This window comes from Vidua chalybeata, chromosome 4, assembly GCF_026979565.1.
Source record: "Vidua chalybeata isolate OUT-0048 chromosome 4, bVidCha1 merged haplotype, whole genome shotgun sequence".
NCBI lineage: Eukaryota > Metazoa > Chordata > Aves > Passeriformes > Viduidae > Vidua > Vidua chalybeata.
The window spans coordinates 61209083-62362515 of NC_071533.1; the positions used below are offsets into that span (position 1 = coordinate 61209083).

At 38.6% G+C, this 1153433-nt stretch overlaps 11 protein-coding genes and 1 long non-coding RNA gene across 23 annotated transcripts; 7 read left to right on the top strand and 5 right to left on the bottom strand.

The window, feature by feature from the left end:
- The first annotated feature begins 17113 nt into the window (after positions 1 to 17113).
- On the top strand, positions 17114 to 21793 carry S100P (S100 calcium binding protein P). Its single transcript, XM_053941262.1, has 2 exons — positions 17114 to 17276; positions 21510 to 21793. Exons 1-2 carry the CDS (start codon positions 17139 to 17141, stop codon positions 21657 to 21659), a joined length of 288 nt encoding a protein of 95 aa, XP_053797237.1. The 5' UTR covers positions 17114 to 17138; the 3' UTR covers positions 21660 to 21793.
- Positions 21794 to 62551: 40758 nt separating this feature from the next.
- Positions 62552 to 126445, top strand: KIAA0232 (KIAA0232 ortholog). Of its 4 annotated transcripts, XM_053939967.1 has the most exons (10): positions 62552 to 62710; positions 79152 to 79655; positions 93773 to 93910; positions 107012 to 107078; positions 108437 to 108518; positions 109791 to 113088; positions 120763 to 120844; positions 122723 to 122820; positions 123801 to 123945; positions 124722 to 126445. In XM_053939967.1, exons 2-10 carry the CDS (start codon positions 79425 to 79427, stop codon positions 124817 to 124819), a joined length of 4239 nt encoding a protein of 1412 aa, XP_053795942.1. In that variant the 5' UTR covers positions 62552 to 62710; positions 79152 to 79424; the 3' UTR covers positions 124820 to 126445. The 4 variants fall into 4 exon arrangements, with proteins under 4 accessions (XP_053795942.1, XP_053795939.1, XP_053795940.1 ...); XM_053939964.1 differs by having other exon boundaries at positions 62553 to 62710; positions 123801 to 126445; XM_053939965.1 differs by lacking the exons at positions 62552 to 62710; positions 79152 to 79655 and adding an exon at positions 82587 to 82832 and having other exon boundaries at positions 123801 to 126445.
- Positions 126446 to 131975: 5530 nt separating this feature from the next.
- LOC128787482 (translation initiation factor IF-2-like) lies at positions 131976 to 133673 on the bottom strand. Its single transcript, XM_053941644.1, has 2 exons — positions 133000 to 133673; positions 131976 to 132875 (listed from the first exon to the last, which is right to left on the bottom strand). Exons 1-2 carry the CDS (start codon positions 133671 to 133673, stop codon positions 132794 to 132796), a joined length of 756 nt encoding a protein of 251 aa, XP_053797619.1. The 3' UTR covers positions 131976 to 132793.
- On the top strand, positions 133572 to 198653 carry TBC1D14 (TBC1 domain family member 14). 2 transcript variants are annotated; one of them, XM_053940931.1, is made up of 14 exons: positions 133572 to 133782; positions 139044 to 139779; positions 154952 to 155072; positions 169688 to 169806; positions 172415 to 172497; positions 174505 to 174622; positions 176140 to 176246; positions 177076 to 177156; positions 178572 to 178666; positions 179696 to 179767; positions 181070 to 181198; positions 184153 to 184262; positions 193868 to 194126; positions 195336 to 198653. In XM_053940931.1, the coding sequence occupies exons 1-14, from the start codon at positions 133740 to 133742 to the stop codon at positions 195399 to 195401; spliced, it is 2139 nt and encodes a 712-aa protein (XP_053796906.1). In that variant the 5' UTR covers positions 133572 to 133739; the 3' UTR covers positions 195402 to 198653. The 2 variants fall into 2 exon arrangements, with proteins under 2 accessions (XP_053796906.1, XP_053796907.1); XM_053940932.1 differs by lacking the exons at positions 133572 to 133782; positions 139044 to 139779; positions 154952 to 155072 and adding an exon at positions 165607 to 165684.
- Positions 198654 to 199654: 1001 nt separating this feature from the next.
- On the top strand, positions 199655 to 205868 carry TADA2B (transcriptional adaptor 2B). The gene is made up of 2 exons (XM_053940458.1): positions 199655 to 199938; positions 201235 to 205868. Exons 1-2 carry the CDS (start codon positions 199669 to 199671, stop codon positions 202225 to 202227), a joined length of 1263 nt encoding a protein of 420 aa, XP_053796433.1. The 5' UTR covers positions 199655 to 199668; the 3' UTR covers positions 202228 to 205868.
- A 1653-nt stretch (positions 205869 to 207521) lies between these two features.
- Positions 207522 to 213674, bottom strand: GRPEL1 (GrpE like 1, mitochondrial). Its single transcript, XM_053940459.1, has 4 exons — positions 213566 to 213674; positions 212553 to 212721; positions 211071 to 211152; positions 207522 to 208589 (listed from the first exon to the last, which is right to left on the bottom strand). The coding sequence occupies exons 1-4, from the start codon at positions 213634 to 213636 to the stop codon at positions 208243 to 208245; spliced, it is 669 nt and encodes a 222-aa protein (XP_053796434.1). The 5' UTR covers positions 213637 to 213674; the 3' UTR covers positions 207522 to 208242.
- Positions 213675 to 262819: 49145 nt separating this feature from the next.
- On the top strand, positions 262820 to 789175 carry SORCS2 (sortilin related VPS10 domain containing receptor 2). Its single transcript, XM_053940374.1, has 28 exons — positions 262820 to 262922; positions 436182 to 436249; positions 562926 to 563025; positions 686566 to 686730; positions 691530 to 691603; positions 700901 to 700965; positions 703349 to 703467; positions 706707 to 706796; positions 716682 to 716861; positions 722098 to 722244; positions 723593 to 723695; positions 732720 to 732796; positions 739657 to 739748; positions 741210 to 741317; positions 754470 to 754590; positions 755864 to 755997; positions 756569 to 756697; positions 758446 to 758617; positions 762307 to 762493; positions 766353 to 766486; positions 767612 to 767735; positions 769447 to 769559; positions 771172 to 771297; positions 775878 to 775977; positions 777199 to 777301; positions 785668 to 785813; positions 787937 to 788016; positions 788355 to 789175. The coding sequence occupies exons 1-28, from the start codon at positions 262893 to 262895 to the stop codon at positions 788376 to 788378; spliced, it is 3111 nt and encodes a 1036-aa protein (XP_053796349.1). The 5' UTR covers positions 262820 to 262892; the 3' UTR covers positions 788379 to 789175.
- Positions 789176 to 802970: 13795 nt separating this feature from the next.
- On the bottom strand, positions 802971 to 916885 carry AFAP1 (actin filament associated protein 1). Of its 2 annotated transcripts, XM_053941481.1 has the most exons (18): positions 916809 to 916885; positions 867191 to 867319; positions 862011 to 862108; positions 849040 to 849148; positions 843474 to 843685; positions 840283 to 840462; positions 830962 to 831054; positions 829381 to 829465; positions 826021 to 826170; positions 822526 to 822737; positions 820983 to 821128; positions 817454 to 817571; positions 815780 to 816037; positions 813864 to 813978; positions 812466 to 812630; positions 811713 to 811903; positions 810828 to 810989; positions 802971 to 806387 (listed from the first exon to the last, which is right to left on the bottom strand). In XM_053941481.1, the coding sequence occupies exons 2-18, from the start codon at positions 867315 to 867317 to the stop codon at positions 806361 to 806363; spliced, it is 2448 nt and encodes an 815-aa protein (XP_053797456.1). In that variant the 5' UTR covers positions 867318 to 867319; positions 916809 to 916885; the 3' UTR covers positions 802971 to 806360. The 2 variants fall into 2 exon arrangements, with proteins under 2 accessions (XP_053797456.1, XP_053797454.1); XM_053941479.1 differs by lacking the exon at positions 815780 to 816037.
- A 9744-nt stretch (positions 916886 to 926629) lies between these two features.
- ABLIM2 (actin binding LIM protein family member 2) lies at positions 926630 to 1054205 on the bottom strand. Of its 7 annotated transcripts, none has more exons than XM_053941025.1 (22): positions 1054143 to 1054205; positions 1017985 to 1018128; positions 1006172 to 1006355; positions 996219 to 996334; positions 992244 to 992370; positions 990161 to 990254; positions 975330 to 975417; positions 972674 to 972732; positions 970466 to 970543; positions 965689 to 965835; positions 963786 to 963818; positions 961046 to 961166; positions 959236 to 959334; positions 953757 to 953858; positions 952388 to 952441; positions 948892 to 948944; positions 948166 to 948289; positions 943916 to 943974; positions 941897 to 941951; positions 940494 to 940558; positions 940242 to 940322; positions 926630 to 928369 (listed from the first exon to the last, which is right to left on the bottom strand). In XM_053941025.1, exons 1-22 carry the CDS (start codon positions 1054156 to 1054158, stop codon positions 928256 to 928258), a joined length of 2013 nt encoding a protein of 670 aa, XP_053797000.1. In that variant the 5' UTR covers positions 1054159 to 1054205; the 3' UTR covers positions 926630 to 928255. The 7 variants fall into 7 exon arrangements, with proteins under 7 accessions (XP_053797000.1, XP_053796999.1, XP_053797003.1 ...); XM_053941024.1 differs by lacking the exon at positions 1054143 to 1054205 and adding an exon at positions 1025777 to 1025929; XM_053941028.1 differs by lacking the exons at positions 959236 to 959334; positions 1054143 to 1054205 and adding an exon at positions 1025777 to 1025929.
- A 17484-nt stretch (positions 1054206 to 1071689) lies between these two features.
- On the top strand, positions 1071690 to 1094907 carry SH3TC1 (SH3 domain and tetratricopeptide repeats 1). The gene is made up of 17 exons (XM_053941175.1): positions 1071690 to 1071897; positions 1074192 to 1074266; positions 1076435 to 1076562; positions 1079003 to 1079108; positions 1079307 to 1079450; positions 1080105 to 1080279; positions 1080595 to 1080668; positions 1081473 to 1081668; positions 1082758 to 1082885; positions 1085478 to 1085519; positions 1087079 to 1088764; positions 1089126 to 1089306; positions 1091182 to 1091332; positions 1092488 to 1092610; positions 1092901 to 1093051; positions 1093924 to 1094120; positions 1094334 to 1094907. Exons 1-17 carry the CDS (start codon positions 1071690 to 1071692, stop codon positions 1094562 to 1094564), a joined length of 3996 nt encoding a protein of 1331 aa, XP_053797150.1. The 3' UTR covers positions 1094565 to 1094907.
- Positions 1076890 to 1124681, bottom strand: LOC128787189 (uncharacterized). The gene is made up of 4 exons (XR_008430601.1): positions 1124594 to 1124681; positions 1123002 to 1123065; positions 1094274 to 1094387; positions 1076890 to 1076964 (listed from the first exon to the last, which is right to left on the bottom strand). It is a non-coding gene; the product is annotated as an uncharacterized LOC128787189 (long non-coding RNA).
- HTRA3 (HtrA serine peptidase 3) lies at positions 1124155 to 1149677 on the top strand. Its single transcript, XM_053941176.1, has 9 exons — positions 1124155 to 1125087; positions 1133134 to 1133233; positions 1134802 to 1135024; positions 1135671 to 1135865; positions 1138459 to 1138491; positions 1139161 to 1139275; positions 1145621 to 1145669; positions 1147364 to 1147459; positions 1148709 to 1149677. The coding sequence occupies exons 1-9, from the start codon at positions 1124664 to 1124666 to the stop codon at positions 1148872 to 1148874; spliced, it is 1401 nt and encodes a 466-aa protein (XP_053797151.1). The 5' UTR covers positions 1124155 to 1124663; the 3' UTR covers positions 1148875 to 1149677.
- The last annotated feature ends 3756 nt before the right edge of the window (positions 1149678 to 1153433 follow it).

Consider the following 1153433-nt stretch of genomic DNA (forward strand, 5'->3'; position numbering starts at 1 on the left):
TGGAAAACCAGTTCTTTTTTATGTCATACCAGAAGAGAGACTAATCTAGGTATAGCAGCAACCAGTTACAACACAGTTTAAATGTTAAAGAAGAAATTATTTCATTTCAAGTAGGATGGCTGAGTTCTGAAACAGCAGTTTCACAGAGTGTTGGGAAAAATTGGGTTGCATTTAGGTCATATCATCATGACCACATGAGGGGAAGAGGAAGTTAAGCTGCAAATTTGACATGCTTTCATTTGGTATTTTGCTGATCTTCAACCAAGGCAGCCTGATGCAAATGCTAATAATTCTGCATGATGTTCATAATTTCAATGAAACTTCTTTTAACAGTGTGTTTTGGCTGCTTAGGTAAGTGTTGAGTGGTTTTTTGTTTTTATTTTTTTTTTTTTTTGTAGTTGTTTTGTTTTTAGCTAGTTGCCTGTAATTCTTGAGCTGGATTTTAAAAAAAAAAACTTATGGTATATCCACCTCAAATACACATGTGAGACAAGGAGAATATTAACCGTTTTTTGTAATGCTGAAAGCAAGATTAAAAAGCATGAGAAATCAAAAAGCATTTTCACAAAGAAATTGTTTCAGAGAAAGCATAGAGGAATAAATTGAACTCTTCAACACCCAAAATGATGTTAGGTTAATGTATGCACCGTCTTTTTAGGACTTCTGACTTGAATATTTATTATGAAAAATGCTGAATGTAGAATTTTAAAATGTGAAGGAGGATTTATTCTAGATCACATAGGTACTGAAGTACAAAGCATTAAAGGATTCATGAATCTTATTCACTACCTATCACAGTGGATAATTCTGAAGGTATTCCATATGAGTTTAAAAATTAGCAAAATAATTTTTTTCAGTGGTATTTTTCAGAAAAGCAGTAAAGATGGAAATATAGCACAGTCAATAGCACAACTGTGTTTTAAACAACAAATCAAATGAACAGAAAACCTGAAATTGGTGATTATTTCTTTAACTTGAACAAGTTAGAAGCTGTTCTAGCTGTTCTGTTAGGTTGTCATTTACACACTGCATCAATTATTTCCCTTATTTTTTCTGCTGCTTATATTATGCCTATAGTGTCCATATTGTTTTCTACAAGTTTTTAAGTGTTGCAGTGCAAAGATGGAGGTGCCTGATTCCTTTACTTGTAATGAATGTGTGGCTTTTTCTATTGAAAAAAACAGAAAAATTTATTTGCATATTTTGATAAAACTGATCAGATGCCATTTTAGGATGAGATATGAAAAAAATTGTTTAATTAGTTATGTCTTGCTGTGAAATGTGCCTGAGTGATAAACAGGATAAAATTTAGAAGAAAATAATGCCATTTACTCTTATTATTAGTTTTTCCATTTAATGTTGTAAAGGATAGAAAAAAGGAATTGCAATTCTTCATATAGCATATGAAAATAATTGTCTCAGCAGTCATGGGAATAGATTTTATAGGATTAGCACTTTTGTAATGAGCATCAATGCCATTAGAATGTAAAAAGAGTTTTCTGATACCCACATAGTGGTTTCCCTTTAGAAGAAAATGTTTTTTACGTTTATTGCACAATGTCTCATGTATCACTCACTTTGCATGCTGGCACTGAGAGAAAAATGTTTTGAAAGCAGGAAGAAACAAAAAGTTTGATTTCTACTGATACTGTCCAAGTCAGCATTTCCTTAAAAGCCAGACAAGAGTCCCGATGAGAGTACAGGGTAACAGAACATTTAACCTCTTATTAAATGGAGGTGAATTTGATGTTGTAAACTGCTTGTCAGCAAGTACTTAATGGAAGAAGTTGAAACCAAATGAAAAAACCCACCTCTAAAATGCTGTACACTTGTGATTCATTAGAAGCAGTGCTGGACAAAAACTCCTACATGGGGACAAAAGTTGGAGTCTTTTTTTCTTTAACCTTGATGAGTTTTTCACTATTGAATAATGAATCATTCTGAATTACTCCTTTTGTTCCTTCTTTATCTGGCAGAGAGTGTTTAATATGCTTCACACTCAATCTCTTTTTATAAAGCTTTTTCTTGAAAATAAAAATATGTTTATCAGCAAGCATACAGAAAATATTCATTTATTGCACACAAACAATGATGGAGGACTTTAACACATCAGATTAAAAATTTACTTTAGCCAGAAAACAATTGCCACCATTCAAGGGAGAAGTGAGTAGTAAGCGTGAAAATTAATGTCATAATGATTTTACAGTATTAATTGTTATTTTAAATGCTTATTTTAATATTTAAACACTTCTTTAATGTTAAATTTATTTATTTTAAATGCAGATTTCATGACATTTCTTTGTTGCTTTACCTTTTAAATCTATGTGTATTTCTCCATAGCTACAGGTCCCAATAATTTAAGAGTCATCCAAACACCAACAAATACAAATCTATCAGTTGGAGACTACACTGAAATCACTTGTATTTGGGAAAAAGCTATTGAGAGGTGTAGAGCATACTGGTTTTTTGTTAATAAAGTGAACATCACTAAAAGTATATTGTCAAAACTTCTCTATTCATCCAACATCACCCGTGAAAACAAGGATGTGCTAGTCATCAAATCTGCCAATGTAAATGACACTGGATTTTACTACTGTGAGGTAATTATTGAAATACCTTTCTTTAAGAAACTACGTGGAAATGGGACAACAGTGACTGTTGAGGAGAAAGGTAGGCTAGCATATGTGTGCCATGTCACTTGTCATCAGATTCTTCAGTTTGAACTATGTTATCATTTCCTGCCCCTCCCACCTTCCTTCCTCAACACTTTGGATCTCTGGGTGAAAGAGACAAACACAAAGAGGGCCTGAACAACTTTTAATGGCAATTGACTTAAACTCTCTGCCTTAATATCGCCTCTGTAGTGTTTGTTTTCCTCCATAAGGATTTGCTAATAGGGATTATTACCTAAGGTTTACAAAAATGCTGTGCATGAGCTGTGTGTTTCACACATGACCCAAGCACAGTTCCTCCTCCTCAGAGGAGGATAGATGTGAGACACTGAGTGAATCTGCTGTGTGGTTACAGGGGGCTGCAGTGATCACATGGTTATTCTGCTCAGTAATCTGTAAGCTTTACTAACCATTTTATTTTTTATTACAAATTCTTAATGAAAAGTGAGAAATAAATCAATATGGACAATAGAACAGTATGGGCCCTATATGGATTTGTGACTGTAAAGTTGTTGTAGCTAATTGCTGTGTCTCCCTGTTTTACCAAAGTCATATGCTAACTTCTACAGGGGAGCAATTTAAGATCCCAATTCTGAGTTAAGCATTGAAAAGCATGAATACAATTAATATTCTCACACAATTACAATTTTCAGCAATAGGAGTGAGATCTGTTTAACCTTAAATTTTTAATATAATGTGAGACACCCAGAACACAATTTACTTCATTTCTGTTATACAACTAACTCAAGACATTATGCACCAGTTCTGGAAGATGCTGATCTCTCAAATGCAGAGAAGGACTAGGGGACTAGCTATGATTAGACCTTTAGCATTATCAAACATCACTCGCTGACTGGTCAAGTCACAGAAAGCCTTTCCAATCATGCAGTAGACTCCAGTTTTGTACAGTGTTTTATACTGTGGGTCAGCAGGTTTAAAGGGAAGCACAAAAATTATCAAAGATTTAGAAAATATCAATGCCAGAGAATCAATGAAATAGTGTTCAAAATGTGGGAAATGAATGTAGATTATTTTAACCCTTTAACAGTGTTTTTATGTCTTAAAATGAGTTAAGAAATCTGATCTCTTACTTGGTCAAGTACAAGCAGAAAAGACTTGTGCTAAATACTGGGGGAGTGGGAATGTCAATCTGCAGGAGCTGTAGGAGGTACTGACATTACTGTTCATCAGGAGGCATCCCTTAGGAACAGGAAAGTGACCTTGCACCTGACTCACTCTTGAAATAATTTTTAATTTTACCTGCCTTTTCTATTTTATCTTTTACCAGTACATCACTTTATTTAACATTTATAATTGCAGAAGCTCACTCAAGGGAAAGGAGATGTTTGGAAGCGTGGGCCATCCTTCCTTCCTTAGTGGCAGTGGGAAGCTTGTATCTTTGCTACAAAAAGAAACAGCTCTCCACCCTATCTGGTGAGTTACAATATTTCCATTAGCACATATAAGTTATGGGTTTGGTTTGAGATGGCTGGAGAGGTGCATTTAAAGGAATTTCAGTGTGTAACTTTGTTCACCTGGTCCTGGTCTGCTGAGGCATCTTGAGCTGACAGGAGGGATCAGAGGCACAGCTTGTAGTTCAGGTGAGTGTTCTTGCAGTGTCCTTCCTTTTAAGGAGAGTCATCACTTAAACTGAAGATATTGACCTGGCTAGGGTATTCAAGGATATCAGTTCTGACAATTTCTTGCTAATTTCTGCACTCTCCATTTCGGTGCTTACCAAGCTCTGGTAGAGTACAGGTGTGACTATGGGCATGGACAGCAAGCAAACACTGACTGGAGCTTGGGTTTTATAAGGTGCTGCACAGCTTCCTGTGCTGACAGGAAGGCAAGAGCAGGAGCAGAGGCTTGAGGTGGAAGAGCTTCACGAGAGAAATGAATCCACCAGGGAAGCAGCTGAGGAAAACTCATCATGTAATTCTGCTGAATGGGTAAGAGGTTTATAAAAAGACTCTTGCTACGAGAGGGTTTTTAAAATGAGGTACTGGGGAGTGGATGGAACAGAAAGCACACAACAACCTGCTGTTCCTAGGACAGCATCTTCCTACACATGAAAAAGGTTTAAAGCAAAAAAAAGTCCACATTCAGAAATAAGAAGAGTTATATTTATGTAGTAGGAAAGTATTGAAATCTCTTATTATAGGTAATAAGACTCTAAGATTGTCTGGAGAAGAAGGCAGCAAAAAGTGAAGAATATCAATATAGGGACTGAGTGAAAGAAAGAAACATAGGAGAAGTAAAAAGTGGCAAGAAAGTCCCTTTATGTGTAACTGTGTACCAAGCTCAAGGGGCTTGGACCAGCTTCAGCTCATAGGGTCATTAGAGCAGGCAACACTTGCTGAGAGCTGGTAGCAGATTTCTGGTAAGCTCCTTTTCCCATGCAAATTATTTATCTTTTAATTACATTGAAACATAAATTAGACAAGGGAAAGAAGCCCTAATTTAACCCTTGCATAGGCAGGCACAGTTTTCGTTGCAATCAGCTAGACAGGCTTGGGAAGATCACACAGAATAGATGAAAAATGTTCAAGCCTGTGGTCACAACTGCAGTTACTGGGCTTACAGATTCCCAGATTCTCCCATAGGAGAACCTGACTGCAGCCATGATTTTGTCACATTGGTACTGTGGTCATGGCAAGAGAAAATTTCAGCATGCAGGTAGTGAAACAGCAATATCTATCTTTTATTGAGCAATAGTCATTGCTCTAAGAAAAAGAAAATACCTGGGAAAATTCATTCTCTGTAAGTAGGTTGCCACTGAAGCTAAGAGACTTGCTTTAACTGGAGATAGTATAGTAGAAAATTACAAGAATACAAGTCATAATGTGGTCTGGTCATAGTAATAAATTATTCTAATTACTAGCTATGAAGGGATTACTCTTCTGCTTGTTAATATTTAATGAAGATGTAGGAAAACGAGGTTGAGAATGAGAAAACAAGCATCCTAGGGGGTGCTGAGTGAAAAGTTCATTAGTAGCCAGTTACTGCTCAGGATTTATGTGGATAAGACTACTCTAGAGGATGTGTGAATGCAATTACGATCTTTTGTAGCTGCTTTATAATTTAGTTCCTACCAGCCACGGTGATGTCATGACATAAGTTCAGCATTTTCCTTCCCGTAACAGACCTTTTTGCTATTTTAGTGAAAGTAGAAAGAGTGGTTTCATAGTGTCATCTTCTTAAATGTTCAGGCATAATTGGATGTTATAAATCATTCAAGAGATCTGGTAGGTTAGTAAAGCCAGTACATACAATGTGTAATGGACACCACATTTCAAACAAATTAAGCCAGTAGTGATAAGCAAATATTATGGTATCTCTGGAATTGCACTTACTTCCTTTCAATTGTATTGCAGAATGTAATCACCTTCATTTAATTTTTTTTTCTGATTGTGAGAAAGTCTCTACTTTCTTGGGAAAAACTAGTCTCATTCTGGTTTTTAACATAACTTACACTTCTCTTTTTAAGTTTGGAAATTTGGTGAATATTCTGAGTTCATTTGGGCATCATTTCTACAACAGTGAACATGAAGGTTCTATCTGCCTCTGCAAGACTATTTACAGTCTCATGCTTTTTTTACAATTCTTGGTGTTTAAAAGGCAATCCTGTAACACAGAAATTGAATCATGCCATGGATTTTATTCTCACCTATATTATATGTCACAGCAACACTGAGCAATTAGGTCAGGTGACAACACATAGGTGCAAGTACCCAAGGTAACTTAACCTGGGAGTGAACATCCTCATGGCAAAGCTGACTCCTGTAGCTGTGCTTTCAGTATGTAGCATTTGTCTCTGTCTCTGGAGAATCATCCCATGATTCTCCAGAGACAGGGATTCCCAGCTGAGATGCTCAGGGAATGTTTTCCAGACAGTTCTGCCAGCTGCAGGGGAATTTGGCTTTTGAGGGAATTCCCAGTGCAGTTGATGATTTTTTCATCAAATTCTGCAGGTTCCAGCCAAAATCTAAGCACTTTTGTAGCATTAATACAAGCTTCCAGCTCATGGTAGCATGCATAATGATCACTCTTGACTGCAATTCTTGCACAGAATTGTGATCCAGCTTGCTTGGCCATCCCTACCTGTTTGACATCTGTCTGGAAGGTACCTCTCTGTGCTGAATATGGTTCATCAGAACACAGACAGCAAACCCCCATAGCAGCGTGTAAGTGTGAAGACAGAAAGCTGCTTCATTACTTCCACCCATTTATTCATTTATGCCATCTCAGCTTGAGATTTTGATTTTATATGTCTGTGGGAATAGGTCTTTGTTTACATTTCAGGCAGATCTTTAATTCTCATATTTTGCTAAAGGACTTACTTATGTATGTTTAGGAATAGAATGACTTTTGCACTGTCCAGAAGAGCATCTGAATACCACAGCAGTGTGCTAGTTTACTGCATCAAAAGAGCATCCATCCAGAGGGAGGAGTATGATGAGGTTTTTTGGAAATATCAGAGTTAAAAGATTAAGGGGGTAAAAATGTTTTCCATTTCAGATTTTATAGAATCTGAGCTACACTGGAACTTGACATCTTTAGTATTCTAAAAAAGCACTTTGTGCCTGCTGCCTAATTAACTAAGAGAATTGAATCTGAACATAGGAAGGCTTTGCCTTTCAACATTACTACCAAGACATTCTTTTCCTCTGTAATTGTAACTTCATGGCTTGTGTTTCTTTGTGTTTCCTGGGGCTGTGCTGTGTCGTTGTTAAAAGTTCATTTTACATCTTCTTTATGGGTATAAATCTTGACTGGTGTTTTATTTGCTTTTTAAGGCTGTGTCTATGCTTTATGACTCACTTGAAATTTTTTGCAATGAATCAAGAGGAAAAGATGACAAATCCACTGCGACTATTGTATCTAATGGAGAAGATGAGCAAATCCCACAAACAAGGGCAGCTGAGAAGTCTAGAATGAGATAAGGATCTGCCATCTAGATCTGCCAAGGTAGATCTGCCATCTACCTTGACATTCAGAACTAAACAAAATATGGCTAAATAACTATGAAACTGAAAAATATGATCATTTGGTGCTGCAAGATGAGTTATGTGTTTCCTGCCAAAAGCTTGTCGGTGGACAATATACAAGAAAAACACTTGTTTCTAAGCAGTTTTTGAATATTTAGTCACTAACAAAACATTCTAAGGAGTCTCTGAATTTGAAGGATATGTAATTTAGAAGACTGTCTTCAGCTCTTCCTCTGGTGTCCAGAAATACTGAGTTTACCATACTTTGAAAAAAACTTCTAAACTCAGCAACATTCTCCAACACAAGCATTTCTTCAGGAAGCCCATGTATGAATAGGAGATGGTAGAGAAAACAATGCATGGAGACTGAGCTCTGAAATTGTCATCAGTTCTGACCACATTATAGAAAGAGAGGTATGCCAGAAAGGATTGTATTCCTGTGAAAAAGGGACTGTTCATGTTAATTCATTCACAAACTAGAGTCACAAAAGTCTTCCAGAGAAAGAGGTCTCCTACACACAATGGAATACTAGATTTAAATGAAAAAATATATATATATATATATATATAAATATATATAATGTATAATTATTGTCTAAGTGGTTGAGGAAAGCTGCTTGGAGGAGATAGGGGTGGTAATACTTGTTCCACTTTTGCCAGCTTTAAAACTTTTTTAAAAACCACTGAAAAAAAAACAAAGTTGAAAAAATGAAGGCGAACCTGGCTTCCAAGGTCAGAACACAGGGAGAAAAGTTTTAACAGCAAAGCTAATGGCAGTTGTCCAAGGGCTGCTGAATGCCAAGAGTGGTTATCTGACATGTGAATATGCTTATGTGCCAGGATTATGTCATCTTCTGTTAATGTTTTTTTCAGAGCTTAGCTGGAGGTTAGAACATCTTGCCATCAATGCAGGTAGAAACAACTTCACTTGAGATTTTTGTCCAGCTTGTACTTGGGCAGTGCAATAGACACAAACCAGCTTTCCCAGAGCCCTTAAAAACTGCTTGTGTAGTCTAAATGCATGACTGACTTCCTACTAAATATTGTTAATGAAATCTTTGTGGCCGTACAGCAGAGCTCATGGTATGGCTCAGTCTGTGCTGTAGTGACTGCAGTTCACAAAGCCACCTCTCAAATAACTGTAACTCAGCTGTGTGTCACTCTGTGATGTGGATCCTCTTTCCTGGGTTGTTCTGTAACCTGCCCTGAATTCCTTACTGCAGTAAATATGCTGCTATCTGAACTAGATTGTAATCAGTGCTCTGTGATTATGTCTTGTATGAGAGAGACTGTTAAAATACATCTCATGGTATTTGTGTGTAAATTGAATAAAGCAAAAGAATATTGTTTTTTTCTTCTTAAAGTTCAAATATTTGAAAATCCTGGTGGGATTTTCCCTGAAACTCACTATTACAGATCCATTTGCTTTACTGCATGGTGAAACTCTGTCATGTGCCATATTCCTTTAAGGATCAGAGATGGGGCTGCTCTGGATTCCCCCAAACCCTGTAACTTTGTTTGCTACACAAGAAAGTGATAATCTGCAAAATGCTGACCTTCAGCCCAAGTCCCTGTTCAAGGAAGCTCTCAGTTATGCACCAGAGCTGTTAGTGGGTTCAGTAAATTTTGGTTTCTCTATATACTGCTGCCACTTCTCTGTTTTATCACAATGAGTTCAGGAAAATGTTAAAGAAAACCACAGCTTAATAGTCTCCAAATCCTATTTTTATTACATTTTGATTAAATGTGGCTCCTAGCAGCAAAGAATGCTGCCTTCTTAACAGCTGCTCACATTTTGTATGTTAACATGGTTGTTTCCAACATCTGTAGAAGCCTACGCCCAATTTATCATGATCTATTTTTATCTGGCTGACAGTGCTGGCTATGAGCCAGTAGAGTATTTTTAGAGCTCCAGCTTTTGACACCTCTGCCTCAAATATATTAACTTCTCTGCTTCTTGGGAAGCCACTTGGGAAGCAATAAATCCTTATGTGTTTTACTTCTTCTTGGCTGTTTTGTTCGCTTTAAAACAAAAGAGCGCTCTGTAATTAACCGCAGGTCACGTTCTAGCATGCAGTATGATCTCAGATTTAACTGTCTGTTTAGCTGATGAGTGTATATAATGAAAGCATCTGTCTAATAATAGAAGAGAGTCCTGGGCCTTTGCTTTTAGCCATTTTATTGGTTATTCCCTTTTGAACAAGCTGCTGAAAAATGATGGTTCCATTCCATTTAATTTGATGTCCAAAGTCCTGTGTTGGGCACGGGCTGAAACATGCTGATTTAGGAGCAAGTCTGGCACAATTAATTCAAAAACCTTGTGTGTTTTCTATGCTTTTAATGTCTCACCAATGTACTTGGCTTAGTCAGAGTCCTACAAATGAGGCTCCCTCTCTGCTTCTGTCACACTCCTGACCCTGGTTTGGAGAGCTAGTACAGTCAACTTGAGCCTGAACTCTCTCTCTTCCCAATCCATTGCAAAACCATGCAAGGAGTCACATCTTATTTACTCTTCCTAGCACTTAGGTAGCTACTCTTAGTGACTGAGTATGATCTAGCTTGACCTGCACGTTTTCTTCCAAGCCCTGGACTGGGGTTCCTTCCTCTCATTGTATCCATGGAAGAGGACTATGGAGCAGGCATTCCCGGCCCTGTTACACCAAGGACCCTCAGCGGCAGGCAGGATGATGAGGTGTCCCAATTGCAGAACAGCTCTGTTTGTGTGTGGTGCTGTGACTGATGTTCCTGTGCCTGATAACGGGGCTGTCAGAACAGCAGCGATGCTGTGGGTTAACCCTGTCTGGCAGCTGAGCTCTGCACAGCCACTCCTCACTCCTGCCTCCCCTGGGTGGTTACAGCGAGGGCAGCTGTAAAGGGCTTTTTATTATCATTGTTTTTGCTAAGTGCTCTTCTGTCAGTTCTTTGTAAACAGGAAACTGCAAATACAACTGACAAACAAATACGCAGATCAAAAGAATGTGAAGCAATTTCTCTAACGAAGAGAAAGAGCAGGTGATCATCTGTCAATGTTTCTTGTTTTCTACATAATGTGAAATGCTGAGATGGGAGGAAGGATTTTTATGAACATTCAAATAAAACAGTTTTGGCTAAGTTGCTGTGATCTGGTGCTGCGTGCCAGTGAATTTTGTTGGCTGAGAGAACATGACAAAAATTAGTTCCTTGTCTTTTTCCCAGAGCAGAGTCTGTTGGCAGGGCTTGGCAATAACTTATACAGCCAAAGCTGCCCTTCCTAATGTTGCTTCAGGAAGTATCCAACTCCAAAGAGGTGGAGGAGTAAAAAAAGGGTAAGGCAGAGAGGCAACAAGTGCAGGGTCTGTGTTAGGTATTATTAATTGACTTTAGACAGCCAGAGATCAGATGTATAACTGAGCAACTTAAGGGTTTGACACCATAACAAGGAACTGGGCCTGTCATGTATATTGGCTTTGCAATGTTGTCTATTCTTTTATCTGCTGATGTCCTTGTCTTATCCTAAATTTGAATGCTCAGCACCATAAGCCAGGAATGCTATATCTGTAAGTTGCCAGGCCTAACACAATTGCAGTCCATGGTTAGGGTTTCTTCTACTACTGTGGAAATAAACAATTAAAGCAACTAATAAGTGTTGCTCCCTCCTTTACTTTTTAGCTTTTAAATCTGGAGAAAGGAAAAAAAGCCATAAGCTTATCTAACAAAGCACAAAATGGTCAGGTAGTAGGGTGAAAGACACTCCAAAATACCAATTTTTTTTCTTTTTTTAGATAAAAAGTTCTGCTTATTCAGTTTAGCAGCTGTACAATATTAAAAGTTGTCATTTCAAGTTTCTTTTTAAATATAGACTAAGCTTAATCTAAACTGCAGATCTAATCTCAAAGAAGGGCTGCTATCAAGCAAGAAAGGAAATGGAAAGAGTAGTTACCATTTAATTCAAACCGATTGCCCCTGAATAGAAAGAGTTGCAGCTGCTTTCTCACCTCACCTTCAGATGAGCAGTGTGGGCGTGGAGCTGTGTGAGTGCTGTGTCTGGGTGCTGTGCACGGGGACATCACACAGGTACAGGTTGTTCCCAAGACACCATAACCAGTGTCCTGGCACAGCAATGGCTACTCTAGTTAAGACACATACCAGGTAGGACATCTAGATAGGTATAAATACATTCAAAGGATAAATTCCGGCCAAAATAATGCAGCTCCTGTATTGGTATTTGTGACCACATTTCCTCAATACAGTCAAGCATCTCTTCTAGGTGAGATTCTATTCATGGTTGGATTCCCCTCTCTAAAGCAATGATTCTCCCACTTCTGTGCAGATAATTTTTTATTTTCCTATTTGTTGAAAGTCTCTTCTTTTTCTGGTAAGTGAAATCTGATATTAAATTATCTGTTACAAAAGCAGGCTCTAATTCCATTTCCCACCCCTGCTTCCAGTATTTCTGAGCCCAGTTTTCCTGCCATTAGCAGTGACAGAACTGCTAAAAAAGCCCCACTCCTTATCAGTTGCTCTACACTCTGTGATTGCTTTCAGGAAACTGAAAGCAGCTAGCTCTGTAAAATGTGTGTACCTGGGGAACTTCCACTCCAGCAATTTGCCTTGTAAATCTTCCTGGCGGCATCTGTGGATATCACCTCACTTTACACACAGCTGTGGGATAGTAGGTCAGTCCTACCCCATATCCTCAGTGTACACATACATTAATTTTTCAAAATGAAAAAAAAAAAAAAAAAGTTTTTCAAAAAGGGGAATGCATAGGTGTTTCATTGATGTGTTTCCTGCATTGACACTCAACAGTAAACAACTTTCTCTTAGGTATTCCTCTCAGAATTTTTTTTTGAACAATGAAAGGAAAAGTGTATTGCTTAATTCATAATTAAGCATGACCGCTAACAGAGCCAAAATATTCCTCCCTGCAAACAGAAGTCTTGAGAACTTTCTTGGAATTGGCTTATTCATTTTTGCATGTTGTACCTCTCTATAACAACTAGGAACTTCCTTTAAAAGGTTACTCAGTTGCTTTAATTTTTACAAAACAACCATCCTCCCTCATAGCTCTTTTTGAGCCTTTCTGATTTTTCTTCTCTTTTTCTTTTCCTTTTTCTTTTCCTCTTTGTTCTTCTTTTCCTTTCTCTTTTCTTCTTTTTCACCTATTTTTTCTGACCATGCCATAGACCAACTTTTTACTATGCTCACCACAGCTCAGCAGGATTGGCTGATAGCTGAGTGGGATTTCACGTAAGTATTAAAGTAGAGCAAATGGCACTTGAGCTGCTGATGAGAGACTGGCTGGGGAATCATGGATTTAGAAACTACAGCACCTGTGTGGACAACATTCGGTTACCTTAGGGCGTGACCTCTTTTTCTCTCTTTACAACTAAAAATAAAAAGTATTCTTGGAAGACTTAATATCAAGAACTTTAAAACTGAAGTATAAAAGAACCCTGCAAAGAATGGCATCCAGGAAATTATTCAGACAAGGAGTGAAAACTAGACAGAAGTATTTACCCTGCAAATATTAATTTATTGGCTGTAAATATATTCATTGATTTTACAGTCTAAGGTGACTATGTCTCGTGCACTAATAAATGTGTTTGATTAGAGTCAATATGCACTGCTGCAAATGTGTTTCCCATGGCACAGCTTTGCCAGATGACAGTGTTATTACTCCAGCTCTCAACCCAGGAAATCACACAGCCAGTTAACTGACCTCAATCTTATCCATTTCACCTGCCTTTAACCTTCACTGAAATGACATGTGAGCTTATTAATGGCATTTTTTTTAATGCAATGAGAAGTAAATGATAATAAAACAATGAAAACTGATCTGTCTATAATTAACAGAACCTATCCAGTGTGTCACTGAACAGCACACTGTTCTTGTATGAATTCATCTTCTGCCTGTGCTCCACCAGTGACTGTTTAGTCTGACCTTTTTTTACTTTTTCTGCTTAGCAATGCAGTAATTGTATCATCTGCTCACTAGACATAAATAAATTCACTGTGTATTGTGGATATGAAATGATCTTTAAAGACTGTTAACCAGACTTACAGAAAATTTTGAGACGCGGTGCAAAGAAAATGAAGTGTGTTTATGCTTGAAGTTCAATAGACTGTCCAGGACACTGGAAAATTCAGGGAGTTTGAAAATTTCAGCTCAATGTGGAATATGAAATGTTTGTTTATTGTTCAAATGTTACTGTCTTGCTAAGAGGAAAATAAATTTCTTTTCATATTGCTGCCAAGAAACCAGAAAAAGAACAAGTTCATAATTTCAAGTTGTTTTCTTCCTCCTGTGCTTCTTCCACCCAGATACGTAACACAGTTGTGGAAATTGTCAAAAATTCCTTCTCATGTACCTTTCTACACCTTTAGGAATAAGATAAGCTATAAGAGATGAAAAGCTCTAGTAGAAGTTTACCATTTCAACTATTCATCTGGCTGTGACACAAATGGGCCTTTACAGTAGAACTGAAAAAATTATTTCTTCAGACTTTTCCAAAACAGACACTGCTGCAAAGAGCATGGAATAAAATTTATTATCTAAGAGAATATCAGCACAGTCACACAAATCTCATGTAAGCCTGAATATCTAACCAAATGCCATAAAATTGGGGTACACCTGAATGGTTTTTGAAAATTATGCATGTGTGAGTCCACATTTGTATCACATATATAATTTAAAGTTTTGGTCCAAGTCAGGAGCAGTAAGACCTAATTCTCTATAAACACTGAATAAATGCTCATCGTGAACTGTTGCCTATACCATTCTTCGAAGAAAGAAACCTGAAAGAAGCAAATAATGAGTATTACTTATAATTATAATACAAAATTTAAACAAGCCCACAGAAATAGCTTCTCTCACAGGGGAGCTGGACAGATGGGCTGGCATCAAAATACTGCCAGGCCTCCTATGTGGGTCTTCTATTTGTATTCTGTTTTGGTTTTGCAAACAACTGTAATAGTCTGTGCTGTGTGCACAAAGCTGCTATTTTTAATGACAATCAAATCATAAGAAAATATTTAAACAGTACAGAAAGTGTGAATTGAAAACTCTGAGCAGCACTGATGTGTGTGTACATGCATGAATACAGATAAAATACACATCAAAAATAAACAAACCCATCCAAGCAGCACTACCATAGTGACCTTTCCGTTAGAAGGAATTCAAGCTCTGTGGTTTATTCTACATTTTAGCACTTTTGCAGCCACATCATCAAAAACTGTGAGTCACCTATGTTTGCAGAGGAAAATGTGTGAGAACACCTTTTCTGCCATGTTACGTGGGAGAGTTGTGGACATATTGACACATCCTGTTGACTGAAGCTGATCTCCCTCTCTGCCCTTTTGGGAACACTTTCTTCCTTCTGTATAGCTAACAAAGATGTTCATGATTCAAAATCATAAAAATGCATAAAATATACATTTTAATTTTAAATTCTTTTCCCTTTAGATGCAGGAATTTATTTTTCTTTACTGGCCATGTTTAATATTCATTTTGCAGACACATGTCAGAAAAGGGAAAAGAAAAGTTCCTGGCACTTGACACACCAGACAGTGCCACTGTGTGGGTGTGTGCAAAGACCAGATCATGTTCATAGCTGACAAGGGCCAGTTGTTTGCTCTATTCTTGTTTCTTCTGAAGAAGAATCCCCACAGGTTTCAACATGCACTTTGTAAAATGCGAGAAATGTAAATGTAAAAACTTCAAACTTCACTTAAAACCATTGTCCCTGTAATGCAAATCAGTTTCAACTATGTCATTAGGTTGAAGTCAGGAGCAAATCATTCTCATGAACTCTTTGAATAAAGTATACAGCCTGAGGTGCTGCTGTGATTTTTGGGAAATGCAAAATCACTTGTTGGAAAATGTAAGATGGAAAATCATACAGGTTTTGTTTCAGAACGGTTCTAGATTTCTACATACATGGGATGTGTAGTCTTGCTCTGAGATAGTGTTGATGTTAGAGGACAGATTTTGCCTGGGGAACAGGTTGCTATAGGCATTTGGGAGAAAGAAGTTTCATTTTTAAAGTTTTCCTTAAATAAAACCCAATTTTTACTAATTCATCTCTAGTATATTGTGAGTGGAAAGTTATCTGCAAGCATCTTCAAGGATGTCCAAAAACATCCAAACTCAGGTTTAATTTTGGGACTCCACAATCAGGGTCTCCTACAGAGAACCCTGGGTGCACCCTGGGATGCATCAGCATTATCCATGCACAATGCCCTAGTTTTGATTAGTTTCCTCAAATAATTTGCTCAGAGTGTGTCCATTCTGCATACTCTAGATGTCACTTACCTCAAATGAGCTCCTCCAGGTCTGGTTTAAGCACCTGGAGTTGGCAGAGACCAAGTTACCCTGTGCTTGGCCAGAAATCAGAACTTGTTCAAAACTCAGCATGGCTGTAGCTTCCACCAGCTGCGCTCTCACTGTCCAGGTGCCACCCAGCTCCCAGCACAGACCCTCAAACAGCTCTGCTCTGGGTAGGTGTGAGCCCAGCCAATTTGGTGTCTAATGATGGAGGACCTCAGTTTCCAAGCAAAACACGAAGTTCATCAAAGGCCATAGAGGAACACAGGACTTGAGAGTGACCTTTTGTTTTCAGTACAAGTAATTTTGTTGCAAAATTTGTACTGCATAAAGTAAATAGCAAGTAATTTTATTGCAGATGAAGATGGATTTTGATACTGGCTGTTTGCTCAAGTATTAGATTTACTCTGCCTGAGCAGATATCTCTGCCTGAGCAAGTTTTTTGTGGAGCAGCTCTGCAAGGCTCCCTTTTCTGGCCCTGGACAGATACAGGGCTCCTTTTGCTGGCTGTGGAGAGATGCTGGTTCAGAAGACTTGTTTGAGACATCTGCTATGGACTGAGCACAAGCCCAGGAGGACTGTGTTAGCTGTCTCAATGGCAGATCTCTGCTTTTCATCCAGAGAATCCCACCCCGAGTGTGTGCTAGTGATTTATGTGGTTTCTGTCAAGGTCCTCGGTGTGGCAGAGAGGGCAGTCCAAGCCTGCAGCCCTTCACAGTCCCTAACTGTGGTGGTGAGGGAGAGGTGAGATGCTCATCTTCCTCCTGAAGAGGAGGCTGATACTGCACCAAAACTGGTCTGCCAACTCTCTGCTCCCATAGGGATATCTGAAAGAACAAATCTTGAGCAAACAGCCAGTAACAAAATCTGATTTTCATTTGTTAGTCACGCTGTGTACCTTGAAGGAGAGGCTGGTTTCTACTGGTGAGCAACTGGTTGTACCAGTCATGCCAGGGCAATAAAAAAAAAACCCTTTAGTTTTGAAAAGGTGTTGGCATGGAGGTGTGTACTCCAGATACAGGTGTTTGCTAATGGATAACTGTCCCCTGGGTGTGCAGCCACTGATTGGAGGGGACAGATGCATAAAGAACCCCAGAAGCAGAGCAGGCTCCATCCTCCAAGAGAGCCCTGAGGCTGTGCCTGCTGAGGAGAAAGCCAGGCTCCAGAAGCAACATGTCTCAGCTGGAAACTGCAATGGGAATGACCATTGCTGTGTTTGACCAGTATGCAAGGACTGATGGCAACAGGCAAACCCTCAGCAAAACAGAGCTAAAGACTCTGCTGGAAAAGGAGCTCCCAAATTTCCTTGCGGTAAGAGAACAGCGCGGCACCGTTTCTGTGTAGCAGGTGCAAGAGCAGCCTGGAGAAACAGTTTTTAAGTACATTTTTGAAGAAATTATATCCAAAAATATGCAATGGCTTGTAGGAAAATATGAAATTTAAAAAAGATTTTGCACAAACTGTGTAAAACTGGTTTTAATAGGCAGGGCCATTCCCTATTTGCTAAATTCATCTCTTGAGTTATCAGGACAATGGCTTTGAAATAGATTTGGTTTCAACTTCAGAATTCACTTACTTCTGTTTGTCCCTGGATTTAACATCTCACTTCATGTCACAACTTCTGTGAAGGTAGTTGTGCTGTCAGCAATTGAGGATCTTGATTGCAGATGGGGAATGTCTCTAAATATTTATACATTTACCTTCTCTAGGTATTTATACGGCATACTCACTATGCTCATCAAAATGATGCATAAATGAGAACAACAGATTAACTCAAAGCAAACTGGCATTTGTCTTTAACAGCAAAAGAAAGACATGTTTTCTATTGTATAACATAGATTTGTATGTAATCATAAAATGCATTTCAGTAGGTATTCAAAGTGCTTAATATGTTCTAGTAAAAGCTTTAGCTGCCAGGGAGACGATTTCAATTTTTTTTTTTTAATTTGTTTCCCTTCACTAAAAATACAGAAAATACTTTTAAATACATTGCTCTTTCCACATTGGAATAATGTTTCCCTGTTTGTACTGTTTTGTTACTCTTCTAAACGGCAAAAGCCTAGAAACAAATGCTCCTTGTGTGGCTTTCAGTTTTTGTATCCAGCATAGTTCAGTTTTATAACAACTATTTCAGGGCACTGCAGCCAGAGCACTTGATACAATTCAGTATCTTTCCATGCAAGCTGTATGAATTCACCATATGAAATCCATGCCTGCTGGAGTTATGTCTCACAAATTAGAGATGCAATATTCAGAATGAGGACCTGGGTGGCTCAGTGGGGATATATTCCAATGTTTCTGAGAAATCTGTGTAAGACAGGTAAGCGCTCGTGACCCAACAGCATCACAGAAGGGTCCTGCTCTTGAGCATGGAGCTGTGTGGTACCCACAGCACTTCCATGTAAAGAGAAACTAACCCAACAACAAAACCACAATTCTATGATGGCATGGAAATCCCCCAGACACTTGGCATTTGGCCTAAATAAGGCTGGGGAGCCACTGCGGTAAGCAGCTACCAAATGAGATGACGCTCACAGGTCTGTCCTGACTGTGTTTGGTGGCCCGGCACCACTTCCAGTTCCCCACAGCTGCTCATACTGGCTCTAGCTATTTCCTGCACCTGGTGGAAAACGTGGAATTTTCCAGGAAGATAATTAGCTAATTGCCCTCTTATATTCTAGTCTTCATCTCCCTTTCCCGCTTTACCTCTTCTAGAAAAAACAAAAACAAAACAAAAACAACCCAAAACCCCCACATTTTAATGCCACTATTTTAAATAAATTTAAACCAATAATATTCCTTATTCCTGTCTTGCCAGAAGACAGGATAACTGCAAGGAAAAAACCTGAGAACATAAGTCTGACTTCAGAAAAAAGTTCTACCTGCATTTTCCTGCCATTATATCTGTATTTTTTATTTGCTAGAAAATCTAGGGAACAGTGTTTCCAATTACTCGTGTGTACTTTTAGCCTTAGAATTGGTTATAGCTGGCACAGATCACAACTTCCTGGAAAGGTCTTGAGTCAATCAGGCAGGCATAAATATCACAGGACTGAAGGACTGGACTCAGTTATAAAGAATTTCCAAAAAACAATTTCTATTTTTGTATCTCACAACTAGTTCATATAGTTCACTAAATAATTTTCACTTGTAAAATTAAAACACTGTAATTTACCAATTTAAAATTAATTAAACCTTCCAGATACAGTCATCTGTCAAATCTAAGGAAATGGTTCAATTTTTAGTGATTTTAAAACATCTGCATTTAAAGTGAAACATTAAATTGCAGGATGACAAATTTTGTTAATTAGAACATGATCAAAAAATGCCTTCAGATTTAAATTTAGGTAGTAATAGTTTTAAATTGGTGGAAGTTTATATAATTTCTTTCTAGTATTAGATGAGATTTTTTTTTTACCTTCTAGGAAAGCCACACGATTGTTTCCTAGCTTTAACAGGTCTGTACTGCCATCTCCTGTTTAATATTAAAATTGCAGCTTCAAAAAGCCCTGTAGATTATCTGCGCCAAAAAGCCCTCCTGTAAGCTTCTTTTCTTTTTTAATCTATTTTGGCAAAATGGAAAAAAAAAAACCAAACAAAACAAAACAAAAAAAAAACCCACCACAAAACCACAAACAAACAAACAAACACTTTTAAATTCGATTATGCAATTCTTAACATCAGCCTTGAAATGTAGTGGTTCACAGAGTCACAGAAGCACAGACTATGCTGAGTTGGAAGAGACTCACAAAGATCATTGAGTCTGGCCCTACACAGGACACCCCAAGAGCCACAGCAAGTGTGCCCAAGAGCATTGTCCAAACATTTCTTGAGCTCTGTCAGGCTGGTGCTGTGACCCCTTCCCTGGGAAGCTTTTCCAGTCCCCAGCCACCCTCTGGATGAAGAACCTTTCCCTGATCTCCAACCTAAACCTCCCCTGACACAACTTCAGGCCATTCCCTGGGATCCTGTCACTGTCACCACAGAGCAGAGATCAGTGTCTGCCCCTCCTCTTCCCCTCACGAGGAAGTTACAGACTGCAGTGAGGTCTCCCCTCAGTCTCCTTTTCCACTTGAAGAGACCAAGTGACCTCAGCCACCCCTCACAACTTCCCCTGAAGGCCCTTCACCATCTCCACTGCCCTCCTTTGGACTCTTTCTAATGTTTCCTATATTGTGGTGCCCCAAACTGTCCCCAGCACTTGAGGTGAGGCTGCCCCAGCCCAGAGCAGAGTGGGACAGTCCCCTCCCTGGCCTGCCTGGCCATGCTGTGCCTGATGCCCCTCAGGACAGGGCTGGCCCTCCTGGCTGCCAGGGCACTGCTGACTCTTGTTCAACTCGCCACTCTCCAGGACCCCCAGGCCCCTTTCTATGGTGCTGCTCTCCAGCACCTCATCCCCCACTATGTCCGTACATGCAGGATTGCCCCATCCCAGGTACAGAATTCAGAACTTTTCCTTGTTCCCTTCATATGGTTGGTGATTGCCCAGCCCTCTCATTTGTTGAGGTGTCTCCACAGGGTCTCTCTACCTTCAACAGAGTCAGCAGCTCCTCTCAGTTTTGTATAATCTGCACACTTGCTCTGAATCCCTTCCAGTCCCGTGTCCAAGTCATTTATGAAGATGTTGAAGAGCACAGGGACAAGGATGGAGCCCCAGTGGAGCCCCACTAGTGACAGGTCCCCAGTCTGATGTCCCCCTGTCATGCCCCACCCATGTACCAGTTGCTCAGCCATGCCATGATGTGCTTATCCAGGTGTGTGCTGGACATTTTGCCCAGAAGGATCCTGTGAGAGACAGTATTGAAAGCTTTACTGAAATCCAAAAAGAAGACATCAGCTGGCTTCCCTTGATCAACTAGGTGGGTTGCTTTATCATAAAAGGGAGTCAGGTTTGATAAGCAGGACTTCCCTCTCATGAAGCCATGCTGGCTGTGGCTGATGGTGTTCAGTCATTCCATTGGAATAGTGGCAACTTAGAAGAATAATGACAATTTAGAAAAAGATTTACTGTGTTAACTCAATCTCAGCATCCCACAGGCTTCAGGAGGCACCTTCCCAGCCACCAGCTTCTGTGAGCAGCTTCTGCTGGACCATAAGGCTGGTGGCAGCACTCAAAGCACTTTTGAGGCTGTTTGCATATTTTCTGGGGTGGAAATATCCAATGAAGCTTAAATTTTACATTTGCCCCAGGAAAGCATCTTTTTGCAAAACTGCAAACTGCCTGTGCTCCAACTGAGTCTTTCCAGGGGAATGGATGGGGAACTCATAGCAGTTAATTCATCTGGGGATTGTCCTCAGGGCTTTGTGCTGCACAGCTTTAATGGTGATAAATGCTGTTTTAAATGTAGCAAACATGCCTGTCTGTGACAGTGCATGACTGCAGCTCTCATGTGTAATAAATGCAGAAGCACATGCTTTTGGTACTCACTGCTGCTGTGCAGACAGTGGGAACACACAGCACCTTACCAAAGGACCTTGTTCAGAGAAGTTGCTGCATTGGGATTGTGCATCCTCTCACCTCAGCCTGCTCTTTTTCTTTTGCAGTCTGGGAAGGACAAGAATGCTATTGATAAAGTCTTCAAGAACCTGGATGAAAATGGAGATTCCCAAGTGGACTTCAAAGAATTTGTCATCTTTGTGGCAGCTCTGACTTGCTGCTGTCACAAATATTTTGAGCAGAATGCAGCCAAATAGTTGTCAAACTACTCACAAAAGCTGTCTTTGCCTGTGCTCCATATGCTCGTGATATGGATCCCTTCACTCCTTCCATGTACTGCTGTGAAGTTTGCAAGCACGCTGGACTGTAAAAATAAACCCTACTGAGCTTATTCCCCATCCTGAATGCTAATTTCTTCTCATCTGTGGAACAGCCTGGGTTTAATGACTCCCACTAACTCACACTGAGTAGTTTCTCCCTTTCTCTGGTTTTAAAATTCTTTCCTTAGCCAAAAGGTTCAATATTCATACCAGTGCAGAAGCTGTACAAGGGCTGCTGGAGCCATGAATCAGTTGGAGGCTGTTTTTATACACCAGCATCTCTTGGATGCATCCCAAACCCACACATGTGCCACCACAGCTGTACAGGACAGGCCTCACTGGCACTACCTTTGAGCCTATTTGGTACCCTCAGCCATGTGGTTTTTGCAGGGCTGCCTTGTAGGTTCTTCCTTGGTTAAAACAACAAAACAATCCCAAACACCTTTTCTGTTTTTTTTCTGCATGGAGAATTCTGTGCAGTTTTGTGTGCTAGTGAGCCATCTCACCCAGATCACATAGATTTATTTCCTATGACACCATAAGATTTTTGTACCAATATATTGATATTGCTCTAAAAGAAATTTAAATACCCTCCCAAATAGTGTGCCATAGTATTTTTGCCTGAAGCAAAAATAGCAGCAATTGTTGCTTCCTTACCTGAAAAATGTCTGTGTAGGGAAGTGGAAGAAATTGCTTTCAGAGGAGCAGGCAACAGATATCAGCTGAACTCTGCAACTGAAGCAAGACTGTATACAGAATCAAATCTATATTTTGAAGCACTTTGCCAGTGAGCATCCAAACACAAACTGCAAAAATATTAAATTTAGTTTCTTTTTCTACAGAACAGTACTGTTCAATGGTATGCTATGCCAGCAGGCAAGGGAAATACCCCGTCCTACTGTGTGTGCAAATGTGTTGTGTAGGTAGAGGTGTCACAAGTCCCTCTGGAGCCCCTGAAAGATCGTGCAGGAACAGGAGCTCAGTTTCACTGTGTTTCCTGAATCTGAAGTTACATCACAGGTTTGACCCATTCATAACCCTATACAAACATATCTTGTTTAGGTGTTTTCATCTTTTGGAGAGCTTGATGGGAAATTTTGATCTTATTAGTTTGTTTCAGCCTGTTTTAACCATTACAGGTTTTGTTTCATCTAGCTTGCCCTGGTGCTGGATGGCTGGAGATGAATTGCAACACATCTATTACACTTGCAGAAGTACTATTACCTGTGTTACTGACAAGAGTAATGTTTTTCTGCATTACCTGAGCAAAAAACTACTCATCACCAAAATGTGCAAAAGTCTTCCCAATCCAGAGATCCCAAATTAGCCTTTTCTTCAGAAACTGCTCCATATTATTGCCATTTTTTGAGATATCTTTACAGCTCTAATCCAGGATGGCTCTGCCCTGTGGCTGCTGTGCCCCTTGCAAGGGCCGATTCCACTATCACATCCCTCACCATTTTGTCAAGCTATAAATGAGCGAAATACTCTGCTTGTTGCAAAGCAAGCTAATTCTAAATACAGAGTAAAAAATTTCCTGTATTGCACATTTATCTAGTGAGTGGTATAAACCATCCTCAGACAATCAGATCTTGGTGATACATATTATACAAGTTGATTGGTATATCCTAATTTTTTTGAAATGTACTTTTGCTTTTACAAGTTTAGCATTAACACCTAATGTTCTGCATTGCTACAAAATATCCAGCCTCGCTGAATTTTTTTATTTTTACCACTATGTGGCACTAAATGCAGCCTTTTTATTGCTCATTGAGCCCAAAGGTGCATGTATCAATATAGAATTAAAAGAATCTGCATTAAGATTAGAAAAAAAAATCAGAAGTGTTCATAACATGTCAATAAAATGGCAATTTTATGACTGGACAAATGCCATATGTCCCATCAAGGGCATTTACTGATTGCAGTGAAAGCAGCACTGATGGCCAGGCAGAGGCTCCATCTCTTGAGCTTTTGGAAGGATTTAGCTGCACCAGCCCAATCTCACCCTTGTGGAAGTGTTTCCTCTTACTTGTAAATTGCAAACCTCCTGTGCAATTTATTGCAGCATTTTTCTCCATTGCATTGAAATTGCACTGTTCTCCACAGCATTTAAATTGCTTTTAAAACATAGCTTTTAAAGAGAATGTTGGTGAAAAGCTCTACCTGTCTTGTGAGCCAAGGAATTCACCATTTTATCAATCAGGTCTTTAAAACCACATTATTGACCAGTGAGAGCAGTGACATACCCCACATTTCACTCTTGTTTCCTAAACTTCCTGCCCCCAGTCCAATACCCACATCATTTCACTCACCCATTAATGCCATTTTGTCCATTTTCCTGAAAATCTGTAGGTTTTTTCAGTGCTGGAGGACTGCTTACAGCAGTCCTGGTCCCAGCAGCCCAAAGCTGCTTGGTAACTGCTCCACCTCCCCACAAGGGTTCTGACCGTGATGAGCTCAAGTACCTTTGTCTCCTTGAGGGAGTACCAGGGCTGCCCCTCACTGTTCTCATTGTTCCTGCAGCTCCAACCCTCAAAACTCTTACATTTGTCTTGACCTCTTGGTCCCACATGAGGGGACACCTGGAGAGCTCAAAGCCTGTGCCCAGAAGCACACAGATGCTGTGTGCTGCTTTGTTAACCCAAGGGAGCTGTGCCTGTTCAGAGCTGCATGAAGCGGGGGAAGAAAAGGGGTTCGGGGCTTTTTTTCTTTTTCCCTGCAGATTTTTCAAAAGCTGTAACTCTGTGATGAATATTCATTTCAATGTAGTACTGAAAACTCAACTTGATGACACCTCAGAGAGAAAATGATCCAGGAATAAAAGAAATTAACATATAGCTCCCACCTTACCATAGAACAAAAGTGACTTTTCAGAATATATTATTTAACCTAAAAGCATCTGAACAGAGTCACTTCAGTATCTTTCAATCCATTAATTTTCTTTCCCAGTATTATTGATTTTCACGATGAACCTACAGTTTACCCAGAATATCCTGTGTATTTCCTTCCCTCAGTAAACTTTTGTAACTCAAAGTTCAAGCTATGGAGATGGTAGACCTGGTTTTAAACCTACCATTTAATTTCAACTTTTAGGCCTCAACATCTTATGTACGATGAGATAATTTAAGAAACTGTATAGGCAGCTGTAGGGGAAAGGAAAAGAACATAAAAGGCATCTTGGAATATATAAACTAACAGCTGTGGCTCGTGCACATTTGACCTAGCTATCTGAAAGGAAAGAAATAGATGGGAAAATATATCACCAACAAATGACAATATGGGAAATCATCACTTGTGATGAGTTCCAAATTAAGCAAGTCTTAAAGGCAGAGGTGAGAAAGTCAGCTAAGCAGCAAATCAGCCAATAGATATTTTTGTAATACAGAAAAAAAAATATAAATTTATAGTAACATCAGATGAATTCTATGGATTAAAATACTGCAGTATCTGTAGTCGCCATTTTGAAATCTAGTGGGCTACTGTCAACACTCTTCAATTTTTTAAATGACATCTTGAAATCTGATATTTGGGTGTGTGCATACAGGGAAAGCAGGCATAATGTTACCTAACCCTTAAGTCACTCGTGGCTACTTATGCTGCAGTTTTGGCTGGGACTATTCCTCATTATTTTACCTTAAAGTTCAAGGAAAAATTTGAAGAAAAAAAAAAAAATCATCCAGTTAAGAACACTGTTTACCTCCCCAGTAACCCCAGTTTGGGACTGAAAATGGGAAGATTTCTTTCCCCAAATCCTCTGAGCATCCTACACTAGCAACGAGCACTTTCAACACTTGACCTGGAGTGTCAAGATCAAGCTTTTCACAAAATACATTTTAGCTGCTGGTTTCCTTACAGAAGGTGGGCAGGGGAGGAGGAGGAGATATTACCTGCCTTTTATGTAACAGCCTCACTATGAAACGCTCCTGTAAGAGCTGGGAAATTGTGTTCAAACCTTTCCTTGAGTGAAACCCACCCACGCCAGCTGCGTGCACCAAATAGCAGGAAGCCCAGGGCACCTGACAGTGACTCCCTCCATCGTGGCAGATGCTCGTGGGGCTGAGGAGGCCTGGAAAAGGCTGCATGCACATCTCTCTGGCCTGGTAGATGGAGCACATGGCCAGTCCTGCAGGTGTCTGTGTCCCAGGGACACGGTAAGAGCACATTCTGTATTTTCATCTTAATACAGTCATTTAATACAGACTTTTTAATACAAAACACAGACCTGGCATATTTGAAAAGATGTTTCTTGCCAGGTGAGTTCCCACACCACTGAACAGTAGAAGTATGGTCACTGCTCTGGTCCTCTCTCTTGGACAATGTTCTCTGCAACAGGCTGAAAAGGTGACAGCAGAGGATGAGAGGGAGTATCTCCTCCATCATTTTCTCCTTCTCCTTCTCCTCCTCCTCCTCCTCCTTACCCTCATCTTCTTCCCTGAGGGAGTGTCTCCTCCTCCTGCCCTGTGAAACAGCAGGTGATGCTCAGCCCACCACCAGCAGAGTGGAAGTCCTGCTGGCACATCTCCCCTGTCTTAACCACTCAGCAGTGCTCAGAGAAGCTTTTAAATAAAAATTAAAAGCTGACTCCTGCTCAGGTACCTGGAGGGAAGGATTGAGGTCTCTATTTTGCTAAAAAAGGTTCATGACTGCAGCCCAGGAGAGCTTGCCTGGCCTCCTCTGGGCCATGCCCTATTGCCTGTGTCATAAAGCTCCCCAGCAGAGCTCATGCTTTTGGGTCCCTTGCTGAGGTACTTCTCCCACATGCTGGGAGCAGAGCCTTGGGGCTTAACACAGGTTTCTGCAGTCTGCTCAGATCCACCCACCTAGAAATTAGTCATTCCAGCAGCTAATTGACTATGCTTTTGTACAGCTTTTACGGGCCATTTTCTTGCCCAGAAAAATTCCTTTCTTTTTCCTTCCTAGTCAATAATTTTTTCTTAATCCTGTATCAGCCTTTAAACCTCTGGGTCACAGAGGTTTCCTTTCATTGTCTGAAAGGAAAGAAAATTCCATTTTTTTAAGAATACAGCTCTGCTACTCTCCAGCCGGTGATCAATAGATGCCTACTGCAGGACTAGGCACCAGAATATTTTATAAATGAGTTTGAGTTTGTCTTTTAAACTTTTCTATTGTATCCAAATAAATGTACTTATTTTCTTTTCCTCACGATTTTATAACTTTCTATTTAGATGCAATTATGCAATTGCCAATAGTATTTTCTTTTGTTTCATGACAAGAAGAAGTAGGTCTCTGTAGTATTAGGTAACTATTGACTGTTGCCTTCAGAAAGAACAAAAGGTTCCTGGAAAGAAATGGATGAGAAAGCTGAGCAGAGATCTGCTCTGAGAGCCAGAATCTTCCTTTCCAGGAAGGAAAGGAAGTCTGTGAACACAGAGACTGAAGCAACCTGCAGGTGCCTGCTACAGTTTTAGCCATGCTACCCAAAAGGGTTTAAACCTGATGAAGGCTTGAAGACCCAGGATTGTGGGTTTGTTTTGCAAGCATTTTAATGTCCAAGTATCTATTTCCCTTAGCCTGCAAAATCCTTGTTGTAGTGATTATAACTCCTTCCTTTCTCCTCATTACCAAACCTTTCTCTGTAATTTAAGTCTGTGATGATTTGACCTAGCAGTTTCAGATGGAAATGTTCTGGAAGCCACCAATACATCACAAAAGTCAATTTTATGTTTCTGAATTAACTTCCCCACCTGTGCTGACCTCAGTCTCCCCAAACTCTCTGTGAGATTTCCTATCTGTCAGTGCCAAGTTAATATGTTTAAAATACTGAACAGTAAAATCTGCAGAACAGACAAAAGGTCAAAGAACCAGTGCCCTCTGTTGTTCTTTCTGCAGGTACTAAGAGGGCTGTCTGAAATGAATTTCTAATTTTCCATGAGAAAACCAACTTCTTCCTGCCTATCACTGACTGCCCAAATGAAATGAATGAGAGAAAGAGAAAACCCAGAGTTGCAGTTGTAGGGGAACTGGAAAGGATCTAAAGTAAATAGAAATCCCAAGTAAGGCAGGGATGATGCTAGGCTTGTCTTGGAGGGCTCTCTACATGGTGGTGAATATGTGTGCCTTGCCTAAGGCTCAGCCTGGGACTCAGCCTAGGACTCGGGTAGGAGAAAGGGAAAGCCCAGGCTGCAGTTTTAGGGTGCTGGAAAGCCAACTTGGGGCTGATGCTTGAATGTTTGATCTGAACATGTAGCTGGGTGCCCAGCCTTGTGCCACCTTACCTTCCAAATTCACAGGCATACTGAAAGACACACATTCCTTAGGCTGGTAGTGCCTCCAGCCATCATTTCAGGGATAGGTTCTTTTTAGTCTGGTTTTGGCAGGGATAAGTGCAACTCCTGCAAATCCAGGTACTGGATCTTTCAATGGGGAGATTCTGCTGGTTCTCCCTCGTGCTGAGGCAGCAGCAGATCCTCGCTGACAGCCTGCCCCTGCACACAGGCTGCAGGCACATCACCTCAGCTCTGTGAGCAGGAGAGGCAGGGAACACAGCAAAGGGCCACAGGCAGTGGATTGGGGTGAGGCAGACCTGCAGGACAGGACATTTCCCCTATATCCTTGTTTTTCCCTGCTTTTCATGCTTTCCTTCTTTTCCTTCCTATTTTCTTCCAGCTCTAATATGAAGGAGCCTTTCAGCAGAAAGCCACTCTGTGGTTTATTCTGTAAATTACAAACCAAAGCATTTCTGTCCTGCAAAGTCCCCCAAAGACAAGCAAATGAGCTGTCCTCTTCTTGACAGAGGCAGCTGCTATTTTGGCTCACAGTCCAGCCTGCACAACGTAGTCCTTTCTGGTGAGTCCCACCCTGCTGCATGGCAGCTCAGTCTTTCAGCCCTCAGAGAATGAGCACATTAAGAGCTGAATATAAGCAATGTGTGATTCCAATTTGCTCAGGCTATGCCAAATTACTTTATTAATGGGCTGGTTTGCAACAGGGTTCAGATACAACAAAGCTGTGGTTTAGGCTGGATTTTGCATCTCTCTCAGTTTTAAAGCAATAAAAGTGAAGCAATGTTAACCTTCTTTCTGAAGGACATTGTCTACAGAAGCATGAGCTAAAGATCTCTCCATGGGCAGCCTGTCCTCTGCAGAGTTCAGTGCTAATGACAGCAGAAGGACAAATAATTTTATTTTCCTGACACCTTTAATTAGGAAATGAAGGGTCTTCAAGAGACAGTTCAACAGTACTAAATAGCTGTTTAATCTTTATTTTGGGAAGTGCGGTGCCAAGCAAGTCCAGGGTCCATTTGGCTCTGTCTCCTCCTGCAATTATGCTTTTGGATTAAGTTTTCCTCCACAGGAATGTTTTAGGTAATCAGAAAAGCTGGGGAAAGGCTTTTTAGAGAGATCCAGGGAAGCTCTGGACCAGTTCTCTGAGGATTAGGAACAGAGCTGCTGACAGCAACATGCAGGTAGTGATAACCACGTGCTTCAGAAAAAGCTGAGTGAGGTTTCCAACCCTGGACAGAAAGGGGAGAAAGGAACCACCCCCACCACCCACCTTACGTACGAGGTCTGAGTCCAAGCAGGATGACAGTAAGAGGAAGTAGGTTTACATAGGTTTCTCCTATTACAAAGCATAATTTTGGTCACATTAATACTTTGCCTCTCAGAGATGAGAGCATCTCTGGGCTTTTGCATGAACTGGGCTTGGAAATGTTTCCTGTAGAATCAGCACAGGCAGCACCATCTCATATGGAGCAGTAGAAGACACAGAGCTGTAGAATCACAGACATTCTGCAAGGCTGCTGTCCTGAAAGATGATGTCCAGAGCCTGCTGTAAACTGGCCCCATGCCTGGACTGGGACTCAGCAGCTGTCCCACCTGTAATTCCAGGAGGTCATCTATAATAGAAAGAATTTTAATGGTGGTCACTAGATGCTGCACTCTGTAGATGCTGGTATGACCTCACCCCTTCTTCTAAATCTACCTGTTCTTGGAAAGAATAATCTTCAAATTAAAATAAACCAATTATTAGTATATTTTACCATCCTGTGGTATATACATTTTACTATTATTATATTTTGGTTTTAAAAAGTTTGTTTTTTAGATTTCAAATTTTTAAATTTTAAATAATTATTATCTGTTAAAGACTTGGGCTTCATATACTGTTGTAAAATAACTTAAAAATAAAATTTTTTGGAAAGTTTTTTTCTTTTTATCTCTGAAAATGTACATAGTACTGAAGCACATCTAGAAAAGAACATGAAAAGAAAAACAGAAGTACAGACCTGGTAAATGTGTCACAATTCATAGCCACATGATCTTTCCAAACGGCATCAAAAGTCAGCTGTACTTGGACCAGAAGTGGTGACCCTCCTCCTGCCAGGCTACAGGAATGCTGATATCTGGTCATCAAACTTTGGACTTTGGCATAAAGATGTGGGGATTAAGATTTTTGGCTGGAAAAGCCCTTAATGTGATTTGAAAAATAGTGCTGGGTCCCCAAATCCAGTGGATAGCAAAAAGTACTAAGTTTCACAGTTTGTCAACAATATGGGGTGATAGAAGACAATTCATGATAACACACAAAAGAGCCTTAAATGCTTTGCTATAGGACATGGTTTGTTCTCTGTTTGCATAGTGCCTTTGTTTCAAAGTACAAGTGAAGGATAACAGTAGTGAAACAGAAAGCAATACTTGACAATGAAAGCAAACAAGTCATCAGCTCTGGACCTCAAGCAAAAACAATAGATCGGGCTTACAGAGGAAAAGAAAAGCTAAAGACAGTGGGAGAAGCAGCATAAAATGAAGGAAATAGATTCCTATGACTGTATTTATAGCTGAAATTGTGAATGATAAAGAAATACATTTGTGCTGCATCTCCTTGAGGGAAGAAGCAGAGACCATGTCTACCTTTCTTTTAGACCCCTTCTAGTGTTCTGCTTTGTTTATGACAGTGCCTAAGTCTGCAATACCCCATTGGAATGCCTGCCACAAATTTTGGATTATCTAGAGTATGCCTACCTTGCACTGATTTATGTGGTCTTCTGAGAAGCACTGAAGTACTTAGCAAAATCATTTTAGCTTTGTTTTTGTCCCTCAAACAGCCAAATTGCCCATGCCCTTTGCCCTCCTCTTCCACAAAGAGATTCTGCCTCACCCTTGTCATTATCCACCCTCCACTATGAGAGTTGGAACTGCTGTACTCCCCTCCGTGCTCTCCACGTGCCATCGAGTGCTTATCTGCCTCTGCTGGGGTGGGACAGTCTCAGGTGGGCTGGGAATCACAGCAGCCCCCAGGAAGACAGCAGAATATGATGTGGGAAGACTAAAAAGTACTCTTATAGAGAGCATGGGGAAAGGATGGAGATGGCAGGAGGTGGGGAGGGGGATGTGGAGAAATCACCTCTCAGGGCATTAAACCAAGCCTGAAGTTACTCTTTCAGTGCAGGAAGGATACAAACCCTTCACTGTTGTCGAAATAAAACCAGATGTATTAATTTCCATTGGCCATGGGAAAAGAAATGCAATGAACCAGCAGCCAAAGGACTAACAGTGATGTCTGTGTTGTTCTGCAATCAGTTCTAGCCTTTTGCACTGGACAGGAGCAGACTCTGTCTTCCCAGTCCAGCCTGGGAAATCTTGAAAGCAAACATTTTGGGGCATATGGAGAAATTTGAGGCTTGGAGAAAAGTGAAGGTTCTGCAAAAGACAGGCAATGTTAGCAGACACCTCACACAAAGGCTTTGACCTTCTAAAAACTCAGGAATTAAAATTATAATTAACAGCTGTGCCAGCAGGTTTTGGCTCCACTTAACATGATCCCTCCAACCAAGGCTTGAGCCTTCATTTCCTTCCCAGACTGGCTTCTGCAAGATCAAGGACTATTTGCTCCAACAGGCTGGCCACTGACCTACATAGAGCAGCGAAGCTCAATGAAATAAAAGGAAAAGCCAGACTTCCTTTTTAAAAATAATCTAAGTTTAGAAACAATTTAGATGCTGGTATAGTGTTCTGCTGCTGATTTTCCAGCTAAAAAATCCCTGTTTAAGGAGTTACTAGCTCTGAGTGGCACAGACATAGATGGAGGCACAAAGCAACTGTATTTCTTAATATGTAACAGTTTCCAAATATAATATTTTATATTAATTTAAAGAGATCTGCTCTAATTTATGCACAATGCCCAGCTCAAAGGAAGTCCAAATTCCTGATCAAGGTCCCCAGGCAGTACGACAAGATAACTAAAAAGTGTTAATACCTCTCATTATGTCTCTAGTTGCTTACAAGTCTTTTAACAGTTTTCAGAGCTGGAATCTTCCAAACTTCTCAGTGTTGGTCTAACTCCATCATTGTTCCTTCCAGTGACTGAAGGATTCATTCAAAATAGATCCCAATATGAATATATAATTTGGGATGTGGACGTAAACTTATTCCTATTCTTATGGAGTAATATTTTGATGCTTAAATCACATTAAGTGACTCTTCTGTCATCCCTCATATAATTTATCCTGGTAGACCCTATGTTCATCTTGTTCTTGTTGAAAGTAGTTGATGCTTGATGACACAAGCACCTAGTCAATCGTAAAATTTCTTTATTTGTATCAGGAGATTTTAGAAGTGCAACTCATAACATATCTCAGCAAAAAAGCCCTGACATATTACTGGCCATCCATTTTGTGATCGAACACATACAGCAAGATTAGTTATCATCTGTAGCTCAGCTGTTATTTTTACTGGGTTTTCAAAGCCATGGGGAGGATTTTGTAAAGCTATTTAGCCTGAAGGAAGGGATTAAAGAGGTTTCTCCCCATTAAACATCTGTTGCAAATGTACTTTCTAATATTCAGAACAGAATGTTAAAATTAATCAGAAAGGGCAGGCGTCTCTTCCCTGGTCAGCAGCCGTGCTCTCTGCTCAGCCATCCCACTGCTTCTTTCCCAACCCAAACCAGAAGCTGCTCCCAGCACTATGGACCACAGGACTTCTCTGAATGTTGTGGCTCCCAGTGCCTTGATGGGATACTTCAACGTTTTCCTCAAGCTCTTCTCCCTTTTGTCAATTAATGAGCAAATAGGACTTGAAGTGACTGTTACAGCCAGAAAGTCCAACCATCCATGAGCTCCTTCCCTTCCTGCCCTAACTCCCAGACTCTACACTCATGTGGTTTTGGTTTTTGCACTTGCACACACGTTTTTTTCCAAGCAGGTACCTGCTGGAACAGTGTGTAATCATGCCTATTTTGAGCAATAGCTGATTATTTTCCCAAATGGAGCCCATCATCTAGGATCCCCCTGTGTGATCTGTGTGATTTTAAAACCAAAAGAAAAGACTAGAGAATTAAACAAACTTGGATACTAGCAATTCTGATAGATACTGATACTGCCCAAAAGCTGTTGTCTGTACCTTTCTCCTCACACAAGGCTCTCTCCAGCCCACTCATCTCAGCCCAGAATAAAGCCTGTACTCCAGGGGCAAGGATGTTTTTTTTTTTTTTCTAGTAGCAGATAGGATTAGATTCTGCTTTTATAAAAAGCAGTGGAGAGGGAAAGGAAATATCTGGTAATAAGCAGGCATATTCACTACAGAGCAATATATACTGAGCAAACTCTAGTGCTAAAAGAAGTTGGATAAAAACAAATTCTCAGTTATTCTCCTGGTTCATGCAGAGGAGATTTCCAGAGAAATTGAGGAGACCCAACTTAGTGCTTTCATTCATTATTAAGTTTAAGAAAACAGTCTGGGATTTTTTTTCAATAAAGTTGGGAAAGAATTACAAAGTCACGCTTATAAATGCTGGGCTTAGTAAACTGAAGCCTCAAGGTGGTGGGGGAATGGCTTACTGGTAGCATCACAGTAGTATCCTAGTCAGAGCCATAAGTGACACTGATCACCCTGCATTTCTGTCCTCAGTTCATCCAGACAAGCTATGGACCCCTTAAAACCACAATATCATTGCTGCTGCTGCTGCTGCTGGGGCCTCATCAAACGCAAGAACAGGAGTAGCATGGCTGTGGAGGCTGCAGAACGCTTAGCAGGACATAGCTGTCCTTGTCCCTCCATGCCCCCAGCTCAGAGGAAAGGCACTGAAGTGCCTCATTCCCTGGTGCACTGCTGCCAACAGATGTGAGTGCAGAAACAGTGCTGAAGCAATGGAGGGGCATCTACAATGCCTGTGCTAAGAAATAACAAAGCAAGGATACACTAAGGCAACAAATCCTAAACCTGGATGCTTGGGGACCTCCCAGGAGGGACCTGGACCTACACTCTGTAGTCATCTGGGAATGGAAGAGGTTTATTCTTGCAGAGCCAGGCTATGCTAACAGAAATTAGCTCAGACATTTTTAAAGTACTTGTTTCAGGCTGATGTGTGGAAGAGTCAGAGAGAGAATTTCCAGTGCTGAGCATGAGGACAAGGTCATAAATAAGAAGGCACACAGTAAAGCTCCAGCAAATGCCTGTACCTACTGCTACATTGCTAAGCAGGAACATTTCTGGCACACAACATGTGCCAGAAATCCTGGTGAATACATCCTGAAATCTGAGAGGATACAATATCTTAATGACCAGGATTTCTTTCCAAGACAATGAGGAAGGGCCGACAAGTCTTTTCCCATCACTTACAGGCACAGGCCATGCTGTGATAATTTGTGAGTCCAGCTTCAGTGCTTTTTCAAACCTTGTGGTTGACAATAAAAAAAAAAAAAAAAAAAGTGAAACATGTGAGTTCCTGCCTACTAAAAACTGGAGTAAATCCAGAGCAATGTCACAATAGGTCATAAACCAGCCTGTAAATAAGCGCTGAAAACCTGAGCTGTATTAAAACTGGTGATATGTGATTATAAAAAGCTCTCATTCCCCTCAGACTGTGTGCCCACAACCAGGTGACAAGCTGCCCCCTCCGTGGGGATGGCTGGGACACAACAGTTGACTTGGCAACTGCTGCTGTAATAAAATATTTTCCCTCTGGATCAGAAAGCAATAAAAACAGTGACAAAATGCACCGTGCATTTTTTTCTCATGTAATAAATCTGCTTTTATATTTAAAAACATGCTTTTTCTCCTGGGAGGCCACAACTATGTAATATTTCTCTCTTCAGAATACATTGTAGCAGCCCCATTTCAGTGTAAAGGGGTGATGCAGAAGTGCAAAAGAGGGGTTCTGTGCAGGTTGCTGCTGGTGGAAGCACAGGATACGTTCGAGGGACATCCATGGGCTTTGCTGAAGATTCTGCAAGGAGCAAGCCATTATACAGCTTGCAGGCTCAGCTGGCTAATGCAGGACAGAGGTCTGCCCAAACCTTCCTGACCTTGGGAAAAGGACTGTCAAAGTCTCCCACTCTAACATGGTTCTGAGAATAGCCCATGGCAGGTGAGAGCACTTGCTTGTGCTGTAAGACCCCTACAGAATATGTACAGAAGTTGTGACCTGCTCTTAAAGCCTTTTGACTCAAGATATTCAGATAATTGCTTCTGTTGAGGGGTGGGTGTATGAGAAAGGAGCTAAAGCAATTTCCAGGAACATTCTGCCTTAGGGGACCCCTGCCTGGCTTTGGGGGACATGGAGCTGTTCCCTGAAAGGGGTAACTAGAAATAACTGCAATCTTAATGGCATCTACAGCCAAGTCTCAAACAGAGATGAAAAACACCTTGCCTTGAATATATTCTTGGCTTTTCTATTTAATAGAGGTATCTATTAACTGATTATCGGCCAGGGTTATACAACCTTCCCAAGTACAGTAGAATCGGGATTTCTGGTGTGCATGGTAGCTGCCTCTTTTCCTACATTTTTTGCAAAATAAAGGCATGCAGTGAGGCATGCCTCTGAAACACATTTAATTAGATAGGCTGAATCTGCAATGTAGAATTTGGAAACTGTCCAGGTTCAGGATGGATAATTCAGTAATCTGGTTTGGGTGATAGTGGACTCTGCTGATTTGTGTGTGGATTAGCTAGTGCTCTTTTGGCTTACCCCTCCATCCCAGTGATGCATTTGACCAACCCTTCTCCCTTCTATGGGTTGTGGGGTTTTTCACATTGACATGCCTCTACCCTGAAACACAAACACAAACACACAAACACACAGAGGAGTAGAGGAGTGGAGGTGAACAGATGAATTTGCACAATATTATAATCTGGAACTCAAGGTGCCTGTAATCCTTGCTCAGCTAACTCTACCCAAATTCTGGACTGCTCACAGGTTGAAGTTAATTCACAATGATCCTAGTCACCATTATTTAACATTGTCTGAGAAGAGCTGGAAAGGCGTATGTCCTCTGCATTACCATTTTGGGGGCCAGAGGCAAACCCCCATGAGGCAGAAGGCAGTGGGGAAGGGGCAAAGCTCCCAGTGAGTACAGTGATGAGTCCTGCTGCTGGAGGAAAGAGGGAGACTGGGACCTGGGGGAAACGTCTTCAGTGGAGGACAGAAAGCTCAATTCTCAAAGCTGCACAGCAGATTAAAAAGAGGAGTCATTGCCTGGCATTTTCTCTCTCAACAGCAAACTGCTGGCCAGCTGCTGGGAAAGAAAACTCATCAAATTGCTTCCAGTGTCACCTGGAGATCTAAAATAATTCTTAGGTAGCTTGAAAATATTTGGACTTAACTGACTGTGGTAGTGCTGAAACCCCATGGAAAAATATGATGAGTAAGGGGACACAGGGCTGAAAATGCAGGAGACATGCTGTGTTTGCACAGCAGGCTGCTGGTCCCTGGGCAGCCTGTCATCACTCCCTGCTGCTCACAGAGCAGGTGCTCCATGTGTGCCTGCAGAATACAACATAATAACACATCTGTGCTCCAGAGGATGCTTCAGCTTCCCTGGCCTATGAGCAGGGATCAAGGTTGTCTGACAAATGAAGAGTTTTTAAATGACAGATCATATGAAGGTTGATTGCTGAGGGCTTTGTGTTCTTGACTGGGCTATTATGTGTGTAATAAGGTGCAGGCAGTGATTGAAACATTTCCTGCAGCTCTCTCCTCCCTCATGTGAGTTCCCTGGTACTCACTAACACATTTGCTTTCACAGTATAATCTGCCTTTCTGTAAGGAGTACTTATTTTCATCTGCCTCCCTGATGAAGTTTTGCAAGGCTGTGAAAGCAAACTATCTTTGAGACATCTAAGACTCAATTCCTTTAGGTTAAAATTTTTGGGGTTCCATTTTGAGAAAACAGTTGTGGTATAGCTCCATTGCAGGAGACCTTTTTAAAAGCCTGATTACTGATGTCTCTTTAAATTAATCACACTTTCCAAGACAGTTTATTTTATATGTCAGAGTTAAACAAAAGTGCACATATATCATGCAGATGCAAATAAATTACCTGTTCAACTCCAATAGCATCCAAACCTCATGAAATTCCTTTGCTGGTAGCTGGATGGATTAGCTGAGAACATTCTGAATAAGAATAGTTCTTAAAATTAGAGGTAAACCCATTGTTTTTGGTGACAGGGAAGCAAGGAAGCCTTTGCTTTACCACCTTTAATAAAAGAACAAGAAGCAACAGTGTTTTCTTTTTCCAAGACTCTCCAGTGAGTATTTTTCACAACCAATATATTTTCTTCCTTCAAGGTAAATATATTGCTCTTTTGCTGGTTGAAAAATGAAGCCAAAGAATCTATATTAATACCATCATTTTAAGCTGAAAAAAGCCACCTGTGCTCTAAGAAGCTAACAAGAATAAATGGCTGATCAGCATCAAGGTTTCCACTCTGATTTGACTCTTGTTGTGTGTCTGTGGTCCAGACAATTCTTGAACTACAGAAGCCAGAGTCAAAGTGCTGCACAAGAGCACTTCAGCTCTAAGCAGGTTTAGTTGTGGGCACATACCAAGTCCATTTCTTCTAACAAAAATCTCCCCATTTGTCTCCCTAGCACATACCAGGATCTTTTCTACAGAACAGGCACTACCAGTGCTGGTCCTGCACTCAATGTTCACATCTGTGCAAGACAAAGAAAAAAACTGAGGAAGTCTCAAGTCAAATTAAATGGCATAAATTCCAGGTACTGTAGGAATATGGTGAGACTGGAATAATCTATTAAATTTACATTTAACAAACCCAATTCTGGCTAATTTCAATCAAATCTGATACACAGCTCCAGAAGCCAATGAGAAATGAGAGATGAACAAGCAGACAGAAGGTTCCCTACAAAACCAGGGGAAAAAAATCACCCAGAGACTGTTTTGTCTTGTTATGCCTCAGCTTAGAAAACATGCACCACTCAAATGCAAATTTACAAAAGGGCAGGAAAAGCTTCTTTAGCAGGTAGGAAGTCATGCTGACATGCTGCCCTATGTGCATGTCTTATTGCATGCACAAATCTTTTCCAAAACACACCTTCCAGCTGTGTTCCTGTTTCTATGTGGGACAGATGCTTGGCCAAAGCAGTATCTTTTGCACAAAAGTCCTATTCTCACCCCACTTAACTTACCAAGGTTTAGAGTTCCAAAGTGTGTAGGGGTAAAGGCAGCCCAAGACTTGCTGTGGTAATTTTTCTCCTTTGGAAACAGCCAGCTGTACAGACAGAATGGTCTTGCAATGTGCTAGAGATGCTTTTTACCTCTTACACAGAGAGTGTGATTTATAAAACAAAAATATAGGATTTTTACATGTCATAAAAGGGGTATTAAGAACAAATGAAATATTATTGAACAGATTTGTATATTTCTTAAATCCTTCCCACAATCTCTTCTGCACCAACACCAATCTAAAAGTATAAGGCTTAAAATATATTTGTCTCAAAGTGCAAAGGAAAAACCTTTTATCACATCTCATGTAAACATGAAACTCAGGGCAGCATGTTGTCCTAGACATTCTCAGGCACAAGCCTCTCATTTACACTAAGATCCTGTTCTGTGTCTCAAGGTTGCACCTCTAGCTGTGACATATTCACTGGGTTGGAATAGTTTAGCATGACTTTAGAGAAATCACAGAGCTTCTAAGGAATATCAGCAAACCCCTATAATGGTAAAGGTTGTATGCCACAAACAGGGAACTGTGGAATTCAGCCTTCAGAGGATCATTCTGGCCACAGATGTAATCCAGATTTAAAGGACAATCTATAAGAGACCATCAGAGTGTAATTAAAACAGATATGTACTTCAAAGGAATGAAGAGCTTAGTTAATTTTTAAAAATGTAAATTCTAGCCTGATACCATGAAAAAAAAGATATTAAGGTGCTCAAAAGTTCTCAGTTGAGAATTACAAAGATGCCTTTGTCAGAGGAGGCCCAAACTAATGCCTTACTTGTAGTTGGATGGTTACTATGTGCTTCCACAACAGGATAAAATGCGGTTGAAAAGTTTCCAACACTGTTTCCTAATATATTAGGATGGGGTTTAGAATGAATTATTTATTTTTAAAAGCATCTAATGAAGAAGCAGAGCTGCTAGTCAAGGTGATGACCAGCCCCAGCTCTGTGACACTTTGTTTGGGGACTGTACCAAGATAATTTCAAAATTACAGCCTTTCCTCCCAGGTTGAAGTCCACTGTCCAGGTGGACTCTCAGATTAGCCCCATTCCTGAACAGATCTGCCTTTCCATTTTATCTCTCAGATTTCACTACCTTCTGCCTTTCTCCATCTGATCAAATGAATTATCAAAGTATATTTTTGCTGAGCAGAAAACCCCATCCCTGTGCAGCAGGGACAGATTTTCAAAAGAACCCAGTCCTGGTTTTGGTGAACAGAGAAGATGAAGCCTGATAGTCCATGCAGAGTTCACCAGATACTCCTGGAGATTCACCAACGGGTTTCATTTCTCTGAAAAGCCTCTAAGATTTTACTTTTTAAACTCTGGCTCTGTCACTGTCACCTCCCTGTCTCCACACCCTCCTCTGCGCCTTCCTGCTGCCTCCTTGCCCTGAGCTTCTTGCTGACATCTGCCACATTGCCTTGTCCCACACCTCTCCTGCTCCCGCCTGGATCTCCTGCAGACAGGGCTGGAGCCGAGCCAGGCAGCCTTGGTGGAGTTTATCAGCTCAGGATCTGCCAGCAGCAGGTCTCGATCCCTCTGGGGCTGGCGTGCCCTGGCACCAAGGTGTGCCTCTGTGGCTGAAGCAATGCAGGCACTGAGGAGCCTCAGCGTCCCCCAGCGGGGATCCGCAGCGCTGTCCCCTCCAGCCACGCCATGCTGCAGCAGGAGTCTCTGTGCAAATGACTACGTCTGTGCATGGCTGAGATCTGCCTGTCCCAAACAGCACCTTTGGTTCGCAGAGGGTACGAGGCTGCTGCTGCTCCCGGGCTAATGAGCACTCACCCTCAGCAGGGCCAATTAGTCTGGGGAGGATGGGGGTTAATTCAGTTGCAGCACTGGCTTGTTTCCTAGTTGTCACCTTGTTTGCCTCTAATTTGGGTACCTTGTTGTCACACTACATCCTCAGACCTGGCAGCATCCATACTGCTTCAGAAATGCCACTTAGTCCCCTAGTTCATTTGAGCTTCGTCATGCTCAGCAAAGCTATACATGAATACATTTTAAACATCAGGCACCAGCACACTTCTCAGGTGTTTCAGGAATCCAGCCCACACAGCCACTTAATGCCAACCTGGGAATGGCTAATTGCTGCTTCATGCAAAACCTGGACTGACACATTTTTTGCTGTATCTATCACAAAAGAAACCAAAATGCAGCATAGAATACCATAATCAAATTAAAATTCTAGTGATCACCAGCCTATTAGTTCACATGAGGAGGGGACAGCTAGAATGGACACCTAGAAGGCTGAAAATCCACAGGAAAATATTAAGTTTAGTGACAAGTCCTGAGAACTGATTACATTTATTTAAAGACTGAAATCCTGTTCTGTCTCCCTCAGTTGCTCATGAGGGAGGAAACTAACACTTAAAAGTTGTATATCAAGCCTTCAAGAAAATATTTTAAATGAGGTGACTGTCTTCAGTTTTACTTTCAAAATAAGTTCCCTTACACTGGGCTCAAAGTCACAAGGCTCAAGGCAGTGGTAGCAAAGAAAATTAGTAGGCCTTTACCATAAAGAAATAACTTAAACAAAGAAAGAGTTAAAATTTTAAAACACCATAAGAAAATTTCTCATTATACTTGCAATAAACTGAATTATTGTGCCATACCCATATTTTAATTTTACCTAGTCATCAAGGTTGAAATATCATGTTTTTGCCATACTTCTCCAAGTAGCAACTCTATTACTGAAGACATTATGAAAAAAATATGGAATTTTACTGATTAGTAGGAGCAGTGTAGCAGGACCAAAAACAAAAGATAAAAAGAAAGAAAGGTTTTATTCAGTATCTTTGAGGCATAGACAGAACCAAATTTCTGTAAAATTGTCTCTTTCATCTGTCAGAAAACGGAGCCTGTAATTACATTTTAGATCTTGGTAGAGACTTGGTATTTATATAATTGTTATCCAGTTCTTCTTTAGATGTATGTTAATGTGCCATTTTTTGCGTTTTCATAATTTTCATGTATAGATGATTCATTTTCAGCAGCAGTAAAGGAATCTTGAAAATGTTCATCTCTTTTTTCCACACATTTTTGCAAATCCGGTCATAGTTCTGCATGGATGGGAGTTTGTAGCCGAGTATTTTCAGGCTGCATATTTACAGAAACAGCTCTGCGCTGATGCGGAGAAACCACGGAGAGCTTCACAGTCAGTCCAGCAGCACTGCAAGGAGATATTGGGAACAGGCTGCTGTGCAGAAGAACCCCGTGAAACAGCGAATACAGATGTGGTGGCTGCGCAGGGCGCCGGCCGGGGGGGCCGGCAGCGTGGGAGGCGCGATTAGCGGGGCCCCCGGCAGGGATGGGGTTATCGCCGCCGGGGACTCCTGCCAGGTCACGGGGCAATATCTCCCTGAAGCGCGCAAGCTGCGGGAGTTTAGCCACAATAAAACAGGATAAAGCGTGTTTTCGTGAGCACGGAAAGGACGCAGCCCAGAGCTGCAAAAACAGCTGTGAAAACTGTCGGTGTTTCGTAGTCTGATTTTAACAGCTTCAGCACTTTAGATACTTAATTCCTCATAGAATATTTGAACAGGAATCACAGGGGCCATGAGTAGAAATTTAAGGTCTGATTGGGGTGAAAATATTTTCAAGGGAATACGGTGTTTGGGATTTTCTTTATGCAAAATTGGTACAAACAGAAGGAATCAAAGCGAGGAAAAGGAACTAAACTTTTTTATCAGACGCATTTTCCCACAGAATGATCAGTGAAGCACAGACACTTGTTTCAGTATGTGCAATATCCAGTTTAGGGAAGTGCATGAATATCACTGGGGGAGTTCCAGAATTAAATGTCAGGATCTCTCAAACCTGGATTCTGCACAGAGAAACCAAAAGGAAAACTTCAGGCGCTGCTGGCACTTCCAAGATTGCATCAATAACTGTGTTGCTTCACTCATCGCATGCTTGCTTCAGGGTGGTATTTTTGTCTACAGTTATAATGCTGCAGCACAGTGATAACTCACTGGGAAAGTGTGTGGGGCTTCACTGAGTAGTTTCCTCTGTGCTTGGGCTGATCTTTCAGCTTGAGCCCTACCAGGTGCCTTGGTAGGACTCTGGGTAGCTCTTTTCAGACTATGTCAATGCCTTTTTTTTGTTTGGTTGGATGAGGTTTCTTTTATTTGGTTGTTGTTGTTGTTGTTGTTGTTGTTGTTGTTGTTGTTGTTATAAAAGGGTTTCCACATTTAATCCCTAATTCCTGCTCAAATTTTAGAGGTTTGTCAACAGATAAAAAAGTTGCATGTGGGCACCTAAATGTTTAATCCAGCTCTGTGTCTATTGCTAGATGACTTGGGCATTACTCATATAGTCTTGTACAGCTCAGAAAGCTTGTGCTGCAGTCCTTGCAGGGCTAGGGCCATACTTCATGAGTTAAGAACAGCTCTCCATGCTCAGCCATGTTTGGCCTTGGCACGTTGCATTTGACAAGGCCAGCTGTACTCGTCAGGGTCTGGGCGTCTAATCAAGCAGAAAGAGCAAGCAGCTATCTCTGGCGGCCTCCCCCATTCCCCAGCAGAACACATTTTTCCAGAGCCACTGATACTCTTGCAGCAAGTATCTCAGACTTTACAGTTTTACAGATTTATGACTAGTGCCCTCAGGAGCTACTGCAGTGTTCCTACTTAATTTGATAGTAATAGTTACAGTAGCACAAATTGATAACACTTACAGAGGATCATTCTGTAAATTACTTGTATTTACAGAAAAAAAAATCCATTAATATTTCCTTTTTTTCCAACATTCCTTTCTGTCAATATGTGTGCTCCTGCATTTGAGCACATGAGGATATAAAAATATCCTCAAGATACTCATGCCCAAACATCACTGAAACATGCACAAATACATATATAAATTTACAAGAGAAATACAGTATGGGAATTAAAGAAAAGAAATACACTCGATATACTCTATCAGAGAAATGCACTAAAGAAATACCTGTTTTAAATTTCCCATTCAGCCCACACACAGTCCAACTACGTTGTGCAGTGGGAAGGTCCCCTCCGCTACTTTCAGTCGAAGTACACAAAGCTCAATTTAGCAATTAGATAAAAAGGTTCAGCTCGTTTCTAATTTCCACATGTTCAAGCACATGACTCAGTTAGCAGAAACATTTTGTGGATTAGCTTTTGCAAGCCCTGCTAGAGGGGCCTCATGTTCTGAGCCTTGCTGGAACTGCCCACGGACGAGCTAATGCTCAGGTGAAACCTGCACAGCCCCGTGCCGCTCACTGGAAACACTCTGCATGTGGGGGTAGGGTCTCTTCTATTAACTCCAAATGTTTTCAACATGTCTAAATTATTTGTTTGATAGAGTGAAGTAAAGAAAGGTGAGAAGAGTTGTCCCTTTGACCCATAGTGTAGTGCTCTGCAACAGCACGCAGTAGCCTCGGGTGGTTTTTATGCCCAGGATTAACAGGGATTGGGAACGATGCCGAAGCAGTGTGCTGAATCAAGGGTCAGAAATCGCTTTGCGGGGCAATTTTTCTGGTAAGATAAAAAACAACTATGATTTCCAAGTGCAAATAAACACCCGAATGCCCTATTTTCAGAATTTGTTTATTTAATCTCAATTTTTGTACAGTAAATGGTGCAGCTATGACTTTGATTGGATGATATGACAATGTCGTGTTTCAAGTCACAGGGGCTTGGCTGCAAGTGACAAAATTATCAGAAATTTTGGGACAAGTGATTGCAAATAAGTTTGTTAGACTTTGACAGCAAATGAGAGAGAAAAGAGGACATGTTTTCAATCAGAGTCATCATACTATGCCTTTTTTTCTTCCTTACTAGGGAAAGCAGTGAAGCATTTCTGCTTATGGTGGACTTGCTTCTGGTAGTTGTGGATACAATTACTTTAAAATATGCATTATTTTTAAAAATCTGTATCTTCCAACTATGTATTGAACTTCAACAACAACAATAGAAGAATCTCTTGGATCCATTCTCAGTCAGATGGATTTCTACCTCTGGCTTAATTTTTCTCCCTATGCTTATTTTGGCCATATGAAAAATTCAGTATTAGGGAAGGTGAAACATTTCTTTTGCTGCCAAGTCCTTCCCTCATAAAAGAATCATGGCTTTTTTTTCCCTCATCTTTGATCCTCCATGTCTTTGTTCCATTTCCTCTCCACAGTGTCCAAGCATTATAAAAGCCAAAATTCTCTTTTCCCTGGGTTTCTAATAATTATCTCTTACTTATTTATACAATTTTTCTTCTATTCCCCCTTAAAAAAATTGCCAATACTCTATAAAATGTATATTGAATAATAAAGAACTATTATTGCAGGCATAGCTGTAAGCACACTCATAAATTATTATTTAAGTTTGATTGTGAATGAAGATTTACACTTTTCTTCAGCTATATACATATATTGAGAATTTCAGTAGTATATGTTACAGACAGAAATGTCTCCAAGTTTTCTGGGACAAGAGAAAAAATCCTGTCTTAATTTTCACTATGCAGTCTCAAGAATACGACTGTGGAATAAAAGTGCTTTCTTCTTTACCCTTAACTGAAGGACAAATTCACATAGTTCATCACGCCGAGCTAATGTATTTATGGTCCAAAGAGTTCTCCTCACTCCCAGACTTCAGGCTTCCAGTGGAATCCAAGGTATGTAATGATGATATGAACATGATATACTTTGCTGTAACCTGTGCTTCAGGCAGCTGCTAATGCCATTCTAGCTTTCTGTAGTCTTCAGCCAAAGGAAAGCTGTCTGCAGCATATGCACGGTTCCAGTCCCCAGCACACGTCCTGTGAAGTCAATGGCATGCTGAAGTAGATGCCACAGAAGCAAACAGCCATTTGTTGAAATTCAAGTTTCAGATGTTAACATATATTTGGGATCATTTCCCTGCCTAAGAAAGAAATTCATTTTCTTCCTGCCAAATTATAATTGTGGCAGTGTCTGAAGTTGCGCACAAAGACCCAGAGACACATTCTACTAAACTTTATGGGAAAGATGGTCTGGCTCCAAAGAGATAAAAGTCAAAGGTAGCAAAAAGGGCAAAACACAGAAAGGAGAAACCAAGAACTTCAGTGGGAAGGAAAACAAAGAGAAACGCTGACCTCTTCACTCTGCTGAGCAGAAGAACAGAAAGATTTGAACTCAGGCTGTGGGCTCCTAGTCTAGTCTTCTATTGTATGCTGCTGCTTGTGACAGTCTTGGTCAGGAGGGATATGCCTTACTCTTTCAATATTCCCCCAAATAATCTCTTTTAAGTTGTTTTTGCTATGCAAAACCCTTATATACCCCTAGTACACTAAGTTTTCAGATGACACTAAATTGGGAAGAGCTGCTGACTCCCTTGAAGGCAGAGAGGCCCTGCACAGAGACCTTGAGAAATGAGAGGACTGAGAAATCACCAACCATATGAACGGAACAAGGAAAAGTTCTAGATTCTTCACCTGGGATGGGGCAACTCCGGATATACAGACAGCCTGGGGAATGAGATGCACCATGGAAAGGGACCTTGGGGTCCTGGTCAACAGAAAATTGAACGAGAGCCAACAGTGCCCCGGCAGCCAGAAGGAAATCCCTTCCTGCCCTTTCAGGCATAACATCGCCAGCTGGGCAAGGGAAAGAATTCTCCAGCTCTGCTCTGCACTGGGGTGGCCTCACCTCAAGTCCTGAGGGCAGTTTTGGGTGCCACAATAAAAGGAAGACATTAAACTCTTAGAGAATGTCCAAAGGAGAAGATGGTGAAGGGCCTTCAGGAGAAGCTGTGGGAGGAGTGGCTGAGGTCACTTGGTCTGGTCAGCCTGGAGGAGACTGAGGGGAGACCTCACTGAAGTTACAATTTCCTCGTGAGGGGAAGAGGAGGGGCAGACACTGATCTCTTCTCTGTGGTGACAGTGACAGGACCCCAGGGAATGGCCTGAAGTTGTATCAGGGGAGGTCAAGGTTGGATATTAGAAAAAGGTTCATCATTCAGAGGGTGGTTGAGCACTGGAACAGCTCCCCAGGGAAGTGGTCGCAACACCAAACCTGACAGAGCTCAAGAAGCTTCTGGACAACACTCTCAGGCACATGATGTAACTCTTGGAGATAGTGCTGTGAAGGGCCAGGAGTTGGACTGGATGATCCTTGTGTGGGACCCTTTCAATTCAGGATATTCTAGTGATTTACAATCCTAAATTTTCATCCCCAGCTTATGCAAGTCATGTGTTGCTTTATTAAACAGAGATCATTATATTTTTTTTTTTTGAGTGCAAATGCTTTCAGTGGCATTCAGCTCAACAATATCTTAATCCCTTAGTTTATGAACATGCTACACTTATATACATGATGTGGATCAAAAATGCGCACAGTGAGCTTCTCTGCAGCATCTGTTAGTGGTTCTGGTCCTGAGCTATCAAGGAAGGGAATCAATCAATCTTGTTGCTTGTCCTTGGACTCCTGCTCTCATTGATCTGGAAAAAAAAAACAAGAACATGATCAATTTTGAAGTTTAAAGCTAAGTAGTGTGGAAGGATTATTTGGTTTTATTTACATACAACATTTCTTCTATGACATCCTCATAGGATGTTTATTTTTGTGCAACAGTATGACATTGCTTACCTATATGTGCTCTTTTTCCCTTCTTAAAATATTTTTATACTGAACTGCTTTTGGTAAGCAGTTTTCATTTTTTGGATTATTAACATTAAATTATGTTTATCAGTACCTAAATGTACCTAAACAATGAAAATACCAGGTGAACTATTATCAAAGGCTTCATCACATATACTTACAGCTTCTCCCTATACTCTTATTTATGTGCATACATTAATGAAAATAATGGCAACATCTATTGATTCGACTGTGGATTAGATTTTCATTATTACAGTTCATAGAACAAAGACATCATTAAGTTCATGCAATGCACAACTGCTGTAGGATAACTTAACCTTCTTTGCAAAATCTTCTACAAATCCAGTTCCCTATGACGTGACTGGTTTTAATCACACTGATAAAATATAGAACTCTTCATAATTCAGGTGCTGAACACCAAGTGCATCTTCAGTGTGGGGGTCTCAACAACTTTTTGGAGTGGAGGGGCATCAGCCATGCTTGGAAAGAGGTGAAGCTGAGGTATGGGTGCAGCTATCACCCATGTACATCTGAATTTCTCAATCACAGAGCCAGCTATTGAGGCTGCATTTGCATGTGCACAGTGACAGGCAGGCTTTGTGGACAAGTGAAGATAAGAAGTAGGTGCAAAATTTGCAGCTGATCAATGTGGACAGCACAGACCCGCTATTTATCTTCTCAAAGCTCCTTGGAAAAGGCTCAAGGCACCTACAAGGGCATTTCCTCTTACAAGAGAGAAAGTGAGCTCCTCTGTGGCTAAACTCCCTAGTGACCTATGAATGATTAATTGTAGGGTGAAATAAGAAGAGCCAAAGTTGAGGAATTGATTTTTGGCTGAGAGGAGCACTCAAAAACAGTACAGATTTCGTACTAGCAGGCAAAACTGATTTCTTGTATCTAGTGTTGCACTGAGTTATGAAAAGGGTGTATACAGGAAAAGATGACAGCAAGACCACAGAGCAAAAACAGAGAGTAGGAGCTGGCTGCATATTAAGAGGAGATGGAAAAGCAGGCAAAAAAAAAAAAAAAAATTAATGTAAATTTTCTTTCCATAAAATCCACATATTCTACAATTTTTTTCAATTATCCTACAATTTCCATGAACGGTATCTGTTCATTCCAGTCATAAATCTAACCCACAGTTTCTAGATCCCATTATTTAATGAGATTTTATAACACTGTAATTTGATTACTTGCATGTCTGATTATTTGCACATTTCTAATGAAGTACTTGTCTGAGTGACATTTTGACCACTACATTCATCACTAAACACACTTTGGAGTAAATGTGACAGTGGGGGTTTGCTTGCCAAAGCTTTTTAAAAATCGAAATGCAATTTCAAACCAGGACCTAACCTGCATGTGTACCATCATAAGACTACTTCAGCATCCTTCAAACATGTTTGCAAAGAGCAAAATTAACCATTTGAGCATGCTAATCAAGGCATTGATTCTGCAAATACTTACTACCAGGCTTAATCCCTTTGGAAGCACGGGGACTATTCATGGTCAGAAAAGCTGTGCCTGTGAGTAAACATTTGACTCTTTCAGCGTCAAATTTTCAGCGCTGCAATCAAAGTGATTGCAGGCAGTATTTGTCTTCTGGAAGGACAGTCCACAAGTATGAAATGACATATACTATAATTGTGAAAATGACACAGGACTGCCCCTAATAATAGTGTGCAGGCAGCAATTGGCTCGGCGGTGAGAGAGAAGCGCTTAGTCATTGTGTGAGAGGCAGGCAGGAAATGTCGAGATGAACTGTCGTAATTAGACACATGTTATTAGTATTTATTAAAGCACAACTAGTTACACTGGTTGTGCATATTCTGTAGGCAGAGCTTGTGCAAACCCGAGTAATCTAGCCTTAGCTGTGCAATATAGACCTTGTTTACAACAGAGTTGTGCTGACCTAACTACATTAGTACAGTTAAAGCTGTACATCTCCAGTTCAGGAGCTGTGTAAGAATAGCTTATTTTTCCCGAGCAGAAGTAAAACCAGTGTCAGTGTAAAACACCTTCATACCAGTATAAGCATACATAATTTTAAACAGTATAATTAAATGGGGTGAAAAAATTCACGTAGCTGACATAACATAGTTAATTTGGTATATGATATATGAAGAGACAAGACTGTCTATTTCACAAATAAATGTCAATGGATGAATCTCACTCCTCTTGCATGTGAGAAGGAAGAGAAGTGAAAATAACCAGTGTTTATGATGGAATCTTTTTGTCTGAGCAACTTGTGACCTAACCAGCATTTGCAAAGTCAGTGAAATTCATTTGGCAACTGCCTGTAAAAGTACTTGAATCAGTCTAAATTGATTCTTTGGATAGGAATGAAGAGGGAATCACTATGGCTGGATGGAGTGAAGCTGTTGATTTAAGAAAACAGTAAAAGATCACAGAGGAATAAATGTTTCTGGTAGCATAAATTTTACTACAGTCTTCCAGTTTCTCATCTTGAAATGGAAGGGACTTTCATTTTTTTCTTCCATTTTCATTTTTCCAGTCAGATAAAGTAATGCCTTATACATGAATAAGAAAAGGCCTTTGCTATGGCAAAAGCTGGCTAATACTCCCTGAAGATTTCTCTTTCCCAGTGATCACTGATGAGCACCATGGCCCTGCTGGACAGATGGCAGAACCAGGCAGCCAGAAATGGGCTTCTGCTTGGGCCACTGACTCTTGCCTGCTGTAAAACCTTTGGTAAACCACCTTCTCTCTGTGTGTCTCAGTTTTCTCCTTCACAAAATGAGAGAAAGTCAATTTGCAAAGCAATTTGAGAAATAACAATGGCAAACAACTGCTCTATATTAGTTGTGTGGAATTCTTACTCACTTCTACGCCTTTTTTTGTGCAAGAGCCACCATTATAGACAGAAACTTCAGTTTTGCTTATTCAATAATTTACTAATTTTGGATCTAAGTCTGAATTCAGATTTCAAGTAAAGATCAAAGTTTCAAAATATTGAATGTGTTTTTTCAGTTTCATGTTAAATAAAATGCAAATGTTCATACAGAATATTTCAATAAAACACATTTTGTTCCTACTTATCATTATGAGTATCAAAATGGAGACAATAAATCTGTTTAGCAATGCAACCTTTTTTGAAGATTCCCCTCACTGTGTATTTATGAAGAATTGATCCAAACACTACCAGTAATTCCATTAGGTTGAATCACTGAGTAACCTTGTTTCTGACACTATAACCAGATATATCACATGAAAGTAGTGAACTGGATGCATCATGCACTGGGCGGCTGCTGAGGAAGATATACTGAAAGTTAGGAAAGAGAAAAAAGCACACAAATATGGGATCTAACAAACTAAGCAAGGATTTGGAGCCCATTGTTCCTTGCTGTATCTTACTAGTAAACTTACTACAATTACATTGACAACAACAAAAAAAGTTTTGATTTACATAATTACCTGCAATGTGGCACATCTTTTACATAAACTCTAGAATACGGAAATAAAACTTCACATGTCAAAATATTTTCAGGATGAGTCATGGAATCATATACTAGTTTGGGTTGGAAGGGACTCTTAAAGCTTGTCTAGTCCAACCCGCCTGCAATGAGCAGGGACATTTTACATTAGACCAGGTTGACCAGAGCCCAGTCCAGCCTGACCTTGGATGTTTCCAGGGATGGGGCATCCAGTGCCTCGCTGAGCAACCTGTTCCAGTGTTTCACCACCCTAATCATAAAAAAATTTCTCCCTTACAACTAGTCTGAACTGTACAGAATTTGTTCATTTCAAACCAACAGGTCCATGGCTTTCTTCTACTGAGGATCCCAAGCAAGATGCAGCACTCAAGGTAGAGTCTCACCGGAGTGGAGAGCACAGGAGCAAAATCAGCTCCCTCAACTTGCCACCCCCACTGCTCTGGATGCAGCCCAGGATACTTCCTAAGCTCCAAGCACACACTGCCAGCTCATGACCAAATTTTCATCTACCAGTACGCCCAAGTTCTTCTCCACAGGGCTTCTCTCAAGCCATTCATCCCCCAGCCTGTAATGACACCAGGGGTTGCCCCAAAGCAGATGCAGGACCTTGCACTTGACCATGTTGAACCTCATGAGATTGCCATGTGCCCACTTCTTGAGCTTGTCCAAGTCCCTCCTGCTTAATTGAAATGGTCTCTATTTTCTTTACTGTTGTCTCTGTTTTGTATATACTAGCTAAATTTATGCACATTGATCACACATCTTACATTTGAAATATTTCTGTTATGCTTTTTTGTTGATACAGCACAGAAAATAATCTAAGGCATACATTCTCTGTCAAATTATTGAATCTATTTCATAATGGACCACTCCTTGACTTTTTTTATTTTCTGTGTTTTTGGTAAGTGCAAGAAATTCCCTTTATATGCCATCAAATCTATGCATTATAATAATACGTTATTTTCTGCAATATAGAAACTTTGTTGGTATGAAAATGGTTCATTACACAATTCCGGGTAAATCTTTCCAATATTTAAAGGTATGATCCTAAACACTGACAACCCAGATCCCACTGTCTTTATCAATATGAATTTTTGTTGAGCTCTTTGCCAGGATGCACATCATGATATATGCTAATAGTTTTTGTTTTATTAATAGTCTTTTGGATATCATCCAACATCTTCTGGTCATTCCAAATCATATTTGCAAGAGATGGGTTTGAAGCAATTCTCCAAATTCGATGACTTCTCAGTTCAATTAAGTTCAGAGGCAGGCTCTGATGTACTTCTTTCTCTTACCAAGCTCAAATTCTGCCCAGATTTGTATGAAAAAGGATTTGTAAACATGCATATATGGATGACAAGAGCAGTCTAGGAGCTAAACAGGTTTTCTTCCTGTCCTTTAGTTGTAAACTGTCTATCTTTCTGGCTCTAACTCAGGAAACCACTTTATCCTGTGATTAAATCCCAGTGAAATCAAGACTTAAGCACACAGTTAAGGCTCAGCCTATACTTCAATGCTTAAAGGGGCAGATTAATAACATGCATTCCTGAAAGAATATTTATCATGGTAAGCTGTGATTGGAAAACACAGGCAATCCACCAAAAGAAATCTATGAGTTCATAAGACGCTTGAAAATATATTAAATAACACTGAGACCACTTGAATATTCAATTTTTGTGAGGTCTGACGTAGTAAGTTTGGTAGCTCCACCCTTTCCATACCCTGCGGGTGACTCCTTGAGTTATCTCAGTCCTCCACAACCCCCACTCCCTTATCATTCACCTTCAAGAATTCAATTTATCTCTTGAAACATGCATGGAAATGATATACACTTATACTGAGAAATTCAGGGATGTACCATTCACTGCTCCTTGCTGAAAAACCCATATAATTTATAGACATTAATATATTGTGGTATATGCATGTATATTTATGGATTTCTGCTTTCACTTTTATGCACCTCTGCAACAAACTTTGAAACACCAGTATTTTCTTCTTTCTAGGGAAATAAGGACTTTGTGTATATTTACCAAGTAAATGTAGATTCATGTCTGTGTAGCATCTTATCTGACATCTTTCTGAACTGCAAATTGGCTGCATCAATGTTATTCTGTGCTTTCTAGAAGTCCTTAACTAAGTTGTCAGCATGATGAAGGTGGAAGACTATTAGAACATTCTATATATGCTATACCCTTTCAAAATATGGCAGAGCTCTTATGGTCCTGCCACAGAGACCTTCCAGGTATAGGGATTTACAGGGTGCATTCTGATTTGATAGAACTAAATGTACACCACATTGTTTAATGCAACCTAAATATTTTAACTAATGCTTAATCTTCAGGAGCAGGTTTTCCAATGTCATATAAATGAAAATATTCTGTGGTGGCTTCTTGTGAAGTGCCTCATATTGTAGGTGTACAAATGTCTGTTTTGATCATCTTAAGACATGGAAAAGGACTGAAAGTAAAAGAAACAACCCTAATGCAAGATGAAAGGAGCATTCACAGTTGTATGTTATAAAAGCCTCCCAAAGAGATAAATTACTTTAAGAGATAAGGGATAACTTATTTTTTTTCACTGGCATTACATTAACTTCTTACCAAGACATTCGGCCACTGCAAAGAGCAACTGATACTGTCTGTAATTATCATACACTACCATGGGTGTAGTTCCAGCCAAAAAAGACTATTCCTGTCATACCATCATTGCCATCTTGTACAATCTTGGGCTGGAGATGAAAGGAAATTACTAACTCAAGAGGTGCATGAATCTCAGAAGAAGTTGCTGTTCCCACAGGAAAGAGTGATTTGCCATTGCTTTGCAAGGAGACACTTGGCATATTTGTCCAGCAGCTCAAGGGTTAAAAAAGTGAAGACTGCAGCATGAGCCTTCATAAATCTTTTCCCCTTCTAAGAAGGGGTTGGTGCTGCAGTGATATTATCACAAGACCCTGTCTGTGGAGAGTTCTGCCACCGTTCCAGTGAGTGCAGAAATGTTTTAGTACAACCTTTCTATTCAGCCCTGGGTAGTCTGAGAGCCTGGTAGGATGAGAGGAAAGACAGAGCTTTTACCAGCAGAGCAGCACCACACTGTCCACTGTGCCAGTGATGACATACTCCTGACAGGTGGTAAATCATGTCAACCTCTACAGCTGCCACAATGTTTCCATTGTGACTATATCTACACATCTATTTATGGTGATGTTTTATCTTGTGGGTTTTAAATATAATGTATTAAAACACGGTGCAGAGTAATCCAAAAGCAATTAAGCAAGTAACTGTAAAAGCCAAAATTAGGATACAGAGAACAATGTATTTCAAGTTAAGTGGGAACAAGATTACTTGCTAGCTGAAAATAATGGGCACCTTCAGTGCCTTATGTGTATGCAAATGATAGGTGTGCCAAAGGAATATAATCTCAGCTGACATTACAAAATCTACCACCGTGAACAAAAAGAGCAATGCACTGGAGAATCTAATCATTATGGAATTAGAAGAAAAATCCCTTTAAGTGCACATCACAAGAAAAGAAGAATGTTGATTTAACATACAACTGCATAAACTCAAAACCTGCCTGCCCCCAGTGAAACATGACTCAGGTGAACACCTGAAATGGGGTGGTAAGCAATTAAAATGTTCTCTGCATCTACAGTTAAAAAAAAAAATTACCAAGTCACGGGAGCTTGTTATCATCTGTACATCTGTATCATTAGTGTACATAATTCTGTACAAAGCAGAATAGTTAATAATGCAAACAATCACAAATTCGAGACCAATCAAAGAAAAAAAAATGTAAGCACTTTGGATGAGATCAGCAGCAGTGAAACCAGGCAGTTATTAAATTTCAGCTGAGCTATGGCTAGGATTTTCTTTGTAAAACAAATGAAGAGGTACTTTTAATGTACATTGGAAGTACTTTCTACCACTAGCTCACAGAACAGTTTTCAAAACAGTTTTTTCCCTTGTCACAAATAATGACAAGCAGCAACTGTCTAGAAAATCAGCTAACGAGTTTGCTGAAAAGAAACTGCAGCTGAATACCTCACTTTCACTGTATATACATTACCAGGCAGTTGGTGGTGAATCTATGAAACAAGGAACATGGACTATAGTATCTGGATATATATGGATAATTTCATTCACAAAAGGAAAACTGCACAAACACACAGAAAATGTATCAAATATCTTAAGGAGTTGAATCCAACCTACACAAATTTACTTCCTCATTTAAAATTGGGTGATTATAAGCAGGGAAACTGCCTTCTTTACTTTCCCAAATGTGCATGTCTTGAAGATGAGAGGGCAAAAAACATGTTTCAGTCATAAGAGCCTATTTCTGCTCATTGGTCTTCTTGTCAGTTTTGTAATAGTTCCAGTCTGCACAGTGTCTAAAATCCAAGAGAGTTATTCAGGTCACCTAATGTCCATGGAAGAGCTGAAAATTTACTAGAGTCTCCATACTGGACTTGTAAATTTTCTATATAGACCCCATCCCCTCAGATACTTAAAAGTATCCCAAACTGAACTCTTTAAGTTGTAACTGAGAAAGAAATGCCTAAGTTCATCCCCAGAGAGGCCATTTCCACACCTAACATCCATGAGTAGCTCTGAATTTAGCCCAAATTCCATTTAGTACTCCCAGCTGACATTAGCACTCTTATCCTGCATGTGGAGTGAGCTCTTCCAGAAGACTGCTCTAACCAGTAGCGTAGAGAATACCTTGGGATGAAGTTCACATCTCCCTCCTTTCAACTCTTAGTAACTCGCTCATGAGATAGAGACAGTATTCACAGTTTGCACTGCAGAACTGGGTAAACTGCATACAAATGGAAACAGAGTTTGAACCCCAAGACTATTAGACTTGTCATTTCAAAGGAGGATCTTCAGCAACAAGATAAAGGGAGTTTGGGTCTGGGTTTAGATTCTTCTTGGTTCTGTCTTTCCTTTCTATAACCTAGCTGCAACAAGAGGGATAGAGAGTAGCCTGTGTCCTTGGGCATGCTACCATTTGTTCATTCCTTGGGAAAATCAGAATTGGTGGGTTCAGCTCACTCACTGAAAAGACCTGGACCTAGAAAACACATTTCTGTCTTCCAGGATAAATGCCCAAATCAACAGGTACCTTTGCACAGCACTTCATAGTGCTTAACTGTTAGCACAGCTGGCCAACAACAGCAGCCTAGCATCATCAGGAGGTAGCACAAGCCAAGAACCATCCCTGACGGGAAACCTGGATGGAGCACACTGGCTTCAAGAAGTGGGAAGAAAGAACAGTCATGTGGATGTGAAGTGGGAGCCTCTCATGGCTCCTACTTACTTGTAAAAATGTCTTGGTGTCAAAAGTTTGTTCTGGCAAAGCCAAACCTGCTGACTCTTCAGATGATTTTCAAAAATGTTTTGCACTGATGAGCTCTAAGCAGAGCTCCATTTCAGCATGTGGGAGTGCTGGATCAGCTGGCAGACGTAGGCAGTCAGAGCAGAGAAGCTGGTGCCTCACACAGGTGCCCTGAATTCCTTTTTACAGGGCCTTATAGTTTTTCATTGACTATGGAAGAAATGTTGTCATAATATTGTTTGCCACAGCAATACTTCAATTCCAAATACAGAAATCACTTTTATGCACAACAGTGAAGCGTGGAATTTTCATCTGGTTTCTTAAGGATATGATTTCCTACCTGGAAAAGTTCAAAGTCAAATACTGCTCATTGTACAGAAGCACATGCATCTGTGAAAGTATGCTCCCAGGAAAAAAAAATCTATAAAATCAAACATTGCAATAAGCCAGAAAGTGAGGCCTTTGGCTATAAATTCTTATTCAATGCCATGAATATTGACATTTATATTTAGGAGGAAAATATTTATTCTGAGAAATAAACTATTCTCTTATTTAATATTACTGTGTTCATTTTACCCCTTTAACAAATAATGTTCAAACAATCCATCTTGTAGGATTATATTCCCATCTGTGATCTGTACTTGTGGCCCAATCCTGCCATCTAATATTCTCCTCTGCTATACCACCATGCATGGCTTGATTAGCTTGGTCTTTAGTGCCTCCTCCCTATGTAATGTGAACACAGTATGGCCTGCAGTCAGCCTCAGAGAAAAAAAAAATACTTTCTTAGGGGAAATGACCTCTACAAATGAATGCTCTACACCTGGAAAAGCTGGCTGGGTTTAGGCACTTAAATGTTCATTTATTTCATGACCTCTTCAACTGCCAAAATGTGTGGGGGTGTTTTAACACCAAGATAGCAATTTTTGTGCAGCCAGTTAAAGCTATGCCTGTTTTTTTGTTTCTTCACAGCTGATATTGAAATAGTATCAAACTCAAAGGGCAACCCTATTTTAACAAAAAAAATCCTAATGAAACCGGAAAACAAGCAGTTTTCATCTCAACAGCAATAACTCTATTTAGAGAAAACACCTTTTTAGCATAAACACATAAGCCAGGCTTGGAAAGTGAGGTAGTTTTCTTCCCATTAACAAGTTCCAATGAGTAGCTGTTCAAATGAGCACCTAATCTAATTCAGTTAGAATTACAAGCCAAAAAAATCAAGAAATATACTTTTGAGAGCATATCAGACTAGTTGGAAAATATTGAAATATTAGCTACTTCTTGACAGAAAAATACCCTCTCCTTCGCTCATGCTGCTCAAATGGATTCTATTTCAGGCTGACAGCCTTGTAGTCAATCACACCAGCTAGAAATCTCTTCCTAGAGAAGCTTTGGAAATGCAGATACTAGAGCTCCGCATGTACTGCCAATTTTTTTCCCCTTAATATCACAATAGTAGTATATTTGGTTGGGATTCAAGACACATTTTGAAATGCTGTTTTTTCAAACTTGACTTTTTCCCCTCATTGTAATGGCTACTGGTATTAATCAGCCACTCTTAATCCTTTGATATCTACAGAATGAGTTATTTCTAATGGCAGCACTTCCCAGCCTATCATTTCTATCAGAAAGCAGCAATGGCCATTTTGCCTTTTGCTCCCACACAGATAAAAAAGTTCACACAAATAAAAATATCAACATTTTTATTATTAAGAACAACAATATTAATCTTACAGTCTGTAAGTCATGTATACAGATTCCTTCACTTTCAAGTCTCAGCTTTCAAACCAAGTTTGAGGGGTTTTTTTTGTTTGTTTGGTTTTTTTTGGTTTTTGTTTTTGTTTTTAAGCATCTGAAAACATGCAACCTTTTTCCTTTGCAGTTTTTTACTATGGGATCAGATAAGAAAACTTTTTGATCAGTCAAAACATAATGTCAAATTGCCTGGACAACAAGCCATTTATTAAGGCTTTATTAAGGAATACTTTTTTATTACCAGGTTCTGCAACAGTATATTTTGTTAAGAAAATGCTAAGGAAAATAATAATACCTTCAGCGCAATTGCTTTAAGAACTCAGTAAAATCTCAAGTGTTTATTTCACCTTTCATTTTTTATATATCATTAATAAAGATGGTAGTACATTCATTCCAAATCTGTGGCCAGATTGTCAGCTATGAGAATGCATTCAACTCTGTTTTCAGTATTTTCACTGACTGAGAATACAGTCAATATCTGGGAAAAACATGGTGGAATTAGTGTAGAACAATATCATATCTCTGATGAGCAAGACAAGGATTGGATGCTGATGCTGCAGGCTACTCAAGGATGTTTAATTGTATTCATGAACTATTTGTAAGACAGTGAGCTGCCAAAACCTCAGACATTTCCAACATGGTAATTCTGGAGTGGCTGTAGTGTATAGGAAAAAACACATGTCATAATGTGTTTCATCTAGTTTAAAACGTAACATGTAATTAACTTAATAGCTTAACAATAGCTGATGTAGCAACAAACATAATGCAATTAAATTCATACCTCATTATGATATAAAATTCTTCTACATATGCATTACAAAAAAGATCAGATTTTGAGACACTGGTATATTTAAAGGTGACTAATTGTCCTTAAAATGCAATTGCATGTAATACTTGCTTTGTATTTCATCACTTGTGAAAATTGTAACACTGTACTTCCTGTAGTCCTTTCATTACACCCCAAGTGAAAGCTATTCCTTGGTGTATGGTTTCAAACGCTGTATCTAGGTACTTGGACCTTAGCATTCATTATGTAGTGTAACATTTTCATTTTTTTAATCTTTTTGTACTGCTTGGCAGTTTGTCCAAATGGCTACAGATAATTATCACGGTTCTTTATAATTTTCTCTAAGTACTTTTTACAACAGACTCAGGTGGTCTGTTTTAGGCACACAGCACCATGTTGAGAAAGAGTCCTGTTCACATATTACTTTGGGCTGTCCAAGGGTTTCTCAAGGTATTATTAGGGTTTCTCAATTGTTAGTGCTGCAGGATGAAAAAGGGTAAGAGTAACACTGAAGCCAAATAATTTTTTTTAAAAGTAAAGTTGTAAAGAAATACCAACACTGAGCCCAGACACTTGTTACAGAACAGCACTGCCTGACCTGCAGTTTCTGTGACAGTTTCCTACATGCAGTTTCTGCTCAAAGAAAACAAAAGTACATTTTGAGGTTATAGTGATCAAGTTGGACTGAACAGAAAATAAATTTACTTTGAATTATATAATTGATTTGTCAAGTGACTCAGATCTTCCAAGCTCATCACGCTAGTGTGCTCCTGTTAAAGATATTGAAACCTCTTTGAGAGGAGTCTGAAAGGAAAAGAGTTGAACTGTGGCCTCATGAAAGCCCCACTAAAATTCAGTGTCACATTCCAGTCACTGCAGTGGATGAGGTCCTTGATGGTGACAACACAGTGGTCCTCTGATTCTGTTGGTAAGTAGAGCTTGGTTTTTCAGTGCACAGGGATATTATTAGGAAATGGGGATCAGTAAAAAGGAATCTAAAACCTGATCTAGTGCTGAGGAATACCTTTTGAATGTGTCATTTGAACAGAGTTATTACTTCTGGGAGGTGTGAACGTCTTTGCTTAAAACCTGAAATGGATCCTGAAAAGAAGTAAAAAAGTTAGGCAAGACTTCATGGAATTAAGAATAGTTTCAAAGAGATAAATATAATTTTGAATCTGTGCATCAAGATTTCAAATAAAACTCGTCATGAGTCTATTGGATATTCCCTGTTTCAGGTTACATTAACGTCCATCCATTTTCTAGATTTTAAAAACATATTATGACTTTATGTATATATTTAGATCCTGCACATTTAAATGATCTTTTAAGTTCTTGGACTATGTATATTCCCTCACGAATGGTACTGTAGCTCTGTTTCTAAAATGCTGAATGGGCAGATTGTTTTTATCATGCATTTCATATGAACAGTTTATGAACTGTGAACAACAGAATTGTCTACTGATTGGTTATCGTGACTTTCAAAGCTAACTGATACATAATCCCCGCTCAGGGAAAATCAGGGGATTTTTATTGCACCTACAAGGAAATTTTAGGGAATATTATAAACTGACTGATTTTAAGGAAGTAAGAGGAGGCTGACAACAAAATGCTTACAAGCTGTGGCTATCTAATACTGAACTGCTGTGTAATTTCTCCTTCAGTAGGTTACTTAAGGGAAAAAATTATATATTATGAAATGGAGAATAATAAATAAATATATTATTTATTGGAGACCCTTTCAGCAGCGATCACAATGAAAAAGGGAAACTGTGCTACTTGCTGAGGCTGACAGCTAAAGGCACAAGTCCATCAGGCACTCAGTTGTGGTTTAGCATTCTTTTCAACACAGATCATTTAGCCTTCGTTTTCCAAACAAGTGCTGTCACCTACAGTGCACACCCACATAGTTGTTCTCAGGGTGAAGGTTGTCACACAGAGGCAATAAACAGGGTTCCCATAGAAAACTTCCATCTTTGATAGCACTTCAGAAAGCAAAAAGCACTGATTGCAGCTCACATGCTCTATCCCTACAGCTTTTTGGAGGAAAAGTTCATTAGCTGCTTTGCATGCCAAGGGACCAGCTGTCCTTCAGCACATGGAGCTACTCTGATTGACCAGGAGGACAAGTGGGAAATAAGCTCACAGCAGTGCCAGCACGGCATATGGTCATGTACCAGCTGTTTCTGAAATGCTTGCCAAATTGAGATCAGAACTGGGTTGGTTGTTAGGAAAATAAAACCCAGCAAAAACCAACAAACAAACAAAAAATTCTACTGTCGGGATTCCTGAGATCTGACCACAAAACCAGAACTGTCAATTTGAAATGTCACACAGCAACTACGTGAATATTCAGAATAATCTGTCATTGGCCTCCATGCTCTGACTTGCTCCATTAGAAGAACACTAATGTTCTGAACATCTGTTCCTTCTATAATCTTTCAGAGAAAAAAATGTTTAGAAAGGGTGAAATAGAATAAGTGGATTCGTATTGATGATATACATTACTAATACATTAAGGATATGTGCAGAGGACTGTATGGAGATTGATTTAAATTGGTGCCAATTGTTACTACAGACAGATCCCAGGTGCCTCATATTTTAGTGTATCTTATTCTACCTTGAAAAGGGGAATTCAAATACTGAACTCCTGAACAAAAGCAGATTTGATTGTGATTGGCGCGAGTTGCGTTACAGTGGTGGTGAAATGCTTCTGATAAACCCGGGGAATGACTCAGCAGAAAACAGTCAGCAGGATTTTTCTCCCAAAGCTTTTCAGTTTCAGCTTTTCATAACAAGAAAATAACTTGAACAGTAATTAAATAGTTCAGAGAATAATTCTATTCTTTTATCACACAGTTTAAAGGACTTCTTTCTCTTTAGATTTCTCCCAAAATGCTCCTGCAAGGTTTGGAGAAAGTAACTGATTAACTGCACGTTCATACGACATCAATTACTGCCTCAGCAACATTTAAGAGAATGCTGGTAGTTCATGTAGCTACACAATCTTGCATACTTAACTTTTGGCTAGCCTAAGTCAGATTTATGACTAAATTAGGCACTAAGGATGTTCAAAATTGGCAAACCCTAGCTAAAACAAAAAAAAGAATAATGTTGCTCTGTATCAGAAAATGAGTATACAGGCTGGGAGGCAGTGTTTGCATTCATGCTTCTTATGAGATGTATTTTTTATATAAAGACTTAACTTGTTGAAAGGCCTAAATGGGACCACATCCGGTACTGGGGGATCATGTTTTCAAAGGCAATCTTGGTTCCAGTGACTGAAGATGTTGTGCACAAAAGAAGCAGTGTGAGCCAACATGGATGACATACTGCATTTTGGAACTCTAGGAGCCACACGTTGAGCAGTGAACAAAAGGAAGAAAACCTCAGGATTACACAGACAGAAGACTTACTTTGACATCTTACATAATATTAACTTTCCTTAGGCCCGTATGTGTTCATGCATTTGAGAAATGTGGGGTGGTAGTGTACACCTGAAAAAAGCATCATTATTTTCCCAATTAAGAAGCTTAATGAGTACTTTGGTGTGTCTTGTCATATTTTCAGCCTTACAGTGGCCCATTTTCACCCATTTACTATGCTAAAAATGTTGCCCTTTCATTACTCCACAGTTGTGTAAACAGTTGTGATTAAACTGGCATTTAATCAATTGGAACAAAATCCCCGTGGCTCCCGAGGAGTTCACCTACTAAACCCGACTTTCCATGGCAAGAATCTTCTAACAGACGACTTCCCTTCCAGACGGGCTTTCATTGCGCAGTAAAATAAACTTTTATTTGCTAACCTTGCTCACGGAGTCGTTCAGGATTTCAAAAGGACCTCACATGACAAACACCGCTACGCTCCATCATTATCCCCCGCTCCCTCCCTCGCATTCCTGCGCCGGCCCTGCCGGGGTGTTCCCCACCCGGCGGCACAGCCCTCCCGAGGGGCGCGGGTGCTTCCGGCCGGGGGCTCTCCCGCCCCAGCGGCGGCCCCGGGGGCCGGCGCCGCTCCCGCCGCCCGCCCGGCGACCTCCGAGCGCCTCGCCCGCCGCTTCCCTCCTCAGGCGGCCGGCGGACAGCACGGCGCTCTCCTCAGGCGGCGGGAGGCTGAACAACCAGGGCAAAGGACACTTCCCCTCCTCCCCCCCCCCTTCCTGCGCCGCAGCCCCGACATGAAGGCGGCTCGCCGGCGCCCGGGCCCTAAGGACGACGACACACGTAGGGACAGGGATGGGTACGGGACGGACCGGACTGGTCCCGTAGTCTCCCGCCCACCGGCGAGAGGGTCGCTAGCCCCTCCCCACCCGCCCGGCGCAGCCCCACGGCTCTGGGATCAGGGATCCGGGCCGCCCTCTGGGCGGAGGGATACGGGGCGGAGCCGGCGGCGCGGTCCGCTGGGGCGCTGAGTCCCGTTGCCGGGTGACGGAGCGGCCGGGCCGGCCCCCTCCCTCCCTCCTTCCCTCCCCGTGGCGCTGGAACCGCCGCCGCCGCCGGTTTACGTAACGCCTCCCGGGGCAGGTCCCGGCTCCGTCCCGCCCGCCTCACTCGGGGACGGCAGCAGCGGGACGGAGTCCGCTGCCTCCTCCGGCTGCCAGAGGCCCCAGGGCCCCGCTCTGCGCCACCACGGCAGGTAAATTCCCGCCGCGGGCCCGGGGAGCAGAGGGAGGGGCAGGGCTGAAGGGAGGGAGGGAGAGTGGCAGCCGCCCTGTCCGTGGAACGGGAGGACGGAGCCGGGAGGCGGCGGCGGGCGCCTTTCCCCTCCCCCGCTTCCTTCCCACCGCTCCGTTGGAACAGGCGGGCTGGACCCCCGGGAGCGCCGGCCCGGTGGCTCGGGGCCCGACCGGGAAGGCCCGCGCATCCCTGCCCGCTCCGCTAACAGCCCGGGAAGAGGAGGAGTTGCGGGACCGGGCCTGGTCCCGCCGGGAGGACGGTTTCCCGGGACGGCGCGTTGCGCTCCTGGGCTGCGCCCGGCGCAACGCGGCGGGAGCGTGCCGGGGGGCGCGGGAGGAAGGGGCCGGGGAGGGGGTGACAGGAGCGCCGGGGGCCGGGTGGGGGGCGGCTGCCGGCCGGCGGCGGGCAGGGCTCGGGGGCGGGGCCGGGGGCCCGGCCGGGGTGCCCCGGTCAGAGCGCTGCCCGGGAGGGGAGCTGAGCCCTCCGTGGCTGCCGCCGACTCCACGCTCTTCCATCCCGGCGGGACCTGGCGCCAGGTGAGCGGCTTGTGCCGCGGCCGGGAGGGAGGCGCCAGCCTGGAGCGGGAGCAGCGGCTCGGTGCCCTCGGGCTGGGTCACGCTCGGGAGCAGAGGAGGAGAGGGCGGGAGGGAAAGGCGGCACCCAGAACCCACCCGCCGCGGGTGCCGGCCCGCGCCGGTGTCATCCGGCGCCAGCAGACGGCAAAGCGGAGGATGCGGCGGTTCGGGTCGGAGTAGGGAGATCCTCCTGATCCGGGCAGCGCCTCGCCTGCCCCGCCTGACCCCGAGGTTGAGGTGACGGGGTTGCACCACTGCCGGGCCCGGCTGGTGCTCACGCCGTGACCTTTTATCCTGTGCGGGCGTGGGGCCGATGGATACCGCCCCGGCTGAGCCGCGGCGTTACAGCGCTGCCCCGGGGGCCGATCTGGCGGGGCTCGCTCCCCTCTTGGGTTTTTTTTTTTTTTCCCTTTTTTTTTTTTTTTTCGTTTTTCCCCTTCCAGCGGCATTGTCCTTTAGGGCCTATTGAAGGCAAAAGGCGGATAGGAAGGCTAGGGCTGCTGCTGTTTGAGGAGGCGGAGCTGGGCTGATGGGAGACTGACGGGAGCCGCATCCTATGGGCTCTGGGAGCCGGGCGCCGCTGGGGCGGGACCGCCGGCCGCGGCCTCTCGCGGCGATGGGCGGGGTGGGGGACAAGGTTTGGCGAAGGTTACAGCTGAATGCAGAAGTGACACAAACTGACACTTCGCTCCAGCAAACTCATTCCCATCTTCTCCTCGTGTCGTCTCGATTAAAAGTATACACGTATAGAATCCTGTAATGAAACTTTGAGAAAATCGAAACTGCGGTCCTTTTTTTCCTGTCTTGTCTTTGTTTTAATTACTCATTGCAGTACCTGATACTGATCTGAAGGGTGAAAATGCTTGTCCTTCCTTTCAAATAAAACACATTCCTGTATTCTGGTGTTTTCTGTGTATAAGTGATTTGGGCGGTAATTTATAAGCTTGGGATCGGAGGCCTCTGTGGTGTGTGTAGTTGCTTTTCTTCATTCAAACCCTTTAAAATGTTTATGGTTTCTCTTGTACACCATATATTTCTTTTGTATTCCTGGAATGAAGTGGGAATTGCCGATTGACTTTGGTTTCTCAGCTGTCAAAAGTGAACTCGTGATGATTCAGTAGATAATTGTGTAAAACAAAGTACTTCACCGCAGTGCTTAAACCCTGGGTATTGCAAACTCCTCACAATCCATGGAAGTCTGTAATTGACATTTTTCTTTACGATTTAAGACAAAAATATGCCTTACAAACGTAAATGACATGGAACTTGATTGTTACTTGACGTGTAACTGTACAGATTTTATTTTGTACTAATCCTCCATCTGCTGTTTCTTGTTAGTATGGATATGCTAAAATGGTAGTGTACAATCATTCTCTTCTAGTCAATAAAGCATATCATAGGTATCAACATTTTCTCTTTTCATCATTGAGATATAAGAGGGGATGTAAGTGACTTGAAGAAAATGAGTAGTATGTTATATGTTCATAATGTTGTTTATTTTCAAAGACTTGACAATTATAGGGGAAATCCTGAGACAGGCCATTAAAAGCCTCAGCAGCGTATATCCCCACCATGTTCTGCTTGACAGATATTAACACATGTACAGTGACAGAACTTTATCCATCTGTTTGGAGCACCATTGGGATTAAGACCCTTTGAGTCCATAGATTCTGCAAATTTGGGTTCGGTATGTGACCCTCCAGCTTTTCTGCTCATGAGCAGTGGAATTGGAAGGAAAATAAGGGTCAAAGAGATCTATATAACCCAAGAAGAAAAAATGGAGGCCCTGAACTTCTCTTACCTTACTATGCCTGTTTCATGGGCATATTTCAGCATTCCCCACTGCTTTTGTTGTTGCTGTTTGTTATTCTTCCAAGTAAGAGAATTTCCATAGGGGTAAAATGATGTCAGCATTTTCCTTTGCTCATTTGCTGTGCATTCTAGCAGGAACAGGGTCAGAGGAAGATCTAGATACTGTTCAAAACTTCATTATTTGTTCATCTTGAGCATCTTGTTTCTAGGCATATAGGGGGAATAAAGCAACCAAGAGGTTGCACAGGCAAATTTTCTTGAAGGATTTTATTGGGCTTTAGGCATAGTGTTGTAGAGTCAGAATGGACACTTTATATGCTTAGCTGGAATCCTAGCAAAATCCTGTCTCCGTTTGCTGCTTCTTTGCAATAGCTAATAACTAAAAGTAACAATTTAGTACTATAATAGGATAGGCAACAATGTCTGGTAGAGCAGAATGTGGTGAAGGCAGTAAGACTTTGAATTCCTGTAGAGTTGGAGAGTTAGCAGGAAATATTCCCATTATCTGCATTGCTAATGGAGCTTGGAATACAAATGATCTTGTAGAAGCTATTTAATGTGTTCTGTTTATTGGGATAGTCTGTTTTTAGGATATTCTTCTGTCTCGTGGAACAGAGATTGGTATCCTTCATTTTTGTCCAAGAAAAGTGACAGGCTGGTTGGATAATTTGTAAATGGAATTGCTGAAATGAGTTGTGTTGTCCATCCCCATAGTCCTGCCCCAGGAATTTTTTCCAACTAATGTCAATTGCATGATACAAAAGAAAAATGTTCAAATGAGTATTGATGTGCTTAGTTACGTTTCAATACACAGACAAAAGGACAATTGTCTGATTGGAAGGAAAACTATGGGTTTTTTTGTTAGTTTGGAAATAATTTGCCAGATTTTTCTAGTCAGAAGTACCATATAACTGCGGCACTGTCAGAATGTTTTAGTAGAAAAATACCTAGATGGGCTAGTTATAATATTTTTACTAAAAAGCATCTTGCTCTACTTTCCTAAAGTTGATTGGGTACATTTTTAATGGATATTAAGAGACTGAATGTGTATTTTATTGGCCCATAGAGGTGGTTGGGGGCAAGGGTTCAGTAGCTTAAACATTCAGTACAAAGATTATTCTTTCACAGACATCTTACTAGCAGCTATTTCTGTACCTTTATTGGAAGCTGCTGAGTATCTAAAATTTTAAATTATCTACTTCCTTTATAATTTCATGTGCAGTACGTTTGGATCTACCTGCATAATACTATACATTGTTTGTTTTGTTTCTGCATCTAAATTTGTTCATAACTTTGATACCAAAGAGGACATATGGAATCTGTCTTTCCAAGAGATTTATTTCTGGGGCAGTAGTGTGGAAATTTAAATAATGAAGTATTTAAATTCATTTTTCACTCTTGTGATATTATATGTAATATTTTAATTTTATTAGTGTGGAAATATAAATTATGGTGTATTTAAATTCATTTTTTCAGTTCTGATATTACATGTAAGTTTAATTATATCCTGCTAAGTCTGTGCTCAGGCTTGATGTAGTGATTTTCATTTTTAATACAGTTTGGGGAATGTTTAAATTTCTGGGTTATGCTGTATTGAGGAAGAAATTTCAGATATGCAGTCCATGCTAATGTTACTTGTGGCTGTAACTTTCTAGGCCTTGCTCTAGAAAGGATTGCAAGTGAAAATTTGTACTCTGTGCAAAAAAAGTTTGTTAATAAATAAAAATAAATTGTAACAGGGATGAAATCTGAATAATTTTGTGGGGTTTTTACAGCTTTTAAAAATCTTTCTCTAGTTACTGTTCAATTTACCAAAGGAATAAGGTCTGCTGGATAGAGTGCTGGGCTAGGATTGAGAAAAGAGACCTGCAAGAAGTTTTCTATCAGCTGTACCACTGAGTGAATTCAAGTGAAATTTCATTTTCATGTGCTTGTGTTTAAGGTGCTGTATGGAAAGGAGTAGCTGTTATTCCTTTTGTAGGTTGTTAAATTGTGTGAGTTTGTTTTTATGGACTAGCTTGGTTGTAGAAGAATTCTGAAGGCAGACACGTCTTGCTGTCTTGCTGTCTTGCTGATGAGATTTTGCATATATATATACTGTGGAAGAAAGTACACAGAGAGAGAGATAGGGAGTAAGAGACTGTGGGTAGCTGAAGGCCAGAAAAAATAAAGCAACCTGACATAAGATGGCACAGCTTTAACATCAGAGCAGCGGAGCAGAGTTGCAAGATCCGTATCCTCTGCAGGGTTATTCCAGGTAGTGATAGCGTAGTCAGAACTTCGATTGAGATAATAATCATCAACAGTAAAATAAGAAAGCATGCTAAAACACACAGAGATTGATTCAATAAATTATTTTGTTAATTTAGCATGTGTCATATGTACTTTTTAAGAAAACAGTGTGTTTTATTAGCCTAAAGGAAAAGGTCTGCCTGAAGAATCACTAATGAAGAAATCAGTAATGCATATTGCTGCCACTGGATGAGTAATTAATTCTCACTAGATCCTTGTGACACTGTAATGTGTTATTATGAACTTGAACCAAAATTGAAGACTGTGGCTGAGTGGATGTGCAACTTTAAATATTGCATTGTATTTAGGATACTGGAATGTCCTGAAAGAAATGGGGCCAGCTTCCAGTTATTTGTTGGGTTCATATCTTTACTTTTAAAAGTACAGGAAAAACTTTTACTGTTTCATGATATTCGTTTCTGTTCTCTGAAGATTTTTAGCTAATTACTGCTACTAATTAGCTAAAGACTACTGTTCAGTGAATTCCTCTTCTGGTTCTGTTTTCTGGGGTAGAAGTTCAATCCACTGCATTTGACAGTGAAACTGAATTACCTTTAGTAATTTTTGTTTTATTGATGCTTTTATAGCAGTTTTGCTGGAAGTCATGTTGAATTGTGTGAGGTGACACAAAAGTTTTAAAATGCCTCTCTAAGTTCAGATATTAGTTTATCATATGCAGATGATTTTTTCTCCAGCCTCTCTGAACTGAATATCTTACTGACTTCAGAGAAACCTTAGAGTTCCAGTTTTTAGTAACTTTGTTCTTGAATTGTGAAAGAAATGCCTTGGTTAACAGTACAGTAACTTCCTTTATGAGAATTAATGTAATGCTGACCTGCTGTTTTTGTAAGAGGTTTTCTGGTTGCATTTTAGTAAAATGACCTTTTCAGCTGTCATTTGAAGTATCAGCTGTCATTGTTGTATCAAGCAACAAATGTATTATTTTAAGAGCAATATTAAATTGTCCTACTTATTCAGTTAGTAATTTTTTTTTAATAAGTAATGCTTTTAAACAACATACTTAATCATAAAAGTGGAGATATGGTAACAAATATCATCACTATTTTAATGGAAAAAGACAGCCTGGCAGTCTTACAACATAAACTGAACAATAAATGCCTATGCAAATTCATTCAAATGCTAAAATAGAAAGTATTTCATGTTGACTTGCTATTCTCTTCAAAATTGCAGAGTATCCTACTTTTTATTTCAATTTCATAAATAGATAGAAGCTAATTTACTAATATTCTGTAATAAAAATCAGAGGTGGTAGAGGGGCAGCGGAAAAGTATTTGAAACTATTTCCTTTGTAGGCCTACCATATTTTATGTGTAAAGTCAGTATCTTCTCTCCTGGTTAAGTTATAGAGCTTGCAAATGCAACTTGTCAGAACTCTTTTGTGTTTACTGAGCCTCCTGTGGCTAACACATCCTGTAAGTTCTTACACTCTTATTAATGAAAACATTGTCTATATATGACTTCCAACTGAATTTATAGAAACTTTTTTTTTATTTTTTGTTGAAAAGGCTATATAATTAGGTGAAGTTATATTTTTTTTAACTCTCTATGAGGCTATTTAAAGCTTTTCAGCAAGATAGTAATTAACTCCCTGAGCTGCAGACCAAGTATAGAAAACATCAATAGTAAGTATTCAGAAAATACCTTCATACAAATTAAAGAAATTAATAAACCAGAGTAAAATATACAGTGTGGTCTTTAATGAGTTAGCTGTTTATATACAGATGGATTATTAACCTTGCAAGTATAAATAACAGGACAAATATCGTAGCCTTTAAATGAACACTGGTGGTTGGATCTTTGGCATTCATAATTCATTTTCCTTTTCCTTGCCCAACTGAAAGATGCAGTGTGTGCCTGAGAGTAATTTGTGTATTAATTGAACTAAATCCTGTATGGTTGCACTACAAGAGTGGCCCCTGGATTCCAGCTGATATGAAGAGCACTGAATATTATTGGGGTAGTCCTGCTGGTGGCCTGGAGGATGATTTCACCTGGTGGCTGCCTGTGCCTTGGGGGAGTCTGCAGCACATGTTGGGGTACATGGGTGGATGCCTGTGTCTACTCACTGAGGTGTTCAGAACTGGGGCCACGTCTGTTTTAATGCACACATGTAACTTGGTGCATTAGCATCCCACTCAAAGCATTAGCATCCCACTTGGAAATGGAGTTCGAACACAGGCAAGTACATGTTGGTAGCAGATAGTTTGAACTGCTCTAAAAGTTATGTAAATAAAGGACATCAAGAGGGCAGGAAAGAAAATGATCAAATAGTCAAGAGCATGTATCTAGTCTTTCCATTACTTGACTCTATCCTGTGTTGTGTTTTTAAGTCCTTCATATATTCTAAGTGATACTAAGGCTAGTAAATACAGTGAGACTCAAGTAGGAGAAAGCTTACAGAGTTCACCTGCCAAAAATCCTGAAGATAAGTGTCTTGGTGAACTCAAAATATGTGCATCTATGTGATCACAGTTCTATTTGGTTTTGTTGTCTGTTAACTCCATTAATGTTTCCCTGAATCTGAGGAAGCGTTATTGAAGTATGATGATGGTAGTCAATGATGTGTAGTCTGTTGCTTGTGTACATAGTAAAAGGTACTGCTTTTGATGAATAGTGTCCATGTGAAGATTCTCATGGGACTGAACAGAAAAGACTGTAGCTTTCTCCTCCTTGAAGTTGCATCTAGAGAAGGATTTCTCCCCAGGATCTCTCAGGTCCAGTAGCAGCCCATCCAGGCAATGCCTGTGTAATAAATTGAGGTAAACAAGATGCGTGTCTCTGGCATTGCCCTGGTACACTGTTAAGATCTGCAAGTTTAAACTGAAAAACTTAAATCATACAACTATCTTCAGTGGTAAAAGAAATGTAGCAGAAAGGTCTGAAAGCTGTTGTTAGTGGTACTGTAATTACACTGATGGTTGGAGGGTAAAGTATGAGGTGAGGCAATGCCTCAGTGTTTGAGGTCTGCACATGCTGTCTTCTGCACTACTACACATTCTCATTCTCTTGGATTCTCCACACTTGGGTGATCCATTCTATTCTCACTTAGTTACAGAGCAACACCTGCCTCTCTCCCAGCAAATCTGAAGCAACTAGTAATTTCTTTGTCATCACCACTACCGTTTGAGACTGAGTCTGCTGGATATTACAAGTACAGGGTATGGTTGCATAGGTGCCTAGTGAATTTCTGTAAAAATATTGGAAGTAAATATCATACCTATTGAAGTACCTGAATTGGCTTCCACGCTTCACATTCCTAAGAATAATCGTTGTCTGAAAGACTTGGATTTGAATTAGCTAAAATGTAGCTTCTGCATTCTGCCTTCCTAATGTTTTCTTGTTATTCTTAAGTGGATCTAATAGCAAGTTGCTGCTGAAAGGGGCAACCCCACTTCCTCTCTTATGCTACATGTAGAAAATTTCGTGGTGAGAGAGTGAGTTGGTCACTGATTTGTATTTTTTGAAGACTGGGTTACCAGAAATGAAATCTTTGATTTGGAACAAAAAATTGATACAGTTCATCTCTGCAGCCACACAGTGAATGTGTTAAGTACAAGGACAAGAGAGTGAGAGCATGGAGGGGAGGATGAGAGAAGCAGTGGAATGCCTTGTCCTCTCTTGGTGGCAGTGTGCAGTGGTGGTGCAGTTCCTAGGTATATATAACAATTAGTTATACTAATGTCCTAGGTTGACTGTATGATGCTTTTATTCCCAATTGTCTGTTCTGTTTATGCTGAATAATAAGTTTTGCGCCTTTAAGACTTGTTCCAGGAGTGAAGGGAGGGAGAAGAAGTGCGGAGTTTGTTTTCAGAACCGGCTGGGGGGAGAGGCCAATTGAATCTGCCTTCTAGAGGAACCCCTTTGGGAATTCTCTCCCAAATTTGTCCTGAACCAGGACAACTAACTCACCTTCAAGTCATCCACAGAAGTTTCTCTATCAAAATGCTGCTGCTGTTGTTCTCTTGGAAGTTAGTTACTACTGCTATAAAAATTATCACTTCTGGTTTTTGCAAACTGGTACTTGTGCTAGCAGCAATAGTAATTCCTTTAAGTTTTTGTGTGATGTTGTTTTAACTAATTTTTGATGTGAAAAATATTTGTTAAGATTCTTTGTCATTAGATGCTGATTTGTATTTTTAAACTTCTAAAAAGTTATCATACATCTAAGTTATGCTGTATGTATACATTTTTTCCTTTTCAGCTAAGATTTAAAAAAAAAAGTAGTCACGTTAAAACAAAGTAAAAATTGGTTCAAACACCAGTGTAGACAGTAACAAACTAAATTGGAAAAAAAATTTCTCATGTCAGTTTATGTTTGTTTTTTATGGATAGAATGGAATTATTAGTACTGTATCGCTAGCTGAATAACCTTTTGGACAAATTCTTAAATAATGTAATTGTTGCCATTGTTAATGGCAGCTGGGCATTTGATAATAGTGAGGCAGCATTTCACTTCTCTAGATTCAGGCAATTTACAGATATCTTCCCATTTCTTAAATCTGATTAATGGAGGTATTTTTAACAGTTTTAAGTCCTTCTTAAATAGCAAAATTTTTGGAGATCTAATTCTTGGGGTTGAGGTGGTTGCAGGTTACAGATGTGCTGCACTTAAATTTATCTGGTGTAATTGCATAATCTGTGCTATCGGAGATTGTTTTATTTGTCATGTTTTATTTTGTCAGAAATGCTCTGAGCTCCATTCTGTTTATTGAAGTGGTATCTATGTGCTGCATAAGGGCATGCTTGCTTTTGGGTTTTTTTTTAATACAGCTTTAATATTGAATTGACCTCCTGAAGCAGTTTCTTGAGTGATGCTGTGAAATAAAAGGACTTCCATCTTGAAGATAAAATTTGCTTCCCAAATTATAAAGACTTCCACTGAACCATGATCTGCAAAACTTGCCAACTATTAGGATTATTAATGATTTTTTAAAAATTGTATTATATATACTGAAGGACTACTTGATAAGTCTCCACTCTGCAGAGATAATTTTTTACAAGCCTGCTGTATGTAATGAGAACCTTTCCAAAAGAGTCTTGTTTATGAAGGCACATTCAAACCTTTCAATTCTATGAAATGATGAAGTTTTGGGGTGTACACCGTGTCTGCAGGTTTTGTTGTTAGGTCATGCATTTCCTCTTTCTGTCTTGCCTTTCTTCCTTAACTTAAAAGTTTTACATTTTCCAGCTTACATACACATTTGTTTTGCAGAAGTGAAGAATACACAGATGACAAGAATTTGGGGTCTTTGATATGCAAGTGACCCCCTAGTGCAAGTGTTTCACCTGCTAGTTCTGCCATCCTTTAACAGCTGTTTCCCATAGCTCAGTTTTTGCTCCCTGACAGGATTGATGTTTTGACATCTTTAAACAAAGTTCCTGTGTGTTAATAATGTGCAGCCTGTGAGTGGATCAGCTTGTTGCACTCCTCCAGCAACTGTTTTTTTGAATTGTTGTTTTTGTATGATGGTAAACATAAATGTTTTATAAGAACAGCTGTACTAGTTCAGACAGAGGCTTTGATAAACCCTGCACTTGTCTGCAACATCATCTCTAAAGGAGCAGTTAGGGACAAAAACAGAACAGGGAGAATGATACCTCCCCTAAATTCTCCCTCAGCCACACACTATTTTCAGCTTAGGGGATTTCCTGACCCTGATATGGTTTGTCTAGTTGAAAACTCTCAAGGGATCTCTCCTACTCAATTTCTATTGAAGGCTTTCTAATTTTTTTTGAGTCTTCAGTATCTCTTGCAAGAAATTCTACAAGCTGTTGTGAGAAGTTTTGTATGTAGATCTTACTAACTCATTAGTACTTTCTAGTAACGAAAAATAGATACTGAACAGTCAGTCTCTATCCATGGAGAGACATGGATTAATAGCACACAACTCAATGATTTATGCCTGATAGCATCAGGTGGTTATTGCCCGTCTGCCTTATTTCAAGTTTGCCTATGCTATATTTTATTTTTTTATTGCCCAGTCCAGTTTCATAATGGCCTTCTGTATTTTTTCAGTTACTCTGAAGTCACTATTCCTGATCACTTGCTGTCCTTTGGTAGCTTTTAAATTGTGTCACTCATCTCATCTTCCAGGCCACTTAGGACTTTATCAGATAATGCAGGTCCCAGAGCAGAATCTTTCAGAACTGTGCTGGTGACTTCCCCTGGTGTCATCTTGATTATATTTGTTCTTTTTCTTTGCTAACCTGAGTAACTAGGGCTTACATGGTAGCTTTGAATCCTTTGAGTAATTCCATTAAGCTTTTATACAGGATTAGCAGCTTCAGATTTTCATTTGGATAAGTGTTATGAAAATAAGATTGCAGATTTGCAAGGGAAAAAATCTAGCAGTAACACCCACACACTGGTTTCTGTCTCCTGTGTGGGTTCTTTGACTTGAATTACCCTAGAACCATAAGCCCAGCCTTGTTAGACATCAGTTCCCTATAAAGCATAAACCCATAACAAATAAGACTGTATCACTCTTGCACCTCTTGGTAATGCTTCTTAAAAGAGATGGTTTTATGTATATTTAAAGTTGACTCACAGAGCTGCTTTTATGTTTCTGACCACTTTTAGTGCTTTGGTTCCAGCCAGGTGTTTAATCTCTGTTTCTCATGGCAGGACAATATTTCTGTAGTATTGGTCATGAATCAAGCTGCTGCTCTTGCTGTTTGTTGTGCAATAACATCAGACATCACCAGTGCATAAAAAGCTGTCCTTGCTCTGAAGACTACACAGCCAAATTTCTTAGATTATCAAGGAATGTGGTTAAAAAATAACAACTTCTCTTACTTCTGAATTCACATGTCTTTTAAATACCGTGTGAAATTAAGCACAGAAATTCCATTGTTTGCTAGACTTTAAATAGGCTTTGGTTTTGGGCTTTGACAGTGCCTTTCCCAGTGTGTAGTTGCTTGGTTTGTCTATTAAGGATTTGTTCAGCATTTTTGTGGAAAGAAACAAGAGAAATTATGGTAAAATTGCAGATTCTTCCACAATATTTAAGAACAATTTGAAATTCTGTTGCCATCATATAATGTGGTCATGATTTTGACTATCAGTTTTCTAAAGGGGACTGAAATTTACTGCACTGTGTATGTGATTTCAGTATGTTGTTGACCAAACTTGATAAAGTTTTTACTTTTAAAAATATCAATTTGAATTTTCATATTTTTTCCCTACCTGTAGTTGCCAGAGAGAGAACATATTGTTTGCTTTTAATGAAACAATGCTGGGAAAAAACATTATTTTGAAAAACATTGTCCTAGTTAAAAAATGTGGACTATCCACAAAAATGTATTCTGTCCACATTAAAAAAAAAAAAAAATATATATATATATAAGTCTATTTTTTTCCTCTGTTCATTGAATAAATGAACAGTGTGAAAATGGAGGAAAAAAGTTTTGTAAATGAGAGCTGTTAATTTAAACTGTGTAATGCACTGGTGTATTTCAAAGACTAATAGAGGAAACTTTGTATAAAACAGCAGTTTTGATTTAACTATTGTGTGAGAATGTGTTTGCTCTAATTGTTAACATGTAGCAGTAGGCAGCATGAAACACTGGAAACACAGATGTTTTCCCTTTTGAGAACTGGAGGAAAGAAAAGTAGTATCTATGGATTATCCAAGAGATTGGCTTCTCTGTAGAAATGTATCAAGATGTGTAAAGAGTAAATTTGAGTTTTTAGAGACTTGCTTGCAGGTTGTATAAGTAAACAGCATATTAGTTTTCAACCTCTTTCAATATGTAATCCAGTAATATTTTTTTTTTCTAATGATGGTATAGACCCCAATGTAGTGACTTTAAGCCTGCACACAATTTGCTTCCTTTTCAAGTTATCTTTTATGATCCCCAAGACATTGCCTGTGGACCTTTAGTTTACCTGATAGGACAATTGTAAGGGTATAGTTTTTACTTTCTTAGTCCAATATCTTCTACTGCTTTAAAAGTTGATATTTAAGAAAACTTGAAAGAGTGTTAAATCATTGTATTGTTTTGGGGTTTTGTAATTTACAAAAAAAATGTTTACTTGGGACTTTACTACATGGATACACAATTTTCAGAGGCCTCTTGATACTGATAAAGTAGAGATTAGGTTACCTTAGATTAATTCAATGGGTTTTGTGGTTTGGCTTTGGTTACTGTTTTCTAACAGTGTGAAAGAGAATATGGAGAAAAAAAGCTGTTAAAGATGTGGAATTGTCTTGCTTGGCATGAACTTTTAGTTAATGTTTCTATTGATAATCCAGACATTATCACTTTCTTGGTGTGCTTGTATCAAGCTTCATTGAAGAGTGATTTAACTATACTTTTCTTTTACTGCATTCTTTGGTAATCTCTAATTTTATGCTGTCGTCCTGTATCCCCTAGACACAACTACCACAAGGATTTGTGTTACTCATTATTGTAGTACCAAGACACTTAAAAAAATGTCCTGTGTATTTCTTATTACAGTACCCATATTCCAGTTATTTTACGGAAGACTAGATTACTTAGCCTTCAAAAAAGGTTATTTACCATGAAAGAGCAACTGTGTTGTAGGGAACAAACCTGGAGAGCTCCAGCATCACTTTCCATATCATTGATCCTCCTTTCTGGTGCTTGCTATAGGTTATTTAAAGTTGTTGCTTTGCCATAGCTGGATCTAAGGAGGCTAAGGCTTAATTACTTTCTTCTGTTGTCTATTGTAGATCAAAAGAGAGTATTTAGTGTCTATCACACTGAATAGAATTTTGAGAAATACATGTATTCTAAGACAGTCTGAGTTGAAAAATCTGAGAATCTGAGTGTTAATACAATGTGTTCTCACTCCTTTAGAAGATGCTTCATAAATTGGCTCTTATGCCTCTACTCGTTAAGCTGCTGACACGTTTTCTAGTGTGACCTTGTTAAGGTCATCGATTAGTATTGCGAAAACTGAAGGTTACTTTATAGGAAAAAATATACTAAGAAGTGGAGTAAGGAGAAATTATTTTGAAATAGTTTTAACACATTTTTTTACTTCGTAAATAAAAAGTAGTTTTTAGAAAGTATTGATACAGATGTTTAAATTTGTATTTGGTAATTCTTGTTATAAGGCATGTCCATCTGTCATATTTTATAGCTGGAAATGGAGAATCCTTTCTGACTTAGTTAAAATAACTAGGTTTCCACTAATTATTTAAGATGTAATGTGCTCCCTCTGTTCAGATTAGTCCTGGCCTTGTGAGGATGGAAAAATTATTTTTAGTGATACAGTGTGAAATAGATTTAAGAGGGATAATAACTTATTTGTCAGAAAGTGTTATCTCTAAAATCAAGCTTCACATCTATCAGCAGAAATGTTTGCTCTTTGAGTGGCTTGTATTAATTTGATATGGAAAATCTCTCTAGAAGTGGGATAGAAAAATACTCTATGAAATTTTGTTAACTCTAAAACATAATGGAAATGTTTAAGACCATCTGTGAAACAAAATACTTGAGAGCTGTAAAATGAGAACTCTTAAGTAATATTTAATAGATTTGTTTAGATTTCCAGGTCTTATATCATGTAACTGAATGTTAAAAGAGGTAGTGGAATATTATATTCAGTAAAGCTGGAGTGCAAAACAAATTGCAAAAATTTTGTTGTCTGATTTCATAATTCCTCTTGTAATCTGTCTCTCTTGCTGTCTTTTCCCTCTCCTCCACATCTAATAAAAGCAAGACGCACTTTAACTGGTCAGCTGCAGTCAATCAGATTTTGTTAGCTTAGGTCTCAAGAACTGAATTTCTCAAATGTCTCACTTAAATAAGTGTTAAGATAGAAAAGAGAGGCCCCATTATCATCTTGTTCAGGGAAAAGCTGAAGCATAAACTCAGTCCTTTCTCGGTTTAGCTAAGGAGCTAAACAATGTGTCAAAGTTTTGATTGAAGTGAGTCAGTAGCCAGAAGCTACAAGGACTGTGACATTGACTTGGGGAGAACATTCATCACCTGCTGTGCTGTGGACAGCCAACAGGACTGAACAGGTTTTTTGGAATGTTGTTCTTCAACAATTAAGATAATATGGACTTCTTAAGAGTTAGGACCATGGCTCTTGGATTTGTTAGTTAGTGGCTCTTGGATTTGGACTACCTTGGGTCACAATACTAGACTTTTCTTGTACTTTCTGTTCTCTAATTATGTGATGAAGCAGTAACCTCCAGTGGCTTGCAGTGTCTTTCTGCCTACTGTTATTTGTGCATACTTAAAAATTTTGACTAACTGAAACATGCTGCTGAGCAATATTGAATAATGTCATGTTATCCCCTTTCTCAAAATGAGCACTGCAGCCAGAGCAGTAAGGTCACTTTAGGAGAGGGAAGGGGTTTTGTGAACTCGGTAGCAACTGATCGTAATGGGTTTCTATTTGGTGATGTTGCAATTGACTTTGAAAAATCTGGAATATACATTTGTACCTGTGTGGTGGTGTAAAGAAAGCTCCTAAAAACTATCATCTTTTGTTGTGTTGATACGTATTGACTTTCAGTTTTGTTTGGCCACTGAACACATGCTGCCCACATGAAATGCTGCCCCCAGTATCTAGTTCAGATAGTTGCATTAGGTGGTGCCTGTTGTGTGTTGGTTATCTTGCACTGGGTTGAAACAAAACAGCAGATTTTGCTTAGTCACTTGAGTCTATTTTGTTTCCTTTCAGTGAAGGGATATTTCCTGCTTGGAGTTGAGCTTTGTTTTCTCATGCTAAGAAGCTGGAGAGGAGAAAGAAGGCCTACACAAATGCCAGATTGGCATGTGGTTGATAAGTAGACCAATCAAAAAATGCCTTTTTTGGGCTGACATTTTCTGCGTTCAAGAGCAGAATGCTGACGTGTGTAGTGCTTGCACCTTCTGCCCCTGGCTTATCAAGATTGATTTGTGATTGTGGGTGGGATAAGTCTTAGGATAGTTTGTCTATTTTAGGACATGGTTTAGAGTTTAAGCTCTCAGGTAGGATAGGTGCATGCATTGTGTAAAGAGGGTTGAATGTTAATTTTTGGCACGGATAAATTATACTCTGCTCAAATTTTTGAAGTTATTCCAGGGATTTACATTTTTATAAGGACAGATTTTGGATGATAAAATGTTTTACTGTCCTGGAACAAGGCGAATAATTGAAATGAAGGAAAAACAACCCAAAAACCACCACCACCAAAAAACCTGAACCTGAAGGTAGTAGTGCCTATTTAGTAGTAGGATTTATGAAACTCCCGATCAGATGAATTTCATTAATTCAGTGTTTTTTTTAAAAAAAACACTTCTATTCCAGAAATGGGTATCACTGCAAAACAGTAGGATTATATTGTCTTCTAGTGATGCAAAATATGCAGTCTTTATTCAAACTAACATAGATTTTTTTTTAATGAGTGGGGTTTTTTAGCTGATAGTGGAAGTAATAAAATCTCAGCTTTCCCATAAAGTTAGGTCAGACATACATTTCAATAAACAGATTAATTGTGAAGTCTTTGATGAAAGAGTCTCTCTTCCTACAGTAAAAAGTACCTTTTCTAGAAGTCACTTTTAAACTTGTAATAATTCCTGTCACTCTTCAAAATAACACTGAGTCGATGTACTATACGTTTGGAGTAAGCAGTGTGTAAATGACTGCTTTCTACTTTGGGTGTTTTTTTTCACTGTTTAATATTATTCATGTATGGATACATATTGTCACAACTTATCATTTTTTCCTCTTTATAGGTCCTGCTGGGGACTTGCATCTGGCCTCAATGTGAAATTAAGGTAGAAAAACACATCTACATATGTGTTTGCTATTAGGATTTAGTTTATTCACTGGTCATGCCTGAAGAGTGATGTTCGTCTCTAGTCGGCTAACAGCCAGGAAATATAAATGATTGTCCTAGAAGTCAAGCCTCTCTCCTATTTACTGGAGTGAAAATCACCTCCAGATATCGACGGAAAATCAACTACAGAAAATGCTTCACGTTATAAGGATGCCAACCACCTAGATTCATGCGCCCTATCTGTACAGTTGTTGTGGATGGTTTGCCATCTGAAAGCTCCTCAAGCTCTTATCCAGGCCCTGTATCTGTTTCTGAAATGTCTCTGCTACATGCTTTGGGTCCAGTGCAGACCTGGCTGGGACAAGAGCTAGAGAAGTGTGGCATTGATGCCATGATTTATACTCGGTATGTCCTCAGTCTTCTGCTGCATGATAGCTATGACTACGACCTGCAGGAACAGGTATTTACATATTTTAGATGTTGTCCAGTGAAAGTGAGTTTTTGTACCAGTTATGTTTTGTGTATTATACCTGGGTATGCTTCAGTTGGGGGGGTGGTTGTCTTTAAGTGTGTGGGTGGAAGGAGGGTATAAGCCACAGTGGAGTCAGATTTGATGGGTGAACTGAGATTAAAGTAGTTAGGTTGCTGTATGGGCAATTACATTAAACAGTGTTTTCACATGGCTACAATTGATATAAGAATTGTTAACTCTGGAATATCTCTGTCCTAAATGGAGACCATCACTACTTGTGATTAGAAGCTTAATTTCATATTGGAACATTAGTAAATGAATGTAATTCTTGTAAACTGTGTCAAATTGCCCAGCTTCACAGTAGTCTGTAGACCTCCCCATCAATTCCCATGGATTTCATGTTGTGCTATTTTCAGTAAAGAATAAACACCCTTCAAATATCTTTTAGTCTTCAGGTATTTGAAATACATTATTATACATACATTATTCATTTATTCTAAAATAATGTTAATGCTGAGTGCTGATAAAAAGCATGCAAGAGAGTTGTGACCCTAGAACATACTGTTCAGTCTCAATACCTTTTTTCTTTTTTTTTTTCTTTTTTTTTTATTTGTCTGCATAATGAACCTGTATAGAAATACTTTTAATAGTGGAGTTTTATGGATTCAGGACTCAGAGAAATTACAGTGTTTTCAGAAAAGGCTGTTGATGCTGTTAAACATAGACTTTGTCTAAGAAGGTGGCTATGGTGACAGTGGGAAGGAAGAAAAGCAAATACCTATTATTTGATACCTTAATTATTAGTCCTTTTTCATTACTTTTGTTTTGGTTATACTTCAAGCATTGTTGCCTAACTGCTTCAGAAATTCCATTGTCACCTAGTTTATCTTTTTAAAAATCCAGCAAGAGCAGAGCAGGTTATTGTGAGATAGATGTAAGTGTAACTGAAGAACAAAAAAATTCATGTCAGATGCTGTCAGTGTTTGAACTTTTAGCAACCATTACCGTGCATAAAAGCCTTCATGCTTCCCTTGTGCAAACCAGAAAACTTGTATCTGTAAAACTTGTTTTGTTTCTTTTTTTTTCAAAAGTGTATCTGGCAGCAGTAGGTGACATCAGCAACAACCCTATGATTAATAATAATAATAATTTAAAAAACCCAGTGTAAGCACTTTCTGGAATGTATCTTAACATGTAGGTCTTGGTCAGACATGAATAGCTGTATTTTAGAAGGGGGCAGAAAAAGATTCCAAAACCTGTTTGAAAGGAGCATGTGGGATGAGGACACTAAAAATGAAACCAATTGAAACCACGTGAGAACTTGAGGAGCTTTAGAGCTCCTCGATGGGGGAAATGAAGATGTGTTTCTTTTCAGGCCATTTCAGACCACAGTCATAAATTTGAAGTTGCTACTGTGATACTTCAAATTACTGAAGTACCAAAATTAGTTTTCTTTTCATCAGGCTTTTCAATAAGCAGGGTAACTATATTATGAAAATCTTATTCAGTTTATTTCTCATTTTGATACTTTAACTGAATCCTTTGTGGGTTTGATAACAGAGCTTTTAGGAATATGTCTGTTCTTTTTCCAAGTTGATTATCTGAACCTAATGAGCCAAAGGGAGAATACCACATGCTGACAGGGTAGCCAAAACCTGTGTTGCTGAGTGGGTGCTGTGGTACCAATGTACAGGATGTCTTCTGAACAACATTGGGCTTTGAAGCTGGAAGATTTTTTTCCACATCCTCCAATTTGATCCTGTTTATAACGTACTTTTACTGCATTTGTTTGCCCTACTTCAAATAACCCTTTTCTAAGTTTTGAGACTTAATATCAATTTAGTTTTGGGATTATATTCTGTAGTAATGATCAGCTGCACCTGTTTAGAAACATACTGCTCCCTAATTCCTTTTTCAGATAGCTTAGTCTGTAAAGCCTGCAAGTACAAGTTTCTAACATAGAAAATTGAGGAAATATTTAAATACATGTGTTATGTTATTTATTTATTACTGTTTTTTTTTTTTTGCTTGTTACTTACTGGTTCTTTGTATCACTTGACATTTTAAATTAGTTTTGGTTTGGTGAAGTTATTCAGAAACAAGAAAATCTTTACTCTAAACCATGTATTTACATATAAGCAATTTCAATCCAGTTTTGGTGATTTGTACAACATTAAGACAAAGGGGAAAAACATATACTAGTGTTGTTTACAAGGAGAAGTCAAGGAAGAGAACAGGAATTAAATACCTAATTGAGAAGTAATTTAGGCGTAAAATACTTAGAGTTACTGAGCTTCTTTATCCCAGATTAATTCCCATTGAAGATTTGGTCCTTGGCATCTCAGGAATTTTTTCTCCCATGTGATTCCTTTAATTCTTAAGAAAGATAAGAGAATTTCCACGGAAAGAGCTATTCTCAATAGTGGGCTTATTGCAATGATTCCTCTCCAACTTAGAGGACAGCTACAAAAAGGACTGAAGCAGTCTATTCACATGGAGAAAACAAGGGACAATAGGTACATGTTGCACTGGGAGCAGTTTCATCTGGATATGAGAATTCTTTTTCTGTTTTCTTGTAGTGAGAACAGTCATTCACTGGAACAACCTCCTCAGGGATGTGATAGAATCCCTGTTGCTGGAGGTTTTTGAGATGCAGTAGGGTGCTAGATGGTCTTGTTTAGTTTCCTTTTCCCTTGGAAGGGTAGACCACATGATTTTTTGAGGTCCCTTCCAGCCTGAGCTGTTATGTGATTCTGTGATTCTTTGCTTTTAGAACTCTGTTTTTGAGGATAGTGAGTAGCCATTCCTTTTTCCTCAAAATAGAGCAGTGGCTTCTGTTTAGAGCAGGTTACAAGGAATGTGTAGTCTCACAATGGGATTATGCATAGGAACAATTCATTGCAGTTTGCTTTTTTGGGGAGTGGGAGTGAAGAGGACTAATTTAGGAAGTCTTAATCATATGGACATTGTCATATTCATTAGAAATGTTATAGACTGAAGTTAAGATGGTCATTAAGGTCTTTCCACCTCAGAGTGTTGATGGTATCATTAGCACTGTTTTAGTTGCTTCAGGGAGCCTCCTTCAGTGCTTGCTTTATAGTGTTCTGGTGTCATCAAGTGTAGCAGGGAAATGGAACTCTGAAGTCTGGACTGAGGTTCTGTCAGGTAAGTACAAAAGATTTAGTATTGAAAATAAGTAATAAAACCCATTCCCAACCTTACTAGGCATACACAGCTATTTAAGATATCACTGTTGTCACGTTATAAGCCACTTCTGTTTACAGTTAAAGTAAGAATTGCAAAGGAATATGGGAATCTTGATGGACAATGAGAATCTTGATTGATTAGATCTTCAGGGTTATTTTTACAAACAAGCAGGATGTTCCCTTCTACTCTGTTAGTAATATTTAATATGTGGGTTTTGGTCTTGATTCTGATGCAGTCTTTTGTGGGTTTCTCCAGTTTTACTCTGGTGCAGGCTCATGTGGCTTTCTCCAATATTATCTTTTCTTGTACAGTGAGCTAGTTTGATGTCTGGATAGAAGATAAGACTAAGGATGTGTGTGTGGGGGGGGTTGTGTTGGTTTTCATTCCTCTTGATTTGTATGTGTGTGAGGGTGGCTTTGTGTTTTGTTTTGGTTTGTTACTGGTGTTACATCTATGCCTTGCCCAATTAGAATGGTCTTTGTTGGGTATTATTATATGGATTCAGGCTCAGTATCACAAAATGTTAGATTGGTAAGTCATGAATTTCCAGAGAGTTCATAGCAGATTTTTGCAAGTACAGAAAACATAGGTGGAAGTAAAACCATAATACACTGCAACCAAATTTTACTGGAATGTTTGCAATTTCTATTCTGGCTCATTGGCTTAAACTGAAATAGCTATTAAAATATTGGGAAAATTTATAAGCCAGTATGTTTTGCCCAGCTGTATTTTGAAGGAATAGAGCATTTCCAAGAAAGCAATCTTGTTTGTGGTAAATTGTACTGTGGCATGAGGGTCTTCAGGACTGCTATGGTTATACATGTGTTATTCATACCTATCAAGAATTACTATCAAAAATTCTCTAAATATACACACTTTAAATGCATGTTGGTTTGTTTTGAAATACTCAAGTACTGAAGGTAACTTAGTTATTGTTGGCACCTAGAGCACAATTCTTATCCAAGCCATACTTGCTACTTTTGGAAATGAGTCTAAGACCTCAAGATGTAAAAGTTCTTAAGAAGTACTTCGTTCCGACTGTGTACTCCTTTTTTTTTATTTCCCTCTCCCCTCAGGTTTTTTTGGCAGCAATGATACTGTGATGGGAGGGCTTAAATGGGCGGAAGTAGGAGACTCTTTGGGATTTTTTTTTCCCAGTATTGACTGATAGAGTAGAAAATACAAAGATAGTATGAATTGGGTTTGTATGTTTTCCTTGATTCCTGTGATATAGTTAATAGAAATAGTTTTGAGGATTTTGTGGCTAGTTGAGGTTTGTCCTATCAGAAGACAAGTAAGGATTTCAGTGGTAGACTTGCCCTTTTTTTCCTACAATCGGAGATGTTGCTTGTGTACCATCTTTCTAGAGAACAATTCTCAAATTGATTTACACATATATTAGATGTCTACAGGGCCTAAAGATTACTGAAGAAATCTCTTGACCATGCTATATAAGATATTCATTATTTAGATGTGTTAGGGAGTTTACTTGGTTCAGTTTGGTTTGGTTTTTTTTTGAGGCCTATCAATGGTCTCTTCAGAATGTTTGGAAATCACTGGTATTTTGTGCTGAGATAGATTACTTTTTAGTCACTTTTGGTCCATTAAGGAAAACCTCATAAAATTCGTGTGGATTTACAGACTGTTTGATGTAAGTAAAGTGCAGAATGTTTCTGTCAAGTATACATGTTCTTGCCATTTGCATTTTATTACTGAATTTACTTACTTTGGATAAATTAAGCAGAAAATCATGAAATTGCTGTTAAGTTTTTAACTTTTGGAGACCCACAGAATTGCTATTGGTGGAGATCTGAACATTGTGAGGCAGCCTTTTGACTTCATGCTGGACTAATTTTTGATCAGAATACCTTGCTCTTAGTTTCCTAGTGGCAAACCAGCTAGGTGCTTTTAAGATTTTATTGTTGTTTAAATGCTGATTAAAAACATATTTGTAGATGCATGTGTTCTCAAACCAGTTTATGATACAGTAAATATTGCATTAAGATAGTATAATCTGTGTGAAGCAGAAGGCATTGCCTTAAAATATACTTTGTGTGAAACATTATTTCATTGATCGTTCTTTATACAGCATTAAAATCAGTGTTCTATGTTATATCTTTCACATACTAATTGTAAGCCTAACTGATTTTGAATATAACAAATTTATGATTTAGAGCTATAGATTTGTTGCTGTAGACTGTTCTGCCTTTTGGAGCGATAGAGCCTTTATTAAAAAAAAAAAACCACAAAAAAAACACCAAAAAAAAAAAAAAAAAAAAAACAAAACCAAAAAAAACCCAACAAAACCTAACCCCAACAGCTAGACACTCTGAGATAAAGGCTTTGTTTGTAAGCCTTTGGTCATGCAGCAGGAAGATCAAAATGCATTTGTTATGCATGCTTTCCATATCAAGTTCTCCCATTGCTTTTGATCTACTTCTTTCAACTTGTTTTTGGAAGTTAACAGTTTTTTTCTGAACCTCAAAAATAAAAATCCTTTTTATTTTTTTCTTAAGATGATGTTTTCCTAACTCTCAGAATTAATTGGCTATTGCACTACAAACTATGTACTTTTGTGCCAGGTTGAGAATTTTGCTTTTGATTTTTCAATTTTTAACAAGGAGGCATTTTGCAGGTAGACTAATTATTTGTAGACTGATTTGGAATAGTTCCTTTCAGGTAATCTTTTATATGGAGGCATAAAAAGTCTTCAGAATGATAGTTACACTTCTGCTGACTGATCATAGTTTTTATTCTTGCTTTTTCATAATTTTCACTTATATATTTAAAGTCCAGAATGTAGTTTTCTTTTTTATATTAAGAAGAGAGCAGCAGAAGAGACACCTCAGCCCATATGTGATGTATTTCAGAGCTTTACCTTGTGGTTTTAAGTCCATAAATGATTTTGGCCTATCCCTCTGCCCTGGGATGGGGTCATCATTGCCAAATATAATCTATGTTTGGCTTGCGTGTGCTAATGACACAGGACACTTTGGTGACTGAATTTGGGATGCACTTCCTGGCTTCCCAGATCCAGTGGAATGTGCTGTTAGTTCTCCTGCCATCCCATATTAACCCAGTAGAGGGACCTGATGTCTGGATTTATATTCTAGTAATAGATACTAGTTTTTCCCCATGTATATTTTGGGTGGAAGAGGATGTGGGGTTTTATATGTGTCTTGTGTTTTTGTATGTCTCATCCATAGAGAGGAGGAGAAATGAAGATTTGGTCCTGTACACTCCACTAACCATGTGTTAAATGTTTAATGTCTGGCTGGTATGCCTATTTGACAAAAATAACAATGCTGCTTCTAGTATAATTACACCTATTCTTTTATCATCCCTAAAAAATACTTTTGGGTCACTCAAACACATTTTTTGATACTGCATTACAATATGCAGAGTGGGTTCAGCTGCTGTAGGGAAACACAGTGTGACTGCTGTACACAAGTGTCAGTAAATTTCAAAGTTCACCAGCAACATGTAGAAATAAGTGTCTTGAATGCAAAGCATTTTCTGTTTAGTTTGTATTTGTGTTGCTGCTTATTAAGCTGTATAACAGTCCTGTAGGAACAATTTTTTAAATTTTCTGACCGTAGTTTTTTAGTCAGTACCCCAACGAAGTATGTAGATTTCGAATTGTGGGAATCAGTGTATGAAGAAAAGAATAGGTAGGAGGGGGAACAAGACTTTTAGCTCTACTTTTTTATATGACTAATTTGAAATCCTTAGATTACTGAAATGTATGTTTACAGCAATGGGAATAACACCCTTCTTCTTCCCATACATAAATATGCAAACTGAAGAAAGGACCAATTAATAATATTTAGAAAATTGTACTATATCTTGAAATTAATATGCCCATGAAGCTTATTCATGCAAAAGTTAAAACCACTTTCTAAAAGCTCAGATAACTAAGTTTAAAGTGGATTCTTTTTCACTTAAGCAATGGAAGATGCCTGAAATGTCTTCACTGTAAAAGCATGTGGCTCAGGAAATGTATTTATTGAGTTTTAGTTGTCATTTGTCTTGTTAATTGTGCAGTAATGGATCTGTTCTGTATTTCTGTGTCCAGTGACTGTTATATACAGGACAGGTTTGGAGTATCATGGACTGTGAGTTTGCATTCTGTACTTCGTTTTAGGGGTGGAAATTGCGGTGGCAGGGATTGGAGCTCAGCAGCAGGCTCACAGGGGCTTTGTATTTGTGCAAACTGTACAGGTTCCAGGGCAGTCAGCTTCAGCTTGTGTGTTAGTGCAGAAGAAAAGCATTCATTCTCAAGGACTGTGCTTATCTGAGAAACTTTATTTCCACACTCTCTGCTGTGTTTGTATTGGTGTTGAGCTGCTCGTTCCTTTTTTATGAAGTTGTGACTGCTAATGTATTCTCACAAAGGCTTACATAATACAAAGCAGAGATGGAAGCTCAAGTGCCAGGTTGGTGAGTCCTCCTAACAGTCAGGATTTCTTTGCAGCCACCTCTGTGCTGATACAATTGTACTGTTTGGATTCCTGGGCATAATTGAGATACTTCCTTGATGTTCTTCGGGTATATGTCATTGCATGACAGTACACTTGCCACGTTTCTCCAAGCATAGATACGCACTGCCTATATTCTCTGAAAGCAGATGATCACAGTGGTCTGTGATGCTTTCCACACAACTTTATCTTTAAAGCGAAGAAAGCAACCATAAATGTTATGAAATAACTTCTCCAGTCATGACATGCCCCTTTCAGACACCTTGACTCTGTAGTGACAGTTTCTGTTGAGTTCCTGGCTTTCTTTTCTGCAGTGTAAGTCAGACGTGTAAGTAAAATGATGCCTTTGTAGCTCTAGCTATAGCCTTGCTAAATTTTCTTCTTTTCTGCTTTTACTTTAATGGGAAAAGTCTAAAGGCAGTCTGCTCAACAAGCTTAAGATTTTAACAGATGCAGCATTTGCATGTTCTCTCATTCTTTGGAGTGGGTGTGACAAATTTCTTCTTAGTTTTAGCCTAGAAGTAACTTCTAATTCGTGAACATCACATAGACTGCCCTTTCAAACTGGTAGGATTATAAGCAAAAGTTTATAATTGACAGAAACTCAAATTACAGGATTTTATATTTGGATTGATTAGTTTTGATAAGTAGAATTCTTCCCTGCCTGCCATCAGTCCTGAGGTCATAGCAGTGCATGTTGTGATCTGCTACATTATCAGCTGTTCTGTTACAGTCTGGCTGCAGGGTTATAATGTCCTGGTTGGGACATCTGGGAAAGAGGTGACTGTAGTGGCTAGGTGGTTCTGTGGTTTTTCATTGTAAGTCTAAGATTAATTCTTTCCATGATAATACCTGGATTTGGAGTTCTTATCTAACATTAAAGAACGTTTCCCAGTCCTCTCTATTCTGTGTTTAGCAGTGCTTTTTTGCCATGGAGAAAACTTATGCTGCTCTCTGAAATGTACTCTTCGTCTGCATTTCCTTGGGGCATATTAGCTGAGTTTGAGCCAATGTTCTTGTGTTTTCTTCTGAACTGTCTCACCTATGTATAATCTCTTTATCTTTGTCTCAGTCTGAGGCAGCCTGTAAGGAATGTCTAAGCTGATCCTAGCCCACCAGACTTTTCTTAGTATTTATAATAAATCTCATTGTGAAAGGTATCCATCACTGTGGCTTTAAGCAATCTATTGGATTTTTTCCTGAATCTCAGTTCAGTGGAAACATTTTTCAGGCAAGATGACTGAAGGTCTTTCTACATTGTTGAATGTAAAGGTTAAGTGCATTTCTGATCTGTTGCAATTTTTCCCCAAATCTCAATTGTGAAATCCTCTAAGAGGCAGTGGTATTCCATTTTTGATATAATTTGTCATGGAATCATTGAATGGTTTTGTTTGGAAGAGATCTTAAAGACCATCTAGTTCCTAGCCCCTGGCCATGGGCAGGGATTCCTTCCACAAGACTGGATTGCTCAGAGCCCCATCTAGCCTAGCCTTGAATACCTGCAGGAAGGGGCAGCCACAACTTCTCTGGGCAACCTTTTAAGTGTCTTATAACCCTCAGAGTAAGGAATTTTTTTTCTAATATCTAATATAAACCTGCCTGCCTTATTTTTAAAGACATCCCCCCTTATGCTGTCTCTCCATGCTCTTGTCAGAAGTCCCTCCTGAGCTCTCCTGTAGGCTTTTCACATACTGGAGGGTGCTTTAAATCCCCCTGGAGCCTTCTCTTCTCTAGGGTGAACAACCTAGAACTCTGTCAGCCTGTGATCATAGCAGAGTGTTCCAGCCCGCTTGTGGCCCTTCTGTGGACTCAGTTCAACATGTCCCTCTCATGTTGGGAACAGACCTGGGATGTAATACTATTGGTGGGGTCTCATGAGAATGAGAGGGTCAGAATCACCTTCCTTTGCCTGCTGGCCACACTGCTTTGGATGCAGCCCAGGACACAGTTGTCCTTCTGGGCTGTGACTACACATTGCCAGCTCATGTTCAACTTCTTGTCAACCAACAGCCCTTTTCTTTGGGGCTCCTCTTGATCCCTTCTCTGCCCAGCCTGTATTTGTGTTTGGAATTGCCTCAACTTGGATGGAGTACCTTGCTCTTGGCCTTGTTACCTTCATGAAGGTAACACAGGCCCACCTCTCAAGCCCGTCAAGATTCCTCTGGACGGCATCCCTTCCCGCCAGTGTGCCAGCCACACCGCACAGTTCGGTGTCATTGGCAAACTCGCTGAGGGAGCACTTGATCCCACTGTCCATGTCACTGACAAAGGTGTTAAACAGTACCAATACAGACCCAGAGAAACACTTGTCACTGGTCTTCACTTGAACATCAAGCCATTGGCCAAAACTCTTTGAGTGTGACCAATTCCTTATCCACTGAGTGGTACATGTGTCAAATCCATGTCTTTCCAGAGGCAAGGACAGTGTCACAAGCTTTGCACAGGTCCAGGTAGTTGACATGATTTACTCTTCCCTTACCCACCAAAGCTGTTATCCTGTCATAGAAGGCCATGAAATTTTTCAGGCATGATCTGTCCCCAGTAAAGCCATGGTGGCTGTCACCAGTCACCTCCTTATTTTCCATGTGCTTTAGTACACTTTCCAGGAGGATCTGTGCCACGATCTTGCCAGGCACAGAAATGACACTGAGTGGCCTGTAGTTCCCTAAGTCTTCCTTTTTTTTCCTTTTTAAAAACAGGTCATGTTTCCCTTTCTAATGCTGCCATTTATGTGGATCATGAATCTCATAATGTTTTTATTTCAGTTGTATTGCAAGGTGTCATGTTTGTTTTCTTATGGATAGTAGATATTTCTCTTTACAGCAAATGAAAGGAGAATCACTATCAAACTTGCTGGTTTTTTTTTCCTTCTCCAATTTCTTCATAGTTTAGACAGAAGTTGCTGCTTTTACGTAATTGAATACAATAAACCATTTCAAAATCTTCCTAAAATTTGTGCCTGTATCTTAATTTAAAGTTGAATTAAGCACTCAAAATACTGGCTTTCTCGAGGCACCATTAGTGTGAAGAGTACAGATACTTCATCAATGTTTCTTTAGCCATATTTATAGTTATTAAGTTATTCTTGTCAGGAAACTGCACTTCCAGTGTCTTCATGACTGAAGATCTCTAATGAAATTATCTAGTTACGTAGTAGGTAGGAGATAGTAGGACTCTGAAGAGTAGAGGTTTAAATAGTAGTTTAGATCTACAAACTTGGGGTTTTTTCAGTATCCAGAGGGCATTGGCTTTCTGTTGATACCTCTTTAATATTGGATGGTCATTTCTTGAAAATGTAGGTAATGGTAGTCTGGTTTGAATATTTGAACTCTGTAAGCAAAATTTTAGTTTTTCTTCTGAGTATATATACACTTTTTAAAATCTGTAAGTTCAGAGTGGCATTGCTTTTGTGAAAAGTTCAGTGACCAGTGTAGAGCTCTTGAATTAAAACAAGCATTATGTTATGATCTCTAGTTCTGGTAAGAAACATGGTAAATGAAGGCATCTAGTAGGTGAAGAGATCAGAAGTCCTTGGTTATTCTTTCCATGTGGAGGAAGTAGTCTTCATACAGAATGTTTTGCTGAGCTGTTTTCTTTCCTGTTTGTTGTGGACTTGATACTTTTCAGTCGAAGGAGTAAACCTACTGATGGGCTCCTGACTGCTGAAGACAGAGAAAAAAAGAGAGGGAAAAAAATTAAGAAACTTATTTAACTAATATAAACCATTGGGAACTTACTGGGTTGTCTTTTTTTTTTTTTTTTTGTTTGTTTGTTTGGGTTTTTTTTGTGTTTTTTTTGTTTGTTTTTTGTAAATTTAGTCATCATAAAAGAAGAGGATCACTCTCTTTGTGTCTCACCGTTCTACAAACTCACTCTCTAGCGTTTATTACATTTCCTTGTTTCTCAGGCATTTTACTGTAATATTGGGCTTTGTCACCTTTGTGTCTTTGATCCAGAATGGTTCTGATACACAAGAATTACGCCTAAGGATTTTTTTTTCTTCACTGTTCTGTAGGGTTTTATGGGTGTGGTGCTTGATCGGTCTGCAGAAGGTGTAAGATCCTCAATAACGTAGGCTATATCCAATACATATAAAGTGCTGATAAATACTGTCTTTTAGATGAGGATTTTAAACTGCAAAACTTTGTGTGGAATAGCTGTAATCCATGGTGTTTGCTAGTCTTGTGAAACCTGAGGCTATAAAACTCATGAGTTTGTCCAGGAAAAAAAATCCAAACCCAAGTTTTAAACTTGGCAGCCAGGTGTGACTGAAAACCATGTGTCCAAAAAATTTTTTTGTGTGTATTGTATAACGAGGTAGAAAGAAAATGAGAATTCTATCAGAGCTATGTCCTCAATCGCTGCATCCTTAAAGACAAGCCATGTTGTTCCCAGAGTGCACAAACTCACGCACTCTGGAACGAGGGATGACACCATGATACCACAGCTCTGGGCTGGGGGCCTGAGAGAGAATTCCATTTAGCTTCCCTTCCCCCTTTAAAAAAGAGATTTTTCAGTTTTTAAAAGTTGAAAACTGTCAAAGTTTGTAGACAAGTGACGGATATTTTTCAAATTACATGTGTGAAGGACTGAATGGAATGCTTTATAAATTTCTGTGAGCATGAAGGTTCTTGCTGCTCTGCTGACAGATAGTTGGTAAAGCTGTGATCTATCAGTACAAAGCAAACCTTTGTTAGCATAGAGAAAAACAGTAATACATAGCATTCTGGGAATGTTTTCCTACTGCAGATGTTGTCTTTGTGAACTTTCCACATAAAATCAGAATAAATGAAGTTAACCCAGTGCAAATTTGCTGGTATACCTGGATCTTCACCCACACAAATGGGCCTGTATTTACTTATTTGCAGCTGTGCCCATGTGAATGAGCTGGAGGAGTTTTGGGAGCTGGTGGGGAGTACTTGGTTCTCATCAGTTTGTTTTCTTTCCCATGAATATTGGGAAGAGTTAGAGCACTCTACAGCCTTGTTGTATAAAGAAATGTATAAACTGCAGTTTTGAAAAAGACTTAATTTTTTTTTTTAATGAATTGTAGATACGCACAGTCTTTTAAACATATTCTCTGATTTTTTTTTCTTATTCTTTTCTATTATTTCTTTTGTTAGTCCTTCTAATAACAGTACAGTAGCCTGCTCAAATTTTTGATTTGAAGTGAATCACAAGCACCTTGCACAAGTGCTAGGAAAATCAGAGTGACTGGTAGCTTTTTGTTCTTTCAGCACTAAATGCAGTTCTCCAGTTTTGGTGCTCAAATAAGACTTTAAGCAGTAAATCCAGCAAATTGCTCTGCTCCTTCACGTGAAGTCACAAATGGCAGCCCTTCGTTGGCTGCTTCTGAAGATGATTGGTCTTTCTTAGCCCATATTTTTTCCCATCTTGTTCTTTGATTGCACAGGGGCAATTATTTGCACTGACAACTTGTTTTTACTTTGTTTTAAATCCATGGGGAATTAGGAATTGTTTTAAATGAGGGTAGGCCATAGCCTGGTTTTCTTTGGAAGCAGTAACAGATACATTGAAAAGGTTGAAACAGGTCAGCTGAAAAGTATCAGATGTTTGTGGATCTCTCTGAAGAACATTATTTTAGACAAGCGTGCATTTTAAGATATTAAAGACTATTTTACTGATAGCCAAAATATTATTTCATGAGATGAATATGGGAAATCATATGTATGTATGTAAACAGACAGCAAAGAACAAGCAAGTCTGGTAATAAATTTTATAAATTCTGAAAAGCCATATAATAGGGATGTTACATATCTTCAGATGATTGCATATAATACAATAGCATTCTACTTTGATGTTATTGTTCTTCATCGTTCTTACATGTATTAGAAGCCAACCCCACCTACTCACCCTCACTTCTCAATTACTTGAATTTTCTTCTGAAACAGTTCAGGTTTATTTTATGATAGATCCTGCTATCTCTATCTGTAATCATGTTCATTTTAGCACTGAGTTGAAGGCTTCAGGATCTAACACTGCATTTCCTTCTTCTGGCTTGTTTAACTTTCTCTTAAGTTTGATCTTAACACAGAACTACTTGCTTTTCATTCTTATTATTTCAGAGGTCAGTGAAACTAACATACTGTAAATTACAGTAATACATTCAACCATAAGTTGGCCATAAAATTGCCTTTGTGGATATAGTTTGCAAAAATTGGAAAATATTACAGTGAAGTGTGAGTTGCCTCCATGTCCTGTGAAAGATGCATGTGCTTTTCTGAATAGTAAGTGCAAGTTCTATGTAATCAAACTAATCTTTAATTTGGTAAAAAGTAGTTTTTAGCAGATAGAAAGGGGTTGGTTTCATTTTGCACAGTATGTTATTTGTAGTCCTGCTCTGCTATAGTACCAAGATATTAATGTATTTAAATAATGTAATTTCTTATTTGATTTTAGGAGAATGACATCTTCCTGGGCTGGGAAAAGGGAGCTTACAAGAAATGGGGAAAGAGTAAGAAAAAGTGCTCTGATCTAACACTAGAGGAAATGAAAAAGCAGGCTGCTGTCCAGTGTCTTCGCTCTGCTTCTGATGAAGTAAGTTTGGACTATTTAATAGATTCTTAAGGCTTTATGTCTTTCTTTGTTCTAGGTATATTTTGCTTGTGATGCTTATATTTTAATTTGTGGCTTCTTAAAGTGCTAGTTTGCCAAGAGTTCTCCAAGTATTCTTCGGTTTTATTTAGTAAATTATGAAATTGGTGTATGTTTGAATGATTTCACAAGAGATTCCGTACTATGTAGTGTCATGCTTTCTTTTCTGTAAACCCTTTCCTATTCTTGTCAGGGGCACCAGTTTGAGTTGCAATTACCACAAAGCTTTGCATAAATGTAATTCTAAGAATTCTAAGTTGATTCTGTGTTGTGTGTGGATAGAAAGGACTGGAGTATGTGGGCAGAAGCCATCTTGCTCTGTGCATGCAACATGTGTAATCCAGAATTCCTAAATAAAAAGCCATGTACAGTAGCAAATGTTCACTTTCCAGGTTACATGATTGAGTGGAAGTGGAATTGAAGTGCACTGACTAGAGCAGGTGAGGAGAGGTGAAGGCAGCAGGTTGAAGGAAGATAGCAGAGGCAGCAGATGTCATGTAGTTGAGCAGAAAAGTGGACAAAGGGAGAGGCAGTTGAAGGCAATGTTTAAAAATAAATAATTATCTGTAGCACAAGTTAAAGGATGCTCTCCGGGGAGATTTTTCAGACAGCAAAAATGAGAAACTGTATTTTTAGTTTACAGAACTATAAATACTCTGACACTGTCATTACTGTAAGAAGAAACTACCTCACCCATGCAGTCTGGTTGTGTTACTGCTCTACACACCTTCCTAGTCATAGCTTGTGCCTGCACAAGCATTTGGGTAACCACCCAAATGGACAACTGGTTTGGGAAAATGAATCAGTTTCCTGATATTAACCTAGTTGGGGCAGAGGAAATGTTAACCCAGAAAGGTTTCCTGGTCAGATTTGTGGCACAGACACTTGTGCCAGCAAGGCTGTGGAAAAGTAATCAAGGAAGTGGGGAAGATTTGGTGATTATTCCCACCACCTTCAGCAGCATTACCATCATGTTCTGGCTCACTGTGAAGCTACTTGAGTATTTGTTCAGTTACCAAATTGCTAAATGACTTACTGGGAGATTTCTGACCTCTCATTTTCCCATTACTTATTATCCTAATAAAGTGATGGAAAGTACAATTTTATTGGTAATTTGCTCTGCTCTCATAGTTACAGAATATTGAGGTCAGCACGCCAACTAGCATAGAAGTTAATTTGAATATGAAGCAAATACAGAGAAATAATTGCAAGAAGTAATGTCTTTCTTGAGGATATGTTTTTCTTTGTATACTCATTTTATGAACAGTAAAATGTAGGTCTCATACAGGAATACTGATGATCGATTCTTAACTTCAGAAATTACATGGATGCATCTCCACATAGCTGAAAATCAAGAATCATCACTTAGAACTAAATTTATATATAGAGAAATTCAGTTGCAGAGCAAAAGGAAGGAGGTGAATTTATAAATAATCTTTAATAGAGAAGGGAAGAAAATATTCAACTACATTTTTGAAAGAATAAAACTACATGAGATCTGAAAGGTTGAAAAATAACTTCACCTTTGACCTCTGTCATGTTGTCAAATTTTTATTGTTCAACATTAACCTATAATCTGCAACCTGTAGACTTATTTCAGAGCTATTTTGACTCCTGTTGCCTACTCAGACAATTAAGCTTGCACATTTTTTGTCATTAATGAAATTGCAGGTCATAATTTTTATAAGGTATATTCAAACACAGAATTGCACCTTTAAACCTTTTAAAAAAAGTTTCTACTTAAAGCTGCTTTGTAGGTAGTTTAACACATGCATTGCATGAAAGAAATACAAGCTTTTTATTTCTTCCCCCAGAATTAAAGGGAAGCGTGATCCTGCTTAAATGCTAGTAATACTTTAAAGTAACTTGTAAGATATGTGTTTCAAAAATCAGAAATAAAAGATTTGTTGGGTTTTTCGTATTTAAGTTTGTGTGCTGATCTGATGGGAATAATGAATAGATTTTTGGCTGTGAAAGATAATGTTGAAATAATGTTTCTGCTGAGGCATTCAAGCTGCTCCATATAATTTCACGGTTTCATCTCTACAAAAAGATAAAAAAAACTCTGTGAATTGTAGATTGGTTGTGTGTAATGAGTATTTATAAAAGTTGTTGGGATACAAATAAATATTTTTTTCCAGTGCCACTTGAATTTTTAAAAATAGTTTTCTGAATAATCTGAGAAATGTTTACCTGTGTGGTTTTTTTTTTTTTTTTTTTTTTTTGGTTTTTTGGGTTTTTTTTTGTTGTTGTCAGATGAGGTAGATGTGTTCATTAGGATGTTCTCTTTTTGCAAGTGGCCTGATAAATAATCCACATGGGCAGTTATGGAGTTTGTTTATAGTTTTGCTTACCTTCTGTGATCTGTTTGAAAAAGTAGATGGATGCAGAAATGCCAGTTTGCTCACATGAATATGGAACACTTGCTCTTCCAGCCTAACCTCTTCTTTCAACCTTAGTATTGGAGTAAAACAAGCAAGTTTGAGCCCCTTTATTGGGAAAGGGGAAATTGGAAAAGAGTCTTAGTGGATTTCAACTTAAATATATTTAAATAAAATTGTATTTAAGTGAAGTGATTATAGTGTTTATCCTGTGTGTGTCTGTAGACAGAGTATATATACACACGTGTGTATAGGCACACACAAAAGAGCCAAAACAAGGTGACAATTCAATGTAGACCTCAGGATTTTGCAGCCTTATTGTTAGAGAAAAAAGTATGCAGAGGATGAAAAGGTAATGAGGATCAGTAGTAACTTTTGTAACTCTCATAGGAAATTACAGAGATATGGTTAAGGTAATTTTGATTTTTGCATTTAACTATTTAAACTAATAACATGTTAAGAAATGTCAGACAGTCTGCCTCCTCACCTACCAGTGACCAAAAGCCTTAAAAACTGGGTGATCACTTCAAAAAGGTGCTTGATGGAGAGAGGAAGTCATAAAATAGATTATATGAAAATTGGCTTGATAGCAGTGAGTACTTTTTTTGTCAGACTTTCATTTTGTGGTTGAAACAAGTATTTTGAAATCACCTCTTGTGGATTTTCATTTCCATTCTTAGGGTACTTCATTTATACATTTATACTTCATTTATATTTTACATTCATACTTAGGTGCTTCATTTGGTAGCTTAGTTTTGCTTGACTTCTGTTCTTCCTCTTGTGTTAAAAAGAGTAATGCCATAAACCACTAATCTGAGACAGAAATCCAAGGCTCTAGTTTTAATTTTCACAGTGCTGAAAACAAACATCTGACTTGAAGAAGCCTAAGTTTTGCGTTTATTTCTTAAACATTTCCTACATTGTAGAGAACGAAGAGTCAGAGAAGCTGCTCTGCCTCACTGTGTCTTTCCTGTTGTGGACTAAGTGTGTGTGTGGGGGGTGGCCTTATTCTGACAGGCACCATCTGCTATATGTAGGAATGCAAATTGTTAATATATGTACATTCTGAGGACAGCATTTTTTGTGTAACAAGCATTTTGGTGTCTCAAATTGTCTATATGTGTATGAATGAGTCTTTGGCTGCAGATGCTCTTGATGCAGTCAGGAGCAGAGGAAATGTAAGTACGTTGCAACTTGCCAAAAAATGAGACAGAATGATGGTAAGAAAGACTTAAGACAAGTACTTTAATGTAGCAATCAATTGCTATTCTTACTGTAGTTCTAAAGTTTATTTTTTCTGAAACACTTGAATAAATAGCAGTTTAAAGACATGCTGAAGAATTGCTCAAATTTTAAATAGTTTGTTAATATTGACCTTGAGTAGAGATTTTGTTTTAATTTTTATCCTGCTAAAGTATGGAAGAAATTTTAAAAGGTTGTTTTGCAGTTAACTGCTCAAGTGGGGATGTCCATTCTAATGAAACATTGGGTAAAAAATCCTAATGTTTAGGATTGGGGAATATTTATATAAAAGTCCTTTGATAAAAATAAGAAATGTTATCCTGAAGTTACTGCCTCAAATTTTAAGTTAAAACGTCTCATCTGTCAAGATTAAATAGCTTGGTGGTTAGCTTTGTTGTTGCTGTTTGTAGAAACATGAATCAGTTTGTTCAGGTGCAAGTGGAGGTTCTTTTTTTCTTTTTTTTTTTTAAACCTCCTAATTCCAAAAGTACAATATTTCGTATTTGAATAATGAAACTTGTCATTACTTGTCTTGTTATTGTAAAAAGACAGAAAGCAGTATCTTTGAGACTCAGAAATTTATTAAATAAATAAAGGTTTAGAAATTCACGTGTGTTACTTTTTACAAGATGGATACTGTGAGCAAGGTTGGAATTAGAGGTTCCTTATGGAGACTGATACATATAAGACTTTTCAATAGGTATATTTCCTAGTAATAATATTGAAATTACTTATGTGCCTGTCCATTGGTCACAAATCCAAGCTCAATTAGCTTGTACCTGACTACTTTTCTGCTAAAACTTGCATTGTCCAATAGAGCGAGCAGGTCTCCAGCTGTGTTACTGCAGTTCCTGTGGAGTGCACTTCAATCAAACACTTGCAGTGTGATGCGTGAAGCTGCACCCCAAGATGGTGCCAGAGTTTCAGTTAAACCAGTTGCTGTGTCCTTCTGCTGAAACGTGTGAGGACTTTTTAAGAATGAGCAAAGGAGACAACTTCCTGTGATCTTACTTTCTGCACAGATGAAACCAGTGCTCCAAGACTCTTTCCTTCTCCCGGTGTAGGGAGCCACTTTACCTAAGGTGGTCCACAGCACATCCTGAGGCATTCCTAGTGTCCAGTGCTGCTGATCTCCCAAGGCCTGCCATAATGGGGTTCAGGCAGTCTGGTCCTTTCTGAACTAACCAAGCTCTCAAAATCTGCTAACGTGAAACATTGTGCAACATGTTGGAGCAAGAGCTAGTCTTGGTTGATAGATTCTGAGATGAATTTTGAAAGATAACACCTCTAAAATATTTGACAAGAACACATAGTGCCTTCCATCCCACTGTTCTAAGAAATTACTGCTTGGGGATAACATAGAAACATAATTGGTGAAACTTTGTAACAGTAATTCCTTTTAAATTACTCAGGTACGGGCATGCTAACAGCATAGAGCATCGGCTTTGCTTACTTTGAGTCAGGAGGGGGGAATGTAACACTTCTGATACTTGTGTTATCATATGGGACCACATAGAGGAAAAAGTGTGGCTCTAGTGAACAGTTTTGTTAAAAATTTAAAATTATAATTTTATTCTCAAATGTGCCTTGCTTTCAGCACTTGTGATGTGTCTAAAATAAGATTTTGTTGAAATTCTCTTAGTATTTGTCATCTTTCTTATTCAAAGTGCAGAGCTGTCAAACTTTCATAGCATCATAGAATCCTAAAATAGTTTGGAAGGAACCTTGAAGATCATCTTGTTCCAACCTCTTGCCATGGGCAGGGACACCTCCCACTAGACCAGTTTCCTTGGAGCCCCATCCACTTGGCCTTCAACATTTGTAGGGGTGGGGCATCCATGTAGTTCCTACAGTTCTGCACATAAACCTTCTTTGTAGAAATAATCTGCTAATCCAGGCCAAATGAATAAATTGGTTATGATTGCACATCTGAGCATGTTTTTATTGATGGGTTACTTTGGCCAGCTATTGCTGCCTCCAGAGATTATGGTATCTATGTGACGTTTGGCCTGAGGCACTGTTGCATAATTTGCCTTACACTTTGCAATAGTGATAGGCAAGAACTGAGAAAAAAGGACTTCTGGTGTTTGTAGCAAGGGAACAAGCTTTTTTGCTTTTTTTTTTTTTTTTTTTTTGCTGTAGCAAAATCTTTCTTTTCCTTTTAAATAGAATGGCACCTTAACTAGATGATTTAAAATTAATTTTAATCACTGATTTATTCCTGCTGTTCCCTGCTTCTCTAATGTAAGCCAATATTAATTAGGTAATACACACAGACTACTACACTGGGGTACCAGGAAATCAGGTTGTAAACATCAGGTGATTTCTTCAGTGATTTAAATTGCACATTTTTGTATAACTAAAAGTGACATGAACAAGAGTGTTAATGTAAAGATATGGGACATCACAAGAATGAACCAAGTTGTGTAAAAGCCATCTTAACAAGTCAGAAAAGTGAAGTGCATGTTGAAAATTTGATTTTATTAAAGCAAAAAACTGAAGTTAAAATTCCGAAAGAGTCTTAATGGTTCTTGAAGCATATATGGTGACTAGCTCAGTAGTAAGCATTTCTGTGTGTCTGATTCTCCTGTTCATAGTCTTTTACTGGAAAATGCCAAAGCACTTCACAAAGTCAATGAATATTATCTTTCTTTTGAGTCGTACCCAGTTGGCCTTTCTGAAAGGGATATACCAGCAGTTTCCAGAACATGCAGTGTTATTTAGGAAAAAAATTTTAAAATAACTTCAGATACCATATAGGAAATGAAAGTCATTTGTCTCACCAAGGTAACCATCACAGAATAAATTAATTACAATAAATCAATTTCTTTGTCTTTATGATTATGGCATTAAACAGATATTCATAGTACCACGTATCTCATTTGTCGTGTTACTGAAGCCATTTTGCTGTCTGTGATATTAACATTAATTGAATTTGACAAAAGTTTTAATTATTCCAATTTTTGTATGTGTTTTCTCAATATAGAAAAGATACATATTGAACTGGAGAAGTTCCTTGTGGGAGCTTAGTCTACACAAAAGTGGCTTCATGGGCATTATTTCCAATAGTACAGATGACTGTCATGAAGGCTGAAAGTATGTGTTCAGGGTGATGGAAAATTATTTCACCTTGTATGTGCTTCCAATGAAAATGGGAACAAACTGGGGCATGGCAGATCGGTCCTCACAGCAGCTTCTCTGCTAAGCCTGGGACAGAAGTGAAGTTGGCATATGCCTTTTGGAGGGAGGAGCAGCACAGTCTTTCAGGCACAAAGGAGTGGCCAGGAAAATGCCAGAGTTGGTTACAGAGCTCTCCTGAATAATGCCCTGTGTTCCCTCACAGAGGAGTGTTACTATAATTTTCCTTAATGCAGAGCAATCATTTTCACCAAAATTTTGAGTTGGGGGTCCATTATGAATTTTTATCATACACACAAGCAAACTTGAACAAATTTGGCAGAGCACCTGCTGGGGAAAATTCTAGTGTCCTTTCTGCAATTCACTTGATGCAGAAAAGAGCCTTTGGATAATTGGTGGGAACACACTTCACAAGTTTCTCCCATTTCATTGATAATACAAATAAGAACATTTTAGCATGGGCAAGCCGAAGTACTGTGATTAAGTGAAATCTCAGCAGCACTGCTTACAAGGATAGCAAGTCTGTTGTGGCTTTGAAGTCAGCATGTTTGTTTATATGTGATGAATAATAATCCAGAAGATTCGTTTCTAGTGAGGAATTATCCTTTCTTGGGGGGATAACTTCTATTTCAGGGTAGCCTGCTATGGGAGGGATCTAAAAGAATTAAGTTTTAAATAACAGAAGTCAGATTAGCTGCTCTAGTAACCTACATTTAGGGATAGCATGTTCATTTGAAGTTAATTTGAGCTGGCAGATGATCTCTTTTATCTAGAATTAGTAAATAACATGTGCTATTTATTATCTCTCTCTTAGAAGGTGTTGTGTGAAGTGGTGAATCATAGCTCTGAAATCTGAGCCTGATCCTAGCTATGTACTAGATATGTAATTTACCTTTCCTAATGTTGTTTTAATACCAAAGACAGAATTAAGAGAGCTGCAAGGAAATATTTTTATTTCCTTGTTGGAGAGCTATTGCTCTCGTATTTCTTAAAATAGCTTGCATTTTTGTGATATTAAATCAGTTTGCTTGGAAATTGATATTCTGAGGTCACACATTGATTGAAGATTACTTTGGATCAAGTGCTCATGAACCCCCAAAAAAAGAAGTTAATAAATAGAATCTGTTTTTCTGACTGGACCAATATCTTTGTTGTAAATCATTATGTATTGAAGTGAGCAGATAAAGATGAAATTGTGTTCTTACTTCTAAAGGGTCAAAAAGGTTGTACAAGTACATACTCTTAAATGTTTCTTAGTGTCATCCACCTTCTTATGATGGAAAAAAGTTCCATAATGCAAGCTGGAACCTTATTTTTTTCCTTTGAACTCCACCTGAGTTGAACATCCCAAAGAAGCTACTGTTTTAATGGATCGATTTATTTATTCATTCACATAGTGCTGACCTTGGGCCAAGATTTTTTTTTTAGTCTTTTTTTCAGTCTGTCTTGAGTACCTCTTTTGAGAGTACTTGTAATCAGATGAATTGTACTGTGTCAGAATATTAAAAAATGAAAACCTAGACTTCTAACTTTCTCTCATCATCCTACAAAATATAGAAATAGATGTGTGGTTGCATTGAATCACATTTTGTGCCTTACTCAGTTCACGTGGCTTAACAGCTGATTCATATAGAAAAGCTGTCTAATCCTGCACTTGGTGACAGGAGACATGCCAAGAAAACAGTCCTGGTACAGTCAGAATGCCATCTTCTCTGGAGAGCCCTATGGCCTGTTAAATCAATGATTTGAAACTATGAATATATTGATTTACTTTAATTTCTAGATTGCTTGAACTTGTATTTTGTGAAAGGAGTGTCAGTGTTCTCTAGGTTATCCTCTTTCAGCAGGGGTTTGCACTGGATGATCTCCAGAGGTACTTTCCAACCTAAACAAATTTTGTATGTTTGGGAAAAGGAAATGAGGATTTGTTTTAAAAGTGTAAGCTAGAAAGCTCTCAAAAGCCTAAGAGCAAATGAGTGATTATTTTAAATATGTTGAAGTAGAAGGAATTGTAATGCTTTTGCTTTTTAAAAAGATTGAAGAGGGGCAAGAACCTTTCCCCATACCTTAGAGGCCTGAAGTCACAAGCCATATTTAGTAAATATTTGCACTGCACATATCAAAGTTTTTGGAGGAAGTTTTTAACTTGGTTAGACTTGAGACAAAAAAACGGAACCTGCCAAAAACCTAAAGCCAAACAGCATCTCCCTAAAACAACACTTCCTTTGAGTTGTACAATCTGATGGAATTTTTCAGTTTTTGTGTCTATATTCATGGTCCGTCAAATGTGGAAAATCTCCTTCTAAGTACTGGCTATCAGAATTTTGTTTTCCTTTGTTTTGTCCAGAAGGCTTGGCTATTGCGTATGTGCAGACTTGCAGGACAAAGTATATGTTTGCATGGCATTTTTTTGTTGGAAATATGAGACCTGTAACCAGATATCATTACTGGGTGATGGGAAAAGATGAAAGCTCAGTGAAAATGAAAAATTTTGTTGAACAATCCTCTTCTCAGTTCCATAGTATAGCTATGTGAAATAATAGTGGTGCTGTTTGTGATCAAATTCAGGAAAAACTTCTGATTTTCTGGATGGTGACTGTCCTGTGCTTGTTTGCAACATTCAGAAGAAACCTGCTAGCAGAGGTGAATATCAGTTAAGAATTCAAGTGATTTGTCAAGCATATGAGAGGAGCTAATGTTTCACAGCTTCTTACTCAAAACTGAACACATAGAAGCCAGTGCCCACTGCTAACATAGGCAACAGTTTTTAGTGATTTCAGTTTGGTGCACATAATACAGTGTCTCCATGGTTCACAATATAACTGAATATTTTAAATTTATAAAAATGTTTCTGAAGTAACTACACTTATAGATTTAATATCTTCTGGGGACATTTTCTGCAGCTATACAGATGTGTGAATGTACATACAAAAGCAATGGGGCTGCTTTAGGCTAATGAGTTACCTGTCATCTCTGACTGCTCTACTTCCAAAGCAGAGTGTGTTCAAAAGGTCTTTGATTTAATATTTGTCATATATATATATGTATGTGCTTGTATGTTTAGGAAAAAAAAATCCAACCTCAAAAAGAAGTCAAAAGTACTAAACATATTTACAAATATGTATAAAAATGTGAGTGAGCTTTGCTGTTCTGCTTTTTTTTTTTTTAATTGGTCTTATTCTTCATTATGCATTTTTTAATTGGTCTTATTCTTCATTATGCAGAACTGCATTAATTAGGCTCTGAATAGGGTCATGGTGGTCAGTAAGGAAGACAGTGGTTATTGGAGTCCTGTAACTCCAGCAGTCAGATTGACTGTTCTTGTTCATGCTGGGTGAGTTCAGAAGCTTAATTTATCTGTTAGCACCATCTCTCCAATGCCAGTAACATAACACCTATCCTTTATGTAATCCTTCCCTTGCTGCAACCAGCTGATAAGAAGCCAAAAAGAACAACTTTTGGTGAAACTGGATGTACGTTAAAGTAGGGGAAGGAAAGAGGAATATGTTAAAAACAGTGGAAGAGAATAAAATGTGTTTGGTGTGCAGGAAATATTGTTATTTAAAATTAAAAATATGAATTTAAAAAAATATGCACTGTCCTTTGTAATTCAAATAAGAGAAGTAGGTTGGTAGAAATCTGGGCCAGACAATTTTGAGATTTAAGCCTTTTGTGATGGAATTACAAAAGCAATGATAATTGGGCACCAAAACATCCATATTTCAAAATGTTTATAAGGTGCTCCAGTATTTGTACTGTACGGAGACTGTCTTTAAATTTGAACATAAGCAAAGTAATTCAAGCAGATCACCTAGTTTTGTTAGCTAACTGTGTCCTATTGAACCAAGCCAGTGTCTGGAGCGTGTTACTTTCAGGCCATGGGGCTGTTACAGCTACAACGCATTAAGGTAAACAATGAAAAAAGTAACTAAATCTTATATTCTGAGAACACCAGTGTCATATATGAAATAACTGCCATGGCATTTGTGGCATTAAGTCTGCAGCACGTTTCCATGTGCTGCAGTAAGAAGTTGAGCAGGGGGTCTCTGGAGTCCTGGTGTTCTGCACAGTGGGTCCCACCCCCCTTTTTCAAAGCGAGCGCTGTCTCCTTCAGCGCCGTGCAGGACGGCGGGCGCGCGTCAGCTGACTCAAGTATTAGTTTCATGGTCCAGGAGGAAATGAAGCGTTGATTCCAAAAGTTTTCACTTCTTCGGTGTAATGGTAAGCATATTGTTGCTGGTTTGGGGCATTTTTTTAGCATGATGTTATATTAAGGAAGTGAATCTGTATTCCTTGAAGTGTTTGTTGCAGGTGTCTGTTTGATTAGACAGTTTGGGGAGCTAAGGAAAACCAAGGCCAGCTCCTCCTCTGTTGACCTTTTTGAGGGAGGAGGGGGGAGTCAAGAGTGGTATAGGCATAAAGTGACAAATTATTACAACTACATAGCTTTGTCCATATTACTCTCCTGCTTGGTTCATGCTAAATGATTACATTTATACTGGTAAATTTACTGATACAGAAGATGCCTTCTGAAGTTTGATATTGCTAAGTCATCCTCAGTTAAGTATGCAGCGTAAAGGTTTATATTTAGCACTTCAGTGCAGCAGTACAATTAGGAATAGAACATTGCTTTCTTTCTCACTTGGCTGCAAATAATTAAAGTTTAGAGTTAGCATATAAATCATTGCTTCAGTGTATGATTTTTCAAGTGTGTTTTTCTGACTGTGAATTAAACAAGCTAGTCTGACTGAATAAATCAGTACTCTCTTTTTCATAATATTTGCTTGTGCTTTAGCAACATATATTCACATTTCTCAGCAATTTCTGGACTTTAAATCAGGAGACATGAGAAACTCTTAGATCTTGGAAAAATGAAATCTTTATACCACTAGAGTGACACAGCAAGTCAAACTCTTTTCTGTGTATTTCTGTAACTTGATATTTGATCAGAGTTGCCTTTGGAGAGAAAACATGTCCCATAATTATATGCACAATAAGACCATGTTAAATTCAGAAGATGAGATAATTTTCTTGGGGGTTTGTGTAAGTTTCTCCACGTATAAGTGGAACTAGACTTCCAACAGTGATGGAGTTGATATTGAGGAAACTGTGCATGGGATACAATAAGCTACGTGGTCCTCCCTTATTACCACTCCCAGCTGTAGGGTGATGTGCAGGGGACCTCTTGTATCTTCCTCACGAGTTCCAGATTGCTGTGTTTAGCTGTGATTCCAGCTCTGTTTGCTGTTATGGAAAATGTGAAGTGCAGTCTCCAAGCACAATTCCTGACTATTGAATAATGACAATACAAATATCCACACAGTACCCACCTCACCTAGTTTTCCTTCCAACAGGAATGGTCATTTCAGGCTTTAAGTTGGTGTTTAGTATTTCACTGACTGGAGTTCAAATTTTATTCCATTGGAATGACATGAGGTTTTCCTCTGTGGGTAATATATTGGACTGTTTTGTGTGTATTGTTTATTTTCAGTATTTCAATATTTATGTGGAGGAATATAGGAGGAAAATGGAGGCTTATAGGAATATGAAGAAGGTGTTTATTTTTCCCTCTCCTGTCCTATGTTGTTAATAACACAATGTTTATAAAGAAAAAAATACCTGGTCATTTTAAATTGGCAAGACTGTGGGATGGGTTTTGCATACAGATACTGTGGAAGCATTTCCTCTCCCTCTCTGCCACATATGTGGGTACACCTTCCTACTGTTCTCCTTTCCACCTTCATGCCTGATTTTCTGTATCCTTTTAACAGTCCTATTCCCACAGGTACAAATTGTGCAGCCAAAAGGATCAGGCCTAGCTTTTTGAAATGCATTCTTAGTGATCAGTGGGTCTATCCTGAGATTCTGGCTAAATCTGCAGCAATTGAGCTTCTATCCTGAGACTTCTGGCTAAATCTGCAGCAATACCATGCAGTAAATGTGACATGCTGTGTTTGCAAAGCCTTGGATATCCAATGATGCAGCAATGTGACCTGTAGTTTGAAACCTCTGTGTGAATATATCTTCCTTTTCCATGAAATCATTTTGACCTCTAACTAATGTATTTATAGGATTGGATTTATACTAGGAATAATTTTTGTTGATTTTTCATGTGTAGTTACTGTGCAAAAAGAACAGTATGTCTGCTGAGATATGTTTACTGTATTGGTATATTTCTATGACATTAAAACTATTTTTAGTAAGTTATGTTTTCTGTTTTTCTTTTCTTTTTTTTTTTTTCTTTTCTTTTATTTTTTTTTTTTTTTTTTTTTTTGTTGTGCAGAGCTCTGGGATTGAAATGTTAGTGGAGGAGCTTTGCTCCAAACTGAAAGACCTTCAGAGTAAGCAAGGTGAGGAAAAAAATGTTTACACTTCTGAGGCCAAGTATTGTATTTATCAACTCTGCAACATTCTGAGATGGGGGTGGGTGTGAGGGAGTAGGCTGCTTTTCAGCAGCTTTTAGTACAGGCCATGCAATTTTAAAATACATTTGAATAATTTCATTCAAATAATTTAAGCAATTTTGTATTAGTATGCTTTATTTACTAAGAAATAGCCAGTCACAAATGGAGCTTTCTTCATGAAAAGCTATAACTATTCATATCCAGCTGTGCCTGCTTTTTTAGTACATATTCCAAATTCAGCATCCCTCCTCCCTACCAAAAGTAATGAAAATAAAGTAGGCTTGATTCTATTCCTTTTGTGTATTGATGCTTGCAAAGAGCAGATTTGCCTCAAAATAATTATGTGGAAAGTATTTTTGTGAAAAGCATCCAAGTAACTACCACTACTTAAAATTTTTGGGCTATAGGGGAATGATAATGGGCACTTTATGATGTCAAGTATAGGGGGAAGGGAGCATAATGTAAAGTTGTGTTGTCTCCAGTGAAAGTTTGTCACTCATAAATGTTTGCTCAGGCACACAGCAGCAGCCTTGGACAATTAGAGTAAAATTAATATGCTTATTATGTAGTATAAGTAGCTGTAAATAAGAGAAATGTTTACCTGCTAAAAGCATGGGTTTAGCAGTTTCCATTTCCTGTTTTTGTTTTTAAACAGTAATCCTTAGTCAGTTCTTAGTATTTCATAATGCTGTGAAATTCTTCCTGAGCCAAGGTGATGTTGAGCATTTATTTTGAAAAAAATAAAATAAAAAAATAGTATTTCTCACTTTTTTTTTTTATTTTAAAGGTTTGACTGTAAAGAATTAGAAAATCTTCAGTTACCTCTCACACAGGAAATATGCCTTTACATTCACTCAAAGCTCAAAAATTACTACAAGGATATTTCCTTTCAGTGAAACACATGAGAAGTTAGATGTGGCCAATGATAAAAACATTTAGTTAAATAGTTGATTTTTAAGAAATATTTTTTTTCTATCTGTAGCAATGCAAGAATGAGATAAGGATTTGGATATGGAACAATTAAACATTCAGCAGGAATCTTCACAGTGGGGCATTGCTAGCCATGAGGTTGCATGGAGCTGCTGGCCAGTCATGTATGGTCAGATTTGCAGGACTGGACAACTGTGAAAAACTTGAATCTTGGGTAGTAATTCAAAATTTCTTAGTGTTATTTACAGTGTTGTATGGAAATTTTACTACTGTTACAGTTATACATCCTGGTGCTTTTTGTTAAATACTGTTATAAAGTACATTGGCTTTTTTGAATTTTTCTGTTAAGCATTTGGAATTTTCTTCCAAAACAGAGGAGAAGATTCACAAAAAGTTAGAAGGCTCTTTGACTCCTGAGACTGACTTATCTCCCACAGCAAAGGATCAAGTAGAAATGTATGCATTTTTTTTTTTATTATTATCTGAGATGCTTTCCCCTTTTTATTCCCATATTTTAACACAGTGAAGTTAACTTAGGAAGAAATCTGGAGTTTCGTGGATATTAAGAAATACATTTCTTTTCATGCCATCTTCTTTTGTTAATCTTGTATACTTAAATATAAGCACTTGTTTAGTGTAATTTCTGTCAAAGCCCAGACTGCTTTCATTTGACTATATACAGAACTCAAACCATACTTTATTTTAGTTTCCTGAAGACTGAGTCAACCAGACAAAAACCTTTAAAACAATTAATTGACATGTAGATTTACAAGCAGGGAATAATCTGCTTCCTGGATTCAGATCTCACTGGCTTCTATTGCAGAAACGGCAAACAAACTCTCCTATAACCTTTAAACTCTTGACAACCAAAGTGATCTCCTAGTTAGTAAGTACCTGAGTCCAGCGTTACTGAACTACCCAGGAGTTTTGTCATTGACCTCTCTTGGAGGTACAACTGCTTCTGTATCTTTTAATAATAGCAACAGCCTAGTAGAAATGTTACTAAATGGATGATCAATCTTCAGGGAACTGATTGTACCAAAGTGCATTTCATTTAACTGACTTCTAAAAATTTTGAATAAGTTTTCATTGAAATATATGTGATTCAGTAAAAATCTCTCTACTACCAAACACATACTACTATAAATGTTGCAGAAAACCATATTTTAATCTTGTACCTTTTGCATAAAGCTGTTAAGCATCTTAAACTACTCAAAACCTAACCTTTTTTTAATAGCTTTTTTTTAATAACTGCATGATCAAACTACATAGAACTTGACAGATAGTATCTCATTTCATAAACGAGAATTTTAAAAACTGAAATTCAGGACTGACCTGACTGAAATTCAGGACTTCCTCATGCATAATCTAAATCAAACATTTAAGAAGACTGTAGTTAATTACCACATTATCTAATAAACCTGGAGCCACTCTTGTAAGCATCTACAATTTCTCTCTACAGAGAGAATGTTTTGTAGTCTCTGAAAAGGAAATTGTTTTATTTGTATGCAGTATATTTCTAAACCTATATTAATATCAGCACTTTTAAAGTCATTTTAATTTTCCCTTTGATATCATTCAGATAGTGCAGTGAGTGCCATGTGCATATGTACTGCAAACTAGATTTTTAGCAGTTAGTCTGTTTTGCTGTGTTTTTGATAAAGCTTTCTAATCTTAATGCTTATCTAAAGTTCTACAATCCAAATGTCCCTTTTGTTTTGCTTTCAGGTACTATGAAGCATTTCCTCCTCTTTCTGAAAAGCCAGTTTGCCTGCAGGAAATTATGACTGTATGGAATAAATCCAAAGTATGCTCTTACTCTAGCTCCTCATCTTCATCCACTGTTCCACCAACTAGCACGGATACATCTTCTCCAAAGGACTGCAATAGTGAAAGTGAAGTAACTAAAGACAGAAGTAATAAAGTATCTGCCACTGTACAGGAAAGAACCCAGCAGAAGAAGAGTAAAAACGAGAAAGAAAACAAGTTTAGTAACAACACTGTTGAAGAGAAGCCTGTTTTGTATAAAAAGCAAGTCCGACATAAGTCTGAAGGAAAGATGCGTCCCCGCTCCTGGTCATCGGGATCCAGTGAGGCTGGCTCAAGTTCTAGTGGTAATCAAGGTGAATACAAGGCATCAATGAAATGTATTAAAGTAAGACACAAAACAAGAGAGGTTCGGAGTAAAAAAGGGCGGAATGGGCAGAGCAGGCTGTCAGTGAAATCTGGTGAAAAGGTTGATAGAAAAGTCCACAGCGGAAACAGCAGCAGCAGCAGCAGCGGGTCCATCAAACAACTGTGCAAAAGAGGTAAAAGGCCATTAAAAGAAATTGGAAGAAAAGAAGCTGGCGGTAGTGATGGAAAAGATTTGTATTTAGACAGTAGAAATGAAAAGGAATATAAAGAAGAGCCCTTGTGGTATACTGAGCCGATTACGGAGTACTTTGTTCCTCTTAGCAGAAAAAGCAAGCTGGAGACTACGTACCGCAACAGAGAAGATATATGTGGAGTAACATCAGAGGCTGTAGAAGAGTTGTCTGAATCAGTGCATGGTCTTTGTATTAGCAACAATAATACTCATAAAACATACCTCGCAGCAGGTACTTTCATCGATGGTCACTTTGTAGAAATGCCTGCAGTTCTAAATGAGGATATTGACCTCGCTGGGACCTCAATATGTTCTCAACCAGAGGACGACAAGTATTTAGATGATGTTCATCTGTCAGAACTAACGCACTTCTATGAAGTGGATATTGATCAATCCATGTTGGATCCTGGTGCCTCAGATACGATGCAAGGAGAGAGTCGGATTTTAAATATGATTCGACAGAAGAGTAAAGAAAAAACTGATTTTGAGGCAGAATGTTGCATAGTGTTAGATGGAATGGAGTTGCAAGGGGAAAGTGCAATATGGACTGATTCGACCAGCTCTGTTGGTGCTGAAGGGTGGTTCTTGCAAGATCTTAGTAATTTAGCTCAATTTTGGGAGTGCTGTTCATCTTCTAGTTCTGGTGATGCAGATGGGGAAAGTTTTGGAGGAGATTCTCCAATCAGATTCTCCCCCATCCTAGACAGCACAATGCTTAATTCACACATGCTTGCTGGCAATCAAGAGCTCTTTTCAGATATTAATGAAGGGTCTGGTATAAACTCTTGTTTTTCAGTGTTTGAAGTGCAATGCAGTAACTCTGTTTTACCATTTTCTTTTGAAACACTCAGCTTGGGAAATGAAAATGCAGATTCTAGTAGCACTGCTAATATTCTTGGGAAAACACAGTCTAGATTGCTAATATGGACCAAAAATAGTGCCTTTGATGAAAATGAACACTGTTCTAATCTTTCAACAAGAACCTGTAGTCCATGGTCACATTCGGAAGAAACACGTTCAGACAATGAGACTATAAATATTCCATATGAAGAATCCACGCAATTTAATGCAGAAGATATTAATTATGTAGTTCCTAGAGTGTCTTCGAATTATGTAGATGAAGAAATTCTAGATTTTCTGCCAGAAGAAACCTGCCAGCAACAAGCTAGAAGTTTAGGAGAAATGCCTACTTTGATTTTCAAAAAGAAATCTAAGCTAGAATCTGTCTGTGGTATTCAGCTAGAACAAAAAGCAGAAAGTAAAGACTATGAAACTACACAAGGGTGTAGGGAAAGCAGTCCACATGGAGATGGCTACAGCTCAGGGGTTATTAAAGATATTTGGACAAATATGACAGACAGAAATTCTGCAGCGATGGTAGAAATAGAAGGAATAGAAGATGAATTGTTTTCAACTGATGTAAATAACTATTGCTGCTGTTTGGATACAGAAGCAAAAGTTGAAACCCTCCAGGAACCCAATAAAGCAGTGCAAAGATCAGAGTATCACCTTTGGGAAGGTCAAAAGGAGAATGTAGAGAAAAGAGCCTTTGTCTCAAATGATTTATCAAAAGTAGATGGTGGTGACTATACCACACCATCAAAACCCTGGGATGTTAACCAGGATAAAGAAAACTCATTTATACTTGGTGGTGTGTATGGAGAGCTTAAAACATTTAACAGTGATGGAGAATGGGCAGTGGTGCCACCTGGTCACTCAAAGGGGAGCTTACTGCAATGTGCAGCTTCCGATGTGGTGACAATAGCTGGTACAGATGTTTTTATGACTCCAGGTAATAGCTTTGCCCCTGGCCACAGGCAATTATGGAGGCCATTTGTATCATTTGAACAGAACGAGCAATCAAAGAGCGGAGATAATGGATTAAATAAGGGTTTTTCTTTTATCTTCCATGAAGACTTACTGGGAGCTTGTGGTAACTTTCAAGTTGAAGAACCGGGGCTTGAATACTCATTCTCTTCCTTTGACCTGAACAATCCATTTTCACAAGTTCTTCATGTAGAGTGTTCGTTTGAGCCAGAAGGAATTGCATCTTTCAGCCCTAGTTTTAAACCTAAGTCCATTCTGTGCTCTGATTCAGACAGTGAGGTTTTACACCCCAGGATATGTGGTGTTGATCGAACGCAGTACAGGGCTATACGGATTTCTCCGAGGACTCACTTTCGCCCAATTTCTGCATCTGAACTTTCTCCAGGTGGTGGAAGCGAGTCAGAATTTGAGTCAGAAAAAGATGAGGGAGGTATTGCTGTCCCTCCCCAAGTAGATGTATTTGAGGATCCACAGGCAGATCTCAAACCTCTGGAAGAAGATGCAGAAAAAGAAGGGCATTATTACGGAAAATCAGAGCTTGAATCTGGAAAATTCCTTCCCAGATTGAAAAAGTCTGGAATGGAGAAGAGTGCACAGACATCATTGGATTCCCAAGAAGAGTCGGCCGGGATGTTGCCAGTAGGAAACCAAGATCCCTGTTTAGAATGCAGTATGAAAGAATCTCTAGAAGGGAGAGTGGTGGAGAGCTCTAAAGTAAACTGCAGAATAGTGGAGCCACGTGAGGAGACTGGCAGGTTTTGCAGTTGTAAAGCAGGGTGTCATTTCCCCACGTGTGAGGATAATCCTGTTTCTTCAGGAGAGCATGAAGAGGTATGTGGATATATAAAATTACAGAATTTGCAGCTGGCAGCTGATAACCAGCAGTTTGTCATGTGACAGTTCAGTTTAAATGTTTGTGATTGTATAGATCTCTAGAAAATACAGTTTTGTAGAGAAACTGGAGGTTCCATCTGAACATAAGAATAAACTTGTTTGTTGTAAGGGTGACCGAGTGCTGGTGCTGGTTGCCCAGGAAGGCTGTAGAGTCTCCATCCTTGGAGATTTCAAAAGACATGTGGACAAGGTCCTGGGCAGCCTGCTCTACTGGGCCCAGCTTGAGCAGGGGGAGTTGGATGTGATGACCTCCATAGAGTTCCTTTTGAACCTCAGTCGTTCTGTGATTCTGTGAAAAATTAGCCATCTTCAGGTATTTTGGTGTCATCTTGCATACCTTTAGAAATATATGCATGTGTACACTCATGTGACTTTAAAAATCTGTTTACCTTAGGTTTTTTTAGGTTATCTGATTTACATATAAAATGTTAAAATGTGCATAAATTTTGAGTAATGAAATATTACTGATTTTGATTCAAACATATTTTAAAATTCTGAAGGAAAAGATCTGAAGTCAGTCTTTTCAATATAGTTTCTTCCAAGTAGAAGAATTTGGAGTTGAACTACTGGATGTAAACTTCAGCAAAGAAAGACTTGTAAAAAGGCTTAATTGTCTGGAAATTAAAGCATCCTCTTTGCAGAATATAGCCAAAAAAAAATAAAACGTGGATGCAAAATACCTGGCACTACCACAGTACCGTAAGAAAGCCTCAGCATAACTATGGGTTAAGCTCAGAGGTTTCTTTCTCGTAATTGTAGCCATAAGTTAAGTAATAATCAAGATAAAAAATCCTTTCTAGCCAAAAATACCCAGAGTTTTTCTTGCTGTGAGCTCCCTCTGTTCTTGAGTAAAAACATTTAACTATCAAAATAAATTAGATGTATGACCAGCCCAGAGGTATTGTCTGGATAGGTATAAGTTACATCTTACATTTTCTTTTCCTTACATTGTACATTTTCTTTTCCTCTTCAGCCTCCTCTTGCACATAGTCAGCAGTTGTAGTATTTACGTTTGGAGGAAGTTTTTCCATTTTCGACTGGAGAGTTGCACCCAGCTTGCATTGTGCAATTGCATATTTCTCAATTTTAAGTTTGAAACACTAACTCATACATAGGCAAGCTAACCTTTCTCTTGCTAAAACTAAAGCTCACCTTTTTGTTTAACAAAATCGGATTTCTTATTTTCCTTCTTCCTTATTTGTTTCTTCTCTCATCCTCCTTTAAATTAATTGCTTCTTTTCCCACCATCAGTAAGAGAATCAAGTTTGTGACTTTTCCAGACCCTTTCTAGACATCTTGGTTCCTGCAGCTCTGTTAAGTTAACAGAGAAGAAGTGGCTTCAAAAATCTTTACTGGAGTCTGGGAAGTTTCTATATTTGTGCCAGGCCTTGCAGAAAGAGTCATCAAAAAACTTAATGAATTTAGACTGTAAGTCAGAACAGGTTCTGGAATTGCCTTTTACCAGGAGTAAGTGAAATCTAACTTCATCATGCAGTAGGGCATAATGAATTAACGAGTGATTATACAGTTATTTGTGACAGCAAGAGCCTGAAGTTCCTTCCAGCCCTTTCTACATCTTCTTTCTGAAGTGTGTGCTCTGTGAGGCTGCTTACTCTCATCTTCACTTCAACCACTTATCCATTCAAGAAATTAGTAAGTGGCTGGTATATACAGTGGTACCATAGTTCATGGTAGCTTTGAGGCTTGTAAAAGGTCTTTTGGTAGTGAACAGTGCTCAGAAAGCTCTGGTATTTCATTTTATTTGAGTTCCTTAGTGCAAAGAGGAAAACTTACTGCTTCCCTTGCTCAGGTCACATGATTTTGTAGGCATTTTCATAACTTCAAAGTGATAAACCACTGAGAAATACCAAGGGCCAATAACCCTCTCAGCAGTCTAGACTCCAGTTTGGTTTGCAATTAAGCTCTTCCTGGAGGGGCTTGAGGAGCTTGATTGCCCCCTAAGCTCAGACAGCCTGGGTTAACTTGTCCCCCTCTATCTACCATGTCTCAAGAAGGTGTGTGCACACTCCAGGCTTTTCTAAGCACCAGTAGTTGGAGTCTGAAGGTAATTGGCTTTTGGGCTCAAGAGCATTTATTTAAATTTCTTACTGTGCTAAAATGTCTCTAAAAGATGTGTATGAGCTTTTTTCTTTTGAAGAGTGATATTATTTATTTTTATGAGCATTAGGCAAAATCAATATAAAATACCTAGAATTAGGACAGTCTAGGAGAAACTTTTTACATGGACACCTCACACATACATGCATGGGGGAAAAGCAGGCACTATGGTCTGGACTGATTAGTATAGATCATTATTTGTAAATTATTTTTTTTTAATGAAACTGTCTGTGTTTCTATGCTTGACTTTGGACAGAAATTAAAGTCATTGTTTAACTCAGTCATCTAATGTAAAGTTTGAGTTGTGTTCTTAGGTACCTCCAATATTTTTGCATAAATAATGGATGTGAAAATACTAATATAACCACAGTGTAATAGTAACACATTCTGTTTTGCATCACTTAAACTTGAGTTATATATGTGCTGTGGAAACACACATCTCTGAATACCTCCTATTTATGAACAAGACTGTAGGAGAATCTGGTTCACTTTCCTCCCTCTTACCTTCTATATTAGACACTTCTTTTAGAATTACAGTGTATTTTGCAGCAGGGATTTCTGCTGAATTTTTTAAAACATGAACAATATTTATATATCTAGCCATAAGATTAAAAAAACCTAAAACTAAATCAACAACAAAATGAAACCAACAAAACAATTTTTTTTAAAAGTCCAAACCAAACAACCTCTACAAAAAACCACCAGCACACGCCACCCAAACAACTACATAAAACCCCACAAACACAGCTCCCTTGCCCCCCGCAAAGTATAGTCCTTTTTCTTCTGAGTAAATGCTCCTACTGTTTAGCTGTGGAGTCGTGGGTAAGTACACAATCTGCACCAGTTCATGGCCTGTGAATATACCAACACTGCATCTCCTGTCAGCAAATTTTATATGGGCTCCAATCCAGCAGGTGTGCGCAAAGAATGCTCATGCTGTTGGGTCCTTGAGATAAATAAAAGGATCTCTGGGGTTTTAAGGTGTGAACATGCCTGAGACACTGGTTTTGGGGATGAGGAAATTTTACTGAGAAAAACTGCGTTTGTGTATCTCATGACTGAATTGGCCTTGAGATTTTGGGGTTCTGTGCTGGACTGGAGTAATGCAGTAGAAGTGCATAACCTCTTTAGAAAGGGGTGTCAAGAGAGGAAGGGGAGTGCTTTATAAACATTGGTTGTGAGGTTAGCAGTGTAGAAGGTAAGCTGTCATAAATCCAGGTAGTGGTAAGAGAGAGACAAAATTTGGAGGTGTCTACTGTGTGCCTTAAAATTAAGGAAATCAAATGGAAAAAGAGCATGTAGAGTCATTCACATACAAAGCAAAGAACTGACTGTAAATAGTGAGTAATTTGGGGGCTACCTAAGACAGGACTGAGCCAGATAGTCCTTGGTAAGTGCAGATCATGGCAGGTGATGAAAACATCTACAAAGACTCTTAAGCTTTAACCTTCTGAGAACATTATTTTGCAAAGATATTGAAGGGCTTGTATGAAAGGATTATAGGAAGATAGAGTTCGCAATAACAGTTTAAAAATCCCAAGGTTTAAACAAAGCAAACAAAAAAGATTTGGTATACCTGGAAGTTCTAGAAGTAAATCAGTAACAGAAAGATGACAGAAAGATATTCGATAAACAGAACTAACAAGCTTGGAAGGCTATGAAAATGTAATATCCAAAGTATTGATTAGTGCATCTATTGTCATTGTTAATGGAAATACAGGTATTGCACTGTTTCAGTTAGCCACTGCAGTATTAACCTGCGTATCATGAAGAGCAGCAACTAATTTGAGAAAAGCCTACTAGCTAGAATACTTGTTTGAGAACACATGGAAGATAGAAAATATATAAAAAGCTAATCTTGTTTTTAAAGAGGAAAATAGAACTCAGGGTAAATGGAACTAATGACCCTCTTAAATTGGCTAAACTGTACTTTAAACTGTAAATGTCCCAAATGTGTGAATAACAGGAAGTTTCCACGTATTAGTTTAGGAGAAAGATTGCACTCTCAAAATAACAGTCAGTGGCTTACTGGAGGACAACAGAGATGTTTATTTTTTCTAGTATGTGGCATGTTTATGAAAATCCCTGATAATAACAAACTGGGAAGGTCTGCAGTTAAACTGGAAGACAGGATTAGAACCAAAAGTTGTTAAATCTGAACAGCATCTGAAACATAAAATGCAATCCTGCAGGGACAACTAAAATTTCCACAGAAAATAGTAACCCTCTTTGTACAAACACTATGGGAGGAGTGACAGGTGAGAAAGAGATGTGAAACAGAAAAGCATCTTTAAATACATCATAGTTGAGTATAAATCAGGAATACACTGCAAAAGACAGCAACATGGAGATCCATGAACAAGAATACCCTCCTGAAAAAAGTTGCTCTGCTGGAGTACCAGGCTCCTTGTATCAGGAAAGATGTCTTGAGGAGAAAACACAAAGGTCACTACTTACAAAAACAGAGTGAAGGAACTGGGGGTGTTTTTTCTTAAATAAGAGAGACTCTGAGCAGAGGCAGCAGTTTTGCAGAAGCCATGTTCATAGTTAGAGGAGATAAGGGAAAGCTCTGTTCTCTGTAGGCTCCGGTAAACACAGAGGAATTGGATGTGGTGCTTTTCCTTAAAGCACACTAAGGAAAATAGAAGAATAAAAATTGTAACCAGACAAGGAGCATACTGTAAGGTTCAATTATTTTTTAGGGAAGCAGTGGAAATTCTGCCTTGATGAGACTGAACGTAGGAATAGTGCATTGTAGTTGATTCCAACTTTGTCCAAGAGTAGAAGCTAGATTATCTCATAGAGTCCTTTCCACATATATTTTCAGTAAAATTCAACAATTAGGTTATTGTTATCTTAGGTTTTAAGATTATAAAGTCTAGACTCAGCTCCCTTTGTTTGTTTGTGACTGGCTTCTTGAGCCAAGTGTATCTTCACTGGGTGGCTGATGAAGTAAAATTAGGACCTGATCTTTTGGAATGGGAGTCAATGGGTTCATTGCTGCTTTGGCTTCTGAATTATTCATGTGGTGTATTCTTCCTGATAGTAAGGGCTTGCAGAGCAGGTTCAAAGAAATATTTGCTTACAGATTAATATGATTTTTTCTGTCAGTTGTAACACTTCTGATAATATTCATTCAGATCATACTGAGGCTTTAGTGCTTATTCTGTTCACATTCTTCAAGCCTCCTGTTGCCCTTGTCAGCCATGATCCTTGTCAGCAACCGTTCTGAAGCAGTACAACCAGTCAGTGATGGTGTTTCCAAATTAGTATCTAATAGTCTGGGAGAAGCCTCAGTTACCCTATGCCTAGCTTTAAAGCCAGAAAAGAAACCCATCAGTCTTCTCTCCGACCTGCAGCAAAACTGGGAGTGAAACAGCATTGTAGCTGCTTTTGCCTTGCTGTTTATGAGTTTAACTTAAGAATAAAGTAAAATAAATATGAATAGTTTCAGAGAGGAGAGACTTCCAGTCACAATATATAATATCAGAACCATTCTAAATAATTGCTATTTAGAGGGTTAGTTGGAAAACTTAATAAAACTTTTCATAAAACAATGGAAGTGTATAGGAGTATGTGTGAGAGAGGAGGAGAAGGAGACATAAATTGAAAATCCTCTTTTAAAAGGGAAGGATTGCCAACAAAGGAAGGTAGACTCATGGTGCTATTTGGGAGTTGGTATTTTGTATTTACTGATTGAGAATGTCTCTTTAATTCACAAAAAAAATCACAATGTGAGACTGTGCATTTCTAGGAAACACTTAAGCAACTGTAGGAAAAAACTTTTCTTCTGCAAATGTATAAGATGGACATTAAAAGTGTCCTGTATGCCCTCCCAAACAAAAATCCAGCAATGCGCTGGGAGCTCTCTGTGACCTGCTCCAGCTCTCCAGGGGTTGGGGCTGTATGGGAAGCACAGGGGGCTGAAGGAGCCAGTGCCAGTTCAGTCAGGGAGCCATCCCAGAGCAGGTGCTGAGCTCTGCTGGTGCCTCAGCCCGGGAAGCAAGGCTGCTGCAGCTCCTTGTGCCCTGCCAGACTCACGCTGGCTTTGCCAGTACCTGCTGGGGTTCATCCAGCTTATCCCGTGTGCAGGTGTGACAGCAGCAAGGGAGAGACTTTGAAGTTGTGAAGTTGTTGACTCCACATTGTGCCTGTGGAGTTTAGATGCCTCTATCTATAATCAGCACAAAGTGAAGCTTCCATGATTGAATGTATTAGTAAATGCATATATTACTTACTATGTCCTGCTTATACCCTTGAGCTGCTTCTTTTTTTTTTCTTTTCTTTTTTTTTTTTTTTTTTTTAATGTTAAAAAAGTCACCAACCAATAGTTTCAGTTCCTAAGAACTCCCTTTTCTGGAATTAAGGGTTTGAATTTTTGGAGGGTTGTTCCAAAAAAACTGTTCCTGGGTCTTATGACAGAAAACCAGCATGGATAAGTTCAAATAAGTTGAATCTAGGACATGTTTCTAAATACAGCACTCTTGAGTCACTCCTTTGGTTGGAGAGGGGCTTCTCTTTATTAAGGAATGAGTGTGTGTGTCAGTTTAAGTTCTATGGGTGTGTAGTTCTCCAGCGGGTTAAGGAGGAACAAAAGGATGCTTATTAATCTAACATGTTTAAACATTCTCAAGTTTACTGAGGAGAAAGCTGGCTAGAAAGTCAGTGTTGAAGCTCATTTGTTAATGTTTGTTGTAGGCAGTTACACTGTTGTTTGTTTTTTGAATCATTCTAATATCTATAGAGGATGTTACAGGATGGCATAATCTTTTGAAAGCTAATGAGGTTACCTCAGGTGCAGCAATGAAACTGGGGACATGTGTGTTGTGACAAGCTCTTTCTATTCTAGCCATGTCATAAGGAAAAGCCTCTGTAAAATTAAACTAGCATTCAAATATGAGGAAAGGGAGAGAATTTTGGCAGTCTTAGTGAATTGATTACTTCTAATCATTGATCATTACTTCTAAATCATTGATCATCCTCATAACCTCTTTTTCCTCATGTTGACATATAATTCTCTAATTCTGTGTTTTTCCATTGAGTAATGGTACTGCTAATTCATCCTCCCAAACTTTAAACATGAAGTTTTGCCACTTTTTGTTCACTGTCTTCTCTGTTTTGTGTTACACTGAACTGTTTGTCATGTTGGCTAACATTTCACTGTACTTCCATCTTTTGGATAGCTCTCTCTAGATTATAAAGTGTAGGGCTGGAATTAATTTTTTTTCTGTATTTGTATTATTCTGTATGGGCGAAGTCTGAGCCCCAGCATGGAGTTCATATTGGTTTATAAGAGTTCAGAAAATGGATGTTCTGCTGCAGTTTGACAGTCATTTCCCATTAATGTACAAATTGAGCAGTGTGACCTGTAAGACTTAGGAAAATTCATTGTAATACCAGAATTTCCTCCTCTACATGTAAGTATATTATTTATGGCAAAATGAAGTGTGATTATTGTCTAAACACTTTCCTATATTGAATACTAATCTGCAGAGAATGAGTGGCAGCCAGGAAAAGCAATGCTGGTGGGAAAAGGCGCTCTATTCTCCCCTTTTTCCTGCATCACAGTGTGAAGGTAAGCACCTCTGCCTGTTAGAACTAACTTGCTGTTGCACCCATGTTAGAATGAAATGTTCCTTGTTATGGATTGGAATTGCTGCAGACGAATTGGATTTACTGTCTGTATTTAAAAAAACCCACACCAGTAAGCTTCCAAAAAAATTCTCTAATCTGAGAGAGAACTGGGATGCTTCAGTTGCACTTGTAGTAGACTTCTAGCATGATTCTAAATTGGCTTTAAAATAAAGTGGTTTTAAAATAATCTTTACACAAATTCACATAATTCCAAAGCCTGCTGTTAAATAAACAGAAAATCTCTGATTGTGAACACTTTATTACATTTATTAATGTTTCATCCTGAAAAATACTTATTAGGTAGGTAAGTCTATAAGAATGTGAAAACATCATGATTACCTTTTATGGGTATGCATAAATAACGTGCCAGTTATTCAGTGAATGTGTGGAATCTCTCTGAAGCTGGGAAGGAGAGGGATTTGCCACTCGCCCACTCCTTTCACACTGACAGTCTGGAATTCTTCTGTCCTGCACAGAGAGCAAGTCCAGTCTTAGTAGGCAGGCTGCTCGTGACCAGAAGCAGGTGTGCTTCCAGCTCTCCCAGGAATCTGTAGCCTCTGACAACTGACTCAAGCCCAGGTTTTCAGTGGACCGGCAAGAATTCAGGCAGCTTTTTTTGCCTGCATACCTTTACCTTTTCTGTCTAGAAGGCAGGAAGCTAAACAAGACCATTCTATATCTTGCATTGACAGGATTGCTGGTGCTTTCTGTTGGTACAGGCTCAGGGTGAGAAAGTTTTGATTGGAGACCTGGTTCCTTAATAATTTGAAAGTAGATTAGCCAGTTATTATTTTTGAAGCGCACCTTTAAGTGCAACCAGCTAAACAGTGTTCTTGGTTCCAAAACAGCCTTACTTTGGTGTTTAGGACAGTTTGGGTGACTTTCTAGAACATCTTAACTTCTCCTTCACTCCCAGCTATAGAACTGCGCCCAGTGCAGGCGCAGAGGGGCGCTCAGAGCCTGCCCCATTGGCGAAAGCCGTCAGTCTTCCCAGAGCGGGGATTGGGGTCCCCCGCAAAGCCGCGGGGCCGTGCCCGGGAACGGGGCCGGTGCTGTTCCCTGGCGGCGAGCGCGCGTCACTGCGGCAGCGCTTCCCTGGCCGAGCCCAGGAGCTCTGGGGCAGAGCCAGGGACAACATGATGTCTGTCAGGGACAACAGAGCCAGCGTTTGCTCTGTGCGACTCAGTTTTTAAACAAGACTGGGACTTGATCCTCACAGCTGACGTTACTCATCCACAAACCTTTTTCTGTATCCAGTTGTCAGTATGGGTACTTTTTATATGTGGGTGTTGATGCATGTGATCCATATGTATCTATCTATATGATAGATGTTGATATTATATATATAAAAGTTTACTCTGGTAAGTAGAAATCATAGCCATTCACATCAGCTGGGGTTCTTGTGTTTCAGTAAGGAGCAGGCCACTGTTTCAGTCTATACTGTGTGGGTATAGAAATAGGAGCGATGTGGAACACAATGCAATATCAGAATTAAAAAATGTACTGAACCATTTATCATAAAAAAAGTAATTCTTGCTCTTTGGTATTTTAGGTGTTTTCATTAACTAAGTAGCTTCTTCTTTTACTATTAGTTATCCAGGTAGGATTTGATGAAGCTTCCATGAGGTATTATGCTGATTTCTTTATGGGTGTCAGACCATAAAAACCCCCACAGGCAAAGAGTTTACATGGCATAGAGTGTGAATTCCAAGAATACGTCTCTGGATGCTTTAATTTATGGTATATGTAAATAACAGTGTTCCTCAATTCTGTTTTTTCTTCCTCTGCATCTGAAACACCCCCACAAAAACAATATAAGAGTGCTATACAAATGCCAAGGGAGAGAATGGTGTAGGAGAACTTGCAGATGTAAAGGAAGTATCCAATGATGATGAACATCTTTTAGATTTTAATATGGTAAGTTTGTCAATGGTTTTGGGGAGGAAGATTTTTACTTATTTTATAAGGGTGGGCTACTGCATCTTTCCTTTCATCACAGTTCTCAGTCTACCCTCAAATGAAATTCCTGCAAAAACTTCAAAAGCTTCTCTTCTCTTGCTTTGTTTTTTAACCTCCTCTGCATCTTGAGCATCCTTCTGAAAGTTCCTCTGGCTGTTGTACTTTGGGGAGTACAACCATTTGTACAAACAGCTGTACTTCTAGTAGATAAGAAAGCCAGTTTCCTTTGGGAACGCTTGGCATTTGCTTGTCATGAGTGTTAAACATGAGTCTTCTTTTCCTTCAACTTCTAATTCCAGTAAGTGTAGAGTGAGCTGAAGTGCACTATGGGAGCAGAAAGGACTAGCAAATAAAGTCATAAGGATAATACATGCTGAATACTGTCCTCATTACAACCAAAAAAAAAACCTGTTTGGTTGTTTTTTTTTTATCTAAGGAAAAAATTTCATGTACACATGTATTTACTGATATACCTTTAAACTTCAGAGTGGTGATAGCACTTAGTTTAACATTGTGACATGCTTGCTGTGGCTTTACTCATTCAGATGAAAATATATTTAAAATACATTTGCTTGAAGTTTAGTCAGATCTGTGCTGTGTTTTCTTACTATTTAATACTTACTGTCAAGTTTTGGAGATAAAATTTTTCTAACATGAACTGTGATAAAGATACATCCTGAGTTCACTTTTGATTCTCTTGCTGTTTTGTGCAAATCCTAAAATTAAGGAATAGGAAAAATAATAAAAGCACCACCTCTTTTCCCTGCTATTCTGCAGTCCTTTTTACATAGTGGACTAAGTCAGGAAAGAGGAGGACTTGCCCTGTAATCGTGGCATCTCTCTTGGACAACTACAAAACCATATAACCCTCCCAGCCCAGAGAAAAGCAAGCATGTTCTTTATTGTTCCCCATCAACACTGTCAGTTTAAATCCTTAGGTTTCTTCTGTTTATGAAGCAAGATGTGCAGATGATATAAATGCTGAGGCAAAACCAAATGGCTTCAGGAAGAAGATCTACTCCAGTGATAGCTCCAGCTCTGAAGACACAGCTTCAGAAGGTGGAAGCGAATGGGCTGATCCATGTGAGGAGGAGCTTTTTTCTCGAACTCAACTGTAAAAACTGCAGAGTAGAGCAGATGATTGAAAAGTAACATAAGATGGAAAACTATCTTTCTTGAGGGTCTGTAGCTCTAAAACAACAACTTGAGTTTCCTCTTCAGTTAATGGATTCAGATGTGTATTTATCTTTCTCTTCTTGCTTATTTTATAGATGAGGACACAGCTGTCCTGTTGAAGATTTTTTTTCCCAAAAAAATACTGTTAAATTCTTGGCTATTTGAACTAGACTAGATTGTGTTGTCAAATCAAGAATGGATGTGCATGTGCTTGTCTTAGTAGTACCACTGCTTTTTTGCATCTTAATTGCAGTTATTTTCTTTCGTAACTGTAGCCCTACCACTATTACGATCTTCTTAGCATCGCAGTGTCTACAACTACTTCTGCTATTCAGAGACTTCAGCTTTCTGCACATTAGGCTTTGTTCTTTAAGAACTGGGAGATAAATACTTAACACTGTAATCTATCAGTGCCTTTCTGAATGCAGGAGAAAAGCATGAATGACTTGTCCAGTCTTCATTCAGTAAATCTCATAACTTTGAAGTAGGAACAACAGGGTTGTGCTTTAGAGACTTACAGAAACTGTGTTTTCTATCCTATGATTCCCCCCTCCCACAAACCAACACTGAGGATACCATGGTTTGTATTTTTGCTAACTGGAGAAGCCAAGGATTTTTTGTAGGTATGGAGGCAATGTGGAGTTTTTTTCCTTTTTTTCTTTTTTTTTTTTTGTCCTTTTTAGCAATTTGCCAATGTGGGGCAGAAGTTCAAAAAGTAACACCAAAAATAATAAACCACTGGGGTGATGTGTGGATTGTTGTGAATTTTGTTAATGAGTAATGAGAATGTTGTCTTGTTGCAGATGAAGGCATTCATGTAACCTGCAAAAGCATCCTGTAACTGAACTTGAGCCTGAATGACTGAAACTCTAAAATGCTCAGTGTTCAATGTTTTAAATGCAAAGGGTCAGTGCTTCACTTGAAAGAAATCCTGTGGCTGCTGCAGTTAGCTGCTGTTGTGGCTGTAATTTAGTAAATCTTGTAGTTCATTTTGTGTTTCTGAGAGAATGTGTGGGGCAAGTTATGTGTGTGGTGGGTGGGGGTAGGGAAGGTGATGACTTACAACATACATGTGTGATTGCAGTAGTGATTGTTGCTTTATGTGACTTGCTTTTAAATTTTCTTTTGTTAACTTAGAAAGTCAATACATTGTCAAGTTGCAATACATTGCATCTGTACAAGACTATCAACTCCTTCTGCTTTTAACACATTATGCAAAATGTATAAGCCAGGAGGAGCAATATTTGCAAAACTAAACATTCTGACTTTTTAACAACTCCTAGTTTAAAACATGACAACAACTAACTAGTCTACACAATCACAGCATGTCTATAACACCAGGAAGTGCAGAAAGTCCAATACTGACTTGAAAAGCTTCACCATTATTTTTGACAGGCAATAAACCTCACAAGAAACATAGCTGTTTGAAATGTGAGCTGAACTGCCTTTGAAATATGTTCTGCACTAGAAATGCTTTCTGAGTAACTGGGTTTTGTTGCCTTTATTCAATTGACAGTGTAAGAATTTAAATACGTGGTTGGGAAACCATGCCGGTCTTCGTGCAACAATTTTGGTGAGATCCTTACTAAAACTGGCTTGGTTGCCCTTATCCAAGGACTTTCTTTTGGTCCTCCTCTTAGACTATGTTTTAGGGTTTGTATTCATACAGCAAATCTTTTGACACTTTACAGTTTCTTTTCTTAATTTATTTGCAGACTTTGAATAGATTTTATATATTTTACTTTCTTCTGGAGCTTCCTTGAGAGGTTGTTTAGCACCTGCACTGAAACTAGTTAACTGTAACATGAAAGGAAAAATGAACTTTACACACAAATTCTTCAAATCACTACAGTGAAGAATGGAATAGAATTCATTTGAGAACAGGAAGTGACCAAGTGGACATATTTCAAACACAAACTTCAGCTCAGTTAATTCTGGCTAGAGCTTCTTTGTTGGTAAGAAAGGGCTCAAAAGTAACAAAGGTGTTGCTCGTAGTTACACTGTGTCATGTAATGATTCCAGCACCTTTGGGAAAATAAAATCCTATATTGAGCTTGGGCAATAACAAATTGTCTTTACTCGTTTTCATAGTTTAATGGCTAAAGCTCTAAGGCTTTCAGTGAGAGTTGAAGTGTGGTTTTTAGTTTTTCTAGATGGATAGAAACACACACGAACAACAATAACAACAAGAGCATTAAAGGTTGGCATACGCTGAACCGCGCTGTGGGATGAAGCGCATTGCATATCCATTGCATTGGAGTATCAGTTTTCCATTCCTGGGCTGAAATTTGTTTCTACTTTTTGCTTCAAGTGGTTGTATTGTTCTGATTTCACGTACACCAGAGTAACTGATTTTGTTTTCTTGTGGAGTTACTTAACACCGAATAAAAATATAAAAGGACAATTGGATGGTGTGTGTGTGTGTGTTCATTTTCTTCGGTTAATGTGTATAACTTAAATACAACATGCAGTTAAGCATTAACTATTCTGGAGAAATAGTATGACATACCTAATTTGGGAGTCCTTTTCATTGCTGTAATTTTTAAACTATTTTTAGGATATAGGAAAATTAAATACATTGCATATGTTCTTAAAAAAAAAAGAAGACAAAATAAGCTTTGTCCACACTTTATTTCTGTAGAAATTAATTCATAATGACAAATTCATGTTCAGAAAACATGAGACCTTTTAAAAAAAAGAATCAAACCCAAGCAAACCCAGACCCCCTCTCACATAATAAAGAACTTGTATGTAATACGGGATCTAGCCCAGCAGATTTCTATTTCCGCTTTCAGCTTGTGTTCAGCCATCAAGAAACCAGTATCTCACTAATTCCATGGCTGCATCTCCTTTCAGAGAAAGGAAAAAAAGCCCCAACAGCTCACATTCTACTTGGTGGAGCCTTGTGTATTTTGGTGCTGTAAGTCTGCAGCCAAAGTAACCTGGAATTCTGTGCAGAATGAATTCTACTGATTTAGAAGTTCAGTGAAAATGACACAGAAACACACTTGGAAATAATGGAAGAGTCCCTCTGTAAGATCCTTGAATACTTTTGTTCAAACTTGGTAGTTGAAACTTTTAAAGGCATGCATTATTTTCAATTATTTCTTAAATACAGCAGAAGTAGTAAAGTTTCATTGCATTTATAAAAGATACTTGATAAAGGAACTACATTTCATCAGCCAGGCTTTTCAATTCCTGTATCTGAATTAATATTAAACACACATATTGTAAAGAACTAGTTTCCAGTGTAAACAATGCTTCTGTCATGCAAAAACTGCCACTGTATAGTCCTAGAGCAAGTGCATCCATCAATGGTAGGACAGGCTGCCTGTAAATGCATGTCACACTGTGCCTTCATGGGAGTGTCTGATGTGAAAATACATGGGAAGGCAGTGAACCTTCTGGAAAGCCAGGATTCCTTCACAGTAACTCATTCTTTCCCTGCCAGGACCAGCATAGTTAAGTATTATCCCCAGTGAATTAGTCATTACCTTCCACATACAGCATCTCACATAATTTTATTACCTGTGAAACTAATAGCAAAAAGACTCCAGAGGTTTGGGACAAAGGAATCTTTACTGATATATTTTAGCTTCCTATGTGTCATGGTTTGACACTGGTGCAATGCCAGCGCCCCCATGAAAATGCACCTTCCCCAAATAAATGCTGTGAGATGTTATCAGGAACAGAGCAGAGCAGGCCCAAGCTTAATAACAAAGGGGAAAAAAAACTTTATTAAACTACTACTACTACAGAAAACACATAAACTAAATCCAGGATGAAGACCCCCCAAAACACCCCTCCTCCTCCCAATTCCTAAAACACCCACCATGAAACATCACCCGGGATTCCTGATCAAATTACCACCCTTCAGATAATCAATACGCAGTCTATCAAGGGAGAGAGAAGTCTCTCTTGCACCACAGACCCCACAGGAAACACAGTTGCCACCTCCTGTGTTTCCCTGTCACACATGGCAACTGCCCGGAGAAAATCTGCCAGTGTGACACTCTCCTTTCCATGTCACAGTGCTCTCACCACCGTGCATGGACAGACTGCTCATAGGGCTCCTTTAAGGATGCTTTGCCACGGACCCAAAGATATAACAGTTCAGCTTCTCATCCTGGGACTACAGTCCCCCCCATTTTCCCCTGGGGCCAAGGGTCCAAGAACAGAGATCATCTTCTTTCCCGAAGACAGAGGGCATCACCATTCCCTCCTCAGCTTTCTTCTGTTCTTGCCATTCCTGTGCTGTTAGAAGCTGAAGCAGGTCTCCTTGGGTCACCACTGCATCCCCCTAAAATGCAGTCTCTATTGCAGGAGATTTTGGTTCAGTCCATGGCTAACAAGAAAAGTCCAGCCAAAAGCTACTTCATCATCTCCTCCCACCTAAATATTTCTTCTTCTAACATGTCAGGTCCCGGACTGTCTCTCTTCCACTACAAATCAAGGAGGAGTAATATTTTACAAAGCCCTCATTTCCTGGAAAGGGTTAAAAGTTCAGACTCCCTGGACGGCCGATATCTCAGTCCAGCATCCCGTCTCCCATGCTGGGCACCATCCCCCCCCCTCACCTTTCTCCTTCTCCTCTGCCAGCAAATCTCTAGGCGCCGCCAGGCTCTCTGTTACTTTCCCTCTGTGGGGGGGGGAACAAAGGCATCTCCACTTCTCTCCACCCTTCCGTCCAGGAGCTGGCTGGGTTCCAGACCCTCAGCCCCTCGGCCTACCTGGACAAGGCCGCGTGGCTTCCCCTCCCCCACCCAGCCCATGGCTGGGCAGGGGAGAGTCTGCACTGCACTCTCTGACGACCGGAACCAAAGAGACAGTTCTCTTGGGAGTTCTTGCTTTTAACCCCCTGTGTTCTCAGAGGCGTGTCCATACTTTCAGTGGTCACTCCAGGTGCCAATATCCAAACCTGACCACTGATTGGTTTGACCCAACTTCCTGGAAAAAAATTCACTTCCATGTCAAACCACAACACTATGTAAGACTTCCATTCCATTGTTTAAGTTCCTCTCAAAATGTAGTATTACATGCAAATGCTTATAAATTTTATGGTCTACCTCTGCTCCAATGGGATGATAATGGGATGAACAGGAAAAAACAGCTGACAGAGCTGACAGTGGGCCAACATGCTGCTGAGAAAAAGCCACCATTTTCCTATAATTGTGTTCAGTACAAAAATATTGAATTCTTTGAAGCACTGCAGATCCAAGGAGACATAATAATGGGATCTGTTACCTGCCCAAATTGAATGTTACTTAGTTTCATTCATCCTTACTAGGTCTAGACAACAATTGATTTTTAGTCCAGTACTTCTTTTTTTCTTCGTAGTGAGTTCCAATAGATGTTGCCATGTTGACAACTGCTACAGAATAGATATGTTTTCTTTTGGAAATGTAATTTAAATAGTGCTTGCATAATAAATCTCTTCTAGAACTCCAGCTTTTCATTATGCAGCTGTGCATAACAACCATGTTTTCTTCTCTGGCATGATTTAGTGATGAGTGAAGATCTGTAACAGAGGTACCGTGGAGGCTTTGTTAGCGATTATTTATGGGCACTCAGGATTCTGCAATTCTCAGATATTACACAAGGAGTAATGTTTTTAGTTGTTACTGTTTTATTCCTTCACACTTTATTACTCATGTTGTCTTTCCTAAACAGCTTGTAGACAGCGATAGAAAAAATCCTGTCATGCATCATGTTTCAGTAATACCAGTTCAAACATGCTGGAAAGTCTCACACACTTTCCCCTGTCTTTCCTGCTCTTCATTTTCTTGCTATCTCATGGAGGGGAACCATCTCAGTCTATTCTTACCCAGTGGTAACAGAAGGGTTAACAGTGATGGTAGCTATAGACCAAGCTTCCTCATCCTTTAACAGGTCTAACTTCCTATAGGAAGAGGCAGCCTTTTGGGATAATCAAATAGCATGTTCTCCAGCTGTTCCTGATTCACCCCAACCCTATTAAAATGGCCTGGTGTACAGATAGTCCACCTCTAGTAGGAATGCCCATGCAGATGGTGGCCATGCTGAAAATGGACTGCTGTCAAATACAGACAGGCAAAAATAGTTTTGTGTGATAAAAAAATTCTGATGAATCTGAAGTAGAAGAGCATAATACTCATTTCTCAAAAGCATCACCATCTGCTTCCAAGGTATTGATTTTTTCACAGAATTATTACCCTTTTCGTTGCTACAAGTCAGTAGAAACCTGAATATATTCATTGTTCCCTTTTCTTGTGCCATATAACATGCATGGGTTATTTCACAGTGCCTACAGGTAATTCTGTAAAGCAAGAAGGAAAAGGAGCAATGTCTCCTGTCTTGCTAGCATTTGCTTTCCAGAGAGAGCTTCTCTGTCCCGTGGTATGATGGATAACAACTCAGAGTGTCCAGCACTGCCACACTTGGTATCCTTGCACTCAGGCTTGGGTGAGCTACAACTGCCTTAAATCACAGTGATGGCAAGTGGAGGCAGGAGCTGTTGGTCAGCTCACAGTGATGCACAACTGCTGTACATTCACAACATGCTAATCTTTTCTTTAAACTAAAGGAAAAAAAAAATTAAATTGCCTTCTAGCTTATGACAGAGAATTACTGACTTTCAGGAGCTGCACAGTGGATTCAAATGAAGCTCAGTTTGGCTGGCTCTGAAAGCTGCTTGCATCACACTTGGCTTGTGATGAATGAAAATTCAATCTAGATGTTCTCATCTAGCTGTTAAAAAAATAAATTCAAAGTTGTATCAATTATAAAATTGCTGAAGCTTCAAAACAGAACTGAAAGCCTAAGCAGAGAATGCTTTCTCACATCTAGAGGCATAAGAAGTATGACAGAAACTTCCTTGGCTCTAATGAAACAGAGGAAGGACTGGTATTTGGTGTACTTTTATCTTATGTAGTATATTTTGGAGAAATCAGAGACAGAACAGAGCAAAAACTCCTTGCAGAATAATTTTAAACTGGGATATCAAACTCTGCTGGCATGAATATAAGTCTGTATGACAGAGTTTCATGTTTAAAAAAAAAAAAATTCTCTAGCACCAGTCTATTATTAGACATGTAGAAGTTTTTGCCCACTAGGTGAACATCAATTGCCAGTTTGAGGCTGCTCTATGTAACATTTTCTTTCTACACAACAGCTGCAGGCAACACACTCTTAAACAAAGCATGATTTCATCCCAAGAATTTTTATAAAATCAAGTGTTCTGCAGGTTTACTCGACCTTGAATCAGAAGACCGATAATAACCATGCTGATTAAATGCCACAATTAACTTCTTATCACACTTCTGAGGATTTACTTACAACCCACGTGTTTAAACAGGAAGACTTGATTTCTGTGTGCCCTTCTTTGTGAACTTTAAATTTTGCACAGCTGCAGAAAAGAAAGGTGCTAAAGGTCCCCTTTGTGCTGAGTTATGCTTTTATATTTCCTGTACCTGGCAGTACCTGTTCTGTCTCCTTTTAGTAATTAGCACATGCCACACTTCATCACAGCTAGTGGTGTGACATTGTGTTTAGTCACAGTGTGAGCCCTTCAGCTTTTCCCCATACAGAGAAGTAATAATAGACAACATTTGTAGACAGAAATTTACTTTATCTGGGATGAAGGGGGCATGAAAGGACTGATACTAACTGCAAATGCAAAACACCTTTTGGTAATAGCTCATGACCACCAGAAATGCTACTTCCCCTTTCCTATGAGTTATACAGCCATTCATGTGCAATAGAGGGGTGGTTTTTTATATTGACTAGGCTGCAATTTTCTGTGACTTCCCATATGCTCTGCTACCACTAAAAGATTCTGCAGCAGGTTTTTCTGTTTCCTCAGCCTAAATTATATAAAGATGGGAGTATCATTATTTCCTGTACAGGCACTCTGCAGAATTAGAGTTTCTGACTGTTTCCATTCTTTTATTTACCCTGGGAACCAAACAACTGACCTAGGTACAATGATACATCATGATGACAATACTCTCTTCTGGTTGCTCCAACAGAAGAATTGATTCACACTCTCAAAAACAGAAGAAAAAAATTTAATACAGAAAAAGAAATTAGTGACAGTATATGCTCCAAAAATCTTTTGCAAATAAGCAAGTTTATAATGCCTCAAAATTGGTTTGCTTTTATTTACCTTTATTTATTTACATTTAATATGGAAGCTCTTTTACAGAGATAGTAGTCATTTCCAAAAGAAGATATGGAAAAATTAGTGCCAATCTTAAATCATTTTATGTTGATACTCATCTTAGAAATACAGGAGACCAAGGACTGATCCAGTCACAGAAACAAACTATCTGCAGAGATATAATTTTTGATTGATGGTAGATTTTCAGAGCAGTTTCATAATGATCGAATTCTTATATTTATAGTATGGAATCAGTGTCAACAGGGTCATGGTGGCAAGTACTTCTGTACAGCTTTACCTCAGCCTCTCACGATTCATTCAAGTGTAACTTGCCCATATAAAAGCTTGAATAATCATGGGTTTGCACTGCTTCACAGCAAACCGGCTACACCAACACAAGTTCAGATATTTCTGCGTCTGCTGCCCTCCCACTTCCAGCTTCAGTGCAGACATGAGACGTGTGAGGTGACGAGAGTGCTTAAATCCTGGGTTCAGATGGGGGACACCGTTCTAGAGACATGATCACCGACTCTAGGTGCAAAACATATGACCTTTGCAGAAAACAAAAGCAGTGCCGAGTTTCACAGATGATAAGAAAACACGACAGCTCTGCTCCGGTCAGGTGCTGACTGCTCGGAAATCAGCGTGGGGGTAGAGCAGGGTGTGCACAGCTCCACCATGCGAACGGTGAAAGGGTGCACTTCGAGACGGAAGGTGAAGGGAATGGAAAGATAAACATACAAAAATCGCAATTACCACCCCAAAGCCTCCACTTTTGGCATTACAGAGCGTAACGCCAGAGTTCCACAGAAGTAAGGACACACCTGCACATGATGCCCACACACGCTCCGTAGCCGACACCTGTAAACTCACTGAGTTTTGTTTTCCTCTTAAACGCCGGCGGCAACACGAGTGTAGCTCGCCCACCCACCTGCTTCCCCCGGGGGCGGCTAGGCCTGGCCCTGGCAGTAACGCGGGACGGGCTGCAGCGCCTGGCGGCTAAAAAGCAGCTCCCGCCGAGACCGGGCGCCTCGGAATGAGCGCCTTCAGCCACAGCCCCGCTCCCCTCCGTTCCGGGATCTCCTCGGAACCAGCACCCTCCGCCACAGCCACAGCCACAGCCCCATTCCCGGAGCGCCTCCGCTGCTGAGCCAAGCGAACACCGCCGCCCGCCGCCACAGGCGCTGAGGCGATTCAAAATGGCGCCCGGCGGCGGCCGCCCCTCGCCCCCCTCCGCGCAGGCGTTCCCTTCCCCGGCGGGCGGGGCTTCCCCCGGCGCGCCGGGCAGGGGGAGCGGAGGCGGGGCGGGAGGAGTCCGGGCTGCGGGGGTTGGAGCATCGCCGGGGGAGCCCGGCACCTGTCCCACAGCCAGGTGTGCGCCGCCGGCGCCATGGGAGGCCCCGCGCCACGCCGAGGGGGTGTCCGGCGAGGGGCGGCTGCTCCGCCTTAGCCGCGCTGAACCCGGCGCTGCTCCGCGGGGACCGGAGAGCAGCGACATGGACCGCCCGCCGCAGCCGCCGGCCGCCTCCTAGTCCCGCAGCGGCGGCTGTGGGGCGCGTCGGGCATGGCCCAGCGTGACGAGAGCGACGGAGGGCAGCGCTACCCCGGTGAGGTGTCCGGGCTCCTCGGGGCTGTTCCTGCTCGGGCGGCGGCGCAGCCCTGCCGGTGCTGGGGGTGTTGGTGGTACCTGTTGATGTGGCTGAGGGGCAGAGCCCGGGGCCGAGCGGGGCAGGCGGGAGGAGAGGAGCCTCAGCACCGAGGGGCCGCGCTTGCTGCGGTACTGACTTGCCCGGCCGTGGCCACGTTAAAAAGTTAAGAGGAGCAGGTGGGCTGAGCTCTCGGAGTGAAGACCGCAGAGAAGAGTGAGCGCTGCTTCCTCAAGGCTTTTTTTTTTTTTTTTTTTTTTTTTTTTTTTCCGGTTGTTTCAGTTTCTTTGGGTTGTTTTGTAAGCGAAGGCCGCTAGCTCGGAACCTCCGCAGAGCGAGTCGTGTTCGGCCCGTGAGAAGGAAGCAATTTTAATCTCGCTGCCTCTCTTCTAGTCGAAGTCTCCCAGGCAATTCCCAAAAACCAGAGAAAACTACATCTCACAGTAGCTGAAGGTCTCCTGACGTTGCTGCTAATTTAACGTGGTTCACAGAGTTCTCAGTAATAATGGTGTGGGGAGGGTAAAGCCCTGTAAAGCGCTTCTGGAGCAGAGGCTTTAGCAGAGCACTGTAACTTGTTTGTATTGCCTGCCTGACGGAGCAAAAACAGTCGGAAAGCCGTGAATGGCTTACTTATGATTACTCTCCGAGCACTGCACTCAGAAGCCAGATTTGCAAAGCTCACTTCTAAAAGATCACCAGCTGAGAGTTAGATAATAGTCATGTTAATTAAAACAAAAAAAAAAAATCCCCACTATTTTCATTTTTCCAGTAAAGTTTTGGCAGTACTTACATAGGTAGCCTTAATTGCTGTATCCCATGTTTAGTTAAAAGGAAGACTTTTGGTAGTTTCAGGAGTTCTTCACTTTTGGCAATGTTGAACTTTTGGCTGTTAGAACGTGCACATAAACAAATAGAACCAAGAAATCTTTAATAAACTGAGTTTGATGCTCTTGTGCACCAAGATCACCCAAAGCTGCCCTTGATAACAACAATGTGTTTCTTGGTACATGCAACAAAATTATTATTAAGTGCATGGCGAATATAAACTGTTAATTTACAAAAAAAAAAATCCTTTAAGAAGAAAAAGAAGTTGCAATTTTGTAGTTGAAGAAATTCCTTGTTCTTAAAAACTTGAGAAAAAATGCTGGCAGAAGTAAGTGTTGAAGAGATAATGTGTGATGTTGACTCTTTGAAATCTGAGCTGTGTATGCAATCATTCCTCTTTTCATTCCTGCGAGGCAAGAAAATATAGAGCCTTTTTTGCAAATTATTGTCTTACTCTTGTTGCTTGCCTAAACTGCATCATAACTCCCAGCAAACTTGGAATAACGGGCCTTGAGTTTGCATCTTTCTGGTTTTGTTTTACTGTAATGGTTTGGCATTGCTGTTGTCTTTAACTTTTATATCAAAGGGGGTTAAAAAGCCATTTTATTGTAGATCTTAGAAATTATAATCAAATATGACTTGTTCCCTCTGTATGGTTGAGTAATATGCAAAGCCAAAATCTGTTTTAAAGCCTCTGGTTATTGTCAGAACATGCCTTCTTGCATGCTGTGATCAGAATCTGGGGAATGTGAGGCCGTATAGATAGATCGAAACTCCACCTGTCAGAAAAAGAATTACCTAGGAGAGGGTCTGAAAGCAGAACTAATGTATGTTGATGTTTTCATGAAGTTCTGATACTTTCGGTTTAGAGCCTTTCTGAGTTTCTTTTTGTTTAGGAATCATCAGTGATTTTGTATTCCCAGGCTTTAATGTAAATTTCTTGCATCCACGGTGTTCTGTGAGAAAGAGTTGCTCAGGTTAGCTGCCCTTTGTGTGAATAGCTGTGTCCTGATGTTAGTTTTGAGTCTGGCTACAAAACTGTCTTTATCATGTGCTCCTTAGCACTTAAGTTGGAAGTGTTAATGAGTAAATAACATCTATCTGCTCTCTCATTGCCACTTGTGACCTTGGCTGTATTTTTTTAACTCCCTTTTCCTTGTTATTTTTGTGGGATGTTCCCTCTTATGAGATCATGTTCTCTATAAGACATAGGATGTCAGGACTTTACAAATATTGATTTTATTTCTATCGTAGTATATTTAAATAAACAATGGGAATTATGAATCTTGTGTGGACAAAATTGCATACTATTTCTCAGTAGTTCATGGTACTCAGATGATAATGTTTCAAAATCGTTATGTTAATAAATGCTTTATGGAAAGAAGTTAGCATTGGAGTACATGACAGAATATTTGACATCAATTGTCAGATTTTGCACTTACCAGTGAGGCAGCTAAAACAGAGTATACATATCACTCCATTTTTAAAAACAATCCTACAACAACTTAACTCCAGATAAATAAAGGAGTTCTTCTGTGTGTTCTTGACAGCTGACTGCATCTCAAGTTTTCATTTAAAGCCCTTGATGGGTACACTTCAAAGCCTCCCACAGTTTTGCTGAACTGTGTAAAACCTTTGTAGCTTGCTGTTGCATAATTTGCTCCAGCAAGCTGTAGTGTTGTATACTTCTGCATTTCTTGGTTGCCCATTTAAAGGGTCTCTTTCTGTTCAGTTTATTGCTTGAAAAAATACCAAGTACAGAAGCTATTTTCACTTTTTTTTTTTTTTTTAATTCTTTTGTTTACAGTATTTGGCCTCTTGAGCTGCTGTAGTTACTGCGTCTGCCAAGGTCACTTGAATGCTTACCATTTGTAAGCTTGGTTGAGAAGAGCAGTGCAATTAAGCTAAGGACTGGCTGCTGCTTGGGAAAATCATTGAGCAGAAGTAAAGGCAGTCATGGGAGGAATTCATTATGGGAACTGTTTACCCAAACATCATCAAAGCTGTTCCTGACAGATTACATTTGTGTTTTGTTTTCTGGACCGCACTTTCTAGATGCATTCCTAAGTTTGAATTCTTGTAAGTCAAAACCCTTGGTTAACCTGTTCTGAAGTGTGTATGTGTATATGCTCTAGAGTAACAAAAGGGGCTGGGGTGGGCTGTGGATTTGAAGAGCAACGTAAAGTATATGAAGGAATAAAGGTGAACACAGGGAGAAGAAAAGAGTCAGACTTATGTTACAAAAACAAGTGAATCCAAGTAAGAAGGTCTGAGAACAGGAGATTCCAGTATATACAGCAGCAATTATATCTAATGCTCCATGTTATGTCTTATTTGTACGCTTGAACTATCACTGTTGACTCCTTGAGTATAGTTTGTTGCCTCCATTCAAGAATTGCTGTTTAGGGTTGTTTGTTTTTTTGCTGGCCCTTGCAATTTTAATTTAGTGAATAGGGAATTTATAATGTACACAGTTGGTGTGCCAGCTATTTCAAAACATACTTTAATTGCAGGGGATGTAAACTTTTCAAACCATGGTAATATGAAAAAAAAGTTGCTATAGCAACTCTTTAAGAAAAGACTTCACACATCTTCACAAGCCTTTTAGTCAAAACAATACACTTGAAACCTTGCTTAGGCAGAGGATTAGGCAATTGATGCATTGATTGATTTGGATGGGTAGCATATAGTTGGCTGTTAAAAAGTTCTGAAGAAGTCTAAAAGATGAAATATCCAGGGTTGTTTCTCCTGGACTTTTGCCTGTGCTTAGGCATGGATTGAACTGGAGTTTCATATCTGCTAGCAAATATTGTTTAGGTAGTAAGTTAAAGATTTAGTGTAGCATACAAAGTAAGTTGGATTCCTGAACTTTCCACATGACTGAAAACTTATAGGAAAAGAATTCTGTTTGGGCCAGTGAGATTTGTTTGAAATTAGTTTTCTCTTACTCACTGCCTGTTGGTATCACAATGCCGAACTGTATTGATGTCCTCGTATCTGAGAATGGACTGTGTGTCAAACCCTGGTGTTTGGCAGGGCTCAGGTGACATTAACCAGAGGTTTAGAACTGGTGTGAGATAGCAGCTTTCACTGACGTTTGAAATTGAGAACTTTGGGTTTTCTTTGGGGGTATGTGTGTATTCCTTTTTTAAAAATAGAATGTGGGGAGGACCTTGTAGAGAACAGCTGGCACCTTTAATTAAGTGCTCTGCTTCAGAGAGAATAGGAGACCAGAGGCAGGAGACCAAGCTTCAGGAACTGAAGAAAAATCTGTCTAGAAATCAGTCTGTTTGCAAGATGGAATGAGTGTTCTTCACTCATTCACACTTATCCCAGAGTGTTTCAGAGAGAAGAAATTGAAGCAATATGTGCATATTTGTTCTGCCAACTGCTGCAGAGTAATTGCATTGCAAACTTCAGAAGGGCTGTAGACAATTTACTACTCATATGGAAAGAGAAGATCTGTGTGATATATAGTGTTAATTATATAGCTCATGTAGTGTTTAAAGGGTCAGTAGCAGTTCTGGAAGCCAGGGCAATATTCCGAATGGTGTTCCAGGTGTATGAAAGTTACCATCGAGTTGGGTGCATCCAACCTGTAGCTCCTATTTGACAGCCCTTGCTTTGCAGGTCATTCAGATTCAGACTGGAAGTGGGGCACTGACTGGATTAACTGACCCGCTGGCAGCCCCTGGGGAGACAGTATGGATGGAGGATCACAGCCCCTGAGAGTGATGAAGTGCATTGTGTGTATTGTCAAAACATTGTCTCTATGAATAGCTTTATAGCTGTTCAGATTTTGCATCTCCTCCTTAATGAAACAATGATACATAATGCATTCTCTTCTGTGACAAATTTATTACCAGTTTTATGGTTTCCAGAAGAATGCTGAAAAATTCTGTTGAAACGAACACTTTCGAATCTGCTCTCAGTGTATGGAAACAAGTTTTGTAGCCCTCTGACATCAGCAAATAGGAATTTTTGACTGTAGAAAAATAAATCTCATATATTTGCCTCAATCTTGACAGGGAACATTAAAATACTGCAGGTTTTATAGTATGCAATTTCACTCTCAGGAGATGTGTAAGAAGCAAACATGGGCATACAAACTGCTTATGAAAAGCTTTTCATACTTCACATTTTCTAGAAGCCTAATTTAAGTTGCAATTTTCCTGGTTGTTCATGCTGGGGGAAGGGATAGTAATCATGTGCAAGAGAAGACAAATAATTTTTAATTAAAAGTCTAAATTAGGACAGGACTGAGTGCATTAAAAAAACAAACCAAGAAACAAAACCAAGAAACAACTGTGAAAAAAACACAACGCTACAAAACAAACAGTCAAGAACAAACCACAACTTTCCTGCAAACTCCTAATCTTTTCTTTCTTTTTAACCAGTTACCAGCTGGGCCAAGACAACCGAAGCAAATTTATCCAGCTCTTTAAATGGTTTGACCTTCGTGGGAATTCTGGATGCAAGAGTGGGCAGCAGTATCCAGGGCCTTCAGAACTTGAACTCTGGGACCCCAAGAGATATCTCATTGCCTGAGTATGGACCTGGCCCGCTGTCCAGTGCTTTAGAAGATTGTCATAGCCTTAAATCAGTGGATTCTGGTATTCCAACTCTAGAAATAGGAAATCCAGAGCCTGTTCACTGCAGTGTGTTGAATGTGAAGAGAAAGCAATCAGAACCTGAACTTGTGCCTGACAGGGCTTTCCAGAGCGCGTGCACGCTGCCGCCGTATGTGCCTCCGCATTCGCTGACTGCTGAGCATGACCATGCCGTGCGAAAATCCTCAACTTTCCCGAGAACTGGGTATGACACTGTCAAGCTTTATAGTCCAACCTCAAAAACTCTAAATCGAAGTGATGATATCTCTGTTTGTAGTGTGTCTAGTCTTAGCACAGAGCTGTCAACAACTTTATCAGTTAGCAATGAGGACATTTTGGACTTTGTGGTCACAAGCAGTTCAAGTGCAATTGTGAATCTCGAGACTGACGAGGCACACTTTTCAGATGTTACCCTGAATTCCTCTAGAGACAGCAGTGACCAGAACCAGCAGCAGTATTGTCATGAGACAGATGCGGACAGTAAACGGAAAATACTGAGACCTTTTACAAACTTCTTTGCCAGGTAATGTTTCCAGAAAATGTATTTTAATGGATTATGTAAGATCTTAGGAGAAAGGTCTTGTTTGATATTGTACTTTGAAAGATAGAATAGCTTGGTGTTTTAATTTAGATTGGTATTAACATATTTTTTCAGTTATGAGTAAATAGGCAAATATTGCTGGGGTCTAAGGCTCTGCATCCTACTCTATATTATGTTTATGGTGTATGGAAACATCTTAAATCTTGGAAGATTCCTTCTATATTACAGTAAAAGGATTTCTGAACGAGGTCTTTTTTCTTTTGAACAGTAGCTTCTCCAGTGATATCTTTTGTGATTTTGGCCAAGGTCTTTTAATCTTGTGTCACATAAATAGATAAATATAGGTAGAATCCATACCTATATTAAAGAACTTTAACATCTGAAGATTCATAAGTAGTTTAGTAGTGATGGAATATTTTGTTGATCATTCTAAGAGTATGAAGCTTAAAATATAAATACTTTAAAAACACTTGGTGTGACTACTCTGATCTTTCCAAATCTCAGTTGCTGTTTTTTTAATATCCTTTTCCTTAATTTTTGTATGGAATGAAAACATCTGACATTGTGTCACCCACTTATTGAAATGATAGCATTGGCTTCCCAAAGCAGTTTCTAAATGTGGCCTTTATATGAATGATAAGGTTCTAAATGCAGATACCCCAGGGAAGTGGGGAATAAGGAAGAGGACTAATCTACTTTTGAGGGGTTGAGCTGTTTGCTAGTGGGTTCTTTTCTTTAAGTTATGTAAGGCCTTCATAATGTTTCTTACTTTTATCATCTGAAGTTTGATATATTTTAAATAAATTGTTCTAGAAAGAAATTTTAGACATCAAGCGGAGTTAGCTGTAAATAACCTGTTTTGCACATGGCTTCAGCTAGTATCTCTTTCCTCATGCAAATTTTTTTTTGCATGAGACAAGTAGGCTAACAAAATACATCAAGAACTGGCAAAAAACATTCTTTGAAAGGCTGCCTTATTTGTGAAGCTTAAGAAAATCAATTTGTTTAGACCTGCTAAGCTGACTGGAGCCTTTGTTGATTTTTATTCTTAGGTTAAAGTACTGTGCAGCAGAACTTCAGTTCTAGCTGAAGCCATGTGCAAATCAGTCATGTTTGAGGTGCTGATGCTTTTGTGGACCCTTGTCTGTGTGTTGCCATGGAACCAGACTTAATTCTGAAGCAGGAGGCTTTCAGCACTTCAAAGCATAAACTTCTGTTACCCATTCTGGTAGCACAACTCCTAACTCAAACAAATGCTGTCCTTCAGCCTGGAAGGGAGCACAGTGGAACAGGCACATTTAGACCCCTCTCAGAGTAGTATGTTTAACTGTTTCTCAACTTTTCTTATCCAACAAAGCAAGCCATGTGTCCAAATTTTGTTCTAGTGTAGTCTGTGGTGGTTTTACCAGTGTTGTAGAAACTGTAGTACTCACTAGACTGAGCTTTTGCACCTGAATCTTTGCAGGTACATTGAATGCCAGGAAACAAAAGGCTGTCATTACTGCCTTTTAAATGGGGATCAGATAATCTTGGTCACTGGGTGATGTCATTGTAAGAATATGAGGATTAAGTTCAAACTAGGTGATCGGCTTTGAAGTTCCAGGTGCTCAGTCTGTAACCTGACCTTGAATATCCTCCTCTTTGGCATCCACTTCCTGCTCTGTTTTGGAAACAAGAGCTGCCCACTTTTTGTCTGTACTTGCACACCACACCCCCATATTTTATGCATCTGTCTCATGTAATGAGACCTGGTGGTGAGTTTCACAGGTGTTGAACAAGCAGAGAGCCTCGGAGGTTGTTCTGTGCCACAGGGAGTACTATTTATATTTATACTGTCAGCATTGTAAAGGTTCAAAACATGCCATTGCTAGTTTTTGTTGGTGTTTTTAATCTGCCATCCGTAGGTTTGAAAACTCCCTGTTCCCTGGAGTTCCTGTGGGCTCCGTGGATTCCCAGGACTTATACCAGTACTGAAGTAAATGAACCTGGGTCTTCCAGTGCTTTGTTTGAAAGTAGCTGCTTTGTAGAGGCCTACCTACCCAGCTCACCCTGTGCTCTGTACCAGGGTTTGTGTGCAGTGTGAGATGAAGAGGAGGCATTTTGAGCAGTGTTGTTAAAGACCAGCTTGCTAAGAGGGAGCTTCCTAAAGCAGTTTGTTCCAAGTGCTGCAGTGGTGAGTATAAACAAAGTCCCAGAAAGGAGTCTGTTCTTAGCACTGAATTCTGTGCTGAAAGTTGCGATTCAGTCTTGCAGGTTGAGTGCATAAACTTCACTTTGGAAAACCAAGCATGAACCATGGCGGGAGAAAGCCAAATTGTCTTGGCTTTGGCCAGTGGCTGGCACACATGTGTACAACATGGAATAATGACACTTGAGTGCTTTGTACACAGCCTTGCAGCAGCCTGATGGTCATGGGGTAAGACTGCAGTGCAGATACTCAGCCTTAATCTGCATGTTTAGCACTTTGAGGGCTTCTCTGGGTAATAGGATATAGGTTTGAGCTATTGAGAGCAAAGATGAGTCAGCTTAATTTTTTGCACAGGTTGTTGATATTTGGTACAAGGGAGAAACCTTGCTTCTTGAAATGGCACCTCTGCTTGTATTGAGCCCCATCTGGCCTCTGAGGATGTGCTAATTTCTCTGATCTTATCAGAGTAAACTTGGCCTTGAGATGTCAGTTAAGATTTGTGGCTGCCTGTAGAGATAATACTGACAATAATTAGATGCCTCCAGTGCTTGGTCACATGTGCTTAAGCTACTTACATATCAGCTAGGGGTAGTTCTTTCTCAGTACCAAGAAAATGCTTAGAGAAGTAGTTGCTTTAGAATATGAAGTTATTTTTTGGCACTCTGTACATTCATTTTTCCTTTGGAAACTGTATGCATGTACATATGCACTGTGCACAAGGTTGCATATTCCATGTCAGTTCTGTGGTGTGTTATGAAGTTTTGGTTTGAAACTGCATTTACAAAATGAGTTGTAGAAGAGATCAAAGTAAAAGGGAATGCTGTTGGCTTATTTCCTTCAGTTCTAGCACCTTCAAGATCACTTGGGAATGGAGTGCTCCTGCCCTGCCTCCTTGAGCACTATGGTGAAGAAAGTTTCCTGGACTGCTTCTCTGGTTCAGTTTGTGTCTTCAGCAGTTTGAGTATCCATAATGTCTGGTTGTTTCCTCAGGATGCTGGATGCATCTTTGGGTGTGGCCAGGAAGATCAAACATGAGAAAGAGGCCGCTTTCTTGCTTACAGCTTTCCTCTTGGAAGAGCTTAAGGCACCACAGGTACAGTGCTCTCTTTAGGCTCCAGGTTGGCATATGAAAATGAATTACTGCTTCTGAAAGAAGCTGTAATGCTGACTGTTGGCAAAAAAACCTGACATGTTGGTTATTTTCAAGTGTCACTTGTATCAGCTTTAAAAGCCCAGAGGTCTTTCACGTAACCCTGAGTTGGAATTAATTTCCTTCATTTGAATATATGCAGGAACTTGGTTTGAAAACTAGCGTGAGTAAATAACTGGGTGGGAGACTAAAGAGTTGGTGACTTGTCTGCTCCTTTGCCTTATTGACCAGAGTAGTATGGGTTAATGAGTTTTACCTTTACTACTGTACTTCAGTACTGCTGAAACTTTTTAAATGTGTGGATCTTAAGCAGCTTTGCTGAATCAGGACTGTAGTGATCTTACTGCAGAAGTTGCTCTTTTCATTTATCATTTTCAACTGTCATTTTGGAGACTAAGAATGAGCACTTCTGTGCTTACATGGAGAGTGACCATAAAGGGGTTAGGACTATGTACAGTTAAATAATAAGCCAGGCAGTTTGTTTCATTTTAATGGAGTACAAGCAGCTTAAGTCTTTACTTAGTCCACTGCCATGGATATTGTCTGTTTTCCCAAGAATCCGGGTTGTCTTTCTTTTCAGGCTACTCCTAGAAGTTTTTGATCCAAGTGTTCTAAGTATTTGGATGTCAGGAAGCCTCTAAGGAGTATAGGGACTACGCATGAAATAAAGGGCTTTAAGAAGAACGTACATTTTCTATTTGCAAAGAATCTCTGCATTTCTGGAAGAAAGCTTCTGGAGCAAGATTGGCAACCTATACCATATGTAGAAGCATGTACCTCTGACCTTACTTGTAATCTGATAAGAAAAAAGTCTTAATTTTCAAAATAGTAGCTACTGCTTTCGGTAACTGTTTTAAGTCTGAAATCATGTGAATTTAATATGTTTATATCATATATGTACACCCATGTTTTGAGATTACTGATCACATATAATTTGGAGTTCTGAATTTAGGAATTATGTCCATCAGTGGCAAAAGTCAGTCATCTGTGTTAATGGATAGGACCCTTTCATAATGCTGTTTGTTGCTTTTAATGAGGACAGCTTATTGTACTTCTCTAATTTTGGTGTTTAAAAAAAAAGGTAGAATAACAAGGAGCATTGTAGTGTTAATTTCCCACTTTCATGTCTCCAAAAATGGGAATTCACTGACCACAGGAAGGGAGAAAAATAGTGACAATAATTGCAGTTGACTAATCTGTGATATCAGTTATGATGCTGTCTCCTCTTCTATGCAAGTTTCTGTTCAATGAGGCCTCTTAGAGTATTGGCTGTACAGGAGGAGACAGGCTGAGAACAGGACTGAAGCGTGTAGGAGGAGCAACAGAAAGAGCCGGATGCACTGTGGGGGCAGATAGAAGTTCACTGTTCTAACCACAAATGAGCAAAACCAAACTGAGCTGCAGGTGGAGTTGTCCAGAAGCTGATGGGAAGGACTCCAGAAACCCAGCCTCTGATGGAGGGAACCTGCACAGTCTGCTTCCCTGCCCTGCCGTGGGCTGGGCTTCCAAGCGCTGTAGTTGCCTGGCCCCACAGGATTCAATGCCCTGTTAGAGGGAAGAGAATAATTGAGTGGCAGTTTTGTCCTTCCCTGCTGCTTTATCTGGGTGCATTTCTAGCAAATTGTTGCCAATAGCAGGTGGCTAAAAGGGCCAGGAAGAGAGGGCAAACAAGCTCATGCTTTGGTGGTGTGGGAAGCAGCAGAAGCACTGAGGATCTGTTTAACATAGGATAATATTTCAGCAATATTTCAGCAGCCTGTGAGGCATTCAGGTGTGCTCATCTGAAAGGTGCTTCAGTCTTCACAGTGTGGTTTTGGATAATTCTTACTTGAAAGCCACTCTGTCTACTGGAACTGACAGACTAAAAGTACTCTCTCCACCTGTATATACTACCACGTCTCTGTGTGAAACAGAAGAAATCAGCAGAATTTTCTGAAATAAACATTCTTTCTCAAAACAGATCTTCCACAGGTGGAAAGTTGGAATTCTACACAGCTAACAGCCTTTGCTTTCAATAAAGGCTGAAAATTGTATGATACAGTTTACAGAATTCCTGTCTTGCTCAGAGAATGAAGCATTGAACTTTGTCATGTGGCCTTTTCTCCACTAGGTGTTGAACTGAAACTGTCTAAATTAATTGCAATCCTTATTTTCCCTTTTTGTGTGGGATAATGTAACTCCTTACAATTACAGTTCTTTTGGTTCTGCCTTAAACTTTTCACTAAATTTTGAGATGTGGCTCTTTAGAATAAAGGGAAGTTGCTTTAGTAGATTAACATCTTAGTTTTGCTGTTGAGTAACTGGAAACAGTTTTACACAAACAAGACTTTAAACAAAGAGGTTTGTTGAACTTATTTGTTCATTGTGGAAGCTAAATGAAAATCTGCTCAGTGATACTTTGAGTTTTGGAGGTTTTTTTAGTAACTGTACAAAACTGTGTAGTAAGTGAGATTTAATGTGGTCTAGTTTTTACTTAAAAGCAGGTAAAATGTATATGTTTCTTTTCTAGTGGCTGGTGGGAAGCACTACGGAAGTCTGATATGGCTGGTGAATGAAATTTGTAGCATAGATGGGTGTTGAATGTTGCTTGCAGCATTGAGCTGTAATGCTCCCCCCACCCTCCCTTCCCTTGTGGGGTCAGAAGTCCTGCCAGCAAACCTGCTGCACCGTGAGCTTCTCATTGCAAGGGATCACAGGTACTGCCAGGTGCCTGCTCCAGTTCTCACAGGGTCAGTCTCTTTTAGGCACATCCACCTGCTCCACTGTGGGGTCCTCCATGGGCTGCAGGTGGATCTCTGCTCCATCCTGGATCTCCATGGGCTGCTCTAGGGGCTGCAGGGGAACGTCTGCTCTGGCACTTGGAGCACCTCCTGCCCTTCCTTCTGTGCTGATCTTGGTGTCTGCAGGGCTGTTCCTCTCACACAGTCTCACTCCTCTTTTCTGGCTGCTGCTGTTGTGCAGCAAATTTTTTCCCCTCTGAACTGTTATGCCAGGGAAGCTACCACTATCTCCACTGGACTCAGCCTTGACCAATGGCAAGTTGTCCTGGAGCCACCTGGCATTGGTTCTCTTGGGCATGGGGGAAGCCTCTGACTGCTTTTCACAGCAGCCACTCCTGTAGCCCCCCACTACCAAAATCTTGCCATGCAAACCCAATACAGTGCTGCATACGCTTCTTTTGAATAGAAAGAGTGAGAACTACAAAAGTTTCTCACAGATGTGCATGCAACTTCAGGAGCTAATTCAGATTAATGAAATTAAGCTGTGTTTTCATTCTGATTCACTGTCTCTATGAAGGTTTAGTGAATGGGTGGGTTAGGGTGGGTCTTTGTATCTTTATTTAATTTGCAAGAGCTTTACTGATGTTTTCCTTTGTTAAAAGGAGCTGTGAGAAGTAGATGGCATGGAGAATTGAGCGTATCAGGACAATTGCTTCTGTGTGATGCTCTATCTCTCCATCTGATCAAAGTACTGTTTAATGTTCAGCTTTTTCTTTCCTGAAAAATGCTGTGAGAAAGGTGAAATTAGATGGAATAAATATAATTTTTGCTCCTTGATGTTTTGTTTTATACAGTATCCCTTCCTGTGTTACTTAATCTGTGGAAGAGTTGGAGTCAATATTAACTTTGGTTTTAAATACATTTATAGAGGCTCAAACAAGAAATGGTCTGTTAAAGTTTTCATCCTTATGCAGAATTTTATTAACATAATTGGTATATGGAAGCCATAAATTTTTTGAATCCATTCCTTATTTGTGTTAAGCCTCTCTTTTTAGTCACTAAATGCCTCCAAAGTTCTCCAGCCATATCATAAGAATAATAATTTAAGAAAAACCCTACAGTAAATATTAGGGTCATTTACACCTTGGAGCTGACAGAATAAACACAAGAACTTGGCAGTAGCTGAAGGCAGGACATAGCATATACTTGGTGCATGACTCCCCTTTGTGAGCAGGAGCCTTCTGTGAGTGGAATCTCAGAGCAGCTCTGCTCAGGAGGGATTTCTGGAGCGCTGTGTGTAAGCCCCTGCTCGGTGCGGGGCTGGCTTCAGCGCCAGAGCGTGTTCCTCGGACTCCGTGCAGTTGTTGTGAGTACATTCAAGCTTGGAGTTAACCTCCCTGGGCTGCACAATTCAGGATTTATATTCTGCTACTGTGATTTTTTTTTTTCCCCTGCCCTTTTATCCATTTGAAACATGCCTTGTAGCAGCTTGGGATTTTTTCCTCATTGCATCTTGGGGTTTTTTCTTCATTGGGGCTTTTTCTTCATTGCATCTCTGAGGATCTCATCCAGACTAAATGAAAACACCTTTGTCAGCATCCCTGCTTGTATGTTGTAGGCCTCAGCACCCAGCCATCATAGTGGTCATCTATTGGACTTCCTCCAGTTTTTGATCTCTTTGTTGTAGTCCAGAGGCCCGACACTAGATACAGATACAGGCAGAGCTTTTATTCACTTTTTCCTTTTGATCTTAATGTAGACAGGTCCATATTTAATATCTGTTGCTGCAAGGTCTTGGAGCTTACCTGGGTTCAGCTTTTTGCTTAGGATGACATTTCATGTATTCTGTTTTTTTTATTTATGTAGTAATAGTGCTTCAAATCAATGAAGAAATCTACTTTCAGATTTTAGGAATGGAATTTTCAATTACTCTGATAATATGAGGATAACTGGGAATTTGGCCAGCTAGAAAATGATCATTAATTATAGCTGATGTATGCTAATATATTAGTTTGAAGTTGGACCTGAGTGTTGATTTTGTGTGACAGTCCTTACTTGCTGAAACTCCAGTTTCTGAGAATTCTTCAGTATTTGCATGGTAGACCAGCACTGTGCATTATCCATGTGAAAAACAGTTCTTGGCTTGCTGCAACCAGTTCTAAAGCTGAACTTGCAGGGTTACTGCCTGATTTACCTTTGTATGTCTTGGATACTTCAGTGCAGTCAGCACTACTTTGTTCCCCTGTAAAATTAGGGGAACCTGTAAGAAGAAAGATAAATGCAGAATACTGTTTTGATAAATAGTTTATTAAACCCTGCTCTTTTCCCCAGAAATCTAGAGAAATTTCCAGGTTCCCCCATTGCAAGCTATCAGGTATCCTATGCTGCTAACTTATATTGTATTACTGTTTCTCTCAACTGTGGAAGTCTTTTTTTCTCAGACCTGCAGGTGTCTGTTACATGGTGAAGTGTTACTGTTTTTGATTCTTACTGAACATACTGGAATGTTAGTAGTTGGAAAACTTTGTTTATAAAATGTGGTAGGAATTTATAAAACATAGTTCTGTGATTAGTTACCTCTTTCATAGGTAAGTCAACTTGTAGGCTGTCTGGCTTTATTTCTATTGATTTGTTTAACCATAAACCAAGCATTATTCTTCCTTTAGTCTGACCTTTGGCAATCTTCCAGAGACAAAATCCTGTAAACCCTGCTTTTGTATGTAATTTTGGAATCTTATTCAAAGCATAACTTCTGACTTGTTTATGGAGGTTCTTGACTGGAGCCAAAGAACTTGAACTTTTTTGATGTTGTCCTATCTGTTGGTTGTTTTGATGTATAGGTTGACTGAGAAGTGATCTGAGTTTGAGAGGAGAGCATGTAAGAACTGCATCTAGTGAATTATTTCTAGAAACCAGTGTTACTGGGTCATGGGTGCCAATTGTTGCTTTTCCCTCTGGAGAATGTAGATTTAGGGTATTTCAGGAGACTTCGGTGGGTCTCCTCACAACTGTGCCTTCTCAAGTCCATCAGTTCTCCAGTCATCATGATTTATGTGTCAGTTTTGTTCCTCCACTAATCAGGTAACAAAAATTCCTTTGATAGACTAGAATGTTGCTGATTTTTCAGAATTTTTTTTCTCAGTCTCTGAAAATTAAGTGAGCAAAATAGGAACATCTAGAGGTGAGAATCTTCTGTTTATTGGTAAGTTGCAAAACTTATGATTAGTACTGAATAGAAAGGGTCACTGTAAGATGAGAAGAAAATAATGTTGTGGGGAATGTTTCCTAGATAGTGTTAATTGAATTAATACTACATCAGATAAGGAGGCTGGACATTTTTGCTGACAATGCAGCAAATACTTAATAAATTTATCTTAATGTGCTTTTTGCTTAATAGGTGCTGCACATTATTTAAAATGTCCTGTTTCAATGTAGTTTTCTGGATGCCTTGTGGAATAGTGTCTGTAGAGATATGTCTTACAGTGCCTATGTGCTCAGTGTGGGTTTACCTTGTTCTTATGATTAATACCTGCTTATTTATCTAAATATACATGGCCTTAGCCTAGGATAGGCTGAGGGCTTCAAGACCATGGTGATGTCTCTTCTCTCCTTGTGTAGTTTAGAGTTATCAGGGGAGTTTCAGGGTCTTCCTTCAGACCAGCTGAAATTGACTTGCCTCTATCTTTCTTGCTTCTTAAGAGCACATGACAGTCTGTTACTCATTTGAAAAATTGTCTTTCAAGATAAAATTTTTCTACAAAACTGAACCTTTTGAACTTTCCCCACTGTCCTTATTTTGCATCTGTTGTGCTCATGAGACCAGTAAGTCCTTCCAGTAGTTCATTTGCATGATATTCCACTTGTTTTGTCTTCTGAAAATAACCTTAATTGAAAGACAATTAAAATTTGGAGCATGCATCTTGAGAGCTGGAGATGATGTGTGTATTTTTAAAACATGTAACAAAAATTCACTTGTATTTGCAAATTAGCATTGGTTAAGTTGGTTATATTAGCAGATAAGAAACTGCATCAGTTTGCATGAGCTGGGTCAGTTTCTAGACAATTTTCTGTACACAGACAATTTTCTGTACACCAACCATCTTTTTAAGAGTAAGGAACCCATTTATTTGCTGAAGTAATCTCTGTGCCAGGTCAGTGTTAGTCTAGCACAGAGCAGCAAATACCATCTTGCTTTTCTATTGCTTGCAGTTGTGATTTGGTGTTGCATGCCAGTAGTTCAAGTACTGCAGAACTTCCTCTAAGAAGCCCTGGCAAAATAGTCACATCAGTAAAGTTGAAATTCAGATTTTCTGAATAACCAAAATGCTCTAATTGTTAAAACTCCTAAATCCTAAGCTCCTCTTTTGTTTCAGTAAACTGGTATATCATGGGCATTCTGATAAAAAGATACTGTGTGTTGCCTGAATCCAGAGAGGGGTGTGTGTGCTTGCCTTGCTCAGCTTCACCCTCTGACAGCTCATGTGAGCCCATCCTTTTTTCCTGTTGTTTCAGTGACATGTGCCAGAGAAACAGTTCCTTGACTCTGGTGGTACCAAACTTCAGAGATATCTGGATGGGCTCAATGTTGAGCCTGCCTGGCTTGAGAAGACTTTGAGACTTTCCAGGAAAGGAGCTTTGCAGCTGACTTCATGACTTGGAGTAATTTGGCAACAGAAGCCATGGCAGCACTGTCTCTGCTGCTTTGGTGGGTAGGTTTGAATACTGAACAGGAGGGACGTGGTGGAAGGGAATAACCTCTTAAGAGGTGACTTCACAGAAGTGACTAACCTTGCTTGGAGCAAAGCACAGCTGAAATGTGGAAAAAATGAATAGCTGAATGCTTTTGGAGCTGCTGCTCTCAACTCCTCACGGGGCAGTAATTGCTGGCAGTTGTGTTGCAGACCTCCTGTCTTTTTGGAAAGAAAATTGGACAGAACTAGATAAACTTTCTACTCCAGCGGTGATGCTGGATTTTTTTTTTAAAGCAAAAGCTTGAAAATGCTCCAACAGATGCAATATGGCTAGGTTTGACTTAATTACTTGTTATTAATGTGTTTTTAATGTCTTTAGAACCACATTTTTTAAATTTGATTGAGGCTTCAGCCTGATCATGATAGCATACAAAGCTACATAAAGAGTGGCAATATACATATGTGCAGTACATATATTAGCAGCTATTTTGTAAGTTTATTTTAGCAGTGCTTAGAGAACCAAAATGGAATTGTTTCTTAAGTTTTATTAAAAAATAAGGTTTGCCTGACGCTGCTAAACTTAACTTCCTCTTTTTCCCCACAGAAAAGGCAGCTGGGCAGATCAGTGTAGAGTGGTGATGCAATATCTGTATGTTCAAGCAAAAGATTGTTCCATCTCTGTCCTCTACCACATGATGTTCTTTGAATGTAAAAATTAACTCTGGAGTTAGAATTAAATTCTCTTCAGGTAGGTAATCCCTCTCCACAGCTCAATTAAAATAACAAGGTTAAACAGCTGTGTGGTGCAAAATACTGTTTGTAGGGGACTATGAAAAAGAAGTTTTCTAACTGAAATTTGATCTCAGTTTAACTTCTGTGCTTGGCTTTTCTAAAACAAGCAGCTACAAATACTTAGTGTAAAATAGTGGGCACATAGAACAGGAATGCAGATGTAATCCATGACACTTTAATGACTCCACGCTAATGAGACTGCAGACATCATGCATCATGTCAGATGTTCTTGTTTATATCCGTGTTGGGGATCATCATGATGTGTTCTGATAGTTTTGAAGAGAACAGTGAAACTGAACTAATGATGAGCATGCAATCTTTTCTTTCAAGTCATGTCAGCCCTTTTTTACATTCAGGATCTCAAATTTATTTTTGTTACCTTAAAACACTTGTAATGAAGCTTTGACATCTTTTACCGTAGAATTTCTGGGCTCATCTTCAGAGTAAAGATCTGTTTGTTTAGGCTTTTTTTTTTCCAAATAGAGAAGTTTTGCTTCTTGTTAACATGTATTTTCCATTAGTAAGCTCTTCTTAAGTTACCTTTAGTGTGGAATTTTTCTAAGTGAATTTGCTCAGAAGTGAAATGGCTTAGTGCTTTTCTTGAAAATTCGAGGGAACTGTGTAAAAATAGGAGAAAAGTAATTCATTTTGGTGCTGTAGCAGCAGAAAAATGAAAGGTTTTGCTATGAGTTTTCTGCTATGGCAGAAACTTCCTCCTAAGGCAGTTGCATATTTTAAGGGTTTACTTTCAGTTCAAGAATCTCAAGTAGTGGCTTTATCAGGATCTGTGGTGTTGTCCTGATTTATTGCAAAGCTCTGTAGAAATTGAACCTGAGAACATTCCACAGTTCTTTGGGTTGTTTTTTTTTTTTTTTTTTTTTTTGTTGTTGTGGTTTTTTTTTTTTTGTTTTGTTTTTTTTTTTTTTTGGAGGCAGAGGGAGGTTGGGGTTTTTTTTTTGTTGGTTTGGTTTTTTTTTTTTTTTTCCCTTAAGTTTTCTCAGAATAGGTGCAAATTAGGTGGCATCTCTTCTGCTGCTTCCATACCACCCTGTCACATATTACCTTTGATGTGTTTCAGTCTGGGGCAGATCAGGGTTTAATGCTGTATGTCCTCAGTCAAAAAAAGAACACATTGTAGTTTGCTCTTCTACATCTGGTTATGCTGACTTGTGGCTGCTGACAATGTTAAGCCTTTGTGGGATTTTGAGACTTTCTTGAGTTTGTAAAGAGTGTGGACACCTACCAAACAGTGGGATTTAGGCTCAGACAGAGGGTGGAGGAAAAGGACAGTACAGAATGAAATCTGTATATGGACCATGCCTGCTGCTTTCAGTTCAATATATATATATATTTTTTTTTCTAAATTAAAAGTGAACTGGAAATCCCTGACATAGTACAAAGGGAGGAAGAGATGCCTGGTGCCCTAGAATGTAGGAATAGAGAAGAGTGAGCTGAACAAGTGCTGTGCCATCTGCTAGATAAGGTGTAGAACAGATTATTTATTATGACACTGCCACTAAAGGGAAAGTAGATAGTTAGGATTGTGGAATTGAATTGAAAGGAAGTGTGTGACATTGGCTTTTCAGATTTGGTTCATTTTACACAGGCACTTGCAGCAGAGCTGTTACAATTTATCATTCCAATTCATCTTTACTTTGCTCTGATGGTAAAGACCTACTGCTGTTCTAAAAATCCTTCAGAGGAGACTGAAGGAGTTGTTGCTTGTATATACACTTGTGCTAGGAACCTCTAATGTGGATAGAGGCAGAGAGAAAATTGCCTTTAATTTTTGTGTTATTGCAGTGCTAATGAAGCGTGATGAAAGCCTTTTACTTGCAAAAGGATTTGAATGTGCACAGGGCTGTCACAGAGATGTGCCTCCTTACAGTGCTCTTCCAGTGGCCCTGATGCTAGAAGTTCTTGTTTTCTCTGAAGATGGTTTGGAGTCTGGATTTTGCTTGCTTCTGAAGTAGTAACAACGTGAAAAAAACCTTTTGCAAGAACAGACAGTCTGTTTTGCATTGTGTATCCTATTTACATGTAGTAGATTTTATTATTTTTGCCATGCTTTCCTTTTTATTCTTAGATACATTTTAGAACTTGCTTGATCCATCCTCTCGGGCTTTAGTTGCCTTACAATCTCTGCACAGCTGAAAGGCATTTGGAGAAGTACAGTTACTGCTTAGCTTTGGCATCAGGTGTAATTGACTTGCATGGTTTCTGTACATAAACACTTCGTCCTTATCTTTTAATATGATAATCTGTTCTTGGTTTGAATTTCAAGGTAACGGTACCCTTGTGATACTGAAGCATGTGATGATTTGTATAAATGTATGCATATTGAAGGATGGCAGTGCATACTATTAACCTTATAATATGTTTCAGCACACTTTGATGTTATAACCTTAATTGTTTTTCACATATGAAGCATATCTCTTGTATTCCAGCAGTGTTATCTCTGTTGGTATAGCTGTGGTATTTTTCATGGCATTTGATACAATGTGGCCCAGAAAAACAGCTTTTTAGTGCCTAGGGTTGTTCCTGTCGCAGACATGTATTCAGCTCTTCTAGAATGTGAAACTCAATATAGTTTCATTTCCCAAACAATCACACTTTTTATGTAAGAAATAATCAGTACTTGATGGACCAACACACAGGGCACTCTGTAAGGAAAAGCAGTAATGTCAGAATGGAAGCATCTGTGATGTGAAGGTGCTGGAGCTGCTTTACTGATTGCAGTAGGAAAAATGCTTTTGTCTCAGTGGTTTTTTTTCTTTTGAATGAGGGAGCAAAAAACGATAGTCAGTTTCCAGAAAAACCTGCCTTGAGGTGAGTAAATAACAGAACTAAGCTGGACATATTTGAATATGTGATAAACTGGACAGTAGGACAAAAGAAAACTTGTTATTTTAATAATGCAGGCATGCCATGGGAGTAGAATATCTGTGCTTTTGGAGGAGCTGAGTGCTATCAAAATCATGAAAATCATGTGTCCAGTTTTGGAAAAAGTAGTTGTTACGATGCAAGTCTGGCGAATTGCTTTATGATTAAAAACTAACAATGTCAATAAAACGAATCTATTTTTCAGTGGCTTTATGTCTAGGTTTATAATTGTTCCTACAGTGTTTAAGCTAAATATTAGACATTTCAGAGTGTTTTGATAGCTGCTTTTAAGCTTATCTAGAAAAATAATCTTTTGTGAAAGCCATCAAATACAGTGAAAGGGTACAATGTCTCCAAGGTTTTTTTTGGTAGTAATGTGTTGTAACAGGTGAGTAAAGAATGTTTGTGCAGCAAGAGTTTTAGTGTCTTAGTTGTTTTTTAAAAGAGTGAGGCTGAATGATCTCCAGGAATACTAAAGAAAGGTGTCCACTTTTAGAAGGTTAGAAAATGAACTTTTTTTTTATCTACTAAAAATTATAATTTAACAAAGTCCATTGCCTGGTATGGTGATAATACTGCATGATTTACCTTTTGAAGCTGGGAAACAGTGTTAGCACAACCACAAGAGGAGTTGGAATATATGATTAGTCTACGTACGGTTAGCAAATGTTCATCCTTCTTTTTATTATAATTAATCAACCCTTTTTCTTAATAAAACTTTTTTTTTTAGGAATTTGTTTACCAGAAAGCAGAGTGCAAGATTTGAAAAACAAAATGATGTGCGATGGAAGTTGTTTGGAAAAGTACCTCTTGGAGAAAACTTACAGAAAGACCCAAAGAAAATACAAAAGGTATTTATTTAATTCTGTGTTAGGATTTATGGTGAATGATGAAGCCAGTTATGTTTATGATCTATATATAGGACTGTGCAGCCTGTTTGTTTGAGTTGCACACAATTTCAGTACCAGAAAAGGCTCTTTGTTGAAATTTTACTTCCGTTACAGCAGTGCTGTTCAGAAGAATGTGTTCCACTTGGTCATTACACTGAGTACGTGAGGCATGAAGAGCCTTCCTTAGTGTGTCATAAGAGAATAAAAAACCTAAGTAAAACTCACTTTTTTTCAGCATTGTTGAAAACAACATTTCAGAGAACTAGTTCTACTACAGATGAACCCAAGCTCTTGGCTGGTGAATCAAATGATTTACCTTTCCAGTGGGGAAAATCTTGTGAAATCCAGCTGTGTGGTCATGAGTAGTAGTTCATGAGCTGCTCTTTCAGTGGCAGGAAAACAGCCTCTTTCAATCTGTCTGACTTGATCTGGGATTTTTGTATTACATGTAGCCTTGTTATGTTTGGAGCTTTTTCTGTATTTCAGTTGTCACTTCCTTGTTCAAATGACTGTGGGAATAGTAATGTTTGCATGGAAAGAGACCATGTAGTAAAACTTCAAAACCAGCTGCTGTGTGTGAAATGCATATGCTGATTTGAAGGACTGTGCTGCTTAATTCAGGGTAAAGTATTCTGGAAATCCACGTGTCATGTGCCTGTTCTTAGCTGTAGTTAGGCTGTTAAGATGAAATTGAGGCAGCTTTTTGAATTTGTCACTGTACTCGACCATTCAGACTTTATCTACAGCTTGTCTTCTTGACACAGTGGTTCTGAAGTGTTCACCAAAGATTTTTGATGGCAAAATTGAAGAGGCTTAATAAGTGCAGTACCCTGACATTTAGCAGTATATTTTATTGTAGCGCATGTTCTTTAATGAGTGGGTAAATAATTTATCAACATTTTATGGTTGTTGCTGTTACTGTGAATATTTTTCTTTTACATCCAAACTGTCTTACATTACAGCTTTCAATGGTTCTATTAAATTTGTTACAAAACAGTCAGTATTAAATTATTATGTGGTATGGCATCCAACCATTAGTGAGTTTCTGGCAAAATTGCAGCCTAGAACAACTGTCTCCTGTTGCCTCCTGGGTAACAGTAAATAATCCTTCCTAAATGATTTGGTGCTTTTTTGAAGTTATTTTTGACATGTAGACTGAGTCAGGAGTAGAGCTGTAAGTCACTGATTGAGTCTCAGCATCGTCTAAAAGCACAGCCTGGTTTAGGTGACCCCTCACCAAAACAATGGTCAGACAGGCTTTTTGAGCACATGAGCCTTTTCTCAAGCCCTGTAAAAACTCTTCTGACAGCACCCACTTGTTCAGCAAGTGTAGATACAACATAGCATCATACTATAATTTAACAATATAGGAATTAAAGTCACTCCAGCTAAGATGTTGCTTGTCCTGTTTTTAATGCTGAAAATATATGTGAATATTAGTCTTCTGAGAAAGAAACAATATTGGTATGTGCTCAGGCTGGGTTGCTTTACTGGGTCACTGAGAGCTTTTGTATAGTTTTTATCCAGTTAAACGTTTTAAAACTTAGAAGCTGTCAGGATGAGTAATCTTGGAGAAGACGGAAGTGCATTTGCAATGGAGGTTTGCATGATTAATTATTTATATCGGTTCTCTTCAGGAATTCTGCTTGAGCAGAACTGGTTATGCCAGTTGCTTTTGCAATTGGTGTTTGAAAATGCACTAAGTCAGTCAGATGTCAGAACTTCACCAAGAATAACCACTGAAGTTAAGTTCTCTCCCAGTAGACTGTAGAACTGAACTAGGCTTTGCATCCACTGCTTCTCTTAGAAACTCAGTTCAAGCTTGGCAAGCACGGAAGTATATGTAAACACCATTTATTTGCAACAACTTTTCTCCCCGTAGTTTTGTTAGTGAATGCTCTTCAAAAGAAATTCCTTTAAAATTCCAGAAGAGGTAGCCAGGATATTGTTTGGTTGCCTCTCATGTGATCTGTCTTCACAGAACTTGTTTGCATGTGTCCAGTCAAGATTTTGTGTATTAAAAGAATAAGGCATATAGAGGAAAGCCAGATTTTGGCTATAACCTAGAGACATTTTATTGCTTTCTTCCCCAGTGAAATTAAATTGCCTTTTTTATATAGTGTATTTATTTTAATTTTCTATAATAGCGAAATCAATTTTTAATCAGCAAGCTTTGTGTTTTTTTCCCTTCCAAGTGTGCTTTGACCCTATGAGGGTTGTGCAATTTAGCTGTCACTGTATGAATTCCAATAAGAGTTCAATGGAATATGTTTATTTTTTTAAGTTTCAATATTGGTAAAATTCAGCACATATAACATTTGAGGCCTTTCAATTACAATCTTTACTCAGAAATTCAGGTCTGAATGTTTTAAGATCTCATTTGCTGACATTCTATGTTGGAATATTTAAAAATTTTAATGGCAGTTCCTTAATAATTAAAAATAAGTGTGATTTTTAACCTGGGGATTGTAATTTTCCCAAATGTTTTTCTGTAATAATTAGAATATGTGGGGGGTCAACATTCCAGTCAATTAAAGTCAGTTGTACTGAAGAGGCTTGCTCTGCATCACATGATACAGTGAAAATGAGCTCTTGAAATAGGAAAATAAATTACTTGGCTCACAGGTGATACTTTGTTATGGGATGAACAGTAAAGCTTATAACATTACTGTAGGAAAAACTTCATAAGTTGAGTTAATTATAATTCAATTCAATTTTCACTTGATTGAAGCTCTAATCCTTGTTGATGAAGTAAAAAGATTTTATCAAAGTCTGTTTTCTAGCTTGGATCTATTACATGGAAAAGAGTTTCAAAGCAGCAGCACCCTGCAAGAAATACGGAAAGAATTTACTACAAGCCATGCTTTAAGCAGACAGTGATAAACTCTCCTGTTACAAGCAGTGTGTTTTCTCCAGGTTAAAAAAAGCCCAAAGCAGAGCAGAGTCCCCAGACTGCTGATGTGTGGAGGCCCTCGTGCAGCTCCATGTGCGGGTGGAAGCTGTGCAGCCAGGGGAGATGCTGCCTCCTGTTCCGCATCCACATCTGCAGCCTGTGCTGATGGCCAGCAGTGGCTAAAAATACAGAGCTTTTCTGAGCCTTTGCCTGAGCCTGCTTTGCTGCATTCCCATGGACCCTGCGGGGCCCTTGGAGGGGAAGTGGTTGGTTCAAGCGGGCAGCTGGCTGTGGCAGGAGCCAAAGCTTCAGCTCTGGTTGGAGCACAGTCTCCTGTTTGTACAGACTTTGTCTTTGGGTAGCCTGGGTAAGTCATGGTGACTGATGGCTATAGCTGCCAATAGGGTGAATGTTTGCACATGGACTTGACTGCCACTTTCAAGCTAGAAGCTGTGTAGTGCATTTTTTGTGTTCTACATGAGAAGTCCCAGGGTGTAAATAAGTCACTTCTCCACTACTGGGTTAATTTCTATTTGTCAGCCTTCAGAAAGGCAGGATTTAGATCTGTGTGGCAGAGTTCCTTTTTTTTTAACAAGAAGAAAGTGCAGTGTAAGAAGGTATAGTTAGAAGGTTAGTCTAACCTATGCCTATTATTGTTACATTCTCTGGAAGTAAAGGTGTAACTCACTTCCTCACTTAATAATTGTAACCCAAAACTTGCAAATTGCCTTAATGCACAGCTCTTTCATGTCTTTCCTTCTGATCCAGTTACAAAAATACTTTTATTTTGTTGTAATCATATGTAAAGGGCATCTAACTTTTGTGAAGGTAAATATAAATAAGTAAAAAAAAGAAACCTATTATGTCAATGATGATGTCCTAAAAAGTATTTTCTTTTTCCCCAACAAGAACTGTAATAAATAGATCATTCAGCAATTCTAGTAGGCTGTATTAATCTACGAAGACTGTGCCCTTGTCCTGTCTTGAAAATCACCTGCCTAAAACAAAAATACTATCATATTTAAACAGATAAAGCAAGAGTAATAGCTTCCATTCACAGTAAATTAAAGTGATTTAATACTATGTCAGGATGATTGTTCCTGAGTATTTTAAAAATAAAATCATTTAATATGACCCTATCAGGTATCATAATCTAGCAGAGTAGCTGACAAACAGCTTTTGATGCTGTTGGAACTTCTTCCCATATGTTAACAACATGAGAAAGTACAGAATATGTTACAAGCATCAGACTAATAGAAAACAGTAAGCTTTGAGTATTGGTTAAATAGCTATGACAAGCTGCAAGGTGTTTTCGAAAGGAAGTGACAGGTTTTTTTCCTCCTTTTCCACAATTAAAGCTTTTATTTTAGCTTTGTCACTCTCTAGAATGCCTAGTAAATTGTGGGGATTAAAAGCTGTGGAAGATGGGGGGATCCTAAAGAGGTGTAGCAGGCAGTATTGGAGGATAAGTATCTCCTTTCTTGAGTGAAGATATGAAGTAGAAGTATAAGCTTGCAGTTACAATGAGACCAGTTACAGTGCTGGTCTCTGCTGCAGGGTCTGTTTCAATGCTGGTGGTATGTTTTGGGGGAAGTGCAGTAACTTTGAAGTAGTTCTCTTTGTCTCAATAGGGACAGTTACTTTGTAGCCCAGGTTAATAATTAGCATTAATTGGAATATGAATGCTGATAGCACAAGATTATTTTTAAATGCAGGAAGCCACAAATTCATGGAAAAATGATCAACTTTCGAGTATCAGGTACACAACTCTTTCTAACCCCAAAATTTTAATTCTAGAGATTATAACTATTCATGACTGCTGATACATCAATGGAAGTTTGTTCTTATTTGTGTTAAGTAAGAATCCATCATGCAACTGGTATTTGTATGTCTTCCAGTGGTAATAGAAAGATACTTAAACACTTCTTTGTGTAGTCAGAAAACTTTTTTCCATGTAGTAACCTTCCACTGGCAGCACACAGGAGGCTCTCAGATTCCCCCCTCCCCTCATGGGTTTTTGAATGAAAATAGATGTCTGTAGAGAGCAAGCCTGGAAATAGCGCCACGTGCCTTTGGCTGTTGCATTGTACAAACACTTGGCAAAGCATTGCTGTGAAGCAGAGCTAGCAATAAATTTTTGAAAGCAGGTGTGTAGCCCCTAAATATTGTGTTGGAACTGCTTATTCTAACTGGAGACTGGAACATTTCCATTGCTGACACAATAAGAAGTGTTGAGAAAGCTTTGCTAGACTTCATTGTGCTAATTGTCTATTAAGCAGAAGCAAGCTCCTGAGAAACTTGACCCAAAGGTTTTCTTTGTCTATCTTCCAGTTTATACATACAGTTATACATCTTCCAGTTTATTTCATCTAAAATTAAAGAATGGGTGTAGATACAGGTTTTGAAAGGCTAACTCTTACTGTGCTCACTAGCTGCAACAAACAAAACTGATGTTCTTTAGCTCTGCAAAATCAATGGAGGTACTGTGTGTTACTGGAAACCCTGAAGATATGGTTGTAAGGATTTTGAAAAGCCAGACTGGTGCTTTTTCCTGAAGTGTCTTTCTGAAGGAAGACTAGCCAATTTTATGTTCTCATTCTCCTTCTTCCTCTGAGGATTCTTGATCCTATTTTTTATCTTGATTTTATTACAATTTTTTCATGCCTGTTAGTATTTTCACATAATTTTCTTGTGCTCTATTGAGAAGTGTCGCTTGACACTGAACAAAATTCAGTGGAAACAGCTTTATGAATATTAAAACTTGAAAATAGTCATCACTTTAAGCCACACTATGAAGGTATGTTGCCCTCCTTCAAATATTATATTTGTGTGTAGCTTTAAAAAACTACAATTTCTTCTTGTCAAGACTGAACTTTAAGTAGTGAAGATTATTGTATTCAAGAATATTTACATTTTGATACAGGTTTTTTTTTGTAAAATTAAACAAAGAATGCACAAGGTTCTGGCCAAGTGATGAGAAAAAATATGGTGCACACTTATTAGTAGGAGTACAAAAGAAACTTTTATAAGGCATATGAGAAATTGGCACCAGTAATGGCTTCAAAGGTAATTTCAGGGATCAGAGAAGCAAACATGGGTGGAAAAAACCACTCAGAGGTTTTAATGAAGTAGACCTCTTTCCTTATTTTTCTGTAATTTCCAAGGGTACACAAGCGTCAAACTTGAAAATGTCTGAGACCCTTAAAGATATCTGAGTCTTGATGAGGAAGCAGAAGGGAAATTAGCAGAGAGATTTGAAAATGGGGAGAAGTAGAATATGGTTAAAAGTATCAAGTGAAGTGCCTTTCCCTACACTAGTATGGTGTACATGCTGGACTCATGGAGCTAGAAACAAGTGTGCACATACTTACCTACAAAGACAACTGTTTGCAAACAAAACAGTGACTGTGTGCTGTGGAGGGTCTCTGAACAGCATAAAATACAAGTTGTGAATTGCAAAGTACGTGGCATTCCTGGGTGACTTTTGCACTGTGTTGAAGATTACAAGCATTGGTACTTGCAACTGATTTTAGAACTTGCAAGATGAAATGTGATATTCTTATGGCTCTTTTTCTCTATATCCTGGGGTTAACTTGGATTTTTGGCCATTTCAGAGTGGTGTTAGCATCAGGTTGATGTCGCTTGGAGACTCCTTTATTTTAGTGTCTCTTAGAATGAGGGAGACAGTTCTGACATGATCTTCAGCCACAATAAGAAGTGTGGAGACTAGATAGGAAAGGTAGGTTTTCTTCTGTAACATCAGCACTAATGTGAAATGTCAGAAGAAAAAGTTGCTGAGAGGTTATTTGGAGAAGGATATGATGCTGAGACTACACAGATAATTAAGGTGGAGAGATCAGTGAGTAGGCATACAGATGAAGTTATGTTTTCATATCCAGTGGAATTCCAGTTCCTGGAAGTAATGTTTATGCTGAATGCAGGTGTTTATAGTGTTTTAATCTGGCAGATGCTCACAAGAAACCAGCAGCAAAATAAAACAACCATTTAGCTTGTATTTTCTTGCTCAGACATTTCCCAGATGCTTGTCCTGTTGGAGGCCTTTCTTGCAGATGTTTCCATTTGATTAACACTGTAGTGTACCAGATAGTGTCAGTACCTAGGGAAATTGTGCACACGTTTGTATGTGCAGATTAAATTGTGTCCTTTGCAGTGTTCTAAGCAGGAGGGTGTTGTTTTTTTTGTTGCTACTGTGACTCATATTGGAGTCACTCGTAACATTACACTGCACAATCTGATTGAAGCTTTTGACAGTAAAAAGCTGTTCTTAAGCAACATGGTTCATGGTATGCTTTGTCTCTGAGTACTTCAAATATTTTCCTTCCTTTTTTTTTTTAATAAAGCATGTCACTCTATATAACCAAAACCCACTTAAATTATTTACATATAACGCAAATGAAATGTGAGCCCTGAGGGGTGAGAACCATCTGATACATAGCACGTTGAATGATTAGAGGCAACAGACTTCAGAACAGCAAGCTGGTATTCTTTCTTGGAAGAACTTACCTGGCCTTGTCTGTGCTTAGGTTTTAAATGTTCCTTAATCCAAATCTTGTTCAAAATATGATGTTATAGAAATATGTATATGGAAAAATTTTAAAATAGTCCAGTGGCTGGAGCACAGGACTGCAAAACAGAGGATGTTGCTTCTCACTCTATTGCTTTACTTGTAACTTTCTGTAAGATGTATGGATTATTTTATTCATTTAACTTTAGTGTGATTGTGTGGGATCACATCAGTTGCCAGCCCAGGTTGTGTATCCCCTATAATCTGAAAGGAAAAGTAGCTGCTTCCCAGAAGAAAAGAGGAAAATTTCAGAGCACTTGAAATTATGCCTACTAATAGTGTAAGGTTTTCCTGGCCATCTTATCTTTTACATTGCTTAGGCATTCCTAATTTGTAAAGTATGGAACAGAAGAATACTCTGGTACTAAAGATGAGAAAGATGTCCTGGTGGAAGATAAAACTTCATACATATGTTACTACCATCAAGTTCTGTCATATCATTGCTATCTTCTGCTCATATACTTTCTTTAATGTAGGAGGGTTAAACATATATGTATACACATACAGAGAGCTGTAAAGCAAGAAGGGCTGATGGTTTTTGAACCATTGATTATTTGTAGAGCATGGCAGATCACTAAAGTGTACAAATTGACCATGTAATTCTGATTTCTCAGGTTGTTAGATCAGTAACTAATAAATTAATTGCATTTCAGAATAGTTCTGTACTGGTTTTAAAGTTATATAAAAAGCTCCCTAAGAAATTGTTTGACAGTGTAATATCTGAACTCAGAAGTATGTATTCTTCATTAAGTTTTGAAGGATAGTCTCATAATCTGACCTTTACCTGAGGTTTCAATCTCCTTAAATTCTCTTTGATTATTGTATATATAAGGGTCCTTATTATTTTTACTTTATGGCCCGGTGCCATGTGAACAATCAGATCTGAGTTTCCCAGCCCAAAGATCACCACAAATTTCATGTTCTCGTAGTCCTGCTGCATATTCTTTCCTTTCCTTTCCTTTCCTTTCCTTTTCTTTCACGTTTACATTGCCCCACAGCAGGCATTGCAAAGTAACAAAAATAATGGAACAGAACAGAAGGTGTGGTTTTGGTGGTGTCATTTCCCCAGTCCAGCATATTGAAAGTCACATAGCTGTATAATGGTGGCACAGAAATGGTGTGAGGGGCCTGAAAGGGGTGGGGGGCAGTGAAGTGCTGGGTGTGCACCAGCTGAAATTTGTCTGGCAAACTATTTCATTTAGAAAAGGTAAAAGATTTCAGATAGCCATGCATTAGACAGTCATGAAACAGTGGAAGGGAACATTGAAGCACTGTTGAGGTAGTGGTAAGACTTAAAAACAGGAAAAAATAGTTTTCTTTTTACTTGTGCAATTCTAGTCCAGTTCTTATTTCATATGCTGGGTGAGGCCAGTGGAGAAAATAAAATGTAATTAAATCTTGTGCATAACCTGTTTAAGTAGTCTCAGGTACTGTTGTAAATGCAGCAATCTAAAAATAGTGACTGCTACCAAATGTAACATGTGGCCAGCTGTGTTTTGAGTTACAGAGTACTTCACTTTTTACCCTGTGTCGCCAGGCATCCCCCTCTCTCAAAGCACTGGCTTTGCAGAAGAGCTGCAATATAATTCCATTTGCAATGTGAAGGCACAGATATCTACTGCAGGAATACCACTGCCCACCCAAGGGTGCTCTTCCTCAGGAGCTGCTGTTTGCCTGTGTTAATAGCTATAACTTTACATGAATGGTTTTTTGATATGTGTGATAATTTTGTTTCAGATAGTTCATGAGAGAAAACATTAGCACTGGAACCAGTAGTGTTTTGCATGAGCTGTGTTGACTTGTGCTCTGACATGAGATGTTTGGATGGCAGGTGTCTGTAACTAATTGGCATTGGTGGGAATGGAGCCGAGAAACTGCTAAACAGTGAGCTGTTCTGTACTTGGCATCATATCGCTGTATCTGTGAAATAGATATGAAGTCACAGGTTGAAAACAATAGCTGATAAAACACCTAGCAATTCTGAGAAAATAATTTAACTTCTGCAAAGCCACTCTTTGAAAGCAGAATACTTAAGTGACTGCTTGTTTTCAGATCAGTCCTTGCTGATAATTTTGGGATTGAGGGTCAGACTTCGATAAAGATCATGAGCAATTCACCCTGTCAGCTGCAAACCACAGTCAGTGATACTTAAGAATATGAAATCCTTAGTACAGAGCTGAGAAAATGGCAACACTTGCAGGTCAATAGATAATATGTTAAAATGCAAGTCTACCAAAGATGAAGCCACAGCAACTTGGATGTCTCTACTGAGATAAATAACAGAGCATTTGGACAAAGAAAAATCAAGGTTGATATTCTATCTCGATTGCAGCAAAATATTTAGCAAGAGGTAATGTGTAAATTGTCTGAACTGTAGAAGAGATTTATATATCTATATCTTACAGCTCTGAGAGGTAGACAAAGCGTGAGCGGTACTGTGAAAAGATGTTTGTGCTGTAGGAAGTATTGCAGCACAACGCTGCTGCTGTTCCTTCCGCACTGATGTAGGGGTTGGTTAGTTTTAGCTGCTCTTGCACTTCGGACAGGTACCGAGGCTGTCTCAGCAAGGCACAGCAGCGGGACTCGGTACAAGCAAACGCAAACAAAAGCAAAAATCAGGGACGCCGGGAGGGGAAGCGGCAGTGTAGGAAACCAGTGGAGAGAGATGCCAGTGTTTGAGGAATGCAGCTGCGTCCTAAACCAGCACCCGTAATGCTGAGCTGACAAAGACTGCGGCTAATGCAGACGAGCTTGTGCGAGGCTTGGGCTGTCCATCATGGACCTGGATCTGCACCGGGCAGGGCAGGGCCGCCGGGGCGGCCCGGGAGGCGGAAAGCGTGTGCCAGGCGGTGCCGTGCGTGCCCAGGCAGCGCTGGGCGAGGCGGAGAGAAGCGATGGTGTGCGGCGGCTCCGCGGGTGATTAGCGCGGCTGGCGGGGCGGGGCGGCCGGGCCGGACCCACCCGCGGGAGGCGGCCCGGGCGGGGCGGGCGGCCCGCGAGGCCGTGCGGGCCGGGGCGGCGGGAGCCAGGCCCGCGGTGCGGGGCGGGCAATGGGGCTCCGGCGCCGCCGCCCGTGAGGGACCGCAGCGTTCATGGTGAGCGGAGCGAGGCAGCTGCGGGGCGCGGGGGTCGGGGCAGGCTGGATGGGCGGGTGCGGACTCGAACGCTTGTGGGTGAACCCGGCCTCGTCTGCTTCTCAGCCGCCTCACCGAGTCCGGGGGAGAACCAGCTAACCGGGAAGGGGATTCTCTTTGTGCGAGGCGGGGCTCCGCCGGGATGGAAGGCGGCAGCACAGCTCTGCCGGGTGTTCAGGGTGTCTGAGCATGGGGGCTGCAGGCTGTAATCCCGGCTGTGCCGGCCATCCCTCCTGCCCTGCCCTGCTGCCGCCCGTGGAGCCAGAGTCCCGCAGCCTGGCGTCCGCCGCTCCGGCACCCAGCATGAATATTTCATATTCGGCTCCGGCGGAAAGTGGCTGCCTTTAAACACGCAGGGCCAAAACAAGATGACCTTGATAGAGCAGCTTGTGTTATTGTACGTTCAGTTCTGCCGTGCTGCTGGTGCTTGGGGAAGCTTGGGGCGTGTGGGAAGTCCCACAGCGCTCTCCCGGGTAGAGCAGTTGGTCTTTCAGCGCTTGCCCCGTGTTCTAGAGGGTTATTTGCGTCTCTCGGAAGAGATCGTTGAGGATCCCTTTGTAGGTTGGCTTGTCTTTTTTGAAGAATCGCAGCGGATCACCACAGTCAGAGCTTCTTGCATCTTAACTGCAAAGCTGGCAGGTTCCACCCAGAAATAAACTTGGTTTCGGGAGGCGTGTTTCTGTGGGTTTTCTTTGTTTGGTTTGGTTTGGGATTGCTTTAATCTACAGCACGCTCTTAATAGAACATCTTCAAACCCTAATTCAGCTCTTGCGAACAGCTAAAGGTGAAACCTGGAAGAAAGCCTAAATGATCCCAGTGATAAGGCTGTATTTTAAATCATAAACAGTCAGCTCATCCTAAGTTGATCCTAAAATTAACTTGCAGCCGTATCAGGTTAGTAACCCGTAATTGCTGCATAGCACTTAAACTGATCCTGAATTATTTGTACCTGTGGGAGATTTGAGTCTGGTTTAAAATAAAAAGCTTAAAATGAGCTATTGTGTAGCTCGGCCTATTGCAATATGCCTGTATGTGCAAATGCTTGCTCAGTCAGCAGATACTCTTAATATGAGTTTGTGGAGGCTTCAGTGTTCTTCATTGCTGTATCATACATTGTGCTCTGAAATTGCATTCTCATTGGAGTAAAAGATAATTTTCATGAGCTTTTGTTTTCTGTGAATTTTGGTGTGTTTGGTTTTTGTGGGTTTTTTGAGGGGGGGAACTGGGATGGGCAGTTTTGTTTGGTTGATTTTTTTAAATTTTCCCTTAATAAAAACCAGTCTTGTAGATAATATCACAAGAGGACATTTTTATTCTTTTTTGGCTACCACTGAAAAGGATGAAATTGGTACAAAGGAATCATACTTGTAATCTGATCAAGTGTGCCACTCCCATTTTTGTGCTGGTCTGGCTTTTTTACTGTAGGGTAGTGCTGAGTAGAGCTCCAGTGAAAACTTGCTGAAATGCAGGGTGGGCTTTGGCTCTTCTGAGAGGTTTGCGTAGTTGCACTGATGTGCTGATACTGTAACTAGCCATCCATATTTAGAAATAGAACATTTTCTTAATCAAGAAATTCTTGTAAGGAGATGCGTAGTGCTGATCTGGAGAACTTTGTGCTTAGCTGAAAGGGATTTCCAAATCAATTTGGGTGTTCAGAATAAATTCCCATTGCAGCCCAGTGTGGACATTATTTTCTCACTTTCCAAAAGCACTTTTGCACTCCAGTTGGCTTTCAGTGAAAGAAGACCCTGAATATAATTTTCATAAGTCAAAATTAAGCAGCTTTTTTGGAATTTCTGTTTAATAAACATTGGGTGCATATGTTTTAATATCAAATTCTAAGATTCTTTAGGGAGTCAGAGAGGTTAATATTTGACTGTGTTAATTTGTGAAAAAGGACTCCAAAAATCAGTCTCTGATGTGAGAGAAAGAAAAGCCATTTACTTCATTCCTATCAGTACAGCAGATTTACTCTGCAGCTGGTGCAGCTGAAGCCCATTATGATGGTGCACTTACACACTGGTCACTCTCAGTTGTTTGCTGGTGCAAGTGATCAGTGTAAGCCTGTGCTTTCTGAATATGCTTTCTATCTCAATACCTTTTTTTATAGTATTATCTTGCTTATTTTGTTTCTGGAGGTCTTTTTAGTGAATGGCTTTGTCAGTATGAGCACTGTCCCTTTACTTGACAAAGCTAAGTACTAGTCCACAGTTTAAATGCATTTTCCTTAGTTCTTTTCCTTGTTTTCAAGGAAAACATTATGTCATGCATAGCAGTATTAGCTGGTATTAATGAGCCAGACATTCCAAATTCATGACCATGTTTTTCCCATTACAGCAATGTAGTCATCATAGGATTGATTGTTGAGGCAATGCCCAGTTAATAGACAAGGAAAAACAGGGATTTTCTGTGTCCTGAGGGCTGCACAGACCTCAGGACTCCCATGAGTCCCACGGAAGTAGTTTGTACTAGGATTGAACTGTACAACACAGAATAGAAGACCAGGGCTGTGTTGGTCCACATTCATTGCATCATGTCTTGTTTTCATTCATCCCCTTTTTAAGGTGTGATTGGAGACAGCCGTTCTGGAAGGGATGGATCCTGATTTAGTTGCTGAATGAACCTCATTGTGTTGGAAATGTCCTATTTATTGCCCAAGGAAGTTTTGATGAGAGGTTAGGTTGAGAGAAAGAAGCAGTACCATCTGAGGAACGCTTTTGCTAGCAGGAAAAGGTCTATGGCTGGAGCACTCTTCGTAGTGCTCATTGATAGTGTACATTTGTGTTTTTCTAAATTTTATTTTAATAGAAATGGTATAAAAAAAGCTGTGCATTAAAGTCTTTGAGTTTTGGAAGTGGCAAGAATTATTGTAAAGTTGAATGTAGAAGTAACTACATATAATGTGGATGTGATTTTTCCTTAGGACTGTTTGACCATGTAGTTTGTGTATCACTGATACTTTGCATATTGTGTAAAGGTTGTTTTATTCCATTGAGTCATGGTTTTAGTATGCATTCTTTTAAACTAGTGTTTGTAGGAAAAGTAAAAATAGAATGGTACCTGAATGCCAAGTCTTTTCCTTTAGGTCAGGGTGATGTAGTAATTAAGGGTAGAAGGACCTCTTGAGGGGCGAACTCTCCTCTCAGGACAGAGTCTGATTAAACCAGGTTCTCAGGACTCATCCACTGGAGCTTTGAATGCATTCAAGGTTGGGAGTTCTGTCACATCTCAGGCAACTTGTCCCAGTGCTCCTCCTCTCCCTACAAAGCCTTTTCCTCTGGAGGCTGAGCAAGCCTGGTTCTCTTGGCCTCTCTTCATATGGCACTTGCTCCACATCCTGACATCTCGATGCCTCTTTGCTAGTCTTGCTCCAGTGTGTCAGTGTCTGCTTACAGACACAGGTTAACATGTTATGCTCTATTGTGATTTAGGATTGTCCAAGGCATTGTACCAAGTGTGGACTTTCTGTCTAACACTTATTTTAACCTTTTCTTCTCTCCCCATTGTTGAGCTGTTGCATATGAAAACAGCTTGCATAGGACAAATCTTACAATTAGATTTTAAGACATGGAGTTTGTGGTAATTTTTAACTTCCGTTTCAAAACCATGTAAATAAAAAATTTTTTAATCTGTCCTATTTTTGTACCTCAGATAGTGTCTGCTGTTTGTAAACTCCTTCTTAGTAACACTTTGTAAAAGCAGGCTGTCAGCCAGAGGCACTTAAGATGTTTTACAAACAGAAAGAATGGAAAAAAAACCCATCAAGATTCACTCCTGAACATAAATTTTGTCAGTGTTTTCGGTGTTGAGGTAGCTCTAGTTGAAAAGCTTCAAAGGGACTGCAGTAGGGCTGAGATGTGAAAGCATTGTCTTGAAAAATTTTGTAGATTCCTTTTTAAATTCTGAAGTGTATCATTTCGGTGCTCTCCACTCTTGTACGTTTCCTTGTCTTTTTCTTCTCTAGGAATATGAAGAAAAAACTGGACGAGCTCAGAGACCACTGTCTCCTAAACAAAGTGTGAGGAAGAATCTTGATTTTGAACCACTCTCCACTACAGCACTTATTTTAGAGGACCGACCAGCGTAAGTTTTGGAAGTGCCACAGTGAAGGTCTCTTTAAAACCTAACAAGTATTTTCTAACTCAGTGTATTTGCTTACTCTAACTTCAACAGATAATTCAAAATCTAAAGTAGATATTTTTTTTCAGACTTATGAATATGAAATTGGGTGATTATGATAAAAATTATTCAAACAGAAGGAACTTTATTTTATAACAAAAGCAATGGCTTTTTGTGAAGCCACAAAGGATAGCAGAGCTTTCATTTTGAGTAATTCTACCTCCTAATCATGATTAAGGGATTTTTATTTTACATGAGATAACCTAAGCATAAAAACAAAGTTGGTATATGCTAAAGAAATTGAGAAGCAAGAATAGAGTGTCCTGTTTACACAGAGAAAGACCACACCTCCATAAATAATGAAATAGTATAGTGATTGCTCTGCAGTGAGTTCAGCATCACATTTTAAGGGTTGTCAAGCACTTGATGAGTTGTTTCATACCTTTTACTGCAAGGAGATTTTTGCATATGCAAACTGACTGCAAAGCAATTTACTGGCAGCTGCTTTACCGTGTTTTTCTCTTGAATTACACAATTTCAGTCATGCTTAGTCAGTTTCTGATTATGAATGAGCTGGCTTTATGGGCATGACATCTGCATTTTTAGTATAACTGTGCATTGGTGTGAAGAACTGGCATAACATAGATCTGTGTTTTTGTCAACAAACCTGTGTGAAAAATGCTCATATCAAAGTAGTCTAATTGTAGGGTTACTTAAGGAACTTTCTGACTTGGCTGATGGACCATGTGGCAAGACATTGGGAGATGTAGAAAAATGTAAAGAGGGATTATTTGTTATAGCAGGCTTTATTACATACAACTGGAAACAAAATGTACTAGCTTATCTATGTATTTAAAACCTGTCTGTTAAAAATCTCTTTTTTGTGGGATAATCTGAGTAGTACAGTGTTCAGACGGATGGAGTTAGTGTTACATTGCAGAAGAATGTTCACATTTTGCATTCTTTCCTACTGTTGATGGAGTGAGGAACTTGTAGCAGAAAGGTATTTTTAAAATTGAAGACAGTTGAAGCATCACTTCTTTCGTCTAATGGGAAAACTGCTCTGGACAGCAATGCTGTCATCTGACTCTTACTAAGGAATTTTTTTTTAATTGTTTACCTACACTTTGTATACTATTTTTTTATGATTACTTATTAGTCTTTGAGTAGTTTCCTTTTTAAGACTTCAGGCAGAAAAGTGGAGTGAGATTATTTTTTTTCAAAATACCTGTTGTTGATTTCACACTCATTTGTAGGACTTAGGTAAAACTTCACAGTAAAAAATCAATAAATATTCCATACTGCCTCTAGCTTCAACTGGAAAAAGCATTAGTTGAGTTTTAATAGATACTAAACACCATCTCACGTGTATGTTGGCAATGTTAAGACATAGAGCCAATAATTTGTGTGGTAGAATTTAAGTTAGCAATACTTGACTTCTTTCATCTGGTTTTCCTTTCCAAACTTCCCCTAACTTAAATAATTTATAAAGATTTGGATTTAAAGAAAAAGATGCAGATCAATTTACCGAAGTGAAGCTGGAAAAAGACTAGATTGGTCTCTCTGGTTAACAAACCAACATTTCACCAAAATAAAAATTTACTTTTGTTTTTCTACTAAGGATTTTGATTTGGGAAAATACTCATGGGCCTGTATCACATGCTTATGTGTACATTACAGGCACTGTGTTTACATGAATAGTAATGCATGCTAACTGTTAATGGTGTTGGGGGCTGTCAGCTGCCTGATGTGTGACACCTTACAGGAACATGAAAGTGAATTTTTGCATAGCTTTTCTATTAACCAAAGATATAAACCGTTCTAGGAATAAAATACAGTGTTCTACAATACAGAAGAACAAAATAGTTAGTCATTTCCTGTTTTGATGTTTTGCTGATCCTGAAGTTTTAAGAGATATGTATGGTTATGTTAATTACAAATATGATTAGCTGAAAGGTCATGTGTTCCAACATATGAACACATGCATTTGTATAGCAGAGCCTTAATCACAAATCAGAATGCTTTGTTATTATTAATAAATGGAGAATATTGAGGAGGACTTCAGTGCCACTTGTTGCTCTAGAAGAGAGGGAAAGGAGTTAAGTCTTTAAAATAGAAATGGGGCTTCAGAGAGCAGAGGGGAAAAGGCTGGGTTAGGGAGTCATTATGTGTGGGTAAAGAAAGTTGTGGATGTAACTCTTAAACAAGGTGAACAGTAAAAAGAGTACAGTCCTATATTTTACCAGTTCAAATCCAAAACGGCCAGCTTTGTATATACCAGTATATTCTCTTTATGAAGATCACTCTGTGGATTCAGTTGGTTTAATAATAAAAATGCTGAAATTACCAAATGTAAGGAAATTACTCAGCGTATTTTGTGTATAAACGTAGTCATAGCTGGTCGGTGTTCTTCCCTTCTGCTGACTCTGGCAAAAAAATGATTCTTTCCAAGGATCTGTTGTTCTGCTCTTTGACTGGATATTTTGACAGGAAGCAGAGTGTGCTTTGTGTTTAGAAGTGTCTAGAATTTTATTTAGACAGTCATGCCAACTGTAAATATTATTTTTTTTAGGAACCTTCCTGCAAAACCAGCAGAAGAAGCTCAGAAACATAGGCAACAGTACGAAGAAATGGTGGTTCAAGCAAAAAAAAGAGGTGATGGAATTTCTTGTCTTCAGAGGAGAAAAGTATAGGGGTGTTTCTAAACCTGGAATGCACTTGTGTGTCAGTCTGTTGCTCTGTAATGTGAGGGATCTCTGCTTCCTCTTGAAGAAGGATCACTCCCAAGAGAGAGGAGCAAAGGTCATTTTGTAGAAAAGCACAGCCCCAAGCTGAAAAGAAAATGGTCCTAGAATCCAGCAGGAAATAATTTTTCAATCCATAACTCTTAAATGAGTGACATCTATTTGTGGGCTTAAAAATGCAGTAATATATTGAAGTCAATTGTTGATCAAATTAGTGAAGACTGGACTTAAAACTGCAGGATATTTGTCAGTTTTATGCTGGAAGCAACCTGTTCAGACTGTAGTACATAATTTTCCACATAGGAAAATGTGTGCAGTTATGTTCATTTGATAATCACTTACTTAAAATTTACAGCTTTCTCAAGGATTTGCTCATAATTTCTTGATATTTTTCACAGAAGTGTCTTAGTAACACTGTACCATGGACAGGAGGTAGAGGTGATGGTTGTGGTTTCTTTTGGCTGATATTTTTGACCATCTGGGTTTTCTAATTAAAAATAAGCACTGCAATAATAATTCAGACTTGGGTTTTGCATCCAGTGGGAGCTACTGGAAATATTTTTTTCCAGCTGGCCAGACCCTTGAACCATATGAAACAGGGAAAAGGGTATATGAACACAGGACTTACTTGGATTCTGCAGTTGACACATTAATAGAAGTATCCTCTTGTGATTTTGAACATCATATACCCACCAGTGAGGTTCTAACTTCATGTGACTCCTGTTCAATATATCTGCTACTGTATGTGTAATCTAAAGGAATTTCTCTGTTCTTTCTTTGCATGTAGGGTGGGTGGCTTGGGGAAAATGGGATGACTGTTAGGTGATGGACCAGGTCCTTGTGCTGTCTTCACTGAAATGGAGTATGTCATTCTGTCCAGATAAATACCGAGACAAACCCATTTTCCCTAAAGCCACTCCAGATGAGCAGCTTTGCAGAGCGATACATTGTCAAGAGGTCAGGAGATCAAAGACTATAAACACCCTCTTGTTGGTTAGAGAAAAATTGAAAGCCTGCATTTCAGCAGGCTTGAAAAGAGCTTGTATCAAAGCTGAAAACATTATTAGGCAGTTGCTATGGTTCTGCTCAGGCACAGCTTCTGTGGGGCTTTAAAGTGGATCCATCAGGTAAAATGTGTCCATTCCAAAGACCTTGTTCATGGGTCTGCTGTTCTTCAGTGAGTTCTGCTTGTCAGGTGAGCACCTCCTCATACTGTAGGCGGCATGTGAATGCACACCCATGTCCTGCTGTAGAGACTGTCTGCATTTGTCTAACAAATTTTCCAGTAGTAAAAGCAGTAATTGATAATGCAGGAAGACATATTGAGTGATAACTTAGAACTGCAAAATACATCTAAACTGGACATGAAATATGTTTTCTTGTTAGTGAAGTAAAGGCTTCCATTTGGGATGTGTAACATTTAGATTCTCCATACGTGAAGTAGCATCAAAAATGTGGCACTTGTGATTTCTTGACAATATACCTAAATTGTAATAGAACAATGAAAACAAAATAAAAATTTGTATTCATTTGGCCTGTAGTTTTGAGTCTGCTATAAAAGGGGTGGGACTTTATTAGGAAATACTCTGACCTGTTCTACTAGGTGAGGCTGTTAGCTGTCTGAAGTGTTAATTCAAAGTTAATAGTGTGGTTAGATTTGAAGAGTCAAAGAAGTCATACATTATCCAATTCCCCTTGTCCCATCTGTGGAAAATGAAACTTACCGTTCCAGTTAGTTCTTTATTTGCATTTGCAGTCACTGCTCAGCTTGCTGTGTGCTTGGGAATTTTTCAGAATTCGAGCAGTCCACTGTACTTCAGGGTGAACACAATGTGCTTTATGTGGTTGCATAGCCATGACTAACTGAATATTTAGTTTCTGGTTTTCTTAACTTAGAAAGGAAATTCCTTTTTTGCAGAGCTTAAAGAAGCCCAGAAGAGAAAGAAACAACTGGAAGAACGCTGTAAACTGGAAGACAGCATTGGCAATGCTGTTTTAACTTGGAACAATGAAATCTTACCCAACTGGGAAACTATGTAAGACAGTATGTTATATTGAGTTTTAATTTAAAATTACAGGCTATATCCTGAAGAGAAGTTGCAAAGTTAGGAAGCCTAAATTTTAAATGGTCCTGGAAGCTTTTGTTAGAACATCATTCTTGAACAGCTACAAAAGAAATAAGCAACATCTTTATTTCTGCAAGGTGGTTGGAAGTGATGCAGTGCTGAGTCTTACTACTTGTCTTTAATGAAGGCTGAAGATACTCAGAAACTGTGAAGCACTGAGGAGTGATCTGTGGTAGAGGATGTAAAAGCATAAGGCATAGTACTTGAACATCATCCATTTATCAGAAATGGGCTTTCCTTGACTGAGCTGTTAATGTAATATCAGTGTAGATTGAGGTATGTAAATGGTTTATGAAGCCTCTTTTAATTCTAGAATGGTGTACATGCTGGAATAATCAAATGATGGAAAAGAGAAATAGGGGAAAAGTTATTTATATTAAGTGCTAGAAGATTTCCTTCAAAGTCATGGCACAGGCAGTTGATAAATTACCTTGGTGGTCTTTGCTAGTCATATAAAAAAAAAAAAACAGCCCCCAGCACTCCAAATACAACCACCACAACAACATAAATTATAAACCAACAGCACTCAGAAGTGCAATTTGCTTAACAATGGAATTCAGTTATCCTGAGACTATGTATTAAATAGATGGACAGAATTTGTTGGAAAATGTGTTTCTGGAGGACTGGAGTATAATAAGCTAAATCTAAACAAATTGTCTTCAGTATTTAAAGATACATCTGCCATGGTTGCTGTAAAAATTAGGTCACCTTTTCCTTTATTGGTTTATAAATGCAGAATTTCCCCAATGTATTCACTGTTTTACATTTTAGTTTTTGGAATCTGCTGAAAGATAAATGGATTATTGTGGTTTTACTGCTTTTCATTGGTGCTTAGGTGCTATTTTGTTCCTCCTCCTGGGCTCTCAGTTTGCTGAATATCAGCTGCATCTATTTCAAAGCCTGTTTTCTGTTAAAATGTCTTTCAAGCTCCCAGCTAAAAGTTAATCATTGTCACATCTTCATGCATTTTTTCCAGAGGCACAGAACTACAAAGATAGGTGGGAAGCTGCATGTCTTTGCACAGCAGGGTGATGACAGAGGATAGACTTCCATAACTTGTTCCTGTATTTAGTCTTTCATGGAGCTGTCCAGTCTTTAGCATAGGCAGTGGCATAGGTGTGGACTTCCTTTCCATTTGTTTACTTTTTCCCTATGATTTTTGCTAATCAAGTGTGGCTGCAGATTATTCATATTGGGATTGCTGTGCTTCTGTCAATATAAAGCCGTTACATTGGAAGGAAGAAAGATTTCCTTTGCAGTTCAAAGCAAAATAGTACTAAAGAATGGGTATGTGCAAATTGTATTTTACTTCTTGGGCCGTTGATGTTCATTTTGGTTTGAATCCCATCAGCAGCGATAGGATGATATATTTGCAATTCAGCTGGCAACAAAATATTTCTTAGAATAACCTGTTTTACTTTAAACAGGTGTTGTTCACGTAAAGTCCGAGAGCTGTGGTGGCAGGGCATTCCACCGAGCGTGAGAGGCAAAGTCTGGAGCTTGGCAATTGGAAACGAGTTAAACATCACCCATGGTGAGGCTGCTGTCTTGTCGACATTTCTTACAAAGTGAAATAGCAAGGGGACATTCTTGTATCTGTTGTGGTGTGGGTGTGAGGAAATGTTATCTAGTTACGCTTTTTTTGAGCTGCATTGATGTGTTTTGTTCAAAAATAGTGTCTTTTAATCTTGTAGCTGTTCTAGGACTGCTGCTGTAATTGTTTCTGAGTATTGCTGTCACTGTGTCTTGCTTTGATGTTGGATGGAGATGGTCAGAACTAGTGACACAACTTTTTTTTCTTTTTGAAACATAAAATTGTTGTTAATTTTGAAATGCATATGAATATGTGTATAGTGTGCTTCCTTTGATTTGAAGTAAGACAACAGGTTTATAAGAAATTAACAGACCGGCAAGATTTGTACTTTGATTTGTGAAAATAGAAATAATCTATTACTTCTGAGTACAGAAAAATTCAGCTCTGAAAGACTAACTTATGTAATTAATTCCAGCATGGAAATGTGGTAGACTGCCTGTGTACTCCTGCTGTATTGTGCTGCTTTTCTGTGCATTATTTAGTTACCTGACATAATTTGCTAGACCTTCCTAATTATCCATTCAGACTGTAGTTTTGAACATCAGTATTCTGCAAGAAAAAGCAAATATTTGAATGTAAAATGCAGTTTAGATTGCCTTTCCTTTTCACTTAATATGAAGTTAGAGGTGAGTGGAGCACGGCTTCCAAAACTTTAACTCAGAAGTTCTGCTACCGTTAATGCCTAGGGCAGCATTGCCCATGTGGTGGGTGGTTAGTGGACATAAACATGTTCAAATAGTGGACTTGGTTATGTGTTTTTCTTTTCCAGAACTGTATGATATTTGCCTGGCTCGTGCCAAAGAGAAGTGGCGATCACTTAGTACAGGAGGGCCTGAAGTAGAATGTGAAGGTATGCTTTTTGTAAATGATTTCAGCTGTGTTACAGAATAAGACATTTTATAGACTAGTTCCTTCAAATCAAATCACATATTTTAAACAACAACAACAAAAAAACAGCTATAAAGTTGTGTCCTGGTAAAAAGAAAATGTCTTTTTGTGAAAGCAAGGAATAGCTGCATTTTTCTCAATGAAATTCTGGTGTAGTACAAAACACAATTGTTCAAGCTTTTTTTTTAATAAACAATCTCTGGGTGCAGTTCTTACTTTGAAGCAAATATGTAGTAAAACTACAAATAGTAGTTTGGGGATTATCACTGGAATTGCAACACTAAAATACTTTTCTGCATCTATAATTTTGGGATTGCGACTCAGGTTAGAGCAGAAAATTGCATTTTAGTCCCTTATTGCAACTTTGAGCTGAAGTCATTGGTGTTTTTCAGAGAGCAGCAGGTGTTTTTTTTTTTTGCAGATGAAGTAGTTTGAGATTTACTAATTGAAAAAGTTGACTGGTTTTGAGAGATTAGGAAACTACATGCAAATGACTGAAATTGCCTTCAGTAAGTAATTATACTGAACAGAGGAAAAAGAAAAGGACAACATTACGTATTGGCATTTATAAGCAGAAAAATATTTTTGATTGGAAATTCCCACTTTGTTACCTTGAGGGTGTTTGTATCTTAAATAAGATAACACCTAGTATGTTTCCAGCTTCCTCTTGCGCTTTATTTTCTGGAGTGTAGATGCTTATGTGATTGATGCTCATTGTCTATTGACAGCTTATTCAGTAAACAGCAGTAGGTAATTCCCAACTAGACAGAACAGACAATAACAATAAGACATCTTGATTCCAGAATGAAGACTAATGCGATAGAAATATACTTGGTACAGGATCTGTTTCAGTTATGGAGAGTGTATTATAGTATCAGTTACAAGATCTACAAAGGCTAAATAAACATGAAGCTGAAAGGAGAGCTTTCACAGTAGAAGAGATAGGTGGCATCCATCACAGGCTGCCGCTTTAGGACTTCCCTCTTCCACCACAGCTTTTTCACAGAGGCAGCTACTTTGGCATCCACTGGGAAGCCTTGGTGGTGGTGAGGGGTCACAAGTTAACAGGCTTGTATCTGTCCAATGACTTGTCAGCAGATACAGGAAAAGTGCCTGACCTGCCTTGCCCTGTATTTTTCCCCACTTCACTTCAAAACCTATTGAGGGTCACTGGGCACTGTAGGGTTCTCTAGGTCAGGATGTACTTTCTGCTGAGCCTGTCTGCTGAACTGGGGAATTGTTCTGTCTGTAGCCTTATTCCCTAGAATTCACATCAAAATACATGAATTGTGCAAAACATAAACCTTGCTGGAAAAAAAAAAAGGGTGAACGTTCACTGCATGTTTGTAATAAATGTAGTAACTTTGGCTTTTGCAGATGCTGGGTTTTCTGCAGCTGACAGGGAAGCAAGCTTGGAGTTAATAAAACTGGATATCTCAAGAACATTTCCTAGTCTCTGTATATTCCAACAAGTAAGCAATGTTAACTTTTTGTCTTGGTGTGTTGGGGAAATCAAGTTTACATAATCTGGCCTGTCCCTTGGTTGGAACAGGCCGTTGAGTTCTGAAGGAGCATGCATCTTGAGAGGATGAAGTTCCTAGAGATTTTGGAAAACTAGAAATAATCTAGAGGAGAGTAACATCAAGGTACATAGAAAACCCCAAACTGTTTGGTAATCATTATGATTTATCTAATATAGTTCATGCTGGTTTCTATTTGATGAAGTGATGCAAGTGACTGTTCCAAAGTCAGTGAAATCGACACTGCTGGTTATAAATACACAGTGAGAGAGAACATCTGAAACAAATGGGACTTGTTGGCCTTTTTTTAGCTTGATACAAAACTGATTTGGCTTGTATGGTTTTAGTGTGCTTTAGTGACTCAGGTTAATCAGATTTTGTCCTTTTATGCACAGATTTCAGCAGCTCTATAAAAGGTTCAGATTGTGATAAATCAACATTTTTAGGCAAAAAACTTCTCAATTTGGAAATTCTCAATCATTTACAGTACTCAGTGTAAGATATGGCAGTTGTTAGTAGTCAGCAATGTGAAATTCTTTTTAGCTGTACATGTTTTTCTCAATATGCTCTTTCCGTGTTATGGCATATTATTATTTTGAGTGTTTTCTTCATGGTTGACTTTTGCCTCCAGTCTCAGACAATTACGTGGTTTGCATTATTGTTCTACTGCCTTGGCACTATTGCCAGACTGCTGCTGGCCTGTAAGGAATCTCTTAGGCTTGCATTCCTACTGTATAAGTATTTAATATCTAATCAATGTATTGGATGAACTGTATGTATTTATAATAAATGGGGTTTGAGAGTTGTTTCATTCTGTTAAAGCTAAAATTATTTGGAATGGTTCAGCTGTTCTAAGCTACATTGGGAAAGAGTATTACTGCTACTTTGTCAGCAGTAATAGAGACCATATGTAGCACTGAAGTTTTTTTAACATGCTTGTTGTATAATCAGATGTATTGTGCTGTTTTTGTTTAATTATAGGGTGGTCCTTACCATGACACGTTGCACAGTATTTTAGGAGCCTATACTTGTTACAGACCTGATGTAGGCTATGTAAGTGAAGAATTTATTTTTCAGGAGTGGGGAGGGAGATATTTCTTAAAAGGAGGAAGGATTTTATTAATTAGTCATTTTTAGACCTGTATTAAATGGTTTGGAGTGGGGGGGGGGAGGGTTGTGTGTGCTTTTTTCTATTCCAGTACATCCTTGAGAAATGTGTATAACACTTATTTTGCTGGATTTAAGCTTTTTACAGGTTAACTAATTGGAAAATCCATATTTGTACTGAAGAATACATAATTTGAAAATTGGAATCAAAGACAAGGTGTAGTTATGTCCTTATTGTTAGTACCAGTCTTACTGAGACTGCTGTTGAATTGAAATGATTGTCATTTCTGTGCCATAGCACTGTGAGTTTCTCGACCAGTCTCTAGAGCAACGCTCATTGAAGCTACATGAGCTCAATCATAGTATTTGAAGTAGTGATTATGAGAGGTCTGAGTGAATTTCATTTAGTCTCTGTATGCAGAGCAGGGTTATACAGAGAGGTTTCTTCTTTATTGTGGAGCAGTTTTAGACAAGGCAAGTGGAGAGAGGTGATGTTCCTATTTTGTAGATAGTACAAAATGCTTGGCAAGAGCTGCTGAACATGACTGCTGGGAAATGAGACAAAGGGCAGATCAGCTGCTGTGCCTCATATGGTACAGCAACACCCTGTTGTGTTGGGAAGGATCCTGTTCCTCAGGTTTGCAGGGATGACAATCACACCTTGCTCCACATGACTCGCAATGGCAGCACTGCACCCTCCGGGTGAGAGAGGTTTGCCTGGATTCCACAACAGACTTTGTAGAGAAAGGGAACAATATAATGAGCTTATGGTAAATGAAACAAGAGTATAATCTTAGAGTTTTGTTTATTAAATGAATCAGTGCAGTTGTTTTTAACTGCTGGTAATTTATTGAAAAACAAAAGTACAGGCTTTGTCTCTAGAGTTCAAGTTCAGCTTTCCTCAAATAAGGATCGAGATGACCCATCCCTGGGAGAAAAGAGATTACTTTGAAACACCTTATTGTTCAAAAAAATCTTTATTCTGTATATTTGAGAGTGTTGTCAACCTAGCCTATCCTAGGAGTTCAACTTGGAGTCTTTGAAAGAAGACAACAGGAGAATTGTTAGCTTCCATGCACTGAACATGTGATATCAAGGGGCATGTGGGTTAAAAAGTCCTGCTTTTCTGAGCATTTCTCAAGATGCAGCAGCTCAGTGAGTGCATCAAATACTAGTGAGCATGAGGACAAAATGAGGCAATATAATAATAGAGTTACTGGTAAAGGGTAACACTTCTTCTTTCTTCAGGTGCAGGGCATGTCGTTCATAGCAGCTGTATTGATCTTGAACTTGGATACTGCAGATGCCTTCATTGCTTTTTCTAACCTTTTAAATAAGCCCTGTCAGATGGCATTTTTCCGTGTGGACCATGGCCTTGTAAGTATGCAAAAAAACCTGTAATCAACATGCTGTGGATAACGTGTAGAAAAAGTTTTAAAAAATAAAAAATTATTATTTCAGTGGCTTGGGAAAGAAATCAGAATTTATTTTAAATCAACACACTTTACAAGCAAAAAAAAAAAAAACCAACACACATATGCAGAATCCGTCAAAAAATTCAAACCCAACCAAAGATCATCCTATCAACCTTTTTGAACAAGACGTGAATGAAATCATTGAGTAGCTATTTTATAATGCTCAGAGAATAGCTATGAGAATATTACTGTAGGTGGTTTTCAACAATGCTGCAGTTGAAAGCTGAAAGCACCTTGATAAAAGTGTCTTGAAAGTACTTTTTATCATAGGCTAATAGGTTGCTAAAAACAGACTGTTGCAGGGAGAAGCAGATTTTCCATATCTTCCTGTAGCAGCTGTGTTTGAGTCCCACAGGCTGCTTTCCAGAGAAAGAAACCTCTCACCCCTCAAGTTTTCACTGGGAGCTGATTGCCTCATTTTCTCTAGAGTCTCTGAAATTCCATGTCAGCAGGTACACCAGCAAAATAAGACACATCTCCTCAAATGTGGTTTTAATTTACTTTAAAGGTATTTTTGTGTAAAATATATGGCATTCTGTATTTCTTTCTCACCTCTTAGCACTGTGAAAATAGGATCTGCCTCTTAAGAGTTCAAATGTAAGAAAACAAGAGAATGGATGATGACAACAGTCACTGTTGTTGCTTAAAAAGTAGACACTAGAAATCTTATCAGTATTCCTGCTGGAAAAGTATTCCCTGTTCAGTCCCTGAATTTCATCAGTTGTAAATACCATAGGAAAATGTGCCACAGGGCAGACAGCATTGCTAGGAGCAGGATCAGCTATCTCCATTACAGTACTTGGAAAGGAGGACATGCTCATGTATTCAGTGTGTAAATACAGTTTGTGTGAAGATGGTTTTGGAATTGAATTGGATAGAATAAGATAAATATTTTTTTAGCTGAGCTAGTGGGTTTGCAGTTCTTTCAGATAGTGCTGTTCAGTTCTGTTAGCCTGGCCAAATAGGGACTATGGGATAACTGTGTGCTTACAGAGGGCAGAGATGGTGATACATGAAATATTAATGTCATGAAAGCAAACCCATGATTTAACAACACAAGGAAAATGTCATCTAGTATTTCAAAGGGACTAGTGACACTTGAGTGAGACAGTTTTTTGTTTCTGTGGGGAACATACTAATCTGCAGTCTACCCTCATCTTTTTGTGTCAGCTTAATAAGCAAATGCTGATTCGTTGTATAGTAAATTAATACAAAATAATACCAGTGTAAGTTAGTTGTGTGAATAGTAATTTATACAGGTTTATCTTGATTTCTTTTGTTGGTTAATTTTATTAAACAATATTTTTTTTTTATTACCACTAAGGAAAAGTCTTGTTGAATGTTGATTTGATCAAAATAACTACTTGTACTGCTGCCCACAGTACTATCAATAGATAGTAATAGACTGTAGCAGTTATGTGTAAGGTCCTGCCTCTGCTGTACTTTTGAAAGTAGGAACTTCAGTAGAATTATCATACATTGGTGCCAGCAGATTATTTTGTAAGTAGGACTGTCTGATGCATTACCTGCTTCCTTCTTTATACTCACAAGTCTCATAGATGCTTGGATTTCATGCATTTAAAAATCCACACTGGGGAGCTGTTTCAGGGGTACAGTTCTCTAATTTCTTTCTGGATTTCTGGTGTCATGTTTGACATAAAGCTGTTTCTTTGTAACTGACAGTTTTCAGATTTCAGTAACTTCAGTTATTTCTCTAGCATACACCATCTCTGATTGACTTAAAGCCTCATACTGACTGCCAGGTTCAGGTGTTTGTCTGTCACTGTTAATGAAAGTAGTCCACCATCTGTCACTTCATTCAGAGGAAATGGGAAATGCTTCTGTAAGGACATTAAAAAAACCTGGGAGATAAACTTTTCATTCTTTAAAAGGATTTCAAACAGAAGTCTCCAAAAGGATCCCTTTTCCCTTTACTGTTGTGATGTTTTGGGGAGAAGCATTCTGTTGCAAGTCATACTTTGAAGAAATCACAGCCTTTCTTTATTGCTTTTACTGGGATTTTTATTACTGAATCATTCAAGGACTTTGCTTAACTTTTCTCCATATAGTATTAGGGACAATGATTAAATAATATTTTGTATTTAACTCTTACTTGAATTGGAAGATATTTTTAACATGTTCTCTGTTATGAAATTTGACTAAATACTTGAATTCTAAAATAGCATAAAAGTCTTTGTGTTTAAAGCAATGAAGTTCAGGGGTTATGATGTCAGAGAGTTACAAACTGTTTCTTTTGCATAGATGTTTTTTCCCAGTCTTTGAATTTTTTTGTGTGAAACTTATATTTTCCATTTTGCAAAAGAAATGCCTATTTTCTAAATGTAGAATGTGTGGTATTATGTTGGTATTAGACTATTAGAATAGCTTTGGCATTAGATTGTGATTTATGACTTGAATATACTGGACTCTTCATTGTTGCTGTGGAGTATTAACATTATTTTAGTTTTGTATTTCATTATGTTCCATTGGGTCTTGGATTTTATTCAGTGTAATATTAAATTACTGCCACAGGCATAAAACACCATTCTGTTATAATTATTTTGAAAAATCAGCCAAAAACTTCCCTCCTGCTGGTATTTTTCTTTCCAAAGGAAGCTGGCCAAGACCCAAAGAAAATGTTTGTTACATTGTTTAGTATGAGAATCATATATAGAGTAGATCTTAAACTCTTAGTGCTTGCAGATGCTGCCTTTTATGTAAATGCTTAGCTCTTTATAGTATCATGTAATTCATTGATCCTATTTTTGAAGAGTGTTAATCCTACAACAGATAATACATTTAAGCTTACTAATAACACAGCTAACTGCTTGTTTTCTCCCTGTTATATTTTCTCAGATGTTGACTTACTTTGCTGCATTTGAAGTATTCTTTGAAGAAAATCTGCCAAAGTTATTTGCCCACTTCAAAAAAAATAACTTAACTCCAGACATCTATTTAATTGATTGGTAAGACATTGAAAGAGTAATTGCTAATTTGTGTGACATATAGCTTCATGTCAGTGTTTGTGACAGAAATGGGAATGTTCTTACCTGGTTTAATATTGTTCCAAGATAGAGGCTTTTTTTTTTTTTTTGTTCAGAACTTGTGTTGTCAATCCAAATCATTCCCACATACTTCTGTGATGTTTAACATTTGCCTAACCTGTATTGTATTGTGTTAAGTTGGAAGCTTATTCTGAAATAATGCTGACCTTCTGAGGGAATTTGTCTGTTGCATGTGCAGGTGTGTACCAGGGCTGTCTATTCAGAAAATATTTCCAGTCTTGCATTTGAAATGTGTACTTTATCCTGCACAGATCAGGAAAAGCATAATTAAAACATTTGTCCATACAACACAAAACTCAAAGCTACAGAAAAGCTATTCCACTTAGCAGATGGGAAATTAGAGTCTTTTTATTAGATGAAACTGTCTTTCCTTTAAGTTCTAGTATAATCAGAACATTTTCCTTAGAGAGGAGAAAAGACAAACATCTAATTTGCACTTCTGCCAAATTTTGGTGAGGTATTATGCACTCCAAATTGAGCATTTGCATTTGTACCTATCAGACCTTGGTTTGGGGCAGTTAAGTAGTCTCTTTTCAGCAAGACTTCATTGTCAATTTTGGGATGATATGAAAGATTTTTTGTGAAAAATTGGTTTGCCCTTACATTGTTGACAATTTCTTCTGTTCTCAGGTATCGGACAAATACCTTAAGTAAAAGAACAAATGCCCAGTGGTAACAGCGGGAGGTTTTTCTGACATTAATAAGCTGTTCTTTTGGAAAACATTTGTAGTGTTAATGCAATTTTACTGCAATGTCTTTGGCAGTACCCTGATCTTTAAGACCTAGTTGGTAGCATTCAACATGTTGCTAATCTCTTAGACAAAAAAGCTTTTAAAGTAAATCAGTCCAATACAAGGTCAAAGTTTGAATACGTTAATTTTAATAGGATCATAGAATTTCTGAGGTATTGGAAAAGTCCTCTGAGATCATCTAATCTAAACCCACTGCTCAAAGCACAGTCAATTAGAGCAGCTTGCTCAGGACCCTGTCCTGTCCAGTTGGGTTTTGAGTATCTTCAAGGAAGAACACTTCACGGTCTCTTCAGGCAACTCTGTTACAGTATTCAACCACCCTTGTAGTTAACAAGTTTTTTATTTTCTTGTGTTTAAAATGGAATTTCCTGTATTTCATTTTGTGGTTGTTGGCTCTTGTCCTTTCACTGGATACAACTAGGAAAAGTCTGTTTCTGTATTGTTTTCTTGTTTCTTCTTTTCATCCTCCAATCAAGTGTTTTTAGATATTTAGGTCCAAGCCATCTCTTCTCCCAGCTGAACAGTACCAGTCTGCTCAGTCTCTCCCTCTGTGTCACACGTCCAAGCCTTTCATCACATTCATACTGGACTTGTTGCAGTATATCCTTGTCTTTCTTGTACTGGGAAGCCCAGAGCTGGCTTGTTAGTGCTGAGTAGATGGATGAGCTGCCTTGGCATGCTGGAAGTGGTGTTTCTTCTGCAGCCCAGGAGTTTGTGAGCAATCTTTGCTGCAAAAGCACATTGCTGGTTTACATTCAGCTTGGTGTCCACCAGAGCCTCCCTGTCCTTTTCTGCAAAGCTGCTTCGCACCCAGTTGGCTTCCCAAATAAACTTGTGTCTGGGCTTACTTCTTACCTGTGTGCAGGACTTGGCATTTCCTTTGCTGAACTTTGTGGGACTCCTCTTGGCTCATTTCTCCAGTGTTTCAAAGGTCGCTGTGGAGTGGTATCAGCCACCAGCCTCCCAGTTTTATATCACCTGTAAACGTGCTGTGGGTACAGTCTAACCCATCATCTAGGCCCTTAATGAAGACATTTTAAAGCATTGGATTCATATCAAACGCTGGAGTACACTATCAATGGATTGGCTCAAAGCTATACTTCATGCCACTAAATGAGAGCATTCTGAGCTTGACAGTTCCAGCCAGTTTTCAGTCCACCTCACTGTTAATCCGTACATGATCAGTTCATCAGCAAGGCTTTTATAGGATACAGTGTTGCAAACCTTGCTAACATTAAGATACACAGTGTCTATTCCTCTCACCTCTTCCACCAAGCCAGTCATCCCATTGGTTAAGCTACCAAGTCTGGTTGGGCATGATTTTGCTTTCATAAATCCATCCTGACTTCTTGCAATCACCTTTTTGTCCATAATGTGTTGTGAAATAATTTCCAGGAGTTTTTCTTACATTGCTTTTTCAGGGATGCAGATGAAGCTGACCAGCCTGTAGTTCCCTAGATCCTGTCTCTTGAAGATAGGAGTGACATTTGTTTCCTTCAGATCCTCAGGAACTTCCCCTGATCACTGGGATGTTTCAAAGATAATTGAATGTGGCCTCACAAGAACACTAGACAGTTTCCCCACACACTTGTACATGCCAAATTTATTTAAATGGTCCTTAATATGATCCTCCTCCAGCTAGGGTAGGGTCTCCTTATAGTAGGCATTTCCACTGGTCTGGAGGACCTGAGATTCCTAAAGACAAGTCTCAGTAAAGACTGACATGAAGGTGGCAGTAAGTACCACAGCTGTCTGCATGTTCTTTGTCACCACGTCCCTTGCCCTGTTCAGCAGTGGGCTCATGTTTTCCTGAGCCTTTTTTTTTTCCTGCACATGCAGGAATGCCCTTCTTGTTGTCCTTAATGTCCATTGGTTGATTCAACTCCAAATTGACTTGCTGCCTTTGCTTGATTTGCATGGTTTGTATATGCCTGTTGCACAGAGGGTGGTGTAACATGGGCTTTGTGACTTGGCTGTTACACTGGGATTAAATTTTAATGCATCATGTGTAGGGGAATTGTTGGGGGTTGTAATGAATAGGCTCATTTCCCCCAATATTTAATGGGAGAAATGCCATGGGAAAGAATTTGTGACTGGAGGCTGAGAATATTAAACTGAAGTAGATCTGTGCACAGAGAATAGAAAAAGTACTAGGATAAGGTAGAATGGAAGAAAGAGAGCAGAGGCTGGTGTGTTCAGTGATAAGAGGAAAGATGTTGAAATTGTATGCCTCAGTGTTGTGAAAGCCTGTGTGGAGAAAGCAATTGAATAAAAGGCACATCAGAATAAGATGACTGTAAACATGTGGGAGAGTAACTGGATAGACAACACTGAAATCATCAGGTTATTGTATTTTTAATGGACAATAATGTCAATAGCAGTCCAGAAATTACATCAGCCTGTTACACGATGAGGATGGCCACTTTACCAGCAGAGACACAGAGTAGGCAGAGATATTTAATGCTGTCTTCACTTTAGTTTTTAACGACTATGATGTGCTTTGGGGTCCCAGAGCCCTGAGCTGGAAGACCATGGCTGTGAGGATGATAAACTTCCATTCGACCCTGAACTTGTGGGATTTGCTGCTCCAGCCTTATGGTCTATGGGACCTGATTGGATTCATCCAAGAGCTAGCAGATATCATCATGAGATCTCTCTCAATGATTTTTGAACAATCTTGGGAATCTGGAGAGGTTCCGTTTGTCTGCAAGCTGGCAGACATTGTCCTGATTTTCAAGAAGGGTGTCTCTGGAAACTAAAGGCCTGTCAGAATCACTACAGTGATTGGTAAAATTATGGAGCCATAAGATTATTCTGGAACGTATTGGAAGACACCTGGATAATAGCACAGCCAGCACAGGTTCATGAGGTGAAAGCCCTGCTTCACAAACTTAATTTCCTTTTATGGCAATGTTACCCACCTAGTTGGGTAGATGTGATATTTTTAGACTTCACTAAAGATTTTGATACCATCTCACAGTAGTAACCTGTTCAGATTCTGCAGCTGGGATGGAGCAATCCTGGATGTACTGGGGAATGAGATGCTGGAAAGCAGCACCATAGAAAGGGGCCTGGGGGTCCTGGTCAGTGGTGAGTTGAATGTGAATCAGCAGTGCCCTGGCAGCCAGGAGGGCCAGCCCTGTCCTGGGGTGCATCAGGCACAGCATGGCCAGGCAGGCAATGGAGGGGATTGTCCCACTCTGCTCTGCACTGGGGCAGCCTCACCTTGGGCCCTGAGGGCAATTTTGGGCACCACAATATAAAAAACATAGTTAACTATTAGAGAGTGTGAAAAGGAGAGCAGTAGAGATGGTGAATGGCCTTAAGAGGAAGCTATGTGAGGAGTGGCTGAGGTCACTTGGTCTATTCAGCCTGGAGGTGACTGAGGGGAGACCTCACTGCAGTTATAGATTCCCTGTGAGGAGAAGAGATGGGGTTACCTTCTCTGTGGTAACAGTGCATGAAGCTGTGAAAATCAAATTAAATATTAGGAAAAGATTCTTCTTCCCAGAGGGTGGCTGGGCACTGGCACAGGCTCCCCGGGAAAATGGTCAGAGCACCAAGCCTGGCAGAGTCCAAGAACCTTTCAGACAGTGCTCTCAGGCACATGATGTGATTCTTGAGGTGGCTCCTGTGCAGGACCAGGAATTGGACTCAATAATCTTTGTAGGTCCTTTCCAACTTAGGGTATTCTGTGATGCTATGGCTTACTAGTTGGATATGGTGCTGTCATAGATAAGGTGATTGCTAAAATTGAGCATCCTCATGGTACAGGCATGTTAATATCATGCTATTGTTTAACTTTGCATTGTAAAGAAGAAATCCTGAGAAACAGTACCAGAAATTAGAGATTTAGAGAAAAAGACTGTTTTGACAGAAGATTGAAGATTTACATTCCCTGCAGGAATTTTGCTTTGATAGAATACTCTATATTTATATTTCTTGAGTAAACATTTACATGGTTAATTATTTTCTCTTAGTATATATATAGGAAAAAAAAAACAAGCACAAAACCAAAACAAACCAAAAAGTGAGTGAGTGAAGAACTGATGACGTCTGTGTTGAAGTGTTATTGAAGTCTTGAGGCATATCAGATCCCCCTTTTGTTACCTCTATGGGTGTTGTTAAGAGCACTTGAAAGAGAAGTTGATGAGGAGTGACTCTGGATGGTGCTTCTCAAGGTCTTTGCATCAGTGAACTGACAATTAACATTTCTTGTTGACTACCTGCATCCATATTCAAGATGTTTATTTTAATTCCAAGGACAATTTACTGTGTTCCTTCCCATCCCTAGAGAGTTACAACACTGCTCTTGCACAGGAATGTAGGCTCTTGGAGATAGACCTGCCCAATACTATATTAAACTTTTTCACACTTGTCTTGAACTACACAGCTCATACCACTCTGTCCTTAATTTTGTTAGACAGTGAAGGTTGTATGTATGTAAAACTTACATATTTTACTTAAATATATGTGTAAAGGTATTTATATGTGTGTGTGCACATGCACACTTTCTACTTCAAAATACTTTGATCCTGTAGGAAGCAGATTTCTATTTTTTTTTTCTTTAAATTGCCACTATGAGTGTGGCTGCAGTGTATTTAATGTCAGGGAAGAATACGGTACATCATTGCTTTGAGTAGGCAGACCTTTTGCTTGTAGGTAAAAATCTCTGTGAAAGAGGCTTGCTGTAACATTACTCAGAACATTTGTTCTGAGCTCCAAAGGGATGCCTGCTGCTATTCCAGTGGCTGGTATGGTTACTGTGCAGGCATGTGTGCAGTAAATCTCTGCTGGTGCCAGCTCTGGGAGGCTCCAGTAGCCAGTGCTGCACAGACCAGTTGCTGGGAAACCTTCCTGCTCCTACCACAATTAGAATGGAGACAACTAGTCCGCTTTGTGCTTCTTCCTGTCATCTGTGCTGCAGGGAACAGCAGTAAAATTGGTGTGCTTAAATAATTTTTGAAGGGATATATTCCAAGAAAAATAAATGCTATAGGTGGGCCCAGCTGTGTAGGTTTTCTTGGAGCTGGTAGACAATTAGGGAGGAGAGCCCTCCTGCCAGTTTAGTTCCACTGCTGCCTTCTGTGATGAGAAAACTCCAAGGACCGAATAGTTTAACTAAAGGTACTGTGACATGATTACTGGGGGATACCTGCCACAAGTAAAGGCACCTCATTTAAAAAGGACCCATGTGCTTTAAGCCCAAACTCCAACTGATAAATCTTGTTGACAGAATTCAAAAACTATACAGGGTTTTACTTTTTTTGGTGAGTATAAAGGGGATCAAGTGTGAAAAAACCATAAAGAGCAATGTGCAGTCAGGTTCTCAAAGAACACAGGGGAAATGTGTCTGAATAGCCCAGTTTTGGCCTCTCACTCTGTCAGCTGATGTTCCGCAGGCTCTTGTGAGCAGAGTGGAATGTGGATTTGCCAAGGACACATGCTGTCTATTTATGGCCTGCTGCTGCTATACAAACACCTCTTTATCCCTACTCAGGAAAATTATTTTGGCAATAATTATAGCCAAGGGCTGTGTTTGTACTGATGGATTGATCAGTGCTTCTTCAGTATTACGTGGAGTGTGACTGTGCTCCATGAACACTGAATTTCTATTGACACCATGTGTTTGTTGGGATGAGGGTCCAAGCCACTTTGCATGGCCGTTTTTAGTAGGCACTTTCAGTAAGGTATGTATAAGTTTGTTTTCTGTTCCTTTGAGAAAAGCATAGTCCGTGCCCCCAAAAAAATCCTCTCTTGCAGTCAGCATTTTATTTCTTTTTTCCAAATAAGAAATTAAGTAAACACTTCTACTTTTTTTTAGACTGTAATGATTTTAAAATTTACAGACATGGGAAAGGAATGTGTAGTACAAGAATACATAAGATGTGATCTGAATCAATGTTGTGTGTGAGTTGCCAATCCAAAATCTGGCCTACCTGTATGCATTGCTCTTGCTGATATCTTACAAAGACTTTTTAATTAGAAAGAAAAGAGAAAAAAGGAGAGGGGGGGAAGAAAAAGGATAGAAGGATGGAGCTTATGATTATCATGGCAGCAGTGCTTTGCTTTCTTGATGACTTTATGGTCATGCGCTTTTGCTGTGAGTAGCAAACCAGCCAGGACTTCATGCATCTACCTCAAATACACTTTCTTCAACAGGACCAGGGAGGAGCACGAGCATCTGGTGCTTCTTCTCTTCCTCTTCCAAACAGAGAAAGGCCAGGAGCCTGCACCTGCATTGCTCTGACACTGGACATCTCTATGTGAGTTAGCTGTATTGTCTGCACCTGCGACTTAGAGCAGGTTGCAAGAGAGCTGCAGACAGAAATCACCCCCCAGTACAGTGACAGTCATGTGCAAGGAGTGTGCCAGTGCTGCTGAAAGATGCTGCTGGAACTGCCTCAGTCTGGCAGCTGCTTTATTATTCCAATAAATTCCAGCAGAGTTCCAGATCAGTAGCTCAGGTGTCTAATAAAAAATGTCTTTCAGTAGGAAATGTTTGAAGGGATGAAATGCTATACCTGTTCTAAGCAGTTGTTCCTACTGGCCTTTCACTGCTTATTCTAGGGGTTCAGTCTCTGTTAGGTCTTGATGCATCAATTCCATGCAAATATTAATGAAAGTTAATTGCCTTGTTAAGTTCCTACAAATGGCACTTCATTCCAAATTATGAAGAGCTTGATGGCAAATACCTCACTTGATGTGGCAGCTTTTTTGATGTGAGTAAATCCTTTCATACCAAAGAAGTGTTCTCATAAATAGTTCTTTCTTTCGACAGTTAATTTTCTGCATAGTTGGAGATTTAATAGAAATGGGTTATTCAGGTTAGGTTTGAATCATGAAGGAATAATTACTTTTGTGAATAACAACAGGTCTATAAAGTTGGCATTGTTACTTATCTTTAACCAGGACTTGTTTCTGGCTGGGTGTTTGCCTGCTACTTGGTGACCAGGAAAGGACTCAGCTGAACTGCTTCCTATTACACTATTCCTTTTAAATTAAAAACCTGTTGCTCTTTCCTCTGTGTGTGTGTAGAGACAAAAGTCTTAATGCTGCCATGCAAGTATTCTGTGTCAGCAGTATGGTTTTGTATGGTTTTATATGGTCTGTGACTGTTCAAAAAGATTGAAAGAGTGTACAAAGTAAATGAAATCTGCAGTGCAGGATTGGCCAGAAACCCAAAGAGCTTGTGTCACGCTCTTCTTACACCTGCATGTATGTGTGATGAGCAAGTGTGCAGGTTTTGCATCCAGACATATACTTTTTGTTTGTTTATTTTAGAATTCTAATTTAGCTTTTTGGAGAACAGGATTTTAAATGGTTCCACTTGTTATAAGAAGATTGCAATGAGATGTAAAAATAGGAAAACCAGTAAAATCCTAAGGACCTTAAACCTGCAATTCACTTGTCACCTGAATTTGTGCAAATGTTCGTTTCATCAGGATGTTAATCAAATGAATGTCTTTTCCCTTTTTTCTAAAGTGTGGTGATTCACACATAAGCCATATACTTGATGACACATCATTCAAATAAATTTTTATATAGTAAAAAGCAGATAATGCAGAAAACCTCTGATTGTTAGACTTTGCTGTGAAATACTTCATATTCTATTCATATATATGTGTGTGTGTTGTTCCATTTTATCTTTTTAATGTGAATCCAAATTTCCCAAATAAAAAATTGGAGGGGATAGAGGGTAGTTTTAAACACATGAAAACTTCTGTTCAATTCAGCATTCTTGAAAAGGAGTTTTTTGTTAAAAGCTGTGGAAAGATTTGATTGAAATTTGAGCCTTTGCTGACCTCTGCCGGGGAGAGAATTCTTTGCAGTTTTACAGAGATTTTTGTGCAGTGCATCTTCGGAAAAGTTATTTCTGAATTCTGAAGGAAAAAAACACTGTAACTCTTTCCCCTTATATACTGTAAAATGATTCCAGGAAATTATTCTCATCATGTGCTGTTAGGTCATTGTTGGCAGCAATACTCCTGCTCTGCTATGCAGCGAGATGTTGGATAAAGGAGAGAGGAAGGAGCAACTTTTTGTTTCTGACTGCAAGGCTGTCAGCATTTTGGTGAAGGAAGAAATGTGCTCATGCTAGTTAATGAGAAAAGAGTTTTAGCAACTGGGACGAGGCTGTTGCTTCTGGTATTACTCTTTCTCCTTGGAAATCACATCCGTACACTGAGCCACCATCTTATTGCCACTGTCTGCACATCTCTGGACATCCTGCCTTGCCTGTTTCTCTCAACTCAAGGGAGTTCAAGTTGATCCTTCCTCCAGAACTCATGCTAATATTACTTTGCCTGTCAATCATGCCTGGAACACAAGAGTTAATTTTACTCATCTCCTTTATCTGAACTACAAAATGCCCATTGAAGTTTGTCTTAAGGTTCAGCTTTTTGAGTTTTTGCAAGTAAAACTGCATCAATTCTTAGCTCTGAAGTGATGATTAAATAGGCCTTCGATTATAGCTGTGGTCATCAAATGCCCATTGTAAAACCATGTATATTGTTTCTTCTGGTATGATCCAAGAAAATCAAACTTAGAGACCAGGCCTTAATGGTTGCAAAATGTTATATTGTTTCATGGATTAGTGTGCTGCAACTAACAGAAGTACTTCTGAAATACAAAAATAAATATTTAATTACAAATACTTGAGAATCCTCAAACTTACTGATGATTGGTGTGTGTATTTCTGTGAGTATCCAAGACTTCTTGTCCAATAACTGAACATTTTGTTCTGTCTTTCAGGATATTCACATTGTACAGCAAATCTTTGCCACTAGACTTGGCTTGTCGTGTCTGGGATGTGTTCTGCCGTGATGGAGAAGAGTTCTTATTCCGTACAGCACTGGGAATACTAAAACTTTTTGAAGATATTTTGACCAAAATGGACTTCATTCATATAGCTCAGTTTTTAACAAAGCTACCAGAGGACTTGCCTTCGGAAGAATTCTTCACATCTATTGCTGCCATTCAGATGCAAAGTAGAAACAAAAAATGGGCTCAGGTAAAGAGGATGTCAATCTTTGGTAACTTACGATTTTACTTTACTCATGAAAATGGGGTTTGGCAACATCTGGAAGAATGTTGTAACAGAGCCAGTGCTTGATTTTATGGGTATGTAGGACTGGGTAGCTCACTCCATGCTGATAGCATACATTGAGATGAATAGATTCCCTCAGCTTAATCTCCTCTGGAAAGGGAGAGCTCAGTCAACATTCAAAATTGAAATACTGAGTGAAATTTATGAAGTAAAAAGTCACACAACTTTGAAAATTTATTAATTACAAAGGCTGCTAGCAACATTACAACTTAATACTTAAAAGCAGAAATCCACTCTCTGGGAGAAGTTGTCGGAACACGCTATCATACAGTCATTTTAATCTTCTTGAAGATCTCTACTCTGCCTAATTTTGGGCTCTACAGAAGTGATTGCATCTCTGACATCTTCATTGGGATTTAGCATGTGATTTCAGAAATTGTTTCATCACTGCAATTTCAATTAAAATCCAGTTTAAAGAAAAAGGATGTGTCATCTGAATGTGGAAATCATTAAGTGGCTGTAGCAGCCATTCATGTTGGAGAGTGGAAACACCCCCTTTTTTTTTTTTATTCTTTGCTCAAAGCAGCGATAAAGCCCACTTTGTGAGTCATTCCATAATAGAGCTCTGCCCATTTTATCCAACTGCTTTTTTGCAGAGAAAACGAAAGGTGGTGTTAAACACAGTGGTTGGGACAATTCAGCTGCAACTGGGTGTTTCTGGTTCTTTCCTGGGGTAGCAGTGCCTGTAGATGCCGGGGATTGCCAGTTTTCTCTTGAAGATGAGCATTCCTAACCTTCACAGCAGTCACCTTCTTTGAACATGTCATGTGTGCATGAGGATTGCATTCCAAATAAATTGCCATCCTGCTGCTGCTTCCCTCATGGGAAAGGAGAGAGAGGGGTCCTATTCTGCCAAATACCCCAAATAACAGGCTTCAAAAGTGTGTGTTGGGGGGAGATGGAGTTTAAACCTTTGTTAAATCTGTTTCTATCCACCATGTCACAAAGACTTAAGGGAGAGGTTTCTTGTCAGTGGAGAGGTTCTCTAAATTTAATCACATTCAGTAGTTAAAATAGTATTGCTCATACGTAATTGGAAACTCTTCAGAATGAATTGAGTCATTTTTTTAAAATCTAATACTTTTCTTCTCTCTTATTTCTTGAAATGTCTAGATACTGGCTGCTCTGCAGAAAGATAACCGGGAAATGGAAAAAGGAAGTCCTTCACTGAAACGTTAATGTTGGGTTTGCCTCCAGTGACTCCCAGGAAAAGAGCTAAAGTGGCAGAAGTATTGATTACTGTTTGACATGTATGAGCCTGCAAATCAAAGTGTTAGTTCAGTTACATTTAGTAGTAGAATAGCCTTAAGGAGGAGAGAAGAAAAACGAGGAGGAGGAAAAAAAAAGAAAGGAAATTAGGGGATAAACCCCTTATAAATTAAACCTAGGCTTAGCCTTAAACTTCTAGTAGTATGAGCATATGCTGTGCAGAGCATTACACATTCTGTATTCCTGATGAGGGCAGTGAAACAAAATAATATCAAGGGTTTGGGGTTTTCTAATTTTTTTTTTCTTAGATGTTTTAAAAGACTGGACATTCAGCAATGTTGGTTGCTTTGACAGCTATTCCGGTTCCATTCTTAGGCAGGATATCTTTCCAATACCTGTCATAGTAGCTGGATCTGGATTTTAGATAACTGGTGCTGGAATTCTAAATAATGTAAGGACCATTTTTTTAGAAATGCTTCTGATTCTATAGGCTGTGGGTCCCATTTACCAAAGAAATCGTGTAGACATAGAACTACATTCCTTTCTTTAATAAGAAAAAGTTAAGTAGGAAGTAAGCTTGGAAGAGAAGACAAACTAGCAGTGCAAAACTAATTATTCTTCAAGATACCTTGGAAATTTATTTTCCAAACTGGATGCATATGGAGGAAATTCCATTCATCAGACTAGATTCCAAACTCACCAAGAGGGTTCTGGTGTTAAGGTGGCATCATTTCCCAATTTGTACTCTCTTTCCTCTGTTTAAAGCCAAGGTCACATACTACCAAGTGCAGGTTACCACATGTCCCTCTCCTGGGTAACTGCTGTTTCACGATGTTCTTGCTCACCATCTACTTACTGTGTGCCATGTGTCCAGTCATGGACTTAGCAGATAAACTGAGAAATGGTTAAAAGCAATTTTGGTAGCTACTTTAAACCCAGCTTTACTCACTGGCAGAACTCAGGAAGAAGGGTGGTATGGGAGCAGTTAATGTTCGCCAGTGTTGCTGCTGAAAAGAAAAGACTCTGTGGAGTCTCCTGAAGCTGCTGCTGCCACAGTGGGAAAGTTATGTGGAGCAGATCCATAGAGTGACAAGTGAAAGAAGTTTATTGGGAAATGTGCCAGACACCATCAGGATAAGTACAAGCTGTCATTTCTGAGCATTTTATCCGACCTCTAATACAAGAGAGCAAGTTAAACACAGCAGCAGCAAACGGCTGTTACATAAACCCCTCATACATCTTAGATCCTCTCTTCATTCAGGTGACTGTTGAAGGGCAAATCATGAGTGCCTCTGATTTACAAGAATGTTTATTGCATAGTGTGTAGTGTAAAACTTGTTTTATACTAATGATGATCATTGAAAAGGGAAAGGTAACTGAAGCAATATTTGTGTTAACTGTGAATAGGCGTTACTAAATCCTCCAGCTGTATGGTCAGCAGTTTCCCAGTGCTCTTCAGCTGCTTTATGCTGATTAGTTTGGCATTGTCTGAATAAAAACAAGAAGAATAGTTGCACACTGCTCAACTCAACATACAGTATAAAGGACTGTGGGACATAATCAAAACACTGTCTTTTGGTACAGACATTATTTCTATGAGGGATAATTTGATTGTAATACTAAGAGTGAGAACAAGATTCCCTGGTAAGTGAGGACTCATAATCACTTTGAAAGATGTGTAATGCAAATGCAGCCTGCAAGTCCGATACCTCATTGACCTCTTCTCCTGTCCACTTTGTCTAGCTGGTGTAATGGATGTGGTTTTTTGTTGGTCATCTTAATTCCACTACAAGACATCACCTCAGTCATCACTTACTGAAAATAGACATTAAGATGTGATAGGAAACATGTTAATTCACTCAGAATTTGTAAAGAATTTGTTCTCCAGTAACTGGTACTTGTATGCTCAATTGCTTTGAAGTGCAATAGAAAGCAGGAAGGTCAGTAAGTGTTTTTTAATATAACTTTTTCTATTACTACAACAAATATGCCTTTCCATGAGGAATACGAGAGGCCTACCATCAGAAACATTTGCACTATGCTTTTAAACGGTTTATGGAACACAGAGATCACTTTTTCTCAATGTACATGTTTAGGTGGTACTGTAACTAGCTTTGTGATTTAAGTCTTCATTGCAACTACATTTGTATTTTCTTTTAAAGCAAGTGTACAAGTGTGGCTCATTTGTCTGATTAAAAAAGCATTTTTTAGCTACTAGGTATCTTGGCAGCCATAGACAGCCTGTTCTTTTTCTCTTCTCAATAAGATGTTGAATGTAACAGTGACAGTGGGCATAGTTGTGGGGAAAAGGCCTGCTGCAACACTTGTGCACTGTTTGTTACTTGCAAATGTAATTACTTTGTTTTGTGATTTGATCTGTTCTTGGAAGTTGTATATATTTTCTAAATGATTTCTCTGTGTATATAAGGTATGTTCTTTAATGAAGAAACAGCAATGCAATAAGGAGCTTTGCACAGTTTATTTTCAAACAAAATACATGTGAAAAAAAATCACCTGCCTAAACATGCAATTATTTCAACTTCTCAGTAACTTGATTTGAAGGTAATGCTTGAATTTTGATAAAAACAGAGCTGACTAGTAATGGCATAGAATTTCTTGCCACTGAACTTTTCAAGTTTCTTGCAGTATACCAAATCTCTTAATTAGCTAATACAGAAATCTTCTTCAAGAAATTCAGGGAATTGCATTAAAAAAATGACAATTTAATTGTTCAGGTTCTTGAAAGTATCTGTAACAAGATGCATGAGATTTTCTTTCATGGAGCAAATGTCCCCATCAAGCAAACTTTCTTTTCTTCATGAGTTTAAAGAAAAATGAAACTGCTGCAGTACATGGAAAGTGCCACTGTATGTGCAGCAGATCAGAGAAACCAGAAAACTCCAACCAGCTTTGGGATTCTTTACAATCTGCACTTTATAATAAAGCAGTTTTGCAACTTTGATCTGCAGTCAATCAGTAATATTATTTCATTTAGTAAACAATTTCATTTGGAAAAAAAAGGTACCTTGTAACAGCTTATTTTTGAATGTTTTAAAACAAGAATGATCTATAGAGAAGTGTTGGTACATCTCCTGCACATCATGTTTAAATTGGGTTATGTAATTACCATGTTTGTTTTGTTTAGATATGTGTATCAAACTGGAACTTTTTCAACTGTAAATATATGGTTTTGTTAAATAAAGTCATGTAAAGTTATCTTAATCAACTGTTGTCAATGTAATTTAGATACTGAAAATTCCAGTACTAGTCTTTTTCTTCTCAGATGGCTTTACCAGTTTTCTGTCTTTTATCTGAACTCCCCTCCAAGCAGGAGTCAGCCCAGCACAGTGACATTTCTGCATTTCCAGCTGCTGACTCAGCAGCTCTACAGTATTTTTCCTCGAAGTCCTGAAGTGGTATCTCAGTTCCAAGCACTCCACTTTTCTGCTGCAGTTTCAGGTTGTTTCTCCACAGGCTTTCAGTTTGTTTCTCTGGCTGGCGTTGTTTTGGTCAGGATATCGCTCTCCTCTGACACGTTTCCCACCCATCCGTTCACCCTTTCTGCCTTGGCTTTCAGCTTCCACTAACTCCAGTTTTCCCATGAAGTGGCTGAGAATATGGGGGCGGTACGTTACATACGTTCTTTTTGAGCTTCAGAATTTCATCACAGATGGTCGAGCTCTTTCTTCACGTGCTTACAGGCCATAGAGTGTTGAGCAGTTCTCTCCGAGTCACGGTGGTTCCAACAGTTTGGATTTCACGCCTCAGCCTGATGTTTTCTGCATGGGCCGAGAGGAGTAGATCTAAAAGAAGAATCGCTTTATTTCTTTAATCCTCACCTGTCCGGGGCAGAGGTGTTTCCATTCGGAATGTCCCGACAATGCCAGGGCTCCTCCCGCGGCGATGCGCGGCTCCGCCCGCGGGGCCCGGCCCGGCCCCGCTTCCCCCGTTGCCGGGCACCCGCGAGGCCCCGCCCCCTGCTCGTGCGCGGCCCCGCCCCCTGGCGGGCGGCCCCTGCGCGGCGGCTCCGCTCGGGGCGGCCCCTCCCATTGGCCGCGGGAAGGGCAGACGGGTCCGCCTCGACCAATCGGAGCCGTCCGCTCGCGCTGACAGCCCCCGCGCCGGCCAGCCCCGGCCCCATTGGCCCGTGCTCGCCGCGGCCCCGCCCCCCGAGCGCGCTGCCATTGGCGGCGCGGGCGCCGGGGGCGCGGCCGCGCGCGCGCGCGGGCGGGGTAAGATGGCGGAACTGGGGAAGAAGTACTGCGTGTACTGCCTGGCCGAGGTGAGCCCGCTGCGCTTCCGCTGCACCGAGTGCGCCGACATCGAGCTCTGCCCCGAGTGCTTCTCGGCGGGCGCCGAGATCGGCCCGCACCGCCGATGGCACGGCTACCAGCTGGTGGACGGCGGCCGCTTCACCCTCTGGGGCGCCGAGGCCGAGGGCGGCTGGAGCAGCCGCGAGGAGCAGCTGCTGCTGGACGCCATCGAGCAGTTCGGCTTCGGCAACTGGGTAAGGGGCGAGGGGCGAGGGACAAGGGGCGGGGGCGAGCCTCCTCCTCGGAGCAGCGGCCCTGACAGCAGCCCCTGTCAGGGGGCGCATCCTGCGCTGCGGAGCCCGGGCTGCCCCTGTCTCTCCGGGCGGGCTCCCCGCTGGTCCGAGGAGCGCACTCCGCAGCTCGGACCTGTCGCTACTTGAAGTTCTGCCTTTGCCTCCCGTCAGCACGTCCGTGTCACAGATCTTGCACCTGCCTCTTAGCCGTGCCCGGCCTTTGCCGTCAGTATGTCCCAGCTGCGGGCTGCCTGCTCGCCCTCAGTGTCACTGCACAGCCAGACTTGGGTTTAAAAAGCAGCAGTAAGAAAGCATCATCTCACGGTCACAGAACGGGTCAGGATGGAAAGGAGTCCAGTGGGTCATCCCGGAGCACATTGCACGGAACTGCATCCAGACGATTCTTGCCTATTTCCAGTGAGGGAGACTCCACAGTCTCTCTGGGCAGTCTGTCCCAGTGCTCGGTATCCTGCACAGTGAAGAAGTCCTTCCTCATGTACATGTGGGACTTCTTGTGAATCAGTTTCTGCTTGTTACCTCTTGTCCTATTTCTTGGCACCACAGAGCAGAGCTTCGTCCATTTGACAGCTCCATTGAGATCCTGATAGACATTGGTGATGTCCCCTCTCAGTTGTCCCTTCTTGAGGCTGAACAAGCGCAACTCCCTCAGCCTGTCCTAGTAAGAGAGACACTCCAGTCCCCCAGTCATCCTCATTGCCCTCTGCTGCACCATTTGATTAATTTTTGATTGATTTGATTTGTTGCTTATGTTTTGCTTCATTAAATATAAAGACTTTTTCAAACCTTAAAGTGTACAATCATTGCAGCTTGGTTAGTTCTTAAATAACTAGAAAGGAATAAAAATGGTTACTCTTACAGTAAAAACTGTTTATTTCCATGTTGCTCCTCAGTAATGTGATATAAACAAGCAAAAAGCCAAGCTGTACAGCGCTGTTGGTGTTGGGACTTGGAAAGCTTCCTGGTTATGGTAAGCTGGCTTTGTGGGAGCGCCATGGGTGCTCAGGAATCACCCTGTGGTGCTGTTTTTGTGGCTTACCTGCATCCATGCACTGTCAGCACTCATCCAGAGCTGAAATCACAGATCTGATAGAAATGTGGCCGGCATTGCTAGAGAAGTTTAGGTACTGGGAGTTGGCTTTTGAGGAGCAAGGAAAAACCCATGCTCTTTCCTGAGTGCTCATTATGCTGGAGATGTAATGGGAATTGTTTTATCACTCCTCCTTTTTTTCTGTTTAGGAGGACATGGCTGCTCACGTGGGAGCATCCCGAACACCTCAGGAGGTGATGGAGCACTACGTGAGCATGTATATCCACGGCAACCTGGGGAAAGCCTGCATCCCTGACACCATCCCGAACAGGGTGACGGACCACACGTGTCCCAGCGGCGGCCCGCTGTCCCCCAGCCTGACGACGCCGCTGCCGCCACTGGACATCTCGGTGGCCGAGCAGCAGCAGCTGGGCTACATGCCACTCCGTGACGACTACGAGATCGAGTACGACCAGGACGCCGAGACGCTCATCAGCGGCCTCTCGGTGAACTACGACGACGACGACGTGGAAATCGAGTTGAAAAGAGCTCACGTGGACATGTACGTGAGGAAACTCAAGGAGAGGCAGCGGCGGAAGAACATTGCGCGAGACTATAATTTGGTACCGGCCTTCCTGGGGAAGGATAAAAAAGACAAGGAGAAAGCTCCCAAACGAAAAATCACAAAAGAAGAAAAGGAGTTGAGGCTGAAACTGAGGCCTTTGTACCAGTTCATGTCTTGTAAGGAGTTTGAAGACTTCTTTGAGAACATGCACAAGGAGAGGATACTTCGAGCGAAGATTCGGGAGCTGCAGCGGTATCGGCGAAATGGGATCACCAAGATGGAGGAGTCGGCAGAGTACGAGGCGGCCCGGCACAAACGGGAAAAGAGGAAGGAGAACAAGAACATAGCTAGTTCCAAGAGAGGGAAGGAGGAGGGTAAAGAAGGTGAATTTGCTGCCATTGAAAACCTGCCTGGCTTTGAACTCTTATCAGACAGGGAAAAGGTGCTCTGCAGCTCTCTGAACTTGAGTCCTGCACGTTACGTGACTGTAAAAACTATCATCATTAAAGACCATCTCCAAAAAAGACAAGGAATTCCTTCAAAGAGTCGCCTTCCCAGTTACTTAGATAAGGTACTGAAGAAAAGGATTTTAAACTTTCTGACAGAAAGTGGTTGGATATCCAGGGATGCTTCATGAAATTCAGCTGATCTGAAAAAACACAGCAGAGGCCCATTACAGCCTCAAGGACTCCGTTATTTTTTCCTTCCCTCCCCAAAGATACAGAAACCATGTCGCTTAAAAAACACAAAAGAGCAAATACATAAACCTCCACAGTCATCATGATCCATGGTGGTTTAAATAGACTTTTGCTTTGGATCATGGAAAATTCTTAATTGTGAAACTTCTACATTGGATTTCACTGCTTTTGGTACATTCTTAGAACAGATTTTTTCATGTGAACTTACTAAAGTCCGGTAGTCCCAGAGTAGTTGCTTTAGTCCGTACTATTGGATAAATGAATATCAGTGTAATCCTTGCTTTTCTTTGCAGGTAGGAGATAGTTTCATTTGCTGGAAACTTTCTTCACCTTTTGTTTTGTTTTTTTTTTGGCATAATGCTGGCAGCAAAGTGAAGCTTACAAAAGTCCTGTGCTCAGGAGCAGGCGAGCAGGGACTTTTGTGACCACTGATAAGCTTTTGGAACATTCTCCTTAGTAACTACAGCCGAGGCATGGGGACACTGGTGTGAGAGTTCCTGTTGAGAATACAGCAGGGGTGAGCCATGGCAAGAAGTGGAAGGAAGGAAGGAAATGTGGTAGGTGAGATGCCTCCAGGGACTTGTGCTGTGGAGGGGGGTTCTTGAGCTCCCAGCTGATCTGGGCATTGTTTTGACCTGAGTTTCCTGAAACAGACCCCTCTGAAGAGCTGACATTTCCTGCTTGGTGCTGGAGTGTCAAGAATACCCAGCAGCTGTGGTGCTCTGCTCCAGAGGAGGGGTCAGCTACAGGGAGGTACCTGATTTGGGCCAGAAGTGGCATTTGGGAGAATAGGCAGTGAGGTGTTTGGCAGAAGCTGAGAGCCTCAGGCAGCAGAATCACTGTTTTTCCTTGGTGTGGAAGGCTGCTCCTCCTCCTTCGGCATCTTAACTGCTGAGCTCATAGAGGCTGAGGAGCTGCCTCCTGAATTTCGTTGGGAAGTTAGGGAAAGGGAGCGAGATTCTCAAATGGGGTGTGATCGCTGAGATTGGTCTTTAAAAACAAAAATAACAATTGATGCAGATTTGGTCAAAATGCACAAAGCGCTTGCTCCTAAATTTGGAGTGCTTAATCCAGCCACTGTAGGGTTCTAATTGCACGTACCTTGAAACATACCAGCCCAGGCACATTGAAACTGAGTTTACTGACAGGTAGAAGAGCAGTCAGTGCACCTTGGGAGGAATCTCCTCCAGTTCTGACAGCTGCTGCTTGGAGTGCTGCTGGAGCTGGGCACCAGCTGGGATGTAACACAGCGGGAAACACAAATGCCCAACCCACAGTACCGTTCTAGTAAGATCTATTGATGAAAGGAAAGATGTTGAAGGAGGATTAGAAAAATACTATTATGCCCATTTCATCCTTCAATTCCCTGCTGATCTTGAACCAAATGAATAAAAAATGGTTGCCACGTGGAAGATGGCAGAGTTACTTGTGCCTAAGCCTCTCTGCTGGTTGTGTCTGGAGCAGGAAGCTGTGACTGGAGGAAGGCTGGGCAGGTCTTCTAGAGTGCAAGTGTACCAAACTTGGAACCTGACTGTTTTCAATAGGAGTGCAAGATCTGGAAATGTTATCTTGCTTTGATGCTTTGGGCTGTAGTCAGTGAGGATACCACAAATCTTAAAACAGTATTAATTCTGCAGTTTGGCAGAGGTATTCTGATCAGAACTGGGTTTCATTTAATACGTCCAGCATTACGAAACTAGTGTTACCAGTGAGTTTAGAATAAACGGGATACAATTACAAAGCCAGCATTTCTAAGGAAAAAAACCAAATCTCTAGTGCCTTTTTCTTTTGAGCTTATATCCCTTCAAAAAAGGTAAGGGCTATGTCCTCTGGGATGTAATACTTTGTTTGGCTTATCTGTAAGTGGTTTGTTGTGGCATACTTGAGACAAAACTGTCTCTTCTTGGCAGCAGTGGAGCTAACTGCAATGTGCTGAGTAGCTTTCATAACCACTTCTACCCTATATGCATGTACAAGCAGCACACAAGTTCATAAGGTATAAACCCTTGGTTATTTTCTCTGTCCTACTCCTGTGGGAAGGAAGCTCAGTCTTTCTTTTCAGCATTCTAGTTATGCAATTTGGTTCTTCCTGTAACTTGTTACTTAACTGCCATAACATGCTGTTTTGAAGCTTCAATTCTGCATGTAGCTGGGAGTTTAAGAGAACTGTTTTGGTTTTTCTGGGTTTTTTTTCCCCTCAAATATGTGATTTTCATATTTCTACACTGTTTTGGCACATCTGAGTTAAACTGAAGCAATAGCATAAAGCCCATCTGAACAATAACTTAGGAAAAAATCTAGGCACCAATGAGTCATTTAAATGTCAAAGTGAATTCTGCATTCACACTTTGTAGCTTCTTAATTCCTCAACCCCTCCAAAATGTTTCTTTGGTGCTAGATGTAACTTATTGAACATCAAAATGAATGTAAAATAAAAGTATTTTTAATGTATGCAATATGGATATCAATATTTATTTTGTACTTGCAAGCTAACTCAAGGTGGTATATGTTTGCTTTAGCAAATATTAGTCCCTTGGAACGGGCTTCCCTAGAAGCAATGTCTCATTGTCAGCTATGCTTTTAATTTTCAAGGTGACTTGCACTAGAGGATGCTGCTGTTCCATATTTCACATGGAACCGATTTAGTCAAAGCATTCCTTTGTTATGAGCTGCTGGTTTTCTGTTTGATTGCTTATAAATTGAGATGCAGTTAATGTTAATTCAGCAATTTACTACAGCTATGCTGCTTCTCTTCTGTGGTGAAGGGGCTGAGATGGCAAAGAGCTCTTTCAACTTGTATTTTGTGTTGATCTGGAAGTGCTTCCTGTACTGTACAAATAATCCAGCCTTCATGTTGCTAATGACAAGATGTTTATATGCTGAATGCTCTTGCCTTTTCTAATTAAAGTTATTACTAATGATAGAATCTGTCTTAACAGCATTGATGTAAGCCTATGAAAAAGCACTCTCTAAGCTGTTGAAAATACTGATCTTGTGCTCTGGGTAGGGGCTGTGCTGTGTGTCCCATCCCAGTGCTCTGTTGGAAGGAGCCTCCATCTCACTCCATGCGCACTGCCCAGCACTGGGCTCGGATACTGCAGTGTTCTGGCTCCAGCCTCTCCTGCCCCCTGCCCATGGCAGGCCCAGCAGGCACTGAGAACAGTCTTTGTGGGTTTGCACTAGTCTGTGACCATGAACTGCCTTGGAAATCACCCAAACTAAGCACTCTGCCATTATTCTCTTGTGTGGCCGCCACATTCGATTCCTTTGCAACTGGAACAGGCTTCATAAACCTTCTGGTTTACTCTTCCCACAAAATGTTTTTGCCTGTGCCCCAGTCACTCCTAAGTGATGACACATTAAATACTGTGAAGCAAGATACTCCATGAGCATGTTCAGCTCATCACCTTCTTTCTTCCTTAAAGGGAACCTTGCATTCATTTGAAGTTTGCATTTGTATCTGTGCCAGACACACGAACGCCTGTGCTGAAATCACACAAAGCCTAACTGGTGTTGTGCACACAGCATTTTACTAGATTTTTGCATTGTGTATTGGTAAATAAACTTGTATTAAACTTTCTTTCCCTGACTGATTTAACAATAATGTAGCTTGGGCAGTGAGGAAAATGGCTTAAGTCTTTGCAGTAACAACTGGAGATACATTGTAGCTAAATGTGATGGGTGGAAATGTAGCATATGAGATAGCTAGTACAGGTGATAGCTTTGTTGGGTGCTTAAATTTCAGAACTACCTTCCTCTGTTCCTTCATTTCTTCAATGCTCCTTCCTGGGCTGTGGCAGAGTGCACTGGTGATTGGAGCTCTCCATAGACTGACCCACTCCCAGCCAAAGCCTTTCTAAGAGCAAGCCAGGGAAGGGGAACCACTTAAATAAGACTCAGTTACCAGCTTTAAAGATGACTCTTGTGCTGAACATTTAACAGAAGCTTGTGTTTAAGAACACCCCGAATGAACTGATGTAGCCCAAAAATGACAGTTTGTGTGAAGCATTGGGAAGCTCATTAACAAAATCTTCATCTGCTGGGGAACAATGTGTCCCTTTGTTTTAACTCTCTATTACAAAATCTTATATACTAAGGACATTATTATTACATTTCGTTTAGATCCAGAGGGATTGGGAGGGGACATAACACATGACAATTCTTTAAAGGTATATAAAATGGAACCTGGTCCCTTTTTTGACATCAGTTATGAGAACAGGTGCAATCAAAGTGCAACAGAACCATTTCTTCAATTCTACTTCACACAACTACAATGTGCTCTTAAACCCAGAGGGAGAAAAGATACTTCCAAATTCAACTTCAGTATATGGAATCCCCTTCCCCCCCCCTTTATTTTTAAACTTGATTTCTGCATTTTTTTCCCTGTACTAATTAGTTAAAAAAAATTAGCACTGTAGTTGTCTTCACACATCAAAAAATTACTCTCCTTCCTCTGCCCAGTTGAAGCATTCTTTCACAGAGTTGAGAAAGAATGAATCCTTAAATATGATTAACATGACTAACCCTCAGTTTCATGCACTTAGGCTGTTCCTGGTTAACTGTTTAATTCCCATGACAGAACCCAGCATTGGGAAAAATGTCTTAAGGAATGAGTAATCACTTCTCACCATGAGTAGGTCCAGCATTCAGTAAGCTCCTGGCAACTCTGTATCTGAACCACAAAAAATATAATCAATACCTGACTTTAAGGTAAGAAGCTCCTTAATCCACAATAATCAGAAACATGGTAAAAAATTCAGAAGTACTTACTTTTTACAGGACCTAATAACTTCCCTAAGTTTGAAGATTCTGTCCTGTGTGTTAATAGTGTGGGCTTTCAGAATACAAGAGGATAGATCCTTTGTCAGTTGTGTAATTTGCCAGGTTTCACCCACTCCTATCCAGGTGACCAGACAAATCATGTGCTGTATTTTATCTTGATTCTGCAGCATTGGGAGCAACAGGTGGAATTAGACATGGCAAGAGCTGCATGTAGAAAAGTTGTGGTGCAACCTAATATCCAAGCTGAGTACATGTAAGAAATAAAGAAAATGAAACTAAGTTCACATTTTTGTTTGAGCCACTTACATGCAGTTATTTATGTAAGTCTAAAAGAAATCATATACCAAACTCAGCAACTCACTTCTTTGGGTGTTCTGGCTCCCATCAGGATTGTAACTACAGTTTGCGTAACAAACCGATGGCAAAACTGGAAGTTACAAGACTATAAAAATTGTTTAAACCATTTTATATAACATTAAATTAAAAATCCAGAGGATAGGATAAATTCCATTGGTTCTTCAATGCCATACAAGTATTAGATGGTTTTCCTGATTCAACGTTAGCACAGGACAAAAAGGTTGAACAGTTACAAAAGATATCTAATCTCCACTGCCATTTATTTACAGTTCAGAATTCACACAGGTTTCAGTTTCAGTTGTTGAGAGATTATTTTTGAATAGACAAAACAGGCCATTTATCACATCAGTGTGTAAAAGCTGATGGATGCTTACAGAAGGTAGGTTATTTGTACTACTACATCACCCACTTCTGCAATGTGAGATTCTACAAAACCAAAGGAAGTGTTTGAACCACTATCTGCATTTTCAATCTACACACAGTGATAAACTTGAAACTGCAACATTCTTGTGAGCGTTTCATTCTTTTCAATTTAATTCACCTTCTCGGGAGCAATAGTTGGAAAAAACATCTAATCTAAAGCATTAAAGGGCTTAATGGCTCTTGCAGTTCACACTGAAGAAGAGCTTATGGAACAGTGATGTTGAAGGCCACTAAGCGGAGAATTTCATCAGTTACTTCATTTTCACTGGGAGACCTCAACCAACTCATTTAAACCTCTCAGGGGGCAGAGGAACGAGGGAAGCACAGTGTGAGAGAAAAACCATCCAGCTGTTTAATAGTTGTATGGCATTTAAAACTCTCAGCCTGAGCAGCTAAGCGTCTTTCACAACCCCCACCAGGGCAGGCCGCAGCGTGCGCCCGTGCAGCTTATAGCCGATCTTGGAAACCAGCGCGATGGTGCCGGGCTCCTGCCCCTCCACGGGAGCGTGGAACAGCGCTTCGTGTTCATAGGGATCAAACTTGGCTCCGACAGGGTTCAGTCTGAGCAGGCCATGCTTTTTAAACACCTTCTGAATCTGTATTTCTGTCATCACAAGACCTTCATATAAGCTCTTCAAGTGAGGATTTTCATCTTTAATTTCTTCTTTTGGTACGCTTTCTGTTGCTTTCTCCAAAATGTCTGCAACTTCTAGTAAGTCCTTACAGAAGCTCTGGATCCCTGAAAATGTATAGAGGAGAAGAGAATGGGATTAGTCCACTGAGGGAAACAAGTGTTAAAAACCCCCAACCTCAAACCCCAAAAGCTACAGCAATAAACTGCACTCTTCAACTTTTAAGAATGTATGTAATCTGTAATCATTTAGGGTAATCATTACTGTAATCATTTGGGGTAAAATATCCTTTTAATTTTAGATGATAATAAAGATTTATTACAGATACCTTGAAATCCACACCATCTCCTCTACTTCTATGGAAAAAAAAAGTGGTTTCAACTCAAAAGAGCTAAGTTAGGCTAATGACCTAACAGTTACAGAATTCTCACCAAAGTTACCAAAACCTTTAGATTTTGTAGCTTCAAGTAGTTTCCTCATGTCTCTCTCATCGCCTAACATTCAAAGCATTATGTTGCCCTAGTACTACCCTTTAATCTCATGTCATAAAAAAATTTGCAGAAGGCAAAACGTGTAATCAGACTGATGAAGATTTCAAGAGATGAACAAGGATTCTTCCTTGAATGAAAATAACTTGCACCTCTCCCTCCCACTACAAACCTCATTTTACAGAATCAGCAGCTGTGCCTTGCAAATACTGAGCAATTTCCAAATTAATCAGTCCTTGTCCTGAAGCTGTTCTCTGGCTCACACTAAGAGTATCTGGACAAATCTCACTTAAGGCATTAGCAATCAAGAAAAAATTAAAACAGTTCTATAAATTAACACATTTCTACATAGAGGTAAGCAAAGGACAAATAGCACTGGGTTTTGACGTTTTTTTTTTTTTTTAAGCTGGAGTCAGCCTTTCTGATTCTAGCTAACATTTTGGATGGGTTTTTTTTTCCTTACCAAGAAGTGATATGACCATTACCAGAGGCCACATCTTTGGTTTAAAAAGAAAAACTCCAGAACTGTAGAAGCACCTTACAAGATCTGTGGGGATCAGCTAGTTCTCAGGAAAGGGTCTCTCTAACAACTGCACAACTCTGTAGAGATTCAAGCTCTTTACAGAACAATAACTAACAACGCCCAAATAGTTCCAAAAATCTGGAAAAAAAAACCCATCATGGTTTTAAACTAAAAACTAGAGCTGTGGTTGGGGCTGAACTGTACCAAATATAGATAAAGCAGTTATCTGGACCAAACCAAATAACCAAACTCTTCAGAAGGTGGTTTGGTTCGTTTTTTTATTGCATACATTATATTTGCAAATATCTGTGACTGCAACTCAGAACTTATACAAGTCTCAGAAAGGAGTTTCTCTTTTTTCAACAGAACAAGCAGTCATGCACAAGCAATAAAACTTACAGATTATATGTAATCTAGCTTTCAAGGTGAATTAATTTCTATTGTAGCACCTCTGAGCTCAGACATGACTCCAAGTACTCTGCAGTAAGTAAAGTATTAGTGAAACAATGCTTACTGCAAATCAACCTCAGGATGAAGCACTCAAACATCCATGAAAAAGAATGCAAGAGTACTATGTACTTTTCTTACAGTACACATTAACTGAAGACCCTGTATTCAGAAATTAGAACTTGAGTACTGAGAATTACACTATACAGCTGTGTATGGTGGGCAGTGAAAAAGAACAACTCATTTTTCAAGGCAGAGTGGCAGTCAAACACCAGGATAAACCAGCACTCTGCTGCTGCAGCATTTGCACACAATTTCTGATTTACAGATTTGTGTTGGAAATGTTGAAAAGCTAAATCAGATGCTACTAGCCTGGCTCTTGAAGGAAGACATGCTTCTAGCACTTCTCACAAGCAGTGATTGTGCTTTCCTAGCACTGAAAAGAATCCAATCATTCAGAGGTATTACTTGTATTTGAAAGGTATCATCTTCAACAGAACAGTTATTCAACTCTAAAAGGCTAAAAAAACTCGAAAAATATCCCAAAATCAAAAAAGAACCAAATTCAAAACAAACACTAAGAACAAAGAACAACAACAAAACCCCCCAAAACTACAAAACCTCCAACCAAAAAACCGAAACAAAAAATCTCAACCAACTCCAAAAAAACCAACCTCACAAAAAAAGCACCCAAAAACCAAATAGCCCCCTCTCCCAATAAAAACCAAAACAAAACTAGCCAGAATTCCAAACCAGAACCATGCTCTTGGTTAGATCTGAGACCAAAATAAATGAAAAAGACCAAAAGACAAACTTCAGGCTGCAAGACTTACTGAAAAAATCTACGAATGCAGTACACATTGTAGGAAACCAGATACCAAATTTAGAGAAAATGTCAGCTGTTGACTTCAGCAGTTGAAGTATTGCCCTTGGCTGGGGAGATGATCACAATTCTGATGAAAGTTGAGGAACTGTTCAAACCTCTCTGCCTCAAATGCATTATTTAAGCAAGTAGTCAGAATCACTGGGAAGTACAACTTGTCAATACTGCAAGGCCAGTCAGCTTCACTTTTCCAGGTTTTGCATTTCCTGGGTCTTACTAAATAAACACCAGAGAAGCCTCCACTGACCGTATAACTTTGCCTCTTCTACCAGTTTCTGGCTTCTTTGCCTCACGTTTTCTGCATCTGCCAAGGCACGCTTGTACTTCTCCTAAAGAAGAAAAACCAGTAATAGAAGTTATTTCTCCTAGTCAGGCAGCTGACAATAATTCAGCATATTCAGTATAAAACAGCATTTTAAACAGTTTTATACCCTAAATCTACCATTTAGGGCAATCTGAAACAACATGCCAATTATCACACTATCCCTCCCACCAAGACAAAAGTTTGCTTCACTTCAGAAGGACAGAAATGAAGGAAAGGCAATCAGATGGTTTTCCAAACTCTTATTACTTGTCAACAGATTAGCTGTTTTTTTAGGAAAAAAAATTTCACTCTACAGATATATAAATTTCTATGAATCCAGTATTTCTGCTTTTTCTGCTGTGTACTCCCAGAAATCCTTCACCAGTCATGAGGTACACTGACACTACAGCAAATCAGAGTCAACCCAGCCCTGACTTTCGAACCATCTCTTCCCTCTCCATGTGTACCACAGAGTGCCTTCCAGTTTTCTCAGCCCTTACTAACTATGAAGTTTAACTCCTCTGTTGTTTAGGCCAAGTTTTGGTCTATTCCTAGAAATATGGCCATTTAACAGCAGATGTACTACAACGTGAAATACAATAAAATTAATAAAATAAAAATTCACGCTGAGTGCTTTACCAACTAACCCCGAATATGCTGGAGCTTTGTATGCCAGTGAAGAATCTCAAAACAGAATAAAAATAGTTAACAAGCTGCCTGAGGAGTTGCATTAAGCAACCAACAGCAAACAAAGACATTAAATGACATCTTAAACTTTTCCTGTAGAGCTTTGGGAAGGGCAACAGAAAGCAAACTCAATCCACATATGATCCACAGCTGCTGGTTCTATAGAAGCTTCAAGAGGTTCTACCTCTTGAAGTCTCAAATGTCAGAAAGACATTTGATATAAAGCACTCATTAATATCTTAGCTTAATGCCCATCTCCCAGGGCATCCTTCAGCTGCTGGAGTTGTGCACAGGAGAGAAAACAAGATATACAAGGCCACACAGAAGGGATGTGACGCTTCAGCCTTGAGTCTGAAGGGCTCTCCAACAGAAAAGGTTTGAAACTTCCTAACTATGGCCTAGGTACACTATTGTACAAAAGCTAAGCACCATTAACTCTGACCTTTGGAAAGTCAGCAGCTGTTTCCATGAAGTCTACTGTTAACACACACAAATGCACACACCAGAGACACAGTAACACCCTTCCATGGCTCCCAGAGATTATTTCTCCACTGAGCAAAACCTATGTGAAAATCAGTAACAAATTTTCTGGCATGAAGATGTCCGATCCCGTCCAGAAACTGGAAAGAAATTAAGATCTTAATTTTGGACCAGGGACGCATCCCAGTTCTTGTAGCACATGTATTCTAAAGTTTAAAGAAATTATCAAATTGTGGATTTTATACAGGAATCACTTACAGTAACTTCTTTTAGTTGTTCTTCCAGTTTGGCCTTTTCTTCAGCTAGCAGTTTTTCAGCAGAGCTGGGTTCCACCTTCTGCTCATTTTGGCTCTGACTCTGGTCCTCTTCCAAGTTCTGGCCAGTATTTTTCTGCTGTGTTGCTGCACAAAGCAGTCGTGGAGATGTTCTAAGGCAAAAAGATGGACATTATTATTCTGTTACTTATTCTCTTAAGATGTCAGCATTTTCTAGATATAAAAGACACTTTGACACATAACATCCACAAAATTCTCACATCAAACCACGAATTCATACAATTCTAAGCCTGTGAATACTGCGTGCAGAGCCCTCCGTCAGAAGCAGCAGATCTCCGACCATTTAAACTGCAGCAGTAAATAACTTGATGCAAGATATCAGCTTGTAAGTGTAGTGTAAACTACATTCAGTTTAAAGCCACAGAACTTTAAAGAGTGTTTCAGCCCTGTGCTCTAGCAAGAAACAAATTCCGTGATGCAATCGCCAGCAACAGCGTCCCTGAAAACACCCGCGCAGAACAGGGCTTGGCCGCTGGAGCGGCACCCCCGAGCCGCCTGTCCCCGCCGCCCAGCACAGCGAGCACCGCGGCAAGCGCGGGCCTGCCCGCACAAATATCGATCTTCAGCCCTTCCCGGCCTTCCAAGGCTCAGCGAGCTGAGCCACCCAAGGACGAGGCTGCGGGACCAGCGCCGCGCTCACACAAGGGCTCGTATCCCCGCCCGCCGCACGGACACTCCGGGCCTGGGGCCCTCCAGACTCCCCACAGTGCCGGGCCAAGCCGGGCCGCTCTCCCGGAGAAGGGCAAGGGAGAGCAGCGAAGAGCGGCGGGGGCTGGGGGGCGGCCCCGGCCCGTCCCGGCTGTCGGACGGGGCTCCCCTGGGCTTGGGACCCCAGCGCGGCGGAACCGAGTCTCGCTCTCCTCCCGGTCCGGCGGTGAGCGCGACCCCGGCCCGAATGTCGGGTGTCGGGCGAGCGGCGCGGCGCGGCCCCCTCACCTCAGCGCGACGCTCAGTAGCGGGAGGCGCGGGCGCAGCGCACCCCGCACGCACTGGGCCACGGCCGCCATGGCGCTTTCCTGCCCGCCGGCCGCCTCGGCCCGCCCCCCGGGCCCCGCCAATCAGCGAGCGGGCGGGCCGAGAGTGACGCGGCCGGGAGCCAATCAGCGGGGCGGCCGCCCCGCCCCGGCCGAACACGCGGCTATTCCGGGGCGCGGCGGAGCGCCCAGAGGGGCGCGCGCGCCTCGCCCCACCGTGACGCGCGGCGGGCGGGGCGCGGGCCGGGCGGCCATTTTGTCGGGGGCGGGGAGGGGGAGAGTCGCTGTGCTGTTGGTGCCGCTCGCGGGATCCGCATCGCTCCTGTCCCAGCTGTGACCGGAAAAGTTTGAAGATTTTAGCTCATTTTAAGTGCTGGATAACCCCGTTACCAATAACACGCTGTAGCACCCGTCAGCAATTTGCACATCTACACACAGAGGTTTCCATCCACACGCACTTGCTGTAACTGCTGCGTATACTCTTGCTGGACAATCTTTTAATTTAAAGAAATCTTGAGCTTTCATTAAATGGGATAATGTTGCTAATCCACTAATTCCAGATTTGGCCATCTGTTTGTGCAAGTGTCCTGTGTAACTGGAGGTTATGGGAACCCTGCACCGTGATGCTGGGATAGCTGAACTCGGGCAGTTCGTCAATTGCTTTGCCAATATCCTGGTAAAGGGGAGGGGGGGAAAAAATCAGGGTCACATATGTATTGCAGAGCTGTGAGGCTGAGTGCTAGATTGTGCACGGATGTCTGAACACCAGCTGTTAGCCTGGTTCCTGCCTGCATTTGTGCACTCTCCAAATGAAATCTGAAGGAAAAAGATGCAAATTCCATAATGCAAATTTAGTAGATGTTATATTCAAGTGAAAAATTAAACTGCATACTGAAAAAGAAGGCGTAGAAAACATTTTTGGCTTGCTGCATGAGACCATGGCTTGCATTTTTGGTTTGCTGCCATGGGACCTTGCTCAGTACAGTGGAACATGGCATTTGTTCAGCAGATGGGTTTGCCTGGGTCGGGCTGTGTCACAGCCTGTGCCGAAAGCAGGATAAGTGGTACAGGTCAGTGGCCTCACACCATGGCAGGTTGAGATCCCACTGTGTCAAAACTCATCCCCGTATGGACCACCAATTGTCAGCATCAGTGCTTGGCACCAATCAACCGTGGATGGGAACTGACTGTCACTGCTAGTTTATTGTCTTACTGTAAGACTTTCATACCTTCTCTCTGTGACTTCTCACAGCACTGATTCCTTTTCTCTTTCTTCCACATGGCTGGCTGACTTCTTTGTGTCCCTATCATGACCACCGGACCCTTGCTTCTCACAGCAGCACAGCCAGCTGTCCTCTCGACCAGCTAACCCACTCTTTCATAACACCCATCCTTATTGGACATAGCTGTGACCTATTAAAGGCAAGTCTGTTCCTACTCTTTGGTAATTAGTACAGCTGCAGCTCCTCAGGGGTAAGATTGCCTTCAGCACTATCTCTATTCTCCTACAATCCATCCTCCCACACCAGCCTTATTTTGCTGACGGCTGTTCTGTGATGTGACACTGGTACATTCCCATGACTTGTCTGTGCAGAACACAGCCAAGAGGGAGGCTGTGTGCTGTGTCCTGTCCACATGGAGTGGTATCTGCTTTCCAGAAAGTTGATGAGCCACAAATTTCAAGCTTTATCCTCAGAAATACTGAAAGAAATAATTGAGGAAATTTGTTAAGATAATGCTGAGAAAGAATCAGAAAGAACAAGGAGAAAACAAAGAACATAAAGGATGATATCCACAGAAAGCCATGAAGAAATGAGACAGAGAAGGTAATTGAATCTGTAGGTCTGATGTTTTTAAAATGTTTCCTGAAAAGATTATTCTTTACAAAACCTAGATAAGTAGTCTGTCTGTTTCATATTTCTTGTCGGTTGTTTTTCCCCCCTCTTTGGATGTAGATTCCTGTTTCAGATTGTCTCCATTTCTTTGCTGCCTGCCACCTTTGGAAGTTGTGCTTGATTAATGATTGATCACAAAATCACAGAATTGATAACAAAAGGTTGAGAAGAACCCACTGCCAACATATCTCAATAACTGAGGATATGTATTAGACTTTATACGTCTGGAACAATATCCTTGTATTAGAAACCATTTACCCCAATGACATCTCACTGGCCTTCTGCAAGTAATCTTTCAAGATAAGGGACAGTGAAAATGCATTTTGTTGCGAGTCATGCAAGTTGAACAGCTGCCATGAAAAACCTGCAGCTGGCTTAGATGCTGATGGGTCAAGACAAAACAACATCTGCAGCTTCAGAAAAAAACACACAAAGAGCTTGAACATACTGGAGCTTGCTTGCATCATGGCTGATGTTGGCTGTAAGTGCTGTCCCACTCAAGACTTTGTCATGTCTTGTTTTTACTCAGGCTATTGCAGGCTGTTCTGGGTTTATTGCAGGGTCAGCTCAGGAGCTGGGTGTTTTTAAACTCAGCTACTGAGTGTTCAGCCACTGTTGCTGGACCTGGTTGGCTGTCACAGTGTTCAGGAACAAGCACAGTTTTTTCGCATCCAGTCTTCTCCCTATAAAGTGATCTTTAATTCTTCACACCAGTACTGGGTTTGAATATGAATTGAGGATAAATAATTCTTATTCTGAATTCTAAACAGTCAACCATCATCCCTGCATAGGTCATTCACTTAAGATTTGGACTCAATGATTCTTTTGGGTCCCTTCCTACTCAGAACATTCTGTGATTCTATGAACTAGGCTGCTACTTTTCAGCTTGTGGTTTGAAAGTGATTCTAACCTCTAATTTCTCTGAGTTAGCGATAGAATGAAATCGTCAGGATAGCATGCACACTTCCTCTAGTGATTAACTTTGTGGTCTTGGGCAGTTACTTAATCTCATTTCTACAACTACAGTTAAGGGCAGTAATCTTTCAATACCTTACAAGAAAGTTGTGTAGTGAGCACTAGGGAATCTCTGTGATAATTTGAAAATTCAGAATATCAACTGAATAAGTCTCTAATTATTAATATTGCACTTGTGGTAAAAAAAACCCCATAATTCTTCAAGATGAACAATGCCACAAATATAAGATCTATGCTTGAAAACGTAAATGAAAAATAAAGGCATTTCTATTTCTCTAAAAAAAAAAACCCAAACCTTGTTCAGAGTCTTATTGCTAAGATGTAGTTTATTGATATTCAAGCAGCAAACAGAATGTCATTACATTTGTGTTTCAAATATGAACTTTATTATTCATGTTTTGAGGGTAAAGGAAAAGGCTATGGTATCTTCTCCAATCAAATGTTATATCCCAGCCAGAACCAAATATTAGCTGTGGTGGGAGCAAGCTTGGGGTGGGGAGTGGAACCACCAAAAATATCTCTGTAAATATTCTAGCAGTGACCTTTCAAGCCAGTAACCAGGAAATACCTAAATCAAATTTTAAAATATTAATGTAGCTGTAAGACTGTTACTGAACTATATAGCAGTGAAGACAAACATTAGTACCTCTGCCCTTTAGAAAAGATCACAGATCAAACCACACAGCCACAGTGTTCCATAGTCCACTCTGGGAAGATGCCTAGTGGCAAATTAAGGGACTGATCCTTGTGTATAAAATAATAGCAATTTTTCTTCTGTAAGGGTTATCAAGACTGAGGATCAGATACTCCATGGGTCCATTTCAGACAGAGGACGATAAAGATTAAATCAGTACTTGAATTCAGAAAATTTTAATCCTGAAATGCAGGTTGGGATGTGTGTGTGTGTAGGGAGACAAGCTTATTTGCTTTTAATTAGAGCAGTACAAAAATAGTTAATCTGTACATTCAGAATTTGTCATTTTTAATGTAAACATTTTAAGAAAACTCTCCCAAGAGTGAATGAATTCTGCCTGGTTTCTCCTTAGGCTGAAAATACAGAATAATACATCTTGCTCTGATTATAAAGGGTACTTTTGAGTTCCCATAGCCTTTTGCTAACTAGTTCGAAGGGTGTATTTTGTAACCGTCTTGTTGCCTGGAGAATGTTGTCGCTGTGTTGGAAAGCTAATAGCTATAGCCACAGGGCTCTGAAGCGCGCTAATTAGAGCAATTTAGAATAACAAAAGTTCTGTTCCTGGGAGGACACCGAAGTGTTCCTTCCCCAAAGCAGCATGCCACAATTTCAGAGGCAATTTATTGTAATATAATGCATAAGTCATCTGGTGTCCCAAGGATTTTTGAATCTGGCTATCTATTACAGTTCTCTTAGCCCTCATATTATTGCGGACACTCGTGTATGCCTCGTGTAGCATTCCTGGAGATATAAAAATGGAAAAACCTCTGTCAATCAGGCATTGTCTATCTTTATTTAGTTACCAGTCAGAACTAAGCTGTTCAAATGCACAGAAACAATTTACTGTCATGCTGATGTGGCTTTCCACCTTGAGACAAAATTATTGAGCATTGAGAGAAGAGTTGTCAAATCTGTTGTGATTCTCTGAGTGTGGTGTCATGGCATTTCTTAAGATTTTTTCATAAAAATCAATTGTTACCTCTCAGTGTACCAGAACAATTGGACAGAAGGGGACATCAGCTCTCTGGTCACATTCAGATTTGCTGAGAAGACAGCAGTTGTTGGTCTCTATTTCTGCACACAGGCTAAAAATGAAATAGTACTTTGAGATTCAGATCTACATTTTCCTCTCTTAATTTTTCTTTAAGGTTTGATGAATTAGTTGCTGTGGGCTTGTTTCTGCTGTCCTTGTGTACAAGTGATTTGTATTAGTCAGAGCGAGTGCTGTCTAGTGAAGGATTGCCAGGCCAGATGCTGGCAAATAGGCTGCCAGTAGCACCATAAAAGCCTGAGGTGGCTATTTACTGCTCAGGTGTGACTTTCTCCTTTTCTTATGACATATTTTTTGTGATGACTGACAGGATGTTGAACGGCAGGGTTAGTTGGGGCAGTGCGCAGAGCTCTGTTTCATCACAATGTTCTAGGGCTCAGTGTATCCCAGTGCACAGAATCCCAGTGCAGTCCCATAGGCTGTTCTCTGAGCTCCCAGATGGTTGACAGAGCGGCAATGCTCATTCTGCTGATGTTGTGCAATGGTTTTGAAAAGCTATGAATGAAAGAAGTATAAAGCAAAATTTTAAAAATATTATCTTCTGCTTTTATTCAACTCTAGAAAGCAGCAAGGACTTTTAATTAATGAGGGGGTGACTAACTAATCAGGGGGTGAACAGTCCTGTGGGACCACTGCTGTGCTCCATTTTATCCTAATCTGGCTAGATGAGTCTGACCAGAATGGGGACAAGGAGTTCAGCTAAAAATAGCTATAGTGGGAGGGAAAAAAGTTTTCCAAAATTTGCCATATAAATAAAATCTGCCTAACACATTTATTGGTACTTTGTGTGAAGATCACAGTCTCTGAAGCTGGACTTGAACCTGCCCCTAAAATGAATGCTTCACACTTCGTTTGCTTTCCACAAGCATCTCTGAAGGTGCAACTTCAACCATGTTATAGGAGCTCATATCACCATTAAAGGCCAATGACATTTAAGACAAGTGTATGTTTTTGTCAGATTTCCCTCGAAATCATTTGGGTTCTGTTACTATGGTATATCTCCAGGTTTTGGATATAAAATTAGAATGTAAATCTCATGCCAGGCAGATACAGGCAGAACTGAAAGAAAACACCTAATTACATCCACAGTGTTTGCACCTTGTTCGGAAAGCAGCAACATGGCTGCTTTAAGTTTTTTAACAATTATCACACTTCCGCTGCTGTTTTAAAGGTCACCTCAGATTCATGAATCACCTCGGGTTAATGTGTTATTAATCATCAGAAACTGGATGAAAATTACTGGTTCAGCATTGTGAATGCTTTTGTGATAGATGTTTATAAAATAAAATACCAAGAAGGGAATCTGTACTTTAATGATTGGTATTAAATAAGAATTCTGCTGTAGCTGAAACCATGTAGTCTTCCCTGCTGACTCCATTACCAGCTCCTGGTCTCTGCACTGTTCTCTGATCTGATCGGACAAGCTGTTTCTCATTGCTGCTACAGCACATCGCTGGTCCTTGGCTTTTGTCCTTACGTTTTTCTTTCTCCTTCCTCCTCTTTTAACTTCTGCTCTTCACTTTCCATCGCCACATCTGCTGTGTTTAGATCTTTAACACACTGCTTCCATCTCTGCTTACTCATTCCTGGGTTTTGCCGAAGCTGTCCTCCCTTTAGATCTCACTGTGATCAAGGACAACTTCAGCTTTTTGACACTGACCACTGCTTCAAGAGCACTGTGTTCATCCCTAGAGATGGTGTGACTAGCACCTCCTGCTCTGGTCCATAGTGTTGGTGTTGGGTGGTAATTATGCCTGTGCTGTGGGAAAGCATCGAGGTGGAGAATACCTGCCCCACCATGACTTCTCTTTTAGTTCATCATAATTACCAAACAAAACAAGCTCTTCCATTTCAAAGAAATAGCTTTTCTTACAACTAAGATGCCTGTATTTTTATTAGACTACCTTTCTTTGCTTGTTTAATTTGTATTTTGATACTTTAAAAAAATGTTTCTATTGTGTGGTTTTTTTTCATGTGTGTATACCTTTTTTATGATTCCCCAAATGTTTTGGCTGGCAAAATCTTAGTGAATAAAATCACTGTCATGTCACAGCTATAAAAATCCACTCCCTCCTTGGAATGGGACATGCAAGTTTGAAGATGCTGAGGAAAGTAAGAATCATATAATCGTATAATACTTCAAGTAAAATAGGAATACATAGGAAAAATATTTGTAATATAATCATGCAGTTGTGAAGTGTTGAAGCATTGGTCTTCCCCATTCTACATTAAGCACATGTACTGAATGGTGTATTTGTGCTATTTTTACAGTGTTGTTGGCTCTGTAGGACAGATCCACCCAGACTAACTTGGTATAAGTTGAAAGCTGACAGTAGTCAGGAAGTGCCAAAGAATTCTGTTCCAGCTAGAAAACCTGCTTAAGTGTCCCGGTACATTGTCATGCTAATTAACTCTGAGCTGCTTGTGCTTTTGGAAAGCTGGAGTACCCGAGGCAACTTCTATCTCATGCAGCTCTACACTGCTCTGCAGATAAATTAGTAACTGTCTACACATTGATCTGACAGTTCTTCTGTTATTTGGGACAGAAGGAGCTGTTTGGGACTGTTGGTTGTTTTTCAATAACTATTATTAATACTTTGGTACAAACCCAAGAGAATAAAGTATGGATAAACAAAAAGTTGAGGATTCAGAGATAACTCTGAGAGCTGTAAATAGATGCTGTACTTTTCTGCCAGAAGATAGCATGACAAACTCAGAGGATCTGTTCTCGTGGTCCTCTGCATTGCAAATAACTGTGTTTCAGAGCCAAGTTCTCCACAAACTCCAGCTAAACTATGTAGATCGTGTTAGCAGTTGGCCAGCACAGCTACAAGCATGTCAAGCAAGAACATAGCACAGAAAACATTTATGCATTACTGGCAATTTTGTTGTTACAGCTTATGATTTTTTAGGAATAATTTCCCAAGTGGGGGCTGTTCCAAGGCAGAAAGCAAATTTACCCAGCTTTTTACTTTTCAGATATTGCCTGCCTTTGTAAGGGCTCTGCAGATCATGAAGAGCATGCAAAATGCTGATAAAAGTAATGTGATGAGTTAAAGTCAGTCTCAGCTTCTCCAGCAGAGCCAATGCATGGCAGACAGGGTACATTTGTCTTCCTCTGGTGATGCAATGTGATGGGTTGACCCTGGCCAGCAACAAAGCACCCACCAGCCCCTCTCTTACACCCTCCCACAGCAGGGATGGGGGAGACAATTGGAAAGGCAAAAGCAAGAAAAACTTGTGGCTCAAGAAAAGGACAGTTTAGTAAATGAAGAAAAAAATGAAAAAGGCAATCGACACTGCTCACCCACAGGCTCATGCCCAGGCAGTGTCTGAGCCATGACTTCCTTGGAAAGATTCCCTCCCCAGCTTTATTGCTGAGCAAGGCATATGGCATGGAATAACTTTTTGGATAACATGGGTCAGCTGTCCCAGCCATGTCTCCTCCCAGCCTCCTGTCTGACCCCAGCCAGTTTGCTGGGGGATAGAGGGAGAACCAGAGGTGGCCTTGGCACTGTAAGCTCTGCTCAGCCTTAGCTAAAAATCAGTGTGCTATTAACACTGTTTTAACCATGAATCTAAGACACAGAATCTTACAAGTTGGTGTGAAGAAAATTTACTCCATCCCAGCCAGAGCCAGGACATAAAATGTAAGCCTGGCTTTGCAGTGAGATTAACACCCTGCTAACTCTAAATACGACCTGATTCTATTTGTGTCTTTTTTTTTTTTATTTTCTTTATTCCATGTTAATGCCATGTATCCAGGTGTCATAAAGAAATACCAGTATTTAAACTTCTAATACATTTTATGAAAGCTGTAAGCAAAGTTTTCAAATGGAATAGCTGAAATTGTGCACCTGATCTCTATTTATGCACATAAATATTTTGATCTTCAGACATGTTCTTCACTTGTAGTTCCGGAAAATTTGTGTTACGCTTAATTTTACAGTGGTTGTGTATTCATTAGTTGTTTTTGCTTTTCATGACATATTTTCATTGTATATTTAGGTGAAATTCTAGTTAAGTAAATCTATAACCTGGATAAATATAAACCTCTGGTTTAGAAAAATTCGTTCCTGTAGAACTGTCTCAGTTTTCTTCTAGAAGAGCCTGTGCTGCCCTGTGGTGAAATGTCACCTTGTTTAGGGACTTTCTGGAATTTAATTTAAAGGAATCCTCCATTTGACCTGTAAGCACTCCTACTTTACTTGAACTTGTGTTTTTATATGAAATTTGTTACATTTATTTCTAGAATGGACGAGTACTTGAAGCACAGAAGCTGAGATGACATATAATGTGAGATAGAGATGGTATTGGGCTGGAAACAGTAATACTTTCAAAACCAAGCACTGTTTTGACATACAAATGCTAAAAGGATGAGAGGATTGTCAGGCTTCATTTTGTTTGTCCAGTGAAACCACTGTGGAACTTCTGTATCTGTCATTTGGGCTGACTGAGTTTTGTCTTTTCTACCATGTCAGTTACAAAATAAGTGATGCAGGTGCTAAAGCTGTGCAGTCCTGTTGTAGACAACTCATACCCCACCTGGCCTCCAGCTGCTGTTCCAGAAATGCACAAGTCTTACTAAGTCCTGTTCTATTTCCAGCAGTCCCATACTGATATCTTTACATACCTGTTTTTAGGCACCTGAGTCACTTTTCAAGCATCAGTTCTAGTGGATAAGTCTACACAAATCCTATAAGCCAAGTTCTACAGGTACAATATCAGGCATATCATTGGAACTGCTGTACAGGCTCCTCTCTGCGTGTCAAAGAAGGGCCTCTCAAAGGTATCTAAGTCCCAGCAAGTTCCTTTCTGTCTTGCAGTCAGTGCGCAGTTTTGCTTAATTTGTGTTTGTCTGCCTGTGCATTCCCCTGTTTGTGTGTCTGCTTGTCTTTTGGCAAAATTTTTGATACCCTTTCCAGTCTGCCTTTCAGAATCATCCTGAGGCCTTTGTTTGGCTCAGTCTTCTGGTCTTCAGTCTATTTTTCCTGGCTCTGCTCTCATCTGCTTCGCAGCATTTCTTGTGACTCTGACTCTTGTCAGGGGTTTACTCAGCTATTTCAGGAGGTGTTTTGAGTCTTGACTCTTCCATTTTGTGCTCTGTCTTGTGAGTTGGCCAGAAATGTGAGGGTCACCATAACCTGGATTTAAGTCATCTGAGTGCATTCTCATGTCTCATATTGAATTCCTAAATAATTACCAGCATGTTCTTCTTGCTTTGAACCCTAAGACAACATCAGAACATAGACTTTAAAAACAAACCATTGGCCTAAGAAGGCTTTGTATGCTCCTTGAGATCCTCCTGTAGCTTTGGATAACTCATTCCTTCTAAGTGAATAAAAAGGGAGATAAAATATTTGGAGCTTGGACCACATTGAAAATAAACCCCATTGCATTTCACAATAAATGCTGCCCCAAGTGCCACAGAGAAGTGGAAGCCAGCATACAGCAGATTGGAAAGACCTTCTGTTATTTTTCTGAAGTTCTGAAATGAAAAGAACATGCCTGTGAATATATTTAAGCAATATATTCTTTTTATACTGCACTTTGTGTTCTGAAAATCAATAAAAACAAATTGTACGTAATGTATTCTGTGTTTTGCAAAGAGACCAAGCCTTTGCTCCTGATTTATTAACATTTGGAAGAAAGTCATAGTGACAGTGAGTTATTTTTCTCAGCCCCGGTCAGCTCCTGAGTGCCTGGCTTCGGGTGCCTTGGCTTCTCGTCGGGGCCGGAGCTTGTCGCAATTCCCGGGCGCTTCTGTTGCCGCGCTCCGGGGCGGGCTGGCCGCATTTTGCCGTCAGCGCGTGGGAGGAAACAAAGAGGCAGGGAAAACGTCCAAATCCGTCCGTGTGGCGGCTGGATGCTTTAATGGCCGCGGGAGCCACGATGGAGCAGCCACAGACTGCTCCCAACCTCGGTGGATGAAAGTGGCCCCGGGACCAGGGCAGGGAGCGGGATGATATAGGGGTGGGACAGGGAGGGTGAAGGCCCTCCCGCCCGATGAGTGCGGGTGCCACGGCAATGACGTGGACCACGGCGACCAATGGGAATGCGGCAGGGGCGGACACGGAGCTTTGGGGCAAGTGGGACCATGGGAATGGGGTGATGGGCACGGAATCCTTAGGAGTTGGCAGGGAGTGGTTACAAGAGTGGAGGGGGGAAGCTCCAATGGCAGGCAGCCTGGAGCTAACCAACCTTGGGGTGGGGGGAGAAAACACGGGGGATGCACGAGGGTACACAGAACCGGCAAACTAACAAAGATCAAAACCCCTAATCTGAACCCAAACCCAGGATGCAACAAGTCATTGCACGTAAAAATCTTATATTAAAAATAGCAATTCATGATGTTTTAGTATCTTTTCCCCATAGTTAAAGAAGACTAGGAAGTATAGGAGTATATTTTTTGTTGCTCTGAAAATATATCTATTTTTTGACAGTAACTGGCATCAAGAACAACAACAAAAATAATAAACCATACTGAATATTTGTCCCCTGATGTTTTATATCTACTCAGAAAAGATAGGGTATGGACAATTGTTCAGCTGCAGTAAAGTTCTCATTTTTATTGTGCAGAGCTAAATTTATCCTTGCTGTAATTTTTCTGAAATCAGCAGAGTTATTTCTGCTAGGCAGGAGAGTGACCTGCTCTGATTGTGTTGCTGTTCCAGGAGGGGCTGCACTCCAGCAGAGTTCCTTCTCTTTGGTTGAATACACATGTACAGGTAATTGTGCTTACCTGAACAACTGCTTGTGGGATTGCAGCCAGCACAGACAGGAGAGCACAGGGACTTGAATCTGTGCCTTTCAGATGCAGGAGATGAGCTCCTGTTATTCCAGGGGAAGGATGCTGCTCCTCATCACGTGCTTCATATGAAAAGCTTTACCACAGACATGATTAGGCAGAAGCCTGCTTCAGAAAAAAGTTTGGGTTAGTACTTATGAGATGTCCAGGCTTGATATTTTCTAGAGGGTTTCCTGAAATCAAGGTGGGGATAGTTTGGTTTTTAAAATAAGCTTCTCATGTTGTAGCAGAATATTTTGTGGTTATTAAAAAAAAAAAAAACAAAACAACAAAACCAAACCAACAGGTGGGACAATAAATAGGCCAAAATAGGAGTTCTTCCAAAGCTTCTATTTTAATAAGAATGTATGAAAGGAATAGAGGAATATAAAGTTTAGGCAGAAGTAGGGTCAGACTGTGATTTTTACATCCAATTTCTATTTTGATATTACTCATTTTCTCCCTGTTAGAACTGTACAGACCCAAATTGGGGAAGTTCCCCAAAAACTGAAGATTCATAATTGAATCCCAAGATTTCATGTTCCAGTCTGCCTTGCATTGATTTGAAAATCTGGATTTTTAATAGGGCTGATTAATTTTTTTCATCTTCTTTGGAAGTATCATGTTTCCAGAAATGGATATGGTTCATTTCTGTGCTTATTTTTATTTATTTTTAATGGGTTCTCTCACTCTCATCAGCAGCATATGTATGATACAGGTTGCCATGGTAAACAATGAATTTTTTATTAACATTGTAAATATTAATTTAAAACACGAGCAGCTGGTAACTGAGATGTTAACACTGCTCTAGACATTTTCCTGCTGCTGAGGTGACAGAAATTATATATGGAGTTAAAAATGTGAAAAGCAACGTGTCTTGGGAAGGAGGTTCTTTAGTGATAGTACAGCAGCCTAAGGGCACAGAAATGTAGGATGTTTGGACTGTGAAGCAAAGACAATAGAAGATCAGACATAAGCTGCTGAATGTTATTACTAGAGATGATATAGAACCAAGGCTGAAGTTGTAAATTCCTTCCTTACATTTCTAGACCTCTTGCTGTCAGTTCTTTGCATTAGAGTGTGACCAAGTGGCTGAGCTGAATCCAGGATTAAAAAAAGAGAATAGAGTGTAAAGTGATGTGATCAGCTTCAATGCAGGGATGGGCACAGGGCTGGCCCCCTGCTGCTTCATTTATGACATTACATCTAACTTGCTGCTCTAATCAAGTCATTTTAGGCACATTTTTGAGCACTCCTAGTTACCCACATTTCACTGAGCTCAATGGGAGTTACCTCCTAGGACATTCTTGAAAATTCATTTTTCTAGACATAGAATATCTCTTAAACTCATGTCCTTCATCCATTGTGAAATGAATCCAATGCTGCTTTCTTTCTTGGAAGATAAGGAAATGGAAGTATTTTTGGATAAGAATTAGTTTTTTCCAGTGGCTTTTTTTGCATAACCTGTGGCTCCTGATGAGTTTCTGTTCATCCTTTAAGTCCTTGGCGACAGAGTGTTAATTTTTCACTGTACATTTGCTTTTGGAGCAGAAAGTTACAAGGTGGTTGTTGTATTGCCTTGGGACTGTGACTCGTATTTGATGCTGTCACTGAAGAGTGATTTTAGAAGAAGCTACATGATAACAGGTACTATCTTTCAGCTGATATGTTAAATTGAGGTCGCTTCTGTCAATGGCCCTCTTAAAAATCACCTCTGTGTCTTGTCAGACATTCCATTTCCCAGTGAAATTAATTCTAAAAATCAAGGACTGTGTCTGAGATATTACAAAGCTCATAATAGTGGCTCTGTTTGCCCCATCATCTTTGGCACTACTGGTATTTCACTTGCTATTTTTGTCAGGACTTATATTAGAAAACTCAATTTTACTCTGTTCTGTATCACAAAGCAGCATATGTCACCCTAACTCCACTGAGCAGAGTAGATTACTACATGAAATCTTATATCATCCTGTGATATATGTGTACACACAAGATTACTCAGAAAATAACTTGTCACTTCATGGTTGCTGCAAAGAACACTCCATACTGAAGGTCACATGTATATATACACAGATTTAACAGCTCTATTCACCCTTTGTAGAACAGTGATGCTAGCAGAATGACAAGAGACCAGTAAAGCTTCATACTTCCAAGGAAAACTTTCTGATCCCCTCTGTTTAAAGGGCTGAAGTTCATTATACTGGAAGGAAATAAAACTTATTCACTCTTTATTGTTTTGTGAAAGTAAAAGCACTTTCAACTCCATTTCACCTTGGACTCTATTATAAAATGTGTGGCAAATGTTGCTGTACAGAATACCTTATTTATTTCAGTATTATATTTGACTTTCAGAGTGTTAATTAATAGATTTGAATCATGTTGGGGATTTTTTTTTTTTAAGTACTGATAAACAGTTTGGGTAGTTCAGTGTCTCTTTTACCTGAGATGTTATAAAGCATAGCTCCTTTCAGATTCCTTGTGGACTGAAATCTTATAACCCATCCACAAGAACAGGACTTTGGAGAGCTGGTTGTGATGCATCTCCCTCCTCCATACTTTGTTCACTATCCTGTGTACTTCTCTCCTTGACTCACTGCAGTAGTGATTTCAAAGGCAGGAGCGCGTTCCTTCTGCTGGTCTCAGGAAAAGCCATGTAGATTTTGCCATATTGTAACCTATTGAATTGTAACATTTACTATTAGAGTCCTGTGCCTTTGAAGTGGCTTCCAGAAGTCTTTCTCTTGATGTTCTCTTGGTGTTCTGACTTCCTGTGTGTCTAGAACTAAAGTTTGTTTTGCCTATATGACACTGGTTGTCTTAAAACATTTCACAAAATCACTAAGTTTCTTTTACTTCTGTGGAATGTATTGGATAAGAAGCAAAAACATTTGAGATTGTTATTTTGTCCACAAAAATTATGTTCTGAGTGATTTATTTGACTTCTAATAGACCCACACTCAGTTTTTCACAAAGTTCTGATCTGGCTTTGTGTTAATTGATTTTGTTCATGGTTCCAGAAATATCTTACAACAGAAGAATGTTATGTGCGACCCAGTAGTGTTGTGTTCTTTGTAGTCCATAGAAGACACCTGAAAAAGTAAGCTCTAAAATCATTAGTTATAGATATAGGCAAAGGTGGAGGTCACTCACTGTCAAATTTCTCTCCTTGTCCTATTTCTTAAAGAAAGAAATTATAAAGCAGCATAGCATTTATGAAGTCTAGTGACAATGCTTATTTTTATATATAAATTAAACAGTACTTGTTCCATTTTGGAAATGCAATGGAAAAATTTCAGTGAGCAAAGTTTCCAATTTGTTTAATAAAAATGGAGGTCTCTTTCTGGATTATGTAACAACAACAACAACAACAACAACAAACCCAGAAACATCATTGTGTTCACTGTCAGTATCTCTGTGTGGAATTACTTCTTGATTGTTAAATGGCAGCAGAGTCTCTCAGAACTTTTACAACAAGCAAACTGGAACATGAATTAATATTCTACCTCTTTCATATAAATTTTAGCAATTATATAAAATAAATAGATAGACACCTTTTGATATTTGTTCAAGTCCTGAATGTTGAATTAAAATGCAGAACTTCCTTGTTATGTCAAATGCTGTCATGAAGAGTTCACTTGAAAGCAATTCAGCCATTACAGAGGAGCGTATGGCTTAGTCAGCTTATTTTTCTTTCACTTAACTTGAGTTCTAATGTGAAATTGCCTTAAAAGCTTTGTTTCTTTTTTAAATGTTTTGTGGGCTTTCTTTCTCCATAGAAATTTTAGCTGTCATATTTAACTTAGGAATCTTTCCTTAATGAAATTTGTATTTATAAAAATTGGCAACCTTGTAGGCAAAATGCTGTGTTTATTCTCATGTCAGATATAGCATAGACAAGAATGTAGTGCTGTGGCTAACTGGGAATGGTAATTTGGGTCAAGCTGCAGTTTTGGGCACCACAATATAAAAAAGTATTAGGTAGTGAGCAAAAGAGGTGGTGAAGTGAGATGGTGAAGTGCCTTGAGGGGAAGCCGTGGAGTGGCTTGAGGAGTGGCTGGGGGCACTTGGTCTGTTCAGCCTGGAGGAAAGGAGATTGAGGGGAGACCTCACTGCAGCCTGCAACTTCCTCATTAGGAGAAACAGAGGGGCAGGTACCAATCTCTTCACTTTTGTGACCAGTGACAGGACTCGAGGAAATGGCATGATGCTGAGGTGGGGGAGGTTTAGGTTGGATATCAGGAAAAGGTTCTTCACCCAGAGAGTGGTTGGGCACTGGAACAGCTCTCCAGGGAAGGGATCACAGCACCAGCCTGACAGAGCTCAGGAAGCATTTGGACAATGCTCTCAGGCACATGGTGTGACTCCTGGGGATGTCCTGTGTAGGGCCAGGAGTTGGACCCAATTATCCCTGTCGACCCCTTCCAAGTCAGCATATTCTATGATTCTATTAATTAAAGTAATCCCTACAGCCCTTGGTAATGGCAGCACAGTGTCCAGTGCTCTGCATTGTGCACGTGCTCTCAAAGCATCTCCTGGAAAAGTCAGCTGAGACATCCAGCTTTGCATTGAAGGAAAGGAAGAACATTTGCTTGTTTCTTCTACTTGCAAAGGTTTGGGGGCAGGGCCTGTGGCAAGGGATAGGAACAACCTTCTGTAAATAATAAACTGAGATATTCTTCCTGCAACCATGCATGTGAACCATTACCTGAACTTCTATTTCACTTGTTCAGTGATACTTCAGGTCTTACTTTGAAGTAGAAGATCATCTTCCAGCATTACAGATGTGCTCATTTTGTTCTGCAACTTGGCAGCATGGCTTGTGATGCAAGTTGCCTACACTAGTGTAATGGGAATGAAAAGCACTTTTGCTGTGAGTTAATAACACTGAACTCTTCTGCCTTATTTTAAATAGCTGAAAATTATGCAGAGCTATGATCTATAGGGCTTTGAGATCTTTCCACAGTACCGGAAGGGATTTGTGCTAACTATATGATAACTAAGAAGTAAAAATTGTAATGGTATATTGTATGTACGCAGCCTGATTTTCTATAGCAGACATAATTTTGTTTGTTTTTAAGGCAGAATTTGCAAGTAATTATCATTCTACTTACTGAAATGTTAGCTTCTGCATAAGAACTGATCTACCTGCTTTTTAAAAAAATTTAGTATTAAGTTTTTTACTAAAACCTGCAATTTTGGTTTGAACTAAAAGGGCACAGTTGAACTCCTGTTTGAATATGTGTGAGCCTGTGTAAATGCTGATGAAGTGTGGGTAGACCTGGTGTCCAGAAGGTGGCTAAAGGGACAGACACATTCTTCAGCTGGAGGCTGGCATGGCTCATGCAGAGCATTAGGTTGCTGAGTGTGCAGTGTGGTGAAAAATCAGGCACTGTAGCCCCAGCCAAGACAGGCATGGTTTAAGGTAAGCTTTGTCCTTGTCCTGGGGAAATGAGGACTCACATATTCTCACTTCTTGGCTCTAATGCAAAGGGAGTAATTTCAGCCAAGCAATGGCAATATGCAGCTTTAGGGCAGTGACACTGCCTAAGGCAATGTTAGGGCAGTAACTACTCCAGACAGCTGCTAAAAATCTCGTTCTTATTTGTTAGTTTTGTACCATAAAAATATGCATGTTAACTCTCAGAAACTCAAAGAAGTAGATGTAAATTACACAGGTGTTAACCAGACTAGATGTAGCACAAGAATGCCATAATATTCATGCATAATACTTCAAAATAGCATTCATTAATCCCATTCAAGTCACAAAGAGATTTGTGGGTAAGAAAAGGTACTACATTACAAAGATTAAGCCCCACTGTCTAAATCAACTGGGGCATTGAAAAGAATAAATGTCATGGAAAGTCAATAATATTTGGCTCCTGGGTGACCCATGTTATTTTAAATGTCATGCTCTGTACTAAATTGTGACTCATTTTGTACATGTTACTGGTTTGATTTTTTTTTAATTGACTAGATTAGACTAATGTGAATTAGCCTGTGAAAGGAACAGTCACTTCCTCGCCATCCATTTCTGATTTTTTGATTCTTCAATATTGATACCCCTGCAAAGGGTCTAAAAAGTAGTTCATAAACTAAAGGTGACTGAAATGCCTAGTAAAGATCTGTAGCAAAGAAATCAAAGGTGTCAAATGCTGTGTGAATTCTCAGACAGAAGTGTTATGTAGAGAGGCAGACACACTCACAGCTCTTAAGTGTAGTTTGGGTCTGAAAGAGGGTTTCTCATGTACTTCAAATTTTCCAGAAAATATTTCACTGAAGTTGTGCTTATGCTAAAATAAACATCTTTAATTTATTGAGGTGAAAATGATAGTATTTTCTAGCTATTTTGGTCTCTAAACTGTGCTTATATGTCCTCCACGTAATACAGATGATTTTGGTTGTCAAATAATTGTTAACTTTGAATTCCAGGTTGTTTTCTAGAGAAAAGTTGTTTTTTTCTGGCTCTCTCATAGCAACTTCAGATTGAATATATGCTGATCTCTAGTATTCCTTCATATTAGTCCTGTACTCAGTGGCTTATCAAGTGGCAATCAATGGCTTAGTCTAACACATACTGAAAGCAGTAGGAGGTGTTCTGTTGGATATAGGAGCTGGACTTCTGGAAGAAAAAAAGTCATCCTCTGAGATGAGAATCCAGTTTCCTTTCTGCAATTTTAAATATATTTCCTGACTTTTTTTATGAACATGAGTGAGATTTTAGAGAAGCATCTTTAAGTCTGCAAGAGAAGTTGAATAAACAGAAATATTTGTCTTGTTTCTGTTCTAGCCAGATAAATGCTTGATTATAGTGTCCTCCTATATGACACCATAGAAAAGATCTGGCAGTTAATAGCTGTGTTTTGATAATTGTGTGCTTTGGCTTCAAATAGCATTCCATGTGGAAAATCTGCACAGCAGGTGTCTGCTCAGGATATTCAGAATTCTTCCTTCCTCTGCTGCCGCATCAGACACAGGAAACGTCGTAAGGATTTTGTAGTTTTATGTTCCACTGGGCTGTTTTCCATTCTAATTGCATTTATTTTGCATCCAATCAATTGTTCCACAGGTTTATTAAATTAATGAGGTTCTATAAAAATGCAGGCAGGGGCACTATGTCAACCACAGGCTTGGTAGCATCTCTCAGCAACCTCTTGAAGAGGTTATGGAGAAAGTTATATTGAAAGCTACTTCCCAGCTATTTGAAGAGCAAGAAGATAATTGAGAATAGCCCTGATTTACCAGGATAAATGATTCCTGACCAATTCATTGCTTTCTAGAATGAAATGAGTGCTCTATTGTAAAGGAATAGCTATGAATGTTGTTTACCTTGACAAGGCTTCTGACATGATCTCCCACACTATCTTTGTAGCTAAGTTGGTGAGACATGAATTGGGTAGTTTTGAAAAATTGGACCGTTTGCTCAAAGAGACTCCTGTATGGTTTGGACTAAAACTGGCAGGTAGCTACAGGTGATCTTCCTCAGCAATCAGTATTGAGTCTGATACTGTTCAACATCTTCATAGGTTTATAGAATTATAGATAAATTTAGTTTGGGAAGGACTTGTAAGATCGTTGTATCCCACCGTTAAACTAGCACTGCCGAGTCCACCACTAAATCATGTTCCTAAGCACCTAAGCACTTCTGCATGTCTTTAAATACCTCTAGGGATGGTGACTTAACCCCTTCCCCAGGGCAGCCTGTTCCAATACATCAGCCTGAAGGGGCAACATGCACCCTCAGCAAGTTAATGAATAATGCAAAATTGTGTGTGGAAGGAGAGCAGTTGGTATGCTAGACTGGGGCAGAGCTTTCATACAGAGTGACCTCAACAAATGGTAGGAATGGTCTGGTAGAGTCCTCATAATGCTCACAATACAAAGACAGTGTTCTGCCAAGACAGATTAGTGCAGGCTGGGGGCCAGCTGTCTAGAAAATGATGCTGCAGAGAGACCTGGGGCGTCCTAGTGGGCAGCGAGGTGATCATGAGTCAGCAGGAACGTGCTCAGAGCAATGAAAGCCAGTTGCACACTGGGCAGCCTTGTCAAGTCTGTAGCCAGTAGGTCAAGTGGTTATTCCCCTCTGCTCATTACTTATAATACCCCATGAAGAGAACTATGTTCAATTTAGACCTGCTGTGCAAGAGAAAGAGGAATAAGCTGGAGCAGTCCAGCAGGGAGTAAGATGGTTAGAGAACTGCAGCATAGGAAAATTGGGACACTGCAAGGAAAAGATGAGATCAGTGTGGTTGCTTATGCTGGACAAATTAAGGCTAAGGGAGGATCTAACTGCAGTCTTCCAGTACCTCTAGGAGAGATAGAGAGAGAATGGAATTAGGAATGCGCAGAAGAAGAGCCAGATGTAATGCATCCAAGTTTCTGCATAGGAATTCAAAGGCATTAGTCAAATGTCTTAGCTATGATGTAGTTTTATATTACAGGGAGGGGAGGGTATTTAAGTACTGGAATAGATTATCTGGAGAGGTTGTGGAGTCCCCATCCTTGCAGATACTGTAATTTGTTAAGTCCTTGGGCAACCCAGTTTCACTTTGGAATTCACCATGTTTTGAGGAAGAGGTTGGTTTTAAGTGGTCTTTTTCCAACTGACTATTCCATAATTATCCCATTCTATAGCAAATCTTTACTTCTGGACATGACATCCTTCTGAAATGTAGGAGAGGTGTAAAATGGAGATGGGAAAGAAGTGTGAGGTTTGGAAGTTATTCTGTGCACTTTCACAGAAGGTGTTTTAGATCTTAGTCTAGTCCTTGAGTCGTCTCTCCTCCTGATTTCCATGGATGTATCTATCCTTAGAAGTGTCACAGAGCTCAGGTAGTGCCTGAATAACAGCGTGGTCTCATATGGAAGTCTGAGCTGGCTTTGGACTTGACCATACTGCTGCCTTGATAATGCATAAAAGTCACTGGTTTGTTTTCCTCTGTCATTCTTTCCCTATTTAGACTGCAAACCTTTTGGCTCAGGAAGTGAATTTTAACTAGCTGTTTAGCATATAGCACGCCAGGGCCTCATATTGGGTAAGCCTCTAAGTAAAACAGCATCCAAAAGTGAACAATACTGTAAAAATGCAAAATGTTATAGCTGGAATTTCTGTCTGACTACATTGATTGTTTAACACTGAGAGAAAATGAAAGTCCTCAGTGTTGTACTGCTCCCAGAGAGAGACTTAAATTAACTTGTATTATAAATGGAAGTGCTAGCAATGGTGACTGGAAACTGGGGTTAAATTAGAGTAATGTGGAGTAGTGAGGCTGGAGAGCCTTGTTACAGTTAATGGGGCAAGACAGGGGAGAAGAATCTGTATTTGCTCATAAGACTCTGCTTGTGTCTTGGCTCCCTTCCCTTCCCTCCTCCCAAAATAAAAATAAAACCACAGGGCTTTATTTGAGAGTGAAATCCTTATGTTACTTGGTGGAACACTTTCTGTGCCTTCTGTAGTGTTAATTCCTGGAGGGTACTGTGAACCCTTGACTTCCAATTAATGTTGATGTAAAGTGTTCACAGGATTTATGAGCCATAATTAAGAAAAATAACTGATGTGGACTGCTGCTATAGTCTGTTGATATTCTTTTGTAGCCAACTTTGCTGCCACTAGAATTGTTTCTGGCAAAGTACTGCAGCTTCCTTTGCTTCCTTTTCTACAACAAGGAAAAGGCTGATCATGTTTCCCTGCAGCTTCTTTCCAAGGCAGCTGGAGCAGCTGTTGAAACGAGGAGTTCAGAAACCAGTGAACAGTTCTAGTTGGGTTGCCACCCACGGGGCTATAGCAGAGCAACCAGAATGCCCACTCCATGGGCAGGGGCAGGTGAACTCACTTGTGGAAGAGCACTTGTACTACTTTCTGCTGGTCTGTGCAGCTGTGGGTACCATCAGGACATGATGTGTGGGTACCATCAGGACATGATGTGGTGCTTTCAGCAGTGTTAAACGCCTGAAGAGCCTCTCTTGGGTCCTGCACACACTGTCTGCCACAGCAATTTCTGACCGTTGGGTAAGGGAAGTGTAACCTTGTTTGCTGATTTCTTTACCTTTCCCAAACTGAAAGCCTACATCTGAGACAGCTCAGGATGGGCTGAAACTTTAAAAAATATTAGTTCTCAGCAATTATTTTTCAGAATTCACCCTCTCATTAAAACAACAACAAGGATTCCTAGCTACTGAGACTGTAAAGCTATGATTTAAATTACTCTGGAGATGATATTTCTAAAAAAGTACTACTTTCAGGTTTATATTAACTTATCCTTTGCTCAGTTTTGCTCTGATATAACTCCTATGAACATATAACAAGTATGTTGAAACTTAGAAAACTTTAAATTTTATTTTATTACTGCCCCTGCTTGTCTCATTATTCCTTGTGAAGTTCCAGGATGTGATCTATAAGTGATTTGTTATTATATGCAACTAATATGGTAATTTTGGTCTTGCAGAAAATCACGGGACTTGGTGACAGGAGATATGGGGTTTTTTCAGCTTCATTATCTTTGTGGCCTCCAGCAAATCACTGGATTTTGGTGTCTCACTGTACCTATCTGCCGAAGTGGGCCCTGTCAAGTGCAACACAGACTCAGTATTTATGGTGAACTTTCACTGGACCGTTGTGTGAAAGTTAATTATATGATTTTGTAAGTCTTGACCCAAAATTTAGAGCTCACCCAGGTAGCACATGTCTGGTGCAAGCATTGCTGTTCTCAGCTGTGTTGTTTGGAAACTGGGTTAAAGTGTGTGCAAGGGAGGAGAGCCAGCAATGATGCCTGAAGTGTGTGAAGAGACAGTGCACAATGCAGCTTGTGCCTTTATGTGCAGCCACACTGCTGTCCATAGTTACACTGGTTGTATCATGGTCAGTATCAGAGTGGAGCTTCAGAAGAGGAACTTACATCCTTCTGAAATTAATAGGCTGGAATTTGAATATCTTGACTAAATATGTAGGTGAGGAAAGGTCTCTTCCAATAGCAAATTTTCTGATAGAAAATTCTTGATCTGTGATAATCCTGGCAAAAACTGATTTACGGTGTAATCCTGCACACAAAATAGATTAATAGACGGCCAGCAGTAACCTGATGTCTATATCAAAGATAACAGTCCTATTAGATTAAGGCTTTTTTTGGATGGTTCATTTTGTTGTAGGTTATGATAACTGTTGTGACACCTGACAAATAGCTAAGAGAGACCATTCTAAAGCATAATCTATCATCTTTAATTTTTTGTCGAAACACATTTGTGATAATAGACTTGATTGTTTTGTTTGCTGAAAAGGGAGTATCTATGCACATAATTCTGTAAAATTCAGTTTGAGTTCTATTACTTCTATATTTTTGTGTGATTAAGAGAGGGAGATAAAGCGATAAAAGAGACAGAAAAAACAGTGGAACTCAACTGATCTCAAACTGTGTGCTGGAGTCACGGGTCTGTTTAACTGCAGTATGAAGAATTCTGGTTCCTGAATACATTTTATTCAGTCTGATTATTTTTAAATAAGTCTTTAAAATTTCTGTATTTTTAAGGATTTAGTACTTTTCTTTAAATTATGTAGGGCTAATGGATTGACTTGTAGCATAGTTGAGTTAATTTTTTTCCTTAGGCTTATGATTCTCATACCTAGAAGCCTGTCCTTCCAGCTGATGGAAATTTGCATTGATAAAAATTTGATTTGAGAATGGATACTAGCCTTAGTGTCCTTGAGATACTCACACTCTACTCTACTCTACCTAACTCCTGTTTTTTGCAAGTGGTTTAATTAATTTCAGTGGAATGTGTCACAAGAATCAAGAATTTTTATGGGTTTGGGGACTTCTAAATTGATTCCAAATTAGACATCTAGACATTAGTACTGTTCTAAGCTTTGACATTGAAAGGCGTAGCTCTGTGCTGCTAACTAGCTGCTTGTTCCACTCCATTGTTTGTGATTCCTCTGTCTCCTTTTAATTGTTTGATTAACTGGGAGGTGTTATCGATGTCTGTCAAGGGCTTTGAAATCCACATATAAATGGTGGTGTAAAAGTGAAAAGCCATTCTTTGTAAATGCCATGAAAAACAGGCATTGCTTTGGATGTGGCCCTTGGAGTTAGCCTCAGTCACTCCCTTATCATTACTTGGCTTTATGCAAAAATAAATAAAACAATGGGGTATGACCGTGCTCATTAAAAACATATTTTAGTATTAGGCATCCTATAAAGAACATACTGTAATATCAATTTTTGGCTTCAGTAGTTTGGGAAAAGGGAGCATCAAGGTGCATGAAAACCAATATGCACCAATGGTATAGTCATTGATTTTCACAGGACTATGGGAGTCAAAAATGGAAATTGATATTGCAGTGATGACCTGGGTAATTGACCATTTAAGTGATTCAGGAGTAGTCCTGTAGGTAAGGCAAGAGATGCCCTTCTTTGGTGCCTGTTCCCTATTAATGAGTTTCGTACTTAGTCTTTCATGCTTGTTTCATTCAGAGTAGAACTCTAAGTACCTTATCTTGACTTGAGAGTACTTGGCATCTTACAGGATCAGGAACTGTGCTTGCTGAAGCTTGCTGCATTTAATTCAACTGTATCATTTTATTCACTGTTACTCACTCCATCTGTCCCAAAGGGAACATAGAGAAAGGAAAAGAGAAAGGAAATAGTGCCAGTAAACTATAATAGCAGAAAGAAGGAACTAATTTTAAACTGCTTTGAAACATTTTCTCTGTAAGCAATGTTGTCCTCCCAAGTGGCAAAGTGCTTAATATAGAGGAGAGCTGCAATAAACTTTGGTTTTCTTCCAACAGCATAACATAGTGTATTGATAACACCTACTTATAAGCACTGTCTAAAATGTTTTTTTTAGCCTAGGGAAATTGTCAAGTGGCTAGGATGCAAAAAACTGCAGAAATCCATGTTGTGGTCATAAGTTATAGTCAGATTCATACAGAGGGTCAATAAAAGACTTCATAGATAGTTGAGTGAAAGGAAAATCAGCAATTACAATCCAGTAAATTGTTTATGATCATTGCCTTTAACTAGAGATTAAATCTTCTAATGATATTGTCAGCCTTAGTATGTAAATCTTATATATAGAAATCTACACCATCTTTATAATGTTATACTCATTTAACCTTTAAAAAATATTTGTAAGTGGAACCTTACTGTAAGTGCAATCCGTATTTTGTGTCATTGGTTTCCACCCTGCAGCATGCTGCTTGTTGTGCAGATCAATATTGTTTTATTGCTTCTCATCTACCTAAATGTAAGAAAAGAAGATTTTTTTTTTAATATTAGTATCCCCTTGTTCCTGTGGAACTGTGGAAATGTATTTAATTACACACACAAATATTATGAATGGCTTCCAAGAGATCAGCTCAGGAAATGTCAGAATGAATGTTACTTGTTCCAAAACAGGAACACGCAGCCTTGATGTGAAGAGCTCCCATCTCACAGGGGATGAAATTAGGAGTTAAGCCTCTGTGTGGTGCTGTACATGAAGCACTGTTCCTTCCCTTCTTCCTATGCCTTAACATCCATGTGGTAGGGCCAGCCTGATGGTCTGGGTGGAAGGAAGATCCAGGCTCCAGTGTGTCTTTGGTGGATTCGCTGTCAGCCCGGATTGAAGCAGAAGAGTATTTTTGAAGCAGATCTCCCAGTTGTCAACATTCACTGTGCATTTCTTTCCATCATAGAGCAGTTGCAGTTTGAATGACCTAAATTGCTTTCAGAGGAAACTATACAGAAGATTTGCTGTGGGTATGTACCAAATATGCCCCAATCCCTAATAATGATGACTAAAACCATGAACTGTCCTCAGCACTTTGAAGGTCTCTAATATGAATGGAATGCACACCATGAAAAATCTCCTGGACATTTGGCCTTTTGTGCAGCAGCCAGCAAGCACCTCCCGTATGCCACATGTATTGAACTGATCTTGGCTCAGTTGGTCAGAGCGTGGTGCTAAGAACACCGAGGCTGTGGGATCAGTCCCTGTGTGGGTTGTTCACTTAAGAGATGGACTCAATGATCCTTGTGGGTCCCTTCGAACTCAGACAAGTCTGTGATAAAGTCCCATGTGGAAAGTACGCCTTGATGTTTGACTGCTGTTGACCGCCTTGACATTTGCTCCTTTTTTTTTTTTCCTGGGACTACTCCTTCTTCAATATTGCTTTCTTTTCCCTTTATAAGTGCTTTCTTGTGTTGCAGTCTGTCTTTGCTGAACCTTGCTCTTTTACACCATATCTCACTTTTTTTCCCAGCTTATTATTTTGGTCTGGTCATGTCTTGCTGCTTCAGACTCCCAGAAGGTCCAACAAGGTACATGCTGAGGCCCCAGGAATATGGTCATGTTTATTACCTTATTCTGCGTGAAAATGTGTTTCTTCCTCTTTCTTGACCTGTGTGATAATGAAAAATGAATTCTAATAAGTTATTTATCAAGCTGGCTTGATAAAGTAGAATAAAAACCAAGTAATTTTAAATTATTTTAAAAATTTAAGCTAAAACTCTTTTATTTTGAAAATACATCTTTAAAAAACCCTATGTTTAAAACATGAGTATATAATAAGTTATGTTATTAGTAAAAAATACTTCTAGTTGCTTTTCAGTTATTTTTATTCCATAGAGGTTTATTATATTGTCAGTATTTTCAGTAGTCAAACCACTGCAGTCACTGACTAAGTATTTTAAACCATTGGTTGCTGAGGCTAGAATATAGGTGGTTTTAGGTTTTTTGGTTGGCGGTGTTTTTTTTTTTTTTTTTGTTTGTTTGGTTTTTTTTGGTTTTTTTTTTTTTTTTTTTTTTTTTTTTTTTTGTTTTTGTTTTTGTTTTTGTTTTTTTTTTTGTGGATACACAAAATTCTGTCTTATTTAGGACTTTTCAGGTAGTTCTGTTCAATATTATTTAATGCCAAGCTGAGAGCTTGACCTGTGGTGAAAGAGCAGAAAAAGTTGTTTTTCTCTCAAACTGTTGATAGGATGATCAGATCTACTAATTAAACATTTGGTGACAACAGGAATAAAAAAAAATCAGATTAGTTTGCTAATTTTAGATTAGGAAAGCCTTCCTTATCAATTAGGAAGTTTATTAGAGGAAATATTAGTTGACATTTTTCTTCAGGTATACAGCAGACTGTACATTTTTACTTTTCATTAAATAGCTTCAAATGCTGTGTTATGCATTTGGGATGAATCAGAATTTATAATCCTAATTCATTTTGACAGAAGTTACAAAGAGGCAGATGTTTAACAAACAAGACAGGTGCTATTCACAGGAGTCTGACTCTAAGACCCCGAGGAGTCCAAACAACTGTGTATTACTCAAATAAGTTCTTTATTTTTGTCAGTAAAGAGAAAATAACAATGCATGCCAACAATGAAAATTAACTAAGTAAAGAATACCGTTGCAAAACAAAAGCAATTATTATTAAAGGTTTTCTACATGGTAATTCAAATTATCATTAAAATCTGTGGCAATCAGCATAGCTGCAAATTGTCATTAGTTCAAAGGCAACACCATAGCTTTCTTTACTTTTCAGACTGTCTCACTATTCAAAGATAGAATATTCAAAGAAATTTCTGTGACAAGATGGGAAATAGGAGAAAGATTCAGTGGCAGGAGCCTGACGATTATATTTTCAGTAATTCCTTAGTGGCACAAGGCTTACTCAGCAGTTAAAGCTGAATTGAAATGTTCTTCCCTGTATTGGAATGCTAAGTTACTCTGCAGGAAATCCCATCCACTGCAGCATTGTGTTCAGTTGCATGGTGGTTAACCAGTCTGTGACTATGGATGGTCTCTTGCTTTTTTTGCTATTTCTTTCTTCTTACTCCTGGTAACACCTTCTCTCTATTTTTAACTATAAGTACATAAAATAAACTGACCACCATAAGGAAATTGAGCCAACAAAAGCATCTCACCTTTGGGTATGAACAATAAAGAAACAACAACAAAAGCCCTCAGAAGATCATTAATTTGGACTGAAAATGCTGAGCTGTGTTTTTAATTGTAACAGTTTTAAATTCTGTGCTATTACTTCACGTTGTTTCACAATGGATTTAAATGGTTTGTGATGAATAAAATATTGATTGGTGGTTTTGGATGATAGATGCTTCTAAATCTGAACAAACATAACTAGTATGAAATTCAAATTCTGATCAAACAAAAAATTAATATGAATTTATTATTTCCTTGCTTTTAATAAGCACAAATGTCTTGCCAGTGGCTCAGGCGCTTTCAAGCATCACTGCATCACTTTTTTTGGGCTCAGACATGAAGGTGTAGAGCTCTTTCTATGGATGTGCTTTGCATGCAGAATCAAGCTGATGGATAGTCAAGCATAACTGATGTCTTACTTGAATGGAGATTGTGGTCCCAATGTAAAAATCCTGAAACACTTTGCTTTTCAGGTACAGTATGTATTTAGTAATTTAGGGCCAGAAGGGTCCAGCCTCATCAGTGAATCCTGTCCTGGTCTTGCCGGCAGTTTGAACATAGCATCCCCTTAACAGACTGATGCAGCTCTTGATCTCTTACTGACTGACAATGGGTAAAAAAAGATAAAATTGCTGATACTTGTTTCATCTTCTGCCAGGTTGCTGAAAATAACCAATGCCCTAGTCTAAATGAGCTATCACTTTAGTGAACAATGAAGTATATGATCACAAGAATTGCCATGTATGTCAAAATATCATGTTTCTAGTCTGGTATCCCAGGTCTGACAATGGCCTGTTCCACAGTGAGATTTGAGAAACCCTTTTCTAAAATCACACAGTGACCTTCCTCTGGGAGAGGCATTTTTGTAAGGGCTGTCAGTGAGAAATTCACCCAAACATGAAGTTAATTTTTTTTTTCCACTCCTGCTATAAAAATTATGTGTTCATCCTGTTTATATAAATATTTAAGATATACTTTTAATGCCTGATGGTGATGAATTTCAGAGGTTAACTGACAATTTTTGTATTTAAAATACTTCTGCCTTTTACCTTTACTGCTTCCCTGAGTGAAGGTACACCAAAGCTTGGCTGACTGTGGCTATACCATTGATTATATATGTCCATCATATGATTCTTCTTGTTGACATCTTGCTGAAGCACTTATTTTCAAAGATAATAGAGGAAAGTAAGATTCTCAGAATTAACTGCTCTATTTCAGCTGAAGACATACTAATGACTAGAATAGGATGGCATATTAAAATACATTTTTTATATCAATCCATTACACAAAATAAGTCGGAGAATCTCATGAAATCATGTCTTCCCTCCTTCTCCCACAATCCTACACATTGTTTGCCTTTTTATTTGCAGTTGTGTGTTGATCAGGATCTTTTGTATTTAATCTGTTTACAGTAGTGCTCCTCTTTCCTGAAAGCTTCTAATTAATTAAGAATTTATCTGTGCCTAATTAATGCAGACAGGATTAATGTATAGTGAACTGTGTCTGGATTAACACCCTCATGTGTTGGATTGCTGAGTGGACTGGAGAAAGCATGCAATGCCTTTTAGTTCTAAGGCATTTTGATATGGTAATGAACAAAAAATGTCACCAATGGGAACAGAAGTTGTGGTGGTATCTTCTTGGCAAGTTTTTCATAATTGATGTGTTTTTAGGAAATCTTCACCAGGAGGCCAAGGCTGGCATGAAGCAGAGCCTGTGCAGGTGTCTGTGAGTGGTGGGCCAGGAGTGAGAAAGCTGACACCAATGCTTGCTCTGCATTATTGATTCTAAGAAGGCCCTGGGGAAGGGCAGAGAAGTATTTTGGTTTTTTTTCAGCCAGGGACTTAAAGATATTTCTGTCCTTCCCAAAGAGATGTCCTGACTGTGTTTTCATAGAAATCATAGAATTCTAGAATGGTTTGTGTTGGAAGGAATGGTAAAGATCATCTCTTTCTGTCCCTCCTGCCATGGGTGGGGACTCCTTCCACTAGACCAGGTTGCTCAGAGTCCCGTCCACCCTGGCTGCCTTGAACACTTTCAAGGGTGGGGCATTCTCTGAGGCAGGGCATCCTGTGCCAGCGTCTCATCACCCTCACAGTAGGACTTCTTTCCTCATACCTAATCTAAACTTTGTTTCTTGCTGCCTAAAAAGAAACTTTTTGTGCTATCACTTCATGCCCTTGTCAAAAGTGCCTCTCCAGCTCCCCAAGCTCCCCTTGGGTACTGGGAGGTGCTGTAAGGTCTCCTCAGAATCTTATCTTTTCCAGGCTGAACAACGCCAACTTACTTAGCCTGTCTTCACAGCAGAGCTGCTCCAGCCCCCTGAACATCTGCATTGCCCTTCTCTGGACAGGCTCCAATAGGCTGATGCTCCTTGGGTCAATGAGTCAGACAAATATGTTATGTCATTCCCTTAACAGCCTGAGCAAACTGAGCGAAAGATGGGCTGGTGACTGCAGCCATGGCCAAAGGATCCAGCAGGGATAATACATCCTGATTAAGAAGCAACAGTGCTTGAGAATTGTAGCTTCATTAGCTGCAATTAGCATGAATAAGCAACATGCTGAGATATGTTCAAGAGTGCAGGACAAGACAAATCTGAAGAAAATGACATCCCTTTTCCTCAAAACACTTAAAATGGACAAAAAAAGTATGTTTCTGCAGGAGCAATGCAGTGTATAGTCCATTACCTGGTTGAGTCCTGATGTGCATATAGATATGAAAATCTCATTTCATGGCAAGAATGTACACAGTGTGTTCGAAGAATGAAAAGATACAATACACTGGGTACACAAATTTACAATATATGAGCAGTTACATATAATTTTAGATTGATACAGGGAGTAGATATATAGTAGATTGATATATGTAGTATATGCACATATATATTAGATACAGGAATAAAATAAAAAATATTTTTGCCTAGTAGTATACATCTGTTGTCTTATTAATTGCACACACCTAAACAGCTGGATGATGTGATGGAAAAAAAAGAATTTATTTTTTCCAGAACTTTCAAGTGCATAGCAATTAAAAAATCTGAGGGTTTATGATATACTTTCTGTGGTTATAAAAGCATCTTCACCTAATGCATGAGTCAACCTGTCATGATAGGTCTTACCACAGATCATCCGTTGTTTCTTGCAAATTCAGCATTCATCCCCAGTGCCCCCTCCTTGTGGCAGTCGGTCCATGCAAGGCTCCTCCGAGATACACGGCACTGGAACAACATGGCTCTGTCCTGTACTGAGTTGTTCAGGACTCTGGCCCTGATCACCACTATCAATAATTCTGTCTTACTTGGAGGAGCTGGAGAGGACCAGGGCTTTTCTCTGTTAAATGCTGCATGAGGCTGATAGCAAAGTGTCTGGCTTCTACAGTCTAAGGCTGAAGTGAAGAAACATAAAAACATCCAAAAGAAATGACCATTCCATGTGTAAAGTATACGTATGCATGTATCCAGGCACGCATTTTTGCTAGAGTAATTAAAAAACCCAACCATTTAGCTTAATATCATGTTAGCTGACTTCATCTAGGCATCATGGCAGAGGTGGATAATGATAAAAATCTCTGTATCAGGTAAATAAATTCTAAAGTGCTAAATCACTAATACTGAAAGAGACCTGCTGAGGTAAAGAGACCTGCTGAGGTTAGGAGTGTCATTCCCTTGTCCCAGTCTTCTCTGGGTTTGAGTCCAAAGAGGGACCTGGCTACATTGATAGTCCTCATAAAAGACAAACTGGGATTTGTTCTTTCAGTGCTCATAACTTCAGGTACAGAAGGTTCACCTTCTGTACTCTTTTCATAATTAATTATTTGCATATTAGTTATGCAAAGCACAGGTGCCCAAACTGGTAAGTTTTCATGACACTGAAAGACTGATTTACTGAATAAGCAAAATCCAGCTCTCTTTGTGCTTTTCTCCTTACATTGTTCCTGTAGCTGATGCATTATCAGCCAGCTAGTACAGTTTTGTTTGTCTTGTTTTTTGCCAGTTTGTCTTCAGATTAGCTCAGAGCACAGCAAATGCTGTAGCTACAGCTTCTAGTGAGATATTTTAAAATTCTAATGCAGTCTTGCTGCTGCTCAATATGTCTGCAAACTGTCAGATTGTTCATAGCCTTCACATCACTCAGTTGTCTTCTGCGTAAGGACATGTTGCAGCACTTGAGCAGCTTTCATGCTTTCAGACTACTCATTTCTGCTGATATACATTCTGCATGGAACTCAGAATTCACCAGCATTTTTAAAAGAATAAAATAAAAATATTGGGGGAAATTTATTTTTATATCTATTTTTCTTATTACATCATCTTTTGTGATTCTAAATTACAGAATCTACTATTCCTTATATCAAGGAATGGGGATTTTAAGAAGTGTTCACCTGCAGTTTATAGTGAAACTTGTTTTATTTTAAATGCATTTTCAAGTGGGTTTTTTTAGTTGGTTGGGTTTTGATGGTTTATTTATTTTTGGTTTTGTGGGTTTTTTTTGTTTGTTTGCTTGGTTGGTTGGTTGGTTTTTGTGGAACATGAGTTATTTATTACTTTTGTCTTCTCCTTATCATGGAGTGTGAATATCTCTAGATCTTATGGAGCTGTATTTCCAGAGTGTACCTCCAACAAAGCTGCTTTTGGTTTCAGTAGGGGCCATTGCAACAATAATTGTCCCTCTGATTTTAAAACTGCTGAAAAAAATAAAGCTTTTATTCAGAGGTTTGGAAGTGAGAATTCAAGAGAATGCTACAAATTGACCTAAGAAGAATGCCAGTACCAGATGCAGCCATATTGTGAAAGAAGGGATGCTGCTGGATACATCTGACCAGTGTTATGTGCTCCTCCTGGTCCACTGCTTTCCTGGCACTCATAGTACCTTTATGAAGTGTAGGGACAGAGAATGGAGTGAAGCACCATGCCCTGACTTTCCTCCACAACCACTCTCACAACAGCCAGAAGCTCCTTCCTTTAGGGTCAGATTCTGACATATTAGAAATAATCCTTCCACCCCTGCTCCTTTCTTTTTTATTTCTTGCAGCTATATCTACTCTATTTTTCTAGACAATGGTGTGTTCTTGCAGATGGAAGTTCCACTTGTGATTTTAGTTTATTTTGTCCTTTGAGCAGCATCAGTAAGTTTTTTTGAGTCATTTAGTGGCAATAAATAATAACAGCCTATTTGCTAGGGAAAGACACAGCCAGGTCTGGTTTCACCAATAGTTAAATCACCAGAATTTGAAAGGGAGTAGAAGTATAATATTGCTGCATGTTTTCTGAGAACAGGTTGGCTGGTGGGGGAGGTGTAACCTGTTGGTGCTGGAATAGCTTTGATTCAAATGTCTTCAGGCATCAGTGTCAATCTATCTTGAGTTTTCTTAATGCTAGTAGTTGTTGAAGTGCATATTTTAAATCAGGGGAGCTCACTAAAACATGGTTTATTTTGATTGTAGTTTATAATTGAAAGGCTTTGTCTGGGAAAAACTGGATTTTCTGATACTTTTTCTGCAATTGTTTAAACTAGACAACCTTTTGAATATACAAGAAATAATTTTTGAAATTGTAAAAGTTCTCAATGTCCTTAAAAACTACTGAAAAAACATTTCTAGTTTATTTATTTGTAAATGAGAGTTTCTACTGCAAGAAGCTGAAGGGAGATATCTCAGCCTCCCTAAGAATCCTGTGCTTATCACCTCCCACATATTTTAAGAGCACACTTTTAGATATAACACTCAGATCCTTATGTTAGATCCATTTTTCAAATTCACAGAAATCACATACATCATGATGCTTTCAGAATGTAAATATTTAATATAGACTTTTTGCAGGAGATGGAACCATATCGATCCCATGTTCCTAATCTTTACAACTTTGTCATTTGTCTGACTGAAAATTTGAAAGCTATCCTTTCTGGGGCTTGGTGTCCTCTTTCCATTTGTGCTGAACAGCCTGATAAAACCCCAAACCATTAGGACTTTAATTGTGTAACTCAGTTTCTCAGCTTTATTGGAACTGTGTTTTGGTTCATTATTGAAATAGACTGAACTTCATAAATAAACTGTAAGTTTAACTGAGAGTCCAAGTGTGAATGAAAAATTCTGAGCTTCATACTCAGAAGGTGTAATTCAAACAACAAAGCAGATCTTTTTCAGAAGGAGTAGTCATTAAATAGAGTAAAGTCAAAGCTTCCAACACTTCTTCTATGTTGAGATTGTAAGTTAGGATAATAAAAGTTTTACTAAAGAGAATTAATTAAATGAAGCTATATGCAGACCATAAGTAACAGAACATTCACTATAACTGTGATGAGAGGGCATTTGATTGTAGTAGAATCTGCTCTCTTTTTATGAAATTAATAATATATGTTTTTTATGGCTTAGAGGTAGAATTTTAATAAGTAGCAACTACACCTTACTTCTATTCAGATTGATATTAATTATATGATAGAGACCATAATTTCTGGTATTATCTATTGGTGACAAGACTTTGCCCAATCAAACTGGAATAGACTTTGCACCTTATTATAATGCAAAGGAGCAGGTAGGTGCCATGTAATGTTTTAGGAGAATAGGAAATATAGAGGAGATTGGTGTGAGCAAAAACTCTAAAATTGAAGTTGTCATCCTGCATGAGGCTAAAACTGAATGTTTAGAAACCTAATAGTTTACAGCTCCTTTTTCCTGGTGAACATTTCTAGAATTTTACCATCACTGTGCATTAGGAAGAGTTCAATAAATTTTAACCAAAATTGCTGCTGAAAATGTCTAGTAACTAATAATAATCTATCCAGCAGATGCAGATTTCTTTCTGCAGTTCTGTTTTTGCCATTATATCTTTAATCCTATTTGTCCACAACACATGCTGCAGCCTACCCTCACAATTTCTGAGGCATTAAATAATTTAATTTTCCTAAATTCCTCTGTGAGTAGATGACTATTTCTTCCAATTCAGTAATCTTCCACCACTTCCTTCACTGAAATAACACAATCCTTAAGGGGGAGACTTCAAGCTTGGTGCTTTTGCACCAAGTTTCTTGGGTCCCCAGATGTTCACATGGCTGACTTGGTTAATATCTTGTAAAAAGGCAATTAAAGGTCAGGAAATTAATAGCATCTGGACAAGATTCTGGTAGTTGTCTGGCTAGTTTGATAATGCCATCATGTCAGTCATTGAATTTCACATGCCTTTGTTGTTATTTAGTTATTATTGATTCATATCTGCGTGTACAAAGGGATAGAAGGTGTGCTTGCTGCTGTGCTCTCCTTTTATAGTTTAGCTACTTTGCATTTAAAAAGTTAAAGTGATGATACAAACAAAGCAGAGAGATATAAATAGAACACTTTCTCTCAATACCTAGTAGCAGATGTTTGGAGAAAAATAAAGGAAACAGGCAAATACTGAATAATCTTTCCCTGGTGCCATCCAGCCTTTCTGTAAGTTGCAACTCATGGACTTTCAGACCTGGCTGGATGTTCCATCTGTACCACGATGCTCAAATGCCTTAATGTGCCATTACCTCTCTCTTTATACTTCTGGCTTCTACAACATCTCATACGGAGTTTAATTATGCGAAGAAGTGTTTCTTTTAAAATGTTTTAGCTCTTCTGCATGCCAAATTCATGAGCTATTTTCTCCCTACCAATTATTTCATAGAACTGTATTGTACTCCTCTTTAGTCATCCTTCAGCTCAGCTCAAGAGTCTGACTAGCCTCTTCACATACATACTAGTGTTGCTCATACTTTCAGTCATCCTTGCATGTTCTCTTCTTCAGTTTCTGTTACACGCTTTGTGAAATGGCAAGATCAGCACTGCACACAGAATTTCATAGAATCATAGAATAGTTTGGGGTGGAAAGGACTTTATACACCACCCCCTGCCATGAGCAGGGATGCCTTTCAGGTTGATCGGAGCCCCATCCAACCCAGCTTTGAACACTTCCAAGGATGGGGAATCCACAACTTCTCTGGGTAAAGTATAAACATAACAGTTATAGCTGTGTTTGCATCTATTCCCAATTTTTTTTTTTTTTGAAAAATGTGACCATACTAGGGGAAAATAATGTTTGAATGCCTTGTCATGACATTTACAAGGTCTTTACAGGGCATTTACCTTACAGCTGTTGAGTTCATCCAGGAAGGTGAGAATTTACCCCTTTAATCTCATCTAATGCACCCTTTCCTACTTTTAAGGATTTTCAGAGTGCCCAAATAATGACGTTATGACAGGTTCTGTAGCAGATACTTCTTTGACCTGTATGTACTTCCTTTAGCCCTTTCACTTCTGAGTTCCACAGCTGCCTCTGGCTGCTTCTTTGGTGTAACTGTTGCTCCCTGGGCTGTGTATACAAAAGTCCTCCCAAGATTACACATGCCAGTACCTGCCATGTATATGCCATATTCTGATCTATGCAGTATATATATATGTGTGTATATATATGTATATATATATATATATATAATCGAGATGATATTTTCTTGTGCCTTAGACACATCTTCAAGTCAAGATGTCAAAACCCCCAGTTCTCTGCAGCTACAGTAATAAGCATACTAAATAAATTGCTAAATACACAGTAAGGTTAATAACAAGCACTTCCTATCATAATATTGTATTCATGGTTTTATGCACAGGAAGTCTCTTGTACTCATGACATGATAAAAAGTTATTATTGATAGTTGAAACATCTGCTTAAAAAAGCTACAAAATATTCCATGACTAACAAACTTCTACCTAAGATATATTTTTCTCCTTGTAATTTTAGACCTGTATGTACAACATGTAAGGAATTTTGAGAATAATAAATGAAAGTTGCTGTAGAAATAATACAAGAGTGGTTAAGAATGACTTTTAAATGGTTCGGTGAAGTAGATACTGGAAAAGCAATCTAAATTCTATCAGACAAGGTAATGGAGGGTAAAGAAGCTGGCAAGCAGAGTGACTGGAAAACTAAATGATAATATAAGCCTAAAGCATATAAGAGCTTTGAAAATCTGTATGCAAATGGGCCAGGAGACCAAGGAATACAAGAAGGACTGTACTTTGAAAGGAGTTAAAGGAATATCTGGTTGAAAAGAGGTAGAGGAAAAGCTGAGCCAAAGGTATTGCTCAGTACTTGTGCTCTTTTGAGGGCTAAATTCCCATTTGTGGTGTTCTGGTTTAAAATAAAGCCTATGCACATGTAAAATATAGCTGGTAATGGCCATCTGGTGAACTCTTGGCTCCAAACCAGGGTCAGCGGTACCTCAGCCATTCTCCAGAAAGCCTTGTTCTACTGGTGCTTAAAAAAGTGCACAGGGATCTGCAGTCACCAGAGATATTCTCTTCCAAGTGTTGGCAATTCACCTTTTGGAATGTTTCCTGATTTGGATTTCCTGATTTGGATTTCACCTTATGGAACGTTTCCTGATTTGGATTTCCTGATTTGGATTTCATCTTATGGAATGTTTCCTTAACATTTCTTTCTGTGTTTCAGACCCTTTACTTCTACCACCTCCTCAGCTATGAGAATGAGATCTTGCTGCCTTATTAGCTTGAATCTCAAACTTCAGTTCTCTGCTGCCCAAATCATCCCTAATGTCTGTATGATATGCTTGGGCTCTAGTCTGGAGTGATCTGATCACCTCTGGAGATAGGGAACATAGTGTGTCATCAACAAAATAGGAGAGATGCTGCATTTCTTTCTAGTGTATTTTACACAGAAATACTTGTATATTGGCCTGATAGCTACATGTAATTACTTTTTTGGCTGGATATCTAGCACCCAATTTCAAATGTATGAATGCACCATATTAAGCCTGGAAGAAATGCCTGGTTTTAAAAGGAGAATGCTTCTTAGAGAAATCCATGGGAATACAACCTGGGGAAACATTCATGGCTGGTAAATTCTAATTTGAATATGTTTCATCTAAAGTGTTGTGACAATAGAGTGATTACTGATTTTTTTGAGAAATGCATAATAAAAATAGCAGAGAGACAAATTCAGTTCTCATATGAGACAATTGCTGAGAAAGGTGTTCCCAGTGTTCTTCTAGAACTAGACAAGTATTCACAGGTTTCGTTAGTAATAAAAAGTTCTCTGAAAAGAAAGCTCAGCACCACAGTCCAGCCACATGACAAGGTATCCTGAGTGAGTGAATCAGTGTATCACATGCCTACCACAGAAGGATCCTGTGGGAGTTTCAGAGATTTGCTGTGTGTTGATGGCCTTGCTGCTGTTGAATATGGTAAAATAACAGATGCTGTGTTGAAATTTTGTGTGGGGAGAGGACTATTTTTAAGTGTCTTATCCAACATGGTTCCTCGAGGTTTTGGAAAGAAGGATGTTCAGACAACATGCCAGATGAATGCCCTTTCTATATTGGTCAGTCCTACAGCTGCACTCAGTGTATAACCAAGCCTAAGTTCAACACATATGCCGTTTGGAACAATTAACTCTGTTGACTTCAAAGTGGGTAAGAATTTGCTTTATTTTTAGCCAGTTGGATAGTGCCACTATTGGATATTATTTAGTTTTGATTAGCTTCATCAATACACAGAGCTAGTACATGTTAAACACTAAAATTAATCATACAGCAGTGCCAATTACCAATTCTCAGCATTCTGATGAGAAGAGCAGCCAGAAGTGCAGGTGTGCAGATGAGGAATGCTGTGGCATTAAGACCCAAACCTTTCTGCCCCTTACACCTGCACATGTTTGGAAAATAAATAGAGCCAACGAAAGCTCTTCTAAAATATTATTGTCCAGGGATTCCCTACCCAAACCCTTGTGACACACGTATATTAAAAAAGAAGCAGATGCTATTCTGAGAAGTGTAAGGCACGATATTGCACAGAAGGTGATGTGATCTACTTATGCTCATCAGAACAGCAGGAGGTATTTGATTACCTGCAGAGTCTGGCCCTGACTCAGTAGACTGGTGTATTATTATCTAAAAAGCCTCCTCTTGCTCCCTATTAAACCAACGACAGTGTTCTCATCTTGTTGTCATTAATGGGTCAACTCTTGGCAATATTTCATAAGATTGTATTCACATTCACGATCTTTCAACTCAAATCTTTGCAAGTATCTTCTTTCTTGTTTATTGTTTTAAGGGAGACAAACTTTCCACCTGTCTTCTGTCTTTTTGTTGTTGTTATCTTATTGTAGGTTCATTTATTTTAACACTCAAAATTGGAGGGTCAAACTAACTACAGAAGTAAGTGGTGCATTTATTGATTCAGCAATAAATACCTCATTCACAATCTGCATGGCTAAATCTGGTTTTTGTAAGAAAACCTACTCTGAACACTGCTGCTCTACTTTTTTGAAGATGTTGATTCAGAATGTTTTAGAAATTGGCTCAAATAAATTTGTGGAAACAATAAATCCCATGGGATAATATTCTCTGAAAGTTGCACAGACCCTCATGAAAGTTCTTCTGCTGAAAAGCAAGGTCCTCTTGTAATACAGGATGCACAGGTGCCTAATATGTATCTTCTGCTAATATGTATCTTCTGGAAGTCTGGAAATCTGGAAGACTGTTTTTTTGGTTTTTTTTTTTTTTTTTTTTTTTTTTTAATTGCAGAATCAGTAATGTATACAATATATTCTCCATAAATTCATAACCTAACAGTGACAAGCACAAATGCTGCTGTGGTGACTGATTAAACTAATGAAGTCCAGGAGCCATATGCAATACTCCACAGTTGGACAAAGAACTAGACTGGTTTTGGAGATGGAAGGATACTTGAGTATGCACCTGATTCACAGTAATACTCATATCCCTAGGGATAACTATTAAGACAGCTGAGGTGGAAAACCTAGAAAATTAAGGTGCTTTGAAAATGAAGTGGTAGAAATAAATTGGAGATGAGAAAAATTCTGTAGCAAGATATCTACAACTGAATCTCTTCACTAATATTTTCTGCTGACAACAGAAACCCCATGAGAAAGCTTTTTTTAAAATTTTTTTCTTCCCAAATCAGAATATTTGTATCCTTTCATTCAGTTCTATGCAGACTGAAATTGCAAGAGCTGGAACTACTGCTGGAAAATTGCAGGAACAATGATTTATTCCTGTATCAAAAACTGAACAAGGGAAAACATATAAACACAGCACTATAGGCACAAAGGGTGATTATTTTTGCCACACAAAGCAGTTTTAAAATTCATGGGGAAAAGTAATTTTTGACAGTATGGTGTAGGTGGTTTCAGTCTTATAAAAATAGCTATGGATGGTTTATTTGCTTTTCAGATTGCTATTTTTGCTTTACCATTCAGGTATTTTTAATGGCTTTTCTTGAATAAGACTTACAGTAGTTAAGTTTATGGATGGATGAATTTATATGATTACAGCAGACTAAAACTGCAGAATCTTCACAATAGCAGAAACAAATCTGTGGGCTTGCTGTATTTTTCTTGAGCAAGTTATCTTTGAAGAAAAGATATGATAATTCTGTTTGATTGAGTTTTTTTTTTTTTAACACTGTATTTATTTTAAGTATTTTGGTGGATAAATGTGCTACTTCTCTGGCTAGATTCTGAATCGTATATGAAATTCGAGTGAGGTTATTAGCAGTAGTGTTGTCACTAAAATATATATGAAAGTCATTCTCTGTTTCTTTGTCAATTTTTACAGTTTGGGTGATGCAAATTCAGATTTCAAACACTATTTCATGAGCCTTAGGCAGATTTGTTTTGTTAGGTGTTTCAAATGGAATTTTCCCTAGATTTTGTGTTCTGTCTTCTATAGCTCAGGGATACAGAATTATCAACTAAAGATGGAAAAAAAGAATTCTAGCTTAAGTTCCTTTTTCATAAAAATTACTCCCCAAGGCCAGGCTGGATGGTGCTTTGAGCAACCTGATCTAGTGGAAGGTTCCCTGCCCATGGCATCAAGTCAAAACTAGATGATCCTTAAGATCCGTTCCAACCCAAACTATTCTACGATTCAAAAGCAGAAGCAATTATCTCAAGTACAGTAACGTGATAACCACCAAACACTTCTGCAAGTTTAGTCAGGCAGGAGAAAATGGTGACAGCATCATGCTAGACCCTTCTGACACAGCACTGTGAAAGAAAAACTAAAATGTTGAAAAATCATGATAATGTCTTAAATAATATAAAATTTAAATGAAGTTCTTGACCCCTCTTTGTTTGTTTCCCAGTATCCTGAGTGCAGAGGATTAATTTATTCAGTGTTTTCAGTCTTTCTTTGAAGACATGAGGACTGTCACACTTGCTAAAGCCAGCACTGAGACTTTTATGTAATCTCCTGATCTTACAGCTGGAGCTCTATGAAAAATATTGTGACTATAAGCTGTCGTATAAGCTTTATCTATTAGAATCGCAGAAAGGTTTGAGTTGGAAGGGACCTTAAAGATCATCCAGTTCCACCCCCTGTCACGGGCAGGGAACTTTCCACCTGGTTACTCAGAGCCCCATTTAGGCTGGTCTTGAACACTTCCAGGGATGGAGAGTCCACAACGCCCTTGTGCTAGTGAATTGTTTCCTATGGACACACATTTGCTCTTCCCTACCTCTCACACGGTGCTTACTGCCAGGTTCAGAGTGAACGATGTACCAGGCATATGGAGCAAACACTGATGTTTGTCAGACTTCCCTGCTCTTGATAATTCCAAAGCAAACTGAAACAGCCACTAATGCCAAATTTCTAAAAGGAAATTAATTTTCTAATGCATATGGGCTCATAGATCCCATTGATCTTCCTAGAAATTAGGAACCAAGAGCATCGAAAATGTCTACCTGAATTTTTAGACATTTAGACATTTTTAAGATTCTAGGTGAAAGGGAACTTCACAGTAGGCTACAAATGTTTGGGACTGGAGAGAAAATATCACATAGAAAACAAAAAAGATAGGGAAATACTTTACCTTTTCATCCTTTGTGTTTATATGAGGTACCAATGATAGGATTTATAGATGGCTGTTCAAAACAGTATGATATTTATGTACCAGTTTGTTTTTTCTCAAGGTAGTTGGGTCATCCTGTGTTCATAGGACAATGACAAAAGGTACCTTTTCTTTGGGAAAAGTAGTATAGTGTCTTGATATAAGTAACCTGGCTTGGTGCATAAAATAAGATTTTTAAGATGTTAAAAATATGGCAGGTTTTTGTTTAACTGGCTGACATGCAGAGCAAGAGTGACTTAAAGGAAATGAATTCTTAAATGGAGAAATGGAATCGATAAGGGATGCCTTGGAAAGTGTGAAGTGCTTTGTATTTCTCCAGCTCGTGATTCCAAAGCCCTCCAGCCTTTTACTTACATAAAACATCTGCCTCCAGCTGTTTAGCTTTTCAAAAACAATAGTTTGTAGGAGATGAATTGGCACCAGTTGTCTATTATGTTTCTATTACTTTAATTTTCACTATTACTCATTGGGCCTTTTTTTTGGAAAATGATCTTCTCCAAAATGTGTGGCAGTCAGGTTCCTTGGCATCTGATAGTACACATTTTTCACAGTGCTATGTTATTTCAGTAACTTCCTTTTTTGGGGAAAGAGTTATCTCTATCTATTTACCGAGATCATGCAAATTTTTATAGCAAGCAAATAAGGGAAAAAAAAACAAACTACATGAAAAATAATAAGCCAGCTCAGAAAAAAAAATACTACCTAGACAAAATTCATGTACAGTTCTGTTAATTATTTAAAGAAGACACTGCTGACGGTTGTTACTTTTAGTAAATCCATTTCACAGCTTAAAAATAGTGTGGTTTTCTATGATGTTTTAGCTGAATATGTCTTCTGCAGTAAACCCTCTCATTTTTCTTGGTTTGGCTTTGAACCAGCCAGTGCTGTATCTGCAGACCTCAGCCATGAGACAAAATTTAGCACACTCCCTGGAAAACTCAGAGCAAAAGCCTTCCCCATCCCTTGGAACAGGCACACCAGACCACACAGTTAGGTCCCAGTCCCACACCCACTTAAGCTTGCATGCTTGCAATAGAAAGGATTTGCTCTATGGTCAAAACATATTAACCATAAATTGGAACCTACTCACATCTGCATTCCTTGCTAAACTCTTTCCATGAAGAGTTCAAGAGGACCGAGGTAGCTGTAAACATGTCATACTGACTTCCCACTAAACATCTACCAGATGGGAACATCTCCCCCTAGAAAAATGGTGCCTTTATGTAGAGCCCAGATCTTACATTTGGAGCTCTGGATACTTTGCAAAAGACTGAGACTGATTTAGAATGGTTTGGTTTTAGGTGAGCTTAATATTTATTTTTCTCACACCATTTTCTCAGAAATGCAACTGTATTAGAAAACTGTTTAATAAAATGACACTGGTAAAAGTACTGTTAAGATTAGATCAGATTTTAAGTGGTTGGTAGGACATTAACATTATATTTGAAATAAAAGGAACTTAATAGACAAATATGAAGTTGAATCTAAACCTGAGGATTACATCCTTCACATGACATTGTGATTATCTAAATACCCAAATATTTCTCATCTTTCCATGTTTTGCCAAATAAACTCCATTAAATTTTAGGGCAAAAAACATGAAAAAAAGCTACTCTGGGAAAAACAAGTTCCCACAATCTAGCTGGCCACATAAACAAAAATAATTTTGTTCTCTTGTGAGCTCTTAAGGTGTGGACAATGAGTCCAACTCTCATGTTTTCAGAACATTGCTCATTAATTGCTGATGAGAAATTATGGAGGTTGAAGACAGATAATCTTACAATTTCTTACAAATTAATTAATTAAAAGACAATCTTACAAAGCCACCACAACATTATACTGCACCTTTTATTTTCTGTTTCAGACTAAGCCACTGTTTCAGACTTTGAGGCATAACAAACGTGTTATTTTTTCTTTTGATTGATGGAAGATAAAACCTAAGGAGATCAAGACAGCTTGTATTAATTGTCAGCCTGTTTTCTCAGTGACAGGGATTGTACAACCTGTTTTCTCTTTTATTTTATGAGCTAGAACTAAACAAAATTATACTGTATATTTACCTACTCACTAGGAAAAGTGCTGAACTACTCAATTACTTTCATGGAAGTTTACAGGCTACTGGCCGAGGGGTGGTTGTGTCAGTTTTTTCTGTGTACATGCTGTTTGCTAACTTGATACTGGTAAAATTGGAAGCTATTTAGTTTTTCCTTAAATCACTTACAGCTCTTCCAAATTTTTTCTCAGAAGTGCATGTCAGCTAGTATACCTGTAGAGAGCTCTCTGTAATAATCAGAGATAATACACTATACTGAACTCCACTCTTTTATATTGTTCAAATTTGAACAGGATAATTGAACATGTACTTTGTAGCTTAGTCAGTTCTTCATAGAACAAAGACAGTTACTTTTTTTTTTACTTCAGAACTTCCCATAGAAGTAGAGTTTTGTTTTTTTTTTTCTTTATGACAAGGAATGCTACTTATTAATTAGGCTTTCTTCTGTGGGCATCTGGACTGGCTGCTGACAGCAATGTCTCAATGAATTAATGAGATTAAAACAACCTGACACCTGCTTCGTTTTTTATTCTGGCAAATGGAGTAACTATTGAGAAAAGTGTTAAGACACCTAGATTTGTTGACTATAGAAAGATTTGGGTTTTTTTGGTAGTTACAGTATAGAAATAAAAATTATTTTGGAACCTCAGAGGCATAGCTAAATAAAAGCTTTGTTATTTGGCATAAGGGTATGGCATTATGTATAATATTTTCATTTAACAAAGAAAAAAGCATTTGGGTTTTGTTAATTGAGTAATGAGGAAGTAAAGCTTTGCTGTTTATTAAGTTATCTAATGATATGGTCAGAGTGAATCACAAGGTGTTTTGGAGCTGGGCATTTTGATAAACGTGTGAGATTAAGTTGCTTTCATGCATGAGCATTTTGTCAAAAAACCTGCAGGTCCCTGTGCTTTTAGTGATGTGGTCAACACAAACACAATGTAACTGGAAGTTGGTTTATAGCTAATGAATAGAATAAGGTATCCCAAATGCACCTTGATACATTAATTTGAATCAACCTTTAAAAGAGGTGAACAATATATAAGGAATGTGCTTAAATGGGTAATTCTTCTGTGATTTTCCAGTCATCCTTCTGTGATTTTTCTGCAGTCATCTTGATTTATCAACCTAAGGCAGCTATGAGGGTGAAACATGTAACAAATTGTTATCAGTATTTTTATTTGCAAGCAAAAGGAGTATTAGCATTGCATCTTGGTTTCTGCCTGAGCAGAATTTGAAGCTTTCTGTAATATTTCCAGTATTTGATTCAAAATTGATATGGTAAAAATAATGTGGGTTAACTGAAGCCTTTTAATCTAATGTGATAGTAAAAATGTAAGTAAATGTTATTGGTATAGCAGTAATAATTCTGCCATTAACAGGAAGAAACTTGCCTTGGATTTCTGAGCCTTTTCTATTTCTATTCTGGGACTAGACAAGCTTAGAGGCTTGTGATACTCAGTAATTTATCTTTTTGTCTGCCCCTGCGTATTTGCTGAGACAGAGTTTATAAGAGACATAAAAGATTGCAGATATTTAGGGAAGACTCTTTGTTTTAGGAATCCTTAAACTAAATCTAAACCAGTGAGAGCTCCTCCCTTATCAGAGTTGGTCTCTTATGTTGCCTAGCTTGCTTGAGCTTTCTAGACAAAATTATGTTTGCTAGTCTGTTAATTAGCTTCCTTCCTTTATTAGCAACTTTGATGCTAACAAACCCACGAATATCAGTAGCACTTCTGTTCTCTTGTGTTTGCATTTCAGCTAGAATGGTCACAACAGAATAAGAAGTAGTTAAATATTCTGGTCATGCTTTGGACTAGAAGTATGTTGTTTTGATTGTCCTTTGCATAACCAAACATTGTGGATAGAAGCTGGATCAACTTTTGTTTCTCTTTTTGTACCTAAGACAATTGGGCTCTGACCTGTGATGCAGTCACCTGACTTTCAACAAAATAAAGACATCATTTTATCTTTTAGGCAACTTAGCTACAGGACTTTGAATGCATTAATGAGAGTTATATAATGAAGCTTCTTTTCCAGTTTTGCAAACCTTGGCATTCTCATCCAGTCTGCTCATATTTTGAAACTCTACTGTCATTAAGTGTGCACCACAATGAAATAATGCCATATAGGTACTGTTTCTACAGCATCCCTTGTCTAGAGATACATTTTATTATTGTGAATTAATGATACATTAAATATGCATTATTTATTAGATTGCAGTATTCAGTATTAATCTGGTTGATATAAACCCAGTTTCAACAGCCATTGAAGAAGCTAGGAAAAAGCCTGTCACTAAGTGGCAGAGACAAGAGATGGTGCAAAGATTTTCATAGTGTTGCCCACACATCTGTCTTGGTTATGATAATCTCTAAAGAAAGGAAAATGGAGAAGTTACTTTTGGTTCCATCAAATCCTTGACCTCTGAAAAGCCTGATACTAAGGGATTCAATTAGTGACAAGTACAGGCACTTGAGTGTACTGTACTCCAGCCTTGCACCTTATGGTCAACTGCAAGGTCTGCTTGAGTCTTTCCCCACTGTCAGTTGAGTGATTCATCCCCATGTATTCAAGTCTCACAATTCATACATAAGAATTACATCAATTTCTCTCAGCTTTAGCATTCTTTAGGTGAAATATTTAATTACCTTGCCTAAGAATAAAAGGCTTGATTAGTCCTTGTCAGTGAGTGATTAATTGGTCTGTGGATCCGTCCATCCACCTTGGTCAGAGTCTTCTGAGCACTTAAGACAATTTCAATTAAATTGGCAAACTGGGGGTGATCACAAAAATAAATGGCAAGTTTTGTGATTGGGCAGACAAGGAGAACTTTATTAGTGGGTTTGCTAGGTTCCTGTGAAAATCATGGAAAAGATATTCTGACAGTGGGGAAAGACTCAAGCAGACCTTGCAGTTGACCATAAGGTGCAAGGCTGGAGGAAACCACGCTTCATTAATTCTGCAAAAACTGCTTGGTTTTCTTTTCCTTTTTAAGTCTCATTATGGGAAGTGTCAGTAACAGACAGATACAGAGAGCTTGACTTTTAGGAATGTGGATGTTACCATCTCTTTGCTGCTGCTCTTGGGAGCCCAACTTGTCAAACACAGTGGTGAATGCAAAATGGATCAGCATGACAAAGTCCAGCTGCATTTATTCAGGTGAAGTATTAGGTTTTGCATGCTAGTTTTAACATGTAGGGTCTTGGGCCCTTCCATCTCTTCTGAATTCTTTTAGGTTATTCTACAAACTGTGGGTAATATCCACAGTTACACAGGAGATAGACCATGATATAACAATCAAAATTATTGTATTCCTAATAATGGGGAAATGACCCCTTCATGTCAGTTGATACAGTTGTGGATGGTCAATGTTTTCTTAATAATTCTGCATTGCATTTTTTCTCTTGTTCCTCTTTGTGCAGAGGTGCAAAAGATGGAAGGTGACTCATTCAGTATGGAACTGTTATTCCAACAGGAACCACTTCCTGCTTGTGTGTGTCTTCTGTGAACTGTTGTATCACTGCCCAATTTCTGTCCCTGAAGAACATGCCCAAACAGCAGTGATTCAAATAACTGTTGGACCACAGCTGTCGTTGAGACCAGTTTACAAGAGTCAAGAGGGTTTTGTCTGGAAAATTAACTTTCTGCTCACTTAAATCCAGGTGGTTTTTACTTTACAAGGGTAGTGTTTCAGAGGGATAAGATACTGTGAGAAAACGAAATGGATGCAAATTCAGTCTTGTCTCACGCTCCTGTTTCATCTTTCTTAGCTCCCTATAGCTTCTCCTAGACATTCTGAGCTTTTGATATTGTCTCCAGAATCAAGACTTGAGGCCAAAAATTAACTTTCTCTTTATACAAGATGTACTTCAGAAATGAATTTAATACATGGCCCCTTAAAGAGTCCCAGAGGCACCTACTGGTGACCTGGGTCATGTGGTGCTGCCTACCTGAGTTTCTGTCACTGCCTGGGCTCCTGTTGACAGGGTGTTTGGAACAGAATCTCCATAAATGGCATCTGGAGACTCCTAGATAAGGGGCAATATCTTCTTTTGATTCAGACACTGTGCTGCAGGAACAAGGGGGAAGGCTGCACAGAGGTTGTTTTGAGATTGTAGGGCTGTGCTTGGAATTCTGAAAGAGGATTTTATTGGGAGCTGCAGAAGAAGCACATGTGATTCTTTAAGAATGCTATTTTAATTTTTATTCTGCATTTATTTTGAGATGAAGAGTCATCCTGAATTTGAAACTGCCTTCTGCTTCGAGCTATTACAGGTATAACAGGGCAGGTTACCATAGGTCTCGTAGCACTGAAGGTGCGCAGCTAATACATAGTCATATAGCTTGCTGAAAGTAATTTTTACATGGATTTGGTATAACCAGGTCACTTTAGGTCACTGTGGTAGTCATCACAGGCCTGTAAATGATACAGTTAAACCACTGGATACTATTTTTTCTATTAATCTTCCTAGAAAAGCCTTTGTAATCCTAATTTTCTAGGCCATTAGGGTAAAGGCAGATTACAGCTAAAGCTGGTTTATTAACTTTACTCACCTTGGGTTTAACCAGCCCAGATCTCCTTTGTTAGATGCCTACACCTGGAGTCATTACTTTCATCAATAATCTTACAAACTTGTTTTCTTACATTTAGAACTGAGTATCCTTATGTTACCATGAAGTTAGATTGAGTTTCAGAGTTGGCCCTGGACTGAGCAGCAGGCTGAACTAGGACTTTTCCAGAAGTCCTTGCCAATCTCAGTTATTGTGGGTTTCTAACTTGTGCTCTCTTCACAGCATGTGAGGCAGCTTCACAAGTCCCAGTTTATTCACAGTTACACAGCACACTGCAGTGAAGCAGGAAGAGCACCCAAACTGAGGTGGCTGAATCTTCTTCCACCACTTCACCTGTCACTTGAGTGACACCACCCTGCACAGGTCCAGTCATCGTCCCTCCTGGCTGTGCCCACTCCAGGAGAGCATTTCTTGGGGCTGCCATGGATCAATCCCAGATTACAAGGCACATGTCCCGACAGTGGGCAACAGCGGACTAGCAGTTGGCTCTCGACAATGCAAGTGACGAGCCAGGTGCCTCCTAGGACCTGAGGGGCAGAAGAATGGACAGGATCCTTTTCCCCATGGAAGCGCTTATCTTAATGACAGGAATCATATTTTGGCACTGGCTTCATTTGCTCCTCAGCTCTCAGCTTCTGACCACAGACCCCTTCTGACCGTTTCACTGCAGCCTCCTGGGACGGACGGCCAAACCAAGGCCATCCATCCTTCGCGTCCAAAGAGGCAGCGGTGGGTGCTCGCCCTCCGCGCCCTTCGGGCAGCAGCGCACCCGCGCCGAGCGTCTGCGTGAATCTTGCTCGGGCGCTCTCGGAAAGCCTCTCCCTGGAGCTTTGCGTGCAAGTTCACAAGCGGCGGGGCTCTGCTGCCACTGAGAGACCCGTCCCCGCCGCGGCTCCCGCGGGGCGCGAGTGCCCGTGTCCGCGCGTGCCGGCGCCCGCCCGGCGTTTCGGCGCGGACCAGCAGATGGCGGCGCCGCCCCGGCTGGGCGCGCAGCCCCGCGCACGGCGCTGCCGCTGAGCCCCGCTCCGGTTACAGCCCTCCCCCGCCCCCGCCCTCCGCCGCGGTGTCTCCCTCCCTCCCCGCCACCTCCCCGCCTGTCACTACCACGCCGGAGAGCCACCATGGCGCACGGCGGGCCACGCGTGTCCGCCGCTGCCGCTCCGCGCGGGGCTGCCCGGCTGCCGCCGCCGCCGCTGCTGCTGCTGCTGCTTCTGCTGCCGCCGCTGCTGGGCGCCGCCGCCGCGCCGCGCTGCGCGGAGCCCTGCGGCCGCCCGCGCCCTGTAGCCCTGACCCGCGGGGCGCGCAGCCCTCCGGAGCCGCGGCGCGGCGGCGGGGCGGCGGCGGGGAGCAGCCGCTCCAGGAGAGCATCCTTGGCGGCCGGCCGGGAGCAGGTCTCCCTCATCAGCACCTCCTTCGTGCTGAAAGGGGACGCGTCTCACAACCAGGCGATGGTGCACTGGACGGGCGAGAACAGCAGCGTGAGTACGAGGGGCAGTGCGGGCGGGGTTTGGGGTTCCTGCCCTTGCCGTTGCTTTGATCTTCCAACTTGCGGGGAGCAACCTGCGCTCCGCCGGCCTCGGTGCGGCCGGAGCGCTCTGCTCCCTCCTGCCGCTGGCCGGCCCGGGGCGGGGGAGTCCCCGCGGGCAGCGCTCGGGGTGCTGCGGACCGCGAGGTGCCGCCGGGAGGCGAAGCGCCGCCGTGGTCGGGCCGACCCCGCGTACCCCTCGCCACTTCCCAGAAGTTTGGAAAGTTTGGAAAGATGCGAACGCGCATCTTTCAGAGGCGCCGGGTGCGCGGTGTGCGCCGCGCTGCGAGGAGGAGGAGGAGGAGGAGGAGGAGGGCGGCTTAGCTCCGGACCGGCGAGGCGGTGTCCGTGTGCGGTCGGCGTGCCCCCGGGTCTGTGCCAGGGTATCCCGGTAAAGGAGAGGCACGGACGAGCTGCGGTGCGGGGATTATCTCCTCCAGCCCCGCATGAAGTCCCAGATTAAATTGTCGAGGCTTAATCGATTCACCGCGATTCAGTCATCCCCATGTAATCTCCCCCGCGCAGCGCTCTGCCTCCTCAAGCGCCGGGGAAAGAAAAGCCCGATACAAACCGAAAATGAAATAAAACCTAGCTCTGGGCTTGAGGTGATGTGAGCAGCAGGAGTGAGAGAGCGTGACGGCCCCGCCGGGCGCCGCAGGTGCGTAGGGACATCCTGCAAAGGTCCGGAATAGCAGCAGCTCTCCGAGGGGGCTTTTACAGCCACATCGGTGCATAAAAAGCCTTGCGCTGGGACCAGTGATACTGCATTAGAGCATCAGTGTTCACAACTTTTCACAGTTAAAGCAGTGTGTCTTGCCTTTATTGTTTGTCTGTTTTAGACAGCAGCTCTCACGGTGGGTGCCACTAGTATTTTTTAAACTAATTTTCACTTTCAGCAAGTCTTCACTTTATGTATTAATCCATTAATGGTTGTGTATTCGCACGGGTGGTTTCAGGGATTTGCTGCTTCTAATTTATTCTTCACTGAAATATTATATCATAACAGTGGGCGTCACGGGTAAATATTGCATAGCACCTTGCACTGTCTGTGCAACTTCATAGTCAGGAAAATATTGTTATGAAAGCTTAAGATGAACTTTCTCCTGGAGGATTTTAGTGTTTCTGGAAAACTCCTGAGCGTTTTAACTACATTCAGCTAAGCTCTGACTCTGCTTGAACTTTGTGAATTTAGTATAAAGTTTACTTGAAGTTGGCTCAGTTCAGAGTGTGTGTGTTATACTTCCCATAAGCATGTGAATTATCATCCTTTCTTTAGGACCTGAAGTCCTGGGTTTTTGCCTGTTTTGCTAGGGAGTCAGCCAGGATGTGGAGCTGCTAAGGCTCCACTGATGAGGATGCAGTGATTCCCTGGAGCATGCTGAGCGCTTATGTTAATGCTCTTGTATAATCGGGTGTCAGAGTTGGAGTCAGCATCACAAAGCTTGACACTTTCAAAGGCAGTTTTTGATTTGCTCAGGAAGGAAGTGTAAGATGATGGTCATTTTCTGTGGAAAGAAAGTGTTGCAAATCAGCAGCATCAGCTATTCTGATTCTGTCCTTCCTCCATTTCTCTGCTATTAGACGGCTGCCGTTTTTTGTGGACAGTGCTTGCAGGCTGTTAGGACAGCTTCCTTGAAGAATTCAGTATTAAAAAGTTGGCATAAGTTCATTTTTTTGACATAGAAGGCAAGTAACAGCTTTGATGCAAAGCATTCTGCACTCTGAAATGAATATAGTAGAACCTTGCTAATCCACAGTTATGACTAGCGGTCTCGCCTCGCCTCTCTGCAAAGATTTAATAACAGATGCTGCAGTGAGGGCTTGTATTGCTAAAATGTTATTATTTTTTCACAGTATGCTACAGCTCCCTTACTAGAATACTACCACATAGTCTCTTCAAAAGCAAAGATAAATGGCAACTGTCAGAAGAAATGAAAGTGGTTACAGTCTTTGCTGCAACTTAGCTCTTTTTTTTGTTTTCTTAGTTGCTATCTTCTAATTCAGTATTGCAGAAGGACACACTCATCATGAATGCCTGCAGACGTTCTGTACATTATTTGTACATTCAATAAAAAATACTTTTGCAAAGTTCCTTACAAAGTACGATGCTTACTCTGCCTGCCATCAGCTGATTACTGTCAAGTGAGCCAGTATTTGAACAAGTGACCTGTTAATGAAAGACTTTGCTGCTTTAACCCAAATGAAAGCAGCCAGTCTTTGCAGTGGATGTTTTACAGTATGACTTTCAGCATTTTTTTCAGCTTCTTTTCTTGTTAGTTGGGTTTGTTTTATTGCATGCTTCTAGAAGAAGAGCTGATTTTAACAAAGGCTTCAAAAAAAAAATGATTTATAAAGACAATGCATAGAATATTTCTTTTCTTTCTTTATTTTTTTTAAGGAGTGGAAGAAATACATTAAGCTCAAAGGAAACAGGATGGGCTCCAGAGGTTTGGAGAGAATTTTGCTGTATGTTATATTCAAACAATTGAAAATAAGCACCTGATCTCAAACATATTTAAAGTAGTCTTGAATGTCTATTTCATTAAGTAGATATGTTTGTATTTATTTATATTACTCTGGGTTGTTGTTTGGAGGTAGGAATGCTATGATCCAGTGCTTCTCAAATCTGCCACTTTTTTTTGTGTTCTTAAATCTGTGGCAAGTCTTTCCTTGTCTTGGAAGCACAGGCTTGAGTCTTGAAGCTCTGTTCTGTCTCAGGTGCATTGCAGCCAAGGGGAGGGCTGTCATTCCTGCAGTGGGGTTTTGGATCAGGCCCTGGAACCTCAGGAGGCGCTCAGCAATCTGAAATTGTCACCACACACATTTGGCACCTCATTGGAGGCACTCAGCACTTTGTAAACCAAGGAGCTAAACTAGTTTCTTTACCCTTTACAGCTGTGTGGCTGAAAATTTGACAGTGATGAGCTCCAGATGACCACATATCCTCTTAAACACCTCACCTAGTAAAATAAATGAAGAAGAAATATGCAATAGGATTATTCCTTTGAGCTCCATGATGAAGAGATAAATAACTATAAAAGCAGAGGTAGAGAAATGGTGGCTTTGATGGCAAAGCAGAGGATGTGGTTGCATGGATTGTAAAGTGGGCTTGAATCACTGGGAGGATCAGGATACAATTCCTTGCTTTGTCAAGAGAGAGCTGTATTGGGAGATAGGCAAATTGCTTCTGGCTTTGTGTCCTCGTTACTTTATTTTGTAGTCTAACAATTATTTACAAATCCTATGAACAAGAAGCAAGTCCCCAACCTTTCTTTACAATGGGATGTATAGTCAAAACCATCACTGGTGATGTAGGTCTTGCAAAGCCAGTACTTGTCACAGCAAGAATGTATCTGGTTAGTGAATTCCTGCAATTAGTATTTCAGCTCTCTGTCCCCTCTGCCCACAGAAAGCTGTTGTGTGGTCTTCCTTTCAAACAAAGGCTCATGCAAGTGGAACTAATTTTCCTGCCAGTCTTAAAATATCATAAACTGAAGACATGGCAGGTGGGTGGTGCGACACACCATTTACTGTGGGAAGGGCAAGTAATTGCCATCCGTGTAACTGATAAATAACACTGAGAATTGGAATATATGCAGGTAGCATGCTAAAAGAATAGCCCTTAGTGTGTGAAGCTAAATATACATATGCCCAGATTTACTAAAAATATGCAAGCCTTTCTGATTTGGGGAAAAAATAGTCAATTCATGACAGCTTTTAAAAATCCTACTTTTCCTTTGGAGAGACCTTAGTCATCCCAGGAGCTTTTTTCTTGGTGCTAGATAAGCAACTTTGTTTGCAAAACTATATTCTTTTTGACCCTCCTGAAGAATTCCCGTTATGCATTCATACTAGCCAATTACAAAAAAAAAAAAAAAAATCAAAGCCAAAGCAGAAATAGGGGGAGAATGAGACTCGTATTCACAATTGATTTTGATTCAGGGGCTGCTCTTCATGCTGTGTGCAGACTGCTAAAGTAGTGTGAGCAGGACTTTGGCCAGCTACTTCTAAGTCTGCAGTTTCATGGTGCCAGTATTTCATTTTTTTGCTTGTTGTCAAAATATTAAGTCCATGCAGGTGCTTATTTCTCCAGTAACTTGATGTTATGATCCCCCATAAACATGTTTGTTATGGAAAATAAATATAAATATGCACATAAATTTTTTTTGAGTCCTAAAAAACAGTGACTTACCAAAAAGAAAAATCTATTGCACATCTGCAGATATTGCTACACACAAAAAAATTAGCGGGTACAGACTTATTTCTATTTGATTTACAGATACTTTGTTTAATTTAGAAACTTACTCTTTTTGATACAGTTTCACCATTATGATTTGTAGAGGCTAGTGGTCACTACATGTATCTTCTGGCAGATATTTTATTTAATTAGTTTTCTGTTTTGTTCAGTTGCAATCTGTTGTGAGAAAAACTATAAAAAGTATTGACTTCAACATTACTGTAGCAGTACCTGTAATGGTAAATGTAGTTATCTATGCAAACATGGGCTAAAGTCCATTTCTAGTAAGGTTTGGGTGGTGTTTCTGCAGAGTAGTCAGACTACATTTTATGAAACTAAAGGGAGCATGAGGTCAAAAATCCTGACAGCTCAGACCTTTGATAAATGGCAGATATATTGCAAAGTGAAAAGTAGATTTCCCATAGGGAAGGTTTTTCTTAAAATTCCTTGAGATGATAGTGTGATTATAAAAACAAACAGAAACCAAACCCAATAATCATATTTGAATGGAACAGCAGAATCCCACATGGAAAGCAGAATGATTTTAATCTGATTGAAGTAACTCAGGAGTTTAAAATTTCTTTTGCCTTTTTCTTTTTTATTGGTATAAAGTTTCTGGCTTACTTCATCTATTTGCTTCTACCAGCCTCTGTTTTCCCTCTCTACCCGCCTTACATCTGGCTGTAAGTCATATTGCTGCCTGCTGAGCTCTATCCACATTTCAGCAAATTCCAGTTGCTAAAGGAAAATGAGATAGCACCTCTTCTCATCCCCAAAGTAGACACTTAAAATTGATACAGACTTTAATTAGTAAATGTGTATTTCAAACATGCTTCCAAGTCTTCCTCCATACCTGCAGCCATACCTGGTTTTACCTGGTTTGCTGGCATTACCTGGCTTGCTTAGGAACAAGCTATTACAGCAATACTACTGTGCTGGTGTTGGGACAAGCTTAGTTTAAATCTAAGAAGGAAATTTGGCAATATACACGCTAGAGAGACACCAGATTGAAATCCTGCCTCTGATACTGCTGATGTATTACATGTGCATGATAAACAAAGCAACCATAAGGGATGTGTTTAGGCTGGGGACAGCAGTGCATGTATCACAGTGGGAACATAATGCATTCTTCCCAAATTGATGGTCTTAGAAATCTACTGATATAGATCTTTGGAGAAAGAATTGAGGACAGCCCTTTTGACTTTATTAAAATTCAATAGAGTAGAAGATCCTTTTTTAAAGAATGGAAGGGGGAAATGATGAGCTTTTCATAAAAACAGTAATTGTTCTGCTAAAATGGGAAGCTCTGAAGGTATGGACCACCTTATGCATTTAAAACATGAAACTCCCTAGATTACAGAAGCTTTTATGCCAAGTCCTTTGCCTGTCCAAATATAATATTTTATGATTGTGTCAGTTAAGACCAAAGGTTGTTCACATAAAAGAGAATCCGCAGTACAATCACGTGGAATCCTTCTATGTTCTGTAAATTCAACTTTATTTATGCAAAAGCAGAAAGTATAGGTTGAAACTATTCTGCAGTATATGAATTCTTGCTGTAGCTCAGAATGAAACCTGATAACCTGCAACATCTTCAGAATTTTTATTCTCAAAATTTCACATTCCATACCAAACCCCAACCCCCTGTCCCAGTAATAATAATTTAAAACTCTAACAAATCACCAATGACAAAACCACTTTTAAAGAAATAATGTATGGGATCCTTTGCTGTGCTTTACTTCTTTAGTAAGGAGAAAATTCTCCACTGCAAGGGTGGTGAGACACTGGAAAAAGTTGCCTGGAGAAGCTGTGGGTGCCCCATCCCTGAAGCTGTCCAAGGCCTGGCTGGATGGGGCTTTGAGATACCTGGTCTAGTGGAAGATTTCCTGCCTATGGCAGGGGGGTTGGGACTAGATGAACTTTATGGTCTCTTCCAAACCAAACCATTCTGTGACTCTATTATTCAGTGATTAAGTCTAAGCTTGGACTTCTGCAGAAGGAAGGAGATGGGGATGGTCTCTGAATTGATCCCTGACAATCTTAACAGACATGCTTGAGAAATCTGGGTATATCTGCTGGGCTTGCTGACTTTAGTGTGATAAGTAGAGAAGTGCTAGGCTTGTGAATCCTACTGGGTGTCATCAGCCCTGGGTGAGGCTGTTGTGGAAAGAGGAGAGATGCTGAGGTGCTGCTGCCTTGCAGGACTGAGAGCCCTTGGCAGAGCTGGTGATGCTCTGTGCAGCCCCATCGCCACGTCTGCGAGCTCTAAGCAAGAATTGAGGTGCAGTTGATGCCTGGGAGAAATGTAAGGCTTGGCAGAGACAAAGCATGAGTTTCCAAGAGCTGTTGGATTAAATTGAAGCTGAATAGTAGTACCAAAGAACTTTTACCTCACCAGTATCTTCTGAAGTACCACTTGCCTTATATAAGTGATGTTGCAGTTTCCTACCTGCAAGGTGAGAATAATAGTAGTTCTCTATCTCTTAGGATGGCTTTTGCCTAAAAATTAGCTTTGCACTTTGATATTAAAGTAATGGATATCACTATAACACCTAAAAGAGGCAGGACTATAGAAAATCACATCTGTGATTTCTTTGCTCCTTTGACAGTACAGCCCAGGAATTAGCGAAGAAAAGACTCTCACAAGTCATGCAAACTTGTCTGCTTGTTCTGATGTTTGTTTTGATCAGGGCTCCTTTTAATGTGTAGTCCAGTTTAACTTAAATGCCTAGACTCTGGCACTTCAAGATCATTGAACAGTCTTATGTGACTAAAAACAGCATCAGTGAAACTTAACCTGCATTTAATATTATTTTTCTGCCTTTGTTCAGCAGTTTAATCAAAGAACTATGTTTCTTTCTCAGTGTTTGTATGTTTTCTGCTCTTGTAGACTAATAATTATTTCTCTGAATAACATTTTTTTGACCTTTTAAGTTTTCTTTTTTAGCTCACTTTTGCTAGCTCTTATTGCACCATATGGATAGGACAGTACCTAAACATAATAGTACCTATTGTGTATCTTACAGGCACATTTTTAGAAAGGTACTTGCCCACAGAGATTATTGTTAACTTCTGGCATCCTTCTAATCATCATTATGTTTATCTGTTTTCCTAAAAAGAAAATCACAGAACAGTAAATAATTTTTTTAAGGGAAGTCATAAAAACACTTAAATAATTTGTTCATTAGCAAAAACAGCTGTTTTTTGTGGTTTCTGTGCAATAACATTATTAAGAGTTTGTTCTAGTCGATGAAGTAGATGTATTTAATGTTTTTTACCCCCATTCACTTAATGAACTTTGTTTCTTTGTCACTGGAGGCACGGTAAAGCTGCATGAGTGTTGTAGCATTGTATTTGGGAGCACCAACCTCTGTGATGTGTCCTTACCCCTGTGCAGCAGTAGGCCCATGTTTACTGGCCAGTGTCTTAAGTTTTAGCAGATGGCAAGCAACACTCTGTGAAAAGACTTTTTAAAATCACAGTAACTGTCTCTGGTCTGGCCCCTGGACTGAAAGTGCCCAGGGAAAGAGCAATCTTCCCCCTGCATGTGTGTGAGCAAAATGTGTACTGGGGTTCTGCTCTCAGTTGGCAGCTTTTAGGTGCTGTGTAATACCAATAAATAACAATTATGATGATAGAGAATTGAGCTGTTCCAGCTGTAAATTTTATCAGTGCATAGCTTGGCCTCCCTAACTGAGCTATGATGGAGAAATGTTGCTTTTCTCAGGTGGTGAGGAAGAGCCTGTTTATGATTAATGCATTCCCATGCTTCTCTCCACCAACAATTGTCACTGCAAGACAGATGCCCAAGGGAATGGAGTTGGAGGGTGAGAGGAGTATGTTGGAATCACTCTTTGAGCTTTCAGCACCGTTTCACAGTGGTAAATGTGACTGATTCTGAAGAAATAGTTGTTTCTTCATTGAAAACACAGTTGTATCAGTGGTAGTAGGCTGCCATAAAATCCTCAAGGGGTACAATAAGGTATTTTTCCTGTGTTTGCTAGCAGAAAGATACCTTGTAACTTGGTCTTTTCAGAGGATAGGAACTGTTTGTGAAGTCTAACACATCTAAATCTGCAGCAGCACTCATTAAATCTTGCCATTTATGGAGAGCAGAACACACTTCTCTCAGCTCTTGTTTTATGCTCCCAGCAATTGTTTTGGGTGTTCAGCCTAAGGAGGCACCAGTGTTAACATAGGTAGAGATAAGAGTATAACCCTGGGGGAACTTGTGAGCCCCTTTAGTATGGGCAGCTCTATTTTATGCATGGTTTTTGAAGGTCTCCATGGATGAGATACAAAACCAGAAATAAACCAAACAAAAGCAGCATGTGCCAGGAACAGGTGGATTAGTGGATTTCTTTCTTGGTGCAGAGATCTTTACTTCAATTACAACCACCAGTGGTAATCAATAGGATCCAAATGGATGCCATGCACATATGCAGTGCTCTAACAATCAGCCTGGTACAGAGCTCATGAGGTGAATTCTGGGGAGATTTGTGGCAGCAAATGCCTGGAGATTCCCATGGACCTGGCTGGTGATGCTAGAGCACATTGCACTGCTGGAGCAGTTGGATGTCACAGAAAGACTGATGCTCTTGTGCCCACCTCACCTCAACTTGCAGTGATTTTCCCAGTGGAAAAGGAAGTCAAAATCAGATTATTAGGATCAGCTATGCATTTGTGTGTTTGTACTTACAGGCTCTAATTTTGATGATTCTTAACTAAAGAAACCCCAGTATCCTATTCCATGGCAGGTTGGAGTCAGTAAACTTCTGTCTGTCAGTTCCCAGCTGGTTTTGGGAGGGATCCCTCTGTGCTCTTTCTGAGCACTTTGTGGGGCCCTGTTGAGAGTAGTGAGGGTTCACATTAGATGTGGCTGCTATGCATTGCTCTGCACACGCTAAGTGAACTTCATTTCCTTCTGGCCTCTCTCATTTTAATCTTGTAATCTGGACTAGTTTAATTGCTGTGCACAGGGCTTTGGAATCTTCAGTATTGTAGTATTTCATGAGGTTAGAGCATAGAAAAAGCTTTCTTCTCTCAAGCACAGATGCCTCTTCATAGGCAGTAGGACTTCATCAAAGTTCCAGCTTTTGATGTAAAAGGCCATTTCTTATTTTGCTAATTTGTTTGGCTTTTAATCAGTGATTCCCTGTGTTTCCCTACCTCTTACCCAACCACAAAATGGCTAGTATGTGGAAAGGTCTCAGCTGCGTTGAGATCAGTCTTGAAATGTGTTCTTTGCCCTGAGTGAGAAGTACAAGATGAACAGAAACTATGCAAAACATTTATGCCAAGAGCTGTGTCCTGAGCACCAGTGACAGATTACAGAGGACTGACAGTGAACTCTCTGGTTGTCCTTGACTGTACTGGTGCTTGGGGTAGAAAACTGGGGAGCTGTCACTATTAGTAGTTCTGAGCTTTTCTTTCTCCCTGGGTGAGGGAGGCCAGTACTGGTGGAGTCAGCTGAGATTTAATCCTCTTCTTTTTGTAGTTTCCCAGCCTGATAGGAAAAACAAATATGAAAGAATCCAAAGTTTCTTCTTTCCTCTCTTGTATGTGACATCCACCAAGGTGCTGCTGAGCTCATGCAAGAGGATGTGTGGATATAGAGCAAAAGTGTCCATATTTTTTGAGCAAGCAGCCCACTATCAATGTACTAAATTTCTCTCGGGTCACAGATGCTATTCTTTAACACTGTCTAAAGCCACTGTAAAGAAGAGAAGCAAAAAAAATGTGTTGCAGATCAGCTGAACAGAATTTTTGTAGCTCTGTGAAACCCACTTTCTGATTCACTGATTAAGTTGTTGGTTCCTGTCAGCTTCTGAACAAAGTGAAGTGAGATGCAGAAGGAACACATTCCCTGTATATTGGCTGAATGCGGCATCTTTGCTTAAAAATGGTAGGATGTAGCTCAGTGAACACGTTTTCAGTTCATAATGAAATACATATGTTCATCTTCCTGCAGCATCTTTCAAGGGCTACTGGGCAGAGCACTGAGGACTACTAACAAGATCTTCTTTTCCTTCCTTCCTTTCTTCCTCCTCTTCCAATTGCTTTAAACCAGATGTTCTTTTTATAAAGTGGGCTTCATTTAGAAGGCTTTGAACCTTTTAATAATCTCACTGCTCCTCGAAAACCCTGAGAGAGAATTTAAAAAATTTATTACATAAGCACCTTGTGCCCTCTGTTCCATTTCTTGATTTAAAAACCCTTGGGAGGGAGATGACTGATATCAGATGACCATATATAATCCGTGTGAGAACTGGGTTGTTAGCTGGTAAATTATCAATATAAAATATTTTTTGTGGTTTAGTTAACTGCAGAAAGGCACTTAAACTGACATGAACTGCTGCAACATAAGAATTGAATGAAAGACAAGTTTCTTCATCAGTGGGTGGACTTGGTTTAGTTTGATCAGTCTGCAAGCACACAGGAATGTTCAGGACGCTTTTGTGTGTGTTCCTGAGGCAAGAGATGCTTTATGAACACTGCAGCTGCATGAAAAGAAGTGCCTCCACTTCCTGTTTGAATCAATGTCCATCTATTGTGAGGAATTACATCTTGGCTCTAATGTTCCTAACTGTGAGGAGACTGTTCCTGAAGATGGGAATGTAAAGCTACAGAAGGATGTAATTTTTATCTTGTTTGCAAAAACTGCCAGCAAGTCTGGTTATTGCATTGCTGTACTTTGTGAAGTACATCAAGGCTTCCTTGAGGGAGCAGAACTCAGCCCAGTGTGATATTTCACAGGGGTTGGTAGCTCAGAAGTTGAACTCATTGAGATGAGAGCACTGAAATTCACATTTAGGCATAGACTCTGTGCCAGGGAATAATATAAAGAGTTCATAGTCTTTGATCCACAGTCTGTTGTATGTGGATGGTTTGCACAAAATAGGCAAGCTTTTTATTCTTTGTAGCCACTAAATAGACTTGTATTTATTAAGTGGACCTGATTGTCACAGTCTCTATCAGTCAGTCAGAAACTTTGCTCCCCTTTAGTCAAGTTCTTCAGCTATCCTTTGTTTCTGTTACTTCCTCATCTGCTTTTTTTTTTTTTTTTTGTATGTCTCATTCTTCCTTCCTCCTTCCTTTGTCTCTGTGTGTTTCCTTTGTTATTCTCCCTTCATTTCCTTGTCAGTATTGAATCACCTTTCTCACCCCTGAGGGTTTGAATAGCATCACCTTCCCCATTCCATCTGAAAAATGAGATCTTGAAAGACATGGTTAGTTATGACACTGACACATCATCAGTTTGGGAGTTGCCATTCCCGTGAAAATAGATGTGCACATTTGGTCACATGTTGTGTGTAGAATTGGACAGATTGCATGGCATTGCTTAAGGAAATCTTGTGTTCATGGCAGGACCTGTAGCTCTAGAGCACAGCAGTAGTAGATGTTTAAAAAACAATTGTCCCTGAAATACATCATCTTAGTTGAAACTGGCCCAGGAGTGGTATATTTCACCTAATGCCCCAAATTGAAAGCTGTGAAGAGATCCCTTAAATCTTACCCAGGGTTAGTTTTGGACTGGGGACATACTATGAAATACACTGCAAGCTTCCAGGTGAGTTTAAATAATCATAATTAGAAATGAAATATTCAAAATTCCATTTCCAGTTCTGTGATCTGCACATGCCATCTAATAAGAATTTGAAATGACTTGGTTGATCATCCAAGTGTAATTGAAAAATAATCATAATCTATTCAGTGTTAGATTTAATATATAAAAGAGGTACTGTGAGCAAAACACAGCTTCTGAAATGTCTATTACTGTGGATTTTATTGTCTGGGTTAAGTTCAAATATTAGTGCATGCCATTCTCATACTTGGGTGATGTCATTCTGAAGTGGGACTTTGCCAAGTATGCCTCATTATTATTTTTTGCAGCTAATAGGCAATGATTTTTTTTTCCTTTAAATGAAATTAAATATTTACAAGCTGTTACTTATGGCAGGAATTTAAATGTATGAAGATTCTTTTGAAAACAAACACAATCTGAGGAAAGCAGAGACAGCAAATGAGTTTGAAGCTGTCACAGGAGGCAACTTTGAATCTCATATATCCAAGCTGTTGCTTTATCAGAGCCCTGAAAACATGGGAGTCAAAAGCAGAAACATGTAAGGTCTTGGTTTCTGGCATAGCTTATTTCTCTGATGCAAGTGCACTTGCTGTGTAGTCACTGAGGTTCATGGACTGAAAGAAGATGAACAGATTTAGAGTGCTTTTATCTAACATGAAATTGATACTGTCTTATGGGAATGACTTCTAAGAAGAACATGAGAATGTCTGTACTAGGCTAGACCTGTGGATATTTAGGGAAGAGTATCAGACTCAGATGAAAATTTTGTGATCCTTCACCAGACAGATTTTCTGGCCAACAGCAATTTGTGGCTCAGGGGTAACTGTAAAAGCTTCTCAGGTACAAGAAGCACCTTGTTTGTAAACATGAAATGAGGGGGAAGATGAATGACTAGTACTTGCTAGTAGTGTATTTCTATTATCCTTTCCATAAAGCTAAATGAGTTGAAATTTTGGGATATATTCTCTGAGTAATTTAGATTTTGTGGATTTGTCTCTACATTTTAGAATTTTAAAACCATTTTTTCATTCTTATTGATTTAAATAGTATTTAAATTCAGAAAAAAATTAATGAAGTAACAAATAGCTCTATCAACACAATTTACAAATTACAGGTTTTCTTCTATTGTAAGTTTCTTTTCTTGGGTACTTAAATAATGTTATTTATCTTGAGTGAATGTTGTTTCTGGAAAGAAAGATGCATGGCAAAAGCAGTTTTAGATGTCTTTTTGTTTCTTTGGAATTTATTAAAGCATCTTTTTAGATGTGTAGATGATGGTGCTGTCATGCTGTCATATGCAAAAAGTACAAAGTATTCCAAATGTTTTCCTTGGTTATTTGAAGTTGAATAAATGTTCATTAAATGGACATCCTCATCTAAGCCAGGATTAATTTTAAATTCAAGCCATTATTCCTTTGGTACATAACCAATACTGTGTATGTTCTTATCAACAAGTGAATCTCATTTTTAATTTATGGAAGTTTACCTGAGAGTATTCAAGTGTCTCACCCTTTTCATGTATGAAAATATGCCTTTGATGTCTCAGCATTTGACTTTAAAACAGCTGATATTCTGGTGTGCTGTATAATAAAGTTGTTTTGATACATACAAGAAATTCTGCTTGTTTGTTCCAAGTTTGCGTGGCATAGTTAAGCTAGATTTTTGTTCAGTAAAAATGGATGATTCTTTTGAAATTGAAATCAATCCTCTTCTCTTAAGTTGCTTAAAAGGTTTATTAAACAGGCATGATCAAGTTTCTTAGATTTTAAGAAGTGCTGAAGGTGGATTTTGAAAATCTTTCTCATTATTATTTACAAATAGTTCATAATTTTAAAATAGAGATTTCTAGTGCTCTCTTTCAATTTTAAATATTGTTTTGAAGGACATCAGTAAAAACATTCAGTTTTTACCTTGGGAACCCAGGCTGTGTTTGTATTTCTCAGCTAGAATGAAGCAGCACCATTTCATTTACTTAAATTTCATCCATTATGGAAGGATCCTTGGCTTTAATTTATCTCACAGGTAATGGAATGTTAACAGTAATGGAAAGAAAGAAGTGCAAGAGCCTACAAAATGGAGAAAAGTAAACAGAAACAAGTAATAACCCAAGAATTATATTTTATTGTTGAATTCCACACTGTTCTTTCTTACTGATCTTCCTCACTTTATTTTCTCTAAGATTCTACATTATTGCATTTATTTAGAAGAAACAAGCCTCTTAGCATGAGCTGAGGGTTGCTGTTTTTTGCCTTTCTTTGTTTTCTTACTCTCTCTTACTCCCCTACCTTCCTTCCTATGGACTGGTTAATTTAATCTTTCTAGCTGCTGTGTGTTCAGCATCACTAGGGTCAGCATGTTACATATGGAAGACACATCAGCTGAAGGAAACTAATATCCCAATCAACTTACTACCAGTGCAGATAGAGGGAAACCAGCTGGCATGAGTGAATTGATTTCTGCATCAATCTCCTTGCTCAGGCAATCAATTCAGCAGAGAGAAACGAGACCTGAGTCCTCATCACTTCCCTGCAGCAAAGGCTCCCTGTGGTGGAGTTTCATTGTCCTGAGCTCTCTGCTGCACTCTCTGAGCTGTGAGAGCAGGGGTTCTCCATATGGTGTCACTGAGCCCAAAGGCTGTGCAAGGCCACAGCAGCTTCAGTGTGTTTGGGGTCAGGCCCTTGGGCTAATGCTGCAGCCATACTAGTCACCCTGTTAGTTAACAGCTATTGAAGCCCCCAAAGCATTAGGTGGCTCTCATCTCTCTTTGCTAAAGCATGAGGCTCATCCTGACAACAAAAGCAGCACCAATTCTGTTTGTAATTTTTCGTAGTTTCTGAATCACACGCTAATAATTCTGAGGAATGACATGCAAGTAGGCCTCACTATTATATCTATATAGGAAAAAAAAAAGGGTTTCTTCCTTCTTTTTTTTTTTTTTTTTTTTTTTTTTTTTTTTTTTTTTTTGTTGTTGAAGGAACAGTGGTGCAGCAAACCAAACCTGTTCAGTACTAAAAAATTTCAGGGCATTATACTGTGCAACTTAGGTAATTGTTTAAATAGTCAAGTTAAAGAGAAAATAATTAGAAGGCTAATTTGGATTCATCCTTCCCTGTTCCCACTTAAAGATGTTGACTATAGAGCTCTGTTACTGCTTCATTTAGCTTGACTATTGCAATGAACTAACTCCTTGCATCTCAGGCTGTCCTTGTTCAGAGGTGAGGCAGGGGGTTTGTGTTGCAGGATCAGAGCATGTGGCACTTGTGGCATTCCTGGTACCATAGAATTAAGAGCAAATAGGCTGACATTGGCTTACACAAGGGAACAGACTTGCTCTGCTTTGGTCCCAAGGTGTCATTGATGCTATTTGCAGTACATGGTCAAATATTTGTCCATGGTATCAGAGAGGTTAACAAAAGGTTGTTGTAGGGCCATGTTTGTCACAAATAGTGACAAAAGGATAGTATGTCAGCATGTCGTGGTGCAAATGTCATCGTTTTGTGATGTGACAAATTGTCCCCACGAACAGACTCTTAAAGAATTCCTAACAGATGCTGGAAAAATGAGTAAATTTAGATTGATTTTATTTGTATCATATTCAGGAACAATCAGACGTTTAGAAAGCAAAGCTTGCAGCAATTTGTATCACTTTTCATTTTTGAAGGGTCTTTGCTAATGTCACAAACTTTAGTCATTATACACATGATGCTTCCTTAGCAGGCAAATTTGTTGATGCATCATGCTTCAAAGCAGTTCCAGAGATGACAATTTTTCAGTAATAAATGTGTTTAATTGGACTGTTCGCCATTTGTAGCAGACTGGATTTTCCTATTTTTACCACAAAATAGTAGGAGAATTTGGACAGTTTCCAGTCTGTCAAAATTTAAGTGCAATAGGAAGTAAGATAATTTTGTTTGTATTTGTTCTGTCCTTCATTCAAACCTTGTTAGAGGCAACTGTGAAGCATACTAAGCAGTGCTGCTTATACTTCATCTTCAAGGCAAATTCAGCTGGGACAGCTGTGCTGTGTTAACACAACTAAACCAAACCACACTTATATTTGATATTGCAATGTATTCCTGGGCCCCTCCTGTGTATACCTGACACTGTATACCATACAGTGAGAAACTGGAGGAGAGGATGTTCAGTAGTTTCCAGAAGACATTTTAAATAAAATTAAGACATGTAACTTGCACTGAAATCAGGGCCTTTGAGAATGCTGATTGGGTTTCTTGAATATGAAGGAGATATTCTGGTGAGAATGGAAGGCTGCAGCTTTTTCTGTGGAAATAGTAGATTTCCTGTTCTGTAGAAATAGTCTAGGTGGAAAGTTTGTTTGTCCAAACAAAAAATAATTGAATCATATGTTTGCTCTTTAGGAGAGGTGTTTCTGGATTTAGTTATGAAATATTTTTAGTAGTTTTAGACAGGCCTAATCATTCTTCAGGGTGGTGGCAGCATGCAAGGCTGATTCTGTCAAACGTGGGTCAGAAAAGCAGCACGTAACAGCACTAGCAGGCTGTATCCTGGCCCCTCTTCCTGAAGAGTTTGTGCTCATTCTAAACTGGACTTCGGATCTTGTATGAAACGACCTTCCCTGCATCCTGGTTCCAGTCAGGACAGGTTTTGTTTTGCAGTATCCAGGAGGGGGCATGGCTAGGACACAGAAGTTATTCTATACCACCTCTCATCATTGCTGGGGTAGGGGGAAAGGGAATCCCTTCTGGGGAGAAGGGATTCCTTCTGGTCAAGAAACATGGTGGAGGGATCCATCTGATATTGTCTATTATTGAGAGTTTTTCTGTGTGAATAATTTATTTTCTTATACCTTTTGTTATTAATATTCTTGCTGTTATTGTTCATTTTCTAATTTTTTTTCTCATTGCTTTTTCCAGCAAATTGTTCTTACCTCAATGCGTGCCTCCAGTTGGAGGGGGGAGGGCAGTGGCACATGGTTTTAGAGGAATACTAAAGTGGAGAATACCATTCCTAAACCACAACAGCCTTATTTGGCAATAAAAAGGGCTGTCATGGTTTCACCTCAGCTGGCAATTAACCCCCACGCAGCCCTCACTCACTCACCCACCAGTGGGACTGGGGGAGAATTGGAAGGTAAAAGCTAGAAAACTGGTGGGTTGAAGATGAAGACAGTTTGATAGGGAAAGCAAGAGCCACACACACAAAGAAAGAAAACTAAAAAATTAATACCCTGCTTCCCATGTACATGCAGGCGTTCAGCCACCTCCAGGACAGCAGGACCTACCATGGTAACACTGACTTGTGAAGACAAATGCCACCACTCCAAATATCTCACCCCTTCCTCCTTCACCTCACTTTACATACTGAGCGTGATGTCATGGTCTGGAATATCCCATTTGTCAGTTTGGGTCACCTGTCCTGAAAGTGTCTCCTTCCAGCCTCCCATTCACCTCCAACTTCCCTGCTAGAGTGGAGGGTGAAAAAGCAGAAAAGGGTTTGGCTCTGTGTAAGCCCTGCTCAGCAATAACAAAAACATCTCTCTATTATCAACCTTGTGTTCAGCACAAGTCCAAAACACAGCCCCATACCAGCCACTGTGAAGAAAATTACCCCAGCCAAAACTAGCACACACTAGATATGGAAGATCTGTTGAAATTTGTGCTTTCCAAGACATTATGTTCTCAACTTTCTTTTCACACAGAAACATGTTTTATGTTAAACACTTACCCTGCCTATATAGTTTGTAGATTTAAAATTTGAGCTGCTCTTCTTTGAAAACACAGATTGATGTAAGTAAAACATAATATATTCTCTAAGTGAGGATAGGATGGGCAATTCTTGGACAGCTCCTCCCCAGGAGCTGGGGAAGCCTGTCCACTCCTGTTGGCTTTAACTGTGACACTACTGTCAAGAGAACTGTGCTCCTGTGAACTTTCCTTGCTGTACTTGGCCAATACTGAGCTAATTCTCTGTGATTACACCCGGCTGTAACTTCCTGTTGAGGAAGAGAAATTGAATAAAGAAAAACATAGTGTTTGATGGATATGAGCAGTGTCGAACAAGCTTTAAAGAGCTTTCTAATCAAGATATTTGGACATTGGGCTCTTTTTTCAAACTATTTGGTCCAGAGCTGATGCACAGCCAATCTTTCTCCTCAGTAAGGTCCTAAAGTAGGAAATCTTTGCTCAGATTGCCAACAGTGCAAGCCTCTGTTTCTGTATTTTCTGTCTCAAAAACAGACTTGAGGGGAGTTGTGATTTCTCTACAGAGGACTGCCTGGTTGCTCCTTGATGTATTCCTGCAGAAATGGCAAACAAGGTGGGCCCAGTTGTTTTTGAATCTCTTGGGCTTCAGGAGAACTGCTTTTGGTTTGCAGGGCTGCCAGAGGCTTTTTGTTCAACCTTGAGCAGGTAACTTGAATCTTGCCATATCTAAATGTCCAATATGGAAGTCTTGTTCCACCTTTTGGTTATAAGGGCAACATCAAAGATCATTAAGTTGTTGGATACTTTGGAAATTTATCATGTTACCATAGGTAAACAGAAGGGAAAGAATGACAAATTTCCACAGGGAAGTTATTTTTCTGATGTTAGTCTGATATAAGGGAATCTCATTTTACAGTCCCTTATCCAGAGCTTTTATGTGGCTTTACATCCTCCACGGTATTGCTTTTTAAATGCTGTACTGTACAAACAGTAGAGCATTGTGAATGGTTTTTCATTTTCATATATTTTTAATGTCTTATACTTGCATTAGTGAAAAATCCTTCTTATTAAGCCACTTTTAATTTTGATATATATTATTTTCTCTCATAATAACATCTATTTAAAAAAAAATCTTGGGAAATTTTAACTTCTTTAAGGAATGTTTGGTATTTTTAAAATTATTTTTCTCAGCTATATTTTTTTAAATTTTAGTTTGGTAAGAGTTATAAATTAATTGGAATCATTGCATACATAATAATTTGAAATGTGTCTGGTATTAGTTATGTAAAAACAGTCTGGATGTTCTCTGATCTGGATCTACAGAGTCATAAAATATATATGGCACCGTATTAAGTTTTATAATGCTCTTACTTCACTGTTGTACCTGTTGGGTAGAAAATCACTGAAGCGAATGAAGAGTATTGCTCTTTGGGAAGCAGAAATATGGAAGTGCTTTTACATGGCCCCTTCTAGAGATGAGTTTCACTGCAGGGTTCAGCAAAGAAATAATTAGTATTTAAACTGTTTGTGAAAGAATATGACTTCTTCTGCTGAAGAAGAATTACAAATCAGAGGAGTGCTGCAGAAGTTTTATTTGAGCTAAAATAATTGCCACATGAGGTCTTCAAGTTATAATGAGGGATATCTGTGGTCTAGAAAAGTGAGCTTTATAACTCAGTATAGTAGGACCTTGTTTTGATTCCTGAATCTTTCACATGACTATCATTGCAATCTGGGGCAATGCTTTTTGTTCCTGTTCCATTTCCTAGAGCTGTATTAACAACGTAATCTGTGTGTCTTTAATATTAACTGGGCCTTCATATTCAGTTACTTTCAGGGTCAACTGCTAAGCTACTTAGACAACAAATTTAACCTACGTGCTTTGTAATCACTGTAACTCTATTCTGGAAGGCCTGAGGGGGTCTACATGTGTTGTATAACATTGACCATTGTACTTTAGCAATGAGGTTAAATATTTAGATAATGCTAGCCAACCTTCTGCCTATAACTATAGGCTTCATAAACCTCAATATTTGTCTTGATAGCTTTCTATTTTTGAAAGGAATTTTAATTTATGTTCTGTGGTAGATATATTTATTTAATGAGGATTGCATTAGCATTGCTAATAGCCATAATATGTTTAGTTTCAAAAGATACTTGCTTTGAAATTTACTGCAAAACAGTGTAAGTGCAACTATTTGCTTGGGAGTGTCTAGGAGAAAGTCATGTTGATATTTTAATTTTAGAATATGTCATTTCATTACTGAAGAGCCAGTTTTTTGTTCTCAGGAGAGTAGTATAGGGTATGAAACAGCCCTGTGAGCATGGTGGTGCAAAGACATCAGAGGAAAAGTACATTTGTGGCGGGTGTATAATCCCAGTGCAGTTTTGTAATGATGAGAGCTTGTACATCTTGGATGTAAGCAGTTCCTGAGTGTCAAACATGGCATGCAAGCCCCATTTATGAGAGTGGCTGAGGTTCATCTGTCTGTTGGTGGGTTTAAAGGCTTTCCAGTATGTTGAGTTTACATTCTCCCAGGTTCTAGCCCTCTTAAACCCTCCAAACCCAAGGTTGTTTTTTTTAGTGTACTCATGCTGGGTGCAGCTCTGCAGCCACTGTGCTGACCCAACTGAGACAGATCTGACACAGGCAAGGGGCAGAGAAAACGGGGCCAAAGCACTAAGGAAACATGAACGTTGGGGAAGTGGCTTCACTGCTGAACCAGTGTGGTGTGAAATATTCCTTGATGTACAGTTTGCTACCTGTTCGTCCGGGCAGCAGTGCTGCCTTAAGCTGCTACAGAGTATTTCCAGATTTATACAAACACTCCCAGCTGGTTTCACTGTAGTTGTTTGTGGAGAACTGAATTGGAGAGAATTTATTGTGATAACAAGAACCTGGACTGCTGAGTTAGACTATTTTCTTTAATGTCTGATTTAAATCTTCTCTGCTTCAGTTTACTTCTTTCCTTATCCACTCCATATGGAGAAAAGTTTATTTCCTGTCTGTTTTCATCAAGCTTTAATATCTCTAAAAGCCTTTATTAGACTTCTCCTGTGTATTGTGTTCTTTAGATTTAATACCCTCAACTTTTCCATCCTTTCCTTGTTGCTAACTTGGTGCTGCATTTCTGGACTGCTCATCATTTTTATGGTGCTCTTCCAGGCTCTTTCCAATTAATCAGCATTAGTCCTGTGATTCTCTGGCAGGAACACACTCTTCCAACTGTGGTCTTCTAGGTAGCTTTGCTCATTTTATTGTAAACTCCATGAATTTAATTATTTTTCTTGCTGACTAAAATAATGTATAAGTAAATGAATCTTTTAGAAAAATAAAAATTTTTGTATTTCTGTGGCTTCTACTTCTCATGGCAAACCCTGCTTTGAATTAGTGCATCTACTTCAAGTCTCGCATTGTGTCATTGGGTTTTGCATGCTGTTGCCTGGATGTTCTTCCTTTCTGGCATATGAGCACACAGCATATGTCCTGACATATCTCCTTTCACCTCTACCTCACTTCACTTTTACTGCTGGGCAGTCTCCTGGTCTCCTGTAATCTGTTTTTTTTTCTTTATTTCTTCTATTTAGTCTTCTGGCACTGCTGGAATTTTCTTTCCATCTCCCTCTGTATCCTTAATTTTTCAACTTACATGAGCTTCATAATACATTTCTGCATTATAGACGTTTATTGGTAAATTTTCTATAAGCAATGTACAGAAGTAAAAACAAGTTCTGTTAAAATTAGAAACTCTGTGTGCATGTAGATATACTTATTTATGTCTCACTTGAATTACTTTGTAGGTTAACCTCTGCTTTATTTTCTCCACAGAAAATCATTGAAATGTTTACAAATAACGACCTCTGTTGCTTTGGTTGAATGTTTTCTTTTCTCTGTCTCTTTTCCCATGTGGCCAATGTGAAATCTGTGCTTCTGAAACAGTACGTTGTATGTCCCTTAGATTTTGGTTTTGGAGTAGGGTGTAGAGATGCCACGGTAAAGTAGGTAATAATATTCAGCAGATGTTAATGCATTAAACATAGGAGTTCAGAGGCAGGATTCTCACTTTTATTATTATTACTGCACAGCTTTTAAGTGTCCCTGCATCTTGCTAGGCAGATATCTGAAATTTATTGAGTGAAGTAAATTCCTTCTGGGTTTACAAGAAAAAGTGACAACTGTGATTTGATAACACTGATGATTGCAAAATTCCGGTTCTGCTGATGAATTCAAAACATCATCTAAGAGCAATATGAAATTAAGTGTTACCAAGACCAGACATGGAATTAAAGTAAAACCAAACAGTGGCTAAACCCTCAGAACTGCAGAATTTCTTGCAGACACATTCAGAGAACAGAAGAAAAAAACCGCAGAGCATTAAGCTTTAATCTATAAGACTTAAACTGATTTTTCAGATAAATAGAAGTGCATAGCTTGCTGAACAGAACAAAGAAGAAACATTGCTGGGGCTTCTACCAAGCCGTTGCTACTGACAGGGCAAAGAAATTGTTGAGGAAAGTCTATTGAAGAATAACCAGTGAAACATGGGCCACCAGTGAGCAAAGTGTGTCTGCTCTTCACACAGGAGTGCTGTGGGAACTTCACACAACATTAGGTGAAGTTTCTGGTGCAGTTCATGTGTTGCAAAATGCCTCACTGTCCTGCATGTTCTACTTTGGAAGCTGAGTAGGTTTCACAGACTGCTACTGGCATTGGTTTAGGTACGACACGACTGAAAACTACAGGGCTTGACATGAATTGTGAGGAAACTGAAATGCTGAAGGCACGGAACTGTCTGTTTCACAGATATTTTTTCCGAGGTCAGTGAAGCTTTATCAGCAGTTGTATATGCTGCCCTGGGGAACCTGTGTTGTAAAGAAGCACTTTGAGTTGTAATATGAGAATTACCTCTGGTAGGGTCCAAGACTTCGTTAGCTAAAGACAGTACAAAGGCAGAGTGCTAAGGGAAGGCTTAGCATCCCAGAAGTAAGATGTCTCGGATCTTCAAAAGACATCAGAAAAGATTTGGCATTAGGTAGTTTCACTGAATAGTAAAGATTGCTCTGGATTTGACATTTTCACTGCTTGGACTGTTTTTTAATGCAGTCAGGAAGTTTTTGGAGCTCATGGTATTCTTGTTGTAGGAAGAAACAAAGGTGAAATTTATAAATACCTAACAGGAGCTCTGAAAATAATTTGGGACCTGGAAACAAAGAGCAAAGGAGATTGGGCCAGTGGGAGTTGCTATTGCAATTTAAAGTCTGCTGCCTCTCTTGGGAGTCAGGAAGTTTAGCTCTGAGAAAGAGTGTGGGCTCATGTTGAATGGTGGCTATATTTAGAGATGTGGGAGTTTTGTGATGGGGAGCAGTGATACTGTTGTCTTCAGGCTCAGTTTCCCACTTTGGCTCTACTACAGCCAGGTTGGATTTTTGAACCCTGAAATCAGTCTTTTTTCTTGATTTGGATAATCTACATTTTATTTTGATTTTGATGCTTTTAATCTCTCCAGATAAAACTTCAGGGGAAAAGCAGTTTCTTATTATGCATTTCTGTGGCACAAAGTGCAGAAGAATCCCAAATTTGAACACAGTTTTGAAGTTCTATAATGTGGAAAGTGGAGTTCCCCAAAAGCAGAGTCGATGCTCATTATTTTGCCTGCAGAACTGTAGCAGATCTTTAGAAAAAGTTTCCAGAGAGAGCATTGGCTCCACTTGTCTAATAATATATGCTTCAGTAGTTTGTGATCCCACATATGTTCTGCTTCAGGCTACATAATTAGTGTTGCCAGTGGTTATCTCTTTCTGTGTAATAACTCATATCTGTCCTGGACTGCAGGATGAAAAGCTTCTGTTGCATCTAAGGGTTTCTGTGCATCCTCATGCCACTGTATATACAGTACTTAATCAGTAATAGTCTCTCTGGATTTTCTTGTTCTTCCTTTTCTGTGCCAGTGAGCATCTTTCAGGGTTTGAGAGAAAGAGAATGAGTGGGTGATACATTTCACTGGGGAATGAGGACTGTTAAGAGCAGGTCATGCTATATCATGCTATGGTATTTTGTTAACTTGGGCAGACATGACTTCCTTTCACCAGGGACCATATTTTAAACTTCCAGAGAAAAAATGGTGAGAAAAAAATGCCTGTGACTTTGCTTCCTGAGTGAGAGACATGTCTTACAGGGCCGTGCAGCATGTAGAACTTAACAGGAATATTTAGCCATTGGTCTGTATCAGGACACACGAGCTCAGCCTTTAGAGTTTCTGGTAGTGATGGCAGCTTGCAGAGAGCTTTTGTGAAAATGGAGCTCTGTGTGTCTGGACAGCACCAGTGGCTTAGAGTGGACATAAGTTTGACTCTATGCTCCCAGTTTTCTTGGGAGAAATGTCACAGCATCCAGTTATGACAAAGGAATAGAGAAAAGAAGTGAGAAGTTTCTAATTTCAAATACTGCTTCAGATAGTCTGTACTCTGTACTGAATCTAAGTCAATAAGGAATAAGTGATGAGGAATAGGCAGAAGTTATGAGTGAGATGTACAGTGTAACTGAGTCCCAAAATGTTTACAAGATCACACTTTGATTTTTAAACAATTGCTTAAACAGGTAGTTTATTGATAGAAGGACATTTCTTGCGTTTGAAAATGATTTATGGTTTATACAGTAATTGAAGTGGCAGTCACTTCATCACACTTAAGTTTATTGATTCCATTAGTACATTGACCTTCTTTCTGCTGAATCACCAGCTTGAATGTCTGTGTTGTGTGGGATAAATGAAAAGGAAAATATGTCATTTTTCCTAACTATGCAGGACGCAGTTTTCTGCAATAAATAAGGGAATGAATACAAGGAAACTAGTGGAAAATTAAACATTGCAGGAGAAAGAGTGTTTTGAATCTCTCTAATATTTGATAGATTTTTCGAAGCAACTTTGTGTCTATCACAAGATGTGTTTTTTGCAGGTCAGTCATGGGTGCAGAGTTAGCTTGCTCTCTTACAGTGGCCAGTGTCTGTATTCTGGCAGCTTGAATACACAGAATTCCAGAAGAAAATGAAAACTATCATATGAATGGGAGAACAAGGCCAGCTGGAAAATTATTTCTGTGTGATTCCACTTTGTATATTCTACATTTTAAATAACAGTTTCCATACTTTTATTTTTCCCCAGAAAGATTGCTCATAGTTGGGTGACACTCAAAGCTGCAAAAATAAAATTGGAGAGCATTGGCACATGTGAGCTGGAAGACAGAAATCACAGAAAGATAGAAATTGCAGAAAGACAGAAATCCCTCTTTGCTTATATTCTGCTGGGGCAGCAACTCCCTCCTCCTCTGGCCTCTTTAAGAGTGAGCTGCCTTCTGCACTCTTGCTCAATCTTATCTCTCCTTTGGGAAGATAGTGGTTTTCTTCACCAAACTGCCTGTAAGAGTAGGAATTGCTACCTTGCCAGAAGCAAAGGATTCTTGGTCTGTCCTCCCTGAGTTCCTGGCCTTGTTCAGCTTGTGGCATTTCCCTGGGACAGAAAGCTGCTGCTCTGCCATGTCACAGACTGCTCATCCAGCCTGAGCATAGCACTAAGGAGGGAACATTTTGGCTTGTGCTGTGTGTCCCTTAGATTTGATAGGTTTTCTCTTTCTCCCCTTAATCACTGATGAAAGTCAGCCAGACTGAAAGGACATGTTTTGCTCTTTGTAGCTGGGAAACAGAACAAAACAAGGTAAAGATTTGGCCCTTGGGATAACTGAAATGAGAATAACCCATCATTCTGTGTCTGTTGGAAGGATAGGTAATATTTTTACCATTGATAGTATATGCTGGACTAATAGATTTAAAGCTTCAAAAGCTCCTGTAGGATATTATGGCCATTTAATAATGCAATTCTGAAAAAGAAAAGACTTTGATTACAACCAAGGCTCCATAAACCACTGTCAAGCTAACATTCAATGTCTCTTAGTGGTACTTAGTTAGTGGTAGAAGAGGTATTTAGCAAAGTCATCTTAGGAGCTCAGTATTTTTAAAGTATGGTTTGTGCCTGGGTTACCACAAAGTGGGTTTTGACATGATTCCAGGAGCACCTTTTCATTGGATTTGGCCTGGGCATGCTGTGCTTTCACTGGAATAAGCCTGGAAAAGCTAAAGGGGGGAAAAAGAAATTGGGGGCTGTCATGCTCTTTCCAATTTTTTTTTCCAAGCAGATTTGTTTTCATCCTATTGTATCCTATTGCAAGAGGGAAACTTTTGGATGCAGAGTCTGATTCAAAGGGATCACATATTCTTGCCTTTATTAAATTGTGATGTGAGTTGAGCCATATGGCACAGAAGTGGAACAGGGAGACTCTGAAGGGTTTTCTCTGGGGATCCAACTCTGTTTCTGTGACTACAGTAGATTTATTGCCATTTTATGGTGCAGGCATGCTCAGGTGCTGTGCTGAGAAATGCAGTACAGGAATCTGAACTGGTCTGAATTAATTTTTTCTGTATGACAACAAAGTCTCTGGCCATGTTTTGAGGTTGGTTATATTAGTGTTGTTGCTCAGAAGTTTACAAGCTTTCTAACAGCCAAGTGGAAAGGGCATTTCTCATTATTGTACTGATGCATGAGACATTAAATTCTGGATGTTGTTCACAAATGAGTGTACAGATTTTTGGCAAAACCTAAGAGTCAGATTCAGTCATGCAGATTAAGGTCATATTACAGTATCTCCAAGGGGGTTATATACACCCAGGCTGAACCACTGTGTCTTTCATGTGAAATAAGGAGCTGGTTTTTGCTAAATGATACAAATGATATAATTTTTTATCAGACCCTTCTTTCTTTTTTTTTTTTTTAATCCATTTGAGTAAAGAAGAAAACAGGATCTAATTTAATTTCTTTTCCTGCTCCCTGTAAAAATCTGTTTTCATCACAAATTAGAATTTCTGAAAATTTTATCAAGCAGATACTTTCCGTCTGACAAGGCTGAAACTACAAAGTTGCCAGAAAACCAAAAATCTAGCGACATGTTAATTAGAGAAGATGGTCTGGCTTTTGCCATCTAACTCCATTTTTCTATCTTGGCATCATTTCACAAAGTTCAATAACTATTTTGTAGCCAGCTGATTGTCTTTTCTTTAATATTTTATAGCATGAATGAAAAAAAGCATTTATTTGCAGAAGTATCAAGAAATAGTTGTCTGTGCTACCTATGAAAATACAGTACATTTTTCAGATTTTACGTGGCCTACACTTAAATGAGAAAAGGTGGAATAGTAACCAAAAGAGAGGCTAAGCACATATAAACTGCAAGAAAAGCCTTTCACAAGCTCATTGTTTTCATTTTATTAGAATGATGATCAGGAACCAATATGAATACCTTGAATACAGAAAGGTTGTGCTTCCCACCTTCTGATTTAAGGAGATGAATAAGAATGAAGTTCAAGCAAATATGCCTGTAATTTACTGTGTTGTGTGCATTCAGCATACTTGCTCTTTGACAAGTATCCAACTCTGTTCAGTGCCAGCTACTTCCTCACCAAGTAATAGATGGAAGGAGCTGCTCAGCATATTCTGGTTGAGTTTTGCTGCTGGGTAAAGAGGTTTAAGGGGGCCAGATGCAGAATAAGCAAGATGAAGATGCTATAGGAGCATGGATGCTGCTTCAGCTGCTTGTTGTAGGCTTTATTTATACTCTTTTTTTCTTGAAGGATCATTGGTTCAAGTGCATAATAGGCGATTAAAGCAGAGGATTTATTGTCTACAGTTTTGTGTACATTTGTGTCAAAAGAAGTGATCCACTATCTCCCTGGCTAAGGATTGCAGGACTTTTTAGAAGAGGTGATTTTGAATAGATCTATCTTGTCTTTGTTTCTAGCCTGAGTATTAGTTACCTTTTTGACATTTAGTTTTCACTGTAGTGGCCTGTCACCTTGTGAAATTTATAAACACCTGCTTTCAAAAACCCAAACAACAAATTAGGAAGTAAATATGAATTTAAACTGAAGCTTCTTAAGTCCTGGTATCACAGGGACTGACCACATTAATTGATCCACAGTGTGGATGTATTAGGACTGCATGTTCTTCAAGGAAAATTAAACCAAATATTTGGGATATTTACCATCCTGTGGAAATACTGCAAGATAGTGTGAGTTTAGACTGTGCTATAAAGTGTATCCATTTTTCCTGGAAATATTTATATGTATTTTTTTGAGAATTTTGGTTAGAAGCTTGACTTTAATGGAATCCTTTAAGTCACAGTAATAGAGATTGCTTTGTGTTTGATGATGGATGTCATAGCTCGGATCAACAGGAGCCAGATCAAAGTGACTGGTCCCTGGAATCTTGATCTTCTGCTTTGACTCTGTAAAGTGAGAATAGCAATGGTTCCTTAAATACATTTAGTTACCCTGAAAATTAATTTATTAACCACCAGCTGCTGGTGGTGGTAGTGTTGTTATTGAGTATAATTATATGCAGGCTATATCCATGAATACACAGTAATATTTTTGAGGTTTTCTAAAGCTTGGTACATTGTAGTACACTGAGAGGAGGTCAAAAGTGGAATCAGAAGTTCTTGTTTTTCTTGAAGACTACTCAGTTCATGTGAGTCTTCTTTGGAATCTGAGATTCTGTTCTTTCCAATCATGGTCCAAGTTAAAATAAAAGCAAAATAATGTTTTGCATTGTCTTCCAATAGGCATTGGACATGCTTTGGATATGTGCATGTGCCTCGATTATGTTATAAAATCATGTGATTACAATAGCTCTGGTTTGTGTTAGAGAGCTGTGTCCTGCAGTGTGCTGGGCACTCCTGGCAGTTCTCACTGCCCTCGCCTTGGAGTGTTCAGTGTGCCCCTTAGGACTGTGTAACCAAGCAGAAACACACTGCATCCACAGTATTCATGTTTTCACTCTGCTGTTTTTCTTTCTCTCTTAACTGTTTTTTTTGTCAGGCTTTGGGCTCTGAATATTCTCAGTCCCATGGATTGTTAAAGTTTTCCACTACCTGTCTGCTTTGTATTCCCTAATGGGAACCCTTCTATGTAAGAGAAGAAACCTTCAATCTGTGAAGATCTGGTGAGCCAAGAAGACTTTTTTTAGCCAAATTAATTTTTAATGGTGTATTGATTCGGTGTCTAGCAACTCACGTCAGAGTGTGTGAAAGCCACCCTTCATCCCATCACTAATGCATTTCCTTTGAGCAGTCACTCTGTGCATCTTTTTGGTTTTCATTTTTAAGTTCAGGATCTTGAAATGCTGTGGTGCTGCTTCGTTACCTTCTCTTGAGTAAGAGTGGGCAATCAGGGCATCTGACGAGCGCTGGTGGTTCAGTGAAGCTCCACACCCCTGGTGTGCTGCGCCGGGCACGGGGCTGCTGCTCTCCCTGCTCACCCACACCAAAGTGGGCAACGCGCCACACCTAACTGAACTTTCACATTTAGTGTGGCATAACATAAAGCCTGTCGTGGAGCAGGAGCTGGTGCTCCTGGGTTTGGCAGATTGGTGAGAAGCTGGGAGTGCAGACTTTGGGATGCTGGTGCTGGTTGTCCTGCTGATTTGTTACTGCTCCTCCTTACCAGAGTGTCTAAGCATCCCAGCCAGGGAGCTGAACATCTTTGTTTTGTGTGTTCAATACACATAGCACAAAATGGGCTTTGGAGAACATTTTACAAATTTGTATTAATAAAATTAAATCTCTAAAATTCATGCTCCAAGTATTTAGATTAACTTGGCTGTTGGTTTGTTTCCAGAAGGGATATTCTGCTTTTTTCTCTCTTACAAAGACCAAGGGCCTAGCTCTTCCAGTAACAAAAATAAGATAGCAAAACCAAGTGTTGTAGAAGTTATCAATTATAATGATATATTTACAGCTATTTAATTATTTCAAATATTTAAGATTTTTGGATACCCATTTTAAGCTTGTTTTTTTTTTTTAAGAATCATTTGAAAGGACTGAGAGCACAATACTATTTCAAAATCAGATCAAGTTAAGGTTGTTTAAAGTGGAGATGAGTGTGAGTCAGTTCACCAGTCATTTTTGAAAATCTACATCTATCTAATATTGAAGAGCCTTATTTAAGGTTCCTCTTTGGAAATAATGATGCCTTTTTTTTCCTAGCTTCATTTAATTGCTCTGTGCAGAGGACTAAAGAGATGCACTTCATCATATTGTCAGAGTAAATACTTTTGAAAGATTCCGAATGCTTCACAAATTACAACTCTCTAGTATTGCTTTACATATTGTTGTGGCCCCTGGTGGACACATACTTTGCCTATCTCTATCTCCCTGAAATGAGCACGATGGTATTATTTGGTATTAATATTTTTTTTTCTGTGAAGAATGGAAACCAGTTGATGGAGATAGAGAATTTTCATGAGCTCCCCCTTTGCAGGTTTTGAAGCTTAAGAGTTCCCTGTGCCACACTGCTAGCCCCTTAAGATGAAATTTTAAGCTATTTCCATCTCTTGTTTTGATGCCTACTTTGTAAAATATTCCTATTAACATCACATTTGTGTCCTGCATTATATCGGGTGCTGCTGTGTAGCTGAGAGATGCAGGCATTTCAACCCAGAGTGAGTTTGTGGCTTGTATTCATATTCAAATTTTGGTATCATTGATCTATGAAATTATTCATCAGATTCCTGTGTGAATGCTTTTAATGGTTTAATATGTTCAGCTGATAACAAACTGCATGCTCAAACCTAATGTTGCTCTTTTTAGACTTGATTAGACTCTATCCTTGATTGTGATTTAATGGCTGTTCACAAGCTTGTTCGCTCTTGCTGTTGCATATTAAGTACCAAAGTATCCAGCCAGGTCTGCCAAAGTCTTTCAAGAGACCATGGTTTCTCAAGGAGATGAAAAGCCCTAAGTAGGCTAACGTTTTGATTCAGGATTTGGATTGTTCTTGATCACCAAAGATTTTGTCCATAAATCTCTCTGGAAATGTTTGAAGTGTTCAAAACCTGTCTCAGTGCTTAATTTTACTCTCTTAAAATGCTATCTAAACAATCAAACAAAATCCTTTTAAAAGCAATTAGTGCAAGCAATTGCAGTCAAAACAATTCCGAATACAAGTTTTATTCACCTCCTTTTCCCAAATGGCTGAGCTATTGTGCCAGAAAAAGCAGTGTATGATTAGAAGTCAACTCCTTCTGATACGCTTTGTGCATCATCTCTAACATCTCATAGTTGTGTATCATGGGTACTTCCCTGGCCCAGGTTACCAGAATCTTTACTTTTTAGCAACTCAGGTGTTTAATGTACTGACCTGGTGCCACTCTGACACTATACAAGCAGCATATCCTATTAATATACATAGAATTAACCTAATGCTGGACCTGGGAAAAATACATGTCTTTTTAGATCAGCCAGGTGTGGTACAATAAGGCATGTGAAATTGCACTAAATACTTATTTTAATTGCAGTTTAAATGCCTGGAACTCTTCTGGCTCCATCTATGCACAGTTTGCTCACAGCTGGCTGCACACCTGTGCCTGGAAAAGATACCAAGCCACCAGCCTTTCATTAGTCAGAGGTATATACTTAGAAATTAAATGCAAAGTTTTGTACATGAAGGAATGATTTTGCAGTAATAAGTAATGTGGTAATACCAGTTGTAAGGGAAAGGCCATAGGAAAGATGCAATTTCAACCCCTGGTGAGGTGTTGTTGAATTTTGAGATTAATCTTACAAGAAGGCAAGTTCTTGTATCCTTCTTTAAAATGCTTCCAAAGAGTAAAACCTTCAACATGCCTCTTTCCATCCCAGTGGCTCTTTTCTGCTTGTATTCAATCCCATGTCTTCATCACTGCCTACTGAAAGTCCTTCATTTTTCTATGGGGAAATAATCACCAGCTGAAGTGGATCAAGAATTACTTTTACATGGATCATACTCAGCAACAAGTTTAATTACAGTTGAAGTGGCAGATATTCCCCTTGTGACACATCCTCCCTTTATTGGCACCAGAAGAAACATTTAACAGTGGAGGAACTTCTAACTTCCAGGAGAATATTGTGCATTTCTGCTGCTCAGACCAAGTAGCTCTTACATTATCCCAGCTGTCCAATTCAGCTTCCTTTAAAGAGAGAAGCAATATATATCTTGTGTTTTAATGTGTACCCAGCACAAGGATAGGATATGGAATTTCAAAATCAGCAAAATATTCTTCATACTTTAATTACATGATAGCATTTTATTAATGCAGCAACTCTGAATTTTGTTACAATGTAATGTAGACATTTTAATTTCTTATTAATCAAATCCCAGATATGTCAGGAACATGGTTTTGTTCCTACTTAATAATCCACTAAACGCAAATATTTGATCTCTTTAAACAAGCTAAATATTTTTCATTTGAGCTTGATGAAGCTGATTAAGAAATATCTGCAATAAATTGTTTTAGTTCCAGTGTAAACTATTGGTTTAATAAAATAAATTATCACCTCATGGGAGTGTAAAAAGAAACAGTGGAACATACTAAGGGCAAGGTTTTCAGAAGACACTTTGTAGTGGCTTAACTCTGCTCTGTGAATTTTATCCTTCACTTCAAACAGAGAAAGGTGAGGGAAGTACCCAGTGTCCATCTTGCACAGAGTATGCATAAACATTTTTCTTCTGTGTTCTTTCTAAAATGTTTGTTCAGCATTGCTATGAAATCCTAGTTGTCTTGCTAAAATTAAAAGTCTTCTGCCAAAGGCAAGGACAGGTTAAACTAAGCAAGCTGAAAAACATCTGTTAAATTTACTGGCAGTACTTTATTGTCTGTGTCTTGTTAGCTTTCTGTTGGATTTGGCTCAGTTCCTTGAGAAACAATCCCATCTCTTGAAGAAATAAACCTCATGTTACCACCTTAAAATAATATGAAAAGTACTTGTTTCTTCTTGCTAAATTCTTCCCATCTTCTCTTTTTAATGTGTTGTTTGACCTTTTTAATGTTGGACCCTTTCAGTACTGAACCCGATACCTGTAGTATTTTACACTGCTATGCCCTAAAAACTCAAGCATATCAAAGAGCTTGCCAGAAGCCATTCAAGCAAAACACTACCAGATTATGAAATATTTTTAATTAACATGCACATACTTATGAGAAATAGGCAATATTGAAGACTGTTCAGCCAAACTAAGCATTGTGCTGTTGTTTTTATCCACAGATTTTCCATCCTTTCCCTGAATCTCTGTTGAATGATAGCATTAAACTGCAGGTCCTTCAGAGGATGATGAATTTGGGTAGTTTGCCATGGGGCTGGGCCCCACCCTACCTTCTGGAGCCTGGGAAATATTAGACCGTGCTAGGGAAACAATGTGGATCCAATTTGAAGACCAAGAAGCGAGGATGTTCTGTGGCATATCAGAAATGCACAGCTTTTAACTCACTTTCTCAGGCCTGCTCTTGCCAATGTCCTTGAGAGCACGGCGATCCAACATGACACAAAACACGCACTACCTCAGCTAAACACACTGGAGTGGGGGTGGGCAGAGCTCTGCTCTTAACTTTGAATTTTCCATGGTTTGGCAATAGATGGAGTGTATGGGTGCTGATTCACACATGAATGTTGTGCATTCTGAAAGGGAAGGCATCAGGGCTTCCCTGATGCTCCAGGTGGCTTTGGCCTCCTGGAGAGCAGGACAGGCTTGTCAGGCAGCAGCACTTTACAAGCTTATGAACCAGCAGCTGTTCACAGCCACCCCCTTTGCAGAGCACCCAGATTGAAGGTTTATTAGTTGTTATTAATTGTCCTTCTGGATGGTGAAGAATGAACTAAATGGTAACTGCAGTTTCTTTTCGGTGCTGACGTTGGATGCATCTTGTAATATCAGCTGCACATTGTAGAAGTGTGGGGTGAGTAAAGTGTCCACTAAAAGTTCATTGCTGGAGAAGCTGGATGCAATTGCATTTGGAAAGTGGATATATTAATTTCAGAACCCAGCTTATTAAGCTTCCATAGAGAAGGAAAAAGAGCTTTCTGTGCATGATTCTGTTCACACACATTGTGAACATCTCTCTTCATCTCTGGCTGTTCTTTTAGTTCTGTGCTAGCTCACAGGTAACTGTATTTGCACACTGAGGAGGCTTTGGTTAGGCAGAGGCCTAAGTGAGGTCCTCTGGTTCCATGCCCAGTCCTTAAGCCCGACTGTCTTTGCAGCCTTAAATAAATCAGTTAGGCCAGTATTTTTTGAACAACAATCAGTTAGGCCAACATTTTTTGAATGTTGATATCTGAAGTTCAACATCCAAATTTGTAGTTAAGCATGTAAGTAGGACTGCTCTGATTTTTATAGACGCTGACTCCCACGGTGTCTTTATGTGTTACATTGTGTGGGGGTTTGCAGCATTGCTGAAAAATTAAATGAGGATTTAGGAGTATAACATAAGTCAGCCAAGTTTGAGAATGTCAGCCTTGACGTACACACTGGAATTTTTTTGCTCCTCTGTTCATCTAACCCAAAGAGTCTTACCTTGCTGAAGAGGAGTGCAGAAGGACTAACGGACAGTGTGTTTTGATCAATGAGTAACTGATATTTTCTAGTTTATAAATAAAGACAGTAATTATTACAATATAAGGAGGGAGATTTCTTCAAACCCGTTGCCCAAACATAATGCAGTTGTTGTGTGCAAATGTAGCAATCTAATACATTTCTGAATATCAAGACTGTGCTGTTAAACACAGTTTGGTTTGATCCACCTTCTACCTCTACCAAAGCAGATGAACTGCAGTTTCTTAATGAGTAGTTATACAGCTTCTTAGAGACATGTGCAATGTCATACTGATGAGATAAAGGCTCCTTTGTGGTACTCTGGATTCCTAAGCATGCTGGCTTGATGGGCTGGAGCAGAATGTTGGAGCATTTGAAAAAACCCATAATTTCCACTGTTTTGGTAAAGTTTTGGGGCCACATTCCACTCTAATTTTCCTGACATATCTCTGGCAGAGAGAACAGAAGAGTTTACAGCTACACTAGGATCTAACTTTCTTTTCATCACATGGGGACCAAAGTGTAGAACTCTCCTTTTAAGTTCCTCTGGTCAGGGTTTACAGAGGCAAGGCCACGTTAATTTTGCTATGTTGCTATATATTAATATAAAGGGAGTGAGTTCTGTGGCACACTTCAAAGGACTAGATTTGATGGTAGCATGTAAAGTTGTAGCTTTCAGCTTGTTACAATTGTGCTCCAGAATGTGCATGTTAAAATAGAAGTTCCCAGTGAATATAGTATTGTTTGTAGGCAGAAGTGTCTTCAAGTCTAATATCGCTCTCCCTTCCGTTTCGTGAGGGCTGTCACAACTCTGCCCCTTTTGGGGACAGACCAAAGTCTGATGCCAGTTTGTGTGGAACGTGTATCAAAGCCTACTTTTGTCCTGCTGAATTCAATGGGAATTTTGTCTTTAAATGTAGTGGCAGCCTGACTGGTTTTCTTCTGTTATAATTTATTCTTTAGGGAGTTTATGTCCAAAAGTACTGACTGCCTCTTGCTTCCAGTGACTTAAACATGAGCTGACTGCTCGCTGCTCTTGGAAGGTGTGGCTCTTCACTGCAGAAGATTCCAGTTTAAACAGACAGACCTAATCGCTCAGAAACAATTTTTCCCTGGACTCCTGAGGAGACTGTAATAAATCAGGCTTGGTTTGGTTTGCTTTGATGCGGAGGTGTGACAGCTCTTTTCCTGTAGCTGGGTTAACCCTGAAAGTTTTGTCTATTTTGACTATCATGGTACAATTTTTCTTTTAATGGGTGGAGAACAAACACAGAGACAGTATCATTCTGATTGCCAGAAAAACATTCTTCAAGTAAGTGATTTTATCACATACTTGATGAATCTTTCAAAATCCAGCCATTGAGCAGAATCAGCACAGACAATTGTGTTTTTCGTAGTTTTAAATAATATATCAAAAAGGACCTTGACTCTTAAGAAATGCACTGCCTATGTTGTTTTTTCATTCTGAAGCGATGAAGCTGCTTTGCTCCAATTTGGATTCAAGTGTCTTGTGCAGCACAGGGCTGTGTGCAGTACACAACTGCTGGAATTGTTTCTTTTTTTAACTTAAGTGATTGGCAGCCACTTGGATGAGTCACAATTATGAGCCTAATTTTAGCTGGTATGTATGTATTGGGAGAATCTACCAGAGACAGTTGCATCTTGAAGGGTTGAGAGAGGTGAAGTCAATTTAGTTTTGGGGTTTCTTAGAAATCAGCTTTTGTGTCTGACTTCTGTTTCTTCTCTTTTGGTTTTGTACAGTCATATTATATGACCTTTCTGGTGGAATACACCTAATTCCTTCACCTTCAAAGAATCTATCAGAAGGAGACAATTTAGAGTGACAACATCAATACTTCGATTGATACTTGTTTGGTATGTGCTTGACTTGTGTTTGTGTTTTGAACATAATGAAGTACAGGCTTCAAGCTGCCTGTAGTGTCCCATTTATTAATTTGTCCGTATGCAGGCTCTGCTGGTTTCCTCCAGCTGACCTGGGAAACAGCATCCAGGCATGTGTATTAGCATGGAGTTTGAGAAGAGTTTAGTATATGCAGTCAGCACCCTTCAGTCATGCAGGCTGCATTATCTGGCTGCCAGCACTTGCACACTGGTTAACAGCTGCTGCTGTTAGTTTAAGGCAGTTCTGTTGAATTCTGCATTTTGATCTTTTGGTCCATCTGTATCAAAGTAATGCAACTTCTGGTAGGAGCTGGTTCCTATTGTGGCAGCCTGTCAGGAAAGCAATGTACACAGTGGTCCCTACCTTTAAATGCTGTGTATGTGAGAAAGAAAAGGTGTGTGCTTTTAATGGCACCTTGCTGTTTCCTAATGCATTATTCCTGTTTACTGTGAGGCAAAGGTGTCAGACTGGATTGTGCAATGACATGGAAGCCAAGTTGTCATTTATTGCCAGTGTAAGCTCTGAAAGCATTAGTAGAACCCTGGTCCCTCCTCTGCTTTGTGTTTTGCTCAGCCTCTGTGTATGCCTAGGTAGTAAACTGCCATATGTTGTTTATAGAGAATGCAGAGGCAGTGTATTGTTTTCCACTTAATCAGGGTGTTCCTAATCGGGAAATGCCCAGAGAACTAATAAAGCCAAATGCACTCAATAACTACTGTTTAAGAGACACAGTAATTCTGCTTAGCAGGAACATCCTCAGGTGATTTACAGGTACCTGGCCATGTCCCATTTTTAACCTGAATGTGGCCTCATTTCTCCTAGGAGAGCTTTTAATGTTTGTCTGAGTTATGATGCAGAGAGTGTCTGTACAAACAACTTGTCTCACTGTCTGATCAGTATTGAAACTCCAGGTTTCAATACACCAGGTAAGCAGTGTCCTCACAGCTGGAGCTGTGGCTGGGCAGCAAGCTGGGCTCTTGCTCTGGGCAAAGACACTACTTTCATTGCCCCAGGGAGTCTCAGGCTGGTTGTGATGTGATGGTCCTGCTTAAGCTTTGCTTATGCTGAGCATAAACATGTCCTGGCCCTGGACACGTGTTCCTGATTTGTGCTGCTTCTTGTGTAGTCGTGGCAAACTATTTGTTCAGCTGTGCAGCAGCTAAATCTGCAGCACAGCTAAATCTGCATACTGATCTGGCTGAAAAATAACTTATAGAAAAGGGGGAGGAAAGAAGAGAGGTGTCTCATCCAAACGGTTTTCTAGCCTGGTTCACAATGTGGCTACACAAACAGCTGTACAAGCACAAAGAAGGGAGTGGTGGGAATAAGTGGGTGAGGTCAGGGAGAAAGAAGGCTATTTAAACCAGTTCTGCTGCCAAAACATTACTTGCCAAATTACTTTTCATCTTCTCTGTTTTCTTGAACATTTCCTCACATCTGTTCTGTCATAGTAAACTCTTATGGACGTTACCCCTTCTGCATAATAACAGCTATACTGGTTCAGACAAAGACTTCATCTAACCCAATATCCTGTCTCCAACAGTGGCCACAGTAAGTAGACCCAGGGGATAAGAAGGGGACAAACCTGTCTGATGTTTCCATGAATGTTCTTTCAGCCTCAGACAATATTTAGCTCAGGGGATTTCTTGAACCTGATATGGTTCATTTACACAGTAACTATCAATGGATCTCTTATGTACCTGCCCAATTCATGTTGAACACCATGTAAAATCATGGTTTTCATGACGTCTTTTGGAAGGGAGTCCCACAGATTTCCTACTTGGAAGTGTGATCATGAAGTTCCGACAGCAGGACAGACCTATCATTTTTATTAATATGTCTAATAAATAATGTTGATTCACCTATACAACAGATAAAAATATTTGAGAAAAGACTTCCCTGAAAAATTGGAAGAATCATGGGGTTGGTAACATCTGCTTACTCCTGCTCAGTGATGGTGAAATGTTTTGGTTATCTCAGTCCAGTATGGGAAAGAAAGATGCGAAAAGATGCTTTCCATAAGCTAGTGAAGGGTAATTAAGTTCTCAGTGTAATTAAGTTCTTCCAAGATGACTGGAAAGGACTATCAGGATGTGCATTACTGCTCTCTTCTGCTCTGAGATGAATGAGTTGAGTTTATGTCTAAAAACAAACCAGTCAGTGGAAAAACTTGCAGCCAGCACCAATTCTGTGGGCAAATGAATCTTTTTAACATTTTGATGTTTGTCTAATTCCATATAGATTAATAATAGGTTATAAACTGGATAACTCTGAATGAAATCCTTCTCTGTGCATATCTGTGCTTTGTGACCAAGTCAGTGAATTGCAGTGCTGCTTGAGAAGGGTGGAACTGCTGAGAGAAGGTTGTGGTGACAAACTTGGGCAAATTTTAAATATTTGTTTGGGGATGTGCTTTCTGGAGATTGTAATTCTTCCTAGAACGTGCATACCCATTTACCAAGATGAGAGGGAAAATTATCCATCTTTCTTCCCCTGATGTTCATCATGTTTCTCACAGTGACCAGGCCAGGGATGCAGTCCTGGTTGCTGCAGTACTGCCTGAGCCACCTGAGTTGCTTTGTCAATTATGAACACAGGGACAGAGAATAAAATTACCTGGTATCTATTTGCACAGTAAGATCTTTTTATGAATGGAATGTACATTCTTTTCTCCTGCCCCCTTGGGATGTGATTCTCCCTCTGTAAGGTGTTCACCGTTTATGTAAATGATTGTGATTGCCAAACTAATCCAACCAAGGACAAAAGCTATCACAGGCACTCATCTAGCATCCAGCCCCCACATTAGCTTCTACTTCATTAAAATATATATGACCCAATTCAAGAGTAATTTGGACGAAACCATTAGGCTTCTGTCCTCGTCACTGCTAGAAGTCCGAGGTTCATTTTCACACATGAGTGAGCAGTTGCAGCTTTAAGATGCATGAAGGTTATTGCTGTGTATGTGATGCACATGAAAGGGAGAGGAAAAGCAGCAGACAGTGGACGTACTCTTTATTTCTGTGACTGCATAATTTTATAAGGTCTTATTAGTGCTCCACCTGTGGAATGCTAGACAGGATATAAAAATTTATGGCCGAGTTAAACATAGGAAAGGAAAACAGAGCCTCTGAGAAGGGAGAGTGACAAGATGATCATATTGCATTGCAACTGTTGCATACCTAATACAAAAATTGGTTGTGATCTCAATGGAGTCTCTGGTGGAAGATGTATGGTTGGATCTCCAGAGGTGTTTGGACCAGGTACAGAGAATCTCTACACTCTGCCGAGTTGTTTGGTTTGGATTTTTGGTTGGGATTTTTTTTTTTTTTTTCATATTAGGTAGGTGTTTTAAATGCCTTCACTTAAAAGAAACCCTTAGCAGAGAGAGGTTGTGAAAATACTTTGAAAGTCCACAGATTCAGTATCTCATGATATTTTTTAATCCAGCAAATCCAAGTAATTTATCCCCATAATATCGTAGTCTTGGGAAGGATGCCATGCCTAGGTTGCGTCACTAATATCTGCTGGCATGTGTGGCTGGCAGGGGTTGCTTTTCTGGAGCCACTATCTGGGGTATCAAATTGCTCTCCAGACTGATGGATGAGTCACCAGAATCTCTGTTTTGTTTGTGGGTTTTATCAGAGCTCATCAGGTAGCCGTCAGTATGATTGACTAACTCTGCGCCAAGTGTCAGGCAAAAGGAGCTGAAGTGAAGTAACACAAGTGACAGCTGAAGAATAAGCAACAATCTGTCTTTTCAAATGAGTTGTTCTGTTGGCAATTTGACAAATTGTACGGTGTAACTGAAAGTTCTAGTTAATGTGTTGCATTACTTTATTTCAAAATATTCTGTTATGAATTGCTTACATTTAAATTCTGGCAGATAGAATGCTTAATGAAATCAGTACAAAAACAGTAAAATTGACATAAAAATACTGAGACAGTGCAAGACTTCTGAGATTTATTCCTAAATATACTTGCAAAGTCCTGCTTCAGCATTTTTAAAAATAATTTGGCAATTTTGTCTTTTACCAAATAAAATGTTATGGGATAGTTCTCGAATATAAATGGACAAGAGGGAGAAAGGGTGAGATTAGAAACAATTTGTTTCCCTGTAGAAAACCTCCTGCAAACTTTTGCTCAGCAGATTTATTTGGGTGCCACACAACTGTTTGATCTAATTTATTTGCCTTGCATGGGTAATTCACGTTTTTCCCATTCTAAAAAAAAATCTGACTTCCTTTTTTTAATTTAGTTTCATCAAAATTACTCGGATTCCATGATATTAGGATGAAATTTTAATGGGACTTGTAAATAAGGAGTATCGTCATGGAATCCCATTTTGTTGTACAAATATGCCAGGAATGTTAAAAGAATTTTCTCCCAAACCTTTGTTTTTCCTGTATGGTAGAGCTTTGGGAAAGCTCACAGCTCTTGTGATGGTCAGTGAACACCCATAGATTTTTTTGAAATTACTCTCATTGTTTAAGAAAGTGTGAATCATGGTGGATTGAGCACTGGCTGCATTATGACCATGTTTCAAGGTCTTATAATTTATTTCTCACAGGCTGTCATGTGTGTTGATTTTACATGGCCAGCTTGTAAAAAGCTTTACTGGAAAAATTTAAGTGTGACTTTAAACAATTCCAGATTTACTGGTATAAGTCTCTATGGGAATATCTGTATTCTACAGTGATCTTTTTTTTTAATTTCTTTTTTTCTCCTAGACTGACAAACCAAATTTGTGACTAAATTGAAATAATCCCCTCTGATTCCAGAGGAAGCATCCCCACATGAAGAGCTGCTTGCAAGCAATCAAGTGGTCATATATTAAAAACTTGCTGTGAAAGGATTTTATATGTCTTTGTTTTATTTTGTATTGCAAAGGACTGGGAGTGTACATTGTCAGCTACCATGCTCGACTGAGAGTGCTGAGTCAATCACTTGATCATTGAAAATGTTCATTAAATTGCTGATACACTGTTTTGGGTTAAGATTGTGTGGAGGTTTGTATCAGTTTGCAGTACCTAGGTGCTTTAGGTTTCCTGTCATGCTGGTTAGTCTGATACAGTGTGAAAACACACTGCTTCTGTTGGCAGGTTGCAGCTTAAGCACTGTTTGTATGGCAGCAGATTTCTGGTTTGTCTTCCTCACTGCTACCTGCTCGTGCTGTGGTGAAGAGTTACCCAGGAGTCTCCACAAGAACGAGAGCAGACAGCAGGAATAGGTTTTCATAACTAACACTTCTTATATGAGACCTTGCAAACAGCAGAGGTACTTTTTTGCACATGGCATTGCCCAAGTTTTAATCTCATCCCTCCTGATAACTGTGTGGTTGCAGGGAAGAAGCAGAGTGCAGTTATCATCATTATGTGGGGGCTTGGGGCTAATGCAGAAGACAAGGGAAAGTTACTTCCTAATTCCCCTGCTGAAAGCAAGGCAGCATCTTCTCAGTGGGGCTGGTGCTCTCCCTGCTGATGCAGAGGCTCTCTCTGATGCTTTGGTATGGTTTAAGCACTACTGGTATCAAAATGTGTGACTCTTTTCTAGCATAGCTGAGATGACAAGTTTCTTCCTCAAAAAGTGTGATACTGGAGTTCAGATAGGGGCTAGGTGGTCATGGCCTAGCATGGATGAGAAGGAGCAGAGACCTTTTAAACAGAAAATTACCAGCAAGTTATTGCAGAGAATATAAACACTACTTGCCCTGAAGATATTTATCTCTTCTCTAATAGCTGAATTTGCAATGACATTTTAATGCCTGTGGAAACTAGAGCCCCAAGAACCTTTTCTTTCAGATACCAGCTTTGTATCTCAGCCTTTCAAAGGCAGAAGCTGGTGCAGTGTGTGATGGAAGCAGCCAGGCTGAGCTAACTTTGGCAGCCCCTGCTGCAGCTGCAGCCAGGACGGGCAGTGTCTGCATGACTGGTGGCCCTCATTGCATCCTCTCTCTTGGGACTACCTGCTCTGCAGCTGGGGAGGCAATTTCAGAGAGGAAGAAGAAAAGGGAGAGCTCTAAAACTTCCCTCTCCCCTAGTCAGCCTGTTTCTGTGCAGGGCTCTTCTCTGATAAGAGGATGGGTTTTTTCGGAGGATGTGTACCTGCCAGCATCACCCCAGAAACTGTAAGACATGACAATGCTTTTGAGATCCATCATGGAGAGCTGTAGGTTGAATCTCTTGGCAAGAGTTTAAAAGGGAAAAAGACAATTGTACTAACCTTGCTTCTCAACCCACTTTAAAAGAACTTGGACGTTGGCATTTTCTCTTCCATTTTCAAAAGGATGAACACTAACCCAGAGGTGATGATGGTAATGATTGATGGGTTTACCTTTGTTATGGAGTGAGTGTTGTATTATCCTTTTGTTCCATGACTTATGATTAAAGGTAAAACTGCTGACAGTTCTGAGAATGCAGGGGAGGTTTGGCTAACATACATATCAAAATTTTAAAAAATTAGCCTGAAATAGAATCACATTCTTTATTAGTGAGAATATTTCTTTCAGCCTAATTTTTCCAAAGCTGATAATAAAATTATGTTATCTAAATTCAAACAACTATATTTAAAACATTTTATTACTTTGTTGGCTGCCTTTTTTATTATATATCCCCAGACTTTTGGAACACAGAGGTCATCTTCTTAAAGAATCCCACCATTGCCTTAGTTTGAAAATTAGCTTCTTGAAATATCAGCTGTACATATCTTGCATTTAATAAATTAATATATTAAAGAAGCTAAAAATTGATAATTCAATTACTGTGAAACAAACATCCTAGTATGTTAGATGAAGCATCAATAAAAATCTATTTCGTCAGCATTTCTTAGCAGTTCTCCTTGGGAACAAAGGAGAGCACACACATGCAAACCCCTCTCTCTAAATGTTTTCAGATATGACATGACTGAAACACAAATGTCCTGTGCAGTACATCTGGGTATAATAATGGAATTTGTTGTGTGTGAAATGCAATTTGCATTTCACTCCTGGACGAAGGTTAAATATGTTTGTTTGTATTATGTATGTCTGAGTGAGAGATATTAATCCCACTAGTAAGAAACACATTGTAAAATCTACATGCAGAGAAAAAAAATATGTATTTAAACATTAAAACTATGCTGAGTACTGGCAACAGTCCAGAATCAAAACTCTCATGGTTTGTAGGTGTCTGCCTGTTTCCTTCTTCTTAAAGATTCTTAAATCTTTGCTTGAGAGCAGATAGTTCATAGAGAGTGCTGCCAAACACTTCTCATATAGAAGCCACACAAAGCAAAACAAGTCTTACTATGTACTGCATGAGAATGAAAATATATTTATTTTGAGGTCTGGACAATAGGATATAATGAGCTTGTTACCTTTAGCTTTCTGTTGCTCCATTTGGATTTTAAGCATGCAAGCACCAGGCCATTGCTTGCCATTGTAAATGTCTACAAAATAATGATTGTGCAGGGCAGTAGTGAAAATGTTGCACTTTTGTTGGCATATTTGTTTAATAATCTGCAATTTGGATTCTCCAGGCCAGGTTTTGTGTTCTTCTAGGTAAGTCTCAGACCTCTGATCTTTGGCAAATGTTGACTGTGGTTTGTGTAGTGGGCTGAGATTAAGGTCATGACAGTGCTCTTTTCCTAGTGGTTTCAGTAGAGTTCCTTCCCATTTACATCTGAATAACTAAGATCAGAGTCAGGTAATTGGTGTTTGGAGCCTAATTTTTATTTCTTTCTGTACTAAATTCCATCTAATGATATTCATCTGCTTGATGAATTTTGAGGAAATCAAATTAAATATTGCTTTGTGGTATTGAAATTTTTTCTATATTTCATAAGTTTTATTTTGAAAATAAAATCATGCACGTTAATTTTAATGCATTTTGCAAAACTCTGCTTGTGATCTATGGTTTGTGTTACTGGTATATATTCTCTTCTAGCCCAAGATCTCCCAGAGAGTCCTGGGAGATGTTATAAAAGTAGAAGAATCTCTATTCCTCATTCTGTGAATCTGTAAAAACTATTACCACCACCACAAATCTACGCAGATGAAGGAAGGAAGGCAAGTTAAACTTAAGGCAGATTTATGTCCCACTTCAGCCAAATATTTCAGCATTCATTTGACTGCAGACATGGCTTTAGTCCATTTTTAGTCAACAAGTCACTTCAGCACGTGACTAAGTCCCACTGCCTTAGCATGAGAGGTGAGCGTGGGTGTGTTCCTTGCTGGCTTGGAATCTGTTCCAGGGTAACTGCAGGAGGCTGATGGTGTCATGTGTGTGACATTTGTGCCATGGTGGTTATGTGTGAGGCCAGACTAAGTGTGAATCATCAACATCACCACAGCAACACAGTTCTTAATACTCAAAACCTTTCTCTCTTGTGAGACACAATCTCTTGCTACACGACCTTGGGAGAACACTAAGGAGATTTTTATTGGAACAAGCTGAGCAGGAGGCTTGCATGTGTTGAAGTTCAACAAGCAACCCTGCTTTGCTTTGCACAGGACATCTCAGTAACATCAAGTCCTGTAGTTGCCTTCTGGACACTGCCAAGCACTTCAGCACTCTCAAGCACTTGTGTAAAGCTGGGATCATCCCCATGCTGAGAGAGAGGAGCATCCCCGTGCAAGGAGAGGAGCACTGGAGACCCTGCTGCTCCCTGTATTGCTTCTGCCTGCAATCCAGAAAGGATCAGACTTGGTTAAACTCACAAACAGTTGTGTATCAGCAGAAAGTACATCTAACTGCACCACGTAGGGCCATCCATGAAATTGAATTATTTAATATACCAGATTGTCAATGGTGAGATGCAGTGCCTGAATTAATTACAATGATGTAAACATGCCAAGGGGAGGACCCATCCTTCTTCCATTTAGAGAATTTGCTCACTGAAGCAGACATCTGAAGTGGTTTTTTTTTTTTTTTTTTTTTTTTAATAGAAGCATAAATTGATTATTTTGAGAGAATGCAAATGTTCAGAATGAACCATGTTTTACCTGTTTTGGGATTTGAATGATTGTTCCAGAAACTGAAGCTAGTATCTCTTCTAGTCTCCAGCAGGATGTGGAGTTTCATAGAATGAATCTGGTGTTGTCCTGCTCTCACAAGCATGGGTACAAATGTTTCTGTGAGGACTCAAAAGATACTTTTTCAACCTTTGCATCTTTTTTTCAACTTGATGCATTAAAATGATTTAAAACCCATGATGAGTCAAATGTTTTATAAGGCTTTTTGGCTTCAGTATGCTTTTCTTGATATGGATTAAAGCACTTGAAGCTGAATTTAGAGCAAGAGTCAGAAGAGTGGCTATGATGAGGTGACCATCATGGGAGTTCTTTTTGCCCCCATAGTATTTATTTTGATAATAAAGCTCCTGATGGTGGCAGAGAAGAGATTCATGTCTGCTTGTGAGCAGAAAGGCATTGCAGGCATAGCAATGTTGGGTACCCATTTGAAGAGCTGGCCAATATTTCATTTGCTGTGATAATTTGAGATTTTTTTCACTTCCTGAAAAACAGCAGGAAGCAGAGAATATTAAAAACTATACTGAAGAGACAGAATTATAGAACTATAGAAAGTCTTGGGTTGGAAGGGATTTTAAAGACCATCTCTTGTTACAACTCTCCTCCTACAGACAGGTACACTTTCCAATAGACCAGGTTGCCCAAAGCACCATCCAGCCTGGCCTTAAACACTTCCAGGGATCACATATCCACATCTTCTTTAGGCAGCCTGTGCCAGAGCCTCACCACCCTCACAGTAAAGAATTCCTTTTTCAATTTAAAGTAACTCTCCCTTGTCCTGTCCCTCCATGCCCTTGTCCAAAGTCCCTCTGCAGCTCTTCTGCAGGCCCCCTTTAAGGACCACAGTAACTGTTCCCCAGTTGCTGGCTCCTGCATCTGTATGCTTTATACTGTCCTCCACTTCAAGAAGTATATTTGGAGGTAGTAGCAACACTCCTAAATTAAAAGACTCAACAAAGTCACCAGAAGAATTTATTGTTGAATGTGGAAGAGAGAACACAAATGTCTGGCCAGCTCATGTCTTTTTTTTTAATGGCAGTCCTTGTCTTGGAGGTTGTCTTGTGGGTCTGCCTATGCTCGTTTCCCAAAATTTATATCCATCTCTAATCAGAAGTTAATGTGGTAGAATATTTCCAGTCCTGCTTCTGTGCTCTGTCTCTGAATTAAATTACTTGAGACAATTTGAGGTGAATAGGGGAAGTGCTATCCAGAGGTTGAGACCTTCTCTCCTTCTTTCAGGAATTAAGAACTATTTTGTGGGTATTCCCATCAAAAATAAGAAGCTTCCTTCCCAGATGAATATAGTTCAGTTTAATAATTGATGTTTGCACCAGTATCTGTTAAACTAAGATTTTGTGCCAAAAGAATGCCAGCTAGGGTTGAAAAGCCTTTTCAAATGCTCTACCTACCTCTTCCAAATGTGCATTGTTTTTAATATGCTAGTGTCTGTGGAGTTCACCAATTAAAGGTGTCAGCTGACTTTGGCATGGCAGTACTTGTATAGTGTGTTAAGCACATATCAGCTCTGAGCTGTAATTCTGGAAACTCTTAGGATTTGCTTACTGACTATATTTATAGTTGAAATTTTGAATTTGTAAGTGCTACACTGGATGTGTTACACTGTGTGGTTGCTCACTATGATGAAATATTTGTAAAATTTGCTACCTCTCATACTTAGTTTTTATCATTTAAAGAAAAAGAGAACACTTATTCCTGAGAACACTTTGTTCTGTGTTAATGTTCTGTGTTAATTTTTTCTACCCTTAAAAAGGGTAGAAAAAACTGTATGGTATAAATCTGTTAATACACAAATGCACAGGAGACATAGAAAACATGTAAGAGGATATTTTCCCCAGGTAATTTGTACTCCATAGCTTGTTGCACTGCAAAGCAGTTGATGTGTTAAGTGTACAGCTCAAGAGAAACACTTCCAGTGTAATTTTCGATCATTTGAACTAGTCACAACCCTCATGACTTCTCAGTCTTGAAGAAATACGTTACTTTTTCTTGCCTTGAATTTACCATTACATTTTAGTTCAGCAATATTTAAATACTACATAAACTTGCAGAGCTTTCATTTCTCTTTTGATGTACAGATTATAGTAATTTTTGGAGACAGAGTAGTCCTTTCCAATCACAATATAAAAGTTGCTGATTAGTTCACATTATTTCCTGAAATGTTTACATTTCTAGCTATATTCCTGGAGAAGAGGCAAATGTAACATTATGGTTTTCTTTTCCATCCTCATGATTAATTTTTTTCTCATGATCTGGATACAACCTAAGATTTATCAGTTTCAATTTATCAGGTCATAATGGCCTTCTCTCCAGATGTAATATATTGAGCTCAACAGACAGCAGCCTTTTAACATTTCTGTCTTTTAAATTGCTATTTATGTGGAGAAGACAAGTCAGTGGAATCAGCTGGAATCACATTTTCCCAAGTCTTCGGAATGGAAGACACGGGGGGAAAATAAACTTCTGAATGCCTTCTGGGTCTAACTGGCAGAGGTGGGTTATTCTCTGCCTACACTAATATATCATAAGTTATTATTTGTGATCCACAAACTAATAAATTGTACAGTGTGCTAGCAGGGAGTATAAAATATGACCTTGAGAATTTGAAATCCTTTTATATTGAGGGCTAGATAAGACATGGATTCTTTATTTACCATGAAGATTCAGAAATAGTGTCATAATAGTTTCATATTTAGTGGCAGCTATTGATTTACTAGGATTTGGAAAAAGGAGTTTTTTTGCTCATGCATGAAGTCACAGCAAACAAAATTTTTCAAATCCCAGACATATCTAAAAGTACATCCCTAAATCAGCATAAACTGTTAGTCTTTGGATTTCTTGTATTGCTTTGTCTTTCCTGGAGAGGAATCAGAGGAGATGGGGATTAGCTCCCCCCTGTACATGGAAAAGCACTCAGATATGTCACTGCTGCAACAGCCTGGCCCATGAAAACCTCCCGACTCCAAATCTGGGATGTGTAGCCTATCTCATTGATGAGAATTCATCACTCCCTCTTAAATAACCAAGTGACCTGATCAGTATCACTGTTAAGCACTCATACCTTCTAATAACTTTAAATTAAAGTTTCATGGTGTTCATCATTTGGAAACAAGTTACTTTGATAATTTTTTTCCAGCTTTAAGATGAAGTTTTCAGTATTTCAGCCTTTATTTTAATGATTTAATCATAGGCTTGAATGCGTTTTCTGGAATAGTCTTTTAGATGCATCATCTCTTTGGCTGCTCTTATCTTCCCTCCTTCCTTCTCCTGTCCTCTCATCTGCGATCCCCTGAGCAGTTCCAGCTGCTGTTCTTGCACTGCTCTGGGTCAGCTGTCATGATTCTGCTGCGTGAACTCATAACCATCATTCCTTCCCACCATGACATTGTCCGTTCTCTCATCCACAGCTGCCTCCAAGAGCAGGGACGATTTGAGCAGCCATGTGTGGGTGCAGTTCAAGTGTCTGTCAGTGTTTGCCAGAGTTGTGGCAGCTCCAGGCTTTTGTGGCTCTGCCTCTGTTCAGAGGTTGAGGAGTTGCAGTAATGCTCATTTTGCAGCTTCACAACGCAGCAATGTCTTTGCTGGATGCTTCTGTTCATGACCACGTTGATTGCTTGCATGACCACAGCACTTTGGATACTCTGGAGATTTCTGCTTGCAAGGACACCTTTCCATAGACAACCTCACCCATTCAAGTCTTTTAAGGCAGAGAGCACAGGCTTTTTACGTGTAAATTTGTTAATGAGGAATTTATATTTTACAAGTAATAGTGCAGTGATTCATTGAAGCAGATTTTATTTGGTTTTTGTATGTACTAATGTTATTTAATGTCTTCTTGTCTTTTTATACATTCATATGTAAGGTGACTAAGTTGAAAAAATGAATTTATATAAAGTATTAATTGTTTGAACAAGTAATTTAGAGGACTAACTCATTCCCAAAAAAGGAATATTTCAAATACATTAAAGAAATTCTGTGCAAACTTTGTAATATCTTTCAGTTGAATATCTTTCAGTGAGTGTTGATGTTTTCTCTAGCTTTGCTTAACTCTTTGAAAGGATCTTTGTGATATACCTGAACTCTATAGACCTCACTGGGAATTTAATCCACTCATAAAATACATTTGTATTTATTAGGTAGCCTGGTGTATTCTTAGAAAGAAAGCTTCAAGATGTCTGAGAAGGATTTGGTATGTATTGAATGAATACATGATTTGTATACTGCAGAAGGGGAAAAACTGATTTACCTTCTGATCTCTTGCCTATAAAAAAGCTTATGTTAACAAACTTGGGGTATTGTTGCTAGCACATACTGGAGGAAAGCCAAGCTACTCCTATTTGGCTTCAAGTATAGTAAGTAATTTTTGATTATTTCAATTAAAATATTCAGTTAATGTAATTCCAAAATGCCTTGATAACACAGAGGCCTGTGCTGCACACCTGCAATGTCAACTTCACATAATAGCTGCTATCTGGGAGGAACATAATAGCAAGTAGTAGAATAAAAAAAATATAAACTTGCTGGTTTCACCTCTTGGTTACACCAGGAGTTTTGCAGCATTCTTATTCTCTAATATATGTTTCTTGTATTCTGCCAACACCCTCAAATAAAATTGATTCTTCATTTTTGAAGAATTAATGATCAATTTCTACTTAAATAGCTCTTCGGGACATCTATTTCCTGGTTCCATATTGGAACCATTGGCTGAACTTAATGCAAGGCTGTAGCTGTTCCCCACAGCATTTCAGGACCATGGTTTGTGGCATTTGGGATGTGGTACCATCCAAATGCAAAGGCATATGGCTAAAAATGAAGCAATATTTGTGATACTAGTTTCAGAGCATAAGCATGAGTTCTCTTTTTTTCTTTCTTGTTCGGAAACATTGAGGTCTCTCAGCGGTGCCTGTTGATTCAGAATAACCCTATTCTTCAACGGACAGAATTCTGTAATTACCATAATGCCCCTGCTGGGATTGCTGACAGGGCTGGTGTATCTGTAAGGGCTGTGGCTGGAATTGCAGCTGCTTCTGTCTTGGGCGAAGAAGAAAGGAATTGTATTTCTAGTGGAGAGAGTGCAAAGCTGTTCTTTAAAGGGGCAATTTTTTAGTGAGTCATAGATATTAATGTAGGTACTAGTTTCTGATAGGGTACTACCTAATCAGACAGCCAGGTTGCTGCTTTCTAAGCTTAAGATACTTACAGTGTTGGACTGTAAATATAAAGCTGTAATCAATAGGCTGATCAGATTTCTGCAAGCGAAGAGAGTAATAGAGTATGCAATAATCACTTTGTGTATATGTACCTTGTTGAAATGATTAGAAATGATGGCATCAGCCTTTTTATTACAGCTGTTGGATTAGTTAGGGCTTTGGTTTGCAGTATTATCTCGGAGATAGCAAGGAGATAAAGCAGCTGTTAGGGAAGCTTTGCTTGTTTCCATTTACAAGGAGCTTGCACCTGTACTTGTTTGTTTTCCAGTGTGTGGGAAAAAATGCTGAGAGCATAAAGCCACTAAGTGGCCAGAAATGATACCAGTCCATTACAATTTTCATGGTTCATATTTTTTACTGTGCTATGCGTAATTAATCCAAGCCACCCATGGAAACACACATAAACCATGTGCCTCCCCTATAATAGAGTATGGAAATACTGTTCCCTTATTCTCTTGTGAGTGATGTATTCATCCTGATTGTGTAGCCTTCTTCCATGTTTAACAGTCCTTCCTTAAATGTGATCCCAGCTCAGCAGGACCCTCTCTAGAAGTACAGCTTTGTGTGTGGGAGAAGCTGCTGAGTCAGGCCGGGATTTCTGTTTTAACTTCCCAGGTGCATGGATTTCTACTGCTTATTGATCAAAGACAGTAGAAATAAATATACCCATGCCAGGATTAAGACATACAGATATCATGCAACCCTTCCTTTCTTTGGTCATATATAATTTGAAAGGTAGGTTTTAAAGTTTGTTTGGTTTTGGGATGGGTGGGTTTTTTTCAAAATTACTGCTTAAATCCTCCCTGGGCTTTGAAGTACATGGTTTGATTTTCAAAGCACTGAAAACTGAATCACCTGACATCAGACACTAAGTACGTTCAAAGATCTATAGATGAAGATTTAGAAATCCAATTTAGTTTCCACTGAGGTATGAATCTTAATATGTTTATTAAGCTTTATTTAAAAAAAAAAAAGACTGTCAGTATTCATTCCCATCAAGATTGTTATTTCTCTGCATTCACAACGATATGAATCAAACATGCTTTTTTCTCCTTGTGGGGATGATTTTTATCAATGGTTCACCTAAAGAAAGGTTTTCCCAAAATGTAGTTTATATTTGGAGTTAAATATCAGTCTTTGGCAAATTTCTTTTGACAAGGACTTTAATATTTGGCATCCAGCCATTGAAAATATGTGGTCCTTGCTGCTTCACTAAAAGCTGCATTGTTTCTCAAGAGCAGAGCTATCTTGCATGACCATGGAAAATGAAGGGATTGTAGAGGCAAGCCTATGCAATTGGTTAAAGGTTAAAGGATTGGTTAAAGGATTTGCAAATTTAAGACAAGGCTTTAAAATATTTTTGAAATTAAAAAAAGCATTCATGTACTGCAGAGATGTGTTTGTATAGGTTCCTGTTTGCCATGTGTGTCATCATAGTCATCTACCTTGTCCTAAACACAGAGAGATAGAACTGTATCAGATACACACAGAAACAATAGGCCACTGTTAAATCTGCTTCAGTAAAAACATCTTGCTGTTGATGTTATTAATTAAAACTTGGAGGCTTCCTTTAACATTACAACACTGAGGAAGAAAGATGATCTTAAAAATAGCTTGGACCAAACCTTTCATAGTTCAGCATCAAGATCCTGAGCTGTATTAGGGTTAACAGGGCAGATATACGGTCTGAAAAAATGCTGTGTTCCTTGTTGATGGCTGCTTTCTCCATTGCTTGCAACTTTTAAGTAATCCACAACTGCTCCATGTAAAAATCAATACAGTAATCCAGTCGGAGGTCCCAAGGTGTAACAGCAGTGGCAATTATGCTTTGACAATAGACTCCTTGTGTGTGTGGTATGGCTTCATTACAGTGAATAACTTTAAATATACTGCCAGGTTTCTGGTGCTGCTCTGATCGGGGCTGAGCTGAAGAGGAGATCTTAAATCAAGACAGCTGCTCTATCTAAGCAGTCCAAGCAAAGGGGTATTAATGGTGGCATGGTATTGAAAATCCATTTGCTTGGTGTGGCACCTATTGCTTGGTGCAGCAGAGATGTCACAAAAAATTGTTTTCAGATGAGCAGGGGCATTATGATTTGTTTAAGGCACCCAGGACAGATGATTAAAGAAAATTACCCACACTGCATTTCGGGGGAACAGGAAGATTTCAGATTACTTTGTGTTGCCTTTGTTGCTTTTTAAAAATTGTAGACATTTGCAAAGATTACTTTAAATGTGTACATAGCTATAGAGAAACTTATAGTTTATGCAAACAAGGAGTCTAACTTGCACATATACCTGAGATACAGAAGATATTTACAGAAGATATTTAAAGCCATTAAGGAAATGAAAACATAATGATAGAAATAAGCCCATATGGATATGAAGTTATTATATTTGGTCTTCTTCCATTTACAGTCTTTGGGGTTGTAGTGTTTTGCTGTCTTTACTATAGAGATGTAGCCACTGACTCAGGTGGTCAGAGTTGGAAGTTACTTAAATCAGAATTCAGTGTTGCCTGTTGAGACTTGCAGTTGTAGGGGACTGTACTTTCATCGATCAGATCAAGATGGATGGCTGCAAAATTGGATCTCCAGCCTTGCTGAGCCACACTGGAGTATGAAGGATGCAGGCAGAGGAATTATGCTCTGGCTTGGCTGTACAGCTCCAGCTGTAGCCCCAGGCTGCTGCTGCCGTTCCAGCAGTGTCTCATTTGGCCAAAGCCTAACCGCCCCACCCTTGAGGATTTGAAGATAAAGGAATGTGTGTTCTAGTATTAAGAAAAAAAAAGTGTTTCTAGTTATCAGTACAGTGTGTGTAGCAGGCTTCTTCTGCTCTAACTTCAGGTTCACATGGGAAATATAAAGGTCAATCTCTTGCAAAGTAACTGACAAGACAAAGTTAAGTTGCTCAAACAGATATCCCTCTGTTTCTCTGAAGTGCAATCTGTCAATCAGTTCTCGGCCTCTTTCTCTGCTGTCATGAGATGATGGAAAATTAATTGTGTGTCTGAACATCAAACTTCTAAGTGCATCTATGTGCTCTTCTGCAAAAATGTGTTTCAAATGGCTTGGCAATTATAATTCCAGTGAACACTGTCCTTCACCCTTCACCCGTTATCATTTTGAGTCTTTAGACAATCATGAAGGAGAATTTAACCTGGTTTTAAAAATAATTTTAACTTTTTAGAAATTGGTGATTATTAACAGAGAAGGATGAGTCCTAAGTGGTCTTATCTGCAGAAAATGCAACCATCTCCCTAAGAACTGAAATCTCTTTGTTACCCAGATTTCTCTAGCAAGCTGTCCTATCAATGGGGAGGAATTTTCTATGGAATTGATTGCCTTGACAGTGTAGCAGCAGTCCTTAAAATAAGTCAAAATACAGTATTTCTCACCATTTTTGAAAGGGCAGCAGGCTCCTGTGTGTTTGTGTGCATAGCTGCAGTAAATGGGGGTCTTGGCTGCTCTGCATGTGCTGTAGATTGACCTACAGAGCCACATGAAAGGGTATAGCTGTAGTTTCATGGGAAAGTGAGCCTTAAAAATCCCATTCTTTATTGCTTAAACTGATTAGAAAGACCATCACCTTTTGCAGGGCATTTGTAAATCCTAGTTCTGTTAAGATAAATATCTAGGTCAGAAGCTAGAGGTGCCGTCCCCTGTTTTTTCAAAGGTATGGTATGTTTGAAAATTCTTTAATGAAGCTGTATTGCTATAAGGAATACAGTGAGTTTCTAAAGCCCTCATTGAATTTAACCTGTAAAACTCGACTTCCAGCAGGTTAGCTGAGGATTGTCAGCTGATGCTTTCATCTTGGCTTAGCCTGACATGAAAATTTTGAGAAAAAGCAAAGAAAAAATGCAGTGTTCTCTTTATCCTATTCACATGCTTTTGGAGCTCTTCTCATTTAGTTCACTTCCTTCATTATGTTGCAAAATTGAGCTTACCTGTCTGTCAGTGAGCAGTGCAGGGCACTTGGCCATGTGTCCCCATTGTGCTGCTAATGGGGGTAGCAGTGAGCACTGTGCTGACCAGGCTGTGGCTGCTGGGGCACTGCTGGCACTGGGGACACCCAGCAGAGCAGGAGCTGCCAGCACTCCATGGGGCTGAGCCTGGCTGCAGCGGCTTTGCCTGGGTTGTGCAGAAACAGGACACCCAATGTGTCCTGGGCAAAGAACCTGTTGTTCTGAAATGAGCATCTTTGTCCTCCAGGACTTTTTGGGACTGTATGTACTTTGCTGGTGATGGTCTCTTTATTTTTTTTTTTTTTTAATTTTTTTTTTTTTTTTTTTTTTTTTTGTTATGAAGTGATACTTGTTACTTTGGAAGTCAGTTTAGAGAATCAGCTGACTGTGACCTCTTCAGAAGATGCATCCTGCTATTCTGCTGATATCAAAACACATGAATTCTTGTTTAGATGTTTTTTTCTCTGACTTCAAGAAAAGAAGGTTTTTAAGAGCATCTATTTACTTAAATATTCAGACAGAGGCCTTATGAAATTTTAAAAACAAACCTGTTCTTAGCCTGCAGTTACTGTAGATGCTTAAATGCCTTTAAAAATTGCCCCTGGCTTCTATACTCTAGATATTGCTTGAGTAAAATGAAAATATAACCAGGATTAATTCACTAATAGAAAGTGTGTGGCAGGTGGACAGAGTGCTGAGGACAAAAACTAACTTCAAAGAATCCAAGATATCCAAGAAATGTGAAATTCTTACAATGTCTTTATAAGACCAAAATAAAATAACAGGTCTGACATGGTGGAGGTAGTTGGAAGAGGAGGTTTTTTCACATACACTCTTAAGAAACAATGCCCCCTTAATGGCAGAACTCTGGGGTCCTTCTTTTCAGAAGCAGACTGACAGCGATTGTAGGTTAAATGAAATGAATTAGCGAACGAGTAATTCTGCTTGCATGTAACTTCGTTAAGATAATATCCTGTCCATCTTAGACCTGTCATATTAGACACATTTAATCTTTGTGACGCATGGAGTGTTATACTGTGTTTGACATCGTCGAAAGGAAGAAGGACGAGAGCCTGTAATTGGAATGCTGCCATTGGATAATAATGACGAGCACGTCTCATCTTCAAAGGGCTTTCAGTCTCCCTAGCTAATCCCCATATCCGCTGAGAGAGGAAGGTAAGTTTGAGCCCTGTTTTACAGATGGGGAAGTTAAGATGGAAGGAGTCGCTGTACTAGAACTGGAAGTGCCTAGGTGCTAGTCATCGTGTGTAAAATCAAAATTCATTTTATTTGTGAATTCAAATGAAGTAAATGTTGTTTAGATTTGGATTATATGGCTGACATTGATCATCCTGACATTTGACCCTTCAAATATAGTCTCATGCTATACCGATGTAACAAGTGTTCTCTAGTAATCATATTACTGTTGAGTTCAATAATTACAAGTAAAATGTGCAGAGTTTCTGAATGTTTGCACTTGAAAGTGAAGCTCTGATTCTGAAAGCCTTCTGGATATAAAATCTGTTTTGTAACTCTGGAACTTCAGACTCTGAAAATTGTGAGAGTATCACCCGTTGCACTGGCAAAGCTCTCACTAGAGTGGGGAGTTTCCTGAGCAATTTTAGTTGTTGGATTGACATGTTAAGGTAATTTGAGTTTATTGGTTATTCAAATGGTAAAACGAACCCAGTTGCTGAAGTGGAATCTTCTTCTCCCCAAAATGATTGCTTTTGGTATTAAACTACTAGCGGTTTAAAAAGCAACATTTTCTTTTTAAGTCTTTAACTTACTTAGAGTTACTTACAGTTCCTTTAACTGGAAAATGTTTTAAATTAATTTTGCCTACTACATTTCATGCTTTGTATTAGATTTTTTTTATAAAAAAAAGAGGTGGGTCAGTTATCACACATATTATTTGCCTGTGGCATATTCTGTTGTCCAAACAGCTAGTGAGTATGAAATAAACATTAGAGATATTTACAGAAAGTCTTTCATGAAAAAATAAATACTAGACTATTTTCTCCTCATTTTTAATTCAGTAAAACTTCCCTAATTTTATTGTACAGATGAGCCATAAACATACTATTGTCCCTTACTGGAACCCAGTGGATTAACTTATTGTAACTGATGAACAGACATGGAACTATTCTGACTGATGACACTAGTAATTACTATCTACCTGGAGAATGCTTCATATATACAAAAAACCACAAGCAAAATCTGCAACATTTAAACACCTCATTAATAAAACCCGAAACACTGCCTTTTGGTCTTTCTGATCATCTTCCCTCTTCTTGCCATCCCTTTTTTTTCTTTACCTTATTTATGCAGAAATTCCTACATACACTTGTTAGTTCCCAAATAAAAGAAAACATTTTAGTCTTTGCCTGAGTTCTATTGGCTGAAATGACAGCACTGTTAAAAATCAATGTGTAGAAACCTGGATCATTACTGAGGTTTCCCCTTGAACACTTCATAGACACAGAAAACTCAGGAAAACAGCCTGAATACACTGCATCGTGATTGATTTCAAGTACATCTGATGGAGTATAATTATCTATTTACCCATTCATTTCTCTTCATTCGCCTCTCTACATGCTTCTTCTTTTGGGATCAGATAATCAGTAGCAATAATGAAAAACAGTAAAAATAAAATAAAACCCAAAAATGAAAAAAAACCAACCAAACAAACAAAACAAAACAAAAAAAAACCCCAAACACCCCTGCCTCCCCCCACCCCCCTCCAAATCCCCATAGAAACAATTGCCCATAAAGTTTGGCTGCAAAACTAAATAGCAGTAGCTTTATATTTAATTCATTAATTCCCCATTCCACTATAATATCATCAGAATCTTTGGGAAAGCCCTGATTCCACTTTAGGTTAACTTAAGAAAAATGCACACTTGGGTTTATATTAATGGTTATGCTGTTAGTGGCATTGAGAGTAAATTTTCAAGCATGTTAACATCACCATCAACACCTTCTCCCTCTTAGTTTCTTTTGTAATGTGGCAAGAAAATCAGTACTTTGAGAGGTCAGGATCCTAACATTTCTGGGTGCTTGTTTGTTTGTTAGTTTGTTTTGTTTTACTGTGGTTTTTTTCCTTAATTTTTTCATTTATGAACAATTTTTGGCACTCAAAATGGAATCTCCAGTTCCAGTTCAGAATGTATGACTCTTAACTGGCCTATTTGAACAGAGCATTAATTGTGGAATATGCTCTGATACCTACTCAATATAAAATCAGATTATTGAATTTATATGAATAAACTTCCTTCAATAGGAGCCAAAATTAAAAGAAATTGATATATTTCTCATTTTCTTAACCTTGTAAATTTACATAATAACAAATTCTACTGGAAACTCTTTATATGAGAAGAAATTGTTCTTTTACCTACCATGGGCCATAAATCTGTTTAAAAAATCACACCCTGCTTAAAATATTATTCTAGAAATTATTTATGGATTGGTATTCTTGCTTTCAGGCACAAGCAAATATCTTAAGGCAAAGTTTTGGTTTTCTAAAAAAGATATAATAATACTGTCATCTTACTTATGTATAGGAATAACAAACCTGAAAATTGCTGTTACTGCACTGAAAGGAGCTGTTGTCATGAATGCAGTTTTGGGTCCTCATGTACTCCTTGCTGTAACTGCTCTCATAGCCTTGATGAAATTGTCTGAGCACTGGGATTTCTTGACGTTCTTTGCTCTAATGTTGGATGTTACTTTTGAGTTCTGTTTAGTTCTAAATTGCTCTCTCAAATAATGCCTTTGTTGGTACATTCTGGGGTTCTATAGTTGCAACTTGTCAATATTTTAGGTATTAAGTTTACCAGTGAAAAACTGTGCTTTTTTTTTTTTTCCTGCCAGACCCAAAACCTCAATTTTGAAATGTGGGAATTAAGTTATGTTCCTTCTTTTTCTGTGTGTATGCTTAAATCTATTTCCAGTAAGAGATAAGCTGCTTGTGGCAGAAGGTTCATTGACTGTTATCAGAAAAGAAAAATCTACTTTTTTTTAGATTATGCCTTCAGTGATCTCACTCACTGAAGGTGATGGAACTGTGCAGTGAGAACAAGGTTATGAGGAATGAAAGTAGTAATATTTTGTTTTGTTCAAGTGTCTTGCAAGGAGCTGTGGAAAAGAAGGTGTCATTCTAACTTGAAGCTTTTCAGAACAAAACAATACTTTCAAGTATCTGAAGAGTCATGTCTGCTGTCATTTTTATGGGGAGATCATTATACACTTTCTAGCTATTCAAATGGTTTCTCCTTTTGCACTAAATTTTGGATGTACCTAAATCCTTCCCTTCTTTCCTCTTTACTTTTCACCTAGTTAGTCATGAGCTACATTGATGTTTCCTCCTCTTTTCTGCAGCTCATAGGTTTTGCTCCCTTTGCAATTTTATTGTAGGTGAGCTCCTCCAGCACTGAGGATGTTTTGTCACCCTCTGTGAGAGCTCTCCAGTTTAAAACTTCTTTCAAATAATACAACACATACAAGTGCTGGTTGGGCAACCAGAACTATTTCCATAGAGCCTGTTGAGAAGTGGTTTAAATGTTTTCAGCTGTGTTAATATGTTGATACAGGTAAATTTGACCAGTAAAATATTGGCAAATATTTTCTAGTTCTGTATTACACAAACCTTCCTACATTCTCTTCCTCTTTTGTCTGTGACTTTAGAGAAGGCTATTTGCTTTTGCCATCTTGGATGGATTCTTATATCTGTTTACAAAAAGCATAAGATGACTTTATGATATAGAAGGCCCTATCCACATTGAAACATTTCAGAGATAGTAAAGTTTTAGAGAAAACAGCAATGAAATATTTTCTGAAGAGAATTATAATTGCATTAATTAATTACTTAATTGCATCAATTTTAGAATACAAGCTGACATTGTGTGTCTTTTCATTGTCTCAAAATGTGTTTTCATTAATTAAGCAAGATAGCATAAGGCATAATTCCCCTCCAGTTTAAAATAAAGGAAAACATTTGAGTCTACTCAAAAAATGATTGTGTGTTTGATATCTACCTTCTTCTTGTATTCCCTTGCTTCTTGTATTTCAGGGAAGTTCAGATGTATTGGTATAGTCCATGAAAAATGTTCAGCGAGGCAAATCTGTGGAATTTGACTCTGAGTTGAAGATAAAATTCTTCAGACCATTTTGTTCCTATATTTAATGAGATTCCAGCCTATTTTTTATTTTATTTTATTTTATTCATTATTACTAAAGTATAGATTATTAAATTGCCTTGCCTTAGCTTCTTAAAAACAAAACAAGAGAAAAACCCCAAACAAAAAAACCAGCAACAAAACAAAACAAAACAAAACAACAACAACAAAAAAAACCCGAAACAAACAAAAAACCTGTATGTCAGAAATAAACATGGCGTTGGAGAAGAGACTTTGAGGTGTGGTTAACAAAGTGGAATTTTTGGGCCATGATAAACCCCTTTAGTTACATATCCATAATCAAACAGCCAGTTGAATTCTTGGGGGAAAGATTCTTATAACAAATATAACAGCTGATGTTGCATTGTATGACTAATTCACAGGTTTGTTCCAATTGCATATTAAAACACAGGAACACACACTTCTGATTTCATCTGTTTCCAAGCACAAAATTACACACTGTTCCTCATTAATAACATTATTTTTAAAATAGTACAAGGATGAGGACAAAGCCTGGACTATCTCTAATAATGGTATCCTGGAACATTAGAGATTTGACAAACTTCTGATCTTGATGTGAAAACAGTGAGCAAATGAAAAATGTCTGTGTACCAAGAAGACAGTGAAGTCTTCCTGAAGACAGTGAAGTACTCTCCTGTACTTTTTTTTTGGTGGATTTTAATTTATACCACTGTGGTTTAACTCTTGTCCAACATAATACATTGGTTTCTAATTGCTCTTCAAACCAATATAGTTCTCCAGGTTGTTTTTAGAGGTGATGATTTAAGATATTAACATAGATTATGAATCACAATACTTGTTTGTTACTGGACATACAGAAGCTGTGCTGTTCATAGAAAGGGAATTCTACCTTGTGCCTATGAAACTTGAGAGATTGAGACTTATTCCTTTATCTTCCACAGATTTCCTGTGCTATTATGGGCAAATTTTTAGTCTCATAAAAGGACTTGGGTCCTAGCATTTACTTCTTTTGCTGCTTATTTTCCCTCTCACCTTTTTTTTTTTTTTTTTTTTGAGTTGTAAATACCTAAATAGTCCCTTATATGGGCAGTAGAAGTGTTAGAAAGTATCTCTGTTCCGATCTTTTTAATAGTCTGGTCAGTAGGAGACCTTCTACCTACGCAAGAGGTGCATGTTTCACTGTAAGACCCTTACCTACTGGATAAGTGTTTCCTCCTTTGTATTAATAAGTAGAATTGTGAATAACCAAGAGCTGTGAATGGTAGTAAAAACCTGGGAATAATGAGTGCAAGTACATGCATAACTGAATTCAGAATTAACTCCTTTGCCTGGAAGCTTTGCATTTTCCTTGTTGCTTTAGTTATTAAAATTTCCCAAATAAAACTTGTTTTGTGCAACTTCTAGTGAAGAGAGGAAGAGGAATTGGTTTGAACAAAAGTCTGTGCCGTTGGGATGAAGTGCTTTCCTCAGAGTCATTGAGAAAATGGTTTTGGGAAATCTACCTTTTGATAGAACCAAAAAACCCATAGAGGGGCCATAACAACGTTAATATCAGAAGCAAACAGAAGTACATTTTTCGAAAGTGATACAGGAGGACTGAAGAGCAAGACACTGGAGCAGCCTGTCAGAAGAATCATTCTCTTGCTGCCATTATGATTGTATGTACTAGACAAAGAGGTGAAATACTAAAACTGAGTCACCTCTAAGGAAGACAAAGAAGTGCAAATCTCTCTGGCAGGGACATCATAGCTGATATTTCTAAATTGATGCTTTCAGCTCTGAATACTGCAGAGCTGTCAGGACAGTTGGCTAGGCTGAGACTAGCAAGACAGATCTTTGTAGGGGAAATATATGTGGTTCTTATAGTTGGGAAACTGCTACTAAGAAAAATGCCTTCAAAAAAGAAGCATCCCTGCTACAAAGCCACTATGCTTGTCACCAGTTTTAGATTGCTCAAAACTCCTGGATTTTCCTTCCTTTTTCAGTGCTTTGTTTTTTCCCTCTCTCTACCAAGGTTGTTTACATTTCATTGCTGTGTCTGGCTTGTAGGCTGTTTAGTCTCTATAAAGGACCTGTAGCAGAAGAAGGTCTAATAATGTGAGATGGTCAGTTCTTGTTAGTGCAGCTGCCAGTGGTGTTAAGGGAATTCTGCATGGGTGGCTGTAGGTGTGAATTGAAAAAAATGGGGTGGTATTGAAGAAATTGAAGGTGTTGTGAATATGAATGGAAAAATTGGATTGTTGAACATTTCTTGTCCTGCAGCAAAAACCAATTATTGATGAAAGTTTTACTCTGCAAAAATTTTGTTTTGAGCTTTGTACACACGAGTGTTTCCATTTGGTGTGCAGATTTGAATGATGTGGAGAATGCAGTCTCTTTTAGAAAGTATCCACTGATGATAATGGCACTAACCTGGAATTTGTTTCTATTTCCTGCCAGTTTGGCAGCACTGGCTAGAAAAGCACTGAGCATCCTTTGCTATTCTCACAACGAAGAAGGCTGATCTTTTGCACTGTGCTTTGGGTTCCTCTGACTCTGCTGAATAGATTATTGGTTGCTTTTTCAGGAAGAAGTTACAATAATTGTATTGATTGTCTTTCATTTGACTCTTGACTGAGAGGAATAAAAAGCTTCACGATTATTGATTTAGTTTGCACTCAAGTATGTTACTTTTGTTTTCACTTCCCACAGGACCTAATCCCAAGGCCATTTATGCAGTTGTGTAAGGCCTTAATGCAGCAGAGGTAATGCAGCCTGAATCAGCAGACATCCTGTGTGCCTATCTCCTTGCTCAGGCATTTATAAGTGTGTCATCTCAAAATATACCTAAAATTGATTAAGAGAAGTTGAAACAAATGGATTTGTTTATTCTTTTTATCAACTAGTCTTTTCTCTTATGCACCCAAATGACTTCTAGGTAGATCTTTGTTGTATCTACCCCTGTAAGTAATCAGTACTAGAGGGGCAGGAACTCAGGGCTAGAAATTTTCAAGTGCCAAGCCCACCCAGATCTTATTGCTCCTAAAATGCTGTATCTATCATAGAAATGGTCAATGCACTGTGCTTTGGAACACACTGTAGCAGGACTTGGGCAATGTTATCACAGTCAGCACTTAAATTTTAGTGTTTAAATATTATTTTCTTCTCCTTACACCCAATTCTGCATCCTCAAACAAAGCAGCGCTTAGACAATACTGATCGCAATAATTCTGTAGGAAAGGCCGTTGAACCCCGTGTGAGCTAGAATGGAGATGCCCAGCTCAGAGGCTGGAATTAAGAAATTTTTTTTTCAGTCTCAGTGCTTCAGTGTTTGTCCAAAACTGTCTCATGTAAATGTGATGAATTTTATGCTTAATACTGATTTCTCCAATTCTTTTATTCAGAAAAATAATTAAATAAACCTATAAATACAAGCAAATTTTGCTTGGGCGGAAATATTTAGGCACGAAACACAGTAAAGCAAACAAGTAGTCCAAGATAAGCACAGAAATATGCTATTGAATACAAGTAAAACTTACCTCATGGATTAGGTTCTGTTGAACTTAAAGGCTTTGTGATTAAAGGACATCATGTAGAATCAACACAACTTCTTTATCTGGCAGCTTATGCACTGTGCCTATATATGTTTTGCCAGCATGTGCATTACTAAAATCACACAATCCTGTAATGATGCAAGTTTTTAGACTTCTTGGACACCTTTCTTCCATCACTTTCAAACATTATCAGAGGAGTAACATTGGTGCTATATCCCTCTGCCACTTCATTTTCTTGATGTTGCAAGTAAGGTTTTCCTAAACACTAGGAAATCCTTTGGGGCAAAAGGTATGTGTGTTTAAAATTGTTTTATTATATTAATTCAGATTCCACTCCAATCTGAAATACTGCCTTATATACATCAAAATTTTAGGAAGGCGATTAAATTTAAGCCCAAATCAGATATGGTCAGATGAACAAAGTCCTTTCTCCCAGGATGGTTGGTACCTAATAAGAGTCAGGTTCTCTAGTCTTAGTTTTCACTTAGTGGATGGCCTTGGAAAATCTTTTCTGTTTTGTCCTCATTTAAAAATAAGGAGGTAGAGATGCATTGCACAATGCTTTGTCATCTTTTGATGAAAAACGCCATTTCATTTCCAACTTTTTGTTGTTTTTGTTACCATCCAAGTGTAGTTGTTAGTATTGTGTTTCCTTGAGAGCATTAAGCCCTCTCCAGCCTGTACTTTTTTGCTCCAAAAAAATTGTGTGTCTCTACCTTACGTCCGTGAACCTCCTGGTATTTTGGAAGGATTGGAGGATAGCATGTTCTCTGTTTTACAGATATAACCATGAGGAATCTGTAAGGAACAAGATTCTTCTTGGATAATATACATCTTGCTCAGTGGTCCAGGTTCCTCTCTCCCAGCAGCTTTAATCTCTGGACAACTTTGTTACCCTTTGTAAGAGAGAGAGGCAGAGGAAAAAGCCCATCTGCTGCTTGTGGTTGCTAGGGAGTCACATGCTGCCCTCAGGTTAGATTGAGCCACTTTCTCTTACATTTGTACTGGTTTGGGCCACTGCTCTGTTCTGAGCTGAAGTTAATTTAGCTCTTGGTTTTTAACTCCCCTGCCCTGCCAGTATGGCAGCTGGACAATTCAGGGTGGGCTGCATGAATTTAAATATATAAAATCTTAATACACACATGCAGAAAGGGAGAGCAAATGTAGATTTTGTAAAGTGTTGCTCTGCTTTGCTTGTTGTCTGAGGTATGCAGCATGGATGAGGAAGAAAACTGCTTGTACTGAAGAATTCTCTCACCCGAGACACTGGCAGAATACTGAGGTTTATAGAAATCTGTTCATTATGGCTCTGTAGGGAATTTCCAAGTGTATTAGCATTTTTAGGTCCTCTTATCAGCACTTCAAAGATAAAGTGGCGTGAGATGAACGCTTCTCCCTTTGTGTGCCGGGTTTTACATACACTGCGCACCGAAAATAGGTAGGAAAATCTAAAAGGGATTTAAAAGCAGATGTTAAAAAATGCAGTGAATGATTTTTTGGATGGTTTTTAATTATGGTTTGTCAGATGGCTTCTCATAGGAGCATAACCACAAGGCACATATTCACTGATGATTTATTTAAAGAAAAAAGAAAAGAAGGAAAGACAGGCTGGAAAGTGTTTTTGTGAGGTACTGCTGTTGGAGGCTCTGTGTGTCTCCATAATGTTTATCTCCCTGCTCACTGTCGTCATGGAAGCTCAGAACCAACTGGAAGATCCTGCTCTGCATGGGACTGGATTACTGACCCTAACACATGGAAAATTGAATGTATTAAGAAGCAGCCGCATTTTCAACCCTAAGGACTTCACAAGGAATTTGAAACAAAAGGCCAGAGACCTCTGAGGAGATTTTCATCCCAGGGGGGAGTCTCATTTTAAAAAAACAAATTAGCATCACCATAGAGAAGCAGCTTCCAATGACCAAAAATTAGAATACAAAATGAAAGATTTTTTCATTCTCCTGGGTGTTGCTTTCTATCTTTTTTTTGCCAGCTGAAGGAGCTCTCTTGTCTTAAACGTAACTGAGGTGAGCTAAGCTCTGACCTCAATGCAGTCAGTTGCACTCATATTGGAAGTGGGAAAACTAGTGACATCAGAATGTCTTGCCAATCCATGGGTGAAAGATAAAAGAGACTCATTCTTTTATAGAGGGTTAACAATGGCCCCCTCTTTATTTATATGTATATAAACTCACTAAGGTCCATGAAAGAAGAGATCTACAGGAATTAATCTAGCAGGAACTGATAGGTGGGTATTTCCCCTCCTTTTCCTCCTTGTGGCAAATATCACAGAAGCCTAATAGAAGACAGAATTCCAAAAAGATCTGTGAAAGAGAGCTCCTGAGCTGTAAAAGCTTGGCTTGCATGTACTAGCAAGTGGAAAATGTGGATATCCTTCAGAACAGGGATAGCCAGGAGCTTTGGGAGAAGGGCTTAAAGGTTTGCCTTTGGAAGTGCAAAGGATGGAATTGCCAGATGTAAGGCATAGGCGACGACCATGTGTCTCCTTAACTGCAGTTTGCTGCTCTGCTGCACAGATTTGTGTTGCAACAACTGCCTGTTGAGGTGCATGGAGAGGTTAATGGCAGATTTGTGTCTGTGTGTGTGAGATGTAGGGCACAGCACAAACCTGAGAGGCTTGTTTTGCCATTTTGCCCCCTGGGGCGGTGGCAGGATGGCTTCTGCCAAGGAATTCTGAGGGGACTGTGTGCTGAATTAATGCAAAATGTGTTTCACCTACCTTTTCCTGTGACAGATGCTGTCCCCTGAGTTGATGGTATATGTTTTGAACCCCTCTAAGGAGCTGTTTTAGCCTTGTTGTAAATGGTAGCAGAATTTATAAGCTAACAAGCTTATACTGATGAGTATTTTCACCTTCGGCCTGGCTATCCAAATATAATAATACTCTGCAGATTTTTCCCTGAAGGCTGCCTGTGTAGCCTGTCACTTTAGAGGATGTGCATTAAGCCTGAAACAACACAAAGAATAAGCAGATTTTAATGATAGCTGTTGTCATATGAGATTTTGCAAGTGAAGCATGAATTTTTGGTGCAACCAAACCAAGACCAAACCCAGCAGTAGTCACTGTTTTTCGATTCTTTGCTGTAGAAAAATACTGAAAATATCTACAGCTCTTGTTTTTTATATGCAAAACATTTTATAATTATTAAACAACTAGTTCTCACAAAGTATACACTCAAAGTGAAATTTGTCAGAAGGCCTCCTCAACTCTCAGATTGTTTCTTAGTTTCTGTCATCCCAGAGTTATTCATGCAGTGCTCTGTGTTGACTTGGTTTTGATGGGATAGTACTGAGTATAGTAATGAAATAGGTAACTACATAGTTTACTTTAAAATATCATATGCTACAGCATCCTTATACTTGTGTATAAGTCTATATGTGGGCATGTGTCTCTGTACAATTAACAATACTGACACAGCACTTTCACCAACAAATCTGTGGGTTTAGACACTCTGTAGGACATCCTAGAAATTTTTTATTGTAAAGCAGCAGAATATCCTTTTTTGGCTCTGTACACTGAACACTTAAAGGTCACAGTTGTCAGGAACAACAGCTTTATTTTTGCAACACAAGTGAAGTGTTTTGTACTGGTTTAGGCATTTTACTTTGAGTGAGTTGTGGTGTTTGTAATGTGACTTTGCACTGTTCAAATTCAGTGAGTGTTGGGTGACACATTACACCCAATGGGGGCTCAGGCAGAGCAGCATCAAGCACTCTGGTGTGATTTTGATAAAGAAAGATGCTGAATCATTGTCTGCTCTGAAGAAATCTCCTCCAGCAATACAGTTAAGATAAAAGGAGAGTAGCTTCTCAACTGTGATATTTAGTATTTATTAGTATGAGCATGTAGTAATGGTAGGAAGTGGGATAACCAAAACTTTGCACAGGGTAACATTGGCCAGAGTTAAGGTGAATCATGATAGGGGAGAAAACAGAACAGAGGTCTTTTCTCCAGTGTCAAAGGTATATGGGAACATGGCAGGGGGGAGGGGGTGAGAAGGGACACACCCCCCCCCCCCAAAAAAAAAAACCCCAAACCAAACCAAACAGAAAAAAAACCAAAACAACAAAACCAAACAAACAAACAAACAAAAACCCAAAAAACAAACAAACAAAAAAACCCAAAACCTGAAAAAGGCAACAAAACCCAAGCCACCAAAGCCACACTATGATTAACATGGTGAAAAAGTAGAGATGCTGGCATGCCTGTGTGTGAATGAGGAGAAGCCAGTGGTGACAAATGGACACAGGACAGCCCCCCAGACATTTGCAGCTGATTAGAAGCACGACAGACGAGCAGCTGTCATGCCAATGAAATATTACAGAATGGAAATGAACTTACAGCTGGTTGGGGCGACACCCCTGGTACTTCACTTTTATCACTACAGCTCCAGGCTCCTACTCTTTACCCAGTCAATGAGTCTCTCTATCTCCCTGCATGCATCCCATTTAATTAGGTTCACTTTAAATCAAAATGGGGCTCAATTCCAGCAAATATGTGTCTTTTAAGGTGGTGAGGTGTGGAGTAGACTCTAACTGTTCTCCTCAAGCACAGCTGAGATTGGGTGGGTTATCACTGGTGCAAGAGTGATGCTGATCAGCTAGTAGCTGTGAAAGTTTGGAGACCACTGGCTTTCAAAAAATTCTGGTATCATTCTGCTTTCTGCTCTTCATTTATCTCATCCTTCTTTTCCATGCTCTTTTTCCTCTAGCACTGCACAGAAAGCTTGTTAATATTTTGTTCAGCTACCAGCTAACAGAATGAGGTTGCAAATAAGGGAAATACTTCTGAAGTAGCTGTATCCTTAAAAATATATGCCTGTATACTTCAAATGCTGAGCTTTGGTTTAACATGTGTAAAATATATTTGCAGATCATTTAGTTCAAGCCATGGTGTGAAAGGTAAGTCTAATTGACTGCTGGGAAATAAGAAGTGTAGCCTCTCATTTTCTGCTTTCAGTCCTAAGCTATTCATGGAATCTGCAACTTTTTTTTTTTTTTTAATTTTTCAGTCTCTATTATTTTTCATTATTCTCTAGATTTAGCAGCTTCTAAATCCAAAGGAATACTCTGGATTTAAAATATTGCCTCCAGGAACAGAAAATCTGTTTTCCTGTAGGATGGATGTTTTGCTCTTGAGTCTATTAATTATGGCCTTTTCTTTCAACAGGAATAATTGTGTTATTAATAGTCTTTTCATGAACAGAAGAAAGGCCTCTTTAGAAGGAGAATGCTTTTGCTTCACAAAAGGTTTCTGATAGCCTTAAGGTGGATTTATCTGGTAGAGCCTTGCCTAACCTTCATATTAAACAGACAGAAACAGTTTAGGGAATTTGGGGATGTGAAGCAAATTAGAAAATAAATTAAAAGCATTATAGCTCAATAGTATAAATTAATGCAGCTGCTGTAAGCTTCATCCTGAGAGAGTTGTCAATATCTGCAAAGCTCCTGCTATGGGGAAGAAAATTAATGTGTATTTTAACATTTGTGTTTTGCCCCACAAGAAGCAATTTGAAAGAGTCCCCTGTAGCTTTGATGGCTTTCCTTATCTTAACTCTTTCCACACCAGTGCCTTGGGTATCCCAGGGGACTGCAGAGGGAAGGGACTGATAGCCCATCCCAGGCAAAGCATGTTGTGAGTAAAAGCTGTGCAAAACAGCTGCTGATGACAACACTGATGCCCAGGCTTCCCTCTGCAGATGCCTCTCTGGGCTCCCGGCTGTGCAGGTTGTGGCAGGCTTGGTCCAGCAATTTCTCCATCTTGCAAATCAATATTTGTTAAGTCTGATGATTCTGCAGAGTGAAAATCTCTTCTGTTCTGCTAAGGTTTTATTAGTGTTGGTGGGAGAAGAGCACTAACCTCCTTCCTCCTCCTGCATCCCAGCCCTCTGCAGTGCCATTCCCTCTGCAGCAACTCTTTGTGTCTGCTCTTCCCAACAGAGATTTTACTGTGGTGTTTTTCCTCCCCAGCTCCTGGGGACACCTGGGTGGAGGCTCTACCAAGAGATCAGAGAGGGCAGTGGTGTGCCTCTTTTTACTTATGGAACAGAATGAGGAGTGCTGGTCATCCTAAGCCTGCATGAGACAAACTTCCCAAAGCAGAAAAGAGCAATATAGCAGGAATTCTGTCTTCAGCATGGACGGGGTCATTCTGAGTGCTTACAGGAGAATTGAGGAGAATAGAAAATACACACTCAATTGCTGATTATAAAGAAGACTCGTATGGTGTTTATTTTGTCTGGTACTAAAATGAACAGAAACTGTGTAATGGTTTTGGTTGTCCAAACCAGGACAAATAGAAATTGGTTGTATTTATATGCTTGTTGTACTGGGCACTCTTAGTCAGATCTGCTCATAGTGCTCCAAGAACTGTGCAAACATATAGTGGTAAATGAGAAATTATGTTTCAGGGAGCTTGTGATCTCGATCAAAATAAGACGTTTCAAAACTCATGAAGGGATGGAAAGTTGTGATGACAACCATGATGTGGCCCATGGTTGGCTAGGCAAAAATCAGTCCCTATGGGTAAGCAGAAGGAGACAGTGTCTGGTCACAGTTAACTGTTAACCTTTAAGAGAAGTAGATTTGACACAAGAACCTTTTGAGCTGGTCCTGAGACAGCATTTCTAGGGCTGGATGTGTCAGAGTTGTAGGTGACAGGACAAAAGGCTATTTGAGGTTGCTGTTACTGGTGTGTTCAAGCATACTGGAGAGAGACAAGCAGTGGAAACGTAGGCTGTGCAAAGGCTTACTGCAAAGGCCAAGGAAGGTATCCTTGAATGAAAGCCAGTGGAGGGAATTCAGTGGTAAGAATGGTGTGTCAGAGCTTTATGATGATCCTCATAGGGATGAGCTCAGTGCTATGAAAATGTTGAGTTTGCATGCTCCTCCTCTGTGATGAGAAGGAGAAGGCAATCTGTGGCAGAATATGTCAACAGCAGATCTGGAGAAAATTTGATAGACTTATCTAATTTGCCGATATCTATGAGATATCCTATAGAGACCACATTCCATGGTTGCAGATAACATAGAAGATGTTTTGCTGAATTTTAGCTTGCAGGGTCTTTTTAGGGGTTTTTGTGTCCCTTAATTTTTAACAAAAAAGAATGACTTCTGTCTTTAATACATGCTGCTAATCTTTAAGTTCTAATCCTAGCACTGTAAAATAGATTATAGCATGCTTCTGGCAGAACATGACTTGCTTCCGGAGCAAACAAGGAAACTCATAATCTTGAAAATCCAACCTTTGCTTAATTTCTTCCTACTTCTCTCTGTGTTTCTCCTGTATTTTTCTCTTTATTTAAACCATGAGAAAGTGTGAATATTGGCTTTGTCATTCTACCTTCTTTAAAGTACTCAGTGAACTTTAGATGACTTGTCATTTTCTGTGTAAGGAGAAGGATGTGCAAGGAAGGCAAGGAACTGCACATATATGGAGAAAGAGGAAATAGAGTATTTTGAACAATGTTGCACTGAAAAATTCATGTTGAATGAAAGCTCACCTAGGCATAACTTTGTATCTTGTATGTAGCCTAAACTTCTTGCAGCCTCTGCCCAAAACTAGAGAAATGCTGTCTGAGCAATTTGTGTGAGCTCCAAACAGTAAGAATGGAGTAAGGAAGCCTCACACGTGACACCAGATGCTAATATCTTTATTCTGCTGCACCTGAAACCCTGACATTTCCCCTGTAATGCTTCTAAAAATGCAGGTCAATTAATAGGAGTAGAGTTCTCATTTTTGATCCTGTATTTAATTCCCTGAAGCTATTATTGCCTTGAGGGAGTGGGGGAAAAGTGGAGAAGATAATTATACTTGACCTTGTGCTATGGACTTGTGCAAACTCTTGGATTAGCTGTGAACACTGTCAAAGCTTGGTTAGGAAGCATTGGGGGATACAACACTTTGTAAAGCATGTTGCTGAATATGCAAGTGACCAAAATTGAAATGGAGGGGACAAGAGAGAAGCAGAAAACAAATAATGAGGCCAACTCTGAAAGTGAAGTGCTGTCAGGAGTTAATGCCTTTTTCTTTCTTGTTGTCAAGAATATCAGTGGTAATCAGACAAAATGGTACTTATTGTAGAGAAACAATTAAGTTGGGCCATCACAACCCAAGTGATTAAAAAAAATAGGAATTATACTACAGGAATGTGTTAGAACAGAACCTGTGATGGCTAAGCAGCAGCTGTGCATCAAGTAGATGGAGCAGAGAACTGATTCTTATCACCTTTGCTTTTCTTTACCATGTAATACTGCACTTTCTCTCACATTATCTTACTATTAGCATTACCAGCTTCCATTTTGGTAAGGATTGCAATGTCTTGAATAAGCCTTTTTTTGGGAGCCATCTGGCCTCAGATGTCAAAGAACAGCTGTAGCTAGAGCTGCCTTCTACTGCAGCTAAAGTTCACATCTCTCTGTAAGATAAAACAGAGCAGTGCCCACATTGATGCTGACATAGCAACACTGAGCCTTGGGGAGTTCTGTTTCTCCTTTTGGTTTTCTTTGCCTTCAGCCTCTTCCTCCACTAGGGATTCCCAGTCAAAGCCTGTTCACCTTGCTTGTGTGAAAATAGTTTTTGTTATCAGTACAATTATTCACTTGCATTTTTTGACCATACAGTCTGTGCCCTAAATGTAGACATTGTTTATCAAATAGATTTAGAGATTTTGCTATTATTTAAATTTTGCTAAATACTTTTTTTTTGGTTTGTCTATGTCTTTGTGGCACTGGGAATTCAAATTCAAAAGCAGTTCAGCAAATTGGAACACACCAGAAAATACTTCAAAGAGTGAAACTATAGGGCTGGATTCTGTTCTCATTTCTTGTGGTGTGAATCTGGTGCAATGTGGACATCTTACAGATTTATGTAGCTGTCACAAACTGTACCCAACCTAGGAAATGAAAGTAAGTATTGTTTTCAAGACTGGACTGTGTGCAGGAGGGAGAATTTGAGAACTTGACATGATTTATGAAAATGTAGTAATTTTCTGAATTCCTAGGACTTAGCAGTAGCATTACAGCTCAGCTGGAGCTTAATGTGAAGTTGGAAAATTTCAAAGGCAGCATTGACGGCCAGACAGCTTCCAAGAGTGGGCACATGGTTGTTGCATTCCCTGTGCATGGCTCCACAGAAAGGAGAGCAGTGCCATGACCCTTTCCTTTCTTTCCTGCCCCTGGGGCTTGGCACAGTGAGTGATGCTGATCTGACCCAACTCACCACAAAGGGATGCAGAGTAGAACATAAAAAGATATGTTGTATCCATACCCTCTTCTGGCTTTTAAGAATCAAATGGAATCTGGAAATTACCTGGCTTGCTACTCATCCCCTTCTACTTCCATTTCAGTAAGTAAAAGTACCTGTGACTGCTGTGTACTGTGGAGCAAGCAGAATTGTATTTGTGTTATTGCTTTAATAATGGGCTGTGCTGTCAAAACAGAGCAAATGGGGAATGAGCAATGAGAGAGGAAAGTAATCCCCTGTTTATACCAAATCATTTTCCATAGTCCTCTCTGAAAGGAACAAAGAGAGAATAAAGTCAAAGGAAGAGGGTGCTGCAAAAACATGTTTTGATTGCTTTATGAAGTATCTGTTAACATTTGTCTTTAAAATTTGCTAAGCTTCATTGATTAACACTGCATTTAACATGGGCATTTTCCTCCAGTGCAGCTAGATTACCCTACCCCAACCTCTTTCCTTTGTTTGTTCTTTTATTTTTTGAGTGAATTTTTGATAATGAACTGCAAAACAAAATGTTTTAAGTGCTCTCTTTAATTTTCTGTATTCTTTGGCCATTGAAGTAATTGCTTGTAGAAGACAAATATGTTCATGTTATGAAAACCACTCCCTATAAGTATAATGTACATCCAAACTCATGTCGTTATCCTGATCAGATTTATTTTTTTAGATAAAGTGCCCTTGCATATAGTCTCACATTTAACAAAGTGCCTTGACCAATAAATATTCCAGTGAACATTAAATGAAATAGGTATTGGGCTGGGTGAGTTTTAATATTTTCTACTTCCTCCATGGAGTCCCTGAAAGTTAATCCAAACCTTGCTTCCCTTGGGCTGCCAAGTAATGAGGAGCAGAAAAAATGGGGAAAAAAAGAAGAAAAAAAATTTCCAGCAAACTGCAGGGTAAAAGGCTACTACAGGATGAATGAAATACTGAAAGGTGAGGTTAAAAACACTGCCCAGCCACACTGTAGGTTTATACCAGGATTACCTAATGAAAGCACAATGAGAGGAGCATGTATGATGTATGGAAGTGTGATGTAAATGTAAATTATATGATTATCATCCTACATCTAAGGACATAACAGTGCTTTAGATTAAAATGTATAGACAAGATATATTTTAAGTACTGCGTAGGTGAATTATCTGAATTGCAGGGGGCTTGGGTGATGTGCTGTAGCTACTGGGCCAGTTGCAGAGCTGAGATTAACTTTGAGAAACCTCAGAGCATGGGACTCTGGTGTCCAGTGGATCCGAGAGCAGAGATGGGATTGGAGCTTCCCCACACAAAATGTCCATCAGGATAAAACTGTAGATTACACACAATGTTCTGGTCAATAAAGGCTGAAAATAATCTTCAACTGTTGAGGATTTTTTCATTCTTTTCTCTTTCAGTTCTTCTGGCATCTCACTGAGGACTTTCTCTTGCTGTGAGATTTCTCCGTGTGGCTGTGGCCCTGTGGTTAGACAGCAGTCAGTATTCAAGATGTTTTCATGAGCTAACTTGATGCTGAGAAGCCAGGTTTCATACTTGTTCACTTCTTTCAAAAAGAAACAGGTTGTGATTCTGAATTACCTTCTGTAGGCTTTAATCTTCTGGAGACTTTGTCATCCATGGATTTATTTAAAATTGACTTATTTTCCCAGGCCATAATTTGCTTTGTGAATGTCTGTCCAGGAATCCTGCACGAAGACGAGGGAAGGATAGGTACTGCCTTAGCTATTTTATGTTCTTTTGCTGGTATCTAACCAATGACTTTCTGGATTTGGGCTTTCTGGGAACTGAGTCTCATTTTTCTTTGCACAGAGATCTCCAGTGAGATGTAAGTGATTTGGCTGGCTGCTGTAGCTTGCTATCTGCTCTCCTTGTTTTTCAATGGTGTTTTAGTAGTTCTAAATCAGAAAAATGATTGAAGTTTTTGTTCAGTTGCTAGTCTTGAAGAAAGCTTATTTTTTATTCATCTTAAAGTTCACTTTACTGTCTTTTTTCCCCTTCTTTTAAATCAGGATGTGTATTACTTGATAATTTGATCAACTCTTCAGCAACAAAGGCCAGCCAGTGCCTCATTGCATGTTGTGCCCTCTGGTTTGAATAGTAACAGCACATTTTCATGCTGAGTTTAGATGAATTGCCTCCTGCCTGTGTGTGCTGGGTAATGTCCTTTCATATTCTTGGCATTGGTAATGAATAGGATTTTGAACACCACTTGTAGATGTTAAGGCTTATTGTAGGAAAAATGCTCACAAAACCCCTAAGCTTCTAATAAGTGCTGAAAAGCCAAAGAGGGTATCAGAATTATGGTACTAATTCAGTTGCTATTGATCTCTATTGCTTACTTGATCTCTAATTGCCTGTACATGCACTTAAACTCATTTGCTCCTAGGTGACTTCACTTTACAGTTTTCAGGGCTTTTTTCCTGTTCTTTTGCCCATATATAAGAGAACTTTGTCAATCTGTTTGCTAATAGGTCCGCATTCATTTTTAAAATCCCAAATATCTTCCTGAACATTAGTAGTATTCTGGCATCTTAATTAAAAAGAAGTTTGACCTGTTTAAAAAAAAAAAAAAATAGCTCTGTTACTGTTACGTGGTTTGCAATAGGGTAAAAAACCCCCATCAAGAACCATAACCAAAAACCTGATAAACCCCCCAAACCCGAGCCTCTACTAAAATGTCTTTTGTCTGAAGATGGTCAGAGTATTTGCCATTGTATAATTTATTGCTTGCAAAACCAGGAACTGTCAAAACTGTCCACTTCTTATTTAACAGAGCATATTTCTGAATAGTAACACAAATTATAAGCAACTAACAAATAACAATTCCCATTTTTTGAGGAATTACTGTGATTTGAATATCCTATATGATTTTACAGCAGAGTAATACTATTGAAAAGCTGGATTAAACATAGTAAAGAAGGATTCTGTATGTTGAGGTTGTTTTTTTTTTTTTTTTGTGGGTTTTTTGTTGTTTTTTTTTTTTTTTTCCAAGAGAGGTGTTTATTTCGGCTGTGGATTTAATCCTTCCTTCAAAGAGAACTGGAGGACAAAGTGAGTGCCAGAGCAGCACTGTGGGTTCCTACTGTACTTTTGTTCCTTGAAATGCAGTGTTAAACAAGCTTCTGTTAATGTGGTGGTGCAGGTGAAAATGCTGGAACTTCATTAATGGTCCTGCTGACAAAGTGTGAGCCAGAATAAAATCCAGTTCCTCCTCTGTTCACTGAGTTAGGTTTGCAGGACGAGCAGGGGCAGAAAGCAGCATGCCCTGCTCGTGTTATTCCACTGAACAGATTTCACTGAGACTCTACAGGGGCAGTAGAGTAAAAGAAAAATAGCAATAAAAATGTGAAATCTTTATGCAGTCACATTTCTGAGTAAAACCAAACAGCTGAGACCTTCGGAGTGAGATTTCGCAGACAAATTACAATGGGTCATCTGTGCTGTAGCCAAAATATACTGAGGAAAATCACTGGAGAATGACACATTAACAAGGAAAAGGTAAGGAAATGAACACATCGTTTTACCTTGCAGTCTGTGTAATTCAGCAAAGTGTCAGAGAAGGGGCTCAGGCTCTGACACAGGCATCTGTGCCTGATTTTGTACCTCCTTAACTGTATCATACATAAAATGAATGGTCTTGTGGTCAACAACCTCTCAAGGTCTTAGGAGTAAATCTGATTGAATACTAATGATTCTTCCAATTTCCTAGTTAGAATGAATTTAAAAAAATGTAAACCAAATGAAATGTTTTAAACCAGTTTAAAGCCATTGATTTTTTTCTTCCTGCCAATTGTTCCCCAACTCTCATGTGAGAGTAAATTCAGTGCTATGTATGTACTCTTGCAATGGGTAGTTTTAAGAGACAGGCAGTGACAAAGATAGTTCTGTCCAATTAAAGAAGTAGCCAGCTCACTGATGAATTACAGTAGATACTAAAGGAAAACTTGATTTTGCTCTGCTTTTCATAATCTCTCTGGTAGAGCTATTTTCTAAACAATATTTTGCATAAAGCAATTTAACTCATGTTAAATAATGTCTCAACATGTTTTTTAAGGGACATGAAGAAATAAAACCTTTTTCAACAATTCATTCAATTCACTGTTCCTAAGCATCACAATACAGAGGAAAATGAAAAATAGAAAATCACAGTCAGGTGAAGATGGTAACAACAGAAATTCTTTAAAAACCAGTACTTCTGATCTCTTGGTAATGCAATCAGTATATTCTCTAAAAGATTTAAGGCAGTAAGAGTTTCTTTAAATAGTACAGTAGCTTTGAAATTCCCTTTTATTCCTGGGTAGAGCAACATTAAATCAAGAGGCAGCATCATCAAACTTGCTTTGACTGATGAAAGAAAAGGGGTGTTGTTTTTTTTTTTTTCCTCCATGAGAACTTGCTAGCTGAAAGTCATTTGTGACAAAACTCAGATTTTGTATCTATGTTACCTTCCTAGGGAGATCTTTGCAGTTCTAACCAGCGCTTTGCCTTTCTCCCTACAAATCACCAAAATCTTTACTGTTTTTCACTCTGTCATGTATACTGGAGACTTTGCTTATTTCCCAGGGCACACTTCAGATGGTGCATAAAACTGAGGTTATGAACACTGGTGGTAATTAAAGATCTGTGGTATGTATGTTCTAGGTTGTTAACTTGGGTATCTGGGCTAAATTCCAGCTTGGGTAATTATGTGCAGTCTCACTGACTTCTGTCATCAGCTGCCACTGGGTAAGGTATTGCATTCAAGTCCTGTCCTACATGAGTGTGTAATATTATTGTGTGTTGGTGTATGAGATCCTCAACATGAGCTAGCCATGTGCACTCACAGCCCAGAAAGTCAAATGTGTCCTGGGCTGCATCAAAGCAGTGTGGGCAGCAGGGCCAGGGAGGGGATTCTGCCCCTCTGCTCTGCTCTGCTGAGACCCCACCCTGGATGCAGGGCTGCATCCAGCTCTGGGGCCTCCAGCACAGGAAGGACATGGACCTGCTGGAGCAAGTCCAGAGGAGGCCACAAGAAGGCTGGAGCATCTCTGCTATGAAGATAGTCTGGGAGTGTTGGGGTTGTTCAGCCTAGAGAAGAGAAGGCTCCAGGAAGACCTTCCAGTACCTGAAGGGGGCTACAAGAGGTATAGAAGGACTTTTGACATGGACATGTAGTGACAGGACAAGGAGAAATGGCTTTTAACTGAAAGAGGGTGGGTTTAGCTTAGATATTAAGAGGGAATTCTTTACAGTGAAGGTAGTGAGACACTGGAGCAGGTGCTCAGAGAAATTGTTGATGACACATTCCTGACAGCATTCAGGGCCAGGCTGGATGGGGCTTTGAGCGACTGGCTGTGCACTGGAAGTTGTCCCTGCTTGTGAAAGGGGAGTTGGAACTAGATGGTCTTGAAGGTCCCTTCCAGGCCAAACTATTCTATGATTTGGTGATTCTATTGGTTGCTCAGTCTCCTTGGCATGTGTTCTAGGAACAAATTTACCCTTTGAAAAATGACTAATGACTTTATATGTCTGTCTTGTTGCCTCATAAAAACATCCTCATCACTTACTGAAAGCCAAGTCCTTTCAGTATTCCTTGTGAAATTAAGCATGTGAAATCACCAGTTATTTTGGGAAAAATAAGCTTTCATCAGAAATCCAACAATTTCTGAGCAGGTTTTGTTCATGTCTTCCCCCCCGCCCCCAAATATTCCCTCCTCTCCCCCCAGTAAAATTGAATTTATGAGAATACATGTATCTTAGTGTCGGAGAAGAGTCAAGGAGAACTGCAGTTCATGCTGTCTTTATGGAAAAGAAGTCATTTAGAAGAGAATTCTTTTTCCTATTGTCTTAATGTATTTGTATATTCATAGATATTGACATTGTGTTCCATTGTCTTATCTGAATGTTAGTTGAAAGCTTTTGAATATCTCAATCATTAATGCTGTAATAGATTCTAGTTCAAGGAAAATAATGCCACTTTTTTTTCCACCAGATGCTTTGTGAGAACTATATTTTGTCTTGTTCATGCTCTGCTGGCAATTACTGCTAAGCAGCAAATTCCTGAAGATATTGGAGGCATAGTTCTAACAACATGTTATGCTGCTTAGAACACAGGGCTAAATATAGCTCTGGTCATTTTTATTTTTAAATTTGAGTTTTATCATAAGAATATACTTCAGTAACGTATCCCAAGGGACCACTGTGATGAAGTTAATATAGGAGAGATTTTATGTTATAACATCACCTGCAGCAAACTCTGCTGTCACCAAAAACATTCTGCCATTATGGAAATAACCTCCTCAGGCATTTTTTTTTTTTTTTTTTTTTTTTTTTAAATTTTTTGAATAACAGGAATGGAACTCCAGAATGAAAATTAAAAAAAAAAAATCAGAGACTAGATATTAGTGGGATTTTATATATATAAACACATAACATATATATATATAAAATGCCTCAGAGAATAGGACACCCACAGACAGCCTCACCATCTGTAAGTCTCATACTGAGACTGTTGACTGCTTATACAGACTTTCCTTTCTGGTGTTGGAGACAATCACTGCAGTTAGTGTCACGGATTCTGAGATGTCAAAAAAGCAGATTTTTTCCTTTTTTTTCTGCTGCATTTTTTCCTGTTAAAGAGGAGATAAAAAAGGGAGAGGATACAATATGTTATCGGATGTGATTAGAAACTCTCTTTCCTATTGAGGTGGGACTAGCAGCAGTTCAGGAAAATTCTTGATCCTTTACTTATGTTCTATAAAGAACATAAAAATAACATTAGATATTAGTATAAGCTTTTTCACCATGAAAGCCATTGGTAGTTAAACACTACAACAGTTGTCCAGACATGTTGTGGGATCATCACTGTTTTGCTTGGTACAACACACAACTCTGCTCTGACTTGGAAGTGGACCCTGCTTTCATCAGGGCATTGGATCTTATGACCTCCAGTAATCCTTTCCCTTATATTTTATGATTCTAAATATGCATCTGGATATTTGGATGTGAATTTAGTACTTGTTTTTCCACTAGCTTCACTAAATTATAACTAAAAGATCTGTCCATGTGCCATTACAGCAGGTGGAGATGTTAATTTTAACTTCAGTTGGAATTAGCACATGTTCCAAGTCTCGGTAGTCCTGTTCTATTGCCCATTAAATCAGACCTTATGACTCTTACTCATTCCTCTAATTTCTCTAATCCATTTATATATGTGACATCTATAATAGTGCGTGGGAGGCAGTTCCACACTATTACTGTATGAAAGAAACATTATTTTGTAGCCTAAAAGTTTAGCTACGCTTTTATTTGCATTCTTTCCCATTGGCTTCCCTCTGAGGCTTGATACGAGTTTGTCAGACCAAGCAGAAACAGTAAGAAAAACATCTTGAATAAAAAAGTTAGTACATAACACTGGATTGGGAGCTGTCAACCGTGACAGAAGATGAAAGTGTTGAAATTTAAATAAGCATCCTGGGCAGTGTATTTCTACCTCATCCTCAACACTAATGTGCTGTGGCTGTGATGGTAAGACATTCTGAATGCAGAAGTTACAGTCTCTGTTTAAAGCAGGACTGGTGTGCAATGGATTATTTCTCAAAACTCACTGACTAGCAGAGAGGGCTTGGCTGAGCATCCTTCCACCCAGCTGAGGAGCAGCCTGCTAGTCTTGTTGCTTCTGAGAGGAGCCAGATTTGAACTTGTAACCTAGAGGTGAAAAGCTCTGTATCCCATTAGCTTTTCTCTGAGGGATGTTCAGTCTTTCAATTTTTGAGTGTTTAAGGTTTGCTGGATTTTCTTTGATGGCTGTGTTTGGCAGCAGTGAACCGTTGATAAGAAATGAGATCTGACCTGTTCCCCTGAGGTTTCCTCCCTCACCCTCTCCACTTGTAGCTCAACAGTTTGGATAGTGAAGAAATCAGTCATTTGCCAGCAGTGCATGGTAGTTGAGCAGAAAACTGTCCTCACATCTCTCTAAGGGTCTTTAGCTCCAAAACATGCAAGACACTGCTTGAAATATGCATGACTGCAGCAAGACAAAAATGGTAATGGCTTTGTAATTAAGTCAAGCTGGGTGTTGGAGCCTTCTCAAACTTGTCTGTAAGGCAATTTGCTGGTGGGAATGGGATTCATCATGTGTGTACCTACTTCCCAGACTGCTCTTTAAAGCACCTTGTCAGTGGCAGGACCTCTCTGGGAGATGGGAGAATGTGGCATCTCTGTGTCTATGCAACAGACAGTTGAAACAAATAAAAATGTTGACTGTAATAAGAAAATATAGACTTTCCAGTGAGCCTAATTTTTTATTCCTGGAGGGTTTATAGTATAGGGAACTACTTCAGGCATTTCTGTCTTGAATGATGTGTAAAAATGAGTGGTCCTACTTGAAAGAACATAAGATAAAAAATGAACAGTGATATTGATACCTTTTTAACAAACCAGATGGGTTAAATTTTTCTCAGTACAGCCATATTCAGCAGCCTGTTATAAAGAAACCAAGGAAGATGTCTCATGCTATGTATGGAGAATCTATTTGAGCAGATAACCTGGAATGTGGGAATCTGCCACTACAGCTGATATGCCACCAGTGAAGCTGGGTGACATTCCTTGTGGAGTCTGACAGAAGGCCTCCGTGCAATGCAGCTCTGCCAGCTGTCTCTCTTCCATGGAGTGTAGCACAGTCCATTTAGATTCAATTTTGTTTTTATTCTTTGATGAGTGTTTAATAACCATTTCCAAATCTCTGCACAGTTGGGAAGTGACGTTGTCAACAACAGGTGCAGTCAGCTGAAACTATGTGGTAATGCTTGTTGTAACAGCCCTGGGAAGATGTAAAGCAGAAAAGTTTTATTTCCATCAGAGCAGAGTTACCTCAATGGAATTGAGTTATCCCAGCATAAAATAATTACCCTCTTCCTTTGTCTCACTTTCCATCATGTGAAGAATGGGTTGGGATTTTTGGTTAGGGATAAAAATTCATATATTCTCATCCCAGCTTTGAGATCAGCTTGCTGGATGACATTTGAAAAATCACATGGACAATATTTTGAGGTTTTTTTTTCTACAACCAGGTACTTATATAAGCCACCTAGTTTCTTAATGTGAACCTACAACTCTGCTTTTCCTTCTGGACACCCAACATTCCCAGCACTTGCTATTTCTGTACTTAACTGTATATTCTTACAGGCATTCGTGACTGAATGTTTCAGCTTTATGTTTGCTGTAGGAACTCTCTGGGTTTCCAGGAAAATTAGTGGATCTTAGTGGAACATAGAAGCATGAAGTATCTTCTGAAATCTTTTATTTCTTATTTTTTTTTTCTGGTTAATTTTGAGACAATAATTCATATGTCATTGCATTGTTTTGAGGCTTTTAATCAATTAGAGTTGGGTTCTGCAAGATCCTGAACACCATTGGCTCTGATGGATATTAATAGCTGATTATGAAGAGCACTTGGTGCAAGAAGGAACCTTAATATTTGCAATTGCTCTGAGATCTTTGCTTTGAGATGCTTTTCAAGTGCTCAGGCTTATTAAGCTCTATCCTTATGGTAGGAACAATGGTAGGAACACACTCGTCTGTCAGTGAGGATGACCTGTTTGTGGAAATATTCTTTTATTCACTATATGTTTTACTGTTTTTTCTCTGAACTTTTCCACTGACTGTTCCATATAAATGTTTTGGTGAACCCTGTGAGCATTCAAAAGCCTTCCTTCTTGCAACACTCCACTCTCCTTTGCTGTTTTCTTTTTCTGATACTCCACCTTTTTGCTTTGCTTCTTCAGTGCAGCAAAACAGCAGACACAGAAATCTCTGTCCTTCAGAGCAAAAGGATTACAGGGGTTAGATGTTGCAAAAGGATACATGGAATAAATAATTCCCATTAGAAAATCAGTTTGTTGACTAAGGGAAAGTAGCTGGGGAGGAAAGGAAGGGAAGAATAAGGTTTACTTGAAATTATTGTTCCCTATTAAGCCTTTGTTAGTGTGAACAGCTGATGTCTGTGGGAACTCTCTAAACTCCTTGTCTTAACCATGAATCCCCTCTTCCTTGCATTAACTCCCTGTTTGCCAATAGATGGGTTGCCTCAGTAGATGGCAGTCTCTTTCCTCAGTCAGGGCAGAGGCCATGAGCTGGAGCTGCAGGGCGCTCCTGTGGATCCCCTCTTTGGGAGAGGACACAAAGGCCACGCCCCAGTGACTGGGCTCAGTCAGGATTGTGCACAGACTCCATGGAAATATGTGTGTTCCACCCCAGTGGCCTATAGCTCTCATTAATTACATCTCATCTTTCCAAGTGAACAGCTGCTCTTTTTTATTGTACCATAAAGTTTGGAAGCAACAGGGACATGAGATCCAAGCTCTGTCTCACTAACAGTAGCTTTGCATGGCTATTGAGCTTTGGAGCTGCTGTTCATTCACACAGTGGAAATGGACGGTGTGTCAATCCCAACATCTTGTCTTTAGCAATGTGTTTGTCCAAAATTATGAGAAAAAGCCCAAGGAGGTAAGTAATATGGGTAAAACCCTAAGGACAAATGACATATGAAGAGGTGTACTGCTCCCAAGCAAAGCTTCTCACACAGAGACAGATTTCCTCGTGGAAGAGAAGCTATTTTTTATTTCAGTCACATTATGATAGTTGCAGCAAAAACTGCACTGTTTTGAGTATAACACAAAAAATAATTTACTTTGTAATTGTTAGTTATAATTAAATGTTAATATTTTATTAAAATATTTTAGGAAGAAATGAAATCTGCTATGCATTCCTTGTTAAAATATTAAAAACTTTCAGTCCTAACTTAATGAATGATTTTTAAAAAGTCATCCATGATGCTTAAAAAGAATACAAAATGTAACTTGAAGTTGAGGTCTTTTGGATTCTGAGAGAGATTCAGCATGATTTTACTTAAATCCCAGAGAAATTGGTGTGATTTTAAACAGTGCTTTTGGTTTTCTTTATGTTAGCTCTACAAGGCAAATCAGCTTCCAGTCCCAGACACCATCAAATAATGGCAGAAACCCAATCCTGGAGTTTCCAGTTGAGAGTCAAATAGGATAGATTTGAAGATTAAAAATTCTGGTGGTTGTTTGGTGTTTGGTGTTTTTTTTTTTTTTAACTTTACTCTCATCAGCAAATACAGTATCCAGAGCACCAAAGTGTCTGTGAGACAGCAAAACCATTACTAATTGGGCAGCTGCCTGTTACATCAGCTGGAGTCTGTTAGACCTCTCCAGCTTTCAGTCCCATGCCCTGTGCACTGCAGCAGTCAGGCTTGGAGGGCACAAATATATAAATGATCCTTGTCTCTCTTCCATTAGAACAGAAGGACATACAGGCCTGAGTGGATTAGTTACAGAGTTCACTCCAAAATGTCCTAGCTTGTTATAATTTTTGCCCTTTGAGCTTGAAAAATAATTTAAAAACTTTAGCTACTAAATAATATTTCTAATTTTGGAGCCTCTGAATACATTTTAGTTAAGTATTTTGCACCCTGCATTTTGACATACTGTATGCTGTCATAGTGTTACTACAACACCTGCTTCGAATTCTTCTCTCTCCTACCTGTCAGTGCATCATTTCATGCTCCACTAAGTGGTGCGAATAGCAAACCCATCTGTTCATTACTCATGTAGCCATTGTGTGATATATGAATGAAACATCTCATGTCTGAAAGACTCATTGTCAACTGAGTCCAGCTGGTTTGGCTGTATTCTGCTCCAAATCTAGAGTCCAGTTGCTTCCTGCAGTTGTGCTTGGTCTCAGCTCAGTACTATGCATGCAAATGTCTAATCTGTTACTCAAAAGCCTCTGTTTATTCACCTTCTTCCCCTTGAAGTGTACTTTGGGGTTGAGATCCTTGCTAGGACATTAACTGTGGCATGAGGTCATTCTTTGATTTTATCCTTGTAGGCACAGATAAGTGAATAATGTATGTGTGTATGCTTACAAATGAGGGAAAGAGATGAACTTGTTAGGTACTACAGGAAGTTAATGAATGTTTTAAAGAGCCTGTTTTTCCTCCCACATTGTCTTTACTGAAAAAAATTCTATTTGCATCAAAAGTTTTCTCGACCAGCTCTAGAGTTCCATTTCCATCAAAGCTGTTTGTACCGTTCAGTGGTTTGGCAGAAGGAATTGTTCCTTGGGAAGCCATCATTGTCAGTACTACAGATCAGATGGCAATGGCTTCTAAAATAGCAGGTTAATGTCCCTGTCTGACAGGATTAAATGCCTAACAGTGATTCTTGCTTTTACAGCTATCAGGGTAAGTGATGCCATATGCAGTGATAAAGATGTGACATTGTTCAGCTTGTCTTTTGGAGAATGATTAAATGACACGCTTAAATTCTTTGTGGCCTCACAGTCTACAGTGCAACAGAACAGCTAAAATGTATGTGAGGAACAATGGCTAAATTACCTACATAACACTTTTTTTTTACTTACAAGTTGCAGGCAGAAGGAACAGCACGAACTACTTTCATTTGTGACTTCATTTGTGACTTAACAAAGTGAAAATTGTAAAATCTGTTTCTGGTGCAAAGTTCCCCACACTCCTCATAAAGGCACTTCTGTCTTAGGGGTGGAAAGATTTGGATGACAATGCATTCAGTAAAACCTGAGCCTGCATCATCCCTCTAGACCTTAGGGTAAGATTCTGCTTTTAAATTTAAATATCTGAATAGAGTGTGAAGGAAGCAGGAGGCAAAAATTCTTTGACCAAGTCAGTAAAGATCTCATTGTAGCAGTCTAAAGTTATCCATCCTGTGAAGTAACACAGTCTAGGGCTGTTCAGCATTGTGTGCTGGTTGCTGACATCAGATTTAAAAGCAGTGTTTGGAGTGGTACTTTGGTCTGCTTCCATAGGTTTTTGTTTCTAGCATAGAATTAATCATTCATAATAAGATACTGCAGAAGATAGTCTCGGGAGAGAGAGATCTCAAATGCCAAAATGGTCATCAAAACCCCAGTCAGGATTAGCTGTGCCAGTATATTTGGAGAAAGCCTTGGAAGGGTAGACCACTGCTGGCAGGTGCTTGGGAGCCTCACCCACCGCTGACATGCTGATAGTCTCATTGATGTGGATTCTGTTACAGGTGTTTGAGGAACTTTTCTTCATGCTTAAGTTTCTCTACAGTATGGAGGTAGGAAGAAAGTATTTTAACTTTGGTGTCTTTTGGCTGTTAGTCTGTAGTTCCTTAGTGTTCTTCTTTTGAGAATCATGTATTATTTCACATATAGAAATGACATCATTAACCAAAAATATTAGGAATTTGAGAATTCTTTGATTCAATTTTAATGTAAGATGATGTGTTTCTTCTAAAATGAGAAGTAACTGTCTGGCATAAACCTTCTTTATCAAGAGCAAAACCTGTGATTCTTCAGTCTCTCTGTTGTTTGGCTTTAAGAGATCGCCCTAATGGTAAATTAACTCTTATATAATCAGGCAGCTAACAATTTACAGTAGGATAAAATATGACCTGCAGGATTGCATTATGTACTGTTTCCAGGCTTGTAGGACATGAGCAGGTTTGGGTCAGCCCTAATGCTAAAAAATGACTCAAAGTTCAGAAAGCTGGAAAGCTGATGGTGTTTGCTTTGCTTAATGAAGCAAACTGTAAGTCAAACATTTAATCACAGCACTCTGGTAACAGGGCCCCTGTTTTAATACAGCTCTTTTATTGGCCTCTTTGTACTTCAGAAATAATAAAGGCAGTCCTGACGGATAAGGCGTTTTCAGTGCAAGTCTCATGTGGAACTTTTATTTCCAGACACAGGCCTTGTATAACAATATGAATCACTGATGTGAGAGCTGTTCTGATCTATGGTGTTTTTTCCAGTAGGGAAATAACCTGCTGAGTTTATTAATGTTTGTCTAATTTACATCATTAGAGTAATTTTTTAAATAGCTCTGACTGTTTGCTTTATTGCCGGCACGTGTGTAGGGAGGAAGGATGCCAGAGTGTGAGGCTGCCCATTTCTGAGCAGGGTGGGAAGCCAAGCCTCACATCCTCCTGGGTGCTCCCTGAGCAGGGAAAATCTTTGAGGCCTCAAGCTCTGCAGGCCTGCACACCCCTGCAGGTCTTCATGTTTCAGTGTGGTTTTCCTGGTTCAACAGACCTTTGTGGCATTGGGACAAGAACAGGAGCAGGGGAGGCAGGAGAGTGGGGCTTGTGTGCTCAGCAGGGGGACAACACAACACCCATCTGAGTTACAAGATTTTAAAGGGGAGTTGGCGACATTCCTCTTAGAGGTGCTGCACATATCAGCTGGCAAAGGGGGATTTTTGCAGCTCTTTGTGTGCTGGTCATTGGCAGTGCCTGCAGACCTCAGCAGGATTGTTCTTGTACTGCTGTGGTGGAGAGGGGGCTCAGCAGTGGCCCTGGGGAATGCTGTGGTGTATCTGAAAGGCTTGCCCAGCTCCCACCCTCTCCTCTCAGAGGTGGATTGCAGGAGACAGTACCCTGTTACTGTCTGTTACTAACACTGTTAGCAGTAATACAGGTGAGACTCTTTTGCTGAAAAGACTTGATTTGCAGCTCAGACTGAAATTCTGGGTTGGTTTTTTTTTTTTTTTTTTTTGTTTTGTTTTGTTTTGTTTTGGTTTTTTTTTTCTCCTTGTTTGTTCTCAAAGAGAAGTAAAGGAAGGAAAAGGAAATAGTACAGTTGGAATCTAGCAGACTGAGTTGTCATCCTGGTTATTCTTAGTGGAAATCTGGAATCTCTCTTTGGTTTGCTAATTACTCTGGATTTACTACAATGGGACAAGAATTTGATGAAGCTGCTGTAATTTTTGTGAACTGTTTGTAATTGGTATCTGTCTCTCTATCTTCATACATAGGCAATATGTGGACAATTGTCTGTACTTCACTAAAATTGCACTTCATGGTTGAGTGGCAGAACTAATTCAATTCATCATTTCTGTGACTAAATCCTTTTTACCTGAGTGGGAAAACTTCAATGAATTCTCCAGTCTGAGCTGTAATGCCTGTTGAGTTTGCCCCCAAGAAGCACTGACGTGCTCTGCCCCATAGTGCATCTAGCCAGGCAGGTAAAGCAAAGGCTGAGAGTTGGAAAAACCCTGATCATTTCTGTTTCTGAGTTCATATTAAGTTTCTGAGTTAAATTTAACTCTCTCACTTGTACAGTGTTACACAGATTGCTTGAAGAATTGCGTTTGAATGACTGACTCTCTTTGTGTAAATACATTGCAGAATTTAAAGTTTTGAAGTTATTTAGATTTTGGATAAAAAGGAACTCTGAAGGAGCTGTTTAATCAGGTACACTGGATACACTTAGTTCTGTATTTGTAGGCTGTAAGGAAGAAGTAACAGGCAACATATTCTCTTCTTTTTCCTGGGTAGGAAAGTTTTTTCTTCACTTTGTGTGGACAGCTGCTGAGCTGCAGGTAAAAAATGTTATAGTTTATGGGACTGCCAGCTGGAGCCAATTAAAATCTAATGGACCAGAGCTGGCACTAAGATATCTTATTCTGCCCTAGCAATGTAGACGTTAGTTCTGCTGCTTTACACGTGATTTAAAAGTATTGTTAAGGAACAAATTTGCTTACCATTTTGCCAACCAAATCATGTTTGAATTTAAAATCTGACACAGAAATATTATCATTTGGGTCCTTTAATGAGGTCATGGTTCTACTGAACATGAAGAGTTGTGATGGAGGGACTGTCCTTGCCTGATGTCCTCTCCTAAATATATGAGATGGAAGCAGAGAGCTGAAAGACTTGCTTTGGTCACACCAAGGGTCTGCTACATACCTAGGAAAAAATGTGGGTCTTAAAATAATCTTAGTTCTGACTGCCTCAAGCAAAAGAAACCTAGGGAAAGATGAGGAGATTGAGTTACAGTATTGGAGAGTGAAAATCATCATTATTGAAAGTAACACGGGCAAAGGGAGACACGGATCAGGTGTGCCAGAGGGACAGAATAGAGAGAGTAAGAGCTCAGCAAAAAGAATGGAGTTTTTGAAAAAGAATTCAGTTCATTTGAACTGGAAGGAGCTGTTGTTTGTTCTTGAGAGTATGATTCAGTCTAGGTTCTTTGTGCAAACCTAAACGCTTAAAAGGCGTTTTTTTTTTGCCTCTTCAAAATGAAATATGTTCAGAGATTGAACTGAAACTTTTTCACTTATTTTTGAAGGTGGGGAGAATTTTTTTTCAAAACATACAAAATTCACTAGTGTGTGAAAAATGGCTCATGTACGCAATCTTTCTATGTCAGAAACCTTTTAATTTCTTTACTTAGTGGTAATTTACATTAACTTAATTTCATGGTTTCAGTGAGAACATTTCATCCAAGGTTTGTGTGATAAGCAGGAACTCAATTGCATGGGATTGTTTCTCCATGTTCTAAAATATTGCTCAGGGTACAAAAGATACCCTGACAACAGGAACACTGGCAATCCTGTAGATGCATGAAAAAGGAAAGAGATTATTCTTGAGGCCTAATCCTGGAGCATATTGTGCCATGGTTTCTACAAATGAGCAGGCTGTGCATTTGAAAGAATGAGAAATGTGCATAGTGAGCATTTATATTATCCAATTTCTCTGTTTTGCTATTCATGGGACAGGTCTAAGCTGCTTTTAAGCATTTTGTCACTGATTCAAAGATTCATGTATTCAAAGATTGGTCAACCGTGGCCACTTTTAATCCTGAACTAACCATTTTTAACCCAGAAATGGGTTATTCCATGCCTGTGTTCTTCTGTGCTGCAGGTGGACAAGCTGCTCTAGAGGACAGAGAAAAGAGGATTTGGAGGAAAATAAAAGAGCATGAGAAAAAAATTGAGTTTAGAGATAATTGTGTGGAACAGATTACAAAATGACTGAAAAACTTATCTTTAGATGAAGTGCTTCAAAATGTCCAAGGAGAGTCACAAAACCTAGACTGCATAGAGTGTAATGGTATCTACAAGCAGTGCTGTTTGTCTTGCTTTAACTTGTCACAGTGCTTCACTGCTTCCTGAGTGACCAGTCTGCTTATGGATGAAATACTTTCTGCTCCTGTTGGGATACAGGCTGTTACTTGATGTCTTGGTGGAATGCCAACCATGGATGGGTTTGTGTTGAGGAGCATTTATTGTTAGATCGCTGTGAGGTGAAGATGTGGAGCTCAGAGAAAACTGTCCTCAGAGGAATGAGGTTGGGGCCTAATTCAGTCTTAATATTATTTTTTTCCATAATTTTCCTTTTTTTTTTTTTTTTGGGAATCATTTTTATGTATTTTTGAGACAATAAGTTAATTAAAATACAAATAATTTCTTAGAGCTTTACACAGTTAAAACTAGGTAGGTTTTCCTCCTTATGATACGTAGAGTTCCCCTCAATACTGAAACCAAGGATTCCAGGAGAAGTGGAGATCATACAGCTACAGTTTGGTTCTCAGGCACAGGATTGAGACACTGTCATGAAACCATTGAAAATACTCCATAGATGGTATTGCTGTGCCTCTATCAAAGCCAGAGCACTTCCTTCTCTGAACTTGTCAATGTGTCACTTAAAATAGACATTAGTATTTGAAGAGACACAAAACTTCATAACATTAATAACAGCTTCATAATGTTAAAGAGAAATATATAACCTAATTGGGGAATGAATGTAGACTTCTTTGGCTGCTCTTCAGACAGGAGATTTATTAGAAAGACTGTAGTGTTCTAATTCCTAACCTCTTTTCCCTCAGTTTACAGTAAGGTTCTCCATTTGCCTCTCTGTCTTGAAATTGAATCTTTTTAGGTACCATTTTTTTTAGTGAACATTGTGGAGGAAAAGGAAGAAGAAACAAATCCAAAGCAGAATATGGATGATTCATAGTAAGAACTCCTGAGGCTGTAAAAAACCCTGGTAGGGATTCTGACGTGTTGGCATATCTCCTTCACATCAATAAATTTGTCACTGGTGAAGCTGTTTATTCCTTTGCAGTTGTATGATTTATGCTGGACCTTTTGTACTGCTTATGTGGACCTATAGCTCATCCTCAAACAGTAGAAGATGAACTCTGACTAATAGATCCCAGTGACTGTCCTACAATTTATGCAGGATCAGTGTTTTAAAAGGGTAGTGTGGATGATTTAAGTAGGATTTGAGTATATAGCCATGGTTTGTCCTTTGCTGTCAGCAAAGCCATCTTAAGTTCATTTCTTTAAAGAAGCTCCAGGCCAAATGTCAGGAAAAATTAAATCAAGCAGTGATGTAGTCCCATAGGGAAAATGTATTTCAATTGTGAGGTATTCATGGGTATAATATGTCATCCTGTAGTCTGTGACTGTTGGGTGCACTTAGAGGCAATGTGGCTTGGTAATTGCTACTTGTTAAGAAATTTGGGTATGATAAAAAATGACCTGCCAGGGAGAGAGACAGTTTTGTTAATTTTATTTATGAGACTTTCATCAAAATTGGAATGATGTGTGTATGTAGCAGAAAATCCTCTTTGTAACAGCATCTTTTTTTAAAGAACATAGTTTTTGTCTTCCAGCAGGGAGATACCATAATCTTTTAGAGTTTAGGTTTTTGCAGTCTGAGAAACAATTTGGACACAAGCTCCTTATTTTGCTCAACCAACATTCTGATACACAATTTGCCCTTCCTGAGGGCAAATGTAAGCAAATTTTCCATCCTCCCAACAGATGTGGGACAAAGCTAGGCTTGTTGGATCAGTCTGAATCCAAACCTGGAAAGAATTAATTCTATATTCTGTAGTTTTGTTTTTGTAGAAATTTTCTTCTTTTCCTTGTAGTTTTGGTTTTGTAGGAAGTTTCTTCTTTTTCCTGGCATATTCTAAATAAACCAAGTTAGAACCTACAGTTCAGATTATTTTTTATGTAGATACCTGACCCAGGAGCAAGATTGAGGAGATCATAGTTGGAGGCCTGGTGAGCTGAGATGGAGCCACAAGCTGCCTGTCCATGAGACACTTCCCTGCCCATGTAGCTATATTAGCTTTTTCCAGATTTTCTGGGGGCATAGGGGCTTGCAGTGGTTTTCTAGATCATCTTTAATTGCAGATAGGTAGCTCTGTGGTATCAGAAACCATAAGCACTCGTGTAGCACTGAAGCATCTATGTCGTTCTTAGCCCTGTTATTTGATTACTGTGAAGCATTGCATGTGAAGCACACATATAATTTAGAATCTTTTCAGAGGCAAATGAATGTTTAAATCAGAAGAAGCTGATGCACATTTGATAGCAGCATCCTTCCAGAATGGAAAGTTTTCTTACCTTTTAGATCCTTACATAACAATAGACCTGATCTCTCAGCTGGACAAAATCATTGTATTGCTTTGGGCTTTAGCCACTCTCTGACATTAATGATCTAGCCCAGTATTGCTCCTATATCTCATGAAAAGGGTGATGAAGCCATATTTCACAGATTTATTTTAATGATGTGAGAAATGGAAGAGGCTAGATTCTGCTTCAGCTTGTGTCACCCTAAGTCCAGAAGAGGTGGATTAAAGACCCAAAGTAATTTTAATCAGAGCACTTGTGTTATTCCACATTAACACTTTCCTAGCCAGCAGCCTAAAACCAGTGACAGAAAATGAATGAATCACAAGAATTTCTGAATACTTTCATTGTGCTCTAACACAATGCATGAGATGTTCTGGGTAAGGAAACAGGTTGCACAAAGTTTTGAATAGGAAAAAACCTCATTTACTTAACCCTTTAGAGTCTGCTGCAGGCAGGAAAATTAAGGATTGGCTGTCATCAGACAGTTTCATCTGGCCCTTGCATGTCTGGCAAGCCAGTCCTTTTGGGGAACATTTTATTATTCATGGCCTATTCGAAAAATAGGTCTTTTCACCTCAGATTCAGCTTTATCTTTTTTTTTTTTTTTTTAATTTTGGTGTGGATTTGTTGAATTAAAAAACCCATTTAAAGGAAGACAAAGTTTTTGTTGCATTCTTTAATATTCATGTGTCTTAAAAGAATAATGAATTACTTGAGTTCTCTTAGAACTAAAGTACTTCAGGATACAGTTAACCAATGCCTCTTCACTGGAAAGGAACTTGGTTCACAGATCAAAGTGCATCTTTTCCATAATAGTGAGCAGAAGATTTTAATCAAGCAGCCCATATGACCATAAGGAGATGATGTCTTTCCCTGAGGAGTCAAGGCTGATTGTGAATTCATTGAATCTTTCCAGAATGCATTTCATTACTGTGGCTTTCCTTTGTTGTATTGCTGGAATTTGTTGTATTGCTTGGATTTAGGACTTTTTCTCAGGTTGTTTCAGTGTCCAGCCTCAGTGATGCTGTGCTACCCACAGACACCTGTTTTAACTGTTTTGATTTGTAATAAAGATATTACATAAACCATTGATTACAGGATGGAAACACATTTGTTGATTAATTTCTTATATAAATACTTTTTAAACATTGGTACTGTCTGTTTAGACCAATACCGAATGTTCACAGCTCTTGGGTTGAGTAAGCATTCATTACCATCCTTTCTTCCCCAGAGTCTCCTTTGTTCTGTTTCATAGCAGTTTTCCTGCCTTTGATATTGCTGCTTGCAGTATTTTTCTCCTTTGTTTTGTCTCCTTTCCAGTTATTTACCTCTTCCTTCACTGGAACCAATATTACTAATTTTTTTCTAGATAAATGATTTTCTCAACCTTTTTCCTAGTTCCCTTTTTTAATTTTTTTTAATATGTTTTTTCTTGTTTTGTTTATGGATATGTTCTAGCCTCCATCTTAATTATATTTTATACAGGTAATTAAAATATATTTCCCCCTTCTACCTTCATTATATTGGACATGAGATTGTGCTCATAGTAGCTGTTACGTCTTGTACAGTTGATCAGCAACACCTGCAGGTATTTCCTTCCTTTTTAGAGACTCATTCATTGCCTACTGACCCTGGCTGAGGCTCCTGGGAGATAGAAGCTCCCACTGAAACTATGAGAAAAGGTTTGTTAAGAGGCAAAGAAAGAGTATTCTCTAATTGGTAAATGAAGCAATCTTTGCTGGAGAAGGTGGAAGACAGTACAGTTGTTAGCAATTGTGATTCCTAACTGTTCTCCTTTGAGAAAGCAATTCATGTAGATGTTAGCAAATGTTCTAGTGAGGAGAGCACAGCCCAGAGCCTGCCTGTGCTGCAGATGGCAGTGGGACTGAACCAGCTCCTCTCCCATCAGGGAGACTGAGCTCTCCAGGCCTGCAGCTTTCTACTTCTTTGCATTTAACCTTTGAAAAGTGTGGTTAAGTTTTTCAGACTCATTTATGTAGTTTGGTGCATAATGATAGATGTGCTTTTTTACAGAAGCCATTTGTAGCACAATGGTTATGTTACACTGTTATTTCTAAAGACTTCAGGGATTCTTTTCGGGCCATATGACTCACAACTTTGAAGTCACTGAGCAAAGGGTCAAGCCCTTCCTCACTCAATAGATGCTTTCAGCTCCAAGTGCTACTAGTACATTCAGGGCTAAAACTCTTGTTATTGAAACAGCTGTAGCTTCAAAATGTCGTGAAGCTGCACTAACGCTTCATTTCCTGCAGTGAATCATTTTACTTATGAAAGTATAAAAGCCAGGGACATTTAGGAATAAAAAAAAAAAGACATAAATAGAAAGAAATAAACCTTCTGTACTCTGAAACGGATCTTCCCCCCCCCCCGGCCTTGGATAAGTTTGTCCTATCACAGCAGTAAAATGCAATGATATGGAATAATTATATGCTCCTAAGCCTTTCCAATTGATCTACTGTTGTGAAAATATATTCAGAAAATTCACCTAAGTGACTTTGGACAGCAAAATGCAAGGACATTATGAATAAAAGAAACACTAATTTGGCTGATACAATGGAGTATTGTGACCACAGGAACATCATTGTCAGCCTCTGTTCTAGATTAGAGTAGGTTTGTTGTCAGAAAAATCTGTGTGGTTCAGAAGGTGACCTCAGTAATTGCTTGTGGGCTTCCATATTTATTCCCTCTCTCTACTTTCTGTTCTTAAAATTTCATTTTGATTGGAAAACCAAGCTTATTTATTCCTGTTACTGATAACAGGAAAGTGATTTAATTAATTAATTAATTAATTAAAGCATTTATTTATGCTTTTGGCAATTTTTCTGGGTGAGGAAACAGGAAAAAACAGAAAAAAGCCTAGATTTCTTCTCCTGATTGGCTTTCTGGTGCTGCTCATTTTTAAAGTACAATTTAGTTTTAAAAATACTCAGATTTAAGGGAGGAGATGAAAAGAAGAACATGCCATTGTTAGTGATTTGCATCTATCAGTAACTGCATTTTGAAGCAGCACTGTATTAGCACTGTGAACAATGAAAGCAGAAAAATGCAATGTCATAGATAAGAAGTATATTCATTACTATTCCCCTGTTTTCCTGGAAGTATTCATCTTCTGCATTTGTCAGCCATACTTTAAAATATGAGGTAAAAATTGTTTAAATGTTTGTCAAATGGGGATGTAGGAGTTAGGAAATGCTGTAATGAGAAGTTATTTCAATACATGAGATAATAGATATGCTCTGTAATATACACAGTTTGATATTATTAAGACATTACTGCAGAATTAACAGATTTGAAAGGACACTATGTAACAGCCAATGAATATGATATATTGCAAATAAGGTCATCTTGTTATACAGCTAGAGGTAATAAATTTATAGTGCTCATTACTGTTTTTCTGTATACATTTATCCTTCAGTGGCATTTGAATGTTTTTCTTTGTGTCTTAAAATAGCAGAACTTACAGTCAAACATCAGAAGCAATGAAAATAGAAGGAAAATTAAGAAAAGAAAGGAGGCAAAGTGCATTTCAGAGGCTAAGTAGTAGAGGAGAATATGCCTTCAAAAATATATGTTTATATATTTTAATTTCAAGAGTATAATTTTAATGAGACTGTAACTTGCCCAGATACAGAGCTGTTTTAACAAAGAGAAAAGCAACCCTTTCATGCTTTGAGTTTTTCTACTATTAAAAGTTTGAAAATTTCAAGAGAAAGTTTTACATTTTGTGGGTTTATAATTAAGTATTTGAATTTTAAATGCCATTTTCATCTGTCTCCTACTTTTTGATTTGACTACAAGAAATGAAAGGATCTGGGAAAAGAATGAAAAAAACCATCTACAGAAAAAAGAAAAAAAGGAGACTGTAAGTTTTGTCAAAGCAAGTAACAAAATCTCCCAATCTCTCTTCCAAAATGTTGGGATTTTTTCCCCCTGTTTTTAATATGGAGAAGTCAATTTTTGTCTACAAACACCTACTTTGAAAAAGTAAAACCTGACTAGTTTTATTTGTTAAATTATTATGGTAGAAGTGAGCATTTAGAAGGTTTTTGAATGGTGTGACAACTATAATTACCCACAGAGGGAATAATTTTTGAGAGTAGAGAGATCTTCAATCCTGTTGTCAAAGACACGGCAAGAACATTTGGCTGGAAACCAAAGCATGACAAATTCAACCAGAAGGTAAAAGCACAGGTTTTTAATTTTTTTTGTGTGTGTGTGTCTGTGTGTGTTATCTATATGGACTTCTGCAGAGCTAATATTTGGAGTAGCTGAAGAAGTGGTGAGATGGGAGAAGAATTTTGCTTACTTTTTCTTGGCTCTGTATCACTTTGAATGCAGTGACAAGAAGCAGGGTAGTGTTACAGATTTGTACACTAGGGTACCCATTCACTAAATAACGCAGGTCATGGTTGTCCAGAGGATGAAGCAAAGTAATTTTAGGTGCAGTGTAAAGCAGGGAGATTGAGACAACAATATTTGACCAAGACAGGGGCCTGTTTTATGCTGTGGTCAGCTGCAGTTGGCTACAGCTCCTGGTTTGCCCAAACTTGTGCCTGGGTGATGGAGCAGGCAGGGCAACATTCTGTCTGCTGGGTTCCAAGGCTCTCCAAGGACAGGGCCAGAGCTTTTGGGTAGAGCTGAGGCTGTGACTCTGTGCCTGCTCAAGACTTGCTCTTGGGAGGAGACAGGAGACTGTTGAGTGAATTTTTTGTAATCCCAGTGGATGAGCAGAAAATAGTATCAGGTTAACTTGCATGCTCCAAAAGAATTCATGAGTTGAATTGTGATAGATCAGAGGGTTTGTGCAGGATTAGTCAGCATTAGTACGGGGTCATTAGGAGTTAAATTGTTTTCCTAGAGTCTCAGAAAGGAGTGGAATTGGAGCCAGAACTTGAAGCCAGGATTTGAAGCCAGGTCCTGTGGATGGATGATGAAGCTCGGCTCTTTTTTCATGGGGTACAGAGCAGCTGGGCAGAAACATTTGTAATATATGAATCCAGAATATCTCCACAATTAAATTGTAGCATCAATCCTTCAGCAGTTGCATTTGTGACCTCTGTGGACTAAGGAAGTAAGACTTCAATAGATTTTATATTTTCTAAATTGATATTGTAATCATGTTTTCACTATTTAAAATTTTTCCCCTGAAATACCAACATTTGATATACTTCCTCCATCTGTCTCAGTCCAGATTTGAATGGTTTGTGAGGTAAATTTAATCTCTCTGTTGCATCATTAGATTCAACAGATTTCCATCCTGAGCTGTGTTGCGAAGGTCTTTGTAACTCATCCGTGTACTAGTGAAATTTGGACTTAAATTACTAAGATGTGAGTGGTTTTCCCCCCTGTTGCTTATGAGTAATTAAAATAAATTGGTATGGAATGTATCTTTAAATTTGAGGAAGACCTAATGTTTAGACAGAGAATTGCTTAGGAGGTTGGTTTTTTTGCTGCTTACACTTAGGTAACACCTGCCTCATTAGTGCAGATTGCAATTATTGTTAATTAGTCCATGCAAAACAAACCAAGAAGATTGCTTAATTCTTTTCTAAATCTCACCTTTTTAAACTGGTGTTATTCCAGCTTCTGTTATAGAATTACTGTAGATTTACACCTAATGAGTACCATGACATCCTGAATAATGCTCTCCAGGTCAAATGTGTTTCTTGTTTGGTAAAACCTGAACTCTCTGATCTTCAGTTGCACTGAGTAGTATCTGAGGTCTAACAAAGGTATTAGCTCATTCATTCCCTGGTGTACTCGGGGCACCTCTGTTTTACTCCAGGCATTTACTGCTGTAAGCACTCTATGCCCAGAGAGTGCAGATTTACACAGCTGTGTGCCCTCTTAGATGCAATTCATTTAAGCTATTTGCTGCACTGACACATAGAGAGGTAAAGTGTTGACGCAGGGCTTGTGGCAGCACGATGTCTGTACTCTGGCTGGCACCTTACTCAAGATAGCCTCACTTGGAATAACTTCCAACTCTTGCTAAGATCGACCTTATTTGTCCATCTCATTAGTCTTTTGAAATCTAGGTATGCACAGTGTGTACCTTAAGGACATTAAATCAGCTCTTGAAGTCACAGCTTAGCCTTGTGTGTTCCATGTGTTCCTCGGCATTATTAGCCCCATGCTCTAACCAACAGAGCTAGTTCACCAGGAATGAGTAGAACAGAGGTAAAGGATATGGAGACAAACAAACAAGTATGGTAGTTTAAAATGTTTTGAAATAAATTGCTCCCTGAATTAGGTATAGCTGGGAGAGATCTGTGGTGTGCTGAGATGGGCAGAACCTGGACACATTGCAGACTGCACAGTATCTTGTACTGTGCCTGACATCCCAGAGGCAATGAAAGACCATTAGAAATTCAAATCAGAAATTAAAAGCATAAGTAAAACTCTTTATATGCTTCCATTTATAATATAGAAAGAAGACACCTAAAGGGAAATCTATTGCTTTTTATCAGAAGGATTTTAAATGAGAGTAGCAGTAATAAGGAATAAACCCCAAATATTTGTTGCATTGAAACAGGGACCAGCCTGTAGCATTTGTGCCATTCTGCTGCAGCCAGTGTCTGTCTCACCACTCTGGAGGGTCCTGCAGGATCAGGAGGTCGATTGTCAGCAGTCACTTTCTGAAACTGCATTTCTTCAGTTGCTTTGTGCTGCTTACAAAATAAATCTCCCACATTCAATGTTGGGTGAAATGTTGACTCATCTGAAATCATCGGAGCCAGCATTTGAAGCCAGGTCTTTCCAGTGCTTATGCTTTCTTCTGCTCTGGGAAGGATTAGGAATACTTCCAAGCCTCTGTACAAGGGCTGAAAATGAACCCTTCTTTTCCACTCCAGTTCCATGGGATGGTTATTCAGGAATAGTCCTGATATTGTCAGAAATAATTGCTGTATATGCTTTTGATCTTATGCAAGCATAAATAATATTTTTTTTGTTTTTTCACTTGTCAGTCAGTTGTATGCACGTACTGTAATCCAATACTCAGAGAGGTAGGAAGTCTCTAAAGTGCTTTTGGCTTTTCAAAAATTTTAATCTTTGCAAATAAAGTAACTTTTGGCAGATGTGTAGTATGAAGGGCATGAGTAGAAAATAACAATCATTATGTATCTACTGTCATTGTTTCTGTGTTTGTTCAGAGCTTGGCAGTAATGTTCTGGTTTGCATTTTGTTTGTGGTACAGGCAAGAGCTGCAAAAACACACTTGTTTGTTTCAAGTTCCAGAGGAGAGGTAGGAAAGGATACGTGTTGAAAAATGAGATAAAAGAGGTGTATAGTCTGGGAGCACAAACCCAGTCCCCTTCTTGCTTAAACTGGTCCAGCCATTGCCTTGTGTGACTCGTAAGCACATGCACATCTATTGGATCCATGACATTGCACTTGTGTACAAAACTGGAAAAGGAAAAGGGTTGCTTTTGGTGGTGGTCTTCCAGATTTGCTGAAGTATTGATAAGTTTGCTTGCCAGAGTCCTTTTATTGAGCTTACTGAATTAATGTGCAGAATGCAATGGGATACATAGTTGCATTGTGCTTGAACTGGTGTTTGTTATGAGGGAATAAAAACTAGGGGCTGTATTAAAACAACCAAACCTCTGAAGAGCTATTCAGTATCTTCAATTAAAATCAGTGGTTTTGTAGTGCACGCCTGCCTTATGCTGCATATTTTTTCACTCAAATGAGTGGCATACTTGCACAATATTTAACAGGTAGAGCTGTGTGAAAGAAGATGCTTCCTTAAAGCATAAAGCAGAGAAGCAGAAAACTGTATTGGTGGTGATGTATCAGTTCAGCTGCGTTCTCTCCCTACAGGCTGAGAAAGTTATTACGTGACCTCCTGGTGAGAGAAGTTATCATTAAAATAGTTAAATTCAATATGGCTCAAATCAAGATAGAGATTTTATGCAGTAGTCACTGAGGGTCTTTGCTTTGCTAAACACTGCTATAAGTGTTTATTACTAAATAGCTTTATATTTTAGATGACAACAAATCCAACAGTTTGGGCCAAAAAAAAAAAAATAGAAATACAAAACCTATGGATATGTTGTATTAAAAGTGACCAATACCTTATATTTCAGTAACTCAACTACAGCTTGTATGTGTATCAAGAGACTGGTGCCAAAAACCCCAAAGCTGCATAAGCTTATCTTGGTTTCTTACTTGAATTGTTTTCCTTGTTTATCTTGAAAGCTGACATATTTTTTCATTGATATCTCTGTATTACCAAAATATTTTAGATAAAAAGTTCTAACTCAATTTGTGGAACTTGACTATATTTCATGGTTTTCTTGGTTTTGCCACTTTATGTGAATCTTAAACTGCAGATAGGCCAAAAATGAATTAAAGGGTATTAGCTGTCCCTTAATATTAACCCTGCATATGGATATTACTGGGGAGTCCAGTGACAGCTGTGGCTCTAGGGACTTCTGGTGGAATAGAAAATTGAAAGCAAGAGATTCTGTAATTTGGTTTAGCCTGAGGCAATAAGCACTAGTATTTCTGAGGTCTGCTGGAATACTGCAGGAAATTGGAACTGGGCTCAGTGCAGCATTGAAGGTGACGAGTGTCATTATCCAAATCTTTCTTGCACTCTTAGGAGAGGTTTGAAAGAACCCAGAGACTCAGTAAAGGACATGACAATGGGGCAGTGATGGGAAGATGCTGCTTTCTTTCTATGCACTTTTATTTTGTCATTTGTTGGTATCACTATTTTGATATAATGGATCAACTCTTTTAGCTTTATTCAGCTTTTTCCAGGCATCTTATTTCCAAATGTGTGCTTTCTGTCTGTGACAAATGCCACAAGTTAGCAGCCTAAAGAAATAGGTAGCAAGAAGTGGAGGAGTTAGGTAAAGAAAATACAAGAATTTTACTTCAATGCAGAAAGAAAAAACCAATAATTTCTTGATAATTGCATTTTTGTAACTGATTTGACATAGGTCATTGGTGACTGGAGCCTACCAAAGCAATGTGGTCACTTCACATAGATGATCAATATATAAATGCAAGACATAAGAGAGTAATTATTTTCTTGACTATTTGGCTGTTTCTTGACAAGTGCAGTATGTAGTGGTCTGCGAGTGCCCTTCTTGCCATTTTTTCAGTGTGTGTGTATGGGTGAGTGATACTGAGAGGTGAAAACAAACTGTTTAATTCCCCCCCTCCTTACACACTTGGCATTCACATTGGAGGTTTCTGGGAATTTGGTTAAAAAGGTTGGGAGTTTTACATGGGGAATATGCAGACAGAAGATGTGTGTGTGGCAGATGTTTCTTCTTCTGCCAGTGAGTTTGGCTCCTGAGCTTTTATATATATCAGAAATATAAACTCCGATCTGACTTGGCAAAGAGCCCCTAGCTCTTGAGCAGCTGACTTAAATCTTCAGGACAGAAGACTTCTTGGTTTCCTATCAGCTACAGCTTTGAAATGTAAATCAGTTTGTATTGATTTTTTGCATTTGTGTGAATGTGTTCATACCTGCATACTTCCTTCAACCTCCCCACCCTCCCCCAAGTACTTTAGAATTCTCTTTTCTTAAAAGAGAAAGAAAGGAGAAGAATACTCTTTTCCCTCTGTTTTGTCCAAGGCCATACTGCCACTTCAATACATACAGGATGCTCTGTATAAATAAAATAATAAAAATCTATGTAGAGGTAACACCTTAAACTGGCAGTCAGCCCTTTGCCAGCTGTGTGGGGAGATGCACAGACCATTTGAAGGCACTCTAGTTTGAAGAAAGAGCCAGTTTCAGGGGAAGGATAATGTTTGAGAAATAAAACTCAACTTTCAAGGACTGGGGCACAGGTTGGATACCATTTGGATTTTTTGTCATCTTATCCTTTCTAAAATTTTCCAGTTTTAGGTCAAAACCATGCTTCTTGCAGAAATCCAGCAACTTCAAAGTCATTCTACTGACAAAAGTTTCACAGCTTTGGCTGAAGTTACTGATATGATGAAAACTGCTGTGGGCTTTGAGACCTCATGAGGTGTTCTAGTCAAAATCTCTTGTTCATTAAAAATTGAAGTTAAGAGCTAAAAGCAAACCATAGGGAAGAATATATAATGTTTTTTAAAGACTACAGTTTTAAAATTAATGTATTTCATTATGTTTCCTCAATGTTAAAAAATGTCACGCAGCATTCAGAACAACCCATTTTACTATTTCTGTAATTAGATTTTTTTTATACTGGTGGCATCTACCTGTTCCACTGTCAGTTAGTACCTTGTCTGTTACAGAAATGAACCAAGAAACTATTGTGATTGAAAGGATTCACAGTCCAAACATACAGGTATTAGCAGTAGACAAAGGAAACATTAATATCTTCTTGTGTAAATGGGGTATATGCATGGGGAAATTCAGTAATTTGGGCTTACATAATCTGCATCTGCTCAAGACCTGGATCCCTAGGAAGAGAGCTCACATTTTTCAAAATCTCTGAAGATATGAATCTGTTTTGTATGACTGAGTGTGCCATTGAACAGGCCAGAATTATTTAAGAATCACATAGAAGGTGGCCTCCCCAGTGGAAGTCTCCCCACAATGTAATTTAACTGTTGGTTTTCTAAGCCCCATTTCACTGAAAGAGAACTGATAGAGAAGTGAAGCAGGTTTTCTATGGCATTCCCAAAGCCAGGTATCCCAAAGAGGGGTTATAGGGTTAATGCAAGATTTTCCTTGCTTTCACAGTAGTTCACCTGCTCAACTTTCACCACTGAGCTATGAGCAGAATCACAGTCTTCATTACTGAATGCCACTGAATAGTTAAAAGAAAGTGACAAGTGCTAATATATGGTTATGTGTGATCAAGGCAACTATAAAATTCCACCACTATACTGTATTAAAAAAAAAAAAATTAAAAATGAAGTTGTATCTGTTAGTACTGAGTTTGTCCAGGTTCAGGCTTTAATGAATTTGAAGTTTGAGTCCTATCTAGCCTTTTAGTTCTATGTAGAGCTAAACCATATAATATTGTAATATAATAAATACAACATTACCTTGTGGGTTTTTTTTGTATTTATTCTTATCTGCTTGAAAAAATCAATCCTTTTTTTACTGTTAGCTCTGTTAATTGATCTCAGATTTTTATACAGTAGCTTCTGCTTCCTAATATTTCACTGAGTTGGTTTTGAGGCAAATTTTACCTTTTTGAGAGCAGTTTTCCTTTTTAGTTAATAATCTTTGACTATATAGCAGGAATTGTCTGAAGGCTGCTTTTTGCACTAAATGTTTAGTTCATTTAATTTCTTATTATAAAAGCATTTTCTGTAACAGGATTGGCCTTTATTTCAACAGTACAAAAATGTTCTGTATCATTATCAAAGTAACCACCTGGAGTGCTGTAAGTAATGCACATACATGGAACAAAACTGTGCTTTGTTACAGATTTTCAAATGCAAAGTAGTTGCATGTCAATTTAAAATAACTTTTAATTCAGTAGAGTTTCTCAAGATTTATACATGTGTAATTGAGAACAAAATGCAGCTTCATGTATACATCTAATAATGGAGCAGCATTGCAGGAGAAGTAAATCTAAACTTTATTGCTGTCTAATAAATTATCTGGTAAGCACTATAATTAAACTACAAACCAGTTCATTAGTTGCAGGCGACATCACTAAATTGGGTCTAATAGAAGCTACGTAGGTTGCAGAATGTGAGTGTCTGATTGTGAATATTATTGCTGTGACAGCAACAGTTAATTCAAATAATGATGGAACTTTAATGAATGAGGTTGTGTGACAGAATTACCAAGAGCAGATTTGCTGAATAATTGGTTCTTTCTTGGTACAGTAAGTCATTGATTTCTAGTCTCTTTCTTTTCCTCCTTCCTCTTACAGTTGTTATCATCAGTCTGGTCATATGTGCACAATGTCCTGAGACCTCAGCTACAGCTGCAGCAACAGTCTGGCACCTATCAGAACAGAGCAGGCCTGGCAGAAGAAATGCCAGGCCAAATCCAGCACCAAGCCTGCAGGCGTGTGGTGCCAGGGGAGCAGGTTGTGAAACAAAGGGAAGGAAAGCTCTCAGTGGTGAGGAACAAACCCCCTGCTCTGCTGCAGCCAGAGCTGGGACAACAGTGGGGGTTCTCCTGCAGAGCTCTTCTACCTGTTCCTCATTGTTTTAAGAAATGAAGTTGCAGCCTAATGTGCTTTCCAAGTGTTAAGTGATGTGTCTGCACTGCAGATCTGATGTATTTGTTTTCTTCTTTCACTTTTCCTTGATTTGATCTGTTGCTATTTTGCTTACAGATCAAACACATTGTCCTTTTCTCTTACAGTGTGGGTACTCATCCATTTTTATATACATGAGCCATGGCAGAATGTGTGCTTGCAGAGGAGCTCAAGAATGTATACATCTATACATAGCACATGCTGCAGTGTTTGCAAAGCTATAAGGTCACAGTTTCCCAGCAAATGCTTTCTGGGTGTGTAGCATCATCTAGTATGTAATCCTGTTTAATACATTTTTTTAATAGCAGCAGACTGTGGCTCGTACTGCCAGATTTAAATTGAAAGTAGGTACTGTAATAGCCATATTAAGGAGAAAGGAAAAATATGAACTAAACCACTGGAGGCAGTTGGTTAAGATGTGTCTTGATAGGCAGGTGTCCAAAGATCAGATGTAGCTCTAGACTCTGTATTAGAATAAGTCAATCTTCTTGTACATTTCATCTTTTCTTAACATTTCTCAGAAAGTTTAGATTTGGAGCTATATTTAGTCCCTCAAGGGCCCTGCTTTGATTTTGTTTTCGCGTGCTGCAAGCTTTGATTGGACCTGCGTGCTAACTTGCCATCACTTGAAGGAAGTGTTACACAGACCCATCAGCACTCATCTCGCCGTGCCCTGACTCCCTGACGTGTTCTGCAGCAGGCGGAGGAATGACAGCTCCCTGCTGCTGCTGCCACTGCAGCCTGTGCACTCCTCTCACACATAGATTCTGGCTTTTAATGCCACATAACTGCATTTAAGTGTTCAGAAATGTGGGACATCTACTTTGCAAACTCTGACAGTGCCGAAACAAGGCTCCTAAATAATTTGTGAAAATAACATTTTCCATAGGTCTCCACACATTGGAGTGACAGGTACAGGCTGTGCAGGGACAAAGAAAGCTGTTCCTTTTCTATGTGCTCTGTGTCATACCCTCACCAATATTATATGTTCTGCAATCACAGATGATTCCACATAGATTCTAGAATTCCTCTTATTTAGGGATAACCTTTTGGGTTCTAATTTCATGGAATAATGAAATATTGACCCAACAAGGGATGTAACTGTCCACAGAGCTGGAGGAGAGATAGAAATTATTTAGGTAATGTGCACATTTTGGTTTCTCTTTTACTAGCACGCAAAATTTTTATTGGATTCTGGAGAGTTGAGAAAGTCAGGCTTTTTAATCTGCTGTCTGTAGGATTCTTGCAGATGCTTTGCAAATACTTTTGTACTCCAGGAACTCTGGACTGATCTTCTGCCAAAATCCAGGAAGTGTTCTGCTTTTTCTGATAAAGCAGGCAGTCTTGTTTTGGTATCCTGTCCACCAGGATCTAGAGTAGCATAATGAAATACGTGCTGCTGTATTATAATCTTTAGTGATTTAAATAATTTTCAGATGGTAAATGCAGTTGCAGTTCATCATTATGGCCCCTAAAGATATAGGATTAGGTATAACAGAGTAAAAGCTCAAAACTTTGTTTAAATATTCTAAAATCTGAAGACTTTCTATATCTGTAACTTTATGCCTTGATTCTGCAAAGAATTGGGCATATATTATTTATATTGTATGCAGACTTCTGTCATTTTTCCTTTCCATCTGAGCAAGGTTTTTAAATGACAATGATTTTTGTTTTGTAATAATTTGTAATATACCAAAGACAATCTGACATTTACCCATTGGCAGCATTTGGCTGCTACTAGAGAGCTTCAGCTTTGACTCTGGCCATTTGTGTTGATAAAGCATCACCTGCTGTTTAAATAGGTGCTCAATAGAAAACATTTTTCATCTACTTCCTTATGGACCTTTTCTTACCAGTGCTCACTGCAGCATCCTGTTGAGGAGTGCTGCCAGGAATCACTACCACTGTATTTTGGTAGTCTGCATACAAGCATTAGACAGTTCTTCATACCAAATTCTCTTAATGTTTCTAGTTTTGCAGCTAATAAAAGAAATGAGCAGGTGTTCCCATTTCTTTTGAAGGTCATGGATTTGCGTACATTTTCTCTAAATTTAGTCTTTTCTTTCTGGAAAAATAATAGATGTGAATTCACTAAAGAGAAGATACCTGAAGGAAGTTGTGGCCAGGTGGGTATTGGTCCCTTCTCCCAGGCAGCAAGTGAGAGGACAGGAAGAAATGACCTCAAATTGCACAAGGGAAGTTTAGATTAAATACTAGAAAAACCTTTTTTACAAAAGCGTTGTCAAGTATTGGGACAGGGAGTTCAAAGAAGTGTTGAAATCACTGTCCCTGGAGGGATTTTAAAAATGTGCACAATTGGTGATTTGGGACATAGTTTAGTGGTGTTTCAGCACCTGGATTAATTGTTGGACTTGATAATATTAAAGGTCTTTTCCAACCTAAATGATTCAGTGATTCTATGAAATCATGGAATTACATGTTAAATACAAACTTTACAGCAATTCATTAATAGGCAATTCCTGAAGGATTTTTAAATTTAATTAAACATTTTCTTGCTATATTAGCTTTCATCTCCTATATCAATATAATGAAGGTTTACCTATAAGTTGTATATAAAATAATATCATATAAAGAATAATGTACATAGTTGCTGTTAGACTCTGCTAATTATTATCATTGGTAATTCCTAAAGATCCAAAAAGCTATGTGAAACAGGCATTTTAGGGCTCTACTTATCCAAAGTACTCTAAATATAGTCTAAAATTTACTTTATTTAAGAATGAGGAAAAAGACACAGATGTGTTTAAATAGATTCATAGTCTTTCATGCACAACTGTTCATTTCTTAAAAAACAGTTACATCAGTTTAATTTGCATTTGAATGTTTACTTATGGAAATTAAACCTATCTGAGTCAGATATATTTTTTAAGGGCAACTGCATGGTGTTCAATGATGCAGTTTAAAATTACATTGTATATGGTACAGACACAACTGAGTGTGGAATGACTAATTGGAAGTTAAATTGATTTAAAACACCCGTAGGGATGCTTCAACACAGAATGGTTGGTAAGTGGTAACTTCTTAAGTGATTGTAACTCCACGACTCTCAGCAACTGCTGGTATCTTCAGGAGAAACTTAGGGCTTAGACTTGTAATCAGTTTATTAAAGCTTAATAAATGACCTTGCATCAGCTGATGTACAACAGTGAAAGCCCAACAGCATAATCTACCTTAAATCTCAGTGTAAGAGGTTTGAGCTCCATGGGATTACCTGGCTGTGGGCTGAGAGAGTGCATAAGGGTATCAGAGTTGTGGTAACATGAATTTGAGATGATAATGATGAAGTGTGCTGGGATAAGTGTTTGTGGTTTTCTTGGTACATTAAAATACTTCAGTGGATTACAGCCACCAGTATGTAAATGAAGCATCTTTAGTAAGATTCTTCCAGTGGTACTGCTCAAGGCCTGTAAATTAATTACATAGGTATTTATTAGAATTTTCTTTGCAAATTCCAGTAAGCTTGTGTTTAGATGTTTAAATTATAGCTTACTGTTTTCCAAAAATCTTGAGCTTTAAAATCATTGCAAGTTGCTAAAGGTTCAGCACTTTTTAAAAAACAAGGCATGTGTTTAGGCTTTTAATAAAATAGGTGGGCTTGGTTTGATCACCCTCAGGATATGATCCATAGTCTATTATATTAATAAGAAGCCTTCAGTTTATCTTAACTCAATCTGTAATCTATTCTGATTACTGCATATTTAAAAATAATTTATTTTAAAGACTGTCTCATTCTGCAATGGATGGATTTCTGGAGAGGTATTCATATACAGTGATCACGTCTGTGTAGCTGTACAAAACAAACCAGTGACTTGACTTAGAAAGAATAGTTCAGGGACTGAAGTCTGTACAATACAGGTCAGCAGGTGAAAATGCAGACTCTGTGTAATTGGTAGTGGTTTTGTTATTCACAGGTGTAATGTTTCCTCTGAATTGTTCTAAAAGATAAAAGATGTTGAAAGCCAATATTTTGTCTTGGATTCCTCTCTGCGAGGTGAAACAATGCTCCAAGCTCGCCTGCTTCCCAGCAGTGTCAAAAAGGAGCCTGGAGTATGTTCCTTCACCAGTGCTTGATTTAAAAAAGGAAAAAAAATCAGGATGTCAGGACTGTGGGCATTGTCCCCTTGACTCGAATCCAGTCATTTCAGTAAATACAACCCAAGTTGACTTGAATCCAGTCATTTCAGTAAATACAACCCAAGCTGCTGAAGAATACTGGTATTTCCGCTTTTGGATGGGTGGTAAGAAGTAGGCATCAAGACCCGAGTATAGTTCTATTGCACAAGCATTCATCTTGCCTTACAAAGATGTGGCAATGATGCTGCACCAGCTGCAGGAACCAAACCCAACCCTCTTCTGTTGAACATCCTTCAGGTGAGTTCAGAGGGTCGTGGTTGGGCATGCTGGCACCTGCTTTTTTGATAGCCCAAGGATGGCAGGCTGTCTCTCTACTATCTCTGTCTGTCTGGATCTCTGGTGTCCTGACTGTCTGAGTGATTGGGGAAGCAAGTAAGTAGAAATCTAAAGCACTCTCTTGAGGCTTCATTAATTTAGGACAACACTCAGGTTTTCTGTTTCTTTGATTAAACTTCTTTCCAAGTTTAAGTACTATGTATTTTAAAATTAAGATATATAAAATCAAGATGAAGTAGTAAGCTGGAATGATATTTTTTAGAAAATTAACCAAGTTAAAATCTTACTGTCATCTAGTACAATATTTTTTATTAATGCATTTACATTGTCAATTTGGATATGATCAATTAATGAGATTGCATTTGATCAAATTTCAATTCATTGTTACTGTAATCACATTCATGTATGTTGTAATAACACCTGTGTACTGAGCTAGTTCAAAAGGAACTCTGCCATAGAATGCATTGATGAACACAGTTGGGAAGAGTCTTGGAATGAGTCAGAATTGTGTATTTAATACTGAAAGATTTCTGTGGTACTGTAGTGATCTGTAAGCACTGAGCATGAAAGAGTAGGTCATTAATGAAAACCATGCTGTCTTATAAACAACAGTTAGATAACAGCCCCAGACTGGATAAAGGATAGGTTTTCATTTCATTCTTTGTTTCTTTCCAGATTTCACTTTCTTCCATTAATGAGCAGAAATATTAGACTGAGAAAACTTCATTGTTTTCTTCACCTTTTCCAGAGCTGAATATTATCTTAGGAAAAGAAATCCACATAAACAAGATAACACATTTCTTATTCTGAGGTTAACAAATAAGGAAGAGATATTAAAGAGAATATTAAAGAACTAGTAGTTTCTTATCGATCCCTTACTCAGTTTTTGTTCTCTTTCAGTTATACAAATAATTGTTACTTGAGGAGCCTCCATACATATTTCATTTCTAGCTCATGTCTTCTCTGGCCTCAATTTAGAAGACAAAATTGTGCTTGCCTTTTCTTTCTGTTGTGACCAGGTTTTCTCCTCTTTCAAGGGATATGCTTTATATTGGCATTACAATCTGTAGGAGAAAGGGTCCAAGAAAGCACAGGTTTAAGAGTATGTGCTGCAAATGTCATTATGTGACTCTGTTTCTTGATAGACACTCTCTTTGTCATCCTTCCAAAAGGCTGATGGGCTTATTTGGATATTATTTGAAACTAAATTGAGGCAGGAGAAAAACCCCATGTAAGTGTTTGTACTGGAAGTGTAAAGGAGCCCTTTCAGGACCTCACCTATGAATAACAGTGTCAGCAATGGAAAGAGAAATAGGACTGCTCCTGATGTGTTTCCTTTCACCATTTATTGTCCTAGATTTTCAGCAGCAAACTAGAGGCTGGAAGCTGTTCAGTGGCAGCTGAACAGGAGATCAGGAGCTGTGGCTCTCCTGATGAGTCTTTCCCAATGTTATCCAGGTATGAAAAAGCCTTTGAACCCTTTCATAGATGTGACTGAGTGTGACCTTTTCTGGTAATTCTTTTCTGTGTTTTCTTACTCAGAAAGAGGGGCAAATGCCTCTTTTCTAGAAGCCAAGATCTGAAAGTGGGTAGTTTTAGTAGCTGTCTTTCGTCATTCTGCTTGGAGGAAGAGGTCAGGCCACTTCACAGTGATGAAGACTGATGTATCACGGACAGGGTCAGAAGCAGAATTTGCTTTATTCTCCTAGAATTACATTAACTCTTAAAGAACTGGATTTTGCTCCAACTTATGTTCTGTAGGCAGTATCTTCACTGATTTTTGTGGAAGAGTTTACAGATAAAACATCTACTGTCAAGCTGAACAGATAATTTTAATCACTGCTTATATAAATCTGGTTCTTCCCACCTATCAACACTTTGTGAACAACTGTCTTGCATTTTTCTTCTTCAGAGCTTTAGTTTTCTCTTCAGTCTGCTTTGGTCACTGAGTTGCATAAAATGTCCTTCTTGTAGCCAAGGTAGGAATTATCATAAAATTCCACTGCAAAAAGTCTCCTACATTGCATAATGTGTCCATTTATATTGGCAAATTCAGTTGTGTGAAATACTGGCATGGAGTCTGTTCTAAATCTGTCACTGATGGGAGCTTTGTGAACAGGCTCTTACTGATTCCTTAGTAGAGAGAAATTGGCAAGGTCAGGATCACATAGTGACCATGGTAGACCAAATGCTTGGCTGAACCTGGATTTTGCTAGGAATCGTCAAGTTTCAGAAGATTACTGTCATATGATAGCTAAGCAGTGACCTATCTTACTGCTTCATTTTTTCAAGTCCCTTTGAAGCCAGTGCCTTGAAGAGATGTGTCCTGCAATGCCCATATGCAAGACCAGGTTGAAATATTGCTGCTCCAAATACGGAAAGGCTGATGTTGTTACAGCTTTCTCTACCAGTGCCATGGCTATTAAGTCATTGTTCGTCTTTAATGTTATTAATGTGTCATGTTTAATAAAAGTAACTACTTCTGCTTGTGATATAATATCTTGACCCAGATCTGACAATCTTGGAATCATCTATCACATAGGAGTTTCCCTGTTCCTTCTCTTGACAGGTTATGCACTTTTGTTTTAGACAGAGTTCATCTCTCCTCTGATGCAAATGCACAGCCATTTTCCAGGCAGTATATCTTGTGAAAAAGATTTATTAATTCCAGAAGTCCCTTTCCTTAGTGACTCTCTTAACCAATTTGTACTAGCACCATCTTTCTTATCCATTTCCTTGTGGAAAGGTTCATAAACTAGCAGTGTAGTTAAACGTGAATTGACAATGAATGCATAGAAAGGTGAGTCCATGCAGGTCCAGAAGGTCACAGTGTTCTTGTTGCAAAGATTTTGTTGTTGTTGAAATCCAGTAAATGAAACTTTCAAATGGAATGTGGCTCCTACTTAGAACAGTTTAATCTTTTGTTTCCTCTAATAGGATAATGAAAGAGTATCGAAAGCTTGCTTGTTATGATCATACTCAGTTCATAATGAACCACAGTGCAGCAAATTTTGGGGGTCCATCTGAGGTGGGAATTTTCATGACTTTTGAGTATGTTTTTATTGGAGATCCTCTCCCAGGGATTCAGAAATTGTTCTTAATCTCTATATATGTAGGATTACATTTTCAAAACTGTCAATATAGTCTACTCCCATTGCTTGCAGTCAAGGGCAGTTTTACTTCTGACTTCAGTGATAGAATTATTTGCCCACTCTACATGCTTTAACAGTCAAATTCCTTTGTTTTAAATTTAGATGTACTTATCCCTTACAATTTTACTTTGCTTAATAAAATTCCTTCTGGACTTGGTTCTTGACCATATCCCATGACCAGTATAACCTTGCTAATAAGGAATTATAAACTTGTAGGTGCTTTCATCTGACCCAACTTTCCATGGCAGTGCCTTTATACTCTCACTGTTATTATTTGATAACCATTTTGTCTTCCTTGAGCAAAGACTCTTTGAAACATTTCAAGCCTTATAGGAAATTCAGTGGCAAGGGATTTGAAAAAGGTTTCTTCTTGAACATCCCATTATCCAAAGAATATATGAAGGGAATAGTTATGGTACCATGAAGCTTCATATAAGAGTAATTGATTGGAAGGTAGTATTTTAATGTAGACATTAGTGCTCTATAAGAGACTTTACTGAGAATCACCTTGCATTGAATACACCAGTAGGTGAGATCATCGTTTAGGTGGTCACAGAAATGACAGGGAATATCTGTCAGTTTCCTTGTTATTCTCTCCTTCATCCTCTGCCATTCTTTTCCTCTTGGTCTTCCCATTCAAGTTCACCATGCAGAACAGCTGCCCTGGGCCAGCTCCTGCTGAGACAGGCTGATGGGAGAGCAGAGATTTTTGTTGCTTTTCTGTGCTAAGTTGTGAGTGGGTGTTGCACATAATAAACCCAGACAAAGAAGAAAAAAAAAAGAAGAAAAAAAAAAGTAAAAAGTACTAAAACTGAAACAGAGCCTGAGTGCTTTTGGGGAGGGTGAGATGGTGTTCTGGGAAAATGCAATTGCTGTGTATTCCATCTGTGCCGGCATCTGAGAGGAACGGTTATTAGAGCAGGACCCAGAGCATCACACCTGCAGTCCAGTCTCTGTGGGATCAGTAATTACATGTTAATTAACAAGTCCGGAATGAGTGAGAGTTTGCATGTCAGCAGATAATCTGTATAGTGACTAATAAACTGCAGAATGTTTTCAATTAGCAGGCTTGAAAAGGAAATCCCAGTGAGTGTTTTGCTTGGTTGGGAAAGGACGGAATGAATGCACTCTGTTGTTAGTTACCCTCCAAATAGGAAAGTGGCAGATTTAAAAACTACATCGTAAAGATTAAGATCTGAGAACAGAAATGCTTAAATTACTTGCTACTACTGTGCATTGATGAAATCATACAGAGTAAACTTCAGTGAAATGAAATTTTTCACTTGATTAAATAAGAGCAAACATGGAAAAAGTCCATTCTTGCATAGATTCTTTCAAGCTTTAAGGTATAAAATGTATTTTTATTGCAAGTTTTTTAATGGACTGAAGTAGGGACAACTCCAGAACTTGTTCGCCAGAGAAACAAATGTTGCATTCTTTCTTTGGCCTGAATTCTGGGAATCATTGACTATATTCTACCTCTCTTAGGCTTTTCAAAGTGATCTCCAGGTGTTAGATTCCCTCCATTATATGTTTACATAGTAATGTAAGGAGAACTTATTTCTTGGTGACCTGGCTTGTCTGTTTTCACTTGACTTTATTTCTGTTCTGTCCATGTTTGCACTCAGAGGCAACATTTGAAAAGGTAATTTCCCAAAGTGTTGGAACAATTTTATAATTTTTAATTTTTTTCCCCCTAGGATGACATTATAAGAGCAGGCAATTTGGGGCCCTGCTTTTTAATTAGTTACAAGTAAGGAGAGGTTATATAAGGGAAGAATGATGAAAAATTTGTTTGGGATTTACAGTTTATAGAGTGAACTATAAAACTTTTTCATTAAGCACTTCAAGATATATAGTACATAATTTTGAACAACTTTCTAGCACTGCAGATGGATCAGAGCCATTCAAATCAACCTGAAGTTATTGTTTAAAAGTTAATTCTTGATAAGTGAGTCAGAACATGTATATTGTCATGGCCATGATGTATTTAGAATTACTGTTATGGAGATGTACTCAAAATATGAATGCTTTTTGGCCTTGTGAATATCCAGAGCTACCCGTCTCTGGCTCTCTGTTATGCAGGTGCTTTTAATTTGTCCCAAGAGGATGCTTTTGGGAAAGGAAAGCTGATACAGATCCGCTTTGTACACTCCTCAACTGCATGGCTCATCTTCAGCTCCTCCCAAAGAGGAGCTGTGTGGAGCCCGGGCTGGGCTGAGCTACAGAAGCAGGATTACAAACTCCACTCCTGTGCTATTGCCACATCATATTTCTATTATAATGAACATTTTGCAGTAAGAGATTTTTTTTTTTTTTTAATCTTGGAACAAATGCAGCTTGGATATGAATAACATCAGCAGTTGGAGATTTTCTTCTTAATAATCATCAGTCTTCAGGCTGGCACTGAACTGTTGGCCTGTCTAAAGTACAGAGTGTAGAATCCCCCTTTACATCCTGTGTGGTACATCTTACCCCATTTAACCACTGAACTAGTTGTGTTCAAGGCATGAGTTGCCCTTTCTGGACCTTCTGTCAACATCAATTTCCTTCCCTCAGGCCCATCCCTCAGATTGTTGCTTCCACTCAAAGGGAAGCAAGGCAAAGGCACATGGAAAGGTGCTCGATCTTTTCCACATGGTGAGATGTAGCAGAGTTGGGTCAGTCACTTGAAAAGTCTGGATGCCATAAGAAGTTTTCCCCAATTTCTCCTTGATGTTTTCCTGCAGATCCCTTCCTGGCTGCTACACTGAACCGATATTGGATACAAGAGATCTCAATACAATCTAAGGCATCATTTCCTTCATTACCTTTTAATTAATTTGTATGGTTCTCTGCAGCACCTGTTAGGAAATCAAACTGGATTTGGCCAAACCCCTTCTAAGGCAGCCAGGCAGGTTTTCTGCCATTTCAGACAAACTATGATCCCTGACTTCAAGACTTTTCAGTTCTTACAGGGGCTTATCAGTGCTCACCTCCATCAAGTGCATGGTGGTAGGTTATTTGTAATTAAATTAATCTAGTTCACGATCTTCCCCTTCTCCCTTCCTCTTTCTCCCTCCTTCCCTTCCTGTACTTCTAAAGGATACCTGACCTTGCATCCCACTCACATCAGCTTGCAGATTTTTAAATTTTGTTGTCATGTTAAATCCAGGGTTGGCTGGAGCACAAGACATGGGTTATGTTTTTCACTCTGAAGACAGCTTGCATCTAGAATTATGTCCTCACAGGTAATTGAAGTTGCAGCAGTTGTGCCAGCCACCTCTTTTCACACTGTCAAGGAAAAGAGGTACTGTGGAAGATTACTAGCACTTCAAATCAGCAGTTGGTGTTTCTAACACATGCAGACCTTCACGTGTATTAATGTGACATTTGTATTTACAAACACTGAGGTTGAAATTAGAGGTTCCTTTGGATATAAGCTGTTATTGTGGTCATCTCGTGTTGATCCCTTGGGTTTTCCACCAGTCTAACAGCTGTCTATAACTTACTGCCCAGAATGTTTGTAAAGGGATAGCAAGTTATATTTTTCCTCCCTTACTTGACTTGTTCCAGATTGAATTAATCCAATTTAATTATTGTTAAAGTAATTTCTCTCCTAATTTTGGGTACATGTAGAAATAATGTATTTACTTGGGACTCCTCTTAGAGGTTTGCACATTGACAGTTATACTACACAAAATGCTTAAATAAAAATATCAGGGAAACAATAACAACAGGACTTTTCAATTGCTATGAAATAAAACCACATGGAAGCAGAGTGTAAAGGACTTGACTTAGGTTTTCACATGTTCAGTCAACCTCATGGAAGTCATTTAACCCTATGTACCTGTTTGTCTCTTGTTTGCCATCACCCATGTGATTTACAGTATCTAGAAATTCCTCTCACAAGGTTCTCTAAAATGCTCTGAGACACCTGGATGCCAAAGAACTATAAATATTAGCAACTAGTCATCTGTTCATATTGCTGTCTGAACTGGGGTCACCACCATAGCTTTAAAAACAGGCTTTCAAACCATGCAGTCTCAAATTAGAAGTAGTTTTAAAAAGCTGACGCTTGTCCCAAGGTCTATAAAATCAGCTAATCCCAAAGAAAAACTGATGTCCTTAATTCATCTTGCTTTAATTTCTGCAATGTTAATGTCTCTTGTCCAGGCTGTCAGCATGGCTCCGTGGTGAATCCGTCTGCATCCTGTTTGCAGGGGCTGCTTGAAATGCCATGGGATTCCTGAGCTGAGGTGCCTGGCCAAAATCCCATCCTGCTGTCTGCTGTGTGAGAGTGCATTACCCCACCAGGCAGGGGGCCATGCTGAACCTGCTGGGTTTTTAACTAGGCATCATGAGTCAGACACTTTACTGCTAAAAGTGCAGGGTTTGGGCTATTTAATTATTTGTTAGCTGTAAGAATCTGAGGACTCACGAACCGTCTCTTTTGAGGAATGCAGTGATTTCATCAGATAAATGTTTAAAGCAGGGCTAAGATAGCAGACAACCACAGCAGAAAATATTTTTTCCTTTGAGATAACCTCTTAAATATATACATATTTAAAACCATTTTATCTTTTCTGTCTGATTCTAAGCACCCCTCCTGTTAGCAGCAGACAGAATTAAAAAGAGAAAATCCTCAGTGGATGCCTTTCTTTTTTTTTTTGTGAAATGTGTCAGATGATAAGCAAAATGTAACTGGGTATTTATTCTACTTTTCATGTGCCCTGCAAACTGTGGAAGGCAGCAAGAGATAGAGCAGCAACAGCCTGATAAGCCTGGCTTTTCCCTTTTTGCTGGCTTGCTATTTACTTTACTTCCTATGAGGGAACACTGGGCTAGAGACCAAATGTCTTTACTCATCTGGGAGATTTTAAAGCTTCTGGGAGTAGACTGGTGCAAAAAGCAACTCCTTGATTACAAGATTTGTAGGTAAATGTTACCCTTGCAATAATCATCATTACCCCTCCATCTCCTCCACAGCATATTCTGTTCTAGCAGTCCTTAACAAACAATAATAGCAAAAATAAGCCGCATTTTTTTTACACTGGTTATTTTCTCTCTCCCTACTGAAAAGGACACATAATGGAATGAATCTGGCTTCCCATCTGTTGCTAGGTGCAATTCAAAGTGGCAGTTTTGACCTATAAAGATTTGGCTGTTTTGCGTCATGCGTACCCTAGAGACAGCCTCTCCCCTTTAATTTCTCTGTGTCTCAATTTTCCATCTGTGAAAAATCAGGATAACACTACTTTTATACTTCACAGGGATTTTACAAGGACACATTTATTAACAGGCACAAAGCATAGGCTTTGTATTAGACATCATGCAAATATCTATGTCTAAAAACTTGCTGCTACCCTCAGTCCCACAGAACCCAAGCTGATTTACCTTCATTATGTGACAGAAGGTGATATGTTGTCCTAGGCTGCATTATGGATGTCCATCTCTGAACCTTGCCATTTTAAAACACATTCATAATAAGATACTTGCAAGTCACCCAGCTGAGTTTGGTCTTTCCCATTAAATAGTTTGGGATGTCCCAGGGGTAGGAAATTAACCTATCATTAGCCTATCATTAAGTGTGTTTACATGTTGCACTTGTGGGTCCCAAATAAAGACAGGGTCAGTGGGAACCACAAACTATTGGATTGGAGGAGGTATCTGTGAGATACTTACCTATTCGGGAATGTTTCCTCAGAGCATGCATCTCCAGAGCTGTGGTTGCCTGTTGTATTAGAAGGGAAGTAGTTCTTCAGTCAGCTCCATAAATCAGTAGTTCTCAGGTGCATTTTTGCAGTCACATGCAGGTCAGATTTGAGCAGTTCAACATGCCTGTTTGAGAGAAGACATCTCCAGGGCATGTTGGTTGATCAAAGTGATATTTTAGACTTGTACTAAATTATGGACTTAGTACTTCAAGAGTTCAGGGGATGGGTAGGGGTGTTTTGAGGAGCAGTGGCTTTACAGCAGCAATCCTTCAGTGCAGACTCAAGGTATTTCATATCTCTCCTATTTCTGATGAGATTGTCGGAATGACAAAGTTCAAGCTCAGCAGTGATAGAAGTTCTATGACTGAACAGCAGACAGGGCAGCAGCTTTCCTTGTGGATGATTACAAGACATGGTCCATCAGCTAGATGGACTGACTTGCTCATTTATGTGGGCTCTGTGCCTATCAGCTCTTTATAACCCTTAGTAAAATCTTTGGAGTCTTATTTCCAGGCTGTGCTAAGCATGGCTGGCACATATGATGTTAGCCCCCAGTGGGGATATTGGTAGCTATTCCCAGTCTCACAGTGACAGAAAAGATGCAGGCTGTGCCAAAGTAGCACAGGGAAACTGTTAAAGGGTCTATTAAAGATCATTGCAGTGTTTTAAGTTTTTCACTGTATTACATCCAAATACTCTATTTTTTTCATAATATTATCTTTGTAACAGTAATGAAAATTGACCTCGTTTAATAAGAAACTCTTCTATTAAAACTCCATTGCATTATGTGTGCATGCATACATAGGCTTTGCAGAAGATGCAGTCTTCTGCAGAGAGCTCTACCAGCTTATAAACAAGAAAATTGGAGCTGCCACTTTACCTTTCTAACTCCCCTTAATTCTATTCTTTGTGGTTATAATAAATGTAGAATTTTATCCTTTTTAGGTTTAGCTGCCTTTTAAGAATCTGGTTGAGGGAATTTAGAATAAATAAATAAAAGAAAACTGTAGCAAAGCTTTCTTCAACCTGCGTTTAGAAACACGTTACCATAAGTGCAAATAAGTGGTTAATTAAAATTTAGCTTAACATGTATTCACTTTAGTTCACTAAACAAAACAGCAGCCCCTTCATGTGAACATCAGTGATGTGGAAGCCGCAGTTTTGAGGTTTGGCAGTGACACAGCTTTTGAGAAATGGAAAATAGTATCAGGGCAAGATAGAGACAGGGCCTCATCCTGCAAGCCTTTACTGATTTGATAGCTCGTCTTATTTCCTTAGGGCATATTTGCCTGTAGCACTGCATTCCAGTGGAAAGGCTCTTAATTTTGCTCAAAGAATGGGGTCAGGAGGAGGTGACATCTCCCTGCGTATGAGGGAGCAGGCAGGTCGAGCTGTGCTGAGCCTCCTCCCGCTCCTCGTGCTGAGTCGAGGAGCAGCGCCTCGGCAGGACCATGTGAGCTATCTCACAGCACCTCGTTAGCATGGGATGATGGCTTTATTGGAGGAGCAAGTCATAAAAAAGTTTCCTTTGGTTAAAAATGAGCAGTTTTATTTTAGTGTGATGACAGCCTTATACTGAGGATTGAATTTTTGCATTGCAGCTAGTTTTGTGTGTGTGCAGGCAAGGGAAGGGAGCTGTGGACATACATAGTTAAAATAGGGAGTGAAATCCAAAAAAGAAAAACTTGCAGTGATTTTTGTATTTTTATTTCTTAAACTTCTGAGGTTTTCATGATCCTGTCAGCTGAATGAATTTCTCTTTGAGTAGCAAACTGCTTATGTGGAAGTCCTGGCTCTGAATCTCACTTAAAAGAGATAATTTGCAGCTATGGGTGAGATAACTACCAAGGATGAAGGTTTCAGATGTAGTTTTTTTACTGCTAGTTGTAAAGCAAACATTTAATTGAGGTATTGTGCAGTTCTGTATCTTGTCATCATGGAAACACAGTCTACAGAAAGATTCAGTGTTACCTGTTCCAGGGAAAAAAGCTACTGTAGGAAAATGTGTCAAAAAACCTCCCACATAATGTAATACCAGTGTTCAAAAATCCACGCTCATCTTTCATGTGAACATCTCAAAGTGCTTTTCAGATGGAGAAACTGGAACCCAAATTAATGACACAGTACTTCAGACTCCTTATTACAATATATTTATTTCATTTTTCTTTCCCGTGTTATTACCTGGGAAGGCCAAGCCTGGTTTTTGTTAAGGGTTCACACCAGAGGTGTGTCCTCACCCTGCCCTGCTCTGGAGGTCTCCAGGTGCTACTGCAATGTATACAAAGCATGTATACATTATATACATGGCAGCAGTCATGGGCTGGGACAGGGGCACAGCCAACAGAACCCAGGCTCCAGGGCAAGGTTACCTGGACCCTAGAAGAGATTGCCTCCCTGGTGTTGGTTTTTATCACTGATATGAAGTCCGAGGGAAATGCCACAGAGAAGGAGCCAAATACTTGCTGAAAACAGGGTCAGCACGATTGTTACATTTAGGACAGTAAATGTAGACACGCACAGCTCACCCCAAAATACACGTGAATATCTGCTGTCTGTCACGAGCTAATATGACTGTCACTGCATAACCTCAGACATGCACCATGAAGATGATGGAAATTCTTCCATACGAAGAGGACAGGCCTGTCCACCTGCCAGGGCGGCGCGGGCCGCTGGAGCTGGGAGGGACCCGACCCGTCTCCGAGCAGCGGCTCGCTGTTCGCGGGCTGGCCGCCAGCAGAGGGCGCCGGCAGCTGCCGCTCCCGTCCGGCGCCTTCCCCGAGCCCGAGGGAACCGCGCGATCCCAAAGGAGCCCGCGCGATCCCAAAGAAACCCGCGCGATCCCAAAGAAACCCGCGCGATCCCAAAGAAACCCGCACGATCCCAAAGGAGGCCGCGCGATGCCAAGGAACCCGCGCCGATCCCAAAGGAACCTGCCCCGATCGTGGGACTCGACGCCCCTAATGTGTTGCTTTCGCTGCCGCGGTGCTTCACCCACCGACCGCTTAGGGCTGCTGGGGCTGCCCGCAGGCAGATTTAGTTCTTCAGCACGCACTGTAGACCTCGTGCTTCAGGTCAGGTCTGCATCTAACTCCAGTGGCAAGCAGAGCGATAGTGCTTGTGATAGAGGATTTTCTGCTGAAATAGCAAGTAATATATGCAGACAATGAGTTGGGATATGCAGGCATCTGTAATTTGGGTATCCATATGTAATATCCGTATTTATAGAGTAGGTGGGGAAAGGGAGAAAGTGTTACAGATCTTGTATAGTTCAACCACCTCGATTGGAGATGAACCTAACTGGAAATACTCTTTCTGCCCTCACTGATTAAGGTTTTAGGTGCAGTTATTCTCTGTGATGCCCCTAGTTGCCCGGCTGGTGTGATGTACAACATACAGATAACAGTATCTGTTAACAGATACTACATACAGATATATTATATATAACATACAAATATAACTACCTGCAAGGGAGGAACTTGATCTAATGATCTAATTTAGGAGGTGTTTAATGTTGTGGGCAGATGAGTAAATAAATGGATCGATTGTATGGTCTGAAATTCTCATGTGAGATGCTGTGACCCTGGGGATCTGGCCCATTCTTTATCATATATATTTATCTCTCTCCTATATATTTAATATATTTTTTCATGTGATGACTCCATTTACCTCCCATTTTTTGTAAAATAACTAACACAGTAGTACCCAGGTTATTATCATGTCATATCATACCAGAGGCCCTGGGTATTATCATGTCATGAATAACAGTAATGTCATTTCCACCTTTAAAGCCTCTCCTGACCTCATCGTGTTCTTTTATAAATATCGATCTTTTAAATGGTGTTCATTGTTACTCTTCATAAAAACTGAAAGAGGACCATCAGCTTGCCACAGAGAATACTGAATCCTAGAGCAAATAGATCAGTTATGACCATTTTGGGGTGTTTTGGTGCCTTTACTTCAGGGTAAAGTGCTATATATTCTTAGTACTGCTGACCTGATTTTAATCCTATCTAATGTCTTGCAGCCACTGAATGGAATATATTGAGTAGAATAATGAATTCAGTCTTACAGAATGATGCTATAAGAGCAGTTTAAAAAAGGTCAAAGATGGAATTTATTTTCTCTGTGTTGTTGGAACTCCTGTGTTTGAGTGTTTAGAAACTTGATATGCCTTTCTAGCAAGTGAATAAATCAGAGAGAAGCTAGACCCTTATATTGGCAGTTCTTGAGTAACTTCTCCTTGGAGGTAAATCAGTGAGAGGTAAAAGGTGTTGAATGTCTCCAGCTATTTGTGGATATAGGACAGATCAGAGCAGGATAGAATAAAATCCATCCATGAATTAAGCCACCACAAATGATTTTCAGTCAACACACAGTTTCTGCACGTACTATAATAATAAGGAACAGGGGTGGCTGTATCAGAGGTCATAAGGAAAAGCTGAAGTGTGTTAAATGTTCACATCTGTCAATCCTGTTCTTTTTAGGAGGGATAGAAAATAGCTGAAGAAATCATGATGCCTGTCCCAAATTATTCTATGCATGCTATGGAAGTCTCTAGGGATGGTATTTGATTCTGAACACACTATCTTTTCCCATCAGTTATCAAATTGGCATTGCATGTTGTTATCAACCTATTACCCAGGTTTTTGTGAAATACAGAATCTTTTCAACGAGATGAAGCTCCAAGCGCAAATCTCCATGGCTCACAACAAACACTTCTTGAACAAAGCAAAATTCATACTCTGATTTTCTTCTGATGATGTTCTGAGCCCTGTACATTTAATATACATAGAAGCAGTTGTAATCAAAATGTGATTAACAGAGAGCCTAAAGACATTAAAATATTTCATGGAACCTACTCATGAAAATGAGGATTTTGTAGATGGCTCCCTGGAACTGTATGATACACTTACATGTGAGCACTTAGATGTGATTCCTGTAACTTGACACGTGGAGCTTGGGCACGTGAAGGTGTTCTTACAGGAGAAGGGAAAAGGCTTCCTAGAGGATATAGTGCAATTTCTTAAAAGGATTATTGGTGATTATAATTATTTTTTGAGAAATGTTTTTGACTCTACAAAAGTACTTAATAATTTGTGGATTTAAAGAAAATGCTGATGACTGAAGATAAGTATTTTTATTATCTTGGTGACTGGAAAGACTATATGCTTAATACTATCGGTCAGATTTCCATTGACTATGGTGGTATAGGACAAGAAAAGATTTCTCTGTTTAAGGAGGAAACCACTTTGGCTTTTTCTCTAGTGCTTATGATGTTTAACTTACTAGACATCCATTTTATTTTGGTTTGTACTGTTTTTTGATCAAACTTAATAGACCTTTAGGTTTATCTGCTCTTCTCTTGAAGTGAAAGAAGAAGTTGATTTAAAAGATTGTATTTTTAATGGAATCTTACAAAAAGTATCAAAAAAGAAGTATCAGAAATACTTAACTTACACAAATTTTAGAAAATATTTGTTCTTTATTTTTTAGATATTATGTCTTCATTCTAAAATTATGGCACTCGTCCCTTTTGAATATAGACATAGACAGCATAGACACAGGGAAACACAGACGAGGAAGACAAAAAAGATTCCATGTATTCATTAAGTTTTTACACTGAAACATATGATTATTCTGGTATTCAGTTTTCTACAGATGGTTTAGAGCATATATTAATGTACAGCGGAGGCACATGTATGTAAACCCTCAACATTTGGAAACAAAATAAACTTTCTTATAATTTGTACTGAATTTTTTAAAAAGGACCAAATTCTCTTCCTTGCTGTGCAGTAGAAGGGGCTGTTTGCAACAGGACAACAGCATTTCTAGCAGAACTTTGCCAGATGTGTAGTAATGTCTTTGTTTCAATTTGAGAAGGCTTTAAAAATGGCTTTTATAATTCAGGATATTTTGATATTCAGTAAACAATGTAAAAGATTCTGGATTAGAATGAATGCCTTTAATAAATTCAAAAATTTCAAATTAAATAGGATTTTTTTTTTTCCTGCCTAGCTCCAAGTTGCCCATCAAGGCATATTTTTGGTTAGCTCCATGTAAAGTCACAGGGGTCAGCAGAGTTAATATATGCAAATGTTTTTGCCCAATGTCATTTTTGGTAACTTAATTTATGCTTAATTGCTCCACATAATTACAAAGAGTACTTTAATGGTAGTTTATGAGAAATAATCTCAATTAACCATTGCTAACACCATGGCTCCACAAATGAAACATTGCATCACAGTCTGCTAGTTCTGGTACCAATTTCTGTGTTAAATAAATGAAAGGTGACATGTGTGGTTCAGCCTGCAAAAAAGAGTAACTTCTCCCATACCACATGAAGATTTCTTGCTCCTTGTATAATTTCCCTGCAGTGTAAGGGGATTCTGTATAAGCTGTCTCTACAATCTGAGTACCTGTTCATTTAAGCTTGGTGTCTGTGGGCTATGGATGGGTTAAAATAATGACACAGTGCTGAGCACTGGTGTTATAATTGTACTGGAGAGTCTGCTGCTTACAGGTTGCATTTGTCCAGTGCCTGTTTTGCAGGGGTCTGTGTGTTTTAACTTGGGAAACAGCATCTTTTATAAAAGATTACACTGGCTTAAATTGATCCTGCAACTCAGAACACTAAGGAGAATGATACAACTAGCAGCTCTGGAGTAATTCATATCTATTTGTAAGTTATCTAGAAATACGTCTGTCTATTAGTACATAAACTTGTAGTAGATATTTATTCTCTTTTCTTCAGCTAGTCACAATATTTTCCTTTATTTCTCTGCATTGCATGAAGATTTCTAAGGTTTCTTTCAAGCTATTTCCTTAAATATTTGATTTCATTAGTGTTATGTAAATATTAGGAATCTGGGGCAAGATTCTGGTCTGCTTTCATTTGCTAAGGTGTGGAGGAACTGCTCAGCTGAACTATTTCAGACTTGTGTGGCAAGGGAGGTCATGGTCTGGTCCCTACCAGAAAATGTGAATTGCAGTCTCCTACTTGATTCATGTGCATTGTTCTCATTATCCTTAATGGATGTTGTGGACATATATTAGGAGAATAGGCCCTATTAGGAGCTGTCTAAGGAGTGAAATGAAAATGATAATCACTTTATCTTGGATGAGGTATTGTATTTATTCTATGGGATTTTAAAGGCTATTTTAATGTTTAAATTATCTAGGGCATTATAGAATGGTTTAGATAGGTTTTGGTTAATTGACAGTGGTGGGTATGTTTTAGAAAATTATTATACACTCTGGGACTTCAATTTTGATGTGAATTATATTATTTTTGGAGATGTAAATTGCAGTCTCTCCCAGGAGACAGAAATAATGTGCTGCTTATTTGATTTTTAGCAATAATTAAAATGATGTGTTAAATTAGGCGCAGGTATTGTCATGAAACAGGACAAATCTACTTCTGTGGGGGAGTTCAGAATCCTTGACAAAGCCATGATTTTTTTGGTAGTAAAATAAACTGTGTACCTTTTGGTTTATATCCTAGAAATCATCCTTCTACATGTATATCATCATGTAAGAAGGCCAAGTAGTCTGGCAGAGAGACAGGGCAACAGAGCTGTTCTCTGAGATGGAGGGTGGATGCACTCCAAATGGGAATTAAACTAATTGAGGTGGACTGGAGCTATTGCCTTGCCTGACACTTAGCTGACACAGAAGACTGTAATTTTGAATGCTGTTGATCCTTTAATTTTAATCCCTTGCCATTCAGATCAGACAAGGCTGTGCCTGAAGCAGTAAGTACTTTCGTAAGGGCTTCGAGGGAGGATTCACTGCCAGCTGCACAGGGCAAGAGATCTGCAGGTTACATCCCCCTTCTCAGACCACCAGGCTTTGTGGTAGGGCTGTAGGAGGGAACAAGGTTAAAAGAAAAATCATTTTGTTTCCTTGTTGTTTGGACTTCATGGCTCCCTACCCCTAGCCCCAATTTAGTTAAGGTTATTTTTCTCCCCCCAAGAGTAGAGAAATAAGTAACATTTGTTACAGCTGATGGGAAGCAAATTGAGTGCAGTGGAGTGGGTGATCTTTATTGAGAACTAGGTGGCAATGTCACATATCACCCTGTGTGCAGAACCTGCAAGCATCCTTGCAAGATCCTCTTTCCTTCCTAACCAGAGCAGGGGGTGTCACACTAGATGGATGGAGTGAATGTGTGAGGACCTGGAGAGTTCTTTTATGCTGTAATTGAGAAGAATCTTAGATAAACTGGTAATCTCCAGGGGACAGCAAAGAAAGTTTTATCAGCCAGTTGACAGCTTTGTTAAGAGAAAGAAAAAGACTTAAGTGTGAGTATTATCAGTGCAGAGTAACTTCTTTCTAAATAGGGCTATGTGTGTCTGTGTACATCCTGAAATGCTCTAAGCACAAGGTGTTCTTCTGAAGCACAGGTGTGGGATTTGGAATAGCATTCACATAATTTCCTAAATTCCAGCAAAGCCAAACCTACAATATCAGGGATCTATGGAATTAAGACTTAAATTAGTTTCTGTTGTACAGCATTGTCTGTAGTTGCTCTATTTATAGTGAAATGCTTTGCAATTTAACCATGCCACTTCTTAATGAGGTCATCCAGTGCTTTGAGACCCCTTATTATTCAGATACTGGAAGGAGCACCAAGAATGATTCTGAATTTTTTTCCATTCTTGTCCTGCACCTTAGCACAGAAGGCCTTTATTTCACTTTAGTTACAAATCATTTATGTATTTTTAAAACATGTAAATTACAATGTGTACTCACAAGTTAGGATGTTAAAATTCAGCTGTGCTGGGAACCTACAGTCTCTGGGGTCTCACACGCTATTTCTCAGTGTTTGTGAAGTATAAATTAGCAATGTGGTATTCAAATTTTGTGGAATTAAGGGCCATCAACTTAGGCATCTCTCTAAGCAAGCTTTGAATGCAACTATCAACCAAACACAAGGAGAATGCAAAACTTGCAGTGTTGCATCAAAAGAATTGTGTGACTCCTGTAGTCTCTACTGCTAGGAAGTACTTGATTTTTCCAAAGACAGGGATAGAATGTGGCCAGTAATAATGTAACTGCCAAATAAATATAAATTTCAGCATTACTGAACCTTATCATATGCAGACTAAAAAAAAGTAAGTAGTATTATGTCCAAAACATTATTTATAACATTTGTGTATTGATTGGATATTCTCTCAACCATTCTTTTTATTGACTTTATGTTCATAGCTGTTCATCATAGTACTTATTCATTTTCTTGTTCCTTTTCTTTTTCATACTTAAAGGCAAAAGTGTCATTTAATCTCAATAACAATAGGACTTGATGATTTTCACATTCAAAAAAATAAAAAAGCTGGAGAGGTTCCACAATTCTTCCACATTCTCAATTCGTATTTTTCTCTGTCACTTTTCCCAGCTTCCTGTGCTTTCATCTTGATGACCACTTCCTTGGCAAATCAAATAAGTCTTCTTGCTGTCAGAGAAACTCCTTATTTCTTCTATCCTTTGGAACAATTTTTTCACACCTCTCCAGCTCATCAATTCACATTATTGACAGTCCTCTGTGCTTCACAATTTGTCTAAGAGTGTATCTTTCTCTCGTTTCTCTGTACCTTCATTTCTGTCATTCTGCTCTGTCTTGGTATTGCAGTCATTAAGTGTATATTGTCAAGGTTAAAAAAAAAATCCAAAAAGAAAAAAAGGGTAAATTTTGTTTGAAATACTCAAAGTAAGATGAAATTTTATAATATTTTCTCTGTTCTGTCAATTCCCGAGGCTGCTCCCTGCAAAAATGTTCTGTAAATGTTCCCTATCAGTTCCCAGCTCTGTCATGGAAAGTTGCATCTTGATATTGGTTTATCTGTGTTGTTTATGGCTGTGTAGAAAAAGAGGGCAAGCAGAATTATTTTCCTACTGTTTCTGTTAGACCAAATGAGAATCATTCCTTCTCAAAACCTCAGGCAAATATTATGCAGCCATTTGCTGTGTAGCACATCTAAAGAAAAGCCGTCAAACGAAAATATCTTGACCATGAAATATTGATACCATTTTTCTAGAGCTGAAACTGTAAGACAGAATCATTTAGTTTGGAAAAGACCTCTGAGATCATAGAGTCCAACCTTTGACTGATCTCCACCTTGTCAGCTGTGTGCCTTGTCGAGTTGTTTCTTGGCCACCCCCAGGGACAGTGACTCTACCACCTCCCTGAACAGTCCATTCCAATGTTTAGCAACCCCTTCCATGAAGAATTTTCTCCTGATGTCCAGTCTGAACATCTCCTGGCATAGCTTGAGGCTATAACCTCTTGTCCTGTCAATAGCTGCCTGGGAGAAGAGACCAGTTCTCACCTGGCTACAGTCTCCTTTCAGGTAGTTGTAAAGAGCAATAAGGTCTCCTCTGAGCCTCTTTTTCTTCAGACTAAACACCCCCTGCTCCCATAGCCACTGCTTGTAGAACTTGTGCTCCAGACTCTTCACCAGCTCTGATGCCCTTCTCTGGACTTAGTCCAGTCTCAGTGTCTTTCTTGCAGTGAGAGGCCCAGTACTGGACACACCACTTGAGGTGTGGCCTCACCACTGCTGAGTACAAGGGTAGAATGTCTTCCCTCATCCTGCTGGACACAGTTCTGGATCTAAGCCAGAAGGCCATTGGCCTTCTTGGCTACCTGGGCGCACTCTGGCTCATGTTCAGTCACTGTCAACCAGAACCCCCAGGTCCTTTTCCATGAGACTGCTTTCCAGCCACTCTGCCCCAGCCTGTAGCACTGCCTGGGGTTGTTGTGACCCAAGGGCAGGACCCAGCACTTGGCCTTGTTGAACATCCTGCCACTGACCTCAGCCCATCAATCCAGCCTGTCCAGATCCCTCTGCAGAGCCTTCCTACCCTCCAGCAGATCAACACTCCTGCCCAAGTGGTGTAGTCCACAAATTTGCTGAGGGTACACTCAAATCCCCTCATCTAGTTCATCAGAACAGGACTTGGCCCAACACCGATCCCTGGGGAACATGATCTGTAGCATGCTCACTGAATGTTTTGCCAAAACAGGAAATTTAGAGCTGAAGGGAAATTTGAGCTGGAATAAATCCTGTTGATGTTTTTACCATAGTGAGAAGTGTTTTGTACAGTGTAAATGGCCAAAGTGGCCAAAGAGACCAGGGTCTGCCCCAACCACACCTAAGCTTGCTGTGTCTGTTAGCACCCTCATCTGTCCTAACTGCTCTGTAAATAAGGGCATTACTTATCTGTCACCCCAAATGGCTTTGTGTTAAGGAGCTGTGCTGTCCTGTGGGCAGGCTGCATTTCAGACAGTCTTGGCACAGAGGAACTGTCTGGTCTTGGGGAGTGATGTTTTCCTCTGCTTTTGAGTGTATCATATGTTTTTCACAACTGAATTTCTCAGTCTGAATGTGATGCCATGGCACGTGGATCAATAGTGTTCCTCTGTGGCAAGGTGTACTGAATGCCAAATGCCTTTGGCTGTCTGTTATTCTAAGACAAGTTAACAGAGCCAAGAAGCCTGCACCACCACTTTCATTAGGGGTAATTATCCCAGAGCAGCTGGGATAGGAGCAGAAGCCTGAATGGTAATTAGCTGCCATTGCTAGGAGATGCATTTGCAGGTTTCTGTACCATTTTACTCTCTGTCTAAAGAACAGACAGGGAATTGTGATAAATCTTCAGCCCTTGCAGTTGGAGAAGAGCTGCCTGCCTACAGATCAGCTTAAATTAGGATGTTCTTTGCATGCCCATCCATGTGGCCTTGCTGCAGTGAGAAATCATCCTGCACTTGGATGGTTTGGGTGTTTGCAGCAGCATGAACATTTTCCTATATGTTTTCTCAACAGATGTGCTGCTTTATTGTTTTTTTTTTTTTATGTTGTAGTAAAGTGACAACTATGGCAAATCTGTTTCAGTTTTGTCATAAAGGCAGAGATATGTATGCATGTCACCTGTAAAGAGAATCAACAGACTGGTAGAACCAAACACAAACCTCAGTCCAATATAAGATTGATGTGTCTCTATCCATCAGTATTTTCAAAATGTACATTTTCAGTTTAAATAGGAGAATAACTTTTTAAAACATTTTCTTCCCCACAACCATATTTAGTATTATATTTTGGTATCAGTAAATAGCATTGGAAGAGCTTGACAAGTAGTATGTCCTTCCTGCGATATCTGTTCATGATATGGAAGAATTTTTAGAGAGATGGGAAAGAATTTGTAAAGCTTTTTTCATGCAGAACAAACCTGCTCGACACTTGATGACCTCTGCTTTGTTCTTTGATAACAATAGTCATCCCTATCTACCAATATTCATCGTCAAAACTTTTTACAAGTATTAGTTAATGAACTTTTGGAGCACTAGTTAACAAATAAAAAGAGGAGGTGCATGATGGAAAACTGAAGTAAAAATGTTAGGCAATACATGCTTGTCCTGTATTTCTGTGTAGGCAACACTTCTTGTTAGACTGGAAGGAAAGAAAGTAATGGAAGGATTGTTTCTGTGCTTCACTAAGGACTCCTGAAGAATTGTGTCAGTGAAAACAAGGACATTTAGCATGACACTGCTAGATGTTGGGTATGGTAGGATTTGTCCTAAATGTACACTTGTGTTTTCTGGTTGCCAAATTAAATTTTCCAAGACTGGCATTTTTAGTGTACTATGTAATTATTGATTTCTGTTAACTTTGCATCTGAGAATAAAGAATAACAATCTTTGTTTAGTACAGATTTTTCCATATACCCTTAGAAATACCTTTTATCCTGCAACTTCAAATGTTTGAGTTAAGGTTTTTCTGCTTTCTGTGGGAAAACTAAGGCCAGGTTCATTTCCTCCTCCAGTTATAGCAGAATTTCAATATACAATATTTATGACAATATTGAGAATCAGTGATGAATTGCATTGGTGGGCGTGGAGACTGAAGTGTTTGAGGGGATAGACACCGGTTTGATATTTGCTGTATGCCTTAAGGTGTGTTTTTCAACTTTCTGAAAGCCTTTGTGGAAGATTGCTGATCTCTGGAGGGGAGGCTGCACTTGTCTATCTGTTAATCAGTAGCAGCAGTATTCATTGCCAGGGACATTTTTCCTTTGATATTTTTGCTCTGCAAACCACAAAGTCCAGCAGTTCATGTTCTGCTGTAAATGTGCTTTTTTATTGCTGGTATTACTTTGGTTGCTGCCTTTTTGTATAGAAAACAATGTGGTATGAAGGCTTGGTTATAGTGAAGCCTAAAAGAGGAGAGCTCAGAGGATGCAGTAGTGACTTCACTTTAAAACAATTATCCATTTATGAATAACAAAATCTCATCACATACCCTCCCTTGCAGCAAATCTTCTCCCTGCCTTCTTGCCTTTTTTTGGCTGGTCTTCGTGTCCAGAAGCTTATTGCTTGTAGATTCTGTGAAGTTACAACTTAATAATTGAAATTTCCCTATTGTCAGCTACATGTAGGCCCCCTGGTGCCTTGTTAAGTGCTCTGTTACCAGGATTGTTCTTAATTATGTTACGGAAGATGTTGTTCAAGTCACAAGTCATTTACTCAAGGTTTGGACCCAGCAGGTTAAACATTTTCAAATTAATTTCAGTTGCTAAACAGAAACAACTTAGATCTCCTGAATGTTGATAACTTGCACTTTCTACTGAATTCTGTGGGAGATATTTTCTGTACTTTAAAATCAGACTAATTCCTGGTTATATGACAGGATAGGCTGGGAGAAGGGACATTAATTATGTGCTACTGAAAACAGTCACCTATAAAGTTCTAGGAACGACTTCTGATCATAGATGACTCAACACAAAGATTTGTTGTTCTCTATCTTACCAGTTTTACATGAAGTAAAACAGTAAAGATGTCTAAAAATTTTGATCATTCCTTTATGCATGCAGATATGCACTATAGCAAATGCTCTAAGCATTATAGATACTAAAGGTATTTGTAGGTGAATTTTTTTAGATAATTTTATCTAAAAACATATCTGTTTCTTCACTTATGTAATTTTTTTTTTCCTTTCATTAGAAATCATAGAATCTTTCTAATTTCTTTGATGTCATTATTATCATCAACTTTGCCCTTTTTAATTAATGAATGACAGCCTAGACTAGAAACCCAGACTCAGAAAAATTGGTACAGGATTGTGTGTAACATGTAGGGCAGGGCTTCACTGCTAATAGATATGGGGCTTTGCAACAGCAGACTTATATCTGGCCAAAACTAGATGCTGACAAATAATAGGGGAAAGTGTTCCCCTGCCTCCCACACTCAGTTGTAAATAAATCAATAAATAATGCTAGCAAACAAGTAACCCAAAAGCCTCTGAACAGATATAGATCTTTAGCCAAGCTTAAATAATTTCATGAAGTTTTAGTAGAGAAGAGCATCACCATGTCCTGCTGACCACGAAGCGAATGTAAGGTTGGGAGTTTGTCATGAACGTGGCCTCAGATTATGATGGAAACATGCAACGATTATGATTATATCTGAATTTCCTTAATTATAATTTCAACCCATTTTGTTAGCAGAAGCACTGCTTGTGTTAAATGTTGTCATGGGTTTATGTACCAAACTTCAGCCTGGGCATACTATTATTTTTGTCCATGGGTTTGGGGATTCCTTTTACTGTATCTTGAAGTATATGCAGTTTTGCTTTTTATTCACTCTTGTGAATATTCACTCTTGTGAATAAAAAGAGTTTTGTTTTTATTCACTCTTGCTGTTGATAACCTGTCCAACTTTGGGAGAACAAACCTGTTTACCTTTGGGAAAACATGTTAGCTGTTTTAATCTGAGCTAGTAGTGGTGAATATCAATACTTTTTAGTGCTATACTTCAGTTTCCATCTGTGACTCTGTTAGTAGGGAACTTCTGACTTCCAGCAAAGTGATCTTAATCATAGAAAGCATTGAGCTCGCAGAAAAACTGTCAGCCATGGAATTTAATTTTATAAATAGCTGTAATGCTATACTTGTTAAGATTACTTTGTGAAAATACCACTTCAACACACATCCACATCCACCCACAGTAAAAAATATTATGTTTTTTTTTTCTTTTTAGCTAGGTAAAGCCAAAAAATTACTGTCAAATACTATTCAGGTTGTTCTGTCTGGGTTTATGTAGTAAAATCTGAAGGTGAATTTATAATAAAAATTTCAATTTTCATCAGTGAATCTCGCATAAAATATTGTAGAGGTAGGGCAGGGATGGGAGACATCAGATCCTGTGAAGTGTACAAGAAATAGAGCCCCTGACTGACCTCTCCTGCAAACAAGTGGGAGAGTTGAGAGGCATCTGACAGGAAAGCTGTATGTGGATGGAGTGCTTAGTCACCGGGAGGTGGGTGGCTTTAAAAATGGGTTTGTGAGACTGGTTGTGTGTATTGAGATCATACAGATGGTATGGGTATTTGACAGCTGGGTGTTGGTGTAAACTCAGGGGCTCCTATTGGAAGAATACATGAATAATGGGGATTTGGGCTACTTTGGACAGAAAAGCAAGTGCTTAGAAAAAAGGGTACTGGGTGCTTGAGGAGTGTAAGGTCCAGCTGGATTTGGAAGAACACAAGACTGCTAAGTCAGCAGCAGGCCCTTGAGCTGATGGTCATGCTGCCACAGCCCTGTGGACTCTGCTAATAAGTACAAGGCAGCTGGAGGGGAGGTCTCTGACTGCCCTTTCTCCAGAGGTGGCTGTGGCTTGAAGCTCTGGCTGTGCACTCGCTGCGTTCAGCCGGACTGGAGCTATGGGTCAGAAGCGGCCTCAGGTGTGGTGAGGACTTCTCTTCTGGGAGTGGGCAGTGCACCAGATTTCCCCAAGGGAGTGGGCCAGAAGGCCCACTTCAGTACCTATAGGCACTTGGATAAATACCTCAGTAGAGCTGACAGGAAAGGCAAAAGCTGCAGTGTAGTGGTTAAAACAGTTATCAAAGTGGAAACTGATTGCTTGATCCTTGTAATAGGGACTTCAGCCTATTAATTTTTAACATATGGGACACTCTTATTTCCCTTTCCTCCGAGAACACAGAGATCATATGTTTCAGTCAGGTTCTTCTGCCCTGCCTTCTTCCCAGGTCAATACAGATAAGAATTTCTTTCTTCCCAGCCACTGCTGAAATCTCTTTTTTTTCTTCTATCTGAAGTAATGCTTGCTTCTGAGCAGCCTGCCATAATGGAGTAATTCCTGTGTGCCAGATGCCTTCATCAGTTGTTTTCCCCCAAAGAATCTCCACTCTTCCCTTTTGCTGGGGATATTGAGGTTGTGACTCTGCCTTTCCTAAGTGACCTACATCAAAAGGGACAGATTTGACAAGAGTTATGGTAGCTTTCTCTGCAGTATATTTGTCCATCTTGCCTGCTGATCTACACATGGTTTCCTCTTTTGCCAGTCTTTTTTTAATCACTTCAATGGGACAATGTCTCCTATAATATTCATACATTGATATCAAAGGGTTTATTGGAATTCAAGAAGCAGCAGTTGCTGCTATGTATCAGCAGTAATTAACATTCTTTAACTCCTCATCCATAACAATACAACATCAAAGACCTTGAAGATAAAGGAGCAGTAGCATCTAATGGTGCAGAGACTCTTTTCATCAGTTCATATATCTGCATTTTAAAGTAAGTATTTGAAAGCAAAACTAGAAGTTCTATTATTTTTATTACCTAACAGGAATCCAAATACTTTAGCCCATCACATGTGCAAAAGGTGTGTATATCTGCCCATTTGTACGAGGAAGAGCAAGAAGATCATGGGTAGATTGCAAAAAGCTTCTTGAAGACTTCTATGAGTTGAGGCTCTGGGTTTATTCTGCCAGTTCTTCATATCTGATCCCCCACCGCTGTGAATGAAACATGCTGGGGAGTTACCAGATGTTTCTCCCTGCATCTCTGTGTCGTGGTTCATCTCCTTCCTTTCAGAGAAACCTGAGATAGTTTTTGTTGTATCAACTCCTGCATGTTTTTAATCTAACAATCTAATTACCTTCCACAGAGCAACAACACACACCTGGTAGCCATTACCTGAATAACTGGAGATATGAGATCTGCACTGTATCTATATGGTGCTCTCCCCCAAAAAACCCTCTACTGTATTATGGAAACTCCCCTGGACCAGGGTGACCTTCCTGAGAACACAGTCCTGCAAAACCTGCAAACAGAAGCAAAATTGTTAGCTAGATCAGTAGGCTGAACTGCTATTGAACTATTCCAGGCTCAGCAGCATTCCTTTCCTTTGGTAGATGTATTGATGAGCCAACACTAATTCCTCAGGCTGTTTATACTTTATGTTGTCAGAAGACCATCTCATGCTTTTTCACTCTCCTCTGGAGGCTGAGAGAATACTAAACTGCACTTTTCTTTCCAAGTTAGTATTACTGAAAGACATGTATTCAGCTAGTTTCAGCTGCTCTCCTTGTGTTTCAATCTCCCCAGCTGTCCTTACTGATCACTTGCACTAGTTTCCCTTGCTCAGCCTTTATCTTTGTCTGCCTGGCATCAAAAATTGGTGGAAACAGCAGTCTCAGCTGGAGCTTTTTAGCTTAAAAATGTGCTTCTGGGTTTACTGCAACAATATCCTTGGGCTACATGGAACTTCTGTGAACCACCAAAGGAAGCATTTAGTCATTTAGTAAGCAAGGTAAAATGTCTGAGAACGAAAGATAACTGCTTTGGAGGGACATTGGATGGGACTACCTTCAACACCACCCAAAAGTAAGTTTGCTCTGTCAATACGCTGTGAAGTCTTATGATGTGGTCATCAAGGGTGAGCTTTATTTTTAGTACAGCAGTATTGGAAATATTGTTTCCAAAGTATGTGTGTATATACAGTGAGTAGAGACTTCTCATTCCATTGCAAGTAAATTTTTCCTTATTGCAAAGGCTGGTGATGAATTATGACTATTCTTTAATTTTTGGATAAGTAAAGGAAAAAAGTCTCAATTCATAGTTCAGGAGTTTTATCTCATGCATAGAATTGCTTCAGGGCCTTGTATCAGACCACACTGTGGTTCTGCAGCATCTCCATGTGTCTTTGTACCAGATACCAGCAGGCATCAGGGCAGCATCTTTTGCAAGCTGCTGGTTACTCTTCTGCATCAGCCACTTCTCAGTTCCCTGGCACTACTTGACTCTGCACTTCAATCTCTGCTGTTTGTTACTTCATATTGTTGTTATATGTCAGCCGGTTGGGGACTTGCCTTGTAAATGATCTTTCTCATCTGATCCTCGTGATACCAGTAACTAACTTGCATATGGACCTTTTCAATTTTTTTATCCACTTCCCTAGCAGTTGTTCCTTGAATTGTTACATCTGGTGTGAAGTAGTTGCCCTGAGGCTAAGAATTAGAGCTGATATCTTTAGGAAAAACCCAGATTTGGAATCTAGTTTATAGGTTTGCACACAACATGGTCTGCAGGTTTGTGCAGTGTGTTTGCATTGCTCACCAGTGCATTAGGAAGCTCCCTTAGGAATTGCTTGCAAACTGACTTTCCACAGACGATGTCTTATGCTTTATATCTGGGCACAGAACTCTGGCTGGGATGCCCTTGCCAGGCCTGGCACAGCTGCTTCACTTCACTTGAGCTGTCTCTTAAGACAACTGGCACGAGGAAAACTGCATGAACGTATTTGCAATGCATACAAATAGGCATTCTGAATTACTCCTCCTGTCTGCCTTCTGGCCTGCAATCCCTTTCAATGTTTCAGAAAACCAGTCTTAAATGCCTTCTCCCCTCCCTGGAAGAGCTGTAAGCTTGTACAGCTATCTCTAAGACTCACTGAGGAACCACAAGCAACAAGTTTTGGTATTGCTATTGAAAATTCTGATCGATGAAATGCAACTTTTTCTTTAGCATTTTCATATGAGCAGAAACAACAACTCCAAAATCTGAGTACAGAGATGACTGCTTTGATCAATATGATCAGTAAGTTTAGTCTTGTGAAAATGCTTTTACCATCTGAATCTGATTTTGAAAATCAGAATTTTTGAATGCAAAAATCTACATTTTCAGACATAGTTAAGATGCAACTATTTGTCATCTACTGTAGCAGATAGCCACTGTCTTGTTATCCAGCTTTAATGCTAAGATGTAGATCTGGAAGGTTTTTTTGGCTGGGCAGGTAGGTAGGTATGGTTTTACCTGGCAAATGCAGCTGGCCTGCTGTTCTAGTTCACCCAGAAGTGATGCTGCAGATGATACTGGTTATCACAGCCACTATGGCAGGGAAAAGGTAAAGAATTTCAGAATGTAAAATAAATAAGAGGGAAGAAGGATTTTTTTTTTTTATAAAATATTGCTGTTTACTTAAAAATATGATCTGTCTGTATTGGAGAGGTGAGAAGGCAAAGGGCCAAATCATCCTGGTGCTCATGGTAGTACAATTCTGTGGCAGAATAAAAGTATTTCCTTGTTATGTGAAGAGGTCACAGCCCAGATGCATCCTTATTATACTATGTATAACCATATAGAATTGGAAATGCTGCACTTTAGGTTCCAGAATGAGCAAAATAAATAAGCCAGGAAAGGCAAGGACAGAAATATGTGTGTTGGTGGTAAGTGCATCATTAGCAGTAATCCCAATTGCCCAGGGCACTTCTCATGTCAGGCAGATGAGATGCATAAAGCAGTTTTGTAACAAGAGACACATCACCTTTTACACTCCTAAAAACAAACTAGCCATGGATGGAGTGTTACAGGGTAAAATTGCACCATATGCTTGTGGGTTGTACTGGATCCCAGTGCAGAAAACAAGAAAATCAGAAGGATTTCTGTGCCTCAGCAAAGGCAAAGTAGGTGTTTGGAAAGAAGGCTGATGGAGGTAACAAAATCACTGCAATATTCTGTCAGGTGCCATCATAATGTGGCTTGGTGCCAAGCCTGAATGAGTTTCCTGGCCCCACATAACTGTGCTTCAGGACCCAGCTTGTCTGCACAGCCTGCCAGCATCTCACTGCAGCAATGGGCAGGGGCTGGCAGACAGAGTCTTTCCCCAAACCAATTTAGGCTTGAAAAGCTTCATCCTGCCTACAGTAGTTCAGCTTTGGAGGGCAGAAGGTCCCATTGGTTCAGGATGTGTTGCCAGTGCACCTGGCCTTGCACTTAGTATAGCTTCCTGTTTGTGAGGAAAGCATCCTGCAAACCTGATATATTCAGAGAAAATAAACACCCAAATATGAGCATGGTTTCAGCAGTGCACATCTTGATGCAATCCCTCTTCTCCTAAGTTCACTCTGTGGGGTTAGCACTGGGGGAAATGTGAGCAGTAGGAATTAGCAGAGACCCAAACCACACCAATTGCATAGAAACTCTCTCTTGATGTAGTTTGCCAACATCTTCCCAAGGGGACCTGGCTCATATGTTGAGAAAAACACATTGTTGTCCATACCCAGTGATTTACAGTCTCTTGAAATGTTCTCTTTAAACAGATCTTTCATGCAAGAAGAGGCTGGTAACTTGAAGTTGTCACAAGCTATGTGAGCACGGGACAGGGGTCCAAAGAGCCTGTTTGTTTACAGATACAAAGGAGCTGTTCAGGATTTTTTCTTTTGTTGGTTGTTCTGTTGGTTTTTTTTAACTCATCATATGCTGTAGGTCCTAAATATATTTTTTTTCCTTAGAACAATAGACTTAAAACACATTTCTTAGTATTGCACGGCCTGGAGTTCTTAGATACTTTTACAGAGTAATTAGGTAGTTAAAGCACTTTTAAAGCATGTGTAGAATTGAAAATATTTTTGTTTTTTCTTTTTACTTGTAAGGCTTTATATATATGTGTGTGTGTATATATGTATATACACACAGGAAGAATCATTTAAAATTTCTGATTGCATTTTATTGACGTGGAACTGTAATATTTGCAAGAACTTAGGTGAAAGGGGAAGCTTTGAAAGGTTTTTTTGGAAGTCTAAAGAGAACTGCTATTCTTTTTCCCTGGTTGGCCTAACAGTGTTTCCTGCACATACAATGAGACCTCCTCCTTCTGTTGGTTTTATTTTAGACACTCAGTGCACTCAGCCTCTACACAGGGGATGGAGATCTTGACTCCTTTGAATGAGAAGTATTGAAATCATACAAACAGCTTGTGCACATTGATCGCTCCTATCATCCCAACTGGCCCAGGAGAGACAGCTTTTCCTGCTGGCCTTCAGTGCTTCCCATTTCAGCTGTGAAGTAAGATGCTCTGATGGGAATATCTTTAATGCAAGTTCCTCTCAAGTTCTTATCAACAGGAATCAAGGTTATTGGCATCCACTGCCTTTGAGATAGAAAACAAATCTCATGATCTGGAACTCAAAGAAAATGTTTCTTGGTTTTTGCTTGAGAGCACTAATCCCTCTTTTTAATTGGGAGGCAAAACTTTAACAGGAGGATTTTATTAGGCTTCATGTTCCATGAAGTAAAAGAGCAATTTGTACAGCAGCAGCTTTGTATTCCACTGGTAGTGAAAGAAACATTTGAAATGGGCATAAAGGTTGCATAGAGATCCAGTTCAAGTGTGTTAAACATCTTTTATGAAAATGATTCTGACATACTGTGTTGTTGGTTTTGTGGGGTTATTTTAGGGGTGTTTTTTTGTGTGTTTGTGGTTTTGTTTTTGTTATTGTTGTTTTTTGTTTGGTATTGGTCTATTTTGAATGTATATTTTCTGGGAAAAAAGAAATATACCTGATATAAGTGTAAGGGCTGTTTATTCCCTCTTGCTGGCTTCACGTTTTTACTTAAAGCCATAGAGCTTTCATATTCTGAGTGTATCTGGAGAAATTGCTATGCAGATTTTTTTCTTATACAGAGAACCCACACGTCTTGAGGATTTTCATGGGCAAAGAAGTTCAGTTGCTGAAAATGAAAGACAGTCATTACAAGGACAAACTAGAGTAACTTTGTCATCTTACTACCAAGGAGAACACTCTATTTTGGTTTGGGTTAGTCTCAATCTGCAGGCTGGAAGGCTTGACATGAACTTCTCAGAGCCCATGCTGTCAATAAGTATCCTGCTAAGGCTGACCTTGTTTTTCCCCAGTTTCCCTTCTTAATGCAGTTGTAGTGGGTTCTTAACTTTAGAGCTTGCAATCTTTCTGCCAAGCTTGTTGCACAGGTGGTGAACTTTCAGCTGTGAAATTCTGACTGAGGGGTACTGCAGAGACACAAAACCCTGAGCTAATTTCCCCTCATTTTTCTTCTTCCCCTGAAAAAAAAGGGATGAAAGTCTTATCTCATATTTCTAATGACTTGTCCAGATTCTGCATCTCCCACTACACCTTGCAATACAGAGTAAGCAGCTGGGACTGATTTTACTGTAGTAGGATGTATCTGTGTTTCCAGGGGAAAGGAGAATCTTTAATTTACTTAAATTCCTTAGCAGCTCTATTCAAGAAATTCAAGACCCAGAATATCTCCTGTAGATCTGATAGCTGAACCATGTGTCAGAGAAACACAATTAAATGTAATAAAATGTAGATTTGAATTACAGTTTGGCCTGAATGTAACCCTGAAGTATGTGCCTTATAGTAATATTTACAATAGATATAAATCATTGCAATTAGTAATAAAACTAATGAGACAGAAGCAAAATAGTAACCTTATTAAAATTCTCATTTCAGTAATGGAATGTGACTCAGACATTTGAAATGAAAATGGATGCATGCTGATTAAATTTGAAAAATATTCTTTGAGCCTGTTTCTTAAAAAAATCCTATTGCTTGATTGGTCACTAAGGTTTGCACTTACCTATAGTAAAAATGCAGAGTTCTGTTAAAGTAAATGGAACTCATCCCTGGAAATGTTAAAGGTCAGCTTGGATGGGGCTCTGAGCAACCTGGTGCAGTGGAAGAGGAGTTGGAATGAGATGTTCTTTAAGGTCCCTTCCAGCCCAAACCAGTCTGTGATTCTGTGATCAGGAGAAAGAATAGCTGGAAGGTCTAATCTTGTAGCAGGCTCCTGCTGGACCAACTCTGATTATCATTTATCTCTGGGGTTAGGTGTCTTGCAAGTTAGACATCATTTGCTTAACCTAAAATACTTAGGGATTAGGCATATTTATGGGAACCATAAACACGTGATCATGCTATCAGATTTATTCAGACATCAGGTGTGGTAAATATGTAGTGATCAAAATACTGGGTTTTCCATTACTTATCCTATTTTTATAATCAAAACAGCACTTTAAAATTGAAGCACTTAATTTCTTACTGCTCTTACGAATTTTCTGATAACTCAGACAGTAAAAGAGCAAATCCTTCTCACTACATCTTAGCCAAGAAATGCATATTTTAAAATTGATTCTGAGTACTTTCTGCAGCTTTCTGTGTTCTCCTGCCAGGAATCTGGGGTTCTGATAATGATTATTATCAAGTTGCAATCATGTTAGTCATAGTTATAATAAAAGATACTTGGTGCTCTAAGAAAATACCATAAGCAAGAGAGTAGAAAATTATTGAGTGCTATCTTAGGTTTTGCAAGCTTAACACTGTGACGTGTCTCATGGCTGCAATTTTTGTAGAAACACCTTTTCTCACAGATTATTTCCCAGCTTTTGATCTTAGACTCTCTTTATCTTCTTTTTTTCCTCTTCATTTCAGACTTTCTTAATTGCTACAAAACCTAGCTCACAAAAGTCTCATCTGAATGCATCATGCAAAATCTTCTTGCAGTAGCTGAAATGTCCACCCTGGTTGTGGGGTTTTTATTGTTTGTTTGTTTTTAAAGCCTTACTATATTAATTAAAGGCTTCCTTCTGTTAATATTGTAAGGGTTGCATACAAAGAAATTAATCAGCTTCTGTCTGTCAGTTGTAAACCTGTCTTTTCTCTTATTAAAAATGTTTTCTGTAGCAGGAAATGCTGCTGTTGCCTGATCCTGTCAGCTTTCTGCATTTGGTAAGCATGGAGAAGTACAGTTGGCAAAATTCTAGGTTTTTTGGACCAGTTCCTTTTGCTCTTTTCTATGAAGAATCTCCATTATTCCTTGATTTTGGTAAGATTCTCTCTCTAGCTCCCCATTCTGGTGTTTATAGTCTTAGAGATTTTTTTAATTCAGTTTTGCACTTTCTTTGGCTGGTCAGAATTCTCAGAAGGCCTGGTGAATGCTGCTTTTTCATGTCACATCTGGACTCAATATTTGATTTTGAGATTAGTCTTCTAGAAGGGTGCTTTGTTTTGTTCAGACCATTAACATGCTGGAGTAATTGCCTATGGAATGAGGAAGAAGCCTGTCATCAGTCTTTGGGTGCTGCTGTCTCATTTTGCCAATTGGATCCATAGATGTTTCTTATTCTCCATGTGGATATCCAGGTGGTGGTTTCCCTGGGCTGGTGAATGCAGTGAACAAGAGCTGCTGTGCCTTTGGTGCCTTTTTCATAGCCAGTATGGAAAGGTTGCCTTGGTATTTCAGCAGAAGTTGCTGTGTCTGAAAAAGGGCATTTTTTGACTAAGCAAAGACTGAGTGATTCTAAGTTATTGCTGCATATGTGAAATGAATTTCTTTTCCATGCCACCTCAGTTCATGGCTTAGGCACTCTGGCTCTAGGGTCCTCTAGTATTGGTAAATCTGCTGTATATACACTTTATATGGGCTTATCTAGACTTGCAAGTTCTTTGGGGTGGGGATCTTTTGGGCTTGGTGTTTGTGCAGCATCTAGCATTGTGGGTTTAATAAGAGACATATTGTACAATATCATCATGAAAGCTAATGGTCTGGTAAAGGTTAGGGGACAGCTTAAACCAAGCTTGTACCAAACTTTAGTAGGTTCACTGTCTTCTCCGGAAATCTTTGCCTTTAAATAATTCCACTTAAATCAAGAGCAGAATATACAGAACAACTACAGAGGAGACACAGGTCTCCAGTGTTTGCCAGACTAACCATGCTGTCTTGCCTGGCATTCCTATTTATTTTCACATGCTTTCATCCTTTCTCACAATTTGAAAATCAGTTATTTCCCCCTTTTTAAAAAATATCTTTTTTGTTTTTTTTGTCACAACACTTCTGAACTCCCAGCATGTTGTTAAAATCTTGTCATTGTTTTCTTGCATAGGACTTTCATCACTAACTGGGAATCTGACTGACAGGATTGTATCTTGTTTCTCTTGCTGGGAGTTTGGAAGAGAAATTTCTGACACATTGCATTGCATTGTATTTACAGGGGTATACCTGTACATACCTCTGTCACATGAGAAGGGGCGTTTTCCTTGAACCTTAGTGTGGGGAGATTTCTTCAGTCCTTGGTGTTTGGTTTGTCAGTGCCCCTGGAAAGCCGAGTCCCTCGTGCCTGACCATTCTGTTGTGTCCTGTTATAGAGCCCTTTCTATAAGGGCTGAGCATGCTGCTGGAGCAGAGGGGGGTTTGACTGATTTAGGGGCACTCCACCAGCATAAGGGAGACCCCTCAGTGGGTCCTCCACTTTATTTGACTGTTCCCACTGCTGGCAACTACTGATGCCCATGAAGGACTCACACCAACAGGTTATGGAATAACACTGAATAAATATAGAATATAGGTTAAGTTTCAGGGATTGCTGGTGATAGTATCTGAATGCAAAAACATATTCAAAGTGGTACACAGACAAACTAATCCCCATTAAGAGTATTCGGCATCCACAGAGTAGGGTTCTTAACCAGTAGATGTCCCTATGAGGGAGAAGAGATTCAGCCCATCGACTGATCCCAGCAGTTATGATGGAGTCTTCCGTGATTTTTCCCGACTCTCAACTTACTTTTCTACTATTTCTTTGTTTAGGTGGTGCTTGAGTGACTCTAGTCATACATATCTTTGTTACTGATCTGTGTGAAGTTGTCTCACCTTGCTCCTAAAGTCAATAGTTGATAAATTCAGAGTGCATACTCGGTGAGAGGTGGCTTGTACCTTGGCATGGGTAACTTTGGGATGGACATGCGTGTTAGTATTACAATTAGGTTTTAATGAACCAAGTTGATCTGAGGAGAGCAATTTCAGCCCTGACTTGCTGGCTCAGCAGCAAGACATCTTCCCCCATCGCCCCTGGCTGACAGGCGCTGTGTGATTATCAGCTACCATCGAGTTCCCCTCCCTGCAAGGATTTCAAAAGAGCCTGGCAGTGGTGCTTCTGCTCTGCTCCACCTTCCATTCATCCCCTTAGCAGGGGCTATGATTGCAGGTTCTGTGTATGAGGGAGCATCATGGCAGAGGTTTTGAGCTGCCAAATGCATTCCATCCAGGGAGCAGCAGCTGCATTTTATCCTATAATTTCCGTAGTGTTGTAACTTTTGTTAGGATGTGAATACAACTTCTCAGTTTCTTCTAATTTTACCCCAAGCCATCTTTCCACACTCTCCCACTGGAGTTCCATATAAATTTGGTCTTATTACTGCAAGCTTTTGTTTCTTGATAGCTCCTGCAAGTCATTCCCTCATGGGAAATATTTTGGCACTTTAAATTTTATTTACATCTGGATATTGTGCCTGCAGACTTACCAAAGTAAGATGCTGACTGATTAGAAGTAGTCTTTTTGTATTCTTGTTAAAGACTTCACCATCTGTGAACTGTAATCAGACTTCTTGCTAATTAGATGTAACAAAACTACATAATGCCAAGTTTGAGGAAAATTTTATTAGAAATACAATGTACCATATGACTGATTTGTTTCTTTAAGTGCTTAACTGTAAATAAAATGTTCCTCTAATGTCCCAAACATCCAGTTTCCCACCCCTGTAGGCTTTAAAAATTCCTTTCAGCCATTCATGATACTATGTTGGTTGCTATAGTGATACCAATTTCCTGTCTTAAATTATTGTACTTCAGAGGTACATGAAGCCTTTTAATCTTCTTTACCCATTTCCCCTATTTCAGTCTTTGATTTTACAGATGCTCTTATTCAAGGACTGGAATTCCTATAATGTTGGCCTATTTTTTTCCACTGTGTGATGGAAAGCAGAATAAATATATGCCTTTCCCTCATAGGACTAATGAAGATTCCTGCTGCCTTATTGGTACCCTCACTGAACATTGCTCTATATCAAAACCTTACAAAATTTGTATTTATTTTTGTTATGGACCACTAAGCTAGAGAAGCACAGGCTCTTCACCTTGACCAAATCAAGAACAGCTGCAGCCAACCAGGTGAAATTTAAACACTTAGGAAAAATAGTGTGCCAGCCATGATGCTGCTGAAAAGCAGTATGAGAAGTCCAGTTGGGCCAGGCTTCCATAAGGTGACTTAATGGGGACTGAACCCTGACTGAGACAGTTTGCTGTTCCTGTGATACATGTAATAGAAAGAAATCCTAAACCAGTCTGATCAATATTCCCTTTATCTACCTATGACAAAGTTTGTGTGTTGGTTGAATTTTACGTAAGGTTTGGGGTCTTTTTGGGAGGTTGTCACTGTGCTGCACTATATTGCTTCCCCTCCTCAGTGTGCATCCCCCTGAGGGCTGCTCTGATCAGAGATGGGTGTCCATTTGCCCAATTTGGCCAATAGTCTTTTGATGCAACATTCTTGTTGATTATAATGCCTCAGTCCCTCTGAATTTTGTTCTTGCCACGGTATGCCATGGCCACTGTAACCTTGCTCATAAGCACATGCAGAATTTGGTATGTTTTGTGAGATGCGCGGCCCCAAGTAGCCTCAGTTCAAAGGTCTGTATTGCTAAATGCCTTTCTGGTCAGGAATCACTCGTACAGATGAATAATGCTGTTCCTGATATAGATCACATCCTGAAAAATCTGTGGGGTGGGGTAGACTGCTGGAGTTTCTAAGCAGCAGGAAAAATAAATCATTACTGAATAGATTCCAGATGAGATTATTTGATATCCAAATGGACAAAAACTGTGTGGGGAAGGTGTGCATAGAAAACATTCAGGAAAGTCAGGAAGAGATCCATGTGGCAGGGAAGCAAGTGATATATTTATATTTTAGGAGGTAATACATGCTAAAACTGAAGGAGAAACAGGAAATGAAGAAGATGGATGTGTGTGGATCCTAGGATGAATTATGATCTCACAGAATTAAGCAGGTTGGCAATGATGATTGTATAACTGAGACGGAATGTATGATATGCTCTTTATGAATGTCTTTCTCATTTGTATATATACTATTCTACCCCTTTTTCTTTCTAATTTAGGCTCTTTTCTGATTTTTGTCCCTCGAGTGGCTCTCTAGTGTGGTGGATTTAAGCTGTTTGTTCAGCAACATTCCTACTCTTCTGAATTCTGTCCCATGTGCATTTAAGATAATCTTGGTTTGCATTTCCACTTGCCTGCTTGTTTAGCTTTTTCTCCCAGGCCATTAATTCAGTTCTATTTTCTTTTAGGGAAAAAAATTTCTTTCTGTGGTAAAAGTAATTAAGTCTCCTATGCTAAAATCCTCTTCTCCAGGATACTCCAGATTTATTCTATTATGATTCCCTTGAAATCCATATATAATGTTTTGGATTGGTGATAGAAAAAAGTTGGCTTCTCCTGCTTCTTTTTCTTATGATGGAAGTTTCTGTGGCTGACCTGGTTGGCGGCAGGTGGCTCCCAAAGCAGTACCTGCTCCACACCATTAACAGCTATTTGCTGTGGCTCCAGAAGCTTAGCCTGTGGTGTTGTCTTCTTTTTATTTGTGCTGCAGATCTCGGTTAGCAGCTGCTCACGTCGCTATCTTTTTCAGTTGCCTGTGTGTGGGCATAAAATCCATACAAGCATCACTGTCCTGTGGTTGTAATAGCAGAAAATAGATGTATTTTAATCTCTCAAAAGATCTTTAGATCTTTTCAAAGAGAAGTGAACTGTGATTTTGCAGGGTGAAAAGGGTCTTGTGCTTTTTAACTTCTATAGGATGACACAAGGGACAACTGCATTGCTTTTTTCTTTTTCTGCTCTTTTTATTGATGCTGGGAATTCAAGGCTTGTTTGGCTCAGGGGAATCCACGGGATTTATCTTTTCCCTCTCTTTTGTACTTATTTGACTTTTTGCCAATGATTGGCTTAAAAGTATTTCTATTAGCTTTTTTAACATAAATTGAATGATGGTGCTGTTTCTCCACCTCATCCACAAGTGTGTGCTGTAACCACCTCTCCGAAACTGGAAGAATATTGTACAACAAAGTAGAAAGAGCAGGTCAACTAGGGTCTGAAAAAAAAATTTGTCAGCTTTTAATTTTTTCTTGCTTTTTAAGTTTGATATGGATTAAAAATTATGTAGAATAGAGTATTTCCCTAGTTGCAGGAAAGATATAAAGTCAGGTTCAAAGTGAAGCTAGGGGATCTAAGTACGGTTCAGGAACATCAGGGACTGGGATGGGGAACAGGCACAGCTGTGACACCTCAGGCCAGGACTCTGTGGCAGAGCTGAAATAAAGATTACAGGCTCTGCACTGGGAAGTGCATGGGTTGGGCTCCAAGGTGGGACTGACCACAGCAAATAAAGCCTGTTGGTGCTTCTCAGGACTCTGACAAATATAACTTGCTGAAAGCATTTACTGGGAGAATCTTATGGCCAAAGTCACTGTGACAAACTAGAAGTGCCTAGTAGAGCTGAAAGGTGGATGATGCTGATTGAGAATGAGCATGAGACTCTTATGCAGAGTGAATGCTGGCTTTCAAGTGGAACAATTATAAGGAAACACGCAGAGGAGATAATATCATTGCAACAGCAGGCTGGATGAAGCCCCCAGGAACCTGTCCATGCTCTTTTGTAACAAGACTTCTTATACAGTAGAGGAACTACAATTCTTAGAAGAGATGAAAAAGATGATAATTGTAACTGATTTACTCTGAAAATAATCAACAGACTTAGATGACACTTGCTACAAAAGCCTATCCTTCAAAAATTATTTTTGTGCTTTTGATCTGTGAAAGGATCTGCAGGGGATACTCAAGTCATGTTCATACAAAAATATCTGGTTCCAGACAAAACATCAAGTACTTAAAAAATAATTCAGACTGTGGTAGTATCATTTCCATAAAAGATATGGATGTGAAAAGAGATGACAGTGGAGAACCAAGGTCAAAAATCAGATTCTTAATATTATCTGACTAATATTTGGTTTCCCAAGGTATTTGTCTTTTAAGCAGAAGACTCTTGTGGTAGTGGTATTTTCTACACAATGCACTTGGCCTTCTGCCAATAGATGAGTGCTCCAGATGGATACTAATGGAAGAAATATTAATACACTGTAGCATGTCAATTATCTTGAAAAGGTCTCTAGCAACCATTTATCACTTAAATTTCACATCTTATAGCTTGGTACCAAATTGTGTTACATATTAGAATAGTTCTGCCAAATTTGATCCATCATTAACTTTCATTTGTTGATAATTTGAACATGAATTTTTATTTAAGTTATGCATCTTTGTCAACTTGATGGAAACATCCAGAGTTAGCATGCTGTCATAGATATGTGGTGAGTGATGATGAGTGATGCTGTTTTTCCAGCATCAGAGAATGGACTGAGATTTGACTGTATTCTGAAATGACTTTAAGGGTATAACCCCCGGCAAAAATCATGAGGCCAGGGACTTTTTGTTGTATTTGAGAGGAACAAGGTAGAGAGGGAAGGAAAGAGAAAAGGAGAAAAATAGTTTTATGACTTGAATTGTATTCCCAGTTGCTGAATCATGCCCTGAAACTTACGGATTTGGGTTTTTTTTTTAACCTTATTAGAATGGTGGCTTTAATTGCTAGGGTTACCAGGCTACCAAGAAAGACAGAATAGTTATAAAGCAGAGAGGTAAGAGCAGAGTGAACATTATTTATCTAGGTGGGTTTCCTGGATTGGGTGATGTATCTCAGGCGCAAGAAAGCCAATGCACCCATTGCAGAGGATGTGATGCAGTTACAAGTTTAAGCAATAAGGAATATTAACATGAGTGGTCTCTGACTTAAGATGAAGGCAAAAACCCAGAAAGTCAACACAGAAGCTTCTCTCCCCATTACACTGGGGGAAATCCTTTGGCTGAAGGAGAATGTTGGACCTGTGCAGTAAGAGATAGCTACCCCTACCTTCTAGTGTGAGACACACATGGTAGGCTGTGGACATTTGTATCTTTTTGTGTAATATTTCTGTGCAATATAGAGCACTGCAAAGCTCATGAACTTATTTTGCCTACACCAGGCATGCTTCATCTGCTTGCCTTTTGAAAAGCAAACACTGAACAGGTTAGATGTTTTATTAAAGCTCTTAAAATTCTTGGTGGCATGCAGAATTCTGGCCAAGAGAAATCTTAGAGAATGTTACATAGTAGTTTTTAATCACTGCTTAGTATTCTTCTCTAATGTGCTCAGATACTGTTTTCAGGAGTGTGGCCTCTGTAGAATAGACAGAATGGAAATCAAAGAAAAAGTGCCTAAGCAGCCAATAAATAATTTAACAAGCTTTTAATTTATATCAGATGATATAAATTAAAATCAGCAAGCAAGAGATGACAGAGGGTTAAACAGAGACTGTAGGTGTATGCAGCACCTTGGAAATAGAAGCAAAGCCTTGGCATTGGGAATACAAATGTTTTTTGGTTTTTTTTTTTCCTGGAATTGCTATGTCTGATAAATATTGTTGCCTGTGTCTAAATGGATAATGCCTGTGTCTAAATGTCTTCATGCAAAGCTCAGGATTGCTGCATATGTTGTATTTGTGTTTGATCTAATTTTCTCTTCTGAGAAACTGTAGCACTTTAAAGGCCTCAGGTGGCCTTTCTCATCACTTGGTGTAGTGATTAGATCCTTGCATTGTAAGTCAAGAGATCACGCTTGTAGTCATTTCTCTATTATCCAGGGTATTGGGAGGTTGGTGTAGGCTTTGGATAATATGTGTCATCCAGAATAAGCTTGGAGTGCAGTTTAAAGACCCTTGAACCACTGTTCTAGGCCCCCAGGATTTTGGAAAGGCTAATTAGCTCAAGCTGTGAACATGAAATACCTCTGCTCTGCTTCTACTAGACAAAACCTAGGCGAGAAGCTGCAAAAATGAGTTGTTGCTGCACCTGAGCTAATAAACCTTAGTTTAGTGTGCTCTTTGTGGAGCTGCATCCATAACCCAGGACAGTTAATTGGCAGCTGAAATAGTCTGACCGTGGCTGGGCACAGGTGACAGAGTTGCTGGGATTTTGCACCTCTGTCATATTGACCCAACTTTACAGTGAGCAGCAGCTGGTTGTCACTGTGTGAATTGTTCTGACCCCTCTGCAGCAGCCCTTGTGGGTGGGGTTGGGTTTTGCTTGAGTGTGTAAAATTCTGGTGTCTGTCAAAAACCATTGTGCAGGGTAGAGAGTGGACAAGTTACATTTCTCAGACTGGATGAAAACCTGACTGGTTTTGTGGGGGGTTATGGTGATGTCTCTTTAGGGAATTGTGGTACTCCATGGTGGAGTTCTTTTCTGCTTCCCTTAGCTTCTAAAGCTGAAGGCCGTGTTGTTAGGGCAGGCTGGGTTCAGAGGGAGCACTGCTGAGACATAGGGTCAGTTATGGGGCTGTCACAAATGCACAAATGTCAGGTCCCCTACATTACTTCATATTAACATCCCCAGAACACTTAATACATCTGGTTTTAGCTTTTTGTTGCTTTAAAAGCATCATGATTACTTAGTGGTACATGAAGAAAATCACTCAAGTTTGCTTGTTTTGCAGCAAGTTGAATAGTGCTCTGACAATGAGAACCCTTCTTTATCTAACAGTAGGTCAAAGATATCTGATACATTCTTTCTTAGTATAAGAAAAGTTTTCAAATTTTCTTAATAGTTTGTTATTTTCTTGTTGGTGTTTACATTATTCTAGAGTTTATCTTAGAATTTTTAAATGTATTTTGTATATATTTGGTACATCTTTCTGGGTCTCTTGATATTTATAGTTTATTACTTCTTGGTTTTAGTATCTCATCTACTTAATCACTTCATCTCATTTACATAATAGCATTTAGATTCGTGCTTCTTGTTTAGGTTTGTTGGGAAAAAAAAAACACGTGGGCCATCAGAAGAATAATAGCACGCCAATCCTGGTAAAAACGTTTCTCCCCCCTCACTGAAAAAATGAAAAAGAAGAAAAATAAGCATTGACTGTATATTAGCGGTCTCTGCAATAGTGTATATTGTATAAAGAAGGGAGATGCTCCTTTAGTTCATGTATGTCTCTGAAACAGGGAAGATTTGAGTCTGGCAGTCACAAGAACAATCTTGAGGATTTTTTCCTAGTCATGATGCATATATTTCATTTAAAGTAAGTAGGAAAGATTTTGGTGAAACTTATTTCCTTGCTAGCAAAAAACTGTGTAGTTCTAATGTGAAACACTTCATAGTAGGAGTAAATCTTTATATTAACAAGCTACTTAGCTGATCAGTGCATTAAGTAATGTGACTTGGTCACCCTCCTTTGTGCTGTACCATGGAAAGGAGGTGGATGCAGAAACTTCGTGTTGGGGGACAAGTCATGGGCAGTCACCTTAGCAGCGAGATGTAGGGGAATTGTTGTGGAATTAATTTTACTCAAAATAAAAAGGAATAACTTGAATTTCAGTTGTTATAAGCTTTCTGCTTGTTGCTAATGTTAATAGATTTTGCAATGAACTTGGTCCTCAAGGAAAGCAAGAGTGACAACAATCACAGTTGCACCAAACTTTTGCTTCTTATATCCCCTATGGAGGTTCTGCTTTCTCCCATTACACATATACACGGTTCATATAAGTTTGTTATTGATTCAGTGTTGCTTTCCCTGCCTAGGAGGCTTTTAGAAAAAAGAAATTTAAATGTTAGGTATCTTTGTTATCAGCATATAATGCCATTAAGTTGGATTCAGGAATGAGATCCCAGACTGACAGTGTCTCAGGGCTTTCCACTGAATGGCAAATAACCTGGATGGCTTCTGAAATACGCCTGCATTTTGCAGCACTATGTGACCCAGACTGGTCTGGTCAGAATTACAGCTGTACAGCTCTGCTCAGCCAAGGATGGCTGGGGAGAAATTCATCCACATCTGGGGCTGTGCAGTGTGGATCAGTTGCTGTGAGGCTGTTTCTTTGTCCCCGTGTCCACTTTAGGTAAGAGAAATCTGACTGCTGGAGTTGCAGAGCAGTGAATGAGCTCTGACAGCCTTCAGATCCTTGTGATTGAGGTTGTCTTGGTGCACAGTTGTGGGGGAAGGTTTTCCTGCAGGCTCTGGGCACGGCTGTGTGTGCCCTCTTCCCTCTGGTCCTGGGCTGTGCGATCTCAGGCAGGAAGATGCTGGTTCTCCTGCTGTTCTTCTCTCCTCCCCAGGAGACTGTTGCTACTCCCAGGCTGGTATGAATCAGAAATAAGAGTCCAGCTCCATGATTGTTAACCCCAGACCAGGTGCTCCTTTATCATCCAGCAGACCAAGTGTGATCTGGAGCACTGCTGTCAAATTAGCCAGGCAGCGCAGCGTGAAATCCGTGCTGGCTCAGTGCCTGGTGCTGGAAGACAGATGTTACCTGATCCATAGGGGTGATTGGAGTGGTGCAGGCGGATAATACCTGAGCCAACATAAAGCTTGACAATAGCAAATTAACTTTTCAGCATTTGCTTGTCAGATTTGAACTGTCAGGCTGAGTTAATACTGAAGCAGCGCTTTGGTGTTTTTTTTAGGAGCCTGAGGGGTAGCTCTGCAGTAGAGTCAAACAACAGCCTAACTCCCATTCAACAGCTATTTATGTAAAGCTACTGGTGAAATGTTGAAAGAAAAGGAGTGGTTGTGTTTCCTCAACTGCTTTGGAAACCTTACTGCGAGAGAGGTTTGATCGCAGTGAGTGCCGCAGCTCTTCCTAAGCAGCGATCAGATTCTGTTCATCTTGGTTTTAGATGGAAAAGAAGCAGTCTGAGCCTGGCTACCCATGTGCTGCCTGTGTGCAGTGGCACTAAATTAAACCAGCTGCAGATGAAACACAATTGGGCATAGTGCTGAATACTTCTTATTTCTTAGCTCTAAGTTTTTAAGGACATTTTACTATTCTTTTGGATTCTTCCTATTTCCTTTTCCTTTCCACAGCAGGAGAAGGGGATTACAGTAAAACGAGTATCTCCTTCACATTATTAGCAACGTGATTTGCTGTTTTAATGGTGATGTTTGTAGTCTAGCAGAGTGTTAGATATAAAGGTTTCTATTTGTTTCTGTGAAAGAAAGGAATGCTTTGAAATAAGTCTTTCCACCAAAAGAAAAAATATCAGAAGTGCATAATATATGGATTTATGAGGAAAACCTGATTGTAAATTCATGCAACTTATTTGTACAATTTTAAGAGCTGATTAATAGTTTACAGCTAGTTAATACTCTCACTTTGAAATCCTGATGAGCTGTCATGAAGCATTGTTTCAACAGATGATAATGTTGCAGTCTGAAGAAGAAGTTGCTGAAAAATCTTCTCTGTTAGATTGATGTTCTTAGCAAGATCTTACTGGTGCAGATAATTGATGTAAATTTGAAGACTTATTATTTGCAAAATTAGTTCATTTTCCAGAATAAAACTACACCAACTATGAGAGAATTGTCTTAAGAAAATAAATGGGTCTTAAAAGATTAATAGAAGAAGGCTTCCTTTTAATGGTGCTATTTACTATTGCAAAGTTATCCTAAGGGGAGAATTCTTGCTTTAACATATCTGGCATTGTCCTGTTGGAAACAGGCTATTGTTCATTTTTTTCTAATGTGACCTACAGTGCTTTGTAGTTACCAGATGTTACAACAGTAAAATAAATAATATTATTTAAGTTTAATTTAAAATATAATCTATAGGTATCCTGAATGTTGTTTTAAAGGTTTTATTTTGACGTCATCAGCATCTTCTGTTTAAAGTGAAATGATTTGATTCAGAAAAAGAAATTCATATTTAACAAGGTATAGGGTTTTTTATATGTTCATGTATGATCTAAGGGGCCTTATTCTGATGCATTACAATGGATTGTATAAGTGATCACATTCAATGACAGGAGATATTTATATAACACTGGCTGAATCTGTAGAGAATGAAAACAATAAGAATTGGACCAGACAATTTTGATTTTGTAGGAAGAATTTTATTCTAACTGCAAGTCTTATCTTTCACACTGACACATTCTTGAAAGCAGAATTTCATTGGTCATGAGCAGACAGTCATCCTTGTGGCATGAGAGTTAGATGCTGAAATGAAGTGTTTGGTTTTGCTCTTGTTTTTTTAATTTTTTTAAAATACAAGCCCATGACATCACTGATACTTACAGAAACAATATCACAGCTTATCCAATTATATGTTAGTACTATAAATAGATTTGAAATACTGGGGGCTTCCAAGGTGCTACAGGTACATAGGAGATCATCATAGAAATTCTTGTGTTGTACAAAACAAATCTTACTCTAGCATCAATAGAATGGCACTGTTCTTTATTACAATAAAATTCAGTTGCATTCAAAGAATTGACTCTTACAGGAGGAATATCAGAATTTTAAAACAAACTAATAAAACCTCCACTTTTTGCATTACATTTTTTCTTTAATTCTAAATTGCAGCTGATCAGTGACATTCTCTATCCCATGGTATGAATGGAATAAAAGTTGGGTTGGAACAAATTGCTGCTTTCTACGTCAGCAGCACAGTTGTCCTTTAGAAAATGAGTGTTAGGAAGTTGAGGCCTTATTTGATGAATACTTGGTATGTGCCTGGGTGCATTGCTGAATCATGGTTTCTGTGCTGGAATTACAGGCTTGGCTCCTCCTAATTGAGTCCCCTTTGGGCTGTCTCAGAGTACTGGCTGGCAGGGATTTAGATCCTGGGAATTCTGCACACTTAGAGCCTTTTTAGTTGAGGGAACGTCTTGTGCAGTAGCGACCTATGTGAACTTGTCCCTTCTGTGGGACAACTGATGTATTAAACTCCTCTTGTTAAATAGAAGTCTGTGTTTCCATGCTTCCTAAGGTCATGATTTCTGTCCCTTTTGAGCACCCTGCACAGGGTGGTGGGGAAGGGTCATTTTAAGTTTATGATGAGTATTTGAGAAAGTCACCATTCAGGCTTGGAAAATGTTGCTCACACAACTGAACAAGTCCACAGTTGTTGCAGTGAGCTGTGGCCACTTGTTGCAGCTGCACTGCTCTTATTTTTTTTCCTTAAGCTATGGGTCTTTTTGCTCTGAAAGGTTCTGAGTTCTTTTCTGTGAGTTTGTATGCAGTTTAACAATAAAAAGTACTTGTGCAGCGGCTTTTAAAATTTTTTTATTTATTAGCAGCACTGATTAAGACAGCAGTTGACAGTTTGGCCATTAGCCTCCATTGTGATTTTCACAATACACCATTATTTTCTTCTTCATAGTGGGCTACTAGCCTGGAACCCTTCCAGTTCTGCTGCAGTAACAGGATGGGCTTAACAGAAATCTCTGGGCTCAAAAAAAAAAAGAAGTGACTCATCTCCCCTTGCTCATCTGCTCATGTACGTCTTATTAAAAAGAAGTTTGTGTGACCATTTTGTTACGAATGTCAGGTAGAGATTCAGTCTTCTCTTTGCAGTCTGTTAAATTTTTCACTGAAACAAATGTGTTCAAAGGAGTTAATGTTATCTTAGAGGCAAGTGAGTGCTCAGGGCAGATCCTGCTCAGCCACAGCAGCCCCGCTGCCCGTTCCGGCTGCTGCACCTCATTGCAGGAGGAGATGTGAAAGAAATGCTTTGCAGCTACAGCCCTGGTCGCTCTGGGAAACCAGGCACCCTAGCTAAAAATAGGCTCCTCTAAGTTAGCAGCTTTGCTTGTGAATGCACAGCCAAGAGAAGCTGATTTGTGTAATAAGTGATTTCCATGGACTGGGAACCAGGGCTAGTTGGGAAGAGACAGGCAGGAGAAAGAGTTGACAAAATGTAGTAGTTTTAATCCTAGCTTTGGCTATTTATGGAGTGCTTGATATTTCATCCTTTAATTTTGCTAACCACTGTGCATTTCCCTAAGATCTCAGTCAACGTCAGAGTTTGATCCCACTGAATGCTTTACTTACACGACAAAAAGCGTTTGTCTTGGAGACTGCAAAGTTTTAGCAAATCAAGGACTGTATGAGGAAAACAAAGAATTATTGTATCTATTCTCTGGTCATGGGGAGTTAAGTGAAGGAGACTTCCTTGAGGCTGAAAATTCACCATCAGAGGAGCTTGTTCTGAATTGTCTGTGTTCAGGATGTGTGTCTCCAGAGTAGTTTCCCTCTTCTCCTTGTTCCTGTTTGGCTTGGCTTCACCCCTCCCTGTGCAAAGCTCTCTGTAACCCCTCTCCCTTTCGGTTGTGCAGCTGAACCGAGCTTGCCCCGCTGCCGGGGGTGATTCCTCTGCTGCGGGGTGAAGCTGTACGCATCAGTGTTTCATTTGGTAGTGTAAATGTCTCGTTTTATCAGCTGGGGAAGATTTTCAGCTAGCTAGTGTGTGGTACAAGGAGGGAAAAAAAAAGGGGGGGTGGGAAATGCAATAGATAAAGTCTTAAGTGGTCACAATTTAAACCTTAAATTGCCAATTGCATGACTGGCTAGGAAAAGGAAATGTGAGCCGAAAAAGAAGGCAGTAAACATTATGATTAAATGGATCTTACTCAGAGTAAATTATAGCATTCCCAAATGAAAGTCTTCTCCTTTACAGAGAAATCATTAAATGTTAAACTCACACTATTATATGTGTTTCATTGGGTAGACTTGCATGTGCAGAAATATCCATTTTAATTAGTTTGAAAAGAAGTCTCATGTACAGAGCACTGCCTGGTAGGTATTTTTATACTCTCTCTCCGTGAACTCATTTTATATGATGATGATTTCTTCTAATTTTTAATTAACATGTCTAAGTTAGAGTTGGAGAAAATGATCAGTGTTTCATTAACTGCCTCACACTTGGAGATCTATGCAAACCTAATTGATGTGGTTGCTACAGGGTACTTTGTCAAATGAGCCATCCTGCCACTACTTTTCTCCCCTTGCTTTTCAGTTCTATGAATTTGAGTGAAAGGCATACTGCAACAGCATATAGTTTTACCTCCAAAATGACAACGTATGATGTGGTGTTATATTTCAGTGCAGTGTTTCACCAAGAATATTTTGAAACATTTTATAGACTGTGTATTGGAAGATCTTTTGTGAATCACTGGTATACAGTGCCCCCCCTTTGCAATGAGTGTATATAACAGTGTTTTGGAAAAGCAGTGAGAGTTTTTCTTGTTCCTTCTCTGGGGAAAATTATTAGCTCAACTCTGAGCATCACAATTTAAAATATACTTGCTCATATATAACAAATACACCTGAATTCATAATGTTTAATATCACAAAATATTAAAGCTTGTTGTTGTTATTTATTTAGCCATACATACAAATGAGTTATAGCATCTCACTGGAAAAAACGTTGAGATGTGTGGAAGCTGCATGGTCTAATGGTGAAGGAGGTGTCCTTGGCTCTGGTCCCAGCTCTGCCACCAACCTGTCCAATCACTGGCACCAAATCAGAGTGTCTCAGAAGTAGTAAGGTTGGAAGGGACCCCAGTGGGATCTGATCCAACCTCAATTGAGTACAGCTATTGGCATACTAGAGAAAATATTTTTTTGTGGAGGAGGAGACTGTTATTAATCATACTAGTTAGTGAGTATATTCCTAATATTAGCATTATTCAATTGGTTTAGGTTATTGTAGCTGTAGTGTTACTGTTGCCATAATATGATAATGAAAAAGGATAGGAAAACAACAAAGGAAAAGAAGAGCTGAAACCCAGTGATGTACTCTGACCATGAATTATGCCTAGAAACTGAGTTAAAGTCTAAGTAGCAATCCTATGTCTGAACTTGCTTTATCTAAGAAAACCAATACTTTTTAACTGTGTGCTTATCATAATGACAACAGCTAACTGCAACAGCAGGGAGAAAGTTGGTAAGTTATAAATTATTCAAATATTTTTTTATGAAGTCATTATTAAAAGGATAGAAAAATTGTTTTCCTTACAAAGTGAGGAAAGTGGTTATGATATTAAAATATACTTGGCTTCCTATAAAGTTTTGGACTTAGAAATTTGATCAACAGAACTCTTAAAATATTATACTCACATAATATATTAAGGGTCATGAGATTAATTTAAGCCATCCATGTGGCATGGAATTGCAGGGTAATTGAGGCTGGGAGGAGGATCTGGAGGTCATCTGGCCCACCTCCCTGCTCAAGGTAGGGCTCATATCAAAAGTAAGATGAAGCTGTTAAGAGTCTGTCTGCTTCAGGCATAATTTGAGAACACCAAGGTTAGAGAGATGTGTCAGCCTCCCTGGGTGACCTAGTACCAAACTACTCTCAGGGTGCAATTATTTTTCTTTTTATATCCCCCTGGAATTTACCCTCCAGCTTGTGGTTTTATTACTCTTGTTCTCAGACCCTGGGAAGGGTCTGTCTCTCTCTTCTCTTTAGATAGTGGAAGGTGCTGCACTGGACAAATGGAGCCACCTTACTTTTCCTTTTCTGACACGTGCTTCAGCTCTTTAATCATGGTCCTCTACTGGAGTCTCTCCAGGCTGTGAGTCTGTTGCAGCAGGATCCCAAAGATGGACACAGTATTCTGGTTTGTGTATGTTGCACCCTGTGTTGTAGGGAGTTCCTGAATAAGTACCAATGAGAGGATCCCCACCCCTCCTGGATGCGAGGGGACATAGTTTATACGCCAGATTTGTCATGAGAAGCTGAATGCAACTGAGGATGAGTTATTCAGGTCTTTGCCTTTGCACATTGCATTCCATTTCTGAGGGGAAAAACCAACCAAAAAAGGGAAGAAACCCAGTTTGAAAGAAGAGAGTGCTTGGTTATAGTGGTGATATTAAGTACAAATTCTAAAGCTTCATTTTCCTGGAGAGGTGACAAAGAAGTGAGTTGCAGAGAGATGAGTGAGAGTGTCTTTTGGCACATTGCTCATTGAAACACTGGAGCCACTTTAGTGCTAAGCATGATGTAATGCAGTGAACAGTTTCCGTTTTTAACTGCTTCCAGTTCTGCAATTAGGAATGTAACGCATTGCGTTATGAGAATAAAATTTATTTTTCCTGGTAGGCTTTTTAGTGTTGGGTAAATATGACAGTTGAAACACATGGTGTTTCCTTAAAAGCTGTGAATTCAAATGATGGCTTAGTGTTGAAAAAAGGATATTGGGTGTTTACGATCCAAGGCAGGTCTGTCAGCTACAGAAGTCAGAGCATGTTTTCCACAAGCTGGAATAGTCCATCTGGGGCAAGTGCCAGGAAAAAGGAAAAATCTCCCTTGGGGAAGCAGTGGGGACATAATTCACAATTTTGTGAAAACTCATTAACTTAGTTTCTAAGCGTTAGTTCTGAATCCAGTGCCAGTCAGTCTTTCCAGGTTTTCAATCACCAATATGGATAGTTACGTGAATTTGCTGATAAGTTTGTAGATAGAACAAAAATTGCTAAAATATTGAAGGTTGTTGCAAACATAATCTGAAATGGTTGATTAGATAAAAATTCAAAAATTCACTTTTATGGAGACAGATGGAGAGCTGTACATGCAAAGATATAAGGCTTTCAGGATGGAAGGCTGCTTTGGGAATTAGCAGCCCTGAAGTCAAATGTAAGGTTTTTGGGGGTAGCTTCCTCAATGAGTACATCAACTGAATTGATGGGAAAGAGAGCTCAAGAGGTTTGTTCTTGATGTTGACATTCTCCTATATATGTATTTGTGAACTGAACCTGGAAGATGTTTTTGCTTTCATTTTTTTTTTCTCCTTGTCTCCAGCTGCAGACTTTTTCTTGACAAACTTGCTTGCTCTTCTGCAGAAAATCAGTTGAATTCTGCTGGCAATTAGCCCAGGGAAGCAGAGACTAGTTAGAATAATTATTGCTGGAGGTGTAGGTGTAGGTCTACAAAGTCTAAGGCTAAGCAAGAGGAGACAGATTAAAAAGAGCTCTTTGGAGTCTGAGATGAATAATGTCTGGGCTTAGAAAGTTCTTGAATTCTTGGGGAGAACCTAGTGGGGTGGTTGAAAAAAAATGCTGATTATTTTTATATGTATATGCATTCATTTAGTCCCTCCTCTGCATGGCCTGATTTTATTAGGCATACTTGCCAAGTGGGCTTTCACTTCTAGGGAAAGAAGAACAAAATGTTTTAAGTTAGTTTTCCAATAGCAGCACTATGTTGGCTTGTCCCAGATTTGCTGTTCCTGGAAACCTGTGGTGAGGTTCCTGTAAAGCTGTTTGTGGGCTGGCCATAAAGGGTACCTCAAGAACAAGTAAGAAAATCAACTGGTGGCTTTGCCTTTGGTAGCTGCTGCTGCTCAGATCTGGTATCGTCACCTCAGAAATGTCCTCAATTCTGGAGAATATATTCTGAAGATAAGGGGTGAGGAGTAGGGGTAGGGAGATGATCCAAAAAAATCATCCAGATGCTGAAAAATAACCTTTATGAGGTGAATTATAGGGAGGCCAGTCATTAATCTTATCAAAGAGAAAAGGTCAAAAAGCAATGTGATTACTGTGTGTAAGAACTTATTTATGGAAAATATATTTGTCAGCAGAGGTCTTTTAATCTTCTATAAAAGCACATGACAAGATCCTGTAGATAAATATCAAAGGTAGATATATTTTCTCAAGAAATAAGTCATCATTACTTGCTTGGTTGCATAAATAAATGTGGAACTCATTGCTAGAGGAAGAGGTAGGAACAGTATATTTTTTGAAGTGTAGATTGCTGCATTTTGTGTGATGTGCTTTAAGTATGTTTCTGAGTTATATGGATTTGAGTCTGGAAGTGTAGGAGGAGAGGCAAATGGACAGAGAGGACCAGGTGATCCTTTCTAGTTTTGGATTTAGCATCTGAGATGCCTTCAGTTTGCTTCTTTCACTGGAGAGTTATTTGTGTTTATAATGACTGCAAATCTAAAGCAACATGATAATTACCTGACACCACAGAATATCAATCTACAGGAGGTCCAAAAAGATCCCTTTTTCTCCTGAACATGTTCTTGGCTCCAGTTGCAGTCACACCTGCCCACGTGCACCCCTCAACAAACTTATGTTCCTTCAGGGAGCTGAGGACAGCCAAAGCCTGGGGTGAGGCAGTGCCTGAGATAATGCACACAAAGATCTGGATCTCTGGCTTATCACCTCTTTATAAAGGGAGCCTTTTTAGGAAATGTAATTCTGGTTTGTGCTTTTTGATGGCCATTTCCACTGTTCAGAATTGTTCCTGCCTCATTGCTTTGAGAGACCATCTTCTCCTAGTACCTGAATCATGGCAATCTTGACTATGGGAATTTTGTCCCTGTCTTCCCATCCCAATGTAAGAGCAAAATATCAAATTAATCAGTTAGAATAAATCAGAATGTTTTTGACACATAAACCTTCAGGAACAATCACTGTATCTTACATAAAATACAAACAGTATTAGGGTAAGTTTAACTACAGGTACACCTTAGGAGCTAAAACCAACCGTTTATAGACTATAAAAGCTAAACTACAGCATGCCTTACAGGATCTCTGAGATGCCTAAGTATAGAAATCATTCACTTTGCAGTAAAAAGTTCAGGAAAGTTTTTAGTTCAGGAAAGCATTACCTTCCTTGCCACCCTAGTAACACTTACTTTGTAGCCTTTATCCTCTTGGATTCATGATGAATTAGCCAGAAAACATTTGTCTTTGTGATCATTATCTGCCATTACCTGCTATGAGGACTGTTACATTTCACTGTATCGAACACTATTGGAATTTAGGTTGTAGTTACAGAAATATCTATTTCTACAGATTTTCAGCTCAGTTCTAAGCAGGAAACATTTAGCCCCAGGCAGTTATTTAATTTTTTATTTCTTTTTCCTTTGCTGTTGAAGATAAAATTTTCGTAATCTTTGAAACTAAAATAAACAAACTGTCATGGAAGCTTGCCAATTCCTACCTTCCCCCTCCTTTTTGCTTTTGTCCATCCTCATACCTCTCTTCTAGCTGCAGTGGGATGGACCCTTTTCTCTGGTCAATCAGTGTGAAATAACCATGAGAGTCACTGTAGAGCTGAAAGTTAATTAATAATTAAAGACAGATCCAGAGAAATGTATCTAAAATACATTGATTTGTTGGGGGGAGGAGTAGGTAAGTTGCTTTTTTCTTTTTAAGTAAAAGAAAGAGTTAGCAACTAGTCTTTGTTTGGACACAAATCCATTTTGCAAAATTCAGATTACACTTATTATCTGTCCATAATGCTGTTTCTGGGCCTGGGGAGTTGGACTGAAGTTTGTAGATCTCTGTCTGTCTTTGTATTAGCCAGTCATGCATAGCCACAGACTGTTAGTGTTCTTTGCTCTGAGAAAATAAAAAAATAAATATAAAAAGAAGGGAAGTAGGGACAACCCTAGGTACCAGGATGCTAAAACTAAAACAAAAACTTGCCTGAGTGGTGATCAGAGGCCCTGCATGTTTCTCTAAGCTATTTTTCTTAAGGCACTGAGGTGTAAAAATTTCTTAGAGACTGACAGATCTCCAAATAGTTTAACTCACTAAGAAAACAGGCACTAATATAGTTAAGATAGAAACCAAGAAACTGAACTGATGTGTTTGAGTATCTGTTTCCCCCTTCCTGGCTGATGTATTTCTCTGATAGCACATTTACTGCCTGTTTATTTTATTCATGGAGGACTTGCATTATTTCCAGATATTGGATAGTTTCTACTTCTTCACTGTAGTCCCCTGACCTTTATGTCCATAAAATGGATCTCTTCTTTCTTTTGGTAAAATTTTTTTGGGATCATCATCTATTGGTAATTTAGTTAATAAGCACAACTCGTTAAGAGGTGTACATATGATGAGTCCTTCCTGAGAAATGCACTTCAGGCTGTTTGTGTTGTGATTTGGGGAAGGGATAGATAAGCTGTAAAAAAAAAAAAAAAAAAAAAAAAAAAAAAAAAAAAAAGCAAACAGGTAAATTGCTGTCAGTCTGTGTCACAAAGAGTAAAGAATTCTCTCACCTTCTCTGGACCAGGGAATATGGAGGGGACTTGATTTCTTTCCCTGCTGATATGGAATCAATGCCCCTGAAATTGCTTAGATGTCTGTGGGAAGTGCTCTGAGCTAGGCAGTTTATGAACATAGGTAGAAAATCCCTGGACTGAGCTAAAATCTCCCAGCACTTAACTTTAACATTTGTAATTTCTCTCTTCACATAGTAGTAATAAGGATGCTGTATTAATTAACTAATGTGATGTGTTAGCCTTGCTCATTTTAAGTCTCAGAAAGAAAGCCTGAGCCACTTTGCTCTGTATTTTTCCTACATCATGCACAAACATTTTTGTTGGGTTACCATTCCTACAACTGATTATTAAAAGTCAAATTTTAGCTTAAATAAACTTTAATTTCCTTATTTTTAACATTGTGTTTCCTGAAGAAATGTCACAGGTCTTCTATTTGGAAAAAGACAATTCATTGAAGAAATGCCAGGGAAGTCCCCCTCCTCCCCTAAAACTTGGTCAGTTTTGACATGCTTCTGTCTTCAGGAGGTGGCTGAGTGGTCTTGAACAGATGTTTTATTAATTTTACTGCCTACAAAATAATCTTCTGCAGCTATTTCTTGGGCTGCGTTGAAAGCTTCTTTTTTCCTTCTATTTGCTTTTGAAAAATACAGGCCTACAGCCTTATCTAAGGTGATGATGGGATTGGGAGAGGTTGAAAAATAATTTCTGCTGATGAAAAGCTATTTCTTCTTCCAAAGTGGGGAATTGAAAGGAATTGAATGTTGTTTTAGACATGAGTGATGCAGTTTTCCTGTGGCCTCTAATCTTATAAAATTATTGCAAAATACAATATTAAAAAAAAAAAACCCAACAAATGTATGTAGTTGATCAGGGATTGACATAATAGGTCTGAGGTAATTTCCAGTAGTTACTTCTGCTTACTTTCTCTTGTACATTGTCAGTGAACTTTACTTCAAGAAATATCTATTTAGAGATAGCTTCAGCAGTGTAAATTCACCCTGTATGGTGAAAAAGCTGGCTTTGTTAAGTTTAGCTCTAGTTATTCTCTTGCAGTAGTCTCATGTCCGTTATAACTTGATATTTAAAGTCAGAAATTTGTACAATTGTGTGCATTTTGTAGAAAGCACAATGTGGATGTTTTTCCTGTGCACAGAATGTGTGAGACTTCCAAATACAGGTTTCATCAAAACTGGATCCTTCTCTTCATGTAAGAAATTTCAAGATCTGATTTATTTTTCCTGTGTTTAGAATGGGCTTAATCCAGGTTCTAATTGGTTCAGACCTTGGATCAGACTCTGAGTAAATGCGTGGGTATGGAAGGGGGAGGAGGGAGCAACAAAAACATCCATTTGATAGACAACACTGAGCTGAAAAGCTGCTATTGGTCTTGGACTGGAACTTCTGAGCTCTGGTTATTACTGTCTTTCTGTCATGGCATCAGTTAAACCCCTAACTTGAGAAAAACAATTTGCAAGAATTTAAAGGTTCAGATTCTTTTCTTTGCTTTGGGATAAGTTAATTTCTATAAGAAAAAGACTGTTGACTGGTAAACAGAGAAGACTATTATTTAAATTTCAGAAATAAAATATAAACAGAGACAGGCATTTGTAATTCAAATATAGAACAAACTCATTAGGAAAAATGATTGGAAAATAAATAGCAGTTCCAGAGAGATGCTCAGTATAATGGAGGACAACAGTAAATGTCATGTACACTGTACAGAAGTTTTAACTGTCTGATAGTGTAAAGTTCTGTTATAAAGAACCTTGGGATTAAGTATATCATGGTCATACCCACCATTTTGAAGAAATGAAATATGGGGTTTTTTTTTTGTAGTTAAAAAATTTAGTTTGCTGCACCTTCTGAGATTATATATATAATTTTACAAATTTCTTCAACTCTTTCCTTAGTTTTTCTAGGAGGTAAGGGAAAAAAGAATTTTTCCCATATTGAAGATGCTGCCTCTTTGGCACAGTTTCTGTTACATATCAGAAGCACATAAGTACTGCAGACCTCCTGGCTCCACATGTGAGTGTGTTGCTGTGTGTTGTGGGTAGCAGTGATAAGGGAAAGGGTCTTGGGACCCTGAAAGCTTTTGGGAGATGTGGGACTTGGGTCTGGGAACATCAGGGATCAGAAAAGATCCTTGGGGTTAGGCATATGGAATTTAGATGTGTCTGTTGATCCTGCTTCTCAGCTTGTTCTTACTTTATATGATGTTTTCTGCTCCGCCTGGACTTCTGCTTCAGCTTATTTAGACAGGGATTCACCCACTCTTTCTGAGAGGGTCAAGCTGGAAGTGTGGGTCCTCAGTGTGATAAATTACTAGGAAACAAAGTACTTCCAAAGAACTGTTCACATCTAGATGGGCAAAATTAATCTCTAGAGGTATCACTTTTCCTATCCTGAAGTTGGGATAAACCTGGGTGATACCTCTGTCTCCATTTTTCAAATGTAAAATAAACATTATGTTAAGGAGGCGTAAGAAGACTGAAATTACCACATTTCTACAGAAAAGAGCCATGAGAGGGTGGAAGTGTAGAGATAACTGTTCAGAAGAGCTCTAGGCATGAATTAATATATTTTCCTTCCACTTCTTGTGCTGCTTAACTATTGGACCTATCCTTAAATCCATGAAGACAGTGCTCATAGCATGAAGAAAGAAGTACTTAGCATATTTCTAAAACAATCTGTGATCACGGGGAGAGACCAACCATGAAAAACATCAGTCTTTAAGGGGGAGAATTTCGCATTAAGAGTTTGTTACTGAAACTGCTTTGCAGCTCTAGCTGCAGCCAATTAAATGCTGACATGCAAAAACTGTCTCTGAAGAATCTGTTGAATACCGAAGTCTTTACTGGAGTAAAATAAAGAAATATAGATCTCATTTATTAGGGCTTACAATCTTTCCCTGCTTGTATCTACTTGATCTGAGGGTCATTTAAAATGTATTAGAGGTTTAAGAGTGGAATGCAAGGCAAATTTGAAGCCTGGCTCTAAGATGACTGATTATGTTATTATACTTCATAGTGGTTAAACTAAAGCACAGTGTCTGTATGACAAGAGGGATCCAACACGATGTGGCGAAAGAGCTGTTCCTTTTCACAGATAATGTTATATAATTCCACTTAGCTTTTTTATGGCTCTTAAAGTAATGGACACCTAGGGCAGAGGCTGGGTGAGGAAACACAAAAAGCTGGCAAAAACTCAGTGCTCACAGATTGGAAATCTTCTGGTTTGGCTTCAGACTGAATGTGGAGAACTTTCCAGCACTCCCTCAGTTGCTTCCAATGTTTTCTTTGACGTATTTGGCCCCTGACCAATTTTCCCAACTGCTCCCAAGCCCTCTCTAATAGTCTCCTAACCCACTTGGATGTTCCCTCAGCTCCTTTACGCCCTTTCCATTGGCACGGATATGAAGTTCTGCTGCTTCAGGAATAATGCTGAAGATAAATGTCCTTTCATCCTTCTTCTCAAAGGGATTCATTCCCAGTATTTTACAGTAGCTGAATTCTGTTAATGTCATTTGAGGTGTTCCAAATTTATTGTGAATGGGGCCACGGGGAGTAGGCAGGCTTGGCATTTGAGTGGGAATTATTCCCTCTCACATTACACTAGGGGCAGTGTGTTGGTACTTCTGAAATTAATTATTTTAGCAAGATAAGTAAGATGAAACAGTTAAAATGAAAGGCAGTCCTAGAGAGACCAACTTCCACCCAGGAAAAGTGGGTGGTGTTGGGCCTTGTCTATCCCTGTGTGAAACCGCAGAGAGTATGGTCCTTGTTTGGAGAGGCACCCAGGCACTCCTCACTGGGAAGGTGATCAAGCTGGGGGACTAGAGAACTTTGGTTAAACAGTGCCTGGAGTATCAGCCCCAGATCTCTTTTGGGTTATTCTTGTTTTACTAGGCAATCTGATTTTTTTTTTTTTTTCTTTCCCATTTAATCGTCTTCACTCTCTCTCTTTTTTTTTTTTTTTTTTTTTTTTTTTTTTTTTGTCATTTTCCAGGCCTGATTTTGACTTTAGAATAAGCAGAGTTAAAGTATCCCTGACCATGTAAATGCTGATTAGCACAACATACATGCTCCACATCACAAAAGGTGTGAAACAAGTTTTGCATCTGCCTCTGGTTTGTCTCTGGTCTTCTGACTGAAATATTAATCAGCATCACTCTGTCACTGTAATAGAATTGCCTTGGTCTTTAGCATGTTTGTCCTGGCAGAACTCCTTTCAGGTAGGAGTGTGCCCATGTTCCACTCTGTAGACCATGTTCCCATGTTTATCTTTCTCATTCATACAGAACAAACTCAGGCACCTACAATATTCAGTTAATATAAATTTCAGGCCTTACTCATGATGAAGAAGGATATTAAACAGTGGGGTTCTTTGACTGATCTTCATGAAGCATCAAATCCTTGCTTCCATGTACAGTCTATAAAGCCTTTTTATGATAGACAATTAGGTCTCATTTGAACACCATTAGCCATTTCAGAGATAATTGAATGTTATTTTTAAGTCATTGTAGGTTGATAAAACCTCTGGTAAATATGATGTTATTTGGTACAATGATACTTAATCCTGTGGTTCTGGTGAAGACAGAGCAGCTGTGAGGGAGGGTTACCAATGTGAACACGTCTGCCAACAGCCCTGCGTCAAAGGAATGCTCTGCCCAGCTTGTGGTATCCTCCTCTATAGCTATTTCCATATGTCTTGCATAATAATTTCATTTTTTAAATAAAAAAATAGTTATTTTTATATGTAAATGTTTTTATTTTTTGAAAAGAAGCTCTGGCCTCGAGAAAGCATTTAGTGATGCAGATTAGAAGCTCACTTTCAGTTTTTATATTTTACTATTGCAACACTACATGAGAGACCAGGAATATTTCACAAACTGCACTTAAAATCTGATTTTTCTTTTCTGGTAGTGAATAGCTATATAATAGGGATGATCTAAGTAAACAGCTTATTTATAATATTGAATTCCTGAAATATTTGGAAGAGACTAAAGATGTTTTACATATGCCATCTTTCGATGTTAGCTCTGCTTCCTCTTGAATTTTCATGGGAATATTGACATAATAAGTTTGGTTCTGCAGGAAGGATTGCTAATTCAATTTAGAATACATTAGTAGGGAAGATAAGTAAAGCTAGTCCATGTTTAAAAAAGAATCACAATTAGGAGACTAGAGAGACAGGAAAAGAAAATTCTTGCTTCATGCTTTAGAAATTTATTCTCTTGGCATGTTTGCAAATGTGGTTTTAAGAATTTATCAAATGCTATGTTAAATATTTAAACCTAAAAATTCCTCTGCTTGTGTAGTAAAAGGCAATGAAAGAAAAGTGGGGATTTTTGTGTCAGAGGTGACATTGTTTGGGGCTGTTTGAAAAAGAACAGGAAGTTCAATTAAACAACTAGTTAAAATGTTAGACAGTTTCCAAAGCTGCAGATTTGATTCTAATAATTCAGACTGAGTTCCCTTCTGTTTGCTTGAGCAGGCTCTGCATCTGCAGTATGCCCAGAAATCTTGGACCTGCATCTAATGGTTCTAGAAAAGAGCAGTCCACACTGGCTGACCAGTTCCACAGAAGCTTTGATTTTTGGGACTGACCATTAACAGTTACATAACAAGAGTGTCTGTTCTTGGGTCAGGCAGTAGCACATAGAAACTGCGCTTGTCCAGGAGCCAGCTGCTAACAACTGCAGTAGCAGCCCAGCTGCCCATGTTACAAATTACTGAAGATAGGAAAATATATTTGGGAAGCATCTTTATTTATATGCCTTCCCTATTCTTGTATTTTTCTACTTTTTTTTTTTTTTTTTTTTTTTTTTTTTTTTTTTTTTTTATTACTGTTCTAGATGCATCTGTGCCATGGACTTGTGGTATAAACTCATATGGCTACTTCAGCCATATGGCTATCTACTTCTCTGTCAAATATGATTGAAATCAGTCACTGGATTTAGAATTAAAATGTAGGGATGAGGAGCCAAACCCATATATATATAGTGTCATACATATGGAGTGGCATCATGTAAACATAATTTTTTAAATTTTCTTAGGAGCTTGCATTGAAAATCTGGCATGAGCTGGTGGTGGTTGATGGTGGTGGTGTTGAAGACTTCTTGTGTTCTGTACTTGACCTGTAGGCTCCTGAAGGCAGTAGGTTGTCTTTTTGCTCTGTGTTTGTACAGAGCTAACAGAGTATAATCCTGTTCTGTGCTAGATAGTGGACTAAATGTAATTGATATCTTAAAGTTACTTTTCTGTATGAATGTTTTCAGGGTCAATGTGTGAAGTACTATGTTTAAAATGGTTTTGAATCTGGAAGCAATCACAACCACTGCTTTTAAGACTATGCATTTATTCAGCTCTTGTGGATGGAAATATCTCTTAGAGAACAGGAATTGAGTCATTATTGTGTCTTACTTTGAATTATGAATTAATTTACTGTACAGAATTATTGCTAATGTTTAGTACAAGTGCACTGGTATAGTCAGTGACTTCATACACACTAAGTCCTCTCATCTCCCAGGACAATTTAGTTGGAAGAAATAGAAATCTAATTCTTTAAGTATTTCATATTAAATCATATATTGCTTTTGTGAACTTTATTACCAGAGAGGAGTAGAAGCTTATACAGTGAATTCTTAATAGCTTAAGTAATGGTTTAAATGTTTGCTTTTTTACCTTTTATCATAGTGCTGCAGCAGAGTCAACCTAAATGCCCTTTTTCTGTTTAATTTTCCTAGCATAATCAAATTATGATGTACTTATTAATAGTAGTATGATAGTTTGTCCATATAATAGCCTTGTAGTAATGTACCTTCATATTAATAATTTCCTGAATTTTATTTTTCTCCTAAGATTCTTTGTTTTTAATAAGAAATGTGAAAATTAACATTGCTTTTAGCATGATGATTGAAGAGCCTGCTGCTGCAAAAGTGGAAATGGCTTGAGGGATTGGCGCAGTAGGTGGTTTCCTATAATTTGTTAGAGAGCTTTTTGATTATTAGGTGTCAAAAAAGCTTTGTAATTACAGGGGGTGGTAGTGAAAAATGAATAGGATGTGCCTAGAACCTCTTGATCTCCCCAAAATAATTGTGGTGTACAGTGGAATAGTTAAATACCTGAAAAGGTGAGTGAGGTTCTGTTCTTGAGTAAAACAGCAGCTTATGTTCCAGTCCTACAGACTATTAAGTGACTCTCATAAACATTTATTTGGATTTCAATGGGTTCATTCACATGAATTAAATTAAGCAGATGCTAAAAAGTTTGCAGAAACTTGAATCTGTCTGAGGAGTTTATTTTCCTGGTAGCTCTGGCTGCCCAGAAGTACTTACAGTATGCTCTCACTTTCTAAAAACTTGAGAAAAGACAAAAACTTGCAATCATACTTGTAACTGTGCATTTGAAAGTATGAGATTTTTTGCTATGAAACTTCTGAATAGATTAAAATAACCCCAAAACCTAAAATCACAAATTTCAGGGGTCAAATAAAACTTTATCTGTAGGAATCTGCATGTAGATAGAAAAAGAGAGATCTTTGTCAAGAATGGTCCATGAAAAAAAGCATCATGGAGGGAGCATGGGGAAAAATAAAATAGTTTTCCAAAAGTCAATGTTTATCAAAAAGAAAAGGACCTTAGCAAGTCCTCCACAGAAAGATAAAATATAAACACCAGGAAAGGTGATTGATTTAGAATTCATTCCTTTTTCCCTTCTCAGCCCTCTTAGCTGATGTGGTGATGAAAAGAGAGGATTAAAATGGGCTTCTTAAAGCCAAAATTTTATTAGGAAATGATTAAAAGCACATTGTGTCCTGTAAAGTGAAGTGGTGCTCTTTTCAGCCCAGCCTTGCTACAAAGCATTTTCAGAGGAGAGCAACAGGAAAGGAGAGGGGATAAACATAGATCATTCTAACTTTCATTATTCATGGGTAATAATATCTGTGGAATTTTCCATTTGTTTTCCTGGTCTGTCATTCACTGAAAATCCAGTGCACCCCTGAAGACAGGTCTATATCCAGAAAGGATTTTGGATCGAAACTGCTTCAACTCCTTTGTTTGGAGAACAGTTTTGAGCTGTGACTACTGTAGCAGTGAGAATTCACACAGGCAGGAATGAAGTTATGGAAGCAGGAGAATGACATGGGAAAATCAAAATTCCATCTGTGCACCCCACTGTCCCTCTACCCCTCCAAAAAGGAGGGGGAAGATGAAGTAGAGAAATTTCTGAAGGCCCAAGACAAGGAAATTTATTGGAGCCTAGTTATTTCTTCCATGGAAAACTAACTTATAATGCACATTGCATTTGATTCTTAGAATCCTAAGGGATTCTATGTGCCATACCGTGGCACATAGAGAGAAATACTGGCTTTATGGAGAGGACTTTACCAAAGACTTTGTTAAAGAAGCAGGTAATAGAGTACCGATTTTGTGATAAAAGCTGAAAGTTTTCACTTTCTTTTTTTCCCTTTCAGTATTTTTGTCCAGAAGCACCATCACGTATTCATAGGTCCCTAGTACACAACAGTAATCACTGTTGTCACCTCCACTGTCATACTCTGGGAGGGAACTCAAAGAATTGTGGGTGAATTTAAGTTTAAATGGTTTAAAATGGTTTCACAAGTCTCTGGAACTCTGGATAGAGTAGAGATTTCTATAATCCTATAAATCCAACATAAAGTAAAAAATCTGATAAATCTAATTCTCCTTCATTGCCTAAATTTATTTTAGCTGTAAAATAATACCAGAAAGTAGTTAAATTTATTGCGGCTGTCCATGACTGATGGTAGTATGAGCTGGTTAAGAATCATATCCTTGATCATTGCTCAGTTGCTGCTGTGCCTCTCCCCAGCCACAGGCCACCCAAGCACTTTCGCTAGGAGAACCATGTGTATGAACCACTGGCTTCAATCCAGCCTGTAAAATGCTTGTAATTATGGAGTCTCATTAAAATGAAATCAGTGAAACAGGCTTCTGCTCTTAGAAATGATGGGTAGAATCCAGAGATCCTGAAGACCTTTATGCGTTCATTGTGAAACAATTCCTCCTGTTCTTTGGATCTATCTATTAATTTAGAAAAACTGCCATTATGGTCAGCCTGGATCTTGTTTTCAGGATCACCTGAAAAGATGCCCACAGTCTAAAGGACTGTGCTGTAAAATCTGTTAAATAGCTGGTCTCCATTATTCAGATACTGGGATGAAATCCACTGGCATAGTTGATGTGATGGTCAGCCCCTCAGCAGCTTCATTCTTCTTAAGTTGTGGCAGAAATCTGCCAATCTGTTTGAGAGTTCAAAGATGGCTTCTTATGACTTTGTTTTTCCTACTCAGTCATTCTCTCTACTTCCAAAGGGCAAAATAAGGTATTTAAAATTTTCCATGTATTTACCAGTCAGATTGGAAAGTGCTGACATCTATTTTTCAGAGCTCTGACTCAGTTTAAAGCACCAATCCTGCAGCATCAAGGTGTTTCACTGCTAATGGCTGCTCCCCACTGCAGTTTGCAGTTACCTGAAAGCCATTCAATTGAAGTGTGTAGAACTAAAAACCAGTGGCTTTCTGGTTCAGTGTGTGCATGCCCAGATGAACTGCAGCTAGCCAGCAGTACGGGGAGCCTGGCAGTCTTTAACATTCCTGACAGGAGCTGAGTTACAGAAATGGCTTTTCTGAAAGGTTCTTTGTTGGTGCATCCATACAGGTTATGCTCAAAGCAGGCAGACTGAGGGTGATCCAACAGGATTTTCTGTGTGTGATTTTCATCTGTTTAATTCAGGAATGGAACATTTGTCTTAGCATGTGGCAGGATGTCTCCAACACACGTTGCTGAAAAATTATCTGAATTTTAAAATTTATAATTCTAGGATGTACAGGGATGAAGAAAGTCAGTTCACCAAGTTCAGGATTCAGCCTCCATTTCTGCATAAATGGAAGGAAAGAAAGTATAATCTCTTGTATTTTTTAGGGATTTTCTTTTTTATTTGCATGTACCAAATATGCATTCTTGTATCTCTTAAGAAAATAAATTCCAGATCAGTTTTTGTGACTTAAGAGGGATTATACTTGTTTGGAAAGGCACAGTCTGAAATTTTTTCCTTAATAATTTGAGCCAATAGATGCTCCCAATAGTGAAGTTTCTTTCTTTTTCTTCTTAACTGCAAACACCAGAAAAAGCTGTAGTTAAGACACTGATGATACAATAAATAGCTGACCTGGTAGAATGTGCTTGGCCTGTAGCCAAGGATCTCATCCACAGATACACTCTCCTTTGGGAAATGGTTCTTTCTCTTTACTTTCTAAGTCTTGTAGTAACCCATTTTTTTTCTTTTTTTAAGCCAAACCTTTATTTTTTTAAATAATCAAATTCTAAAAAAGTGATCTGGTAGATTGTGACTCTTTTGAGAATAGGCGTGAATAACACTACTTGTGAATTATGGATTGTTTCCACTTTTGCTTATTTCAATATACATCCAGGAATATGCATTGTGAGTTTATTAGATTTGGCTAACCCTGAGTGAGACTGGTATTATACTTCATTTCTGTAAAACACTGAATTATTTCCAGGTAATAACATCCTCAGTCTATAATTCTGTTCTCTCACAATCTCCAGCATACACGGAGTGCAGCATAAATGTATCATTGGCATATTAATTATCTGAATAATCAAACTGAACACCTACAGTTGCTGTTTGCTGTAGATTTCATTTGGTGGAAAGAGCAGAGCAGTGCCAGTTAAATAACAGCTTGCTCCAAACTGTTGGAGACTGGTGTTGACCCCACATTAAAGAAAGCCTCCAGCTGTGCAGGGGACCAGCCTGTTCTGCCTCTCTGGGGCTGCTATGGGCATGTGGCCCTAAGAGCCATTAATATGGGCTGGCAGCAAGTGAAAGAAACCTGTAAAAATCCAAAGATAAACCATAGTATTGAGCTTGTTACACTGCTGACAGACTAGTGCTTTATATATTTGACCAGTGCATTTGTCACATGTTGAGCAGATGGAAAATATTTTTTGCTATTTTCATAGGATGAAGATGTTTTGTGGATAAAATTTGCTTGTGTATTTTATTGGCTGTTGCTGATGTAGATGAGTAATTTATTGAGCACAGAGATGATTCATGAAAGGGAAAAAGTGATTCTTCAAGAAATGAAAAGTGATAGCTATGAAAGTTGCATTCCTGATCTTGTAAGGAAGGGCAAAGCTCTTTTTTTCCTGATTTTTAAAATCTGGATAATCAAAGGTAATCACCATTGTTTAACACTTTGGATTAAAAAAATAATTGTGTCTCTAGAGTTGCCTCCTAAATTTAAACTAGCAACCAGGTTGGTTTTTCCTAATCAGAAAGTCATAAAGATTGCTTGAGGAATGTCATGTGATGGTGGTATTTATGTGACAATTCCAACTCTACTGCTTATGTGAAATGGGCAATCTTTCACAGTCACCAGGTTTGCAGAAAACTTCAAGTGCTGAAATCATTCTTCCCAGAAAGAGAAATGAAAAAGCCAACCTAAAAAGCAACACTCTTAAGAGTTAAAAATGAGATTAAATGATGTTCAGATTTTCAGAAGCCTCACTTTTGTTTTTCCCAAAATCATGCTGCCTATGTCCGTTTCTGTTTCTTACATCAGTTTACAAATTTAAATCTATTTGTTCTCATTTTCTTTTAGGTGATCCTGATCCTTACCAAGTATTATCATACTGATATGGGGAAAGTTCTGGAGAGCTCTTTGTGGAGGTAAGTCCTCTGCTTTTTCCATAACCTTCCCTCCTGCTGTTCTTGGAATAGATCCATCCCTTCCTTTTCCAGACTGCTGCTGGGTTGTGTTGGTAGCTGACTGATGCTATTGTAGTAAGATTATTCAGATTGTCATCAGCTCCTACTCCTTCTCTTCCTTGAATGCATTTCCTGTTGTTGAATTAGAGTTTGTAATGAGTTTTAACAGTAGCAACAATGATGGAGAATGTAAGGTAACGTCTTGATGCTACTTTGCAAGTTGCCATGTTTTTCCTTTTTGTAGAAATTCTGTATCAAACTTACTTAAAAAGTTTGAAATGCTTACTGTGGTGGGATGTGTCCTTTGGGAATTCTTGCTGCTAGAGTAGTGTACTGGGGTTAGTAAATAATCCTGCTTTGGAAGTAGTTAGGATTGTCTGGATGAAATATACCTGCAGTGGAGGTTATATTGTGTTTTATGACAACTGGGAATAAACTAGTAATCCAAATAAATTTCTAAACTGATTCTCATTCCCATAATATTTGTTGGTTAAGATACCAATATGCTTGTTTCCTGTGTGTGCACAAATTGCATGTTCAGATGTACATCACCACAAAGGCAGGGATAAGATAAGTGTATGTTATACTAGTCACACTGGTTATCTTCTCAGGTCTTAGTTGTTTTTTGCTAGGGAGGCTTTTTGTGCTCCAGTGTTTTTTTTTTTTTTTTTGGTTTTTTTTTTTTTGTTGTTTTTTTTTTTTTTTTTTTTTTTTTTTTTTTTTGTTTTGTTTTTTTTTTTTTTTTTTTGTTTTGTTTTGTTTTGGTGTGTGTATAAATTTCTTGGGTGTGTGTAAATTTTCCACAACAAATTTTTGCTAGACACATCATGTAAGTATTTCACTGTTATCAATAAATGTGATACTGCACACCAGTATTTGCTCTGCTAGTTTTGCTGGTTATTTCTAGCAGTAGAAATAAATGACAGGTGAGTTAAATTCAAATGTAGCTCATAAGCTCAGGTCTAGAAACAAATAGTTTATCTGTTACCGTGTGGCTTAGGTACTTACAAACTCCATGCTGTCCCAAGAGCTTGTATGGGGACTTGGCCTTCAGCTGTGAGTATAAGGACATTTACAGAGACAATCCAAGAAAAGGACTGGGGAAGGAAATAGGGAGTGGGAAAAGTCTGTTTCTAGGACATGCTGCAAAACAGCCTTGTTACTTATTTTGAAAGAGGTGGCATTGTTTTAACCGTGTGGTGTTTTTCAGTGACAGTGCTTCTGCAATAACTTGCTGTCATACCAGTGTCTGAATAGTGCTCAGTCTGGCCAGGGCCAGTGATCTATGCAGAATAAGGGTATTTCTAAAAAGTTCTAGTTCTAAGAAGGAGGTATTCAGGAAAGAGAGTAAGATCAAATGGAGACTGCTTAGCATTAGCTCAGGATTGGCCTTTTTAGGGCTATGACAGGTCATTTGTAACTATGCTTTAAACTTACAAGACGCAAAATTTATTGCACATTTGTTTCTGTTTTAATTTTTGTCTAACATCTTGTACAAATAAGACAAGCAAATGACAGTTTGGATACTCCCAACTGCGTAAGCACAAACTGCTTTCCTGTTATTTGTCAGTGGCCCATACAACATATGCAATATATTTCAAGTTTTCCAATTCATACTTCAGAGTATCTATCATAGTCTTTTAAGCATTTTCAGTTGGATTCTTCAAAATAAACTCTTTGGTCTTTTAAAATAAACATAAACTAGCCTCAGATAATGTTTCTTTCTTTGGAGAACATAAACACTTAAAACAAGGTCATCCAGACCTTGCTGACAGCTGGTGTAAAGAACTGGTGTGAACTGCATTCAAATAAAATTGATACTAGTGCACATCCTATGGAAATTGTGCCTTTTTACTTGCCAGTAACAGATGTACCAGATGCTTTGGTACTGGCACAGGTGATGGTCCTGGCCCAAGGGCTGGGCACAGATGTCCTCAGGGCTCTCAGTGGTGTCAGGTTTTGGGGATGTGCTGGGTGCCCATGGCACCACTTTAGTGCAGCAGGAATGGGGCCTTGGGGGACTCTCCTTGGGACTAGACATCATGGTGCCTTGGGCTGTCCACTTTGTCAAGAGAGCCCTTGGGAGCTCCCTCCTTGATGTGATGATGCCCAGAACCTGCTGAGCCAGGGATGAGGATGGAGGCTGGGGTTTGACCAGACAGGCTAGATGAGTTCTGAGTCCCCTAATCTAGTGGAAGGTTCCCTGCCCATGGCAGTGGGGTTGGAACTAGATGGTCTTTCAGGCCCCTTGCAACCCAGACGAAACCATTCTGTGTTTCTGTGGTTTCTAAAACCAGGATGGAAAAGCTGAAAGGAAGTGAGTATTAAGATGAGCACTTGGGCCAGGGGTTACTATCTAGGTGATCCATACCTGGATATGTTCTGGGCTCACCTCCTTCCTCCACCTCTGCTTGCTGTGACGTAGAAGAGACACACGCTGTTGTCAAACTGGAAAAGTTACAAAGTGCTTGGATCTGGAAAAGTGCCAATCAGACCAACCATTGCAAAAGTATCAAATAGTGCCCCTCTCTGCTGAGATGTAGCTCACTGTTTGTACTAAATAACTGACTGAAGCTGAAGTCTCTTTACAGTCAAGAGACTTCTGTGTTTCTCCCTGTGTAAAATGGTTGGAGCTTCACCAGTTTTCACCCACGTTTGCTGATGGAACTGGGGTGTTGAATTCGCATTGGCAGCCTGACCAGTATGCACAGTGTATTTATTTTTCAACTTTTTTGTTTAATTCTCTTTTGCATTCTTTTTATTTGTATCAAACAAATATGCTGTAAAACAGGTGTGAAAAATGGTACAGGGTTTTTTTGTTAGCAGAGAAATGCCATTAATCTGTTTCTGTGCCCTAGTGGTAATAGACCCTCTCCAGTTATTTCCTGAATTGGCCCAATGTTTTTGTTCCTATCTTGCCTGGCTAGATAATACCAGAAATCATATTGTCTAAGTCACTATGTGACTTAGTCACTAAGTGAAAATAAACTACTTCTATAAATGAATCAATTCTGACTAGGGTAATTTTTTAATGTTAATAATATCCCAGTTTCTCTTTCTGGACAGTAAATATTAACCTACCTTGGTAGGTTGTTTATCAGTTATTTTGTTCCTTAAAACTGCGTCTTTCATCTTCTAAAACATATATCCCCTTCATCTCTTTCCTTTTCTCCCATCAAAAGAATTTCACTCAAAATAATTTTTTCCCCTTTTTTAGTGGAACAAAGAATGAGAAAAGATGGTCTACTGATACTTGTTTGTTCTTAGTGACCTTGGAGCTGCAGTCAGACTTTTAAGAGTGATGCAAATGGTGGTGAAAAACACCAGTCAGAGGTACATGCCTAGGTGGGGGAACTCTGTGAAGATGATGTGTGGGTGGATGTTGGTGTTGCGTTTTTGCACCTCTGCAGAGCACTGTCACTTTATCTAGGTAACTTATGCCTGCCCACATAAGTCAGGTTACAGACTTGGGAGTCTAAATTTGAATTACCTTAGAATTTTTCACTGTTGAATAAATAAGGAAAATAGTGCTGTGTAATGATGTTCTTAACAGAGTTTTTACTTGTAACAGCCATGTCTGGTTGCACTGAAAAGGTGAAGACAAAATCCTGATGGAAGTATGCAGTTAAAAAATACCAGACTGTGCTTCTTTAGTCAGCTATTTCTGATGCTTTCCTAATTTGCTTATGAAGTAATTGTCAATATGTAAATTGTATAATTATTTTACTCAAATTTAGGTAAGGAAATAAATAGATATAACATTGGTTGCCTCTTGAATATAAACTAAAATAACTTTTTGAGAAGGAACAGAGGATTGTTTTGAGATCTACTTTTAGAGTTTCCAAACTGTGGTACATATTGGGAATATAGGTTGGTTGTTATGTTAGAGCTCATTAGCCTAATGAAAAAACTGAGAATTCAAATACTAAAATTATTGCAACAAGTTGTGCATACATAGAAGATACTTTACATACTAGAGCTGTTCATGTCAGAGTTCACACACATATTTATCCAGCATATTTACAGTGTGAAGGAGCTGAAACCAACTGACCATTTTTGTTGAGTGTGTTTTCATATGCTTTATGGACCCATTTGTACACAAATATATAGATGCACATATTTTACAGCCTCAGGTAACTGCTTGCATCTGTTGAATGCCTGCAACTTCAGATATAATTATTAAATTTTACAATCAAATAGTTTAACTTTGAATTAGTAACCAGTATGAAATTAATGATAATACTTATTTGAGTTAATTATTCCTAATAATACTGGAAATATAGATGATGATTATTATTATTCAATTTTATACATGGAACAACTGAGTTGGTAATATTGCTGAAGGTTATGCAGTGGTGACTCAGCACTATATGGCCATGGAATTACCTTCCAACCCTGTGCTTAGACTGGCTCAGAGTCCTGTTACTGGTAGGCATGCAGCCTTCCCTTTCTTAGCTTGATCTAAGCAATGAATAATAGATGCTGCTGATGATTGCTAATAACATTTTGATTACATATTATCAAGCTGTAATGATAGAGTAATGCTAAAGTGGCTTGCTATGTAATTGCCATTGTTCCCAATGGCATCACCACGTTGTTACAGCTTCACCATAGCAAAACAAATGGCATTACTCGATGTTAACTGCACTGTTGGATCCTCTTAGCTTTGCCTGCTGAGTGCTAGGTAGCCCTAGATGAATGCTAGGTAGCCCTGTTTTCAGAGATGTTGGCTTGTTTTGCCCCATGTTATCGGTAAAGAAATACTAAATGAAGAAACAGAATTCCACACCTCCTTAAATATTTTTGGATATCCCAGCTGAGCTTTCTGGGATTCCTTACTCCAAAAGCAGCCTGAGGGGGAAGAAATGTCAAAGTGCTGTGGGAGGGTCAAAGTCTAGATCAGCGGCTGGGTAGGTAGAGGTGAGAACAGGCAGGAGAGCCTCACTGACAGCATCGTGCTCGGCAAATCCCAAGGAGTCAGGAATATCCTGGCTGTGGTGGCACAGCTCCTTCAGTCTGCACCCACAACAAACCACCTATTCAAGGACAAGGCTCACTTGTGCAAGCCTGCTGGCCATCAGGAGTGATTGGGGCACAGTGACTGCAGGGGGCTTTGGGCATTTACAGAGTGCAGGCCTACACCAAAGCAAAAATCCAGACTACAAAGAGCCAGAGATTCTTTTAAGGTGGATAGAGTGAACAGCATACGGCTCAGGAAAGTAAAATTTCCAGATGGCTCACAGAATCTGTGAAAATGAATATAGGCATTTGTTTCCAAAATCTTTGGACTTGTAGGTGAAACTCATTTCAGCTGTTTCCTGAAATTAATTTAAAAAGGAAAACAAAAACCCCCGATGTACAGTTCAGTGCCCCAGTGAAATTTTTGGTATGAAGTACTGCTTAATAAATAAGCAACTGTATTCTGCAACAACTTTCACTTCCAGATAGCCTTACATTGTGGCTCTGCTTTGAAAAGTGAATTTGTAGAAATGGCCCTAAGGGATGGAGTTATTGAGTCTGTGATTTTCATATCAAATTTTCTCCTTCCAAGTCAAAAAAGAAAAAAAAAAATAGCTTTCTAATTATTAGCCCAGTGAACTCAGCTTGGGATCTAAAGTCTAGCTGTGCTTTCTCTACCTAATGCATCATCATGAGTAATGCAAGTTATGCAATCAAAGTAGAGTGTCCTCAATTATACCTGTGTAGCTCTCTTGTGCTTATATTATATCCTTATTTACACCTGTTCCACTGAGCAAAGGTTTTGGGCAGTAGTGTTGAAAAGACAGTCTTACAATTAGAATTTTCTTTCTCTTACTGAACAACAGATTTTCTATGCTCTCTTTGATCATATTTCTATATTCATGTAAAAGTATTACAAAGATTTTCATTGTCTTTATTCCAACTTGCATTGTCTTGCTAATACTCAACAGTGTGCCAGTATGAGTTGAATTGTGCAGGAAAGTTGGTATTTTAAATTTATTTTGGAGATTTAAAATGTGCTGTAAAACCATAGTTAAAAAGTGGATGTAGTAGGTTTTAGCATATCAGCAATGTTTTATTATGGGTGTCAGGAGGAAAAATATGTAGAAGGTGAAGGAAATTAAATAAGCATATCTTGACAAACCTTGGAATGTGCAAAGTATCGAAGAGGCAATTATTGATGTTTTCAATGGGGAGTGGAATTGATTCAGGAGCACAGAGGGTGCTGCTGTTGCCGTGCATGCTCCAAGGGACACGGACCCACCATCGACTTTCTGAACCCGAGCCCAGCGCAATGGGCTGGCAGTAACCTTGGTGTTGCATTCATCCTGCCACATGTTTTGGCTGTAGCTTTTGGCCATTCAACAGAGGAGTGAAATTTGACTTTGGGTATTTGGGACTGTTCTCCAAGCTGTGACCTGTAGACTCCTTTGAAGGAGATGTCTTTTAAAAGGCTTTCCAGTGCATGGGATTTAGCTGAAACAGGTACTTTTTGGTCTGTGTTTCCATAATAGAATTTAAAGATTATTTTAATGTCTTAGTATGAATGAAGGTCCAAACTGAAAAAAATATTAAGTAAAAGCTACCAAATAAGTCTATCCAAATTTCTTTACAGAATATCTGTTGGTCACCAATGAGAGTGCTTGTCACAACTACTTTTCCATGTCTTCAACAACTTGGAATAATGATGATGATTTTGAATGTTAACATGTTTCTGCACTAGCTTGTGATCACATAGAGAATGTATGACATGCAAATTAAGATCCAGTTAGCTGTGATTTATGTAGTTAGGAAAGGGCTCTTGCAGTACACTTGTGCTTATTGAAGCTGATTGCAGCATGGCTGCTGAACATGTTAAATATATCTTGGAGCATGAGAATTTTGCTGCTTTACAGGTTGATTTTTTTCCCCCCTTAATCCTCCTTCTGGAAAATGAATTAAGTTATTGCAAGATGTAACTCATAATGAGTGAGTCAATTTATTGAGAAAGAATAACCATTTATTTTAAATGGCTTAAGAATCCTTTTCTCTTGTTTGAGTAACTTGAGCCTAAGTAATAGAATTTCTAATTCCTTTAACTAGTGCAGCAGACTTTGTGGGAATTATACCACAGGTTCTTGTTTTAAGTAGACTCTGTTTGGCCAGGACTGATGGTAACAGAATTGATCTTTCCTTCCCAAGACCCATGCAGGGTGGTAGCAGTAGGATGCTTAGAAAAGTTGCTTTGCTGGTGTTTCCTCAGTTTTGTCATGGTATCTTATTGAATAAGCCTCCCTACAAGAAATTATCCTCTTTCTTGCCAGCCTCAGCAGACAGGTTTAAGGTGAGAAACGGGAAATGCTGTCTTTCTATGCATTAGTCATCCATGGGGCTTGTGATTTTCTTTTGCCCTCCCTCCCTACATAAAAGAGGGAAGTTTTGCCCATGATCCACACTTCTATGTGAACAAATTGAGAACAGCAATCTTGGAGCTTTTATTGTGGCATGATTCCTTTGTACTAAGTTCATATGAAAACAGTGAGCTGTCAAGTTTTTTGGTAATAGGAGGTGCTTTGCTGCATTGTCACCCATTAACTCCCACTGTCAGCAGGCTGGCACAGCAGGGAGGTGCAGGGCCCTTAACCTGGGGCAGATGGAATGACACCATCTCTCCTCTCTCTCCCTCTCTCTCTCTCTCTCTCTCTCTCTCTCTATATATGTATATATATATATATGTATGTATGTATCAATGTTTCTTTTGCCACTCTGCAAAATGAAATAAATGAGAAACCACAATCAAAGCAGCTAGCTTCATTGCTCATTGCATTTTCATGATGATGAATGAGGTATAAAACCTGGGATAGGATATTTTTTAAAATCTGAAAAGGTTGAAGTCATGGTGTCAGGGAACTTGTGAAAAGGTACATGTGACATTCCACTCAGCAGCTAGTGATGCTGCTGGCTCCACCTTCATTCCACCAGCCTGCTCTGTGACCTTTTTTGAGAACCTGTTATTACTCTGCTTTCCTCACTTGGTCTTTTGTTTCTTGGGAATATAGGTAATTTGGAGAACTGATTGTGGGATTCCCACCAGTGCTGGGGTTGTAATACTGCATTAATACAAATAATAGGAAAGAGCTGTATTGTTTATGGATGTTTAATGTTTGTGTCCTTAAAGTTTTCGGCTTGAGCCTGAGAAGGACAGGGCTCCATCAGAGAGCACTGACACATGATGAGACTCACCTGAAAACACCCATATTTTCCCTATGAGACAGCTGATGGCACAGTGCCTTTTTATAGCTGATCTTTGAAAATACTATTTTGCATCTCTTTTACCCTGTTGCATCTCTTAGAATTGAGCAGCTTGTGCACTGATGTGGCGTGTGGAATGTGAGCAGCTTCACTTGCTTCTGCAGTACATGCAGTCTGCTCCAGAGCATCCACTGTGAACTGATTGCAAATTAATTTGGTTATTGGGACTGAATGAATGAACAGCTGCACGGTTAATTATGCAGAATGGTATAGAAAAATGTAGTGTTAATGTTTTATACCCTCATTATCTCTGCAGTGTGGAATATATTTTTCAGTGTGAAAATAACAAAGGTAATATTTCCCACATAACTTATTTATTAAGATCCGCGTATTGTTAGGCAGCTTTAATTTGGTAAGAATTGGGACAATTAAAAACTCAATACAAGCCAGTTTCTAAAATGTAAATATAATCTTACATGCTGAAGAATTTGAGGGTGTAGGTAGCTGATAAAAATGAAATACATTTTACAGTAAGATTTAAATGTTTTGATTTTTTTGTGTTGGTTTTTTTTTTTTTTTTGTTTTTTTTTTTTGTTTTTTTTTTTTGTTTTTTGAAATACAGAATGTTAGTTGATGGCTTTTCCTCCCTCTCCCTGCAGCCTCTCATTGAAAAGATGACTGATAATATGTCAATTAGTCAATTGAATCTCTGTTCCAGCTATTTTTTAAAAAATTATTTTGGGGAGATTTATGTGTAAGTTGGGTTTGTCTCCTCCTGCTTCTGCTCCTCCTATTTCTCCCTTGGTGTATTTTCCTTCTATTGCTTATAGAACACGGATTAGCAAGTTACTATGTTTCAACAAATACCTATTCTTGAGCTAACCTTCAAAAAGGATATTTCACTTCCTCACTGATTTTTTTCTCCTAGTGGCCTTTTTTGGCTAGCTGTTACCCTTCCTCTTTCATAGAACTGGTTTGTCTCTTCTGGGCCTGATTGCTTCAGGCCAGACTGGAGAAGCTGCTTTTTAGGTGAGGTGTTAAGTTTTGGTATTTTGGCCTAACACATTAGCTCCAAACATGTTTTTTAGAAAGCTATTCCAGAGTTGATATCCTTCTGATGGCAGGGCTTTCTTCTCAGTTGCTTTGACAGCCTGTAGATATTTCAATGGCTTGTGAATACATTTTATCCCAACTTTCTATCATAGGATCTGTAATTGTCATTTTGGATAGGAGTGGGGCAATACTTACCACGCATTTGTTGAAAAGCATCTGTGTGAGTAAAAAAATTTTTTTTTTTAAATCTGGTATGTACTTTCTTTACCAAGTGAATATAATTTTTTTTGAAGCGTGTGCATACAGATCAAATTACTCCCCTTGATAGAAAGGCATCACAGTATCAGTGAACTACAACCACCTCTGGGCAAAAGTTAGGGAAACAAATAAAGAGACGTGGTAAAGCATACTTTCTTAATATCAAAAAACTTAACAATTGGGTTCAAAAGCATCTATGTCATTCAGCCTTTTGATAGTCTGGCTTCCAAGCTTTCCATTCTGGCAGGAAGGGTATCTATGGTTCTGCTTTCTGTATGATTTAGAATAGTTTTCTGTAATGCTATCTTTCCTTAGGACTGTTGGCTGTTCTGAAGATTTCAATGTAAAATTATTGTAAATTTTACTCTCCTCCAAGAATTTGGAAACTTATCATTGTTTTATCTTAATTCTTACCATATGCTGTCCAGTCCCTAATTTTATAACATCTCCTTGGGATAGAATGTAAAAATCAAGTTATGCTGTTCTGAAGTACACTGACTACAGTTTGAGATTTCTCTCCCTTCACCCTACCCCTATGCAGTTTCTATGCTAAATACTGATCTCTCAGGTTTCATTAATTTTTAATTTTCTTCAGTCTAACAGGTAGAATTAGAAAAATAATAGTATTTTACTTTTTTCCCCAATTAAAAATATTTGGAAGCAAAATATACATGTGATGGAGTTTTGTATATATGATGATTTTGGGTGCATAGTACTTAAGCTCTTGGTGCTATTTTGGTGCAGTTTTCAGTACAATTCAGATTTCTCAGTGCTAGTGGGAAGGATGCACCAGTAAAAGATGAAACCTCTGCACTGTGAAAGTGCAGCACATTTTGGCACAGTGTGGATGCCTAGAGTGAAAACTCCCATGCCTCAGCTTTCCATGTGGCCTCAGATGAATATATTAATCTGTTGGTATTCCAGAGTGGAAAGCATCCAAGAATCATCTTTAAATAAAACTGAAGAAGGAAGTAAAGTAAATTGTGTAAAGACCAGAAAAGTATGTTACAAATATGTTTCATAAAACACCATGACCTATCTCATAGCATTACCTTAACAGGTCCAGTTAGAGATCTCTTAATGTGCCCAGCTATGTGAAAAGCAGGGTTGGAGTTCCGAGGGCTTCAAAGTGGTAGTAAGACTTAGCTTCTCAAAAGGCTTGTAAACATTTTTAAGGTACATCAATAAATAAATATGAGTGAATATTTAAATATAAAATTATATTTGATTTCTATGCCAACTGGAAGTCTTGGTACATCCAAGTGCTTGAGTTCTTCTGCTTTATTTTATTTTATTTTTTTAAATTCATGTTTGGCATAAATACACAGTGCTGTTATTATAATAAAAATAATGATTTATTTTTTCTTTAGCATATTTTTTAGGGCTGGCAGTAAGACATAAGTTTTCTGATACCCTGTTAGTCACTTATATCACTGCTTTACTGGCAAGTTTCTACTATGTTCCATCCATGCAGGGAATGATTTTAGTTGCAACGGAGCACAATGGACATCAAGTACAATCCCTGCTTAAAGCAGGAGTTGCTGCAGAAGTTAATCAGGTCACTCATGGCCTCATCCTGCCTAGTTCTGAAAAATGTCCAGGTCAGAAATATCACAGCTTTACGCTGTCGTTGTGAGGGGTTATGTCAGCTGGCATTTCTTATCTTGCAGCTTGTGCTTGCCATCTATTGCCTTTTCACTGACTACTCTGACCCTGTCTTATTTAAAACTTCTCTTTAGATGCTGAGTGAAATGAGATCCTCCATTAGCCTCATTTCCTAGAATGACCTAACCCAGCTCCCTCAGCCATTCCTTGTACATTGTGTGCTCCAGTTCCCAGCATCTTAATGAGCCTCCATTGGACTGGCTTCACATTGCTGAAGTGAATCAATCTCTTTATTCCATGAAGTGACACAGATTTTTAATTTTTTTTTTTCATTCCATTTGCAGAACTGGGATTATCTGTTTTCTGGAAGTTCCTTTCTGCTGCTCTCACAATATAAAATGGACTGTTCTATGGTGAATTGCTTAGAATATTACCTTATTTATCTGAATGTAAAAATCAGAAGTGTGAAATGCTGAAATCATTAGCAGGGGAAATTCAATTCTTTAGAAATTGCTTAGACACCCAAGTCACTTCATTACCTGCACAGAAAGATAACATTGGTCTTGTTTGCACTGAACCGCTCAGTGTAAGAACAGTGGGGATGCCAGCATTAACTTTTTGTCCTCACTTTTGTTATGCACTATGAATTCTTGATAGGTTTTGATTTAGTTGCTGGTACATTATTTATGACATCTCTTGGCTGCAGCTGCTGTAATCCACAAACCAAAGCCAAGCCTATTATTTCTAGTAATAGAATTGTATTTTGTTGTAGAGCAACTCCCAGGTAATTAGGCAGGATGTGCTGTAATTGGTTGTAACATAGGCTTTTCTAAATAAAGCATTAGTCAGACTGAATGGCAGATTAAAGTAGTTTTTTTTCTTTTGAAGATTTGTCTACCACAGGTAAACATTAATGTGACCACAAACATTAAGTTTTGCCCAGGAAGGAAGGAGAATTTTTGTTTTAATGATCCTTCACTTGAAAGAGTGTTCTTTCCATTGAGAATATTGAAAAGTGCAAAGCAGAATTTTTTGAGGGCTTTTGGGATGTAGGTAAATCTAAAGTCTTATTCAAAGAGTGGACTAAATACAGCAGTTTTTATTGCAATTGGATTTTGGTTTTGGACAATTTTGAATCATCTTAACTTGACCTATACTTTTGTATATGTATATTGTTAATTGGCAGTACTTCACGGGTCACTGTAGACACCTGAAATCTCTGGAGTAAATCTGATGATTGCTTTAAAAGGTGATTATAAGCTGAGAAGTAATTGTAAGAGGTGCAGTTTGGTGGATTTCTTGTCTCCTGGCATCTTCCCATCAAAGCTGGATTATTTTGTAGACTATGTGATGAATTCAAGTTAACTGGAAATAAATCAAAGAAATGGAATGAAATTCAGCATGAACTTTGAAAGTCCAAATCTACAGTAGCCACCTCAGAACCTTTGAGAAGCTGATGGATTTGCTTCAATTTATGTAGTAAAATAGTGAAACAGTCTTTGTCATGAGAACATTCAGAACCGGGGATGGGAAACAAAAGGGAGTCAGGTTGCACTTGTTCTGTTGAAAGTTGTTCCCTTGAACATGTAGTTTTGCCATAGTGTTTTGTTAGGAAAAAAAATGAAAGAACAAAGGGTCAAAACTTTTATGTGTTATGATTCTGTCTTTTTTGAATCTATATGTTCCATTTGGCTGGCTAATAGGGAATGGTTTTTATGAAAAGGCTCTGGTCTGTTCTCTTGTGGGTAGTGCAGCAAAGAGAACACTGTGTTACACATTACAAAGAAAATGTTGGGATGACACTGAGGCAGAGCCTAGACCACACAGGGTTTGTTCCAGTTTTCCTTTTGGAGCTCTGCATTGTGTTATAAATTCACTGTTTAATTTTCCTTTGCACTCTGTCTGTAAAATTCCCATGAGAAGTAGCAGCTGTTGGTGCTGCTGTGCTCACAGTGAGCAGGATTTCCCCTTCAGCAAGTCACAGGTTGATTACTGGAAAACAGCCACTCCAGAAGAAGTGAACTGTGTGGTCTTACCCTTGGGGCCAAGCTAACCTGTGAGGCCCTCCATCTTCTCTCCTGGAAAACAAACTGTTTTAGGGTACAAATGCTTGGGCGGCATGAGAATAAAGTGGCTGATTGGCATAAAGCACTCCAGCACCTTTGGAAGCTCTAGGGCTCTATTGATTTGTTTGGGTTACAAGTCAGGTCCTAAAATTGTACCAACTGTGATTCTTTAGACTGAACATCTGTGCAGTGCTTTTCTTATGTTATTTTTTCTGGAAGTAGTTCCCATTCCTTTTTCCTGCTGCTTGGTGGCCTCTGAGGAGGCATTTGTTGGATCACTGGAGTATGTGTTCCACAGATGAAGTCCTGCAGCAGAAAAAGGGTTAAACACAAGCTCAACAACAGGAATTTTCTCATCTTGACAGTTTACTCAGCAATTTTGGTTTTTTGCATCATAAAGAATTTTCAAATACACAGAAACTGGGTGATTTTCCTCAGGGTGGGAAAAAGGCAATATTGAATATGTATAGGTTAGTTTAATCTGAGTAAAAACTGTACACTTGAAAGGTCTTGTGCTTCCTCTATGCATCTGACATTAGTTGCATCAGTTTGGACATCAAAATGGAGAGAAATGGTGTGTTAGAACTAAGTCTACTGATCCCCTTATTCTCATTTTCCTGATCTATTCATTGCTCTATCACAAGCAAGGATCTTTGTTGAGCCTCACACCTTATTACTCATTTTGTCACTTGGTGGAATGGGCAGAAGGAGGCGCACTGGAGGCCAAGTGGCTTGAGTAGATTCTTGGCTCCTGGTGTTTCTTTCTGCATTTGATAGCAAATGGCAAGAGTCCCAGTGTTGAACTGAGTCCCTCTCCCCCACTAAGTTAACCAGGCTTAACTCAGTCATACCTGGACAGCTGAATGGCAGCAGGGCAGCTGGCTGCAGAAAGGCAATGGTTTCTTTCACAGTTTGCTCAAAACACCTCGGCTTAGCTCCATATTGAACACAAGCAAATGGATCAGTCCCACATCTGCTGAAAGATGTGAATGTTTAAATGTAAGTGTAAGAAAACTGATTGCCTCCAGTTGTGTGGGGCCACTGCTCAGAATTTGGTCAGTGGTAGGATACACATGAGGTGTGGCTTCTGGTCGTCTCATTTATTTTCAAATCAGCATGTGACTCACCAAGAGTATTCTAAGACTTACCAAAGCTGTTAGCATGTGTATTAAGTTGGTCACTGTCTTTGCTCAAGTGCTAAATAAATGACAAGTACATCAGGGCATGTAGCAAAAGGGGGCCAGAATCATGGGAGCATTTGGAAGCTGGAGACAATGGCCTGCTGTGAGGGATGCACAGTCTTCAGATGTTCAGCTTATCAAAGGGAAGTAAAGGGCTGTTTAAATCTACAGTTCAATTTACAGGAGTGCTTGCTGTTTGCTCTGCTCAACCCTGGGTTACCCTCGCTGTAGCCAGCAGGCTTCAGGGAAGTGATGGATGAATGACCTCTATTCGTTTCCTTTTTCTGATATTCCCTATCTTACCTGGTTTGACAAAAATACCTTTCTGACTTCTTGCTTCTTAGCCAGATTTCTCTGTAAATTAGTTTTTGGTGAGCTTCTTTAAAAAAGAAAGGGAGGTAGTAATTGCTCAGTTGAATAAGTATGCTCATTCTCCAGTTGTTTTTCTACAGGTCGGGTAAAGGGTCAAAGAGTAGTAAGGCAAGTAAGAAAATAAGTACATGGAAGACTTTATCACAGGTCTTTACAAAAAGCTTTATAACATTCTGACTTGTCAATAATGCTTTTTAAAAAACATTAACTTAGTTTATAAATTTAATCCAATTTATAAATTAGTAGTACATAGCACCAACTGTGCATTGGAAGAGTTAGTAATCTCCAGCTGATTGCTCACAGCCAAATTCTTAAAGTGGTCAGAAGCCCCAAGAGAGTCAATGGTGATTTATGTTCCAGCAGGGAGCTGCTGCAAAAGGATCAGGAAACTGATACAAATACAACAGTGAAATATGCTCTTGTCTTGGGATGTGGATGATTGAGACTGGAGCTTTGGCCATCAGCACAATGTTCAGTTTTCTCTTCTTAAATGTTTAGTGTCATAAATATTAAGTTTTGAAACACTGAAATGTTGTTAGTCAATTATTTTAAAGACTGTGTGAAGTCAGAAGGCATCCTTACCTTTGTGCAATGGGGAGGGAGGGAAGAAGGCATCCAGACTCATGCCTGGGCGTTCACTGAGAGCCTGATTAACTCAAGTGTCTTAGCAAAGTGTGGTGTGTACAGACCAGGGCTGTGTGCCTTTGGGTATCTATGCACTCTCAGGCTTTTGCATTTCCTTCTGAGAGCAGTGGCAAGGATATTATTCCTGTTTTCTTTGCTTCTCATCTGTGTATTCTGTCACTTTGAATGGGAATGTTTTCCCCGGTGAGCATTAATTAAAAGGAAGCAAGGTAGCTCAGATTGAAAGGTTATCAGCAAAAACTGCATGAATGAAAACATTAAATGAGTGAACCTTTTGTGTGTCTTCTGTGTCAGTTCTGCTTAGAGGAACAATTCTGAAAAAGAGACAAAATACCCAATACCTTAGATTGGTAGCATTTAACAATTAGAAATACTCAAATTACCCATGTCCTCATTAGGAAAAGGGGTCAGTACTCAGAGGGAGAATGGATGACTTGCTAATTTATAGTGTTACTGAATCATGTAAATGAGGGTTTTATGTAGCTTTAAATGGAGATGTTATGCAATGGTGTTGGCTTGGATGTGGGGCATTTTTCTCACTGAAGATTGTATGTTTTTGGTAGATTTTAATGGTCAATTTACATAGCATCCATTTACTGGATAAGCAGTCTTGTATAATTTGAAAAGTTATTCAAGTTTTGTTCTGAATTGCTCTATTAAATTTAGATGGATTGAATATTATTATAATTTAAAATAAATGGGTAGGAAGGGGAAAAATAAATCAAGATGAAATCTCAGTTGGAGAGTATGGTTTTGCAAACCTCTCCTACAAATACCTTGTACATGCAGAGGAAGGTACTTTGGAGTTATTGTTTTAGGAACTTTATATATTCCCTTCCTTGCCATTAATTTTTTCCTCCTGTTTTTTTCTATCAGATGAGGAGTGAGGGAAAGTGACATTAAACTCATTGAGTATGGTAAGAATCAGGGTGATGTAGTGCAAAGTAATATTAAAGTTGTTCTCAGCTACAAATTCATAATTTTCTGCCCTGTATTTTTTGGTTTGGGATAAGAAGGTTCTTACGAATCAGTTCTAAGTAGTCAGTTCTTCCCTCTTCCTTTAGAAGGAAGATTAGGAGTAAAAATAGATTCTTTAAATGACATAACCTCCATTTATATCCTGGGGAAGTTATATGAAAAAGAGAATCTCTCCCTGGAAAGCTTTGCAATGTGAGAATTGAATTTAACAGGCTAAGCTTTCTGTGATAATAATTGCACAGCTAAGGATGATGCAAATTTAATGGCTCTAATCAGATGAGGTGAAAGAAAGCAAATATTAGGTTTATGCTTTAATTTGTGATTTGCTCTACTGTTGATTCTTCCATGCAAGAAAAAGCTGAGTTGTGTGTGCTGTTCTTTTTCCTTTCCTTTTTTTTCTTTAACCTTTGGAAAATATTAGTCACATTGAGTAGTCTTCATGAACATAAATTGATTCCATCTTATAATGATACATTCCACATATTTTAAATAAAAATAGTGAAAATTATTCAGAAATTGGGAATGACCATAGGTCAGAACAGAGCACTGAGCTGGCTCATTTTTCCAGTTGCTCATAGCAAATTGAACTGCCAGAAAAGGACAGAAGTCTGTATTGGAGTTTCACAGACCCGTATAATAATTGATAGTAGAAGGAATGTCTCAAGATGATCTAGTCCAAGGTCCTTCTAACAGCACTGTCAACCCAGGACTGTGCTCAGCTGGTTTTTGAACAGCTTCAAGGATGAATATTCTAAACCTGTCTGGGCCAGCAACCTGTGCCAGTGTTTGACCCTCTTCACATTCAAAGGTCTTCTTTACATGGAATTTCCTGTGTCCCATCATTAGATACCACAGAAAAAAGTCTCTCGGCTTCCTTAAACCTGCCCATCATGTATTTATGCATGTGAATCAGGGGCCCCTAAGTATTTTCTTCATCAGGATGAGCACTCCCAGCTCTCTGTCTCTCAGTCAGGGATGAAGGAGAGGTAGAAGTGCTTGTAGCTCCCTGGTTCCTGCTTTTAACCTCTCTTTAGAAGATAGGGGGGACATTCATTCTTCCATGAATACACTCCTTGGCATTTTGAAAAATGTTTGGGCACATTTCTCACATTTTTTCCCCCACAGGGAAAAGGTCTTGAGGAAACACCTGCTCCATTTTATCTTGTAAGCTTTAGATTTTGTGGACACTACAGTTTCTGATCCTTGAAGAGAAGTCATTTCACTTCTTTGCTTGCCCTTGTTTCTCTAGTTGTATTTCTTATGCTTCTAGTTGTATTTCTTATGCTTCCCTTGTGTCCTTGTTTAAGTACAGCAGTGTTGAACATCTTAAAGGTAAAGGTAGAGTGAAGGGTCTAATACAGTGCTGTAGTGGTGGTTTCTCAACCTTTAGAAAAAACCTGTTACTGTTCTAAATATTTCTGAGGTTGTGTTTTTTGAATCACTGCTGAATAGCAGGTTGGTGTGTTCATGGTACCCTGGATCATATAACCCAAGAACATTTAGGGTTTGTTCAAAAGCCTTCATTTTGAATGTAATGCCAGAACTTCCCTTTTGATTTATGTACTGTGAATGTATTTTGCCATTTTAATGACCAGTCACTCAGCATCATGAGGTTAATCTACAAACTTTCATATTCATTGTCTTAATTGATATTTACTTTTCTTTGTTTTACTTTGGTTTTGAATGACACACATCATTCAAAATTCATTTTGTCACCATCTGCCTCATTTCTGTAATCATGATAGGTTAAATAGGACTGATGAAGAACCTTGTGGGAATCCTTTGAGGGCTTTTCTCAATAGCAAAAAATTAATCAAACCTGATGTTTCCTGATTTTAAAATAATTATTCCTCCCAATGAAGACCTGTCCTCCTATCCTCTATCATTGCAGTTTCTTGAGCACATTTTGTGGGGGATCTTCCTGAAAGACTTAGAGAAGACAATTTTGTTGAGTTTTAATTTTATACATTCTTTGATTCTGTCAAAAAAATGAGGACATTAATGGGTCATGCATTCCCTTCCCAAAGTAATGTGGACTCTCACTCAGTACCTTTTATTTCTCTATGTGTCAAATTACAGAGATGGAATAATTTTTACTATTTTGCAGACTTCAGTGCCCTCAAGTGCCTCTCTGAATTACTCTTGGAGACCTTTAAGAAATTGGAACCCATATTTGCAATGTTCATTTTCATAATACAAACATTATTTTAAATGAGAAGACACTCTGCAATTAATGGCTTAGTGATTTCATCCTTGAGTTCCTTTAGAACATTTGGATGAATACCATCTGGTCTGGGCAGATGAGTAGCATTGATTTCTGTAAAATTTCTTTCACTGACACTTTAATATAAGACATTCCTTAATACAATGACAGTGAAGAAGAGCTCTGACATGGGAACCTTTCAAAGCAGCTTTGGGATGAAGAGATGCAAACCATTAGTTTGCTTTCTGTCCTGTGGCTTTGTCTCTGAATGCTCTTTTCTCACCTCGCTTGTGTATTGGTTCCACAGATTTCTGTGGTGGACTTCACATTTTTTGGGAGGTTGACAGAAGATTTGTTGTTACAGTGTAAACTTTTGCAAGTTGTATTTCAAAGGTTTTTATTTTGGCCTATTGCATTATAAGGTTATCCTTCTGAGGATGTTTTTCCCCATTATCTTCAGCAGGTCAAATACAGCTCATTAAAACTGTGTGTCTTTCTTTGAGTCATGTTTTTTTTCAATCCTGCCTTTTGTTATCTTTGGTCCACTTTAGGTGGTATGCACTTGCACTGAAATTCAGTCTTATGCCTTTGGAAAGATGTTTCCAAAATTTTATCTTTTACGCTCATTTTTTTAGCTCTTTGGATTTTTTTCTCTTTTTTTTTTTATTTTTTTTTTTTTAACTAAGCTTCCTCCTTTTTGTGCAAGAACCCTCCCCTTGGGGATATTTTGGCTTCCTTACGCATGCACGGATGTTGAATCTATGTCCGTGCTGCTCATGGTTGCAGTGACTCACTGACAGCCCTGCTGAGACCCAGTGAAGAGTTGCTTCCCCTCAGAGTTTCCTGGATAGCTGCTCACGAAGCTGCTCTGAAAATTTGCTCTTGGCACTGTGCCCTGATGTAACATTTAAACAATCTACGTGGGGTCGTTGAAATCTCCCATTAGTTCTGTGTTTCCTGATCTGGCACTCGTTGAGTTTGTGGAGCAAATCTCCCAGCCCCCATGCGGGCCAGCCCAGTGGTGATATGCTAAATGCTGCATGCTGTGCTCCCAGCCCTCTGTGGGGTGAACTTCCAGTCCATGGGCATTCCGTGTTACTTCCTACACTTAACTCATTTATTAGATTTAGCTTTCTGGTGGATAGTACCCTTGCTAGTTATTTTGGTTGTTTTTTTTTTTTTTTTTTTCTGTATTCCCCCTTTGTTTCTTTAATATCTAACCTTTATATATAGAAGGACATTGCATTATTTATCCTTTGGTATGCTTTTCTACTTTTTCCATGCTTGTTTAAATGGGAGATTTTTTTTTTAATCTGACTGTTTACAATGATGTCCAGTTTCAGTTTTAACAATCTCTCTCCTATTCTTTGTTTAGCTGTACAGTGTTTGCTTTCCTTCTTCAAAAGTTGCATGTCCCAAAATGTGAGTTCTTCTGTGCATTTGAACTTTCTTTTTCTATATGTCTCTTCTTAATTTGCTTTCTCATCATGTGGCTATCAATGTTATTGACTTCAAATGTAAGTAAGAAAGTGAATGGAATTAATTTTAAGCATTATTATTTCCGTTAAAAAAAAATAGAAAGCAAGTGATGCTAAATACCATCACATATATACAATGTCTTTACTATCAATATATTTTTTGGGATTTCTTTTATTTTCTTCTTTTCCTATGACTGTGAGTTTACACACTGGAGATGCCAAAAATTAGGAAGAGCTGTTTCTTTTTAGGGAAGAGGGTCATTAACTCAAAAGAATTTTTGTCGTTCCCCCTCGCTCCAGTGGCTTCCCTGGGAAAATTCTCACTAAAGAGTGAGGAAGCCTTTGTAAAATCCGTGGCCATGTGTTTTTTGTACATTTGTCATCTGGCCTTTTTTTTTTTTTTTTTTTTTTTTTTTTGGTTATGTATATTTGTTATAAAACTAAGTTGAAACTAACCAGCATGCAGAGGCTTTGACTTTTCTGGTGAATCAAAACAGAGATAATATACATGAGTGAAACAGGCTTTGCATGTCTGCAGCAGCTTCCCACACTGCATCCACCAGGCAGCCAACACTTTCTGTGGCTTTACAATTAAACCTCAGTGCTTGGTCAACATTTGCATCATTTAAAATAAAACTGCTGTTTAATGCTTCTTGGACATTAACTCCAGAACATCATTATTTGTTAATTTTAGTGGCTAGAAACAGTTTAGTCATCTGGATTGTAGTTTCTTTCACTACTGCTTGTGCCTTTAGTAGATCCTGCCTGTCAGTGATTTGAGCAGTGATGTTTGGGAGTCCCTTCTTCACTGTCTGTGCCTCTTGCTTATGCCTTCCCCTTTACAGGGAGACATCTGTCATCTGTGAAGAGATCTCTCTTCATCCTCTGCCTCCAATTTTTTCAGGGTGTTTTAAAATATAACCAGAAATGTTAGTAACAGGAGATAGGCATTTCTAAGAAAAATGATCAAAAATTGTATTTATTAAGAAGGTCAATTGTGGATCACATTTCCTAGGAATTTCATTAGGTTTCCAAGCCCTGCCAAATATGATTTAATATATTTTTAAGATAAGAGCTTTTGATTGTTTTTGCAGTAGTAAAACTCTGCCTATGACCTTCCTGTGCAACACAGGGTCCTTTCCTTGCTAAGGAGCCTGTTACAAGAATAAGTCTTTATATCAGAGCTGCCAAGAAAAGAAAAGGAGGAAGCCTTGTCCTCTTGTCCCTGCATTTCTTTTATCTGGTCTATTCTGTGTCTGAGAAAAAGGAGAGGATAGTAGGAGGGGAAAACTTGTAAAAAAGTAAGAGGTGTAAGAGAAACTCCTAGGAGAGTATTTCATACTTTTTTGTTGCAGAAAAAACTAATGTGCAAATAAATGCTGCATAAAACTATTAATGCTTGTATTAAAATTATTAATGATTAAACTATTAATCATTACTTTGTCAGCCTGTGTATGTCAACTTGACTATTTAGGGGTATATCACTGCGGTGGAGCCTTAATCCTGGCAGTTCAAACCTGGAGCCATGTGCTAAGTATAGCAGGGAGAAGGAAGTGGGCATTGAGTGACTCATAGTGCTCGAATGATGAAAACTTAAGTCAGTGCTGTTTCTTTGATAAGGTGCTAAATAAAATCATTACCTTTTGTTATTAGCAAAACAGTCTTTATAAAAAGAGAGGACTTGAGCCTGTTATCCTGGACGCATTTCAACTGCTACATGCACGTTTTTGGACTTTGTAGAGGTGATGCTCTCAGGTAATGGGGATGTGATTCTCTGTATTTGTGTGTTTCTGTAGACACACATGCAGCCCCTTGAGAAGAAATCCACTGTCTTCTGTAGCAGAGCAAGTACTGGAGAGCTCTAAACTCTAACAAGAAAAAGACATGAATAAAAGCAATGGCTGGGAACTGAAGCAAGACAAATTCAAATTAGAATTCAGGCACACATTTTTAATTAGAAGGATAATTGTATACTGAAACAAACCAGAGTAAGTGATAAATTCTGCTAAGGCTGGGTGGCTGTTGGAAAGACGTGCATTGGTCAGATGAGTTGCTGTCCTCTCACGCAGCTGTAAATGTTCAGAGCAAAATGTTCTGGCCAGTTTTATTCAGCAGGTCAGGTTAGAAGCTCTAATGCTTGTTCCAGATTAAAACCAAGTGAATCTAAATACTTACAATATTGCTGTGAGGCATATGTATTTAAAACTGGAAAACAGCAAACTTAGTAAAATATAGAGGGAAAAGTAAGAAAGGTACATGTTAAATTCCTAGTTTAAATTTCTAATTTCTAGCTCTGTATTTTGATTTTTCCCCCCTTCTCATGGGCATGTACTTTATATGTATTGCCAAAAAATTGAATGTAGGAAAACTTTACAAGTTAGGATCTAAGTGGATTTCATAATGAACTTTTCTAATTGGTTTAACTGGGGGATACTGAGATGCTTTCATTTTCCAATGAAGAGGAAAGAGCAGCAATTTCAAATAGAATTTCTTTTGCTTCCTGTTTTTGGCATATTTGACCCTTTTGACATGTAGACATAGGAATAATTTTCTTAGTGCTTTTTCTCTTGTGCTATGGGGACTGTATTCTTCTATTTATTATTAATTTGTAGTTTCTATGACAATTAGAAGTGTGGAGTGAAAAATTGGACTTTCTGTCAAACTCTGTATATTTGGGGGGTATGAAGGGAAGTAGGGATTGAACAGGCATTTAAAACTGTTTTTCAGCTCCTTCTTGTACCAGTCACTATTGTACCCTGGCAGCCAGGGAATACTGGCATTCCCTGGAGAGGGAGAAGAAATCCTGCCTTGATGTTACTTGGATACGATCAACTTTCAGCAGCTGCAGGATCTCAGCCACCCAAAGCTGCTGCTGTCACCCATCTTAGTTTCAAAGATTTGCTTTTGAGTGCATTTCCTTAAAGCTATAGAAAGACATGATATAGCTCTTAGAATAGTATGCAATAATATATCTTTGCAATAATATGCAAGATTTTATACATGTGGTATTCTAGGAGATCTCTTGGAGAGCAACTGTTTATTTCTTTTATAATTTTCTTTTTTTCTTCTTTTCCTGTGGTTTGCAAATTAAACAGGAAATAAAAATACTCATTCATTGGTTTTCCCAAATTTTAAATAGGTTTAGATATTCCCATGAAGTCATCAGTCACCTAGTTACTACACATAAATGTGTTCCTAAATGTAACAGGTTTCAGATTTCTGGCTGAATTCCTCTTTGCCTGTGTCAGAAAAGCCCCACAAACTACAGACAGCTGAAGCAAAACAGAAGTAATCATTCCCTGGAAGTGCCTTTACTGTGTTTGGCAACCTTTACACAGTTACTTAAATGCTTTTTAGGTTTGTCTGTGTATTTTTGTAAAGACTGTACACAATATTAAGGAGGTTATAAATTTTAAATTGCCCTTTTTTGCTACTTTTCTTACAGTCATGAGTAATTTGGAGTTGAGGAACTTATTAGTAAGGGCTTGAATCCATTTGTTCTGCCAAGCAGAAACTATCTAAAATATTTAGCAGTGCTACTAGAAACAAAGAGGAAAACAAGGAAAATACAGATACTTAAGTTTTAATGAGCAGAATTGTAAGTAATTCCATTTCCCTCTTTTCCTTGTAGGTTTTATTTTTTAAATTCATCAAGTGACTGTGAGCCCCAGATATTCCCATTAACTTAAATGCCTAAATTAAGTAGGTAGTTGCCTGAGGACATATGTGTTGCTAATGGAGATGAGTATAGGTCGCCAGAGGATGATTGAGAAGATGGGGGTGGTGACCTGACCATGGCAGTTGCCTTTGTCCACTGATTTCTGTAAGGTGAATGTTAAGTGGGATGAATCTGGATCATGAGAGTCCCATCAGGAAAGGTGGTCAATAGGTACCAGCTCTCTCCACTTCTCTTATTTTGGATCTAAGATACATTTAGGGGAAAAGAGGGAACAAAAATACAACACAAACAATTCTGGGTAGGTGGGACTGGTGAAGTTCAGCTTGGTGCTTTGTTGAGCAAGAGCCAGTAATGAAGGTGGGAGGAATGCAGTAGGAGAATGACTGAGTCACAGAGTGAGGAAAACAGGAGCAGATGAAATGGATCTTTCCCAAACACCGTTCAGATGATGCTTGTGTCTGGTTCACTCCCATCACTCCGTCCATTCAGACAATTCTTGAGTAGGGAAAGATTGCTGCTTGTATATTGTGTACTCAGAGGTCTTCCTAGGTAGGTCATGATAACCATAGTTTTAGTAGTTTTGATGGAATAGGGATGTTGCTGCCATCACTTCCTGCCTTGTTCAGTGAGTTGCTAGACTTTTCCTTCTGAGAAGAAGTATCCAAAAGAAATGGACACTACAGTCCTCCTCAACTAATTCCTGGCTGGCTTGGTTAAGAGTTGGGCAGGGAGAATCTCTTTTCTTATGTAAAGAAGCAGCTTAATGTGGCACCTTCATTTGTTCATTGAACAGATTGGCAGCAGGGGTATCTGAACTGATTTCAGAAAAAAAGAATTAACACATTGGAAAATATAAGTAGGAAGGTAGCATAACATACACTTTAACCCTTATTGAAAAGTGGGATTTAATCAGCAAGAGATGAAAAATTACAGCCCTCCCTTGCATGATTTAAATAATCTTTTGTATTTCCATGGCAGGGATAAAATTACATTGATTCATTGCATAAGATATTACTGTGGAATATAACTTCACTGACACAGGCATATCAGGATATTTATACTACTGAAAATATGATTAAATACACATCTTTACTTGGAGAAAGCATCATGATTTGTTCTAAAATGCAACCTTGTGTAAATCAATTAATTATATAAACTATCTTTACAAACTTTGTTTAGTTTCTGACAATGTGATAATTTCCTTGTTATCCTTAGAGTGTAAAATGACTTAATTGCTAATTAAAATGTTAATTCCACCTGAAGAAATCAATTACCTAAGTAGTTCTAGCAAATATGCTCTGTTCTGTACAGAGCAGAGCGAAGCTTTCATTTTTAAACTGTTGGTCATTTAAGTACTCTGCACTGCAGTTGCTGCACTTCATCATTTGGATTGTGCTTGGAGGAGGAACTTGGGAAATGCATTTTCCTTTTGTGACTTTACTTCATAAAATACTCTGAGGCATGCTGAGAACATTCAGGACAAAGAGATTTCTTCTGTGTCCCAAAAAATTTCAAGGCTTTCCTGAAGCAAACTAGAAACCTTAGGAAGGGTAGAGGTGAGCTCTGTCAGCTGGCAAGTTTTCTTGGCAGGGTGATGAAAATAGTGTCTTAATGAAGTCCTGATCTGTAACTTTGAGATTTGATCATTAAAAGGTGCATATTTACATATTTTTAATTTGTGTGTGTATATTGCATGTATGTTCCTGAAGTTTAACTTTTGGACCTTCAGTTTAATATTATATTCTTGTTGTTTCCCGGCTGTTGTTTTCATCTATAGGGAAAGCAAAAAAAAAAAAAAAGAAAAAATCCTCAAACAAAAAAATCCCCAACCAACCAAAACCTCCTTCTATCTTTTCTTATTTCCTGGGAACATGATTACCTTAATATACCTTGATATTGACCTATCCATTTATCTAAATGCACTTTTTGGATATGTGTGTGTGCATGTGACTACATGGAGAGGCCAAGAGAGGCATGAATTCTGAGCTGAACATTTCAATGGGAAGAAAACCAAAGTGATATAAGAGTAATTACAGTCAACATCTTCTCATGTGTGTGTTTAGAGTCATAGTTTTGCATCTGGTTATCATACTGACTTTTTGATGGGAAAAACAGTGTGACTTAATCCTTTCTGAATTAATTGATTTGAAAGCACTGAGAGTCCTGTGGGTTTCAAATGCAAACAACGTATATTAACCACACAGCTGAGGACAGAGTGTAATTTTTTTTTTCTCCTAGAGAACTAAATTAAAAAATAAGTCAAAACAAAACAGTGTGTGTTTCAGCATTTTGCAAAACACTTGAGGTAGAAGCCAAGCTTGCTAACTAAGTAATAATCAAATTTAAAAATTCTTGTAGGTAAAAATTCAAAATAAACCTTGTGCTTTGCTTTATATACCTCCTCTTCTAGAGTGGCAGACAATACACCTAGCATCATGTCATTGCAGCATGCAACATTAATAGTTTGGTATTACTAGAAAACGTTTCCTTATTGCATGAAACTTTTGTAAAGTGTTTAGATTTGAAATCACAGATGCTTAGTTTTCAATGTATTGCCTATGAGAAGATCTTCCAAAAGCAGCAGGATATGGGAAGGAATTGATATAAACCCGACCAGCTATTTATTTCTTAAGAGCTGCTTATCACTAGAGTTCACTTCTCCAATCTTTGGTAGTTTGTAAAGTGTGGCTGTCACGAATATTAGAAGGAATTGCACTTTTCATGAAATCTCCTATATATGGCTGTCTGACATGCATCCTGTTACTCCACTTGACCTTCTTTCCTTTGAGAAGAGACAGTTTTTCCCTCCATGACAATTATTTTCTCTCAGCAAACACACCTTCAATTAAGGGAATATTTCTATCTTAAAAAAAAAAAAAAAAAGCCAAACCAGCCCAATTAGAGTTTGAATAATCATTAGCAGCTGTGCAACATTTCCATTTTGTCCTGCTAGAATATGCAGTACATACTCTGGCACTGCAGGCAGGAGAGTATAATACATAAATGAACTTTCAAGAGCAATAACAGTCAAACATTTCAAAAAGAAGTTGATTGTATATTCCCTGATAATGTACCATGACTAAGGACATCAAAACCTGTTATTTGTTGTTGCCTGGACTGGTGGAAAATATTTTAGGAATGGTAAAGTCTGTGAATGTTAGGTCAATGGGCCCATTATTGGGATTTTGTGCTAACTCCCACTTCAGAGATACTGACTGATATTCCTTCTTCAGCCTTGCCTACAGGAAGCTTAATTAAAAAACAAGAGCTTGTTGTATTGCTTCATGATTTCAAATCCAAAAAGCGGAAAATATACTCAGAGGGATCTGAAAGGATATGCTGGTATGTCTGCCACAGAAATGTCTGGGTTTGATGTCTTTCCTGAAAAGTAAAATTCATTCTTGCAATACCCCTCAGGCTTTTGAACTCTTAAGCCATTCTTCAAGATGAGATTATTTGAACAGTGACCCATATCTCTAGGCCCTTCTTACAGGGGTGATAGCATTAGAGATTTTTTTTCCTTTGTCTTGGATTTGTTTCAAGTTAATATATAGAGCTTTTTGTGGTCAAAAAGAGGTTCACTGTATTTCATGTACAGTATACCAAGTGCTTTTTGTAAGCCCTTCTGAATGGGAAGATCTAGCCCAAATCAGGATTGCAGCAGGAATTGCCCACTTGCATGGAATCTGATATCTCCTTTGCTGAGCAGGCCAGAGGTAGGATTCCCACCTTTGGAAATGATGATTAGAATGAAGCCTGAGCTCTGAGAATGAGAAGTTACCAGAGGATAACTGTGTTACCTGGCTAAGTTGCAGAGCTGGTATATATATATAGGAGTGAAATTTCTGAATTTCTTTCTCTGTTCAATACCAGAACTGCATGAACAATTTCAAATTTCTCTTCTTATTGCTGCCTTTCTTTGGAAAGAATTGCGTCCCTGAAGAAGCATGTTTGTAACTGTCAGTTTTACATTTTTTAGTCTGCAAATCTTGGGGAACTGAACCTCCTACCAGATGAGAGAGAGAGACTTCTCTGTCCATGTGCCAAGGAGCACCGTGGAGGCAGCAGGGGCGAGGATGAAGCTGAGCTAAAGGTGTCTCCCTGACCCAGTGTAGGTGCTTTAAGGGGAGATGACATGGCACAGAAGTTTTATGTCAGATGAATCTGAATTCCCTTTGTAGGCAGTAGAAACAGATTTGTTTGTTTGTGGTCTAGTCTCTGAGGCTTAATTACCCAGAGTTTAAAGCTCACAGGAAGGGTAAGTGAGCAGTAGAAGCAGGATCATAGAATCACAGGTGTGTTGGCTGGAAATGACTATTGGAGATTGTGGTGCAGCCTCCTGTGATCTTTGCATTGGGCAATTTCATCAGCAGCTGTGCAAACTGAGGTGAGGGATTATTGCTGATGCACCTCTGGGGCTGGATATTTACTTTATACATATGCATATGTTTTAACAATTACTTCTTTTGGTACTGTTTCTTCTTCTTGTAATAAAGGTAACCCTTATAAAGTGCGTATGAGAGGGATCGAACCACTGAGGAATACTCATGCAAGTAAGAACCATTGGATGTTTGCATCCTTCCACCTTATTTGCTTACAACAGTGCCCTAAACAAGAATTTCACAACTTGGCTCAAAACATTTGACTTTGAACACAACTGGATTTTGGAAGAGTTTTTTTTTTTTATTTTGGACAATGGCAAAATTTCATCAACAGGTTAGGTGAAGACAGGCTGGTTTTAGTTTGGCCATAAAAGTGCATATATGAAGTGATGAGGGAAATAAAATAGAAGTGCAAATCAGACTTGCATTTTCATGGAGCACTCCAGAATTTATGAATTTCATACACACATATACCTTACTATTATTTTGAAGATAGATTATAGCTGGGAACTCCATCTTACTGTGTTTCAGAAATATGTTATGGTATCTAAAGGATAAATATTTATGAAACAACTTGTGCTTTTGAAATAGGAATCATAGTGTTGGGAAGTAAGGGCCACCTTTCATCTTCAGAATGGGTTCAGTGAAGGTGATGGTAGGACCCATTTCTCAGCTCCATGCTGTGGAAGGTCCATCTTTAGCAGAGGGACGGTGCAGCCTCTGTGGCTGTTGCCTGTTGAATCACTACCACCTAAGTGTGTGATTGACAATTAGTGCTAATTGCATCCATAGCTTTTGTGAGTCTAACTTTTTCAAACCTTTCATATTGCTTTCCTGGATCTTGCTGGAGTATTTAATGTTGCCCGCAGTCTGTAAGAAGACACATGTTGCACTGGTGCCAAATTAGATGCTTTAATATCTCTACCTTGTTGAAAAGTGATGGGTGTGACTTAGGAATACCTGGGTGAAAATAAACACAGACAGCATCTAGGAATAATTGGTTTTCTCATTTTTAGTTGCAGGCTTTTGCTCACAGGTGAGATCCACAGGTATTTATAAGCTCATCTGCTCTTCCAGCATTTGCCCACCAACTAAAATAACCAATCTTATAAGCCAATTGAGTCCATGCCTTTGAAGATGTGTCTGCCTCCATCAGCTCTGATGAGTGTTAGTTTAATTTCTGTTTTCTAAGGATTCATTTAGGCATGGTGTAAGAGGGGGGTGTTTGTGTTTTTGTACTTACCTCAATTAGGGACTAGGGCTGAGAAGTTAAAGGACAGAAAACTGAGATCCCAGGGTGCTGTTAGTCTTTGGATTCTTATAGTTCAAGATTTTTCCTGAGTATTGGAGGGATCCTCTCATTGACAGGAGCACACAGCTGAGTGCTCTGGCATATTGCCACTTACTAACTTTCATGTGAGTCTAATCTGCAGAGTAATACTGGTTTCTCAAGTAAATGTTTTAAAGCTGCAGAATGCTCTCATACTGAAAGAAACCCCAGGGAATCATCCGTTTCCTCTTTCCTGCTACAAGACAGGAGATTATTTCTGCCTCTTTCTTTCCATAGTTTTTTTCCCAAGAGTATCTCTTGTCCCAGGCCATGCAGTAACCTAGGTATCTGGCACTGCCAGTCAGAAGTGACCCAGGAACTCAGGATACAAGTTGTAAGCAGAATGAAATATTTCCTACCCTTGGCAATACAGTACTGGATAGAAAGAAAAATGCTTTACTTTAGGAAGTTGAAGTTTTATGCTCCATAGATTAACTTGCTGTGTATTCAGAACTTGATGTATTCCGGCTTTATGTCCTTTATAGAATGACGTGTAAAATTCTTATTCCATAAAAAGATGTTACGTAAGAAGTTAATAGCCTGTTTAGTTCATCATTGAGAAAAGGTATAATAAAAATATAAATACCCATTGCTGTTTATGTATGTACAATTTAAAAATTAATTAAGGAACTATAAAGCTGATGAAATTTTTTGTTTGAGCGTTTTTTTTAATAGAAGTTCCTGTAGTGCTTGTTCTTTCTGAGTAGTGATCTATCCAAGATGAAGAATTAACCTGGGATCCAAACGTAATTTGTGAGCATCCTTTCTTATTCCTAAAAGTCAGTGACATGATACCATGGCCTTAAAAATGTGGTGTTTAAGAACTGATGTATATTCAGAACATGATCTTGAACCCAGAGAAATAGTCCACTATTTTCAATTATGGTGTTTTGCCTTGGTTAAGTCTTCTGTTTCTTAGACTTGAATACTGCTTTTGTGTTGGGGCAAAAGAAAGTTAAAAGAAATTTATTACTGAAATAAGGGAAGAAAATTAAATTCTGCTGGCTGCCACTAAAGAGTTATGGACAAAGAACACACAGACAATAATTACTTTTAAAGCCTTCTTGGAAAATATAAAATCTCTTGCTATTGTTAAACTGCCTTTAAAACTAAAGAAGTCATGTGCAGGGCCTGAACAACTTATTTGTGTGTGTCCATGTGTGATTCTTTGAAGCCTTTTCATTTCAAGTCCACGTTTGCAATATTCTCCCCTTTCATTCCATTAAAGAACTTCTAATGCGTGTTTTGACACACAGAAAACAGAATTCCACTATCTGGTTTGGTTTTTTTTCACTTGATTATTATGTTTTCTTATGAAATTGCATGGATCTCTTGGTTAGCTAAATATATATGTTGCTGATAAATTTACAGTGGCAGCATGTGAATTAATACAAGCAGTTCTCCCTTTGCAGAGGCTTTTCTGGTCTCTTGCAGTCTATTTGTACTTTCCTTGGTAATTCCCAGAGACGGGATTTGAGGAAGGAAATGGAGCAAATCTAGATTCAGACTTTGCTTTTGGATCTCTTCTCTCTAGAGGATGAGAACAAATCAGTGAATTTAATCAGGCACTCAAATGTGATGAAAATTTGGATATTAATCATCAGTGGGAACCTGTGTTCCATGCTCATTAAATAGCAAATTTTGGTGAGTGCTTCCAATTCCCTTTTGAGTTACCAGAATTGCATGTATACACCAAGCAATGTCAGGTCATAATGCAAATTTTCTTGGAAGCAGAGCACTGCATATTGTATTAGTTATCAATGAAATCTCAGATTCCACTTTTACTCATGTAACTTTAACATCATAAATATGTAAAATTACTTCATCATAGGCAATACAGCATTCTCATAACTTTTGTTAATGGAAGTCTGGACTATTTAGAAAGACCAGTTGTTAGAGTCAACATGAGAATTAGATTGAGAATCACATTTCAAGAGTGGGGAATAATAATTCAAGTGGCATTAGAAATAAGTGAAGTCTTCTGACTTACTAGTGAAGTACATATTTTCTTAATTATATTTGCATACAAGAATAGAACATATAGAACTAAATACTTGGGGTCATAGAGGTCTTTAGGCAATGCCAATCCTGTACATCCAGAATTCAGAAACAGTCTTGAGTTACTAAACTTTGAATTATTTTTGCTTATCTTCTGGTGTTTTTTGTCTTTAGGGCTGGTATTCTTAAGGGGTCTTTTTCTACTTTAGCAACAAACAGAAATTTTCTTTTGCATTGCTTTAAATAAAGAAAAAAATGAGAGCTGGGATCTTTTTTGGTGATTATCTGTCTGAAAAGAAAGGCCACTTAAAGGAAAAAAAAATATCTGAAATCTCAGGATGATACTCAGATTTGTCATAAGATTTCACAGTATGCAAAAAAGGATAATTCCCATGGCTAGACATGCATCTTGCCTGTTCCTACAACAGGGTTCCCTTTCTCTCTAATGCCCCACAGCTGGGGCCATCAAGGTGTGTTGAGTTCTGGGATAGGTGTTTCCGATGCCAATGGTCCCTTTTGCAGCAGGGCTGTAGGAGGACACCTGCACTGCAGCTACAGCTCATGCTTCAGCTTGCTTTACCTGCTGCCATCCTCCTTCCTGGCCCCAAACAGGCCTTGCACCATGTGGGGGCTGTCACACAGATGGAGACACCACTTGCAAGTTTTAAGCCACGAGGGCTCCCATGGACCGTGGCACCGAGCGCTTCGTTGGGAATGCAGTGTCCAGGTGAGGGCTCTTCCACCTCGTGGGGTGTCAGAGCTTTTCATACTCAGCATGGGCTTGTGGAACTCCCTGTCACCACAGGCCCCCAGCCGGGGAATAATTAGCATTGACTCCATGATTGCAGAAGGCTGATCAATTGCTCTATTATATCATCCTATACTATATTATTTTATACTTATTAAGAAACTCAGTAACCCTTACAGCCAGTCCAATACAGCTTTGACCTAATTGGTCAATCTATCCAAACACCATCCAGTGTCCAATTAAGAAATCACCCTTTGGTAAACAAATCTCCATGACACATTCCACATGTGCACAACAGCAGGTGCAGCAAGTGGAGATAAGAATTGTTTCTCATTCTTTCCTCTGATCTTCTCACAGCCTTCCCTGGGAAAGTCTGTGCCTGCTCTCTGTGGCCAGAGAGCTGCTGCCACAGCTCGCCTCGAGTTATTTTTGGCTCACCCTATAGAAAGCTGATTGAAAAATGATTCAAGCTCCCTGTGTAGCATCAGAAGGAAATAAACCAAACAACAAAAGAAGAACATGAGGGATTTTAGGGCAATCAATATAGAGCACTTAGGAGCAAAGCAAATCCTACAGTAAGTTTAAATTGTCTTTTCTCAAACCACTTTAAATATGGAAAAGCAATATCTATACTAACCCAAAGAATGTAACTGAAGCTGTGCAACATGTGAAATTATTGAGTGCTGAGGTAGGGCTGAATTTTTAGAATACAAATATGAATTCACAAATACATATGTTTTAAAACATGCAAAAAATCCCTAGATTGAGAAGAAGCAGTTGAATTCATGCTGTTGGATTCCCTGAGAACTGTAAGGATCACATGGATAGGGTTTTGCTCAAGCAGATTTGGGCAGAATCTTGTTTTCCTTCATTCACCTGGCAAGTCTGATGTTCTAGGCTGAGTACAGAGCACTTCCCTGTGACAGCTGGTGAGTTGCATGCAGATACTACCTTGCAGTCCCAAATGCAGAACCCAGAAAAATTATAAACCCCAGTATTTTTAGCTGTATTCCCATTTATAGTTTAAGTCCATGTTTATAAAGGTGAATTGTTCCAAATGTTAAAAAAAAGGTCAAGTTAAAACAGCATACGCTAGTTTTAATACATATTCTTTACTGGCTAGTATTACTTCAAAACATATTTTATATACGTATATTATATGTAAGTTCTTTTTCTATTCCTAGAGCAAAAATTAAATTTAAAATTAATTATTTCTTTAAAGATTAAATACCCTATTTGTACTTAACTGTGTATTAGAACATTATGTATTAATACAATGTATGTTTTTAATTAAAAATTATGCCTCAGAAAATATTTTGACTTCTCAGTGTTTGTTACTGATCTTATGCAGTAGTACTTGAATATTCTTACTTCGCAATGCTGAATGGGAAGAGGTGGAATAGAATAGCATTCATTCACTAGCAGCACTTTCTAGTAGTTTGCATCTTTTGGCTCTTTCACTGCTTTAAAAAGCAGTGTTTGTTGTAGAAATATTAGCTATATTTTTATGTTTGTCATGGGTGACAAGCAGCTCTCCTTCTGAGACTGGTCCTAGCTCGCAAAACTGTCTAAACATTCTTATACTAATAAATTTAATATTGGATTTTATACAGTCTGCTTAACAAAATCCAAATGGGAGTAGGCTATTCAAGATATCCTTCTAAATCCTGTTCTCTTGAGCAGTTTCCTACTGATCTATGTAATTATTAAATGCAATTACTTGCTCAGTTTGCATTCTTTGCTAAATGCCATCTTTCTGTTTACTTGGTTTGTAGGCAGGGGAGGGCTTGGGGAGACTGTGGCCTTATTTATTCAAACCTTATAATAACCCATTTTAGTTTACTTGTGTACATCAGCAAATGTATGCTCCACACATTAAAGGAAAATATGAAACCTCTTATTCTAGTGGAGTTGTTTTAGTTGAGTTTAGATTTAAAAACTGAGATCATCTGCCCTGTAAACCCATTTGTCTGTAATTTACTCACTACAAAAGGCTGTTATTTTCTTGTCCTTCCTGTCCTGACTGACTGGCTTGAATTTCAAGAGTAAATGAATTTGTAAGCAATGGTTTATTCCATTCTGGCTTTAAGGCTTAATGAGACTGTAATGCATCCAGGCTGAGGTTTCTGTTTGATCTCGTAATAGTAGGAAATGGACAAGTAGATTGCACTAATCATTAGAGATTGCACATGCATTTGTTCCTCCCTGCCCTGACAGAATGGCCATTGAAGGCGTGGGTTGGAGTTGGGCACATGGTAAAACCAGAAGGGCTCTATTGTCTCTCTTATGTAATGTCCCTGGCAAAGAATACACAGCTGGTGATGGAGAAGGCTGGGCATCTTTTGTGTCTCCTTCTGTAGGAGCTGAAGATGGAAAGGTCAGTGCTGTTTGGAAGAGCAGGATGATTTTATTGGGAACTTCCTCCTCCTGTGACCTGCTCTGCATGTGTGACTGCTGAACCTAATCCCAGTCAGGGACACCTGCAGTTATGCCCCATGGGAATTAATAGTCCAGAGCATTGTGATAGAACTGGTGGCAAACTTGCATTGCAAAAGAGCTCACATTTAGTGTAGTGACTCTGGTGCTCTCTGAATTCATTCCTGAGACTCAGTCCTTTTGTTCTCTCAGGTGTTGGAGTGAATTACTGTCCTGTAAGAAAAGTCTGAAATTAACTTCCTTTAGGAAAATTGCAAAAAATTAAATTAAACTTTAAAGAAACCACAGAATGCCTTTTGAATATTTAACACAAACCTCGACCTTTTTTTTTTTTTCTTCCTCTCACTTGGCCTGCCTTGGGACAGAATCAGAAATGAGGGCCAGAAATGCAGAATGGGAGAGCAGCCCTGAGGTAGAAGTTGGGCTTTTGGATGATGGCCCATCTTTGGAGGAAGCCAAACTGAAAAATTGCAGAGGTGCTAAAGGCTCTGAGCCCACTAAGCTTGAAAAACTGTTGACCTGAAAAGGTAATACAAAATGTGTTGTAAAACTTCTGGATGATGGAATAACATATGCAGTGAAATGAGAAACAATGTTGGCCTTTTCAGAAACATCTGGATATTCTGAGGTGTTTTTGTTGTTTTTTTCCCTTCATGTTAAATAAGACTTAAAGAATCTGCAATGTATGGGAGCTGCAAATTTTCACAATGTGTTGCTGCTAAGTATAAGGATACATGATTTGTGCAACGAGTTCTGTTTATTTATTTATTTAGCAAAGTATTGGTGTGAATTGGCTGCTTGCTTTGCTTTTCCTTCTACCTCAGTTAGTGAAGGCTGTCAGCTCATGACAGGAGAGATATTAAAGCCATTGCAGACAATGGCACAATGATCTGGAGACGGACACAGAACCTGCTTTAGACAGAGGTCCTAAACAGAGGCTCTTCCCAGGAGCCTGAAGTTTCCAGCCTAATTTGCCTGCCCAGTTTGCTTTCCACAGCCCCTGTCAGCAACACTTAACTGGAGTGCTGATAAGTACTATAAAATGTCAGGGATGTTGTCTAGACCCAAATCCAGATGGTGTTGCATTAGATTTGATCTTGGGAATATACATTCTCTTAGAAACAGTTCTGATATTAAAAATAATCTTTCTTGCAGCAGAAATTGGTTGGCAGCTTTGTAGACTCTTTACAGTAACAACACAGATGACTTTATTTGCTTTTTGAAGGTTTTGCTGCCTGAGTCGATGCTCCTTCTCTGCCGTTCCCCACCTGATTTTTTTTTCCTAAAACAGTACTAGATCAAAACCCAGTGAGTTTTACAAGAAACCTTATGTTTTCTGGGGACAAAACAGATAAGGAAGTCTGATGTCTTTTTCTGTCATACAAACATTTATTGACTGAAAGAAACTGTGTGTGAGGTGTATTCAAACCCTTGGAGAGAGAAGAATGGCCGTGGCAGCTGGGCTGTGTTTTCTAACAGTGATAAAGATAAAAACATTCTGGTGCATTTTTGAACCTGAGAAAATTATTTACTTGAGGAAAAGAAAGACATATTCCGGTGTAAATGGAGGAAGCCATATGCACACTACACCTAAATTCTAGAGCAGTGATTTCAGGAAGTTGAGGAGCTGGAAGTGTTAGTGTTTTCCTTGCTACACAGTGTTCCCCAGGGACACGTGGAGCAGGGCCTCACAGCCCAGGGAGGCTGTAGGAGGCTCTTGGGGATCTTTATGCCTTGTGATGTCTTTTTTAAAGGGCACTCAAGCTTAGGTGATCTGCTTTTCAGGAGTAAGTACTTAGCAATAGGCTACCTCCTTTCTTTGAAACTTTTTGGTGTTTGAAATGCTGGGCTTAATTCATCGTTCAGACTGTGTTATGCACACCTTGGTGGCATGGTGAAAATATAAGAAGATGACAGATGGGTGATATGATTCTATGGACAGATGAGGGTCTATGACTAAGACTTATGGTCATCCAGTCATACTGGAGACCATCAATAACAGAGGCTGTATAATTTTTAGTGCAAATCCAATGAAGATCATCTCCCTGTAATTCAGAGCATTCACATCCTGTTGAGTTAGCAGATGGTTCTGGAAGCCACTGAATAACAGCATTAGCTACATGTTGTATATGTGACTCTTGCTCATAATGGTTGTTTATTTGTCTTAGAAACAAGGCACAAATTTTCTTTGTTGTTTCTTTTGAAAGATTACTTTGCACATGATGACTAAGATTTTTTTTCCTGGAGTTTTCATTGAAGCTTTTTTTGGTGTATCACAGGACTGTGTCTAGCCCTGAATTGTGCAGACTAATCAAGTAAGAACAAAATGCAGTCTTTGTGCCATGCATTCTGGAACACAGAATAGATGGACAATCTAGTTGAGGCATAAATCCTGGTTTTAGCTCTGCTATAAGGTTTATGCGTGGTACTCTCAGAGATTTTTCTAGGAGTTTTTTCTAGGCATCTACAGAGCATCTCGGTGACAGGTTTTGTGCATTTAGGAAACATGAGGCTTCAGGGTCAATTGTGGCTCTGGGAATGTGACTCCCTGGGCTGGGTAGTCAGCTTGTTTCACTGACAGACACATATACTGTGTTTCTCAAATGCCATGCAAAATGTACACTGCAATCCTATCTTTCTGGAGGTTTATTCTCTGTTTCCAATTGTCATAATCTCAGTGCAATTACAGTCTCAACCAGGGCTACTTGTTACCTATTTTCACATTGTATCTTGACATGCTGACAATCACTATGAAAACTGTGGAAGATACAAGCTTTACTTCATAGGGTTTCAGGCCCAAAGGAACCACTAGAGAATTTAGTTCTTATTTTCTTCAGAGAAAATAATAGATTTTTTTTAAACTCAAATACCCCTTTATTCAGATTAAAGCTTTTTTGTCTTCTGGAGACTATTCCAGAGAGCAGGAGAGATGACAAAACCTCCCAGTACGTGATACTCTTGGAATGACAGGGAATTTATTAGGTATGATGACATGTGTTCATCAGAAAAGAAAGTTCATAGCACCATTTTCCTAGTTTTAAGTTTTGATTGTGTTTAATCTCTAATAAAGTAGAATAAGCTAAATCGAGTCCTTTCTCTTCTGCCTTTGGAGTAAGTCTAGTTAGCTGCATGAAAGGGAAAAGATGTTGCTTCTGACCTCAGTGGGTGATTTTGGAAATCCTAGAATATGGTATTTCAGTAAAATCGTCTTCTTAATGGAGAAGAGAATTAAATCTGACTCTTTGCAGAGAAAGGAAACTGTGATTGAAGGCAAGAACCTGTGAATGGAGAGAAATGAGCAGGCAAAGGGTGTGGAATCTTTCTGCCTCTGGAAGTCAAAGCATGATCTTTCCTGTTCAGTCCAAAGCGTGCTTACTGCAGAGAATTTTTGCAGGGAAAAAAAAAGGGAAGAGAAATATATTCTAGAAGGATGGCATAATTTTCTTTTAAAGACTTCAAGCAATGCAGAATCCCCTGGTAAAATATTTCAATTTGATTTTCCTGGCTTTGAAAGTAATCAAAAGCTTCTTTCAAGGTTTAACTTGCTAATGAGATCCAGTGACTGGAAGTTAGTTATGCCATTGTCTGCATGATTAACTATTTCCATCCTCTTATCAGTTAGCTTTTACGTGTGAAAATACCTATGTGGTGATGAAGTCAGCTTATAACCTTCTCTTTGATGATCCGAGTATATTGCACTTCGTAAGTCTCAGATCATAAATCATGTTTTCTAGACTGGAGTAATTTTTGTGGTCCTCCTTTTAATGTTTTCCAGTATTTCCACATGTTTCTTAAAATGTGGATTTTATGCTGGTATTCTGTCAGAGGGCTCACAAATAATATAAAATGGGGATGATTTCTGTTTGTCTAAGGTTTATATAGTTATTTTTCCCCTCATGAATATGATAGATGCTTTTTACCAAGAAAGTATTTCAAGAGGTTTTCCTGAAGTTCTCATTCTTTTTTTTTTTTTCTTCTTACTTCCACTGAAACTGTTCTCCAAATTCCCAAAGTAGGTGGTTCTCATGGCAGTGACCAACTGATAACCTTCAGCCATACAACTCTGGAAGTGTCTATTTCTTTTCTGTAATTCTGTAGGGAGCATAGGCTCTTAATTTTAAAACTTTGACAAATATCTAAACTAAATACCTTAAGTAGGCAAGTCAAGTACAATTCTGGACTTCCCATTCAGCACAAAAGAATTCCTTTCTGAATTCCCCTTGTGTTGTCTTGCATTTGGTTGTATTAAAATAAAAATTTTGTTAGGTTCTCCATGTAGGCAGGCAGTCAGTTTATTTCTCAGGTACCCCATTTTCTTTCCTAACCCTGAGAAGCTTTCTCACCTACTGCTGTGAACACAGGACATTTTATATTTTTTATAAAAATAACATCAGATGAAGAATGAATTCCTTGTCATTCCACTAGAGGAGGAGTTGTTGGTATCAAGAACATTTTGGGACCTGTGAGTATTCTGCAATTGAATACAACTGAAGTACACTCTGTTAATTCCACATCATCATTTTTTAATTGAGTTGTTATATTGTACTCAGTCAAATGCCATGGAGAAATCAAGTGCACTATAGCATACAATTTCCTTTGTCAAGCAGACCTGTTATCTCTTCACGAAAAGACAATAGGTTTGTTTTACAAGACCAGCCTTCCATTAAACTAACTGATTGACATTAATTAGATTTTTAGCCTCTAATTCTTTGTTGATGAAATTTGAAATTAATCACTCCTTTTACTGAATGCTAAATAACTATTCTAGAGGTCTGTGGCCCATCTCTTTTATCTTTGTTTAAATATTAGGTCTCCTTTGGCAGTTCTTTTTCTTTGGATTGTCCCCATTTTTTAAAGGTTTGTTTAAAAATAATATTAGCAATTCAGAGAAGCTCCTCAGCATGCCCTTTTAGCACTCAGGGGTATGTGTTATCCAGGCTTCTGATTTGAACATTGTTTAATTTTAGCAGATATTGCTTAACATCCTTCTTTATCACATATGGCAGACTTCCTATTCCATCCACAACTTTGCATGAGGTGAATGCATCCTCCTGCTTCATTCTGAATGCAGAACAGGAAAAAAATAGAGCATTTCTGTGTACTTTATGTACTTTACATCATCTTTTGCAGTTTTGCCATTCACTTCTTGCAGATCTGCTGTATCTTTCTTGCCACTATTATTTTTATGCTCTTTCCCTTACCTTTCTTCAGCCTTATACATCCACATGCTCACTTTTATTCTCGTATGTATATGTTCTAGTTTCTTTTCTGTTTTCATTGCTAATTCCATGTCTCATTTTAAGCATGATTCTTTCATGGCCTGTTTTTTGTCCAAGTAATGATGACTTCTTGAGAATGTAGAAGTTTTTACTTGTACAGACACCCTTGAATTTTGTTAAAAATCATAACTTAATATTTTTGTTTGTTTGTTTTCAGTTTTAATGCCAACTATTGCTTTAAATTTTGGAGAAATTATTCTGTGGGGTTTTCAAATTTCCTGTAAAATATATGCTTGAGTTTTTAAATAGAATTTTGTTTTATTAAGATGATTTGCTTAAGGTAAGCACAGTGAAGTCATCATCATGAATATTGTAGTCTGATGTTGAACATATTTTTTTAAAGTGTTTCTCATTCAGATATTTGAAACAGATTGTGGGTGAAGGTTTTGAGGTTCTTATGTGTTGGTTTTGTGAATGTGTGAAGTCAAATATTTGTCTTTGCTAGGACTTCCTTTACTTTTCTCTGCTGAGAAAAGTAGCCCACGGAAAGCTGTGCTGCTGTGCCAGCACAAAGACTTAGTGCCATTGACAAATTCCAGCAGCCAGTATCTGCAAATGTGACATACTTTTAACAATACTCAGTGGTATTTGCACAGCAGTACAGTGAGAACGTTTCATTCAGGCCCTGTGGTATGTGAGCTGCTATGCCACGTGCTACCTCTCTGCTTGCTGTCCCTTCTGTGTCACGACTGCAGCAGTATTATTACAACTCCCTACTCCCCCAGTGCTTGAGGAGATGTGGTTTTGGGTTTTATTAAACTGTATTGACTCCCTGTGGCATCTTCCATGTGCTGTTCTGGCACCCACTCCTGCCCTCAAAAGTGTTTGGTGTTTTGGCAGCAAAGAGCTTTGTAACCCCACAGATTTCGAGTTACAGTTAGGAAATTCTGCAGAGGGAAAGCAACCACCCAGGAGCGGTTGATGCCTGGTGTGAACCCGAGACAGATGGTGTGGCCATCCTGGAACAGGTTCTGTTCATGACAGGGCTCTGGTGGCTCTTCTTTCCATCTCCTCCATTGTTCACTGAGCTCAGGTAGGCTCAGGGTGCTGACATGGTGACAAAGGGTTATGGGCAGGAGGTTTTGTGAGGCTTGTGAGGAAATCTCAAGACAAAGGACATCGGCTGAGATTTTTTTTGTAGGAAGCAGAGAGGAGCATAAGAACAGAGGCTGATAGTTGAAAGTAGAGGGCACAGGGTAGCTCACATGCACATGAAAGCTCATCTTGCAACTGCTCCTGTAATTTCTCAGCAGGGTTTTTTCCAGTATCTGAGTACACATCTTTAATATCTATTTCAATTAGAAGTGTCTCACATATCTGTATGTTGCTGTTAGTCCCAAGAGAGGGACTGGGGATAAAATCTGGAATTTGAAATGCAGAGACTTAAGACACTGCAGACTTGATGTCCTCAGCATAATGTTATCCTTCAGAATTGGACGTGTTTAGCACAGTATTTTCTATACACCTAATGTACGTCTTCAGATTTTGACTCTGAGTCTTGTGCTTTATTCCCTTGCTCATTAGTACTCTGCAGATCTCAGAGCATCCACAGCTGCTTTGACTGCTGTGGTAAAGATAACTTTATTATGAATACAATTAAAAATGTTCTTTATGGTTTATTTGACCCTTTTTAATCACTTTAATTACTTTGCTGGCTGCTTTGTTTTGCAGCTGCCACTGAATGTGTGAAGACTAAATAACCTTGTACTTCAATCATATCTTCAATGTTTGTTTCTCTAATAGAAAAGTGATTGATCAACTAATTGATAAAACCCAGCTAGGAATTCCCTAAAGTGCTTGTTGGCACCAAAGAGGTGAGCAGAAATGGAAAACCTATTTATTCTAATTAACTCAGTAAAAAACAAGTATAGAAAACAATGCCTGCCTCAGTGCTGTGGAAACTTACAGATACAGGCAAAACAGCTTTATATAGTGTTTCTCATTTTATTAAGAGTAAGTTTCTGATTTGCCAGAGAGGGTCATTTTTGCTATACAAGTAAGGCAGAAGAAAAGAGTTAAAACTAGATTCCTGGAAGCTTGAATGTAAAATGTACTTACCAGTTGTCTTTGTTCTTGCAGCCCCAAGCACAGAATATCTCCTGTGCTATTTCATTTCTTGCCTCAATGCATATATTTGAAGTAAGCCTGAGACTCAAAGTCACTGGTAAAATTCGGCATCTGAGACATGGGAGTAAAATGGAAAGGAGCTACGAGACATCAGCTACATGATTCTAAATCTGATTTTTATTTCCTTCCTTGTCTGTTAGAGCTCAGGAGAAGCTTTTGCCCCTGCCTCACGTGTTCCCTGTGAAAATGACAAAAGGGTTGTGTTGGTCTGTAAGTGCTTTGGTGTTGGAGTGCTTGTGCATGGATGGATAATTGAGTCGCTTTCTACAACTCTTTGTGCAACTCTTAATATGTTGCATTTTATTCCTTGGGTTAAATCTAGTCCTGTGGCTAAGCTTTTCTAAAGAAAAACCCAAACAAAGCATCACCACTATCACCAAGGAACATAAAGCCCCCTAAATCTAACAACAGCAGCAAAGAAACCCAAAACAAATCAAGCTCCTCTTTCTTCAGTGATTTCTTTTAGTTGTTAGAAGTGTAAACCAGCAACTCTTTGCTTCTCTGTTTTTTTAAAGTCTCGCTGCAAGAATAGTCATTAAGGGGTGTAAATATTTATTTCACTGAGATGCCAAAATTAAAAAAAAATCAAATTATACTTGCATGGATACCAGCTCTTTGAAGTTTAGTTAATTGTTTCATTGCCTAGATTAGGATGTGGAATAATTAACTAAATAATATGCTTGATTTTCAAACTTAGACAGCTTTCTCATGTACCTAAACCTCACAGTATTTCCTCTCTACCTGTCACATTTTATGCTTTCTCTATGGCCTTTCCTGACAGGATTTATTATGTCCTTCTCCATTTTCAGTGCAAAACTTTATCCATGTTGCTATTTAAATCTTCAAAGCCATTTAAGTTAATCAAATATATTTAAAAATAAAATATGTAAATAAATGCAGACCAAATAATTTTAGTTCACTGTAAAATTTTATTTTTCATTATGCTACAGGACTTTCCCATAAATTGCAGTAAATCCCTGACTCTTATCTTTGAATTGAGGCCTTTTTCCCACAGCAGGTGGTGCTTGAAGGTGGTGCAGGAAGGTGATTCTCCATGTACAGGGCTGGGGTGGGCAGCAGTGGCCACTCACAAACTTGAGGTGCCATTCAATTCTACCCAAAACAAGATTATTTTTATCTCCCTTTGGCATCTTTAGCAGAGTTACTTTATAGATGTACTTTATATAACTGAGGGGAGTGTAGATATTTTTTTCCTAAAAATCTCTGATTTCTCCTCTCCTTTATGAATAGTAGAGGGCTACTGCTGTTACTGCCAGTGCTGGACTGAGTGGCAAAGAAGATTATTCAATATACCTGCTGCCCATTTGAAAATGCTTTAATGGCTCTCTGGCCTGCTTTGCAAATGCCTGGCTTTTGGAAAAACAGGAGAGTTGTACTGCTTTGACTAATCCTTATTTAAGAAAAGAGGAAAATCCTAATGAAATTAAAAAAAAAATATTTTTCCTGAACTTTTGACTTTTCTACAAGAAGCATTTCTATATTTAATAGCTATATTACAAGTATGAAACAGGATTAGGTTTAATACAGACAGACTGTGATCTCTTCAAAGAGTTTGCCTCATTATGCTTCTGTGTACCATGAGTTATATATTGTCAAGTGAGTCTATTGTGTTATGGAAGTTACAAGTTCAGTTCAGGATGCCTTAGCTCAAATTGCTGCAAACTGAGTAGTTCTGATTCAAGGTCTGATAAGCTCCTCAAGTCTGAATGTTCTAGCTCAAGATATTTATATCCCCTGCCTGTATGAAGGTCTGGGTAGTTTGTTTGTTCTGCAAAAAGAACAGCTTGAGAGTGATTTTCTTCTTTTCTACTTACTCTGTAATATGCTAGTGGTTTTGGCGCTTTTTTAAATTATAATTATTTCTCTATGTTTTTCTTACTTTGTGCACTCACAACACTGCTAAATAATCAAGTCACACATTCATGACTTCAGTAGGGGTGGAAAAAAACATACACAAACATCAAGAAGCTGAAACTAATTGAATATCCAACTCTAATTTGACCCAAGTTGTCTCTGCAGTCAGATAATGTGTCACTTTGTAGCATTGACTGCTTAGCATATAATTAAATCTGTAGTAATTCTAAATTAATAGCTGTAAAAAGTTAAGATTGTCAGATACAGCATGCATTTGTCACAGGCCTTGAGAGAGAACAATGTAAATACTACTCAGTTTGTGAAATGTTTATATTCTTTAAAGTTACATACTGCAGACTTAGGGCCTTTAAAATAGCATTGATTTCTTACAACTGAAAACCTATCTGATATGAATATTTAATGTAGGAAATTATATTTGATGTTTGGAATACGTTATGAATAACTGATTATTTTAAGAAGAAAATTTCAAGTGACGCTGATGCTCAGGTTAACCTTGGAAAGTTGGTGTGATGTGTGGAGAGTCAGGAGAAAGCCAGTCCTCTGGGGGTTGTGAGATAGGAGCTCCTGCCCTGAGTGCAGAGTGTTTGCAGCTCACAGACCACCTTTAACTCCTGGTGCAGAAAACATTGTCCAAATACAGCCCCTTGTAATGCAGCAGTAATGGTGAAAGAGGAAAATGCTCTTCTGCATGAAAACTTTGCCTCAAGGAAACCCTCGTCAAATGTATGTCTCCTACAACTCAGCATTTTCTGCCTTATTTGGGCATTTTGTGTACCATCACTTACATGTGTTCATGTAATTAAGTTTACTGAATAAAGCTGACACATTTTCTTTCTTATTAACTTTCTGACTCTGCTTTCCCTTCTTCATCCCTATTCCATTAATAAAAAGAAATTCATGTTCTTGGGATTCAGACCCTAAAGATGAAGTCAGTGTTATATCCTTGCACATTATCATTATGTATGCCCATATATAGATATAGATTTTTATTATGACTAAATCTTTCTGAGGTTCTAGCGTTGTCACTGAGAGCTTTTGCTTAAAAAGGAAGTAAAGGTAAAGGTGAAAATAAAAAGACAAAAGTTAGGCTTTGTCCTTTGATGTCTTACAAATAGGAAGAATGTATCTGAAAAATGACTACCTTCTGAGGCCTCCCTCTGATACAACTAATCTTTTAAAATTGGTGCTGATACTCACTTTTGTTCAAATCTGAGAATAAAACCTGTTTTTACAATGACCTGTGATCTGCTTCTGTTTTTCTCTGCTCTTTTCTCTGCCTCCTCCCCTTCACAGAAAGGGAAAAAAAGGTCAACATGCTATAAACAGCTAGTTTTGAAAAAAATGTAGCTATGTAAAAATGAGTTCACTGTGAACAAACTTCCTCAAGTTCCTCTATTTCTCCATTAATGCCATGCCAGCAACTTAATTGCAAGTCCTTGTGTCGATGAGGGTCATGCATTATTTTTTCTAAGGTTTATGGGTTGGAAACATATCAGTGATCTAGTGAATGCACACATATTATCTGTGACAAAATATGAATTGGACACAGATTAAGTGGAAGTTTGTGTATCTGAATTCTAGGCAGAATTCTGAAGCACACACAGTGGTGGCTGCTATTTATAGCCAAGTGGTGGCTGCTATTTATTTTGATTTCTTTGAGCTTTGGCTACATGATTTTACAGCATTTCAGATGACAAAGTTAGTTGGTGTTTAATGTAGTTGATGAAAGGATCAGCAAGGATCATGGCAGACAGATCATGGACTAAACAATACAAGGCAACATGGCAACCATACAAGGACTAAAAATACCCTCCACTGTAGTCCACAACCTGCATGAATGTGCTGGTGAATAATTCCCTTTTACTGGATTAAGTCTAAACAATCTTCTATAAGTAAGCCAAGCATTTAATGGAAAACTTTGCATCTTAATGTGCAGACAAGGCAGAAAAGATGTTTTGTATTTAACAGAATTTAATACCACCTATTTCCCAAAAATTCTCCTCATTTAACTCTTAGGATGTCATCCCTGTTTCTATTAGAGCAGGGAGTCCTGAAGGAGGTCCGTGAGTAGTGTGAGCACGGTGGCCTTGCAAAGCAAATGTGTTGAAGCTTGTGGAGCTATTTTCATTTTCCCCCACTTACAGTTATGAATGCAGTGGCTACTTGAGCAACACAGACAGGCTGCAATTCCTTAATGGATCAGTCTAGGAGACAATACTGAGAGAACTCATGGTCTATGAAACTATGAAAGTCATGGTCATCTTCCCCTGGGAGGGGAATATGAAATGCTGTAGTGCAGTATGCACATTGAGGTAGGCTCCCACTCGTAGCCTTCCACAAGAAAATAAACAAACAAAAACTTCAAACAAAAACAAACAAACAGAAACAAAATTTGAATGTTTTGCATAGCTCAGAAGTAGCTGCCTTTGGTAGCAGCTGTTGAAGTAAGCAGAGCATGAGGGAGATGGGAAGGTGGTAGCGATGAATTCCAGGAGGAAGTTGCCTACAAGTGGAGCTGGGCATGTTGAGAGCACAGGATCATCTGGGTTGGGAATAGATGCTTTTACATTCCATAGCTTTGCATAAATGGTTTTGTTTCAGGAGGACCCATACATGCTGTCAGCTCTGCAGGGAGGCAGAATTCAGATCGAAAATTCAGCCAGATGTTAAGTTGAACAAAGGCAGATTATGACCTTGTTTTTAGATGGTGTTTTAGCTTGTTATTTAGTGTGTTATTTAGGTGAGGTTCCAGATGATTGGAAGCTGGCCAATGTGATGCCCATTCACAAAAAGGGTGGGAAAGACGATCCTGGTTAGGCCAGTTAGCCTGACCTCAGTACCCAGTAAGGTTATGGAACTGTTTATATAAAGTGTCATCACACAGCACTTACAGGATGGCCAGGGTATCAGCCAGCATGGGTTTAGGAGGGGTAGGTTGTGTTTGACCAACCTGGTCTCCTTTTATGATCAAGTGACCTGCCTGGTTGATGCAGGAAAGGCTGTGGATGTTGTTTATTTGGACTTCAGCAAGGCCTTTGACACTGTCTCCCACAGCATACTCCTGGAAAAGCTGGCAGCCATGGCTTGGACAGGAGCACTCTTTGCTCATCTAAGAACTGGCTGGATGGCCGGGCCCAGAGAGTGGTGGTGAGCCGTGCTGCATCCAGCTGGCAGCCAGGCACCAGTGGTGTCCCTCAGGGTTCTCTGGGGCCAGTTCTGTTCAATGTCTTTATTGATGACATGGATGAGAATATTGAGTCTTTCATTAGTAAATGTGCAGACAACACTAAACTGAGAGCATGTGTTGATCTGTTGGAAGGCAGGAGGGCTCTGCAGAGAGACCTGGAACAGTTGGATGGGCAGAGTCCAATAAGATTAATTTAATAAGTCCAGGTGCCGAGTCCTGCATTTTAGCCACAATAACCCTGTGCAATGTTATAAGCTGGGAATGGTGTGGCTGGACAGTGCCCAGGTGAAAAGGGACCTGGGGGTACTGGTGACAGCCGGCTGAATGTGAGCCAGCAGTGTGCCCTGGTGGCCAAGAACTGTACTGTACCAGGAATAGTGTGGCCAGCAGGTGCAGGGAGGTCATCCTTCCCCTGTACTTGGTACTGGTGAGGCCACACCTTGAGTGCTGTGTCCAGTTCTGGGCCCCTCAGTTTGGGAAGGATGTTGAGACACTTGAGCGCATCCAGAGGAGGCAACGAGGCTGGTGAGGTCCTTGGAATACAAGCCCTATGAGGAATGACTGAGCAAGCTGGGGGTGTTTAGCCTGGAGAAAAGGAGACTCAGAGGTGACCTTATCACTCTCTACAACTTCCTGAAGGGTAGTTGTAGGCAGGTGTCCAGGCAGCAGCTGACAGAACAAGAGGATATAGTCTTAAGCTGTGCCAAGGGAAATACAGGTTGGATATAAGGAAAAGGTTTTTTACAGAAAGTGTGATAAAGTACTGGAATTGTCTACCCAGGGAGGTGGTGGAGTCACTGTCCCCGGATGTGTTTAAAAAAAGACTGGATGTGGCACTTGGTGCCATGGTTTAGTTGAGGTGTTGGGGCACGGGTTGGACTTGATGATCTTGAAGGTCTCTTTTAAACTCGTCATTCTGTGAATTCTGTGTTTGTACAAACACATAACACTTAGTATCATAGCATCTCCATTTCCCAACAGTTAAGACTTCTTATATGCCACAGTCCTGATGCAGGTAGTGATAACCATGGAACAAATACTTTCCGTGCTGCAGAAATTGCTCTTATATCTCAAGGTAACCTTTTCCCAGGAAAAAGAAATTTCAAAATCATGAGATGTGTCTTTCTCTGAGTCATTTGCCATACAGCTAGTGCTACTCTTGTGGAAGGTAATATTAACTGCAGATATGGTCACAGCCCTGTCAATTTTGATCTGAAAAGGCATCTTAAATTATTCTCACCACTTTTTCTGGATCATAGTCTTGTTCCTTATAACATAATTTTTGTCCTTGTGACACTGTTCACAACTGGTCATAATACCTAAATGGTATTATTCAGCAGAAATTGAGGTGGGTGCAGTTTTATGCCAGCAGTGTGCAAGAGAATTACAGTCATTGAATTGTGCCCATTTTCATAGGAAGTTTATTTTTACCAAACTAAGGCACAACAATTTTAAGTGATTGAAGAAACCTAAATCCTTGTCAAAACAGGAAAATGTTCAGCACATGGGTTTTTGAAGCCTGATGTCTTCTTACTAGCAAGGAGTGACATAGGATGCTTAGGACAGAGTATGAAAACACACACAGATTGGAGATTTAGAGACATGTCCTGTCTCTGTCAGCATTCAAAGTTTCAGATTCATGGAACCACAGCTTGCATCAGGATTGCTGTAGCTATTCATGAGTTCTTTGCTGATGAATTACTGAGGAAGATGACCTGCAAAGAACCAGTAAGGCTGAAGTCTGTTCTATCATGGATTACTCACTGGCATAGGAATCTGCTGTCCCTGCTGTCCCTGCTATGAGCATTTCTTTCAGAAAACTCTCCACCTTTTTTTATAACCTACTTTGTTGTCATCCTCTTCTCTGCATGCAAATTTTGCAGTACTGCCTTAGTGAAAACTCATCTTTCAAACCATGTTTTTCAAGAGGATTTATCTTTACTTTAAAGACAAAGGCTTGGGTCATACAGTTGTATCCCAAGTACTTCATTCCCAACTCTGCCAATTATTTGCTTTGATTTAAGACAAGACTTTATCCATTTTGAGGAAGCAGAGGTAATATTTTTCTCTAGAGAGGAGTTTAAAGTTTTTTAATATTTTAAGATTCTGTGCTAATAGGTCCACACTATATCATAATATTTTATTCATGAGCTGGACAAGTGAATGCAGCTTATAATATAGTAAGAGCATGAAGTATTGATTGGGCGACAGCTTAAATTTACCTAGTGGTGAAAATTTGGTGCAGAACTGGATATCTCTGGCATTTCAGAAATATATATCTGAAATATATTGATCTTTTCCCTCAAGCAACACTTCATAGTAGTTTGTGTTTGTTTGTTTGTTTTAGTAGAAGTAAGGACAAGTTCTTTACATCCTAGTGGTACATGCAAAGAACTTGACTCCTATGGAATGGTGTTTAAATATTCTCTGAATTTTCCTATGAGATGTCAACCTCTTTTTTTTTTTCAGGCTTTTCTCACCATTCTTAAAATGTAAAAAGCCCTTTGATTCCACCAGCCTTCACTGTCCACATTTGGCTGCTAACCCAACCTGGCATGCCAAAGTCAGTTTGCTGATTTCAGCTCTTCCAGAAATTGGTGAAAGAGCTAAGCTATATTTTTGCCTCAGAACATGTAAGGGAAATAGTGATTTATTGCACTTATTTCCAAGTTGAAGTGCAGTACAGCAGGCTTGTTTTCATCTTGTTTTCTTCTGGTCTAAAGCACACACTAAAATACGTGTGTACTTGCAACGCAGAGAGAAAACTATTCCCGTTAAGTGATGTGACTGGCTACTTGCATGTGGGTGATGCTGAGCAAATGCTTCTAAAGTTAACTGCTGAAATGTAACAAGGGAAGCCACTGTCATGCCATAAGGTTCCTGTAGGAATTCATTCTCCCTGATCTGAAATGTGGAAAGAATATCATTGCTCTATAACTGCTGCTGCTTCTATCTCACAGAGTTTCTCTTTTTTGATGAAAGCAGTTTTTTTAAAGATTGTGGAAATATGGAAAGAGAAAGGAAGGTCACTTGCTTGTCTGGATGTTTTTAAAGGGATATTTATCCTCTGTTGTGGTGTAAACTACCTGAAAAACAGCTGTGCTATAAGTGAATGGACTGGTGTGGTAAATTAGTCAAGAAGTATGTTGTTCTCTATGCATTATTCTAAATGATGTGTTCTATCCAATCCTATTCTGACCTCTGACCTGTTCTATATATATATATATTTTTTTTTAATGATACTAAATTCCTTAAATTATAAAAGTGAGTTTAAATGCAGCAAACAATGTGGTCAGGAACAGTGCAAACCCGCTGCTGGGCCAGTTTCTCTGTACCAGCTCAGGGCTGAACTACTATGAACCGAACATCTTCTGTTCTCAAGTTCTCCATGAACAAAATTGAGAAATGTTTTAATTGTTGACCCTCAGAGTGAAAAAGCTCATCCATTAACTTATAATGTCTTCTACTACACTGTGTTTATTGATTCACAGGGCCAGAAGTGTGGATAATAATGAACTGATGTGCTTTAACAGCAAATTATCATAATAACCATGATTGTTTGATGACACCCCTTCCCCTTTTCATTCTATTCTGCAGCACTGTCACATCTTCTATACTATCAATCATCTGTCCTCCTTTATGGTGTCTAATGCCAAATTTTAATTCCTCATTAGACAATCAAAGAATTTTGTGTGCACCAGGACAAACCAGGTTTTCATAGCAGTGTATTTGCAGTTCTTCTCTGGGTCAAAACAAAATACCTCCTGGATGCCTCATTTTAGAAGTTGTTTTGTATCTTCAATACTGTTTGTCTAAGGAATGAACAGCTGGTGTGGACTGACTTGTGCGTGTGTTAAACTGCCTCCCTTTTATTTACATCTTTGCTCCTGATTTTGGTCTTGGCAAGTTCAGAGCTCTGCAGGAAAAACTTCATAAATGCTCTACAAATCTTCAGTAAATTAGGCTGTAAGGAACATCAAAGTAGCGTTCAATCTCTTTATCTAGAAAAGGCATGGCTTGCTGCAGAATTTAATGGTGATTGTTGAATTGGATAACGGGTTTTATGCTGGTTACTGTAATCTCTGGTGATGTAGATGGATAAGCTATTATACAAGATGCAGCTTATAGAGATAGTAGGTAGCTCAAATTTGGGTGGGGAAGTGCTGAAGATATTTGAGGGGAAGAAGGGAAAGAAGCTATTGATCAGTGAATACTTATGTTTGATGAATTTAATCTTTCTCATAATGTACAGGGTATTAAATGGATCTGGCAGGTTTTACTTTGCAACTAAAATATTTAAAGAGGAGGATGCCTAATTCACTTAAGTATGAGGGGTCTAAACTCCCACTAACAGGATGTACAAATGCATGTGAACTAAAACCTTGAACACAAACACATTGTGACAGGGAGTGACTGCAGCTGCTGTAGGTGACTAAGCCACAGTACTACATAGTGCTACTATAATTGTTTTTTTTTTTTTTTTTAATATAGTTTCTATTGGTTTTGCCTCTTTACAACTGCTGATCAAACCACGTTTTAAGGGTAGTTTTTTTTCCTGGTGTGTGGACAAGGAAAATGCTTCTTTGGATTTGAAGCCAAGGCATTGGAGTGTCTTCCTTATCAATAATATGAAAAAACACAAATTATTCTCTTCATTCCCTGACCTCTACAAGAAAAGGCAAAAAGCATCCATAGATGTGATAGGTTAGAGCAGACCTGTAAATTAATTGAAAAGGTGATTTACTCACACTTTCAAAGAAAACATGAGTTTCTGTATGTATAGTTTTTAGGCAAAGTTTGATGTGTAAGTTTGAAAACTGAACATCAGTGTCATGGTAGGCTAATGAAGAATTTAATTCAGACAGTAAAGTATGAGTTTGAATTATCAAATTTCTGGCTGATTTTCCCAGCATTATACAATGGGTTTCTCTGCAGTGAAGAGAATGAATTTAGCATGTCTTGTTCAAGTATGACCATTCGTTATTTCTGGTGCTTGTGGTTGAGGTCAGGCTCTGGAACCTGTAGATGGCCATTGTGTGCCCATGGAGATGGATAATAAAGCTATACAGAGGTGCAATATGTTCCGTCTCCTGCTGGGCTCTAGTGCAATCTCACCAGCACAATATGGATTATGTTTCTAGTGCTGTGTGTAGCGTGATTATGAATCGATTTACCATGCGCCTGTGTCACTTCTTGGTTTTAATGTATCACTCCAGATACAGAGATGGTCTGATATGGCTTCTGGATCAATTTTTTTGCAGTTATTTTATTGGCTTTTGAATTATGCAGTGTACTGGGGGTGATCTTCATTTTCCATGCATTACTGTAAAAGAAGATAATATTTTAGGACAGCTTCACTACCTGTTAAATTCCTTGATTGAAGATGTAAAGTAGTTTTGCAGACAGCAGAGAAGGAAGTTCTATTAATAGAAGTATTCTGACTCCTTCTTTTAAAGACTTATTCGACATAAGGCTGTACTTGTCTGTGCTTGGTCTCTGCCCAAAAGAGTGAGGCTTCTGTTGATGTGAGGGGGATTTTTATCTACTTTTTAAACGCAAGCCAAAATGCTTTAGTCATTCTACAGAAACGTGAGAAAACATAACAATTCAATTGTCCCTGCTGTTATCATGCAGAATTAGAAAAAAATTGAAAAGGCTATATAAAAAAAAGGTGAAATCTAGAATTTGGGGTTGAAAAATCCTTCCCTTGGAAGAATAATGGCATATAAATTATGTTCAGCAGTGGGAAAATGTTCACTTTTATGTTGACTCATACAGCTGGTTTTAACCTCACCTCAGTGTTCCTGATGAAATCTAGCACGTACACATGCTTGAATATCATTCTCTGTCTGATGTCTTGTGATGTACTTATTCCTGGTCATATTTTTTTAATGCATATAGAGGGTGTTTTTCTTAGACCAGGGGAAGAAAAATTAAAATGAAAACTTTGGCTTGGCTGTTTACCTGAGTACAGGGCAATCACCTACTGTGTGTCTAGTTTTCTATGTCTTCTGTTCAGGATTGTGCTCAGACGCACTTAGAAATGTTCTTCATGTTCCTGTGGCAGCAGGGTTTCATCGGTATAAGCCTGATCCTTGAAGAGCAGGGTAGAAGGTGGGCTCTGAAACATCTCTGCTCCTGCAGAGTCTAAAGAAAGGACTGTCCAGGGAGATCTGAATAACCTCTTTAGGACTGGAAGACATTAAGTCTGAAGATTGCCTCTAGTATGACAGACTTCTGGAGCTTTTCAAAATGTCCAAAATGTAGCAGGATTTTACAGTTAGTTCACTAAGGGCAACTACCTTCTGATTGCCTCAGTAATTTGGCTAATGGACAAAATTGAGACTGAAAAATATCCAAAAGAAGATCAAAATCAAAACATGCTTTGCATTGGCCCAGTATGTGTTTTCCTTACACAAAGCTTTGATTTTGGTGGAGGTCTTGGATGCCGTTTGCTTTGATTCTGCAGTTTGAGTTCAGTTTGCGAACAGTCAATTATTGATTAAATGCTTGAGAGAATTTAGACTTAAAGCAACTTAGGAAGCCAAGGGGTCATAAATGATAGTTGCCTAGTTTCTTCAAGCTATTCACAAAACTTTTTAAAAGATGTAATTGAATCTTCATTATATTATCCTTGTTCTCAATAATTTTTATTTATAGTACTAACATGCAATTGTTACACTGTAACATTATGCTCTGGGTAGTATTTATGAAATATTTTTAATTAGAGGAACTTGGAGCATTTTAGGAAGTATTAATAATCCCTATAACTGCCCTCCTAAAGGCATTATTCATAGCCCCATTTTTCATATAAAAGAAGATAAAGAAATTGAGTCATTTGCCCAAGGTTACAGACAAGCCAGTGGCAGAGTGAAAGTCCATCCTGCGAGTCCTGATCATCAAGAACTGAAATCAATCAAATGCAGGCAAATGTTTTTCACTGCATGGGAATTCCTTTATATGCACTAGGGGAATAGGTGGGCAATAGATGGATATTTTTTATGAGTGAGTGCTTATGGAATTATGTACTCATTTTCTTTGACACTTTCTCATAACTTTTTCTTGAATTTCTTTTTGGAAGAGTAAAAGTCATATTTGCAACAGTGCTGAGTAAGAATGCTTGTCTTCTGTATGGTATTACAAAAAACAGGACTACATGCAGTGCTTTTGCGAGCATTTGAATTGTAGATTAGTTTTTAAATGTTCAGTTGCAATGGTATCAAGCAGTACCAAACAGGGTTGACACAAGTGATATGGAAATATAGAACAATGAAATTTTTGCATCTGTGAGGAGATTAAAATCATTAGACTGTGTAGAATAAAGCATATTTGAATAGATATCAGCCACATGAGAATGGACACTTTTGAGTCAAGCTTATTCCTTGAATATAAAAATTCTTTATTTACATAACCAAAATGATGCTACTATAGCATTTTTTCTGTGAGAAATTATTTGGGTTTAGAGCTATTAAAATATGCAAGTTTTAATTACTGTTACAATTTTAGTAATTAACATTCTGTTGTAAATCAAGTGTATAGCTTAGTTTGATGTCTTTATATCAGTTTCTTAAATAACAGCTTATAAATTAAGCTTCATATCAGAAGAAAAGAAATTCTATATTAGAAAGGAAATAGCTATAATGAAGAGATTATGTGTCTGAAGTTTCCTTTTTCATTTAGTACAGGCCATCTTATTCTCAATTTTTACTCAAATAAAAGGACAATTACAATCATTCCCATGGTCTGTGCTATATTAAAATAATACTGATGGCTTTTTGCATTTTGGAAGATAATTCCACTGATTGTAGGATCTTCTGCCTTCACTATTGAAGGAAGGGAGTCTGATGCTGTATTATTTTCTAGCATACATTGATCACAAGTTCATGGCATATGTTTTATAGTGGTATAGCAGGAAACAAGGACTATCTTATAGCCCCTGTTGAGAAAATAGCCTACAGTGCTCTTCAGGTCCTCAGACCTGTGCTAGCACTAATCTTTCTTCAGCTACTAGTGATTTTGGAAAAATTCTATTACTTAGCACCACTGTGAGGCTTTGTAAAAGAAAAAATACTGAATTAAAAAAAATAAGTGTAATAATAAAAATATACTTAGTGATGACTTTGGTCTTTTTATGTAGGGTTGGGCACCTTACTGAAATGAATCTATTAAACATACCCTAAGTGGTTCTGAGTTGATGAGAAATGAGTTGGTATTACAATTTTCAAAGTCAGTAATCAGTCTGCAGTGCTGCATGAAATTTTATAGATTGAGTGTATTCTGAGTAAAACTGTCAGATCTACTTCAGGAGAAGTAATTAATGCTAGTTGCAAGGCATGCTGCTGTCATGACAAAATCCAAACATTCAATTGAACACACCTGTCCTCCTGACCACTGATCTTTGTGTATCACTTGGAGACCATTGTACAATAGTGGCCCAGATCTGAATGGCTGCTGTTCTTTAATGGGAAAAAGAACAAAACATTAAAAAAAAAAAAAATCACTTTTAGGGGTATACCTGGGAAGAAAAATAAGCTTTCTAAGAGCAATAAATAAAGACTGTGGATAAGCAGAAGAGAATGTGAAAGGCCGAAGTTTCCAGCCATGCCATTATACTGTCAGGTGACCAAATGACTTTGTCTTGCTGATATAAGAGAATCTGTATGTTGATCTTCAAGCAGCACATGGCTACTAGGGACCAATGATGCAGTTAGTCCAGTGTATCACATCTGAGTACCAAACGCTTAAAGGAAAGTGCAGAACGGGTTGAGAGGTTTCTGTGATATCTGAACTGGTTGAGACACTGAAGAATTGGGTTCAGTAAGATTTTCAAAATGTGATGGAAGACTTGCCAGTAGCTCTAGAAAATCCTATTTCTCTAAATATCATTCCATGAGCTAAATATCATTCTTCTCTACTTGGTTTCTTTATGATGCGGCAGGGAAATATATGCATCAGTTGCTCAAAAAAATTGTTTTGCTTGATCAGGTTTGATTTGATACATTATTTGTTTCAATACCTTTGTCATGGTACTGCATTAAATAAAAAATGTGTTACAACAGCCCTCTGTAGCACGTGCTTTTGTTATACAGCATGCTTATCATGTTTCCTCAAATTTTATCTTTGTAAAATAATCTTTCAGCCTTTTAAGTCACTCTTTTTGAGGTTATACTGGTATCATTCTATATATTTCCATCCCCAAACCCCTTTTAGCTCTTTAATTAATGGATTTAGCTCTTTGGATTAAGCATAAAGTAGACTTATTCAGCTAGAAATGGATTTAGACTTGTACTTTTATGTTTTGCTGAACCTTGGCCTAAAAGAATACATTGGTTAATTCAGAAGTCTTTCTTAATTAGGATGCAGACACTGATGAATGAATATTAATTCCTTATTAGCTATTTTTTGATTACATTAATAAAATTACTGAGCATTTAATGAAGGACTGTTTTTAATATTTTTACTCTTATGCACTGCTATATAAGTGTGGGAAGATTTTTTCAGGTCCTAAGTTTTACTTTGCTCCTTAATGGATCTATACCACATTTCGGAAACACATTTGTGTTGACTGTAGAACCCAAATAATACAGTGTTAAATTTTGGCATATAAAGAGTTCATGAGAATAAATTCTCCATTTATCAAAGGCTAGAAGATGAACCTTGACTGACCTTTAACTTTAATGTCATAATCATGACTGTATAGCATAGAACACCATATAGGATTTCAGGTGAAATCACTGAATTTATTTTAAAACAGTTATAGGACATTGGAACAAATCTGTTCCCTTTGATTCCAGCAAGCCACATGCTGTACAGCTTTGTTAATCTTCCAATATATGTAAGGCACACCACAGTTTAAATCTTTGTGAGGGATAGGTACACATACACAAACAATAAAATGATTGTATGAATTAGGTGAAAAAATTTTATAACATGGATTTGTTAGGATTAACTTCTTTCAAGGCCTGAGCTGTGGGAGTGCAGTGGGAAATGTAATATGGTTTGGCTGATGAGTCTACTTCTCTCCCCCACCCCCTGCCCTTTTTATTCTGTTTCCAGCCCGAAACCTGAAGCTTTCCCAAATCCACGTTCAATCCTCAGGGATAAGGCGCTGGAAGTCAGTTGCCTTCCAGTGAAATGTGCCTGGTCTGGACACTGACATCTGTGGCTGTGACCTTCCTGTGAACCCTCCAGCAAGTCTACTGCTGTTTTTCTGCATTTCATTCAATACACAGGGCAAAGATTCACTAATTGCATTTACTGGGCTATGCTACCTTTAAAACATTGCTTTTACAATGTCCTTTCCCCTGAATCACTAGTGATTTTTGGCTTTTCTGCAGTATCTGGAGAGGATCAAACTGATAGCTGCAAACAGAATATGAGTTTTTGAAATCTAGATATTTGGAATATTGCTTAGCTTTAACGGTGAGAATAAGTATATAATTGAGAAATATTAAAGATAATTGGAGTGCTAATGATGTCACACCTGAAAAATGATTATTCTATCATTGGAACATTTAATTTCCAAAAATTAAATTATGCATATTTTCCAGATTTGTAATAAAATAATTAGCGCCTGCACTTTATCATTATTGACTGATTTACTGGAATTTCTTTGTGTGAGAGGGGCTTTGTCATTGAGTGAGGAGTCATAATATAGTCAAGTTTTACACATTTTATTGTCTCAACTTCAGCTCCAAGAATTACATGTATACTTGGGAAATGAATTCACAGTACCACAGAGGCTGGCAAGTTTCCAAATTTTAATTGCTTACCAGTGAGGTTCAGGGCAGACTGTTCTTCCTAGGATGGGAAAATGAAAAAGAAACAAACCTCAGTTGTGCTAAAGAAAATGGAAATTATCTTCCTGAGATGAATACTCACTGATATGTGAAAAAAAGAACTGCATCGAAGTTGCATATTGAGCTCTGTGGCTGAATTAACAAAATTGAAAAACTAAGGAAAGCTGGAGCTGTCATGGTATTTAGCCAAGTCCTGCTTTTTTTGTAACTAACATCTTTTAGGTAGACTGAGGTAGCTGATAGGAAAAAGGTAGTTTAGATCAAAATGCATTGGAAATATTCACAGGAAGGATGGGCTGAAATGCTCGGTTGTAGCAAACCAAAGTACCCTGAGCACGTCTGCTATGAAAAAGTACTGCATGAGGAGCTCAAGTGATAAGATCCTGTTAATGAAAGCCAGCAAATCTGGATTCTGATCTCTGGCTCCACAAGAGGCTCCACTGAAGATGCGGTTTCTGCTGTGCTCTGTGTGGAACAGGGAATAATTTTTCACCTTTTGCATAAAGTTCTTTCTTTTTCAAAGAAGCATTTTCCATTGTATAGCTTCATGCCATTGCTTTCATATCTCCATCTTGTAAGTGTGCAAGCATCATGATGCCAAAAAACTTGTGAGAATAACGGAGAGAGGGAGTGATGAACGGTAAATATCTGAAGTGAAATAGTAACTGTAAGTGTAACAAAATCTTTGCAATTTATAGCTGTCTAGATATTGTCTATAGACATAATCTATTTAATACAGCTTCAAAAGGTACTTAGAGAAGGAGAATGATGTCTTTCACTTGCTGACACTAGTGCAGCAGCTATATAAGACTAAAAGGGGAAAAAGAAGGAAAGAGGACACTGTTGCATAGGCTTAAGCCTGAGCTCTGGTAGGCAGATTGATTCTGATGTGAAGTGAGTTTTGTGTTTGCTACAAAATGGGTAGAGAACTAGTGGAACTTTACTAGGAAGAATCTTTATTGCACTGTGCATGAATAAATGAAAAATAACATGCTTGAATTTGGATATGAGCAGCTTGGGATACTGTGGAGGAGGTGATATGTGGTAACCAGCAGCTGTGGGCAAGCTTGGTGGCTAGATTGGTGTGACTGTACAGGTGTGTGTCTTTGTTCCAGTATTGATGCTTGGGGCGTGGACATCCTGGCATCTGATTGTCTTCTAATGGGACTTTGAGTCTCCACTTCATTGCTTCTCCTGAGCTTTCCTTTCATAACTATTAATTAGCTTATACTAAAATTTGAGCAACCCTTGTATTTTTCATTGTTCTTTCCATTGCCAGCCTGGTAAAAGACAGGAATGTCAGTTCAGTTTAGCTGCAGGAAATACATTTCCATGCAGTACAATATAGACTGTAAAATATATTCACCGAGCAAGAGGAAGCTGCTTACATGACTTAAGATGTCTTTATCTGTCAACAATTGCATGCTCTAATAGATCTTGTTTAATCTCAAGATACTAATAATATGCATGCTAGGAAGAGTTCTAGTTATATTTGTCAGATCCAAAACTTTTTAAGCCTTGCTATTCATTCACTAATGTTCACACTCACCAATGCTCATGCTCATTAAATGTAGCACTCATTAAAAATATATAATCCATATTCATAATTTTAATTATCCATCACTAAATCAGATTAATAGATCACCATGCAATTTTACATTCTTTTTACAACTTAATGGAAATGATCCATTATTCAAATATTGAGCATTGCCCATCTGCACTCTTCATATTTTTTTCCCTCCAGTTGAGTCACCCATTAATGAGTGATAAAATGCAACAGGTTGACGAATGAGTTTGGATATCTTCAAGTTGTTGCCAAGACCCCTTGTAGGGTTTGATCAGCCTTCTGACTCATTACTCTCTGCTTCTGGCTTCTTGTGCATCCTCAGGTTGGGTACTCCTGTTTTGCCAATGTCTCTGAAAGATGGCATCTCTGATTGGGCTAATGGATTCCCTTATTATGTTTGATGACTTTTCATATTTCTCATTTTAATCCATTTTTTAAAAATGGACTCATGTCTTGGTAGCTTCTTTCTTATGACAGGAGGTCTGATTTAATCACAACACTTATATAAAAGGGATTTTTTTGGGGTAAATATTTTGGCATTTGTATTACCAGTACTGCTATCTAAATACATTCATCATAGTCCATTTAAAAATTCTGTGTATCTGGGGTAGGCAGGATATTTTGTGCCTTTCTATTCCAGTCTGTGATTTCTAAGTACTAAGGAGGCAAAAGATAATGACATCACACTTAACTCTGATATTAATCATGACAATAACTAACTACAAGCACATCCCTCTTGGATTTGTTTCATGTGGATTTAGCACAAGCAAAGCCTTCGCTTTAAGGGATGTCTCCCTCAGGATTTCCCTACCTGTCTCTGTTATTAATTCTAATTGATTTTGTCTTGAGCAACACTTCCAGAGGAGGTGATTGCTGAAAACCAGTATGTAGCACTTGGTCCTGAGACTACAGCCTCTGTCTCTCAGATCTGTCACCGTGAAGTTTGTGAATAGGGTCTAAATCTTCTGAAAGTGTGAGCAGCTTCTCAGCCGCTGTCAGTGCTAAGTGATGCACTTGCAGGAGAAACTCTTGGCCATATGTTCTGCTATTCAAAGCCAGCAGTCAACTAGCAGACACACAGTGTGCCTCAGTTTCTGGACAGTTCATGTCACTCCTGTCACACAGAGATGAGTGATACTAACCAGGCTTAAGAGTTGCATGAGAGTTGCTAAGGGTGAAAAAGGAGTGGAGGAGAGGTAAAGCTGGTTTTGGTCATTGTAGAAAAATCCTACTTTCCAGCACCTGAGAAAGATTGTACAGCTCATGATGAGTTTTCTTTCTTTAATGTTTTTTATTTGTGTATATGATTCCTTTGGACAGGGACTGACAGGTAGAACACATGATATATTCTTTTTAAAAATACAGTTTAGTAAATCCAGCACATTACCTGACGCTGTTGAGCAGGACGGGAACAGAGAACTCCAGATCAGAAGGCTAAGAAAATGAACTCTCTCTTTATTTCAAATGTACCGCTCTATATGTAGAGAACATCGAGAAGACTAATTTCATTGGTCTTAGAGTGAAAACGTCACACCATTGGTGTGCAGTGAATGACACACAGTAGCAGAACATATCTATAAACAATGTGAATAACATGATAGATTAGAGAATTATTTACATTCTTTCCCAACTGTTTCCCAGGTTCTTGCCTGGTTAGAAAACCTTGCTCTTTCTCTCTGACTGAGCTGAGAATACCCACAATTACCCTTTGTCTTCCTTTACCCCCAGTTTTGCCTCAGAGCTGCTTGTTGAGGCAGCAGTTGGTAGGAATGCTGGGCAGGTGATGCACTGGGGGAGCAGTAGGAAACACCTTTTTTTTCTGGCCTTCCCTGCCTCAGCCAGTGCCCAGGAGTGCTCCCAGAAGCAGTGTGGTGCCCTCTTGAACCTGTTCCCCACTGGGCTGGCAGCCTTGAAGGGCTGTGCACTGAGGCAGGTCTTTTCTGAAGCTGCTCTTTTCCTCCCAGTTTTCCTTTTTCTTTCTTACCTTGTTTTCCATGTCTGCTCTCTGCTTTTTCTCCCACGCTGCCTCCTGAGGTCTGCTGTTAAGGGGAGTGGGTGCAAGCTGGGCTTGCTCTCTGTGAAGTGTTTTCAGAGAGGAAACTTGTAAGAGGCTGAAAGGTGAGAATTTTTTTTCTTTTTCCCCAGTAAACACTTGGAAAAAAAACCCCAGCTTTGGCAATGAAATAAACCTTCAGAAGTGATACTAGAAGTAAAAGTGAAATTTTTTCACAGTGTAGGAAACATATTGTGTAATGTGTGTTTTAATTACAGGAAAACAATCAAAGAAACCTGTGAAAGCTGCAGGTTTTGTGATTTGATGATAGCAGCTTTGTGAATTGCTGAGAGAGAAGTGTTGCCATGCTGTGAAATCATCAGGTTCCCCCATGCTTGCCCTCTATCTGTAAGGCAAAACAAACTTCACTTTATGTGTTTATCTTGCTGCTGTTGTAAGCTTCTTCACCAATCAAGCCTGCATCTAGGTTCCTGATCACTCAAGAGATAGGTATTTTAAAAATAAAGAAAACAATGGTAGAACCTCTATCAATACTTTAAACATTAAGCAAATATGTTCCATACACATCCTTTGCTAATCATGCATTTCGCAGCAGATTGTTTTTGCATAGAGATCCACTGATGCAGGTTTTTTCACATGTTGTAGAACAACATTCAATTTCACCTGTGTGTTTCCAGATCAGGAAGTGACCAGATAACCTATACAGATAGGGTGTGAACTTCGTCCCACAGCTAAAACACAATGAACCAAGTTGTACTGACCTTTCTAAGTATTTGAATAGGCTTTTAGCTTATGAACATTTTCTTCTAATGTTCATTGATTTGCTAAGATGAGTATTTGCATTTCCTGTTCTCATCTCTCTGCCTGCTCTGTCTTTGTATTTGCTTCCCAAATATACTTTTTCTGTATGTCCTTGTGTCTTTTTCTGTCTTTTTTTCCCTGTACTTTCTAACTTGAATTCATTTGATATTTTTTCAGCATCAGATAGCTTCACCTGCATCCTTACCATGACTCTATAAAGCATTTCAGAGCAGCTCTCCACTGAGATCCCCTAATGTCAGAAATTAAACAAAGCAACAGAAAAAAGAGCCCAGCTTAATGCATCTTTCTACATTTCAGTATTTAGCCAATATGTTTTGTTGGGGCTGTGTGCTTTGTTCATAGAGTAGAGAAACTTCCTTGGAGAGCATAAAGGCTGAAAAGAACCACTAGAGAAAGCAGTTGGTTAAAGGGGTTGCTATCACATGCAAGCACAGCATGTTGGACAAAAGAAAAAAAAAAAAACCTACCAGAAAAGAAAGTTTTGGGAAGTTTTTTTGGTGGTTATTATTTTTTTTTTTTAGTATAGTGTAAATGACAGTAGGGGGTCTTCAGGAGGGATGTGAGCAATGAGAAATCTGAAGATGAATCATTTGCTTAACAGAGCTTCTCATGTGTAAAAGGGCATTGGAAGGAGGGGTAGGAAGTCATGCTGTCGATGGAGGAAAGAGGCAGGGGAGCAACTTTATGAGAGATCAGGGCAGTTTCATGGACTTTGTGCTTCCAGTTCAATGGAGCTTCAAACTGGAACAAAGCATCTTGGATGACAATCTGGCCTTTTCAAAAGATGAGGGGGTTGTATCCTCCTTAAATATTTAAAGAACACAGGGAGCACTTTGAAAATACTAATGTATCAAACCAGGCAATTAAAAGAGAGAAGATTCTGCTGAGACCTTGTTTCTGAAGATGTACTGATGAGGTAAAAAAGCAGTCCAAATGCTTAGTACACAGAAGACAGCGGGCAGTAATTGCTTAAGTAAATGTGTGCTGTAAAAAAGAAAGTGTGCAGTTCAAAAAAGGCCAGTGTTCCCAATTTGCTGTTGAGAACCTGAGTACAATTGTGCATGTTTGCTGTAGAAATCCATGCACTTGTATGGGAGTGTGTCATACCCCTCTGCACTGCTGGAATTAGGAGCCTTCTGGCATCATCCATCACTGGAAAATTTCAAGACTAGGTTGGATGGGGCTTTGAGCAGCATGGTGAAGTGGAAGATGTCCCTTCCCAGGGCAGGGGGTTTGGAGCTGGATGTTTTTTAAGGACCCTTCTAACAAATACCATTCTATGAATCTATGTTCCTTCTACTTGGATAAAGTTCTTTCATTCAGCCTCTGTCCATCCTGTAATTGAGAGCTGATGGGATATCCCAAGTTACAGATGGTTTTGTAGACATTTAAAAAATAATGGATTTTTCGTGGCTGAAAATCTCTCCAGAGGAGTTAAGTGTAAGATTTATCAATTAGCATGAATCCCACCACCCCCAATCTCTGCTGCCCCAAGGAATTTAATCCTGAATTAGGGGAATCCTTGATATTGCTAGTAGTACCTGTAATGTGCTTTAGAGAAACATAAATGGGAAAGGCATAGGTCGTTCCATAGTGGATATTCACAATTGAAGGAATCCTAGGAAAATAATTGGCTTCAGAAGACTTTTGATTTGTGATTAATTATTCACAACACAATTTCTCTAGCCTGTCTTGATCGTACACTTTAATCTCTTCAATTTGTCTGGCTTTCATTGGTTTTATTTGTAAGTTCATTAAAATTAATCTTTCTGAAAAAGAAGTCTGACTTTGAATATAATGTTGCTTGTGCAGTGAACGTGGGCATTTTGCTTTGTTACGTGCATATGTATTTTATGAAACTGCATATGAAAGGGTGGTCATGTGGGTTAGATCAATGTGCAATCAGTTGTATCTGAGCATAATATGTAGCACAGCCTCTATTTTAGAGGACAGAGCATTGGCATGTACATGTGCCAAACAGCAGCACTGCCTTCACAGTGCTGATGTTTTTTGAAAAAGGTAAAAAACACCACTACAAACACCTTAGAATTATTTTTAAATGGACAACAAGTGCAAGGCTTGAGGTATTGTGTTTGTGTGCTTGTTTCTTAGTCCTCATTATGTCCAACATGTATCTTAAAGATGGAGTTGCACAGGCAATTTAATGACCAGAAACTCCTCTGGTACAGAAAAGGGCCGCTCCTTTCCCTCTCCTCCCCCAGGAAGAGGCCGCCCATCCCCGTGTCAGGGGCTGATGTTGGTGTGGCTGCAGGGAGAGAGGGCAGGGCGAGGGCTGGCTGACAGCCTTGGGCACAGGAGGAGGTGACAGCCAGGTGTTTTTGCAGCACTTTCGGCTCTGACTCACTCCTCTTGCCCGGGGTTTTGCTATGAATGGGGAAGCCATGGCCTGTGGCAGGGGAGCAGGGCTAGGGACAGCCTGTGCATCTACTGAAGGCATCAGCGAGCAGTTACAGAGAGGTGACAGCAGGGCGGTTTGTCAAAGGTGACTGAAAGGGTCACAAAGAACAACAGCATGTTTGGGACATTAATGCTAAGCAAGTTAGGTGCTCATTAAGATTGGTGTGTCATTTGCTACAGTGGTATTTTAATGTATTGGTTGACAGAAAAAAGAGGTGAAATAATGCTTTAGCAAATTTGATAATCTCATTCCTACATCATCTCTGGTGTATTTGGCTGTAAAGTGGCACAGGATCCCGTCTGATTTGGGTCTCTGTTTTATAACTGTTTGTTTGAGTTTGATGTGCTTTCTTTTGATCTCTTTAGAAGTATTTCTGTACCCCTCAGCAGATACCTTCTTGATCAGGTAATAGCGTTTCATATGAGATTTTTTTAAAATTATAATGATGCTCTGCTAGTTCCTATTCCAGAAGGAGTAAGTATCACTTTGCTTTAGTCTTTATGAAATTATTACTTGGATTTTGTCCTCTGTATAGGTTTTAAACAGGCTTCACAGCTCAGCTGAATACAGTTGAATTTGCTTAGCCCTCTTTTGTGAAAAAATAATAAGCCTGAATTAATATTTCTTAATTAGCTGTGCCTAGTCTTTGCTGGTAAAAGTCACTTTGAAATTAATCCAACCAAGGTTGCTATAGTGCTAGAGATACTCATTAGGTATTTCTGCCCATAAGACTGCTCCCCTGGGTTTTACAGCTGCTATTTGGAATGATTGGTAGCGGATGGGAGGAGTTTGGGGAGTAAATCCTCAAAATAGCAGATTTCCAGTTTTGCAATTGGCCAGTTTGGACCAGAAGCCAGTGAAAATAGAGTTTAAGTGCCATTTAAATCTGAGCTGAGATTTGAGACCTTTTCCCAAAAGAGCTGTTCATCAATTTTTTGCTGATAATTATCACTTGGAACTTTACATGTAGAATGTAGCACATACTTTCCTTCTCTTCCTGAAGTTAACGTCAAAAGTTTGTAGCACTTAGAGGCCAATGAGGAAACCTAAGCCTTATACCCACTAGAAGTAGCCCAATACCTAACTCAATGTTAATTCTTGGTAATTGAAAATAGCACCACAATCATATGGGACCACAGATTAATCCTAACATCTATTTATTTGTAAATTTTGATTTGATACTGACTGTATCTGGAACGCTGGCAGATTATTCCTAATATTTTGCTCTAGCAAGAGTAGAATTATGACTTTTTCAGAGGTTTCGCTTAACTCTTAACTTTTTAGCTTCCAAAAGCTTAGCTGATCTTAAGGTTCAGAAAAGAGACATGCAACTATCAGGTAGTGAATTAGTTTGTTACAAAATATAGTTATCAGTTCAGCCATTAACATATTTCAAATGTAGTGTTCAGTGAATATTTAAGTTCAGTCATACTTGCTTTGCCAACTGCCTTAATGGACAAACTTTTAAGCTGGTATATTCAGAATTTCACAAATTTGAGGGGTTTTAATTTTTTGGGGTCTTGTGTGGATATATGTCAGACTAGAGATTGCTTTAGAAGACCATAGTAGCCTCTGTCTGGACTGTTAAATCTGCTTTGTGTGTGACTGTGCTTGCAGCATTTCCTTCTAATGGCATATTTGAAAAAAGATAGATACTGGAAATTGACTATCCATACATTAATTTTGCTGACATTTCAGCCTTTAGGTAGTGGGTGGTAGAAGAATGGTGGCTGTTGCTTTTTCTGGTCGATGGCTTTGTCTCCACAAACACAATTCATATGAGAGGCATATGAATTGCCTCTCACCATGTGTCCCAACCAATCCAGCCAATATCATCTCCTTCCAAATGGGCTGAAATTGGGCAGTCAAATGGAAACTCCTATTCAGAGTTTGCAATGAAAAAAACTAATGAAATGCTCCATTAATCATTTACTTTGCCCGTCATTCTCACTGCAATGAAGACTGAGAAGCAACATTAGCCCACCTGAAAGGCTTAAGCATTTAAGATTGATCTTGAATAGGATAAGACCATCAGTGATATGATACAGGATTACTAAAGGCTTAAATAAATAACTCATGTCTTATTGTTGTGTTAACATAACAATCAGTCATGCATAGTACTTCTAGGTATTGTATTTAAATTTCGCTATTGAAATTCTCACTGCTGGGAGTTTTGTGTGCTTGCTGAGAAACTTGGTAAGGCTGCTTATTTTGGCTATTCAGAACTTTATTTCACTACTTGTAATGCTGTGAATGTTAATAGTGAGGCAGGAATTATTTTTTAATACCTGTGAAATAAAAATACTGCTGCTTTGTGCAGTTTCCTCAGTCAGTGTTAGCAGCAGTCTTCTCTTTATGCCAGATGATCCCAGATGGAAATCCCCCTTAGACGCATGGAGATCAATTGTCTCAACATCTTTACATGGGGTCTGGTGTTATGTGTGAGAAATATCCATGTGTTGAGCCATATCCATGCTTGAAGTGCAAATTCTGAAATTACAGGCATGATATATGGAAACTGTAGAGGAATTTAGAGTACAGTGTAATTTTTTTTTTCTCTCTTTTGTTATACTTTTACAACCCTTAAAACTAGGAGGGAGCACCTATGGAAACAAGCATTGGTATTCAAAGGACTTTGCATTATAAGTGTCTCCATTAAGTAAATAAATGTAGGAGTCATAGCAAAGCAGTTTGTTGTTTAGCTGTATAAAACACCAGTGATTTGTGCTCCTTGAATTTTAAAACAGCGCAAAAAAGTTAGAGCAAAATTTAGGAAATAGCTATGCAGCTCTTGTTCACTGTTACAAAAAGTTGAGTGATGCATACAAATAGCACTAATTAATTTTTCAGTAGGGAACCAACACTTTGTGCATACTGATTTTTCCAACGATAGCATGAAATTGGTTACACTATTGCTATAGTGGGAACAAGCGGCACTGCTGCAGGGGATTATGTGTGTAGAAAGGTGTTGTGCAATCAGCACTGCTTGGATCCACGGTCTCATTGACTGAAAGCATTACAAGTGGGAGAATGTATCATTCTGGTTTTACCAGTTACTTACTTTGAAAATGTATGAAATTGAAATGCAATTTTCTGATTTTTTACTTTAGGTAAATTAGGCTATGATCAGTTCTGTAACAAATGGAAGGATTACCGTGGTGCTTGAGTCAGGGTTGATGGCAAGCTCTAGGCAACACTAGTCTTTAAATGAGTTGAACTTGTTCCTTGTCAAGCAATATTTGTCAGTAGAGCAGGTTTAATGTGAGACTTTTAATAACAATAAGACTGTGGATTTGTAGAATATTGTTTAAAGATCTGTGGACTCTCTTTTGTTTTATTAATGAACAAGGCCAAATTTTTTTTTTCTTTTACCAGGTTGCAATATTCGAGATAATAAGCCTTTAAAAATATGAAAAGCTGCAGATGTTAATACTATTCTTTTGCATTCACCTTGTTCACATGCAGTGAAAAGAAACATTTGTGAAATTTCTGTACAGGAGGAAGCTCAATGGAGAGAGTAGGCATAGGGAGAGTAAATTTTCTGGAAAGTTTTTACAACAGAAAAATATGTTAGAATAATAAATGAGTCATGATAACTAAAACTTCAAGCCATTGAGGCAGTGCCTCTGCATATCCATATGGTCTTAGCCCATTTTCAGCTTTGGATGAAGAAGCATAGAAGGTGGAAATGCCCTGTTAGTGCAGGGCTTCTCATGGTCACAGGCACTTTGCACTTCCCTTTGATGTGGCTCAACATACCTTTTCTAGGGCAAAAGTACAGTCTACAGAATTATCAGATGAGGTTCTTGCCTTGCACCAAAGAAAATATTTCAGTAGCTCTTGTATTGAAAAAGCAGAACTAATTTAGAGTGGGTATGTTTGTGGCTTTATGAATTGACCTTATCATGCTCAAATCTTTGCAAAATGTCTAAATTGCAGTCCATGGCTTGGCTGCAGTCTCTGGGATGACTAGTCCAGACCTCAAATAACTAGAAAGTTGTTTTTTTCCCCTGCCTATGTCAGAGCCCTTTACTCTTCAAACTGTACCTCATGTTTCATAGAAAGGGGTGACTTGCTGTTGGTATATACCACAGCAGACATTTGGCTCAAAGACTTGAGGATATTGAACAGTACAACCAGAGAATGCAACAACAGCACTGTAAAATTTTGGGTACAAGATAATTTTTATAAATTTCACTGAACATTAGAAATTTAGAGCACGAAACAATAACAATGTTAACATTTTTAGCAGTCTCTAGAAAAACAGTGATTTCTAGCTTTTCTCTATGACTTCTTTAGAAAGTTCCCTTAACCAGCTGATACAGAATAGTTTGGAATATTTTGAAAATTTCTTTTGTAATTGTCTCTGGCAATAGCAATTCATCCTGCCAGGCAAAAGGCTTGAACATTGTCACCAAGTTGATATATTTGGAACATTTGTAGGTACAGTGCTTCTGTGAAGCTCTGGAAGCCTCAGGGTATTTCATTTCACAGCTCCAGTACTCTAATGCATATCTGGGGGCTGTTTTAATAGCGAAAGACCTTTCTCCAGCTGGAAAATTTGAGCCAATCTGAGGATTATCTAAGTGTTTCTAATAATTTTTCAGCCCTACTTACTTTGTAACAAAGCACCCAACTAACAGGCTTACTAGATAATATTACATTTCTTGTTCTGCTCTAGCAAATGTTGAGTGTGTTACATGATTAAATGACTCATTCACTCTTAACTCAGAGTGCAAACTGCTCTGTGCTGGTGGGGCACTTTCTCCTGATGTAAATAAAGGCTGGGGGAAGAGCAAGATTCAAGTCTCCTTGAAGGGACAACAAAACATTATTGCTGCTTTTTGATTGGACTATTTTAATATTAGAATGATACAAACAATGTAGCACAATTTTTATCTGAAAGAGGAAAGGGAAAGCACTCCAGAAAACCCAAACAAAAATAAATTGTTAGATGATAAGGATGGGCTAAGGTAACACTGTTGAAAGTGATATTTTATGGTAATGCTAGACCCTTAATAGAGGCATTGAACTTAGAGTAATCTCAAGAATTCATATCTGTTTTATAAATACAATTTTATTTTCTCCCAAAGCTTTTGGTGAAAATAATTATTAGAGTCAGGTAGAGGGATGTACCATTTGTGAAAGAGAGGCAGGTTTTGTCATTTCTCACTGTACCAGGCATGAAAGTATGCAGAGCAAAAGATTTATTACAGAAGAAGTGAATGTGGCCCGGTGGTTGCCCAGCTTCCCACCCCTCCCTGATAGAGCCGCATTGGTATTTTTATGCCCCAGTACATTTCCTGATATTATGTTTTACACCTCCCCCACCCATGAAATCCTGCTGCTACCTGACAGGGTGTTCTATATGCTGCACAGACGAGTCTTTGTATAGAATGAATCCCTCTAATGCCTTTTGTGGCCAGCTTTTCCCCTCCTTTCACAACATGTCTCCTTTTATTGAGGATGGCACTGATTCAGACTGTCTGATCTCTTCCTTTCAGACTTTTGTCTCTTAGATTCTTCTCCCTAGTGTCTTGTGGCAGATGATTACTAAGGTTATTCTTCCTTCTTTTTTTTTTTTTTTTCATTTTCTTTTTTTTTTAATTGTAACTTAGGCTTTGTAGCTTGAATTTCTCTGTGAAGTAGAGTAGAATATCTGAAATACCTGTTTCACAATGTCTCTGTATTTCTAAGCCATTAACAATTTTGTTACTGCTTCTGTTTCTCTTAACTTTAAATTTATATTATTAATAATTTTTAAAATATTTTTGGCTTTCTTCTGATATTGTCCATTTTTAGATTCAAGCTATTACTTCTTTTAGGTGTCTCTTCCCCACTGTAAATAATCCCTTGCCAGAGGAATTATTCTTGGAAGGTGTGCTCTCACCTTTCCTGCCGGCTATAAACAAAGCATTTTCACTCCCTCGCCTCTGGGCTTTATCTTTACAACCTGTTCATTGTTTTACTTGCCTACTTCAGGTTTTCTCTAATTTATTAATGTCCTTTTTTTTAATAAGTGCCCAAACTGGCATGCAGTACTTTAAAGCACTGGTACTAAATAATTTATTTTCTATGAATAATTCAGTCCATAATCTGTAATGAATGATCCTGCCTCCACAGAAGCATCCATTGTTCATAAGCATGTGCCAAATTGTTTGTGCAAACAAATGTCAGGTGATGTGATCCTGGGTAGTTCAGATGTTTGATTTTGGTGGTATAAGACTATTAACATAAGGTCTTGTCTTATCACAGTCTTCCTTAATTAAACAGGGGCAAAGCGCTTATGTCTTAGGAGGACTTAAACCTGCTCTGAATGTTGGTAGTGTTACAGGTTCAGCTCATCAGCTCATTTTTATCAATGAAGTCTATGCTCTTAGTCCATCACAAATGTGAGATGAGATTTTTGTCTCCCTTTTGGATAGGTTTATTCCAAGGCCCTGAGTACAGCTGTTACTGCTCACAAGTTTTCAGCACATATATCTGTATTCTTGCTTGTGTGTCTAAACTTAGTTTACCTTCAGTGTGTTCCTACGCAGCTTCAGCTAAATTGAAATAAATACATGGCTTAAGCTGAAATGAGATCAAATACACCTTGTAGAAGTTCAATGCAATTATGCAATCCAGTCCTGTCCACATGCCTGGATTCCAAGGGTGAAATTTGTCAGTATAGGAAAATATAATTATAAAGTGCCATTCAGTTCAAAGAAACCAAGTTAGGCTGCTAAAACAGGCAAACACAGGTTAATACCAGAATCCTTCATGTCTTCCAATACTCATAATAGTAATCATGTTCAAAGAACTAAACCAGAAGCAACATGTAACAACATAAGCAGAGTCTTTTGCAGATTGTCAAGAGTAAAATTTGGAGTGGTTTCATTCATGATTATATCATTTTTTAAATCCAAGATTTAAAAAATTATGTATCTGAGACCTCATAATTTGTCAATGAAGGATAACAGTGCATTACGCTTGCAGTTATTAATCTGCTTGCCACAGTCTGTAGGACTGGAGACATGAAATTTTGACAGGGCATTGAATCTTGTTACAAGAATATTCTAGGAAAGTATCACTTAAAATTATTTAATGAGCAATTTGTTATTTTGACTTCATATTCAATAGCATAATTGCCTACACTGGAAGGCTTTGTGTCAAGACCATCATCCTCTTCTCTGCTTTGCTGTCTGCCTCAGGTTGGGGGGTACAGATAATGCAGTGACACAGATGCACAGTCATACTGACATTCCATGTTAGTTTAGTTCTATGTTCTCTGGTATTTTTTGAATTCAGGTGCTCTTATAGATTTAAATATTAAAATATGCATTTAAAACAGTCTCACAGCATGTAAGATATCTGACTTTAGAGATAAAGTATCTCTAATACTATATTCTGAGGAAAAAAGGCTGCAGACTTTGATCCTGAATGTTATATTTCAACTAGGCAAACCACTTGCAATTCCTCTATCTGCAAATTGAGGCGTCACTCTGGTCTTGGTTGCTACCTCTGATTTTAGGATTTCTCAACTAAGGAGCCATCTTATCATGGATTTCAAAAGTATTAGAAAAATTCTATCCCATCCCTCATGAACTGTTATAGGAAAGAGTATTTCTTTGACTGATGGGCTGATTTTGACTTCTAATAAAAAAATGGATTGCAGCCATAAGTATGAACTCTATTTCCAATTCCCATAAGTGCTCTTCATTGTATATTAAGGACATGAGATCTGAAAGAAGATTTAGGAAGGAGGGCTATAATTCAGAATTAATAGAGTATCTGGAGTTATATCAAAGTATTTGATTGGCTAGTGTACAACATTACTTCTTAAGAGTTCATTTAAAACACATTGCTTCAAAATAACCATATGTCCATCACATTAAATTTCTTTTGTGACAGCAATAAAGTGAGTACAAATAATTTCTGTGGAATCGATTGTCAGCAAAGGTTAAACATCCCAAGAAGTACCTTGTGTCTCAATTATTGTGCCTGAAAAGGTGTGGATAGCTTAAAACTTTTAAAAAGTGTTGACAAGTACACAAAAGTCTGCTCTCATCCATAAAGATGAAAAACCATATCAAGAAGAAGTGGGATGGAACATAAAGAGCTATTCACATTTGGAACAAGGAATAACAGAGCTGTTCTACAAATAGTTCCTGGGAAACTTTAGGTCGGTGTAATGAAGAGCAAGCACATCAACACTGAATTTTAGCACAATTTGGCAATTAGAGAAAAGCACAGAAAGTTGCACAAGAAAAAAGGTAAAGCTTTAAAGGATTCAGAGATGTCAGAAGTAAAACAGAAAGCAACATAAAAAATCCCAAAAGAACACTTCAAAGATTTGCTTTAGCATGTATGTGGTGGCATGCAACTCCCAGCACACTAGAGCTTTTTTTTTTTTTTTTTTTTAAATTCTTTGTGTTTGGTGATGATAAAAATACTTACTGGTAATGCATCAATTTCTGAGGAGGATTATTTGGCAAACTGGTAAAAGTAGGTGACAGTGAACTGTCTAATGTACTTGTGGCAAAGTTATTTTCTATTTTTTGTCATTGGGCCCCATTCTGTAGTCCCTGTGGAGTGTAACTGATTCAGTGCCATTTGGAGAATCTTTCAAGGGCAGTTGAATATGGACTTTCAAATGTGAAATGGCATTAATACAAAATTTTTCCTCTGATTAAAGAGAGTATTTACCTAATACCCCATGATTATCTTTTAAAGGCCTATGGACATAAGGATTATTTTCAGAACAAAGTCTTTGAAATTTTGTACTAATTATGTTAATAATTAATTGACAATAACAAATAGTAGCATATTCTATAGAAAAACACATATACCCTTTTTTTCCCCTGAAAAAGAATATATTCTAAAAGCTAAGCAAATTGAATCCTCCAGATTAGTTGGATGTTAAGAGCCCAGCTCAGTAAAGCATTCAGAAGAGCTTAGGCATGATCTCCTTAGTTTTCAGTGGTTTTAAATTCAAAATCAAGCAGACAATAAAACCCATTCAATCCTCCTGGAATTGTGTACCGTGAAGGCACCGATGGGCTTTGGTGGCCATGACCAAGCTCTGTGGGGATCATCGTAGCCTGAGCCACACCATGGGTGCAGCTGTCTCCAGCTCTGCTACCACCCCAGGTATGCCTGTCTGGCCATGTGCTCCACGGTCTGACATGAGCCTGATGTGGCTGGAGCTCAGACCTGGCTCATCACCAGGATATTGCCTTACCCTCTGGACTCACAGTTGGACCAGGCCACCATCTCCAGCCTGCCCAGCTCACTTTACTGCAATGAAACACTGGTCAGTGAGGTTCTTGCCCTGGTGACCTTGGCCTTTGGAGACCAGTCACCCCTCGTTGCACCTTGACAAATTAAGGATAATTCAGTCTATTTTACAACAGGAAAAATTACCTCTGCATGAATTCAAACACCACAGCCCAGTGTTTCAGTAGTTGCTTTAGGTTCATTCTGTTATAAATCTTGATGAGGGAGGAAAGGAGACAAAATACACAAATGTTATACTCTGTTGCCTGCTTCCTAGAAACAATTTAAAGGTAATGTCCTGCATGAAAAGCCACTTTTCCTTGTACTGCTGGGAAAAGTGATGTGTGTCCTGTTGATTTTTGGAACACAAAAGTGAGACCAAGGAGAGATCAAACCCATCCAGGGAGAGAGAATCAGGGCTGAAGTCTTTCAGAAGATCATAGTCACAGACTTATTTTCCAATACTGAAACTATAGTAAGTACAAAATTGTATCTGTTATGTATACATACTGCCAGGGAGAGTTGAAATTTTCTCTTTACAGGGTATTTTGCCTCTAAAAATTACCTGGGTGGGTGAAGGGAGAGTAGTGGATAATGTGTACCTTGACTTCAGCAAGGCTTTTGACACTGTCTGTTATGAAGTCCTTATAGGCAAACTCAGGAAGTGTGGGCTGGGTGACTGGACAGTGGGATGGTTTGAAAACTGGCAGGGTGGCAGATCCCAAAGGGTTGTGATCAGTGGCACAGAGCTGAGGTGTCCCCCAGGGCTCTCTACTGGGCCTAGTATTTTTAATTTGTTTGTCAGTGCTGAAGGAGAAGATGTTTCCTCAGCAAGTTTGCTGATGGCACGAGGCTGGGAGGAGTGGCCAGTACCCCAGAGGGCTGTGCAGCCCTTTGGAGGGACCTTGACAGGCTTCAAAGATGGGCAGAGAGGAACCTTCTGAAATTCAACAAGGGCAAATGCAGGGTCCTGCACCTGGGGAGGAACAACCCCAGGCATAGGCTGGAGGCTGACCTGCTGGAAGGCATCTCTGCCAAGAAGGACCTCAGGTTCATGGTGGATAAGTTTTTCATGAGCCAGAAGTGCCCTTGTGGCCAAGAAGGCCAATGGAATCCTTGGTTTTACTCTTTATTCTTCTATTCCTGATAAAAAAACATGGGAAATTGGGCACACAAGATGTGGTAGAGCTTTTCAGGGAGATGTGGCAACTCTTCCTGGCTGGATGTAGCTGCTGAACAACCTCATGGTAGCAGCATAACTTAATCAGTGTCTTCTCTCAGCTGTCTCATTGGTTCTCGATGTATGCTGCTACAGCCCTACTAATAACAATCACTGTTATTTTTCTAATAGAATTGTTTTGCAGTTTGACTGGTTTTCCTTTTTCAGTCATGAGCTGGGCACACAAACACCTTCTCAAACACAGTACTGCCTGCCATGCAAGGGCAGGAATAAGTTGCTGGGACCGAGGAAAATTAGTTGCTGCTGTAGTCAGTACTGCTAGTGTGTAATTGTAGCCTAGCTTCCATAGGTTCAGCCCCTGTCACTTGTGCTTATAGAAATCTGAATCGTTGTGTACAGCTCAGGAATAATTCCTGTTGTAGACTTCCAGAGCATATGATCTGAGTACCTGGCATTTTTAAACTAAAATTCCTGACCTCTTTTTGGTTTATTTATTTTTAAGTGACCCCTTGAATTGACAGTGACTTACTTCCTCTACCATGTAAAGACTGAGATGCATCTGTAATTACTGGCTCACACAAATGTTTTGGAGGATCCGAGCTGTTGTAAACAATTGCATTAGATGAGCACTTTCCCAGCATGTGCAACCATGTGTAGTCACTTATCACAGCCTGTTCTCATTTCTTCACCTTGGAAGAATGGAGTTCTTGGAGATTACTGCAGCCTAACAATTCTCAATCTTCTTTTAGCTCCTTTGTCCCTGCTCCACAGGGGCCATGATCCATAGTGTAAGATTACATTCGCATTCATGAACTGAATGTATGAAATGTGTAACCCAAAGTGAAATTGAAAAGAGGAATATGAATTTTGGGAAAGGGGAAAAAAGCCTTTCACAGTCATTTAATCTCTTTTGAACTTCATCATTTTAAGAGACTACCTAGAAGAATGTTTCTTTTATTAACCTGAAAACCATATTACTTGAACCTTATATTAAAAGTCATCCTCTTGCTTTCACTGGGGCTATTTGAGAGAGTAACATGAGTCAGTACAATGTTGTTTAAATATTGCTGTATGTAATACTTTAAATTGTATTTCCAAGGTGTTTTACTTTTCATCTGACTTGGGCTGTTTTCTTTTGCATCTCACTTGGGCTGCCTTATGAACTTTTTTTTTTCTTTTTAATTAGATGTAAGCATTTAATGTGGTTTTCTGAAGCAGCTATGGAAGCTTGTCATGTGTCTGTGACTGACCCATAGGCAGGCTTGAGACCACAATCTGAAAGCCTATGAGAGTGTGTAAATGACTTTCCATGTTTTGCTCAGAAACTCAAGATGGGATTGCTTACAGTAAATATCTGAGTATTATTGTTCTGTGGTTTGCTTTATGATCTAAGAAAGTTAAGAAGATATCTGCCCAAAGAAAAAATGCATTTATAGTCTTAAATGAGTTCAGAGTTTGTTTGTTAATATAGAGTTTTTCCATCGCTTGCTCGCTGTCCAGTGTGGGCAGAAGCTCTATCAGCCAGTAACAATTAGCTCTTGACTTTGCTAATTCAGCATATTTCTATTTTGAGCTGGATAATGCTTTGGTTCTCCTTTCTGCAATTTCTTTTAATTGTAAAAATGGGATGGAACAAACTTATTCTAGAGATGTCTGGGCTTTAAGGAACCCAGCCAGTTCTTCTTTATCGCATGCTCTTACATTACACTTTATGCCAATGAAATACATCTGTCAAGGCTTATCTTTCATTCTCTTTTAAATATACAGTTACACTTTGTAACGTAGCCCAGAGAGTTTCTCATGAGTCTGGTCAGAGTGTGATGGCTCCCTGTTGAGTCATGCAGGAGATGGTAATGGAAATCTTCAAACTTTTGTCTTGAGCTTGGGCCAGGGCCTTCAGCCATAGCAGCCACGGACTGAGGCAGTGCATACTGCCCAGTGAGTTAAACAAGCGCTTTAGAACTAAATAAGACTCTTTCCAAGACTTAATAAAGTCTGGACTTGATCCTAAATAAACATTAAAAAAATTTAAAGGGACATAGTCCCAAGATATACTTTATATTTATGAGCCACAGATTTCCATATAGGCCAGAAATAGATTTTGATTAAGAAATGGCAGCAGTTCAGCTGGTGGTGCTAAGAAATACATTGGTGGCATGTAAGCAAATAAATATGATTAATATGTGCTTTAGTTGCTACATAGTGTCCTTCAAGGCTTTACATCAGTTATTGACAGAAATGTTTCATGCCTCCAGTATATTTTATACTTCAGCTGGAAATGTATTTATTTGTGAATTAGTAATTAGGTATGCCAAAGTTGTCACATATATTTTGTCATTTTGGGGGGACATAATGTATATGTGAAGGAAAACTCTTGTTATGTTGTAGTAGGGAGGTAGATGAGTTCTTTAACTCTTATTGCTATAAAAATATTTTATGGGGCTTACAGCAGAAAGCCAGTCTCCAGTGCTATTATGGAGTGATAGTTGCTCTGTAAGAAATTTATGATGCTGTCACAGGATGAAATAGATGTGGGCACACAGTTGTGTTGTTGATATTTGATTCTATGTTTTTTCAAAGACTCACAGTTGAATTGCAGGCTTTGTTGAATTTCTTTGCAGATTGTATGAGAGTAAGTTGATTCCACATTGTACAAAAAAATCCAAAAAACACCTTTGGAGGAGAAAAGAGAGTGACTGAATATCAAGCATAGAGAGGTTTATAGCAAACAGTAAAAGGAAGACAAGCAAGAAACGAAAAAATTAAGATAGGGAGCTTGTGATAGTCACTCCATCAAACACTAGACCAGACTTGTTCTCCTCCAGCATGCCTGCTCGGTCTATGCTGTTTCAGGCTGCTGAATCCTGTACTCTGTCGAACTCCTGAGGTCTTTGGTTCGTCTGTTCTTTTTTTTTTTTTTTTTTTTTTTGTTGCCATTCACAGCAAAGAAATCTTCTCCAGAGGACCACTGTGATAAATGGATAAAAACAGGGATATCCATCTTAGTTATAATTATGACCTTGCAACTTTTAAGGAGTATTGGAGGGATTTTGTGCCCTAAAATTCCCCAGGTACTGCTTTTTCGTAGTAAGAGTGTTAGAAATGAAACTGGCAATAAACTATTCATAAGACAAGGTCAGAGAATTATCTAATGCTACTGAAGTGTGGAAAAAAGTATTCTCTAATGTAGATGATGTTAGCATTTTACTAGTTTATATTTGTAAACATGGCATTGGAAGCCCAATATCCTCTGTGGATTATCATTTAACCTAAATATAAGGGGAAAAACAGTCTTCCCTCATATTTCTGTTTCTATATTAGTCATGGTTAATAATGTCAGCCAACATTGGAAGGCTGACTAGGGCTGTGCAACATTGACAGAGACTGCATCCCTTTATAGTGCCTGGGCGTGCAGAAAATTTTGCTTTAGAATTGTGTGATACTGTATCTACAGCAGGAAGCATTTGTACAGGGAAGTTACATCCTTCTTGCTGTGCAGGGGCAGCTAAAGGCCAGCCTTTGGTCCAGCTGCATCACCAGTACACTCCAGTGTCTCCAGTGCCTTCAGGGGTGCCTCTGAGTGCTGTTTCTGGGAGCTCCTGTTCCAGCGCACGCTCCAGCGTGTATTTATCCCTGTGCAGCCTGGCAGTCCCCTGTGACCCTGGCACACGTGCAGCAGACATTCCTGTGGTACTTCTTAACTGACCACCAAGTTTATTTGCCAAAAATGTAGATGAATTTCAACAATAGAAGGGGTTCAGGCTGTCCATATAGGAAATGGGGGAGGATGATGTAAGACTGAGAACAGGAATAGCCAGAGCACCTTAAGTGGGCCCAGAGTCTTTAATGAAATAGAAACAACAATAACAAAGAAAGAACTGGTCCAGACCTTGGAGTATAGAGGAAATACACAAAGGTTCAAGCTAGCCTATTGCTTCTCATTCCTCCTTTTTTTTTCCTTTTTCTAAATTTTCAATATGACATCTCCTGTGGATATCCACATCCACCATTTCTCTGCCTTTGTAGCATCTCCCCAGGTATATTGTCTTCAATAGTTTTTCTCTGTATTCTTCAGCGGAGCTTTCCTTGCTGCCTCTATTATTTGAACTACTTCTGGTCAAATATATTTGTCCAGATAAGGGAATTACTTCATGCCTCAAACCCTAAACAAGTAATAATAAAGGAGTACTGGAGAGGGAAATCAATCTTTTCCCTTACTCATCATATCTGCTAACTCATCTCCAAGTCGTCTTTTCTTTGTAGGCATAGCCCTATATTGGAGTAACTTCCAGCAAGAAAAAAAAAAAAGGAAACCAGGAAAAATCCCCTAAATTAAAAAATTCAAGCAGAACAACACACAAAGCCTTCTGGTTACTGATAAAAGTGTCTCCAAATATATGGCATGAGTCTGCCTAAACAATAAAAATATAGGTAGTAGCACAAGAGTGAGAAAGCGAATTGTGGCATCACTGTATCTTGCACTGAAGCAACCAGGGGTCACATCACCTACCTTCCCTGCAATCGTTCTGATAGTAGTAGGGCTGGCTTGGCTAATCTGTCAGCAATCTTTAAGTGTGCAAGGATACAAGGACAGACAAGAGAAACTTGCTAAGAAAACACATCTCTTAATTGAGCTGGGACTGAATATAAAGGAGTTTTAATGAAAAAGCCTCTTATTATCTCTGCATCAGGTACAAAAGTGACCTGGAGCACTTTGTATTAGAAATATTTTCCACTGTTAGCATAAGCAAAGCAAACAACAGCACAGAAGTCGGGCTGCAAATGTGCACTGGCAGTATATGCAAATGCTCTAAAAAGAGGTTTCCATTTATTTATATACACATTCCCACTGTGGTAGGAATTGAAACTAATAACATCTCAATTGTTTAGTTGTTTTCTGGATAAATGAAAAACATTAAATGTAGGAACTTTATCATATATATATTAGTGTTTTAGATGGGGTAATTTTGAATTAGTTTTAGGTCTTGTATTCTAGAAGGTGCTTTGCCACTGAAGATGCTTGCTCTGTTCTCTGAAGAATTGCCATGCTAAATGAGGCTCTGCTTATTGAGATGTTATAATTTCTGTACTAGAATATGGGGTGTTCCTTTTCTAGGTACTTGAAAGCTTTTTCTCTAAGGAAGTGTGTCCATTACTCAGGTTAGCTGTCCCATTTCCAGCAATGTTTTCTTAATCTGAGAACAAGTCTTGAATTTTCAGGACAGAAAAAAAGAAGGATTGATGCAGCTCAAGCAAGACAAGAAGGAATTAAAGCTTGGCTGCTTTGAAAGATGGATGCCTCCCAGCAGGAGCTCAGAGAAGAATTGCCTGTAAGAATAGAAACTGGGGACAGGTTGCTGGGAAACGGATTAATGAGCTGGAAGATAAATTTGGAGGAGAAATTAAACAGCAGATAGACCCTGCTTTTGGTGTCACAAAGACTGATGTCCAGTTCCATGTAAGAGAAGAAGCTGGGAGTAAAACTGCCATGTTAAACCCTCATGCTGTGGTTTCCAGACTAAAATGTTTCTGTGATCCCCTCTGTTGGTGAGGTAAGTTGGGGTCTGTTGCCCTGCACCTGTGAACTCTTGCCTGCTCACACAGCTTTCAAGAGCTGCTGTATTGCAGTACCTCTGATGGAATTACATGGAAGAAAGGCCAAAGTGGGCCCTAAAATGAGAAGAGTTGCCAAGGGCACTCTGTTAAATCACATTTATGTGCATGGACCTTACTTCTCTTGAGCAGAGGAGAAACCGTAATGTTTTCTGACATGTTTTTGAGGAGGGAAAAATGCTTTCTTACTCGATTTAATAGTTTGTCTCTAAAAATGAACAGAAGACCTAAGTGATTGCCTTTGAAAACAGATTATTAAGGTGCTTGATGTGCATTCATTGGTACAGAATCAATTTATCATCATTTTACAGTCTGCACATTTGCATCTAAGGCTGAGTCAGCCTTAGATCACTAGGGACACCTTTTACTGTCACAAAAGTCCTTTGTATTTGGTAGAATAATGGTGCTTGTATGTCATTATGAGCGAGCCAGTGATGGAGCTTGTAAGCGAGAACGAACATTTTGGATATGCATGGGAGACCTGCTGCAGATTCTCAGAGAAAAGAAGAACATATCCCGTTCAGAGAGACAACAGTGAAAAGAGCAGATTATGGAAATGGGTCACGCACTGCAAAAAAATGTAGTGCCTGAGGGAGTATCCAAGAAGCGTCTAAGAGCTGGAAATGTAATGACACGGTTATGGATGAAGCAGCTCTGTTCATCCATTGGAGCAGAAAGCAAATACATCACTTTTCCAGAGCAAGTGAAGACAGGTGCAACAAGAACTGAAGGCGATTACAAGTTACAGACTGTGTAAGGCTCTCTCTCCTGTGCTAAGACGTTAGTGTTGAGTCCATTTCCCAAAATATAAATGGAATGGAGTTTTGGGGTAAAATCTTAAAGGTCTGGATTCGCTTTCAGTTAAGCTGACACAAATTTAGCTTCATCCTGTTTAGCTTGGTAGAGTAACCTGGAGTTTTTAATGAGGCAACTGAAGCAAAGTCTGGCCCCAGTGGATTTTACACATTTGAATGCAGGAGAGAGCAGTGGTGTGAAATGATGCTCTTGTTAGAGCCTGAGAACAAGAATGTTAACAGGAAGGAGGTTGTTCTTCTAAGTTTATAAAATTGCATTAGATTGCGTTTTCTAAAACTTTGGCCTTTAAAGCAAGCTAAGACTAGCAGAGGACTGAATTTTATAGGCAACCCATCTGAAAATAAGCTGAGATGACTGCACAGAATAATCTTACTGGGTTTTGACATAAATTAGATAACGTTGATGTCACTGTTTCAGTGCCTACAGGAGGCTAGAGATGGAAATATTATTCAAAGTCTGGGCAACAGCTAAGTTGCCATGTATTAGGCCATATGGATCTAGTAGCCAAAGAAAAACAAAACAAAGAGCGAAGCAACACCTGAAGTATAGAACTTTTAGAGAACATGAAATATTTCACTGCTCTCTTTGCACGTCTAGGTGAAAGAAGGAGGGATAATATGGGAAGTTAAGTTTATTTATTGATCCTAATAATAAAAGGTAACTTTAAGTTTTTGTGATGCTTTGCCACTTGTCAAAATCTGTAGATGAGCCCTGCTTGTTCTCCTTATCCTGATGGCTAATTTACTACCACAACAGCAGCCAAAGGTGGGTGGTGCAAAAAAAGATTGGCTTTGAAAATACAAAGGCAAAACCACTTTTGGTATTTCAGCTCTCCCAGTCTCCTTCTGGAGATAGCATCAACTTTTACAGGGTGCTTTCGGATTTCTACATTCTCATAATGTCTGCTAAGTTATGACAGTCATATGCCTGGTGAAGCATCTGGTTAATCTTTAATTCTGTAGTGAATAAATTCTCCTGCCTTTAGCACTGATGTGAAATAATGGATCTGACCTTTAATTTCAGACCCTGGTCTTGTGGGATAAAGTGAAACATAAAGCTTTTTTTCACAGCTCCAGGAGTATCCCAGTTTAATATTGGAAGATGTATAGTAGGATCTCATGTCTCCTTATCACTTGCCAGTTTTAGGGATTTTAGTAGAAGCATTTAGAACAATAACAAGAGATGCCCTTTGCAGAAACTTTTGTATATAATCCTGATGAAACTTTTCAACAGAGACTCCTTGTCTTAAGGCCCGTTGTTAGGGAGGTACCTGTCTGAAGTCTTGTAACTGCACTACTCTTTCCTCACTATCTCATATGTAAAAGTCCAAAGAACCCCTCCTGCTCTTCAACTGTTTCTGTTTCTGGTTTGTTTGTTTGTTTGTTTTTAAATTAATAAAATGATTAATAAAATATTCACCTTGGATCAGATGAAGAAGAGAAGTTAAAATTAATGTAAATTTACAGACGGTTCAGAGTCCTAAGTTGTCAGATCTCTTATTATGAGGATTGCATTCCCCTTGTGCCCTACCAGGAGGCATGGTATTAGGAATAACTTTACTTGAAGAATATGAGAGAAGTGCTCAAAGGAAGTACCACTGTACTAGGATAGTAAGAGGAAATGCTATCAAAGGATAAGAAACATGGCCTATAAACTTGCTTTTGAACCTATAATTATCTTAACAAGCTTCAAGAATGTGAGGCGTTAAGAAACTTTTTCAAAAACTTCAAACTGCAGAGAATTTAAGTATAAACTTCTTGTGTCTCCACTGTACTGTTAGGCAAGAAAGCTTTGAGTCCTACTAATCTGTATAGGTAGAATTGTTAAAATTTTTCTCTTCACACTGATTCACATTTTCACATTCCCAGTTTCATGTTTTTACTGTTGAGTAGCTTATTACCTCTTAAAAATGCAGTCATTTTCAGTAATGCTGATACTGGTAATGTAAATCTCAAGTGTAACCTAATGTACTGATAAAATATCTTCATCTCTACATCTCTGTCATTAAGAAGTCACATTGCAATTATGTCTATACCTTCTAGTGTTTGTGGAGGTTTCTTTTGTTTTCTGAAATCACTATTAGGGATCAAATTAAAAAAGAGCTGTCAGTGCTCAACCCTGATGGCTGTGTCCTCTGCATTCCAAACACAGTGATTATATGGGAAAAGACCACTTTCTTTCACTTGTGTTTTTAGAGATATCTTCCCTTATTTCATGTCACAAAATATACCCCTCAATTAATTTTACTTGGGTTGTTTTTAGTTTGCTAGATGTAAAAAAAATATAACTACCTTATATATATATTTTCCTATTCTATTGGAGTTTGCTGTAGAAGTTGATCTTAACTGCAGAAGTGTCATTGCTTTGAAGGATGCCAAAATGTCATGTTTGTGAAAGCATATGCGAGCCAACAGAGAAAGTTGTCTCAAAATATTTTGTTTCCTTTTCTTATGTTTTAAATGGCTGTTAAATAGATTTTTCAATTTCAACTTTAAGAAATGGTGAGAGAAGTGGAAGTTTGTGAAGAAAATAAAACCGTAGAGGATCTTTCCCTGAAAACCTGTTTCAGTATGTGTAATCCATGAACAGGGAGAGAGGTGTATGGTCCTCCTTCATAATCCCCCAAATGTCCATTATGAATGGAAGTTTAAAGACCACAGTTATAATAATTTAGTAAGAAACATTGATATTTCTCACTAATTTGAATGCAATTTCAAAAGAATTTCTATCAGTTGGTATATTGGTAAGGCTTTGATAATTGATTAATTTGTTTTCAATTACACTTATTCTCGGTTATGGATGTTCCCATTTGTTTGACTGCTGAAACCATGGGAGATGTAATTTTTAAAATGCCTTGAAGTCTATAATATATCTGTCCTTTTTAGAAGCCTAAATGAGATTTCTCATTAGTTTCAATAGGAATCAGGTTGACGCAAAAATTAGTTTGCTTTAAGGCTAATTTCTACTTTCTTTTAAGTAGCACATATCATGAGCTGTACATTTTTTTCATACTTGTCTCTCATTAAAAACCTCACATTGTTTGGAGAGAGCAGCTCTAATCATTGTGTGGTTGGAAGACAGGAATTCTGCTTTTCAGCTCTTAGTAAGAAAAATTTCTGTCTGAAGAGCCTCATTTGTCACCCATGATGACATTTCAACTTTGTCACATTCAACAGTTTCAGTTAATATTGTTCGTTCTATTGAATTGGTATTTCTTTTTGAGAAAGGAAGGATAACTATGGGATGCATTAAAAGATGAGCTAGAAAGCAAAGAACTAAGAAAACAGCTGTAGAGTGTTAGGGGAGGACATTTGGGGGTAGACATTGGGGTAGACATTTAAAATTTTGGGTCCTTTTAAAAATATATAAACAGGTTACTGATTTCTGACTTTATAGTTTCTGAATAGAAAAATGATTGTTCTCTACAGGAATCTGCTTGCCTTAATCTAATTTGCACATGGGTTTAGAGTCACAACACTCAAGTTTCAAATGAAAATATAAATTGAACTAAAATCATATCTGTCTTTTAAACAATGAAAATATAAATCGCATTCACTCTGCCTTGGAGAGAAGGGAAAAGTCCATGAAATGTGGGTGGTCAAAAGTCTGTGCAACAGACAAGAGCTCTAATTTATACAGGGGTCATGATTTTAAGGAATAAATGTTTATAATCTCAGATGAGAAAAGGTTTTAGAAAATAATTTCACAGTCTTGTGATTGTCACTCAGAGAAAAATTACTTTCTTATGGACATATCTTTAGTTATAATTCAGTTAAATATGTGTATGTACACTTGTAATAATTTAATAAACTCCTTCTGTTGTGTCTCACTATGATGAAGAAAGGCTTTAATCCATCATTGAACTCTCTGCTTTCCCACCTCCATTGGTTCTTCCAGCTGTCTGCTATAGATGCCATAAAATGATAAAAGGATTAAGGTTTTAAGCCATCTGTTGATGTAAGTCTTGCTAGAATTAGAAGTCCTAATTACACATCTCAGTGTAGCACACATTTTCAAGGCTCTCTTTATTCCATTATCAATGTCCCCCTTGTAGGATCTTTCAAGACATAGTTTTACTATTTTCTCCATTTACAGAGATCAAGTAAGAATTCAGTATCTTGGTTATTTGGCAGCCAAATACATAGTATTTTCACTGATGTGTCTCTACAAATAGTGGAATATTTCTCCTATCCTTTTAGTTTTAATTGTGAAGCATATTCATTTATTTCATATTTTAGATTCATTAACAGCATTTTAGGTAATCTGCCTTTTTACTAAAACATCTAAGGTTCGGAAATTCTAACTGCACCCCTTTGAGGATCTCAGCATGATTCACTGCAAGGTCTGGAGAGCTTGTGCAATACAGTGTGATGGAAATGAAATGAGAGTTAAGCTTCTTACACTGCACTTTGTACAGTTGCTTTAATATGCCAAATGTTCTCAGTATAACTGAATCAGGCAGCTCACAAGTGGCTGAGAATTGTAATTGTAAAATTATCCAGTCCTTCAACACGGATCTTCATTGCAACAGCTTCTGAGAGAAAAAGTGCCTGTGGCTGGACTCTGGAGAGTTTGTGAACGTGCACCATGTTCCTGCAGCTCACTGTCAACACTCAGGCACAGCTCCCACCTGACTTTCAGAATGGTAAAATATCTCATGGGTTGTGATGGTGTAGAAAGACATTGCAGGCACAAGATGTTTCTAAACATGAAATGCTGCAAGTTATTCAAGGCCATATTTTATTATATTTTTTTTTAAATCCAGCTAATTAATTTAAATAAGTAGGAATAAGTTGGCAATATTGGCCACAACCTCCTTTTTGGCAGTGGGCTATTGCCCTGAGATACCCAGTCATATTAGAAATGGGATTGACCTGCATGAAATTCAACTGCAGCTGTAATTTCTAAAGTTAAGAACAATGTTGTGGGTAAAACCCAGATACAGACAAGTTTCTGGAGGACCTTTACGAAAGAAATGGCTGATAGGTTTTCTTGCTTTACTACAGCCAGTGCACCATGTAATGCCAGTTGCTATATTCTGTACCTTGGCTCCATCTGACTTTTTCCTAAAACTGACAAAATCCTAACCTGAAGCACCTGAAGTCAATCTACAGTGCATTTTAATCCCTTCTTTTAAAATTCAAGTGAAACCATTATCCTGTTAGAAACATGAAATTCTTCCCACCTCTATTAAAGAACTTCAGCCAAGTTTTTGGTTTTGGAGGGCTGACTTTTTCTTACCTGTTGTTCTCATCTGTTCAGTATCTTTTTCTACCCTTAGGATTTTAATCAGAAGCCTCTATTTTCATTTTCAGCTTTAGAATATCATTCATTCCAAATAAATGAAAGTGCTGTAATTAGGAAAACAGGGTTTGGGGCTGGGATTTACATGCAGCCCCAGGTGACTGTCAAAAACAATCCATAGGTTTTGAAATCTCTTTCTTTTGGGAAGGGGAAGAAAGTTTAAAGCACCCCTGCTCAAGTCTTCAAGAGTAAGTCACTTCAGGAGTTTCTCTAGACTTAAAAAGGAGGGCATAGACCTGCATAGGGTCTGTTAATAGTATGAGTTTAATATAACACTAGAATATCAGAAAACATGTTATAGAAAGCCATACTGGAAATATGAATGACTTTTTAATTTGTGCATTTGTTTCTAGCTCAGCTGATTCTGTGCCCTATGATGTTTGTTTCTTGAGCTCCCTTTTATAGCTGGAGAATTTGTGTGCATTCATTAGCAGTAAACTGGGATAGGGCTTAGTGCCTTTTTTCTTGGCCTCAAGTTTACTTTTCTTTTGGATAACTCTACTTTTTAAGGATTTGCACATGATCTGATCTATTTCAGTAAATTGCAAGATCACTAGCAAGGGAATTGGCTACATCCTCTGTCTCCTAATAAATCTGGAGTTTAACAAACCCTAAGCAGCCTTTCTCTTCAAAATATGTATTCTTTTTTCTTTGTTCAGGATGTCCTGGTTTTGCCCAAGAAAGAGCACAACACCTGCTGCTTTGGTCAGGGCAAGGGTCCTGCCAGCCCAGTTTCCTTTCTTCACGAAAGATCAGGAGAAATAGTAAAGATGTGACATTGAAAAGAATCTTTAGAATAGATTAATTTGTTGAATTGATTCTGGCCACTGATCCCACCAATATAATTCTCCCTTAGCAAGGAGTAGTCTCATATAAGAAATGGAATTTTCCATGGTTTTAGCATTCTTACACAGTCAATAGCTGGTTTATGTTCAAGCATAATGGGTACTTACTAATTTTCTTGCTAGACTTATAAACATTTCTGTATGAAATAGAAAATTTTGATTAAAATGCAAATATAGCACCTACACACTCCTCTGTTCACAGTTTTTAATTTATTGGGCCTGTGTACAATAAATCTTAATCTACTCTGTGTGCTACATACAGAAAATATTCTCCAGCTGTTGAAAACAAGTGTAAATAATGTCAGAGAAAGCAGAAGCTGACATGGATTAAGTGACCTTTCTAATAAAAGGAGCAATAACTGTAAATTAAAGTTTCAATTACCCAACATACCTATGGATCAATATTTACAGATGTGTCTTATGTTGAGGCAATAAATAGTGAGGGAAAGGACCTGTATACAAAAAGAATTTATTTTTAAGTATCTTCCTTCAGCCTCTGGGAATTTTTTTTACCTGTAACTTCTTGTATAAAATTGTCTTTCTGTCCCCTAAACTAGAACTTCTTTTCCTTATTTTCATTTCTGTGGATGTGCACTTGGCCTCTCCATTTTTTATCCCTCCTGCTGCCCTCCCCACTGCTCACTTTCTTTTTTCCTGGATCTCTTTGCTGGCAAAACTAATGTCATCCATTTATATGCTGCTCTCTGATGCTGTTTACATTTCTGATTTTCTCACCTTCTATTTCCTTAGCATGATTTTCATATTCAATCATTTATTTTTGGGGTTTTTTTCCCTCCAGTCTGAACTTTGATCTCTTATTTACACCTGGAAGATTTTCCCCATTCAATGGGGAAATTAAGCTCTCCTCTACCCTTTTCTGAGAATTCATCTCCTATGTGTGATTGATACTGATGGGTCATGCAAATGATTTTAGGTCTTCTTAAATGATTTACAGTTTAAGATAAAGTTGTCTTCAGCTCTGTGATGTCTTATGTGCCTGTCTTTTGTGTGATTACAGCTGCCTTGGGGCAGGATTCCTGCCTTCTTTCTTTTTGCATGCAGCTCTGAGCATGTTCCTGTCACTAAACGAGTCATGTTATTATTGACTAATAGATAGGATTTAACAATTCTCTGTTTTCTTCATTTGAACCTTTGTGGGACGTGATTCCCCTTTTTAACCATTTAAAACCTACCTTACAACTACTTTTATTCTCAATCCAATGGAAACAGGGTATTTTCTCAGCAGAAGCATCTTAGTAAAATGTGCTGTTGGTACAACTCCTAAATCTTGATTTAGATTTAAATCTAAAACAGACATTTTGAATGATATATAAATGAAATGCAGGGACTGATGTGTTGTGTTTGCTTCAGAGGTTGACTGACATGTAATCTAAAATTTCTTCACAGTTGTGTAATTACTACTGTTGACTTTAATGGGAAATTCAAGTCTCCTCTATCAATTTGATTAATGGGGTAATACAACTTGTGACATTAAAAAAAGTTAAATGTTGATAAAGATAGGAGTTTCCTAGGAAGTTGAAAATATATTCCAGTTGTTGCTGAAGAGTTACAAAGTCTGGTCACTTGAAAATGTTAGCATGATTTTTAATGATAGAACTTTCAATAATACTTGTCATCAGAATATTCATGCTGTTCTTCATTCCATAAAACTTTATGCTGAAATCTTAATCTCTGCAGGGATGAAAAACTTTGTTACATAAACTAATTGGTTTTGAAGAAAGGAAAAGCGCATAAACTGACATATGAATAAGCAGAAATGCCAGTCTTTGAAATCAACAAAGTAGAAAAATTCTCAAACAATTATGTCTGCAACAAAAACATGCAAAAAAAGTGTGTTGGCTTTTTTAACATTTAATTTTCTTTTTGTGTAATATTTCAATGTGTAACATTTTGATTATTTTTGGCAAGTGTGGTAACACAAAAGACTGTCCATTTATAATCAAGCACACCATTTTCTGTACAGGTAAAGTAAGAGAATGCAATTACAGAGGGAGAGAGTAGTGGCCATATGTAATTAATTAATTTAATATTCTTTTGGTTGTGTAGTAGAGTAGAAATATAATCTGGGAAAAATTGTTCTGTTAGCTGTGAAAACAATGTTGATTCCCACATGCCAAGTCAATGCCTGTTTAGTTAATATTTCTTGGTATATGTTGACATGAAGTACTTCTCTCTGGAGACAGAGTCCTCTCTGCCAGAGTGTGTAGGTGTGTGCAAGTACTATGTATGTGTCTGTGCAACTTTGATTTTGTATTCTCATTGGGTCAAGAGGAGTTTGGTTTTGGAAAAAGAAAAATTTTACCCCATTTACAGCTGAAAAGCTGGAGAAGAGAGAAATAAAGCAATTTGGAACTGCACAACTATGCTCTAGTGACAGAACTAGGACTTGCTGAACCCAGAACTTTCCTCCATAGCAGGAATGTTATTGCTGTCATTCTTCCAGCCCTCACTACAGGGTTATTAGATTCATATCACAAAATACTTCTGCTTTTAAGAAACACCATTGTCCTCAGTTCTGCTATCTTGCCTCCCATCTCTTCAAGGACTTGATTAATCTAAGCCTGTCTTTAAGATTGGTATTCCCTACAGATTTAGTGTTTTTAATCACCCTTGGTTTAAGGAAGATTGGCTTGTTATTTCAGTAATCATGTAAATTCTTAATGGAAAATGAGGAGCCTCAGATGGCATAGATTACATGTTTTATCATCTGTTTGCTTCAAATAAATTGACAGTTTCAGACACTTAAATACTTACAGCCCTACTCTCTGTTAAGACTGGGAGCAGGCCTGAAGGGACTGATGACTATTTTTGAATACTAAGATATTGCACAGAATGAATGAAAACAGCAAGTGTAGTAAGTCCTATACTGTTATTAAAATGCTGATGCACCAGAGACATACAAAGTGGCTAAAAAAGGGTTTTTGAGAGAAAAGGAGGATAGGAACAACTGTGAATGAAGCTTTAAAAGAAGAAAAAGCATGACCTGAAAAGAGAGTAGATTTAACATACTTCTTGCAGAATGAAAATTTCATCCTTCCCCTTCTCCCCATTGATATTTTGCTCACATGTTTTTAGAAATAAGCAGTGACAAGTTATCACTTTACACTAATTAACATTTTCTCTACAGAAGACTTTAAAGTTTCTGCATTCTTGAAGAAATCTAAATTGCATGGTAAAATATTAAAATGGTGTTTTTAAAATTCTGTCATCATCTTCTGCTTTTGACAAATGAGAACCCATTTGCTTCTGTATTTTCACTCATTGGCTGTCAGTTCCCAGGCCTGATAAACTTAGAGGGCTTTCATGTGATATTTTGAATATGGACTAGACATACCAGGCCCTAAATCCAAAATATTTTCCAAGGTTGAAGCAAAGATGCATTCATTTAATTAATATTTTTTCTGCCTGTAAAATCACAATTCAATGTCCCATGAGGTGGATTCCAATCTTCTTGGTCCTGTATAAGAATTTCTCTGAGACTACTAGGTCTAGAATCTGTCCCCAGACAAAATCCATTCTTCAGAGAATCTGTCAGTGAACTGACTGATCTCATGTGTATGTTCATTTCCACATGCTCTATGTACTTATGCCCTGGAATACAAAAGTTTTCTTCATTATATAGATAAAATCAGGAACAGAGATATGTGGAAATATATTGCTTTTCTTGGTGTATATTATTCTAGTATAACGAATCTTTATTTTTGAGTTCACTGTACTAGCAGCTAGTGATAAAAAAGCAAAAAATAAAGTTGAGCACAAGTATGTTTTAATGTAGCAGTGAACGAGGTTTTACTACTGTATCTTTGTATCTAAATGATTTCTTCTTCCTATTTCTGTTCTTGATGTTCTGCTTTTTAATGTCCAGATGAACCAGTTTTATGGTTGAGAGGTTATTTTCTAAAGTAAATGGTGAATGCAGCTTTACACAAGAATTTCAACGCAACAGATGCATTCACTTATAGAATAACATCAAAGACTCTAATAATGAAAATATATTAGTTTGACATTAAAGGAATTTTGAATTTCTTACTAACTTAGATAAATGCAACAAAATATATTTTTGACATCTCATTAGTTAAGTTGATTCAAATGGAGTCGTACATTGTTAAACATGATAAAACATAACATTAAGACCATTGACTGGAAAATACCATACAGGACAAACTGAAATTGATTTGATTTGTGGTTTTTTTCTGCACCTTTATTTAACATATGGTCCCCAAGAACCAGGGAATTTGAGTGATGATTTTAAAGAGATGGTCTGTTAACAAGGATGGTAGTACCAAATCTTTGTCTGACAGACAAGAAATAATAAGATAAGCAGATAGAGCACTTTTAGCTGGAAAAAAAAGCCAGTGGGAATGACTAGCCTGTCCCAGAACCCCATTTATTCACATACTGTGTTTCTGAACTTATGAATTTGGCAAACATTTATTTTACTTTCACTATTACTGTGTTCTTGAAACAGTTTTACATCTATGCAGATGGTTTCAACTTGCACCTTTCCAGTCAGTCCTCTGTTTACCCAGTAGTTTCATCTGAAGGATCAGAGAAGAATTAGGTCTTGATGTCTCCTTGCAAAAGATGTGCAGGGTTTATTCTGAGACTGGTACATTCAAATATTTCATGCCAATTTCTGTTTGTAAATATAGAGGGCTACAGTTTGAACTATTCTATGTGAATATATGAACACATTGACAATATATGGCTATTAATATTTTACATTTTAGCATATTGCCAAAGGTAAATGAGAGTAGGTCCAGCTCCAGACAACACTGCTTGTACTTCTAAAAATATTCTGTTGATCATGATCAGATATTCCTAGGTTCTTTTTTGTTTTAAATCACAAGACACCCAGTATCTGTTCCTTAATAATTGCTGGTAATGTCCCCTGAATATATTTTCCCTTTTTCATAAAAATTAGTTAGGGAAGAGGTTGGTACATTCTCTCTTTCCTAGGTTGCCCATACCACCGGGCATGATTGCTTGAATATACAGTTTCCTGAGGAGCTGGCAGATTGGTATGTGGTGGATGTTATCTCCTGGGAGCTGGCTTTCTTCAGGGACAGCTCAGGGCAATCAAAGTTTAGGACTTCAGGACCACATTGCACAAATACATCTATACTTTTTATTTTTAGAGAGGGGGATCACTGCAGGACATTATGGATGGACATGATGCCTGACTTCAAACTCCCAGAGTGTCTGATTATTTGGGGCTTCCCCTTTTGGGGAGTGTCCCAGTCCCCTTCTTTGCCTTAGATGATAATTGACTTATCGAAAGGATCCACTATCATGATAGAATAGGGACTCTTTCAGAAGTGATAAAAACAATTACTGATAGTGGCTTTGAATTTTTTTTTTCCATTAAAACCTCGAGAGATGTGGAATGTGGCTAAGGAGGAGATTTGTGTGTGTATATACATTTTTCTTTCATTAAAAATATGTGGGGGACAAATTGCACAAGATGGTGTTGAAATGTTGTTTGGTAGGATTCAGTCTTTTCAGTCCAGGCAAGACTGAATGCTGCTCCAAGTGCATTGTTGACTCTTCCCAAGATGATATAATGTTCAACTAGTCTTACTCATTATGTGTAAAATCAGAAAATGTGCAGAATTACTGAAATGTCCATTGCTGAAGCAGAGTGTAATTCAGGGGCATGAGTAAAATGCAGATCAGTCCAAACTATGTAGAAGTACTAAATTTATTTTTATTCTTGTACAGTTAACCTCAGTATAGTTAACAATGTGTTCAGGAGCATGGATGCAATTCCCTATTACACAATTCAATGATTGTACAGCTGATGTTATCCTTTTATATATATATATATATATATATATATATATATATATATATATATATGTGTTTCTAGAAATAATAAAAATGAAAAAAAATTAAAATGGCTCAGTCAAAAAATTGGCCAAAAAAAAAAGAAATCAAGCAAAGTAGAGACACATAAGGCTGCAGATACAGGATGGACACCACCATAGCAGTGATAAGTTTATGGCAAGAGAGATAATGAGCAGGAAGAAATGAGGCAGCTAAATGGTAAGGTGGGGAAAAGTAGATGTGGAAAGACTGATGCAAAAAAAGTATGCCATTTGGCAAGAGAGGAATTACATGATGGTCTATGAAATTAGAGAGTAAAGAAAGATAAGATGAAGTGAAATTGGATTTAATGAGGTAGAAGAAAGGTGATTAGGGACAGAAAAAAAATAGAATTTAGTGATGAGAAAATCCTATTAAATTATCCAATAAATCTTCTTTCCACTCAAGCATTTCCCTTTCTCCTCCTTCTCTCCAGGATAATTTGCAGGATGGTTGTATCAATATCTAACCATAGAGTAAATGCCCTTTTCACCATCTCTCCATAGAACCAGGAAAATTATATAAGTGTGCTCCTGGCATGTAGTCATAGTCCCCAGGCTTGTAGTCTACATAGTGCATTAGCTCTTTTCCAAGACCATGGTTAAGAAACTGGTATCACTTTTCCAAGGGCTCTTTTGTTTAGGGTGTGTTTTGATGAGCATTATATCCATTCATTATATGGGATACTTTGTATGCTATAACCCTCTTTCCCTTTTTTTAATAATCTCCAGTGCATTAGTTAAATCTCTGGAATTTGTGCCATTTGCTTCTTTTTAATATTGTTTAGTTCTCTATTACAGCTTATTTAAATCCAAGTATAGCAGATAGGAGCAGCAATACACGGAGCTCATGTGTCATGGTTTAACCCAGGCAGCAGCCACGTACTGCTGATTTCTCACACCTTCCACTTTCCACTCCTATGGAAGGATGGGGAGGAGAATCAGAGAAAAAAACAAACAAGTAAAACAAAGAATAGCTTTATAATTGAAATAAAATCTAATTATAATGATAATTATAACAAAAAGGTGGGCAACAAAAAGAGAGAGAGAAATAAATCCCATGAAGAACAAGTACTGCACACTGCAGTTGCTCACCATCTGCTGCCAACCACCCAGTGAGTCCCTCAGCAGTGACTGGCACCTCCCAGCCAACTCCCTGGTCATTTTCTGAGCATGGAGCTCTATGTGTGGAATATCCCTTTGGGCCTTACAGGTTGGGTGTCTGGCTGTGCTCCTTGCTGGCACCCTTCTGCTGCAGCTCCTCACTGGCACACATGAGCCACTGAAGAGTCCTTGACGTAGGGTGAGCACTACTGAGCAGCAGCCAAAACATCAGAGTGTTAGCAACATTATTCTCATCCTAAATCAAAACACAGCGCTGTGCCATCTTCCAAGGAGAAAATTAACACTACCCCAGCCAAAACCAGGGCAGTACAGCAGATAGCTTTCCATTAATTTAACTCGCTTATATTCAAAAGGCAAAGTTCACAGATTTGGGGCAGCTTCCTATTTTTGTTGGTGTTATTGTTTGAGGTTTGGTGGGTTTTTTTACCCTTTCTTTTAATGGATAAAGAGGAAAATTCAACACTCCATGCCTCCTAAGACAATCCATCAAAACAGCAATTGCCACTACTGCATTCTTAATGTGGCACCTTTCTGCCTTGATGTCATGTCACTGGGACCTTGTTTGGCAAGAATTTGCCTATAAGTTAAAATTTGATCTGTTAGGACAGTAGGATGGAAATGACAGCACAACTACTCATTTTCCACAAAAAGTGGTTTAACAAAACAACCCCTGACAATTCAGTTTGCTGTTCTGAAAAAGGGCTCTTTTCAAGTCAGTGAGCTAGTAGAGATGGAGAACTGTTATGAAAATGCAGAATAGCTAAACTGCAAAATAATTAAAAGTACATTAATTTGCATATAGAAAGCTTTCCCGTGCAGTTACAATAGATCTGATGTACCAACTAAGCTTCGGTCTTTAAAGGGTGTGTTTTACAGAGTGGAAGGCAGCTCAGTTCAGGAGGACTTTTGGAGATCTGATGTTTTACTGATGACTAGTCATCTGTTATTAAGCTTTTTCCTTTCTTTGAAGACAATTTTGCAGAAAAAAGAAATCCAGGAACTAAAGTTAATGCAGCTGTCATAAAAAAAAACCCCAAAATTAGTTTAGTCAAATCATAAAACTATGGGAAGTGTATTATTATGCTTTTCCTACAGACTGGGAATGCAGAGTGGAAATAAGTCTTCCACCTCTATGTCCTTCATGGGAAAACATTCTGAGTGCTGCATTTTCACAAGTCTATTTGTTCAGCTTGAAGTACATTTCAAAACTGTTCAGGTCAATTAGATAAGCCTGATGGTTGCTCAGCAAAGTTCTTAATTTTTAGTGCTGTGAAGTTGCAAGGAAGTTCTCTTAAGTGGTAGTCCCCTTGACATGGAAGGTGCTGAAATCCAACCTGAGCAAGCCACTTTCCTCTCTGTAGTCTCTGGCTGATCACCCTGTCTCCAAGAATTTGTGTTAAGTACCCATTGTTAGCTGAAGCTGCAACTGGCAGTATTTTAGTGATACAGAATTGTTACCCTCTTTTAAGAGGAAAAGCAATATCCATACAAAGCCTGTGCATCAGGATTTTAGAAATCTGTGCGAACATGAAAGAGCATTCCTAATCACTATGAAAAATAAAAAAATGCTGAAGTAATCACGGAATTTAGCAAGTGAAATAAGTGTATACTTTTAGCTCTGTGCTGTATCTATTTCTTAAATACTTGTTATTAACAGTAAGGACTCAGCATATTAATCCTAAAACCACTCTTTCCCGGGTGGATGATGCCCACAGCTGTTTTTCCAGCTGTATGAGTACAGTCTGTGTTTTAATGATGGACCAAACACCCATTCTTTTACTGGTGATTCTTGCATCAGGCCCTGAGCAGGTTCCTGCTGTGTGCACCAGAGTCAAATTGTTTGTGAAGTGAAATTTGAAAGGAAGACAGCAGGAAAGAATTTCATAAGGAATATAAAATAAAACAAGATAGCTGTTGAAAGCTACAGGAAGCTTGAACTGGCAAGAAGAGAGGAAGTATTCTAAATTTATAATGAAAATTAATTATGCATTCATTGCATTTGAAGAGGTCAGACATGATGAATTTAAATAGTACATGAGAATGAAGGCCATCTTTTATATTAAAGGCAGTACAACAGGGTGATGTGAGGAGAGGCAAAGAAATAAAGGAAGCCAATGGGGAAAATTGCAAGACTGAGGCAGTAAGGAACAAGAACATTTAATCAAACGGATCTGCTTTGTGACTAAATTGATTCATGATTTTCAGACAATTCAAAATAATGATAATTTATTAGCCATAAAATTATACTGAAAAAATGCTGAAAGCTGTTGGGAAAGTTAATAAAATAAGAAATTTCAAAGTGGGTTCTCTCTAGCTTGCAACAACCTTTAAGACTTATACAGAGTGGAGTAATTTTTTCTTAAAATTTTATTCCTTTCTTACATATAGTTGCTATATATGCTTCTTGTTATTATGGGGGGAATGCTAAATTTTTTTTCTGGTTTTTTTTTTGCTATCTCCTATCACATCTATCATGTTTCCACTACCTCATTTCATTTGTGAATATAGTATCCAAGCAAAGGGATTCAACAGAAGCCTGAGTAAATGCTGTATGGGCTGACTGGCTGTAGGGCTAAAGCAGAGGATGTTGCTCCACTTTCTGGGTTACTGGAGCAGAGAGTTATTCTTAGCAGGGATTGACTGTACTGAATAATATGGGCAGAAATTCAGCAGAACCTTTCTGGTTAACACTGTTTAATACATGTATTCTGGGATGTATGAAGATAGCACATTGCTCAGCCACCTTTCTGTTAGATAATCAGATACTTTGGAGCTGGGGACCCTATAATTTTCATTGCACAATATTTATATTGATAGTTAAACACTGCTGTCAGACCCAATGGTTTAGTTTGAACAAGGTATTGCTATGGAGCTTGACCATACATAAATGATTTGTATTTTGGAGTGTGACTGGGAAGTCAGAAACTTGCTCTGTTTTTCCTAGCAAAGGCATAGTCATGGAAATTACAGGTGAAATGAGTCCTTTAAGAGTTTAATTTCTATGGCCCTGAGCTAAGCATCATTAATGGCAAATGAAATCTGACAGGCTTTGTGGCTAAGAAGGGTGAAAAAAAGTTGGAACAGAAAATAGTAAATTGCCATCAGAGTCTTTTACATAACAACACAGTAGAGAAGTAAAGAGTTTTTCCCAGAGGGTGGTTTTGTGTACCTTGTCCATGGGCTGCAAGATTACCAGAGCAGGAAAGTGTGCTGGATAATTCCCTTATGGCAGTTGCTATGATTCACTGTTTTTAATAGTATCCCCAGCTTTACTTGTGGGAATACTCCAGGCAAGTTCCTAACACATCACATGGAACCTAATAGCTTTATTGTGTTTATTTTTTATCACAGGCATATTCTTCATTTACTTATGGTTTGCACTGAAAATGGCACCATAATTCCTTTAGCCACAGTTAGATAACCACAGTTAGGTTTCAATCAATACTTATTCTTCTGAAGAATATTATACTGACATTGTGGAGTAAATCTCTCTCTGTCCTGACAAATACAATTACCATTGAAACAGCAGCCTAAAGTCCCCCTAATTAATGTAATTGGTTATTTCCAATTAAATATTTAACACATGTGCTGTCCTCATAATTTAGAATCCTAGAAGTTCAGTGTGATAATCTATTAATGACTAGTTATTACACTGTGTTTGGTGAAAATCCTAACAATGTTGGTGGTGGGCTTTTAGTGAATAGGATTTTTGACACCCTTTAAGGTGTGTTGTGTTTTCATGTTGTATTTCCTTTTCCCTTGTGTTTTCCTTATTCTTCACCCTAGAAGAATGTAGTTCTATGATAGTTTTATGACATTTCTTCTTACCCTCATCAAAGTGCCTGGGGTTACTGTGCATTTGCCCCATGAACAAACTTCGGGGCACTGAGTAACAATATTGGAGCTAATTCTCTCTCTTCTCCATGAAACTCATAAGTGTTAGATAGTTCTAGGAAAAGCTTGTAGATGTCTATGAGAAAGACACACTACCAAGAATATGGTGAGCTATCAGCACACCAGATCAAGCAGAAGTTTGTTTCTTAAAGGAGCAATAGATAAAATGTCCTGTTTTCAAATTACCATTTTAATGATCTCCAAGGGCTTAATTCAATATCAGCCATGACATAAATTTTGCTTTAAATTTCAAATTAAAATTTTAGGCTTTTAAAACTTATTTGGAATATTAAAGCGTTTTAACATAATTTTAACATAATTTCTCTCATTTCACTACCTCTGTCCTGAACCAGAAGTAGATTTTTTTTTTCTTTTAAAAAAGGCACAGCAGGGAAAAATCCTTCCCTGCTAAGATCCAGTCAAATTTTCCTCATCAGTTAGGTTGACAGCAGGTTTAGTATATTTATTAATTATGATTGCAATTTGTTAGAACAAACAAGATTCCAACCCTCTAGGAGGCCTACCTGGATTATAAATGAATAAAAACCCTTAAGAAATTATTCAAGGCAAGAGCTAAGCAAAGAAAAAGAAGGGATTCTACTCTGACACAATTCCAATTAAGTGGGGAGTACCTTCTTTTGAAAAATTATTCCAGATAAGTTAGCAATATGTTAATGATCTACAAGTATATATATATATATATATATATATGTGTGCATGTATGTATATGTTTGCTTGCTAGAGGCTCATCAAAACAAAATGTGTCATGAACCTGTATATGAATCTCCTTGTGAAAAATCTATCTTCAGGACTGGCAGCTGTTCTCTCCCCTTTCTTGTGAGTCTGATTGTATTTCCAGCTTTGGGGCACCTTGTTTTTATCTACTACTATCTACTACTCAGCAGATAAAATTCTGCAACAACAGTGATTACTGTGTATTGTGGGTTGGCACATGCTCCTCTTCTTTTTCAAGAGAATGGATGCTTGCCAGGTCCTTAAAGGGATCTCTGGAGGTCATCAATCTAGTCAAACTCCCTACTCAAGAAATGCAACCATCTTTTTCAAAATTACCATCCAACAAAATTAAACAAAAAAGAAGGTTACTTTTCAGACATCATTTTCCATGTGGCATTTGTTACCTAGCAGACTTCTTCTTGAGCAGAACCCAAATACTAATCCTGGGGCATAGTTTTTATAAATTACTACAAGAATTGCTCTTTGTGTGCCAACAGATACAAGTGATTTAGATGATTGTCAGCTGTCATGGTCATGTATTTAGAAAATCTAAACCATTTTGTGTTAGAAGCAGGCAGTGTAGCAATTTAGTTGGGTAGCACTAAGATTATTGATTTTGGATTTTGAGAGGCTTGTTAAATATATTGTGAAGGCCAGTATTCATTCATTTATTTTTTTATGAATGGTCATCAACAGTGAAACCTAGAAAGTTGAGTGTACAGTGGTGACATGAATAAACCTCATATTAATGTCTTCAAAAGAAGCAAATAGCTGTTTATAACAAGCAAAGTCATATTTCCTGTGCTGATCTGGCTAATGTCTCCCTATTTACCAACACTTATGATTTTCATGATTTCCAGTTTTCTATACCTCATCCTGTGAACAGGGCTGTAGCCACTCTATTCCTTGATACAAAATCAGTATGAGCAGTTGTGTCTTGTCTCACTGTCTTGGGATCAGTATTTCTGAATTTTCTTCTATGGCAGGGATTTGCATCCAATAGTTTACATGCCTCTATCCATTGTTGCACATTTGTATATGATAAGCAGAAAATAATATAGTGCAATCAAATAATCTGCTCATCACTGGTGCTAGAACTTCAGAAATGAAAATGTTTTTCATAACTAATCTGGATGATGCTTTTTCAAAGTGTAAGAGCTCTTGTGCTGTGAACTGGACTCACCTCTTTGTTACGCTGATGATAAAAAGGGTCCTTTGGTTGCATTTCTGGGTGAGTTCCATTGAAAATCAGGGATCTAGGCCAGCTAAACACATTGTAAAACAGAGTTGAATTTGAGTCATTAACATGTTTTTCTTCAGATGTAAGATTTGGTTTCACCAATGTGCTGCTATAGTGAGTTGCTTTTGTAACTACATTTGTCTTTTGAAGTTGCAAATATGACAAAGATGTGTTGTCAAGGTAGGTCAGATCCCGAGAAGTGTATGAAATAGTCAGGAGAAGGATATTGTGGGTTCTGAGTGTCTGTGACCCAGAAAGTAGCACAAAAGTGCATTTACTCTGTGTGCTGATGACATACTTTGTTTTTTCAAGAACTCAGTTACTCGTTTTCCCACTCTATTATGTTTATTGGACAAGTGCCACATAGTTCATGATCAGCAGAAAACTGAGGTCACACCATTAACATTTTTTGGCATTAACATCTAGACATTTTTTTCCTTTTAGGAGAACACAACTTTGAAATAAATAAATTTAAAAACCTGAAAGCTAATTGTACCTTGTAGATCAACGAGTTGATTTTCCAAAAAATGGTGCTGCCTGACAATACCTGTTGGCAACTATCCAGTCATTCTGAAAATCAAAGCATTTGATTAGATATGTCAATGTAAATACCACTGTCTGACTTAAGTGTTCTGTGTTATTTGGCTGGATCTTTCTCCACAATTTTTAAGTGGCCTGTAGTGTCTTTTCCTTGACAAAGAAGTTAACAGCCAAAGAAAACAGAATTGAAAGAGGCTCAGATTGTGGACATTTAATATCTGAGCTGTTCATTTTTGTACATCTGGGAAGTTGCTGCTTTGATCCAAAGGTCTGTGGGATCAGTTGTAAGGCTGATACTTATGTCACTGTTTTAAAGTCTTAAATACTTTGTGCAGCCACTCCTGATTTTTCAGTAAGGTGTATTTTCTTTCTGAATATTTCTATCAGATTTCCTGAAGGACCAGATGGTACAGGAGGCACTTCATGATTGGCTTTCAGATTGAGCCTAGATTTAATAATTTGGGATTTCAGTTCTGGTTTAGCTGTGACCATGTATAACCATACACCCCCAACTTCTCCCTCTTTGCCCTCTTCTTGCTTTCCCAGTGACTTGTACTGACTTGAAGTGGGAAGGAGATTGCTCCACAGTTGGGTGAATGGTTTTATTTTGGGTGTGCAGGCCAGGTGTGACCCTTTCCAGCTATAAATAATTGTTCCCCTCTGTCACTGACCCCACACATGGGCTGTGCTTCAGGATGTGCTGCAGTCTGTACCAGGAGCTGCTCTTTTTCATTACCTTTTCTCTCATTATGCCTCAAAGCAGAAAAGCATCATTTCAGCTGCTGTCTGCCCCTGCCTTCAGACAGTACAGCTCAAGGAAGGTTTCACAGGATTCATCTGTGCACAGCTGTGTTTAATGAATATCTCCTGAGGATTTTTGAACAACACTCTATTTAAAATTACCAAAATTCAGTCTTTACAAATGCTTTTGTGAACATTTCATAGCCATGCCCAAACTGTTCTCCATGTTTTGTGCAGACAAGGAGAAATTATTTCAAAGGAAGCATCGTATGCCATTCTGGATGACATCCTGCTGCTTCCCAACCATTTTTTTTGTTTGCCTTTTTTTTTCCTCTCTGCTCCATCATATATTAATTCCGTCTCTTCCTCCTTCAGAGACAGATGGTGAGCTGGTGGTACTAATGAGCTCCCTGCTGCCCAGGGAAGGCGGATTGAAATGCTTTGTGTTCTGAGAACTAGCAGGCTGAGCACCCTCACTGAGGATGTCACACATGTGATGAAAGGTTTGATGCACAAATACTGTAGCAGACTTTTTTTCATAGGCACCTATGAACCGTGTTTCCCCAAGAGAACAACTTCCCAAAACAGCCTTCCTAATAGTCCAATCCTTACTGTGTTTATTGGAGTATTCCTCTGACTGGTACAATAATCTCTGTCTTTTATGGAGATGGAGAGAGCATTAGGTTGTGGACACATGGCAATTGAATGCCCCACTTCTCTGGCATGAGCACACTGAGAAATAAAAACAAAGAGCACCTGCTGTTCCTCGGAATGAGTCTTTGAACATTTAAAAAACTTTCTTGGCAGAAAGCCATTCCCTTCTAGGCTGACTTTAAAAGGAATGCAATTAATTATAGGAGCCACGGACCTCTAAGGTAACAAAATGTAATTATCCAGGGATTCATGATGGATTCTGTTATGTCTTGTTTAAAATGTAACAGAATTGTCAAAAGTGACTTCTACTGAGGATGCAATTAAAGACAGATCCAGTTGGCTGGGAAGTCTAATGGCTGCAGTCATGTGACCAATTCAAGGCTGCCTGCAAATTTTGGAATAATAGCTATGTGGATTTAGCATGATCATGATGAGTATTTAAAAACCTAATGAATTAAGATTCTGAGAACTTTTTTAAAAAATTCATTAAATGTGCTCTCTCCAGCAGAGACCACAAAGATGGATCCCTTTCCCCATATTCAGCAGAAAAAGTTCAGTGAGACAGGATTTCTAATTGAATGTATGTGAAACAGTCAGGTTTGTGTTTAAAACCAAATAAATGCTAATATCAGAGCACCGGTCTTTTTATATGAGATGTCTCCTTAAGAGAGACCATTTTGCAACTAAAATGGAGAACATTAAAAAAATCAAGGCTTTCTTTTAAATTACTACATAGAGATAGATCACAAATGTTTAGGGGATGGATAGTAAATCTAGCTCTAACCTGAGCAACTATTATAGCTGATAAAGAGGTGTGTGACTCTTATTAAAGCAGGTGCTTTGATATCTGTTGATTCAGGATAGTACCCAGTCCACATTTAAGTTAATTACTGTATACTAGCAAGTAACAGATGTGCTACAGATGGCTAGGGTGATTAAAATAAAAAAGCTCATAAATTAAGATTTTACAGGTTTGGAAGCTAACAATAAATACATGAGTTAAAAAGGACTATATTAAAACTCAAATATTTTAGTAATTGAACTAAAACTATATTCATTTTTTTCTTATCAGTCAGTTGCTGTGAATAGGATTAAAACAGAATATTGAGTTACACACTCATTCCAGTTTGACTTTACTTCTACTCTGCCAACAGTCACTCTGGGATAAAGTGTGTACTCTCCTCCTGGTTCTGTGCTTTCACAGCTTTTCAGTAAGAGCATAAAATGGGGGTCAGTCTGAAAGTGGCTGAAGGGTGGGGTTTTTTTTGGTTGTTTTTTTTTTTTTTTTTTTTTTTTTAGTTTTTTTTTTAGTTTTTTTTAGTTTTTTTTCTTTTGGGGATATACATTTACATTTATGGAAATAAAGCTTTTTACAGACCTGTACTGGTTTCACCAAGAATCCTTTTCCAATATTTCTAGTTTGTGGCTGGAAATTCTATGGTGAAGGGAGAGGGGGCCACACGTAAACAAACACCTGTCTCAGAAAAAGCAATGTGGTCCTGTAGGCAGTGCAGGGTCAACTTCTTAGTTGAACCAATGGTTCCTACAGGACTAGTGGATATATTAATGAAGGTCTTTTTGTTTGTTGGTCTTTTACCTTTATTTTCATCCTAAGTCAAACCATAGCAGTATGGAGACGCAAAAATTTTATATGACAAGAAAATTGTTTCCTGCCCAGCTCTGAAGGGAGTCATTGTAAGGTGAGAAAGATAATGGAATGTTAGTAGAGGAAATTATACAATATCAGTAATATAAGTGTGTATGGATAGACTTACCCAAATTCCAATTTAATAATAAAAATGTATAACAACACATACATATTTAAGTGTGTGTGTAGGTACATATATATGGTATTTTATTTGCCAAAAGGTGTTGATCTGAGCATTGTTCTGTCATGTGAGAAGATTAGCACAAGATGCACTGCAGATACATTTCCTTCTGTCATGTATTAAATTTGTTTCATATTAATGCTTTCTATTAGTTTGGATTTTTGGATATGGTAGAATATTATCAAGTATAATGCAATACTGTTCAGACATGTTTTTGGTTTGCTTTGTCACAGACGCACACTCAAGGAATTAGACAGGAGGAAATAATGTTTCCTTTACCTGGATTTGAATTATGAAGCACGTTCGTAGAAATCACTTCTAAATTTCTGTCATGTCATATGAAAAAGTCCTTTCCATTTAATTGTGAGACAAATACCCCACCTCTCACTCAAATGTACAGGAGATGTAAGCTGAAGAAGTATTTAGAATTGATTAAACTTTTTCATTTCAGCATATGCTGCTGGCACTGGGGAAACTTGGGAAATTCTCTCCCAGTAAAGATAAATTGAGAGGAAATGCCTTTTCAGTGCTGAATAAGCCACCTCTGCTTTAACTATGGAGAAGCTTGGTTATTTTGCATCCAATGAAACCTAAACATGTTGGTATTGGAGGCTGTTTCCTTTTGTTAAACAGCTGTCATACTACATACAGCTGTCATTGTTAAATTTGCTCTGCCAAAATCCCCTGCAACTCATTGTTTCCCAAGCTGCGTGGATCCAGCTCTTCAGATCTGTCTTTATATTAGGTTATTCTGTTTTGTTTTAGGATAAACTATACCTATTCTCTTTTATTTTTTCAAAATGTCTTGCTATTTCTTCTTTTACTCATCCTACAGGCATTGATATAGACAAATTATTGTGGGTAGTTCTTTTGAATATAGTCAGCACAAGAAAAGTGATGTGTTTGGAATGTGAGCAGTGGAAGTCTAGCACAACTACATACTCTACTGCATCCAGACCATGTTCAAAACTGGCTTCTGAATGTCCAACACAATAATCCTTTTGTCCAGGGACACAAGGCTGTCATGCACACGGATCTGGATTTCTCTGCAGGCCCAAATCTGAAATCTCTTGATTTGGCACTATAAGGGATGATACTTGTTGCAAATGTCAACTCTATAATCCACTATCAGATTTCTCCACCAAACATAGTTCTAGTCCCAAGGCCTATTCAAGTTAGTGTCTAAAGACAATATTTTATTCCCTGCTGCTGTAGTTTTAATTTTTTTTTTCTGTGGGTAGCATGCAAATAACTACAGTAAATTATCTCCTTTGCCGTTGTATACCACATCTCACTTGTAAGTACCAGAATTATGATGTGAATTGTTAATATTCCAATGCTGAGCACTGACGTTGATGGTAATCTGGCATGTAGGATGATGGTATTATCAGTGTGAGTTCAGTAAATGGCATGTGAATTTTATTGCTTAAATTGGTTGCTTTTCATAAATTAATTTTAGAGTATCCAGTTCTTTATTTTTGTCCAAAGATTTTGATAGTCACATGAAAAGCAAACCTGTATCTAGGGGTGAATAATAGAATAAAGCTGCTACAGATAAGTGGAGAGCTGGTCTAAAGATTTCTTCATGGTCAGCTTCACTGGAAAAACAGAAAAGTGAGATGAAGGAGATTCTCTAGACATCTTTGTGTTTGGGGTCAATAACTTTTATTACTGATCTGGTTGATGGACTAGGCAGTGTATAGATTTAATTTGTCTATCTTGGAATCTGAAAGGTTTCTAAGTGTTGTTGGAAGACAAAACTGGAATTCAATATGTTGGCAAACTGAGGAAATGATGGGAAAAACAGAGGAGATTAATTAATAGGTCTAAGGGCAAACTTTTGCACTTCAGCAGGAATTCATAGCTTCAGAGCTACCAATTAAATGGAAATTTTACAGAAATAAAACTCAAGTTTTAAAATTAACCACAAAACTGCACTTCAGTGCTGTCATTGTGATGCAGAAAAGTCAAACCTCTGGAACCACTGGAAAAGTCAAACCACTGGAATATGTATATCTTAATTTATGTGTAAAAGACACAGATTAGTCCTTCTGTCCAATTTGGCTTTGTAGGGAATCAGATGGGAGTGAGCCTAAAGAGCATCAGGGGTGAAGGATGGTCTAACAATTGAGCTGTGACAAAGACCAGAAGAATGTGGGGGTTTTATTTTAAAGAACAGCAGTCAGCAGGCAATGTGTTAATCAAATATAATAAAAAATAGCAGCAAAGAGGATGCAGACTCTAAATGCATAATGCTAGATGGTGAATAGCAGGCTTACATGTCAGCAAAGAAAACACAAGTTAGAAAATAGGGAAAACTTTATGGTGATATACTATTTGGATTATGTGCCTGAAAAAGTTTTAAAATCTTCATTACTGGAGGTTAATAATGTACAAATAAACATTTGTTAGGGATAAAGTTTAATTTTCCTGTGTTGGCAGTGATGGAAATTAAGTACGCATCTTTTGAAGAAACTTGCAGCTCTAATGTCTGAATTTCTCTTTTGGTTTGTTTGTTTACTTTGATTCTAATGGAAAATTGATATTATCAGAAAAGAAATTTTGGGCTTTAGGACTGCTTACCGCTTTGCATATTAAAGTCTGAAAATTTTCATCTACAGGTAGTATTGTTTAAATTTACATTATAAGAGTTTCTTAAGTTAGGTATGTTGATCAATAATTATTTAATGTATCTGTGGTAGGGTAAAATTAGATGTTCTTATCCATTCGGTACGTGGTAAATTGTGTCTTCCTTCTGAAAAGCTTCTTTTCTGACCATGCCTAAAATAGACACTTTTATCTGCTCTGATGTCTTGGTGGTAAATGAAACATATTGTTAGTATTTTGGTTTTTTTAAAAAGTGTCAGTTATTCTGATAACTCTTGTGACCTTCTGAAAGTGGTAATTTTGAAAGCACATTAAGAAAGTCAATAGAGTCCACTGGCACATTGCTCTGTGTGGAGTTAGGGTTTCTTACCAACTTCCATAGCATTGGTGCAGTAAAGCAAAATTTGCCTCCATGCCTTCGGTCTCATTGTTGCTCTATGCTGTTCTATGTGACATGATACTGCTGTGTAAAGTGGCATAAACACAGATTGAAAAGTAGTGAGACACCTTTATCACAGAGAGGAATAACCTAAAGTAGGAGCTCATGGGAGTTTGAGAGAGGCAAAGGATTCAGTTTCTTGTATCCCTGTAATTGTCTTTGCCAAGGTGGAGGTGGGCATGGCAGAGCAGGCAGGGTGCCCTGAGGTGAGTGAGGTGGATGGGACACCTGAAAGAATCCTCTCTAGAGGTGAGTGGTTCACCAGTAATCCAACGGTTGGCAGCTGTTCTGCCTGCCCCCAGGATGTTTCATTTTTCATAGAGAAAACATGTTTTTAGTCCTGAGAGGTGCTTCTGTCAATGTGGATTACAGGTGTGCTGGTAATGTGTGTTTAGATCTACTGTTCAGTAATGCAAGGATTGAGGACTGAAACACTTTTGCTGAGTTGAAAGTTATTTTTACAGTACTTGTATACAAAAAAATAATATTGTATACAAAAATTTAATATTCTTAGGCACTGTGACAAGAAATTGGAATTTGATTGCTAATTATGACTTATGCTCAAATCAAGAAGGCTCATCAAGAAAAATCAAGATTTTTCATGCTTTGCATATGTTCACATTTCTGCCCTAATGCATTTTAAGTTCTCTTTGTTATCTGAAATATCTTTCAGATCTAGAAGAAGGAACAATTTCTACCAGGCTTGTTCCGAGTTGCAGCATTACCTTGTGGGTTTATGCTGTCAAGTACAGAAAATAGTTAACCCTGTTAGTTCCCCTGGATTCTCATGAAAAGTTCATAGAATCAAAGAATGGCTTGGTTTAGGAGGGACTTTAAAAATAATCTAGTTCCAACCCTGTGCCATGGGCCAAGTTGTAAATGAATTTGCCATTGTAAAGAGATGTCAGCTCCATAATAAAGGCAGAACGCTGGAATCAGATCCCTCTATTGCTGGATTCAACATCCATTTTTAAAAGAGGAAAATCCATTGATGTCTTTGCTATTAGGAGTAGCCCACTGTTCCAGGAGGATGTGAGCAGTGTCCATGGCAATACCTGCAGGGCCTTAGCTGGAGGTTGGTTTATGTGGTACAGTCTTTTCCACCTGCATACATTTTCAGACAAATATGAACACTCTCTAAATATAGGTGAAGAAGAGAAGCTAAAAAATGTTTGTGCTACTGACTGATGGCATTTTTACTTTCCCATACTGAAATCAAATCTTTATGAAAACTGAAGTATTCCCAAACATATTAACCAAGTAATTCCAAGGTTAGTATTGAAAGAGGTATGTTTTCTAGTGGCAAAACACTGCCAAAAATGAAGAAGTGCAGACCAGCTAAAGAAGCACTTGTTCTGTGAATAGGTTTGTTGGGATAGCTGTGGTGATTGTTCTGCATCTCCATGCAGCAGAGATCATATTTGTTTTATGGTTCTGTTCAGTCAAATTACCTCTTATACTTCTGTTCAGTCACTATGAGTTCCAAAGAGAGGAGCAGTGTGTCTGGGGGGTGCTTAGGAAAGAGAGCATTATTGAAGGCATATGCAGTACACAAAGAATAATTGAGATACTTGTTCAAGAGTACAAAGTTCTGTTACGAGTGGTTCATGAAGTGAACAAAAAAAACCTCTTGAACTTCTTCCCCTGCACACTTCTGTTGAGATGGTCTCAAGTTGGGGACGAGAAACAGTACTTTTTAATTATGGAAATAACTTTTGCTTTGGATGGGAACATGTTCTCAGTTGAAATTATTTTTAACCACTTGGATAAGCAGATTTCGAGATGAAATCATGTATTTCTAAATGCTTTTCTGTAGTGAAGGGCAGTAGGAAATTAACATTTAAATTATGAAGGACTCTTTAAAGAATGAAGTGTTAAGTTAGAAAGTATTGTTGTTCTGTACCAGCAGGGATAGTGGCAGAGAAATGGAAGGATAATGCTGGAATATTTACTTGTCTCTGGATGATCAAGTGGTTTTCCTCGTGAGCACAAGGTGACCAGAAGCTCCTGTAAAAAACCTCCACAACTGAGAAGAGCAGCTCTCATTAGCTGTTCTTCCAAGCTCTGGGGTGTGTTTGGGAGTCTCATTGTGGCAAATAAACAGAATCAGCCCTGATAGGAATTGTTACCATGTTCTTCATGGCATGTAGACCCAATTCCATTTTTCGTATCACTCTTTTTCTAAACTGACTGTTGTTCTCTAGGAGCAGACTAGTATAGGTCCTCTGCTTCTGTCTGCACGTGTTTATTCTGAGGTTAGGAGCTGGCGTTGTTTTGTTCTGTGGATGCAATTTGATGGACAGTACTCCTACAGTGAGGATCAACTGACAAGCCAATACCATCATGGAATCAGTGAAGGTGCAACCCAGAAAGGATGATTGTGGCAGTTAATTTTCCCTCAGAAGTCTTCTCTGTATTTGAGTGTGTTTGAGATTGTAGTTGAGTTTGGTTTCAAACGGGAAGCATATGGCAGCAGGCTAGGGAGCCAAGTCTTGTTCTGGGACATAGGACATCAAAGAAGCCACATGCCTAATTGCATCTCTTGTTCTGCTTGAGTCAAGCAACAGAATATTGTTTTCTGTGAGTATTAGCTCATATTTGAGAATTGGTTTATTTCAGTCCTGTCTAGACATGTCTTTTGTTCATCTTCTACAAATAGACTTCAGCAAACGGCAAAAGGATTTTCCAAATCAATAGATTTTAACTATGCATTACAGAACTCTTGAGGATGGCAGTCAGAATTTATAATCACAGATTCTAAAGGCAGAACTCTGGTTTTCCAAGTCTCAAGTTGATCAGGCAAAACTAAATTTACCTGACCTCTGCCAGGGCATAAGGAAACATTTCATTTTATCCCAAACAAGATACAGGTCAAGAATTACTTTACAAATATTCTGAAGCAACTGTTGTTGATACCTTGCAAAAAGTAATTTGTCTGGATAACATAATAACAGTGTTCTGTGATATACTAGTGTACTATGATGAATTTAGTGTTCATATACATAGAAATCACAGCTTGATTCCAAGTGATTTACTTAGGTATGTGCCTTTTTAAAGGGGGTCTTAAAGGATGAACTGTTTTCTGGCTCCTAATATCTCTTCCCTTCTTGTATACATCTTTCCAGAATAGTTACCCTTTTCAGGAAATGCAAATTGTCTCACCAGTCTCAGTTTCACCTTTTTTCAGTTATGATGGAAACTAGGGTGGTGAGAGTGGCAAGTGAGGTCTGCAAGCCCATGGGCCAGTGCTTTGCAGCTGAGCTGTGGAACTGCATTGCAGGTGTGTTGTTTTCAAGTGGCAGTGTGTAGTGATATTTGAAATATTCTGACAGAGAGCCCCTTATTTAACATTTTTGGAACCAGTTGCCTGCAGAAATTATACCTGATATTTAAGGAATTTGTCTTCTCTTTTCTGAGACAGGAACAGTAAATTGACACCAAGTGTTCTTAGGCTAAAAGAGAAGATAATAGAAAATTCCAAGGCAAATGCAAATAGGGCTTCTCGACTTTGTCCAAGGATGCCTGATATTGCTATCAGTGCTCTTAGTGATGCTGTTCTGGCAATTTAGATTAAATCTGTGCCTAGCATGTCCAGTTTTCAAAGTAAGGACTAATGCACTTCTCTCTCCTTTCTGTGCTACACACTGAGTCTTGTGTAATCACTACCAAGAGATAAGAATGAAATGGGAAGAAAAAGTAGCAAAAAACAATGCTATTGTCTTGAAGAAGGCAAAGAAAAAGATAGGTAGAAAGATTGTATGTGCAATTAGTGCTCTGATAATAATTGGAAATGCAGTTACTAAAGGTCAGCCATCTCCAAAGGCAAATTTTGCTTTCCTGCTCATAGACTTTGAAGTGGTGGGGGAGAAGCTTGAGGGAAGTAACAAGTAGGGGTAGGGTGGGCAGCAGAGGATAACAAATCATGTTTCCCTCCTCAAAATATTAGGTCCTCTAATGATGAAGTCACATACATCTCTAGTAATTGTATGCCTTGCAGTGTTGCTTATTCACTACAAGGCATGGAAGATGCCTCTCTCTTCCTATTTCATTATTCTCTGCCTTTGTGTATCTGCTGCTCGAGGGATTGAGGAACAGCAGAACTAATTCCCTCCCACATTCTTCTCTGCCTTTTGACACATTTACTAAAAAAGATAAGGTATATTTTTTTTTCCTCAAATCTGTACCTAAAGATTTGAAGAGACAACTGCAAAGCATAAAACTAAAGCCTGGAAAATCTACCATATGCATAACCCAATCTGTATTTTCTTTAAGACATTTCATTGAACATATAACATAAATGTTCTCATTTTCTTTACTTTTATACTTGACAGTATGTGTGTAAAGATGTGAGAGTCTGAATGTGGTGTTACTTATTGTTGTTATTTAGTAAAGCCACTGAGCTGAAATGAAAAGTAATCCAAACCTCATAATAATAAGTAGGCATGACTCATGGATTACTTCTAAAGTATTTGTTCCATTTATCCAACTCTACTGTGTGGTTTGAAAGTAATTACATTTTGAATACCAGCATGAATAACTTAAAGGTTTGGGATCACTTGAAGTTTCTTATCAATCATCAGCTAATACCCCTTACTTATAATTTGCATTTTTAACAGAATAAGTGACTCAAAGCTACTTCTTATTTTACTTCTTTTTATAATTATTTACCACTTTCTTTGATTGTATGGTAATACCCTTCACATTTATATCCTTTAGTGTCTTAGAGGCTACAAGTATAAGTTTGTTAGATTTAAATGCTTTATTGAGACAAATCCAAAATTTCTCTGACTTTTTGTAATATTTGAGGGAATATGAAGCATCTGAAGCTCAGTTGTTTTGGATGCATATTTATTTATCTATGTAAAATATGCAAAATATTAGGAGAATCTGAGACAGATCCATAAATGATAACAAAGGAAACAATTATCAACTTTAAGTGCTAATCAAAATGCTATCCACACATAGCTGCTGATAGCCCATATGTGGCCAATGCAAACAGGGACGTGATGTGACTGTTCCTTGTTATGCTAGATTAGTCAGTTCCTGAAGACACAGTACTGGTATGGAGGACAGTTTCTGTGGGATTTGATGGGTCATCTGATTATCATATTTTGTGTTATTCTTACTAATCTCATGCAGTAGAAGAGATGAATTTCCAAGCAGGCAAATAAAGAGAGTACAACTATATTCACACCCAGAATATTCTGACTTGGAAAGGGGCCAAAAGGATCATCAAGTTCAGCTTTGAAGTGAATCGCCCATACAGGGGTCGAAGCCACAACTTTGGCATCATTAGCACTCTGCTCTAAATTGGAACAAAAGATCACTTTTCCTTCTGAGACAGTTATGCAGCAATGCAAATATTTAGGAACCACAAAAAAAAAATATTGCCGTATGTAATTCTTTAATGTAATAATGCTAATGAAGAAAGGAAAGCGTTACCACTTTAAAATATTTCCATCCTTCATCACACTTCTTTTTGTGACTCTGAAGAGTGGGAATGCTGGCTCCATGTTAGTGACAGAGGGGAAAATTCAGTTCTCTGCATTGTACATCATGATGAAAGAGCAAACCAGGTTTGAGCCTGCTTCTCAAACTTGCCCAGAGCTTGCTCAGTAAGAGGTAAGAAAAAGCATTTTAGATTCTGTAACTGTTTCTGGGAAGTATTTTGCATTTGTCTTAATCTCATATAATATGGCCTATCTTGGTCTCAAAAAATAATGTTCTCAGTCCAAAAAAACAAAACGAAACCAATAAAAAAACCACAGAATAGTTTAAGAATGGTTTTACTTGTCTTTAACTATAAAGTGGAAGAATGAAATTTGTCTCTCTTTCTTAAAGTACATTACAGATAACCCTACTGTCCAAACTCATTTATTATTATTATAAAATCTTTTCAAACTTAAGATGTGCTGACATCCTGTCTTTAATGCTTTTGTAAATTCTGAAGTAAACAGATTTCAAAGACACTTGAGTGTTAGTGTGAAGACAAGGTCAAAGAGTTGAATGACACATCCTCCTTGTACAATAAGACTACCTATCAATCAGTTTTACTAGCAAATTCTTAATAAAGAAAAGAGATCAGAACGTGACAAAAGTGTATCTTGGAAAATATATGTGCATGATATCCATTTTGGTATCCTTGGCATAGTAGCTAATGATGAACAACCATTACGACCTGGAAATATGATTGTCTCCTGTAGGAGAACCTATCCCGCAGTTTATTACTTCTGAAAATTAGAAATAGAAAAAAATCTATTATGTTAAAGTGTCTGAACTTTTTAAGTAACTAAAATTAAATGTGTACTGAACACATTTAAGTAATTAAAAGAAGCAAGATGGCTAAATTTAATTTAAGAATTATCATGTTTTAGTGTTGATAATTCTTGGATGGTAATTTACAGACATTAAAAAATTATTTCAATTATTGCATTCACTGGTGATTCATTTGGCAAATACACGCTCAGAAGTTAGGTAATTTTTGTCTTTCAATATGCTGAAAGATTTTGGCATTTTTTTAGCATGCCCTGTGGTGTCACTATCTTTCATTTCCCTAAATTTTCTGTAGCACTTTTTCTACAGGGTTAGATGTTAGAGATGGGTTAATAAATGGTAATATTAAATACAGCCAGTCTCCCACTTAAATAGTAGGACACAGTCTAAAGTTAGACAGATGGCTCTGGAAGAAAGAAATTCCCTTTACATACTAAGTAATATATAGAAATAAAAATTGTGACTTGAATATCGCATTGTTATTATCAAGAATATTAAAAATAAAAAAATATATAAAATGCCTGTATGATAAAGCACTTCAGGTGATTCAGCAATCAAGGAATTATATGTGTGTTTAAGATATATATATATATATATATATATATATATATATATATGATGATAATGAGAGTTTGTCTCAGTAAAAAGAAAACAATTCATACCTGGAGATCCAGTCTGATCCAGTCTGCATACAAGATACATTTACATATAAATTTACACATATTTATATTACATTTAAATTTATACATATTTATATATGTAAATGTGTCATGTGTGGTGAATTTGGCAGTGCTGGGTTAATGGTTCATTGGTTGATATTCTTAGAGGTCCTTTCCAAATTAAATGATTTGATGATTTTATGAGAAGAAGATGGCACTCTGTGGTTTTCCATGGGATATTCCACAAATGTAGGGCTGTAGGCATTGAGTGACTCCTTCTGACCACCTTGCTGTTGTTTTCCTCAGTGAAATCTGGAATCTGGATTTCTTTGAAAAAACTGCCCTGGAGTGGAAATGATTTGGAAATAAGAACAGCAAATGTATCTTGGTCTCTTCCCAAACGCTGGCATGTTGGGTTTTAATTTACTGGTGTAAGATCAAGCTGGTTTCCAAGTCATGTGTAAGAGGTATTTAATAAAACATGTCTGGTGGGACTAGTGGCTAGAATTTGGAATCTATGCATTTATTTGTAGAGTAGTTGTGTCATGCTGAACTTTCCCTGTGAACTGGAGGCATCACCGCATATACCAAAAGGTTTGCCAAAGCTTTCATAGGGTAAATTACCCAAAGCAGGGGTTTAGAGTGGAACCAACAACAGCAGAAAAGGATAAAAAAAGCTTTCCTTGGGCAAGTCTATTTTTTTTTTCCTCTTTATTTTAGCTTGACTGCTTTGGGCAGTTGAATAAGACTGAGCTATATGACTGCAAAATGACATTTAGATAAAATGCTTTTGTGCCACTTCAAATGTAGAGTTTGGGATACAACTGTAATTTCAGACTTCACATCCAAAGATTATGCAGGCTCTGTGTTGTAAGCACTTTTCTTATCAGTAAACATGAAGGTTTCTTTTGTTGGCTTAATCCACAGTGCTGCCAGTTAGGAACTTCTTTGGAACAAGCACATTCCAAGCAGAATTCAGTTCTGCTGAACTTAAAAAAAAAAAACAAAGCTTTTGGTTTACATTTGTGAAGTTGTGGATTCCCTAGCAAATATGCAGTGAAGTTCCTTCTATGACTTGGTGATGCTTTAACTGTGTTGGTTGTCTATGGATAATTACTTTTGATGCACAGTATCTTCAAGAAAGTCAAATTATGTAATTTAACTTTCAGTAACTGCAGAATCACAAGTAGAGTGATGTTGGAAGGGAGCTCTTTGACATCATTGAATCCAACCCCCTTGATCAAAGCACAGTGATCTACAGTGATCTTGTCCAGCTGACTTTTGAGTATCTCCAAGGATAGAGATAACACAAGTTCCCTGGGCAGCCTGTTCCACTGTTCAGCCACTCTATGGTAAAAAAAAAAAAAAAAAATTCTTATGTTTAAATGGCGTTTAATGTATTTCAGTTTGTGTCCGTTGCCTCTTGGCTTGTCACTGAGCACTGCCAAGAAGAGTCTGGCTTCATCTTTACACACTCACATCCATTATTTATATACATTGATAAGGTCTCCCCTGAGCCTTCTCCAGGCTGAGCAGCCCCAGTTCTCTCAGCCTTGCCCTTTGTGATAGGTGCTTCAGTCTCTGATCATCTTGTGGCTCTTTGCTGGGTGTACTCCATATGTCTGTGCCTCTCATTCTGAGGGGCCACATTACTGCAGCTGTATCTCAGCAGTGCTGAGTGGGAAGGATTCACCTCCCTCGGCCTGCTGGAAATGCTCTTCCTGATTCACCTCGAGACACTGTTGGCTGCCTTTGCTGCAATGGCACTTTCTTGGCTTAGGTTTGATTTGATGCCCACCAGGACCTCCAGGGCATTTTCTGCCAAGCTGCCTTCCAGCCTGTCGGCCTCCAGTACATATTGGTGCATGGGGCTGTTTCTTCCCAGGTGTAGTACTTTGTACCTCACTTTGCTGAGCTTTATGAGATTCCCATTTGCCTCTATCTCCACAAGATGTATTGCTGATATATCAGCCACTCCTCACAGTTTTGTATTATCTGTAAACTTGCTGCTATCATCATGGATCTCTTTCTCATCTTCTTGGATACTGTGAAATTTGCCGGCCTCCATCTGAAGCTGCTCTCTTGGTGAACTTCAGCCACCACAAGGCTTGTGCAAGGAAGGAGCCCATGCCCTGCTGTCCCAGCCTCAGTGAGAAAGCCCAGACACCTCAACAGCCTCAGAGCTGCATCTGCTACTGGCAGCTCCATTTGAGCTTGAGTAGTAGGTGATAGGGAAAGCAGGAGAACAGGTAATACCCTTCATTCCTACAAAAGTACTCCTTTTTAGACACTGGGTCACTTTTTTCTCTTCCTAGTTTCCTTTAATGTCAGACAAGAATGTGATTGAAGTTTTCAGCTCCTTCAGCGCTTTGAGTTATTTTGAATGCTGAGAACTAATCTTATTCTGTGCGGGTTGTTTCAACTTGCATTTGAAATTACATGTCAGTAATTTACAGTGGACCAGGCTTCTGTTGGGGCAGTTAGTCATCACCAAGTGAATGGATGTATTAGCATGTCACCCTGATATGTATCAACCTCCTCTCCCATAAAGCACAGTGGCAGCTGTAAGTACACTCTTAGTGCAGCTTTCTTTTAAGGAAATAGATCCAGCAAGGCATGTATTCAGAAGATGTCTTCTACCAAGGCTCATTGCCTTACTGTTTTATTTTTGGAATGTTCATTCACATGATGTGGAAGCACCATAGATCCATGTGGAGGTGTTAATGACCATAAAATTGGCTGTTTCCTGTACTTGTTGCTATGAAGCGTGATCTTAGTTTGGAAACTCCTGTGTAAATGTGTGTATTTGTCTTAGGATTCTGTTTCCTAGCAAACCATGACACAGTGCAAAATGTGCTGCATTTGCTGTGGCTGGCCCTCTTAACCTGTCAGCATAATTTATGAGAACACTTCCCGACACCTTCTGCTGCTAATGGTCTCTCAGAGTCCTGCAGAAAAGGCTAGTTCTGCCTCCTAATTTTAAGGGCCATGATGGTGGCACTGTTTGTCTCTTTTCTGGATCTATTTTGGATTTATGTCTGGCCAAGGGTTTGAAAGAGCTGCTATTAAAGCAGAAACATCTGCTGGGGCTTTATGTGCTGCTGGCTTGCCAAGTTCAACAGCAGGCCAAACTACAGCTGATGGGCTCAGCCCTCCACAGGTGTCACTGCAGTTACAGGAGAATGTAAGGGAAATTGTAAGGGAAATTGGGCTGCTGAAAGCTCTAAACAAAATAAATAAATAAATAAACAAATCCCCTTCAGCAACTGTAGAAGGCTGTTAGGAGATTATGATTGGGGTCATTAGCAAATAACAGAAACAAACCTTTGTTGTGAGTATCTGAATTCCCTGGTGTCCCTGGTTGCTGCAGCATCCTGACATGTGCCTCCTCCCATTCCTACCTGCAGGCTTCCCATCGTGTTCTGCATTGTGTTCTGCATGATGTCAGCTCAGACATTCAGTGATTTTAAACCTGTTAGGAAAACCTGATTTTGTTTAACCATCTGAATGTTCTCATGATTCAGACACATCATGGCAATCTTGTTTGTGGGCAGACATGGGTGAGACGGATGATTGTTTTGACATGGACTGTTTTTAAAGAAGAGGGACTCAAAACATTTCTTTAAAAATTGTTGTAAAGGTTTTGTCCTGATGCAATTTTAATAGCTTGAAATTATCACTCCTTTGACACTGGGAACATGGGAACTGACATCTTGGATGAACTTGAGCTGCATCTGAGCACTGTCCAGCCTCCATCCCGGATGTGTATTTGCAGTTTCAGAGAAGCATTCCAGAAAACTCACAACAGGCAACTGTGGGTCTCTGATACATTTCCAGGATCTATTTTTCTGTATTTACTTGTTTAGGATTTCTACTTGTTTTAAAAATGTCCATTTACTCCCTTAGTTTTGCCAAGCATTTGGCTTCAGGTGCAGAATACCACAGTCAAATTACTGACAAAACATTGACTTCATTTACCTTTTTATAAAGTGCTACACCTGGCCATATAGTTCATTTTCTCTCTCACCTCCCCCACAGCAATCATAAAATGGAGGTCAGCACATCAGCAGCAAAAGCTAAAACTGTTACAATTGGAGTTAAAGAAGAGTTCTGCTTACTGAAGAGTGAGTAGAACACTGTTATAGTTGGCAGAGCCCATTGCTAGAGGAATAGATAATTGCATGTGAATGTACATATGCAATTTATTAAATTATTATCAGTTCTTTTTTAATTCCGTAAATGCTCCTATTCCAACCAGTTCTATCCAGTGATTACAAGAAAATTTGCTGTTCTGGTCAGAAAGCACAAGGCCAAATTCTCTCATATATCCCAACATGTTCCTTGCCTTCCAAGAAGCTGCCTGACTGAGAATAAAGTTGTTTCAGAAATGTTTCAGCTGCGTTTAGTGGTTTAAATTAAAAGCCTGGGCTATGGGAAATGCCTAGCATTTTTCCATGGTGGAAAATTTTAATGTTCCTTGCAAACCTCAAGAAATTATTCTTGAACCATCTCCTTTCCCCAAAGAACACAAATATGTGAGATAAGAAATAATTCCTTTGTAATTACTCATTTCCTTTCACAACACTCGTAAAAGAGAAATCATACTGGAAGTGATATATGTATGTTTCCACTTCTGGCAATATAGTTAGTAAGCATAATTTTGGAAATCTGCATTTTAGCAACAAAGACTTCTTTTTCCTAAACTAAAAAATAAAAACAAACAAAAAATAACCCACCAAAACTAAACCCAACCTTTTTTTAACCAGAGATGGTTGTCTAAATAGGTGAAAGGAAGCTAGTTTTATGTAGGAAGTATTAATTTGTTTTGTAGGTAATAATTGAATAGTTAATGGAATAGTTAAGTCTCTAAATAGCAAACCTCCCAAATGCTCCATAATACAATCCATTCCTTGCTAATTCAGCACTGGACTTGCAGCTGCTGAAACTGAACCTACACAGGGCTGTTTCTTATGAGAAATGCCTGCATACTCACTGTTAGTTACACAATACGTTAAATCTAGTGAAGAAAGTGTGGTAAGAAATTGATATTTCCATATTTCCCACAATTTCATTTTTGTTTTTCACTCCGTCATGTAAGTCACTGGAGCTGTTTGTGGGAAGGAACTGTAAACAGCATTACTGAAATGATCCAAAAGCAAGACTTCAAAAGAGTTAATTTGCCTGTGAATTTCAATAAGTTTGTTTTTAAAAGGAACAAATTACTGGGATTGAATGATTGTGGGGGAATTTTTAATTTGCCCCCAAGCACCTCAAGGTACCCCTGTGCCCCTTGAGGACAGCATGATCCAGCGCATGCCCCAGCTCTTCCATGGCTGCAAAGCTAAGGAAGAAATAACCCAGACCTTTTAGTTTTTGCAAAAGTAAGACATAATCCTGTCTTGCTGGCGGTGTCTTGTCTGCTTTGTCACTGTGACACTGCTTGTTTTATGGTTGAGTGGATTCATCACAAGTATCTGTGTACTGCAAGCATGGATATAGGCTGTGCCTTCCAAGACATACTGTCAGCAAGTGCTGTGTGCTGGTGATGGAATTAATGCACCAAGGCAGTAGTTTCAGAATAGGTGTCTAACCTAAAGTAACACTTTCTGAGAGGACAGGAGATGGCTGCAGCTAATAGAAGCTAATGTGATGTTTTGTCAGCCTGGAGAATATAAAAGCTAATTGTTGCAGCTGTGCAGCAAAGTAATGAGGAGCTTGAAAATGTAACTGATAAGCAGAGTGATTATAGGCTAATGAGCAGGATGTTTGTGGTATATTGAAGGACTAATGAAGGGCTGCAAAAGATAACTGCAATGGTATACAGTGAGATATGCAGAGCAGGAATGTTTAAATACAGCACAGAAAGATATGTAGTAGATAGTAAAGACACAATGCTGCTAACTACTGGAGTTTGAGCATGTGAGTGTGGGCATTGTGCAGATGAAGAAATTAACCAAAACCGGTACCTGACAAATGCATGACAGAAGATACAGTACATAAATACATATTGTATAATTCACATATCTCCATCAAGTAACACCCCCATCTGTCCAAAGAGCTCTGTTTACCACCGTCCATGTTCTCTCATAAGAAAATGTGAGTGGTTGCTGTACTTGTACGAAGCATTGGGTCCAGACAGCTCTGAGACAGGATAGTTCCTGGAAAACGTGGACTCAAAACACTTTTTTCAAAGGTAATTGCAACATCAGGGTAGAAGATTGTAGCCTGGCATGCCTATCCTGAAGAGAGATCTGACTTTCTAAAGTCACCTGCCATGGTAATCCTGGCTTTTATTGTTGGCTACAGAGGACTGGTTTTCCTTCCATTGTGGCTGGTTGAACTGGATATGTTTAATGCTTTGAATAAAAGCCCAGTTCTAGAATATGTGATGTTTATGATCCTCCGTGAGTCTTCACTTGATGCAAATACAGTCTTTTGGGTTCTCTCTCTCTTTTTTTTTTTTTTTTCCCTGTGGAATTTTTTAGGTCAGCAATTTACAATCAAATATATATGGACATTAATACCTGTAATTATTGGAAGGAGTCTCTATAGCTGTATAAATACAAGCTTGCGCCATGTCCTGTACACAGCAGAGCATTACAGAACAGGTAATTTCAACTACAAAGGCAGTTGGTATTACCAACAGCTCTAAAAAAAATCTATGTTATCAGATATGTGATTAATATATGATATAAATAATTGATAAGTGAAAACAGGACATATTAATCTCTAGTGGTTTTGGAAAAAGAAGGTAAACCCTCTGTTGCCTAAATATGAAGTTACTAAAATATTTACATATTACCTCTAGCCTACACCATTAATTCTTTAGTGTAAAACTGAATTAAGGACGAAGCATTTCTATATTTTTAGTTTTGAGACAAAAAATGTGTAATTTCCAAAAGGCTCAATTTTCTAGAAAGTAGAGAGAAAGGTATTTCCAAAACGTACTCCAGCAAAGCTGATGGCTGATTAATAATCTGTTAATTGGATTGCTGGGTGTTAATTGGATTGCTAGGAGTCCTACTCTTCTACAGTCTTTGAAGAAACTTTCATCTGCATGAATTCCTCAATATGTGAGTTGGGTGTTGGAATTCAATGTTACAATGTGTTTGTTCTCTATAGAAAGGCTTTGGGGGTTTTGAGGTTTTTGGTTTTGTTTAAAAGGATTTTATGAGGCTAACCAAAGCCTCTGCAGTTTCCACACTGGACGTGTAAAAACCTTTGAAGGCTTCTGTGCTGTTTAAGTGAAGATGATGAGTTAGTTTTCCACTTCTTTAATGATATTCCTCCGGTTTCTTCCTTTTCATTGGGATTGTCCTGATATTTCTTGCTGGAACCTCTGATGTATCTGTTTTACATACTCTATCAGCCAGATCTTCATTACTCTGCTGTATTATCTATTTTCCTTACAGTCATTTGAGGTATAGTCGACAGTGTCTCTATTATTCAGGTGAGAGACCAGAGCACAAAGGAAATCCTACTGTTAGATGTAAGTCTGTCACAGAGCAAGAACCTAAAATAATTTCTCCTGCATTTTGAAAGTTCATGCTGTAAATCTTGGACTATTCTGCTGACTGAAAGGAGGGGAAGGTGGGAAGATGACATTTGCAATAGAGTCTGGACAAAATTAAGTGGGAAGCAGTCGAGTGGGTTTTATGTACGGATCCACTCTTGATTCTTTAATGTGCATCTCAACTGAATTTTTTTCAGCAATTTCCCAATTATCTAAACCTGCAGATCTTCTGTATTCTTTTCTTTCAAAGACTTTTCTTTTAGTTTCACCACTTAAGTAGTCCAAGAGTAATTTGAAATCTCTTCATTGTTGTCTTCCAGGATTTTAAGTTAATGGAGCTTGTACAATATGACTCATTTGACTAGAACAGATCTTGAGTTAGTCTTCAAGAATAAAAAGTAGAGGAAATCTGATGAACATGTGTGTTAAATGTTCCAACCATTTTCTTTCCAGTGTGTCTCTTCAATTAATTAAAAAAAAAAAAAAAAAAAAAGGAAGCATTTTTTTGCTGTTGATGTGTTCTTTGAGTATTACATTTGATTTGGTAATGCAATTTTCATGTCTAAGAATCTTCATTAATATCTTACTTTATTAATTTTTAATTTTTCTTATATATTTTTAAATACCTACTTGTAAATATAACCTGGAAAACCACTAACAATGAGCAATGTTGAATCATAGGTGTGAGTCACCAGGGGAGAGCTTTATAATGATAGTGAAGTTCTGAAAGGCAAGCGTTTGATTCATGTCTCTTTTGGTATCTGCTAAATTTCTTCTTCTTTCTCAAAATTTCTGTTGGAAGATATCCAGATCCAATGTTTAGGTACAGTTCCAAATTATGTTAGACATAGATTTATTTTACCTCAAATCTAAAAAAGTTACATTTTTGAGGATGAGACCTAAATTTGCACAGAGCTTAGGGGCTTTGGGAGTTTTATTTCATTAGGGTACATTTCTTTACCACTTGGGCGCTTTCCCAACTATTTTTTTTGAGCTCACAATATTAAGCTAAAAAGACCTAATTATGTCTATGCTGTAATATCATTGAATGATTTTGAGGCCTCTTATCTGAACATGCTGTTCTTACAGTGAGAACTGAGTTTTTCCACAAAAGAAAAAAAAAAAATATTAGCACATATTAAAGCAGAAACATGTACATGACTTCAAAAAAAACCACTAACTGTCAGGTTCAGGTTGTGTGATGTCTGCATCAGTATGTGAGTAATCATGTTGTCCCACCATCCAATGGTGCTGTCACCTGAGTACTGGAAGATGTGTATCCTGTGAATCTTCCACTGAATTTTGCTTTCAAATGAAGAAACATTCTTGTAATCTGTAGCCTGTAGTGCACAGTAGATACATAGCAACAGGAAGCAGCCTGAGTATAGCTTGCTGTTTCCCCTGCTATGTGTTACATAAAGCCAAAATTCTAATTAACTGCGTCCAGATCACTTAGAACTGCAGATCAGACCCTTCTACAGACAAAGGCAGTCTGTACACTTCTTGCTCCGGTTTGTGGAGATCTGCTGTTTTGCTGCCACTTCAAATAAACTGTGGTATAGAAGGAAGTTTTACTCTTCTCATAAAGTACATGTGTCTCCTCTTTCCATTATAACTTGAAATATCTTTTCATGATTTAAGGGAGGAAAGAGAATATGTTTATCCTGATAAAAGCAGATTACTCATGTGGGGTTTTTCCATCTCCTAAACACTCCATGAGCTGGGTTCCTAATAGAAAAAAAAGAGATCTCACAAAGACTGGAAAACCGTAAAGGGCTCCTTCTCTCCTTAATTTTGTACAAATATGAATATATATTTAAATATATATTGAAATATATATTGAAATAGGCATGCACTGGGATCGTAGAATTCATCCTCTCCAACTGTGTGTAACTCAATAGTGCAATTAAAGGATACTCTGTTCTAGCTGCATGCTACAAAATGTTAGTTCTTTATATGTGCAGAGTCAGGAACTTCGAAGTTATATCTTAAATGAAAAAGTCGAGGTGACCTGTTCTCTCTGGATTATAGCAGATTTGGAAAAGCAATTATTTTGCATAGTGCCTCCCTTGAATGGTGTCCTTGAACTATGTCCTCTTGTGCATGCATGTCTCAAAGAATAGCTGACATTCCCGGGCTCTCTCAAGTCTGGGCTATAGCAAAAAAGATTTGGAAGTCAGAATACATTCTGATTCCATAGATCCACAGATCTTCTTCCAATCATGGTCTTCCTGCTTAGGCATGGTGTACGTTTTGGGAGATACAGTTGCCTATTTTCTCAGACTGGAACTGGATTTTTTTTTTCCCTTGAGATTGCTAATTTTTTTTACCTGAAAAAAAAATTGATGGTATAGTTTTATTACATTTGTCTGAAAATACCATAGTTATCTTAGTTTTCTCATCTTGTTAAAACCTCATTCGTTGTTTGCATTGCTCTCTATAAGTCATGAGAATTAGAAGGGAAAGTTTTGGACTGGAACTTTTTATATCTTGGAACTTATCTTTTTTGGGCTTCCTGCCTGTACTCTTTTCACACATTGACAGAGTTGCCATGGTGTGTCCCTCGCATGATGCCACTCTCCAGTGGTCCCATTGTATTAATCCTGGAACTGCCTCTTCAAAGTAAATTGAATCATCTTTAAGGTTCAGAGAATTATTTCAGGATGTTATTACTGGGCTAGCCACTGACCTGATATTCTTCCCTTAAAGAGAATAGACTAGGTTATGTTTCCATTATACATACTTGTTCTGCATGGTTTCAGTACATCTGTCTGAAGTTGATATTTTAAGTCTTTGCGTTAATTTATTTCTGTCAAATAGCACTGGCAAATTAGCTTTAGCACTGTCCATACTATTCCCCTTAGAATTTTAATTAGTTCTGTGCTGAACACCCAGTTGTACACTGCAGTTGTGTGTGTTTGATATCTACATATTTATTTGTCAAAATTGAATTGCTATGATTCAGTTAATTCTCTAATGCATTGCTGTATATCTGCCGAGAAAGCAACATTGTGGGGGAAAAAATCCCAGATCAAATCTATTCAGATAATGCTATAAAATGGTTAAACTCTCAGCTTTAGGCTGGAGGATGGCCTGAGTGTCATAGTCTTATGACCAGTTGAGTTTTTTTAACTGGTGGAGAAGGAAGGAAAACAAGGTAAACATTAACCTTTCTAGGTATTCATTAGGACCTGTTCCAGGCTTATCACTGTCTGCCCACTGTGCTTGGTGATGCCAAAGCAATAGAAAGCTGCTCCATGACAGCACCTGAAAGTTCCTGTATCTTGTGGAAGGCTGGATTGGTGAAAACACAGAAGGCACCTCTGGCTTCATACAACAATACCCGCCAACTTCAGTGACATTCTGAGTGGCACTGGGACATAGGTGGGATGCTCATGGTGGCCTTCTGTGGGCACTAGCCCTTCAGGGAATAACCTACCTCACATGGCTTGGAGGATACCTCAGGCAGTGGCCTCGTTCTCAACGTGTACACACTCAGCCAGGGATTTGGTTCTTCACTGTTCTCTCTCGTACTCAGTTATGCTCCCACAAACTTCAGCAGTGACTGCCCTGGGTGAGGAGCATGGGGCAGCAGAGCCTGCTGGGGAACAATGAACATGGTAGAAAGGGGCTGTAGGGCAGAAATCACTGCACAGGCAGTGCAGTGTCACACTGGGAGGGACAGTCTTGTCTTGGTTCTCTTGCCCATGAGAGCTTTTGAGTGCTCCCGATTGTTTGAATGATGAAGACTTAGGGCAGGGTACCTTCAGCCCTATTTGTTATTCCAGGGAGAGAAAAGGGTGTATAGAGTAGGAGTCCTCACACCAACTCTCTGTCCTAGGGAGTGCTCCTTGGTGAAGAAGGGACAAGTGCCTTAGATATGTCAGAGTCCCTTTCCAAATGCAAAATGAATAACTGTAAATATGGAGAGGGCATATGGTACAACTTGTTCCTAAACAGAACAAGCAAGGTTTCATCCAAAGTGATTTAAATTTGGGTGTGACTTGCTTTAAATTTCTCTAACTTTTCTTTATATTAACATTTTACTTGTCTGTTCTTTTTATAATTGAATTTGGCAATAAAACTGCAGAGCATGGATGCCATTTTTCACTGATAGCTTTTCAGAAATATGGAACAAATTCTGCACAGTGCCCACATTTGAAATACTCATGGAGACATCTGTGTGACATACTGATGGCCAAATACTGACTTTCCTTTTCTTAATTCAAAATTCAGTGATCTTCTGAAAAAGAGCTGGAGGAGTGGATGGGATACCTTTATCCAGTACTAATTCTGCTTGAGGTCTAATGTGAGTCTTCCAGATCTCGGGCCAAATTCTTCTCTTATGCAACAGCAAGCTCTGAAGTCAACTCTTCTTTTTCTGCATAGCTGAGGAGGTGCAGTTAGTACTTGCCAATGAGCCTGTGCTCTTCATAGCTCTTTTTTTCCACCTTGTGAGTAATGATGGAAAGGTGTATATGTCAGGCTTCTGTCACTACACAGATAAAAATAAACTAGCACTGCAGAGAAATTCAAAGTACAGACAGAACTAGCCAGTTTTTTTCAAACCTAGAACCTAGTTTCCTTCATAATAGTGGATTTATTTTAGTGGCTAATGAGCATTGAAAAGAACAAAAAGATGGCAGAGGAGCACTGAAAATGGACAGCTGTTGCACAGAGAGGGATTTCCTTTGCAGAGTTTCAATGCTGAAGCCTTTAGAAGAGATCTCTTACAGATGTTTGATTTCTTTCAGGTCTTCAGATTTTGGGACATTATACACAAAGTTGAATCTACAGCCTGGGATTGCCACTGTTATTGACAATTTCTACATTTGTTCCACCAACAAAAAGAAGGTATGTGGCAAAAAAAACGTTTTTTGTGGCAAAAAACCATATAGTGCAGGTGAGATTCTGCGACTATGTGAAGAGTGTTTTACAGGTTTTCACAATATAGGAAACTGATTTTCACAATCAAGGTGAAGATCACCTTTAGTGCATTTCTGACATACAGAAGTGGGATATTTATTGTTCCTGAATAGTACAGACAGAAAAAAAATTACCTTGATGGACATGGAAACCTTATGAGATCATTGACTTATATGACTCCTGGAAATCAAGCTTTCATAGTGTTTTCCATGCAAATGAAAAAGGAACATCTGTAGGTTTTCACATATTCCAATGGATTCTAGGACTAACATTCAAACTCTTGATCCTTAATGCACAAAGTATAGTGATTGGGCAGGCTGTCATTGATAATGATGTTTATCCTGTGTAAAACCTTAATTAAATAATTTTTAAAAACCCCTCTCCTTGAAGCTTTGTTAAGAAATGTTCCTGCATCATTACTAAAAAACAAAACACTTTTCCTGGAACCTGGAAAGGTTAAGTGGACTTTATAAATGAGATCAAAATCGACCCACTGAGTGTATTTACAATGGATGTTATATTAGAAGCAAAAGGAACAATGATTATGGGAAAAAATCACAGTAACAGCCCTTCTATGTCTTCAAAGTGCCTGTGATTTAAATGGCAAGAATTTGAAGTACAATGTGAAACATAAGCACAGTGGGTTTTTAATGAAATAAGAATTTTCTCTTGATAAGGGCCTTTTAAATCCAGTTTAATACAGAAACACTGATTTCAGGTAGAGGCCTCTGATTGGAAGAACAATGTTTGTTGTGTTTGTCTGTCTGTTTTGCTTAATCAAAAATCAGTAGAACTCAGTAAAGCTGCCTCGATGATTAAGTACATATTATATTTCCCTTGAAATTGTCACTGGAATTTTGTGCCCAAGCTGTGCTATGTCTGAGATTGGTAATATATTTTTAATCTGCTACAAAGCTAGAAAGTATAATTTAGTTTCTTGAGGTGGAACCACCAACAAACTCAAAGTTTCTTCAGATTGTGTATCTCAAATATACAATCTACTGCTGGTTTCAAGTCCAAAAGAATAAAACCATAAATCTTTACCATCTCAGTTTCTGGAATAAAAGCTTGAAGAATGAGATGGATGTGAGGCCCATGGAGGATCTTTCCCAGCTCAATCAGCTACAATATCAAAGCTGCCCAAGCACAAGAGTTCAGTGACAATATGGTTGTGCCAGTTGAATGAAAAAATAAACAGCAGTAAGATCACTGCTTTATTTCAAGCCTGAAAGACACACCAGTGTTCACAAGAACCCTCATGTTAATCCTGTCTAAGAAAAATCTATTTTAAACTGAATTTCACAAGTTGAAATTCTTAGAGATACAAACCCCACTTAGTAAACTAATATGATATTGAAAGCCACCTGATACAGGAAGTCCCTTTGAGTCAATATAAATATGCTCTTTTTATGTGGACATTTACTTCTATGAAGGTGTTGTTTATTAGTATACAGACAACAAAAACAGCAGAGCAGAAAGGATTTCTAGAGCCTTTAAATGATGCCGGAGGGAGATATATTAATAAATGGAAATATACATACATGCATATGTGGTACAGAAATTATGAAAGCAGTGGGGTTGCATGTTTTAGCCAACAACTTCAGACTGTTCTTGGAGGTTTTGCAGTCACCTGTGGAAGGTAAGAGGGAAGTCTTCATGTTGTAAGAGCTTCATCTAAATGGGAAATTTTAGGTGCTGGGCCTTTGATTAAGGCATTGAGAGCAAGACTAAGTTGATCTCACACAAGTTATTTGGGATGATGGAGGGTCATATCTCCTGGTCTGTCTACTTCAGCACAGTTGCACTGGGGTGGAATAGAATATTTAGAACTCTGACTCCCTTTTCTGAGCTGAGAGAAGTCTCAGGGTTTTACTTGTTCTTGATGTTACTTCAGATCATTATGGTGTGGGTTTTCTTCAACCAGTTCACATCTTTTAAAATGTGCTGAAAATGGAAACTGGAGTGCTAACTGCATGTACTGGAACTGAGCATGCACTTTAAATTTAAAGCACAGGTAGTCCCATGCTACCACTTATCATTTAGTGACTATGAAAATACATGAAAGCAAAGATAAAATACATTTATAGGAATTTTTAATACTTCAAATAGTAAAAAGTGTTCTATGATTTCTTTTCATTTATCCATTGTTGTCCTCATCTGTGGAAGAACAGATACTGCACATTTATAGCTCATCATTCCCACCTCAGTGTCATCAGAGCATTAAGCACACCTGATTTAAGGAAAAAAAAAAAAATCAAAGATGAAATATGGGTATCTCCAGGCAATCCATACTGTTAAAATCATAGTTCTTTGTGAGAATTCTATGAGAATAAGGTTGAATTATCTTGTGGAGGTATCTGTAACTGACTTTGTGACTGTTGTGGGTTTGAACAGAATCAAACTGTGGCTTCCTACAAAGATATACAAAGAGATGGGTCATGGTTTAACCCTAGCTGGCACCACACTGCTGTTGGCTCATTTCATCCACCAGTTCCCTCAGGGCCTGTGGATTCCTCTCATCAAGTCCCATGGACCTGTGCACCTTCAGGTTCCTTACATGGTCTCAAACCTCTTCTCCTACCTCCATGGCAATTTCTTCATTCTCCCAGTCCCAGCCTTTGCCTTCTTTGATTTGGTGGTGTGACTAGAACTATCATGGGCCAAGAAACAAACACAAAATGGGAGATTGTTTATTTGTTTTGAAATGCAATTAAATGAAATATCTGCTAGAAGGCTCCAGTCTAGTTCTTGGGCTGACATAATTTTTACAGTTCATAGCTTCCAGTACACCAGCTCCTGGAGTGGCTTAGACTTTCACTCAGCTTGCATCCATTCTGTGAGCTGCAATCATACCAGACAGACTAATGGACTTCTAGGTGAGCTTTATACAGTAAATGTGAAATTTTTCTGGAAATTTTATGTGAATTACTCTAATTTTAATTTTCTTAAGATGTATTGAAAATAATGCAGTTGATGATGAAGTGCAATAGCAAAAAGTACAACATATGGAAAAAGGATTGTATAAAAACCCCCACAAGGTTATAAGGTAAAATATAGGAATGCTGGGGACTGAATAAGCTGGAGGAAGTATGGAAATCATCTATAAACCCCACTACATTAATTCAAAAAGCGGCACATTCCATTTTGCTTTGGAAATGTGCCATAGCCTTCTATGTACTATGTACAGTACTTGTGGTGAGTACTGTTCATAGGCCTAACTTAAGAATCAGGAAGGAGTTGTATCAAGGTCATGTCTACACAGTCTTTTGGCAGTTGAGGTAAATTCATTCACTGTGTCTTTTTATGGCTGAAGGCAGCAGAACGCACATGCAGAAATTGTGTTGCTGCAGTTACCAGAGAACTCGAACTATGAAACCCAGTTTTGACAAGAAATGATGGCAAATCTCTGAGGGTAGAGTGTTAGAGGGCTTTGTTTGTTTCTCTGAATGGACCTTTCTGAAGAAATCATGGGATGGAGGTGTGAACTGTAGCTGTATTTTTTGTGAGGCAGAGTTGAATTGCAGTCAGCAGCTGCACAAGTAGAAAACATCTTGGCTTACCTGCAAATGACCAAGTAGGATCAAAGATCATCACCCTAAATGCTATGAAACAGCAGAGAAATAGCCAGGGTCACACTCTAATTAAGAGTTCATGCTTCCTTAGGATGCATTAATATTTGGTTTACATTCTGTCTGGTTTTAGTGTAGTATAAACCAGCAGCTAAAGACACTGATACAGTTTTGGAAAGCTGTAGACTAGTGAAGGGAAGTTCTGCTGTGTAAGCTCTCTGATGCTAACCTCTCCATTTGAAGCACTATTTCATCGATCTCTGTTATAAAATAGTCTTGAAGGGTTGTGCAGTGATAAGGGATGTTCCTGCACTTTAAACAACAGAATTTATGTAATTATCTCCTTTTCAGTAATTAGCACATGCTGAATGGTGCAGGAAATCCATCATGTGCAGGAAATAATTTGCTTTGTGTTCTCTGTTTTCCAAACCAACATTTTAATTGTGACTTGGAAGTGTGATGTGTGTGGTTTATAGAGTATGGGATTAAGGCTTCCACAGTGTCAGTCTGGAATCTGGTGAACAAAGTAAATTCTTTCTACGGAAGAAAAAAAGTTAGCAGAATTTAGTTTCACTAAGCTAAATTATCAAGAAAATATTTAACATTTTTGGGGGCATATATGCTGTTGGATGTAGAAATTACATATTTGATTTTATGTAGTGTTGCTGGGGAGGAGTTGAATGAACACACTGATTTTTTTCCCTCACATTCAGTGCATATTTTAATTTTAATTCATGCTAATGCAATTGGTGCATCCATCCTTCCATTTATATGCTTTTGGAAAACATGCAGCTAAGCAGTTTATATTCAGGCTTTTGATAGTAAGAGAAAATAAGTATTGATTGTGCATACACTAACTTATTAGTTAAATGAGTTGAACACTTATATTTCCCAGCTGTCACAATAACCAATAGATGCATGTTTTTCCAAACTGAAAGACAAGGTGACAAACATGTATTCTTGCTTGCCAAACAAGGCAGAACACTTAAGATAGTAATAAGGATATAGGCTTTCTTATACACTATTTTAACTCTTGATAATTTAAATAGTATGAGTTACACTTTGCAGAAGAGTATTTGCTAGACCTATAAAAGGACTTCCCAAGATGCAATTGTCTTGAGCAATGTTTGTAAGCATTTACAGGTAAATGGAGTCATACATAATTTTGACATTGGTCTTTCAGAGTAGAACAATTGGTTGTGGAATTTGTCAAAATGCAGTAAGACTGCATTCACTTGTAAGGAACAATTCTGCTCAAGTATCAGTTTCCTTAGAGGCCATGCCAGAACATCTGCAAATATAGAGAGCAGAATTATCTTACATTTTTACTAGTAGTCAGGTAAGGGATATTTCTTTCAATAAGATGAGTAGTTACTTCAGGAACATTTCCCTGTGAAATTACAGAATTGAGTCTGTATGTGGAGATCTCTACCATGATGTGTTCTTGCCTTATAAGCAGTGTCACCATTCCGTTTTATTCCAGTGATGCACCATCAGAGCACTAATGTGACCTGACTGCATCATTTTGCTTAAGGCTTAAGTCCATGACTGTTCAGTTTGTCTTCAGGTATTCCAGATGCTACCAGAAATATGCCCAATAATTGATTCTTTTTTTTTTTCTCCCCACCCATACTTTGCTAGTTGTTAGATTGCTGTGAGAGGCAGTCCTGGGCAGAAATCCCAGATTTTATTCACACATGACCGATGAGCAGTTGCTTCGTTGACAACCAGGAAGCTACTAAATACAACTGGAACTCAATAGGTTAAAACAGTCAGAGCTTTCATTGAGCTGTTAGCTGAAGTCACAGTCCACAGCAGAGGTTCATCCACCACTACCAAGCCCATGATATATATTGGGAGGATTTGATGGATGCTGTTTGATGGGGTGTGACTATGTATATGTGGAAAAAATAGGATAAAGCTTTGAGAAACAGAGTGGAACTGTTGAAAATTAAAACTGTGGATGAAACAATGGCTTGGGATCTGGCTATTAAAGAAGTATTTGAGTTATTTACTGGCTAAATGGAGGGTAGGAGCTGTAGCTTTCCAGCTGGACTGATTTCTGCTACGGTTGAGAAACCAGGGCTTTTTCACAATTTGTATGTAAACAGGGCTGCATAAAAAATTGTATAACTCCTATGTCATTGTCATATTCTAACTCCTTGTAACCTTTTCAATAAGTGGAAGGTAGGAGCAGTATTATTCCTCTATTTGAGAATACCCTTTCTCCTAACCAGGAGATTATGAGTTTTTCTACAGTGTGACAGAGAAAGGTTTAGTTTAGTTTTATTTCCATCAAAACTCTTTCTTTGCATTTCTCCATCCTGTTCTTGTATGTGCAGAGCTAGAAGGAATCCCCAGCTCTTGTTGATCATGGTTAGATCTTGTTGATTATCACACGTTTTTCTTTGAATCCCTTTTTGAATGCATGTCTACTAAACTACTAAAACATTAAACCATGCAAGCTGAAGGTGCCTCTGAAACTTTTATGTCAATTCTACTCTCTTGGAGCCAATAAATATTCTACAGTCCAGTACCTGAAGTACACTGTCATTAAAAGCTGCAATTGATATTAACAACAAGAAAGAAAACAACCCTCAAAAACCAGCCAAGCCAACAAACCTGACTAACAGTACAAGTAAACAGTAGAATGCCATGACCAGCATGTAGGTTTCCCACAGCATGTAAGTATATAGGATAATCAAGGTAGAAGGTGTGTGAGTTAAATAGCTGCATGCTTGAACAGACATTCTGTGTTATTATTCTATCTTAGAATTCATTTGATGCTTAGAGATCTCAATTTAAGTTTTTGAGACTGACCTTCCACTGTGATTTTGTAGCCTAATGTGCAACTTTTGCAATCTTTTGTGCTCAGGCATACAATTATTCTGAGGAAAAATAGGCCTGTCTTTATGGTATGCTCATTATAGATGCTTTTGTTCTGTTTTTATGAATATCCTGTCTAAAACTCATTAGTCATAAAAGCACACCAACAACTACCAAAAAGACGTAATGTTAAATTAAGTTTACTGTAGTGAAGCCAAAAATAAAATGACTAGTTGGTGGGAGTACAACATAAAAAAGATTTATGTGAAAATGGAAAAGACCTCCAAGCAACTGTTAAGAGACCATTGTGCATATGATTCTGCACTTGAGAGACATCTATTTCCCTCCCAGTAATTCTGGAAAGAGAAGAATTCCAAGCATCGTATTTTCAGCAAGGTTTTATTTGCTATTATGATGAGCAGGGGTCATTGCTTGGAGAAATAGGAGCAGTCAATCAAGAGCATGCAGCAGAAAGCAGGTCTGAAGCTGTCCCCAGCACCTGGGGGAGGGTGTGCTGCTGAGGGGGTGGCTGGTCAGAGGGAATAGGAATGCACAATATTCCATGTGGGAGGGGTTTAAGGTCTGTGATTTTGATTTGCTATGTCTAAAAATAAGGGTAATTTTACAAAATTTAGACCAGGTTGTTATTTCAAGCTCATTATTTTAAAATATAAATTCTTAGGCCCAATTCTAAATTTGAGCCATATACCTGATATACCTGATTTTTCTCTGGCCAGAGAAAAATATAGAGGGGGTGGGAGCTGTGGATTTGCAGTGCAGGACACCAGGCAAGTTGTGTATTTCCCTTGTACAGCCTGGCCCTGTGCTCCTTGACCTGGAAGTACTTTTGAAATCCTTCTCTGCTTGAGATAACAACTAAGGGAAAAAACAAACTCAAATAATCTACCACAGCTATCTGCAGCAGATCTCTAGACCTGAGTGAGACCTGAATGAGGCTTTTCTCCATCATGGCAGAGAATTTAATGTGTCCTAGCAAAAGCTACAAAAGTCTTCTAATCAATATTTTTTCTAAGGCTATATATTCCCAGGCAAATATCATCCTGGAAGATTTTCTGATGCAATATGGAACTTGCAGAATTAAATATAACAAGGAGGCAAATCATCATATATGGGATAGTGTCCAAAGGAGAAGGTGTCCATGTGAAGAGTGAATAGAGAGTTACTCAATCTGTATGAATTCTGTCACAGGTAAAACAAGAAAGGGAGATGTGCTGCATTAGTGGTGCTGAATCTTAGCAAGGGGAAACAGGAGAAAAGAGGAAATGGTAAAGGACTGGTAACAAGCCTCTTACTGAACTCAATAAGTATTTAGCTGGTGCCCAAATCTGCTTGGATGAAAGGGGTACAGGTAAGTCTATAGAACAGAGTCAGGTTTCTGTTGAACTGGCATAGGCAAGATGAGGGTTTTTTTGTGACTGATTTAGATTATTTATATAAATTTCAATAATCCTGTATGTTGAGATTACTTTTGTCTAATTATTTACTGAACATCACAACATGCCAAGAGGCTGTATCATGTTCCCCATGTTGTGGAAGGGAGGAAATTTGGAACTCTTTCATCTTAACTCAGAGTCTAATGGCAGGAACCAGGAGGTCCATGCTTAGGAGATGGTGTGAAAACTGCTAAACTGGATTTGACAAGAGATGAGTACCATTCAGGAGGTCTGGACAAGGACAGTGACCAGTAGGTATATTCCTCAGACAGCCCCAATAAAATAATGGTGTAGAGTGTTTGAAACATATTCATCATGCTTGCTGATGGATCATCTGCATCTCCTAGAGCCCTGTGTGTTTCCTTCTCATTTCCCCAGTGATGGAACGGTGGATGAGTCCCAGTGTCCACGCCTCACACTATGCTAGCATTGTCCAGTCTACAGATGTGTCAAATCCTGCTTCTCTTCACCACTGCTGTTCAACTTCCCTTGTGCAGACCACACAGGCTTCTCTGGCTCTCTCAGTAGCAGAGATGCAGCAGGACTTTTATCCCCAGAGCTGGCATGGAAGCACAGTGGAAATGAGCAGGGTTTAAATGATCATGACCATTTTGCAGGGCTGGCAGTATGCTCAGCCCCCTGAGAATCCCTGGGGCTGCTGCCCCCCTGATCTGCCAGGAATAAAACTGGTGTTAAACCAGTCAACTTTTGCAATCTGCCTGTCATGCCACAAGCAGGACTTTTAAACTATTGCAGAAATGAAGTATTCCAGTGACTTTGTTTATTCCACTCTCTTCGTGGATTTACTAGAAGGGATGAATGTAGCTGTTAGCTTACCTGTTTCTAATTCTGAAATGAGCCCTGACTCCAAGTAGCCCCAGCACCCTGCAACAGCAGCAAATGTCTACTGAAAAAGCAGGACCTGTGTGGCAAATATGTTCTAATACAGCCTGCACAAATTTGTTTGAGCACAGTCAGCAAAGATTCTTGCAAAAATAAAACAGATTTTTAATTTTTTTTTTCACCCTATGTGTTTCTGTCAGAGAAAGATTCTTCCTCCTGGGAACAGGAATCTCATATTCAACTGAACCATCTCTGAAGCTACTTGATGTGGTCTCTCTGGGGCTTGTAATAGAGACAGAATTTTTCCATTTGTGGGAGTAATGCACTAGGTTTCTGCCATCCCTTCATAGCAGAAGATTGCTATGAAATGAATAGTGGATTCTCTTAATATTGCCTGTTTAGTTTTGAGGAGGGATCTTCTGCAACCTTGTTTAAGTTTGTGACTATCAGGTATTTCTCTCTTCACTGTTCTTTTGGTGGGGTTTTTTTTTGTAACCTTTCATCACCTCTTTCTGCTTTTCCATTTCTTAATCTCTTTCCAAAACTCTTTCTACTTTTCTTTCTTCCATTTTTGAGCATTACTTCTTCCTACAGCTCACACATAGATCGTGGACCAAATTAAAGCTTTTTCTTTCATGGCTACAATTACGAAAGAAAAATATTATTTAGAAGAATGTAGCTAATGGTCTATGTTTCTATTCAAAAATCACAGTATTCTTGGGATAATAATAATAATAAATCTGTTGACGCATCCTTAAGTATCATTCATAAAACAAATCTCTTCAGCAGTGGTGGTAGGATGATTCAGTCAGGGAGCTTTTAGCCAGGAAACCTGACATCAGTTTCTATGACCTTGAGCAAACCTGAGCCTCCTTGAAGCCTGACTTCCTATTGCCTCATACCTTGCAGTTGCACTTGCCTAGTGCAAAACTACTGTGACATGACATGATTTGACAGCCTACCTTGAGATCAGATTGCAAGGTAAGGTTTTGCACAGAGTACAGAATTAGTCTGGCTTAGTTTCCTTGTGTATAAACTTAAGACCATAATACTGAAGTCTCTAGATCACCTATATGATCCCTAAATAAGTGCTAAGTATTTTTATGAACCCATTTCAAGACAAATGCACATTTATCAGGTATTTTTTGTGTCACACCCCTGCAGTATTCAACAGCATTTTAAGATTTGCAGTATGCTGAAAATAATTGTTATAAATATGTTCCTGTATTTTTAAAGATTGTTTGGCTGATTTATCAGTCATGGCTGGTTCAGTACATAGGTAATAATTTGAATATGATGGGAATACTTTTATTCTCACTGAAATGGGAAAAGTCAGCTTTTTGCCCCAGTAAGAACAGGATTAATTTTTCCTGCAATTGCTGGATCTACAATTTACAGATGTATTATTTTATTCTCAGTCCTCTAAACAAAATTAGCAGTCTGGGTCTTGGATTGGCTTTCAGATTTGACTAAGATGCTCTCATTCTTTTTTAGAAGGCACAAATCTGTGCAGGGAGGGTGTGGGATAGAAGTGTGTCAGGTAGCACTGGGGGATTGCAGGTGTTTATCTTGTAAAACTCAGTGCCAAAAATGGATGACTGCAAGTTACATAAAAGCTGTGCTTTCAGTGTAACTATGACTACAGGAATCAGCCTGGGAACCATGGGAATAATCAAACATCTCATATCAATTTAAGATAGTAAATGCACTAGAGTAGTTTTATAGTGCTAATATATATGTCCTGTTTTTTTCATTCAGCCATACCTATGAACTAATTTTTTTACAGATTACATCACTCCATGTTTAAATGCTTTTACAGTTTGTTTGGGATGCAGTGCTGGCAGGCATAAATGAGTGGGGCTAATTTGGCTAAAGGTTTCAGTCTGTCCATGAGAATAATAGTGTCTCACACTTTGTTCTTTCTGTGGGCTCCAGCAAAGGCAATGGTTCTCTTACCTGTTGCTGCTGAGGATTTCCGAAATGCTTCTATGCTCTGCAAAGTCCTGTAGCACAGGAGCAGGAAGTCTGGATGTGGATCTGGATCTATATTATTATTTTTACATATTTGCTATGTAAGTCTCAGGGACACAGGATTTGTGCTGGGCTTTGGGATTGCAAAGCAAACGCTCCTCAGAAACTCTTGCATGCTGTATATTATTGCAAATTTCACTTGACTTAGGCTAACATAGTCTATAAAAGTGTCTATTCTGGACTAAAATTCCATTCAGGAGGTACTAATGTATTGCTTGGTATATTGCAAGACCATATTAAAACCACTTGTGTGCTGTGCTCTGCCATAAGATCTCAGAATTTTATGTGAGTGTGGATGACTTGGCGTCACTTGTTAATAACTTTGTGAATTCTGGAGAGGTTATAAGATTTCCCTTTTACAGATGTGGAAACAGAAAGATGTAAATTACTTGCATGGGAAAGAAATTAGAGAAATTTAATAATATGCCACACATCTAAGCCAGTCTCTCAGCTTGAAGACTAGTCTTGAAAACTAGTCTTTTCTGTCACAGTGAAATCTTAGACTAAGTAAATAATATAAATTATTATCAGTTTACAGAGGAATTTGGGCTTGTGGAAGGTCTATCAATACCATAAATATCAGCAGTCAACTATATGAAAGTGTATTTTCATGACAGAAAAAAAACCCAAAAAGGTTGTTATTTCCAGAATCAAAGACTAAAATTCAGGAAGTATTTTCAATGGTAAGATCATAATTAGCTTTAAGAGGGATCAAGTAGAGTTTTACACTTTGTGGTTTTTTTTTTTTTTTTTTTTTTTTTTTTTTTTTTTTGGTTTGTTTTTTTTAGTTGGTTTTTTTTAAGATTAAATAGGTTAATACACATAATTTGATAAAATATCCATCTATCTGTTGTCTAAGATAAAATATCTCTAAGATGAAAGATGTGACTTCTGAGCCAAATTTCATAACTTTGTAGAAAGCTATTCTGTGAAGATAATGAAAGTTTTAAAGCTTTTCTAAAGTGTTTTAGGCAATTTGAACATCTTAAAAAAGTTATACTCAGAAATGAAGAAGAGAATTGAATTCACACATAGGATCTTAATTCTAGATACTTGGTTGGAAAGCATTGCCCCTGTGCTTCTGCACAGTTCACAGAATTCAATTTTTATTAACACGTATCTTCTATAAACCATTTACCATGTCAAGTACCATTACCACATGGCTGTATTAGGATAAGATCAGAAATTTTTACCAAGACTCTGAAAAGTTCTGAAAAAAAATATGTATCTTGACTTCCAAATTAAAATAAAATATTTGGGAAAGTGTTGATGGAGCTAAGATAAGGAAAACCAATGAAATAAAGTGGAATATTTTGTTTAGGTTGTCACCCTTTTAAATGTAGTGCTTTAAAATTATGTCAAGTTTTGTTTATAAAAATAATAAATTCTCCTAATTAAAATTAGCATTTGGCTTGGGAAGCTAGTCAGACTTAAAACGTGCATTGTAAACATCGCCTTTACTACTTCAGCATTTTCTGGCCAAAATTTTTTTTTCTGAAAGTGCCCTGACATTTTAATAGCCTTATAAGTGCCAGAACCTTACACATTTTCACTCTGATAGCTGGTAAATTTTTTGCTTACATAATATTTATAATTCTGAGTTTACTTCCAAGCTATAAGGGATACTGCTTTGCTTATGTATTTTTCCTTTTTTTGATTCATTAGTAAGGGCATTATCCTCTTCCCCCCATTTTTTAACTAAGATCTTAAGAGGCAAATTCATTAGGCTGATGCTCGCAGTCTACAGGTGACACTGCTCTGGTTTTCTATCTTGTGTTCAGTGGTCCATGATTTAGGTAATTGCCAGTTATTTATCTCTTTTTTAACATTGTGATAGCATGCTGTGTTTTGTTTGTGGTAGTTTTTTACCATCTCTCTTGTCTGCTCTCCGACTAAAGAAACTATTGCAGCTTGTCAGTGTTTGAGGTTGGACACTTTGCTGTTCCTTAACACTGCTCTGTCACCTGCCACAGCATTTAAGCCATGTTCAGAATATCACCCAGGAAAAAAGAGACAAAGTCCAAGGCTCTTAGCATTCATGATAGCAAATAAGTTTATTTAAAAATCAGCAAATGATGCAGTGACAGAATGCCAGAGTCCCCCTTCCTGCCTTCCCACAGCTTCAGCTAACAAAATTACCCCAGAGAACATTACAGCTGTAAACTGGCACTGACATCTATTCTGGCTTTTACCAGAAATCTCCAAAAAAGGTCGGTTCTCAAGGCTGTAGGCGTTTTTGGTAGATCTTAGGAAAATTAAGAATAATGTAAGAACACACAGTAAATTTTCAGTTTACTTTTAAATCCAGTAAATATATGGTGATTGCTGCACGCTAAGATTCTTGAAGTTTCCAGCTTATTTTCTTTTCTTAAGGAATGGTAAACAACAGGAGGAAACCTTCAATTTAGGCTTGCCTAGCTCTGTGGTAGTATGTTATATGTTAATCAGACGTACTCCAGTTTGATGACCTTTCATCTAGGGTTGTTGTTTAGCAGTGCACAGTGCTGCAATCTGGCCTTTCATGTGTTTTGAGTATTGATTTTTCAGATAGCAAGAACTGGAATAGTAACCTGGGGAAGTCTGGCATCACTCTGACCTGGTTTGCTTTTATTCCTTGTGACTCTAGTCAGCTTCTGGGAGTGGTGGGCTGATGGAAATGGCACATCTCTCTCCACTTTGCTTTTGTGATAGCTCCAAAAAAAGTGTTTCCCTAGTGTCTCTTCCTGAATCTTTCCATTCCAGCTTATTTTCATTCCAATTCTCTTTTTTTCCTCCCACTCTTCCAGTTGCAGATTAGAGGGGGCTTTTCCTGGCATGCTCACACCAGGAGCAACAGCAGCAGCATTCAGCTCACCCTGTATGGCTGGGCAACCTTGCATGGACACTGCTAAATACTGCAGCACTGAAAGTTGAGGGAGCTGTACCTCAGATGAAAAATTGCACATCAGATACAGTTTTAGTCAAGAGTCATCTCAAACTGGTGCTCTGCTTTCAGAGTGTTTTATCTCTTTCCTTGGACAAAGAAATGTCCTGGCATTATTTTGTTCAAACCTCTATGTAAACTCCTTCCCTTTCTAAAGCTCCAGGGTATGAATCCCCAGTTCACACTGGGATACCATAAAGTCACAGAATTATTTATATTGGAAAAGACCTTTAAGAAAGACCAACCGTAAGCCTAACGCTGCCAGTGCCACCACTATCTCATGTCCCTAAGTGCCAGGGACATGAAGGGGTCATGAGGGCAGGACCTGGCACTTTTGCCTTGTTAAATCTCATAGAGTTCCCTTGGCTCATTAGTCCAGACTGTCCAGATTACTCTGCAGAACCTTCCAGCCCTCCGGCAGATCAACATTCCAGCCCAGCTTGGTGTTATCTGGGAACTTACTGAAAGTGCACTCTTTTGCCAAGACTAGTTGGATCAGATGATTCTGGAGGTCCTGGCCAACCTGGTATTCTATGATTCTGTGACCCCCCATCCAGATCACTGATGAAAATGTTAATGATCTGGATGATGGGAATGAGTGCACCATGGTGATGGGTGGCTTCCAAATTAAATAAGTGTGCTGATGGTTGCTGTGAGACTAGGTCTGTGTGAAGAACCCATTATTTAGATGAAATGCTCTTCATGCCTAGGGAATGAGAGTACAAGCAGTAGTGCCACAAGGGGTTGAGCTGGTGACTGCTGTCAGCACTCAAAGTTTCTAAAACAATGTCATCAGACCTCTTTGTAATCTTGGATATACTTTCTCAATCTAAAAATCACTTCCTAAATGGAGTTCTCTTATGGGAATGAGGTTACTTACTGACCATTTCAGAATACAGTCTATTGTCAATGTTTGTTCATCACATGTAATGGTGGGTATGCAATATTTATAGTCTTTCCATAAGGATTGCTGTTGGGAATAGCAGAGTCACAACTGATTACCTCAGCTGCTGCTTACAAAAGCCAGCTGAATTATCATACCTTGGTTGCAATTATCAAGCCGTGTGTTAGAAGTATATTACCCAGTAAACACAATGCAGTTGATGCCTTTTTGCAGAGACCTCACTCATTTCAAAAGTCTCAGGAGACAAAATAATTTATTTCCGCGGCTGATTCGCTGAACAAAAGAGAAGCTGTTTATTATCTGAAGTAACAGGACAGCATATGTTTCACTGCAGTGCGGCTGGCAGCCTAGAGCCTTGAAAAATATGTTCTTGTCTTCAGGGGAGCGTAGACATCAACTCTGTGCATCTCAAGAGGTGTTAAAGCAACACCTGATGAGTCAACTTGCAATCAAATGAACCTTGATAGGGAAGAACAGGCAGCGTAGTCAAGGTTTTGGCAACTGCCATTTTATCTTTGCCTTTTATAATCAGAGAAAATCTACTGTGATTTCTTATGAATTTTCTTGAGCTTTTCAATAAAGAAAGATGTTCTGAGCTATTCTCTCTGTCACCCTAATTTCAACTATCTTAAAATTTTAACCTCAGAGGTGAAAACAAAAAGCTAAAGTACAGTTTGTATTTTAGCTTCTATTCCCTTACCTATTAAAAATTATTGAATCCGTCATCTAAGACTTCCTGAGTTAGTCACCTGTGGAAACTGTCTTTATTCTGGAAGAATAAAATGCAAATTTTCATTTTTATCATTTTTGAAAACACTTTGACTGCCAAACAATTATCCTGAAATGTCAGTTCTGCAGATTGATGTAGTCCTCAATTTGTTGTGCTTGTGTTCAGATATGCCATTCCATCTGTCTTCATGATTATAACATAGGCGGCCATTTGGGCACTTTAAAGTTTGTATTTTCTGGTAGAAGAACATCAGTGATGCCCACATTTTTAGCACACTCACACTAGTCAACAAGGAAAATATGGTAATCATTAAAGGCTTTTTGCACCCAACAGCTTGCAAAGCCTTTGAAAAATAGTCTTTGTACAAGATAAAGGTGAAAGGTGTGTGAAAAGGTTTTCAAAGTCTGTATGTTTCTAGAAGGTCAGGCAAAGAGGAGAGACTTCATTTGCTGCTGATGAAAACAGCCCCAACAAAAGAGGTAGCAGTCAAGTTTGTGGAGGAGTTACATGCTTTGGTTGGATCTGTAATTCCATTATGCTGAGTAAAAGGAGTTTCACAGAAGAGCCTGAAGCACTGATTCTTCTCTGAAAGAACAGGGAAAGAGAAACCATATTCTGCCCAGATTTGTCTATCTCAAGTTGGAAGCACAGGGTGGTTCCACAACATCTAACTATGGATGATGCACTCAAAGAGCCTCAGGTGGGACCGTGACACATAAATAAACAGAGAAATCCATCACCATATCAAAGGCGCAAACTGTTCTGATCTTTTGGAGTAATTAACAGCTTCATCACTTCACCTTGTCCAGCCAGTATGGCTGTAAAACAACCAATCCTTACCACAGTGTCATGCAGTACTCTTGCACATCCACGTAGGAGCAATTGCAGTAAAAAGGTAGATAACTTGGAGACCCGATCTTTACATCTTGCTTGTTCTCAGTCAAAACTGTTGTGCTTAGTTTCCTACCCTATCCTTTGGATTAAGTTAGAATTACTGGTTCTATTTGCTGAGCAGGCTGTAAGCAAATGGGGAGACATGCCTTGGGTGTAAGGGCTCTCATTTCTGTTTATTTTTTACCTCTGAATTCCTCTTTCCTCACAGAAATCATGTTTATAATGGAAATTAGAAAGGATGTAAGTAAATCTTTTCATCTTCTCTCTGCTTGCCATGTTAAGGAATTATCACCAAAAGTAGAAACACTGACCTTCTCCTTATGCAGAAATAATAGGGAAAATTAATTCAACCAGTAAAGATTATTTCAGTGTATGTAGGACAAAACTACTTTGTTATGCTATACCTATTACATCCTAGGGGAATTGTCACATTAGGATGGCTAATAATTGCCTTGCTGAGTGATCTTCTATTTTGTTGGGAAACCTCATGCTGTTGCATATTTATTAAAAGGTAGCAGAGAGATTCATTCACATGACATTGAATTATTTTGCCATCTTTATATTCATGTTCTCAGAAGCATGACTGGTTCATTGGTGGTATTGATTAGTAGACAAAACAGCATAAACAAATCTTTTCAAAATTTTTACTTCCTTATTTTTTTAATTTCTCCATGGCTGTGAGCAACATGGAAGAGCATCACAGGCAGTGTGTTGCTCCCAGTGGTGCTACAGGATCTAACCTAAGTTTGATAAAATGTAAATTAGCTGAATTTACTCTTGAGGATGTACATGAAGGAGCATTTATCAAAATATTGTACAAAACTTCTGCTATGTTTCTTGTGCCACCTCATTTGTCATCAACCTTCTTGGAGCATCAACCTTTAGTCTGGCATTAGAACTTGAGTGTTGAAAATAGTTTCTTAATTGTTCTATGCATTATGACTTTCTTTATTAGCAGATTATATGCTTATGACACAGGTTATAGTTGGAGGTACCTGGTATACAATATAAATATAGTAAGAAGTGTCACTAAAGCTCATCCTTGATTAAGATTTTATTTTACTCTCCTCTTAACTAGGATTGACTGGATCACAGGCCATTTCATTTAAGAGGCTGTATGTGAGAGCTTTGTTGATTTTTAATTTTCCTCCATTGATTTTCAGCATCCAGAGAGCACTTGTTCTCTAATGGCCCTCTGTGTTGGTGTTTGCTTGCAAATTGAAGTAAAAGATAGATGGCTTTCAGGGTAATACCTCTCCAAGGGCTTCCACTTGAGGGCTGGTGGCTGTTAGCAGAGCTGCATTATGTTTAGAAAAGTTCTGTGCTCAAACAAAAGTATTCTTGAGCCTCTTAAGTGTGGTAAAATTGTTTTAAGTCTGGTGTGACAACAGCCTCTAGATGATCTATAAATCTTTGCAAGGAATAACCCATTTGTCCACATTTTCTAAGTAAAATTCTCTGCACTTTTTTTTTTTTAATAGTAACTTAAATATGTTCCTGGCTCATGTTTTTCCCACAGCAAACAATTGATTTTTCAGTAAAAGAGAGGAGTAAGAGTTGCTGGTATTTGCTTGGTTTTTAACAAATATTTGTGCTAAAATGAAGTGCTAAGTTGAAAGTTTTGGCCTGCCTATTGAGCAATGATATTTTTGAAATTGCTATAAATTGACTTTTCAGTATCTTTGCTTGCTTAGGAATGTTAACCTCATCAATAGCATAAGTTGCTTTGTATTTGTATATTTCAAGCCTTCTTGTACACTTACTGTGATGCATCATTGCATTGAGTAGTAAAGTTCTGACTAATAACCACTGCTAATGAAAGGGTCTGACTTAACACCACTTACCCACTGCCTCCTCAGACCTTCTTTCTTATTTAGAAAATCCTTAGTCTAGGCTTGTGTTAGAAAGCCATGGAAAAAGAAGTGTGAGGCTCTAGGAGCTCCAGGGAGATGATCCAATGGCAGCATTTCTTCCCATCATCTTCACTAGAAATGACTGCTATTTATTGCCTCAGAAAGTCCTGTTTTGGTGTCAGGTAGCTTAGTACATACATCTTGTACACAGAGGCTGCAGTATGTGTTGTCATGCAAATTTAAAAATTGGGCTAATAAATTTTTTTAAGAAAGTTGTTAAACATATACTGCTTATATAGAATCCATGCATGACTTTTTAATTAGTGTTTCAGCTCTTCATGTGTCCTCTAAAATCAGTAAGGATTTTGCTTAAGGGACCTGTAATGCATATTTGTTACTCTGTGTTTTTTGTGCTACTTGTCAAGCTTAATTCAAGCAGCTGCAGCAACAATCTAAAGTAAGATTCATATTCAAATGTCTTGATCAGGACTGAAACAGCCTAACAAACTACTCCATTAGCAAATGGGTCTGAGAAATTAAAGACTCAGTCTGAAACAGAGAAGCTACAAATCCTGGGCTCTTTTCCCTGTTCTGCTGCTGTGTTATTTTGTATCTCTAAGACGAACATTAGAAGAGCCTCAGCAGTCCCCGTGCCCTGTAGAGCGCTGGTCACAGTTTCATCTAAACCCTGGATTTCAGGTTGGTTTCTGTGTTCTGCTGCAGCTGGAGTTTAATCTGGTCATGTTTGGCATTAAGCAAGTGGATGATGCTATTGACTTCAGTGCAGTGCTTAAGGTTAAGCATTTGGCACAATTGTATTTGGGAACTGGGGAATAAGATGGAATGTGCAAAAATTAGTCTTTAGCAGAGGAGTGGGACAGGAACCTCTCCATGTTTTAATTTATAAATTAGAAGAGTAGCTTTTTTTTCCCAAGCAAATCAAGTCTGTTTTACAGCAAAATGCAATTTATCTGAAGTCTCCTCTTAGCTCTTTTTTTTTTAAGTTATAAATTGCTGATGGCTGTGTGTGTTACAGGGCACACAGAAATCTTTTGCTGGAGGCTTTGTTTCAAGCTTGTGGGGTTTTTCCTTCTCAGTAGTCAGACACATTACATCAGACATGCTTTTGTTTTTTTCTTCAATGCAGCTTTCAGGGTGACCTCTACTGAGATAAAAGGACTAAAGCCACTGTGGTTTTTCCTGAAGGAACACCTTCCACAGAAATGGGCAGTTCATTGCCTTGACAGCAATTTCACACTTCCAAAAAAAAAAAACCAAACCAGACCAAGAGCAGACCTGGCAGAGCCACTGCCTTTCTATTCCCTTTATTGCTTGTGAATCAGAGCAATGTTAAGTCTTGAAATACAGTAGTATATGTAATGACCATAGTAATGATTGAGAAAAAGCACTGTCCTCTTCTTTCTTGAGGAATTAAAGGACTATTATATTGCTGCTGGGTTCCTGGTCGGCTGTTCATTGGAGGCTCTTCTGGAAGAGCTTGAAATTTGGGCTATATCTTCACTGCATGGTTCAGTGCTGTTTAAACTCAGGCAAATGTAGTGTGAAAGGGTTTGAAATTCTGCCAATAGTAAGAGTTGGATTTAAGCTACTGTTATGGAAAGCACCACTAAAACGGGGAAGACGTCCAGGTTTAGACCACGCAGAGGTGACACAGCAGCTGGTTTGTATTGCAGGGATACATATGTGCTGGGGATTTGTCCCAGAGCCTTGCTTCCCAATGAGTGAGTTTAAATATGATCTCAGGCCAGCATAGAGCTCTAGAGACATATCTTCTCCCTCTCCCTCCCCCCTAAAAAGAGAGTGCAGCAGGCTGGTCTTCAAGGAGCTCTTCTTACAAAGTTATAACCCCAAAGGATTGAAGGGGAAAGAAAGCCCAGGGATTTAAGTGAAATGAGTCCTGATGTTTTTTCTGTTTGTCTTTCAAATAGAATCTGATGCAGCAGCCTTCCTGCAGGAGAGGCTTGTCACCCAGGACACTGTAGAGGAGGCTGGCTGCTCTGCTCATGCTCTAGGAGCTCCTGCTCTGTAGGGATGTAGCAGTTTTTGGTGAGAGTGTAGGGTTTGGTGTGTTTACCTTTGTGGAGCTGTGAATGGCTAATTTGAAAGTCAGGGAGTAGAGAAATGAAACCTCCATCTCTTGTGGAAGTGGCAAATAATCTCTCTTGTGAAGGTGACTCGGTTTACTCTCATTGCAATAGAAAGTAGGAGATTTTGTAAGTGGTATTAGACCATATCACAATCCATAAATCAATCCATGTTCTTTGAAATGGAGTGTGGGATGTGAGGTGTGTGCATGTGTGTGTTAATCAGCAATGGACGCCCTAGAGCATTTAATGGGAAACAGCTAAGAGTGATATCAGAGTCCTGGAACAAGACTCAAATGAATAAAACTGTGAATGTTGTTCATGATACTTGTTTTTAATCAGATGCCTAGCAAGGGAGTTGAAGGAGGGCACTGGAGTGGTTTGAAGCTGAAAATCAAGCATTTTTATGGAAATAGACTCATTAAAACTGTCTGTTATAGAAGGGCAACTGTTTTCCTGTGAACACGTTATTTGTTCAATAATTGAAATATGTTCCTAAAAAGGAGCTATTCTTTTCAGTTTTCTTTTTTTCTTTCCTTTTCTTTTTTTTTTTTTTTTTTTTTTTTTTTTGGTTATGTGATTAATGAATGCCATTTATAAGTAGAGTAGATACCTTGCCCCAGAATACCTTGAACATATCCACCTGCTTTTTACTGATCTGGTAATGTAACCAACCCAACCTGCAAAATTAAGGTTTATTTCATTACCTATAGATAAATTACTAATTTGGATCAGTAAGTAGTGATGTGGTTCTACATCACAGCATGCATTGTCTGATGTTGATTAAGTAAACTCAAGTAGCTTGAAGTTATTTCTATTATTTAAAATACTTTATATGATTTAGTACCTTTTTTTACAATATATTTTAAAAATATTTTTAAAGCAGTTCTTTCACTTTGAACCTTTTCTTATACCTGAAAAAAATAGACCTTTTTAGTGCATTTGCATACGGGTTTGGGGAAGCTACTTGATTACTTATCATAGTTATACTGTCATTTTTTAACCTTCCTATTAATTTAAAATTCTAGAGTGCTGTTTAGTTTTTATTTTCACCACACAGAATGATATCCCTGGCTTAAAGAAGTCTATGCAATTAATTCCAGCTTCAGTATTTGATGTCAGAGGGTGCAAGGCAAGGCAGCTGCTCCCTGTGGGATGGGGAGCTCAGAGCCAAGGGGAATCCTGTGGCCAGTGAGGCAGAGATTGCCAAGCACATGATGGTGATGAGGCTGCAGCCAGGGAGGGGGGGCCCAGCCTTGTCTGTGGCTTCCCCACGGGGTATCTGTGAGCCTCTTCTTCCTTTTCACCCCAAAATTTTTCACAAGTATTTTCAACCCAAGTTAGCTGTTGTACTAACCTCATAATTCAGCCCCCAGGCTGGTCAGCTTGAGCAGGGGTCTGGCATGGAGAACTCCTGAGGTCTGCTCAGTTTTTGGGGTGACTGAATGCCCCACACATTCAGAATTCAGTTTCATGGGTCTTCTAGTCAGAGTATGATTTAATTAATGTCTATTTATTTTTAAGTTGTTTAAATTAAATTCAAAACTACATATGACTCTTTCTCATATGAGTGGTGTGAGTCAGCCCATTTATATATATAATCTGATTTTATATTGCAGAGTGAAAGACACCACAAGAAATGAAAATGCTGTACAACCTGCAGTATAAATCCTTTAAATAGATCCTCTGAGTCTTGAAGTCACCAGTTTCACACAGCTCACTGTACAAAAATGTGTTGGTTCAATTCTCCAGTTGGCCAGAATACCCATTTTAAAAATTTATTTATAATTTCCTTGATATCCTTTCACTTTTGTAGGTATCTGAACTAGATCTTTCAAGGTTGTAGCATTTTCTCCCCTCTCCTTCTCTGACGGGACAAAAAGAGTTCTCCTGTCATGCCCCTGGAGCCCAAGTGAGACAAGAATCAGCATCCTGTTAGGCTGAGAGCATCCCGATTTCTCCAGGGATGGAAAGCCATGCTGTTGTAAGCAAGATGACCCAAGTTCACTTGGTTTGGTTGCATTATGTATATTGATATTGGTTCTTTTGTCACTTGGCTGACTTTTTACATAACAACCTTCCTGTTCAGCTGGAGACCAGCTGAACCTGAGAGGCACTGGTGATCTATTGTGTGGGAGTTAAGGGTGTCTGAAGTTGTGTTTTGCAATTCAGTAAATGCTGTGGCAGATGCCTTTAGTTATGGTTTCCCTTTAGGCAAAAGGTTTGCCAGCTCCTTTTGTAGCAAGTTCACTGGTAAAAGAGAAATACACAATGTGCACATGGAGTATTCCCCCCTCTACAGAGCCACCCACTATCCTGCAGATTTTTTTTCTTTTTCTATACATTGCATTATTTGCTGTTTATTGATGGGGCCTTTTTCCACCTTTTCAATCTAGTTTTGTTTACAATGTGTATATGTAGGTAAACTGCTTTATACCTTTCACTTCAAGTGAAGTTAGACAAATTTGTGTAACTCATGGCAAAATTGCATGTGAGGTGCTGGAATGCAATTTTTCATGGAAAAAGATACAGAGAAAGCTAGACACCATTGAGGTGGGTCACACTTTGTGTGTGACAGCATCAGGGATTGCTTGCAGAGTGCTGCTTGCCAGCCAATTAACTGGCAGTGTTCTCCATGTGTAGTTTCCTAGGCATTCCTCACTGCCAGTGCGTGACCTGCTGGGGGTTTGGCTGAGCACACAGGGTATCGATGGTAGAATTTTAAAGGGCTTTTTTCTTTGTGAAGTCTTTTTAAAACACAGTCTGTGAGAATCTGCACCATGCCTACAGACAAAGAATGTTCTGTACATACTTTCAGCTCTCCCCATAAACTGTAGAGCACCTATTGGTGGCCTTTGTGTTGGCATTTTCATCAGGTTTCTGAAGAGGCAACATTGCTGGCTCGATCAATACAACTCAGTTAGATTTGCTGATTATACAATTCTCTTTTTCTGAGACAAACAGCTGTAACTGCTCAGCTTTCTTTATTTTCTAACAGCTATATCCAACCACACCTGTCAGTTTGCATGTGTCACAGGAAAGGATTCAGAACTCTTTTGTCTCCCTCACTGTTGTGAGCTGGTAGACTTTCTCTGACAGAAAGGGAGAAACTTGGTTTTTAGGATCTGAGCCTGTCACTGCAGACTTCAGAGCAGTGACCATAATGTGAAGCAAATGTTTTGAGATTTTCAGAGGGCACATTCTTAAAGCTGAGTGTGCTACTTTAAAAAAGAGAAGAACTGTCTCAACATACAAACCTACAAATCAATAACAAATAAAATTATTATAGTGTGTCTAACTGACCTAATATCACTGATTTTAGTTTTATTTCTGAATACAAACATAATTTTTGTTGTTTCCAAGACTCTGCTTGGAACTGTGAGTTCTGTGTTATTACCTCTATAAATGTGTACCTACTCTTTTCTTGTGCATTGACAGACATGTCAGTCTCAAGTTTTGGGAATTTAAAGTCTCCAGTGCACATTAAAACTCTAGGCTTAATGTGAGTGTTGGGCCTCTTGAGCAAACTGTATGCCAGTCAAGCAAAAGCAGTAGTTAATCAAGCCTATCTGGATATCTGCAAACCTCTATGCTCCATGTTAATGGGCAAGTCTCTCAAAATGCCTTTTTCTCCCTGGCTCTGGTAAAGCAGTTATTTTTCTCTTTGAAAATGCAGATCTCCTATTACTTGGAAAATATGTGCTAAATAATACAAAATAGTTAGATGAGACCTACCACTCCTATAGTCACATTTTCCCCAGGATTGTTCTTGCTTTTTAGTAATCTATTTACAGCTGTAAGAATGCTGCAATTACTGGATTCAGGTGTACTTGCTGAAGGACTTTCTAAGTAGCTCTGTTAGAGATATGTTATTCTTCAATTTGGCTTCCTGCTAAAGAATTACAGCCATTCCCTTCTTGTCTCTTTTCTTTTGGTACACAGATTCTGTGCTGACATAAATAAAGTTTCATTGATAACAACACCTGATTTTGAGCCCTTTTTCCTCTATACCCTCTCCCATACTTTGAGTGATATTGCCAGAAGAAATTACTATCATCAGCTTGCATAATTTGTTTTGGTAAATGTAATGGCTTGACCATCCCTCTTGCTGGGGGTGCAAGCCTGATGTCAATGGAAAATCCATGCCAAAAGAAGGGAAGGACTCAGTGAAGCTGAACAGATGGAATTGACTTCTCTTACGTCTTATTTTTTCCTAAAGGATTTTGATACTCAGGGGCTTGGGTGTCTGTTGTCCTGAAACCCATTTACTGACTTAAAAATGTGAGAAGCTACAAGCACACTACTGTGACAATGCAAAATGGAGGCAGCAGGGAAAACTGGGCTGCTTTTACACTGCAAGCAGAAAGGATTTGAGGAACCTAATACAAGGGTTAACAAATGCTCTTGAGGGTAGGAGCAGCCTGAGTTCCCTAATGAGTATTTTATTCTATTTCAGGCAACTATTTCACCAAAATTATCATCTTTGTTTTCTTTGAAACCAGACTGACCTGCAGCTGAACTGTGCTGAGAAGTTTTAACAGAGTTATACCAGCTGCTAATAGTTAGGAAAACCGTGTGCTAGACTCACAGCTGGTATAAACTGATGCAATTACAGTGTGTTCAGGGGACCTTTGCTTGTCACATCAAGCTGAGGGTCTGCTGTTCGGGGTTTTTCTGAGGCTGATGGGCAGCATGTGACTGCTGTTTTCCCTACATGCTGTGCTGTTTTGCTTATTGTGAAATGGGGACAATATCTAGGTTTAATGTTAGAGATTCCTTGCTCAGACTTTGAAGAGGCCTTTTACCACCTCTGATGCTTCCTGGCTCTCAAGAGGGCACCATGCCAAGGTTTTCCTAGCTGGGATCAGCCATCACTGTTATGGAACCTCCCTAATGTAGGCAAAAATATGTGTGAGACTTTATTTCACAGCATAGTGCAAAAGTACTTAAAGGAGTTCCAGTTTTCAGGGAGAAACTATTGTTGAAGGTATTCCCATGTGAGCAGTATCTGCATTGCAGTCTTAGCCACTGGTTTGCAAAGAGGTGGAAGTAAGGGGGTGAAATTGGTGGGCTCATCTTTTCCTGGTTGTCTGTTCCTTAGGAAAACTGTAACTAAGGACAACTATAACTAAAGCTTTGTCCTTTATTCATCTCCACTAGAGGTTGCTTGGTTTTTAAATATCAGATAAAAGTTTTAATTAATAGCTTAATCTCTTAATCTCTTTCAGTAGTTCTCTTGTTGTGCTCTTAAATTACAAAATTCCTAGGAGATGGGTGCTATTTAAGTCCAGAGGAACCCAAAAGAATGCTAAACTGGTTTTGTCCAGAGCTGCATAATCTGGTAATTGTTTACAGTAATGCAATGTCTGTGATAAGATGAGGTTTTTCCCTTGTAATTTTGACACCATGACATAAAAGCTCTATAATACAGGTGCTGTTTAGTAGCTCTTGCTTACTCCTATGTCTTCAAAACAAGTAAAGGTAAATATATATATGGTGAAGACATATTAAACATCTTTACTTTTTTTGATGTTTAAACAGAGACTTTTTTCCATATGACTACTGCTTGCCGTTTTCCAAAGCAAGGGATTGTCTCCAAGTGAATGTGCTGGAATGAGATACCAAATCCACTGTGTCTTTGCTCCCTAGGTAGCCTCATACAGCTAGAGGGAAGGGCAGCCAAATGTTAAATTATATGACTCAGGCCATTGATACTAATTTCAGAGACAGCATTAAAACAGTGAAAACAATTAGCACCCTTCCTTGGGCTTAGAGCTTTCAATGGGGCAAAATAACCACCCCACAAAAACCCCCCATTGTTCTCCCCCATTGTAATGCTTCTATTTTTTTTTTCTACCTCCTTTAAATTCATAATGGCCTAAGTTAATTCTCTCTCCCTCTATAAAGTATTTCTAATGACCAAAGGGAGCTATTCCTTATGTGTAAGATGCGTGGATATGAATTTCTAGCCTGCTTTAATATGGTTTAACAGGTGGAAGAGGGAGCAGAATTTCTTTCAGGTGGGCAGGTACTCCTCGGTGTAGCAGCAGCAGGTGAACTGCTGGCCCCTAGTGGTAAACGGGAAGTAATTGGAGAGTCTGAGCTCAAAGTCTGAGTCCCTTGCTCAAAGACGATGTTTTCTGATGTTATGTCATGTAAGTTACACCAAGATTTGATGTATAACTGAGACCATGGCTGTTATTTAGTTTCAGTTACATGAATTATTTAGTATGATTCAGATAATCTTGAAATTAAATACTTTTCATTTTAACTAAATGAAAGAAAGCTCAAACTGTGTGAGCACTGGAAGAATAAATTTGTGTATGAAGGGCCAAGGGTAGAGTCATTTTAAGGGAACAAGCAGTCTGTTTTATAATTTCTGTAAGGAGGAAAAGCTTCTGTCAGGCTGGTTGTGACAGACAGATCTCATTATAAAACGTAATCATCTGAAGGTACTTATTTTATTTCTTTTCCAAGTGAATCCATAAAGAGATACAGCTCCCCTTGGGATATATGGGCAGTTAATGAGGAAAATAATATAAAGACCAGTTTGGTGGCCTACAGGTAAGTGCTGTGTCTCTGCCCACCTGGGACAGCAGAAGCCACAGAGGAGACAAGATGCAACATTCTCCTTTTTAATACATCACTGCACTGTGCTCCAGTCCAGCAAGTGTTGCAGTGACGCTCATGTGATGAAATTTAGCAGTTGTCACATGGAAATCACAGCCAAAATATGCTGAATCTATCCAGAAGTCTCCAGGAGAAATGTTCATTATGGCAATACCTTAGAGGGTTCAAAGAAGGGAGGAAAATGCAAACCTTTCAGGACAGTTGAGAGGAGAAAAGCCTCCTTTATTAAACCAAGAAACAATTACTGTGGGAAGTGAGACATTTAGTCTTACTAATTTGTGTGTTGCCAGATGCTTTTACATTGCTTTATTTTCTTTGATTAATGTGTCTGAATTAAAACTTACCCATTGCTCCACTTGTATACTAGACATAGTTGCTCTCAGCTTAGTGCAGTCTTTTTTTAAAAGGCCAAAAATAATGGCCCTGAGTCCTAATCACAGAAACTGGTGTAATTCAGAGGTTGAAGCAAAAGATCTGCGCCAAGATAAAACGAGAATGGAATTTGATTTCCTTGCTCTGAATGGGGACAGACTTTGGCATTGAGGTTCAGCTACTGTTTTCTGGTTAGCCCAAACTGCCATTTCTGCACAGATATTCCCTTCTGTAAGACCTCCTTCATCCTCACCTCTTTTTCCTCTGAAGTGACAGAAAGGATCTGCTTACGCTTATGTGCCCCTCAATAACAGTATTTCCCAAACGCTCCCTGGCAGGACATTTTGCAGTGACTAATAGTTTCTCTTTGTGTATCTACTTGCTCCCTTCCCCCTGCCCTGTCCCCCCTTCCCTCCCCAGGACCAAGGCTGTAGAGCCCAGCTTCTTCCTGCCTGACTGCAGGCTGGCTGGTGGTATTGGGGTTGTTAGGACCTGAATGAAGAAAGTGGCAAAAGGAAATTTAAAAAACCATAAATTGCAAGAAGCAGAGCAGCCAGATATTGTTTACTCAGTATAGCCTCCATGAAGTTTTTAGTAGTGTAGAGATTTTCTTGTTTAAGATTTGTTTTTGAAAGTGTCAATATTTCAGCAGTTCCGGAGTCTTTTGGAGCTTTTCCCTGGGTGTCCCCACCTTGGAAGAATGTATTGCTTTACTGTAACTGCTGGAAATCAGGCTTTGTGTTTGGTTCTTAGTACTGTTCCCCTCATTCACAGGGAGCACTGGCTTGGAAGAAAAGACTGATGCCCCTTCTGGCATTCATAATAGGATTTCCTTCCATTTACAGGGCCTTAACATTACTTACTCAGCTGTGCAGGGGTTGATGTCAGTGAAGAGCTGCCTGAGTCATTTTTGAGTTATTTAACATGTTGAAAATAAGCCTGAAGCTGTCAGACAAGTAACATCTACATAGGCTTTTTCTAGCTGCAGCCATTCTCAATTTCTCTGCTATATTAGAGCTAAGCTAATAATAGTACTTTGGGTGATACTTTGATGGGAAGCTTTGTTAATGCACTTGTGAGGACTAAAGAGACCAGTTAAGTCAGTGCTAGAAGTGTGAGAGAGGCAATGAAGCTAAACTGGAGTTTGAAGGAATAGATGGAGCAGCTAGTTGTTTTGCTAAAGCAGACAAAATATGTGTGCAGGCCTTTGCAGCACATTAACTAGAGAATAGGTACAATAGCTACAATGTCATAGTTAAAGCTTTTCTTTAAGCAGAAATTGTTAAAAGTGAGGCTAATTTTATAAATATGAGTACAGGTGTTCAGTTCCTTGTTCTATGTTAGTAGTCATTCCCACACTGAATTTTTTTTCTGCACTAGCCTGTAATTTAGCCCAGGTTAATTAGGAAGAAGGTGAGTGGTAAATCTCTGTTGAGCTGTCAGCAGATGACGTACAGAAGGCACCCATGTCTGTAGTACCATGCAGCAAAGTGAGGCCATCTGCAAGATCATTTGGTGACTTGAAGGTCAAGAGAAGAGTGGTGGCAATGAGAGCTGCATCTGAGGAGAGCAGGGGATGCTGGTGAGCATGCTGTTGTGGCAGAGTTTTGTAGCAAACGTGTCTGGTGGGCCAGACCCCTCTTTGGTAGCATTGATGGAGTCAGTGGAACTTGTTGACTTGCTGCCTTTGAGATTTTTGTCTCAAGTGACACTTCTATGGGCTTAGAGGTGTGGATTAGCTGACATCCACCACTGTCTAACCTGAGTAAGACATCCTGGTTAGGAAAGTAAGATTAAAATATCTAATAATAAACGCAATAGTTACTGCAAGACGGTGACCCTGTAGAAATCATAGATTTTTTTCCATTTAAATTAAGTTCAGAAAAACATATGTTTTCTTAAAATTAATGGTTTTATAATTGTATCAATAAGGTGGTAATAAATACAGTATAATATATGTTTACTTTGGTGGCTGTGTGTTTCTTTCTGTGTGGGGGGAGTTGTATGGTGAGACCTAAGCATATCCTGCCAGAGTTATTTTGCTTACTTCCTTGGTTTGTCTTACCCTTTTCTCTCTCCCTGTGGAATAACTGTAATGTATTAGATAAATTCTGTTCATTCTATAAAATTGTATAGATAAACTTGAAAACTGTTCTAAAAAGAATACTAGATTCTCGGATTGGGTTGTATTTCCTTTGTTCATATTGAATAAGGATCTAGAGGAAGAATTATATGGTATTGTTTGGTGTAAGTAATAGTGGCAGAAGACAGCTTTATCTATTTGAGTACAATTTCCTTATCTAAGTCTGTGAAAGCATCAAGGGCAGCACAAAGGAACAGGACAGGGTAAGAGTAGGAAACATGCTGAAAAAGATGATGAAACATGAAAATACATTAGTATAAAGACACTAAGCTTGGGACAGCCTTTTTTGCTTTCTCCATAGATGCTCACCTTTAAGGGGCGAGCCAGCATGTGAAGTCCTGTGGCAGTAAAATCACTGCACATGTACTTGTTGCTGATTGCCACTGTCAGCTTGTCTTTGTTACTTCCCAGCAGAGAATTTTGGTACAATTTTCAAACATTATATAGAGAAACTGCCAGCCAGCCAGGTATAGCAGGCTTGTCTGGGGCTGTCCAGGGATGCAGGGCGTTGCAGAACACAGCCTGTGGGAGGCTTTCTTCTGTCTTCTCCTGCTTAGCTCAGTGTGGCAGCTTTGTGATGGGAGCCACAGCATGTTTGACTTTCAGCTGCATGTGTTCTTTTGATTGCAGAAAGCTGGTCAGTGTAGGGTCACAAAAATTCCTGTAAATTACCTCCATGGAGAGTTGTGGAGGCATGCATGTTACACTGTGGGAGATATTGTCTGTAATCTATATATAATATACAAAGGGAGCAGAGCCAGATCTTTCCATCTAGGAGTGGCAATTTTCTGTCCAGATTGAACCCTGTTTTGGATGTGAGGAAGATGATGGGGTCAATGTTTCATGTATCCCCCCTTTTTCCAAGTATGCAATTTTCTAACAGCATACATCAGCAGATGTGCTCCTTTCTTGTATTCCCTTTGTTATTTCTTGGCATTTCTTTTTCCCCTTCTCTTCCTACATGAACCAAGTGATAAACCTTGAAAGCAAACATGCAAGAATAAACAGATTCTCCACTTCCTGTATCCCTTACAGACAGTGCAGACTTTGAAATGTTTTTTGTTTTGGGTGAAAATGTCAAAATGATCAGAGGCTGGGAAGCAACTGCTTTGCATTAAGGGAGAATGTTGACACCATTTTCACTTGCATCAAGCCCCTTAATGAGCAACTGTTAAGGAAGAGAGGACAATACAATACAAGTAATTGTATTTCTCCTTGGGATTACCCTGTCAGCTACAGTTCTTTTCAGAAAAGCAGAATAGTATTTTTATGCTAATTAGAAATGTAGTATATACTGAGGACTGAGACCCTGTTTTTACTCCTGGAATATGAAGCTTCCAATCATCCTGCAAAACTGAATAACCATTTCTGCCTCTGTGTGTTGAGAGCACACTTGCAGATGTGATGTGGGGCCGTTAATGAGTCAATGGTCGATCATTGTCCTACCTTGTCTTGGCTTCTGAGTCATTTATAGATAAAGTGTGAATATCTTTGGATGGTGTAATTTGATTGGATGCCTCTTCTTGAGATTTCTAAAACTCACCTCGTCTCTTGCCTGGAACAGATATGCTTGCAGGGACAATGGAACAGGGACATTTTTAGCAGTTAAAGCATTGAGAAATGGAAACTAAGGGAACTAGTCCTGCTTTGTGGGATTTGAGCATGAAAAGGCTATTAATACCAATGGTGCTAATGCTTTTAAATTCTGCTAGTATTCAAATGTAAAAAAATATGCAAGTTCATGTAAAATATGCATCTTTTTTTAGCCAGGATTTTCTGAAAACTGACATATCGCTGTTCTAGATTTTACTGAAAATGCTTTTGCTTTTATGAAGAAATAGAGCAATCACAAGCTTTATTAAATGGATGCCATCGCTCACTGGTTTCTGCACTGTGTAGCTGTGATGCTTTGTGCTTTCTCTGGTGATTCCAAAAATCACTGTTCCAGGTAGAAAGGATGTTCATGTTTTTTGTTTTTTTTTTTTTTTTTTTTTTTATACAAAGACCTTTATAAGATAGTTCTGGGAAAGAATCAGTTTAACACTGGGCCAAAGTCAAAAGAGAATGCCAAAGTTCAAATTCAGGTTCCTAAAGACTGCAAAATTTGGCAAGGGAACAAGCGTAAATATATCTTTCTTTCCCTGACACAAAAAAAAAAAAAGGGTCTTAAGTATTTAGAAGCAATATTTGTTGTTGTTATGATGGGGGGGGTTTATCATTGTTAGTACAGAAGTAGATTTTTGTGTTCAACCAGGGCTGATATTTTAAGCAACACAAATAAAATGTCAAGGAGCTGAATTAAAAACTCAAACATTACTTTCTCTGTATTCTCTCACTACTCTTCATCTCCTTCCTAAGTGATACTTCCTACTTATACAGTGATTTTAAAGAACTATCAACTTGTCAAAATGTAAAAAAAATATTTGCTTATACACATCTGAAATGTTTACTTTTTTTTGTTAAAGATTTTGAATTTATTTTGCTTTGTGATTATATTATTGCTGAGGGCCTAATTCTAACAGCTGTCATTTTAACTGGGTTTATATTTTCATTGGAGCCTTGCCTTTAAAAATTAGATTTAAACCTCATATTAGATTTAAACCTCATATCATTTATAAGGACTAGCTTGTTTGCTCCTGAATGCTTTGATTTTATGTTCTCATCTCTAGAAGGTCACAAGTTCTGGCTGTCCCTCGACTTTCAAACAAAATGAGATCCTTTAGATGCATTTTGTGTTGCAGCCTAACAAATAATATTTTGTTAGGTACTTAATGAAAAAGATTGCTGGTGGATGCTCTTGTACTACTTTTAGTTGTTATCTGTGCTCATTGATCCATGAAAGCAGTTTAATTACATGAAAAATGAATCTCGATGGATGGAGAAAGAAATAATTTTTTTAAATCTGTGCAGCATAGTTCACTGAAATTACTGAGTTTACTGCACTTCCTCAGACTACCTTTAAGAAAGGTTGAAATGGAGATACAATGTACTGTGTGTCTGCATCCTTCAGCACCGTGTTTAACCTGTCTCTCACAGCTCTTAACATGAAGGCCTGGAACAATAAGCTGATTTATAGAGGAGAGCTTTGTAGACTTAAGGTGATCGGTCTTAATGTGATATCTCATGTTTATATTGGGTTGATTTGCTGTGGATTTATTTTAGCCACACTTAGAATGGCAAGAATTAACTATGAAAGGGTAGAAAGCAGGCTTAACTCTTACCCAGATAACATATCAAAAAGAATTTTTGACTGAGGTTAGCTCTGTCTCTTGGCTGTCTAAGTGGCAACATTTTGGTTGGGTGGAAAATACAGACTTCATTCTGTTTTGCTGCAAGGAAGTACATTGTGGAGAATTTTTTTTAATACAACATATTGTTCAGCCATCACGAGCTGTGTTTTCCATATTGTGGGATTCGAGACATTCATACGTCCGTGAGGCAGAAGAGTAATTGGTCTTTAGGTCAGTGTCTGTTAACGTTCTCTGAAAATAACACAGAAATTGTATGAACTGGTTGTTGCTAATCTCTGTTCCCAGTCTAAAAATTGTTTAAGATTTTTTTGCTGCATTTTATGGCAGTCTACTGAATTTCTGGGTGAAAATACAGTAATTTAGAACAATTCAAATTTCTTTAACTCTGTTTTGTAAGTGAATTTCCCAAAAGGCTTGATAAAGCCTTTAATTACAGTGTAGCCATGGAATAAATATCCATAGGACAATGCAGATACCATTTAAAGTTCAGCTACATCACCTTTATGGCAATCATGCTTAATGTCAACTAATGAGCGTGGAGCTCATGAGAGAGTAGATATTGGCAGGATAACACACACGTTGCTGCAACTACAAAAGGTCATTGGATTTTTAAGCTTTCTGTTAACAAACAGCTACTTAAATGGGCAGGAACCAGGACCAATATTTCAGCCATAGTCACAGTAAAATCACTTAAATACATAAGTACAAGCAGTGAAAATCTGAGAGCTTCCACCTCCATGGCAGTAGGAAGAAAGCAGACCTGACCTTGGTGGCTCTTACCTACCTTCCCTGCATTGAGTGCAAGGCAAGCACTACTTCAAGTGGTTCATGTTTGTCCCCAGCCCATGCACTCATCAACTTCAGACATTAAATCACAGGTTCAACTATCCCTTCATTTCAAACAAACCCCCAAACCTTTCTCTTAAGTAGCGATCAAACCATTTTAGAGACTTTTTTTGTTGCCTGCTTCTCTCTTAATGCTATGGTGCTCACTTTTGAAACTGAGACTGGCTGAAGTGATTTCCCTGAAATAGACAAAGGCTAGGATGTGGAAAAAGAAATCATAATTTGAGTCTTCTGGCACTGGTTTGATGTTTTGTCGTATTTTATATGAGTGGTGTGTGGCCAGTCCTTCCAGCTTGCTCCTGTATTTGATTTTATAGTCACAGTAATGAGTATTGCTCATCTTGGTTCCTGCTAGACCATTTATTGTATTAAAATCTGTGTGGTGTGTTATCCTCGAGTTGAACTCCAGGGTTGGTATATAACAATCCAGTGTTTATGGCTCATTTAATATTGCAGGTTTTAAACAGTTTTTCATAATCCTTTGTCCTATATTCAGAATTGCTGCAAGGACTGAGTGTCCTAACTGAGCAAGTGTATTGCACAAAGAAGTAGCTTGCAAAATATTAAAGAAAAGATGTATGTGGAAAAAGGAAAAATTGTTTGTCAAACTATACCTCTGGTTCCTCATGATTTAGGAAAAGGAGAAAGTCTTCAACTGTATATAATTTATTTTTTAAAGAATGGCATTTTCTCCCTCATAATTCTTCAGTCCTGTGACTTGTAAAAAAAACATAAAAGTACTGCTGCTGTAATTCTGTAGTCTTGTACAGTGTTGGCCAGGTCCAGAAATGATACAAATGTTGGTAGTAATTAGTAGTAATCTAGTAGGGAGAAGGGTCTCACTTCCTTTCACTGTAGCAATCTAAGAACATAGGCATTTTTATTAATTTGACAACTAAAACGTACTAATGTTTTAGTTGTCAAATTAATAAAAAGCCAACAACATCTCACCATGAGAAGTCATAAAGTTGGAGTGAGAGATGAAACATACATTGATTGACTATAACAAGATTTGTTTAAAGACTGGGGAAATGTACACTGAGAGGCAGATTTTTAGAAATAGCCAGTGAAGATTTAGAATTTGGCCTTTCATTGTCATTATTGACTTTCTCATTGTGTGTGTGTTTGCTGTTAAAATCTTAAGCATCTAATCCTGTGTTAAGTTTGCATGTCTAAATCAATACTAGAAAAGGAAACTTTTGTTTTAAAGAGTTTTTTTCTATCTCTGACCCAATAAATGAAAACTATTAATGAGGAAATCCTAATTTCTATCTGCATTTCTACCATGCATTATAAAATGACTTGAAACTATAGATAGATGTTATTGGTTGCTCAGTTTTTCATGTCTTCTGGTATGAATTGCTGTTATTATTACTCTTAATATGTTAGATGGGTGACTGGGGTCTGTTGCTGTTGATACCTCTCTTTGCTCCAAGAGGATTGTTGAGCACCTCCCAAAGCAATAAAATGTGACTTCTGAACCTGTGGAACTGTGATGCAGACTGTAAATTGGTGTAATGTGAGTGCAGCAGTACAGAAAAAATAGGTGAGCTAGAGGGGGCCTTTCTGCAAGATCATAGGATGCCTGGAGATGAACATAGTGAGCTGGGGATATCTTTTCTAACTTTGAGTTTGTTAATAGCTGATCTCCTTAAAATCCAGGTCTTTTGTCTTTGGAAAAGCTGTGTTCTTTCTCAATTGTGTGTGCACTGTTAACCTTCAGGAAGAAATTAAATTCAGAATAATATACACCCATGACAGATTTGAACTCCATCTCTGCTGAAGTGTCTTTTCACTCCTACTAGTAGTAACTTGGTTGGGGTTATTTTGAAAAATATAATAGAACATACACAACTAGGTGTGTGAGACCATTTTAAATACACTTTAATGTCCGTGGTCATTTCCTATTGGTTACTTGGGCATAAAAGTAATTTCCTATTGGTTACTTGGGCATCTGTGTTGCCTCAGATGGGCTCTACTGAAGGTGTCTTTTTCAAGACAACATCTGTATTAATATTAGGCAGGTTTTCCTCCAGACATGGGAAATAGGGGACAGTAACTGTTTTGTGTGTAATGTTACTCAAATAGAGATGCTAAAAATGAATAGGCAGGGAGTCTCCTGATAAATGTAGCTCTGTATCTGTAGATCAAAACCACTTGGAGGTCATTTTGAGCTAGGTAACAATCTGTGGTGGGCATTGTTTTAGTAGGGTATAATGAGAAAGGTGGTAGTTCTGACAGGAAACTAGGATCAATAACGTATGATTGAAGTAACTAAATTCCTTTAAAATTAGCCCTGAATGAAAGTCTCAGTGTGATTAATAGAGAAAGGAAGTACATATAAAGTTATATTTTAATATTATTAATGCATAGGATGTACTGAAAATTATTGATGTATTTGTAGAACTTGAGCATCTTCCTCAGTTGCATGCCAATGCACGATTTCTGAAATATATAATTAGTGAACTATTTCAGTGTCAGATTTGGAAGCAGGTGTGAATATCATCTCCCTTCTGAAACAAGTTAATTGTAATTTGTTCAATTTAACACAGGTATTTTCTGCTGAAGGGGGAACATCAGTGTCAAACATACCTGCTTGATGAGGTTTAGATTCCATGGCTCTTTTAGTAAAGGTGGATTTTTTTTGCATTCATTGAGAATGTGACCTGCTGAAATCTGTAATTGTTAGGCATGTTCTTTAGCTGTCAGCTGTCACACTGTTGTAGAAGTTTCATTGGCCCTATATGTGACTTAGAAGCCTTCTGGGGTGAGCAGAACTGCTGTGTTAAAGTATAACTAATAAATATATAAATAGCTAAAGACACATTATCCAGGGAAATTCAGACCTGCAGAATGTGCAGATCTACATGGAAAAACTTTGTGAGGAGTAGCGGTGATAGAAAATTGGGTATCAAGACAAGCAACGTTGGCTTTTGACTCTTAAAAGTGTCACAGATGTCAGGGAGGCAAATTAACAATTCTTTGAGAAAACATTTGTGTGTGTTACCAGGCTTTTGACAGATGGGTTTCTGCAGTAAGGCCTGCAAGCTCTAGTTTCCACTGCTGCTGTTGACTTATGAATTCAGGGGAGTTAGCATTGGATCAATAGGGATTTCTGAAGCCTTCAAGGCTTGTACAGGGAGGTGAGTGAGTGAGTGGTATCCTTGGATATTCACGAGGTTACTTGGTAATAAGTCAGGCAAAATTATGAGTTTCTGCAACAGTGATATGAAAGAATGAACTTTTTAACTTGAAAGAGACTATTTTTTCTCTCTTCAAGAAATGTGCACATGACTGATATTCATGTTGGTTAAGTTTGGTAATTGGATCAGCAGTTTCCATGGTGGAACCTGACCACTGGACATGCTAATTATAAAAGCATAGCACTGTTATTCCTCCTGAGAGCCTCAAACAAAATCCCTTTGTTGCATTTTTCCTTGAGGTGGCTGAGCCGAACAGTGATGCCCCTCTGGATCTGTGGGAGCAGCATCTCATGGATCTGCCCTGTATCTACCCTGTGACACAAATTTTGAACCACCTGGGCTCCTGGAGTGGTGAAGGAGTAAAGGCCTTAAAAAGACACAAATTTCTACTGAGTGATTACAAAATAAATCAGAAGGGATCTAAATCTAAATATTTGATAAAAACTAGGGAGTCAGACCAGGGCAGGGTTGTTGTGTACACTGATATTTTAATGTCTTAAGCTTCTTTTCTCAGATGTCTTCAAATATCTTTGAAAAAAAAAAAAAAAAAGGGCTGAATTAAACTCAGATCTGCTACACAAAGTCATATTTAACACAGAGGAAAAGTAGGTCTTAAAGGGAATTAAGAGTGTTTATCTGGATGGTTGTAGAAATTTTTGTCATTTTGGGTAAGAGCCAACATGCAGAAATGAAGAATTAGGAAGCAAGGAAAAGGCCTAGTGTAAATAGGCTTCACCCAGAGGGTGGCTGGGCACTGGAACTGGCTCCTCAGAGCAGTGGCCACAGCACCAAGGCTGACAGAGTTCAAGAAGTGTTTGGACAATACTTTTGGTCACACTGAGTGACTCTTGAGGATGATGCTGTGCAGGGCCAGGAGCTGGACTCAGTGATCCTTGTGGGTCTCTTCCAACTCAGGATAGTCTATTATTCTATAAGAAAAAAAAAACCCTAGGATTTATTGGTGCCAGAGATTTCAGTAAAAGGCATGTGTCATTTCAGGAGGCATGGAGAGGATTCCATGGCGGGGTGTTTGGTGGGCATTTCCTCTATAATTTAAAGTAATAGAGCAAATACAAGCCACCTGATAGGAGTTTCAATGTGAAGAAAAAAAATTTAAAAACCTTTCTGCTAAGGCAGCAAGAGCAAATGGGGGGCACAGCAAAGTGGTCAGTGTACCACCCTAGCTGTCTGTGGCAGGAACCCCTATATCCCTTTTCTAGATCACTTGTAAGTGGCCAGAACCTCTCACTTCTCAAATAAGTAACCCAACATTACCCTTTGAAAAATCTTCCTCAAAGTCTCAGTAGCACAAGATGGAAAGGCAGATCTATTGGACAGCAGTGATTTTGTGCATTAATGCATGACTGTGTTGGATTTGGGAATCCCCAACGTCAAATTTTAATTGAACCCTAATTGCATCTGGGCCACTATATAAATCTGCTCCAAAATACAAATGCATTAATTCTAATCTTAATAAAAGCAGCAGCTGCAGATGGCATTAAGATCTTCAGGAAAAAAGCTTAAAGAATCACTATAGGTGAATTTTCATATTTTAAAATTATTGATTTTTTAAGTTTCAAAGGTTTGTAATTCTTCTTATTGCACTGGATCATTCAACAGAATGTTTAATGCCAGGGAAGTAATGCTTCTGACAGGCTAAAGGAGAGAGGAGAAACCTAGAATTCCTTCAGACTAAGAAGAAAGACAATTCATTGCTGATAGTACTTTAGGAAATGTTAGGGAGAGCCTGTCAGGTGCATGGGTGAGAGCATCTTCTGGGCATACTGATAGACAAGGCTAATAAAGCCAGGGCTCAAGAACATGAAAGAAGGAGTGTTTGGCAGGAAGCCATAAGCAAAAAATTCATCTCTGTATTTAAAGATGAGTAGAACTGCAATTGAAAGGAGGTGGAAAAAAAGCAAGGCTCGATGTGTAAAGAGCAGAACCAGAGTATTGATGCTATTTGCACAAGAAACCAAGGGTGGTGAGCTGGGTTCTGTCCCAGTCACTAAATCTCATGTGAACATGGACAAGACAAAACCATGAACTTAAAAACTGGTTTATTTTCACTGCCACAACATCAAGTCTTCTTATTTCAGCTTTCATCTGTCATATCCTAACATACATACAGCATTGAAATTGAGCATTTCTCTTTCACTGCATCTTTTCCTTGTTTAGGTAAGAACAGTTTGCTCTTGCTGAACAGATTGAGCTTGGAGGCCTTACATGGTAAAGCTGGCTTTTCAGCTCTTAAGAGCATTTCTATGGCTTATTTTTTCCTTACAGATTTGTGGCATTATAAAATTTTACATTTGAGAAAACTTATTTGCTAACTGTACTCTGCCCTACCTACCTAATATTCTGTATTGATTTTTTTCTGTATGATCATTGATGGTGACAAATTTCTGGGAGATAAAGAACCCCAAATACTACTTCACTTATATAAGCTCTAATTGGAGCAGCTGGCTACTTCTTGAGTTGCTCACAAAATATGTAATTGTAATTGTGGATGAGGTTGGCTAGTCAAAGGCTGTTTTGCTGCCTTCCTGCTGGAGATCATAGCATTCTTCACTTAGCCTGTGGGAGCAAAGCTAGGCAATGATAGCTTTAGTAAGTCCCACCCTACAATTACAACCAAAAATAATTTTCTAGCAAGTGGTTGTTACTGCTTACTTTTATTTTAAAGCTGAGCCACCTGCTGGGAGTTTGATTCTCTAGGACTCTAAAGATGATTTGAAGGCGGGGGAATTAAACCTAAAAATTATTTAGAGGAGCTCTTCAATGCCTCAACAAAGGCCCAGTCACAGGCCTGTCATTTCTGGGCCTTCAGCACTAAGAAATGTGTTAGATGCTTTGGAAAGGGAGTATTTGCATCTAAATATGTGCCTGTGTGCTCTGTACATGTTCATACAAACTCAGAAATTTTGTCAATTTTTGCCCTCCTTGGGTTGGTTTAGAAGTGTGTATTGAAGAATCTGGATTACTCTCTCTTCATCTTGCCTTATTTTTAAAGATGTAGTACCCAAAGGACTGCAGTTAAGACTATGGTTAGCTAAATTGTTAAAAGTCTTTCAGTTACAGCTGATAAAACAGTGAGACTGTTGGTATTAGCAAATGAATTGCTTTCAGCAGAACTGCAGAAAAGCTGGATTTTCAGAAGGAATCTGAGGTGCTGCTTTGTAAATAGAGCAGCAAATATGGGACTGTGACATGCTCAGCACTTACACCAGATCAATCCCGATCAACTCCTCTAAAGTTACCAAATCCATGCAAACTTCATGGGGTGAGCAGCCTATAAACTGTGGTGTCCCCTGGCTTGCTCTACTCCTGGGTGGCTTACCAAGGTTCAGCACTCAGGCTGTTGACTTGTGCCCCCCAGCAGTGCATCTCCTCTTGCTGCACCCTGGCTGCAGCATTGCAGGAGGCTGATGGAAATGGCACTTGGGAATGAGGTACCCGAGTTCCTGTGTGTAAAAAAAACAACTGATTTTTTTCCTCCTAGAAGACTGAATTTGTTGGCTGCTTTCACTTTTCAGAGTCGATCTGAAAGTGTGCAGAAAAGGGTTTTTTTTTCTGTATTTGATGTAAACAATTTGGGAATACAGTATTTTAGCTTTCCAGAGTGGGTGTTGTTGGTCCTGCAGTGCAAATAGATGGGGATGTCTGCAGTGCTCTGCTACTGCTCTGCTGGAAAAGTAAATTGAAAACCAGAAGCATTGCTGATCCTTTCTAAGTTCTTCCACAATGACTTAGTATTCCCTTATTTGTTCTGAAGTGTGATTTTTGCATTTATTTTACTTTGAGCCTCCAGTGACACCCATCAACCCTGATTATACAAAGGGTTTGCAGTCAGACACTACTCAAGAAGAAGGAAGGATAGAAACATTACTGCTTGCTTCATAAAGAAACATATTAATCTCACTCTGCCAGGCCTTTGTGAACCTTTGCAATGGATAAATGATACTACAGTTCTTCAAGCATGTAGGAAAGGCAAAACTGGTTGCTTGTGTTGTCAGCTATCACTGGAAACAAAGTCTGTGTTTTTACAATTGCTGACAGTTTGAAGAAGTAGCAAATAAAAATATGCATTCTTAGTCAAATTGTGCTGCCTAACCAGAATATGCTGTTAGCCTGATATCCTATTTTTGGGTGAAATGCAATATATTTGATTGAATAATTCTATTGTGAGTTTAGTATTTAATCTTTCTGTCTGTATTTTCAAGGCTATAAATAAATTCATGAGATCATTTTAACATTATCTTCCAATAAATATCTATGGTAATTCCTGGATAAGAGATAAGAATTAATTTGTTATTTTGATCAAGCTGTACTTGCATATATTCATTGTTATATTTTAGTCACCTTATTAAAAACTTATAGTTATACTCTTAAGACTATAATTTGAAGAAATGTCCTTTCTGGTAGTCAGTGTTAACTAGTGCTTGGAAAGGTAGATTTTAAAAAGGATTCTATTATTGTTTTCTTGAGGTCATAAATAGAATCATAAATGAAACACAATAATGCAAACTGTAATTCATATTTCTGTGTAATTATAGAAAACACAAGTGGCTATTGTTCCTCTGTAATTTTCTGGCTGTATTTCCTGCAAATGCCAGCTCCACCATTTTTTCTATATATTTTCATTTTGTTAGCTAAAGGAAAATGTCATTTCCCAGTAGACAGAATCAGAATCCTCTGTAAATAAAGTAAAATCAGAAATGTAAAATGTCAGCAACTGTTTTCATTTAAAGAAGGCCATTTTCTTTGTGTGCTTGCATGCAGTGAATAGGGAAAATAAGTTGCTTTTTTTTTTACACCAGTATTGCCAATAAAGATGAGATTTCAAGCAGCATTTTTAATTTGTTCTTCTCCAGGGGCTAACAATGAATTATTAACAGTTTTTAAGAGTGATGCTGCCAGTTCACAGTGTGTCTGTAAACCAAGGTTGAGTCCTTTCCTCCTTAAAGGAGCATTACTTTGTTCTGTGAATTCAGTGCAATTTCAGCTGGGGTCACATGGCCTTCAAGAAATACTTGTAGTGGGCTGAGATGGTATCATCCCTGAATTGCTTGACCTTTACATTGGAAGTTTTGGCAGAAGACAACTGAGGTAGCAGAATAAATAATCCAAGTGCTTTTCAGCATCTTTTGTGCAAAACAACAATCTTTGTTTAATCAAGTCTGTGCTGAGGAAGAGGGGTCCTTATACAATCAATTCCTTGGTCAACAGCAGGAGGGGTAGATTTCAGCCAAAGAATTAGCCAACAGCTTATATAAGGGAAAGGCTTACACCTTGTAGAAACATGAAGCCATTGGAGCTGCCAGCTTTCAGTTTTTTCTTGGTTTATTTTAATCACGGAGAAAAAAGTTTTTGGGGGTGAGATTAGTACATTGGGCTTCAGCTTAATTCCAAAACGTGCATAGCTAGCTTTGATTTACCTTCCTAACCTCAATCTTAGTCTTTCCTTGTGGAGGGGGCATGGCCTTTGGAGGGTGCATTTCCTTCCATCTAGGATGTGAATAGCTCAGTGTGAGTCTTCACTCACTGAAGAAGGACCACAAACCATGCCATGCACACAGGTTAAGTATTACCCCTGGATGTCTGCAGCTGGGAGGGATGAATTTGGTGCTAACACCTTAAACACGCAATCATGTATTGTGTCTGACAGTCATGTAAGTTATCTTTAACACTGTGTATTAAGCTTTAGTGCATTAATTTGTGTTTATTATGATCTAAGACTGTATACACTGATGGTTGCCATGGGCCAGGTAATATTTGTTAGCTGAATAAACTATAATAACTGAATTTGGAATCTAATCTCTGGCTGAATGTATGCATGGACTATTGTTATTAAACTTCTTTATTAGAGTATTTGTGTGCTAAGAAACCAACATTAATAGATGGGAATCTAAGGTAGATAGATGTGATCTGCTTAGTTTAATATCCTGTCTCACAGAGAAATTTGTTTAGGATAACAATATCTCATAACAAGGAGTGAAGAGGAAGGAGTTAATATTTCCTTTTTTTAAAGTATATACCACTAGTCATTTTTGTGAAATGACTCTTCTGTCATGAGAGAGAGAGCTGAAGTTCCCTCTCAATATAACTCATTATTTTTGATACATTAATTATGAATCTTCTTGTTTATTTCCCTTCTGGGATAAACACTATCAATGTTTTCAAATCCAACTTCAAAGGAAGAAGCTCTGTTTACAATGAATTCCTAAAAATATGATTAATCTTAAAAGCATGTTCCAAATACAAAGTCTTTGTTATCATAGTAATATTATATTTATTAAAGCAGCATAGAAAAGGATGGAGTAAGAAAATAATGCCGTCTCTGTCCATTGGCCTGACACTATTACCTTTACACTGAAGATAGCTAGAGTTAGTATGAGAAAATCTGTCTTGTTCTGCTTTGGAGGATAAAGACTGTACAACATATTTCTTATAAAATCTGCAAATTGTGTATTTGAGGTTTTGAATGAAAGAGCTGCCCAATTCCACAGCAGTGACTTAGAAATGAGTAACAAAGGGAAGAATAAACCAGGCAGTGCAGTTACTGGAGGAACAAAGATAATCTACATATTTATGTGAAAAAATCAGAACAGCTACTACTGTTACAATTATAGCACTCCTTTTTATCTGTCTTAATGTTTTTCTTAATTAATACAGATGAAGTCATACTCATTGATGTTGTCTAGACATTTTTTATATGTAAGCATATTAATTAATTTAAAAATTGTTTCTTATCACCCCAGCATACTCTGAGATGGCCTGAATACCCCTAGTATCCTTTGTCTGAGGTAGTATTTTGTTTACTGAAGACCTGTAAGGTAGACATGGGTTCAGGCATTGGAATGAACTGCCCAAGGAGATGGTGCTGTTTAGGAAACTTCCCTACCCAACCATCCAGGAGCCACTCTGGCAGTCACACCCACACCACCTGAGCTGGGACCGAGGCCACCCCACAGCTACAGCCCCCACACTCACCCAGCCAGACCAGGATTCCCACAGCACAGTTTCAGATGTCTCAATTGTTAAAATAATTTAGTCTTGGTGCAATAACAAAATAATATCTCCAGCTGGTGCCTCCAAGGAGGGACCTCGAACAATGACCTCTCAGTCTAAGCACAAAATGTCTGTGAGTCCTTGGCTCCTGCCCTAAGTGTCCAGTCCCCTGGCTCGTGCCACAGGTCCCTGAGCCCTTTGTTTTGCAAAGGGTGGCATTTCATGGCCTTTTGCCTGCGGCTCAACCTGCAGCTCACGCTGCAGCTGCTCACCGAGCTACCTGCACTGAATGAGTTCCTCAGCAGTGGAATCACCATCCCTGGAGCTGCTCAAGAAGGACTGCCTGTGACAAGGTGCTGATCAGTCAAAGGTTGTACTCAATGGTTCTGTGATATTATCAATTGGAGGACTGGAGTTAGAACCCAAGTTTTCTGTGTAATGATCAGTGAGAGTTGTGTGACCTTGATTGTAAATGAAGGGACGTGAGTATGTGTGTGTATATACATATATTAAATAAGAACACAGAAGTGTTTCCTCTGTAAAAACCTCAGACTTTTTCGCATCTCAAAGCTCTAACATTTCAATTAGACGTTGCTTATGCCAATGACAGCCTTTCAGATGAGTTTTTTTTATTTCCTTGAGCACTGGCTCTCAATTTATTATTGCAGATGACAAAGAATATTCAGGGGCATTAAAATGCATGTCAGGATGTTCTTTGAACCAAGAGATTTGTTTAGTTTGCTGTTGCACAGGCACAATGATATTATGAAAGGACCAACACATTACAGTAATTTTAAATTAGGTTTTACAGCTTCATATATTTCTTGCATAGTGATAGATGACTTGTTTTACAATAAAAAATAAAAAAATAAAAAATGGAATTAGTTGAGAGGTATAAAGTTAAATATAAACTTACTGATTCCTTGCAGAATTGTAGTCTACCAGTTATTACATGCTGGAAAATTATTAGATGTAAGTACATCTAAAAACTTGGTTTTTTTTAATTTTGGGAGATAGATCTGAGCTATCTGAGTACTTGATGAAGCATATTTTATATAAAAATTGAAAAAGCAGGTTTGATGGGATCAGGTTTTTTCCATGTATCAGCATTCATTAAAAAAAAAGCCTTCTGATTGTCAGTTTCTGCGTAATGAAGTCTTAGTCAAAATGTGGTAGCTATTATGAAAAGACAGGTCAGAAAGAGGCAACTCATGCCTAGCCCAGGGGCAAGTCGAAAGTTGTTAGTACCTCTGTCTATATGTTGCTTAACTGTTGTTTTTCCAGGAGTCAGAAGATGCTGTGAGGGGGATGTTAATAGCTGATGTTTCTGCTGCCCTACCATAACTGCATGCAGCAGAGACTGCACATACCTTGTCTGAGGAGTCTTTATGTAGTAAGGGGAGCAAAGGAATCAATTTTTACAGTGTCTTTGAGTATAAACTCCCACCTTAATGAGCAATGGGTTGCTTTTGCTGCTGTAGAATGACAATAGAGGTTGCTTGAAACTTTCATTAGGTCAGGGAAATTCTGGTTAAATGGGTGCAAATTAGACCCTGTTCAAACTTATGTTCTGTAAATGCAATTCAACTTTTAATATGTGTTTTGTAGACTTTTAATCATGGTTATATTTATTAATATTGTCTTACTGCAAGAAAATAATTCTTGAAGGATTACTAGAAGGCTTTCTTGTCTGTCAGGGAAAATAAAAACATATTCAAAAAAAGCTTGATGTGAAAGTACAAAAATAAGTGTCTTCATTTTATATATAAGGGCTGAATAAGTGCCAATTTTGCATGTTCCCTAATTAATTTCAATTTAACAAATATTCATTTACTAAATCATGCACTTCCTTCCTTATTGATATTGTGAATAGGTGTGTGAAATATGTATTTTATTGACTACACACAATTGTACAAATAATTTAATCCATGGTCATTATGTGGTTGTCCATTATTTGGGAAAGAAACCATGGCAGTCTGCATCCACATTGGTTCACATGCCCAGAATTTGGGATGACAGAGGTAATGTCTGGCTGCCATTTGAATTGAAGGATCGGTGTTCCATTTTGCCATTTGAATATGAGCAGTAATTGCTATTAAGATCCCAAGGACAACAAAACAGCTTTTCAAGGGTTCTAGCTTCTGTTAGTGTTGGAGAAATAATTTCAGCTCCAAAGCTTTCCCTTGATTGTCTGAGATTTTGTAACAGTTCTCTCAACTGCTCATTTACTTGGTGTTTTTAAAGATACTAAAGCTGTATGGAAATGCTTATTAAATTAAGTAACACTGACAGTAGGAGAATTCAGTTTTATGTTTTTTAATAAAGAATGTATTTGACATACTTCAGTATGATAGTAGTTAAGATATCTAGGGATGTAATTCTCAATTTTTGTTTTCTCTTCTCCTAAGACTTCTTCACTCTTAACCAGCAGCTACAAGAATTGAAACTTTGGTAATACTTTTTGTAATTTTCATACAGAGAGAAAACAGGGTTTTTTTTTTGTTTGTTTGTTTAAGAAAGAGAAGAAAGGCAACAGTGATTAGTTCAGCTTAGAGCAGTTTTCTCCACAGCTAGGCAATTTCAAAGTGTCTGAATCAATTTCTTTTAGTAAAGGCCAGGTGAAGAGAGACCAGATCAGCAGTGCAATCTGAGTATGAAAAGCCTAAGTCTGGTTTAAGCAGACAGTACTTGTTAACCCCACAACAGGTTGCTGTCTTCTGTTACTCTACTCACATATCTCCTGTGTATATGAAGTATTGATTCCTTCATCAAAATTCTCTGTAAGAAGAGTAAATACCTTTAAATCTTTGTAATATTTGGCTACTTTTACATCCCCTTTCTGGTTTTTTTTTTTACATTTCCATTTTGATTGCATTAGCTTGTACTTGGGATGATGCACTTGAAGGCCTTCTTTTTGCTGAACTTGGTCAACAAGACATTTGAGATTGTGGTATATGTTTGTTGTATTTGAGTGCATTTTGCTGACCATATTTTGCTATTTATTCTACTCTAGAAGTAAATGCAGGTATGGTTCCCTGAAATCACTATTTGGCAGCAAGGGCTAGTGACAAGACCAACCTCCCAATCTGACCATCTCCTTGTTGATGGCCGATGCAGACGTGCAAGTTAGAAAAGAGCTGTGTCTGTTGTGGGAAGTGTTTGACTGAAGGGTGGCTTTTAGAGCTGGGACATCAAATGGGCAGTGTGCTGCCTGCTGCTTTCACATATCCAATGGTGTTATTTCGCAGACTGTAAATGTGACCATTGACTGTACATCATGATTATGTCATGTAAGTGCAGCTGGAAGAACATTTTTCTGCCATTAAACCAAACAGCTCAACTCTTTCAGACAGCAGCACACACATAACAGTTTCAGATCGTTCATCCGTCTAGTTTTTGATATACTGTGAAAGGAAATGCCAGAATTTATGCACATGGCCACACTGCTGACAGATTCCTCAGGATACTTTGAAGAAATCTGACAGCTCCAATTTAAGTTTACTAATGTGATAAAGTGCTTTTTAAAGGGTATAAACATTTTATGTGGGAAGCTGCAGTCTTGCCAGTGAAAGTGTTTGGCTTTACAAAAGCATAAAGAAAACAAATGCCCCTCCATAAAATAACATGGCTTTACGGTAATATTGTTAGATAAATTTATATAGTTAAATCTGCAGAAGGAAGTAAAGGATTCCATAGGCGATTGGATTTCCGGAGCAAAATCTTGAAAGATCATAAATGTTTTAACAGAAATAAGGGTAAATTGTGAGATGAAAAACCCAAACCAAAATAACTTCTGTTTTGTTTTGTTTTGTGGTTTTTTTTTTGTTTGTTTTTTTTTTTGTTTTGTTTTTGTTTCTTTTTTTTTAATTTGATCCTCTAAATTAGACTTTATGGAAACACCTTTACAAAAGTCAAATCCAGTTGTTTCATCTTTTTAAATAATACTCCTTGGTTGATATGAAAGTTTGGACCAATTTCCTTAATGCTTTTAACCTAGCACGGATGAAATAGATTTTCAACTTGAGCTTGTGAAAAACTTAATTGCTCTTCAGGATAATTACTTGTTTTCTGCTATACTGTACTGCATAATGTTCTTTTTGCAGTAAAATCTGTTTGCAGTGAGAACACTTAAATATCAATTACTCTGACTTTATACCCATCAAAGGAAGGTAAGCACCTTGTTGTTCCCCACTTCAGAGTTGCACAGTGAAGATAATCAATTGGTTTGATTGTGTCAGGTGTAAATTTGAAACAATAAAGATAGTGGAATAAATTTCTACTGTGTGCATTGAGTCAAGGGTTCCTCCTACCATCACTCTTGTTCACAGGGAACATCTGAAGTGACAGTAGAGGAGATATTGAAATGTATTGCCAGAGGCTGATGGTAATTATCCAGGAGGGAAAAGGAATTTAGGGATTAAATAGCTCTGCTTTGTAACAGTTGCTGAAATATGTTCCACCAGAGCACTAGAAAGTATGCAATATACCTCAAAATTGGATGGGAAGGAGGGGGAAGATGTGTGATCTGTGGATCTACTCAGTAAGCCCAAGATTCATAACTAATCATTAGAAACAATTTTAAACAATAAAAATAATAAATAACATGTATACTGAGGGGTTTCTGAATATTGGAAATATGTCAGAGATGCTTTTGAGGAACCAACTAATATTTGAAAGAGAAAGATTTGTTTGATAGTCTATCTGGGTTTTCTGGTAGTCCTACTTTCCTTCTTCTGCAGCTGCTTTGTGTGTTTCACTGTTGGCATGAGTTTGTGGATGTCAAACATTTGCAATGGTTTAAAAATGGATTAAGAAATGAATGGAAGAAAACCACGCTTATGCTCTTAAACAGAAAGCTGCCACTCTTGTTTTGAAAAGTACTGAACTGTGAGTTGGTGGAAGATCACAATGTAGAAAAACTGTAGGGCAAAAAGTGTGGAGCAGAGATTTGCTTTTCTGTAGTAGTTTTTCTCAGAATCTATTCCTCTCCTGGAGGAAGGGCATTGATGTGAAACCTCTGTCATCACTAGTGTAGTTAATCATATGAAGAGCATAAAATTGCAAAAGCCCTGTAAAGCATCTGCATCTTCCTCTGGCCACTACTTCCTGTGACTATATTATTTTTAAAAAATATTAAATGCTAAATTCAGCCAGTATATTTTAAAGTTTAATATTGTTCTCTAAATAGATTATTATTGAGTATTTGCTCTTCTATAACTGAATAGTCTTAATTAAAAACTGCTTCAGTAGCATGATGTGTATCACACAGTAAATTATCCTGTTCGGAAGGAGATATACCAGAATATATCTGGATGCTCCTAGAATGATTCAATGTACTCTTTCTTAACCTTCAAATGGAATTCCCTTATAGCTTTTTCATGTGATGTTTGCTGTATATTGTCTTTGTTAAGTGATGGATTCAATGGATGAACATGATACTGGGTGCTAAACTTTCTCATCGCTTTCTAAATCATCTCATTTCTTTCAGCAGATAGCTATGGATACACTTTTCTCTGTGACTGTGACACTCCTCTCTCCCAGTTACTCATTCCTTTGTTGCCTCATTTTTGCTTAAGCCTAGCTCAAAATTTAGCATCTGAGTACAATTTTGATGGAATCAAAGTGCACGAGAATAATCCTGAGAATGTCACTTAGTGAGCTGCAAACCCTGGAAGTCCAGCTCTTTTCACTAGTGGAGTTCAAGTGCCCAGTGTTTTACTGCCATGAGAGCCCAGAGGTGGCTCAGGCTCAGCTGAGCTGAATGTCCTGGCTCGTGCCTGGTGCCAGAGGCTGTGTGGATCATGCAGCTGCACTCACTGCTCAACCTCCCAAGCAAATACTGTAGCAGGTGTATTTAGCACGTGTCTAACGTGTACTGACAGTGCTGCAAAGCTGCAAAGCTGTGGCTGCTATAGCTGTTACAAATGGGGGTTTTTCCTGAATACCTGTGGGTAAGTGATAAGAACATCTGTCTAGGCAATGTAATACTGGGATCACAGGACTGCTTTAACTAGAAGGAATCCAAACCAGAGCTTCTGATTTTCAGAGAAATCTCCATTCCCCTAGGAGGGTTTCTACTTTCTACTCAGTGACCAGTAGATATAAAAGTACTTCTGAACCAAATTCAGGATTTTGCCTTCCCAAATGATTCATGGAAGAGGGGATGTAGAGACAAGTCCTATCACTGGCCCTTCTTGCCTCTCTAAATCTCTTCTTGCTGACCCAATGAGCAAGTATTAGTGTATGTCCTTGTCCAGTATGGCTTTAAGCTGATAGGTGTCATGCTCTGTAACCTAGAGTGTAGCTGATCATATGGTGCAGTAAATAACAATTCCCACACTCCTTCCTCCAGCTTAAAAAACCCCTAATACTACCTGTGTCACTTATGTGACACAGGTATTCCATACAAAGTGGAATACTTAATTTGAGAGGAAGCTGACAATTCCAGTCTTCTTTCAGTATCAAGCTTTTGCTTTTGCTCAGTGTACAATCTCTAGGAAGAGATGGTATTTTTCACTATTTTATGTCATTTATATTAGGTGCACTCTTGAACCTCTGCCCTTTACAGTGTACCAACAGGAGTTGAATTCCACTCTATATTCTACTCTCAGTCTTTACATTCAGAATAGGGAGTAGATTAAAAGAAGAAATAATAATAACAATAATTACAAAGTACCAAAAATTTAACACAGACCCAAGGGAAACCAAATATATGCAAGTTTACGTTTTTTTACCCCTGCAATCAATATGTCTGTGCTGGGATGATGGGTAAGAGTGTCTTTTCATCATGCTTCTGCTTACAGGCATGGCTCAGGGAGCCCTGTCAGGGCAGTTGGTTAGACAAACCTTTATGCATCTAAAAAAGTGGGATTGTTTATTCTATTTTGGCAAGTAGGTGTCTTGACTTCCTTGTGGATGTGACCAGAGGAGTGTATTGATACTTATGCTGAAATTCAATACAGGTTTTCATCCCCTTCTGCATTTCTAGCCTTTTCTCTTTTGCATTCCCAAGCCTATTCTATAAGGAAACTAAATTCAGCTGTGGAAGTTTTAGAAGTAATTACATTGAAAATGCCATGTAGTGGGAAGAAGATTTGAAAACATGGTTCAATATTTTGTTTTAAATGGATTTATAATTACATATGGGAGTTCTTTGCTTCCCCAGTCCTGAATGGGACAGGAGGAGAAGAATGACAGCATGCGTGGGAGTATTGATTTTAAATAACTAGACTATTAAATGATAGCAAAAAATGTATCACTCAGTAGATACCTCTAAGGATGAAATCACTTTCATCTGTCACTGTGGAATGGAAATAAGTTTTAGACTTCAGCTTTTGATATAGATTTTATGGACTTTTTTGCCTGTATAATTGGATTAGAATTGCTGCACTTGTAACCTTTTTAGTGACTACTCATTCAAGTATTGACACATGTATGTGTTTTATCAGTATCACTCTTGTGGCTCAAAGGCTTGGTCTACAAACAAGTATCTGTCTCTCAAGATATGTCTCTTAAATACTGCAAACTTCTAGAAAACATATAATTTATAATAATATTGATTTTCATTTTTTTTCCCTAACTTGAATGTAGCAACATCTCTGACAGTGACAGGCTGACAGTGCTGGCTGTAGCAAAACCCCTTAGTTTGAGTTCAGATGGAACCATAGTTCAGAGTCTCCCTGGATGATACTGTAATCATGTTAATCTCTCTGCAAAGTGTTTTATGACTGTTAGTAGAGTTGAGAGGCATTAAGTTTCCTGTAATAGCTGTACCCAGTGAAAAATGCAGAAATTTGCTTAATAAAGCTACTTTGAAATTTATGTTGAATTAATATCATTAATACACAAGAGGCTGAAAAATGTGGTTATGATATTGTAAGGTATTGACTTTTTAAATTTAAATTTACCTTTAATGAGAAAGCGGGAAAATGCATTGGGGAAGTGATTTTATTAAGGACAGTTTCTAATCCTTTTTTTTTCTTGAAATATTTGAAAAGAAAGAAAACTTGTCTTAGAGCCTTTTTGTTCATCAACTTCTAAATCTCTCTGTTTAGAGATTCAGTAATTCATGATTTGGAATAGCATCACATAGATACAAAGCCCATTGGAACTGGAGAGCAGACACATATTTCATCTGGAAACATGATAAGAGATAGTCTGAATTTTCATGTGGATACAGTATGTATTTGAGTTGGTAAACAAGCAGTTTCCAACAGCAAATGCAAACCTTTTACCCCAAATGGTTAACTGTTATGAGAGTAATGTTGATCCAAAGGTGGCCTTCATCATCTCAGAGTAATTTCTTTAATCTATATGCACAACATGTTATAATCTGAATTTTTTTTTTTTTGGTGATGTGCAGAAAACCATATAGTTCTTTATTACAAGCATCAGGACTTAGATTATGTACAATGCCAACAATATGAAAGTATTAACTTAAAGAAGAATTTTTATTCTGATTTTTTTATTCTAATTTTATTAGAATTTTATTCTAATTTTATTTTAATTTTAAACAAAACCTGCTTTCCAGCCATAGGGTTTTTTTATGTTTTGCTGAAAATACCTGAGCTCAGCTGGGGAAACCATATCCATATGAACAGTCTTGTTAACATCAGTGTTTGGGGCTAATTGAACAGTGGCACAGACTTGTTCTCAGGGGGCTCTTTAGGGGTGGGAAGCACTCTTTGATTTTCCCCTCTTCACTCCAGCCTCTGCTGTTTCCAGTGGCTTTTAATGGTTGGTTTGGTTTGGGGTGGGGGGTGGGGTGGATGGTTTTCAGCCTTCCTTTAAGCTCTAAATGTTCCTTTTTTGTATAAATGGAACTTTACACACATGGATAATCTTTTTTTAATTCAGTGGGGACTAGCTGTGATTTTAAACTGCAGATCACCCTCATTCTCTGGGGCAGGGATTACTTCTCATGAAGTGCACAGCATATTGTCAGCACTCAAAACAAGTAAACTACAGATAAAATGTGAAGGTTAGATTGATGAGTGTGCAGAAAAGTACAGAACTTTTTTTCTTAATGAAAGACACCACTGCTTTCTCTGTTATGCTTGAATACTCAAAACAGGCTAAGTAAACCTGTCTTAAACTTTCCAAAGTATTTTCTTTTGGAAGGAAGACCAGGCAGGATAAAGATCTTACCAGATGTATGCTTTCTGGAGGTATATATGATTGAAAAGACCCAGTTAAAAGTAAAAGAGATGCTATTCCATCTTGACCTTTAACATCCATCCCCAGATGATGCTCTGTGAACAGTTCTAGTGGATTTCACTTTAAAAATCTTGGTTTCTCCTAGCACCTGGCATGCCGAGGCTCTCTGCAGTCCACATTCTCCTTCTGGCTGATACAGTTTTGATAAAACACGCTTTGGATAATACGCTGGCAGAAATTCTGGCAGCGGTGCTCGCGATCTGTATTTGCAGTGGGAGTCAGGTTGTGCTTTTCTATGGAGAGCAGGTCATTCGCCTGGGAAATGCGGATGAAGTGTGGCTGCATTTGTCCTTTTTGTCTGTTTATCAGCATTTCTAAGGTGTGTGTCTCTCTCACAGGAATGAATCCATGCTGCGCACAAACCAGAAATGACCTCTCACTGAATCAAAGGCAGGCTACCTCCAGAATAATCACAGTCTTTATACCCTAAAAATGCTTTTTTGAAACAAGTCAGGTGGGCAATAAACAGATGTTTTCTAGATCCTGATTGTTGTTGCTCAGGTGGAGCTTTAGTGCAGTGAACTTTCAGCTGCTGCTTTGGGACCCTGTGGATACAAACTTGCTTGGATTTCTTACAGCATGTGGTGATGGTGGGAACAAGCACCACTGACCTCTTTTTTCCTCTCCTTCCTGGTAGCATTCCTAGATTATATACAACTGCAAATTTGGCAGTATTGGCTGAAGAAACTCAGGTTAATCATTTAGGACATTCATGGGTTTTTTTTTAATCTTTCTCTTAAATTTGTTTTCAGGTTACAGATGGCTACAGCAAGAGTCAGATTGGGAGTTCAGCAGCAGATGATGCCTGCTGCAATGGGGGCTGAGGACATTAAAAGGGGATAAAGAGGAAAATAAGCTGCAAGTCCCTTTTGAAAGATTTTGAAGCCATAATCCGTCTGTACTGTAGGTTTTTGTGGTGTTTGGAAACCCATGTCAAGGCAGCTTTTTGGGCTTCAGATACTGGTGATGGCATAAGGCTAAATTAAAAAAAGTGTGAAGTTGTAGTAACTCTAGTAGCAGAAAAAGTTGAAGCCACAGGGGTGAACAACAGCTAACATATCAAAGTGTAAAGTATGTTTTATCTCAGTTCTCAGTCCTTTTGTAAGATATTAATGGTTTATTTGAAATGTAAATGAGAAAGGATAAATTTTTATTGCAAAACCATATTCCACATCAAACTTTGATGTCTCATTATACAGAAAGCACTTCTAATTTTTTTCATAGTTTTTAAAATCATCTCAACATATTCTTAAAGGGCCTGCATTTAAGATAAAAGATTTGGTAAGCAAACAGCAGTTGCTGTCTTAAGTGCACATTCCTATTCTCCAAAGCACCAAGCAGGGGAATCATTAAGTCTCCTTTGTTTAAATGGAGTTGAAGAAGAGGGCGGAAGGTGAGTAAAGACATTGTGGTAATTTTCTCAGAGACTATTTTATACAGCCCTTTTGTACCACCTGACTGGGAATCAATAGTACTTTATTGGAAAACAAGCAAGCAAAATGAAAACCCAGGACAGCTCTTGAGCACAGCTGCTGTCATTGCCATTAGGAAACAAAATCTTCCTCTAGCTTTCAACATTTGCACAAAATTACAATGATGCTGTTGGAATTTTACTTTAAATTTGACTTCTTTTCAGGACCTTTCTAAGATGTTGGTTTGGGTTTTTGTGGGGTTTTTGATTTTTTTTTTTTACAGAAAGCAATGCATGCTATTTTTGTGGAATATAAATCCCATATTCTTGTATGTGCTGTACCAATAGAGTCACTTCTACTGCAAAAGATTGAATTTTCTTTTTTTTTTAAGTCAGCTCCATGTTCTCGCTTTCTTTTCTCTTTTCTTCCTCAGCTGCCATTCCCATCTTCACTTCTCTACAATGACATAAATAGGAATGAAATTTCAAAGTGGGGAAGGGAGTTCTTAACTGACATTGTCTCAGAGAAATTCTCAATCAATTTGGTTTGCACATTGAGTGTCTTACTTGTGTGCCCTTCTGAAATCTGACCATGGAACCAACTCAACAAAGTAGCAGAGAATCCAACTCTGTAATTCAAGCTGGAAATTGTCAGATGAAATGGAAGCTTGTTCCCAAAGAAAAGAAAGAAAAAATGGTTTGACAATTCTTCAGAAAAATCTGACAAAGCTGTGAGAATTATGAATGGAACAACATTGATTTCGAAATATTGTCATCAAGATAAACATTGTTTATCTTCTGTGTCTTTGATTTTGTAATGATCACTTCAAACTGGCTTCAGGCCTGGGAGGAAAATCTCCTAAAATTATTATTGTTATTTTTTTTCTTTCTTAGGTTTTTTTGTTACATTTTTTTCCCTTTTTTTTTTTTAATGTATTCAAAAACATGTATAGATGGAATTGTAAAAATTAAAGATGGTTAATTGGGTAGGATTCCTCCTAAAGTGTAGATGTCAATATCTCAGTTAATTGTAACTGATGGAAGAAATTGCATTTTTAGGATGTAGTTCAAATCATAGAATGTATGTCTGAATTTGTAGCTTAAAGTGCCTATTTCTCTTCATTACATAGAGAAGCTTGGGTAACTATTTCAGGTCTAGATATTCATGCACATGTTTAAATTTAGAAATTAATTTTATGCTCTAACTTGACAACATCCTGTCAAAAATAGATCTTGGCATCAGTGTAGACAGCTACATTCAGGCTTCTATGTGCAACAGCTGCCAAGGAATAAAAAAATGTTCAGAAGTTGTGACAATGAGGGAGGGGGAAATGCTGAGAACACTATGATGATGATTTTGTTAAAAACTTAAGAAAAATCAGTGCTTTGCCCTCACCTGAGATTCTGTGTTTAGTTCCAGTTGCTGCATCAGAAAGACACCGGAGAGAGACAGAGAGGGGTTTAGAGGGAAGATTAGGTGTTTATGGAGAAAATATGAAGAGCCTGAAATGCCTTAGACTATTTAAGGAGAGATGAATAAGAGAGAAACAGTAAAATTAGCCAAAGTAGTGATTACAGTAAAGAAAAGCAGGATGTGAATTTGTATTTTATTTTTAAAGCTTGAATAGAAGAACAAGGACACACTGATTGAAACTGGAAGGGGGAAATAAAAAAACCGATGGAAGAAAAGATTTATTCACACATTGCATAATTAACCCATGCAGTCATTTCCTTAAGATGGTAGTGAGGCTACTGTTTTACCAGCCTTGGAAAAAAAACCTGGAAATATATATATGGGAACAAGTGAAGCATCTGCATCTATGATAATGTGCAACATCCCCCCTCAAAAACGAGAGTAGCTTTGAGTGTTTTCAAAGTAATTTCAGAACTCCTGGACCAGCATGGCTTTAGGATGATTTCAGATTTCACCACTTTTGAGCCAAGTAAATTGTTTTGGGGAACCTTTTTTCAAAAGTTAATTTGTTCATGCAAAATAGATGTACTGTTTGAAACCATGAGATTGAATCTTGCCTAGTTATCATCTGCTCTCATTTATTCAACTTTATGCAAAATCCATCGTGGCCCTCTGTCAGAATGAAGGCATGTTTTTGTTTGTGATATATTAAGAGCAAAATAGCAGTGATATTTCAAAAAGGGTGGGCTAAATCAGTTTCAGTGTATTGTCTGACTGGTAGATGAGCTCAAAGGAATCTCAAAGCAATTCAAGCAGGTTGCAGCCTTTAAATGCTAATTGGGTTTGTCTGCAATGTTATTGATAGAGCCTCTAAGGAAGAGAATGAGAATTCATTATTCTTATACGAATAACCAAAGGAAGAGGAAGTGAATGAAAGGGAGATGTAATTTTTCTTCCTGAATTCCAGATCTATCAAACCAATTTCCCTCACTTCAATCTTCTATCTAGTGGCCAGTGTAATGTTTTAGATTTAGTTCTGTTTATAGGTCATTAAATATCTGTTGCAAATATCAGTGAGGTTTTTTTTTACTTAAGCAGCTAGAAAATATGCAAGCTCCTGTTATTGCTCCAGCTGTGGGATGAAATGTGGCAATGCAGTCTGCTTCTGTGTCAGCTTTGGTCTGTTACACAGGGTTTAGAATAGGTATTAGGGGGAAAAATCACGGAAAGGGTTATAAAGCATTGAAACACTGCCCAGGGGAAGTGTTGGAGTGGCCATCCTGAAAGTGCTAATGAAGCATGTGGATATGCCACTTGATAATCTGTTTAATGGTGAATAGTGGTGGTGCTACCTTGATGCCTGGGCTGAACAGTCTTTTCCAACCTCAACAATTCTATAATTCTATGATTGTATGAAGTCCGATATCTCTGAGTTAAAACCTAAGTTTTCTGAAAGCCCAAGGATCATTTTAACTAGGACATGCAATTGAGGGGTTCCTTGAACCCTTTCAAGTTCCTTTGTGCTTACTTTTTTTTGACCAAGGAGATCTGGAATTGCTGTCCTTGCCTCATTGCCCCCTCCTCTTGGTGGCATTGCATTCTGCTGTGTGATTCCATGATTCTCACTTAAACTGGGATGGGGTTTGGGCTGTAGAGGATTGGTGTGAAGAGAGAACAGGGCCCTTTCTGCATTCATTTGTGGTTCATAGGGATAAAGAATGCGGAGACTATTGCCAGATGGGTGTGAAAAATATGTATGAGGTAGAGCTCTGATTAGAGGTGGTGGTGGGAAGCAGCAAGAAAAGAACTGCCTGGAACTAAACCATGGGGTTTTTTTGCTTCCTAATCAGGAATGACATTCTGGCCTATCTCAGAACAGTTTACTGTGGTCCAACCCTTACCATTGTTGCCAACCGAAAATTTCCAAGAAGCTGTTTCTGCTGTGAGTGTCAAATTGGGTTAGAATGGGACTTAGTATGAGCAAGAGGGAGTTTAAAGCTAGGAGCCATGGGCCAATTCATTAGTGCATACCAGCTGCTCTGTTTTGATGTGAAGGGTATAAAAACATCATCAAATCAGGAGATTAAACTGTTTATGGCTGCTTTCCCTTACTTTCAAAGAGACTGCCATACTGGTGAATCCCTGTAATTTTGAGACTGGTTTGAAAAAAGGCCATTCATCTTTTAGATTTATTTTGTTAAACCCTGGGAAAATGGATGTCCTTGAGAGGACTATTATTTTTCACAGACTTGCAGCAAAATCTGGAGAGCACCTGTAAAGTCTGTGTTGGGTACTGTATATGTGCACCATGGGTAACTGTGGCCCCAAGCATCTTAGGAACCATTTGTTGAAAATAATTTTGTCTCCACTCCCTCTAATTAATGATCTTTCTATTCACTTATATGTTTTTTTAATAAAACAGATTTTAAACAGAGATTTTGTAAAGATACTCACTAATGAAGTGTGTTCATTTTTTTTAGCATTCTTTTTTTTACTGTGGCATTGGAATAAGCAATATAATTATGCTGTCCTAAACCAACTCAAAGAGGATTTTCTTGTAGTCGGGCAAAATTTAGTGACCTTCTCCAGGGCACTGTGGACCAGAGCCCATATGTATTTCTTGGCACACTCTTAATCTTAAATTTAAAACAGAAGAAGTAGAACAAAAGTTATAGTAGTACAGATTTTTTTTGCTTGAAATTATTCTGGTTTCCTCCTTGTCACAGCCCCTCCCAACTGCTTTTCTGGTGTTTCTCCAGGAATTCTGTGCATATTTCTTTCTTGTATGTTTTCATACTGTTGATAAAAGGTATAATGGTGCCTTCCATTGAAAATCCATCCAGCACAATAGCTCTTTATCTCTGTGCATTGCAAACCTGTCATTTGGGGCCTTGAGTTAAATTCCTTAAATTCTTTTGTGAGGTGGATGCACAGCAAATAAAGCCTGGATTTGCAAGGGTCCTGAAGAGGTCTTGTTTCTTAGGACTTCCATGGGTTGTAATGCTGGTTATCTTCCCTGAAAATCAATCCTTGTCTTTCCAGGCCATAATGCATATGTGTCAAACTTATTGGGAATTTCTGCTTGAAGTTTTTTAACCTTCTTGCCACCAGATGCATATTTTCTAAGGTAATAATAATAATAGTAATAATAATAATATTCTCTTATCCATATCCATTTAATGTATTTTTGTTTATTTTGCTCCACTGTTAAGTACTAAACCTATGTCATTATTAAGTAAAGAATGATAATTTAACAAAATGCAAAAAAAAATTAAGTGTTTCTGCATTCACATCCCAAGTGATGGATATTTAAATATAATTGCTATGTAAGATGTGATATTTATTTTGTAGCTGATGGAAAAAGAGTGGATACATGTTTCAACTGAACTTGGTTTTGCAAGCATTGAGCACAAACAGCCAGGTTCATTGCAGCTGTTCATGTTACAGTTTCTGAGGAGAAAGTGTGCTTAGATGAAGGAGGAGAGAAAGAGTGTTATAGGGTAGGGTTACAAGTCTGTATGAAACCAAGCTCTCTAACTAATGAGGCTACTTGACCAGGTTTTTCCTGTACTAAAATGTAGACGCATATTAATCATATTAATAGTGGATCAATTCTGTCTAACAGGCAATCATCTATAATCAGTGTGTGAGTGTGTCTGTATGTATATAAATCTATAAAATATTTGAAACTTGCCTCTGTAGCAGAAGAAATGTTCCAGAATGAAGATGGAGGAGACATATATTTAGAAATGAAAGTTGGGTTGAAGTGAAATAAAAAACCGACCCCGTGTAATAACCTGTGCTTTGCCGTGGGTGTGCTGAGAAGGAAAATGTGCTGTGGCAAATGTTAAGAATTAGGAGATGCTGAGTAGCCTGCTTCTCTTTAGTTGTTAGTGCTCCTCTTTGTATCACAGTGACTGGCAGGCCCTGGGGCAGGGCTGCTGGTCTGTACAGCCAGCAGAGCATTTGCCTCTCTTTTTTCAAATGCTTGTAACTAATTGCTGCTGAACTGAACCCTGGCACAGAGTTTTTCAGAGGGTTTTTGGGCCACTTAGTATTGAAGCTTTTGGATACTATCTGCCTGCTTCAGGGATATGTTTTAGTGTTCCTTTGGTCCAGTTTACCAGCCCCTGGACTTACAGAGCACACAAAATAAATTTATTTATTTTCTTTTTTTGATGCTATTTTAAAATATAAATGATATTAATGAAAATTCAATGAGAAAACAGAATATTACTGTATCTTCTTAGTGGCCAGTGTGCCAAGAGGTGCAAACAGAATGCAAGACACCTTTAATGTGAACTTAAGGTAAAATGAAACATATTTCTGTTGCCACCAGTAGAGTACCAGTGATTGTAGCTCTAAATTTGTATTAATTTCCTTAAAAAAAAAATCAATAATATTTTTAATATTAAAAATATTATCATTATATTTACTATAAGAAATAACATCAATAATATTTTTTTAAATAATTAATCCTGGGAGTGAAAGTATTATAAAAAACCTTTGCTTTCTTTAATAGTTAAGTCTCAAGAATCAGCAGAAATAATTATAGATATGTTCATGGTGGCATTAATGAAAATTTCAATATCATTGTTTACTCTCTTTGAAATAGAAGACCAAAGCTTTCCTTTACCACCTTTGGCTTTATATCCAAGGCAGATAATTTTTTTTTTGTTGCTTTCCAAAGGGAGACATCACAAACTGGAAACATTAGGAGAGAGGTTCATTAAATGACAATATGATGGTGTTTCAAGGCATTCAGAATTAGCTGTGCACACATAAAGTGACTGTGCTCTCTGTTATGAACCATATACTGCAATTAATTGTGTGGCCTTTGAGAATATTTTCAGCCATCTGGATGTCTACAAAATGGCTATATCTTCAGGTTAAAAAAATGGTTATATCTTCAGGTTAAAAAAAAAGGTAAACTTGATATTAATATCAATTAGAGCTTTAACATCTGTCTCTAGAACTAATAGTCCACAAACATTGGAAATCTCTGTATCAGATATTAAAGGCTGGAACATTTCTGGATTGTTGTTGGCAGTATAAATATTATGCATCCTGTTCTAAAATAAATGTCTAAAATGACTGCTAAAAGTTGCCCTTTCAAGGTGTCTGCCTCTGTGCCACGATATTAGAGAGAAATGAGGTTTTTTGTCTTTCCAGATTGCTGGGGTAAAATCAGATTTGTTCCAATCTAACTACCAAATTGCAGTTTATTAAAAAAAAATAAAAAGAAAATAAATAAAAGGTAGTGTGAAGTGGCAATGGATATCTCATAGCAGGTATAAGTCAAGCAGAAATCTTTTAAATCACCCTGACTTTGGCATTACTGCTGCACAGGGAAGGGGCAGAGGAACAGCTGTTTGGAAGTAGACAAACAGTTACAACTGGAATGCTGCATTTTTAGGTATGTTTGCTTTCTTTCACTTGCTCCATTTAGGTCTGGACTCCAGTGAGCCATGCAGTAGGGACTGTCTTGGCTCTTGAAGTTGAACCAGTTTTTAGACTGATTTTTTACAGCTCCTCAAGCGTAGATGCTGATGATTCTGTGCTGCAGGGGTAATTACCATTTTCTCACCTTAAGAGAACTTTCTCTAAATAAATTAGAACACTTCTATATCCTCAGTGATCTACCATATCCCCTGTGTATTTGAATTGTTTATTAACCAGATGCTACCAAGATTAGAAAGGAAAAGGTAATCTACCATACAACATGACCCAATACTGGCTTAAAAATGATCTAAATTCTTTCCAAACCATGGCAAACAACATAGTCTTGTCCCTTGGGCTTTGCATGGAAAATTTCACACAGAGCTTATAAATGTCATCTCTGTGTCCCTATGCAGTTTGTACACATGCTGGCTTGTATAATGAGGTGTCTTGTCAATCTTGGACAAAGTTGAGATAATGTTGTAGGGACAAACTGCAGCAATTTCCTCCCCCCCTCCTCTTTTTTTTTTTTCCCCTTTCCTTATCATAATATTAATGGGGAATCAAATAAATAGTTCAATAGAAATTCTGGAATAAGATCTGGCTCCCTTCTGCATAGATCTCTTATGTGTTTAAGATTTCATGAAGCTTTAAGGTCACGTGAATAAAACTGCAGACTCTGATTAAGGTTTATAAAGAAGTTAAGGGGCCAAAGGAAGCAGCCAGCCTTCTTGTAGAATTTGCATAAATGTTTAAACAACTTGGTGATTAAAACCAAAGTTTAGCTAAATGATTGTGGGCACTGCTGGGGCTCATTTTAAGCACATATTTGTATTTGAGTGCTTTCTGTATCTTCATAAATCTGACTACAAGAGCTAAAACCGGCAATAAATGTATAATTTTGGGGATTTTTATTTTAAATTGTTTTCATTTACAGTCCACAGGTGCATGCAAACCACTGGAAATGCTTAGGAAAGAATGACTGCTAGGTCAGGAACCAAGACTCACACATTCACTTGTATTAGAATTTTAAATTCCTATGGTACCATATGAAGTATTTCAACTTTACAGAAGCTACAGGAAAAGACCCAGTCCCCATCTGAGTAGTGTGCAACATATAAAAAAATACAAATGAAATATAACTACTATAGGTTTTGTGTGATGACTGTACTAAAAATAACACAGTAGTAACATAATACAGACCTGAGCCACCCTCTTGGCTTTTTTGTGCCATTTAAAAAAATGTATGTACCCTTTGTGCCTATGTTGTTGTTAAACCTAGCTACAAGCACTGAACTTAATTTTTATTCTCATTGCCCAGTGTTACTCCTAATGTTTCAGATATTTCCTTTGATCTTTACCCCTCTTTCTTACAAAGCACATAAAATGTTGCTGTGTTCGGGATCAAACCAACAAGATGGAGAGGGCTCAAATTCGGTGAAAAGCATTCACCTGTTCTCAACAAAGATAGAAAATCTGATGATATTTATTATTTTTGAAACTGCTTTATGTATATATCAGAAAGGCTGAACTAATCTGTGATTTTATGAATACTAAGTATTATAAAGCAATGCTTTTCTTCCTGGTGAAGTTCTTGTCAACATGCTTTTGTGATGTTATAAGCTTGTGTTTTTTCTGTGGAAAACCTAACAGATGGGTTTATTTTCAATTTTTTTTATTCACAAAGATGTTCAATTATTTATATGCTACTTTGCTTCCCTTCATAAAGCTGCTCAGTGAACAGATTATGAAGGCTTTTGAGTCTGTGGAACAGAATTCTGTACAGTTTTTCTTTTATCTCAAGCCTCTCTCCTCTCATCCGTCCCTACTACTGCTGCTTCTCCTGTTTGGTGCTCATACCTTTCTGACTATTTTCTGTCCCCTGCTATTTCTCCTCTTTTCTGTTTACAAAATTTCTTCTAATCTTCCACAGCCTATTCATAGTTTTCCCATTTTATTTTGATTCAGGAATTTACAAAAAAATGGCAAATTTTCACCCATGAAAATGGAGAGGTAGAAGTAAATTCTTGTTCTCCATTTAACATAATTCCAGATATTCATTCCCTCTTGACCCCTGTACTGAGTAGTTGAATGTTCAGTTGTATTCTCTCTTTAGAACTGGTGTTTCTCTGCTGCTGGTAGTTTTAAGGAAAGTTTCTTTATGCTGTTGGCAGAAAAGTGCATCATGAAATACTTCAATTCGTATGTTTTTGTATAATTTATTTTCTTTCTGCAGTATGACAAACTAAACTCTCAAGAATTTCCATTGAAGAAATTAAATGTTAGAAGGCTCTGCTGGTTAATTAATGAAGTAAAAGCATTGATTTTACTGGGGATAGTGCCATGCCAATTAACAAACAAATTACTTTGTTATATAGATAATCTGAGGATAGTGAAAAGATCTGAAATAAAAACACAAGTTGGTAATTTCTTTCTCAAATCAGGGTGTATACCAGTACTCACTAATCAGCACATGAAATTTTACTCCTACTGTAGCACATTGATGCAGACACTGTGTTAAAACATTTATAAATGTGACTTAATTTTTGTAAAATATGAACATCAAGAATGTTCTATTTGTGGCTATGTAGAATCTATGTGATATTGATATTTAGAATCAGTTTGATTCTAAAATGTATACATTCACTAGTGAGAATTCCCTTTTAAATGTGTTAAACAAAAAAGAGGCCCTCTACTATATTTGAGAGTGTGAGAGATAATTTCAATAAGGTGCCATTGATATTCTATTGGCTTTTATTAGTGATCCATAGAAAAGGTTTGCAGCAACATCACTTATTAGCATATGGGTTTGCTTTGGTTTTCCTTGTATTGAGAAAACCAGTAGTTCACAGTTTGATCAAAAACCCACAAATTATTGTCCAGTTTTCACTGTTCTCATAAGAGTAAATTAATCAAGACTAATCTTGTCAGACCAGTGTTACTGGTTAGAATATTTTCTGAGTGTGATGGTTTGTTGGGTTTTTTCCCCAAAGACATTTGCAAAAGATTGGCTAGTTGGAATTGGGAACAGATTTCTCAGCAGTCATAGATTGGTAAAAGTTGAGCTAAAGGTAGGAAAAAGGAATCTACAATAATGGTTTGACAATGTAATATATTGAACAGAATTGAATCATGTGAGAGGAGAGTCATGACATAACAGTGCCTACAAAATGCAGGTCCAGGATAGAAAGGTTCCTTAGAGGAAAGCTGAATGTGAACCAGGATAAACCAATGCCATTTTCTAATCCAGAAGCTCTAAAATTGTTGACTTGAAATTTTATTTAATAAGATAGATATTTTATTAAATAAGCTTGTTACTTAAGTGAGAGTTTAGTTAGGCTAAGCATGTATACAGTTGAGATTTATAACAAATCAATGAGATCAATTTGAAATTGATTCAAGTTAAACCAGTTAACTTGAATTTCAGATGGGTCAACTACTGGAACAAGGGATTAGGACAGGGTTTTTACACAAAGAGAATTTCCAGACAGTTGGCAGTTAGGAAAATCAAACTTCATATTGGTGGTTAAATCAAAGGTACAAACTTTGTTCTCTTTTTCTTTCTTCATGCTAGTGACTTGCCCAGGGTCATTGTGTGAGTAAATGTCTGAGCTGGAAATAAAACTGAAGAATTATTACTCCCAGTCACAGGCACTAACCACAAGACAATCTTTCTCCTCATTTCCCTTTTAATGGACTACACTTGCACTGAGCATTCCACACCAGTCAACAGGGGAAAATTATTGGCTATAGTTAGACAAGCGTACTAAAGAGTACCTTGGAGTTTATGGATGAAAACAACTATAAAAATGCTTGGTTTTATTATTATTATTTATTGTTTGCAAACATGGAGATTCAATAAAAGTTTACAGATAAAGGAGGCCCAGTGCAGGACTTAAGTTTCCCATTATTTCTCTTTTGTTCTGAAAGCAATATGCATTAAATATTTAGTTGAAAGAGGTTGTTGCCAAGATTTTTTTTACAATTATTTTTGAAAACATATTAAAATATGGAAGAAATCATTATGAAAAATGATCTTAAATTATCCTGTTTCTATTCTTAGCTTCTCCTCTTCACCTAGTAATTGTTACATGGTTCTCTGCTAAGAATATAAAACAGGACCTATTAGTGAAATTAAGAGCACCTGTAGTCCTGAATAATCTGTTAAGGGGTTTTCTTTGCCAGATCATTTTCTTATGTCTGAATGTCAGCTCAGTTCTCCACACTGAGGTTAGTTCCCCATTTTTTTAGCTTATTTGCCTTCCTGTTGTTGCAAATCAGTAGGAATGAGTTGTCCAAATGAGCTGTATTATCAAGTACCACTCAACATGGGCAACTCATAAAAAGTAATGGCCATGTTTTTCTTTTGGGCATTCCATTAATTTAAATATGAATCATATTTGACAGCAAACATTTACACTGTGAGCTGAAATTATTGGGAATGGAGATGAAAAGCTAAGGTTACTAGATGATGATCTTCAGGGTCTTACTGCACAAGCTCAGGAAGGATGTCAGAGCATGGCCAGCACACTGGGCACACACACAGTGGGTGAGACAGAAGAGAAGAACTGTCTGCTTGAAGACATGGTCACAAAAGAAATGGATCTGCATACCTGGAGGAACCTGGCACAGGTTGTAGGGCTGCAGCAAAAGCAGCTGAACATGAGGCAGCAAAGCAGTGCTTGGTTTACATATCAGCTGCCAGTCCTGTAAAGGAGCTGCAGGGATGTGCCATGTGAAGAGAAAAGAGGAGAAGAGAGAAGAGAGAATAACCTTCAGGAGCTGTGTGGTAACGGGGCTTGAGGGCAGTTCGTCATCATGCTCAGGAACTGCAAACAAGTTCCATGAGGAGGGGACCTACCCCCATGCATTCAGGGTGCTGGAAGAGCACAGAATTTATTAGAGAAGTGTCAGAGAACATCTATTAAGTTGCAAAATAAGGTGGCAGTAGTAAAAAATACTTATTGATACTTCCAAGGGCCACATGTCCCTGCAGAAGCCCGTGTGTATCTTTTAATTCAGAATGTCACTACCTTTGTGGAAGCATCTATGAGTGAGCCCAGAGTGGTGAAAAGGGCAATTAGTGCTGATAATAGATAAGATGCTGGTGCTGCTAAGAAGAGGTAAATAAATTAGCATGAGCAAGCAGTCCAGCAGTACCACTGCAAAAATGAGACAGGTACTCTTGAATCCTCCACTATGCTATTCCTGCAAAATGGGGCCAAAATTGCAGTTTTGTGAAGGGCTGTACATGTGTTTTTCTTGCTTGGAACTATGTGGAACTTCTTGTCATCCATCATGTCCACCCTCTGTTTTTTCAAGTTAAAGGATTGTCTTATCTTTCTGTTTGTTTATTTGTTTATTACAAAAGGATTAAGAGTATAATTGACCTCAGCTGGACAAGAAACAGGACTTTTAAAGCCTTCTACTCTTAGGTCATTAGTGTGACTCATATACTTAAATTTTGCTTATTCTTAAGTGCTAAATCCCAGTAGAATGAGGAAAAAAGCAAGCCTCAGAACCTAACACAGGCTTCAGACAACAAGTAGCAGAATCCAATAGCAAATTTCAGGCTTCACTTGTCTTGACTACAAATTAATTCTGCATTCTAACGGTGCTCTCTGGTTCATTAACATTCCAGTTTCTTTTGTGTTTTCTGAGCGTTGCATTTAACTCTAACACATCCCTGTTTCTTTCTGCATAACCTCATTCCACCACAACATTCCAGTAGCAGGCACCAGGCTTAGAAAATGCAGCTTTTTTTCTCCCTTCTATTGCCTATCTTCTAATATATTTCTCACCAAAGGAGCAAGGGAATTTTGCCATCAGCTTCCATAAGGTAGTATTTCACCAATCTTGCATTAAAAACAAGGATAAAGAGTATAAGTACCTCAGTAAAAAATAGCTTTTTTTCCCCCCTCCACTCCACTTTTTAAAATTTAATTTTATTTATTTGCAAGCCATTTGATTATTTCTCTTAAAAGTCATTAATGTTGTTATGGTACTCTCTAGTCTCAGTAAAGAAACCTAACCTATTAAATAGACACAAGGGGTGGGGGCAATCCTTCAGGATAGCAGAAAAACCAAGCTTGTTTTGCAAGATTCACCCTTTCCACCCCTTAGAAAGGCTTAATTCATAATAAGTAATCTGAAAATAACATGAAGAATATTTTTAATGTGAAAATGAGCACAGTAAAATTTATTGAATGTGAAACCATCGTGCACACTTTAAATATAAAGTACAAATTATGTAAAATGTTAGGCTTTGGTTTTGCAAGCTGATCAGCTGGAGTTATAGAAATCTCCTAATCTCCAGGTGCATGAGGTTTTAAGCATCCCTCTAAAGCATTAGATCACAGCTGGAAACAGATGAGGATGATCTGTGGCACTTTGTGTAGCAATTTCAAGAAAAAAGATAATTTAACATTTGCAGCTATGAGATGAGTACATTTATTTAATAGTTTTCTGGTTTTTCCATGGTGTTCCACAAATGAAATGCTTGTCTGATTGCAATACAAAGTGCGATCCAGGTTTTGTGTGTGGAGAGGGTTTTTTGGTTATCCTTTAATAAAAGGCAAGGGCTGCAGTGTAATTCTTCCACTCTGTTCTCCTGCATGCACCTCAGTCACAAATGTGTAATAGGAATGTGGTGTCTCCTCTGCAAACTGCTCCATGGCCAAATGTCGGGGGACTCAGGCCTGACTTCAGAGCCCTGCTCTGGGCATTTTCTGTTTTCATTGGGTGGCTGTAAAATGTACAATGCATAAACTAAGCAGGGTGAATAACCCAGTTTCTCCCACTTCCCACTGAATACTCTGAGTATGTGGCCACAGAACAGCTCACTCTGCCTGCAAATACTCTGCTCTAATATGCAGCCATGAAACACATCTTCACCAGACTCTCCTGTAGGCTGTGGACAGGCACTCTGACTTGTACTCCTCCCAGTAAATTCTAGATGCTTAATTGAAATGCCCTGAGGTGTTCAGGATCTCACCTCAATAATGAATGGAAAGAGAGAAGCAGTTGTTCACTGTTGTAATAAGTCAGCCAAGACTCCATTTTCTTCATGCAAAAAAGCTGAATCTTTACTGCATAGGTCACATTTTATAGGATTATCACTGTGTCAGATCTTATTGGCTGACAATATATTCACGCTTAGTTCATTGGTCAGTACATGGTATTTTGCATATCTATCAAACTCCATATTTTTAGTTAGTTTACAGACTTTTTGTTCTGATTCTTATGACACAGATCCCTTTTTATTACAGATGCCCTTGTTTTTCACCTACAAATAGTTTGTTGTGTTAATGAACTTTCACTCCCAAGATTGCTTTGCCTGGGAACTTGCAAGTTATTGCTATCTTAGCTGAAATAGCAGGGCCTAATCCATATTTTATAAGACCTTGTTGGAGTCCAGGAATCCCTCTGGCTGCCCTGGCTCTCTCAAGACCCTGGCAGGGGTCTTGGAGACCCTGGCATGAAGTCAGAAACACCTGTGGCTTCGATTTTAGCCTGTGGAAAACTGCCAACTCTGGATGAGGAATTAGAAGTCACAAGGGTTTTAGCATTGTGGTATTTGAACTAACACAGGGTGGAAAAGTAGAATTTTGGGATTTTAAAATAAGGGGTTCAGGGGACAAGATGGAGGGATTTGGGCATGTCCTGACCTTCTTCTTGTTCTTCTTGTCCTCCATGTCTTGCTGTGATAGTGACACTTTTCTATTGGTTTAAGGTAGGGACACACTGTCCAACATAAATGTTAGGTATTGGTATTGGTAATAAATTGAAAACATACTATATGTAACTTTTGATATAAAAGGTAAACACTGCCCAGCAGGGCAGAGGAGAATGCCATGGCTGCCTTGCTGAGAAGATCTCGGCAGGTCAGAGAGAAAATATTGTAGATAAGAAATAATAAACAACCTTGAAAAAGCAACTGGAAGCATTCCAAGACCTCTTCTTTGGCGACGTTCGGGCTAAGGAAGCAAAGACTCTTTTCGAATCTCTCTTGGGGTCACCCTGACCTGCAGGAACCCCAAGAGAGAAGAAATCCACAAAACCTTTCTTTTATAGCATCTTTTACCTGTCTGCAACAGTTCATCAAACATATTTGCAGATAATTTGCCCATCTAACACCCATCTATTCTCTCTCAACCTGGAGAGATATGAAGCGAATTCTCTCCAAATTTAGGAAAGCACCTGGAATTAGATGGAAGAAGACTTGCCTCTCTGAGGTACCTGACAGGTAGTGTTTTCTTCTACCCAAGGAAAAATTCTGACCCCAACTCTTCCATTCCTGGCTATATGTGTTAACCTAAAGGGCACAGTGTAAGTGGTTCTTGTCACCCACAATTGGACATGGCTTTTAGTACAAGTCCTGTCTCTGGCACCTGGACCTCAAGTGGAGGGAGCCACAGAGCCCTTACTCAGATGCCTTAACTTCAGAATATGGCAGGAATTTATAGACAACCCTCTTCTCATGCTGTAGGTTTCTCCTTGTTAACTTTGGAGCTTCCTAGGTAGTTCTTTGGTTCATCTTTTGATGCTGGTATTTTAAATTATTTCTTTTTAGATGAGGATACAGAGATTTTGGTTGTCAGAAAAACAAGTGTATGTTACAGCCTCTGTCTCTGAATTGCCTTATGTCACAGCCTTTGCTGGATTAGGCAGGGTCCTGACACATCCCAGACCCCTTCAGGTCTTTGGCTCTGTTAAAGCTGTGCTCTCTCCTACTCTGTAGGATAATGGGTAAAACTCTTTTCACTCCTCCTTCCTGTTTTGGGTGAAGGCAGTGTGAGCAGGGCTGATTGCACCCACAGGAGATTACTAAGCACTTCTGGCAGCTTGGTATTAATATACCCATCACAGCATCAAATCCTCGTGCTGTGAAAAGGAAATGCATCTTCTTAAAGCACTTAGCCTAGAAAACACAATTTAGTTGAGAATAGGGATATTTCTGCTAAAAATATAATCTCCTTTGCCTGGTTTTACGCTGAAGACAGTCACCTATCAGCTTTTATTTGCAGTTGTAAGTCTGTAGTAAACTGTGAGTAAACAGAAAGGTTGTACTTGCATGGTCTTTTTTCCTCACAGTGTAGACACTGAAGACTAAGGGAAATGCCAGGTGTGAAAAAGCAGATATGCCATTTAATAGTGTTAAAATTTTCAGGGTCAGTCTAATTGAGCAGGTTCTCCAGAATTATTTTCTTCACCTGAAGATGTGATGGGATTGTAATAGGAAAAGAAATTGCAGCAGGATTTTGGTCAATATAGTATAAGGTGCCTTGCAGTAAATTGCAGTAGAGTATGTTTAACATTTTCTGTCAAGCAGGCAGTCAGGGCTTGCTGAGCAAGGAAGGAATTTCCTAAGGTAGGAAATTCAAAACTGTCTGTTCCTTCTTGTGATGTCCCTAGTTTTGTTTCTTAAACATGTAAGGAATGGGTATTTTGGGTGTTTTCCTTTGTTTTTAAGTAATGTGGAAGAAGTGACATGCCTCATTTTATAGTAACAAAATTCTGCTGACATCAGTTTAGCACATCCCATTAGGAGATCTTTTAAATAAAGCAAGGTGAGCACTGTCTCTCTCTTAAGTGGTTACAGCTGATGCAAAGCATCACCTGAGCTACTTCTTACCTCTGTTCAAAGCCATGGTGTGATAACAGCTGTTGGGTCTGCTGTAGGCAGAAAATACACGTGCTCTCCCTGGTCTTTGTACTAGGATTTCAAACACTGAGTTTTGTAAAAATTGCAATAATATGAAACTCAGTAAAATCAATCCATTAATGAATTCAAAAATGATTGCCTACTGCGTGCTGAAACTTGTGTCACTGAACATTGGGTAGGTTTTTGAGTGTTATGTTTTTATTATGCTTAAATAAGTGAAATATTTGAATAAGTTAATTTTCACCCAACTCTTGGTGGGTGAATGTCACAACTGTATTTCTAAGAAGAAAATATTCAGGTATTAGGAAGCCTAGGTATTTTAGGCTGCATAAAATTTGAATCAACTAAGCATTTAAAAATGTTTTTTATTTTAAATTAATATCTGATATATCCATTCTACTCAGGACTTCAGCTATTCAGTGAGGGTTTTTACATGCTTTACTTCAATTACTGGAAAAATACTGGAAGAAGTCACTCAAGGTACCTGTAAGCACCTAGAAAAATAAAGGAGATAAAGGATGGTAAACATACATTTGCCAAGAACAAAATATGTCAAACCAATTTAATGTTCATCTTGCGTAGAATAACAGGCCTTGTGGGTAAAGGACAGGCAGTAGGTGTCATATTTTGACTTCAACAGAAGAAATTATTGTAGTTGGATAAAAAACTGTTGAAAAAGCTATAATAGGGGAATGTTATTAATATTTCACTGTCAAAAAAAAGCCTTTGTGTCAAGAATGTGCTTATTAAATCTGTAGATGACACCAATCTGAGGAGTACAGTAAGCACTTGGAAAATAGTGAAGCAGAAGATCAGGAAAAAAGCTTATAATGTGATTAAACAGGGAGAGGTACCTGGAAAATGTAATGATGTTGCAATGAGTGGGAATGCCTCAGTTTAAAAGAAATTGTGGCTGAGTACAAAGCATGGCATTTGCTATTTTTCTTGATGATTGCAATTGAAAATTTTCTGCATCCATTTTATCCCCTGAGGTGTGATATTTCCATCTAATGTGTTGGGTGAAAGAGTCTATGCAAATGAAAAGGGATGTAATATTTGTTTCAGAAGACTGCAGATTTTTATATGAAACTTTAGAGCCATTTAATATCACAGCTGCCTAAAACTTGTATTTCAGCATTGCAACTGCTCTACCCAACCAGAATCTTTTTCTGGTACTGACTAATATTTTATCATTTAAGTGGGAATACTTGAATTTATTTGATCGTTTGGAAATATCAGAATAAAAATTCAGTGATGAGGCAATTTTTACCTCTGTGTAACAATGAGAAAAGAAATGTTCTTGGTAATATTAGTTTAGCATTGTATTTGAATATTGTTGTTAAAAGGCTGTTGGTTACTTTGTTTTTATACCCTATATTGCTTCTGACAAAAGTGTTTTAACATCTATATATATGTCCTAATACACTACCTTGACATACATCCCTATATGCATGTTAATTTTACTTGAGAGCCTTACATTTTACAAAATCTTTTCCTTAAACACTCTTTTAGAAAGCTACTATTAGTTTAAGAAAATAATTTATTTACATTCACAAAAGAAATACAGGACTGGAACTTAAATCCCTGTTCCCTTAATACTATAGTGTTAACTTCACTAGAGAAATTGTATTTGGGGTAGGAGCACTGTGGGGTTAAGCAAAGGCTTGCCAAACAATTTATTTGTATCATATCAAAATTATTGGTCCTAAGTGATCAAGTGTCAGAAAAATAAATGCTTTCAAAATTTGTTTAACTTTAAAATAGCTGTGGAGAAGATTTTTAAGAGTTTAGTTATCATGTTAGCATTTCCATTGTGGTGTTTCTAGACAATACATTTTTAAGATTAATCCCATTAATAAGTTTTAACATCTAGTTCTTCTTTCATCTTCACTGAAATCATTATATTTTCTCTAATAAGATGAACATTTAATGTGCTCTTGGCATGAATTAATTTTTAATAAACCATTAATATGTCAGATCTGTATGGATTTCTTTCCCCTGAAAATCAAACCTCTTCTAGCAAGGAGTTTTTAATAGATTCTGACATTTGAATTTATTGTAGTGTTTTCAACATTATTCATAATAAGAAGAAAGGAGAATTTCTGGTTAGTCAGACTGTAGATGATACATTTTTTTCCCATTTGATGCACTTCTTGGACAGTGTGGAAATTCTGTTGCTAGAGAAGCTGGGATATTATACCATGTGTTCTAATTTCCTAGCAGAAATCAGAAAAATTGGACATTTCACCTACTTATCTACCTGTCAAAATGTTTGTGCCCTACTCAATTCACTCTTTAACTGCTTGATGAGTCTTGGTGATAGCTTTTGCATTGATGCTTCAAAGATCTGAGTTGCAGAACTGACATGGTCCGAGTATGGAAACAGAAATTCCAATTAGAACTTGAAAAGCTACCTTGGTAAACTACAGCCTTAGGCTTCTCTGTGCTTTCCAAGACTTACAAAGGAGGCAAATATATTGGCAGTTGATCAATGTTTTGTTGCACTGATCATACAGCTGCAAAGAGTTGGGCAAGCTTTTGGACTGTTGTCTTCCAAGCAGAACTGGGTAAACTTGAAAGAAAATGGTTTGCCAATATTTAGTTATATTGATACCAGTTATACCATTTGGGAGAAGATAGTCTGGTACTTGTGGATGGAATGGAAAAGGCTCAGATGTTCTGTCCAAGGAGAAGGAGGTCAAGACTATAGGAATGTAAAGTATCCTTTTGAAAGAAAGGTACTTCTATGCTAAATTCAGGAAATCTGTCACTGAGGTCTTTTTGCTCACAAGTACTCGACACTTGTACCTGAGGCATTTAGTTGTTCTTCAGTGGGTTACTGCCCCTGCCTGAAGTCAGAGACTTTCTCCATTCAATGGAAGTTGGAGTTGTGGCTCTGTAACCTCTTGCACATAGTCTGTTGTTTCTCCTTTCTGAGAGGAGAACATGAAGTCCTTGAGTGGAAGGCTTCTCTTGGATCTTTTTGTGCAGATGAAGTTCTGTTTCGATATGAAGTTGCTGGAAGTCTTGCCAGTGTTTGCTTAAAACTTACAGAAAAATCAGTTTGCTTTGAATTTTAGGCTCTGATGAGTTTTAGTATGTTAGGAGACAAGTGGGTATAAAACCTAAGGGAAGAGCTGCCATTGGTTCTGCTTGTACACAATTAATTTGAATGGCATTTGTGGGGCACTAAGGTTTCTCTGGGACAGCATCGAGGCACCAGCTTGACTCCAGCTGTGCTCCCAGTTCCCATGAGTTGGCTGGGGCCACTGCCAGCCTTACACCTGGAGCACTGAGTGTGCCCCACAGAATCAGGCTATCCATAAACAAGGATTTATGTGCTTTTCTATTCCGAAGATCTCTTATTTCCCTGCAAATAACTGTGTGTTATTAATGAAAGGGGGGTGAACCTGACATAACTTCAGCATTTTAAACAAACTTCAGCATTTTAGGGGAACTGAAGTGTAGCCATCTCTCTTTTCTGTAAAACAGATGTGGTCATTTCTTCTTCCATTAAATTATGGAGACAATGTTTTTCTTAGTTTTAGGCCTTTTTCTGTGATCAGAGGTGTTGCTCTGTGCCTGAGTTTCAGAACAGGACATGTTCTGAATATGCTATTGTTCATTTTGGTTGTATTTTGGAGGTGTTCTCAGCCTAATCCATTGATTTAAGAGGAAACTTTATTTTTGTTGAATTGGAGTTAAAGTTTTTAGAATAAACTTCCACGAGGAATGGATGAAATAGCCTAAAGAACATATAATTGTCCTGGACTTATAAATTGTGTAGCTATTTATTCATGTTGTGGTTACTTCCAGAAAACTTGTCAGCTTTTTGCTTCAAGGGTTTATAGTTTAAATAAGCTGGGAAACATGCAATGTTAGCAAGATAAGCTCTTGCTAACACTAAAAACCAATTGATCAGCTGGAATGACAAAGGAGGCCATGCAGGGCTAAACCAAAGTCTGGAGAGGTTTCTTACTGCTTTATTTATATTCATTTCCTTTGCTGCTAAATCCCACATGTATAAGAGGAACACCCACAGGCATTCCCATGTTATATGGATCTATAATAATAATGATCATGTCTTTTGCAAGCATCTTTTCTAAGCTTTGTACCTTATAATAAAGTAGTTTCTATTATTTTATAGCTTAGCTACAGTACATTTCTATGTTTATGTTGCCTATTTTCCTTGCTCTACCTGTACTATTTCTGTTGATCCTAAAGTAAGGAATAATGAATAGCTTCCATATATTTTTGTTTTGATAAGTGTAATCTTCTAGTTTTGGTTGTAGTGTTTTTTGTTTGGTTGGTTTTTTTTTTGTTTGGTTGGTTAGTTGTTTATTTGTTTGTTTTTTCTTTTAACATTTAAAGCAATCCAGCATACAGGATGATTATGATGATCAGAAATTTGTGATATGCTAAATGTAGTGGGTTTTTTGTCCCTGTTGGGAAGCAAATTAAAAGTATGATCGAAAGATACCAATAAAAGATATTTTTGTTGGGGAGAGGGATTATGTCCTTTTTTTTGACATTTAACTACTTCTCAGGCTATGCTTTCTGAATGTGATCACTGCTTTGTATGTATGGGTGCATTGAAATAGGTATTTTTATGTATTATGAAATAAATATAGTGTTTTTCTAACAGTGAATATAAGGAGTGAGTAAGCATTCTTGCAGTGATATTTTCAGGCACTCAGACTATGTCAGTACTTCTAAGTGCATGGCCTCAATCAGTGTTTTTCTAGTGAGGTGAATTCAGTTTTTCTGATGTAAATAAATTCAATACACTGGGATGAAACAGAAAATACTGTTCTAGAGGGATTTGCTAAATATTAGAATTGACTTTTAGAATATCTGTGCATAATGATTGATGATTTAAATATTGTCAATTATAGCAATTAGGACAGACCACATAATGTGTGGAAATCTTATTAGATACACTCTAGGAAGATGGCAGTAGTCTTTCAGCCGTAGTTTGGAGGGGACTTCTGAAGATATTAATGTCCTGTGTTAGTGGAATATTTGCTTAGGAGGTGAAAGAGACTGGTTCAGTGCTATCATCAGCATGATGGACTCCGACTCTCCTGTCCTGCTGAAACTGTGCCCTTGTGCCCTGTAAAGCACCAGAAGTGAGAAAGGAAGGATACAGAGGGCTGATGTGGATCCTTATGGCTCAGCTTCTGTACTAAGCAAAGACTGTTTGCTATAAAATACAGGAGTGCTGTTTTAAGAAGGGCCGCAAGGCTTCATAATCCCTGTTCCTCCCTGCTGTGCCCTCCCAAGAGGTAATTTCACATCTACAGCTGCTTTGATAGGAGACATGGGTTTGAATCCTTCCAGGCAGAGGAAAACATTGGACTTCAGACTACTATTCTGCCACTGCTGCATTTTGTGCAGGTCTTTATGCTGGTGGTAAATGTTATTCACACTTTGAGAACCCCTACCAAACTGAGGATTCGTAGGCATATAGGCAAGAAATACTCCAGTTTGTTTTCAAACTGGTTGGCCTTCAGTGGCATGATAGTTTTTAAGCAAAACCTAGTTGAAAAGGGCAAACATAATGCCATCTGTAAAAGAAGGGAAGGAGGAAGAATCTTGGCATTACAAGGTAGCCAATTTAACTAATTTTTTAGAAAAACATTGGAAGAAATAAATAATTTTATTGTAAGAAACTGGAAGATTATAATTATGCATAATAACTGTAATCAAGAAACCAAGGTTAATCAAGAAAATAAAAAAGTAAATTCGCTTCTCTATTCTGACAGCTTAACAGTTTTGATAGATAGGAGAGAAGCTGTAGGTGTCTATATACTAATGCATTAGAAAATCTGTCAGAACAGACAGATATATCAAATGGGACTTTTTAGGAGCCCAGTTGATATTCTATATTTTCATTAAATACTTTGAATGAAGGACAGAGACTGCTTATTCAGTCTTCAGGTCATGACAAAAACATTATAAAACATACAAGGGTGTTTAGAAGACAAAGTCTGAATCCTGTGAATATAAAATCATTTTAGCCATTCAGTTACTGAAACACTATGGGAAAAGTAAAATAAGCTTAGCTGTGTAGAAAGGACAGATTTAAGCTTCTATATTTAGAGCAGAATAATTAACTGTGCAAGCAGAGGGTGGGTAATGATTCCTTAGGAATCAGCCATACAAGAAAAATTGTGTGCTAATAGTCAATTTTAACTTGAACTTAGGTAAACAATCTCTTGTCAGTGGTGTCAAACACCATCTGGAGTGTGTGACAGGAACACAGGAATATTGTGTTAAACATCAGAAGGAATTCTTTAGTCCTTGATTCTCCTAAGGTCAAAAGGATATGGACCAATTTAGGAGAGCTCAGCAAAAATCCAAGAGCCCTTAGAAATCTGTTAAGAAAAACAAAACCCTAATAAAAGGTTGAAGGAATTGGATTATATATATAGATATATTTGATACAGAGAAGGTAGGACTACGATGTTATGATACAGATTTCAAATATATAAAAGGCTGTTGCAAAGAGGTAGAGAATGTTTTCCTGGTCTTTTACAGGGACATCAGTGGGAAAAAGGCTTGAATTGCAGCAGGGAAGATTTAGGTTATACATCAGAAAAAACTTCTAACAATAAGGAGGGTGAAGCCTTGAAACAGGCAGCCTAGAGGTAAAGTGAGGCTTCCACTGTTTGAGGTTTCAAGAACAAGTGTCTGTACTTGGTGTTGGGGAAATGCAGAGTGCAGAGGGAGCAGGGAGAGCTCTTTGACCTCAGGTAATAAATGCATACGATGCATTTAGTAACATCTATTATCTTTATGTTGGATTCTTGGAAACAACACGTTTGTATTTGAACAGTTGTTGTATATTACTGGTATATGAAAATATGAGGATGTAATATGCATTGAACTTGGAAGAGGAGCAAACTTAGTCCCTGGGTCTCTCATTCTTATGAGCAAAAGCATTTCTACATTGTAGCCTATCAAAGGTGAAATAGAGAACAAATTTTCTTACAGATTATTATCCTCCTAAAATGCTGCTTCAGTACTCAGCAGCTCAGACAAGAACACTTCCACTGGAGAGTTGTAGGTCAGTCCTAACCCTGTCCTAATGGCCCTGCTGGGCTCCTTCTTCTGGGACAGGGCTTGTTACTGACTTTGATTTTGCAGAACCTGACAGCAAAGGTCCTGCAAATTTCAGCCTTAGTGTTGTCTTGTTTCTATGTCACATAATTTCTTCAGTGGCATTTTTCTTGAACTTCCTTTTAATTTTTTTTTGTTCCCCCCCCCCCCCCCCACCCCGCTAATGTAACCCTGGTTGGGATGGCATCAGATGCTGGTCTTAAACATCTGGTCCAAAGCCATCTCTGCTTTGTCTTGCTTTTGTTGGGAAAACAGATCTTTTCTGATTTTGTTTTTAAACAGCAAAGGACTTTACTTCAGGTCAGACTGTTTATCTGAAAGGCACTTCACAGATAAAAAGAAGAATTGCTGTATTTATCTTGCAGTAACAGCAACATTCAGCAAATAATGCTGCCATCTCCCTTGGCTCTGGTGCCTGGGACACAAACAAGCCCTCCATAGAAAGCAGCCCATTTTGCTGTAGACTCTCAATGTAAGCACTGTCTATTAAAGAACATCTACATGGCCAAATTCTTCTGGTTTTCCTCCCTTAGGAGGAAAAAAGACCCAGCTGTTTTTCAGTGAAAAAGGTTCTCAGTCTCAACAGATGGAAAAGCTGCCATCTCTCGTCTCCTGAAGTGGAAAAAGGACATTCATCATCTCTTGGAACTGGGTGCAAAAATCAATAGCTCCTATGTTGTTAAAGCCATTCAAGGCTGTAGTTTCAGCATATTTGTAAAACAGCTTAAAGCAATGAATAAAAAAAGAAGAAGGCATCTCAGTAGGAAAACCTCACTAATTTCAGTATTAGCCAGAATATTTGCTATTAGCCTACTTAAATATTAGTATAAAACCAAACTTTTGGGTTTTTTTCTTCTAATCCAAAACAGAATTTTAAAACCCAGAAAGAACTTCTCACATTTCTTATCTTCTAAATACGTACTTACTTCAAAATTCAATTTGTCACCAGCTTAGCTAGTGCTGTGTGTATCATAAGCTATGAAGGAATTGCTGGTACAACCCAGGATGTTCAGAAGTGACTCAAAGGCAAGAAAGAGCTGAATGGGTGCTGCTTCACTGACTTCCTGATTTTGATTGGATCTGTAGCATGTAGTTGAACCTCTCCTGCAGTATCCTCCAGTGGTGACATTTCAAGGTACTGGAATTAGTCTAGGATAAATACACTGAGACTTTGGCAAATACAAACTTTTGTTGCTCAAAAAGCAAGGTGAGAGCTCTTGGTCACACTCAGCAAAAAGGTATTTCCTGATGTTCAGAGGAAACCTCCTGTGTCTCACTGTGTACTCACTGCCTCTGGTTATGTCACTGGGCACCACTGTAAGTATCTTCCATCATCTTTGCACTCCACTGATAAACTCTCCTAAGCCTTCTCTCCTCCAGGCTAATTTGTCCCATTTATAGAATCACTCTAACACAGTATCACACTAAGTTTTACTATGTTCATGAAAACTCATTAATGTTTCTGTTTATATGTCAGTCAGATTATTTACAGACCTGAAAGAAGTTGCACTTCTAAAAATCCATTGGAAGCAGGTGTTTTGGCATCTTAGTAAAGTCAGGGTTGAGTACTATGTGTTTAAATAAATATAAAATTATTTAATACATGACTGTATTTCTGGTTGTAAAAAACTTCTGAGCAGTTCAGCTTGACTTTGATCTCCATATGGAGTGAAGGACCAGTAAATAGCTATGAACAATCTCTGAAGGAGAATGTCATTACTATGATACTTTGCAATCATATTTATAATGCAAATTTCACTAAATTTGTGTACTACAGGATAAGCAGGGATGATCTTTCTTTGTTCTGACAAATTTATGCTATGCTACAGGGAAATCCCTTTATCTTATCACAGACTTTCCTCTGTGGTAACAAGGTATTATCAGTCTCATTACAGCGACATCAGATTTCAGTGTAGAACAAGTGCAGTTGCTGTAGCAGATCTCATTCAGTGCATTGTTTCAAGGCAAAGCTTTGAGATATCCTCCTTGTAATGAGAAACCTGGAATCCTTAGATCTCATAATGGCTTAGGTTTAGTGGAAGTTGTGTTAAAATTCAATTGTGTTAATAAAAATGGTCAGTTAATGCACCACCACAAGTTAGTTAAAGAATTCACTCTTGCAGCTATAACATCTCTAGAATTGCACCTTTTTCTTGTGACTTTAAAGATTAAAGGTGATTTGTTAGAAGTCAATTTCACAGAAAGCTTTGAAGAAAATCATGGTCCAGTATTCAAAGAAGACACAATTCTTTCTTTGATGAAGTCCACCACTGTGAGATTTGACACTCAAATCCTCACTATATTTTGTACATACATGATGGTTTTCTGATAGTATGTGCTGCTTTTTCATCTGGCTCTATGTGTATTTACATGTTGGTATTTTAGAGGACATATCTATCCATTCTTGTTGTCAGTGTTCTCAGGATAAATAAGAGAAAGTCTTCTAGAAGTTTTATTGTATAAATTAAATTCTAGGGAAAATATTATTTTGGTGGCTTTTTACTTAAGAAAAATGTATTTTTTAACTGGCAGTAGTATTTAGAAATATACATCCATAGTCTTATCAGAATTTTATAAAATTTTTCTCAATGTAGATTTTCCTCTCTTCTTTAATACTTTTTAATAAACATGCAAAATTCAGTTCTGAATACTTGATGTGTTGTGATTAAATACAAAAATTCACTGAATGTAGCTTAGTTAGATTCTTCATAAGATCATTAAGAATCTTTTTCTGCAAAGTGGACAAAATCTGATAATCCTTATCATGACTTTGCCTTACATGAGCAATGTTACTGGTGGGAATCAATCTCTTCAATTGAAGAATTTTTTACTTTATCTTGTTCCTTTTAAAAATGAAGAAGTAAGTTTTAAAAGGCAGTTCTCTGAGACCAGTGTGTTAAATGATCCTTTTGTGGCATGTACTTAAAAATGCCAGAGTGCTTATGGCTTATATTAATATTTTCTTCTTTCAGACATATTGACAGGTATTTTATTTCCTCTCCTCTCTTAACAACTCTTTTCTACTGGCAGAAGGTCCAGCTTCAATTAGAAGGAGTGTGTTGGAGAGAAGTCAAAGGAGTTACAATTCCATATGGGCATGAGAATAGCACAGCTTCTATGATATTATATTTGTAAAAGATTTACAGGAATTTGAATGCTATGTGATTTGATTTCTTGGAGCCTGGATCCATGATGATAGGTTAATATCCTGATATTAACCCTTATATCTTTAGCTGAATTCAAGACATATCATATTGAACATCAACCATTTTTACAGATGGATTAGAAGAATGGAAAAATGTATCACTATACAGGAGGGATATTTTTATACTTGGCTGTTGATAGATTTTCTTCTGGGCATTTGATAAGAGAAGAAGGGTGAGAGAAGGTGAGAGAATACAGATGGGAACAGCAGGAAGAGTCAGAACCTGAGTGTAGCCAAATCATTTATCAGGAAAATAAGAACTGAATGGGAAACTGGGCAGTGGGTGTGTGACAGCTGCAGCTCTGAGGCTGTGGGAGCTGCAGAGAGGAGGAAAGGTGCTAGATATGTGCCATGTGTGTGCTTGGAAAGGCCAATGCCAGTTAAGAAGACGATTGAGGATGAAGTGCTTCAACCTCCTGTCAGGTTAATACTCTCCACTGTATTTTCAAGTGGATTCCGTGAGTTGTTATTGGGATTTCTAAGCATGTGCCTCATTCACAGATGCAGTTATCCATCCTGGTGATGGCTTCTCAACAAATAGCAGTGCTCTAAAACCTTATTTAATGCCAGCAGTTAAGGGTTGTACCCAATATGTCCTTCTCAAACCAAATCAATTAATTTTTCTTTGCTTCACATCCAGGAGAGATTTTCATATCTTTGTTTCATTTGACTAAGACAATCAGATAAGAGAGGTACCTAGACTGAATGCCAGCATTTTTTCTTTAACTGTAGAGATAGTCCTCTCAAATGAGTAAAAATTACCAGTAATCTCCAGTAGTATTTAATGGATTTGTCATTTAGATGACAGCTTTCAATTACCTGTGGTTAACCTTGCAGCTTATGAGTTCATGAAGGGCTGGATCCTTCTGCAGCATAGTAAAGAAATCCAAATTGTGACAAATTAGGTGACTCTTTTACTGAAAGCTGCATGTTTGGAGGAGTTTTGCATATATATATTTCAAAGAATTTTAAGTAGTACATTTGTTTTTCAAAAGAAATACTAAGATATCATGTGACTGCAGCGTGACTACAATTTATGTATATGGTAAGAGGAGGTATTTTTCCAGAAATGCTCAGCCAGGCAATTTAAACTTCATATTGCATGCAAATTTTAATGGGCTGTGACATTCACCTCTTGAGGTACCTCTTGAGGTTTGAAACTATTGATTTATTCTATAATGAGAAAAATACTGTAGACAAATACTAGCTGAACTTGTGAATACTAAGTGGTATCATGTAGTCCTAACTGTGCTGATTCCAGGCTAGGAGTTGTGATGATCCTTTCCATTAAAAATCTGTGAATCAGTGATTCCCCAAGTAATAAATAAAGCTCTGGGAAAAATAAGTTAATATTGATGTCTCAAATTCTTATTATAATTAAATTGGCAAAGTTAGACCAAAAAATGACATTGCTAGCAGAATGAAAACCTCCTCCAGTAGATGTGGAAAAATAGAGAACTTGAAAATCATAAACTTTTCTTGATATCATGGCAGTTACATCTGGCTACATTGTCCTATGTTTTGAATCTGAAACTGAATAAGCAGTTGGAACATAATCTTTGTTACAGTCATTTGAAGCCGTCTGTGTCACCACTACTGGACATTTTCCCAAGCTTTGTGTCCAGTTCTTTAGAACTGACTGAATTGATTGTGTTTTCAGTTTCAGTTTTCTAGTTCTAATGATGGATTCTCTCTTACTCTTCATATGGTTTTTTCTCAGATTTTACTAACTCTGGCTTAAATAGGTGGCTGAAAATTTGTCTGAATTACCACTTTTAGAAAGTATCTTCTTCTGGATCTTTTCTGAGCGAACAATAATGTTAAGACTTGATCGTGTAATAGCATGGCTGTCACTCTCACCCCTAGATGCTGGACCTGATCTCTTCCTCTGGGCTTAACTTTCCTTTTTCTTTCATTATTCTACAATAGGCCTGTCAATCCATCAAGTTTTGGTCATTTTCTGCTATTCATTTGTGTTTCTTCATATTGATCACCCAAAGCAGGGATATTTCTCCTGCATACTATTGTAATACTGCTGTGATTTATTAGTCACCTGCTAATATGTGAACGGTTTTGAACACCAGTCTTTACTGTCAACCCAATCTAATGCTTTTCACACCACTGGGAGGATTTTTTTTCATTTATAAAGATTAAGAAAAGTGATATTAAGTGAATGGTAAGAGCAGAATATCCCTGAAGATAACAGACATAAAGGAAATTTCATAAGAAAATGCTTGTATCTAAGAGAAAAAGCTATCCAATGAATGAAATTAAGTGACATCCACTCAATAAAGACATCAAGAGAAGGGGAGGAGGATTCCCTACCATTTTCATGCTGTGTATTTAAGAAAAAAAAAAAAAAAAAGCCTTATGAAATGTGACAGAATTGTCTCTACTTTTTTTTGGAGGAAGACAGCTAACAGCTTTTGACCACTAGAATTCACCAAGTTATCAAGTCATACTCAAATCACTTTGCGGTAGAGGCAGTTACTTATGGTTAGTGAAGAGTAAGAGACCTAGAATCATATACTTATAGAATCATTAGGGTTGGAAAAGATCTCTAAAATCATCTATAAAACCTACATTTATCTAGCTATAGACCTACCACTAAACCATGTCCCTAAGCACCACATCTACATGTTCAAGCACTTTCAGGGATAGTGATTCCCCCACTTCCCTGGGCAACCTGTTCCAATGCTTGATAACCCTTTCAGTGAAGAAGCTTTTCCTAATATCTGATCTAAACCTTCCCTGGTGTATTTTGAGGCCATGTCCTCTTGTTCTGTCCCTTGTTACCTGGGGGGAAGAGACTGATGATCACTGCCCTGGTCCTGCTTGCCACCCTAGTCCTGATCCAGGCCAGGTGCCATTGGCCTTCTCGACCACCGGGGCACATCTGGCTCATGTTCAGCCACTCTCAATCAGAACCCCCAGGTCCTTTTCTTCTGGGTCCTTTCCAGCCGCTCTGCCCCAATCTGTGGTGCTGCCTGGGGTTCTTGTGACCCAGGGGTAGGAGCCAACACTTGGCCCTGTTGAACTTCCTAAAACTGGCCTTGGCCCATCAGTCCAGATCCCTCAAACTTGAAGCAGTTTGGAGTAAGCTGTAATTGCTGTTGTGCTGCTTTGTAAGGGAAGTGCATAAATTAATAAATCTTAGGCCTGAAGGTCCACTGAACTTCTTTGCAGAATACAAATCACAGACTGACATCAGTGTGATGAGCTGAAGAGAGCTTGTCTGGAGTCTGTAGGCAAAACAGACTTTTTCAAGATGCTTTGAGTATTATTAAAATATTGTATTATTAAATCAGAAAAGTCTTACAAAAATGTTCTGATTCATGAGGCATATAATATCGAAAATGTAGAAGTACTTTGGATAGTACATATAAGGGTTATAAGACATCTGCTGTAGCATGAAACAATAATAATAACAGCTATTCTTCAGTAAGAGACATTTCCTGCTCATTGCAGGCATTTTGTTTAGGTTTTAAAATAACTTATTTTAATGTTTCAATATAATTTTATTATAGAGATTTCAGTAACTCAGCATATCTATAATTTTAATGGAAAAAAAAAAAAAAAGTCAGTGATAACCAAACAAGAAAGTACTTATTAAAGTGATTTCCTGGTACTGCTAGGCTGTTATGGCTGGAAATTGTCTATTCTGGGACAAAATCAAGTACTAAGGTATACATCTGTACCAAAACATTTTGTGTTTTGTTTGTTTGTTGAATTCATACCAAATCCGCGCTTCTCCTTCTCAGTGCCTGACAACTTCTCATTTTTTTCTTTTTCCTCTCATCATTGCAGTGCACAGATTGACACTCCTTTAGAGAAAAAGGTTGCAACCTGTTACTTAATGCAAAAGCTTTCTTTCCAACTGCTTGTCATTCTTGACAAGGCTGAGGAGTCTATTTCTACCTAATTGTGGTTGGTTTTAGAAACAGTCTCCATCATTTTCACACAACAGTAGAACCCCAAATACCTTCATGTTGTGGATTATCTTTGTAAATAAAGACAAGCAGGTGAATTGTGAAGGCGTGTTGCTGTGTATTTGTCAGTGAGATATTCAAAATACAACTCAGAAACAGTCCCTTTGCAACTCTATTGTGCTTCAAGGGGAAATATTTCTATGGGAGACACTGTCAATATGTTTGCTGAAGTATATAATTCCTGATTCCTAAATTCTTCTTTTCAGCTGGGCTCAGGGTTTTATTCATCGTGACTCACTTGGGAGGTTTAAATAATCATGGGGTCATCTCCCTTTCGTCCCCACCTGTCCTGTCTGCCCCTTTCCTCTGACTAATCAGTAACTCAGATGTTTTTATTTCCTTGAATTTTGTCATCATGGTGACTTCTCTGGAGACAGTGCTGAGTTCAGATAATCCATTTCAATTGTGAGCTCCAGACAAGTGCAGAGGAAGACAGCAGGGAGTGATAGAAAATGGCATTTGGAGGAATAGAAAATAAGTAGTAAAGTTTTAAAACCCAAATGATGAAGAAGTAGGGAACACACAGGAAAAGAAATAGCAGCAAAAATATTTCCAGAAGTAGGACACCTTTTCATGTCCTGGACTGACAAACAGTGGGTCCTAAATATGATGGCCTAAATTCTTGCTGCACCTTTTAAAGAGACACTGAACACAAAAAGGCACTGCAGTGTTAGGTGGGTAAATTCTTAATTAGAGTGATTTATTTTTGATAAGCAAACATCTATTGCTACCACATTAGTGATGTTTCACTGGTAAGTTCATGAATTCTGTACAATCAAAGCTGCAAACTAGGATATTTTCTTGTACTCAGCTTATTAGTACACCATAGTTTGCACTAATTGAAATTTTCACAGTGAATTCTAAGTTCAGAATGTAAGTATAAAGAAATATAGTGATTTAGCCAGTTGGTACTTCTGATTTCTCAGGATTGCACTTGTATCTTCTAGCAGTGTACAGTATACATAACTTATAAAATCAAAATTTCAGGAATGTGCTCAGCCCTGTAGAAGGATGGTGTTACAAGGTGAGCTCAGATGACATGTCACCTCCAATTTTCCTCAAGATCTGAGATAGTTTTACACTGTTGTGGGTGGGTTTTTTAAGTTTTATTTGTTTATTTTTGTTGGTATTTGTTATCTTTGTTTGGGTGTGGGTTTAGTTTTGTTGTCTTTTTTTTTTCCCCAGATTAATTGGATGAATCACAAAGAAAAGTTGTCTAAGGTCACCCAGAAAAGTTCATAGTTCAGTGTCTAATTTTCCCTAGTCTTTTTAGTGTCTGCTTTAAGTATCTGACTGCATGCTGCAAGAACATATAGAAATCCCATAAGAAAAAACTGCTGCAATTTGGAAAGTTACAGTGAACAAATGGTAACTTTTAACATTAAGCAGAGGTGCAGGGGCTTTCCAACAGTTTTATTTCGGGAGGATGTAACTGGTAATAGGGAAAAGATTGCTTAGTACACAAAGTGATAAAAGCAGTTGTAAGACATAGCTAAGTGCCTTTCAAGCAGTTACATAGTGGAGGATCTCTGAAATACAGACTCTGCCTCCTCTCTTGGATTACCACTACAGCAGTGCCTTGAAGAAAGCAAAAATTTATTATGTTCTGATTTTAAACTGAAGAAGTTACTTAGTGGTAGAGTACATTAACAGTGCTTAATACATAAACACAGTGGATATAGACAAATACTTCCAGCCATGAAAAACTCAGCAATGACAGGCTTTGTACTCAAACCTTCAGAAGCATGAAAATAATTAAGAGTAAAGGTCATATTTTGGTAATCAAGGTGATGGGACCCATCGTAGTTTTGGGTGTTTCATGCATTTGTAAACATGGAAATAGCATATATTTCCTTCCACTTTCACTTTTGTCACAGAGACCCAACTCCTTGTTGTAGCTGGTTTCTTCTGTACTGGGGTAAAAATTTATATGTGTGTTTGAGAGCCTGATCCACCACTGTTGAGGTCAATATCAAATAGCCTGCTCAAAGAAAGTGTTGTCATTACAGTTCTTCCTATTGAGTGCTGTAAATTCTGGACCAGCCCAGTGAAAATGGGAGGTCCTTAGCAGAAGAAAAGCAAAAAGAGTAGAAAAGCAGTCTTCATTTTAACTTAAGCAGGTTTTGAATGCCCTAAAAGGGCAGTGAGGTATCCTCACCCTCGTTACCTCAAAGCCTTTTGAGGGAATGAAGCTTTTTGAGGGAATGAGCCTTTTGTATCACCCAGCAGGTCTGAAGGTGACCTGGGAGAGGATTTGCAACACTGCTGAATATCATCAGTTGTTCTTTGAATATCCAGCTCCAGGAATGGAGCCCAAAATCCCACCTTCCAGCACGTGCTCTTTATAAAACAGATAAGGACTGTCAGGTGTGCAAGATGTGAAGTGTGCTGGACTGTCTGACCAGCTCAAAGCAGGAGCCAGTTGCCTGGGGCTGCAGGACATAGTGCAAAGGTGTAGCAGCAGCTACAGACTGTCAGTGGTGTCATGAGGAAGTAAGGGGAGAGAGTGAGATCCCTGGAGGAACATGGTTTGGAGGAAGAGAAAGAAAGAGATCTTCAACCATCTGCAGCTTAAATAGCTGTGATCCCTGGTCCCTCAGAGCCAGTTCTTCCAAATCAGGCAGATCCCAGTACCTCCATCCTGCTGTTAGCCTTTCACACACAAGCCCCTCCAGCCACCGCTGCCCTTGAAATGTTGATAACCTGCTCCTGCCCCTTTTGCAGTTCCCAACTATTGGTGGTGCCACTACAAAACTGGATAGTGCTTAATCCTGTTGAAGCCTGGAAATGCCTTTGAGCCATTTGTCAGGAAAATGTGAACAAAGACAGCAGGCAAAAATGTGTCTGTGGCCAGACTGGAGTGTTCCTGGGATAGGCATTTGTCTGTCAGGAGAGAGCACAGCTCAGAAATCATGCTGCAGCTTCTGACTGACTCTGCTTTATACTTTTTATATTGCTATTCTTCTACAATAATAAATAAGTATTTTTCAGGTGAAGATATAGTAACAGGTCTTGCACTTCCTAGGCAGAGTGCTCAGCCATCACATGCTATTAGGAAAATGTGAGCAATGCTGCTGTCTTCTTCTCTTAGTTTTCTGCTTTTTTGAACTTCTTGCTGTCCATGCTTGTGGGCAGTGGCTAAGTACATCTCCCAGATTAGTAGACACAAATTTTAGACCCATAGATGCCTGACTTTGTGAGTCTTAGCTGGAGCTGGCAGGCATTTACAGAAAGAGCTGAGCAAAGTCAGCAAGTGTACAACAGCAAACTCAAAACATCCCAGGGTTTGGTGTTTTTTTTTTTTTTTTTTTTTCAAAAGAAAGCAGAAGTTCTCAGGTACCATTAGATATGGAAGGTGTTACAGTGGAAATGTTTGGATTCAGCTCTAATGTTTGGATTCTGCTTAAATTTTGTCTGATTTGAGTTTTGGATGCCTGAGTACTATTTTACCTCCCTAAATATGGACAGATGAAATATTTCTATGGAAACCTGAGGAGCACATCACTACTTTTACGTTGCAATAGAATGTTTTATGTTAGAAATTCCTTCTCATATCTACAAATGGATTGGGTTTTTTACTTTTAATTTCATTAATACTGTATTAGGATCCAAAGGAGTTAATGATCTAAAGATGTAATGGACACTGAATTTTGAAAATTAGTGAATACACAAATTCAATTTTTAAAGAAAGAAAACATAATGGAACTCAAAATGTATTCTAGTTCTTTATTTGACAAATGAAGATTATTATTGAATTAAAGGCTTCCCAGACTACTAATAAATATTATTTGATAAATTTAAATAATGCTGGAGATTCGTACGTAATGTACAATTACAAATACAATAAATTGTAAATCTCATTATGTTGGTCTTTAGAAATCCTTTCTGAGAAGAAAGCAGATGATGATTATAATGCAAATTGTGGTGTGCAAACTAAATATTATCTAGTAAAGGTGCTATTCTGTTTAGATTTTATGATTCTTGTTTTCTCAGATAGGTAAGTCTACTGAATTAATTTTAAAAATAAATAGTCTTATTGAGTTTCTGTGCCTGTTGTAGATTAGGTCAAAGAGCTAATTCTTTTGTTGGTTTCTTTGTTTTTAATTTGTTGTTTAGTATGATGTCATTTATATGTGGAAATGCAGGAGAGTGCTTTCCTGCACTCTTTCCTCTTGCTTTGAAATTTTTATTTCCTGCAGTGATTGCTTACTCTGGAGAAGTGGGAGGAAAGGTGATTTGAACTGGTATGAACCAGTGGCTTTCTGGCTTCCCTGGCACCTCCTGTGGCCTTAATTTCATTAGATCAGTCATGACTGTCCTCTTGAGCTGACGTCCCATCTCTTGCCAAGATGCTGATGCTCACAACCGCTCTGACACCCCTGAGTGACAGCACAGTTTCAGAAGTGTGACTTTTCCTTGGCATATGCAGCACAGGATGGAACTGTCTCCATGCCCAGGGTGGATTCCCAGAGCAACAGCAATGTGCTTGTGGGAAGGTTAATTACAGCCACGTTGGTGAATGAAGAGTTCCAGGAGCTGTGTGGTAACTAATGCCATCTACCTGTGCCTGTCAATGAGGAGATGCTTGGTTTGGGAGAGAATATAATTCCCTGTGGTTTTGAATTATGCAGCTCATGAAGCAACACTTTCTGCAACACTCAGGGCAGAGGAAATTTTATCAGTGTTATTTCAATTAAATTCGGACTGGGGCCATAGTACAGGATGCTGCCCCACTGCCCCACTACAGGTCTGGGAACAGTGGTGCCTTTGAAGCACCTCAGGGGATACTTTCCTTGGCCAGTATGGGAATCTGACAGCAAAAATTTCTCAATTCTCACTCAATATTTATTATGAAGGTTTCCTCTGATTTCATTAGTGCAGTAATATAATGTCAAAATTTATAACTAGTCTCAAAAATAGATAAACAGGGAGGTAACAGCCCAAGGTTTATGAACAGCCAATGTGTTATCCCTTCCTCCCTGACTGACCTCATCACAAGGAGACTGTAAGGAACTGGGACACAGAGTGAAAAGTTTCAGACCAAATCTTTACAGACTTACTAGAATCCATGTTATTGGTATCTGACAACAGATACGAGAAAGTGTAATCTTCGTTTTAGCCCTGCAAAGGTATCAATGCATGATGAATATATTGAGAGAAAACTCTGAAACCCCTTGGAAGGAAATCTACAGCTGTCATCTTCAAGCTGTAACTAAACTGTTCAAGGACAAAAGGGATTGAACTGTCAGATGAAGTTTAATAAATGCATCTTTCAGTTAGTTACCTTTTCCATTTTTTTACTTGTTGAGTCTCAGATGATGTCTCAAGTTGAAATGGACCCATAAGGATTGTCAAGTCCAACTCCCTGCTCCTTGCAGGATTACCTGTATCCAAAGTGTTTGTTACACTGCTCACCATAGTGAATTTCTACAATTCTTTTGTAGAAGCACAAGAAGTGGGTTTTTATTTTTTATTTTTTTGGCTTTATAGTGTAAAGTGTAGGTAAAATCCTTAGCCATGTAAGAAATAAAACAGAAGGGTTTTTGAGGCAGGAGGCAGCTTGGGAATCTATTCAGATAAGGCACTGGGATACTGTCCCACCATTTAGTCTCAGCATGGATGATACCAGAGAGGAGTGTATATTGCAGGGTTTGTACACATTGCTGCCCACCTTTTATCAGGCTATGACTTTATTTACAAAAAAATGTGGAAAGAAAAACAAATAGAGTTGAGACAACAAAATGTGTACTGAGCTTAGGAATGCTTTTATCCATTCTCTTTTTTTTTCTTTACCTACTTTGATTTTATGCCTTTCAGAATAGCATCCATCTGTCTGTAGGAAGTGCATTACTGTTTCTTTCTGACACTGTGCAAGTGATAAATACTAACAATATTTCCCTTGACCTGCAATGAGAGTCAGGAACATTTAGAGAAATATACTCAACGAAGCAGAAAAGGCCTCATATGATGATTGGAATTTTAGCCTTTGGAAGACTGTAATCACATTTTGCAAATGCATTTGCAAATTTCTCTGTGAAATAATTGAGAAGATGCAGAATGTTAAATTGGATGTACAAAAATGTTTGATTTTTCTTTTTTGGTTTCTGTGGTTTGGTTTGTTTTTTACAAGGAAATCTGTTTTATAAAGATCATCTTTAAAATATATCTAATATTAAATGAGATGTCATGGTGGTTATTTCTTAGTCCAAGCTTAGATCATTCCAGTGATGGATGCAGAATAATTAGATATCCTATTTCTTGTGTGATGGAGCCTTGTGAGATGGGATAGCTGCTCATCAGCAGGGATAGCCTGTAAAATGTTTGAAGGACATCACAGAGGTCACTTTCTAAAAAATCTGTCAACATTCTGTCAATATTTTTGTGTATCCACTTAGTTTATACTGCAGCATTTGAGCTTGCTTAGTCTAAATTAAAAAAAAAAAGAAAGAAAAAAGTAATATAATTAATAAGAGGTAGATATAAGGGTTTTTTTCCTAATTTTATTTTATTTTCCTAATACCATGTAGAAGACCACAGAAATATCCATGAGTTGGGTGGGCAGTCACTATTATCAGTAAGTGTTACTGCAATAATCTACATTAGTGTCATTACAGATAAGCATCTTGTCAGGCTGCTCTCATTCCTTGTGAATGGAGTCAGTCTGACCTTTGAGGGGACAAGGGGGTGAACAGTAATAAATGCAGCATCTTCATGTGAATAAAACTTTTGAATGAAATAATACCCTTCCACAGCTTCAGTCTGGTATCTGGAGAACAAATGTAAACTCTGTGTTGAAACAACCTGGGCAGGGCACGCCATGGGTTACTGCTTTGTGTGGATAATGGAGATGCAGTGTTGAAGTAATGCTTTTGGACAGCTAAACCAGTATGTAAAAAAAATGTGTATGCTCTCTCTAACAGTATTTTTATTTCCAAAAGCCTTGAAAGTTTCCTTGGGGGGACAGGAAGTGTCCAGTGGGGAAAAAAGCACTATAGCTGTCTGCTGTTATGATAATAGGGAGTGACTTCAAAGGCAGGGACCCTTGTCAGTAGGTTTTGACCCAAAGCTCCACTTGCCCTTAGTAAGGTTTTGTCTCCAGACTTATATGTAAAGGCTAGAAAAGCACATATGTTTATGCAAAAGACATGAACACTGGCTGCTAAGTAAGTGTCTGGCCTGCTGCCATGGTTGGGAAATCTACTACAATAGCGTATGTTGGCGAGAAAACATGTTTATGTAAATGACCAATTTGTCGACAAGGAATGCTGAGTGGGATTTGTCTCTCTGAGTATGCCTGAGGTTAGAAGACTGGAAGATTAGGCTCGTCAATAGTAATTACCCTGTCTTCTTCCAGCCCTTACAGGGAGAGAATGATACCCCGAGCTCTTTGCTGCTCAGTACCTGCTGCCATGTGATAATTGCTTTGGCTCAATCAAACCTTAATTAAAACGTTATTGATAATTTGTCTGGAAAAGCAACACTTGCTCAAATTTCTTAATGGGAGGTCAAATCATGTCATACTTTACCTTAATCAGCTAAAACTTTAACAGAAATGAATTAAAATTTACTGTGGTCTTTTTGCTTTCCTGTGGAGGTGTTGGTCAGTGACAAAGGGTACAGGATGATAAACAAGGATATTAGGGATGGCACGGAAAAAAGATATGTATGTATACAGATAGCACTTTACAAATAGGATAACATAACAATTGCTTAGCAACTGTAGTTGGGATGAGCCAGCTCAGTGATTTTTGTTCTTCTACATAGCTTTCATGAATTACTCTTAGTTTTTGATTCTGAAGTGTAACAATAAAAAACTTTCATGTATTGCTCCAGTAGGAAAGAAACCCATAGATCCATATAGTAAAACTCAAAACTGCTCAACTTACCCAAGTTTGCACAAAATACATATTTCAAGGGATTTTAAAGAAAAATCACTGAGGTTGACTTCATTCAGGTTGCTTCATGAACAAAGGTTTTCTAAATCATAGCATATTTCTAATGTATTGTCCTATGTTTGGACCTTACAATTTGTAGAGTTGATTAAATAATGTGTTTCAGGTTCATTTGATTTGCTGAAAATTGTAAATAAATTTTGTGTTGGCAAAGTAGGTAAATTTCATATAATTTCAAATTTCGTTGCCACGTTAGACCCTAACAACCATTTGCATGTTTTTAAATCAGTAGTAGATGCATGTAGATGTTAAAGATGCAATCCTGCTGCTTTCCTCCCTGGCAGCTCTGACTCTCTTGTCAGAGAACATCACCATTTGGGTCAGGTCTGTACCTGAAGGCAACATACCTTGGCAAAAAAATCAGTGTGCAATGGTGCCAGTGTAAAAGAAGGCTTTTGTAGTAGCTGTTATTATTGTATATACTTTTTTGATTTCTGGTTGAAAAGACCCTTTGGAGAAAACATGTCATTGACAGCAGCTCTGACTCTCTTGTCAGAGAACATCACCATTTGGGTCAGGTCTGTACCTGAAGGCAACATACCTTGGCAAAAAAATCAGTGTGCAATGGTGCCAGTGTAAAAGAAGGCTTTTGTAGTAGCTGTTATTATTGTATATACTTTTTTGATTTCTGGTTGAAAAGACCCTTTGGAGAAAACATGTCATTGACAATGCCCAGTTTATCTTTTGTGTAATCTTTCAACAAATGTGTCATCAAATGTCTTTGCTGGATATATTTTGGTAAACTATGACTAGTTTTTGCCCAGCTTGTACAGGTCTTTGAATAAGCATCCTGCAAGTTTATAAGACGTTGTCTGCACCTGCATTTTCTGTGGGTTTTCACATTACATGGTAGTTAATTTGTAGATTTATGTATTGTGGTATTTTTCTTCTGAGGCTAAAAAGAAACTTATTTTTTTAAATAGCCAAGAAAGAGCTCATAAGTTCCATTATGAGCTTGATGGAACTGGAGGGTTTGGATCTGTAAAAAGTGGTGAAGTAGTATCTGACTAGCAAAGATACTAATGCTGCAAGTAAATGTTATAAGCACATTAAGGACTGATTCATCTAACCACTGTTGTCCACAGGTACATCCTTATGTGTGGGTTTTTTTGGGTTGTTTTTTTTTTTTTTTTTTTTTTTTTTTTTTGTTTGTTTTTTTTGGTTTTGGTGTTTTTTGTTTTTGTTTTGGAAAAAAAAAGGGCAACTAGCACGTTAACTTCAAATGAAGTTTATTCAGAGCATATAAGCACTTTCAAAAGCTTAACGATTGTGCCCAGGGAAAGCATTGGCTAGGTTCTGGTCTGAGACATCATTATCAATCATTCATTCTGTATTGATTTTAGAAGTTTTTCCAGCTGTTATTTTGGAAGGCACATTTTTTTAATTTGTAGAGTGATTTTCATCTTAAGCCTCTATCCTCACATCAAAGTCTTAACATTCTGCTTGGTTTCATGATTGAGGCAAATCTCTCTGGGAAATTTATCCCAGTATATATCTATCAGATGGGGTGGGGATTTTCTTTGCTCTCATAAGTAGATTATGTAAAAGGCCTAAATTGAGTCTCATTAGTGATGGGTATTGGAAGACCAGTTTCCTCATTCCCTTTGCACCACTAATTAGCAAAAAATGTTACTGCAAGCTCCAATATGCTTTTGTGATCTATTTTTTGTAGCTGACATAACTGAAATACACTTTACACTTAAATGTTGCTCCCCATTATATCAGTGTGTTGTATAAATCATTTGCAGACCATAAATCATTTATCATTCCCCTCTATTTTTGTGATTACAAAGGTATTATCACCATCACCATCATCTTTACAGAAAAGTGCAATAGACAGGAAAGTGAAGACGCTTCTTCATTGTGATTCCCTGGCAGAGTGAGCCCCAGAAAATGACAGCTCCTGGAGCAGGATGGGTGGTCACTGGGGTGCAGTTTGTACTGCTGAATCGTGCTGCCTTGCTGGGAAGAGAGGGAAAAAAAAGGTTTAATAGGAATTGCTCAGTGGCCAGAGGCAACTGCTTTAGGAAATGGGACAGTATTTATTGCTAGATGCATATAGCTGTTGTATTTTCTTGCCAAGGCAGTGAAAACATAAACATTCAGCCAGATTTCTCTTTATTTGCATGCAGTTAAGGGGACTATGCAATCTGTTGGGGGCTAAATCTTTGTGAACAGTGGCCATTTTTAGTTGCAAGAGTACTGCCTTCTCCAGCATATTTCTGTAATTTCTCATTGCACTAGGCCTACTTTCCTGCTTTGAATCCACCTAGTAGGTGACCAGTTTCCAGACATATTTTTTGGAAGTGGTTCCGTTTCAGCTATAGTGATACCAATGTTTTAAGTAAGAAATCTGTTTGCACGTTAACCATATTTGCTACCCCAGTGAAATCCTGCTTCAGCATTTCTTCCAGTATTCACTTTGGTATTGTAACTGATATTTGAAGAAATAGAGAAGTGAACACTAATAATATGTCAAAGTCAGGCAGTAGCAGTTGATATAAAAATTAAACATTTGTTTTTATCCCTTCCGGTAATTTTCATTTTGGATATAGTGCATTTTGCTTTTTAATAAGTAACTTTTATAGTCTCACTAATATAAAACAATTACTCTTCTTTGAAAGCAGCACTATTCCATCTTCTCCTTAACTCTTCTGAGGCCTGTAGCCTTAGTAGCTCATGTTCATTTCATCTCTTGTCTGTTGTCTTGTCTGTTTTCAGACTTAACACCAACTAACCAGTTTGCAAAACTTTTTTCTCATTAGTTATATGATCTAAACTATTTAACATTTGAAATGTGAAGCACATGTAGTGTGCCTTGGGCTCATCTGGTGTAATTTGTATTTCTTTGTGATCTTCTTTTTCCAGCTAAAACCAGATGAGGAGAAAACCTCAATGTTGTGTGTGTCATTGAACAGGAAAGTGAAAATGGAATCCAGAACTGATGTCCTCTTTTAGCTTAAGCACAAATCAAGCCCAGGCTAAGATAAAAATGACCAATCCCAAAGGGTTGGGGGTTTTGCCATTAACATAGTATCCTATTTTGTATCAACTACATTAGTTATAAGAAAAAAATATATTATGTAAAAAATATATTATGTGAAGTTTAGCATAAATGCTTTCCATTTAGCCTGTTACTTTGAGATTCTGTATTATTAGTCTGATGCTTTTGTGTCCCATCATAATTTGACCAATGTGACATAAAAGTATTAGCAAATTTCTTGAAGCTGTAAAATGGGTTTTTCTGTAAAAGATAAGCCTCTCAAGTGTGTGCCGTATTAATAGACAAGATCTGAAGGAGAATGTAAAGCTATGCATGGTGTTTTGGATTCTAGTAGATGGAAAGTCCTAAGCACTTTGTACAGTGAAACTTTGCCGTCAAAGAAGTTATCCAGCTGAAATTCTTTGCAATGCCCATATACCACGTAGCTGTAGTTGTCAAATAATACAGCAACCATCTAGTTTACTTCTTGACAAGCTTGGATGCATGAGAAAAGTCAAAATAAATGAAATCAAGTGGAACCTCCTACCCTGGGAGGTTCTATAATTCTGTATTTTGAAGTCAAAACTGTTGCCGAAAATTGCAATCCTGTGTTTGTGCCAGGACAGCATCTCACGCTGTGAGTCAAGGTCATTTGAGCTGCCAAAGTTCTGTTATAGTCAAATTAATAATTTTCTTCATGGCAGTATAAAATCTTAAACCAGGATTTGCAGGGGGACATCAATCTATTTATTTAAGTACTAATCATATTTCCCCCAGCTTCTCAGGGTTGGAAGTTGCCTTTATTGATATTTGTGATACAGTGTTTGGCTTGCAGATGATGTATATAAGCTTTTCAAGTCCTCTTATACTTTATAGTCAGCTTTTGTGTGTTCCTTCTAAAGGCACATTCTTTCCAGTGAGTCAGAAATACAGATCTTCCAATAGAAAGATTTTTACAGCAGTGTTCTCCTGCCTAAGCCCCTTATCTGTTCTACAACTGTCTACTGAAGAAATTTCAAAATTTTCCAAAACAGTCATCACTGAACAATAAATGAAAATTTGTTGAAATAAAAGAGAGTAGTCAGAAGAATGTGCAGAAACAGACAAGCTTTTCTTTTGCTCTTCTTGCAAAGGTGTTTTATGTTCCTCCAAATATTTGTTTCTTTTTCAAACCTGGCCTCTAGTTGAAAGTTTGTTTTACATAATTGATTTTTTAGCAGAGGAACCCTAAATAACATGGCTTATGTTTACTGGAGGACTCTGACAGTAAGTTCTGCTAGAACATTTTAAAGCATTTCAGCTATCAGGTTACTGGAAGAGTTTTCAAGAGAACCTTTTTTTCTTTGAACCTGGACTCAGGGTCTCTCAGTCCTATTGTTATGGTTCTGGAATTCTGAAAAAAGCTTTGGGGAAGTACACAAGGACAATACTACTTAGTTTAATGCACATATTAATTGAAGTTTTCCTTTTTCTATGTACTAATATTTAAAGGAAAGAGTCACAGTGGTCCATTTCAGGATGGCTTGGGTCCTTCGTGATTTTTGAAGTTTGTGGCAGTTGTTTGGTCATTTTGGAGAAAAATGTTGAATTTTCAAACTGAACCTGAAGAGTTTAACTATATTTGGAATGGAGTGATATGCCTTAGCAAGCAGAATCAAGGTTATATCTTTGTGGCCTTTAAGAAAAGGTTATAGTTTAACCGGGCTTTTAATTTAAGGGTATTCTTTTTCTATTAAGGATTTCTGCCATTGGTTATTTGCAAAAAACCCCAAATGCAAACTCAAAATCTCAACACCAAATATCTCAGCAATATAAGAAGCCTTCTGAAAGTTTGATCATAGAATTATAGAATGGTTTTAGTTAGAAGGGACCTTTCAGATCATCTAATTTCAACCCCTCTACCATAGGCAGGGACACCTTCCAGTAGACCAGGTGGCTCAAAGACCCATTCAAACTGCCTCAAACACTTCGAGTTATGTTATTCCTTTCATAAGTAATTAACTTACCATAGCTATAAAGAAAAAAGCCTTTATATTAGGACTTAATTAATTTAAATATTAGGTTCATTATGAGTTATAAAAATTCCATTAAGTAATCACAGTAGAAATCGCACTGAGACCCACTTTTTGATTTTTCTATTGATCATAATTAATCATAGCTAGAATAATTTTTAAGGTGACTAAATGACTTACAAGAATATGTATCAATGGAAAAGGTATGCTTAGATACCTTAGAAAAATATATCCTGTGCTTACTGTACTCTGTAATCTTAAACTTCAGAAATGCATAGGCTAAAACATGCTGCAATCCCACCAAGCACCCTGGTCCATTCAGTAATGATGTAGATAAAATCTTCATTTCTCAGAGCATAAGCATTGCTTTAAAAATATTAAAAATGGTTAAATGAAACCACAAGGAGCCTTGAACATTTTGTCCTCTCTGTGAGATTTGCTGTAACACTCTGGCTGTTGTAAGCAGAACCAGAAGTAACAGGAATGTTTTAAACAGCCAGAGGAGTTGGAACATCCGTAAATAATCGAGAGGATGAAACTGACCTTGACTGAAGTTTGGGTCGTTATGTAGTCTTGAGTTAAACAGAATCTTATGTTTTGCTTTACTTATATGGAGCCTGACTCAAAGCTGTATCTTCCCATATCCTCCAGTGGGATCTGAATAGGTTTCAGATGAATCTCCCATGGCTGTTATGAAGGTTAATAAGTTAATGTTCGTGCAGTGCATAGAAAATGTGAGGTAATCCCTACCCGGTGAAGATGTTGAATTTAGACACAGCTGTAATCCCAAGGACAGAAGTGAGGGTGAAAGGTTGAGGCAAGTTACATATCTACAGGATGATGACCATGTCATATGAAGCACACATATATACTGCTGTGTCTAGTGGTAAGTGAGAAGCAATAGACTCCTTAATCTTTCTTATCCAATAAATCTCTCTTGTCTGAAATAAGCCTTCGAAAAAATTTAATGAGCAGCAGCTTCTAAGTGGACAACTGTTTCATGCTCCTTGTACCACATGAGTATGGTCTTCTGTTTTTTAATAAGAATGAACTGCATCTTTGGAAAAGAAATAACTCTCATTGAAAAAATATGTAGGTAAGATATTGTTGGATTATGCTAAATATTAGGGATTCAAGGTGAATAGTTCCATTTTGGGGCTTTTTTAACCTGCATCTAGGCTAATGATGCTAGTATGTAGATTTTGTCTTACCTAAGCTATTCTAGACTTGCAAAAATTTTATTATTTGTCAAAAGACTAGCTGTATGAGTAAGGTCACATCATGGAATGAGATACTTTTGGGTAAGTTCTTTGAAAAGGCAGTTTACTTCCTAAGTCAAATAAATGTAACCCCTTTGCATTTGGGTTCCCAGTCATAATATGCCACCTTTGAATCTGAAGGATTCCCTTTAGGGGAGGAAGCCAAGAAGGAAAGATAATGAAGATGGGAGAGGGCTGGGCTTAGAGAATATTCAGAGGAAAATTGTGCTTTCACATGGTGATTTTGTGTTTAGAAAAGTGAAACCTGTTAGTATTCTTGGCCAATAGAACAGTCCCTATGGGTATGTTAAAAGAGGAAAAGAGTATCTCATTAATTTTCACTTAGTGAGTACCTTTAAAGATGTTTGGCTTCTTGCTTTCTCTTACCCTTCTGTAGAGAATACCTTAAGAATCTGTAGCATCAGAAAAAAATCATAGTTTAAACAAAATATTAATATGCTTTTGCCTGGAAGCAGACATACTGTTACATTTTGCACTAAGCCATTAAGTCCTTCATTTTGTTGTGTTTTTTTTTTTTTTTTAAGAGAATGTTGTTTCCAAAAGGTTGTTGCCTTGTTTTATAACTTGACATTTCCTTGCCTCAGTTTTTCAGTGAAGTTACAATTGAGATCAAGGAGGGTAGTAAACTTTAGAAATAAAAATCAGGAACAGCTGCAAGGTATGCTTTACAGCCAAAGAGGATCACTCATCATCTCTGCTTCTAAAAGCCATGGGGTAGCTTCTGTCCTATACATGTCTTTGAAGAAAAATGTAAAGATAGCCAAAGACGCTGAGAAGCAGTCTTTTAATCCTGCCTCTTCCACCAGCTATTGAACAGAAGAGCTTAGGGAATGCATTGAAGTGCTGTAATAAATAAACATATTTGGCAGTGGATAAAGTTGACTGGACACATCTCCCTCCAGAGATGAATAATACAGCCCTGTGTGGCAGCCAAGGGGGCCAGTTAAGAATGATCTGAGCTGTTGGGAGCCCCTGGAAGATATTAACAATTGCATTTAATGCTTATGTAGCACTTTCCCAATATTTAACTGGATTACTGGAGGCTTGGAACTTAAAGGCTTCTGGTGACTTAAAACACAAGAATAGCTGAAATCCATTGAAATAAAAATGCCCACAAAGTAGCACAATGTTCTCTGCCTAAGCCTCCAGCTCTGTACCAAGAACATGATAAAGAACAAATATAACCAGAGGGCAGAAGGTTCCTCCTCCCTTTGGACACATCTTAGGGCAAGAGCACTCAAACAGGAGCAAAAGAAGAAACAGGTCTTCTCAGAGTTCAGCTTGACCAAATGTGAAGCTTGTTACATACAGAGTGTCCAACAGGTCATATACTAAGCAAAAAAAAACAAAAAACAAACAAACAAAAAAAAACAAACCAACAAAAAAAAAAAAAAAAACTCTAGAGATGACATATTGATAACAATGACAGATAAAGAACTTTTTTAACATGATAGTAAATTAAATTCAAGTTCTTTTTATTGAAAATGTAATCTGACCCTAACATGTTTATAAAAAGGGCCAATAGGGAAGACATGAAGTAAGGCTGAAATAAAGCCAGTCGATGTGAAAGGAGAAATATGTCATAGTCTGTAAAGCTGGGAAGAGCAGACAAGAATTTACTTTTCTCTGAAGTGGAAGTGAAGAAGCTGGTAAAGGATTTTGGTGGTACAAAGAATCATCTCCCTGGGTTCCCTGAACACTGATGAAGCTAAGAATTGTAAAATAGAAAATACTGAGCAACAGATCCTAAATAAACATCCTGCTAATATGAGGTACAGACCAGATAGCAGGGGTTTGAAGCAAATCAAATCAGACATCTTTCATAACGCATTAATAGCAAAACATTATTGCCAGCAGATCCCATGGCAATAGAAAACAAAATGTACAGATAGCAAAACTATGGGATTGGTCTGCATGTGTTGTCAGAGTTGATCCAAGTATTTGTAATTGTCATTAAAGTTCCCTAGTACTTCCTAATGTGGGACTTTTAAGTTGCTTATAGTTCTGGCTGGATTTAGGTAAAATTAAGACTGAATTTTTATTTTCCATATCTGCTACTTGTTTTTTTTTTTAACATTAGGTAGTAAATGGTCTTTGAAGGTTAGATATCAATCTTTTGCCAGACAATGAAGAAGGTATGTGGGACTATATGCAAGAAAGAAAGGAGCACATGCTTAAAGACTAATTTGTGATGAATACCTGAGATGCTGAGCCAAGAAACTTCCGAGTAAGTTTTGACAATTACAGCTCCAGCATTTCTGGTCCATATCTCTGAGACAGGAGTACTGGAATATTAGGAGCTGAATAAACACATCTGTGAAAACATCTGTGAAAACTGTGAACAAACAACATGTTGGAGCCCAGTTTCAGTGACTTTACTGCAAGAGGTCTCTCGCTGTGAGTGAATGTAGAGAAGGGATTCTCTAGCACTAGACCAGACAGAAGATCTGGCAATAAGAAAAATTAATTTTTCATTATTTCTTTCTGATTTTGAGTTCCAGCAAGTTCTGCTAAAGATAGCAGAAAATTATAGAAATGCAGAGGGAATAAATACTGAGGTAGCACATCATGATTTGGTTTCTTTTGGTAATGCAAAAAAGACATAATTTGATGCTAAGAGCACACTGCAAATACAGCCACAGACAAACCATGTGAGCAGGTATATGCATGGCTGACCAAACAAATAGAATTGTGCTTGGTCAACCTGATTAAATGGTGACACATTCTGTGTTGCTTTCCAGCAAGGCATGATGTGTGGTTTCATCATACATGTGTAATGTGTTACATGGGTTGGTAGTCAACATAGAAGTGCTTTTGGTAGAAAAAATCAAGAGGTTCTGTTGTAAATACTAAGGAAAATATATTGTATCTGTATTTCTTCTTGATATTTCTTCTTTGATATTTTCTATCAGATGAAATATATTATGTTTTATAAACATCAAATCCAATCAAATGTGCACTGAAATTTTATCTTAATTGTAGCCTTTTCTATTCTATGGAATTGATTTCTTAGCTTTTCTTCCAAACATGAAGCCAGAAGGTTATACTTTGTTTCCAGCAACAATCTTGAGAGGCTTTATTCATATGTTTGGAACATGTATGTATAAAAGTGTATAGATCTCTGTAAGCACAAAACTCTAACCTATGTCCATAGTAATGATGAAAATTCAGTTGTTGCTTCAGTAAGCATGTACATGAGATGCAGTCCCATGCAGTCTGCATCTACTTGCATGTGTAATTATGCAACTTCTTAAAAATTAAGTCATTCATTATGGTTACTCTGTCACTGACAAAATGGTCATTCATCTTAATGTTTCAAGAGCCTGCTTGACAGTATGTCCATTAGTATAATAGAGTTAGCAAGTTTATGATTACAAAAACTCTTCAATCCCCAGGTAGTTGGGAGAGCTGATAAATTGTAGATAATGCAGGCAACACTGGAAGCACGAGCACCTGAGTCTTTCTGGGCTGAATTCAACTGCTGGAAGCTTCTCTGTCCTTTGGACAACTGTCATTTGCTTAGTTTTTGGGTTTGGAGGTTTTTTAACATGAAAAAAGTGCAGAAAAGTAACATTTCCATGCCATAGTCCTTAATCAAGCTGAGAAAAAGGGTAGAATACTCTTGGGCTTTCTTTATAACTAGAGGAATTTTATTAAAAGGTTTAAACACCAACATTTTTGAAGAGTCTTTTTTTTACTGAAAAAACTTTCCTATGCTATAAATTAGCAATCTCCAAGGCTTGTATTTACTTAATTTTCTAAGCAATGTAATATGGCTCAAACATCACACAGAGATATTTTCACACTGCTGAGAGAACCTTGTAATTTTTGGGATTTCAATCATACTATATTTTCAAGATGCAAATATTCTTATTTTTTTTAATATATACGGTACTGAATTCAATATTGAAGTTCCTCATATTGAAAGTATTCATAATAGTGTTATGATTGAGTCCTTACAGTCAGGTATCTTAGTTACTTCTCTGTATTGCTGCTGTGTATCAGGATAATAGACTGTAGATTTATTTTTTCAGTGATTTTTCAGTCTGTTTATGAATATGCTGAAGCATTTTGCATGCTATGCAGTCCAATTGCTTTCTTCTGAATTAGTTATTATACAAATCCAATATGAAGTTCACTATCTGCAAGATTTTTGAATTGATGCTATTTCTCAGCTTGTTTCGTGTCAGATATGTTTTTGAGTGTGGTCTTCAAATACAACTATTTTACAACATAATTAGAAATCAAAAAGAGAAACAAAAAGTGTACAAATGCCCAGTGACTTGGTGGAGGGTGTGCCAAATTTTTTTTTGTGACTTTTTCTAGTAAAAGTTTGTATTCAATGGTAGAATCTCACAGCAGATCTCACTGGGAAGATGTTGGTGTCTTAATTTTCATCATCCACACAAGTTCTTCATACTGTACCATGAATCTGGGGGGTTATCATGCCCACTGCCAATTCCTTTTTCCCTTGCTACTGTAAAATGGTGTTAAAATTAAGGATGATCTCAGTGGATTGCAGATTGATCTCAAGCCCTATGTGGACCTTGTCAAATGATGCATTTCTCTTTGGAATTTTGGTATAAAAAATTTGGTTTAAAAGTTGTAAATCTGTTTCAGAAACGGGCTTCAGGCAAACGTCATGCTTCTCTTCCATCCTCTTAATACCTGCTGAGATGGAACCTTATTTTTATTTCTTCAGTGGGCCTTTTTCTTGATTAAAATTATGAAGTAGCAATGAATTCTTTCAGAATATATCTGCACAACGTTTGGTAGTAATCATGTAATCTGTCTGATTCCACAGGCTGATTACAAAAGCAGGTGTTCTGACTGATTACATGAAACAGCTTCCCTTTGCAAATAACTGTCATTAAGGAGCAAATTGTGCTCCATGCTAGTTTAATTCCAAAGTCATTCCATTAAAATTAATGGAACATTTTTGGATTTCAACCAAGATAAGTTGTTTAGTGAACAGTTCAGATGGAAAACTGACAGCCATATATATTTGTGATCTCACTGTATTTTTTTTGTCCTCCAGCTGTTGTCCTAAAGCCAGAGAGAAATGTTTTGGTTGCACAGAGTGCATTTTCTGAGACACAGACTAAAGAAAGGAGCTATATAAAGTGTCATTTTTGTTTGTTTATTTTAAAGAGCAGGTATTTCAAGTCTGGAATAAACAAAGTGTTTCACTTTGTTGATGTAATTGATGGCACTGAAAAATTGCTTGAAAATAGGCTTCAGGGAAAAAATACAGCCCATGAGTCCTTCATGAGCCCAATTTACTTGCCACTACTGCCTCTGCAATTCCTAATGTGGTTAACGCTCGTCCTTCACAGCTGATGACCTTTCTTCAGCTGGAATATGATTCCATTAATATAGAGATAAATGAAGGCTACTTGGATATTAACGGTGTCCCAAAATCTTCTGATAAAACCTGAAGTATTCATACACAGCCCCACCATGGTGGATTTGTTTGATAGGATGTTGAGTGTTGAGTGTGGATGGTGTTAGTATGACTCTCACCAGTGCCTCTTGATCTTTAGACTGTTCTGCTTTTTGACATGAACTACATTTTACAGCAAAAGGGGACATGTGCAGTGAACCCTATACAGGAAATAAAGTTGCCCCATTTTGAAGGTTTAGATCATAGTGTTTTTTATATGAGCAGTATAGGCAGCATAATATTGAAGGCGTAATTAAATCTGGGGAAAATCCAGCAACCCAGCAAAATTATGCCAGTGTAAAAATGATGCTAGAAATTTACATTACTATCACATGCAGTTTCAGCAGTGTTGCTCCCATGAGAGACTGTTGTAGTGGCCTTTTCTAGACTTAAAAGGTATGAAACTGTGAGGCTTTTATAGTTAGGAAAAATACAGCAATTGCTCTGCCTTTTTATGGTAAATGAATGCTTAAAATTGTTTCGTGTCAATAGTTTAATGCATAACTGATTCAGCTGTTTACGTGTGTGTTGCAGGCTGCCTTTTAGATCAAGTCCTCCAACAAATGAAAGCCTCATAATAGCTGTATTTGAGCACTATCAGGTGCTCAGAGTTAATATTAAGACACGCAGCAAAACTTTCCATAATTTTTTATAGGGTTTTATTGTCTATTTTTATGTCACAGAGAGGTAAAAGGTTTTTCAGTTACCTGGCCTTCTGAAGCATGCCCTGCATTTGAACAGGAGCACAGCTTAATGCTATCACATTGCAACCCCAGTTCACTGCACTGAGACCAACACTGTCATGCTTTGAGCACAGCTGAGTGTGTTCTGTTGTCTAATCTGTAAGTTCACAACCTGCTGTACAAGTGATGGCTTATCACAATTGATTAAGAGGTAGAAGCTGGGGAGGCAGGATAGGAATCTCAAATGTTAGAGCTTTTGAACTCCCCTGAAACCCCTGGTGGCAAATATCTGATAGCAAAGCCTTGGACAGGTCCCTAAAGGGCAGTGGTGCATATCTGTGTCAGCTGTGTATGTAGTGATACCTGCCTCAATTAAACTTATCTCTGAAGTTTCATAGGTACACACCACCTTCGTAAAGCTCACTAAGCTAAACTATGCCATGCACAGAGCTCAGTAAAAAGCTGACTGTCTTGCACCATGCTGTGTTGGAAAGTTACTGATGGTGGATCTGTAAAGGTGGGGGTGTGAAGGGAAGAGAAAAACACTTTAATAAATCTGCTTGACTCTAATGAATGTTGATTGACTGTGTAACTTTTAGGTAGGTTTGAGTTGGAGTAAATGTCAAATATAATTCAGTTCACCCAGCAGTGTGGAAAGAGCTGTTACTTTCCTTGGAGAAAACCTGACAGCCCAACTTTCTTAAAGGGCTTTTATGTCTTGCTCATTCATTTTCTCTTTTTAATGAAGCCTTTCACAGTTGACACTTCCCTAACAAAAGGTAACACAGGTTGTTCTATTAAACAGAATACTCTTCCATCAGCAACATCACAGCTGTAACCTGAGATCAGAAACTGTTACTTCTTTTTTATCTGATAGAAAGGATGAGTTGTTACTCATAAGATTAGTGTGGTGTTCTGAAGTAATAGCCCTATGCTATAGGTGCTTGGTATTAATGACACACTGAGAGCAGGCATTTAGCTGCCGTAAAATATATTCATATATGAAACCAAGACATGTGTATTCTTGTACTAAGTATCAAGTTTATGTATTAAGTTCTTGAGTGAAACAGAAAATGCACTGCATTAATAAAATTCAACAGACTTCACTGTTATAGAATCCTTTTGGGAACAGATTTGGGGGGTGGTAGGCAAGGACAGAAGGGATCAAAATTGCTTAGTGCCTAAGATCAAGACCAGATTTTTAAGGGCTTAGAGTAACAAGTTTTGACATAGTTGGAAAAATTACGGTGTCACAAAAGAAATTGCTTTATTCTCAGTATTTTTCCAAAGCCATGTCTTTGTTTACATGCTGTAGTAAGAGGGTTTTTTTTTTTTTTTTTTTTAAGCAGATCTTTATTTTTCTCCATCAGTTCACAAAATGGAGAGTAATGGTAATAGTTTTCCTTTGTCCTTCAGTCTGTTTGCTTTTTTACAGTAGAAATGATAGAATCTCTTTGCTTCTCTGTGTTCACATTTCTGAGCTGCTGTGGTTTGTAAAGAGTTACAGAAGTACTCAGAAGTCCTTCAGATAAAACTGTTGTATTTTAGCCTTCTGAGACAGGATCACAGAATCACAGGATGGGTCAGGTTGGAAGGGACCACACATGGTCACCTGGTCCAACCTCCCTGCTCAAGCAGGGTCATCCTAGAGCACATGGAATAGCTTTGTATCCAGACAGTTCTTAAATATCTCCAGTGAGGGAGACTCCACATGCTCTCCGGACAACCTGTTCCAGTGTTTGGTCACCCACACAGTAAAGAAGTTCTTCCTGTTATTCAGGTGGAATTTCTTGTGCATCAGTTTCTCCCCAGTGCCTCTTGTCCTAGTGGCTGGCACCACTGAGCAGAGTCTGGCTCCATCCTCTTGACACCTTCCCTTCAAATACTTATATACAGGATCACACTGCTTTTAGTTGTGGGTATTTCTGAGCAGACAGGTGATACATTTGACACTCGAAGCTAGAAGGAGCAGGAGTGTTAGGTTTGTTTCTAAGCAAGCTAAGTGGGATTGAAAAAAGACGAGTATCCCTGCAGGGGAAATTAAGACTGGTGCAAGAGTAGGGAGAGAAAGGAAGAGCAGCAGCAGAAAGTTGTAGGAATTGGAGATTGCTTTTGACAAGGAAGTCTTTTTGATTCAGAAGCAATGTCATGTCAATGATTCAGTCATGTTGGATCAAGGCACCTGAAGTGCTGCTCCTTGCTGAATGTTGGGATATGTGTTAATTCAGCACTGTAATGAGAATAAAGAAATTAATGTGTCTGGATAGCAAGGAGCTGGGTTGAATGATTAACAGCCACTACTGAAATGTAAAATGGTTTGTCCCTGTAAGATGTGGCAAGTTCTGCTATAGATGTAATTAAATAAGCAAGACTGAGAGTAAAGAGATGATGAACAAGAAAAATGTACCTGTATTATTCTCATGTAAGACTGACTGTATCTATAATTATTACTGAAAGCAAGGCAAATAGAGGTCCAGTTTGGTGAAAATGGAGTTGTTTATGTATATAGTATAAATTGGGGGAAAAAATGTGTCTGTAACTGACATGGTCTTTTTTATGCATCTCTTGAGGTGATAAAAAATAATTTTGGTAGCCCAGTAAGATACATTTTCACATTTTCCAATCATTCCTTAATTGCAGTTGTTTGTGACTGAGGAATAACTAGTGATGTGGTGTGAGTAATGCTGGTATTCCCAGTGATTATTCAGAAGGCAGCATGACTTTTAAGATTTCCTGCAGTTTTTGTCTGCATGAATTGTACAAATGCCACATTTTAATGGCTTTTTAATATTTTTCAAGCAGCCAAATACTGTTCTTCAAAGGTCCTTAAGATTACTCTTGTAAATACATGTGCTCTGTAAATAGAAAGAAAATAATTAAATCTTAGGATTATTTGACATATTTCTCTGCAGTGGTACATATTCACTCTTGTATAGGAACACACTAGAACTGCTTTGATGTGAGACTCATACTTGATTTCCACTCATTTTATCCATTTGTCTTTTTACAAGATTAAAATTTCAGGTGGAAATCTATGTTACATACTTCTTGCTTTCCAAACTGCAATTCAGAATTTAAAGGATATTAGGAAGAAAAATATTCTGATAATTCAGCAGTAGTTGTAAAGTCTGTATTTATTTATTTATTTATTTATTTATTTCCAGTGAGGTTCCATGAGTATTGTAGTTCTGATTTCCTTTTAGTCCTTAGCTCAATGAGGAAGGCTGATCTTGCAGAATACAAACCTTTCTTGGGTTTTGGTCTAAGGGAATGCTAACAACAGTCAGGAGCCTCCAAGTCTTCTCTGCCATCTGCAACAGGCACTCATGGTCTTGTATTCTGCAGAATACAGAACTGTGTTTATTTTAATAAAACCCCAATCAAGACTGTGCACAAATGTTTCCTTGAAAAATATTTTTAAGAATCTTTCTGTGATCAGACTGTGTCTGGTCTGTATTCCATTAATTCCAATAAACTGACACAGAACTCAGCATCCAGAAGCACTGGTAACTATCAGTGCTGATGGAGTGACCTTTTTCCCGAGTCAAAGAAAAGTTTATACCAACCTATAGTCAGCATGATTTGACATAACTTTTGATTCCTTTTTCTTGAGTAGTTCAAGTACAGTCCATTCATATGTTTTATATAATGGTGAGTGTTGTGATTCAGATATTTCTTCAGTGGTGAGAGTCTGAAGAGTAGTAATTACTAGAACTAAAAATAGGTATATTGGCTAACTTTCAGGTCAGAACTACTTTCAGGTAGGGTAGGGAAAATGGAGTGCTAGTGCAAATGTTAACTTCTCACACTGAATTGAGTAGTTCTTGATAATATGAAATTCACAGAGCGCTGGTGTGCTATGGAGGATAAAGCAGCTCAAAGGCCTGAATTCTTATACCTCTGAAAAACAAAATGCTCATCACAAATTGTTTTAGTTCAACAGATGGTTGTGGCAGACCTGATTCAGCAGCCTTGCCTTACATAAGGAATGATTATTTAGTTATTTCTCTAAAACACCTCCTATATTGAAGCAAAGAAGGACTGTATAGACCTCCAACTCTGTTTTTTTGAAAGGTCAAAATACATCTGGACTTCATTGTTTTAGCCACAATTTTTACAGTGGCAAATGTGATTAAAAGAGGTATTTCAGCAACAGCATTTATTTCTCAGGGTGAAGATTTGCATCTGTTAGACTGAGCTTCAGCAGATTTAATGGTCTCCATATTTGGCTCTGTCATTTCTACAGGGAGCTACGAAGTTGAATGAGTAGAAGATTCACTTACTTTATGGAAAATCTGCGTTTGACATTCCGTTGAACAGTAAAAATATTTATTTTTCTTCACAAAACAATAGTTTTTTTCTTGTTCAGTGGTTACTATTTTGATCTACACTATGCCCATTGCAACGAAAGTTTTACATCAAATGGTCAAAATGCCAGCAGAGAAAATGAGAAGAAACCCACAGAGGATGAAACCTGTGTAGTTATTTTTTTAAGAAATATAAGTAGGGATATTCTGGAGTATTTACAGCAAAGGACAGTTCAATATTAAGGCATATTTTTTATTCCATCACATTAATCCTGCAATGCACATAAGCATTTACCTACATTATTCTGATGGGTATTATAAAGCACAGAGAGGTGAGGTAAACACTCCCTCAAGTCTTACACTGAATTGCTGAGAGAATATCAAATATAGCCTGGGCTCTCTAATGCTTTATTTTGCTGCCTGTCCATCACATCACATCTTTGTTGGGCTCCAAGAATCGTAAAGCAATTTATCGTAATATTCTGGTCTATGACCAGGACAGGCCTTTTTACTGCTCCTTTTCTGGAATGTAGCCTTCAGCAGAGAGATTGCAGAGACTCACCTCAACATACAGTAGAGTTGGCATAGATTTAGGGTCTTGTGTTGAGAGGGAAGGCTTTGTGAGCATATAATTTTATTACAAATCTGTTGAGGAAAAGCTGTGTGGTTTTTGCTGCTGTGATGTGTGTTTGCAGAGTGCAGTGTGCTTTGGGAAACAGTTATTGTACCTTGTCAGCTTCCATTATGTTACACCATCCACAACAAATTGTTTTTTCACTATAACAACATTGCAAAAAGTAGCCTAAAACTTTTGAAGGTTTTTCCCCTTATATTTAGCATAGTGAGTATGGATTAACAAAGGTCACAGTTGACCTGATTAAAAATAGTAGAGGATTTGGGAATAGATTAAAAAAATCTGAAGTCATTCCTAAATTCTGAAGACAAGTGTAGACAGAATATTCACATAAAGCCAAACCATTTTTCATGGAAGTTGTAGTATCACAGGATCACCCATTGCTATCAAGCTACATAATGGGAACTACAGACAATCAATGCTTCCCTGGGAGGCCCAGATATGCTAAAGATACAGGGCAGTGAAAAATCACTTTCACTGCATCTTTTGATGGAGATGCATATTTAAATTACCTGTAAACTACACTGCTCCTCTTCCTCTTCCTCTTCCTCTTCCTCTTCTTCCTTCTCCTCCTCCTCCTCCTCCTTCTCCCTCTCCTTCAGTAATAGTTTGCCAACTTGCATTTTTACTTAGACATGAATAATGGAGAGAAATCAAAATATGTACCTGGGGGTTGGAGGAACAAAATATATAAATTCCCAGCCTGAGCATGGTAAATCTTAGACACTAATGACCATACAAACTGGAAATGCATGTTGTAACATGATCTGTATCTCAAGAATGTTTCCAAAGCTCTGCAGACATGTAAAGACTGTTCATTTTACTGGTAGAAACCAGAGATAACCAAGCTTTGGTTAATAAGTTATAGTGTGAACATGGGGGTAGGCTGCAGAATTTAGCTTTTGCCTGTTTCTGAAAAATGCCTCAATATAAGACAGACTTTTTTTTTTTTTTTTTTTCCCAGTGGAAAATTGCTTTATTCTAGAACAAGTTTTAGTTGGAGACCAAATCTGCACTATGTTGAATCTTATGGTCCCAGTTCCCTTTCTGCAGTAGATGTAGGTTTCATGCTCTGTAAGAATCTATGGTCTAATTCAGATGAATTCACAAATTGAATTCTCAAAACTGAAAGACTTGTATGCACTCACTGTAAATTTGAATGTGGATAAGAAAGAACTAAACAATTGTTTTGTACTAGAAAAATATTGACATCGTGCTGTAGCTGCCCACCTGGTTGGATTTCTGTAGAATCCTGTGCCCTGCTCAGCAGAGGGACCTGACAGTCCCTCAATGTCACTGAGACAGAGATCGGAATCAGATGAACACAACTTACCTGAGGTTTGACAGGTTGGGTGTTTTGTTGTTGAGAGTTTGCAAGAATTTAGCATTCCACAGAAATTATATAGGCCACTCCAAAAACATAACTTCAACTTCTTGTTTCATTCTATTTCAACTGGCTGTTGGCAATCTGACATTTCTCTGTCACAGCATGTTTTCCAGGGGAGCAGTTCAGCTTCTCAATTGCTTGCAGTGATTATTGTCTGTTAGCGTGGTGCCACTTCAGGTTCTTGGGGCATGAACCTGTGTTGTTCTCTTTTGCTCTCTTTCTCCTTGTCTGCAGCTGCTCTAACAGCCCAGATCACAGCGAGCCTTTCATTAATACCCACAGCCATGGTTGTTTGTAAAGTCACATTCATAGCTCAGGGATACTGAAAACTCTTCCTAGTGATAAACCTTGGAAAAGATGCTCAGAATATGAGGCTAAGCAGACCCAGGCTTGTCTGTAGGCATAGATTTAAATTCTCTAAAAATTGTGGAAAGCATAAACGATGCCGCAGTTGGGAATTTCTGATGCTGAGTAGTTTGCAAATCACACCACTTGTGTATCAGCAGTAGTACAGTGAATTAAATTAGTGGAGTTGCTTTCTGAATATGACAGAGGAAATGAGGACAGTGTGTAGCTCATTTGAATTAATTTGCCATAAATAATTATTGTTTCTTTAAAAATCACCAAGTTCTCATTTGGGGTTAAAAAAAAATTGCCTCAAAAACACTCAGCTGCTCTTAGCACTGGGTGTGACCAGTCTGGTTTTTGCAGCTGTATTTATTTACTCTTATCATTATTGCACCTACAGGCAAAGGTATGATTGAGCTCGGCACTGTCCAGATGGGAAGCAGGGAGAGAGTCTTGCCCTGGGCAACTTGTAATCAGGCTGTCAGAAAAACGGATGTGCTGGAGTCCTTTGGAAACCTAGCTGGGACTACAGGCATGCTGAGCACATTTTAGATGGTGGGGTCTTCTTGCTGCTTTGTTTATGAATTCTAGCATTGATGTTATTTCTGCATGCCAAATCACCACCTGGATTTATACAGTTAAAACTCACAGAAATTTTTGTTACTCTTCCTGAAACATTTTTATTAGGATCCTTTGTACAAACATACAACATATTGCTTAGTTATCATAGGCAAATTATTTCACAGACCACGAAGGTCTGTTCGGAGGCAATTTGGGAAAACTAGCCATCCACCTGGGCAATCTTGCTTCTTGAATGAGGCTTATCTTTTCTCTTGGTTTTTGGGGGAGTTTGGTTGCTGGGATATTTTTTTTTTTCTCATTTTGGTGGGGGGGGCAGGTTGAGGGGGTTTTTGTGTGGGTCTTTTTTTGTAAATGTGTCATCTTTGATACCTTTTGAGTTCTATCAACCCTTTTATTTTCAGTAACAATAAAGTTATAGTCTGTTTCTCTACAAACTTTTTTTGTCCACTTATTAATTCTCTCAAAGAAATGCCTAGGAACAAGCTGATGAAGTGAGATAGGTTTGAGTGTGAGACACTGTCAGAAAAGAGAATAAATAAGTTTTTTTCCCCCTTTTTTTCTCCTGCCTGACACTGAACTGTTTAACTTGCAATAAATTATCAAGAACTGTTAGTAAATTAGTATGCCGCTGGGGACAGGCTGTTGATTATTTTGTGATTTCTATTTACTTTTCTGGAATGGACTGCAGTCTCAGATGAGTGCTTCTTTCAGGAAACTCACTTGAAGAAATTACAAAAGGCCATTTTTTCTGGATATAGATTATACTGGGAGTTTTTAATTAACTTTTAATTATGTGGAAGAGGCTCTTTATATATCCTAGTGTTTCATTTTTTATGTCTCATCCTTTATGGCTTGCTCAAACTGGCCTCCACCCAGATGTGTTGTATTATAGTGATTTGATGGTACTTATAAGTCTTTAGGAGCGTTATCTCAAATGCAATCAACAAAAAGTCTGTAAGTATCCTTATATTTTTTTTCAATGTCTAGCTGTGGTCCCAGGCTGCAGTAGCTTAAAGCATAAGAGGTGAAGAACAAGGTGTATTGGACAGTTATACTGGCAATATTTTATAAAAATAAGAAAGTATAGTGTCATTTGCAGGGCTAATGCCAACAGGAAAAATACCCAACAACCACAACAAAAAAGTCCCAAACAAAACAATAAAAATCTGCATTCCAAAACACACAAGAAAAGCCATGATTTTTTTTTTTTTTTTTTAATGGCATTAGGCAGATTAAGTTCTAGCTGGGCTTTGGCCCTTCCAGTTTCTCCCTGCATAGCCTCATGACAACCTGTGGTAGCTACTACAACAACCTTCTTCCAAATGTCATAAATGCTTCTCCAAGAACAGCAAACTTACAATTTTGTGATCACAGCACTCTCTGATCCTAAACAGGAGGTCCAGCAGGTCATGTGCCCTAGTTGTGTCCCTCATCAGCTGTGTTGTGAAGTTACTTCCACACTCTGTAGGAACCCATCTCTTAACGCCACTCGAAGGACACAAATTTTTATTCCCATCTTGTTGGTATTGATGGGAAATGTAGAGAAACTGTGATAAATGTAAAGTCTCGTAAGACATTCATGTTACAGCCTCAAGAACCACTGCAAAAATCTTGTAAGGGCAAAATCAGTGATAAGGCTGATGTTTTGTTTGGATTCTGCTTTAGATGGCATCAGTCCCAGGATCTGCAAAATGGTCAGTTTGCAGAGTTCTATCTGACTAGGATCAGAATTGAAACTCCAAGACTAATTTTGGTCTCATGTTTTTAGAGCTCTGGATAGCTGCTTGTCTTAGAAAGGAAAATAACAATATTGCTTGGATTTTCTTTTTCCATATCAGTTATAATTTGTAGCTGAATCACTAGCAATGTTCCTGGCAGGAGAAAAAGCTCCTGAAATCTTCCTTGCTGTTTTCTGTCTCTACACACACTGCTAGGAGCCAAGCTCCTCAACTTTCCATTTCCAGTAAAATATTATGTTAAAACCAAACAAAATAACAAGCAAACAAATGCCTGGTTTAATTACAAGCTTTTAAGGAGGATTAAATGTTAGTAAAAGGAGAAAAGGGTAATAGTAGAAATGTTTGTTCACTCATTTATTAATGTCTGTATTCACTTTTAAACTACTCATTAAAATGTAGTGGAAAAGAGTCAAAATAACATTCTCAGGAACAAAGATAGAAACAATAACACTTGCTTGCCCCTAAATTTTTCCAATGTAGCAAATGAGCAAGAGCATGTTGTTTCTGTTTCTGAGCTGGCTGGGGTGTTGTGCAGCCTTTCCTCTCTCGTATGTGTGAGAATATGTACCTAAGGTTTAGTAATAAGAGCATTCAACCGGGATGAGGCCAGGACTTGGTCCTGCAATCACACATATGAGTGCTTTAACAACTAATGAACAAAGCCAGTATCTCTGCCCCAACAAATATTTTCTAACTATGTCCATGAGGTGGAGCATCCCCAGAGGGAGCTATTCTCTCCCCCTAAGTCATTCATGGGCCCTAGGAATCATGCTCATAAATCTGATGTAAGTTTTCAGCAATACATTTCAGTTATGGAAAAAAATTATGCTTTTCAATGAAAAAAATATTTTAAACATCCTCTTCCAAAAGCACCAGTCAACACCACTCCCAGGTACACCCAGAGAAAACTAGGACAACAGATACAGATATGTGTATTTACTGAAATCCTACCTCAATATCAAATGGGTATTTTACAATTGCAAAAAATCTAAGCCCCAGTGGAGAAAGGTTTATTATCTGCAGTGCTGCTACAATCAGGCACAGCAGTACTGTATGCTTCTGAATATAAAAGCTCTATTCTTCAGTGAAGTCCTTTTTCTATTAATGAGATTCACCCTAATGGGACCAAAAATTACTTTAAAAGACATTTTCTTTCTGCTTTTCAAAGTTTTTTTTCCAGTCCATTTGGACTGGATATCAAAGATAAGGGGAAATATTTCAATAGCAAGAGCTTTTATAATTAAGCTTTGTAGCCTACATAATGGAGATATGGCCAAATTCAAGTGAAAAATAATTACTGTTTTTCCAGCACTTGCCTCTGCTGCTCTCCATTTTTTTCTGTCTCCCATTTTCTCCTTCAAACCCACATAATCTGTTGTGACTTAAGTATGAAAGACTTGCTCAGAGCAGCTCTTTCCCCCAGGTTTGTGTTTTCCCTCATGGTCTAGGGGAGAAGACCATGTTCAGTCTTTAACTATACCCAGACCTCCTTTCAGGCAAGTGCCTACACTTTTCAAAAGGAACCAGGGCTTCCTGAGGGATAAGGACTTTAACAGCTCATTTCCTAGTGCCAGCTACCCCTTTTGATATGGAAATGGGCAAAAGCAAAATACATGTGAGACCTGTGAGACACGCAGGCATTTTGTAGATGATGCTAAGACAGGCAGGTGTTTATTTTTTCCAGTCTTTAGGAGCTTCTCCCAGTCACTGAGCCTTTCAAAGCTTCAGTGATTTGTCAGCAGCTTCAGCAGCTTTGGAGGTGGCCCATCTGGTTGCTTGACCTTGTTTGTGTTTGCAAATGTGTGTATTCACACACACACACAGAGAGAGACATTTCTTATCTACAAGTTTGGAAAATGTTACTTATTCTTTATAACTTGTGGCAGTCATTAAATACCTTGATCTCCATAAGAAGTGCTCTATAAAACTGGGAGAGAAATTAATAGATGTGCTTGAAGTTGATGCCTCAACTGGTGTTAGGGATGTCTTGGGTGCATTATGGGAAGACCTTTGCCTGTGAAAACACCTGATGAGTATTTGGGATTGGAGGGGGAAAATTGTGCAAAGTGAGATTCCCCAGAGCAATGTTTTGAAAGGTCATTTTTGTAGTCTTTCCAGAACATTCTTATACAGCCTTATAACAGAGCTGAGATTTGTAGTAAAGGACCAAGAGGCATACCTTAAGTATTTTTAAGACAGAAAAGTGTTTATCTATTACAGAAGATGGTGAGGTCCTGATCAATCCTATATGAGTGATAACTTTAGCCACCACAACTGCCTTTTTTCCTTCATGTTTTCTCCCTGTCACTAATTACCATTCATGTAATTTCTCTCTGAGCTTAGTGCAGATTTTGCTGTTGACAAATTAATGGCTGGTGGCTAGGAACTGTTTGAACTGTTTCTTCATTAATTTAGATCAAATCACATATGCATTCATTTGTTGTGCATCCATTATCCTGTTTGGAAAGCATTGTTTTATATTTTTGCTCTGTGATGTGTTCAGGCAGAAAATATTTACAGTTTAGTTGGAGGTCTACAAAATATCTTCTTTAATTAGATTAATCTGTGAATGTCTAAGCTAAAAAGATCTCTGTGTGCCTGTTTTTTCCAGTAAATACTAATGTTTGTGTAAATATCGGTGGGAAGGAGTGAAACTTGCCCATTTCTGCTTTTAATACAACTCCCCTTTTTTTTTTTCTTCCTCTGAGACACAGAAAATGTTCTTATTTCATGGGCAATACAAAACCAGGTTAGGGAACATTCCCCTGCTGTGACAAGAATTGTCACTATGCCTTCCCCAATGCTATTCCCCTCTCAAACTGCTGATTTAGAGCATCCTGGAAAAGACCATCTGATTTAGTTCTTGGTACACTGGAGTGCATCAATTTAAACCCAGACTTTTGAATATGTGAGCAAACCAATATCGTGAGCACCCCTCCAAGCATCTCAACATTAAGTTTTGCCCACTTTGGGTGTAGGAATCTACAAGGGGCACATCAAATGATCACTTTTGCTGAAGAATTAGCAATAGCCAGGCTAACACTGGACTTTGCAAGAAGGTCAAAGGACTCTTCTGTTTTTACTGTGACCTTTGGCATATTCATGCCTTTCTCAGTATATTGCAGAAATTCCTAATTTGCTTATTGTGTGCCAGTTTTTTTGAATTCTCAGGCTGGTAGCATGAGACACTGCTCTGAAATGTTTTTGAAGAGAGCATTTCTCCTGAAAATTTGCACTGGCATGGTAGTCAAGTGACAATGATGTTTTGGTTCTAGCAGGTTATAGATGCATGAGGTTTGCTCCTGTGGAGGAATTGGGATCAGCTTGTGTATCCCTACCCTTCTCTAAGTAAAGAGACTGATAAACTGAGTTGTAATTGGTATCCCCTAGAGACTTGGCATCATCAGCCCCTTTGAGGTGTTTAGTTCAAAAGATCTGGCTGATTTAGATAGATACAGGTTGCCAACAGGGCAGAATTGTCAGTCTGTTCATCAACACCAGTCAGAACATCCATAGCTGTTTCTCTGCATGCATTCATTATTATGACATAAACTTGATTTCACTATGGTGAATGCCCTAAAGGAAACCCAACTCTTTCGAAGCTATTTTCTTTTATGATCTGATTATATTATTTCAGGCTTGCCTAGGTGCAATGTAAGCCAATTGTGCTCTGTCCAGTTACTTTCAACACATTTTTCTGTTATGGTTCTAACTCTGATGTTCACTCCCTCTTCAATATGTCTTATATATTACCAACTGCTCCAGTTGCTAACCAGCTTATTTTAAGATCCTGACCTCTAAATATTCATTCCACATCCTAAAGTGCCTAATATGTTGCTGATACTAGACAAAAAATATTGCACCTTCTGTTGTGATATTCCAAATGATGAATGAGCTGACCACAACCCAGGGGAGAAGAAACTGTGATACATGCTTTCCATTAGCTCCACCAGGATTGCTTCAGATGGCCTTTGATTGTGTCCAGAGATTGTGTGATTAGTGTAGCAAATAATTCTTAGGAATCATCCTTAATATTCCCATTTTCCCTTCCCTTATGGTGGTTCTCCTAGAGATTAGTTGCTGTTTTGAAATGCTTCTGTGTGACAGCTTACTTCAAGAGAAAGTAAAAATTCTAGAGGAAGCTGTGAATGCTTAGCATAAAAAGTAAAATATTGTTCTGGGATGTATGTAAATTCCTTTCTGTATGTATTCCACCCAATTCAGTTGGACACAGAAGCAGACTTATTAGATCCACTTATAACTTAACATTTGTGAGGAGTGATTTTGTAATGCAACTTCCAGGGAAAATCTACAAGATTGAAGTGCTATCTGGGAGACATTTTATTTTACTCTCTGCTTGGAATGACCTTGGGTTGATTTTTTAGGTATTGTTTTTCACCACTCTGAAAGTAAAGGGACTATATTTCACTCTCACTTAGCCACTCTTGAGTTATCAAATCTCTCATACCATCCAAAATAAAAATCATAACCCTTTGCAGTCCACTTTGTGTGTTTTATGAATGCTGCCTGAGAAGCAACATCTCATTTACAAGTGGGATCGGGAGCTTTAGTAATCTCTCTCTCAGCCAAGTGTATCTAATAACACATGAATAATATAAATTATAAACCCAAGAAAAATAGATGAGTTAATTAATCTTAGAAATGTTGAGGGTGCTGTGAAGCTCTGTGAATACTGCCCTGAGATTGGCAGTACTAGCACAAAGACCATTTCCCATCAGAGGTTTCTGTGTTGGTGTCACCTTCATCTAAGCATTAGCAGTGCATGCTCTTCATGGCTTTAAGGTGAAGGGGGGCAGATTTAGATTGGATATTAGGAAAAAGTTCTTTACTGTGAGGGTGATGAGATGCTGGAAAGATTGTTGTTCAGAGTAGTTATTAATGACCCCTCCCTGGAAGTGTTCTTTGAAATGATTTGACCTCACTGTGAATGGCTTATAAGTTCACATCATTAAGGGTTTTTGTCCCTGGAGTGGGTGCAGCATTCTTTAGGGTTGTATTGATGCCCCAGAGATGAATTCTCAATGTCCAGTGGGAGTTCAGCTTACTGAGGGTGGCTGAGGAAGCACAGGTTCTTCATGGCCATGCTTGGCTTCTCAGTGCATGTCTGCTGTGTGCTTAAATGAAGAGTCTACATTGTTTTCATTTCTTACTCTGACCAAAGGAGGTTTCTTTCTTCAGGGTCAGTAAGGCATGCTGAGGAGTGTCTTGATTTCTGACTTTATGGAGGATTATAGAATTAAAAAATAGTGTCTCATCTCTCTTACCACTTGCTGCAGAAGTCTCCTATAGCAAGTCAGATGCTGTGAGTGTAAAAATTTATTAATCATGGGCATTTTTACTTTTTTTTTTCCTTTATAATACTAGGGAAATAAAAAGGAAAATAACAGCTACAATTAAAATTAAGATCAGTTGCTGGAGTTGAAAGAGACAGCACAATTGTAATATGTTAGAAAATTGCCTTGTTTTAGAGAAAGTGCTGATTAAGATGGAATTTGTCTTGAGTTTAAATTTTGATTGGACCTAAACTGAGGGGAGGGGGGTTATATTTCAGACACAGTGCAAATGATGCATGTTAATATCCTCTGTTTATTGCCACTTGAAATTGCAGCATAGCTTTGAATGGCTGCCAAATCTACAGTTAAGACTCCTGAGTAATCACTATGATTATTCCAAATCTTCATGGTAACAGTGAAAGAAAAAGTCTGATATGCAAAGAACTGTAGCCTAAGCCATCAGAATCTTTTCATTCTTTGGGGCTCAGATTGTGATTCCACTCATAGTAGGAATGGTTAGACATGCATATTGGCCAATCAGTCTTGAAAGAGAGATTAAACAAATGGATTTAATTATGTTATTTTCAGATTTATTTGGTTTTTCTGTTAACTCCTGCCTCGTTGACTTTTCCTGTAATGAGGAAAAGCATGGCTTTTATTTAGTTTTGGAATGGTTTAATTCCTATATTGGCATGGTGTGGTGTTTTTCTTTTTTATTGGATTTTTTTCCTTTTCCCTTTGTTTGTCTATAACAGATATTATTTTTCCTCTTTTTCTTTACAAACCATAGGGCTGTTTATCTCCTTGAAATATTTTTTTTTACTTCTGTGTAGCTACTGGCAGTCGTAGACTTAAATAAGACCTGACTGTATACACGTGTTATTGTGGTTTATTTAGCTGGATGGAGATTAAGTACTGATGTCTGAGATAAACAACATAATATAAAGTTACAATTAAAAAAAATATTAGAAGAATCTCACAGGAGTGAGAAATTATATGCAAAATGTTTATAAGGAGCTCAAATTTATCTGTGCTTAAAATCTGTTCTGGTTTTTAAATACAGACTTATTCAGGGAAGAAGTTTATTTTGAGTTAAAGCCATCACTGCTGGTTGGCTCTCCAGATAGTATGTCCCAGTTGCATCCCTTCATCAGTTGCTTTCAGGAGGGTTTTGCTACTTGTTCCGCTTTCAAAGTAAATAAAACTTGTTATGGAAAGCATCTAATGTGGATACGATATTTACTCTGGAGCATTTTTCCTAAATAACTGGTGTTAGCCAGCAGGCAAGTCTGAGCACCCGGTGTGTTAGCTGTGGGAGGAAATCTGTATGTCTGACACATAATGATCGGTTTAAACTATTAAAATATAAATTACAACACTGAGTGAAATTTAAAAGTATTTATTTAAATGAATTATGATGTGTGTGTGAATAAAAGAATAGTTAGCAGACCTGCCATATATACTTGTAAGTACAATCTTTAGGCTATTTTTTAAAATTGTTTTAACTCCATAAGATACATAATATTTTTGAAGGACAGCATTAGCAAATATCACCGTGTGTTTGCATTACATTATAAAAAGTATTTTTCTTATGATTTCAATTCTGTTGAGTCCACATTATGAAACTTAGCAATGCCTATATTTAAGACTCATTAACAGTGAAAACCACTCCCTATTTTATAAATCTCATTCCTTTATTATTTTGAAGCCATAATTTTGATATTTTTTGAAGTGTAAGATTTATAGTGTCAGAAAAAAAAAAAAAAGGAAGATAGTATTGCTGTAGTCCAGAGATTACTGTTCTGTACAAGTGCAGTTCACGCCTTTTCTGGGGATCAGGTCCTTCTCTCTATGTTCTGGTCATAAACACTAGGAATGAGCCCTATATACCTCTCTCAGCAGGAAAATAGTTTGAATTTATTTATTTCCAAGAGAAAATAGATATTTTAAGCCTAAGTCACAGACTGGCAAGAAAGTACAAATGTCTGTGCTTGGCATAAACACTTCTTCACTCCCCCTTGAGATGCAGGCACAGGACAGCACATGGCAGCCACATTCAATTTCAGGTTCATGCCATTCCTGCTGCAGAAAACCTAATAAATGAGTGTGTTACAAGAGTCTTTGAATGCTGTATCTAGGCCACCAGCAGCTACTGGAGGAGTGTAGATAGCAATGAATTAAACAGACACTGTTTGAAGAGACAAAAAGCCCAAGAGACAGAAAGCCAGTGGATACCATAGAAATAAGAGAAGGCATTTGTGAAGGTGTCATTTACAGAGGCTTTCCAATAAAAATGTAATTTTCTTTCTTTTGGGTAAATTATATCATTAGAAAATGCAAGATTATAACAATGTAATGGGTTATTATTTTGCTCTTCTTATTGACCTAGTCACGCAGCTAATGGAATACCTTTGCCTTAATATTTGTTTTAGTGTGGGATTTCAGCACTGGACCATGAACCCTAAAGTATTTGCAGTTGTCTCTCTTGTTCAACAATGTACTTCAATATGTTCCCCATTTGAGGTATATGAAAGCCCTCAAAATTAGTGCCACTGTATATGTGCTTCAAGGAAAAGTGCACATGCTTAAGTTACTTGTCAAATTGAAGCATCTATAAATGTTGAATTTATAGTTTTCCCCCCAAGACCAGTTGCAGTAAAAGCTCAGCCCAGCTGTCGTATCTGTATAATTCATTTGAAGTTTCAAAATTTTAACTTCAGCTCTGCTCTAAAAAAATGACTATATAAAAATTGTACTGTTTTTGTTAAACTCTTTCCTTTTTTGTATTCACATTCTTGTAATTCTGTTTGAATAACTCATTGTCATTTATCTCTGTAAGCAATTTACAGTCAGTGTATCAGAGTGATCAGTATTCTGTGGTGTTTTCTGCACCATTTGCTGAATATTCTAAATACATTTTGAATTAAGGATTTTTTTAAATTGTTTTTGAAGAGTGAGCTAGAGAGAGCCCAGCTGGACTTTGAAAATCCAGTTTGATTGCAAGCTATCAGTTGATAAAGGCAGATTTTTGAATGCCAACTGGACCCTTTTGATCTGGAAAAACAATCAAAATGGATTGATTAAAACATTGGCAGTTTTAGAACCATGATGTTATAGCAGAAGGTGAAGTTGAAATGAGTGAAATTCTAACTAAATTATGTGGGGAGAATTTCTTTGTTGCTTAAAGCTTAACATAAAGGTCACACAAGGAAACAGCTCAAGATATTATCTTGAGTCAAGGAATTGTTTGGACCTGAGAAGGAAATGCAAATAATTTGTTGGCATATTCTTCTGCATCAAAGTGAATTGCCTTTTTATTCAAAATATGTCAGGAAGGGGAGAATGGTGAAACAATGGAGAGATATTATAAAGAAGTTTCTCCTCTGTCATTCTTCTGCTATGGCAATGATTATTTTTACATTTAGTAGCCTCACTAGATAAAGAGATTATTAGAGATTATCAGTATTAGAACCTTGTACAAGCACCAAAACCCAAGGCAGTCATTCTGAGTAGAGATGAGAAGCATAATCAGTTTGGTGTGGATTGCAAGAGAAGTTATAGAATTTAGCATTCATAGAATTGGTCAGGGAAGATTAATAAAATCTTGCAATCCTTATCTCTTAAGTGATTTGAGTTTCTTGTCTGCAGAATTTTGATACATAAGGTAAGGTGTGTACAGAATATGACATTTACACAAAAAAAAAAAAAAAAAGGTTCTGTTTTCTGTTAAAGAGAAATCAGGCTGCTGAAGGTATGTTGTTGTTTTTGTCTTTTAGATAATTCTTGTAAGTTCTTCCCATAATGACCGTGACCAAAGCCTTTTCATAAGCACAGATGAAGGAGCCACTTTCCAGAAACAACCCATTGCTTTCTTTGTGGAAACTCTCCTTTTTCACCCAAAAGAAGAAGATAAAGTACTTGCTTATACCAAGGAAGGCAAGGTAAGGCTTGAAGACACTGCATTTCTTTGAAATTTAGGAATTACTCTATTAAGATTATATAAAGCAATTCTGACATGCTGATTAGTGTTGGGTTTTATGAAATAACAGTTGTCCAGAAGGGAATCATATAGTGGTTTTCAGATTTATTTAAATATTTATCTTATTGATGTCCAAATCTTTGTGGTTATGGTAGTTTCAATACCGGCATTTTCAGCTGATATGGATATTGAGAATATTTATCCTTCTGCGTAATACAGTTAAATAATAATGAAACATGGTCCTCACTAGAAAGTGACCATAAAAAATTTATAGTACAGTAGGAAGTTAATGAAGTTGAAATATTGCCTCCAAAGTCTGTTCACAGGACATAAAAGAAACTCATACAAAACAAACTGCACACTCATATAGCAGAATAGAATTTGTGGAGTCAGTGACTCTGTAGAAATGTACAATAATTATCTCTCTTATAGTGGCTTTATACCACTTTCAGATTCAGGAGCTGTTCACGTTTGTAAATTTTTACCCTCTTTCAGATTTCTTGTGGTTAAACTGTGAAGTCAAATTTCTGGGTGGGTTGGGCTTAGCACTGATGAGTGTGCCCACCATCTCTAAGTGTGTAGCTCATCTCTTTTTCACAGTGCCAAAACTGCAGCTGCAAATTCACTGTCGTTCTGGTCCTGGTAGCAGCTTGACTCACCTCTACCATTACTCCTGTTTTAAACTTAAATTGGTAAACTTCAGTCCATTTTACCCTGATCATACCTCACAGAAAGTGTATGTTTAGGTGGTCAGATTAGTCAGAGAAGTTGCACATACTGCAGCCAAATACTGCACTGATTCCAGTGATGCTATATCAAGTCACCCTTTTGGATATATTTTTGCATATGTAAGTTAACAGCTGATCCCAAACCAATTCATTTTTACAGGCATTTGCAAATAAGGCTAGAACTAGAATAAAAAACATAGCAAACCAAACTAAGTCATAAATTACACTAAATATTTTACTTAGCTTTGGTTTGAAATCGTAACCCAATTACAAATAATTTGAATGCATGTTATGTAAATAAAATGCATCAGGGAAGCCTGAAGTAATGAAAAGCCTTTGTTATGAAAATATCTTCGTTTGGTTTGACTTTTGTTCCTGACAGTAGATATAATTACTGTATTTTTTATAGTTAGAGTGGCAGAATCATGAAGTGTAAGAGTCCAAAATGTATTAACAATTTGTCCAGCCCACAGCAAGTGGGTAGAAGTATTTGTCAGAAGAAAGCAGGAGGTAGAAAAACAAAGTGAAGCATCTGGTTTGTGTTTTGATGAATGAAGCATGTTAGGAAGATTTTCAGGCATTTTATACTTGGATAATCTCCCAAAAGGAGTGATGCCATGCCTAAAAATTTGCCATGCCTAAAAATTTGCCATGCCTAAAATGTGACTGGACAAAAAAAAAAAAAAAAACCAAACCAAAAAACTATAAAAAAAATATTCAGTAAGGAATAGCTCCGCAGGAGTAGCTGGAAGGGTTAGGTAATCTGATGGACTTTTCTCAGGCTTTCAGTGACACTAAAAAGAGTCAACCATAAAGACTTCCTTGACAAGTCCTACATCTTTACCTTAGATGTGTAGGAATGAAGGATGCCTTTGACTATAACTGGGTCAGTAACCTGCTTATGTTTTGTATGAAATCTGATATATTTGGTCTAGAAGGGAGAGGAAGATAAAGTGATGTTTGCAGAGAAGGAGTTGAAAATCAAAATTGCAACTTGACACAAGAAAAGGTCACTGTACTAAAATCAATGATCTTGAGAGATAGTGTTGATCTCAAATTGCCCTGAAGAGTCAGTACACTCTAGGTTTTTGAGTTAAGTAACTTTACCTTCCCTAAAAAAGAAGTAGTATCAGAATGTAATACAATCTAAAACTCTAAAATGGAGAAACCATTAGCTTCTGTTACTCAAATAATTTCTTAGGAAGGCACTTTGTAAGAGACTGCAAGGAATGCAAGGAATCAGGTCCTTCATAAATAGCAGTCAGCAAGGCTTCTTTGTCTACTGGAGCATCTTGGCCTTTTTCACAACTTTTGATTTGATTTAGGGCTTATTTCATATTGCAAAATATGCGTTGTTCTTTCATTCAGAACCCTAGATTCTGTTTAAATAAATCTCTAGCCTCTAGCTGGCACTATAAATGAATGCAAATCCAGTCAATGTGGTTGGATTAATCCATTTACTGCCTCAAATCTATACACTCTTTTTCTGGCTACCCCTCTGTTATAATGAATAACAATCATCTATTTGCTGAGCCTACATAAATGCTTCTAGATTAAAAAAAAATTGTCAAGGATGTAATAGATTTTAATTGCAATAGATTTAAATTATTTTAGATAATAATTTTAATTCATTTGGAAGCAGAAAGGATGAAATAATGGCCAAACAGAAAAATATTTTCAATATTTTTAAAAAAGCTTTTCCACACATTTATTGCACAAGTGAAAATAAGCAAAATTATAAGATCTATTAGATCTGTTTGCTTAAGCCAGAGATTTTAGCTGTCTACTAAAATAACTGTTTTCACATCCTATCTAATCTCATTTAAAAGTTTTATCATATGTGCCCGTTGAAAAACATAATGCATATGGATCACTTGGGTTTTTTATTGCAGAAAGTTCAATGTGTATGTAAGTTAGTTACATGTTATTTTTTATCTAGTTCATATACTGTGTCAGTTAAAATTTCATTTGAGTTTGAATATGCCTTATTAGTCCTAGTTCACTCTCCCTAACAGTAAGATTGCAGGGGCTTTTTTCCTCTGCAGAAAGCCAAACTGTTCACTCATAAGCTCCCAGACTTTGATCTTAAATGTGTATGTGAGCAGGTAGTTTGGGTTTGGTGGAGAGGGGGTGGATTTCGTTTGGCCTTTGGCTTCTCCTGTATATGTGTCTCTGTTCAAAGGGTGAGAATCTTTCATTTTCTTCTGAAATTCATTGATGACAAAAATATATCCCTTTGTTCACGTGCCAGTGTTGTCCCTTATCCTAAACAGTGCTCTTCCCTTTTGCCGGGAATTTCTGAATTCTTGGCTTTCTTTGCAGTTTAGACAACAGGGTTAGGATAATGCATTAAATGATCATCTCTCCCAGATTTAAGCAGTCTACTGAGGGAGGTTTCTCAGTGAGCAGGGACTTTTTAGAAAAATGACAAACCTGGTGGTTTTCTTTTCTGCAATGTCTGTGGTGACAGGTGTTTGAAGGAGTAAGCAGCTTAGGTTCTTCACCCTGCATGGTCCAGCCCATTCACAGCCACATCCATCCCCCCAGAGGAGGTTGCTCAGAGCAGGATGTTATAAAATACACTGGTTGCACCAAATCCTAAACCACATAAAATTAATAGCAGAAATTTAGCAGGTAAATCAAGAGCCTGGCTCTGCAGCTGAATCATTTAGCTCTGAGGATGAAAAATTTTTGATCCCAAACCATTTCTGTCTGTGCATTGACTGAGTCAATAGGCAATCTGAGTCCCTATTGTAGTTTCCTACCCTGAAGCCTATCTACTTTAATCAGGTGTTTCCTTCAATGCAAGGAAACCCAGTTATTGTGAAGTGCAGAGTAACTGGGAAATTCTCTCCTATCTCTAATTCAAACTTCAGTAAATTTACCCATAGAGTTTATGCTACATTACCTCAACCTTTATCTTTACATATTAATATTGCTGTTTTTCTGTAGTAGAACAGAATATATAACTGGGGTTTCTTTATCTTTTGTCATTGAACCTGTCATTTTAAAACATAAACATTCCTGACTACTTCTTATAAGATACTTTCCCCACAACACTCAGTCACTGAATTGGTGACTTCTACATCAGAGAAGAACAGTTTTACTTGCCTTTTTATCCCCCTTATTAGATATCAAGAGAAAACCCATCTTATGTAAATTGGATCAAATAAGAAATGCGTGCAGACAGCAGGGGGCTTTAAATCTGTCTTTTTAGAAGTCTGATAGAAACTTCCTATTTTAACTGGAGGAAACACATTTTGAAGGTAAATGCTAAAGGAAGGAGATTTGTTAAGAGCTATTTTAGATCCCACTTTATTCTGAGGGAGAACATCTTTCATCTGCACTTTTGATATCCATCCATATCATTAGCATTTGTTTTTTTACCAGTGGGGAACTGTTCATAGAGAAGGTGGAGCTGGAATCCTTCTCCTCCAGGGCATCTTTTGCTTCTGTGCTGAAGGACCACTTCTGGTGGGTTACAAATTAGTGTCTGCAGATCAAGCCCATAAGTGCATCTCTCATCAAATCTCTCAAGCATTTCTGTAATATATAATATATTGGTCCTATTTTAGCAGAGTTTTAAATCTATTGGCTTCCTGGCTTAAGTATTTTTCATGGCATTAAAGCTTGAAGCATAAAGGAAACATTTGTGTGCTTCTTTGTCAATGAAAGGGAATAAGGAGAAGTGCCCTATTACCATCCCTCTTGTGTAACCATGCTGAGGTAAAAAAGAATCTGACCCCAAATGAATTGTGCTTTCACAGTAAACAAAGAGTCATTGTTGCAGCATTTTCTTTATTATAGATGATATTTTAAAATAATTTCTCTATGAAAGGCTGTTACTCTGGAAAACAAGGTACTGAGCTTCTGGTAATGTGTTATTGGGTTTGTTTGTTGGTTTTGCTTTTGTTTTATTTTAATTTGTGCACAATCTGTCTTTCTAATAGTGATATAGGGCCTGTCTTTGAAGATGTACAGTATTATCAGTTTCCTATAATTTAATTTTTCACCTTTTATTCTCTTTTTCTAGATTTATGTATCTATTGACTTGGGGAAAAAATGGAACCTTTTGCAGGAACGAGTTTCTAAAGATCATTTTTTTTGGTAAGAAGTCTGTTATTTTTGAAATAATAAAATGAGCAATAAAAGTATTTCATTCTAATCCAAGGAGATGTTTACAGAGTTAGGAATGGGGACTGTGTGAGCCTTGGCATCCTTTGCAGATGATGGCAATGTTTCTGTATCCTCTATTGCAAAGTCATACTCATGCCAGGGATCTTACTGAGTATCAGCACATGGAAGGGCTGTAGGTCTGGATCTACGGAGGCCAAGATTTAAAGAAAGCTGCAATGTTGAATGAAATTGCTCACCATTTTACTGGTGAAATTGATCTTTAGAAAGGAGAGGAATGTTTTTGCAGAGAAAGATCTATAAAATTTTTTTAAGAGAGGCTGGATCATACCTACATGCACTGCTAAAAAACTGGTGGAAAATATGACTTTATTGAGAACATATATATCTAATTATTTCATTTTCAGCTCAAGTATTGTGTAGGTATCTCACATTGTATATGTATCTCACTAAGTATTTAAGAAGTGATTTTAACAGGTTTTCAAACATTTTTCAAAATGTTTGAAAATCAGGTTATTGTCCTTATTTTAACAAATAAAATTATTTTGAAAATTGTATAGCTTATTTAAAACCAAAATTAAACTTTTGATAGTGTTTTAATTAATTTTATTTTTTTAATTGGTCAGTTTCACACTCCCACCTTTCACATTTAAATTCTGTGTGTATTTTTTATTATAGGTTTAAGTCATACTACACTAAACTCTTGTGCTCCCTAAATGGCTTTTAATTCCTAAGTGGACTCTTATCCTTGTCAGTTGTGCAAAGTATAATTTTCTATATGTCTATGGAAACATATCTGGCTTTCAGTGGTAATTTTGTGGTTTGCTGGGGGTGGTGCCAGTATTGCAATAAGTGCCTGCTATTAGTTTCGTCTGTGACCCTCCCAGTTTTTCATGTAGTTGTTTCGCTCTTGTGTTGAAATAAATACTCATCCTGGCCATACTTGGGGTAAAGCAAAGCAACAAAACAAAACCTGCATAAACTGATCTCACAGAGGTGTTATGGTGCCCACAGATACTTTGGCCACTGCCCAAAGCATAATTTGGTGAGTCCAAGGGTGTGCTGCATGTGTGCTGCTGCTGCTGAAGCTGGGCAGGGGGAAGGTTGTGACTGGGGCAGAGACACAGGGACAGTTCAAACCCTGTCTGAAAGAGCTGGGAGCACAAGATCTAACCTGCTGCTGCCCTGTTGGTCTCATTAGCCCTGGGCACAACACACAAGCTTTTTCACCCTTCCAAGTGCCTCATTTTCAATCTGCAACCTACTTACTGCCCATAATTTTATAAAAGTAGCCTATGGTCAGCTTGTAGAACATTCATCTGATTTATTTCAGTTAGCCTCAACTTTATCTGCTGAAACAGTTGAGTTGAGCAGACACTTTCTGCTTACTTGCTCCTGCAAAGTATAGCTTTGAACAGCAATGAACAGCTTATTTCTGCACAGCAGATGGAGTTTCATAGGCCATACACTTTTCAGGTCTTTTAAGTACCCTGTGGAAAGGTATGATTGTTTTTAAGTAGCACTGTGTGTCAGAAATGCCATATCTGCCTTATATCCAATTCTTCCCTAGTGAGATTATATGGGATGTAAATAATGAGGGCATGTGGTTATGTCTTTAATAAAAATATTTTAAAATGTATGAAGTCTGGAAACCATCCAAGTCACTAACAGGTAAGAAAAAAGAGTGGCAGCCTCTCTCTCACAGATTTTTTTTTTTTTTTTTATTGGAGTTTTTGCTCATCTGACACTTAGCACACTTAAATTATGAAAAATACAGAGAGCCACTGAAATGTGTGTCAGTTTTGCTCCAACCCAAATAACTTGTCACTGTTTTGTGTACATAAGGATTAAAGCCTACAACGGCATGTTTAATATATAAGAATCCTTATGTTTCCTTATACCATAGGAATAGGATAGGAATAACTCCAATGTAGTACTTCAAAGTCATGGCTGTTCATAAATGTCATACTCCTCACAAATAAGAATTATAAATCTGAAGAGTCTGTACATTTATAACTGGTAGAAATATTTTCTAGGGGGTTGTTTTCCTCTTTTCTATATATAGACCAGAGTGATTTCTCTCAAAAACTGTATCAGCCAGCAACAGCAAGGGTTTGGAAGCAGATGTTCAGTGCATCACTACCAAATTATCCTTCTCATAAACTTACATGGAATAAAGATCTATATTTTACTTCTATCTCATATGGAAATTTGCAATATATAAAGAGTGAGCTGTGAGTGGAGAGTTGGACACGATGGCTTTCCAGTGGGAGTTTGTCTGTCATGTGAGACTTTCCAGTATTTTATGGCCTTTGTCACCCAAATTATCTGAGTGCTCAATAGAAACAAGTGTTTGTGTTGTTTTCAACAGATGTAAGAGTTGGGCTTTGTAATAGTTTGACTGTAAGGACAAGTCTAGTGTTGTTTTCCTGTCAACATACATCTGATGTGTTAAAAATATTGTGCCAAACTAATTGTACATCTCATGATAAATGAGGGCATGTCTCTTGCTGATCGTGGCTGGTTGTGCCAAGAACATTTCACTGGGCAGATTTTTAGCAGATGTTTCCTCTTTGATTTCAATTTGATCTTTGCCACTGAGGTTAATAATATAGCCTAAGATTTTTGTTTCAGTCTGGTAACTACAAATATTATCAGTCATAATATTTTCCTGTGCTTTGTAGAAACCATTTTTTTGTGCCTCCAGAAGCAGCCATATCGTCATGCATTTCCTGAATAAGCTTTTCTTTTTGTTTTCAAAATGAAATTAAAATCTAAGTACAATTAATTTGATGGAACATGTTATGTATTTATATTAAGGGAAGGTCACTAGACACTGAGTATTCTAAATATTTATGTTCAGATACGTATTATAGATTTATAAGCAACATATTAATATAATCTTCAAGGGTTTATTTGCTTTCCATGTGTTCTTGATCCTTCCTTAAATATCTTTCTAGATTTTATGTGTGGAATTTGATCTTTCATGGTAGTGGAACTAATGAAAATAATATTGGCATCAGTGGAAATTGTATACAACCATCTCTAGTTTAGGAGCACAGAATATTTTCTTTCTTCTGTGATACAGTGTGATCTTTTCTTACACCATCCTAGCTGATTTTCCTATTTGTTTCATTTATTCTTTTGAAAAAGAAAGCTGGCTAAGCCTTCATAATGCTTGTCTTCTCCTAGCATTTTAGTAGGCAAAGGAGGCTTACCAGAGAGCTGGTTGATGCCCCAGGCCTCTCAGTGTTTAAGAGGCATTTGGGCAAGGCCATCAACCACTTGCTTTAAATTTTGGTCAGTAATAAATAGGTCAGGCAGTGGGACTGGAGGGTTGTTGGTGCATTTCAAATGATAGTTTATTCTACCCTATTATAAAACCAAAAGAGCTATAAAGGAGAAGTATGAAAGTCAGATTTGAAACTAGCAACAAAATAAAATACTAAGTCACACTGTAATTTTAAAAAAATTGTATCAACATACAAAAAATGAATATCTTTTTTCTGTATAAATACTAATTAGCTATTTTTTTTAAATTTTGAGCAACTTCTTTTTTTCTGTAAAATTAAGAAACTTCATTTGCTTTGACCAGTTTTACTTCTGCCTACAAACTGCATTTGCCCCAGTGTGATGATTTCAGTTTAAGAGATGTTATAGCACCCATCCTTTATAAGTGCTTTTTTCAGTTCTTAGTGCACTTGTAGCATGGAATGCAAAGATATGAGCTATCCCAGCCAAACATCAAACACTCACCCATTACATGGTATAGAGCTGCTTTTGTGTATGAAGCTCATTTTAAAAAGTGCTGTATTACATGGTAATCCTTGAGAAGAAGAAAGAGTAGTGGAGTTTGGGATTCCTCTAGGTCTGCTGCTATTCTTCTCAGTCCCCAAGGCTTATGCAGCATTGAGAAATCCTTTTGATTTCTCAAAATAGGTCTTAGTAATACATTAGCAAATAATAGATTGTGAATCAGCTGTCTACACCAGCACAAATATTCCCTGGGACAGTAAGAAATGAATTGGTAATTACCAGAGAATTAGGCTCAACACATTTCTTTTATGACTATCTAGAGCCTTAGGAATTCTTTATCCTTGACTCACTCAGATATTTCTATCCTATGCTATGGGCATCAGTTGCTCTTATTTTTAGCTACAGGTCTTCCATTTTCTTGAGAGGTAAGAACATAAAAATAAAAAATGATGAGTTTATTTTGATGAAGCAGTTGTTCTCAGGGGACAAAGTTCTGTTCTCATAATGAAATTCCACACAGATACTCAGTACAGCTGTACTTGGTACAGCTGTACCAATTTATGTCAAATGTAGTGGGTGCCTGGCTGTTCAAGTGTCAGGTGAAAGAGAGGATTTCAGCCATGTTATGTCCTGAAGGAGAGAAATGCAGAGAGGACTTCACTGAGCCTTTGTCAATGAATTTTTTACTCTTTGACTTAATCACTTGAAAAAGATTTTGTTTCTGTGTGATAAAGTGTGTGACTGGTTTATGTGGCAAGGTTTGGTAGCAGGAGCGTTCAGGGCTTCTGTAGGATGAGATCAGGAGCTGCCCTCATGTCAGACAGAGCCAGTTCCAGCCAGCTTCAGGGAAAACCCTCTACTGGCCAGACTGAGCCTGTGGGTGATGCTGGTGGTGCCTCTGTGATAAGAGATTAAAGGGTAAAAAGTGCACAACAGGTGTGAGAGAAAGGGGTGAGAATATGTGAGAGGAAGAGCCCTGCAGACACCAAGGTCAGTGCAGAAGGAGGGGGAGGAGGTGCTCCAAGTGCCAGGGCAGAGACACCCCTGCAGCCTGTGGTGAAGGCCAGGGTGAGGCATTATTTTATCCTGTTATTCATTAGCAATAAATTAAATTACTCTTCCCCAAGTCAAGTCTGTTTCACATGTGACAGTAATTTGTGAGTGAGCTCCCTGTCGTTACCTCCACTCTTGACCTTCTCATTATATATTCTCCCCCTGTCCTGCTAAGATGGGGCAGTGAGAGTAGCTTGTGAGCACCTTGTGGCCAGCCAAGGTGAACCCAAGGCAGGGAAAAACCACAGTAGCTCTTCTGTTTGGACAAAACAGCAGGAAAAACTTTTTTGTTAAAAAGCATTTAAGCATAGGAAATAAAGAATAACAGCACATGTTGGCTGTGTAAGGCACTGACTGAATCATTAAAGGTGTGTCTTTTGAAGTGGATGGGAAGGCAACAAGGCCTGAAACACAAATCAGTTATAAGCAGATCTTTTTTAGGTTGTATGAATCAAATCATAGTTTTGTCTTCCTGAGTAGCCAGCTTGCCAAGAGTCAATGCCATTTTAAACTACTTAGTGAAAACATTTGTATACTTTTAACCTGCTTTCTAAGCATGGCAGTGCCCTTAAGCCAGTTGATAGAAATCAGTCAGTATCAATGGGGAAGATGTTGCTTTTTGGATAAACTTTATTCCTGGTAATAATAATGAATATTGCATAACTGTGAAATTTCAGGTGAGTATTGATGTTTTCCTAATGCTGCACTGAATTAGAGGAAGACAATGTTGGGGCATTTAGGGAAAAAGAGAGGTAGCTGTATTAAAGAAAAGATTTTATTAAAATAATACCAAAGGTCTCCCATAAAACTTCTAACAGAAAATTCTAAATTCTTAGAATTTCAGTACGGTTACTTAAAACTACAGAATGCCTAATGGTTGTACCGTGAAATATACATTTATACACCTACTAAGACAAACACAAAGGGCTTTTCAGTCACCTCCTTTGCACCATTTTCATGCTGATATTATGCTGTTAAGGTCAGTGAAATTACTTGGTAAAGCACTAATGCAAAAAATTATGAAGAACTAGGTCATACAACAGCTAATCTTTCAGGAGAACTTCTATAAAGTGTAAAAACTCATATGCATAAGAAAATCCCTCATAAAAATTTCTAAAATTACATTCTGCAGAACTGTTTTTCCCAAGAGGCTCAACATGGTGTCAGACAAGCACAAGGGAGTTTGTGTTCACAGGAAAAGGAAGAAGCATATTGAGGCTGCTTTTATTTACACCACCCTGCAGTCAAGTTGGACTTTTTTAAATCTGAAGTGTTGTAACCACCCTGTTGTGTGATCTGAAGTGTTGGTGTGCTGCACTTTCTTTATCCAGCATGGTACACTTGGTCAAGAAATATTTCTTTTCCTAGAGGAAGGCATGCCTGATCTGAAAGTTAGTCTGAAATTCATTGGAAAACTCAGCAGTTGAATGTAAACATTAAAAAGTCAACCAGAAAGCCCTGAATTTGCCTAAGTAAAACTACTAAACAAACAAGTACTCCCAGATTGCTGAGGTGAGAACATTTTAATTGCAAAGTACTCTGAGAAGAGTGGGGGAATTTTAATCAAACCAAAAAACAACCACTACTGAAATCGAGAAAAGGAGATAGCTCCTAAGAAAGTGCTTGTTCCATCTGGAGGAAAAAAAAAAAAAAAAAAATTTATTCTGAAATGCCAACCAAAAAGGAAGAAGCTGTCAGATTATCAGGGTCCATTGTATCTGTGCTTTATAAGACAGAAGAGGTCCTATTCTAAAGCCAGCTGGGGAACAGTAAACTGTCCTTGTGAGTGGATGTGTGGACACAAAGCTCATACTGATACAGTGCACTTATGTTGTGGTAGTAGTAAGTTTGTAAATGAAAATGCAAAAAAACCCCAACTTTGTCTTACATTTCTCCCTCAATATGAAAAAGTATGCAACTGAGCTTTCCTTTTCAGAGGACCACATAAGGTTTGTGTTCCTGTATGCACCTCATTTGCTATTATTTTCAGAAGCTGGGCAGAGGGCCCTGGTCTGTGTTTAGCTTTCAGAGTATCACACGGCTTTTCCTCTGGTTCATGATTTAAGCACGAGTGAAATAACAGCATTATCTTTTAAGTACTGTTGGCAGAGGAGTCCACTGAAATGAGATTAGTTTATTCTTCAGGGATATAGCTTCAAATTCTCTATATTAGTTATACTCTCTTCTGGAGATTTTCTTAGCAGCTGTAAGAGATTTGGTCTTTTTTCAGTAAAAGAAGAAAGGACGATTCCTAAGTGTTTGTAAAGCTGGGTAAAGGGACTTTGGAGTTCAGAAAATCTGCTCCCTAGCTGACATTCAAAAGTAGACTTTGAGGGTGTAACATCTTCATTGAGTAAATAGTGTCTGCTGCTAGAGTTCATCAGTACAATTAGAGTAATGAAAAACACGAATAATATTTTTGAAATATTCTGCGTAATTTATAATTAACTAAATAATTATAATTAATAAAAGTGTATAGGAGAAAAGTAGTCTGGGTAGGAAAGTTTCATTCTGCAGTGTTCATTAAAACAGATCAGTTACATCTTCTTTCACTGAAAAATTACAATGGAAACAAGATTTGAGTCTACATGTGTCAGTTGCCACTGTTAGGAGGGGCATGATAGACGTGAGATCATTGTAATTCTGAGCTGTTGAAATAAAGATGAGAAGGTAAAGATATTAACAAATACCTCAAACTGTGCTTATGAAATCATGTGTGATAAATTATAGATACAAGAAGTCATTTCAGAAGTACCCAAAAACTTTCTTTGCATTATTGATGTTTATTAGCATGTCAGGCTCAGACTCAGAAAATTCAACCCAAAAGTTTTTTTGGTTCAGCTGCCTGAGGTCCAACACTAAAAGTAAAATATTCAGCAAACATTTTCTTCCCTCAAATTGCTGACTACAGAGTTATAACAGGCTTGATTTTGTATTGTAGCTATCTAGAAACATAGATAACAGCACACACAGCACAAAAGTTCATAGATCCCTTCCCAAGCTCATTTTATTTTCATCAGAACTCAGTGGATCTAAAATCTTCTCTAACCTAACGTATTGCCTCCAAAATGCTAAAATAGTTTGTGTTTGAGAGATCAAATTCTTAATAAATACAAGATTTTTTCCATGCTTTGCTAAAAAAAAAAAAATCCCACTATAAGTTTCTCTGACATCTTATGGCTTGGAGGGGGCTCATCTTTCCCCTTCTCTTTCCTCCTTTGGACTGATCATTTATCTTATTAGGGAAAATCAGCATATGTGATTATTTCTGGTTGTTATGCAGCAGTGGAAGTCATCCAGTTTCTTCCCCCTGGCCTGTTGTTCCTGAGGAGCCATCAATTACTGAGTCTGAGTTTTAACCACTCCTCATAAATCACTGCTACTAAAATCATTAAATAATGATGCAATTTCAGTCCGAAGTATAGCTTTATTGCATTTGCTTGTTAATAATTTTATCACAATGATAATTTTCTCTTAAGTATCTTAGTGCTCCTTTTTAATATCTGCATCCAGCTGCACTTTATCACTCAATGTCTCTCCTTTGCATGTCTTCAGCTTGCATCTTCTGACTCGCTGACTCTTGCCCTGCCAGTGAAGGGCCTTGAGAAAAGTGATGTCTGTGGGAGTGGGGTCGGATTCTGTTTCACGTTGTGACAGCACAACTGCCAGCTCAAAGCTTTCTCTGCAGAATCTGCCTGACTAATGCCAATAGAAGGGCCAGAAAAAAGCACAGTTGGGGCTGCCATTCCCAGGCTGGGATGGAAGCCCTGAGGGCAGAAAACTCATCTTTTGGCTGAGCATATTTGACATGAGAGATATTGGGAGAACATCATCCTGTGTTCCCATTACACCTTTACAAAGTTAAACTGTACCTTGATCAACCCTGACTGAATTTCCTTCTCAGGATATTTTTCTCAAAATTATTCTTCACTTCCTTTGCCAAAGCAGAATGTGCTCTTCTCTTGAGTATACTAACCGAAGATATCAATTTGTTATGGAAACCATGTGTCAAGTTTAAGATACTTCTAATAAGAAAGGAATCTAACTCTTTTTTTAGCATTAAATCTGCTTTGTAGTCTCAAATGTTAAACATAATTGTAAAAAGATGCTATAGCTCTTGCCAGCACATGTGAGTGTCTGCATATCTGTGTGTGTGTATATCAAGTTATGATTATGAAGGTTTTTTCCTGATTTCATGCATATTTCTATTCATTTTTTAATTGATTCTACTTGTATGCATTTTTTAGTAGAAGAGATTTTAAAGAAATTTAAGGAAAGCATAATGTAAAGTAGAAAAAAAACTATTTATAGATGTTAGTAATAGGACATTATAAATGGGGTTTATTTTATTCCCAGCTAGAATTCTAAAGCTGGTTAGTATGAAATTATCTCTTTTCTTCCATCCACATGATTACTATCCTGTAGCTGGCTCTACATAACTTGATTATATTATGTTCTCAGGGCTGTTGCTGGAGTTGACGGGGACCTTGATTTAGTTCATATGGAAATCCAGGACCCCAGTGGAGGTATGCAAATGAAAATGTTATCAATTGATACACTAGTATATAGTTGTTTATCTTTGGTTTAGAGGTACTTTTCGGGCTGTTTTTAAAACTAGTCAGAAGAGAAAATGTGCAAGTCAGATTCTTTCTCTGTTTATTTGTAGTCAGCAAAACTGTCCTGTTATATAAAAATATAGTGTAATTTAAAATCTACTTGTTTTTCACTTTAAGAGGAATTGATGTCAAGATGCTAAGCTCTGTTGATAATGTCCATTAATAGTGCAATTTATCCTGACATTTAAACATTGAACAGTTTTTCCTGATTTGCAAATAAAACTTGCAATGCAGCGTTAATGCCGGGTAAGTGTCTGTTAATGTGAATCATTGCTCGTGTCAGGTCTAGTGCAACAGCCACCATCTCTCAGAATTTCCTCATGTTATAGTATCCAGTATACTTTGAAACTTCAAAAGAAAAATAAATGGAAAAGCAGATTAGTAGTCAGAATGTGCTTAAAGAGTCACCATGATTCCAAAAGCTTGTATCGTTTCTTGTTACCTATCATACTCTTGAAAGATAATTTAATTCCTTGAATCAGATCATCTAAGTTCCTGTGCAGTTTAAAACTGAGTCATAAAGAATGCACAGTTTTACTTGCTCTGTTCCCATAGCTTTTCTTAATTATAGCCCTATTAAAAAATCAAAGTTACCATATTATAAGCTGAATGAAAAAAAGTCTAAATCTTTTAGCGGTAAGATTTATGAGACATGGTGACAGCTCCATCAGCTGTTTTCTTTAGAGACAATGTAAGATGATCCTTCAGAGCCTGAATGCAAAGGGGTTTTTGGTTGGTGGTGGATTTTGGGTGTTTGGGTTTTTTTGCATTTGGTCGGTTTTGGTTTAGGGTGGCTTTTTTGGAGGGGAGTGTGGCTGGTTGGTTTGATTGGTTGGTTGCTTATTGAGTTTTTTTTTGGTTGCTTGCTTGCTTCCTTTTTTGTTTGTTTGTTTCAGTTTTGGGGTTTTGTTTTGGTTTTTTGGTTTGTCATTTTGTTTTGTTTTGTTTTTGTGGGTTTTTTTATTTTATTTGTATTATTTAAGAAATAGCAGAGAAAGAAAAACTCTCATGAAATATCTCCTGGCTAGATTCTCAACAAACTGACTTTATGCAATTAGGATCAATACAAGCATAGCCATTGATTTTAGTGGAAATAGCATCTTTGCACTACCCATATGACAAAGAACTGTAATTTTTTGTTGTGAACTATGAACACCTGCAAGACTTTAGATAGTCCATTGCTGCACCAAATATCCTCATGGTGATGATTTGGACATAAGCAAGAGAAGCTGGATTGACTCTAACTGCCTCTTAAACAGATCCAGATTCTATAACAAATAATTGCATCCAGGATACTGGTTTGTCCTTCTCTAATAAAAAGTCATTAAATGTGAGATGCATTTCCCCTCACACTGCAAAAGTAGTGAAGGACATGAGGATACATTATCTGCTCTCTCACACTGTACCTGGAGTGTGGGTAGCATTAGTGATCTGGGCACAAGATTGTGTAAATAACATTTTCCTCACTGTGCTTGGGCAAGTCATTCAACTACTTTGTGCTCAGAAGCTTGTGACAAAGAATGAGCTGTACAAGAGCTTAGGGAAGGTCTTTAAGTCACAGCTGGTATAAGATAGTGATTGTTGGCTCTGCTCTCTCTGATAAGAGCAGATTGTATCAAAGATGCAGTGGTGCTGTTCTAAGAACCCAGGAAGAGAAAATAGTCCTTGCTGACTAGAGAGGAAGAGAAAGGCCATAGCCTCCTCTGATTATAAATCAGTCTAAGCTTTTTCAGCAAGGTATTAACTCTGAATATAGAAATCCTGCCCCAACAGACCAGTTCCAATAGTGTGCTAATAGTGTGTCTGAACATTCTTACAGAGCTTTGAAAACAGGCTTTAAAATTCTGCACACTGTCTATTAAATGGAGCCTGATTCTTTTCTCATTCATCCCAGTTTTATACTGGGGTTGATCTATTGATTTCAGTTATGTTGTGTCAGGCTGCCATTACTCCAAGTGAATAATTCGGCTCTGTGCATAGGTTAAGTGAGAAAAGAGGCTCCTTCTATTATCCCCACCCATGAATGGCTCATTCATCTAACCCCTAATCTCTCTGGACCAGCAAAATTTGGATAATAACAGGCTGCCTCAGGGAACGATCTGAACTGTAAGCAGTTAATATATTCTCAGTACGCTGGAGATTGAAAAAGTCTTATATGAGAGTTTAATATAATAATTCTACAACTAACTTACCTGGCAAAGGCAGCCTTTTTCCTACAAGAATAGCATTTAATACTGCTTGCTTCTTTTTCCCTTGATAGCCCTGTCATATGTTTCTGTCTCTCTTCCCTCAGGTTATCGCTACATCACTTGCCAGATTCAAAATTGTTCTGATAAGACAATGACAGTCCCATTTGCTGGCAGCACTGATCGGGATTCCCTGACTGTGCAGGACGACTACATATTTCTTCAGGTACTGCCATTTTTGGGAGAGACAGCTCATTTTCAAATTCAAAAATAAAATTCTAAACAATGCAGCAACATTGTAGAGAGCAGGGAGGAATTAATGGATGGATACATGAATGATTTATGATGTTTTACATGGAAAAAAACATTCCTTTATCAGTCCAAACAAAAAAGAAATTAAAAAAAATCTTTAGTTTGTGCAACCAGTTGCCCTTTAACTATATTAAAATTTTCAAATGGACTGTGTTACTTTTTATAAATACTCTTGTGTATTAGGTGAAATGCAAACTGTATGTTCCTGTGATTACAAACTCTTCTAGGTCCTTTCCAGGACAAAACACAAAAATGTTCCCTGGGAAGAACATCCAAGGACAACCACTGACAGAGTAGTTGCACATCTTCACATAGATTCTCCTCTGAAGAGGAAATGTTCTTGCCAGGAAAGAACTGCTAACATGGGTGTGCTTAGGAAGCAAAATGGCCATAGCTGGGGAGCTTGGAACAAATTAGCATGGAATCATAGGATGATTTAGTTTGGAAAAGACCCTTAAAATCGAGTCCAGCCACAAACCTAACACTGCCAAGTCCATCACTAAACCATGTCCCCAGGCGCCACGTCTACAACTCATGGTGGTCCAAACTACATTGGGGTTATTTCATTCCCAAATTACAAGACCTGCCTGCAGAAATATGGGCTGGAACTTTGTCAGCCATGTGGCACCAGTACAGCTCAGGCACACTTGTAAGTATTATTTTAAGTGCTTGGCACTGGTTTGAATCTATCAGAACTGCAAACTTCTCAAGGAGCAGTTATGTCCTCTTTGTTTTATTAGACTTTACTAGGGAAGTTGCTTGTGTTTTCCTTACTGCTTGGCTATAATTTTTCTCTTACTTTGATGAGATTTGCTTGCTGCAAGACTTATCTATTTATTGAGTTTTGCAGGAAAACAATTTTGTGGCAATGAATACACCTCCCCATCAGTGCCTCAGTGTGCATCAGATTGTCTCCTTTCCAGCTTTCCCCTCCTGAGCCTGTTCCTTCTGCAACAACCTGTAAATTAGTAGGGTCACAAAGGATCTGTTCTCCTCTTGTTTGGCATAGTGGTTTCAAGGACCCACATGGCTTAGAAGAATTAACACTAAAAAAAAGAAAGTCAAACAAAAACCCAAAAAAAAAAAAAAAAAAAAAAAAAACAAACAAAAAAAAACAAAAAAAAAAACAAAAAAAACCAAAAAAAAAAAACCAAGAAACCACACACCAACCAAAAGAAAAAAAATACCACAACAAAACAAAACACAAAAAAACCTCCAAAACTAAAACCCAAACAATGGCATTGGGAAAGAACTTTTGGACTAAAGTAGGCATTTTTCAGATAAGATCTAGCACTCATGGCACACATTTTGCTCAAAGCAATTATCATCTGTGGCTTCCCCCAAGAACAGTCTAAAAATCCATTTCATAGTATGTAGATGCTGAGAACTGCTTCTCACCATGCAAACTTCTACACTGCTGTGCTCAGCAAAACTCTGGCTGCTTCCTTGTCAAGCATTTTGCTTTGCTGGGTGCCGTGTACAACTGTATCCTGAGCTGTTATTCCCTTTCATGACAGACATGAGCAGAAATAAAATGGAATTGCAAGGGGGAAATGTACAGAGAAGTAATAGACAGTTGCTGCTCAATGATGTTTTTGGTATTTTGGTCTCTCTAGATCTGAGACATGTCAGTGCCAGTAGATGAGATGTTCACGTGTTCACATAAAGGGGAAACATCTCTAGTGTTTTTCCTTTGGACTTTTCTGCAGTAAACCACAGTATGTAATGTATATCCTATTGCTAAATTGGTTTGCAGTTAGCCATATCTGTATTACTGGAGGATAGAGGGTGACTCTGGGATCCTGTAGTCACATCTGAAGCACAGCACCCCAGAGATGTGAGGCAGGACAGCATTTACCTGTTCCAGTGTAACCTTTCCAGTGCAAGCACACAGCAGCTGCACATCTGAAAGACAGCATATTTTTGAAACCATGTGGAAATTCTTTTATCACTACAATAAAGTGCAGTTATATAAGTTATAATCAGACCAGGGACTCCTCATGATATCACCGCAATGCCTGTCAGAAGGAGGATGGGACAGAATCCTCTGTGCAAAAAGACAGGAGAGTTTGGCACTGTCTCCCTACCCCTGAGAGAGTTGCAGGTCTGCACTGGCCCAAATCTATTTTGGAGATTTTTACCATCTTAGAGGAAGATCTCAGCCACATTTCTTTAGTATGTATATACCACAAATATCAGAAACTTTCTAATACTCATTTTTTTGCACTGACAGTCAGACAGTTTCAGAGGTGATTTCAGTGGGAGGATTAAAGTTTCAACGCTGTACTTAAGCACAGACCAGCCTTTAATACCAGTAAGGCTTGGCATGACTAGATGCTTCAAGTCCAGTTTTCCTCTGCCTTGCATCATCTCCATTTAAATGAATGACGTTAAAACATGCATTTAAAAAAAGCCTGTGAACAGATGGGTTGGACTGCCATTTAGCACTAGTTAAGCAAATGATGAGATTTTTGGTTTGATACATCATCATTTAAAAAATCACATTCCTAAAGGCATCACATTTTTTACACCACAAAAAAAACCCAAAAAAAAACCAAAAAAAAAAAAAACAAAACAAAACAAAAAAAAAAAAAAAAACAAAAACAAAAACAAAACATACTTTGTTACCTTTAAAATATTCAGGTATCTAGACCTGCTGTCCTATATCAACTTTATTTTTACCAAGCCAAATCAAGTGTTCATGTTTCAGGATAGTCCGTCTTTCAAATCAGGTTCCATTTTAAACACAAAAATTTAGGAGAAAAATAGTGAGATTGGGGTAGGATTTTAAATGGATTTCCCAAGTAAAAGAAAGAAGACAAGTATCAATGTGAAAAAAAGGTGAAATATTACCAAAGGCTAACTTTTACTTATTGATATCATCTGGTGTTGCTCAAAGGTTTAGTTGGAATTATGCCAATTTATATACCAGCACTTTGGTGATACGTTTATGGTTAGAAAGTCCAGGAGAGGTTGCGAGTTGGCTATTTTCACTGATGTTTATTTAGAATATTCCTTTTGGTACTTTGGAACATTGCGTTAAAAGTAATGACTACATATTTCAGTTACAGCTTAAATGCAAAACAGTCTTCAATCTCAAATTCTCTAGATTTAACATAATCTGTCAGAGAGTTCTGTTTCTCCTTTGTATAGACAACATCAGCAAATCGGACCAAGTATTTCGTGTCGTACCGTCGGAATGGCTTTGTACAGATGAAGTTGCCAAAATATGCATTGCCAAAAGTAAGTATGCATGCTTTTCTTTCTCTTTTTGCATTTGTCATCTTCTCTTTCTACCTAGTTTTGTTCTGCTCCTTTTCAAACCTCATTATTCTGAGTTCACAATTTCTCCTTGTAAGGAATTGTGAATCCTTCTTTTTATTTTGAATACTGCTTTTATTTGTGTTCCATTAATGTAGTACTCATAAACCATAGAGAGGAATAACATACAACAGCTTATTTGTCATAAGTTACTGCAACAGTTTTTGAGCTTTGCTTCCATGAGGCAGTGTTATACATCCAATGGCAATGGAAAGATATAGAGCAAGTGTTCTTTCAAGAATCAATTACATTTTAATTCCACATGGTGTTGTCTGGTATAGACATGAATTCTAATATAAGAGAATTTTGCTACTTGATGTTTCTCTATTTAATTAAAGAATCCCGTATGGACTTTGACTGCTCAATGGAATTGCAAGACTTGGTGAGAGGTTCCTTCAGTCTACCGTATCTTCCTAGTGATAGGGTTTTTATATTTCCATAGTAAATCAGCAATTAAACACAGAAATTTAAATTATGGTCTAGCTGCTGCAGTTGAATTTTTTGTGCTTCACACAGTGTATTTCCTAACTTTACAGTTAGAAGGCTTCTGCAGTCCTGAAGAAAAATAACTTGAAGTTTAAAAGACCCAGTGGGATAAAACCCTCAGTAACTAGCTCTGACCTTAGAGTTCACCCTGCTCCCAGCAGGAAGCTGATCTGGAGGTCTCATGAGGTTCCTGCTCTTTCATTTGATTCTCTGTGATTCTACCACTTAGCAGAGAACTTGTTTTCCTTGCATGCCTTGAATTGTATTAGTTTAATCAATTGCTCATCTAAGGAAGGACATTAGAGTACAATTTATTTCCTTTTGCTGTTATTGCTATAAAGCAAACATTCTAATATCAGATTTTTTTTCATCTTAGATTTTTTTTTATGCCAGTATAAATGGTGGTCTGAAGTAATTTTAAATGTACAACATATTACCAGAATCTCAGATCAAATCCTCAGGTATTAGTTGAATAAGAATCTGAAACTTGGATATGCTCTTAGTAGTAATACAGAAATATCTCTCTCTATCTATGTATCTTGTCAAGACATGTATATTCAAAGGCAGGTATGTAGACCAACACCAACACAAAGTTATTTCTGTGTTTTTAGGCCTTGAAGGCAGCCTTTATGCTTTCTTGGGGGAAATTGTAGTCAGGAAAACAGCAGGAGAATATCCAGGTCTTGAAGGTTAAAGTATGCCAAACATGGACACCTCGAGGGACTGCCGTGCACTGAACCCTGCACTGGGACACAAATAAGAAATTAAGGAGCAAGGAAGGGAAGCAGAGTGTAAACAAGGAGCTTCTGACACATTCATAATGTGTCAGTCACAATTCCCTGGCATTTCTGTCATATGGAGTCTGGATTGTTTGAAATAGTGCTGCATGCTCAATTCTTTGCCTTGGAAAATATGGCTTTTGTTTATTTTTCTTTTTCTTTTTTTTTTTTTTTTTCTTGCTAAGGGGATTACCCCAGGCCTGACTGAATAAATAAATTAGAAGTTAATGGTTTCATTTTGGATAGAGTCTATAACTACCTAGAAACAGGTTGACTGTGTCATTTTGAAAGGGATGTTTTTGTGCTCTTTCTAGTTCAGGAAATATACAACAAGAGGAATAAAGTAAATATTATCTCTTTAGCATTTGACAATGCTTCCAGATACCAAAGACATTTCTTTGGTATCTGCACAAAACAGAGCTGAAAATTTCAGGAAGAGGGCCTGGAAGCCAGACATATATTTAGAATAATGGCGAATATGAAACATTTTAACCTTTTCTGAGAAAGACTTTTTTTTTTTTTTTTAATTTATTTAGTACCTTCACATTACAAAAGAAATTTTACACACTGAAGTAAATAAGAACACAGCTCTGAAATTTTTCACAGTGCTATATTTCAGTGAGAATCATCCAAGTACAGTAGAATTGGATCCTGGAACTTTGCAAAGACACAGAATATCAGCAAAGACACTTGCACATTAAATGTACATTTAGAACATGTGACTTTGGAGTTGCTTATTTTATGGTGGTAGGAGTAAAACAGAATAGATGAATTTACAAAGGATGTTTTTTAAGATGGATTAAATCAAATAGTTTTTGAAAGATGAGTTTCAGAGAGATTTAAATATTAGATTTTGCCTTACCAGGAGATGAAGCATGACTATAACAGGCTATATTTCATTTTTCTTGAAAGCATGAAATGAGGTGCCAAAAAAATCTCTTTCCAAGTGGTCTCTGTACAGAATTTTTGAGCAGTGATTGTATACAGGGAAGAAAAACTGTAACCAAGTCAGAAGATGCTGTAGACTGGTCAAGGATGTACCTGTACCTCCCTTGTACCTGTCAGGAGAGCTGTGCCAAAATGCAACCTATAGCCTTAGGGAACTGGGCTGGGTTCTTCAGATATTATTCTTTTGCTGCATAGATTCCTTTCATGATGATTTTGCATATAGAGATAGAACAAGCAGTTTCAGACTGAATAGTTAGAAAATGTTTTTGATGTCTCATTTTCCTTTCAGTATGAAAAGATTGGAAATCTGCAAAGAAGTTCTTCTCTTTTTTTTTATGTTGTTTGCATTTGTATTTGTGTTTATGTTTGTACTTGTCCAAATCCATTCCCAAAGAGGAACCTAAAAAAAATAGTGTGTCTTTGGACATACCTACAGTCCTCCTTACTTGTGAATAAAAGGCTGCTAAAAGCAGCTTCCAGCCAAGCTTTTCCTCAGTTAAGTTTCTGGGCTTCAGCTCCACAGTGCCACTGAGATCACCTTTTTGTAACACATCATAGCTCTGTGTGTGTACAGACAGCAGAGCCATTGGGGGCCATCAGGATTCAGATAATTTTTTAACTTTTTTTCTGTGCTGTTGAGAGATCTTTTTCTTTTTTTAACACTGTGTTTGATACTGACATTGCATGGAATCCCACAGCTGTCTCCTGCATTTGACAAGTGTTGGCTGCTGCCAGGAAGGGTGATAGCAAAGACTAGTGAGACCATATTAAAAGTTGCTTGTATGCTTCCCCAAACAGAAGAAGAATTTTCAAACTGTTGTTTTCAAACTGTTACTTTAAAATTCAACTGGTTTTTGTACTGTATTCCATTTTACCAAGATTGCTTGTTCTGTGCTGCTAAAACTAGATCAGCAGTTAGGAACTCATAGGAAGTGAATACCAAAATCAAGCCAAGAGCAGCAGGAGTGCATTTGTGTGTCAGCTTGGCTGGTTCAGCATCCAGGAGTGTCCCAGGGGATCCAGCAATCCCCCTTAGGCTGCTTTCAGCTTGGAGCAGAGGTTCAGCTGCCACTGCTGGGAGAGCAAGTCTGCCCAGGGGCAGAGGCTAAAGCCCCATCCAGACTGTCAGCACACTTGTATTGTACAAGTTCCTGCAGCTCTGATTGCCCTTGCCTAGAGAAGTGCAATTTGAAGAGGGGGAGTGGAGCAGTACATTGGGTCTTGTCCTTGTTCAGGTATTTCAGTCTTGCTCTGATGTGGGTAACAATAAAACTGGGAACTAGTTCATTCTGAGAGTTTAAGCAAAAAAAAATGTTAACAAAATTTTTGACCAAGCCAAGGAAACTGCTACAAATTGTGGCAATTTTACTATTGCAATTTGGAATAATTTAATTATTCGGAGTCCTCTTCCCATCTCTCTTAAATAAATTCCATTGATAATGATCTCCCTTTAAGAACTGATGCAAGACATTGATTGATTCTGCATTCGTTCATGCCTCCTACAAAATCTTAATGATGCAAGAGCTCTATTGTTTGTTGTATCCTGCTGCAATTCAGAAAGTTTAGTTCTGAAAAGATATGGTGTGGAAAAATCTTCTTTCATATTTTTCAATCTCTGTATCTATTTTCAATCTTGTGAAATAGGCAATAATGTTAATTTTTTTTAGGTAACCAAGTTAAATGGAAGTATAGGGGAAGAGTGAACAAAAACAAAAGAAGAAAAAATCCAATTGCCTTAGAAATAGTTTGAAGTCTGTACTTTATTCATGGTAATATGAATCTCCTATAGGTTCCTTTTATCAGATCCATGTATTCTTTTTGTTTCGTTATCACCTAATCACCTCAAAGCATGCCCACCTCTTCCTTGCCTCAGTCTGAATACACATCACTGTTTTAACCATAGAGTTACTTCTGAAATTGTCTGTATCATTCAATAATAGATATAAGACAATCCTTAAATGGGCATATCCATTAACAGCAGAAATTATGGAAGATTCCCGCAACCCTTTTGTGTGATGTTCTCTAAGGATTTGGCTGCCTGATGGTTGGATTCCAAACTACTGAGTCTATGACAGCTCATTTAGCAAGGCTCTTAGTCTCACAGAAATTCTTGTTCCACTTGGGAAGACCTTTTACCACCTCTGCCACTCACTACCCTGCGAGGCTTTGGCTGAGGTTGTTCCCCTGTACCAGGCAGAAGAGCAATTTTCAGCTGCAGCTCCATTCTTCTGAAAGTCCACTGGAATGGCTGTTGAGCAAAGAAAAAAAGGGAACAAAGTAGAAATGCAGGTGGCAGTGGCATTTGATGCAGGGGAAATATTCCTTTTTCCAGGCAGTGTTACCACAGCAGCCAGTGAACCTGAGCTATAGCAGCTGTCTGACTTGCTGGGTGTACAAATCCATCTGAGGAGGATTCAAGGAACTGTTCTTTCCTTCACTGTGCAAGTTATTGATTTCTTTACATGAACTTCTTTTCCTCAGCCAGGCAAGGAAGATTAGGAGGATTATCTTTGGGATATGTGCCATCCAGTTACCTTGATTGTGCTCGAGAGATTACAGGAGTATAAATGTGGTACATCTTGAGGTCAAGACTGAAACTACCGAGCTTTGAGTCCTTACATCTGTTCCACTACTGATGTATTTACTCCTCACTATTCTCTGTTTAATACATTGCTTATTTCATGTTAACATTTTGCTCAACCACAGCATCAGAAGATTGCAAAGGGGCACAATTCTGACATCTGACCAAAAATTATAAGATGTAAAACCCAAGAATTTTGAATGATACTTTCTATGTTATCAGCACATTGTAGACAAAGGAGCACTGTCGGGCTGTACATCTTTGTCATCTTTTATAGCCTTCTGTCTTCAGGCTGTAATTGTACTTATTTGTGTCATAGAGTTTCTTATCACAGGTAGTAATATGGTAAACCATACTGAGCATTTTTTGAATACAAAATTCTGTAAAGTATTTGCAGACTTATAGGCTGGTCAGTTACTGAATGTAGATGGTATGTGTCTGTATACAATGAAAACAACTCATTTCTCTCTCCTTCTTCCTTTAAACATCTTTCCTTCTTTCCTGCTATCCACAACTCCCCCATATCCCAACTCTGTTTAATAGCTTTGTGCTTTTTTGGACCAACTTTTGATTGGGTGTTCATTCAGCTTATATGATAACAGACTTGACTACATTAAAAGCAGGTAATTAATTATGAAAAGACTGTTGGTATCTCTGTGTTAGAAGTAAAGAAATAATTTTTAAGCAGTGTTTCCAAGGAGAAATATTTTATTGTGTCTGTATAATTGCTGGAAGTGTTCTTGGATGCCTGTGCTCCAGGTCATGGCTGAACATGCACAGTTGTTTCAATGCCTTGTGTACACCCTCAGACTCATTTATTTAACAGACTGTGTCTGTTCCATGTGATATGGAGTTTCTTTGAAGTGGTGCTCATCTTTTGGCATAAGTTGGCCTTCTGTAAATGCCTAATTATTTTGAGTATTACTTTGAAACTCTCTTTGTGTTATTTGTTTGTTAATTATGTTCTCTGCTATTGATGTAGTACAAACATAGCAGCTTACAAGTCCCTGAGAGAGCAGGAGTGACATGACCTGTCACTGGATGCCTAACTTAATCATGCCAATTTTTAATATGAAGTCTTTGATCAGGATTCCTTTAGCATTTTTTGTAGAAAAGTAATTCTGATTCAACAGATCTCCAGCTGTCCTTAATTCTAATTCCATGGGCTGGTTAACTGCTTTGGACCTATGAGTAGGTTCACAGATTTTCAGTGATAAATATACAGATTTCTGTGCTTAGTGTGGTCTAACATATCCCAGTGAAGAGGGAAGGATGAAGGAAAAATTGTAATAAAGGAATTTCAAAATACAGTACAAAAGAAGCACCTTAGTAAACAAAACAGAGAAATCTCATGGGGGCTTAGAGGTTTTTTAAAAAAAAAAAAAAAGTTTTGGACAATGCAGCTCATAGAACTTTAGAAATGTGCAAAAGCTTACAACCTAAGAAGAGGAGATAAGGGGAGTATTTGGGAATCACAGTCTATGGCTGATACCAACTGACATTGGTGAGCTTTGCAAAAACAAAGAGAGAAAGAGGAAAGTGAAAATGGCAAGAGCATGGATACTTGGGTCAGTAAGAGATAGAGCAGGCATGGCAGACTTGAGAGGGCAAAAGTAAAGTAGCAGAGATAAGAGAAGGGATGCCCATGGAGAAATGAGCATTCCACAGAGGAAACAGCATGGTTGCTATGGCAAACTGTGGAAAAGGTTCTGCCTTGGGACATCTGGAAAGGCATGGACTCTCATTTCGGCATGGAAGTGAAAGAAAAGCACAAGATCTTAATACGGAATGTATATGAAAATGCAGCCTGGAGATACAAAAAATCCGAATAGAGACAATAAGAAATGTTCCAAACCCTGAAGATCTCTAGCATCAGTAAAGAAGGTCTTTATAAATTAATTTGAATAAATTGTGTGTGAATAGCATAATTACAGAAAAAAATTAGATGATCAGTGGCACTTTGAGTAGCTTGCAGAATGTAGAGAGAGAAAGCAGGAGCTCCAGCAAAAGGCAATTGCCTTAGTCCAAGCGTGAAATCATAAAAGAATAAATGCTTTCCTTATAGAATCTGCTGAGGTTACAGCCTAAGGTTGTATCTGTGTCCATGAATTAGATAAAGCAGTAAAAATGTGCATTCCCTCCATCAAGATTTTTTTTCCTCAGACATCCTTTCTAGTTAACTCTTAGGGGACAGAGAGTAGGTACTGCCTAGCAATATTTGCTGATGTCCCCTCTCCATGTGCTTCTCACCTCTTGAGCAGTGGGGGGTAGCTGGGATGAAGGAATGGAACCCATCCCCTGTATTTGCCAATCAATTTCTTCTTTTTAAATTCACGTCTCAGAATAGGAATAGTACGAGTGACATGACAATTTACCTTTGTTTTAACTAGATTTTCAGCAGTTTCTGTCATCCACGATTTTGAAAGATAAGTTGAAGAACTGGGCATGAAATTTGCAGTTTTCCTCACATTGTCAATTACATTTCCCAGAGGATTGTATCAGAAAGCACTGGGCAGGAAATGCTGCACAGGATTGTTGCAAGGTAGTATAACTGAAGGACTGCTTTGTTTCTTGAAGGAAAAGAAATCACTGTGAAAGGAAAATAGCTGTAAGGCTGAACTGGAAATCTGAATGCATAAATTCTGAAAGGAAGGAACAAAGTTCAAGGCAGTGCAAGGGTAATTTCACTTGCTAAGACCAGGATCTGTTAAGCTCTTGCCTCAGCAAAGTTACCAACCAGCAGCCTGAGAGGACAAACATCTTTATTAGTAACAGCCACTGCCAGTGGCTGTGAACTCTGTGATGAGTGAACTCTGATTTGCTGAGTAAACTTTTGCATCCAACCTCTCTTTCCCTCACGTGACCCCCACAGTCTGCCCAAAATTAATCTCCCTGTCCTTGTGCCCTGCACATTTTGGCTCTTTGCATGCTGCTTCTGATGGCTCAGCTGCTCCTACCCCTCCCTGGGATGGGAGACCCAGAGCTGAGCCCGTTCCTCCAGCTCTTACCTCTGCCACCAAGGGCCACCCGAGCAACCACTGCCACCTCACCAGGGAAAGCATGGAGTGGGACAGCACTGGGGCAGGGCAAGTGCCTTGCCTACATTCCCTGGAGGTTTGCATTTGTCTGTGGCACTGTATAAATGTTTTATTGTAATAATGTTTTATCGTTAATTTTGCAGAAAGCTCCTGGCTTTGTGGAATATTAAGGGTTTTCTAGAGGTTTTCATATTAACATATTGTTTCTTTATTCCTTTTGACTCTGCTTTGCTTCCATCCTTGTTATCAGATAGTCATGGGAACTTTCCACGTAGTATAATGTGGGCTACCAAACCTCGTGTTGCCCTGGTTTAAGGAAGGAGATGAAACATTCTATACATTAAAGAGACTTTTAAAAGAACCTGTTGTGATCAGTTGCTGTGTTTTGCTGGCATTTCTGCCAGACTCTCTGCTTTGGAGTAATTTTTCAGTACCAAGAAAAAAACAAAGAACAAAAAAAACAAAAAAACAAAACAAAACAAAACAAAACAAAACAAAAAAAAAAAAAACCAACAAAAAACAAAACTATTCCTGGGATGCTAAACAAAAAATCTACTTTACTACAAAGTTCAAGTGGGAGTCTTTGGAAACAGCATTAAGCTTTGATTCTTAGATTCTTCATTCACTTAGATTCTTTTGTGTTGAGATGTGTCACATATGCAAAAATACTTTAAATGTAACTAAATTATTAGTATTTAATAACCCTCCTCAGTTCATATTAAAAATCTTCCCTTTGCCTTATTTTACTTCTATACATGTATTTTTTTAGTCCAAGTGACTCAGTCACTGTGCATATTGCCTACAGTACGACTACCATGCTTTGCTGGGTTCTCAGTGTTGCTCTGTTGCTCACACTTTCTTCAGTCTTAACTGGATTCTTATGAATTTGGTTTGCCTCCTTGATTTCTACAAAGTTGTTTTCTTGATTTCTTCTTTTTTTTTTTTTTTTTTTAAGCTAATTCATCCTAATTTCATATTCTATTGACATTCCGGTAGCTTTCTTTAATATTCACTCCATTGCCTTATTACTTTTCCAGTAATAAGGTGACCAGAACTGAATACAGTATCCCAGTAAAGTACCAAGGTCATGAAGAGTTTACAAGCTTTCAGTCTCTGTGAATTGATGTCATTTCTTACATAGCCCCAACCTCTGCCTTTGTGCTGCCAGATCATGTTGCCGACTCGTGTCCCTTTATTCTCTGTCCTAAGTTTAGTTCAGTATTGTTACTTCCTGATTTATTTCTTCTGTTTGATATTAGTGTTAAATTATTTTCTCCAGCTGTGCATTTTTTTTGTCTGAGACATTTGGAGTGAAGAATCTGGGAAAACGGAAAGCAAGCTGTAGCAATATCCATGCCTGAAATTCTTGGAAAATGAATGCAGAATGTTGACTCTCCTGTTATTACTGTTGAATATTTAAGTAGTTGTGTAGACATAGATAGACAAATTCATGTAATCTACTATAATGCACAAGATCTGTGTGCATGATAAATACTATATCCTATGTGAACTGCTGTACATTGTATCTGATCCTCTTTGTGCTATGCTATTTTTTTACCTAATTTTCATTTCTCTGTTACTTGAAGATTATTTTTTTAGATTAGCTTTGCTAATGTTGTTTCCATTGACTCTTATCCAGATCTTACAAAGTCAGTCACCTGTTTCTTTTTTTTTCCTTTCCCTATTTTTCCTTTCAAAAAATCATTTCCTGCTGAAGTCAAAGCAGATTACAGATATTGCACATTCATGATATTTTTCTTCACTAAGGTGGTTTGCACTGCAGTGAGAAGGCAGTGAGGAACCACCTTGGAGCAGTGGGATAGTCATGCTGATTAGTATTATTTTGGGAAGTTATTATTTTTAAACATTCAGATGTTTCCCCTCCCCCCAGTATTAAACTCTCCTGACCAATTTACTGTTTGTAAAATATAAATTATGTAAAAAATTAGTCATTATGTACCTTATTTTCCTACAGGACTTACAGATAATCAGTACAGATGAAAACCAGGTGTTTGTGGCTGTACAGGAGTGGTACCAGACAGATACATACAACCTGTACCAGTCTGACCCACAAGGTGTTTACTACTCCCTCTTGCTGGAGAATGTCCGGAGCACAAAGCAGCCAGAAGAGAATGTCCTGATAGATATTCTGGAGGTAGATCTTTATATTTTTCATTATTTGTAGTCTGTGAGGAGGATTTTTTTTTATTATTATTATGAGTATAATTAAGTATTGTATTTTCACAGTTATATTTAAATAGAAAGTCTAGGATTTCTGTCTTATTTGTAGCACATTGCTACTACTTACATGTTTCTCTCTTGCCCTACTAATGTGTTGTGTACTCTAACTAGATTCTTGGGATGGGGTTCTATGGATGTGCAAATCCAAAACTTGCTAAGTTTTTTTTTTTTAGATATTGAAAAGTGAATCTGGCAGCACAATTTACTATTGAAGTAAGAAGCTATGCAGCTGTCTATGTACAGCTTTTTTCTTCTAGGTGACTCAGTGTCATGTTTCCTGACTTAAGAGCAGGACATCTTTTAGCCAGTAGGGTTTTAAGTAGTAATCCTGCAAGCCTTGTGCTAGGTTGTGTCAGCTCTGAAAGGCTAAGAGCCAACAAAACTAAATATTGGACAGCAAATCCACTTGCTTTCAGTACGTGTCTTGTGCCAACAGCATTTTCTATGAAACAAACTCGGCTGTAAAAAAATCTATCTTGTATTTTAACATCAGTGCACTTGGCAAAATAAAAGACTATAGTGTTCTGGAAGAGTATCACAGGCTGTTATCAATTCCATTCCTGTTTAGGGAATGGAATTTCAGTGCAGTGAATTTCAATGTAATAAGATGTACATTTGCTATGGTTCTGTTCTTTCTGGCCATTATCAGAACATTAAACTGGCTTTGGTCTGACTCAGTTTGTCCCATTACACGTAATTTGCCTGGTGTTAATTTAAAAAAAACACCAAAACTTTAAAGGTGCACCAGACTTCTTTGGCAAAGGTTTGTAGTAATTCTGGATACCAGGCACACACTGACAGAACTGTTAAATGGCTGTAATTAGACTCTTCCTGGTGGGGGAAAATGATAGTGTTTTCTTCCTCCTTATCTCCTCCATCTTTCTTTAGCTTTTTCTTTCTAAATGGCTGTGGTAAAACAAAAAGGTCTCTCATTACCAGTGATTATTTTCTAGACTCTACCTTTTTAGAAGTGAGGCTTCCTAATGAGTGAAGCTACACATTGTGTGCAGCCACGTTCCCACAGGGTGATTTATTGACAGCATTAGTTTGCAGCATTTTACTCTTGGGCACCCCTGTGACCAAGCAAAGCTAAAAGGCATCAGGTGCTTTTACTAAAAGGCAGTCAGGTGCTTTCTAATCTCTACTCCTTGCATCACCTGTAGCATGTAATTTCAGATAAGTTGTACAGAGATGCTACCCCTGGCTATCCTTTTGTCTACAAGAATTATTAACTTAATTCAGTTACACTGATTGTTTCATAATTTCCCAATGTTACTGAGGGCATATTAGATAATGCGATTGTAGTTCATTGTGTGCTGGATCAATTTGTAGGGTTACATTAAAAAGGAAATGTACACATGATAAGGACAGTACACATGATAAGGGCAATACACAAGGAGCCATACAGTTCAATTTTTTTAAGCTATTTTTGAAATTGAGTTGCTTTATAGGAGAGCACTGATGGCTTCTAGATAGCTTGCATGATAAATAATTAGTGCTCATCTTGTTTACTAGAATGGGATCAAGTGCTCATAATGTGTGGGTTGTTTACTCAGTATAAAATTGCTAATAAATAAAAAACATATTGTAGCCCTTGAGGATGGGATTTTTTTTTTTTTTTTTTTTGGTCTAATCTGGGTGAGATTTTTTGGGCATTTTAATGCAAGTATCCCATCTCAGGAAGGGGAACCTTCAGTGCAGCACAGAGACAGTCCTCAGTGGTGGAAAATTTCTCTTTCTGCCAGTGTATAATTTTCCTTAAAATTTGTACTGTTCATCTTTGTTATCTTCTTTTGACTCCACTTAATCTTTTACTTGTACATCTGCTGTAAAAATTTTAATAGGTATCTGTCTGTCTGTATATATGTTCTTTTATATGCTTTATCTTTTTTTTTCCACATTTCTTTTCATTTGAACATGTAAAAGGGAACAATTTACAAATACTTGTTTAAAGAAGAGATGAAAAAAAAAAAATTAAGTACTAAATGACTGTCCAAAAGGAGCATGCCCTTGAATTATGTGACAAGGAGCGTATCCTTGAAATTGTATCAAGTGCTGCCAGTGTGAAGGAGTCACAAATTTGACACAGGCATATTTGCAGAATGGGCATGCTAATGTAATACCTCTACATTGGTTCCTGCTGTGACTCCTTATGTAGATAAGAGCTACATGAGTTGCAGTATACTTTCTTCATGCCTTTTTTCCCCAAACAACAAATTGTATATATTTAAATGTTAGTCACAAACATATATTATATAGCAGTAATTTCTACATTTCAGTACCTGCTGCTAATAAACACTGTGGGACCATCTGAACTGTTCTTCTTGCTACTAACTAAACAGAATATTGTTGGGATGGAGTATCAGAAGTGTAACAGGGAACAATTAATAAGTAAGAGCAGAAAGTCTCAGAAAATTTTATAAGGGACAAAGTGCTTTTCTAAGAGTACTGGGGAACAACTATTCCCTGAACTGTTTAAGAAAATAGGTACTCTGTGAACTAAGCTCGAAGTTCAAAAAAAATCAGCAGAAAGGTGCTTTGAATTTCCTCATGTTTAGCTGTCTTGAGTGTCTCCTGCACTGTTCATCAGAGTAACTGAGCACTGCACAATGTTGAAATGTCTTCTTTTCCATAGAAACTTATTATTAATGTGAATCTTTTCGTTTCTTGATAGAAAGATACTTATCTTGCAATTTTAGATTAGGGAACTAAGTCAAGGAGTAGAATGTACAGAAGAATTTGGTGCCTTGGCATCACAGTCTAATTCTGGAGATAGATTAGACACATTTCATTTCCAGTATTTACAGAGTCAGGTGTGTATTTGTATAGGCCACAGGACAGATGAAATGGAAAATTCTACACAGGGATGGGATGTTTTAAAGATGCCATTTTTTTACACACCAAAATTTTATGTTAGTTATAGGGTTTTAGTCTAATGTATCACTCCAAACATGATGTTTCTGAACTTGCTCTGAAGATAGATGCCTGAAACCTATTTATTATTTCAAGCAGGGTTTATACCTTTCATTCAAAGTGCAACTGCTGTGAAGTTCTGGTTGGCTTTTATCTTTTAAAGCAGCAGTGAGAGAAGTTAACTGAGTCACTGGAAGAAATGTTTTCATAACCTTTCAGTGTTTGATAGATTCAAACGCTTGTGTCCCATATTCTAGAGAGGAGAAGTTACCCTGGAGCTTGGTTAGATTAGAAATGAGAGTGGGCATGGAGAAAAAATTTAGCCTGACTCCCATTTGATGATTATATGGAATTATTAAATATTCATTAAATGAGGGAGTGGGGAGGGGAAAGAGGAGAAACAAAAATAATCATGATGCAGCACTGGTTTTGCCATCCATAAATGAAGAGGGAAACCTCAGTTGCAGTCCCTGATCTAATTATTGTTTAAATATTTATTTATGTTCACTGGAAGGAAGACATGCACAGAAATTTTTCCCCAAGTCTGCCCTCCCACGTAAATATTTGAACTGCCAGACTTTTCATGGTTGAGCTGTGTCTCAAAGGTAGACTATGTAAAAAATCCCAAGCAAGATTAAAATGCTTTGAAAGTAAAGAAAGCAGGTTCATCTTCGCTTACTTTCCTTTTCTCACCTGCACTGCAAATAGTTGACTTTTATGGTATGTTTGACTTGGAGGTGGTTCTGAACTTTCAGCATCCTGGATAAGTAACCCAATCACATATGCACAGGATTTAAGAAAGAAGGATCTCATGAGAGAGTAGAGTATTTAAATGTTTATACAGATTTTTTTATATATATATAAACTTATATATATTTCCAAGTTCTAGGCTGTTTATAAGTTTGGATCAGTTCCTTCCTGTATTTATAAACAGTGAGTATCAAATCTGTAGCCTGGTGGTAGGAATGCCTTCTTTTCACCTTCAATGCAGACTTCTGCTAAATGAATGTTACTTGGAGTCAATAACTGGCAGTTGGAAAAAGAGAGGAACAGTAAATATTTCAAATGAAAAATAAAAGTCCAGAAGTACATCATGTTTTCAGGAGGCAAATATTCCTGATCATTCATCAGTCTTGTGCATTTATTTGTAATGAATGATTCAGTTTTGTTAAGAGTCAGCCAAGGAGATGAGCAAGCTGTACTGTGCTGGGAATGTGTATCAGTTATATATGTTGTCCAGAATTTTTCGAAAATTCAGGAAGTCTCATAAATAATGGAAAGGGAACTAGGAGCACTCTTAAGGAAACCTTCAGTTTTAATAGAAGATCTTATCTCATGCCCATGGGTGGAATATACATTAATATGTTAATAACATAAATGTTAGGGCTAGAACTAAACATATTAAGGTATAATTACTGTCAGGTTGCTTCTAAAATTATACCCATTAACTTTAACTCTTTGAGTTGTAGTAATTTTCTAATACAGGTTGTTTTGAAATAAAATAACAGCCCAAGAGAAGAGGGTAATTTTTTTGTTATTATTTTTTCTCGAGAGGTTAAACAGGTGAAGGGTGGCTAACTGGAGTGTGGAAGCATTTCAGATGCTTGAGAGGGTGGTTCAGCCCTCAATGTGTCTTCCTCAGATGATCTGCCTATATTTATTTCCTGCAAAGGACAAGAGTGCTTCCCAAATCAGTGTTATTTGAAAAGATATGATACTGTGTTGTGTTATTGTAACCTATTTCTGTGATATTTATATGATATGGGCACAGAAATTCAGGTTTAAAATTAGATGGTTGTTAAAAATTGCTTACATCATTTGTAGAGTGGCATTTTAAAGATGTCCATATTTAAAGAAAATGGAGAGGAGAAATTTTATTGGTGAGGCCATGCTATCATAATTTTTATATTTTGCTCTATAAAATATTGTGGTTTGTTATATTAAACATGTAGTTTGATTAGCCTTCTGACATAGAGAGAACTGCAAATCCCTTTTAAATACATTTAGAAATAAAAATCAGTTTGTAATTGTCCTTGCCTTCCCCCTTTCTGCCTTTCCTCTTATATTTTTGCCTTCCTCATATTTTTTTTAGGTATCATCCACTTTCCTTTCAGTTACCAGGAGAAACTACCTGAGATACACAGTTCAGAGCCACAAAAGAGCAGCTAATCAGCGATAATCCTTGTTGAAAAAAATGTGTATGTGCTGGATATTAACTTTTCTTCTCTATGCTTCAGGTCAGAGGTGTAAAAGGAGTCTTTTTGGCCAACCAGAAAATTGATGGGAAAGTCACGACTCTGATAACCTACAACAAAGGCCGTGACTGGGATTTTCTAAACCCTCCAGACATTGATATGAACGGCAAACCCACCAATTGCAAACCTGTAAGTAGCTCTTTTTGGAGTATCCTCCCTCTAAAATGTGCAAGAATTATCTGCATGGTAGCATGTGCAGTCGTTCCAACAGCCCAAGAGCTTTGTGCTGAGTTTACCAGCCAAACTAGCAGGCAAATGGGCTTGCACTGCATGAGCCGTGGTTCCACAGGCTCTTAGTCCAGTCATCGTGTAGAGTGAGTAGTCAGGGATTTCTGGTGCACTGCATTTCATATTTGAGATCACTTTGACGCAAAGACACATTTCTTCTTCTTCTTCACATGTCAACCACACAACCCAGGTCAGAATAATCATGGCAGTCATTTCTGTTTGGATATATGGGGCACACCATAAGTCAAACAGAGATTACCAATAATTTTTCTCTTTCCATCTCTTCATATTTTTCTTTCATAAAAAAACAAGGTAACTCTTGGTTCCCTGTTAAAGGGAACTTCTGAAAGTTGCTTGAAAATAAATACCATGGTAACTTGCATAAAATATTCCTTTATTTTTGTAAGATGATATTATTTCTCTTTGTTTAGGTGGCCCAAGTGCCCATAGTATATTGTTATTTGTAAGGCTGACTGAAAACCTTGTATTTTTCTCACTGTCTCTCTGCTCCTGAGGTCTCAAAGCTCTGCATTGGTGAGCAAAATGAGTAGTCCTGCCACTACCAGAGCTTTACTCCCTCTCCCCATGGCACAAGTGGAGGGCTGGAGCAGCTGGTTCCCTTCTGAAGAGTTCAAGGCTGTGCTGTGAGGCTCCAGCCTGCAGGGTGTGGTGCAGATCGATGGGAGATGAGTGGGACAATGGCAGTGGCAGCAGCTCCCAGGCAGTGCTGGCAGCTGGCCCCTGGTAAAGCCCCTGGGCACATTGCTGTGAACAATATGACCTTTGAGTGCACTGCACAAAGGCCAAGAAGCAATAAGTTGCTTCTTGATGTGTCCTAAAGTCATTATGCTATTTTTCATACCACCTTTTTACTAAAAGAGACAAACAGTTGTTTTTAATAATAATTTTACCATTTACCTGGGACCAACAAACATTGTTGCTGTTAGTTAACATTTTTAAGCAATTATTTTGTCAGAAGGGGGTTTATATAATAATGCTGATTTCCTTGAGTTTGGAAATCTTTTTGTTAAGAGAGTGGCACACTGTGCAGATATCACCAGAGATTCTTGATATAAAGTGAAGACTGATACTTCAGACTGGAATTTAGCTCCATGGGAAGCAGCCATTCTTTTTCTTTATGAAGACATACATTGCTGAAGCTGCTCCCTGTCTGGGCTTTCATTTATTGTAGGAGCATAACTGGTAGCAGTGATTTTTAAAACCTGGTCTCTGCTTCTTCCCCCACAAGCCTGATTGTTACCTTCACCTCCATCTGCGGTGGGCAGACAATCCCTATGTGTCAGGCACAGTGCACACCAAGGACACTGCACCAGGGCTCATCATGGGGGCAGGTAAGTGCATGGCATTGCTTTTTAAGACCTGAAATGTGGCAGGGGGTCTTTGTAGGTCTAGTCTTTGGATTTGTAAGAATACCATGCTGCAAACATTGCCAAAATAAGGATTTCCTGCAGAATAATCCTTTATGATCAAACAATTCAATACATAAGTTAATGAAAAGCCCAGAGTTGTGTCTTCTCAGACAGATCTCTATCAGTCACCTGGGTACATCATGCTCTGCTCTGCTGTGCACTACCTCCTTCCCCATTAATGTACTGTGGAGGTGTGATGGTGGCTGAAGGACATGTCCTGCATTTTTTTCTCTGGAAGAATGTAGGCCCTCCAGCATCATGATTAACCTAGAAAAACTGATGGAAACAGTGGTCAGTCCTTTGTTCTTTAGGCCTGGATACAGATAATTTGTCTTGTAATTTTTATGAATTCCTTTCTGCCTAAAGAGAGAGGAATTGAAAGAGGCAAATGTGTCACTGTGTTGGGAACAATGCTGGTTGTGGCTTCTCCATTATAACTTACATAGAGTTATGTCAGTATTAAGTGGAATTTAATAAAGGAAATTCCATTGCAGTGTTGAGCACTCATCAAGAAAAATATTCACATAACTCAGTTTTGCTTTGTATCTTTATTATCCATCTATTCATTTTATTCAATCTTCTGTTTCTTTGTTTCAAAATTGTCTAAATGTTAAAGATACTAAGAACTTTTTAAAATTACATTATTTTATTCTTATGTTATGAATAATGTTTAGGTGAAATGCACACATGTAGGCTTCTCTTTTCATAAAAGTACATCTGTTTTCAATGAATTATGGCTTATACTGTATCTTACACTAGTCTCTGACAAACAGTTTACTATGTTGAAGGTTTCCTGAGAATGTCAAGGTGAGAAGATTTGGTACTTAAAGAGAATGACAGCTGCCAGTACTAGTAATTTTCAATATAACGGAAGACTTCAAGTTTTTCTGTAATATAAAGAGAGTTCAAAGTATTTTACTGGAGACAAATCTATATGTGAAATGCTGCTATGTTTTTATTGGTACAAATGAGACTAAGAATTTGTGCAATGCCCTTGTAGATAGATTCCTAATATGTGTTCAGGTCAAACTTTATGAATTCAAATATTTAAAAAAATATCTTCCATTTCAAATGTCTTCATTTTTCATGAAAGCACTCAAAATGTAGGTACTTAATTTTAGCCTCACCATGTCATGCTTAAATGTCCTCCAGTAGCAAATTAATCAGTGAGATTTAATTATTCCATTATTCCTATTTCATTTTTCTTTCTCTTTGCACTGTAATCTGATGTCTTGAATAGATATTTGTTGAGCTATTGGGTTGTTTTCTTTTGTTTGGGGTTTGTAGATGTTTTTTAAGTGCACTGTTCTCTGAGACCACATTAGGGAGGGCAGGTTATATATATTTTGCCCTTAATTCCCTTCTAGAATGGGGTGACATTTATCACTGTGACATTGTCTTACTCTGCCAGGTAGAGAACTTGTCAACAGCTTTCCTCAATGTGATCAGGAGGGAGTAGTTTTGATAACATCCTGATATCATGAAGAACTGAAATAATATGTCAAATTTGACTTGCTTGTGGAGCAACCAGTAATGTAATGGGAATGGTAGAAGGCACCCTTGCTCAGTTGCAAGCCACCTTGCTGTTAGCTACCTAAAAATTTGAGTGCAAGAGAGTGCAGTGTGTCCTTTTTCTGGTAGAAGAAAAGCTTCTGTAGCTGAAAACAGAGCAAAGGGATCTATTTGGAAGCCTTAAAAATACTATACAGCAACTGCATCCCCTTGCCAAAAGATGACCTGAATCAACTCTGATTTTGACTTGCATTTACATTATTTGGATGCCCAGGTCATCTGGATTCAGTGCATGTGTTCAGTCTTATCTGGAAAACCTGATACCCTTGTAAACTTACACTTCTTATCAGAAATACTTTACATAGAGTGAGCTTGAATTTCCTTTGGCCTGATCCTTGAACTGATAATCCTGTACAAATCAACATAAGTATTAGGTTCTTAATAGATGTAGGAATCAGATTATTTGGGCCACATCACACACTATTGGAATTTTACTGTTAGATTTAGGGAGAGACATCTGGAAATGGCTGAAGAGGATAAGATCCGTGAATGTCAGTTGATCCCAGCATGTCTAAGAATCATCAGTGCCTTGTGTTGTAAAAAGCAAAATTATTGGTGTGAAATAGGTAAATAATTGCCAACAGAGAGAGAGAATTATTAATACTCTGGCAAAATACTGTACAATGACATTACTAATATGACTGTGTACAATTCTGATAATCAATTTTCAGGACCAGTGAGCAGGTGCTGAGAAGGCCTCTTTGGCAGTTGATAGAAATAGAGAATATTTACAAGAAAACCCCCATTAGCTGAAAAACTAAAGGACAAAAAATAATATGATTTTTTTTTCCTTGAAGTGTAACCATGGGGTAGAAATGAGTGATGCAAACAGGTGGATAAGAACTGGATATATGGTTCCTAAGCATAAGAATATTATCGATCAAAAAGCAGAAAAAAAAATCCTTTTAAAAAGTAGATTTTGGTTTCTTTCTAGGAAGCTTATACAACATAGCTGCTTTTGGTAATGGAAAAACTATTCTGTGACTTAAGTACAGTTTTGATATGGAAAATGCTGGAAAGATCAGAGACTACTGAATATTGTTTTAATTAAAAAAAATAGGAATAATTAATTGGTGAACTGCATTAACACCTAGACAATTGGTAAAATTTAACATCTTTAATAAAATGTTAAAATTGCATCCTTTTAATCTCATGTTTACAAATAAAAATACCACTCTGTTAAACTTGCATAAATAGTTCTCAGGAATTCATATTTTTAGCTTATGTCTGTATATAAATTGTTCAGACAGAATATTAAATTTTGTAGTTGCATATGAAAGTGGTATTTTAAATAACTGCTTTGCTCTCTTTAAGAAATGCAATAGGATTTTGCATTTACATTTGATTTTTGTACATTTTAATCTTGGCAACAACTTCTATTCCTCACAGCATCAGCTATGAAATGTGTGTCAATTGATGTGTAAATTTTTACTATAAACTTGCTAAAGGACTTTTCTATGAAAAATGTTTAGAGAAGTGTAGCATTTTCAGGTGCTAGTTTACAATAATTGCCTGCTTAGCTTCCAATCCAGATGGCAAATCAAGCAAGCAGTAAATTCTGCACATTCACACAAATTGAGGGAGTGCTGGAAAAGTTTGTTTACTTTTTGTCATATCAGGGCCAAATATAATTGCATACATTGTGATGAATTTCTATCATTTTTCACAGAAGTAGCACACTAGGATGCTTCTATCAAAAAAAGAATAAGGGAACAGGGAGGTGATTGAGCATTTCCAAGTACATTTTGGAGTGAACATCCTAAAATTTCTTTAAATTTTTGTTACATTCCTCAATTCTGATTCCCCACTCCCTCATCTGAACACATCTTCAACTTGCCAGGCAAAACTGTGTGTCTGGGAGATTTAAATACAAATTGGTTGGATGTTTGTTCTGTACTGTGACTACAAGATTGCAAACCATGAAATTTTAACTTATTGTGCATGGCCCAAAGGTATGTTACAACTGTATTAATTACCAGTAATCCAGGCAAGGCACATCTCTCTTTTTGGAGTAGGTGTCTGCCTGTATGCTACATTTAAGTGATTGGAAAAGATTTTCCATATTAGAAGGATTATCTATGCGTTGCATATGGGGATTATTCCTTCTTACTGTAAATGTGTCCAAAGTCACATATATAACTATGGTAAACACAGCAATAACTAGCACTTAAAACATGTAAATTTTTAAGTGGATGGTAAATTTTAAATTAAGTAATCTTCCATATTTTTTGTGACCCAGTAAGAACATGCTAAAATGCCCAAATCTGTATTGAGAGCTGTGTTTCTCACAGCTACACCACCTTTCCAGAGAACTTTGCTGGCCACCAGACATCACTGAAAATCATTGCTTTCTTTCACCTCCCTTTGCTACTAGCTGCTAAACTGTCATGTGCAGAGTTACAGAAAGCTTGGAAAAAAGCTGTGTTAAACAGTAGTTAGTGCCTCTGCATTCTGGTTTTTGGTACTGCCGCCCCTGCAAGGATGGAACACACAATTTTATGCAGTTACTTTAAATCAGCTTTACTCTGGACAAGTGAAAAAGTAAAAGAAGGTTTCATGTATCTCAAAACACAGTTTGAAAAGGTTTCTAAGAATGCAAGTAGCAGAAATGAAAAATGACCGTTCTTAATCAAAAACTGAAAAAGGCAGGCCAAAATGTTTCCTTCTGCTTCCTGAATAGAAGCAGTGTCAGAACATAACAGCAGAGCAAACCGAACTCAAGCAGAGTCCATCTATCATAGTATCCTGGCTGTGTTGGTGGCAAACCCTTTGGGAGAGCGTTTAAGGACAATTCAGGTGTGTATCATCCCCCAGGCATTGGAGAAGAAACACAAATGGGTCATTTAGTTACAAAAAAAAAAAATTACAAAATATTGTAAGACAAATTTGAGAAATTTCTGCATTACAAACAAATCTTGCTGAGTCTAGATGGCAAACACTCTGTGTCATGTGTCAGAGGAGTTTTCAGGGCACTCAGATCAGAAGTCATGTTAGAATGGTACCATTTGTAGCTGTGACTAATTTAGCCTTGGCATGGTTAAAGTCCAGCCAGCAACTAAGCATCACACAGCTCCTTGCTCACTTCCCCTCCAGAAGGATGGGGGGAGGGAATTGGGAGGGTAAAAGTGAGGAAACTCATGGATAGAGAGAAGAGCAGCTTAAATAACTGAAATAAATAATAATAATAAATTGAAATGAAAAGATAAAGGAGAAAGAGAAATTAAATCCAAAAAAGAGAAGTGATGTAAATGAAAACAGTTGCTTATCTCCAACCACCTGGTGCCCAGCCTGTCCCTCTGCAATGCCCCTGCGCCAACCTCTCCCCCAGTTTATTGCTGAACATGCTGACACATGGCCTGGAATATCCCCAGGTCGGCTGGGGTCAGCTGTCCTAGCTGTGCCCACTTCCAATTCCTTGTGCACCCCCTGCCTCCTCACTGGTGGAGTGGTCTGAGGAGCAGAAAAGGCCTTGACTCTGTAAGCATTGCCCAGCAGTACTGAAAACATCTTTGTATTGTCATCAACACCCTTCCCAGTACAGGTCCAAAACACAGCCCCATACCAGGTGCTGTGAAGAAAATAAACTCTGCCACAGCCCAAAACAGCACATGCCTGCAGCTGATTACCCATTCCAGTTGCAGTTACTTTTTCAGTATGAACCTGACTTGCCTTCAGTGTATTAGATTACATTTACTTGTTCCCCCAGATGGATTTTGAGATCTAACACAGACCCACTAACAAGATAGAAAAGTTTCTGTGCTGGAGTGGCACACCTGAGGAGTTGCTGCAGATATTTACAGCTGTAATAGGAAGCACAGATTTTGGTGTGTCCCACCAGGCAAAGTAGCATGCTAATATTTGGGGGGTGTGATACAGTCCAAACACTTCAAAACACGGTGGGAATGGTACTTAAACATTGCTGACTTCCAGTTTTGGGCTGGGCATAATTGTTTCTTTCTCACCTTCTCGTGTCACTTGGTCACAAGGTCAGTTGTGCTCACATGTTATTGGGTGCCACACTTACCACAAATACGTTTTATAATTCTCCTCAGATATGTCATGGAAAGGGTCAGAATTTCTCAGTTCTACTTTGAGTGCTGCTGTGGCTTTGCAGTTGTTTGTTTGCAGTGTTATTAATGTCAGGATTGTTTTGCATTTCATGTGATGTGAATTGCAGCTGTTGTAAAGGGGTTTATGGGGTGCCATTGCATGCACTGTGTTAAGTTTGCTGGCTTATCCAGTAACACAACACTCTGCAAGGTAGCTAGAGCCTAAAATTATGCACTTTATTTTAAATCTCAAAAAGAACAAAATGCTCCAAATCTTTGAAGTTATGTTTTATTAGCATATTGAAAAATAAAGTTAAAACTATGTACGTTTTTAACTAGAGAAAGCTCATAACTTCTGTGTCACACATGTTAAATAGAAGGGTTTGCTAATAAAAGTGGGGGGAGTTCACTTGGATCTTTGAAGGTCTTGGTTTTATTCCAGTTCTACTTTTTCAGGCTAACAGCTTTCAGAGTGCCTTTTCTATGGATTATGAAACTTATGCATCGCTGTCTGTTCCTGTGGAAGTTTCCTTCTCTCTGTCACATGTCAGATTTGGCTGCATGGGTGCTTCCCACTGCACTTTGCAGGAGCCTGCCTGTCTCCCCTGGTGCTGCAGCTTTCCTTCTTTTGGCCTTGCCTGCTTTTTCTTTCTGAATCCACTGGTGCTTTTTTCAGCAGGCTGTGGAACTCACAGAGCAAACTCCAGCTGCACTTAGTTTTATCCTTCCTTACAGAAAAGTGTGGTTTTGGTTTTTTCCCTGCTTGAAGACTTCATTTTACAAAGTTTGCAAAATTATGTAATGTAATTGTGTGTCCCAAAAAGTCTAGAAGTAGTGAAAATTACAGCCTTCATTAATGACACAATTAGACATTGTGTCAACAGTCAGCAGGTCCTGCATGCAGCACTTCTGGGCTTCAACCCTTGGCCCATGGATGGACTGTTTTCAAAGGTCAGACATCACTGAAGTCCTTTTTTTCCAAAAGCAGTGTCCCAGATTCTGTTCCTGTTGGCATCAGTTGTGGTTTAGGCAGAATGAAAAGGAATTATAACTGAGCCCACCAACTCCTTTTGCTCTTTTCCCAAGGAAAGACAGTAAAGGTAAAATCAGAACTAGAAGTCATGTCTGTCTTTTAACAGGGCTGCAAGTACAATGCTGTTGCTAATGTCATTACTAAATCAGCTGGATTGAAAAGGCTTTGTAATGAAGCACAAGTAGATGCTGTTTAGTTTACAGGCTATTTTCCATTAGCAAGGCAATTTACCACTGAATTCTTTAAAGTGCAGATCCCTAGCAATGCTCAAAATAAAGACCTACTCATGCAAGTAGAATTCAGTAAGTAGTGAAAAGAGGTAGAATAAGCAGCATTTATTCAAGAGCAAAACTAACACTGCATTTATTAAAGTTATCTGTGTAAAGAAGAGTGTAGACTGACAGTAGTATGTTAGATTCTAGCAAGCAAATAAATATTTCTGTTTTCAGCTGTCCTATAGAAAACATTCTGTGATTAACTTCAGGAGCACAAGAATATATCCATTTGCAGGTGATAGAGCAGTGAAAAGTATAACAGAGGAAAGCAAGAAGAGCAAAATAAATGTATTTTGTATATGCAATTTATCAAATCTTCCTTCCCTTCCTTCAGCTCTGAGAAGGTGATTTCTCATTCATATCTCCTTCTAGCGATCAGATTAATCTTAAAGCTGTATTTGGGGAGAAAATATAACTGAATTAATGTGTGAAGCTTTCATTTTGGAACTATTTCATTTGGTTATATTCATGGGAGGTCTAGGTTAGATATCAGGAAAAGGTTTTTCACCCAGAGGGTGATTGAGCTTTGGAAGAGGCTCCCCAGGGAAAGGGTCACAGCATCAAGCCTGCATGAGTTCAAGAAGCATTTGGACAATGCTCTCAGGCACATGGTGTGATTCTTGGGGAGTCCTGTGCAGGGCCAGGAGTTGGATTCAATGATCTTGTTGTGTCCCTTCCAACTCAACATATTCTATGATTCTATGACCAGATAAATCTTTGCTGAATTATGTGATAAATGAGAGAATGTGCAGTGTGCTGGAAAGACAAAAACCCAAGAAAAGTCCAAGACTGGGAAGTGGCATCTTCTGAACTGTTAGATGCAATTTGAAGGAATTAACTGACTCCTATAAATTCCCTGATTCAATATAAGTATTCCAATCCTGTCCAGGATATATTTAGAGTTAAATGATGTGGAGTTATCCTGTTAAAGAGTGGAGCACATGCACCCTTGATAGTCTAAATAGAGTGTGTATTTTGGGCAGTAGGAGCTGTCGTTCCTCTTGGGAACCTTTCAGCACCAGTAAGCCCACTCTTTATAAACAGATCTGGTTTAGTGGTTAAAAACCAGCTATTTATATAACACACAAGTGAAATTTCATAGTGCTAATCTAATCTCAAGTGTTTTCTTTCATCGTCTCTTCTGCTTAAGAGGATCTGATAATTTGCATCTTATTTCTACTGTGAAAACATGCAAACCATATATTTAAGTCAAAATCCCCAGGAGGATATAATTTAGAAGGAATATTGTGCCATGAATGATTCTCCCCTAGAACACTAAACTGCCTGGTGGTTTAATAATTTGCTATTTGAAGTACTGCATGTTAAAAGATGGAGATCTCTGTATTTGGGACTGCATCTGCTATCATCTTCCCCAAGTTTAACACCTCTGTTAACTTTGAATTCAGTTAACTGAATTCTCCTCAGTGCTATTTGTCAATATATTCAGTAACTTTCTGCTTAATATTTAGGTAAATCAAATAATTCTGCTTTCATTTCTTTTGTATTTACTCTTTTTCAAAAGTCCTGTCCCCTCTCTTTGTGTTGCATATTTCACCAGATTCTAGTCTAGCTACCACTTCAAGTTTTAAAGATAAAATATTTCATTTTAACAGTTTGAGTTCAATGTGAATAACTTTACAGAATATGATTAAGGTTAAAGCTTCTGAGTTTATGGATGTTTCATACTTACATCTTAAATACATGTTGTTTCATAATAAATTTTCAGCATGCAGCAACAAAACTAAAATGTTGCTCTGACTTCTGCATTTCTGTATCCGAATCAAGCCTCATTGCTTCCACCTATGGACAACCTAGCAATGGAAAGGAAGACTTTGAAATTGTACATATGTGTTTTTAAAGGATTTTGCTGGTTCTACCAGAAATGAAGTAAGCCTGTTCAACTGTGTTTCGTTCTTGCTCTGACCTGGAAACTTCTCACTCAGACTGGCATGAGGACTAGATCCAATCTCTCTTGCTCATATGGATGCAATCCTTGTTTTCTCCTCTTTTGTGACAGGTAACCTGGGGTCCCAGCTGGTTGAGTATAAAGAAGAGATGTACATAACATCTGACTGTGGGAACACGTGGCGTCAGGTAGGAGGCATAAATCATCAAAGGAAACTGGAAATAATTTGAATGTACCAAATGTGATGAATTATGTAATGCTTAACTAATCTTTAGATACTCACTCTTTTGAAGGAGGTGGTATTATTATCTCTAGTTTGCTTGGAAACTAAGAGATTAAGAAGGTGATTTTCTAAGACTCAAATTGATCAGGCTGTCAGGTTCTGCTGAAGTTCAAATATTTTGGTCTCTTTAAAGATCCTGTAAGTATCTTATGCAAAAAAACATAGTGTCTGTTTAGTTTTTTAATAATTTAAGTAATCTTCCTATGCTAATGATGAAGTGGACTTGGAGATTTTGCAGTACAAACATTCTGAGCTAAAAGACATAGCTTAGGTACAAAGGGCACAAATTCTTCTGCTTCATAGTCTGAAAGCTATTACTAAAGCATAAACCTTTTCTTCATTGAAAGTGAGAGTGACAAGAGATTTGCAAAAAATAATAAAATTTTTAAGGTTTTTTGGCATGATTTGATAAATTCAGAGACTACAAATACCAATGTATTAAAAAGGGAACAGTGATATCGTAATGCTATTTTAATTCTGAATGACTTTTTCTTCCACTGACTAGTTTCAATTAAAGCTTTCACCTTTCTCATGTGTTGTTTCCTAAGCTGCTCTGTCCCAGTGTGGTGGGTTTGCTCTGGCTTGATGCCAGGTGCTCACCAATCTCTCTCTGTCACTGCTTTCAGCTGGACAGAGGAGGGAGAATATAGCAATGAGCTCATGGGTTGGGATAAGAACAGGGAGAAATTGGTCACCAATTACCATCACAGGCAAAACAGGCCCGACTTGGGCAATATTTATTTGAATGCCAATTAATAACAGAGTAGGATAGTGAGAAATAAATTCAATTCTTACAACAGCATCTCCCTACCTCTCCCTTCATCATAGGCTCAACTTTACTCATTAATTCTCTGCCTCCTCACCCTGAGCCACACAGGGGGATGTGGAATGGGGGCTATGGTCAGTTCAACACACATATCTCTGCTGCTCTTTCCTCCTCACAGGGAGGACTCCTCACACTCATCCCCTGCTCCAGTGTGGGGTCCCTTCCACAGGAGACAGCTTTCATTGAACTTCTCCAGCATGAGTCCTTTCCATGGGCTGTAGTTCCCCACAAGTTCTCCAGAGCAGGTGCTTCCCATGCGCTGCAGCCCGTCAGGAACTCCAGTGTGGGTCCCCTGTGGGATCATAAGTCCTACCAGCAAACTTGCTCCACCATCAGCTTCCTATGGAGTCACAGCCTCCTACAGGCATCCACCTGCTCCAGTGTGGGGTCCTCCATGGGCTGCAGGTGGATCTCTGCTCCATCCTGGACCTCCATGGGCTGCTGGGGCACAGCTGCCTCACCATGGGCTGCTCTAGGGACTGCAGGGGAGCCTCTGCTCTGGCACTTGGAGCACCTCCTGCCCCTCCTTCTGCACTGACCTTGGTGTCTGCAGGGCTGTTCCCCCTCTCATATTCTCAACTCTTCACTCCTGCTGGAGTTGCTGTTGTGCACTTCTTAAATACATAATCCCAAAGGTGCTACTGCTGTCGCTGATTGACTCGACCATGACCAGTGGCATGTCCACCTTGAAGCTGGCTGGTGTTGGCTGTAGGATGTGGGACAGCTTCTCTAGAAGTGTCTCAAAGAAGCCACCCCAGTAGACTAACCTGCTACCAAAACCTTGCTGTGCAAACCCAATGCACTTAGCATAGGGATATTTTCTTTCTCTATATATGTATATAGCAACAATACAGAATATCATATAGATTCTATTTATACTATATATCCAGGATAAAAAAAAGCACTCTCAAAGGTCCAAAGTGTTTTCAAAAAATAATTTGATTTCAGTTAAAATAGTGTTGTAGTGTTCAGCTGAAATAAAATTTTGTTATTTTCTTAGAACCATTAAGTGTGAAAATGTTCTCAGTAGTGTTACTGAGCTTGGGGAATTTGAGGCTAAAAGAGAAAAATACAGACAGTTCCTTATATTGCTATGGTAGGATTCCATTAGTACTCCACAGAGTACTTTAAAAAGAAATGGGTTATTTTTATAATGATAATGTCCTTTGATGTTTAAAAGATAAAATTTTATACCAAATTCCATCTTGAAATCTAGCATACAATAAATAGGTGTCTAAATGCAAAAGCCTTCCAGGATTTACAGTGAGTACTGTGTTGTTTAATACTTCTTAGAGGCCTCTCATGATTTCTTGTCAGCATTTGCCAAAGTTTTACAGTTTTTCTGGGGTGAAAAATAAGAAGAAAAGAGGAATGAGATCAAATTCATGTTTTCACTGCTTTTTATTTGTAGAGACACACAGGTAAATTATATGTGTTGTAACTTGACCCTAAGGTGCCTAATTATGCTGCAAAATCGACCACAAACTGATCCCTCATTGTGACAGTCAAAATGGCAAACAACATTGCTTTATTTTAATTGAAGCTCCTGTGGAGCCCTTGAAAGAGATTACTCAATTCTAATATTTGTGATCAGAATGAAACTGTAGATTATTTTATATATTTCATGGCCTCACTGTGCACAATTAAACAATTCTTCCAGAGGACAGCAGCACATTTCCTTTCTCTGCTGGAGTTCTTACAACAAAAAAAAAGGCTTCAGTCAGGTGATACAGGAATTTAGATAATTCAGTCAATTGCAAGTCTTGTGAGCTGGTGAAATCCTGTGCTTTGGCACAACACTTTGTCTGAGTTTAGGTCTCTGCCTTGGAGACTTTGTGGTTGTCATTAGTGAGGGTCTGGCACCTTTCTCACAAGCTCGCATGATGTTGCTGAGCTGTGTACAGAGGAGAAGAGGAGCAGTCTGTATAGAGAGAGAGTCTGTATCTTCTTGTGTATAGAGACAGAGAATAAAGAAAAGCAAACATAAGAGACTTAGGGGAAAATGTATGGAAGGAATTAATTAAACCTTTCTTGATATAATAGCAGTATTGGTTCATAGGACTCTGGATTATAGGACTGAGGGGAAGGTCAAAGATCCTGTAATTCAATGGTGTCCTCTGAGACAGCATCAAACCTTCCATAGCTTGCATTTGATGTGGTCATATAAGGAAGACTTACCTATAAACACAGCCAGAGTTTATAGACAGAAATGAATGCTTAAATAAGAGGTTTTGAAATTAAGTAAGTTCTGGTGATAAATAGAAATATCCAGGTAAAAAAATCAGAAGGTTGGTGAGGAGGACTGTAAACACAGTCAAGTGATGTGCAGGTGTCAAAACCCACATATATCATACTATTAATTTTTTGGCCCTCTGTGTTGGACAAGTCAAACATCTGTGTTTAGATAACATAAGCCTGTGATAGAGGCACAGTATCAAATATGCCTGAGATCCCTGCCCTGCTGCTGCAAAGACCAAAGCAGAGTGGTAAATTACACCTGTGCAAACCCCTACAATACAGTGGGCTGGATTATCCTCTGGCATGGACTGAGCTTGCAGTGTCTGCATTCCCACTTGTATGTCTCTGCCCAGGTGCTGCTTCAAGGCTCCCCTGCTTGGCCAGGTAATGAGAATAAATTTATTATTGCATTTCATCTGTGGTTTTGTGGTTGCTCCTGCATCCTGCCTGTGTCAGCTCACACAAAAAGCAAAGCCAAGAATTGTTATTATAAATAACCACAATACCACTTGTGTAGATTCCAGTTGTTCTTCTACCTTTCTATTGCATGGCTGAGCTGCTTGTTGGTATACCTTGAAACCATCACTCTTTGAGGAAAACTGAAAACTGTGGCTATGTACTGTACAAAATTGCTCTGTAACTAGCAGTGCTTTAGGAGCTCTTTGCAAGCACTTTAAACATCCATGCCATGAACTGGGCTGTAGAAGAAAGGAATCTCACCTTGACATTATCATGAAATATGTGGGCTTAGAATCATAGAATCATTAAAGTTAGAAAAGACACTTAAGGTCACTAAGTCCAACCTTTGACTTAAGTGCCAAGTGGATCACGAAGATGCAGCCTAAGGTGAACTCATGTTTATTTGAAAGATTTCTCTGTCTATTATACCAGGAAAAGAATATAATAAAATGGGTTAATGAACATGAAATGTTAGGATACTCTGTTAAGTGCTAAGGATTACCTTATATGTATATGTGAGTGTTTTTATTTTTTTTTTAATACTGATTTGTGTTCACAATTCTGGTTGCAGTTGTTATTTCAACAGCATCTGTTACAACACTGTACTTGAAATACAGCAAAGTATTTATATAGCAAAGAGTAAGAGAAAGGTCTGGATTTCAAAAACAAATGGCTTAAATAAAAGGAAGAAGTCAGCAATAATAAACCTTTCACATTTGATCTGCTACCAGAGTAGCTCTTGCAGCAACAAAATGTTCAGTTAAACTAATGAGGTTACACAGAAAGCCTTTTGGTTGTCTAGGAACTAAATCCAGATCTCTGGAGCTTTAGTCTGGTGTTTTTTTGTTAGAATATTATTTATCTGTGTCAAATCCTTGTGTATCAAAGCAACTGGGAAAACCTTCAGTTAAGTGAGAATACATGTTTTCCTGCAGGCATCTTAGGAGATAGATGGTAACACTTCTAAGCACAACAAAAAGGGATGTAATTCCAGCCTTTCAACCCTGAGAAGGTCTAAGCAGCTCATTCTGTGTAGAAAAGCTTCTGTTTCCAGATTTCAATTTAGTAATAGATACCGCTTGATGAAAGAAAAAAAGTAATATCAGGAATTTTGTTTATTCTTTCAACTTCTGTATTGTGAAGTAAAATTGTATGGCATATATTTTTCTAGAACCATTTAAATATGCTCTCACTGAATTCATGAAGCTGTCCCAATTTCTTCCAACAGATATTCTGGCCTGAAATAGCTGCTGAAGTGTTAGGACAGATGGAGGAAGAAAAGCATTTAGAGCAGAAGGAAGAGGATAGAATAGAAGCTGATATTGCGATTATAAAGCACAAAACATGCACAAAAAATAACAGAAATAGGTTATAAAAATCTTATTCTGTAGTGGCTGGCTACTAGTAAGGATCAGAATAGATTTATTGTCTGCTTTAATTAGTGGAGAAATGTATATCAGAATTCATGGCCTTCTGTGAACTCACATATCTCATCTTCATAGGTCTGAACTTCATCTCTCACACTGGGACCATCTTTGCCTTGATCCTTTGCAAACTGTTTGTCTTGGGTTTTTTTACTAAAAAGTAGAGATAAATATTTACTTTTGTGATAAACAGGCATGAAACTGTTCATTCATTTCAATGTATTGAAGATGAAAGATTGTTTTCATAAGGCTTTCATGCATTTTGTTTATTAAAAGTTTGAAGTGTATACAAGAAGAGCATGAAACAACAACAGCATTAATATGCCTGTAATGAGTCCTCTGTACTTTATAGTGTGCTAAAGCAGGGTTATTAAAATGCTACGTGAAGACCTACCATGGTCCTTTTCTGGGAAAGGCTGATTTGCATTAAGTGGTGCAGGTATCAGTGTCCTTTATCTTCAGTGCTGAAGCTATGGGAGACTTGGTGTCCCAGCACGTCCTGTTGCATTTTGGTTTGAGAGAAAGTTCAAACAAAGTTTAGAGGAGGATCAAAACTCTGCTTGCTTATCTGACTCCAGCTGATTTCATCCTTTTGAAGTGCATCTAAAATTAATGTCTGTCCTTTACTGAATTCTCTTCTAAAATACACAGCTGGGGCAATGAGTAGGTCACACTATCAATGCCTTGTATCAAAGGTTTTGCCTGTAAATTGGCAAATTCTGATCAAAAACTGATCAGACACTTGAGGCCCTAGGATTCCCATAAAATATGTTCGTACTAGATGAGAGGAAGACTGAGTTCTCAACCCAAATTAAATGCTTCCTATTTTTGAAGTAATTGTGAGTGTGCTGTAAGATATTTTCACCCTGGCTCTGGCTCAGTCTTTCTGAGAAATCCTCTAAATGTAGCATTTAGTTTTGTCAAAAAAAGAAAATAATTTGTATTGTCAGTATTTTTTTATTTACAACGCAAAATAAAGCCAAACTTTATTGTTCTCGCCTTTGCTTTGTCAAAGCATACGGGAGGCTGCATGTTTGTCTATAAATGCTAAGTGTGTATAATTCTCATATATCGCTTGGTTTTGTGTTAAATGAACTTACAGAGGTTAATAACAAAAGTAAATCCTGTCTTAAAACAGATTTTAGATGTAAAACAGCAAAGGTATCTATTGTGCTTTTATTTTAGCACTGTTGATGACCTCTAGAAAAGGAATTAAAATAATTTATAAAGTTTTTAATCCTTTATACCATTAAATCAATATTACATGTATCTTGGTTCCAAACTCACAGTGGTCTCCATAGGACATCACATAGTATTTGAACTTAAACTCACTGACACTGGAAATATGGAAAACATGCTTGCACCAATTATTTCACATTCTGTAGGTTCTGGGGAATATGTGAGAAAGTCACAGCAGTACTTTTCCTTTTTTTCCTTAGAATTAGACTACAAAGCATTTTATTCTGCAGGATACGCAGAATATGGCAAACACTAAAGTAAGGTGATGGGTCACTTGGTGATATATAACAGGAAGGAAGGCAGAATGCATACTATGAGAAATATAAGCTTGGGCTAAAATCACTTTAGGCAGTTTAATCTGACTGTGATTTGAACCTGAACATTTTCTGATTCATCTACTTAACTTTCTTTTCTTTTACAGCTGTGAGAAATATAAGACTTAACCTGACTTTTATGTCCTTTTCAGGTTGAAGTGTGGACATTATAAAACATAAGTCTCTTAATTCTTGTTTGCTTGTTCATTTTATTTCAGCTGTTTTGTACATTTGCTTATCTAGCCTTTCTTTGTCTGACTTGTAGGTCTTTGAAGAAGAGCACCACATCTTGTACTTGGACCATGGTGGAGTTATTGTGGCTATCAAAGACACTTCTATCCCTCTGAAAATACTCAAGTAATTCTACAGTCAATTAGAATAGAGCTGTTGTGTATTCAAGACCTCAGGCAAAGTTCAGAGTTTAAGATAAGCATTTCATTGTGATCATGTATGAACTGCAGGTGGAGTCAATTTAACATTCATTGGGTCAACAAAAATGCAGTTGGATGTTTACCAATGGTACCACGGCATCATGCATTAATCATAATAAAATTTTCTTGCATCATTGTAGGCATTTTTTGCTTAAAAGACTGTTCTGGAACTCTGCAGTAGAAGGCATGTTCAGCATAACTGTTTATCTTTTACTGGCTGGCACCATCAGTAGGTGTCAGTGATGCTCAGCCTGTGCTGCATATGTGGCTTAGGTGTGCAGTCAGGAGAGTTCATTGATACTGTAAAGTCTCTGTCCCCTCTAAGGGCCATAGGGAAATTGGAAAATAGCCCTGAGTTTCTCTGGCAAGTGCAATTTAATGTAGAGTTTGGAAGCCAACAGGTGAAGGATTTATTTGCACTTATGTGCTGTGTTAATTTGGTGTGCCAGAATCACAGCTCATCTGAGATATTCATGCACAAATTAACTGCAGTGTGCATAGATCTTCTTGTAGGTGACAGTGCAGCAAATGGCCTTCTCGGCCCGTTTGGCAGGAAAGGTTTGTTGCAAAGCAGTTTGTTATAAAATATCAAGTTTTAGACTGCATGATAGTGCAGCAAAACATGGTAACCTTGTGTAAAGGCACACAGAGCTATAATCTTCAGCATAAAAATATATTTTTTAAAAAGACGCTAAAAGACGTAAAAATACATCTTTATCATTTGTGAATTGGCTCATTTTTGCAGAATTGTGTTATATACATGAATAGGAACTAGGCTGTGTACCTGGTTATCTGGAGTGAAAGCCATCATTAACATACTGTCCAAAAGACCTGAAGGAAGTGTACAGAAAAAAAAGAGACTTTGACTTATAAGTTTTGGGATGCATATTTGAAATATGTTTTGAAATATGTTTTGCTGATTCATCAGTATCTTTAGCAAATGTTTAAGTGGATGGTAGCAGCCATGAAGGGCCATCCTCATGCTGGTGTCTGGAGTTAGTACACCTCCCATGTTTTAGCAGTTGGCCTCTCATGTTTCACTGGCCTCTGCTTAACAGGTCTATATCTCAGAGACTACTAGAAAGAATAAAATGTGAATTAATTTGCTTTTGAATCTTCAAGGTAGCAAGATAATTTGTTGACAGAGCTCAGTTTTTAATCGACCTGAGAAATTTTATTTTTGTGGAAAATTTATTACACCTTCTCATAAAAATGTGAATCCCTGGATAAGTTGTTGAAAAGAAGATCACATTAATATCATGCACTATGTAGACACACTAATTTGTGATTGAAAATCCTAAGCCTTAGTAGTGAGGGGATTTTTAAAGTACATTCTGCTTTGTATACCAATAGTTGTAAATGAAAGCTTTTTCTGCTTCTTTTACAGGTTCAGCATAGATGAAGGCCAGACCTGGAGTACACATAATTTTACCAGCACTTCTGTCTTTGTAGATGGACTACTTAGTGAACCTGGAGATGAGACACTGGTCATGACGTAAGGTTTTGGTTCTGCCTCTCTTTTCAGGGCTCTCTCTGTGTATGCGTTTGCATAGATTTTCAGCTGTGCATGTTTGAGATGGTCCTTGAGCCAGTGGCTTTTGCTTCTCACAGTCACACAGACACTTACAGTAGATATCTGAACCTCCCTGGTATGTAACCTGTCTTTGAAGTCATCTGACTGCAGTATTTCAGATTTTAAAGATTATGTTCAAATGAAATCTTGCAAAGCTACCACTGGGGAGAGTGGAATAATAGGACTGCTTTACAAATCTGAAAGATGCAAGGGAAAAAATAAGGTTTTTTTTGGTTTTTTTTTTTTGTTTTGTTTTTTTTGTTGTTGTTTTTTTTTGTTGTTTTCTACAGATTTTTAGTCAGACATCAAAAATGTTAAACATCTGTTGTCTTCACAGTGTAAATAACTATAGTGTTGTCTTAGTAAATAGCACTGCAGTACTTGATGTAGCCAAGCACTGTGCTATCAAATATTTGTTTTTATTCTGTGCAGTGACAGACGCAGATTCTGTGAATAGAGTTAAAAATAACCAAATTCTGCAACTCAGAATTGTTTATCCTGTGTATCTGTCTATTTCCAAAGGATCGGGGACATCTGGATCTGAGCTGCATCATTTTGCTCCATCTCTAGGATAAATGCTTATAAGTGTCTGAGAGTAAAAGCCACCTGTCCAGTCAGGGAGAAAGGCACATGCTGCCTGCAGCCAGAGAGGGGAATGCACTCAGGGCAATGCACACAGGTTGTTGTGTGTGCTCCTATTGCAACAGTTTGTGTGATTCTTTATATGGAGCTCAGTGTGCTCGTGACAAGCTTTTTCTCCCAAGAGCTGCAAATAGAGCTGCCTTTGACATGTACCAGTAGCATTTTCCCCAGAGAAAAATAACTTATTAGCCCAGTGTATAAAGGATCCTCAGCAAAACAGAAATCCTGCCCAATGTGCTTCAAAGCTTTGTGCCAAGCTCATAGCACTGTGCAGAGGTGGGATTTGGTCTGTTGGTTGTTTCTCTTTCTTCACTGCCCCATTTATCCTCCATTATGCACCTGAGAAGAACAGTATTATCCCATCATCTGCCTCTTCTCTCAAATACAGATTTATGATATCATATATGCCACATGGAGACATTTATGCCTCTGAATGAGGGATTTCCATTGATTTCAGTAAAAGTAGATGGATCAAAAGCTTATCCCAAACTTTACTTAATGGCAGATAAAATGATGTGTGGTAACTGTGTGCTATGGACTTGGGTTTTTTCCCTTATTAAGTATCATTAAAAACAGTGATTCTGTGAAGATGTGCTTGGAAGATCTGGATAAAGGGCTAAAGAGCTCTTGTAAAACACGATGCCTTTCTAAAATCATCTATCTAAAATATGTAGAGCTGCAGCTAGATTTGGTACATGAGCCCAAGTTGACAACAAAAGCATCACATGACTTGTATATATCTAAAGGCACAGCAAGAGTCTGGCTCTAATGTGTAATGCCAGGCTTGTAGGCTCTTACTTTTGAGCTAGTTTTACTGAGCATGGAGGGCATCAAACATGTAATAGCACAGACTGGCCATGAAGACACATGCACATTTCCTACCAGATTCTAAAGACAATGAGAAGAATAAACCTGTAGTATGTGTTTCATTGTTGCCATTGTATCAACTTCCTTGTCTCTCCCACTGCTTTTGACTGTTTTACCTTCAGGGTGATGTTGTCAGCCCAGTGGTGCTCTGTCTGACTTCATGTCAAGACCTTTTGTCATTCTGTCTGGCTTAGTTCATTTTTCCTGAAAACTTGTACTAAGTTATTATGCTTGACTTAATCTACAGTGATTTGTTGCTTTTGAGAAATACACATTCCCTGGAAAAAAATAAAAAAACAAAAATCAACTATGCCACCTTTTTATTTTGTTAGATAGAATTTTCTTCCAAGTAGAACATGGTAAGGTGAACTTGTAAATGGCAATGGAAATAAATTAATAGTGTCTTTCACCTTGAGGAATCCCCAAATCCATTGCCAAGGACCTAGTCTGATATATTTTCCTAGTAGTGGAATTTGATTTTCTTCCTTTGGTATGGAATGTGCTTGAATGAAGACTTTGAATAAAGAGTATGATGTCAAAATCTGCATAAATTAGGAGAGATAGCATAATTCTGAAGTGGGAAGGTAATAACTGAAAAAATGTGCAGCAAAATTAAGGAATAGACAGTATTTAATTTAAAGCTTCTAGAATAAAGTCACAAAAGAGTCAAAGAATATTTTTTGTGTCCTGAAATTGACTGTTAAAGTAAAATCCTGGTTCTACTGAAGTCAGTCTGTGTGTAAGAGACTTCTTATTCTCCAGTATGGTGTCTGGGATATTGACTGGACTTGTAAGTGGCTTGAATTCCAGTTCTGTCCTAATTTATCCAAAATCAAAGAATCATAAAATCACAGAATGGTTTGGGTTGGAAGGGGCCTTTGAGACAATTTGGTTCCACCTGTCCTCTCATGGGCGGCGACACCTACTCGAATACATTGCTCAAAGCCCCATCCAGCCTGGCCTTGAACACTTCCAGGGATGGAGTATCCACAGCTTCTCTGGACATGGTCCAATGCCTCCACATCCTTCTCATGCTGGGGACCCCAGAGCTGGATGCAGCATTACGGATGGGGTCTCATGAGAGTGGACAGAGTGGCAGAATGGCAGAATCTGCTCTCTTGCCCTGTGGCCCACAGTGCTTTGGATGCAGCCCTGGATAAATTTGGCTTCCTGGGCTGTGAGCACATGCTGCTGTCTCATGTTGGACTTTTTGTCAACCAACATCCCCTACTCCTTCTCATGAGGACTGTTTTTAATTCATTCTTCCACCCAGACTGTATTTGTGCTTAGGATTGACCCAAACCAGGTGCAGGACCTTGAATTTGGCCTTGTTGAACTTCATGAGGTTCACACAGGCCCACCTCTCAAGCCTTCAAAGTTCCTCTGGAAGGCATCCCTTCCCTCCAGTGTGCCAGCCACACTGCACAGTTCGGTGTCATTTGCAAACTCGCTGAGGGAGCACTTGATCCCACTGTCCATGTTCTAGCAAACGTGTTCAACACTGCTAGTCCCAATACTGACCCCTCAGGAATGTTGCTCATGACTCTTTTCCATTCCAAAATGAAGAAGTCTCGTAAGCTTTACTGAAGAAACGGGAAAATGTGAACCTGGTTGCCTCAAGTCTTCATTTCAGAAAGTTTTGTGTTTTCTTCAAAACAGAGAGGAAAGCCAAATGTTAACTTGTCAAAAGTTTTTATAAAACTCTGTTGTCATCTGTCAGTCAACATTAATCTAAATCATTCATCGAAATCCCCTGCAGTATTCAAGATATGTACATACAAATGCTAAGAAAAATATATTTTATTCCATTGTGCACTGCAAAAGACCTAGTTAAGATTTTTAGGCGTTTTAGTAGTAAAGTATTCAAAAACTTTAGGAAAATCATTCTGTTTTCAATCTGTCTAGATTTCCATTTCTAAAGAGACCTAGTTAGGAGTTTAGGAAAGATAAGCAATAAAGTATTCATTAATTTTAGGAAACTTGATCTGTATAAAAATCAACTCTTAAACGAGGAGCTCAAATCCAATATTTATTGCTAAATGAGTAAGTAAGCTTTGCTAAGAAATTTTCTCAACGAGTGTATTTTCATCAAAATAGTGCATGGGACTAGTAGGTTTTATTTTGTTCTAAATTTTTAGCAATGAAAGTTACTGCAACCCAGTGTTATACTGAACAATTTTTTATAGTTGGAAAAATTACTTACTAATACTGCATTGAGTAATGTCCTAACTCAATGCAAAAGGAAGAATTTTTGTGTGTCTGAAATATTGAAGTTCCTCTTCAGAGGAAATAGTTAATGTAATGAAAGTTTCAAACCTGTTGAAAATGCTTCTAAATCACATCTCAGCTTCTGGGAGGGTTTCCCAAACCAGGTTATTTAGATTTCAGTGTAAACCCAGTAGGCACAATAACCATAGTACCACAGACCATAGCCCCTTTTAAAAGGCCAATAAGAGGTTACATAAAAGAACTGCTTTTCTTTATGTCAGGTAGAATCAAAATCTTCCTTGTGGAATAATTGTATTTTTTCCAGAGGGTTATTTTTTTTGTATTGTCTCATAGAAAAACAACTTTGGATGCTGCTGGGAACTTTATGACATCTCTGAGCTCCTGCATACAGGTTTTGCTGTCTTGAATGCCCATTGTGTTCCTTTTGGGTTCCTGGGTGATCATGGAAACAGGAAGATAGTCTAATTTTAACTTACTCAAATAGGTGAATATTAATAGGTGTTAGATATTAGGCAGAGCTGTTTGGATTTTTGTATCTGTTGATTCTGCTAGGAATGTCAACCTCACCTATAACAATATCGATAACAGTCAACATTACATGTACTTTGTGGAGCTTATTGTCACACGTAGCAGCACACTCCTTTTCCTGTTCTCTTTGAGTATCTTACTAGGTGAAGGTACTTCTCTGTGTTTAGAATTCTTCTCTACTGACTTCCTCATATTGCAGCACCTATAAAAGGTAGGTAAAGCCTTATTATGTTGGAGAATAGCTGATTTCTGAAGGCAAATTCTAGGTTTTCTTTTCAACTAGTTAATGTCCTGAATGAGAATCATTGCTCAGGTATGAAATGGTTGTTCTGCTCTCTGCATGAGAAGGAACCTATCTGAGAGTAGATAGAGGAAACGTGGTGAAAAAAGCATTGGAAAAGCAAACTGCTTATTCTATTCCCATCTAATCTAGATATCAGCTAATGCAGATGTACAGATCTCTGTTTAGCAGTAAACCTAATGCTTTTGCTGTCACCTCTGTGGACACAGATGTTAGCAGAGCAAGTCAAAGCATTGCAGTGTCACCACCAACTTGTGACTTTGGAGTCAAGACCTGGTACTGCCCTGGTCTCTTCCTCTGCTCAAAAGAGGTTTAGTGGGCAAAGTTTGTTTATTAAATTTCTTTCCTTACAGTTTCATATTGTAGTCAGAAGCACAGGAACAGGATGCTTTCAGTGTCACTTTAAAACCCATATTTAATACATTTTTTAGGACAGATCTGTTAATATATTTGAGTAAGAGGAACTGAAAATTAGGAATCCGTGTTCTGTAAGAATCTGTTATCACCTTGTCCCTATTTACAGGAGGAGAGGACAGAAAAGGGTGATGTGACTTTTTCATTCAGAATAGGCTTTGTGTAATTTTAAGCCCTTGTCAAAGAGAATGCCTGAAGCTTTAATCCTCTAACTATGCTTCCCTTTTAGTTTCTATTTCAAATAAATAACCATTACAAACTTAGACAACAACTAAATTTTTTTAACACTTTATTTACTTTTGGCTGGGGCGTTGAACTATATTTTGCTCTCAAAATGAAGGAAGCACAATTTAGATGACTGTAATCTATTAACTCTAACTCTACTAGGTGAAGTCTGAATTAAGAATTTCTAATTATTATGAGACTTGTTTTTTAAATATATGAGTAGGAAAGAGAGTATTAGCTAAGGAATAATAAAATTTTGCAAGTTTCCCAAATTAATTTGATCTTTAAGTAAGATGAAAACAGAGAGTCAAATTATGTAAAAGCTATCCTCTACAGCGTCATATGTTTCTCTTTAAACAATTTTGTTCACTGTCCACCTTGTATTTACTTCTGCATAAGACATTAGGCTAGGCACTAAATCTGCATTTTTTTCCAAACAGCATACATGTTAAAAGGTTTTTCTTGGACAGGAATTTATCAAATAGATGGGGAAAAATGTTGGATGTAATTCAACAAATTGTAATTCACAAATATCATGGAGCCACTGAACTCCTGGATGAAGTGGAAACACCCTCATTCTGCTTCTCCCGAGCACTTCTGAGAAACTAAGCATTCATTTCTGTTCTTTTTCCCCCAAAGAGCTAAAACCAAGATGTTTTGGCATTAAAGAATGAATGGCAATTATTAGCTTATGGGAGCAGGAAACAATGAAAAAACATATTTTGGTTCAATTTCAACTAAATTGTTTCCTCCCTTCATTTTTCACTTTGGCAGAAAAAAAAAAAAAAAAAAAAAAAAAAAAGCCCAACCAAGAAACCCTACTCTTCTCTTTAGTGTATTAAGTATATGCATGTGTTTGTAGTTTAAGCCATTTAAATCATGAATGTCTCAGCATATTTGCACATGATCTCCTGTATACACAAGCACTTTTTATGTGCAGTTGCTTTATGTAGGCAGGTGTCTGCTTTTGCACATGGAAGCATTCATCATTTCTGTAGCTGCAATTTAGGAAGGCCACTAAAATGTGACCTCTGCTATGTTCTTTTGGAGAATTAGAAAAATATGCTGAATTATAATCTTGATGTGTAACAGACTGCAGCTTGAATCTCACATTACTTTCATCCATTTTACCAGAAGGAACCCTCTGGCTTATCTAGGTTTTTGTTGATTTTACAGTGGTATAATGGAGGCAAAGACAACTGTTGGAAAGAAAGCTCATCTAATAAAGATTCACTTGTCATTTTCTCTTTTGAAAATAGTAGGCTTTAAATATCACTGTAGGACATATTCATGGCTGTCTCTGCCAACCCATATCCCTTTGGAAAGTCTTCCATTAATAATGTTATTCCTGTGAGTTAAGGAGAGCACTACCTGTTGGCAGTGGCTATACTAAAGTACATCCTTCCATGCCACCATCTCATCACTTTACTCCTCAGCTAGGTCATTTCTACAGAGATTTGGCATGTCTTGCTCTATGTTCAAAGACACCGTAATAATATGAACCACAACAGGCAGAACAAAAAAGAAGATTGTCACATTTATTTGCTTTTTCATGGATATTGTCATCATTTGTAGTAAAGGTCTATGTGGAGCAAAGGACTCAGGTCTTTGAACTCACCATGAATTGACAAGAGACTTCTAACTAATCCTTTTATGTAGAAGATCACTGAGAAACACGATGGTTTTTTAATGTAAATGGTCTTTGATATCTAGTGAACTGTAAGGTAGATTGAATATTTAATCTGAAATTGCAATTGTGTTATTAGTAGAGAGGTCTGAGAGTTAAAAAATATACAAAACATGAGAGTTAAAAAATATACAAAACAATAAGTTCACTGATCATTCTATTTCCTTCTCATATGATTTACTGCTGTAAAGGAGACCTCATATATGGAACAAGGTATAAATATAATTTTTTTACAAAGCTGTGTGACTGCTTCCATTTAAAAGGAGACAGAAAGAATTGTTAAAACAATTAACTAGCATCTCTCATAGTGTGGTTTCCTTTCCCAACTTCATCATATACTCACTGGTAGCTACTGAGGTTTAGATCTGTAAAGAATTTCGAGTACATGCTTGGACAGCTTTGTTTAGGTGCTCTCCAGAGGAATTTAGACATATTATCCAAGAGAGAGCCCTTGGGATTGCCCATATCACCTGTATGTGGGGCCCTCAGCAGACCCTGATTCAAATCCTAGCTTTTACTGTCAGTAGCTCTATACTTTTGAAGTCACTTTCAAAAAAAATTAGAGGCCACCCCCAAGTGGCATATGAATTTAGCAGAGTATGCCAACAGGGTAGCTCATCACTGTGCAGACACACTGCTACAGTGTCCTGTTCTGAACATCACAGTTGATGGCAAACTCATATAGAGCAGAGCAAAAGCCAGTGCAGCACTTGGAGATTAAGGCAGTGAGTCTAGAATGAAAGAGGCTTCTGATTTCAAACAAAAGTGACTGTGCATCACAAAATTGTCATCACTTGTCCTCAGTACAACTGTGAAACTTGCACAGTTTTAGTTGCTACATTAAACATCTCAATAAATTCCCCATGTGACCTTTGTGACCTTGGTGGGGAAATCCTGCAGGATCACTCCCGCCACTCTGAGGTCTTTGAGTGTTCTCAGGTATTCATGAGTAAAGCAAAACACACAGGCAGGAGATGACACAGCTACTACTGCTCACCTAAACAAGGAGTCTCTATTGAAAAGGTCTTGTCTATTGAACAGAATTTACTGGAAAAGATTATCATTGCATATAATTTCTGGTAAATTAACTCTGCCTGATTATGAGCTTTATCAGGAACAGAAATAACCAGCAATCCTCCAGCAAATAGTTTAAATGAGTTAGCTTAAAAACTGCATTAAACTGTCTTATCTATCAAATGATGCAATCAAATTAAAAAATTATGTGCTCATAAATGAACTAGGAACAAATGTACAAAGTTGTTATGGCAACTGAAACACTGAAGTTAAAATTATGGATCCTAAATTCTTGCAAATAAAATTAAATTAATTTCCAAGGTAATTGGAATTTCTTCCAAAAATTATTTATCACAGCATAATCTTTTATAGTTTCAACAGAATTGATTTGATGGCTTTCTAATGAAATATAGTTAATCAAGAAGAAGGTTTGAGTAGCTTATAAATTGCTATAATCTTGATAAATAACTTCTAGTCATCAGTTACACTTGCTGCACCATTCCAATTTTTTTCATTCATATGATTTTATTCATCATATATATTATATATTTTGCACCTGAGCAATTATACTGTGATTGCTGTTATATATTGCTTTATTGTAGCTCATATTTTTGTCTAATCCATTGAATCCTACTTAATACCTGCCTTAGTTACTTTGAAAAATACTTCTTTTTTATTCTAGTGATCTTTAGTAGTACATTTAAATGTGCTCATGTGAGGTGTCTGCAACACATGCTACTGCAACAACAGCATTAATAATCATTAAGACTTTTTTTTCCAAAGAGTTTGCTAAAGTGGATGTGTGTAAAATGCTGTATTCCTTGGAAAATTTACCCTATGAATTACAAAGCTGTATGTCTGCATTTTTAATGGAGTTTGTGACTGTACTGGGACACTTTCTTAAATCTTTGGGATTTTGTTTAAGCCAGAGAATGTTGGGAACACTGGTGTTATTACTGTGCTCTGTGAGAACATGTCTTCAGTCTGTAGAATCAGAACAGCCATAATGGAAATGATGGAAATGAGTTTTTGGGAGTTTTTGTTGGTTTTTTTTTTTTTTTTTTTTCCCAAGAGGCTGGACTAACATGCAGAAATATTATTTCAGTCTTCTCCTAAAAATCCACAAAAGAGAATGTGACAGTTCACCCCCTGAAACAGTGACTTTGCTGTTTGCACGTATGGTTTTTACATAGCTGCCATATTATCCTAGTAGATTTTGCATAATTTCCAGAGTAATTTCTATAGTTTTTCTATCATTATAAGGTGTGGAAGTGGGCAATATTTATCTAACCTCTGTCTATAATCCTGATATTTTCTAATTTCTCACTCTAGTGGGGCAGAATAAACAACTTCAACATCTTGAATCATTACTTATACAGAATTCTAGAATTATAAAATCATTGAGGTCAGAACTTTGACCTCTGGTCAAACCCCTTTGCTCACGCAGACGCACCCAGAGCCAATCACACAGAGCTATTCCCAGATGGCTTTTGAATACCTCCAAGGCTGGAGATTCACAGCCTCTCTGGGCACCTGTAACTGTGCACCCTCACAGCAGAAGTGTTGATTCCTGGTGTTCAGAGAAGACTTCCTGTGTTTCATTTGGAGTCTGTTGCCTCTGGTCCTGACACTGGGCACTGCTGAAGACCTGGCTCCAATCCTAGCAAAGAATCTTCTTTGTATCTTCCCTCCAGGTATTTATAGACAGTTTTTGACAGTTTCCCCTGAGCCTTCTCTTCTTTGGGCTGAACAGTCCCACTTCTCTCAACCTCTCCTCTTACGAGAGCTGCTCCAGCCCCTTCATCACCTTCACAGCCTTTTGTTGGACTCCCTCCAGTCATTGCATCTCTTGTACAGGGGAGCCCAGAACTGGACCCTGTACTTCACATGTAAACTCACCAGTACTGAGGAGAAGGGATTAGAGAATAATGTGTCTGTATCCTTTAAGTTTATCCTTGTCCTTCATCTTTCTTGCCCTTCCTCCAGGTCTCTTTGAAGACAGCTCTTTATAACAAGACTCGGCAAACATTTTGTTGTGCTTCTCAGCTTTATCTATTCCAGCGAAAAACCCAATTCTTTCAATCATTCTTCATTGGTTACATTTTCTAAGCAGCTTATGAGTCATTTTGCCCCTCTTCAAATTCATTTTTAGTGGGTCTGTAAATATGCATATAAAATCCAAAATTAGACACAATATTCTTCCAGAGGCTTTACCAGTGCCAAGTTTATCAAAGTAATTTCCTCCATGTCTTCTGTTTTTGAGTTCTGAATGCAACTTAGAATTAGTCTTTCTTATTTTGCAGCAACACTGCATTCTTGTTTTAATTCCAGTACTTTCTGCTTGGTTTTGGAATATGTCATCATATTAATTTCTGAACATTGCTTCCATCAGTCAATGTCCACTCCCTTCCTCATGTGTTACCTGCAAAATTTTTTGTCTTTCTCATTTGACTATAATTGTTAATGAAAATATTGGCTGTGGACCCATCATATCTTTGTGATACATATCTCAAAATATTCTTTATTTGACAACTACCTTTTGGAAATGAATTCTTCTAATTCAATATGTATTTCCATTCCTCTGCACTGTGATTTTATCTGCACTGTTTTCTTTTTTACATTGAGACAATGTCAGGTAGAAATGTGTAACAGTTTTAACAAAGGTCAAAATATGCTACTTTTTTTTTCTCTCCTTTATCCACTAAGCTAGTTACCTTGTAAAAGGAGAAAATTGCATTAGTTTGACATGATTTGGTTTTGATAAATCTGTAGTAGCTGTTTGTTATCATTTTAATTATCTCCAAGGTGCTTAGAAGTGGAGAGCTCAATAATTTCTTTGATATCTCTGTGGATATCAAAATTAATTCTCTAACTCTCTGAGCTCTGTTTTGCTCCTTTATATCTCTGGTTCTATATACACATATAAATGTGTATGTGTGGTTGTGTGTGCATATTTATATATATAAGCAACATTTTTCCCTTGCCACAGTTATTTGGAATCACCCTTATGAGATTTCAAAGATCATTAATAGTAGTTCAGAGATTATGTTTTCAGGAGAATGTCATTATTCTGTTCTGCCTTGAACTCAAAACACCATCCCGTTTCGTCCTCTTTCCTTGACTAATCTGCCTGAGATAGTTAACACGAATGGAGAAAATTTCATTTGTTCTGTTGAAAATACTTTTCTTGAGGCAGGAGTAAAGCTTTAACAGGACTTGGCTACTTGCACTTGAATGTATTTTTTATGAATGAATTAATAAAAGAAATGTAGTAAATTTGTGAAGTTTTGTGATGTCTGGAGCAGCAATCTCTGAGGTAGGTAGTGGCATAAGCACATGGTGAAATCTGCCTTATGTTAGTACCTTGTATGGAGAAACAAAGATTTTAGAAAGGAGGTGCAGGTATTTTGCATACAAAGACACTTCACTAGGTCTGTCAGCAAACCTAGTCATATTGAAACAGGCATTGTGGAAAAAGCAAGAGACCACCTAAGTAGACACTTTATTGAGTATGTAACTACCAGTGAATAAGATTATATGGTGACAGCAGCTCTCAGGACCCAGCTGAACCAGAAAAAAGAACCAAACCCTTAGGCTCAATGAGAGAAATGGGACCACACACCTATGTGCACATACAGCCAGTGGACTGAGCCACATTTTTTAGTTTGTGTGTATTGCTTCTACTTCTGAGCCATAAGTACATTTAGAAGGAAAGGAATTAGATCATCCAAGTCCTTTAATCTCAGAGCCTTACAAGAAAAGAGTAAGACATACAAACTAAATGCACATGTTTGTGTTTCATTAACTGCAGTGCTTGTGGTGTGGTTTCCTGTGAGCCTGGGTTGTCCAGTCATTATAATGTGAGCAGTGTGAGCAATAACCTATTGATATCTACATCTCTCTGTTGTAGAGGGGAAGCAAAGACACCAGAAAGGAAAGGGGGAAATCACTGTACATCTTTAGTCTCTGTGAACTATTTTTCAGCCTTTTTGGTAGAATTATATACAATAATATACAATATGCTTTGTATATTGCCTCTGTACTGTAGAAAATCAATCACTTCTGGTCTACTCCAGTTCCAATCTGAACCTGGAATTCAGGACAAGAGAAATGACTGGGCACTGCAGAATGCTTTTAGTAAAACTGTACTGTTCCTGTTGTGCCTGGATTTGGACAAAGCTGAGGGCAAAACAAAAGGAATTAATTACTTTGGACAATGATACTAAAGCTTGGAATATGAACTCTGTGCGGTATGAACTGCACAGAAATTGTTGGCTTCAGAATTAACCTTAAATTCTTTGGCAAGTAAGTCACATAAGCCTGATACAAACCACAAATACATTTTACTTTTGCCCAAAAAGAGTCTTTATCCTTTCTAATTTGTTGTTGGATGTCATACATACCCATTCTGTTTCGGAAATAAAGATTCTGAGTTAAAAAACGTTGTCTGCTTTGAAAGTGCAGCTTGTTTTTTAAAGTAATGAGATTTCCTTCTTTTTTTTCTTCCCCCCACTCCCCCCACACAAAAATTGTACAGTTTGTGGCTGGTTTTTGTTATGCATTGAACTATCTGAAATGAAGAAGAGACTCTGAGTTCTCCAGCACAATGTGAAGATGTAGTTTATTCCTAAGAAATTAATAGAATATCATGATAATGCTGTGAGTTTAACAATAGCACATTACAATCTGAAGACTGTAGAAATTAACACAAAATCCCACAACAAAAACAACTGAAGAAATTGCAAATCATAAGGAATGAGTGGCAGAGCTGGAAACTGACTCTTGTGATCTGGGATTCTGCTCCCCGATCTGAACTTCCAGTCAAAATCAGAGCTCTGTCTGTTTCACATAGCAAGATAATAGTCAAGACAAAAATTTTTATTCCAAATTAGAAAATATTATTCCCTATTAAATTTCTGGATAGTTTGCTAGGGAAAAATCTTTAACATATGCATTATATCACTTCATTGTAAAGCTTCATACCATTGAAAATGGTTCCTCACGACTCATTCTTCATAGAAGAGGAGTAAAAGTGGAAGAAAAAAATTAACCTGGGAACTTTTAGCAAAGAACTATGGCTGTGGATAGGAAAAGATAGGACTGAAATTTTGAACCTCAGCTGTATGGTATTTCTTTGCAGTAAGTTTCCTTTTGGTCTTTTGTTCAGAGTCTTTGGACATATCAGCTACCGTTCAGACTGGGAACTGGTGAAGGTGGACTTCAGACCATCCTTCCCCAGGGAGTGCACTGATGAAGACTATGAGTCTTGGGAACTCACAAATCTGCAGGTATTCATGGTTTTATATTAACTGACAAAACTTTTCCATAGCTTTCAGATTCCTATAGAGTTGTGTGCTGAGAAAATGTTTCCAAATTGAATTTGGATGCTACACCCCCGGCTTAGTCTTCTTATGCTGATTTCACTGGAGTTTAAACTCAGAGAGGATTTTGTGTTCCCTTTGGTTGTGTGATCTGTGTCCCAAAAAAGGCAGAAGTATATCTGGGGGCTGCCATAATAATAGGTGGTCTTGCTGGATTGGGAAGCATGTCCCATAAAGTGAAGTGTGTAATATTGATTGAAACAATTTCAACATGCAGTCATGTTCTGCCAACTTCCTGACCACATACCATACTCATATATAAATTGCCATAAGTAAAGTCCATTCCAGAAGTAATTTAGGATCTCAGTGGACCAATCACATAAGAGAGTCCAGTTGTTTTGGGCAATACCCTTTCTGCAGTAATGCACTAAGGCTGTGCTAATCATGATGCTTGGCCACATCAACTTTTTGGAAGCTAAATTCTCTGTACAATGTACTGATTAAAGAGACCAATATGTGGTGGGATTTTTTATTAAATGGAACACATCATATTTATTCATAATCATTCTAATTTTTATGTTCTGCTTCTTCTACCAGGGTTGGTTTATTTTTTGCATGCTACTCAGTGTTACTCCAGCTCTTATTTGCTAGCTCTCATGCCTAATTTTACACCTCTTGTTTGGGGCTGCTGTATGTATACCAAGAATGTTACACAGATCTGAGCCTATAGAGTAACGGTATCTTTGGGTATTGACATTGAAATATCTTTCAAAAATTAGAAACTTCTAAAATGACTTTGACAGAGTACTTGCAGCTGTCCAGTTACCAGTGGAGTGCTTATGGAGAGAGTTTATTCTGCGTCCACATGGTTGGTGTTTCAGGTGGACAGCCAACATGAGATATGATTATATAGAGAAATTCAGATATCTGCAGCCAGATGAAATTTTTAAATGGCCATTCTGAGCTTTGCACACAGGTTGGGCACTCATGAAACATAAATTGCACTTGCATTTTCACATGCATCTTCAGATTTGTGTCCTGGAAATATAGCCTGTGTTACAACTCTGTAATGACCTGTTAGTGGACAGCAGTGGATATGAAGGCTTTCTATACCTATATATCTGATGATCAGAGGGTTGGTAAGGTTATAGTCTTGGCAGTAAGACCAGCCTTTCTCAGGACAGCACAAGGTCTGTTTGTGGAGGTTCTGTTGCAATAAGTCCAGTGCTTTGCTGTTCAGGGTGATCGTTGCATCATGGGCCAGCAGAGAAGCTTTCGAAAGAGGAAGATTTCATCATGGTGCATTAAAGGGAAAAGTTTCACATCAGCTCTCACATCCAAAGTTTGTGAATGTGTGAACACTGATTTCTTATGGTGAGTCTGTCTGTGGGCCTTTTGACTTATTTCTAATAAATATTTACATAGAGTTTGAGATGGGTTTATTTTCCTCCTTTTGCCCTTGTTCCTACATATTCATGTATAAGCAAATACGCAACCTTTTATTGGTTTACAGGTTTCTTTTACATTTGCATTTGTTTAAAAATGTTGACATGTTTAAGTATTTGTTTCACCTGATGGAACAAATCCTGATGTTTTTCTCTATTGATCAAGACCTGAAAAATGACCATTGAATTAATTTTAAAGGCAAGCTTAAAAAAAAAAAAAATTTTAAAAAAATGGTTGGTCTGAGTGTCAAAGGAAACCTTAAAAAAAAATCTCTTTTTACCAATTTTCAGAACTGACAAAGTAATTGCAATCAGTTTTTCCCCCAAGTGTACACAACTCCCACTGAAATTAGAACAGAATTTGCTTCATCAATTTCTATGTTCATCTAGTAGAATAACACTGAAAAAATATATTTACTTTGAAAAATTTAGTCTCATTCACCCCAAACAGGATTGCAGAGTGAAGTGGGAATAGTAACACATTTGGTGTTGTTTTTCAGTGATTATGGGTTTGAGCGCTCTGCACCTCTGAAGTTGGAGTCGAGCAAATGCTTTGCTGACTTTTGGTTTAACCCAGAAGCACCTCCTGAAGACTGTGTGTTGGGGCAGGCATACACCAGCAGCACTGGGTAAGCTGATTTTGCATTTCATGGGCTTGATGAGGCTTCTAGAGAGGAGGAAAATATTTCAACCAGTAGCCTCAAATGTGATTTGAAAGAAATTCATATTTAAATACTTAAATGGAATCTACAAGAGAGCTGGAGAGGGTCTTTACACAAGGACACGTACTGATAGGACAAGGGGGAATGGCTTTAAACTGAAGGAGTGAAGGTTTGGATTAGATAATAGGAAAAAAATTCTTTGCTGTGAGAGTGGTGAGGCACTGGCACAGGTTGCCTAGAGAAACTGTGGTTTTCTCATCTCTGGAAGTGTTGAAGGCCAGGTTGGATAGGGCTCTGAGAAACCTGATCTAGTGAACAGTGTCCCTGTCCATGACAGGGGGGTTGGAAAGAGATAATCTTTAAGGTCTCTTCCAACCCAAACCAGTCTGTAATTCTATGAAATGTAAATAAGGCAAACTGTAAAAACTGGGAAATGGAAAAGTTCTGATTCTGACTTAGAGCATGAGCAGAAGCTTCCTATTAACTGATGAAAGAAAAATATTGCTTTGCATGTTCACAGCAGTTTAAAAATGAATCCATTTGAGAAGAGGCAGAGCTGTCTTTTCAAAATCTTAATTTTTTTGGTAATATTTTGTATCTATTATTACATTTCTGATAGGGATGTTCATTCATAGTCTTTTAGCTCATTTCTTGGGTTCAGAGTAATTTTCAGTTTGGATCCAATGAATTAATCTGAGGAACCGGCAACATCTCACAAAATTTCCAAGTTTCTCACTTCCATAAGGGCAAGGAGTTCTATGGAGAATAGATTCTTTTCCTGCCCATATGGGACACTCAGAATCAAAGGAAAACTTTAGTAACTATAAACAATACTGCATAGAATATACAGTACAATGTAGTCAATGTAGTCTGACGTCTGTGCTGAGAATAACTTGCAGCTGGCATCTATTCTAGCTTATCATAACACCATCACAGTCAGTTGTGGAGATGAGAACCAAATGCTGAATTGTCCAATCTGGCAATAGAATCACAGTCTCTGTGTTTATTTACCTTACAGAGGAAAATGCTGCCTTTTAGGTTGGGGCTGACAGCTGTGATATACAGGGTGGGAATTCAAAAGAATGAAATATAACTCTGTAAAGATGTTTAAAAAGAACATACCTGTGTGAAAGTGATCTGTAAATAATTACTGTACACATCCGACTATTTCATTATTAGCACTTTAAAAGTGTGAGTCCTTTCACTCTTTTATTTGGTTATATTAAACAAATGCTTTAAGTATTTTAAGAAACAGATTTGGAAGCAGCAGTTAAGCAATTAGTTCTGGGTTAATGTAGAAGCTGTTTTGTCTAATTTTTTTCTGATCTTTGGGATTTGAACTCAGATCTCTAGAGCATTGAAGACTTGGATATTAGAAAAGGGGATGACAGAGAAGACAGCAGACTGTCTAGGTCCCTGAGGGCTAGTCAGACATGTTTCTAAGTTGGAAAACACAGACTCTTCCAATGCTTGCAAGTGAAATTCTCATCCACGCTCCACATCCTCTTTCTTTAGTGGGTTTCCCCTACTGAAGGCAATGAAAGTACCCCCAATGAAAGTACTTGCATTGTTAGTTGGCTTTGATAATTTGCAATCTTATCTTTGTGAACCCAAGAAAAATGCAGTAGCCTCAATCACACATGCATTTGGTGCCTTTGCTGGCACTCTTTTGCTTACCTCCAATTCACTGTGCCCACTGTTTACTGTTTTTGCAGGTACAGGAAAGTTGTTTCTAATGTGTGTGAAGGTGGAGTAGACCTGCAGCAGAACTTAGCACACCATATGTGTCCACTGATTGCTCCCAAGGGACTACAGATCAGCATCAGAGAAGAAAGTCTGGCTGTTAGGCCTGGGGAAGACATCACCTTCATTGTCCAACAAGAGCAGGTAGTAATAAACATTGGCTACATGGAAGTTGAATCGCTGATTTTAGAGTTAGTTTCATTCCTACCTGTTTTGCTGCTGAATGAAGATTAATTTGTGCTTGAGACAAAGATTAACAGCTTTGTAAATACTGAAACTTGATTTCAAGTGAATAAGATAAGCCAGTAAACTCAGTGAACCTCCAGATTCTACCCACAGAACAGGATTTGTCTCCTCAGCAGAAAAGGCACTGGTTTCTTGGAAAATCAGAGTAACTGGATTACCAAAGTCTTTTTGGACTGAAAATTTCAACTGCTGTATCAGAGAAGAACAAAAATGGAGACAACATTTAATAATCAGGTTTAGGTGTTTTTGAGAATCAGCCTTTCAGAAAGGAATGAGGCAAAGCATTACAGAAATCAGCAAATAGCTCAGCATAAGAGCTGATATAATATATATAATATTTATTATATATATTATATATATAATATTTATAATATTTATTATATAAATTATATATAATATTTATTATATATTAGTTATGTTGCCAAAGATATGGGGTTTTTTTCTGTTTATTGAGAAACAATTCGCTAAGGCCCTGACCAGCAGCAGTGAGTAGCTTTTGGATGAATTGTTTGCCATGGGTTTGTTTTCTCATGCTTGTTTTTTAGCATTAAGCTATAACTGCTCTGCTCAGGTTACCAGAGTATTGTAATCCTGGCTAACCCCACTAGTTTTCAAGAACTTGAAGAAAGTGAACACATTTTGGCAAACCTGTGCTGTAGAAATCGAGCACTTGGGATTTATTTCTGTAATAGAATCAAGAAGGTTACGTGCAGAACACTGGGCTGCTTAATACTTTGCAGGCTCTGTGTCCCAGTGTGTGCAGTGCCCCACCAGTTTGTGTGGCAAGTCCTGCTGCCTTCTCTTTTTAGAGTTTGTTTGGAAATGTTTATTGTAAGCCTAGAGCATTTGGTTACAATTTGGACTCTAATGATTTTGATTGGCAGTTTGACTTTCTTCCTATTGAAGCTTTCATGAATCTCTGTGGCAGTATGAAAAACATTTAAAATTATTCATAAATCTCCAGAAGTAAGGGATATTGAAGAGAATCCCTTGCTGTGTCTTTTGATGAAGTCTTTGCTCCATACATCAGAAGAAATATAGCAGTTTGGTGCCCTCTATGGCTAAGAATAATATCTAAACTCAAATGTCCTGAGCGTTGCTTAGGACTTAATCTGTATGACAAAGTCTAATGAGAATTTGTAACAATTACTGAATTTAAGAATCAGCTCTCCTACAACAAACCAAAACATACTACTTTCTCTGGTGAACAAAATTAATTTGCTAGTTTCTGTGAATGCATGTTGCTTGGTGCAGGAATACCAGACATCAGAGAGGAAAGGAAGCAGGCTTCTGCCACATTTGGGCAGTTTGCAACTGTCCTTAGAAATAATAATAGCAACTAAATACACCATCATGATCATAATTTTCCCCAAATTTTGTTGGCTGAATATATGAATAAATAATGTCATGAAAATCTTCTATTTTTTATGGAAGTGAAAGCCCCAATTCCTTATAGATTTATCTGCCTTTTCCCTTTGTCACTGTTTTGCTGTCTCTCCAGTCTCTGTCTTTACTGGTCAGGAAATAGAAATACCTTGGTGTTTTGACAAAAGCACCCTCATCTTTACATGAGGGAAGTTATTAGAATAAAACATTAATAGAACCTTCCTCTACTGTCTTTCAATGCTGGTTTCTGTCTCACCTGGAAAAAATATGCATGTACACTTGTTAGCATTAGACAGAGTGAACAAGAATTGTATGCAAGCTAATGTCATCTAAAGAGATTCCACTTACTAACACATTGCTGGCAAGGAAATATCTCTTCTGCTTTAAACTTTAATAACATATTATCTCCTCTGCAAAATTCTACTATTCTATTGTCAAAAGAAAGATGTTATTTGGGAAAAAAACTATTCACAATAAAGATGCTTTCACAGCCCTTTATGTGTTTTGAAATATAGTGCTTAAGTATTTGATAATCCTACAGGTTCCTTATTATGGGTAGTTTTTTACTTTATAAGCAACGTTGTTTCATGTGATAAAACACAGAAGAAAATCATCCACACTACAAAATAATAAAAAGAAGAAATAATAGTATGTTTTCCTTCCTTTTGTAATGGCAGGTAGGTTCTAGGCATGATACCTCCTTTGATTTTCAAAGAGTCATAGAAATATAGATTGACAGGTTGGAAGGGACCTCAAGGATCATCTGGTCCAACCTCTCTTGGAAAAGGCATAGGGCTGGATAAAATGCCTGGCACCTGTCCTGCTAAATCTTAGAAGTGTCCAACTCTGGGTAATTCACCAGTTCCGTGGGGAGATTATTGCAATCACTGATCGTTGTCATTGTGAAAATAATTACATTAGTGCTGCCTTTTAGGATTAAATTTTGAAATAAAGCATTTCAGAGAATGGCTTTTGGAGAAATAAAGTGATTTTTGAATACTTTAATGTCAATCCTTTTCTGCTTTGATGGCCTTTCATGTCACTTGACCAGCATATGGATGTATACATTCCTTTCCTAGAGGCAAGGAAGTTTTTGAAATCAATACTTGTGTTTCCACAACAAAGAGGCTTTTCTACAAAGCCTGGCCTTGCAGCCTGTCTGAATTGCAAGGCTGGGATGGCCATGATCTCTGGGAAGCAAGCAGGGACATCCACACTGCTGGAGGTCAAGGAATCCGGGCCACTTGCTCAGGCAGTCCTGCCAGTAGTATTGAGAAAGTGCTGCTGCTCACAGCTAAAACCAATTTCCTTTGACTGCATCCAAATGACCAGTCCATGTGGCACAAGCCTGATTTCTCTCTTGGGCAGCTAAGCCATGACAACATAAGTGATGGACATGTTTGTCCTCTGACAATGGTATCAGCCTCGTGGTACTTTAGGCCTGAATTTAGGAACAGTGTCACTTAAAGGAGCACTTAACAGCAGTATTATGAATTATAAATTGCATGAGCTATTTGACATGACAGGATTATTTGACTGGACTTTTAAACCATTTCCCAAACTCAGCTCAGTGATCTGCTTTATTAAGCATGCATCTAATTTTGCATTAGAGCATGTTAGTTCTTGGCATGCTGGTAGCTCAGTGTAACACTTTACAACTCTGTGTGAAGATCCCAGCTTGGGTCTTAAAGGCCACATGGTTGACAGTAAGAAGGGGCTGTTGGAAAGTGCTGTGAAGAGCATCTAAGCCAATTAATTTTACTTTATAACTGCAAAGGCTAGAAGCTTGTGCTATGAGTAGTAAATAGCTAAAATAGCAATCTTCAGTTGCTTACAATCACATGAGCATCACTTTTCAACCTGGGGCTGCCCTGCACCATTAAGTTATATAATTTCCAGCTGCATTAAGAGAAGAGTGATGGTTTCTGTGGCATACAACTTGGTTAGTGGTCTGGGGTATATAATTTTAATGTAGCACCTTGCCCTGTAAACATGGTATTTTCTCTATTAGTGCACACAGCATCTGTTGCACTAATGCAATTGCCATGGCAGTAGTGGTTTTACTGCAGCTGTTGCAATTGGGTCAAGATGTGTGGCTGGGGCTGAAAACGCTGCTGTGATTCGGTAAAAGGTTATGAACTTGTGTCCTGTCTATTTTGGTTGTGGCCATTCAAGATATTTTTGATGTATTTTCCTTTTAGGGTGATGTATTGAGTACCAAATACCAGGTAGATCTTGGAGACGGCTTTAAGGCGATATACGTGAACCTGACGATGACTGGAGAGCCCATCCGTCACCGCTACGAGAATCCTGGGATTTACCGCGTGTCGGTGAAGGCTGAGAATGTGGCTGGGCATGACGAGGCTGTGGTGTTCGTCCAAGTCAGCTGTAAATCAGCTCTTTGGTTTTCTTACTTTCGCCACTGTGTAAAAACCTCATGTCAGCTATGAAGTAGGAAGGAAAATTACTAGTCACAATTAGGAAAGACCATATTTTTTCTATCCTCATGCAGTCTTGCAGTGCTGTGTGTTGGTAATGCAGAGGCTTGTAAACCTAATCCAGTGGGAGGTCAGGATTAGTTTCATTTGGATTTGGCAGAAGGATGGTTTATTAATCTTTTAAATAACAAGCATGCCTCAGTATAAATTTCAGGTTTGATCCATCTTCCTGATTCAACACCCCTTGTCAGCCTTAGCAGCTAAAATTTTATTCTTTGAGCTATGTCTTTGTAGAGCTTCCAGGTGCAGTGTAAAGCAAGTTAACAAATGTGTTGGGAAACATGAGCTCTTGTATGATTTTAAAAAATAGTCAAAATCTCAGTGGTTCTAAATCTAAATTTTAGGTAGTTAATTCTCACGGTTTTAAATGGTGCTTGGGTATAAGTTCAAATGTTTGCAGGCAGTATTGACTTATACTTCTCCTCCTCTCCTTAATTAAGACTGAAAAAACCCAATCAAACAGATATAAAATAAAGAATAGCACAGCCCAGGGAATATCATGAACCATTGCAAGCTTAATGTACCTCAGTCATCTCATAACTGAAATGAAGAAGGAAACTCAAAAGTGGAACAGATTTCTCCTCTTCCTTTGAGATTCAAGACAGCTATTCCCTGTTTTCAGATGCGTCAAAAATTCAGAAACAAGTAACATCAAAGGAAAAGATACTTATCTTGCATTCTCCAGGTGTCTGTTTCCCTCTGTTGTGAGTGGTGTGTCTTCCATCCTAATCCCAAAGCAATGGAAATCACTGGAGCCATATACCAGGTTGTGCACAGAGCCATCTGCCTTATGTCAGCTTGTCTAGTGACAGCTGATATTTTTTGTATTTTGCTAGTCAGTGTCCTTGAGTTCAGAGTTTCCAGTTCTGCTTTGATTAGCAGACAAAGCCAAACACATTCATGCTAAAGACCAATCTCCTGTTAATATCAAGCAGAAAGAATCAGAATCAAATTTTACACCTCAGTTTCATTATCTGTTTCTTTGTTGTGTTTGTTTTTTAAATCATTTGACAACTACAGAGAGCTCGGATAAAGTACTTAGGGCTTCACTGTTACATTTTAGAAGCTTCTAGGTGCTGAGAAGTGGAGTAGGCAAAGAAATAGTAGATCTGTACAAGCAATGAACAGGAAAAACTCTGTGTGACATTCTTCTCTCCAAGAATAACTTCTAACCCTTTAGAAAATGACAAGCAGTAGCAAGCCATGATGGAAAGCAGAAGACTTTATCAAAGTGTGCTTTTAATATGGCCTATGTTAGAATAAACGGTACAACTATAGGAGGTTGATTCTCTTTTATGCAGCAGATTTTAGAATTACAGAAAGCAGCGTTATTTTACACAAGTAAATGACTGGTACATTAGGGAGACTTTGGTGCTGAAGTGCAGAGGCAGCAGGGCACTGACAGATGTGATTCCTTCCTGAGCCTGCCCCTGGATGCTGCACAGAGACTGGCAGACTCATGGAAGTGTGTTACACAGCCTGCTTGAGTAAATGCTTTACATGTGATTTGCTCTGTTTAATTTTTTTAGGTAAATTACAAGATTTGAGGAAATTAGTTGGCACTAATTAAATGGCAATTTCTACATTCTAGTGAAACACTGATAGCCATTAAGGGACATTTTTCACTGTGGAATGCCATGAAAGCAGGGGTCTCTGTAGAATTCTGTTTTCAGGAGTCAGCACTCTCCAACTGATGTATTATTCCCAGGGAATTTTTTCAGAGACAAATGGTAGGGGAAATATTTTCACTTCTGCCAGGTTGCTATGGGATATTTGTAATGCAGGACAATTATAAGAATTTTGGCCTGTCATCCAAATCATACTTTCTGATCCAGATTAAACAATCTACAACTTTCTAATGAACTGCAAGAGAAATTAGAAATTAGAATTAGCATAAATGTGAGTAGGCAACTGTAGAGGCCCAAGAACTCAGAATAAAAAAGAACTAAAAAAGAACTGCATACATACATTAATGTATATGCTGCCTGCATTTTGTTTTTCATGGAACCATGACCTGTGTAGTGTGGAACTTTGGAAACTACTAAAATTTTTACTTAGGTAAATAGAAATCATGTAACTTCAATCTTAATTGTACACACTTAAGGGTGCTATGAAGTTTGTTCAAATGCATTATGGAATTGTGTAACAGAGACAAGCAGAAGGATTTGCAGTAATTACTCTCAGCTCTTTAATATATAGAAACAGCAAAGCTGAAATTACAGTCATCATTCAAGTACCAAACAACTTGGCCTCTAAAAATTTTGGAAAAGAAAGTAATCTTCTTCAGGAACAAAACCATATCTCAAAGTAATCAGTTTCCTCTGTGAAAACACATTTATGTCAAAAGCCAGAAAGTTTCTCAGATCCTTCCAGAAGGAAAATCTATTTCTAGGAGGAACAAGTTTAATGGAATTCCTAACATTTCTGAATTTTCTTCAAGACACCATCACTGGAGAAGCATTTTTACTCCTCTGGAAGCCACTGAAGAAATAATTTGTTAAGGCACCCAACATTTCTTGAATTCATGTAGGTGGTTAAAGAGTTATTGGAGAAATTGCAGAGTAAAATTAAACCTTACATTCGAATGAAGCACCACACAGACTAGGTGAAGTGAGGTGGAAAAGGACTTTGGACAACTTGCTCTCAGAAGTTCAGTCAGTTTAGCCAAAGTGAAATTAGAAGTGAACTAGCAATGACTCAGTTCCTGATACAAAATAAGAGAAATGCATTAGACCAGTGTTAATTGCCATTAAGTTTGCACTGAGATGAAAAACCTTTGAATGACTAAAAAAATATTTAGAATGGAACAGAAATGGATGGGTTAGTATTCATTCTGTGTAATGAATGGATGTTGAGCTATACAGTGGTTTCATATCCCAGGTAGTTGGTGCAGGTGAAGTTAAGAAATTGTAGTTATCATGTTGTACTGTTAAAAAGCTTTTACCTTCAGACATTCTGATATATTGGGAAACCTCTGAAGGAAAGATTTTCTTTCAACACAGTTATTATACTGTGAAACGGCACAACACTAATAAACATAACACAAGCAGATAAAACCGTTGTAATGATGCATTTCTTTTAAACAAATAATAATGTTTATGGTTTTAGTAGTTCTGCCAGGAATCAACTTACTCTAAGGCACATTTTGGAGTCCAGAGGTTATATATTTTGATTTGCAAATAAATGCTCCCCTGATGTACAGATCTATTTGAAAGCATGAATTAATGAGATTTGAGCCTAATGTGAGCCTAACAGCTGATATTTTATATTTTATAATGAAAATGAGTAGTCAGCAGCATTCTTTTTCAGTTTTCTGATTTTCCCTTAGCAATTTGAGATTTGTTAGATTTCTATTCATTTGATCTTTTGTTACTGAGTTTAAAAAAAGAAAAAAAAAGCTGAGATTGCCTTTTCCAGTTTTTAACTTGAGTATTTGCTTATGTGTTCTCAAATTGGACATGAATGAAAAGAATGGGCATGAGAGAAGTCCATTTTGTTGATCTGTCTTATTGCAGTAAGATTTTGTTTGAGGGGTTTTGGGGTCATCTGGGGGATGTTTTTTAGTTGAAATGAGGTCTTTCCAATTATGTCCATGGCTTTCAACATGGATGTAAAAGAGAGAGGAAAGGAGGGAGGGAGGGAAAAATAAATTCAGGACCTTATGGTGAACAGGTGGGAGGCTTTTGGGGAAGGAGGTGTTAATAAATTGATGGATTCTTGTTCAATGATATTTTTGGAACTTTTTTCAGCTCCACTCCAGGCTTTAAATTTAGAAGTGGTTCCAGTCATTGGGAGAAACCAGGAGGTGAACCTGACAGCTGTCATTCTGCCCAAGAACCCTAATTTGACAGTTTTCTACTGGTGGATAGGAAACAATCTTCAGGTACATAAACGGTTTTGATTATTTCAAGAGATTATTTCAATCTCTTTCCAATAAAGGTTGTCCCGTTCTTTCAGTTTCTAAACTGTTTGCTTTGTCGGTGGTGGAAACAACAATTTCTTCTACTTCATTATCTGTGGGGAAAAAAAAAAACAAACTTCTAGAGGGGAATGGATTTGGGGTCATAACTGGTGAATGATGAAACTTAGATTTATGCACTTCCAAGCTAATAACATGAGTGATGTAAATTGAAGTTCTGAACATATATATATATATATATATATATATATATAAATGTGTTATCTTAAAGGATATCAAAACATTGAGAGCACTCAAACAATCTAGTGTTATTCATTTGATGATCAAAGTCTATATAAACATGTCCTAGAGCATTAAATATCCAAGTATTTCTATTGGGGAATATTTATTGTATAGCTGGGTTAATTTCTTTTAAGGTAATTTCTTCAATAACAGATAAGTAAGATATTTTCTTTATGAGACAGACTAAGTGTGACAGAAGAATGCTTCAAATAAGTGCAGTGAACTTTCTTCTTGTGAATGTGCTGTCTACCCTAATCCCAGCCTGTATCTGCTCATCATTATTGAATTTGCTATTGCAAGAAGAGGCAATGTGGGTCTTGTGAAGGGTTTTGTAATTCTTAAGGATGTGGTAAGGGAACAGAGTATCTCAGCTCCACCTTAGAGGTCACTGTGGGCTGGTGCTCTAAGCTGACAGCATTAATCCTTTTGACCCTGACATACCCTACATTTTTTGAGGCAAATGAGTTGCTTCATACAATCTTGTAGAGATTGCTGAGTCTCCCTCAGACACCATTAATTTTAGTGAGATCTGACTGAAAACCTAGTACTTGACTGATTACTCTAAAAGAAATTTTCCTCATCTGGCTGCTATTCTGATTATATAGGATCCTTTTAGGGGATGAAAAATTCTATATTGAAAATTGTAATAGATCTATTTGATAAAATAGATCTATTTGATAAAATATTGAAAAATTTAAATTTGATGTGAAATTTTTTGGGTGTTATTTTTAACAACAGTCTCTTCCAGCACTGTTCTCGTCGTTCTTCCTGAAGTTCTGTTTTCAATTGTTCTTTGTTTTTTTAAAGCCACTGCTTACATTGGAGAGTTTTCTGGTGACAAAGTTTGCTGAGACAGGTGATGTCAGAGTTACAGTGCAAGTTTCCTGTGGGAGTTCTATGCTTCAGGACTCAAAAGTTGTCCATGTTTTTGGTGAGACATTAGTCTTTTTCCTTTCTTTGTTTCCTATGGACCTCTAAAACCAGCCCTACCACAAGTAGCTTACTGTAAAATTAAATCTAATGCCAGATTTATTTGTTAAAATTAGAGGTATGAACAGTCACTAAATAACTCCACAGAGCTGAACAGTGGGATTCTATGGGAGGTTTAATCTCAAACATTTTGTTTCCTTTGCTTATTTTAAATATTACTGTGGTTCCCAGATGCTATATGTGTTTAAGTAGTATTTTGGACTGTGACTAGAAAGTTTCCCAGAACTTGTAAGTAAAGTAGTCTAAATACCTCTGAAAAAAAAAGAAGAAAATGCTCTCAGCATTGAAAGCTATGTCAAATAATTGCCTTTCATCACAATATATCACTCTTACCTTGATGTTTATCTGAGATTTTGGATCAAATATAGTTCGGCTGTAATTATGAAATAACCCTTCAGCTCTTGTTCCATATTGTGCTCTGGTGTGGCTTTTTTGTGTTTTATAATGTGGTGACAAGGCAGAATATACTGTGGAAAATGCAGTGCTGGAAAATTATTTACATTTGTATTCATGCTGTCACATGTGGGAATTGTGATAAGCATAAAAGCTTTTATTTTAATGCAGAGCTAAAAGCCTTCAGATATCATGCAACACAAGACGTGATACATCTCTATGGTCTGAAGAAGATTCTGTTATTTTTGCTTTTAGTATACTTACTAATTTGAAATAATGGCAAAACCTCCATTTATGCTAAATGGAGCTTTTATGAACCTTCTCCTTTTTAAAGATAAATGGATATAATATTTATGTTACCACTTATAAATGCATCAGTTTTTTAAGAAATCTTTAGAAGTATAACCCTCTTAGTGTTACTGCATCAATGTCTTTATCATTCCAGTGCTTCTTTTGCCAATCCTGATATCAAGAGCATGAAAGTACTGGCCACCAGGAAAATAAAGAAACTTTTGAAAAAGAAAGCCATGTTAAAATAAAATTCTGCTGGAAACATTGGGGGGAAGCCAGTTTGACTTGTGCATTCCAGAGGTTCTCTATCCCTGCTTTGCATTAAGTTCCCTAGGTTTTCATCCAAGGATCCTGTAGGGAGAAAGGGAAGATTTTAGAGACTACTTTCTGAGGATAATCTCATTTCTAGTATTTCAGATATTTTAGACAGTATCCAGAGAAATATTGTGGGTGTACCTTTGTTTTATTTTTTCATCAAAGAGGGAAGTAGTTAGCCTTTGTCATATAATCTCTGTTCCTATTTCCTTATCTAATTTATGGAATAACGTATTCATTTTATACCGAAAACAGAAACATCTAGTGGAAAAAGCCCCACATGCTTATGATTCCATGAGAACAAAATCCATTGCTACATTATCATTTCAAATAAAAGAAACCAATTACTTCCTTTTAATACTCCCTTATTGAGCTAGGGAAAAGTTATTGGGAACATTATGACCCCAGAGCATGTATGTAAATCTGCTTTGTTTCCTTTTCTTCCTCCTTTCCTTAGTCTTTGGGCACAATTTTGACAATGTTGATGAAAACAGAGAAGGAAATTGAATGCCTGACAACAGAGAGCAGCAGGGGTCCTAGATACTGCAGCGCTGCACAGCAAAAAGTGCTAAATAGAGATTTTTACCTTTTCCTTCTGTCAAACCCCTTTTGCAATCTAGTTTATTTCTTGCTATTTCTTTTTGTTTTTCTAGATCATTTTCATGTTCTTCCTCTGAAGTTTACTAAGGACCTGGACATGTATAACCCCGACATACCGGAGTGGAGGGAAGACATTGGGCGGGTGGTGACGCGACTTCTTGCAAAGGTGCTCCTTCAGATTGGTCGTAAAATGTTCCCTCGCCAGTCGTAAAGCTTGAAGGTTAAGTTAATACCTTCTCGTTTGGAAGGTTTTTTGAAATGGAGGCAGAGCAAAATAATAAAGTGAACCTCATGAGCCACATTTCATGCAAGCTTGAGCCTAGTGTCACTTTTAAGTGCAAGCTGTCGACAATGATATTGTAACACAGACAGTTTAGGTCTAACACAGCTTAATTGGCAATTAATGCTAAATATTGCTCTCTGGGATTAGGGATAGATATATTAGCAAACACTGCTGACTCCAAAGCAGGAAGAGTTAAGTAGCTTAAATGTGATAGATTTAGAAGCTAAGCAATGTGTAATATAACAGACATTATCTTTGTGTAAAAACAGAACAGAAAGAAAGAATTTCCTATGTTTGTTTTGTAACTTTGAAAATTATGTATAATATATAGGCACACAATTTGTACAGTTGTTTTTCAGAGCATGTTCACAAAATAAATCTGGATTTGGAACACCTGAATCCTGTAGATTAAATAAAATACAAACTAGGCAGTAGTGCTGTGGCATTAGATCACCTCATGGAAACTTTGGGCTTGAGAGCCCTTCAGGCAAACACCCTGCCAGCAACTAAGAGTGCACACACTGGCTTTCATGAGGGTAGTAGTACTGAGATACAGCTTGTTTATAAAATAATTGAATTTTAAATCATTTTACTCTTCCTGGATTTGCAATCATACAAATCAGGTTCTAAACTTTTTAACTTTATAGAGTTTCCTACTTTTTTCTTTTTTTGAGATTCTTATCGAATGTCAAATTAATTTCTTGCTTTTATCAAATTAAACTCATTCCATAATGAGTTCTACTACTGTCAATCAAAAAATATTTTACTCCCCTATAAAATACTCTTGCATTTAATAATTACTAAAACATTTGCCAAAGTATATGAACAATTTAATGGAGTTTCAGAATCTGTTTGGGGAAGGCCAAGGAAAGTGCCCAGGTTATGGTCACTAGAATTGTGTGGCTGCATTGTACAAACATGGAAAAATTTGGGACTAAAAGCTAAATTTGCACAAACTATTTTACAAAGATATGCACTTGACTTTCAGCAGGGGAATAAAGGTGTTCATTACAATTTCAGAAGCTGAATCTGAGTGTTCTTAGTCTCACATTGAAGGACTTCTCTGTGTCCATTAAACACTTCCCTAAGCAACCTTCAAAAGCTAAAGGTAGATGTAATTAATACACACTTCTTAGTCTACACTGTGTCTGAATGGCCCACAAAGGATTCTAAACCACTCAGGATTTCTTTTTGTATATTATCTCAAAAGTGCTCAGCCATTGCAGGGTTTTGATAGAACCTGAAAGCCTCTTCATTTTGCCTCTTTTCTTGATGCCACTGAATTACTTCAGTGTGATAACAACACTTAGGTCTTCCAATATTCAAAGAGCAACTCACATTTCAGTACATTTATGTTTGGCTTTGTTCATGTTTCAGCTTCTAGTGGAATTCCCTTTAAATATTAAGGATTTGAACAATGAAGTCTAAAAGCCATATGTGGAGTTACTTATGTATTTTATATAAAACACAAAGCGTGTCTTTGTTGTCTTCACAGGAGACCAGTATACCTGAGGAAACACTCATGACAGTTGTGAAACCTGGTCTGCCCACAGCTGCTGACTTGCATGTGCTACTACCAGCAAATCAACCAAAAAAGAAGAGAAGCATAACAAGTGATAAGGTAACAAGAGCAATGCACATCTGCCTAGGACAGTCTTCATCCTGTTTTGCAATAAGTGGCTGTACTCTCATTGTCTTTGTATGAAATTAAGAGGTGATCCCTGCCTATGTAAAGATCTCACTCCCATCTGACAAGATACATGTGAATGCTACAGCAGCTATGTCTGCTGTGTTTGACAGTGCACAGACCAGCATAATCTACTTCTTTCTAGTATTAGTGTATTTCTCAAGAATATTTAATATTGGTCTATCTTTTAAACAGAAACAGCAGTGATGAATGTCATTCTGTGAAGATCCAGTAGAGCAAAGAGTCTCTGCACTGTCTTCAGAAGGAAATTAGATTTCAGGTCCAAACAAACCCAGAATCTTAGTCACTGACCCATAATGTAAAAAGCATCAAGCAAGTATTTTCTGCCCTTGTAAGAAAATGTCCTTTTCAATTGCTAAGAAACAAAAATATAGTGAACACAGGATTGAAAGTCAGACATTAGTTTCTCCCTAGTTGTTTTCAAACCATGTTTCCTCCGTAGTAAAAGACTTCATGCCAGTTGAAAACCAGAAGACTGTTTGGCACTTACCATTTATTATATTTGTCCTTTTGCTGTGATAGAGAAGAAACATATCCCAGCTCTGTGCCTGTACCTTGCAGTTCATGTCCTGCCAGTTACAAAGAATCAGTGTAAGGTATCCTTAACTTTGAAGGGCATTTTACAGCTTTTTAAGACAAGGTCACGGTCTCCGAAGAGCTGGAGAAGTAGGTAAGACAAAGCTCTTCATATTGATATAAACCAAATAGATTGTGTTTGGAGTTCATGAGATATACTTGGGAAGGTCCAAAGGAGTATGTTGAGCTTGTCCAAGTACTTGAACAGATGTCTATCATTAAAATGTGAGAGTGCACAAAGTTTTCTACTCTTTTCGGCAGAAACCCTTACTGTTCTCCCATGTAATCACAGTGAGAATTCCTGGGAGTCTGAATTCCTGATTATGTTGCAGGAAATAGTTAATTTTAGCAAGCTACTTCTTTTTTAGAGACACATTCATGAACTAAGCTTTCAGCCAGGAGAATATTACGACTTCAAAATTATTTGAAAATTTACATTTCTTGAAGAAGCAAGGTGAAGCTTCTAAAGGAAATTCCTTATTCTGAGCCTGTGGGGAATGCACATGTTCAATAATTTAAGGAAACTAATGGTGATAGATTCTTTTGGTTGTACAAACATTTTACTTCAGTGCAAAGTGTTATGTGTATTAGTTCCCTTTAAATCTCAATTTCTATATTAGTGCTGTGCTTCAAGGCAGCTTAAAGAGTATCAGTTAAAATCAATGCTGTCCCAAGGTTTTTCTCATATTTGTGTATGAAACATCATGTGAGTTCCTTTAAAGCATAAAGAGGAGCAATCCCATGTTGTAAATGATTTGGAAAAGCTTCCATTCAGCAGGGCTATAGGGATGTCCCAGTAGTGTAGCAGGACACGGTTGTGTAATTAGCTCTCCAGAAAGACCTTGCAAAGGTTTCCTGGAACTAGAGGAGCACTAGAAGGGGAAACTAATTGTATAATCTGGAGAATATGTGTACATTTCTGACATTGTTAGGATGAACCAGGTCAGACCCATGGCTGGAGCAGGAATAAGGGAGACAGAAGCGATTACAGCAGCCTATGCTGTGCTGTGATAATAAGTCAGGTACACCAGTCTCACATCTCAACACCGATTGTTTTGTAGAGTACAGTGCTGTAGAGATGGAGAGCCAGTCCTCTTGTGACAGCTGCCTACATTTCTGGTTTTATATTATTGCTAATGGACATTGTTTTAGCTATTGATATGTACATATAAATTTGTTTGTTGTCAATGGCAAAAATTTTGATAAAATGTGTTATATCAGAATCAATTGTGACTTGAGAAATATCCTGAAAATATACCCTATATAAATAAACTTAGAAGCAATAGCTTCTGGTAAGTCAACAGGAAAATACTCATGTTGTCATATGTCTAAAGATTCCTTACATTCCCTTCTGTTACTAGAAGAGAATTTTGAAGATTTCTATCATGAATCAGTGGAAAGATATGCTTTGTCACACTGCTCATGCCAGTTCTCAAAGTCAGTGTTGTGACATTTTTGTGAGAACTCAGCAATGCAGAATGTTTTCTGCACATTTGGAGGAGGTAGCCCTGATACCTTTAACTTAGACGTAGTTATAAAATGTCTTTTCTTCAAGAGAACCTCTTTGTTCTTGGCTGAAAATTTTTTAGATTTGGGAATGTTACATTATTTCAGAAAGATTAAAGGCCATAATTTCTTGCTCAGGCAGGGAACAGCTGCTTGCTGGATTTTTTATTGGTGCTTTACATGAAGAGTTGGGATGTGATACTGTTTATTAGGTTAGTCATGTAGAATATGAATCATTACTGATAAAAGTAGCCATCAATAACAATGACAGTAAGTAAGCTGTCAGTGCAGTAGGAGGAGCCCTTTGGAAAATTCTGAAATTTTATTCCACTCTAATAACGCCCTTTTTGTTTCAAATACATGCAGGGAAAAATAAAAGCTGACTGTGATTTAACCTGCTTTCAAGAACAGAGAAATTTCAAAAATATTCCATTCTAATTATTGACTCCAGAGAAGACTTGGTTGCTTAATTTATGCACATCTACTGCATGTCTAATGTCAGGTGGGACGAGTCCAGTTGAAAGAGTCAATTAAAATGTAATTAAAGTATAATCTGGAAGGCAGGGGCTCTGAGGAAGATTTCAATCCAGACAAACTACTTCACAAAAATTCCCAGTGACTTGCTTTGGCAAAAAGGGAAAGTCAGAACCCAAAGTGTAGAAGTGGGTTAGAGTTTTAATAGTATCTTTTTTTTTCATTCTTTTACATTCTTATAATGCAGGAGCCATTGTGTTCACATGTTCAAATATTGTCATTGTAAAGAAATGTAGGAAAAGAAGATGGAAAATTCAAATGTTGGTATATGAATCTTAATTTAAGAAGTCTAGAGAGGAGCTCAATAAATATCTTGGGGCAGGAAAAAAAACCAACCCATGAGCACTGAAAAAACATCAGTCTGTCAGTGAAATAAGTAAGTCAGAACCATAGGCTGGATTCATATGAGATTCAAATTTTTGACCTGAGGACAGTTGTTCATATAGATTTGGGTACGAATGCAGCAGTGGGGAGTTAAATAACAAACAAGTCTTAATTACTTAAGCAAAAACCACATCAAATGTTGGGTTCCTTATGGACCTAACAGGAAAATATGAGGAATCAAAAGTTATGGAGCTCAGAAATTTTATTTACTGGCTGTAGTCAGATTAACATAAAGTAGTTGTCTCTGGCACTGTACAGCATGAACTCACGAATGAACCTGGATTGATGCAAAGAAACTTTATTCATTGACAGCAGCATCACTTTAAACCCTCCTAATCCTAAGGAGGAGTTACTCCTAACTCCTAAATGGAGTTGTCATCTCCATTTTCTTTTCAGGCTTTGGGCAGCAAGATAAATACTTAGGAGCTGTCTGCTGTAATTGTCTTGTGAAATAACTGAAGCCATGCTCACTTCACCCTTACGTTGAGTAATTCCCACTTAAAAAAATTTAATAAAGTCAGTGGAATAGCTTCAGAAGTTAGATATTCCTCAAAAAAAAAGATGATATTTGAACTTTTGTATAGTGTCTGTCCATAATATGAGAGGGACTACAGGGATTTTTATCCATTATACTTCAAAAGCTTGTAAAAGATGAGCACCATAATTGATAATATCATAAAAGGAGTTACTTGTGAAGATTTCATGGATATAAAGCAGATTTCTAATTTGGCATCCTCTGGGAAGTCGTGTCCCAAATTATAAGGCATAGAGTATAAAACCAGCTTTGATCTTTTAGAAAATTGACCATGTTGAAGACACAAGCAAGTAGAAAGTATAATTCAGACAATTTGTCATCTGGGGTTAGGATATGAGGGTATATTTTATGGTTCTGCTCCATAAAAATATGAGAGACCATATTTCACTATGCTCTATTCACTGGAGGAAAATGAGAGGAATACTGATTTTTTTCCACATGGATGAATGTATATATTTCTATGGAGTATTGTTAAAAATTCGCTATAAATGGAATTTATTCCATTATAGGTAAGGAGGTAAGGTAAATTATGACATGCAGTTCATTATTAAATAGTAGTTAATTTTCATGGCAAGAAATCCAAAGTGATATCACAGGTTTTCTTCTGATAGGTTAGAATAATGGGGGCTTTTTAATATGGATTATGCATTGTGTGAGTTATGACCCAGGTAAACCCAATAGTGTGTGCAAATTGCTTGCTGTCTGTCTCATACTGGGTAAACGTAAAGACTTCAGTAATCAAAAAGAAAGATTTGGCTATAAAATTGTGTCATTTTCAGCTTTTATGTCTTCTGGAGTTTTGCTTGATTTTTAAATATTGAATTTCTTTTAGATTTCAACTTGTCATTGACAAGTGTTTTCACCATTTAAAGAACCAGAGGTTTTCATTTTTAAAACATTGTGTTTCAAAGTGGAACAGAGTACAAGACATCTGACATTCTCTCTGTTGGATTTTCAGAGAATAGCAGCTATAAAGCAGGCCCTGAATGCACACAACATCAGTTTCTTTCTGAGAGGAGGATACTGGGTCTTAGTGACTTTAGCTGACTCCAGTTCAGGTAAATATACAAAAAAAACTATCAGTAGACCAACTTTCAGATGCCTGTTCAAGTTCTAATAATTTAAGGAGAAAGACTTTTGATATCAATATGTTTGTGTACATATAACACATATGTATATATTTACTTGGTACTTGTTACATATAAATAAACACATATGCATATATGACTATATATATGTTTTTATATATATATATATATATGCACGTATATATGTATACATTTTCATTTGGTCATAATTAACGATCACAACCAAACAAATATTTTTTTGATGTTTTCATTTTTTCATACCTCATGATTTGTATCACATGCTTCTTGCTTTTTCCGTGTAACCACAACATAAATTAAATACTGCCATTGTACAAAATAGTACCCTGAAGGAAGAGCCAACCAGGCTTCAAAAACTCGTCTGGTGATCTAAAAGCACTTTAGGTTGCACTGGCTGCTAAGAAAGCAGAACTTCTTTGCCCTGTATCAGCCATTATTTCTGCTGCTGTGACTAGATGGGTCTAACACAAGGCTTGCTGCATCTCTGCCATGTATCTCTGATCTTCTGATCAACTAATGGGAAGGTTGCTGTAGGGTCTCCACATTGCTAATCCTGTCCTGAGATAAGTTAAGTTTTTTCCTCTGTTTAAAACAAATGGAAATAGGGCAGAGGCAGGGGTAGTGGTGTGCCTTTCCTGCCTCCCTGGATTCACTGTTGATGGAAAGTGGTTGAAGAGAGTATGTGTGTATTTTAAACAGAGAGATGTTAAAATGATGTTTTAACCAGAAAGTCTAGCTTTGACTTGAATATTTTATGAAAATATTCTGTAATTTTTGTTTGTGCTTGTTTGTTGTTCAGAGACTTAGTTTCCCCATCTGTAAAATTAATACAGCCCTGCTTTTGCAAAGCATGTATTTAGGGGGTGTGATCATTTACTATGACAACTTTAGATTCCCTGAAAAAAACCCAAACAACCACTGAGTATGCAAATAATTAAATCTTCAGGATCTTGGATTTTGCTGTTTGTTGCTTTCTATTTTTTAAATGGGTCCTCTGTCCTTCAGTAATGAGACAGCAACGAATTCTGTGGGAAGTCAGATGGAGTGAAAAGAAGAGGTTGAAAAAACAACAACCAATGTTTTTGACCTGACAATTACATAGAAAAGAATGCTCAAGAATGTAAATGATGTTGAAGGGGACATGTAAAACTGTTCTTTTATTTTGTATTTCAGACTCTCAGAGGATTGGAGGAGGCAGTGGCTACTGGGCTATTGTGGTTCTCTTTGTTATTTGTCTAGTTGCAGTTGGGGCTTTCATCCTCTACAAGTTCAAAAGGCAAGTAAACCTTAATCAACAGATGCATTTTAATAATTAAATTTATCCATGGATTAGCAAGACAGAGTTTGTTATTTAGAAAGAAGATTTCTTGAAGAATTGTACGAAGTACACCACTTTGAAAGTCATATTTTTCTGAACTTTTCAGGTACTGCACTGATGCTTGTTTCACTTGCTGTGTTCCCAGATAAATATCAACAATATGGGACCTATGGAGAGTTTGTTCAGTTTGTCTAAATAATGCCATCAAGAATCTGAGTTGAATCTCCTTAATAATAAAATATTATTCCTGATTAATTCCCTTCTCATTACTCCTAACAGTTATGAATAAGCTAAAACTATCGGAATTTAGGGATAAAACTAGGGAGTGCATCTGCAATGCTGATTTGCTTAGAAGAGTGGTTTTATCGAAGCATGTAATGCTCTGGGGCTTCTCTTTGCACACATTACATTTTAATTGCTGAGGCAATGCCATGGAGAATGACTGACAGAAAGAAATTAGCATTAACTTGGCAGTAGAGAGTGTGGAGGGAAGAAATATTTCTGCAAGTGGCCCTTGTGTGGAGTATATTCTCAAAACTGAGCAATGCCAGCCTTGGACAGTCTGATATCTCTGTGATTGATTTTAAACCAAGCTGCTGTGCAATTTAAATAATTTGTTGTTGTTCATGGGGCAGTGTTTGAGCATACTGGAAACTAGCCTTCATCATCATCATCATCATCATCATCATCATCATCATCATCATCATCATCATCATCATCATCATCATCATCATCTTCCCTTGTCCTTCCTCAGTGAGGATTCATACTGATTTGCCTCATTTTTTAAGGAGTGATTTTTATTTAAAATAAATATAAGTTTATAGAACTAGGAGCAGCATTAAGTTTTTACAGCGGTAAATTAAGCTAGCTTTAAGTAAGAGATTGTTTAGCTAAAATATTTTTATGTCAATAGAGAAAAACCCCTTTTTCTTCAAGAACCTAAGTGCTTTAGAGTTCATAGTGACTGATTGCTTTAAAGGACAAAGCACAGAATACCGTATCAGACTGTCTACAATGGACTAAAAACTCATTTTGCTCTTTTAGGTGCCTGAAGCGAAGAAAAAACATAAAAATGGTTGATGTGATGTAATTATATTATTTCAATAGCAATACAATGGAGGATTTTCTGTTTGTGTTTCGATCATAAAACTTCCTTGTGATATCTTTTAAAAGCTTTCTGATTTATATCTTCTATTAGCTCTTAAATGAGAGCAATTAAATAACAGTCAGAATTACTGCATGGTAGAACAAGTATAAAATATTCAAGAAAGGAAAGAAACATATTCTTCCTTGAGTTCTTTCTAAAATGCCGAATGAACCATTGCTTTATAAGTAGAGCTTTTATTAAGGAGGAAAATACAGCACAATTTCCAAATTGTGAGCTTTAATGTCTCTCACACTTCTGTATATAATTCGTGAAAATCATTTGCATTTACATTTGGGGGCTGGGGGTAATTTAGATGCAAGTGAGCACTATTGTGAGATATATTCAAAAGTTTGCCAGTAGCCTACTACTGCTGTTGGCATTGATGAATGACCAGGCAGTATTGTTCAATTTTAGTTTGTATCTTATCTGTTTCTGAGATATTTGAAAGAATCCTTTTTAAATATTACTGCTAAGCTTTTCAAAATTGACAATTTTTTTGTTGCATCCTTCATTTGCAATTTCTTCTTCAAAGAATATTGAGCACCTAATCAGTGCTATGTTTCAAAAATCGCTTTTTCCTCATGGGCTCCCTGTGACCTCCTGTCCCACCAAAGTCTTTAATCCTTTTTAAAAAGTCTCTCCTGTGTTTATGGAGATGGTTGGTGCATTGCTGGGTCCCCATGGAGTACTTGTTGGGAGTACAGTCATTTTAAAGTCAGTACAGTGAATACATAGTTTACAAACTGGTCCATAGGGACTGAGGCTATGAAATGAGTGTCCTTTATAGATATAAAAGTTACAAGTTAAAATAGATAAAGGAGACTTTTCACTATTATATGCCTGGGTATTAAAAATTAATTTGCTGAAAGAATGCCATAGGCAATAAAAAATGTTCAATTTTAGGTGATATTTTCAGAACTACAGTGGGCTACGGTAACTCAGATAACTTGGGGAAATAAAAATATTATTTAATTCCACAAAGAAGTTACAGATGTGTAAAGTGTTGAAAGGATAATACTGTCCATAATTATGATGTATGATTTACAAACCTAAGGAGGAGATGGAAGACATATGGCGGTGCCTTCCCTTCATTCATGTAGATTAATAGAAGGGTTAAAACTTTTTTTTCCCTACCTCAGTGAAATTTTTTTTGATCCTAGTTTTATCACTGAACTGATTGCATCTACAGGACCTGCAGCTAGCATTGGAGCACATGCAAAGCAGGTGGTTTGCAGGAGACTGTATGAACATGTCTTGAGCTGCTTTCTCTCTCTTTCTCTCACTTTGCTGGCTCAAAGTTAAGTTTGATACCTGCAAAGGTGCAAGATGGAAAAACTGGCTTGCAAAAATAAGATGGTAACTGGATTCGCAGGGAGGTTACAGCTTCACATGTGAGAGCATGTCATCTCTTTGCAATGACAGAATTCAGGACTTGTGATAAAAAAAGGAGAGAAGATAGCAGACTTTTGTGTAGACCTACAGCTTTGATAGAAAATGGCGAAACACACCCAAACTGCCCCAAGGTTTCTGAGTGCTGAAACGTCTTGTCCCCTGCCCAAATTTTTCCTGAAGTCTATAATTTTATGATCTACTGGATAACCAGAAGTGTCATGGCTGTCTAGCTAATGATTAGATGACTGTGGGTCACATCTGTTCTTATATGCCCTAATCCCAAATACTTAAGCATTGACTAGGAAGACTGCTGCCCTCTGTTTTTACATGCTGTAAAATTGCAAGTGTTTGTCATTTCATGTCCCCATTCCTGAAATTCATGCACCCCCCACTTTATCTGATGGTTTTTTTGTGCATCCCGCAACTTCCTGAAAAACTGCTGCTGGAGTCCCCAGAGCTCATGAAGTGACTCCTGGCAATCCCAAGCATGATTCATAGAAAGAAGCAAAAATGTTTTGAGAAAACACAGGAGTTTGATCCTTTGTGATCAGAATAGATAAAGAATTCCAATTAGGGCTATTTTTACTCAGTATGTGGCAAATAAATTTTAAGTTATAAATGTGATGGGTTTTTAGAAACTAATTGAAATGGTGTTCAGCAAATGAGCTGTTTGGTTTATCTGAGCTTTTGGTTTAGATAGTTTAGGGCAGGAATTTTGAGCATGGAAACAAGGATCAAGGGGTCATTCCTTGCAGGTGAATGAACCATGGCTGTGCAGGAGGAGCATCACTGTCAGCAGGTTTGGGTGGTGGGCAAGCCACGAGTGAAGTGTCTTTGCCCTGCTCTGCTCTGCTCTCACTTCCTGACTATGGAAAGCACCACAGAGCGTGTGCCTCAAGCAAACAACATGTTGCAATACTCACTAGTATGCTCCAGTTGTTTAAGCATCCAGGTAAAATGGACTGCAGCTGCTTCTTTTGTCCACAATATAAGGCAGCTGGAAAATAATTTTGAAAAATCCAGGGCTATTTCTTAATGCAGATCTGGGATATGCGTAGAGTTTTCTTATACCATGCCATCTTTACTAGATTTGGTTCCGTAAAAACACATTTCTTCCATTCCCTTTGAAACAATGTTTGTATTTTTTTTGTGGTTTTCAAGCTGCCATCCAGAAAAGATTTCTTCATCCTCTCAGAAGAAGCTTTATGGTGTGGGATCCTGGGCAACAGTATAGAGAAGGGAAATAGCACTGTCTGCACCAGGCAAAGTGAAGGAAAGGAAAATTATATTTTAGCCACATCAAAGCTGCCATGAAATCATCATGCTACTAGCAGAAGATCTGAAATCATCATTTTCTTATTTTTCATTTCTGTATAATAGCAGGATATTAGAGTAGCCAAACCAGAGCAAATAGCTGGCTTTTGTGCTAATGTATTTTACCTGGTTAATTGCAGCAAATTCAATTCTCTGAAAGAGTATGAAAATCTTCACCTTTTAATTTGTATGCAAACTACTACACTACTTAAAGCTGCATGCACTGTTTTCACAAATCACATGAATCGTCTTCACCCAGATTTATACCATTTTGTGTGTATTCCTTTTTTGCCTGCTACTATCAAGTACCAATTTTGGTAAATGAATCCCCTCTTGGGTAATTTCCACAATCTGGAAAAGAACTGTGTTATCTTTCTGCCTCATTGACTTACTATCTCATTTTCAGTCTCTGAAGAAAAGCTATCTTTTTTCCCCACCTTGCTTATACTACTTTTATGTTCCATGAGAGCAAGCTTAGTCCCAATCCATGCCTTTTAGTGATAAAAAAAAAAACAGGTACTAATTTAATGTTCCATAATATTTTGTAAAAACATCCTCAGAAATCAAAGTAATAGCATGCAGAAAAGATTTCAGAAATGAGAGAGGCGAGTGTATCAGGAGTGCCTTAAAGCACAAAGAAGTCAGTCATCTGAACATTTATCCAAACATAATAAAGTCAACACCACAATAAAGTATTCTATTTAATGGATTATTATTGCTGTTATTTTTATTTAAGTTCCAAGAGAATGCTACATTATTCCATATTCTTTGCCATGTGGATATGTTCAAATTTTTTATACTGACCTGAATTTTAATCAATCCTCTGGAAAATAAATGAAGTTTCATAAAGGCAAATGGATATTTTTTTTCCACAAAGAAAGAATTGAAATCCAAATAAGCTAGAGCTTAAATGAGTAGGAATCAATATCACATCCCCCTCCTGCTGTTCCTTCCTGCTGAACATTTTTAAGTGCTAACAGTTTGGGGTATGAATTGATTAGAATTTGTGAATAAAGGAAGGAAAACAAAATACTTCCTGGAATATCTTCTAAAAGGGAAGACCTTTTGTGGGACCTGGAGAGCTTGGTGAAAATCATGTGCTGTGACGTTCTTTAGTAGTAGTGTGCAGAGTTACATCTCTAGCTTATATTTTTATGGTCCTCAAGGCAGGCAAAATATCTTCTTTTTAATGATTGAAATAAAATGCTACAGGAAAACCAAAAGGAACTAAAAATGTAAACTATGGAGTGCTGCTCAGCAGAGGTAATTGTCTCCAGTGATGGATGTGAAGCACATGCATTTTGCAGATGAGTTAAGCCCCCAAAGAAACTATTGCATAATCTTCTTGTCTGTTCTTCTAAATGTGCTTTCAATTTTCATATTGCTGATGCAAATCTCTTGGGTCAAATTTCGTGTCTTGTCATGTTTTCACAGTAGTCTTTTATGTAGACCCAAGAATTTCAGCTCTGCCTGCTTCAAAGAGTTACATTGGACTCAAAATTAACTGCTTCTTGAAGAAGAGCAAAGTACATCAGGGTACACTAGAGTTTTACTCGGTGTAAGTAGAGATGGCAGCCTCCTTCCTGCATGTTCGAGCAGCAAGAAGCAAAATTGCCAGAATCAGGCCCATCTTTAGTGAGGCTCCAGTATCGACATTCTATTTCATCCCACAGCGTGGTTGTCCCTTGTAAACAGAATATCTGGCGCATGTATTAAAAATGCCTCTTGGAAAGGCATGGACTATCATTTTCTTCAGGGTGGTTGAGTGTGTTCCTTGTAAACCTCAACCACTCTGAGACACAGAGAGATCTCTGTAGTGTATAAAAGGTCTAATGCCTACAGTACATGTCTTCTCAAGGCCTGTGATATTCTCCTTCCTCCAATCCATTCCATGTTACAGTCTTTTCCATGTAAGTATGAGAAGCAAAGGAAAGGGTTGAAGTACTGAATACCTCAGCTTTATACCTTCCCCAGAGGATCTGTACGTAGCAGAATTGGGCAGGATAAGGCAAGTGAGAAATAACAGCTCACACTTTTTTTTCCTCCTTTAATTCTTAAACCATAAGGAAATGGTCTTAGCAACAATATGTTTAATGGTTATTTGTGAATTTGAGAGGTTTCTTCATTCTTCCTGAATATGTTTACTAGTATGTGTTCTGCTCATGGTTACTTCTAACTAATAAGTCGTGCAGGAGCTGTGAGCTGAAGCCTCAGGATTTACACCAAAGGGCACACTTTGTTAACCTGGTTTCATAGGCAGTAGTCACACTGGCAGCTCTTCTCCCTTTACTCAGCTGCAAAGGTCTGATGCGCCATATGGGTTTGAGATGTTTAACAATTTTATTATGTCAAAATTGTTTTGATAATGCCATTGATGCTTCTCCAATCTGTCAGAAATAGTTCAGAGAAGGTTATTATAATTATTGTAGAAACATATGTGCTAATTCTGCAGATGCGTTACAGAGACATTCTTCTGGGTTTTGTCTCCCTTAGGCTTTTGATGGTGGACTGAAAGTGAGCAGTTTGACAGGTTTGATGCAGGTCTGATTGAGAGAATAGTTTTCCACATGACCAGTTTCATTACCAGCCACATTAAAAACAGTCTGGAGTTACTGGCCCTGGAGAAAAAAAATCAAAATTAATTACCTAATGTATTTGTTTTGGTTATGAGGGATGTCCTTCCCTCTTGCAAAATGGCTTTTTTTATCCATATAATGAAAAGAGAGTGATGCAGGGCTTGGCTTTATGTGAATGTTTTTGTTGGAGGAGCCCTCAGACCTGTTGAAGTGATCATAATAGCACAGCATTGTGTCATCAGACTTTCTTTCCATCCTTGTTCCTTTCTTTTTGGTTTTGTACTGCTTACAAATAATGGGATAAAATACCTAATTTTTATTTAGAGATATAATTGTGTGTGTGTATACACCTACCTTTACAGATATGTGTGTTTGTGTAGATATGTAGGACTCAATTTATATTTTGGATTGCTCAGATTAAAGGAAGGAGATTATTCTCAGTCATCTTTAATTTTTTAGTAAGTTAAATTTCATTACTTCGATGCAATGGAATTTGTTTTTCAGAATAGTTTGTTGCAGTAACTTTTTTTATCTCAAACTAAAATGCTAAAGACACCTTCTTGTGAAATGGCATTTAAAACATATCTTCTTCAAAAGCCTAGAGAAAATAGAATAATCTGTATATTTATCCAGCTTTTAAACTGCTGCTGTAATATGGAGCAGGAGATGGTTGCTTTTAGAGAGATGCCTAAAAATTAGTGTCACTTTTTCTATTCTCTCACTGTCTAAAGGGGCTCAACAGAAACCACAGATGTTCAACCCTGTTTTTTTCTCTTCTTGTTTTTCTTTTCTACCAATTGTAATAATCTGGCTTTAAGCACAAACTTTGACAGCCATGATCTGCTGTCAGGCTGCTCAAGCTGTCAAGCAGCTTCTGGCATTGTAGAAAATGGAGCTGAGAGCCTGCAGCTCCCTAATCAGAAGTGTTTGCTTGGTGCTTGGGAAAGGATGTCCTCATGTGCCTAGGCAGACTGCAGGTGAACACAACCACAGCACAAAAGGCATGGCTCTTGAGGAATGTTTAAACCATAAAATCTGTTGCAAAGCTAGCAGTCCCTGATTTTTCCCTTTGAGTTGACAAAGTCTAATTGAAATTTATCTAGTTAAGAGCCCCTTATCAATATTAAGTCGTAAGCCTCCCAGTCTCAGCCATGGTGATAATTTAATAAGATGCTTTTTGTTTTTCTAGATTCCAGTCAGAGTGAGTGAATTATTGTCTCTTGTGAAGTTTGTCTAATTCATCAGTTCCCAGTCCAAACTTTATACTGTGTCTCCTTCAGTGCTGCCTGCTAAACTTAACAAGCCTCCCCTGTCTTGTGCTCTTATTGATGCCTGTTTATGTTCTTATTCCTTCTCCCTTGGTCCTGGCCTCCTGGCTCTTCCGTCTCTGCTCCTTTCCATTCCCTGTCTCCTGGACTCCTCCTGACTTTTTCTCCCTGTCCCTGATTGACTATGAGTGCCAGCAGATGCTATCACACTTCAATGTCAGCCCACATGCTCAGGGAGATGTGATGATGATTGCAGCCCAGCTTAATGTATGTGAAGAAATGCATGTGAAGAATGAACATCCACTGCGCCCTTTTATTGCTTGAGTTCTTAAAATAGGTTTTATGTGGCTTTAGTATTTTTTTTCAACATTGTTCATTGTCTGCCAATCTTAGAAATGGATGCTTAAATATTATGTTAGCCTGAAGAGCCTGATAAGCAGTTACATAAAACTGCGACAGAGAACAAAGAGTTTGTAAGTTTAGGTTATAATAAAAAAAATAAGGAAGGATGGGATTGGTGATCATTTTTTGTTCTGGAACAATTTTGTCCTGCTGGAGCTCTGCTCTGATGCCAGTGTGTGTAACACGAAAGAATTCCATCCCAAAATTTTTTCTTGTCCCATTTAGGAAACTGCCAGGCAGAAATGTCTACGCTCAGATGCACAATGAAAAAGAGCAGGAGATGACAAGCCCTGTTAATCACAGTGAGGACACCCAGAACATCATCCAGGGTGAGGAGTTTATTGATGATGATCTGGACTCTCAAACACTAGGTAACGCAAGAGGTAACTTCGTTTTTAGCTTATAAATTTTCACAAGTAGTTAATTTTAAATTGATGTTTGGTTTCATTTTAGTTCTTTTTCATTTTCTGTTCAGTCTCAAAAAGATGCAAATGGTAACACCACTAACAAGGGATTATCTCAGTCACCTTTTGGCTTACTTGAGATACAGCCTAATGTATGGATGATGTGCTATATAGAGCATGAGTACAGACATAGTAGTTTAATGTCAGGAGATTGACTTGGACAATTTTAGAGATAAATTATATTTGGTAGAATGGGATATAATATGCAACAGTTGAATTCACTCAATAATCCCCTGAATTAGTGGAAAATTGAGTTCAGGCCAGAAGGATTTGTAGAGTCAATGCTTCTGAGATTTCATGGATTGTATGGAGCTCCATTGCTTTATTTGCCTTCATATTCCAATGGCATTTAAAGTTTTTGTTATTAGAAACATTAAATTTATTCATGTATCAAAAGTATCATAAGTCTTTCTTAATTTAGCTGTTGATTTTCTAGTATTCATGAGGTGGTTGTAAAGAACCCATGAGGGAAACTTTCTGTGAGTATCTCTCAGTGCAAATTATTTCAATGTCAGGTGGAAGTGTATATCCTGGCACCCTGTGGTTAATTTTAATGCAACATGGAGTTCTGATCTATAATACATTCTCTTCAGACTGCTTTCAGGTCACAGTCTGAAAATTTTAGGACTATGTAAAAAGCACCCAGTTCCATTTCTGAAAATTTGTGAAAATAAATCAGATGATCCAAAGCTTTTGGGATTTGTAGCAGTAGATTGATGGTGTGAAAGGCAACTGTAATGTTTTCGTGAACCTCAAGGAAGAAGATGTGTTTTAGCTGCACCCAAGGTAGCCTGGGCAAGACAGAACCTGGTCTGACGAGAGATTTCTTTATCTTGGGTTTCACCTTTTTTTGTTTGTTGTCTATGTCTTTATTTTCATTTGCAGAACTGTGTGCTGCTTCTAGGTTCTTGGAGGTGTTAGCTTTGAACACAAGGGAAGAATCCAGCCTCTTGCTTTGCTTTGTGTGTTTCTATCTCTTCTTGTGTATGAGTATCACTGCTTTCATTCTAATTTTGTAAGATGACCTTTGTTACTCTCCTGACTTTACCGGAGTTAGTTCCAAAAACAAACCTGGAAAAACAAAGTCTATGTTAAATTTGTTTGGTCATCTTGTCTCCAGGGTCTTTAGAGGAGAAGCTGAATGCTAACAAGGTTCTTGCAGACATGCCTATTAAAGTGGAGCATTCAAACACCTCTAGTAATGTACAAAAGCATATTTCTTTTAATGGTAGAAAATCCCTTGTGGCTTATTTAAAAGAAGGCAGCTTGGGATGCTCTAATAAAGAAATGCCACCCTGATTTGTAACACATTTAGAATTAATCTCTGCTTTCCCTGCACCTGTTACTCAGAGAAAACAAAAATCTTCCATCTGAGCAGAGCATTATTTTTGAGTTAAAGAGTACAAGATCATGATGTTTTGATGACATAAGAATATAAATGTGATTTTGAGGTGATTTGTGCTTCAGCCAGGTTGTCTGCAGCAGGAGAGTGTAAAAAGTTTATTTTTGTGGATCATAATAATTTGTATTTGTCAGCTACTGTACAGCTTTTTGAGAGAAGATGTTATTTAATACATAAAACTACACTCCTGCTCGCTCTACTGTTTTGTTATTTGCAATACTTTCCACTAGCTCCGGTATTGCTCAGTACTGCCAAGAAAATTTTCCTATTAATGATACTCTATTTTATCTGGTTTAGAGTATGAAACATGTTATAATCCCTGCTTTATATTAAATTCTGGTTTACTACATTATTTGCAGAAGGTTCCTATGCTATGGAGATCCCTTCTAGTTCTGGTGAGCTTTCTCCCTCCCTCTTGGGAGATGTCAGTAGCCGCCTCCGCTCCATGCACAGCAGGGATTTACAGGCCTGGGTTTCTGTTTGTTCTCTCTCTTCTCATAACTTTTGAATTTCCACAGTACAATATTTCCAGACTCACCCATCCACTTTTTTTGTTTTCTATATATTTTATGTTGCCTACTTTATCGCAACCCCCACCTTGGGACTCCTCAACACCATTACCTTGCAGTGACTCCTTCTGGGAGAAGTGGCAACTTGAACAGCTACAGAGTTCCCTTATTGCTGATGCCGGTCAGTGTCCAGTCCCAGGTCAGTGGCATGTCGAATGGACGCCTCAGGTTCCATTCTCCTCCCTCACCTGCACCCCTCGAGACAACTACACCTTTATAAGCCACAAAGAGAACCAACTTATGCTGTCACTGGGATAGAAACCCTAGGAATTCACCACAAATCCACCACCATGAGCAAAAGCTTTGTGCAAAAGTGTGCTGTAGGTACATGGAGCTGTTGCACCAACCTTCACCTGACCTGTTGTTTGATAAAGACACTCTCTTATGCAATTTACTTGTCTCTGCAATAAAAGGGGGATTTTATGTGGACTACCTTAAATACACTAATGTTGGCCTTTTGTTTCTGTATTTTCCTAGGCAATCACTCAGGCGTGGTTTTGAGCATCAACTCCAGAGAGATGCACAGTTACCTGGTTAGCTGATATTTGCAGCTGAACACAAAAACCGAAAGACTCTTCACTGTACCATTTTCTTTTTCCCTGGTGATGTCCCGAAATTGCAAACATGGCTGTAAATGCTGATGGAGAGGAGGTTTCTTATCAGTCCTGTGGAAAAAAGCATCCCTCATCAATTACCAAGCGTGAAGGATAACATGTCTTGTGTTCTTTCTATGGCCTGGGAACTCATTTTGACCAAAACTCAAACTATGGTAGCAAATTTGTAGCCCTAGGCACCTTCAATGACACCTTGTTTCTTTTCTCTATATGCTCTATTTCTTTATTTTTAGAATGATTGACTGTAACTTTTTAATTATATTTTTGATTGAGGTATTCAGTGGAAGGCTGGGAGTCTTCAGCCCGAAAAGGTGATTTTTACACAAGTGACTAGACCAGAAAAGATGGTTGGTTGATCACAATGACAATTTTTTTAGTAGGCCAAGTGTTTCTGTACTGGGAAAGGACTGAGAGAGAGACAAATGCACTCCTAGATGAGACCAGCTCTTAACTGAAACACGTGTGAGACAATCTAACAAATTTAGGCTTAGGCCCTTCTGAGGATTAAAGGAAGTAAAATGTTAATTAGGATATCTTGTAATATACAATAATTCTCTTGTAAGTGTAGCAAGTCCTGACAAAGTATCAGCACCAGTATCTCCCCTAGTCCCATCACATGTGAAAGAAAAACACCAGCTTGATGCTATTTCCAGACCAGGTGCCTTCACTTGAAGACAGTAATTTTAGTTGCTCTTTTTTTTTTTTTTTCTCCTGAGCAAACCCCTCTAGGATGATGGCAGCTGCCAGTCAAGTTCTCCTGTTAAACCCTAATCTGGTGGCCTGTCTCTTTTTAAATTTCCAGAGAGTGTAAATACCTCTTTTATGCAGCTTTCCTTGTATTTTATTTTTTTTTTTTAACTTCCTATAAGGGGAGCTGTGCCAGGTGGGTCAGAGTTCTGCTCTGGGAAGGGCTGGGTAGCACTGCCATCTCCTTCCCACAGCATCCCTCTTTGGGATTTCCCCTGGCATTTGCCCTTGCTGGTGGGAGTGGGCAAATCCCAACCTGACCTTTTCCACTTGGGTTGGTTTGACAATCCAGAGGGTCACGGGGATGATGGGAAGGATTTAGGGCTTCCCGTTTCTTCCCCATCACCAGGGGGTGTCTCTCAGTCCCTACCACCACTGGCCCCTTTTTCTGCAGGGACAGCAGGGGAAGGGCTTCTGGAGGAGCTGCCTGCAGAAAGGCTTGTGAGTCGGATCCTTGTTTCCTCATCCCAGTTTTGTCAGTTGGGTCAGAGTTTCCTAGTCTTGACTCTGCATCCCTAAAGAATGGCAATGCAGTGAATCCACACTCCTCTTGTCTTTTCTCTGTGGTTTATTTTAGCCATGTCGGAAAACAAGTATGGTGTAGTGTGGCAAGTTTAAATGTCTGGCATCCTGTGTGTCACAGCTGCCTGGGATTAGGATGCTTCTCTCAGAAACCTATATAATCTCTTCACTTTTTGCCTTTGATAGAGAATAAATAACTCTGTACTCACTGAATGTCATACTGATGCTAGTGACAAGCTCGCCCAACACCTTGTTTAAGAAGGATACAGATAGTGCATCGTCCAGAGTATGCAAACAGAAAATAATGAAGGCTAGTCAAATAGAAAAGAACTGTCTTAAAATCAGTGTATGCATTGGAATCATTCTTCCATGTAGCTGTGAATATAAAACATATTATCATCAAATGCAGCGGATTGGGAGGTGATAATTCAGTGTAGTACTGTAGGCTCTAACTCCATAGGATGTATGAGTAAAGCACAAGAAAATCTAGATTATAAACTTACTGTAAGGAACTAGGTGGGAAAGTTAGAGTGAAGATTCTGAAAAGCACTTGCAAACCACTCAGGAAAACAATTACAAAAATTGTTCTAAGATTTCTGCCTATTTAGTTGTATAGTGCCATGTAAACTTATTAACAGAGAAGCAATGCCCTGGCTGACTGTTGTACGCCAGACTATGGAAATCCAAGGTCTTAAATGTATCTGAATCTGGGTTTCTTGAAGAGAAGTGCTTATACAAAACATGCTGTGAATTGTAAACTCCAGGGGCTTTCTCTCCTCACCAGCTCTTCTTGCTTTTTCTAGTGGAAATGAGCTGGAGCAGAGAATAAAATAACACTGCAACCATCTTACTTGTTCCTGTGAAATAAATCTGAAATAGGTTTTTTGTATAGGGCAGGTGAGTGGCAAACCAGCTTCATAGACAAGGAATGGGATGGAAGCTCTGGCTTGGGGTTGTTCTCACATGGTTAGTCTGATTGGTAAAGGACTCTTTTGGAACTAGGTCACACATCTAATTTATGCTTTAACAGATAATTTTATACATTTAATTCAGGGTGATTTGTGTCTCTGATCACAGGAGTCTTTTGGAATGTGGTAGAATAGTTAACTGCTTGGTACTCTAATTAAAACTTAGCACAGTGTAGTGCCTGTAATAATTTTTTCCAATGCTTAATAATTGATTCATGCAGCACTCCTGTGAGGTTGGTTTGTCATGTCTTAAAAACTGTTTTCGAAAGACATGTTGGTATTACCGTAACTGTATTAATAATACCCAGCAGATAATAAAGGAAGCCTTTGATTTCCTCACAAGAATAATTTTAAAATGAATTATTGTAAAACTGAGAAAGTATTATTACCATTTTCTCATTCATGGTGTCTTGATTTATCTGTCAATGAAAAGACTCACTAGTGCTAGTTCTCACGTCTCTTGATATCTTTATATTCTTTATATGTATCTAAAATCCTGATACGTGAGTATTCAGAAACACAGAGTTGCTTCTATGCACGAGTGCTAGTCACACATGTGTGCATGCACACATACAGTATCTGTACATATTTCAGTTAAGCTTTTTTTAGTGGGGAAGGGTGATGTGGTGGCTAAGAAATAGATGATGACTGTCAGATATCTGGATTCTGTACCCAGACTTTGAGCAAGTTATTTCCCTTGTATGTGCTCCAGTTCCCCCCCTATAAAATGGGGCTGATAGTAATTACCAACCTCACAGGGGCATTGTGAGGCTAAATTAGTTACTGTTTGTTCAGGATCATCAGAGCAAAAGAATTTTGTGAGTATAAATTATTAATGGTTTAACTTTCTTTGTTTCACTTGTAATTATCACTGTTCTTAAAAGTTCTCTACTGAAACCAGCTGCAATTATGTATAAATGTAAAAAAATGCATAATTCAAAAAATGTGCATCACTGGTAAAAAAGAAAAAAAAAAGGTCATTTTATTTAAACACTGCTATTGGAACATACTGTTACATGGTAGCACTGCAACATTGTCTTTGATTTTGCTGTTGCACACTAGTATTGTCAACTCACTTGTATGCATTGTTATTTGATCAAAAACCTTATAAAAATGGGTACAGTGATATTTATCAGCACTGATATTGAAGTATACTGAATCTAAGAAAAGTTGGCAATGTACTGGCCTCATTGGCCTCTTTTGGCCTTCTTAAAATCTGATATATTTGCAATTTCAAAAACACTGTACTTTTCAGAGTGCTCCAAGCAGTATGATCTGAAGCATTCTAACAGAGCCATCAAGATTTACAGCTGTTGTCTTTGCTTTCTCTTTTGACATTAAATGTTTTATACGGCTTTGGAACAGCCCATCCATATAAAGTACTCAGAAATGCTCAGAGGACATTAAGGGAAAATGCAAACAGTGTTAATTAATTTTTCAATAATATAAGCAATATAAACCAGTGTATATTTTTATACTCTGTTGAAGAGGGTGGTGGAAATGGCTGTGAATAAATAGAAGGCCTGAGGCGAGATGTTGTTATCCACAGTTCACATCCAATTTCTTGGAACTCTTTTATAATATTCTCATTGAATTAAATCCTTCTTGATGCATTTTCTTCTTTCAATGACCAGTGTAATGAGGAGTAAGCTGTTTATTCATATAAAATAGATAATTTATTAACTAACTGTCCTGTAGAGAAAGACAAATCAGTGCTTTGCCATTAGTAGTTCCTAGTGCAAAGCAAGTTTCATCTGACATGGTTATCATGGTTAACTGTGTTTTCAGTCCAATGAGACCTTCTCTTAGTGGGAAGACTGTATGCTGTATCTTTAATAGAGGTCACTAGAATGGAACTACAGTAATTTCCATCCTCCTTACACAGATACATGCTCAAACAAATATGTGGGAAAAAGAAAATCCTTATAAGAAATTAAATACATACAGTAGTTTTTTGATGATGAACCAAAGGTTCTGATAAGTTTTGAATTTCTAGTGTTATTTCAAGTCAATGTTTCTACGTAGATAGAATCGATGACAATTTCAGTCATAGATTTCTCCTATGTTTCCTATTAAAAAAGTTTTGTAATTTTTTCATTAATGAGAGTTCAGGGGAAAAGAGAGACTAAACATTTTATTTCATTGCACAGTCCCTGCCAGTTGGAGTTATTGTAGTTGTTTTATTGTATATTGATTGATACCACTATATTGTTTCCATATTCATTTTTATTTTGGCATTTTAGATGAAAGTAAGTACCCATTTCTCTCAAAATATTGGATTTCCACCAGGACAAAATTTATAAGCATTTATCCTTATAAATCTTGATTTTTGAGATGCAAAATTTTGTTTTGTCTTTTAAGTCCATCCAGAAAGCTGCTTCCTGGCTCATTATCTGTTTTAGTCCCAGTTGTACACTGCTTCTACAACTTTCTTCAAAAGACTGGCACATAGCCAGTACTAGTCTGAGAAAACTTAAATCTTTCATTAGAATGGCATTTAATTGGCTATAAATAAGGTCTACTCAGATAATTATCTTAATGTTAAGTTTGTATTTTCATGCTTTGTATTTCCTTTCAGCATCTTAGCATTTGCCCTCTCAGTGCCATTTAAATGCATTTTTATTCATGTAATGTTTTTGACTTATTTTTATTCTGTAATCATCAAAGTGACAAATAACTCAGACCCCTGGTTAGCTTTTGCAATTAATAGCCTAACCCTGCAGTCTTTGGGAAATGTCAAGCTGTGCCCTCTCAAATTTGTAATCTTCTATCCCAAGCCAGCCCTTCTACCCAGCTGATCACCTCAGCAGCATTGCCTCCAGTTGTCTGAGCATGCTGGAGGGGGTGCAAAAGGGTTGCTCCATACTGAAACATCCTAGAACAGCCCATTTCCCAAATCTGGATGGGAATGTCATGCAGAAAAAGTTCTTATTTGTTCCTTCTTTTCAAGTGTGTTGCATAAGCAGAGAGGGTGCATGTTACTGGGGAAAGAAGAACCTGTAATGGTACTTCAGGCTGCTCTGGAGGCTAAAGAATGTATCCTGTTGGGATATTTTTCCATTGAAATTGATATGTACCGCAAGTTCGTTTCATGATTTTTAATATGAGATCTCATTTCTGTACGTCTTCAGTCCTAGCTTTTTTTCCTCCTGTTAAATGGAGTAGTAAATTACTTAAACTATGAATTGTGGAGCCATGTATGACTTCCATTCTTTTCATCCTTTTTTTTTTTCCATATGTGAAGCTTGTCAGCATTACTGTTTCCATCTAGTTTATATGCTGGTATCTGAGATGATCTTCTGTAAGACAGTACCTAAGAAATACTAGAAGGCTTAGAAATATGTACTCTAAAATACAACAACATAGCTGTGTGAAAAAAATCCGTATCAAAGAGCTATTATGGTTTGCATTAAATACCTTTTAGTAATATCTCTAAAAATACATACCCTTAATTGCAAACTATTTGCCTCTCTCTCCTTCCAGATTGATTTTCTTTCAGAGAACATTTACTTGCCCTAAAAAGAAGTGCATTCTTTCCTTTACACAAGTAATTTTGCTTAGTATTTTTCCTTGCAACACTTGGATTTCACACAAACTTCATCTGTCTTGATCAGCCTTGATTTCTGAGTTTCTGTATAATTTGCATCTTTACACTGATTACTTGCAATATAGTGGACATAAAGCCCTGTTAAGCAGCAATAATACAAGCAGCCGTACCTGGCACTGCTTAAAGAATATGCCTTTTTTGCACGTATTTTTAATGGTATATTGAGTATATTAATCACCAGGAATACCATGCATTCCAAATAACTTTCTTAACATGTCTTATATTTCTATGTTATTTGTTGCTAATTTAGCCAGCTTTTGATACTTATATTTAGTTCTTACTGACAGTGTCTGCTCTTGAGATCAAAGCAAATGAATTGGTTTATTCGCTTTTTAGAAAAAGTATTAATTCACACTGCTTATTGATTAAGAGTTTAAAAATGAAATCTTTCTGAAATGGTGAAAGAGATACTTTTAATGAGGACAGCTCATACAGGAAAACAGTAGGTTTATATTCATGTGGCTTTTGAAATATTCTTATTAGGATTTTGAATAGAAAGGACTGTGCAGAAGAAACATGACCCCAAACATCAGTAACATGCACGTAGGCAGTTTGCAAATGGTAAAACTAATCCAAAGGAGAATATTGCAATACACCACCTCTATGTTTCAGGTTCACATTAGGGCCTTTAAATGGTTAAAATATCTTATGGTTAGAATATCTAAATGGTTAGAATATCTCTCAAACAAACTGCCCAGTGAATTGCCAAATTCATTGGCTCCATTTACTTGAAAATACACTCCTCTCTTTGGGGTTAATCTTCTGAGATGCTGAAGTAGCAAAGTAACTGTTATGAAGTCACCTGCATTGTTTAATGCTTCCAAATCTTTGCCAAATAGCTTCTGAAACTAGGAAAAAAAAATAAAAAAAAAGCTGAATTTCCACTCTTTTCTGTTTCTCCTCCTTTCCCCCCACCCCTGTTTTGTAGTCCTTTTGTTGTGTTTCATTACTGCTGCTGTTTGTGGCTCTGCCTTGCCTGGCTTCTCTAGTTTTCTACAGTCCACTTTTTCTTCCTTGCTTTTTGTTCTCCTTTATGTTACTGTCTGTGTTTCTATTTGGATATGCACCCTACTGTGTCCCAATTGATAGCAAGAAGAATAACAATCGTCCCCATTCCTGCTTCTCCTTTAAGCTCTGCTGTATTTTCTGAGTCAATGAGGTTCCCTGTACTTTGTGTCACTGCAGCCCATCCTTCCTGTTTCTTTCTCATTTCAGTATCTTTTAATCCTTTCAGCTTTAATTTTGGCTCTCATTTTTGCTGAACCTTTCTGGAATTCTTCTCTCTTACTTTTCAAAAACTTCTCTCAGATGTTCATCCCAGAGAGCACATGCTTCTACTTTGAGATGTGGATGAGTATTATGCTCTCTGAAAGAATAAAAACCAGCATTTCCTCTCTCACCAGTGTATATATTGGTTTTGCCATTGGTCTGTAGTAAAATTATGTATTTAATTGACAAAGATGGTTATCTGTTATCTCCCAAATATCTTCCTCTGCCTCCTTTTGGGTTATAGGCTGAGACATGGTGTTCCCATGAGTTTCCTGGACCACAGCAAGGGCTGGCTTGCTTTGCCAGCCTCGCAGTCTGGCAGGTACAGAATTGCAGCAGGGGTAGAGACACCTTGCCAGACCACTGGGCTGTATTTGTATTTCAGTATGGTAAATGCTGAGGCCCAAGCTGACACACAGCCTTTTAGAGACATTATTACAACCCAAAGCTGAAGAATAGGTGAAGTAAAGAGAATTCTTTGTTAATAGAGGGTCGGGAGCAATGTGATTTGACAGGTTTATGGAATGAGTCTTTATGAAACCTTTCCTAGAGGGTGGGGGAAATGGCTTGGTTTCAAGTTCCATAAAATACAAATTTAAGCAAAGTCACCAGATATATTTGGCAGAATCATCATGCTGGAGGAGCTGGGAGAATGTAATGGGAGTAAGATCATTGAAAAGCCCAGCCAAATCTTGAAAGGGTACAGCCTGTCTTAGGGAGTGTGAGAGAGGTGTGGGAGGGAGGGGAGCACAGGACTAAGCAGGACAAGGAAAAGCAGGGAGAGTCAGTGTTACCAGTGTGTATGGTTTTACCATGTTGTTGATTTTGTTTTGCTTAAGTCTTGAAGCTTACTTTGATTTGTAATGGCAACTATTTATTTTGTTGGTTGCATGCAGAGACTTTAAACCATGAGTCTAAATTGAAGCAGCATGAGATACATCCAAAATTATCACCACCTCTCTGCCTATAATTTAAGACAGATCTGACTTGCAGCAACATCCCACCTGAGGTGCATGGAAAAGATGTTGCTTTTGGAGTCGAGATGCTTGAATGTGTGCTCCAGATGATTGGGGGTCATTTGCTAATGGTGTTCCTCCCTAGCACAGCACCAAGCTAGGAGACAAGGAAAAAAAATATTTTACAGAGTCTGTCTCTTGCATTTATACTGTTGAAATGCAATTTGCTAGAATGCCTCTATGAGCTGTAATTTTATAATGTATAAAGAAGATGAATGGAGCTGGTGTAGTATTCCTGAGGGTAAACAGCAGTGACTGGAGTTTACTGAACATGTGACTAGAAATTTTAATTTTAGGAACAGAGAGTTCCTCCGTTTCATATACACACCAGGCCTTTGAGTACAGATCCTTTTTTTCATTTGTCACTGACAGGCTATGATTTATTTCTCATGGGTGTAAAGTCATGGGTTGCACTTGCTGCAGTGTAGAAGGCTCTGGAGGGAAAACATAATCAAATGGAGAAGTATACTTGAATTCTCTCTTGATTCCAGTCTTCTCTGAGTTGTTTTTCTCTGATTGTCATTCTTTCAACAAACTGGGTTGATGTTAAAAGGTGATTAACTAATTTTCATCCTCTTCTGTGTGGCTGAGGAAAAATAAATACAAGAAGTTTGCAGAGAAACAGCAGATTGGAAGAGGGTGGGGAACTTGATCATCTGGCAGAGTCTTTGGGAAGCTTCCACGTTTTATGTTTTACTTACCACTTATTTTTACAAATATGTACAGTGCCTGTGATTTACCTTTCCATTAAACTTTGATAGGCTTCTTTGCAGAAGGTGGTTTTCAAGAATGCCACCCTAGTGCATTGCAAGTGTGGGTTTAGGAGGCATCAAGTATTATCCTTCCTCACCTAAATGAACTTGGTGTACTAACTTGTTGTATTTATGAAGCAGCACTAGGAATATTGCTTCATCCTAGACTGGAGGAATATTTGGAGAGATGAGAGTTGGAATGAGAGAATTTTCCTTTTTAAGAGTAAAGGATGGAAGCCAGCTTATTTACAGTGCATCTGTGGCTGTTCCAGCACAGGCGGGTGCGAAGTCTCTTAATCCAGGTACAGACAGATAAATATAGACTTTGCTGGCATTACCCATTAAAACAAAAGGAGAAAAAAATGTTAATTAAGGCAAGCCTAAATAATATTTCATGACTAATTAGTGCTGCAGCTCTTGGTAAGTATATGAAAGCCTATAAAATAAAAACCAGACTTGACAAATGTCTTGTGAAGATTCACAAAGCATGTCTCACTGCCTTGTTGTTAATGTGGAACATCCTTTATTTGGCATTGCAGGGCCAAATTCTACTCTTATTTATGGCCATGCAGTTCCACAGACATTATCAGTTCAGCTTTGTGTTACAGAATAATTTAATCTGCAGTGAATTTGGAAAGCAACTGCAGGTTAAAATCAGTCTTTTCAATGCACCTGTGCTTACACAGGTTACTTACTGATTTTCACCATAATTTTTATTCCCATTGCTAGCATGAGAGTTCTTTGGATAGATGTAAGCTAATTACAACCAAGGTAGAACTGAATTTTTAACTGCTTATGACTGCTTGGTCAGCAAATGCTTAACACTGTATCCAACTGGATTTTTGATCAAAAGGTTTTTCCACTCCATGTGAAGGTTTTTAGCAGTCATCAGTATGCTATAACCCCTACCTTTAACAAACAAGGCTACACAGTCCTCTCCTTCTGCCTTTGCACATTCTAGTATTTGTGAAAACAGAACATGCCTTCTCCTAATTTTGTTTCAGGTGACCTTGACTTTAAGCAGGTTTCTTTGTATACAGTAACAGGGCTCAAGTGAAGAATGAAACAAATCCATAACTGGTGCATTGTCAAAAATGGGGAAAAGTGTTATTTGTATATTTTTGTAAATATGTAACATTTAATGGCAGTTTTGTAGTGATGTGCTGTTTTTGAGAAAAGGAAGCAAATATATGTTTGAATATGCTTGACGTAACACTTAACTGTGATTCAATTGCACAAGTAATAGCTTAATCAAAAAGTCTTGTGCAATATGTAGTGCACACACATAACCAAGTATCTGTTAGCGATCCACAAGCAAGGTTTTGGCAACTTTTAACAATGGTGATGAACTGTGCAGTACAGATTATCACGGTCTCTTTCAGCTTCCAAACATGTAGCAGGCAAACTACTGTATACGTACCTGTGTACTCCACTGCATCCAAAGGTATGCATTTGTCCTGAGAACCTGCACTCCAGGATTTTCTTTAATAAAATTTGGTTCTAAACTACTGATTGCTTTGTTTTCCTTTTGAAGCTTCTCACAGGGTTTGTGGAGGGGAACCGGTTTAACCAGTCCCCAGAGTTTGTGTGTCTGTATTGGGCAGCAAACGACTCAACTCTGCAACACTGAGCCCAAAGGCCGCAGCAAACCTTCATTCTCCTCCTCTTTAGCCACTCCATCCTCCTACACTGCAGCTCGACTCCATTCCGAGGGCAAGAGGGAAAAGTCCTTTTTCCTTTTCCCTGGGAGGTGAGTGTCTGGAGTGTAACTGGTGGAGGGTGACATCCTGCGGTGAGACGGGAGCCATGCAGCTGCTGCTCTGGAAGTCACTGAGTCAGAGGCTGACTATTTCTGCCTTGCTAAAGAATTCCGCAGGCCTCAGCCTTGATCTCCCTATGATAGAGCGCCATCAACAGAACAAAAGTATGTGTGTTCTGCCCTTCCCGTGCCTTTATTCCAATATCTTCTTTTCTTTTTATTAATTGCCCTTCCTTTATCCCACTCTTTTCCTAAGGAATTGCCTGTGCTATAGAAGCTGCATTCTCTTTGCAAAATTGAGGGGTCTGCAAGTCAAAATTAGCCCTTAAGCTGGATGTAGCTGTGTGTAAGAATCAGGCCTTGACTCAAAATAAAACTAAGCTACAAACTATATTCAATCATATACAAAGCCAGCAAATCCAAAATCCTCAGAATTATGCCCACTGAACATGCCCAGCTACCACGTATATTTATTTCACTCTGCCTACAGTTTTTGGAAATGAAATGCAAAATTATATAGTGTATTTCTATAAAGTCTTGGCCTTAATGTCCTAAAGATTTTCTCCTACTGGTCCTGGCAAGTACTCTCTGTCTTTGCAAAGGTCACTGAATTGCTAAGTCAGAATATGCCTTGCATCCCTACAGACTGGGCATTCCTTCCTGCTGCAAAGTTTAGAGATGAGCTGCTTTTGGTGTAGCTCCTATTTCAGGCTGGAATAGAGTTTATGGTTTGCTGAGAGGTGGCTGCTGCTGTGTAGCTTGGTGCCTTCCCATGGAAAGTCTGACACTGGTAGAATAAACACTTCATGGCTCTTTTCCCTGCCTGTTGCCCACAACAGGGAAAACCAGGAGTGTTGCTAATTGTTGTGGTTGTGGATTTGCAATGTGAAGTCTTACTAAACCTCATACTGGGATAAAGCAGCAACATGAATTATTATCTACCGATTTTTTAATTAGCCATACAAATTTTATAGACTGCAATGAAGTTTCAGTAGGGCCACAAATGGATTATTTATTCATAGAGTGGCTATATTTTGAGGATCTAAAGATGGATAATTAAAAAGAAAAATAATTCTGACAAGATTAAACTGAATTTTCTCATTCTGCCCTAGTTCAGCACTTTCTCACAGTGCCTGCTGAAGGAGCTGGCAGCAGGAGGAGTGCTGTGGTGCGGGCAGTCTGACCCTACCCCGTGGCACACCATGCTAAAATGTGAGGCTGAATGCAGGAATGAAGCTTGAGGCTTCCCCTACTTGTGTAGCTCAGCTAGGAAACACTGCAATTTGTCATTTTAGGTTCTCTAATCCTATACTGTGGCTAGCTGAGGCTTTAACTGCAGTTTATCTTTACAAAAGCAGACTTTTGAATCTCAAATGACATCTCATTTTCCAAATTTAGTGCTCTGATATAAATAAAAGCAAAACTCAAAGAAATTCTAAAGTTATTTTTAATGTTCCAATAGTTCTTTCCAAGGAAACCTCCTGATTTGGAAGGTCAGGAGTGAGAACAGACACAGCCATGCTGCTCCCATAAATGAGACACCAAATAAAATTTGCTAATACTTAACCTGAAGGGCTACTTTACTTGAGAAACTGATTTCTGGGGAAAGAAAAGAATAATTGCTTCACTTCTGTTTCCTTTGCTATCGTCATCAAAGTCATATTAATTGCTATACTGTTTTGAAGCTTAACTGGTTTCAACATCATCATAACTCATGTCTCTATAATAAAACTTCTGAGGCATAAACAACAGGCAATATTTTTTCCTGTTTTCCATTAGGACACTGATTTCTTTTCATTTTTTTTTCTTTTTGTGATTTATGCCTTGAAAGATGTTTTGCTTTCTTATGGATCCAGCTGCTGTGGAGAAAATGTACTGTACTCTCACCCTCATGGTTTTCAAAAGCTAAAGCAAAATAGTACAAATGCTGCACAGTGTATTTTGAAAGTGATAAAAGGATCCATTCCTGCCATTACAGCATCATACCAAAAGCTGATTTCAAAAAAAAAAAAAAAAATCAAAATCAGTGGTACATGCCAAAAACAGGCTAAATAATTAAAAATTCTAAGGAATAATTCAGTGAGAGCAATTAAGAGTCTATTTAAAAATCAGTAAATAAACCATGAATTAAGCTTATGTTCAGCTCAGGACCATGTAACTGCAACTCTACTGCTTTTACAAAATCTGAACAGGAAAATTATTCCCTTATAATCAGATTACTGACAAGGAATACCCTTGATAAGATTTAATTTTTTTGTTATTTAATAAATTGTGAAGGAAAAAATTTTGCATTACCATGATCTTAAAAGAGAGATTCTTGCTTTAGAAGTCAAATTGAAAAGAATATGATACACAGCTTTGTAGAAGGGAATGTTTTTGTAACTGCTGGTGTGAAAAAAAGTATTTTTCTGTGAAAGAAAACAACTTCATTTATCAGTAGTAATATGTCAGGAGAGCAGGGGGAAGCACCCAAGGACACTTAGACACACTTCCATCCTCTAGCCTCCCTGGAGCTGGAATTTTCTGTTTTAAAGCAGGGAGCTTTGTGTTTGATAGTTTTAAGTAATTACTTTCTGCCACAAATGTTGTTTATTGTTTATGGACCCATATAAGCTTTTAGCATCAATAAAATTCTGTGACAAGTTCTGTAGCTGAATTGGGCAGTTGTTTTGAACCTCATCATTGATTTTGATAGCTTCAGTGTTTGCACTGTTAGTGGCAGGGACTATTTTATTTCCCCATTTTTATAACCTGTTAACACAGTCCCCTCCTCAAGATTTTTTTTTTTTCCCACACTAGAATGACCTTATCTTTGTTTTTCCCTTGAGCTTCATTGTAATATGAATAGAATTTTTCATTGTCTGGAGGGATTGCTGTGCCCCTTGTACGATCTCCCATAGAGTTTATCTATTTATGGCAGTCAGAGCCCAGGCTTTGGATAATATTGTGTAAGTCCAAAAGCAGATGATTGAGACACCAACAATGCAGGTGTTTGTTTTTTTTTTTTTGCCATTTGCTTCTTCAAGTCTTGTGAATCAGACACAGACTAGCGATATTTGCTGTATTTTAGACCACAGGATTATGGCAGGTTTATTTTTTTTATTTTTCTTCTTGTGTTTTGTTTTTTTTTTTTCATTTATTTTTTTTTGTCTTTAATTGTTATTATGCAGTAAGTACATGGACCTACCTATTAAAACTCCATTATGATCTTGGAGGCTGTAACTACAGAAAAAAAAATAGCTACTTTAGAATATTGCTTCCCTCAGTTTGAGAAAATGAAATGTATATTCTATTTAAGCTTTCTACCTTATAAATTTGGTAATAATTGTGGTGTAACAGGAGCAAGAGCGAAATCTAAGAAAAGCAGCAAGGAGTAATTACAGCTTAACATTGCTCAATCTCATCTGTCAGTCATCTAGAAGAAATTGCTGCATTCATCTTTAAGTAGCCTGGTAATTAGCTCAGCTTAATTTTAATCCACTTTCATTTCTTAGAGGTAATTTTTAATGTTTTACATATTGCATAATTTATTAGTGGAGTTGACATCTAAGCAAACTGGTGCAGATGCAACAGGCAAGCAGGAAATGCTGCTATGAGCTCTGAATACATCAAATTCCACATTTCCATTGCCAAGAGAGTCCTTGGGGGCTGCATTCAAGTTGCAGGAGGTCATTGCTCAGTTAAATGGGGATACAACTGATACCAAAATATACTCATGATAATGTCCAAACATTTTTCAACTGACTGGCATGGGAGAATGGCTCTCAGCTGCTGACTATTGCAGGAGAGCTGCTAAGGTGCCTCTGGAACTGACAAACACCAAAAAACAACAATGCAAATCCTTTTTTGACAGGTAACTTTATTAATAATGGTCTCGGATCTGTCACACCTACCAGGTGCCGGTCTTTTCTCACACTTTGCAAGACTTTCTGAAGACTAAACTAGAAAGGCATAAAGTTAGTTGAAGCTAGTAAGACACACATTTGAAGGTGGGTCTATTTTGGACTTTTGTTATTTTTTTTTTAACAGAATTGTCCATGAATGTGTGTCAAAAGAACTTAAATACACTGAGAAATACAGTAGAAAGGCTATATTTACAGTCAATTATAATGGGCACTGCCAACATATCCAATAACAAAAATAAAACAAAACCTTTTTTTTTCATGTTTCTATTATGCTTTTTTTCACAGAGATTTTTTTAAATATGATTTTGTTTTTTAAAAAATACAATAAGGAAATAATTACATTCTTAATATGAGAACATTATCATACAACATACACCCTTGGCCAATTAATTTGAAAGTGTCTAACAAAACTTGATACTAAATTAATATTCTCCATTTGAAAAATCAAATTGCCACAATCATCTCATTAAAAGAACACCCTTGATCCCCCAAAGTTACGATCTGGGTTTTTTATAAAAAAAGCATCACCCATTAAAAAAACCAAACAAAACAAACCATTTAAAAAAAGCACCTGGTACAGTAACAGGCATTTGGTGAGGAAGCATAAGTGTAACATTTTCTTAGAAGACATAGAAATGGTTCAGAATACAAGAGTTTTCTTTTAAAACAAGTCATGCTGCTCTATGGTTGAGTTTGCCTGGTGATCCTGGAATCTAAAAACGGTGAAAAATACAAGTTCTGTTGCTCTTTGTAAAAAATTGTGCAGCAAAATAGTGCTATTCAAGGCAACAGAGTACATTTCACAGCACTGAGACTGGTCTATAGAGAGGTTATTTCCCAAGCTTTTTGGTTTTCCTCCTTTCAGAACCTTGGCTGTTACACAGAATACACTAAAGTGGTTGTGGCTTTGTGGAGCCTTTGCTGGAGGAAGAGTGAGAGAAGTATAGTTTAGGGGGCAGCCCCTGTGCAGCAGACACTACAGGGGCCCAGGGGGCTGTAGGTGCTGACAGAGACCTGCACCTACAGCAGAGCTGAAGGAAGGCTGCACCACACAATTTCTGTTTTCCTGGGCAGAGATTTACACACATCTGCCTCAGGTGTCGATTAAAACCTGTCCTTGCCAAGGAATTTTTCTTCTTTTTTTTTTTTTTTTTTAAAGGGGTGGAAAGAGACAATGCCAATATTGGGTAAACAAGACAAGTGATCTGGCTTTTGACTACTCTGCATTACTTGATGCGGGACCACTTCTTAATGGCAACTGTTACATCATTGCTAACACTGACTAGAAGCCTAATTTGCATTATAAATATGTACAGATATAAATTAAATACTTATTGAAATATACAAATAAATAACTTAATTTGAAATAAAAAGCCTAAATGAACTTACTTTTGCTTCAAATTTGTTTCTGCTATTATTTATGGGAATTTGACGCTGTTTAGTCTGTAGTCATACAGTATAGGATGTGCCCTCTAGTTAGAGAGTTAATAAGTGACCTAAACTAATATTTAAAAAATTGTGTTTTCAGTGAAAACCACACTGACACTTGCTTTCCTATTGTATCTGCATTCCTGTGGCACTTTATACCAAGTACAAGTCACAAGAAGCAAAGAGCCTTTCTCATGCTGGGCCCCATTTCTGCATTGCTAAGGTCAGTGGGATCCCTGGCCCTAAATGCATTTGGGAACAGGACACAGCCCTGTCTCCTGTCAGGTCTTTTTGATAGATCTGTGCCTTCAAATCCCACAGGCTCCTGCAGGAAGTCCTCTGGCATCCAGCTCAGCTGAGAATCCCAGTGTACCCACCAGGAGTTGCACACACCCCTTCCTAAAGCTAAGAGATAATCTGCAGGCTTGGCCATAAAGGGATGGGATCCTTGATGACTGCTGTCTTGCCAACTTCTGTGATTTTAATTGCAATCTTAACTAATTATCAAGACTCCAACCCTAACATCTGTGATTAAAATACCACTCATATTTTGAGGTAATTTTTAAAATTAATTTTCTGCTCCTCACAGTTGAAGAGGAAAAAAATATTGAGAGTATGATTGAAAGCTCTCCAAAGGCCTAAAAAAAACAAAAGAGAAAAACTTAAAAGAAGCCATCTTATTACACATTCTCCCCCCAACCCCCTTCTGATTTTTTAAAACCAATCTTGAGATTTTCAGTGGCAATTTACTGCATGTAATTTCTCAGAAGTGACATGGATGGAGACAAAGAAAAACAGATTTTTATAATTTTACAGACTAAAATGCAAGATGCTGTTTCCTAGTAAACAGAAATGGACTCCTATTTGAGAAAATCCCCAATTATTTGTTGAACCGTTTATAGAAGAGTCTGAAAATTATTACCTTTTCAGTCCATCTTCCTCAAAAATAATAGCTGAGGTCTGAAAACAGACAAAGGAAACGAAGTACAGCAGTGTTCTATACCTCAAGTTTAACAATACTATATTATAAAAAACAAAACAAGACTGACTGCATAAGTTATTCTGAGTTGCCACTATCTGTCGAGGACTAAGTTCAATTGTTTTCTTTTTCTTCTTTAAAATGTATAGAAAAGAAGCAGTATCTAAAAATACCTGTTTGCCTTTTAAAAAAATCAGGAACAAGTCATAGTTCAAGAACATGACCTTTGAAAATGACTGGTGCTTCAGAAGAGCAATAAAGAGAACATACAAAAATGCATCTGTCTCCAAGTTTGGCAGCTTTTTATCTCCCAATGACAAAAGCATCTGTCTAAAAAGTATCCAAAAAACGCTTCACCAATGAGTCGCTGTCATTGCAGAGCTGCTGGGCCGAGCAGGCACTGCTGCTTCTGCGAGCACATTTCTTCAGGTATGTTTTGCCATGTGAGCAGCCACCAGCAAAGTCTCTGCTGATGAGTTAGACCTGCTCTGTGGCAGAGTTCGGAAGGCAGTTTTAACCTTGCAGGAGTCAAGATTTCACACCAGTCTTCAGCAGTGTTCTGGCCGTTTGATGCACTGTAATTAACATTGCTGGTTCTTTACTGGTTCAGCAAAGTAAACATTCAACTGTGACTTTATGCTCCTTTTTAGTTCCTATGGTTTTTTTGGTTTTCATTTTCTTTACCAGTGAAGTTGGAAACAAGGAGTTACAGCTAATAAAAAGGGGCACATGTAGTTACACAGCAATACAGTAGAGGGAATACAGGCAAATTAGCGCCAAGCTACCATTAACTTAACAGAGTTCTAAAACTTCTTATGTTTTATCACTTGATGTGACCTTCCAGGTGAGTCCTTTGCAGCCTATGTCTGGTCTGTAGTAGGTAAGGCCTTTATGGAAAGTGTGTGGCTTTGTTATGTTTATGTTCCATTTTTCATCTCCCATTCCTGCAAAGGGGGGGAAAAAAGATAAAGAAAGTGTTAAAACAAATCAGGATATTTCACTGATGTCATCGTATGTGCTAAGCCACAACTGGGGTCAGTAACAGTTTTTTCATTAACTTTGCTGGATTCGGCCCAAAAATTAGTTAGGGAATGCTAACAAGTACGTTCTGATAGTCTGTGCACAGCATCCACCCTTCCACAGCTACATACAGCAACCTGTTTTCTAGTGCAGTGCAAATAAGCCATGTTTGTATTGTGCAGAGGGGGCTTCTGGAGCAATTCACACTCCACAGCTAATGCACTCAGCTTTAGCTTTTTCCCTTACTCTCCCTGAGTAAGGGAGAGGCTGATTTAAGCACACAGGGCTCTCTAAATGACTCATGTGAGACAGCAGGAAGCCCCCAATATCTCTCAGAGCTGACACCAAGTGATTGCTTTACTGCTCTTCATTTTTCTTTTTATAAGACTCACAGCAAACACATAAATTTATGGCTAAAAAGAGCAACTTAGCAGAGAGACTAACAGGCAGGGTTAAGAGAAACAAGTCAGTTTGCATTGCATTTGTTTCCCTTATAGATATTCCAAATTGAGCTATTGCCTGGCAAGTTAAAGAAATTGCTTTGACTTTCTGTGCCTCAGTTTCTTCCCGTTAGCTGAGGACAAGGACACCATCCACAGCAAAACATGTCATCTGTAATCCTTTTGGTCACATGTCTCAGAGCAAGGTATTGCCATTTCTTCTGCCACGTAAGTGAAAATCATGAGATTGCTACAGCTGAACCCCCAGGTCAGAAAAACTTGTGGCTATCAAATGATACCTACAGCATCTCCTAACAGTACACAGGAGCAGAAGGGCTGAAGCAGGGTGGGCTCACCTTAGGACATCCACACTGTACCCCTCCCTGAATGACACCCTTACAGCCATCAGGAACTACTGAAGATCCACAGAAGGTGGCCTCTGGCTCCAGCAATCCCCTTGGAGCAAACACCCAGCTGCTCCTTGCCAGGCACTGGGGGCTGCAGATTCCTCTCTGACCCACCAGAGAGAGACACTCTGCAGGCAGCCTGCTGACTTGGCTTCCAACCTGAATTCCTGAATTCAATACTCATTCCACAACATTTAAGAGCTCTGACTGAGATCCATTACTTATGCACGTAAATAGCTGTTTCTGCTGCTGAAAGCAGTAAGAGCATTAGTTTGGCTGAACAGCTGTATGACCACGACACCTCTTCAGCTGTTGTAAAATAACAGTAAAGTTGATGGCTGCTTTAGCAATGTAAGGAAAAAAAACCCCTTGGGTTTAAAGGTAGACAATAATTTACTTTGTTCCTAAACTTGTGTTTGTTTTTGTTTTTTTTTTTTTTATTTAAATGGTGCTTTTACTAAAATTCAGTGTATTTTAAATATTCAGTTTTACTCTTCAAATTATGGTAATTCTGATGTTAAAATACAGTACTGGTAAAAATTAGATTACTTTAAAACTCTATTAAATGTGTATTCTCCATAGATATGCTACCAAAGCTCTAAAGGTAGTCTTTGGCTAAGCAACTGGGAGGAGATTTTTTTAAAGTGTTAAATAAGCCTTGAAAGAAGAAACATCTTTTGCAGGTGCAAAAGGAACTTTTTCTTTCTTCCCACTGCTCCTGCAGGTTCACACCACGGAAAGAATGTCTAAGTCAACACTGACAGCCTGACTGGGAGCTGAGAAACTGGGACAGCTCCTTTTCTTCTCCAGTCCTTGAACACAAGCAAGATGTAAGATGCTGACATTCACCAGCCCACTAGTTTCAAAAACAAATGAGAAATACTAATTTCGGTTTTCTTGCTGCACATAACAATTTGGTTTTAGAAACTAATTTGATATTTAAATGAATATGTGAAATGTTTAAATAATTGCTGTACAGCAAGGATATTTAAATATTTTTACTTCTCTAGGACTACTGATGCAGAATATTGTTTTCTATATTTTAATTGGAGTCTCCATTTTTTAGCCAAGTAGAGATGAGACAAAATGGCAATTAAAATGCCTTCTGGCTTCTTAAAAAAGTGCATAATTACTTTCTAAAAAAATTTAAAGATACTTGCAAAAAGAAAAGTTAAAAAATTCAAATGTATGTATGCATATGTATGTGTATGTATACTGTGTGTCCTGAACAGCCAAACCCCAAACTGCTTCTCTTTCTTATACTTAACACTAGATCTGTCTTACTGCTTCTCTCTGTACTCCTTTCTAACATTAGTGCATCTGAGAGGAGAAAGCTTTTGGTGGCAGAGCTTCCAAACCTGCTGCCCCAGGTGCCTGACGTCCCAGCTGTGCAGGGCACAGCAGCAGCAGCTGCCCCGGCACACGTGCAGTGCTGCTGCCTGCTGAGCACGGCCGTGACACGAGGCTGGCTGTGAACACAAGGCTGCCAGGTGACAGGCTCAGCACCCTCCAGGCAAGGAAAAGGCCAAGAAGGAAGGCATTCAGTGCATTCAAATACACACCAGGGGGGAAAACCATATTCTGACATTTTGAACGTTTATACAACTCTCTCATAGCATTGGGAGATGTGCCAGTTGCTGGAGACGCAAGCGCAAGCACAGCCGTGGGATCTGTTTTACTCCCACAAACTGCACTGACATCCATGCGTGGAGAGCCAAGTCCTGCTCTGGGATACTCACTTGTGACGCCCTTTCCTGAGCCACATTGACAAGGCCTGGGCTCACTCACAACTGCAAAAGGCCAAAAGAATTGAGAGCCAAATTCCACCCCCGCACACGTACAGCGACCCCCAAGCGTGGGGCGTGCTGCAGATGTGCACCTGATGGCAGCTGTGGCTGCCAATGGGCTGAGAACAGATTGGGTTGCACTATCTAATTCAGCAAAATTTCACTCTTAATATTTAGTGCATGAGGTTTTAGGGAAAAAGCTGTTAAAGCTGAATTGGATACTCTGAGTTGTTTTTCCCAGCATGGGAAAAATATGCTTAGTTGCTCCATATCCTTTTAGATTAGCCTAATCCTATATCCAAGATTTCTCTCACAAAAAGCTTGACCAACTTATTGTGCCATCCAAAGCACACTGACACCAAACAACACAACAGGATTTTTCCTATATAGTATGTGCTGGGCATAAAAAATGTACTACAGGAAGGTATTCTTTACACCAAAAATGTTTAGGTTTTTATAATGGCCTGGCTTCTTCAGCTGTAGCGATTAGATGTCCAGCACAAATCCATGCTCCCATTTGCAAGGACTGTGCTCTGCTAGACCACATTCCCTGAGTATTGCTGAGCTGACATCCACATCTAAGACAGAGTGTACAGTTAGAGATGATATCGTTATGGCACTAATTAGGCTATAATTGGAATACGCAGATAAGCTTTAGAGCACATAAATCCTTCATCAGGTTTGAAACACAAGCTGCAAACTTCAAAGTTGATTAGAACTGAAACCTATTAGAATTGAAACCTAGAAACTGAAAACTGAGTGTAATTATTCTTGGTTGGATTTAAATGAATTAGGCTAAGTGTCAGGAAAAAGCAGTTTATGTCCATGCAAAGGGGGTAGAAGAAGGGTGAGAAAACTGTCACAAATGGTGTATCAGGAAAAGTAACTCGATTATGATAATTTAATAATATAATTTTTTGAGATGCTGATTTTTCAATATCTACTACATTTAGGTTCCAGGCTTATGCTCAGACATGGGAAATGTATATAATCAATGACTACATGTAACAAAAGTTACTTGAAGAAATCCCAGTACAGAAGACATCAATGAAATGAGCCTTCATGAGCAACAAGTGTTTGTGGTTATTGCTATTTAAAATTACAACTAGCAGTGAACTACTAAATAAACAAAAGCTTGGGCCCAACACTATTACTGTCACCCTTGGTTATGTGTTGCCCACATGTTTATGTTGCCAGCAAATTCAGCCCAGAAGGATGGTCATACAAATCCCATTTAAACTAAACCACAGACATTAGAAAAACTGTAACAATACAAGAGGACAGCAAATTTCGGCCTGGTACTTGCAATACAAAATTAAAGTAATTCAACTTTTACTTCAAATGTACATTGAGTAGATACTTGCACAACACATTGTCATTAATTACAGTGTACATCTATTCTGTTCTTGCAGTGGCTGGAAAAGATCAGATCCAATCTTGTGCCATTTCTAATCACTTACTGCAACAGTGCTCTTTTAATCACTTCTCTGCTACACAGAGTAGTAGACACATGGACGGTCTACACCACAGGCTATTTACTTAGCAAATTAAATCTACAAAGCAAAAATTCCATGTCTTTCTACATAAGAGAAAAACAAGGTTCCCCAAACCAGCAGTATTTATGTAGTAATATGAGTAATTTAGATATTCACTTCTTAAGGCTAAATAAGGCTTTGTAAGAAAGTACAAAAAAGCAGAGAAAAAGAAAATTAAGACATCAGTGCTCTCACCTTAGCTTTTCGAAGGACATGGCCTCGACATGGAGAATTGTTTGATGAGGGAGGTCGCTTCAGAGCTGCTGCGCTGTTCACAGGGATGGAGCATTCAGTATCACTGGTATCACAGCTGGAGATTGGAGAGTTTTCCAAAGTTCGATGCTTGAAAATTGGAGACTAATAAAGAGTGAAAAGCCTATATTGAGTTTCCTCCAAGTAGTCACACATGCAATATTTTCTACTTTAGATTCAGAACTGCAGAAGTCTTTTATAAAGAAACTATATTCATAATAATGATGAATAAATGAAAAGGAGATTAGAACAAAAGAAAAAAACCAATGTGAGTTCTGTGATGAAAATTTAAGTTTCTTTTCTGTTAAACAACTAGGAGTCTGATTAAACAACTATGGATAATCCAAAGAAATTGATGTATCCCTCTGATCTTTCTTGATGGCTGCTTCAGACACAGATCTATAGCACAAGCCCAGACTGCCAAGCTCCATGCTGAAGGTGTGAGATGCAGCCCGTGCAGAGGGTCACACAATTGACAGGGGACCAGCACAAGCAGGTCTTCATCACTGCATGATGACTTGGTGCATTTAAATCTCCCTGGGCTGGAGCAATGTCTCAGTCCCTGCATTTATACAGCCACTGAAGACAAGGTGTTGGCTTTTTGCACATTATCCTAACATATCCTGCTTGTGATTCCCATGTCTACCTGCTCCCTGCTGCTGCAGGAAATGTAAGCAACATATAAAGGTATTTAATTCTGCTCTTATTTCTGAAGCTTAATAAACCATTATACAATTCTCAATTCCTACTCATTTTTGCTGGAGCTGGGAAGGCTGAGCACTCCCAGCCCATGGTACTGGGATTTGCATGTTCAATGGCTTTGCATACCTGTGGACTTGATGTTCCTGATTTGGGTTCAATAGCCAAGCCCAGTGTGATGCCACCAGCCAAGGCTTTCTTAAGGCTCTCCTTCACCTCAGTCAGTTCTAGCTCCAGATTTACACGCTCAGCCTCCTTCTGCTTACACTCCTCTTCCAGCTTCTTTAACTTGTCTTCAAGAATCACTTGGGTCTTCCTGCCTGTCATTCACAGCAATTTTATTATTTCAATAATAATAATGTTAGAGAAATTGTTTTCTTTCTATAAAGTAAGGAAACAAGGTCGCTAGATATCAGTGACAAGAAAAAAAAAATTAGGTACTTTACATAGAACACCTTTTTCATGTAAAAAGTTTAGTACCATAAATCAAATGCCTTCTATCAAGTGACATTCCTAGTTATCTACTCTGGTTTCAAATCAGTATTGTTTTTTTTATTTTTCTGTATCATGAAAATATAATTAGCTAATGACAAAAAAATCATTCCCATGTTCTGCTTATCTGAAGTTCTCACCAGAGCAATTCCTTAGGTATGTGATGCATACACATGCATATATAAAATAAGTATATACACTTACACACATGTATTTTTATCTTACACATTTTGTATCCATATAGAAAGCAAATATAGACATTACAGAACACAGCAGCATTTGAACCTAACCTGGATTAGGGTGACATATCTTCAGCACAGAATACAAAGCTGTTTGGATAACTAAGCCTAATTCCCAGGTGAGAATTCAGCACAAAAAAGCACCTCCTACCAGCATTGACTTCAATGGCAGCACGCAGATCTTTTCTTTCTTTCCGGAGCTGGGCCAGCCTGTTCCGAAGGGCTTCTTTTTTCTTCAGCAGCTCCTCCTCTTTGCTTTGTAACCTCTTTGCATCTGCCTCCACACGATTCTTGCCATACTTGTATTGCTCTGCATCTGCATGGATCAGATTGTAGTTAATTAGGGTTTAAACTAACAGCACAACTCTGAATTAGTCCCTGAGACTAAACATGACACAAAGCATGTCATGACTCCCCACGGCAGGGGTGTTGCAACTGGATGATCTTCAAGGCTCCCTTCCAACCCAAACCATTCTATAATTCTATGGTTTGAGGAAAAGGTTTGGCCTTGCTCTTCCACTGGCACTTTCTCAAGGTCCATGATTTCTGCCAAGTTCTGCAGCACAGCTACAACAATGATAGAGGATAGAGTTTGTTTTTTATACTTACATGAGGAAAATGAGAAATACCAGTTACTTGATAGCACACTGGTTTTGAAAAATGGCCTTGCCTTTCTCTGTAGTTCAGAAGATGGAAAGGAGGCTCCTTTCTAGCCATGAACCCTTCATTTTTAATTGGAAGGGTCAGAGGAAAAACCACCTGCTTGGCCTTTTGCCTTTCATTCCTACTTCAAGTGCACATCTTTTCTCACCTTACATAAGAGAATACAAAGATGTTCACACTTCTTTGATGGTTGACAGCTTTCTTTTTCAATTTCCCATACAAATGCTTTCATTTCATGGCTCACATATATTTGGGGTCTAATTCATATCCCAGCCCCCTCTATAGCTCTGCTCCAGTTGCAGACTAAAAGAAGATGCACCAGCTAAGAGATCACTTTGTCTGTCACATATCTGAAGGCACACTCTATGGTATGAAAACATTCCTGACAAAGAGTTGTTAAACGAGTTTTTGTTTTTAGAAGCTACTTATTTTTGTCCAAAAGCCTAACACCAATTTCTCTTGTTGCCATTAAATCCACAGCTTCTTAAATAAGACTTCATTGATAAGTCCACTTTTGTGCAACAGTGTTCTTATGTCGATACCAGCTCCTCGTCTTCCTTTCCCAACAGGAACACAGAATGCCTCTCTGCTCCAAATGTGGAATCATTATCCTTTTTTTCCCTGCTGTCCTCATGACTTTGCAGCAGCCATGGGTCCACATTCCATATTTATCATTCTCCCACATGACAGGCACCCTTTTCTCGTGTGGTGTGACTGGAGTTAAGTCACCAAGGTCTCTCCTGCTCAGTCTTGGCATCTCCTCCTCAGCCTCTCAGCCCCACAAAAAGCACACTGGTTCTTTACCTTGCCTGCTAAGACAAGAGCTCTTTCAGGCACCCTCCTGACCCCACTCCCCAGCGAGGCAGCAGTGAGGACAGATACTTACTGGATGCAGTGCGCTTCACACAGGAAACTGTTTCAGATTTCTTCGGCTGGCTATTTAAAGTTCTTGCTTTTCCGGCGATCCCATTAGTAGTCACAGGAGGCTTCTTGCCTTTAAACTGTTTGGAAACAAAAGTATAAATGGGCTCCAGCTATTCCCGTGCCACTGGCATTACTTTCACCCTTTCATCAAGGGCAGAGCTTGAGAGAAACCTGCTTGCTACATCAGAGAGCCTTAATAGAGCACATTGATTGAGCTGGAGACGGCGCTTCCTCCAGAGATGCCTCTGGGAGCTGCCTGCTCAGCAGGAGCCGTGCCAGCAATCACAAGGGGATGAACTCCCTCTTTCTGGTGGCATCATGGTTTCCAAGGTGTTTAGAACCCTGGCATTTACAGTATTAAGAAAGCCACTGCAAGACAGAAAATGATGTACCTTTGAAATTTTTTTTCACAGTAAAGACTCTTGAAACACAAGTTTTTCAGAGTTAATTTCACACATCAAGACCTACCAGGGTTTGCCACACAAAAACTCAACATTGTTTCTTATTTACTGTATGACCTTGCCATCCTTGTGGTGGATTTTTTTTTTTTTAACAATGTGATTATTATATGTTTTTAAGTGCTAGGCGTTAACATATCTTCCCCTTACACAACTTCTAGCTACTACTTAAAAGCTTGTCTTACTTAAGAAAATCCTCTCACATAATGGCCAGACAGGCTCACAAGATCGCCAGGAAGAGAACATCTCGTGTTCAAGGGGTTTCCATTTAGAGGACTCACAGCAATGAACTGAGCCCTGGAAAGATAAACTTGTCCTGACTACTCCTTAGTGCTTCCAAGGAGGATGCTCCAGCCAAGCACAGGGCATATGTGTACCATGCTCTGTTCTCCTGCTTCCAAAGGTTTGTGAGGATTGAATTGGGAGTGAAGCATGCTGCTGCAGTAATTTATTGCTCATGTCCACCTCCAATTCTGCAACTGCACTGAATTCCAATATTCCAATACAAAATTTTTGTAAGGGTTAAGTGAGTTAATACATTTAACTATGTGTGATTGGTACAGCATGATAGGTACCTTATACAAGGGAAACATTTATTTTAACTGCTCCATGTCAGAATAGATTGAAAATCACGCATCACTGTGATATATTCACACTGTGATATATTGGTTTGAGCCAATGTCCACCTTTCAGAGACCAGCTAAGGGCTCTGAGAAGGTTCCTGGCATGGCTGTGAGCAGGGGAGCTCTGCTCTCCTGCTGGGTTGTGTCCATCTGCTACAATGCTGAGCTCACAGGACTTCATCTGCTCTGTAGGTTCATCTGCTCTGAGGTACAAAAGTCTGTAACCACCCTTAGAAAGTAGCACACATAGGCTTATATATTTTTTTTTATGGGGAAGAAAATAACAAGCAATAATATAAAGATGGTATATACAAATATATACTATATAATTTACAAAATATATAAAATCAATGTTATTATATATATGCATATTCATAAAATATATAAACATAGTATACATGATATATAGATTAGTACAATTCTAAAGAGATAAATTTGCTGTCACAGTCAGGTCACATGTCACTTATCTTTTTGAGTTTTTTTCTAAGACATCTCTGCCTGAGGAGCCAAAAGATAGCTAGACATGCATTCAGGTTAACTGTGGAAGGTCACATTTATTTTTTTCTTATTATTCGCCATCTGTAATTCATCAAGAACATGCTGGCAAAGCCTTTCACAAGTACCACTACTTCCACATTGGAATTTATACCTTTGCAAACCTGCTTCATTTGCAGTGGGCTCATAACTAAACTCCAGGCACTTCAGTGCTAACGTTAAGGGACTCTGAGTCCCTCCAGATAGCAACCAGATAAACAGAACAAATAAAAAGCTTTGTTAAGTATCAAATAGTACAGTACCTGCGAGCCAGATCCCCTCCCCACAGCAGAGGTATTAGTGACAGACTGAGCAGAAGACAGACTGGATGAGACAGGGTATTTGTAATGGTTAGAGGAGAGTTTGTCAGTAGACAACCTATTGGGTTTCCTGTCAGCTGGCGGATAGCGCGCAAAGATTTTTGGAGACGGCAAGTTATCGTACAGGCCTGCGTTATCATAAAGCATTTCTTCTCCCATGTTCCTGCTACGAGAAGAAGGAAAGCCATCTTCTGGTTCCCACTGCAACACACACACCTCGACAGTTAGTGAACAATGCACCATGCAGAACCTCCTAAGTGAAATTAAAACATTAGTGATGCTTTGGACTCCAGCAAGCCCTCAGTGCTTAGTGAGCATACACTTACTACTTAAACTATTTAGAAAAGTGGGGGGAGGACACTGTGTGGAAAGCAAGCATTGCATTCCATGGCTCACTGCCTCAGCCCTGAGTATAAGCAAACCTGTCACCATGACTGCACCTTCAGCTGGTAGCTCGAGCACCAAGGGGGCACAGGCAGACTATGTTAGCAGTTTACACAGATGAATCCACTGGATTACATCTGGTATGTGGGTTGTTAAAAGTAATACAGCCTAGCAGTATCAGAAGCCAAGTTCTTTCTAGCTTCTTTTTTTAATTTCTTCGGGCTACATGTCTTTCCCATGAATATCAGCTGCTGGTATGCTAGTGTATTTTATTTGACAGAGATTTATTATTCTGAGCTACAAGAACTAAAATATCTCTTTTTTTTTTAATTTTTAGAAAAATTGAAAGTTCAACAATAGTACTCCAGTGGTTCATCTGATTAACCTTAAAAGAAACCAACCTGACTGCTAAATAGCCTTCCTTAACTCATCCTGGCCATGGCAGTACACTACTCAAACAAAGGCATGAGCACATCCAAGAACTACACAAAGACTGCTCTCCACACACGTGATCATGCACTGTTCCCAAAAGGGGATTTCTAATATCTTTTGGACATTACTGACATATTGGAGGACTGAATGTCCAGTCCACTTCACACTTTGAAATTATTAATTTCTCTTGAGTTCACCCTTACTGGGGCCTTTACACAACAGCCCAAATTAAGAGCAGACATAGCTCCCCTGTAAACCTTCCTGAGGACCCCATATTGCCATTGGTTATCATCCACTAGATGTTAAATCCCATTACACATCTGCCTATGATCAGCTCTGCAATCTATGAAGATGGAAGTGACCACTGTGGTTCTCCTTTGGGACGAGCAGCACCTGCAATCCTCAGGAATGCAGCCACAGGGACTGAGAAGTGTTTGGGTTTTAGTGTTTTTTCAACAGACATCAAAAAGTGCCTGGTGTAATTGACTCCTTAATTTTGCCCTTTCCAGTGTGATCTAAAAAAATACCTCCTCAAGTGAGTATTACATTCAAGGACTTGGCAACAAATCATCAGCAGGCAACTGCTTTCTAAATGCACATTGGCTCACATGCAGGTTAATGTAAACAATATGTCCCGTACTCTTATATTCTGTAGGTGTGAGAGGAGTTTGCAACCACCTATCAAAAAAATATGAGTTCATCTGGAAACTGCCCACTGAGGATCTTTAGATAATATAATTTTCAGATGTCTACGCATTCAACACATGCAAACCATTTGCTCTGTGCAAATTCAACTCTTACCGATCCATTTATGCAGGGAACATCATCGTAATGAAGTGCCATTCCACTTGGACAGGCGTAGCCGTTGGCAGCGCTTCCCCGGTACGGATTTGTAGATATAACCCGCCTGTTCATGAAACTGAATAATGCAAAGTAAAAATAATAAAAACCAGCACTTAAACCTAAGCCTAAATGATGATACAGTGGTATATTCCCTGTGCTTGATTATGTAGCCTGGAAGCGCAGAGCTTCTCACTTTCTGCAGGGCAGTTTTTCTTTCTTTGCTACTCGCACACTGCTGCTACAGCCAGTAACACAACATATGTTCCTGTTCTCCATTCTTACAGTGGGGATATGACTGTGTGAAGGCCAGGAGGGCAACAGCTGTAATTGCTCAGTGGCATGTTTACATAGGAACCTGCTGGTCTCTGTTACACACCAGCCTGACAGGGTCCCAGAAACGTTCCCTTGTTGTCTGCACTGGGGAGAAGCAGGTGTTTCTGTGTGCATGCATGCTTAGGGGGAAGCAAACTTAGGAAATGAGAGAACCAAGAATAAAATCCAGCAAAAAATTCGAAAAAAACCCACATAATTTCAATGAAATCCAAGTTACCATATCTATAAAAATTTCCTGAATAATTACTTCCTCAAAACCTGGGAATTCTTTTCTGTATCAGGACTTTTGGCTGGCTATGGCACTATGCTTCCCAACTCTCTGTGGGTAATTTTACATGCAAATACTCTATATGCTCATTCTCGCTCTGTTACACATGGTGGACCTGAATCCTCTGTAAACTTCAAAAGGGATATACATATATATATAATATATTTTAATTTCTTCCCCCTTATCCTGTCCCAGTCAACACTGTTGCTTAATAATGACTCCAAGGGTGAGTTTTCCTTTGTAGCAACTGCTGTTATTGAATAAGGTATAGAGTGAGATCCAAAATAATTCCATTCCTACAGTTTCAGGTGTACATAAATGGGAAAACAATGTTTTCCATCCCAAACAATGGAACTATTCAGAGTCTGTGCTGACATTCATAAAATATGATAAAGCACTGTTAAAGCAGAGAGGGTCTTCTGTAGCGTTGGCAGGAGCTCAGGAATGCTGTGGTTTCAACAGTTGCTTTCTTTTGGCTCTGGAATAACATGGAGTCCATTGAGTTTCTCATTCAGAGGGAGAACTGGGGATCACCTGGGCCACGGGAAACCTGGGCTCACAGGAGGGATAAACCTGCCCAGCTCACTGTGAACCTTTCAGGGCAGTGTGGGGATGGAAAAAGCATTAGACAGAAGCTTTTCTTACTTCAAGCAAACTAACAGCAAAAAGCCCAAGGAAAACCCCAAGATAAAAATGCTTTTAACCTTATCATAACTCATACCTTATTAGACATTATTAGAGGGCTGCATTTGCATACTGTTCTTAAAGAAGAGCATTGCACAAGTGTTTCTGGTTGGTCTCAAGAACTGAGTTTGGAGTTATTGCTCTGTTTCTTTCTAGTTAAGAGACTCCAATTACAGCAATATGCAATAACCATGTCTGAAAGCTGGGCTATTCATTAGTGCATCTGATACACCTGTAGTAATTATTTCCACCACCAAAGGAAGGCAGGATTTATCTCAGCAGTTGCAAACAATTCATAATCATAATTTCAATAATCCTCATGAATCATGTTTTCAGGTGCATCCATGCAAGTTAATTTTATTCAGAAACTGCTAGAAGGAAAATGGAGAAACTTGCCTGGAAGCACTTTTTCATTAGCTTTTCCTCCATACCTAATGATTTAGGTGAAGGAAATTGATGGGACTATTAATGAGGAGCTGATAGTTTTGCAAAGCATCGGTCTTAGTAAGTGAATAACCAATAATCTAAAGTGACTGAGCGATAAACTATGCTTTAATGATAACTGCATTTAATTTGGAATATTGATATTCATTCTATAAAGGGCAAATGTAGTAGTTCATTAACATTTAAGTACCATTGTAATTTCTCCTCATTTTCTAGCAGTAGTTGAAAATCAGCAGACAGCTACTCTATTGCTTATCAGCAAGCCCTCACAGGCTCTTAAAGACACACAATGCATTTTAATTAATTCTTAACAGGGAAATTCTGTTATTTTGCAAGTTGTTTGACATTGCTTTCTAACATGTGGTCTAGTTGCATATGTTTTTTTACTTGGCTCCAATTAGTACCACATTTGTGCAGAAAAGGAAATCCACGCAGAATTCAGGGGAAAAGGTTACAATTCTATTTCTTTTAATTGTGGTTATTGCTAGATGCTGACTGAAGCAAAAATACATGTCAACACAGGATAAAGTTTTTGGGCTCTATTAACTTCTAAACAAATATTAACATAAGTCTGACTGCTGAGTGCATTTTAATTCTATCAAAATTATTAGGTTTTCACAAAACTGGGCTTGTGTTAACACTGAGTCAAGTCTGATTTCTATCAGAAGTCTTTCAAACTGGACTCTGACTGAAGCTGGGCATTTTCCCTTTTAACTCCTCTTTGAAGCTTGCTAATGGCAAAAGAATCTACTTTTGTAAAACTCCAGAACTTTTTTTTTTTCCTTCATTTTCTACCGTTTAAAGTCATGATGGGCAGATGGGGTGTGATTCTCTAATGTATTAAGTCACACAAATTCCAAATTAGTCTAGGGAGTGTCATCTTGCAGTGGGATGAGGGATGATGCTTTTGCCAGCTGTCTTCTCAGGCCACCCACTCCCTGACCACTGGGAACAACTGCAGCAGGGCATCCCCCTGTCCCACTGTTTCTTCACTCCTGATCTAAAAACCTCATATAGCCAAGGAAAAATTATGGTCTTTTCCCACCAAGGACTGCTTTAGTGCCTCAAATGATTTGAAAATGTAAATCATTGTATCTGCTAAGTATGCATTTCTCCTTTTAGCACAGGATCAGTAACGGGGAATTCACTTTATTGATTTGCAATTTCAACAGTTTCCATGCTGCACCTTCTAGGCATTTTCTCAATTTTCACCTCTTATATTAAACCCCAGAAATTAATTGAACTGGGGTGGGTTTGATAAAGTTTTTAATTAATCAGAAAGAACTTGAGAAGGAAATGCTGATTATGTAGCTGTCCAAGATTTAAATTTGCTATACATTGTGAGTGTGCAGCATATAACATACAATAAGCTGTATATTTCCCTATAGGTATAGCAAATACAGCCAATAAATGTGAATTACATAGCTGCGTATTTCAGAATATTTGTTCTCTTCCAGGAATAGCTCTAAGACTTTAGGTAAAAGAGAAGATTAAAATATAACATTTGATAAGGGGACTTAATGAAAAAAATCAGTAAAGATTTGAGTAAAGCTGCATAGTGCCTTGCATCTTTTACAGAACTTAGCAGGATTCCAACACAATAATCCTAAACACATCTAACATGCTGCAATGCTGAAACACTTCAGGAGTTCAGTATCTGGCAAAGGGGGAGGTGGATTCTGATAAGCAGTGCTGGCAGTGGAGTTAACACATGGATATAAATTCCCAGAGCACTGGGAACAGCCGGGTAGCGCTCACCAGAAGGTCTGTTTTGCAGCCTGGATGACGCTTGCCGTCATTTCCACGTCGATGTAGTCGTAGTGCAGAGCTCCAGGGTCTGTTGAAGACCCCGTTTCTGCCAGCAAAATTCCTATCCATCTGCCCATGTCTTCTGAGGAGGAGGCCTGTGAGGAGAGGGTGAGAACGTAGGTCAGGTCTTTGCTCTGCCACTGGGCTGAGCATTATTGCAAAATTCACATTCTTCTTGGTTGACAAATTGCTACCACATGGTATGAGAGGCTCTGGTTTCATTCTGCTGAACTCTTAAAAACCCAAGGATTTCATATTAAATCTGCTTTGCTAGAAGGGCACTTTAACTAAGCTATGTGCTCATCAGTTATGATGTAATACAAAGTGGGCAATCCACTAAAAAGACGAAAAAATAATCATTTAAGGCCAGTGGATTTAGATTCACGTAATGCTTATTTTAGACTTCAGAATATTGAAAGCTTTAACATAATTATTTTCTTATGCTAGGCTGGAGGATTTTTGGATAGCATAACTCCTGAGAAGAAAGTGTTACTGTTAAACACAAACAAGAGGGAAGAGGGAACAAAATAGTGAAGAGATTTTAACATTATTTTTTGAAAAATTTTGCTACATTTGTCTGGCATTCATCTTCCTAATAACACAAGTAAAAGCATTAATACTACTAAAAGAACTGAAGTTTTTTTTTTTATTTTGCTTCAATTTATCAATTCAGAAGTTAAACAGTAGCAAAACAAATATTGGATTGAAGTAGCGGGGGAAAGGCAACAATTTTTCATTAACAAATATAGTAGTTTCTAAATTTCTTATTTTTATGTATTTCATTGCTTTTCACAGTTCCTTGAGCTGTTTTCCAGATTTTCAAGCTCTCTTAACTGATCTCAGATAACAGGCCTGGTTGCAAGAACAGGAAACATGATGTGTAGTCAGAAACCCAAAGCAGTCAAAGTGCCTGTCCTGCCACTGAAAGTAGAAGGTTGCTTCCTGCTCATTTAAGTGTCTTCTCATTTCAGGTTTTACAAGATGATGAATAAAGCCCCTATAGAAAGCCTAAGTCAAGAGATATACCAGGCTGCTGGCACACTGCATTTTCTGAAATGCATAATTCTATTAATACAGACACAGACTGAGCAAAAGGAGTTCCCATAAATAGCAGACAAATCAAAATTAGGAGTTTTAGAGCTCTCATCAACAGTGATCCATTGTTTAATTATTGCTATGTTATTTACCCAAAGTAATTATATCCCTGATACAAAAGCGTGCCTAGAGAAGGAGCAGGAATATTCTAGTGCAAGGTCAAGGGGAGGTCAGTGCAAAGAAAAGTATTTTACTGAGAATATTTCTGAACTACATTTAATCTCAGCTCTTTCTTTGTCTACAGCATTTGCTACTTCTTTCCTCCTTCCAATATTTATTGTTCAGCTCTGCAATAATATTATTCCAAAGATTTTTTTAGAATGGACAGGCACAGGCTGTATGAAAGTGCTTCTCTAATTCACCTTGTGGGAGCTGCTAAAAGTCACAGCCATTGTACCTCGAGCACAGCGACCTCCTGCCCGTTGCGGAGCAGGCGGAAGGTCAGGGGATGCTTTGAATCCAGCCCCAGGATGACTTCACAGCCACGGAGTGGGATAGAAACAATGTGTGTCTTCAGATCTGTCCTGTCCTTGTGGAAAATGAGTTTATTGTCCTTCACTCTGCACCAGCGCTCACGCCAACGGTTATTAGAGAGCACGTTGAGATATCCTGCAATAAAATGAAATGTGAGATATTTTACTCCTCGCTTTTTCTGAAAAGGAAAAAAAGAAGAAACTTACTTCTCAGTGTAATGCTAGCCTTTAAATAACTTGTTCCTCTTCTAATAGAAAATCCAGATGGATTTTAGGAAGACAAGTAAATGACCCTGCCCCACTTCTTTTAATGAAAACTTTCACTGTGCCAATAACCTAGGAAAAGCATATTAATTTTTGATCCAGTTCATGTGCAAATGGCTGTTCTGTGTCAGTCCCTGCAGCAGCTGCATGTGTAGGAGTACACAGGTCCCCAGGACTTCAGTAAGAATGGGAGAGGAACACTGATAAAAACAGTTACATACACAACTGATGTGCTCGCTCTGCCTCTCTGTGGGTAATGACTTTGGTAACTGTGGCTGGCCAACTTTTTCTGGGAAAATCGCAGCTCATATTATGTAAGTATGCATTCAGCTACCTTGTGTAACATCCAAAAGCAAGGTTTAAAATACCTAGGAAGTGTTGATGCTCTATGTTCTAATTACATTTAGAAAGAGGAATGCACATCTGGTTTGCAGCACTTGCAAACAAGAACTTAAAAGATTGTTACCTATGCAAATAGAAAAAAAATCAGATTGGTTTAAAATTCAGGAAGTAATTATGATACAGTACCCTTACATATTAAAATATCATTTTCTTTGAAAAGCACCCACTTCTTCGATCATGCTCTATATCAATAGAGTGTCTAGGCATATAATATCATTAAACAGGCAGAGTTTTGTGGTTTTCCTTCTCTGTGCCATAGGAACAATTATTCCAGACTCAAACATTACAATCAAAGCAATGCCCATTTTTCCTGCCTTAGTATAGTTTGGAAATTAAAAAAAAAAAAAAAAACAAAACAAAAAAAAAAAAAAAAAAAAAAAAAAAAAAAAAAAACAAAAAAAAAACCAAAAAAAACACCTCTTACTTCTGCTTCTACATTATAAATGGTACATGAATTCAGCATGTTGCTGCTTCCAAACATGTTATGAGGAGGGAAATAAATTATATCTTGCAAAAGCCAGAAGTGAGGTTAAAAAGCTTTCTTCTATCTCAGACATGATTTTCATTTAATCCTGTTGGAGAGCTCTCTCTTTGGTTTTCATTAAAACTATTACTTATTATTCTTTTTTCTAGGTTTTCCTTCCAACATTATGGTTCCAATGTCAAAGTGTGTTCCAACAGGATATAGCAGATCAGAATTGTTCACATCTTGGAAGGTGCTATAAAAAATGAGGATGTGCTTAATCCTCTGGTTTTGGCTCCTTGTGATAATCACACTCTTCAGCTCTCCTCCCTCCTCCTGTAACAAAACCCTGTATCACTATGCATTGCATTACAACCCATAGAAATGAAAAAAGCCTTCCTGTGCAAGCCAGATACGGCTTGTTTTGGAGTGAGAGTCCTTTTTTTCAGACAGCTTTTCCCCTCTGCTCCCAGTGCACCTCTCAGAAAAGCTCTTGCAAAACTTCTTGCTTCAGAGTTGAACTACACAGGATCCCACTTTCCCCCCCACAAATCCCTGCTTAAACCTTCACAGGCTGACATGACCAAAATGCCTCGAGTGTGTTCCCTTTGGGGCATTAGCACTTCAGCTTAGTGTAGCAGTCCAGCAGCAGTGATGGTGTAGGCAAGAGCTTTGCCATGACTGCAAGGGCAGGTGGGTTTTAGTTTCTATACTAGCTGGGTGACATATGCAGCCCTGCTGGGATTTTCCCTTTCTTCATGGGAGGTAGTGCCTTCCAAAGTGTAAAAACCTTCAACTATGGAGCAGCCTCCCAGAGGGCACTGAACTGAGCCAAACTGCTGGTGGTGAGAAACTCCTTCTAGCAAAGACTTCCTGCAATGACCAAAGCCTAGACATTTATATATTTTCCTTTAAAATCTGCAAGTGGTGTTGAGTAGAGCCAAATGCAGGCAAATAGTAACGTCTGAATCTGTATTTATGTCCATATCCAAACTAATGATAGAAATATGAGGAATTAGATTGTACAGCTGTGGTTAACTTCTCACATAATGCAGAATAATCAACAGAGTATGAGAGCCCGGAAGTTTGAGCCCTTATGGAGGCCAGATGCTTTGGACAATGCATCTGGCTGGACACAGCTTTTCTCAGCTGTTCTTTTGGTCAATAAATCACATCTGTACTTAGCTGATGTACAGACACATATACATACACTTACTTAATCAAAGTTTGCTTATGTAAATGATGCTCAAAGTGTGGCTTGAAAGCCACCTGTAATCAATGAAGTTCTCTCTGGTGGTCCATGGACCTGCTTCCATCACCTTGGACAGGCATCTTTCACACTTCATGCTCCAGTGAGTTATGCCAACTGCTCCCTAATCACAGACTTCTGGGTTTCCTTAAGTTTTTCTAGCCAATTAAAGGGTAAAATCCAAACTCAGAATCTGGTGCAATTGCTTCAAAGCTTTCCAAGGAAACTTGTCTTTTGAAGGGATTGGGTGAAGGGTGAGTTCCATCTTATTCATGTGTGTTACCTAATACTGGAGCACCAGAAGATAAACTGGATAATATAAGAACATTGCATTGTTTTAAAGTATCAGAGCTGTGAGGACATCAGCTAAGTGCATTGCACAACATCTTAAATTGTGAGCAAATCGTAACAGCTACGATACAAAACACAAGCATTTTCTGCATGCCTTTTTATACACTTCCTTGTGCACTACAACTGTCATACTGAATGGTCAAAATTAAGAGTTAAAAGAGCTTACTAGAAATTTGTTACTTCATTTTGTCCAATATGTACCACTTTAGGAATCCATAAGTAAACTCAAATCATTTTGGTTGAGTCTAGTTGACTGCAGTCTGCTATTCCATAAAACCTTAACCACAATCTACTATAAAAGACCTGATCACTTTCCAAGAACCTTCTTCTACTTTGTAGCCTCAATTTATTTCATAGTTCAGCCTATATTCATTTTATAACCATCTGTTTGAGAACATCGCTTGTTTCTTTATGCTTCTTGGTCACATTTCTCTTCCTCCTCTTCCTCACTTCTGCAAAGAGCAATGATACCTGAGCCTGTGTTACCATTTTATTGAAAAAGTCATATTATTTTAGTCTCTTTGCAAATGACAAACTCTTGATTACTCCTCTGGCAGTCTGGGTGCATCCTTCCAATGTTGGGGGAAGAATTATTGCAGTAAAAGCAATTTTAGAGAAATTCCTAGGCTAGAATGCTATAAAATTTTAATAACAATGTGCATTTAAGACTCAAGGAGAAAAACCACTTACCACATGTTGGAACATCTTCTTCAGCTGATGAGGTCTGTTCATCTGTTGATGGCTTTTTCTTTCCTAAACCAATGATCTTTGTTATTTTTTTCCCTGTTACTTTAGTCACAGTGCCCTTGGCTTCTGTTTTCGAACTTTTTTTCCTCTTCACTGTTAAGAAAGCAGAAGTGTGTATTTAATAATGTGTGTACACCAAGCAATAGAGAGAACCTGAATAAAAACAGAAGTTCAGACAAAAACATTCTATGCAAGACATAAAGAAGAGCAAAGACAAACAATTGTACAAAAGTTACAGTTTTCAATGAGACAAATACTGTATTCCCTAATAACCTGTGTTATAAAAATCATGACATTCTGAGGGATAATACAAACAAAAATCAATCTTGCAACTTTATTCAATCTAATCAAGCTTCAAGTCTCTTTCCAGAGCAGTCATCATCTAATTTAGGAGTATGACTGAAGTACCTGTATACAAATTTAGCTCATATACACAGCAATAAAAATCCAGTCAGACATTTCTTCATTGTTTTCTTAAATGTTCCTAAACATTTTTCTCAAAATAATTCAATAATTAAGTACACAAAAAAGACAGAATTTGCTTGCTGAGCAAAATTACTTCTCCCGTGTACAATTAGGTTAAGAGATCTTACCACAATGGACATTTTAGAAAGACAACACTTATGAATTAACTACTAAGAAATTAGTGGGATCAGCATGAATATTCAATAGCTATAAGTTGGCATTTTTGTGACCATTGGAAAGAAAAAGCTCTGCTGAAAAGAGGTATTTTGCTAACATTCAGTCTATGCTTCCACTGACTTCATTTGATACTAGGAATATTACGACTCTGAGAACTGAAGCAGGTTCAGCTGCTGAATGCAATATGGCAAGGACTATGGACATGGTGTTTAAAAGTGCCTACCTGATTAAAATAATAACACTTTTTTTTTTTTTTTTAAGAAGAGTTTCTAAGACTAAACAGATTCAGAAAAAAACAAGCCTTTTACTTGCAAAAACAGAACAAGAAAAATAAACTTCAAAAACTGCATTCAATGGCCTAAACTGGATTCTGGCAACATAGTCTCTGCTAACTGACAGGGCAGCAAAAATTCCATCAACTTGCCCTGATATGTGATTTTATTGAGCAATTAATTTAAAATAATTACTAATTGAGCTGCTCTATTTTTATCCCAAACATAGCAATTTCTTTTGCAACAGGGAACACTCAGTGGTTATGGACTTGAACAAACTGAGGGAAAAAAGGACAAAATGTTCACATGAGAAATGACTGTACGAACTGATGAGATGGGAAGAAGAATGCATGGCAAATAGAGAAGCAGTTTGGGACTCACCATGGGATAATTTATCATTTAGTTTAATTGTTAGCAATCATGGAACATTATTTAGAAATTGTATCTGTAGCCAAGACTGTACAGATCTGCCAGTGCTGAGGAGGAAAGGCAGCTCTGCAAGTGCCAATAGCTGCCCCTAGCCAACTCCAACACACCCAGGTCTAATTATCTTTTTCAAGGGAAGGGTGTTCACAACTTACACTGTTCTCTCTAAACATGCAACAGGCTCCCTTGTTGGAGGGAGGAAGGCCACCCATCCAACGAGCTCATGAACCCCTGCCTGGGGGCACAGCACCTGCCCTCAGACAGGTTTCCATCCCACACAGCAGCAGCCAAAGGCTGACTGTGGCTACTGAGGGGCAGATGAAAAGCACTGAAAAAAGCCAGAGACAGAAAATCTCATTTCTGTGAGACAGAAACCAAAAGGAATCATTCCCACAGGCATGACCAGACAGTGGAATAAGCCCATTCTAGTGTTTGTTTTTCTGTCCTGTCTTCCCTTTACATTGCTGGATTTTCTTCCTTGCAGAACTGAGAGGCAGCAGAAATAAGGCCTTCATGACTTAATCTTTTTGAGTCTAGAATATACTAATTGCCCAATTGCCAGTGATTTTTTTCACAAAAGCTTTTTATTCTCCTTTCCTTCCCCACAACAAAGCAAGCAGCTGGTTTAGAGGAGAGCAGAGGCTGGTGGTTGGTGCCAGCTGGAGATGATCATTCTCTGAAGTCTCTCTTGCCATGTACTCCCTTAAACACTTCCTATCCATTTCAAAAATGCATAGCGTAATTTCATCAAGGACACTGCAGTCTTCTTGCAGTCGTTAACGCCCATAATTTCTCCTACTATGTATTGAAAGTCAATTTTCAAAAATCAGTGGGATTTTAAATGACCCTCCTTGAGGCACCTAAGCTGGGCTGCTTTTCCAGCTGCATCATCACACCTTCCGCAGGGTACCTGAGCCACCAGGTATTTCTGGACATTGTGGTCAACACAGATTTTGGGTCACAGATGATTCTCCACAGGTTTGAGAATTTTATGAAAGCTTAATAGAAGATTTTAAAATGTGGAAAAAAAAAAAAAAAAAGTAAAAATGTACCATGAAAACCACAAGCCATGACATTGTCCTATAGTGTTCAGAGATCTGTATGGCCAGGAAATGCTGGAAAATGACCCAGAGAGGAGATAAGGGATAAGATCAGAAGGTGAGACAGCGCTGGCTCCAAGGCCAGTATTGACGCTGTGCTCAGTGCAGCTCACGTTACCCTTCACTTAACAGCAACAGAAAAATGACTTATCTAATAGCAAGTTAAGGAAGCCATAGAATTTCTTCTGCTTTGTGGAGTAGGGAAGGGGATGGGGAAGAGAGCATAAGGGTTGAGTGTATTAGAAAGAACTTGGCCAGAACTCCCTCTGGATGTGGGATTTACAGATAATAAGGATGACAGAAAATGCATGGCTCCAAAGTAGCATATGCAAAATTATACACATATGTACTCAAAAACTCACTGATATTGCATGACTATATATTTTTTAATATAAATAATCATATGTAATATGATAGTTTATATATGAAGGTATCTATGCACACACACATATATTAAAAATACATATATATAAAAATATACATGGTTCTTTCCTTCTAGTTTTTAATGATAGCTTTTTTGCTTAGAAGCTTTACACCACTATTTATATTGCCACTATACAGTTAAGAAAAAAACTGTTACTTGCCTATAGTGGTCGCCCAAGCTCTGAAAACCTGTACTTTTGAACACAGAAAAGGCCAAATCAAAATTTCTATATTCTGTTTCCTTATACTAATTATATTGATTTTACCTGCACAATAACATCAAATGTTGCTGCCAAAATTGAAGGAATCCTTCTTGACACAGCTCAGCTTTCAAGATAAAGTGAATCCTAATAAAACCACTCAAAAACTTTAACTTTCTGGGAAGATAAAAGTGAAGTATTTCCATTTCTCTAAGCACACATTACTTACAGAAGACATACCTTGTTCTTTACCATTGCACACAGTAGTGATGCCATTTTCCACAGCACCTTCCCCATCTGAGCTTGGCCTCTCAAACGACAACTTCTGCAGGGGCAAAGAGATCAGCTGACAATGTTTGCACCTTCATAAAGTCAAATGTCAGAGTCCCTTCAAAAACAGACTTACTATGAAATTAAATACACTTTCAAGCTCTCATCCACTTGGAAGAGAATTAGGAGATAGTAAAAACTTCAGTATAAGAGCCTTTAGAAAGTCACAGAAACAATAAAATAGTATATATTTGAAAGTGTATTTAAAAAAAAACAGTGAAATATTCCTAATTCACAATATATTTTAATGTATTTCTAGATTCTAAATGTTGCAATAAAGAATTACACATATCAGATTTAAGTAGGGCAAAAGCTGTACCTTTAAAAATGCTTCATACATGCATTTGCAATTACAACTTATCAGAAAATAGTGTATTCCTACAAGGTCCTCCAAGTACTTTCAATATGTGCAAGAAAGGCTTTTGAAATGAATTTTTAGCACTGATTATTCTGTAATGGTTATGCATGAGGTCTGGGCTGAAGTAGATAGAGCTTATGACAGCACAGTTTTGATGACCACATTATTCAGAAGTGGTAAAGTAGATGCGCAGATTATCACAAAAAAGAATGGATGACAGGATAAATTACACCTTTTCATGGCATGTGTTTTAGAAAAAAAAAAACCAATTTTTCAACACTTTAAGTTGCTTTGTCAGTACTCTGCAGGTGTGTGCAAACATGCAAACTCAACAGCTTCTGCCTGTGAAACCAGGAAGTCTGGGCTGTCCTGGAACAGTTCCCAGCACCAAAGCAACAGTGCCACAGGCAGTGGTGCACTTCCACCACAGGGGTAGCACTTGTCATTAGGAACTGGGTGATGAAGACTGTCAGTGAGATTTTTAAGCAGGGGCTGCAGAGAGATTTGCTCACATGGATGCCTTAACAGAGCAGGGGCTTAAACTGGTGCTGGTAATGCACCAATCATTCACTGCAAAGCTGCTCACTTCCCTAATTTGTGCTCTCACATCCTGCTGAGTCAAGGCAGTGGAGTAGCCAAGCACCATGTGTGAGTAGCCAAGTTTCTCTACTGAGACACAAATGCTTGGAAGAGTCTGCCAAAACAGTGACCTCAGCATGCCCAGGGAGCTCTTCAAGGACTCAATTCCCCAAAATAAGAGACTTTCCCTTAAAACCCTGGTATAATCTTCATCTATTCTTTCTCAAGAGTGACACCACTACTTGCTGTTTGCATTTGCTGGAGACCATCTCTGCATCTCAGCACATGTACCAGACCCATTAATCTGCACCCTGCTATGGTTGAAGAGAAGCTGGACCCAAGCCAGCCTGCTGCTTGTTCATGGCCAAACAAACTGACATGGCAGAAACCTCAACTCTGCAGGATGTGTGCACGTATCCAAACAAACCAACACAACACAGGGACTGTGTGCCTGAAACAGCAACACAAGGCAGCAAGGATTTACATCCAGTGCCTACCAGTGTCTCTTTGAGTAATCATAAGGAATTTTGCATTCACCATTTTGATAACTTTACCTTTTCCAGCTCCACTTTGTGTACTGGAGAACTAGACAATGGCCCATCAGAGTCTACAGCTCCCGTGCAGTTGCTGCACACATCTTTTATAACCTTAGGAGACAAGGCAAAACTTATTAATTATTCATAAAATACAAATCAGAGAGATTAGAAATTATATACAGATGTGAAAGGAGATGGAAAGGAGAATCACACAGATATTTACTTGGTTGGCAGCTGTCAGGCAGGGTGACACTACAACTTCTCCATGCTCACTCCCTAAGTCATTTCATATATGACCTGAAGGAGACATAAAGTCTAGAGGTGGAAGGTTTCAGTTTCTAAACAGACTAAGCTCCAAGGCCCTCCTAAGTGAAGAAACCAATAGCACTGCTGATTTCCATGAGCTAATTTTGCAATATGAACTCAGCTGACACCACCAAACTAATTTCATTACGATGATGAAAAAATTGGATCCAAGGTACCTCAAGCCAACAGACAAGAATTTTGTATAATATACTACACAGATTCTGGATTTTGGTTCCAGAGAACTAATGAAGTGCTGATCAGATTAGAGTCAATACTGCACTGTGGTATTTTGGGGCATTTTTGTATTATAAATGCACCTTAACTTGAGAGTTAAAGGTCAAAGTAATTGTAAATATGTTTGTAGCAAATGGAAATGGCATTTTCTGTTCTAAAAAGTTAAAGAAAAATCTTGAACTGGGAATTTGCTGATATTTTGATGGAATTTGAAAAACTTAAAAACCTGTAACTGAAGTTACATAAATGTAAAAGTACACAATGAATAAAGATGTTTGAAGATTCCCCATGGCTATAGGTAAGGGTTTTATCTCTTGTGAGGTTATCACCAGCCCATTATCATCCTGAAACTGCTTGTGCTGATGAGAACAGGCTCTCGATCCAAACTCATGCTGAGTTTCAAATAGAACAATTTTGATATGGAAACTACTAAAAAGCAAAGGATAGCATCAAACAGTCCTTTCCCAGCACTTAAGCTCCCTGTAAGGGTGAAGTTAAAACAAACCAAATGTTTATGGGCTTAAAAAGACTCTTATGCTACTCAGGAGCATATCATAAATTACAGGCATTATACACCATAAAGAAAGCCCCATTTTACAGAGGGAGAACTCAGGAACCAAAGAATGATGAAATCACTCACTCAATGACACACCAAAAAATATAACCAAAGCTGGGAGATTAATCTACACTTTTGCTTCTGAACTAGAATCTCAAAAACTTCAGCATCCTTACCTGACTGTCTGAACTACCCTATTTTTTGTTCCAGAAACAAGACCAGCATTTCATGGCATTTGGTGTCCTTTGTAATACAAAATGTAGATGTATCTGTGGCAGAGCATTTGGACCTCAGAGTTAAGAAAAGCCTTGAACTCCCCAAAATCATAAGATTTTTTTATGCATCTAGTTTTGTTTTTTTCAATCGCTGGTCCTCAGTATGGTGTAAATACACTGCTGTTTTCTTCCTAGATAAATGTGACTGTACAGTTTCTGGGAACATTCATTTCTCTCTCCTGCATGACCTTCATTCAATGGCTTATGTTTTCAGCATCTGCTCACACCACACAGTTAGTTAATTTTGGCAAAGGCAGATTGTAATGGGAGTTACAGACAGAACAGAGGGAAATGATTTGGCAGCACTGACTCAATAGTATGTGCTAAGTCATGCACTCGAGTAAATCCGGTTCTTATCGTACCCCACATATTTAAGAACTGAAGCTGAAGTGCTTAATTGGGTTGTAATTAAATTTTGATTTAAAAAATGACACACTGTCAAAATGGAGTTGGTGGCAGGATCTAAAGTAAATGCATATTCAAGGGTCCAACACTTCATTTGGGTTCAAAAGGTTCACTGGCAAAGACTTGCTCATCACCTTCTATGTGCAATATAATTGTGCACAGCACAAAGCTCATTCTCCTCCACCTCACCAGGATGAAATGTCTTTAATATACAATGGTTGCCTGGATGCACTTTCTATAATTACGTTTGCAGACAGCTGCCATTAAAAATCTGGTTTTCACATGCATATAGCTTCAGCTAAAAATTTTAAGGATAAAACATTCCACCAGGATTGCCAGCTTGCATAATTTCAATCACAAGACTCAAAAGTTCTTGTCAGTTTTTTCTATGTTCCATATTCTGGAGCCATATGAAAACAAAAGATCATTATTTTCATTAAAAAGTAACTGTGAGTGAGAGTGAGGAATGGAGTTCAAGAAACTTTTATCCATTGCAATGAAATGTGTAAAAATATGAATAAATATATCTCAATAGCTTCAAAACCAGAAAGGGAAAAAAAAAAAGGAATACCCAAAATGTTATTTTTAATAAAATGGCATCACATGGAAGGCTGCACTGAGAATACCTTGTAATGTTAAGTATTCCATTAATACCTTATTTTTTCTCACACATTGGGGAAAGGAAATAATTCTCTTTTTCTCACCATAAATGCCTTTTTACATTACATGTACACAGACACACAGTATGACCTGCCAGGAAAATCAAACTGAGATCATAAGCAGACTACCTATTCAAATATTTAAAATATATGAGCAAATGTAATCAAGACCCTGTAGTTCTTTGGATAGCCCCAAAACTAAATGCATTTAAAATAATCTTCTGTTATTCCATAGCAAGAATCTTAAGTACCACAGTTACCATTACAATGTTACAATTAGCAGACTTCAGAACAACCACCTTCAAATGCAGACCTGGAAAAAGCTTCTGCAACCTGAACTGTAATATTATTCCTTATTTATAGAATTGTAGAATCATTTAGTTGGAAAAGACCCCTAAGACAGAGTCCAACGGTTAACCCAGCAATGCCAAATGCGCCACTAAACCATGTCCCTAAGTGCCACATCTACACAGTATTTTAAATATCTCCAGGGACTGACTCCACCACTTTCCTTGGCAGCCTGTTCCTTTCAGTAAAAAAATTTTTCCTAATATCCAGTCTAAGCCTCCTCTGGTGAAACTTGAGATAATTTTCTCTTCTCCTGTCACACGTTACCTGGGAGAAGAGACTGATCCCCACCTGGCTACAGCCTCCTTTCAAGGGAGCTGCAGAGAACACAAAGGTCCCCCCTGAACCTCCTTTTCTCCAGGTTAAACAGCCCAAGCTCCCTTAGCTGCTCCTAATCAGACTTGGGCTTTAGACCTTGAATCCCCAGGTGGATCAGGATATAAATCAGAGTACGGCACTGAGTGCAGTGACATAAGGCACAGAGGGGAAATATTTGTAGGTAGGAAGCTGGAAAGATTCCCTGCCCTGAGCCATTGGTGAAGTCAGTGGAGTTTCTGCCACATGGTGTGTCTGGAATATTTCTTTCTTTAAAACTATCTTACTACAGAAGCACTAATATTTTCTATAAAAAACTTCATACCTGCATTCACCTACAAATTTCTATAATTCTTGTATCTTATTTTAAAAGACATACCAGCACTGGAGGCAAAATACTTGCCCAACATTTATTCTTTCTACATGCAAAGTCAGAAAAAGTAAATTAGATTCTTCTGGCTACTTCAAAGTTCTAAGCTCCAGATAAAAAGCACTGGCTCTGTAGTAAAACCAGAAAGCCAGCTGCTTGCCAGCCAGTCCCTGTCACACAGAAACCAAACAAATTCTGAGCAAAAGTACATTTGTAGATAGTTCCTTATGGCTGATCTCTCTGGGACCTGTCAAGGAATAAGACTCAAAGTTGTCCTGTGCTCGAGGAGCTTGCAGACCTCTCTCCTGGCGGATACCATGGATGAGCTCAAGCTACAGCCTCCCTACCACAGGGATGTGATTACAGCATTTTGTACCATCTTGTGTTCTCATGGAACTCCCATGAGAAACTCACACTTTTAACACAATCGAGTTCAAGACAGAAAGCTCACAGACTGACTGCACATTTGCTTTACTTTATGTAATCAGGCCAGAGACCCAGCCAGCCACCCACCCACTTGTCCCCCTCTGCCCACATGTTTTGCAAATACTGGAATTGCTAGAAATGGGATGGGCTGTATCCCTTGGCTCTGCCACTTAACTCTGGAAATAGGAATATGGCAAAGCTGAAATCTGCTTAAGTACAACACAGCAGAGGGAAAAGGGTTTGGCTCCAGATGTAAGTCAGTATTTCCCATTCCTGAAGCACTCCTTTTTCACTGCTGGAAGAGTACTGACTTTCTGGGACTCTCTGTCATTTTGGCATGACTAAATCCTCATTTTCTCTTTCTTGTGGACTGTTTCATATGACATATGTTAGTGTCAATACCCTCCTCCCTAGGAGAGCACCAAAACTCCTCTTAGTGTTTTGCAGAGAAGAAATGCCTCAGGGAGTTTACCTGGAGGAAAATCTTAGGCAGGAAAGGCAGAAATCATTCCCATCACAGCCTACGCTTTAAGTCTCAAAAAGAAACTCCTTTTACCTTCTGTACTGGAAAGCATTATTCTTAGGTATCCCTTAGCCTGGAAAAATTAATCTTTCTGCCTTACTGCCATTTGTCTGAGCAAAGTGAGGATGAGATTCTGGCAGACTAGCAGTCAGTAAGCCTGTCCTTAGTGCCTCTGCATCCCCTTAGGAATACTTTTCTGACTTTCTCAACCAAGACAAGCCCTGTATCATTTCTCCTGCATTATTGCCATGCGGTCCATGGCCATATATGGCCACCGGATGAGGCAGAGCCCAGGGAGGAGGCACTCCCCAGAGGCTGGGGAGGGTGGCAGGAGGCACTGCTGCTCCAAGGGCAGAGGTGCCCTGTGCCAGGGGAGCTGTGTCCCCAGGCTGGGTGCTGTGGTGATGCACATGGCACTTTAGGCTGTGAGTCTGAGCTAGGTGTGATTTAAATAATTTTCCATCCAAAGCTGTGAGTAGGAGAGAGGAGGAATAATATCTAATGGTGAAAGTCCCAGCCCTCCTGGTTCTGCTCTGACTGTGACAGCTCGCATTTGTGATTTTAGCCAGGAAACCCAAAGAAAAATTATCACTGAGAAAATAAATAAATGGGATGTTTGTGGTTCTGTATTTGAGGGTGGTTTGGTTGGGCTTTTTAAATTTACATATACATCTGGTTCTTTTAAATAAGGTGTTGTTTTCCATGGGGCTGGTCACACACACACAGACTCTGGGTCACAGCCAAGCTGGGATCCTCTGGCTCTGGCCACTGGCAGAGTCCTGCAGACTGGTCAAAACTCCCACGTGCAGTTTGGTCTGTCCCCTCTGCAGGTGAGGCCCTAAATAGCTCTTATGCAAACTCACTGACCTTGCTGTGACTTGAACCGAGATACTTTAAACCATCTGCTTGAGACAACAGGGTTGTAATTCCTGGGAGGTTTCATTTAGTTTGCTGCAGGTGATGATGGGCAGTGGAGAAAGAACCTGGCCAGACTGTCTTGGGTCACAGTACCTTTAAGTTTCTTAATGGAAATCACTAGTACTAAGTATGCATCCCCAAAACCACTTTTTTTAGTCAGTTTTAGGGTTTGACCATTCAGCACTTGATTCTACTCAGCTACAAAATGGAGATAATAACCTCTTTGGGGAGCATTACATAAGACAAGAAAGAAATGCTTGAAGTGTTGAAGATCTCTAGCTGGAAATTCCCATAGAAAGCAAAAGCAGCTACACAATGTTTACAGTTACAAGCTCAATTTTATGCTGATATAAACTGGCTAAAGAACAGCTCTGTCAGTAGTTTACTCTTCAGTAAAACTGTCCACATAAAGACTGGAGGCCAGAAGTTACTTGACTACCTTCACTAAACTTAGGGGAGTGAAAAAAAGAGATGTTTTCAAAGACTTTCATGAGAGACAACATGCAGTTAATCAGAGAGAAAAACTGGGTAGGTGAATCAGCTAAACAGCCCTATAAGGAATGTTGCAGGGCCTTTGGATGACTGGATACAGTCCCAACCATGATTTTATTCTCTCTTCAGGGCAAAATATCCTCCTTATTACAACAAGCTCAGAACTGGCTGAACATTGTCAAAAAGATAGATGAAGAAATGTCTCCTTATGGCTGGAAGATTCACTGCTCAATTACAGACCCTCAGCTGGAGAGATTGCTGCACAGTGACAGAGCACCATAAAATGAAGAGAAGTTAACAAAGGGTGCCTAATGTTAGGGAAAAATTAAAATCAAGGCCAGTACTCGAGAATGATAGATTACATCTCATGCATGATAAGTCAGAAATACATTTTTGCAGGAGGAATGTTAGGAGGAAGAGAAGGCCTTGGGACCAGTCACCGTGACCATTTCTTTCTTCTACCAGTCTTCTACAACAAATTACCTCAAATTAATTTCTTTGGCATCCATGTAGTTTTAATATTGAGTGCAGTTTTCTATGGCCTAGTCTGAGGGTACTGCACACAGAGCACATTCATCTGTACAAACGAAGCCACTGAACAAGCATCTTCTTGTAAGGTCATGGTCTTACTAGTCCTTTTATTTTTAATGCAGCATTTCCCAGGGATGCTGGCAAATAAATGTAGTTTTACCGGTCTGTTGGATGTGCTGAGACAAACAGGAAAATTTCAGACCTTACGAGACCACAAAAGGGTGCACAGATGCACATATACTCAAGCACACGTGGAAAAAGATCATTTTTGGGTCAGAATGTGTAACTGCACACATTTTTTTTTCACATACATTTTTGTGGGAACATTTTAGAATTCAAGTCTGGAAAATTCCATCACTTTTTGTTGCCCACCATATTACTGAGATGATCTCAACTCTAGCCTGAATTTATACTAGCTTTGCTCCTTCCTCTGAAAACTTGACAGGCTCCTTGGTGACATCAGCTATCTGTTTTCATCAAGCATTTTTTAGCTGGTAAATCTGAAGCTCCCTTTGTGGTTTTCAGTCTAGACTCCAATTTGCACTATGTTTATCAGTTGGGGCTTTTTTGCTGTCATCTTGACAAAAAAAAAAAGTCTAAAGTATTCTGCATTGATTTAGAATTTGTCTTCCAATAGATATTTTAAAATTATTTACTTAACAAACATTCTCTACTGATCATATACATGAATTGGAAAAAAAAAAGGTTTCATTTTCAAAGGACAATCTGGTCTCCAAAAACATTTTGAGCTTTTGAGGATCAAGTGTGAAGCTTTAAACACTTAACATTTGAATTCATGAGAACCCATTGCTCCTGGGTGATAATCTAACCTCAAGTGGCACAAACTGGTGCAGTATCTTTGACCAAGAAGGCATCTTATGCTCTAAAAATATAGTTGCAGAGTCCTTTCTCATTGGCAGTCTCTGGATCTGCCCATTTTATTAACTACAGAAATCACATGTAAAGGACAGGCTGGGAAAGCTAAAATCTCCCAAGATGAAGCAGTGACCTCCTTCATAGTTTAAGAATGTCCTACACAAAGCCACACATGATATTCAGAAGCTAATTTTGAATAAGGCTTGAATGAGCCAAACATAATTGCTTACATAATAAAAAAAATCCTTAAATTTTGGTGTATTTTAAAAAATACAGAAAGCAATGCTTATTTTATTTCTCTAAAGGCCATACTTCTTTTGGAAAACACTGGAACTGTTGCAAGAGCTGCACAGATCATTTCTGGTTAGCTGTGGGACAGGCAATTAATTTGTACTGCAGAAGCAAAGGGCTGAAGCAGCACTGAGGACTTGGAAGTTGAGTACAGTAACACTGCCATGTACTTGAAAGATTTCATGAATAGAGAGCTTTGCAGCATGAAGGAGCTAAATAAAGTGCTGTCAGACTGTCTCCAAATGCTTTGCAGACACACAGAATACACAACTGTGTGAACATGCAACTGCACAAAATCCCTCTTTTTCTTCTCATTTTGAAGCAGCAGGAATGCATCTGGGATATGGAAAAATCTAGTACTGCTCTGTCTGCCTGTGTGGGGATGCTTTATATACAATTTAAAAAAAGAAAATAAAACAATTTTTATGAAAGAACGTCTGATAGATGCCAATGAATTCAGTATTACCAAACCCGAATTTAGAACAACACAGGAAATAAGGGTGCAGTTTCGATGATCTAATTACAGCGGAATTCCCTTGGAAGGGAATCTGACTTATGAACTTCTTTTCATTCCAATCAGTGGTTTTGAACTGCTAGCTGAACTAGTGGGACACTTGCATGACTTTAAAACTTAGAACAAGATACTGATGTTAGAAGAAGCCTAACAAATACATGGCTGGGATTAGTTGCCATTACAATGACAATAGAGAGAACATTTTCTAAGGTAGGATACAAAGCCACAGTCAAAACCAAACACACATAAACCGCAAACCCCCAAAAGGTATATTCAAATATTGCAAAATAGGAAATTACAGATTAATTTTCCATTTAGTACATTAGCCCACAGCAGAATTTATACTGCTTAAGCTGCATTTTATGTCTCCCTCTTCTGCAGAAAAATTATCTGCCATCAGGAAATTCCGATGTGTTTAATTCAATTGTATTTGGAGAAATACAATTTATTCTTAGAAAACTAAGTACCATATAAGGTTAGATCAGAGCACAGCATGGAGAATGCCTGATGAGTCTGATGCATTCAGATTTATACATGTATTTAAAAGGCTGGATTTCAAGGTCTTAAAACAGTTGCTACTGCAACTGCAGTGATAGTTTCCCACACTACTTCACTGACCTCCACCTTTGGGACTGGCAAAGGCCAACATAAATACTAGTAATCTGGTTAGGATCTGTAACTGCAGCCCTTGCCTTGGGATTTTCCATGTTAGCAGACATTGAACAGAGAGGAATGGAAGATGACAAAATCCCATTTTCTCAGAAGTCTGCATTCCCAGGACAAACCATAACAGATGATACATTGCTAAACCAGAATTAGGAAACTTGAATGGCCTTCAGGAAGCTAAAGGATTTTTCTCCATCCAGAGCAATTCAAACAGGTATCTCCTCAGAGAATCTTACTTTTAAAAAGGCAGCACCATGCCAAAAATAATAAGGGTGCCAGCTGCCTCCACCTGAGGGAATTTGAACCTTCCACTCACCACGACTGTGCCCTAACCACCAAATCTTTCTGGAAAATGGAGAAGAAGATGGAAGAGAACTTGCCACCTCTCCTCTCTGTGCCAGATCATTGTGCTATTACTAGTGAAAACCATCACAGCAGCAGCACTGGGTTAACGCAGAGGAATTGCTTTGAGGCTTTAATTTAATGTCTGTATTTCTGCAGTCCCAAATTAGATGGGATTTAAGTGGTCTGGATTTGTCTGGAAGTTGTTGTCTGTGTCTCAATTTGTAACAGCAACTGAGCAATGTGAACACTTTGTGGGTAGAAAAACTGCTGGTCAGAAATCCCCCCTTACCTTTAGCCACTGCTCTGCCTGCTCTTTGCTCTGCACTGCCAGAACCAGGGCATCTGCTCCTTGGTGAGAGATTTTCAGCTCATGCTTCTTCTTTTTGCTGTCTTTGGGAATATAGGTGATACTGCAGTCATTCAGGAGCAGCTCCATCTGGGGCTGCTGGTCCTTGGAGCTTTTGTAACACTAAATAACCATAAGGAAAGTTCCAGAGTTAGATATTATCTTTCTGAACCTTGGGGGAAAGCTCTTATTACGTAGAAATGCTATATTTTTAATTCATAAAATTTTGAATATATTTTACACATCCCTTTACCACATACCATGGAGTTCAGCCAGAGAAAACTCATCCACTCTGTAAAGCAAAATTACTTCCAGAATGACAATAATAGATGTCTTTTATTGCAGGACAGGTAAAACATATGGAGAGCATTAAGTGTCTCTGCATTATCCTTATGACTCAACCTTAACCTTTATCAGGTAGGAAGAAGGTGATTTAGGATATCTGTTCACATGTAGCAGCAGAATAAAACTTGTAACTTAACAATTTTAAAGCCCAGATGTTTACCTTGCCCTCCAGTGACAGACCAGCATATGAAGGCAAATCTGTACCACTATCTACACACTGAAATTGCAAAGACACTTGCACATGCCTTACTCATCTGTTCATTTTCTTGAGATAAATTAAAAAAAACTTCATGGAAAGTGGGTAAAATCACACTTTTTCAGTTAATAGAGTCTTAATAGTCCCTGCACAAATTTCCATGTTACTTCATTTTGCAAGCTCCTGGCTACAGTGATGCACTTACGCTTTTTCCCTCATTAGTAAACGCTGTCAATGAACAGCCATTTCATGCTGGGTCACTGATGACCTGTTCTCTTTTGGAGCTGGTGATCTGAAGACAGAGGGTTCCCTCTTTACATCACACGTCCTACAGACCCAGTCTCCATTCCCACCTTCCAACACACCAGTACAGCTGAGGCTCCCAAAGACTGCAGAACAACGTTTAACTCTCTATACGAACATCCAGTTATTTTATATACTTGTGTAAATTGGGCTTTCCCTCATACAAATAAGCACTAAAGCTAAAAAGACATCTGATAATAAAGGGGGCTCTGACAATCAATAAGACTAATTAGTATCTGCATACAAAGAATAGCTGAGCATTTATGTGAATAGAGAAAAGCACATGAACTTCTGCATGCCTGCAGCAGTATTCATGCCAGGATGCAATTGTCAGGAAGACAGCAGCTGACAAAAGTATGTTATAAACACTACAAGTTAGCTGAGCAAATACAGCCAACTCTAAACCAGCCTCTGCAGATCACTGATAAGTCTTCCCTCTCCAAAGCCCATTACACCAAAGTTTCTCCGATTTGGTCACAGATTTTTAATTTGCAACATTTAAAAAATACTAAGTTTTCAAGCTATGGAATCTTGAAGATATACAACATTATTCACTTTAAGAACCAATAAACAGCTTGTAATTCCTTTTATATTAATCTAAATATTTTATTTAAAGTTATACATTGCTAAAACTGAAGTATGTATATATACAAAGACTTTAAGTGAAAAATTAGTCCCTAATGGACTTTAAGTGAAAAGTAATTCCCTACTAAAAGTTATTTCTAATGTCTAATTCTAATTAAAATATTTTTGTTTTATGATGACAGCTGCATTTATGACACAAGCAATTACTAATCCCTAAGAACACATATTTGTTTTACTTGCATATCTCATAAGTTAACTGTCCAAGTCCTCCTTCAAACAATAAACCAATCTTGTGTAACTTGGTCATTAGAATCCTATTGTGACTTTTATTTTCTTAATCTCCATTACAGAATTACTGAAAGATGATCGCTACAAGAAAAAAAAAAAAAAAAAAAAGCTTTTTGGACCACACATGTGGGTAAAGGAAATGAAAATATAAAAAATAACATATTTTTATATGGAGCAATAAATGTAATTGTAGAACAAATGCTGTATGACTTCAGGGAAAAATCTGTTTCTCTGTCTCTTTCTTCCCTTTCCTCAAGTTGTTATCAGATGGTCCTGAAATCTGGTATGATACTGATAAATGGTAATAAAAATGTGCATTAAGAATAATGGCATTATTAGAATATAATAAAAGCTGAATCAGAATGAACCTTTTTTTCAACATTTAAATACAGGAGGGTACAAAAATTAAAGCTACTGCAAACTAACAAATTCATTCCAACTGTATTTTCAGAAATCTCTTACCTCCATTTCATGTCCTGCTATTTTCTGTACTGCCATAAGCACAAATGTAGTTGAAAAGTGAACACACCTAAACTACATTGTACCATTGCAGAATAGAGAGGTTCCACAGAAAATGTTCTATGACCTGTTAATCAGCTTTTAACATTTGGGATATTGCAGTAATTGTTATGTAATTAGGTAGAATGGCTGGAAGCACCATATCAGAAGGCAGGAGCACTGATGACCCCAACTTATTGATTATTATAAGCATTAGTTTGCTCCTAACAACACATAGTAAGTGTTTCCCTTAATTAAGGTCTCTTTTCAGAAAACAAAAATACATCTATGAGTGGATAATTAATGGAATCTTTCACTGGTGCCTCCGATCAGAAAGAAGCATAACAGATTTGCTTAAGGAATAAATACATCCACTTGTTTCTGTCCCTTTTATAATGCAGCTGTGCATCATGTGAATACTGCATCATAATTACTGCAGAACAGATGGCAAAGGTTTAGTTTAAAGTGTATACATTACCACAGCATATGCTGCCAAGTGAATTCTCAGTCCAACAAGGGATTTTTCTCTCCAGCAGTCTGATCCAATGGTTCACACACAGAGCTCCCTATGAGATTTTTTTGTCCGCAGGGAATGAAAGACTGGATTTACAGTTTCAGCAACTATTTTTTTCCAAATTAAATAGTTTAGAAGATAATGGGCCAGATGTTCTTTCCAATATCAGAGAAGTGCTGGGGTTCAAGCTTAAATGAAATAAAAATTCTAAGTGGCAAAATGATAACACTTATAATTTCAGTGCTTTTCTGCTTCTTGGGTAAATCATGACTGAACTCTTTGGTAAGGTTACTGCAGACTTGGCCACTGTTTGCAGAACATATTCCAAAAATCAGATTCCTGTAAAAATAAATACATCATCTAAAAGGTACAAAGAAAATATAGCTAGCTGAAAATAAGAATTACCAGTAGTTTGTTTTCTTTGATAACACACAGTAGTTTGGCCCATTGCCCAAATCGCTTTTTTCTAAGAAGGAAGGCACAGATTTTGGCATCCTTCACCAGATCCATAGAGGCTTCCTCAGAAGGCCACTGATGTCTCATTTTCTTCCCCTTTCCATCCTCCTCCTCTTCATCGTAGGATTCGTAAGAGCTGCACATGGCATCTGAGTCATAATCTTTAATAAAAGTGTGAAAGTGTTAGGTTAAAACACTTAGCCATGAAGCACACTGAAATAACTGAAAACCTCAAGAAGATTCATTTTAAGTGAAAGCTTTTGAAAGTCAGCCATGAACAAGTTACTGTTTCAGTGCTCAGTAATATCAATGCATTCAGTTAATTAAACAAGAGATACTATGCCAATATGAAACTTTATAGAAGACCCATACAGACACCCTGTGAATTTTAATGAAACAATAAACTGGGAATACATAGCTAGAATCTCAGGTAGTGTTTCATTATCTTCAAAATATTATTTGACAGCTTCATTTTCTGTAATTCTTTCACAGAGAAACATCTTTATCTTGCTTTAGGACACCACATCAAGAAACAAACACCCCATATGGCAAAGGCCATAAGAACACATTATGGGGTAGTATCTACCCACCATAACATTTCCTGTAATTCCCAAATACAGCCCCTGTACTGCTACAATAAGCATTCAATAGACAATGCTGTCCCTTGAACTACAGATTCTGATGGAGGTAAAGCATTGTGCACAAATCTTCTGTTCTGTGCTTAGCCTCAGCTGCTTAATCCTGCCCCAAGTTTGGTGATGGAATGGCAAGCTTCCATTTTAGTTAAACAATTTTTCTTCAGGCCTTTCATTTTCAACAATGCAAACAGATCTAGCAGTACCCTCAACTAGCAAACTCATTTGCCATTATCACAGAACCTGTCTTCCACCATCCATACTTATTTGTTTATGTGGGTATATGTATGTAAAGCCCTTCAGATAATAACACCGGAACGCCTGTTATCCACTGGCACATGTTCAAATAGAGGAAAACTAACCAGAGTATTTTTAAAAGCTGAAATTTCATCTAAACATTTCATGTAGACTTTGATATATTTTTAGGCCAGAAGGTAGAAGAAAATCTCTTGTTTGCTTTAGCTAGGTGATTAGGAGACATTTGGGATGTAGGAAGGAGAATTGGAAAGACTGGGAGGAGGACAAGACAGTGAATTGCTGGAAAGCTCATTCTGCATCAGTTCCTCCCTATGTGTATAGTCAGAATGGAACATACCTCACATCTCTGAATCAAAATTAGATATTCTGATCCAATTTCTGTTTTCATAAAAGTGGATGAAACAGTATCTCTCCATCCCAAAGTGAAATGAAAGTAAAACTTAAAACCCTGGAAGCTCATTTTTAAAATTGAATTGCTATTTTCCAGTCAATTCTGCTACTGGGTGTTTGGTTTGGGGCAGCTCCATGTGGGCAAGTGGTAAAAGCCTCAGATGATTATCAGTGGGAAAACACTCCAATTTTTCACATGCTTTACAAAAATCAAGAGGAGGACGGAAAAACTTAGGGCAAATATTTAAACTGACAAATTTGGAAACGTTTATTCCAGAGTATTTATTTTTGCTTATTTATTTAAAAGAATATATAAGATCTAGTAGAACTTGCTGCTTCATCCTTCTTACCCCTGAAGAAGGAAAAAAGCCTAAACAAAAATCCCCCAAATGCAGAATCAAACCAAAATCTTCTCCCTGCTCCAACTTCTTTCAGAGCAGCTTCCCACAAACTTTCACACAGAAACATCAGGAAATGCTTGAGAGATCACAGTCACAAACACACAGCAGCACACCAGCCTGCTGGGCACAGAGACTGAATCATTCACATGGAGCTACCAAATACAAAATGTAAGGTCTGATGTAATGATCAGACCTTAATGAGCCTTTCTTTATATTCAGTTGTGATGTTTGTCGCAGCTACGCCAATGTCACAATGTTCACGTTGATGTTTGGTCCCTTTCTACAATATTCTTTTACCTCATCTGTGGTTTTGCCTTGGTTTTGGCAAAAATATTATTCTGAAACAATTTTGATTTTTAGGTGAGAAGCAGAAGTAAGAACTCACTGCTCACATGTTGAGATATGGATACACTGTTCTGGTGGGATTTTTCATTATCATTGCTAAAGAAATTTTTCCATTAAGAAACTACCTTTTGAATGCAAGTGTCTAGGGGTTAAATTTTGTCAGATTAACTTGAAACTTAACTGTTCAGAGGGGACAATCTTCAAGTATATTCTTCCCAAGAGAGTGGAGCTGGGTTCTTTTTCTGCATTCTGAAGATGGGAAGTTTGAACAACAGAGACTTATCTATCAGAGAACTACATCTTTAAGTGCATCAATCAAAAGGATGAAAAAATTGAATCTGTTTCAACACACTGTTTTTCTTCCCTGTTTAGAACACGATTTAACTTTTTCATATTGCATTGAAGGATGTTTCACCTTGGATGGAAATTACAGGTCATCCCTTTACCCTACACTGAAAAGTTGATTTTCTTCTGACTATAAGCCCCATGCAACAATCTTGCCTTATTACTAGCAAATTTACTTGGTTAAATCATTGGTTTTTCCTCAAAACATTGAAGCCTATTATTTATTTTCTTACAGCAAGTTCTACCAGTTTCTAGAAAAAAATAATTGTAGAAAGCTGTTGGGACTTCATAGTAGGAACTGAAATTCTGCACGTTTAATACCCTACAGGTATTTCCTACATGGCTCACAAGCATTCCTAGCACAGATTTCCTGCTAGCCATGAGCTGTATGCTCAGCTGGGACTCTGCTGGCACTGCAGCTGCAGTTTTATCCAAATCCCTGTTTCTAGGAGGATGAAAGCCAACAGGAGAGACTCCCATCCTGACCCAGGCTAATGGGATTTTTGGGGGACCTGCTGCCTTATCCAGCCTACTAAATACTCTCCATGTCTTCCTTTTTGGTTTGTGGGACTCTTGGCCAGACAAAGAGCTTCTTGTGTGATTCACACCAGGATGGACATCCTCCAATGCTCATATCATCCCTGATGAAACCTGGCTCCTCTTTACCACATCCTGCTTCTACTGCTTGTTTTCCAAACTGCTCCATCACACCCAGAACAAGATTTCCAGGCTCTGACACACAAACTAGCATGTGGAGAAAAATGTCTCTCTCTCCAAAACAAAGTGCATTTATTAAGTCTTTCAAAATTTCAGAGGGTAAGGATGCACTGATACAACATGTTCCAATGCTGCTAATCTACAAGTTTTTGCATATTTTGCACTTTCTGCACATTCATCTAACTTCTTTTGACATTGGCTTTTCACCTTCATGTTCACAAATTTTCCCATTGTTATGCATGAACATCACAGTGGACTTTCATATTATTTGCAATAGTGTATTCCTAAGACTAGTCTGTATTAATTTAGACATATTGTAGAGATCAGTAGCTTTTCATACAGAGAGAGTTAACAGACGAGTCATACACACTCTTGTTTTCATCTACATGCAAGCACTTATTTACGAACCAATTAGAGGGACTTGGGAAAGTTATGGATATTTCATTTTCATGACTATGTTCTGCAATTTTCTTCAGTGCTTGTTTACTTTTACAGGTAAGACACATGGTATGTAAGTCTCCGTGCTATTAATGACATTACAACAAAATTCCATAGGAATGTTTACTTAAAATAATTATATATATTCCAATAGATGCATTCTTGCACTTCTTCTACTGCAAGCACTTTTTTCTATTGTCTTCTCCATCTCAAATACTCCAAGGGTTATAACCTTAGCTCTTTTAATACACTTTAATAGCTGATTCAAATTACCACACAACTGGGTTTAGTGGACATTTTGCATGAGCTAAGATGTATTACTAACTGCATATTGAATCTAAAAGCTGCTTCATTACTGGTGAAGAGAGGAATTCTTTTAACACAATTTTTAAGATATGATAAAATTCAGAACATAAGAAAATGTAACAAAATCTCAGCAATCTGAGCCACACTAACAGAGCTTTCAATGTCTGGAGATATATATAAATATACTATATAAAATATATATGATATATTACATATATATATATATATATATATATATATATATATATATACACTTAAATTATGAAATTACTAATGAACTTTTAAGGCAGCTATCCTAAATATTTTTATGCATTTAAATGGTTAAGTACAATAAGAAATCAGCTTCATACTTTGTCTTGGTTTTCCCTAGGTGATTTTTTAGCAGTGCTATTAATATTTGCACTATTAACATTTTTCTGCCTGAGCATGGCTCTTGTTTAAAGACAAAATCCAAGTCAGAAGCTCACTAGTTACAGGTGCTGCAGGACCACCCTGCAGCATTTCAAGGGAGGAAATGAAGAGAAGAGTGATTCTGCTGCTCTTCTAAGTCCATATGTTCTTTCATTTGCTTTCCAGCACATTTGTTATCTTGAATTTCTTAGGTTAATTAAAAGCTGCTAGATAACATCAGTTTGTTCAGTGTACAGATGAATAGTATTTTAGTTTTAAGGTGACTCCTATGCATGTTTTAAGAACAGAGAGATAATTTAAAATAATTAAAATGGCTATAAAATAGGGGAAGATATGTCTTTAATCTTTGGACCATAGAAAACAATGATTAGTGATAAATCAGCCCTACACAAGTAATAAATTACTCCAGCCAATAAAAAAGCATGGTACATAAATGACCCTGTGTAGAGGTCACAGCAGTCATTGCAGTGTTTCATCAGGGTGCTCTCAGCACAGCTCCACTGAAGTGCACAGCTCTTTGGGGAAGTATTTGGGTGTGAAAAAGAACACTTGGGTGTTGCAGAAGGACATTCTGGTAGACAACTAGAGGCAGGCCTCTGCCTACTGCCCTGAACAAGTGGTCACAAAAGTACTGACACGGGTATCACACATGGCTTGTGGGAGCTGCCATGACCAATTCATCCCTTTCCCTTTCCACAATGTGCCATCACAAATACTGCAAATCATATCTTTCCAACAGTTCATTTTTTTCCTTTTTATTTGTCTATTTTAGCAAGCAACTCAGTGCAATAGAGGCACAGCAGGCAGATGTGCAGGTCAGTACCAGTTTCTGAGACCTCTACATTCACAATATGATCAATTTAGAGGCGTTTACTCTGGGCTATATTTAACTCTGGACTCCTGGTCCAGTGCCCCCATTGTCTGTGGTTCAAAGCAATCTAAAAGGTTAATGATTAATTTGGACCCTCTGCAACAGCTGCTGAAAATTGTTTATGTGCTCCTCACCTAAGCATCAAGTTTAGTTTTCTATAAAGGAGAACACCAAAACCATTCTGCAAACTGTTTCTGTGGTGAGCACACCAAAGCAGTTCTGCAAACCAGTCCAGTGCATGGCCAGTGAGGATACCCAGAACTGGCCCAAACTGTCAAAGTAACTCTCACAACACAACACCACAGCACCAACAGAGATGGAGTTCTCAAATACTAAAAAGGCTGAAGGACACTGGAATTACCAACTGCTCAGAAACTGTCTGGAAATATCTTACTCACTGGAAGTGATGTACTCAGGAGCCTTCCCAGGACTAAGTGGCACTGCCTCTTCATAATAGCCTTCAGGAAGGGAGGATGTTGGCAGTGGTGGAGGCCCATTATCTGGTGGCTAGATGAACAAAAAAGGAAAAAGTGATTACAGAGCAACAAGATGTTAAATTAAACACGGACAGAACATCTGCTCATGATCAGCGCCAATGCAACCAGCTTAATAAACCCTGCTCTTGTGACTTTCTTATGTTAACTATCTCTAAAGGCAAGGCTCTGGAGGGCTCAATTAGATGCTCTGCAAGGCAGCATCTTTTAGATGAGAAGCAAGCCCAAATCTCAAGTTCCTCATATGTTGTTATAATTAAACAATAATAAGTAAAGGTTGACACTTGAAGCAGTAAAGCAACTTAATTATGCTTCATAACATGCTGATACATTTATAAATGTATCCTTATTGTCCAGACTTTTACTCATGATAAGGAAATAAAACCTTCTTGCATTTCCTCCAACTCAGTCCTTTGGAGATGATAAACACTGTAGAATCCTACTTGTCATTGCTAAGGATGGCAAGATCAATAGAACAGCTACATTAAAATAATTTTTCTCTACAACAAAAAACTGCTGAAAAGATACAGTTCTCCATTTAAAACTAATAGGTCTATGTAGGAAAGAGATTTCTATGCATAGATCACTTTAAGGCTTATTTATTAATATTTTACACCTAAAATACTTCACATTACAGCAGCAAACAGCAGTTTGGTTGGACACTGTAGAAAAGTTAAATAGCCTGGGCTGGCAGAGACTAAGGACAAATAATTGAACCATATTTTCATGAAAGGTGTTTCTTCAATGGCAAATCAATTCTTAATTTATATATTAATGTTTATAATGCTATTACTACATAGTGAAAAATGAACTACAAACAGGACAAAATTTGAAAAATCAAGAAAATATTACATGATAAAATAAGTGTCAAATAATAGGTCAAATTCTAAATTGATTCTTTTAAATATAAACCTGTTTTTAATTTAAAACTGACCAACTGGTGGTATGTTGATGTAAAAACAAAGTTAATTTAGTACTCTATGACTTCTTCTGTATGACTTTACTGTTCTATTTCCTAACAAGTACCAAAACAACTGTATTTTATGGAACCCATTCCTATTTGCCCCAGGTTTTTAGCTTCATATTTCTATGTCAGAGAAAATGCTGAAGCCTTTTTTCAGCACCAGTGGTTTATTGCATGATTACAAAAATTTAACTTGCAAGAAGAGTCGCATTTCTGCAGTAACAGTTTTTCAATACTTTTTTTTTTTTCATGGAATCACAGAGATACAACGGTGTTTGTCTGCACTGGACTGATCCAGTGTAAACTAAGGGAATGAAGGGAGATACTGAAGCAAGAACCTGGTCAGACACAGACACTTCTGGGCTGTACCTCAGGAGAGCTGACCAGTCTAGCAGAGCCTTCTTCCACATCACACAGATGAGGCCACAGGGACTCTGCTCCTCTTTTCCTACAGACCTGAAGTTACCTGGGAGGAGCCTGAGCTTTAATAACATGTGCCATTAACTGCACTGAAATTACTTCTGTGGGCACTTTCAGGGCTGCATTCGCCTTTGAATATTTCAAAGCTAGACCTCTCCAAATCTCATTGCTGATCACACACCTACGTCAGTCACCCAATTCTTAACACCATCATGAAGATGAGTCCCACCCTTAGAGTGCTTTGTAGTCAAATTCCTATCAAGTAGGTTATTCCACCTTAAGTGCTTGTGCATTCCCAGAGTGCAGGAAGGCGAGGAGCAGGTGACTAACCCTGCCCTTCAGCTCATCCAGCAGGGTACCTTTGCAAGTAAAATGAGAAACTTCTTCATGAACAATGAACTGATTCATGACCAAACACAGAAATTCCTAGTCAGACTGAAATTTACACTAATATTACTTCTATTATCAAACAATACAGCCAACTTCTTATGTCACAATCAATTATGAATTACAGTTGGCAATTACTGTTACCTGTAATGTGGACCAAATCAGATTTCCTCACAGACCAGATTTGCTAGAGAAATTATATGTCAAAGAAGCAAAATAAAGAAAAAATATGACTTTTAGTGTAGTGATCCCATAATTTTGCTGAAAAAAATCAAACTGACAACCTGCACATCATGACAAAATAAATGAGTCTGTCAAGGTTAGCTGCTGCACAACAGCCATAAGGGACATTAAAAATTATTACATATTCATTACTGTTGGAAAATTGACAGCAATTATGAATTGCTGTACACATATCACCTCTGTGTGGCCTGAAGTGTAGACACAAGAGGCAGAACTGCCTCCAAAGAGTGGATTTCTGCCTTCACACCCGTGGGTAGAACCTTGTTCTCATTAGCTGGGGTCACAGTTTGTTCCTGGGGCAGTATAGATTCATACCACCCTTTTCATTAGACAAATTAATTTCTTGGTTGAGCCTTAAACCATTTTTCCATCAGGTGCATACAATATATGAAATTCCTATCATTACTGAACCTCATTCACCCAGGAAATACATGTCCTGAGTCATCCCAATTTTGACTTGACACAATTCAAAGCTCTGTTTTATCTGGGGGCAAATGAGAAGTTCCAATAAAGATCATGAGAAAAAACAAATCCTTGTTTTTAGACAAAATGTTTTTCAGAAAGAAAGAAAAAAGGAAATGAAACACAAATGGTGCTTGTCTGATTTTGACCCTGCTGGAGCACCAGTTACTTCATACAGCTGAGGCGGGCTGGGATGTGCAGCCAAGGTCAACACAGATGGAATCCATTGCTGAATTAACTGGGCCCTCCTCTCTGAAATGCATTTTGCAGTGCTTGCCATAACAAAGTTGAAAACAATTTTTTTTTTTTTTACAGGGAGAAACAGAAACATCCAACATTAAATACTTTCTGATAAAAGTGGGGCTGCTCTAATATTAAAAAAAATGCAACTGATTAAATACAAAAATAAAATCTCACTCAAATCTGTACCATAAACAGCTGTAACTTTCAGCAGCTATGGAGTTTATGAGTTTGACCACCAAGATACGTAAAAATGTATACGTGTGCATTCTGGTATTAGTTACTAGTATTTATAGTTCTTTAATGTTTTTACTATTGCTAGTTGTATTGTTTCATTCTTTCCACTCAGCAATTTTTGCTGGAAGAATTTTGATGAAGTTATGAATTATGAATTAAGTCTTTATTCAATAACTTTTCAATAGTTTACCTGAAAAAATAAAAAGGCAATAAACCCCACAAAATTATTTACATATTCTGTAAAAAGATTAAATGTAAAAAAAAAACCAGAACATATGTAGCTTGAGTGGTATCAGGAGGAAAGACCTGGCAACCTGCAAGGAAGGCATCAGCATGAATTTCTCCCCTTTTTTTTTTAGTTTTTTTTTGTTCTGTTTTAATGACAGACAACAGAGAAGAAACCTAGAGAATGTTGCCTCTCAAGATAAACCACCTCTCTCAATCACAGGAATAAGAACTGAGAAAAGAAATGGACATTACTTTTATCTCCTTGGAGGAATAGAGACAAAGATGTAATATGTTGTTGTCCAGAATAATAACAGCAATAATGAAACAGTACTGATGAAGATGTTTGTCAGGCCCTGGGTTTGAGACCAACTGAGAGCTGCTTTAATTGAAACCAAGAAGCAGATGAGGTGATCAGATCATTACACTACAGAGTTGAGATCTCTGATGAAATTAGAGACTGGATTGTGATGCCCAATTCCAGCTTACAGGATTGATTGTTAGGAGAAAGAAACAAAATAATAAAATTTGTTATCCTACTGGACTCTTGAAACAGACTTGTATGGACATCTTAATTTAATGGCATATTATGATCTTCCCCTCTATCTGCCCACCTGTATTCCACAGACCAATAAACTCTTTCTTCCTTTATCCTAAGAGATACACTACTTTATTTCCCCCCTTCTGTCCAAGGGTACTGAGCAAGATAGACAGTAAGTTTTATTTTATGGATGGTCTATCTGATAATCTGGTGACAATATGGAAAGCAGCCTGAAAGACAAAGGAAAATAAATGTCAATGTACAGAGGCCTGAGGATATAAAATCACCTTATACCCCAGTGAAGACTTGATAGAAAGAAATACCTTCCTTCATGCAATGATTTAGGATGTGGAGATTTCCAGTGCAAAGCAGTGAGTTCAGCAGAGCCTGTCAATAACCCATGCTGCAGGCAAACACTGCCAGCAACTCAAGTGCCACATTACAGCTGTGATATTACATCAGCCACCAGTTTGGGTCCACCTGATACATAACCCATCAGTGCTGAAGGCAGCAGCACGAGAACAGAAAAGGGGTCACACAATGGGAATGTCCCAGAAACCTGTTCAGGAGCCAGCAGGCAAATCTGGGCTGTCAAGAACAAACTTTGAGATGGGCACATGTCATTTGCTCTGGAGCAAGCTTAGACCTGACCTCTGCACAACCCCACTGCATCTTCAGCCTGGAGGCAGGGGGAAGAGTACGCACACATCTGTGATCCCTAACTCCACAGGTGAAGAAATGGACGTCCAGAAAGCAAGATGAACCAACAAACTGAGTAAAATGCAATTCACAAAATTACTGAGCATACATTTCAATCAGGCTTTTTTTGTAACACAGTAAGGGTTGGAAACTGGGCATTAGTACTTGCCATGAGCTTGGTACGACAGCCCTTAAATAAATTCATAGTTGTACAAAAGAGAATTCACTATTTATTTCTAGAAGTTGAGGACCTGGATGGACCTTGGATTTACTCAGGACAAAAGTGCTGACTTTGTGGGACATTAAGATCATTTTAAGCTGTGCAATATTAGCCTGAGTGTACACAATGAAAAGCTGAGAAATAGTCTTCATTTGACCTCTGCCTCATATTCTAAGTTTATTATTTCTGAGCTTGTCAGTTGGAGCCCACAAAACCGGGAGCCAAATAATGTGAAGGAAGTCTAACAATTTATCTTCCCAGCTTCTGAGCACAAAAGGCAGCAAAACCAGCTAGACAGTTACAAAACTCAATTTTTTGGAATGGAGTAACCCTGTCAGCCCCACCAGAAGGGAGGTAACAGGGCCACTTGATGGGCTGTTGGTGTAGTCCCACCTGACCATCTCTGACTGCACATGCAATTATAGCACACACCTCTACAATGGCAGTGATACCAGGAAAAACCAGAAGGAATTCCCTGAAAAACCAACACCCAGAGTTTGACATAATGGGATGCCCAGCAATATGAATCCCGTGGTCTGGGATTCATGCAGAACTGGCCACACACCAGCTCCTGCAGTGCCCTCAGATGAGGGCAAGGGGGAAAGAAGTGGAAGTGATCACCCAGCAGAGGATGAGTATAAGCTCAAGTGGAGCTTCTCCTTAGGGGGTGATCCTGAACAGGGACTTGAGCAGGCTTAAGGTTAAGAACAGCAGGCACACACTTGGCATGCTGTCCTCCAGGGAGAGGAGGAACATCTGACACAGCCTGAGAGTGTGTCTGCTGACTCGGGGGTGAATGCCTAATTAAAGGTATCACTGGAAAAGTGCTTAGTATGTACAGTGACTACAAACAGATCACAGCCTCAGAAAGCACAGCCTGATGATGGGAAAGAGATCTGAACAGACTTGCTGGCATTGAAGAATGAATCAGGGCGTCCTATGGCTCCACAGTTTGATCTGAAGATTGTCTGAAGAGTATTTACACCTGTACCTCACCAGGAGCTGCATTACTATTTCACAAGTTACAACACATCTGCTCAGATACCTGAATAACCCCTTCACCTAAGAAACAGGAAGGCAAAGATGACAATGAAGAGGATCAAGTGGAAACAGTAAGAGAACAACATAGTATATTGACTGAGTAGAAAACCCAGCTGGTTCTTGCACCTCTGATGGCACTGTCAGTCTGTGTCCAGACACAAATTGTCTCAGTTCTTGCTGCTGTATGTAATTACATATGTATTATTTGAGATAGTAAATAAACCCAAAAAGACTGGAGCATGGAATGCACCACTGAAAAGACAGGTAGCTGGAAAGAGTTACGCCCAAACTCTGTGGAAGATTGGAGTGAAAATAAACTCCTGACTCAATGGGAGAAACAGAAGATCTAACAAAATAATTAAAAGTGAAAGCGAATGAGCCAGAAACAAAAACAAGGTATTTCTGTATCATTCATAATTTATAGTAAAAGATTATTACACAGCCAGTTGGAAGCATCACTCAGACAAAACAATAGACTTGACTCATGTCAAGCAAAGGGGCTGTGTGTACCAAGAAATGAAATGGGCTTTAATTAATGCTAGGGAATACTTTCATACATATTACATGAGAAAGATTAATCTGAATTTTAAACAGCATGGGCCTCTCAGTCAGAGTTGTTTATTCTGACTGTGCTCAAAGAAGTGTCTGTACTCCCCAGAAAAGACAAAATCACCTTTCTCTTCCAGAAGTTAATAAACTCATCCAAGTGTGTGACATGACAGTGAGGACAAGGCAGTACAGTGATAAAAGTGTGGCCAACGCCATTTCCATTGGAACAATATTGTCTAAGGGCCTGAGCACTGCATCAAATTACAACAAGAGGAGACTTGGTCCTTACTGGCCTCATTTCTTCCCCATGTATTTGTGCACAAAACATTAATGAGTATGATCAGGAAAGCAAAAAAATTTGGTCCCTAACACAGGGATGGGGTTTTATGGACAGGTGTGGCATAGAAACAAGAAATGAAAAACCTGAGGTCAGAAATGTGAGCATTCTACAATAAATAGTGGGAAAATATCCTGCGAAATCTGTGGCATTAGTAATTTAATAATTTTCTTGTAGGAAGGTCAAAGATCATCAGTATCTAGTTAAAAAAAAGACAAAAGGCAAATAGCTTCACAATGATCATAGAAAGAATTTGGTAAAGGAGTTCAATTCTACTCTAACTCATCCAGTTTAAATGTAAATTCCAACTAAAAGCAGCTGAGAACAGCTCATTCTGGCAGCTTAGACAAGAGGAAAGTTTTGAAATATGGTGATGTGTATTGCTATACAGGTATACTATAAATTAACTGAGAAGGTAATTGCTTTAACTAAAACTTTTCTGGGGTACCTTTTGTAAATGAGAAATAAATCATCAACAATAATTCACCAGCCTCAACCGTGGAAAACAGAAATAGCAACTATAGTGTCCTGCAAGACATTGCTAACATCAAAAAGAGGTGGTATACATTTCTTCCTCCTTATTCTTTATGCAATGACATATTATATTCCACAATCCCAGTGTGCCCAGGTGGCCAAGAAGGCCAATGGCACCTGGCCTGGATCAGCAATAGTGTAGCCAACAGGACCAGGGCAGTGACTGTCCCCTTGTACTCAGCACCGGTGAGGTCACACCTCAAATCCTTTTGGGCCCCTCACAACAAGAAAGACACTGAGGTGCTGGAGCGAGTCCAGAGAAGGGCAACAGAGCTAGGAAAGGGTCTGGAACACAAGTCTTAGAGGCTGAGGGAGCCAGGGGTGTTTAGCCTGGAGAAAAGGAGGCTCAGGAGAGACCCTATCCCTCACCTGAAAGAAGGTTGTAGCCAGGTGGGGTCAGTCTCTTCTCCCAAGTAACAAGCAACAGGACAAATGTCACTGTCTCAAGTCGTGCCAGGGGAGGTTCAGATATCAGAAGAAATGTATTCACCAGAAGGATGGCCAAGCACTGAAACAGGCTGCCCAGGGAAGCAGTGAAGCCACCACTACTGGAGCTATCTAAAGTTGTGTAGATGTGGCATGTAGGGACACAGTTTAATGGGAGCTTTAGGCAAGCAGTTGGACTCAATGATCTTAAGGGTCTTTTCCAACCTAAATGATTCTATGTCCTATGACTGCTGTTCTGGTCACCCATGAGCAAAGTACATGATCCTTATAGCAGCTGATCAGGAGAAACATTGGTATCATTCACTAGCATTAAACCATAGCTCAGAAAGGAACTGATAGAGCCTTTCTTATACACAGTGGAATGAAATGAAACCTGAGAGGAATATGATTGGGATTACAAAGGATATCTGAAGCACATGTACGGTGAGGGGGAAAGGACCTACTTAAACACACAGACAAAGACCGGCAACGAGTACTGGGATGGTGGAACAACTTTAAAATTGAAATAGTGGGTTAAAGAAACCTAATGCTAGCAAGTAGATTTTAGTTGGTTTCTGAAAGGGTTAATACTTTATCACTGCCTGCAGTAAGAGTAACTGCACTGATAATTCAAAAAAGGCTTCTGTACTTGTTCCATCATTATGGAAGAACTTGCTCAGACCTGTTCAAGCTGAGGGTATAGCCAGCTCTGAACGAAACAAATGAATATTTGTTAAATTTATTTTTGTGGCTTTCGACTCTTCTTTTGACTCTGCTCCAGGAAGGAAGGAAAGAACCTGAAAATTAGCACTGTCTTAAGATCATCTTTAAAGAGAAACAGAGAATAACAACTGTTTTTCAGTGTTAGAAGGAAAAGGCAGATTAAACAGAGATTCCCAAGTACCCACCTGACACATGGACCCTTTGCTTCTGTCATGGCACTTTTCTCAAGGCACACTTTAGAAAAAGTTCAAAAACTGTCACTTTTTTGTTTGCTGGGCAAAGAATGATTAATATAATTGGTGATATATCACCTCAAGATTCTTTTTGATTTCCAAGTGATTTTTCTTCTTCTGCAAGGATGCTGTCTCATTTCAGCATTTTCTAATAAATATCTAAGAGTTTACCTGACAGGCAGCCAGATAAAGGGAGGCAGTCAAATGATTTCTTCACAACAGGAAACCCATTTATATGAAGCACTCCTACAGAGTGAATGTGTATTGTGCAGGAGTGGGTTGGAGGAAGATGACCCATTCTTTTGATTCATATCTACAGGGTTCTGGAATTTTGCTGAACATTTGTTGTGGTTAAATAATTATTAAATTGTCAATATTCCAAGAAAAACAAAACGTACACTCGATTTCACTGTGAAAATCATGCAAAATAGCTAAGTGTGCTGTTTGTGTTTGATTTTGTTGGACAGCACAGTGCAGTGAAATCACCAACTGTCAGATGTAATATGACAACCAAATGCTTGGAGGCTAGAAGTATTCTGTCACTGTCATGCTGTGGATAATTTATGCCAGTAATCCTCAGGCACATCTGAGCAACGGGACACACCGGATATTATCCTACTGCCTCAGTGGAAAATGTACTTCAAGGCAGCTTGGTGATGGTGCAATGATGGGATCCCAGGTGTTAAACCACCAGCAGCACTTTGAAGCATGCACAGAGCCTTGGCTGTGTTATTCCTCCAAACCCATCATCAAGCACTGCTTCTTGCCTGTGAAGAGCAGGGGAAAGCCATAAAAGCAGCTGCTGATGTAGAGGTGGATGAGGCAGGCTGAAGACAAGCCCTGGCAGTGAGCAGGTTCCGGAAGGGAGAACAGACAGGACTCCATTTCAAACACAGCGACCTCCTGCTCTGCAGCTGACCCAAACAAAGCCTCAGAGCTGCTGGCACTGCATCCCTGCTGGCAAATTCAGAGTAACACACCCAGACAAGTGGTGTGTCAGCTCTCTAGAGAGACTCAGCATTGCCCTTAAGCTTCACATCCTTTATCTGCAGCGTTTAATTTGCCAGCCACCTAAAAGAGCTGCACACACAGACTAAAGCAAGAGGGATTTGGACTTTCTACGCCTGACAGAAAGTCTGCCAGACTAGTTCTCTACATTAGAGAGCTAGATGTAGCCAAGGAAATGTATATAAAAGAGAATTACTAAGAGACTGTGTGCTTAGTGATTTTCTTAATTCAAATGTATCTAAGGCCCAACTTTGTCCCTCAACTTTGTCCCTTAAAAGCCCACAGAGTCCAGGAAAACTCTCCAGGTTCTAATGTGTTTTATTAACTGGAGACTTAGTTTAAACTATTAACAGTAGGTCTCAATAAAATGAATTTTATACTCTTTGTTCATGGGCTGATGAATAACAAAACTGATAAAAGATTTGGCCTGAGCAAATATGCAGGTCTATTTGCAGATTTACAAAGGAAACCTTGCACAGCACCTGCCCACACATAATTCTGGCTCCTGGCACTACTTTAAGGAGTATTGAATTCCTTCCCACCCACACATCTTTACATAAGGAGAAACTTAAACACCAGTTCAGACTAAACATTTTTGAATGCAGAAATCCTTGAGTGACATAAAGAGCAACAGTGGTGTAAATGAACCTTTAATTTTCATCACATTCAATGGGCTAAACCCAGAGATTTTAAAACAGTGTACAATTTATTTGAAGTTATTGATTCCCACCTCCAGTAAATTCCTAAGCTCCATCAGCACAATGTATTTTCATTGGAGGCTGAGACCATCACTAGATGTTACTTAGCAAGTGGAAAAAACTTTTTGTCCTGAATAGCTGTCAAAAAGAGGTGCCATAGAGAATGACTTCCAACTTGCCACGTGAAGAAGGGCAAACAGCAGCAGGATATTCCAGCCTGTGGGGCCCAGGGAATTTTTTGCCACTCAGCTATGGAAACACAGTCTATGAAAAGTGGCTGGAAAGGTAGCTCAGTATTTATATCACTGCAATTATGTACAGTTTTCATAGAGATTGGCATCAGCTACAAATTTTTAGGAGTCCATTGATTCAGGGTGGATTGAAAAATCACCATACAAGAGCAGTAATGGCTGAGAGAATTCGATCTTGGCCACTGTCAATAATGTCCTGTGTATGAAAAGAAAGCTAATATGACAGTCTCTGAACATATCAATAATAACAAGGGTTTAACAAAGAGACACCTAATAGGGAAAGGTTTCCAAGAAACAGCTAATGATCAACTCCATTATAGCAATGTGACTTCAGGAAAAGAATTCAAAGTAAGACTGGGGTCTGAGCTTACCACAGTGTTCAAAGGACAAAAAGCTGATGGTTTTGTCTTTTTGTTCGGATTCCTCCTGGTCTTTTGCAGGACAGCAGCAGTCTGTCATCTTTTTCACAAATTACAATGTGACACCATATTAAAATATCACCACTTTTAACCTGTATTTGGATATGTAAGACAATGGGAGGCTTGGGACACCTCCTGGCTCATCTCATAGCGGCACTGAAAGGGAGGTGAAATCCACCACTGCCTGACAGCAGCAGCAGAATTGCAGAAACACTGGCAAAAATCAGCTCTTAACTCTATGGAAAAAAATTGATTAATTCACTGAGGTGAAAACATCTGCAGTGTTAGAGGCAGATCACAAGGGAGGGCCATGTTCAAACTCCACTTTGCCAGGCTCAGCACGGGAAGACCACACTGCAGACCAGCCAACTCTGTGTCAACTTCCATGGTAATTCCCACAGTATCTCAGAGAAATATTTTTGTTATTAAAAATCCAAAATTAACTACTGCAAAAACCAGTGCTGACCTCCTGGACCTAATTCATACTTCACACCATTTAACTTGCTGCAGCTGTACCAACTTTAGGGGAATTTACACATTAGTGTATGAAAAAGGAAAAGGAGATGGGCTGTCCTAAGAAAAACAACTTGAATATTCAGAGCCAAACTGAACCCACACAAATATAAAGAATGAGGATCTTAGTTGGTTTCAGTTTATGAAACCTGAAGTACCTGAAGTCTACATTTCAAAGGCATGTTCATTTTGCATAATTATCCTGCCTGTTCTGAACTCTTTCCCTTCTAATTTATGCTGTATGTATTTTGAGTTAAATAAAAATAATCAGTTTCTGGCACTGTTAACCATGAAATGGATTTTCTAAGTTTCACTGCATATTAATAAGACTTCTTTTGCATCCATTAAATATATGCATAATTAATCTACTGTCACAAACCTAAAGCTAGCTTTGCTTAGAAAGAAAGTAAGATTAAGGTATTCTATACAATACATGTTTGTTGTGGCTTTTTTTTGGTTTTTGTTTTTTTCTGCAGTCCATAGCATTTTAAAAAAAGGCTGGCTGGGAGCTTGATTTGATACATTAGTTCATATGTTCATAAGATGCTGCTGGCTTATATATCCCAGGCATAAATGTGGTAACAATATACCACACTAAAATGAGGCAGAACATCAGCCATCCAGTTACTCTGGCCCTGTAAGCTGCATCTGTGCTTCCTGATTCAATGAATGTGGGTCTCCATGGATGGTCCTCATCCCTGTGCACAAAATTTTCCACACAAGAATAAAGGGATGGATACTTTATCAGTATCAGTTCAACCTTCAACAGGCTGAACCACGATATGCTTATGCTTCTCCAAAAAAATGTTGAAAATGTTTTCTTCATCATATCTACTGTAAGGTCACTAGGAGAGAAGCACTGAAACTTTGTTTACAGTTTTTTTCTATAACAAGACAGCTGCTCCCAACTGGAGGATTGAATTACAGATCTCAATCAGTATCTTTGCAATGAACACCCCTAAGAATCAGTGCATCTGCTTGATCTGAAGGGAATTTCTTACCCAGAGACTGGGCAGGAAAGGCACTACAGACATTATTCATAAAAAATGAAGTATTCTTCCTTCATTTTTAAACTCTGCATCTTCATTTTTCAGCGACTGAAAGGAATCTTCTCATTAGGCTTGCTCCAGGAAATGTTGCCAGTAAAAGTGTAAGAAACTGTCTGGGACCTGTGAGCTTGGCTAAGCCAACCTCCAACATAGGACAGGTCAACTTCTGAAATTAAGGCTATGTTGCTCAGACTTTTGTTTGAATTCTGAAAATCTCCAAGGATTGCCATTCCACAGCCTTTGCAGGTGACCTATTCCCAAGCTTATTTCACCACAGGGAATTTTTTGACATCTCTTCTTCAGTCTGAACCGAATTCCCTCAACCAAAGCAGAGGTGAGAGGAATAATTATTTCCCTGGACCTGCAGGCTCTTCTCCCTTGTAACCAATTCTTTTAGGACTTCCCATAAATACATTCTCTCTTGTATATATTTATATAATTAAATATAACACTCACCAGCCACTGCTGAGGTATTTCTGGCAGAGGCATTTGAGGAGGCGCCGGCAAACTGTTGGCAACTTCTTGCTTCTGGACATGTTCTTTTATTTCTAAACCTGTGGAAGAGAAACAAACATCACTTAATACCTTGGTGGATGCAAATGGGGTATTTTTTCCCCATGTGGCTCCCATGTCTGACTGTCACACACTGAAATCTGGCATGCAGTTCTGATCACAGCCCACCTCCCAAGTGCAGTTACTGAGGCAAGACTGGAAGAATGCTGGGAATTCAGGAATTTAATCAAGCAGAACAAACACATACTTGCTGTATATGATAATGACATATATGCTGTTTGGATCAACAAATACCAGACATTAAAAAAAATTACAGGAAATCATTCTGAACTGCCCATCCATCTCAAACTCAAAACACGCTGCCAAGGTGCCTGCCAGATAAAAACATGTACTGGGGGAATAGGCCACATTTGAAAACATCCCAGTGGCACCACACAGTGAATAAAACATAGCCTGTGGGCAGTACATGACCAGCTGCCTTTTTTCAGTGGAGATGATCAACAGTTGTTCCTGTAGCACATTTTGGATGGGCAAAGCCATCATGCAGAAACAAGCCCCAAACCATCTTTCATGCCAAAAGAATGGAGAAGAGGGTGGAAGAAGAGCCCCCACCTGCCTGCTTTTCCTGGAAGTGATGTTGACAGCTCTTTGGCCAAGCCCACAGTGCCCATGTTCCCTGGGACCCTGCTGCCACCACCACCTCTGATCATGGAGCTGTGGTGTGAGTCTAAGTCCCAGGGGAGCAGGATGTTGTGATACTCCAGCCTGGAGCACTGCTGAGGGACACTGCCCAAACCAATTCAGCATTAACAGAAATGCACACTGAGCATATTTTCCCACCATTTCCTTCTTACTAATTTTTTTAATTTTAATAACCTTGTAGTTTTCCAGGTGAATTTGATAAGGGAAAAGAATGAATGTAAATTGCTTTGAGGGTCCTTTGTGTCATTGTTGCCTCTCCCTCACAGGAGAAAAGAGGGATGACCAACTCACTATGTGTTTTTGGCACAGTAATTTAAATCACAGTTGAATTCCCTTCATAGAAACAGGATATTGTTTATTCTTCTAAATATCAAAAGAAGATTAGGGTGCATCTCCTCAATGTTCTGGCAAAAATTCAGTCCATGGATTGTACCCTGCTTAACCCTAGAGAGAATTTAGTTCCTAGTCTTTAGCTGCATTTTTAAAATATATATTTACATAGTCAAATGGATGCCTTTTGGTCAAGATCATATAATTCTCAAAAATGTAATCAATGATGAAACATTTCTTGTCATAATATCCCAGTCCCACTGGCTGTGAAGTCATGGGTTGAAAAACAACACTGATATATTAAACTGTCTCTAAAGACTACTGATTCTTCTTTCTTCCTACAAATAAAGAGAGTGATTAGTCTTGGGAAACATTCCTTTTTTTTTTTTTTTCAGTACAACTTTCATTCATTGCTCTTTAAAAGGAGTGATGAGTCCATATTGTGACTGCCATCCATATCCACGTCTCCCATGCTTTCCATAACAACCAGAAGTCATATATGAAAGAATTTTTACTGAAAAAACCCCAAACTATTCCAAGTGAATACTGTTGACTCTATAAAACTATTTTTCTCCAGTTTTCATGTATATCTATTTAAACAAGAACCTGCTCTAACGTTTAATTCCTTCTACCAAATTACACTGCAAAAGGAGTACAACAGATTTAGGACATCAGGTCCTGTTAAGGAAAACAGGCAGTGTTGACAGTCATATTAAATTACTAAATCCAGCAACAGTTCTTACTCCAAAATAAACTCTTTGTGTCTTTGTTTTTTAGAAAAAAGTCTGAGTTTTAGAATGAAATGCCAAGTGTTTTCTTCAGACCTACACTCCACTGGACATGCCAAGGCTCAGGAAGAAAATTAAGGTTTATAGTTTTGCCAGCTATTCAGAGTAACCACTGGTTTGGATGCAGGGCAGGTTGAGGCCAAGCAGCTACAACCTGAAGAACACATCTGCCTGGCCCAGTTCTCTCTGCTTGATAGATATTAGATGAAGAAAACAGTGTGCATTTAGGGGAGATGGAACAAAACAAGGCAAAATATTTCTAAAGAATTCCCCAAGTGAGAACTCACTCAGTTTGAAGTGTTTTACTGAAACCAAACCAGGCCATCACAGTAACTTCCACACCTTTACAAAGAAAATCATAATTGCTCATTTCCAGACGTTCTAACAAAGGCAGCCAGTTCCCAGTTTCCCAGATCCACCATCACCATTCCCCATTGATCTTACATGTTCTTCTCCAGCAATCAAAAAATCCTATTGGATTCATGAATGTTGATTTTTGCAAATGCAACTACAGAGCTTGAACTCAGCATAGTCCTCAAGCCTCTTAAACTGTGCCAGCAACCTAAGAGCTCATGTGGAGTCGTGTGGGTGGAGTAAAACAACAATTTGAAAAACAGACTCCAAATGATAGTTCATCTTAGTTACAGAGTACTGTGGGTTTATGCTTCTTTTATTGCTTTTAATTCTAATGAAGAGATGAATAGTTTCAAAGGGATGGGAGTATTGAATGTTATGACTGATAAAAAAAGCAGCAGGGTCGGCTCCAGTAAAGTACATGACTCCCTGGGTAGTTTCACACACACTCAAGGCCAGGACATAATGGCAGAACTCCCAAGGAGGCAGTTCCTCTCCTTCCCTGCCTTGTTCCTGTCCCTGCACCAACCTCTCCTTTGAGCCAGCATAAGCGTGTGTGTGGCCTTAGGTTGAACCAGACCAGGGAAGTGACACTGGTTACGACTAAACCTGTAAAAAAAAACCAAATAATGTTTGTGCTAGCAGAAAGGAAGAGGTAATACATGAGCAGCCTGGGGAGACAAACTGGATGCTTTTTTAGAGGCCATGCTGGCTTGAAGTCTATTCAATTACACAAACTAAAGTTTATAGACATATAAAGCATAGTCCTATGATCTCTTATTTAACCGAACTATGGGGTTTCCTTAACTCTAGTTTGAACTAGAGCATATCTTTTAGCAAAATATTCCATCTTGATAAGATGCCAGCAATGGCATGCAGAACTTGCTAAGTTCTTCCATTAGTTCACAGCTTCAATGCTCAAAACATGCTTTATTTCCACTTCAAAAACAAGCATTCAGCCATTGCACTTACTCTTGTGTAAGTCTAGGAGCTTGTTCCCAGTCACTCCTTTTCTACATAAAGATTAATTATGACACCTCATTTTGGTTAATTTGAAGGCATATTTCTGGATCCTTTAATCACTTTTGCAACTTTTCTTTGAAAATACATTTGATCTCCTTGAACGAAGGCGCTAGAGGTGAGTAAAATGTTCCAGTAATAACTGCACTGAGCAAAGCCCTACCACTTAATACATGGATCTCATAGGGATCTTGGTGATGGATGGATCCTGTAATTGGATGAAATGGATCTTGTTACAGAGCGTGCAATAGGCTTTAAAACCTAAATGGTAGGTGCTGAATAGTGGAAAGCTATGGTGCTGGGGTCTTCTTATCTGTCACCACATGTAGAGACATAGACTGGACACACCTAGGAAAGTGTCCTGGCACACAGAAATTGATATTCACACAGTTAAGACCTCTTGCCCTCAAAGTGATTTTGAGCTGTCTATAAGGAGCAGATCTTTGCCGAGCTAACTCCCACATCATGCCTAGAAACTGCTGGAGGACACAAGTCTGCTCAGGCCAAACCAATGCAAGCATCACTCCACAATTTAACAGCATAAATAATTGAACTCTAGAGTCTAGAGACATACTCAGCATTGTGAAATGGAGGGGTTTTCGTATCCTGAAACACCATCCACAATCCCAAAAGAAAGGATGTGACAATCTTTCCCCATGTTTTCAAAGCTGGCAACAGAATGACATCTGACTTCTAGAAAAAGTCAAATGTTTTTCTCAGTAAATCTAGTTGTAAAGATTTCAAGAAGAACACACAGTGTCAGCTCAGCATTGCTGAGGTTATTTTGAATGCCAGTAAAATACAGCTGTTTCTAAACATAAATTGCAGGTTCACCCCTACAGATTTTTGAGGAGTTTGGTGTATTTTGATGAGCTTTTGGAGCATGAAGACTCCTTCCACAATATGAGAAATTGGTATCTACCTTGTTCTCTCAGTAGGAAGTAGAAATAGCAGTGGGTCTTTAAGAATGTCAAAATGGAAAAGAGGACAATCATTACTTTAAAGATCTCCTTGGACTTAAATCCCACGGCAAAAACTATTTCTTTAATAAATGGGGGCAACACTACAACAAACAAGACCACATTTTTCTACCAGAGAAGAAACAAATCAAGAGAAATACAGTTGCTCACAATGTGGCATTTTTCTTCAACAAACTCTGTTATTTTTCAAAAATCTAAACCAGGGGTTTACACTGGCAGTACTTCTGTCACATGTAGTGGAGACAGAGGTCTTAGGGCCCAGATGCCACTGCATACAGAAAAGTGTGGTAAAAAATATAAGGGTACCGTTAGAAAAAATAGTGAGGAATGCTCTTCACTAAAACTCTGTGGAAAGGTTCCTGTACACAGTGAGTCACTTATGTTGCACTCAGCTCCATAACCTTGACGGAGACAAGCAATTGTGCAATAAAAATGGTTTTAGATAGGAAGAAAACACAAAAGTAAGTCTAATTGCAAAATGCAGTCCAAACATTCTGACAACCATTTCCTATCTCTGGCTTGGCACTCCTGTATCAGTTATGCACCAGACTCCACCTCAGTATCAAGGCTTTTGATGGATTTGGGTCATTTGAGACAGATGAAACGGTGCTGTGGCCAGCACTCTCTGACATTAAAACTCACAAGAGCATTACTGGCACAAACTAAATGAAGAAGCCACTCTACCAGCAGAAGTGAAAACATTCTACCTAGGCAATAATTCTATGGCTGGGTTCACCTATGTGCACCCAACATACTTCTAAGTGTGCCTTTTGCAATATTTTACTGCTGGACACAAAGGAAAGCATTCAGGAAAGTTACACTTTGGCTTCACCTTGTCTTTCTGTCTTGCTTCAATTTAGGGCTTGTCTTCAGCTCTTAAAAGTTATTTCACTGAGCACAGACTTATTTTGTGCATTCTGCAAGCGAGAAAACACACCCCAGCACTGACCTTTTGATGACTGTATCCTCAGGAGAATGTTAGTTATTACTGCCTTCTTCTCCCTGACAGTGGAAGTTAGATATTCATGGTCCAGAAGTTCAAGAAACAGGCGCAGCTCAACTATTAACTCTTCCATGGCTGAAAGACAAAGGAATAGATTTACTTTTAATGAAAAGTCCCAGTGAAAAAAAAATATAAGAGTTAATTCTCATTTATCCACATTCACAGTTATTTTCCAGTATTTCTTAAAAATGAAATGAAGTCCTCCCTGCTGAAAAGATACTTTAACATTATTATACACTAACAGAACCAACAGAATAATCCATTAGTGAACACTGCTGGCATTTATAACATTTATTTCCAATCTGAAAGATGTAACTTTTCACATGCCACATGATGAAGCCAGCACTAGACAAGTTATGTGCAGGGATGGTGGCCCCTGGCTTTTCTATTTCTGCCACTCTGGTTCCCCTCCCATTAACAAACTGCAAAATTTATTACAGCAGAACAAATTTAAGGCTTGGTAAAGCTTCCAGACACCACTGGTATTTTAATGAAGCTTTCCTTCATCTTCTTTTTTCTGTTTGCTGTGGTAAGAAAGAGCAGGTACTCTTTTCTTTGCAGTGATTTTTCTTTTTTATGATCTCCAAAGACAAGCTCCCAATCTCTCACATGTTTTCTTATCACTCCCCAGATTCCATGTGATGCATTTCGCATTTCATCCTATTCTATCATTCCAGATCTCAAAGCTTTCCAACTCTAGAAAAAATTACATTCCTTCTCTCTATTCCCAGTGCTTCTCAATTTTTTAATCAATGAATTTCATAAGCACAGTTCTACTTTTTTCCTTTCAAGTTATCTCTAAAGTCTTGCATTGTCCTAAGAACAGTAGTAGCTCAGACCATACAAACACCTTTGTTACAGCCTGATCTATGACATCCCTTCAGCAGGTTTCGGAGGAAACCCATGGTATTGAACCACATTTTCATGCTTCAGTTCTCTCATAATTCTGAGATTCTCTGGTCCCTTTGCTTAAGGGGAGGTACTATTTATAGTTTTGCATCCTCATTCCAAAATGCCTCCACTTAAATTTTTCTCTACTTAGTCCCATTTGTTTTTATAGTCTTTTCAAGGCCTAACTGGACAACTGCTGCTAAGCCCCTTCAGACCTCTAAAAGGTCTTTCTTTGCTGCTTACTCCCATACCAGCTCTTCCCTATTCCTAAAACCTTTCTGATACAATTGTTTATCCAAGTGAGCCTGGAATCCTTTCTTCCATTTCTGAGAATGTGTCAGGGTGTTTAACCAACCCTTGTTTGAGGTGCATTTGCTTTATCCCACATTTGACAACAGCACAGTGCAGGGAAACCTGCAGATGTCAGCTACACTCCTGCAAGGCACTCCAGGCCTATATTTGTCTCCAAGAAATGCAGATTTTCCCATGCATTTGCAGACTGTACCTACGTTCTGACTGCTCCGGCAAAGCCAACAAACTCCTGGCAAGTGCAGAAGATGTGCCAGTCAGCAATACCAGGGCATGAAAACAGCTTAACAAAGAAATTCCTGAAGAAGTATGCTTGGGCAAGTATTTTCACAGAATCATTTAGGCTGTAAAAGACTTTTAAGATCATCAAGTCCAACCACAGCACTGTCAAGTGCACCACTAAACCATGTCCCTAAACACCACATCCATGTGTTAATCAAGGACAGTGACTCTACCACTTTCCTGGGCAGCCTGTTCCAATGCTTGACCATCTTTTCATGGAAGACATTTTTCATAATATCCAAACTAAACATCCTCTGGTGCAAATTGAGGACATTTCCTCTTGTCCTGTCACTTGCTATGTGGGGTAAAACACTGACACCCACCTCCCTACAACCTCCTTTCAGGTAGTTGCAGACAACAGCCACCCTGAATCCCATTTTCTCCAGTCTAAACAATCTCAGCTCCCTTAGATACTGCTCCTTAGGACTTCTGCTCCAGACCCATACACTTAATTTTCTCAAACAAATTTTCTCAAACACACTATTCATTTGTACATATAATTCCATCCTGCCCAAGTTTTTCTTGATGATGATACTCTTTATTCAACTGAGCAGTAACACTGCCATTACATAAACTGTCCACATTTTCAGGAGCTATGTTTCTCAAAGATTTTCACAATATATTGGCAGAAAGAGGGTATTTAAAATTATAGGAAAACTGTCTGTGTTACTTCACAATTTAGCTCATGAAAAACATCCCATGGCTACAATGGTAATTTTTTTTTGCCATCACATTTGTAGCTGTCTAAGCTCTCTAGAATTCTGTCAGAAATCCAAAGTATTTCACAACAACCCTATTACTTCCAGAGTTGTTCAAATTATGAAACAACATATATACAGCATACAGCTTTCTGAAGCACAAAAGCATAGATTCAGATTTGCAAAGTGGTAAGTGATCACAAGACTCTAGGAGAAATGAAAAGACCATATGACCAAAAAAAAAAATAGTAATACCCAAATAATCAGCTCATACCTTTTTCACAAATTATAAAGTTTAGAGACAAGATGTATATTCCATTCTGTGTAGAGCAGTCTCCAGCTTTTAAATATGCTTTGAATAGAAAATTCATTAATATCGCTCATTTTAGTTACAGAATATATGAATATTTTAATAGTTACTTGATATGATATAGGCTTTCAAAAGCTATCATTATTATACAATCTAGGCAATCATTGTGAAACCTAATCAGCATGCAGAACAAGAAATGTATATTTTTAATGTAGTTCTACAGCCGTATTTATTGTTAGTAATTGCAATTACTGTTAGCAATTTCATATATACACTAATATTTATTTGCAATGCCATGTTTCCTGATTTCTTTAAGGCAAGGGACTGTAAATAGGCTGAAAGGGAGCTCTGCCTTCACCTCTTCACCAAAGAATACTGTATGCCACAGTCACCTCATTTCTTTGCTGAGCACCTTCACTTCTAGGAAGGGAAAAAAAAGGATGAAAGCATCAGATACCTTTGATATGCAAAGTGTACACAACTGTGTTAAGTTATTAAAAATTATCAGATGCTTCGTCTCAGGATCTTATAAACTAATATAAACAGATGGATTGCACAATGAGAAACAAAAACAGAGCAAGAGGGAGTTACCAGGGAAGGAGACAGGGAAGCAAGAGGACAAGAGATAGGAAACCGCAACTGAGGAGAATTCTGGGAGCTGGCACCAGCCCAAATCTCTCCTGGTTGTACCATAAACGTGTGGCTTTTCTCTGTGTCTTGGAGGAAATCTGCATTGCAGTCCCTGGTGACCCCTTCCCATTGACCTACAATGACCAGCCCATCAAAGGTACTGGAAGCCATTTAACTTCCCCAGCAGAAGATTTAAAAAACAAAGCTTTGGTTAGGATGGATAAGAGGATGGGAAGATGAACCTGATACCAGTGAGGCAACACTTGAAAAGGCACCAAAACACCGCCTTAGCAGCGCACTGACATTCAGGGCGTGTGCCTGCTGTCCAGAGGTGCAGAGGTCGAGCAGTGCCTCTGCCAGGAACACAGAGCAAGGCAAGACTGCTGCTCCTGCCTTGCCAAGCTCACAGGTGTGTGACACCGACTTCAGGCAAGCAGCCATGAATGCTAATTCACAATGCTAGTGCGACAACAGAATGAAATTGTTAGCAGCTGTTAAAGAATGCTAGACATGAACACTTAGACATTGTTTCTACCAGGACTAAATGAGGGATGTATTTTCTTTTGTGGGAGTTAATAGCAAAAATATCAAAATGTGAAGGAAGAAAAGTTCTGAATTTCACTTCATATATACATTGATGTCAAACATCCAAAAGGAAAGAAGAGAAACACTGCTCCCAGCTAGCAAGAAACACTCTTTCCACATATCCTAGAGCATACTTTCCTCTCTTAGTACTTTTGTTGCTTAAGGAAAAGAGCAGAAATACTGCCATGGAGTATATTGAAATAAAGTACTGAAAACTCTTTTTTCCAAGATAGCAACAAATAAGCTTGTATGTTCAGAGGACGAAATAAGTTTCCCTGTTGCCAATCCTTGGCTGATTTTCTAGATTAAAAAGTCTTATTTTCTCCTTCCTAGAAATGTGATGATGTGCTCACAAAAAAAAAAAAAAAAGGAATTAACAGAAAATCTACATATTTTCAGTAAGCAATCATTATTTCTTAAATGGAGACTCAAAAAGAGAGGGTGATGCAAGCACCAAAGAAAAACATACTCCTCCAGTGAGAGATTACCCTTGGAAATCTGACATCACCACAAAGAAAGAATAATAATCAGAAGAAGGCTCTCAAAAAGGGGCCAATTTATTTGACAGTTTTGGCTGTATTCTCATTGCCAAAGGAATTACTGATAAGTGGCAGGTGGTGAAAGGCAGGGTGGAGCCCAGGGATGGTAATCACAACAGTAAGCTGATTTTAGCTTGACTGAGGAACAAGATCACATTCCATATTAAATGATGAGAAGTCCACTCTGTGCTCAATAGGAATTATAGGCCCCTAATGGGCTGCTGTAATTGCCATGCACAAATAAAAAAACAATGATAAATCCAGAAGGGTTTCCAAGACCGGCTCTCAAGAGTTTTAAAGTTTTTCAAATGGCAGCACATAAAAACTATATACACAAGCCAGCAACAGAATACACCAAGGCAAAAATAATCAGAAAGCAATTACATCACACTGCAGATTTTCTTCCAAACCAGAACTATAACCAAACGGGAATAAAAATGCATAATGATGCAATTATTCCAAATCTATGTTTACATATACTAGCTTATAACCATTTTTTAAAAGAATATAGTTTTCACTTCCAGTTGATTTGAAAAAAAATTGCAGGGACAGTTCTGCATCACACACATGATTTCAAGGTTCCTTAAATCAGAAGAAATGACAAGAATGAGCTCATTAGAAAAATGGTCAGAATGTTTTTGTTGCATCCTACCAATTACAGTATTTCTTAACCTTGCCATAGCACAAATGACCTGAAAGTGTTTTTCAGTTGACTAATATACCCTGGTGAACTTTTAAAGAAAAAGAAATGCAAGTCCAGGAAGGAGGACAGGAAGTATGTTTATTAATTATTGTCTTGTCCATACAGCACAAACCTCCCACACAGAGTAACTTTACTTCCATGCTTGCATGTCTGTTATAAATGCATTTACGAAAATACATAAGTATACAAATCTATCACAGCAACATGATTTTTAATTGAGTTTCAGTTTTTCAGAAGATTCTATTGATCAGTTCCTTGAACATTGCTGAATCAAAATTCTCTGTGCTTACGTTTTTTGCTCTCTGTTTAGTCTGTTATTTGCAGAAGTTAAAGGCTAGAACAGAGACCCACTACAAGAAATCACCTAATCTGACTTTGTGTACAATACAGGCCAGAGACTTTCACCTTCCTACCTCTCTGTTTGTGTAGAGAGGTATATTTATGTTAAGTACATCTTCCAAAGCTAAAAATTTATGTCAGCATCCTGAGCCATAGTTTCATGGGGAGTGATCCCACTTGACTTCCCCAAACAAATCTGATTGGATTAATGGGTAATATTGAGGCCAATCTTCAACCTACATATAAAAACTTCTTGAAACATAGAGACTTTCCCAATCCTTCAAAAAAACCTCACTGGTATTTGGGTACACAAGCAATTTTGTAGACACCAGACATAAGTTCTCATTTAAAATAAACAGCAGAGTGTGAACTTCATTCTTATATCCATTTCTCTTGAAATAGTGTCACTATCCTTAGTTTTGAATGCTGTAATTTGAATATTTTATTTAAAAGCTCATAACAGACTACTGCTGAGGAAACCATGGCTATTTTTTATAAACCTATAAATATCAGGGACACTACAATGAATGCAGAGCCACAAGGAGACAAAACTCTTTATGAAGAAAAATACAAAATCATTTTGATGCACTTCCACTCAATCCTATAAAACAGTTACAAATATCCTGTATCCAGCAATTAATAAAAAAGCTCCTTTCGTGACTATTTTATCATTATCCAGGAAAAGATTTTCACAGAGAAGCACACAAGACCTTAAAGCAGGCAGTAAGAGCATACTTAGCAGTAGGAAAAGTTTTTAATTTTTTCAATATGCTACCAGAAACTAGTTGACATATTTGAAAATTGTACTGGAATCCCTCGCCCCAAGAAATAAAAAGTCTTGCTGCTTGAGGAACACCCTGTGAGGAGACAAGACTTCTCACTTGTTTTCTCTTGGTTGCACGTGCCCTTCTCTGCTGCCCTGAGAACCACAATGTACAAGGTGTGATGGATTCTACCTGATAAACATACTAGATATCTTCAGAAAGTGAAGATGATCAGCTTGGGGATACATGGCAGTGAAGAATGGTAGTGTGTTAAAAAGGGGTTAACCCTGAATAGTAAATGAAGCCCTAGAGATGAAGAACTAGTATGAAGCAAGTAAAACATACATAAGGATTTCCATTAGAGTGTTTTAGCATAAAAATAATTACACCCCTCTAAACAAAACAGATTTTGTTTAAAATTTGGCACTGCCTGGCCTGTCACAAAAGATTCTCTCCAGATAGCCTGGGGCAAGAGAGGCAAAACAAATCTACTAAAAACTCCTCTTGTCTCATGCATATTTATGATCAACCTCAGTGAATGTCAAGGGATCACTTCACCCACAACCCACATGTATTCCTCTTTCTCCTTCTTCTCTCTGCTTCAGCTCTCAAGGAATTGGCTTTTACAAAACCAGCTTTCCAAAAAAGCTATCAGAGCTCCAGATGCTACTGTTACAATACCTGGGTGATAAAACAAGAGGTGGGAAAGCATTAAGGAATGTTTGGACAAGAAACAAGCTGCCAAAAATCCTGCTCCATCACTGAATCCTACAGCCATGCAATGAGTGACAGCAATGGTGGGGTGTAATGCATTAGCACAGGGTGGATGGATAAAGCATTTATTTTTCAACATGCAGACCAGTGTTTAAGCAACACCACAGACTTTGGAGAGGAACATCTGCTTTTAAGCAAATTCACAGACTCATAGGAAAAAAAAAAGAACTAAAAATGAAATAGAGAAGGAAAATTAATAAAGGAGAAATAAAGATAAAAAATGAATAAGAAACAAAAGAAGAAAAAAAACAGTGTTCAAGGCATTTATTTTTATTGAAGTACCAATTATCTACATGGAACTCATAATATGCTAGCCAAAAAGAAAAAGAAAATAAATGCTGATAACTAACTAAACAAACTTACAGTGGACTTTATAAAGTTATTCAAGACTTTATCTAAAAGTATGTTTTCCATATGAGATTTCTTTTGCTCCCAAAAGAAATGCAACACACTTTGTAAAGCACATAAACATGGATTTCAACCTCACTGGATGAGAAAGTCTCACCCTCCTGCCTCTGTGCTCTCTGTGGGCACTCAGGCTGAGTTTTCTTTTTGGACTCCCATCACCTTCTGCAGCAGGAAACTGGAATTTCTTGCATTTAACCATCTCCAAAGGTATCAGCTGACATCATCCCATCAGGACAAGACATTCCAGGTCCTGTCTGCTGGCTCCTGCATTATCTCACCTCCTCCCTCCCTCCAAACCACCAAAGATAAGCAGCCACTACAGAATTAAGGAACAGGCTGTAAATCCACAAAAGAAAAGCAGTTCCCTCTGATGATGAGGACAGAAAATCTGTGGTAGGAGGTGAAAGTCTGTGCCTGTCTCCAAATCCCAGGGGAAATGGGGCTCAGATAAGGCTGAGTCACACAGAAACAGTGACCTGTGGCAGTAAAAACAAAGAGAAGCACTGCAGCACCCCTTGGGAGTTCTTCACTCAGGTCCTCAGATGAACACAGATCCCTCTTCTTAAAGTAGAATTTCTTTCAAAGTTATAAATAATTACATATCCAGAAGAAATGTGAGACAGTAAATTAAGGAAGTTAATGGAATGGAGAAACAGGATAGCAAAACAATGACAAAGAAATACAAATATGGCAATGGTAGGAACTGCACATCATAATTTGGTATTTCTGTATTGAGCAACACAATTTTATTATTCATGTCGAATAGCAAACTTAAAAATTGTTCAAGTCCAGAGCCTGATCATGTCATCCATGTGAGCAGTACAACTGAAGAACAGTTTTCACTTTATGAATCTGGAGCTCCAGACTTCCAGTATGCAGCTAAATTAGAGCCAGAAATAAGATAATATTTCATTTTATAAGAATAGATTCAGAAGCTCTCAAATTTGGATGTGAAGATGGAAAAGAACCCCTTTTTTTCTGTCCTACAACACTTTTTATGTGACAGTTCTCACTGCTGGGTTCATTATGCAATGAGTAACTTCTGCCATACATTGATTATTGTCTGATGCTTCCCCTAAGAAGAGAAGCATGTTCTGCTTTTCCTGTCAGGCTTTTGAAAATTTCTATTAATAGATGTACACATTGATACAGATAACACACATGATCCATGAATGCATTAAATATATTCTCTATTTAAAACAGCAATATATGCCTTTCAACAGTGGATTCATCTAGCTATGATAAAGTAGGAAAGCTGTACTTCTAAAATGGGGAATTTCAATTCCCTCTACCCCTCAGGTTAATTCTCTGAAATATACTAATGTCTCTCTGATTTTTCACTCCTTCTGCTTCTCCTTCATGGCTACTAAGAAGACAGGAAAATTAAATAAACTTTTAATTTTATAGTTTCTGAAAATAAATGAAAAATAAATTAAAAAAAATATTGAGCTCAGCCAGCCTGAGGCAAATTACTCCTTTCAGCTCCTTCACTCAGCACACCTCTGCAGCATGCAAACGAGAGAGACCAAGGCTCCCCATGGAAGCCTGCCATGGCCATCACAGAGTGTGCTGGGAGCCTGGATTTGATCCAGGTGCCTCTGGGCTTGGACAGAGGCTGCTACAAAGGAGGGCAACAGCAAACACCCTGACCATAGGGAAGAGATCAGCAAGGAGTGGGATCCACACCTGCCAATGGAGCTCACAGAGCAACCTTCAAGGCCCCTTCTTTGTCTCCATTTGTTTCTAAGTGATCAGAGGTTACACTTTCTCTCTTAAAGAAGATGAAGTCAGAAAGTACATTCCAGAAAACAATGAAAACCTACATCCCTTAAACTAAGTTATATTTTCTTACAATGGGAGAATCAGAATTCAAACAAGTGCATTTTCATATATTTGTTAGAAAAAAATAGGTGCTAAAGAATATACTAATAGTAAGTTGGTCCAGTAAGTCGACTGAAATTTTGCCACTTGAGCTATGGACTGGACTGGAATTCAAAATGCTATTTTATCACAAAATCTCATTTTCTCACCTTTAAAATAGCCAGAAATCTCATCATTTGAATATTCTAGCCTGAAATGCTGGAAGTGACAGTGGAGTTTTAAATAATGGCAGCAGTACATGAGAGGCTCATTACCTGGGCAGGGCATGGGCAATATTACTGTCATGGGTGGGACCTGAAAATGAGCATGCTGAAGAGAGGAGCACAAACACTCTGGCACAATTTTCATTACTGGATTTAGACCCCACAAATCTCATGTAAGAAGAGCTCATGTCACCATGTACCATCTGAAATGCACTAACTTGGAAACCATGTCACCAATGTACCATCTGAAATGCACTAACTTGGAAACCTGAATTATTTTCAATATCCACAGTATTGATAGATGGTGATTTTCATCTGCAGTACTGATCATCCAGAAAACAAGACATATTGGGAAGAAAAAAAAATATTTCTCCTTGCAACAAAAAAAGAAAGAAAAAAACTCCTTTATTCAAAACTTTGGGTCTTTATCTGGCGTACTTCGTGCAGTTTCACTAAAGCCCAATTAATTCACTCCAACCTTGGACAGGCAGCAAATCCTTGTATTTTACACAGATTTCATTTTAATTATGGCCATGCTATGAATTTATCATGAAACCAAAAAACATATGTTTAAGTAACAGTAATAAACTGCTGTCAACACCTTTCTATCAGGCTGCTCTAGGCACCTTTCCTCTTCTATCCAATCAGCCTTGCACCTCTTTGGAATAGAGACTGTGCTAGACAGATTTACCTGTAAGATCTCAGGGAAAATTTACCTCAATGACTTGGACTCCTCTTGCATCATTTTCTGTTTTCTGGAAATTATCTGGGTTTTTTTTACATCTGGTCACACTGCCCCATATGTTTGAAACAGCCTCCCTTTTCCCTGCCAAGCAGCCTCCCTCTCTCCCATGAAATCCCTCTTTCTTTCAGCATTCCCTTCAGCAATAATCCTCACATTCTCCCTTGACCAACAGTTGCACCATGTCTCATCATGCAGCTGGTTTGTTATCTACCTTTGGGTCAGACCCTGCAAATGTTTTCCCATGGTAAAAAAATCTCCCAATCCTTCTGATCAGTTTCACTAACCAAAGCAGCAGGATGAGTTCCGAGAGAGAAAAAAAAAAAAAAAAAAGCTTTAGTTATTTACATCTAAAAGGCACTAACTTCATTCCAATGCAAAAGGAGCAAAGCAGACAAACAGTCAGATGTCTGTTCCTCCTGCCAGCAGTGGGAGAATGCAGCTCTGAGGATGGGAGACCAGGGCAGCTGCCAGAACACATCCTGGCACCAGCACAGGCACCGCCTGGCCAGCTGTGCCAGCGCCATCCTCCCCCTCACACCTGGCCCTTCCCAACAGAGAGGTGGTATTTACAAAAAATAAAATTATTAGTCCATATTCTAAGAATACTTCTAAGCTCTGAGGATGCATGTCCAAAATGTTACCAGTGGCTCTCACTCACTCTGAGTCTGGCTGCTTTTCTTCAGGTCAAGGAGATAATTTACTGTTTGTAAAAAGTGCTGGGACTGAACAGCACAAGCAACATCAGCTCCTCACTGTTACAGCATTTAAAAACTTCCTATCAGGCCACAGGAGAGAAGAAGAAAAGCACTTGACGTACATCCTTAGCATATTCTCTCTGTGACTGCCCACTTGTATCAGCTGATGGATACCATCAAGATAAAAATAGACCATTGGGTTCAGAACAAAATCCTATATTCAAACTACACAGCAAGCAGAAATTACCTCTGAGCACACTTCAGCAGTATCACTCAGGCAGGGAAGTCACATTTTATGACTAAGAGGTTCACTGCATGTCCATTTGTCCTCACCAAGCTTCTGTCACAGCGGAGGGAATGTCCTGATCAACATGAGCTTCACCAAGGGCTGGGTGTGCCATCAATCCAATGCCTTGTTTGTCTGGATGAGATCCTGGATGGTTTGTTTAACCACATTTGCCAAATGGTGTTCCCCAGCTTTTCCCATATTCCTGAGTAACAAAGAAGATGCACTGCCAAATGTCCTCCCACTGAGATCTCGAAGGCAAAAACCCAGCACCCTCCCTCAAGATAAAAAGCAAAACAGCAACGATTAGAGTTTATAGCAAGTTTGCACATTTTCCTGAGTTCATGTGCTTTGTTTTTCCCAGACTCATAACCTAACTAGGAAACCACAGCCTGATGCATCTGTTGGTCTCGGTTATTATCAAAAATGTGCTGACTCTCTATAAAAGTTATCCCATTGCATCAGAGTACAAACAACGGGGTCAGGCCGGTGTCTGGCACTGAGCCCCGTGAGGATTCCCTCCAGCCGGGCTCACACTGACCAGCCGGGCTGGCACTGACCAGCCAGGCTCACACTGACCAGCCAGGCTCACACTGACCAGCCGGGCTCACACTGACCAGCCAGGCTCACACTGACCAGCCAGGCTCACACTGACCAGCCAGGCTCACACTGACCAGCCAGGTTCACAATGACCAGCCAGGCTCACAGTGACCAGCCAGGCTCACACTGACCAGCCAGGCTCACACTGACCAGCCGGGCTGGCACTGACCAGCTGGGCCGACCAGGCAGCAGCCGAGCCCTGCCTGCTGCACAAAGACAAAAGCTCTCCATGGCAAGCATTTGCATCCTTGCCTCATCTCACCATCTGCTGCTGCTGCTGCTGCTCACTTGAAAATTAATACAGTGGCTGCTTGAACCAGAAGCTAATGCTATGTCCATCCTCCTTAGATCATTATTAGATGACACATGCCACCCTCTTTGCAACTCACATGGGGTGACAGTGGCCTCTAATATGACAGCATCTGTTCTCCATCAAGAGAGACCAAATTGTAGACCCTGAAACAAACTGGACTGAATCTTCCTCCTGGTCTGTGCTCTTTTACTTTCCCCTTCTTCTTCCCCCATGCATTTTCATCAGAGTTAAAAAGTAAATTAATAAAGTGTGCATCTCTTTCAAAGAACACAAGAAGGTCTTTCCCAAGCAAAAGTACAGAAAACTCGGGACTGGTCTTGCTTGTATAAATTACCCCTGTCCAGTTTCTAGGGGCTGTTCATGGCTGTTAAGGAAACAAGGAAATTGCATTTTATCATCTTGATCATTTATTCCTAATAGTTTCCTATTTGCATCTGATTTGCACTGCATGAAGAAAAGCAAAATGTGAGAAGAAACAAGCATATATATTGAGGTTACAATTCTCATACAAATCTTAGTTCCGTGGCCTTTAATCCAGAGAAAGTCTTAGAGAGACATTCCCTATACATAAATTGCAACATACTGACTTCTAGAGAAGAACTAATTCCACAGGCTTCAGGGGCAATAATCTGAGATAGAAACCTGCTCTCTTCCTTCCCATGGAAGACACACTAGAAACTTCTTACAAGAACATCATCAAATTGAGCATTTTTAAAAGCCTCTTAGTAAAATGTATTTTACCCTACATGTATTTTTCATCATTATTACATTATTATTTCATAATTAGTATCATAATTTAGAAATTATTTACAATAAGAAAGCAAGCAGTCAAATATACTTCAGCAGGTTTTAGGGGAATTCTAGCAAAATATATGTATCTACAAAAAACCAAAGCCCAAACCATTTCCCTTCTGTTTAAAGCACTTTGATAATGAAGTGAGAAGAAACTGCTAAGATGACTGCAACCATTTTTTCTTAAGCTACAGTCTGAGAACCATGGCTATAGTCAATAAAGTTCTAAAACTAAAAAGAAAAACCCCAAAACCCAAATCCAAACAACATTAGAAAGGATAAAATGTTCCATCATGTCCAAGTCCTTTCTAGATCTGTCCCCATATTTATAGGGGCTCAGGACAGATACTGACATTAGCAATAAAATAATGCTAGTCAACCTTGTCCACCTCCTAGAAAAAAGAAATGGACAGACAATTGGCAAAAGGCAGAAAAGAACAGGAGAAAAATATAAACTATGTAAATAAGCCCTTGTTTTGGAGCATTTGAGAATGGCAGAAAGGTTTATCTCAGTTAAATAGCTTGTTTATAGGAAAGATGCAAATGTGTGCTTGGGGTCAGGCTTTTTGTCTTCTTTGCTTATTTAATCTGTTTTCTCATGATTACACTTTTTTTTTACCACATTTTCCTTAAGAGAAATATGAAGAAAGGCAGAGTCAGCTTACATATCCTTTTCATTCCAGATGGCAAAGTGATGAAAACTGACTAATAGCTAAATCAAGAAATCATTATGATGAAGGCATGGATTCTAAAAAAAGCCTTTGCAATTTTTCAAGTCAGAGAAACAGAAGAGCAAATATCATCTCCTAACTTTTGTTAGGATGAGCAATGCTCATTCTCAAGACACTGGAGACTACTCCATTTTCCCACCATCCTTTTGGATTACAAAGCAGCACTCCGTGGTTTACAGACGGGAAACTGAGGCAGGCTTAGTACCACAAAGACTGTCACAGAGCATTACTTGGCACTGCCACCAAAAGAAGCAGCTATGGGCACCTTTCCCAAACCACAGCTTTTCCCAAACCCAGGCTGTCATTCCTGCCTCTTCTCTGGGCTGGCATGTGTGCCTGTGCAGGCACAGGATGGACTGAAGCAGGGGTCTGATGAAGTTTTTAAAAGCAATACCCAGCCATGCTGGAGTAACTTCATGGTGGAACACGACCATAGACATGCTTGTACCCACATTAATGCTCCATGGAGCTCGTAGGGCTCTAGTCACAAACTCAGGCTTTTGAAATTTTGAAATTCCTTTTATCCTAGGACCAGGCAATACTGGGGTAATCAAAGAATCATGTTGTCCTCTGTGTCCTGTTTCCTGTGTGACATATCACAAGGAGTGACAGGACACATTGAGGGCTGGTGTCCCAACCACACTGCATAGGGCAGTTCTGTGCACACCCTGGTATTTCCCTCATGGGAAGACCAGTGAAAAATGGGGAAATTTTGTGTTCTGCTGTTCTCTAAAGCCACAAATTTGGGGTCAATGTAACTGCTGTGCTGCAACACCAAATTAGCCCTACAGACCAAATATATACATGTTGAATGTGTATATACACTGAATGGAATCTCAGATCCAAAAAGCCTTTTCTAATGATTCCCATTAATGGTAAAGTTCTCCCAGTGTCAACGGCTGCTGAGATAATCTAACTCTTAGCACATCTGAAAATCCAGATCAAGCTGTGGCCCTCTCCAGATAATGTGACTAATTTTATCCTTTTTTGACAGTGTTGTCTATTTTTGTCTTTGGCTTTGTAATGAAAATGTGGATCTAAATAATATGACCTAAATGCAGTGGAAAGTTCTTATTGACCTGTTGAAGAAGAGAAACATTATGTTAATCCTAAAAAAGCCCAAACTCCTATATAGTAAATCATTAAATAGAAAATTATTAAATAAATTGTTAAAACCATATAGAATTTACTATTATATAAACTTTTATAACATTAAATTTTATTAAGAAGTTTCAACACAACTGTGCAGGTTTCCCTGACTTTGCAGGACTGTCCCAGCCCTGTGAATGGAGGCAGATCCCACTGGCAGGAGCTGCCTCTGCACAAGCCACAGCATGGCCTGACCAGATGTGCAGATGTTAATAAATAATAATAACGATGATGATGATGATGGCAGAACCATGTAAGCATTCATGACTTTCTAGTTTCCAGCCTCTCCTCGATCTACAGTGCCAAACTTGCTCAGATGGCTGGCGAGAAGTCAGGGGCTGACAGCCATCCTGGCAGCGCTCTCGGCCCCCGGGGCCCCTCACCTCATTATCCTGACGTGGAGCAGAAGGATGCTGAGCCACTGCCAAGAAGGAGGTGCAGGCTCAGAGCGACACCCAGTCTCCCCAACCCAAGGAGTCTGGCCTGGAAGGACAATCACAGGTCACCTTGGGCCCCAGACCTACATTCCTGGCTTGCACTAGCCTGCAGGCAAATGGATTACCTAGATCCAGGAGTAGGGAGGAAGAAGACAGGATTGCAATCCAAGCCAGAGGTTATTTGCAGCATGGATTAATTAGAACTACTCGGATTCCTTTTTTAAATCTCTAATATGGAGAAAGAATGAATGCTTCAGAATAAAAATACTCAACCATGCCAACACATCACCCCCACTGGTGGCTGCAGATGCCAGGGCACAGCCTGCACATATGTGGCTTGTGTCACCCTCTGACACAATGACACTGGCAAAAAATTATATCACAGGCTATAGTGAAACTGTATCCCACTATAACAGCTCATCCTAAAAGCCTGAAACAAGAAGAACATGGAGAAATAAAACAATAGGTGAAAATTATCATCATATGCAAGCAAACCGCATGCACAACTCCAAAATGTTCATTATAAAATTCCAGTGGTCTCAGTTCCACAGCCCTGAGAGACTATATGATGAAATAATGTAAAAGAAAGGGTGGAAGGGGGCTTGGAATACAAGTCAGCAGGTGTAATTATTATTTGGAAAATTCTTAGGCACATACTCTTCAGAGCACTGCATGAATATTCATTAAGCCTCACAGCTTAGGGGGCTTCAGGTTTGAGCGTTGGTATCTTCCCTTTATGGATTAAAAAAAACAAGGCATAAAAGCCCAGTTTCAAACATCTAAGTGGAACTTGAGGATTGCTCTTTCTCCATAGTCTCATCAAGTCTTTCAACAATTATCTTTCTCTAAGGTTAAAAGAGCAACAACTAAGTGACTGTGGAGAAAAGCAATTGCCCAAGACCACTACAAAAATAAATGGCAAAAACAGAGGTGAATTCAGAACTCTGAAAACTCAGTCCAGTACCCTGCTCCTTTGGGAGCACTGCTTAAGTGTAGCAAATCGTGAGCTAATAATATCACTCTTTCGAGCTCTGCTAACAGCTTCCCAAAGCTTGCTCTGTGAGGCCACAGTTCAGTGATCCATGTAGCAGATCAATGGAGCAGTGCTGTCAGCAGGGCTTCAAATTAAAAGCTAAAAGAAAAGGGTTCATTGAGCTCTTGACATAAATTTTAGGTTCAGCAGTGGTGCCTTGAAAACACTGCTCTTTGGCAATCATCACAGTCAGATGGCATTTTTCAGAATATATATGAACTTCGGAAAACAACATTTTGTCAGCGAGTGTCTAGCAAGCCCCTTATGCTCTGATTTGCAGAATTTGCATCTGAGGAGCACCACAGCAAACACCTCCAGGCACCTATGCAGGTATAAGCTAGAGAAGTCTCAGCCATACACCAGGACAATTTTGCCTCAATTCAATACCATCTCAGAAACCTATTTGGAGAATAAACAATCCTGGCTTCAAAGCCCATATGGAAAGCCTAGGAAGCTGACAGATAATAGGCTGTGCCCCAACACCTCTGCTCCTCCAAAATTAGAGGGATAGAAGAAAGATACCAGACTAAGCAGACATGCTTCTGGTTCTTCATGGACCCATGAGATGCACTGAAGAAAATGATACCTCCTCTGGGGCTTTTTATCACCTTGTCATTGGAGATAAAAATAATATTGTTTGTATCTTTTAAAACACATATATGAAAGCAACATAAGAATTCTTATGTATGCCATCCAACTCTTAAGTGGTTTTTCAGCTACAGAAATCTGAAAGCATGACAAGAAGTAAAATGTAAGCAGAGTATGATCCCAAAGGTCTGCCAGCAAGCAATCCAACCTTTCTGTCTAATTTGTTCAGTCATTTCTAACTTTCCCTGCATAAGACAATAAGGAATTGTTATTTATCCTTATTTATAGTATATTCCTTTGAGTAAAGTACACAGGAGAGGTCATCGGTACTTTGGCAGGGTTTAATCTTCTAGGTGGTCTGAGTAATGGTGAAGTTTTTCCAAATGAACAAATAAACACGCATCTTCTAGTCTTTCCCACTTAAACAACAGGAAGCTAAATAACATAAGAACTTTAAATAGAGTAAACACAATTCAAAGAAAACAACTGATATAATACGAATGGTAGAAACTTGAAAAATACAACTAAAAGTATAAATATAAAATATCAGCAAGGATGCAAAGAATGTATCTTTTGCTAATAAGTCTGTCCACAGGGTAGGAAACACACCAGATAGGGTTATCTGTTTCTCAGGGGTTAATAAGAAACTTCCCAGAAGCCTGGTTATGCCAAGGTGACCAAAACGATGGGATGGGGCATGCTCTTTTTGTGCATTTGTTAGAAAGCTGGACCTCTGGCAACAGTGCACTCAGACATGGACAGACAGGAGAAAAGGGTTGCATCTGCTTTGGCAGGATCTTAGCAATATTTGGTTCCATCATCACAAATTGTCCCTGTTTCTGTCCCTACACTGGAGCATGTCTTGGTGCCAGTGAATCAGCAGAAAAGTCAAGGGCAAAGCTGAGCTCAAGGAATAGTCTGGGTCATAGTTTATTTGCTTATTATTTTGGTTATCTTAATTGCATTAAATTCTTTTCTAATTTACACACATTTTCAAAGAGCATGGAATCTTTATGTTTTTTAAAGTTTCAGCACCTCATAATGAGCCTCTCTACTGCCTTTTGGTTTGGGACAGGCTGCAGCATTATCTGTCTTCTCAAAATTTTATTTATTCTCTTTGCAAAATCTTATATATTCTTGGACACCGGTGCTGAGATCAGCCTCCTTAGAAAACAAGTGTGTATACACAGCCCAAACCACTGTAGAGTTTACAGTCCAAACATTCACTCAGCAGAAAATCCTCATTAGCTCTGTTTCATCCCTGTCTCCTGCTCCCTATTTATTTTGGCATTGTACAAGAACGTGTTGAATTCCTTAAAACAGAAGTCTCCTTTATAGCAGGATTTAGGTGCAATAAAGCAGGTAAAGTATAATTTTGATGAACATTAATGTAACAGTCTGGTGGGAATACAGCTGTCCAGCTGTGCTTTTCACAAAAAGATGCTGAACTGTGTGCCAGAGCCACCAGCTTCACCATGGCAGCAAGAGAGGTGGAAGCAAAGGAACTCCCATCCCAGAATGATGAAGTTTCCCTTTGTAACACCACATTGCTGGTAACTGAGCAGTTGTGAGAGCCTCCAGTGAAAGGCAGTTCATGGAACACACAGATCACTGCCAAGGGTCAGCTCTGATAGTGTTATGCCTTGGTGTACTCTTACTAGAAGGAGGAGGTAGTGAAGGGTTAAACGGCCATTTCCTCAGCAAGAACCAAATGCTATGATGAAGATCCAGTGCTCTTTTGCACTTCCTCAACCATTACTCTCTCTTCTCAAGACTATGAGAAAATGCCACACCAAGAGGTGAGATTTGCAATATGCCAAACACAAATACCATGTGGATAGTGAGAGATCCCCTCTGAGAACCAAAGGCTTGTTCAGAAGTCTTCTATCAAGAAAAAATGTAAGTGTCCCACCAACCTGAGGTACTGAGATAAGGTCCTCTCATTTATAGCCAGGGCTTCAGAGCCATTTTTTAATGCTTTAAAAGCACAAGATCATTTTATTACACCTCAGAATAGCACAGTGTTATATGTTAGAAAAGGATGCCCTGGAAACTTACCATGAAAATTAACAGCAAATATCCACTTCTTGACAGCCTTGTGTATTTGGAGAGGTATTTTATTTAGTTAAAAAAAAAAAAATTACTAAGTAAACATACACGTTATTACTCACATACAGGAGGAAGTGTGACTTTTCAGGAAAAATTAACTTTCTGCTCAGGCAGTTTCCAATAAGAGCTCAGAAGAATGAGTATAAAGTCAGATTTATTAGAAGTAAATTAAAATCATCTGTAATAAGAAACTTCTTTTTTCTCCTCTAAACTTTTGTTCTGAAGCAGAAATAAATCCCAATTGTATTCAAAACAAAGTAAACAAAAGCTCTTGTAACTTGCGCTATCTTCTCAGTTGTAGTATTTATGATGAACAGAAGGTCTTTATTTTTGGAGGGAAAAAAAATGAACATTCTGCTATTATTTTAGTCTATTTGGTCCATGAAGAATAATTTGCTATTATTTTAGTCCTTTGTAAGAGCTATGCATTTCAATCTTTTAAAAAGCCAATTAAATTTTGGCATTGGAATTCCTTAAAGTAATTTTGTAAATAGAAAGACATTTAAGTCTGTCTTTACATCATTGTTTTACATACTTTTCTAAACATGAATTTTGTTGATTCATTTCTAAAATCCCCAAAAGTTCAAATTTTTCAGCACTTTTGAGAGAACTGGCCCATATTATCAGTTAAAATATCATTATATACTAACCTGCTTGGAAACCAGAGCCTCTTCACTTAATCACAAACACTACAGCTAAAATCTGAGTTAAGTAATCTGCCAAATGCTGTGCAGGAGCTGGTGCCAGTTAGGATGACAATCTAATTCTCTCTGTTTCCAGAGCTGGATTTTATCCAGGGGACGATTTTTTCTCTGAGTTATATTTTTTCTAAGCTAATTTGGGGCATTTTGCCTTTGGCTTGGAACATTTTCTAAGTAATACAAAAACATCAATTTGGACACAGTGTCAATGCCATAATGTACTACTTTTATATGGTTTCATATGAAAAAAAATCTCCGTTACATCAGAGACAACTGTAATAAAAGAAACAGTCCTAAAACACCTTCTTGCTTTCAGGCATGTGGGAAATGTCACTCTGAACAGACCTGCAGAACCTATAGCAAACACAAAAGTTAACTTGGATCCTTTTCCTCTAGCACATCTGGCTAGAAAATGCAATTCTATGCCCCAGTGTGATTGTGGGTTGTTGGGAAACGGTGGAGCTGCTCTGTCCTCACTTTCTTCTGTGGGTTTCTGGCTTTTCCCCCCATCAAGAACTAGACTCAGCAGTGCAGTGCACCTCAACTGAGTGCAAAAGGAAGGATTCCTTTTCCTTGAGCAAGAGCCATCTCACCCTGTAGCTGCACAACTGTTAGATCTGCTGCATTCATCATGAATCCAACCAAGTCCCTGGTAAAACAATCCAGTCAGGTGCTGTCATCTTCAGAGCTGCTGACTTTAATTTTAAAATTACTCTGGAGCAACTCAATTTCTAACTGCTTTTTGTTCTTGCTAATGTCTTACTCTGAGGTTGAAAATGCAGTCTTTTGATAGCCGAGTTTAATCACAAAATCCATTTATACGTTCAACAAGTCGTTCTTGTTTCAAGAGAATGCTTTGCTAACATTAAGATATAGAAAATTCAGAGCTGTCTCCATGGAAGTGCCTTCTAAATTTTCATTAAATACCTCCTGCTAGTCCTTTTATATTAGGCCACTGTCTCTTGGAACTACAGACCTGATGATGGCACAGGTCACATTTCCTGAGGCACAAAACAACTCTGCTGGACAAAGACACAGCCATGCCTTGGAACCACCCTTTGTGCTGCAGGGCCACTGCTTGCTTTTTTTTTTGTCAGTGATGAAGTGGCTAAGGAAAATAAAGACAAAAAAAAATATTTCTCAAAGTGCAAAGCATAGTTTCAAAACAGTAACAGAATTAGAACTGAGAGGGTTTGGGGGAGACTTGCTGCGGGGTAGATGACACCTGGGGAACCTTCATCCTTATCAGCTTCTACAAGTTATTAAGCAAAATACACAGTCACAGCCATAATAATGTGAATTCATGTGACCAGTCACTTTTTTCAGAACATGCTCCTCTGGACTCATCTACTCAGAGATTCAGACCGCCTTTTGGGTCCTCAGAAGGCTGGTACATGTTCTGGCAGGAAGGCATTCTTTCATCCAAATGCAGCAGGACACATATTGACAGATTCATTCCCATTCTTTTCTGTAATCACCCTGTCTGCTCCTCCTCACTCAAGGAGGCAGAGCTTGATGTTCTGCATGAAAGTTTTCCCCATCTCCTTTTGTCTTTAGTGGCTGAAAAGTGACCTGAGACTCTCACATCCTTCTGTCACAGAATCATAGAATGGTTAGTGTTGGAAGAGATTTCTGGAGATCACCTAGTCCAACTCCCTGGCTCAAGCAGCTTCACCTAGAGCAGGCTGCACAGGGTTGCATCCAGGAAGGCTGTGCCTTTCTCCAGAGAAGGAGACCACAACCTGTTTCAGTCCTCTTTCAACCTCAACATAAAGAAGATTTTCTGCATATTCAGATGGAACTTCCTGTGCTCTGCCTGTTCCTGTTGCCCCTACCCTGCCTCTGGGCACCACTGAAAAGAGCCTGACCCAATCATGACACCTGCCCTAAAGATACTTGTACGTACCTTTAAGAATCCCCTCAGTATCCTCAAGGCTGAACAGGCCCAGCTCCCTCAGCCCTTCCTCAAAAGGGAAATACTCCGTGCTCCAGGGAGATGATCTATGGCTGTGAAAGGTCCCAGCCTGTTAAATTACTTAAATTTCTAAAGACATTTAATTCTACAGTTTTTTGCATCTACAATGACAAATGTGTTTTTAATACATTCAAGTTAATTTAACTGAATTATAAACAGTGAACTTCCTGCAGAAGGCCCACATCTGCAGAACAAATCTTTTGATGACAATTACAATATACTGACAATACTTTTACTATTTTCGTTATACTAATACTCAGAAGATTGCAAAACAGTGTGAAATGAACTGAGGTTTTACTATAGCTCCAAAGACAGTATCACTACTTGCAGGACTAGATGCTCAGGTTGGTTTTTCCACATTTAATCTCATCTGCCTCTAGTATTTATCTTAATGTTAGGAGAGACACAGTTCTTACATCCCTTCCATTCTGGATCAAAGCTACATTCGTGTCAAGGTTTCATCCACATACAGACATTGTAATTATACTGAAGGTTATTCTACCATGTCTGAAATACATCTCAGTCATGAAAACTGAAGTCTTATTTCTAAAAGCCCAGCAGGCATAGCACAATAATGTAAGGGAAAACTCCAAAAGATACTCTCCACTAGAAGACCTCAAACAATAATACAGACAACATTTTTTCTAGGCAAAAAACTTTTTTGCACCCTAAGAAGTTACATTATTTGTTGTTTATATACTTAATTATGCCCACTACAGATTTATTTTCTGCATCAGTGGCAACAACAGTATTTTACTATAGATGCCTATCAACAGTTAGATAAGACTTCCAGCTCATTTCCCACTAGCTGGAAACAGCCTCAGTCATGTTAATGACTTTGAGGTTGGCCGAATTTCAACTAATAACTTAAAGATGAATACATGTACATATCCAATTACTGTGTCCCTTCAAATGAACACTGACAGAATACTTATCTTTGTATTCAGAGAGGAAAAGGGAAAAAAAATCAGCCAGGTTGGCAGAAGTCATTTATTTGGCATCTGTCTGAACTAAACAGTAGATTTATTAGTTTAAAGAATAGTCTAAAAATCAAAATTGTCATGAAGTCGAACACCCATAAACTTGTAATCCAATTCCAGATTTCTAATATAATCTTTGAAATTACATGCTTGACTCAACTGTCAAATTTTAAAAGTCCAGGAAAGGCTTGGTGGCCAATCAAAAAGATATTTAGTAAAAGCAAGCTGTTATACAGCATAATAATCCTAACAAATGCCAGTAGTGACTATGTGGTCCAACTTTCCTTTCTTTTTCTTCAGCATCTACTGAAAAAGTACACAGACTATTTCACATTCTGTTTTGAAACAGGTAAATAATTTATGAGTAAACAGCTTTTAAGAGAAAAAAAAGTATTTGGTAAATCTGAACTGCAACAATGAAAAGCCTGCAAAGACTGTTAATGATGTGACTGCTACTTAAAATAACTGCCAATTTTGCAATTTTGCCAATTTTGTGCACCAAAAGTGGAGAAATCAAACCTAAAAATACAATAAAAAATGAAGATTATGATCTACTAACATATATTTTAAATGACGAATTTTGAATGAAATACAGCTTTGTTCAAACACTAATAGATAGTCTAAGATTGTTCGCTCTTCTGTTTTCCCTATTTTAATTTGTTTCAAATTTATGAAAGTCTTGCTATTACCAGATGTATTCCCTTCTTAGTGCTCCAGTGCTTAATAGAGTTATTAATGCTCCACAAGCTACCTATCCTACGTGAAGATACAGAAGAGTACAAAACCGTGAATAATTAATAATTTATCATCATAACTGGACTGTAGGCATTAACAATTTATGACAAAATACGAATATGCTGCGCAAACATTGTTTTTCCCTAGAGTTCTGTTAATTTAAAAAAGCACAAATGAGAAACAACATCTCTGCATTGCATAATTGTGCCCATACGCATTCACTGCTCATGAAACCCGGGTCCCTGCTGCCTCTGCTGTCCCTGGCAGATGGGACACCTGCTCTGCAGACCAGAGTTCCAAATGTATTTTAATCCCAGTAGCACATGGGAAGGTATATTAAACCCCAAAGGCACCCTGTATGTGCCCCAGTGGCACACATATCAGACAGACACCACTGAACAAGAAAATCAAAATCTCAAGGTTTTTGTTCAGTCCCAAGGTCTTAGAGAGCCAAAGAAGGATCATTTCTCTGCTGGTAGCCAAGGAGTGACCCTCAGCGACAAGAACTCAGTGTAACTCCAGCTCTGTAAGCTGATCCAAAGATGGGATAACCCTGCTGAGTTCCTGGTGGTTTTCAAGCTTCATTCCTCTGTAAATCAGGAACCAGTGGCTTCAATGATCAGATAGGGAAGGCTGGAAATTTAGATTACAACATTTTAGTCTCAGGTTCTTCACGTTCTTCCAGTACAGCCTACGTTGACTTTATTTAAGGTCTCTGACAACTGTGACATACTGATACCTTCTTTTCACAAGTGTTGCAATATGGTGAAGTCTTCTCATTACTGATGGAAGTGGTCAGACTCCCAATGTGCCTCTTCCAACCATATCAAACATTTAACACAGCCTGGAAGGACACCAGAGCCAAACCACTGACAATGTAACTTCTGCACAAACAAAATGATCCAACAATTCCTGTACAAATAGGCCCTCATGTGCCATGTTAGCTGACATAAAGGAGTAAATACACCAACACTCTGAAGACCCCGATTTTAACCATGGAGTATTCTGTTAACTTTCATGCATTTACTCCTTCCTTTACTCTGATTTGCAAGAAAATCCAGCTATACTCCTAAAATACTTAACACAATATTGCGGCATCAAGAAACCAGTTCCTTAACTCTGCACTTATTCCTCATCTCAGTCCTTCTGGAAAATGCAGCATCAGTGACAAGATTCTGTTTGTTAGGAATTGTGGATGCTTTTTGTCAAAAACCACACATATTTTGCTAGGCAGCAAACTTAGTAGAAAAAAAAAAAAAACATCATGTTATTTATGCCAGAATCATGTTGCCCACATTAAACATTTTGACATGGTGGTTCATTGATGTTTAAATATTTAAGAAAGAGGGGTGAGATTTTTCTGATGTTATTACACTCTCATAATTTCCAGGGAGCACTGGGCACCTTCTTGGCCCTTATGTGAAACATAAAAACTCTATCCTACATTGTCTTTCTGTTAGTTCTCTGAAAAACCAAGCTTGATATTAGAAAACCAATATGTATTCATAACTGTTTTTTGTAATATTATAAAAAAGAGACCAGAAATTTTTGCAATTATTCCTAAACAAGTTTATCTAAACAAATCTATTAACAAAACAGAGCAGTCCATTTCTTCATATCATATGAACCATCCATCTCCATGCAAATACAGAAAAAAGTCAGAAGGCTCACGGATGACTCCTTCCTTACAGAGAATCTATCATCTGAAAGACAAAACCTACAGCAATCTCCTAGAGAGTGACTATCCTCTAACTAGTCAAATAAAAATTAGAATCCTACTTTTTGCAACAACAACAAAAAAATATTATTACTTTTACCTCATTATTACTAAGACATTAGTATGGCTTTTTCAAAACATTCCAGTGGCATTCCAAACTGCAAAACCTGCCAAATTCTTTGATTCAGCTGCCATAAAACATTTCTAAATTGCTGGAACCAGATCCAAATTTTGTTTTATAAAAGTATAAAAAGGATATGAGTAAAACCGTGAGTTGATTCATTGTGAATGTAACATATGTTAAAGGGTTTCCGGGTCCTGTTACTCATTATGAGAAAATAGTGATCCAGATACGCAGAGACATTATGGTGGCTCCACAGATTTAGTCTCATCCTATTGTTTTTGGTGGTTTTCCCTTTCATCTAATCATCTGCATCTGGATTTTCCCTAAGTAAACCCATGTATTCCAAAACCAAGTAAATGAAAGCAGTTCCATCAATAAAGTGTGTACTTTCTCTAGTAATATTAAACACACGCTTTTCTCTTTGTCAGTGGAGCAAATTGGACCACAGAGAAAAGAAACCTTTGGAATTTTCAACAATTCAGCTATCTTACTATGAAATTTGGAGTATTTTTATCATTTGAGAAGACAATAATGTAACTTACAATTGAATTTATACCCAGGTTGTACAAAGAGCTAGAAAAGATTCTCAAGGATTTTTTAAATCTTATTAGGAAGATTTCAGTTTTCTGTGACTTTTACAGCTTAGTAAACATTTACAGGCTGTTCAGTAGTTAACACCTTCCATATAATCAACCAAGCAACTACTCCTACTCAAATATTTGATAAAACGTGTCTTTTGCTACAGGAATATCTGCAGCACTGCTTAGCAGACTAACCCAGTTCAGGTGTGGGATTTCTATCACGTACACGTAACTTCTGATGGGCTTTGCAAGAGCTTCTGGGAGCACATCTCCATAGGTTAACTGCCTTCAGGCCCATGTAGGAAATTCTGGGAATGCACAGGTAGAGTAACAACTCCTCTGTAGTTCACCCCATCCTCACTGGGAAGCAGCAGGAACAGCAGCCCCCAAAAATGACCCCACTCAGCTCTTCCCTTATCTGCTCGTGTTGAGCTGCTTGTCTACCCTGAAAGCAGCTCCAAGCTCCATTCAGAGGGTTTGGGGAAGTGTGTTTGGGAAGTGAACTAGACAATACCTGGGCAAGTGTAGGAGTGAAGCCTGCAAAAGGATCAGCAGTGAATTCATGTTCATCTGCCCTTCCTGCAGTCTCACCAGTCCCAGAGCTGCTGCTCAATGGAAGGTAACACAAGGCTTAATAATTGTTTGGCACAATTGGTTTTTCTTGTTTTTTTTGTTTTGTTTTGGTTTTTTTTGTTTGGTTTTTGTTTTTGTTTTTTTAACTAAAAGCTGGAACTACAAACAAGTATAAAACAAATTGAATTCTTATTACAGCTTGTGATGTTCATGCAAAGTGCAACTGCGTTTTCTGAATTTCAGGAAGAGCCTTTCAGAGAGTTCGGGTTTGGGTAGCTCTGGGGGACTGGGAACCCATTTTTTGACCTCATTTGTACAGAACAACATTTCCATGCTTTTACTGTCAGTTTTCAAAAAAACACGGGGAGATTGTTTATTGTTTAGGTTTTTTTGTTTGGCTTTTTTTTTTTTTTTTGGTTAGTATTTTTAACTTTCAAACAAAGCCAAAAGTGATCCATTGCTTTGGAGCACTGTGTGGGAGGGAGGTATTGCTAAAAAATATCTCAAGATCCTCTTCAAAATAAACCCTTCAATCTCTCCTGCCCCACCACTTGTGAGTTTGTTTTTGCCAGCACACTGACTTTTTAAAAATAATTTTTTAGTTTCTTTTTTTCCTATTTGACTAATGTAGAACAAATATTTACTCTCAAACAGAAACATAAAGCCAACGAATTCTTTGAATTGTTTTGCTGACTCCGCTCCCTCCACAACATAGTTTGGTTTTTAATGCTCACCACTCATATCAAGCTGCTTTTAGGCAGCAGCACAAGAAACTTCAGGATTTCACTTAATATTCAGTATTCCTCTCCTTAAGGAATGGTGGTGTCATATTTCAGCTTTTGCTTTGTATTTCCCATTGTCATGTGTCTCTGTATGCTTTTAAGACACAATTTAGGCAAAGTATATTTCTGTGGGGCTCAGAGCAGCAAAAATGTGTTTTCAGCGAATAGAAAGAGGATGACAACAGGGAAAAATGAATGGAAGAACCAAAAAGGGAAAAATACTAGCAAGCAGGGTGTGATTGTCACTCCAAATTCTCATTTTCAGTCTAAAATGCTTATAAAAAGTAGAATCTTAGCAATTATATCTGGGTGTTTTTGTAGCTAAGTGATTATATTTGACACAGCTTGAAGCCAGTTATGTTTATACAAGTGCGTGGGTTTAAGATGGAGAACCGAAGTTTGCCAAAAGCAATTGAACCGTAAAAGTCACTGGAAGTTTTCATATTACACCAGAAGAGGAGAAACACAGATACTGGTGCTGTGCTATAACCAGACAGCTGAAAAAGAAAGCTGGGATTTTGCTGGTCATATTTTCTTAGAAATGGCATTTCCACAACACTTCAAAGAAAACCCTTTTTGTACTAAAGCTACTTCTAAAGCAGCAGCCATCAGAGGAAGCAGGATGAGACAACAGAAGCAAGCGAGAGGAAGGACAGACCGCAATGCCAGAAGATGTCTGCTCTGTCAGAGCCTCTCCAACATTCCCTCCTATAAACACTCAGTTGGAGATTTTCCTCCTGAAGACTTCAATAAGACAGAGTTCTACACCACTCTGCCTTTTGCAAGCCGTGTCCCTCGCGGGCTGGCTCTCAGGAGGCTGAGTGGGGAGCTGACTCAGGACAGCCATGTGCTCCCACCAGGGAGCAAACAGTGCCAGCAGCTAAAAACTGAAAGGAAACAGTAAGCACGTCCCAGCCTGACAGCAGATGGTTTTCAAATTCTGGCCATTTGAGAGGCAAAGAGGAGGGAGAGAAAGGGAAGGCATTGCTGTTGAGAAGAGGTGACAAAGCAACCCATCCTGCAGCTGCTTTCAGGGGTGAATGGCTGAAGGATATGTAAATTTTACTACGACTGTAGAATTTAATTTGAACACAATAAAAGTAGAAAAGAACAGAATAACGCCAAATATAAAGTTCTATGGAAGAGCAGCTTTGGGTGAACAAGGAACTGTGATTTGAGAAGAATTATGGATATGATAAGTGAAACAATGGTATTTTAGCATTTAAAGCTTCCAAGAGGTCAAAACTATTTTTCATTAGTCACTGTATGACCATCATACTGTATTTAAGATGGGGGAACAGAAGCTGTCAGGTCACTGAAGAGAGCAGCCAGAAAATCCAAGATACCCTCATGAAAAATGTCCTTTACTCTTGTTTAAGTTTACTTTGTTTAGACATCGTTAAACATTAGCATGAGAAAAGATCAATCTTTTGCATGGGAAAGGGTTAAAAAAATAGGAAAAAGCACACAACATAAATAGTTTGTCTTCAATCAAAGAATATGGCTGAAAACAACACTGAGGAAGTGATGCTGCTCGTCATTCTCATCCTAGGTGACACCAGCTATCTCATTCCTCAGGGAAATCAGTCCAACCTTTTACCTGGCACCCAAACCCAACCTTTAAACTGTTAACCTAAGAAAGAGTGCTTCTAACATGCTTTATCAATCTTTTTTGAGTCTTAAGCCCATTTGCTCTGGTTCTATCCACAGAATATATGGGGAACATGCTGTTTTTATTGCAGCCTTAACATACCTGAAAACTATCATGATGCCTCTCCTCATCTTTCTCTCTGCTAAACAACTGAAACCCCTTCCCCAACCTCTCACAGGCTGCATCCTCAGAACTTTTGAATATTCCTTTTGCTTTTGTGCTGAAATCTTTTTTATGGTGCAAATTATCCCTGAAGTACAGTGCCCCACATGAGACATTGCTCTAGATGAGGCCCTCTCAAAGGTTATTTGGGTCCTGAGGATTATTTGACATCTCTTGCAGACAACACTCCCAGTAAAGTGTTTGCCTGTTACCCTGGCAAAGGCTTGCCATCAGTCCTTCAGCCTTGGCCAAGACATGGCCACCACATCCCACACCTTGGAGTGTTTACAGTTACTTGATTATTGCTGTAGGTAATGCAACAACATGAAAGGTAACACTTTTACCTTTAATTACGTCTATTACTTAAACGTGGGTAAGGGAGGGCAGGGATGACATTTTATAATGTTACTGGCCTTCAGCCTCTGCATAAGGAAAAAAAAACACCATTAAAAAACCCTTCAGGGTTTCATCACCAAATTTATCATACCAAAGATGAAAAACAAGTGGGGAACATTCACCATAATTGCCTAGAATAATAAACCTTTCTGTCATCTGGGCATGAGACAAGATGACAAAAAAGCTGCAAAGATCTTCAGACAGCTGGTGGCTGTCTGAAGAAACTGCTTTGCTCCGGGTTGAGAGACCCCTTCCCACATGCCAAGATACTGCAGAAGGCTTGCCAACTCCTCCCATATGTTCTAGCAGTCAGTTTTATGAAAAGCAGAACGACGGAAAGGGAAGGATTTACAAGTGGATGATACAAATGATGTGCTTAGAAGTCCAGGAACAACCTTCAACCTGGACTTGCTATTCTTCTGCTCAAGCACTGTTTGAGTAACAGGGGGAAAAACATGGCAGAATCCAACACCTCCTGATATTACTGCACATCACTTTAATCAGAAATAGCTCTGTGTCTGCCTGAAGTACTAGCAGTGACAATATATATATAGTTCAGATGACCTTATCCTTTCATGATTAAAAAAAGCTGTGTGGAGGAAACACAGCTCTGCTAATATGACAAACTAGAAGGTTGTAAAGAAGTGGCCACAACAAAGCCTAATTATGGAGTAGAAATAATGGGTTATTGGGTCCTTCTTGTCAGTCCTGAATTGTTACATAAGTTCAGGCAGGAGAAAAAAAGACAAAAGGAAGAGACACTATACAGGCCCTTCACAATCAGCTCATCTCAACAGAATGACATGGATCTCTTGGGGTTTGGGCATACCTTGGCACAGTTGCCAAGGATGTCCCTCTCCCTCCTCCCCATGCATGGAAGCTGAGCCAGCCTCATTTCATTTGCTGAGCTATTGTGACTGGAAGAGTCACATTCATGCAAAAGATCCCTGTTTCTTGTTAGTATTTGAATGCCAAGCAGTTCAGCTTGAATCATAAGTAGCTCAGCCATGCACAGGTAGAATTAACTTCAGCTGCCCAAGAAGTGTACACCAGAGCTCTTAACCAAGGGTTTGACAGGCTTACCAGTAAAGAAGCTCTGTGCAGAGCCTGTCCTAATATCCTCCTTTTCTTTCTTCTTAGTTTTCACAGAAAATGTGATACAATATACAATTATACAATACAATTTCAATACAAACAAAATACAAACAAAATACAAATTTCACAGGAAATAAGTGATCCTCATTAAAGACTTAAATCTAATCATGTTCAGTTTTATTTAAGTGAAAAAAATCAAGTTCTTAAGGAATCTCTTTGATGCATGCCAATTTAATTTAGAGAGTAGTTGTAACATATCATGCAAATAATGAAAAATGAAAAAGTCAGGACAAAAGGTAATTCTGACATTGTTAAGACTTTAAATTCCAAAGGTATTCCTCCAACTTCTCTTTTTAGACTGGCATGAGATAAAATAATATATTCTGTGAGAGGACAAGATATACAATTGAATATAAATAAAAAACTCCTGCTGATGCCCTCTCTACTTCCCCCCTTCCAAGATGCTTGCAGGGTGCTTTCATCTTAACTATTTCCTGATTAGAGAACTTGCCATCCCTTAGGCTAGGCTGGATGTTCTCCTTGAAATTAGTCACCAGCACTGAAAAAACAATAACTGGAGAGTCACTTTCTGAGATACTGAGATGACTTTCAGAGCAGTCTCTACAAGTGAAAGAAGCACACTCAAGTGTGCAAGTTGGTATTTCAAATCAGATGGTTATTTCTGTTTTTTTTTTTTCATCCCTGCCTTTCCTGAAAGCTGTGGTTTTACAAAAAGTTAAAGTTAACCCAGGCTGCTGCTGAGAGAGACTGATGTCATCCCTGATCCCTCATTTCCATGACTTCCTTTGGGCCAAATTTAGCATTTCTGGGCCGTGGGTGAGCCAGAGGAGGGCTTGGAGCCAGCTCATCACATGCCAGTGAGAGCTTCTGTTGGTGCCTCTGCAGGACAAGAGCAAGGAAGGGAGAATGATATCATATCTTGGAGTAGCAGCCTACATTGAGATTTAAAGTCACTGTGGAACAGCAGTCTCTGGTGCAGATGTCACACAATGGTAACACTGCACATGGTCTAGTCCTACATATGTATGTGTATAAAGATGTACATATATATCTACATATATATCTATATATATGTATCTCCACACAGCTGTACATTTCCATAAGTTACTATCCCCATATTGCTGTGGGTGGAAGCATGACAGCTACCAGAGGACAAGTGGTGGGAGAAAACATCTCTGTTTCCTGGGTCAGGCACTCAAGGGTATGGCAGGAAGGCTGCAGCTCCCTCCCAGCTCCTCAGAGAGCAGCCCCTATTCCTTGGGGTTTCCCTTGTTTATCTGAAGAACTCAGTAGCTATGTGGGAGCAGAAACAAAGCTGGTTTTATCATCACTACGCCCAGCTTCTTGGAGCATGCGTGATTCAGACAGAGAAATTTGGGGCTGCATAGGAACACCTGAAGGAAAAACACCCGAAGGAAAAACACCCGAAGGAGAAAATGGTAATTATTAAAAACATATGCAAAATACTTCTGTGTATTACATGTGAAATAGACTCAGATGCTCTAACCTGCTGGAATTATCAGAGGCAATGTCACCAATAGCCTAAATGTTATAATTACTTTCAAATGAAAGAAAAGCTGCAAGCAGGCTCACCTTTAGCTTTCTCCTCCCTGGGGCAGTGCATTCCTAGCAGGGGTGTTTTCCTGCAGCTCTGTGGAAAGCATTATCTTCTCTGATAACAATGCAGCACTGTGCTTTTAAAGACTACAAGGCAACCATGCAAAGAGTGGGAAAGTTCATTCTGAATAATTCTGTAAGAATTAAACAGTCCTGTAATCTTTCATGTTTTACATTAGGGACATTGTTTATTTTGCCTTCTGAAATCTGGTTTAAGGTCAATAAGTAAAATATCAGTAGAGACTATATTCTCTTACATAAATATGATTCAATGGGATATCATAACTACTCGTTCCTTTTTATATTTTTTGATTTGTGCTCCTGATAATTAAATAGAAAAGAGTGCAACTGGATAAGCAAAAGTTGTAGCAGAGGAATGCACACAGTTATCCACATCTCACATTCCAAAGGAAATTATTTAATTTTTTGATGTATTTTAACCCTCAGGACATTCTTCTCCAGGTGAAATTGAATACGTTACAATTCCTACTACAGTCTCCTTTCCTTGAAGTAAGATTCAAGCATCTTATTCAACCCTTACTGAAGCAGACTACATACATATGCTCACACTGTAAGATAAATGTAATAAAGATATTTATTGGAAAAATAGTTGACAAGTATTTTGATTTGTGATGATGTGTGACAACCAAGAGGAGTGACCGATTTTAAAAATACCTTCTGGCAAGGTTTTGAAATCCACAAGCAGTATGGCAAATTAAAGCATTAAACAAAAAAACATAACCAAACCAAAAAAAAAAAAAAAAAAAACCAATAAACCCCAACACTCAAACAAACAGAAATAATCCAATAACCCATTCTCTTTAAGGATGGAGTATGGAAAGGTAGTTGGTGTTTCCAGTTTATGAGAAAAATGGAAATGCATCTGAAGCAATCAGAATAAATTTCTCCTGAAGGCTTTTAGAATTCTCCTGCAATGGGTTAATGTATTGTATTTCTATATATTGTATATATAATATATGTATAAATACATGTATTGTATTTATATATGACCTGCTGTCCATAACACAGTTTAAGTACCTGCATCTTTTCTATCCCACAACTCACACTCAGCTAAACCAATTCAGCAACTGGAAGCACTACCAATGCTTCTGTTTCTACATCAAAATCCAACAGCTCAGGAAAAGCTAAAAATTCTCACCAGGGCTCAGGAAAAATGGGCAAGCTTCCCTAAATTAAGCAGAGAAGCCTCAGGTCCCCTGATGAGACCCAGGGGTATGTGTCACACAGCAATCTCAGTGCCAGGGACGAGGCAATACAGGTAGACATAGATTTGAGTGTTCTTTCATAGCATGGCTTCTCTCAAACATCCTCCACTGTTCCAAGAACAACAACTGGTATATACTTATATATATATATATATATATATATATATATATATATATATATATATATATATATAAGTACCTACATAGTGAGATAGATAAACAAAAGCATATTCTGCAGAATATCAGAATAGCAACAATAGGAGTGATCAGCACCAGCTAGTCATCTTTAAAGAAGCTAGGGTCAATTCTCAACAGATCTACTTGTGATCAGAAAATGAGGTTGCTTGAATTAAAAAATTTAGAAGTTTCCACCATTTTGCAACTGAGAGCCTCTCTCAATGTAGGCTTGTTGAACAGTATGTGGTGTTATCCAGAACTACACTTGCAATACATTCCACTAGATTAGGGCAGACCGCACTACTTTGCAGGGGAGAAGACAAGTTACAAATTAGTTTAAAGTCAAGAAATGCTATTAAACGTTGTATTTGTTAATATACTTGAGAAGACAAGAGGTGTAAGCATCTACATGCTACATGGTTGCTAGTACAAACCAATTTCTTCTAAATCGAGGTCAAGAGTGAGAAAGGGAGGCAGCTCAGAGGGTTGTTCCTTGCACTTAAAATCCTTAATCCCTGCCCAGTCCTTGACATTTTGTTGCACTTAAGGTCTTTAACTGTCAAAGAAATCAGAAGTTCTCTGGACAGAAAGGTAAGGAGAGCTGTGTAAATATATTTCCAGCTGATCTCTTCCTACCAACACCTGCAGCACCTCGTGGTATTTTGCTAGGGATATTGGATACAGTTTTGAAGAAAGCATAGAAGTATTTACCAAGGCTTGATGCTCTCATTTACTTCCACCTTGCCTTTCTAGTTAATATAAAAAAGCTAACATAAACCCTAGCTGCTCAATGTATCACAAGCCCCTGTAAAGAACATGTAAATGGACACTTGCCTAAATTAAACAGCAACCACGTGGTAGTCTGCACTGAGTGAATGTGATGTGTTTATGAACAGCACTTTCTAAAATACACTCTACCTCTCCAACTTTTAATAATATTTAACTTATCTCTTTCTTTCAACAAAAACTATTTAGGTAAAACAATACAAGAATAATCATTAATGAACCTTTCTGGGAGGTCACCTACCATACAAGCAACATGTAGCCACACAGCAATTATTCAGCCTGCAGCAGTGATGAAGACCTACATTCCTTACAAAATAGCTTAAGCTTATTACGTCTTTGAACTATTTTTAAGACTTAAACAGCAACAAGAAGTCAGACAAAGGCTGATACCAGTAAACAAATATCAACAAGAAATAGAGAACATGGGTTGTGTACGCTGTCTGCCTTAGGGGTAAAGGAAGGAGCTTCATAAGGTACTCTGCATCTTCAGAGGTCTGCAGTTCCAGGGACTTTTGGCATGGTAATAGACATATTTAAAAGCCTCTGAACTTTACCACTGGATTCAATGCAAACACACGTGTGTAACGAACTCTGCCTGATTGTATCTCGTGGGCAAACCCATTTTTATAGGTGTTCATTTCCCACTGGAGTCATTTGAGTGCTGTTGCAGGTTTACAGTTTCCAGTCATATCTATTTAAATTTCTTCTACATTCTACAGAAGTTATTGCTCTATTACACTACCTCAGAATGATAAATATATAAAATGCATTCAAAATGTAATATGATACAGTATATAGTAAAAAACCAAAACAACTGAGTTTGATTAAAAAGCAGCCTTTAAGGAGATCACCTTACAATACAATATTTCAGAGATTTCTGCTGAAGAAAGGCATATTTCTCAGTTATCTATATCTGTACTTCCTGGCCAAACCTGAAATAAAAACGAATCAGGTTTTGGAAATAAATCCAAGCCACTGGTCCACCCTCGGCTTCCTATCAAAATCCCAAATCCCAGATATTGTTTAAACGTAAGATTCATTTTTAAACAGATTAGTAAATTATTGCTGAAACCCAGATACTTCAACTTCCCAGAAATTACAGTCTCTAGTGTGCACATTTTTCAAACACACAAGGAAAAAAATTTCCCCAAATTCTACCTGTAGTTTCCCATTTGATGGCTTCCAAGCCACTACACAATCAGTTTCTTTTCCTGTCTTGAGAACATTTTATTTTGATGGCACTTTTATTTGTTGTTTTAAAATTTTAAACAGTGGCAATAAAACTAATTATTTTTAGTTTATTGAAGATTAAGAACCTCAGTTACTCAAATGCACAACATCTTAATTAGTTAGGCATGGAAAGCAGCAGCCTAAATAAAAATCTCACAGCTGAATGAACTCACATTTGGTATGCAAATAATTTTATATGGCACCAATATGGCAAACTAGTCATAAATCAGAAAACTAAAATTATACAGCAATGCCCAGAAGAACACCGCTAAGAATTTAATATTATAAACCTCATTTACTGAGAATCTGTCTCTGCAATCCTTCTCACATTTCCAGTCTCTTTTCAAAGATTTCCCTGAATACCATAAGCCATCAAAGCCCTGAAATAGCCATGCAAAGATGTGACAGACCTTTTAGTAAGCACTAACTAAACCCAAAGTAGGAGTACACTATATGCAAATGCAAAGAATTATTATCTTGTTTTAAACCTCCGGAATAAATTCCTTTAATTCAGATGAATTACTCATTTTATAGGGTTGAAAGGTGAGGCTGGCCATTTGAGCTTTAGCAGTGACACTGCTCTGACTACATGCCAGTGCTTCCAAAGCAATCATCTGTATCTCAGCTAGCTGCCCTAGGCTCAATGCACAGTCAATGGAGAAATTTAGTCTTCCTAAAATAGATGTCTAGAATAGATCAGATAATCACATCCTAGAGAAGCCAATTTGCATCCCCTGATTGTACAGAAGGACTGCTGGGAAGGAGCTCAGCTGTAGACCTGCTCTGCCATGTGTGGCTCAAGTCAGGCAGAATGCATCCCACTCTAAGTGCCTATCAGCTTTCACACGCCTTTCATTTGGAAATCTGATGCCATGTTTATTAAAATGAAAGTGAAAAAGAGCTTTCTCATTACAGTAACATATTTAAATATAGTTAGAAAGTTGTTTAGTGATATGTTATACTCACATATATTTACTTGTGCTATTATTATTTATTATTTTCATGTCATCTTTGAACAGCGCTTAACCAGTTTTGCTGAGAACAGAAGTGAGAGAAATATCTAGACTTGCATTTTCTGAAGAACCTATTAACTGGCACCACAGAGAGCCACAGTGGAGATCCCAAAGAGCCTCCTCAGTTTCAGACTCACTCAGCATTCACATGAGGCTGCTCTTAAAGCGCCAGGGACAGGCAGGATTTGTGAACATACAATGACAGTTTCATATTCCCATTTTCTCAACAGATGGTCTGAGTGAGTGCTTTTCTTAGTGCCTTGTAAGTACCAATAGCTGAGTCCTAATTTAGATGTGAATAGATTAAAACAAACTTTTTATCCTCAGTTAAGAAGCACATTTCCAAATGCTAATCTTCAAAATCAGTAAATGTAACAGAACTTCATAAAAACACATTCTCATTTCACTTTAACTTTGGCTTCCTCCTGTCACAGACACATCATGGTCTTTTTCTCCATGCCTCAAAACATGAAAAACGTAACAGATGTGATGTACAAATGAAAGATTTCATCCCACTGTCCTAAGAAAAGGGAGGACAGAAAGAAAGCACTTTTGGCTCATAGCTGACACCCATCAAAACAGCAAACATGACAGGCCACCACAAACATAGTGAAAATGGTTTTAACAAACAGCAAGCCTATTCCCACAAGTCCCACAGATAAGCAGGGCTTGCACTAACCTCAGTACCTTTGCTTTTCCTGACCTACCAACGCCAGTTCAGCCATAGCAATTTAGTTCCAGCCCCAGAGTACACTGAATAATGCAGTTAAATATCCCTTTAGTACCCCTCTGGATCCCACTACTGCTCTTCTACACCTGATTAGATAACCACCTTATTTCACAAATCTTACTACTATTTGCAATCATTCGTATCTTTAATCAATGTCCAAGTTGGTTGCCTTCTGTTTCACTTTCCCTTTGGCTGCACATGTCAAGTTACATTCTGTCTTTGAAGGACAGTGATTGAAAGCAATCTGAAATGAAATCCCCTCCATAATTTCTACCCATGGTCTCCTGATAAGAAAAGAGACTCAAACAAGTTCCCATCAGCAAGATTCTCTACCAAGGGACTGAAAATCTCCACGACAGAGCACCTTGGTCTCATTTCTTACAATGGGGACACTTGCTCACCATTTGTCTTCTAAAGCAATTTATCAGGATACTTACTGACCCTATCTGAAATTCATCACAAATGAAAATTAACAACAGACACAGGTACTCAGTAAAAGAGTAAGGCAAGGCTAAAAAAAAAGGATGACAAAAGTCATATACAGAGGATAGGGTACCATTCAGACATGGATCCAAAATATCTCCAGTGTGGGGCAGACGGCTGCTTAATAACAAACAAAAGCATAAACAAAAACTAATATGGTTGTTTTGGGGTAGGATATTTTCAAGTGAAGTGTGTAGACAAACCAGTTTAATATTTTTCAAGTCCAGCAGATATATTGTCATCTTTGGACTTGCAGCAAGATTAAGGTCATTCTATGTTGCTAAGTGCCCTGTATGAGTAGATGCTGATAGATGATCATTTGGAAAATCAGCTATCAGTCACACTTAATACATCATTCTAAATCTTCCCTTCAGAAGTTACTATTTTCAATCTGGAAAACAACACCAATCTGACCTAACATGTAAAAATCCTATAATAACTATATAGCAAAAGAGTGGTGGCACATTTTTTATCCAGAATACACAGTTCTTGCTTTGAGAGATTCTGAAAATGGATGCATGTATGAAGAAGGTAGGAAAAAGCCCTCTGGGAAGACAAAGAAGCTAAGGCAATAGGAAACTACCCCAATGAATTCACTTGCTAGTCTTAATACACATTTTACAATTGTTTTGCTAGGTTAGTGATGCTATTTCTTAGACCTCAACTGAGCAGAAGGGATGCAGCCCTCTGATCCTTAAATTAGAAACCATGCAACTTTATGTTGACAAAATGTTTAATCATCCAGGACACAAAGTCTATCACTGTCAGAATTTTAATTCAGTGACATAATTCCATGGTGTGATCAGATAAAGAAAGGAAAATAATGGGATTTTCAAAAGCCCAGATTTAATAATCTTTGTTACTAGCAACAAGCTGGCAGACAAGCAGAATGTAAAACAAGATAATGGCAGCAATGAAAATCCTCAATTCTCTCCACTCAAAGGCCTCTCTGCTGGTGTCCAGTGTTTCCCAGCAGCCCTAGTGTTAGGGTCCCAAGTCCCTGATCTTTCTAGTGTTAGTCAATGACAAAAATTCACTTGCCTACAGGCAGACAAAGAGTTATTGTAGACAAGAATGTTAATTCTTAAGCACAGGAAGGAAGAGGCATCAGCTGGTTGTAATGCCACATTAAAAACTGAATAAAATTACTTAATTCTGTATTGGGTTTACTACAGTATAAATAATAATTCCAGAAGAAAATACACTTTACATGCAAAATCAGCAACAAATGAACATTTATTTTTCCAGGTGGCCTTTATTAATTCTGTACTTAACAGTTTGAAATGGCATTTTCCCTTTCTGCTTTGGACAACTTCCACCAGTGTATGTGAAGTTTCCTCCTTACAAAAATCTCACCAGGAAGAAACTCTCACTTTAATAAAGTAACAGTGGCAAAAGGAATTAAATATTTTCCTAGGTAGGCTTACTTCAGATGGTCCAACAACTACAATTTTGGAGAATTATGCCTCTAATAACAATTTCTTCAATCCAAGCAAAAACCTTCTTGCCATGCCCTTTGTCTGCTTTTATGTAGTTACACCCTGGCAACTCTCATCACAAAGTGCAGTTGCTCAATATTACTTTTATATTACTGAACGACACAAAAATGTTCTTTATTACTGATTATAACAAAACAACCCCGTGAAGTGCTATGTTACACACAGAGCCATGCCTCATTCCACCCCTCCTAGAGCTGGTAAGAGCCCTCTGGAATTACACACATACTTTTTGTTGCTTCAGTGCACTGCGTGCAGCTGAACTGAATTATTATTATTAACTGAACTGAACGATTATTTTGGCATGAACTGAACTGATCCAGGATGGTCAGCTCTTACAGCTGGCCCTGGTGAAGGCAATCAAAGAGAAGTGCAGGTACGTGTGGAGGGTCTCAGCATGCCTCACATCAGTGAGAAAACCTGCACAGCTTTTCTCTGCAGGCTCACTGGGAGAAGGGCACAGTCTGTATTTCACTAGCAAACAGCAGAGCATTGAGGGGCACCACTCATGCAAGCACGTGAGATGTTTGCTGCAGGCTGCTTGGCACAAGGGCAGGTGAGGTGACCCCTGCAAACTGCAGTTCAGAGGTGCTGTGGCAAAAGGTGTTAGGGAGGTAACACCTGGCATCATGTCAGAAAGGTTTCCAGGTAAAGCAGATAAAAGCTTGTTTATCCCAGAATTTAGGAGTGTTCCTAAACTCACTAGCATTGCAAGAGTTAAAAAGGAAAGCTTAAAAAGGAGGGGTGGCAACACAAATAAATGGAGAAGATATTAAAGGATTCTTACATGCTTCTCTCCCTTCCTTGCACTTCATTAGACAAGATTGTGGGTTTGTACTGAAACCTCAGGAGTGCTGAGGCACTAGCAGGGCTGATGAGAGAGGTGACCAGTGTACCAAAATCCTTACAACTTTATTATGCATTTCTTCCAAGCATTCAGGCAGCCTGTCGCTTCTCTCCTTCCCTTTGCACCCTGAGCATCTGCCATTTCCAGTTCCTACTGCTTGTCCAATTTCATGAAGTCATTAGATTTTAATGAGTTATTAACATATAAAGAGCTGCTCTAAGGTACCAAGTGCTTTATAAGTCACTGATGACAACTTGCTAGAAGGGCTGTGCTTCTTTTGCTCTCTACACATGGCTCAAACTATAGCTTGGGAAAGGGCACATTCCTGCTGTGCTGTCTCCTTTGGTCCTGGCTGAGGATGGGCCATCCAAGTGATGCCTCCTGGCCAAGAACTACTCCACAATCACACCTTGGAAAGCAGCATCATTTCATGTATTTTTGTTTTCACATTATTTACATGTAGGTCTTGCTCTGGGTTGTTCAGATCCTATCTCACAGAGGGAAACACTTAGACCTCAGTAGGAAGCAGCCTTCCCTACAGCAGTGTGCAGGGAAAGGCCTGGACTTGCTCACAAATACTGCTTCCAAGTTACCTCCCTGAAGCAGAAGAACTTAACTAGTGTCAATGCAAAGACTGAGACTACTTAAAGCACACTCAAATCAAGTTAAGGTTTGATCCCTATTTGGCAGAGTACTTTTTCTTTATTTGGTTGTTTTTCTTTAAAGCTGGTAGAAAACCTCAGAACAGCTGGGTTTTTGTAAGAGCTGGTATGTCAGGAAGCCTAGCCCAAATGACTCCAAGTCTTGAAGATGGATTTCACCCTTTGCTCCCATAAAGTACAATAAACTTCAGGGCAATCTGAGTTTGCACTTATATCCTAGAGCCTGTGGGTGTGCTGACCATAAACTAGACTGGAATCCCAAGGGCAAGAACAGCAGAGCTAATTCCATAATGCTTTAAAAGATGTTATTGTGGTAGAAAAAAAAAACTGAAGGTTTTACAAAGGGTTGAAGAAGTCTAGAAATCCCCAAACATCACACCTCTTCAAGGCAACTTTTGCTTTCCTTTGAATCTAATCAGTATTTTAGTCACTTCTTTGGGACAGTCAGTCATTTGGGCCTTCTACACACATATCCACTTGCCCTTGGGCTGTAGAGAGCTATTGTTTACAGACAAGCCTTCACTACAACTTATTTTTTACACTCAGACCACTTTTAAAAGTTACATAGCTAGACTATAAGCAAGACAGAAAAATGAGAGATCTGAAAAGAATGAGGTCAAAGGGAGGACAGCTCTCAGCAAGATTTTCCACATATGCAAAATCTAGACTCAGTGTTTTGCAAACAACAATAAAGAGGAAGATCCAAAGAGATGTGAAGGAAATTGCTGGGTTGAGAGGCTGTGAGGCTCAGTCATTGCAGACAGACAGGAACAGTAGTCAACTGGAGACTAATGGAAACTTGAGTCAGACTAAAATTAAGTGTTGCATTTTTGGGGCTTCTTGAATACAGTTTGCTCCAGATTAGCTTTGGAATAATGCTCAGGATGTGGCTGTCACAAGGGGAAAGTTGTCTTGATGGCCACAAGCTGCAGGAGTGGAGGCTAGTGCCTGCTGAGTTGCACTCAATCCCATTGCCCTTGTCACTGACAAAAAATTAAACAAGACTGGTCCCAAAACCAACCCCTGAGGAACAGCACTCATCATTCATTTCCTTAAAGTCTAGTGCTCACATAAACATTTTCTAGGCTCCAGGGAAAGAAGACCAAGAAGCTGAAAAAAGCAAACCAAGGACAGCAGAAAGTCCCAGAGAAGATGAAAAGTTCACAAGCCACAGGAACAGACAAATTTTCCCAGAGAGGGAACAACTCTTCCTTTCCCCAGAGGACACTTGTTTTGTTTATCTGAGGTTTTTGGTGTGTGCTTTCAGCTGTCTGCATGTTTGGGGGCTTGTTTTCATTAATTTCTGAAGTGAGAGACTTTTAGATATTTTGATTTGGATATGTTTTTCAAGGCCTCCAACTGTTGTTTTTTTTTTTTTTTTTTTCTTTTAAATTAAACCTTACTTGTTAAATATCCCCTTTTTCAGCAGAAATAGCTAACCTTGGAAATAAGATTGTTTTTGTAACCAGGTGGGGTCCCACCCATCTGCACTCAGCATTATTCATACTGGCCCTCATCCAGAATTTTCCCCAAGACTCTTCAGGGTGGATTTCATTCCTGCTAAGCTCAAAACAAAATGCTGTGGCCTGACCTAGCCCCTTGTCTCCTCTCAGCTCTCCTCGTTCTTCCTGAAGGACCCACCACGCACCCACCATTCCCCCTCTAAGGAGACTCACAGCTTTTCATGGTGCTAATGACAAACACATGGTGCAGACAGAGGGCTCAGGCAACGAGAAGAGTTCTGTGTATTCTCAGAAGCTCTTCACTCTTAATACTTTTTCCCCCTTCCAAGAAAAAGATCTTTCAATTTTCCAAGGGGTATTCTTTTGATAATGCTGTGTATTAACAGAGCTTAGAATCACTGAGCTTCCTAACATTTTCAGACATTTATTTTCTTCAGTCTGATCTCTTACAGCCAGTGACAAATCCAGTATTTCACTCTATTCCCTAGCATGGACTGCATTACACGAATAAATCCCACTCTCCAAGGGGCAGTTTCTTTCTGTTTGATCTATGCTAAGATGCAGCAGCAGAGCAGCATCAGAGCAGCCCCTCTGCAGCTCAGCTCCCAGCCACCACTGCCCTGGTGACACTCGGCAGCCCTGCTCCTTAACTCATCCCTCTGCCTTTTGCATTATCTCTCCTATTTTCAACTCCTGCCATTTTATTACTTCCTCATTACTGCCCACCTTGTTTTCAGGGCTGAAACAATGTCTTTTTGTTTGGTCTGACCTGCAGCAGGCAGCCAGCTGGTTTGCTGCATCCTCCTGAAGCAGGAGCCCCCAAACAATGACACAGGACTCAGCACCTCAGACCAATTCCTGCCGGCAGCTTTCCCTCTTCTCCTCATCCTTTTTCCTGCTGAAATGGGACTGCTCATGGCTTTGGACTCTTAAAACCTCTCTACCAAGTGTTTGTGCAGTCATGGTGCCTGGCTGCTGGAACCAGAAGATGGAGAGCAGGCAGTACAGTTTTGGGCAGGCTCCTTGCCCCCCAGGTTTGCCGGTCTGTGGGGCAGGGACTGAGCCCTGCCCCGTGCCAGTGCAGCAGCTGGGGCTACAAAGCCTGTCAAACTGGCACAGCACACACTGAGGAAAAACACAAAAGTATTTCCATAACTAGCTAGCCAGTTCATGTGATTTCCTTTTTCCTGACAGAACAGATAACCTTTTGCTAAATGTATTTCACATTTTATGCGCATTTTCCTTGCACCTGCTCATTTCATATGGCATTTCAAACTTCCTTGCCCAGATCTGGTACCAAGATGGCTTCTGCCAAGAACTGGCTGGTTAAAAACCACAGAAATTACAGATCACACCCTGCTGTTGGCCATCAACATTAGCAGTCGGAAGCTCAAGGCCTTAATATTTTACACAAAAGTGTAACAGTACATTTATTTATTTATTAGCAATTAGCCATTTTTGTCAGAAAACCCGTGTGACAAAGGCAGCTCTAACATATATATCACCTACACATATACACGCTCTTTATTTATCTGTATACATCTACATCTTCATTTGTATATATCACATACACACACAAACATATCACCATGAAGGCAGCTAGAATTACACATACAGTAACAATTCTGCCTGTCTCCCATCTACCTGTCAGCAAGGACTGTGCCTGCAAGGTGACAACCTGTCAGACTGTCACTGTACTGAGCCCAAGAAAGGAAAGCAAGAAGGTTTTATCTATTGCAGATGGCAAGAAATGGAATTTGAAAGCAGCAGTGAACTTGGTGTAAAAATGAAAAAATGTAAGAACACAAAATTACAAAATGTTGTAAATTTTAGGAAAAACTCCATTATCAGACCAAGGTAAATAGGGAAAACCAATCAACCAACCAGAAAACAAATCAGCTACTTACAGGGTGTTAATAATGTTTTTCATGCTGAAAAGGGAGATGTTGCAGCTGATCAGCTGACCTTGGCTGCTACATTATGAACTTGCCTCTGGAAGAGACCTAGAGTAGCCTGCAAAGGCACACATGACCCCACAAAAAAAAAAAAAAAAAACAAACCAAAAAAAAAAAAAACCAACAACAAAAAAAGCAAAGCACTTAATCTGAGAAAGCTATGTAATTTCATATAAGAATCAGAGAAGTCTGAGAACACTTATTTATTCTGTAACATTTACCTGTGTAGAAAACACCTGAATTAATCTAACTGCATAAATTCCTTTGTAAAAATAATGGTGAAGATTAGAATGGGACTGAAGAGCATCGCCTGAGAAACGCTAAAGCTGTAATTACTTGTGAATGAGTTGCCAGTGCCAACTGAAATGCAGTGAAAGTCTCCTCCACTGCTTTACAATCATCATCTTTTATTAATCAGCCCAACAGGACACGGCAAAACCAGAAATCTGCCTACAAAGCTGGCACATATGGGAAAAGCTCACTCCTGGCTGTTTTATTTTAAACAAACCCTCCAGTAGCTCCCATTGTTTGTTTGTTTTTCCCCCCAGACTAGACAGCATGTGGCTTATGAGCCACACTGATAGATGTGATAAAGCTTCTGCCAGATCTGATTGATGATGGCACTAGGAAGTGCTGTGAAGGTCACAGTGTAATTCTCCCTTTGCAGCTGCTCCTGGCAAAAAAAGGTACAGGAAAATAAAATCTGGATCCACTAATTGCTAATAACAGGGAAATTCCGTCCTTACGTTGCCTTTTCCTCTCTTCCAATTTCTAAGAGGAATGCCATAAGCATGTGTAACTGATGAGAGACCAGATAAGTTTCAAAGACATACTTAAAGATCCTTTAATGGACCAAAACAAACAAAAAAAAATTATCTATCCACAGCAACTGGCCAAATATTGAGCCTTTATACTTTGAAGACAGTGCAGAGTAGTTTAGCATGAAAGCTACATATGAAAGAACTTTTACTATTTGCTCTTCTGCAAAACTGAGATAACATACCACTACATATTCCCTGTGAAGGAGTACTCCCTCTGATAATGTGAATATATGAACTAAGTTCCTTTCCCAGAGTCTATTCATTTTAAATTAACAAGACAAGCATGCTCACTAGAAGTGGCTACTAGCAAGCCAAAGCATCGGCAGTCAAGTGGGACACCAAAATCCTCTTTTCCATAGATTTTGAGATGTCATGAGGACACTGATAAGAGACCTTAGGGAATTCACAAGCATGATATAATGACAGTCCCCTAATGAATAATATATATTCAGTGTAACTCATAGCAATTACCTCACATATAGTGTTGTATTTCTTGGGGGTAAGATGTTGTTATCTTTGAGACATCAGCTACATTACAGATTAAATTTGAAACCACTTGTGTACTCTTTTCTGGCACTCACTATTAATGGATGGAAATATTTTTATACAGCATTTTGTCCTCACAAAGATTTTGGCACAATGAGGCCATTACCAACATCTGTCTTAGAGAAAGATAGTCTTTATCACTCAGCTCAAAACTACATAATGGCAGAGAGATGTTGGCAGCAGAAATCCCCCAGATAGTTAAAAAAATCCCACCACTATGTCACCATAAAAGGAATAATACATTGATTTTTATTTTTTTTTCCTTTTTCAGTTGAGGAAAGAGATTTAGAATAGAGAGGCCTATCAGTTTGCTCCTTTTACTGCCAAACATACACCATCAAATTTTTAAATATCAATACAGGTAAAGAGCAGTATCTATACAAGATCCAATTAATAAAAAAAAAATCCTCTTAGGAGTTTCTTTCCTAGATTTCTTGATAAACACTGGCAAAATATACAAGAGATATTGATTTATCCTTTTCACAGACTCCTGTATTTTCAAAGACATACTCTAAGAGAGTTAACCACCAGCAGCTCATTTGGACATTACTGTGTTAAGGGTGCTCAGCACCTTTGGCAGTCAAACCTTACTATGCACACTAAGCCATGACTGACTTTTTGCTGGGATGGCAAAGGGGAAACTGATGGCAGTTTTGCCATTCAGGTTTTAATTTCTTGACATATCTCTGGAAAATAGAGATTATGTCCCAAAAGACTGTTACCTACTATGAGATATCCCCCATTGCACAAACCCAAGTTACGTTCCTGCAATACTACTCATTATCATGACTCACAGCAGCCTGTCTTTTATGGCCTGGAGAGTCAAGAGTTAACTTCTGATCACAGAGTATCACAGAATGGTTTGGGTTTGGAGGGACCTTAAAGACCACCTAGTAGAGTAAGAGCAGTTGAATCTACACATAGTGTTTTAGAGCACTGATGCACTACAAAAGGCAGACCTTCATGTGTGCACAGATAGGCTGGTGCAGTGAGACAGCTGTGCTGGTGTAAGCCCTGAACTCTGAGCTCAGGGTCACCCCTGTGCCACTGCAGCTACGTGTCTTCCTACCTGCTCATTCTGTGCTGACAGACTGTTCTTGGTATGGCTCCATGCAGACACTCCCCAAAAAGACATCTGGTATGGTCTTGGAAACTTGAATTGCTCTAAGGTCAGCTTGGGGTGCTTCATAGTAGGAAAACTAATTCCTAAAACTATTTCCTCCTAGACAATCCTTATAGATGGAGTACATTCAAGATCTGGCTTTTTCAATCCTTCACTAAAAGCTCAGAGTTCACAGTACCTGCAGTCCTCCAGCTGACTTCCACATTTCTATTACTTCTGTTGGGTTTGACTATTAAGAGGTGAACTGTGAGCCTAAGAACACTTTACATTAGAAGTATATTGATCTGGAATAATACATACAGAATAATACTTGTAACACAGTCACCCGCCCAGCCCAGACAGACAGTTTCTATACCAGATGAAACACTATTTGTCAATGAAGTGATGAGTCAGGGAAGTCAGAACCATACCAGTAGCTAGGTGTCATTCACATTTAAAACCAGTTGAACTGCACAGCTGGAAGGGATGCATAATTTTTTTGAAAAATTGCCACAGTATGCTTTACTGTGACTCACCCGTAACAGCATAGAGTGGACTAAACTGTACAGGAGTCTGGAGGTGCAAGCCCTTGCATCCCACCCTCCCACCTCAGCAGGAGATCTGAAAATGAAGTACATCCCTTCCTCCTCCTCCTCCTCTTCCTCCTCGATCCTCCTCAGGAAACAAAGAGCACAGCTTTGAACAAAGCAGTTAACCAGGCGGGCTCCTGGATACTAGACTCCCACTGACTGACCTATCAGACACAAAACTTTTGAAAATGCATGGAAATTAAATCAGTCGACTCCAGACAGCATCAACCAGCCCTGAACTGCTCTCTCTTTGTCCTGAGGCTATGTCACAAGGGAAACTGCAGCAAGCAGCAGGGCAATACAATTCCTGGTCTTACAGCAAGTTGTCTTTGCACCACTGAAAGGAATAGCACAATTTGTCATACATGTACCAAATACAGCCTGTCCCACTAAGACTTCAATACTTGCTTTTGGGTTTTATGTCTCAGACAATATCTCTTCAACTCTGAGGACTTCAGGAGAGAAAAAGGAAAATCATCCTTCACTAAGATTGTAAAATTTTAAAATAGTGTAAGTGGTTAATCTATTGAAGTCTTGCATTTTACCCCATCCTCACTGGCACTGCTTCAATACTTCCATTTCAACCTCACAGACCTTCCAAATCCCTTCATCTAAAAATCTACCCAAGACACAGGAACACAACACAACACTTTGACTTTTGATGACAAATTTCCTAGGAAACACCAAACAGTGCCACATATCACCAAAGGCAGTGAGTATCTGCTCATTGTTCTGTTTGCCGGCTTGTCACTGCAATCACTGGCTGACACACAAAGAAAACTGTAGATCTTTCTTTTTGAAATCCATTTCGAATTCTTCTTAAACCCATGTGGGGCCCTATAGCCCCAGAAAGACAGGATGCTCTTCCTCTGGCTTTAATGTAGCATTTGCTCTTCTTTTACACCAGTTCTAAAAGGAAAAATGGTTTGTTCAAAACAAGGAAGTAATTGTGCAGTTCTTCCCATGGAAACCACCAGGAGGCACAAGGGATGACGGAAAGGCACCAAGTGCCCATATCGGAGAGCACTGATGGATAGATCCATCTGGCTGCCAAGCTGCTCCCTTGTACCCCTGCACAGACATTCTCAGAAAGGCACACAAAAAAGGTTCATAATACCATTATTTTCATGAACGGAAGAGTGGTCCTGTAACACTTGGAGCAAACAGTAGCAGAGCACCTGCAAGGGTGAGACACTAGTTATGGAATAATCATTAATTGCTATGGATACTTCTGAGAACTGAACCAAGCCATGTCATGACATTTTTTTCCCCTATGGAACAAAAGAAAGAACTGCACAAAGAACAGCAGAATCTGTCGCCTTAAGAAGCCCTAGACTGAAGTACATGATTTAATTGAATCTCTCTGGCTTTGAGACTTATCATTTCATAGCTGGATCTCAGCCGCAAACTTCAGTAATACAATAAACAGAACAGGCACAGGCACACCAAGTGTTTGCACCAAAATGATCATAAAGGATCCAGAGGGGAAGCGAGCTAAATACTTTCTGTTTCTCACATGTGTCTTATCTTGCCGTTCCGAATGTGCATTTACTCAGCTGCACTATCCTTTAGGGCAGGTGAATAACTGGGTTGCCGAGGGATGCCTGCCTGAATCCACTCACCTCCTGCCACTCCAGAGCTTTTAGATTATGGAGCGACTCCTGGTTTATCTGGCTCTTTTGCCGCCCATTATTTTCCTACCGCCTAAATCTTTGGCAAGTTTCCTCTAAGCCCTCCGCACAAGACACATACCGCGCGTAGGACCGACAAACTGGAGTTTCCAAAAAACCTCTCAGTGGAAGAAATCGAACCACGTCGCTGTGACCTGTCCCCCCCAGCCTCCAATAGCAGGCTGCTTCTCAGCTCGAACCTCCGTTCAACAGGAAATCAAGGAGGGGGTCGGCCCGGGAAGCCAACGGGATGGATCTGGAAAGATGGTTCTGTTCGCCTTTGCCCTGACTGACTCCAGGACTGCAACATGATGCAATCTCTCGGCTATGATGAAACAGATCAAATGGCCAAGCCTGCGGGGAGACCACCTCTGCCCACCCCGCAAGGCAGAAAATAAGGAAGCTCGCAGCGGTACAAAGCGGCAGCGCGGCTGCCGGGCCGGTGCCTCTCCCGGGAAGGGATGCGAGTTTCGGGATGGCGGACACAGGGCTGCGTTCCGCAGGATCTCGGCCGGGTTCCTGCCCTCCCAAAGCCCGGGCAGGAGCCGCCACCGCCCGATAATCGGGTTCCCTCCCAGCTCTTTCCTTGTGCTGCTCCCGCCCAAGAAAACGAGCGAGACTCTTTTTTTTTTTTTTTTCTAATTATTTTTCAGCTTTTTTTTTTTTTTTCCCCAATAAGCCCACAGCTCTCCTAGCACGGGGCTGCCTGGAGCAGCAGCGGAGCAGCGGCTGAAAAAGCCCATTTCTGAATCCGGCCCTTCCCCTCCCTCTTCTTCCCTCCTGCGCTCCCTCTTCGCCGGCGGGGCTCGGCAGGGATGCTGCCCGGGGCGGGCGAGGAGCGAGCGGGGCCGGAGCCCTCCTACCTTTGCGGCCGTCCTGCGGCGGCTGCCGGCACAAAGCGGCCGAGCGCGGCTCCTCCCGCGGCTCCTCCCGCAGCCCCGCTCTGCCGCGGAGCGCAGCCAGCGCCGCGCCGGCAGGGGACAGCGGGGAGGGGACAGCGGGGAGGGGACAAGCGGGGCGGGAGCAGCCGCCCGCTCCCACCGCCCTCCCGCGCCCGGGCCCGCCCCGCGGGGAGGGGACAGCGCCGAGGCGGAGCCAGCGGAACAAAGGCGGGGGGGAGCGCAGCAGCCCCCGGGTGCGGGGCAGGATGGGGCAGGTGTGCGCGGCAGCCCCCGGGCAGGGGCAGGTGAGCTGAAGTGCTCCTTGCGAGGCAGATGCTGGCAGATCAAACCTGGGCTTCTTGCCCCAGACTAAAACGTCCCAAGAGCCGGAGGCTTGTTCCCCGAGTAAATGCTGGAATACTGCGATATCCCAGCGGGAGCCTCTGGGCAGCCCGTGCCCTCCCCATTCCTGCCCAGGAGATGCTGTGACCTGAGCAGTGGAGGAATGACATGGATTTGGGGCATACTGAGCGTGTCTGCATTTATCTAAAATTTAAGCTCTTTTGTTGAAATGGTGTAAAAATATGCACAAACCCAACACGGATTTAACACCTGGTTCCATCATCTTAGTTTAGCTTGATAGAAACCAGATCTAAATCAAGGTGAGACTAAGGTTTATATTGAGTAAACCTGAAGGCTTCAGTTTGTAGCAAATTGCTGAACTTGGGCAAGCTTACATAGGGGCAACCTGGGTAAACCTGTTCCAACTTTGAGAAATCCCTTTATTTTCCTCCCTGTCCACACAGAAACTGAAAATCTGAGGTTACAGAAGAATGTGACTAAAGGAAGAACATTAATACTAGCAACTCTGTCTTTAATCCAGCTGGGTGTCAGAACTCCTTTAACTTCAGCTGGATGCACAAGTGTGCTCTTGTGAGAAGTATTTGGGGAACATTGGACATGCAAGTGCCTAATTCTGTACAAGCTTGTAGCTTACTTTGTACCAGAGAGTATGCAACTTGTTAAGCACCTTAAATTTTGATTAATACAATTTGGGTTGTTCTGGCCAGGTTTAATATGCTCTTCTGTCCTGTTTCATCATCCTCAGTCATTCCAAGATGGTCATACCAAAGGTAACAGGTTTGACCAGGGAAAATTCTATTTAGTCAGCATGTACACTGTGTGGCCACTTAGGATATGCATGAGATCTCTGTAGCCCAAAACAGGAGAGCTGAATTCACAGCCCAACCTTTTCAACAAGTATTACTTAGCCTAAAATCTCACTTCCAGCTGTTCTCTTTCTTGTATGCCTTTGGGTATGGGCAGGGAAGGACTTGCCTACTGGATGAGCTATTACAGCAGCAGCCTGCTCCTACCTGCCTTTTTCTATTCTACTTGTTGTGCGTTGGTGGGGGAGGCTTTGGAATACTTAGAAGTAGTGATTTTTCAGGCAATAGTAAAGTGCTTAGCTGGTCTTGAAAAAATTAAACCACAGCTCCTCTTCTCCATGGTTCAATTGCTTGCAGCTATTGCTCTCTTTGAGCTACTTAATTTGTATCATGACCTGTAAAATATGATCTCTAGGGAGAACAATCCAATAATTTGCTATAAAAGCACAGCCCTTGGCTGCTGTGGTGCATGCAGTAACACTGATTTGTATGCTTGCAGTGAGCATTATTTGCTGGCTTTACTGCCTACAGTTTTTGTTGTTGTTGTTGTGTTTTTTTTGTTTTTTGTTCTTGGTTTTTTTTTTTTTTTTTTTTTTAATTTTAATGCACACATCACATTAAGTAACACCTCAGCCTCTGCCTGCCCTAAGATATGCTGTGGTCTGAAAACAGGGTTCTGGCAACACTTTGGAGTATTTCTTCCACAGAAATGTCCTGAAGAAATTAGGAAGCTGATGAGCAGAGAAACACAGATGAGAGAGAGTCATCACAAGACCATCAAGAAAATAAGCGCTTTGTGCCCTCTGTCAGATATGAAAGTGAGATAACTTAAGGGTTTGTCCTTAGGCTGTTGGAGAGAGTGGTTAAGACTTCGTGTCTTGTGGTGGTAACTCCAAAGGGACTAAATAATGGGCCATCTATCATAAAGACAATCATCAGACAGCACAAGCTGTTCCTCATGGACAAACTCTTGGGCTGAAGGGCTCAAAAGGACTTTTTTCTTATTTGAATTTTTAGTTTTCACAATGCTGCACTTCAAAATGGCATTACTCCCCCACATTTTAGTTAGAAGCATATACATTCTATAAGCTACTTCAGCTGCAAAATACAACTTAGTGATTCATTGAATTTCTTCCCCATGAATCTTTAATGACACTACTTAAATACAAATTCTATTTTATAGAATTAAAAAGAGCAGCATATAATTCACCTAGAACACAATATCATCAAAACAAATCAAGTGATTCCTAAGGAATTGCTTGCAGGGAAACTGAAGTCACATCATTAATAGGAAATCTGAGGTCCACAGTAACTGTACGTCATACTTTGCACCCAATAAACTTTTTAAACTAATCATCTTTTAACACAAAGCAGCAGAAAGCAAATCTGTGTAAATGTCTCTATTTGAAATACATGTCCTCCAGCTTGAAAAAGCACTTTTTAACTTTAAGACCAAGTATTCATGCAGTGTTCAAAACTGTCTTTATTATCAATAGTTCATTATGAAGTTCTATTCTATCAAGGGGAACTTCGTTACTGTAGAAATAATCTTCACAAGCTTTAGGCAGGACTTGGTGAAGCTTAGTCATAGGGATCCCCAATCTTCCTGTAATCTTCTGAGCACTGGTTATCACAAAAGAAAAGAAAATAATCAGAGCAAAGAAAAATAAAATAATCAAGTAGTCCCAGCATTAAGGAATCCAAATAGAGTTGTTTACAAGACTGGGACTTTACCCATCAGATAATCTGTAGTGTGTTGAAATAGAGAAGTCATGACAATGACAGACCATATTTATTATCTTTAGGATGTGCTTAAAAGAGTTATTTATGCGTATTTTAAGGGGTTTTTTTTTCCCTTGGAAAATCAACATTGGATGAAATCTGAGAAACACAGGCATGAGAAAAAAAAATCTCCAACCATTTGTTGTGATTTATGTCTTGTAAGGTATTCCAAGCAATTTGGATTTGGCTCACTTAAGTAATGCAAAAAGGCAGGAAAACAGTACTTTAGGCATTTAGAAGTATGGGTCAGTTTTTAAAGATACACTCAATTCCACTTCAGATCTGCCTTGGACTGAGTCCATAACTTGACAACTCACTAGTGTAAGAGACCCCAAAAACTCAGCAACATCCTATTGAGAAAGCAAGTGTAAGAAAACCTACTGGATGCTCCAAATCATGACTGGTATTCCCTGAAAGTCTGCTCAATAACTGGTATTCCCTGAAAGTCTGCTCAATACTGTTCAGTAAGACCTTTCAAGGTGCCTGTACCTTTTTCCAATACCTTAAAGTGAAATCATAGCTGTAGGGAAAAGCCTGTATTTTCTTAATATTTGGTATCAGACAGATTGTCTGATAATTTGCCTCTTTGGATTGTTTTTTTTTTTTTTTTTTTTTTTTTTTTTTCTTTTCTTTGGAATGGGGGCTGGAGAAGACAAAAAAAGCCTACAACTGGCAAAATGCTGACTTCATGTGAGACCCCACACTGTCCTGTGACACTGGTGTGTCAGGTAGGGGACGTCAGGCTCCCTGGAGCAAGCATCAGCTGTCTCCTGATGTGTCCCACCTCCTGCCTCATATTGTATTGCCCGGGGGGAATGGATGGTGTCAGGGAAGAGAGAAAAGCAGGCAAAAATACTGTGCAATCTGGGCTGTCAAGAGATGGAGTGACATTGCAGCAATTGCCACTCTCTTCAGTAAAACATATTGATGGCAGGATTTCAAAAGCAGGAGGCAAGTTACACCTTTTTAGAACAGAAATCTTCTTCTGTTACTTTGTAACCATAATTTTTCAGTAAGGAAAACAAGACTGTTTTTGAAGTTGTCTCAGACACTCAAGGCATTTACAGACTAGGAATAAATGTATTTTACAAACATAACTCTTGATAAATATAGGGTCTTCTTCCCTTTCTTATAATATACTGTGATCCTGTTACAGCAGAATCTATTGTTATTAAGAACCTAATGGCATCTTTTTTATTTTTTTTAAAAGAGTATAATGAGTTATTTTTTCTTGGGTCCCACATAATTTCCAGGTCCACTGGGGGAAAAAGTAATTATATTTTAGATACACTTGAAAAATTTGTTTAAGGAATCATACAGTGCTGAGTACATGTATGTGCCAAAAGGACTTATATAGCAGAAATGCCATTCACCTTTGTGCAAAAAGCAAATTTGAAAAAGTGTGCATCATAGAAACTTCAAGAAACTTCAAGATTATGCTGCTTTTCTACAATGCACAGGCCTCTCCTTACTCTCCACACAAGTAGGTCATGTGTGTAACAAAACTATCTGCAAGCAAATTCACAGAGATGTAAATACCTTAAATTAGGTTCTTGACTTTGAATCAGGGCAAAGGAAGGAATATATAAAAAAGGATAATATACATTTTACAGAACGTTAATGTGCAGGTAAAAATAGTTACTTTCCACTTATATTCTTCTGTTTGAACTAAACATAGGCAAACAATCCTTCCTTGTGATTTCAGTTTTGGAAGAAATTCTGTATAACCTGACCTTTGCGCTCTGGTGCAGGTACGAATGCCAGTGATTTCAGTGGGATTAGCATTTAGTTACTGACATTTTCAAAATACTATGCTAACATCCCTTTATTAAATGCATATTAAACCCTCAGAATCACTGAAAAGTAGCTCTGCCTCTGGGTCTTACTAACTTGAAAAAAAAAATTCCAATTCTTGTAATTTTACTTCTTATAAATTTAAGTTTTATATTAAAGTTGAATACAGGAGGGGAAGATTTCCTCTAATTCTTGCCTCCTTGCCCCTGCTTTCTTTGAATTCAAGCAACACTGGGCCAAAAGTGGGACCTTATTGAAAGATAAATTTTAGCTTCTATTCTGTATTTATGTTGTCTCCTGTGCCATTTAAAATGGAGTAAATTATTTCAATAGTCTTTGATTATTACATTATTTTTATCGCACTATAAAAATAATCAGTTATCATACTCAAAAAAGGGATTAAGACAAAAAAATGCAATTTGAAGAATTTGATCCTTATACAGCAACTCATACAATCCTCATGGCACTTCCACCCATCAAAAACTAATTTTCAGATGAAAAATGTCTAGTATAAAATTGGGAAAAAATGGGGTGCTCAAAGTGTTTCTGCTCCACATCCGTAACTTGAGAGAATTTTTTTTTAAAGTCTGACTAGCAGAATTGTCAAGTGGCATGAACAGTTTTAACCCTGTTCCTCAAATGAATTATTCCAGGTCAGAGAACTGAAAGGAAGTTCAGACAGACCATTAACAACCTCAGGTGTTTAATTTGTTATCAATCATGGTGCTTTCTTAATTATCAGTTAATATAAAAAAATGTATAGTAGTAGAAATAATAATGACTCATGTCAGAGTTCAGAATCATGTCCACTTGAATGGAAAAAAAACCCCAGCAATTTCCAAGAGTGAGGTTAGGTCAAGCAAGGCATCAGCATAATGTAGATTAGTAACAAAAAAAAGTCAAAGACATTCTCAGTTTTCTTCTTCCCTACCTCCCACCACCCCGCCCCCCCCCCAAAAAAAAAGTTATAGTGCTTGACATAACATGGCAAATAGGAAGCCTTTATTCTGTCAGACCATTCTAGAACACAAGGTACAATGGGCTGAGAGAAATTTGCAGAAGAACTATCAAGGGCAAAGAAATGTTTTAATTTCAAAAGAAATAAAAAACATTGCATTTATTAGTGGAGAGACAACATAGAGGATGTAATAAAAGAATGTATCATAGCAAATGGAAAAAACAGATCAACAACAAATCATCCATGACACAAATGTAACCAGATTCAAAACAGAAATTAACGCTATCCAGACTGGTAACAAAAGGCAAATATGTAATAGCTGGGATACTAATGTCCAAACTGTGATACATTTACCCGTGTGGGACACGATGCTTTTGCCTGGTTTTGGTTTCCTCCTGATCCCTCTGGAGCTGCTGCTTGTCCAGGCTGGCAGGGAAGGACTGGCTGGTCCCAACAGCCCGGGTGCTGCAGATGTCGTCCAAGCATTACAAACATGGAACCTACCTGCTCACATGCACCTGTGGGCACAGATGTCAAACACTAAGGGGAATAAAGAAAATGTCCTAAATCATGAAAAGTAGCAGCATTTAGAAGTAACTTCTCTGAGCTGTAACTCACAGAGATGGTTGTTGTGAGGAGGGAGTAACAGCCTGCTGCAATAACACAACAAACTGCAATTTGCTGTGGGTGTTTCACCTGTGAGTTAAACAACTGAGATCTTGCTTTTCATGGCCATGTACTTTTACTGAGTACCAAATTTTCTAACATAGCTTTTCAAAGACTAGAAAAAGTGAGAAGGGATACAGAGACTAAAAAAGCCTGAGCCAGCACCTCCTATGAGCCTTTAAGGATTTAGCCATACCTCAGAGGCAGCTTGGATGTAACAAAAGGATGCAAGCTTCCAGTATAAATTTACATGTGCAAGAGAGTCACATCTGTCATTCTGATATTAATAACAGCCTTTTTTTTTTTTTTTTTTTGAGGTACTCAAGATATATGAAAATGGTAGCCACAACTGTGACCTATCAAGTAATCCCACTGGTCAAAGGTCAGTTGAGGTCTTAGGAAGTTTATAAAATGATCCTCTCCTTTTTCTCACACACAAATCAAAGGGGCAGGAGACTATGAATATAAGGACACTCTGAAGCTTATGCACCAGAGTTGAGTGCCAGACAGAAGTGCCTGGGATCTCATCCAGCTCATCTGCAAATAACAGAACAGCATTTTCCTGCAGATATGTGAAAAGGTTAGTAAAATAATTGGTCTGCCTTGGTCATGCTTGGGAAATGTGAAATAGATGGCTTCTCAAAATCAAAATGTGGAATGTAAAACCAGGTATCTCTCTTGGTCTGAACCATATCTTTTTTGCCCATGTAAAATTAGCCTTGTCTCAGAGGGTTATTAGATTCCAGGTACTGTCTCACAACTATGTATTTTCTTGTTTCTGCAATTACAGGTTTCAGAGTTCTTGCCTGAACCATGAGGAAAAGAAATAGCAGAAGGTCAGACAAAAATGTCCAGCCTTCTCAGACAGCTATAATGGTAACCTCGCATGCCTGGTTTCCTAGCTGGAACTGTTGGTCAGATATTCCTTCAGCAACCACAAAACCCCACATATTCCTTTGTCTCAAAGACTGTGATGATGAAATGCTGTCTCTTTCATTGCTGAGTTTGAGACATGTCTTCTTTAAAATACATGAGGTGAGAATTAGGTCATACATAGGGCTGACATGAGCAGCTGAGACATACAGCTCAGATCCAAGAATGAAAATGAAATCTCTGACAGAATTCCCCTGCTTCTTGTATACATATCAAAGTAAGTTTCTCCAAGAGAGAAACTTCTCTTTTGAGCTGTATAGCCATATCCATACTTATGAAAATGCTGAAAGGCAGCATGTCCTTGAAAACAAGACTATAGAATACTTAACTTAATAACTCTAAAGAGCATTATCTGAAAAACAGCCTATGATTTGTTGAGACTCAGTTTTTTACTGCCAACACCAGACCACACTATCAGATGGAACATTCTGGCAAAGTCTTATCTCATTACTCTGAATGCCTTTTCCATTTCATAATACTACATAAGATTAGCATATGGAACCTGAATATTTACTACCCACATATCAGTCTATCCACATTTAATTAGACACTCAAAGTTCCTGAAAGAAAACAACATGCCTGAAATTCCAGTTTGCAAATTTTAAATGGGGAAAACATGACAGATTTTAGAAACAGGAATCATGCATTCTTTGGTATACCATGGTTTATGGAGTTTAGGTGATGTAGAGACAACTTAGCAGTGAAGTAAATTACAGTGCTACTCACTTTATGGTCCTTTTACACTGGTATATTTAGCTGGTGCCAAATCCAGCACACAATATCATACTGTAAATGATGATTTAGTTAGGCTAGAAAGCATAACTGAATAGGTCACTGCACCATATGACAGTAGATGCTTTAAATATAGAGTGACACACTGGCATGTGTCATGTGAAAACATGAACAGCTTACCGAGCTGTGCCCCCTTTGCATGGAACAGACATCCACAGACCATTTCAAACTTTCATGGAAATGAAAGGACACACAAGAGTACTTGTTCATCTAAAGTCAGCAAAGGTTTTGTGTATGGAAGCCAAAATTCCATTTTGGTTTTGGCTGGTAGTAGGAATGTATGTTGATAAACTGACTGTCTTCTAAAACATTTTTGCGTGTTTGGCATTGAATGCATGGCTGTTTAGTGAATAGTATAATAAGCACAAAAAATTACTGTGTTAGGGAGTTTTGTGAGATCTGTGCAATTCAAAGTACTTTCCTGAATGCTTGAGAGTGATTTGGTAACATGGTCTAGGAACTGCAAGTGGTTTTAAGATTGGTATTCTACCAATTGGTAAAAACTGGCTTATGTCCCCCAATAGACTGTAGGCATAGAATTAATTTCATCCAAGATTAGGTAGCCTGCAATGTGTACTTCTGCAGAGGGATTGCCATTCTTTATATTCAGTGGACAGGAATATGATAGGGGCAATTCATTTTGCATTTTGAACATTAAGATGAGAATGAAGAGCTTTTTTTCTCTTCACTGACCATAAAAGGAAGCATAGAATGATAAAGGAATTTGTCTGCAAATATAGAAACAGGAAGGGATACAAATCCTAATAGAGTTGGGCATGCTCATGAGCTAAAAAGTCTAGATGGGGGTATGTAAAACAAAAGTTGTACCTAATTTAGCTCAGGTAGGACAAGGACCTTCAAGAGCCACTTTTAAGGCTTGAGATGAACTGTCTCAAAACAGTGCAAATGAGTCAAACAGATCACATGAGCTCAGCATCCTCACTTGTCATCAGCCACACATCTGCTGGTGCATAAAACAGTAGAGCAGCACAGAACTGTTGATTGCCTGTGGTGCTCAGTAATGCACTTTTCCCTTACAGCACAGGTTGAATCTTACACCAGTACAAAAGCTGTTGTGATTAAGAAATTTTCAAATGATTTATGAAAATCCATACTGAACCTGATCTGCACTGATATATGGATTTCTTTGATCAACCTGAGACTTTCTTAATCACTGAGAAGATGCCTATTATCAGTCTGATGTCCCAGGAATGTGTGGATGAGAAGAGTGGTCATCGCCAACGTCAAACTTCCTCATAATGTTCTCCAATCAATTATTCTTCTGGATTTAATTTTTCTTAGTTGCAATGGACCCTGCTGGTCACATTTTGGATTGGCTCATTTCAGTGGGCTGCCACTTTTCACAAAATAGTGCAACGAGCTACTCTGAGATTGAAGAGCATCATGGATGTGGTCTACATGTGATTGGGAGCTCTCATTTGAAACTGGCTAATGGTTCTCTACACAGGCTGGTGGTTCTGTATATCACCAGTGAAGCAACTTCTGCTTGCTGACATGTGACAGCTGCTTGACAGATTGTTTAAATTAAGACTAACTTTACAGTAACTTGACATTCAGAGGTACACTCAATGCTCTCCTCAGTGAGCAAATTTAATGCAAATTAGATATTATTTACATTAATATAATGAGAAGACCCTATCCAGAGCAGCAATATGATCTAAAAAATTATACACACATTAGCAAAGTCATTCAGTTATGTCTTTGTTTTAATGAATTTTTTTAAACATTTGTATCATCAGACAAAACATTTAGGTAATGAGAAAATATTTCCAACAGCATGGACTTTGAAAGTTAGTTGGAAGAAGGCATGTTCAATGCTATGATTTTTCCAATGCTGGGTCAGTTGAAATAGTGTGTTGTAGTGCATATATTAACCAGTTACCGTAAGGAAATGCGAAGAGACAAAGTGAAGTAGGAGGTGAGTACAAACATCCAAGGCAGTAAAAATGCAGAATACTGACACATGGCTGAAAAATGTACTTTTTGTAACGCTCATTTAGTATCACAAAAAAACTAGCAACTCACTTTAAAACATTCTTTGTCAGCAACCATACCTCTGACCAAATGAAACTATTAAATCTAATACAGTCTTTCAGCTGGAAGAGATATTAAGGTCTAACACTTATATCAAATGCTTAGATTTTGTTATCTTTGCTTGTTATTTAAGATAGTTTCAAGGTACTGCACCAGCATCACATAGTTTGTTTTTTTTCAAATTGACTTGTACAGAAACATGCAAATAGTAATGCATGAGGGTTTTATGGATTTGATTCTAATTGTCTGTATTACTGATAGAGCACACCAAGCTTTTTTTGTTACATTTTATGCTGAACTGTTCCATTTCCACATCTACCAAATGCCATCACAGTTCTCATGGCTTACTGTGTAAAGCTGGAAAGTTGAGAAAGTAAGAATGCCTTCACTTAGGACATATATAAATGAAAATAATTCTTTTACAGATAGATAGATCTATCTACATAGTAATTTAAGATTACATGGTATTTTATCAGCATGAAATGTAAAAAAAACATTTTTCAAACACCCCAAGCTAGTAGGAAAACACAGTCAACTGGCACAATACACTCTTCAACCAGTTTTGTATAAGGCTTCAGTTTTCCTGATGAATGGAACTAAATCTTAGTAGGTCTGTATACATTTTAGTAATTATAACCATTTTATGTCACAATATATTCTTAATAAAATAAAACTCTGGTGTTGTAATTAAAGATAGCTAGTTACCTTCTAGACAAATATGATCTTTTAAAGAGTACACTGTGTTTAAATATAAGAAGTAGAATTAAGGTGCTTCCATATTTCTGCTTTCATTCTTAAAAAGTACCACAGAGAAACAATTGCAATAATTGCTTGCGGATATGCTTTTCTTTGGCTTTTACCACATTTTTAATAGCATCTGATCCCCTGCTGGAAAATTACTTACTTGATTTTGTAAAAATTGCATTATAAAATTGAATGGAACAAAATGTTGGATGCATTTCCTGTGTACAGCTACACTTTTTTCTCTTCCTTTCAGAGTCTCCATTTGCATCAAGCGACAAATGCAAGCAACAATAAATTTAAAGCTAGATTTTTTGCACATTGTAAACTGGGTAGGACCAGGAGTTACTGACAAAACCAGCTGGAAATGCAAGATTAGCAAATTCTCTGTATCCCAACACATTACCATCTAATCTGTCTTGTTTCCCCGACACATACTAACACAATGAAGCTGGACAATGGTTCAACAGCAAGTGCATGTGATAGTTCTGGCAAGACTATTTTTGTTTTGATTAAGCACATATTTTATCCGGGAGGGTTTAGAAAAGCAGGGCCTTTTTCTTCAGGTCATTCCGCTTCCAAAGTGCCAGACGATCAAATTCCTCAATACTCATTTTGAAGACTTCCTGGAACTCTTCAGGGGACAAATGCCTCTTGAAAATGAAAATACAAAAGATATCATTAAGCTTGTCTGTGCACAGGAATATTTCTGCCCTAAGTTTTAAAACACACCACAAAATAATGCATTAGGGTTTGCATTTAAATTCCAAGATTGTTTCTGGAAAAGACTGCATCGAAACCAAATGAGCTCAGAGTAGCTGGGAAATGAAATTACTGATGGCAGCAGTGACTTTTGAAAAAAAGTAATCTTTTCAATATAGTTCTAACTGAACAGAAACCATGGTTTTTGGGAAAAAGTATGTTTATCCAGGGTGCCTGATGACAGAGCACACTGAGACAAATTCAAGTTATTCCAGGACTTTAAAGAGATTGATAACAATGTAATTTTAGACTTTGATTTGTTTTGCCTTGATGTTTAATGAAAGCACTGGACACCACACTGGTCCACTAACAGCAACCTTGTAACAAAGGAGAGAGCATACTGCTAAATTCTGAAATCCAAAATGTGCTTATCCATGGGGAGAGACTCTAGTCAGAAGTTCAGGCTGGATAAAGTCGGAGGTTTTTAAATGTCAAGAAATACGCTTCTTTTCAATGTTGTCATGCTTTAATATTAAAAAAAAAAATTAAAAAGAGATGGAGAAAAGGGGAAGAAATCCATCATAAAGAATTGGAAGGAGGTAGGAAAACAATTCCCTAGCAATTATTAGCATCCACACAGAAAAGGTAGAAAAGGTAAATATGTGAATGAATTTGGAAGTAAATTTTCACTTGCCATTTATTAACAAAGACTTCATCTTTCTAATGTAATTTACTCAAGAAAACTAAAGAAATTGTTTCTAAAAAGTCATTATATGTAATTACTTTGAATGGTTATCATGGGTTCTTGTTTCTTAAGAAAGGACAGACTTGTTTTTTTTTTAAACAGGACTTGTTTTTTTCCCTTGAGATTCCACATATTCAGAACAATAGTGACTAAAGTCTTGGAACTGAGCCTTCACTTTTCATGTGACAAATGACAGCAACCCACCATAAGAGCTGCTCATAGCATGGAACAAACACTCCATGCATATTTAGCAAAGGAGATAATTTTTCACATGAAAATGAGCAACATCTGACAATGTATTTTAGAAACAATCTCTCGCTGGCAGAATTTAATTCTATTGGGCTCAGAAAGAAAAAGTAACTTCTCTCTGCATTGTTTTTTTTAGAATATTTTCCTGGTAATCCAGTGGACAAATGCAAGTACGTTTAACTTTAGCAACTCCCCAAAGCAAGGAACATATCTGTAGGCTGTAGGATTGAAAAAGAAGTCTGGATGAGCAAAGTGTGTAATATTTTATTTTATGTTACTTCCTAGGTTGTGGATAACACTTGAGACATCTCCTCATGCAGAAGAAAGCAGTGGCAAACTGTAGTTCTTACTCAGAAAAAGAGAAAGCCTATATACCCTTGCAGGTAAAGCTACCTTGCCAATCATCCAAAGCATAGAAAATTACATAAAACTTTAAAAGCACTATGTTTTCACCATTTTTCTTTTCCTGAGGTAATTTACACCATGTATTACGAGAAACTGCTGTGGTCTCATTAGATCTGAGAGGTCAGTGGAGGAAAACTCAAGGAGCCCTAAATCACCCCATTCCTCTAGAGTGCCAAACATTTGCTACATCTTCCCCTCCTAATGAAGCTTGCCACCCATCTCAGTACCAGCTGTGCAATTCCCCCTTCCCTCTCCAATGTTGTACTTTGCCAATTATCCTTTTGTTTTGCCCTCAGGCTTAGTGAGCCTTCGATCCACACACAGCTCTCCAAGCCAGAATGAATTAGCTGTGCACTGTGCTCCTCTGCCTGTGCCCAGATGACACCTCCTTCATTCTTTGCACACACTCATTTTCTGTCTTTTATAACTAAGTTTTGTTTTATAACAGCACCATTTTTTTCCTCCTCCCAGAAGGTCTCATTGGGTGCTGCCTGGTCCAAAAGCAGGTGACAGTTTCCAGCCCAGGGACAAAGTGACTGAGATGGAGAAAGCATAAGCTCACTTATTTCCACATCCATTCAATTTGAGAGTTTCTTTGCTTTTAATTTTTTTCCACATATGCCCTCATCTCAAGGACTAACAAACTGACTTCCATATTAGCAGCTTCTTACTCCATCAATGCTTTATCCACATGCAAAAATAATTCTGGTAGAAGAGAACATTTTCCCTCTGGTGTGAACTCTCTGAGAATGCCAGTTTGTCCCCAGTGTCCCCATATTTTCAGCTGCTGTCCCTGCATCTTAGAGGCTTTCACCATACCCTTCTTAAGCACCATGGGCTCTAGATTTGGGACTGACCCTAGAAGCAACAATGACTTAAGTTCTGTCTTCAAATTTGGAATACAACCTTGGTCCCAGAATGATGTCATCAAATTGGCAAAGCTTCAGATAAAAGCAATGAAAGTAATCATGGGTTGCAGTTTGATTTACGAGGAAACACTAAAAGGCCTGAGTATGTCTAAGCTCAGCCAAATGATGACTAAGGTAAAATATGGTAGTATCTACAAGTATATTTGAAGGGTCTAAACACCAGGGGAATACACCAGTGTGAGAAGTTTATGGTCACACTTTTCTATGTGATGCTAAATTTTGCCTGCATTCATTGTTGGGTCTTTCCTAACAGCTTTCCTTAAAGCTTTAAAACCTAGAGCTCTTCCCAAACCTAAAGGAAGAAAAAATATATGAGTAAGAAATTCTGGACTGATTCATCTTTCTTCTCAGCTATTGGAATATTAATTTGCCTTAACTGAAGTGTTACCTTCTCTCATTAGTCAAACAAAAGAAGGGAAATTGAAAACTATGACAGGAAATATGAAAGATATTCATCTTGAGGTATGAGAGAATATGGGTGAAGCTATGCTTTACAAGACCAAGAAGATAATTTCCTTTTTCTTTTTTTTCAGTAATGGATCAGCTTAAAATATCCAGCTATGTTAATAATGCATCACTGGCCTATTAAAGGAAGGAGTGGCCAAACTTACTAGTAAAAGCAACATTCATTCTTTTTTTTTTTTTTTTTTTTTTTTTTTTTTTTTTTTTTTTTTTTACTAGAGTTGGCCTTGTTTACATAGGAAGTCTGGGTGTTTTACAGTGTGCTAGTAAATGATTCCTAATTCCCTTTGTGACAGTTTGGCCATATTCAGGCAGCTTAACTCAAACTCCTTCTCTGCTGTGCATCAACAGCAAGGCTGGGCACGTTGCAGACACTGAGGAGAGTAGAGAGGACCTTCCAAGGTCCTGCTCTGCCCACACTCTGAACTCACTGTATGTAAGTGAGGTCATTTTGGAAGCTACATAATCGTTAACATGATGCTACCTGAAATCCTTGCTAAAAGATAAGGTAAGCAATTTAAAGATGATTCTTCACTACAATGACTGCTATACTGGACCTCACAGCATCAGAATATCAGCATTTGTGGTATAGTTAAGTGAGATATTGCTCCAGTAGAAAGGACTATGGCATCATGTTGTTTTGATAAAATTGTATTAATCTGAGGCTTTTATTATGATATACAGAACTAAGCAAGGGCTGAGCTAAACCTCTCCACTGCATTGAAACCACTAGAACAGAAAATCCCCATCCTCTATGAAACACAAACATGAAAATGAGTGGTACAGACATGACCTCATTTTTTACTCTCTCAGAACAAAAGTAATTAATTGCACATTCAAATACTTGCTCCACAGTGTTATCTCAGAAGGAAGTGGTGCTTTTTGCTATAAATTAATGAGGCTTGTCTCTATTTCTGTGGTGTGCTAAAAAGCCAGTAATAATTCTAAATAGAGTTATAATCTCTGTTTAATTCAATGAGATTTCTTTTCCCCAAGAATAATTTAGCTCTCAATGAAATTCAGAGATGCTCAAAACCAACACATAGTGTCATGGTTTCACTGCAGCTGGCAACACACACAGCCATTCACTCACTCCCCCACTAGTGGGATCAAGGAAAGAATTGGAAGGGTGAAAGCTGGAAAACTCATGTGTTGAATTAAAGGCAATAGGGAAAGAAAAAGCCACACACACAAGCAAAGCAAACAAGGAATCCACTGCTTCCCACAGGCAGGCAGGTGCTCAGCCATCTCCAAGAGAGCAGGGCCAATCGTGCATAGCAGTTACTTAGGAAGACAAAACCTCCAAATGTTCCCCCTTCCTTCCACCCCCCACTTTACATACTGAGCATGATGTCACATGATCTGTAATATCCCATTTGTCAGTTTGGGTCACCTGTCCTGGCTGTGTCTCCTCTCAACCTCCCATTCACCTCCAACTTCCCTGACAGAGTGGAGTATGAATAGCAGAGAAGACTGGCTCTGTGTAAGCCCTGCTCAGCAATAACAAAAACATCTCTCTATTATCAACCCTGTGTTCAGGACAAATCCATAACACAGCCCCACATCTGCCATTGTGAAGAAAATGACCCCAGCCAAAACCAGCACTTAGGAACGTGGCATTAGTATGAATAAGTCACAGGAAGATAAAATTGCAGCTCACCTGCAGCCATCCTGCAGTACATGGTGACCAGGAGGTGCTTCACAAGCATCTCTGTTCTGTGTCAGTAATTGGTTGTGAATCCTCATGAGCAAACCTGCTGATGGAGGAAGCTCCAAGGATATCCTACTTCCTCATGAGTCAATATTGAACCAATGAAAGAACTCAGTGGATGGCAGCAGGTGATGAGTTGAAGACTAGAGATCTCCTAATTCCTAGAGGAATTTAAAACCTCAGGTTTGTTTCTCTTTTGCTCTTTGTTTTGCTGTATTCATGGGAAATGACAGTTGAGCACTACACTGCCTTTGCTTGAATCTGTAATGACTCAGCCAGTTTCTCTGAGGCACTACTGTGCACTCTGTTTTATGGAGTGTAATTTTAAGTAGCTGTCTACTTCAATTCGTTTTTATTCAAAATCCTTGCAACACTTCCAACTTCTGATTCACGTAATCCAGAAATAAAAGCTACAGGATCTTCTCCAGAGATTTCAGTATGAGAAATACTCAAAATAAACAGGGATTTATTGAGAAAGGTTTATTCACAGGTAAGTGAGCATTCATGTAAATAACCAAGCCTGAGCTCTTCAAGTTGGTGCACAAGCTTTGGTGCTGAGATACAATCTTTTCCTATAGTAAGATTCAGGATTGTAGAAGTATTTCAACACTTAGAAAATAACAGCTTCTTCCCCTTTCCAGTTTTTCTCTTCTTCGCTGCCCTTCCACTCCATTCTCTCATGCCTCTCAAGGTTAGCCCAAATAAAACTCTTAGATGGCCAATCAAAATTTGCTGGATTTTTTTTCTGTTGACTTTTGAATCCTCATTTTGCTTTCACAAGGTTTGCACTCTTCACCCCTCTTTCTGTTGCACTGCTGGGGCTCAGCAGGCTTTTCAGAGGTTTCTTCTAAGCCTGCTGCATGGCTAATTGCAAAGCTGTAATTAGCCATGTGCCACATTCCCAAGGGAGTATTGAATGTTATGCTCATCTACAGCCTAATTAAGCTTCATGCTCAATAAATATTTGAAACTATTAAGTAATTATGTGATTGGGGAGGGAAAGTTAAGAAATGGCATGAATTGCCACCTAATGAACTTTAAAAGGTATCAAAAGATCACTAGGGCGGCTCTGCTGAAAGTCCCCAGAAAGGTTCCCAGGGAAAGCAGTAATAGAAGCAGCAAGGAAAGGATTCTGAGACCCTTCCCCATGCTCATATCACCCCAAGCACCTCTACAAGGCTCCTGCATCTGGGGCTTTATCTCGTTCAGTGTTTCTGGGTACCATGAAGTCTCATGGAGAAGCTGCATTCCACTCAGCACTGCCACTGCAGGGTACTGCCAATCAAACCTCCTGGGAAATAGCACAAGGCACACAGAAAAGCTTCTGTAGGAGCACTATACAGCCAGTATTTTTCCCAGCTGAGTCATCCATAAAGATACAAAAAGCTGGGAGGATGTAAGTATTTCTCTCAGGTATAAGAACATATTATTTAAATAGCATACACACAGAATATCTCTGATGATAATCAATGCCACCATCGTGTCAGTCAAATGAACTTTTTCATTACTGACATGGACATAAGTCATTGCCTCCAGCTGATGGCTGATAAAAAATTCTGTATAATTAAGAAAATAATTCATAAATAAAAAACCAAACTTGGAATCCATAATAAATTATGAAAATATAAAGAAGACAACGAGTTTCCAAAATTTCATTTGTTTTAGACACAAAATACCTTATTCTTAAAGTAGATTTTCCAGCTTCCCTTAGTTTGGACTTCAGTGTACTTGTAATATAAATGTTCCACATCTAATCTCTGTTCACTCCTACAGTGCTTCCACTCACAAAGAAATTACCTTTCACATCATATCACATCAATTCTAATGCGTATTTTCATTTTATAATGGCTCGTTTTGTAAAAGGCTTTGAAATCTGATATAAACATGCATCACTGAATACAACACAAGCACTTGCCTAGAATGAGAAACACCACACATGTCTTTTTCAAGTTAAATACTGTGAAATAGTTCTACTGAAGTCAGTGCCCCACACTTTTTCACCCCAGGTTATGACCTTTATTGTGAAGTCATCCTATAACTTCAAACCCAGCCCCAAACTGCAAACTGTAAAACACACAGCATTCCAATTTTGCTCTCGTTTTCCCCATCTGAGCTCCAGAGGAGGTGGGACACACAATGCTACCTGTATGAATGACATCCAGGAGCTTGGGCTCTTAAAAATTCAGCCTCAGTTACAAACAAGTCCTAAAATGTTTGAAGCTCAAATGGCTGGAACCCAGAATGATTGCTGAATGAAAACTAGTGGAAAAAATGTTATCCCTAAAGCAAATCCAGACAAGCAGTTTCAGGAGGAAAAGCGTGTTTGACTTAAAGTGAGCGCTCTGTTCAAGTAAGACCACACCCATGTTTAAAGCTCTCATTTCTGTTTACAGGAGAACAAGGTGGCAAATGAAAGTTTGCCTCTTGACATTCCAGAGTACTTTTTCCTTAGCAATTGTCTCAGTTAAAAAAAGAATGAACAGGCTCAAACAAAAAGTGGAATAATTTACTTTCTACTGCATTTGATAGGCATGAATGGATAATGCTTTTAAGCCTTGACATTCAAAAGAAACAGCTAAAAAAACTAAGATACATTAAGATAAGGAAATTAAATGAAAACACTAAAACATAGTTTCCAAATGGAAGATCCTAACTGTGTTGGCTTTCAAAACTACCATCCTGTAACCACAAAAGAAATCTTATACTCTGTGATAAAAGCAACTGCAGAAGGAAAAAAAAATATAAATCTATGCAGTTGGGCATGAACTACCAATATGAATGTGCAATGTGTGCACTGAACCACACTGATGTGACTGAAGAACAGGCAAACAATATCCAACCTAAGATAAAAGTACCATATGCATGCTTTTAGGAGCACAAGGCTCAAATGATAAAGGTATTCAAGTACTTAAAAGAGGTTGCAAAATATTTGAAAGTGTCTGTAAGCCCAACTTCCTTTAAGAAGCATCAGGTAAGGAATGTGCCAATGTATACCATCCAAAGGTGATATCTTAGTCCTGAAAACTCAGGACTTAAGTTGTCCAAAATGGGGGAGTTTGGTTCAGAACACTTATATTTTAACTATTGCATTAAAAAAAAAAAAAAAAAAAAAAAAAAAAAAAAAAAAAAAAAAAAAAAAGAAAAAGATAAAAAGTTCCAAGATAGACCAAATTGTCTATATTTTTTCAAATGCTATTGCAGCAAACTCACCAAATAATGCCATTTTGTAATTACACTCTATATCTTCACAAATTAGAGACTTACAGAAGTCTTCAAAGCAGGGCCAACTTTAAAGACCATGAAGACTATAAAGACAGAACAGTCCATGTTCCTCAAGGCCTTTTCCAGCTGTGTTCTGCCTTCAGGGGTAAAGATTCCACAGCCTCTTGGGCAACCTGTTCACTGCACTACTCCTCCAGTGAGGAACATTCCCCTTATAGCCACTTGTAATTTCCTTTCCTGCAACTTGTGACTGTTGCCTCTTGGCTTTCCAGCACCACCCTCTGGGAAGGGTAAGTTCTGCCCTATAACCCCTTTACTACAAAGGTGAGCTGCTGATTCATTTTCAGCTTGTTCTCCAACAGCATCATCAGGTACTTTTCCTCAGAGTTGTTCCCCCCATCTTGTCCTGATGAATAGTGTTACTTGGTCACAAGTGCAAGAATGTGGATTTATCTTCACTGAATTCCATGAAGTGTCTGTCAGCCATTCCTGCAGCCTGGCCAGGTCCCTCTGAACTGAGGCTCTGCTCACCTAAGCATCAGCTGCAGTTCCCTCAAGTTCATGTCATCTGCAGACATGGTGAGGGTGCAATTCCTCTTTTCCACCCAGGTTATATAATCCACCCCTGTTTTACTGCTTGGTTGTTCTGCAATGTTATGTGAATGAACTTGTTCTTCACCATTTCCTGTTAGAATAGCTCATGGGAATGCTGCTCCGTTCATCTAACGTTACAATAAACAGCACTGTGGTAGAGAGAAACTCTTAAAAAAATTCCTTGGCCAAATCCTTATCTACTGTAAATTCCCTGCATTTCTAATCAGTTTATACAAAAGTGAGATCCAGGCTATTTATTCAAAAACCAAAGTGCCAGTAACATATTTAAAAATCAGCAGGCTGCTCATTATAACCAGTTCTTGGTGCTGCATGTATTAGTAGTTCACTGTTGGCATAAACATCTTGGAAGAGCACAAGGAACTGAGTACTTCGTCTTGCTGCTGAGATAAGACAAGCAAACAAAAACATGCTGAGTGTTTCTATGCTTAGTTACACGTACTTTTGAGGAAAGAATGACTATTATTTGAATGCATTTATTACCAGTTGAGCCATCCTAATATCTAGATACCTCTTGGGCTTAGAAAAATACGTATTTTTACAGGAAAATATGTTTTATAATCCTTAAAATAAATTTCTTGCACAACAGTGTAATCTAAAAAATACTTACAATGGGAGTGAAGTTAGGAAAACACTACCACCCATTAAACCCCCACCCTCCTGTGCTCCTTGAACATTAGCCAAGATTTCGTTGTAGCCTCCCTTAATTTGACCCCAGGAGCTAACATCATTGACTTGAGCTCACTTCTCGTGATAGGAACACTCAATGTAGGAGACTTTGCTTGGAAGAGTGAATCACAGACAAACAGTAATGCCCCTTCCATGACATCTGTGATGGATCATTCAAAGTTCACAACAAACTGTTTCACAAAGAGGAGGCTGCTTCAAGTTAAATTGTGAGATGGCTCTTAAATAAATCTACTTCATGCAAACTTAGTCAACCTTACTGCTTCTAAGTGGAACAGGAAATCAGAAACATCACATGTGAGAGAGATATTCTGTAATACTGTTTTAAGGTTTGGCAGCTGATATGAAGCACAGAAGCTCCAGGTCTCCTTTCACAGACACCACCTGTACCCTTGGCCACAGCCATCACACCCAGGAACTTGCTCTGATTTGCAGCAGCAACAGCAAGGTGAGGCTTCAGCCCACACAAATAATCAGAATAAAACTGGTGTATTAGCAAATGGATTTTTTTCTTAGGAGATTTTCCTAGATATATCACCCTACAGCTTGGATAATACATGGACTTAGCACTGCTACCATTTCTGTAGGTGAAATCCAGCCCTTTCACAAGTGACATTGGATGTGCAGAATGAAAACAGAACATCAGCTGGAAACCAATTCGGATTGGAAAGAGCACTTGCCTCTTAAGAGATCCCAAGCATTGAATCATACCATCTAGCAAGTGTGAAATGGACCTCAAGAAAAGGTGAAATATAACCTTAGTACATGCTTTCAGTATTCCCAGTGCTGTCCTCAAAAGCTTGAAGATACTGTGAAGTGGGCCCTCCACTAACAGACAGTAGTCTGTATCCACATTTCTAAGCCTGGTCTGCTTCTGTGCAAACCTAAAAACACACATAGTCCTGGGCTTCCTGAGTCCTGGGTCCTGCCCAAGCCTGAAATCTGCTGAGCACACCAAGTCAATAATTAAGTTGCTATCTTCTGCTTCTGCCACAAAAGGAAAATAATAGTAAGCTGCTTTTCTATGCAAAGCTACTTATTTCCAGGAATTCTGTAATATAAAAGAAAGGGTCAGGAAAGAGGGGAAGAGGCTGACAGGGAAGGCAATGGTTTGTGCCTGTCACTCAACTCTGCATATGGTTTCAATGTGTAGATGAGCAACTGCCTCTGCTCTTACAGTAGTTACAGTGCTATTAAAACTCTGCTAATTTAATTGTTTAAAGAACTACCAATCCCTATTAAATTAAATGTAAGACATTCTACAAAGGAGTCCTTCCTGCAGACACATGTGTTTAGCATAGTGCAGCAATCAGCAGGATTGGCCTGGTCCCCTCACTGCTTTTCTGGTGCAGGTCTGAAGCAGATCTTGTTTATTGTTCTTTTTTGCAAACCTCCGTGAGATCTTTGAAGTGGTTGAGCTCCTTGAGCCAACAGGCCCTGTGCTGCACCTGGTGTGAGGCAGACTGAACAGCTCCAAAGTTAAACAAACAGCAATCCCAGCTGAGGATGGTGTATGAGTTACAGATAATGGCAGCCAGGGCAGGCATGATCCATCCAAAGCAAACTATATGTTGTCTTAACAAAGCAATGTAGAGCTGCATTTGCTATGCAGACCAGTCTGCTGTGTTTAAACAAAGACTCTGTTATTTAACACACACATACACACGTGTGTGTACGTATATATATGAAAGAATCCTTTACAGGGTATGTCCAGAGGAGCATCCCTCCAACTCCCTGCTCCTTTTTCCAGACTCATCATGCTTTTCAGTATTGCTATCATGCCTTGCTATAAACCACACTTAAAACAGCACATTACTGAGGCTCTCTTTTCCTTACAATCAAATCAACACTAGTTGGGAAATCAAGTGACAAGCACATTCAAGTATTCAAGAGCATAATTCCAACTTCAAAGCATAGTACATGTATGCAAATTTGGTAAAATAATGGTTTTTAAAAACTGATCTTTAATGAAGAACTTTCTGCTCCTTCAAAGTTTTTCTTCTTTTCTTGTTTTAAAAGTAATTTTTCCTTCTTCTTTTCTTGTCATATTATCAAGTTCAAAATACAGTAAATTTATTAAAATATAAATCTCTCTAAAAGTCCAAAATATGCCATCACATATTTTTTTATTGAGCTATCTCTTCTTCTTAATAGTAGCTCACTGAAAGATTAATTAAGGTGCGTCTTTATTCAGTCCTGTCATTGAGCAGTCAAAAAAATCAACCTTGGGAATTTTGCTTGAACATCAGCTTCAGGATTTGATCTTTGGAAACTCAGCTCTCTGTTATGATAGATTATATCTGCATTTCTCTACCTTAAGCGAATGTGGATGGTACAGCAAAGCTGTAGTAGAGTGACCACAGATCACACAGCCAAAGGAGAGGCTGAATAAGACAATGGACCAAACAGAGGTGCATGTGTTTTCAGGATAAATTGAGCCTTTTTGTAATATTTAGGTTATTCTGTGAGGATGTTTTTAATATGAATTCAAACCAAAACAAACTCCATGTTTTCCCATTCCCCACCTGAACTTCCAATACCCTGTAGAATCATCTAAAACTGATGGGTTTCATCAGTATCTTTGTAAAACACCATTTGGTCAGACATTTGCCAGGTTTTTGGCAATTTTTTAGTTAAATTGCCTACATACTGACTGTTTTGAAAAAAAATACAAGACATAATGATATTCTTCTCTTCTCTTCTGTCTTCTTTGCTGCTATTACTGAGGTGCAGGGATATCCAGGATAGTAAGCAAAAGAGGAGAAGTGCTTGCAGAACTGTCAAGCAAATATCATTCCTACCTCCAGCCTGGTCCTGTCCACATCCTTAGGCAATTTCACACGAACTCGGTTTGTTACAATAAGTGTTTCATAAGGATAAATCTGTTAAAAAGACAAGAGCATATGAACTCCAGCTGAGTCCAGTTCTGAGGCATGGAAATAGTGGTACAGGGAACTTACTAAAAAATGGTACATACTTGCATCCTGATTTGACAAATATTTCACTGGGACAAAAATTAATAAAATGAAATAAAAGAAAGGAACCCATGTAACCTTGCTAGGAAGTGCTGACTCTGATTGTTCTTCCAGTGTTGGAAAAGCCCTTCTTACCTTGTATTCTGCAAAAGAATGAGAACAGGTTCACAGTTTAGAATTTATAGCCGTCTTTTGGTGTCACCACAATGAACATTTAGGTACATCACAAATGTGCTCTGCTACTACATTTGTCTCTTCTCAGCAGCTGTTGGATAACTGCATGCATAGTAAGAATTTGACCCCCATGCCCTGAATGCCTATAACACTGTCTATTACCAAAGCAATTGTCCTGGAAATCAAAGGCTTATTACAGAAAATCCATCTCCCGATGCCATTGGGTTACACGGTGAGTATGTCTGGCAAAATTGGGTATCTCTTTTTACAGGAGGCTTATGTGCAGAGTTAAGTCAGTCTGTCATCCAAAACTCCTGCCCTTATTGTTCTTTACTGAAAATAGTTAAAATATATGGATTATTAAAGGCATGTCAGTTTGGAAACATAGATGAAAACCACTGAAATAATATGATATTACAAGATGCCAACACCCTGCACTTGGGCTGACTGCAGTGGGAATAACAATAGGGAAGAAAAGATGATTTGGGGATGTGGTAACAATGACTCCTGGATCTACACTAGCACAAAGGAATTCTAGTTAGGTCAGTGTATGACTATATATGATATAACTACACAATGTTATCTATTCACAATGGTGATTAAATGCGACCAGGATAGCCAAAAGGTTTTCACAGACCTCTTTATGGTCTGAAACTAAATCAGAGATTGAGTCTGCTTTTCAAAACCTGTCCTTTAACCTATTCAAACATAGAGACAAAGACTTTTATCAACACAGAGTCATGAAGTGAAGCACTAGAGTAAGATTTTAAAAATGCATTAAAGTGTCTTAGAAATAAAATTTTTCAGCTCCTTTGAAAATTCCAACCCAAGTTCCACATTAAGTGCACAGTCCACTTAAAACTGCAATAAAAGAAAACACTGCAAATAAATTCTGCATTTCGAACTCTGCACTTTTTAACCACGCTGTAGCACGACAAAGAAGCACAATAGACCTTTTCCAACTAGACTTGAAGGAATGATTATCTTAAATTTCCTCCTGTCTTTGATACAAGACCAACACCACAAGGCTGTTGCCACATATCTAGGATCCTGCTATTGACTCAGCCTGGTTGCACCACCCTATGATGCAAGACTTCTGTCAGGCCTTTAGGTTGGGGTAGGTAAAAAGAAGATTCTCTGTGATAAACAGGACACTGAGCTGTGTCTCTGGCTCGTCATTATTATGTGAACTACAGGAAGAGCTCAGAATAGTAACCTGTATGGCAATCTGTTAATTAAAATCCTGAAAGGGTGAAAACACAAGGGGAGTGGAAATGATATTGCAAAAAAAAAAAAAAAAAATGTACCTTTCATCCCCCAGCTTGCATCCTGGTCCGTTTCATATTGGCCCATAGTTTCAGGCTGACAGAGAAAGAAAGAAACAATGTAGCAGTAAAATGCACAAAAACCCCACTCTAAACATTGTTGAGAGAAAAAAAGAAAGACATAGAACCAAAATACAGATCCTTGCGTGAGAGAAAGAGAAGTAAGTCTCATTCAAATTTGACCTAATTGCTCAAGTAAGCAAGGTAACACTGAAACTGTCACTTTTCTGTGTGATGCTGATGTGTTACTGCCATCATCACAAATCACTTCTGCTGCACTGCAACTTTTCTCCTTCTGCCTTCTGCTTCACGCTGCTGATGCCACTGACCAGGGAGAACTCTACATGTACCATATATGTGCTTTGTTTGAACCACTGTCTTCTTCCTTTGCTGACAAATGCTGCGATGAAAAACAGTACAGGAAATCAGAAAAGCACTATTATGGGATTTTTTTTTCCCAAGTGTCATTTTTGCCTGCTAGGGTATCAATGGTGTGCACAGCTATGCCCACAATAACCTGGAAGGCTCCCCGTTGTTTGCTTTTGGGGTTTTATTTATGCAGCACTAGGATGGCTGATTAAAAATAACAAACCACAAAAGCTGGTATGAACCTACAATCCAAACAGAGGAGATCCATTCTGAGAGGAATTTTGGCCTCCAGGATTTGACCATGAGCAACCCTTTTCAACTCTCATACAGGTTTGGGATTCTTTATATGGGACAGATGCTGCCATCTGCTGCTTTCCCATCACATTGCAAGGCATCCTGAGTGCTTTGGACTCGGGAAGCCTTGGGATGGCTTTAGTGCCTCACCATTGCAGTGGCTGGGCACAAGTCAGAGTCTTGCTCACTTCAGGTTACTGGCAACACCTATTCTGAACAGTCAGAACAACCCCTCTTGACTCATAGGTGGGATTAGTTTTATACAGACCCTTTTAAATTCCTAAATATTATTCAACAAAATTTCAGTGTAATTCCTTTCTTCAGAGAAGAATTCAAGAAACCAGGGATTGAAGCAACACAGACATAATTAGTCCTGTAATATTAACTCAAAGGGATGGACATTTCAGCAGCTAAATGGAAAAATCCATTTAGCTACTCCTTGATAATTTCCATCTTGTAGCTCCTTCCAAATGACTCTCAGTTTGACTCTTGTCTGGGGAGGTTTAACCCTCCTCATGTGCTTTTGCAGGTCTCACATCTTTGGAGAAAGAAGGGAATTTGAACAAGGTCCTCTCCATGCAATTTGGACACAAATCAATTCTTCAAAAGGTAGGTGCACATGCATCTATGTATTGCTCATTACTGTAAACCATAGTGTATTTTCACCTAATAGTATAAGCCATGAACTGAGAATCCATAATGCTAGATGCCAGAGAGAGTGAGGCCACATTGTCAAAGCTTCCTTTTTATTAAAGACTAATAAAAATTGCAAAAAAGGATTAAAAAAAATAACTCCTTGTCTGTTCTGATCATAATTTTGTTAGACAATTTTCTTTCTAGATTGCTGCTTGTCATTCAATCTTCATTGATCCCTCCCTGCTTTAAAAGTACAATGGCTGTGTGTGAATTCACACACCACACACAGGCACACATTCACACGAGAAAAAACAAAACAGATGGTTCAAGGAAAGCAATGGATGTGAGCTGTTCCACCTTTGCTCTAAGATCATTACTTGCCTAATTACAGGCCTGTCTTTATCATTAATTCAAGCTATCCTATGATTAATATGTGCAGCCTGTACATTTTAGATCTTTGTTTTGGGAGGAGAATCAAGATTCCCAATGTTCACAATGCACACAATTAAAAGGAGAAGCCTCAATCAGTCTTACTCTTGCAGAGAGACAAACTGTAACCCACCTAGGGAATGAATCTGTCAGACAGGGCTGGCAGCCAAAACACCTTTGAAGTGTTATTACTGTGCAGATTCTCAACTAGTTACTGAGTTGTCTATTTATGAGATCTTATTTCCTGAAGAATGTATTTAAATGTGTACCTACCTGATGTAAGCCATTCTTTCCATAGCCAGGTAGAGAAGCAGACTTAGAATACGGAAATCCTGTAAAAAGACATAATATATAGCTAAATCTTTCACAGCCTACTAAAACAGGGAATCCAAGAAAACATCCAGAAACAGCAATTACAAGATCAATGCAAATATTCTATCAATGAGATGAAATATAACTGACCTAGGCTCATCTTTTCTCCATATTTCATGCACATGAACATGTGTAACAATATCTAGAACATCAGCATGCTGGGGCACCATGTGGAGGGAGTTGTGGGGCTTACATTATGGAAGCCTCATGCACCTACATGATGCAAAGTTTGAGATTTGAGAGATTGTGAAATCTCTGCCTTCCAGATTGGTGTTAAATCGTAACATGAAATTGGGATTAAAGGGATTTAGATCATCACTTCTGAATGTGCTATATGAGTTCTGGGTTATGGTTTTGTTTCTTAAAAAAGATGGTTTGATACCCTACCACTTAAAAAAAAAGTAAAAACTTTTTTTCCCCCTTTCTATAAAACTTCTCTTGGAAAAAAAAAAAAAAGCAAAAATGAAGATACAGCAGTGGATAAAGTAAATCCGCCAGAGTATATACACCGAAGTGAAAAAACTGGAGAAAACTGGCAAAGTGGTGTTACTACAAATAAATGATGTAACGCAGTGATGAAACTGTGTAGTTTTTGTAAGACAACTGAAATGCCTTAATTTTAGTATTAAGATTCTAATAAGAAAGTTTAAAAGTTAAGCAATAGAAGAACAAACACATATATAATAAACATTCCTGATTCCAGTACAGGACATTATGTAAAACTGATGCAAAGTGTTACAGAAGTCAGCTCAAAGAACTGAATGTACAATACTTCTTTCTGTCAAAATTGTTAGCAGTCTGTGTCCAAAGAGGAATGCAGGGAGGGAATCCAGACCCCACTGGATTAATAAATACCCTAAGGAGATTATTAGGAATGAGCATACTGAAAGAAAAAGCAAAAGATGGATCAGCAGAGAGCTCAAAATATGCTGAGATAAACTGAAAACTGCCAGAAGTCAAGCTGAGTTAAACACTGAAAATGATATTAAAACAAATAGCAAAAGTTTCTCCAGCTATCCAAATAAAAAGAGAACAAGGAAAGAAGAAATGGAATCACTGGGAGTTGCACTGTGTCAGTACTCAGCACTCAGCAAAGGTGAAAGACAACCCAGGTAGGGCTTGAGCACTGAAGGAGTATTTCATCCATGGAACAGAAAGTGCAGTACTGAGCAAGGATGAAAAGCTAAGGGTATGCCAGTGAATCACTGTCATGATGGAAAAAAAATTCAAAGCACTTAATGTACTTAAACAGGGAGCAACAGGCTCACACTGAATTGCAAGCCAAATACTTCCTACCATCAGAGAAGGGCAACTACAGTTTTTTATATTTAACAGAGGAAAAAAATAACAAAACAAAAACCTTATAATTGCCTGTTATGTGAATGGTAGTGCCACCAGAGAGAAGAGTAAAATAATACCAATGTGACAGAATGCCTGTATCTGCAACAAAGCTGTCATCTCTGCTCCTGCCTGGAAAAAGCTGCTATGTCGGACATCAGTGTGCAGATCAATCTCTCGGCCTTTTGGCTCCAGATAAGACGGGCGAGTGAGGTTTGTTCCGTCCCTAAACAATACTCGGTCACCGAGGAACACTGCCCCAAGGTAAAGACGCGTGAGGAACAGAGCCAGCCAGGCGCGGAGCTGCCCCGGAGCTGCCCCGGAGCTGCCGGGCCGAGCCGCGCCCGCGGCGCCGGCGACACCGTGTGGCCGCCCGGAGAAGCGGAGCGCAGAGCTGCGCCGGAACGGCCCGAAAGGCAGCACCGAGAGCCGCTGATCCGGCAACCTCCCCCTCTGATCAGACACTGTCTGAACATCAGCTACCCTCTGCATGGGTATGGCTCCTGCTTTGTCCACCTCTCAGTACATCACGGACACATCAACAGCAAGGGGTACATGCCTTCCTGGATGCCTGCTTTCCCAAATACACAACACTTAAAATCATTAATTATGGAAAATGTTTAACTATTAAACATATACAGAACTATTACATATACAGAACAACTATTAACTATTACATATACAGAAACAAGACCCATTTTCACAGGTGGATGTAAGGAGATACAAGCTCCACTCTTGCCTGTTGATTGCACAAGCCTCACACTGATGTGCTGTGCTGTTAGTTGTGTTCTTCTGGGCATTTAAGTAATGTAGCAAAATTTCTTCTAGAGCAAAACAATCCTTCTCTGGTTTGCTCAGAGGCTGGACAGAAAAATGAATGGCTTTTTGCTCAGTACATCTGGAAACATCACCACCAATTCACAGCCTGCTAACTCCCTCTACTCTGCATGTAACCACTTGGCACGGAACCTATGCCTCACAAGTGTATTTTCTTTGATAGTCACTGACTATGCCACAGAGATGGGATTGAAAGCCAGAGTTCTCAAGCAGAAGAGCAAGAGGTAGAGATGCTACTCTTCTGTGGCCAGTGGGGGACATATGACAGACTATAAATATTCAGAGCTAAATAGGGAAACATTGAATAGAGAAGGAATTACTTCGGATGTCCACAGATATTAAAACAGTCAGGTAAGTGAATAAAAGCATAAGGAAAAGTGTAAATTTCAAGAAGATAAAACTTCCTCAATGTCATTTCCGTGTAGCTGCTAATTGGGTAATGGAGTCAACTTTCATGAGGGACAGAGAAATGCTGATAAAAAACAATGGAAAATGAACTACAGAACCTGTATTCAAACAAATGTGATATTGACCCTGACACAGAGGTGTTAATTATCTATTCCATTTATAGTTTTAATAGTTCCACCTTCCCAAGATAATCAAAAATATGAAAGAAGTGCTAGTATAGCAGAGTGACAGGTGTAGCAACATTCTCAGGGGAAAAAATGAGCACCATATGTTGTTCCTGTATAACACTTCTTAGTGTGCTACATATTTCTCCCTGCTTAAAATCTGCACTTCAGGACTGGTCTCTCAAAACATGTGTAGAAGAGCATCAGATCTACTCCATAAAGCTTCCAGACATACCCCACGTATGTATGACAATGAAAGGTTTCAAAGGTGCTCGTTCGTGGGCAACGATTTACAGATGCTAAGCATGTGAGGTGGTCAGACTTGGTTTCCCCTGCACAGGGAATCCTGCAATACACCTTAAGCACATGTTTGTGATTTCTAGTGAGGATTTAGTTATCAAATTCCTTAAAGCTAGACCAGTGAGACTGATGATCTAAAATAAGTTTTCTTCTTTATCTTGTTACAGACTTTGTAGCATCTGTTTTCCCTCTTCCTTGCATAGCTAAGCCATAATTTCCTTAATATAAGTTGATGGAACCAACTATCACATTACCAAAATGCCCACAACACTGACATCCTAGCCCTGCTGTCAGACATGCCTTGCATTGGGTGCATTCTTTTGGAAAACTGCTTCCCCAACTAGTTTACCCTGGATGACCTGCTACTGCTGCATGTTGTAAAGTGGAGGAGGCAAGAAGAGGAATGTCCCAGTTATTTCTTAAAATTCATTAAACTTATTTTTTGTCATGTATGTAACTTAAAAGTAAAACTCAGGCCCAATAGTAATGCTTGCTAGACTTGCTGAAATGTGTAATAAGAAATGTGTAGAACAATTTTTTGGTACTGACAGCTAGCATGGGCATATGTTCTCCAGGCCAGTATTCAGTTACAAAATTATTCCCTTTTCCACCTGGAATATTTCTGTGACCTTATAATTGTGAGTGATAAAAAAAAATGCCTAAGTTAATCTCTGGAGCAAGGAAATCTTTATGTGTATCATGATAGAGAAGAAATGGCTCCATCAATATTCAAAATACATAGTTTGTGTCAAGGACTAATTAGCACAAATGAAAAATCTGCTTGATACTGCCATCCTGTCTACTGAAAACAGGTCTCATATAATAAATGGGCACTTTTATGAGGCGTGGGTTTTTGTGGTAAGGCATCTCTGCTCTCCAAAGGGACAACAGTTCATTTACACAGGCAATGCTGCTCCTTTCACGAATACAAATCTATAGTTTCATCATCAAACTGAACGCTCACAAGCCACGGCAGAACAAACTGACAAATGGGTGTAATTCTGGCAGAGCAGAAGCACAAAGGCAGCCAGGGAGCTGTGTGGCTGGGGCTGCAGCAGGACCCCCCTCCTGTGCCCAGCAGCGCGGGGTGGGCGCAGCACTCACGGGAGTATTGGGCGGCCGTGCCCTCCTGCGCCCCGGCAGCGAGGGACAGCGACCGCGTCTCCGAATCCGGGGAGTTGGTTCTGGTGTCCATATCCCCTTTCAGGATCAGCCAGCTGGTCTTCAGCTGCAGAGAGGAAAAGCCTGTTGTAAGATACCGGATTTAACACCTGGAGGCACTTCTCCTACCTCGGCTGTCTCACATGCCTTGCGAACCGCTTGTCTGCTCACTGCAGCTTGTACCATCCTTTACCAAATTATAAAAGCTGACTGTATGGTGAATTAGACATCACAGCTACCAGAAACTTTCAATTTTTAGCTGCACTGAGGATAGTTTCTCTGTTCATGAAGCTACCCACTGCGCCCCACTTTAGAAGGTGCCCTATGCCATTTTCTTATAATTAATCTGCTCTTGACATTTTTCTTCTAGGTTGATATGCATCCTGTGTGTGCAGGATTAGCTGAATCACCAACGCAGACATTGAGACCGAGTGAAAATCCATAGTTTATTGCTCTTAATCTCAATATCCCTACTTCTCTTTACTGCAGAATGTACATTCTAAACCCTTTGGGTGAGAGATTAAGCTTTTCTATGTCTTTTCGGAAAGATCTAAAAGTAGTAATGATTATTTCAATTATTTAAAAGAATACCTTTACATATGAATGTGTTTTAAAAACCAGTTTCTTCAAGAATGATTAATACTTCCTTTTGTTCTTTCTGATCATTACCTTCTTACTGTCCTGATCCAAGCTTCCATCCTCCCCTTCTGATCTTCTTGCTGCTGTAAAATTAAATTAATTTAAAAAATTTTAATAGAATGCATCTTATTTTTTATCTTCTGTTTTGACTGTAGTTATGTTCCAAATATTTTTAAGAGGGGGAGAAAAATCAGGTTAAAAAACAGAGTGGGACAGAAAATTTGATGTGTGGTTTCACATAATTAATCAAAGTAATTTTGAAATTATTATAGTAATACTCATCCTTCATGTATACAGTGAATTTAGAGAATCTATTCCTGCTGGATTTTGAACCTTTATTTTCGGGAAGAAACTACTTTTGGGAATGATTGGTGGGAAAAAGAATTGTACATCATAACTTAGGGATAAATTTCTATGGCCACCACTCACAGGGAAGCCACTTCCCCCTTCTGTGTTACAATGACCATGAAAGGACAAGCAGTCACACAGATATTTTGTAGTCAGCACACCTGGGTCTCCTGGGATCCCAAAGAGGACAGACAATCATAGTAAAGAAAATTATAAACAAACTTGGCATTGCCTCTTTATAAAATATGCAAAAGAGATTGTGTTGTCAGACTCTAAAATTCAAAATTCTCGACCAACCAATTTTTATGACTGCATTTTCCTCTTCTGCCCATACTGTACTCTTAAAGAATGTTTCCCAAAAAAAAGTTGATGTTTTACCACGGGTTATTTCCTTGTTACTTTTCAACTTGCTGAGAAGAAAACTGAAAGCCTAAAAGCTCTTCATTAGATAGTTCCCAACCCTTGAATGTGTTTTTCCTTGTCTTTTATTTCCCAGGATATTGTTCCAGACACCGAGTTACACTCAAGAATCTTACAGAAAGCTTGGTGCCAAAGTTCACACAATTTCAGGTAAGTTCTTAAAATTTGAGCCCTACTTGCCTTTGTATCCCTCTGGGTAGTTTGGGGAGAGTTTTAATGGTGCAAAACTGGAGTAATGGAAGGGCAGAGCATAACTTTAAGCCCGTGAGAAATGTATGTGACAAGGGGTTGTCTGCAATGCCTGAGAAAAATGGCCCCGTGCAATGCAATGTAGACAGAAAATGTAATTATTATTAAGAGAAAGAGTACGATAATACAAAAGTTAAAGCTCAGATGAGCTTCTTAGAGACAGAGATTAAATTGCACCATTAGAAGTGTTGAAAAACTCCCAGCAAGTTGGGAAAATCTCTGCCCTCTCCAGTTCCCCAGCCATCATGTCTGTAGAGGATCTGCCCTGTGTCTAAACAACACAGGTGAAAGGCCATCACCAAAAGTATTTCAGTGTTATTCTGATGCAATTTCTGCTGCCATTGTACAGCTCACATCCAGACCTTAACTGGTTTTGCTGAGGAGGTGGTAGCTAAAAAATTACAAATTGCCATAAGGAAAATATCTGTAGGTTAGAGGTGAAAAACTGGAACTGTAGAGGGTTTGGCTGCTTCCTCCCACTTCAATTTAGTGTGGGAATAAAAAAAAAAAGCTGGGTTAGAAAACATGAACAGCATTATGAAAAAGGTTTTCACAGTTATCTCATAGCATCCTGACAAGGGTATTTTCCCAAGATGGCAAGCTGCTTCTCTGAGGAATAAAATAGGAAGGAATATTCGAATATGACAGATGATGAATAAAGCCCCTACACTGCAAGAAGGGCTTAAACCTGGTTCGCAGATATTTTGGGAGCACAATCTAAACTGCAAATCAACAAGTTATTCCAGGTTACGTGTACAGATCTTGCTCCCATTACATCAGAAATTTGTATAGAGGATCTGATGTGTTTTTGTAAATTTTATTTTTGTTTCAAGACAAAAATTTTGATGTTTTCAAAGGAAAAACACCCCATGCTTGATTCAAGATTTCTATTCAGAAATTTCAAAAAAGTTCCACCAGATCTTGAAAGCATCTGACTTCAAAGAGATGCAGAGGATTCACAGCCAAAATCAGCGAGGGCCATGAAGGCCAGCCCCTCCCAAGCTCCTGAGAAGGCTTCAAATAACACAGTGCTGGCAGATAAATCTAAGTGCCCTGAATTTCATCAGTACTGAGCATTAGCTTCACCACTACAAGGGATACTCGGTTCTGCCATGAATCCCAATGTGATTTCAAAACTTTTTAGTAACTTTGAATGATCAAATATTTCTAAAACACAAACATACAAACACAACCATGCAGGCTCCTACACTCCCAGCTCTGAGTCTGATCTCTTGCATGTTCCATTCTTCCACCACCTTTTTCTCATTCTGGAATTGGTTGTTTATAACAGAAACACAGAAGCTGTAGCTACAGCAAATCTGTTGGATGCTGATGTAACTAAAACTATTTAAACCGAATGTTTTGGAAGAGCTTCTTGCACTTCTTGTTTTAAAGAACATTTTTGTGCTTGTTTGTTCAAACTTGGTCTCTTCAACAAAGGAATGTTCTCTGGCTCCTTTTCACTATGAATTAGTTTGGTGTCCCATTAGCTTAAGGAGCTGAATCATCTGCTGCTTATGTGTTCATGCTTTAGTTGCAAGTCCTTCCAGAACAAAAGATAAGTATTTTTAAATTTGATTTTCATTTGTATTATTTTTACTGGAAGGAGAGTTTATTGATTTTTGTTGTTGTTTCTGGATTTTATGTTTTTTGGGGATTTTTTAGTTACAGTAAATTATGTTTTGCCCTCTGGTAGGAAAAAAAAAAGTATTTTCAACACAATCTTTCAAAACATCTATAATGTAGAAAAGAAAGTTTAAAACATATATTCTTGTTAACTTAATGAGATTGCTGACTTGCTAGTTTAATTCTTGCTCACTTCAGTGATTACGAGACAACTCCATACAGCAGTGCAAAACTGACATAATCCAGACTTTGACAGACAGCAACTGATATAAAAATGCCCAGCCTGCAAATATAAAGCTGTTGCTTAGAATCCTCTTTGCAAAACAAATGTATCTATAAAATTTAATTACACAGCCAGGACACAGGATATCAGAGTCCTATCATCAGCTTCTGTAAATGAGTGAAACTATTCTGACTTACACTAGATGGTTGTTACTTTGCATTTGTTCATGATTTTTCCAAACTGCATTATAATAATCAACTTTTTAAACTGTCTTTTCTTTTTTTGTTTTTGCTCAGCCTGAGAAGTTGCATCTAAGGTTTTATATTGAGGAGCAGGCACAGAAGGGCAGGACAGGGCAAACAGGGCGTGGAACTGCACTCAGGGTGTAGCACAGCAGTTTATGTGGCACTCATTATCAGCTCTGAATCATCACAACGTATCAAAATACCAGTATCTCAGCTTTGGAGCACTCACTGTATACTTGGACATCATGTTATACAAAATACTATTTAATTTTCATGTTACTTTTTCTCCTTTTATATTTGAGGTTGTAGGGACATAATGAAATGCAAAGACTACAGCAAACGAATTTGGGAGTCAATACACATTTTTTTGCAAAGACACATAGATAAAACTGCAACAGAGAAAAGCAGACTGTACCATGCTGTTTGTAGATAGGAGGTTTCCTATAGATGTTATCTTTTACGCCAGTGTCTGGGGAAAAGGAAAGAGAAAGGAAAGAATGAAAGAGTAAGCAAGCAGTTCAGACCACGCTGCTCTTGTCTCCTCTCAGCAACAGTAACAATGCAAAAACTTCAGCTAAGACTATGCATTCAATCTGTGCTTTGCCATTCACTGGTGATTAAAAGAGAATGGAACTTTATCCATCATAAGCTGAAAACCTTTATACCTACCTATGCAACCTAATCCCCCCATAGTCCCTCAAAATGCTCTAAGACAACTTGAGTGGCATCCCTTTGGTGATGTGTAGGTGGTATCTGCACTACCAGTATATACTTCATTATCAGCAAAAAAGAAACTGGCACACTTGCCACTATTGAAAATTCATACAGGAATACAACAGACTACTACAACTGTCACACCTGGAAAAGAATTTTCTCCATTATTTATAAATAACGTGTACATGTTCAGGTATGAATGTTTATACTGGAAATACAAACTGTTCTTTTAGGAAATCCCATAATTTGTCTTTACTTTGAATTGTATAGCTAACTTGGCCTTCCAGGAATTTTCTGGAAGCACTCAGAGCCACACTCCAGGGTTCCCATATCACATTGTACAGACATCAGATTTATTCAGTACTGTGAACCTGAGCAGATAGAATTCCTAATTGTGGTCTGTTTACAGAAACATTAACCACAGAAGCTAAATGTGAATAAAAAAAAGGAATACAGTGAGAAGGTAGATGTGTTTAGCAGTCAGAAAGCTAAATGGTGTGGATTTAAGTTTAATGTGCTTTTTAACTGAACTTGAAAACAGTAGAGTACATATACAAAGACTGCCACAATGAGCCTCCTGCAGTTCTGAAGTCTTCCAGCTTCTTTTAAAAGTTTATGTTACTATTACTTAAATTCAGATAATAGAATGATAAGAAAAAAAACCCAAATAACAAAAACCCCTTCAGTCATTCCTCCTGCACACAAATTCAATATATCTATGCAGTTATGGCACTATAAATCACAGGATCTTAAAAACATTAAGGCTCTAAAAGACCTCTAAGATCATCTAGATCAGCCACTAACCCAGCACTGCTGCAACTTTGTACTACTCTTGGTAACATTTTTCATTCTGTTCTTTCTGTAAAGCAATTTTTTTAACATATAGGTACATGAGCACACAGCTTTCTTTTATTTTTGAGATGAAGTTTAACAACAGATATTCACTTAGCAGACATTTTCTCTTTCTACACTTTGAAATTCACAAATCAATGCCAAAAAAAAATTACATTCAGAAGAGAACAAACAGGTGCTAGAAATTGAAGATCAAAAGCTAAGCAGTCAATGCCTACCTGGAATATGGAAATGCCTAGGAGCCTGCTGATAGACAGAAGGTGAAGATTTGCTGTCAGAGTACATGGATAAGCTTGGAGTGCTCCGACCACTTTCACTGCCTCCAAGGGGAAGAGCAAAGAAAGCAGATAAAAGAAAAATGGAAAGCAAAGTAGAGTATTTCAAGCATAAAAGCTTGTTCAGAATGACTTGTTAATCCAACAGTTTTAAATATATGTTTTTGTAAAACCCATTCTTTTTCAGCATAGTATATTGGCTCAGACTCCAAACACCTCATCAAAAATTACTATCTCATAGATATCAGATTAAGATGCCCTACTTTGAAGTGAAAACTTCTCTTTTAATGATGCTTTAAAAAAGAAAATCAAAGGATAAAACATCCAGAATCTCGCAATGTGGTTTGCATAGCCTTAACTGAATAATCTACTGATCAAGTGTTTTAAAAAATTAATGCTATGGCTCGTAGCCTGCCCCTGAAATTAGTAATACATAATTCAGTAGTGTTTAAATTATCTCAAAGCAGGACTAGACCAAAATATAAACATTATGGTTAAGTCAAAAAATCCTGCATATATCAGTGACAAAAAGAGATGTTGAAATTTGGCTTTCAATTGCAAACTTTTCCCACAGGTAACATGCCACAGCCTTTTTATGCAAACAAGGTTGGATTATCAAGTCATGGATCTATAATGCCATAGTCACTTCACCAGATTTCAAGATACACATAGGTTTTTCCATATTCATTTTCCCACTTGTTTTTTCAAATGTTTATTAGGTGCCATTCATCTCCTCTTGGCTTATTTCCCTGAAGCACACTCTATGGCATTATAGCGCTGCTTGGCAAACAAAAAAGTAAAGCTCTACTTTTTTGGGACTTGTAAAATCCTTTTAGTTTACAGCACTGTTAAGCAACTGGAAGCAAACATGACATTTATTCTTACATCAAACGATTGTTAATTTGCTGTTATTGTTTTAGTGTGGATGAAGCACAAATTTAATGGCTAGTAATGATGATGGTGTAGCAAGTTTCTCTGGGGTAAAGAAAGTGCAGCAGCTCAGGGCATTAGATCTGCCTTCATGAAGGGGATGTTTCATAACCACAGAGCTACTGGGTTACCAGAGCTGTCACGGCCATGCCCGTGGAGGTGGTCTCTGCTGACACACAGTGGGTGCATGGCCATCCCACTGTCACCAAAGCCAGCCTTGCCATGCACCACTGAGGTCAAGGGGACAGTGCCACCGAGCTCAGTGGGAGCAGAGACAGGACAGACGAGGTCAGAGGAGCGTGCTGTGTTATCTCATCACAATACACTAACTAATCCATCCTAAATTTTGCGTTTGTAGTGTTCACAGTAGACCAAAAATTGTAACTCAAAAGCTATTCAGCTGTGACCACTCTGTGACTTCTTGTTGAAAGTGTGTAATCTGGGATGTTGAGAGATTGAAATCCCAACTACAGGTGCTGATAGCCTATGGTCCTTCCAAAATGTTTGAAAAAAAAATGGAATTACTAAAAATCTGCTGCATCACCACAAGCTTGCAGGCATGTAGTCCTCAGACAAGAAACCAGATGGTTATTCAGTTTCTTGATTCCCACTTTGCCCTTGGAAGGAAAAAAGTGGGGACAGGTTTCCACTCCACATTTATGAATTCCCTCTTTCTTTGCTGCTTGCTGCCCACATTCCTGCCTATCCCTATTAAATAGAAGAAGCCTCCATGTCACTAGTAGATACTTAGTAAAATAAGGTCCATTACACCTCCAAAATTCTTAAAAATTCTGTAATGTCCTTCACTCAAATGAGATATTGTTATTGGAGTTATCTAATTTAAATAGAAAATTAAAGTTCTCAAGCAGTTTCCACAGTGTATTGATTCCTCATTTACTTAAAAATTAGCATATTATTAAAATGTCTACTCATATATGATCTGCATGAATAATCACTTCATTGAGCAGCGACCCAAGGTGCTGGTTTGGTACACACACAGAAAGTCATTCTTCAGTGATAGGGTAGAGTGTCAGCAAGGAAATAGGAGGAAGCATTAATTATGAGGAATAAACTTGTAGGAACACAAGATATGAGTGCAAGTACCAGGGGACAGGGAAACTAAAAATTGCTCAGTGCAAGGATCATCTGTGTGGAGCAGTTTGCAAAGCCATCACCTCTAACTTGCTCAAAATGAAAGAATTAAGGATGAAATTATGGAAAAGGTTCTTCTTGGACTCCACTCATACAAACTGATGCCCATTTGAACTTTAATTCTGCCACTGCTTCAGATAAGCATGTGAGTAGTTGTATTTCACATTTTGCATACGAAAGTAAGTGTTTAATAATAAAGCAAACTGAAGACCCATGTAGAAAGTTAATGAGTAAGAACTACAGACAGCCACTTAAGCTAGGCTATAATTTAAATCTCTGAAATGAGACTTTGCCAATAAACTATCTCTTTCAAGGTTTGCCTAGTATAGACTGAAGAAGAACTTCAAATAAATTCTCAGAGAAAAGACAACTATCAGAGAGAGCAATTTTTCAAACTTTTGGGTTTGCCTTCTGCCATAAGCAGCCACAGGCTGTGATCTTCTCTACTGATCAGTGAAAAGCAAAAAACCAGAATCCTGAACTCTTCCCTGGATGTTGTTTAACTTGGAAAGAATCTGGGAAGGCTTACTTTGAACTTGAGTATAAACCACAAAACTTCCTTGTGTCTTCTGGCTGCTGACAGGGCAGGTTGTACTTTTAACCCTGTGTGTGTAGAGCCAACTGACTCCATGCTCCATTGGCAAAGCACTGTCTGGAGAAGTATAATATTGGTAATATCTCCTACTTAGTCAGCTTTTATCTTATCTGTGAGGATGGGAAATTTTATAATAAGTTACAGTAAGAGCTATCTAAGTTCAGGACTGAAGAACAAACAAATGCCACTGGTTGAATGAGGGAGCTGTTTAAGCCTACTCACAAAACTGGGCCCTTTAATATCTCTGCCCATAGTGACTAAATTAGAAGAAGCTTTTTGAAGTTTGATGACTAATTCTTTTCAAGTTTTCAAAGCCAAAAAAAAAAAAAAAAGGGTTTTGGAAGCTGTGCTCCTGCACTAGAAAGGCAAGATAATTTCCACCATGTTTTAAGCAAACATTTTTTCAGCAGGGCTCAGCACACTCGAAGATTCATCACCTCAAGAGGAACTACTACACCAAGCATAGGTGCTTGGAATATCACACATATCACTTGCAGTGGCATGAACTGTGAAGCTTTCTTGAAGTGAGGTTGTCACAGGACTTATTTTGAAGACAAAAACCCTTAAAAGAGCACAACCTTCAAATCATCTGCCTTCATAATAAATAACAGCTCATCCCATTACACTTCTTGGGAGCTAGACTGCAGAACACTGATGGAAGAACAAGAACTTAGTAATCATATTTGTCACTGGAAAAAATTATGAACCCTGTCATTATCAGGAAGAATATGAGGCAACCTCAGTGAAATCAAAAGGAAGATTTTGCTTGTCTTAATTTCCCTAGGGTAGTAATGTATCTGTCTACTGGAAGTGTAAAGAAATCTCTTTTATAACATATGTGGAGAGCTGGTTTTAAAAAGATTACTTCTAGTATAGTGCAGTGTATTATTTTTGGATCTTATAATTTTTTTTAAATAAGCAGGATCTCACTTTCTTAAAACTGAAGTGGGAACATTAAGGTTGGTCTGGATACAAACCAACTATTGCTACAATCCCACTCTTCCCACACTAACCACTTTGAAGAGAGAAAAAGAACACATCCACACCATCAAAAGGCTTCTAAAGATAAGGAAAAAACCACACTCTGGAACTCTGAATTCAGAGACCTTGAAGAGGATGAAGCAAATCTTCTGACTCATTTTGGACAGGGACATTTACTCAGTGTAAACCAGTGAATAATCTATTCAACCTTGGCAGGACTCAGGATTACCTACTTAGGAAAATTATAAAAAGGTTCACCTACCTCACAGGAACACTGTGAGGCACTGAAAGGTACTGCCTGCAAAATATTTTAGCTCCTTGATAAAAAAGTGCCTCAGAATTGCAAAATATTATAATTTTGATCACATTACTAAAAATTATTTGGGCACAAAGAGCTACCACTTGACGATTCCTTTATCCAAACAGCAGCACTTAATAATTTCTGCTGCTCTGTGAAACAGCAGGTAGCAGTGAGCAGAAACTCATTTGCACAGCAGTGCTGCCAAGCAACTGCCAATGGGACTTTGAGAAAGAGCTTTCCACGCACTGAAATCATGTGCTGCAGCACACCAAAGAAGTTTCTCTTATTCAGTACATTAGGTTGGATAGTACCATCCAAAATGAGAGGACAGATACAAAAACAGTTCAAGCAGTGCCTCAGAGAATAGCAGGGATTGTGTCAGCCTTTAAAGAAATGTGTGCGAGGCTGACTGCTTCCGGTTGTGGAAAGGAGCTTTGCAGGTAGCCTCTAAAACAACAACAAACAGTTTCATCTCATCAGTTCTTTCCTCCAAAATTTTCTCTCAAGGATCATATTTGGATGTTTCAAGCTTGATTCTGTTCCGGTTTATGTCCAGCTGACTTTGGGCAGCATCAGGGCCCAAAAAACATGCATTAGTTATTATTCCAAGGGCAATGACTACCTGCTATTCACTTGAATGTGCAAGTATGTCTCCTGCAGAGGGTCATTCCCTTTTCTTTACTGGTTACAACCTCAAGAAAAACAGTTTTACTTTATTAAATCAGAAAGTATATGAGAGTCAAGGAACAGGCATTGAAAGTTGATTGTTACTAGAGAAGACAGACTCAGGGGAAGACAAATGTGGTAGGTAAATGCCTTCTCTCTCAGACATTTACCAACTGACTAAAAAAAAGCCTTTGCCTGAAAAGTTCTTGGCATTCCTTAGCACTGTCTCGTCCACAACATGGAGGTTGCTAGAAGTTAATATCCACTGCAAAAAAACTAATGGCAAGGAGAACAAATTTAGTTACTGTTTTATAAGACATGGCACAGATTAAGTGATAATCAGTGCAGTTGCACTGATGTAACCAGCTGTCATAATTTTTGGCAATACTACAAATAATATGAAGAATATCTAAATGTAGGCTAAAAGGTTAGATAACTGATCATCCTATGCTGTATCAAATGTCTAAGCTTATTATACTATTTAGCATCACCAAAAAGGATAAAGGTATTTTAGAACGAACAGATTTTTAAATATTTCCCTTCCTCAGTTTCATTATAAAAGCTAATTCCTTCCCTCTACCCCTTTGAAAGACACTGAACACTCACTGAAAAAGCAAAAATAAAACACCCCATACCCACTCAGTTTGTAAAACTTACACAGTACATCAAGGAAGCATTTGCACAAAATTAAGACAAATTTTATCCAAGTGAAAGCCATGCTTGCACAGACATAAAAGTGAAACACAGCTGAATAAATCTACATTATCACAGCACGGTTTTGCATTCCTGGACCTTACCTTTGAAGAAAGGGATGTAATGATGTCTGAATGTAGATGTAAGGCTTGGGTGTTGGGGCAGGGAGATGCAGCTACTGGTACCAAGACTGTGAGTACCAGCTGGGGGCAACAGAGAGTAAGTGAAAATAAACTATTTAGTTCACTTACTGAAAGCCACAAATTACAATGCCATCCTTTTTTTTCCAGGAACATTTTCCTCCTGATGCTTAGAAAACATACAGTTTACATTTAAGTCTTCCTCTTTCTCCGGTTATTGCTAAAAACATGCCAGTGGCCACGCTATGGGGTCGGCCAAGGGACAGGGGCTTTCTGCAGCCAGAAGGGGCATCACCCAAAATGCCGGAATGCATCAGAAAATATTCCAGAAAAGGCACCACAAAAAGCATGGCTGCACTCAGGGGAAAACCTGCATATTAAAAAGCTGCAAGAGGGAATGAGAAATGCTTATAATGGATCTAATGAAATGAAATGGGAAGAGCCTTGTCTCTGCAGAGAACTGTGCCACAAGTGGGTCCAGTTCTCACTGTTGGTGCTGCACACTGGTAGGATTTAGTTCACAATGCACGGGGCATTCAAGTGCATGTCTAATTTAAGTATTTGAAGAAACATCCTGAAGTTATTTAAGCTCTGAAAGTTAGATATGCGATTAAATACTTTGAAAAATATTCTCAAGCCATCTCTGCTTTGCTGCAATAATGTCCTGATAACACAGTTTGCAGGATCAGTGCAATTATTAAAAATGGTGATTATGAAGATTATCTTCTAAATTTTAAAGCATTCAATTTTATTTGGAATTCCTTTTGTCTTTCCTCCTTGCTTTAACACTGTGCTAATAAGATGAGGTATGACAGCTACCAGACCTTCAGCAGAGATTAATGTCTCTCTAATTGATTATTTTATACTCCACCTCATTTCCATTTTGTCAAAAGACTTTGTTTAGTACAAATATTAAATTCCTGTAAAAAACTGTTTCTGTTACCTCTAAAATCTTCATTTCCCCTGGAAAGAGTAAGAACGTGCATATTTTCAAACTAGTTTAGAATTATAATGTATTCCCAAAGAAATTAAAAGACAACAACAACAAAAAAATAGAAATGCTTTGTGTTCTTCACCTAAATGATGGAGTAGAGAAAAAATACAATTAATTTTGAGCAATGTCACCAATTACTTCCAAGGATAAAACTCTGTACAGAGTCCAAATATGAAAGGGGTTTTGTAAAGTATTCCCATGCAAAGGTCAAAAGGAGATGATCCCTCTTGTCTGTGTGACAAGAGCACCAACACAGCTGCTACTACAGCCCAAAACTGCAAAAAACACTCTGTAAACTTCTGAACTAAAGCAACTTGGCCTTTAAAATTCAGCCATCAGAATTAGTCATTCCTCCAGCTCTTACACTGTGGAGAGGGGACAAGAACCACGACCCTGTGGTACAAGAACGTAATACAAGGTCACTCAATCACCCTCTTGGCTTTGTGTGCATTCACTGCTACTGTGCCACACCTTGGAAGAACTGTGAATTGAGTGTGTATCTTCAGGCAGGATGAGACCAGGATTAAGTCCCTTAAACCCTCCTATCTTGTGTATACACGGAATCAATTTTTCGTAAATGCCTGGTTTTGTTTTCCTGGATGCACGTTCCTGAAGCAGTTGTTGCCTTTACTCCCCATGGAACTTGCTTTTCACGGTAAATAAATCACTGCAATGAACTGCTATTCCACCTTAAACCCCTGTCTGCTGAAGTCAATTCTACTTACAACATTACAAAGTAATGGAAAAATCTAGAGAATAAGTAAGGCTGCTTTGGATTACCTGGTCTGCTGTAATGCTGAGGAGAATGGGAGGTGGGGGTGTACCGACCATAGCCCAGGGAGCCAGCAGAGCTAGGACTTGATGTCCTGTACTGCTTGAAAGATCTGTCATCTTGGTCACCCTTAGAGGAAGAGAGGAAACACATGTTATTAGGGAAGAGAAGCAACTTCTCAAACAGGCAGAGTATGCCATCTCTGTGCTGTGTAGATGGGAGTTGCTGCCCTAAGATTCCATGCAGTCCTAATGAAATGGGGTGGCTTTCCGCACCTCCACCTGCAGAGTGACTGAAAGAGCTCTGCCAAGTACCAGAGAATGGTCATGGTGCCAGGAAAGTCAGCACAGACGTAAATTTGAAATTACAATTTAATTTGAAAAGAACTGTAAAGGTGTTGCTTCAGGACAGTGTAATTTCCTGAACAAATGAAAGTGGGTGGAAGATGAACTCAGGTCAACATGACAGTATTATGGTCACTTTGCACCCATATGAATAGATGCATAATGGTTGCAGACAACACAAAAATCAGCATTTGCTGGTTTCACTACATCATTAAACCGATTGTGTATAAATTGCCCAGTGTGACACACTGTAATATGGTCATTACCTAAGAAACCAAATATTAACACATTAGCATTAATACTGCACCATTGTGCAGAGCCATTCATACAATCCAATTCCCACAAAACCCTTGGCTTCAACCAGTTAAAACCATGTACACATCCTCCTGATTTTCATCAGCTACTGATTTTCAACAGCTTGTTAAACTGCAACTGCAATTTGCAAGTAGGGTCTTCTTAACAGCAAAACACTACTGAGTGAAATAGATGGGGAAGTGACTTTGTGTAAACTAGCTATAAAATCAAATTCAAATTTCCCCTGTTTTAAGACACGTGAGAACTGGCTTGAGTTAAGTTCATATTAGAACAAATCAATGTAACCTGCAGATGCTCTTTTATGGAAAGTCATACTTCAAAATTGCTTCCCCTCTCCTGTTCCAGTAGAAAAGCATGAAGATATCCTACACTGTGGCAGTGTCAAATGACAAATGTCGGCCACTTATCATGAATATGGGGATGCCTTTAGGCACCTGTGTGATTCCCACTAGATGATTCATCATTTAAACAAACCATATATCCTATTAGCCCTACCATCATCTCCCAAATTTCTATCAGAACAACTTAATTATGTCCATACATTCATCTTTAGATGAATTTGGCTTCTCTGGGACTATCCTTGACTCTACAGTGATGTACAATATTCTCACATCATCAGGTTTCTCCTGTGGACAAGATATGCTCTGTCCCTTCAACATCACCCCAGACCTACTAGCTACATTTTCAAAAGTGGAAAATCAGCTCAGTATAGTAGCCAGCAGTATTATTGTTTAACATCACATTAAAGCAAAGTAATTTTACAAAAAGCAAAGAACACCTGATGCCTTCCCAAGCGTGCAGTGTTCTGCAGGAATTCTGCCACCAACTCCTCTATGTCCAGCTTGAGATGCTTCATTCCCACTGTACCTACATTGTGCAATACCCACTCTAACCTTTGTGGAGAGAATTACAAGCAGTATTGCAATGGCTCTACAGAGTCTTGTAATGATATTTAAATAGCATATGAGTGTCAGCTAATGGTCTGTGATGTGTCCAACTGTATGACACAGTGGAATTCTCCCCTAACAAAAAATCCTTGCAACAAAACTGGTGACAAGTTTGCAGATGATGATGCCCGAGCACCTGATCACAGATTCCTTAAAAAGAGACAGCAAGCACAGAGAAGCTGGATAACATGGGAGTATACACAAATCATGGCAGTCCCAACCTCCACACCATTATCTCTTCTGTAAATTAAAACTGGCAGTTTAGTAACTGAATTTAAAGGATATTATTATAATCTTAAAAAACATCAAGTTTTTATATTGTTTCAGACCTTACCTTTGTGTACCTTATGTCTCTGCAAGGAACAGTCAACCTAGTCCATGTCACCAAATATTATACAAAACATGCTTTTATTTTTAAATTATCAAAAAAAAAATTCATCTCTACTGGTTAACTTCTCTGTTAACCAGTTATTAAAGCCCTTAATTCTCCATTATTACCAAAATTTTGCAGTGCATAATATTGCATAATGGAGAAATTAGCCAGACCCATGATATATAATTGAGTCACTATCTGGGAAATACATTAAATGCTTTCACTGCTTCCAAAGTTTTAAGGTGTTTCTTGAAACAATGACTAACTTAATTAATGCACATCAAAAAACACAGACCTAGAAGTTCAGGTATGTGCAGATGATTTAAAATTAGGTGCACACAAATAGTATAAGCAGTTTAACTATTTGTGGAATAAAAAAATGAGAAGAAAAAAAGAGGAGAAATCTATGCCAAGCACTAATTTGAATCAGCTCACACTGACAGCTTTAAATGTGAACATAAATCATATTTCCCAATATAATTTATTCAGTAGAGCTCGAAGAAGTGACCGCCATATTTATATATTTTTATATTTATTTTGGAAAGCAGAAACATGGATGACAGTGGAGACAGATGCATACAGAGGACAATCCAGAAGCAGAGCACATATTGAACACAAGTAACACTCTGAAAATCATAAATTATAAACCCCATGCACTGTAGAGGCAAGGGGTGAACCCCACATTTCAAACACTGCTGGTTATTAATATGACCAGGTTTATGCATCACAAAATGGGTCAGAATAGGAGAACAAAGGCACTGGGGATTACCTCAGTAGGTGTTGGAGAGAGCAACTGAGGTGACTGCAAACAGCAACACACAACAAATTAGTGATACAAATTCATGCATGATGTTACTTGTGAGAAGAATTACTCTTAAAATATCACTATCCATGTTTTACACATGATAAAGTTAGGAAAAACACCTGTCAATTAAGTTAGGGCAATTTTTTTATTATCTATTTTTAATTAAGTACATAAGGACTAATATATAAATAATTTCATATTTGTCTTTGAGTGATTTCTCTACTACAAAATCCTGGGGTCTGGTGAGGCCAGTCCTGTGCCACAGAGAAAGGCAACAGGGAACTCCCAGTCACAGCAACTGCCTGAAACTACACACAAACCCTAATTTAAATATGCATTGAAGGACCTCCAAAATCAGCACTAGAACTGACCATTTCAAGGGAAAGAAAAACACCTGCACTATTTATTTTCAATTAAACGTCATGTAATTTGACAATCTGCTGCTCATTTTCCTTTCCAAATCAAACACTATGTTTGGTTAGTTGAGCAAACAGACTGAAAGTATTGCAGCTGCAGGTAAGAAGCCAGAACGCTGAGACTTGGGAGAGAGGATTTTTTTTTTTCCCCTGGTAATAGCAAGGATAATAAATATTTGAAGCACCAGGAAATATGTTGGATTGCAAACACAGTCCATGTTTGGTCTGTGCACCTCTGCCAGTCCTGGATGTCACCAGGCACTTGAGGCGGGCCACAACCATCATCAGCACCAACAAATTCTGACATAGAAAGGAAGTGATTATGCTCCACATGCTCAGGGTGAGGCAGCAGCTTTCGATTTTGTGAAATCAGAAACCTGAATACCATTTAAACCCTTTACCAAATGCAATTTAATTATTTTTTAATACTTTACAATGGAGCTATCATGGTTCAGCACTGTGCAGAGAGGACTTGGAATAAAGTCTGCAAAACCTAACATACGCACCACACTTCACCTGGCAGTTGGTACTGAGACATTAGTGGTACTGATTAAGTGTAAAAGGTGCAAGTGGTAGCATGACTAGGGCTATTCTAAATATCATGACCATTAATTATAGCATTTATTTCTGCCCATTCACTGACACCTGGAGAGAACAAGCAGACTTCTGTGCTAGACTGTATGTATCTTGCTCATATCTAGCATATTGTAATGGTTTAATTTGCAGAACTTTAGCTAAAATTATAAAAGCAATCAGAAAGTCAAATGAAATGCAGGTATGTTCAGAGAAGAAGAACTAACTTGCATGACAGGAGTTATATACAAGTATGTTTCACAAAGCCTGGAATTAGTTATTAGTATGTTAGTACTGAGTTAAATTAGATTTCATTAGCACAAACTGTATCATATTAGCTCTGCATATGAAAAGGCTGAAGTGCATGCATGACATGAGGATGAGGTTAAGTAAGGGACAGTTGAAAGAAACTTGTACACAGGAAAGTGATACCATTGTTGTGTTACCAAAATAACATGGTACACTTTGATTTAAAAAAAATCATGAAAGACATTTGGCTTTGCTTCTCATTTTTGCATTATAATTAGCAATGGCTCCTGTTTCCTACCGCATGCAGAACTGCTCCCATGGAAAAACATTTTAATTACATGTCATGTCTTTAAAAAATGATGACAGAAAGCAATGTTTTAATTTCTACAAACTAAAAAATGAAATTAACAGAAATGAACATCTTGGGTTAGGTTGTTGTTTCCTTTTTTTTTTTTTTTTTGGAAGGCATTGTGAATGAATGGATGACATGACTCAATTAACTAGAGCTATAAAAGTTACATTAAAAAAAAAAAAGTTAATAGTCATGTTAATAGTCTTTGGCAACATGTTCAATGATGCACATAGAACCTGAAACTCAAGAGTAAAAAAAAATACCCATGTTTCAGTACCTCCCCGTAACTATGCCTGTCATCTGAAGAGTAACTGATATATGGAGAATAGGAGATCATATCTGGGCGGTCAATGTTATAGATGGCTTTATTTTTAGGAAGAGCAGCCAAGTCCCTGTAGTCAAGAATTTCATCTCCAAGCTTTGCCTAAGAAAAGGAGGAAAGAAAGCAGTGAGAATAAGAAAGAATAAGAGGAGAATGCAATCAGACTAGGAAAGATAAATGTAGGTAGAAAAGCTGTAATCATAATAAACTACTTTTTTTTTTGTTTGTGAACATTTAAATCTCTTGTATTTACTACACTATGCTAAATATTACTGCTGTTTTGTTTTATATACTGCTGCCTTCTACCTTGTCACTGGCATTTGGCTAACAGGAGTAGCATGGCATCATTCCAATTCCCTGGTTATATCCCACTTATTCCTGGATGCACAAACAGATATAGGGGACATATATTGTAGTCTTTTTCAGTTTTTCAAAACACATTGAATTTTGAAGTGGTTTTGGTGTGCAGAATTTCCCTGCTGTAAGCAGTAGTGAATGACCAAATATGTATTTCCAGCATATACTCTCCAGATGCTGAAAAGCATTACTCAGCTCTTTGATCTTTCCCATTCAGTTGTGTCCCACAGCTTCACCTCCTTTCCTGACTATGCCTAAACAGCCCTTAATAATGGGTCACAAACCAGCAGATGATGGATTTGCACCATGGTGGAAGATCACAGATGCCACTCAAGTAAAGTTCAAATCCTCTTATCAGACTCACACAACCAACATAGGGAAAGGACTGTACTGGTCCCTGCTCTCCTCCCACTACACATATTCCAGAAGTGTAACTTATTACCGAGCTGCCACATTTCAACAGATTATCCTCAGGATAATTGCACCAAAACTGTATCCAGCACATATGATGCTGTAGATACGACAGTAAGTTGGGCACGTTGAGAGTGGAGAAATGGGCAGCATAATGGTCTCATTCCCACTTCAAGTTTTGCAGAAGATAAGCTCTTTGTTGGCAACAAAATGATGAGTGAATCTTGCTCTGAAAATCTCAGTATGATCAGCTATAAAACTGTAATAATGTTTTCCACATGCAAAAATACAAAAGTATCCAAGATTTATGTGTGCAGTAATTCTGTTTTTTCTTAGTATGAGCTAAGAAAAGTTCAATAGATTTTCCAGGGGAGTTTTCTATCAGATTAATAACCCAGGAAAAATTTAGTCTGACAACTTCCAGTTACCCCTTTTTCTAAAACAATGCATCAATTTGTGCAAACATAAACTACATGAAAAGAAGGAAGATTACTCTTAAGTAAGAAAGTAGAACTAAGGTGCCATAACCATCACATATTCCCATCCTGAACACTAATGAAAAAATGTGTTTTAACCAAGTATGTGCTTCTTCACCAATCTACAGATCTCACTTTCTTTTCAGCTCCTTTAAGAAGCTAAAGAGCAATGAAATAGCCCCTTAATGAAAAGAAATCCCTCCCTTCTGAGAAACCAGCAGAGAGCTCTGATGCAGAGACAGGTAATGCAAAGGTAAAGAATCTGTCTGTCCAATCTGTCCCAGAAATACTTTGGCCAGCATTATACCTACAAGGAAGGCCAAAGAGGCTGTGATTTCAGTTAAGGTATCCAGGTTTTTGGCCATTATTCTAGTGAATCCAAAGTAGTTCAGAATTGGGAATATTTAAATGTGAATTACAGTCATCTGGCTCTCCATCTTGATGTGCAACTTCGCATTAGATTTCAGATCTGTCAGAGGACTAAAACTTATGTTGTTATGTAATTCCTTTCAGTTTAGATATAACAATGTGGGCAAATTTGGATGAAGAAACACCTTAGGGATACAGTTGCTTTCTAAACACTCAATCCTTCAAACATTGAGTCTACGCTGTATTTTTATTTTATTTGTTTCACCTACATTCAATTATGTGAATGGAGTTCAAATTGGCTCAGGAAAGCTCAAATTACAGTTGAGAGGCTGCAAGCCATTTCTTCAGTAATTTGGTATTTAGGGTTCTGGTAAAACCATGTTCTAAGTATAGAGTATCTGTTTCATTTGGAATATGTAATTTTACAAACGTATAATTGTGAATATGAGCTGTATAAAAATTTAGTGTGATTTCTATTCCTTGTGTGAGAGCACATATAACACAGCTATGTGTAAGCTTTCCAGTTGGATATATTAGGTTGGAGCACCTAATTCTGTCCTAATAAAATTAAGCAAATATAAACCAGGATTTTTTAAACCTTATTTAATGGCATAATTTAGAAATCAACCAATTTTTAATTAGGGACTCTGAGAGGTTGCCAGCACTAGGGAAAAATTCAGTCTGGATATAATGAAGTCATCCCTACAGGTCATGAAAAGATGTCCCTTACCTTCAGAAGGCACTGGCCTGTGCCCTCTCTCAGTGCAAGAAGACACCAAAGTCTGTTACCAGTAGATGAAGAAGAAGTGGTGTGGCTTTAGTAAACCATCTGTATGAAGCACATTCACATTTATGTCACAAAAAACCTTTCTTTACCTTTCCCTGTGTGACCAGGCCACCATGGCCCAGAAGCACAGCTGCCCTGCAATGGGGTGGTGCCCACGATGGTGTTCAGCACTGCTCTGACTTGATGGCTTTGGAAGTGTAAGCACCACAAACTCACAGTTCCTCAGATGGAACTGTTTTCTCTAAACTCTTTTGTCCATGAAATACTCCACAGAGCTCACCAGCTGCTAAGGTATGATTTTACTACACGTTTAATGATCTGAATCTATGCTACTGCTGAAAACTGCTGTCCTGTGTGCACCATCCCACCCTGTTCTGCCTTCTACTCTAGCATCAGAAGTCATGTAGACAGCTTGGGCTTTTTTTTTTTTTTTTTTTTTTTTTTTTTTTTTTTTTTTTTTTTCTTGCCTCTTTGGTTGTCTGGAGGTTTTTCCTGGGTTATTGTTTAGCTCAGTCTGGCCTCAAATTTGACTGCATATCTGTGTGTACACACTACTATTAGCAGCAAGGAGGAGATGGGAAGGCATAGCCAGAGAGGGACAGGGCCACATGTGGGTGGGACCTTCCTTTCAGTGGCAGCAAGAATTTAGGTTTGGCAAAAACAGCCACAAAAGTACACAAGACAGATCTTGAGCATGTCTGTATGTCATAACACTCCTGTAACAGAAAACACATGTAAAAACAGATAGCCAAAGGACCATTGTGATAATATAGAAGTCAGTAACATGTTTTTAATTCTTTCTACTTTCCTGTTTGTGAAATCCAAAATAGGATTCATTCAATCAATCAAAATTAAGTTTTGACAATTAAGCAGTGAGAGATGGGACAGATAGAATAAGAACTTGTACTCCTCTGGGGAATCTTTTTTTCTGACTGACTCGTATTGCTAGACAACTTTATTCTTTGCCAGTCCCAGCTTTATATTACAGTAAAAAACATCAGGGTTGGGCGCTGATTTAATGATAGCTTTTAAAAACAAAGAAACAAACAAAAACAGAAAAGGAGAATGGAGGCTCATCCTTGACTTTTAACAGCCAGTGAAGCATATTTTAGGTTGTAACACAAACATCAATAAAAACAGTACCATCCTGCAGTTAGATAAATGCCTCTAAAAACATATAAATCTTAGGAGAATTCTAAATCTTAGGAGAATTCTCATGCTTAAAAACACAATGAGATGGTGCATGCCTGAAGAAAAAGAGCTCATCTGGCCAAAGAAAGTGCTTACATGATAATAGGCTCCCAGCACAATGAACTTTCTTCACAATGGCATTTCTTGGCTGGTAATATACCACTGGTATTCAGCAACACTCAGAACCACTGATAAGCATTTAGAGAAGGGGCACTTGTTCCACTGCAAGTTCAATCTTATTCAGATACAGTACATATTGTATTCAAAATAACTTTTATTTGAGGAAAAAAAGACATGTTCAGAGCCAAAGCACTCTTTTGCTTGTCTCGATGTAGGATAAAAAAGCCCTTAATATTTGCATAATAACCTCTCTGGAAGTCAATTGCATCTCCAGCAATTTTCTCACTTTATGGTTCTAACTGATGAGGATGACCTGCATACCTGAGGGATACCTGACCAGGAGAAAGAAAAGCCCTGGAAATGCTGAAGCACTGCAAGAGATATCTGCATGGATCATACCACATTTGTATTTTGTATCTATTGCTGGTAGCCTTGAGAATTTGATCATGAACACAACAGCAATTTTGATCTTGTATTGAAAAAAAAAATCCTAAGATTTTATTATACTTGTTATTTTAAATTCTCTCAATGAGCTTTCCAGAGTGCTTCGTAAACCATAAACACATCAAAGGTCCTCTGAGTGAGGGACTGGCATTTGGCACAGCCAATGCTATCACACTCATGAGTGCTTTCATAAGCAATCAGATGCAGGCTCAGGAGCTCAATTCAAACAAGTTGTGTTCAAATCTAAGCTTGTAATCTACCTGTGGGCTGTACTGTTTACTTAAACTTTTCTTTTCTGAAAGAACTGTGGTATTCTGCATGTTTTGGTATAAGCCAGCACTAGCTGTAGTGTAAGTGCTACAAATACACCACAAAATATAGGAGGAAAATGCCAGAATTCTGTTAGAGCAAATGCAGTATTCAAATATTTTAAACTTGAGAAAATAATTCCATTTTAGAGGACTCAGCAACTGCAGTGGTTTGGAGACATTAACTTGCCATATAACATGCTAAACTGAGGGAGGAAGCACAAGGATTTCCCCATCCCACAGAACAAATCTCACTGAGAAATACTCACATAGATCACACGGCTTGGGGAACCTGATGTACTTGAAGCAGGTACAGAAATAATACTCTCAGAGGAAGTCCTTGTTTCCTATGGCAGGAGAAGTGAAATAGATAGGAAATACAGGAGAGTCAAAGATAATGTAACTTATTTCAAAAAAAGCATACAAGTAATTTAATTCAATCTCTACCACTCAAAAATGACATATTATAGAGAGCTCAAAACATGGAGTTAAAAATAAAAGAACACTTGCACACAATCAATTTAACCTTTCAAAAATGCAAGAATTGTTTTACACATGAGTTTCTTATCCCTGCTCTTCAGAATGAAATGGCCCAGAGCATTTCTTCATCCAAGACCCAGACAGTGGGACTGAGCACATCCTTGGCACACCTACAGATGACAGCAGCCATGTGGTGGGGACAACACGCTGGAGGGAAGGGATGCCATCCACAGGGATCCTGATAAGCTCGGGAAGTGGGGCCATGCAAACCTCATGAAATTCAACAAGGCCAAGTGCAAGGTCCTGCACCTGGGTCAGGGCAATCTCCAGTATCACCTCCACAAACTGGGTGGTGAAGGGAGAAGAAGGACTTGGAGGATTCTGGTGGCTAAGGAATTAGATATGAGACATCCCACATCTCACACATGTTCTTTATTCTCTTCATGATCCATTACCCCTTTTAGCATCCCCAACCATGCCTGCTCCACACCAACTCCCAGCTTTTTCAATAAAAGCTCACACCTTTGTTGACTCTATTGCCTCTGTTAGTTCATTTTCTGTATTACACATTTTTCTTCTTCTTCCACCTACCTCTTTTCCCTAAATGCCTCTTTATAGATCTTACTTTCCCTTGCTCCTTTGATTCCTCCTGTCTTTTCCAGCTTTCTCCCTTCTGCTTAAAATCTCACTCTCCCATCATCTTTCTTTATGCTGTCACTCTCTTTCACAACTTCTTTTTCCCCTCCACTCCATCTTCAAAGTTTTTGAGCATGCTGCCACTTTCTCCTTTTGCCTTTGTCACCTACTGTAATTACATGCTGTTCATATATCTATATATAGGAAGATAACTTAAAAACAACAAACTGCAAGGTCAAACAGTAAATTTCTCAAGCAGTAGATCCAGACTTTACAAGTTATGTTGAAAAGTTCATTATTACTCTCTTAAAAATGGCATCCTTCCTTCTGGTTTTATTTTTTCAATAATGAACATAAAGATCAGAAAATAGGAAAAACTCAAGGAAGAAGAAAAACTGCTAGGCTCAGGAACATTTTTTGGTATTCAGAGCTTGTCATGAACCAAGCAATCACTTCCCAAATACATGGGTACAAAAACTACAGCCAAGATCCTTTAGGGTAAAGCCCAAACAATTTTTTTTTTTCAAGCTGTAATTTAGTCAAAGTTGGACTTTCTAACACACCAGATTTAGCAATCTTTTTATGGATGCTGTCTGCTGTTCTGACTTGTCCCATGTGCCTTCCTCCAAGCCTTGAACCAAAGCAGAACAAGGATACCAAGGGTACCACTTGGAGCATCAGAGAACATCAGAAGTGAAAAACCCACACTTGGCCTCTACATTAAATGAGATAGTTGTAACTCATTCCCACCACTTCAGAAGGATCATTAATTCTTCATGTCCTAGGGACAGCTTATTTATCTGCTAATCTTCTGCCAGAATTGCCCCCTTTTCCCCTTGCACACAGAGGTGCACAATCATCCAACTTAAGGAGGTACTTAAAGCCAGAGATTAAATTAAATTGTGGCTGGCTTGCCAACATTTTAGAAACAAATAATAAAACAGAGACTCCAAGGAGATTTATTTTTTTGTAGAAACAAATAAAATGAAAGTCCTCTGATCTTTTAAGTTTAGAGCCACAGGAAAAGAGGTAATGAACTGATAACATCATAATCAGACAGAAGTTAAAAATTAACTTTTTTTTCTTATTAATATTTTTACTTATTCAGCTTATATATATAACTCTTAGGTCAACATTCTCCTTAATCTGTAGCTTTAATCACTGATTAAAAGCAGAGTATTTATATTACATGATTACATTTCATTAGCCAAGTAGATTCCCATCATTTAAAATCTAAAATTACAGTAGTGAAAATTTTCCAAACCCTTCCATCCATGCCTGCTGCAAAAAAGAAAAAAAAAAAAAAAAGGAGAGAGAATAATATGGCAATCAAATAACACTGGGTAAAAATATTTTTTTACCTTGTTTTTTTCTTCAGCCTTTGCAGCCTGTCTACAAAGTGGATGCCAAATGGATGTTCCTGTAAAGTAAATTTAAAGTTCTGCTTAATTCAGTTCCACGATGAGAACCTTAAAAAAGTTCAAAATAAGAACCTTATTAAACTATCCTATAAGGATTTATAAGGTGTAGGTTACTGACTACTTCCCCTGCTAGTGCAGGATACTTTCAGAGGTCAAGATGACAGCCTCTTCATCCCAGTGACCCTGATCGTAGACATTTAAAAGACTTCAGAAAGTTACATGTACCTCAATATGGTAGATCAAAATCTGAGTCCTAAGAAGTGTGATATGGGATTTCTGGAGTTCCAGCAGTCCAACCTCCTGCTCAGGGCAGGCCTGTGTCCAGCTGGGCTTTGCCTGTCTCAAGGATGGAGATTCCACTGCATCTCTGGGCAGCCTGTTTCATGGTAACTTTTTTCCTTATATAGAGTTAGCATTTCCTACACTCTTATAATACATATTCTTGTAGTAGTCAGGCTTGGCTCATACACAGTAGCACACCATTGTGGGATGGAATAGCACTGTGCCATGTAACCCTAGCTGAACATCCAGCCTATCATTTATTCACTGTTCCAATCTTGCACTTCCCATATGTTTGTCTCCTGTAAGTCAGCTACTAAGGAACTGCATAAACTCAAGGGAATGTCCATCATGGAGGAAGCAGGAGATATCAAATGAACCAATTCTCTATTGTATAAAGGTATTGAAACAAGGCTCTTGACAAGATATAAGTAAACAATGAGTGTGAGAGAGAAACTTGAATAGTTTTGCACTAGTCACAAAGGAAAAAAATTATTTCAAAGAGTTGAACATGATGTTTAAAATAGTGTTCAGTAGAAGGGGAATTTGTATAATGGTATAAAATAAAATAATTATTTGCAAGTTTTAATAGTAAGAAGAAACCGTTATGTTTATGCCAGTCTGGTCATAGACATGCCACGGATTAAAGCTCCAGAGGTAAACAATGTGAGTGCACTACAACTTCTGCCTGACTAAACTGGAATCTGAGAACCTTTGCATAATAAATACTTAATGTTTATACTGGGTGGAGAGTACCAAGAAGAGTTATTGGGAATGTTTTGTTTTCACAGCAGTTTGATAGTTTTCTAACTAGTGGATTTTGGAAACAAGATAGAAACAGAGTCTATTTCCCAGAAGACAGATGGAGATCATTAGAATTTATTTCACAAAAATAACCAGATGAACCCAGACTGTTGCAGTAAAAGAGTACCCATAAGAACAGACCAGATAAATTATGTTTACTAAGTTACTGGGTTTTTTTGTTACCGAACGACAAGAAACATTTTTATAGCACCTTTAAATTCAATGCTGTTATCTTCCACTTACAAGTGGATTTGAGCTTGCCCCATTTGTCCCATAAATTGCTTCAAATTATCCCAATAGATTTAAGAAGTATTTAGATTTTTTTTTTTTTTAACTACTCCTGTCTATAGCCAAGCAACACTGTCTGGGAAACATTTTCACACTGAAGAAAAAAAGTCCTTTCACCCAAAAAGCTGTCTGTTAGATGACCACTGAAGATTCCTGCTAAGGAGCACACAACATCTAAAGTAACTTTACAGTAGTTTATTAAGAGGATGAAGAACACATTATAAAACCCTGGGCTCCAATATTTTTTATTATTTAACAGATTAGGCAGTCCAAATAACTGATCATTGATCTTTCATGGCGTTAACACCAGTTTCCAATGGAAACTGCTCCCCATGTGAAGACAAAAAGGGTATGACAGTAAGCTGGTGTAAACATTCCATGCATCAGAAAACACAGTAAAATGGAGCCAAATAAATAGAACATGAGCATACCTTGCTATTATTTGAACTAATAATCAGAACAAAACCTAACAAATATCCACCCTCACAACAAATGGAACTAAAAAAAAAAAACTGACTTGCAAACAAGTTTCAGAAAGTTTGAAATCTAGAAACAAATTTGTAGTTTGATGTACTTTTTTAAAGCATTGATTTCATATGGGGTTTCAGCTCTGCTAAGATCCTTTTCAACTGGAAGAAGTGCAGCATTTTCTGGCTGCTGAGGGAAAATTCATGAGCACAGACAAGTATCACTATGTCTTTTAAAGAGCTAGTTCTTGTTGAAAACCAAAGTAACAATAAAATTTTAATTTAAAATAAAGTACTAAACCATAATTAGATCTTACTGAGACCACTGCTGTGTTCTAAATAAAGTCTAACTTTTCCAGCTTAAGTAAAAATTTCAAAGTACACTTCTAGAAAACCACAGACAATTGCAAAGTTGTAAACACAGATGTGGGCAGGCATGTGATTTTAGGATAATACACCAGCCTTGCAGTTCCCACATCCTACTGAGTTTCTCTTTTCTGTTTTCCTTTGAAAAGTTTTCCCCTGTATTTAACTGTGCAAGCTGTTTTCTTTGATCAGTTTAGTAGCGCTAGAAGTTGCTACATATGTAGGACTTCAGCTCATATTTATGTCAAACTACTTTCTTTCCCATTGCCTACGTTATTGCACTAGTCCTTCTGTAACACTGACTTTCTCCTGTGCAAGCCTATGGTGTGGGCAAGCGGGTGTGGGCTAGAGAGCCAAGTGTAACTGTTTTATTTTTTGTTTGTTTGATTTACCTTGAAGATACATTTCTTCTCCTTCTGCAAACATCTGATTGCACCTGACACATCGTGCGCAGGTTGGGTGATAATGCTTTTCTCCTGCCTGTTCAGAAAGAAGGTACAGCTGATTAAGCATAGTGATCAATTTAGCAGTTTTTCTTTCATTCTCTTGAATAATTTAATTAGTTACGACAATTAGTTCAACAGTCTCCTACAACCACAATGCTGATTTGTCATTCTAGACAATTCATGCCTTAAATTGTAATTATGGTCTTGCCTACACAAAGCAAAAAAAGTTTATGTGCAATAGTTAAGTCTCTGAATTTACAGGACAGAAACAAATTTATGCAATGAACACATTTTCCCTGTAAACCAAGTGCAGGGTAGCTAAGGACTTACCTGCATGAGGAATTTGGGAGGTCATAACCTTGAGCACAGATTTGCAACTTGTATGTTCATTGAATACATAATTGTAATGTTCAGCAAAAACCATTCTATGCAAGGAATGTTTGTAGCTGCTTTGAAAGTGTCTTGCAGGTAACTTGTACTAAAGAGTTCCTTTTTCCTCTTTGACCTCACACTCTTCCAAGCTAAACAGAATTGCCCATGGTTTAAATGGCTTAAGGTCTTCCACTAGGAACAAAAGCCAGGAGAACAAGTAACTCTACAGCTTAGAGCTAAAGTAAACTACGTTTAACTTAAGATTAAGCTAAGCCTGACTTTAGTAGAAATTCTCCTGAAGTTAAAAATATGTACATTTTGGTGCATATAGAATGCCTCATAACCTGCTTACCTGAAAAACACTGAAAGTGCTACTGGGACTAGGATGCATTTAAGAAACTACTATCAACTATTGCCCCACTGCCTTCAGCATGTAAACAGGCTCTCACAGCACTGCACTGCACATCCCCTTCTATCAATCTAGCATTTTAGCCCTGTTACTATGAAGGTGACTTTTCTAACTCTTTCTTATTCACTGAATTTTAAAGCTTTCAGAAGCATTTACATTAAAGAATGTAATCTGTGTCTGGGGGCTATTTTGCCATTCACAATACCAATCACAGGAATGCAGTAAATCTAAATTAAAGAATCTCTGGTTTTACTGCATCAGTGTTAACTTGATTCATTCCTGAAAACCTGCTGCAGCATTTCAGATTAGCAATAAAGAGCAACACAGCACATCAGAATTGCCATTTTGAAAACAGCTCTGCTCAAGCTCACTCTTTTTATGTTATCATTTGTGCAGATTTCAGAGTGATTTTTGTAATTTTAGACATGGAAGATGGTCACTACTATCTGTGATAACACCTTTAAAGTACTAGACCACAAAGTATCAGTACTAAGCTTAAACTTCAGGTTTAAAATTGCTTGACTGGTGTTTAAGCACAGAAGAGTATTCAACCACCAGATAAATTTATGCTTGGCATATCAAATTGAAAAGAAATATAATTTGCCTTGGAAGTGCACAAGCATTGCTAATGGAATGCATAACCTCAATAACTCAAGTGATTTAGCACAGATGATACAATTCCCAGGCTAATATTCTCTAAGGGAATTAAATGACTTCTTTGCTAAAATAAACTGCCAGGACAAATTCTCAGATAACCTGGATGCATCACAGAACAAAGTCTATTTCCCTAAATTTAACAATACGACCAAATATATAATTTTAATTCACTTAGTGAATTCACTTGCATAGTCAGTAGTATCAACTAGGTATAGAATGGCACAGAAAAACCTCTTTTATAACATAGACACAACTGTAACAGAAAAATTAGGGGATGAAAGTATAGTAAACTTTTTGCTGATGATCACACCAGGAGAACTCCAGTGCATTTTGCATAAGTATCTCTGAATTAAAATGGCACAAACTCAAAATTTTTCATGTGAGTCTAAGTGCTGACAGTGACTTTTATCGCCCCTTTAATTTTTTTTTTTTTGTCCTTCTAATCAAAGCACAGAAGACAAGACAGCAGACACTTCAACACTTGGAAGTATTTAAAAAAGACCACACCATATTTCTAAATGAGAGGTGCTAGCTGAACCTGAGGCTAGGCAGCTGATGCAGGAATTAACTAACACTATTTACTGATATGTATATGCAGTTACCCTGATTAGATATCACAAATTATATTCAAACCTAGGACCTGAGTCTGAATCATAGAGTCCCTGGGGTAAATGCCAAGGAGGCTTTCACCAGTGCCCCTTTCTCCTGTCCCTTCAATTCCAGGGGCTTGGTCTCATAGATGAACAACTGGTTCCAGCAGAACCCAGCTATTTTATAAACTTAGGGCAGCAAATATTGCATGATTTTGGTCTAGTTGTAATAAAGGCCTCTTCATTTTTTCTATTCTTGCTTATATTGATGTGAAGTAGTTCAATGCAGCAAACAAATTCCTAACCATATGGTTAGTTCTTCTTTGCACAGTTTGAAAGCTTAGTTTGACAGATTGTTGTCTCAGTGTTTAATAAAATACCAACACACTCACAGCACAGAAGAAGCAACATTCATCTTTAAGAGATCACTTATGGTTCAAGTGATAAGTTCTAAAAAAACCTCTTCAATATCCTACAATTGCTTCAAGACTGCACCAGGTCTTTGTGCCCAGGAATCTGAACGTGAATATAGTATTATTGTGAAGATCAATTTGAAGCGTAATTTTCAGCTGAGATTACCTCAAACCTGAATAGCAAAGTGTGTCCTTAGTAATCCAGTACCTATATCTAAAATTTAATTTTTCTTCAACTGACCATGAACCAGCTTTCCACAATCACCAAGTTGCACTCTTAGTGTGCAATTTAAATGGAGTCAAAACAGTCCTCAACACTCTGAGACAAAGTATTATGAGTTAGTTCTTTCCCTTTAGGTATAAGAGACCCCTTTGAATGTGAAGTCTCCTCTGCAGAGAAGGAAGGGCTTTCTGGGTTGATCAACATGAGGAATGATGTTTATCTGAGCTGATGAACATGGACCTCCTGCCCTGAGCACAGGGACTATCTCAGTGTTGCAACCTGTCCCTCATTTCTCACAACTTGATGGCTTGAACTAAGTAAAAGGAGAATAAAGCTGATGTGACAAATGTGAATCACATCGTTCAAAGTACAATTTGGAGACAGTAAGGGGTGTTACTTGAAAGTCTTCAGAACAGTATGGTCACCAGGCCTGGAAAACATGCAGCACTAGCAAAACTAGAGCAGTTCATACCAAGAGGAACAACTTAACTAGTTAAATTTGAGTTTTAAATCAGCTGTCATCACCCAGGAAAAATATATTACATTACTGCAGACAGCTCAGCAAAAAACTCTGCTCATTTTCTGGCTATGGCTGCCATAAGTGATGAAGTGGTAGAATATATAAAAGATGATATGCACAATAGCTGTAACTCTACCACAATGACATTGCTTGTCTGATCTCTCATGCTGTTTCTGGAAGTGTGATTGATATAATTTTTTACTGCAGTTGATGAGTGACAATTGCTTATGGATTTGACACATGAGAAATTGAGCAGCCTAAAGCTCAGAGTGTGAGCTGAGTCCTGGAAGGAAGATTCAAGATTTCTGATGTCCGATTCATCACTGAAGTCTAAGTACATCCTCATTGCATTACTCAATGAAGGAATTAGTAAAGGGAAGACAGAAAGTACAGAAAATTGTTTAATATACTAGATAAACTTACAACTATCTGATTCTTTTCCTGAGAATTAAAAGCTATCAGTAAACTTTTCCTGTAAAAATGAAAAGTAATAACATTTAAAAAAAAAATCTATCTTGTTATCAAAATGCATAGGGGTAATTGACATTTTATTGCTGGGAGTAAAGAGTTTGTGGAAGGTTGGATTGCTGCAATGATTCAATCATATTAAAGCGTATTTTCCATTTTGAGTGTATCATACAATCTAGTTGCTATAATAGTTCCTCATTACCACTAAGTATTGTCTGTTGAAGAAGATCCAAATCCTGCCAACCTCATACTCTAAAATCCCCAAGTCAAGTCCTAACTGTACCCTACCCTGAACAGAAATAAGGAAAAACAGCCTACAAATCACTGAGCTGGTGGGTATGCCAAGGCATGGTACAGCTGCCTGACCCACAAACAAAGCCCACAGAAGACTGGTATAAAGCATTCTTAGTTAAAAGCTTTTCACATGGAACAAATTTGTTGGAGAGCTGTGTCATCACCAGACAACCACCTGTCCAAGCAAAGGGAAACAGAATAAAGCACAAAACTACTGACAGTCAATAATCCCTCCCATCAGGCAGCTTCTCAACCTTAAATGAAGTATTAAAGATCTCATAGAAGACATAAATGACTTGACTTCTGTTGCTTTTCTAAGAGGAGGAAACTTACTATTTGTATGGGATGAGAAGGGAAAAAATACTTAGGCAATGTAGGGATGGGTGAAATTGTAAAACTTCAATTAGAAAACAAATTATTCTCTTTTGTATATTTTGTCTCTACTTTCTGAGTAATGTCCATTCACATGGACATTCCCATTTGTTCATTAAAGAACACTGATATTCCTTCAGGTAAACTTCATAGTACAGGCAACAGAAATAGAATTCAGTTTAAAGCCAGAAAGTGTGCAAGTGATCACAGAATGATAGAATAATTCATCTAATCCAACCTCCTGCTCAAAGCAGGGTTGATAATCAATTCAGATCAGTCTGCCCAGGATTTTCTTCAGTTGAATACTGAAAACCTTCAAGGATGGAGACTGCACAACCTCTGAGATTATTGCTCCAATGGATAGTAGCTATTCTTAAGTTATTCACAGTGAATTTTTTTTCCCTTTTTATCCAGTCAGAACCTCCCTGCTTTAAATTTATGACAGTTGTCTCCTGCCCTCCCACCATGTGTCTCAGTAAGGTGCTCCACATCCTCAAGGGCCTTCTCATAGGTATAAGAACACTGCAATAAGGTTCCATTAAAGCCATCACTTTCCTAGGCTGAACAAGTTCAGCTTCTTGAGCATCTCTTCAGAATATGTGCTCCAATCCCTCAACTATCATGGCTGTCCTCCACCAAAATCACATTGCTAGTTCTTGCACTCTGTGGAAGACTTCCTTAAAATCTGCTGGCTCTGTTCTGCTCCCATTCTCTATCATTTTGTACCTGCTTCATTATCTGTCATTTTAAACTCAACACTGAGGAGCAGGTACTTTCACTGGGAATATTTTTTTTTCAGAGTATATAAATAAAAAAGATGTAAAATCACTGAACTCCTTTAATGGATATTTAATTCATCCTGTTTAAACGTCTTTATTCATTCCCCAAATGATTGTTTTTACTAAGATATTAGGCCATTATGTGAATGAATTGTGCTTTTTCTTAGGTGCCAGGAATGTACAGGAAACTGATAATGAAGCACAGGTATAAAAAGGAACTCCACATATTTATCTTTATGAAATTTAATAATGTTTTTGAATGAGATACAGCATTTTGTTGTTAAATAGCCCAATCAGTCACTGCATTGATTTATAAAGGCAAATCCCTAATTTCTCTAAGTAAATGCAGCTCCCCGACTTTGGCTGAGATAAGGTTTTAATTCCTGCTCCCAGAACTACATTAGATATGTTATTTAATAACTCTCTCACCTAACAATAGAGAGAACTGGCTTAGAAAACACAGAGAACAGAACTGGCTTAGAAAATTTTCCTATCAAGTTATTCCACCAATTAGGCAAACCCAATCAGGGGTTGTTCTTGCTTATTCCCACATGTTAATACAACCCTCCTGCTCTTGGCCAGTGCTTCAACCCACATTGCACAATGTGCATTTAATCCAAAAGGCTGTGTAAAATCTAGAGCTCAGAGGTTTGTCCTGTCTTTCTCTCAGGAATACCATGAAGAAAGTGCACAGCACTGCACCATCAAGCGTTAGCAGTGGATGAACACACTGATAACCCTGCCACTGCATCCACATTGTAGCATATTACAATTCCATAAACTGAATTCTAAGGGGTATATTCAAATTAGAGTGATGCTATTCAGAAAATACACTTTGTACTTGGCATATAACACTCTGCTCAGTTAACAGCCTTAAGTGGAATCACATAAAATCTCCACTCTCATTTCTAGCAAAGCCAGAGTTTTGCATATGCAACAGAAGGACTCAAAGAACTACTTAGTAGTAGTTGTATACAGTAATGGCAAAGTTAGTAAACAGCTGCCATTTCATCTACTGGGTTTGAAGGGACAGGCAACACTGTCAAGGCAGAGGTATTTGGCAAAATGTCTATTGTTTATGTCATACAACAGTGTTGAGGAGAAAAAAAGTGTGAGAGCCAGAAGCTAAAGACAGAATTCTGTGGAGAAAAATTCTCACTAATTCTCTTAGTCACAGAGGACCTGACTCACCACTGACTCACTTCAACAGCGTGCCAGGGCAAATGAACCTTTTTCATCAGGATTTACACCACTGTAAATGCAGTGTAATGTTTTATATCAATCATTCTCCTCATCTTCTCCTTACTGGATTCATTTATCATCCTACTGGATGCCAAGAAACAGTCACATGAAATGTTAACTACGCACACCTGCAGCATTACCTACAGCTTTAGCAATCTCACATGTACAGTTATTTCATGTTGTCTTGGTTCTGGCTCATCCTGCTGTGCTTTGCAGAGCCTTGAGAATTCCCTCCCACATTTGAGTCATTTTAATTGCTTCCCACACACTCTTTATTCTTCCAGGTATAAGGTACAGATCAAATGTACCAACAGGAACATTTATCTCAGAATTATGACAACTTACTATAATACTGGACTCACAGAAGAAGTTTCTAATGGTTGTGGGAGAAAATAAAATAAAAGTAATTAAAAAACCATAAAGGGGATAATTGAGAAAAAATAAATAATAGAAGGAAAACTAGCACTATTACAACTGTAATATCATTCTGTGACATCTGCAGACAAGTTCTGGCTCAGGACCAAATTCAGCCCTGCCAAAATCAGATAAAATCTGGAAAAGGACAACATTGTATTTTTTTTTCTACACAATTTGGTAAATGTTCTTGTAAATCAAAACGGTCTGTCATACCTAAAACCTCTGATTTTTGCACTCAGTTGTTTCTGTTATGGAGTGAGTGATCTGCTTCCTTTGTCTTTTTCTTCTCAGCTTTGCAATTTTTCTTGCCACCCACAGAGACTGGAAGAGGCTTCTGTTTTCCATCTGCTCAACAAATCTCCTTTATTTCTTTTCCACCTTCCTTTCCCACTCCTTAAAACTCACCTAGGGGCCAAGACAAGCTGCAGCTGGCTCTCACTTATGCCAGCTCTTGAGAGGAGAGAGGGAGTGAAGAAGGAGAAAGATGACTTGCAGACATATTCCCCTTAATTTTCAACTTTGCAGCTGTGTATTTAGCGCACCCATTTCAAATGGGAAGGATGAAGCTCAACCAACACTGAACAGCCCTGGAGAAACAGCCCCATTTATCAGAAGAAGCCAGCACTTTTCAAGCCAGCTGGCTCTTTTCAAGCCGAACATGGTGATCTGGGCTGTAAACATCTAAGAACAGAAGCTGTCTCTCATTCTGTGCCTGACTAAGGACTGCTATTCTGGATCACTAGATGTACCTGGGAGTGGAAATACTGCTGTCACATGCAGAACTGACATTAATAAACCTTCCTGAAAGTAGGAAGTTTCTACTTTCAGACCTAATCTACATATTTCTAGTTCAATGTACCATTCAGAAGTTCTTACTTGGTTGGGGGGAGGAAAGAAATTTGTAAAAGCACCAAAAATGCTGAAGGTTAGTAGGATGAAAAAATCTTAAAGCTACAAGAAATGAGTCACAGGCTGCTCTCCTGATATTAGCTGACATGTTGAACTGTTTCCACATGGGCCAGAACATCCTGGAGATACTTTATCAACAAAGGCAACTGTCACTGAGTGCCCTCACTGCTGCACCACTGCCACGGTTACAGGATAGAGCTGGAGGCAGGGGCTTGTACTGCTGATTGGGTCAAGGCAGGTCCAGGGCTTTGCAGAGCTGTGCAACAGCAGCATTCCCCTGATGTGGGTCAGAGGACCACCAGGAATGAAAGAATACACAAAGTAATTGGATGAGGGACTGAAGACATCCATGAGGTGCAACATTTCACACGTAAGAACACGCAAATGGCAAACGGCACTGGATGTTAGTGCATCACCACAGCAACACATGGCTTAGGGAGGCAGTGTAGCTGCAGACTCTGCTGCTGGGGTCTGAGGCTCAGCAGGTATCAGGGTGACTACTGGAATCACTCCTTTGATCCTTTCAGTCAATTCAGATAACTTAAGATAGTTAACTGGTACTACATTTTTGCGTGAGGAAAGGCAATGGACACCACAAGTCTGCCAGGCTCAAAAATCAAACTGTGCACTAAAACAAACACGTACAAACCCACACAAGCACAAATGCACAGCAGCACTACTGAGGACTTTCCCCAACATGTGGGAGGAATTCTCAACAAAAAAGCAAATAAGCAGCTGAGAAAATAAATAAAAAACCCGTAAAAAACATGGAACAGTCATTCTTTCTTCTCTATCAATCAGTTTCCCTCAAATCCTAAACTTTTCTATGTTATTCAGAAACAGTTTGCAGAACCCTTTCCTTTGGTAAAAATATAAGTCTTAAGCTATCATCAAATGGCATTCAGTGCTCTTCAATAAACCTAACAAATTATTTACAGGGTAAAAGCTATGCAAAGAGTTTGGTTTAATGTATAGTTTTCTCGTGACACATTACCAATCTGTGAGTTTTTAGCAGTTCAGACAATAAAGACAGATAGGCATAGCTCTGTATTTCTGGAGAGAAGAGGTGGCTAAAAAGGGAAAGGCTGGAAGTGGGAGAAAGATGAGGTAAATTCATCTAGACCAATATAACTGGGCTACAGAAAAAGCTAAAAGATAAGGAAAAAAAGCATTTGCATTGCTATTTATCTGCTTGCTGAGAGTATTTTTAATGATACCAGTTTTAAAGCAGAAAGTCTAGATCAACTGTCAACACTTACCCAGCCAAATTCAGATAAACGAGCTGATGATTAACCTGCCTTTGCAACCCAGCAGCCCCAGATAAATGCAAGTGGCATCAAACCAGAGACCATTCCCAAGCTGCAAAATGCCTTGCATCTCAGCAAACATTATGCACTGAAAGGGCTAGTTAATGTTTCCTACCTTAGATGGTCTCCTTTTGCAAGAGCTAATGCTGATTTATTTAGTTTTGTCTTTCCAACAGTTTTCTTTCTTCTCTGTTGAAGGGAGAAAAGCGCAGAGAGCAGTTTCTACCGAAGGTAGCACTGACACTTGGATCCTTCTGCTGCTCTGACAGCCCTCCCGAGGCTGCCCATGCACAGGGAACCCTTCTCTCCTACAGACAGAGCTGTCTTTATTGCATGTTTCACTGTTAATTCCTATATAATAAGCTGCTCAAGCACCTTTCACACATCAGTGGGTCCTGTTGTTAATGAAACAGCAGGGTAACAGACATTGCAGAATGAACCATTCTTCCACACTGCAGGCAGAAATTTGTACTCCCTGCTGTAAAGAATTAGTATCGTCTCTCTGCTATCCTGAGACTCTTGCAAAGGGAAAGGCAATCGATTTACAAAGTAGATATGGCTGCAAATAAAATCAGCTCAACCCTAGGGCAAGGCAAAAACAAACTATGAAAAATAAAATTCATGTTTTAATTAGTAAGTCACTGTGATTTTGTCATGACATTTAATTGACATATAAATTACTGACATTTCTAGTCTCATTCCTGCCTAGTGCCCACTGCATTTGTTCCCTTATTTCAAAATAACACATGGTTGTAATTAATAGATTTTAAGAACATATACTGGTTATGTTTTTCTAGACATTTACACATACATGTAAACAAGTAAAATGCTAACTCTTTCTTCCCCCACATAAACTGAGTGCCATGCTGCCATGTTGGGATGTCAGATCTTGAACATAAAGATGGTTCCAACTGCTGTAAGTGATTTTCAACAGCACTTGTAAGACACACTTACACCAGAGTCATGTAGCTGTGAATCACAGGACAATTGGAGATGAAATTGAGTGCTGAAAATATCCCTGAGGGCCACTGATGGGATGCAGTTGCCTACCAAAGCAAATGTGACGCCCTCACAGCCTATATTGTGTTTGCCATTAAAACATCCCCAGAAGGTTATCTCTGGATAAGGAGGCTTCCTCTAACAATGAGGGAAGCCACCATCTGAAAAGGCAGATGAAGAGATCCCCTGCCCTCAAAGTAACATCTCACTATGGGCTGTCAGTGTTAAAGAGAATTCCCAGAAGAAAATTGCACCAGTGTGGGATAGACAAGGAAAGCACTTTCTTTAGAAATGGTGGAAGGGGTTACTATCACTGCACAAGATAGTGCTGAGGCACTGTCTGGAGTACAGTGTTCATCCATGCTGAGAGAAGGTGTGTCCAGCCAGGAACCCACAGTGAGAATGTCCAGCATCACCAGAAAAGCCTGGAGCTGACTTTACCAGCAGAGGAGAATTGGGTTCACTCAGTTCTGTAAAATGAAAGTTGAGAGGAACTAAGACTACTCTCTATAAATTCTCCTTAGATTTCATCAATTGGAGGGGAAAACACTTTAAAAAAGCTAAAAATCAATCTTATCCAAAGCTTTTGACTCTTTTAATGCGGACCACATTAAAATAGAGAGATGCTGGAATTGACATGATGTTTCTAAGTATCAGATGTTAAGGAAACCCAGACATACCTCCCAGGAGAGGACAAGGAGGAGTCATTGGCTGTCACACAGCTTTGTCATGAACCTCAACAGCCTTCCAAACCTTTTACACAGCTTGCTATGTGGGAAGGACCAAGAGACAGACTACACATCTCTGCCTCCCCCAGCAAAATGCAGCTAAAAGATTGATTAAAAATGAGGAAACAAATGGAAAGTGTTTTCTTGAATGAAAGGGGTTTAAAGCAGGCTCTGTATTATCATAATAAATACATTATTTTTTTTTTTAAAGACAATTACTTTTTTTAGGATGTGCTCATTTGCACAAGTTGAAATTTTAACTAATGAATTACTGCTTCTAACAGAAAAAAAGGAGAAAAATATTTTTAGTGCCAAGTACAGAGAAATAGATTGCAACATGACAAAAGGGAAATGGCTGGTCATAAAAATCAATGGCTTGTTATTTTAAAATGTGTGTTATTGCATGATGCTAACTATTGCAGATTGGCAGCAGAGATACAGCATAAGCACTGAAGTAAACCCTTTCTCTCCTACAGTGCATTTTAAGTCAAACTACAAAAGTAAACTCCAGCAACCTCCTGCTCCTCCCTTAAGCTGGCAGGTTTACCAATAAATATGGTCACGGATAAAATAACACAACTTCTAGGAGAGGACTGATTTGCATTTAAGAGTGTTCCGTATGCATCACAAACAAACCAAATCTTGCCCATAAATGCACTGGTGGGTAGGGTTTAAAAGAAAACCAAACCAGCAAAATCATTGCTTTAAAAGTAATAAAATTTATCATCTCCATAAATTAACTGCTCAGCCCCTTTTATAGCTTTTCCAGTACAAGTTCTCTGGGAGAGTGGGTGTAAGCCAAGGTGGACTGGAAGGGAAGAAAGAAACTAGAAAGGAATTATAAAAAAAGCTATCCTGTGTTTAAGCCCATTTACTACATGGAATTACTCTGGCCCTCAGCAAATGGGCTGAGAGAAGAATTTAGGTAACTAAATCATCATTGTATTTGGCTGACAACCTACAAAAACAGTCATACTTTACAATTTATCAGTAACTCACACTAGTTGACTCTCCCTTCCTTTCTGCTGAATAAACACTTAAAATGAGCAAGTGTTGGAAAGGGAGATGATATTATAAAATCTGGGCACAGAATAATTGTGGAAGCAGCTGTCCTCCTGACATTATCACAGAAATCAGAGATGGAAAAAATCCTATTAGGTCATATAGTCCCTCCCTTTGTCATTGCAGGACTGTTCCCTAACACAGATTTTCCGGTGCCTTGTCCAATCTTGTTACAAGACTTTCAAAGTGATAGTTTCCAGCAGCTCCCTTGGGAGAGTATTCCCCTGCCTAATAAGTATTGCTGTCAAGATTTCCCCTCACTTTAAGAGCAATTTGCCCTATTATTTCTGTGTTCCTCCAGAAAATATTCAAGATTGCAAAAAGAAATACTGATGTTTTGAAAAATGTGTCAATATTCCAGACAACTCCACTAATAATACCTCCTACAACAAAGAACAGGCATGACTACCCTGCATTGTCTCTGTCCTCCTGACCAGGAGATACACAAACACACCAATTAGCCTGCTAGCGACAAACAGCCATTGAGTTCAATACCAAGACCAGAGAGAGAGAAAAGATCAGCCCAGTCCCAAGCCTTTTGAGCAAGTCCATCTGCTGCACACAAACAACAAATGCCTTAACCACGTTAGCTACGGACACGCTCTCCACTTCCTTTCAAAGCTGTTTGCTCAGACCGTGACTTTTTGTTTGGCTTTTGACTGAAACGAGGTGTGTGCATGACCTCCTCATCCAGCTGCTCTCCACAGTCCACACTGAAACTCAATGGCTGCTTTAAGTGATCCCTTACAGAGCTCCAAAGAGTCATGGAAATCCAGGCTGATCGCCATGGGAGAAGGCTCACAGTGTGAGTCACTGTGAGGCAGCAGGAACGTACAGAAAGCTCTTGAGATGTGTCATAAAAACAGAGGGGATGGGAGCAGATATCTGGGGAGATGCTGTGAGGAACAGGACCTACTGTGACAGCAGAATGCTAGGACATGGGACATGCACCCATGTTCAAGCTTCATTAGCTTTACTGCACACAAACCAACAAACTGTTTTGTACAGTTCTACAGAAAAAAAGTTTACAGATCATAAAATTCCCAGCTTCTTCCAACAAGTGTCCAGACATTAAAAGTCATTGTAACCATTCAAATCCATTTCCTGCTCCAGTCTAACCTCAACCTATATTTCCTGTTTCACAATGATACTATCTGTGCTTTTACAGATGCTGAAAGTCCTTTCTCCTCATCTATTTTTTTAAAGGTTTTGGTATCTTGCATCAGTATTTTTTCCACAGTTAAATGCCATAGCTCCCACCCTGAACCAGTACCAAAGCAAGATGAGGATCAGTGGTACAGAGCTGCCCTTAGAGCAACACTGGGGAATGGAGAGGACAGGGACACACACACACACACACACACACAGACTAAAACCATCATATGTAATCTGTCATGGTAGAATTCCTACAACAGCTTTCAAAAATTAGTTTTTCCCAAGTTTGCTACTGGCTCATCTACAATAAAAACAAGGAACTGTCTTCCTATTCAGTACACTCTCACCAAGCAGTCAGAAGAATCAACTACAGTCACATGTGCTCCCAGGTTCCACAAATCACACTTGGTACTGTTACTATGCAGATCTTTAAGGCTTTTTTTTTTCTTTTTATTACCCATAGAGACAGTAAGGACCCAGTTCTTAATCACATCACACCACATGCTATTGTTTAACCATACTGCAGGTAAAATATTACCACATAAAAAGAGCATTCTTGCACATATTTCAAGGCAAGAACCAGGACAGAAAAACACAATATTGTGAAGCCAAGAGTCAGTACAGAAACTGGAGCTTCTGTTCTTCTCCTATCTCAGTATTAATCACTCCTTATAAACTGCTCTGAGTAAGCACACTCCAAATTTGCTACAGCTTTAACTCTTCTCTCTGCATTCACCTCTCTTAATTACCTTCACTTTCAAATCTCACACCCTTTTACTCCCTTTCATTCAGTGTCAATGGTTGATGCCTCCCAAAACAGCTTCCACTGGTCACCTTTTACATTTTTGAAGGTTTTAAGACGTTTTCTTTTGTTTTGCCTCTTCCAGTTGAGACAACAGTGCGCAAAAAAGTGAGAAAACTGTCTTTATACTCTTTCAAATTCCCTTTTAGAAATCTCTTTTTGGACAGGTCTGTAAAAACATTTGTTAATGGAGAAGTCTCTCATGCCTATGTTAACACCATATCATCCCATGCAATACAGACTCCCATTTGGTATGGACACTCGCTCATCAGTTCCTAACAAGTTATAATTGTCCACCACTTGGATATTAAGACTTTGTGTGACTCCAAGCAGATCTTTCTCTGGTGGAAGCCTTTTGGGACTCCTCCAGGCTTTTTTAGCTGATGAAGAGAAAAGAGTGAACTAAGCAACTCTCCCTAACTCCAGCACTGCTTGGACTTTTCACAGGGAAAAGCAGAAAGAAAAAGTAGATCATAAATGACACTGACAGGGTAACAATACACTTAGATCCAAGGATAAATTTTATTCTGATCAAAGGAATATATTCATTTAGTGACACTGGGTCAGTTATATGGAAATTTTTGCATACAAAAAACATACACCTACACTAAACAACTTCCTGCTTCTTAGAACAATAAGTGCAAAAAAATCTCTGCCACACAGTTCATTTCTGGCTACAAAAACATAGTTCAAATAAGTCATTTTACTTTTCAACAGCTTCATCCTATCTTTGGGGAACATAAAAGAGAATTAAAAAAAACCCAGAAATTACAAATTAATTTAGTACAAGTTTTAAAACGTGCCTGATAACACATTCATTTTTTACTTCTGCTGCCTGAACATTCTCTAGTACCATAAATATCAATCTAGGGAGTTTGTGTATTGCCAAATCATTAACAGAAGAAACAAAAAACCCAATTACAGACAAAGGTCCTGGTATTTAATAGAAGTAACATTAAGCTGTTGCATTAACACTCGTTTGTAAGCACAGGACTAAACCCAAAAGAGCTAGTCTTTTTGTACACTTTGAGATGTGCTTGAATGACAGGTTCTCCTTACCTCGAGCACTCTTCCTGTGATGTACTTTTCACAGTTGTCACACCTGATACCAAACTTGGCGTGGTAGTCTGCTTCGCAGTATGGAACCCCATCCCTAGGGAAGAACAACAGGCTGTACAGATGCTGCTTTATGTAAGCTTACAGTTTACTGGGAGATTATGAATCTAAAATGTCAGTGTTTCAACACTTTATTGGGTATTTATGGGCCTTCCTGCTTCCCATGTGTCTCGTATTTATTAATATCGTAAAAAGCTGAATAGTAATAAACAACTATTTTGGACCAATTTTCTCCTTTGTTGCTAAACATCAACCTTGTAATAACACTTGCAATAAGACTCAGGTGGTCTGAGACCCTCACACCACCTTTTTAATCATGTTACCCATTAAATTCTTTCATGAGTTTCTTCCTCTGTGGAAAGACAGCTACTTCTACATATTACTCTTCCCCTCATCATCTAATTCATGCCATTGATGTATATCCGATATATGCATTACCTAATCCTTTAGCTGAGACTGCAGAGAGTAATTTCTCAAATATCTTGTCTGTAAACCAAGTTTTGGTAAACATTTAAATCTACTGACACTCTTGACTGGACTTGCTTAAAGACAGTCATGGACCAAACAACTTGGGAATGTGCTCCACAGATGCCAGCAATGACAACAAGAATTCAGCCTGAGCAGCAGTGTGTTCATGCATGATGTAAGCAGCTATTTCACCACCACCAGTGAGTTAAGACACAATTTAGAAATATGAAAAAATAAACGTGGAGTCTCAGCTTTTATTTTAAAGAGTCAAAACTAGAACATTTGGACTATTGCCCTGACAAGAACCTGTTAGTTTTACATTTTACAATTTTACTAAATTGCACATGTAGACCATTAAACTGATGAATGAAAACAAAATGCTCTAAGAAGAAACTGGAGACTCTTCTCATGTTTCAAAGTTCAAGTTAAACATAGTTAAATATGTTTTGTTTATTATACTAAAACAGCCCATGTTTTATTAGCAGAGGCATAATTTTATCAGACAGTTCCCTGGAGAAACATAGAAATTAATTTTATAGCATGGAAGTTGGATTTCTTAGAGGCTAATCTAGAAGTTATCACAATAATTAATTGAATTAATTAAAGACAGGATGTTTCTTCTCTTGAGTTATTTTATTTGGCATTTAGGCTTTTTAAAAAGACGATTTTGCAATAATTATATCTTTACAATTTACAGGGGGGTTATATTCAATAACAAGCAAAAAAAGCAATGTACTAAAATACAGCAGACTAGCCCAACATTGAGACAATTAAAAAAATCTTATTTAAGAACACCCTTTTAATAAATATTGCTCTCCAATGCAGGCTGTGAAATTAAATGTTGTACTTGTGTTAATCGAAATCCAAAGAATTGTTTAAAGTCAGTGGGGGACAGGCTCTGAAACTCCATCATCTCTGGGCGCTGGCGACTGAGTTATTTTGCTGCTTAAGAAAATTTCAGCATAACACACTTCTCTGAAGCAGAAATGAATCCCAGAGCCTTGGCCAGTGAAAGGCCTGCATATCACTGGCCAGATGAAAGTGTTGACATGGGATGTGGTCTCTGTGTGTGCTTTGTGCTGTTTCTCAGTGCTGCCATCACATTCAGTCCAAATCTGACAGCATGAGGGTCTGGAGCAGCACAAAAGCATGGTATGTGCATCCTTAATGAACTTCTGGCTAACATTTCTTCTTATGTAATACATCTAGAAAGAACAGTACCTGCTTGTTTACATTACAGCATCACAGAGAGCAAAACCATAGGTAACTAAGGGCATACATTTGGTCTTGAAAACATATTCCACCTGTTGCCTCTCTGTAGCATAGCTGCTTTGTCAAGTCCCATTCCAGGTAAATGGAAAAATGTGACTTCTATTTTTCTCCATTTCATTTTTAAAATACGGTTTAGATAATAATTTAGACAATAATACCTAATATCTTATATATTTTTGAACATATATATATATATATATATATATATATAATAAAGGGTATGAAATGATAAATTATTTGGCATTAGAAGAATGCTTTAAAAAGGTCAAAATACTCCTTTACTTACTTGCTGATATACTCTGCATTCAGTAGCTTGCCACATGTATTGCACTTAAAACAGCCCAAATGCCAGTGTTTGTCCAAGGCGACCAAGGACTGACCATTTTTTATTTCTGAACCACAACCCCCACAATCTGCAAGAGAAAAAAACAAATTAATGAATCATTTTCTTTAGTTGGTCATGCAGCAGTTGGTTGCAGCAGTACAAGGATCCATCAGTGTCCCAGTAATAGCTCACGAGGGCTCCACTGCTCACTCCACTGCTCAGTGATGGATTGCAAGTGTTGCTGCCCTTAGAAAGCTCTGAAATAACTAAAAAACATGCATCATTCAAAGAAAAAAGCTGATGATTTCAGTTTCCTAGTGAATTAGGCTTTAAGTCATTTACACTGCATTTAAGAAAATGAAGTTTTGCTGATTAATTTTTCAAGCATCACAAATCAGCCTGATAAAATAAATAAAAAACACAAAGAGTAAAAGAATCAACTGATTCTTCATATTAGCCTTTGAATTTGGATCTGCAAGCTCTACTTATTTCAAAATTCTTTTTGCAATCATGAAAAAAATTCAAGCTGAAATTCTGGTATGAAATGCCCTGTAACCAGGAAAAACACACCAATACTTAAGAGGCATTAGTGACATTTCAGTATGAAATGAAAGTGATGGCTGTCTATGTATTTATTCTCTATAAAAATTCACTTACACAAAGCTCCAAGATGTGCTAAGAAACAATACATGTAAAACATGCAATAACTGGTAACAAAGGTTAGTCCATGTTGGTTTAACAGGCTGTAGGTAAACTAGTTATGCTTCCCAGAAAGAGTAACTGAGAACAAGACTGTCTGGGGGTTTGGTTGTCTTTCTTTTTAACAATGGAAGATTTTGACTAAGCTAGCAAAAGCCAAACCTACAATCAGTTTCTGCCCTCTTCAGAGATACTACGTAGACATGGGATTTGGATCTGGTTCTCTATATCCCAAATGAACCCTCTAATACTCTATAAGGTCCATCACTCACTCTTCATTCTACAGATTTCCTGTCTATGGATGATTTTCTTAATAAATGTTAAAATAGTCAGAATATGTGGGGAAAAAGGGGATAAATGCCAGTGATAAATTGATTCTAGTAGCAATATTTCAGTAATCCTTCTAATCCTCCATAACATATCTTCCATCTCATGTGGAAAAATACATAGTATTTTTAGGAATTCTTCAAGTATATCAACAATTTTCTAGAGAAAAGACAAAACCTGAAAGACACTGAATCATTCAGAAATGCCAGGAGAGAAAACAAACCCATAGCAATGTCTTACATGGAACACAAAGCTAGGCAAATGCATTAGAAAGATTTATCTAGTTATTAAGAAAGAACTCTCAACCTAGGATCTCATTAAAACATTTAAACAGTCCTCTTAAAAACTTCTGATTTAAGACTGTATTTCACTGGTTACATGACCCTAATGAGACAGTAAGTGAAACTGTAAATGTTTCACTTCTGAGCACACAGTGATAAAGTATAGTTTGTATTTTCCTTTAGTGGATTTGGAATGTATTGAGGGAGCAATAATGTGTCTCTTTAATGTTACCCTCTTGTTTCCAATACCTGGAAACAAGCCTAGCACAAAAGCATGTGCACTGCAAATCAGAACATTTGAGTTTTGCTAATAATAAAGAACATTTGGGTGTGTGCCTGGTTTTAGTCCCTGCAGTATTCTACAGTATCTGTTGTTCAACTGCAATCAGAAATTTGTTTGTGATCTCCCCTGTACTGGGGATTCATCTGGAAATCTAATTTAATCCGACTGCTTGAGGGTTTATTTCACAAACTGAACACAACATCATGTGCTCAAATGTCATTCACCTTTCAGCTGGTTTAAGCTTGGGTGGGCAGAAATGCAGGATTTTGTGAGCTACTTTTTTTTATTCCCAACTGCTGTTTTCTCTGTAAAGTGCCAGATAATTACAAACAAATATTGTGGTTGCTATGCCAACAGTGCCTACTGATACATGTCCTTGTCTTCCCATCTTGGATGCAGCATCCTTTGGTGACTCAACTAATTTCAAGCAATAACTCTGCAGAACACATCAATTTGCTGCTACATGTTAATATTCTTCCTTGAGTACTCTCTCAAAATCAACACTGTCACAAGAGGTTTTCAGAGCTATTGTTTTATAAAACAAAACAAAACAGAGAGGTAGGTACTTATATAACAAAAAATTCAAGGACTCAGGCAGAAAGCAAGTATTTTACATTCTTCATTTCTTCCAAATGGAATGCATGAAGGAGGTTAGAAGCAAAAGGGGAGGATGAATACAGAAGGACTTGTCAGAGAGGGCAGTGATGTTGGGAGCTCAATGAGCCCCCAAGATATGTTCTGAAAGCGCTGCCGAGATAAATAGGCTGGGGAACAGCACACATGGTACACAGCAGACAGTTCTGAGACAGGAACAAACCCAATGTAACAGTGGTCAATGTACTAGTCCTTCCTTGAAAAAGTTTGCCTGAGGTCATGTTTTTGTGCACTACTAACAAGAGTTGCTTGTTTAAAGCATGAAGGTCTTTTTCCAAGAAAGCTCTTCCCAGGAGATACACCATTCACTGCTCTACACAATGTGGAGAAAAAGGTAAACTTTTATTTTCCAGGGTCAGGTTTTGCCACAGAGACGTGCTTGCTCCCAGTGCTGTATCCCTCTGAGGCAAGTGGCTTGCTGATGTTTGCAGGTATCTGTGCTCTGGGAAGGCTCAGTGCAGTGACCCAGGAGAGCTGAGGAAGTGCAATGAGAAGAAAAACTCTCCACAGTGTGCGTGTGCACAGAGAAAGGGAATGTAAATATATTAAAGGATTCTGTATCACAGATAATCAAATGAACTTGTTCTGTCAGTACTCAACCAGGCAAATAATGTCCATTACAGTCAAAGGCACTTTTCACATATGATAAGGAGACAGCAAAGATGGCCAAGGAGGATCCATCTATGGCATAAGTGACATGAGAAAACACCTAACAGAGAGGGCCAACCTATCCCCAAAAGAGAACGGCATTAGCAAGAGGAATCAATAGAGCATCTCACAGAGCATTCACACAGCAGCTGTTGCTGATGAACTGTAGAAATGAGATGGTGAAAACTTCTGTGAAGAAATGTGGGGGAAAAAAGAAAAGAGAGAAAAAGGAGAGCTTTCTCCCAGAAGTGGGCTAGATTCCTTACACAGAAGATGAGGAATCCATGGGGCCCTTCCTCAGCCATGCTGAATCCAGCTTGATGTAACAGTCATTAAAAATTGTTCTGTCTTTTCTGTTTAATTGAATTGCTACTGCTGTTTAATTACATAAAGGTAGTGGTGGACTCCTAAAGCACGGCAGCACTTTATGAGCAAAACAGCAGAGGAACAGAGTTCAGAGCAACATCACCTCTCTCTATGATCTACTGCAAAGGAGTTGGTGTGAAAAGACCACATTTCTTTCCCATAGTGTTAGTATCTTCTGATAGTGCACAACAGTCTGAGGTCAAGGTGAATGCCCTCCACTGACACTTCACACATAAACCCCTTGCTGTGTAGTATTTAGCCATGCAGTCCTGCCACTGATATTTTCTAAAGCAATACTGGAACACTTAAAAATCATTAAGTCTCACATTGGCTTTTATTTCAGATGGACTGGACTAAATCCTCAAAAATATTAGCATCTATATTATGTTTTTCTCCAGATAATTTGATTTAGCCCATTTTAATCAAATCTTTGAGAGGTTTAATGTATTGTTAATCCTATAATGGCACCATCTGTGTTTCTTTTTAATATCAGACTTTCTTGAAAAACCACCCTATACTTTTTCACATGGCTACCTCGAATTTCATGACACCTCTTATGCAGCAGAGTAGTAGAAGTTCCAATTTTACATACTGGTGTAAAATTATGTTCTTGAAACCCGTGCAGACTAAGAAAAGAGTAGAAAATGCTGGCTGAAAAGAGCTGAAATCCGTACTTACTTCGCAGGTTCTGTACAGGGAAGGAGCCAGTGCTGCTGGAAGGGGGCAGGGAACATTTCTGGCAGATACATTCCTTCCCATTAAAAGTTACCCGGTCACCCGCAGGGAAAGGCAACCTACAACAGCAAAAACAAAAGCAAACTGGTTACTGCCTCATGCCTTTATCAAAATTAAATATCTTTCCATAAAGGAACTGATTATAGTCTGGCTTCTTTTTCTCTGCTTGCCCAGTTCTCATTCAGTTTTCCAGCCACTTAGAGGCTTAAGTATCAAAGGGGCATATCAAACATAGAACTTCAAATGCAGATGGTTACAGCTTCTTAGGAAAAATAATAATATCTGAAGATACAAAAACACAGTGAGCACTCAAGTCCAAATTATTGTGTATCTAAGAAATGTAGTATCAGCCAGAGTTCATCACTAGCAGGATCAGTTACAGAATGAAAATAAAATTGGCATTACAGGGAGTTAAGTAGAGGCAAATGCAGCTGCTTTTATGTTGTTAAATAGCTGCACAAAAGCGATGACTTTTATACATTAAAAATCAGCACTTGTCCTCACAACTTTTATCACATCAAAGTCTTTCTCTTAATATATGTGTTCAGAAAGCAAATGTTAGTGAACTCTCAAAGGGAAAAAACCTATCCCAGTTATAAAACCCACAGTGTCCACATTATTTGTTTTTCCTAGCCAACAACAGCTCTCCTTACACTTAATTAAATCATTCCTTTTTATCAATGTTCTTAAAACAAAAGCTCTCTGCTGCGCACTTCCTTGTCTGGGCATAGAAACCACTGAGGCTTTTCCTCTAAGGAAACCAGATGGACAAATCACTTCATATGCAGCAAAGGATGGTGAGGGTTTAGAAACACATTTCACGCCACCCAAAGCTCATGTCCAACTAAATTCCCATCCAAGCTATCAAAATATGGCTTAATGGGGCACAAACACAACACACACCTTCTGCTTCATGGTGAAGTCCATCTGACCACCTTATTTCATTAACATTTCATTAAAACTCATGGCGTGCTCCCACAAATGCTATCAAATTCATACCAATTGCAAGGTTGTCTCCACTACAAAAGCTACACAGATACTTTGTGCTAAACTGAAACATTATTTTGCTCCCTAAACCGTCTAAGAGAAACTTATTCTACACTTGAATTGCTCCCAGTGCAATTAAATTAAAATTTTTTTTATTACTTAGAAAAAGAATAGAAGCAATGCTGTCCTTTGTTTCTATATAATGTTACTAAAATATATTTGAAACCAGCTAAGTGCTATCCATTTTGGACCACTGGTGATAATTTAAAAAATCATGAGGGCACATGAAGTGTAAATATCATTATCTTTTTTGATATCTGATAATGAATTCTGCAATAAACTTTTTTTTTTCCTCTTTCTCAAGTTTTTATAGTCAAAAAACATCCTACCTTGTCACTTACCTAAAGTTATGATAAGGAAAAAAACTTTATGGAAATAGCCTTTAATATTGCCTTACTCTCTGACCCAACTCAATGATCTGTGTATGACTCTGGTACAATGAGGTCCAACACCACGTTAGTATAGATCCAGGAGGCCTAAATTTCCATCTGTTTCAAGGAGGATTTTGTACCATGAATTTTACTCAATAACCTAACCAGAACACAACACTGTCTCTAGTGTGACAGGCAGGATGTGGTGGAGCTGCACTCCAGTAAGCAAACCTGTCCTGTCTTGCAGCAGCAGCAAGCTTCTGTGTTACATATTCAAAAAAAGTCCCAATGCTACCTTTTTAGGTCATAACTGTTGTCTGCAACAGATTTTGATGTTTTTTGAAGTCAGAGATACTTCTAATACATGGAATAATAAAAGAACTTTATGAACTCACAGAAGAGTTGAAGTTGGAAAGGACCTCTGAAGGTCATCTGGACCAACCCAAAGCTTATTCAAATGAACATACATATATTTGAATAAAAATTAGTAAATGTGATACACTTCTATATGGATAATAAAAATTAATTATTATTTACCAAAAACTGTCGCAAAAATGGAGTGATACAATTCAAATGCTGTCCTAGTTTTCTACTGTAAATGTGAAAGAAACCATTTAATTGTGTTTTCATTTTAAAGAAATATTACAAAATCAAGCCTAGAACTTAGCACTACTAATTGACCTGGAAAGACACAAGCCAAGGGATTTCAACCATTCCAGAACTGAGACAAGAACTTGTATCTGATCTCCAGCATGTTTTCAGGAAGACATCTCATCTTGACTTACAGATACACACAGACTTATTATAACTGCTGGTAATCTGCTCCAAATTAAACCCCCACAAAAGCAGCACCCTCCTCCACTGATACCATCAAACAACCACCCTGGCATCTTTCATTCCTATGCACAACTGCATGCCCTGGACAGGACAGCATCTCCAACTGTGTTTTGCCACAGTCTCCATGGGAACCAAGGCTGGGCTCAACTCATGACCCAGCTGGGCTCGCATGAGATGTCTCAGTAGAACAGCAGGCTTTGCACCATTAATAATCCTGGGGATGGTGACGTGCTGGAGCTGTGAGCAGTGAAGAAGATGGAGCTCTGAAGAAATGACTGTGACTACTGAACAATCTTGTATGTAGTATATAAGGAGCAGTAGGGAGAGGTAAGGTATATCTTATAATTGCATCTTCCCAACTCAGGGATATACCGAATAAAGATCCAGCTGAACTTCCAGTGGAGCTCAGAAGCCCCTCTCAAACAGATGCACCAAGCTAATATAGAAGCAGGGACTGCCCACTTTGACTTGGCTCATCTCATCTTTGCCTAAGCAATCAGACAATCTAAAAGGAAATAAGTTAAAACAGAGGCGAAGAAGAGGATTATTGACCTCCTATGGCTCAAGGACAGAACCAGGCAGATGACACCTCCAAACATGCCAAAGCTCATAGGCACCACAGAAAGTCACAGAGCCTCCTTAGATGGGAGGGCATGTAGGGGGTTTCCTAGCCCATAAAAATACTGTACTTGGTTTATTTTCTAAGAGTTCAGTAGCTAATCATCATGCCCTTCCATTCCAATGCAAGAGGGCAACAATTTTGGTTCTTTATTGTTCACCAAATATGCAAGACATCTTGCTCTAAAAAACCCCAGAGAAAAGTTCATTGGAGCTGTCCACCCCAAGGTTTAGACAGACATTCCCTCCTCTCACAGGTCTGCTAAACCCATAAGTCTCAAAGTTTGTTTCACCGTCTTGTTCACTGGGAATTCATACCAAACATATTTGTCAGTTTTCCTGTACCAGCTGACCTCTCCCTTTCACGAGCAGCTCTGCTCAAGCATTTCAGTGCCAGTATGAGTGAAGGCACAACAGAAGGTGATAACAGTCAATTAACAAGGTTTCAGTTTCTGAGCTCTCTAAGTTGTGAGCAGGACTATATATAGAATTTTAGGCTAAGAGCAGCATATCTGCCTTCAAATACAATGATATCTCACCACCAGTCACCCACTGAACACTGCTAGGTATTGCAAAAACCAAGACAGGGTTTTAATTAGCTACTTATCCTTTAATAAATATTCAGTGAGATTTTCACAGTTGGATAATCTATTTTTAAAATGAGAATTAAGAGCATTTTTAAAGCAGCTCTCTCAAATGACTTGCAGAATTTTAATACATCTATGACTCATTTCCCAACAAATTTTGTTTTATCCACCTGCCTACAATATTTGCAAACCCAGAAAAAAATCTGGAGGTGACCAACAAAACTATATTGTAAGACATCAAATCACCATCAGTCTAATCCAGAGTAACTGTGTGCTGATGCCAAAAGGTCAGGTCTTTCTCTGCACCATGCCTCAATCTATGCAGCTATGGGCAAATCATTCAAGCTTTCTGGGAAGGACAAAAGAAAATATTCTTTTTTTTTTTCAGAGCAGATAGATGCCCATCTATTCTTTAAATTGCTGATCTGACTCTGTGGCTGAACAGTCAACTAAATTTGATATATGAAAATTAAGAGAAGCCTGTGGTCAGGTTGTTGAGAGAGCAAAGCTATTCATTTCAGCAGCTGGCTGCAGTTACACCAGGTCAGGTGTAATGTCAGATGGCAACCTAAGGACCAGTAGGATCAAATTCTGCTCTAACTCATACCTGGTACAATCACACCCCTTAAGGTGCTCCATAGGGATTAATCCCTGTGGATTAAAATGATGATATGAAGTGGACATTGAGTGCTATCTACCATCTACACAAATTTCAGTGAGGAAAATTGCTAAATCCTGCAAGCAGTGAGGAACAACCCCCTGCATTAACCCCACTGGTTAACCCTGATTAACCAGTGCACCACAGGGGTTAATCAGCTGGAAAGCATAGGAAGATGTGGGGTCCCAGTGGACACCATGTTGGACATGAGTTAGCAGCATGTCCCCAAAGCAACTGGCCCGCCTCATCCTGGGAGGCATTAGTGTAGCCAGCAGATCCAGGGATGTGATCTTCCCTGCTGCTCATCATTTAGGAGACTGCAGCAGGCACCATCTTGGGCTCCTCAGGACAAGATTTACTGGAGGAAGATGAGCACAGGACACATGGGCAGGCAGGGGCTGCTGCAGCAGATGTACCTGCCCAGGGGAGATCGTGTTGCTGTCTAAAACTACCTGGTGACACATACACAAAATTGGAGCCATGCTCTTCTCAGAGGTAAAGAGTGAAAGGACAAGAGGCAGCAGATATAAGCTGGAACATGGGGAATGCCAACTCAATATAAGGAAAAAAAAATACCATGAGCTTGTTGAATGCTGGAACACACTGTTCAGAGCATCTGTCAGAAATATGTTAAAGGAATGCCATCAGCTGTCTACTCAAACTGGACTTGCTTTAAGCCAGGGGCTGGACCACAGGACCACCATAAATCCCTTCCATCCTACATTATTCTAGGGCTATAGGGATGCTCCATGTAGAACCAAAGAATCCTGGAATCACTAAGGTTGTAGCAGACCTCCAAGATCATCAAGTCCAATCTTCGACCAAACACCACCATGCTCATGTCATCACATAGTGATCATGTAGACATCATGTCTACTGATTTTGTGAACACTACCAGAGATGGTGACCCCATCACTTCCCTTGGCACCCTGTTCCAATGCTTAACCCCCTTTTCAGTGAAGCAGCTTTTCCTAATATCCAATCTGAACCTCCCTTGGCACAACATAAAGACATTTCCCCTTGTCCTATCGCTGGTTGCCTGGGAGATTAAACTGACCCCCAGCTCACTGTAACCCCCTGTCAGGCAGTTGTAGAGAGCAATAAATACTCCCTGAGCCTCCTTTTCTCCAGATAAACAACTCCAGTACCCCCAGCTGCTCCTCACAGGACTTGCACTCCAGACCCTTCCTCTAAAGAGCCGCAGACTTAAACCTGAAGAGCAGCACACCACCATCCCTTTGTTCAGGAAGAACTACATATTGATAAATATATTTGGTTTAGAATCAAAATGCCAAGAACGCTCAGGCTGATTTCAAAATCTTGAGCTCAGCACCCTAGGTTTCTGCAATACCTAGCAGTGTTCAGTGGGTGACTGGTGGTGGGATGAAGATCACTTCATGAGATGCCTTAAGAAGCACCACGTACTGCTTAAGTGGAAATCAAACCCTTTCCAAATTCAGCAGCACTAAAAAAAAGTGAGCAAATAAAAAGGTTTAGCATATTCAAAAAGTTTGTCATGATTGCTATGTTTAAGAAAAAACTGAATTTGAACTTTTAATTTTCAGTATTATCCTAATTTCTTAAGACATACATACACAAAAGATCTCTGTTATTTCTAGAACTAGCAGTAGGACTACACAATCTCCTGCTGAAAAAAAAGAAAATAATTTTAGATTTCTGATTTTTTATATTCAACTGCCTGGCCAAAGTGAATTACCTTCCTGAAGACAGTAAAAATACAAATGGGTTGAAAGAGGTTTTATAGCTAGATTTGGCAGGCAACCCCTTGAAGAATATGTATCTGCCTCTTTCCTCCACATACTATTCACCTCTACATGGCACATATTCAGCTTCTGTCAAGATGCTGTTTTAAAAGAAAACTTCCTGAGCTCAGAAAAACTTAAATATAAAAATTCCGTAAAGCCAACACAAACCTGTTTCCTTATTAATCCAGGATGTATGTGCTAATCTACCCTCCACCTAGGGGTCAAATTGTCCTCTCTTTATCATTTACATGCCACATTTTTTTCCCAACTTTTATGTACAAGAATACTGAAACTAAAGGAGTAATTATTACATGCACTCCTCCAACTGGATACATAAACACCAAGCCTCCAACTTTACTAATTACAATAATACCCATAAAATCAAATCCCAGTTTTCTTAATATTCAGTGAACAAACAGCCCACAAGTAGCACAAATCCTACTCTAGGTACTACATTAGACAGACCATACATCTTATATATGCTTACTAAATCTATAGGACTTGTTAATACACTAAGACATCTCCTGAAAATTCCATTTTCAGAGTATTATCACAGGTATGACAACCCATTTCTTTCTGAAAGACTCAATGTCCTGCCCTTTCCCATCTTATATAAGAGCCAAACTGTCCTGACTACAACACACATGTAAGAAGTATGTGCACAATTTTAATAAAACTAAGCTTCTATTGCTACAGCCAGCCTCAATTTTCTCCCTCTTTCTATTTCACTTTTACAAACACATGAAGCTTTTGAAGGAAATGTCTTTGGCAGCCCTCTGGAGGACACAGCTCCTTCCAATTAATGAAGCTGTAAGAAGATTGCTCAGCCACTTCCTGGGAATTCAGAGTAAGCATTTAATCTGCAACAGTTTTCAATCTATGCTGTTATTTTTCCACTCATTCCTGGTTTTAGGCATTATCATCACAAAACACCACAGCAGATAAAAGGTTTCACTAGACTATGAACAGCACTGGAAGAAGTAGGGATTAAGCCCTTAATCTTTACTCCAGCACAGCAAACAACTGAAACCTGATTTTCTTAAAGAGCCACTTGTTTAACACAGGATGGAGAGAAACAATCAACTAGGATGGCACATTATATTGTACTTCTACCAGTTTTTCTCTGAATATTAATTCATTTATTTTTCTTTAGCTTGCGGCAGCCCTGGGCAGTAGCATCTGACTCCCAAGAGATGCCCAAGGATGAGCTGGATTTCTGACACTCCAGCTTTTTCACAGAGGAGGGCAGCAGGTTACAAATGCAGTGCAGAAGGAATACAGTTCCCTGTGACACTGGGCCATGTGGCATCCAACAGTAGTAATATCAGGAGACAACTGGCCTTGGATTGCTGACTTTTTCCTACTGCTCCTGCTAGCTAGGTTTCCTTACTGATGCTACCATACACTTCCCACATGTTTCTATTCAAACCTTATCTTCTCTCAAAATAAGGGGGGAAAAAAAGGACTTGCTGGTTTACTATGCAATGTAGAAACGGTTTAGAAGTGTTACTTCAGCAGCTACAGAAATAGGGCTTGCAGCAGTGCTCATTTTAAAAAATTCAACGATCCTGCATCATTCTGGAGAAATGTGTCATGAGTGCAAAATGCCTTCTGCTGCCAGTGTTGTCGTGCTGAAGACAGTAAGAACCTGACTTGGTTTCCATGAGAGCAGGATCAGCCCCACTGGCAGGCAGTCACCACCTCTCTAATTCACACCATCCTGGAGTTAAATTTCTAACACAGCACCCACATTAAAGTCTGTCTGTAAAAGGTAATGCCAAATGCAGTTGGCATCATCCACTAACTACTACTGACAGTGTGCCTTGGCACAGTACTTAAGGTTTCCACCCATCTGTAAAAAATGAGGGCACAAATGCTTCTCCTGACTCTTCCCACCACGGAAATTATCAAGGTAGAGAGTTTTACACCATTTCCCCCCTATTTTGTTATTACTGTTTTTTAAATGAACAAACAAGTTCTTTCTTTTGGCTTAAACAACATGTCTTTACAGCCTACCAACCTTATTTTTACTGAGGATATCGCTCAATAAAATAAATGCTGATGATTAGATAGGACACTCTTCCTCATAAAAAACACAGGTTATGTCTGGCTTGCAATGACAGGGATAATTGAAGCTGATTTAAAGCATATAAATACATGACAGGATTCTTCTGCTGCTCTGCACCACAAATCAGTGTTACAACCCCCCTGGGAGACACTAATTGAATCCTGCTAGTCAGCAGGGCATTAGCTGGCTCTGATGTAGACAATATGAATTTGTGTGTCCTTCCAAGAAAAGCAACAGAAGCAGATCTGGGTCTCTCTACTGAACTACTAGAAACAGCAAAACAGCATTTAATACATCTATTTATTTATACAGAGGGTTAGGGAACATCTCTGATTTTATTTTTTTTATATGATAGATTACTGTGTCAGGAACTTCATTTTTAAAAGCTTTACCACATCTTCATCACACACTGTATTTGCAATATGAATAATTTCCAGTGCTGCAATTTAACTCACCTGAATTGTTATGTACTTAAATATTTTAGTCACAAGGAAAATTATTCCAAATTTCAGGGAGACAAAATAAACTGTATCACCAAACTCCAAACCAGAGCTGAAGGACTGACTAAATGAAGCAGCAGTTGGTATTTCCAATGGCCTGAAACCCAAGGTAGGTAGTTTCTAAGTACAGTAATAACAGTTAAATACATCTCTTCTAAGCTCTAGTGGTGTGATGAGGATACAGGCACGTTTAGCCAGAAAAATGGAATCAACCAGTTTTTTGATTTCTCTTAAATGATGAGAAGGTACTAGTGCTGAGAATAAAGGTACCAAAAATAGCTCTGCTCATCTCTACAAGAGCTGTAATACTGCCAGGCTGCAGGCCAATAGCATGTGCAGCCAGCAGTTAATTAATGAGATATACTTGAAGTAATTTTCCTTTACTATTAAAAGAAAAAATAAAATATGAAAAAGATGTTAGGATTTTTTCTTATCTTTACTCTCCACATTTAAGTATCCAAAAGAAAAAACTGCCTATTAAACACATCAAAACTTAGACAGAATTTAATACAATAAAGGCTTGTCTATCTCAGAGTCTCCCCTCTATCATAGCTATTATTATTATTTGTGCAATTGCTTTATTTAAGATTCTGTCACAAGCCACAGCTGCTCTGGAATTTGATGTCCCGCTCTTGCATCATCACAGGAGGATTTCTGAGCTCCAGGGGCAGGGCAGGCTGGGCTGGCAGACAGCCACAGTGACATGGCCATGCTGGTTTGAGACTGCACAGTCACCTGCATGAGGCACCAGCACACAGAGCATCTAAACTGTGCTGCACCAGTGCCTCGTTGGGCTCTGAAACCCTTTGAAAGTGGGGTTGCTTTTCTTGTACTCCTGAAAGCTCAAGTTTAGCCAGAGAAACTATGGCAGCATTTTCATGTGATGCAAACTGCTAAAACAGCAGTTTGAAGGTTTTCTGAAGGCTTAGTGCACTTCAAGCTTCTTCATGAAGTTTTCAATAGATATGTTTGTGCTATTTCTACACAAGAGGATTAAGATGAAGATCAAAATGACATCAGTCCCTTGTATTGCTGAGTTTGGGACCCATGGGGGAAATGATCCCACTGAACCACACTGGGCTTTAGTAGCAGCCTGCTGAGGACTCAGCCACTGGCACTGCAATCCTTTGTAACTTCAAGCCAACAAATGACAAAACAGCAGACGCCAGAGAAATTAAGCAATACTTGGGGCAAAATGTCTTACAATGAAGACAATGGAAGTTTCTAAAGTACTTTGAAAACCTCACACATAAGATAACATAAAAAAGAAAAATACATTTGGAAAAAAGGGAGGCACTCAAAATTACAGATTTTTTTTTCTTTTTAATTCTGCAATTTTTTAAGGAATGAGTAAAAAAAAACCCTATCTCTAGGCCATTGGTTTGAATGCCTGGCATTCAGGGCATTCTGGCGTCAGAAACACAACTTCATGTAGAAAACCTACCTGCAGACAGCACACACAAAACAGTCTGGGTGATAGGTTTTGCCCAGTGCTGAGACCACTTCTCCCTCAATGAATTCATCACAACTGAAGCATCGTGTGCCATAGAGTCTCTGGTAGTCCAAAGTACAGATGTAGTCTCCCTGTCTCACAAAAAATCCTCCTTGAGCCAGGTCACATCCACAAGCTGCAGAAAGAGAAAAGGCAGACTCAGAAGGCAAGAAACAAATGCTCTAAGATTAGGCTGATTTTTCACCTGTGATCTGAATGGTTCACAGTGGAGTATTTAAGCACTTCAATATAGGGGCTTATGATCACAGAGCAGATGTGCATCTGAAAGACACTACTCTTACAGTAAATTACATCAGTCATGTATTTTGGACACTCATAGCCTGGACTTATGTAATGTAAAACCCTCAGTGCAGCAGCTGTGAGTACAAAGTTAAAGTCTGTAGAGGTTAAGTTCAGGGTTACCATATACAACATCTAACATATTTAACAGGTTAAAAGAAATGCATAAAGGATATAAATCTTTAAAATCTAAACCAGCAGTGTTGCAAAGAAACATCTCTGACAGATTACAGGTGTTTGATATTCCTCTTAGACACAAAAGGGTTAACTAGAGCTGGCTCTAAACACGGGGGCTGATGCTCATGGCACTGCTGCACATTTTCAAAAGTTATATCAGTTTAAAGCAGCTCTCATGTTTACCTGATGAACATCACTCACCACTTATGAACTGGAGGCACCTCCAGGTTCATCCACTCATGGCAAAAGTAAGATTTTAGTCCTAAATGTCAATTTCGATTTTTTTAAACTAAACCTGTAGAAAAGGGTTATAGTTGATTAACCAAAGGCTTCTGAGACTGTTGAGGTGTTTTCTTCATTGCACCAAAGATGAAGCTAGGCTGGAATTTTGAGAACATATAAGATGAGAAAGGAGAGATACCATGGTCTGGTGAAGTCCTACAGAAAGAGCAGTTACGTAGAACATGACCATCATCCACCTTGACCAGGATCTTCGGAAACAGACTTGACTTGATTTAAAAGGGAACTGGACTTCAAAGTTGTGATTCTGCTGCTGTGTTGACTACTCCTTTACTGCAAGTCACAGCACCACACTTGTTACTACGTACTCCTGCTCCTGGGGATGTTCATGTAGGAATGTGTTCCCATCAGCAAATGGTGTTTACAGTCAAACCATGCTGAACCACAGCAATGTCACTACTCACATACAGCCCACAGAAAAGGAGTGGGAATGTTGCTTATTAAATTTGGGATGCATGTACAAAACACTGTAGAGTTGCTCAGTGCCTTGGTCCCAAAATAGAAGAAGTATCCATGCTTCTAAAATTCCAGACTGAGATTTACACTCAGGTACCTGAGAGCACACAGGCACTTTGGTTTCTAAATGTAAAGCCTGGCAATTCACACCCAAACATGTTTGCAGTGTCAGAATCAGTCATTTTTCACCTAAACTACAAGAAAAGAGTCCAACAGAGATGCCCAAGGCACAAAGTAACACATACAGAGCAGAAACCCCAAGAAAGCAGAGGACCCAGATCATTCATTCAAAATTACATCCAATCACCCTCCCCTTTTTATAGGCTTTGTTAACTGTAGCACAGGAGGCCTGGGCTCCAGGCCCTCTTTGAACCCTCCGAGGGCTCATCCCTGTGTGGGATTTCAGTGCTCATTATTCTCCCTGGAGATGGCCCTGACTACTAAGAGTCAGAAAACAACAATCATGCTAGAACTGTATTAGTGCATGGTCAAGAACTGAAGAACTATGTGTTCTAATCTTTCCTATAAGTCAAAATAATTCCAGTCATATTGCATGTGTCATGGACAACATGAATTAGACAATTTATATTTCAATACATTGTTCATGTTCTCTATCTCACAGGCTTAACACATTTGCTTTAGCATTTCTCTTTCTCACCCATGCTCTCATTTTTACGAAGGACAGGCTTTTTGAACAGACTTTCCAAAAGTCTGGCACAACTTGCTGGATATCATGAGTTTCTTTCAGCCTATATATTTCAGCTACCTACTGGTGAACCAGAAGCAGAGCTCAACTATGGATTTAAGATGATGCTGAGCAGCATGCTGAGCTGATACTGATGCCCTAGAGCAGTTCTAAATTGCATCATACAGTGTTTGAACTTGTAAAGTGGATCATAAGAGAAAAACGTTATAAGGACATAACTGCATTTCTGAAAAGTGCAGAGAGGGGTTATGTCCCTAAATATGTTTCTTCATGCTGGTAGTAGCACACCTGACTGCAGTGCACCTGGACAAAGGCACCAAGAGCCACTTGGAGCTACAGAACAGGCAATGGTTAACACATTTTGCTGTGCACCATCACAGAGGGACTTAGAGCTGGGCTTCCATAACCAGAGGAAGATGACTTGATAGTGTAGCCACAAATTATTTGCCACTGCTCTGTTGTGCACTTTTGTCCCTGTTCACCTGCTAAAATGAGAGATAAGCACAAGCAAATCTATATTTATAGTCTAAATGGAGGCCAGGCAGGCTCTGTCTCACTGCAGCTAAGAGAGTCCTGGTTCAAGGTCTGGGGCACGTGGGTTCAACAACCGTTGTGCCACTGGCATTTGGTGGCACTCTGTCTCACCCTGAGGGTATTGGTCTCTCTGTTCTGTCACTAAAGCAGTCTGCACTAATGCACTTAATCCTGGCTTCTCAGGAAACCCTGCAGTGAAACTGCTCAGCTAAAGAGAGCCAGAAAAACGAGTTATTGGGATTTCAAAATAAAAGTGAGCTTGGCAGCCTCTCACCAGGCCCCTTTCTGCATCACCATCACTTCAGCCTCCCCATATGCAAAGAGTGGCTGAATGAACATCACCAGCTCTGCTCCACAGGCCAAACCTTGAGTCACAAACCCTTGCCTTGCCTGCTCCTTCACTTGCTGAACCCAGCTGACCAGAGAAAAACATAAGGATTCCAGTTAAATACTGGATTGGATATTAAAATAGTCATGGTTTAAAGCTGAGAAGAGCTGCTAGGAAAAGAGATCCATTGGCCTTTCCTCAGGTGAGATGCTGTGCCCCTTGCCAGCTACTTACATGGACGAAGACACTGCCCATCTGAGATGATGCTACAGAGACAAGAAACCAGAAAAGGAAAGCTGGAGGAAGTCTAGGGAGAATATCTGAAGGCAGCTACCAGATCTTACTCTCCTAGGACAGGAAATGAGCATTATGTCACATCCACTCCTACCTAGCATTTGTCTTCCAAAAGGAGTATCTGGAGGAAGGGTTATTTTTAACCTAGAAACAGTTTTCAACAGTTTCTGGAGTTCATCTTGGTGGTAAGAGAAAAGCACTGAAACCAGTAATTATATTAATGAAGAGACTAACACAGAGTAACTCATCTTCTTGTCTCAGTATTACCTTATATACATGGCAATGCCTTTTCCCGAGCTTTAGGAGGAATTTTTAAGTAGTGAATAAGTGCTTGTCTCTTATTCTTATGATATTTAGAAGCAAGCCAGTACCTGGATGTGCTATGGTACTTGAGAGGGACAATACCCACACCATTTTTAGGGATTGTATCTCATGGTGGCTTCTCTTACAGCTGGATAATTCCACTTTTCAAGACAGTTTGCAATTACCTGACACCAAAATAATTCATATATAGATGTGAGGGGCTCCTCTACTGGTTTAGAAACTGACTACTTTTTTCCTTAGCACCGTGTCTGTAGCAGCACCTGAAGCACTGGAATTTATGCAGTGTGTAATAGTAATGGTTTCAAACTAAAATAAGTACAATTTAAATGGGATATATGGAAGAATTTTTCTTTAAGTGAGGCTGGTGAGACACTGGAACAGGTTGCCCAAAGAGATGGTAGATGGTCCATCTCTGGAAACATTTAAAGTCAGGTTGGACAGGGCCCTGAGCACACTGATTTAGCTGAAGATATCACTGCTCATTCCAGGGGAGTTTTGACTAGATGACCTTTAAATGTCCCTCCCATTATGCTATGATTTTATAAAAATAAATAGCAGTAAATCAATTAATCAATGCACTTTAAGCACATTGCTATTCCACTACTGTACGCCATCAGTACTCCATTTGCAGTGTACAAACATAAAATGCATCTGTTTTCTGTGCTGCCAAATGAGCCTACTGAAAGTAGATTAATTTTTTGGCTGCATGCTGGGCCTAAAAACCAGCTGTGTCCTGAGCTGCTTGGGGGATGCTACGCTCACTGTGCTGCTGCACACTGCAGCAGCAGCTGGCACTGCAGGTCTTGTCATCCCAACAGTGCTGCTCTGCTGTCAACGTGCCAGACAATCACGTGGTTTGCTTACATGCAACTGCACATATCAAGTCTAAATTTTTCCCTCCCATTTTCTGCCTGATGTAAGTTAAATAAAATTCTTCTTCCTCAGCACTGTGGTTTTATGTCCACTTCTGGTGTTTTCCTCCATCCATGAGATGGATGCCACTGACTGACCACAATCCTAAGAGTGGCAGATAGTACACCGCTGATATTATTCTCTTTTGGCAGCTACATTCTGTGTATTCATACACCATTGATGAAGTCTGGTATCCCATTCTCCAAAAGCCCATAATCATATGTGGAATATTTCTCTTGGTCACTATGCCTGTGAGAAGGAATCAGAACCACCTGGCAAACTTCCACCGCTACAGCTTTGACTGAAGTTCAAACTGAACTGCAATTAATCTGAAGCAGTCTAAGCTCATTTCCAGCAGATGGCTGCGACTCTGATACTCCTTCTTGCGTGGTCTATTGTGGTAAGTCCAGATAAGCTTTTCACAAAGCTTTTGGGGAAGCCTTTCCCAACTCCAAGTTTGCTGGCCATACAAATATTGGCATGGGAATATCATCTCTTGGTTAATTTACACCTCAACATTCAGTCTATAGGTGAGCAGCACTAAGACAGAAGGGACCTTGCAATGGGGTATATAAACCACACAGTTCAATCACTCTTCTATGCACGAGTGATGGCAACTGTCTTTCCAAACACATCTGTGAAATCAAGAATACTCAAGCCTGTCAGTCACTGGCAGTGTATTAGCAATAATATCTAAAATACTATCTGTAATCTCAAGGACTTGAATGATACCTCATTTTGTTACTATCCAGGGCAAACAAAAGCAGCATGCAGAAAAGTCCTGGACAGACCTGCTGGTCTCTTCTCCAGCTTCCAATCAGGAAATGCAGGAAGGCAGACAGGTCTGATGGAAGAAAACCAGCAACTTTCAGGAGCAGAAAAGATACAGAAAACTGTGGGGATACATCCTATCCTGCAACACTTCACCATGCATATATAGCACTGATAAAGCTATAAAGGATAGAGAGTACAGCACCTACACAAACTCCCAGGCCACACTGGCCATGATGCCCACAAATTAATTTACGGAGTAAACACTTCAGTGCAGGAAAACCCTTTAAGATTCAGAATACTCTTATGAAATTGACAAAATATTCGAGTGCACCAATTAAATGAAGGAAAGTTTAGGAAATTTTCTGTGCATTATGTACCTTGACTCCTATAATAAATGGGAACTACACATCAAGTAATTTTTCATTAGAAAGTATATTTCCCTTTTCCTTCTGGAGATCATAGTTTCCCAAAGGCTTAGAGACAGTGTTACTGCCCTATAAAAACTCTACCATAGTCTTAGAGGTGAGCAAGGTCCTCACAGCATTAGGTATGTGGCTGTTTCAAACTACCAAAACAATCCCCAGGAAAACTGGAAAAAATGTCTTGTTTATACTCATCTCTTGTTTTAAGGACTCAATTGGGTTATTTAAAATTTACAAGTATGCTAAAGAAATTTAAGAAACAGTGTAATGTGCTTCAACCCATTTTAAACCTAAGAGCAACTTAAGTGTTTATAAATAAAATACTGCTGTCATTAGCTAGACTAATTAAAACAGGTTTTTAAAAACAATAAAATAAAATAAAACCCGCAACACAAAAAAAAAACAAAAAAAAAACCACAAAAACAAAACAAACATCCAACATGCAAAGCAACAACAACAAATATTTTCAGATTTTTTTTAATAGTGCTTTGGGTGCCAGTTCCAGGTTTGCAAATTAAGTCCCTGTTCTATTCACAGATATGGCAGATGGTCTCATGTTAATGCATTGCAGAAAGTGGGAGGTGGAATAACACCACTGTGGCAGTGATGAATTTTATACAACAACTCTCCCTGGGTCTCAATACAGGCATCACATCACTTTAGTGCACTGAAATGCCCAGTAGCTACTCCAGAGTGCTGCTGTATCCCTGCTGTGTCCTCAAGGGAAAGAACATCACTTAGTCAGGAAGTCCCCTGCATAAAGACATCCTTGCACTGACATTTTTTTTGCACAGGGAAAACCTTACCCAAAAAGAGAACTTGAGTAATTAAAATGACTTACAGGCTTTTTAAAATAATAATAATTCTGTGACATCATCTAATGTGGGCTGAAACTATGCATGTTCAAAACTTCTTTATATGAATAGTATCTTTACTGCCTGCAAAGCTTACATAGATTTGAAAATTCTATCCTCTAATGAGCATTTACCTTCTTACTATAACGTCTCATTCAAGTTCTCTAATGAGCACTTACCTTTTTACTATAACGGACTAGAAGGATGCAAATAAGGAGTAAATAAATTGGAAAACAGAAGCAACAGAGGTTTGGCTTCCTTTGGTGGGTAGTTAGCTACCTTCTATTGAATGTTATTAAGATATTCCTTTACCAGTACTCATAACCATGATTCCTCCAATTTCACCATGCCTTACTAGTATTATGTATTTATTAAATTTGTGAAAGATACTCTTAAAAAAAGATTCACCAGACTCTGGTTGAAATATATATACCATGTTGCTAGAATGCTGGTGTGATGGGTATATGGCCAGGATGTGAGGGGCTGCACAAAGCTCTTAATGAATGCAAAGAAAGGTTGCAAAAAGAACATGATTATAAAGAAATTATCCATTACTTTGTGATAGTGAAAGTTAGCTAACTGACCAAAATTTGTTTGTGCTTTAATTATTGAGCTGTTTTTAGAAAATCAGTGATTAAAAATTTTAAAGTTCAGGTTTTAAAACCACAATATAGAACCATTTGCCGCTACATTAAATTACTTCTGCACCAGCAAAAGTGATCATTACTATCATCATGATAATTTCAGTGAAATTGTGAAAATGTGAAAAAGTGAAACATTGTGAAAATGTGAAAATTGTGAAAAGTGAAAATTACAAGCTAACATGACATTGGTAAGGCAGCCCTAAACCTACCACACTCTGTAACCTTGGTGAGCCTTACATTGGAAACAGCTTTTCCTGTTATACTGAGTTAATATGATCTGGGATTGCAAACTCCTGAAGGACTCAGGAAGTGTTGGACATGTTGCTGAGAGTGCCTGATAAATAAGACTCCCTACACTAATCTCCAGTGCCCATGACACCAGAAATAGCAGAAATTGCTACTGCCTGGCAAAAATCTGGGACTTGGAAATCTTACAAATGATCTTCCCGTAAGTGACTCCCATTTTGAAATGTGAAACCCCGTAGCTATGTTCAAATGTGAGTCCCTCAGATCACTCAGCCTAGCTTAGAACATGTTCATATCCTAGCAGATGTATTTGAGCTAACAAAGAAATAACTCCTATTACCAAGTTACTGAATATTTTAACTGAATATTTTGTCTTAGAACTTCCCATTAATAGGACTTCCCAATAAATGATATAACTCTGGGTTCTGTTGATGTTCTACTGAGAAAATGGTATAGAAGTGATATATCCAGACCTGGGCCTTTTCACAGTTCCCAGGACACTGCAGGGTCACAGAAACACTAATCCCCAGAACCACATACCCCATTCTAAGCTGAAGATGTGCTAAATTCTAGCAGATTAATTTAAAAACAACCCATGAAAATTAATGGGAAAAAATACATACTTGCAACTAGTAGCTGTGCCAGCAGGGAAGACTGCATGTGCTGCACCCATAACAAGCCACAGCAATCAGGATAATTTTGATTAGGGGTAAAACAAGATACATATGAGATACAATGAAGCAGGTATAGCACACAGGTCATGTTTTTACCTCCAAGGCTCAGACTGGAAGTTTATTTCCTTTCATGAAGACTAACCAGGAAAGGACACAGATATGAGTTATAGTTCTTCTCACATATGTACAAAGAACACTCTTTAGCAAGATGGTATGGGTTCCCCTGTTTAAATTGGTCACTGCAACTTTGGAAGTGTCAGGACACTATCAAAACACAGAAAATTAAATATTTGCCAAATACTAATAAAACAGGGTAATTTCTATCCTTATCAAAGGCTACCCAAGATAATATAATTACAGCATCTACATATTCCTATCTACAATTCTATGTTAACCTGTCTCTCTACTGGGTGTACTAAATCACAGTTGTAAGCAAGCTCCAAGTTAATATTTCTCTAATACCATCCACTCCATTAAATGCAGTCCTGACCTAACAGACACCCTCAGAATAGTTTATATTCATTTTTTTTTAATTTGACAATCTAAGTCACTAATATTTTATTGCTTCAGTAATTTTCCTTGATGCTTAGATGGCATGTTCCTTACAGTATTTAGCAGATACAGCAGATTAGATGTGCAGCTAAACAGGAAATAACACATATGAATAGATATGAGTATAAACCTTATTTATAATGCCTATTATACTTTGACACTGAGCAAAAACTAGCAGATGCTCCCAGTAGTGCTGTTAAATTTTTTAATCTGGATGTGTCTTTTAGTCTTGAATAATAAAGAAGTTCTTTGCCATTTAAAAACTTTGAATTGTTTAGAATCATTATCTGGGGAATGTAACTGGATGGGAATGAAAGAAGAACTGCATGGGAATTAGTGACTTTGTACTAACCTTCCTTGGTTATGTAATTTAATTTTAATACAAAAGGCATCTATATAGCTGTTGTTACCATTCTAAAACTCACAGTCACCATAAGGAAGGCTGCCCAGACAAGTTGTGGCTGCCCCACCCCTGGAAGTGCCCAAGGCTGGATGGGGCTTTGAGCATTCTGGTCTAGTTGAAGGTGTCTTTCCTTATGGCAGGGGGGCTGGAACAAGGTGATCTTTCTTTAAGGTCCTTTCCAACCCAAACCATTTTATGAATAATCAGACAGCAGTATGGCAATACACAAAACTACCTTTCTAGCCTAAAAAAAAACGGGTAGAAATACAGAACTCAATGTATTTGACCCTCTGAAACCTTTTAATTTATCCAAAACTATCAAAGAAATAGTTTCAAATTTCACACATATTCAATAAAAGTGTGACTTCTTCCAGTGTAATATCATCTGTCACTGATGAGGTCGTTCAAACAGACCTCTAATACCTCTCAACACGACACCGTGGTCATCTGTCATTCATATCAGTTTGCATTTTCCACCACTGCACAGCCGTAAATTCTGTGAGAGGGACCAAAATTTCCTGCAGCTTTGAAAATATTACATGTTTTCTGATGCAGGCTACAAGATGATTTAATACAGAGGCAGTCAACCAAGCAGGCAGGCATCTTAGCAGGGCAATGCAGCCAGCCCACACATGGGATTATCTCTCCTGGGCAGTCCTGCAGCTGCACTGCATGCTGGACACACAGCCTCATTCCATGTGCTATCTTTGGTGGATGAGGTAAGACAGGACAAACTGCATTGCTGAGTAGCATCGAAATAAATGCACCACAGGGTGGAATCAACAGTAAGATAAATACATTCCCAGAATCATCACCCTGCCCGTGCACAGCAGGCGCCATGGCACAAAACTCTCCTCCAAGGCTGAAAGCAGATTGATCAGAACTGAATACCATTTTCTTTTTTGCTAAATCCTAACACATGAACTGTATTATTTCATCCATTAATTAAAAAATCTAAGTCACATTTGCCTAACCTGCTTTTTCTTCTTTTATGTAGTTAGTGAAATATATATTCAGTGCTCTGTTCTGTTCCAAAGCTCTTCTCACATAACAACATGGCAAATCCATATTACAAAGCAACTTATGCTTCTTAAGTAACAAATAAAGGCCAGAAACAAAACAAAAACAGATACCAGAAGAATGCCAGAAAATTGATGGAAACCCTTGAAAGGTGATAAAAGAAATTATAGCATTTAAATAATGAGAGAAAACCCTCAAACCAATCATGTGGGCAAACTTAGCAAAATGATTAGTAAGGAGGAGCCCAAGAGCAGTTTAACCACACCTCTGACACTCTCCTGTGCCAGCTGAGAGACTGACAGGTGGCTGACAGATGCTACCTCGTTAACTGTGACTTTTTCCTCATTTTATCCAAGATCTGCCAGAAGCAGAACAAACTCCTTCTTAACTCTTACAGACAGATAGGGGCAATGCAGCTTCTACAGTGCACTCATCATCTTCCTCTGCATGGAGGTGGGAAAAAAACCCTCTGCACTGCCAAAATTTGGGATCAGCGAATCGGTTCAGTGACCACATGGTGCATTTGCTGGTGACCTGGCATCATCTAAATGGAGATGGCCTATAAAACCAAAAATTGGATGTAAAATTCTGTCTTACTCCCTCTGTAGAATCATAGCAAATCTGTTAAAAATAAAAAGGGCTTGGACTTCATAAAGATAAAAATATGGAAGAAATACCAGAATGTTACCGAGGCTTCATGTAGGAGACAAGACTCCTGAATAACAATCAAGTGCTCTTTTCCTGAGCTAGGTCTGAAAAACTGATTTAATCGTGAAATTTCCTGTAAGAACAGTTGGCTTTAAAAGAACTTAAAAGATGCATGTATGGGCTGTGTCCTGCTTTAAATACTCATCCCTTCTGAATCGATGACCAAAATATTTTTGCTGTTTAGGAAATGCAGTATGCTTATTTTGCTTGCTGTTCAATTTTGTATAGAATACAATTATTGAGCTGAACATTTAGTCCTGTCTTAACTCATTAAAGATTGCCTCAGTTATTAATTGTATGTACTCAATCCCATGGGATTTTAAAAAAATATCAGTATAGCTAACAGATAGTGACCATTTTCTTTCTAGTAGTTCCTCTAAAGAAGAGTAGAAATAGTTACAGTAACATCTGGAACCAGAGACATACTCATGTTTCTAGACTGGGCTACAGGGATTAATAAATGTCATTTGAAGCACTGGTTAATAATGGAGTAAGCAGGTTGTTCAGTAAACATCAGTTAACATTTATGTACTTGTACATTCAAAACAAATTAGATCTTTGCAGCTTCCAGATAGGTTTTTAAATAAGCAAGTATCTACAGAAGGAGTGTTGTATCAGATAATTCCCTTTTCCTGTGACCATCTGTCTGCTATTCATGTGACAATATTAGATCACCAGGCACCAACCTGGAGCAAACCAAGTCATTCCCCCCAAAAAATGGAAAAGCACAGAGGGTCACACTGGAATTTCAAGATCACAGCCCAACACAAGAGAACGTGGACAGATGTGGCCATGATGCACCCTATGGAACATATTAGGGAACTGGAAGAGAGAAAACCTCTGAGTTTCTTTGCAAATGTTCATTCTCTCCAAGCTCTGCACTGCTCTCCCAAGGTGCTGACATCTCAAATCTATAGTGAACTCCAATATGGATATAAACAGCTTTATATCCATTGAAAACATTCTCCAGTTTTGGGACTTAGGATGTTTATAATCTCACAGTAGTGAGTCAGGGATTTCATAGGAAATCCTTTCAGGCATGGATTGGATCGTAAAATATGCTTGTGAAGGTTCCAGGATCATTAAGTCACACACCATTGCTAATGCCCTACTCACAGAAGCAGCAGTCACACTTACCTTTGCAAACAAAGCATTTAATATGGAAATATTTGCTCTGAACTCTCAAAACTTCTCCTTTGCATGGTTTTCCACAGGTATTGCAGAGAATTGCAGTACTGGATGGCTTCTCCAGCTGGCTATGTACAGCCTGTGGTTGTGAAACTGCAGGGGAAAACAAAAAGCAGAGCATTTTAAAGGCCATAAATGCATCTTCTCTAAGACCTACAAGCAATGACAATTAACACCTAGGACAAATCAGCTCAAGCAGATTAAAATTTTAACTTCTGGAATTTGCCAGCACAGCAGAAAAGATCTGCCAAAAGGAATTGAGCCAAGCCAGCCGTTATTTCATAACTTTGAAAGCTTTTGACTGAAAACACTTCAAACATAAATCAGAATTCCTTATAGAAGAAAGAATCCACATGATCAAGTCTTGAGAGCCTCCACCTGAGTTTAAAAAAATGCTTTGTCATATTTTCTCTTCAAGAAATCAAAGAATACAGATAAAAGCTATAGGTTTTTATTCAAAATATCTTTAATGGGACTTGGTAACTCTTACACTGTGAGCTACTGATCTTTAAAGTTCATAGTAAATGCTTTTTATTACTGATTTTAAGGCAGAAATACAGCTCTGTAGGTGTTTTGAATACTTCTGAAACATTGGCATCCCTGTAAATAGCACACATATCTGACCATTAAACAAAGTTTTCTGTCATTTTGTAAGGAAACCACAATTCCAAGAGGTTCGATTAATCTAGGTTAGTGAAAATTAAGTGAATTAAAAATTTGCTGCCATCTTGTGATGTAAATTAGAAATTGCATTTACTGTGCTGTTGATAACACAAGATAAGTTGGCATCTCAACGTGTTATGTGGAACAGGTGAGATATGACCTCATTCTTGCAGTCCTGCTGCAGCACTTGCATCAATATTTTATCACAGTGTACTTAGGAGTCAAGAGAGGAAACATCAAGGCAGTTAATTATAAAGGAGCTGTACTGTAACTCAACACATCTGGCTTTTTCCCTGTGTGAAGAATTAATAACAGGAAAGCATATAAAGCATTTCAAGTCAATGACATATTTAATGACATTTTCTTCTGTAGTGAGGCATGCTTACTCAAAGGCTGGATTGCTTATTTCAAAGGGATTTTGTTTAAATTTTAGCTACAAAATAAACTCACCAACCAACCAAGCAGTCAAGATGAAGCAACCTCTCATACACCAATATGCTTCAGCAAAACAAGGCCTTTCCCCATCCACTGAATTGAAGGAGTCAGTGTTTCAGTAAGATGCTAAGCTTCCCTCCCACACACTCTTCCAGAGGACTTGCTGCAAGTTTTACCCAAAACAGCACTTTCTACTCCTGCAACTGAAGTGGTTTGGGGTTTTTTTTAACCCAGAAGATACATGGGCTTGAGCTTCTCACCACATTATTCACCACCCATTAGCATTTTGCCTTGTCTGGTAAAATTACACGTTCTGTGATGGTCAAAAAGTTCTGCTCAAGGCATTGTGAACTTTGGAGCAATTACTGAAGGCCTGGTTATAATTAAGGACATCTCCAATAAAAACAACATAAGCATGACAGGCAGCTGGAAGTTTATAAGAAGGCAGATGCCCAAACTTGCACAGAGCAAGTAGTACAGATCGTTCAGGCAACGATGAGGGTCTGAGTTACTCCTCAAATAAAAACAGAGGAAACTTTGAACTTTGCAATATTTTACTTTTGACGCAAGAATCTCTCTGTACTGTAACCTGCCCAAAACAAACGACCCACCCTGAAAAAGAATCAACCCTGTAAGAAACCAAAGTATTTTCCTGAGTTAGTTACTAGAGTAGTGGCTAGATGTGCAACTATAAATAGAGGTTTGTTCTTTCCAGATTTGCTAACAAACATCAAATTCATAGCATGTAATTCATTAAAGACTTGACTTAAAAGGAGCTGACCATAGCCAGAACATTTGGGCTTAAACAGTTGCATTTGAAATATAAAATTCTGACTGGAACAATTAAACAACTGACTTTTCTTCACACTCAACTATTCCCCTGTTTCAGCCTTTCAGAACAGCATCTCTCCAGAGGCATCTGTGCCTGGCCAGTGCAGAAGGCTGCCAGCTCATGCTGTGGTGTGTCCCACAGGGCAGAGAAACCCAGCTCAGGAATTCCAGCCGCAGGGCAGAGCAGGGCAGGAGGAAGCCAGGAGCACTGCCAGAGGGCAGCCCACCCCTCCAAACACACCCTTCCCTAAGTGACAACAGCCTCCCATTTCCAGAGAAAACACTGCTTTTCTACTTGATTTCTTGCCCCTGGGAGTCCAATGCTGCACTTTTTGCAAAGCAGCAGAACACTGAAAATTGTTGCAAAGTTGGGTTTTTTTTTTGGTTTCTGGCAATGGTTACAAACTCAAAATGTGACAGAAAACAGAAAAAAAATGATTTCCGTGATGTATTTGGTGCTCAGTGTCCAGAGCTACAGGGCAGGACTTCACACATTTCCTTCCCTTTGGGTCTCTAAATTAAGGTTTGTAATTAAAAACCCAGTAACTCAGCTACAAAAGAAATTAAAAAAGGAAAATATTTAGGTTTGGGTTTTTTTTAAATTCTTCTTAGAAATTTCTTTTGGAATTTTTGTATTAATCTTTAAGTAACACAAAGCATATTTAAAATACACACTGCAGACAAAGAAGTAATTATTTTTCTCTTCTTCAGTTCAGAGCTACTAAGTATTTCACACAAAACCCCAGTGGGACTACAGTGCCTCTGAGATCATTACAAAGAAGTCCTTCTGAAGACAGTTTAAAACACTTACTTCTCCATCTAGTACAACAAAATCATATAACTAATCATATATTAGTTTATATTTTACATTTATTTATTTTACATTTATTTATTTTACATTTATTACACTGACATGTAATATGGTTTAGGTTGAAATTTCAACTGCTGATAATCCTGAGAAACTAATTCCGTTAGGGAACTTTACATTTTAACTTACGTTTCAAACTATATTTAAGGAGATAAGTTTACATGGCAATTTTCAGCATTCTACCTTTATGCCTTTATGTATCAAAATCAGTCTTCAAAGCAGCAGAAGAAACAATCAACAAATTTAATAAGTGAAATAATGAATTACTGATGGAATGTAATGATCTGAGACTACTCATCAGATCATAACTAACTAAAGAGTTAATTTAAAATTAAATTCTTCCATTATATCCTGATTTGTAGAAATTTCCTTCTTAACTCTAAGCTACTTTTTCTAAACAAAATTACAACTGAATACTTGATTCTCTAAATTTGCCTTTCTCCCAGACTACATTCTGCTCCTCATTAATCCTGAAACCCTAAAAGGATCCCACTGCACTCACTTTTTGACAAGGACAAAAACTGGCAAGGAATGAACGAGCAGTTTCCACAGGACTTCTTTGTGCAAGGCTTGTCTGCTGGGGACATTACTGCCAGTATTCTTGCCAGCTGTCCAGTGCTCACACATCTCTGATGTCAAGACTCAGTCTGTGTCCACCAGGCTACACAGTAGATAATTCTGCTTAGTTCTAGACCAAGTAGGGAGGGCACATTAACCAGAAACAGTTTGCTGAAGAATTGTCAGATAAGATAAACTCCTCACTTTTATACTGCTTACTCTAGACGTGCACTTGCTGCATGTACCACAGGGAAGGAGGGACAGTGGCATTGTTTATTATTAAAGCTGCATTACACATCTTATGGCCACTGTGATGTTTTCAGTGTGCTTATAACTTTTGCAGACTCACAGAATATCCTGAGTTATAGACAGGGATCATCAAGTACAACTCTTGGTCCTATAGAGGATCATCCCTAAAAATCACACTATTTGCCTGAAAGCTTTGCCAAACTTTACCCATTGACATGAACATTACTCACATTTGATGATCTCAAACTCATTTCTTCAGGAAAAATTTCAGACAAAATGTTTATGCTTTTTATAAAGGTGAAAAAAGGTTAGTATACAATATATTGGTTTTCAACATTAAAAAGAAAGCAGAGCAGCTTGCTTTTGGAAATATTGGGATGAAAGGCTGCAGCCTGACCTCTGTGAACAGAGACAGGTACACTGGATCCAAAATCCACAGCTTGTGGTAAAAAGCCATCCCTTTGACCAAGCCCAGCTCCTTTGTCATTGTAGACTAAGCAAGACTTAACAGCTCTGGGGACCAGGATAAGGTGCCAGAGATAGGGAAAAGATTTGGGTGAGACAGGAACACTTTGGAAGCAGAACAAGACAGGCTGGTGGCAGTGACAGAAGGAAGAGGATTCACAAGTCCTTGGCTATGCTCTGCTCAGAAGCCTGGGACAGAAAATGTCACCTCCTCTCTGCTGCGAGCAAACTGCTGAGGGAATTCAAACTCTCAGCAAAAGAGCCAGTCTAGGATTGGTCTATGCAGAAGATGACAAACTCCTTTGCTATCAGGTTCTCCAACAGCTAAATGAGAAATCTTCATGGCAGATTACACACCTGATGAAGAAACATGTCCAGAAACTGCAGAATTTGACACAGTCCTAATGCTTTTTCCAGTTTTGTTGTGTTTTGTTTCAACTCTGCACAGGAACCTACAGAAGACATTTCTGAGCTTGGAAAGTACAGAAAATTAAGAAGTGTCATGCTTAAGAATGCACATTTAATCTGGAATCAAACCTCAACTGTGAAGTTTAACAATAAAGACTTCCACCTTCTTTGTTTACTATAAGGCCATATAACTCATTTGCACCACATTATTTAACTCTGTTCTAAAAAAAAAACAGTTTAATAGATTTACTGCTCTTGCTGATTAAAGAAGCCCAAAATTATACAAGGCCAAATGACACAATTTGAAATTATAATCTCAGAATCCTTGAATGATTTGGATTGGAAGGGACTTCAAAGGTCACCTAGTTCCAATCTTCCTGCATTGGTAGGAACACCTTCCTCTACACTACATTGCTCAAAGCCCCATCCAACCTGTCCTTCCATGATGCTGACATTTTAAAGAGTACTGTGGTCTAAAGAAATATGTAATTTGAGTAGAGAGACAAGAGTCATATGAAAAGAAATTTTATTCCTAATATTTGCAACCCACCCAATTAATTCTCAATGCAGGGAAAGCGGTAATTCCTCACCAAGGCTCCTGGAAGGACAGTGCAGAACCAGAGCCCAAAGGCAACAATGAAAGGAAAAACAAAGGGCTTGGGGGGTGGGGGCACCTTCCCTGTTCCTTTCTGTGGGTTTTTTCTGGGGCTTTTATTATTGTGTTCTGGAGGCTGGGATAAAGAAGTGCAGGCCTTTCATTTCAGGCTCACACAAATAAAGTATCATTGGTCCGTAACAGCAACCCTCCATCAGCAGATAAGATACAACAATTTTCTTTAGCAACTAAAGAAAAGGCTCCTCCATAAATCCACCACCTTTTGCCTCATGAGATGAAAACATATTTTTGAGTGGAAAAAATATTAGACATCAATATTTAAAACTGTAATTATAAGCTGTTTAGTTCATAATAATGTTCAGCTTTTTCAACAAAGGCAAAGGCCACATTCCAACTCTGAACCAAAACCACACAGCAATAGTAAGGGATGTTATTCTGCAAGAAGGAATTACCAGCAAATTATCTTTGTGTTGACACTGAAACCTTTCATCTCTATAGCTACAGGTGGTTACTGAGAAATCAAAATAAACAAATATGAGACCCAAATGCCATTTACTCACTAAGTATTTGAGAAACAGGACAAAATTGTTGATTGCTAATATGCTGTATCAAGTGACTTGGTGAGGGTGAGGTTCACAGCAGCTCAGAGGGGAATTAAATTTGCAATCTTCCTGGAGCAGGATTAAAGAAGACGCACACAAGTACTGCAGGAATTAGAGACTGGAGTTTAAGTTGTTATTTTAACAAACCCTTCTTGTATCAACTGAGTCAAAACACTCAGGGCTGAATTTAAAAACATCCAGATGAAAACAAAGGAAAGAAGCATTTAAGTGCTTCTATATATCCCAGTGAAGCGTTATTCCCACTGCAGAGCTGGCCCCTGCTCTCTCCCTATCTTGTGTCTGTGTTTAAAATCCAATGATGAGGAGCTGTTCTGAAGTGAAGATAACACAGAAATACATAATACACTAATACATGCAGTGGTCAGAGAGCTACATGGGTGTCAGCTGTACATTTAATTTAGATAAGGGGGGGTTGGTTGTTTTTTTTTTTTTTTTTCTCTTAAGAACCAGTGATTCATTATGGAGGCTTGAGGGGGCCTGAGACCCCATTCGTCCTTTCCAGAAAAAAAGATGAGATAAAGAGTAATTGTGTAATGGGAACTCCACAAGCTCTTCCCATCCATCCTGCCAACCCCACTCAGCAGTGGGCAAGAGCCATTCCCTGGCCCCACCCCTGCCTAAGAAGCAGACATGTTAGATCTTCTGGAAAAGAATATTAAATAACTGGTGATAACCTGGTTTACCCTATTTCTCAATTAGCCCCTTGTGTTAAATGACTTTACAAATATGTTTCCCTGCTTTATGGCACCTTCTCAAAAAAATGTCCTGTTCCTCTGTATGTCTCATGAGAAACCAGAAGATCAGGAGGACAAAGGGAAAGAAGTTTTGCTGTCAATGTCCATATGACATGGTCCCTCGAGCCATCCAGCTGGCCACACAAAGGGCTGAAGTGTCCCCAGGCCAGCACACAAACTAACTCTCTTTCCCAATAGTGTTTTTGTGCACCAAGAGTGTCTGGGCATCCCCTCAGAAGTGCTCACTGCTCTTTCCAAGACCTCTGTGGTGGCTCCTCCAGCAAAGCACTATTACTTCTCTCTTTAGTTCCTGTATTTTAAGAGAAAATAGTCATCAAATTCGATAAATCTCCACATCAATATGTCTCAATTTAATTCTTCCACAGTGTCCAAAAATACAAAAAAAAAATGCTTAAAGAACTGTGCTCCTTTTTGAAATGCATACCTGCTTTTACTACATACAAGCAACCACTCCTACAGTGCCTTTCCAAGGCATGCCTTTTCCAGCACTTCCTACTCATCATCATCAAAACAGAAACCCACAGCTGATACAGGCCAGGCACACAGCACAACTGAGCTGACCTCTGCTTTTACCGCCAATTACAGAGTTTATGGGACCAGAGGCAAAAGAGAGGTGTTATCCAACAGGATGTGAATAAACCAAGCACAGGAGGTGCAACACAGCTCGAGTATTCACACAAGATTTTCAAATCGCACCATATGCTCTGTGCTAAATTCACATCACATAAACAAACCCAGCATAAGCTAACCTCCTGCCCTCATTATTATAAATAATAAAATTATTTAAATTATAATAATAAAATATTTACTGAATTCAAACACAGTTCATAAAAATCTCTGCTGAGTTGGAGTAACTGCTACAGCAGTATTGTAAAGGCTATTTTTGTACAGGTTTAGGCAGATTGCAATGAGATAGGATATAGAAACAATACTCCAAGATAGCTGCATAAAGAAATAGGGACTTTTTTCCCATTGTAGTCTAATATAAACACTGAAGTCAATTTCCATTTGAAAAAACGAGGAAAGTTTTCAAATTGAGCTGTCAGCTAACTACCAGACTCATTATAAATTTCCAAATCGCCATTAAAAGAACACAAAGCATAATTTACAATAAATGTTTAAGCATCTTTCCCCACTCTGCTGTGTTTCCACATAAACACAGAGCTGTTATTCTCACAGCAGCATCAGTGATTCAGTTACCAGAGCCCCAGATGAAAAGCGAGTCATTTCAGGTCTAGGCTGACCAGAATGCGGAGTCACCACACTGTACCTGTATCTTCGGGCATTCCTGCATCAGTTCCCTTCCAGAGGGGCAATTCCCGCAGGAGCCGTGCTGCTGGCTGCGGCGGGAGCGGGACCCGCGGCGTGCGCTGCCCCCGCCGCCGGCACCCAGCGCGCCCGCGGTCAGGTGACGCCTGCGGCACCCCCGCACAGGCGGCGGCGGAGCCAACCTCGTCACCGCCGAGCAAAAATAGCGTCCGACAGAAGCCGAAATATTGTCACGTCCGTGGCGGTGGCACCACTGTGCCGGAGGGACCGGATGCAGGACGTGCCAGCAAGGGGTGCCTTCGCATCAGGTGATACCACAGCCGCTTCGCGGTGGTGCTGGGCACCTGGGGAGAAGGGCTAAAAGAACTAAAAGCTGCAAAATCCTTGTCATAAATTAGAAATACGGGCTGAGGTAGCAGGGAAATCCCTTTAGACACCCCCCAAACACAGCGGTCCCTTCCCCCTGGTGCAGGAGGGCACAGCACTGATGGCAGAAGGAGATGATGAAAGCGGTGAGATGCTCCCACTGTGCAATACCTGGCAGCCAAAAATCTCTGCCCTGATTGCTCAGATGGAGTTGGAATGAGTATCACTGGAATAACAGTAATGTGTGCAGCTATTTAAAGCACTACATGGGAACAGAATGAGCACTTCTATAAGTACTCTGACTTCAGGAATCTATATGGTGAGGACACAACTACCCTGGGCCATGCCAGACATGGTCTCTAACTTTAAATAGCCCTCAGCTGACATGGCCTGAGACCCAGAGCACAGATCCCAGCTTCTATACACTGAACCAAAACTATTAACTACTCAATTTAAAAAAATCTTCTATATGCATTATCTTGCAGCAATACCTTTTGACACAAAACTCTTATGTCAGCTTTTTATTTTGTTCAATATTGTTGTGCTGCCTGCATGAAGCCAAATCCATCCTCACTCTCTTTTGGATCACCATCAGCCATCCTGGCTGAGCTCTCCAGATACTTGCAGGGTTTGGCCTACTTAGTTTTTCCCAGCGGCTACTTCAGCTTGGCAGAAACACAAAAGGCACTTCGCTAAATGGCAACACTCTGAAGGCACGTAAATTAATAGGCAGGAAAAGTGAAAGGGCTTTCACTCTAACACAGCCTTTCCCTCTGCTTGCCAGGCTCCCAAGGCTAAATGCTTGGTAACTTGCATTTTAACACTGAACGATCACAATGCAGTCACACAGTGCACTGATTTGTATTTACAATTTGAGGTGTGATCCCTGAGCCTCCCCTGCAGTCTCACCACTTGGCTGCAGCAAAGGAGAAATCACACTCGAGGAGCTCAGAAGGTTTTCGTGGTGTTTCTGAGGAACTCCATCACCACCCATGGGCTTCACAGGCACAAAGCACGAGGCCATTGCCCTTCTTTAGCATGATGGGCTGACTCATGATGGGCATGACAAGGGACAGCAGTGGCAGCAGCACAGGCGAGAGATCAGAGACCTGCTGCAAATGATCCAGAAAACTGTGTAGCTTTAACCTGATTTCTCAGATCAACACAGACCAAACACCTGTAACTCCACTGTTTTAACAGTAGTAAAAGCACACTGCCCTTGCTACAGAGAAGGACAGGACACCTGGCTCCTCTTAAAATCTCAAGTGAAGTCCTGGTAGGCACAGCAGTGCTCTCACCCTTCCTGTTTCAGGTTTGCTTTTTCCAAGGTTACATTACCCAGGTCAATGCCGTCACCAGTATCTTTGCAAACAGCCACCAGACAGCAATGAATTTAGGCCACTCTGAAATGGATTAGCTGGCTGCAAAATTTTTATAACCTGTGGTACCATGAATTAAAAAGGACATTTAAAAAAGATTTCAGACCTGTTCCTAATTAACTTACACTTTTTTTCCTGTACTCACTGCCCTCTTCCCAAATGTAAGCTAAAGTGAATGTCAGTAGTACTTCGACTGGTTATAGTTTAGTTTTAGGTAGTTCCTGCAAGGAACAAGGAGTTAGACTTGATCCTCATGGGTTCGTTTCAGTTTGAGATATTCCAGTAGGATTCTAGGAATGTGGCTCTAGGAAGGTGACAATGCATAGTCTAACCCTGTTTCTGTTCTTCACTGCACTTCACTAGGCCCATTTTGAGCTTTTGTCACAGTCAGCCTCTGAAAATGTTTTGGAACAATTATTTCATTAAATGTAGAAAAATGTAGAGCATGTTCTTCACTATAAAATATGGAAGTATTTTCTAGCTAAGAATTCTTTTAAAAATCAGAGCTATAACACCACCTGAGATTCAGGGACTTGGCAATATACAACAGGTATGTACCTGTTAGCTTGCAGCAGCTCTTATGTTGCTTGGGATTGGCATATTGGTTTAAATTTTAGGTTGTCCTGTGTGGAGTCAGGAGCTGGACTCAACAATCCCCATGGGTTTCTTCCAACACAGGAGCCTTTATGATTTTATACAACTAAGTCCCTGGACTTTAAGTCGCTCAACAAGTTTCTACCCAATCGTATATATGTCTGTTCAATAGCAAATGGGGACTCCATAGAGTCCAGTCCCAATACAGATTAAGATATTAATTTTTCATAAATAATCTCTGATTATTGAATTTTACTTTGAAAATGCTAGAAAATACAAGAAATCATCATATTTCACAATTTTTCTCAGTACATTTTAAGATGTATTTTCTTCTAAGTTGCTAAAACTGGTTGCAGTGCTGCTTCATGTTATTTTTGCTTTTGGTAGTTTTGATCCAGCTTAGCGATAATTTGGATTTTCTACTGGGGAAAATACACAAAGAAAAAGAGGCACTGCCCTTTTCTCTGTGGCAACAGTGACAGGGCCCCAGGGAATGGCCTGTTGACACAAATGGAGGTTGTGTCAGAGGAAGTTTAGGTTGGATATCAGAAGAAGGTTCTTCACCCAGAGGGTGGTTGGGCACTGGAACAGCTCCCCAGGGAAGTGGTGACAGCACCAGCCTGGCAGAGCTCAAGAAGTGTTTAGACAATCCTCTGGGACACATGGTGTGACTCCTGAGGATGGCGCTGTGCAGGGCTAAGACTTGAAACTTTGAGGATCCCTGTGTGTCCTTTCCAACTCAGGACACTCTATTACATGAAAAATACAATAAAATTAAATATACTTCTATATATAATGATACAGATTTCAGTAATATTTTATCACTAGGACAAAAATAAAATTAAGTAATAGATGTTTCCTCCTAATTATCACAATTTATTAATTGAACTGAGATATTCCTAGCAGCTCTGTCCAAAGCTGGAACTACTGCTGAATGGCCCACATCCCCAAGCATTCATGATAGAAACAAAAAAGGACAAACCCATGGCAGAAGTGAAAATGAGCAGGAAAAGGGTAAATTAGGTAAATGGTGCCTGTACCATGTAAACTCATGTCTTCCAACTGTCTGCCCAGCCTCTCTTGCATTAATCCAATTTCTGCTGGGAATGGACTTGCAAAACCACCCAACTCCGCCCCAGTGACCTGTTGCATGCCACCAAAACCTGTCCTGCTCAGAAACAGCCTGAGTTTAAACTTCTGACTCTCAAACACCTCCATCCTCAAGTCCATGCATGAGATAACACTTCTCATTAGCTGCACAGCAATGAGCCACATGCAATTCCCCTTTAATTGAAAGACGTGCAAGCAGGTCAGAGACAGTGGGCTCTTGTACAAGGCACTGAAATAAAGAACTTGCTCTAGCAGGGAGCTTGGACTAGATGAACTCCAGAGGCCCCTTCCAACCTCAGCCACTCTGTGATTCTGTGAATCCTGCATATTCATGAAGCAGGGAAAATCAGACTGAGGATCCACTCTGAATTCTGACGGAGAGCAGGCAGCTGTGTTTGCTCCAGAGGTAACTGGGTCATGAGTCCTGCTCTGCTCCTTGCTATCTCTTGGGAATAAAGAGATTCCTTCAGCCCTGAAATCCATGATGACAGCCCTTGATTGCTGGCCAGCAAGTTGGATGAATGAAAGCAGAACTTCTCCCACTCCCAGCTCCTTTTTCCAAGGGGGATCTCTCTATGGCAGACCTAGATCCAGACCAAAGCTGGCATTAGACCCCTGTGCTCCCCCAGCTAGAATGAAAGCACCATCTAATATTCTTCAGAAAACTGTGCACCCAAAATAGTGAGCAAAAATCAAATATATACCCTACAAAGCCTTTAGCAGAGATTTTATAATGGCAAACAGTGGTGTATCAAACCTAAAAACAGGGTGCAAGAAAATGCTTAGAGAACTGAAAAAGCCAAACACTGCCCCATAATAAGGTGAGAGGACATCCAGAATGCAGTGTGCAAAGTGACCCAGGTCAGGGCATACAGGGATAGGGTCTGGTTAGCAGCAGAGAGACAACGAGAGGCACAGAAATGGTCCCGCAGGTCACACACCTTCAGGAATGAACCTGCTACCCCGGGACTCTGCTGACCTTATAAAACTCCCAGGGACTGCCAGTAAAATGGAGCAGACCTCAGATAAGGAAAGATCTGCTAAGGTAGAGGTTATAGGCTACAATTTAGCTCAGAGAAAACCTGTCATCTAATAAGGATATGGCAAGCAATTAACAAAAGGTTAATAAAAGGTTTCTAAAAGGTCAGGCGCTACAAGGGACTTTTCACAGAAAGGACTTCAAAAAGCAAGAGGGAAACTCTATACCCAGTGGTGAGCTAGCACAATGGGATGTATTGTATTAAGGGAAGGCATCCTGGCTGCAACAGAAAAGGTACTGTAACAAGAACCACCCAGGAAAAAATCAGAATTTTATGTGAGGAAAATCAAATAAGCAGAACAAGGCAATAAACGTCAGTTGGTGTAGCCAAAATGTGCACGTGGTAGGCATGAGAATTAAAAAAACTCATTTATATATTTGAATACAGGAGGATTTAAACTACAATGTGATATTGGCATTTGGGGGATTGTGAGTGGGCAAAAAAGATGACAGGCTCTGCAAAGACACCAAGATAATTTTTGGGTATTTCTTTTGGGACTAAATGAATGCATGGAGAAGGCTTTAAAGGGAAGATTCTTCTGTGTGGGCTGATGCTACATGCACACAAAGAGAGAAAGAGATTACTAAATTTTAATTTATCATTGTTTTATATATAAAATTACCATTTAAATTGTCTGGATTTTTAATCAATAGAAATGTCAAGTGCTTTAATAGAGAGTAAACAGAAGTATTACCTAAAGAATTAGACAGACTTAAAGGACCTTCATTGCACTGCTCTCTTCTGAAAAGTTACACAGAAATTGCCATAATTTTTCAATCACCAGCTACCTTACAATATTATCAAATGATGATGTGGGTACGTGCTATCCAGAAAAAAAAAAAAAAAAGATTCAACCTCTCATGTGTTTTAATTGGAATCAATAAATTTAACTTTGAAGATTTCTTACAAAAAAAAAAAAAAAAAAAAGGTACACATCCCATCCTCATCATTCCCCCCAAAATGGGACATTTTGAGAGTAAAGAGGCCTGGGTCTATGTCTAAGAGAACTCATGTGCCTGAAATGCCACACACATAAGTCCAAAGCTGTAAGGCTGGAAACCCCTCCTCAACACATCCAAAGGCAGGGCAAGCTGATTTTTCACTTCCCATTTCCCAGCTGTCCATGGCCAACTGTGGGAAAGCACCTTTGGCTTCCACATGTAGTGGGAAGAGCTGTGTGTGCTTGTTTATAGCTCATGTCCTTTGTGAGTGTGGGTACTGAGGGCTTTACTTGGTGTCACCCAGCAGATCTGAGAAGTTTCCATCTCAAGAGTTACCTTCCTTGTTTTCCAAGAAACAAAAGCTCTGTGACCAAAGAGACCTCTCTGAACCCTTGTCACATTTATTGGATACACTCATCCCACAAGCCTGGGATGCCTTTCCACAAACCCTGCAGCTCTGTCAAGCTATGGTGATGCTCAACCAGGACTGTTTAGATATGGCCATGCAGAGACCACCCTGTGCAAAAAAAGCTGACTACCATCTTCAGATTAGGGCCACCTGAACAAGTGGCAAGGTGAGTTTTACACCAATAGATCCAGTAGAGAACCATGGATGCAAATTCCTCTTCCTCAGAGGCTCAAGCAGCTGCAAGTCCAACCCTGGTGTTTGCACGGATAGCTCTGCTTGGGTTTGCAAAGGAGAGAGACACTGAAAATCATATTTAGGATCTAGACTTCAAATCCCAAGTGAAAAGTCCTGAAGAAGAAATCTGCCCCAGAGGGGACTGGGGATTTCAGACACATCCTCATCTGCAGCACTCTGTGTCCTCTCACACACACGCAGCTCCCAGCACTTTAATCCTTGCCTTCAGCCCACAGGGACCATGCCAGAGAACATTCTTCTGCCTGCTTTCCAAATCCCATTCTCTGTGAAGGGATGTAGCTGCAAAGCAGCAGGTCAGATCCAAATCCTACTTAAATGCATTCATTTTGGTTGATGATCACTGAGGAATTTGTCAACAACGTGGAGTGATGTTTTGAAAGTAAAAAAGAAGCCATCATTGGAAATGTGATGCTGTTACACTTAACCCTGCTCCCAGTAAAGTCCACCAGTAATATCATTATCGATCTGGGTCAAAAACTTTCATCAGCATTTATTTCTTAATTCTGTCAAGTTTTGATCTCAGCAGTTGGCTCATCACAACCAGAAAGTTCAGCCTTTCCCCCACTTGCCTGAGGTTACAATTTCCCATCCGTAACATCTGAAATGCAATTATGTCTCTGAGCTTTAATACCAAGAAACAAAGCAGATCTTTTTTTTTCTTGGAGTGTGTCTAAATTAATTGATATTCTTTATTGCTCAGTTCCACTGTAAGCAGCTCCAAAATCTTAAGAATCAACTAAAAAAAATAACTGGACTCTATATCTACTACTGTTCTGCACCTCCCTGGCTGCCTGATGATCACTTCTAGCACCTCCACCAGTTACCCAAACCATATTTCTGCCAGTACCCTCATCTTTAGGGCATTCTTTTTTGGAAAGCCGTGACCCAGCACCAGAAACTGTGACTGTGGTGCTATTTCCTGCCCCCAGGTCTGTAGCACCCCTGCTCTGCATCACTCTTCACTCTGACATCTGCTCCATCTGTGTCCTCCAAAGGGGGAGGGGGACAAGCACATTCCCTGGCTTGGAAATGAGCAAATGTTTGTAACTGGGGAAAAACAGTGTACAAGGGATTTCCACGGCTCATTTGTCTTTCCATTCCCTGGTACAGAGTAATACTAACAACAGTGATGCTTGTTTGTTACAGCAACACCAAAAAGTAAAAGCAAGATAAAATAATATAAAAGCAATAGTTCATTTTGCTAGCCAAGACACAATATATCAACCCAATCATTAATTAATATAATTTACTAACTTTCGACTAGCACTATATGAAATATATTTCTGAAAGAATTACAATTAATAACTTAAGGACCTTTGCAAAGCTCTTTCCTTTTTATGTTGTAGTCTGCAGCATAAAAATGTCTAGAATAGTTACTCTGAAATATAAAACTGAACTCCTGCTTTTATTTGCTCTGCTTAATTTGGCATTAGAAAGGGATTAGCTCTTGTTTTATTGCAATCATGGAGTTAATTCAAATACACATAGATATTGACGTTTTTGAAGCTCTGGTACTAAAGCCACACTACCTCATACAGTGCAAGTTAGTTATCTTTGGAGAATTTTTCACACTGTAAGAATTTCTTCTTAGATTCAGTTACACTTATACAAATCTAATTCTGTTTCATCCCCTTTAGACAAACCAGCACATTGCCTCCCTTTTCACATTCAGGCTACACAATTTCTGCAATTATCTCTTGACACCACATCCACAGCAGAAATGTGTTACATCCACACCAACACGACCCCAGAGCCTTCAGCTACAGTGCTACTTCTTGCACAGTTCTGCAACTAACAGTTCTATTATCAACAGGAACATCTTGAGGTATCTGTACAACATGGTTTTAGACCAAGTTTTGAGTTGATTAATTTGCAAACACCACCTCATTCAGACACAAAATGGGTTTCAGCTCAAAATAAATATTTTGTTCTGAAGCTTTATATTCACCTTTTACAGACAGAAGGGGAAGCAGCAACATTATCTGATAAAATCATGTCTTATATGTAAAAAGATACTGTACAGCATTTTTCCCAGGTAATGTACAGAAATGCAATTCAGTAAAGGACAGTTGAAAATCTAGTGCCAAATTCCACACTAACCTCTCTCCTCTGATTTCAACGGGGTTGAAACACGAAGTATCTTTATTGTGTCAAGGGAACAGCAGTGTGGTCAGGAGATCCTGAAGCACACTCTTCCCCATCCAGCCACTGAAGCTGGTTAATTCCTCACACTCTATACAAAACAAACAATTAATCTAAAATTGTAGCCAAGGCCTGGTGAACACCAAGAACATTTATTTCCCTCTGTCTCAAGAGAAGCCTTTATCTCTGTCCCTAACAGAGAAAAGCCTAGCAAGTCACTGCAGTGTGGAGCTTGACAGCCCCCTGGGCAGATGTAGGTCACTCCTCCTCTCCCCCCACAACAAGGGCAAGGAAACCAGGAGTTTCATCTGGCTGCAAGCTGCTCCAATTGCCAATAATCCCACCAATTCCAGTCCTTAAGAACAACCTCCTAAGAGGGCAGTGACGCAGGACGCTGTCCCTTGACCTACATGACACTGAAGCCAGGCTTGGGCTGCTGGGCCATCACGGACACGGCTGTTCAAGGACACAGCTCGTGCCATGACATGTTCCAGCACATCCCCTCTGCTGCCTGCCCAGCTCTGAGGCTGTTTGCACTCACAGCCCTCCCACCTCAGGCACTTCAGGCTCCCTTCCACTACCCCACACTGGATGGTCACTCACATACGGGCAGCTGGCTTTATGTAGAAGCAGGACAAATTATGCACAGTCAAATCTGGGGGACTATGGGGTGCAGGGATGTGTCCACACACAGCCAGCCAGGAACCCAACAAGTACATGCAGCCCCACCAAACCCCCACACAGTTTAAGAACAGAGGACAAGCTATGGCCATGAGGCACTGGGCTCATCGAGAGCAGGACAATACCCAATGCCCAATCTACTTGCAACCATTTACTTCTAATTTAGCTCTATTTTCCCACAAATGCTCCTTCCTCACTGCCCTTAGCATCTCATTTTCCCAACTTCAATCCTTCTCCTGGACATCTCCCTTCTTCTGGGCACAGAGTTTCTTCAAACATTCCTTCCACCGTGTTGCTGGAGGAAGTGAGTCTCCGTTACTGTTTCCCAGGGCTGCGACACCTGGGAGCTCTGTTCACCCTTCCCCACTGCTGACCATGTACCAAAGGAGCATCAGAGCAGAGTCTGGCACTGCTCTACTCCCAGAGCACCACAGAAAAATAACCATTTTAATTAAAGAGAAGCCCAACTTTAGTTTAATGCAACACACAGAAAGAACAAGTGATCCATGCTATCACGGCACATTTGCAGCGTTTATTTCCAAAACAGAAGATAAACAAAGAGTCAGTCCAAATACTCCTGAAGTAAATGATGACTCAGATGGTAAATACCCTTTCTGTCACATCCCACTTTATCATTTGGAGTGACAGCCCTGCTCTCACTGAATTAAAGAAGGACAATCCTGCTTTGTAATGAATGAAATCAGCATTCTCTCCTGTGTGACTTGTTTTTCTGCACTGCTAAGCACTATCATTATCTGGACTTTAAAACTCCTTCATTTTGTAAGTGTTTCTGTAGAAACAGGCCTGAATTTCAAAAAATTATTTTGCTTTTTGTGTGCTCTCTTAAAATACAGATGTGATTGTAGCACTGAGTGAGGTACCTAAGGAAAACATATCCTAATAAAATTACACTGATCGAGCTGGAAGCAGTAAGTATTAATTTCATATTCAAAGCACAATATGCAAGTCCTTGAAAAGACTGTTGGGTTCCTCAGGGTGTAAAAAATGATAGGATGCAATTGAATTTTCTCAGCAATAGAGTTTCTTACATAAGACCTAGGAAAAGGACATAGCAAAAGCTAACACGTTAAATAAGCAGAGAACTAGGAACAATTCCTTAATGCAATCCAATCCTTACCACCGTAATAATTTTAGCTACAACTGTCACTGGGGCTGTGGAAAATGTGAAATGGAAATGCTTCTCTCTACTGACAACCAACTAGCTCACCCAACCAATGAGACCTTAGATGCCAAAAGCAGAAAACTCTGAATTAGCCACTATTATTTGCAGAAATCCTTAATTTGACCTAGCTTCCAGACTCAGTCATTCTGACAACATTTTTCATGCTGTCAATCACAAATCAATCCCAACTCTTTAAGTGACTCTCTTAGTAGGATTTGCTGTATCACTAAGCATTAAAAATTCTGCTATCTCAATTTTCTTCCAAAGCTGAGCTGAAACAGAGTTGAAAACTCTGAATTTCAATCTGGCACAGAACAACAACTTCCACTTATGCTCCAAGCCATGCAAGCTTGATGGCCCCCATCATGTCACAGGTTCCCTGTCTGACACCCTGCTAGAGCCCAGGGCAGACAGGTTTTAATGCCTTGCATTGCACCACTGAGTTGATCACAGCAATGCTTTCAGGCACCTTCATATTTCCACAGCACTGTGAGTAAGACTAACATGGCATCTTTTCCAATGGCAGCTGTAATCTTCAAAAGAACAAGTTTTCAGTTCTTCCCTCTATGGAAACATGAGCTTTCTACAAATAGATCAGGTAACACTTCAGCCTTCCATTGTTTGCTAGAGGTTGCTGAAATGCTACTGCCAATAGCAAGCACATTTTATCAGAAGAGTTAGTAACTCCCAAACAAAATCACTCAGTGAGAATACTGTATATGAAACAATCTGCAAATATATTTTATTCAAAGCAGATATAATATTTAATGGTTTAAGCATTTCTCTTGGGCAAAAATTAACAATGTGTGGTATTGCATAATAAAAATGAAACATCATTAATCTCCAGCTTTTAAATTAGGCATTAGAAGAAGAAATTATCTTTCTGATTGTTTTCAAAATGTTACAAACTCTTACTTCCAGATGCTGATTATGCAAGTCAGGATAGAATCAAATAGTAAATAAATGTGCAAATTGTATCTTTAATGTAGACTAATATCAAAACTTTACAAACTAAGTCAAAAAGAAAGAAAGAAGAAGAAAAACAAAGAGAAGAGAACAAATCTACCTCTTTTAGGGGAATATTTGTAAAACAACAGAAAACCCCTGCATACAAATACCTGGGAACTGCTGATCAACACAGATGTGGTCCTGAGGAAAGAAAAGGACTAGGGGAAATGCAAACCCCACCAACTACTGTTTTCAATAGTAAGAGAACAACAACAGATTCTCTAAGAGTGGAGAAATAGCAGGACAAACTCTGCCTGATCTTGGGCCCTGCTATTCATACAAAATAGGCCTTTCTTAATATTATTTTCTTGAGAAAATGTAATTTTGCAAGGAATACCTGCTGTCAATTCTTCCTCTTAATGAAAATAATAAAAAGTGCCCCAAAGACTAGCTAACCATTTGGAAAAAAATGAGTAATACTGTGTCATTCTACAATTGCCATCTAAAAATATAGGATTATTTTAATAAATATTCTTTTGCAAGACAGTGTCATGGAGGTTTTCTATACACACAGCAATAATATTATCTTGATTTAGAAATACACCACTAACACAAGGCCATTCAGTATGGCTCTTCAGAAAGCAGCAGAATCCCTGAACCTCTAGTTCAAGATTATTTTCTGCTGCACTTCACAATTTGCTTCTTTTAAACCTCTATTGAACTTTCTTTCCAATTGCAGGTCAAATCTGCCACATAATTCCTGCCTTCAGGCCTGTTACTGACAGTCTGCTAGGGTGGTTATATCCATACAGGTGTAATCAACACTTATTTAAAAATTGATTAGGTTAATTTCAGCTGTGAAATTAGCTGTGCACTTAGCATCAGGAAAGAGTAAAGGAAAATTGCTGGGAGTCATCTTTTTGTCCTCCAGACTGGCAGCCTAAGTGTCCAACTCTCCAGCACAACACAGCAGTCCCCAAACACGCTCCAGCAGACTGACAGATTTCCTACTTTCATATTTGGTGTGTTAATAATTACCAGAAACTGGAAAAAGACAGAAAATAAACTCATCTCTCTGCAACTACTGAGATGGAGTTCTCCATTCATTTTGTATGTTCTCTTTTCAACCAGTGAGATTAGATTTGTACAAAGGTAGAATTATAACAATCACTTTAAAGTTTATTATTCTACTCACACAGTAAGATTTAATTTATTTTATTTAAAGCACTGCACCAAAACCTTTCAAACACATTTAGACCTACTCAAAAGCCTTAATACTTACATGCTAAACCTCAACTTTGGCACATATCAATCCATTTATTGGTTGTATGATTAGGTATGGACATAATTAGAAAATGTAATAAAATAAAGTTTGCTTTTTTTAAACTTGAAATTGTTCTATCTTTAAATAAAAGCTCCTTTTTCTCAGTATCTTTTGCTATCATTTTACAGACAGTTTTATAATACTGAGATTATACCTCTCCTAGCTAGGAATTTCTTGTATTTTTTATGTTCAAAAAGAAAATAACAGTCCCAAGATTCAACTTTAAATCAAGACATCTCAAAATTGTTCTAGCTGTACTAACAACATATTAAATTATAACGAGAAGCTGTATACTCTGCTGTGCAGCAAATCCACAGACTATTAGAAATTTATTCTCAGGTCAACTGTACAAGAGATTAGATCTTCTAATTATCTGTCACAGAATGGGGGTTAGGAGCCTCAAATCCATTCAGCTGTTCAGTTTGTGACCTGTAGAAATAAATCTGACCTCTTACAAAGCACATGTAAGCACCACACACACTCTGAGGCATAGCTATGGTTTTAAAATCACCATGTAACTCTGGTGTAACACCATGCTTCAGAATAACTGAGCTTCCCCTGGAAATGTATCTGAGCCAGTGTTTTTTGGAAGTGCTGCACAAGGGTCCCAGAAGTATTGTCTTGCTGTCCTGCTTTAGCTTTAAATGTAATTTTAATCATGCCAAAGTCAAGTTTAGCACTCCCACACGCTATATTTAGAACCAGAATCATTTACGTTGGAAGGCACCTCTGGAGGTCATTTAGTCCAGCCTCCTCCTCAGCACAGATCCCACCAGATCAGGTTGCACAGGTTCTCATCCCGTCCAAAACTCAAACCTCCAAGGATGTAAGGCTGCCACTTTCCCTGCTCCAGTGCTTTACAATCTTCTCAGGAATTTTGTTTTCTCTCCTACTTAATCAGAACTTGCCATGGTGCAAGCTGCCATGGAGTTGGGTCCTGTCCTTTTGCCACTCTGAGCAGAGCCTGGGTCCATCCTCTCTCCAGCCCAGCAGTGGGACATGAAGACACTGATGCTCTCCCTCAGCCTCCCAAAGGAGCCTGGCTCCTGCAGACCCTCCTTGTACATCCAGCCTCTGCCCATCCTCTGTCCACAGCCCTGCTCCACTTCCTCCAGTGCCAGGACCCTGGCATGAGCAAAGCAGGTCTCTCTAAAATCCCTCTCTAACATGAACACCATCACAGGTGAGTGAGGACACAAATTTAAAGCACGGTGATTAAAATTAGCCTTCCAAACCCATATTTTGTATCGTCTGAAAGCTGACCCACTCTTCACTGCTGCTGAACACCTTTAACTCATAGCATTTTGTCCATCCAGGTTTTTTTTTACACAGCCACCTTCCATCATAGCTTCATGTATCGTAAGTAACAAACCAAAATTCTTCTATCTGGATCTGCCATAAAGGAGCTTGGAATGCCCTGAGGGGTGTGTCAACATTTCTCATCTGTAGCTTTAGACCACTGGATTCTAAAATAATAGAAACTAATATTATACTCATGCTTAAATGGCTAAATAAATGCCTTTCTTTTAGATATAAATGTCATAATTACTTTATTGTCCCACAGTGTTACCAGTCACAACAATACGTGGATTTGCAGCAGCCTGACCTGAGGACTGACCCTACAAACCAAATACGAGATACACAGTGACATCAGTGATCCCACCACCAAAAATTCACAGCAGAAGTAGAGCAGCCAAACAGTTTTTAAATCTATGCACAGAACAAACATACAAAGAAACCAAGGCAGCTTACAAAGTTACACATTTGACATTGCAATTTGCCTTAGAAGTAGAGATTTTATTGAGACAATAAACACCAATCCCACCTAACAATATATCCTCAGGATCACAGGCATTACTGCACAGATATCCAGTTTCCAGCCTCTATACCCTGCCCAGGTTCCTTGTAATTTAAAGAACAGGCAATGTGATTAACACTGCTAATCTGGCTGCACTGTGAATTTTGGCTGACTCTTCCATATGGGAGCTCTGGGAGTTTTGACTGCAACATAAGAAGTATTGTTAAGCCCTCAAAGTTCTATCACAGCCTTGAAATACTTGTTGTTTTAAATTAAGTACCATCCCTCAGAGATATGTGACTGTACAGCAATCTGTTCTTTAGTTTTTTTTATTAGATTAATTTGGTTCTAGTTGTCATAGTTGCAGAAAAAGGTTAGAAGTTTTTAACATTCTAGAAATTCTTCTCATCCCTTTCCAGTATGAACAACATAAACTAAATGCAAATGGTAGAAAAGAGGCTCCAATTTCTGTTCCATCTTATGATTATGGATGCCACTACTCCTGATTTGTCCCTTAATGTTCTTGTGCGTGTACATGGACTAATTTATAGATCTCAGGAATGTGCATAAGGTTTTGGTTTCTGCTTGTATATTCTAAATTGATGATACTAGAGTATTTTTTAAAAAAACAGAAAATATATGTACTTATTTATTTAAAGTCCTGGAGATACAATATAATACCTTGCTTTGGAGAGAGAACACCAACACGTGAGTTTTGAAGTGACCTTCCCACAGTGTTGGGAAGGGCTGACAGGGCAGTTTCACTCACCAATGTAGGTAGCCCCAAGGAAAGGAAAAAACATTAAGGGAAAAAAAATAAATAAACAAATAAATAAAAAATACTCCCACAGCAAGTGAAATTCCTCTTGGAAACAGCAGAAGTGGCCTCTTTGTCCCACTCACTGATTTTATGGCTGTGGTGGGGAAATAGGACAGTGGCAACAACGCCCACAGCTGAGCACCCTGTACCAAACCAAGGCAGGGGCCAAAGGCATCTCACCAACATGGCTGGTGCCAAGGGACCCAGAATTGGCCCCAAGCCCTCCAGCACTCAGAGCAAATCCTGAGCTGCTGGATCCATCTGTGGATCTTTAGCTATAATACTTCATTTTCCAGCCCGTAGGCAACTGACAGAGCAGATGTTGCTGAAATGACTTAACGTATTAAGCTGCTATTTGTTTAATTCTGATGTGGAAAATGTGTCACACTCTAAATAGTTTAGTATGTTAATGTACCACTACAGCAATCTTTAATCATTTTATTTCAGACTTATTTGCTTATTTTACTTTAAATCATAATTAAAACCTGTTTTCTTGCTTCCTTTTAAGTGTACTTACTCTTAACTTCACCTCCAGTTTCCTCAAGCTGAATAAACAGAATTATTATCACAAATAAACATTTAATGTCCTAGGATATTTTATCTACAATTTATTTGCATTAAATTATATAAGGCAGATGCAGATAAAACTTCCAGTATAATATGCTCTGTTAACAATCTGCAGCACAATAATTCATAAATGAAGGGGCTCTAGGGGTTTAACCTTAGGGCATAATAGCTTAATTTCCGTGTCTGCATAAGAAAGCTGACCAAAGCTATATTTGCAATGGGTCTCTGAGTAACAGTATTAAAATCTGAAATCTAAATATTCTTATTTGAATCAAAATTTTTCAAAAGATATTCTTCAAAATTTTAATTCTAAGGTAAGAGTAGATTTTAGTAACTACAGAATGAAGTTTTATTTCTTATATGAATACATAGTTCCTTATGATTCAATGGGATTATACATGACAGTACAGCTAGTCTTGAACTTGAAGATTCTTCATCTCAAAAACTTTTAAGGAATCAGTTTCAGAATGATTTTTAAAACATTATAATGAGCAGTACAAATGAGGAATTCCAAGCTGTAAAGATGAACGCTGTACATTTCAAACTGAAGGAGCAATATGAAGTCTACTGAACTTTTCTGTGCATTCACAAGAGATGTTGCAGAGCCTTATTAGCCTGACAAACTCTAAGCATGTATTAGTAAAAATAATCCTCTTGCATGTAGCTGCAGCCCTTTGATAAATCAGCACCCCTTGCATTAGCACGTCTGGTTTCTTGAGGCTTTGGGCACAAATAAGACATTTAGTTTGCCAGTGCCTTACCTTGTTGATTTGGGTTAGGCATTGCACTATGGCAGACCTCTCCTACAGGCACTGCAGGGCTGGCTGCTGCTTCAGCAGTGGGGTCATGTCAACAGCTCTGCAAAGAACCCTCATGAACTTAAAGTCTAATGTAAAATCAAAATTGTGGAGTGCACTTTTAAAAATACAGCTCTTAAAACATGCTTCTGTGCTTGTAAACCCAGCTAAAGGATAATGCTGCATGGCACTGAGGAATTCCTGCACAGAAACACTCGTCTGCATTTTTCTGTACAGCAGGCTCATCTGAGTTGATGGTGGGCAGACAGCCACTCCTCACTGAGACTGCAATGGCCCATTGCACGCAGGTGCAGGCACAACCCACTGTGAGACACTCTGGAACACAGGCCAGAGGTGTCAAAAGGCTTCTAACAACAAAAAAGCTGCAAGGAGTGTGTGTTCAGCAACAGTTCTTCATAACCACCCTGTGCTGCTCCCCAGCAGGCACCCCCAATGCGGCCTGTCTCCACCTCTCCTTGGAATAGTTCTCATCATGCATATGATTTTCCCCCAACAATTAACTTATACCAGCAGTGACAGTTCTGGGATGATTACATGATCAAAACCTGCTGACAAAGAAATGAAACACAGGAATCTGATGCTTCCAAACACACAGCAACAGGACACAATCAACAGAGTGCACTTTGGTCAGATATTTTTAAGATGGACTCAGTTGTCTCAATATCTTTTGGAGTGCCATGTGTGGCCTGGAGCAGGTTCCCTTTATCTAGACAATCATACTCAGTAAAGAAGCTTGACTCAGTACCAGCCCTCAGAGCTGAAATAATCTTCACCCCAACAACTCAGCTTTCAGGCCACTGGGGGACACAAAAGCTGACACGTGCTATCAGTGTGACCTGGAACAGAGCACAAATATTTTCTAAATTACCTATTAAATCCATGTAATTGTAACTGATGAAAGCTGCAGAAATTGAAAAATTGGAAAGTTGCCTCAAACCCCAGCTTCTCTACCCAGCTGGGAAAGGGAGATGGGTGAGCACAGAGAAACCCAGAGCTTTTCCACTTTATCCATAAAGCTGCGCTTATCCATAACAATGGCCTTTGGGGGAATATTAACTTAAGCCTGCCTCTAGAGGAAAAAGCTGCACGTTATCTCTTTGCCACGTTATGCCACCTTTAAAGAGCTTTAAAGAACTGGCAAGTGACAGTGACAGCTGCTGGCAGGAGTCTGCTGGGACAGGCGTCACTGTGGGCTGCACAGATTCCTTGGTGGGGCTGCACGCTCACGGCTTGGGTGCCAGCACATGCTGCCTTTTCCTACCATGTAAAAATAATAAAAAAAAAAAATTAAAAAAATAAATTCCAGGGTAAGGTCCTAAGGATTTTTTCTTTTAAAGTATTTTACATGTGAAGTTTTATCTGATGGGTGACATCAGCTGCAATCTTGGTTTCTTTTTGAAATGAAATCTCCTCATGGATGTGATCCAGAAAGAAACAAAAATGAAGGGCAGGAATATTTAGGCTGCCAGGGGCATGGAGTTAACACCAGGAAACTGGCTTTGTTGCAGTTGGTTTTCTCAAGCCCAACTCTTCCCTCCCTTGTTGAGCTGCTGGACAAGCTAAAGACCAGATATTATTTTCAAAACTTAGGGGAAGATGGTAAACAAATTAACCTTTCATTTTCCTTTCTTACATCTATAGGAAAATGTCAGCCACTCATGCCAATGCCAAAAATAACCCAAAATGTATTAAGTCTTACACATGTAAAGTCAAGAGTGACCTGACAGAAGGAACATTTAATTCAGACTTTGATATTCCAGACTCTTCTTCTTTTGACTAATCCTACCCAACACAAGTCACAAATCTCCTCTCAGTTCTGTGTGCACAAGCAAATCCCCTTCCCCTGTGACAGTTTTGCAGTCAATTGACAAAAAATACTATTAGAAAGCTAAACATATTTACAAAAATATGAGCATGAACATACCATAATGAAATTCTACCAAAAAGAAACTCGGACATCAGAGAACATAAATGTCATACATTCTACCAAAAAAGGAAGGGGTTCCTGCAAAATATGGGAAAATTTTCCAAATATAAGATGTTATCTTTTAGTTTGGGATTAAAAATAGTACAGCTGTTTACCTATGACACAAAGCCAGAGACAACATCTCCTCCCAATAGTTTACAAACTATATAAACTGCAGTCAGGAAAAAATACAGGGAATATTCATATAACAGCAATTATCATAATAATTACATTATTTGTATTTAAAAGTTTTCCAGTCATTTATTGCATTATTGCTTTCTTTAAGCCATACCATTTCAGGATGCTTACAAAGAAGTATGCAATAAAAAGTTGAAATAAATTGATGAAAAGAGATTTTAACACTGACAGTGAGATTCAAGAGCCATGTTGGAAGCAGCCTAGAGACAGGAAGGAGTGGAACACGCAGGATGATTTGTTTATTTGTCTGTGATTTCTTTAAGCCATTTTGTCCAATGGCTTTGTGGATGTGCAGCTCCTACTGCCCACCCAAAGTGCTCCCTCCCCACTGCTCCAGTGCCACCCAGAGCTGCCAAGGTGAAATACCAGGTAGCCTGTGACCAATCTGGTTCTTTAGTAAGTGTTAATTCTTCATGGTACCATAATATCAGTGCAATGGAAATAATGCCCATGTAATTTTTTTTTTTTCACAGCACAGTTACAATGATTTCACTAGAAAATTCACAGGGGCTATCTATATTTCAGTCCTTTGCCTTCCAGCACAAGAGACATGATCTGCCTTCCAGATCCACAAGGGAAGCTAAGGGTAGGAATCTTCCTTTAAAATGTCAAGGTTTGTTGTTTACCCACTGCTAAGGTCTCTCTAAGCAACAACAGATGTGAAACTCCTTAAAATAGATTCAGGTTCACCTACGGAAAAAAGAAAATTATTTCTTTATTACAAAAATGTAAACCAGGACAGCATTTTCTAAGCACTCAGTGTAACTAACACAGAAATGGACTATCAGGAGAAATTATATGTTCAATAGCTTTTCTTGTCTTGAAAGAAAACACTTCTGCATTTGCAAGCAACTCTGTATTAGGATATATGAGTAAAAACAACCACTTACACAGAAAAGAGGATTGTTTAGCAACTGAATTTGACCCATTACTTAGGCAGTGTCTCAAAAATAGTTTATGCAAGTAACTAGAATTAAAGATGGAGTGCAGAACTGAAATATTTGTGCTTTTTGATGCCCACGGTGCAAACAGCTGTACTGAAAGCATCATCACTGTAATAAATACATAATTACTGACCATACAAAACACATGTATGATAGCAAAATTACTAGGATGGAAACTGGGACTACCTGCAATATACAGGATTTCTACATATTTCCAAAAATACTATTTACCCTTGTATTTAGAAAGGGCCTGAGAAACTTCGTCTTTCTAATTCTTAGCAGGACAGGTAAATCAAGCATCCAACCAACACTGTAGCAGTTTCTGACAGCTTCAGCTTAACAGCCAGGCTTCTTCTGCCAACTTAAATTTGCAGCTCGTGCTGTTTGCTGCTGTCTAAAATAGGCATGAGTATGGCATGCTTCTAGATCTATGTAGACCTTATGTGCTTCAGAGACAAGACACAGAAAGCTCAGCCGTGCATTTCCTCAGAGCTGGCAGCACTCCCCTAACATCAATCTCATAAACTTCACAGGACACAGCCTGAGTTGTTCCCATCAAAAGTCAGCTTTGACCTTGGGAAAAAACTCAGGCATATCACAAGTTAAAATTATAGATCTATGGAAAGAAATGCAAAATGTGCCTATCGCTTCAGCAGTTTTTCTGAAAATGTATCATGTGACTTCAGACCAGAAAAATTATTTAACCCCCAAAGTTTTGCAGTAATGGAAGTTAAGGGTTCCCAGCACAATCTAGGTTTTAGTCTTAGGTCAAATCCTGTTAATAATATAGACAAGCAAACCTGCAGCAGTGTCAGTGGGTAGCTCTATTAAGATATAAATAGAACTTTGTTAAGCTGGCTTTATGCATTTAATGAAATTTAGGCCACACTACCAAAAAGAAGCTAAAATTCATCATCTGAGGTGATGATCCCTTAGTACCATCTTGAAAAATATACAAGACCAAGATGGACACAGCCCCTGTCACCGTTAGTTCCCAGGTCAAGCCAATGGGCACAACTGGAAACAAGCTACTGGGCTACAAGCACTCAATCCAAGCTGGTACAGTCTAATGATCTGAAATAATGACAATAAATGTCAGCAAATTGAAACACAATCTTGTTTCACATGATAAAACACAATTGTGTTTTATCATTACTAAAGGTCTCATGGCTCATACAGACAGAAGATGCTAGAAAAGCTGCTAGCAAAGCTTTGGTTGTGCTCTCACTGACAACACATTAAGGCAATCTGTTGAGATGCTTGTTACCTTAGTTTGGTACCATGAAAACCTGTGGCTGTTAGAACAAAGATGCTGAAATCATTGCACCTAATTCTGTACAAAGGCACATAAATAAATGCCCTGGTTTCAGAGAGATAAAACACTGCAGTTCACAGTGATGGGTGATGATACTTAAAACTTCTCAAACTCTCAGCAGTGGAGAAGACAGATTTTCACACCGAACTCCACGTCCCAGTCAAGGGGCTCTGCAGCTGCACATACATAACCCCCAGGACAGGTCTGCATCTTTAGGCAATTGTTCAACAGATTTGTGACACATTTCTCCACGGGGTCTGGTTCAGGACAGCTTACCAATGTTCATACATGCAGCTGCCACTAATTTTTCTCCAATTTTCCAAGGCAGGAATGAGCCATCAAAACATGTCCAGGAAGATTGGTTGGTAAATGGCCACACAAAACATTCAAGATTAATCTGCCTGTGGATCTCTGTAGCAACACAACAGATGCTCTGCAGTCATGGTTAAGGACAGTTTCAAATACCCACAGAAAACTTTGGACCAGATGCCCAGAGATCCAGCTGATTGCAGGTCAATCTTCAGTTTGGTAAGTGCTGGGGCAACCTGGCCTATTAAATTTTGAAAATCTCAGAGGCTGGAGATTTCAATGCCCCTCTGCTGCCCTTGGTTCCCTCCTGGGTTCAAGCACTATCCCTGGGATTTCACTTTTCCTTACAACCAGCAGGAACTCCTCCTGCTACCCCTTCTGGCTGTTGCTTCTTGCCCTTTTTCTATGCCTTTGTGAGAGGAGCTTGGCTTCATCTCCACTTCACCCTCCCATCGGGGGTGGGGGGTGTGTTGAAAAACACAATTCAATTCCCCTCTGTCTTGTCTTCTCTTCTGCAGGTGGATCAAGAGCAGAGCTCTCCACCACCTCTCCCTGCCTGCCACACTCTCAAGAGAAGCACACAGCAGCTTCCCCATCATGCTCACAGCACCAATCCTGGAAGGTCCACTCTGTTGACCAGGTGGGTGGGAACATCATAGCTCAGTTACACTATTAGTCATGGAAAGGTCAGTGCAAAACCACTCTCCTCCCTTATCACCAGTGTTTACCCATCACCTGCACCCAGCAACGTTTCTGTCACTGCCTGAAGCCAGAGGCAGAGCACAGGGTTGAGTTTAGTCTGAGCAGGGCTGGAGCTGCCGAGCAAACCGAGGCTCGGAGCACAGGCAAAGCCCCAGATTGGCAAGCCTGACTTGCAGCCAGGTTAACAGACAGCAGAACAGAGAGCATATGTGCAAGTCACAGGGGTGAGGTGCCGGCGCCCGTGCCAGACACCCACGGCACAGACATACGCAGCCCCAGCTGTTCCTGACTGCCTTGTGTCCCAGCTAAGGCCTTCGGCTGCAAACCCTTCTCCATTCCCATCTTCCTCTCATCAAGGGTAACAGTGGCAACACAGCCATTTCTATGCTTTCCTTTGGTATCAGTACACAATTGTGTACGTGACCTTAAAGATTAGATCCTCTGTATCTGTGTTGCATCTAAAACTGTAACCAAGTGATTGCCTTCAGGCTGCTGGTATTGCAAAGCCAAAGGAAACATCACAGACCCTACAAGACTCCATAAAGCCAAACTTCCCAGGTGAAGTCCGTCAAATATCCCCAGCGGGCTCTTACAAGGTAAAGAAAAAGCCTGTTTGACTTGCAGGTTCCAGCTGAGTTTGCAATACAGAGAACACCAACAGGAAAAGAGAGGGGAAGAACTTATAAACAGAGCAAAGCAAATGAAGGTAACTGAGACAAAAACAAATAGGAAACTGTAAAAGTATTTCTCATGACTTCTAGGGCTTTCACATTATTTTAAACTGCAAAATTTACAGCAATCTAGAATTTATAAACATACCTCAATAAACTCTCTTGACAGAAGTAAAAATAAGTCAAATAATAAGTCAATAAAAATAAGTCAAAAAATAAGTTGATCAGCCGAGAAGATCTCGGTATATATTTAGACATCAACTAGTAAACTGCCTTATGAATCACTTCTGAATTTCCCTTTACCCTAAGTCATATACTCTATGTCATATAATCTCTAAGTCATATACTTAGGAGGAGAAGGAAGTATCTGACCTATTTTTTAAAGTGACAAAAACTCTTGCCTGACACTTAAGCAGAACAGGTTCTGTGGCTTGTTCTTCATATGATATGCATCAAACTTTAACTCTTACTTCACCATGAATTTTACCATACAAACAGTATGACAGAAATTCAATCTTACTTTGCCACTGCCTGAAATAGACTCGAAGGAACACAACTACTGAATGCTTAGTGCTCCCCTTTTGTACACCATACCCAGACATTTCACTCCATAAACCAGTACAGGTGAGGGATTTTTTTACCACTGAAGCACAAATGAATTTGGCAAAAGGGAAGAGGAAGAACCACATTTCATCCTCCTCTGAAGTATCACAGTGCCTCATGCTAGAAATGAACTGACAGAAGAGGTACTTGAAAACTTCCCAAGGAACTGGATGCTGTATTTGTGAGCAGCTACTATGCAGTAACAACCAAGATTACACACTTGTTCTTCATATTCACCATGAGGAGCAACTGCAATCTGTTACTGTTTTACAATGATAGCATTACTTACACCTAAAAATAACAGTTTCTAAGTAGGAAAAAACCAACCTGCAATTAAGAGCAATTGAAGTATTTTCAAACCATCACTAGTGATCTCCTGCAATTCAGGAATGTGCATTTTTCACAGCAAACTGCATTTAGACTTTGTCTTCTTTCATCTACAGATCAAGAAACTTGTCCTATAAGATCAGGAGATTCTTCAAAACATAGTTAATGATCAATTTGACTAATGCCAGTAGAAGGATTTGATTTTAAAGAGAAAGGGGAAAAAATGGCTCCTAAAGCTATTGAAATATTCACTGAACAAAGTTTTTATTCATCTCACATTCCTTATCTGAAATGGAAAAATAAGTAACCACGCTTCATGCAAAACAATACTCCATCTAGATTTCAGAGCACGAACATCAACTAATAAGCTGTGAAAAAAAAACATTCCAATGTTTCAGACAGTAACAGTTATGGACCTTGACACGCTGCTAATGGATCTTGACACAGGGAATAATACAATTTCAGAAATGTTTGCCTTAAGGTTATATTTAAGAATGCAGAGAGCAAGCCAGCAAATTGTCCAATAATCTCCAAGGCCCATGCACTGCCCTCCATCTGATGCTGGGCTTGTGCAGAGACTCAGTTCTGCTGCCTGGGCCCCCTTTCATCCTGGCACTTACAGAGCTCTGTTTCTAACAGCCCCATGCAGCACAAACCCATTTAACACAAATATGTTTAATTCATTATTGAGAGTGCTGGGTGCTTGGTTGGAGAACCCAAAGTCCAAAGGTGAGTTAATGGCACCAGCAAACCCCCACAGGACTGGAAAATGCAGCAGTGAGCTTGCAATTAACAGCAATCAGGAGAGAGGAGTTTCCACTGCTAAAGCCTTAATTTGTGTGGTGTAGAGGGGAATTGTTTGTCAAATCGAGCAAAACTAAAATCAGGATTTCTTCACTTCTCCTTGAATGTTGGCCATCCCATCACACAGAAGAGAGATAAAAGTAGCCATGCTTGTATTTCTCAGTTTTCTCTACATTTCTTAGACCTCTATGTTTTTATGTCAAAGATAATTCTTGGTGATTAAGTACATAAGCAATAATGTCCTGAAGAACAAAACTGAAAGCATACTACTTGTACATCATACTGCAGGGGCAGTCAGATGTGAACAGGTACCAGCCCATACCAGCCCAGAAGGGTGCTCAGCACTTGTCAGGTGCTGCACTGAAAATAGGCAAGTGAGCAAGAAAACGACCTCACTCAGAAAGCCAAATATCTGGATTTTGTTAAGCAGAACTAGCCACCTTTCCAGAGATGGGCTGCAGCATGTGAAGGCCACCAGGAAACAGGATGTCCTGCAGTCAGGAGTTACCAGCTGATGTGACATCACCTGAGAATCTCTTCTGACCTACTTCACCCTCTCCTAACTGTGCTGTGTGTTTCCACCATCCAAGAACATGCTGCCATGTAAAAGATACATGTACTGAGCTGAAACCATTTTCTTAAGAGCTGTACAGAATCCCCCAAAACCTTAACAAATCCCAAGATACAGCTTCCTGTTTTTTACAGTCTATGAAATCAAACAGCATCTTTGCAATTCAACCTCAGAAGAAGAAAATACCGTCAGGAAATATAGGTTGTTTGGGCTTTTTTTTTCAGGGAAGCTTGGCTAAAATGGCAATGAAATGAAGTAGTTCTGCTTTTGTTTAATTATGAAACATGTAGGATTGCATCTTATAAGGTGAACACGTTCATTAGCAGGCAAACTCCAAAGCAAGTTGACTTCCTGGTGCTCCTGTCTAGCTCCTTCACCAGTGCTCAGAAGAAAGGGCTGAAAGAAAACTGCTGTATCTAAGTATAAAATATAGCACAGTCTGAAACAATCATAACTTTTGTCTCTAGGGAGGATTCTTATCAGCATAGTTGCATGTGAACTTTGAAAAGGAATTAATCATCTCCAAGCTGAGCTGGACCCTGTGTGACCAACCTGAGTAACCTCTTTTGTAACCAGAGCCACTACATTCCTGCTCCATTTGGGCTGTGACACTCCATTAGCTGTTCTCTGATCCATGCAATCAAATTGCCCCTTTAATATAATAGTTTAAAGACTAAATAGCTGGGCGAATTTGTGTCATGACATTTAATTTAATCTAATTTAATCTAACTCACCTAGTGTGTAATTAGCTCCGTGATTCCCTTTTTGCACTTAAATAATAGACATCATGTTACCCTATTTCTGGGAATTGAGAACCTCATTTTCACAATCTCAAATATTTAACCTATTCTGTTCTTCTTGCTATTATTTCAAGATGGCAAAGAACTTATTAGGCTGAAAAATCATATTATAAACTCTTAAAAGTACTTTTAGTATCCTAAAAGTACAACCATTTCATGCAAATCTCCCAGGTATAAAAAGCAGTGAATAGGCTCTTTCTTAGAAATAGTTTCAGCCAAGACCAATGGTAAGTATATAGAAGGCAGCCGAGGAAAATCATGTGTGGAAAAATCTAATTACAATATATGTAATAATGCATCTGAACTGTGTCTTACTATACCAGATGACCATATGCTTTCTAGATTTAAAATTATAGCCTGAGTCTGCAGTCCATTCATCAGGACAATGGCTCAATGCATGTACTATTGAACTATTTTAAACTGTATTACCTATATCAATACATTACAAACTACATCACACTTATCAAATATAAGCATTTCTATACCCAATGTCAAATGTTATGGTTAAAGTGACAAAGCAGTGCCACAGCACTGCCTGAAACCCCCTTGACACAGACAGTGAATGATGTGCTGCCTTGGTGCAAGAGAGGACACAGACTGAGCAAATGTTTCTGGAGTAATAAGGCAAATCCACAGTGATTTGCTCCATCTCAAGAGTAAAAGAAATATTGGGGATTTCTCCTAAATTACCAAACCATGCAGCAATTCATTGGATCTTGTGTGGGGCTGATTTTAACACACTACTGCACCCTTCTTTTCTTTGCAGAACCACAAATATATTTCTGTTAGAGTAAGCAGCAAACTTTGAATTAAAACCTTTCCATAGTAATTTTGGTGGTAATCTTTTGGGAACAGCAATTTTAAACAAATTGCGGCACTGAATTTGTTGTACAATACTTGACTTGTCAACGTTAGTGGAAAATTTCCATTGATTTCACTGAGTAGATATGGGCTTCTCACATTTAATTTATCATGAGAATTGATTGCAGGTTGTTTACATAGCCCACACAGACACACAGACTCAAAATTTGGAAAGATCAAAGCTAACCCTATACTTAAAACCAAAACTCCTAAAACTGCCAGTTATTCTTTCAAAGGAGACCTAAGAACTCTCGGGTTTTTTTTTCCAGTCTCTTTTTTTCCCAGGATGTTATTTTTATCTTGGCACTGTTCTTTTTTGCTATTTAATTTACACCATGTTTGGAGCAATTACTCAGATAGAATTGTGTCAAGTCTCCTCTGCACTAACTTTTCTATTGGGTTTATAACTTCGGAATCCATTTAATTGACATATAAAATATTATAGAGAGAAAAAATTGGACTCTAATATTTCCTCTACCAGGCTCAGTTCTACCACAATAGAATTTAAACATTTCTCAGTATTTCATGTTCTTCAGTTCAAAATTACAGCCAGGCGACCAAAGAAAGGATTCTGTACCAGCATTTCACCAGTGCCAAAGGAAATTTACCATCCCTGTTAACTATCTCGATGTTCTTTAAAGACCGGAAACAGACTTGGGATTTCTATCGTAGTTCAAACACCCTGCAACACATGCCTTGCTCTCACCTGCACACCTGCCTTGGCCTGGGCACTTCCACAGAGAGGACCGGCATGCTGGCAGTACGTGTTTCACCCACAGGCCATGTGAGAATGTGGACAACCAGCACACATGAAAGCACTTACACCATTAACAAACATGAGGAAATGCCAGACCAGGCTTTCAGCTGAAATCTGCAGCAGGTGCCTGACCCCAGGTCACTCACTGTCCTTAGCCGGAGCTGCTTCTCGTCTGTTCACACCAGGCTCCCGTTTGGCTCGGTGCGAGGATGTGGTATGATTAAGCATGTTGACATAGAGAGTCACCACATAATTGTAGCTATTCAGCCTCTCCCTGTTGTTGTGGCAGAGCGTATATTTAGCACTACAGTTACCCTCACAAACGAAATACACAACCACCTCCCACAGTCTCCCCTCTCCTCTGTGCACAACGCTGCATTTGCCCTAAGGACTGTAATATTTTGCAATCAGCTGTGCTCTGAAGTAACCACCCTCCGCCGACATACAACGCAGATGAATGCTGAATCGCTAAAAAATACAGTTCCAAGTCAGTTCTCAAACCCTGCATGTATCACAGGATAAATTACTTTTGTATTGCCGTGGGCAACTGGATTCCTCCGGGCAGCAATCCTGGCTTGGGCTCCGTGGCACATCCCTAATATCCACCTTCCCTATCACCACAATACCTCGGCCAGCAGAAAAGGCCGGCTTTTAACCCAAATATCCCCGTCTGAAAAGCTGTGTGCTCGCACCCGGGATGCCGGGCGGGCCGGGGCACCAGCTGATGCCGCCCTCACCGCACCTCGGCTGCGGGGCCGCGGCGAGACGCCCGAGCCGCTGGGTACCAGCGGGGGATGGACAAGGGCAGCCCGGCCGCGGCCGGTCCAGCCCAGCCCGTCCTGCGGGCTCCGGCCGGGGGACGCCCGGGGCGGGGGCGGCTCCGCCGGAGCCCCCGCGCAGGGTCCCGCCGCCCGCACCGCGGTGGATCCGCAGCCCCTCCCGCCCGACAGCGCCCGCGGCTCCGGCAGCGCCCGAGGCTGCGGCAGCTCCCCCCGCGACCGGCGCACACACAGATTCTCGTATTGTCGGGTGGTTTTAGGTGAGCAATTTTTATCCGGCCGCCGCTGCCCGCAGCCCGCCTGGCAACGAGACGGACCCGAGCTGGGCAGCGGCAAAGATGCCCCGAAACATCGGGGGTCCCGGCCGTCCCCCGCGCCCGCCTACCTGTGCCGGTGCTCATGGCGCGCAGGAGGGGCCACTGCCGCCGCTGCCGCCGCCGCCCGTCACCGCGCCCCCGCGGGCGGCTCCGGCTCCGTCCCCGCCCGCCGCGCAGCGGGGCCGCGCCGCGCTCCGCCCCCGCCGCCAGGTGCCGGCACCCGCAGTCCCGGCACGGCACAGCACGGCTCGGCTCGGCTCGGCACGGCACGGCACGGCGGCACCTTGGGAAGTGTAGGCAGCCCCGCGCCGCCGCCCGCGGACTACATCCCCCTCCGTGCCTTGCTGCGGCCGGGGGCGGCTCCGGCCCCGCCGCTTCTGCGAGCAGAGCTGCTGCAGCCCCCCCGGCCCGCAGAAACTTCTCCCCAGGTCTCGGCTGGAGCCGCAGCCCGCTCCCACCTGCCGGCCGCCACCGCTCCGCCCGGCCTCCCTCGCCCTGCGGCTGAGATCTTCCTCTGCATTTTCCTGTCCCTCTTGTGCTGGGCTCTTACGATGCCCGAGCAAAGCACTGAGGTGCACAGGTGCTCCGGCGTGTCCCCGGAGCGCCCGGGCAGTGACGATGAGAATGGTTGCGCTGTTCCTCGGCGCAGCCCAGACTCCCAGGCACCGCTGCACCGCACTGAAGGTGTTGGCAGCAAGTCTGGGCGTTTAGCCGGGAAAAGCAGTGCTTTCTGGATCAGGTGAACTTTCACTGATCCATTGGATTTGAAAGTACAAGCGCACACTATTACTATTAAAGCCATTTGTTTATTAAATACCGATTTATTCAGCATTTCATCCATCTGAAAATCTATTTTATTTCTGTGAGAATTAATGAGATCTTTTTAAAAAAAAAAAAAACAAACATCTGTTTTAACAAATACAAAAGCAGCCAGAGTGGTTGCATAAGCATTCTGTACAACACAGCTGCTCTGATGCTGATTTCAGACTGCTCAGGGCAGCTTGGGGTTACAGTAACAGCGTGAGGAAATAGGGATGTGAAGACTCGCTTTGCATTAGTATCAGTCTGCTCTGTTCCACTGACAGTTGCCTAAAAGTTATAACTTAATTAACAGTTGTAAGCATGAAACCTACACAGCTTTCCCAACTTACACCTGAAACTGAAGAGAGATGAGCTCTGAAGCAGTGCTTACACATCACACTTTGATAGAGAATCAGGGTCCTTGGCCCTGTGTAAGAATGGCAGTACCTTCTGTGCATGGGGAACCCCTGGACATAATCACTGCCATCAGGAAGAATGTGGACCTGCAATCTGAGCAGCCACAGGATCAGACAGTCCAAATAAGTAACATCCCATTCCTGACAGCCACCATCAGAGGGTATTTGCTGAGGGGATTTCTAGAGCCAGATGTGTGTTCTTGGTTTAGAAGAATCTTCTGTGGATTTTCCTCTGTTGTCTTGTCCAGTTGTACCTTGAACCCATGCACACTTCAAACAACTACAGCATCCTGTGCAGGCAATTTCACAGCTGACCTGTCTGCTGTGAAGATCTGCTGTTGTTTTGAACCTGCTGTTTGCTATTTTTACTTGATACCTGCTCATTCTTGTAATAGAAGAGATAGCAAACATACATTTCCCTGTTCACTTCCTCTGTGCCACTTATGAATTTACACTGCTCTATCAGATTCCACCCTTCACCCCTACTCTAGTTAGTCATTCCTTAAAATGGGTGACTTGTAACTTCAGTACCATGCTGCTGTCACTTTCTGTCATTTGTTCTGGAGTTTTATTGTTTGATTATCAACTTTGGTTCTAGTAATGAAGTGTCTTCGCATATTATAATCATCATGAGTTCAAGGCAATCTCTGAGTGATATTAGTAACCCTGTGACTATGCATAAGTGTTGCTTTGAAAGCTAAATTAGACAGAACTCTTGCCTTGAATGTGGTGGGTGTACAATCCATATTGGAGGTAATGAAGAGGAAACTGCCTTGGGCTTGAAGGCTGCTAAAAGACAGTTTGACCCTTCTGCTGGGTGGCAGTGCAAAAGGAGAATGCTTGCTAAAGCCTTTCATAATTCATTGCAGTGAGAACCCCAGGGTCACAAGAGGTTCTTGGAAGATTTTCCTACAAGTCATAGAGACAACTTAAAGGTCCAGGTTACTACACAAATGCTCGAAGTGCCCTCACGGCGCCAGATCTTAGGAAACACTGAGAAACAGGCCATGGACTTTGAATTTTCCCTTGTTTAGGGTAATGCCACCTGCCACAAGCTTGATTAAAAGCTCCTGTGAACCAGTGGAAAAATCACGGTCTGCTTCTGGTAAGATCCCATTACTCCAACCATTGAATAAGGGAGTAATCAGCACTTAAAAGGTCTACTGTCTAAAAAAGACCTTCTCCAAGCTTTTCCAGAAAAAACTCTGCTTCAATGGCTTTTGGAGGTAGTTCAGTATCATGGATGACACAGATGACATAAGCATTACTTGAGAAGAGGTCACAGTTCAGTGCATGAGTGGTACATGGCAAAAATGGTTGCCAGAGTTTATTCTGAATTCTGTTGGATTTGATGTTATCCTTGCTCTCCAGAAAAGCATTGTCTCTTTCTCTGAGAAGCTGGCCTTGAAAGGGTTGATAGCAAAAGTGTGGTGAAATTGTTGGCTTCACAGTCAAAGTGAAACCATCCAGGAAGAGTTGCCAAGAAGACTTATACTAAATAATTTAAACTGAGCACCCAGTCTCACAGAATAAATAGCTCAAATCTTTCAGGACAATTTTCTGTCCTGAGAAAGGGCAGATACACTCTTTGGGGCACTGTAATTTTCAGCCTCTTGTTACCAATCTCAGGCTAGTAGGCAGTCATCTCTTGATTTTCATTTTGGAAAGCAATCAGCTTGTTCAGCTACGGCAAAGAAGGCTGAAAAGTCAGCCTTTGACCTGTCAGCACTTTGCACCACTTCTGTCATTACTGCGAATTCAATTGGCACCTGGCAAACCTGATGATCTTCCTTCATGTCCTCAGTGTCATCCTGAATTCTTCTAAGACCTTTCCTTTTTGTTTTTTTTTTTTTTTTTGAGTTTGAAAAATGCTATGCAAGACAAATTTACTTTCTAGCATAGAAGTGTTTGTTAAAATTTCTCCACTACTATTATTTGGACAATGTTATGGAAGAACTTTGCATTTTACTGTCCATGTGCATTTAAACTCTATGTTTTTCTTAAGTACATCTTTCTGTCTTGCTCTATTGCATTAGCTGTATCAGGAAAACAAAATCTTCACTAGCTATTGAATTTGTAACCATCCCAGTTATCAGAAATGCATCCTCCTCACATAAGGGAATATATCTTTATGTATCATCCCTCCAGTAAGGGAATATCTTTTCCTGTAAAGAAAAAAAGAGTGAGCACTGTAAATGTAAAGGAAAATAAAAAATTCAATATAGTGTGTCTTCAGTTAAAAAAGGTCCAGCTGAAGCAAGAAAAAAAGGATTGTTTCTAATATTTCTGTAGTTTCCAACTTCAGGGTGGTCATGGTCTTCCGGGACAATAAAATGATTAGTTTTATTTGATTATTTGTCTGAAAGTTTTTTAGGTCATTGCCATATAAGAGGGGTCATATTTTAAAAGCACCTCAATGATGGAGGATCCAGCAAGAGAGAGAGAGGAACTAGAACTTCTGCACTGGGAATGAAGCAGAACCTTTATCTCTTCCAACAAAACAAACCAACCCAAATAAACAAACAAACCAACCCAAACAAAACAACAAGAAACAAACAAACAAAAAACAAACAAACAAAAACTTTGAAAAAAGCCATTATCCATCCAGTTGCCAGAAGTGATTTACATGCTAATCCAGACTATAGAAAACTACAAATCCAAGCAGCTGTTTAACCTGGTGAAGTTTTCCTTTGGCTTCATGTTCAAAGGTAATACAGTATCCCAAGATTTGCAGGTAAAATACCAACTTAGAGTGAAACCTAAAAGAACAATTACTTGTGCCAGCTATGCTATTAGTTGTTGAAACCCTTCTGAAGTTGTCCTAAATAGATATCTCATGAAAAAAAATTAGAAAAAAATCACATACATTAGACCTGCTTTTGTGAATCTTACTGTGCAGCTCTGTATTTCATGCCATTAAGTTCTATTGTATAGTCCTGAAAACTGAATTTAAGCTCCTAAGAATCTACAGTAATTTTTACTTTTTAACTTGAAATCTACTTTATAGGCTGATTTTCAATCTGAACTGCTGTCTTTTGACAGCTGTTATATCTTCTGGAAGACAAAAGAAATCTTGCAATTTACAGTAATGTATTTTGAAGTGCTTATGTTTTAAGTGAGAAATTATCCTTCAATCATGTTCTACAAATTTATAGAAATATGTCATTTTCCTATTAATTCAAAAATAGGAATTCTTTTGTATCACAGAATATTAAGAACCTGACATGACATGCTGTCATGACCCCTCTTTTGTTTTTTACTGATTCACTGTTGTGTGATGAAAGCTCCCTAAACATCTCTGTGTTAAAAGCATTTCTACTTTTATTTTTCTGGTGTCATATAACTCTTAGGAATTCAGGGCTGGGCTACTTTGCCTGGGTTACAGTAGCTAGACTTGAACTTCTGTAATTTTATTACTAATTCCATATCGAGTTATGACTTTTTTACATTAAAATTACTTTACCACACAATTATCACAGATATCACAGAATGGTACTGGGGCAGTTGCCAAAATAACCACCCTTGTGTTTGCAACCAGTGACAGCAGTTACCTCTCCACCACCTTACTCTGTTTGTTGTATCAGAATGACATTGGTACTAAATAAAATATAAGGTGAGTCTGAAGTTCCAGAACAGTACCAAACTGAGATCTTAAAATGAGATTCTGTATGTGGGAATAAATTGCCAGCTACTCACTGAGCCAGAAGCACACGTGTTTATAAATAATGAATTCCTGTGAAGCAGACGTAATGAAATAATAACGTGGCACTATATTAAGATGTCTGAGTTGCACTATCAAGATGTCAGCAATAACTTTTATACAAAGCTCCTCTCACACTGTGGGAAGAATATAAACACTGCATGAGCAGCTATAACTTAGATATCCATTACCCATTACAAACCTAAATGCATTATGATCAGTAGGTCAAATAAAACTCCCAGGCAAACTTTGAAAACAGAAAGCGTGAAATAACATCAAAGGGAGCAATGGCTGAGGATGAAAGAAATCTTTGTTACAGTGAGACAATCAAAGACTGTTCTCTCATGTCAGCAGTCAGCTTTGGGAAAGTTGGTCAGAACAAATAAATTTTAGTATTGCAGACTGCTGCACATGGCAGGAAGTCTAGAAGGTAATGATGAGCACCAATATAGAATTCATACACAAGGGTGACAAACTCCAAGGTCACAGCAATGAAATGGGCAGAAATACAAATGCAAAGAAAGGTTTGGGGAGGAGCCAAAACAAAGCATGAATAATATAAAGTCACTACACTTGCAAAAAACATTGGCAAAAATTAATTTTAATTTGGGAATGGCAGATGAAGCTTGCAAGGATTTCAGTGCCATGTCATACAGTGTGTGTAACCGCTGATATCAGTACTTACAACAGTAAACATGTAAATAATGTTGTGCTTTCTGTAGTGAACAAGAAGGATAATGAGGTCCCTTTTGTTGCAGAGAGGTTAACACTTATTAAGTATATTGTGATCCCTTGCCAGTATTACTCCTTGAAAAACCACTCTTTATGTGAAGCTACAGCTTCTCCCTTGGAGTAGATGATATTACAGTTCAGTAACATCAATTTAACTCTGAGTCAATTTAACTCTGTTTTGCAGCCCAGGCTAATGTGTGTTGATTTCCCACTTCATATCCTACACTGCATATCTAACCCTGTTCTTATGTAAAAAAACCCATACAACACAGCCTCAAGCCAGCAGAATATAAACTCTTCTGATGTGATAAAACTCTCGTGTAGCACTGTCTGTAAGTGAGGCTTTGCCTGGGAAGATGTGTGACAGTTTGCAGGAGCTTTCAGCCCACTCTGGCAGTGAACATTTTGAGACATCAGGCCCTAGAAAAATGCAGCTGTGATTGATACTTCTCTCTGTGTCCTCAGCTGCAACAAAGCCATCCTGGACTAGCAGTGCTGCTTTCCAGGCTCCACTAGGGGAAGGTCTCAGTCTGTATGAAATGGCCTGGACCAAGCCTAGCTAAATGAGAACTTAAAGTTTACATGGGGACTGTGGATAGCATATGCACAGATGTCAACTGGGAAAAAAGAAGGAATGGAAACTTTTTTTTTTTTCCAAACATGGGAAAAAGTGGAAAAAATGTCACTGAATATAATTAATGTACATTAAACATGCTGTGCATTTAATGAAATGAGTCCAAAATATGTTCATGCTTATTAAAATTTTTGTGTTTAGCTGCATAGCCTTAAATTTAGGAATCTTTTTATACCATCCCCCCACACATTCACACCTTAACACCATTATTGTCTGTGGTGGCCAGTGCAAGTACAGTTATTTTAATCAAAAATCCATAAATGGACTTGTAGGATGGTTCCAAGGCCAAATTTCAGACCGGAAGCATCTAGAGTTTTCATGATTTTCAGATCTATATTGACAAAAGTTCCACTGTCTCAGATTTTCCCTGATAAACAGAAATCTTTCCTCATATTTCTCAAGACTGAGGGTTGCACTATACCTCTTTAAGATTTTATTCTTCTTACAAGAAGTAAAACCTCAAGCATACAAGGCTGGATACTTCAGCAGAAAATGTTGTTCTTGTTATGTTTATAAACACCTTTTACTATACTTAGTTCTGGTACCTGTGGCCAAATGGTCTAAAAAGATAAATGTGAGAGGAAAGTTGTTACTAGAAATTACAACTTAGATCTACAGATAAAGCTGCAAAAATGGACATGTAAACCCTTCTTCGGGTCTCAACTAGAGGGCAGCAGTAATTTGGAAAAATTCCAATTATTTTGCTAGTTTGTTGTGAAGACAGACTTTTATAGTTATTTGTTGAAGTCAAAATTATCACTATAGGATTTTCTCACTGTAGACATTTTGGTGGCTGGAAATGCTAATCCCAAACTATAGGAAGACAGTATTTTTGGGCTTCCTTGGTCACAGGGAAAACTACTGGCCCTAAACCAAGTTGCACTTAGTGAATGGAACAGAGCTTATAGGACAATAAATTGAAATTCTGTGATTGTTTCTACCCTGATGGCTCTCTATAGGTTTTGGTCTTCCAGATATTCCTTCAGGCATGTTCTTCCACAGAGCATTAGGAAAGCCAAAAGCAAGCTTTCATTTCCACTGAATCCATATCGAAACATCTTTTCTCCACTTTTTGAATGCCTAAGGAAGTAAAAATTTACTTTCTCAATGCCAAATCTAGCTCAGGAGATATCTGTATTCCACATACATTCAAGCTCCTATAAATAAATTTCCATGGCCCTGCACTTTTTAGCACTAAGCAGAATCACCAAACAGATGGGTAAAATTTCAGTTCTGCAAATTAAGTGTTTCAGTGTATGGTTAAGGATTGTAAGTGCTTCTTTCTTGAAAGTCTTTTTATCCATCCCAGAAGTGCTCTGGCATTCTAGTAAAGAAAAGACTTGAATATGTACATAGAAATATAGAAATACATTTCAAATAGTACACATTCATGCAAATCCTAGGAAGGGAGAAGGAAGTGAAGCATAACGAAATATTCATTGCTGCTGCTCCTCCCCCTTCTTTTTAAAGATCAAGGAGCTGTGCCTTTCTACTCCACTCCTCAGAATAAACAGTTTTAGATATACTGACATAGTTTCCTCTGCTTTAAAGGACATCAGAAAAGCTGTGACAACCTCAGCAAGAAATCTTATTCCAGGAAAAAGCCTTGAGTGGTGCCTTTTTCTAAATGCTTAATGTGGGACTAGATGCTCTTGAAGGTCTCTTCTGACCTTGATGGATATATGACCTTGTGAAAAGAGTCCTCTGAAGGAAAAGAGATATCAAATCCATTTGAACAGCATAACAAATAATCTCTACTCAATATATGACTGTAATATATAATTATTTCCTGGCTACCTATAAGAAGGTTTCCTTAAGAATAAATTCTTATTTCTACCTGCAAACTTCAAGCAGCTGAAAATAGTTAACCTTTAATTAAAAATCACTTCACCTAATTATAAAAGGAAGTACCTGTTTTTTCTTTAATTCCACTGTAATGCTGCAAAAGGTGGGGATTTAGCCTGTCAGGGGGAAAAAAATATTAAAAAAAAAAAAAAAAAGGATGTTCTGTAGGATTTTAAGTGTAAAGTGTCTGGGATACAGATTTCTTTTTTTCCTCCATTTAATAGTTGGAGATTTGTAGAGGAACATAATTATTGTTTCCCTGTCAACGTATATTTCCTAATTTCTTTATACTTGGATGTTTTAGAGGCTGTATTTGACAAATGGTTTGCTAATTCCAGTAGATAAGAGGAATTTAATTCCACTTGCAAGATGAAAGCAAAACAGGGAAAGCTCATTTCCTATGCTGAAGCTTGTGAATACAAATTCTCAGTGTATTTGGTTTGGGGTGATTGAGAAGTAATGTGCTTTCTGTGCTGCATGGGACTCCAAAGTTTGTGCTTGATTTGGGGAGGCTGTTATTCCTGTGGGGAAGAAAATAAATCCTGCTCAGCCATAAAGTATAGGAATGAAATGATTCATCTAAGTATTAGTAATTCTAAATTGTAAGCGATAATTACAGTTTTTATTCTGAGCTGGTGAGACTCTTTTAGAAATTTTCTCCTCTGCTGTCGGAAGGCCTATGATCCATGCCATGGCTGAGATGGAACTGTGAAACCAATCATGACTGGATCCCTTTTTGCCTGCTGACATTTGAATATGGGCTTCCTTGATTAGGAGTATGTTGGCTTTTTGGTCTGCAGATAAAATGTATTTTCAAGAGAGTAGCAGTGGCACTTGGGCGATGCTGAACTTGGAAGGAAGCTCTGTGAGGTGTGTGCCATGGTCCTCCTTGTGCTCAGGAATAACAAGCTCAATAACTCTACTATTAGCATTTGGTAATTGTAAGCCAGCTTAGCCATTATGTAGTGGGCTGTGTAAATAGCTCAGGAACTGTGGAAGTGGTGTCACAGCTGGATGCTTTGACTCAGCATTTTCCTGCAGACTAGAAGGCGACAGCATTTCCGTACAGATGGGTGGCGGTGTATTTTTCTTTTTGTGTTTTCTGTTTTTCCTTTCTGAACCTGGCTGTGGAGCTGGGATGGTGTTTTTTCAAGACCTGGGGGGAAGTAAAGCTATCTGGTTTTCAAGCAGGCAGATGCAAAGATGACAAGAGATCAGAAAAAAGCACTTAGCTAGCTCTATATGCAGTTGCTGTGGAGAGATAACATGTTAATCAAAAGGAAACATATGGCTAAACCTATTTCTCTGGAAGTTGTGTGTAATCATAGCATGCACATAGCACAACTAATATCCATGTATGCTGATAATCTGGCTAGAATTAATATAATTGGGTAAATTTGCTAAAATGTTACCACTGTGAGTTAGTACTTCAAGCTGAATATTTTTCACATCTAGGGGCTCAATTGATATCTCTTTTTGAACTTTGCAATACAGATTGTATAATATTACATTTCTTTTAAGTGGGTGTACCTCAATTACCAATTGAAAGAGGAACCAACAGAGAATAATTTAGCTAAGACAGCAGTCAGTATGCTGTGTGATTTCAAATTTGCCAGGCTAGATGTAAATAGTGGAGAATACCAGTGTCAGCAAAACATGGAACAAACAGGACTTTTTTATGATGGGTTCCAGCAATATCCCTTCTTACCTAAAACTGGCATTTCTGTCACTTACCAGTGAATAATCAAATGAGTTATGCTTCAATATTTTTACAAGTTAGAGTTAGTCCCTTTGGCAGTGGGCTGTTCCTTCATAGGTATTTCCCCAACTGTGATAGAATAGTTATACTGGAAGGGATGAGTCAGCCTTAAAATTAAAATGTGTTTTTTTCCCTAAAACAAGCTGCTGAAGTGAAAAAATGGTCAGACAAACATGCAGCTGCAGAAGTGCAAACAGGATGATGAAAGGCAATGCCTGAGAGAGACAATTAGAGGAAGTGTTTTGTATCAACACCCAATGTCCTCCTCAGTCTCCTGTCAGCTTCTTTTAATAATTCTGGAGAGATCAGGGACAACCCAACATAAACAGGGCCATCAAGTCTTCATGTAGTTCTACTAGTTAAAGAATTGACTAGTAGAAACAACTTTGAAGCCTATTTTTAGCAAAAGGAAACCTGAAACAGGTAGCACAATTCATAGTAATTAGAATGTAGTATAAGGGATGTGATTACTAATGTGGAAACCAATCTGTGCTACCTCTTTTTTTTTCCTGTTTGCTGCAATATATTGGTCTCTGGAGTTATTTCCTGAGAGCTGTTGTCCAATAAGGTTATTCACCTAGAGTTTTGTAATGCAGATTAATACTGTTCCAACAAGACAATAGGCAGTCCAGGGCCAACTTGTGATGTCATTACCTTGAAACGGAAAACTTTTTTCTTGTTCCACCTAAACTACACGTCCATATACATCACCAAGAATTGACATACTGGCTGTGGTGTGATGAAATACCATGGAGCATGACTCCAGAGTAAAATCACAGAGGCAGCTGAACATTTCTGAGCTAGTTGAAGATTGCAGGGAGGAATTGGAGAAGACTACTTTTATCGGTCCCTTCTAACCCAAACTATTTTATGATAGTATGGAAAAGGGAGCTAAGGAGCCTGGAGTTCAGTTGGTGCTATTTTGTTATGTGTTTCTTGAAGTGAGTTGCATCTCTCCTAATTTCCTATTTCTAAAATAAAAGTTAGTTGTATCTTTTAAGATTTTAGGGACATACTAATCAGTGGTAGATTCTACAATGATTGGGACTCAGAGACTGAAAGATTATTCTCCATTGGGAAAAATATAAGCTTAGATGACTCTTTGAGGTTTTTTTTCAAAACTACTTTGAATCACATAAAAAAAGAGGAATACCAGTGAAGAACTGATTTAATAAGATGTAACCAAATGTTATCTTTAAATATACATATAAAATAAATGTGATGAAAAGACTTAGACATTTATGAAACTCATGGAAAATTAATCAGTAAAGTGGTGACAAATGTGGTATTTCATGCTGTTGGCATAGTTACTACATAAATTAATTACTCCTGAAGTGGTATGCTTTGTGTACTGCATTATAGTGCAATGTCAATTAATTCCCTCTGGGATGATTGGTTGGCTGTGATTTACACAATCACTTGAGTAACTTCCAAATGCATAATTTCTGGGAAGATGGAGAGTTCCCAAGCCCACTGCAGGAACAGACTGCCTGATCAGTGTGAAGTAGCATTTATAATTCCTGTTTACGTGGGGTGATGGGATGAAATAAGGTAAATGAGAGCATGACTTATAATTAACACCTGATTTCTAATGTTTAAAAACAACTCTCAAGTGCATGCTCCTTGAGATGGACTGGCAGGAGTCATAACTAAAGTCTCAAAGGCATCTGAAGGGTCTGGTTTTGGTTCTCCTGCTGGCAAGAGCTGTAGGAGGACAACAGTGCAGTGGGGACAGCCCATCACCTTGAACCCCACTGCTTTTGTGGGTAATTTAGGATATGGTGCATGGATTAGTCTTGTTACACAAAAGATAAACTCTGTGTGCATTCTATAACAGTCTTGCTCAACTCCCTAAACTGATATTTAATGTTGCATGATGCATGATAGATCTGCTAAATAATAGACTTCTGCATTTAAACCTGAGCATATTGGTGTAAATTTTTTGTCTAACAATTTTTCATCAGTGTTTTTTGCAGCTGTAATGATAGCAAGAAATCTAGTTTTGTAATTGAAAGCAAAAGGGTGACAAAGTCCTGTACTTTCTCTGAAGGACTGTTTGGAACTTTTTTCTGAACAATGCTTTTTTAACACAATGGCCTGGATGTGTCCCTTGGAGCCTTTTAGCCACCAATGCAAAATGCCACAAGGAATTATTGCTTTGAAAAGCTGGAGTGTGTGAATGAACCTTCCAGCACACTGCATACATTTCTGTTTTGCATAATGAACTTTAGTAGCTCAACTCCATTCTCAGGAATGTTTCTTTCTTAAAAAAAAAAAAAAAAAAGTTTTGGAATTAACCATATTGGTTAATAGACAACTTTTTGTACTGACCACTTCCAAGCCAGGCTGTGCAATCAACAGGAAAGATAAGAAGGTCAAACAGGAAGAGCTGTGCTGGAGTCAGTTTTGAGCAGAGCTGAGGAAGGCAGGGATCTGCCTGCTCTTTTCCAGCATGGTACAGTGGATCAGACCTGGAAAAGGTAGGGGAAGTCCTGTGCTCTATGTCTGCATCTCTCCCTTTTGCTCTATTTTAGGTACTTGTGGTCTGGTATCTGACTATTTTATTGTCAGTGTGTTGGAATTGCAGACAGTTAAATGGGTAATTTCAGTAGTGTTCTGTTCTTTGTTGTGTCCATAATGAAATCACTGGAAAATATGTGTAAATGTTATCTGTCACAGTTATGAGAACCTGCTGGGATTTTCTGTGCTGCTCTGTTTCCCTCTTCTAGGTAGAGTGGTGTCAGCTGAGCTGCGATTCAGTAGCAACAGCTCCTACTTTATTCCTCTGCATTATCTGCCACAGGCCAAGTTCTGTCACATCTAGCACTCAGAATGAAGTACTGAGATTCACAGATGCCTTTTATAGTTTTCTAACAGTGATCTGATTTTTATTTTAAAGCATGCCTTGAGTTTATGCTTATTTTTAAGCATATGATATTGTGGATTTGTTCTCCAATTTTCCATATCTCAACTTGGAAATTTTGGACATATGGTGCTTTTAGAGCTGTGTTGAGGATGAAAAATATATTTCAGTGCTACTGAGATATAAAGAAAATAAATGATAGAGAGGGCCAAAGCTTTTAAAGGCATCTATTGCATCTCTGAAGCTTGCTAGGGCTTTTTTGTTTGTAGACCAGCTGGGAACAATGATACCTATTGCAACATTGTTTACTGAGAATTGCTAACTAAACTCGAGTTACTTCTGTGATAAAGGAGTCAATCTTCCATTTTTGGAAAGCACTCAGATTCCTAAGTTTGTTTACCCTGATTTGGTTACCTTTATGTGGAGAATACATGAACATTGTTGCCTATACAGAACCTAATATGGATTTTTTTTTCTTACATTCATGCCTGTTACTGAATTTCATAGAGATCAAGTTTGTGATTTACTTTCTAAGGAAAAAGTTTGTAGTGATCTTGGCTTTAAAATGTTTGTAGCCTAATATAGAAGATGTGAAATGTTAATTGGAACTGGAAGGAAGGAATAAAATAACTACTCCAGCGTCAGTTTGGGAAAATGACCTAGATTAACTTAAGGCAATATAGTTGCAGGACAGGTCCTTAGTAAGTTATTAGTACATTGTCCTGAGGTTCCTAGAGGGAAGATGATGAATGAAAAAAATGTTGTATTGCATACAGGTTTTAGGCAGCTAGTTTGAATAAAGCCCATTTTTGTATATCAGGTCCTAGCCTCAGAAATTTATCTTTAGAGGAAGAAAGAGAATCTGGTTCAGTGATTGCTATTGGTTTTCTCCTTCAACACCTATTAAATGGGAATGAATTGGTGTTCCTATCATCCACAATACATCTTAAAAATAATAAAAAAAAAAAAAAAAAAACAGGGGAGAAAAACAACCCTCAGCCTACATGGAAAATATCAAGCTATATGTGGGGTTTTTTTTGGGGATTAGCTAGGTTTTGAAAACACTCAGCAAAAAGGAAGCAGGAACACACAGACAGGCATGATAAAGGAATTATTCTGGTTAACTTCCAGGAGGAAAAACTGTCTCATTTCCCCTGATGCCCAGCAACTGTTGGATTCTGTCCTTTCCTGCCTGCTGTGCCCTGAGAAGGGCCAGGGAAGGTGGAGTTACCTTCTGAACCTCACAAGCCTGGACAGGGGCGTGGGGCAGCACACAGAGGTGTTGGACATGCTCCCAGTGTCCAGGGAGCTGAGGCCATGGGCAGGGAGGACACCAGAGCACCCAGGGCCATGGGCAGGGAGGACACCAGAGCATGCAGGAGCACCCAAGGTGTTGAGCTGTCCAGCATCTGCCACTTCTCTCTCTGCTGCCTTGGAAACTGAGCCTCCCCCTGAGCAGTGGGGAGAGCCACCTCTTGGCTGCATGGCTTTTGAGTAGAGGTTGGCTCTGGGTTCAGAAAAACAGGAAGATCAGTAAGTTTTATTTGCAAGCCAACATCCTGCACCAAATATGAATTTGTTGGTCAAGCCTCAAAGAGTACAAGAAAAATAGTTTTACCTAAATGATAAATAAAATGCGTAGTCAGTACACATAATCTGCACATAAATGTAGATTATAAGAACTAGTTTGAGATGACAAACTTTATATGGTGAGTGCTAGATCTTGACTCTTGAAGATCTTAATCTTGTGTTAGTTGCTAATTTACCATTATACTTACTAGTATTATAGATTTATGAAAAAATCTCTAACAACGAGAGTGACTCAAGCACTGCAGTTTAATATTCTCTAAAGTTGTTTTATATTGGATGAATGTTTTTCTCTGGTTCTGTGCCATTAAATCTGCTTTCATTTGTGGTGGAACAATTTAATAATTGAGAAAGCATCAGCATAATAAATAGGATTATTATACTGTAGCTTTGCTTATGTGTCTTGGGGTACTTACATGATAGTTAAAGGCAAATAATAAAAGTACAGGGACTTAATGTAAATTTCTATGAAATCTTTGTCACTTGGGACCAAATTAGCGTCAGTTAGGATACATTTAGATGCCAGATAAGCATTAAAAAGGGCCTAGGTAGACAAGGGGCCTAGCTACAGGAAAGTTTACTATTTTGTTCTCCGTACTTACACAAAGCCACATGGGTTGACATTTGGTGGTTAAGGCAAACATTAAAAATAGAAAACAAATCTATAGAGGAGAACATGACGCTAAAAATGTTTGAGGTTTGAGTTTTTCTTCTGTGCATCTTGGAAGAACCCAGGGAAAACATACATAAGGACATACCTGTTTTGCTTTTCTTTCACTCATTCTGATTTTTTTCCCTTGGCTTAGGCTCTATGACTGAATCTTCTTAAACAGATTATATCCATTTTGATTTGTTCAGATGTCCAACTTGCTCTTACAGCACCAAGCTTTCTAAGTCCATTCACAGACCTGCATATATGTTACTCTTACCAACAGAAGCTAATGCAGAAGAGATGAAAAATTTTATCAGTATCTCTTCTTCAATTCAGCTGAATTCTAATAATTCGAGTCAGAGTATGTTTTTTTTTTTTTCCAAAATTTTGTGTAGAATGATATTTTTGGTTGTGGATAGGAGCTTATGGAAAAAAAATAATAAAGTGAACACTGAATTTCATTTTTGGGATTAAGGGTAATCCTGATCTAAAAATAACAACTGGCTTTGGATTCATAGAAAAATATAATTTAAACAACCTCCTTTGGAACCAAATTATCATTAATACAAAAATATTTATGTCTTCATCAACAGGACATACTATTAGTTACAAAATATATGCAGAAAAGTATTTAATTTCTAAGTGTGAAAATTGGAATGCATTACACATAATCCTGGTACAGTAATGAAAAGATTGGTGTTAGCTACTGTCATTACTTCAAGGAAAGGATCAGCTATATAAATGGAAAAACAGATCCCTGGCACAGTGAGTTTAGTCTGTATTTTTAATCATTTATAACTAGGTCATCAAGTCTGATAGGCAGTTTTTTAGTGTCAACCAAATATGTTAATTAAAATGTTCTTTTGTGAAAGAAGGGATAAAAATTACTTGTGTTTGAGTTACCACCTGTGTTTCGTAGGTGCATATACGAATTTTTACACATAGATTTATATAGAGAACTGTGTTGCAGCACCAAAAGCATCTTTTGAAAGTCAGCCTCAGCACTCAGATAGACACTTTTGAATAAATGGCAAAATGGGGCAATGAAAACATTAAAGCAAAATCCAGCCTAGATTTCTTCATACTTCATTAACTTGTGGTAGATCTGGTTATGGTTTAATTCTCTGAGCTGGTCATACAACCTGTAACTATACCTCATTAATTTTCTATAATTGCATAACTTGCCTCAGTCTATCTATAGTTCACTGTTTTTTCAAGAAGTGCTCATTTGGGGCAAAGGTTTCAATGACTGTAAAAGAGTAGGAAAGTTGTGCAGACAGATCCTGCCTTGTCCTGTGTACCTGCTTACCCTGGCAGGCTGCTGGCAGCTGTTGTGCTGTTCATGTTGGTACTTGGTTTGCTCAGGGTTAGGTATCTATGATGTGAAGCTTGGAGGACAAGAAGTGTTGGAAGAGGCAGGGTTGTGGAGAAAAAGGCCAGAATCAATGTGCTTTGGAACACTTCATACAGAAGTGAGACATTTCTTGACCAGACTGAAGGCAGATCATGAGTGGGCACTAGGTGACCAGGCACTAGTCTGAGGCTTTAGCAGAGCAGAAGTGAAGTGCATCTTTCATCTACAGCTTCAGAGTTAATCAATTTCTGCTGGAAAACAAATGAGATGAAATTTCCTGAAGATTACAACCTTGGACACTCATTATGAATGTAGCTCGTTAGTGAGTATGGCTGGAGTAAACACGAAGGAATTCAGATTTAATCCAAATGACAGGACTAAAACAAAATCTATCCTGTGGCTTTATGAAATCATTTAGACACATGTGAAAATCCACTGAGGAAAAGGGGCATCAGTGGGCATGTTCTGGCTACATGAGTCACATCCTTTTCAGATGCTTTGACTGGTGGTCTGGCTGTATCTTCCTGACCCTGAAGTAGCTTGTGCCCAAGAAATGGGATTGCAGGATGCCTCACCTCAGTGACTGCAGGCAGCAGTGAAGCTTGTGCTCTACTTCCATTTCTATTCCTTCTTCCTGATCATGCCAAATGGAGTCTTGCTGCCAGACTCAGCCTCTAGCTTCAGTAGGGCTTCATTTTTCTGCTTTGCTGCAAAGTAATACTTGGCTCTTTGGATGTCCATCTTCCTGCACAGTGGGTTCCTGTGGAGGATTCATTCTTCAGCTGAATTTATATAAACCTTCTTTGTTGTTTGAATTCAGCATGCAGTACTTGTTCCATTCTTGTCACCTTTAGAAAATGATGTTTTTCCCCTGCAATTCCTCTGTTGATGTGAATGATGTTATCCCTGGGAGACTCTGCTTTATAGCTGGCCAAGAATGAATAATTAGCAGTGGGCACAAGTACATTTCACTTCAGGCCTTTGATTGTTGCTGTTAGCCAAGTCTGTTGCTTTGTTCCTAAAGCAGTGATGCCACCTCATTTCAGGAGCTTTTTCTGGGATAAATTTGGTTGTTACACAACAGTTCCTCTGAAAAAAAGCCTATAGCAAAATTCTTTAATCCATATTACAATTAAAATAAACTCTGCAGGAGAGGGACAGCTCTTGAATATGTTCATTTTTTCTCATGCTTTAAAACAAAATATTATTGATATTTTTTCCCTTTCAGGTTGTTGATAATGTAAATTGTGTTACTGTGAGGAACTTCAAATTATGGAGAGTTTGGCAGTGGCAGGTGGCACTTCTATGCTCAGCACGAACACCATTGTCCCTGCTCTGGAGGGAGAGCAAGACAGGAACTTGGAGAGGGAAGAAACAGAGCAGCAAATGTGCAGGTGTGACTGCAAACATGTGAAGACCAATGCTGCCATCAGCACCCTCAGGGATGGAGTTGGGATGGACACGTTGCAAGAACAAACAGGTAAGACCTCAAGTGGTGCCTCTACTCCTGACTCCTCCTTGTGCTTGAATTACTGTGTTTTTTAAATGGTGCACAAACTGAGAATTCTCATGTGTTTTACACAGAATCACAGAACCCAGATGGGCTTCTTTTGAAATACAAAAAGCAGCTATGTTTCCTCCATAGAAATGCTGCTTAGATTGGACTAATGAACGATCTGCACTGAAATTCACTTGGGGCAGGCAAAGGGATTATCTTTTAGTAAGATAAGAGGAGATGAAAATTATCAGAACCCAAGAGTTAGGGTGCTGAAATATAAGTTCTTTTTCTAGCACTTTTGGCTATATCTGTAAGATTCAGAAGCCAAGTTTCAATTTTAATAATTTTTTAAGTTCCTTTTTCATCAGAGGTGTAGCACTGCCTTTGTATAAAAAAAAAATCTACTTTGTGGAGTAAAATCTTGCAAGTCAGAAGGATCTTTTGGGTAGAGGAGTAGAGGAACATAGGTAGGTGGCAATGGCCAGGCTCTTAGTTTACAGTAGGCTCAAGAGTGTTCTTAATGTGAAAACACTTCCAAAAATCATGGGAAAAAACCCTATTTCATTTAAAAGTATATGTTCTGTGACTTGCACAGTATCTTTCTGTTCACAACTGCAACACTTCTGACATCAAAGACCAGGTGCAAGCATCCCAGGGCAGTATAAAGTTGCTCTTTAGCTTTCCAAGAAGTATGCAAGACATTCCACCAAGTAGGAGTTAATATTAAGTTTTTGAACCTAATTCTAATACTTTAAGAAGTTTAAACATATTCAAACTGTATTTATAGTAACTCTTAGCCTTTCACTAAAATTTAACAGCAAACTACTATTCTAAATTAAACTGATGGGTAATTCAAATACTTGCTGATAGGCTTTGCCTTTTCCTAAAAGTCACAGAAATGGATGTTAATGTCTTGATAACAACCTTTCAATGAAATTTATAGTTTTTAATATCAAAATAATAGTGATAATAGTTCACATATCAAAAACCAATGCTAATTTATTGTTCTTGTTAACAATTAAATGATTATCAAAATGATAACATGTCAAGTTTTGACAATTTCTGTTTGTAATTGTGAGTAAAACCAGAAAAAGCAGAACTACAGGTAAGTCTGGTCCCAGAAGCTATAGGGGACTTGAATTTAGAATGTTTCCTAAACACAGTCAGCCTGCACTGTGGTGAGCTTACTATCAAATTTCTATTTTAAACCAAACATCATGTAGTCCATATTAAGAAAATAAATAAAATCCCAACCTCAATGTTTCTGTCAAAGACCCAACAAAACTAAGGTGTTTGGGGATTTCAATTTCTAGTTTGAGTATGTGCTAGTAACAGGCATTAAAGACAAGTTTTTTGTGCTTACTTCCTTTCTCTGTGAAGTGGGAAAACTCTGTTTTATGTATCCTTATTTATTTGCATGACTTTATTCATGTAACATTCATAGATGCACTTGAGGGAAGATGCAAAAGACTTGGAAATTACCATGCCCTGCTATATTACAGGGTTTATTCTAAAAGCAGAGCTTCATAGGATAATGTCTTGGGATACATGAAAATTGCCTCAGAAATTTTCTAGTAAAAATGAAAGATCTATTTCTCTTTTATTCTTAGAAATATGAAGCCTTGTCTTCACTGATACTTGCCCAGGGAGCCTTGAGAAAATGGAAGTGGTTGTCTTATCAGCACAAAAATATATCCTTCCCCAAAGGACAGGAAGAAATATGGGCTAAATGAAAAAAGCAGATTAGTATTAATACAAAACATATCCTATTTGTGGTATTTTCCTGAAACATCAGATCACTTGATTTTACAGTACCCCCTTGCATGTATTACATATACAACAGATGAAGAAAAGAGTTATTTTTCTCCATGTATTAATTGGTACAAGGCACAGCAATTTATACTACTGAAGCATCAGTGGGAGCCATTTTTAATATAGGTGCAAGGGCAGAGAAAATTAGGTCTGACCCTTGCTCTCTCCCCAATGAGAATTCTGTTTCCTGAGAACCTTTCTTTCCACCAATTCCCCATTTTGAAATTTCACATCAAAATGATGCAATGATCCCTCCAGTCCAGGAGGAAAGACATATTCTGCAAATACTTTTTGTGGCGTTTGGGAATTATATAGCAGGAAGGGGAGAAGATAGTTATTCTGTCTTAGAAATTATCTGATGCATCAAATGCTTTGAAAGCATGGGGTATTTTGTTGGGTTTTTTCAATGTGATTTATATGACTTAGAAAATGCACATAACCATTCCTTTCATTTATCATAATAGAGTGTTCTCCAAGTGAAAAATGCATGAATGTCAGTTCAAGGACCCTTCCCAGTCAGGCAGAGAATTTTCCAACTGGTAAGGCATTTTTTCTCCCATCCTATCTTAATATTATAATGATTTTCTCATAGTTTACTTTTTATTTTTGAGACAACTCAACTATGTCAACATTTGCAGTCACCACTCCTGTAAGTTTTATAATGTATTTCATGGCAGCTGTGAAGTGACCAACTTATACATAAGATTTGTTTAAAATTTCTTGCAAAAAGAGGGAGCAACTGCTATAAAAACCAGACATAATTTATGTACTGCAATATACTGGTTACAAAAAAAAAAAAGAGGAGCAAATAAAAAGTTCATAGCTTATTTTACATATGCCTTTCAATCCTTCAAATTTCTTATCTTTTAAAGTTTGTGGCCTTTCCAAGTATCTATTTTTTATTGTTTTAATGCTGTATTTTCAGTAAATTGTCAATTGAGTGCAGTTCTTCAGTAAGTGGGTTCAGCAGGCTTCACCTCTGGAGGGCTCATGGCAGGCACTGTGAATTGAGGGTCTTGGCATATTTCCCTTCTTGTGCCATCAAAAGCAACACTGAGCTGTTCTCTGCTCTCTGGCTTGACCTGACAAATCACATCAGTGGCAGGCAGTCTTCCCCAGGCATATGGTTATTTCTAGTCAAATTATTTGTGCTTTATGTACCTGCTTGTCTTGCAGGGACAGAATTTAGGTTCTTTGTAACTGGAGGTATGGGTCAGGGCTCACAGAAGTAGACAGGAGATTATAATGGGATTTTGCACCTTATTTCATCTCTATAAGGCATTATTATAGGTTTTTTTTTTTTTTTTTACAGAAGTAGCTGAATTTTTGTTATTTTAAGTTGATGTAATAATTATTTCATTAACATTAACTTTTTATAAAATTTAGATTGTGTGCCTACCATTATATATTTACCTCAGAACCAGTTTGAGTAAAATGTACTTATACATTGTACTTATACATTTTTAAGTCAGTCTTCTCTCGTGCCAGTATGTTTTATGTTTTCAGGTAAAATGAAAAGGTCAGTAATTCTACTCTAGCAGTGATCTGAACAACATTCAGAGACTCTATTTTGTGTTCTTCCTACTAATGACTGACTATATGACCACAGCTTAAAGGGAGAGGCCTTGTAATTCAGTAACACAGGTTTATATTTCTGAGCCACCCTTCTTGACCTTAAAGTAATGAGTAATTTATGCAAGTTGTGGTAAAACTCCTGAAGACATGCATAGGAAGCCCTCTGAAAACAGATCAAGATACAGCATATTAGACTAGAACGTGAAAACCATTTATTTTATCAGATTAAAATGTGAAACTCAGCGGAGGTGGAATATTTTAGTATGCACAACAGTACCATATTGCTGGAAGTGTGACCTATTTACATACTTTGCAATTGGAATTCCTCCTGACTGGGTATTATTGGCTTATATGTGACCATCTGGGTGTCTGAAAATGTATTATTTACTGTTATTGAGCTAAACTACCAAATTAATATGGAATAAAAGCAGCTTTATCAAAGGTCTTCTTTATGTGAGAGAAGCTGGCTGGAACTGTATCCTTAGCTGTAGCAAAAGCTTCTCATAATCAGATGCCAAGAGCTTGGGAATATGTATCTAGCTGCTTTCAGATGTGCTGGGAAAATCATCTAAGTGAGCTTGTAGTTGGACCATTTAAGTTGGTTAGTACTGTTCAACCAGCTTAGTTGAGAATCAGCTTTTACAACATTTGATTTATAAAAGCCTTCTGAAGCAGTGGGGTGACATGTCAGATAGCTATGAATTTAAGATTAGTATGAAGGGTTGTAACATGCTGAACTCTTGTTGTTTAGGGTTTCTTTTGGTTTTTTTTTTGGTGATGCCAGTATCTGTTTGCTTTGATTTTTGGTATGCATGGAATATTTGGAAATCTGGGCATGTTTGCAATGCCCAGAAATGTCTAAATTGACAAATTACCAATCTACTTGCTTTTCTCTTCTTTTTTTTCCCTTCGCCATCCATAAGTATCAGTTGTCTCTCAAAATTGTTTCATGCTAGGCTTCTATGTCTACAAGATAACAAAAATGTAAAAGAAACATGCAGTAGATCAGTGTTCTGTGTGCCTGTCTCTGAAGCTGAAAAAATCTATCTTAATGTATTCTATGATTTTGCGGCATTTTCTGGTTATCCAAAGCACAAACCCTGTAGTACTGAAAATGGATCTCCTCCTCCAGATATCTCCTTGAAGTTAACAATGGTAAAAAGAAAGAGTGGATGTCCTGATCCCAGGCTCCAAAGACAGCTCAGAGGGCAGCTCCGTCTTCTGGAAAATGACAGCAAGGAGGTGATGACTGTCTTCAGTGTAAGTCAATTGCTTGGAAATTGTTTTATTTATTCAGATAATACCTCCTGTGCTACTGAAATAGTCTGCAAGGTATTTGGGTCCTATTTCCATCTACATGCTGGGTGCTTGAATTTGAGTAACCAGTTTCCTGTGGCCCAAAACAAGTTAGAAACTTTAGAAATAATTATTGAAAAAGACTGGAACATCAAATTGATATAAAATAAATAAACCCACCTTAATAAGTAATTGAATGTGTTTATTTTAAAAATTTTCTGCATTCATTTACATCAAGGAAAATAATGGGGCTTTGATTTATTTTAATTTGTCCTTGTATTGACCCATCACTTCAGCTTCTAGACACCTGGAGTTATTTTGCATGCTCATTTCCTGGGAAGCTCACTGCTAAGCCAAAGAGGAAGTCTGGAAGAGAATAGCCTAAGCATTAGCCCTAGGACTTCCTAGGGCTAAATGGCCATAACTTTAAATAGCATACAATTGTTGGCCAAATTTTATTACTCAAATTTTTTTGTATATGAGAAACCTGTCCTCTACAACCAGTGATGTTTACTTTGAAAAAAAGGTTAGTCTCCTCCTTCATCTTGAAAAAAAAAAAATACCATCTAACCTCTGGTGTGTCTATTTTTTTTTTTTTTGTCTGTACCATGGGTTCCAGCCTCCTTCACTAGCAGGCCAAATGACTGAAATTTTAGTTATGGTTTTGGCTAATACAGACACATGTTGCTACACCATTTTCCTTTCATGTTTTGTGACCACCTCACCACCAGGCTGCTGACTTTGTGGCTCTGCAAAGTCTGTACTTCTGCTTCTCTGCTCTGGATTGTGTTTAGAGGGAGAGGGAGGAAGGAAAATGGGATTGGGAGGCAAAGAGCAAACAAATGGACTAGATTTGTGGCCTTATTGGAAACAGACTGGAAAAGGCATTGAAGGAAACAAGATAGATAATGTTAAGTTTCGTTAGAATGTTTTGATATTCAGCAGTGCATGAAGCCCCTGAGGCTGACATACTTCAGCATGTGTTGGCAATTTATTAATAGATTTCAGGTTCTCATTAATATGTAATCTGGTGTAGAAAGGTGCATGCAGAAGATCAAAGCAGTGATGAGACATGCCTGCTGAAGAAGTCTAGGTTGGACTTTTATATTTTAATGTGTTCAGATTGTGTGAATTTAAAATATGGATGTTAGAATTAATTTGGTGATTTTTTTTTTTAAATTGTGCTGTAGCAGTCATAAAATCAGTGAATCAGCTCCATCTTACTCATATTATAGAAAAGGTTTGAGAGAAAATTTCCTCCCTGCTGCCTTGAGTTAGAATCAATTTCTTGATCAGTCCTTCAATTTTTTTCGAGCTCCATTTCCATTTTAATGTGATGGGAGTAAGGGTACAGTAGCATCACACCTGTTAGCTTTAAGTTTGATTTATTCTCTGAGATAGTGATTCAGATACTTGTCTCATAAATTACACAGTTCTTTGTATTTCTCTGAAAGGCAGCATCACTGGGGTGCCCTGTTTCTAAGCTACAAACTGGAGTGCAACCAGACTCTATATTACTCCTCTCTGTCTAGAATCCATCAAAAAGTGTTTTCCTTTCACTTACTTGAAAGTTTATGTAGTTGTTCCTTTTAACATTTCTGGAATAACTTAAAATCCATCATTACCACTTACAATGGTCATTGCTTATCTTTGTTAAAAGTGTAATTTAATGCTATTCTAGCAATGTAAACCAGTACAAATGAGGATTAAGAAATCTTACTGCATTTTTTAAAAAAGAAAAATAACACTTCAGTATATTTGTTTTAACCAAAAAGGAGTGAATTTGTCAATATCTCTTCTGGATAAAGACTATACCAGGAAGCAGGTTCAAAGTTGCATCAAAGGAGCTGCATTTTTGTGTGTGTACAGAGCTCTGACGGTAATCTACATCAGGAAGTTTTAGAACCGAAACATTTACACCAATCAAGTGAGAAATTTCAAGTTATAAAAACCCCCAAACTAGCTTCTTTCCACTATTTAATATTAATGCCCACACATCTGGCAAAGGCAGTTCCCAAGCTGTAAACCACTCTGTGCAGAGGATATTCTTGGAAAGAACTACTATATACTTGCCTATAGATATACATTTGACTATATGGTTATGCTTATGACTATACATAGACATTTCTGAACTACACAAACCTTCAGTCTCACTCAGTGTGGTCTTTATTTCCTCTGTAAATTAAGCTCACTGAAACGGTCAGTACAACTGCTAAGCAAGAGTCAGATTAAAATTTGGCTCCCTGTATGTTAAAGAACAGATATCTCATACAGATAAAATTCTGGATTCTAATTTTTTTTAAATCCTTCTTAATGAATAGTATTTTAGCCTAAGTATTACCTAGTGAGAAATCATGCTTAAATCTGGTGTAATTGTAATTAAAGTATTTGTTTTGATTTTTAGGAGCTTTCTGCCAGACTCCTGTCTATTCACAGTGATCAAGATTTAATAGTAGTGACATTTAAAACTTTTGAAGAAATATGGAAGTTTCTAACCTACCACTCATTGGGTAAAGTTGTTTCACCATACAATAGTTCAGTGTTAATTTGTATTCAATTGCACACAATTTCTGGGAACTTGTTGAATTTTGTGATTTGTACACTGTGCATTAAGTAATAATGGAGTAGTCTCTAACTCTATGAAAGTTTGTATTTTTGTATAATACTGTAAAATGGCAAAGAAAACAAATTGGATTTTCTTTTCCTAGGTTTTATAAATCATTGCATGGAGAATTTATTCCTAGACCAGTCTTTCTGGCTATACTCCCAAGAGGAGGAAGATACAGGCATTGAAGTCTGTATAAATGAAAAATCATTAAATTTGATGTACAGAAGTCTGCTAGTACAGGAAGGTAAGAAAGACTGTACATGCTAAGGCTAGGTTCAGGGAAGAATCTTTATTTAAAATCCACAAATCAGACATTAAGACCTATTGAAATACTTAATGCAGTTGAAGTTTAAATTTACTCACTCCAAATGCACATTGTAAAGAGAAAAGAAAGGAACAAACAGAGATTAGGTTCAGTGAGATCATGAAGGGATTGAAGAAATTCATGTGCAGCTGGTGGATAAATGGATACCAAAAGGATTAGGGAGTGATGTACATTCCAACTTGCTTAATATTATTGCAGCTTCTGGAGATGTGCAGGATGTGGTTTATAAACAGTTACCAGGCTCATATGCTTCTCCTAAACAGCATCACCTGCTGGTACTGCCAGAGACAGGACGTCATAGGTGGATGATTTGTTTCTGCAATAGGAATATGCAGAATTGCAGCAGAGGGCTCTGTGCTTCATTAAGACATCATCTCTGCTTTTTTTTTTTCCCTACTGAAAGACACTAGACAGAAATGGATGAATATCTGACAATCAGCAAGAAAATTCTCGACAAAGATCAGATCTTCAATTTCTAAATTAATATTCTGATGCTCTTGAAGACAGTTTTAGGGCTTATATGACACTAAAATGTTACATAAAATGACATCTGCTCAACTGCTTTTGTTTTAGGATCTTTTTTTGTTTTATATCCTGATAATACAATACAAAAGATGATGGTTACAGACAATGAAAAAACTTATTTTGAGACTGGGGCTTTTACTGAAGGTGCAACAGGTGGATCTGGGGATAGTGACATGCCCATGTGGTCTAATGCTTCCCTGGAGCCATTGGAGCCTTTCCATCAGTAGGTACCTGACTCTACCTATCTATTCCATCTACATCTGATTCATATACAGACATCTGCTTAGAGATGCCTCTACCTGGGGCAGGGAATAATAGTATGACTTTCTCAGTTTGGTTTGTTTTCCTGAAGTAGCAGTACTTTTACTACTAATATTAAAGAAACCATAAATGTGTCTGAAGTGTATGGGCAGTGCTGAAACTGAAAGCTAATTGTGGGAGGGACACATCAGTTTTGATATGTATTTTAAATATGACTGTTACTGTCACGATATTTAGTGAAGAATACACTAACTTCAATTTCTTTTTCTGCTTTCAGGTGGTTTCTTAAAGGATATTCTAATCCCATTGATTTTTCATATAAAAATGAATCTAAATCGATCAGAAAAGTTGGTAAGAAACTTCATTCAAACATCAACATTAGAATAACCCCAAACTTCATGCTTTTGCTAGAACAGTCTCTAAAAAGTTCAATAACTTTTTGTCCATTGTATTAGAGTGGTGAAACAGCTTTCAAAATTAGTTTGCAGTAAAATTAGTGAGACTATAAATTGGTCTAAGATTAAACTCTAAAGTCTTGTCTTTCCTCTTTTTCCTCCTACATAGTACAGAAGGTAGTAGAGAGTGACTGAGTTGAGGATGCCTCAGAAAATGCACCAATGTATTTGTGGATCTTTGATATGTGTGCTGCTTTTTCTCATACTGACAGAGAAATTAAACTTATACAGATGGTTTGAGGTTAGAGAGCAAATATGGCTTATTTTCTTCCATGATTTCAGTTTTAATACTGTACTGACTGGTATATACCCATATCTATCCCATAGTGATTGTTTAAATTGCCTCAAGTGCTTTGCTCCGGCCCAAGTTCAGAGCCTTTTGTAAGAGGGAAACTAAGGACTTAAAACATAGATTTTTGCTGCTCCATTATGAAATCTGATAGAATTGTGAGAATATTTTAGGCTTTGCTTTCTAATGGTTGAGAAATGAAGATTTTTATGCTATTTACAGATCTAATCATCAAGCCAAACCAATGAGGTTGGGATGCTTTAAATCTTGTCACGGCAGATACTCAACTCACAGGTTCCAGGAATGTCTTTTGTTAAATATAGATATTCTGCTGACTTGCTGTTCTATTAAGTGTATTTCTATTGTTAAATTACTTTATCTGCAAATATTATTTATCTCCTTATTACACAGCAATGGGATCCTGTCTAGCTGTGATGAATTATGAGAGTATTGTGTCAGAAGAGCTGAGTTTCCAGGAAGGGGACAAAATAGAGATCCTTGGCTACTTCATTGAATGCATGGAATGGTTTCTTGGAAGACATGTGTTTACTGGCCAAATAGGTTTTGTAAAGACAGGTCATGTTAAACTGGACTTATCTAGAAATAAGTGAGTATTTATATTTCATAAACAAAAAGAATCTAGTCTCCTAGTCTCAGCTTTGAAATGCTGAACATTAAATTCAGGGTGGGTTTTTTTTTTCCTGTTTTTATTTTGGTTTTGGGGCTTTTTTTTTGTTTTGGTTTGTGTTTAGTTTTCTTTTTTTTGTGTTTTGGGCTTTTTGTTGTTTTTTGGCTGTTTTGGGGGTTGTTTTTTGGGGAGGATGGGGTGTTTTTTAGTTTTTTGGGATTTTATTTTTGGTTTTTGGTGTATTTTTTTGTTGTTTTGGCTTTTTGGGTTTTGGGGTTTTTTGTTGCTGTTGTTTTAATGTGAGTTGTCATATCAGTCAAAACTACAAAGGAATTGGAATATGAAGTCTGCCTAAATATTGCAAAATATTATTATTCTGTAGCTGAGTTTCTTCCTGGGAAAAGAGGTTGCTGGACTTACTGCATTGGTTCAGTTTCTATTCTTTGGCTCACACGATCCAAGCAGCTTTGCCCTTGCAGAAGGTTCTCTTGCTGGTCTCTCAAGATCTATGTTAAAGTATCCAAGTTCTGTTTTTTTTTTCTAGTACCCTCAGTTATATGCCTTAACTTGCTTCTAATGGGACCTTTGCAAACAGTTGCTAATAATGCAGACTGGTGTCTAAAAAAGGGTATATTTCATCATGCATTGGCACCATGTAAATAGGCTGCTCTTATTAATATACCTGAACTGTTTGCGTGCTGAAACAAGGAGTTCTTAAATGCTGCTTGCAGGTCCATTTCATATGTAACTTAAAGCTTATATTTGAAAATCAGTACCATAAAGTCCTCCAAGACTCATGCTTCTAATAAATACTCTCATAAAATGCTATCCAATGACACTGACATAAAGCTTACTCTGATATGGCAGAAACTGTTAGTTGTAAGCATAGTTACTATCAGTTCATATGCATATTTTATAAATTGACTGAAACTAATTTTGAACACAGCACAACCTGTAATGTAAAGATTGCACTGGTTTCTCTAACAAGTTCATATGTGACTGATGCAGTGAGCTCCTTAAGCCAAATCTGCTTTCAGGCACCTTCAAAGTTACTCCTTTCCTTGCTAGACCACAAGATCTGGATTTTCTTGAAGCAGAAGAGCTGTCTTTTTTTTCAAAAGAAAAGAATTTGGAAGAAGTAGTACATTTGTTGAAACAAACCTCCATCACAGATGTTTGCTCTGTGTACAGAATAGGTAAGTATAAGTTTTACTCCTTTTATTGCACAAGATACATGTGTAGTTCCTATACCCCTGTTATAAAATTAATTTTTCAATGATACCCCAGCATTTACACCTATTTTGAAATATCTTAGTAATCAATTGGATCTTTGATATGGCATGCAAAATCCTTTATATTATCTTTGCTATTTTTTTGCTGTTTCAAGGGTTTTTCCAGCAGAGGATTTGTAAATCTTTTGTCTTTTTTTTTTTTTTTTTTTTTCTGAGTGAATTTAAACAACAGGCTTTTAAAAACTCTCTTATTGTGCTGCACAGATCTCCAAGCTTTTACATGACTGAATTATAAATTATAATTTCACATGGCTGCATTGTAAAAAGCAGTATGTACACCCAAACACTGCTGGCTTTTTGTCCTGGGAAAGATAGCGCAGCATAATAATTATTGACAGCTAATGCAAACACACACCACTTCATGCTTGATTTAATTTTCATAGGTATAGAAAAATAGCAAAATCTAGTCATAGTAACATAATCTCTGATACACCTCTAATTTCTCTGTGCTGTGCATATGCAATTGGGATAACTGGGGTTTCACATTTATAGACTTACTGTCAGGCAGGGTGATGCAATGATGCCTTGTGAAGGCCAACCTGGAACAGCGACTAGACAGAGTTAAAGAATAAAGTAGGTATTTATTAGGAGATCTCACAGATCTACCTTGGGCAGCACAAGAGTCCAGCCAGGCCTACACCCATGGTCAAATGGCCCAAAATGGTCACAAAATGGACAACTGGTCACGGGGTCTCACACTTTTATAAGTTTTGGTCCATTAGCATATTGGAGCTAATTGCCCAATTACAGCTCCAGCCCATGAAGTCCCATCCTTCTTGTTTTCCCCTCTTCAGTCCATGTTGTTTATGCTCTTGGGCCTGAGATCTGGATCAGTTATCCTTGGTCTCCAGCTAGAGAAGGAATTTGTATCCCTGCTCTGTGAAGAGAGCTTCCTATCCTCCACATGAAGCCCAGACCCACACACTACAGTACAAGGCAGTACAGAATCTGAAAAATATAAAAGCCTGAGGCATCAGTAATAGTCTTGCTGAACTGAGGAGAGGCAGTGGTTTCTTATTCCACCACAGGCTGTTGGTGATGCATATGCTTGTCCAATATCTAAGGAAGTTTTATCTCCATTAGTGCCATCCTGAGAGTCTTCAGGTTGAAAGGAGCCACTGTATAGGCTGGAGTCAGGCATGTTGGTTTAATTCTGCAAATCAGACTGTGAGTGTAAACAATAACTAGGGCGTGTCAGACCTGCCCTGGCAATGTGCAAAATGCCTCCACACCTCACCTCCTGTGCTCTAATGAAAACCCTGGGAACAAAAGCTCAAATCTCTAAACCATGTCATGGGTTTAATGGACATACTGCTATTTTTGCTGTTGCACATTTTTCACTGTATCTCCTCCCTGATCTTTTTAAGTACCACCTTCTTTTGCATTTTCCCAAGCTCATAGTACCATCTTCACCACTTTTCCCTTAAACAGCTCAATTGATTCTCATCACTCAACTTATCCAGAGCAAGCACTTTCAATATTCACTTGATATTTTGTTGTGCGATCTGACTAAATGGATTTTCAATTCTCCCATCTACATCAATCTACTGAGAAGTATTTACTTATGAGCACTTCCCTGATTAAATATTTAGAGTATTAAGTTACAACTACTGTAAACATCTGTGGCTTTCATCCACCAAAGTCAGAAAAGCATTTATAAAAAGGACTTCCAGAAGTAAACAGTCAGTGAGAGGTCATTCTCAAAGACTAGTAAAGTAGATTTCCACCAGCTTAAATAGAACTTAAATAGGTCTGTGAGCCTCTGCTTTTGTGTATATATATCCTTCATACCCTCTGTACCCTATTGCATCAAATGTATGAAAGATAGTGAAAATATTCCTGAAATGCAGCATGACAACTGAAATGCCTTGAGAAATATCTGCTACACAAAATAGTAATTCTTAAATGCTCTCCAGATGTGCTATGTTTAAATGTAAAGCTAGATCTATAGCTATAATGTCTACAGAATTAAGCTCATTATTTTTTAAATAAGAGGTATTTTTTTCACCCACCTGCTATTGGAATGGCTACAAAAGTCTGACATTTATCTACACAAACAACCCTAAATAACTTCCCTTCCCACTTCTCTACCCTGGGAGTGACACTAAAAATATGAAGGGCTCCTTGCTACCTCATTTTACGAGTGGGTTGTGGAAAATGGTCATATCTTTGCTGCCTACTTGTATTTTAATGCAGCAGAAATGGCTCCCTCCTGCAGGACAGGGTGGCTTTAATTCTGACTGTGATGTGCTCCCCACCTTACTGAGCAGAGGTAGCTACTTGATGATAGCCATGCAGAAGCAGTGAATCGTGTCAGCAGAAGTGCAAGTCCCTGTTAGCTTTGGGTCAGACAGAATATTTCTTTTCTTCTAAATTTCCAGGATGTATCAAATTCTTATGACTTAAAGAATTAGAAACAGAGCCTTATTTTAGGGGATTTGAAACTAATAAATGACCAAGATACTATAGCTAATATGATTGTTTTCTTTCTTACAGATGTATTAGAAGAACCCGAATTTCAGAAAGCTCATGAATGTGGTAATACTTCATACACATACAGGTTTTACATAAAATTAATGAGACTTCTGATATTTTTGGTGTCTTTGCCAGCTATTCTCCTTCTATGTCTCTTCACATGCTAATTTTCTTTGGTCATTGTTTTCTTTCTGAGATTTTGCTTTAACCCCTTCTTATTAGGTTTTCTGTATGACATTGTGGGTTTTCACTGATATCAAGTGTCTTTCTTGGGACTTTCTATCCAGCTGAAGATTCTATGACTTCCCTTTCACTGATGTGACACACATTCACCACCTCCCAGCCCCTCCACATTGTTTATCAAGGCAAAATACTGCTTATGGGGCACCTGGCAACTGCTGAGTTTGAATTCCAGCAGATTTTGTCTACTAGAAAGCTTTGTCCCAGAAATAGATTTCCCAAAGGAGATATTTTGTTGAGAATGCAGAATTATTTCCCTTTGGCATTTTGTTGCTAAGCTGTCACTATCATTACTCATATTGTACAACATTTTCCTAAACAATGATTTTTATATTTATGATTCTGCTGCAGTTTCAGAAATGAGAGTCTAAGGGTATTGAGCTCTAAATCTGTAACTTCAACAAGCTCCTGTTGATCTGCAGCTGTAAACTCAAGGACTGACTATGACTGTATACTCCATCCCAAATCCCTGCCCTATTAACTGGGCTGGAAAACAGTGGGAGGATTAAGAATTGATGACATATCTGCCTTTATTATATTTGTAAGGTATTCAACAATGTTGTCGCTAGGAGATCAATGGCCACATCAGTTGCCACAAATTGGTAATTTTGTGAAAGATAATCTGTGCCAGCAGAGAATCGGGGCTGATATTGATTGATAGAAGAAATCCTATTACACAATACACAGGCCTGGCTGGCCAGGACAGGAGAACAGAACCTTTGCAGGCACCCCAAGCACCCATGTGAGACTGAACCAGCTCAAAGAGCACAGTCCTAACCCCTACCCTGGCTGACCTGCCTGAGCAAGCTGTCAGGACATAGGCATACCTTTACTCTACTTGAATAGTTGAATTCCCATTTCCCCTCACACCTTAAGTCCAACTATGCCCTGACCCTGGGCCCTTTATCCACTTCAGACCTTGGATCTTCCTAGATTCCCTTCTGCTTACCAGCTAGTCTGAATTGTATTTCTTTGGCAGGTCTCTCGTTCATGTACACATGGAGAGAGCAGAGAATATAACTGACTGTACTTCCTGAGTATACACAGACAAAGGCAGTTTAAATTAATGCTGGACTTCAGTTGGATTAGTGTTGGATCAGGCCCAGGGCCTGGCTAGACAAGTGTACTGATCACTAACCTGCTTACATGTGGCAAGTTCTGTTTATTCCCACTCCTCCAGTCTCCCACACTTCTTCATCCTCCTTGCTATCTTTTTACACCTTTGGCTTGTCTCCTAGACATTCTGTTAAGAAATCATGGTATGTTTATATAATGTTTTCTTAACAGCATCTTCATTGACAAATGTTTTAGTTGGTCTATCAAAGGCTTTTGTGTGCATGCATACAGGGAGTGGTGATCTGTAATTTTTTTTTAAATTTCAGAAATTGCATGCTCACCTTCTAGCCCAGTATCCATTAGCAAAAATGGCAAGATAGAAGAACTGCTCAAGAACTTCAAGAATTTGGAGGCCACTCAAGCTGAAGAGCCAACTGCTGAAGGGAAGGAATCTGCTGTCTCTTCAAAGACTGAAATATTTCCTCTACCTGAAGGACCTTGTTTCCATATATGTCAAGAAGATATTCAAGTATCTGACATCTTTGAGCCATTGTTACTCTTCTTAAATAGGAAAGAGTATGAGAGCAGCTTCAAAAGCCTGTATAATTTCTCTTATTCATTTACAAATAGCATGTTTTATGGCTTTTCAGAAGAAGAAGAACTGGTTAATTTTTTAAGATTAGCAAGGGAAGCAGCAAAGAAAGCAGATCTGTCCTGGGCACTAGCAAGGCTGTGTTTTCTCTTAGGCAGGCTCAGTGTCAAAAAGCTGAAGTTTTCCCAAGCTCGTGTGTATTTTGAGGAAGCATTGAGAGCAGTAGCTGGAGGGTTTAGTGATTTGTACTTTGTGATTGCTCTTTACACAAATCTAACAGTCATCTACTTGACCCAGAAAAACAAAGAAAAGTGTATTCATATTTTTGACAAGGCTGCATCTCTTCTCATGGGAATTCCCAACTACATTTGCAGTGCTGACCTGGAGTCAGATATACTGAAGTATGCTCTGAAGAGGACAATTTTGAGCCAGAACAAACATGCAGAGGCAAGGGCATGCTTTCTGCTGGCAAAACATTACAGTGCACACAAACAACACCAAGAGGCACTGCCATTCTTGGAAAGGTTTCAGCTGTTGCTCAATGACCTGGGTTTACAAAGCAATTTATCCAACAACTGTTACTTCAAACTGGCAGAGTCCTACCACGAAAAGTGTTTGCCACACATTGTGTTGAGTTGCATAAAGGTTACCTCTCCCCAGAGCTCCAGTACCTTAATGGATTCCCTGAAAAGGATTGATTTAGTCATCAAAAATGCTCCCAAACTATATGGCCTGAGAAAACTCAGACAAATATTCCCACCCCAAATTGCACCTTATCTCATACAGGCACTTTCTTCTGACTTTACTAATGAGGAGGAAGGACTGTGCAGCACTATCTATCTCAGCTTAGCAAAGCTGTACAGCCACCACAAACAGTATGGAAAAGCCATTGCTTACATGATGAAAGCACTGGACTCTGCTTCTGCTAAGCCAGAGGAAACTATCAACTCTTTGGTTTTACTTGCTTGGCTATACATTCTTTACAAGCAATGTGATGTGGCTTTAGCCATTTTAAATGCTGTTGTAGGCTCTGCATGGAGCAGTCCTCAGCAACTTGGCATCGCTTATAACATGCTTGCCATTGCTTTGAAAAGGACAAACAGCACAAAAGAAGCTGCTGAGAGCTACTACAAAGCATTGTGTCTTTCAGAAGAGACCAAGATGACCCATAACCAAGCCATAGCCCTAGCTAATTTTGGGGCACTCTGCCTGCATGCAGCAGCCAGCAAGCTGGCAGAACATTATTTTATCAGGGCAGTCAAGCTATTCTCCAAGCTTCCAATTATGGACTGTGGTCAAGATTTTATCCGAGTCCTCCTTCAGCTGGGATGTTATTATGTTGGTGGAACTGAAAGGGAGAAAGGAAGGTTTTACTATGAATGGGCTTTTTTAGTTGCAATGGAGACAAGTCATCTGGAGAGTAAGTATATCTTTTATAAGCCACAAAATGTACCCTGTTTGGGAATGTTGGTTATACACGTATGTTACATCTGTACTTAGAAGATGCATGTATTACTTTGTTATTCTTCTTAGTATGACTGAGGCAGCTAATGCAGGTAAGGTGACTCAGTTACTGCTTTATTTTGGAAATTAAGTATGAAGCAGCCCATAGCCTTTGTTAACTTTGGGAATGAATGAAGTGGCAGTGGGATATTCTTGTTATATATTTTTCATCGTCTGTGCTGTAATTTGTGAAACAGTGAAAATGAATAATTTTTAAATTAATTAACTTTCATTTTAAAACAGCAATTCATGTTTGTATTTCCAATCTATTCTCCTAGGTCAACTACAAGCAATTAAACTGTTGTGTCAGTTCTACAGTACAGTTGCTCCCAATGAGACTCAGTGTGTCATCTACAATGAATATCAACTATCTTTAGCCAGAAAGATGTCCAACAAAGTTCTGGAGGGACAAATTTTGGAAACCATTAGTCAGCTGTATTTGTCTTTAGGAACAGAAAGGTAAGACATGCTGAATGACTTTTCTTTCATTCTGATTTTAACTTTTCCATCCTGCAAAGGATCTCAATTTTTGTACAAAAACTGAATATGACTGATTTTCTTTTTTTTTCCACTCTGCTTTAGTAATACACTTTATCAGAATTGAAAAGTCCAGTCTAATGGAGAATTTTCTTGTTTCTTTTTAAGTAACTGTAATCTCTCAAGGGAGACAAGATGTTCTGCGGGGATTAGCACTACTTCAAAAACCAATTTATTTTTAAAATCTATGTAAATACATTTAAAACCTATTATACATTATGCAGCTCTTGATGATTGCTATATCAGGTGATTTGTTTTCAAGGATTTTTGCAAGACTTTTTTTCAGGCACCAAAGGACATATTCCAAATAGGTCAGGCATTAAATTGCTTCTATGTAAGTGTTCCTCTTCGAGGAAGGGCTTTTTTCTAAACTTACATAAGTACAAAGCCAAAGTGGAAACCTGCATAGTTTTGCTCTTCTACAATTTCTATACTGCTCTTATTTTCCAAATACCAATTTTTTACACTGATCTATTGAAATAACAAACTGCACAAGTTAAATTATAGTGGCAAGTACTGAGGAAACTTAGTTTTCTCTAAGAATGATTAAAGTGTTTTTTAAGGCTGCTTTGTCTGATTTTTTTTTTTTCTTGCTGTACTTCAAGGTGTTACTTTAGATTCAGATATTTCCAAGCTTGCCTCACTAAGGATGAAAAAAATGTTCTCAGTCCTGGAAAGAGAACAGATGCCTATTTTAGCTTTAAGTGCCTATAGTCTGAGCATCTAACATGCTTAGTAGGTCACTCAATTTATTTTGCTTTGTTAGGCCTTTTTCATGATATAGTTGGTGACCATCCTTTGCAGAGACTGAAGACAAAGGAGTTGGTTAATATTTCAAGCTGCTTGGAATTTGCAGAAAGATTTTACTAGCTGGAGAAGCTGCTGCTTTGTGCTTGTGGTAGATGGAATCTGTATATCCCAGCAGCCTGGCTCCCAGATGTTGACTGTATAACCTTAGCATGCCACCAGATAATAGCATAAACTCAACGTGGTATTAGACCACAGTATCCAGTATTCTTTGTGTTAGCTGTTCTGAGTAACAAGGAAACTCAGCTCTTCCAACACCACAACTGTGTGGGTCGTGTTCTATTTTAATATGTTTGTGTCTTGTGCTCAGAAGAAAATGCATTGGGTCAAGGTGATGGGAGTCTAGCACAAGATGGAGAAAGATTTAAGCCATCTAGGGTTTCTATGTCTGGTATAAAGCACCACAAGATCAATCTGGTAATTTAAGTTCTTCTAGAAATGATCATGAGATGTCCCATTCTCCTCTGCCCTACCACTCTCCTCCCAGTTTCTCCCTTTTTTTCAAAAATTGCTGATTAGTCTCAATTGCACTTAAGTCAGATGTATAGATGATTTAAAAAAATAGATGTGATTTCTTCGACATTTTTAGGAAAAATCCATAAATTATAGAAGAGTTAAAGATGAGGAAAGACTTTTCTACTTCTCACAAGTGTGAGGTAGAGCAAGGACACATATAAACTATCTTGAAATAATATAAGATATAACAGGAAAAAGTTTATGCATAACATAATATAACAATTTATATATCATTATATATAAAACATTTATATAATAAAATATAATGGGTAACAATCTAACAGGAAATGTGGATAGAACAAAAGAGTTTAAAAAAAAAAGAGTTCTGTAGTTTCTAGGGTAATATAATGAGAAATTATAATTGTGCCCTAAATAGGGGAAACAGAATGTCTTACAGCAACATTTCTTGCTATGAAGAAAACTATTTGCAATTCTGAAGAACCCTTCTGTGATTAGCGCTTTTCCCTGTTTCAGGGCCTACAGGTCAGCTCTGGAATATACCAAAAGAAGCCTTGGAATATTTATAGATCTCCAGAAAAAAGAGAAGGAGGCATATGCTTGGCTCCGGGCAGGAAAGATATATTATGTTCTGAGGCAGAATGAGCTTGTGGATCTTTATATTCAGGTACATTGTCAACACTTACAGGCATGCACATGGTATCAGTGTTGTGCAGATGGCATGGTAAGAGTAATTAGATATAAAAATTCCATACATTTTGCCAGTTGATGTTCTGATCACTTAGTGCCAACATTCATGTAATGCTCAGCAGGTGAAGGGAAAGTCTCCGCATTTTCCACTGCTAATCCATTTTAATCTTTTTCTTGATTCTGGAAGGATTCTGGGCAGTGACCTTTCTTAGTTGCTGTTAATTCTTGCGTTCCTTCAACATCATTTACCAGCTCTACAGCACCACAGCAACTATATGACACAGGCATGCTACATTCTGCTGGGTAACAGAGAATAATCACCTTAGCACGCTGGCTTGTGGGCCAGATTCCCAGGAAAACAGAGTAGCTTCTTTAGGAAGCATTTCCACAGCATCTGAATTTTTCCTTCTGTGGCCATGCCTAGTATGACACGGAGCCAGCTGGAACTGCTGTTGTGTTTTCATGTGTGAGAGCAGAAGCATGTGTCTTGCACACCTCTGTGCTCAGCTAGAAAGAAGGACTTGTATTAACTGAATGCAATTTGAGAACTAAAGAAGACAAAGCCAGAGCAGGATTATTAACCTTGCCTAATGTAAAAGGCACATTTTTCATTACTATTTTCTCTGAGGATCCTGGTATTCTTGCTTTGCATGCTCTGTCATTAAATCCTTTTTGCTAACAAGACATGTATTTATCCATGAGAACAGAATAGTGGACCTGCATTTATTTACAGAAATCAGTTCACAGGCCTTTAAATCTGCAGTTAGCAATATCTAACTTACAATTTGAATTTATTTCTATTATATGTTTGATCTAATTCAAATTTACTATCTGGCAGCTATAATATACACTGTTTTTAGAATGTCATGTGCTGACAAAGATAGCAGGATACTACTACCAGAAAAAGGTAACCAGGTTTTTGTTTCTTCTTCAGCATCTGCCACTGGCTTGATCAAAGACAGGGTACCAAAAAGGAGCATGTTCAAATCAAATGTAGCCTTTTTCATCATTATAATAAGAGAGAAAATAAAAAGATCTTTTTAAAATTGCTAATAATTATGATTTTTTTAACCATTGAGTAAACAACATTTAATTTCTTTCTTTCCTTCCCCACTCCTTTTTTACTTTTCAGGTTGCTCAGGATGCTGCTCTTTGCACAGGAGATCCAAATTTAGGAATGGAATTGTTTGAAGCTGCTGGAGACATATTTTTCAATGGTACTTGGGAAAAGGAGAAAGCAGTGACTTTCTACAGGGTTTGTGCAGTTTTTCTGCTGCATTGATAGTTATGTACCTCCCACCATAGCAGGTATTCTGGAAATGCTGAACCAAAAGCTGAACCCCTCAGCAAACTGTTTATAACCTAGTGCAGCTGAGTACTTGTCATGGTGTTAGTAGATATCACCTGTTTCAAATCCACTTCTGGCTGCAAGAACTGTTTAAACAAAGAGCAAAATGAAACCAGAAATTACTTGATTTGACATAAATGAGAGCCTGTCAGTGCACAGGGGTTCAGCCATACCTAAGCTGCTGTTGTGTGTTTCAGGACAGGGCTCTCCCGCTTGCTGTTCAGACTGGCAACAAAACCACTGAACTCAGATTATGCAATAAGTTGGTGGAATTGCTGACGAATCTGAAGGCTTATGAGGAAAGTCTGGAATATGCAAGAGTAGCTCTCGTCCTCAGTGTAAAATTAGGTAAGAACAATTTCCATTATAGTTGAGTATGAGTGATACCTCTAAAAATACAACAGAACTCTAAATTTAAATTTATTCTTCCCTTGTTCAATCATTTCTTGCCAGGATGTCATAACACTACTATAATTGCTATTTTTTGCTTCTAATTCAAGAATGAGCAATTTATTGCTTACTCCTCAACTTAGGATCAAATGGAAAACCTGTGGTAGAGCACAGAATCAAACCTGGAATTTTATGTCCAAACTGAGTGTGCTTCTAAGAGCTAAGATACAATACTCATGAATAAAATAGTCCTAAGAGGCTTTTGAGAGTACTTTCAGATTTGCCCAAAGCTCTGATTGTGAACCAACATAAGATGGAAAAATCAAAAATGATAGGTCTTGTTTCAAAATGACTATTCTTCAAGTTTGGTAGCTGTTCAACTGATTAAGAACCTTCTTAACCCTCTGTACAAGCACAGACAGGTCATTTTGATCAGTCTGAAAATAATATTTTTGTTGTAAATTTTCATGTAAAATATATATTGGAATGGGCAAGGGAATCTTTATTCCCATTAACTTTCTTTCTTTCATAAAAATCCATTTGTATTCTTTGTAGGTATGCACTCTGTGTGTGTATTATAATATATACATGAGAGATGAATGTAGTTATTTCTTAAAGTCCCAGGCACTGCTAAATCCTATGGCAGGAAATTCAGAATTTCCGTAGGATTTTTCTTGAATGGCAGTTTTGACCATGCATCTCTTAAGCAAATGTAGGGGTTTTTTTCAATAAAATTCAGCAAATTCAATACAGATTTTTTTTAAAAAGTAGCATTGATTTGAGTACTTTGTCTCTTTGTTTTTCTCCTGACTCCTACGTTATCTCATTAGGAAACCAGCTAAATGAAAGAATAGCTTACCATCGCCTGGCAGCCATCCATCACCATTTGGGTCACTGTGAACTAGCTGAACACTTCTATTTAAAGGCCTTGTCCCTCTGCTCCTCTCCTCTGGAGTTTGAGGAGGAAACACTCTATTATGTCAAGGTGTACTCAATCTTAGGAGATATTATATTCTATGACCTTAAGGTAAGAAATTTTAATAACTTGTGTGGCAACTTTTTATATTGAGTAATATTTAATGGAATCAGATTTTGCCATTTTCTGGTTTTGTGTGTTTTGAGTGTAAAGTGAGAAAACCTCAAAAACTCAGAATCTATATTATTTTTATTAGATACTTACAAACCTGAGCTCTGCAGTCCTCTTGCACTGGTTGTACTATCTTTGAGCCTCTTATTTCAGGACCCCTTTGATGCAGCTGGTTATTACCAATTGGCGCTTGCTGCTGCCATGGACCTGGGCAATAAAAAAGCTCAACTGAAGATTTACACCAGACTTGCTGTGATCTACCATAATTTCCTCGTGGATCGGGAAATGTCTCTCTTCTTCTACCAAAAGGCAAGAACCTTTGCAACAGAGCTGAATGTAAGGAGAATAAATCTAGCTCCTGATCGGTATTACAAGAGTTCATAAGCATTTTTGGAAAATGCAGCCTAACTACTGCAGAAGTACCTAAGGAAATACTGCACTGGCTTTGTAGGAGGATGCAGGCTGCATTCAATGACTCATTATCTGTGTGCTGTAAGGTGGAGCTCCTCATCCCAGACTAAATTACCAGTTTATATGACAGTGAATTACATTTCATTGTCTTTGAGATACAGTCTTGTACTTGTTAAGGATCAGTCTATGAACTAAAACAGAAACTCAACAGTGTCTTTTTTTTAAACTGCAATTTTCTTTGCTGTATCTTTCTGCCTTGATGGATATTGGAAAATGATTAATGCATAGATGCAATGAAAAATATTTAATAAAGTGTCACAGCAGAAAAAACACTCAATATGAATTGTGGCTTCCTTTGCCTGACTTAGCTTTATTACATTTTTTGACATCAAGTAAATGCATCTGCACAAGCATGCTAGATGAGCTTGAGAATTAGTTTCACCCAGTTCCCCAGACACCACTCTTCATTTTCTGTCAAATTAATCTACTGCAGTACTTATGGGAACTAGCTTTATCTTCTAATTCAAGAAAACTTACATACATATTCTACTAAGAGCTAACTGGTTTGTAGATCTGAAGGCTCTCATAATGTGAGTTTTGTGGATTTCAGTGGTCATGTGAAGGCCCCCCTTCCCTATTTTCAGAACTGTCACTATTGGCTGCAATGACTTATTACAGCTTTTCCTACTGTGTTAAATAGAACTAAATAATTTCAGAAAAATGTATTCTTTCACTTTGGTTACAAAAAAAAATCTAGATTGTTAATTTTGATACTTCTAAATTTTTGTCTCAGAACATTTTTGTACTGAAGCTACAGTAGAAATGACATATTAGATCAGATTAATTTTAAGATTATCATTCTCTCAAGAACTCTCTACAGAAACTGCTGATTTATTTTATATTTAAGGGATATTACAAGTAATGGAAGTATGGATGTTTTTGGAAGTTGCACATTCAGTCTCAGAAACCAGATGGGGCTGTTGGCTACATATTATATTTATTTCCATTGTCATGTCTGGGGAAAGGTAAAAAACACACTTTTTTTTTTTCAGAACTCTATAGCTATGTAATCTCATTGCCTTGGTTTTTTGCCTAAGAATCTTTTTTTCCCTAAAATCTGTCATTCAGAGCATGCTCTGAATTCTTTCTATATATACATTCAGGTATCTGATTTTTGTTGTCTTTTTGACCTTTATATATACAATATGTATATTACATATCTATGTCTGTATATATAGATCTAGATATAATTGAGATGGTCTCAGGGAAAGGGGAAGTGCATCTTTTTCCGTTGTTTTCACATGGTCTATATAACAGATAATTGCCACTATCATGATAACTGTGGCCTTTTAACCACCTTGAAGCAGTTGAATGACTTAACTAGTCAAGGTAACTCATGGTCCTGCTCTTAACTCAATGTCCAGAAATTAAAGTGGCATTTGATATTAAACACTTTGTATTTGCTATTTCTAGAAGGCTCTTTACACAATAAGCATTTTGTTTGCTTGTTTTCTCTTCTGACACTGTAAATTTGAAAGTTTAATATAATGGTGTCTTAGGAATGACTTGATGACAGATTCATGCTGTCATATCATAATGTCCCATTAAGCATGGGAAATTAATTATCCCAGATGCTCTTGACCTGGAAACTCAACAGAAGTCCTGTATGATCTCTTTAGAGCTGTAAAAATTGTGGATGCTGCTCTTTGCTCATTAGCTTGCTTTTCAGTGCTTGACATTCTATTTTCCATTTCATTTGGTGAAATGGAAAATAGAATGACTAGCTAAATTTATAACCTCTTGCTGATTCTGATTGCTGCAATCATAGGCTGTCTCTGTATTCTGGGAAGGGAAGCTGCACTTTATCTGGAATTCAATTCTGCTGATAAGACCTATCTTCTTTCTTACATGGCTACTTCATCTTGTTGCATTGATCCCACAGAATTTTTACTTTCATAGCAATCTTGTTCTACATTATTAATTTACCCTTTAGTGTTAAATTATGCTTAAGATTGTATAGTACATGGAATTTCTTAACCATTCCCTTGAAGCCAGTAGAGCAGTATATAAAAATGTATCTGGTTTTTGGAAAGGCAGGATCTGAATTCTCTCCTTGCTCTGGTGACATGGGAATTCTGTTTTGCTACTGCATGTGGTTAAAGTACATCACAGGCGCAGAGGATTTCAAAGAACTGCATTTCTATTATATATATAAATGGCATGTTTAATTTTTAAAAACTGCTTCAAAACCTGTTTGATCTTTAAATAAATCTTTTCCTCCAGAGAGCGCAATATCATTTTATGATTCTGAGATAACAAATACAATTAATGCATTTGAACAGCAAATCTGGAATTTCAGAGTTCTGTGAGGAACTGAATTTGGATAGAAGGATTACACTGATAAGTCCTGTTCATCCAGTTGGGAGTGGTAGGATTCATCTTCCCTGCAGGAGACACGTGTTAGGTGGCCCTAGTCTCTTTAGCATCAGAGAATGGTCTGCAGTGTGGAATTCCAGAGGTGTGGGAGATGAATCTTACCCAATGAGCTTCCTGCTGCAAGTCTTTATTGAATGGAAATCTGATTATTGTAAAACTGTTTTCCCATAGTTGTTATGTAAATGATCAGTTTTGGCCAGATAACTGGTAGAACATTCTTCCAGCATAATGAAGCAAAAAGGCTGAACAGCATGGAGTCTAGATACCTCCTAGAGAGGATATAGAATCATGTCTCTGCAGAGTCTGTTTGATAGAAAAGACAGTGAGAAATGGGATGTTTGAATGATAAATGAAAAAGACATAGGAAGTGTATGAAGATTCAGAGGGCTTCTACCCAGAATGAGTTATGTAGATGATCAGCAGCAAATTTTGATACTCTTAAGGAGCCAAAAAGTGCCACTGAGCTGTTAAAAGCTCTGCAGGAACTGACACACTGTAGGTATTTCTGCTTGATTTGAAATAACAATGTTCTGCTTCCTGAACTGGCACAAACCGGTGCCTGTGAGCAGCTCCATGTGTAGAACCTTGTCAGATATAGAGCCAGATGCCTGTGGTGCTTTCTCATCCAGAAATGACACGTTCCCAAGTATCACCCCTTCATTTTTAAAATGGGATTGAAGAGAAGGAAATTGTAGTGATGGTACCATGGTACGGAATACTTAATTACTGGAAAGGACGTCCTCCTGTAGAAGCTCATGTTTCCAAAGAGGAAAATACATAGTACTGTACTCAGGCAGTGAGGGGCCTGTCTTCTCCCTCTCTCCTGGTTCAATAAAAAGACATTCCAAACTCTGCATGTTCCGTGTGTGTCTGTGCAAGGCAGGGCAGTCCTGTCCCCTCTCATGGATAAGCAGTTCACTTTGGAGTAATAGATGTCAGGGCTACGTGTCCCTGTGTTTGCAGCTTTGGCCTGCTTGGAGAAGTTGAAGCCCCCTTCACGTTTTTCCAGGACCCTGAAGCCCTAATTTGGTCTGGGCACTCCGTGTTTTGCGGGCGGAGCCCCAGCCTGGGCCAGCCGAGCGCCTCTGGCCACGGGGTGGCAATGTCTCGCTTCGCATCAGCGCCTTCCCGCCCGCCAGCTAACAAAGGACTCCACCAACTCGGAAAAGCATCCCGCTTTCTCCAATACCCTTTCCATCCAGCTAAAATTTCTTAAAACAAACAAAAAAAAACAGCCCTAACAACCCCATGACTCACTGAAATAAACCCTCTAGAAACGGATGAGCTAAAACTCTTCAAGACCCTTTACCAGGGCAAGCAAAACAGAGCTTTCACCAGTCAGTATCTATTCCAAGGGAAATACACTCTGGGAAAGCAAAAGAGCATTTGCATAGTGTAAAAAGAACTGAAGATAATAATTCTAGGCTACTTTGAAGCGCCTTTAACTGATTTATCCACAATCTAGAGAAAGTTGCTCTGAGGTATTATGCTGATTTATTTTGTAACAGGCAAACTGCTATGCAAGTGAGAGGTACTGTGGTAGAGAAGAAACCTGATGCACGAGGTTGGATGCAGGTACATGCTAAAAACTCCTGGTCTTATTTTTAAGTAAGGTCAACTTTTGACATCTGCTTGTTTTGCCAAGAGAAATGCTTCACGAATTCTTTGTATGAGCCTGGTGCTACAGTCTAGGCAGCGACATTCAAAATACCTAACCTAAGGAACCAAGAACTTTTTCTGAAGCTGTACCAAAAATATTGGTACATATTTTTATTGTTATTGGTATAAGTAGCTGTTTTCCCAGTTAATACAAATTGCCTGCCTGGTGTTATTCTCTGCTGAATGCTCAGGAAATATTCCTCTAAATATTTTGCTCCTAATGCTTTGCTGCCTTCATTTGGCCATTTCAGATAATGAAGGTAAGAAAAACATTTAATTTCATAAATATCTGTCTCTCTCTGGCATTAGGTGGCAGGTTAAGTTGCCTGTGCACTGACATACTAAATGGACTGTATATTTCCATGAAGAGGCAAATTAAACACAATTACTCTGACTTACAATACTTTGAAACTTGTATGCCATTTAGATGCTGAATTACTCTAGAGAGTTATGTGCTGGGAAACTCTCAAAAATTGTCAGCAGGTGTTTTTCCTGATGTAGCAGATGTACAAAATCTGTTCAAAGTAGCCTTTCTTTGCCAAGTCAACAGAAGGGAATTCCACCACTGCATGGAAAATATCTAATTTTTTGGAAGTTGAAATGAGCATAATATATGGAGCATTTTTGCTTTTCTAAAAATAACACTGGTTCTTTCTGAATCTTTCCTGAAGTATATTTAACACTGTGGGCTGGTATTAGATACTTGTGTTCTATCAGTCAGGTTATACACTGAAGGAGAGAGAAACTTCTCAGGATCCAATCCATTCCCAAGCTGGGAGAAGACTTTACAAAGAATCAAACCCTCCTATTTGCATTTTGCTTAAGATGAAGACATATTTTTGTGTGCCCGCCTTTGCTAATATATGCCATGGGTGCATGTTTGAGGTTCAACACAGCTGTTTCTTTTTCTCCCTCAAGAAGAAGATTTAACCCACTGCCAGTATAACAGTGTGGTTTTTGTAATATCAAAAAGCAAGACAGCAAGAGCAGATGGGTATTAGGAGCTGCAAGTGAACACCTAAGAAATGACTGAAACTGAATGTGAACCCTAACGTTGGCTCCTTTTCTGGAGTTCTTGTACACTTTGACCTTTGGTCATGAATGGATGAGGGTGGGTGTTTTTAGAAGAATTGGGGATTTAGGTCTAGTGATACAGCAACCTCCTAAGTTATTTTCTATATTTTTCTATAATTTCTCTTTAGCAATTCTTATCCATATAATATACAAAACCTTCCAAATCCAGTTACACTCTTCAGTGGCAATGCAGCAATGCATCTGTATTTCCTTGAAATTCAAGTGTAAATGAATCATTTTTCGTCTACATTCCTTTAAAAAAATATCTTCAGCCTTGAACAACATGTTGTTTACTGAGGCAATTTCACTCCCAATTCACAGAATCACAGAATTGGTAGGATTGGAAGGGAGCTCCCTGGAGCTGGACTGGAGATCATCCAGTCCAACTCCCTGCCAAGACAGGGTCACCTGGAGCAGGGTACACAGGAACATGTCTAGGTTTGGAATGTCTCTGGAATGGGAGACTCTATTACCTCCCTGGGCAGCTGTTCCAGTGCTCTTCCATCCTCAGTGTAAAGAAGTTCTTCCTCATGTTGAGGAGGAACTTCTTGTGCTGTATTTCATGTCCATTGTTCCTCGTCCTGTCACTGGGCACTACTGAAAAGAGTCTGGCACCATCCTCTTGGCACCTGCCTTTGAGATATTTGTGTGCATTGATCAGATCCCTTTTCAGTCTTCCCTTCTTAATTTAGACTTGAATTTCTAAGCATAAATGTAAAATGTATGTGGTAGGATTTGTCTTCTGTTTTCAGAGTTGATATTCACATAATCACAGAATGGGTGACGTTGGACATGGGCATCTGGCTCAATCTCCCTGCACAAGCAGAGTCAGCTGAGGGCACTTTGCACAGGATTGTGTCCAGACAGTTCTTGAATATCTCCAGTGAGGGAGACTCCATATCCTCCCTGAGCAACCTATTCCAGTGCTCTGTCACCTGCACAGTAAAGGAGTTTTTCCTCATATTAAGTGGAACTTCCTGTAAAATTTGTATTAACCACACAGAAACACCTGACTTGTACAGACACAGGATAGTGAAATTAATGCATCCACCCTATCCATGCAGCTATTCCCTAGAAATTATTTCTTCTTGACTTTTTAATTCTTGGCATAAACCTGTAGCTATTTCCTTGGAAGATTAAAGTGATATGCACTGCAAATTCCTTTAAATCTTGAATCTTTGTCTCATATTGGTCAAGACTTATGTTGTATAAAGACATGGTTAAAATCATGCATTCTGTACTGATGAATTGAACTCAAGAGAAAACACTTGTAAATTGCTTACTAAGTAATCTGAAAACTGTTTTTCTTTTATGCTCTGCTGTAGGTCTGTCAATTATACACTGTATAAAAGTTCTTTTTTCTGTTCTTCCTGCATACCAGAGATAGCAGCAGTCTTACATGAAAACATACAGCTGAGTAAATAAGTTGTTCAGCATAAAATAATGATAATTAGATTATTATTACTCTTTCTTTAATATCCAAGATATCCCATTTCTTTAAACTTACTGATAACTACAGGTTTCTTATAAGCTTGAAATATTTGCAACTACAGGAAATTTCAAGAAAATTGAGGTATATGTCAAAAAGTATCTTAGCCTAAAAATCTGTCCTTTACTAATGAATTTCAGTTGATGTCTTTGTTTCCAACATATTTTTTCTTCTTTCACAGTGGAATTTTTGTGTTGAATCACTTTTGTGTTACATATTTCCTTTTTCTGCCTTCCAACTGATCATGTGTATAAAGTTGCATCCGTGACTTTCTGGATAATAAAAAAGATGATACACTTTCTCACTAAATCAGAGAAAAGTTGTCCTTATTGCATCTTTTGCCAATTATGTTTGCTCTATTGCTTTCCTTTTTTAGACATCATTTTTACTTTTATGCCTGCCAGGCTTTTCAATGCTCTTGCTGGTTCCTGGGTGTCTGCCACATACCAGTTAATCTTGGAAAAAAATCAATCCTATTTCTAAGAATGAGTCTAGAGAAAAGTGTACTAATTGGTCAATGTTTATTTTAGACTGAGCAAAGTTTTGTTACCTGTTCACTATTAAGCATTAGTGACCAGGAACACTGATTTGCCAGGAAAGGGGAAGGTTTTTTTTACCAGTGTGCTTTCTCCTTTTGAAAATTATTACTGTCATAAGCTTTTAAAAATTTTTAACTTGTGTAGGAAAGATGTTTTGAAGCACGCTACCAAAATTCTGTGCCTGCTGAGCAAGCTCCATCTACTTGAATCTTGTGGGGGTGAGCAGGCTCTGCCATATGCATACTCTGTGCCTTGAAAAGGGAAACCTACAAGACTTCCAAGAGGAAATAGGAGAAAAGCTGTCATAAGTATGAACAAGGCTTATCCTCTGCTCAAAATGAGGAAAAATGCCATGGGAACTACTTTTGAAGATAGTGCTACATAATGTCCAATCTCCCATTGTCACAGCAATTATATGGATTCAGAATTCTTTGCTGCTTTTTGTTATACACATCCTTTCTAATTGGCAAGGGATAAAATTTAAAAGCAGTGCACTGAGCACATTTCACTATGGTTTTATTCCTTCTTAATTTTCAAATATCTGCAGTTTTGCAAGCTGCTTTTTTAGTGCTCATCAACTTTACTTTAAAATCTATACCATGATTACCCAAATGTATTTGTTGATCTTTTCTGAACTGTGTTCTATTTTAAAATTATTTTTTATAAACGAATCCTGGATTAAATATGCTGGATATGGTTTATAGCAAGTTAAATCTAATATAAACTTTGAGCATTTAAAAATATTTATATTGCTGCCTTTGGACCTCTGTGTTCACAAGTTAAGGTTTTATTTTACTCAGCTGCTGAGACATGGAATTCTGATTTAGACAATAAGCCACATTCTCAGTTCACATAAATCAGCCAAGCTCCATTAAAATAAAGCTGTAGATCTGGGTCAAATTAAGAATTTGAGATTGGCTCAAGGTCTATATCTAGCACAACATTCCCTTGCCATGGGAGATAAAAGCTGAATGCTGAGGTCCTGCAAAAGGGCTCAAGTTGAATGAAAAAATGGAAACAGTGAATGTGGGCTGAGAGACTGAATCTTCCTCCCATCTGGGAGCAGCTCTGGTGTGTGTTTTCCCACGTGAGAGTCTGGAGAAGTGGGTTATGTGGGCAGGGATGAATGAGAGAGATTTCCTCATCATTGTGTTTGCACTAAACCATGAGGAGCACTTCTCCACAGGATGTAAAAGTTTTGGTATATTCCTACACATCCTTCTTGCTTGTCCTTTCAGTGACCTTCCCCTCTCTTTTACTGCTCTACAAAATATTAAAGGTTCTACTGGAAAGTGGGCTGCAGAGTGGGACACATTTTACAGGATTTGGTTTATAAGACCCATTAGAAAGGTCTGATTTTGGAAGAAGATCACAAGTGCATGCTTTAAAACCAGCCTCTCACTTTCCCTATAGTTCAAGACCTTACAGGATTTTTTTCTCTTTTGAAAAAATCCATTATCCTTTATTGGCTGATTTGTATGTCTATAATTAGAGTCTTCTCCCATTCCACAATTCCTTAGCCAATTTACTGACTGCTTTGTTTACGCTTCCATGAAGCTAACATTTGGATGATTTCACTGGAATAAGAGTTTGACAATTTCTGCTTGGATTCTTCCTCAATTTGTCATCTTGTGCAGACACCTTCCACACTTAGTTTATCAGTTATACTGCATGAGAGATTATCAATGACAGGATAATTTTATTCTTCATTTAATTCTCAGTACTGGGGAGTCAGGAAATTTTAAAACTAAGCCTTCAGTTTTTCTGAAATACAGGAAAATATAACGGAAACTGTGAATAATTGAATAATTTTTATCACTAAAAAGTTGCATCAAGCCATATTTTCCCTCATTCTTTTGTAATTTCAGAAATTTTAACTTAAAGGTGAAACACCTTAATATAAAGGTTTTGATTAGGTTCACAATCTTGGCAAATGTCTGAATTCAGGCATAGGAAAGAAGAATTTGTTGATTTTTACTATCATGTTTAGTTTCTGTATCCTGTATTATAGGGTATGGTGGAATATCAATGTTTGAAATAACCCATATCTTGATGCAATACTTCTGAGTAAATGGTGGAAAACAAAATGAGTTAAATTCATCCAACTTTAAAGAACATTGGAAAGCAACCTGAAGCTATTTTCTTCCTTTCAAATTCTCAATCTAAGGGGAGGTGTAGCTCTTTGCTGGGTGGAATAAAGTATAATTTTTCATTTGGTCTATGCTCTTCTGCAGATTAAAATCATGTTCATTCTTTAGATTCATCTTTCATGAATGAAAACAAACTAATAAAATACGTGGAACAAAGCACCATGCAAATAAATTTTCATTATTGTTGAGGCTTAAATCATAGAAATATGTTTATATATTTATAATTGAACTTATTAAAGGAAAAGAACTTGTAACAAATTTATTTCACACATCCTTTTCCAAAGAACATGTAAATTTGGTTCAGTCCCAAGAGCCTACTCTTGGATGGAATTCTTTATTACTATAGAGAGTCCAGCAGAAAAACACAAAGTCTCTGCTGTTTATATTTGACAACAATTTTTGCAATTCCTTGGTTGCCATTGTCCTTATACTTTGAGAAACCTGTAGAAGCCAAGGATCTCAGAAGTGAGATTTAATAAAACGAAAGCATAATATGTGCCACTGGCTTAAAATTGGCAGTAGGAAGTACCAAGATGATGGTAAAGTGTCTTTGAGCTCACACATCAGAGTTTTGCAGGGTAAGTACTTTAATGGGACAGTAGATGAAGGTGAAGTCATAAATGACAAATTTTGTAAAACAGTGTCACTTCATACATCCTCTTTTACAGGAATGCATGATCTAAATATGTGATTTATAAAGAATTTGAAAACAAGCAACTGGGACTTCACACTATCAAAACAGAAAGGATTTCAAACATCAGCCTTCTTTTGAAGAAATCTGGATGTATATAATTTGTCTTTAATGGCAAATTGGAAGGGGCTAAATGCACTACTGAGGGCAGGATCAGAATTCAAATCTCTTTGAGAAAGGAAACTTGTGTTGAAGGTCTGTGTTACGGAAAATAGATGTGGAAGGGGAATAACTGACTGGGTAACAGGCTGATGGGGAATTGTAATGGGTGGCAAGTCAGACATTAATAAACATTTTGGCTGTAGTACAAGAATGACAAGCTTCAAATCAGTAGAAATGTCATGGACAACAGAGAAAAATTTATTCTCTGTCCAGCGAGATCTTGGGACTGTATCCAGTTTAGGCACAACTCAACAGAAGAAACATTTTGACAAATTAGAGCACAAAGAGGAACAATAAAACCGATAATAAATTTAGAAAATATGAACTTTGTGGAAGGAGCAATGTTTGTTTAGTCTAGAATAGACCGAGGGCAGATATAACAGGCTTGACAATGTAAAAGCCTTTTACAAAGAGGATAGCTCCTCTCATCTGCGGGGGAAAGGAAAACAATTTATACTGTATATTTTCATAATAGAAGGAGTACTTGATTGAAATACCAAGATCTACCACATATGGAGAGTCACACTCATTGCACTTTTAAAAAACAAATTAGATAAATTTTTTTTTTCAATATTTGGTGTCCTGGCTGTAGGTATTTCTGCCTCAGGGCACCAGGGTTGCACTAGATCCCTAGGGATCCATTTGATCCTTTGCATTTGCATGTTTTCAGGATTTAATTTGACAAAATAGACCAGATTTAGCTGGAGGGATTAAAAGCCTTCCATCTGTAAATGTCCCAGACTATAGTGGATAGAAGCCAAAGGAGATGATGATTCAGACTCTTTCATGTCTAGCTGTCCAACCACTAACTAAAAAGGCATTATTTCACTTGGTTGTGCTCTGTAGGAATAAACCATGCTTACATCACTAGAGCAAGAGATAGGGGAAACCTGTTTTCTTTCAGATTTTATTTAGGCTATAGCCATATCTTTGGCACTGTCAGTGCTAATGTGCTTGTGACCAGCGACAAAACTGTAAGTGTCATGGGATTTAATCAGATTGAAGAGCTCATGAGAGATTTTGAATGGTGGTTATACCAAAACACTGGATAGATGCTTAGTAAGGAATGACGTATCCTACAGTGACTGCATGGGCTTTGGTAAACCCAAGCTAAACAATAAAAAATCTTTTTGGAAGATTTAACTTTTCCATTGTATTATTCTTGTGCTCAGACAAGCTTAGTGCTTGTGAATGAAAGTAGATATGACAGCAAAAGAGACAGACATGATTTCTTTATCTGTACAGGCACAGCATGAAATACATGACGCTAAAAGGCTTTCTCAGTTTATGGGAGGATAGTTTAGTCTCCAGGCTGATGCAGAAACAATTACTTACCAAGACTGATGATTCTGCTATGGGTGCCTGTCCACCAGGAAATGAGATTGACAGAGGAGTGTAGGCTAATGAACAGCTGTCACTAACATTTTGGACTATAAAGCCATAATTTAGAACAGAAATGTTACATCAATCACATGTTACTGGTCTGCTCAGAAATTCATTTCCACTAGTAAAACATTTTTATAGGCAGAATTGTTTCATATGCAGATTTTTATTTCAGCTGAATGTAAGACTCCCTAATGGTAACTGAAAAATGAAGCTACTTGCAAAATTTTACAATATTTATCAGGAAGAATCAGATGTAATACTAGCTGAAGCATGACACAATGTTTTCCAGTAATTCTTGTTATTTGTTTCTTCTGGCTTACATCGCTTTTCTATCCACTGCCCTCAATGAAAATACTTTGAAGTACTACTGTGTGAGCTACACAGATGAATGGTCAGATATTCAGCACCTGAAACCAAAGCTCCAGAACTCAAACTCATGCTTATCAGCTGCTTAAATCAATCTGAAACCCATAGACACTTAAAATTTTGGCCAGTGCATTCTCTTGACTGATGATCTTCCTGTGGTACAACCTTAGTTTCTATATGACTAATAGCTCAAACCTCAAATCTAAGTCCCATCAGAATCTGCTAACAAGATATTCCTTTGCTTATTTGGATTGACAGCTCAATCTGGAAAACGGTTTCAAACTTCCTTAATAAATCAGTCTTTTAAAAAGAGTAACAGCAACAGGTTGCCCTCTCTAATCATCAGGCACTGTTAATTTTGGGGAAGAGGTAATAGAAAATGGAGGAAGTTGTAACAGAATGTTCTAAACAGATCAATAATACTGTGAAATCACAGAGGGCCTCTCTGGCTTTGTGGTTTCCCACAAACTGATGGATACCATTACTGAATATCTTAGTATTTATCCAAAGGTCCCAGATAATCATATGTGGGCTTTGCAGTTCCAAAAGCAGGTCCTTATCAGAATAAAAGTTTTCTTTTAGAAGAGGAAGTCCCACCTGTAAAACAGTGGGGCAATTTCCATCTACCTACTTTTGCTGGGTGTCAGCTGGGTGTGAAGCACAATGATCCCAGTGTTGGAAACTTCCATTACACATCCAATTGACTTTGTTGATTGTCCTATATTGGCATTTCCGCTTTGGGCACTGTGGTTTGAAGTTGATGAAAACTCAGGCTAGCACCCTGAAGACAAAAACACAACTGCTTTTCCAGTGACTACAGTATTTCTCCAGTAACACTGCAAAAGTTATAAAGGTGCACACAACCATTCTATGGTACCAAATAAGTAATATGTGCAATAAATTATTTGTATCACTACGTAACTCCAAAAATCAAGATTAATGACAGCCTTCTCAGGGTTAATTGGCAGAGTTCATGCTACTGTGCTAATTTTGCCACCTGAGAGATTTGTTGTAATTGAGTTTGGTGCCCTATTTCAGGTATAAACCAAGAAATATACCCTAGAAAGTACACCACTTTTAGCCACTCAGTTTATCACTTTCATTGCCAAAGATAATATTTTCAAAATTGAAAAACATGCAGGCTTTCTTCTCATACTTGCTGAAAAAAAATTTCCACTGCTACACAAACACAAACACACCAGTGAGCACAAATCCCGAGTGAGGTAATGGCAAAGCTCAGAACCAAGTCTGCAAGAACTGAGACTTGCTTATGTGAACAAAAAATGTTAAATTTATAGGCTGGGTGCTGATTGCTGTCTTCCACAGGTGCTAGGCATAATTTAGCAATAGAATTTTTTTTAATGACGGCATACATTTTTTATTTCTGTTTGCTGTTATTTATAGAATATGCCTTTCACAAGACCTTGATCCTAAATAATATCTTCTGCTTACTCTTGCTGAATTTCAATGGACAGCCATATTTTTGCTTGAGACTAGTGGACTGAAAAGGCAACACTAAGGCTGTGGTTTCCAACCCTCATGTTTGCCCTTATGTGCCATAAGGCAGAATGTGGTCCTGGTTCTGTTATTAAGAATAAACAGGCCATTAGTATAAACAGTATGGATTGGAAATGATTCTTAAATATTTTTTAATTAAAAATTACTTTTCTTTTGATGAAAAAGTAAAGTAAAATACCAGGAAAATAAAATATTTAGTATAATTTTTAATTTTAGAAATGTGCAGAATTGTTCTTCTTTTATAGGACCAGTGACTTAGTGAGGAAAGTAAAGTGAGATCAATAAGTTATGTTTTTATTAAATTTTAAACTGAAAATTCCATAATTTCCAAATGCACCTTATGTCAAAATGGCTATTACCATGGATATAAAAGGAGATGACTTCAAGAATATTTTGGCTGTCGTTTTTATAAAAATGAATTTCTGAGGTAAATGTAACTCTCACTAATGGAAAATTTCTGTGGATTCATGAGCCATTTTGAGTTATGAAATGATACCAGTGCTGATTGTATTTGTCCATGGAAAATCTTGACCTATGTCATGAGGCCTAAAGGAAAGCAAATCAAATCCCATTTTTCTGTAGGAGAGAATTATGAAGCTGGTTGGGAGAATAACAGCTTGTTAAATGATTTTCCAACCTCTCATATAAACAGCTTCTGGGATCTCTGCTAGTATTACCCAAAGTGTAACAGAGCAGACACCACAGAGGACATATCCTCAAAGCCTGTAAAGAGAAACAAAAATTGCCTCCAGGAGGCCTGAAAAGAAATTCCTTCACACATATGTCTATATACTCTCATATGTTTCGACAACATTATCTCTGTAGAATGAAGACCATAATTCTCTTCCCTAAAATGTTATAGTCTAATAGAAAAGGTGACAGAACTACTAAGAATTAGAAACAATAGCTAATGATAGATGTAGGCCACAGAAAAAATCACACCACACTGAAGCTTCTAAAAAAGTAAAAAACACATAATTAAAAAAAAAAGACAGCCAAACAAAATAAACCAAAATAAAACCCCATAAAATGTACCATAGCATGGAACATTGCACTATTTAACAGAAATTTTCTGGTCACAGAAATTCAGGGTTTTGTTCTGTCTTTCCATTCAACAGTCTGGACATCTTTGATCCAAGTTATACACAAGTATTTTTTTCAGGAGCTCTTTGGGAAGGAATCCAAAGTCTCTTTTCCTGTGACCTTACACAGTGATGTCCTAAAAATGCTTCCTGTGAACAAAGCTGTTACCCTATGGTTCTTTGGGAAATTAGCTATCCTGCATTGTAAGAGTCTGGAATATATTGCCATGCAACTGTGTCTGATTGGTTTTCTATCTGCAGGAAAACAGATATATATTGACTTAGATATGTGTTGAATTAAAGTTAACACCCTCCCAAGCCCAGCTGAGCCCTGCTTTACCAGTCTCTGAGAAATGAAGGACACACTGCCAGTGAGTTAGGGATAATCTAGTTCAATTTTTTTTTAAGACAATCTCTGCCTTTCTATGAAATCTATAGTGATAGCATTGGAGTAAGGGATAATGAGACTAATATTAAAAAAAAATAGAAAACATACTGAAAACCAACTGCTTGAGCTTATTTCAAACAACATATACAATCAAAAAAAATGGTAACAATTAATCTGTCTATAGCATGTCAGATAATTTCTAGGTCAAAACCAAAATGAAAGACTAGAATTCCTATGACAGCAAAATTTTCTGCTATGCTCCACTGTAGCATGGTAATTACTTTGAATTATTATTGCATAGAATATTCTCCTCTCTATGAGGGCTTCAAACTCATCATTGAAGGGGCCTGACCCAATGCCAAATGGAAGCAGAGTAAAAACTACAACAAACTTGAGTTGAATTCGTGAAAAAGAAAGCCTGTTGTGAACAAAGTTGCTTCCTTATGGTATGGCTTCCCTTGAATAGAAGCATATTTCCACAATTAGAAGTTTTCATTAACTGCTACAGGCCTTAATGTAGCAGACAAGTTGAAGGCCATTTATTAGCTTCTTTGCTATATGGCAAAAGCATGGACGCTAAATCTCATGTAATCTGCTGATAACTACTTCCTGAAGGACTTTTAGTAACATTCTTGAAAGAAACAGTGAGAAAAGAAACAGCAAATATTTAGAATTAAAATGTGTATCAATGAATATCACACTGAGGGTATTAAAAAGAAAGCTGGCAAAAATAATGCAAATCTTGTTTGTGCTTTCTACAGGAGAGAGATCAGAACAGTTCAAAGTCCTTAATTTCATACACATAGACTGAAATAATTTTAGGTTCTTCCTTTCTGAAATTATACTTTCTTCCATCCCACAATCCAACTCGTATCATCAGTTTGATGCTGGTGCAGTGGAATGGAATTGATGACACAGAAGGATCCTTGCCCAACCCGAATGAGTCTATGTAATCAATTTTTAGCTAACACATATTTTTCAATCTCTCTGCTAATCCTTGCTATGCAGGATATATTCCTTTCTTAAGGGAAGGGATATTCCTTGCATTCTAAAAAACACAACCCTTTGAATGCAAATAAAATGACTAATGCTTCTTAAGCTCACAGTGGTTCCATGTAATAACTTAAATGAGAGGCTGTTAGTTCATCTGTGACTGAAAACCAAAACCAGACGGATTAGCTTGTTAGAGTTCTCACAACACATAGCTATAAGTTATGATCATGGTGGGGAATATATTTCTTTTTCAGTTGCCTTCTTTTAAGCTTCTCTTTCAGCTGTTTCATTATATTGGGATTTTAGAAAATGGTTGCATCTAATCTCTTCCTAAAAAGTCTTACTGAGAAAGAAGGAAGGAGCAGATGTTATTTTCAAATGTGAAAATTAGCTAAAAAGATGAAACACAAGTTTGCTAGCGACAATTCATAAACCCCACACGTTCTTCTGCTCTCTCTACTGTCTAAGGGAAGCCAAATTTGAAAAACAGTTACAACACGAAAAAGAGATATTGGTCTCCTTCTAAAAGCATATTCTTCAAGTCTTTGCATTAATTTAGAATAAATGAATTAATGTAAGATGCCTGCTGGTCACTGTTCTCTGTGTGTACATGAAATGCCTAGTGAAACAAACTCATCAAAAGAATTTGGCATAAAGATACCAAGAGTGTGGATGGTTACGGGCTTTATTAGAGAACAGACAGCTCGATATCCAGCTTGGTCAGGACGGGACAACTGTATGCAAGCCAAGAAGCAAAGCTTTATTTGTGTAAGGAAGTTTTAACAGGAAAATGACATGTATTGCATTTCAACTCATAAATGCACAGTTTTTTGTTGTAAAGAGCTTCTGCTCTGAGAGTTCTGGCAGCAGAAGTGGGCTTTGAGTCCCTCCCCTTTGATGCCAGAGTCAGCAGGAACGCCTCCACAGCTATGAGTGGATGTGCTGGATTGTCCAGCATGTTTTAGGAATGCTCTAGACCCTCTCCAATTTCTTTGAATCTGATAAACAGTGTGGATACTCAGCACCTGATAGAAATTCCTGAAAATGTAAATCAGAACCCATCACAGCAACATCTTTGCACTGTACAACATTTCTCCACTGTAACTGCTGTGGTGACTGCCCTGTCCCAACCCTCAGCTGTTGGGCAATGGCCAGACCTGCTTTGCCTTTACTGGGACTACTGAGACTACAAAGTAACTTCCCACTACAGAGCTCTGGAGCTTGCTAATTGGATCAAACTTCATTGGCAGTATTATAAAATCTACACCAGTTTTATCAGGGATGCAGATACCAATCTACAGGACTGAGATTAAAAAAACAGCCATTAGATAAGCATAAGTTTTGATTCTGACCAGCTTTACTTTCATTTGAAATGAAATAATGCAGTCATTATTGTGACATTGGATATTGGATAGTGTCGGTTTGAAGGGCTATTCAGTCTCCCAAACTGTTACTTTTACTTTATATAGCTTACCTGATTCCCATCTAAACCAAGGGAAAGATTGAGTGTCCTCTGTGAAAGATGAACTGAAGTCTGTTCAAGCTCTCAAATGAAACAAGACACAATGCATGTGATTCCTCTCCCCTAACTTCAAGGTGTGAATTCAGCTGTCTAAGTATCAGTACAGATTGTGATTTTTAGCACTTTAATATATTCAAGACATTTGCAAGGCTGCCAGGAAAAATGGGACATATAAGAGAGCTGTGCTCTTCTGCAGCGCCAGTGCCCTTTTGCAGGCCAGACAGAATGCAGCTCAGATGGCAATAGATCCATATGTGTGCAACTGGACCGAACCATAAGTAGTTGCAAACGACATGTCTACAACTCTTACATAATCTTAATATGAATGGAGTTAATATATCAGTAAAATACATGGAATTATTTCTCTAATCTGAAAGTAGAGACCCACATTTGATGAAATTAATTGTACCTTGAATTCAATGGATATTCATGAAATGAACTAAATGTTCTGCTGATCTTGAACTAAACATTCTATAACTCAAAGTCCATAACAATAAAAAGTTAGAGAGCCTCTCTCTTGTGTTTGATAACCAACACTGAGTTGAAGTTTTCATTTTTCTGCCAGCGCCTCCAGGTTGATCCATAAGGACTTTTTCTCCTCAAAGAACTGTAATGGCTCTCCAGATCATGTAATTTTCTATATCTCCTGCAAATTTTGTAAAACTGTTTCATTGTAACCATAGACTTAGGTATCTAAGAGGAAGCTTTCAGAGTGAAGAGATAGATTTTCTAATATGACATCTAAGTTCCCTATACATTTTTACCTTTTCACTAGCTAACTCAGTTTGATCTCTCTAGTTGTGTCTTGAAAGCTGTATTTGTATTCTGGAAGTTGTGTGTATTGTGGAAATTTTAGCCTGCCTGCAAAGTAAATACTTATCAGCCATTGATTTAAAGGTTTCTGAAATTGTGAGACGCTTTAACTCAGACACTACACAAGCTTAGGTTATCATCTCTCCAGATTTTGTAGAGCAATGCAGGCTCAGAGTGGCTAAAATCTGGATGGCAGCTGTGATCTCAAAGGACTGCTGGATGCTGCAGTGAAAAGGTGGTAGTGATTCAGCAGATAGCAGTCTTCCCTCCAAGTGCCCAATGTGCTTCAAAGAGACCCTGTACTGCTGAGAAAGATAAACCTGACCCTTGGTGGCCTGTGGTCAATCAAAGATCTTATTGAACATTTCACAAGGGAAAAAACACTGACCTCAGTGTCCTGGACAGGTTATATAACACTATTAAAACCAAGTCCAGAACACTGTGGGTCTAGTTTTGCATTCTGCACTCAGTGTTAGGTGCCAAGATTTCTCCTGGTGTGCTCTGGATTCAAATGAGCTCTACAAACCAAAAGCTGCATTGGACTTGGCCCCAAGTTCAGCTCCCTTCTAGATCTGCTGTCAGCTGTGCATTGGGAAATTCACCCACTGCAGATGGGCTTTTGTTCTGATTTAGTTTTGATGTTGTCAGGTGAGTGGGCGTTATTTGAACTCCAAAGAGTGACGTGGAAATCAAGAAGCAACCAAAATCCCAAGTGATCCTGTCCATGAACAGATGTTTTTAGACCACAGCCATCAAAAAGCATGCATAAGAAAACATTAACTACAATAGAAAACCAGATTGTTGGCACTTTGTGCATGTCAAGAAAAGAGAGTTACAAAAACAGGGAAAAAACATTTTGGTGTTGCTAAATCATACTTATTTACTAAATATTGATACCAGATGATTTCCCATTTGTTGATAAAAACATTTCAACATGATAAATGCTTTCATCTAAAGGGTTTTTTTTGAAACATATTATAAGATGAGGAACACTTAACAGAAGAAGAACAATAGGAAGAGCAGGTTGGTTTATATAAGAACAAGCAAAATGTTGAGCACAATATGTAGGGACAACTATCATTACAGTTCACTGGCTTAGTTATACCCTGTGGATACAACAGACAGACTTGACTGCATTCCCAATCCAAATACAGGCTGGAAGGAGAATGGATTGAGAGCAGCTCTGGGGGAAAAGATGTGGGGGTGTTGGTGGATGAAAAGGGACCTCTATAACTTGATAAATTATATCATTCATGTCAGTGAAGTTCATCACATCCAAATCAGACATCTGGTGGAAGAGTAACCTCTTTAAATGTGGGAGGTGAATGAGGCAGGGGATGAATGGAAGAAACAAGGAGAGAGATTCTTCAAGAAGCCAGATGAGAGACAAAGGTAACATTAAACAAAGTAATTCTGATGAGACAACCTCTTAAGAACTTGGGGAAGTTGCTAGTGACAGGTTAGATGGAGAGCCAGGAGGAGCTCCTCTCACCCTCTGTGTGAGAATGGCACACAGTTCTTTTCCTTGCTTTCACGATGAGTTCTCCAATCCTTATACCGCTATATAAAATATAACTAAATCTTCATCTCCTTCAGGTCTTCTGAAGAGAAGATTTAGGCCAAAGTACAGTCAGGGATTATACCCAGACACCTCAGTGCAGAAGCTATTTCAGTCCTGGGTTTGTTTCACTGCAGTGACTCCCACCTGGCAATGTCACACTTGGCCTGTTTTGGGGATTTCCAGCCACCTGGTTGTGAGGAATTCCATCCCCTCTCAGTTGCTCATGTCTTTGTAGCACTGTGTAACACCAAACACCTCATCTACTGCCTTGGAAAACTAAAGTTCATCATAATCCTACTAAGGATGCAGTGCCTTCTTCCTTCCCTAAGGATAGCAGGAAGGGTGGGGAGAGTGGGATTGGAACTTTGAGGCTCTCTGACCTGACTGAATGGCACTTCAGTGGAGAAAAGTGCATTCCATTTGGGACCTGACTGGTTCTTTGCTGCTGTTCCTGAACACCAAGAAACTGGCATAAAAGAACTGTCCTTGCAACTCAACCTGCCAAAAATGTCCAATGTTAAAAGATTTGTCTGTAGAAAAGCTTTATGAGTCTGTGCACCAATAGAGAAGGAATTTTTTAATCCCTGTTCTTCCTTGCAACAACGAACATCACATTACTTGTTTATTTTCAGATTTAATCTCAACTTAAAATACTGATATATTAATTTTATTCTCTTCCATATGTAGTCACTGCTCTTTCCTAACAACTCTGAAATGCAGCTGCTCCATGACAAGTAAAGGATGAGGAAACAGGCATGCATGACTTCTTGACTAGTAAAATTTTCCAAAAACTGGGCCAGGAGCACACAGAAGTCCTGGGGATAGCAGTAATTATACATTCCCTTGGGTTCTTTGGGGAGGAGAGAAGACAAGCATCTCCTCTTTTTCCTCCCTCATATAAAAAAAATACCCTTAAAACATGCATGTTTCCAAACATATTTTATGCTCCAATTTCACTGTAGCAATATGATTCAGTAATTTCATTATGCAAATTCCTCTCATTTAGAGTGCCAATTATTAATTCTTCTTTTACCCAGTCAACACCAAAAAAAGCCATGATAGTTTTAACTTATTGGGATAAAGCAAACTGATAAAAGAATTTGTGAGAATACTGATTAAACCCATTATTTTTTTCAGCATGAAACATTGCGTGAGATTTCCTGTACAAGGCAGCTATTGGCCCCAAATGGAAGAGGAGTGTGAAGCAGACGTGAAAGAGGTAGAGCTCCCATCTGTCTTTCAGTGGGGCTTTGATAAGGATACACAGAATTTCAACAGGCCTCTATGTGGAGGGGGTGGCAAGCAGAAAGCCGTGTGAGCACTGGTGAGTTTTCACAGATAGTTATCCATGGAGACAGACCAGAGAGAAGTGATTAATGAGCTGGAATAACATGATCTTGAAGAGTACTATAGTTAGTGCTACAATGTTTCTTCACACTGCACACATCTGTCACAAACAGGCTCATGAAATCATTTGCTGTTTGCTTTATCTGCAGAAACATTCTTTGTGTGCTGACATCACACGAAACGTGCCAGGGTAAGCAAATGCAGCCCTGTGGCAAACAGCTTGGACCAACAGTAACACCTATCTTCTTAACTTGCTCTGGCCAATTATTTCACAGGGCTGAGCTAATAAAAATGCCCATAGCTTGGGTGAGAAGGTGTAACAACCACCTCTGCAATCAGCCTTTTCACTCAAAGCTATTCTGACTCACATGGTTGGGCTGAGAGCTCCAGTTTAGAACAGTAATGGCAGGATGTGAGAAAACTGCTGCTTCCAAATCAGCAGCACCATCTACCATGGGAAGTGTCACTTTTGTTACTTTTTTTCCAGGGATCTGCTTTAAGTCACCATAAATGAGAGGACGCTGGCCCTTTGGACTGACCTTATCTTCTCCACACTTGTCCTCATGCTCCCCTCTTTATGGTTTCCCTCATCCTATCAATCTCCCTACCCTGGCTTTTGAGTTCTGCTAGCTCCTCTCTTCTGACATCATTCTGTCTTCATAGGGAAAACTGAGGCTGCTTTATTATTTTCCTAATTGTGCTTATGTTGCTATTTCTTTAATTCTTGAGAAGTAGTTCTACTTACCTTTAAGTTTTAGGCCTCTGACTTAACCCAGAATTTCCAACTCTTATAATTTTATGGCAAATATTGAAATTTGTGGTATTTTTCTTCAAACATTAACTACAGCAGTAATTTGAGACTTTCCATTCCATAATAAAACAATTTTCCAGTTCTCATTTCACAGAGGGAAGCTCAAAAACACAACTCTCAGGCTTATACAAAGAAGACCATAAACACACTCCCCCCCCCCCCCCCAAATGTAGGCTATTAATTTTTTAATTCATAACTAGGAAAAGGCTCGGGAGTTTGAAAACTTGAGGTTGGAAAGGCTCCTAAACCCACCTTTCTTCAGCAATCCTCCTTTGGACTGACTGATCATTTAATTAGAAAAATTTGATGAGAAAAGCATCATATACTCTAGGCAAGCACCATTTTAATGGTAAATCCCCTAATTCTTTCCAAGTTAAATATAACAATTTATCCTGTCATGAATTAAAGAGAATAAAGGTTTCTTCATAAATTTAAACTTTTGATTTCTAGAATTAATTCTATATTTGTTTCTCTAATTAATTCTAAAATTCTGTTTCAGTCTTCCAGTCCCCATCCCTCTTGGCACCTACCCTGCAGACCCTCTCACAGAAAGACTGGCTGATATCCAGTGACATCCACACCATCCTTCCACAAAGCCAAGCCACCATAAAAAGATTCATAAAATCTGCAGGCCCCTGAACCTTGTTACTCTGCCAAAAAGGAAAAAAACAGTCATATAAAATGGGATGGTATCAAGGAAAAAAAAAATTAGGGAAGAAATGGAAAACAGAAGGAGGTTGATTTTGGGATGTTTTAGAATATATGCATAGTTGTGTACTGAATGCAGAGTGATACCAATAATGATAGTACAAAGGGAGCAAGTTGGGTTAATACATGGAATCTGCATTTCTAAAAAAGTAACTAATTTACAAGAAGTCTTTTCTTACTTGCTGAATAGAATTTAATGTAATACAGTCAGTATAGCTCTATTCTCAGTATATCCTCCTTTTGGCAAGATTCTCTAATCTTGCCAATCCTTCCAGGAGATAATACATGCCATCTGGAGGAAATGTTTCTCTTTCCCCCACCCTCCCATCTGTTATGTATTTCTCTTAGATCCCCCCCACCCTCAGCACTTTATCCTCTGATCATCCCTGGGCCTCAGACTCTAGCTGTACAACCATTTTCACTTTCAGTCTCAATGTATTTCTCTTTGGGTTATGCCCTGTGGTTTTATCACACTACTGAAACTCCTAGTCTGTAATAGTCTGAGTGGAATCCTCCTTCATCTCTAATTCCAATCTGTCTTTTTCTTTCTTTTATCTTGAAAATGTGAGTGGGCTCCCTGAACTCATTTAAGGACTTCTGCTATCCAATCATATACCCTTTAATCAGGCCATTTGTCTGCATTATGGTGAGACAATCAGAAATGAAATAGGAAGGGAGTTCAAGATCCTGTCTTTCCAAGACAGGACCTGTTATTTCTAGAGCAATTTCTGAACAAAAACTATATAAGCTTTCTTATAAACAAGGTCTTTAAAAATAGAGATTCCACATATTGTCCACAAACTCAGTCCTTTGCTATCTTTATATTTAAAAATACACTTTACACTGAAGACAATCTTTGTAGTACCAGTTCTAAAATTCTCCAGTGGCTTTTTGAGACTTTTTCTTCTTGAGCTGCCCCAGTGAACACAAATAACAGACTGTTACTCTCTTTCAGCAACCTTTTACATATTTGAATACATTTATCATGTCCCTTTTCTGTCTTCTTTTGCCCTAGACTAAACAATTTCAGGTCTTTAAAGCTTAGCTGTAAGTAATATTTCTAAAGGTCTAATGATATTACACTCTTGTGGATTTTCTCCAACTGATTAATGTACTACTTTTTAAGCAGCAAATGCAAGTCTAGGCACTGAATTCCAACTGAGACCTTACAAGCAGTGAGGAAAGAGGAAACAGGAGAGGTGAGGTGGTGGGGTCTCTCACAAGCTTGCAAACTTACATGGGGAATGGTACTGAACCAGTCAGTTTCACTACTGGATTGCTCATTACTTGTGCCAAGGTGTAGCACTCTGTAGTTGCTCTTATTGAATTGCATCTTATTTACTGGAAAGACTTCTCCATTTAAAGAAATAAATGTAATTTTCAATTTTTCTATTCTTTTGTCTTGCAGTTAGCTGAAGGAACGTTCAAGACATGTTCCTATGGAAACATCCAACATAATTTGTGATGGACTTTGAAGGACTGATGACTATTTGGACAGAATTCAGAGAAGTTGTGCATTGTGAAGTTTTACCCAGATTTTAATTTCACCATTTGCTTACAAAAATATCATCAAAGGTATTAGTAATATCAGTATGTAATTATGTGACACTCACAGCTTTTACACAGTCTACAATACCTATTATTCTATTGTAGATGAAATTAGGCTTCTGAGACAAAGTATGTTTTAATCATGTCTGTTTATTACTTTATGGTCTTCTGTAGGCTTATAAGATGATTTTATTTTCACTGTTCTGTGAACTGCTCTTCTAGGTTGACTCTGGCAGTTCATTAAGAGCATCCTAAGGTGCAACATATCGGCCTAGCCAAGTAGAAAACCTCTAAAAGTGACTCATTTAACTCATTCCTTAGAAATTAAGTCCCCTTTAATGCACTGTATCCTTTTTGATGAGCAGGATGTTGCAGGACATGTATATTCACAGGGATACATCAGCTGGGATTAAGTTATTTGAAGTTCTAGGCAGTTGTTCAACAGCAAAGCAGCTCATGGAGCAGAAAATAATTGAAATCCCATTTACATTTTTGTTTTCCTTCAATTCACAGTAACTGTTTATGACAAGAATAAGGAGTTTCTATGACTCACAACCATTTCCATGTGACTGCTGGTTCCACAAATTCAAATCACACACACACAGATCTGTGAGCTAGAGCAGATGTAGCATGGGCCTGGCAACATGTCTTGTCTGGGGAACCCACAAATTTTGACTAGAAGGAGATTTCTCTTTCTTTCAAATAGCCCTTCATGTACTGAACTGATAGTAGCTGGTGTCACCACTCTCCCTCTGGAGGCCAGCAGGAGGTAAGAATCAGTAATCCTAAAAAATCAGGTAATAGATCAGTATTTTTAAAGAACTACAAACTTTGGTATTCTGCTGAGCATTGACTCTGCCTTAGGTCTGCAGAGCCCCCCCCAAAGCCCCCTCAGCAGCCACCTGAGCTTGCACAGTGCAGCAAGGAGAGGGGGCAGCAAAGCAGGAAACCTGCACTCCTAGGTGGGTTTGATCTTTCCTTTCTTTCTGCTTCTGCAAAAATCCAAAAGTTTCTAAAACTATATAAGAAACTGAATTTTCCAGTGTAAATAGAATATTTACCTGCAACACCAAAGCACCAAAGCCAAGTCCCTGTTCTTAACCAGAAAGATCAGAGAATATAAATTGTCTCCTACAGCTCAGGAAAAAAGCCTGAAATTTTGCTACTTGGATTTCATGGAGGGAAAAAACAAAGGGGTCTTTTCTTTCCTTCTTTCCTTCTCCATTCTTCCCTGTTCAAACACATATTTTGATCTACCCATGTCTCTTTATAAACACCCTCACACATCAAACAGCTCTTCAAAACACAAATCCTCTTGCTTTGTTCCTCTGGACACCTTTCATTTCTATGAATCAGTATTTTCCAATAAAAAACAGATTCTTATTTTGTTCCCAAACACCTGCTTAAAAATACACTTATCTTTTGACTGCAGAATAACTTAACAATAAAGTTTGAGATACAATTCCCCCTTCCAGATCTACAAAAAAGCCTGTTACGACTGTGGCAAAATTTACAGCTTATGATTTCTAGGCCAGTTCTGTTATTAACAGTCTCAATTTCCTCTTCTTAAACATACTGACACAAACTGTTCTTTTGGCTGGAAAGCCAGTGAAGAAGAGAGCAGGCTGTGGCATTTCCTTCAGATCATCCTGTCTCTGTGCCAAAAGCCTACCTTTTTTCTCCTGCACCAAATGCAATGAGTTCAGAATAGTTGAATACATGTTAGAGGAGAAAAAGCTCTCGATTTTTACCTTTCCTTTCAGTATACTTTCAGAACATTTCTTGAATAGACTTTTGGTTTCATTAACGTTTCCAAAGATTATTTATTGGCATCAGTTTTAGGCAGAACACAAAAAAAGAAAAATGACCTCTGCTTTTCAATTACTATTAGGGGATGGAGGAAAGAGAAAGAAATTTTCCTTAAAAGTATATTTCCAGGGCACAGCTTGCCTGGCTTATGAAGACAGCTGAGAAAGTTCTCACTTTGTTTGAACTGATGTGTTTGTGAAAGTCTCATTTCTCCTCCCACCTCTTCTTTTCTTCTGCAATGTCCAGTCTTGAAAACAAACTGACAGATGTTCTCTTGGATCAGCTTGTGAGACTTGCAATGTCAGGAGTGCAAACAGACTTTTGCTGTTTGGTTCAGGAAATGAGATGCAGACAATCTGATAAATAAACAGTGCTTATTACTCCAGTTTAAAGTGCGCTTTGGATTTCTTTTCAAAATACTCCTACGAGGAAGAGAGGATGAATATTAAACATGTGCTCCTAATTTAGAGACCTCAATGGCAAGGTCAGAGGGTCTTTAACTTAGACAATTTGTATAGTTAGGTTATAACAGGAGTGAGTGTTTCTGATCTTTAACCATATTAAAGGAACAACAAGAAATTTGAATTACATAGAAGTTCACTCCAAAGAATTATACTATTGACTTCAAAGTCACTTATAAGACTTATGAACACACCAAGATGAATTAGAAAAATAGGATTTAGGACTGTATGTAAATTGGAATGCATTGTGATTTTTATAACTAAGAGACACATAGAGATTGAAAGAGATGGCACATAATTACCAAGTATGGATTGGGACAAGACAGAGTGGAAAATATTCTTCTACTCAAGCAGTTAAGTATGCATTTTAATGGTTATGGGCTCATAAATTTAGATTTAGATATCATTCAAATGGCACTTCCATTATCAGCACCATCTAGATCCCCAGAACAGCACTAAAGCATCATTTAACTTTTAATTCTGTGTAATGTCATGTGCCACCCTATTTCTCTGTCATGGCTATGTGGCCTACACAGCACAGAAGAGCCCAGCATCCATGGCTCTGATGACACACATGCTGCCAGGCACAAGTAGGAACAGCCAGGGACCTGCCCTGCATGTATGCCAGGAGATGCAAACAAGCAAGCACAAAAGGACAATTAACTTCATAAAAAGGCAACAAGAATTTCTTTCCTATTGTGAGAAAGAAAAGAGAAGAGTTCAGAATGCAGTAGGTGAGTTTTTGAGCTAACTCTTGATATTCTGTTAAGGACATGATGACTGCATGCTCTGCTGTCCTTTGGGACTTGCAAAACACAATTTGGCCCTCAAGAGAGAAAACAGAGACCCACTGAGTCACCAGTAACATTTGCTGCATTGCTTTGGATTTGTCTTGAGGCACCTCCCTTCCCTTCCAGCTCTGCAGTAAAGCATCATTTCCACCAGACAGAGGTGATTCAGAACCCATGAAATGCTCATTTTTCCAAGTAATGGAGAACTGTTACTGAATGAGTTATCATCTAAACAGCTTTTAGTGCCACATTTGAATTCTGAATGAATTCAAATTCTAGTGAAAGGTGTTCAACAAGTGTCATTCAGCCAAGAAACTTTACTCACTGTTCCCAAGAGGAACACACCCAGTACTTGTTGTGAATTTCATTTTTATTCCTAACCTTACTCTCTGCATGACTCTCTTTTCTGGACTATTGAGTTTTGTGGGGAAAGTATCCCATAGTATACCTGTGCTTATCTGAGACAAATAACTTCATCTGTTATATTTTGGCTACAAGACACCAGTTAGCAAAAAACACCTCTCAGACTTATTTGTTTTTTTAATCCTAAATGAATGAGATGCAGGCCAATAAGTTAATTATGAAAGATTCTGTGAACTTATTTTATATGCCAAACTCTCTCCAATAAAGGTGGCTGTATTTACCTATTGATATTCACCCTCTCTTCTTATATTGTGTTTGCAGTTTCCAAGTGTGACTACAGAGAAAACAACAGAAATCCAACATATGAAATTTCATACATGAAATTTACAGTACCTCAAAGACTATTTTGTATTTACTATTTACTACTTTGTAATTTGAGAAATTTTTCCCAACCTTTTCCTTGTAACTGTCATTGTAAATAATAAAAATATTCACCTTGCCTACACACAGTGCTCATTTCCTTCAGATCCATGTTTCAGGCCAAACACTTCACTTTTATTAGTCTGCTTCCTTAAAGGGCAAGTTTATATCAAAACACTGACATTTTTTATATTTTAGATATTGCACTATAAAGCCATTTACATAAACCTTACCTTTTCAAAGTGTGGAAAAATATATGCTACAGCAAAATCTTTCATTTTTCTTATCACAAGACACGCCACATCTTTAGCTATGATGTATACCTCTTTCTTGTCATAAGTGAGACTGTTGCTGCTTGGAAACTCCAGGCTTGGACCAACTCTGCCCCTATAACAGAGGGAACAACAAAACACTAACTCACTAACTGTAGTGGGGGATTCTGGCTGCTGCCTACTGCATTCAAGAGGTCCTTAATTAGAACACAGCGTGGTGATTTCAACCCTATAGCCTGATGCAACTCAGTAAATTGTGCCTACTTACACCCAGTTCACAGGATCCCATCAGAAGGCCTGAGGTAGTACCTTGCAGGACTACATGAGTTTTATCCCTTGTGTGAAAAAGAGGGAAAGGGGAACTGCAGGCAGAAGTCAAGGCTGGATGTGTCATATCCAGCAAGTAAGACTTCCAAAGTTTGGTATAGTCTCTGGGTGAGCTATCCATTTTCTGAAGTCAGCTTAACTCTTTTGAAAGCCAGCTCAACCCGGATTAATTAATTTTAAAGTTACACCTAGTAAAAGTTGTAATTACCTTAGAGCAAAAGTGAGTATTTTCTTAATAAAGATGGAATGCATGAGCAAAATTTACTCTGCACATTATGAAGACGGTGGAGGTGATTAGTTGACAGAGCTCGACAGATGCCCTCTTCCACCTGTCAGTCTTACTGAATACATTTAATAGTAGATTAAAAAAAAACCCCAAACCTCAAATATTCAGGCTTTGGCAATACTTCCAACTACTATTATAGAGAAGCTGCCAAATCTTTTGTTGAAGCAAATGACAGTGGGGAGCCCAGTAGATCTCCTTTGGATGGAAAGTGTCCTGTACAATGTTCCATAATGCCACGCAGAACAAATGGCTACAAGCACTATGTTCAGTTACTTGTGCCTCTGCTCTGACACCTGCAAAGAGGGATTCATGGCCAAGAGCTTGTTTAACATTACAGCAGAGACCAAACCAAGAGAGGCCAAATTTGATTACCCTTCGGTGGCAGTGGCGACAAACGGCCTTATTACTGCTGACATTAAAGACAAGCATGAGGGAAGGCAAAGCGGCTGCCAGCTTTCTGCCCCTGAACTCACAGCGGTCACAAGGCTCAGATGCAACAGATTCGCCTTTGTTCATGCCACGTCGGGCACCCACAGCCTCTGGTGTCCAGCGGATGGCACGGCCCGCCTCACGCCGGGCTCTCCCCGTTCGGGGCGGTGATTTATCAGCAGACGGGCGGCTCTGCCCCGCACGCCCATGAAGGGAGCGGACCCTCCCCACTCGGTCTGTCTGTCCGTCCGTCCGTCCCGCCCGGGGTGGAGCCTGCCCGCCCGGGGTTGCCGGCGCTGCTGGAGGCGGCGGGCCCGTCCCACATATAACCCTGCCGCCACCTTCCCACCGCGTCCCGCTCCGCCTGCCCTCGGCGCTCCGTGCCATGGCTCGGCTCCTCAGCCCGGCCAGCTGAGTCCTGGCAGCCGCGTCCTGCGGGGACCGAGCCGGCCGTGACTCCGCGGCCCTGTGCTGCGGCCTGCTGCCCTCCGCTCGCTGCGCCGTCCCGCTCCGCCCGCAAAAGCGCTGCCCGGGGCAGAAGACGCTGTCCTGCCCGAGTGTGCATAAAGCCCGCCTTCCCCTTCCCTCGCCGCGATCGCACCTTCCCGCCTCCTGCCCCGGGGCCGGGCGGGCTCGCACCCCGCGCTCCGCCGCCGCCGTCCCCGCCGAGGATGCGGGTGTCGCTGCTGAGCCCGCTGCTCCTGCTGTCCCTCAGCGCCGGCCCGCACGCCGCGGAGCTCCCGCTCGGCCGCGCCAAGTGCCCGGCCCGCTGCGATGTCTCCACGTGCCCCAGCCCCAGCTGCCCCAGCGGGTACGTCCCCGACCGCTGCGGCTGCTGCCTCATCTGCGCCGCGGGCGAGGGGGACTCCTGCGGCCGCAAGGAGGACCCTCCCTGCGGGGACAGCCTCGACTGCCGCTACCCCATGGGCAAGCGCTTCGCCAAGGGCGTCTGCCAGTGCAAGCTCAGCGCCCAGGTGTGCGGCAGCGACGGCCGGACCTACGACAACATCTGCCAGCTGAAGGCGGTGAGCCGCAAGGCGCTGCAGCACGGGCTGCCCGCCGTCGCCCAGGTCCAGAAGGGAGCCTGTGAATCGGGTAGGAGCATGGTGGGACCTGCCGCGGGGCGGGGGTGGGAGACCTGGCTTCCAGGGTAAAGAAAGCCACGATTTTCAGTGGCCTGGGAAGACTGGGTGGCTCTGCGGACTCTAAAAGCCTCACCCATCTGCTAATGACACCTGTGGTATAAGGAATGGATGCTCAGGTACTTTCCGAACAGCAAAACTCCTCGATGCTCAGTGTGGGTTTGGGAAGGGTTCCCCTGGCAGCACGGCCGTGGGTGATGCCTCGCTGAGGTGCAGGTTGCTGCCGCAGTGCTCCTGGGGCAAGAGACGGACGCACTCGCCAGGTGGGAGCGAGGTGGGTGGAGGTCGCTCGGCTGCCGGGCAGCGGCCACGTCCTCAGCCCTGGCCTTTTCTGGAGGCAGGGCAGCGGCACAAGCCTGCTCCCGTCCCGCCAGTGCCGCGTTCGCTCAGCGCAGCGGCGGTGACGGCCGCGGTGCTCGGTGGCATCCCCCGTGAGGGTCGCACAGCCGCACAGCCCGGGAACACCTGAACTCCGGGATCGTCCCTGGGGGATTTTGCGGTGTTAATCAGATTAACCCGACAATCGAATCAGAAAACGCCTTAAAAGCCCATCAGGGCAGAAAAATATATTACTGAGTAATAGATAAACCACCTAAAACATAGTCTTTTGCCTGGTTTGCTTTCTTCACCAAAGGGTTTTGTAGTCTTGTAGAGCCCTAAGCAGGAAAAAAAAAAAAAAAAGTCTGAGAACCTCCTTTATAGTGTAAAATATTGATACTCAAGCTATCAAATGTTCTTGTGGTTGTAGTAAAGTGTTGAGGCCTTTGCTCAGATTCTGTGATATACTATGACACACAACTTCAGGCTTGGTGATTTAACTTTGGAAAGTTTAGTAATCTCTTAAGCTAGTAATTTCCTTTTAGTATTAAATGTGTCTCTTTATGGAAGTGTTAATGTTGGCAATATCTTTCCACATACTTACTGATATATTATTTTAAGGGTTTGCTTCTGCTACATTTTCCCTAGAGTTCCTGAAAAGAGAGAAGTGCTATGCTTAATGGAGTTTTCAAACATGAATTAGCGTTTCTATTATGTCAGGTGAACCACTAACCATCCTGATTATTCATAGCAAACTGGCCAAAATGATTGGGAGGGTTCAGAAGGAAAAGGAGTACTGTTGCAGCCTTTCTGTTAATAGGGGATCTTTCATATATATCCTGATCTTTGGAAAGGATAAACCAGTTCAGAGTGGGAGGATATTCAAATGATGTTCCTGGAGTTCCTTTCAGAGCCAAGAATTGTTTCAGATGCCAGCCTGAGGCTGCAGTGTTCCATCTCTCCAGTGTTTTGTAGTTATGTTTTTTGCCTGTACCTTTTCACATCAGCATCTGTTAACTTTAGTGCTCCTAAAGCTTGGTTGAAACTGATCCATGTGAAATAATCAAAATGTTTAACCAAAATGAGTGAACTAGCCTGCATCTGAGAGCTTGGTGAGTGCTTGTCATTTGTATATATGACATTTTCCTTAAGGAATCTTCCTGAATCTAATGTTAATAGGCTTAGGAATTTGGAGCTGTGAGGCAGAAGAGCTTTCTTTTTTTAAAGCAAGTATTTTAGCGTTCACTTTATTTTGGCTTTTTTTTTTTTTTTGGTCTCAGAAAACCTCAGCTTAGATGAAGCATCTGGTTCTCTGTTAAGATTTAATTTTTTTTTTATTCAGTTCTACAGCTGCACAAACTGAAGCTCAAAGAAACCGAGTGTCTTGCCCAAGGTCAGGCTGAGTTGGTGGTTGAGCCAGGAATAGAACTCAACTATGGTATTTTTTTTGTTGGTTGGTGGTTTTTTTTTTTTTTTTTTTTTTTTTTTTTTTTTTTTTTTTTAACAATAACATGCAATGGCTGTAATGAGAGGCTTGGAAGAAAGTTGACAGTTTAAAATTGCTGTCAAATTTCTTTCTCCTGTTCTTGCCTGGCCTCCGATGACTCAGAGTTTGAAGGGATAAGGTAGTTATGAAGTAAATGCAGTTTGACTTTACTATCCATATATTAAAACAATCTCAGATAACAGAAGCTTCACATAGTATGACTAGGGCCCTATTTAGAACATGCACAGACCCAGAGTGGCTCCTGAATTGTCTCCTCAGCTCCTTTTTCAGTTGCTTATGTTGATGCTGAGTTGGATTCTGGCTGTGATAAGCCCAGACAGGCTGAGAAACTTAGCCATGGTTTCCTGGTGACAGCAGTCTGGTGGATAGGGATGCATGAAAGAAACATGGGTAGTAAAGGATGCAGGAAGGAAGGGAGGAATGAAGTGGCCAGGGCTACTGAGTGATAATCAAAAAAGTAACAGAATTTAAAATGTTTTTTTTCCTTGTTTTAGTCCTGGATTGGGTTGAAAAGCATCATGCCAGATTGCAAGTTCTACATGCAGTGGACTAAACGGGGTGTGTACTGCATGGGAGCTCCATAACTGATGCTCTGCAATATGCCAGTGTCCAGGGGTTTCTCAGAGATACTAATAGGAGCAGTCTGCAGAAATCCTGAGCAAAGTTAAACTCCCTGCTACAAATACTGGGGTTTTTTAAAATTTTTTTTCAACACTAGATACCTTTATATATGGGAATATATTGTGAAGCAGCTAGGTTTTTTTCTTACCTTCTGTCACTTACTGTGATAACAACAAGCTATTACGAGCTAGCATGTAAATAATGGAAGAAATACTTATGGAATACTTACTCTCTGTAATCAAAGATCTAGTCTTACAGAGCCCTTTTACTCAGGGCAACAAGTGTAAGTTTTAACAATGCCACATATCAATCTACTAAGATGTCAAACATCTCACTCAAAGGATTTACTTGGTCACCTGCCATCTACAGTCAATCTACCTATTTCTTGAACAAAGGATTGGTTTTGATCTCTCAGTACAACTTAGTGCAGTTAAATTCCCTGCAAGGTTTTTTTGCAAATAGTTTCTGTGAAGAGAGTTTAAATGTCAAAAGATTTGTATTTTCTTACCTAAGATATGGAAGCAATTTTTTTTTTTAATACAGGTGCTCTTTTGTCAATGGAACAAGGAAAATGAAAAGCTTTATTAGAAAACCTTTGAGGCTGGACTTGTCATTCACCATTTACTGTCCTCTGCACCGTAAACCTGAATTCACTCTAAGAAAGGGGTCGTGATGTTAAGACTCATCCAAGTCAGTCAGATCTTTGCAAGATAAGAGCCTAAAAGTTCATTTTCCTAAGAGTGCTTGAAACAGTCAATTAATTCATAAGTCATTGCACACAGGTATTTGGAGTGTGCCTGTACATAACCTTGAAGATACAGAGGAACAACTGAGTGCATGATTACTTGCATTTCTGAGAAGTTGGCCCAGTAAGGGATAGAAGTCTCCTGCTGGTGTTATTACCGTCAAAGCCTTAAAGCTGCCTGCAGCTGTATTTAGGGAAATGCAAAGGTATTAGCTGGAAACACAAACTTTGGTCACATTCCTGTACTGCTTGTTTTCCTTCTGACTGAGTTACTTTTAGTTACTGCAGGTGAGGATGGATAGTGTACAGTATTTGGTATACAATTCAGAGTGGAGCTTTGTAAAAGATAGGTAACAGGAAAAGGATATTCTTGTTGTATCTACTCATGAGGGTCACTTGGAAGGGAGAGATACCAAGCATATAAAGTCAGTGTGGTGTCTGTGCTAAAAGGCTTGTGCCAGCCTGTCTCTGTCTGGCCCTTGTGATTGCTGCATTGCACAAGAAAGCCACTTTGGTGTTGGTTCACCAAATTTTTTTCATCTGTGCACGGTAGACATCCATTGTATAAACAAGTTGCCTGAACCATAATGTGGCATTAAACTCACCAAGGCTTTATGGTCAGTGCACAGCTATGCAACTTGATCTTAATGCTGAATTCATCAGAAAAGCTGCCCATGAACCTATGTTTCCAGCAGATGTTTCTGTTTTTTAAGCAGAGACATTATAATCTTTTATTTGTCTTTCATTTCTTTCCATGAAAGCACAGTAGGGACAGTGTTTATCCCTGGTGATCAGATCTGCCAGGTTGCAGTCCTCCCTTAGACATAATAATTTTGCTGAATGCACAGATCTTTTCTGAAGCTGGTTTTAAAAGGGGGATGGGGAAACAACCTTAAAAGAATGAGTTTCCCAGGCTCACAAATTCTTAATGAATATAAAATTGTGGATTTTAATACAATGTATTGTCTTTAAGAAAGCAGTGAGTGTGATTTGATTTAATTCTACAGGGACTAAGTTGGCACATATTCAGAAATGTTCAGTCTTTTGCAAATGTAAATTGGTCTGGTTTTATTGTCTTCAGTGGGATTGTAACGGTTATTTCTGCTGAATTTTTTTCCAGTTCTCTTCATACTAAGTTAACTCTACAGATTTGTTGGCATTGTTCCTGGTTTACAGCAGTGTTAATGAGATTGATGTGGGTCTATTGTCTCTGCAAGTAAATAAACCACTATTAAATGAACCCACAGCCTGTAGATAACACCACTATCCAGGAAAAAATCTTAAACTGATAATAAGGCTACTCTGAAAGGCACTTAGCGTTAGCCATTTAAATTCGGTGTAGTCGGCGCCCATAAAATTTGAAACGTAAGATCACATTTTAGAAAATAGGCTGAAAATCTTTAGCTCCAGTTTATGCACTTACATTGAAGTCTGGATTTTGAGTGTTCTGCGAGGGGAGCTGGAGACCTGAAGATCTAATCAGTTAGTTGAAATGATAGGCTCAAAGTTCAAGGCTGCTGAAAATCTGGTGGATTTGTGGCTCTGGAGCAGATTGGGGAAATCTAGTTTTTTTTACTAAGAAATGCATAGACTCATACAGCATAAATTTGGTTTTGTTTCAAATACAACCTGTTTGCAGCACCTTTGAAATCTTGCTTATGCAACACATGGCTAATTGGATCAAATTATGGTTTTTTTTTGCCAAAATAAATTAGATTTTGTTAGTGTGAGATGATTTTGAACGCTCAGTAATAACGTGGAAAATAATGCACGTTATTGAGAGACCTTTGAAAAACTATGTGGCAAATCTCAGAGGGTCAATGGGTCAAAATCTACAAAGGTGCTGTGAGCTCAGAGCTGTTATATGCTCAGGGCAGCAGAGTTCTGAGGGTTGTGTGGGGCTCCACAAGGCATCAGAAATATGGAGGGGGGAGATACATCTTTAACTTTCTTTTCTAGTAAGGGCAGTAGCAGCAGCTAGTGTCTACCAACTAATGCAGATTAAAGGATAGGTTCTACCTCTACAGTTGTAACACTTGTATTCAGGGTGACATTATACAGTATACTCAGTGTTGGATGTTGCTTCCTTCTTCAGTTTCCCAGGCTTCATTTCCTCCCTTTTGAAGTATATTGAGGACTTCTGATGGGAACCATCAGTTTAATAATTTTGCACTAAAATGCTGTTAATAATAACCAACACTTCAGTTCCCTTAAATAGTGCTGTATGTGTGGGAGTAAATGCGAGTGTGTGCTTACATCTTCCACGTCTGTAGTTTGAGTTCCTGGCACATCATATGTGTTTAAAGGTTCTCATCACTGCCAGCTTGCAGAAAATGATTCAAGAAAGATCAGATTCTATGAAGGCATTTCAGCTTTGTAAGTCAGTTTTCACTAGTGTTTGGTCTCCAACAGACAAGAGGAAAAACAGCTTGTCTCTGATCAGCCCAGATCTTCAGGCATGCCTTTCATACAAAACCTGAGTGCCTGTTATTCTCGATCCTCCTTTGTTTCAGATTTCCCTTTAATATTGGTGCAGATTGGATTTTCCTTCAAGTTTGAGCATTCTTGTCTGCTAACCCCAGCAGGGAGGTTCTGGGCTTCTGCTCAGGCAGAGAAATGTTTTCACTGTTGTATGAGATGAAGATAAACATTGTTTCAGTTTTAGTCTCCTCTCTGTATTGCTGCATTTTATTTTCTTCACCTTTTTTCATGTTGAATTCACTATCTCTTTCAGATACTTTCTCTCTGCCTCCCCGAAATCCTACCTGGACAGCCACTGCCACCCATGATGTTTGCCTGGTGGCTAGTCAGGAGTGGTCCAGACCTGAGGTTTTTGGCAGGCATCTTCCTGTGCTTGTGGCCATGTACAGTGCTGTGTCCATTTGGCCTGGGCAGAACAGTTGAGTGCTCAGAAAATGCAAATGGATTTAGTTGCCCTGGCTCACACAGAGCTATGCTGATTTACGCCAGCTGAAAGGCTGCATTCATCCCCAGTTCTTCCCCAGTTCTGTGCTGGTTCATCAGCTGCCTTTCACTGATGCATGGTCATGTCTATTAAGGTAAACATGATGGCAATGTTATATCCTGTCAGTGAACACTTGCTGTGTAGGCAAGTGTTCAAAGTCATGTCAGTAGACTTCAAAGGATATACTGCATAATCAGGCAAGCTGCTTGGGAACTGAAGGTAAGATAACTCTTCAGTGGCCTAGTAAGCAAAATAAATAACAGTATATTATGCTTACATTTGACAGTCCTCTGTGATTCCTGTTTGCCTTGTCTCTTTTAAACTAAGCACTAAAACAAGTACATTCAATTGGCTGGAGGGATTCTTCAGAGTGTGTGAGAATGTACATAGAAATAATGGACTGAACCTAGTCCTGCCAAGCTGTTCCTTTTGTTTATTAGGTATCACATAAATCTAACTTGCTAAGTTTCAGCAGTGTTTCTTTTCATTCAGAAGTAAATCCTGGGTCCAGTAACAGGATAAAGAACTTACAGACTTCTGTGAAGAAACTCCTAATCTTCTTGGTCTGGTTTCTTCAATTCATTTGCTCCCTTTGGTAGATCCCATAGTTAATTTTGAAGCTTCAGGCTGTGAACACAAAAGGTTGTTATTTGAGTGTGGTGATACATCCCCTATCATATGCTTCACAAGTGTGGTGGTACGGCTCTGTGTATCAGGGACTGCAGAGAATATGACATTTAGCACAAACAGTGCTATTCCTTTGGGATGTTGTCATGCTAGAATCCAGGATGCTGTGGCATTAGAAACCAGGATGCTGTGGGCTTTCCCTCCCCCTCTTTAAGATCTTAATTTCACACTATTTTATTCACTCTTAATGAATGCTGTATATAGTGCTGTTTAATGTAGTACCATACTGGCTTTTGTCAGACATTTTAGTAATCTATTGCTAGGCCCAGCTGCATGTGACAGCTTAAATGTGAATTTGCAAAAAATTTTAGGTGCAAAGGTTGTAATTTAAAGCAGGTTTCTAATGTGTCTATTTAAAAAAAAAATAGAACTTTAGTTTGAATTGTGACTCCCAAATTCTGCAGCTGTGGAATTCAGCACTTGTCAGACTGCATCTGGAATACTGAATCCAGTTTTGGATCTCTCAGTACAAGAAAGGCATTGACAAACTGGAGTGAGTTCAGAAGGTCATGAGGATGACTGGGGGGAACTGGACATATCTCCTGTGAGGAGAAACTGAGAGTACTGTACTCCCTGTGTGCCACATCCATACAGAGGTGCATAATGGGAGGATGAGAGACAAGGGGCATGAGTTGGAACATGAGCTCAATAAGTTCAGACTTGATGTAAGAAAAACCTATACATCATGGGGGACAGTGAAGCAGTGGGACAAGTTTCTCAGGCAATTTCTGGAGTGTCCATCCTTGGAGTTTTGCAAGTCCCAGCTCTGTTTCCCTTTCCTTAAAACTGATGCAATTGTGAGCAGGAGGTAGAACTAGAGACCTCCTAAGGTCCTTTCCAGCCTGACCTGTCTTATGACCCTTTGTGTCTTAGATAATAACAATTAGTTGTCCTCAGAAAAATGCTCAAGACATGCTTGTAGACTTCCAAAGAAAAGAACTTAGAGCTAAGTGGTGCTGATGTTTAATTTTCTCAGGATCACACAGAATGCTAGGTAAGTTTTGAACAATCTTAATGACTTTGATTCCTTTTCCAGTACTGTTTGGAAACTGTTCTAGTAGGAAAAACAGACCAAGTCAAGGCAGGTTCATCTTGCCTACTTGATTAAAAAAATGTATTGTCTTATTAACATATCCAATTCTTTCTGCTAGTATAGGTCACCTACAGTCCAGCAGCCCAAGATACAAATTCAACTTCATAGCTGATGTGGTGGAAAAGATTGCACCTGCAGTTGTGCACATTGAACTTTTCCTCAGGTAACAATTTCAATTCTTTTAGTTATGTTGCTTAATAAAGGTCTACAGCGTAGTAACTTCCCTTTTGAATTTGTGAGGTTCACAAAATATTCTAAAACATTACAGCAGACCCATTTCTCCAGAGAAGCACACATTTGTGTATTTTGTTCCTGTTCAGTAGATGTATTCTAATGGGTTTACAGAACTATACAATATATACTGTCTACCCTAAAATAAGTCTATCTCATCTTTGGAGGTCTCTTCAGCCTTCACTAAAATGTTTTGCTTGTTGGACTGTATTTGTCATCTCAATTTAAATACATGCATACATATATATATATATATTCTGATGCTAAGCTGGAAAAATACGTGTACTAAATTTCTTGACCAGTGCATCACCAATATTCAGCATGCTGAAACTGGACCTGAGGTGGCAAGAGCAAAACTGAGTGCTCAAAACAACCTGGGAGGTTTAAATATGCGTCCTCAGAGCAACCTGCGGTCAGAACAAATTACTGCAAATATTGCATATACTCTATTATGTGAATACCTTTCTTCATGGAGTCCTCTCAATTTCCACAGATATAAGAATTTATTGGAGAATTTTTGTAGGCTTTTTTAATATACAAAATCAAGACAATCAAGTATATTAGGAGACACACTTTTATGCACATGGTGATTGGTCCTTTGAGAGGATGTTATAGCTGAAGATGTTTAAGATCTTTGCATGTGTAGTTAAGATTGTTTGTTCTTTCCCTACAAGTAAATGTTTGCCCAGCAGCTTGCTGGGTGCTAATTTTGATACTACTTTTTCCTGGGATGGCTCCAATTAGCTGTTTACTTCTAAATAGCTGCTGATTAGCTGTTTACTGCTAAATAGCCCAGAACTTTCAAATAATATTCTAACCAGGACCATATCTTGGAAGAAAGACTTTGTGGGCCTTTTCTCATCTTCTGCTACGCAGACATTTTATGTTCCCCTAACAATCTGAGGTCATTACAGCAGTTGTTCACAGAGAAAATTCATAATGCCTTGAACAGTTTATAGAATCTTTTACCTGTCTGTTTTGCAGCACATGTTGTTTCCCACCAGGTTTTATCCTTTTTTAGTGTTTTTGATTTTTTCTTTCACATTCCTAGTCGTTTTGGTTTCCAGACATGCTTTTTCCACCCAGTCTGCACTTGGGCTTCATGATCCCCTTAGACCTCGTCTCTTCCTTTATGCCTCTGTCCAGTTGCAAGGTTCCTTCTTCCCCTTTTCCCATTAGATGATCAGTTTATTATTTCCCTCTTTCAGTATGTAATCAATAACCTGTGGGATCAGATGTGCTCCTTCTCCTTTCTTTTTTGTCACCTACCCTCTGTGCAAGGAAGTTTATAAAGACAGAATTAGAAAACAAAGGAAAAGGATCCTGCTGATTGTCTGTAAACCTCAGTTCCTATCTCCCTGACTGACTAAAAAGGGATTCTTTCTTTGTAATTTTTAAAAAAATTTGATTCTCAGGGTGGAAGGTGGTAAGTGATGTCTAATATAATCTTCTCTTAAGTTGGTTTCCTTTATGACACGAAAATGCTTGCTTTTTGTACAGGCACCCTCTCTTTGGTCGAAATGTCCCCCTTTCCAGTGGATCTGGGTTTATTATGTCTGATTCTGGTTTAATTGTGACTAATGCCCACGTGGTGTCAAGCACAAATGCAATATCAGGGAGACAACAACTGAAGGTACAGCTCCAGAATGGAGATACCTATGAAGCAACCATCAAAGACATTGACAAGAAATCTGACATTGCAACAATAAAGATTCATCCTAAGGTGAGTGACATAAGCAGGAGAATGCCTTCATTTGGGCAGTTTCAGTTTCACTTAGTACAAAGTGATTGACTAGAATATATGTTTAAGGATTCCTTAGAAAGATCTGTGCAAAACAATGTACTGAAATACAAGCCTGGGAAATTTTCATATTTTGGAATTAAATTACTTTGTCTTCTGTGCAAGAAACTGTAAAAAACGAAGAAGAAGAAAAATGCCACTCATTTAATAGTGGCAAAATTGTGCTATCTTTATGTAAATACCCAGGCTAATCATTCGAAGCTTTGTGCCAGTATGCATGGACTGCAAGTTGGGAATAATGCAGAGAGAGTGGCAGTCAAGAACTGGTCAATGGTTGGCTTTTATGCTGTTTCTAGGGGAGGCAACAATCTGCTGGAAAACGGAAATTTTGATGCTCTTTTCCCAGTGAAATTGCAAGGAACTACAGATAGCTGTTTGTCTTTGAAGATGGTTTAAAACAGCAACCCTCCTAGCATAAGTTTTGGGTATAGGATAGTGAGTGAGTGGTTCTTTCATTAATGTAATGGAAAATGTTTGTTCCTAACTTTTTACTAGTTTTTGATCTTTGCAATCAGGTTATTTTCAAGTATGAACTAATGCTTATTTCTTTTCTCTGTGTTTACTTAAGAAAAAACTACCAGTATTGTTGCTGGGACAGTCTGCTGATCTGAGGCCAGGAGAATTTGTGGTGGCAATTGGAAGTCCATTTGCCTTACAGAACACTGTGACCACAGGTATTGTCAGCACTGCTCAGCGAGATGGCAAAGAGCTGGGCCTGCGGGACTCGGACATGGATTACATCCAGACAGATGCCATTATTAACGTAAGCACGAGGTGTGGGATGAGTTCCACTCCACAGTCTGTCCCCATTATGCAGCATGGAAGTGCCTGCTCTGAGAGATGAATCTAGCAGCTTTGTTTAACGTCAGTGAAACTCTTCTTTTTCAAAACTCTATGCAGTGTCTGTAAGGTGTGTTCAGGCAGTGTTGTGAAGGGCATGATAAATAAAAGTTCTCCCACTGAGGTTGTCTGTGAGGATGCTGCATAGGTCAGATTCTTTGAATTCTGTAAATCTCATGCAGCAACGTGGTTGTATCAATCAGCAGTAAATCAAAACATTTCTCTCTGCTTGCTGACTTATTCTGGTCAAGGAAGCTGTAGAATAGAGCCAAAATTTCTTTCATCTCTATCCATTAGAAGCAGATGGAATAGTCACATTGAGAGCATGTATTTCAGTTTAATGACAGATACCCAGGTAAGAACATAAGGAGAGGTCTGGGGGGTTTTGTTGTTCTTGTTTTCCCTTTGCACACCACATAATTAAAACAATAATCAAAGTGGAAAATAACAAAGTTTGGGGTACGGTTTGGAGCTAAGGGTCCTAGCATTGCATGTTATATAGAAATACATTAAAATAATGTTCCTTCAGAGTATCTTGGAGTGATCCAAAGAGCTTAATTGAAGTGCTTGGGTGTGTGTTTAGCTTGTACTGCTTCTAAAAAGAGTGCTGTACACATAGCTGAGGTGGAAAATGGCCTGAAATTTTATACCTTAAATCTGTTACACATTGAAAGGAAAATATTTTCAGGATTTGTTTGTTGGACTTTAATGTCAAATTTGACATAACAAGAAATAATAGTGTTTTACACACACAGAGTGCTTCACAAATGGTTATTGTCACAGACATGTTCAAAGAAATTTTGTGGGGAGGAAAAAAGAGGGTAATTATTGTTTGTGTTAAGATATGACATAAAAGTGAACTTTTTCAAAAAGCTTTTGTATGACCTAGAAGCTGAACGGCTCCAGACATTTAATTGGAATTACTCTTTTCAGCTGTGCAAGGAGACTAAGGAAAACTTAGGCAAGATGGGTTACTTGGTAGCACACACTGAATTGGTGGTGGAGACAGAATTGGAACATGGGATTCTTGACTTCTTGCCTATACACATTTTTCAAGCTCAGTCTCCTTCCTTGTGTATGTACTTAGACATTTGCTGCCCTCCAAAGCTAATGAGCAGGTTTAGACAAGGATAGCAGAGTGTGTCAGATAATGCTGGACCAAAGGAAGAGTGATAGCAGATGAGGTGAGGAAAACGACACTAAATTTGAATTGCTTTGGCATCTGGGACTGCAAAATATGAAGATGGTCCCTGGCATAAGGATGCTTTGTGCTTAGCTAATGCACTCGTTTTCTCCTGAGAATGGGAGGAGTTTGAGAATTGGTCTGTTCAGAGCATTCCTGTGGCTCAGCCAAGACTTTCCTGCAGGAATGTGCATGCAGCTGCCTTTCGAGAAATGCTGGGACAGCAGTAACATAGGGCAGGAGAAAACAGGGCCATAAGGTTCTAAATGGAGCTGTATTGCATGTGCTGAAAGTCACATCCTTCAAGCAGGAGACAAGTGAATGAAAGACTATGTGCTGAGCAAGGCTGAAAAATCATTATTTTGGTTTCTTTGTGCCAGTAAGACATAAAAATCACGTGTGCAGCCTCAGGTCACCGGAGAGATACAATATAAGGAACTTATCTCTTTGTTTAATTTGAACTTTGAAGCTGTTTTATAAATCTTAATGTCTATTTTATTCTTCTAAGAATCTATAAACTTTGCCCAGTGCTATCTAAGTGTAAACAGTTTGTGTCTCACTTCTCTGTCATACATCACTTAGCTTTTGTTTCTTTTGAGTGGTAAGTTGCTGCTCTTGGCTGTTTTGCAAACCTACTTGAAAACTCTGGCCTCACTCAAAAACAAATTGTTGAGCCAGCTTGAAGATGGACAAGCAACTTCCCCAACTCTCATTTCCTGTGGTCCTGTTGCATGTTTCCTTTAAAGGCATTAGGTATTAGGTAATTTTGGGCTGTTCAGAGCTGCTCTATGCCTTCCCTCGAGAGGCATGTGTGTCTGTGGTTACTAAATCAATCCTTATGTAGTAGCTACCTCATAGCAATATGCTGTGATTAAATATATAAACCACTCTATTTTGCTCCAGGGGAGAATGAGAGACTGACAGTGTTACAGACCAAAGTGATGAGTGAAACAAAAATTGTACAAGCACCTCACTGAAGTATAACTTTAAATAACAATTTATTATTTCAAAACCTTGTTCTGACAGGCTTTAGAAGAATCAAAATACTAGTTTTAGCTATTCAATGTCTTAAACTCAGGGTCTGTCTATTTGGAGTGGCTCCTAACTTAATTCCTGTTTCTGAAAAAAAACCCCAACTATAATCATGAGAGGGGTGGAGGGGTAGGATAAGATATACTTGTAATCTTCTGTGATTGATATTGGGTCTGTCAGTGCTGCCTAAGAAATTACCTCCTCTGTTCCATTTACTTACAAAAACAGTACTGTTTATAATGAGAATTGCATTTCCAACAGTGGAGTATTAATTTATTGTTCCCTTATGTCATTTTTACAGTATGGCAACTCTGGAGGACCTCTAGTTAATCTGGTAAGTCCATATGACTTGGTTTTGTTGGTTGGTTGGTTTTGTTTCAAGAACTAGTTTAAAGTGGAAGAATGTTCCTTTGGAAAGATTCATAGGTCATTCCAGCTTCCATTCATTTAGCTAATGGTAGGCAGATAGCCTGTAGCTAATGCAGAATATGCAAATTAGATCTCACTTCACACACCATAGGAAAACATTTCCCCATTGAGCACAGAAAATGTTACATAGCAAAGAGGAATATCAGATCTGGAGGGAGCAGTAATCCTGGTTCACGCTGTGGAACTTGGGATGTGCAACAGAGATGGGACCTGGCTCACCCACACAACTCTTTCAAAGTAGATTGCTTTAAATCAGCATGGGTTTTGCAGGGCAGTGACTTGTGGCTGTAGTGGTACTAGTGACTCCACTGCCCACTTGGCAGAGAGAATGTCTTGCTGGGTGGTGGGATGGACCTTGGATGAACACACTGTACTGCAATCTCTCTGGCCATCACAGTTAAATGTGAAATGGATCATGAATCAAAGCCCAGATCCTCCCTTATAAGTACTGTTTATTTCTTGAGTGATTACAACACTCTAAAATTTCTTACACTATTTTTTAACATGAAATGCTAGGCAGGGAGCTGAATCCTGTACTTAGGAACAAATTTAATTGGGTGTTGTCTCTCAACAGGATGGTGAAGTGATTGGGATTAACACCTTGAAGGTCACAGCTGGAATTTCTTTTGCTATTCCTTCAGACCGTATCACTCAGTTTCTCACAGAGTCACATGACAAACAAAGTAAAGGTAAGATCTACAAGAAACAGGGACATCTTCCAATTGTTATCCTGATCCAGGTGAAGTGCCAAAATGCATGGATGTGGAATCCTACTAGTGAATGGAGCAGCATCTTTCTCCATTATAGAGCATCACAGACTGGGAAATAGAAAACAATCTCACAGAAATGGGAGAGACTTTTTATTACTCACACCCCCAAAGAGCAGACAGTGTGTATATAAATATGGGAAATAGGGCCTCTGAGAATAGTGAGGACACAGATGAATCATCACTGTCTCAAATGATCTTGAGAACAGATTGTTTAAGGAGAACTTGACAATTTGTTTAAGGAGTTTTATTCTCCTCTTTCCATGTATTGTCCAAGCAAAAATATTAAGGTATACTGTAGAAAATGAGGTAAAAACCTTTTTAAGCACCTGTACACAGGTGGGATGTAGTCCACAGAACCTGACCTATATGTTATCATAGTCATGCATGTCAGTGGTATATAATCAGATATCGTGACAGACTCTCAGGCCCTGGTGGAAGAAGACCTGTTACTAATTCATGAAGAAATACGTGGGAAGATGGGAGAGAGGCAGAAAGAAAGGCCTGTGCACCAGAGAGCATATAAATCTAAGTATATTGGCAATGACAACTGCAGTACTTTAGCCTTTTTTTACGTGCCTGCACCATATCTGTCACCTTATTCTAGATGTCATACTATAGGCTGCACAGCCAAATCTGATCTCGTAATGCTGCATCCAGGCCAAACCTTCCTTATTCTTTCATTTGCCAATTTATCTGTCCACACCCTACTACTAATCTTTTACCATGAGTGTTGGCTGCTGCTGCTGCTTCTCTTGAATCTTTTTGTTCTTAAACTTGTCTTCTGAGTTCATCCAGTTCTGATGCCAGGGTTGTTTCCCTACACCAGTGTCCTCTCAGATACTGTTATTTCAAAAACTTCCCATAGTCAGCGGTTTTAAAGTAATGCATCTGCTTGTATGAGAGCATCACAAACCTGATGGGTCCCCTCATCTGTGTTTTGCTGAATTCCACAAATCGTATTTTTTTCACTGTTGATTTGAGGGAAGGGGGAGGAGTAGTTGAAAAAATGTTGCTAATTATATGCTGAGAAGTGCATTTCAAAGTAGCTGACATAATTTTGTTTCAGTCAACATGTCAAAAAAAACTTATGTATTCGCCCTGGTTACTAACTTATTGTTGGTTTCTGAAACAAACAGGTGTCTCATTAGTGATGTTACTCTTTAGAACCAAACTGCTCATCCCAATCCAGGGAGAAGCAATGACTCAGCCTTCAGGCCTGGACTAGAGGCATGAACTCAGGCCTTGTGCAGAGCCCACCATCTCCTGGGAACTGGGGCTGGAAAGTCAGTGAAACTTAAGAGATGTCACCACTGAAATCAGTCACCTTGCTCCTTCAGGCACCTTTACCTACACAGCATGATGAGCCCAGCTAAGGGCCCAGAGACCTTTGCCCATGGAAGAACCCTAGGAAAAAACTGAGAAAGATTCAAGTTTATACCATGATTGTAACATATAGATTTTTATTTTTAATCATGTCACACAATTCCCTAACCAAAAGGATTCACACTTTCTCTTAGTGTCACTGTGACTGTCACTGCTTCAAATATCCAGGGGCACAGGAAATTTTATTTATTTTTCAAATTTTTTTTTGCTTTTGCTTCTCTGAAGTACATCTTATGATTTTGCTATGGCAGAACAATAATTTGAAGCCCTTAATGCGTAGAGAAAGTTTCTAGGAGATATTTTCACCACATATTTGGGACTTAGTTTGCATTCTTTAGGCCTTTAGTAATAGTTCTCAGGTTTGTTTTATAGTTGCTATTTTTTAGCATAATGAATTTATGTAAGCAGAATTTTAGGGCTGTTTTTATCATACTTTCTTTTCTTCCAGTTATGTTTCAGTAGTTTCATTGGGATCCTCCCTAATGGTACAATTAGGTCATAGAAAGACATTTATGGGTATTACCATTTTGGTCTTTATATTGTATTGCCTGAAGATAACACTCCCTTAGGATATCACTCTTGCCAAATTTACTCTGGCATAGTAGATACTTAATTGTGTAATAAGCTTAAGTCTTTTGAATCTCAGTTGACCAGATAGCTGTTTATATAGAAGGCATATATTTTTTTAAATCTCATCCATTATATATAAAACTTCTAATATCTGTTCTATTGAAGAACAGGTGTGGAGAGTGGAGAAAAAGTAGAGGATGTCATTTGAATGAAGAATTTGCACTAATTATGTTATCTGTACATTCTATATTACCTAATGCATTGTTAATATATAATAGCACCTAATGTATTTTTGACCAAAGATTTGCCACAGCCTTCACAGAGATGTTTGTCTGTTGAAAGGTCTGAAAGCCTTTGCTAATTTTGGGGTTACCAGTAAAAAGGTTAATGTCCTTTTATAGTTAGGAAGTCTTAAATTGCTACATGAAGTTAAGTGTCTCCATCTGTAGCTCAGTTTTAACCAGCTGTGTATTCTTTGTTTATGTCTGGAAGGTAACTACATGCTTAAGCATTGACTGATTTTTATGGTTTTTTTTAGGTTTTTTTTTTAGGAATTTCTCCATTTCGGTCTTCGCTCTATCTATTCCTAGTTTAGACTTGAGCAGAACAGTAAAACTAGAAAGTCTTTTAGATGCTTTAAAGTGGAAGTCAGTAAGTCAGCAATTTGAAAAAAAATATTAAAGGGAAAATCCATCCTAAAAGGTCAGGATGGTCTCTAACAGTGTCCGCAGAGAAGTGAATAGACCTTGTTTCAGATGGGCAAGGGGAAATGGGGAAGTTCTGAATTGACCACAGCCAACATATCATTTACATGAAGTCTCATTTTACATCCCCAGGGCCTTGTATTAGTTGTGTTGAATCAATATTCTTACCTTTGTATTTGAATGATTATTACTCATAATAATTACCACAAATCAGGAAGGTGGCTGAGGAGCCTTGCCGAGCATAGATTCACACCAATGATTAAATTCAGCTATGCAGTTTATATGAAAGGGACACTGCACACAGTCCAGCATTATAGGTTTGAGCTGTTTTCATGTTTTCTGTTTGGCAGTAGAATCTTTCATAAATGTTTTCAGGGCTGTTCATGTAATCTACAAGATGAGCTAGGTGCAAAAGGAATTAGCAAAAGAGTAGTTTTGCCTGGCACTTGAATAAGAAGTGCAGGATCAATTTCTTCACTTGGAAGTCCTGGTGATATCCTGGCTCCAATGGAATCTGCTGCATTGGGTGTAATTTTGTACCACTCAAGCCCATAGAAATTTGAGTACGTGACCCCTTAATTTGGATTTATCAGGTTTTTTTGCTACAGTTTATAAGTCATAAACATTTCTGCCTTCAATTGGTGTTTATCTGTCTGGTTTGTATCTCTATTGTTGCAAGCATCAATAAATAAAGTTTAACAGTAAGGTAAGTGCTTTCCTTACTGTGGAACAGAAATTTCTGGGAATAGTGAACTGCTTCTAGATACTTGGGGTCAGCTGCTTTTGACTTTCTATTAACACTAAGCAGATTTAAGTTTAAACTTGTGGTTGAGCCTGGTTTGCTTGACTTTGTACCTCTAGAATGAGTGTTTAATCTGGCCTGGTGTTTACAAAAATGAGATTTGAGTCTTTCTCTTCTGTGCTGCGCTCCAGCTTCAGGCCACAATGGTTTCACATTTGCTAAACCTGATTCTTTTAACATATGAACCTTGTTTTCACTACTGCTGGGACTGCGCCCTTGCGATGTGCTCCTTAGATTTATGACAGATCTCCTAATTATTTTTTCTTTTCCCTCATGATGGCATAAATTGCCAGAATGACAGGTTTTGAGACTTGCCATTCACAGAGTAGATGTAATATGGCAGTGTTAGTTCACGGTGCCACATACTGTCACTGCCAATGTAACTTAGCCCCAGCATCACAGTGCCTATACTTTGGGAATGATAAAATAGTACTCGTGGATGTCTGTGCCTGTTCAGTCTCTGCTGATACTTCAAATATGGACAATTATATTCCCACTAATCATTGTTGTTGAAAACTTTGGTTTTTGTTGAAGGTGTTTGATTTGGGTTAAATTCAGTGGAATGGACTTCTGCGAAACAAAAGGACTGAATTTTTTTTTACTTGTATTCTGACACACAAAATGTCTGGAGAGGGGAAAGAGAGGAGTGTATACTCTGCTGCTAAAGTAACCCATGGCTCATAGCTTTTAGTTTTACTTTATACAATAGCCTGCTACTCTTATAGTATGAATTGCTATTTGCAGTATGGCAAACTTACTGCAGAGAGAGGGCAGAAGGCCTTTTTTGAATTTCAGTGTGTGTGAACAGGAGTGAAATAGTTTGACCTGCCCAAAGTTGAAGGTAGAATTAGAATTTTGGTTAGGAATAAGTCTATAGTTGCAAGATTTATTTTTTTCCCTAATGCTTTATGTTTACATGTAATCTTCAGCCACTGGAGAAATAATTCCCTTTATCATTAGTGTCATTTCTCCTGTGGTTTTCCATTCTTGCTGTTCTGTTTCTTCCAAGTCAATTTCTTTTGTCTCTTCGTTTTCATTTTTCATCATGTAAACATTTCTAACTCAGGCTCCAGATTATCTTTGTGTTTCTGCAAATTTCTGCCTCACAGGCAATGAACAGCATCAAATTGTTTAATTCAAAGAGAAAACCGTCACCACAGATGCTGTCACTGATCTTATGAAAGGAATTTCATTGTTTAACTGTCCACATTGCATGGACAAGGGGATTATTTTCAGGTGGGAGAATTATCATGTCTGAATATTTTTAAAAAGTGAAAAACTACATTTCTGCCATGGGGACTGAAGGAGTGCCATGAGCTAGTTCATGGTCATGCCCAAAGCTCTTCAGACTTCAAATTTGAGAAACTGAACTTCTTGACACTCTTACTATAGCTGATTTTGATCTTGCAAGTTTTACTTTAAAATAGAGGAGAGCCAAACATTTCAGGGCAAAGTAGGGATGGATGACAGTTATGGATGCCAGATTTTTCAGTGTAGTAAATCCAATGTTTAGTAGTCAACATTTTCAGTGATCCCAATGGGAATATTTGACGTGTAATATTCAGAACTAAGTCCTTTGCTTGGGAGTTTTTTTTCTTGGAAAGAATAAGAGCTAGAGAAGACTGTGTACATCTCCTTTTTCCTCATATGAGAACCTGGAGAAACTCAGAGATCTTGTGAAGTCGTTGTGCTGGAACAAGCAAGGGGAAATATTGTTTCATGCCGGATGTAACTGAGTACTGCAGCACTCACTGTAGGAAGTCATCAAACTGTATTTTTTTCATAAGCCAGCTGTGCAATATCATGACTTACTAAAAGCCAACTTCAGAAATCTGGTGTTCTTCCTAAAGGAGTGATTTCTCACCATTTAAAATTCCAGAGAGTCCTGGCAAATCATAGAATTATAGAATAGTTTCTATTGGAAGGGACCTTTAAAGGTCATCTAGTCCAACCCCTCTGCACTGCTCAGGGACACCTTTCATTGCATCCAACCTGACCACCTTGAGTGTTGACAGCTGGGGCATCTACCACTTCTCTAGGCAGCATGTTCCAATGTGTTACTACTCTCATTGTAAGAAATTCTTTCCGATACCTACTGCTAATCTGCCCTCTTTTAGTTTGAAACCATTACCTTTTGTCCTGTGTTATAAGCCCTCTTTAAATACTGAAAGACCTCATTAAGGTGTCCCTGGAGCTTTCTCTTCTCTAGGCTGAACAACCCCAACTCCCTCAGCCCATCTTCATAGCAGCTCCAACCCTCTGAGTATTTTTGTGATCATTTTGGCAAAGGTCTACATGTTTTGGATTTTCCTTAAACTTACTTTTTATTCTTTGTGGTAGAAATAAGAAGCCATTTGCATTATAATCAGTGTGAATCTTTTGCTCTTTTTCTGAAAAGTGGAAATTTAGATTTGTTTGGATTCCATTTCTGCATTTTAAGAACAACATCATGATTTAATTGTCTTGACCAATTTCAGATTTAATAGTAGTTGGTAATGAAACTTTCCTTTTACCAAATTCATGTGATACTAAATCACAGTAATTTCCTGAATTTCCTGGAGGAAAGACTCTTAGAGAGTGTAAATGAACCTTCTCTCTTACCCCTAGTTGCAGGGAGAGGGTTTGTCATTCTGTACGCCAAAGCTAATTAAAAAAAACACTTTAGTACAGATGTGCATGACTTGGTTTAGTTTTGTTAAAATCTGATACATTCTGTTTTAATTTTCAGCCCTTTTGAGTCATCAGAGTAGTTGTTTTTGTCAGTGTTTGCTTAAATTTCTTAAATATCCTCTGTGTTCCTTTCAGATGGGAAGAAACGTTTCATTGGCATCAGAATGCTGACAATAACACCTGCGTAAGTATCTTAGAAAGGTAATTATATGTTCATGCAATCAAGATGTGGTCAGCAGTGGTTCAGAACTTCATTCATTTTTCTCTACAAATCTCCAGAGATCCAGAAATGGGCATTGGCTTCTAGGAAGTCTGCACGCATTTAAATGATATAGGTGAAATCTGTGTTCTGAGACCTGGAAATTCTCTAAATACTGATAGTAGTGGATGTCCTGCTGATGGCTGAGGGAAAATAGGAGGAGCCTGAACACAGATTTTGGTTCTTGACAAGGACACCTGGAGTTACACAAGGTTTTAGGTGGCATTTAAACAAAGTGGTGCTTTCAGGGGACTCTGAGTGCCAATGACCAATCAGCTGTTTGTTTTATCAGTGCCAGTGGAGGCCATATGGTGTGAGGTTTGGTGCCTAACCATTAGCTAGAAAGAGCTGCTAAAGTACCAAACTAAAGCTTTGTGCCTCCATATTAACAAAGCCAGAAATGGACACCCTCCTCTAGCTCTTTACTGCATTTTCCCTCTTGCATTGCTTTGTGTCTTGCTGTTACCCAGGTATATTCTTGGATAATAAATGAGGGATCTTATGCTGATGTTCTTTCTCCACAGTAGGCATATTTCCAATGTGGCAGTAGACTGCAAAATTAAACAAGACAATTTCCAGCTGGGGTTGTAGTAAAGCCATCTTTTTTTCCTTGAGTTACTCTCCTGCAGTCTTCCCTGAAGGGTCAGATCCTCAGCTGGAATGAATCAGTGTAATGGCATTAACATCACTGGTGGAGAGAAACTCAATGTTTCTCTGCATAATTGTGAACATGATGTGAGAGTTTACTGCTTTTGGAACATCTAAGGAAGCCATGTAAGGTGTCTGCAGACCTGTTTTCAGAAAAAGACCACTTGCCTTGTTGTGTTTGCTTAAATTATTCAATTGTTAGCTTCCTCAGTACTAAATCAAATAAAGAGAAGCTGTGTCGCCATTTTGGCTTGTTTTCCTTCTGTGGGACCCAAATTTTTCATGGCTGACAGCCCAGTAATCCATCCTTGGTTTAAAGTCTTCCTTTCTAGAAATGGGTTTTAACCCACATTGTACACAAATCTGAAATGATGTCATCATCTCTGACATGAGAGGATGCTTGTAGAGGCTGTATTTTGCAGCAGGTTCCTGTCTTCTTTCTTTAGAAAGTGATGCACAAAAGTTGCTAAAGACAACTTAAGGAGACTGAAGTTTCCAGCTCTGATCTATCTTCTCTCTGCAGTTATCAAAAACTCTATTGTTCTAGAAAAAGACAAATTAAGAATGACTTGCAAAATAAAAGAAACAGAAAAAGTTAGCAAATTTCTGCCCTGTCACCAGCATTAATTCTTTGGGCAGAAAAACTTTTTGTCCCTGAGAGTGCTCCTGTTCTTGTGCTCATGAGCAAGGCCCTCTGTGCTTCTGCTACAAAGAGCCAAAGTCAGATTCTTGCAGGAGATGTGCAAGGCCAGTAAGTTTAGCATGCTTTGCACAGGTAAGGAGTTTTGCCTCTCTTAAAATCTATGTAATTTGTTTTAATCCAAGTTCAAATCCCCTACATTTTCATCACAAAACAACAGGCAAATGATTGTTAAGTTTTTTACTTTTTGTCACAAAAAGTTAAATGAATAAGAATGTTTATATGCTTTTGTAGTGTAATCAAATTCTGTATAACTTTGTTAATCTTTTAGCTTGGTGGAGGAACTGAAGCACAGTAATGCTGATTTTCCTGATGTCAGAAGTGGAATTTATGTACATGAAGTTGTTCCAAACTCACCTTCTCATAGGTAGGTGGAGCGCATTATTTTCTTCACCACAAATAAACCTCCAAAGGGATACTAGAAGGTAATATTTCTCTTTATATTCAAGTATTTCCTCATACCAGGCTTGATATATATTTAAACAAGTAAAAATTGTGCCTTTTAGGTTTAAAATATTTGTGCTAAGATTCTGCTCACCTCTACCAAAATGAAGCATTTCAGAACTATTTAAATCATGGAATTGTTTAGGTTGGAAGTGACCCTTAAGATCATAAATTCAAACCATGAACCCAGAACTACCAAGGCCACCAGTAACCTCTGTCCCTAAGTGCCGCTTTTACCCATCTTTTAAATACCTCCAGGGATGGTGACACCACCACTTTGCTGGGCAAGCTCTTGCAGTGTTTGAAAACCCTCTCTGTGAAGGAATTTTTCCTATTATCCAGTCTAGACTTCCCATTGGATAACTTAAGTCCATTTCTTCTTCTCCTGTCACTTGTTACTTGGTAAAAGAGACTGCCACCCACCTCACTACAACATTTGATGACATTATGAAACGCTAACAGTGTGCAAATAAAAAGAACATCCCAAATGCAATGAACTAATTTGAGGAGTTTTGTGAAGTATTTTGAATATTAATAAACAGAAACTTGGCTTAAGCTTAAGCAGGAAACAGAATAGCATTCACATAGGGCACTGTCAGAGCTGTTATCTGAGACGGTGCTAAATCTTGAAGGAAGAGGCTGTTCTACAGAACAGTTGCAAAATAAATAAAATATTTCTAAAAATGATTTTAGAAAGATCAAAAGCAAAAGTAATAAAAGCAGCTATTCAGGATTACTTTCGAACAGCAAGAGAGAAATAATTTCCCAATAGTTTAGCTGGTGTACCTGTCTTGAAATTTTGAGGTTTTAGTTTTCAATTCTTGAAATACATATTGGTGGCATAAAAGCATGGTTTTGCAAATGGGCTGAGTAAAGTGAATCTGTAATAGATAAAAGCCTTTTCTCTTTTTCATTTGCTGTAGTTTTGTAGAAGACACGAGAAATTTTTTTTTGTTGTTTAAGAAAAAATCCTCAGGGAAATAACCTGAGCCTTATTTTGCTTTTAGCAAGTGCCACCTGTTGTTATTTCACAGTCAGGAGGCTGGAAGTTCCCTTCAGTGAAGACTAAAACAATTCCAAATTTATTGCATTTGCAAAAGAGGTGGTGAATAGCCTTTGTACTTTTCCTCTGCATCGAGTGCATCCTTACTGCCTTTTTCTTGTCTTTGCAGAGGAGGGATCCAAGATGGAGACATTATTGTGAAAGTCAATGGGCGTCCTTTGCTGACTTCCAGTGACCTGCAGGAGGCTGTGATGAATGAATCACCTCTACTACTTGAAGTTCGACGAGGAAATGATGACTTGCTATTTAACATTGAGCCTGAAGTTGTCATGTAAATAGAATTGAGGGAGCTCTCACCATAATTAAACTCACTTATTCTGGAACACTAGATACCTCCTTTACAGCTACAGTAATTATTCTTCCTGTTGACTAATGACAAGGTGGACTAACTTAATTGCCTGAGCCATTTCTGTACATAGTAGCTAGAATGACTTCAAAGATGCCATTTATAGAAGATTTGAATTTCAAAGAAACTTAAGAACTGTGTTCTGGGGAGGAGGAGAAAAACTGATTTTGGGTAGCTTGTAGAAATGGGTCCTACTTCCTGCAGATGCAGATTTAGTTCTGCATATGGACAGATCCAAATACTACTGGAAGTGAGGAAGTATATAAAAGAGGGAATTATTCTTAAACTGCAATCATGGCTGAAGCAGACACAAGTTATTGCAATGCAAAATTGAACTTTTTTTCTTTCTTTCCTTTTTATGTAGCTTTTTCAATGTGAACCTATTATTGACAAAGCTTGTTCTTAGTGCTTCTGTGCTCCATGTCGATGCAGGTAGATGAAATCTGTAAATATTGAAAGAAACAAAAATGGTGTCAGGCTATAGAGTGTTACACCTAGGTCATGCAATTTTTGGAATATAGTAAATGATTCTTATAGAATTAATGCCTTATATATAAATCAAAACGATGTGCTGAACAAAGTTAAGTTTGAGAAAGTGCACATTTTTTTAAGAATTTGATACAAACTTGTTTTGCATTTTTACTGGTAAGCTTTGCTGTAAAATTGTTACACTACTTTTGGCTTTGACTGTGTATGTTTCTACTGTAAGGAGATTAAAGTTTACACAAATAATCTGTTGATGTAAACCTCTTTTTAAACAAGTATGTCTTCCCTGCTTCTTCTGTCTGACTGGAATAAGCTCTCCCAAGAGAAAATTTTCTTAGAGAAAATTGGGCCCTGATGTTATGAAAACCCTTTCCCATCCCTATCATGTAATTATTCTGCCCTTACTTAGACTATGTTTAGAAATGCTTTGCACACAAATCTTTTATTTACACTGTGTTATTCCATATTCATGGATTGTGCTTTGATGTCAGTTAGAGTATCAAGTTGGGATCCTGTTGTCCTCAGCTCCCTCTCTATGTGACAAGAAGCAGAAGGGAAGAACACCAGCAGAAGGGAAGCAACCCTATTTTACAGCTAGAACATGTGAGAATTCTGGGTAATAAACCCAGGAGAGAAATTGCTAAGAGCTAAATCCAGATCTCCTAGGTACCCCAAACCAAACAAGTATCTCCTCCCTTAGTGAATATTGCTTCATTTCCCAAAGAGCCAGAGGAATGTTTCTATCTGGAGCATTTTCCACATCAAGCTGTGCTTTCTAGACCTGTTTCTTGTGTCTTTGTTACACTGATGCAAAAAGGAATTAAACTTTGGAGCAGTTCCCTTGAGGTTTCTATCCTGCCTAGACTTTCTGGTATACCAGTTCACTCATGTGTGACAAGCCTCGCATCTTCAGGTTTGTACAGTGCCAGACATGCAGAAAAGCACAATCTGTTCCCTCCTTGCTGGCTGACGGGGACTGCAGCTACAAAGCTCAGAGGTGGATGGGGTACCTTCCTCTTAAAAATGAACAGTGTTACTTTCCACCACAGAAATGTGATGTGCCTCTAATGATGGCTTCACCCCCCTGCTGTCACTGACCAAAGAACTGTTTTCAGACCACAAACAAATGATGGTCAATTGTACCTGTTGAATATTCCTTTATGTTAAGATACAGCCTTAGCATCCAGACTTGCAAAAAGCCTACTTTTGTTCTGAACTTAGGGTAGCTGTGGCATGCAGAAGGATGCTTTCATGGCTAAAGTTAAGCCTGTTCATCCATGTGTACCATATTAGTAGCAACATTTTACAGTTTGTGAGGGGTGTCTGTTTGTAAACATTGATTAATACAAAAGAAATCAGAGTATTTCTAAATTGTTGCTAATTTTTCAGGTTTTGGCCAAGAAATTGTTTGCTAAGAAGACCTAGAGAGTGATTAGCTTCTTTTACTGTAAAATAAGGTTTTTGTCTTCCAGTTAACAAATGGCTGATTTTGAAATAAATTGCATAAAAACTCCTAGTACAGCAAGATTGGATAGAGACTGGAAGTGACACAACAGTATTAAAAATTGAAAACACTGTTGTTGATGCTTGCCAAATGCCTTGGCCTTTTAATCAAGTCACTGTGTGGGGAGAGAAAGGCTATTTACTTATTCATCAAAAAATATTGCATTCTACCAGCAGTTCCTAGGTTTTGTAAACTGTCTCTGAAAACCTTGGTGAACTCACACATCACATTCAATGGTCTGCAAGTGCTTCTCATTGTAGCAGATCTCTCTCTGAGGTAAGAAGGCCAGCTGAGGTGAAAGAAAGCATTGTCATTCCCTTTGGCTGCAGGAGCATCTGTGTCATTTCAGCTGTGGTGTGACCCTTGTCTGCTGAGATAGGAGTAGACTTTATTAATTTCCACTTGTTCCCCTGACATCAGCCGGAGCTGCAGAGGGTAATTACTCAAAGATAAGGGTCAGCATCTTCTGATGCCAGCAGTTAGCATCAAGTTTATGACCCAAACTTGATATCTCTGTTTCTTGGATAAAAGGAAGTAAAGTGGCAGGTGGTGTCTCTTTAAAACAAAATATTCTGGCAGTCTTTCTGTTGTCAGCAGTTACTGGCTGTGTCTCTTAGGGGGAAAAAAAAGTGATCTTGATTTCTCAAAAGAACTGGACTGACAGCTACAGCTTTTTCAAGTCAAAGTGGTCATTGACCTCATTGTTTCTGCAAGGCCTAATCAGCAAAATAAGGAGAGACCACCAGTTACTATAAGAAAGACATGAGTATTTCAGGACACTTCTATGCTGCACCCAGCAAGGTCATCTGTGGTTGCTGCTCAGCCCTGCCCAAGCTAAGCCCTGTGGGGAAGCTCCCTCTCACCTGTCCTCCTTGTCTGTGCCCACTGTGAAGCTGAGCAAGGCAATGACAACTTTTCAGGTTCAATGTTTGGTACAAAACAGGAATGAGGACACACCATACACAATAAAATACCATCCATAAATAGAGGTTGTGGCTGTTAGGAAGACAAGGTATGGGTGGAGCAGGAAACAGGAAAACAACACACAACAGAAAGAAAATAACCATCTCCTGAGGGAAAAAAAAAAAGAAAAAAGGGTTTATCTGTTAGTTTCTTTTATATAACTAGATGGGCATGACCTTGGGCCAGACTGCTGTACAGCTGCTGAGTACTTGAAAGCCCCTTTCTGCAGGGATAGTACTTTATACCTCTGTACTCTCAGTACAGGATGGATAACATCCCAGAATATCAGTGACTCTCCCCAAGAGGAAGCAGTAATGGAGAGAGAGCCTTTGGGCTGTAATCAGTGTGCCACACACTTTGTCATCTTCCCTGAGTCCCACAGAGCTGCTCCAATGGCTGATTATTTACAGTTCCCCCACTAAATGAGTGCTCTAACACATTTGTACCTCTGATACCAGCTAAAAAACATCACTGGGAGGAGAGAGAGGTACTCTGTGTATGCAAACAAGGGACTTTGTGTATGTTTTTACAAGGGAATCCAGAACCTGTCAAGGAACTATACAAGATTCAAGATGTGCGTGAGCCTCACGGTTTGCCAAGCTTTTACACTTGCTCATGTGTAAATCACAGCAAGCTCGTGATTTGTAGGCTGTGGCTGCTGTGTTGTCCAGAGCACTCTCATGGTCCAGCAGTTGTATCTGCTGCCACTCTAGGAATTTTGGCCCATGGAGACCTGAAACGGCTTGAAAAGGCAGCAGAAATATGAATTACTGGGGAACCCCAGTGTTCACACAGAAAATCAGTGCAAGTCAGCTCTTCTGCACAACCTGCTCTCTGTGTGCTGTTGCGTACATTCTGCACAACCACACTCCAGCCTACAGTCCCTCCTTTCTCTACATGTTCTGGGGCTGCCTGTGCATCAGTTATTCTGTGCAAAGCTCTTCACCACAGCATCTGCCACAGGGGCTTTCACACCTCTGCATTTTGCCCTCTGCAGCAGCTGTTCTGTTTGCCCTTCTCCCTTTGCACCAGCTATTCCATACCTCCATATATCCCAGACAGCAGCCTCACACTCTTTAAAGTTTCTTTTGACTGCTTGAGCCTTTGTTGTTTTAGCAGAAATAAGGAAGAAGGAGGAATTTTTATTTCTTTCTTCCCAAGCTCTGGAGTCTGGAGTGCTGTGCTGAGCATTTCAAGTCCATAGCAAAACACGTAGACACTGGGTTGATGAGAAGTTTATTTAACCTCAAGACATTGCGGGGGCAATGCTGCCTCTGTTTAGGCACCACCAGGCAGGAACTGGTGTTTGTAGACATGCAAGGCTGAGGGTGTACCCCAGGGAGAGTGTGTATGGGCAGTATGGGTGTACTTTCTGTGCCCACATACAGGACTAAAGCCTGAGGATTGCTTTGAAGTAGGGAGAAAATTTTAAAAAGAAAGGAAAAGGGTGTTTACAATATTTTTTATTCATTTTATTCCCTTTATTTACTTGGCTAGCTGTAATCTTCATTTAATTGGACGTGCCCAGAGAAAGC

Excerpts from the sequence above, each read along its gene's own strand:
- S100P (XM_053941262.1), top strand. The coding sequence starts at position 17,139 with ATGTCTCAGCTGGAAACTGCAATGGGAATGACCATTGCTGTGTTTGAC. Across the intron at positions 17,277-21,509 it reads AGCTCCCAAATTTCCTTGCG|TCTGGGAAGGACAAGAATGC; the intron begins GTAAGAGAACAG and ends TTTCTTTTGCAG.
- KIAA0232 (XM_053939967.1), top strand. The coding sequence starts at position 79,425 with ATGCGCCCTATCTGTACAGTTGTTGTGGATGGTTTGCCATCTGAAAGC. Across the intron at positions 93,911-107,011 it reads TTCGCTCTGCTTCTGATGAA|AGCTCTGGGATTGAAATGTT; the intron begins GTAAGTTTGGAC and ends TTTGTTGTGCAG. Across the intron at positions 120,845-122,722 it reads TCCTGCATCACAGTGTGAAG|AGTGCTATACAAATGCCAAG; the intron begins GTAAGCACCTCT and ends AAACAATATAAG.
- LOC128787482 (XM_053941644.1), bottom strand. The coding sequence starts at position 133,673 with ATGTCGCTGCTCTCCGGTCCCCGCGGAGCAGCGCCGGGTTCAGCGCGG. Across the intron at positions 132,876-132,999 it reads TGTGTGGGCATCATGTGCAG|TGCACCCTTTCACCGTTCGC; the intron begins GTGTGTCCTTAC and ends TCCGTCTCGAAG.
- TBC1D14 (XM_053940931.1), top strand. The coding sequence starts at position 133,740 with ATGGCCCAGCGTGACGAGAGCGACGGAGGGCAGCGCTACCCCG. Across the intron at positions 133,783-139,043 it reads CGGAGGGCAGCGCTACCCCG|TTACCAGCTGGGCCAAGACA; the intron begins GTGAGGTGTCCG and ends CTTTTTAACCAG. Across the intron at positions 155,073-169,687 it reads ACCCAAAGAAAATACAAAAG|GAATATGAAGAAAAAACTGG; the intron begins GTATTTATTTAA and ends TTTCTTCTCTAG.
- TADA2B (XM_053940458.1), top strand. The coding sequence starts at position 199,669 with ATGGCGGAACTGGGGAAGAAGTACTGCGTGTACTGCCTGGCCGAGGTG. Across the intron at positions 199,939-201,234 it reads AGTTCGGCTTCGGCAACTGG|GAGGACATGGCTGCTCACGT; the intron begins GTAAGGGGCGAG and ends TTTTCTGTTTAG.
- GRPEL1 (XM_053940459.1), bottom strand. The coding sequence starts at position 213,636 with ATGGCGGCCGTGGCCCAGTGCGTGCGGGGTGCGCTGCGCCCGCGCCTC. Across the intron at positions 212,722-213,565 it reads CTACTGAGCGTCGCGCTGAG|AACATCTCCACGACTGCTTT; the intron begins GTGAGGGGGCCG and ends TTTTTGCCTTAG. Across the intron at positions 211,153-212,552 it reads AACAACTAAAAGAAGTTACT|GAGAAGTACAAGCGTGCCTT; the intron begins GTAAGTGATTCC and ends TTTCTTCTTTAG.
- SORCS2 (XM_053940374.1), top strand. The coding sequence starts at position 262,893 with ATGGTGCACTGGACGGGCGAGAACAGCAGC. Across the intron at positions 771,298-775,877 it reads GAAGCATAACAAGTGATAAG|AGAATAGCAGCTATAAAGCA; the intron begins GTAACAAGAGCA and ends TTGGATTTTCAG. Across the intron at positions 775,978-777,198 it reads TTTAGCTGACTCCAGTTCAG|ACTCTCAGAGGATTGGAGGA; the intron begins GTAAATATACAA and ends TTTGTATTTCAG.
- AFAP1 (XM_053941481.1), bottom strand. The coding sequence starts at position 867,317 with ATGGAAGAGTTAATAGTTGAGCTGCGCCTGTTTCTTGAACTTCTGGAC. Across the intron at positions 831,055-840,282 it reads AGGCAGAGCAGTGGCTAAAG|GTTATAAAAGATGTGTGCAG; the intron begins GTAAGGGGGGAT and ends TTGTCTCCTAAG. Across the intron at positions 817,572-820,982 it reads GCTGCAAAACAGACCTTCTG|TTTCATGAACAGGCGGGTTA; the intron begins GTGAGCGCTACC and ends TGCATTATTCAG.
- ABLIM2 (XM_053941025.1), bottom strand. Across the intron at positions 963,819-965,688 it reads ACAGGCATAGTTACGGGGAG|TCACCTCAGTTGCTCTCTCC; the intron begins GTACTGAAACAT and ends TGCTGTTTGCAG. Across the intron at positions 953,859-959,235 it reads TTACATCCCTTTCTTCAAAG|GCAGTGAAAGTGGTCGGAGC; the intron begins GTAAGGTCCAGG and ends TTCCCCTTGGAG.
- SH3TC1 (XM_053941175.1), top strand. The coding sequence starts at position 1,071,690 with ATGGAGAGTTTGGCAGTGGCAGGTGGCACTTCTATGCTCAGCACGAAC. Across the intron at positions 1,080,669-1,081,472 it reads TAAATCGATCAGAAAAGTTG|CAATGGGATCCTGTCTAGCT; the intron begins GTAAGAAACTTC and ends CTTATTACACAG. Across the intron at positions 1,089,307-1,091,181 it reads TTGTCTTTAGGAACAGAAAG|GGCCTACAGGTCAGCTCTGG; the intron begins GTAAGACATGCT and ends TCCCTGTTTCAG.
- HTRA3 (XM_053941176.1), top strand. The coding sequence starts at position 1,124,664 with ATGCGGGTGTCGCTGCTGAGCCCGCTGCTCCTGCTGTCCCTCAGCGCC. Across the intron at positions 1,138,492-1,139,160 it reads GAGGACCTCTAGTTAATCTG|GATGGTGAAGTGATTGGGAT; the intron begins GTAAGTCCATAT and ends GTCTCTCAACAG. Across the intron at positions 1,145,670-1,147,363 it reads ATGCTGACAATAACACCTGC|CTTGGTGGAGGAACTGAAGC; the intron begins GTAAGTATCTTA and ends TTAATCTTTTAG.